Genomic DNA, 1153433 nt, shown 5'->3' on the forward strand with positions numbered 1-1153433 from the left:
CCAATGAACAGACTCGGCGAGTAGCTTGGAGATTGACTGGGACTCATCGAGCTGTTCTTCAGACTCGGCGAGTGGAGTCGGGGTGGCCCCGCGATTCTTCCACGAGGATCTCGTCGAGCCAAGAGGGATACTCGACGAGTAAAAAGGGAACATCAGGGAAAGTTGGGGAGGACGTCTAGACTCGCCGAGTCGCCTTTGCACTCGCTGAGTCCGGTCAAGTTGACCGTTGACCAGAGTTGACCTGCATGTAATTTCTTAGGGTCAGTTGTCTTGAATGATAAGAGTATTAATAAGGGGTATATGGTATTATAGGGAGTCTGTAGCTCGGCGGATCGAGCACGAGTGATTTCGGGATTTGCTAGCTTTCGATATTCACGAGGTGAGTCTTCTCACTATACTGTACCCGGAAGGATTTGACTGTGTGACCGGAAGGTCGGATATGATATGTGTTATATATATGCTATAAATGGAAAGATAGTTGCTATGCGTGCTATGTATGTTATATGGGCCGGAAGGCAATGTGTTATGTGACAGAAAGGTCAGGTATGATATATGATATATGTGCTATATGTGTTAGAGTAAATGTATTATGTGATGTGTATGTTTATGGGCCGGAAGGCGATATGTTATGGGCCGGAAGGCAATATGTTATGGGCCAGAAGGCAATATGTTATGGGCCGGAAGGCGATTATGTTACGGGCTGGAAGGCGATGTGTTGTGGACCGGAAGGTCAGGGCCTGGAAAGGCGTATATGTGTAAGTCGTATACTGGGGAACTCACTAAGCATTTATGCTTACAAGTTGTTATGTATGTGTTTCAGGTACTAGCGAGGACCGTGGGAAGGCGCCGGCGTGATGTATACACACTGCTGCTATTTGAGATCTTGGGGGTTTTATAAATGTATTTTGATATGAAACCTGGAATAATTTTAATTGGTTGAATGAAATCACTTTATTTTAAATGAAAATTTTATTTGAAAATTTGCGTTGTTACATACTGCCTAGCGTATCTGGGTGCTGGCATCCCCTTCGGTCCTGTCAACCGGTAATCAGGGACTATTTCACCTCTACTACTACTACATAATATCATATCACATATATCATAATCTGGCTAGCATGGTTGGGTGCTAAATTACCCCTGCGGTCCTATCAACCGATAGTCGGGGACTATTTCATCCCCTACTACTATCACATAATATCGTAATATGCTAGCACATAAAACATAACAGGTAACAGCAAGCCTAGATGGATATCACAAAGACCATCATCTCACATACAACTCCTATTAGTGGGCCGACATTGTGGCCCTAGACCCACCGCTACTGGAAGGTAACTCACCTCGTAAGGTTGACTGCTGGAAAACTGCTTGACAACTGTATGACTGCTACTCCGGTAACCCTCCGGCTAAAATCCCACAAAACATTCAGTTATAACCTGATATCTACTTTTAGGGTAAAATGACTATTTTACCCCTAACCAAGTCCAAGTCCAAGTTAACTTCTAGTTGACCCGACTCGTCGAGTTGGGTTGCCAACTCGTCGAGTCCCTAACTCATTACCCGACCCTATCCACGTCTCTACTCATCGAGTTTAGCAACAACTCGACGAGTTCCCCTTCTATATGAACATCGAATGAACCTTCAACCAACTCGCCAAGTTGTATGAACAACTCGTCGAGTTCATCTTCAACTGTAAGTAGATTGCCTTGGACTCGCCGAGTCCGTTCTTGCACTCGTCGAGTCCAATGAACTCCAGATCTAAGGCTAAGTCCAATACGTTGGGTCACTCCCTTGGACCCTCTAAAAACCCTTCTAGTGCTCAACTGGGTTCGTTCACACCTTAACAGAAAAGGGGAGTTTTGCCTCGGACTCGCCGAGTCTCAAGAACGACTCGTCGAGTCAGGCATGTCCAAGTCTCATATCTCGATTTCCAACATACAACTCTTGACCAAAAGGTAGATCTAAGCTCCTTTAATCATTCTAGCACGTAAAGTTACGAACTTTACGTGCATGCATGGGACTTTGAGCTCAAAAGGACATAAAATGAGCTCTTATGATGCATGGGACCTTAAATGGGTGCAAAAGCAACCCCTAACTGCCTTGTGACTCCCTTAATGTCTTGATTCTAAAGCATCAACCCCAACCATGCTTGCAATCAAGGGTAGTCACCAAAAATGGCTTATAAAAGCCCTAAATCTTCCCAAAAAGGGATCTACCAAATGAAAGATCAAGGTTAGAGCTTTATACCTCCAATGAACTGTGGAAGATGCACAAACTCGGGTTCCCCTGGCCTTCACTTGTTTCCTCAAGTATTTCCCTTCCTCCTTATGGTCACAACTAGCAAGATCCACCAAAAATGCCTTTGTTCTTCTAAAAAACGGCTAGGGTTTGCTATGGGAAGTTCTGGAAGCATTGGGGACGAAAGGGCGGCTGAATAAGTGGTTTAAATTGGGTGCAACCTCTCATCTAGGGTTTTGTCCGGATAATGCCTACTCACCGAGTCCGGACGCGGACTCGTCGAGTAGGTCATTAAACTTCTATGTTCAATATGCTCCAACTCGATGAACTGGACCTCAACTCACCGAGTCTAAGGAAAAAATGCAAGTTACTACAAATAGATACATACCATGAACTAGGTGCTATAAATATCCCGCGCTTATTTTAGACTTCGTCCTCGAAGTTTGTTGTTCGGTCTTGGAAGAGTTCTGGATAGTGCTCCATCATCTCGTCTACCGGCTCCCACGTCCATTCCGAACCCTTCCAATGCTGCCATTGCACCTTCACCAGCTCGAGCTTCTTGTTCCTCAGATCCTTCGACTTCCGGTCGAGGATCGCCACAGGCCGCTCAATGTAGTTCAGACTGTCATCAAACTGAATAACCTCTAGGGGAACCACTGCTGAGTCGTCCACCAGGCATTTCCGTAGCTGGGAGATGTAGAAAGTGCTATGAATCTGATTGAGTTCGGCTAGTAGGTCCAGCAGATACACCACCCTGCCCACTCGGGCTATGACCTTGAAAGGTCCAATATACATGGGGCCCAATTTGCCCCGCTTCCTGAATCGGATGACGCCTTTCAAAGGCGACACCTTCAGGAGAACCATATTCCCGACCTGGAACTCCAGGTCTAAATGACGCTTATCAGCATAGCTTTTTTGCCGACTCTGTGCAGTTTGAAGTCTGCTCCTGACCTGTTGAATCCTTTATGTCATCTTAAGCACTACTTCGGTGCTCCCCATGACCCTTTGGCCAACCTCACCCTAGCATATCAGGGTTCTGCACTTCCTCCCGTATAACATCTCAAAGGGACGACGATCGATTCTCGTGTGGTAGCTGTTGTTGTAAGAGAACTCAACCAATGGAAGGTAAGTATCCTAACTACCACCAAAATCTAACACACACGCCCGCAACATATATTCCAGAGTCTGGATGGTCCGCTCGCTCTGGCCATCCGTCTGCGGGTGAAAAGCGGTGTTGAAATGTAGACGAGTACCCAACTCGTCATGGAATTTCTTCCAAAACCTAGAAGTGAACCGAACATCCCTGTCGAATATATATATCGGCCAGCTTCTAAGCCGATATGCTCTCATGGATCAGTATGAAATGGGCACTCTTGGTCAACCGATCCACGATGACCCATATGGAATCCACTCCCCGCGTGGTCTCGGGAAGCTTGGTGATGAAATCCATAGTAATATCTTCCCACTTACATAGGAAAACTACGACTTTCTTCGTAATCCGAGTCAAGGGCACGACTATCTTGGAGAAATCCTGGATGAATCTCCGATAGTAGAAGGCTAATCCCAGGAAACTACGAATCTTAGATGGAGACTTTGGAACCTCCCATCTCATCACGACTTCCACCTTGTTCGGGTCGACTAGAATCCCGTTTTGATTGACAATGTGCCCAAGAAATTGCACCTCGCACAACCAGAACTCACACTTGGAGAACTTAGCGTACAAGCTCTCCCTCCTCAGAGTATCCGAAACCTCTCGCAGGTGATCCGCATGTTGCTCCTGAGTCTTGGAGTAAACCAAGATATCATCAATAAACACTATCACAGACCGATCCAGCACCAGCCTACATACGCGGTTTCATGAGATCCATGAATGCGGAAGGAGCATTGGTGAGTCTGAAGGGCATCACCACAAACTCATAATGGCCATAGCGCATCCGGAACGCAGTCTTCTGTACGTCCTCCTCTCTGACCCTCATCTGATGATATCCTGAACGCAGATCAATCTTGGAGAACCAAGATGCTCCCTGTAGCTGGTCAAATAGGTCATCAATCCTCGGGAGTGGGTAATGGTTCTTCACTGTTACCTTAATCAGCTCCCGATAATCTATACACATTCGATGCGACCCGTCCTTCTTCTTCACAAACAGAATTGGGGCTCCCCAAGGCGAACTACTCGGCCTGATAAATCCTTTATCTAGAAGCTCCTGCAGCTGCGTAGACAACTCCTGCATCTCGGGAGGAGCCAATCAATCTGGTGCCTTGGCTATCGGTGTCGCACCAGGGACTAGGTCGCTCCTGAACTCCACCTTTCGCTCTGGAGGTATCCCAGGAAGCTCCTCTGGGAACACATCTGCATAGTCTCGCACCACCGGAACGTCACTCACTGTCGCCTCACCCGCCTCCCGGGTATCCGTGACATAGGCGACATATCATGCGTAACCCTGCTGAAGGTAACGCATGGACCTCGCTACCGAACATAAGGTTGTTCCTCGCGGTGGTCTCTCACCCTGAATCACCAGCTCTCCCCCACTTGGGGTCCTAATCCGCACCAACTGCTGCGTGTAGTTGATCACTGCCCCATTGGGGCTTAGCCAATCCATGCCGATAATAACCTTGTTCCCTTGCAAAGGTATGGGAACCAAGTCTACTAGGTAGCGCTCCTCGAATAATCTCAGCACACAATCTCGGAATACTGCTGATGATCGCACCGGTCGATCATCGGTAATCTCTACCTCTAAAGGGCAATCCAACATTCCCGAAGACTCGGGAAATCTCTTGCTAAGCGCAAGAGAAACAAAAGATCGAGTGGCACTCGAATCAAACAACACCTACACAGGAATACCGTTCACATGAAACGACCCTAAACATGCATATACAGAGCATACATCAATATCATGAACATCATATAAATAGATCAAAGGGGAAGAATCATACCCGTCACCACATCGGGTGTGGCGCGTGCCTCCTTGGTAGTCAACTGGAAAGCCCGATTCCTCACCACTGGAGTCTCCGCCTTGCCATGCCGGCCATCAGTAATCTGAAGGGTCGCTGGGGTTGGCGTCTTCACTGGAGCGGCTGTTGTCGCTGCTGTCAGCTGGGGACAATTGGCCTTCTTGTGTCCCCTTTGGTTGTAGTGGAAACACAACAACTCTGATGTCTGAAAGGTGGGTGCAGGGGTGATACAATCCCTGCTGAAGTGCCCCGTCTTGCCGCACTTGTAGCAGCCAGACGTTCCCAACCTACAAACTCCCTCATGCGACTTGTTGCCTTTCCTAGAGCGACTACAGCTCTATTGGCCTTTTGGCCTAGCATCTGATCCCTTGGGCTTCTTCCTCGAAGCCCCAGTCACCTACCTCTACTCTGCCTTCCTCTTCTGGATGTGCTCCAGATCAATCTCCCTCTCCCTTTCCCTGACAATCATAGAATCCAAGGTGAGACAAGCTGAGAAGCTGACATGCTCCTGAATGTTGGCTCGCAGCATGTTGTGGTAACGGGTCCTCCTCATATCCTAGTCTCCCGCATACTGGGGCACCAATAAGGCTCTCTCTCAAAACTTAGTGGTGATCTCTGCCACTGACTCAGTCGTCTGCCTCATATCCAGGAATTCCCGGGCCAACTGTTGGAGTTCCACCGCAGACGCGAACTCAGCTCTGAACCGGGTCACAAAATCCGACCATGTCATAGCCTCAACAACCAAGGCTCCCAGAGAGTCACCAACCGACTCCCACCAATCCCTGGCCCTATCCCTCAAGCACCCTGCTGCATATCTCACCTTCGACCCCTCGGGGCAGAAGCTAGTTAACTGTGCAGACTCAATGTCTACAATCCATCATCTGGCAGCAGTGGGGTCCTTCGCCCCATGGAAATCCAGTGCACCACTACCCCTGATGTAACGCCCCGTTCCTGGTACATATTTATTTTGATTAAATGCTCTTTTAGGAAGAGCTACTCGGTGAGTTGTAGCCCTAACTCACCGAGTACATGTCGAGTTGGGTGCGGGTTCTAAGTGATATACTCGGCGAGTCCACGCATGGACTCGGTGAGTAGGCTAATCAGGAGGAGACCCTAATTCTTAGGGTTTGCAACCTATTTAAACGTCCTTATAGCCCCCATTTCGGCCTCCATCACCTTCAAATCATTCCTTATCAAACCCTAGTCATTTCTTTGTGTGTGTGTGTGTGTGTTTATTGCTTGTGAAGGCATCTTTGGAGTAAGAATGAGAAGGAGAAAGTTGGAGAGTTCAAGGAAGAGGAGGTAGATCCAGAATACACACTCTATTGGTCATCTTTTCTTCTATTAAATTCTATACCTTTCCTATTGATCATATAGATCTATGTTGTTCCTAAATTGTGGTTTCTAAGCCCAAAACCCCTAAATCCCTTATGAATAGGCCTTGTGGTCGGGTTATATCTCAGATCTGGACACTCATGGCATGCTAGAAGTATAAAGTTTTGGTTGTGGTTGTGATTAAAGTCCCCATTGAGCCTAGAGCCTCATTAAGAGCTTATTTTGGTCATATGAAGCCCTTAAAGCCACGCATGCACATAAAGTTAGCAACTTTACATGAAAAACATGCCCTAGAAGTCTAGATCCACGATTTGTAGCAGCTGCATGGCTCAGATCGGACCTGTATGGAAAAAGGGATGAATGAACGCGGTGAGTCCATAGGTCGACTCGGCGAGTTATATGAAGTTAGTCGTCGACTCGACGAGTTGGAAGAACAACTCGGCGAGTCCGATGAAGTTTGCCTTAGAACTTGGCGAGTCAGATGAGTTTTCCCGAGCAAAGTGGTGTTTGAATAGGGAGGTTTCATTCCTTCGTAGTTACACCTAAAGTTAGCAACTTTACGTGTTCAGATGGTTCCAAGATTTCAGATCTACGAGTTAGGAACCATAAAGCGGATTCGAATGTAGTTGTATGGAATCTGCTCGACAGAACTCGGCGAGTAGTCCCTCATACTCGGCGAGTAGTTCCTCAAACTCGGTGAGTCCGGTCAACTGGAGGTTGACTTTGACCAGGGGTAAAATAGTCATTTTACCCTCAGTACAATTATCAGTAATTGATTGAGTGTATTTATGGAAATTTGTAGCCGGGGAGATACCGGAGCAGCAACAGTCGATTTCCAGAGCAGTTCATTTAGCAGCCAGTGTACGAGGTGAGTTTCCTTCCAGTAGCAACGGGTCTAAGGCCACAATGCCGGCCCGTTTAGCTAGTAGTAGTTTCCGGACTTCGGTCCGATGCAGTTTTAGTATGTTTGATGCCTTCGTGGCTCAGACAGGATTTATGTGTTATGTGTTCCGGGCTACAGCCCGATGCAGTATGTAGTTTGTGTGTTCATGCTAATTGATATATTGTACTATGCTATGTTGTGCTCAGTTAGATTCCGGATTTCGGTCCGATGCAGTTAGTTCCAGACTTCGGTTCGATGGAGGGGACAAGGTCCCAGTCAGTTCCGGACTTCGGTCCGATGTAGTTTCCGGACTTCGGTCTGACGCAGAGGGCAAGGCCCTGGTTAGTTTCGGACTTCGGTTCGATGCAGTTTCCGGACTTCGGTCTGATGCAGTGGGCAAGGCCCAGTATGTGTTTATATGTTATTGTATGGTGTGTGGTAGTTTGGGGGAGCTCACTAAGCTTTGTGCTTACAGTTTTAGTTTTGGTTTCAGGTACTTTCGCAAGTAAGGGGAAGAGCTCGGGTTGATGGCATCGCACACACCACAATTTCAGTTGTCCTGGGAGTTATTTTTTTTAGCTTTTCATAGATGTGATTTGATACAGTCTTGATACAGTTTCTCGTAATACTTTGCTATTGTTTTTGAGATATTGACGTATGAGTTTTACTTTATGATATTAACATGGTGTTTTTATTAATTATTAAACAAAAATTTTTGGGTCGTATTTTGGGATGTTACAAGTTGGTATCAGAGCCTTGGTTTGAGGGATTCGAGCACACTTCCGGGTGTGTCTGAACTCAAACTAAGGAAATGGTAAAATGTTTTTCGAAAGAAAAGAGTTTTAGAAAAGTAAAAAGAATTTTTAGAAAGATAAAAACTTTGGAAAAAGAAAAGGGTGTGGTGCATGCGATCAGCTGAGCTCAAGTAAGTACTCCCAAATTACCCATACAAGTTATGTTATGAATATCAGTTTCAGTTTCAGTATCAGTAGAACAGCATGCTAGTATAGAACTAAGGATCTAGGAGGATGCCTTATATGTCTGTTTTATGTGTTTCAGCCTTATAAGAATTGCATGCTAACATGGAATAGTCAGCAGTAGGATAGCATGTTTAGGTTATGCCTAATAACATGAACTTAGCATTATATGCTAGTATAGTTTCCTATTATGAGGATAGAATTGCTTGAGTAGTCTTCTATGTCTGAATGTTGCTTGCTTTGTGCTTTGTGGGACTCTAAGTGATGGGAGTTAGCCATTAGGTAAATGCGTCACGTCACATGTGAACAGGGTTGAATAATCTCAGAGTGCTAGACTTAGCCCTATTGCGCAGCTCTTGTCTGAGTCTAACCGTTGTAGGGATTAGTCTTTTACTTGAAGGATTATCTGAGCCTCGCCGCATGTGATGGTATTCAGGTGATGGCTAATTGGCATCACAAGGAGGCTTTCAGCAGCTGAGGACTAGATCGGGTATAGTCAGAGAATTCCCTAGGGTAAGCCTAGGATGAGAGTAACAGAGATCATTAGCAGTAATAGTGACTTGGTGAAGTCAAGGAAGTACTTGAGGAAAGTACGGATAGATGTGGAAGGTAGTATGGGCCCATACTACTGGAAGCAGAGGATCCGTACTCGAATCAAGGAAAGCTTAGATGAGACCAGGAAACTTGTGGTAGTAGTGATTCCTCGAGATATATCAGTGTTCCTGACGTTTATTATGTTGTGTTTCAGAATGGTGGTATTACGCCCTAGGCCAGCAGTCGGCAGTTCAAGTGCCGGAGGGGATCAGGATCAGACCCGGAGGTCGGGCAGTTGGATGAGCAGACTAGGGAGTTTCTCTCTTCAGAGATTACTCGCACCATACTTGAGCAGATTCCCGTGATCTTCGGTTCGATCAAGGAGGGTATCTTAGAGATGATGGATGAGAGGTTGAGCACCTTCCGTGCTGAGGTGGCGGCCATGATGGGGTTGCTCACGCTTACTTTTAGGGAGTTACGGACATGCGGGGCTCTGGATTATCACGGGGGATGGGACCCCATAGCGAGCACCAGATGGTTGGCAGACGTGGCCAATGCCTTCCGCACTAGCAGATGTCCCGATGGGGACAAGGTCAGATTGGCGTCCTGTCTTCTGAAGGACAGGGCACGGGATTGGTAGGAAGAGATTGGTCATGCCATCGGGGATGACACGGCCTTGGATACCATGACCTGGGCAAACTTTACTACCAGATTCAGAGCTGAGTTCGCAGCGGTTATTGAGGTGCAGTAGTTAGCACGCGAGTTTCAGAATCTTACCCAGACTATAGAGATAGTGGCGGAGATTACCGCCAAGTTCAGGGAGAGGGCTCTTCTTGTTCCTTAGTACGCGGCTGATGAGGAAATGAAGAAGGCTCGTTTTCATGAGATGCTGCGGAGTGATATCCGCCAGTTTGTGAGCCAGTCCAACTGTAAAACACTGGATGACATGATTGCTAGGCGAGAGAGAGAGAGAGAGAGAGAGAGAGATTGACCTTGAGATGGAGAGAAAGAGGAAGCCAGAGGCGACTCCAGGTACAGGGAGTGCGGGCAAAAAGCCCAAGGGTTCAGATCAAAGAGCTCGGAGTCAGCAGAGTCAGGCTCAGTGTGGCAAGTGTGGGAGATTGGACGATGGGGCGTGCAAGGCAGGGAGTGCCGGCTGCTACAAGTGCGGTCGGACTGGGCATATGAGTCGAGATTGTACAGCCACTACTGTCGCCGTTGCAGCATCAGATCTGATTTGCTTCCATTGCAATCAGAAGGGACATAAAAAGTCCCAGTATCCGAGTTTAGCTGGTGCAGGGAAGGTGTCAGCACCTACTCCTGCTACTTTGAGGATTACAGATGGCCGTCAGGGCCGAGCTGAGACGCCGGTGGCAAAGAGTAAGGTTTTCAGCTGACAGCGGAGGAGGCGCGAGCGACTCCTGACGTGGTGACGGGTATGTATTTTTCCCTTATATCCGTATTTATTATTGATTGTTCCTTATGGTTATATGTTTTGTATTGGGTCGTTCTCCGTGAACGGCATTTCAGCTACAATATTGTTTGATTCGGGGGCTACCCGATCATTTGTCTTTCTTGCGCTTAGCAAGAGGTTCAACAGAGCTCCTGGAGAGCTAGATTGTCCACTTGAGGTTGAGATAGCAACTGATAGGACCGTTAGGGTCGCAAGGATACACAGAGGATGTTCTCTACAATTATTTGAGGAGCGGTTTTCAGTGGACTTGGTCCCTATTCCCCTATGAGGGAATAAAATCATAGTAGGCATGGATTGGCTGAGCCCCAATGGGGCGGTGATAGATTGTGAGCTGCAGTTAGTGAGAGTTCGCACTCCCAGTGGGGGAGAGTTGGTGATTCAGGGCGAGAGGCCACAACGCGGACCGGTTTTGTGTTCAGCGGCGAGAGCAAGGCGTTATTTTCAAAATGGTTGTATCGGCTATGTTGCCTATGTTGTAGATGCCTGTGAGAAGGGTAAGAGGACAGTTGACGATCTACCTGTAACGACAAAAAATTTCAACAAAATTTAAACTTTTCAGAAACATCACAAGTCATTAATTTATTACAAAAAGGTTTTCAATACATTTATTATCAGAGTATTCCCAAGTCCATATCATAAAACATAAACACGAGGAGCGGTACGATCACGCCTTTGCCTTGCCATGGTCTCCTGAAGAACCTGAAAAACATTAAACCACAACTATAAGCCCGAAAGCTTAGTGAGATACCCCCAAAATACCAACCACATATACCATACACATAACATGCTATAACATATCGAATCACAGAACAACCATGCATATCGGGTCTACTGTGTGACTGGTCCGCCGTGTCGGGCCTTCAGTCCACCTGGTCCACCCTCCGAGTCCAGTCATGTCCCTCGAGTCTGCAGTGTGGTTGGTCCGCCCGCACCGGGCCTTCAACCCACCTGGTCCACTCTCTAAGTCTACAGTATGACTGGTCCACCCGCATCGGGCCTTCAGTCGGCCTGGTCCACTCTCCGAGCCTCGGTACGTCTGGTCCGACCTCAGGGGGGGCTACAGCCTATCCGGACCACTCGCTGGGCCTTCGGAACAACCGGTCCGCCCTGGGTATCTTGGCCTACAGCACGAAGCAGGACCCGCCTCAACCCAACTCCAGTACAAACAACCATGTGCACATAAACAATCAATAACACAACAAATTCATATACAATCAAACCGATCTAGCAGATCATGTAACACAACATACTCTAAGCAGGATACCGACCTAACCGGTCACTAGCATAGCATCATCCTATATACCATGATACCGACCTTATCCAGGTCTCTAACGAATACCATCCTAACTACCAGGATTCAAACATATCAAAGCAATAACATAATAACAGATACCCGGATCTCAATCCGATAAAGGGCCGGCCTTGGTGCCTTAGACTCTGCTGATATAGTGAGGATAACTCACCTTGCAACTGCTGACTGAAAAGGATAAGATCACGCTGCTGCAACCTCTGACTCGAACTCCACCACTATCAATACCCAAACGACTGAATCCAATAAATACCAATAATTACCAAATTATCCCTGGAAGTCAACTGGTCAACCCTTGGTTAAAGTCAAAGTCTACCCCTGACTGACTCTACTCGCCGAGTCAACCCGATGACTTGCCGAGTCCCCATACACAAAACCTCCTTCAATTCGCGACCCAACTCGCCGAGTCACCCCAAGACTCGCCGAGTCCAACAACTCTGAGCCCACTCGCACATAACTCACCAGGTCACAGCCCATCCAAAAGAAACTTGGACCCTACAACCAGACTCGCCGAGTCTACGACTATCTTCAACCTACTCGCCGAGTTGTTCTTACAACTCGCCGAGTTCCAGGCCGTCTTCATCCAACTCGCCGAGTTGTTCTTTCAACTCGCCGAGTTCCAGCCTTTCTTCAAGAAACTCGCCGAGTCCACCCATGTAACTCGCCGAGTACCACCGGGTCTGAATCCATACAGAGGCTTTCCAAGCCATGCAGATGATCCAAACCATATATCTACCCCTCCTAAGGCCATCCATCACGTAAAGTGGCAATCTTTACGTGAATCCAAGAAGATCTAGGCATTTTCACTCTAGGGTTTGGGTTTGGGACAAGATAGCTCCATCAATCTCTCAAAAACAGGGACCTTTATGCATTCTAACCCATCTCCATTCCAGATCTGAGGTAGCAATCTCAGATCTAACCTCTAAACTCCAATACATCAAAAGATATGATCTCTAACACCTCCAAAAATGATGAATCTAGATAATAGCAGCTCAAACAATGAAATAATACCTCAGAAGGAAGCTCCAAGAGAAGATTAATCTGAATCCTTGCAAAGCCCTTTGATCCAAGTCTCTTCTCCTTCAAGATTTCTTCAACAATCACTTCCCCAAGCTCCAAATGCACTCAAATCCTCCACAATCACATATCTAGGGTTTCTGGACTTCAAGGGAGATCAAAGAGGCTGGGGAGAGGGTATAATGTCCTTTAAATAGGGCTCATCCTCCGGATTTAGGGTTTTCTCCACTCAGCGCCTACTCGCTGAGTCCATCTTTGGACTCGTTGAGTAGGCCACTTAACACGCGACCAAAGTCGCGACCCTACTCGCTGAGTCCACCCATGGACTCGCCGAGTTTCCCTTATACATTTTCACTTTTAGCCCTTCAACTCTACTCTTGATATTCCGGGATGTTACAATTCTCCCCCACTTAAATTAGGCTTCGTCCTCGAATCCTGCGGCAACTCAACTCTAGAAATTCTCTCGCATTACAACTCCTGGCCTTAACCCAACCAGGTTCCCCAAAGCACAACCATGGAAACCAAAACTCACTTTCTCCTTTCTTACGGTGTCCTAACCACCGTCACAAGCCTGCCACCGGCTTTACCCTCTGATAACCACACCTAACAACTGAGTACCACCCATGATGCAACACTGCTCCAAATCACAACCATCACTCGACCCATATGAGCTATAAATAATTATGCACCACCGGATTCCCGATCCGAGTCCAACTCTATCCATTCCATGCTGACAGAAAGACACACTCTTCAGAGCAACTCCCATGAGTTCTCCTCTTGCAATCGCATGCACCTGCTGAACTAGCTCTAGCACCCTCGGGTTATGTAAACCCATCACACTGACGACCCTCAAAACATCCCTTAGGATGAACCACTGCTACACAATTCTTTCACCGAAATCAAGCTGGGAATCCAAAACTCCATACCTGCATCCCTTACGAGCCTCTTGAATTTATACCCTTGGAATTTCCTCCTGCGACTTCAGCAGACATCCCCACATGATGTCATCCCATACCGCCGCCGCAAACGCGCTGCTTAATGACCACAATTGGACCACTCCGATCATAACCCTGCGCTACTGCTTTCACTTCCGTGAATTTGCACTCCCCTTCGGAACTACATTCCTCACTCTTTCCTTACCAAGGAAAACCACTTAACCGCCTTGTCACCACGACAAGTGCCACGGTGCTCACCCAACGCTACACCACCCCTTTATAGCATAATCGCTATCCCATGCACCATACATACCCTGAATCCACTCGCGAAGACTCTCAAGTCCATGCACTACCTCCACTAATCGTGATCAATATCCCGGGCCAAACCTTACAACGCTAACATATCGCAACATAGTCAATCCATTTTCTCGCACCGATCTAACGACACATACAGAGTCTTCAGCATGACTGGACCGCCTTACCAGGCCTTCAGCCAACAGGACCACTCTCATAACCTTCAGCAGACCTGGACCGCCCTCCAGGGCCTTCAGTCTGGCTGGACTGTTCCTCGAGCCTTCAGCCTGACTGGTACGCCTACCGGTCTTCAGTCTATCCGGACTGCTCGATTAGCAATCAACAATCCGAGTTACTCCTTCGGGAAACTCATCCCATGCATCATGGTCTAGCCCTCTAGGGGTTCCGAACTCCTTCGGGAAACACATTAACATTGATCATTCCGGACTTGAAAGAACTCGATCTTCAGCTAACCACTCCTCAGACTGCAGATGCTACCCGATATCCAGACCAACACCCGAATCCCACGAACAACCCTCATGAAAGATCACCAACGAATTTCCCAACACTAAAACCATAAACAAGCCATAACCCTCAACACCAAAGAGTACAATACCGAAATCCACGCAACAAGACTAGCAGATAAACAATACTCCACAATAACCATAAAATAATAAGACATCAAGAAGAACATACCCGCAGCTGCATCCGACACTGCCCTGACCTCCTCCGTTGTAAGCTGAAAGGCACAACCCTGAGCCCTTGGGGCTCCGCTCCACCCTGACCTCCACTCGTGATCCTCAATGTGGCCGGTACTGGAGCCTGCACCGATCCTGCAGTAAGCTGTGGACAGTTGACCCTCAAGTGCCCAACCTGATGACAATGATAACAGATCCTCAAATCCCGACTCAGCACTGCCTACCGACAATCCCTAGCATATTGCCCCTCCTTTCCGCACCTGCGGCACGCACCACCGGACCGACAAACTCCGGCGTGACCCCTCCCACACTTCCCACAAACGTGGCTGCCCTTATCTCCCACCTTGGAATCAACGGTCTTGGACCGTTTTGATGCCGGCTGCGACTGCACCAGAATTTGCCTCAGCTCACGCAATTGCAACTCAATCTCCAACTCCCGCCGCCTGGCGGCCTCCTGCAACTCTAACAATGTCTCGCACCTCTGCGCAGACACGAACTGTCTGATATCCCTCTTGAGCACTCAGATATCGGGACATCTGAGCCTGCTCCGAAGCAAACTCGGGGCAAAACATCGCCCTCTCAGTGAACATCCTGGTTCTCCGTCACCGACTCCGAATCCTGCTTCAGCTCCAGGAACTCCTGAGCCAATCTCTCTCTCTCAACCCACAGAACATAACGAGTGTTGAACATCTCTCTGAACTGATCCCATGAAATCGCAGCCCTCTGCGCATCCAAATACGACCCCGTGGTCAATCTCCACCAATCCTTCGCCCCGAGCCTCAACAGGTTCAGAGCACACCTCACCCTCTGATCAGTAGGGCATGAACACGTGAAGAAACACCCTTCCACGTCTGACAACCATCTCATAGCAACAATCGGGTCCTGAACTCCATCAAAGGTAGGGGGCTTCGTATTATCGAAGTCCCGATACTGAAAACCTCTACCAGCTCCTCCCCTGCCGCTGCTACAGCCGTTGTAGCCGCCACGGCAGCCGTCTTTGCGAGAGCCGCATAATTCTTATCAAAATACTCCACCATGGCGGTCTTGATCGACCCAAATAGTTCTGGCAGCTCGGCCCGGAACAATGCAGCAACCTCATCGTGCAGGATCTCACGTATCCTAGCATCCAAATCGCCTGTGCTCATCTGACCGATAACCTCGGGCGGTACTGACCCGCCCTGACCTCCCTCTCCTGCTCCCGATCCTGACCCGGATCCACTCCCAACATGCCTCGAAATCTCCATACTGAAAAACACCACAATATCTCAGATACTTCCCACTATCCCGGGGACCAACTCTCAACCCAACCCTAGAGGTCATGGTTTCCCTGATACGCGTATGGGTCCTGTGCTTTCAGTAGTACGGGCCCATACTACCTTCCACACCTACCCATATTTGTATGAAGTACTACCGCAACACCCTAGTGACAAATATACGTAGCAAGCGCTCAATCCTCACTCCTAGAGGAACACTGGAAATCTCTTACAAGGAAACCTAGGCTAACAGGCATCATAAATCAGGCAACACATCATGAAATCCTGAAGATCCCTAGCCTAGCACTAGCATGCTGTTCTATCAAAGCTCAATAAAAACAAATATCATGTATGGTATTTTGGGGTTACTGGCTCCAGCTGATTGTATCTCCGCGTCATCCTTTACTTATTTTGAAAACCATTTAAAATTCTCTTTTGAAAACCCTCATCGATTTGAGACTGGAGTCACACGAGTGTTCCTCCAATTCACTCAAACCAACGCTCTGATACCAACTTGTAACGACCAAAAATTTCAACAAAATTTAAACTTTTCAAAAACATCCCAATCCATTAAGTTATTACAAAAAGGTTTTCAATACATTTATTATCAGAGTATTCCCAGGTCCATATCATAAAACATAAACACGAGGAGCGGTACGATCACGCCTTTGCCTTGCCACAGTCTCCTGAAGAACCTGAAAAACATTAAACCACAACTGTAAGCCTGGAAGCTTAGTGAAATACCCCCAAAATACCAACCACATATACCATACACATAACATGCTATAACATATCGAATCACAGAACAGCCATGCATATCGCGTCTACTATGTGACTGGTCCGCCGTGTCGGGCCTTCAGTCCACCTGGTCCACCCTCTGAGTCCAGTCATGTCCCTCGAGTCTGCAGTGTGGTTGGTTCGCCCGCACCGGGCCTTCAACCCACCTGGTCCACTCTCTGAGTCTACAGTATGACTGGTCTGCCAGCAGCGGGCCTTCATTCGGCCTGGTCCACTCTCCGAGCCTCGGCACGTTTGGTCCACCCTCGGGGGGGCCTACAGCCTATCCGAACCGCTCGCTAGGCCGTCGGAACAACCGGTCCGCCCTGGGTATCTTGGCCTACAGCACGAAGCAGGACCCGCCTCAACCCAACTCCAGTCCAAACAACCATGTGCACATAAACAATCAATCACATAACAAATTCATATACAATCAAACCGATCTAGCAAATCACGTAACACAACATACTCTAAGCAGGATACCGACCTAACCAGTCACTAGCATAGCATCATCCTATATATACCAGGATACCGACCTTATCCAGGTCTCTAACGAATACCATCCTAACTACCAGGATGCAAACATATCAAAACAATAACATAACAACAGATACCCGGATCTCAATCCGATAAAGGGCCGACCTTGGTGCCTTAGACCCTGTTGATATAGTGAGGATAACTCACCTCGCAACTGCTGACTGAAAAGGATAACATCACACTGCTGCAACCTCCGACTCGAACTCCACCACTGTCAATACCCAAAAGACTGAATCCAATCAATACCAATAATTACCAAATTATCCCTGGAAGTCAATTGGTCAACCCTTGGTCAAAGTCAAAGTCTACCCCTGACTGACTCTACTCGCCGAGTCAACCCGATGACTCGCCGAGTCCCCATACACAGAACCTCCTTCAATTTGCGACCCAACTCGCCGAGTCACCCTGAGACCCGTCGAGTCCAACAACTCTGAGCCCACTCACACATAACTCACCGGGTCACAGCCCATCCAAAAGAAACTTGGACCCTACAACCAGACTCGCCGAGTCCAAGAACAGACTCGCCGAGTCTACGACTATCTTCAACCTACTCGCCAAGTTCCAGGCCATCTTCATCCAACTCGCCGAGTTCCAGCCTTTCTTCAAGCAACTCACCGAGTCCACCCATGTAACTCGCCGAGTACCACCGGGTCTGAATCCATACAGAGGCTTTCCAAGCCATGCAGATGATCCAAACCATATATCTACCCCTCCTAAGGCCATCCATCACGTAAAGTGGCAATCTTTACGTGAATCCAAGAAGATCTAGGCATTTTCACTCTAGGGTTTGGGTTTGGGACAAGATAGCTCCATCAATCTCTCAAAAACAGGGACCTTTATGCATTCTAACCCATCTCCATTCCAGATCTGAGGTAGCAATCTCAGATCTAACCTCTAAACTCCAATACATCAAAAGATATGATCTCTAACACCTCCAAAAATGATGAATCTAGATAATAGCAGCTCAAACAATGAAATAATACCTCAGAAGGAAGCTCCAAGAGAAGATTAATCCGAATCCTTGCAAAGCCCTTTGATCCAAGTCTCTTCTCCTTCAAGATTTCTTCAACAATCACTTCCCCAAGCTCCAAATGCACTCAAATCCTCCACAATCACGTATCTAGGGTTTCTGGACTTCAAGGGAGATCAAAGAGGCTGGGGAGAGGGTATAATGTCCTTTAAATAGGGCTCATCCTCCGGATTTAGGGTTTTCTCCACTCAGCGCCTACTCGCTGAGTCCATCTTTGGACTCGTTGAGTAGGCCACTTAACACGCGACCAAAGTCGCGACCCTACTCGCTGAGTCCACCCATGGACTCGCCGAGTTTCCCTTATACATTTTCACTTTTAGCCCTTCAACTCTACTCTTGATATTCCGGGATGTTACAGTACCAGTGGTATGGGACTACCCGGATGTATTCCCTGAGGATTTGTCAGGAATACCTCCCGAGAGACAGGTGGAGTTTGGGATTGACCTAATCCCTGGTGTGGCTTCGATAGCCAAGGCACCGTATCGGTTGGCTCCGCCGAAGATGCAGGAGTTATCTACACAGCTACATGAGCTGCTAGACAAGGGTTTTATCAGGACGAGCAGTTCGCCCAGGGGTGCACCGATTTTGTTTGTAAAGAAAAAAGACGGATCGCACCGTATGTGCATAGATTACCGGGAGCTGAATAAGGTAACGGTGAAGAACCGTTACCCACTCCCGAGGATAGATGATTTGTTTGATCAGTTGCAGGGAGCGTCTTGGTTTTCCAAGATTGATTTACGCTCCGGGTATCATCAGATGTGATTCAGAGGCGAGGATGTGCAAAAGACTGCTTTCAGGACCCGATATGGTCATTACGAGTTCGTGGTGATGCCGTTTGGGCTCACCAACGCTCCAACAACGTTCATGGATCTCATGAACCGCGTATGCAGACCGATGCTGGATCGGTCTGTGTGACAACTGTCAAATTCAGGTCATTCTCGGACTCATGCATCTTTATAAAAACCATTTATGCACAACATGCCATGGCCTAGTAGTATAAATTAGGTCAAAATCTTGCATAAACTAGGATCCAACTAAGATCTAGGACTAATATACTTGACTCTTACGATTCTAGTAAGTTGCTTAACTACAATAGGTAATGCTAATACCATGATTAGAATGAAACTTCAAACTTTGTTACAATTGAAAAAGGGTATAAAACCCTAAAAATAAATTAAAATATTCTAATTACATTCCATTATGATGGTGAATATCAAACAATGTTCCAAAAACCCTAAAGAGCCAAAAATTCAAATTTATAAACCTTAAAGCTTAAAAACTTTATAAAATTGGCTATAAGCTTCCTAATATCAAATTTTTATTAATCAAATTATGGATTATAATCAATGAAATAAAAATTTAAATTATCAAACATTAAGCATAATTTATTAGTTAAAAACAAGATTTTTAAATAAATCAAGAATTGCTTAAAGAAAGGTTTTATAAAAATTAAAGAGGGAATTGTATAAAATTTGAATTTAGGAGAGAGAGGACCTTTAATACTCAAAAATCCATCCATCCCCTCTCCCCATGCCCTCTCTTTTCCCAAAATATCAATCTTTAAAAACAATCTCCACTTTTCTACTTCTCTCTTCACTCTCTCTCACACTCCAACCTTTCAACTCTCAAAAACTCTCTTCCTCTCCCCAAATCCACGAGAATCATCGGCCAAGAACACCTCTCCACACTCAAATCTTCATCTTCTAAGGTTGTTCTTCAAGGTAATCACGAAAATCCTTCATCTTCCCTTACTTTTCCTTCTTGTTTTAAAGGGTTTTCTTGTACTTCTCTTCCTTCTATACCATTCTTTATGAACATTCATGAACATGTTCATGAATTTCGAGTTTGATGATGATGGTGGTAGGGTTTCACCCAAGAACAACATGCATGTTGTTTAATGGTGAAATCCAAGGACCAAAACCTATGTCAAACACTAAAGTTCGGATTTTTACAAGTTTTAAAGGTTCATACACCTTATGCATTCAACTATTTCCTTTAAAAACATCACAATGACAAACATATGTCCATGCATGGTCTTCAAACCGTGATGCATGTGATGAACACCAAGCTAAAGAACTTGATGATCAAAGTACATTGTCAATAGTACATGTAAACGATTTTGTCTATAAAAATATCTAAAAGTTCTTTTCTGTTCAAATCAAAATTTTTCCAGATTCCCATTAAGGTAATATGAACATCTGAAAAATTTCAAGAGTTTTTATCATTCCTTTGATTTATTAAAATTGTTACAAGAAAACAAGGTCATAAAACACATAAAATACTTCCAAAGGTCTATAAATCCGAAATAAATTTGTGGATGACCCCTATGGTGAATAATGAACTCTCATTAAATTTCATCGATTTATGTTGTTGTTTGGTATGATTTTCGGTTTTCTTTTTGTTTGGGTATAATAAATCACAAAACCACTTTAGGGAGTGTGAAAATTGTATCTAACAATTTTTGCAGCCCTTACCTGTGGTGGGAGACTCAGAAAAATAATTTCAGATTTTTTCATCATGCCTTCCTATTTTTTCCAATTTTTAGTAATTATAATGGCCTAAAAATAGGAAAAATAGTTCTGATTATCCAAAATTCATGAAATCTTACCAGAACATCATGTTGTACAGTGGGAGGTTACATAAAAATTTTGGATGATTTTTCTCTACTGTAAACTATTTTTCTCCTATTTTCTAAGGTTAAATACACTTAAATACACATAAATACCCAAAACCGGATTATACAATATGAAAACCACTTTTGGTATTTTTTACAGATTACTTACACTGTAAATGATGTTACAAAAAATTTTGGTAATTTATTTTAACTGTTTATTATTTATTCTTCAATTAATGATTATTTAAGGGGATAAAACAAGGAAAAATAGAAATACCCACTGGAAAATATTTTTTATATTTTCTCCAGCCTAGTTATGTATAATAACAGTTAAATAAAAAGTTTGGGTAATTTTGGAAACTGTTTTCTATTTATTCCAATTTTTATTGGAATAAATGCTCATAAATCATAAAATATAATTAAACAGGTTGGAAATCCATTTTTATATTTTTCCCAGCTTAGTAATGTGTAATAACAGTAAAATAAAAAGTTTGAGAATTTTTATCCTTTGAATGCTTTTTTTCGTGAATTTATGTTGTTATGAAGGCTTAAAAATTTGGAAAATAGTTAACCATATAAAAAATTCAAGGAAAATTTTATGGAAAACCTCTATTGTATTTAGAATGAAAAATACAAGGTTTGACAATTTTTGGAAACTATTTGATAATATTTTGCATATTTAGGAATTTAAAACACATTTAAATGTGTTGAAACACCCTGAAATTTATATTACTAAATCTGGAAAATTAATATCTCAAAGTTGTATTAATCGCATAACTTGTAGAATTTCATCATTTTAGAAAAAGTGTAACCAATTAATATAAAATCCAATATTAGAACATAAATTGGCATTTCACTATATGTAGAGTTTAGTATATTAGCATTAGATTTCGACATGGAAACTTACTAGTGTGTGTTTGATGTCGTAGGATCCCGATATTAAGACGTTGGTGTATTCCGAGGCACCACTTGTATCTACTCGAAACATTGTGAGTATTCACGCACTCCCCTATTCTCAGTTTTTATGTTTTGGGGTGGAAAAGCATGTCCAGAAAAACTATTATTTGCATGTTGTATTTAAATTGATTTGTATCAAACATGATTGCTATTGTATTGCTCTGTCTCTCTATGTATGTCTATGCAACACGGAACACGAGAACTTATCGTACTAAGGCCCTTCCCTTATCTCTAACCATTAACTCTTTGAGCCAATGGTCATTATGGATAGCGCTATTAGGAATTGACAACTCCTCACTCGCCCTATTGCTGGAGTGCATGATACCATATTCATCTATGGAATGATAAGCGTAGATCTTGATAGGGCTTCAGTCATAGGTTTGGTTGAGACTCATTGTTTGCTCATACACATACAAACTCGTTTCTCGTTATAGCAATAAACTTGTTATCAATAATAGCAAACAACCTTGTTTCTCGTTAAAGCAATGTACTTGTATTTATGAAAAGCCATATTCCAAATCTTGATTTTATAAACTTGTGAACTCACCAACTATTTTCATAGTTGACGCTCGTTTTACATGCTTTTTCAGGAAATGATTAGTAAGTGGATATAAAGATTCATCATCATAGAGCATGCTGCATCGTGTTGAAGTTATTTATGAAGTTATATTTTGAGCAATGTTATTTTGGAAAAACTTGTACTTGTTTCTTTTAAGCTATGGGTTGTAAACTTTTGAATATTGCTATGGTGATGTATCTTTATCTTTTGCAATGAAACCATTATCGTTGTCATATGTTGCGTTTCCGCTTTAGCGGGGTGTGACAGTCTGTAATAGTATTCATAGATGATATCTTGGTGTATTCCAAGACTCAGGAGCAGCACGATGAGCATCTGAGAGAGGTGCTAGAGATTTTAAGGAGGGAGAGACTTTTCGCAAAGTTCTCCAAGTGCGAGTTCTGGTTGCGCGAGGTGCAATTCCTTGGTCATCTCGTCAACCAGAATGGTATTTTGGTAGATCCGACCAAGATAGAGGCCATGATGCAGTGGGAGGTCCCGAGATCTCCATCCGAGATTCGGAGCTTCCTAGATTTGGCAGGATATCACAGGAGATTCATCCAGGATTTCTCCAAGATAGCAGTACCGCTCACCCGACTGACCAAGAAGTCGGTGGCGTTTTGTTGGGGGCCTGAGCAGCAGGTGGCGTTTGAGACTCTCAGGCAAAGATTGTGCGAGGCACCGATTCTTACCTTGCCAGAAAGAGTAGAGGATTTCGTGGTATACTGTGATGCCTCGATCACATGTATGGGAGCAGTATTGATGCAACGAGGTCGTGTGATAGCCTACGCCTCGAGACAGTTGAAGCCTCACGAGGCTAACTATCCTACGCATGATTTGGAGCTGGGGGCGGTGGTGTTTGCCCTTAAGATTTGGAGACATTACCTCTATGGGGTCCGTTGTACTATTTACATGGATCACAAGAGTTTGAGGTACCTCATGGACCAGCCGAATCTGAACATGAGGCAGAGACGATGGTTAGATGTGTTGAAGGATTATGATTGTGAGATCCTGTATCACCCATGGAAGGCCAATGTGGTGGCCAACGTGCTGAGCCGCAAGGTAGTGGCGGCCCCGATCAGAGGCATTTGTTTGAGGATGACGGTAATTACTCCATTATTGGAGCAAATCAAAGAGGCGCAGACCGAGGGCCTTAAGGATGAAAGGCAGAAGTGTGAGAGGATTGTGGGCCGAGTAGCTTCTTTTGACTACGATAGATGAGGATTGTTGACCCTTCATGGGAGAGTATGAGTATCGTACTGGGGTGGAGTACGACAGGTGTTGATGGATAAGGCCCATAAGTCTCGATTTTCCATCCATCCAGGGGCAACGAAGATGTATAGGGATCTTCGGCCCGACTACTGGTGGCCCTGCATGAAGCGGGATATTGCCTGGTATGTGGAAAGATGCATGACCTGCAGGAAGGTTAAGGCAGAGCACCAGAGGCCTCACGGCAAGATGCAGTCGTTGGACATACCAGTGTGGAAATGGGAGGATATCACTATGGATTTCATTACTGAGCTTCCCAGGACCACACGTGGAGTGGATTCGATTTGGGTTATAGTAGATCGGTTGACGAAGAGTGACCATTTTATACCGATCCAGGAGAGCATATCGGCTGAAAAGCTAGCCGATATATATGTGCGAGAGGTGGTGGCACGGCATGGAGTGCCTGTGTCAGTGGTGTCAGACAGAGATATCCGTTTTACTTCCAGATTCTGGAAGCGGTTTCACGACGAGATGGGTACTCGTCTCCTCTTTAGCACCACTTTCCATCCTCAGACGGACGGACAGAGTGAGAGAACGATTCAGACCCTCGAGGACATGCTGCGGGCATGTGTCCTAGATTTCGGTGGCAGTTGGGATACGTATCTTCCGCTAGCGGAATTTTCGTATAACAATAGTTACCATGCGAGTATTGATCGACCACCTTTCGAGATGCTTTATGGGAGGAAGTGCAGGACCCCAATTTGTTGGGGGGAGGTCGATCAGCAGGTCATTGGGAGCACCGAAGTGGTGCTCAAGATGACAGAGCTTATCCAGCAGGTTCGTAGCAGACTGCATACTGCGCAGAGTCGGCAGAAGCGTTACGCTGATAGGAGGCGTTCGGACTTGGAGTTCCAGGCAGGCGATATGGTCCTCTTGAAGGTATCACCCTGGAAGGGTGTTATCAGGTTTCGGAAGAGGGGCAAGTTGGGCCCCAGGTTCATCGGTCGACTCGACGAGTTATATGAAGTTAGCCGTCGACTCGACGAGTTGGAAGAACAACTCGGCGAGTCCGATGAAGTTTGCCTTAGAACTCGGCGAGTTGTATGAGCAACTCGGCGAGTCGGATGAGTTTTCCCGAGCAAAGTGGTGTTTGAATAGGGAGGCTTCATTCCTTCGTAGTTACACGTAAAGTTAGCAACTTTACGTGTTCATATGGTTCCAAGATTTCAGATCTACAAGTTAGGAACCATAGAGCGGATTCAAATGTAGTTGTATGGAATCTGCTCGATAGAACTCGGCGAGTAGTTCCTCAGACTCGGCGAGTCCGGTCAACTGGAGGTTGACTTTGACCAGGGGTAAAATAGTCATTTTACCCTCAGTACAATTATCAGTAATTGATTGAGTGTATTTATGGAAATTTGTAGCCAGGGAGATACCGGAGCAGCAGCAGTCGATTTCCAGAGGAGTTCATTTAGCAGCCAGTGTACGAGGTGAGTTTCCTTCCAGTAGGAACGGGTCTAAGGCCACAATGCCGACCCGTTTAGCTAGTAGTAGTTTCCGGACTTCGCTCCGATGCAGTTTTAGTATGTTTGATTCCTTCGTGGCTCAGACAGGATTTATGTGTTATGTGTTCTGGGCCACAGCTCGATGCAATATGCAGTTTATGTGTTCATGCTAATTAATATGTTGTGCTATGCTATGTTGTGCTCAGTCATATTCCGGATTTCGGTCCGATGCAAGGGACAAGGTCCCAGCCAGTTCCGGACTTCGCTCCGATGCAATTTCCAGACTTCGGTCCGATGTAGAGGGCAAGGCCTTGGTTAGTTCCGGACTTCGGTGTGATGCAGTGGGCAAGGCCCAATATGTGTTTATATGTTATTGTATGGTGTGTGGTCGTTTGGGGGAGCTCACTAAGCTTTGTGTTTACAGTTTTAGTTTTGGTTTCAGGTACTTCCTCAAGTAAGGGGAAGAGCTTGGGTTGATGGCATCGCACACACCACAGTTTCAGTTGTCTTGGGAGTTGTTTTTTTAGCTTTTCATAGACGTGATTTGATACAGTCTTGATACAGTTTCTCGTAATACTTTGTTATTGTTTTTGAGATATTGACGTACGAGTTTTACTTTATGATATTAACATGGTGTTTTTAGTAACTATTAAACAAAAATTTTTGGGTCGTATTTTGGGATGTTACACTTGAAGTCCTTAAAGGACAGTGTGAGTGATCCTGACTGAGTGGCATCCATGTCACTCCTGAACGCCCTAAGGCGATCCTCCATCAGCTCGACAATCCCTTCCTTGATTGACCCAAAGATGACTGGGGTCGCATCAAAGATGCCTCTAGTGATCTCGGACGCGATGAACTCACGTAGCCTCTCATCCACTGGTTCGGTACCTGATCCCTCTCTTAAGCTGCCAACTGCGGACCTTGGACGTAGCACCACCATTCTGCAATACATAATGACAACTGTTAGTGATACTGATACACCTAGAGGGATCACATCCATCACAAGCTCCTTGGTCTTGCCTCGACCTTCCTTGATTCAAGTACGGATCCTCTGCTTTCAGTAGTACGGACCCATACTACCTTCCACATCTATCCGTACTTTCCTCAAGAACCACCTTGACTCAACCAAGTCACTACCACTACTGATCTCTGTTACTCTCAGCCTAGGCTCGCCCTAGGGTACCTCTATCTCCACCCAAACTAGTCCTCAGCTGCTGAAGGCCTCTTTGTAATGCCAATTAGCCATTACCTGAATGCAATCACATGCAACAAGGCCCAGATAATCCTTCGAGTAAGGGACTCATCCCTACAACGGTTAGGACTCAAACAAGAGCTGCAAAATAGGGTCAAATCCAATCCTCTAAGATTATCCAACCCTAATCAAATGTGCCTCTAAGGTATTCACCTAATATCTAACTCATATCACTCAGATTCCTACAAAGCACAAAGCAAGTACCATTCGGACAAAAGGAACGTCCTCAAGCAATCCTATCCTCATAACAGGAAACTATACTAGCATACAATGCTAAGCTCATACTATTAGACATTACATAAACATGTTATCCTACTGTTGTCTCCTTAATACTAGCATGCAATTCACATAAGCTGAAACACATAAAGCAGGTACATAAGGCATCATCCCTAGATCCTTAGTCCTATTATAGCACACTGTTCTACTGAAGCTGATAAACATAACATAAACTTGTATGGGTACTTTGGGGAAAACTTACTTGAGCTCGTCCGGTCGCACAAAAAATAGTATATTTGGTGAAAACTGCGACATGATAGAGTCACGAAAAAAATAGTATATTTGGTGTTACGAAACTCTTAAACTAAATTTTGGTGTATTCAACAAACTACAAAACTTGATTTTATTTATTTAAAAATGATTTTTACTAGTAAAATATTCGTAATATGATGTCACCATTTGAATGGTTTAAAAACTTAGAGGATTATGCTATTTACACAAGATATATAACAAACAGACGAGTCCATTAATGATTATTTATAAAAGGTGTTATAAATAATTTAACCTAAACGGTATACAAAACAGAATTATATGACGGAAAATTTTGTGTGTCATAACCTGTCCATCATAAAGCTTTTAAAAGTACAAGTTATAAGTTGTATGTCATAAAGCTGTAAAACGGGTGTCATAAAACTTCAGTCATAAATTTACACTAGTAATGTCGTTTTCATTATTCAATGAGTGGAGTCAAAGTTCGCATAAATTAGTTAATGCTCTTGTGAGACTTTTTCTTCGTCGTACCTACCTAGCATACACTGTAAGTCCTGCGTTATAACCAGAGTCTCCTAGAGAGAAAACGAGAGCATTGTGTATAGATCTATACGAGATTGACAACCCCACACCTCAATTGTTCGCTACAGTTAGACCGTCGTGTCTAGGGTGACAAAGGTCCCCCCCGTCTCCGATGCTTGAAGAACGTTGTGGTCAGGCATATCAGTCACATTAGTATTGTTATAAGAACTCACACATGGATTAACATACTATTTAGGTTTACGGGAAGCTTACACTTCATTAGTTTTATTAAACTATAAAGCAACAAATCATTTTTTTTCAAGTATTCAGTATCTTACACTTCTAGTCTTACGGTTTAAGAATACAGTTTTTCATGCATCTGAAAATATGGGATTTTCTGGGATTGACAACCCCACACCTCAATTGTTCGCTACAGTTAGACCGATGTGTCTAGGGTGACAAAGGTCCCCCCGTCTCCGACGCTTGAAGAACGTCGTGGTTAGGCATATCAGTCACATTAGTATGGTTATAAGAACTCATACAGGGATTAACACACTATTTCGGTTTACAGGAAGCTTACACTTCATTAGTTTTATTAAACTATAAAGCATCAAATCATTTTTTTTCAAGTATTTAGTATCTTACCAAATATACCGTTGTTCTCGATTTTTTGTCATCTTTCCATAGAGATGAATGTTGACATATAAAAAAACGAACTTTTTTTCGAAAAAAACCCACTTCATTTTGTTAGTTTTTTTCAATATTTAAGTTTATTTAAAATAAAACTAATTATACCAAAAATATTAATTTTTTGTACTCTATTAATAAACATCAACACCGACTAAAAAAACCTTGATCAGTGTAGATTCACACTGTGAAGCTAAACTGTAAATATTTCAATTTTTAACATTCATAATATGAAAATGCTCGATCAGTTCATATTCACATTGTGAATCTGACTTACTATTATGCATACTGTGAATTTGATAAGGTTCACAATGTGAATCTGAACAGGTTCATAATATGAATCTGAACTGAAATATCGATTGCTTTTAACATCAATAAAAATCTATGTTTAAAGAGTACCAAAAACTATGCATTTTGATATATTTATTAATTTTTTTTATATTAAAAAATAGATCTATTTATCAACAAACAAAAGAAAATGAAGTGGGTTTTTTGAAAAAAAAAATCAATTTTTATATATTAATATGGATCTCTATGGAAACAAGACGAAAAATCACAAATAATGATATATTCAGGTTTTTTTATAAACAACATGGTCTAAAAAAATTAAAGTAAAAAAAAGTATGTTTTGTTATAATCCGGTGCACGTGCGTACATTGTAAAAGTCTACAACATTTCGTCTTGTCGTTGATTGCTTTAAATTTCGACGTTTTGGATTGGTTCATTGGTTCCTTTATTAATAATGGTTATCTATTAAACATTTTCATATATATATATATATATATATATATATATATATATATATATATATATATATATATATATATATATATATATATATATATATATATATATATATATATATATATATATATATATATATATATATATAGGGATAGGGAATATACATTACAGCCCCACCTAAGCTTAGGTGGTAAATCTCTAAAATATGTCGTTTTCACTTAGTAAATATACCATGTTCGATTTTCATTTGCTAAATATACCATTCCCATCGCATTTATTTCCTCCATTCTCGGTTGACCATCCATGTTTTTTTTTCTATTATCGTTTATTACTTCACCCTAGTAAACACTGTTGTTTTCCACCATCACAGAGGTTGAAGATAATCAATATTTTTTTATTTTCGTATCAAAATTATTGCTTCAATCATGAATCTACAGCTTCAAGCGGTAAACGTGAATCCCCTAATCGCAATGTTTAGCTAATAAAATGATGTAGTTCTATAAGATTTAGTACCTAAGTTTAAGTGGGGCTATAATGTATATTCTCTATCCATATATATATATATATATATATATATATATATATATATATATATATATATATATATATATATATATATATATATATATATATATATATATATATATATAAAGCTAGCATTTTATCTTGAATCTCATGCATTTGAAACCCCCATTCTTTTTTCCTTTCACCATATTCATTTGAAACTCCCATTACTTTTCAATTTCTTTATAATAATAATAATTATAATTTGGTAATTATGTTAAATAAATATCAAATCTAAAGTGTATTCATATATAAACTAAATTTCAATATTAAAATAATATCTTTAATTCTACTTATAAAATTATGTTTTTTAACTTTTAACATATTATACTTAATTTATTAGTTTTAATATATTGTTGGATGTAAACCATTATAATTTTAAAGGTATAATTTTTGAACAATTTGTATAAAATACTTAAATTATTAATTAAAATATAACATTATAGGTTCAACTTAAATATAAATGTTATTTAACTTAAACAACCCAAAGTTTATTTTATAAATAGTTAAAAATGATAAATTGTAGTGTCATTCTAATAATGATTGTAAGTTGGTTAATAAAGTTAAATAAATTTCAAACCTAAAGTGTAATCATAAATAGACTAAATTTCAATTTTAAAATAATATCTTTACTTCTATTTATAACGTTATATCTTTAAATTTTAACATATTATAATTAATTTATTAGATTTTAAATTGTTGTTGCATGTAAGCCATTATTAGTTTAAAACTATAATTTTTGAACAGTTTGAACAAAATACTTAAATTGTTAATTTAAATATAACATTACAGTGTCAACTTATATATAAATTTAAGTTCCACTAAAAAAACAAATAATATTTTGTAAATAGTTAAAAGTGATAAATTATAGTGATAAAAACAAAAACTAAATTGTAATATCAGTTTAACTAAAATATTTCCTAAATATATTTATATAATCGTTAAAAATTTTCAAATAAGTAGCTTAACTTATAATAATAATAGTTAAAAATAACTCTATATAAATGATTATATTGTTAACTTTAAAATAAAAAAATAATGTTTGATGTTTTAAATAATTATAATGATAGAAATTAAAACATTAAGCAAATAAATTTTAAAAAATTAGTTAAAAATAACAACTATAAACAATATTAAACCATATATAATATTTAATTTTATTGATATGTAAATCGCGAGTAGAAGTCATTCAAACGATTGAGATTATGACGTTATAATATATTTATAGATTATCATATCAAAATAATCAATATATTATATCAAATTAATATACGAATTATTTTATCAAATTTAACAACAACGTTACTGTTATATTTTAAAAATATATATATATATTTGTAAAGACTTCAACTATATAGGTGTTTCTGCGCATTACAATATCAACTCAAATATAAATTTCAGTTCCGTTTAAAAAACTAAAGAATATTTTGTAAATAGTTAAAATTGATAAATTGTAGTGATAAAAGCAAAAGCTAAATTGTAATCTCAATTTAACTAAAATATTTCTTAAATATATTTTTATAATCGTTAAAAGTTTCCAGATAAATAGCTTAAAATAACTTACAATAACAATAGTTAAAAACAATTCTATATAAATAATTATATTGTTAGCTTTAAAATAAAAAACAATGTTTGATGTTTTAAATAATTATAATGATACAAATTAAAACATTAAGCAAATAAATTTAAAAAAATAATTAACAATAAAAACAATTATAAATAACATCAAATCATATATTATATTTAACTTTATTCATGTGTAACTCGCGGGTAGAAGTTATTCAAAAGATTGAGATTATGAAGGTATAATAAATGTATATATTATCATATAATTCAAAATAATCAATATATTATATCAATTTAGTATATACAAATTATTACATCAAATTTAACAACGACGTTATTGTTATATTTAAAAAATCATATATTTCTAAAGACTTCAACTGTATAGGTGTTTCTGCGCAACGCGCGGACATTTGCCTAATATATATATATATATATATATATATATATATATATATATATATATATATATATATATATATATATCCCTTCTTAATAAAAGAGTCCTTACCTGCCATGTGTCACTTACATCTTCAATTTTTATTTTAATGTTAAATTCCATTTTTTCCCATACTCTTTTCCCTTCTTTTCCTGCTCAAGTTAACTTATGAAATCACCTTCCTATTGCTCTAAAATCCGAATTATTCTCTTCTTAAATCTCGCTAAACGGTCATCAATATTATATCTTCAATGCTTTATCAACCTAATCACAATAAATCAGGAAACAAATGTCTACCCCCCCCCCCCCCTCTCTTCAAAACCTTAGCTTGTACTTCTTCTCTTATAGTTGAGCATCAACGTAAACATTGAAGATGCACTTCTTGGGATACAAAGCCAACACTTTGCTAACTTTTGCTATTGAAAATTTGTCGTAATGTTCACATCTCTTCTATCTCCGTCAATTTCAGTTCTCACTCTCCCACCTCACAAGTCCATGTCTTTCTATTCTTATATTCATATGATATGAAAGTAACGATACATTATTTTTAGGTAATATGTTTTGGAGCTTTTGGTTTTTGAGGATATTGATTGTTTTCAGTTGTTGGGATTTTGGTTTTGAACTTCAATTGGTTTGGGAATAATCCAGATGTCGATGATGAAGTAACTGATAACATATGACATATTGGTGAGTGTATCTTCTTTGTATTTATTGTTTCTAAATTGTTGGCTTTCTATATGAACTTGATTTCTCATATCATTCTATTTGTATGTTAGGGTTTTACATTTTGCACCTATGGATTTAATTGCAGAACCTACTAAATCTATCTTATTCTTCTGAAGAGTTGTGTGGTCAACCATCATTGTAAGTAATAAAATTTATTGTGTGTTTTAAAAGAATATTAAATAGATATAGTTTTAACCATATTTACCAAAAGGGGGTGATTTTCGATTTATCAAAAATCTTTTACGTGCATAACTCCTGTGCGACTTCTACGACTTCATCTACCGACAAGACTTTTGGCCACACTTCAATCTTTTCAAACCTTGATCTACAATGATTATTCATTGTCAAATGCAATTATAGAAATTATGGAGCTGTACAGACCGTGGGTGAAATTCATTTTTGGAGAAGGGCTACGAATGTTGTTCAGGGAAACATTGAAAACCTCATTAGATTTATAAGTAATTGTTGTGTTTTTATTCAATTTTATCCGTCTCTATGAAGTTCCAACTCCATTAAGTTTATTTACACGATTTATGTTTTCAATTTTTTCGTAGTTTTACACTGATGCACATGAAGTGTTTCATGAAACGCCTCAGTGAAATCTTTTGTTAAACTTCAAAAAATGAAATTTATATGATTGTAATGAGCTTTCTCTGTCATCAAATATCACACTATTGTAGCATTACTTGCTTCAACAATTATCACCCGAACTTATTGATGCTATCATAGCTTCCATTCTTCTTCATCAATTCTTATTCTATATATTGTGATTTATTGGAAAATGACTAATCATTTGTTTTAATTGTTGCTTTAATTTGCACTCAAATTTCTTGCAATTCTTTAATCCATCATGCTTGATAACGATTCTAAAGAGAATTTTGGATAGGAAAATGTCATGCTTGAAAATGGTTCTAAATTTTTTGTTGTGGAAGGTGTTGTAAACATAGGGAAAATGATTTACAAGCCCAACGAAGTTTCCAAACTGTTTAAAAAATCCCAATCATGTTTTGTCTATCCAAAAAAACCCAACGAACTTAACATTTTGTCTAAAAAGCCCAAGTAAGTTACACTTTCCTGAAAGTCAAATAAGAGAAATAAATGACGTGGCTTATTAACGTATCGTGAAAATGACTTGTTAGACCAACAAAGTTTCAAAAACGTTTAAAAAACTTCAATCATGTTTTAACTGTTCAAAAAAACCCAATGAACTTAAACAAAACAAATTTGGGATTTTTTGAACGGTTTGGAACTTTGTTGGACTTTTAGACAAAAAGTTAAGTTCATTGGGTTTTTTTGAACAAACAAAACATGATTGTGTTTTTTTGAATGATTTGGAAACTTTGTTGGCTTTTAAGTCATTTTCCTAGTAAACATATTACTGTTGAAAGTAGTAAGACAAGCAAATACTTTTAAGGAGAATTGATGAATAGAAGAATCATCTTCAATAATTTTTGTGGGTGATTTAGAGCCTCCCTATGGAATTAATGTGATTCATTTGAGAATATGAATGTGTAATTGTAAGCATAACCAAGGAACGTGTAGGATGGGTGAAATATATAGTAGTGTGTGTTACATATAACACTTGTTATGTGAAAATATATTTAAAAAAAAGTCATACAAGCTTGTAAACGGAACACTTGCAATTTAGTCATTATACAAGTTGCATTAATAGCTAAAAGTATAAGAAAGGTTTAGAAAATATATATTAAAATAGAATAAAAGATGAAAGTTATAGAAAAATAAAAAATATTAAAACTACATCTATTTGGTAAATATTTTTGAAACTATACCTATTTGGTAAATAATATTTTGAAAAAACATTTATTTGGTCAAAAACATAGGTAAATAGTTGACAAGAAGTATTTAATTTGCATGTAAAATCTTTTGGTTACAACTTATGTCGTTTATTCTTCCCGAAATGGAGTTATACTTAGAATTTATGGATTCTTCTTCTTTACATTGAACTTAAGTTATTAGTGTTTTTTTTCCTAATCATTGTTAGTTATAACTAATGTAACACAAATTGGATAGATAGATATGATATCTAAAGTTTGAAATAACTGTAAGTTATATTAATGCTTAAGGTTTGTTGAAAAAACTCGAATATATGATGCCTAAATGAAAGGTCATTGTTATTACTTGCATTCCCGATGTTGTTACATGTTTTCTATACAACTTTTAAATAAAATATATATTAATTTTAAATAATCAATATAAAAGTCTAAATAATGTTTATATCTTATTAATTTAATAAAATTTTATAAATCTTTTACCCATATTTTTATGGGTTGTAACCTATTATGTATATATATATATATATATATATATATATATATATATATATATATATATATATATATATATATCCTCTCCCTATCTAATAAAAGAATAATTTTATTCTTATTTTAATATGTGTCATCTTATTAGGCCTCCTAACTAATTCATATTTTATTATTCTTTTGCCATATATCACTATATTATATCTCATAATTAATACATGTCATTTGTAAACCTATTAATTATACATTTCGAATTCTAAATTTACCACTATAATTACATTAAATTAATAACATTACAATAAAAATTTAAATAAACTTAATACAAATTATAAAATGATATAATTTTACATATTTATTTAAATCAATTATTAAAATTTATATACCTAAAAAAATCTCTTAATTAATAACTTATTTAAAATAATTGATTAATAATTTTTAATTTTAATTCTAAAAGTTTAATTAATTGTATAACCATTGTTCCCATGGGTTATAAACTAGTATATATATATATATATATATATATATATATATATATATATATATATATATATATATATATATATATATATATATATATATATATATATATATATGGGGTAAGATCAACATAAAACTAAATTTAATTAGAGAACCATAAAACCAATTTATTTATCTTTGGTGCAAATTAGATTCATTAAAGATATAATAGTAAAATGTAAAACATTATTTAATTAAAAAGAAATATTAAATTTATTAAATCCCATGAAAATTGGTATTCATTAAATCTAATTAATTACTATCCAAAATACTAAGAGATCTCCTAAAATACATGTTTATATATATATATATATATATATATATATATATATAACCTGCTGCTAGATTAATTTTCATAATTTAAATTTTATAAAAAAGCTTAGAAATTAGTCATGCTCATATACATTCATAACTGAACATGTATGAAAATTATCATTTTGGTCTAACAAAACTTTGGATAAGCACCAGTAGTCCAAAACTTTTATTTTATTACGTTTTTTGTCCAATTTGTTCAGGTTTTTTTCAAAATGATGTATTTTCCTCTATTAATATGATTTTCTTTTTTTTTTTTCTTATTTGATTTTCTGATTTTATTACTTTCATTAAATAAAATATATATTAATTTTAAATAATCAATATAAAATTCTAAACAATGCTTATATCTTATTAACTTAATAAAATTTTATAAATCTTTTACAAGTATTTCCATAAGTTGTAACCTAGTATATATATATATATATATATATATATATATATATATATATATATATATATATATATATATATATATATATATATATATATATATATATATATATATATATATATATGGGTAAGAACAACATATAACTAAATTTAATCATAGAACCATAAAACCAATTAGTTACCTTTGGAGCAAATTAGATTCACTAAAGATATGATGGTAAAATGTAAATCATTAATTAACTAAAAAGAAATATCTAATTTATTAAATCCCATGAAAATTGGTATTCATTAAATCTAATTAATTACTGTACAAAATAGTAAGATATCTCCTAAAATACACGTTTATATTTATTTTTTAGTATATATATATATATATATATATATATATATATATATATATATATATATATATATATATATATATAACTTGTTGCTAGATTAATTTTCATAATTTAACATTTATATAAAAGCTTAGAAATTGATCATTCTCATATACATTCATAACTGAACATGTATGAATATTTTAATCAGACAAGAAGATTGATTGTTCATAGATGAACATTGGCGTTTAAATGAATATTTTATACATATATCCTAAATTTAGTCATGTTCATAAATGAGCATTTATACAAAAATCCAAATGTTCATAAATGAACGCTTATACAAAATTCCAAAATTTGTTTGTAACGACCCGTTCCCGGTATGTTAATTAATTGTTAATTGTCTAAATTTTCAAGAGGGACTCGGCGAGTTCTAGCCTGACTCGCCGAGTTGGGTCGCGTATTTTGTGCACGCGGGAGCTGGAGACTCGGCGAGTCCATATCCCGGACTCGGCGAGTCCGTCCGTCTGGGTGAAACCCTAAATCCCCGGGTTTGCCCACTATTTAAACCACATTATAGCCTCATTCTCGCCACTTTCACCCTGAGAACACAGTGAGAGAACCCTAATCCTCCCTTGAGAGCTTATAAGTGAATTGGTGCCATTTTTGTGAAGGTGTGAAGAAGGAGAAGAAGAAAGAAGCAAGGAAACGAGTTGTAGTGCAAAGATCCAAGGGCAAATCTGAGTTTATTGAGGTATTTTCGGAGTTCCCTTCTTGTTATATGCTTTAAACTTCCATTAGAGCTCTTCTAAGAGCTATTTGATGTTTGTTCCAAGCCTTATGTTTGCATGAATGTCTTAATAAGTCGAAATACCTTTGGATCTGAATGTTGGGGTGTTGTAGAGCCCAGATCTTCTGTCTTTTTGGAGTTACATTGCATATTAGCCATGGATCTACTCATTTTGTGCACCTTTTAGCCCTATTTCCCTTATTCATGAGGTTGTGCACGTAAAGTTGGAAACTTTACGTGGTAAAACAGCTTATTGGACCCAGATCTATCATTTGTATGTGTTGGATTCAAGAGAAATCGAGTAAAAACTAGCTGCATGGCAGCGACTCGGCGAGTTGGGATGAGCGACTCGGCGAGTCGGGTCGCGAGTCCCCGACTCCTCCGTTTTTTAGCAGTGTCGAGTGCACCCAGTGAGTTAGAGAGTGGACTCAGCGAGTTGAGGGTAGACTCAGTGATGGAGGGACTCGACGAGTTGTTCATACAACTCGGCGAGTCCAAGGCAATCTCCTTAGGATCAAGAACAACTCGTCGAGTCTGTTCATACGACTCGACGAGTCGGATGAAGATTGTCTGAGTTCTTGGATTAAGAGGGTACTCGTCGAGTCGATGCCACACTCGACGAGTCGCAGTGAGTATGAGTTGGAAGTGAGAGTGAGACTCGGCGAGTTGGGCGGCCCAACTCGGCGAGTCAGCCTCAAAAGTAAGTTGACTTTGACCAAGGGTAAAAGAGTCATTTTACCCCAAGTGCAGTGTTTAGTATTTGATTGAGTGTGTTCATGGACTTGTAGCCGAGGAGATTCAGGAGCAGCAGCCGTTAGCTTTCAGAGACACACACTCAGCCGCCAGTTTACGAGGTGAGTTTCCTTCCAGTAGGGACGGGTCTAAGGCCACAATGCCGGCCCGTCCAGTTAGCAGTAGTTTCCGGACTTGATCCGATGCAGTAGTTAGTATGTTTGATGCCTTCGTGGCTCAGACAGGATTTGTGAGCTATGTTTTATGTGTTATGTATTATGTGTTCCGGGCTACAGCCCGATGTAGTATGCAGTATATGTGTTCATGCTAGTTGATATGATAGGCAATGCTATGCTCAGTTCCGGACTTCGGTCCGATGCAGTCAGTTCCGGACTTCGGTCCGATGCAGTCAGTTCCGGACTTCGGTCCGATGCAGCCAGTTCCGAACTTCGGTCCGATGCAGTCAGTTCCAGACTTCGGTCCGATGCAGTCAGTTCCGGACTTCGGTCCGATGCAGTCGGTTCCGGACTTCGGTCCGATGCAGTTAGTTCCGGACCTTGGTCCGATGCAGGGGACAAGGTCCCAGTCAGTTCCGGACTTCGGTCCGATGCAGTTTCCGGGCTTCGTCCCGATGCACTGGGCAAGGCCCGATATGTGTTTATATGATATTGTTATTGTATGGTATGTGGTATTTTGGGGGAGCTCACTAAGCTTCGTGCTTACAGTTTCAGTGTTGGTTTCAGGTACTTCCGCAAGCAAAGGGAAGAGCTCGGGATGACGGCATCGCACACACCACCGCCTCAGCTTTAGCCTGGGATTGATTTAGTTGTTGAATTTGATGTAGCATGATACAGTTTCCGCTCAGTATTTTATTATGTTTTGGAATACATCACGCATGGTTTTATTATATGATACTCTGATTACAGTTTTGATTATATTAAAAACAAAAATTTTTGGGTCGTATTTTTGGGTCGTTTCAAGTTGGTATCAGAGCCCTGGTTTGAGGGATTCGGATACACTTCCGGGTGTATCTGAACTCAAACTAAGGGAAATGAAAGATTTTATTAAAATAAAAACGTTTTATAAAAAGAATTTTGAAAGTACTTAGAAAGGAAGAATTTTTTTAAAACAAGATAGAGGTGTGTGCATGCGGTCAGCCGAGCTCAAGTAAGTACTCCCAAATTACCCATACAAGTTATTTGTTCAATTTCAGTTTTAGTAGAACAGCATGGTAGTATAGGACTAAGGATTTAGGAGAATGCCTTATGTGCCTGCTTATGTGTTACAGCTTTATGAGTATTGCATGCTAGTACTGAGTAGACAGCAGTAGGATAGCCTGATTAGGTTATGCCTGATAGCAGGAGCTTAGCATCTTATGCTAGTGCAGTTTCTTGTTATGAGAATAGTTTGCTTGAGTCTGTTTTCCGTGTCCGAATGTTGCTTGCTTTGTGCTTAGTGGGGTTCCGAGTGATGGGAGTTAGCCATTAGGTGAACACGTCACACCACATGTGACTAGGATTGAATAATCTCAGAGTATTGGAACTGGACCTATTGCGCAGCTCTTGTTTGAGTCCAACCGTTATAGGGACGGGTCTTTTACTCGAAGGATTATCTGATCCTCATCACATGTGATGGTGTTTAGGTAATGGCTAATTGGCGTTATGAGGAAACCTTCAGCAGCTGAGGACCAGTTGTGTTGAGCCTGAGATTTTCCTAGGGCAAGCCTAGGATGAGAGTAGCAGAGAATAGCAGTAGTAGAAGTGACTTGGGGAAGTCAAGGCAGTTCTTGAGGAAAGTACGGATAGATGTGGAAAGTAGTAGGGGCCCATACTACTGAAAGCAGAGGATCCGTACTCGAATCAAGGAAGGCCAAGACAAGACCAGGAAGCTAGTAGTCGTATCATGATCCCTTGAAATACTTCAGTGTTCTGATGTTGTTATGATATGTTTCAGAATGGTAGTTTTGCGTCCGAGGCCAGCAGCCGGCAGTTCAGATGCCGGAGGGGGATCAGGATCGGGATAAGACCCGGAGGTCGGACAGATGGATGAGCAGACTAGGGAGTTCCTTTCTTCTGAGGTTACCCGCATCATACTAGAGCAGACTCCTGTGATCTTCGGTTCGATCAAGGAGGGTATTTTAGAGCTGATGGATGAGCGATTGAGTACTTTCCGTGCTGAGATGGTGGCCGTGATGGGGTCGCGCACACTTACGTTCAGAGAGTTCAGGGCATGCGGGGCTCCAGACTATCATGGGGCGCGGGACCCCATAGCGAGTACCAGGTGGTTGGCGGATGTGGCCAACGCATTCCGCACTAGCAGATGTCCCGAGGGGGACAAGGTCAGATTGGCGTCCTGTCTACTGAAGGACAGGGCACGGGATTGGTGGGAGGAGGTCGGACACGCCATCGGGGATGATGCGGCGTTGGATGCTATGACCTGGACTGATTTCTCTACCAGGTTCAGGGCGGAGTTTGCACCGGTCATTGAGGTGCAGCAGCTAGCCAGGGAGTTCCAGGATCTTACTCAGACTACCGAGTCAATGGCGGAGATCACCGCCAAGTTCAGGGAGAGGGCTCTTCTTGTTCCTCAGTATGCAGCCGATGAGGAGATGAAGAAGGCCCGTTATCATGAGATGTTGCGGAGTGATATCCGCATGTTTGTGAGCCGGTCCAGCTGCACGAGGGGGCGTGCAAGGCAGGGAGTTCTGGCTACTACAAGTGCGGTCGGATTGGGCATATGAGCAGGGATTGTACGGCCCCTGCTACTGCGGTTTCAGCATCAGACCTGATTTGCTTTCAGTGCAATCAGAGGGGACATAAAAAGTCCCAGTGTCCCAGTATAGCTGCAGCAGGGAAGGTGGTTGCACCTGCCCCTGCCACCTTGAGGATTACAGATGGCCGGCAGGGCCGATCTGATGCACCAGCAGCGAAGAGCCGGGCGTTTCAGATGACAGCAGAGGAGGCGCGAGCGACTCCTGATGTGGTGACGGGTAGGTATCTTTCCTTCACCTTTTGATTATCATTGTTATCGTTTGTATATTTCTTGATGATATGCTTTATTTAGGGTCGTTCTTGGTGAACGGCATTTCTGCTTTGGTATTGTTCGATTCGGGAGCTACCCGATCATTTGTATCGCTTGCGCTTAGCAAGAAATTTAGCAGAGCTCCAGGGGAGCTGGATTGTCCGTTAGAGGTTGAGATAGCAGATGATAGGACCGTGAGGGTCGGCAGAGTGCATAGAGGGTGTTCTCTTCAGATATTCGATGAGCAGTTTTCAGTGGACCTGGTTCCTATTCCCCTGCGAGGGAATAAAGTTATCGTGGGCATGGATTGGCTAAGCCCCAATGGGGCGGTGATTGATTGTGAGCTTCAGCTAGTGAGGGTTCGCACTCCCCGTGGGGGAGAGTTAGTGATTCAGGGCAAGAGGCCACAGCGTGGTCCGATCTTTTGTTCCGCCGCAAGGGCGAGACGCTATGTTCAGCAGGGTTGCGCCGGTTTTATCGCATACGTCTTGGATGCCCGGGAGAAGGGCAAGGCGACGATTGATGATGTTCCTATTGTTCGAGATTACCCGGATGTGTTTCTCGAGGATTTACCGGGGATACCTCCAGAGAGACAGGTTGAGTTCAGGATCGATCTAGTTCCTGGTGCGACTCCGATAGCCAAAGCACCATATCGGCTAGCTCCCCCTGAGATGCAGGAGTTGTCTACACAGCTTCAGGAGCTGTTAGAAAAGGGTTTCATTCGGCCGAGCAGTTCGCCTTGGGGAGCGCCGATCTTATTTGTGAGGAAGAAGGATGGGTCGCATCGGATGTGCATTGACTATCGGGAGTTGAACAAAGTAACGGTGAAGAACCGTTACCCACTTCCGAGGATAGATGATTTGTTTGATCAGCTTCAGGGAGCGTCTTGGTTCTCCAAGATCGATCTACGCTCTGGATATCATCAGATGAGGGTTAGAGATGAGGATGTACAGAAGACTGCTTTCAGGACCCGGTATGGTCATTATGAGTTCGTGGTGATGCCATTTGGGCTCACCAATGCCCCAGCCGTGTTCATGGATCTCATGAACCGCGTGTGCAGACCGATGTTGGATCGGTCGGTGATAGTATTCATAGATGACATCTTGGTATATTCCAAGACCCAGGGGCAGCACGAGGAGCACCTGCGGGAGGTGTTGGAGACTTTGAGGAGGGAGAGACTTTTCGCAAAGTTCTCCAAGTGTGAGTTCTGGTTGCGCGAGGTGCAGTTTCTTGGCCATCTCGTCAACCAGAAGGGTATTTTGGTAGATCCGGCCAAGATTGAGGCCGTGATGCAGTGGGAGGTCCCGAGGTCTCCATCTGAGATTCGGAGCTTCCTAGGGTTGGCAGGGTATTATCGGAGATTTATTCAGGACTTCTCCAAGATAGCAGTGCCACTCACCCGACTAACCAAGAAGTCGGTGGTTTTTCGTTGGGGGCCTGAACAGCAGGCGACGTTTGAGACTTTCAGGCAGAGATTGTGCGAGGCCCCGATCCTTACCTTTCCAGAGGGAGTAGAGGATTTCGTAGTCTATTGTGATGCTTCGATCACAGGTATGGGAGCAGTATTGATGCAGCGAGGTCATGTGGTAGCTTATGCCTCGAGACAGTTGAAGCCTCACGAGGCTAATTATCCTACCCACGATTTGGAGCTGGGGGCAGTTGTGTTTGCCCTCAAGATTTGGAGACGTTACCTGTATGGGGTCCGTTGTACTATATACACGGATCACAAGAGTTTGCGGTATCTTATGGATCAGCCGAGTCTGAACATGAGGCATAGGAGGTGGTTGGACGTACTAAAGGATTATGATTGTGAGATCCTTTATCATCCAGGGAAGGCCAACGTGGTGGCCGACGCCCTAAGCCGCAAGGTGTCGGCGTCCCCTATCAGGGATCTGTGCATGAGGATGACAGTGATCACTCCGCTGTTGGAACGGATCAAGGAGGCTCAGGTGGAGGGCCTCAAGGAGGAGAGGCAGAAATGTGAGAGGATAGTGGGTCGAGTAGCATCGTTTGATTATGATAGTCGGGGTTTGTTGACGCTTCATGCTAGGGTGTGGGTACCGTACTGGGGTGGAGCACGACATGTATTGATGGACGAGGCTCATAAGTCTCGATTTTCTATCCATCCAGGAGCGACGAAGATGTATCGAGATCTTCGATCTGATTATTAGTGGCCCTGCATGAAGCGAGATGTCGCTTGGTATGTGGAGAGATGTTTGACCTGCCGGAAGGTCAAGGCAGAGCACCAGAGACCCCACGGCAAGATGCAGCCGTTAGACATTCCCGTGTGGAAATGGGAGGACATCACCATGGATTTTGTCACCAAACTCCCTAGGACCGCACGCGGGGTGGACTCGATATGGGTAGTAGTGGATCGGTTGACGAAGAGTGCCCATTTTATTCCGATTCAGGAGAGTATATCGGCGGAAAAGTTAGCCGATATCTATGTGCGAGAGATTGTGGCACGTCATGGAGTGCCGGTATCGGTGGTGTCAGACCGAGATGTTCGCTTCACGTCCAGATTCTGGAAGCGATTCCACGACGAGATGGGTACTCGTCTCCATTTCAGCACCGCTTTCCATCCTCAGACTGACGGGCAGAGCGAGAGGACGATTCAGACTCTCGAGGACATGCTTAGGGCATGTGTTCTAGACTTTGGGGGCAGTTGGGATACGTATCTTCCGTTAGCGGAATTCTCGTATAACAACAGTTATCATGCGAGCATTGATCGACCTCCTTTTGAGATGTTATATGGCAGGAAGTGCAGGACCCCGATTTGTTGGGGCGAGGTCGGTCAGCGAGTCATCGGGAGCACCGAAGTGGTACTCAAGACGACTGAGTTGATCCAGCAGGTCCGTAGTAGGCTGCAGACTGCGCAGAGTCGGCAGAAGAGCTACGCTGACAGGAGGCGTTCGGACTTGGAGTTCCAGGTGGGAGATATGGTTCTTCTGAAAGTCTCACCTTGGAAAGGTGTCATCAGGTTCCGGAAGAGGGGCAAGCTGGGCCCCAGATTTATTGGTCCTTTCAGGGTTATGGCCCGGGTGGGTCGGGTTGCTTATCGGTTAGATCTTCCTGAGGAGCTTAGTCAGATCCACAACACTTTCCACGTGTCGCAGTTGAGAAAATGTTTGGTGGATGAGTCAGCAGTCGTTCCCCTAGAGGATATTCAGGTTGATAGCAGCCTGAATTATATTGAGAGGCCGGTCGCGATTCTGGATCGGAAGATCAAGACCTTGAGGAACAAGGTCATTCAGCTAGTGAAGGTGCAGTGGCAGCACTGGAAGGGATCTGAATGGACGTGGGAGGCTGAGGAAGAGATGAGAACGCACTACCCAGAGTTATTCGCAGATCCAGCCGTAGCAGACTTCAAGGACGAAGTCTGAGACAAGTGGGGGAGAATTGTAACGACCCGTTCCCGGTATGTTAATTAATTGTTAATTGTCTAAATTTTCAAGAGGGACTCGGCGAGTTCTAGCCTGACTCGCTGAGTTGGGTCGTGTATTTTGTGCACGCGGGAGCCGGGGACTCGGCGAGTCCATATCCCGGACTCGGCGAGTCCGTCCGTCTGGGTGAAACCCTAAATCCCCGGGTTTGCCCACTATTTAAACCACATTATAGCCTCATTCTCGCCACTTTCACCCTGAGAACACAGTGAGAGAACCCTAATCCTCCCTTGAGAGCTTATAAGTGAATTGGTGCCATTTTTGTGAAGGTGTGAAGAAGGAGAAGAAGAAAGAAGCAAGGAAACGAGTTGTAGTGCAAAGATCCAAGGGCAAATCTGAGTTTATTGAGGTATTTTCGGAGTTCCCTTCTTGTTATATGCTTTAAACTTCCATTAGAGCTCTTCTAAGAGCTATTTGATGTTTGTTCCAAGCCTTATGTTTGCATGAATGTCTTAATAAGTCGAAATACCTTTGGATCTGAATGTTGGGGTGTTGTAGAGCCCAGATCTTCTGTCTTTTTGGAGTTACATTGCATATTAGCCATGGATCTACTCATTTTGTGCACCTTTTAGCCCTATTTCCTTTATTCATGAGGTTGTGCACGTAAAGTTGGAAACTTTACGTGGTAAAACAGCTTATTGGACCCAGATCTATCATTTGTATGTGTTGGATTCAAGAGAAATCGAGTAAAAACTAGCTGCATGGCAGCGACTCGGCGAGTTGGGATGAGCGACTCGGCGAGTCGGGTCGCGAGTCCCCGACTCCTCCGTTTTTTAGCAGTGTCGAGTGCACCCAGTGAGTTAGAGAGTGGACTCAGCGAGTTGAGGGTAGACTCAGTGATGGAGGGACTTGACGAGTTGTTCATACAACTCGGCGAGTCCAAGGCAATCTCCTTAGGATCAAGAACAACTCGTCGAGTCTGTTCATACGACTCGGCGAGTCGGATGAAGATTGTCTGAGTTCTTGGATTAAGAGGGTACTCGTCGAGTCGATGCCACACTCGACGAGTCGCAGTGAGTATGAGTTGGAAGTGAGAGTGAGACTCGGCGAGTTGGGCGGCCCAACTCGGCGAGTCAGCCTCAAAAGTAAGTTGACTTTGACCAAGGGTAAAAGAGTCATTTTACCCCAAGTGCAGTGTTTAGTATTTGATTGAGTGTGTTCATGGACTTGTAGCCGAGGAGATTCAGGAGCAGCAGCCGTTAGCTTTCAGAGACACACACTCAGCCGCCAGTTTACGAGGTGAGTTTCCTTCCAGTAGGGACGGGTCTAAGGCCACAATACCGGCCCGTCCAGTTAGCAGTAGTTTCCGGACTTGATCCGATGCAGTAGTTAGTATGTTTGATGCCTTCGTGGCTCAGACAGGATTTGTGAGCTATGTTTTATGTGTTATGTATTATGTGTTCCGGGCTACGGCCCGATGTAGTATGCAGTATATGTGTTCATGCTAGTTGATATGATAGGCAATGCTATGCTCAGTTCCGGACTTCGGTCCGATGCAGTCAGTTCCGGACTTCGGTCCGATGCAGTTAGTTCCGGACTTCGGTCCGATGCAGCCAGTTCCGGACTTCGGTCCGATGCAGTCAGTTCCGGACTTCGGTCCGATGCAGTCAGTTCCGGACTTCGGTCCGATGCAGTTAGTTCCGGACCTTGGTCCGATGCAGGGGACAAGGTCCCAGTCAGTTCCGGACTTCGGTCCGATGCAGTTTCCGGGCTTCGTCCCGATGCAGTGGGCAAGGCCCGATATGTGTTTATATGATATTGTTATTGTATGGTATGTGGTATTTTGGGGGAGCTCACTAAGCTTCGTACTTACAGTTTCAGTGTTGGTTTCAGGTACTTCCGCAAGCAAAGGGAAGAGCTCGGGATGACGGCATCGCACACACCACCGCCTTAGCTTTAGCCTGGGATTGATTTAGTTGTTGAATTTGATGTAGCATGATACAGTTTCCGCTCAGTATTTTATTATGTTTTGGAATACATCACGCATGGTTTTATTATATGATACTCTGATTACAGTTTTGATTATATTAAAAACAAAAATTTTTGGGTCGTATTTTTGGGTCGTTTCATTGTTGGTATTCATAAATGCTAATAACTTAACATGTATGGATGTAATGATAAGATATGAATATGAAATATTTTCATATGTTTATAGATGGACATTGTCTTTAAGAACTCATAAATTGGTTATGTTCATACATGTTCAGTAATAAACATATATGATTGTAAACCTTTGAAATATGAAACTAAAAAATTATACATTTCAAAGAGTAATTCCATAAAAATATGAAGCTATAAAAATTAAACATTCCAAATAGTAATTCTATAATATTACATTAAACAATATAAAACATTATAAATATTGTATTTAAGCCAAAAATAAAGCATTTTCTAAGCATTGATGTATTTTCCAAAAACTAAACGAGTTCAAAACCTCTTCCAAGATCCAAATATTTTTCAAAAATTAAAAAAATTGTCAAACATTCTTCGGCGCTTGATTCCACCTATCACTACATGTGCATGACCTTATTATTTATTTTTGTATGCATGATTCGACAACTAAAAAGAAAATAGCTGCTATTAAATTGTATATATTTATATGTAATATCTCTTTGTCCTGTTTTGCCCTTTTATAGTGGTTTTTAATATAATTCTGTCATATATATATATATATATATATATATATATATATATATATATATATATATATATATATATATATATGTATATGTATAAACAAAAAACCAACACTACAAATGAATTAGTAAGAGGTGGCCATGAAAATCTCGAGGTTTTGTGTGTGTGTGTGTGTGTGAGAGAGAGAGAGAGAGAGCAATAAATTTAAAAGATAAATGTCCTATTTTGAACATACCAATTTATATCATTAGGTTACTTTTTAGATGAATGATGGTAATTATCTATCAGATCGGATCTATGATGGTGGATTCTCGTGATCTTGGTCGCGTCAACCATCTCTTACTATAGTCGTGCATCTCATACAGAGGTCGAGATTCATCAATCTCAACTCCATAAGTAACGAATGGACCTGTGGTTTTGATTCCAATGGTACCTTCACTGTCGAAGCTTGTCACAGATGTTTGATGTAGAGAGATGAGGTCACAACGGTGGGATCATTTACATGGCTCAATGAAATCCCCATAAAAATTGTATGATTTTTATGGAGGGCAATTCAAAACAAAATACCCTCAGCAAGTGCACTCAAATATAGAGGCGTATACCTTGACTCGATGATATGTGGATAATGAAGAAGAAACAATTAATCATCTGTTATGGAAATGTTCATTTGCAAAGGTTACATGGGAATGGATTTTTAGATGGTGTGGTCTAGGAGTACCATAATTTGATAATTTTAGAGAGTTGCTGAAATATGCTACAGCTTGGGGAAACTACCCTAAAAAAGGAAAATACTTTGGAAATTTGCTAGGGTTCGTGTTAGAGTTTGTGGAAAGCGCGAAATGAACAAACTTTCAATAAAAAGAGGCTCACACCTACATTGGTGATAGATATCCTCAAAGCGTCTGTGTTATTGTGGTTCAAAAATAAGAGCAAAGAAGGAGCATTCAACTGGACACAATGGTGTATTAACCCATTGGCGTAGTATAGTGTCTTTGTATTAACATATTAGGGCATATGGTCTAATGTTTCATTAGGAGATTCTAGCTCACGATTGAGTCTAAAAACATTGGAGTCTAAAACGGGTGTATTTGTACATTTCTCCCTCTTACTTCCTGGCTACATGCTGGGGGTCTGAGTTCTTCTTTCCCTTCTTTTAATAACATTTGTTGGTTCAAAAAAAATCTATCCATCTAATAGTCTATCTTTTTATTAGGCTTTTTATCTGCATCCTATTACACTCCATTCTATTTTGACCTAGACTAATCATCATTTGTCTGAATTTTATTGACTACCTTCTACTGCATTTAAAGACTTAAATTCATCTTTTTGTTTTTATTATTGCACGTCTTTTTTTTATTTTATTTCTTTTTATTTATTTATTACAATAAGATAGTTTTCAACAATAAAGATTAAAGTTATATTTTACTATTTTATTTTGTTTCCATATATATATATATATATATATATATATATATATATATATATATATATATATATATATATATATATATATATCTTTACTACTTATAAAAGAAATCTAACTATTTCTATAAATAGATTGAATATAATAATATTATTTTTTTAAGACGTCCAAACTATTAAGCTTGAAGTACAACCCATTTATAATATAATAATATTAAAACTTTAACCCTATCTTTTATCCCCTAAAAATCTGGTATCAAATTAATATAAGAATTCATTTGTAAATTGAACCCGCCAATCTCAACACTTCAGCCATTTAAAGCGGTCAATGTCAACAATTTATAGAGGATCTCTTCTCTCACATTGGTAACAAGCCATCTCATAATATCTATCTTCGTAATCCCTTCAAAGTAAGAAATATACGCACAGTCTCTGGAAGAACCCTAACCAGTAACCAAGACAATATAACCACCACCACCACAGCCGCTCTGCCTCCTTCCGCCTTCAACTAACAACTATCATGACTACCGCCCTTCCTCTCACCCACGACATGAACTTTCTTTTGGAACATAACATTTTTCTTTAAAAAAAATATCGTTGAAAGAAGCTATTTGTCCTCGCTGCTGTGCGCGGGTATACTCTATATATATATATATATATATATATATATATATATATATATATATATATATATATATATATATATATATAAAACTTTGTACTGAGTTTTCAAACAATTTTATTTATGCACGTTTTTTGACAAAATTTTGAAAACTTGACTTTTTTTTATTAATAATAAAACGCATATATTAAAAAAAATAACAGACTTAAATTATATAATAGAAATATATTTATTATTACATTATATACTATGTAAAAGAATAGAAAAAGGTTTATATGATTTTTAATAATAGTTTTAATATTTTCTTTTTGAAATGATATATTCAATTTTTTTTACTTTGTAGTATTATTATTTTATTTTGCAAATATGTCTCTTAAATTTATTTTTATAATATTTTTATTAATATACGTGTTTATTAGCATTATAATTATGGGCTTCTGAAAATACAACCTACTTTTCTTAAAACACATTAAATGACAAATGTGTTTTAATATGTTTTTTTATTTGATGTTATGTTTTTTTTATTTGATGTTATGATGAAGTTTTCTACTGCATTGTTTGTCGTTACCAAAAAAAAAAAAATTTTTTAGTTTTAATTTTAATGTTTTTTTTATTTTGGTAATTATAATCATTGATATGTAAGTTAGTAAAATTTATAAAATAATAAAGTTAGTAAAATTTAATTAAATATAACAAAACAATAATAAAATTTGAAAAAAAGGGTTAATGATTTGAACAAAAAAAATTTCAGAAACTTATTTTCTGGATAACTTTTTTATATATCAACTGTTTTATACTTTTTTAGTTTTAGAATATATATATATATATATATATATATATATATATATATATATATATATATATATATAGAGAGAGAGAGAGAGAGAGAGAGGAGACAGAAAAGTAAAAGAGAGAAATTTATTTTTTTCAAACACAATATAACTAAAACTTTTTATTAATATAGTGATGAGTTAATTATGATTTTAAATATACATAATAATAAACTTTTAATAGAATAGAATGGAGTATCTACAACACCACCTTTTTTATTATCTAGCCTAATGATTTGATTTATTTTTATCATTACTATATTATATTACATTAATTTTTTATTTAATTATTACATTATTATTTTACTAACTTCATTATAACCAAAAAAAAATAATTATTTTACTAATAAAGTTATTATTTTATTTTTTTCAAAACTACAACATAAAATATGTTAAACAAAACGTTTTTATATATTTTTTATATTTTTTGTATGTAATTTATTAAAATCATTTTTATATAACGGTTTAAAATTACAAATATCGAAAACAATTTTTAATACTAAACTAAAAAAACTAATTTAAATAAATTAAATAAATAAAAACATTAAAAAATAACTAATTTTGTTTAAATAAAAAGCCCATATTTTTGTTATCTCTCTCTCCCCCCCCCCCCCCCCCCCCCCCCCAAAAAAAAAAAAAAAAAAAAAGACGAAGAAAGAAAACTAGAAAACACTAATATCATAACAGATCGTCAAACTTTCTCTCGTCACCTTACAATAAAAAAACATTGGTTTATACCATCATTATCGATCGGCTAAGAACCATCGTCTCGACATTTTTTTCCCTCTCTCTCTCTCTTTCTCTCTCTCTCTCTCTCTTTCCCCCTCACACACACACACACTCTCTCTCCCCCTCTCTCTGTTATCTTCGACCTGGTGGCCGAAGATAAGTTATTGGAGTTAGTCACGTAGTGGTTAGTGGCGACGTTATATCGCTGATAGTAAATGATGACAGTGGTCGCCGGAGGTGGTAACATAGCATTTAATGATTAAAGATTAAAGATATAAAAAAACTGATGGAGTTAGTCACGGCAAAATTATATATAAAAAAGTTGTCGGAGTTGGTCACGACACATCTATGTATGTATGATATTATATAAAATAAAAAAAAATTATAGAGTCAATCATTACATTTTCAATATTAAGAAAATATGTAAAAACTGAAATTTTAAGTTTTTTTGGAAATAACTATAAACCTAAAAAAGAGACTAATAAAAATTAGTCAATTAGGATAGTAGATTGGTATCAGGTGTTTATTAGGGTTGTGTGTAGAAAAAAAAATTCTCTTTTTTGAATTGTTATTTAATACTGATTATCTATAATTCCTAATATATTCTTTTTTGTATTTTTTATGTGATTCAATGTATAAAAACTTATATTTAAAATCTTAATTTAACCCTAATATATCATTTCTAATAGTATTAAAGCTTTTAAATTCACTAACACGTATTTATTTCATTTATTTATATAATTTATTTTATTTGTTTGTTTTTAATTTAGTTATTTGTTCAACAATTAAATTCTACTATAAAGGACAAAAAAAATTAATCCCCAAATACAGACGTTACACTCCTCATATAGCAGGTAAGCCAATATAGATTGATAATTGTTTTGACATTAAGTAAAATCCAAGTCGAATACATAATGATCTCATAAACATTTGATTTCCTATATAAGAGCATATAGCTTTTTCCCGTATGATCAATTTTATTCTCAACATCAACATATAAAACTAGAAAGATATATTTATTCTTATTGAACTTGTGATAAACAAAATCATCTACCATATTTATCCAAAAACCAAATGAGATAATGATTTGAAGAACCTATGGCACCACAAACCAAATATGGTATGTTGAGTTTATTCATTCTGAATAGGTTATTGAATAACATCTTCGGTCCAGGTTATTAAATTACATATTCATCAATATGTACATAAATACGCACAATATTAGAAGCAATAATATGAATTAAAATTGTTTTCTCATTAAGATCATAATTTTTGTCCATATTTCTCTCTAAACTCGACGTCCTAAAAAACATTAAGCTTAATGATCACTAAACTCATGCAATTTGAGCGATCATATTTCCCATGTCTCTCTTATCCTCAAATTAACTTCATCACTAGAAAAATAAAGATTTAACAATACTACTTCATCACTATATGCTTGTATGTTCTGGAAAGCTTTGAAGCCTTTAAGAATATGAAGCATTACTAGATATCGTTTAAGAAAGATTATGGTTATTTATTACAAATTTTATCTTTCTTCACTCATTGATCATCAAATGAGGTTAATATGCAATTTTTTTTTATTATTCATGGCTTTTGATGATGATACCGTTGACGAAGACTCAATTTTGAATATATACATGAGATTTTCTAATATGTACCCTAAGAGTACATATAAGAACCATTAATTATAAAAAATATTACCATAATTAAATTCAAAATACATTTATCATGTAGATTATTAATGTCTTTCACATTTTATTATGGTAATATTTCTTATAATTAATGTATTTTATATTTAATTATAATAATATTTGTCATTAATTAATGTTTCTTATATGTGCTCTTAGAGCATCTCCATCCCACCCCCATTCTCTATTGTTTCCCTATTTTCTCTCCTATTCTTCTCTAACCCTCCCCCATTTATTCCCCATTTTGGGGATATGAATAGTATTACACCAAATATGGTGGTATGGAGTAGGATTGAAGATAAAACACTATTTACCTTATTTTTTACTCTATTTTTTGTGTGTGGGGGGGGGGGGGGGAGGTGTGGGGGAGGAGAAATGGAGATGGGTTGAAGATGGTCTTAGGGTACATATTAGAAAATTAATCTTAGAGATTTTCTAATATGTACCCTAAGGACACATATAAAAAACTATTAATTATGAAAAATATTAACATAATTAAATTTAAAATACATTTATTATTATGGAGATTATTAATATCTTTCACATTTAATTATGATAATATTTCTTATAATTAATATATTTTACATTTAATTATAGTAATATTTGTTATTAATTAATGTTTTTTATATGCCTTTAATGCACATATTAGAAAATTAATCTTCATTGTCTAATTTATCTAATCCAAATTAAAATGTTATAGATATATGCAAACTTTTACTTTTTTATTTTTTGAAAATTTTTCTTTCAAAGAACACGTTGTTTTGATTGCTAGTTCGCAATTTCTTGAATGATATCCACACTCTCTTAGTTGGCTATTTTTTTATTATTTGACTATTTTTTTAGAAAGTAATTGATGGAATTAAAAATATATATATCTCGTTTGTCCTTTTTATAATAAATTTGACAACAACATTGTTTTTTAAATACCCAAACCCAATTTAAACAAATTTTAACGTAAAAGTTGAAATCAATTTACAAGAAAATCACCCTTTCGTCTTTCTTCAGTCTTCACCGATAAAATTCACAAACCCAGGAACCCTCTTTCAGTCGTGTCCACTTTCAATTAAAAACCCCAATGCATCAGGGAACATATTCTTGACGATTTTTTGGGCAATGTTCTTGATAACTTTAAAACCCTCACATTGTTGATCTATTCAGAAAACCCCAAATAATAATCAATGAATACCGATCAAGAAAACTTGAAGAATGTGGAAAAATCGGTAACCGATGAACTCGACTGGTCGCTAAATCTTAACGATTTCGAACTGAATCTAATTCGTGAGATTATCAGCAACGGCGACATCGCCACAGAACTACAACTGCAACACCATCAATCAAAATCGCCGGAAAATTCAACAAAATTTCCGGCGACGGGTACGACTGCAACTCCTCCCGTAGACGAGGCAATGAACATGGAATTCACAGCAAGGCAATGCAATGAGATGGTGGTTTCCGGTTTAAAGGATCGCCGACGTCCGCCACAATCACGGCAAAAGAAGAGGTACAGAGGCGTTAGTCTACGGCGGTCAGGAAAATTCTCGGCTGAGATATGTGCACGAGGTAGGAGGATGTGGCTGGGGACGTACGACACGGAGGAGGAAGCTGCTATGGCGTTCGATCGAGCAGCTTTTAAGGAACGTGGATCAGATACCGTTCTTAACTTCCCGGATTTGATCGGAAACCTAAATGTAAGCCCTGAGAAAGATACCAACAAGAAACTATCGCAGTGGTCGGAGGGTTCACCGGAATCATCAACAAACAACCACCTGAAGCGGAAAAGCGCCGCCGTTTAAATCATTATTTTTATCTGAAACACAAGTGGGGAATTAATGAATATTAAAATAACCATTTGTGTGTTTTGGATCAGGAACCTAAATTGAAAGATCAATATCTAGTGAACCGGTTTTTTTTTTTTTTTTTTTTTCCTTCTTTTTTAGCTTAACCATTTTTATGGGGTTAAAGTATGTTTAAGGTGTACCTTATCAACATTAACATATAGCTATGGTTATCGTTTTTATATGTTTGAAAAAATTAGCTCTTCTAATTGAAAAATATAAAATAGAGTAAATTATATGAATCACACCAGCATAGAAGGGACGCTTACATTGTATTTTAAAAATTGACGATTACATTCTATTTTAAAAAATTATCCCAAGGTTTAGTTTAAAACACAAAAAGATCATTTTGCATTTATTATTATTTATTTTAAAAAATTAATCCGAGCATCGCTACTGTGGTATGTCGAAAATTGTCATTTTAGTTTAACAAAAGTTTTGACTAGCAAGGACTATTCCAAAACTTTTATTTTATTATGTTTTTTGTTCAATTTATTCTGATTTTTGTTTTAAAAATGATGGATTTGCCCCTATTAATATGATTTTTTTTTCTTATTTGATTTTCTATTATATTACTTTCATTAAATAAAATATATTAATTTTAAATAATCAATATAAAAGTCTAAACAATGTTTATATCTTATTAATTTAATAAAATTTTATAAATCTTTTACCCGTATTTCCATGAGTTGTAACCTAATATATATATATATATATATATATATATATATATATATATATATATATATATATATATATATATATATATATATATATATATATATATATATGGGTAAGATCAACGTAGAACTAAATTTAATCATAGAACCATAAAACCAATTTATTTACCTTTGGAGCAAAGATATGATGGTAAAATGTAAAACATTATTTAATTAAAAAGAAATATTAAATTTATTAAATCCCATGAAAATTGGTATTCATTAAATCTAATTAATTACTATACAAAATAGTAAGATATCTCCTAAAATACACGTTATATTTATTTTTTAATATATATATATATATATATATATATATATATAACTTGTTGCTAGATTAATTTTCATAATTTAACATTTATATAAATGCTTAGAAATTGATCATTCTCATATACATTCATAACTGAACATGTATGAATATTTTAATAAGACAAGAAGATTGATTGTTCATAGATGAACATTGATGTTTAAATGAATATTTTATACATATATCCTAAATTTAGTCATGTTCATAAATGAACAATTATACAAAAATCCAAATGTTCATAAATGAACACTTATACAAAATTCCAAGATTTGTTGGTGTTCATAAATGTTTATAACTTAAATGTATGGATGTAATGATAAGATATGAATATGAAATATTTTCATATGTTCATAGATGAACATTGTCTTTAAGAACTCATAAATTGGTTATGTTCATATATGTTCGTATCGTAAACCTTCGAAATATGAAACTAAAAAATTATACATTCGAAAGAGTAATTCTATAAAAATATGAAGCTATAAAAATTAAATATTCCAAATAGTAATTCTGTAATATTACATTAATGAATATAAAACATTATAAACATTGTATTTAAGCCAAAAATAAATCATTGATGCATTTTCCAAAAACTAAAAGAGTTCATAACCTCTTCCAAGATCCAAATATTTTCCAAAAATCAAAAAAAATTGTCAAACATTCTTCGGCGCTTGATTCCACCTATTACTACACGTGCATGACCTTATTATTTCTTTTTGTATGCATGATTCGACAACTAAAAAGAAAATATCTGCTATTAATTTGTATATACTTATATGTAATATCTTTTTGTCCTGTTTTGCCCTTTTATAATCGTTTTTAATATAATTCTACTATATATATATATATATATATATATATATATATATATATATATATATATATATATATATATATATATATAAACAAAAAACCAGCACTACGAATGAATTAGTAAGAGGTGTCGATGAAAGTCTCGAGGGTTTTGTGTATGTGTGTGAGAGAGAGAGAGAAAGAGAGCATTAAATTTAAAAGATAAATGTCCTATTTTGAACATACCAATTTATATCATTAGGTTACTTTTTAGATGAATGATGGTAATTATCTATCAGATCGGATCTATGATGGTGGATTCTCGTGGTCTTGGTCGCGTCAACCATCTCTTACTCTAGTCGTGCATCTCATACAGAGGTTGAGATTCATCAATCTCAACTCCATGAGTGACGAATGGACCTGTGGTTTTGATTCCAATGGTACCTTCACTGTCGAAGCTTGTCACAAATGTTTGAGGCAGAGAGATGAGGTCACAACGGTGGAATCATTTACATGGTTAATGAAATCCCTATAAAACTTGTATGCTTTGTATGACGGACAATTCAAAACAAAATACCCTCAACAAGTGCACTCAAATATAGAGGTGTATACCTTGACTCGGTGATATGTGGAGAATGCAACAATGAAGAAGAAACAACTAATCATCTGTTATGGAAATGTTCATTTGCAAAGGTCGCATGAGAATGGATTTTTAGATGGTGTGGTCTAGGAGTACCACAATTTGATAATTTTAGAGAGTTGTTGAAATATGCTACAGCAGGGGGAAACTACACTAAAAAAAGGAAAATGCTTATGGGAATTTGCTATGGTTTTTGTTGGAGTTTGTGGAAAGCGATAAATGAACGAACTTTCAATAAAAAGAGGCTCACGCCTACAATGGTGACAGATATCATCAAAGCGTCTGTGTTCTTGTGGTTCAAAAATAGGAGCAAAGAAGGAGCACTCAACTGGACACAATGGTGTATTAACTTATTGGCGTAGTATAGTGTATTTGTATTAACAGATTAGGGCCTATGGTCTAATGTTTCATTAGGACATTCTAGCTCACGATTGAGTCTAAAAACAGTGGAGTCTAAAACAAGTGTATTTGTACATTTCTCCCTCTTACTTCCTGGCTACAAGCTGGGGTTTGAGTTCTTCTTTCCCTTATTTTAATAATATTTGCTAGTTCAAAAAAAATCTATCCATCTAATAGTCTATCTCTTTTATTAGGCTTTTTACTTTTGCACTCCATCCTATTACACTCCATTTTATTTTGATCTAGATTAATCATCATTTGACTTAATTTTATTGGTTACCTTATACTACATTTAAAGACTTAAACTCATCTTTTTGTTTTTATTACTGCACGTCTTTTTTTTATTTTATTTCTTTTTATTTATTTATTACAATAAGATAGTTTTCAACAATAAAGATTAAAATCATATTTTATTATTTTATTTTGTTTCCATATATATAACCTTTTACTGAGTTTTCAAACAATTTTATTACTACACGTTTTTTGACAAAATTTTGAAAACTTAATTTTTTTAATTAATAATAAAAGGCATACATTAAAAAATAATAATAGACTAAAGTTATATAACATAAATATATTTATTATTAGGTTATATACTGTGTAAAAGAATAGAAAAAGGTTTATATGATTTTATTAATAGTTTTAATATTTTCTTTTTGAAATGATATATTTAGATTTTTTTTTTTAATTTTGTAGTATTATTATTTTATTTTGCAAATATGTCTCATAAATTTATTTTTGTAATATTTTTATTAATACAAATGTTTATTAACATTATAATTATGGGCTTCTAAAAATACAACCAACTTTTCTTAAAACAAATTAATGACAAACACCTTTTGATATGTTTTTTTATTTTATGTTATGGTGAAGTTTTCTACAGCATTGTTTGCCGTTAGCAAAAAAGGAATAGTTTTTTTTAATTATAATTTTAAGGTTTTTTTAAAAATTTTGGTAATTATAATCATTGATATGTAAGTTAGTAAAATTTAGAAAATAATAAAGTTAGTAAAATTTAATTGAATATAACAAAACAATAGTAAAGTTTGAAAAAAAAAATTAACTATTTGCACAAAAAATTATGAGAAACTTATTTTCTGGATAACTTTTTTTTTTTTTTTTTTTTTTTTTTCAATTTTAGATATGTCAACTGTTTTATACTATTTTTTAGTTTTAGAATATATATATATATATATATATATATATATATATATATATATATATATATATATAGAGAGAGAGAGAGAGAGAGAGAGAGAGAGAGAGAGAGAGAGAGAGAGAGAGGATTTTTTTTTCAAACACAAGAATATAATAATTAGAACCTTTTATTAATATCAATGATGAGTTAATTATGATTTAAAATAGAAATAATAATAAACTTTTAATAGAGTGCAGTGTCTACAGTACCATTCTTTTTATTATCTAGCCTAATCATTTGATTTATTTTTATCATTACTATATTATATTACATTAACTTTATATTTAATTATTACATTATTATTTTACTAACTTCATTATAACCAAAAAAAATAATTATTTTACTAATAAAGTAATTATTTTATTTTTTTCAAACCTATAACATAAAATATGTTAAACAAAACGTTTTTATATATTTTATATATTTTTTGTATGTAATTTATTAAAATCATTTTTATATAACGGTTTAAAATTACAAATATAGAAAAAAAATTATACTAAACTAAAAAAAATAATTTAAATAAATTTAATAAATAAAACATTAAAAAGACTAGTTTTGTTTAAATAAAATGCACATATTTTGTTAGCTCCTTACACACACACACAAAAAAAAAAAACACTAATATCTTAACAGACCGTCAAACTTTCTCTCGTCACCTTACAATAAAAAACATTGGTTTATATTACCATTGTCGGTCGGCTAAGAACCACCGTCTTAACCTCTTTTATGTCTCTCTCCATCCCCCCCCCCCTCTCTCTCTCTCTCTTTCACATACACACACATTCTCTCTCTCTCTCTCTCTCTCTCTCTCTCTCTCTCATTTTCGACCAGGTGGCCGAAGATAAGTTGTTGGAGTTGGTCATGGTAGTGGTTAGTGGCGATGTTAAGTCGCTGATAGTAAATGATGATAGTGGTCGCCGGAGGTTGTAACATAATCTTTAATGATTAAAGATTAAAGGTATAAAATAAAACCGATGAAGTTAATCATGGTAGATTTAAAACAAAAAAAGTTGTCGGAGTTCGTCACGACACATTTATGTATGTATGATATTATATAAAAAAAACAAATTAAAATCACAGAGTCAACCATCACAATTTCAACTATTAAGAAAATATGTAAAAACTGAAATTTTAAGCTTTTTTGGAAATAACTATAAACCTAAAAAAGAGAGTAATAAAAATTAGTCAACTAGGATACTAGATTGGTATCTGGTGTTTATTAAGGTGATGTGTAGAAAAAAAATTATCTTTTCTGAATTGTTATTTAATACTGATTATCTATAATTCTTAATATATTCTTTTTTGTATTTTTTTTATGTGATTCAATGTATAATAGCGTATGATTTTATTGTGTTTACTTTTAATGTCCAAGTTTCTCAAACTTAACAAAAATAATCCTTCATATTTAAAATCTTAATTTAACCCTAAGATATAATTTCTAATAGTATTAAAGCTTTTAAATTCACTAACACGTATTTATTTCATTTATTTATATAATTTATTTTATTTGTTTGTTTTTAATTTAGTTATTTGTTCAACAATTAACTTTTACTATAAAGGACAAAAATATTAATCCCCAAATTCACGTGTTACACTCATTATATAGCAGGTAAGCCAATATAGATTGATAATTATTTTGACATAAAGTAAAATCCAAGTCAGAATACATAGTGATCTCATAAACATTTGATCTCCTATATATGAGCATGCCTTTTCCAACATGATCAATTTTATTCTCAACATCAACATATAAAACTAGAAAGATATATTTATTCTTACTGAACTTGTGATAAACAAAATCATCTAGCATATTTATCCGAAAACCAAATGAGATAATGATTTGAAGAACCTATGGTACCACAAACGAGATCTGGTATGTCGAGTTTATTCATTCTGAATAGGTTATTGAATAACATTTCCAGTCCAGGTTATTAAATTACATATTCATCAATATGTACATAAATATGCACAATATTAGAAGCAATAATATGAATCAAAATTGTTTTCTCATTAAGAACGTAATTTTTGTCCATATTTCTCTCTAAACTCGACGTCCTAAAAAACATTACGCTTAATGATAACAAAACCCATGTAATTTGAGCGATCATATTTCCCATGACTCTTTTATCCTCAAATTAACTTCATCAGGTAAGGAGGGGGTTACTCTATCCGAAGTGCAAGGTGAAAATCTATGCAACCGAGAACTCACATGATGTTTACTTTCCATTTCTTAAAGTCAATTTCATTAGTCATTACCACACCATTTCACCCTTTAGTGCATCTTAGCACCTTGGGAATGCAAATATATAACACCAATCGCATTTATGTACACTTGGATACAAGAAAATCATCACTAGAAAAAAATGTTTAACAATACTACTTAATCAATGTATGTTTGTATGTTCTGGAAAGCTTTTAAGCCTTTAAGAACATGAAGCATTACTAGATATCGTTTAAGAAAGAGTATGGTTATTTATTACAAAATTTATCTTTCTTTCACTCATTGATCATCAAATGAGGTTAATATGCAATTTTTTTTATAGGTGTTGTGTTAGTCATGGCTTTTGATGATGATACGGTTGATGAAGAAAACTTGAAGAATGTTGAAAAATCGGGTACCGATGAACTCGACTGGTCGCTAAATCTTAACAATTTCGAACTGAATCTATTTCGTGAGATTATCAGCATCGGTGATATCGCCACAGTACTACAACTGCAACACCATCAATCAAAATCGCAAGAAAACTCAACAAATTTTCCGGCAACGGGTACGACTGCAACTCCTCCTGTAGACGTGGCAATGAACATTGAATTCACAGCAAGGCAATGCAATGAGATGGTGGTTTCCGGCTAAAAGGATCGCCGACCTCCGCCACAATTACTGCAAAAGACGAGGTACAGAGGCGTTAGTCTACGACGGTCAAGAAAATTCTCGGCTGAGATATGTGCACAAGGTAGGAGGCTGTGGCTGGGGATGTACGATACGGCAGAGGAAGCTGCTATAGCGTTTGATCGAGCAGCTTTTAAGGAACGTGGATCACATACCGTTCTTAACTCTTGGGCTCGGCCGATCGCATGCACCACACCCTTTTCTCGTTTTCAAAAACTATTTTCTTTTCAAGTCTCACTTTTTTTTTTCAAATTCCTTTTGAAAACATTTTTCTTTCGAAAATCTTTTTACTATTTTCTTAGTTTGAGTTCAGTCACACCCGTAAGTGTGCCTGAATCCCTTAAACCTAGGGTCGGATACCAACTTGTAACGACCCAAAATACGACCCAAATTTTTTTGTTTAAATAGTACTAAAAGCTAACAATCATCCATAATATATAATGAAACTGTACGTTACAAATCCCAAAAAGTTATAATAGACGTTTCATGACAAGAGAACTGTATCAACATATCATAGTATCTGAAACAAACTCCCAAGATAAAAAGTTGAAGTTGTGGTGTGTGCGATGTCATCATCATGACCTCTTCCCTTTGCTAGCGGAAGTACCTGAAACCAAAACTGATAACTGTAACATATAAAGCACATACTGGGCCTTGCCCACTGCATCGGACCGGAATCCGGAAACTGCATCGGATCGAAATCCGGAAACTGCATCGGACCGAAATCTGGAAACTGCATCGGACCGAAGTCCGGAAACTAACCAGGGCCTTGCCCTCTGCATCGGACTGAAGTCTGAAAACTGCATCGGACCGATGTCCGGAACTAACTGCATCTGACCGAAGTCCGAAACTGACTGCATCAGACCGAAGTCCGGAACTGACTGGGACCTTGTCCCCTGCATCGGACCGAAGTCCCGAACTGACTGAACATAACATAGCATAAACATATCAACTAGCATGAACACATATACTACATACTGCATCGGACCGGTGTCCGAAACATATAAAACAAAACATGCTTGAATCACAAAGACATCAAGCACTCTAACTACTGCATTGGGTCGAGGTCCGGAACTACTGCTAGCAAAATGGGCCGGCATTGTGGCCGTAGACCCGTTCCTACTGGAAGGAAACTCACCTCGTAATGCTGGCTGCTGAGATGTTAACTCTAAAAGTGGTTGACTGCTGCTCCGGAACTATCCGACTACAAATCCCAAAAACACTAGATCAGGTACTTATAAATGCCCTCAGGGTAATATGAATATTTTACCTCTGGTCAAAGTCAACTTCCAGTTGACCGGACTCGTCGAGTCAGGGCGCAGAATCGTCGAGTCCCTCCATTACTAACTCTGACTTTAACTCACCGAGTCCCTTCCCCACCCACTAGTTCACCCAGAACTCACAAATCGAAGAAAGACGGGGGACTCGCGACTCGACTCGTCGAGTCCAAACAACTTGCCGAGTTCTAACGTGCAAATTTCATACAATCGATTCTAATCCTTTCCAGAGCATGTAACTCGTAGATCTAAGCTCCCAGGACCATCTGAACACGTAAAGTTGCTAAATTTATGTGTAATTAAGAAGGAATGAAGCTATTTCGCTTAAACTCTACTTTAATCGGGAAAACACATCCAACTCGTCGAGTTGTATGAACAACTCGTCGAGTCTAAGGCAATCTTCATCAAACTCGCCGAGTTGCTCATCCCACTCGCCGATTCCACGGCTATCTTCATATGACTCGTCGAGTCACCCTTGCGACTCGCCGAGTCCATTCAGTCCTTTTTCCATACATACTTGATTTGAGCCATGCAGCGGCTCCAAATCACAGATCCAAGCTTCTAGGCATGCTTATCACGTAAAGTTGCAAACTTTACATACATGCATGGCTTTAAAGGCCTCAAATGCCAAATCTAGGCTCTTAATGGGGTTCCAAGCTCAAGAGGGACCTCAATCACGACCACACCTGAAACTTTACACTTCTAGAAAGCAATGAGGGTCCAGATCTGAAGTATAACCCGATCATAAGGCTTTATCACAAAGGATTGGGGGTTTTTGGGCTTAAAAGCACAATTTGGGGACAAACAAGATCTACTAGATCAATAAGCAAGATGGATACTTTATTACTAGAAAAGATGACCACAAATGAGTGTGTTCTGAATCTACTTCCTCTTCCTTGAACTCTTCAACCTTCTCCTTCTTCTACTTGCTCCAAAAGTTCCTTCACAAAGTAACAATCACTCACACACTCTTTAAGGGGGCTAGGGTTCGGTAAAGGATGCTCTAAGGGTGATGGAGGCGAGGTTGGGGTGCATTAATGTGTTTAAATAGGGTGCAAACCCTTAAAATTAGGGCTTCATCCAGACAGGTGGACTCGCTGAGTCCTAGCGTATGGACTCGTCGAGTAGCCAACTTAATTTGCGTGATCATCCCGTCTCTACTCGACGAGTCGGACTACAGACTCGTCGAGTACCCCTTAAGAAATAAAAATACTTTATTTAAATCACATACCAGAAATGAGGCATTACAACTCTCCCCCACTTATTAGACTCCATCCTCGAAGTCTGCTGCTGCTGCTGTATCTGAAAATAATTCTGGATAATGCTCCCTCATCGCCCCCTCGGACTCCCACATCCACTCTGAACCCTTTCGGTGCTGCCACTGCACCTTCACTAATTGAACCACCTTGTTCCTCAAGGTCTTCGTCTTTCGATCTAAGATCACCACTGGTCTCTCGATATAATTCAGGCTGCTATCAATCTGAATATCCTCCAAGGGTACAACTGCTGACTCATCCACCAAACACTTTCTCAACTGAGAAACATGGAAATTGTTGTGGATCTGGCTAAGCTTTGCGAAAGATCCAACCAATAAGCAACCCGACCCACCCGGGCCAAAACCCTAAAAGGACCAATAAACCTGGGTCCCAACTTTCCCCTCTTCCGAAACTTGGTAACACCCTTTCAGGGTGATACCTTCAGGAGGACCATATCGCCCACCTGAAACTCCAAGTCCGAACGCCTCCTGTCGGCGTAACTCTTCTGCTTGCTCTACGCAGTTTGCAGTCTGCCACGAACCTGCTGGATCAATTCTCTGGTCTTGAGCACCACCTCGGTGCTCTCGATGACTCGCTGACCGACCTCGCCCCAACAAATCGGGGTCCTGCACTTCTTTCCGTAGAGCATCTCGAAAGGAGGATGGTTAATGCTAGCGTGGTAACTGTTGTTATACGAAAATTCTGCTAGTGGAAGATACGTATGCCAACTACCACCGAAGTCTATAACACATGCCTGGAGCATGTCCTCGAGCGTCTGAATCGTCCTCTCGCTATGCCCGTCCGTTTGGGGGTGGAAAGCGGTGCTAAAATGAAGACGAGTCCCCATCTCGTCATGGAACCGCTTCCAAAATCTCGAAGTAAAACAGACGTCTCGGTCTGACACTACCAAAACAGGAACTCCGTGTCGTGCCACTACCTTGCGCATATAGATGTCGGCTAGCTTCTCAGCCAGTATGCTCTCCTGGATCGGTATAAAATGCACGCTCTTGGTCAGCCGATCCACTATGACCCAAATCAAATCCACTCCCCGTGCAGTCCTTGGAAGCTTAGTGATAAAATCCATGGTAATATCCTCCCATTTCCATACGGGAATGTCTAACGGTTGCATCTTGTCGTGGGATCTCTGGTGCTCTTTCTTGACCTTGCTGCAGGTCAGGCATCTCTACACATACCAGGCGACATCCCGCTTCATGCAGGGTTGTCACACCCCGAAACCGATGGTAGAAACGTTCAGGGGCGGAGGACGTCATGTAAAGTATCACAACCAATGTACATAGCAAGCATAGTAAACACAAAAATTACATTACATAGGAATATTTACATTTGTTTGAAAGTAAAGTAATACATGTTTTATCTATACATTAGTTTGAACAAAATACAGACGAGACTTCTATACGCTCCGTCTTCTCCAAAAGATCATGGGGGTACCTGTCTAACGTGAACCTGAGAATACAAGCAGTTTGAAAATCAGCATAAAGCTGGTGAGTTCATAAGCGGTTTGTTTTATGAAAATGAACAAGTTTTCTTTAGTTTTTATGAAACAGTTGTTATCCAAGAAAATCCCATATTTTCTTATAAGTAAGTTTTGGTTATCCATTTGTTACACAATCTAGTTAGGAACAGTTTGTTATCCAAGAAAATCCCATATTTTATTATATGTAAGTTTGGTTATCCGTTTGTTACACAATCTAGTTAGGAACAGTTTGTTATCCCAGTAAAAACCATTATTTTCCTTAAAAATTGGTGGTTGGTTATTAGTTCGGAATGCAATGTACTAGTATCTACCATACTTGTAGTATTAAGATAAGTGTTCTGAAAGCCTGGATATCCTATATACGAATGTCGAATGTCTACTATACTTAACAGTAATTTTATTTTCAAAACTCTAATTTCGCTCAGAGGCATATATTAATGGACGAAATTTCGAAACTTTGGTGAGACTCAGAGACGTACACTAGCTGTATCTTCGAAGTTCTGGTGACATCCAAAGGCGTATTATAGGCATATTTTTGAAACTCTGGTGACACTCAGAGACGTACACTAGCTGTATTTTCGAAGTTTTGGTGACATCCAAAGGCGTGTTTTAGATTTATTTTCGAAACTCTGGTGACACTCAAAGACGTACATTACCTGTATTTTCGAAGTTCTGTTGCCATCCAAAGGCGTATTTTAGACTTATTTTCGAAACTCTGGTGACACTCAAAGACGTACATTACCTGTATTTTTGAAGTTTTGGTGCCATCCAAAGGCGTGTTTTAGGCGTATTTTCTTAGCAATAATCCTAGTTTATGATTAGTATGAATCCTTCGTAAATTATAAAACATAACATAAATTATAATATTTTATAATGAGATTTACAATTAGTTTGAAAACTAACCCTGCAAGTTAAATGGTTGGTTAAAACGGTTTCCAGTGTTAAAAGCATATGGAAAGTGAAACATTACAATCGAAATAATAAGTTTGAGTACAAGATATTCTCGTACTTTTGCTTGTATTCCCCCCGACAACATTGAAAACACGAAAAAAGTGTAGGGGTATGAACTCATCGGACGAGAAATGTGTCGGTTGGATGCTAAGTGTCAGTTCGGGGCTTGAGTACACGTGAGGTTCCTATGTAATATAAAGAGATACATAATTGTATCTAATTAGAACTTGAACTACTAATTAGATAAGACATTACACTCCGAGGCGCGAGAACACTTCATTTCAAGTGTTAGGAGTGACCCGGGTAGCATCTAAGGGTGTGTATGGCCTAAATATGGAGTTTGCTCTTCAAGAGTAAACTCCTAAGGGGGTTTTCGGACCTAATACCATATCCCCATGAGTTTACAGCCGTAAACTCATGGTGGGGGTGTTCTTGGGTGCTTAATGGTCTTAAAACTCTTGTGGGGTGATGCTAGGTTTTGTTTTAAGGCTATGGAAGGAATCAAACCATCAAAAGAGACCATTTAAGGAGTTTACGGCTGTAAACTAGGAGTTTACGGCCGTAAACTCTCATGTAATCATTCTTATTGTGTTTGGGTGGTCCTAGGTCAAGCACAAGTGTTTCTAGTCTAAAGTACACGCCATGGAAGGAAGTTAGGGCACCATTTGACCACCACAAAGGATTTTACGGCCTAGGAACCATTCCTTGGGGAGTTTATGGCCGTAATATCCCTAGGGGATGGTTTCTTGCATGTTTAAGGTCCCTAACACAATGGTGGATGATTCTAGACTTTATTCCAAGGCTTGGGAGGTGTTTAAGGGGCATTTTAACACCTTAAATGGTGTTCACAGCCTAAGAAAGGGTGTTTACGGTCCAAGCTTGTTCTTGGGTCGTAAACTCATGTTTACCCCTCAAATGATAAGTTTTTGGTGTTCTAAGTCTAGTATTATAAGCCCCTAAGTCATATCTAAGCTCCAGAAGTGGTTTAGAAGGGTTTTGGGGCTCCAAAACCCCATCCATGTGTGTTTGCGGCCAGGGGCTGTTCCTGGGCCGTAAACACATGTTTTTGGTCCTATTTCATGAATTAAACACGAATTTTAAAGCTAAATGTGATATACTATGAGCAAGGATGGATTACATACCTAATTGGAGCTTGAAAGGGGTGATTTGGATCAAGGATTGAGTTTGTAGAGAGAGAGTGTGTGGAAAAGCTTCAAATGAAGCCCACTCAACTTTAAATATGGTTTGAGTTTGAGGCTCGGTGGAATTCTACCCGATATTGACGTTAAACAGGGCTTTTGGTCGTATACGATTAAGTTGTCGTAACCCGACGCGGTCGAAACTAGAAGTTTTCCAATTAATAATTTAGGGTGTTTTCATGTGTTTCTAATGGGTTTGGACACTCACGAGGTCAAGATAAAAGTCTTAAATTAAATTACCTAATCCAAAATGTTAACGGAAAATTTTGAAAGATAGACGGTTTTGCTTACGCAAACGGTTATCGTGACAGAAAAACTTTTGGATTGCCACAAGGGCCACCAATAGTCGGGTCGAAGATCCCTGTACATCTTCTTCGCCCCTAGGTGAATGAAAAATCGAGACTTATGGGCCTCGTCCATAAACACCTGCCATACTCCGCCCCAGTACGGTACCCAAACCCTCCCATGAAGGGTCAACAATCCCCGACTATCATAATCAAAGGAAGCTACTCGGCCCATGATCCTCTCACACTTCTGCCTCTCCTCCTTGAGGCCCTCAACCTGTGCCTCCATTATCTACTCCCACAATGGAGTAATCACTGTCATCCTCAAGCATATATCCCTAATCGAGGCCACTTCCGCCTTGCAGCTTAGGGCTTCGGCCACTATGTTGGCCTCTCCCGACTGATAAAGGATCTCACAATCGTAATCCTTCACCACATCTAACCACCAGCGCTGCCTCATGTTAAGATTTGGCTTGTCCATGAGGTATCTCAAACTCTTGTGATCCGTGTAGATGGTACAATGGACCCTATAGAGGTAGTGTCTCCAAATCTTGAGGGTGAACACCACTGCCCCCAACTCCAAATCGTACGTCGGATAGTTAGCCTCGTGAGGCTTCAACTGTCTAGAGGCGTAAGGTATCACATGCCCTCGCTGCATCAACACTGCTCCCATACATGTGATCGAGGCATCACAGTAGACTACAAAATCATCCACTCCCATTAGCAGGGTCAGAATCGGTGCCTCGCACAATCGCTGTTTGGGAGTCTCGAATGTTGCCTGCTGCTCAGGCCCCCAACGAAACAACATCGACTTCTTGGTTAGTCGGGTGAGTGGAACTGCTATCTTGGAGAAAATCCTGGATGAATCTGCTGTAGTACCTTGCCAATCCTAGGAAGCTCCGAATCTCAGATGGAGACCTCGGGACCTCCCACTGCATCACGACCTCGATCTTGGCCAAATCCACTAGAATACCCTTCTGGTTGACAAGGTGACCAAGGAACTGCAACTCGCGCAACCAGAACTCGCACTTGGGGAACTTCGCAAAAGTCTCTCCCTCCTCAGTGTCTCTAGCAACTCTCTCAGGTGCTCCTCATTCTGCTCCTGGATCTTGGAGTAAACCAAGATGTCATCGAGGAATACTATCACAGACCGATACAACATCGGCCTGCATACGCGGCTCATGAGATCCATGAACGTGGCTGGAGCGTTGGTGAGTCCAAACGGCATCACCACAAACTCATAATGACCATAACGGGTCCTAAAAGTTGTCTTCTGAACATCCTCACCCCTGAACCGCATCTGATGATAACCGAAGCGCAAATCAATCTTGGAAAACCAAGATGCTCCCTGAAGCTGATCGAACAAGTCATCTATCCTCGGAAGTGGGTAACGGTTCTTCACCGTTACCTTGTTCAACTCCCGGTAGTCTATGCACATATGGTGTGACCCATCATTATTTTTCACAAACAGGATCGAGGCTCCCCATGGTGAGCTACTCGGTCTGATGAAACCTTTGTCTAGCAGCTCTTGCAGCTGCATAGACAACTCCTACATCACTGGAGGAGCCAACCGATACGGTGCCTTGGTTATCGGAGCTGCACAAGGAACCAGATCAATCATGAACTCAACCTGCCTCTCTGGAGGTATCCCAGGCAATTCCTCTGGAAATAAGTCCAGGTACTCTCGCACCACTGCTACATTATAAACTGTCGTCTTATCCTTATCCCGGGTGTCCATCACATATGCGACATAACCTGTGCAACCCTGCTGGAAGTAGCGCCTTGCTCTCACTGCTGAACAAAGAACCAGTCCGCGTTGTGGGCTCTCGCCCTGAATTACTAACTCTCCCCCACTGGGAGTGCGAACCATCACTAGCTGCAACTCACAATCAATCACCGCCCCATTAGGGCTCATCCAATCCATGCCTACTATGACCTTGTTCCCTCGCAAAGGAATAGGGACCAAGTCTACTGAAAACTGCTCATCGAATAACTGTAGCGAGCATGCCTTATGCACCCTCACGACCCTAACGGTCCTATCATCGGCTATCTCCACCTCAATGGACAATCCAGCTCCCCTGGAGATCTGCTAAACCTCTTGCTAAGCGCAAGAGAGACAAACGATCGGGTAGCCCCCGAATCAAATATAACTGTAGTTGAAATGTCGTTCACTAAGAACGATCCTATACGCAAACATATAACATTAGAAACAGTCAATAATAAATGCAAAGATAAATGGAAAATACATACTCGTTACCACGTCAGGAGTCCTCGCACCTCCTCTGCTGTCATCTGAAAAGCTCTACTCTTCGCCACTGGCGCCTCGGCCCGGACTTGACGACCGTCCATAATCCTCAATGTAGCAGGGGCAGGTGCTGACGCCTTCCCCGCTGCGGCTAAGCTCAGGCACTGGGACTTTTTATGTCCCGTCTTATTGCAATGGAAGCAAATCAGATCTGATGCTGTGATGGAAGTGGTAGAAGCTGTATAGTCTCTGCTCATATGCCCCGTCCGACCACACTTGTATCAGGCGGAACTCCCTCCCTTGCATGCCCCATCATGCAATCTCCCACATTTTCCACACCAACTGTGGCTCTGCTGACCTCTAGACCAATGATCCGAAACCTTGGGCTTCTTTTCTAAACTCCCCGTACCCGAAGCCACCTCCGTCTTCCTCTTTTTCTCCATCTCAAGATCAATCTCTCTCTCTCTCTCTCTCTCTCTCTCGCCCTCGCAATCATATCATCCAACATTTTACAGTTGGATCGGCTAACAAACTGGCGGATATCACTCTGTAGCATCTCATGATAACGAGCTAATATGTGCATATTTAGTGTGTGTTAAGTGTAGTTTATTATTCATATATTAGCTAAATTGTTGCATATTATGGACAAAAGGTACTTAAAAGTGTTAAATTATGTTTTTCAGTCCAAAGATAAAGCTCGGAAGCGAAAGGAAGCAAGAGAAGCGGTTAGGAGCTCAAGAGTGGAAAGAAGAAAGAAAACACCCATAAAAGGCTTTTACTCGTCGAGTTGCCTCTTGACTCGACGAGTCCGGTCGCGGATTCAGGAAGATAAGCATTCGGAAGTCAAGATAGTTATCGTATTACGACTATTGTGAGAGGGACTCGACGAGTCACCATATGACTCGACGAGTCGGAACGCATATATAAAGATAACTCTACAATGCGAGAAGAGGGAATTCTGGGAAGTTTCAGAAGTGCTTAGCTGCGAATAAGAAGCCAGAAGAACCCTAGAAGTCGACCAAGGAAGTTAGAATCCAATCCCGAGAGTAATTAAGGCGTAATTTCACCATTCTACTTAATTCTTTTGTTTTGTCAACATGATTAAGCAACTTGAACTTAGTTGTTTGCTGTTATTTACCTTAGTTATGAACTAATTTCTTTATACTTCTGTTTGGGGATACAAAGTTGACAATATGGTTTGATTGATTGGTAGGATTAATTCCAAGTTGGTGATTAATTGTTATTTTAGCTTGCTAAAGAACCTTGTGTATGAATGATAATTTATTTCCTGTTAATAGGAAGATAATTGATTAGCATGAACATCTATTGATTATCAACCTCATATGATATGTGACCACTATATCATATGTCTAGGATTAATGAATATGAAACTAGGATTAATAAGGAAATTGAGTAAACTCATGTGCAAGCTTGTAAGATGACCATCGAACAAGAGGTTAATTAAGAATAACGAATTAATTAGCTATTGCAAGTCTAACTTAACCCGAATAATTAATCTAGTAAATATAATTAAATTAAGCAATTGGCCACTGTTTGAATTAGTTTATTTGCTAAGGATTAGGGTAGTGAACACAACTTAATCACTTGAATCGGTAACCAACGAAAGAATTAATCCATTGCACTATTACCTTAAAATCAACCATAAAGTTAACCGAGTTGAACTAAAAAGAAGTTTCTTTCCCATTATTGAATCTAGTTAATTTGTTCTTTTCTAGTCTTGCATTAGTTTTAGTTAGTAAGTTTCTAGTCTTGTAAAACTAGAGAAAAACCCTTATTTGCTAAAGTAACTTAGATAGAATTAGTTTTTTAATTTAATTTGCCGTTCCCTGTGTTCGATACCCTGCTTATTTAGCTATACCACAATTGATAGGTTCACTGCCTTTTGTGTGTTATTTGATAATTAGAGTGCATTCGCCCCGACTCGGCGAGTCTGACGCTGAATCAGATTTAATTTTTGTTCCTTTTTATGCGTTTTGTTTTATTTTAGTTTGCAGTTGGTTCATGACCCGAGGATCTGCTACGCCTCTAGTTCCCCCTCTTGAAGATCCGGAAACCGCATTAAGAAGAAACAAGGGCAAAACCGTTGGAGAAACCGCTTCTTCAAGGAACTCACCACTCAAAAACCTCAAATCCGTTTTTAGCAAGAAAAGGAGCAGCAAAGAAGGAGCATCCAGTGCGTCGTTGACAACCGAAGATCCGACCCCAAAAGACACCGATTACGATACCGAAGAAGAAAGCGAGCACACATCCGAGTTTGAAGACGACTTAGCCACCGCTATGGCTAATATTGACGAAATCCCCATGGGGGAGTGGAAGAAAAGGATACGTGATGACACCGGCCCGGGACTTGTGCAACCCGTAATCCCCGCTACCGCTACGTTTGAACTAAAGGGCCATATTCTCGCTCAACTCAAGGAGATACCATTTCACGGGAGAGATCATGAAGACGCCTATAAGCACTTAGATGAAGTAAATGACGTGGAAGATTACTTCAATGTACCTAATGTGCCCCGCGAGGTCCAGCTACTACGCATGCTTCCTGTCACATTTAAAGGAGCTGCAAAGGATTGGTTGAAGTCACTCCCTCCCGGATCGGTTACCACATGGGCCAAAATGAAAGAAGAATTCATAGATCACTTCTGCCCACCTTCCAAGATAGCCAAGCTAAAGAAAGCCATTGCCAACTTCGAGCAACAACCCGACGAATCCCTTTATGAAGCTTGGGAAAGATACAAGAGCCTACTTCGAAATTGCCCCCACCACGATCTCAATAGCCAACAAGAGGTCTCTATCTTTTATGATAGAGTAAATGTCACCACGAGGCAACTACTCGATTCACAAGGCCCACTCACCCGAAAGCCACCTCCGGAAATAAAGGAGTTAATTGAAGAATTCTCCAGGCACTCTAGAGAATATCACAACCCGAGGAATGAAGTGAGTCGCGGAGCAGTAAATTCGGTAAACGATGGTATGGCGGCGGTGATTGCTAAACTCGATAGCCTAGACCGAAGAATGACAAAAATGGATCAAACGATCCATGCTATTAGAGTTGGATGTGAAAATTGTGGCGGTCCCCATCTTACCAAGGAATGTGATCGAGACGAGAATGGAAATAAAAAGGCTCAAGTATTTTACTCCAGCGGTGATAGATACGATGAAGACTGGAGGAAACCGAAGAGGGAATGGCTCCCATACGAAGAGTACAGAAAGGCTAAGGAAGAGAAATATAAACAGAGGGAGAGAGGGTATTATTAAAAGGAAGAACCGGTGACGGACAAAAAGACGAATTTAGAAGAAATACTTACAAAATTCATAACCGCGTCCGAGAAAAGACATAATGATCATGATGTGGCAATGCAAGAAACCAGAAACATGCTGAGGAATCAGCAAGCTTCTATTCTCAACATTGAGAAACAGCTGGGCCAACTTGCACATCAAGTAAACGAAAGAAGACCAGGCCAACTTCCAAGCAACACCCAACCCAATCCAAGAAACGAGAACGTGAGCGTAATAACCTCCAGCGGTGAAGAAGAATTGGCAGAAACACTAAGAGTTTCCAAGGAGAAGGCAGAAAAGGAAGAAAAATCAGAACAAGAAAAACTCGATCCGACTCGCCGAGTCACCAAAATGGACTCGACGAGTCCAGTCAGGAATGAAGAAAATTCCAGTTTTCTGAAGCCATACAATCCTCCTTTGCCTTACCCATCCAGAGCCATGCCTTCAGAAAAAGTTCAAGCCTATAGAACCTTCATGGAGCATGTTAAAGCTTTACAAGTCAATATGCCATTCGTGGACACAATGCTCCAAACTCCTAAATATTTTAACTTGCTTAAAGGCTTGTTTGCTGCCAGGAAAGATCTTGCTGAAGTCGCGGAGATATTGATGAGTGAGCTGCCTGAGAAGAAGGGTGATCCGGGTAACTTAGTAATTCCGTGCCAATTTGGTAATGAAGTTTCTACACAAGCATTGGCTGATTCAGGGGCAAGCATTAATTTGATGCCCTATTCATTCTTTAAGAAGCTGAATTTACCAGCACCAAAGTCGGTAAATATGAGAATCCATTTGGCAAATAAAACAATAATTCACCCACAAGGCATATGTGAAAATCTCCTTATCAAGGTGGACAAATTCATTTTCCCAGTAGACTTCGTGGTGGTGGAGATGAAAGAAGACCCAGAAATACCAATTGTTTTGGGAAGAACATTCTTAAACACCGCAGGTGCCCTAATTGACATATGTGAGTCTACTTTGACATTAAGAGTGGGTGATGAGTCGGTGATGTTTAAAGCTAATCCAGAGGTCAAGCACGAAGAAGTAAAAGCAATGGAGGTCCAACACGCCGATGTAGCATGCCTTGATACGATACCATTTGGAGAAGAGTCGAGCACAAAAGAGGATGAGGACATAAATAGAAGCAGAGCGGAAGCTGATCACCAATTCACTACTAAACCTAGAGCACGGACCGCCATGAAATATGAAGTTATCAAATTTAAAGAAAAGGAGGTTCAAAAGTTGGTGAAAAAACATGGGTTGAAAAAGAAGAAGAGGAAAAGAGAGGCCCAGCCAGCTGAGGATGATACAACGAAAAAGAGAAGAGACGAATTAAAGAGGGCTTACAAGAAGAAGATTCACGCCTACAAGACTAAGTATAAACCACAAAAAGTGAGGCGTACATTCCCGATGCTTGAAGATGACAAAACGTAAATGGGAAGGAGTCTAGCTAATGACTCCGCAAAAAGAAGCGCTTGGCGGGAGGCAACCCGTCATTAAAGTTTGCTTTCTTATACTCTTTAGTTTTTTTTTTTTTTTTTTTTTTTGTGTTTCAATTTTAATATTCCAAATCATCGGATTTGTCTGCTTAAGGGAGCGCCTAGCTTAAGAGTGGGGTGAAAAGATTTTGAATAAATAACAAAATTTTAAAAATTAGAAATGTTTTACAAGAGACTCGCCGAGTCTGACCCTGACTCGACGAGTATATACTGATTTCAGAAAAAAGTTTGACTGCGCGATTGGACTCGCCGAGTCTGACCCTGACTCGACGAGTCGAGCTTATTTACAGAAAAAAATAAACATTTTCGAAATTACTTTTACATCAAATAGGGTTTTAACCCTAAAAATTCAGTTTCCACACCACACTCGCCGGGTGCCTCTCTTTACAAACTCTCTCCCAAGCATTCAAGTGTTCTTCAACTTTTCTTCCAAATTCTCAAGGTTTAAACTCAAAAGGTAACAACTTTCTTCTTGATTTCTAGATAGAATGTGATTATAAGGTCATCTACACTTGCAATTTCATGAAAAAAAACCCGTTTTTGAAAAAGTGTTTAAATTCTAGGTTTTCGATTTTGTCATGAATATTGTTGTTTTGAACGTTTAATGTGGCCTTATTACTTAGTAGGAAGTCCCTGAACAAAACCTTTGCAAGAATTTAAAGGTTACATGGTTCAATTTTGTGAGACCCGTCGACCGACTCGTACAGGTCGCGCGACTCGCCGAGTCGGGCATGGACTCGACGAGTCCAGTCGATTTCCAGAACAGTTCGATTTTTTTAATTATATTCTGTGTTTTCTGGGTCTGGTTTATATGTTTTGCAGGAATCATGTTTAGAAGAGGACAATCTTCAAGGGGTATCCAAGGGGAATTTCCATGGTTGAATTTCCCACAAATCGAATCCGCTTCAACAATGAGGAAGTGGAAGAAGAAACTTTCCGATATTAAAAAGAAGGAGGTCTATGTCCCGAACAGAATTGACTGGGAATGGTTGCAAAATGTTCGGTATGAAGAAGAATTAGCTCCGTACCTTTTAAAGGAGTTTCAACATGACAGCGAGTCAATGATATGTGATGGGTGGAGCCGGGTTTTCCGCATACAAGAGCCGGTATATTTGGAGCTTTGCTTGGAGTTCTTCTCCACGGTATCTTTTACCGGTGGAGTGGATTTATATCATCCGGCGAGCTTCACCTTTTGTCTTGGGGGCGAGTATCATCAATGCTCGGTGGTGGATCTTGCTTGCCGTCTAGGGATTTATGATCAACCTTTGGTTTCAACGAACCTCTTTCGGGCCTTTTTGGCAACCACTCACATGGTGTTTCCCGATGGGGTTACTAGCACGGGTTGGTGGAATACTATAGGGAATAAAGTTTATATCCCGAAGTCAGCACAAGAAGGGAGCATCCGATCCCCGACTCACCGCCTCATTCACCGCCTTATTTCCTCCACCATCAACCAAAGGAAGGACGATGACAAGGTTTCAAACCTTGATGTTTTCTACCTATGGAGCATTATCACGCCCGGCGTCTTTTGCAACATCCCGTGGTGCATTGCTTCATACCTCTCAGCGGGTGCGGTCAAAGATCGCAAAACATCTCGTATCAATGGAGGAATGTTTGTCACTCGATTGGCTAATTCATTCAGGTTGATGAACCGTGGTGCCTGGAACCTCCTGACATTCATCCCGACACCCCCATTTAATCCCATTCTTTTCCGCAGAGCACGAATCATTGAAGACTATGGTGGTGGCCATTATGCCATCCCAAATGATGACCCAGTTGTAGGTCCCGAAGCACCGGGAAGGAGGGTGAGATCGCGAAGGGAAAGGGATGTGGAGGATGAGCCGCCAGTGATTCCGGTAGAGACTGAAGACGTACCAATGGATTGGTACAATATAGAGATAAGGCGGATGCAAGAACAAATGGCGAGGGGGCTAAATTTTAGCAACCAGTCCCACATACGACTTTTTGACCACTTCAATATTCCACATATTGATGGTGGGAATTATCCATACATTCCATCGTGGGATGAGAGGATTAGTGCACGCCAAAGCGGAGCTGGGGGAAGTGGAGCCAACGATGATGATGAGGAAGACGAGGATTGATTTTTGTGTTTTTGTGTTCAAACAATTTCAATTTTTATTTTGTTTTGTTTTTGGTGTGTATGCTTTGAGATATTGTTTTGTTTAATAGTTGTTTGCTTTAGTTATTTTCAGGATTGCATTTTGATTGCTTGCTTAGGATGGTATAGAGCAGTAAAGCATGGATGTTTTTGCGTGTGCGAACGAGTCAAGGAAGCGAGTTTTTTAACGTCAAAGTGTCAAGTCCGATCTTAGGGGTATGAGCGATTGAGTCCGCATGTGAGGAAGGGTTAACGAGGTTATGAGAGGCTAAAACAGTTGCCACATACCAAGATTTTTCATTCAGTGGCCAACTCGTCGAGTGCACTTAGCTGACTCGACGAGTCGCTTTGTATTTCAAGAAATTTTTAGAAGGCACGCTGCTACTCGGCGAGTCCATCATCAGACTCGACGAGTCAGTCATCTTTTTGGGCCGAACGACTGCTGATTTGATGCCAATACTTATACCACTTGCATCCTTCTAATTCCATATCCATTCTTGAAGATCTTATGTCGATTTTCGCATATTAGAGCGACCCACACGATACATGGATGAGATTGTTCCCATGTATGAAGTTTATTGAAGATGGAGCTTAAATGAGAGTGATCAACCTATCCACTGCTATCCCAGGGGAGTTTGTTCCAATACCCTCTTTATTTTTCTGTTTTTATGCATAATATGCAATGAGGGCATTGCATCACATAAGTGTGGGGTAGGGGGTTGGTTACATATTAGTTAATTTTTAAAAAATTTTGCATACCAAAAGGATTATTTAGGATTTAATTTAGACAATTTTGGTAAAGAATTAGGATTCCATGTTAGAATTGTGTTAATAATTTTATGAAGACCCAAATGTTTAGTTGAGCCTATATACGTTCTAGTGCATTTGTGGCTTCCTTATTTCAGTGAAATCATGAGACAAAAACACGATCTTGCTCAGCCTGAGGGATGCAATATGTTTAGCAGCCTAAACCTGAAATGTATCCAGGAAGATTTTTATCATTAGCCAATAAAGGTTGAGATTGAGCGCCCCTGCTTAAGCATGTAGGGATTTGAGTGAAAAAAAAAGTGAGGTATACATGTAAAAAAAAGAGAGAATTACAATAAAAAGTTTGAAGAATTTTTGGAGCATCAAAGTCAAGTATGAAATATGAAGATCGAAAATTCCGAAGAATTAAAAAAGTTGAAGATACCAAAAATCAAACAACAAAGGTGGTGAATTCAAAGTTATCCAAGATCAAATTATCAAGCAAGTGAAGAATTCCAAAGAGTTCCATAGTGGTATCGAAAAGTTGTAATTGTCTAGATTATGTATGCTTGGGTTGCTCAATTAAAAATACCTAGAGGGTAAAGAGGTTTTCTGAGGATGGATTCGGAGGGTTGCATAAAATGAGCATAGTTCGGGGTGAGTGGGCGAATGTTTATGAGGATTGTGAGTATTTGAAGTATGGGGGGTTTTTAGGAATTTTAGACACAAATGCATGCGTTGCGGTCTTGGCATAATGGCTGGGTTGGATTGGAGTTATTATATGTGATTCTAATGTGTTAAAATTCAGTTTTGCTTGAGGGCAAGCAAAAGATAAGTGTGGGGTATTTTGATATGTGCATATTTAGTGTGTGTTAAGTGTAGTTTATTATTCATATATTAGCTAAATTGTTGCATATTATGGACAAAAGGTACTTAAAAGTGTTAAATTATGTTTTTCAGTCCAAAGATAAAGCTCGGAAGCGAAAGGAAGCAAGAGAAGCGGTTAGGAGCTCAAGAGTGGAAAGAAGAAAGAAAACACCCATAAAAGGCTTTTACTCGTCGAGTTGCCTCTTGACTCGACGAGTCCGGTCGCGGATTCAGGAAGATAAGCATTCGGAAGTCAAGATAGTTATCGTATTACGACTATTGTGAGAGGGACTCGACGAGTCACCATATGACTCGACGAGTCGGAACGCATATATAAAGATAACTCTACAATGCGAGAAGAGGGAATTCTGGGAAGTTTCAGAAGTGCTTAGCTGCGAATAAGAAGCCAGAAGAACCCTAGAAGTCGACCAAGGAAGTTAGAATCCAATCCCGGGAGTAATTAAGGCGTAATTTCACCATTCTACTTAATTCTTTTGTTTTGTCAACATGATTAAGCAACTTGAACTTAGTTGTTTGCTGTTATTTACCTTAGTTATGAACTAATTTCTTTATACTTCTGTTTGGGGATACAAAGTTGACAATATGGTTTGATTGATTGGTAGGATTAATTCCAAGTTGGTGATTAATTGTTATTTTAGCTTGCTAAAGAACCTTGTGTATGAATGATAATTTATTTCCTGTTAATAGGAAGATAATTGATTAGCATGAACATCTATTGATTATCAACCTCATATGATATGTGACCACTATATCATATGTCTAGGATTAATGAATATGAAACTAGGATTAATAAGGAAATTGAGTAAACTCATGTGCAAGCTTGTAAGATGACCATCGAACAAGAGGTTAATTAAGAATAACGAATTAATTAGCTATTGCAAGTCTAACTTAACCCGAATAATTAATCTAGTAAATATAATTAAATTAAGCAATTGGCCACTGTTTGAATTAGTTTATTTGCTAAGGATTAGGGTAGTGAACACAACTTAATCACTTGAATCGGTAACCAACGAAAGAATTATTCCATTGCACTATTACCTTAAAATCAACCATAAAGTTAACCGAGTTGAACTAAACAGAAGTTTCTTTCCCATTATTAAATCTAGTTAATTTGTTCTTTTCTAGTCTTGCATTAGTTTTAGTTAGTAAGTTTCTAGTCTTGTAAAACTAGAGAAAAACCCTTATTTGCTAAAGTAACTTAGATAGAATTAGTTTTTTAATTTAATTTGCCGTTCCCTGTGTTCGATACCCTGCTTATTTAGCTATACCACAATTGATAGGTTCACTGCCTTTTGTGTGTTATTTGATAATTAGAGTAGGATTAAAACTAAGTGAGTTTTACACACATCACGAGCCTTCTTAATTTCCTCATCAGCTGCGTACCGAGGAACAAAAAGATCCCTCTCTCTGAACTTGGCGTTAATCTCCGCCACTGTCTATGTAATCTGAGTAAGGTCCTGAAACTCTCTGGCTAACTGTTGCACCTCAATAACCGGTGCAAACTCAACTCTAAACCTGGTGGTAAAATCAGCCCAAGTCATAGCATCAAGTGTCGTGTCATCCCTGATACCATGCCCAACATCCTCCCACCAGTCATGTGCCCTGTCCTTCAGAAGACAGGATGCTAATATGACCTTGTCCCCCTCGGGACATCTACTGGTGCGAAACGCGTTAGCAACATCTGTCAACTACCTAGTACTCACAATGGGGTCCCGTGCCCCATGGTAGTCTGGAGCTCCACAAGCCCGGAACTCCCTAAAGGTGAGTGTGCGCGACTGCATCGTGGCCACCACCTCAGCACGAAATGTGCTCAACTTCTCATCCATCAACTCCAAAATACCCTCGTTGATCAAACTGAAGATCACATGAGTCTACTCAAGTATGATACGGGTAACCTTTGAAGTGAAAAGCTCCCTAGTCTGCTCATCAAACTGCTCGGCCCCCGAGCCTGATCCTGATCCCTCCCCGGCACCTAAACTGCCGCCTGCTGGTCTAGGGTGTAAAACCACCATTCTGAAAACACATCACATTACATGTTAGAAACACTGATATATCTCGAGGGATTGCTATTATTACAGGTTTCCTGGTCTCGCCTCGGCCTTCCTTGATTCAAGTACAGATCCTCTGCTTCCAGTAGTATGGTCCCCTACTACCTTCCACATCTATCCGTACTTTCCTCAAGAACTGCCTCGAATCCACCAAGTCACTACTACTGCTACTGATTTCTGCTACTCTCATCCTAGGCTTGCCCAAGGGAAATATCTTACTCAACCAAAACCATTCCTCAGCCACTGAAGGCCTCCTTGTAATGCCAATTAGCCATCACCTGAATACCATCACATGTGACGAGGCTCGGATAATCCTTCGAGTAAGAGACTCATCCCTACAACGGTTTGACTCAAACGAGAGCAGCGCAATAGGGACAAAGCCAGCACTCTGAGATTATTCAACCCTGATCACATGCGATGTGACGTATTCACCTAATGGCTAACTCCCATTACTTGGAGTCCAAAAAGCACAAAGCAAGGAGCATTCGGACACAGGAAACTACTCAAGCAATTCTATCCTCATAACGAGAAATTGTACTAGTATACAATGCCCAGCTCATACTATCAGGCATAACCTAAACAGGTTATCCTACTGCTGTCTACTTAATACTAGCATGCAACTCTCATAAAGCTGAAACACATATTGCAGGCACATAAGGCATCTTCCTAGATCCTTAGTCCTATTCTAGCATGTTGTTCTACTGAAACTGAGATAGATAATCATAACATAAACTTGTATGGGTAATTTGGGAGTACTTACTTGAGCTCGGCTGATCGCATGCACCACACCCTTTTCTCGTTTTCAAAAACACTTTTCTTTTTAAGTCTCCCTTTTTTTTCAAAATTCTTTTGAAAACATTTTTCTTTCGAAAATCTTTTTACTATTTTCTTAGTTTGAGTTCAATCACTCCCATAAGTGTGCCTGAATCCCTCAAACCAAGGTTCTGATACCAACTTGTAATGACCCAAAATACGACCCAAATTTTTTTGTTTAAATAGTACTAAAAGCCAACAATCATCCATAATATATAATGAAACCGTACGTCACAAATACCAAAAAGTTATAATAGATGTGTCATGACAAGAGAACTGTATCAACATATCATAGTATCTGAAACAAATTCCCAGGATAAAAAGCTGAAGCTGTGGTGTGTGCGATGCCATCATCCAGAGCTCTTCCCTTTGCTAGCAGAAGTACCTGAAACCAAAACTAATAACTATAAGCACAAGGCCTAGTGAACTACCCCAAACTACCACATACCATACAATAACATATAAAGCACATACTGGGCCTTGCCCACTGCATTGGACTTGAATCCGGAAACTGCATCGGACTGAAATTAGGAAACTGCATCAGACTGAAATCTGGAAACTACATCAAACCGAAGTCTGGAAACTAACAGGGCCTTGCCCTCTGCATCGGACTGAAGTCCGGAAACTGCATCGGACCAATGTCCGGAACTAACTGCATCGGACCAAAGTCTGGAACTGACTGCATCGGACCGAAGATCGGAACTGACTAGGACCTTGTCCCCTGCATCAGACCGAAGTCCGGAACTGACTGAACATAACATAACATAAACATATCAACTAGCATGAACACATATACTGCATACTGCATCGGACCGGAGTCCTGAACTCATAACACAAAACATGCTTGAATCACAAAGACATCAAGCTCTCTAACTACTGCATCGGGCTGAGGTCCAGAACTACTGCTAGCTAAACGGGCCAGCATTGTGGCCGTAGACCCGTTCCTAACAGAAGGAAACTCACCTCGTAATGCTGGTTGTTGAGATGTTAACTCTAAAAGTGGCTGGCTGCTGCTCCGGAACTATCCGACTACAAATCCCAAAAACACTAAATCATGTACTTATAAATGCCCTCATGATAAAATAACTGTTTTACCCCCAGTCAAAGTCAACATCCTGGTCAAAGTCAACTTCCAGTTGACCGGACTCGCCGAGTTAGGGCGTAGACTTGCCGAGTCCCTCCATTACTAACTCTGACTTTAACTGTAACAACGTAATTTTCAAAAAAAAAAATTTATTTTTGTCACAACCATTTTCACATAAAATATTTCCAAAAACATCCAACAATAATTATCAAAACATATCGTATCCCAAGATCACAAAAATCAAATCCTTTCTCTAGTGTGTACGAATCACGCCGGCGCCTTCCCACGATCCTCGCTAGTACCTGAAACACATAACACAACAACTGTAAGCATAAATGCTTAGTGAGTTCCCCAATATACCACTTACATACAAACGCCCTTCCAGACCATGACCTTCCGGTCCATGTGTCTCAGGGGACTTCTGTCCCAACTCGGTAAACCTTCCGGTCCTACCCGTGTCGACCTTCCGGTTCATAACTCCTTGACCTTCCGGTCTACATCATAATGCCTTCCGGCCCATATCAAACATAGCATACATAACACATACAAAACAGGTAACTAATCACATACAATGCATATATCTTATAGCATACCAGACCTTCCGGTCACACATAGGTACCCTTCCAGGTACAATATAGTGAGAAGACTCACCTCAGATGTCCCGGAAATTCACTGACTCGGTAGAAATATGATCTAGCCTCCGCCTAAACACATAAAATAATATTCTCATAAATATAACTCTTAGAACTAGACTCTACTTTCTCTAAGCTCCCTTAGAAGGGTGAAAGACCATTTTACCCTTCCTTTGGCTCAAAGGCCCCCGTTGTTGACCAAACCCTAAAAGTCAACCAAAGTCAACGGTCAAACTTTGACCCGACTCGGCGAGTGCACTTAGGCAACTCGGCGAGTCCACCTGTGTCCACTTAACTCTTTAGCCCCATTTAACACGTCGAGTCCCCCGCTTTACTCGATGAGTCCCTAGGTAAGAATCGCAGGGCTACCCCGACGTGACTTGCCGAGTCTCAAGAACAACTCGGCGAGTACATGCCATGCACAAACTCTATTGACCTACTGAGGTCAAATCTGTTCCTCAAATCCATAGATCTGTCCTTCCCAAGCATAATAATCACGTAAAGTCCAGACCTTGACACTCATATATCATCTAGATGGTATCATATGGAGATTTTAGCCCAAAAATGGCATCCTAAGCTCATAACTCCCAGGATAACTCATAAAGCTCCAAGGGTTAAGGTCTCTGGACCTATTTGAGTCTAGATCCAAAGCATAAACTCGATAAGGGACCAATTGCTCCACATAAACATCCTCAAATGAGGTTAGAAAACCCTAACTCTAGGTATTAATACCAAAACTGAAGAAAGTGCGAATAAATACCTCAAGTTGAAGTCTTTGAACTCTGAAACCACTAGAACCACACCTCCTTCAGTCTCCTTTTGCTCTTGATCACCTTCTTCTTGCTAAACCAAAGATAGAAAGGTCAAATATGGCTTCTCCTTCTTCCCAAACGATCTATCTCACTTAGGGTGCTCTCAAGGGACTGATAGTCGCAATAGAAGACTAAGAGTGCCCTTAAATAGGCTCCAAACCCAGAGGATTAGGGTTTCATTAAACAGCGTGGACTCACTGAGTCCACTCACGAACTCGCCGAGTCCAACACAAACCCGGATGATCAACCGCGACCCTACTCGGCGAGTCTAAGCATCAACTCGCCAAGTTCCTTCACAATTTCTAAAAATAAAATATTAGAATAATATACATGGGATTCCGGATGTTTCAATTCTTCCACACTAGAATCAGACTTCGCCCACGAAGTCTCATTCTACAAAGAACTTTGGATGCTGCTCACGCATCTCGCGTTCCGGCTCCCAAGTCAGCTCTAACCCCTTCCTATGCTGCCACTGCACCTGTACCAGAGGCACTTCCTTGTTCCTCAGAACCTTAACCTTTCGATTCCTAATTGCCACTGGTCTCTCAACATAGTTCATGCCTACATCCACCTGAATATCCTCTAATGGAACCACTGCCGACTCGTCGGCTATACACTTTCTCAACTGCGACACGTGAAAAGTGTCGTGAATCTGACCCAACTCCGCAGGTAGCTCTAAACGGTAGGCTACCCTGCCTACCCTCGCGATTACCCTGAAAGGTCCAATATATCGAGGCCCCAACTTGCCCCTCTTCCTGAATCGGATCACTCCTTTCCAAGGAGAGACCTTTAAGAGTACGAAGTCACCAACCTGAAACTCGAGCTCGGACCAACGCCTGTCCGCATAACTCTTCTGATGACTCTGAGCGGTCAAAAGCCTCTGCCTGACCCGATGTATCTGCTTAGTTGTCTGAAGCACGATCTCCATACTACCCATTACAAGTTGCCCCACCTCTCCCCAACAAATGGGGGTCCGACACCTCCTCCCATACAACAGCTAAAAGGGTGGCATACCAATACTCGAATGATGGCTGTTGTTGTACGAAAACTCTGCCAAGGGAAAATATGTGTCCCAACTCCCACCAAAATCCAAAACACATGCTCGGAGCATATCCTCGAGTGTCTGAATTGTCCGCTCGCTCTGCCCGTCAATCTATGGGTGATATGCGGTACTAAAATGCAACCGCGTACCCAACTCCTCATGAAATTTCTTCCAGAACCTGGAAGTGAAACGCACATCTCGATCCGAGACAATTAAGATCGGAACTCCATGCAGCGAGACTACCTCTCTCACATACAATTTTACCAGCTTCTCCGCAGAAGAGCTCTCGCTAATGGCAAGGAAATGAGTGCTCTTTGTCAACCGGTCTATAATCACCTAAATTGTATCGACACCCCTCGCAATCCTTGGAAATTTGGTGATAAAGTCCATAGCAATCTGTTCCCACTTCCACTCGGGAACCTCTAACGGCTGCAACTTACCATGCGGTCTCTAGTGCTTGGCCTTGACCCGGCGACAGGTTAGGCACCTCTCAATGAACCATGCAACATCCCTTTTCATACAGGGCCACCAATACTCCTTCTTTAGGTCCAGATACATCTTGGTGGCCCCGGGGTGGATCGAGAACTTCGATTGATGTGCCTCTTCCATCAAAATGGTACGCGTCCCGCCCACAAACGGTACCCAAATCTGACCCTGAAATGTCATAAGTCCCCGACTATCAGTAACGAACTCTGATACCTGCCAATCCTAGGAAACTCCTGATCTCTGTAGGTGACCTCGGCACCTCCCAACCCATCACCGCCTCAATCTTGGCCGGATCGACCAATATCCCATTCTGGTTAACAAGATGTCCTAGGAACTGGACCTCTCGTAACCAAAAATCACACTTGGAGAATTTGGCGTAAAGCCTCTCCGATCTCAAAACTCCGAGGATCTCCCTCAAATGGTCCTCATGTTGTTCCTTGGATCTCGAATACACCAATATGTCGTCAATAAACACGATCGCCGAGCGATCCAACATCAGCCTACATACTCTGTTCATGAGGTCCATGAACACCATCGGTGCGTTGGTGAGCCCGAAAGGCATCACTACGAACTCGTAATGCCCGTAACGAGTCCTAAACGCTGTCTTCTTGATATCCTCATCTCGCACCCTCACCTGATGGTAACCCGACCTCAAATCGATCTTGGAGAACCAAGATGCTCCCTGCAACTGATCGAACAAATCATCGATCCTCGGCAACGGGTAACGGTTCTTGACCGTCAGCTTGTTCAATTCACTGTAATCAATGCACATTCGATGTGAGCCATCCTTCTTCTTAACAAAAAGGATAGGCGCTCCCCAAGGCGAACTGCTCGGCTGAATAAATCCCTTCCCCGGCAGCTCCTGAAGCTACGAGGATAACTCCTGCAGCTCTGGAGGCGCAAGACAATAAGGTGCCTTGGCGATAGGTGTAGCTCCCGGAACCAAATCGATGCTGAACTCAACCTGCCTCTCTGGAGGCACACCCGGTAACTCTTCCGGAAATACATCCGGGAACCACATACTATCGGAACCTCATCAACTGACCTTGGTCTCTCTGAATCAATCCTCGTATCCATCACATATGCTAAAAATCCCTTACAACCCTGCTGTAGACTCTGCCTTGCTCTAGCGGCTGAACAAAATGCCAACCCAGAACGCGTACCCGGTAAGAATTCCCCTGCTAGGATCTCGTATGGTCACCAGTTGTCTCTCACCAGTTGTCTCTCTGAATCCTCGTACACGGTAAGATTTCCCCTGCTAGGATCTCGTATGGTCACCAGTTGTCTCTCACAGTCAATAACCGCTCCAAACTTACTCAACCAATCCATGCCCACGATGACACAGACATGTCCCATCGGGATAAGAACTAGATCAATCGGGAACTTGACGTCGAAAATATCGAGTACACATCCTCGAATCACCTCAGTGGAATATACTGCTCTCTCATTAGCTATGGAAACTCTTAGAGGTCGACTTATCACCTCCCGACTAACACTGATGTGCTGACTAAAAGCCAAAGATACAAAAGACCGACTCGCACCCGAGTCAAATAACACCAAGGGAGGTACATAATTCACAAGAAAAGTACATACGCACATCATAATATAAGCATAATATCTCAATATAAAAGTAAATATACGAAAGAATACATACCAGCCACGACATCGGGCGCCGCCTGGACCTCCTCCACAGTCAACTGGAAAGCTCTCCCACGAGCCTTTGGAGCCTCGGCCTTTGCCGGTCGAATCTCGGTAACCCTAGCAGCAGGCGTAGATCCCTGCGCCGATCCCTGGTGTAGCTGAGGACACTTGGCCTTCCGATGGCCGGTCTGGTTGCAATGGAAGCAAACCATAAATCCTTTAGGGAAATCCCCGGCGATATGCCCCTCCTTGCCATATTTGTAGCAAGCAACCGATCGACAGACCCCCTCATGACCCTTGCCGCACTTCCCGCAAGTGCGGCCCTTCTGGCCTCCAGTCCTCGGTTCAGCGGACTTGGTCCGCTTGGCTGCCAGCTGAGACTATGCCGGCCACCGATCCATCCTCTGAGACTCGGCCTCCTCCCTGGCCTGAGTCTCCAACTCAATCTCCCTCTTTCGGGTATTTTCCTGGAGCTCAGCAAATATCCGGTACGTCGAGTTCGACACGAACTCACGAATGTACCTCCTCAGAATACCCAAATACCAGCTCATCCGCGCCTGCTCAAAAGACACCTGCTCAAGGCAGAACATCGCCCTCTTATGAAACTTCCGGGTGACCACAGTAACCGAATCATTACCCTGCTTGAGGGTCAAGAACTACTGAACTAGCCGTTCCCTCTCCACTGGGGGAATATACTCGTCTCTGAACATGGTGGTGAACCTCTCCCAGGTCACCGCTGAAATATCTGCAAGAGTGAAGTTTGTTGTCACAAACTTCCACCAATCCTTCGCTCCCAAGCGAAGCTGGTTCAAAGCGAACCGTACCCTCAAATGCTCTGGACATGAACACGTATAGAAGCATCCCTCAATGTCAGTAATCCATCTCATCGTAGCGATCAGATCCTGTGTCCCATAACACTCGGGTAGCTTCGTGTTGCTGAACTCCCGGAACAACAACGAGTCACCTCCCTAAGGTCTGCCAGCAGCCACAACTGCTATAGCCGCAGAGGCTGCGACCTCAGTCACTGCGGCGTACCGCTCATCAAAAGTCTCCAACAGTGTGGTCTTGATAGACACAAACATCTCCGGAATCTCGGCCCTGATCTCCACAGCCACCTCATCGTGAATCATCTGGCGGAGCTCCTCGTCGCTCACACCCCCTCCACTGGTCCATGGTCTGTGACGTGTCCCAACCATGATGCCTCTGAAATACAACATAAAAATATCAGAGACTCGATCGAACATACTCACAGTCGATAACGCAACCCTACTCGTCCTCCAATACCTAAAGGATTCTTACTTGGGCTGCTCACTGATCCGGTGTCTTCAGTAGTACGGGCCCTATACTACTGACTACACCGCATCAGCATTCACCCCAAGTCCTCCTCCTTGGATCCAGAAGCGCAAGTACTCTATTCTCGCTATGCATTGGCTACCTACTCGCTCTCAAGACATCTCATAGCAGTAGGATTCTCCTAGACTAAGGCATCACAAATCAGGCCACTCTAGTCCTAATATAAATACCTAGCCTACTCTAGCATGCATAACATATCATAGCATATCTCATAACACATATTGTAAGGGTATTTTGGGGATTTACTGTTCGGGCGCTGGCTGACCGTACACACTGCTCCTCTTTGCTTATCACAAAACCTCTTGTAAAATTTTATGTTTTTATTATTGGAAAAATTTTCCTCAAATCCTCGGTTTGAGTTCAGTTACGCCCGAAGGTGCATCCGAATCCCTCAAACCAAGGCTCTGATACCAACTTGTAACAGCGTAATTTTCAAAACAAAAATTTTATTTTTGTCACAACCATTTTCACATAAAATATTTCCAAAAACATCCAACAATAATTATCAAAACATATCGTATCCCAAGATCACAAAAATCAAATCCTTTCTCTAGTGTGTACGAATCACGCCGGCGCCCTCCCACGGTCCTCGCTAGTACCTGAAACACATAACACAACAACTGTAAGCATAAATGCTTAGTGATTTCCCCAATATACCACTTACATACAAACGCCCTTATAGGCCATGACCTTCCGATCCATGTGTCTTAGGGGACTTCCGTCCCATCTCGGTAAACCTTCCTGCCCTACCCGTGTCGACCTTCCGGTTCATAACTCCTTGACCTTCCGGTCTACATCATAATGCCTTCCGGCCCATATCAAACATAGCATACATAACACATACAAAACAGGTGACTAATCACATACAATGCATATATCTTATAGCATACCAGACCTTCCGGTCACACATAGGTACCCTTCCAGGTACAATATAGTGAGAAGACTCACCTCAGATGTCCCGGTAATTCACTGACTCGGTAGAAATACGATCTAGCCTCCGCCTAAACACATAAAATAATATTCTCATAAATATAACTCTCAAAACTAGACTCTACTTTCTCTAAGCTCCCTTAGAAGGGTGAAAGACCATTTTACCCTTCCTTTGGCTCAAAGGCCCCCGTTGTTGACCAAACCCTAAAAGTCAACCAAAGTCAACGGTCAAACTTTGACCCGACTCGGCGAGTGCACTTAGGCAACTCGGCGAGTCCACCTGTGTCCACTTAACTCTTTAGCCCCATTTAACACGTCGAGTCCCTCCCTTTACTCGACGAGTCCCTAGGTAAGAATCGCGGGGCTACCCCGACTCGACTCGCCGAGTCTCAAGAACAACTCGGCGAGTACATGCCATGCACGAACTCTATTGGCCTACTGAGGTCAAATTTGTTCCTCAAATCCATAGATCTGTCCTTCCCAAGCATAATAATCACGTAAAGTCCAGACCTTGACACTCATATATCATCTAGATGGTATCATATGGAGATTTTAGCCCAAAAATGGCATCCTAAGCTCATAACTCCCAAGATAACTCATAAAGCTCCAAGGGTTAAGGTCTTTGGACCTCTTTGAGTCCAGATCCAAAGCATAAACTCGATAAGGGACCAATTGCTCCACATAAACATCCTCAAATGAGGTTAGAAAACCCTAACTCTAGGTATCAATACCAAAACTGAAGAAGGTCCGAATAAATACCTCAAGTTGAAGTCTCTGAACTCTGAAACCACTAAAAACACACCTCCTTCAGTCTCCTCTTGCTCTTGATCACCTTCTTCTTGCTAAACCAAAGATAGAAAGGTCAAATATGGCTTCTCCTTCTTCCCAAACAATCTATCTCACTTAGGGTGCTCTCAAGGGACTGGTAGCCGCAATGGAAGGCTAAGAGTGCCCTTAAATAGGCTCCAACCCCGGAGGATTAGGGTTTCATTAAACAACGTGGACTCTCCGAGTCCACTCATATACTCGCCGAGTCCAACGCAAACCCGGATGATCAATCGCGACCCGACTCGGCGAGTCTAAGCCTCAACTCGCCGAGTTCCTTCACAATTTTAAAAATAAAATATTAGAATAATATACATGGGATTCCGGATGTTACATTAACTCACTGAGTCCCTTCCCCACTCACTAATTCACCCACAACTCACAAATCGAAGAAAGACGGGGGACTCGCGACTCGACTCGTCGAGTCCGAAGAATAACTCGCTGAGTCCTAACGTGCAGGTTTCATACAATCGATGCTAATCCTTTCCAGAGCATCTAACTCGTAGATCTAAGCTCCTGGGACCATCTAAACACGTAAAGTTGCTTACTTTATGTGTAACAAGCTATTTCACTCAAACTCTACTTTAATCGGGAAAATCATCTGACTCGCCGAGTTGTTTGAACAACTCGTCATGTCTAAGGCAATCTTCATCAGGCTCGCCGAGTTGCTCATCCAACTCGCCGAGTCCACGACTATCTTCATATGACTCGCCGAGTCACCCTTGCGACTTACCGAGTCCATTCAGTCCTTTTTCCAAACAGACTTGATTTGAGCCATGCAGCGGCTCCAAATCACAGATCCAAGCTTCTAGGGCATGCTTATCACGTAAAGTTGCAAACTTTACGTGAATTCATGGCTTTAAAGGCCTCAAATGCGAAATCTAGTCTCTTAATGGGGCTCCAAGCTCAAGAGGGACCTCAATCACGACCACAATTGAAACTTTACACTTCTTGAAGGTAATGAGGGTCCAGATCTGAAGTATAACCCGATCATAAGGCTTTATCACAAAGGATTTGGGGTTCTTGGGCTTAAAAGCACAATTTAGGGACAAACAAGATCTACTAGATCAATAAGCAAGATGAAGACCTTATTACCAGAAAAGATGACCACAAATGAGTGTGTTCTGGATCTACTTCCTCTTCCTTGAACTCTTCAACCTTCTCCTTCTTCTACTTGCTCCAAAAGTTCCTTCACAAAGTAACAATCACTCACACACTCTTTAAGGGGGCTAGGGTTCGGTAAAGGATGCTCTGAGGGTGATAGAGGCGAGGTTAGGGCGCATTAATGTGTTTAAATAGGGTGCAAACCCTTAAAATTAGGGCTTCATCCAGACAGGCGGACTCGCCGAGTCCCAGTGTATGGACTTTTCGAGTAGCCAACTCAATTTGCGTGATCATCCCATCTCTACTCGACGAGTCGGACTACAGACTCGTTGAGCACCCCTTAAGAAATGAAAATACTTTATTTAAATCACATACCAGAAATGAGGCGTTACATCATTCATGCTCTAGATCCCTTCTTGGAGTGAATTAGAGCTTTATGGAGCCATTCTTGGTGACCAACTATGAGTGCAAGCATGGTTGAGGCTAAGACTCCAAATCCAAGGTCCTTAGGGGATGACAAAACATAAAATGGATGACTTTGGGGCCTTAGAAAGCCCCATGCATTTTAAGAGTTTCTTATAGAGCCTTTTGAGCTTATTCTCCCATGCATGCACATAAAGTTTGTAACTTTACGTGATAGATCGATCTTATAATTCTAGATCTATCTTTTGGACAAGTGTTGTACATCAGGAATCGAGAAATGAGACTTGAACAATCTCGACTCGGCGAGTTGTTCTTGGGACTCGGCGAGTCCGAGGCTTGACTCCCCTTTTCTGTTAGGGTTCAAAGGAACCCAGTTGAGTGTTATAAGGGTTTTAGAGGATCCAAGGGAGTGACCCAACGTATTGGACATAGCCATAGACCTGGAGTTCATAGGACTCGACGAGAGATGTTGATTATGACATGAGATATCATTATGAATGTTTTTATATCGATGGTTTTTATGATATAATCTATTTAAAAACGAAATTTTTGGCCTTGAATTTTGGGATGTTATGTGACATCCCCAAAATCACGGCCAGAAAAGACCGGTTTTGTTTATACTTTATTTCAAAATCAGATTTATCTTTTAATAAAAGGGTTGCGGAATTTGTCCCAAAACAATAATATGATAAAGATTTATCAAAAGCATTTCCATAGAAATGTATTTCATTAAAAGACTCGGGATGTCATGTTCGTACAGATCAAAAGTATAAACAGTACAATATAAGCCTTACTACATTATTTCATATCTACAGGCCTATATCCGTAATCCCTCGTCCAAAACATCACACCTATGCTCATGCGCCACTACCTGTAATACATAAAATTGAGTGGGTCAGGCTTGGGAGCCTGGTGAGCACATAGGGTTTTCAACCCACAATAAATAAGTTTATTAATTTCATCAATCAACAATAACCCGATTACCCATTCCCGTTATCCTCACATTAAGTCCCTAAACACCTATTATAAGGGACCTAGCCTAAGGATCATCATCGGGACGGACTCTACTGCTAAGGGGATTCCTCAGCAATAAATGTCCTAATAGGAAACCATGTGGGGGATGGAGTACACCGGTGAACACCTCGTTCACAACACCTACAGGTTGCGAGCCTGCTAGTGTTCCACTGGACTGTCTAGAAGAGTCCGTGGTCGTCATCTATACTCCGCTAGATGACTGGATCAACAACAACAACATCGAGGCCTCTCATCATTTTATCACACATCACCTATTACATCTACCCATGTTTTACCCCAACATTTTCGTAGATATAAAATACTTATACAGTTTAAATCATTGAAAATATGTATAACAACGTTCATCTAGCAGAGATAGCAAGTATTCAGATAATATGCACACATAGCACGCGATTTATATAAAATACTTCATATCTATGTGTAAGTTGAAAGTAACTATGCACTCACCTGATTAGGTGGTGACTCTGCACTCGGACAGCGCTTCGATACTCTCAAAATGATATTCCTTCGATAAAACCTAGTATCGATACCACTAGGGTTTAGTCTAATGATAACCGCGACAAATTAGTTATCTGACTATTATTATTATTATATAAGTGTTAATAACACTCAATATAACTCATAGTAATAGCCCAAATAATTATTTTAAGGACCTAATAACATTCCTATAATTATTTGAAAGCTATATTAAAAATTGCATAAGCGTAGCATACTTACAGCGAATTTGATCGAAAACCGGAACTTAATTGGAGCAGCGTTTCGAAACCGAAAATTCCTTTTTCTCGGGACTCCGGGAGCCTCGGGGCTTCCCTAGGGTGCTAGGGTTTTAACTAGGGCTTAGGGGTGGTTTGGGGTTGTAGAGAGAGAAAGTAGTGAGAGAAAGAAGGTGGAAAGGTGTGAAAAATGGAGGCATCCTCGGCCTCCTTTTATAGCCGCGAGGGCCTCGCTACGCTGGGCGTTCGGTGGTGCTACGCGGGGCGTAGCTCGGAGGTGGTTGCCAGCTCGCAACAGCTGGCTCGCACTCGGACTCGGACGGATAAGGCTGGAGGTACGTGGGGCGTACCGGACCTCGTACACGGGGCGTAATGCGAAGGGTGCGTGTCTCAATCCGAAGCGAAGACCGTGGGCCGCAAGCGATGGCTGGGATTGTGCCACGTCATCAGCTTCGCATTTTCATGCTTCAACTTTAAAAATTTGTAACTTTCGCATACGAGCTCCGTTTTCGACTTTCTTTATATCCACGCGAAGGTGGGAACGTACTCTACAACTTTTATTTAGACTTTGTCGGCTAATTTTGGCTCGATTTTAAATTTTATATTATCAACGGGCCGGGATAGGATTGGTCCGTTAAATCCTCATAACTTCTTCATCCGACATCCGTTTTTTCCCATCTTTTTCTCATTACGCTACTCTTAATGAGATCTTCGATTCTCATTTAGGTCGTGTTGGCTAAAAATCACTCGATCTAATATTCGAATTTCGGGTTGTACACTGCTATTCCGAAACTTCGAAAAATCGTAACTTCTTCATATGAAGTCAGATTTGGGCGTTCTTTTTATCGATGTTCTTAGTTTAACATATTCTACGACTTTTGTTTAGATTTCTAAGACTAAAAAGTCTTCTATCGTAAATTCACTATTAACGTCTCCCGGTGCCGTGCCGGTTTTGCTGTAAAACTTCGCCGGGCCATAACTTCTTCGTTATAGCTCGGATTTCGGCATTCTTTATATGTACGGAAACCTTGAGACATATTCTACAACTTTATGTAGAGATATCGGGATTATCTCACACTTTAATTTTGACGCTCATTTTTATTCTTTATTAATTATACATTTATAATTAATTAATAAACACATAAACACACATAAAATTACATAATACTCAATATTTCATTTTTATTACTTCAAAAAGAGTTACAAGAGTTGACCTAGACTATTATATTGACAAAAATGCTTAGCCCGGAAACCCGGGCGTTACATGTTACAAGTTGGTATCAGAGTCCTGGTTTGAGGGATTCAGACACACCCTCGGGGGTGTCTGGATTCAAAATGTGGGGCTAAAGGATTTTTTCTATAGAAATGATTTTCTAAATCTAAGAAAAAGAGTTTGAGAAAGAACAAGGTGTGTGATGTGTGCGAACAGACGAGCTCAAGTAAGTTTTCCCCAAGAGACCCATACTTGTTATGTTAAGTTATATGATATATGATCCTGAGAAGTGCATGCTAGATTAGGGATAAGGATCTAGGAGGATGCCTTTTATGCCTGGTATATGTTTTCAAGAAATGCATGCTAGATTAGGGATGAGGATCTAGGAAGGATGCCTTATATGCCTGTTGTATAAGCTGCATGCTAGGATTACCTAGTCTGTAGTAGGATGGCCTGGTTAGGTAATGATTGATATGGTTACTTGATACATGAATGCTGTTTGCTTTGTTCTATAGGGGTCTTGGCTAACTTCAACTAACTAGTGAGTGGATATGTAATAGTATCCTCAAGCTAGTTAGGGGAGGATGGTAAGGACTCCTGGTGCAGTTGATGGTGGAGAGTAGGTCGGAGAGTGCCTTAGGAAAATCTAGGATGAGAATCGCTGGAAAGGGATATTTGTTAAGGGACCTGGTGAAGTTGAAGCAATCCTTGAGGAGAGTACGGATAGATATGGAAGGTAGTATGATCCCATACTACCGAAAGCAGAGGATCCGTACTCGAGTCAAGGAGGGCCGAGATGGAACCAGGAATCTTGGGTAATGTGTGAGACCTCTCAGGGAATGTTTTTATCCTGACATTTATGTGTTTATTTTCAGTGTGGTGGTCACACGACATGGAGCAGTAGGCTCAGGATCAGGATCAGGCGCGGGATCCAAGCACTTTGATGATGGGTTACACGAGTTCATCGCGTATGAGATTATGAGATGCATTCTTGAGGCGACCCCGGTGATCTTCGGGTCAATCAAGGAGGGGATCATTGAGTTGATGGAGGATCGCCTCCGAGCATTCAGGAGTGATTTGGCATTTGACCAAGCGAGTACGCGCACACTATCCTTCAAGGACTTTAGAAGGAGTGGTGCGCCAGATTTTTACGGGGTGAAGGACCCCATTGCTGCCAGGAGATGGATCACAAACATTGACGTTGTGCAGTTGACGAGCTTCTGCCCGAAAGGGTCGAAGGTCTACTTTGCGGCGGGATGTTTGAGAGACAGAGATAGAGATTGGTGGGAGTCGGTTGGTGATTCATTAGGAGCCTCGGTTGTCGAGTCTATGACCTGTTCAGACTTTGTGACCAGATTCAGGGCGGAGTTCACGCTAGCTGTAGAGCTTCAACAGTTGGCCAGGGAGTTTTTGGACATGAGACAGACTATGGAGACTGTAGCGAAAATCACCGCCAAATTCCAGGAGAGGGCTCTTTTGGTGCCCCAATATACAGGAGATGAGGATATGAAGAGAACCCGCTATCACGACATGTTGAGAGACAATATCTGGGAGCATGTTAGCTTCTCGGCATGCCCGACCTTGGACTCTATAATTGCCAGGGTGCGGGGGAGGGAGATCGATTTGGAGCACCTCAGGAAGAGGAAGGCCGAGACTAGGCACATTACAGGGGTTACATGGAAGAAACACAAGGGATTCGACTCTAGGATGAAGGGCCAACAGGTCCAGGACCACTGTGGAAAATGCAGTTGGATACACAAGGGAGCTTATCACACTGGGTCAGGTTCCGGCTGCCATAAGTGCGGCAAGGCTGGGCATTTTGGCAAGGATTGTATTGCCCCCACCCCCACAGTGCAAATGTCAGACCTGATTTGCTTTCATTGCAATCAGAGGGGCCACGAGAAGGCCAATTTCCCTAGATTGACAGCACCGACAGCAGCGGCACCGCCCCAGCAGCAACACGGGTTACGGATGGCCGAAAGGCCAAGGTAGAAGCTCTAGTGGTGCGGAGCCGAGCATTTCATTTGACAGCCAAGGAGGCATGCATTGCACCCGATGTGGTGACGGGTATAGTTTCTTCTCTTATTTCTTTATGTTATTTCGCTGTGATTTTGATATGTTATGTGTATGATCTGTTTAGGATCATTCCAGGTGAACGGTATACCGGTTCAGGTGTTGTTTGATTCGGGCGCTACCCGATCATTTGTTTCTCTTGTGCTTAGCAAGAAGTTTCTTGAGCCTTCGTGCATGTTGGATTGCCCTCTAGAGGTCGAGATTGAGGACGACCGGTCTGTACGAGCATCAGAGGTCTTCCAGGTTTGTGTTTTGAGGTTGTTTGAAGAGCGTTATCTAGTGGATTTGGTTCCTATACCGTTGAGGGGGAACAAGGTTATTATTGGTATGGATTGGCTAAGCCCTAACGGGGCAGTGATTGATTATGCGCAACAGTTTGTTCGGATTAGGACCCCAGATGGGGGAGATCTGGTGATTCATTTTTGGCAGCAAGGGCTAGGCGCTACCTTCAGCAGGGCTGCGCAGAATACATCGCCTATGTTATGGACACCCGGTAGGCGGGAGGGGTGACTGTAAGTGATGTGCCAGTAGTGTGAGATTTTTTGGTTGTATTCCCCGAGGAGTTGCCCGAGATACCTCCAGAGAGGCAGGTGGAGTTCAGGATCGACCTAGTCCCTGGTGCGACTCCAATATCCGAGGCACCGTATCGGTTGGCTCCTCCTGAGATGCAGGAGTTGTCTACACACCTACGGGAGCTATTAGAAGAGGGATTCATTAGACCGATCAGTTCGTCCTGGGGAGCCTCGATTCTGTTTGTGAAGAAGAAGGACGGGTCGCATCGGATGTGTATAGATTATCGAGAGCTGAATAAGGTAACAGTGAAGAACCCTTACCCACTCCCGAGGATTGACGATCTCTTTGATCAGTTATAGGGAGCATCTTGGTTCTCTAAGATTGATTTGCGTTCGGGGTATCATCAGATAAGGGTCAGAGAGTAAGATGTACAGAAGATTGATTTTTGTACACGTTATGGCCACTATGAGTTCGTGGTGATACCCTTCAGACTCACCAATTCTCTTGCCACATTCATGTATCTCATGAACTGCGTGTGCAGACCGATGTTGGATCGGTCTGTGATAGTTTTCATCGATGACATCTTGGTTTATTCCAAGACTCGAGAGCTGCATGAGGAGCACTTGTGAGAGGTTTTGGATACTTTGAGGAGGGAGAGCTTGTATGCTAAGTTCTCCAAGTGCGAGTTTTGGTTGCGCGAGGTGCAGTTTCTTAGGCACCTTGTCAACCAGAACGGGATATCAGTTGATTCGGCCAAGGTGGAGGCCGTGATGAGGTGGGAGGTCCCGAAGTCTCCATCCGAGATTTGGAGCTTCCTGGGGTTGGCAGGCTACTATCAGTGATTCATTCAGGACTTCTCCAAGATAGTCGTACCCCTGACCAGGCTGACAAGGAAAGCCGTGGTTTTTCGGTGGGGGCTGAGCAGCAGACTGCATTTGAGAAATTGAGACAAAGATTGTGCGAGGCGCCAATCTTAACCCTGCTAGAGGGCATAGGGGATTTTGTGGTGTACTGCGATGCGTCCATATCGGGTTTGGGTGAGGTATTGATGCAGAGAGGGCATGTTATTGCTTACGCTTCGAGGCAGCTGATGCCTCACGAGGCGAACTACCCGACGCATGATTTGGAGCTGGGGGCGGTTGTTTTTGCCTTCAAGATTTGGCGTCATTACCTCTATGGGGTTCGTTGTACCATTTACATGGACCACAAGAGCCTGAGGTATCTCATGGACCAGCCAAATCTGAACATGAGGCAGCGTCGGTAGTTAGATGTGAGGAAGGATTATGATTGTGAGATCCTTTACCACTCGAGGAAGGCCAATGTGGTGGTCGATGCACTTAGCTGCAAGGCATCACCGATCAAGGATATTTGCATGCGGATGACCGTGGTGACTCTGCTACTGGAGCAGATCCGAGAGGCCCAACAGGAGGCTATGAAGGAGGAACATCGGAAGAGCGAGCGTATTGTGGGTCAGCTTTCCTCTTTCGACTATGATAGCCGAGGGTTGTTGACCCTCCACCATAGGGTGTGGGTCCCCTATCATGGAGGCATATGTCAGACATTGATGGAGGAGACACACAAATCCAGGTTTTCTATCCATCCATGGGCGACGAAGATGTATAGGGATCTTCGTCTTGACTATTGGTGGCCCTGCATGAAGCGGGACGTAGCATGGTATGTGGAGCGGTGCTTGACCTGCAGGAAGGTCAAGGGCGAACATCAGAGGCCATACGACAAGATGCAACCGTTGGATATTCCCATGTGGAAATGGGAAGATATCACCAGGGACTTCGTCACCAAACTTCACTGGACCGCACGGGGTGTGGATTCCATATGTATCATTATGGATCGGTTGACTAAAAGCACCCATTTTATACTGATCCAGGAGAGCATATCGGCCGAGAAGCTGGTTGACATCTACATTTGAGAGGTGGTGTTGAGGCACGGGGTGCCAGTGTCATTGATTTCGGACAGGGATGTGCAGTTTACTTCTAGGTTCTGGAAGAAATTCCACATCGAGTTAGGTACTTGTCTCAATTTTAGCACCATATATCACCCGCAGACAGATGGTCAGAGCGAGCGGACCATCCAGAATCTGGAGGATATGCTGCGGGCATGTATGCTAGACTTCGGTGGTAACTGGGACACTTATCTCCCATTGGTTGAATTGTCCTACAACAACAACTACCACACGAGTATCTATCGTCCTCCCTTTGAGATGTTGTACGGGAGAAAGTGCAGGACCCCGATATGTTGGGGTGAGGTTGGCCACAGGGTCATGGGAAGCACCGAAGTGGTGCTCAAGACGACAAAGAGAATTCAGTAGGTCAGGAGTAGGCTCCAGACTGCACAAAGTCGGCATAAAAGTTATGCCGACAAGCGTTGTTCAGACATGGAGTTCCAGGTCGGGGATATGGTTCTCCGGAAGGTATCACCTTGTAAAGGCATCATCTAGTTCAGGAAGCGGGGCAAGTTGGGCCCCAGGTACATCGTACCTTTCAGGGTTATAGCCCGGGTGGGCAAGGTGGCGTACAGGCTGGATCTACCAGCCGAACTCAGTCAGATCCACAACACTTTCCACGTCTTCCAACTGTGGAAGTTCCTAGTGGATGACTTGGCAGTGGTGCCCCTGGAGGACATTCACATTGACGACAGCTTGAATTACATCAAGCGGCCTATGGCAATCCTCGACCTGAAGTCAAATGATATGAGGAACAAGAAGGTCGAGCTGGTGAAGGTGCAATGGCAACACCGGAAGGGCTCGGAGTGGACGTACGAGCCGATGGAAGAGATGATGGAGCATTATCCGAAGCTTTTCCAGGATCGAGCAGCAGACTTTGAGGATGAAGTCTAAAATAAGTGGGCAATATTTGTATCACCCGGTTCCTGGTATGCATCTCATTCAATTATTCTTCACATTTTGGAATGCACTCGATGAGTTGAAGACCAAACTCGTCGAGTAGAAGCGACTTGGACCCGGGGGATAAGTGGCGGACTCGTCGAATCGACAGCAAGACTAGACGAGTAGATCCTGCCTGGATAAAACCCTAATCCAAGGGTTTGAACCCTATTTAAACATCTTATTCAGCCTCCCTCGTCCCCCTATGCTCTCAGAACACCTCACATTAAACCATAATCATCTTTGGTGAAGATCTAAGGCCTCTTTGGTGGATTTTGGTGGTTTTTTTATCACAAGAAGTAAGGAAAAGCTTGAAGAGCCAAGAGGAAATTAGAAGATCCCGAGTTTGTGCTGCATCTACAGTTATTTGGAGGTATAAAGTTTATACCTTGCTCATTCATGTTCTAGATCCCTTTTTGGAGTGAATTAGGGCTTTAAGGAGCCATTCTTGGTGACCAACTATGAGTGCAAGCATGGTTGAGGCTAAGACTCCAAATCCACGGTCCTTAGGGGACTACAAGACATAAAGTGACTGACTTTGGTGCCTTAGAAAGCCCCATGCATTTTAAGAGTTTCTTTTGGAGCCTTTTGAGCTTATTCTCCCATGCATGCACGTAAAGTTTGTAACTTTACATGCTAGATCGATCTTATAAGCCCAGATCTATCTTTTGGACAAGTGTTGTACATTAGAAATCGAGAAATGAGATTTGAACAACCTCGACTCGACGAGTTGTTCTTGGGACTCGGCGAGTCCGAGGCTTGACTCCCCTTTTCTGTTAGGGTTCAAACTCATTTGAGTGTTAGAAGGGTTTTAGAGGGTCCAAGGGAGTGACCCAACGTATTGGACTTAGCCATAGACCTGGAGTTCATAGGACTCGACGAGTGCATAAGTAGACTCGGCGAGTCCAATGCAATCTCCCAACTTTTGAAGATGAACTCGGCGAGTTGTTCATACAACTCGGCGAGTCAAGGACATGTCTGTTTGAAGGACGAAGATAAACTTGACGAGTTATTCATACAACTCGGCGAGTCGGATGAAGGTTCATTTGAGGTTGTTTTAGAAGGAGAACTCATCGAGTCATTGCTAAACTCGACGAGTAGAAGCATGAAGAAGAGCAGATGAAGGGTAGGGACTCGACGAGTTGGAGGCCCAACTCGGCGAGTCATGTCAACTGGAAGTTGACTTTGACTTTAACTTTGATTTGGACTTGGTTAGGGGTAAAATGGTCATTTTACCCTAAGAACAGTTATCAGTGTCTGACTAAGTGTTTTATGGGAATTATAGCCGGAGGATCACCGGAGTAGCGGTCGGACATCTATCGATTAGCTTTTCAGCAGTCAGCCTTACGAGGTTAGTTACCTTCCAGTAGGGGTGGGTCTACGGCACCAATGTCGGCCCACCAGTAGGAGAATATGGGTGAGATGATTATCTTTGTGATAATTTTCTGGTTTCTATATCTGTGTTGAGTATGTGTTAGTAGTAGTAGGGCACGCTAGCCCCTGGTTACCGGTTGAAAGATATCGAAGACGATTACCGGTTAAAAGATATCGTAGGGGTGGATAAACCCACGCACGTATAGTTGCATGCTTATGATATGCCATTATGTGACTCAGTATGCCTATGTATGATATCATGAAACCAATATGTTATGACATGTAATATGTGATAGGGGTAGAGGTGAAATAGTCCCTAGATACCGGTTGAAAGATACCGAATGGGAGGTTAGTTCCCGGATACCGGTTGAAAGATACCGAAGGGGAGAGTAGCTCCCGGTTACCGGTTGAAAGATACCGAAGGGGAGGGTAGCTCCCGGTTACCAGTTGAAAGATATCGATGACTATGTGCTATGGGTATGGTGGGGGAGCTCACTAAGCTTCGTGCTTACAGTTTTAGTTTTGGTTTCAGGTACCTCTTCGTCTAAGGGGAAGGAGCCAGCGGTGTAGCAGTGCATTACACACACATGTTTTCCGCATGGAGTTTCCTGGGAGTCTACTCTAAAGTATTTTACTTTTGGACAAAATGGTTTTTATGGTGATATGTTTTGGATTATTGACATATTGATTGTGACATGAGATATCATTATGAACGTTTTTATATCGATGGTTTTTATGTTATAATCTATTTAAAAACGAAATTTTTGGCCTTGAATTTTGGGATGTTACAACCACAACTCAACGTCGTCTCCACCACCTTCGTCATTGGAGTTTAGATCTACATTAAGAACTTCGACGACGCTGTAAGTGGTTAGGATTTCTGGTGGTGATCTGACGAACGAAAGAAGGGTGGTGCCAGCAGACGGTGGTAATGGTTGTTTATATTTTTCTAACAGAGTTCTGATGAAGGTTTGGTGTATAGATCTATGTCGTTGGTGGTGGTTTGGATGGTCCAACAAAAAGAGGCATCTCGGGTGAATAGTGTGATATGACAAGCTGAGGTGGTTCGGTAGATGGCGATGGTCCGAAAAAGGTGGTGGTCCAACAGCTAGTGGTGGTGGTCCGACAATAATAAAGAGGGAGAGAAAGGATATGTATCTAATGTAATTAAGAGTGATAATGGGTGGTGAGTTAGTAGGAGGTGGGGGGTATATACTTATTTTTTTTCTTTTAATAGAAAGGTATTAAGTAAATAAAAAATAAAAAATACCAAGGGCAAATTTGGCATTTTAAAAAATTTATAACAAATTGGACCAAACTTGCAAAAAAAATGAAAGTTTTGGACCACTGGTGCCAGTCCAAACTTTTTTGGACCAAAGTGACAATTTTCAATATACCATATGAACCATTTGTGCAGTTTAGTCTTTAAAAAACAACTAATAAATAAATAAATATCCACACCTACCCACCCTTCCTCTTCCCCTTCCCTTGATTCCTTCAACCTTCTACTCTTTTCTTCACATACTACAACATAGCGCTATGGATGAATAATTTGTAGAAAATCCTGATCTCGTACCAGAATTGTACCGGAACCAATACCGAACCATACCGAATTTATAATATGGGACGATACTCGGTACTCCAAAATCACGAAATTCAGGATTTGGTACCAGTACTAGTACCGAAAACCGGTACCTGTACCGATAATGTTAATTCGATTTGATACTCGGGATTGACATTCGATCAAATTCGATTTTCGGAAAATCGAGAACGATACAAGTTCCATCACACGCCCATTCCTACCCGGTGCTGCCACCTGCCTCCATGATGCTAGCGAAACCCCCAATTAGTATACGATAAGGAGACCCGGTACTAATTTGAGAAGACAATATTAAAAATTACAAGTTAGAGATTATAGTAACAATGATTTTGGTGTAAAGAGTTAATATAGAACTAAGAGTGTTTAAAATATGGAGCTTGGTAACTTGGTATTGTTAAAAGGAAAAGTCAACACTAGAAATTTCGATGACGAAATTATTCTAAGTAAGGGAGAACCATAACACCCTATTTTCCTTCTAATTATTTTAAACAAACACACACACATATATATATATATATATATATATATATATATATATATATATATATATATATATATATATATATATATATATATATATATTATATGTTAATTGTAAGAGGGTATGGTCCATGGGCCAAACTATACATACTATACAAAAGGCTACACCTATACATAAATAAAACATCAATGATATACAATTTCTCAAGTTGAACAGAACATAATTTCACGAAAAAAAGTTTCTAAAAATTATTAAATTTTCGTTAAATATTGAAATAAAATCTAAAAATCTTTCACATGAATAAAACACCAATAATATATTTGGGGAATGAATCATGGTTTCGATGTTAATAATTAAACATGGTTTTGTCAAGCAACTTTTATATTAGAAAATTCGATATTGATTGTATATCTGTTTCTTTTTATATGAAAAATATTGTTTAGAAACCACCTCGACAAAGTGGTGTTTTAAGATATACCAATTGTTGATTAAGACTATAAATTGTTATCTCAAATTTATAAGTTATAACTAGTTTTTATTATCAAGGTTGTAAAACTCATTACTCGATACCTGTTTGACCGACTACCGAGTAGCGAGTAATCGGGACTCCAGAGTACTCGGAGAGTACTTGGATTTGGTAATTCATGTAGAATTATTTTTAAGGAAATTATATATATCAAAATCATAAGTTAAAATCATAAATTGATTGACATATATAACAAAATTAGATACATGTAAATATACAAAAACTAAAAAAAACACATGATGGTCTCATTTAGTGAAATTACTAAAAATTTAAGATATATTAGTCACCGAGTTGACCGAGTTTTACAACAATGCTCACTTCAGTAAAGGGATGATCGGGAAGTACTCGAGATTTTGTAACTCGTCTCGGTAAGAGGTCGACTAACGAGTACTCAGAGGAGTAATCGGTCAACTCGACGAGTTTGACAACACTGCTTATTACTATTTAAATTTCTTGTTTTTTTTTTTTTTTCTAAAATTAGGTATCATCAATATTATGATACTAGGTGTCAGACCCGTTGTATTACACAGGTTTGTTAAAAAGACCAAATATGATAAAAAAAAACAAAGACCATTCACATAAGTTTTGGTACCCACAAAGATCATGTTCATAAAAAAAAGCAATGATTGAGTTTATAATCTTTGGTAAACCACATGGACCATTTATGTAATTTGGTCTTAAAAAATCTATACTAATAAAATTAATTAATATGAATTCACATGTATTATATACATTAATATACACATATTAATTAATATTTTAATAGAAAAAAAGAATTCACAAATAGAAAGTTTTATGTTCATTATTAATCTATTAATAAAATTAATTAATATGAGGTGACATTTAATAGATATAATTTGAATAAAAAAAAACTATAAAAATAACAAGTGGATATTAAATGATTTTAAAAAATCTAGAAAATGATAAATATCAAAATGAAGAAGGAGAAGATGACAAATGATAAAAAAATTCTTTATTTATTAAAGATAATTTAAATCATATGGTTGGTTATCAGTTTATTTCATGGTTAGATGATATTATATAGTTTTTCCGATAATATATTATCAATTATCGGAAAAACTATATATTATCATCTGGTCATGTTAATCTCTTAAACTTAATTGATAATGATTACACCATCAAAAATAATATGGAAGATAACAGAATAATTAAACTCAATTGACTATCATAATGTTACCTCCAAAATAATTACACTATTCATTGTTTTAAACATCTTTATTATACAAAGTTATTGTAAAAAAAAGAAAAATAGATTACATGTGCACTTGTCTATTATTTCGACACCAAACGTGAGAAAGATGGAAGAATTTTATATGTTTAATACGAAGCATGTGCTCACAAAATAATGGCTTTTTTTTAATTTATGCAACATTTAATATTGTGCCGTTACATCAAAAAATGAATATATAACAGTCACTAATTATACTCCTTTCTTCCCTATATATAAACAACCAACACCACCAAATATTATACAAAACCCATTTCGATTTTAATACTTTCCACCTCGATTTCATTCGAATGAATATTCTCGACAATCTTTCAGCTGCAATATTTTGATAATTTTCAAACTCTCACATGTTCATGAATTTTGATACCAATTGATTTATTTGGAAAACATGAAAGAATCATCCATGAAAACCAATCAGGAATTCTTGAAGAAGTTGGAAACTTCATGTTTTAACGACGAACTCGACTGGTCACTTACCCTTGAAGATCTCGACCTGAGTTTTACTCATGATATTATTACCGACGTTACTTCTCCCATGATCACCATATCTTCCGATGATCAAAACATTGCTTCAAAAGTATTTCCGATTACAAACATCGAGGCAGTATTACCACAACACCAATCAGCAAATTTTCCGGCCATGGGTACGTCTCTTCCCGCTGTTATGGACTTCACAGACGTGGCTCTAAACTGGGATTTTACGACAGGGCGGAAGGTGGTCTCCGGTGGAGAGGTTCACCAAGTTTTGCCGCTAGTTAATGAAGATTTTACTCCATCACTGCCGCAGAGGAAGTATAGAGGCGTTAGGAGACGGCCGTGGGGGAAGTTCTCGGCGGAGATGAGAAACCCAGAGAAGAAAGGGAGGAGGCTGTGGCTGGGGACGTATGATACGGCGGAGGAAGCTGCCATGGCGTATGATCGAGCAGCTTTTAAGTATCGTGGATGTCAAGCTGTGCTTAACTTCCCGCATTTGATTGGGTCCCACAATGTAAGCCCTGAGAAATATACCATCGAAAGACGGTTGCTGAAGTCCGGGTGTTCATCGTCGTCACCCTCGCCTGAATCACCTAGAAATAACAACCGGAAGAGGAAAAGCACTGCTGATTGATATGTTTTTCTCTGAAAACAAGGGCTGCTTGTATTTTATCATTTTATGTAAATATTTACCAAAATATGGTAGTTTAAAAGGGGAAATTCATCAAATGACAAATGAGGTGTGGTTGAAGAAAATGACCTAGAAAACTTTCAATAAATGGTCATGATTTCCTTTAGAGAGGGTCTGGACAGAACTCATTCAGTTCTGAATAATTAGAAAAGATATGAGAAAATGATGTGACAGTTGTGTTTGAACATACAAAAATAATATATATATATATATATATATATATATATATATATATATATATGTTTGAAAACGAAAAAAATTATCAAAATCATTTTTTTGTCATGGTTATGTAAAGAAATACCGAAAAAGATCCCTATGAGGAATTGTTATTCAAACACATGTCAATAAGGAATTGTTTTTTGCATTACAATGGCCAAAAAACGATTTTAAAAAATATTTTCTTGTTAATTTAACAATGTTTCACCGTTTCGCACATACCATTAAATCAATATAACAAATTAAACTATAAAACTATGTTTCTAAAACAATTTTTTCGTAGCATCCTTTCAAATTTGTTAAGTTTTTTTTTTTGTGTGTGGTTTTACGAATTTACCCCGGACATGTCATTTCCTCAGAGGTTTTCCAATTCCTCTAACACTAAAAAAAAGTCCATTTTAGTGACCAAGTTTTTAGTGACAATCTGAAATCTGATCACTAACTGCATCCTTTAGTCACCATATAGAAAATCGTCACTGAATTTTGGTAGCGGTACAAATTCAATGACCAACTTTCAATAGTTGTCACTAAGAAATCACTATTCCTTGTTTTTCAAACCCACACACTGGCGACATAATAGTGGCCACTAAGTTTACAACATGTAAATTATTTAGTGACCAAAAATCTAAGTCACTGTAAACGTCTTTAACTTATATATAAATATTCCATTTAATAAAATCCAAAACTTATCCATATTATTAGTTGTTGTAAACGTCTTTAACTTACATATATAATTTGGTAAACATCTTTAACTTACATATAAATATTCCATTTAATAAAATCCAAAACTTATCCATATTATTGGTTGTTAAAAATAAACCGATGAATATTGTTTAAACAAGTAATTATGTTTTTCGTTTTAATTTTTATATATAAATTGATTATATTAGTTTAAGTCAAATTTTTAATCTTTTTTAAAAGAAAAGATTATATATAAAAAAATTCAACAGTATGAAATTTGTATGTGTATTTAATGGAATTATATAATTGTTAAATGGTACATACACCCCTAAATTGACGTTAAGTTACGCAACAATAGTTCTCGTCAACGTTGACATATACAACCCTCAATCGACGAATACGCAACTCTATTCGGCAGTTCAACACTTCTCTCTCCGGTTCACGGTGCACTCCACACCCTCCTGTCGATGCACCTAGGTATGTCTCCGGGCTCACCCCCCCCTCTTTCTTTCTATCTATCTACTCTTGCTCTGTTGTTTAAAGTGTGAAAGGTTATTGTCGATTGCTTTATATGGATTGCTTGATTAATTAAGTTAGTGATTTCAAACTTATGAAAATACATTTTCGTTCTACTGTTATTTCAAATTATGATTCTTCTTCCAATATTCAAGTTAGTAGGCTTTTCTATAAGATACTTTTTTTGTGTAAACGATGCACGCAAGATGTTCGATGAAAATCCCCACACAAAATTCATTATCATAATATTCGATATGTTTGACTCAGGGGCTTTGGAATAACAAAGCTAGTCCTATCATGGGTGATTACATTGTACACACTAAGGCAAAATGGTAGAAATGCAGGAAATGCTTTCAGGAAAAAATATATGATTGGTTCCATGAGCTAAGCCAACATACATTTGGTAAAAACTTATTGTTTTCCTTTTCCTTTGTGATAAAATGTATGGTGTATTCTTTTTTTACTATTTTCCTTTATTTTCCACACAATTCCTATTTTCTTTCAAATTTATCAAGTTATATTTTATGAAACCTAATGCATTCCTTTTTCTTACAGGTGATTCTGAACCTACAAAGATGTTTAACAGAATAGCTAATCTATCAAACAATCAGATAATCAACTACAAATGTGATCCATTTGAGAAATGGTTGGTGTTAATATGGAATTACCCCTAGCTCAACAGACGTTTCTATTTGACTATTTCATAGTATAACATGTTAGCATATAACACCACCTATGGTAAATTCCTGCGTTTTAATAATAGCCTCATACCATTCTGATTTAAGTAACTTTTTCAGTTGATCAGTAGCGAAGTCAAGCTCTTGAAGCACATGCAGCATATTTGCTCTTTCAAAGTACAAAAGATAAGTTAAAATGTGTTCTTTTTTTTTTCCTACATCAAAGTACATTGGTAACAATAACATATTTATATGTCTTCAATAGGTTACTGGCAATGAGAATCCTTTGATTCTTATTTCTTTTGCAACAAAAGCTCTAATCCTGGACTAATTACTTCAAAGTTTCATGTCACTGAACCATGTTTATTCTCTTAACATATTGTTTTCATTTTCATTAATTTGAGGTTTCTTATTTAGAAAAGCTAATGCTTCTTGTTTCTATACATGAAGGAAAACCCGCATTCACTTAAAGCAAGAAGATTTGTTCTTTCCTCCCTACTTTCAAGATGATTTTCCAGTTGCCATGTAGGTAATTTTTTACTCATTTTGTGTTTTGAAATAGGGAGTTGCATACTTGCATCATCAACTAACATATTAATTTTTTATTTAGCACTTGTTATTTCAGTGGGAAAACTCACTAGAGACCTACTAAGAAAGTTGCGATCTTTTGGCCCACAAGAATCTTATTTACACTTAACAGAGGATACTCCTTCCTATCTGTCTTGGTTGACTTTTAATTGTCATCTCATCATGAGACTACTTTTTTGATTAGTTTGAGCATTACATCAATCCTATGGTGCACATGCAAACCTAAAGCTTTGGATCTAGGTTTTCTTTAACTGTACATGCAATAATAATTATCCAAAGCCATAACCCTATACTAGCATGCTATTTTCAAAATTAATACCTAATACAAAGTTAGATGATTACCTTTCTTGTAGCTTGCTTGATCTTTAACCTTTGAGAACTTAGCACCTCAAATGTGATGTATTTAATAGATCACAAACAACAAGAGCAAGTTGGAGGAATATGAGAAAGATGATAGGGATCACAAAACTCAGTTGGTACTCTTCTTAGGGTTCAAGTGTCGATTTTAGGAGTCCCCTGGGGTCTTTATATAGCTGAGCTACTAGGGTTTCAGTCAAAACCCTAATCTGATTGCTTAAGCCCTAAGCAGTCCACATGATCCTTCCAGAATGCCCCTATGGACGATTTCTATGTGGGATTCCACATAAATTTCATCCATCTCCTTCTATTAGGAGTCCATAGCCCATATTTTAATTATCTTATAATTACAATATCCGTTCGTTAATTTAATTAATCTCTTTTGATCACTAAATTAATTCCAAATTAATTCTTGACAAATATTAATTAAATAATATGATTTCTCAATTAATATATTATTCTTATAATATATTAATAAATCACAATTAACCTCTTTCTCCATAATTCATCTAGTTAAGTTGTTATGGTGAAGGCAACCTAAAAGGATCATGCTACTATCGAGTCAAATACATACAAATTATAGTTATGGGCTTAGACACCTAATCCAACAATTTTAAGATACCCCTCATATATAAATATTACTGTTCTCAGGTTTAAAGGCCAACCCAAATAGGTAATTATCATTTATCAATCAATTTTTGTAATTGTATTAAATGAACAATGTGACATCCCCATTTTCACGACCAGAAAAGACCGATTTTGTTTATGCTTTATAAAAATCAGAGTACCTCTTTTAATAAAAAATGTTGCAGAATTTGTTCCCAGTAAAACATGATAAATATGTTATCAAAGCATTTCCGAAGAAAAGTATTTTTATTAATTTTAAAACATTGGGATGTCATCGTCAATACAGAAACATAAGCATAAACAGAACTTACATTTATTTACACTAGTGATCTACATCTCTTTAATCTCTTAGTATAATGTGACTTCATATCAACACCTGTGATATAAATAAACTGAGTGAGTCAGGTTGGGAAACCTGGTGAGGACATAGGGTTTTCAACCCACAATAATATAATTATTATGTTTAAACAATCAAACAATCAACCTAATTACTCATCCCCATTATCTTCTTTACTCTTAAAGATCTATCCTAAAAGTCATCTATTCGTTTATTCCGAAGTCCCTTGCTTCTAGGGTTATAGGACTGGCACTAAATCCATAGCCACCAATACTCGTTCGTAAAGCACTAATTCCATAGCTGCTATAGTTTATTCATCGGGTACTAAATCCATAGCTGCCAATGTTTATCTAATAGGTACTAAGTCCATAGCTACCAATTCCTATCAGGTACTAAGTCCACAGCTACCAGTATTTGTCCAATAGGTACTAAGTCCATAGCTGCCGATGTTTATTAGGTACTAAGTTTATAGCTGTCAATGTTTACTCACATCATCTTTTATCTTTCATCATTCATCTACCCATGTCATACCCAACATATTCGTATATATAAAATACGTGTACAGTTTAAATCATTTAAAACATGTATAAAAATATTTCACCAGTATAGACAACAAGTATTCAGACAATATGCACATATAGCATGTAATTATATTAAAATACTTCATATCTATATGTAAGATGAAAGTAACTATGCACTCACATCACGTAATTTATATTAAATACTTCATATCTATGTGTAAGATGAAAGTAACTATGCACTCACAACACATAATATATATTAAATACTTCATATCTATGTGTAAGATGAAAGAGACTATGCACTCACTTATTAAAGTGATGATTCCAAACTCGGGCAGCGCTTCGCTTTTAACGATTCTATTTTCCTTCGACGAAACCTAGTATTATTACCACTAGAGTTTAGTCTATTATTCGCCGAGACTAATTAATAGTCTAGCTATTATTACTATTATGTAAGCGTTAAACAATACTTATATAACCCATAATAATATCCCAATTACTTATTATTAGTTTGTAGCACCTGGTTCCTGGTACGTAAAAATTTATCTAAGTAATTGTCATTTTAGCCTTGGACTCGGCGAGTTGTAGGTCCGACTCGCCGAGTAGGGACGCGGTCCGGGGGCACGCTTAAGTTGTCGACTCGGCGAGTCCATATCCTGGACTCGGCGAGTCATCGCTGTTTGATGAAACCCTAATCCCAAGGGTTTGCCCCCTATTTAAGCTAGCTTGTGCGACCCAAGCTCGCCCCCATTCACCCTCAGAGCCCTATATCTTGTCCAAGCTTTGTTTCCTTGTGATTTTGAAGCATTTGGTGTGTCCTCTTGAAGTTTTGGAGTGGGAAGAAGAGTAGATCAAGAAGAAGACGAGGTCAAGCATCTTTGAGCTATCTCAGTGTGTTCCTTAAGGTATAACTCGTTTCCCCCCTTGTTTTCATGCTTATTGTCCGTTATAGCTCCATTAAAGTCCTTTCTGAACCATTTCCAAGCTTGGGTAGGTTTGAGGGTTCGTAATAAGCTGATTAACCTTTAGATCTAGGCATGGTTGAGCTCCAGGAGCTCAGATCTACTATCTTTTTGGAACCATATTACATGAAAGCCCTAGATCTACCCTTTTGGTGCATTTTGGACCCTAAAACTCTCATGGTTGCCTATTTACACGTAAAGTTGGAAACTTTACGTGTAAATCAAGCCCCAGGATCACAGATCTATGAATGGCGTGAGCTGGATTCGAGCAGAATTGACCATATAGTAATTGCATGGTAACGACTCGGCGAGTCGAGAGCCGAACTCATCCATGAAGGAACTCGGCGAGTAAATGCCCTGACTCTGCGAGTTCAAGACAATCTTCGTAAATCAAGAACAGACTCGACGGGTTGTTCATACAACTCGGCGAGTCACAGCGTAGAGTGTTCTTCGGATGAAGGCGAACTCGGCGAGTTGTTCATACAACTCGGCGAGTAGGATGCAGGACTATTAAGACTTGGGTATAGAGAAAGGGACTCGGCGAGTCGGCAAGCCAACTCGGCGAGTCTGTTCAACTGGCAGTTGACTATGACTTAACTCATGACTTGTTAAGGGTAAATGGGCAATTTACCCTGAGGGTGGTTAGCAGTATTTGACTAAGTGTTTGGTGGGAATTACAGCCAGAGGATTTCCGGAGCAGCAGCAGACAGACTATTCCCACACAGATCAGCAGCTACTACTAGGTGAGTTACCTTCCAGTAGCGGTGGGTCTAAGGCCACAATGCTGGCCCACCAGTAGGAGATGTATGATAGATGATTGTCTTTGTGATATCATCTAGGTTTGCTACTACCTGATATGTTATATGTTAGCATGATATGTTATATGTGATAGTAGTAGAGTTCGGTTGTTAGGACCAAAGGGTAGTCAGACACCCCAGATACGTGTGACAGTATGTGATTATATGTTTGCATGCTGGCTTGTTATGTTATATGCGATAGAGGTAGTAGGAGGGGACCAATCCCTGAGTTCGGTTGCTAGGACCGAAGGGTAGTTCAGGCACCCCAGATATGTCTGATAATATGTTATGTTATGATATATGTGATAGTAGAAGTAGGGGGTGAAATAGTCCCCGAGGTTTGGTCGCCAGGACCGATGGGTAGCCAGCACCCTATAATGGCTTGACATAGGTAGTCAGCACCCCAGAATGGCTTGACACGGGTAGGTCGGCACCCCAGAATGGTCGTACCAGGTAGGTCGGGCACCCCAGAAATGCCTGGCAATATGTATGATATGTGATTGTATGGTATGGGGTATGATGAGGGAACTCACTAAGCTTCGTGCTTACAGTTTTCAGTTTTGGTTTCAGGTACCTCTTCTTCGAAGGGGAAGGAGTTGGCGCGGTAGCGGCCCATCACACACATGTTTCGTATTCTGCATTATGAGATCTTCCTGGGGATTTGTGCTCTGACATTATTATGTTTTATGAAATCTTTTCTAGACATGTGATATCTTTATAAAATGTTATGATCAGTAAACGTTTTAATTCGAATGTTTTGCTAAGTATATGTTTTCAAAAATGAAATTTTTGGCTCGTATTTTTAGGGCGTTACAAGTTGGTATCAGAGCCCTGGTTTGAGGGATTCGGACGCACCTTCGGGGGTGTTTGAACTCAAATCGAGGGATTAAAAGATTTTGGAAAGAGAAAATGTTTTCTAAAAGGCTAAGTAAAGGGTTTTAAGAAAGAACAAAGTGTGTGATATGCGCGACCGGCCGAGCTGTCACACCCCAAAACCAAGAATGGTGGAAACGTTCTGGGGCGGAGGACGTCATGTACAATATCACAACAATGAAAAGTAGTAAACAAGCAACAACATCATCCATTTCATTAATAATATAATTATTATACAAGTGTTCTGTCAAATTTTGATAAACACTAAAGCATAAATCAAAATGAAAGATGAGTCTTGAACAAGCTCCATCTTCCTTTCTCCTTGCATCGGTACCTGTCTATGATGACCTGTGGATACAAGTAATTTTGAAAGCGATTATCAGCTTTGAAGCTGGTGAGATCATAAGTATTTTAGTGTCTTAAATTGTAAGTTTATGAACTGTAAGTATAAAAATGTTTGTAAACTGTAAGTATAGAAAATGTTTGCGAAACAACTGTAAATGTTTGAAAAACTCTAGAAATCCCTATGATTCCTACTTTTACATAAAGGTGTCTTCTACCAAGACTTTACTGTTCTCAATGTAGTCTTCTACCAAGACTTAACTGTTCTAAATGTTCGTTTCTTGTAAAAGTGTGTAATTTTCCCAAGTGTAACTATCATTATCAAAATATAGTTTTTACATTAAATGTTTAAGTGAAATTACCACTAAATATATGTAAATGGAAAATAAATGTAGTACTGTAGTGTTGTATTATAGGAACTACTGCTGTACTAACTACCTTAAACCGGATTTATATTAAGGCATCATGTGATTAATTGCACCATACTATCGACTGGTAACAACGACATATGAATGGTCGTAAAACGGAATGACGTTTGGCACCCGCAGACCTGCAGGTCCGGCTGTAGCTAGCAGCAAGGTGTAGGATAGTCAATCCAGTATAGATCTATACGCAAACTCACGCTCTCCCTCCAAGAGAATTCTGGCTACAACTCGGGTCATGACATTTAAGGCATGCTCCGATACAGTGGATCACAATTATTAACGTATTCATGTATATATAATGTAATGAACTGTTCTAGTTATAATGTACGTGCTCTCAACCTAGCAAGTATAGTAATGTAATCGTTCTAGTATCGTTGTATATGTTATTCTCTAGTATAGTTGTATATGTTCTTCTCTAGTATAGTTGTATGTATTCTTCTAGTAGTAAGTATTGACTCATGAATGAACTGACTCATAGTATGATATTGTGTTATAGTAATAGTTCTAGTATTTTCCTAAACTACCCTTGTGGTAGTTTACTAGTAATCTAACTGGTACGTATGGACATGGATGTATACCCTTGCTACCCAAGGTCATGGGATGAACTAGAAGGACCTTTTATGACTATACATGTACACGTGATATATAAGAAATATTTAAACGACCTTCGGACGAGTACCCAATATCCCACCAGACCACATCTCAAGCGCGAAAAGGAAATAGGGTGGATAGCCTTCCTAAGTCTTTTAAACATTTCTTATATAACTATACATATAGAGGCATGCAATTTATAATATAAAAGTATAAATAAGTTTTGTAAAACATTTGAAACATAATTATTATCTTAAGAAAAGATCGACTTGATGTCAATCTATAAAACAATTTGAAGGCATGGGTTTGATAAAACAGTTTAGTATAAAGAAACATTTGTTTGAAACACAACTGTAAATAAGTTTGAAATGTAATATACATAGTAAAATGTACAGTGTAATAAAGAGTTTAAAACATATAAAATGTTTATAAAAATCATTTGAAGGAAACTGTTTGGTAAAACGGCTAATGTGTAGTAAATCATTTGGATGTTGCATATTAATCACATGTGATTGATATAATAATTAGCATAATTCTACTTATTAATCACATGTGATTGATATAATAACTAGTATGATTCTACTTGTATCCCCCCCCCCCCCCCCCCCCCCCAATAAAACATTTAAAAGTAGTTTAAAACATTATTTAAGGGGTATGAACTCACCTGTAGTAAGTGACTGGAATTTAACGGACTGTTATCGTAAGGAAGGATCGGACAAGTGCTTGGTGTCAAGTGAAGACTTTAACACACACAATGATCCTAATTACATATGAAGACATATGTATATAAATAATTAGTGATTAAAACACTAATTATACAAGTATAAACATTTTAACGAGGGGAAAACACTTTTGGTCAAGTGCTAGGAGGCTAATGGGTTGCAACCAAGGAGTGCAAAGCCTCTAATGGGAGTTTATTGTCAAATGACCATATGCTTTGGAGTTTACGGCCCAGGGGAGTAAACTCCTAGCCGCAAACTCACAACAAAGTCTCTAAATGAAGCCTATCATTTATACAACTAGTTTGGTGAATTGTTTAAAGGCTAAATCATGTGTTTGGGCTTCCTATTAACTCCTTTGAGGAGTTTACGGCCTTGGGACCATATCCCATGGAGATTACGGCCATAATCTCCTTTGGGGGAAAGTTTATGGTGTTTTCAAGTCTCTAATACTTCAAGGTTATAATCTATGTTGGGTTCTAGGCATAAGGAAGGAGTTAGGGTGTCATTTGACCCCTTTACAGGGGTTTACGGCCCAAGAACTTGTCTTGGCCGTAAACTCCTTAATACTTGTGATTCCTTATGTTTTCTAGGCTTTAAACACTTTAGGGTACATGTCTAAATTCAAGCCTAAGCCTTAGGAAGTGTTTGTGGCATCAAAACACCCCTAATATAGAGTTTTCGGCCCATGAACCAATTGACCGTGTGTTTGCGGCCGTAAACACCCATAGGTGTTGGTATTTTGATTGTTTTGGGTATTAGACACATCAAGGTAATGTGCTATGCTAGTCTCTTGGCTCAATGAAGGCATTTAGGGCATTTTGGTAACCAAAAATGGAGTTCACGGCCTAAGAACTTCCTTGGCCGTGAACTCACTTTCACCATTGATTCCTAATTGTTTTTGTGTCCTAAACATGCAATGGTAGTCCCTATGTTGAGTTCTAAGGCTTTGAGGGACATTGGGACACTTTTAGCCCTTAAAATGGAGTTTACACCCCAAGTGTTCTTGGGCGGTAAACTCCCAAATCTTGGGGTTTTGGTCCGATTTTGATGTTATAATACACAATCTAAGCTATATAATATAACTAGATCGAAGTACTCATGATTTGGGATAAAAACCCGAAGATCCGTGGGAGAGAATTTTGGCTTTTCTCTAATTGGAAATGTAACTAATGAACCAATTTGGTTCAGAATTCTATTTATAGTCCTGAGATATTTTTGGCAGAAAATATTTTTATTCCTGAAACGAACTCTAATGTCCTAGAGTATTGGAATAACAGTGTTGCACAAAACCCTGGTGCATCCACTCTCCTAATATCTCCTTAAGTATAAATCCTGAAAACTGCCAAGCTTATACTTGAAGTCTGAATTTTCACTGTAACTGTTCTACTTCTATTGGCTTCAAATGGTTTGTTCAGAATGGAAATTTTGGGTTGTCACATCATCCCCTTGTTGAAGGGAATTTCATCCCGAAATTAGAAGCTAGGCAAGGAAGTAGGTACGAATGATCGAGTAGTGAGGAGTAAACTTCCTAATCGATTGGTTCTAGCGTTCCTAAGTGAAATCGGGTTCTCGGTTGGAATCCCAACGAACCTTCAGTAACTGGCGACGGTGTTGCTTCGTCCGCTTAACTTCTCGGTCGAGGGTCACTACGGTTCTAATACGAAGGCGAGGATCTCGATGAGTGGACTTACAAGAGTCCTAACGGAAAGGTATGGTTTCACGATCGAGACACTAAGAGTAGAATGTATGCTACTAAGTTCGAGGAGTAGGCCTAGTTTGTGCGAGACACAGGACCGATCTGATAAGAATCTCGGAGGCCCTAACTATATTGGATTCAGCTTTCCACGTGATACGAAGCGTATTAATCCATTCCCAGAGTGAGTTCTCCTAAAGAACTTGGTCACTCACTTAGAATCTCCAAGGTTTCTTTTTCTTGATTAACTTCCCAGTCAAGGGCCACCCCTTGCTGGGTCAGAGTCGTAAAGGTTTCTGTAATTTGTGAGGGGTTTTGAATGAACTATGACAGTAGGTCGGTAAGACCTAGAATTTGGCGAATTTAGGTCGGTGTCTCCGGTGTCAACAAATTCTTAACAGTTTTGACAAATTGCAAGAGTACTCAAAAATTTCCACATCACTAATAGTGTGTCTTAGGAAATTTTGACTCTTCAATTCCAAAACTCGGGTCCAGAGAACTTCGCGAAAAGTACCTCTGAAGGAAATGTTTCCATGGGTTTCTTCATACTACGAGGGTAGATAAGTAAGTCATTACATGGAGAAATGACGAACTGATCCAAGTAAGAAAGACGCACCCTACTCATATAACTCATGAAAACTATGGGTGTATTGGTCCTATCCGAAAGGTATCACTACGGACTTGAAGTGTCCGCATTGATTTTGGAAGATAGTCTTACGGACATCTTTCCCCAACACTCGAACTGGCGATATTCGGATCTCAGATCCATTCCTGGAAGTAGTTTCTTTCCTTGCGTTTGCTCAACCATTTCATCTACGCGAGGCAGAGATAACGATTTCAAATGAAAATCTTGACGGAGTCCTCGATATCCGAGGCACCTGTGATGCAATCCGTCGATCTCTGGGAGGATAAGACTGGGGTTCTCCAGGGTGAGAAGCCTAGTCTTCTAATTCTCTTTCTATGGGGTTTGCTAAGTTGTCTGCACTGTTCTTGTGTCTCCGTAGGTGTTTAGACTATAGGGCGATCTGTTTACAAGGGTCCTACTGGGTTCTAAGTTTGTTAACATGTCGATGTGATTACTCGTAGACTTAGGCAGTTCTCCGTCCTGAAGTTCATATTAGAATTCATACATGATTTCAAAATCACAATCTCATGTACACGAGTTGTATATAATTAAGATTGAAAAGGTAGTCGAATAACTGATTCTTCTTTAAGCTCACATCCCATCGAGGGAAAAAAAGTTAAAGTGGAATCATCAATTCTAAACCTGTAGAACCTTGATTATATATCACTCTTATGCATACATTCCTCAGTGGTAGATCAACCGCGTGAATCCCTGGATTAAACTTGACGTACTGCACGAGTGGTACTTCGGGGGCTTCTTCGGAAAGAAAGGAACTATGAGGTACTCCTGGCATGAGTACTTCGGTGTTATGATATGACAGTTCCGCTAAGAAGACGATTACTGATAAGGAGACTTACGTATGAAGCTGTTTTTGTGAGGATCAAATTGAATCGAGTCGTATGATAATGTCGAAATCATACAGAGACTTACGGACATTAGATTTGAACATAAAACGTTTACAGACAAACACAACCGTGCAACCATGAATAGAGTTACAGTACTTTAGATTTACTACAAGACTATTGCTGCGAATAAGATATACTACAAAAGACAAGTATACGCAGCACGAGCATCCCTATACCGACAGGATCCCGCAAAAGATAAGACTCTAGTTGCACTAGTCCTGGATAGTTTATAAGTCTGTTACAACAACACGCCCGAATTACATTAACGTGGTTTCGGAACAGGTTCTCCTGCAACTGTGATCCTGAGAATCCTCCCATCTGCGCAAGAGTTCTTTGATATAGGGAAATCCTTCTTGAAGTGCCCTATCTCTCCGCATTGGTGGCATGACTGGCTAGTACTAACTTTGGTGATGGGATTGCGGTGTTTAGCCAGTGTTATGTGGACGCGAGTGCCTTCCTCGTTACTCCACTTTGAGAATTGCTTCCTAAATCGTTCGGCGTTGTAACTACTCCTGTGTGTAGGGTTAGTCCCGATGGAAGGGACTTGAGTGATGGGTCGTGTCGGTGCTCCACAGCCATGAGCATGGTGCCCTATGTTTAGGCAATTGCAACATTGCATCTCACGGCAAGCCCCATGATGATGGAAACTACACTTATCACACTTCGGGAGTTTTCCCTTGTATGGCATGTTCGGTAAGGGAATGGCAGGGGTTTCCACTTGCTGCTGTTGTATATCCAGCCTTTGGGATCTCTTGCGTTCTTTCCGGGCTTGACGCTTTCGTTTCTTGTTCTCTGCTTTTTGGCTTTGCGAGCCTGTGACTGTTACTGTTTGGCGACTCCCTGGATGGATACCACGATTGGAAACTTCATTCCCATCAGCAACATTGACTGTGCTGATAGCGCTACGGTGCGCAAGGACCGCGGTTACGGCAGCCACCACAGCAGCTGTAACTGCTGTTTGAAAGGTAGCGGCGTCCATAGGAAAGGTGGAGGTTTCGTTGTTCGACTGATTGCTTCCGGATGACGACATGATTCTGTAACACGAAAGATAAGGATTTTGTGAGCGATTCTGGTTGACCCTTGATGTACTTAGATTGTTCATGAAAAGAGTATGACTATGTTCTCGAAAGTTTGACCTACATCCCTATGATGCAGTCCTAGTACGTAATGGAAGTATGTTCGCGAAGGTTTGACCTACATCTCTATGTTGCAGTCTTAGTACTGAGTGGAGGTGTGTTTATGAAGGGTTGACCTACATCCCTATGATGCAGTCCTAGTGATGAGTGAAAGTAAGTTTGGACACTGGTCTCAAGACGTTTGTCGTTCAAGCCGAGGTATCGATGGTTGGCGAATAACAGGATCCAACCACTAAAAGAGACCTGGAAATGTCTCCGGAGTTAAATTACTATAGTCTAATGACTTGACTAAAGCAGGTTTCAGATAGACTCCAATGAAAGTATGATATGAGTACTTGAATGAAGAATGACACAGAAGTTAGCCGACTGTCAATATCTTTGATATTCACGATGTAAAGATTCGGAAAAATGAGCTTGTAAAGGTCTTACATCATATCCATAGAGAAGATAGTTCTTGATAGCATAAAGACCTAACTAAAGTACTTACGGTACAAGATAATTTCATAGAAAATGCCACATCGGGCATTGACAGAAAAACATTCCTTTTTAACAAGGAAAATAAAATAAAACATTTATTACTGGCGACGGTAATCCCTATGGTGAACTCTTAGTTCAGCCAGTTGACGTTCTACATCGAGTAGGTGTCTTTCATACACCCTCTGTCGTACTCGGAGTTCTATGACTTCGGCTCGGGATTCAGCTAGTGCCTGTAGCAGGGTTTCATGGTTTCTCTCAGATCTCTCACGAGCATCTTCTAAACGAATGGTGCAGAGGGTATGCATTCTAGCATCGGTGACAACTTCAGTAATCTGATATAGGGCTGTCCTGCCTTCAATCTCATTTCGGGCCTCTCTGCGGAACAAGATTGGCAAGATTCTATCTGCTGAGCCCCCATTGCTCAGGTAATAAAAGCTTCAGTCGCCATTAAATGGCATGGGCTGATCTTGTCCTTGGCTCCATGTTTCCAAGCATTCCACTCACTCAGGGGTCGGGCCATGAACAGCCGGACGAGGGTTAGGAATTGGAACGGGAGCTGCCTGGGGTAAGTTCTCAACCTCTGGTTCGGAATTAGCATCATTTGTGAGGTCTTCATCGTGGTGATCATTCAAAGGAATCGGATGATCATTCTCTGGTTCTTCTCCAAACCATCCAACAATGACTTCATTCGGAAGGTACTGGTTGTCGTGGGGATGGAGTCCAGCCATGTTATTTATGCGAGAATTGGGGTAAGAAAATAATTATTAGACGAACTATCTAGATAATTATTTAGAAAATCTTCATCAGTTACATCGCTATTTGTGAAGTGCATACCAGTTATATGTAATCGAAACAGGATAGGCCTTCGAATAAGTGATCTTAACTCCAAATTCACACAAAATCGAGGTGAAGTAAAATTTCACAGATTCTAAGTCTATAACATCCTAATTACATATATCTTTAGTGTATCCACTTATCAACTATCAACTCAGTAATGAAGATCCCGTTTTAGTTCTCAAGTATAACGTACTTATAGTAACACCAAATACTCCTATAGTATTTTAAGTTTAATGTTATGTTCTAATGTTCTCATTGTGGTAGGGTTGGTAAGATTTTAGCATTGTTGCAACCATACAATTAAACTTAGGCACATGCTAGTCAACCCTCGGATAATATAGCTGATCAGGCTATATCTTCCCAGTTTTGACCATATGTCTCTAAGCCCACTTGCATTTCCCAACAATCGTAATTCTTTTGTACTGTCCTAGTGACACTGATTTTAGTATGAATGCAGGCACGTATACATTATTAAATATTTTATTATTTAAAGTATAAACTCCTAGTCAGAGTATTTTTATCCCTTATGTATTTATAGTTAGTATATCTTTTATGGGTTGATATACTTAATTCACTACAAACAATGCTCTAATACCAATCTGTCACACCCCAAAACCAAGAACGGCAGAAACCTTCTGGGGCGGAGGACGTCATGTACAGTATCACAACAATGAAAAGTAGTAAACAAGCAACAACATCATCCATTTCATTAATAATATAATTATTATACAAGTGTTCTGTCAAATTTTGATAAACACTAAAGCATAAATCAAAATGCAAGATGAGTCTTGAACAAGCTCCATCTTCCTTTCTCCTTGCATCGGTACCTGTCTATGATGACCTGAGGATACAAGTAATTTTGAAAGCGAGTATCAGCTTTGAAGTTGGTGAGATCATAAGTATTTTAGTGTCTTAATTTGTATGTAAGAATTTGTAAATTTATTGTAACGCCTGTGTTTCTGGGCTTACCATTTTTAGCAATGTAATGGTCTAGGTTAACCTTTGTAACCTGTTTTGGAATAATAGAAGTGTATTATTTGAGTATTATGTGTTTTGTGCTTAAATGCTTAATTATGTGGTTTGATTAATTAAGAATAAAAATAAGCATCAAAATTTAAGTGTAAAATAAACTTGATATCTTTAGATAATGCTGTAGTAGTTGAAACAAGGTTTCCGAAGATATAAAGAATGCCGAAATCCGAGTTATAACGAGGAAGTTATGACCTGTCGAAGTTTCGCGACAGAACCGGCACCGCTGATTAACGTAAAAAGTGAAATTTAAGTTAGAGAGATATTTAGTCTTAGTGATCTAAACGATAATCGAAGATCTCGTTTTTAGTATCAAAGCGATAAAAAGTTCGGCGAGAACGGACGTCAAACGAAGAAGTCATGAATTTATAACGAAAATTTCTATCCTGACCTAATAAAAATAAATTCAAAATTAGCCGACGGAGTCTAAACGAAAGTTTTAGAGCGTAGTCTCACCTTTCCGTGGATATAAAGAACGTCGAAAACGGAGTTCGTATGAAGAAGATATGAATTTCCGAAGTTTGATAAATAATTTGTATTTATTTTTAAATCAAAAATCCGGCATTATCCGAAGGGGGAGTCAGCAGTCCGATCCGACTTACGCGTCGCGTATGCGAGTACGCCCCGCGTACTCCGAAGAGTGTCGACACTTCGTATGACGCATGCGCTTACGTTTCTGAGGCATGTACGCCCCGCATACGCATGTACGCCCTGCGTACGAGGAGCTTCCAGCCTCCTATAAATAGGATGCGAGGGTTCCGGGTTCCATTGCTAATTTCCTCTCGTTTTTGTGCCGAAGCTCTGCGTTTTTACCCCCGAAGCCATCCCGAAGCCCCGGTAATATTCCCGAGTCCCGAAGCGAGTCCCGAGATCCCGAAGATCCCGAGAAGTGTGGTTTCCGAGCCGAAGCTCTGCCCGCGAGAAGTTCGATTTTCGTAGAGATCTTCCAGATCTGCTGAGGATTACGACTTATGCAAGCCGTAGTGCTGTGCGATCATCTTCTGATCAAGTGAGTGTATACTACCTTTCATAAACGCAATAATAATACAAGTATGGTTTGAGTGTATTAAGTTTATTGTCGTTTATACGTGTGAATGCGTTGTTACTTTCTCCTAACGTATAACTATGAAGTATTTTATACGAGATACGTGTTATGTGTATATTTTGTTGTTATGTGTGTGAATGTATATTCACTTTCTTCAATCTTACAGATCTGATTATTTCTATATGAAATACGTGTTATGTGTGTGTGCCTCATCTGTTATATGGAAAATGTATTGATCAAACATGCTATACAAGTTTTGAAAATATGTATAAAAATGTATGTTTTTATCTACTAATATGTTGGGTAGAACATGAGTAGATAGTTGGTGTGTAATAACCAGATGAGAGGCCTCGTTGTTGTTTTGATCCAATCATCTAGCGGAATTTAGATGACGACCACGGACTTTTCTAGATAGTCCAGTGGAACGCTAGCAGGCTCATAACCTGTAGGTGTTAATGAACTTGGGTGTTCATTCGCTGTATTCCATCCCCCTCATGGTTGCCTTATTTGACTTATATTGCTGAGGAAACCCCGCAGCATGTGTTGTCACCCCGATGAAAATATTCTTAGATTAGGTCCCTTGTGTTAGGTATTTTAGGGACGTAAAGTGAGAATAACGGGAATGGGTAACTGAGTTATTGTTGGTTGATAATAATTAATTTAATTATTTATTGTGGGTTGAAAACCCTATATGCTCACCAGGCTCCCAAGCCTGACCCACTCAGTTTTATTTGTATTACAGGAAGTGGCGGAAGGGCATGAGATGGATGAACCATCAAGTTGTTTTGTTTACAAGTCTGCATATGTTTATATTTGTTATGTGACTTGTAATGTATTCGTTTATGCTTATTGGTCTGTATCGGAACATGACACCCCGAGTTTTGATTATAATGAAAATACATTTCTTTTATGAAATGTTTCGGTAAACATTGTTTTATCATGTTTTGTTTTTGGGAACAAATTCCGCAATTCTTTCAAATCAAATGGATTTACTCTGAAATTATTTTAAAAGCATAAATGAAAATCGGTCTTTTCTGGCCGAGATTTTGGGGATGTCAAAGTTGGTATCAGAGTATTAGTTTAAGCGAACTAGGAATTTTTAGGATTTCTAGACTTCAACTTAGAATGCTAAGTGGAATTTTGAGATGTGTGTCTGTTATGTTTTAGACACGAGCACTAGTTTATTTTAGGAAAGTTGCCTAAAATGCTTTATGTGCTAAATGTTGTATGTTGCCATAGATGATATTATTTGTTCGGATCTATGGTCTGTTGCCGACCGGATCTAGAAACTTTATGTGTGTAGGATTCTAAGCGTACGTCTACGATATTAGAACTAGCATGTAAACGTTTCGGAGTGATAAGGATGATTTGAATATCTATCGTGAATAAGGATCTAATTTCACCTTATACGGTGTGTAGATTAAAAATGGTGAGAACAAGAAGTGGAGTTGGAAATGCTGATGAAAACAGGAATCAACCACCAGTGATTGAACAAAGACCTATTGTAGCAGCAGCACCTGAGCCAATAACCATGGCTGGTGTGCAATTGATGATTCAGACGATGTTGGATCGTCAGATGGATGAAACTAGACGGTTGCTTCAACAAAATCGTGAAGAACTGTCGATTCGTGTGGAAGAGCCTGAACTGAATGAAGGGCACTCGGAAGGTGGAAACTTTAGTGGGTCTGTTGGTTAAGCCAACCCACCGATAGTTAGACAAGACAACCGTGATGGAAGGAATGATGGAATGGGATGCAAGTACAAGGACTTTCTAACTTGAAAACCATCGACCTTCAATGGAAAGGAGGATCTGATTGGGGTTATGGATTGGATCTCCGAAATGGAGCTAGCCTTCCTGACGTGTGGCTGCAGAGGTAAGTTGCAAACTATCTATGCCGTGCGTCAATTCCGAGGTGGAGCCGTTTGTTGGTGGAACACTCTAGGGAAAACTTTGAGCCCAAATGAGCCACTGCAATTGTCATGGGCAGAATTCTTGGTGCAGTTCAAGCGCAAGTTCTGTTCGGCTCAAAATCTATTGGAGCTAGAGAACAAGTTTCTGACTCTAACGAAAGGCAGCATGTCAGTTGATGAATACACCAACAACTTCACCGATAAGATGGAGTTTGCCTTGCGTATCGTTCCAGACGAGCTGACGAAGGTGGATCGGTATGCGAAGGGACTTCCATGGGAGTACGAGGTGCCAGTACGTCAGACACTTACTCTAGAGGCAGCTATCTGGGCTGCCAAGTCTGTTGAGAACATGATCAAGGGAAGAACCACCAACAAGGTTGAGGTTGGTGAGAAGAGGAAGTTTGAGGGAACATCTGGTTCCGGTAAGAAAAGTAAATTTTCGAAATCAGATTCGAAAAGGTTTGGTGGGGGAAAAGGAGGGGAAGCAAGGTGGTGTGATAAGTGTAAGAAAAAGCACTTCGGGAAATGTAGCGAGGATGTAACTTGCTACAAGTGTGGAAAGGTTGGACATTTTGCCAATGAATGTCCGAACAACAAAAGGATGTGTTTTGGGTGTAATGAAGAGGGGCACATTTTGAAAGACTGTCCGAAGAAGAAGGAGGCAGCTAAGCCCAACATTCCACCAAAGCCGAAGGCGAGAGCATTCCAGATGACACTGGAAGCTGCTAAGGATGAAGCTGATGTCGCTTCAGGTACCTTTCTCGTAAACGAATTACCTGCTCATATATTGTTTGATTCTAGAGCCAACTACTCCTTTATTTCGCATGAGTTTGGTAGAAAGCTAGCTTTACCTGTTGATAGACTAGATAATGCTTTATTAGTCGAAGTTGCTAGTGGCAAGTTTGTACCTGTTAGCCATCGTATGAAAAACATCTTAATCGACTTGAATGGGAATAAGTTCCGCGAGGAATTATTGCCTATCGAACTTACTGGTTTCGACATTGTCTTGGGAATGGATTGGCTCAGCGCCAATGATGCCGAAATTTTATGCAAGAAGAAGATAGTTAAAGTAAACCCGCCTGGAAAAGATTCATTTATGGTGTATGGGGACAAACGCCGAGTGAACGCTGGAATCATTTCCCTAATGAAAGCCAGAAAGTGTTTGACCAAGGGATGTACATCATATTTAGCATTCGTGATTGATGCTAAGAAGGAAAAAAAGGTGATGCAGAGTATTCATGTGGTGTGTGATTATCCGGAAGTATTTCCCGAAGATCTTCCTGGATTACCACCTGATAGACAAGTAGAGTTCAGAATAGACTTGTTACCAGGAACCACGCCAATAGCAAAAGCACCTTATCGATTAGCACCAACGGAGATGAAAGAGTTGATGATGCAACTTCAAGAGTTGTTGGACAAAGGTTTCATTAGACCTAGTTCATCGCCCTAGGGAGCTCCGGTGTTATTTGTGAAGAAGAAAGATGGAAGTATGAGAATGTGCATCGATTACAGAGAGTTGAATAAGGCAACAATAAAGAATAGATATTCGTTGCCAAGGATTGATGACCTATTTGATCAATTGCAAGGTTCGAGCTATTTCTCGAAGATCGATCTAAGGTCAGGATATCATCAGCTGAAAGTAAGAGAGCAGGATATAGAGAAGACTGCATTCAGAACTAGATATGGACACTACGAGTTCTTGGTTATGTCGTTTGGACTAACCAATGCTCCGGCAGCATTCATGGATTTAATGAATAGGGTTTGTAATCCGTTCCTTGATAAATCTGTGATAGTGTTCATCGACGACATTCTGATTTACTCAAAAAGCCAGGAGGAGCATGGCAGACACTTGCAAGAAGTGTTAGAAGTCTTGAAGAAGGAGAAGCTGTATGCTAAGTTCTCCAAATGTGATTTTTGGATTCGTGAAGTCCAATTCTTGGGTCACGTGGTCAACCAAGAAGGGATAATGGTTGATCCAACGAAGATCGAAGCTGTGATGAAGTGGGAACAACCGAAAAGTCCCACGGAGATCCGAAGCTTTTTAGGATTAGCCGGATATTACCGAAGGTTTATCCAAGGCTTTTCTTCGATTGCTACTCCATTGACAGCTTTGACCCACAAAGGAGCTACTTATGCTTGGAGTGAGAAGCATAAAGAAGCATTCGAGAAGCTAAAGAAGAAACTATGCGAGGCACCGATACTTTCTATACCCGATGGAGTTGAAGACTTTGTTGTTTATAGCGATGCATCTGGGGTTGGATTGGGTTGTGTTTTGACCCAAAGAGAAAAGGTGATAGCATATGCGTCTCGACAGCTGAAGGAGCATGAAAAGAATTACCCGACTCATGATTTGGAGTTGGCAGCGGTAGTTTTCGCTCTGAAAATATGGAGGCATTACCTCTATGGCACAAAGTGCAAACTTTTCACTGATCATAAGAGTCTCCAATATCTCTTTAATCAGAAGGAATTGAATATGAGGCAACGACGCTGGCTGGAATTACTCAAGGACTACGACTGTGAGATACTTTACCATCCCGGTAAGGCTAATATTGTTGTTGATGCTCTCAGTCGGAAAGTCAATCTTGAAAGGAAAAGGCCAAGAGCATTGAGAATTGAAGTTGTCTTGACCATTGTGGAAAGTATAAAGAAAGCTCAAGAGGAAGCTTCTGAGAAAAATGACCGAAAGGAGGAACGTTTGGGTAAAACGTTGGTGTTTGGTACAAACGGTCATGGACTGAAGGTATTCCAAGATCGTATTTGGGTACCTAAGTCAGGAGGAATTAGATATCTTCTGATGGAATAAGCTCACAAGACCATGTATTCGATTCATCCCGGTAGCACTGAAATGTATAGGGACCTGAAACCCTACTACTGGTGGCCGACGATGAAGCTTGATGTTGCAAAGTATGTGGCCGAGTGTGTGACTTGTGCGAGAGTCAAGACACAACATCAGAAACCATATGGGAGTTTAGAACCTTTACCTGTGCCTATGGGTAAGTGGGAAGACATTGCTATGGATTTTGTCACTAAACTACCCAGAACAAAGAATGGTCACGACATGATTTGGGTGGTCGTTGATCGATTCACTAAGAGTGCGCATTTCATAGCAGCCAGGGAGAAATGGTCTATGGAAAAGCTTGCGAAGTCTTATGTGAAGGAAATTGTGAAACTTCACGGTGTTCCGCTAACAATTGTGTCGGATTGTGATAGTCGTTTCACCTCAAGGTTTTGGAAAAGTCTACAAGAGGAAATGGGTACCAAGTTATGTTTAAGTACAGCTTACCATCCGCAGACTGATGGTCAGAGTGAAAGAACGATACAAACACTTGAAGATATGCTGAGAGCATGTACCTTGGAGTTCCTAGGTAATTGGGATGAACATTTACCTTTGGTAGAATTTTCCTATAACAATAGTTTTCACTCTAGCATTAAGATGGCACCTTACCAAGCTTTGTATGGACAAAAGTGTCGTACGCCGTCTTGTTGGCTTGAGGCTGGGGAAAAGCAGTTTATGGGACCGGAGATGGTTCATCAAACTGCTGAAAAGTTGAAAATAATTAGGGAAAGAATGTTAGCAGCTCAGGATCGTCAAAAGAGCTATGCTGACAAGAAGCGAAGACCGATGACTTTTGAAGTTGGGGATTCGGTTTTGCTTAAAGTCTCGCCGTGGAAGGGACTTATAAGATTTGGTAAAAGGGGAAAGTTGAGTCTAAGGTTTATTGGACCGTTTAAAGTTTTTCAGAGGATTGGGAACCAAGCTTACAAGCTCGAATTACCCGAAGAACTGAATGGAATTCACAACACATTTCATGTGTGTTATTTGAGGAAGTTCATGGGAGAAGTTCCCGATATAATTCCAATTTCCGAATTGAGAATTGATGAGAACAAAAGGTTGATTGAAGAACCAGAGGCAATTGTTAACCGAAAGACTAAGAAGTTGCGACGCAAGATGCTCGAGTTAGTGCTTGTCCGATGGAAACACACGAATGGGCCGAATCTCACCTGGGAGACGGAGAGTGACATGTTGAGTCGCTATCCGCATTTGTTTGTTGATGTGTGATTCCGGGGACGGAATCATTCTAAGGTGGAGAGAATTGTAACGCCTGTGTTTCTGGGCTTGCCATTTTTAGCAATGTAATGGTCTAGGTTAACCTTTGTAACCTGTTTTGGAATAATAGAAGTGTATTATTTGAGTATTATGTGTTTTGTGCTTAAATGCTTAATTATGTGGTTTGATTAATTAAGAATAAAAATAAGCATCAAAATTTAAGTGTAAAATAAACTTGATATCTTTAGATAATGTTGTAGTAGTTGAAACAAGGTTTCCGAAGATATAAAGAATGTCGAAATCCGAGTTATAACGAGGAAGTTATGACCTGTCGAAGTTTCGCGACAGAACCGGCACCGCTGATTAACGTAAAAAGTGAAATTTACGTTAGAGCGATATTTAGTCTTAGTGATCTAAACGAGAATCGAAGATCTCGTTGTTAGTATCAAAGCGATAAAAAGTTCGGCGAGAACGGACGTCAAACGAAGAAGTTATGAATTTATAACGAAAATTTCTATCCCGGCCTAATAAAAATAAATTCAAAATTAGCCGACGGAGTCTAAACGAAAGTTGTAGAGCGTAGTCTCACCTTTCCGTGGATATAAAGAACGTCGAAAACGGAGTTCGTATGAAGAAGATATGAATTTCCGAAGTTTGATAAATAATTTGTATTTATTTTTAAATCAAAAATCCGGCATTATCCGAAGGGGGAGTCAGCAGTCCGATCCGACTTACGCGTCGCGTAAGTGAGTATGCCCCGCGTACTCCGAAGAGTGTCGACACTTCGGATGATGCATGCGCTTACGTTTCTGAGGCACGTACGCCCCGCGTACGAGGAGCTTCCAGCCTCCTATAAATAGGATGCGAGGGTTCCGGGTTCCATTGCTAATTTCCTCTCGTTTTTGTGCCGAAGCTCTGCGTTTTTACCCCCGAAGCCATCCCCAAGCCCCGGTAATATTCCTGAGTCCCGAAGCGAGTCCCGAGATCCCGAAGATCCCGAGAAGTGTGGTTTCCGAGCCGAAGCTCTGCCCGCGAGAAGTTCGATTTTCGTAGAGATCTTCCAGATCTGCTGAGGATTACGACTTATGCAAGCCGTAGTGCTGTCCGATCATCTTCTGATCAAGTGAGTGTATACTACCTTTCATAAACGCAATAATAATACAAGTATGGTTTGAGTGTATTAAGTTTATTGTCGTTTATACGTGTGAATGCGTTGTTACTTTCTCCTAACGTATAACTATGAAGTATTTTATACGAGATACGTGTTATGTGTATATTTTGTTGTTATGTGTGTGAATGTATATTCACTTTCTTCAATCTTACAGATCTGATTATTTCTATATGAAATACGTGTTATGTGTGTGTGCCTCATTTGTTATATGGAAAATGTATTGATCAAACATGCTATACAAGTTTTGGAAATATGTATAAAAATGTATGTTTTTATCTACTAATATGTTGGGTAGAACATGGGTAGATAGTGTTGGATTAGTGTCTAAGTCCATAACTATTTTGGTATGTACTTGACCCGATGGTGCATGGTCCTTTTGGGTTGCCTTCACCAAAGCAACTTGATTGGAGAAATGAATAAAAAGAGAGAGGATAATATGATTTATTAATATGTTATAAGAATAATATATTAAAGGAGAAATCATATTTGTTTAATATTGGTCAATAATTAATTAAGAATTAGTTTTGTGATCAAATGTAATTAATTAAACTAGAGGGGCTGATTTGTAATTATGTGATAGTTACAAAATAAGGTAAGGATTATCTTATTTATATGGTGGATGAATTTAAGGTTGGAAAGCCTTAGAATTCGAGTATGATAAGGATTCAAGGATTATCTTATTGGTTGCTTAATGGATAATCAACTAGATAAGGATAATGACTGAAACCCTATCTCTACACCTATATAAACACCCCTAGGGTCATGAATTCATGTATCCTCTTCCCAAAAAGGTCCTAGATACGAATTCTAACCTCTCACCTCTCTCTTTATATCTTCATCCTCTTGCTTATGGTGTTTGTGAACCATTAGAGGAGTGACACTTGTGACTCTAAGCCTTCCAAAGTCAATTCAAGGAGATTTGTGATTGTTATTGCTACATAACAATCAAGGTATGATCTTAAACCTAATTACATATTAATATGATTACTTGTATGTTAGAATTAGGGTTTATAGTCTTGGATTCAAAGCATGTACAATAGAGAAACCTAGATCCAAGCATTAGGGTTTGTATGAGCACATAGGATGACTTATGACCAAAAACCCATCAGTGGTATCAGAGCCTGGTTTGGTTTCAATTGTATTGATGCATTGTATAACTGGAAAATCGTTTTTTGGGCTTTATGGCTGAGGAACTCGGCGAGTACCACAGTGTACTCGGCGAGTAGACCTCAACTCGACGAGTACAGTGTGGTACTCGGCGAGTTCGAGCGTCAGATAATGCTTATCTCGGGATTTCTTGTTGTTTTTGCATATGGATAGTTACCTTATCATGTTAGATCAATATTAATCTGATTTTATGATATATATATGACTATATTCTTGATCTAATTAAAGATAATTATCAATTAACAAGATAATTGTTTCCTTATAAGATAATTGATTAATTATTTTGAGTAAATTGATAAATTGTTTTGCAAGAAATCATTAAACAAATCAAATATGGATAATTATGTAACTAAATGTTAGTTTAGATTATTTGTTATTTGATCCTTGTTGTTATGAAAAGTTTCATATTTTCCCCTTTAGGTTTTATAGTTTAAATTTGAACCCAAAAGTTTTGGAGTTTTGAAATTTAAATAGTTAAAACCCTAATGTTTTGAAAAAAGGTTTCAAAACTTGCCCTTAAGTTTTGGAATTTAAAAGTTGATTAAAAGGTTTAATTAGAAATGCTAAATTCTAAAACTCTAGTAATGTTTTGAAAAGTTCAAATCACACCCTTATGGTTTTATTAATTAATTAAGGAGTATAATTAAAAGAGGTTTAATAAATCCATAAAAGTTTAGGTTAACCATTTAATTGAATTAAAAATGTAATTGTTAAAGTTAACCATATAGTATTTTAAAAGTATAAAATACACTCTATACTATATATAACATTAAAAGTCTAACATTATATATATGTATGAGTAAAAGTCAGTCTTACCGTTAGTAGGCCTCATTCACGAAGCTGGTCTATAAGGGGTGTTTAAGGAAATTGACTATAAAATGGCGATTGAATGGGTATCCACTCTTACCCACCGCACTCTTGACTAGTGGAGGGTCGTTAGCCGAACGGGTAGGATAGGACGAAACCTTCCATTATAAGTATAATGAAATACCAAGTAACTAAATGTTTTTCAAATTCCCAATCTTAGTTACTTAGGCAAAAAGTGAATTGATGCAATTCCATGAAATTACACTTTGTGCCCTTGCGAAGACGTTAGTGGAGCGTGTGTGGTTTACCGGCACACTAAATGGTTCTAAGCAAAGGTAGCAAAGGGTGACTCAATGTTTGTCATAGTTCGGTGGAGCGTGTGTGGTTTACCGGCACATCGAATAGGTGATTGTAACATGTGAGGGCACCATGTAGTTTGCATGGTTATTCACACCCGCTTTGTGATCCTCGGCATCCCAGTCACAAACAAGAGGGGCATATCGAGATTTAAACATGCCATTGAAATGTTCAATGAATCTCAAAGGATCTAGGAGTTTTCATAGATATAAAACTTAAATTTCTTTTTCGTTTTTCATGGTGGAAATTAGTGAATCGTCATTCACTTACCTTCAAATGTTCTGCAATTTGGGTTACGACATCCCTCTCCCGAGTTGTAGGATATTGTGTTGGGTCCTAGCCTTGGAATTTCATTTGGGTGATTTACCAAGGACTCAATCTATCAACTAACTTGAATTCGTTTTTCTCCCGTTTTGTAGATGTCAAAGTTCGACAACTATGGTCTTCTCAAATCCCGTGGGACAAGCATTCCACATGAAGACGATATTCCACGATTCGATCGAGGAACAAGAAATCATGCTTCACTTCCTCCTCCTCCTCCAATTATTCTCCCTAACCCACAAGATTGTAAAATTGAAAGGTTCAATATCACTCAAGCCCTTTTGGAAAGTAAACATATAGAGGGCAAGTCGGTGTGTGCACACGTCTTAGGGATGAAGTCACACATTGATAGATTAAGAATGATGGGATCCGTTGTCGGTGAAGCGATAGCTGTTGATTGGATTCTTCAGTCACTTCCTAACTCGTATAGTGAGTTCGTAAGAGAGTACTATATGATGAGCTATGACGTGACCCTTATAGATCTCACCTATATGCTTATTGCTGCTAAATCAACAATGGTTTGGCGCAATAGAAAAGCAAAGTTGGTTGGTGAATCTGCCTTCAAGACCTCTATGGATATAGACAATGGCAATGAAAGACATGCAATGATCGAAAAGTTTGATCATAAGAAAAAGGCGATGTCTGAAGTAGTTCCATGTGTTGTTCCAAAAGAGTCAATTTGCTTTTATTGCCAAGAGAAGGGGCATCGGAGACGAAGTTGCCCTATTTACCTAAGAGATCTAAGAGATGGGAGAGTCAAAAGTATGACTACGCTTTAGGTAAGAATCCACTATCTAACTCCATTAAGTTCCTATTCATTGATTCTTAATACATGATGTGATAAGATTGCATTTGAATGTTTTGAAGGATCGGTATAATCCACTATCTAACTCCATTAAGTTCCTATTCATTGATTCTTAATACATGATGTGACTACGCTTTAGGTAAGAATCCACTATCTAACTCCATTAAGTTCCTATTCATTGATTCTTAATACATGATGTGATAAGATTGCATTTGAATGTTTTGAAGGATCGGTATAAAAGAAAGGAAGCTTGATAAGAGAGCAAGATGAATCTAATCACAAGAGATGGATCTTGATTGCATGGACTTGAAGATTGGATTTTGAGCTTAGATAGTTATGATAGAGTTGTTAGAAATTTTCTTTTTACATAGTTTTCAATAGATTTTGCATTGTAAGGACAAATGATTTTCCGCTGCTTTTATAAATAAAACAAATTTTGACTTACTTATTTGTTTGTTTATTTCCTTGCAATGAAATTGTTATGAAAATTGATGTTTGCATATTTCTACAACGAATGGATATGATTCTTAGTTATGTTATTTATGGAAATGTCAAGAATTTACCAAATAGGGAGAGTTTCTCATCGCCCAAGTTTCAATTGGACAGAAACTTGGAATCATGCAACGTGGATGCACGATGAATGAGAAATTATGTATTTGGAAATTAGACTAATTCATTGACAAAGTGTCAAGTGAAGGACTAGGAGATCGAGTACACAAAGTTGTGTGTTGATCCAGTTCACCATAAGAGTAACAAAGATATTCGTCATGATTTACTAAAGGTTTAGTAAATATGATTATGCTTATAAGATTAAGTGTAATTCTGAATTGATTGAAAATGTTTAAATCAATAGCAGAACGAATAAGAAGAGTCAAGTAGGCAGAAAGATAAAAGTTTCTCCATTCTAAGAAGAAGGGAGAGTACCTTTTATGCTTTATGATAGGTCTTAATGATTAAGAACCATATCTCAATTGATCCTCTAAGTGAGTCTTAGTACAATTGTATGTTTAAGAAGAGGAATCAAGGATTGAAGAAATGGTTAAATCAAGAAGTCTATCATACTTCGTTCCAAAACAAGTCTTAAAGTCAAGATTGTGAAATTGAGTGAATAGTATTAAGAAGGTTTATAACATTCATTAATTGTGGAAAGTTGTGATGTCTTGGATAAGACAAAGACCAACTAAGACCAAAATTATGAAGTGTTTTGTTTTGATATAAGCTACACTAACTCTTGAATATTTGTTTGTCAAGAAATGTTTTGATAAGAGAATCGTATATGTCAAGGAGTCAGTGGGAGTCTTAATAGTCTTGAAAAGTTTCAAGAACAAATCAAATAAACCTTATCGATCATCACTAGCACACGAGTTGAGGTTTACAACCTATCGTGAAGACATTATTTTGTTTATGTGACAATCCAATCGAGTTAATTATGCATGTGAGTCCTATGAGTTCTCATTTGAATGCATAAAAGGCAAGGACCTTGATCAATGGAAAGTACATTGATAGGAAAAAGGTGAGCTGCTTAACTACTTGGAAGACGTGGTGGGCAGCTGTGCTACCATAAGGCAAGAAATCAAGTTTAAGAAAGTTCGATCCATATGAGTTTGAATTTGTCGTAAACTTTGGTTTTAACAAATTCACATGGATAGGAACACATACACCGTTTAAATCTAAGTGTCATAAGATTTCCTCCTTCATGAAAATGATTGTGAGAAAATGCTTTCGCGAAGAAAGATTTTAAAAGATAGTGATTGTAAATTTGCATTCTCGAATTCGATCATGGTTACGGCATCCCTTTCCATAATTTGAATTGTGAGGTTTGGCAATTAGTCTTAATTGTTAAGACACACATATGAACTATCTAAGGCAAAAGTGTATAAGTTCAAGAAGTTTTGATAAAAGATTAGCATAGCACTAAGTATTAGAAACATGAACTTAAGAAATTCAATAAGTATTGTTTTTCTGAAAGTTAAGATGTTTATGAATATATGTCGAAGCTAGTGGGAGCATAAGTGTTATGTTTTATAATAATCATCATGATAGTGGGAGCATAAATGTTATGATTGTATGATTATTAAGGCAAGTATTGCATAGTTGGCAATATTAATTATAGAAAACAAGAGTCATACTTTGCAAAGTTGTAAGAGTTGAAAGGTTGTTTTGCTATAATTAAGGGAGAGAATATTATGCTTCATTTCAAATCTAAAGGATTAGGTTGTGAAATGTTAATAAATTTAGTGAAAGGTACATAGTGTGTTCTTAAAATTTCGATTATGATTACGGCATTCCTCTTCACAATTCGAATTTTGAGAACATAGCAAATAAAACATTGTGCATCATGTCCCATACGCTTCGGGTATAGGATCGATTGCAAATGCTTTAATGTTTGACCATTCTAAAATTTTCCAAATGTCTAGCGCATTTAGAGGGAAAAGGGACTAGAATCGGTTTTGACTAAAATAATTAAACAACTGTCAAAGAACAATCCAAAGTTCGACGAGGATTGGTTGCTTATGAGTAGTTGGAAGCATGGTATTAATGGACCATATTGACATTATGATGAATAGAAAAGATTCTATTAAGAAATGAGTTGTCATATGGAAAGTATGGAAATGTGTCCATATTGGGAAGTAAAGATTGAAAATCTATGTCTAGATTAGAAACTTTTATGCAAAAGGATGTTCAAAGGAATGTACTTTGAGTGAGAGACATCACATCTAAGGAATTGTCTTGTAACAATCTTCGATAGAGGACTTTGTAATATCATTGGCAATAGTCTTTGAGACTTTGGTGCAGTGACATTACAAAAGGATCGTTGCATAAAGTGTTAGAATCTAGTATATTCTATAAGTAACAAGAATTTGATATTCTTACACTTAAGAAAATGGATTTGGAGTTGTGAAATGAGAATGATTGGAAATGTGTTCAATTTGTATATTTCACAAAAGTAAGAACCATAGGTAAACATTGTGTGCATGCTAGGAGCATGGGACAAGTGTAATGATTCAAGTAAAAAGTTGATTGCCCGAGACAACAAATAATGAGTAATCGATATGGTGATAAATAAAACGTGTTTTGTTTATACTCAAAGGTTTGAGGCCATATGGGATTAGTATTATTCTTGTGTTTCACTTTGCATGTTTTGACTTCCAGAATAAATGAGTTTATTAAGAATAATCGAATTATTCAAACGGGCCACAGTCGTTCATATGTTGGAAGTAGATATGAATGAAGACTGTCGTGAATTGGTGTGTGGATTGTCTAAAAGAGTATTAAACATAAGCAAATGTTTGCTGCAACGTTCATGAGTGCTTACGAATATGATTTGAGCATTGGATTAAACCCACGGTCACTTGGATCACTATCTCGAGTGATTAGTGAGACGATAACATCTTATATTCTTGAAACCGAGATGTGTGAGTTGTATCTTGCTGATCGGTTGCACATTGATAATATGTAAACGCACCAGTAACTTGGTGTTATAAAACATATTGTTGTGTGTGATTTGGTTAGTGAGTGCAAGCAAGCATTGTATCAAAGTTTATCCGTTCCTTTTATCCAAGGTAGGATAAAAGCGATATCTTTGGGCCCCTCGATGGTTTAGTGATGACATACGTAAATGCCTGGCCGGGCTAGGGCTAATTTGATTTGTTCAATTAGTCTGTCGTCATAAATCATAAATCGAGAAGTAGTACAAAGAGAATGATTAGAAATCATATCTCATACGATATCTAGAATGGAGGAATATATGATCCCTTATCTAAGGACACGCGTATCTGATATGATCAGAGTTGACAGCGGCTTTGGAAAGCTACGATTGCAGATCAGGATCTGAAGTCATACGCATAATAGTTGTTAGACTTATCCAAGTGGGAGACTGTTGGATTAGTGTCTAAGTCCATAACTATTTTGGTATGTACTTGACCCGATGGTGCATGGTCCTTTTGGGTTGCCTTCACCAAAGCAACTTGATTGGAGAAATGAATAAAGAGAAAGAGGATAATATGATTTATTAATATGTTATAAGAATAATATATTAAAGGAGAAATCATATTTGTTTAATATTGGTCGATAATTAATTAAGAATTAGTTTTGTGATCAAATGTAATTAATTAAACTAGAGGGGCTGATTTGTAATTATGTGATAGTTACAAAATAAGGTAAGGATTATCTTATTTATATGGTGGACGAATTTAAGGTTGGAAAGCCTTAGAATTCGAGTATGATAAGGATTCAAGGATTATCTTATTGGTTTCTTAATGGATAATCAACTAGATAAGGATAATGACTGAAACCCTATCTCTACACCTATATAAACACCCCTAGGGTCATGAATTCGTGTATCCCTTTCCCAAAAAGGTCCTAGATACGAATTCTAACCTCTCACCTCTCTCTTTATATCTTCATCCTCTTGCTTATGGTGTTTGTGAACCATTAGAGGAGTGACGCTTGTGACTCTAAGCCTTCCAAAGTCAATTCAAGGAGATTTGTGATTGTTATTGCTACATAACAATCAAGGTATGATCTTAAACCTAATTACATATTAATATGATTACTTGTATGTTAGAATTAGGGTTTATAGTCTTGGATTCAAAGCATGTACAATAGAGAAACCTAGATCCAAGCATTAGGGTTTGTATGAGCACATAGGATGTCTTATGACCAAAAACCCATCAGATAGTTGGTGTGTAATAAACAGATGAGAGGCCTCGTTGTTGTTTTGATCCAGTCATCTAGCGGAATTTAGATGACGACCACGGACTTTTCTAGATAGTCCAGTGGAACGCTAGCAGGCTCATAACTTGTAGGTGTTAATGAACTTGGGTGTTCATTCGCTGTATTCCATCCCCCTCATGGTTGCCTTATTTGACTTATATTGCTGAGGAAACCCCGCAGCATGTGTTGTCACCCCGATGAAAATATTCTTAGATTAGGTCCCTTGTGTTAGTTATTTTAGGGACGTAAAATGAGAATAACGGGAATGGGTAACTGGGTTATTGTTGGTTGATAATAATTAATTTAATTATTTATTGTGGGTTGAAAACCCTATATGCTCACCAGGCTCCCAAGCCTGACCCACTCAGTTTTATTTGTATTACAGGAAGTGGCGGAAGGGCATGAGATGGATGAACAATCAAGTTGTTTTGTTTACAAGTCTGCATATGTTTATATTTGTTATGTGACTTGTAATGTATTCGTTTATGCTTATTGGTCTGTATCGGAACATGACACCCCGAGTTTTGATTATAATGAAAATACATTTCTTTTATGAAATGCTTCGGTAAACATTGTTTTATCATGTTTTGTTTTTGGGAACAAATTCCGCAATACTTTCAAATCAAATGGATTTACTCTGAAATTATTTTAAAAGCATAAATGAAAATCGGTTTTTTCTGGCCGAGATTTTGGGGATGTCACATTTATGAACTGTAAGTATAAAAATGTTTGTAAACTGTAAGTGTAGAAAATGTTTGTGAAACAACTGTAAATGTTTGAAAAACTCGAGAAATCCCTATGATTCCTACCTTTATATAAAGGTGTCTTCTACCAAGACTTTACTATTCTCAATGTAGTCTTCTACCAAGACTTAACTGTTCTAAATGTTCGTTTCTTGTAAAAGTGTGTAATTTTTCCAAGTGTAACTATCATTATCAAAATATAGTTTTTACATTAAATGTTTAAGTGAAATGACCACTAAATATATGTAAATGGAAAATAAATGTAGTACTGTAGTGTTGTATTATAGGAACAACTATTGTACTAACTACCTTAAACCGGATTTATATCAAGGCATCATGTGATTAATTGCACCATAATATCGATTGGTAACAACGACATACGAATGGTTGTAAATCGGAATGACGTTTGGCACCCGCAGACCTGCAGGTCCGGCTGTAGCTAGCAGCAAGGTGTATGATAGTCAATCCAGTATATATCTATATGCAAACTCACGCTCTCCCTACAAAAAAATTCTGGCTACAACTCGGGTCATGACATTTAAGGCATGCTCCGATACAGTGGATCACAATTGTTAACGTATTCATGTATATGTAATGTAATGAACTGTTCTAGTTGTAATGTACGTGCTCTCAACCTAGCAAGTATAGTAATGTAATCGTTCTAGTATCGTTGTATATGTTATTCTCTAGTATAGTTGTATATGTTCTTCTCTAGTATAGTTGTATGTATTCTTCTAGTAGTAAGTATTGACTCATGAATGAACTGACTCATAGTATGATATTGTGTTCTAGTAATAGTTCTAGTATTTTCCTAAACTACCCCTGTGGTAGTTTACTAGTAATCTAACTGGTACGTATGGACATGGATGTATACCCTTGTTACCCAAGGGCATGGGATGAACTGGAAGGACCTTTTATGACTATACATGTACACATGATATATAACAAATATTTAAACGACCTTCGGACGAGTACCCTATATCCCACCAGACCACATCTCAAGCGCGAAAAGGAAATATGGTGGATAGCCTTCCTAAGTCTTTTAAACATTTCTTATATAACTATACATATAGAGGCATGCAATTTATAATATAAAAGCATAAATAAGTTTTGTAAAACATTTGAAACATAATTATTATCTTAAGAAAAGATCGACTTGATGTCAATCTATAAAGCAATTTGAAGGCATGGGTTTGATAAAACAGTTTAGTATAAAGAAACATTTGTTTGAAACACAATTGTAAATAAGTTTGAAATGTAATATACAGAGTAAAATGTACAGTGTAATAAAGAGTTTAAAACATATAAAATGTTTATAAAAATCATTTGAAGGAAACTGTTTGGTAAAACGGCGAATGTGTAGTAAATCATTTGGATGTTGCATATTAATCACATGTGATTGATATAATAATTAGCATAATTCTACTTATTAATCACATGTGGTTGATATAATAACTAGTATGATTTTACTTGTATCCCCCCCCATAAAACATTTAAAAGTAGTTTAAAACATTATTTAAGGGGTATGAACTCACCTGTAGTAAGTGACTGGAATTTAACGGACTGTTATCGTAAGGAAGGATCGGACAAGTGCTTGGTGTCAAGTGAAGACTTTAGACACACACAATGATCCTAATTACATATGAAGACATATGTATATAAATAATTAGTGATTAAAACACTAATTATACAAGTATAAACATTTTAACGCGGGGAAAACACTTTTGGTCAAGTGCTAGGAGGCTAATGGGTTGCAACCAAGGAGTGCAAAGCCTCTAATGGGAGTTTATGGTCAAATGACCATATGCTTTGGAGTTTACGGCCCAGTGGAGTAAACTCATGGCCGCAAACTCACAACAAAGTCTCTAAATGAAGCCTATCATTTATACAACTAGTTTGGTGAATTGTTTCAAGGCTAAATCAAGTGTTTGGGCTTCCTATTAACTCCTTTGAGGAGTTTACGGCCTTGGGACCATATCCCATGGAGACTACGGCCGTAATCTCATTTGGGGGAAAGTTTATGGTGTTTTCAAGTCTCTAATACTTCAAGGTTATAATCTATGTTGGGTTCTAGGCATAAGGAAGGAGTTAGGGTGTCATTTGACCCCTTTACAGGGGTTTACAGCCCAAGAACTTATCTTGGCCGTAAACTCCTTAATACTTGTGATTCATTATGTTTTCTAGGCTTTAAACACTTTAGGGTACATGTCTAAATTCAAGCCTAAGCCTTAGGAAGTGTTTGTGGTATCAAAACACCCCTAATATAGAGTTTTCAGCCCATAAACCAATTGGCCATGTGTTTGCAGCCGTAAACACCCATAGGTGTTGGTATTTTGATTGTTTTGGGTATTAGACACATCAAGGTAATGTGCTATGCTAGTCTCATGGCTCAATGAAGGCATTTAGGGCATTTTGGTAACCAAAAATGGAGTTCACGGCCTAAGAACTTCCTTGGTAGTGAACTCACTTTCACCATTGATTCCTAATTGTTTTTGTGTCCTAAACATGCAATGGTAGTCCCTATGTTGAGTTCTAAGGCTTTGAGGGACATTGGGACACTTTTAGCCCTTAAAATGGAGTTTACTCCCCAAGTGTTCTTGGGCGGTAAACTCCCAAATCTTGGGGTTTTGGTCCGATTTTGATGTTATAATACACAATCTAAGCTATATAATATAACTAGATCGAAGTACTCACGATTTGGGATAAAAACCCGAAGATCCGTGAGAGAGAATTTTGGCTTTTCTCTAATTGGAAATGTAACTAATGAACCAATTTGGTTCAGAATTCTATTTATAGTCCTGAGATATTTTTGGCAGAAAATATTTTTAATCCTGAAACGAACTCTAATGTCCTAGAGTATTGGAATAACAGTGTTGCACAAAACCCTAGTGCATCCACTCTCCTAATATCTCCTTAAGTGTAAATCCTGAAAACTACCAAACTTATACTTGAAGTCTGAATTTTCACTGTAACTGTTCTACTTCTATTGGCTTCAAATGGTTTGTTCAGAATGGAAATTTCGGGTTGTCACACGAGCTCAAGTAAGTATTCCCCAATGTACCCATACATGTTTATTTATGTTTATCAGTTTTTGTAGAACAACATTCTATAATAGGACTAAGGATCTAGGAGTGATGCCTTATGTGCCTGCTTTATGTGCTTCAGTATGTGAAAGAGTTGCATGCTAGAGTTGAGTAGACAGCAATAGGGTAGCCTGTTTAGGTTATTCCTGATAGTAGGAGTTTAGCATTGTATGCTAGTTCAGTTCTCTCTACAAGGATAGAGTTGCTTGAGATTGTTTTCCTTATGTCCAAATGATGTTTGCTTTGTGTTATGTGGGCTTTGAAGTGATGGGAGTTAACTGTTAAGTGAATACGTTAAAGTCACTTGTGATCAGGGTTGAATAATCTCAGAGTGTTGGATTTGACTCTATTGCGTATCTCTTGTTTGAGTCCTAACCATTGTAGAGATGAGTCCCTTACTCGAAGGATTATCCGAGCCTCGTCACATGTGATTGTATTCAGGTAATAGCTAATTGGCATCACTAAGAGGCCTTCAGCAGCTGAGGACTGGGTTGGGTGGAGTCAGAGGTTTCCTAGGGTAAGCCTAGGATAAAGAGTAGCAGTGATCAGCGGTAGTGGAAGGGACCTGGTTGAGTCGAGGCAGTCTTTGGGGAAGGTACGGATAGATGTGGAAGGTAGTATGGGCCCGTACTACTGAAAGCAGAGGATCCGTACTTGAACCGAGGAAGGCTAAGATAAGACCAGGGAACTTGTAGTGGGTGGGATCCCTCCAGGGGTATCAGTATCGCTAACAATTGTTATTTCTTTTTATTTCAGAATGGTGGTACTATGCCCGAGGCCAGCAGTTGGCAGTTTAGGAGAGGGATCGGGTTTGGGATCAGGTTCCGAGCCAGTAGATGAGAGGTTGCATGAGTTCATCGCGTCTGAGATCACTAGAGGTATCCTTGAGTCGACCCCCATTATCTTTGGGTCAATCAAGGAGGGGATATTGGAGATGATGGAGGATCGCCTCCAGGAATTCAGGAGTGACATGGAATCTGGCCAGTCGGGATCTCGTATACTGTCCTTCAAGGACTTTCGGGGCAGTGGTGCGTCGAATTTTCATGGGGCGAAGGACCCCATAGCTGTCAGGCGATGGATTGTCGACATTGAGTCTGCACAGATGATTAGCTTCTACCCTGAGGGGTTGAAGGTGAGGTTTGTGGCAGGGTGTTTGCGTGATTGAGCTAGGGATTGGTGGGAGTCCGTGAGCGACTCGTTGGGAGCCTCGGCTGTCGAGGCTATGTCATGGTCGGACTTTGCGACCAGGTTCAGGGCGGAGTTCGCGCCGGCTGTCGAGTTTCAGCAGTTGGCTAGAGAGTTTTTGGACATGAGACAGACGACGAAGATTGTGGTGGAAATCACCACCAAGTTCCGGGAGAGGGCATTATTGGTGCCCCAGTATGCGGGTGATGAGGACATGAGGAGGACCCGTTACCATGACATGCTCTGAGCTGATATTCGAGAGCATGTCAGTTTTTCAGCTCGCCTTACCGTGGACTCTATGATTGCCAGGGCAAGGGAGAGAGAGATAGATCTGGAGCACGTCCGGAAGAGGAAGACTGAGGAGGGACAGACAAGAGGGGCTTCGGGGAAGAAGCCCAAGGGATCAGATGGTAGGCCGAAAGGCCAGTCAGGACCGAGCTGCTGCAGGAAATGCGGCAGGCCTCATGAGGGGGCATGTAGATTGGGATCGTCGGGATGCTATAAGTGCGGCAAGGCGGGGCACTTCAGCAGGGGTTGTACTACCCCTGCACCTGCGATTTAGACATCGGAGTTGCTGTGTTTCCACTGCAACCAAAGGGGCCACAAGAAGGCCAATTGCCCCCAGTTGACAGTTTCAGCGCCGGTTAAGGCGCCAGCTCCAGCGACCCTACGGATCACAGATGGCCGGCAGGGCAAGGCAGAGGCTCTAGTGGTGAGAAGCCAGGCATTTCAACTGACCACCGAGGAGGCACGCGCTGCACCCGATGTGGTGATGGGTATGATTCTTTCCTTTTCACTTATTTATATGATGTTATGATATTGATATGTACTCAGTTTATGTATCTATATGTGTTAGGATCGTTCTATGTGAACGGTATCCCCGTCTAGGTGTTGTTCGACTCGGGTGCTACCCGATCGTTTGTTTCCCTTGCGCTTAGCAAGAAGTTCGCCGAGTCCTCGGGCATGTTGGATTGCCCTTTAGAGGTAGAGATTGCCAATGATCGATCGGTGCGAGCATCAGCAGTGTTCAGGGATTGTGTTTTGAGGTTATTTGAGGAGCGTTATCTGGTGGATTTGGTTCCCATACCATTGCGGGGGAACAAGGTGATTATAGGCATGGATTGGTTGAGCCCTAATAGGGCGGTGATAGATTGCGCACAGCAGCTAGTGCGGGTCAGGACCCCAAGTGGGGGAGAGTTGGTGATCCATGGCGAGAGGCCACATCATGGACCTATAGTATGTTCAGCAGCGAGAGCTAGGCGCTACCTTCAACAGGGATGCGCGGGGTATGTCGCGTACGTTATGGATACCCGGGAGTCGGGTAAGGCGAAAGTGAGCGAGGTTCCAGTGGTGCGAGACTACGCTGATGTGTTCCCGGAGGAGCTTCCTGGAATACCTCCGAAGCGTCAAGTAGAGTTCAGGATCGACCTAGTTCCTGGTGCGGCTCTGATAGCCAAAGCACCCTATTGGATGGCTCCTCCCGAGATGCAGGAGTTGTCTATGCAGCTGCAACAACTGCTAGACAAGGGATTTATTCGTCCGAGCAGTTCACCCTGGGGAGCCCCGATCCTGTTTGTGAAGAAGAAGGATGGGACGCACCGGATGTGTATAGATTACCGGGAGCTGAATAAGGTGACGGTGAAGAACCGTTACCCACTCTCAAGGATTGATGACCTCTTTGATAAGTTGCAGGGAGCATCTTGGTTCTCCAAGATCGATTTACGTTCAGGCTATCATCAGATGAGGGTTAGAGAGGAGGATGTACAAAAGACTACGTTTCGGACGCATTATGACCATTATGAGTTTATGGTGATGCCGTTTGGGCTCACTAATGCTCCTGCCGCGTTCATGGACCTCATGAACCGTGTGTGTAGACCGATGTTGGATCGATCTGTGATAGTTTTCATTGATGACATCTTGGTTTATTCCAAGACTCAGGAGGAGCATGATGAGCATCTAAGGGATGTTTTGGAGACCTTGAGGAGGGAGAGCTTGTATGCCAAGTTCTCCAAATGTGAGTTTTGGTTGCGTGAGGTGCAGTTTCTTGGGCACCTTGTCAACCATAATGGGATTTTAATAGCCCCGCCAAGGTGGAGGCCGTGAATAGATGGGAGGTTCCGAAGTCTCCATCCGAGATTTGGAGTTTCCTAGGATTAGTAGGCTACTATCGGAGGTTCATTCAGGATTTCTCCAAGATAGCCGTACCCCTGACACGGATGACTAGGAAAGCCGTGGTCTTTTGATGGGGGCCTAAGCAGCAGGCAGCGTTCGAGACTCTGAGGCAGAGATTGTGCGAGGTGCCGATCTTAGCCCTGCCCGAGGGCGTGGAGGATTTTGTGGTATATTGCGATGCGTTGATCTCAGGCTTAGGCGCAGTGTTGATGCAGAGGGGGCATGTCATTGCTTATGCCTCAAGGCAGCTGAAGCCTCACGAGGCAAACTACCCGACACATGATTTGGAGTTGGGGGTAGTGGTCTTCGCCCTCAAGATATGGCGGCATTACCTTTACGGGGTTCGTTGTACCATTTACACGGACCACAAGAGTTTGAGGTACCTCATGGATCAGCCAAATCTGAACATGAGGCAGCGTCGGTGGTTGGACGTGGTAAAGGATTATGATTGCGAGATCCTTTACCACCCGGGGAAGGCCAACGTGGTGGCCGATGCGCTTAGCCGCAAGGCGGTACCGATTAGGGATGTTTGCATGAGGATGACCGTGGTGACTCCTCTGTTGGAGCAGATTCGAGAGGCCCAACAGGAGGCTATGAAGGAGGAGCATCGGAAGAGTGAGCGAATAGTGGGTCAAGTCACCTCTTTCGATTATGATAGCCGGGGGTTATTGACACTACACTGTAGGGTGTGGGTGTCGTATCATGGAGGCGTGCGCCAGATCATGATGGAGGAGGCGCACAAATCCCGATTCTCTATTCACCCAGGGGCGACGAAGATGTATCGGGATCTTCGCCTAGACTATTGGTGGCCCCGCATGAAGCGGGATGTGGCATGGTACGTCGAGCGGTGCTTGACCTGCAGGAAGGTTAAGGCCGAACATCAGAGACCGCATGGAAAGATGCAGCCGTTGGACATCCCGTTGTGGAAATGGGGAGATATCACGATGGATTTTATCACGAAGCTTCCCAGGATCGCGCGTGGAGTAGATTCGATTTGGGTCATCGTAGATCAATTGACCAAGAGTGCTCATTTTATTCCGATTCAGGAGAGCATTTCGGCCGAGAAATTGGCCGACATCTATATTAGGGAGATTGTGGCGCGACACGGGGTGCCAGTATCCGTTATCTCGGACAGGGATGTACGTTTTACTTCCAGGTTTTGGAAGAGGTTTCATGACGAGTTGGGTACTCGTTTGCATTTTAGCACCGCCTTTCACCTGCAGATAGATGGTCAGAGCGAGCGCACCATCCAGACTCTGGAGGATATGTTGCGGGCGTGCGTGCTAGACTTCGGTGGTAGCTGGGATACTTATCTTCCCTTGGCTGAGTTCTCGTACAACAACAGCTACCACGCAAGTATCGACCGCCCTCCATTCGAGATGTTGTACGGACAGAGGTGCAGGACCCCGATATGCTGGGGAAAGGTTGGTCAGAGAGTTATGGGGAGCACTGAAGTGGTGCTCAAGACTACCGAGAGGATTCAACAGGTTCGGAGCAGGCTGCAGACTGCGCAGAGTCGGCAGAAAAGTTACGCCGACAAGCGTCGATCAGACCTGGAGTTCCAGGTCGGGGATATGGTTCTCCTGAAGGTGTCGCCTTGGAAAGGCGTCATTCGATTCAGGAAGCGGGGCAAGTTGGGCCCGAGATTCATTGGTCCGTTCAGGGTTGTAGCCCGGGTGGGCAAGGTGGCATATAGGCTAGCTCTGCCAGCCGAGCTCAGCCAGATCCATAGCACTTTCCATGTCTCCCAGTTGCGGAAGTGTCTCGTGGATGATTCAGTGGTGGTACCATCAGAGGATATACAGGTTGATGACAGCCTGAATTACATTAAGCGTACAGTCTCAATCCTCGACCGGAAGTCGAAGGATCTGAGGAACAAGAGGGTGGAGTTAGTGAAGGTGCAGTGGCAGTACTGAAAGGGGTCCGAGTGGACTTGGGAGCCGGTGGAAGAAATGATGGAGCATTACCCCGAGTTGTTTCAGGATCGAGCAGCAAACTTCGAGGACGAAGTCTAAAATAAGTGGGGGAGATTTGTAGCACTTGGTTCCTGGTACGTAAAAATTTATCTAAGTAATTTTCATTTTAGCCTTGGACTCAACGAGTTGTAGGTCCGAATCGTTGAGTAGGGACGCGGTCCGGGGGCACGCTTAAGTTGTCGACTCGGCGAGTCCATATCCTGGACTCGGCGAGTCATCGCTGTTTGATGAAACCCTAATCCCAAGGGTTTGCCCCCTATTTAAGCTAGCTTGTGCAACTCAAGCTCGCCCCCATTCACCCTCAGAGCCCTATATCTCGTCCAAGCTTTGTTTCCTTGTGAGTTTGAAGCATTTGGTGTGTCCTCTTGAAGTTTTGGAGTGGGAAGAAGAGTAGATCAAGAAGAAGAAGAGGAGGTCAAGCATCTTTGAGCTATCTCAGTGTGTTCCCTAAGGTATAACTCGTTTTCCCCCTTGTTTTCATGCTTATTGTCCCTTATAGCTCCTTTAAAGTCCTTCTTGAACCATTTCCAAGCTTGGGTAGGTTTGAGGGTTCATAATAAGCTGATTAACCTTTAGATCTAGGCATGGTTGAGCTCCAGGAGCTTAGATCTACTATCTTTTTGGAACCATATTACATGAAAGCCCTAGATCTACCCTTTTGGTGCATTTTGGACCCTAAAACTCTCATGGTTGCCTATTTACACGTAAAGTTGGAAACTTTACGTGTAAATCAAGGCCCAGGATCACGGATCTATGAATGACATGAGTTGGATTCGAGCAGAATCGACCATATAGTAATTGCATGGTAACGACTTGGCGAGTCGTTCATCGGACTCGATGAGTCGAGACGCGAGTCCCCGAGTTTTCCCCCTTTTCGTTATGGAGATTAGTGTAGTGAGTTCGGGGTTGAATCGATGAGTTGGAAGCCGAACTCATCCATGAAGGAACTCGGCGAGTCAATGCCATGACTCGGCGAGTTCAAGACAATCTTCTTAGATCAAGAACAGACTCGATGGGTTGTTCATACAACTCGGCGAGTCACAGCGTAGAGTGTTCTTCGGATGAAGGCGAACTCGGCGAGTTGTTCATACAACTCGGCGAGTAGGATGCAGGACTATTAAGACTTTGGTATAGAGAAAGGGACTCGGCGAGTCAGCAAGCCAACTCAGCGAGTCTGGTCAAATGGCAGTTGACTATGACTTAACTCATGACTTGTTAAGGGTAAATGGGCAATTTACCCTAAAGGTGGTTAGCAGTATTTGACTAAGTGTTTGGTGGGAATTACAGCCGGAGGATTTCCGAAGCAGCAGCAGCAACAACAGACAGACTATTCCCACACAGATCAGCAGCTACTACGAGGTGAATTACCTTCCAGTAGCGGTGGGTCTAAGGCCACAATGCCGACCCACCAGTAGGAGATGTATGATAGATGATTGTCTTTGTGATATCATCTAGGTTTGCTACTACCTGATATGTTATATGCTAGCATGATATGTTATATGTAATAGTAGTAGAGTTCGGTTGTTAGGACCGAAGGGTAGTCAGACACCCCAGATACGTCTGACAGTATGTGATTATATGTTTGCATGCTGGCTTGTTATGTTATATGAGATAGAGGTAGTAGGAGGGGACCAATCCCCGAGTTCGGTTGCTAGGACCGAAGGGTAGTTCAGGCACCCCAGATATGTCTTATAATATGTTATGTTATGATATATGTGATAGTAGTAGTAGGGGGTGAAATAGTCCCCGAGGTTCGGTCGTCAGGACCGAAGGGTAGTCAGCACCCCAGAATGGCTTGACATGGGTAGTCAGCACCCCAGAATGGCTTGACACGGGTAGGTCAGCACCCCAGAATGGTCGTACCAGGTAGGTCGGGCACCCCAGAAATGCCTGGCAATATGTATGATATGTGATTGTATGGTATGCGGTATGATGAGGGAACTCACTAAGCTTCGTGCTTACAGTTTTCAGTTTTGGTTTCAGGTACCTCTTCTTCAAAGGGGAAGGAGCTGGCGCGGTAGCGGCCCATCACACACATGTTTCGTATTCCGCATTATGAGATCTTCCTGGGGATTTGTACTATGACATTATTATGTTTTATGAAATGTTTTCCAGACATGTGATATCTTTATAAAATGTTATGATCAGTAAACGTTTTAATTCGAATGTTTTGCTAAGTATATGTTTTTAAAAAATGAAATTTTTGGCTCGTATTTTTGGGGTGTTATATAGTTCTTAATAACATTACTATAATTAAATAAAAGTTATATTAAAAATAGCGTAGGCGTAGCTCACTTACAACGGGTTTTATAGAAAATCGGGCTTTGCTTGGAGCAGCGTTCCCGAGCCGAAAAGCTCTTCTTCTCGCAGCCGTCGAGCAATCTAGGAAATCTTTAGGTAAACATATAAGGAAATGTGATGTAAGGAGGTGATAGGTAAATACGATGTAGGAGATGACCCTTAGGGTAAATCTTTAGGGAAGATTAAATGAAGAAAATGGGGATAGATAATCAGGTTTATTTTTTTGACATGAGTTATGTGAAGAAACAAATTAACTATATTATTGTGGGTTGAAAACCCTGTGTACTCAATACGTTTCCCAACCTTACCCACTCAATTTATTTGTGTCACAGGTATCGATACGAAGACACATTACACTAAGAGATTAAAGGAGATGTAAATCACTAGTATAAATGAATGTAAGGTCTGTTTATGCATATGTTTCTGTATTGAAAATGACATCCCAAAGTTTTAATATAAACAAAATACATTTCTGCGGAAAATGCTTTGTGTAACATTCAGACTTCCAGGTATATTGTTTATTTATGTTTTGGGAAGGACTATTAAGCGACTCGACGAGTTGGTGCTACAACTCATTGAGTATGGTTGTGATATGCCACGTGGATTAATGATCTACTCGACGAGTCCAAAGAGCCGACTCGCTGAGTAGACGTCGTGAAGAAAAACCCTAAATCCCTGAGTTTGGGGCCTATTTAAGGGCACTTATAGCCTCATTTGCGGCTCACCTTCACTGAGAGTAAACCCTAATCGGCCATTGAGCTTAGAGAGAGAGTTTTGAACTAACTTTGATTGTTTGTTGCATCTTTTGAAGAGAAAGGAATGATTCCAATCCAAGGGAAGAGAAGGAGTTGTTAGATCCATGGTTATTTCACCTTAGAGCTCCTAGGAAAGGTATAAAGCTTGCACCTTTCTTGTTTTGTTGAATAAATCTCATGATTTTGGGAGTTTAGGGCTTTTTATCCATCTAATATAAGGACCTTGAGTGTTTTGAGTTCATATAGAGGTTTGGACTTCAGATCTGGACCATGTGAGGTCCCTAGAGTCCAAAAGTCCCTGATTTATTCAACCATAATAATGCTCTTGAGTGAAAAAAAACCCTCTGTAAAGTATGTTTTTGGCATTTCAAGCCCTAAGTGCAATGCATGAATGTAAAGCTTGTGGCTTTATGTGATAAACGAGCCTCAAGAGTGTAGATCTAGAGTTTGGGAAGGTTTTCTGCCTTGGAATCATCTAAATGAGAAAAGAGTCTAAATGGACTCGCCGAGTCGAGGAGCTGACTCGATAAGCCGATTATGGTTTGTCCCGGTGAGCTGGCCATGTTATAACTCGACGAGTTAGGGGTTAACTCGACGAGCTAGACTTTCACGAAGCTTCTGAGGTACGACTGGACTCGACGAGTCACACGAGAGCACTCGACGAGTCAGGTCAAACTTGGATTATTGGCTAGAGTTTGGCTTCTATTGACTTTAGGGTTGGTCAACATGAGTAATGGGGACCATGGAGAGGTAAAATGATATTTTACCTATTCCAAGAATTTGAGAGAAGTAAAGAATAACCTTAGTGAAATTGAGTACGAATAGAGTATTAACTAGAGATGGTTATCCTATGTATTAGGAGGAGGCTAGTTCAAGATTTCCGAGCACGAGACTTGTACTTACTAGCTTGCAAGGTGAGTCTTATCACTATACTTACCATGAGTGGTATCCTTTTGTGACTGAGATGCCTTATGTGCTTATTTGTGTTATCGTGCTACTTTGCATGTTGTTCTTGTGATTTATGCTTATTGTTGTGAACTTATTAAGTTAGGGTCGGAGGGTCTTCCCGAGTAGTGGGACCGGAGGGTCTCCACTGGAACACATTGACCAGAGGGTCGTATTGAGTTAGCCTTGAGTGGTTAATGTGATATGTGTGGTATTTTAGGGAACTTATTAAGATTTATGTTTACTGTGTTATGTGTTATGTGTTTCAGGTACTTCTACGGATCACAGGAGGCGCCGGCCTGATTGTACACACATCAGCGATTGAGTTGTGATTTAGAGGATCATGAAGTGTTGAAATATAAACAAATTTTGATATGGGATATGATGATTTGACATTGTGACATTTTGTATTTATTGAGACAAATGTGTTTTTTAAATTGAAAAAAAAGGTTTTAATTTCACACTATTACACTTTGATAATATATTTATCATGTTTTATGGGAATAAATTCCGTAATACTACTTTTCAAAAAGGGTACTATGATTTTTAAATAAGCATAAATAATTTTTTTTAAATGACCGTGAATTTGGGGATGTCACATACTCACGGTGCCTCAGTACGCCCAACATACTCTCCTCTGTACGCCAAGTGTACTCAGTACATCCCGAAACCGACCAAACTTCAAAAGGGCATATCTTCTTCGTTCTAACTCCGATTTTGACGTTCTTTATATCCATGGAAAGGCAACGAGAAACTTTACACTTTTATTAACTCGTCCTTGCCTTAAAAGTTTTTGAACAAAAATTCAAAATTCATAAAAGCCCGAACTGACACTTTACCAAAATACCCCTTGGCGCCAAAACACAGACCAAACTCCCGGATCATCCAAATTACACTACCCACATCAAATGAGTCTAAATCTTTTTTTTTCTCAAATGCCCTAAGTCTGATGATACTCGGTCTTCAAGTCACCACCCCTACATAGTAAACGATTCGGAACAGGACGTAATATATATATATATATATATATATATATATATATATATATATATATATATATATATATATATATATATATATATATATATAAAAGGTGGATGACTATCAAAGGAATTTGAATTATACAAAAAGAAATTAAATATCCTCCTACCATTTGTTCATATTTTTCCTCCTACCATATTAAATGTTGACAAGTGGATTAAATGATTATTAATTTCATTAAATGTCTAATTAAATGTGACACATGTCAACATTTGATATGGTAGGAGGAAAAGTAGGAACAAATGGTAGGAAGATATTTAATTTCTCTTATACAAAGGATTATATTCCTAATTTATTGCCTACTAAATACAAAAATAATTATATTGGGTAATCATCGCCGAAATAATCCAATATAATGTCAAATTCAAAATAAATCTTAACGCCAACAATTGACTATCCATTCGAAAAGGTATCTATTCAATAAATAGACATAACATTTAAGAGATATTAAAAGAAGTTTAGTCATTGACAAGTATATATATTACTGATTCAATAGAGGAAATTGAAATGATAATATCAACTGAAGCATAATTTAAAGGATTTAAAATAAATGAATATGTGATTAAGGGAGATTAGATAAGAAAAGAGTGAGGGAGCTCAATGTTGAGCAATCAAATTGATTATTGTTTGAGGATACCATTAGAGTGTAGTTCAGTTGGGGACCAATGTGTGCCTCATTGGCCATTGTGTCATAAAATGCCAATATACCAGATCGTTTTATGGCAATGCATATACTTGAACATGGTGTCCACATGAGACAACAAATTCCCATTTGCAAAATATGTTGTCATTTTGCGATAAAGGTTATGTTTGTCGGACTAGCTGAAAAGCTAACTGTTAGCTGAAAAGCTAGCTGATGGCTGAAAAGCTAGCTGTTAAATAAAAAGCTAGCTGATAAAAAATAACGTTTGGTAAAACTAGCTGAAAAGCTAGCTGAAATATATATAATTACATAAAAGGATATGTAAGAATATGTGTTTCTATAATTAATTAAGGGGTGTATTTGGAAAATTTTAAAAAAGCTTCTAAAAAGCTAGTCTAAGTAGCTTTTCAAAACGCTAGCTTATAAGCTACTTTTTGGCTTATCAGCTAGCCGCAGCGCGCCAAACACAGCCAAAGTTACTAAATACGAGTATTTTGTAATATCACGCATACATCTTTTCTCCATTGTGATTACCCTTATTTCCTATAAGTATTTATTTTTTACATTGAAAATGTAGAAAACAAAATACCGTAAAAAAATAATAAATAAAAAGGATATGGAAAGTACAGAAACACATTAGAAGAAAATTACAAAAAGATATATAATATGAGGAATATGAGTAATCTAACTATTATAAATAAGTTTTTTTAGAAAAAAACCCACTATTTTTTTGTTTTTGAAAAATAACCATCTTTTTTTCGGAATGCTACATTCTGGACAACTGATAATAATTAAGAGATTTTTTTTTTCAAAATATATTTTTAACTAAAATGTCTATTTTAAAATGTTTTATGTTACCGTTTTTTAATAAAATATATGATTTTATGCTAAATACCGTGTATAATTCATATTTACTATGTTTGTTTAACTTTTTATTAGATTTGAAATTTTAGTCCGAAATAAGAAATGTCCCAAAATGTATTTTTTTATCAGCATAAAATGTTTTTTTTCCTAAACCTATTTGAACCCAATGGTTATTTTTGCTAAAAAAAAAATTCTTCTTTTCTTTTGTTAATTTTTTCAAAATCACATTTTAACTCGTGATTATTAATTTATGATTAATGCCTAAATAACAATCCTAATTCTAATAAATAAGTAGAACTCGGCCACGTGGCATTCTCCCAGCCCCCCAAAATAGAGTTTTCCCGCTCATTTTTTCTTTTATATTTACGTAAATGCCATTGAATCCGAAAATTGAATAAAAGTTCAAACTGATGCAATATATCAGGAAATTTTAGCTGTCAACTGCATTCAAAATATTCATGCATTAATTTTAAATGAATAAAGATTATGGAAATAATTTGAAAAAATATGTTAATGAATAATCAGATTCGAAAATCACGATTAAATTTGAAAGTTTGTTTATTTTGATTGCAAATTCAATATATTGCAATCATTAAATCCCTAAAAATCTGCAGTATTTTTCAGCAAACGTAAATATCATTTATACGGTTATTTTGTTTTTACCATTCTGCTCCATAACAATTCTGCTCCATAGAAACCACAGCAAACGTATTCTTCTTCATTCTTTGTTATTCTGCAACGCTTCAAGAATTAAATATCAGGTTAGTGTATTCAAAAATCAGAATTACCAATATTTCTATTTCCTCCATGTTCTTATTTATCTGTATCTATCACGTTCTCATTGTATGATTTCTATTCTTCTTCTTTTTTGTAATTCTTCTTAATAGTCTATTTCTTCTACCTTTTCAGTTTAAAAGACGAAAAACTAATGAACATTACAAGTTCATTTTCTTTAAAAAAAATTAAAAATAGTCTTTTTCAGATGTGCACAGTAACTTTTTTTTATGGTATGAAATTTTAAAATTTGTTTGTTTTTATCTAAATACAATCTCAAAAAAATTTAGAATTTTAAAATTTATGAGTACATTAAGTCAGTTGTTATTGTCATGTGTTGATTTTTAATTTTTCTGTTTTACTCATTGTTATGTTATCTGTTAGTGTTAGTATGTTGCAGGGGCATTTTCGGTATAATTATAGTTTTCATGTTTATTATATATTTGTGTTCCATCTTATTATATAAACTTTTATTCAATCTAAAACATTATTTCATATGAATTATTTGTTTTTGTTTGTATTCCATTTTATTATAAAATGAATTATTCAATTTAAAAATTTATGAGTACATTAAGTCAGTTGTTATTGTCATGTATTGATTTATAATTTTTCTGTTTTACTTATTGGTTAGGATGTTCTGTACATTTTAAAAGGTTGCTAATTTTCCTTATAATTCTATAATGATTAAATTTATTGCAGAAAATGGAAATAGGAAATAAGGTTTACCTAAATAACATTGACCAGATAGATGAAAAATCGCATATCAAGGTTCGGGTGCGTAAAATTTGGAACTTTGTCAGAAATAATAAAGTTTGTTCCATTGAAATGATCATCATGGATGAGGAGGTTTGTTGTATTTGATATATTTTTTATTCATCATTCAATATTAGACATGTTTCATGAACATAATAATTTTTAATTTTTTTTTAAACAGGGTACACAATACCAAGCTAGTGTCTTCAATCAGAATTTCTCCAGATTTTGTCATCTTTTAAAGGAAGATGAAAGTTATATAGTTATAAAACCCAATATGGCTGCTGTTACTAATGGTTTTAGTTATACAAGTCATAAACAGACCTTAACTTTGGATTGGAAAAGCATCCTAAAAAAATGTGATGATTTCTCGGGTCCGGTCAATGGATTTATGTTTGTTGACTTTAATTCTATCATAGAACAAACATGCCCAAAAGACACATTCTTTGGTTAGTCATAAAATATTAATAAAATCATTTTTTATCATTTGTTTTTTTGGTTATACATTTTATTATTTAAAAATTACGAATTTAATCCTAAACTTTTATTTTTTTGTGGTATCTGTTGTGTAGATGTTATTGGACATATCGTGTCATTTAGGCTTCTTGAAACTTCAAATCCAGTACCATCCAAGCATTATATAAAAGTCACTCTTAGCAACCTAGAGTGAGATTATATTGTATTATTTATTTATTATTTATTATCTTTAATTAATCACAAATTAATATTAATATACTATTTTATGGTTTATTTAGTTCTGTACATCTGAAGGTTACTATTTTTGGAAGTCAAGCATATCAAATTTCAGAATACCTAAAAAATAACCCGACTGTTAATTTTGTTGTTATCGTGATGCAGTTTTTGAAGCTAAACATTTGGAATGGTTTGTATTCAGTCTTTATATATAGATGTTTATAATTACTGTTTTTATATAAATTTTAATAATTGGATATACATTTTTTACAGGTCTTGGTGAAGCTAAAAGTCATTTTGAAGTAACGAAATTGTTCATAAATTCTGACATTTATGAAATAAATGAGTTTAAAAATAAGTTAGTTTCCAATTGTTTTTTATTTTTTTATAATGTATTTTAACTTAAAAAAAACACAAAACCTAATATTCATGAATTTAAATTAAACATTACAGGTTGAAATGTCATGACAATTTTAGTATAACTGAAAAAAGCATTACACTTCAAAGCTACTCTTCTTCATATACAGATGACTTTAAGGGCAATTTTCCATTAAAAGCAATCTATGAGATCACCGAACCAATTAAGGTATATTGCATTATTTTATATGTTTTACATTTTATTTTTGCATAATTTATTTTAATAATTTTTACATTTGATATGATACAGGAAATGAAGTTTTTATTAGTTGCTTCCATTGTTAATATAAGGCAGAATCTACCATGGTATTATGAAGCATGCAAAAAATGTGGAAAAAAAATTATCCCTGTTCCCAAAACCAATCATTCGTATACCAACCCTGAGGAAATTTCAGAAACTATGGTTGTCGAGTGTACAAATGCACAATGCAAAAAATCTTAATTTCAGTCAGTTATAAAGTATAGACATATTTATTTCTATTAATTTTGTCAATCTTAAAACAACACTAACAATGACATAATTATTTTTTGTTTTAGGTATATAATTCCAATTAACGTACAAGATTGTACTGGAACCATTGGATTGACTCTTTTTGATAGGGAAGCAAGGAGGTTGTTAAATATAAGTGCCTACGAGTTGAAAAAGATACATGATGCGGTATATTATTCATACCTTTAAAATCAGAAAACATTTACTTAATTTTTTTAATTTATTAAAATATATCTTACAGGCCGGAGACAGTGATGCCCTATTTCCAATGCAACTTAACGTGTTGAAAAACCGCAAGTTTGGTTTTGTTGTAGATATTACAGAATACAATGTCAACAACTATAATAACATCTACACAGTTCTCAGAGTTACAGAAGATATGTCCATTGTTTGTGAATTGGAAAGTAAAATAGAACTTATGGTATGTAATTTTTTATTGTTGAAAATTTACAATTCTTTAATGTTAAAGTACATAACGATTAACATATTTCCATTTTATTTTTTAGAGTATTCAATCTGTCTCCTTAAATCAAGTTGCTTTGGAATCCGATGATGTTGTACAGCCTGTTCAAAAGGTTTTTCATTTTATTTTATAAACTTTTAATTATATTAGTTATTTTTTTTAGGAATCAAACATTTTTTTTTTTTAAATTAGGATGTGATCTCACAAACAGACGAAAGTTTTACACCCTCAACAGTTGATAAGTCAACGCAACAAGTCCTTGAAAAATATCAGGTGATTTGAAGCGCAACCTCCAAGAAATTTATGATGTTGATTCTGGATATGATTTAAGTTCAACTAAGGCTAAAAGAAAGTCAACCGCGGAGGAAACTCCACTCTTGATTCCAAAAATTGAAAAGTGAGTTTCTATCGGTTATAAGACACATTTAATATATTTTGATCATTTGTTTTGGTTATAAAGATATTTTAATTGCTTGGTATGATTTTTATTTTGGGGTATTTAGGATGTCAAATATTATTGGTTTTGAATATTTTTGGATACTTTTATTGTTTTAAATTGGACAAGTTAGTTGATTTTGGTTATAACTCAAATAAAATATATTGCCCCTAACTTGATAAGTATTTCATATATCGCAATTAAAAATTAAGACAAATCAATCAATCAATCAATTTGTATAATAAAAATGCGAAATTCTTAGCTTTCTTCCCCAATTCGCATTCTACTGTAAAATTCGCATTCTTCATTCACCCTCTTTCTTCGCATGTTCCAGTCATTTTTTTTTTAGTTCATTCGCATTTGAGTTGTTTGTCTCACCAAATGCGAAATGAATATTAACCATAATCACCTTCGCATCTTTAACCTCAATCCATACAACCTCATATGCGAAACCCAATTTTGATTTGTATTACCAAATGCGAACATTTTTGCTTTTACACGTGAACTGCATTTGACTCCAATATTGAACAAATCACATTTCACAGTCCTTCTTGACTTCGCATTTTTCTTCACGAATCGTCCCTCAATCAATAACCCAATTAACCCAATTGCGAATCCAAAATCAAAACTTATCTGTTTTCATATGCGAACCCAACTGATTGGCTTTTCAAAATCAAATTCGCAACTCCAAATCGTTCGATTATTCGCCCCAATTCCAAAATCAAATAACAGATCCTTCGTATGATTCATTTAATAACCAAGGCTTCGTTCCAGAAAACATCGAATTTAACAGTTATTCGTTCCCACAATCTTTAACCTCCGTTTAAAATCGATCCCTGTATACAAACCCAATAACCAATCGAACACATACCATTCGAAAACAATAATCATTACACCCTTCAACAGATTTGACATCGCATTTCAAAACAATCGATCTTACTTCATATGCTTGATATATCGCAATTAACAATTAAGACAAATCAATCAATCAATCAATTTGTATAATAAAAATATTGCTATATATGTAAAGACCATATTGCCCCTAACTTGATAAGTATTTGATATATCGCAGTTAACAATTAAGACAGATAAATAAATCAATCAATTTGTATAATAAAAATTCTACTATATATGTATTCTGAATAATAATATCTGCTATTTATGTATTCTGAATAATAAATCTGCTATATCAATCAATCTATGCCCTTAATTTGAAAACAAATAACTGAATGTATATTGCTATTTCTACTTTTTTTTTTTATGTATTCTGAATAAAAAAATTTCTACTATAGTGTATGATATACTTTTTTATTTTTTATAACTGTCATCTTACTCTTTTCCATTTCTTTTACTTCAAAAAGACCATATTGCCCTTAACTTGATAAGTATTTGATATATCGCAGTTAAGAATTAAGACAAATAAATCAATCAATCAATTTGTATAATAAAATTCTGCTATTTATGTATTCTGAATAATAAAATCTGCTATTTATAAAATCATTCTTAACTGCGAAGAAAGAGGGTGAAGAAAGAGGGTGAATGAATAATAAAATTCGCATTCTTTATTCACCCTCTTTCTTCGCATGTTCCAGTCATTTTTTTTTAGTTCATTCGCATTTGAGTTGTTTGTCTCACCAAATGCGAAATGAATATTAACCATAATCACCTTCGCATCTTTAACCCCAATCCATACAACCTCATATGCGAAACCCAATTTTGATTTGTATTACCAAATGCGAATATTTTTGCTTTTACACGTGAACTGCATTTGACTCCAATATTGAACAAATCACATTTCACAGTCCTTCTTGACTTCGCATTTTTCTTCACGAATCGTCCCTCAATCAATAACCCAATTAACCCAATTGCGAATCCAAAATCAAAACTTATCTGTTTTCATATGCGAACCCAACTGATTGGCTTTTCAAAATCAAATTCGCAACTCCAAATCGTTCGATTATTCGCCCCAATTCCAAAATCAAATAACAGATCCTTCGTATGATTCATTTAATAACCAAGGCTTCGTTCCAGAAAAAATCGAATTTAACAGTTATTCGTTCCCACAATCTTTAACCTCCGTTTAAAATCGATCCCTGTATACAAACCCAATAACCAATCGAACACATACCATTCGAAAACAATAATCATTACACCCTTCAACAGATTTGACATCGCATTTCAAAACAATCGATCTTACTTCATCTGCTTGATATATCGCAATTAACAATTAAGACAAATCAATCAATCAATCAATTTGTATAATAAAAATATTGCTATATATGTAAAGACCATATTGCCCCTAACTTGATAAGTATTTGATATATCGCAGTTAACAATTAAGACAGATAAATAAATCAATCAATTTGTATAATAAAAATTCTACTATATATGTATTCTGAATAATAAAATCTGCTATTTATGTATTCTGAATAATAAATCTGCTATATCAATCAATCTATGCCCTTAATTTGAAAACAAATAACTGAATGTATATTGCTATTTCTACTTTTTTTTTTTATGTATTCTGAATAAAAAAATTTCTACTATAGTGTATGATATACTTTTTTATTTTTTATAACTGTCATCTTACTCTTTTCCATTTCTTTTACTTCAAAAAGATCATATTGCCCTTAACTTGATAAGTATTTGATATATCGCAGTTAAGAATTAAGACAAATAAATCAATCAATCAATTTGTATAATAAAATTCTGCTATTTATGTATTCTGAATAATAAAATCTGCTATTTATGTATTCTGAATAATAAAATCTGACCTATAATAATCAATCAATCTATTTGGTTTTTTATGTATTCTGCTATTTATGTATTCTGAATAACAAAAAATTCAATGTGTATTGCTATTTCTACTTTTTTTTTTTATGTATTTTGAATAATAAAACTTCTACTATAGTCTATGATATAGTTTTTTATTTTTTATAACTGTCATGTTACCCTTTTCCACTTCGTTTACTCCAAAACGACCATATTGCCCCTAACTTGAAAATGTTTTGATAAATGCCAATTAACAATTAAGACAAATAAATAAATAAATAAATAAATGGCTTTCGATTTTTCTTTTTATATTTTAACATTTTTGTTAACAAAACAATTATTTTTTAATTGCAAGGTACAATGGAACATATTACTCCTATAAAGGAAATTGACTCAATCAAGGATGATTTCACAATTAAAGTTCGAATCATACATCTTTGGACTCAAAAGTCGAAAACTAAGTATATTGCTATTTATGTATTCTGAATAATAAAATCTGCTACTTATGTATTGTGAATAATAAAATGTAAACAAAATTTATATCTTTGATTCTCTAAAATTAATTCATACATTTTTGTAATGGTTGCAGCATATTTACTTATCTTCTGTAAATAACCTATATTCAACCAACTATTTCCTAATATTCTATACTCCCTTTTTAGATGAAATTTGAATATTAAACTAATTTTTAGTTGTAATCTTTTAAATTCCAAAAAATCAGGAAGAAAATTATATCTAATAAAGATCCAACAACAATAAAATCATATAATCGTAATCTTTTTCCAATATTCAAGCATATAACTTTACCTCAAAACGTGAAATCCAAAATTTTGAAACACCTCATTCGTCTTCTTAATGTTCAATTGTTTCTGCGATTTTTTTTTTCATTAAGCTTACATCAAACTGCTTCATTAAAGTTGTAATCCTCATTCCAGTTCTACTTGCAAGATTTCCATATCCATATGTCAGGTTAGTATTATCAGTTTAGATCACTTTGTTTTCTCTATGAATTTATGGTTGAAATTTACAACAATAATCAATATGCTGGAATAGATGTTTTTCTAATTGTAAAAAAATAATCTTGAATAGATACATAAGATCAATAAGCAATTTATAATCATCACGATTATCGTGTATCACACAATTTTACCTTCATTGATTCCATGGAGATCTAGGGTTTTAACCCCTGATATCATCCGAACCCACGATTGGTTGAAATTGGGGAAACAATAGATTTAAATCGAATAAACCCTAGGTTGGAAATGAGGATGATGAGTCATGATGCTCATCAGGGAAATAATTGATATCAGGTAACTTTTTAAAATCTTCAATTTACTAATTTTTTAAAAATATATTATAAAAGAGTAAATTAATATTTGCAAATTTTGTTAAACATTTTAATAAACAAATTAATAAAGGTAACTTTTTAAATACATTTACTTTATTATTATTATTTATTTAATTCTAACTAACTTCAATTGTATTATATAAACATATTATGTACATAATTTCACATTTCATTTCCTAACCTATGTCTTCTTATGCAGAAAACAACAGTAACATGTACCACATGCAGGCCAAAGAGAAAAAAAGACAAAGAAAAATATATTTGGAAAATAAAAGATCAAAGAAAATAAAAACAATATCAAACGTTCCAAGTATATCATTACAGCATCTCTTCAAAAAAACCATTAACTATAACCGTATTAGTATTTTATATTCCATCTTTTACTGTTATATAGTTGAATACATATATTTAGAAGTTTTATAAGTTATTTCTATTTGCAGATCAATCAACCAACATTGTTCGTCAAACTCAAAATGTCAATTCATTTACAACACCTGCAAAGCATAACACAACCATACAATACTGTCCTTCCTTTACAGATGTTAGAACTCCATTTTCTAACATTACAAATGTTATAAATCCGTTATCTAACATTACGAATGGTAATTATTTATGGTTTTTAAAATATACTATTATCCATTATGTAAATATTTATTTATTTAGTTAACTAATTTATTTTTATTTTATTCAGATAACATTAGTTTCGATAAATATATCACTTCCAAGTTAGCAAAGAAAAGACAGTACCATGTACTTTCAAATGATATGACATCAAAAAATGCATCTACAGTAACAACTTCTTCATCATCAATCAAGTTAAATCCAGGATGTCATAAATTAAAAACGAAGACAAGACATTTATCCCCTATCCCATTGATTGATTTGACAGAAGATGTAGAAAATATACATCAAGTGAACAATGAAAATCGTATAGTTGGTATCTCAAATGGTAATGAAAAAATTAAAATCCATTTTACATTTCAGATACTATGTTCTATATAATTATAAAATTCATTGATATTTTATTCAACGCTTTTATTTTACAGAATATTTGGATCATGGTGATCAAGATGTTGTATGTCAAACATGTCGTGCAAAGTTATGGAGAAATGAATCCATTAGAGGTAAAGAAAATGGGAACACGGATTATTCATTATGTTGTGGTTACGGTAAAGTTCAACTTCCAGACTTAAAGAATGCACCCCCTACTTATGAAAGAATGTTTCGAAATATGGATTCAAAAAGCAAACATTTCATGAAAAACATTCGACGTTACAATTCAATGTTTTCTTTCACGTCGATGGGTGGTAAAATTGACTCTTCAATCAATAGAGGAAACGCTCCTTACATTTTCAGATTGGGTGGTCAAAATTATCATAGTATTGGAAGTCTTTTTCCAGCAAAAGGATCGGAACCAAAATTCTCTCAGTTATACATTTATGACACTGACAACGAAATTACAAATAGACAAAGATGTTTTCGGTATTTTCTCAAACTTCTTATTCATAATCTATTATTATATATATATATATATATATATTATGTATATATTACTAATATTATGTATAAATTTATTTATTTTAGTGGTGAAAAAGATCAATCAACATCAACTGATAGTGATATTGTTAAAGATATTAAGGTGATGTTGGATTCAAATAATGTCTTGGTTAGATCTTATAGAATGGTAAGAGATACTTTTCAAAAAAATCCAGAAGTTGATATGAAATTACGACTTATCGAGAGAAGGGAGCAAGATGGAAGAACATATAACCTACCGACTGCTTCTGAGGTTGCTGCTTTAATAATTGGTGACATTTCGGATTCAATCGAAAAGAGGGATATCGTCGTTCAAACAAAAAAATGGTTGTCTACAACGTATCAGTAAATTGCATCCTTCGTACCTTCCTCTCCAATATCCATTGCTATTTCTATATGGGGATGATGGTTATAGTGTTGACATTCTCCATAGAGGTGTGTCATTTACGACCAACAGCAAGCGTGCGAAATGTACAATGAGAGAATATTTCGCTTATAGGATTCAAGACAGAGATCATTCGTTCTCTCTCATACTTAATTCAAGAAGGTTGTTTCAACAATTTCTGGTAGATGCCTATACTATGATGGAAACGGAGAGAATGTACTACATACGTAGGCAACAACATGTTCTTAGATGTGATTCTTATGAAAATTTACGTAACCAAAAAGCTCAAGGAATGACTGATATCTCGAATGTTGGCCAACGTGTCATATTACCTTCATCCTTTACCGGAGGTGCACTCTATATGCTGCAAAACTATTTGGATGCCATGTCACTATGTAAATGGTTTGGATATCCTGATTTCTTCATAACCTTTACGTGTAATCCCAAATGGCCTGAGATTAAAAGGTTTCTTAAGGATACTTCACTTCAACCAGAAGACAGACCTGATATACTATGTAGGTTGTTTAAGATCAAGCTTGATGCATTCATTAAAGACTTAAGGGAGAATCAAATTTTCGGCAAAGTTCAAGCATGTAATTAAAACTATATTTTTAATTTTTTTATAAAACATTGATCTTATTATTATATTTTAAATATGTTTTGATATCTAATCACATTCTCTTTTATTTTTTGTCAAATTCTTTTACAGATGTTTATACCATTGAATTTCAAAAAAGAGGTTTGCCGCATAGTCATATATGTCTATTCATGCATTCTGACAACAAGCTACCAACTGTTGAACTTATCGATCCAATAATTTCAGCAGAGATACCAGACAGAATTGAAGATCCTGAATTGTATTCACTTGTAAATGAGTTTATGATTCATGGTCCATGTGGAGCTGAAAATATGAATTGTCCATGCATTGTCACACCCCCGAACCAGACGGCGGAAACGTCCGGGGGCTATCGTGACTCATTGAATACCATAACAATGCATACACATGAAACATAACATTATACATCACCAACATTTGGAAATGATACAACTGGTAACGTTTACATTCATTACATTGTTCCAAAAATTACATTCAAAGAAATAACTGTTTGGTACTACTTAATTCACAGCAAAACGTCAGTGAGTACAAATCATCTTCACTTTATCTGTTACCTGAGAATACAAGTATTTTGAAAAACGTCAACATATGAAATGTTGGTGAGTTCATAAGTAGAGTTTGAAATCCAGTGTGTTGTTTGAAACCTTTAGAAAATCCGATATTTTCTAGAAATTGAATGGTGTAATAAAAATAGGTAATGATCCATGAGTATGCTTGTTTGAATTCTATAGATGTAAGCGTAAGAGTTGTGAAATTCGACCGGAAATTCGTAATCGTTATTGAAATCCTAGGAAAACCCGACGTTTTCCTATCGTTGTATCGTTGTATTCCGGAGGCATCGAGAATACCGAGAGTGGTGAAGTGTTGGGACATGCGTTAGTGAAAACGTCAAGTCAACAACCTTACAAGTGATCCTTTTAGGCGTCACTCGTAAATCTTCACGCGACTCGATCCTCCCGGACTTGTAAAGTCCCACGACCGGAGGGAAGGGAGAAGGTACGAAACCTTCGGGGTTTCCCCGCGTCGTCCGAGACCAAATGCAATTGCGAAGGGCCCGAAGCCCAACTCGCAATCGTGAGTTACAGACTTTACTAGCAGCACTGAAGGACCCTTGGGGACCAGCAGCATGTTTGCCATTGAAAGTCCTTTTACGTTATGTCAAGTCGGTAAAACCCAACACTTCGTAAGAGAGAGAGACCTTCTGGCCTTAAGATCAGGTCGTTGGGCTAGCTAGGCTCAACATACAAGATTTTACACTTTTGGGGCCCAAAGATGGTGCGTAGACGTCTGTGCACACTCGCATGTAATCGTAATCGTTATGTTTATGAATCGAAATGTCGTAGCTTCGTCGTGTTAGTGATTTTGGATTTTTATTGGTTCGAGACCGAACCAATTCGTTTGACAACGACTTTTGGTATTGTAGTATATTGTATTTCGTCGACAAGCGTGTTACCATCAATTGGTCAAATTGCATATATTAACTAGCCTTGAAGATTTTCTGTTTTCAGCCCCTCCTTAATTGAAGAATTTACTCTTTTTACCCCTTTATTTAAAAACTTTCCGGTTTGGTTCTTAAATCAATTTTCTTGACATTTTTATACCAAAAATTATTGACATAAGTATTTTTCCAGCAAACTTATCATAGAAAACAGTTTAAGCCCTTGAAACTTCAATTTTCTCGGTTATAGCCCCTATTTTTCGCAACTTTTACATTTTTGACCCAATTTGGAAAAATTTTACAATTTTGGTCCCTTTTAAATTTGGAAAGCATTTTAAACCTTTGAAAAGCATATGGAACACTTATAGCCCACTTTTTTACAGAAAAATGCAGTTTTGGTCCTCCAATTTAGAAAATTTCGCATATTGGGCCTTATTGGGCCGAAAATGTCATATTTAGCCCAATAAGCTTGGAATTTATGTTTTTAACCCTCTAAATAGTATATTTTCAGAAAAATACATTATGTAAACTGTTTTGGTTCATCTCACCCATCAGATTTCGAAATGTTTCATATTAGGCCCTTCAACTTTGTATTTTCAACATTTCTTGTCAAAAAAATTGAGTTTTTAGCCCAAGTTAAGTGGTGTTAAGCTATTTAGCCATTTTCTTAGTATACTTTGCATGTGATAGTCTATTTTGTGTTATGATAAAATATATGACTCGGTTTTTAGCATATCACCCTAGATCTATCAATAAAATCATACAAAACATACATGTAAGCATAGAAATCAACCACAACATACACATAATGATGGATCTTCACATTTTCTTGTATTCTCCCCCATAAAAACTCATAAAAATTCGAAAATAAGGGGATATGAAACTCACCTTGGGTGTTGGTTCGGTTTTTGAAGAAAGAATAGAAGAAAGTTTGGTGATTTTTGGCCTTAGCACCCTTGATGAAGTTTTCGAGTGTATGAAGCTTTCTAAGGTGCAAAATCACGATTTTTGCATGGATTAGAAAGGGATTTGATAACAAAAAGAATATAAATCATAGATCCATGCATAATCTTACCTTAGATGATGTTAATCTTGCAAAAATCCCCTTGAAATCCTCTTGGAATTCTCGAAATTTTTGGAGAGGAAGGAGAGAGTTTCTTGAGAGAATTTTGAGAGAATTTGTGAGGTGTGTGTGTGTGTTGGTTAGCCTCGGCCGAAACAAGAAGAAGGGGGAGGGAGAGAGAGAAGGAAGAAAAGACCTTGAGGTGATGCTTGCATGGATGAATGAGATTTTGCATGGAGATCCTATGGGTAAAAATGAGGTGGCAACCCAAGGTCAACTCTCCCTTTTTCCTTGGGCTTGGGCCGAGAATGGGGAGAGAAGAAAGGATTTTTGGGCTTTTTGCCCCTAAGCCCAACATTAGAGGTAGTGTGGGGTGCTTATTGGCCTTATAAAATAAAATTGTGATTTTTATGCTTCATTAAGCTAGGTTAGGTTAAATTATGGATCAAAGCTTGCGATTTATTTCATTCTAGGTTCCACCTAGCCCAAAATATTGAAATAAATGAATGTGGGTCCAATTAGAGCCCAATTAAGGTTCTAAGCTCATGATAATCTAATTGGAAGCTTATTGGTCCATTTGGATCCAATAAGGAAGTTCTAGTCCAAAATGGACTTAACAAGAACTTCTAGGGTCTTCCAATTGTTTGATGACTATTTGTAGTATTTGTATAATGTATTTGATTGAAGTTTTTGATTCACATTAGTTAGAGTGTATGGATTACATGACACAAAATTTCCAGTTGTGACATCATCCCCCCGTTAGAGGGAATTTCGTCCCGAAATTCTGTTTGAAAGCTAGATTTGAGAATGTTAGAATAGGTGAGGGTACTTCTGTTTCATTTGGTCTTCGCGTTCCCATGTGAATTCTGGCCCACGCTTTGCGTTCCACCGTACCTTCACAATCGGGATGCGACTCTGCTTAGTACGCTTCACCTCCCTGTCCATGATTTCGATGGGTTCTTCGACGAACAGGAGATTCTCATTGATTTCGATTTCGTCCAGAGGAATGACAAGGGTTTCATCTGATAGGCACTTCTTCAGATTAGAGACATGAAACACGGGGTGTACACCATTTAGCTCTGCGGGTAGTTGTAGTCTATATGCTACCGGACCAATTCGAGCGATGATTTCGAAAGGTCCAATGTATCGCGGATTCAGCTTTCCCCTTTTCCCGAACGTATAACCCCCTTCCAGGGCGAGACTTTTAACAGTACTCGATCACCGACCTGAAATTCTAAGGGTTTTCGTCGTTTGTCAGCGTAGCTCTTTTGTCGGTCACGCGATGCTTGCAGTCAAGCCCTGATTTGAACGATCTTTTCTGTGGTTTCGCGAAAGATCTCAGGTCCCGTTAATGTTTTGTCCGACGCATGCATTTTTGCTAGCTGGGTGTCACCTACTTCAGCCCAACATAACGGTGATCTACATTTACGCCCGTAAAGTGCTTCGAAAGGAGCCACCTTGATGCTCGAATGGTAACTATTGTTGTATGAGAACTCGATTAATGGTTGGTGAGTATCCCAAGACTTTCCGAAGTCTATCACGCATGCACGGAGCATATCTTCGAGTGTTTGGATAGTTCTCTCACTTTGACCATCCGTTTGAGGATGATAAGCAGTGCTCATATCAAGGGTTGTTCCCATCGCCTTATGAAGTGATTGCCAAAATCGGGACGTAAACCTACTGTCCCTATCCGAGATAATGGATTTTGGCACTCCATGGAGTCTCACGATTTCTCGTAGGTACAACCGTGTCAGTCTCTCCATCTTGTAAGATTCTTTGATTGGCAGGAAATGGGCAGATTTCGTCAGTCGATCGATTATTACCCATATGGTATCCAGTCCGTCCGACGTCTTGGGTAGCTTGGTGACGAAATCCATTGAAATCCCCTCCCATTTCCACTCGGGAATTTCCGGTTGCTGCAACAATCCTGATGGTTTCTGGTATTCCACCTTTACTTTGGCGCATGTAAGGCACTTGCTGACGTAGGTCGCGATTTCCGCCTTCATGTTAGGCCACCAATAGTGTTGTTTAATATCCAAATACATCTTATCAGAACCGGGGTGAATGGAGTATCGCGTCTTGTGGGCTTCCTTCATGACAACATCTCTAAACCCTCCCAGTTTAGGGACCCAAATACGGTTCATGAAGTAGTATACCCCATTCTCCCTTGTTTCTAGGTTCTTTTCCATCCCGCGCAATGCCTCGCTAGCTCTATTTTCCATTCTCATGGCCTCTGACTGTACCGACGCGATTTGGGTGACTAGATGAGATTGAATGGTGATTGAGAGAGTTTTCGTACGACGGCTAGAGTACTCCTTCCGGCTTAATGCATCAGCTACTATGTTGGCCTTGCCTGGGTGGTACTTAATCTCGCACTCATAGTCATTTAGCAACTCAACCCATCTTCGTTGCCTCATGTTTAACTCCTTTTGGTTTAAGATGTGTTGGAGACTCTTGTGATCTGTGAAGATGGTGCACTTTGTACCGTAAAGGTAATGCCTCCAAATTTTTAGGGCAAAGACTACAGCTCCCAACTCTAGATCATGGGTTGTGTAGTTCACTTCATGCGTCTTTAGCTGGCGGGATGCATAGGCTATGACTCTCCCACGTTGCATGAGAACGCAACCTAAACCCTGATTTGATGCGTCGCAGTAGACTACAAAATCTTCCGTTCCTTCAGGTAGGGATAGTACAGGTGCGCTACAGAGAGCTTGCTTCAAGGTTCGAAATGCGATTTCTTGTTTGTCTGTCCATTTGAATGGTACGCCCTTTTGCGTAAGCGAGGTAAGTGGCTTGGCGATCTTAGAGAAGTTTTGAATGAATCTCCTATAGTAGCCTACTAATCCCAAGAATTGACGAATTTCCGTGGGCGTTGTCAGGATTGCCCAACCTTCTACCGCTTTGACCTTAGAGGGATCCACATGGATTCCATCTCGGCTGACTACATGGCCTAGGAAGTTCACGCTCCGCAGCCAGAACTCACACTTGGAGAGTTTGGCGTATAGCTTTTATGATCGTAGAGTTTCTAAGACTTGTCGGAGATGTTGGCCATGCTCTTCCTTGTTTCGAGAATAGACGAGGATGTCATCGATAAAAACAATGACAAAGTTGTCGAGAAACGGTCGGCAGATTCGATTCATTAGGTCCATAAATGCGGCGGGGGCATTCGTTAGACCGAAGGGCATTACGACAAATTCATAATGTCCGTAACGAGTTCGGAAAGCGGTTTTTGGAATATCCTCTTCCCGGACTCTGAGTTGGTGATACCCGGACCGTAAATCTATTTTAGAAAAATAACTAGCCCCTTGGAGCTGGTCAAATAGGTCATCGATTCGTGCCGGGTGGCAGTAGACAGAACATTGTAAATGCTTCTTTGAGTTCTTCATATTTATGGGAACATTGCAAAGTCCATAGATTAACAAAAAACATGAGGCTAACTGTTGGAAGGGATCAATCAGATATAGGAAAAATAAGAGATTTTGCAAATTGGTTGTTGGATATAAGAGAAGGAAAACTTGGTGGTCCGAACGACGGTGAAACGATTATCGATATTCCGGATGATATTCTCATTAATGATTCACATGATCCTATAGGTTCCTTAATTGAGTTTGTATATCCTTCAATTTTAGAGTACTATAGCGATATAAATTATTTCCAAGAAAGAGCGATACTTGCTCCAAAAAATGAAGTTGTCCAGGAAATAAACGACCGTTTACTTAAGAAGTTTCCAGGAGATCAAGTTGAATATTTAAGTTCAGACTGCATATGTGAATCCGAATTTCTCCATGATCAATTTGATGCAAATCTATACTCTCCTGATGTATTAAATGGACTCAAAGTATCCGGTTTACCAAATCATAAATTAGTTTTAAAAATTGGTGTTCCAGTAATGTTACTGAGAAATATTGATCAGAAAAACGGCTTATGTAATGGCACAAGACTACAGGTGTTATCATTGGGCAAACGTGTTATTGAGGCACGTATAATAACTGGAACTAATATTGGAAATCGGACTTTTATTCCAAGAATGTCTTTAACTCCATCAGAAAAAAAGATTCCCTTCAAATTCACAAGAAGACAGTTTCCTTTGGCTGTATGTTTTGCAATGACTATTAACAAAAGTCAAGGACAATCGTTGTCAAAGGTTGGTCTGTTTCTGAAAGATCCAGTTTTTTCATATGGACAATTGTATGTTGCCTTATCTAGAGTTCAGAGTAGAGAGGGATTAAAATTATTAATTTTAGATAAAGATGACAAACTCACAAATAAAACTTCCAATGTTGTTTATAAGGAAGTTTTTCGAAATTTGTAGCCAACTTTTTTGTAACGTCGTTTTATTCAATTTTAGGAAATCACACTTAATCCATCATATTACTGTATTTTTTATAATTACGTATTGTTGTATTTTATGTTAATTTCATTACACACATTGGTATTGTATCATCTGCATATGTCCAATTAGAATGATGAATAAAAAAAATAGTTTTAAAAAATCTTCATTCCTAATTAAATACTTCCCATTTAGTTAGTAATTAAATAATTACCAATAAAAAAAATTATCTAAATATTTAATATTACAATTTATAAGTTATCAGAATTATTGATATAATATTTTATTAAATAATTAATTTTTAAATTCAATTCAAAATGGTTCACGGGTTTTAACCTAGGGAAGTTATAAATAGCGTCAATTTGAAGGAATCTTATCGTATAAACAACAAGAGATTTCTGTTTTTTTTCAACTGCGGCAACGAATCTTGGACAAGAGAAGAAGATGGAGAAATCCATGGGAGATTCGCGTAGCAACAGAGCAGCTGTTCAAGCTACAAATGACGATGCTTCCGCCAGCAAATTGTATGTTAATCGCATATCATTTTCCCTAAATTTCATCCCATTTCATTTAGGTATACCCCTATGCTGTAAATAATAGGGTTCCCGAAGTAAACCTCAAATTGAGATTGATTTTGGATTAGGTTTTATCACATGTTCGAATACCGGGCACCGATTGAAATGGTAAATGTCGAAATGTTTCGATCTAAACCCAATTTTTGCGAAATTTTATAAATACAAGTATGATGATTCGAAAAGTTGTTCAATCGGCTATTGGCTCACCATATTCCATGGGATGTGACCGGAATCGGAATTCAGTTCCATACCAATCCCACATGTGGTTGCAAATGAGTATGGAAATCTAATCCTTTAACTATGGAATTCAACATTCTTTCCTAAAACCCATGAAATTCAATTCCTTTTGTTAAAAATACTCGATCCCTTTTAAAATAAGCATCATTTGTGAGTTACATTTGTAAAACATTCAGTTTATACATTTCTGGAAGATAACATTAATTGTATTCTATGGATGGCTGAAGGTCTTGTGTGAAGAAAAAATATATCAAAGATGACTATGTACATTTGTTTGTAAGGAGACCTGTGAGAAGATCTCCAATTATAAATCGTGGTATGTTTCTCTCTCTCTCTTTTTTTTTTTTTTTTTTACTATCATAAACTAGAGCTTACATTACTTAGTGTTGAAATGGTTGTTGACTTTTGTAGGTTACTTTGCTCGTTGGTCAACTTTCCGGAAGATTCTAAATCAATTTCTGAATTGTGAAACAAAATCAAATGGAGATCATGTGAAGAAGCAGATTTTATCATTGGGAGCTGGTTTTGATACAACATACTTTCAGTTGCAGGTTTCTCATTACTACATACACCTTTTGTTTAAATGGTTTGATACAACATAGTACTAAGTAATGTTGAGGGTAGTTTAGTCCTTTCAGTTGTGGTTTGAAACATTTTTTTTAGATATCTGTTTCAAAATCAAAACTAACTATTTTTGGTTTAAAATAATGCTCAAAACTAAATTTAAATCACTTGCAGGATGAAGGAAAGGCGCCACATTTATACGTTGAACTAGATTTCAAGGAGGTGAGAAATTGAAAAACTAATTTTCTAACTTTATTATTTATTGATTAAAAACTTCCAATTAATATAGGTAACTTGTAAAAAAGCAACAATTATTGAAACTTCTGCTCAATTAAGGGAAAAAATCAGTGAATCAGCCTCGATTTGTCGAGGTAAATGCAACTCCCTTTTATATTTCTTCATTTTTATTAATGTTTTTCTTTATAACAATGATTAAGTTGGGATTTGCAATAATTTGTGCAGAAAAAGGAGAAGTAATTAGTGATAATTACAAACTTCTACCTATTGATTTGAGAGATGTAGAAAGCTTAAATGAACTCATATCAGCTCATATGGATCCAAGGTATGTGCTAAATCATAGTGTTTAGTATAATCATAATGGAATGGAATGAACTATTGCTGAAGGAATGTGATCCCTTCTAGTTTTTTTAAATTTCATTTTTTTTTTTTTCTAAAATTATCATGGAATGGAATGCAAAAATTGCAATGTAACCCAATTTTATTTGTGTAATTTTAACATCACAAATCTTTTTAAAAATTTTCATTATTTTGGTTAAATTAACATTTTATCTTTTAAGTAATAACTAAAAGTTATCTTTTTTTTTTTTTTTTTTTTTACTTATTTGGGTTTTAATGAGACTCTGTTATCTTTCAATTTCGTTACATTCGAAAATAAAAGTTTGTTGATTATAATTAAAATAATGTATAGAGTAGGACTTTAAATTATGCATTGTGAATACATTTTACATATAATATAAGAAATTCATATAAAATGCATTCCTTTCTGTCTACAAGTTTTTTTTTTTGTCATTAACAAAGGGTATTTTCGACAATTAGTCATAAGTTCTACACTATTTTGTTTTTTAGATTGAAGATGTGTATATCATTGTTGATCACCTTAATTAATAGATAATTTATGTTGGATATTTTGCAAAAAAAATCAAATGTCCCAAAAAGTATAATTATATGTTTTTAAGGGTTAACCTCATAAAGACCTTATATTTTGTGTCTTTTCCGGATTAAACCTCAACTTTATTTTTTTTCCTTAAAAAGACCTTGTATTTTTTCATTTCTTCCAAAAAAACCCTCAACTGTCTTTTTTTCCCAAAAAACCCTCAAACCTTCTAACTGTTTCCGAAAAAACCCTCAACTTTTTTATTTTTTTCCCAAATAAAAACCTCATGTTTACAAGTTTTTTCGGAAAAAAAATGACTAAAAGGGTTAGATCGAAAAAAATGAAAAAATGTAAGGTCTTTTTCAGGAAAAAAAATAAAATAAAGTTGAGGTTTAATCCGGAAAAAAACACAAAATATATGGTCTTTTCTTTTATGAGATTAACCCTATTGTTAAATATAGGGAAGGAGGAATAATTATTTTTTTAATTTTATATTTAAGCTTTAATGCTACTAATGTTAGCATCAGCTTGCCAACATTTATAATTGCAGAATGTGTGTTAATATACTTGGATCCTGAATCAAGTCGTGCTATTGTTCAATGGGCTTCAAAAACTTTTTCTACATCAATATTCTTCTTATACGAGCAGGTATTTTGACCAAAATACCCTTCAATAAAATCTTTTCAAAAAAGTCAATCGCATCAATATCTTTCTAAATGGAATAAGCCAATTTAGCTTCTTCTGTTCTTCACTTATGTTGCGAAATATTTTTTTTTTTTTTTTTTGTTAACTTAGTAAATTAGGTTTTCTTAGCTTTTAATAATATATATATATATATATATATATATATATATATATATATATATATATATATATATGTTATCATATTTTATTTTCGTGTAAAACAGATTCTTCCACATGATGCTTTTGGACAGCAGATGATGAGAAATTTGGAGGTAATATGTTTGCTATTTTTTGTCCTATAAAAATGACTGTAAAAGATGTATATAATTTGTCTGAATGTGAGTAAATGACCATTTTACCCTTCTAACACTATCTTGTTGTGAATTTATCTTTCTTAAGAGTCGAGGGTGTGGACTTTTGGGCATTTATGATACACCAACATTGCATGATAAGGAAAAACTTTTCCTTGAACGTGGTTGGCAGGTATTTTATTTTTAAAGATTAAATGCAAGAAATAGCAATGTACTTTTGTTCATCTGTTTATTCTATAAATAAAATAAACAAATAAATGAAAGTATGTTGCTATTTCTTGCATTTAGCCTTTATTTTTAATGATTTCTTTTGTCTTAAGTAATAAATGAAAGTATGTTGTTATGATGAGTTTTAGAGAGCTGATGCTTGGGATATGCTGAAGATCTATACAAGCTTCATTGATCCTCAAGAACGTCAAAGGTATTTTTGGTTTTTCGATCTTTTCATTTATTATTAAAAAAAAGTGTTTAAATTTTGAATGTTTTTTGGTTAATTAGGATTGAACGATTGGAATTGTTTGATGAGTTTGAAGAATGGTACATGATGCAGGCAAGTTTGTTAGATTTTAAATTTTAAATTAAAAAAACAATTTATTATTATTATTGTTATTGTTTTTTACATCATATCTCATTATATTATAGAACTCTACTTCTTTCATTGTGTTTGACTTTTGAAAGTCAAACTAACATTGATAATATTGACCATTTTTTTCAGGAGCATTATTGTGTGACTATTGCAATCAACGATGCCATGGTATGTTTTTTCATATATTATTGTTATAAAACTTTGAATTTGACAGAAATAATTATTTTTATTTTTATTTTTATTTCAGGGAATGTTTGAGAATTTTGGTTTTCCGAAAGATCAATCGGTGGCTGCAGCTGTATCTCCATGAAAAGCCATGTGCTGCTTTGTTGATGTTGTATTATAATCAAGATTTTGAAATTGGTCGATTAGATACAGGGTCACGTGACTGGCACGTGGCTGGTAAACCAAATACTATGAATGTTCCTAAATGGGAAAGCTTGATGTGTGTGGTTCCTTGAATGTTTTGGTTGAATCTTCCAAGAAAAGATTGCTTGTTCCCTATTTGGTTTAGGTTTTCAGGGGTGAAAATGACTTTTCACGTGGGTTTTGTTAACTTGTTGGTCCTTTATATTCTATATTTTCTTTGTGGTCCTAGGAGTACACTGTGCACGTGAAAACTTTTTTTTTTTTTTTTTGTTATGAAAAATACTTTTATAATTTTATTTTTTATATATAAATAGATTACTTAATTCTGAATAATAAATAATTATTAACGAAACTCATTACCATTGCTAAAATTTGTTAATATTTTCGTAAAAATTTAAGCATTGACACAGGTGTTTGTGGTTATATTCTAACATGTTGCAGCTACTTATAATAGTAAGGCCTTGCTTGTTTGGCATGTTAAAAAAAAACTCAAATTACAAAAATAGCTTTTAAAATTGCAGATGGATTAAACCTATATGTGATTTTGTTCTTCCATTTGCAAATGTATAAGTGCCCTTCCATATGCGATTTTGTGGGATCTAGTGTAAAAATGTTTTTTTTTTCTTTATTTTTCACTTTTTTTTTAGAGAAAATCTCTCTCTCTCTCTCTCATTTCCTTAGAGTTATCATGGATGATATCATGGATAATTTCCTTAGAGATATTTTAAACAAAATTTTCAAAAAAATAACAATAAAAATGATAATTTACTAAAAAAATTTATATATAATAAAGTTGTTTTGTAGTCAAACCTATCAATTTCATAGCCAAAACTAATAAATGAATTAAAAAAAAAAAGAATTCACAATCGCAGTTCAGAAGGAGAGGAAATCGTAGATGTTCATAGTTCATCTGCGATTTTAGGTTGAAAAATGGGTATATATACAGTGGAAAAAAAACCAACTGCGAACGTACAAGTGACTAAAACATGTATGTGCTTAGCCACTTGTATGTTCGCAGATGACATGGCGAAATCGTAGATGGATTATACTCATTTCCGATTTTAGTGACTAAAAATGCAATTTTGGTTTTTTTTTTGGTTATTTTCCACAAAGTAATTAGTATATTTGGCTAAATATGCAATTTTCTCTTTCTTTTTGTTTTTAAAGTTTTTTTAAGCTATGTTTAAAAAGTCAAAAAATAGTTTGTAAGTTAGTTTTTTTATGGGGTTTTTGGGATTTGTTTTTCAAAACAAATTATTGATTTATTGACTTTTTGAATCGTCAATAAGTAAAAGAAAAAATGTTTGACAAACTCAAACATTTTGCAAAATAGTTTTTCTGTTAACTTCAAAAAAAGATTTTAAAAAACTTGTAAAACTTGTTTTTTGAAACTTGTTTTAGCTTTTCAACCAAAATAGCTTTATAAATGAGATTTAAAGTCAAACATTTTTTAAGTTATTGACTTATTGTCTTTACACCATAAAAGATAATTAAAACATTTTTAAAAAATATTTTTTGTCACCACCATAAGTCAATAAGTATTTTTATCTAAAAAGAAATTCAAAAAACAATCTCAAACACCCTTAAAAAAACCTAAATAGAGCAACTTTTTAAATATACCCTAGAATAATTATCATTAAATAATTATCAAAAAACATATTCTTCAAAATATCATTTAACATATTCCAACTAGCTTACCGGTTAGGTTTATAAAATATCATTTTTATCAGTTAATTTTTTACATCAAGCATAGTCTAAGTATGTAGCTTGTTTTTCAAGGTTTTTTATTTTATTTTATTTTTTGTCATGTTTTGCAGATCAAAATGTAGTTTTTTTTCTAAGTTATTTAGGCTAGCATTTCAAATAATTTATAAAAAAAAATAATCTTTTAAACATATCATTTATTTATTTTCCATGTTTATTCCTAACTTATATTTATTTGTGTTATGTAATGAAATGAACCATTTTTCAAGAATGTACTGTATTCTCTTAGAAATAGTTTTATTTATTGATAGGTATATTTCTTTTATTTATCTTACGTTATTTCTATAATAACAAAAATATCTTTTATTATAAATTATTTTGAGTCTATCATATTTTATTAAATTTTGATGACATTATATTTATATATGCAAGGTTTTCGTTTAAAGTTTGGTTAACAAACTAAGAGATAATTAACAAAAAATATTATTTGTTGAATATATAAAATATACCTCAAACAAAGTTTAAACATCGATAAATATTAGTGGTATTTGTGTTTACTATTGCAATTTTTTTATTTGTTCACAAATCGATGCCCGAGAGGTTTCCAATCAAATCTACATTTATATATTCAAAATTGTATCAAATGTGTGTTGGTAAGAAGACTCGTATAGATATGATAACAACAATATTTATCCTTCATAACTATATTTGGAGGAGTGACTTAACATATATAGATTTCAATATTGTTCAACAATACAATGATTACATACATACATATGAATTAGATGATAATATTCGAGAGTCATGCAATAAGATGTGAGATATTCGTAATAATATTACCAATATAATACTCCCTCCGTCCCAATATTATTGTCCACAGACAAAAAACACACAGATTAAGAAAAACATTAATTACCACTAACTTTATTTAATAAAATGACAGTTTTGTCCTTACTTTGCATTTAATGTTCCATTAAATGCTTAGTTAGTTAATTAATAATGAGGGGTATTTTGGTAAAAATGTTATTTATTTTTAGAAGTGGACTATTATTTTGGGACAAACCAAAAAGGAAAGATGGACTATAATTTTGGGACGGAGGGAGTATGATTCAAGAATTTTCATTGAAGAACTTTATTTAGTAGTATTTACTCTAATTTAATAATTTGTCTTATAATATCGAATTATTTTTCTATATATCTTTTTATCACTTGATATTTTTCAGTTAGTTTATCAGATAAAATTACTAAACATTATATTTTATCAATTAAAATTAATTTGTCAAACAGTATATATTTTTGAATTTTAAATGTATTAGTGTTTTGATAGTTCAAAATTCTATTAATTATAAAAGTACTTACAACTTTTATAGTAGGCCCATTCCCCATTTTTTGTTAATAAGATAAAAAAAAGTTATCATTGCTTTTTTTTTTTTTTTTTTTTTTTTTTTTTTTTTTTAGATAGATGGTGAACACGGAAGAAGGAAGAAAGAAGTGGTATTCATTTTATTATTATTATTATTAGAGAAGAGAAGGAACAATTTGTAATGATCAAAAAATCTTTTTTATTTTGTTTTAGTCTATACAATCTTATTTCTTATGACTCCTTATCCTAAGTCCTAACCCACCCATCCTTCCACATTCATTTTTCAACATATTAAGGTCCCACGCTAAAATAATTAAAGTCGAAAGTGTTTTTATCATGAAATAATAGCAATTAGAGGATGCACGTAATGCATATTGTGGAAAATTTATGTATATATAACAATATATTGTTGGTTTGTGAATACTAATATATAAAAATTCAGTATGTCTCATTCTTTACAATCACAAAAAAAAAATGAATATGTAAAAAAAGATTATATAACAAAAGATAAGCTCTAAAAACAGAAAATAATTAAAAAAAGACATCTAACAAGATGTAAAAAAATTAAAATGTTAATTCGGCAAAACCTTTGCAATATTGTTTTACAAAGAGTGCCAAGTATAATTTCGCAACATAAAAAGTTTTTTCCCGAAGAAAATAAAAATCCATATGATTTTTATAATGAGAAACATTTAAAGCAACTTCGTAGGAAAAAAGATCAATCCGAAATGAGCAGTTATTGACTTATTTGTATTATATTTGTCAAACATATTAATTTCGGGAAAGGAAATAATAATATTAACCATTACAATAAATCAATCAACTTTTAAAGGATAACATTATTATAAAGTAAAAAATACATTTTTAATTTGTCTTGTTTGCGTCGTTAAAAAGTTATAACAATAAGATACGATAAGATGACAAAAAAAAGTGAGAAAGTGAAAAAAAAAAAAAAAGATAACATTACAATAAGATACGATAAGATGACAAAAAAATAGTGAGAGAAAAGGGTGAAAAAAATAACATAACAATAAGATACTATAAGATGACAAAAAAACGAGAGGTAGTGAATCAAAGTGTTATAAACCAAATGACATAAGACACTTTTGAAACTACATAAAAAGATATAAAGATATGTAAAAATAATACTAACTAAAAATACTAAAAAAAAAACACGTTTTTTTCATTAGTGTGCACAATCTTGTGTAAAATAAGTAAACTGCTTTTTTTTTCTTATATATTGTCACATCAAAAATTGATTTACAACTACAACAAATATATATATTTGATTTCATATATTTTCTCCAATATAAAGTAAGAAATCATGACATCATAGTGATTGATATCCAATTATACAACAAACAATAAACAAAAGATTCAGCCTCCAAAATCTCACCAACAATCTTTCATGGTCACTTCCATCATAACTTGCCATCATTAAAAATGGGACCCACAAAAATATAACACAACTCGCAAAAAAAAAAAAAAAAATAATAATAATAATAAAATAAATTAACAACCTACTTTACTCACTATTCACTATCAATATTGATAAATAAAATAAAATATCTAAATAATTAAGACAATAGATTGCACAATGAGTTTGAATCAAGTCAAGTTATTACAACACAATTCTAAACATGAAGTGGCTAAAAGTATAGGTGTCCTGACCGGGATTTTCCGGTCAGGTGTTGACCGGGTTTGACCAGACGGGTCCCACCTAAAAGAACTCGAAATCAAGATATTTACCGCCAGGCTTAACACCAGTCCCAACCATTCGTTTACTATTATTGCCCAACCCGCCCGGCCCGACCGGTTCAACTTGCCCGAACTTCCCGGGACTCTCGGGCTCCACCGGTCTGGGCACTTCGGGCGGGGTACTACACCGAATCAAAGCCCAATTCACACCTTCAAAAAACGGATGCTGTTTAATCTCGGTAGCCCCTCGTTTCACACCTAATCGGTGTTGCGGTTCCTTAACCAACAACCCTCTAATCAAATCCCGGCTCGCGTAGCTTGTAGCCGGTGAGTCCGGGAACCTGAGCTGCTGCCCGACAACATTGAACAAAGTTGCCCGGTTGCCCGCACCCTTAAACGGGGTCCGCCCGTATAAAAGTTCGTGTAAAAAGATTCCAAATGTCCACCAATCAACCGCGCTTCCGTGTCCTTCACCTTTGATGATTTCGGGCGCTAAGTATTCGTGGGTCCCGACAAACGACATGGACCGGGCAGCGGTCGGCTCCGCCACGAGCTCGGGCAGGTGACCGAAGAGTGGGGTCGGGTCGGATCGTGGTTTTGGGGTTCGTTTTTTGTTTTTTTGAGGGAAGAAACGAGGGAGGAAACACGCGGGTTGGATGCATACGGATGTCGGCTCGATGCACGCGGGTTGGACACAAAACGGGTTCGCGGGTCGTTTTGATGGGTCGGAGTCTAGTGAGGATGATTTTATTAGGGTTGGGGATACGGTGCATCTTAAAGAAAGGTCGAAATCGGATAACATTATGTGACCATCTTCGCGGACTAAAACATTTTCGGGTTTTAAATCGCGGTATACAACTCCAAGCATGTGGAGATACTCGAGCCCTAGTAACACCTCCGCCGCATAAAACCTACAAAAAAAAAAAATAATAATGTCAACGTAAAAATGTAAATCAGGTATACAATGGTCTGCTGGCTGACAAGTCTTGTTGTCATGTCATGTGAGATGTAAATCAGATAAACAGTTTCTTGTCATGTCATGTCATATGACGTAAAAACTCATTGGAATTGAAACTATGATACTGCAGCTGCTGAGACTTGAACCCTTGTCAGTCAGTAAAAATATAAAAAAATACCTTGCGGCGTATTCGGAGAAATGTTTCCCGGGTTGTCGTTGTCTCAACGTATGCAAATCACCACCGGGGCAATACTCCATAACCAAACACGAGAATCGATCGGTTTCAAAATGAGTATATAAAGTCGGCAAAAACGGATGATCAAGCAATTGTAGAATATCTCTTTCGGTTTGAGCCCTAGAAAGCTTCTTTCTACTAGCGAGCGATGCTTTATCCATCACTTTCATTGCAAAATAGCAACGGGTCCCACTCAACTCAGACTGATACACGCTCCCGATATCACCACAACCTAACAATCTAAGCAACCTAAAATGACTCATTCCCAAAAGCCCATCTCTTGACCTAATTGCAAGAATCGCCTTCCACCTCGGATCATTCCCTTTATGAGGCTTGTTTGTACTCCCCGTGAAGTTACTCCAATTACTATCGTCACTAAGCCCACTACTATCACTTGCTCGACTAATACTCGTTTTCCCACTTTCTAAACACTCCCCACGAAGGGTAGTTTTGGTATTTCCGAAATTTCGTTCGATGCTTAGCATTCCATCGCTCATTCGGTATGTACTTGTGCTCATGGATGTTACGACTCCCGTACTATCAATGCTACTATGTGGGCTAACATTTCCACTCGGGGGCAACGATGCGTCCCAAACGCACTCTTTTTCGTCTGAAATCGGTGAGTTTTCGGGGTTTTGTGAGGGGCGTGAAATGGAAAATGGCGAAGATGGTGTTGGTGTTGGTGTTAAGTTTTCGCGAAGTGAAAGATCTTCTAAAAAGGGCCCACCAAGTTTCATGGGTTTGTTTTGATTGATTGGGACACAAACGGGTCGCATTAGATCCGTGTCAATGGGTTCAGGGGGGTGGCTAGCACCTGAGAAAGAAGTGGAACCGATTTCATCATAAGAATCATCGGGTTCTTTCAACATGTTTATATCTACCATCAGATCTTCTTCATCGTCGTGTAATGTGTTCTTCTCTTTCCATCTGTTGGAATCTTGAAAAGTTTGTGGCTTTATGTGATTCATGTCTTCTTTCAGCAAATTGAAGTGTGAATTTGGGAGTTTGAGAATATTATCAGGCATCGGCCTTGAAAGGGGAAGCTTCTGTGAATCATGAACCCTTTTCATTTCTGGTTGTTGTACATCGTTAAATCAGAGCTTTCTTTGGTATCACAGATCTGTTAAAATAAAAAAAGGAAGAAAGAATGATGGAATTTATTAAGAAAAAGGGAAGAATAAGATGAGTAATAATTAGGGTTGTCATTCATTTATGCGGAGATTTGGTAATCAGCCCTTTTTACTCTGCAAATCGTTTTTTTTTTTCAACAAAAATGGTGAACTAGTAATCTCACATCTAAAGGAGATGGTTGAATGAAGAACATTGTCTGATTCTGTGAGAAATTAACCCCAGAATTAGAGTGATGAAAATACTTTTTTGCAACTATTTTCATTTTAATCAGTAGAAAAACCTTTAGAGTCAATATCAATGGCGATATCGTGTTCGAGAAGAGTACCAAATTTCAACTTTAAATAGGAAAAGTTCCAGGAATCCAAAGCATCACATCATAAAATGAAAAACGGAATCAAATCAACAACGAAACAAAAATAACACAGAGGATAAAGTATCATAAAACTCAACAAAATGCAACATTAGTATCGGATCATAATTTCGGAAACACGAATTTCATTTCATTTTTCACCAAATAATTTGCTTAAAACCAAACAAAATCGAAACAATGCGAGAAAAAGCGATCAAAATGCAGATACTCACCACCAGATCTGAGACGAACAGCTGTAAGAAAACTGAACTTCTGAAACTTCCTTCGCCTACTTCCGGATTTGTTTGCTGTTGTTGTTGTAGGTTTTTGAGAGGGTGGGAGAGAGAATTATGAAGGTGTAAAAATGGGGGATTCCAGTGAATTTGCCTTTAACAGGGTTGGTCTGAGACTGCATAAAGGTGGGTCTGGAATGCAGAAGGGGGCAACTGGTGCTATGACGATGACAACATATGACTATTTAGTTTGCTTTATTGCTTTTTTTTTTTCTCTTTCTCCCTCTTGATTTCTTTCATGGTGGATGGCGCACTTTAGTCATGTGTTCACTGGGTAAGAGAGAGAGAAATATGTTTGCATTTTGGAATGCTACCATATTTTCATCGTCATTCTTTATATTATCAATTTCTAATACTATTTTATATAAAGAATTATTTTTATATTAAAAAATAAACAGGTCCACCTTCTTTCACTCTTTCTCTAAGACTCTCAAATTTTATTTTATTTTTCCCTCAAAATAAAAAAAATTAAGTTAAATAATATTTTATCTCCAATTCTATCCTATTTTTTATTCTGTTTTTTATCTCAAAAAATATATTTTTAATATATTTTATTTTTCTAAAATATATATACATTGTGAGACACACCTTTTTTACTAATTTGGTTTTAAAAAATATATAATCTATATTTTTTCATTATAATAATATTAAATAAATAAAATTATATTTATAACACACTTATAAGTTTTCGTAGAATACGTTATTGTTTTGTAAAATTTCAATATGTATTTAAATTTTTATATGAATTTGATGAACAAAAAACAAATTTTATATATATAATTAATTAATATAATTTAATATATAACAAAATATAATAAATATTAAATATTACATTTAAATTACAATTAGTATGTAAAATTAAAATAGAAATGTATAAATATATAAACATAGGGACTAAAATTGACAACGCAAAGTTCATCACCGTTTTAGGAGAAATGAATAGTATAATACCATATTTAGTGGAATACTATTCATATCCTCTAAAATTGTGGAATAAATTGGAGAGAGTTTGAGAAGAATGAGGAAAAATAAGGGGGAACATGGAAAATGAGAGTGGGTTGGAGATGCTTTATGTAACATCCCAAAAATCAATGGTACAAATTTCATTTTTATTATATTCAAAACACTAGAGTAATCCTTTTTAAACATTGCAAAACATTTCAATACAAAACATTTATCGGAGTTCATTCCCAAAATCACATATTGCGGAAAACACGGGTGTATGCGTTGCGATCAATTCGGGCCCTTCCTTATCAAACTTGAAGTACCTGAAACCATAAACCACAAACTGTAAGCATAAAGCTTAGTGAGTTTCCCAAATACCACATACCAATCGAGCCATAAATAACATTCAAAACATCTAGCCATACATATAATACACATATCATAATCAATAAAAGTGTTATGTGTCATCCATAGTCTTGTCATTATGCCACGAGCCGCCTCGTGGTCTTTTTTGCCAGGTAGGGGGCTAAAACTATAAGTCTTACAGACAAGTGCCAGGAACCACCTCCTGGTCTTCCATGCAAGCATCACAAAGACAACTAGCATACAATCTACAATTTCTTACTAATTAACTGTCAGAGTTCAGACTCTGGTCTTGCATACAGATTGTCAGGAGCCACCTCCTAGTCTTTCATACAGATGCCAAGGGTCACCCCGTGTCTTCCTACATCACATAAACCAAATGGACTGACATTGGTGCCTTCGACCCATAGAATAGTAAGGAGACTCACCTCACATGTTGAAGCTCACTGTAATAAATTCTTAGTTGCTGCCCTGATAATTTCCTAAGCTAACAATACCAAAATATCACCCAATTAGCAGTTGGGTTCCAAACCATGATCCATAATCCCAACTTGGGGTGAAATGACCATTTTACTCTTGGCTCAACAAAACTCACAACTAAGGATCAAGACCAAAACCACAAGATTCATAATAGCTCACTAATGTCACACCCCCGAACCAGACGGCGGAAACGTCCGGGGGCTGTCGTGACTCAATTGAATACCATAACATTGAATATATATGAAACATAACAACATTCGTCACCATTCATCAACATAGTACAACCAGTAGTGTTTACATAACATACATTGTTTAAACATTACATTCCCCAAAAATTAAGTTGTTTAATTCATACAAAAATAAACCGCAACCGTCACTGGATATGATTTCCCTTGATTCACTGGCTCCCTGAGAATACAAGTATTTTGAAAAACGTCAACATATGAAATGTTGGTGAGTTCATAAGTAGTGTTTGAAATCGAATGTTTGTATTGTTTGAAGAACCACCAGAAAATCCGATATTTTCTGAAAAGATAAGTTTCCGAAAACGTTTGTGAAGATCCATAGGTATGCTTGTTTGTTTCTATACTTGTAAAAAAAATGTTCGTTTAGAATGTATGCATTTCAAATTTGTAAGTACTGAAAACCCTAGGAAAACCCGATGTTCTCCTAGTTCCTTGAATTACGTGATGTTACATTGAAACCATTGTATAGCATATAGTGTCAGTCCCAGGCGACGTTGGAAGGTTTTCGAGCAGGATTATTTACTACAAACCCGCGTTACACAAACGCCCAGTTTATAGTTATACTAACGACTCCGAAGGCGTCGTCAATACTAATCGCGTTATCCAATCGCCCTGACTAGGTGAAGTCCCACATCCGAAGAGAAAGAGGTCACGAAGACCCCGGTAACTCCATTAGCCGGTTGGGGATAAAATGTACGAGGGGTCCCAGACCCGCCTCGCATGAAATGTAGACCTTACTAGCAAGACCAAAGGACCCTTGGGGACCGGTGGTATACAAGCCATTGAAAGTCCATTTACGTTGTGTCGGATCGGTAAAACCCAACACTCCGTAAAAAAAATGTCTTCGGGCCTTAAGATCAGGTCATTGGGCTAGCTAGGCTCAACGAACAAGATTTTACACTTGTGGGGCCCAAAGATGGTGCATAGACGTCTGTGCACACTCGCATGTGTATGTATAACCAAACGTTACTTGTATGAATTGTAGTGTCGTAGTGTTAGTAGTTGTAGATTTCTATTGGCTCGAGACCGAGCCAATTCGTTTAACAACGACTTTTGGTATTGTAATGTATTGTATTCCGTTGATAGTCGTGGTGCCATCATTTGATCAAATTGGGTATATTGAACTAGCCTTGAAATATTCCTGTTTTCAGCCCCTCATCATTTGTAAAATTTACATTTTCAACCCTTTATATTAAATACTTCCCGGTTTAGTCCTTAAACTATTTTTCTTGACATTTTAACACCAAAAATTATTGAAATTAATATTTTTCAACATATTTTTCATAAAAACAGTTTAAGTCCTTGAAAATGCAGTTTTCACGGTTTTAACCCCTTCTTTTCGCAATTTTTACAATTTTGGCCCAATTTGGAAAATTTTTGCAACTTTGGTCATTTTTAAATTTAAAAAGCATTTTAAACCTTTGAAAAGGAGTTGGAACACTTATAGTCCACTGTTTTACAGAAAGTTACAGTTTTGGCCCTCCAAAACAGAAAAATTCGCATAATGGGCCTTATTGGGCCGAAAGTTACATTTTTAACCCATTAAGCTTAAAATTTATGTTTTTAGTCCCCTAAATGAGTATATTTCCAGAAATTTATTTATGAAAACTGTTTTGGCACACTTCATCCATCAGAATCTGTGACATGTCGATTTGGGCCCTTATTTTTGCATTTTTCACATTTTAGGCCCAAAATTTGTGTTTTTAACCCAAAGAAATTATTGCTAAACTACTTAGCCAATTTTTCTTGAAGCACTTTGTGTTTAGAAATATATTTGAAGTTAAAATCATGTAGCACAAGTTATATCTCGGTTTTGATGAGTTTTGAGGCTAGATCCAACATAAAAACACATAAAAGCATACATATAAGCATGGAAATCATACAAGGCATACAAACACATATAGATCTACACTTTCACTTGTATTCCCCCCCCCCCCCCCACAAAACTCATAAAAACAGAAAATAGGGGGTATGAAGCTCACCTTGGGGTGTTGATTCGGTTTTGCAAGGAAAATGGAAGGAAAAATGAAGTGTTTTTGGCCTTGGCTCCCTTTGATGAAGATCTCGAGTTTTGAGATGGTTCTAGGGTGCAAAATCACGATTTTTGCATAGATTAGGAAAGGATTTTGATAACAAAAGAATTTAAACCATAGATCTATGCATAATCTTACCTTAGATGATGATTTACTTGCAAAATCCTCTTGGAAAGTCCCTAATTTTCGAGATTTTTGGAGAGGGGAGGAAGGAGAGTTCTTGAGTGTTCTAGAGAGAATTTGAGATATTTTTGGTGTGTGTGAGAGGGGATTCGGCCGAGAGTGGGAAGAAAGAAGAGAGGAAGTGATATTTGAAGTGATACATGCATGGAGGTATGTGATATGTGCCTAGAAATCCATTAGATAATAGTGAGGTGTCACTCACAAGTCAACATGCTTCCTTTCCTCTTGGGCTCATGCATTAGGCCGAGAATGGGGAGAGAAGAAGGAAAAATTGGGCTCTTTGCCCCTAAGCCCAACATTAGAGGTAGTTTAGGGTATTTATTGGCCTTATAAAATAAAATTGTGATTTTTATGCTTTATTAAGCTAGGTTAGGTTAAATTATGGATCAAAACTTGTGTTTTATTTCATTCTAGGTTCTACCTAGCCCAAAATATTGCAATAAACGAATGTGGGTCCAATTAGAACCCAATTAGGGTCCTAAACCCATGATAGTCCAATTTGGAAATTCATTGGTCCATTTGGATCCAATAAGGAAGTCCTAGTCCTAAATGGACTTAACAAGAACTTCTAGGGTCTCCAATTGTTTGATGACTACTTATAGTACTTGTATCTTGTATTTGATTGAAGTTTTTGATTCACATGTACTTGAATGCATAGATTACATGGCTCAAAATTTATAGTTGTGACATCATCCCCCCGTTAGAGGGAATTTCGTCCCGAAATTCTGTTTGAAAGCTAGATTTGAGAAAACTAGAATCGGTGAGGGTACTTTTGCTTCATTTGATCTTCGCGTTCCCACGTGAATTCTGGCCCACGCTTTGCATTCCACCGTACCTTCACGATCGGGATGCGACTCTGCTTAGTACGCTTCACCTCCCTGTCCATAATCTCGATTGGTTCTTCGACGAACAGGAGATTCTCATTGATTTCGATTTCGTCAAGAGGAATGACAAGGGTTTCATCTGATAGGCACTTTTTCAGATTAGAAACATGAAACACGGGGTGTACACTGTTTAGCTCTGCGGGTAGTTGTAGTCTGTATGCTACTGGACCTATTCGGGCGACGATTTCGAAAGGTCCAACGTATCGCGGGTTCAGCTTTCCCCGTTTTCCGAAACGTATAACCCCTTTCCAGGGTGAGACCTTCAACATTACTCGATCACCGACCTGGAATTCTAAGGGCTTTCGCCGTTTATCAGCGTAGCTCTTTTGCCGGTCACGCGATGCCTGTAATCGAGCTTTGATCTGGACAATCTTTTCTGTGGTCTCGCGAATGATTTCCGGTCCCGTTAATGCCCTGTTTGACGCATGTGTTCTTGCTAGCTGGGTGTCACCTACTTCAGCCCAACATAACGGTGATCTACATTTACGCCCGTACAGTGCTTCGAAAGGGGCCACCTTAATGCTCGAATGATAACTATTGTTATATGAAAACTCGATCAACGGTAGGTGGGTATCCCAAGACTTTCCGAAGTCTATCACACATGCACGAAGCATGTCTTCAAGCGTCTGAATGGTTCGTTCGCTTTGACCGTCCGTTTGTGGGTGATACGCTGTGCTCATATCAAGATGAGTTCCCATTGCCTTGTGGAGCGACTGCCAAAAGCGTGACGTGAACCTACTGTCCCTATCCGAGATGATAGATTTTGGCACTCCATGAAGTCTTACAATCTCTCGTAGGTACAAACGCGTCAGCCTCTCCATCTTGTAGGACTCTTTGATGGGCAGGAAATGGGCAGATTTCGTCAGTCGATCGATGATTACCCATATGGTGTCCAAACCGTCCGGCGTCTTGGGCAGCTTGGTCACGAAGTCCATAGAAATCCCCTCCCATTTCCACTCAGGGATTGCCGGTTGCTGTAACAATCCGGAAGGTTTCTGGTATTCCACTTTTACCTTGGCACACGTAAGACACTTACTAACATAAGTTGCGATTTCCGCCTTCATGTTAGGCCACCAATAGTGCTGCTTAATGTCCAAATACATCTTGTCCGAACCAGGATGAATGGAGTATCGTGTCTTGTGGGCTTCCTTCATAACGATCTCCCTGAATCCTCCGATCTTTGGAACCCAAATACGGTTCATGAAGTAGTATACCCCATTCTCTTTGACTTCCAGGTTCTTCTCCATTCCGCGTAATGCCTCGCTAGTTCTATTTTCCGTTTTCATAGCCTCTGCCTGGACTGATGCAATTTGAGCGGTCAGATGAGACTGAATGGTTATCGAGTGCGTTTTCGCACGGCGATTTGTGTACTCCTTCCGACTTAATGCGTCAGCTACCACGTTGGCCTTGCCTGGATGGTACTTGATCTCGCATTCGTAGTCGTTTAACAACTCCACCCATCTCCGTTGTCTCATGTTCAGCTCCTTCTTATTCAAGATGTGCTGGAGGCTCTTGTGGTCTGTGAAGATGGTGCACTTTGTACCGTACAGGTAGTGCCTCCAAATTTTTAGGGCGAAGACCACGGCTCCCAGTTCTAGGTCATGGGTTGTGTAATTTACTTCGTGCGTCTTTAGTTGACGGGACGCATATGCTATCACTCTTCCACGTTGCATGAGAACGCAACCTAAACCTTGATTTGACGCGTCACAGTAAACTACAAAATCTTCCGTCCCTTCGGGTAGAGATAGTACAGGAGCGCTACAAAGAGCTTGCTTCAAGGCTCGAAACGCAATCTCTTGTCGGTCTGTCCACTTGAATGGCACACTCTTTTGCGTAAGCAAGGTAAGTGGCTTGGCGATTTTAGAGAAGTTTTGGATGAATCTCCTATAGTAGCCTGCTAGGCCTAAGAACTGACGAATTTCTGTGGGCGTAGTCGGAGTTGCCCATCCTTCCACAGCTTTGACCTTAGAGGGATCCACATGAATTCCATCTTGGCTAACTACGTGACCGAGAAAATTCACGCTCCGTAGCCAAAACTCACACTTAGAGAGTTTGGCGTAAAGCCTTTCCGATCGCAGCGTCTCTAGGACTTGTCGGAGATGTTGGCCATGCTCCTCTTTGCTTCGAGAATAGACGAGGATGTCATCGATAAACACAATGACGAAGTTGTCCAAGAACGGTCGACAGATTCGGTTCATTAGGTCCATAAATGCGGCGGGTGCATTTGTTAGACCGAAGGGCATTACGACGAATTCATAATGTCCATAGCGGGTTCGGAAAGCGGTTTTAGGGATATCTTCTTCTCGGACCTTGAGTTGATGGTATCCGGATCGTAGATCAATTTTAGAAAAATAGCTAGCTCCTTGGAGCTGGTCGAATAGATCATCGATCCGAGGGAGTGGGTAGCGGTTTTTAACAGTGAGTTTATTCAACTCTCTGTAATCGATGCACATTCTGAAAGATCCGTCCTTCTTCTTGACAAAGAGCACCGGAGCTCCCCATGGCGAGTAGCTAGGTCGGATAAATCCCTTGTCCAGAAGCTCACTGAGTTGGCTGGACAATTCCTGCATTTCAGCAGGTGCCAATCGATATGGTGATTTAGCGAGAGGAGTTGCTCCTGGGACGAGGTCGATTCGGAACTCAACCTGTCTCTCTGGGGGTACTCCTGGGAGATCTTCAGGAAACACGTCCGGGAATTCACACGCTACCGGAATGTCTTGGATGTTAATTTCTTCTTTGGTCTTGTCCACTATGTGGGCCAAGAACGCTAAGTTGTTCTTTCGCAGATGTTTTTGTGCTTTGATGCACGAGATAAGACGAAGATTCGTGCTAGGCTTGTCTCCGTAAATTACTAGGGTTTCGTGATTCGGGAGACGAAGGCGAACGGCCTTCTCGTGGCACAAAACCTCAGCATGGTGGGGGCTTAACCAATCCATGCCGATAATCACATCGAAACTCCTAATTGACACTGGCATCAGATCTATTCGTAAGACGTGTTGGTTAAGGGTTAGGGTACATCCAGTGTAGATTTCTCTAGTGGATTCGGTCTTCCCATTGGCCATTTCCACCGTATAGGTTTCATTCAGCTTTTGGGGTTGTTGTTTTAATAAGTGTTTAAACTTCTCGCTTACGAAACTTCGCTCCGCTCCGGTATCAAATAAGATGCATGCATAAGTGTGGTTTAGGAGGAACGTACCGGTCACAACTGCGGGGTCCTGAACTGCATCACTCTGACCCATAGTCAGCATTCTTCCTGCTCCTCTGTTTCCTGAGTTGTTGTTGTTAGGGCAATCTCGACGGAAGTGTCCCGTCCTTCCACACTCGAAACAGGTGTGACTAAGCCCTGCATTGTTGCCACCGGCATTGGTGTTGTTGTTATTGCGAGGGTTGTTATTGTTCTGGTTGTTTCCCTGATTCTGGTTCTGAGAAGGATAAGTCCTGCAGAACTTTGCAGTGTGTCCCCTTCGGTTGCAACTGGTGCAATGGAACTCCCTACATTCTCCTTGGTGATGGAAACCGCACTTGTTGCATTTGGGATGAGTACCGGAATAGGGTCTTGAAGTGTTTGAAGCAGCTGAGGCTGGAGCATGTGGTGTGGCTGGAACCGGTGCAGTGACAGCGTTAACTGCCACTGTTTGCTGCTTTTTAGAGGCCTCGGGGCCCTGACGCCCCTTTCTCTTGTTGTTCCATCCTTTCTTACCATCACCCTCCTTTTTCTTCTCAGCCTCTACCGGTTTCTCGCCCTTTTTGTGGTTATGATCATATAACCTCTTTGCCAATCTCTTCGCACTGTCAAAAGTTTCAGGGTTCGCAGCTATCACATTTCCTTGAATGGGGGATGTCAGTCCCCAAATGAATCGTTCAATCTTCTTCTCCTCTGAAGTGATCATACTCGGGCACAACAGAGATAGTTCGCTGAATCTCGATATGTAAGCATCGATGTTCCCATTCTGCACCGTGAGATTCCATAGTTCCTGCTCCATCTTCTGTATTTCGCCTCGGGGGCAGTACTCAGCCGTCAACATCTCTTTCATCTCTGCCCAGGGAATAGAGTTGGCGACCGGGAGTGTCATGGCTTCCACATGACCATTCCACCAAGTGAGTGCTTGGTCCACCAAAGTGCAGGCCGCGAACTTCACTTTCATCTGCTCGGGGCACTCGCATATCTCGAATACCGACTCTACCTTCTCGATCCATCGCTTTAGGGCGATCACTCCTCCGGTACCGTTGAAAGTTCGGGGTTTAGCGTTCGCAAAATCCTTGTAGGTGCACGTTTTAGTGAGTCCTTGGTTCGCCCCGTTGTTCGAACTTCCAGATCCTTGCCCGTTACCTCCTCCGTTGTTTCCTCGGTGAAGTTGTGCCATCGCTGCTGTGACTGCAGCAGACACGGCTGCCTGGAAAGCAGTGGAGTCAACTTCCGGCGGGGTTGGTTCGGGATTTCCGCGAGTAGCTGGGCGAGGCATCTTTCTGTCACGAAACGGAAAGATGTTGAGTGTACGTGGTTTCCGTGAGGTGGCGACTCTACTAACTAGGTGTATGGTACGAACCTAAACGTTACTATCATCAAGCATACAATCATAACGTCTCAACACATAACAACTGAGAATATCATAGCAAAACACACAAAAGTTTATTAATATTATCCGCATTTAGTACAAGAAAATTTGCTCGTAGGAGCATACATAAGTAATGCTAATCCGACAGCATAACGACTCCATGAGTAGTGTAGTCACTTAAACATAGAGCCGGAGTACATAACATAGTTCCTAATAACCTACTATAATAAGTCTATTCCTAACCGCGATGAGCTGCGTCAGGAGGTGGTGCCGAAGATGTGGATGCTCCCTGAAGACGAGCAACCAAGCGTTCCGCGTCCCGGAGTCGAGACTCCCACCGAACCTGTCTCATGTGAAACTCTCGAAGGACGTCACGCGTCTCCTGCTCCGCACGCTCGACCCTAGTCCTCAATTGGTGTACCTGATCCGCAGTGTCCTGGGCAAGATCGCCCGTATTCCGTAACCGTTTTACCATGACTGGAAGGGCTCGGTCGGCCGGTCCTCCATCTCTCAGGTCAAAGAACTCGCGTGACATGCCATACGGGGGTCGCTGTCCCTGCTGTCTGCTCCATCTCCAGAGGTCCATACCCCAGGGAGGTGTAGGGCCAGTGGGGCCCACTCGATATGCAGGCACCCGGATTGGGTAAGGGGGGTCGATGACCTCGGACTCTGCATCCGAATCACCCCCTTCGCTGTCATCGAGCTCCTCTTCGAAAGGTTCTTCGTCTTCTTCGGGTTCGACAGGCTCGCCCTCGACTTCCGCCTCCGGTTCCCCGTCAGATTCCTCTTCGGGGTCCTCCTCAGGTTCTTCTTCAGGCTCTTCCTCAGGATCCTCCTCCTCCTCTAGCCACCCGTTTTTCCCTGATTAGGGAAGTAGGGGTCTCCCGGGTGATGAAAGCCAGCCATGCTGTCTGCGCGAGTACGTAAATATGCTAACATTATCCTAGGATGCTATGACTATGGTACAGACTAAGCAAACGTTCTCTTTTTGGGTGATAAGGGTATAGTTTTTGGTTCCCTGGCTATCCCGATCTCATCAAGACGTGTGTTAGTTTTACCTTGAAGAGAATGTAGTTGATCAGGCTACATTCACTCCTTGGTATCCCTAAGAACAGTCCCGAATTAACCAAGATACCAGCATTATTGTGTTTGATTCAGCGTTAGGTCCTTATTCCTAATGCAAGCAAGTGTGTTTTATTTACTTTTTCTGTTCAGAGTTATGTTAGTCCCTCTTTTTGGTTTATAGTTGCATATCAATGTATGGCTCGACATGCTAGTTCACTATAAACAAAGCTCTGATACCAACCTGTCACACCCCCGAACCAGACGGCGGAAACGTCCGGGGGCTGTCGTGACTCAATTGAATACCATAACATTGAATATATATGAAACATAACAACATTCGTCACCATTCATCAACATAGTACAACCAGTAGTGTTTACATAACATACATTGTTTAAACATTACATTCCCCAAAAATTAAGTTGTTTAATTCATACAAAAATAAACCGCAACCGTCACTGGATATGATTTCCCTTGATTCACTGGCTCCCTGAGAATACAAGTATTTTGAAAAACGTCAACATATGAAATGTTGGTGAGTTCATAAGTAGTGTTTGAAATCGAATGTTTGTATTGTTTGAAGAACCACCAGAAAATCCGATATTTTCTGAAAAGATAAGTTTCCGAAAACGTTTGTGAAGATCCATAGGTATGCTTGTTTGTTTCTATACTTGTAAAAAAAATGTTCGTTTAGAATGTATGCATTTCAAATTTGTAAGTATTGAAAACCCTAGGAAAACCCGATGTTCTCCTAGTTCCTTGAATTACGTGATGTTACATTGAAACCATTGTATAGCATATAGTGTCAGTCCCAGGCGACGTTGGAAGGTTTTCGAGCAGGATTATTTACTACAAACCCGCGTTACACAAACGCCCAGTTTATAGTTATACTAACGACTCCGAAGGCGTCGTCAATACTAATCGCGTTATCCAATCGCCCTGACTAGGTGAAGTCCCACATCCGAAGAGAAAGAGGTCACGAAGACCCCGGTAACTCCATTAGCCGGTTGGGGATAAAATGTACGAGGGGTCCCAGACCCGCCTCGCATGAAATGTAGACCTTACTAGCAAGACCAAAGGACCCTTGGGGACCGGTGGTATACAAGCCATTGAAAGTCCATTTACGTTGTGTCGGATCGGTAAAACCCAACACTCCGTAAAAAAAATGTCTTCGGGCCTTAAGATCAGGTCATTGGGCTAGCTAGGCTCAACGAACAAGATTTTACACTTGTGGGGCCCAAAGATGGTGCATAGACGTCTGTGCACACTCGCATGTGTATGTATAACCAAACGTTACTTGTATGAATTGTAGTGTCGTAGTGTTAGTAGTTGTAGATTTCTATTGGCTCGAGACCGAGCCAATTCGTTTAACAACGACTTTTGGTATTGTAATGTATTGTATTCCGTTGATAGTCGTGGTGCCATCATTTGATCAAATTGGGTATATTGAACTAGCCTTGAAATATTCCTGTTTTCAGCCCCTCATCATTTGTAAAATTTACATTTTCAACCCTTTATATTAAATACTTCCCGGTTTAGTCCTTAAACTATTTTTCTTGACATTTTAACACCAAAAATTATTGAAATTAATATTTTTCAACATATTTTTCATAAAAACAGTTTAAGTCCTTGAAAATGCAGTTTTCACGGTTTTAACCCCTTCTTTTCGCAATTTTTACAATTTTGGCCCAATTTGGAAAATTTTTGCAACTTTGGTCCTTTTTAAATTTAAAAAGCATTTTAAACCTTTGAAAAGGAGTTGGAACACTTATAGTCCACTGTTTTACAGAAAGTTACAGTTTTGGCCCTCCAAAACAGAAAAATTCGCATAATGGGCCTTATTGGGCCGAAAGTTACATTTTTAACCCATTAAGCTTAAAATTTATGTTTTTAGTCCCCTAAATGAGTATATTTCCAGAAATTTATTTATGAAAACTGTTTTGGCACACTTCATCCATCAGAATCTGTGACATGTCGATTTGGGCCCTTATTTTTGCATTTTTCACATTTTAGGCCCAAAATTTGTGTTTTTAACCCAAAGAAATTATTGCTAAACTACTTAGCCAATTTTTCTTGAAGCACTTTGTGTTTAGAAATATATTTGAAGTTAAAATCATGTAGCACAAGTTATATCTCGGTTTTGATGAGTTTTGAGGCTAGATCCAACATAAAAACACATAAAAGCATACATATAAGCATGGAAATCATACAAGGCATACAAACACATATAGATCTACACTTTCACTTGTATTCCCCCCCCCCCCCACAAAACTCATAAAAACAGAAAATAGGGGGTATGAAGCTCACCTTGGGGTGTTGATTCGGTTTTGCAAGGAAAATGGAAGGAAAAATGAAGTGTTTTTGGCCTTGGCTCCCTTTGATGAAGATCTCGAGTTTTGAGATGGTTCTAGGGTGCAAAATCACGATTTTTGCATAGATTAGGAAAGGATTTTGATAACAAAAGAATTTAAACCATAGATCTATGCATAATCTTACCTTAGATGATGATTTACTTGCAAAATCCTCTTGGAAAGTCCCTAATTTTCGAGATTTTTGGAGAGGGGAGGAAGGAGAGTTCTTGAGTGTTCTAGAGAGAATTTGAGATATTTTTGGTGTGTGTGAGAGGGGATTCGGCCGAGAGTGGGAAGAGAGAAGAGAGGAAGTGATATTTGAAGTGATACATGCATGGAGGTATGTGATATGTGCCTAGAAATCCATTAGATAATAGTGAGGTGTCACTCACAAGTCAACATGCTTCCTTTCCTCTTGGGCTCATGCATTAGGCCGAGAATGGGGAGAGAAGAAGGAAAAATTGGGCTCTTTGCCCCTAAGCCCAACATTAGAGGTAGTTTAGGGTATTTATTGGCCTTATAAAATAAAATTGTGATTTTATGCTTTATTAAGCTAGGTTAGGTTAAATTATGGATCAAAACTTGTGTTTTATTTCATTCTAGGTTCTACCTAGCCCAAAATATTGCAATAAACGAATGTGGGTCCAATTAGAACCCAATTAGGGTCCTAAACCCATGATAGTCCAATTTGGAAATTCATTGGTCCATTTGGATCCAATAAGGAAGTCCTAGTCCTAAATGGACTTAACAAGAACTTCTAGGGTCTCCAATTGTTTGATGACTACTTATAGTACTTGTATCTTGTATTTGATTGAAGTTTTTGATTCACATGTACTTGAATGCATAGATTACATGGCTCAAAATTTATAGTTGTGACAACTAATAGCCCAATTTTCCAAATTGAGCCCAAACCCTTACATAAGCCTTTCCTTGAAGCCCATTAACATTTCCTAAACCAAAACTCACATTCATAGCTAGCCCAACAAACTTTTAAAAATACAAGCCCAATGATAGCCTAAACTCGAAATGAAACCACAAGACCTAATTACCCCAATTCGGCCTAAATCCGTCATGGATATATCCCAAGAAGGCCCAATATCCAAAAAGGCCTGAAATACCAAATGGTCAACCCTAGCCAACTTCTGGTCCAAGGTTCAAAGCCCAAAAAGTTAACAAAACAAGAAGGGTCAACCAGGCCGAGTACACGCCCTGCGTACTCAACTGGTACGCCCAGCATACCCCCTTTGGAGCCAGTACGCGCAATGTACCGAATGGGTACACCCAACGTACTCCCATGGACCCCCAAACTCCTCCATTAATCACTTAATCACTTCAGCCCTTGCACCAAACTCTCCAATCAGATTCCTATGGATGACTTTTCAAGTAAAGTTTGCAACTTTACTAGCATGCATGGCTTAATAGGACTCTAGAGCTCAAAAGAGCTTAATGGATGGTCTTTACTCATGCTTGAACTCAAAAACTCCACAAATCTTGCACCTTTATTGCCACAACTATAAATTTTTGGTGCCTTGTAACTACAACACTTATGTCAATTATGAATCAAAAACATGAAAGCATGTATGATGCATACTCTATGACAACAAAATTTCAATCAAACACAACATGCAAGCAATTCAAGTGGTCAATAAGCAATTGGAAACCCTAGAAGTTCCTATTTAAGTCCATTTTGGACTAGGACTTCCTTATTGGGCCCAATGGACCAATAAGCTTCCAGTTTGACCACCTTAGGCTTAGAACTCTTAAATGGGCTCTAATTGGACCCACTTCCATGTATTTTAATATTTTGGGCCATATTGGGCCTAGAATGAAATAAATTAATTATATGAACCATTTTGGGGCATAATTAACCCAATTGAGCCCTAATAGGTCATAAAAATCACACTTATATTTATTAGGACCAAAAATCACTCAACATAACTATGAAATTGGGCTTAAGCCCTTAAGGCCCAAAAACTCTCTCCTCTTTCTCCATTCTCGGACCAAGCCCAAAGGAAAAGAGGAGTTGACTTTTCCTATGCCACCTCACAATTTCCTAAAGGATTTCCATGCAAAAATAACCCATACATCCATGCATTTCCCATACTTCCATGCAAGCACTCTCTTCTTCTCCCTGTCTCTCTTGCTCTCGGCCGAATCCAAGCACACACACACATTTCACTCACAATTCTCTCAAGAAACTCTCTCATTTCTCCTCCATATTTTCGAGATCCAAGAGGTGTTCAAGGGATTTCTTCCATAAAAATCATCATCTAAGGTAAGATATTGCTTGGATCCATAAGCTAGCTATTTCATTTCATTCAAAAATCATCTCTTAATTCATTCAAACTTATGATCTAGCACCTTAGAAGCATCCAAGTTCGAGATCTTTCAAGAAAGGTTGCTAGGATCGAATTCTTCTCATCTTTTCCTTCCAAAACCGAAACCACACCCAAGGTGAGTTTCATACCCCCCTCTTTTCAGTTTTTATGAGTTTTTATGGGGGAGAATACAAGTAAATGTGTAGATCTATGTGTAAATGTATGCTATGTGTGATTTGATGCATGTATGTGTGTGATATCTTGTGTTTGTGATGAATATGCTATTCAACAATTGTGTAAAACCGAGATCTAAAACATGGGGAAGGAAATAAACATAACTTAAACTATTTTACACTAATGTGGTGGCTATAATGTTGGTATAATGTTGCTTATATAAGGTAGGAACCCAAAATTTAGGTTTTTGCTCTAAAGGTAGTACGCCTTGCGTACCCCTTAGTATGTCTGGTGTACTCATAAACCACCCACGACCACTTATCCTTATACGATGGGAGTTCCCCAGCTTACGTTGGGTGTACCCAGCCAAACACGTGCATGGCATCCTTGCATACATGGGACCAGAATGCAAGTTTTTCCATTAATGGGCCAATTTTGCCAATAACTTCAAAATACCATAACTCCCTCATTATAGGTCCGTTTCCAACGAACCTTATATCCACAAAAAGGTGGCGAGAAGCCCTACGCTCCTAACAACACATCCAAACCTTAAAACCTCCCGAACAAAACCCAAAATCCGTAAAAGATCAAGATATCCAATTATGATTATACCCTTGGCCTCCGAAGACACAATCGAACACTTGGTTCACTTATACTATGACACCCACATCTGAATAGGGCCAAATCCTTCCTTTCCCAAAGACCTAAACCTCATGACAACTGAAGATGGGGTCGCAGCCTCGAATAAAGAAGCGAATCTGAAACCGAGTGTTACAACTCTCCCCCACTTAAATTAGATTTCGTCCTCGAAATCACTCCTTACTAACACTCGTATCAAAACAAAAAACTTGAGGAACGCACCCGAAATTCAACGCATAAAACAACCTTCCCATGACAACTGAAACCCACACTAAAGCTTCCATCACGAAGAAAACAAACCTTTTTGCCCCTGCAAAACCATTTCTACCTTTTCGAGACCTAAAATCTATAATGGTCGGACTCCCTGACAGACTGCCTATGCTGAAACATTACCATGCCAAAACCTCATCGAATAACAGAACAACATAAGACTTCCAACCCTGATTATCTTAATGCACCATTCAAAAACAAAGCCATTGACCATAACCAGTTATGGAACACTTATACTTGACAGAAGGCTCATATAATCCTTCGAGTATAAGATTCATCCCTGAAAAGGTCAGACTCAAACGAGAGCTACGCAACAGGGTCAAATCACTTACTCTGAGATTGTTTAATCCAAACTGCAAGTAACCTAACACTTCCCAATCAACAAGCTACCTCATACACAAGAAACCTCAAATCACTACTACTGCCCGAAGCATCACACTGCCTCCTATATGCTTTCCAAAAGTAACAGATACCTCCCTAGTCCCAACTTATCTTCCAACTATTTGGATTACTAGGTTCTTGACCAGTTGCTGAGCCAAATAACACCCTCACAGTTTCCCCACACGACCTCCAATAAGAAACTTTGACCGAAAATAATTACCCGAACTATCTTGATACTAAACCCGATGCTAAGTTGAACGCTACATGACCAACTGTAGTCTTACCTCATTCTTGGTCTCCGACGACCTACCATTTCGTAATTCTAAACATGATATGGCCCTACCACAACCTTGCGAATAGACTTGCCTTGACCTAAACCATCTGAAGAAATCCACGAGCAAGTCACATATTTGCCACACTCTCACCGCTAAATAGGGATCAATGAATGCTACGACCACCCCGCAATCTTACAACACTCCCACACTAACTGACCACTAGTGAATGCTATGGGATACCCCACAGTCTTACAACACTTCTACACTAACTGACCACTAGTGAATGCTACGGGCCACCCTGCAGTTTTACAATACTTCCACAACCGCCACCCAATGCCTTACTGCTAATCTATCTAGCTGAACGTCATCCAGATTCAAACACGCACCTAACCAACCCAACCAAACTCAAATCATGATTGGAACCCCAACCTGGGTTCCCCCAAAGCCTGCTATCAAACACCAAAAAGATGCAAACCCAATGGTGGGAAGTCTCTCGAACTCCCAACTCACATAATCCTCAATCCAAGCAGCTACTTGGGCCGGCTTCCTCCCCGAAGGGGATGCAAAACTCATCCTAATTTCACACCCGCTTCTATTACTGAATACTTGAATGATTCTCCCTCACTTTGATTCGACTGATCTCTTTCGCACACGAGAATTGAAGGATTCCCAATCCTTCTTACCCTCTAATGATCGATCTGTTATCAACCTGCGCTTACCAATGTTAGTGTTCCATTACTAACCACTCCAAAAAGATCGTGTAACCCCCAAAGACCAGATGAACACTTCCCTTGGCACCCCCACAGGTTAATCCAAGCACAATGACTGAAACCATCGAATCTTTACAATGGTGGATAACCAACCTGCTGAACCCTGACCATAAACCTTCGACCTAATGCCCCTGATCTGATCTCCGCCAAAATCGGAAATAACAACCGAACACTTGGAACTCGCTATACAGGATACAACCCCTACCAACCTACTAACGATTCATGGCATGCAAATGGAATATAACATTTATTGAAGATATAACCCAATGTAAGCAGATAAATAAACCAAATATACGCTTACCCAAACTGATGCAAGATTCCAAACAACATAAATACTGATATATAACCCAAAAAGAAAGCAAAAGATACATACCCGCAATGTTGCCTGCCGGAGTCCTGACATACCCTGTCTGACATTGCAAAGCCTACCGTCTTGTCCATCGGTGATCCTCAAAGTAGCCAGAGCAGGCGCACTCACTGCTCCTCCCCTAAACACCAGACAATCGACCTACTTATGGCCCACCTGATCGCAATGAAAACATAACGGGCTTACCCCCTGAGAACAATCCCTACTAACGTGACCAACCCTACCACACTTGAAGCAACCCAAACCCTTGGAACAATAAAGTCCATCGTGCCTTTTCCCGCACATGCTGCATAGACCTCGGCCCTGCTGGCTTCTCAAAAGTTGATCTGAAGTCTTGGGTCTCTTCCCGGGACCTTCCACTACATACACATGATCTGATCCCCTCTTCCTGAGGTGCTCCAAATTGATATCATGCTCTCGGACTCTAGAAACCATATCATTTAGGGTCTCGTACCATGAAATACTCACAAACTCCCTGATGTCATCCTGCAACATATCATGATACCTCACCTTCTTCATTTCCTCATTTATTGCATATTGTGGTACCAATAAAGCCCTCTCTCGAAACTTGGCAGTGATCTCTACCACAGTCTCATTAGTCTAACGAAGATCTAGAAACTCTCGTGCCAACTGCTGTACCTCAATCGTCGGAGTAAACTCAGCTCGAAACCTGGTCGAGAAGTTATCCCATGACATAACATCAACATCATCATCACCCAACTCACTACCGACCTATTCCCACCAATCCTGTGCCATGCTCTTCAACAAACAAGAATCATATCTAACCTTTCCCTATTTTGGGGCAGAAACTCGTCTTGAACGCGTTAGCCATATCTGCTAACCAACCGCTACTGACAACAGGGTCCCTCTTTCCATGGAACCTAGGAGCTCCATAATCACGAAATCCTAGAAAGAAAAAGTGTGAGCTCCAACAATAGCCATAATCTCAGCACGGAACGTGCCCAAGCACTCATCCAAGATCTCCGAAATACTGCGAGAAATCTCTGATGAAATGAACTCTCGCAACTGCTTGCTAATCGGCTCAACACCTGCACCTAAGTTGGAACCCGAACCAAAACCAGAACCTAAACCACCTCCATGAGTGCTCATATCCAAAATGAAATACAACAATCCAATGATCAAAACATGCCAAAGATTCCTCCTCCCATAAGCTTCTTAGATTCTCTAAGACTCTCACCGATTCAAGTATGGATCATGTGCTTTCAATAGTATGGGCCCATGATATGTGTATTTTTATATATATTTTTATGCACTTTATCTTAATATTTTGGCCTTATTTATTCTATTTTAGAACTAAAAAGTACTCATAATACTTTGAATTATGTTTTGCAGCTACTCGTTGTCGATAAAGCACAAAAGAAAAGACTGAGGCGGAAACTAGACTTAGAAGCTTAACGAAATGAAAAATGCTGGAGGAGCATTTACGCCCAGCATAACACACTTGTACGCCAAGCGTAATGGCTAAGATGAGTTACGCCCCACGTAGTTATTGTGTACTCCCCACGTAACTACGGGAATCAGATAACTCCAATTGCGTTTAAATCCGACTTACGCCCAGCGTAATCCTAAGTACGCCCAGCGTACTTAGGTCGGCTACAAAGATTATAAATATCGATTTTCAGCTAACTAGGAAGGAGGATTCGACTTCTAACCTAATTTAGTCGACAATTAACTTCTGTTAAGCCGTTTTGAGGGTCTAGAAGGCGGCCGGAAGGCCGTTAAGCTAACGGGAGCGAAGATCGGAAGGGTTGGAGAGCGGATACGTGTCGGTAATCCTATGGGCTGTTAACGTGACCATGTTTAGCATTCCATTGCATTACTATCTTGTATTTAGTTTCCGACTTGGGTGTAAAAACCTTTTACTTTGTGTTTATAATTGAATGAAGCTTTGATTATTTGACTAATTGCTATATTAAATAGTTTGTTTGTGTTTAATTTATCTTGCTAAGCTTGTTAAAAGATCCTTATGTATTAATGATGATTATTTTCTGTTAATTGAATTGAGTTGTATGAACATATGCTTGATTGCTTTTCTCTTATGATTTTGATGACCATCGAGATTATAAGTCTAGGAATAACGAATGTGAAACTAGGATTAACATGGGAGTAAGTAAGTTAATGTGTGAGCCTTGTTTGATGACCATCAACAAGAGGTTAATTGAATGCTTAATTGGTTAACTATATTTACAAGTCTTGCTTGATACGAACTGAACACTAGGAAGCATGTTAGTTTAACCAATTGATCACTGTTTGAATTAGCTTGTTTGCTAAAGGATTAGTTATAGTGAACGCGAATCTAATCATTTTAGGAATCGGTGAACATGAATAAATGAATTTGTGTATGCAATTGTCTATGTTTTTAAAGTGTAATTTGTCTAAACCAAAGTACCTGAAGAGATTTGCTTCTCTGTTAGTTTATCGAGAATGGTTAATTAATTGTTAGTTTGAGAATTATTTCTTTTATTCTTTTTGTGTGACCTGTAACCTATAATCAAATATATTAAATTAATCCACCGTTCCCTGTGATCGACACCTGACTTACCTAAGCTATACTGTAATCTGACTAGGTACACTGCCTATAAGTGCATAGTTAGTCTAAGTTTGTTAGGTTATAAATATTAAAATTAATGGGTACTTTCGTGCACATCAAGTTTTTGGCGCCGTTGTCGGGGAACGGCTTGTCTTTAATTTAGTCTATTTGATTATTCGTTATTAGTTTTAGTTAGTTTTTATTTTTAGTTGATTTTCGATGATATCATTTCACTTGTCGGGAAGGTTCTTATTTTATTTGCAGGAATTTGGGATTGTACACAGTGCTTGACGTTACTTTTTGCATGGATTTCGAGAATGAAAGCGATTAGGGAATTCTTGACCTGCTTAGCCTACTACTTTGTCGATTTGTCCAACTCAATCCATGAGGCGTAGTATAGCGAGGCGTATTGTGGTGGTTAAGTGGAAGACCGATCTCTTGCTGTTCTTGACTAGTTAGGTCACTTCTTGTTCCGCTTTTAGTTAAAGGTGCAAGGAAAACAAAGGAAATATTCTAACGGGTCCCGAAAGCGGGTATTTTCGTAACCAATTCTTGCATGCAAAGGTTTTTGATCAACTGTTGTCGTTTGATCTCAACAAAGATAAGTGGTTATGATGTCTCACATTTTTTTTATCACTCATCATGAAGTCATCATTTGTTGCAGAAATTAAAAAAAAAAGAAAAAAAAATAATAATAATTAATGTTTAAGTCCTCAACTAAATAATAAAAAGGAAAGGAAGTTAAATTAAAGAAAGAAAGAAATTTATAATTATACTTACGCCTCGCGTAAGTTACATTACGCCCAGCGTAATGAAACGACTGATCGCGTATGAAATTTTAATGGGGATAGGGTTATGCCCTGCGTAACTTGGTGTTACGCCCTGCGTAAAGCAGCGACCAGGTATATCTCTTGACCCTTTGACTTCTTCTTTATTTTTTCACAACTCCTCTCTCGCACACGAACTTTGACGGCAACCCCCTTCCAATACTCTCGATTTTGCTTCTTTTCTTGTAAAATTCGACACACAGGTAAGTTTTTCGGTTACTCAATGGCTTTGATTTGTGTTTAAATCGATAAAATAAGCTGCATTATGCCTTTGTTCGAAATCTAGGGTTCATGTATTTTTCGAATTAGGGGTCGATTTCACACATTTGTGAATGATTATGGCTTAAATGGACCGATTTCGATCCATAGACTAAACCCTAGGACCTTATTTGGTTTTAATTCCGTCCCATGACCGCCGATTTGAACTTGGGGACGGACGCCTAGCGTACGCCCTATACTCCGTTCGTTTTTTTATATACCCACGCAGTGTTTGCTAATCTTGAATAGACAAAGAACGAACAGGGGATTGATTCATATTCTTGGACATATTTTAAGGGTGGTCCCGTTTTTTTTTCTACTGCCTTTGGACCACGTGATTTGAACTTGTGTGTTGCCCCTGCTGTGTTTATTTTGATGTGGGTTATGATTTTTGCACAAGTAAAGGAACCGACACAGACCTGTGGAACCTGGACGTACGCCCAGTGTACTGTCCCTATCCAGCATCAATTTTGTTGGTTTAAAATTTATTAATGCTACCATATTTTGTTTGGTTTTGTGTTTGTGTGTATTTGTGCAGATTATGGCTCGAAGGACGCAAAGGACCAACCCACCCGAGGATGTGACTGATCATCGTTTTTTACACTTTCCGCAAACGCTGAACGATGCTACCCGGGCGCGTTATGTCACCAACTTGAGTTTGCTTATCACCAAAGAGATTGATATAGCACCATCATTCGACTGGGAATTGGCTACCAGGACTGGACTAGCTGCATTGATCCAGGGATTTTTGCAATACACGCACTCGAACGCGAGTGGTGTGGATTTGTTTGTGTGCCAGGGGTGGGCACATTTGTTCCGGATCCAGGAGCCGGTTTATCGGGAGTTTTTGCTGGAGTTCTACGCTACAGTTTCCTATGATCATAGGAAGGCACTCGATGACAGGACAACTTTTGCCTTCAGACTAGGTGGAGTGAGCCGGGAATGCAGCGTGATAGAGCCTGTGACTCGGGTGGGTATTTACACAGCCGATGAGACGAGGAGTGTCCACTTCCTGGCATTCCTTGCTGATTGTCTTACGGAGCGGCCAGATGACTATAACGAGAACACTTTTTGGGCCGAGATTACAGGGGCAGTTTATACACCATCTATCGCGCGAGGGGGGATGATTCGGTCTACTACCTACCCAATGTTGCAACGGTTGATTTCTATTTCTCTCACGCATCACAAGAATAGTGAGAGAGTGCCTTCGACAGAACTTTATTTCCTATGGGCGCTAGTTACTCCCGGGAGGCACCTGAACCTTCCGGTTGCTTTGGCTGTATATTTGGGACGGAGGGCCAGGGGACTTAGGGGGGACAGCCCGATATGTGGAGGACATTTTATCACGCGTTTAGCTCGGTCATATCAGTTGCTGACGCGTGAGATCACGAGATCGATGGTGTTCCACGATATGAGACCGATGAGTCTTCAACTGTTAGAGTCGATGCGTGTTTTGGAGAGGGGTGGAGATGGTGTCTTGAGAGTACGAGCAGATGATGTGGCGGGTGAGGAGGGTGCCACCGAGCCACAGCCGAGACGGGTCCCGCAGCGTAGACCTGCTCCTAGGGGAGCGCAACAGGGACCTGAGCCGGAGATCGATATGCGTTACTTAGCTCAGGGCATTGATCGTCTTGACATGAGGGTCCAGAACCTTAGCGACTATGTTGCACATGTGGATGCGCAACAGCGGTGGCAAGGGAATGCGTTGAACGCATTCTTTGCCCACCAGGGTTTTCAGTATTCGGTTCCCTACCCACCATCATTTCAGTCACGATATGATGGGATCAGTACTTCTGGGACGCAGCAACAGGATGATGGAGATGATGAGTGATTTAGTTATCCTTTTATTTTTATTTTGTGTTATTTTTAGTTTAGTTAAGTATTTTTATTTGGTGTGTAATAGATCTTTAATTTAGTTTAGTTTTTACTTTTGTTTTCCATGTTGATGCTCTTTGGTTGTTTAGATCTCTGCAGAATTTTCACCCTTAGAAAGCTGGCAGTAAGTTCAGCAGCTAGGTTCGACTCTTGCTAGAGAGAGCCGTGTGAGAGTTCGAAGATTATAGTCAAGACCCACAATTTGTCATAAGTGTGGGGTGCATCTTTATTAGAGTTGTATTTCGACGCGAGGAAGAAGTATCGTTCCAACTGCCACGACATGGTTGACACTTTCCTATGTTATGGGGGATTTTTCATCACGAGTAGAGCATGTCATTTTTGACGAGACGACGTGGTCGACACTTTTCCACGTCATGTTTTTTATACATTGCATTTGTTTGCGATCTTTTGCACCACATTTTTTTTTTGAAGATGGCGGTCTTGATTTTATTTTCCGGCACATTCAGAAGCAGCAGTTCCAGTTTTCAGTTTTTCAGCAATATTTGAAGCAACCTGTAGCAGCCCCATTCGATCTCGCCACAACTACCCAGGGGAGTCTGTTCCTTTTTCTCTCTTTTTATGTTTTTAATTTGTTTTAGCATACAATGAGGGCATTATATGAAATAAGTGTTGGAATAGTGTCTAAGGCTGCAACTATATTAGGCAAGTATTTGACCCAGTTGTGCATGGTCCTTTTGGGTTGCCTTCACCATAGCAACTTGATGGATGATTTGTTAAGAGAGAGTAAATATTATAAGGAATAATATATGGTTATTTGATTAATATAAGTCATAGATTAATTGGAATTAATTTGGTGACTTAAAGAGATTAATTAAATAAGAAGGTATAAACTGTCAATTGTTTGATAGTTACACTTTAGACTATAAATCCTTATCCAAGATAGGATGGACGATTTCTAGGGCTTGGATAAGCCAAAATCATCCATAGGGTTATCAAGGAAAGGATACGGATTAACTTAAAGTCTAAGTTATCCAATTAGGGTTAAAGTTGTAATCCTTAAGGAGTCTACAAGTATAAATAGACCCTAGGGGTGAGGGAATTCGACACACCATCAAAAGTAGAGATAGTCTGGCCGAATTCCTCCCCTCTCCTCTCTCCTAAATCATCTTTCTTGCTATTGGTGTTTGTAAGCCATTAGAGGAGTGACATTTGTGACTCTAGAAGCTCCAAGACAACAAGATCAACAAGGAATTCAAAGGTATGGTTCTAGATCTATTTCAATGTTGTTATTTAATCTAATTAGCCATTAGAAGTCTTGGATTCAAAGCATGTTTAATTAGAAAGCCTAGATCCGAGCATTAGGGTTTTTCATGCGCACATAGGAAAGTTCTTATGGCTAAAACCCATCAGTGGTATCAGAGCCTAGCTTGGTTTTCTTTAAATTGTTGCTTGATTAACTGAAACAAACCTGCAAAATTCGATTTTTTGGTTTCTGAGTCATGGACTCGGCGAGTTCCAAAGTGGACTCGGCGAGTCCCTTTGTGTACTCGGCGAGTCCGGGCGTCAGGATTAGGCAAAACCGGGATTTTTTCATGTTTATCTTATGGAAACTTACCTTAATCATATTAGATCAACCCTAATCCGATTTTTGATATATATGACAATAATCTTGATCTAATTAAAGATATTTATCATCTAATAAAATATTTAATTTCCTTATATGATAAATGATTAATTATTTTGATAATTATCTTAAAAGAAATCTTGGATAAATCAAATAAATATAATTAGGATATTAATTGTTAATTGGAATTATTTGTTATTTGATCCTCCATGTTTTAAATGTTTAAAACTTGCCCTCAAGTTTGAAATTTTATTTGTGATTAAAAGGTTTTAATTTAGACAACTTAAATTTCAAACCCTACGTTTTAAAAGGTTTAAAACACAACCTTATACTAATATGATATTACTAGAACAATATATATATATATATATATATATATATATATATATATATATATATATATCTATATATATATATATATATATATATATATATATATATATGTATAACTAAATGCTAGTCTTACCGTTAGTAGGCTTCATTCACGAAGCTGATCTATAAGGTGGGTATAAGGTTGCGGCCTATAAAATGGCGCTTAATGGGTGTACACTCACACCCACCGCTTGCTTGATTGGTGGAGGGTCGTTAACTGAACGGGTAGGATAGGGCAACCTCATCCTCTCATTAAAAGTATAATAAGAAATACAAAGTAACTACACGTTTTTTAAAAATTTCCCAATCTTACTTACTTTAGGAAAAGTGAATTGATGCAATCCTATGAAATTACACTTTGCACCCTTGCTAAGAAGTTAGTGGAGCGTGTGTGGTTTACCGACACACTAATTGGTTCTAAGCAAAGGTGGCAAAGGGTGATTCATTGTTTATCATAGTTCGATGGAGCGTGTGTGGTTTACCGGCACATCGAATAGGTGATCGTTACAATGAAGGCACCATGTGAATTTGCATGGTAATTCACACCCGCTTTGTGATCCTCGGCATCCCAGTCACAAACAAGAGGGGCATATTGAGATTTAAACATGCCATTGAATAGTTTCAATGAATCTCATCCGAACCTAGGAATTCTCAATACACTTAGGACTAATAGTCTAGGTTTTTGTGATGGAGAATTAGTGAATCATCATTCACTTACCTTCAATTTATTTTCATGTTAGATTACGGCATCCCTTTTCTAATATGTAAATGTTATTGTTGGATCCTAACCCTAATTTTTCTTATTGGGTGATAATTAGGGATTCTTATTCTAATCTATCTTTGTCCTTTCTATAGATGTCGAACACAAACAACGCTGCTGCTAGTTCTTTCACGTTGATGAGCCTTTGCCAAAAGGTCACCTTCGATGGAACGAACTTTAGCGAATGGATAAGATACATTCGCACCATTGCTCGCTATGAGGATAAGGAGTATGTCCTCGATGAAAAGCTAGAGAAAATCAACCCCGAAATCGCTACTCCGGCCTAAATCACCGCTTTTGAGACTCATGAGCGAGATGAAACGAAGGTACATTGCATCATGATTGCCATTATGAACTCCGAATTCCAAAAGTCCTACGAGGACATGTATCCATATGAGATGCATCAAGACTTATTGGAGAGATACCACCAAAATGCGAGACAAGAGAGTTATGAGATTTTCACTAACATGATTTCCGCTAAGATGGGTTATGGAGAATCTTTTACCGTGCACCTGCAAAAGATGCAAAGGTATGTCGATCGCCTTCGCAAGTTAAATGTTGACTTTGGGGAAGACTTGGCGATCGACATGGTGTTTCACTCTTTGCCTTCGATGTACAACCAATTTAGGATGACCTACCACATGAACAAAGAGGAGGTAATCCTAAGCAAACTCCAAGGACTTTTGAGAGTCGCTGAGAGCAACTTCAGAGACAAGTCTGTTGCACCTACTCCCAATCCGTCTGCTGCTCCTATCTTGGCAATTGGTCAAGGAAAGGGAAAGAAGAGGAAGGCTTCATCAAAGAACTATCGCAAGGTTAAAGCCCGAGATGGTGCCTCTTCTAGTGGGACCAAAGTTGATCCCTCTAAGCCCTATCCTAACCCGAAGGAGGCAGAGTGCCACCACTGCCACAAGATAGGACATTGGAAGAAAAGCTGCCCAGAATACCTGCAAGCAATCAAAGAAGGAAAGATCAAGCCATCTTTCGCAGGTATATACACAATTAAATCTAACGATTCTAATCATGCTATTTCTTGGGTTCTTGACACAGGGTGTGGTTATCACATTTGTTCAAATGTGCAGGGAGTAAGAAGAAGTAGGGATGTGGAGCAAGGAAGGATCAATCTAATCATGGGGAACAGAAGATCGTCGCCTGTTACCAAGATTGGAGTGTATTCTTTAGTGCTTAGGAATAATTTATGTTTAGATTTGAACAATTGTTGCTATTCGCCAGAAATGGCTAGAAACATCATTTCATTTCATGGTTTATATAGACAAGGATTTAGATTTTCTTTTAATAATGAGAATGGTTCTATTATGGCTTATCTAAATAGTGTCTTTTACTTTGAAGCTATACCGTGTAATGGAATATATGAAACCGTTATGATTGTTGATAACTTAGGAAATGTTGTTTTGAATATTGATTCTTCCACTAGTATGGATAAAGCATCCTTGTGGCATTTCCATCTTGGACATGTCAACAAGAAACGCATAGCCCAACTCCAAAAGGATGGAGTGTTGGAGTCATTCGACCTTAGGGAAGATGACACATGCGAGTCTTGTTTACTTGGAAAGATGACTAAGTCACCGTTCACGAATACTTGTGAAAGGGGGTGAGGGGCTATTGGACCTAATACATACCGATGTATGTGGATCCTTTAGATCAACCACGAAGGATGGGAACCGCTTCTATGTGACTTTTACCGATGATTATAGTAGATATGGGTATATCTATTTAATCAAGCAAAAGTCAGAAACCTTTGAAAAGTTCAAAGGGTTCAAGAATGAAGTGGAGAATCAATTGGGCAGGAAAATCAAGATGCTTCGATCCGATCGAGGAGGAGAGTACCTAAGTCTTGAATTCCACGATTATCTCAAGGAGTGTGGAATAGTTTCGCAATTGACGCCTCCTAGGACACCGCAGTTGAATGGTGTGGCAGAAAGGCGTAATCGAACCTTATTGGATATGGTTCGCTCTATGATGAGTCGTGCTTCACTACCTATCTTCTGTTGGGGGTATGCCTTAGAGACTGCCACCCATATCCTTAACCGAGTCCCTACAAAGAAGGTTGCCAAAACACCTCACGAGATGTTGACGGGGAAAGCTCCGTTGTTGGCACACATCAAGGTTTGGGGTTGCGAGGCTTTCGTAAGACGAGATACTCACGACAAGCTTGAACCTCGAAGTGAGCGATGTATTTTCATCGGCTACCCGCAGACATCCTTTGGATATCTCTTCTATAGACTGAAGGACAATGTTGTCTTTGTTGTGAGGAGAGGAGTTTTCCGAGAGCGAGAACTCATAAGCCAAGGAGACAGTGGGAGGCAAATCGAACTTGAAGAGATTTAAGAGTCGATAGATGAAGGAACCTCTACCACTGGCATTCAACCCGAGGAGGAAACTCCGGTTGAACTGATTGACGAGTCCTTACCTCTTAGACGTTCCGATAGAGTTAGAGTTCATCCCGATTTTTATGGTTTTCATATTACTACCGAAGGGGAAACGTATATTAGTGATGGTACACTAGTAAATCTTGATGAACCTAATAGCTATAAGGAAGCCATGGCAGGCTCGGAGTCTGCGAAATGGAAAGAGGCAATGGATAGCGAGATCCAATCCATGTACGATAACCAAGTTTGGAATTTGGTTGATTATGTGCCCGGACGTAAGACCGTTGGGTGCAAGTGGATCTTCAAGAAGAAGACCGACGTGGATGGGAACGTACACACGTATAAAGCGCGATTGGTTGCGAAGGGCTTTACTCAAACTCCAGGAGTTGACTATGATGAGACCTTCTCACCAATTGCGAAGATTAAATCTATTAGAGTGATGCTAGCAATTGCCGCATTTCATGATTATGAAATTTGGCAAATGGATGTCAAGACCGCCTTCCTTAACGGAAAGTTGGCTGAGGATGTTTACATGGCTCAGCCAGAGGGGTTTGTGAATCCGAAGCATCCAAATAGAGTGTGTAAGCTTGAGAAGTCCATTTATGGACTTAAGCAAGCATCTCGCAGATGGAATCTTTGCTTCGATGAGAAAGTCAAAGAGTTTGGATTTGTACGAAGCGAAGACAAATCTTGTGTATATGTCAAAGCCAGTGGGAGTATAGTAAGCTACCTCGTTCTATATGTTGATGACATATTACTCATAGGAAACGACGTCCCGACTCTACAGGAAGTCAAGTCCTGGCTCGGGAAGTGTTTCGCTATGAAGGACCTCGGAGAGGCTTCTTACATTTTGGGAATAAGGATAGTAAGAGAAAGAAGTAAGAGACTAATTGGACTTAGTCAGAATACTTACTTAGAGAAGGTACTAAAATGTTTTAGTATGGAAAACTCAAAGAAGGGAGAACTACCGATACAAGGAAAAGCCAAGTTGAGTAAGACTCAAAGTCCTAGTACTGAAGCTCAAATAGCAGAAATGAGCCGAATACCGTACGCTTCCGCAGTTGGCTCAATCATGTACGCTATGACTTGTACTCGCCCTGATGTAGCCTTCGCTTTGAGCATGGTTAGCAGATATCATGGGAACCCTGGCAAAGCACATTGGATTGCAGTAAAGAACAACCTTAAGTACCTTCGGAGGACGAAAGAATGGTTCTTAGTCCTTGGAGGGAGTGATGACTTGAAGGTGCGAGGGTATAGTGATGCCAGTTTTCAGACCGATAGGGACAACTACCGTTCGCTGTCGGGCTGGGTCTTTACCCTAAATGGAGGAGCAGTAACTTGGAAGAGTTCCAAGCAAGAAACCGTAGCTGATTCATCGTGCGAATCAGAGTACATCGCAGCAAGCGAAGCATCGAAGGAGGCAATATGGCTAAAGAACTTCATTGGTGATCTTGGAGTTGTGCCTGCCATAAAGGAGCCCATGGAGATTTTCTATGATAAAGAAGGTGCGGTTGCCTTGACCAAGGAACCGAGGGATCATGGTAGATCAAGACATATCGACAGAAAATATCACTTCATTAGACATCGTGTAGAAGAAGGACAACTCATAGTTAAGAGGATATCATCAGAAGATAACCCAGCAGATCCGCTTACGAAGGGACTGAGTAGGGTTAAGCACTTGCAGCATGCTAGGAGTATTGGGCTGAAGGATGATATTAGTATAGATTAGATAGTATTAGAAACGTATAATAGATAAATGTAATTAACATTTGATGATTAAATAAAGGAGTTTTATTTATAAGTAAAGTTACTGTCATAAGTTAATTGTTTAACTATTGTTTCACTTTGCATGTTTGACTTCCAGAATAATTGAATTTATTAGGAATAATCGAATTATTCAAATTGTCCACAATCGTTCATATGTTGGAAGTAGATATGAATGAAGATTGTCATGAATTGGTGTGTAGACTGTCTAAATGGTGTTAGACATAGCAAGGGTTGCTGCAACGTTTGTGAGTGCTTATGAACTGGTTTTGAGCATTGGAACAAACCCGCGCTTTCCGGAAACACTTTATGGAATACGATATAAAAGGTGATCGCAAGACGATAATATCATATAGTCTTAAAACCTAGATATATGGTTTATTATTTGTTAATTGATTGTACATTGATAATGCGAAAACGCATCAGTAAATTGGTGTTATAAAACGCATTGTTGTGTATAGTTGGTTAATGAATAAGTAAATGCATATAAGTCGAAGTTTATCTGTAAATTTTATCCTAAGAGGGTAGAAGAGATATCTTGGCCACTCGATGATTTGATTTGACTTATGTGTCGGGCCCGATCAGAACTGAATTGATTCGTTTGATTAAGTTCTATGTCGAATAAATCGGAGATCGAGAAATCAAATGCTAGACTAACCATTCCATAGGATTGTCAGCATGATATCTAATAGAGGACTGTACGATCCCTTATCTACAGGACAAGATTGATTAGATCAGAGTATGATAGCGTTTTTGAGAGCTACGATTGCAAACCGAATTGTACTTGTATAGTTACTAGACTTATCCAAGTGGGAGACTGTTGGAATAGTGTCTAAGGCTGCAACTATATTAGGCAAGTATTTGACTCGGTTGTGCATGGTCCTTTTGGGTTTCCTTCACCATAGCAACTTGATGGATGATTTGTTAAGAGAGAGTAAATATTATAAGGAATAATATATGGTTATTTGATTAATATAAGTCATAGATTAATTGGAATTAATTTGTTGACTTAAAGAGATTAATTAAATAAGAGGGTATAAACTATCAATTGTTTGATAGTTACACTTTAGACTATAAATCCTTATCCAAGATAGGATGGACGATTTCTAGGGCTTGGATAAGCCAAAATCGTCCATAGGGTTATCAAGGAAAGGATACGGATTAACTTAAAGTCTAAGTTATCCAATTAGGGTTAAAGTTGTAATCCTTAAGGAGTCTACAAGTATAAATAGACCCTAGGGGTGAGGGAATTCGACACACCATCAAAAGTAGAGATACTCTGGCCGAATTCCTCCCCTCTCCTCTCTCCTAAATCATCTTTCTTGCTATTGGTGTTTGTAAGCCATTAGAGGACTGACATTTGTGACTCTAGAAGCTCCAAGACAACAAGATCAACAAGGAATTCAAAGGTATGGTTCTTGATCTATTTCAATGTTGTTATTTAATCTAATTAGCCATTAGAAGTCTTGGATTCAAAGCATGTTTAATTAGAAAGCCTAGATCCGAGCATTAGGGTTTTGCATGCGCACATAGGAAAGTTCTTATGGCTAAAACCCATCAGCGGTATCAGAGCCTAGCTTGGTTTTCTTTAAATTGTTGCTTGATTAACTGAAACAAACCTGCATAATTCGATTTTTTGGTTTCTGAGTCATGGACTCGGCGAGTTCCAAAGTGGACTCGGCGAGTAGGCCTGGCTCGGCGAGTCCCTTTGTGTACTCGGCGAGTCCGGGCGTCAGGATTAGGCAAAACCGGGATTTTTTCATGTTTATCTTATGGAAACTTACCTTAATCATATTAGATCAACCCTAATCCGATTTTTTGATATATATGACTATAATCTTGATCTAATTAAAGATATTTATCATCTAATAAAATATTTAATTTCCTTATATGATAAATGATTAATTATTTTGATAATTATCTTAAAAGAAATCTTGGATAAATCAAATAAAGATAATTAGGATATTAATTGTTAATTGGAATTATTTGTTATTTGATCCTCCATGTTTTAAATGTTTAAAACTTGCCCTCAAGTTTGAAATTTTATTTGTGATTAAAAGGTTTTAATTTAGACAACTTAAATTTCAAACCCTACGTTTTAAAAGGTTTAAAACACAACCTTATACTAATATGATATTACTAGAATAATATATATATATATATATATATATATATATATATATATATATATATATATATATATATATATATATAAATGCTAGTCTTACCGTTAGTAGGCTTCATTCACGAAGCCGATCTATAAGGTGGGTATAAGGTTGCGGCCTATAAAATGGCGCTTAATGGGTGTACACTCACACCCACCACTTGCTTGATTGGTGGAGGGTCGTTAGCCGAACGGGTAGGATAGGGCAACCTCATCCTCTCATTAAAAGTATAATAAGAAATACAAAGTAACTACACGTTTTAAATTTTTTTTCCCAATCTTAGTTACTTTAGGAAAAGTGAATTGATGCAATCCCATGAAATTACACTTTGCACCCTTGCTAAGAAGTTAGTGGAGCGTGTGTGGTTTACCGACACACTAATTGGTTCTAAGCAAAGGTGGCAAAGGGTGATTCATTGTTTATCATAGTTCGATGGAGCGTGTGTGGTTTACCGGCACATCGAATAGGTGATCGTTACAATGAAGGCACCATGTGAATTTTCATGGTAATTCACACCCGCTTTGTGATCCTCGGCATCCCAATCACAAACAAGAGGGGCATATCGAGATTTAAACATGCCATTGAATAGTTTCAATGAATCTCATCCGAACCTAGGAATTCTCAATACACTTAGGACTAATAGTCTAGGTTTTTGTGATGGAGAATTAGTGAATCGTCATTCACTTACCTTCAATTTATTTTCATGTTAGATTATGGCATCCCTTTTCTAATATGTAAATGTTATTGTTGGATCCTAACCCTAATTTTTCTTATTGGGTGATAATTAGGGATTCTTATTCTAATCTATCTTTGTCCTTTCTATAGATGTCGAACGCAAACAACGCAGCTGCTAGTTCTTTCACGTTGATGAGCCTTTGCCAAAAGGTCACCTTCGATGGAACGAACTTTAGCGAATGGATAAGATACATTCGCACCATTGCTCGCTATGAGGATAAGGAGTATGTCCTCGATGAAAAGCTTGAGAAAATCAACCCCGAAATCGCTACTCCGGCCGAAATCACCGCTTTTGAGACTCATGAGCGAGATGCAACGAAGGTACATTGCATCATGATTGCCACCATGAACTCCGAATTCCAAAAGTCCTACGAGGACATGTATCCATACGAGATGCATCAAGACTTATTGGAGAGATACCACCAAAACGCGAGACAAGAGCGTTATGAGATTTTCACTAACATGATTTCCGCTAAGATGGGTCATGGAGAATCTCTTACCGTGCACTTGCAAAAGATGCAAAGGTATGTTGATCGCCTTCGCAAGTTAAATGTTGACTTTGGGGAAGACTTGGCAATCGACATGGTGCTTCACTCTTTGCCTCCGATGTACAACCAATTTAGGATGACCTACCACATGAACAAAGAGGAGGTAACCCTAAGCAAACTCCAAGGTCTTTTGAGAGTCGCTGAGAGCAACTTCAAAGACAAGTTTGTTGCACCTACTCCCAATCCGTCTGCTGCTCCTATCTTGGAAATTGGTCAAGGAAAGGGAAAGAAGAGGAAGGCTTCATCAAAGAACTATCGCAAGGTTAAAGCCCGAGATGGTGCCTCTTCTAGTGGGACCAAAGTTGATCCCTCTAAGCCCTATCCTAACCCGAAGGAGGCAGAGTGTCACCACTGCCACAAGATAGGACATTGCAAGAGAAGCTGCCCAGAATACCTGCAAGCAATCAAAGAAGGAAAGATCAAGCCATCTTTCGCAGGTATATAGACAATTAAATCTAACGATTCTAATCATGCTATTTCTTGGGTTCTTGACACCGGGTGTGGTTATCACATTTGTTAAAATGTGCAGGGACTAAGAAGAAGTAGGGATGTGGAGCAAGGAAGGATCAATCTAATCATGGGGAACAGAAGATCGTCGCCTGTTACCAAGATTGGAGTGTATTCTTTAGTGCTTAGGAATAATTTATGTTTAGATTTGAACAATTGTTGCTATTCGCCAGAAATGGCTAGAAACATCATTTCATTTCATGGTTTATATAGACAAGGATTTAGATTTTCTTTTAATAATGAGAATGGTTCTATTATGGCTTCTCTAAATAGTGTCTTTTACTTTGAAGCTATACCGTGTAATGGAATATATGAAACCGTTATGATTGTTGATAACTTAGGAAATGATGTTTTGAATATTGATTCTTCCACTAGTATGGATAAAGCATCCTTGTGGCATTTCCATCTTGGACATGTCAACAAGAAACACATTGTTGGGTTTTGAGCAATCTAACACTTCCTAAGTGTGCATGCAACCCTAATAAACCTTGGATCTATGTTTGTCTAAATACATGCAAAATAATAATTTTCCAAGGTTTATAACCTATCTAACATGGCATGGGGAACATTTCAACATAAAAGAGTTAGAAGAGATTACATACCTTTTGGTGAGTTTGGTTCTAAGGAGTTTGAGGGCCAAGCACCAATAGTGTGAATGCCTCAAATGGAATCACAAACACCACAAACTCTTGGAAAACTTTGAGAGAGTATACACCTTGTATAAAATTGGCCACACACATGCACACACACACACACTAGTTCACTAGTTTTCTCTTACGCTCCATTTCATGCTCCATAAGCATGCTTATATAGTGTGCATGGTTAGGGTGAAACCCTAATAACCCATGTCTTTTCCTTTTCCAAGGATCCATGGGTTAAAAGCTCCATGGATCATCCATGGACTTCCACATAAGCCTAGCCCATTAACAAATGAGTATTAGCCCACACTATATAAAACAAATAGCCCATAATTTAATTAGTATTCCTTTTAATCTCTAAATTAATTCATAATTAATTTAAGACTAAAACTAATTAAATAACGTAACTTCATATTAATATATTATAACTCATAATATATTAATAAATATATGTGTATAACTCTCATAAAATTATCCATAATAGTTTGGATGAGATGCAACCCAAATGGACCATGCCGGTCGGGTCAAGTATATACCAAATAAGTTATGGACTTAGACACCTTATCCAACAGACTCCCACTTGGATAAGTCTAATAACTATATTTGCCTATAACTTCAGGAACCAACCAACAATCGTAGCTCTCGAAAACTCCCTCGAACAATGAAGACTCTGTCGAACTATGAAGCGCCATTTTAGATAAGTGATCACATAATCCTCTGTTCTCATGATATCAGCCGGACAAACACGTGGAACTATGTCTTGCTTATTGTCTAGTAGTTGTTTCTCGATTTTCCGATTTGTTTGACGAAGAACTTCACTGAACACATCGGTTTAGTTCTGACCAGGCCTGGTACATGGGTCAACACAAAATCATCGAGGGGCCCAGATATCGCTTCTATTTCTAGAAGGAACAGATAAACTTCGACTGATATGCTTGTTCTACTACTTATTGAATTGTACACAAAGGCACGTTTTATAACATCAAGTTACTGATGTGTTTACGTGCAATCAATGCACAACCAACTCATAGGTAACAACTCATATCTCTAGGTTTAAAGATTTATATGATGTTATCGTCTCACGATCACTCGAGATAAATTCCATGAAGTGATACAAGTGAGCGTGGGTTTATACCAATACTCATAACTTATGAGTACTCATGAATGTTGCAGCAACCATTGCCATGTCTAAACACCTTTAAGGCATCTACAAACCCAATTCATGACAATCTTGATTCATACCTACTTCCGACGTATGATCGATTGTGGAGGTTTGAATAAATTAATTATTCTGGAAGTCAAAACATGCAAAACTGAAACAATAGTAAATAATTGACAATGATAGTAACACTTTACTCATAAATAAATCACAAATTTTATTCATCATCGAACGTCGATTACATTTTACAAGTTTCAGGAAAACTATCTAATCTGTAAAACTAATATCGTCCCTCAGCCTGATGCGTCTCGCATGCTGAAAATGCTTAACCCTCGTCAGTCCCTTCGTAAGGGGATCTGCAGGATTCTCATCCGACGATATCCTCCTTGTCACAAGGAGTCCTTCTTCAATCTTGTGTCTTATGAAGTGATATTTTCTATCAATGTGTCGGGATCTGCCATGATCTCTTGGTTCCTTGGCTAAGGTAACCGCACTATTGTTGTCACAGAAAATCTCTATAGGTTCCTTAATAGCTGGTACAACTCCAAGGTCTCCGATGAAGTTCTTTAGCCATATCGCCTCCTTCGCTGCTTCACTCGCTGCTATATACTCTGATTCACAAGTCGAATCAGCCACCGTCTCCTGCTTGGAACTCTTCCAAGAAATTGCCCCTCCATTTAAGGTAAAGATCCAGCCCGACTGAGAGCGGAAATTATCCCTATCAGTCTGAAAACCAGCATCACTATACCCTAATATTCTCAAGTCATCACTGCCACCAAGGGTAAGGATCCAATCCTTAGTCCTCCGCAGGTACTTGAGAATGTTCTTTACCGCGGTCCAATGAGCCTTGCCAGGGTTCCCCTGATACCTGCTGACCATGCTCAAAGCAAATGCCACATCAGGACGGGTACAAGTCATAGCATACATGATCGAGCCAACTGCGGAAGCATATGGTAATTGGCTCAGCTCAGCTATCTCTGCCTCTGTACTCGGACTCTGAGTCTTACTCAGTTTGGTATTGCTTTGGATCGGTAAATCTCCTTTCTTGGAATTCTCCATGTTGAACCTTTTCAACACCTTATCCAAGTAGATACTCTGACTAAGTCCAATTAGTCTTCTACTCCTTTCTCTTAATATCCTTATCCCTAGGATATAGGTAGCGTCCCCTAGGTCCTTCTTAGCAAAGCACTTCCCAAGCCAGGACTTAACCTCCTGCAAGGTTGGGATGTCATTTCCTATGAGTAGTATGTCATCCACATACAGTACCAAGAAGCTAACTATACTCCCACTAGCTCTGACATACACGCAAGACTCATCTTCGCTTCTCAAGAAGCCAAACTCTTTTACCTTCTCATCAAAACAAAGATTCCAGCTACGAGATGCTCGTTTTAATCCATAAATGGATTTCTCAAGCTTGCATACTCTATTAGGGTACTCTGCATTGACAAAACCCTCTGGTTGATTCATGTACACATCCTCAGCCAACTTTCCATTAAGGAAAGCGGTTTTGACATCCATTTGCCATATTTCATAATCATGAAATGCTGCAATGGCTAACATAACCCTAATAGACTTAATCTTTGCTACCGGCGAAAAGGTTTCATCATAATCAACACCTTGAGTTTGAGTAAAACCCTTCATAACCAGTCGAGCCTTATAAGTATGCACTTTTCCTTCCATGTTTGTCTTCTTTTTGAAGATCCATTTGCACCCGACTGTTTTACGGCCTGGTACATTGTCAACCAAGTTCCAAACTTGATTGTCATACATGGACTGTATCTCGCTGTCCATAGCCTCCTTCCATTTAGCAGACTCCGGGCCTGCCATGGCTTCCTTAACACTGCTAGGTTCATCCAAATTTACTAGTGTACTATCACTAATAAACGTATCACCTTCCGTAGTAATATGAAAACCATAATAAAACGAAGGTGTGTTCCTAACCCGTGTGGAACGCGTCGAAGGTACAGACTCGTCAGCTGGATCAACAGGAGTTTCCTCCTCAGGTTGATTGCTAGTGTCTGAGGTTCCTTCACCAATTGATTCTTGAATTTCTTCAAGATCAATCTGCCTCCCACTGTCTCCTTGGCTTATAAATTCTTTCTCGCGAAAGATCCCTCTTCGTGCTACAAAGACCACATTCTCACTGGGTCTGTAGAAGAGGTAACCGAAGGATTTCTGTGGGTAGCCGATGAAAATACACCTTTCACTTCGGGGTTCAAGCTTATCATGAGTTTCGCGCCTCACGAAGACTTCGCAACCCCAAATTTTGATGTGGTCCAAATTGGGAACCTTTCCAGTCCACATCTCATGAGGTGTTTTGGTAACCTTCTTTGTAGGGACTAGATTAAGGATATGGGCGGCAGTCTCTAAGGCATACCCCCAAAAAGAGATTGGTAACGAAACTCGACTCATCATAGAGTGAACCATGTCCAACAAGGTTCGATTACGCCTCTCAACTACACCATTCAGCTGTGGTGTCCTGGGAGGAGTCAATTGTGAGACAATCCCACACTCCTTAAGGTAGTCAAGGAACTCGGTACTAAGATACTCACCACCTCGATCGGATCGAAACATCTTAATGTTCCTGCCCAATTGATTTTCTACTTCCTGGTTGAATTCCTTAAAGCTTTCAAAGGTTTCGGACTTATTTTTGATTAAGTAGACATACCCATATCTACTAAAATCATCAATAAAAGTCACATAATACCGATTAGCATTCCTTGTGGCGGTTTTGAATGGCCCACATACATCAGTATGTATTAGGTCCAACAAACCTTCACCCCTCTCACAAGTTCCAGTGAAGGGAGATTTTGTCATTTTTCCAAGTAGACAAGATTCACAACTATCATCTGATTTGAGGTCAAATGATTCCAAGACTCCACTCTTTTGGAGTTGGCCTATGCGTTTCTTGTTTACATGTCCAAGACGACAATGCCACAATGATGCTTTATCTAGGCTAGTAGAAGAATCAATATACAACACATTATTTCCTAAGTTGTCTACAATCGACACAGTTTCATACACACCATCACAAGGTAATGCTTTAAAATAAAACACATTATTAAAGAAAGCATTAATACCATCACATTCATTATCAAACGAAAAGGTAAAACCTTGTTTGTACAAAGCATGAAAAGAAATAATATTCCTCGCCATTTCAGACGAGTACACACATTTATTCAAATCTAATTTTAACCCATTATTAAGCAACAGAGTATAAACTCCAATCTTGGAAATAGGTGAAGCCTTCCTATTCCCCATGATTAAGTTTATCTTCCCGTGCTCCACATCCTCACTTCTTCTTAGGCCCTGCAAATCAGAACATATATGAATACCACATCCTGTATCAAGCACCCAAGAGTTAGAATATGTTGAGTAATTAGACAATATAGTGTAAATACATGCATAGGTGGGTTTCACTTTCCCATCATTTAGATCCTGCAAGTACTTAGGGCAGTTTCGCTTCCAGTGTGCCTTTTCATGGCAATAAAAGCATTCAGCATCCTTGGGAATGGCAGAAGGAGTGACAGAACCATTCTTAGTCTTTGATGAGGAGCCTTCAAGAGACTTTCCCTTGGTACCCTTCAAAGGGTGCTTCCTCTTTTTCCCTTTGCCTTGCCCAATAGCTAAAACAGGGGTAGAAGTTGGAGTAGGAGTAGTAGAGGTAACAACCGCTTTACCCTTAAGACCGGTTTCAGCGGTCTTCAAGAGTCCTTGAAGCTTGCTGAGGGTAACTTCCTCCTTGTTCATATGATATGTCATTCGAAAATGATCATAACAAGAAGGCAAGGAGTGCAAAATGATGTCAATTGCCAACTCCTCGGGGATGTTAACATTCAGCTTCAGCAAACGGTCCACATACCTTTGCATCTTTTGCATGTGGCCCGTGACGGATTCACCATCCTTCATGCAGGTAGTTATTATGGAGGAGATTATTTCATACCGCTCCTGACGAGCACTCTGATGGTACCTTTCCATCAGGTCTTGGTGCATCTCAAAAGGGTAGAAATCTTCATACGACTTTTGGAGCTCGGCTGTCATCGTGGCCATCATGATACATGCCACCTTAGTAGCATCTCTCTTATGAGTCCTGAATTCAGCGATCTCCTCAGGAGTAGCAGTAGACTCATCTAGTTCTTTTAACTCCTTATCGAGGACATATTCCTTGTCCTCGTAACGAGTAACCATCCTGATGTTCCTAATCCAATCCATGAAGTTGGAACCATCAAAGATGACCCTCCCACAAAGATTCATGAGAGAGAAAGAACCAGTTGGGTTAGAGCCTGAAGCATTAGTGTTGGAAGACATCTGAAAGAAGAAAGTAAGTTTAGATTAGATATTTAGGATCCTTAATAAGAAACCCAAATGTAATATTAAGGCTAGGATCCAATCACAATATATTACACTTAGAAGAGGGATGCCGTAATCTAAGTAATAATATATTTGAAAGGTAGGTGAATGACGATTCACCAATTTCCACCATGAAAACGAAATGATTTATTAGGTTTAATTGGATTTGAAATTCCTAGATTCTTTTGAGATTCATTGAACTTTTCAATGGCATGTTTCAATCTCGATTGTGCCCTTCAAGTTTTGTGACTGGGATGCCGAGGATCACAAAACAAGGTGTGAATAACCATGCTAATTCACTTGGTACTCTTAATATTATCACCTAATCAATGTGCCGGTTAACCACACACGCTCCATTGACCTATGACAAACATTAAGTCACCCTTCGTGATCCTTACTAGTCCTAGTTAGTGTGCCGGTTAACCACACACGCTCCACCAACGACTTGGTAAGGTACAAAGTGTGAATTCCATGGACTAGCACCATGTTCACATTTTCCTAAAATAACTAAGATTGGGAATTAAAAGAGTTTAGTTACTTTATAATATTCATTATACTTTTAATGAGGATTTAAAGTCATTGTTCTACCCGTTCGGCTAACGACCCTCCACCGATCAAGCAAGCGGTGGGTGAGAGTATACACCCATTATGTCGCCATTTTATAGGCAACAACCTTATACCCACCTTATAGACCGGCTTCGTGAATGAGGCCTACTAACGATAAAACGACTTATTCTTATACATATATATAATAATTAACCATTAATGTTATAAATAGTATAAGGGTTGAATTTTAACTATTAAAACTCTAAGGTTTGGAATTAAAGTTTATTAAAGTGTGTGAAACTTTACAAATTCCAAAACTTGAGGGCAAGTTTTGTAACTTTGCATAACTCTTCATTTCATAACTTATGAATTAAAGGTTCATAAAAATGAAGACTCTTCATTTTCATGTAACTTATGTGTTTTAAGTGTGTGTTAAATGAAAGTGACCTTTGGTAATCCATAACTTGAGGACAAATTATGGACTCCATTAAAACACATAAATGATAAAGAATTAATCCTAAACAATTCAGCAAATAATTCCTATCATTTTCTAAATTCATAAGAACATGAACATGATCATCAAAAATTCAAGAATTATATGAACACATAAAATCATGGAATTTTGATATATGCTATTGCAAATGGATTAGAACAACCATTACACCAACTAAAATAAGTTTTATAACACCAAAACAGTTTAGGGTAATGTTTCTAGTCCATTTCCAGCAGCAAAAGTCAAGAATCTGCACTCTTTCGATCCTACTCGTCGAGTGTACGAACTTACTCGCCGAGTAGGTTGAAGTTTGCCTTGGACTTGTCGAGTCCCCCCCAATGGACTCGGCGAGTCCACCATGCTGACAGCAACGATTTCGACTTTTTTCACTATTTTGCATCAAGTATCAAACAAGCAAGCCTAGGCTCTGATACCACTGTTGGGTTTTGAGCAATCTAACACTTCCTAAGTGTGCATGCAACCCTAATAAACCTTGGATCTATGTTTGTCTAAATACATGCAAAATAATAATTTTTCAAGGTTTATAACCTATCTAACATGGCATGGGGAACATTTTAACATAAAAGAGTTAGAAGAGATTACATACCTTTTGGTGAGTTTGGTTCTAAGGAGTTTGAGGGCCAAGCACCAATAGTGTGAATGCCTCAAATGGAATCACAAACACCACAAACTCTTGGAAAACTTTGAGAGAGTATACACCTTGTATAAAATCGGCCACACACATGCACACACACACTAGTTCACTAGTTTTCTCTTAGGCTCCATTTCATGCTCCATAAGCATGCTTATATAGTGTGCATGGTTAGGGTGAAACCCTAATAACCCATGTCTTTTCCTTTTCCAAGGATCCATGGGTTAAAAGCTCCATGGATCATCCATGGACTTCCACATAAGCCTAGCCCATTAACAAATGAGTATTAGCCCACACTATACAAAACAAATAGCCCATAATTTAATTAGTATTCCTTTTAATCTCTAAATTAATTCATAATTAATTTAAGACTAAAACTAATTAAATAACGTAACTTCATATTAATATATTATAACTCATAATATATTAATAAACATATGTGTATAACTCTCATAAAATTATCCATAATAGTTTGGATGAGATGCAACCCAAATGGACCATGCCGGTCGAGTCAAGTATATACCAAATAAGTCATGGACTTAGACACCTTATCCAACACACATAGCCCAACTCCAAAAGGATGGAGTGTTGGAGTCATTCGACCTTAGGGAAGATGACACATGCGAGTCTTGTTTACTTGGAAAGATGACTAAGTCACCGTTCACGAATACTTGTGAAAGGGGTGAGGGGCTATTGGACCTAATACATACCGATGTATGTGGATCCTTTAGATCAACCACGAAGGATGGGAACCGCTTCTATGTGACTTTTACCGATGATTATAGTAGATATGGGTATATCTATTTAATCAAGCAAAAGTCAGAAACCTTTGAAAAGTTCAAAGAGTTCAAGAATGAAGTGGAGAATCAATTGGGCAGGAAAATCAAGATGCTTCGATCCGATCGAGGAGGAGAGTACCTAAGTCTTGAATTCCACGATTATCTCAAGGAGTGTGGAATAGTTTCGCAATTGACGCCTCCTAGGACACCGCAGTTGAATGGTGTGGCAGAAAGGCGTAATCGAACCTTATTGGATATGGTTCGCTCTATGATGAGTCGTGCTTCACTACCTATCTTCTGTTGGGGGTATGCCTTAGAGACTGCCGCCCATATCCTTAACCGAGTCCCTACTAAGAAGGTTGCCAAAACACCTCACGAGATGTGGACGGGGAAAGCTCCCTTGTTGGCACACATCAAGGTTTGGGGTTGCGAGGCTTTCGTAAGACGAGATACTCACGACAAGCTTGAACCTCGAAGTGAGCGATGTATTTTCATCGGCTACCCGCAGACATCCTTTGGATATCTCTTCTATAGACCGAAGGACAATGTTGTCTTTGTTGCGAGGAGAGGAGTTTTCCGAGAGCGAGAACTCATAAGCCAAGGAGACAGTGGGAGGCAAATCGAACTTGAAGAGATTCAAGAGTCGATAGATGAAGGAACCTCTACCGCTGGCATTCAACCCGAGGAGGAAACTCCGGTTGAACCGATTGACGAGTCATTACCTCTTAGACGTTCCGATAGAGTTAGAGTTCATCCCGATTTTTATGGTTTTCATATTACTACTGAAGGGGAAACGTATATTAGTGATGGTACACTAGTAAATCTTGATGAACCTAATAGCTATAAGGAAGCCATGGCAGGCCCGGAGTCTGCGAAATGGAAAGAGGCAATGGATAGCGAGATCCAATCCATGTACGATAACCAAGTTTGGAATTTGGTTGATTATGTGCCCGGACGTAAGACCGTTGGGTGCAAGTGGATCTTCAAGAAGAAGACCGAGTACCATATGCTTCCGCAGTTGGCTCAATCATGTACGCTATGACTTGTACTCGCCCTGATGTAGCCTTCGCTTTGAGCATGGTTAGCAGATATCATGGGAACCCTGGCAAAGCACATTGGATTGCGGTAAAGAACATCCTTAAGTACCTTCGGAGGACGAAAGAATGGTTCTTAGTCCTTGGAGGGAGTGATGACTTGAAGGTGCGAGGGTATAGTGATGCCAGTTTTCAGACCGATAGGGACAACTACCGTTCGCAGTCGGGCTGGGTCTTTACCCTAAATGGAAGAGCAGTAACTTGGAAGAGTTCCAAGCAAGAAACCGTAGCTGATTCATCGTGCAAATCAGAGTACATCGCAGCAAGCGAAGCGTTGAAGGAGGCAATATGGCTAAAGAACTTCATTGGTGATCTTGGAGTTGTGCCTGCCATAAAGGAGCCCATGGAGATTTTCTGTGATAACGAAGGTGCGGTTGCCTTGACCAAGGAACCGAGAGATCATGGTAGATCAAGACATATCGACAGAAAATATCACTTCATTAGACATCATGTAGAAGAAGGACAACTCATAGTTAAGAGGATATCATTAGAAGATAACCCAGTAGATCTGCTTACGAAGGGACTGAGTAGGGTTAACCACTTGCAGCATGCTAGGAGTATTGGGCTGAAGGATGATATTAGTATAGATTAGATAGTATTAGAAACGTATAATAGATAAATGTAATTAACATTTGATGATTAAATAAAGGAGTTTTATTTATAAGTAAAGTTACTGTCATAAGTTAATTGTTTAACTATTGTTTCACTTTGCATGTTTTGACTTCCAGAATAATTGAATTTATTAGGAATAATCGAATTATTCAAATTGTCCACAATCGTTCATATGTTGGAAGTAGATATGAATGAAGATTGTCATGAATTGGTGTGTAGATTGTCTAAATGGTGTTAGACATAGCAAGGGTTGCTGCAACGTTCGTGAGTGCTTATGAACTGGTTTTGAGCATTGGAACAAACCTGCGCTTGCTGGAATCACTTTATGGAATACGATATAAAAGGTGATCGCAAGACGATAATATCATATAGTCTTAAAACCTAGATATATGGTTTATTATTTGTTAATTGATTGTACATTGATAATGCGAAAACGCATCAGTAACTTGGTGTTATAAAACGCATTGTTGTGTATAGTTGGTTAATGAATAAGTAAATGCATATAAGTCGAAGTTTATCTGTAAATTTTATCCTAAGAGGGTAGAAGAGATATCTTGGCCACTCGATGATTTGATTTGACTTATGTGCCGGGCCCGGTCAGAACTGAATTGATGTGTTTGATTAAGTTTTATGTCGAATAAATCAGAGATCGAGAAATCAAATACTAGACTAACCATTCCATAGGATTGTCAGCATGATATCTAACAGAGGACTGTACGATCCCTTATCTAAAGGACAAGATTGATTAGATCAGAGTATGATAGCGTCTTTGAGAGCTACGATTGCAAACCGAATTGTACTTGTATAGTTACTAGAGTTATCCAAGTGGGAGACTGTTGGAATAGTGTCTAAGGCTGCAACTATATTAGGCAAGTATTTGACTCGGTTGTGCATGGTCCTTTTGGGTTGCCTTCACCATAGCAACTTGATGGATGATTTGTTAAGAGAGAGTAAATATTATAAGGAATAATATATGGTTATTTGATTAATATAAGTCATAGATTAATTGGAATTAATTTGTTGACTTAAAGAGATTAATTAAATAAGAGGGTATAAACTATCAATTGTTTGATAGTTACACTTTAGACTATAAATCCTTATCCAAGATAGGATGGACGATTTCTAGGGCTTGGATAAGCCAAAATCGTCCATAGGGTTATCAAGGAAAGGATATGGATTAACTTAAAGTCTAAGTTATCCAATTAGGGTTAAAGTTGTAATCCTTAAGGAGTCTACAAGTATAAATAGACCCTAGGGGTGAGGGAATTCGACACACCATCAAAAGTAGAGATACTCTGGCCGAATTCCTCCCCTCCCCTCTCTCCTAAATCATCTTTCTTGCTATTGGTGTTTGTAAGCCATTAGAGGAGTGACATTTGTGACTCTAGAAGCTCCAAGACAACAAGATCAACAAGGAATTCAAAGGTATGGTTCAAGATCTATTTCAATGTTGTTATTTAATCTAATTAGCCATTAGAAGTCTTGGATTCAAAGCATGTTTAATTAGAAAGCCTAGATCCGAGCATTAGGGTTTTGCATGCGCACATAGGAAAGTTCTTATGGCTAAAACCCATCAATAAGTGTGGGGTAGGGGGTCAGTAAAAGTAAATTATAAAAATGAAATAATAGTTGGAAATTGCTAGATATAGGGAAATTTAAAAATTTAAAAGAAAACTTGAAATAATAGTTTAATTTAGAAAAATCTAGTGATAATTTAAAATTTTGCTAATATTGTATGAGATGATCCGAAGAGAACTCAAATGTTTAGTTGAGACAATATACGTTATAGTGCATTTGTGGCTTCCCTTATTTTAGTGAAATCATGGAACAAAAACATAACCCCGTTCGGTTTGAAGGATGCAATATGTTTAGTAGCCTAAACCTGAAATGTATCCTGAAAAATTATTATCATTAACTAATAAAGGTTGAGGTTGAGCGCCTCTGCTTAAGCATGTAGATTTTGAGTGAAAAAAGAGAGGTACATGTAAAAAAAAAAAAGAGAAGAGAGAATTACGAAAAAGTTTGAAGAATTTTGGAGCAAATAAAGTGAAGATCAAAAGATCAAAATTCCAAGAAATTCAAAAAGTTGAAGATACCAAGAAATCAAATCAAATAAGGTGGTGAATTCAAAGAAATTAAAGATCAAATTGTTAAGAAAGTGAAGAATTCCTAAAAAGTTCCATAGTGGTATCATAAATTGTAATTCTAGATTATGTATGCTTAGGTTGCTCAACTAAAAATACCTTGAGGTTAGGAGGTTTTCTGCGGATGGATTCGGAGGGTTGCATAAAATGAGCATTGTTCGGAAAAAGTGGGCAAGTGTTTATGAAGATTGTGAGTATTTAAAGTATGGGGGGGGGGGGTACTTTAGGAAAATTTTAGACACAAATGCATGCGTTGAGGTCTTGGCATAATGGTTGAGTTTTAAATGGATTGTTTAGTGCAATATTGGTAAAATAAAAGTAAATTTGCTTGGGGGCAAGCAAAGGCTAAGTGTGGGGTATTTTGATATGTGTATTTATATATATATATATATATATATATATATATATATATATATATATATATATATATATATATTATGCACTTTATCTTAATATTTTGGCCTTATTTATTCTATTTTAGAACTAAAAAGTACTCATAATACTTTGAATTATGTTTTGTAGCTACTCGTTGTCGATAAAGCACAAAAGAAAAGACTGAGGCGGAAACCGGACTTAGAAGCTTAAAGAAATGAAAAATGCTGGAGGACCATTTACGCCCAGCGTAACACACTTGTACGCCAAGTGTAATGGCTAAGACGAGTTACGCCCCGCGTAGTTATTGTGTACGCCCCACGTAACTACGGGAATCAGATAACTCCAATTGCGTTTAAATCCGACTTACGCCCAACGTAATCCTAAGTACGCCCAACGTACTTAGGTCGGCTACAAAGATTATAAATGTTGATTTTCAGCTAACCAGAAAGGAGGATTCGACTTCTAACCTAATTTAGTCGACAATTAACTTCTGTTAAGCCGTTTTGAGGGTCTAGAAGGCGGCCGGAAGGCCATTAAGCTAACGGGAGCGGAGATCGGAAGGGTTGGAGAGCGGATACGTGTCGGTAATCCTATGGGCTATTAACGTGACCATGTTTAGCATTCCATTGCATTACTATCTTGTATTTAGTTTCCGACTTGGGTGTAAAAACCTTTTACTTTGTGTTTATAATTGAATGAAGCTTTGATTATTAGACTAATTGCTATATTAAATAGTTTGTTTGTGTTTAATTTATCTTGCTAAGCTTGTTAAAAGATCCTTATGTATTAATGATGATTATTTTCTGTTAATTGAATTGAGTTGTATGAACATATGCTTGATTGCTTTTCTCTTATGATTTTGATGACCATCGAGATTATAAGTCTAGGAATAACGAATGTGAAACTAGGATTAACATGGGAATAAGTAAGTTAATGTGTGAGCCTTGTTTGATGACCATCAACAAGAGGTTAATTGAATGCTAAATTGGTTAACTATATTTACAAGTCTTGCTTGATACGAACTGAACACTAGGAAGCATGTTAGTTTAACCAATTGATCACTGTTTGAATTAGCTTGTTTGCTAAAGGATTAGTTATAGTGAACGCGAATCTAATCATTTTAGGAATCAGTGAACATGAATAAATGAATTTGTGTATGCAATTGTCTATGTTTTTAAAGTGTAATTTGTCTAAGCCAAAGTACCTAAAGAGATTTGCTTCCATGTTAGTTTATCGAGAATGGTATATTAATTGTTAGTTTGAGAATTATTTCTTTTATTCTTTTTGTGTGACCTGTAACCTATAATCAAATATATTAAATTAATCCACCGTTCCCTGTGATCGACACCCGACTTACCTAAGCTATACTGTAATCTGACTAGGTACACTGCCTATAAGTGCATAGTTAGTCTAAGTTTGTTAGGTTATAAATATTAAAATTAATGGGTACTTTCGTGCACATCAACCCACTACTACCTTTCACACATATCCATACTTTCCTCAATAATCCTCCTGAATCCTTTAAGTCACTTCCTAAAAAAAAGTGCCAAAACTCACTAAACCACACCACTAGCACACTAAAGCATATCCTAGGTTTTCCTAGGTTTCTGACCTCACCCAACCCTCAGCTACAGAAGGACTCCCACCAATGTAAACTAGCTTCTGCATGAATATAGTCACATACAATCGAGATCAGATAGTCCTTCGAGTAAAAGACTCAACCCTACAACGATTGGAGTCAGACAAGAGTTGCACAATAGGGTCCCACAAAGCACAAAGCAAGCAACATTCAAGCAATGGAAAATCTATCCAACATACATTAATCAAGCCATTCTATCCACTTATCTGGAATGAATACTAGCATGAAATTCTAAAGCTCATACAATCAGGAACATAAAAGGCATCTTTCCTATCTTATAATACTGAGCAAATCCTTAGCCCTAATCTAGCATGCAATTCTCATAACTATATCATATATCATAATAAACATGTACTGGTATTCTGGGAACCACTTACTTGAGCTCAGCCAATTGCATGCATCACACCCCTTTCTTGATTAGAAATTTCTTTTTATTTAAATGTTTATTTTATAAAAGAATTCACCAAACCCTCAGTTTGAGTCCAAGCACACCTGAGAGTATGCCCAAATCCCTTAAACCAAGGCTATGATACCAAATTTAAACATCCTAAAAATCAAGGGTAAATATTTCATTTTTATATATTCAAAACACTAGAGTAATCCTTTCCAAACGTTGTAAAACATTTCAATATAAAAGATTTATCAGAGTTCATCCCCAAAGTCACATATTACGGAAAACATGGGTGTCTGCACTGTGATCAAGCTGATCCATTCCCTATCGACCCTGAAGTACCTGAAACCATAAACTACAAACTATAAGCACAAAGCTTAGTGAGTTCCGAAAATTCCACATTGTAACACCCTGTTCTGAATCAATTCCTAGTTTGAGGCTGTGAGCTAAATATAAATTAGCATACGGATTAGGGCCTCTGAAAAGGAAGGATCCAGACCCATTTGGGTGCGGGTGATGTATTGGATGTGATCCAGATGTTCGGTTCGTGTTCTGGAACCTAGGGGTATTTCGGTAAAGTGGATGTTCGGGCTTTTGTGGAAAATGGATTTTTGTTCTGAAGGTATTAAGGTAGATATGAGTTTATAAAAGTGTAGAGCTTCTTGTCACCTTTCCGTGAATATAAGGATCGTCGGAATCAGGCTTGTAACGAAGAAGTTATGGCCTTTGGAAGTTTCATGGTTTTCAAGCTTAGCCGAGTACGCGGGGTGTACTACGGAAAATGGGAGTACACTGGGCGTACAAAAATTACGCTGGGCGTAATTCCGTCAGATCAGAACCCTATTTTAGGGTATTGTACCCTATTTAAACTCCTGATATCATAACTAAACCCTAATATCTTCAACACCCACCCCTTTAAACACTAGAAATCGTCATATAGCAGCCATGGTGGCATTTTGGAGCTTATGGAGTCCATTCTTGGGATATATGGTCCATTTTCAAGAAGATGGAACTTGTTGCAAGGAAGGGAATCAAGGAGGAGCTTATGGATCTGGCTTTTAGGACTCATTTTTAGCTTGATGAAGGTATAAAGATTTGAACTTGATCATTCATCTCTTATACCTACAATTTTTGGGGTTTGGTTTCTTTTTGGTCCCAAGGTTGACGCTTTATGATTCCAAATCCATTTTTAGGCTTGGGGTTGCCACCCTTGATGTTATTTGAGTCCCTAAGGCGGAAAGTTGCCATCTTGATGGTCTTAATGGGTTCATGCTTGAGTTAGGGTCACTTTTATGGAAGTAGAATTTCATTTTTGGAGTTTAGGTTTGTTTGGGACATGCAAAGTCACCAAGTTAGTGACTTTATGGGTTTAGACATTAAGTATAACTCAGATCTGTGATTTGGACTTATTGGATCAAGTATTAAGCACTTAATGGATGATGTGCATGAGCCATTTGTACATTGGGCGTACGATGTTGTATGCTGCGCGTACAACTCTTTTGCCCAGTACGCTAAGTATACAGAAGAGGTACGCTGGGCGTACGCTCTCAAGAGGACTTGGGCCTTTGTGGACTTCGCACCTTTAGGCCCTAATGGTTTTGGGCCTGGATTTGCTGATAGTTGGGCCTGAATGCATCTTTGGGCCAATAATGGAATAGTTAGGAAGCAAGTCTGACCTTTTCCACGTCGGGAAAACTACTAGTACGGAAGGCGTTAACGACATCCGCTAACCAACTTCTGCTAGCGATCAGGCCCTTCTTTCCGAAGAACTATGGGGCTCCACATGTATGAAACTCATGGAAAGTCTTAGTGCAAGCTCCCATCAATGCCACCATCTTAGACCAAAAAGCGCACAAGCGCTCATCGAAAATCTCGAGAATTCCCTCCTTCACCGTACTAAAGATCATATGAGTCTGCTTAAGTATGTTGTGGGTAATCTTAGATGAAATTAACTCCTGCATCTGATCATCTAACTGTCCGACTCCAGAACCCAAACCTAAACCATCACGATCACTAGAGCCATTACCCGGTCTTCCTCCAAGGGTCAACATACTGAAAATAGACCATTTAAACCATCATAACACTCATATATATATATATATATATATATATATATATATATATATATATATATATAAGAGAGAGAGAGAGAGAGGAGTCTTATACTCTATAAGTTTCCTGGTATCATCGCAACTCTCCTTGACTCGAGTACGGATCCTCTACTTCTAATAGTACTGGCCCATACTACCTTGCACATCTATCCGTACATTCCTTAAGGACCGCTCCGAATCCTCCAACTTACTTCCTTATTCGTACATGCAACCCTCAACAAGGTAAGGATCCCAACACTAAATCACTTTCTAGTCATTTCCTAGAGAAATCACCACACCACTCTCAGCCATCAGCTGCAGAAGGAAAGTCCACGTAACACCTTGTAACTAACATATGAATGCAATTATGTGCCACTAAGACAAGATAATTCTTCGAATGAAATATGTCACACTACAACGGTTGGCCTCAAACAAGAGCTACACAATAGAGTTAAATCCTAACCTTCTAAAACTATTTAGTCAATAATATGTAACTTAGCATATTAACTTACTAATTAGCTGAAGTTAGTGAGAACTCATAAAAGCATAAAGCAAGTAGTATTTGGGCATTGAGTAACCGAAATAAAGCATAACCTAAACAATCCATCCTATCACTCACTGATCAGTACTAGCATGCAAGTCTATAAGCTCATATAACATGCTTACAAAGGCATCTCTCCTAGATCCTTAGCCCTAATCTAGCATGCGATTCACATATTCACAGATCAAACATATCATAAAACATGTATGTGTATTTTGGGATAACTTACTTGAGCTCTGTTGATTGCATGCACTGCATCCTTTTCTTTTATTAGAAAATTATTTTTATAAAACATTTTCTTTTTGTAAAATCTACCAAATCCTCAGTTTGAGTTCAGACACACCCGAGAGTATGCCTGAATCCCTCAAACTAAAGCTCTAATACCAACTTGTAACGTCTGAAAAATTAAGACCAAAAATTTTGATTTTGTTATTAATAAAACCATCATCCAAAACAATATCATAAAACCATAATGAAATCAGAGTGTGTTAATAAACATCAAAGTACATTAGGGTGATATAAAATGCAGAACAATTTGGTGTGTACAATACAGTTATCCTGAGCTCTTCCCCTTCGAACCAGAAGTACCTGAAACATAAACTAAAAACCATATGCATAAAGCTTAGTGTCTTTCCCAGAATAACACATACCATGCATATCAAACATATACTAGGCCCCGCTCATCATCGGGCCCTAAACGACATCAGGCTCCATTCAACATTAAGCCCTACTCGGAATAGATCTGTCAGTCATCAGGGTCTGCCTGTCATTGGGCCTCACCAGATATTCATAAAAACACATAAACACATGTACGAATCACAATGATAAATAGCATACAGTCCCGCCCGACATCGGGCCTTGCCCAGTATACATATAAACACATAGCACATGCAAGAGTCACATAGAAAATTAGCTTCCTAATCATAACAAACCATGGGTCGGAATTGGTGCCTTTGACATGTCAAATACAGTGAGGACAGTCACCTCAAGCTGCTAAATCTCTCAAATAAAATTTTGGTATACTGATACTGAAAATCCTCGCACTAACACCATGAAATAATATCCGATTAATAATTGGATCTCGACCTATATTCAAGAATCTAAATTACTTGTCCAATATTGTGACAATCCGAAACTTATATCTTGTATAAATAATCAATTAATCAATGTTAAACTCGTTTCCATTACCTTTTATCACTATTTTAGGCTTCATTTAAATGTTCTAAGATCGAGTACAACGAAGGTTGAGATTAGGAATGAGTTATCAAAGTCATAAAGTAGTATTTCGGGCCATACACTCCTTTATGAGGAGTGTATGGCCGTACACACCCTTAGGGTGGCCGCAAACCTCCTTCACTCAATCAAAAATGATTCTAACGCTTAGTTCAAGTGTTTCCAAGTCCTTAGAGTGATTTCCTATTATGTATAGTAGTCAAATACCGTAATCTAATACATATATGTGCTATTATATGTTTAAATAGGATCCGTTTGTGTTTGATACTCTAGTTGACACTCAGCATCCATATCCACTTTACATTTGAATCCTACGTTAAACAGTGAGTTCATACCCTTACATTTTTTAATGTTTTATATGTTTTCAGGGGGGGGGGGGAGTACAAGCCAAACACAAAAGATTTTTGTGACCTAAAACAGAAATGCTTTCAACAAGTAAAACTTGTGCAATTGCCACAAATCAACAGATTTTCATAAATCACTTAGATACTTTATCCCTTTTGTAACATGCGGAGCATGAGGGTTGTTTTCTAATCAAAATTGCATAGTTTCCAGAACATATCACAAACATAACTTCTCAGTCAAACTATAATAGGCATAGTTTGGGGAATTTCTTTACCAGTTTTACTGATACAAACTACTTACATGGTCAATCTTATAAACTATGACTGATTTAGTTTATGATATACAACATTACAAGAGTACAATAACTAATAATTATTTAAGTATAATTATTTTTACTCTACAAGACATACATCGAATTCAAAGTACAAAAGAAACATTATGTATTACATATTATTACTTGTAAAGTCGTTAACATAGTTGGGAGACAAGTCCTTGGGCGCTTACAACATTAACTAAGTGGAGGACGACCCTTATGAACCAGAGTTTCCTAGAGGGAAAGCATGGTTTTTGTGTATAGATCTATACATGATTGACTATCCCGCACCTTGCTGCTAGCTACAGTTGGACCGACATGTCTACGGGTGACAAAGTTATAAAGGATATCGGCGTCCGATTCATGTCGTATCAAGTTTAGTATGGTCATAAAACTCTTCAATAGTAACAACACATTTTCATAATAATACACTGCTCACGAACAATTGCTTTAATCACATGGGTATGGATAATATTTATGCCTCATAGTTTCAGAATTATTAAAACAACAACACACATTTAGGGGAAAATAAGGGATTTTCCCAGTTAAACTTCAGTACTTTACATACTGGTAGTAACCAGGGTTTTCAAACAGAACGTACCTTACATACTGTTAGTAGCCAGGGTTTTCAAAATGAATCACACTTTACATACAATAGTAAACGACATTTTACATAAATTCAGTGACTAGTTTTCATTACAAAAAACATGCTTATCAACTCACCAGCTTTATGCTGATATGTTTTCTAAATTGCTTGTATTCTCAAGACAACAGTAGACAGGTACTCTTGCTAGCTTTTGAGAAGACGAAGCTTATGGAGACACGACTTTTACTTACTATACTTTTAATGTATTTAAACGTTGTATTAAATAAGATGTAAATAATCCTATTATATTGTAATGGCTGTGTTTACTTTGATTACTATGATGCAATTGTTGTGATACTATACATGACGTCCTCCACCCCTAGACGTTTCCGCTGTTTGTTTTACGGTTTCGGGGTGTGAAAAATGGCCATTTATCCTTATCTTACTTGGAACAAAACTAACGCACACCCATTCGCTCAAAAAGACCAAATTCCTAACTGGCATCCCAAGGCCCAATATGGTCCAACTTCCTAATTCGGCGTAAAAACCATCATGTGACTAATTCCAGGAAAGCCCATAGCATAGCAATGGCAAAAATTCAGAAGTCCAATGGCTAGGGTTAATCGACTCGAGATGGACTCGGAAAATACTCGAAATCGAAATCGATCTTAATCGAGCTGAGGTCGAGCTCGAGCTACTCAAGTACCTTATCAAGCTGAGCTCGAGTACTAAAATACTCAACTCGTAAACCTTGTGAGCTTAGTCGAGCTTAGTGAAAGTTACATATATGTTATTTCTTTATAATTTTTAATTTATAACATATATGTCATTTCTTTATAACTATTCATTTATGACATATATGGTTGATGTTATATTGATATTAGGTGATTAATAGTGGTTTTTTTGGTAGTTTAGACATTTGTATGTGGAATGTTTAATATTTGTTATTTAATTTAATGATTTTGATTTTTTTATATATTAGTCGAGCTGAGCTAAGCCGAGCTCGATACTGTCAAGTATTTCACAAGCCCGAACTCGACCTTAAAATCAAGGCTCAATTCGAGTTTGAGCCGAGTTTTAAACTCGAGTATTTTAGTCGAGCCGAGCTTCGAGGTTGGTAGTATTCGGCTCGACTCGACTCGTTTACACCCCTACCAATGTCCCAATAAGTACGAAATCCTAAGAGTCCAAAAATATGGCCCAAACCCGTGAAAGACAACAGAAAGTCAAAGTACTGAGTACGTTGTGCGTACATAGACTTACGCTTAGCGTATTCCTTTCATGGCCAATACGCTCAGTGTATAAGTTGGGTATTCCCAATGTACTCCGCAGACCACCAATCCAACTCATTAAGCACTTAATCAATTAAGCCATCTAGCCAAACTCTCAGATCTGAGCCTAAATGGTGACTTAACATGTAAATTCGACAGTTTTATGATGGGTTTTATACATAAGAACATCCTATGTGCTCATACAAACCCTAATGCTTGGATATACATTTCTTTATTGTACATGCAATTCATCCAAGACTCAAGAACCCTAATCCAACATATGCATTTCGAAATTATCACATAAGAGCAGATCTAGATGATTACCTCTTGTGGAATGGCTTGAAACTTCTTGTCTCTGGAGCTTAGAGTCACAAGTGTCACTCCTCTAATGGCTTACAAACACCACAAGCAGAAGGATGACTAAGGAGAATGAAGAGAAGCTCCAAAACTGTCCTAGGGTTCTTCTAAAAGAGTTCCATGCGTTTTTGGGGATATATGGGTCCTTATATAGTGAGGCAATTAGGGTTATCAGCTAGGAAACCCTAATTTAACTGCTTAGGCCCTATGCAGCCCATGGACTCCCTTTAGAATAGCCCTTAGACGAATTCCTTGTGGGCTTCCCATAGAATTCGTCCAACCTATGTTCCAAGGTGATCCATAGCCCAATTGCAACTATCTTATAATTACAATTCTAGTCCCCTACGTTTAACTAATGTCTTTTAGTCACAAAACTAATTCTAAATTAATTATTGACTAATATTAATTAAACAATATGATTTCTCCTTTAATATATTATTCATATAACATATTAATAAATCATAATTAATCCTTTTTCTCCATAAATCATCCTATTCAGTTGCTTTGGCGAAGGCAACCCAAAAGCACCATGCACAACCGGATCAAGTACATACCAAATATAGTTGCGGAATTAGACACTAATCCAACAGTCTCCCACTTGGATAAGTCTAGTAACTATAATGTAAGTATAATCCGATTAGCAATTATAGCTCTTATAGACGCTGTCGAACTCTGATCTTATCAACAACGTATCCTTTAGATAAGGGATGATATATTCCTCTATTCTAGATATCGTATAGACATGTGACATAGATTATAATCATTCTCTCAGTCTATCTATTGTTTCTCGATTTCCTATTTATGACGACCGATAACAGATGTCATACCTCGCTAAAGCGGAAACGCAAGATATGACAGCGATAACGGTTTCATTGCAAAAGATAAAGATACATCACCATAGCAATATTCAAAAGTTTACAACCCGTATCTTAAACAAAACAAAGTACATGTTTTCCCAAAATAACATTGTTCAAAATATAACTTCATAAAATAACTTCCACATGGTGCGACATGCTCTATGATGATGAGTCTTTATATCCACTTACTAATTATTTCCTGAAAAAGCATGCAAAACGAGCGTCAACTATGAAAATAGTTGGTGAGTTCACAAGTTTATAAAATCAAGATTTGGAATAAGGCTTTTCATAAATACAAGTACATTGCTTTAATGAGAAACAAGTTGATTGCTATAACGAGAAACGAGTTTGTATGTGTATGAGCAAACAATGAGTCTCAACCAAACCTATGACTGAAGCCCTATCAAGATCTATGCTTATCGTTCCATAGATGAATATGGTATCATGCACTCCAGCAATAGGGCGAGTGAGGAGTTGTCAATTCCTAATAGTGCTATCCATAATGATCATTGGCTCAAAGAGTTAATAGTTAAAGATAAGGGAAGGGCCTTAGTACGATAAGTTCTCATGTTCCGTGTTGCATAGACATACATAGAGAGACATAGCAATACAATAGCAATCATGTTTGATACAAATCAATTTAAATACAACATGCAAATAATAGTTTTTCTGGACATGCTTTTCCACCCAAAACATAAAAACTGAAAATAGGGGAGTGCGTGAATACTCACAATGTTTCGAGTAGGTACAAGTGGTGCCTCGGAATACACCGACGACTTAATACCGGGATCCTACGACATCAAACACACACTAGTGAGTTCCCATGTCGAAATCTAATGCTAATATACTGAACTCTACATATAGAGAAATGCCAAATTTATGTTCTAATATCGGTTTTATATTAATTGGTTACAATTTTTTTGAAATGATGAAATTTTATAAATCATGTGATTAAGACAATTTTGGATATTAATTTTTCAGATTTAGTAATATAAATTGAGGGTATTTTAACACATTTAAAGGTGTTTTCAAATTCCTAAAGATGTAAAATATTATCAAACAGTTTCCATAAATTGCCAAAACTTGTATTTTCATTCTAAATACAATAGAGGTTTTCCAGCAAATTTTCCTTGAATTTTTGATATGGTTAACTATTTTCCAAATTTTTTTAAACCTTCATAACAACATAAATTCACGAAAAATAGCATTCAAAGGAAAAAAATTCTCAAACTTTTTATTTTAGTGTTATTATACATAACTAAGCTAGGAAAAATATAAAAATGAATTTCCAAACTGTTTAATTCAATTTTATGATTTTTGAGCATTTATTCCAATAAAAATAGAAATAAATAGAAAACGGTTTCTAAAATTACCCAAACTTTTTATTTTACTTTTATTATACATAACTAAGCTGGGAAAAATATAAAAGATATTTTTCAGTTAGTATTTCTATTTTTCTTTTTTATTATCCCCTTAAATAATCATTAATTGATTAAATAATAAACAGTTAAAAGAAATTACCAAAAATTTTTGTAACATCATTTACGGTGTAAGTAATCTGGGAAAATACCAAAAGTGATTTTCATCTTGTATAATCCGGTTTTGGGTATTTATGTGTATTTAACTGTATTTAAGTGTATTTAACTTTAAAAAATAGGAGAAAAATAGTATACTATAGAGAAAAATCCTCGCAATTTTGATGTAACCTCCTAATGTACACCATGATGCTCTGGTAAATTTTCATGAATTTTGGATAATTAGAACTATTTTTCCTGTTTTTAGGCCATTATAATTACCAAAAATTGGGAAAAAGAGAAAGGCATTATGAAAAATTCTGAAATTATTTTTTTGAGTCTCCCACCTCAGGTAAGAGCTACGAAAATTGTTAGATACAATTTCTACACTCTCTAAAGTGGTTTTGTGATTTATTGGACCCAAACAAAAAGAAAATCAAAAGTCATACTAAACAGAAACATAAATCGATGAAACTTAATGAGAGGTTATTATTAACCATAGGGGTCATCCACGAATTTATTCAGGATTTATAGACCTCTGAAAGTATTTTATGTGATTTATGCCCTTGTTTTCTTGTAACAATTTTAATAAATCAAGGAAATGATAAAAACTCTTGGGAGTTTCCAGATATTCATATTATCTTAATGGGAATCTGGAAAACTTTTATTTCGAATAGAAAAGAACTTTTAGATATTTTTATAAATAAAATCATTTACATGCACTATTAACAATGTACTTTGATCATCAAGATCTTTAGCTTGGTGTTCATCACATGCATCACGGTTTGAAGACCATGCATGGACATATGTTGGTCATAGTGATGTTTTTAAAGGAAATACTTGAATGCATAAGGTGTATGAACCTTTAAAACTTGTAAAAATATGAACTTTAGTGTTTGACATAGGTTTTGGTCCTTGGATTTCACCATTAAACAACATGCATGTTGTTCTTGGGTGAAACCCTACCACCACCATCATCAAATTCGACATTCATGAACATGTTCATGAATGTTCATAAAGAATGTTTAGAAGGAAGAGAAGTACAAGAAAACCCTTTAAAACAAGAAGGAAAAGTAAGGGAGGGTGAAAGATTTTCGTGAATACCTTGAAGAATAGCCTTAGAAGATGAAGATTTGAGTGTGGAGAGGTGTTCTTGACTGAATATTTTCGTGAGTTTAGAGAGAGAGAGAGAGAGAGAGAGAGGAGGAGGAGGAGGAGGAGAGTTTGAGAATTGAAAGGGTGGAGTGTGAGAGAGAGTGTAGAGAGAAGTGGAAGAGTGGGGATTGTGTTTTAATGATTGAAGTTTGTCACACCCCAAAACCGAGAACGGCGGAAACGTTCTGGGGCGGAGGACGTCATGTATAATATCAACAACAATGTAAAGTAGTAAACAAGCAACAACATCATCCATTCCATCTTCCTTTCTCCTTGCATCGGTAGCTGTTTAAGATGACCTGCTGATACAAGTAATTTTGAAAGAGTAGATCAGCTTTGAAGCTGGTGAGATCATAAGTATTTAGTGTCTTAATTTGTATGTAAGAATTTGTAAGTCTATGTATTGTAAGAATTTGAAAAAGTTTGAATCTCTCAGAAAAACCTATATTTTCTATTAAAGTAGTCTCCTACCAAGGCTTAACTGTTTTGTATGCTCGTTTGATGTAAAAGTGTGTAATTTCCCAAGTGTAACTATCTTTTAACAAAATATAGTTTGTACATTAAAGTTTAAGTGAGGTTATCGCTAAAAATGTAATGGGTAAATCATTATAGTACTGTAGTTTTGTATTATAGGAACTACTGCTGTACTAAATACCTTAAACCGCATTTATATTAAGGTATAATGTGATAATTGCACCATACTATCGACTGATAACAACGACATAAAGAACGGTCGTAATAACGGAATGACGTTTAGCACCCGCAGACCTGCAGGTCCGGCTGTAGCTAGCAGCAAGGTGTAGGATTGTCAATCCAGTATAGATCTATACGCAAACTCAACGCTCTCCCTCCAAGAGAATTCTGGCTACAACTTGGGCCATGACATTTAAGGCATGCTCCGATACAGTGGATCACAATTGTTAACGTATTAATGTAAGGGTAATGTTTGTCGTTCTAGTATAGTTGTATATGTTCTCTTCCTAGTATAGTTGTATATGTAATGTTCTAGAAAGTATTGACTCATGAATGAACTGACTCATTGTATGATATCGCGTTCTAGTAACGGTTCTAGTATCTTCCTAAACTACCCATATGGTAGTTTACTAGCAGTCTAACTGGTACGTATGGTTATGGATGTATACCCTTACTAACTAAGGGCATGGGATGAACTGGAAAGACCTTTTATGACTATATATGTACACATGATATATAACTAATATTTAAACGACTTTCGGACGAATACCCAGTATCCCACCAGACCACATCTCAAGGCGCGAAAAGGAAATAGGGTGGATAGCCTTCCTAAGTCTTTTAAACATTTCTTATATAACTATACATATAGAGGCATGCAATTTATAATATAAAAGCATAAATAAATTTTTTAATACATTTGAAACATAAATATTATTTTAAGAAAAGATCGACTTGATGTCGATCTATAAAACAATTTGAAGACATAAGTATGATAAAACAATTTTGAGTATAAGGAAACATTTGATTGAAACACAGTTGTAAATAAGTTTGAAAGGTAATGTACCGAGTAAGATGTACAATGTAATAAGTAGTTTAAAACATATAAAATGTTTATAAAAATCATTTGAAGTAAACTATTTGGTAAAATGGCTAATGAGTAGCCAAATCTTTTGAATGCTGTATATTAATCACATGTGATTGATGTAATAACTAGCGTAATTCTACTTATTAATCGCATGTGATTGATATGATCCTAGCATGATTCTACTTGTATGCCCCCCCCCATAAAACATTTAAAAGTAGTTTAAAACATTAGTTAAGGGGTATGAACTCACTTGATTGAAGTGGTTGATTTGAAGTAGTCGAGAGAGGAATCGAGCAGAACTTCGACAGGAAGACTTGAAAACGCGGGAAAATCTCGGGATTCTCGGGAACACAAAACCTTCCTTCGGGACTTGAAGGTGAAAACTGGGGCTTTGGGAGGGTCTCGGGGGCTTAAACGCAAAGTTTCGGCGCGAGAAAGAAAGGAACTGAGCAATGGAGCTCGGAACCCTTGAAATCTACTTATAGGGGCGTTTTTGGGGTGTGCCACGTCGTGACAAGTGATGGCCATGTTGTGGGGAGTCAAAATTATCCTCTTCCATTGATTGGACGCCCTCAGTCACTTGTCGGGTCGCGGCAAGCTTGTGCCACGTCGTGGCAAGCCTGACAGCCTCAGATTTTGGACCCCGAACTTGTAAAATCCATAACTTTCGCGTACAACCTCCGGTTTTGACGTTCTTTATATGCACGCGTAGCTAAAAACATGATATACAACTCTCGTTTAGACTTCATTGGCTAATTTTGACTTTATTTTTAATTATTTATTTTTTACGGGTCGGGACACGAAAATTCCGTTAAAAATCCATAACTTCTTCATCCGATGTCCGTTTTCGTCGGACTTTTCGCCGTTGTGCTACTAATGTTGAGACCTTAGAGTCTCATTTAGGTTGTTTTGGTCAAAAGTATCTCGAGCTCTATTTCGAGTTTTTAGCTGTCTACTGCTATACCCGAATCTTGGAAAAATCATAACTTTCTCATACGAAGTCAGATTTGGACGTTCTTTTTATGTACTCTCACGGTTTGAGGTTATCTATAACTTTCATTTAGATACTTAAGGCTAAAAAATTTTGTATTGAAACTTCGCGTTTTTCGTTTAATCGGTGTTGCCGGTTTTGCCGAGAATCTTCGGTTGGTCATAACTTGTTCGTTATAACTCGGATTTTAGGGTTCTTTATATGTACGAAAACCTTGATACGATTCCTACTACTTTATTTAACCCAAATAAGATTTTAGGAAAGTTATATTTTGACCTAAATTTGATTGGTTTTACATTACATTGTCTCGAAATATCGGGTTGTCACATTATCCCCTCGTTAGAAGGAATTTCGTCCCGAAATTAGAATTTAAGCAAGGAAGTATGCACGAATGATCGAGTCGTGAGGAGGAAACTTCCTAATTGGTTGGTTCTAGTGCACCTAAGTGATAACGGGTTCTCGGTTGGCATTCCAACGAACCTTCACTAACTGGCAATGGCGTTTCTTCGTCTGCTTGACCTCTCGGTCGAGGGTCACGAAGGTTCTAATACGAAGGCGAGGATCTCGACAAGTGGACTTGCAAGAGTCCTAACGGAAAGGTATGGTTTCACGATCGAGATGTGAAGAGTAGAAAGTATGTTACTGAGTTCGCGGAGTAGGTCTAGTTTGTGTGAGGCACAGGACCGATTCTGATAAGAATCTCGGAGGTCCTGTCTACCTTGGATTTAGCTTTCCACGCTTTACGAAGCGTATTAAGCCATTCCCAGAGTGAATTATCCTACAGAACTTGGTCACTCACTTGGAATCTCAAAGGTTCCTTTTCTTGCGTAACCTCCTAGTCAAAGGCCATCCCTTGCTGGGTCAAAGTCGTACGAGTTTCTGTAGCTTGCGAGGAGTTCTGAATGAACTAAGGCGGTAGGTCGGTAAGACCTAGAATCTGGCGAAAGACTGTCGGCGTCTCTGATGTCGATAAATGCTCAACGGTTTTGACAAATTGCAAGAGTGCTCATAATTTCTCACATTACTAACAATGTGTCTTTGGAAATTTGACTCTTCAATTTCAAAACTCGGATCCATTCCTGGAAGTAGTTTCTTTCTTTGCGTTTGCTCAACCATTTTGTCTACGCGTGGCAGAGATAACGATTTCTAATGAAAAATCTCGACGGAGTCTTCGATAACCGTGGTACATGCAATGCGATCCGTCGATCTCTGGAAGAATATGACCGAGGTTCTCTAGGGTGAGAAACCTAGTCTTCTAATTCTATTTATGTGTAGTTCGCTAAGTTGTCCAAACTGTTCTTGTATCTCAATGGGTGTTTAAACTATAAGGTGATCTGTTTACGAGAGTCGTACTGGGTTCTATGCTTGTTCTCATGACGATGTGATTACTCGTACTTAGGCATTTCTCCATCCTGAAGTTCATATTAGAATTCATACCTAGTTTCACAATCACCCTTTCGTGTATACGAGTCATATATAATTAAGGTTGAAAAGGTAGTCGAATAACTGGTTCTTCTTTAAGTTCACATCCCATCGGGGAAAAAGAATTTAAAGTGGAATCATCAATTCTAAACCTGTAGAACCTTGATTATATATCACTCTTATGCATACATTCTTCAGTGATAGATCAACCGCATGAATCCCTGGATTAAACTTGACGTACTGCACGAGTGGTACTTCGGGGACTTCTTTAGAAAGAAAATAACTAGTAGGTACTCCTGGAATGAGTACTTCGGCGTTCTGTTGTGACGGTTTCGCTGGAAAAGTGATCTAGAAGAAAGAGATGTACGTATGAAGCTGTTTTCGTGAGGACCAAACTGAATCAATTCGTATGATAATGTCGAAATCATACTGAAACTTAAAGACATTGGATTTGAACATTAGACGTTTACAGACAAAGCACAACCGTGCAACCATGAACAACGTTACAGTACTTTAGATTTACCATAAGACTATTGCTGCGAATAAGATACACTACAAAAGACAAGTATACGCAGCACGAGAATTCCTATACAGACAGGATCTCGCAAAAGGTAAGACTCTAGTTGCACTAGTTTTAGATAGTTTATAAGTCTGTTACAACGAAATGCCTAAATTACATTTAACGTGGTTCCAGAGCAGGCTATCCTGCGGCTGTGATCCTGAGAATCTTCCCATCTGCGCCAGAGTTTTGTGTTATCGGGCAATCCTTCTGGAGGTGTCCAATTTCACCGCATTGGTAACATATATGGACAGCACCCACATTCGTGGTGGATGTGAAACGTCGAGTAAGAGTTATGGGGACGCGGGTTCTTTCCTTTTTCGGGAAATCTCTCTTATAGTGCTCAAACTCTCCACATTGATAACAAGTCTGGTTCCCATCGGCGTTGGGCGAATTGTTGATCAGTTTTGATAGGCTCTTGCAGTAACGTTTGGTGTGCCCCTTTTTTGTTGCAATTTTTGCATTGCAAGACTCGGCAGATTCCCTCGTGGTGGTAATTGCACCGGTCGCACTTCGGGAGTGTTCCTTTGTATGGTCTGCTCGGTACTGGGATGGCAGAGGTTTCCGCTTGCTGTTGTTGCATGGAAAGTTTTCGGGGTTTCTCGCGTTCTTTCTGAGTTTGACGCTTCTGTTTCTTGTTCTTTGGTTTTTGGCTTTGCCGGCCTGAGGCCGTTACCGTTTGGTGACTTCCTGGATGGATACCACGATTGGAAACTTCATTCCCATTAGTAGCATTGACTGTGGTGTTAGCGCTACGGTGTGCAAGAACTGCGGTTACGGAAGCCACTGCGACAGCTGTAACTGCCATTTGAAAGGTAGCGGCGTCCATAGGAAAACTAGAGGTCTCGTTGCTTGGCTGGTTGTTTCCGAATGACGACATGATTTTGTTAACACGAAGGAATAAAGATTTTGTGAGCGATTCTGGTTGACCCTTGATGTACTTAGATTGTTCTTGAAAAGAGTAAGAGTATGATCTCGAAAGTTTGACCTACATCCCTATGATGCAGTCCTAGTAAAGAATGAAAATATGTTCGCAAAGGTTTGACCTACATCACTATGATGCAGTCCTAGTACGGAATGGGAGTATGTTCGTAGAATGGTCGCAAGACGTTTGTCGTTCGAGCTGAGGTATCATGGGTTGGTGAATAACAAGATCCAACCACGGAAAGAGGCTTGGAAGTGTCTGCGGAGATAAATCGCTATAGTCCAATGACTTGACTAAAGCATGTTTCATATAGACTCCAATGAAAGTATGATAAAAGTACTTGAATGAAGAATGACACAAAAGTTAGTCGGCTATCAATATCTTTGATATTCACGATGTAAGTATTCTGGAAAATGACCTTGTAAAGGTCTTACATCATATCCGTAGAAGATAGTTCCTGACAGCCTAAAGACCTAGCTGAAGTACTTACGGAACAAGAAAATTTCCTAGAAAATGCCACATCAGGTATAGACAGAAAATTACGATTCTTCTTTATAAGGAAATAAAGTAAAGCGTCTACTACTAGCGACGGTCATCACTCTGGTGAACTCTCAGTTCAGCCAATTGACGTTCCATGTCAAGTAGGTGTCTTTCGTACACCATCTGGCGTACTCGGAGCCCTATGACTTCATCTCGTGATTCAGCCAGTGCTTGCAGCAAGGTTTCATGGTTTCTCTCTGACCTCTCGTGAGCATCTTCTAGACGAACGGTGTGGAGGGTATGCATTGTAGCATAGGCGACTACTTCTGTAATCTGATTTAGGGTTGTCCTGCCTTGAATCTCCTTTCGGGCCATTCTGCGGACCAAGATTGGCAAGACTCTATCTGCTGAGCCCCCATTGCTCAAGTCGGAAAAACTTCGGTTGCCATCAAATAGCATAGATTGATCTTGTCCTTGGCTCCATATTTCCAAGCATTCCACTCACTCAGGGTCGGGCCATGAAAAAGCCGGATGAGGGTTAGGAATTTGGAAAGGGAGCTGCTCGGGGTAGGTTTTCAACCTCTGGTTCAGAGTTAGCATCATACGAAAAGTCTTCATCATGGTGATCATTCAAGAGGAAAAGGATGATCATTCTCTGGTTATTCTCCAAACCAACCAACTATGACTTCATTTGGAAGGTACTGGTTGTCGAGGGGATGGAGTCCAGTAATGTTTTCTATGCGAGAATTTAATGGTAAGAGAATAATTATTAGACGAGCTATCTAGATAATTATTTAGAAAACCTTCATTAGTTACATCCTTATTTGTGAAGTGCATACCAGCTATGTGTAATCTAAACAGGATAGACCTTCGAATAAGTGACCTTAATTTCCAAATTCACACAGAATAGGGGTAAGGCAAACTTATCACAGATTCTAAGTCTATAACATCCTAATTACATATAGCCTTAGTGTATCCACTTAGCAACTATCAACTTAGAAATGAAGATCCTATTTTAGTTCTCAAGTATAAAGTACTTCTAGTAACACCAAATACTCCTATAGTATTTTAAAATTTAATGTTATGTTCTATTGTTCTCATTGTGGTATGGTTGGTAAGATTTTAGCATTGTTGCAACCACACACTTAAGCTTAGGCACATGCTAGTCAACCCTCGGATAATATAGGTGATCAGGCTATATCTTCCCAGTTTCGACCATATGTCTCTAAGCCCACTTGTGTTGCCCAACAATCGTAATTCTTTTGTACTGTCCTAGTGAAACCAATTTTAGTATGAATGCAGCACGTATACTTACTTCAATATTTTATTATTTAAAGTATAAACTCTAAATTAGAGTATTTTTAATCCCATTGTATTTATAGTTAGTATATCTTTTATGGGTTGGTATACTCAATTCACTATAAACAATGCTCTGATACCAATCTGTCACACCCCAAAACCGAGAACGGCGGAAACGTTCTGGGGCGTAGGACGTCATGTATAATATCAACAACAATGTAAAGTAGTAAACAAGAAACAACATCATCCATTGCATTAATAAAATAATTATTATACAATTGTATTCTGTCAAATTTTGATAAACACTAAAGCATAAATCAAAATGAAAGATAAATCTTGAACAAGCTCCATCTTCCTTTCTCCTTGCATCGGTAGCTGTTTAAGATGACCTGCTGATACAAGTAATTTTGAAAGAGTAGATCAGCTTTGAAGCTGGTGAGATCATAAGTATTTAGTGTCTTAATTTGTATGTAAGAATTTGTAAGTCTATGTATTGTAAGAATTTGAAAAAGTTTGAATCTCTCAGAAAAACCTATATTTTCTATTAAAGTAGCCTCCTACCAAGGCTTAACTGTTTTGTATGCTCGTTTGATGTAAAAGTGTGTAATTTCCCAAGTGTAACTATCTTTTAACAAAATATAGTTTGTACATTAAAGTTTAAGTGAGGTTATCGCTAAAAATGTTATGGGTAAATCATTGTAGTACTGTAGTTTTGTATTATAGGAACTACTGCTGTACTAACTACCTTAAACCGCATTTATATTAAGGTATAATATGATAATTGCACCATACTATCGACTGATAACAACGACATAAAGAACGGTCGTAATAACGGAATGACGTTTGGCACCCGCAGACCTGCAGGTCCGGCTGTAGCTAGCAGCAAGGTGTAGGATTGTCAATCCAGTATAGATCTATACGCAAACTCAACGTCCCTCCAAGAGAATTCTGGCTACAACTTGGGCCATGACATTTAAGGCATGCTCCGATACAGTGGATCACAATTGTTAACGTATTAATGTAAGCGTAATGTTTCTCGTTCTAGTATAGTTGTATATGTTCTCGTCCTAGTATAGTTGTATATGTAATGTTCTAGAAAGTATTGACTCATGAATGAACTGACTCATTGTATGATATCGCGTTCTAGTAACGGTTCTAGTATCTTCCTAAACTACCCATATGGTAGTTTACTAGCAGTCTAACTGGTACGTATGGTTATGGATGTATACCCTTACTAACTAAGGGCATGGGATGAACTGGAAAGACCTTTTATGACTATATATGTACACATGATATATAACTAATATTTAAACGACTTTCGGACGAATACCCAATATCCCACCAGACCACATCTCAAGGCGCGAAAAGGAAATAGGGTGGATAGCCTTCCTAAGTCTTTTAAACATTTCTTATATAACTATACATATAGAGGCATGCAATTTATAATATAAAAGCATAAATAAATTTTTTAAGACATTTGAAACATAAATATTATTTTAAGAAAAGATCGACTTGATGTCGATCTATAAAACAATTTGAAGGCATAAGTATGATAAAACAATTTTGAGTATAAGGAAACATTTGATTAAAACACAGTTGTAAATAAGTTTGAAAGGTAATGTACCGAGTAAGATGTACAGTGTAATAAGTAGTTTAAAACATATAAAATGTTTATAAAAATCATTTGAAGTAAACTATTTGGTAAAATGGCTAATGAGTAGCCAAATCTTTTGAATGCTGTATATTAATCACATGTGATTGATGTAATAACTAGCGTAATTCTACTTATTAATCGCATGTGATTGATATGATCCTAGCATGATTCTACTTGTATGCCCCCCCCCATAAAACATTTAAAAGTAGTTTAAAACATTAGTTAAGGGGTATGAACTCACTTGATTGAAGTGGTTGATTTGAAGTAGTCGAGAGAGGAATCGAGCAGAACTTCGACAGGAAGAGTTGAAAACCCGGGAAAATCTCGGGATTCTCGAGAATCTCGGGAATCTCGGGAACACAAAACCTTCCTTCGGGACTTGAAGGTGAAAACTGGGGCTTTGGGAGGGTCTCGGGGGCTTAAACGCAACGTTTCGGCGCGAGAAAGAAAGGAACTGAGCAATGGAGCTCGGAACCCTTGAAATCTACTTATAGGGGCGTTTTTGGGGTGTGCCACGTCGTGACAAGTGATGGAAATGTCGTGGGGAGTCAAACTTATCCTATTCCATTGATTGGACGCCCTCAGTCACTTGCCGGGTCGCGGCAAGCTTGTGCCACGTCGTGGCAAGCCTGACAGCCTCAGATTTTGGACCCCGAACTTGTAAAATCCATAACTTTCGCGTACAACCTCCGGTTTCGACGTTCTTTATATGCACACGTAGCTAAAAACATGATATACAACTCTCGTTTAGACTTCATTGGCTAATTTTGACTTTATTTTTAATTATTTATTTTTAATGGGCCGGGACACGAAAATTCCGTTAAAAATCCATAACTTCTTCATCCGATGTCCGTTTTCGTCGGACTTTTCGCCGTTGTGCTACTAATGTTGAGACCTTAGAGTCTAATTTAGGTTGTTTTGGTCAAAAGTATCTCGAGCTCTATTTCGAGTTTTTAGCTGTCTAATGCTATACCCGAATCTTGGAAAAATCATAACTTTCTCATACGAAGTCAGATTTGGACGTTCTTTTTATGTACTCTCACGGTTTGAGGTTATCTATAACTTTCATTTAGATACTTAAGGCTAAAAAATATTGTATTGAAACTTCGCGTTTTTCATTTAATCGGTGTTGCCGGTTTTGCCGAGAATCTTCGGTTGGTCATAACTTGTTCGTTATAACTCGGATTTTAGGGTTCTTTATATGTACGAAAACCTTGAAATGATTCCTACTACTTTATTTAATCCAAATAAGATTTTAGGAAAGTTATATTTTGACCTAAATTTGATTGGTTTTACATTACATTGTCTCGAAATATCGGGTTGTCACAAAGTTTTGGGAAGTTTCATTCTAATTATGGTATTGACATTTCCTATTGTAGTTAAACAACTTACTAGAATCGTAAGAGTCAAGTATATTAGTCCTAGATCTTAGTTGGATCCTAGTTTATGCAAGATTTTTACCTAATTTATACTACTAGGCCATGGCATGTTGTGTGACAACCTGAAGTTTACTCCCTCGCCGTAACCCGTTTCCGCCCACAAAATTCGTCTTTTTCGAATTGTTTCCCTTTAAGTTATAAATTAAGTCATTATTTTGGAGACTTCTATTATGACTTAATGGGGGTCTAAACATGATTAGAACTCATTTTATCACTCCATATTAGAAATCGGAAACATTTTAGTTTCAAGCATATCGGGTTACGACATCTTAATCGGGTGCGACCAAAAGCCCCGTTTAACGTCGATATCGGGTAGAATTCCATCGTGTCCCAAACCCGAACCATATTTAAGGTGGTTTAAGCTTCCATTTGAAGCTTTTACACTCTCTCACTACTCTCTCTCTAACCTCTCTCCTCAAACCAAATATAGGGTCCAAAAACATCAAATTTAGGCTTCAAATCTTCAAGGTAACTTCCCTAACTCATAGTATAGCACCATTAGCCTTCAAATCCAAGTTTAAACATTGATTTAGGACCATCTTCATGATTTTACGGCCCTGGAGCATGCTTGGGCCATAAACTCAAATAGATTGGGTTTTTGAGCCTTAAAACCCCTCCAAACCAACTTTGGGACTTAGTTATGACTTTATGGCTTACCAATTCAAACTTAGAACACCCTAATCATCATTTTTGAGGAGTAAACATGATTTTACCGCCCAAGAACATGCTTGGGTCGTAAACTCATCCTCATGAAGAGTAAACTCACATTTGAGTGTTTAAATTTCTATTTCATTGATTATAATCCATAATTTGATTAGTAAAAATTTTATATTAGGAAGTTTATAGCAAATTTTATAAAGTTTTTAAGCTTTAAAGTTTATAAATTTGGATTTTTGACTCTTTAGAGTTTTTGGAACATTGTTTGATATTCACCATCATATTGGAATGAAATTATAATATTTTAATTTATTTTTAGGGTTTTATACCCTTTTTCAATTGTAACAAAGTTTTAAGTTTCATTCTAATTATGGTATTGGCATTTCCTATTGTAGTTAAAGAACTTACTAGAATCGTAAGAGTCAAGTATATTAGTCCTAGATCTTAGTTGGATCCTAGTTTATGCAAGATTTTGATCTAATTTATACTACTAGGCCATGACATGTTGTGCATGAATGGTTTTTATAAAGATGCATGAGTCCGAGAATGACCTGAATTGACAATTGGCACAGTATCCGCCACTTAAAAAGAATTTCGTCCCGAAATTCATTCTATGTCATCGTTTGTCATCGCATGGGAAAAGTTGTGGATACTTTTCCTTCATGAAGTCCTCACGCTCCCAGGTGTACTCCGGCCTGCGTTTTCAGTTCCATCGAACTTTCACAATCAGAATCTAACTCCGTTTAAGTTGTTTTACCTCCTTATCAAGGATTTCTATCGGTTCCTCAACAAAGTTTAGCTTATCATTGATCTTAATTTCCTCCAGGGGTACTATCAATGCTACTCGGCTAAACATTTCTTAAGATTGGAGACGTGGAATGTGTCGTGAATGACGCTTAACTCTTGGGGCAATTGGAGTTTATAAGCCACCGGACCAATCCTTTCAATGATTTCAAAGGGTCCAACATATCTCGGGCTTAGTTTTCCTTTCTTACCAAAACGTACAAGCCCTTTCCAAGGCTACACTTTTAAAAGTACCTTGTCTCCAACTTGGAATTCTAATGGTTTTCGACGAGTATCCGCATAACTTTTCTGACGATCTCTGGCGGCTTTAAGCCTATCTTTGATGATAGCAATCTTGTCAGTTGTTTCCTGGATAAGGTCGAGTCTAGTCAATTGTCTGTCTCCGATTTCTGTCCAACACAATGGAGAACGACACTTGCATCCATACAATGCTTCGTATGGGGCACACTGGATACTCGTGTGGTAACTGTTATTGTAGGAAAACTCAATTAGAGGCAAATGAGTATCCCAATTTCCTTTGAACTCAATGACACATGCTCATAGCATGTCTTCCAATGTTTGTATTCTTCTCTCTATCTGCCCATCTGTCTGAGGGTGGTAAGTTGTGCTCAAATCTATCTTGGTTCCTAGTGCCTTGTGTAACATCCACCAAAATCGTGATGTAAAACGACTATCTCTGTTAGAAATGATAGATAGGGGTACATCATGTAGAGAAACATTTTTGTCGATGTATATTTGGGAAAATTTTTCCATCTTGAAGTCTTCCCGAATGGGGAGAATGTGAGCAGATTTCGTCAGTCGATCCACTATGACCCAAATTGAGTCGTGACCTTTAGAAGTTCTAGGAAGTTTGGTAACGAAATCCATGGATATCTGCTCCCATTTCCATTGAGGGATTTCGGGCTGTTGTAATAAGCCGGATGGTTTTTGATGTTTAACTTTGACTATTGAGCAAGTTAAACACTTCCCAACATATAAGGCAATATCCCTTTTCATTCCAGACCACCAATAGTACTCTTTAAGATCCTTGTACATCTTATCTGCTCCAGGGTGGATTGAGTATTTAGATCGATGAGACTCCTCTAGTACTATGTCTCTGAGATTGTTAACCCTTGGAATCCAGACCCTATCATTAAAATAACGAACTCCATCAGGTTTGGTTTGAAATCTCACTTCTAAACCATGTAAGGTTTCACCTGGAAGATTTTCCTTGAATAACGCTTTCTCCTGGGCATCAACGATTTGAGATTTCAAGTTTGTCTGAACTAGCATTCCCAAAGCTCTCACACGGGAAGGTTTCACTCTTTCTTTCCTACTTAGAGCATCGGATACTACGTTAGCCTTCCCTGGGTAATAGCATATCTCACAATCATAATCACTAAACAACTCTACCTATCTACTCTGCCGCATGTTTAACATTTTCTGATCTAGGATATGCTGAAGGCTTTTGTGATCGGTATAAATGGTGCACTTGGTTCCGTACAAATAATGCCTCCATATCTTTAGAGCGAAAACTATTGCTCCTAGTTCTAGATCATGGGTGGTATAATTCTTCTCATGCGGGGTTGAGTTGTCTGGAAGCATACGCAATGACCTTATCTTTTTGCATGAACACACATCCTAATCCTTGATGAGACGCATCACAATACACTTCAAAGTTCTCTGATCCTTCTGGTAAAGCCAAAATTGGTGCATTGCACAACTTGTTTTTCAGGATTTGGAATGCCTCTTCGTGTTTCTCTTCCTAGAGAAATTTTCTGTCCTTTTGGGTCAAAGATGTTAATGGTTGAGCAATCCTAGAGAAATTTTCAATGAAGCGTCTGTAGTACCCAACTAATCCTAGGAACTGTCGTATTTCTGTCGGGGTTTTAGGGGCTTCCCATTTCTTGATTGCCTCAATCTTAGCTGGATCTACATGAATTCCTCTTTCGCTGATCACATGACCAAGGAAATGTACTTCCCGAATCCAAAATTCGCACTTAGTAAAATTGGCATACAATTTCTGATCCTTCAACAGCTCCAACACTAGCTTCAGATGTCTATTGTGATCTTCTTTGGTTTGTGACTAAACAAGTATGTCATCGATAAATACAATTACAAACTTGTGTAGGTATGGTCTGCAGACCCTACTCATCAAATCCATGAAAACATCGGGTGCGTTCGTTAGTCCAAAAGGCATTACTAAGACCTCATAATGTCCATAACGGGTTCTAAACACTGTTTTGTGAATGTCCCCTTCGTGAATTCTTAGTTGATGATATCCTAACCGAAGGTCGATCTTTGAGAAGTAGGAAGCGCCCTGCAACTGATCGAACAAGTCATGTATTCAAGGGAGGGGATATCAATTCTTGATGGTCAACTTGTTAAGTTCTCTATAATCAATGCACATTCGGAATGACCCGTGTTTCTTTTTGACGAATAACACTGGGGCTCCCCAAGCTGAAGATCTTGGTCGAATAAACCCTTTGTCTAGAGGGGATATCAATTCTTGAAGTTGTCCGGATAGTTCTTACATCTCGAATGGTGCGAGGCGATATGGTGCTTTTGCTACCAGTGTCGCTCCGGGAATTAAGTCTATCCGAAATTCGACCTGTCTGTGAGGGGGTAGACCAGGTATTTCCTATGGAAACACTTCGGGATAGTTTTGAACCACCGGAATCTCCTTGAGTTGCTTAGCTTCAGGTTCTCTTTCTAGCATGTGGGCCATGAATGCAATACAATCCTTCTTCAGGTACTTGTGAATCTTCATGTTTGATACAATGTTTAAACTTCTTACTGGCTTCTCACCATGTATGATAAAGGTTTCTCCATTAGGGAGAGGTACCCTAATGACTTTCTCGTAACAACCAATGTCCGCCCTATTTTTGGATAACCAATCCATTCCTACTATTACATCAAAACTACCTAGCTCTATAAGTATTATGTCAATGCTAAAGAGTTTATCAGCTAAATTTAGAGTACATCCAGGAATTATTTCATTAGCCCTAATTTCATACCCATCAGCAAGTTCAATAGCATAAGTATTCCTCATCTTTCTTGATTTCAAGTCAATTAACGGTCTAAATGCTAAAGAAACAAAACTCCTATCTGCTCCCGCATCGAATATTACTGATGCAAAATGGTTGTTCAGGAGAAACATACCTGTTATCACCTCAGGGTTCTGACGAGCTTCTTCTGCACCAATCACAAAGGCTACACCTCTTGGCCGCCCACCTTGATTTCCTTGGAAGTTTTGCATGGCTTGGCCTTGTCTATTGATACCAGGCCCATTGTTCAGTTTGGGACATGCTCTACGGAGATGATCAGCACTCCGCACTCGTAACATGCCCTTTTTCCATCCTTATTCTGCTTATAATGCTTCGAGTAATGACCTGTTTGTTTATAGTTTTGGCACACTGGGTGATCTCTCTTGTGATGGAAGTTACACTTATTGCACTTCGGAAGCGGTCCTAAGTACTGCTTTCGCTCCTTCACTTCCATGACTTCCTGTTCCTGAGTTTTCACTGGTTCTTGCTCCTGGGCTCTTACCATAAAGTTTCTTGAGACTTTCTGCTTCCTCCCTGGCTTGCCTCATTGGTTAATCGATTTGCTAGAATTACTTCTTCTCTCCCTGATCTACTGGCTTCCTCTTGCTACTAGAGTTTTCCCTTGTCGATGCTCCCATCCTTATCACATCATTGGTTAATCGATTTGCTAGACTTACTGCACTCTGAATAGTAGATGGATTTGTTGAAGTAACCATTCCCCGAATCTTTGGTGCCAGACCCCAGATGTAACGATCTATCCGTTTCTCCTAAGGAGTAACCATGTGAGGTACCCGTTTTGCTAGTTCATGAAATCAGACTATGTACTTCTCTATTTGTGTTCCAACCATAGAATGGTTCCAGAACTCAGATTCAAGCTTCTGAATTTCATCCTTGGGACAATACTCCTCTATCAGCAGCTTCTTTAGGTCTTCCCAAGTTAGCTGATATGCCATTGCACGGCCTCGGGTTTGCACTAGAGTATTCCACCAGGTCAATGCCCTATCTTGGAGTAGACAAGTTGCATACTCAACTTTGTTGTGCTCGAGGCATTTGCTAATGTGAAGGACCGACTCCATGCTGTCAATCCATTTCAGCAACCCGACCGCACCTTCCTTTCCCTGGAACTCCTTAGGTTTACAGGCCATAAAGGACTTGTAGTTGTATTCTTTTTAATTGTTTCCCCGGTTTCCTCCACTACTTCCTTGGTTAGCATTAAGTCCTGTAGTTACTTGAGTAACAATGTTTGGGATTGCTTCGAAGAGCTATTGTGCTACAATTTGAGCAACATCGGGTGTTTCGTTCTGTGGGCGCCCGCGATTAGGCCTTCCTGACATGGTTCTAAGACACAAGAGAAGGAATACGTATAAATACATGTATAATATTTAGTTCACTACTATTTTGAAAACCGTAAGTGTTGTCAAATTAATGGTTTGCATTAATACTAGGCATATAGATTTTAGAAAGGAAAGAAAAGAAAAATCTTTTTATTCGACCATTGACTAAGAAAATTCTAGGGTTTGACCTCATAGTAAAAGTTTCAAACATAAAATAAACTTCTCATCACCATTTGAAATAGTCTTAAAACCAAAACAATACATCAATTCCCAAAATAAAGTTTTAAATGTTTTTCCCCAAAAGACACCCAACATGGGTTTTCGTCTCATGACAAAATAAAATAAAATACTGAAATCAGAACCAAATACTAATCGCTATCCCAACAAGAAACATCAGCACCATAATCAGTAACAGCCCTCCAAACACATAATATGCGGTCATCGCACGACCTGCCACTCGTCTAGCAGCACTAGCAGTGTCAGCAGCCTCCATCAAATGCTGCAACATGATTTCCATCCCTATCATCACTTCATCCAATACCTCTTGATGCCCAGCTATCACAGCGAGACTGTGACGTAGGCCCGCTGCCATCGACTGCATTCTCTAGGACTCCTCCGGGGTCATACCTGGCTGCCTGACAGGTATCCCTATGACTCGCTGTGGTGGGGGTGCTCTTGGTCCTACAATGCTGGCTCCTACTCTATTGGGTCCTGCGGTGCCAAGTCCTGCTGTACTGGTGGCTATTCTTCCTGGAATAGGAACACTCTTCCTCTCCGTCCTCCGAATAAGAAGCCCATAAAGTGGTGGTTGTGGCAACACCGATGTAGGCAATGCCTCGCGTTGCTGACTCGGGGTGTTGTCATTGCTGATCTCTACCGAGTTTCCTGTATCTTCCGTGTCTTCCGAGGGGTCTTCTTCCACTAAGGTGGGGGGATCACGTCGAGGGATAATAGTGACGTAGCTGGACTCATCAGCTGAGGCGGTAGCGTGAGAAGATGACGATTTCGACATAGTGGACTGAGACACAGTTTCAATGAGATATGAAATAAATGACAATGCATGCCTATAATATGCAAAGCTTACACACACAAAAATTAACCTTTTTGAAATTTTGAAATAAAGTTTTCTCAAAAATTTATTGAACATATTCCCATTATAATTAGCTCAAGCTTTGTATAAATTTTTCCTTAATTAAACATAGGTGATCAGCCTATGTTTAATTGAGGTCCAACGATACAAATACCGACCTAATTATACTAGTAATATGTTTGATGTAAAAATAATTTCTTTATAAGTTTTGGTTATTGGTTGTGTTTTCTTAAAGAAAAGCTGATGTTCTCTATAACTTTAGCTCTGATACCACTTCAGTCATACCCCGCTAAAGCGGAAACTCAAGATATGACAGCGATAACGGTTTCATTGCAAAAGATAAAGATACATCACCATAGCAATATTCAATAGTTTACAACCCATATCTTAAACAAAACAAAGTACAAGTTTTCCCAAAATAACATTGTTCAAAATATAACTTCATAAAATAACTTCCACACGATGCGGCATGCTCTATGATGATGAGTCTTTATATCCACTTACTAATTATTTCCTGAAAAAGCATGCAAAACGAGCGTCAACTATGAAAATAGTTGGTGAGTTCACAAGTTTATAAAATCAAGATTTGGAATAAGGCTTTTCATAAATACAAGTACATTGCTTTAATGAGAAACAAGTTGATTGCTATTATTGATAACAAGTTTATTGCTATAACGAGAAACGAGTTTGTATGTGTATGAGCAAACAATGAGTCTCAACCAGACCTATGACTGAAGCCCTATCAAGATCTATGCTTATCGTTCCATAGATGAATATGGTATCATGCACTCCAGCAATAGGGCGAGTGAGGAGTTGTCAATTCCTAATAGTGCTATCCATAATGATCATTGGCTCAAAAAGTTAATATTTAAAGATAAGGGAAGGGCCTTAGTACGATAAGTTCTCATGTTCCGTGTTGCATAGACATACATAGAGAGACATAGCAATACAATAGCAATCATGTTTGATACAAATCAATTTAAATACAACATGCAAATAATAGTTTTTCTGGACATGCTTTTCCACCCAAAACATAAAAACTAAAAATAGGGGAGTGCGTGAATACTCACAATGTTTCGAGTAGGTACAAGTGGTGCCTCGGAATACACTAACGTCTTAATACCGGGATCCTACGATATCAAACACACACTAGTGAGTTTCCATGTCGAAATCTAATGCTAATATACTAAACTCTACGTATAGAGAAATGCCAAATTTATGTTCTAATATCGGTTTTATAATATTCGGTTACAATTTTTCTGAAATGATGAAATTCTAGAAGTCATGTGATTAAGACAATTTTGGATATTAATTTTCAGATTTAGTAATATAAATTGAGAGTATTTCAACATATTTAAAGGTGTTTTTAAATTCCTAAAAATGTAAAATATTATCAAACGGTTTCCAAAAATTGTCAAACCTTGTATTTTCATTCTAAATACAATAGAGGTTTTCTAGAAAAATTTCCTTGAATTTTTGATATGGTTAACTATTTTCCAAATTTTTTTAAGCCTTCATATCAATATAAATTCACGAAAAATAGCATTCAAAGGATAAAAATTCTCAAACTTTTTATGTTAGTGTTATTATACATAACTAAGCTGTTTAATTCAATTTTATGATTTTTGAGCATTTATTCCAATAAAAATAGAAATAAATAGAAAACGGTTTCCAAAATTACCCAAACTTTTTATTTTACTTTTATTATACATAACTAATCTAGGAAAAATATAAAAGATATTTTTCAGTTGGTATTTCTATTTTTCTTTGTTTTATCCCCTTAAATAATCATTAATTGAAGATTAAATAAGAAACAGTTAAAAGAAATTACCAAAATTTTTTGTAACATCATTTACGGTGTAAGTAATCTGGGAAAATACCAAAAGTGATTTTCATCTTGTATAATCCGGTTTTGGGTATTTATGTGTATTTAACTGTATTTAAGTGTATTTAACCTTAAAAAATAGGAGAAAAATAGTATACTATAGAGAAAAATCCTCACAATTTTGATGTAACCTCCTAATGTACACCATGATGCTCTGGTAAATTTTCATGAATTTTGGATAATTAGAACTATTTTTCCTGTTTTTAGGCCATTATAATTACCAAAAATTGGGAAAAAGAGAAAGGCATTATGAAAAATTCTGAAATTATTTTTTTGAGTCTCCCACCTCAGGTAAGAGTTGCGAAAATTGTTAGATACAATTTCTACACTCTCTAAAGTGGTTTTGTGATTTATTGGACCCAAACAAAAAGAAAATCAAAAGTCATACTAAACAGAAACATAAATTGATGAAACTTAATGAGAGGTTATTATTAACCATAGGGGTCATCCACGAATTTATTCAGGATTTATAGACCTCTGAAAGTATTTTATGTGATTTATGCCCTTGTTTTCTTGTAACAATTTTAATAAATCAAGGAAATGGTAAAAACTCTTGGGATTTTCCAAATATTCATATTATCTTAATGGGAATCTGGAAAACTTTTATTTCGAATAGAAAATAACTTTTAGATATTTTTATAAATAAAATCATTTACATGCGCTATTAACAATGTACTTCGATCATCAAGCTCTTTAGCTTGGCGTTCATCACATGCATCACGGTTTGAAGACCATGCATGGACATATATTGGTCATAGTGATGTTTTTAAAGGAAATACTTGAATGCATAAGGTGTATGAACCTTTAAAACTTGTAAAAATATGAACGTTAGTGTTTGACATAGGTTTTGGTCCTTGGATTTCACCATTAAACAACATGCATGTTGTTCTTGTGTGAAACCCTACCACCATCATCATCAAACTCGACATTCATGAACATGTTCATGAATGTTCATAAAGAATGGTGTAGAAGGAAGAGAAGTACAAGAAAACCCTTTAAAACAAGAAGGAAAAGTAAGGGAGGGTGAAAGATTTTCGTGAATACCTTGAAGAATAGCCTTAGAAGATGACGATTTTAGTGTGGAGAGGTGTTCTTGACTGAATATTTTCGTGAGTTTAGAGAGAGAGAGAGAGAGAGAGAGAGAGAGAGAGGAGGAGGAGGAGGAGAGTTTGAGAGTTGAAAGGGTAGAGTGTGAGAAAGAGTGAAGAGAAAAGTGGAAGAGTGGGGATTGTGTTTTAATGATTGAAGTTTTGGGAAGAGAGAGGGCATGGGGGAGAGGATGGCCGGATTTTTGTGTATTAAAGGTCCTCTCTCTCCTATTATGAAATTTTATACAATTCCTTTTTTAATTTCTATAAAACCTTAATTTTTATAAAAGTGTTTCTTTAAGCAATTCTTGATTTATTTCATAATCTTGTTTTTAACTAATAAATTATGATTAATGTATGATAATTTAAATTTCTATTTCATTGATTATAATCCATAATTTGATTAATAAAAATTTTATATTAGGAAGTTTATAGCAAAATTTATAAAGTTTTCAAGCTTTAAAGTTTATAAATTTGGATTTTTGACTCTTTAGAGTTTTTGGAACATTGTTTGATATTCACCATCATATTGGAATGAAATTAGAATATTTTAATTTATTTTTAGGGTTTTATACCCTTTTTCAATTGTAACAAAGTTTTATCACTCCATATTAGAAATCGGAAACATTTTAGTTTCAAGCATATCGGGTTACGACATCTTAATCGGGTGCGACCAAAAGCCCCGTTTAACGTCGATATCGGGTAGAATTCCATCGTGTCCCAAACCCGAACCATGTTTAAGGTGGTTTAAGCTTCCATTTGAAGCTTTTACACTCTCTCACTACTCTCTCTCTAACCTCTCTCCTCAAACCAAATATAGGGTCCAAAAACATCAAATTTAGGCTTCAAATCTTCAAGGTAACTTCCCTAACTCATAGTATGGCACCATTAGCCTTCAAATCCGAGTTTAAACATTGATTTAGGACCATCTTCATGAGTTTACAGCCCTGCAGCATGCTTGGACCGTAAACTCAAGTAGATTGGGGTTTTGAGCCTTAAAACCCCTCCAAACCAACTTTGGGACTTAGTTATGACTTAATGGCTTATCAATTCGAACTTAGAACACCCTAATCATCATTTTTGAGGAGTAAACATGATTTTACCGCCCAAGAACATGCTTGGGTCGTAAACTCATCCTCATGAAGAGTAAACTCACCAATGGCGTTGGAATAAATTCTAGAATCAACCACAATCGATTTAGGGGCCTTAAACCTGATGAAAACTTCCCCTTCGAGTGTTCACGGCCGTAAACCCCCCTATAAAGGGTTCCTGGGCTGTAAACTCATAAACCTAAGTCAAATGATGCCCAAAGTTCACCCCTAGACTTGTAAAATGACTTGGAATCACATGTGATTAGTCTAAGGCCATTAAATCATCAATTTAAGGGGGGTATAGGAGCTTATGGCCGTAAACTCCTTGTTTAGGGTCGTAAACTCCCTTTGATGGTGTTATTGGTGATTTAATTCATTCCTAAGCCTTAGATAAATTCATCTCAACATTTCCCCAAGTGTTTCAAGTCCATTTAGCATCCAAAAACACCACTTATGAGTTCACGGCCGTGAACTCATGTGGGTGTGGTATTTAGGGCCATAAAATCCCTATGGAGTTTACTCTTGAAGTCCAAACTCATTATCCATGCCATACACGTTCGTAGATGTCACCCGGGTCACTCCAAACACTTGATTTGAAGTGTTTTCGCTCATTGGAGTATATTATCATATCTAATTAGTGTTTTAAAGTCTAATCATATACCTTTGTATATTAGTTCATATTACATAGGAACCTCGCGTGTTATCAAGCCCTGAACCGACACATAGCATCCAAACCGACACGTTTTCTCGTCTGGTGAGTTCGTACCCCTACCCCTTTTCAATGTATTTCACTGTTTTCAGGGGGGGGGGGGAATACAAGCAAAGTACAAGTAATAATTGTACTCAAAACTTATTTTATATGTGCTGTGTTTCATATTACATATGTTTTTAACACTGTTAATCATATCAGATAACCATTTGAACTTGCAGATGTCATTATCATAGTATTTGTGAAAAATGTTATAAATTGTTATACTTTATATTTTCACAAATGGTTTCCATATTAAATACTTAAAAACATAATCTTTGAACTTTGAATAGGAAACTTAATATATTGTTTTGTCCTCGGTAACACCCCACAGAGATACGCGAGTGGAGGATAGTAGATAGAACTTTTGTATTGTCCTTAATAAAACACCCCTAGACACGAGTGTGAAGGATAAGTATCATTGGAACTTAGTTAGGTCCTAGTTAGTACTCCCCCTAGACACGAGAGTAAAGCACCAATAGAACAAGATTTCCATATCGATAATTTCAGTTTTAAATTCATGAATCTTAAGATTGGAGACACGTCTTTTGCAACACTTCCTAGGCACGAAAGTGGAGGACCGCCCCCGTAACCAGAATATCCGAAAAGGGGAGAGCGTGACTTGAGTGCATAGATCTATATGGAACTAACTATCCTGCACCTGGCTGCTAGCTACAGCCGAACCGAAAGGTTCAAGGGTGACAAAAGTCATAGAAGATATTGGCCACGTCTCGAGTCATATCTTGTCTGTAGTATGGTTATGGAACTCGCAATCAAGATTATGAAAACTTTATACTTATTTATTAGTTTTATATACATCGTAAAACTAATGTACACTTAAAGGTAACCAAACTTTCAGGAAACTTCGCACTCACACACTTTAAGTATGGTAGATACTTGTACGTTACTTTCAGGTTCGATAACACTTCACAAACACTTTAGGAAAATATAGAATTTTCCTGGAATAACAATTGAACATAATTAGAACCGTACAATATATCAGTTAACCAAACATTACTTTTAAGAAAATATGGGATTTTCTTAGGTTCTAACATTTTCAGAAACTAAAAGGAAACTCGTACATTTTCAGAAAACAAAACCGCTTATGAACTCACCAGCTTTATGCTGATTTTCAAATTGCTTGTATTCTTAGGTCCACATTAGACAGGTACTCAGCGATCCTTTTGGCGAAGACGGAGTATGAAGAAGACACGTCTTACTTTTATCTATAGATATACATATGTATCATCACTGTACAAATTTACTTTTGAACAAATGTAAATGTTAATATGTAATGTAATGGTTGTTTACATTGCTTACTATTTACATTGGTTGCGATATTCATGACGTCCTCCGCCCTGGAACGTTTCCGCCTTCGGTTTCGGGGTGTGACAGATTGGTATCAGAGCCCTTGTTTATAGTGAACTAAGTATACCAAACCTTACATGGTATAAAACTATAAACATTAAAGGGGCCTAAGTGCTCTGAACTAAAAGTATACTTCAAAGTATAAGTATTTTCAAAAGTATACAAATATAGCTAACCGTCGAGATCCGTAACTACAAGTAGAACAAAACATAAGTAAATGGGTGTTGTATGCTGCGGTTAAACCTGGACAGTTATGTAGTCGTGTCTAGGATCAATATAGCTTGGCCAACTATATTCATTCGAGACACGACCAACATGTGTTTGGGAGTGACTGTGGTGTGCGACATGCCTAAAACTTACCCAATACCCAAGTAATAATCCATCATTGTAGCGAGACATGAAATACTATGGGAGTATTTCTCGAGCCAATCCTTTGTAGAAAACCTCATTCAAGCGTTGTTCCCTGATCATCCCTTTAGCGATAATTTATCTGTTTTGATAACTCTTTCCAGCTTTATCGCTTATTCGGAATATATATATATATATATATATATATATATATATATATATATATATATATATATATATATATATATATCTGTCATATCTCTTGACTCAATTTAGAGGACTTACCATCCTCTCTTTCCTGATCTTATTAGATCAAGATGCCTCCACGAAAGAAACCCAACTCAAAGACCAATAACCCTCTGCCACCACCTTCTCTCAAATCGATCTTGCAACACTTCAGGCAGTTGTTACTGCAGCAGTGACAGCCGCCATGTCACAAAGAAACCCCGGTAGTTCAGGAGGTGGTCCCCAGCCCCAAAACCCAGAAGATAGCCAGGGACACAGAAAAGGGGGTTCCTATAAAGACTTTATGAACGCAAAACCCACGTCCTTTGATGGCACTGGAGGTGTCATTTCCCTCACCCGATGGTTCGAGAAAATCGAATCAATCTTTGAAATTTGTGCCTTCTCAGAATCTGATAAGGTGAAGTTTGCCGCCTGCACCTTCATCGACAAAGCTGTAACTTGGTGGAACGGCCGAGTCAAATCCCTAACTTTACTTGTAGCTAATGCTATGGGTTGGGAGGCCATGAAGGAACTTCTGCTGGCTGAGTACTGCCCTTATGGCGAAATGCAGAAATTAGAGCACGAACTCTGGAACTTGAAGATGAAAGGTTCCGATATTGTCGCTTACAACTCTAGGTTCGATGACTTAGTGCTACTCTGTCCGGGAATGGTTACCCCGGAGAGTAAGAAGATAGAGAGATTCATCTGGGGGTTAACCCAGCCAACGAAAGGAAACGTCATAGTTGCGAGGCCAGATACATACGATAGCGCCAAATGCTTAGCACGAATCTTAATCGACCATAGTGATGACCTTGAGGAAGCAGCCACCACTCTTGAACCGATAGAGAGGAGTGGCGAGAAAAGAAAAATTGGGAAGAAGAAGGAAAGTCAGATATCGCAGGAGTCTTCGAAGAGGCAGCAAACTATGGCAGTTCATGCTGCTACTACCCCTGGAACTGTCTCTGTTGCTGGATCCTCAGCTCGGAAACCTACCAGTAGGTATGTTGGAACCCTCCCTAGTTATGAAAAGTGCAACTATCATCACCTCACTTCCAGCCCATGTATAGAGGTGTTTTGCAACAGTTGTGGCATAAAGGGTCACACTGCAAAGAATTGTAAGACACCAACTCAATCAATCAATCAGACTTCCGGAGTGTGTATTGGTCAGGCCTGCTATGGTTGTGGAGAAGTAGGGCATTACAAGCAAAACTTCCGCAAGACAGCAACGACTGGCAACACCGGAAGAGTTCTAGTAATAGGACGAGAGGAGACAGCCGCTGATCCCACCGTCGCCTCAGGTATACTCCTCCTTAACAACTCTTACGCTTGCAATCCTTTTCGATTCTAGTGCTAAAAGAAAATCTGTTAACTATTCATTCAAACATCTTCTTAATCTTAGCCCTTCACTAGTAAATGAAACATTCACCATCGAGACGACTATCAGTAGGAAAGAGAACTTTATCGATACATTCATAGGGTGTACCTTTGCTCTGAACGATCACTCTTCATCCATTGATCCTATGTTAGTTTCCATAAATACTTTTGCCGTTATCTGTGACACAGACTGATTGAGTCCCAATCGTGCCGATACCCTAGTATTGAAAAAAAGCCACCCGTTCCAATCTCCTCTCTGGTCAGACCCTCATGATCTACGATGATAGATTCGGTTCCGACCTTCGTATCATTTCGTGCATTAAAACTCAAGACTTTTCCCCGAAAGGAGTGTCATGCATTCCTAGCCCATGTAATCCGCGGGAAAAAGGATGTTAGAAACTTCGAGAATGTCCCCGAAGTCTGTGACTGTCCTGAAGTATTCCTATAGAGCTTCCGAGAATTCTTTCCGAACCTCAGGTTGAATTTCGCATCAATCAAATTCCTGGAACTATTTCAGTAGTCAAAACGACCATCAAAACCGATATCCTTTTTCCTCAAATAGATAACCTTTTCGATCCACTTCAGAGAACCAGCCACTTCTTAGAGATAAACTTTAGGTCAAAGTACCGACAACTACAAATCCATGAGAGTGATGTTCCGTAGACAGTATGCCAGACTCGATATGATCACTATAAGTTCGTAGTGATGTCCATCAGTCAACCCAATTTCCTTGGTCATGTAGGAGACAATGAAGACATAAGTATGGAATCCTCCTAAGATCAAAGTAATAGAGAATTAGTCGGCACCGAAGACACCCACAGAAACCCGTCAATTCTTGGGTCTCGCTGACTAAAATTACAGGTTCATCCATAATTTTTCCTAAATCGCCAAAACCTTAACCATTCCAACATCGAAAGATGTACCCTCTTATAGGAGGTCTTACCTTGGAAAGACATGGTATGCCTTGGAAAGTGCGGAGAACTTAACCCGTGGTACATTAGACCCTTTGAGATCCTCCTTAGTAACCTTCAAACTCCGTCTACCTTCAGAACTTAGCAGCAACCATCCGGTATTCCATGTCTTTATTCATAAGAAGTGCCTACCCAACGAAACCCTAGTAAACCCTTCGATGTGACCAAAACTGTATCCCGATAACGAAGGTTCGCCGGAATGCCATATGAAGACACGAGTTCATTTGGGAGCGTAAAGATCCGATGAAATCGAAGTATCCGTATCTCTTTCGAAATCCTTGAGTTGTATTTAGGGTCTGAATTTCGGGACGAAATTCCCTCTAACGGGGGGATAATGTGACAACCCGAAGTTTACTCCCTCGCCGTAACCCGTTTCCGCCCACAAAATTCGTCTTTTTCGAATTGTTTCCCTTTAAGTTATAAATTAAGTCATTATATTGGAGACATCTATTATGACTTAATGGGGGTCTAAACATGATTAGAACTCATTTTATCACTCCATATTAGTAATCGGAAACATTTTAGTTTCGACCATATCGGGTTACGACATGTTAATCGGGTGCGACCAAAAGCCCCGTTTAACGTCGGTATCGGGTAAAATTCCACCGTGTCCCAAACCCGAACCATATTTAAGGTGGTTTAAGCTTCTATTTGAAGCTTTTACACTCTCACACTACTCTCTCTCTCTAACCTCTCTCCTCAAACCAAATCTAGGGTCCAAAAACATCAAATTTAGGCTTCAAATCTTCAAGGTAACTTCCCTAACTCATAGTATAGCACCATTAGCCTTCAAATCCGAGTTTAAACATTGATTTAGGACCATCTTCATGAGTTTACAGCCCTGGAGCATGCTTGGGCCGTAAACTCAAATAGATTGGGGTTTTGAGCCTTAAAACCCCTCGAAACTAACTTTGGGACTTAGTTATGACTTTATGGCTTACCAATTCTGACTTAGAACACCGTAATCATCATTTTTGAGGAGTAAACATGATTTTACTACCCAAGAACATGCTTGGGTCGTAAACTCATCCTCATGAAGAGTAAACTCACATTTGAGTGTTTAAAAGCCACTTAAACACACCAATGGCCTTGGAATAAATTCTAGAATCAACCACAATCACTTTAGGGGCCTTAAACCTGATGAAAACTTCCCCTTGGAGTGTTCACGGCTGTAAAACCCCCTATAAAGGGTTCCTAGGGCGTAAACTCATAAACCTAAGTCAAATGATGCCCAAACTTCACCCCTAGACTTGTGAAATGACTTGGAATCACATGTGATTAGTCTAAGGCCATTAAATCATCAATTTAGGGGGGGTATAGGAGCTTATGGCTGTAAACTCCTTGTTTAGGGTTGTAAACTCCCTTTTATGGTGTTATTGGTGATTTAATTCATTCCTAAGCCTTAGATAAATTCATCTCAACATTTCCCTAAGTGTTTCAAGGCCATTTAGCATCCAAAAACACCACTTATGAGTTCACGGCCGTGAAATCAAGTGGGTGTGGTATTTAGGGCCGTAAAATCCCTAAGGAGTTTACTCTTGAAGTCCAAACTCATTATCCAAGCCATACACGTCCGTAGATGTCACCCGGGTCACTCCAAACACTTGATTTGAAGTGTTTTCGCTCATTGGAGTATATTATCATATCTAATTAGTGTTTTAAAGTCTACCTAGATACCTTTGTATATTATTTCATATTACATAGGAACCTCACATGTTATTAAGCCCCGAACCGACACATAGCATCCAAACCGACACGTTTTCTCGTCTGGTGAGTTCATGCCCCTACCCTTTTTCAATGTTTTTCACTGTTTTCAGGGGGGAATACAAGCAAAGTACAAGTAATACTTGTACTGAAAACTTATTTTATATGTGTTGTGTTTCATATTACATATGTTTTTAACACTGTTAATCATATCAGATAACCGTTTGAACTTGCAGATTTCATTATCGTAGTATTTGTGAAAAATATTATAAATTGTTATACTTTATATTTTCACAAATCGTTTCCATATTAAATACTTAAAAACATAATCTTTGAAATTTGAACAGGAAACTTAATATATTGTTTTGTCCTCGGTAACACCCCACAGAGATACACAAGTGGAGGATAGTAGATAGAACTTTTGTATTGTCCTTAATAAAACACCCCTAGACACTAGTGTGAAGGACAAGTATCATTGGAACTTAGTCAGCTCCTAGTTAGTACTCCCCCTAGACACGAGAGTAAAGCACCAATAGAACAGGATTTCCGCATCGATAATTTCAGTTTTAAATTCATGAATCTTAAGATTGGAGACACGTCCTTTGCAACAATTCCTAGGCACGACAGTGGAGGACCGCCCCCTAACCAGAATCTCCAAAAAGGGGAGAGTATGACTTGAGTGTATAGATCTATACGGGACTGACTATCCCGCACATGGCTGCTAGCTACAGCCGAACCGAAAGGTTCAAGGGTGACAAAAGTCATAGAAGATATTGGCCACATATTGAGTCATATCTAGTCTGTACTATGGTTATGGAACTCGCAATCAAGATTATGAAAACTTTATACTTATTTATTAGTTTTATATACGTCGTAAAACTAATGTACACTTAAAGGTAACCAAACTTTCAGGAAACTTCGCACTCACACACTTTAAGTATGGTAGATACTTGTACGTTACTTTCAGGTTCGATAACACTTCACAAACACTTTAGGAAAATATAGAATTTTCCTGGAATAACAATTGAACATAATCAGAACCGTACAATATATCAGTTAACCAAACATTACTTTTAAGAAAATATAGGATTTTCTTGGGTCATAACATTTTCAAAAAGTAAAAGGAAACTCGTACATTTTCAGAAAACAAAACCGCTTATGAACTCACCAACTTTAAGCTGATTTTCAAATTGCTTGTATTCTTAGGTCCACATTAGATAGGTACTCAACGATCCTTTTGGCGAAGACGGAGTACGAAGAAGACACGTCATACTTTTATATATAGATATACATATGTATCATCATTGTACAACTTTACTTTTGAACAAATGTAAATGTTAATATGTAATGTAATGGTTGTTTACTTTGCTTACTATGTACATTGGTTGCGATATTCATGACGTCCTCCACCCCGGAACGTTTCCGCCTTCGGTTTCGGGGTGTGACATGTTGTGTAAGAATGGTTTTTATAAAGATGCATGAGAGTGAGAATGACCTGAATTGACAGTTGTCACAACAGACTACAATTAAACACATCATCTTAGTCCCGGCTTGGCCAAGCGCTTAGGGTGTCATCTATAGATCATCGAGGGGCCGACATATATCAATTTTATCCCACTTTGGGTAAAAGGAATGGATAAACTTCGACTCGAATGCTTGCTTGTACTTTACTCACCGAATCACATACAACAATATGTTTTATAACACCAAGTTACTGGTGTGTTTACATATTATCAATATGTAACCGACTTGGAAGATGCGACTCACACATCTTGGTTTCAAGAATATAAGATATTACCATCTCACCAATCACTCATGATAAAATCCATGAAGCGATCTAAGTGAGCGCGGGTTTAATCCAATACTCTAATCTTATAACAACACTCATCAATTCTGCAACAAACTTGTGCTATGTCTAATACACTTTAGACAATCTATAGTCAGATTAATGACAATCTTCTTTCATACCTACTTCTAAAGTACGAGCGATTATGGAGGGTTTAAAGAATCGTATTATTCAGAAAGTCAAAATATGCAAAATAACACAATAATAATTATAATACTATATGGCCTCAAACCTTTGAGTAAAGTAAAACATTTTATTTAATCACCATGTTGATTACTCATTATTTTTTGTTTCGGGTAGTTAACTTCTTACTTGAATTATAACAACAATTATCCCATGCTCTTAACATGCACACTATGTTCAACTATGGTCCTTACTTTGTGAAGTAGTATAATTGAATAAGATTTTCAATCACACTCATTTCACAATTTCCAATCCTTACTATAAGTGTGAGAATACCAAATTCTTGCTACTTATAGAATATGTTAGATTCTAACATTTTATGCAACGGTCCTTTTGTAATATCATAGCGCCAAAGTCAGCAAGAATTTTCCAATGAAATTACAAAGTTCTCTATTGGAGATTGTTACAAGACAATTCCATAGTCATGTAGTCTCATATTCAAAGTACATTCCTTTGAACATCCTCCTTGCATAAAAGTTTCTAATCTAGACACTGATTCTTAATATTCAATTCCTAATATGAAAACATTTCCATATTTGCCATATGACAACTCATTCTAAACAGGATATTATCTATTCATAATAATGTCTATATGTTCCATCCATGACTATGCTTCCAACTTTTCACAAGCGACCAATCCTTGGCGAACCTTAGATTTTCCTTGACAGTTGTTTAATTATTTTAGTCAAATCCAGTTCTATTCCTTTTTTCCCTCTAAATGCCCTAGGCATTTGGAAAATTTTTAGAACGGTCGAATATTATAGTATATGCAATCGATCCTATGCTTGAAGCATGCAAAATACTATTCATAATGAAAAACGTAATACTTTACCAGTTTCTTGCTATAATATTGTCATAATGTTCCTATTTGTCGTGTTCTCAAAATTCGAACTATGAAGAGGGATGTCGTAATCATAATCAAACTTTGAGAATGAAAATAATAAATATATGCTTGACTAAATTTAATTAAAATTTCTCAATCTAAGCTTTTAGATTGGAAATGAAGTACAACATTCTCTCCCTTAATTATAACCGAAATAACTTTTCAACCCCTGCAACTTTGCAAAGTGAAACTTTTGTTTTTCTATAATTAATATTGCCAACTTGCAATAATTTAAAATAATAATCATGCTCCCACTAACATGACGATTATATCTATTCCAGCATAACATTTATGCTCCCACTAGCTTTGACACGTATTCAGAAATCAACTAGACTTCTAAAAAACAATACTTATTGACTTCCAAAGTTCATTGTTTCTAATACGATATGCTTTGATAATCCTTTATCTAAGCTTGTCAAACTCATACACCTTCCGTTAGATAGCTCACATGTGTGTCTAAATTATTTTAGAACTTATATTACTAAGTCCCAAACGTTCAGACTAATTGTAACAACCCGTCATTTCAAGTCATCAAAGATCGAGTCTTGTAACCTCTTTGAAAAAGGGATTAGAATATCATCGAAAAATGAAGTATTCAAAAACTCTGTTTGGAGTACGCTATGAAGTAAATATCATCTTAAGGTTTCCAAACATATAAATAACACAAAAATCCGAGTTATAACGAAGAAGTTATGACCATTCTAAGTTTTTCCGACAAAAATCGGATACGAAGTTACGTAGAAACGCAAAGTTTTAATAAAACACTTTCTGACCTTAGGTGTCTAAATGAAAGTCATAGATATTGTTAAACTACAAACGTGCATAAAAAGAACACTTAAATCAGACATCGTATGAAAAAGTTATGAATTTTTAAAGAAATTCTTTAATCACGTCATTTTAATAAATAAATAATAAAAATAATTTCGGAATTTGCCGACGGAATCTAAACGAAAGTTGTAGATCTTCGCCTCACCTACGCGTGGATATAAAGAACGTCGGAAACGGAGTTCGTATGAAGGAGATATGAATTTTTGAAGTTTGATAAATAATTAATATATATTTTTATTCAAAACTTCGGTATTATCCGAAGTCTGAGTCACACAAGTACGCCCCGCGTACACGAGTACGCCTAGCGTACTCAAGGCCTTGGCCTCGGATCGTCCACGTCGCCCCTATGCGAGCCTCCCCCCCCCCATCCGAAGTCCGAGGCAGTCGAGGACTCGGTCATGCGTGATGTACGCGTACGCCCCGCGTACCGTGGCGGTTCCAGCCTCTTATAAAAGGGATGCGAGGGTTCCCGGAAAAATTGCTCATTCACTCTCACTTTTCTTGCGTTTTGCCTCGTTTTCTGTGCTCGCACTACCCCGAAGCCCTGGTCATTTTGGGCAAGTCCCGAAGGTCGATTTTACTCCCGACAAATCCCGAGAAAATCCTCCTTTCCAAGCCAAAGTTCTGCTCGATTTTCGTCACACCTTCTTCAATCAATCAAGTGAGTTCATACCCCTTTCAAACACACTTTAAATACATTTTAAATGCTTTTATACTCTATAAGGGGGGAATACAAGTAAACATACGGTTATTATCGTGTATTTTATAAAGTTTCACTTCACTTGTTTTTATCGAATAAATCACTTGTAATTCCTTACTACTATGGAAAACTCTTGTCATAATTTGCGTGCATTAGAATTATACAAAGTATATAGTGATTTCAATGTACCTTTCGTTGCTAAGTCGTTTTATACATTCTGAAAACTTATGATTTATGCTTTGTCAAACATTGTGAAAAAGGATAAACTTTGCATACAAAACTATCACTTTAATACAGACTCAGTTGAGAATCCATGAGACGTGTATATCTTCAAACACTACTTTCTTATTAGAAAGTAATGCTGCAAGTCCTGTCTATAACCAGAGTCTCCCGTTAGGAGAACGTGTCAAATGTGTATAGATCTATACGGGAAGTCATGATCCCGCGCCCTGACTGTTAGCTACAGTCCGTCCTTTGGGGTGACACTTGTCATAACGCTGCGACGCCTGAAGAACGTCGTTACAGGCATATTATGTTTAGTATGGTTATAAAACTCATCGGATATACAATTATTATGGTATTATGCTTTTATGAACGAGTAGCTATTAAAACTATTCTTCATCTAACAAATGCGATCTTCGTATAGCTTTATTATATAAAACTATGACACAACTTGTAAGAACGTCGGTTGCTTGCGATTTTCGGTCTTAGAGACTGCCAGTTATGTTAGGAAAATAAGGGTTTTTCTTGTATACAAACCAAACAACTAATAGGAAAATAATGGATTTTCCTGGTGCAATTATTTACAACTTATAACACGAACATTCATATGCATTTCATACTTTTATAAGAAAATAAGGGATTTTCTTGGAAAACACAACAATTCATATCTCAACCATTAGGGGAAATATGGGATTTTTTGGATCTAATACATTCATTTACAACACAACAAACCCTAACTCTTTACATTTGAAATACTGCGTTTTCTGGAAAACATACACGAACTTTCGAATGTCGTACATTTTCTCAAAACACTACTCATGAACTCACCAACTTAATTGCTGACACTTTCTCTTTGAAATAACTTGTATTCTCCGGGAACCGCTAAGCAGGTTTGGAAATCAACTTTTAGGATTGATGCGCTGGCGTTAATTACTTCTTTTGAAAGATGTTTATGTATTTATCTTTTGAACATGTAATGAATACAATTATGTAGACATTTTTAAAACCTTTATATATGTATGGAGGTGTGTACTTTCCTTTCTATGAGCTGTTATGATACTGAATATAACGTCCTCCGCCCCCGAACGTTTCTACCATTCTGGTTTGGGGGTGTGACACTAATCGCCAAATCTCACAATTCGAACTATGAAGAGGGATTCCGTAATCATAACCGAATTTGAGAATGCAATCTACACAATTTCTACCTTCCTAAAATCTTTCTTAGTGAAAGCGTTTCCTCACAATCATTTTTATGAAGGAGAGAAAGCTTATGACACTTAGATTTTATGGTGTATGTGTTCCTATCCATGTGAATTTGCATAACCATAATCGTAACATAATGTTTGTGACAAATTCAAAGTCTTATGGACATAACTTGTTCATTCTTGATTTCTTGCCATCAAGGGTCCCACCATTGCTTCCATGTTATTTAGCAACTCACCTATACCAGTCAATGTACTTTCATTGAACAAGGTTCTTGCCTTGTGCAATCTATTGAGAACTCGTAGAACTCATATGCATAATCAACTCAACTCGATTGGCACAAAAATAAGAATATGTCAACACGATAGGTTGCAAACCTCAAGTCGTGTGCTAGTGTTTAATAATAGGTTTACTATTGAATAGTTCTTGAAACTTTTCAAGATCATTTAGATTCCCACTGATTTCTTGACATATAAGATTCTCTTGTCAAGAAAACATTTGTTAACAAACAAATATTCAAGAGTTAGTGCGGATTCTTACCAAGACAAACGCTACACACAATTGGTATTAGTTGGTCTATGTCTTATCCAAGACATCACAATTTACCAATTTCAAACATGCAATAGTAAGAAAAAAAAATTCTACTTCACATTTGATGAGTGTATTAGAACTTCTTAAGACGTGTCACTCAATTCACAATCTTATAGTATGACTCCAAGACTTAACTTTGGAACGAATTATGACTCATCCTTTTGATTTAACCATGTCAACAATTTCCGATTCCTCTTCTTAGCCATACTAGTGCACTAAGATGTCCTCAGATGATTAATTACGATATGGTTCATAATCATTAAGATGATCATAAAACCTGATACAAAAGTACTCTCCCTTCTTCTTAGATTGGAGAAACGTTTATATTTTTGCTTAATTGATTCTTCTTATTCGTTCTGCCATTCATTGAAACTTTTCAATGATTCAAAATTACACTTAATCTTGTAAGTATAACGATATTTTCTAGACTTTTAGTAAAAAATGACGAATAGTTTTATTGTTATTTATGGTGGACTTGACTAGTGCACAACATTGTGTTCTAGTCCTTTAGTCCTTCACTTGATTCACATACTTGTGTGATCAAGGAATTAGTCTTAATTTCCTACGTACCAAGATTTCCATACATCACACAATATAAGTTGTATGATTCCAAGTTTCTATACAATTGAAAATTGGGCGATGGGAATCTTTCCATACTTATAAAATTATGACACTTCCATAAATATCATAACTAAGAATTACATCCATTTATAGAAATACACAGACATCAATTTTTCACAACGATTTCATTGCAAGGATATAGATAAATATGACAAAACAAAAAATTTATTTTATTCATAAAAGCAATAGAAAACATCTCCTTAAAATGCAAAATCAACTGAAAAACTATGTAATCAAATATTCCTAACAAATCTATCATAACTTTCTAAGCTTAAAATCTGATCTTCGAATCCATGCAATCATGATCCATTTCTTCGTGATTAGACACATCTTGCTCTTCCATTAAGTTTCCTCTCTTTTTCTCTGATCCTACAAAATATTCATATGTAATCTTATCACATTATGTATTAAGAATTAATGAATAGGAACTTAATGGAGTTAGATAGTGGATTTTACCTAAAGTAGAGCCAAACGTCCTAACTCTCCCATCTCTTAGATCTCTCAGGTAGACTGGACATCTTCGTCTCCATTGCCCCTTCTCTTGGCAATAAAAGTAAATTGACTCTTTTGGAACAACACACGGACCTACTTTAGAATTTTCCTTTCTCTTATGATCAAACTTTTCGACCATGGCATACCTTTCGTTTCCGTTTCCTATGTCCATAGAGGTTTGGAAGGCAGATCCACCAATAAACTTTGATTCTCTAGTGTACCAAATCATTGCTGATTCAGCAGCAATAATCAAATAGGTGAGATCGATATCATATAGTACTCTCTTACGAAGTCACCATATGAGTTACGAAGCGACTGAAGAACCCGGTCAACAACCAACTCCTCACAGACAAGGACTCCCGACATTTTTAACCTATCAATGTGTGACTTCATTTCTAAGACGTGTGCACACATTGACTTTACATCTTCATGTTTCACCGCTAACAGGGCTTGAGTGAGCTTGAACTTTTCAAGCCTCTGAACTTGTGCATTAGGGAGAACAATAATAGGAGGTGGAGGAAGTGAAGCATGATCTCGTGTTCCTCAATCGAATGGTAGAATATCATCTTCATGTGGAAAGCTTGTTCCACAGGATTTGGGAAGACCATAGTTGTCATACTTTGACATCTACAAAATGGGAGAAAATTCAACTTAGTTGATTGATTGAGTCCTTAATAAAACACCCAAATGAGATATTAAGGCTAGGACCCAGCACAATGCTCTAAAACATGGGAGAGTGATGTCGTAACCCAAATTGCAGAACATTTGAAGGTAAGTGAATGACGATTCACTAGTTTTCCACAATGAAAAACGAAAAAGAGATTAAGTTTTAAATGTATTGAAGACTCCTAGATTCTTTGAGATTCATTGAACTTTTCAATGTCATGTTTAAATCTCGATATTCCCCTCGATTTGTGACTGGAATGCCGAGGATCACAAAACAGGGTTTGAATAACCACACAAATATACATGGTGCCCCCAATGTTACAGTCACCTATTCGTTGTGCCGGTTAACCATATGTAACGCCCGGGTTTTCAGGGCTAAGCATTTTTGTCAATGTAATAGTCTAGGTCAACTATTGTAACTCTTTTTGAAGTAATAAATATGAAATATTTGAGTATTATGTGAATTATGTGTGTTTATGTGTTTATTATTTAATTATAAATGTATAATTAATAAAGAATAAAAATGAGCATCAAAATTAAAGTGTGAGATAATCTCGATATCTCTACATAAAGTTGTAGAATATGTCTCAAGGTTTTCGTACATATAAAGAATGCCGAAATCCGAGCTATAACGAAGATGTTATGGCCCACCGAAGTTTTACGGCAAAACCGGCACGACACCGGGAGACGTAAATAGTGAATTTACGATAGAAGACTTTTTAGCCTTAGCAATCTAAACAAAAGTCGTAGAATATGTTAAACTAAGAACATCGATAAAAAGAACGCCCAAATCTGACTTCGTATGAAGAAGTTATGATTTTTCTAAGATTCGGCTTAGCATTGCACGTCCTGAAACTCGAATTTTAGTTCAAGCGGTTTTTGGCTTACGCAACGTAAATGAGAGTTGAAGATCTCATTAATAGGAAATCAACGGTAAAAAGACAGACAAAAACAGAGTCCGTATGTAGAAGTTATTAATTTTACGCAGACGTTTAACAGTATAATCTCCTTGTACTATTAAATTTAAGATCGGTCGAGAATTAGCTGACGGTGTCAAAATGAAAGTTGTAGATCTTATTATTACCTATGCGTGGATATAAAGAACGTCAAAACGGAGGTCGTATGTGAATGTTACAGATTTTAGAAGTCGGAAGTGTGCTGTGCGAAAATGGGTGATGTGGCACAATCTTGGCCATTGCTTTCTCCCCAAGGCTTGCCACCAGATGGTGACATGTGGCACCAAGTTCAGCCACATTTCACCCTATAAATACCACCTCTCCCACCCTCATTTTCTTCACACCTTTCCCATTCTTTCTTCTCTTTACTCTCTCTCTCTCTCTAGAACCTCTCTCTAGCCCCGAAATCCCCCGAAAAGCCTAGGGAACCTCCCTAGCACGAGGCGGAAGCCCCGGAGTGCTCGAAGGCTCTGAGAAGAAGAGCTTTTCGGCTCGGGAACGCTGCTCCAAGCAAAGCCCGGTTTTTTATAAAACCCGCTGTAAGTGAGCTATGCCTACGCTATTTTTAATATAACTTTTATTTAATTATAGTAACATTATTAGGAACTTATAATAAATACTTGGGCTATTATTATGGGTTATATAAGTATTTTTTTGACGCTTATATAATAATAATAATAATAGCTAGACTATTAATTAGTCTCGACGAATAATAAACTAAACTCTAGTGGTAATAATACTAGGTTTCGTCGAAGAAAAAATTCTTTTTAGAAGCGAAGCGCTGTCTGAGTTCGGAATCACCACCTTTTCCGGTGAGTGCATAGTTACTTTCAGCTTACACATAGATATGAAGTATTTTTAATAAATTACGTGCTATGTGTGCATATTATCTAAATACTTGCTATCTACGTTAGATGAACGTTGTTATACATGTTTTCAATGATTTAAACTGTATATGTATTTTATATCTACGAAAATGTTGGGGTAAAACATGGGTAGATGTAATAGGTGATGTGTGATAAAATGATGAGAGGCCTCGATGTTGTTGTTGTTGATCCAGTCATCTAGCGGAGTATAGATGACGACCACGGACTCTTCTAGATAGCCAGTGGAACACTAGTAGGCTCGCAACCTGTAGGTGTTGTGAACGATGTGTTCACCGGTGTACTCCATCCCCCACATGGTTGCCTATTAGGACATTTATTGCTGAGGAATCCCCTTAGCAGTAGTGTCCGTCCCGATGAGTATCCTTAGGCTAGGTCCCTTATGATAGGTGTTTAGGGACGTAAAGTGAGGATAACGGGAACGGGTAATCGGGTTATTGTTGATTGATGAAATTAATAAACTTATTTATTGTGGGTTGAAAACCCTATGTGCTCACCAAGCTCCCAAGCCTGACCCACTCAGTTTTATGTATTACAGGTAGTGGCGCATGAGCATAGGTGTGATGTTTTGGACGAGGGATTACGGATATAGGCCTGTAGATATGAAATAATGTAGTAAGGCTTATATTGTACTGTTTATACTTTTGATCTGTACGAACGTGACATCCCGAGTCTTTTAATGAAATACACTTCTATGGAAATGCTTTTGATAAATCTTTATCATATTATTGTTTCGGGACAAATTCCGCAACCCTTTTATTAAAAGATAACTCTGATTTTGAAATAAAGTATAAACAAAACCGGTCTTTTCTGGCCGTGATTTTGGGGATGTCACAGTTGGTATCAGAGCATTAGTTTAAGCGAATTAGGAATTTGTAGGATTTCTAGACTTAAACTTAGAATGCTAAGCGATGATTGTGAGGTGTGAGCACTAGCTTATTTTAGGAATTGTGCCTAGAATGCTTTTATGTGCTAAATGCTTTATGGATGATATGCTGTTATTTTGTTCGGATCTATGGTCTGTTGCCGACCGGATCTGGAAACCTTATGTGTTTAGGATTCTAAACGTACGACTACGATATTAGAAATAGCATGTAAACGTTTCAGAGTGATAAGGATGATTTAAAACGTCTCTCCTAAATAAAGATCTAAATTCACCTTATTCGGTGTATAAATCAAGATGGCAAGGACCCGTAGCGGAAACGTGAATGCAAATGGAGGTAGGAACCAACCCCCAGTAGTTCAGCAAATACCTATTGTTGAAGAAGTTGCACCTGAGCCAGTTACCATGGCTGGAGTTCAAGCCATGATTCAGGCTATGCTAGCTGAACAAAGGGAAGAAATGAGACGGATGCTCCGCGAGAATAGAGACGAACCTACCATACATGTTGAACCGACGGAGCCAGTTCCCGAGCCATCTGAGGAAGGGAACTATAGCCGTCAAGTGAGTCAAATAGGGACTCAAGGTGAACAAAGGGATGGCCCAGAAGGAAGAAACAACAAGGATGGGCGGATGTACAAAAATTTCTTGGGTGCAAAACCACCAAGTCTCTCAGGAAGCCCAAAGCCTGTTGAGATTATGGACTGGATCTCCGAGATGGAGATGGTGTTTGAGAGCTGCGACTGCAACGAAAAGCAGAAGACTGTCTTCGCTGTGAGACAATTGAAAACTGGAGTCTTGAGTTGGTGGAAGCTATTGGCAGATACGATGCCACGAGGAAAAGCCCTGAAAATGTCATGGGATGAGTTCTTGGAACAACTAAAGGCGCAGTACTGTTCAGAGATAGACCTGATTGATCTGAACAATGAGTTCCAAAATTTGAAGAAGGGGAGAATGAGCATCGATGACTATGCTGCTGCATTTACGGAAAAGATGAAGTTGTTTCCATACCTAGTGCCAACCGAACTTTCTAAAATTGAGAAATTCGCAAACGGACTGTCGGCTGACTTTGGCCCAACAGTCAAGATGGCAACCACTCTGAAATCAGCTGTTCGAGCAGCTAAGAATGTGGAGACCCAACAAAAGGTAAGAGGACTGGAAAGGGCTGAGGTCGGTGAGAAACGGAAGTTCGTTGGATCCTCGAAGTCCAACAAGAAGAGTAGATTCTCGAAACCTGGTTCGAGAGGAGGAAGATCAGAAGCAAAGTGGTGTGAAAAGTGCAAGAAGAAGCACTTTGGGAAGTGTGATGGAGGGGTCACTTGTTACAAATGCGGAAAGCCTGAGCACTATGCCAATGAATGCACCCTTAACCAGAAGGCCTGTTATGGGTGTAATGAAGAAGGGCACATTTTGAAGGACTGCCCGAAGAAGAAGGAGGCAGGAAGACCCAACATACCACCAAAGCCGAAGGCGAGAGCCTTCCAGATGACGCTCGAGGCTGCAAAGGAGGCAGCAGACGTCGCTTCAGGTACCTTTCTTGTAAATGGTTTGCCTGCAAATATACTGTTTGATTCCGGGGCCAACTACTCCTTTGTGTCGCATAAATTTAGTGCGAAATTACCATTACCTGTAGAAAAACTTGATAACGCCCTAATTGTAGAAGTTGCCAGTGGCAAATTCGTACCTGTTAGTAATCGTATTAGGAACATCGTCATTGACCTAAACGGAAACGAATTCCAGGAGGAACTATTACCCATAGAGTTAAACAGTTTCGACATCGTTTTGGGTATGGATTGGCTTAGCGCCAACGATGCCGAGATATTATGCCGAAAGAAGATAGTAAGGATAAACCCACCCAGAAAGGAATCATTTATGGTGTATGGGGACAAACGCAGAGTGAGTTCTGGAATCATCTCCTTGATGAATGCCAAGAAATGTTTGTCCAAGGGATGTGCATCGTACTTGGCATTCGTAATCGATGCTAAGAAAGAAAAGAAAGAGGTGCAGAATATACCGGTTGTGTGCGATTATCCGGAAGTCTTTCCCAAAGATCTTCCCGGATTACCTTTTGATAGGCAAGTAGAATTTCGTATAGACTTATTACCAGGAACAACACCGATAACAAAGGCACCTTACCGATTAGCACCGACGGAGATGAAGGAGCTCATGACGCAACTTCAGGAGCTGTTGGACAGCGGTTTCATTCGACCTAGTTCATCCCCTAGGGAGCTCCGGTGTTATTCGTGAAGAAGAAGGACGGAAGCATGAGGATGTGCATAGACTACCGAGAGTTGAATAAGGCAACGGTGAAGAACAAGTATCCATTGCCGAGGATTGATGATCTATTCGATCAGCTGCAAGGTTCGAGCTACTTCTCAAAGATCGATCTTAGGTCAGGATATCATCAGTTGAAGGTGAGAGAGCAGGATATTGAGAAGACTGCATTCAGAACAAGATATGGACACTACGAGTTCTTGGTTATGTCATTCGGACTAACCAATGCTCCCGCAGCATTCATGGATTTGATGAATAGGGTTTGTAAACCATTCCTCGATAAATCTGTGATAGTGTTCATCGATGACATTCTCATTTACTCGAAAAGCCAGGAGGAGCATGGCAAGCATCTACGAGAAGTGTTGGAGGTGTTAAAGAAGGAGAAGCTTTTTGCAAAGTTCTCCAAATGCGACTTTTGGATACGGGAAGTCCAATTCTTGGGTCATGTTGTTAACCAGGAGGGAATAATGGTTGACCCCGCCAAGATCGAGGCTGTAATGAAGTGGGAACGTCCGAAGAGTCCCACGGAGATTCGAAGCTTTCTAGGATTAGCCGGATATTACCAACGATTTATCCAAGGCTTTTCTTTGATAGCTGCTCCATTAACAGCTTTGACCCATAAAGGAGCTACGTATACATGGAGTGAGAAACACGATGAGGCGTTCGAGAAGCTAAAAAAGAAGTTATGTGAAGCACCGATACTTTCTCTACCCGATGGAGTCGAAGATTTCGCAGTTTATAGTGATGCATCTGGAGTCGGGTTGGGTTGTGTTCTGACCCAAAGAGAAAAGGTGATAGCATACGCATCTCGACAATTGAAAGAGCACGAAAAGAACTACCCCACTCATGATCTGGAGTTGGCAGCGGTAGTATTTGCCTTAAAGATATGGAGGCATTACCTCTACGACACGAAGTGCAAGCTCTTCACTGATCATAAGAGTCTCCAGTATCTCTTTAATCAGAAGGAGTTGAACATGAGGCAACGACGTTGGCTAGAACTTCTCAAGGACTACGACTGTGAGATACTTTACCACCCAGGTAAAGCAAATATTGTTGCTGATGCTCTCAGTCGGAAAGTCAATCTTGAAAGAAAAAGGCCAAGAGCGTTAAGAATTGAAGTCGTCTCGACGATTGTGGAAAGTAGCAGAAAAGCTCAAGAAGAAGCCTTAGAGAAGGATGACCGAAAGGAAGAACGTTTGGGAAAAACGTTAGTGTTCGGTACGAACAGTCGAGGATTGAAGGTATTCCTAGATCGAATTTGGGTACCTAAGACGGGAGGAATAAGAGATCTTCTAATGGAAGAAGCACACAAGACCATGTACTCGATTCATTCCGGTAGCACTAAAATGTATAGGGACCTAAAACCCTACTACTGGTGGCCGACGATGAAGCTCGATGTTGCGAAGTATGTGGCTGAGTGCGTAACATATGCGAGGGTTAAGGCACAACATCAGAAACCGTATGGGAGTTTAGAACCCTTACATGTACCCATGGGAAAATGGGAAGACTGGTCACGACATGATTTTGTGACTAAACTGCCCAGAACGAAGAATGGTCACGACATGATTTGGGTAGTCGTGGATCGTTTCACCAAGAGTGCACACTTCATAGCAGCCAACGAGAAGTGGTCTATGGATAAGCTCGCAAATTCTTACGTGAAGGAAATTGTAAGACTTCACGGTGTCCCTCTTACTATTGTGTCAGATCGTGATAGTCGTTTCACATCGAGGTTTTGGAGGAGTCTACAAGAGGAGTTGGGTAAAAAGTTGTGTTTGAGTACTGCTTACCATCCGCAAACTGATGGTCAGAGTGAAAGAACGATTCAGACGTTGGAAGATATGCTGAGAGCATGTACCCTCGAATTCCAAGGGAATTGGGACGAGCACTTACCTCTGGTAGAATTTTCCTACAACAATAGTTTTCACTCGAGCATCAAGATGGCTCCTTATCAAGCCTTGTATGGGAAGAAGTGTCGTACGCCGTCTTGTTGGCTTGAAGCTGGAGAGAAGCAGTTAATGGGCCCCGAGATAGTCCATGAGACTACTGAGAAATTGAAGGTGATTAGGGAAAGAATGTTAGCAGCTCAGGATCGTCAGAAGAGCTATGCCGACAAGAAAAGACGACCAATAACCTTCGAAGTTGGGGATTCCGTTTTATTTAAAGTCTCACCGTGGAAGGGACTTATACGATTTGGGAAACGAGGAAAGTTGAGTCCAAGGTTTATTGGACCATTCAAAGTTCTTCAGAGGATTGGGAACCAAGCTTACAAGCTGGAATTGCCCGAAGAACTCAATGGTATTCATAACACCTTCCATGTGTGTTATTTGAGGAAATTCATGGGAGATGTTCCCGACATAATTCCAATCTCGGAATTAAGGATGGATGAGAATAAAAGGCTGATCGAAGAGCCTGAGGCAATTATTGACCGTAAGAGTAAGAAGTTACGACGCAAGATGGTCGACTTGGTGCTAGTCCGATGGAAACATTCGAATGGGCCGAATCTCACTTGGGAAACAGAGGATGACATGATGAGTCGCTATCCACATCTGTTTGCTGATGCATGATTCCGGGACGGAATCATCCTAAGGGGGTGAGAATTGTAACGCCCGGGTTTTCAGGGCTAAGCATTTTTGTCAATGTAATAGTCTAGGTCAACTATTGTAACGCTTTTTGAAGTAATAAATATGAAATATTTGAGTATTATGTGAATTATGTGTGTTTATTGGTTTATTATTTAATTATAAATGTATAATTAATAAAGAATAAAAATGAGCATCAAAATTAAAGTGTGAGATAATCCCGATATCTCTACATAAAGTTGTAGAATATGTCTCAAGGTTTCCGTACATATAAAGAATGCCGAAATCCGAGCTATAACGAAGAAGTTATGGCCCGCCGAAGTTTTACGGCAAAACCGGCACGACACCGGGAGACGTAAATAGTGAATTTACGATAGAAGACTTTTTAGCCTTAGAAATCTAAACAAAAGTCGTAGAATATGTTAAACTAAGAACATCGATAAAAAGAACGCCCAAATCTGACTTCGTATGAAGAAGTTATGATTTTTCTAAGATTCGGCTTAGCAGTGCACGGCCTGAAACTCGAATTTTAGTTCAAGCGGTTTTTGGCTTATGCAACGTAAATGAGAGTTGAAGATCTCATTAATAGGAAATCAACAGTAAAAGACAGACAAAAACAGAGTCCGTACGTAGAAGTTATTAATTTTACGCAGACGTTTAACAGTATAATCTCCTTGTACTGTTAAATTTAAGATCGGTCGAGAATTAGCTGACAGTGTCAAAATGAAAGTTGTAGATCTTATTATTACCTACGCATGGATATAAAGAACGTCAAAAACGGAGGTCGTATGTGAAAGTTACGGATTTTAGAAGTCGGAAGTGTGCTGTGCGAAAATGGGTGATGTGGCACAATCTTGGCCATTGCTTTCTCCCCAAGGCTTGCCACCAGATGGTGACATGTGGCACCAAGTTCAGCCACATTTCACCCTATAAATACCACCTCTCCCACCCTCATTTTCTTCACACCTTTCCCATTCTTTCTTCTCTTTACTCTCTCTCTCTCTCTCAAGAACCTCTCTCTAGCCCCGAAATCCCCCTAAAAGCCTAGGGAACCTCCCTAGCACGAGGCGGAAGCCTCGGAGTGCTCGAAGGCTCTGAGAAGAAGAGCTTTTCGGATCGGGAACGCTGCTCCAAGCAAAGCCCGGTTTTCTATAAAACCCGCTGTAAGTGAGCTACGCCTACGCTATTTTTAATATAACTTTTATTTAATTATAGTAACGTTATTAGGAACTTATAATAAATACTTGGGCTATTATTATGGGTTATATAAGTATTTTTTTTGACGCTTATATAATAATAATAATAATAATAGCTAGACTATTAATTAGTCTCGACGAATAATAAACTAAACTCTAGTGGTAATAATACTAGGTTTCGTCGAAGAAAAAAATTCTTTTTAAGAAGCGAAGCGCTGTCTGAGTTCGGAATCACCACCTTTTCCGGTGAGTGCATAGTTACTTTCAGCTTACACATAGATATGAAGTATTTTATATAAATTGCGTGCTATGTGTGCATATTATCTGAATACTTGCTATCTACGTTAGATGAACGTTGTTATACATGTTTTCAATGATTAAAACTGTATATGTATTTTATATCTACGAAAATGTTGGGGTAAAACATGGGTAGATGTAATAGGTGATGTGTGATAAAATGATGAGAGGCCTCGATGTTGTTGTTGTTGATCCAGTCATCTAGCGGAGTATAGATGACGACCACGGACTCTTCTAGATAGCCAGTGGAACACTAGTAGGCTCGCAACCTGTAGGTGTTGTGAACGATGTGTTCACCGGTGTACTCCATCCCCCACATGGTTGCCTATTAGGACACTTATTGCTGAGGAATCCCCTTAGCAGTAGTGTCCATCCCGATGAGTATCCTTAGGCTAGGTCCCTTATGATAGGTGTTTAGGGACGTAAAGTGAGGATAACGGGAACGGGTAATCGGGTTATTGTTGATTGATGAAATTAATAAACTTATTTATTGTGGGTTGAAAACCCTATGTGCTCACCAGGCTCCCAAGCCTGACCCACTCAGTTTTATGTATTACAGGTAGTGGCGCATGAGCATAGGTGTGATGTTTTGGACGAGGGATTATGGATATAGGCCTGTAGATATGAAATAATGTAGTAAGGCTTATATTGTACTGTTTATACTTTTGATCTGTACGAACATGACATCCCGAGTCTTTTAATGAAATACATTTCTATGGAAATGCTTTTGATAAATCTTTATCATATTATTGTTTTGGGACAAATTCCGCAACCCTTTTATTAAAAGATAACTCTGATTTTGAAATAAAGTATAAACAAAACCGGTCTTTTCTGGCCGTGATTTTGGGGATGTCACACCATACATGCTCCTTCGAACTATGACCAACATTGAGTCACCCTTTTCTACCTTTGCTTAGAGCCCATTTAGTGTGCCAGATAACCACACACGCTCCACTAACGTCTTCGCAAGGGTGCAAAGTGTAATTTCATGGAATTGCATCAAATTCACTTTTGCCTAAAGTAACTAAGATTGTGAATTTTGTAAAAACATTTAGTTACTTCACAATTCATTATACTTTTAATGGAAAGGGTTTGCCCTTTCCTACCCGTTCGGCTAACGACCCACCACCAATCAAGGAAGCCGTGGGTGAGAGTGGACACCCATTAAACGACCATTTTATAGGTCATAACCTTATATCCCCCCTATAGATCGGCTTCGTGAATGAGGCCTACTAACAGTAAGACTCGCATTTAAGCTATATGTATATAATATTAGACTTTTAATGTTATATATAGTGTAAGGGTGTATTTTATACTTTTAAAATACTAGGTGATATAATTTAATAAATTACACTTTTAATTTAATTAAATGTAAACCATATCACTATGGATTTGTTAACTCTCTTTTAATTATACACTTAATTAATTTAATAAAACCATAAAGTGCAATTTGACCTTTTTCAAAAATTTGGGTTTTAGAATTTAACATTTTAAAATTAAACTTTTAATTAAAATTTAAATTCCAAAACTTGAGGGCAAGTTTTGCAACATTTCAAATCATTAGGGTTTAGAATTGAAATATTTCAAAATTAAACCTTTTAATCAAAAATTTAAATTCCAAAACTTGAGGGAAAATTTTTGAACTTTTCAAACCATAAGGATCAAACAGTAAATAATTCAAAATCAAACAATTAATTTAATGATTATCTATATTTGACCTAATCAATTTTATTTGCAAGATAATTCACCAAATAATTTAAATAATTACTTTTATCATATAAGGAAATTATTATTCAAACAATTTGAAATTATCTTTTGTTTTGGTAAGGATAATCACATAGAAATAATAAAATTCGGATTTTATCATAAGAAAACGATTTTAGCAATTATCCTTCAGCAAAACAGCAATAAATCCCAAAATATCCCATGCCTGACTACTGGACTCGCCAAGTCACCACTTGGACTTGCCGAGTCCAAATATTGACTCGTCGAGTCAGGTCGGGCAGAGGCCATAAATTTGATTTTCAGCAGATAAACGAGCATTGCATCACATACAACATAAACCAATCAAGGATCTGATACCATTGATGGGTTTTATACATAAGAACATCCTATGTGCTCATACAAACCCTAATGCTTGGATCCAGGTTTCTTTATTGTACATTCAATTCATCCAAGACTCAAGAATCCTAATCTAGCATATGAATTTCAAAATTATCACATAAGAGCAGATCTAGATGATTACATGTTGTGGAATGGCTTGAATCTTCGTGTCTTTGGAGCTTTGAGTCACAAGTGTCATTCCTCTAATGGCTTACAACCACCACAAGCAAATGGATGACTAAAGAGAAAGAAGAGAAGCACTAAAACCATGCTAGGTTTCTTCCAAAAGAGTTCCACATGTGTTTGGGGCTATAAGGGTCCTTATATAGGGAGGCAATTAGGGTTATCAGCTAGGAAACCCTAATTTGACTGCTTAGGCCCTAAGCAGCCCACGGAATCCCTTTAGAATAGCCATTAGACGAATTCCTTATGGGCTCCCCATAGAATTCTTCCAACCTATGTTCCAAGGTTATCCATAGCCCAATTGCAACTATCTTATAATTACAATTCCAGTCCCCTAAGTTTAATAATGTGTTTTAGTCACAAAAGTAATTCTTAATTAATTCTTGACTAATATTAATTAAACAATATGATTTCTCCTTTAATATATTATTCATATAATATATTAATAAATCATAATTAATCCTCTTTCTCAATAAATCATCCTATCCAGTTGCTTTGGTGAAGGCAACCCAAAAGGACCATGCACAACCAGGTCAAGTACATACCAACTATAGTTATAGGCTTAGACACTAATCCAACACTTTACTCCTATATATGACTTAATGGGACCCAAAACTCAAAAAGAAGCATATTAAGTACCCTAACACATGGATATACCTAAATAACTCATAAATATTGCATTTTTTTTTATGGACAATGGACCTCAAAGGTGCTAAGATCTAACATCTATGGCTTATGGAGTAGACCATAATATCAAATATGGTTTAAAGGACCCAAAAATGCACAAATAATACCCTATGTTGGATCTAGTTAAAGAAACCATCAAGATGAGATGCTTTTACCTTAAATGGTTTGCTAAGATGAAGATGACTCTAGATCTACATGCTCAATCCACTAGCAAGCAGCATCCAAGTGTTCTTATTCTTCTTCTTATAATTCACCAAAAGACCACCAAAACTGACTTCCAAGCTCAAATCTCACAAATGGCAATTAGGGTTTTGAATTTAGAGTATAGAGAGACGGAGGTTGTTCATTACGAGGTCCAAGGGTGTTATAAGTTGTTTAAATAGGGCACAAACCCTAAAAATTAGGGTTTACCCTGGAGTTAGGTACACCCTACGTACTCACACGTACGCCTAACGTATGTGGGTGCATGCATGATTCAAAATTGGGTTAGTATGCTAAGCGTACGCATAGAGTACACCACACGTACTAGCTACAAACTAAAATGAGATAAATTTTACATTAAGGGCTAAAAGGAAACATACCAATAATCTCGAATGTCACATAAATGACTATAATTATTATTAATTAGTAAATAATTATAAATGATTTTAGGCTCTATTTATTGCTAAGAAGCTTTTAAGAAAATACTATTGTTACAAATAAACGGGCCTAAATGGTCGTTTATGTAACAGAAAAGAAAACCACCAAAACCCTAACTGGTCCCTTAAGAGCATGTCTAGCTGTCCATTGCTCTCTATCTATCTATTCTTTCTTTCTACATCGATCTTAACAAAGTGAAGAGAAACAATGTTTTATTGATCAGTTGGAAGTCTAACAGCTTGTGTTTCATTCTCTATGTGGATCAACCATCGAGATAATCTACACTTGATTGCATTGATATTCTTGAGGTAGTATTCCAAACACCTTATGATTGAATGCTTTTGAATTAATTTATAAATAGATCCATGGCTTTAGGGATTAAAATTTTAAAATATTCTTTTACTTACATTGCTTTTTTGATATAATAAATATATTAAACGTCAATTCTAACAATGGTAATAGAGCCACATTCAACACCTTATATCACAATATTGTTTATTATTATTATTATTATTATTATTATTATTATTATTATTATTATTATTATTATTATTATTATCTTTAAAGTGTTCTTTATGTTATAGAAAATAGTTAAAAAATTCTTCTAGTAGTGTTTTAACATAATTGTTTTTTATGAGCGTAAGAATCAAATAATATTTTGATGGGTTGTCCTTTGCCTATATTAACTCTATAATTTTCTTTGTTTGTTATTCTTGATTGTTTAAATTTTTTTCATAAAATATTATGTATTTTGGTTTGTAATTTTGTATCTAAAGTGTTTTTGTTATCTAAAATAGTGATTACATTTTCGGGTTGTATTTTCTAGTACTTTTTTAAGAAATTATAAAATATAGCTACCACCGAAACCTAACAACCAAGTAAATTATGTTGCACTTTGGGTGTCAGCCTATGTAGCATCAAGGAAAGCGAAGATGCCCATTATCCTTGAGCGTTGGAAAGGCTCTCAGCGCAGGTGGGCATGGTAGTATGGGTTTGCTTTGACCCACTACAAAACCTCACCCATGAACCATGTTTCTCTTCCTTCATGGTGCATATCGGCAGACAGGAACAAATGTGATTCCCTCGGTCCGCCAAGACCATATATTTATGTCTAACATACTATATATTTATGGCTAACATACTAGGTGGCATCATAGAGTGGGTTGTTACACGTAAAGAATGCAGCTACACCCCGAAAACAGTGTTTTGAAAGCATTTTGTTTTGTTTATTTCGAATCCTTTAATTTATTAGGTGTAAATGTATAGTTAGGAAACATTGATCTCACAATTACATTCAATTCTTAAAAGTGTAGATAAATTCATATATAAGGCATGTATATTGATCTTGACTAAATAAGGGAAAGTAACATAAGACAACAATAATAGGAAAAGTAGTAAATGGAAAATGTTTACCAATAATACTACCTCTCAACCAATAAAAAAGGAGCATATGCTGATAGATATTGACAGATTCCATTAAGGGAAGAAGGGGAATTGGAACGAAATTTGTCTAAAAACAAGTCATGTATAACTACATGATATAAATTCACAATTTTCTTATTTCATTAGTATCAGATAACAACATTTAATTTTTTTATGCAGGAATGTAGAAGAGTCGAAAAGGAAAATTGAAGGCAGTGGGAGTTGTTAACTGGATAATGACATTTACCAATTTGATTTTGAATTAGTTTTCATTCAAAGTATGTTTTTTGTAGATATTTAGTTTTTGTTTACAAAAACGTGTAGGTATAGTTCAAGTGTTTTTGATTGAATGTATAAGTTAATTTGAACTTATCATGATATTTCCCTATCGTGTCCCTACCATAGTACATGAATGAAATGAATGCACCTAACTATATCTCAAAATATGTAATTATACGTGTAGCATGGATCAAGTATATAATAGAAACACGTTTTTCAAGACAACAACATTACTATTAAAACCGTTTAGCTTGGAACTAGCAGAAAATATTATAAAGTAGGAAGAATTGGATGACGCATCCACTCATTCCAATTCATAGAAGCCTTACTATTTCTAATTGAAAACCAATTAAAATAGCAAGAATCAATATTATCAAAAATAAATTGCTTTTAATAACTCGAATGTTGATATATCAGCACATTTTAATAAGTCTGTAACGCTCATATGACGGTCATAAAAGAAAATTGTAGCATGTTAATCTAGTACAAAGTCATCAATCATGTGAACTTGTCACGTGTTCCATTTTGACGAAAATTGATAAACACCTAACTAGGAGCTATTGTGAGTGACATATTTGTATATCTTGTTGATGAATGTAAAGAACATAAATGCAATACATTGGATCTAAACTTTGTTAATGAATAATTTCATAAGTACAAAAAATGCATAGAAATATACTCTAATTATGAATAAACTTTTCACATTTTTGGAGTGAAATAGCGATCCTAGCCTTATTTAAATAACTTTAATTAAATTGGCTAACTAATTTTCTAAGGATTTTATATAAAACAAACTAGAATGGAACTTATTGAATACTATCTATAAATCTATGCACTAAAAATTAATGCTTTAAAACCCATGAAAGGATAAGCTGATATGACTGATTAATCTTATCTAAATTCATAGTTTGAGAATAGTTCTCATGCACATTAACAATTTGAAGCAACATGGAATTCCATTATGTTGGGTGTTGACTATGGTAACATAATCAACTAACTCACATGTACATATAATCAATTCATTCTAATTTTGATATGGACAACTTGGAAAGATCCTTAATGGAGTTGCATGTCATGTTAAGGGCCTCTAATCCTAACATGGTCTTGAATACAAACTCCAACTTGAAGTGGTCCTATTTATTCTATCCATAATGGAAGTTTCAAGAAGAAGAACATCAATTTCCCATGGATAAAAGGATGTTAGAGTTGGTACACCGAAATCTGAACCCAAACGCCAAAGAAAAAGGTAGACTTACTACGAGACATATTCTAATAGGCTATTTGTTTCCAAAACAAGAAAAGAAGTAAGAAAGAATAAATGCCCATTATATTTTAAAAAGATGAAAAGTTAAAATATAAATAGTATTATATAGTAAGATATTCAAATTCATAATACCATTGGAATATTACTCCAACCCTTAAGTATAGTACTCAAGATAAGTATTGGCATTTATAAGAATATACAGTGACTGCAGGGAAGTAAAAGAATGAAAATTGGAGAAGATAATTTAATCATGGATAATGAGCCCATTTTACTATCCTTAGGACCAAAAGAGAACTCGTTCTCACAAATGTTTTGTTTATGGTTAAATATATTAATTCATAACACCATTGGAATATTACGTGTAACCTTCGAGTAATTTTACTAAGGATAAGGTATTTACATTTGCAAGAATGTGTAGTGATTAAAAGGAAGTAAGAATATTAAAACATGGAATTTTTTTTGATAATAGATACAAAGCCCTTGCTACTATTCATAGGATAAAATGTTAACCCGTTCTCCCCAAATGTTTAATATATGGTCCTATGATTAAAACTGTTTATACAATGTTTTCGGAGATGGTTATGACTTATTTAGATGTCTAAATTTTTTGCAATCAACTCATAATCATGAAATACAATTTTCTTTGCATATTTGGAGTTTTTAGGCTTTTTTTGCTTTATGCCAATTAACACCCACTTCGAGGATATAGGGTGTTAGGTTTGTTCAATAAGGATCCAACTAACAAACCTTCAAGTCCATAATCTGGTCATGCACTCCAAAACAATTAACACCCAACCATAACAGGTTTTAGGGTATTATGATGATTTTCCAAAACTAGAGGGAAATCACGGTTTCATGAAGACAAGTGAAATTTAGTACTTACTAGCATGGAGTCGAAAAAAATGACAAACTAAAAAATTCTTTTATTTTTCATCCTTTAACGAGATATGTATTATCTCTCGTCATCTTTGATGAGATTAAACTTACCTTTAATCTATAAAGATCGATTAGATCTTGAACAAGTATATAAACATAAACAATATGAATGTAATAAAAAGAATAAGTCAAGATGGAATCAAACGTGTCGAATGATTAAACAAAATCCTCAGAAGAGCTCGATTATGAACATCAACTGTAGAGGATTGGAAGGTTACAGGAACGATCAAAGAAACCTGTTATCGTCTAGATGTATCGCTATTTTCAGATCTCTAAAAACCTTAACCTAATATGCATGCAAGCGTAAACTTATATACAAAACATAAAAGGTTCACGGTTGGACAGGCCCAAACCGGAATACAAAGTAACATAATCTGTCGAGCCCAAAAGACGCAATCTTCAAAATAATTTTCAGCCCAACAATCTCCCCTTTTGCGTCAATTTGGAGCGAGACCTTCATTCTCTTTTCACAGCAGAGGGCTTCTTTACCGTTTCAAAAATCTTCGGTATTAAAGCCAGAATATGATGCCTAAAGGTGATATACCAACGAAGCATGTCAGTGAAGTTCTTCTTGTCTGCTGTTGAGTTCTGTTTGCATCGGTGAATGATATTGATAATATGCTCCAGACAATCTGTAGAAAACAGATGTTTGTCTACCAAAGCAAATAGAAACTTATGCTTGTCGCCTCTGGTGAACATAACCGTCAGATTAGAAGAATCAATTTGCCCTATCTTCATTTTATGAACATCTCCGGTCTTGGAAGTGGGCTTGACGGTCGGTTTCTTGTTCAGAACTTTTGCTATTTCCTGATCCATAGTGGCGAGCTCGTGGACGTAGGAAGCCAACATTCTTTTAAGATGTTTAAGAATTGGTTCATACTCTCTTTGGTTGGAGAGAAGAATGTTGTATAGCAAAATCCAATCATGCGGATTCAGACTGGGAAGATCTGCCAGAGAAATAAGATGTTCTGTGTTGGCCGTTCCTCTGTTGATTTTGAAATTAACGTTCACAAATTTCCCAGCCTGTGTCGGTTTCAGTACCTTGACTTTAATGATTTTCTGAGCACTCCATGTCAAGTACTGCGGTTGACCATATTTCAGATAGAAATCTATTAGCTCTCTGTCAACCTTCAAGTTCGGATGAGGGACATCGGCAGTGACATCAAAGCAATGAAATGTGAAAGCTTTGCGCGTGATGGGCATGTCGAACTGCGAGTCTTTTGTATTTTCACACTCAAAGGATGCAATCGGTTCCAACCAACATATGGAAGGAAACTCAATCGCTTGAGTGATGAGTGTGTCTCTGTCCCAATCTGGGAACAGAGTCTTCTTGGCTTGAATGGCCTCCTCATCCTCCCTGATCTTTCTTTCCCTGGCATCGGCCTCTCGAGCTATCCTTAGAGTTTCATCAAGCTCTTTGTCCCTTTTCTTGCGTTGAAGAGCTTCAGTGATAGTTTCATCTGAATCTGATTCACTCTCAACTAGGACTTGTTTCCCAGAACCCGAAGCTACATTAACCTTCGGTTCTGTCTTGGACACACCTTCGTCTCCCCTTTGTCGCAGAAGAACAAGCTTCTCCGAGACACCTTCATTTCACTTAAGATATTAATAGCAGGAAGGAGTTTCGCCTGGAGATGCTGTCTAATAGTGAGAGTTAGGAAGGGATCATGGGTGTCAAGAACATTTGTTAGCATATTCTTGACATCACCAGCGCAACTTTGAAGAACTGCCCGCTGAGTCTGTAGCAAAGTAATTTCCTATTGTGCCTGGGCCAGTTGGATCTTTTGTAGGTCGATGGTTGCCTGGTGCTTGACAAGATCTTCCTTCAGGGTGCTCTCGGCTGCCAGAGAGGCAAAACGTGAATCCAAAGATTTGAGAAATGAAGTGGATTCAGTTTTGAGGTCAGCGCACAGAGCCTCAACTTTTGTGGTTTCACCCTGAAGGGTAGCCGAAAAAGAGTCTACAAACGCTTGAAATTTGGATGCACTAGAGTCAGCGTGAGCTTTTAGAGAATCAAGAAAGATCTGAGTTGTATGAACAACCTCGGAAACTTCCTTGGTGGCTTTTGAGCATGAAGCGGCTGAGTTATCTATGGCGTCAGTTGAACGATCCAAGGCGTCAGTGTACGTCTTGATTGCAGACTCTATGAAGGCTTTGAGCACAACACCCCCGTAGGCTTTATTGTCAGCCAGCAGACTGTCAAGTTTGGCGTGAATTTCCTGAATCTGCTGACTTGAAATAGGGGTATCGGCATCTGTGTCTGTAGGGATCCGGTAGGGGCTATAATAGATAGAGTCGAACTCTTCATCATCGCCCCCCAAGGTAGCACCGGAGTTGGAGGATGGAGATGGAGATGGGGGAAGGTTGATGACCGGGGTTTCAACCACAGTAGCAGCCCCTGTATCAGATACATTGACCGTTACTGGTGGTTGGGAAGAGGTGATGGTAACAGATTCGGTGATAATGGGCGTGGAGATAGAGGATGAAGGTTGAGAAACAGATAAGGGAATGTTAGGTTCTGTTGTGGTTAGGGGGATAGATATAGGAACAGAAAGTGTGACCTTCTGTGTGGGTGATTGGGGTGGGGTTGGAATTTTTGGGGAAGTAGGAGGAGTGGGTGATTTGGTAAGTTGGGGAGATGTAGATGGAGAGGGTGATTTGGGAATCTGAGGAGATACTGGTGAAGATGGTTGTTGAGGAGACTGAACGGGTGTTGTTTCGGTTTGAGGAGCAGCAACTTCTGTTTCTGATGGTGCATTCGGTTCTGATTCAGAAGAAGGAGACCCTTTGGCTCTTTTAGCCATCTTCTTTACCTTTTTTGATTTTGATTGAGAAGGTGCCTCTGCCTCAGATTTGCGTTTGGAGGACCTTCTCTTTCTCTCCTTCTTTGGTGCAGTTTCGTTCTTCTCCGCTTTCTCCTTTTTGCTCGCCCTCTTGCCACGGATGGCAGGTTGATCGAGGGCATCAAGAGCAGCACGTTGTTCCTCAGACAGAACCCTAGGAGGCAAGGGTGTTCTGGTGCTGTAGTCAGCCATGATTTTGCTGTGTGGCGTGACGCACCTATACATGGACTCAAGGATCAGTCCATAGTGAAGAAACTTACTTGGATCGGAGACTATGATCTTCTTGGTGTGGTAAGTGGCAATTGAAGCCGTAAGAGCATCCTTCATTACCGGGATGTCAAGGGAATCCATGGCCCTTCTGGTAATAAGCGTCCAAAACCTGCCGCACGATATCTCGGAGTACCTGGCAGTTGTGTTGAGACTCTGAACGACTTGAGCCCAGATTATGGACCCATAATCGAGATTAATGTCGTTGTAAAGACCATACATGATGGTCAGAAACCCTTTGCTTGTGGTGTCAGAACCACCACATCTCTCCGCTAAACCCTTAATTAGAAGGGTAAGCAATCCGTTCCATTGAGACGGAAGACAGGATTTCTTGACTTTGGCAATGGAGGTAAGAACATCCGTATACCCCATCTCATACATCATTGAAAAAAGTTGCACCGTGGAGATGAAGTCCGGTGAGATGACGGAGGAGTCGACGGCAAGCCCTAGAAGAGAGCAAAACCGTGTTTTGGACACTGAGGTTTTCTTGTCGTGAATGGTGAAGAAGATGCGGTCTTTATGTTTGTCGTAGTTGGCCGTGGTGTAGACTTGGGAGAGCAGGGACATGGGAACGGCCTCCACTTGCGTAAGTGCCAACAACAATGGGGAATATTTGAGGCATTCCACCATGTGTAGCATGTATGAGTCATATAGGAATGGGGTTATCTCTATGATCAAATTCTGATTAGGTTTGATTGAGAGCAGAGAAGAGGATGCAGTTTGATCTTGTGCGGAAGAAGAAGTCGCCATTGTTGAATTGTGGAAGAAGATGAACAGTGGTAACTTTTTCAGAGAGAAAATTCTTGAGAGGTAACTGCCAAAGAACACGATCACGCCTTATTTATACCGTTCACAGGAGAGAGAAAATCGTGATGATGAAGAAACCAAAACATCGCCTGAAAAAGCGCGATTGGAAGTTATGGTGTATCCCAGGAATACGTCAGCACACGTGGGTGTGAAACGAATCATTTGCACGCGCCCAAATCATTTTCGTACCGTTTGAAATTCGTTGTGCCCTTGTTTGGTTACAACTGAAACTTAAAACCACATACCAAACAGCAATCAGAATGTTGGAAAAAAGTAATATTCGTGCATAAGAGTGTGAAAGAAAAAGAAATAAATCAAAGGTGTTTGGGATGTGAGTGTTGTCTAGTAAGAAGACAGAAAGCGGAAGATTCCGGGCAAGAATCGCTTCCTTCAAAGCCAAGAGTGACCTGAAGGGTTTGTGTGGTTTCCCGAGAAATACGATCAGTTGTCTTTTAACAAACAATGAAAGGCATCTTTTGATAATGGCTGAAGGGTGGCTGAACTCAAACCAAGCATCAAGTCTTAACATAAAACTGAGTGTTGGTAGAGTTACCTGTGAGACCGATGAGATCTGTTGAACAGGTGGGTGGGAAGTATTTCGTGACGTGAATGGTATAGACAGAAATCTCAAGGAAAAATTAAACTGGACCTCTTTGGGAAGAAATGTCTTAGGTGGAGACAATTTCATAAAAGATCACACAAAAAGAAAAGAAGATTTCCAAGTAAGAGCTTGAGTTTATCACTCACCGTCAATTCATTTCAGGTGTTGGATATTGGGTTTCACTTAGAACGTGGTAAACGAATCTAAGATCATAAACACAGATGTTGTGCAACCATAAGCCTCAGTGGTAAAGACCGAAAGCATCAAGGGTTACTTTGGGGAATCGAAGGTAAATGAAGAAGATGAGGAGAGGGTTAAGAGACCGAACGTACCTTCTGCTACAGAAATAGGACAAAGCAGAGCAACTCATGTTTCAGATGAGTAGAGGAAGGTAGCTCTAGACCGAGTGTGAGAGAATAGCCTGATTGGGAAGAAACGATAGGTGTTGATCGAATCATTAAGGCATGCTCGAGATCATAGAGGCTTGCGACAACATACAGCAGCATGCTTCTAGGGACGTCTAACTAGTCTGATAAAGATAAAACATACCTGGGTAAACACTATAGAAGGAGATGCTTGTATTCACCTGTGCAAAACGTACACCGACTAGAAAGATAAAATGTTTTTGTAATTTTGGAATTTTCTGAAAAATAAATAAAAACAGAAAGATAAAATGTTTTTGGAATTTTGGAATTTTCTGAAAAATAAATAAAAACAGAAAGATAAAATGTTTTTGTAATTTTGGAATTTTCTGAAAAATAAATAAAAACAGAAAGATAAAATGTTTTTGGAATTTTGGAATTTTCTGAAAAATAAATAAAAATAGAAAGATAAAATGCTTTTGTAATTTTGGAATTTTCTGAAAAATAAATAAAACAAGAAAGATAAAATGTTTTTGTAATTTTAGAATTTTCTGAAAAATAAATAAAAAAAGAAAGATAAAATTTGTACAACAAAAAAAAAAATTGGAAGCAGAGATAGACCGATCGATCTGTGTATTTCGGTGATAGTTTCAGAATCGAGAAGAACCGAGCGGTCTATCATGGTCGGTTCCGAAAATCTTTTAGAGCAGAGAGAGACCGAGCGTGCTGTTTGCTTGAGCGCCTTTAAATTACTGGGACAGAGAGGGACCGAGCGGTCTGGTTGTTTCGGTTCCTTTATTTTACCAGAGCAGAGAGTGACCGAGCGGTCTGGTTGTTTCGGTTCCTTTATTTTACCAGAGCAGAGAGTGACCGAGCGGTCTGGTTGTTTCGGTTCCTTTATTTTACCAGAGCAGAGAGAGACAGAGCGGTCTGTTTGCTTCGGTTCCTTTAAAGCGCCAGAGCAGAGAGCAACAGAGCGGTCTGTTTGCTTCGGTTCCTTTAAAGCGCCAGAGCAGAGAGCAACAGAGCGGTCTGTTTGCTTCGGTTCTTGATTCTTAAATAGAGATTTGAGGATTTGGGACCGACTCTGCAACCATCATACCCAAGCGTTGTAGAATTTTATTAAAGGTCGTTTCAGGAAGAGCTTTGGTGAAGACATCGGCCAGTTGATCAGTGGTTCTTACGAAGTGAACTTCGACGTTTCCATCTTCCACGTGATCTTTGATGAAGTGATACCTCAGTGCTATGTGTTTGGTTTTGGAGTGTTGCATTGGGTTATGACAGATCCTAATTGCACTTTCAGAGTCACAATATAGTGGGATCTTCTTCATATTGAGTCCATAGTCTCGAAGTTGACTTTGGATCCAAATCACTTGTGATGTGCAGGATGCAGCTGCAATGTATTCCGCTTCGGCAGTAGACAACGACACGCACGTTTGTTTCTTGGATTGCTAGCTGACTAACTTCCCGTCAAGAAATTGACAACCACCAGTTGTGCTTTTACGGTCGAGTCCACATCCTCCAAGGTCAGCATCAGAATAGGCTTGTACAAAGAATCCTGAGTTGGAAGGATACCATAGACCTAAGGAGGTGGTTCGCTTGAGATAGCGTAAGATGTTCTTTACTGCAAGCATGTGAGGTTCGCGTGGGTTTGCCTGAAATCGAGCACAATAACACACAGAAAACATGATATCAGGTCTGCTAGCAGTTAGATACATCAGTGAGCCAATCATTTGACGATAAAGCGTGATATCGACAGCCGGTTTGTCTAGGGATGGGGTAAGCTTGGTGCCGAATGCCATTGGGACTTTGACTTTTGTGTCTCCCATCATACCAAAATTTTCTAGGAGAGTCTTCGTGTAAGCTTCGTGATTAATAAAGATGCCTTCGGGTCCCTGTCTTATGTTTAAACCAAGGAAAAAGTTAATAGGACCCATTGAGCTCATTTCAAATTTAGTCTCCATCAGCTTTCTGAATTCAGCTGTTAAGCTGGGATTCGTGGAGCCAAAGATGATGTCATCGACATAAATTTGAACTATCATAAGGTGGTTACCTTCCTTTTTGTGAAAGAAGGTTGGGTCAACCGAACCTTGTTTAAATTTAGACATCTTTAAAAATTTTGTAAGCGTTTCATACCAGGCCCTCGGAGCTTGCTTGAGGCCGTACACAGCTTTATCCAGAATATAGCAATGATTTGGATGCTTTTCGTTCACGAACCCAGGAGGTTGCTCCACGTACACAGTTTCTTCGAGTTCTCCATTGAGAAATGCACACTTGACGTCCATTTGGAAAACCTCAAAGTTCTTGTGAGCAGCATAAGCCAGAAATATTCTAACAGATTCTAGCCTAGCTACTGGAGCGAAAGTCTCTTCATAGTCTATCCCTTCCTCCTGACAGTATCCCTTTACCACCAGACGAGCCTTGTTCCTTATAACATTACCTTCCTTGTCCATTTTGTTCCTAAAAACCCATTTGAGACCAACAACCGAAGCATTTGGAGGAGTTGGAATGAGGCGCCAGACTTTGTTCCTTTCAAATTCATTCAGTTCGTCTTGCATTGCTTGAACCCAATCAGAGTGATCTAGGGCAGTATTAACTGTCTTTGGTTCAACCTTTGATACGAATGAGTTAAACATACAAAACACAACCTTTGTAAATAAGGATGTCTGTTTTGCCTTCAGTTGTGATCGGGTCAGAACCTTTTCAGAAACATCGCCAACTACTTGAGAGACAGGATGATCTCTGGTCCATTTGATAAGAGGAGGGTAATTCGGATTAAAGGTTGGATCTAGTTCAGCATTGATCATTTCTTCTGGCTCAGATTGGCTATCGTAATCGAGTGTTAGATCATCATGTTCGTCCTCAATTGATGAGCTTTGAGAGGCATGAGGTTCAGGTGTTTCTTGTGGTACTGAGCTTCCAGGCGTTGAGGCATCTTCGGTTGGAGAGGTATCTTCTGTTGGAGAATCATCTTCGGTTGGTGAAAGACCTTCGGTTGGAGTGGTAGAATTTAGTTTCCCCTGGACTTGTGAGCTTGGATCCCCTTCGACTTGTGAGCTTGGCTCCCCCTCGACTTGAGAGCTTGGCTCCCCCTCGACTTGAGCGTTGTTGGAAGGCGAGTCATTAGTGGTTGATCCTTCTTCATGCATTCTTCTTGCAGCATCTTCGACAATCTGCTTCATAGGATCAACTTTGTTGTCTGCTGCACCTGCTTCGGAGAGTGAAGCTTTCTCTGATTCGTCAAAGAGCTCCAGAAATGTCTCGTATAAATTGGCGACCAAAACTGTGACCTTGTTAGTTAGAGGAAAGATTTCCCCTGCAGTGTCTTCTTTGGCCTGTAGCTTCTTGACATAGGTATCGTCAAATGTCACATAGTATGTTTCTTCAATCTTTCTCGAACGCTTGTTTAGGACCCTGTACGCCTTGGATGTGAGAGAGTAACCCAGAAAAATTCCCTCGTCGGCTTTGACATCAAACTTGTTGCGGTGTTCTTTAGAATTAAAGATGAAACACCTCGAGCCGAACACATGGAAAAATTTCACATTGGGCTTTCTGTTGTTCAGTATCTCATATGGAGTGAGCTTGAACCTCTTGTTGAGATAGGACCTATTCTGTGTAAAACAAGCAGCCGAAATAACGTCAGCCCAAAATAAAGAGGTAAGGAAGCGAATCTTAGCATGGTTCGGGCAGCTTCACACAAAGATCGGTTTCGTCTTTCGACTATTCCGTTCTGTTGCGGTGTGTAGGGAGCTGAGAAATTGTGACTTATTCCCTTTTCTGTAAGAAACTCTTCAAACTCCCTGTTCTTGAATTCGAGACCATTGTCGCTTCTGATGTTGCGAACAACCTTCTTGAGCTGTACTTCAATTTTCTTGATAAATACTTTCAGCTTTTGAGTCGCTTTAGATTTGAGCTTTAGAAAGAACACCCATGTAAATCGTGAAAAGTCATCAACAATAACAAGAATATACTTGCTACCACCGATGCTTTCGATAGATGAAGGACCACACAAATCGATATGAAGTAATTCGAGTGGTTCAACAACTTTTGTGTTGATTATAGATGGGTGACTTTGACGACTCTGCTTCCCCATTTCGCATGCAACACACAAATGATCTCTGTCGAACTTGAGCAATGGAAGACCCCTAACATGACCTCCAGTGACAAGTCGGTTGATATATTTAAAATTGAGATGAGATAATCTTCGGTGCCACAACCAGCTTTCGTCGGATTGAGCTTTTGACAACAAGCATATAGCTGGGTTTCCTTTGATGGGTTTAAGGTTTAAGGGAAACATTTCACCCTTTCGCTCTGACTTGAGAATCACTTTCTTTGCCTTTTTCTCTATGATTTTAGAACCTTCATCATCGAACGAGACTTTGAGACCTGTACCTCCAACAAGCTGAGATACACTAATGAGGTTGTGTTGGAGTCCTTCCACATAAGCCACCTTCCTTATAGTAAAATCCCCATTTGTTATCATCCCGTATCCCTTTATGGTTCCGAAAGAATTATTTCCAAACATGACATTGCCACCATTTGCAAGAGATCTGTATTCCCTAAGCTCCTATTTCCTCCCTGTCATGTGATGTGAGCAGCCACTATCGATGTACTATTCTTCGTCGAACTGCTCGTCACTTATAACCTGCAAAAATTAGGCAGATTTAGGAACCCAAAGTTTCTTGGGTCCACGTGAGCTTTGCATGGGAACGGGAATAGTAAGTGAGACGTCAACTAGATATGTTCATTTTATAAGAGTTGTTTCATCTTTCCTTTTAATGGTAAAAACTTTTATTTTGTTAGGATTGGGTGTGTTCGGTTTAGACTCTGGTTTGGATTCATTGACCTTCTGCTTTCCCTTTTGTTCAGCTGATGAATGAGATTTTTGAGAACAAGAGGAATCAGTTTTAGAATAAGATGGAGATAAATCGATGGAAGTAGAAGAATTAGAAGAACGAGAAGAATTAGAATGAGAGGGTTTGGATTGAGAGGATTTACTGGCTGGAGACTCTAGGTGACCCTTTTGCTTTTGATCGTTGGAGGGACTGACCTTAGAGTTTTGTTCTCTTTTGACTTCAGAACCGAACCTTTGCGTTCGGTTGGAGCTGTCTTTGGAACCGAACCTTTGGTTTCGGTTGAAGTCTTTTTCAGAACCGAACCTTTGCCTTCGGTTGATATCTTCTTGTGAACCGAACCTTGGCTTTCGGTTTTTGTGACTTTCAAGCTTTCCTACAGGATTGTTTTCATACTTCAGATTCTTGTCTTGGTGTGAGAAATATGCATTCTGGGAATGCCAGAATTGTTTCCTTTCAGAAAGGTTCTTGCTGTATCTATTGTTCCTTTCTCTCTTCCTATTCCTCATCTGTGTAGGTTGATGATGAACATTTGCTTTCGGTTTCGGTGTCTCCTTGGCTGGTTCCTTTTGAACTGCAAGAGTTTTACTTTGAGCTGAGGAAGTAGAGGGAATGTCTTCCTTTGCCGAACGATCATCCTTCCGAGGAATATCTTTTGTACCACTGGTATTTGGCTCATCAAAATTGTCCGGCTTATTCAAGGGTTCAGGTATGTATCTTCCTTTGCTCTTCCAGGAGGTTCTTTCAGATAAACCAATAGTTTCGTTTGCATTATCTATTGGAGCTTCCCAGAAGTACTCATCGCAGCCATCAGCATTGTCTTCGTTTACAATAGCTGTGAGTTCAGCTGTTTGATGTTCGGTAACTCCTGTCACCTTGTATACTTGATTCGGAGTAGTCCTGACCTTTTGATACACAACCGCTTTCTCAACTAATAATGGGGACTTTTGATGGGACAACCAAGCGAACTCCACTGAATTTTCAGAAATAAGATTCTTGTGGTTTTCAGGTTCGGTTTTAATAAATTCTGAGCAGTCAACCATGTCCTCTACAGAAATTTCACTCATGTTTTCGTCCTCGTTAAGCTCAGATGCATTTTCAACATCAATTTTGTTTTCTGAGCTTACGTTGGCGTTTAAAGAGTCAAATTTTTGCATGGTTTCGGTTCTCAGTTTAAGTCTGTCATTTTCATCCAAAAGATTTTTAAGCATGTCCTTGTGGTCTTTGGATTTAATGAAGGACTCAATTTTGTCCAATCCATACATGTAGGTCAGATTGACATCATCAGACGATATCACACTCTCACAATTGTAGGCTTCGGCATCGATTTCATCCTCCTTAAACTCTAGGAAGGGCAAAATCATTCGATGGATCTTTTGGCCTATTTCACAATCCAAGTGAAGCTGAGTAATATTAGAGTACAAACGTTTAGCAATTAAACAAAAAACATTCCGCTGTTTTAACAATTTTAAATTGTCTCTTTGCAAATAAATGTTTTTGTCTTTAACTTTAACTAATTCAGACTCCTTTAACTCGATCCACATTCTCCGCTCCTCACTTTTCGACGCCACCCTGCTCAATTGATCAGTTAGGTTAGAATTGGTGACTCGAGTTTGAGTTAAGCTACTATCTAGATGAGAAATTCTTGTATTAACGTTTTTTAGTTCTTTCTCATATGAGGATGATGGTACTTTGCATGAAATAAAAACAGATTGTACCTTCTTTATCAGTTCATCGAGCTCATTGAATTGCTGGCTGAGAGGTTTGGCCGTAAAGCACGTGTCCTCCTTTACCTTCGGTCCATCGCTTCCTCCATCGGTGTTGTATCCCCGCATTTGAGATACATCAGTTACCATGAAGCATCTTCCTCCACTTCTTTCCTCCTTAGCCACATAAGCCTATCCATGGGTAGGCTTCCTCACTTCCTCGTCTTCTGAGTCGGTAGACCAAACTTCCGTGCTACCGAACTCGTCATCATTAACAGAACCCTGCACAATGAGAGCATTAATAGAAGGGTTAGCAGTAGACTTCTTCTTTCTCAACTCGTCCAATATTTTCTGCAACACAACTTCCTCATCATTTACATCATCCTTTTCAGCCATCTTCTTAAGAACACAGTCCTTAGCATAGTGGTTTTTCCCACCACAGTAGAAACAGCTTACTCCGGAATCGCCATCCACCTTCGGTTCCTTCTTGTGCTCCTCAGCCTTCGGTTCATTGTTCACCTTTTCAGAGCTGTAACTCCCCTGCCAGTTTTGGTTTTTGTTGCTGGGGAATCTCTTCTTTATGAACCTCTTGGGATTGGACACCATCATGGCATAATCCTCAGACGTGAGATCATATTCCTCCAAGTTGAGATCTTCATCTTCCATCACAACTTTACTTTTAGATAGGAGGGCCATCGAACCAAGACTAGAGACGACGTTCTTTTCTTGCAGCACAATCTTCTCTTGGGACTTGAGAATACCCACCAGTTTTGCCAAAGAGTATGATTTAAACTGCTCATGGGCTTTGACTGTGGAAACCACTTCTCTCCATTCAGACCTCAGACCATTCAAGAAAGTAACCTTCTGTTCGATAAGCTTCCTTTCAATATCGTGTTTGATCATCTTGCTGAGTAGATGATTAAAGCGATCAAACGTCTGGGTCACGGTTTCTTCGACCCCTTGCCTGAATTCTCCAAACTCAGATAAAAGCAAAGTTTGAATAGAATGTTCAAGATCCTCGTCTGTAGAATACAGTTCACGAAGTCTATCCCAAACTTCCTTTGCCGTTGTGCATGAGTTGACCAATCTGAATGTGTCGGACTGAAGGGCGAATCTGATCAACCTTAACGCCTTAATATTGCATTGGAATTTGTCCTTTTCATCTTGTGCAATATCCTTCACGTCCTTTAGCAGATCATTGTACTCCTTTTGTGTCTTAATGATTCTGGACGATGCAAAATGAGAGAATGGTCCATTGATGATAGCTTCCCATATGAGGTACCCATTATCCTCCGATCCAATCACGTAGTCTTCAAAGTGATGTGCCCATACTTCATAGTCATGGGTGTATAAGATTGGAATCTTTGTCGTCGAACCGATGCTGTTGGAAATATTAATAGGATTTGATTGCGTCACGTCCATTATGATTGTAACAACCTGTTCAAAGATCAGACTTGTAATAAAGCAGATTAGGGCAAAACAATAAATATCAAGATACGTCAATAGAGAGATGACGGCTCAATAAATATTGATAATTGCGGAAAAACCCTAATGGAAATCTTTTTCACAGAAAAGATGTGTATCGATTACACAGCCTCCTGCTCTGATACCAATTGATGAGATTAAACTTACCTTTAATCTATAAAGATCGATTAGATCTTGAACAAGTATATAAACATAAACAATATGAATGCAATAAAAAGAATAAGTCAAGATGGAATCAAACGTGTCGAATGATTAAACAAAATCCTCAGAAGAGCTCGATTATGAACATCAACTGTAGAGGATTGGAAGGTTACAGGAACAATCAAAGAAACCTATTATTGTCTAGATGTATCGCTATTTTCAGATCTCTAAAAACCTTAACCTAATATGCATGCAAGCGTAAACTTATATACAAAACATAAAAGGTTCACGGTTGGACAGGCCCAAACCGGAATACAAAGTAACATAATCTGTCGAGCCCAAAAGACGCAATCTTCAAAATAATTTTCAGCCCAACAATCTTTTTGAGGCTTTTCTCCAACCTTTTCCCACCTCAACCTCTTCCCCCTCAATCTCCATAAACATTGTTTAACTTATAACATATCAAATAGGCTAGGTAAATTTTGAAAACCAAGACCTTAAGCCCATATTTCCTCTCTTTTGTGACTTATAGATTCTGATCTCATACCTCAAGGATTTTCCTCTATTTTTCTTTGCCTATATGGTGTTCTACGGTGTAACATCCTAGATTTCAAGTCCAAAAGTTTCCTTTTTAACTAATTGATTTATGAAACTTCCATAAGAAAACCTAGTGAAGACATATCATTTCATAAAACTAATATCTCGTGTCTGAAAACAAAACCATAATATAATAATGTCAGAGTACAATCCCAAGAATCTCATAATGCAGAAATCCAACGTGAGTGTATGATGTGCACCTACCACGCCAGCTCTTTCCCCTTCGATGAAGAGGTTCCTGAAACAAAACTGAAAACTGTAAGCACGAAGCTCAGTGAGTTCCCCCATCATACCGCATACCATACAATTACATAACATACATATACTGTCAGGCATATCTGGATGCCCAACCTACCCCTTCGGTCCTCTCGACCGGATACTACCTAGCATACCTGGGTGCTGGCCTCCCCTTCGGTCCTCTCGAACGGATCTTGCTTAGCTTATCTGGGTGCAGGCCTCCCTTTCAGTCCTCTCGACCGGATACTGCCTAGGATACCCGGGTGCTGGCCTCCCCTTCGGTCCTATCGACTGAATACTGGGGACTATTTCACCCCTCTACTACTACCACATAACATGTAACACATAATCATATTCTATCTAGCATGACTGGGTATGACTACAATCTTGGGGACTATCTCCCCTACTGCTACTAACATATAGCATCATATCATACTAGAACATAACATATTAGGTAGTAGTAAACCTAGATGAATATCACAAAGACAATCATCTAACATACAACTCTTACTGGTGGCCCGACATTGGTGCCTTAGACCCACTTCTACTTGAAGGTAACTCACCTCGTAGGGTTGAATGCTGAAAAGCTGATCAGCAGATATCTGACTGCTGCTCCGGTGATCCTCCGGCTATAAATCCATAAAACACTTAATCAGACACTGATAACTACTCTTAGGGTAAAATGACTATTTTACCCTTAACCAAGTCAAAGTCAAAGTCAAAGTCAACTTCCAGTTGACTTGACTCGTCGAGTTGGGTCACCAACTCGTTGGGTCCCTATCCTTTCATTCGTTCTTCTTCGCGCCCCTACTCGTCGAGTTTAGCAACGCCTCAACGAGTTCTCCTTCTAAAACATTCATGAATGAATATTCATCTGACTCGCCGAATTATATGAACAACTCGTCAAGTTCATCCCCATCCTATGAACAATTCTGCCATTGACTCGCCGAGTTGTATGAACAACTTTTCGAGTTATATGATTTCCAAGTCTATGGTTAAGTCTAAAGTGTTGGGTTACTCCTCTGGCCCCCTCTAAGACCACTCTAACAATCATTGGGTTCCTTCGAACCACAACTGAAAAGGGAAGTCAAGCCATGGACTCGTCGAGTCCAAGAACGATTCGTCGAGTTGAGAATGAACAAGTCTCATTTCTTGATTTCTAATGTACAACACTTGACCAAAAGATAGATCTAGGCTTATAAGATCGATCTAGCACGTAAAGTTACAAACATTACGTGCATGCATGGGACTATGAGCCTAAATGGCCCAAAATGAGACTCTTAAGATGCATGGGGCTCTTTAAGGCTCCAAAATTAGTCCCTTTCTGCCTTGTAACCCCTCAAGGACCTTGGATCTAAAGTCTTAGCCCTAACCACGCTTGCACTCATGATTGGTCACCAAGAATGGCTCCTAAAAGCCCAAAATCACCCCAAAAAGGGATCTAAAATATGAAAGAGCAAGGTATCAGTTTTATACATCTAAAGAACTGTAGAGGGTGCACAAACTCGAACTCCCCTTGATTCCTCAAGCCTTTCTCTTCCTTCTTATGTTCCAAAATAACCAAAAACCACCACAAAGGCCTTAGATCTTTACACAAACGATTAGGGTTTGGTATGGAGAGTTCTTGAGAGCAATAGGGATGAAGGGAGACTGAATGAGACGCTTAAATAGGGTGAAATCCCTTAAATTAGGGTTTTTTCGAGTCATGGATTACTCGTCGAGTCTGGCTGTTGACTCGTCGAGTAGGTCATTAAACTCCTGAGTCCAAGTTGCTCCTACTCATCGAGTTAGCCATCAACTCACCGAGTTCTAGGCCAAAAAGATGAATAATACTTGAATGAAATTCACACTAGGAACCGTTTGATACGAATCTCCCCCACTTATCTTAGAATTCATCCTTGAAGTCTTCCGCTCGGTCCTAAAGAAGCTCTGGGTAATGCTCCATCATCTCGTCCACCGGCTCCCACGTCTGCTCTGAGCCCTTCCGGTGCTGCCATAGCACCTTCACCAGCTCAAACTTCTTTTTCCTCAGATCCTTCAACTTTTGGTCAGGGATTGCCACGGGCCGCTCAATGTAGTTCAGGCTGCCATCAACATGTATATCGTCTAGGGGCACCATTGTCGAGTCATCCACCAGACACCTTCGTAGGTGGGAGACGTTGAAAGTGTCGTGGATTTGACTGAGTTCCACTGGCAGATCTATCTGATATGCCACCTTGCCCACCCATGCCAAAACCATGAAAGGTCCGATATACCTGGGGCCAAGCTTTCCCTGCTTCCTGAATCAGATGACTCCTTTCCAAGGCGACGCCATCAGGAGAACCATATCCCCGACCTGAAGCTCTAGGTCTGAACGACGCTTGTCGGCATAGCTTTTCTACAGACTCTGTGCAGTCTGAAGCCTGCTCCTGACCTGCTGAATCCTTTTTGTCGTCTTGAGCACCACTTCGGTGCTCCCCATGACCCTCTGGCCAACCTCAACCCAACATATTAGGGTCCTGCACTTCCTTCCGTATAACATCTCAAAGGCAGGACGATCGATACTCGCGTAGTAGTTATTGTTGTTAGAGAATTCAACCAATGGGAGGTAAGTATACCAGCTACCACCAAAATCTAGCACACACGCCCGCAACATATCTTCCGATGTCTGGATGGTCCGCTCGCTCTAACCATCCATCTACGGTTGAAATGCGGCGCTAAAGTGTAGACGAGTACCCAACTCATCGTGGAACTTCTTCCAGAACCTAGAAGTAAACCACACATCCCTGTCGGAAATCACGGAGACTGGCACTCCATGCCAAGCCAGCAACTCTCAAATGTAAATGTCGGCCAACTTTTTGGCCGATATACTCTCCTGGATCGGTATAAAATAGGTGCTCTTGGTCAATCGATCCACAATGACCTATATGGAAACCACTCCCCGTGTGGTCCTGGGAAGTTTGGTGATGAAGTCCATGGTAATATCTTCCCATTTCCACATGGGAATATCCAACGACTGCATCTTGCCATGTGGCCTGTAGTGCTAGGCCTTGACCTTCCTGTAGGTCAAGAACCGCTCCACATACCATGCTACGTCCCGCTTCATCCAGGGCCACCAATTTTCAAGACGAAGATCCCTATACATCTTCGTTGCCCCAAGATGAATAGAAAACATGGATTTGTGCGGCTCCTCCATCAATATCTGACACAAGCCTCCATGATAGGGGACCCACATTCTACGGTGAAGGGTCAACAACCCTCAGCTATCATAGTCGAAGGAGGAAACCTGACCCACAATACGCTCGCTCTTCCGGTGTTCCTCCTTCATCGCCTCCTGTTGGGCCTCTCAGATCCGCTCCAACAGCGGAGTTACCACAATCATCCTCATACAGATACCCTTGATCGGTGCTGCCTTGCGGCTAAGCATGTCGACCACAACATTGGGCTTCCCCGGATGGTATAGAATCTTGCAATCATAATCCCTCACCACATCAAGCCACCAACGCTGCCTCATATTCATATTCGGCTGGTCATGAGATACCTCAGGCTCTTGTGGTCCGTGTAAATGGTACAACGAACCGCATAGATGTAATGACGCCAAATATTGAGGGCAAAAATAGCAACCCCCAGCTCCAAATCACGCGTCGGATAATTCGCCTCATGATGCTTAAGTTGTCCCGAAGCGTAGGTGATGACATGCCCTCTCTGCATCAATACCGTGCCCAAACCCAAAATAGACGCATCGTAGTACACAAAAAAATTCTCTATGCCCTCTGGCAGGGCTAAGATTGGCGCCTCGCACAATCTCTATCTCAGTACCTCGAACGCTGGCTGCTGCTCAGGCCCCCAGTGAAAGACTACAACCTTCTTCGTTAGCCGAGTCAACGACACGACGATCTTGGAGAAATCCTGGATGAATCTCTGATAGTAGCAGGCTAATCCTAGGAAACTCCGAATCTTAGATGGAGACTTCGGAACCTCCTATCTAATCAGGACCTCCACCTTGGCCGGGTCGACAAGAATACCATTCTGGTTGACAAGGTGCCCAAGAAGCTGCACCTCGCGTAACCAGAACTCACACTTGGAGAGCTTGGCGTACAAGATCTCCCTCCTTAGAGTATCCAAAACCTCTCGCATATGTTCTTCATGCTTCTCCTGTGTCTTGGAGTAGACCGGGATATCATCAATAAAATCTATCATATATCGATCCAGCTTCGGTTTGCACATGCGGTTCATGAAGTCCATGAACACGGTAGGAGCATTAGTGAGCCCGAAAGGCATCACCACAAAATCATAATGGCCATAGCGGGTCCGAAAATCAGTCTTTTGAATATACTCATCTCTGATCCTCATCTTATGATAGCCTGACCGCAAGTCTATCTTGGAAAACCAAGATGTTCCCTGAAGTTGGTCGAACAAGTCATCTATCCTCGGTAGTGGGTAACAATTCTTCACCGTTACCTTGTTCAACTCCCGATAGTCTATACACATCCGATGCAACCCGTCCTTCTTCTTTACAAACAGAACCAGGGCTCCCCAGGGTGAACTGATTGGTCTAATGAATCCCTTGTCTAACAGCTCTTGCTGTTGTGTAGACAACTCCTGCATCTCAAGAGGAGCCAACCGATATGGTGCCTTGGCTATCGGAGCCGCACCAGGGACTAGGTCGATCCTGAACTCTACCTGCCTCTCCGGAGGTACCCCAGGCAACTCCTCAGGGAATAAATCCACAAATTCTTGTACCACGGGCACATCGCCGATCATTCCCTTACACGCTTCCCGAGTATCCATCACATAAAAGACAAATCCTGCGCAACTCTACTGAAGGTAGCGCCTAGCTCTCGCTGCTAAACATAGAGCTGGTCCTCGCTGTGGCCTCTCGCCCTGAACCACCAACTCTCCCCCTCTTACGTTCCTGATCAGCACCAACTACCACGCGTAGTCAATTACTGCCCCATTGGGGCTTAGCCAATCCATACCAATAATAACCTTGTTCCCCCGCAAAGGTATGGGAAGCAAATATACCAGGTAACGCTCCTCGAACAGCCTCAAAACACAATGTTGGTAGATCTCGGATGCTCGCACTGACTGGTCATCCACAATCTCGACCTCTAGAGGGCAATCCAACATGCCTGAGGACTCAATAAACTTCTTGCTACGCGCACGAGAAACAAACGATCGGGTAGCACCCGAATCAAACAACACCTGAACCGGGACGCCGTTCACATGGAATGATCCTAAACATATATATATATATATATATCAATATCATAAGCATCATATGAATAAATTAGGGAGAAGGAATCATACCCGTCACCACATCGGGTGCGGCGCGTGCCTCCTCGGTAGTTAACTGGAAGGCCCGACTCCTCACCAATGGAGCCTCTATCTTACCCTTTCGGCCATCCCTAATCCGCAGGGTCACTGGAGTTGGTGCCTTCACCGACATTGTTGCTATCAATTGCGGGGAATTGACCTTCTTATGGCCCCTCTAGCTGCAGTGGAAACACAACAACTCAAATGTCTGAATAGTGGGTGCAGGGGCGGTATAGTCCTTGCTGAAATGCCCCAACTTGCCGCACTTATAGCATCCCGACGATGCCAACCTACACGCTCCTTCATGTGACTTGCCGCATTTCCTTCCGCGGCCTCGACGCTGCTGGTGTTTTGGTCCAGCGTCTGATCCATTGGGCTTCTTCCCCGAAGCCCCAGTCACCTGTCCCTCCTCGACCTTCCTCTTCCGAACATGCTCTAGGTCAATCTCCCTCTCCCTTGCCCTGGAAATCATGGAATCTAGGGTAGGGCAAGCTGAAAAACTAACATGCACCCGAATGTCGACTCGAAACATGTCTTGGGAGAGGGTCCTCCTCATATCCTCGTCTGACGCATACTGGGGCACCAGCAACGCCCTCTCCCGGAACATGGTGGTGATCTCCGCCACTGTATCAATCGTCTGTCTCATATCCAGGAACTCCCAGGCCAATTGCTGGAGCTCCACCTTAGGTGCAAACTCAGCTCTAAACCGGGTCACAAAATTCAGCCATGTCATAGCCTTAATAGTCGAGGCTCCCAGAGTGTCACCAACCGACTCCCACCAATCCCTGGCCCGGTCTCTCAAGCACCCTGCTGCATATCGCATCTTCGACCCCTCGGGGCAGAAGCTAGTCAACTGTGAAGACTCAAACTTTGCAATCCAACGTCTGGCAGCAATGGGGTCCTTCACCCCATGGAAATTCGGCGCACCACTGCCCTTGAAATCCTTAAAGGATAGCGTGCGGGATCCTGAATGGCTGTTCGCCATGTCAGTCTTGAACGCCCTGAGGCAATCCTCCATCAGCTCGATGATCCCTTCCTTGATCGACCCAAAGATGAATGGGGTCGCATCATGGATGCCTCTAATGATCTCAGAGATGATGAACTCGCGTAGCCTATCATCCACTGGTTCGGAACTTGAACCCGGACTCGATCCCTCTCCTAAACTACCAAGTGTTGGGTTTGGACGTAGCACCACCATTCTGCAATACATAAGGACAACCGTCAGTGATACTGATACATCTAGAGGGATCACATTTATCACAAGTTTCCTAGTCTCGTCTCAACCTTCCTCGAATCAAATACGGATCCTCTGCTTTCAGTAATACGGGCCCATACTATCTTCCACATCTATCCGTACTTTCCTCAAGAACTGCCTCGACTCCACCAAGTCCCTTCTACTGCTACTGATCTCTGCTACTCTCATCCTAGGCTTGCCCTAGGGTACCTCTATCTCCACCCAAACCAGTCCTCAGCTGCTGATGGCCTCTCTGCAACGCCAATTAGAGACCATATGGATACAATCACATGCCACGAGGCTCAGATAATCCTTCGAGTAAGGGACTCATCCCACAACGGTTAGGACTCAAATAAGAGCTACGCAATAGGGTTAAATCCAACACTCTAAGATTATTCAACCCTGATTGCATGTGACCTAACGTACCCACCTAATAGCTAACTCCCATCACTCCAAGTCCCACAAAGCAAAAAGAAAGAAGCATTCAGACAAAAAGGAAACAAGCTCGAGCAATTCTATCCACATAACAAGAATCTGTATTAGCATGCATTATATAATCACGCATAACCTTAACAAGCTATACTGTCTCTGTCTAATCAATACTATCATGCAGCTCAAAAGCACATATAATAGGAACATAAGGCATCCTTCCTAGATCCTTAGTCCTTATCTAGCATGTTGTTCTACTAAACTGATAATCATAACATAAGCTTGTATGGGTACTTTGGGGAAAACTTACTTGAGCTCGGCCGGTCGCGCACATCACACACCTTGTTCTTTCTTAACACTTTTTAACTTAGCTTTTAGAAAACCATTTTCTTTGTAAAAGTCTTTTAATCCCTCGGTTTTAGTCCAGACATCCTCGAGGGTGTGTCTGAATCCCTCAAACCAGGGCTCTGATACCAACTTGTAACATTCCAGATTTCGAGCCCAAAAATTTCCTTTTTAATTAATTGATTTATGAAACTTCCATAAGAAAACCTAGTGAAGACATATCATCTCATAAAACTAATATCTCATGTATGAAAACCAAACCCTAATATAACAATGTCAAAGTACAATCCCAAGAATATCATAATGTGGAAATACAACGTGTATGTATGATGTGCAGCTATTGCGCCAACTCTTTCCCCTTCGCTGAAGAGGTACCTTAAACAAAACTAAAAATTGTAAGCACGAAGTTTAGTGAGTTCCCCCATCGTACCGCATACCATACAATCACATAAAATACATATACTGTCAGGCATATCTGGGTGCTCGACTGTCACACCCGCTAAAGCAGAAACACAAGATATGACAACGATAAGGGTTTCATTGCAAAAGATAAAGATACATCACCATAGCAATATTTAAAAGTTTACAACTTATAGCTTAAACAAAACAAAGTACAAGTTTTCCTAAAATAACATTGTTCAAAATATGACTTCATAAAATAACTTCCACACGATGCAACATGCTCTATGATGATGAATCTTTATATCCACTTACTAATTATTTCCTGAAAAAGCATGTAAAATGAGCGTCAACTATGAAAATAGTTGGTGCGTTCACAAGTTTATAAAATCAAGATTTGGAATATGGATTTTCATAAATACAAGTACATTGCTTTAATGAGAAATAAGTTGATTGCTATTATTGATAACAAGTTTATTGCTATAACGAGAAACGAGTTTGTATGTGTATGAGCAAACAATGAGTCTCAACCAAACCTATGACTGAAGCCCTATCAAGATCTATGCTTATCGTTCCATAGATGAATATGGTATCATGCACTCCAGCATTAGGGTGAGTGAGGAGTTGTCAATTCCTAATAGCTCTATCCATAATGACAATTGGCTCAAAGAGTTAATGGTTAGACATAAGGGAAGGGCCATAGTACGATAAGTTCTCATGTTCCGTGTTGCATAGACATACATAGAGAGACATAGCAATACAATAGCAATCATGTTTGATACAAATCAATTTAAATACAACATGCAAATAATAGTTTTTCTGGACATGCTTTTCCACCCCAAAACATAAAAACTAAAAATAGGGGAGTGCGTGAATACTCACAATGTGTCGAGTAGGTATAAGTGGTGCCTCGGAATACACCAACGTCTTAATACCGGGATCCTACGACATCAAACACACACTAGTGAGTTTCCATGTCGAAATCTAATGCTAATATACTAAACTCTACATATAGAGAAATGCCAAATTTATGTTCTAATATCGGTTTTATATTAATTGGTTACAATTTTTATGAAATGATGAAATTCTATAAGTCATGTGATTAAGACAATTTTGGATATTAATTTTCCAGATTTAGTAATATACATTGAGGGTATTTCAACACATTTAAAGGTGTTTTTAAATTCCGAAAAATGTAAAATATGATCAAACAGTTTCCAAAAATTGTCAAACCTTGTATTTTCACTCTAAATACAATAGAGGTTTTCCAGAAAATTTTCCTTGATTTTTTGATATGGTTAACTATTTTCCAAAAATTTTTAAGCCTTCATAACAACATAAATTCACGAAAAATAGCATTCAAAGGATAAAAATTCTCATACTTTTTATTTTACTGTTATTATACATAACTAAGCTAGGAAAAATATAAACATGGATTTCCAAGCTGTTTAATTAATTTTTTATGATTTTTTAGCATTTATTCCAATAAAAATAGAAATAAATAGAAAACGGTTTCCAAAATTACCCAAACTTTTTATTTTACTATTATTATACATAAATAAGCTGGGAAAAATATAAAAGATATTTTTCAGTTGGTATTTGTATTTTTCTTTGTTTTATCCCCTTAAATGATCATTAATTGAAGATTAAATAATAAACAGTTAAAAGAAATTACCAAAACATTTCTAACATCATTTACAGTGTAAATCTGAGAAAAATACCAAAAGTGATTTTCATATTGTATAATCCGGTTTTGGGTATTTATGTGTATTTATATGTATTTAAGTGTATTTAACCTTAGAAAATAGTAGAAAAATAGTATACGGTAGAGAAAAATCCTCACAATTTGTATGTAACCTCCTAATGTACACCATGATGCTCTGGTAAATTTTCATAAATTTTGGATAATCAGAACTATTTTTCCTGTTTTTAGGCCATTATAATCACTAAAAATTCGTAAAAAGAGAAAGGCATGATGAAAAATTCTGAAATTATTTTTCTGAGTCTCCCACCTCAGGTAAGAGCTGCGAAAATTGTTAGATACAATTTCTACTCTCTCTAAAGTGGTTTTGTGATTTATTGGACCCAAACAAAAAGAAAATCAAAAGTCATACTAAACAGAAACATAAATCGATGAAACTTAATGAGAGATTATTATTAACCATAGGGGTCATCCACGAATTTATTCAGGATTTATAGACCTCTGAAAGTATTTTATGTGATTTATGCCCATGTTTTCTTGTAACAATTTTAATAAGTCAAGGAAATGATAAAAACTCTTGGGATTTTCCAGATATTCATATTATCTTAATGGGAATCTGGAAAACTTTAATTTCGAATAGAAAAGAACTTTTAGATATTTTTATAAATAAAATCATTTACATGCACTATTAACAATGTACTTTGATCATCAAGCTCTTTAGCTTGGTGTTCATCACATGCATCACGGTTTGAAGACCATGTATGGACATATGTTTGTCATAGTGATGTTTTTAAAGGAAATACTTGAATGCATAAGGTGTATGAACCTTTAAAACTTGTAAAAATCCAAACTTTAGTGTTTGACATTGGTTTTGGTCCTTGGATTTCACCATTAAACATCATGCATGTTGTTCTTGGGTGAAACCCTACCACCATCATCATCAAACTCGACATTCATCAACATGTTAATGAATGTTCATAAAGAATGGTGTAGAAGGAAGAGAAGTACAAGAAAACCCTTTAAAACAAGAAGGAAAAGTAAGGGAGGGTGAAAGATTTTCGTGAATACCTTGAAGAATAACCTTAGAAAATGAAGATTTGAGTGTGGAGAGGTGTTCTTGACTGAATATTTTTGTGAGTTTAGAGAGAGAGAGAGAGAGAAAGGAGGAGAGTTTGAGAGTTGAAAGGGTGGAGTGTGAGAGAGAGTAAAGAGAGAAGTGGAAGAGTGGGGATTGTGTTTTAATGATTGAAGTTTTGGGAAGAGAGAGGGCATGGGGGAGTGGGTGGCTGGATTTTTGTGTATTAAAGGTCCTCTATCTCCTAAATTTAAATTTTATACAATTCCCTCTTTAATTTTTATAAAACCTTAATTTTTATAAAAGTGTTTCTTTAAGCAATTCTTGATTTATTTAAAATTCTTGTTTTTAACTAATAAATTATGATTAATGTATGATAATTTAAATTTCTATTTCATTGATTATAATCCATAGTTTGATTAATAAAAATTTTATATTAGGAAGTTTATAGCAAAATTTATAAAGTTTTTAAGCTTTAAAGTTTATAATTTTGGATTTTTGACTCTTTAGAGTTTTTGGAACATTATTTGATATTCACCATCATATTGGAATGAAATTAGAATATTTTAATTTGTTTTTAGGGTTTTATACCCTTTTTCAATTGTAACAAAGTTTGAAGTCTCATTCTAATTATGGTAATGGCATTTCCTATTGTAGTTAAACAACTTACTGGAATCGTAAGAGTCAAGTATATTAGTCCTAGATTTTAGTTGGATCCTAGTTTATGCAAGATTTTGAACTAATTTATACTACTAGGCCATGGCATGTTGTGCATGAATGGTTTTTATAAAGATGCATGAGTCCGAGAATGACCTGAATTGATAGTTGTCACACCGACCTACCCCTTCGGTCCTCTCGACCAGATACTGCCTAACATACCTGGGGGCTGGCCTCCCCTTCGGTCCTCTCCACCGGATACTGCCTAGCATATCTGGGTGCTGGCCTCCCCTTCGGTCCTCTCGACGGGATACTTCCTAGCATACCTGGGTGCTGGCCTCCTCTTCGATCCTCTCGACTGGATATTGGGGACTATTTCACCCCTCTACTACTACCACGTAACATGTAACACATAATCATATTCTATCTATCATGAATAGGTATGACTACCCCCTTCGGCCCTATCGACTGGAAATCTTGGGGACTATCTCCCCTACTGTTACTAACATATAACATCATATCATACTAGCACATAACATATCATGTAGTATCAAACCTAGATGAATATCACAAACATAATCATCTAACATACGACTCCTACTGGTGGGTTGACATTGATGCCTTAGACCCACTTCTACTGGAAGGTAACTCACCTCGTAAGGCTGACTGCTGAAAAGCTGAAAAGCTGATCGGCAGATGTCTGACTACTGCTTCGGTGATCCTCCGGCTATAAATCCATAAAACACTTAATTAGACACTAATAACTACTCTTATGGTAAAATGACTATTTTACCTCTGACCAAGTCAAAGTCAACTTCCAGTTGACCTGACTTGTCGAGTTGGGCCGCCAACTCGTCGAGTCCTTATCCTTTTATATGTCCTTCTTAACGCCCCTACTCGTCGAGTTTAGCAATGAATCGATGAGTTCTCCTTTGAAAACATTCACAAATGAACCTTCATCCGACTCGCCGATTTGTATGAACAACTTGTCGAGTTCATCTGCATCCTATGAACAAGTCTTCCCTTGACTTGCTGAGTTGTATGAACAAATTGTCGAGTTCTATGATTTCCAGTTCTATGGCTAATTCTAAAGCATTGGGTCACTCCCCCAGACCCCCCTAAGACCACTCTAGCACTCACTGGGTTCCTTCGAACCACAACAGAGAAGGGAAGTCAAGCCATGGACTCGTCGAGTCCAAGAACGACTCGTCGAGTTGAGAATGACCAAGTCTTATTTTTCGATTTTTGATGTACAACACTTGACTAAAAGATAGATCTAGGCTTCTAAGATCGATCTAGCATGTAAAGTTACCAACTTTACGTGCATGCATGGTACTATGAGCTCAAATGGCCCTAAATGAGACTCTTAAGATGCATAGGGCTCTATAAGGCTCCAAAACCAGTCTATTTCTACCTTGTAACCCCTCAAAGACTTTGGATCTAAAGTGTTAGCCCCCAACCATACTTGCACTCATGATTGGTCACCAAGAATGGCTCCTAAATGCCCTAAATTACCCCAAAAAGGGATCTAAAATATGAAAGAGCAATGTATCAGCTTTATACCTCTAAAGAACTGCAAAGTGTGCACAAATTCGAAATCCTCTGGCCTCCTCTTGATTCCTTAAGCCTTTCTCTTCCTTCTTATGTTCCAAAATCACCAAAAACCACCAGAAAGGCCTTAGATCTTTACACAAACTATTAGGGTTTGATATGGAGAGTTCTTTAGAGAAATAGGGATGAAGGGAGGTTGAATGAGATGCTTAATAGGGTGCAATCCCTTAAATTAGGGTTTTTTCAGTCAGGGCCTACTCGTCGAGTCTGGCCGCAGACTCGTCGAGTAGGTTATTAAACTCCCGGTTTCAAGTCGCTCCTACTCGTCGATTTTCCCATCAACTTGCCGATTTCTACGCCAAAAAGATTAATAATACTTGAATGAAATTCATACCAGGAACAAGGTGCTACATACGGGTCCACAAGGGGCTTAGTATTTAATATACATCTTTAATAAAGGGAAAAAGGCATGGATCCCACCTCTTAGGAAGAAGCCTACTTTCACAAAAAAAAATGTGTTTTTGAAAACATTGGTTCCTATGGTTTGGTATAAGACTTAATAGTCCTTATCACTAAAGCTTAACATTAATAACACGTCTTCTTGAAAATGTCTAGTTCATCATAATGATTTCCCCCCATTTAAAGGTTTGGATAGATCGGATACAATTCAAGTATAAAGACGAAAGTAAAACTTAATCTAAGAAAAGTAAATAATAAAGGGAGTTCTCTAAATTGTTCTTTCACCAAGAAAAGTTTTTTTCTTCACCAAGAAGATGGGTTATCACAACGACGATTGACAAAAAATCGAACTCAATGATGAGAAAGTCAGACAGATCTTGCCACATACAACATGCTTCTAGGAATGATGATATGTCAAAGTTAAATACTAGGCTTAGATTGGACACCTTTAGATTCCTTTTAAAAATTGTACAAAAGAATAAACAATATAAGAATACAAACAAAAAAGTTATTCAAATAAGAAAATAGTTTAAACATCAAAATATGTGCAAATTTTTTAGAAAAGACTCGTTCCATCAAATCTTTAGAGTTGAACGGTAATTAATGCACTTCAATTTTCTAGGATATCTACCCACTGAATTTTTAGCTATATAAGAGAGAAAACAAACAAAGGTAAGAACATCAATATATAACTCACAATATACCATAAGTGACAAAGCCTTTAATTATTGAAGCATTACAGATGGATTCTAAGCTTCATATTCATTCGGAGTAAGAGAGAAGTAAAGATCAGTCTTTGTAACCAATGAGTTCACTGGCTCGAATCAATAAAACCATTGTTTCTTCATGATCAACACGAGGGCATTCAAGGTTTTATTGGATTATGAGTCAGTAGATGAAAACAATACTTACTACATTAATGGTTGATCCTTGCATTCATCACAGTGAGTGGAGGAGAAAGAGGGCGTTCAATAGAATAAGAGGACATGATGCTTGTAGTGACAAAGAACATGGTTTGGCATGCGGAATTAAAGCTTGCACAATTGAACATGGTGATTTGGGTGTTTAAGAGATATATTGAATGTATATGGTGTTACAAAAAGGATCTAGATCTAGACTACATAATTAACACACACTTACACACTCACTTCTACATCTCTCAAAGCACACCTCTACAAGTGGACAAACCCACTATTTATAGAGGTGTTTACATGTATCTCTTTCACTCTAACTACCAAATGGGTCTAAAGGCTAAAGCACCACATGCAAGTGCGTTTTAGAAAAGTCAAACATTTACAAAGTCATGAATGAAGAACTTTGCACCCCAACATTCTCCCCCTCAAAGTTAGGAATGAATGACCCACTTCAAATCTTCCAAAATCAAGCACTACGCGGTTCGAGCCTCAAAGGTGACACATGTCGAAACGAACTTCAATCTTCAATTCTTCCATACAATCCGAGCAGCAACGAATGATTAAGAGTATTCCAAACTCCAAATAATCACCCAATAGTTGCGCATAAAAACACACCCCAAAAATCTTCAATAAATCCAAACCCATTTCGAATACATCACTTCCGAACTTCTAATTGCATCATCTCGTGGCTTCAAAACTTCAAGATCACTTCGGTCTTCAAATCCGCGTAATATGAAAAATTCAAGTTCGAATTTCCATATAAAACTTCTCCCCCTTTTTATAATCAAAATTTGATTATAAAACTCCAAAGGAAAAAGAACATGCTCTATTCGGAATTTTTCGTGTCAAAACTCCCCCTTAACATATGGCATAAACTTTGTGCTTCAATCCAGAAAACCCGAAAAATAATCAATTTTTATTGCCGTTCATGGATCGCCTTTGACAAAATTTCTCAAAAATGGGTAGAAATTGTCAATTTCAAAATTCTGCAGTGACCCGTTGCGCCCAAAACAGCAAAATATGCAAAACTCTTCCCCTTTCCAAAGCTGGGTAGAAAGTGTCAATTTGCACAAACTGCAGGGGCCTGAAATGCACAAACTTCAATTTTCAGCAAAAAATAGTCCTTTTTCGAATTTGGGTGAAAACTGCCAAAAATTCGAAGTCTCAGGGACCATCTTCATAAATACTGCCCTTTTTGCACAAACATACGAAGCATGCCCAAAAATATTCGAAGCTCCAAAAAATTTTCGAATTTGGGTGGAAAGTGTCAAACATACGAAACTTGAGTTAATATGCAAAGTGTCAAATATTCGAAGGTTTAGGGGCCTTTTTCGAAACTTTTGCTTTTTCAATTCATACGAAGCACGAAGCATACGAAGATTATACAGTGAACAGTAATGAACAATAATTTCTTTGTATGAAATTTCTTTATCTTTCCCAAATACCCTTCGTATGAACCCTGATCAAATACCCTTCGTATGAACCCTGATCAAACACCCTTCGTTCCAAAACAAAAATACTTTTTGTTTCTAGTGACATTCATATTAACGAAAACTTGTTCTTCTTCGTTCATTAGATTCAATCACCCAATCGTATATCAATCTACTGCCCTTCGTTAATAATAACCCAGTCATCGACCTTCTCTATTCTTAGTTCAACCATTCGATTTTGATACCCGAACATCACCAAGATTAACTCCAAAGATCATCAATATTCTTTGCTATCGGTTTCCTCTTCCCAATCCAATCCACAACATTCAGTAACTAACTTCGATTTTGATTCCACATAAAAAGCCTTAGCATCGATGCATAAGAACATAGAGTTAAACTGGTTACAAGACATTCGAACCATGGCCCTCATTATCAAAGCAATCGACTAAAAATCAAAACTCCAAAATCAATCACTTGTAACAAAAACACAGTTTACTCCACTCGATCATCCGAAATCAATACTCGATCATAAAGCTTCATTAACGAAACTCAATTTTGACTTTTATAAGAAGCTTTGACTTTTTAAACCATCGACACTGATTATCAAAAACGAGTTCCAATTTCTTTTCAGATCAAACACATGATCAATGCAAGTTCATCAATTTTTCTTCACCAATACATCAACACATTGATCTTCATCAACCCAAAAATCATATTCATCTACATCAGTTTATCATTGGAACAAAAAAAACTTTGATATTTTGATTCATCAAAATCACTATAGAATATCTCAAAGTAAATCCTTGGAAGACTTGAAATATATCAATTATAAAATAAGTTTGATTCACAAGAAAACGATCTATTCGACAAACAAATTATGTAAATCACAAGTTTTAAGCTCGAATATGTGAAGTTAGGTATACCAAATCAAACGACATATACCTACTTCAAATGTGAAATCGATTGGATTTGATAAACAAGTAATCGATTGGAATCGATTGTGAACTTGTACTATGAAATTATCTGAATGAAGTATGATGCGAGAAGAGGAAATCAGATACTTGAATTATCGGGTCAAAATTTTGGGCTTGAATTTTTGAATAAAAGATGAACAGTAACTGATTTTTAGATTTGGGCTCAAAATTGGATTTAAGAACAATATCGAATGATCGTTATTAAGCAAGATCAATTATGGACTCAAAACCATGATTATGAACAATAGGTTGGATTTTAAATGGACTTCAAAAATTGGACATGAATAGTAACAGATCCTTGAATTTTATTTTAAATGAAATTTGATCTTAAAAGAAATTATTGGATCATCAATGGAGTTTTTCAAAGAAAATTTGATCCAATGAGTCAAACGATCAAAAATAAAAAACGCAACGCACGATTTAAAGAGATTAAGAGAGATCATAGAGAGAGACTCACCAAAATTGATCAAATTGCGACAAATATTGCCAAACCGAGAATCGTTCTTCAAATATCACCTTAATCTTGAAGACCTGCTCTGATACCAATTGTAGTGACAAAGAACATGGTTTGGCATGCGGAATTAAAACTTGCACAATTGAACATGGTGATTTGGGTGTTTAAGAGATATATTGAATGTATATGGTGTTACAAAAGGGATCTAGATCTAGACTACATAATTAACACACACTTACACACTCACTTCTACACCTCTCAAAGCACACCTCTACAAGTGGACAAACCCACTATTTATAGAGGTGTTTACATGTCTCTCTCTCACTCTAACTACCAAATGGGTCTAAAGGCTAAAGCACCACATGCAAGTGGGTTTTACAAAAGTCAAACATTTACAAAGTCATGAATGAAGAACTTTGCACCCCAACAATGCTGCTCTTTATCCCAACAACAAGAGCATTGAGATCTTTCAGCTCTTACAAAATCTCGAGAAAGGAGATGCAGATAAATCTCAGATAGGCCACAAAGATGTATAATTGAGAAAAGAATAATTGTAAATATTAGAAATAGAGATTAAAAATACTATGTAAAAGTCTATAAACATAGTAAAAGTAGCATCTTTTTTTAGTGTTTTTCAGCAAGCAAATATAAGCTTAAATTAAAAGTTAGAGATCAATTACGTCATTAAAAAGGATGCCAAAATCTGCAATCAATTTGTTTAAAGTCTTCTCATCCAATGCCTTAGTGATAATGTCCGCCAACTAATCAGTGGATGGAATGTAAAATAACTCCACTTTTCCCTTCTAAACTATGTCCATAATGAAATGATGATGGATGTCAATGTGCTTGCTCCTGGAATGTTGCATTGGATTCTGTATCATCTAAATGGTACTTTTGTTGTCACAGAAAATGGGAGTCTTTAAGAAATTTAGACCATAGTCTAAGATCTAATTATAAATCCATAGAATCTGAGCACAACACCTTCCAGCGACAACATATTTAGCTTCAGTAATAGAACAAGCCACTGATGTCTGTTTTTTGATGAACCAACTTACTAATATATCTCCAAGCATTAGAGCTCCTCTTGAAGTGCTTTTGCAATCGATGCCACATCCACCATGATCGGAGTCAGTGTATCCCAGCAGCTTGAACTTAGAACCTTGAGGATACCATAACCCAAGATTGGGTGTATGCTTTAAGTACCGAATGATTCTTTTCTCAACGAGTAGATGAGATTGCTTAGGACTGGCTTGATAAGAACCACACAATATAGTAGCAAACATAATGTCATGGCGCCTGGAAATAAGATAGAACAGAGAGCATACCATTCGTCAAAACAGGGTTGTATTCACATCAATGCCATTTGGATAAGCGCCAATAGACGTTGATGAGGACATTGAAGTCTTTGTCAGCTTGCAATAAGAGAATCCATACTTCTTCAACTTATCTGCAACATATTTAGTAGGGAAAATGATAATACCATTAGTTAGTTGTTTGACCTATAAACCTAAAAAGGAAAGTTAGTTCACCCATCATGCTCATCTCGAAGTTTTTGGCCATGATCTCTGCGAATTCTACACTTAGCTTTTCATTAGTGGATCCAAAGATGATATCATCCACATACACTTGAGCAAGAATGATATGGGATGTTGAATTCCTTATGAAAAAATTGTTGTTGACCTTTCCTCATTTGTATCCATATGAAAGAAAATTGATCGCCACTGTGTCATACCATGCTCGGGGTGCATGTTTTAAACCATAGATTGTTGGGTTATGAGAAAAACATCAATCCTATGGTGCACATGCAAACTCTAAAGCTTTGGATCTAGGCTTTTCTAATTGTACATGAAATAATCATCCAAAACTTGTAAACCCTAGATATACCATACAAAAATCAAAAAACACATCTCATAAAAGAGTTAGAATGTTACATTTGATTGTAGCTTGATAACCTTGAGCTTTTGAGAACCTAACACCTCAAATCTGATGCCTCTAATGAATCACAAACACCAAAAGCAATTGAAGAATCTTAGAGTGAGAGGGAGGAGGCTATTTTCGGCTCTAGGAATCCTTATAGGGTTGTGATCGCCGAAAATTAGATGCCCAAGGGGTATTTATATAAGTGAGCAGTTAGGATTTTAGTCAAAAGCCTAATCCAGTTGCATTGTCCTTAAGCAACCCAAAGGATACTTCCAGAAGACCCCTTGGACGATTTCTATGTAGACTCCCACATAGAATTCGTCCATTTCTTCCTTATGGATCCTAAGCCCAACTTTGTAATTATCTTATAATTACAGTATCATTCCCCTTGATTTAAGTAATCTCTTTTTGACCACAAAGTTAATTTCTGACCAATATTAACTAAAAAAATATGATTTCTCTTTTAATATATTATTCATATAATATATTAATAAACCGTAATAACCTCGTTCTCCATTATTCATCTAGTTAAGTTGCTTTGGTGAAGGCAACCCAAAAGAACAATGCTACAACCAGGTCAAATACATACCAAATATAGTTATGGGATTAAACACCTAATCCAATAGTCTCACACTTGGATAAGTCTAATAACTATAAATGCAAGTATGACTTCAAAATCTGATTAGCAATCGTAGCTCTCAAAAGTAGTTGTCAAAGTCAGACACATCCTTTAGATAAGGGATCTTATAGTCTTCCGTTCTAGAGACATCGTGTGGATAAATACATGGAACATAGTCATTCTTGTTGTCCAGTAGTTTGTTTCTTGATCTCTAAACTATCTGACATAGAACTTGATTGAACACATCATTTCAGTCCTAACCATGCCTGACACATATGTCAAACCAAATCATCGAGAGTCCTAAGATATCACTTTTAACCTCATAGGATAAAAGGAACAGACAAACTTTGACTTATATGATTGTACTATTTACTCATCAAATCGTACACAACAATACGTTTTATAACATCAAGTTACTAAGCTTTTACATATTATCAATGCACAACCAACTCGTAAACAATAACTCATATATCTAGGTTTAAAGACTATATGATATTATCGTCTCAAAATCACTCATGATTAAATTCCGTGAAGTGATTCATGTGAACGCAGGTTTAATCCAATACTTAAATCTTATTTCAAGAGCACTCACGAACATTGCATCAAACCTTTGCTATGTGTAAATGCTTAGACAATCTACATGTCAATTCATGACAACTTTCTTTCATACTTAATTCCAACATGTGATCGACTGTGGATAGTTTAACACAAGACAGTAACTTTACTTATAAATAAACTCCTTTATTTAATCATCAAATGTTAATTACAATTTATCTATTACAAGTTTCTAAAGCTATCTAATCACTAAAACTGATATTGTACTCCAATCAGTTCTTCCTAGTGTGCTGCAAGTGCTTAACCCTACTCAGTCCCTTCGTAAGGGGATTTGTTGGGTTATCCTATGATGATACCATCTTCACTATGAGGAGTCCCTCTTCCACCCGATGTCTAATGAAATGATATTTTCTGTCGATATGCCTAAATCTACCAAGATCCCTCAGTTCCTTGGTCAAGGCAACCACACCTTAGTTATCGCAGAAAATCTCCATAGGCTCCTATATGGCTAGCACAACTCCAAGGACTCCAATGAAGTTCTTTAGAAATATTGCCTCATTTTACGCTTCACTCGCTGCTGTGTACCCTGATTCGCATGTTGAATCAGCTACCGTCTCCTGCTTGGAACTTTTCCAAGTCATTGCTCCTCCATTCAAGGTAAAGACCCAGCCCGACTGAGAGCAGAAATTGTCTCGGTCAGTCTGAAAACTGGAGCACCATACCCTCGCACTCTCAAGTCATCACTCCCACCGAGAATAAGGAACCATTTCTTAGACCTTCGTAGGTACTTGAGAATGTTCTTTACTGCGATCTAATGAGATATACCAGGGTTCCCTTGATATCTGCTAACCATGCTTAAAGCAAAGGCCACGTCAGGGTGAGTACACATCATAGCATACATGATCGAGCCTACAACGGAAGCATAAGGTACTCGACTCATCTCTGCTACCTCCGCTTCGATACCCGGGCTTTAATTCTTACTCATCTTGGTATTGCTTTGGATTGGTAACTCCCATTTCTTGGAATTCTCCATGGTAAAATGTTTTAATACTTTATCCAAGTAATTACTTTGACTAAGTCCTATTTGTGTTTTACTCCTATTTCTCAACATCCTTATCCCAACAATATAAGCAGCTTCTCCGAGGTCCTTCATAGCGAAGCACTTCAAAAGCTATGACTTAACCTCCTGCATGGTTGGGATGTCGTTTCCTATGAGCAATATGTCATCAAAATACGTTACAAGAAAGCTAACTATACTCACACTGGCTTTTACATATATACAGGAATCATCTTTGCTTATCGAAAAACCAAAAAATTTGACTTTCTCATCGAAACAAAGATACCTTCTGCAAGATGATTGTTTCAATCCATAATTCGATTTCTCAAGCTTACTCACTCTATTAGGATCCTCTGCATTGACAAAACCCTCTGCCTGACTCATGTAAACATCTTCAACCAACTTCCCATTTAGGAAAGCGGTTTTGACATCCATCTGGCATATTTCATAATCATGAAACGTAGCAATTACTATCATAACCCTTATAGATTTAATCTTCGATACTGGCAAGAAGAGCTCATCATAGTTAACACTGGGAGTTTGAGTAAAGCCCTTCACAACCAAACGCGCCTTATACATGTGTACTTTCCCATCCATGTCGGTCTTCTTCTTGAAGATCCATTTGCACCAGACCGTCTTATGACATGGCACATTGTTAACCAAGTTTCGAACTTGATTGTCATACATGGACTGAATCTTGCTGTCCATAGCCTCTTTCCATTTTGCAGACTCCGGGCCTGCCATGGCTTCCTTGTAGTTGATAGGTTCATCTAAATTTATTAGTTTACTATCACTAATAAACGTATCACCCTCAGTAGTTAAATGGAAACCATATAATACTGGTGGATCACTAACTCTACTGGAACGTCTAAGAGGTAAGGACTCGTCAATTGGTTCAATAGGAGTCTCCTCATTGGGTAGAGAGCTAGTGTTAGAGGTTCCTTCATCGCTTGATTCTTGAAGCTCTTCAAGATCAACTGGCATACCACTATCCTCTTGGCATATGAGTTCTCGCTCTCAGAAAATCCCTATCCTCGCAACGGAAACAAGATTGTCACTCGGTCTATAGAATAGATATCCAAAGGACTTCTGTGGATAGACGATGAAAATACACCAATCACTAAGAGGCTCAAGCTTGTCGTGAGTCTCTTTTCTTACGAAATCCTCGCAACCCCAAACCTTGATATGTGCCAACGAGGGAGCTTTCCATGTCTACATCTCGTGAGGTGTTTTGGAAACCTTCTTAGTTGGGACTAGATTAAGGATATGGGGGGAAATCTCTAAGTCATACCCCCATAATGAGATAGGTAATGAAGCTCGACTCATTATGGAACGAACCATGTCCAATAAGGTTCGATTGAGCCTCTCAGCCACACCATTCAACTGCGGTATCCTAGGTGGCGTCAATTGCGAAAAAATTTTGCGTTCCTTGAGGTAGTCGTGGAACTTGATACTAAGATACTCATCACCTCGATCGGATCGGAGCATCTTTATCTTCCTGCCCAGCTGATTCTACACTTATTGTTTGAATTCTTTGAACTTTTCAAAGGTTTCTGACTTGTGCTTGATTAAGTAGATATACCCATATCTGCTATACTCATCAGTAAAAGTCACATAGAAGCAGTCTGCATCCCTTGTGGCGGATCTAAAGGGCCCACATACATTGGTATGTATGAGATCCAATAAAGCCTCACCCTTTCACAAGTACCAGTGAAGGGTGACTTGGTCATCTTTACAAGTAAACAAGGCTCGCACATGTCATCGTCCTTAAGGTCAACTGAATTCAACACTCCATCCTTTTGGAGTTGGGTTATGCACTTCCTGTTGACATGTCCAAGACGACAATTCCACAAGCATGCTTTATCCAAACCATTGGAAGAATCAATATACAACACATCATTTCCAAAGTTGTCTACAACCATCACAATTTCATATATACCATTACAAGGCAATGCTTCAAAATATAAAGTACCAATAAAGAAAGCATTAATAGCACCTTTTTCATTATTAAATGAAAATCTAAAACCTTTTTTATACAAACCATGAAAACAAATAATGTTTCTTGTCATTTCTAACAAATAGAAACAGTTATTCAAATATAAACCTAACCCACTACTAAGCACTAAAGAGTAAACTCCAATCTTGGTGATAGGCAACGCTTTCCTATTTCCCATTATCAATTTTATCTTCCCATGCTCCACATCCCTACTTCTTCTTAGACCCTACAAATCAGAAAAATGTGAAAACCACATTCTGTATCGAGGAACCAAGACATAGCAAGTGATGAGTTATTAGAATGAATAGTATAAATACCTTCTAAAGTGGGCTTTATCTTCCCATCCTTGATGTCCAACATGTACTTCGGGCAGCTTCATTTCTAGTTCCTTTTGTCGTGGTAGTAGAAGCACCCTGCATCCTTTTGTTTGGAAGAGGGAGCAGTAGGACCAGCTTTGGTTGCACTAGAATAGGTACCAGCATCGGACGTTCCCTTGTGGCTCTTAGAAGGAGCCTTCCTTTTCTTTCCTTTTTATTTTCCAATAGCCAAAACAGGGGTAACAATAGTAGGACTAGATGCAATAGATTTTCCTTTCAGACTACTCTTAGCAGTCCTTAGCAGGCATTGAAGGTTGCTTAGAGTGACCTCCTCCTTGTTAATGTGGTAGGTCATACGAAACTGGTCATAACAAGGAGGCAGTGAATGTAGAATTATATCTATGGCTAGGTCCTCATCGAAGTTGACATTCAACTTCAACAAGCGGTCTACATACCTTTTCATTTTTTGTAGGTGGGCCGTGATGGACTCTCCATCCTTCAATTTGGTAGTCATCATTGCAGCAATGATCTCGTACCTCTCCTGCCTAGCACTTTGATGGTACCTTTCCATCAAATCTTAGTGCATCTCGAATAGGTAGTAGTCCTTGAAGGACTTTTGGAGTTCAACAATCATTGTTGCAAGCATGATGCAATGAACCGTCGTAGCATCTCGCTTATGAGTTTCATAAGCATCAATTTCCTCTTGAGTAGCAGTGTTGGTGTTAATCTCCTTCAACACCCTATCGAGAATATACTCTTTGTCCTCGAAGCAGGTAACCATGCGAATGTTTTAGATCCAATCGCTGAATTTGGACCCATCAAATATCACCCTCACACACAAGTTCATGAGTGAAAATGAGCCAGAAGGGGTTGAACCAGAAGCGTTGTTGTTTGGAGTAGACATATGAAAAGGAAAAGAGAGAAAGTTTAGATTAGATAAGAATCCCCAATTTAACACCCAAATGAAAAACTAGGGCTATGACCCAACACAATTATTTACAATTCAGAAGAGGGATGTCACAATCTAATTGCAAATAATCTGAAGTTAGGTAAATGACGATTTACCAATTTCCACCATGAAAAAAAAAAGACAATTAAGTTTTAAACGAGTTGAAATTCCTAGATACTATTGAGATTCATTGAACTTTTCAATAGCATATATAAATTTCGATATGCCTTTCAAATTTGTGATTGGGATACCGAGGATCACAAACAATGTGTGAATAACCACGTAAATGTACTTTGTACTCTCGTTATCATTTACCACCTAATCAATGTGCTGGTTAGCCACACACGCTCCACTGATCTAGGATAAACATCGAGTTACCCTTTTCCACCTTTTCTAGTCCGAAACTAGTGTGTCGGTTAACCGCACACACTCGACTAACTACTTGGCAAGGTGAAAAGTGTAATTTCATGGAATAGCATCATTTTCATATTTTTCCTAAAGTAACTAAGATTGGGAATTTATAAAAACATTTAGTTGCATTGTAGATCATTATACTTAATAATTAGGAACTAGTTGCCCTATCCTACCGATTCAGCTAACGACCCTTCACCAATCAAGGAAGCAGTGGGTGAGAATGGACACCCATTCAACCGTCATTTTATAGGCAATTTCCTTATACCACCCTTATAGATCGGCTTCATGAATGAGGCCTACTAACGGTAAGACTAGTTTATCTTATATATATATATATATATATATATATATATATATATATATATATATATATATATATATATATATATATGTATATATATATATATATATATAATTATAAATCTTATAATACTATAATAGTGTAAGGTTTTTGTTTTAAACTTGTAAAATTCTAGGGTTTAGAATTTAAATATTTCAAAATTAAAACTATTAATCAAAAATTTAAATTCCAAAACTTGAGTGCAAGTTTTGAAACTTTTCAAAACCTTCTAGATCAAATTTCAAATAATTTAATTAATCAAATAATTAGTGATTATCTAAATTTGACCTAATTCAATTTATGGTAAAATAATTCATATTAAATAATACCAATAATCTATTATATCATATAAACAAGTGATTATCTAATTGTTTAACAATTATCTTCTAATTGGATGAGGATAATCAACATAATATTGAAAAAAATTGTATTTTACCTATCAAAAACATTTGTGGTAATTATCCCAGCCCAATTTTAGTCAAAATCCCGAAAATATGCTAATAGACGAGCCGACTCGCCGGGTCAGAGACATGACTCATCAAGTAGCCCTGACTCGTCGAGTTCATTAGGTGACTCGACGAGTTCATCAGGCAGAAGAATGTTTTTTTGAATTTTCCAACTTTGAATAATTTATCTATGCATCAAATACAAACGAAAAACGACCTAGGCTCTGATACCACTATTGGGTTATGAGCAAAACATCAATCATATGGTTCACATGCAAACCCTAAAGTTTTGTATCTATGTTTTTATAATTGTAAATGCAATAATCATCCAAAGCCTGTAAACCCTAGATGTAGGATACCAAAATCGAAAAAAACATCTAATAAACTAATTAGAATGTTACCTTTGATTGTAGCTTGATAACCTTGAGCTTCTGTGAACCTAGCACCTCAAATTTGATGCCTCTAATGAATCAAAAAACCAAAAGCAATTGGAGAATCTTAGAAAGAGAGAGAGAGAGAGAGAGAGAGAGAGAGAGAGAGAGAGAGAGAGAGAGAAGGAGGAGGCTATTTTCGGCTCTAGGAATCCTTGTAAGGTTGTGGTAGCCGAAAATTAGATGCCCAAGGGGTCTTTATATAGGTGAGCAGTTAGGGTTTCAGTCAAAACCCTAATCCAGTTGCTTTTGGATGATTTCTATGTGAACTCCCACATAGAATTCGTCCATTGCTTCCTTATGGATCCTAAGCCCAACTTTGTAATTATCTTATAATTATAGTATCAATCTCCTTGATTTAATTAATCTCTTTTTGATCACAAAATTAATTCTAAATTAATTCTTGACCAATATTAATTAAACAGTATGATATATCTTTTAATATATTATTCATGTAATATATTAATAAACCATAATAAACTCTTTCTCCATTATTCATCGAGTCAAGTTGCTTTTGTGAAGGCAAATCAAAAGGACCATGCTACAACTGGGTCACATACATATCAAATATAGTTATGGGCTTACACACTTAATCCAACATAGACAACTTTATCAAGACAATACACATGATTTGGAAATTCTTCACTTCTGAACCCTAGAGGTTTCTTTAAAAAAAATTCTTCTTGAAGATCTCCATGTAGAAAGGAAGTCTTGATGTCTATTTGATAGTCTTTGAAGTTCTTCAAATAGGAAAAGGAAAGAAACAATTGAATTGCTTCAAGTGTAGCAACATGACCAAATGTTTCATCATAGTTTAACTTTTCAAGCTGAGAAAAACCTTAAGCCACAAGTATAGCTTTGTTTCTTATCATAATCCCATCCTCATCCATTTTATTCGTGAAAACTCATCGAGTGCCAATGATAGTATTCCCTTGAGGTTTTGGAATAAGAGTCCAGATATGATGACGTTCAATTTAATTTAGCTCATCCTACATTGCCTTGATCCAGTCTGCTTCTTTCAATGCATCAACAAAATTATTTGGTTCAATCATTGAGACGAAGTTAACAAACATGCAAAATCTTATGGTGACTCTGCTGAAGGGGACAATCCAATAATTTAAATCTCCAATGATTTGAGATACATGATGATCTCAAAGAATTCTTGGATTAGAACTTTCACTTCTAATATTTTGAGCACAGTCTTCCTGATTTGATTGTTTAGCTTCTTCAGGGATGGCAGTCTGATCTTTAGAGGTAGGTTGTGCAATGATTAAATGAGAAACATTTGGTACAATAGACTCAACGTCATTTGGCCAGTACTCAAGAACAGGGTCTGAAGGACTGTATGTAAGTTCATTCAGAATTGGTGAGGGGTGATTAACTCGATCATGAATGAATGAGTCTTCATCAAAGGTGACATGAGGTTTTTCCTTAATAGTTTGCCTTGAAAGATTGAATACCATCAATGCCTTGGATACGCTTGACTATCTTAGAAATACTCCTTCATCAGCTTTACGTTCAAACTTCAAATGATGATCTCTTTAATTAAATATGTATCAAACACATCCAAACACATGAAAATAAGAGATGTTTTGTTTCCTTCCTTTCAGTAGCTCATAAGCAGTGCTGGATTAGTGTTTAATGTTGTAACTATATTTGGTAAGTACTTGACCCGATTGTGCATAGTCCTTTTGGGTTGCCTTCACCATAGCAACTTGAAAGGGTGATTTATATAGAGAGAAGAGATATTATTATTAATGTATTATAAGAATAATATGTTAAAGGAATAATAATATTAATTTGAGTCATAAATTAATTAGGAATTAATTTGGTGACTTATAGAGATTAATTGAAGAAAGGGGTATAAACTATCAAGTGTGTGATAGTTGTATTTTGAGCTAAGAATCCTTATGGATATGGGTTGGACGATTTTATGGATGTGGATCACCTAGAAATCATCCAAGGCTTATCTAGGAGGGATATTGGATTGCTTTGAGGCTAAGTTATCCAATTAGGATTTTAGGGTGAAACCCTAGGAGCTCACAGTATAAATAGACCCTTGGGGTTGTGGAAATTGAGTACCTTGATTATTGGAATAACCCTAGAGCCTATTTTCCTCTTCCTTACCTCTCTCAAATCATCTTCTTGCTAGTTGGTGTTTGTAAGCCATTAGAGGAGTGACAATTATGACTCTAAGCTCTAAGGAGAAGAAGGTTTTAAGCAAGTAATTCAAGGTATGATTCTAGATCTGTTTTCATATGTTTTGATTGTTAGTTTACATTAGATCTAGCCATTAAAGTCTTGGATATATTGCATGTTCAATTAGAGAAACCTAGATCCAAGCAATTAGGGTTTGCATGTGCACATAGGAAATTTCTTATGGCTCAAACCCATCAGTGGTATCAGAGCTTTGATTGATTTCTATTGAATTGATGCATTGGTTAGTTGCTTGTTGCTTAAAAAATTCGATTTTAGTCATCTGCTTGATGAACTCGGCGAGTTCCATTGTGGACTCGGCGAATTCCAGCGCCAGACAGAGGAAAATTCGGGATTTTGTTGCTGTTTTTGTCTTGGATTGATACCAAAATCGTTTTATTATGTAGAAATCCGAATTTTAACCTAATTTAATGATTATCCTTGACATAATAATAGATAATTTCATATCTTATGAATATTAATTATTTATATGATAAATATGAACTATTTAAGATTATTTGGTAATTATCTAATGATTAAAATTGGATTATGTCGAATATAGATAATTATGAAATTAATTGTTTAATTTGAATGATTTGTTATTTGATCCCTATTGTTTTGAAAAGTCTAATATTTATCCTGATAGTTTTTGAAATTTGAATTTGGTAATTAATAGTTTAATTTAGAAGAATTTAAATTTCAACCCCTAGAATTTTACAAGTTTAAAATTCAACCCTATACTATTATATTATTAAGAGCTTAATAAATATATAAGTAAAATTAAAATGCTAGTCTTACCGTTAGTAGGCCTCATTCACGAAGCCGGTCTATAAGGTGGGTATAAGGTTGCTACCTATAAAATGGCGCTTAATGTGTGTACACTCACACCCACCGCTTGCTTGACTGGTGGAGGGTCGTTAGCCGAACGGGTAGGATAGGGCAACTCTCTCTCCTCATTAATGAGTATAATGAATCTATAAAGTAACTAAACTATTTTATAAAATTCCCAATCTTAGCTACTTTAGGAAAAGTGAATTGATGCAATCCCATGAAATTGCACTTTGCACCCTTGCTATGAAGTTAGTGGAGTGTGTGTGGTTTACCGGCACACTAATTGGTTCTAAGCAAAGGTGACAAAGGGTGATTCATTGTTTATCATAGTTCGATGGAGCGTGTGTGGTTTACCAGCACATCGAATAGGTGATTCTAACAATAAAGGAACCAGGTAGATTTGCATGGTTATTCACACCCACTTTGTGATCCTCGGCATCCCAGTCACAAACTATAGGGGCATATCGAGATTTAAAGATGCCATTGAAAAGTTCAATGAATCTCAGAATCTTGGAATTCTTAATAAAACTTAAGGTTATGTTTTCAAGGTGAAGAATTAGTGAATCGTCATTCACTTACCTCCAAATTATTTGCGTGTTGGATTACGGCATCCCTTTTCTAATATGTAAATAATGTTGTTGGGTCCTAGCCCTAATTTTTCATTTTGGGTGTTTAATTAGTTATCCAATTCTAATCAAACTTTGTCCTTTCTAATTGTAGATGTCGAACGTAAACAACGCTGTTGCTAACTCATTCACGTTAATGAGTCTTTGCCAAAAGGTGACCTTCGATGGTACGAACTTTAGCGAATGGATAAGATACATTCGCACCATTGCACGTTACGAGGATAAAGAGTATGTCCTCGACGAAGAGCTCGAGAAGGTCAACCTGAAAATCGCGACTCCCGAGGAGATGGCTGTCTTTGAGACACACGAACGTGATGCAATGAAGGTCCATTGCATCATGATAGCCACTATGAACCAAGAATTCCAAAATTCCTATGAGGACATGTATCCCTATGAAATGCATCAAGACTTGATGGAGAGGTACCACCAAAGCGCGATGCAAGAGCGCTACGAGATCATCACCAACATGATCGCCGCCAAGATGGGAAGTGGAGAATCGTGAATCGTGCACTTGCAAAAGATGCAAAGCTATGTTGATGATCTTCGCAAGTTAAATGTTAACTTTAGGGAAGATTTGGCCATTAACATTGTTCTTCACTCCTTGCCTTCATGCTACAACCAATTTAGGATGACCTACCACATGAACAAAGAAGAGGTCACCCTAAGCACACTCCAAGGACTCCTAAGGACTGCTGAGAGCAACCTTAAGGACAAGTCTTTGCACCAACTCCCACACCAACCGCTGCTCCTATTTTGGTTGTAAGGAAAGGAAGGGGCAAGAAGAGGAAGGCTCCGTCAAAGAGCCACCGCAAGGGAAAGTCCCAAGATGGTTCCTCTTCTAGTGGGACCAAGGTTGATCTTGCTAAGCCCAACCCTAACCCGAAGGAGGCTGAGTGCCATCATTGCCACAAAATAAGGCATTAGAAGAGAAGTTGCCCGGAATATTTGCAAGCCATTAAGGATGGAAAGATCAAGCCATCTTTTGCAGGTATATACACAATTAAATCTAATGATTCATCTCATACTATTTCTTGGGTTCTTGGTACAGGCTGTGGTTACCGCATTTGTTCTGATTTGCAGGGACTAAGAAGAGATAGAGATGTGGAGCGAGGAAGAATAAATCTAATCATGGGAAACAGATGATTGTCGCATGTCACCAAGATTGGAGTGTATTCTTTAGCGCTTAGTAATGGATTAGGTTTAGATTTAAATAATTGTTGCTACTCGCCAGATATGGCAAGAAACATCATTTCATTTCATGGTTTGTTTAGACAAGGCTTTAGATATTCGTTTAATAATATGAATGGTTCTATTTATGCTTATCTAAATGGTGTTTTATACTTTGAATCAAAGCCTTGTAATGGAATTTATGAAACTGTTATGGTTGTAGATAACCTAGGAAATGATGTGTTGTGTATAGATTCTTCCAATAGTATGGATAAAGCATCTTTGTGGCATTGTCGTCTTGGACATGTCAACAAGAAGCGCATAGCCCAACTCCAAAAGGATGGAGTGTTGGAGTCATTCGACCTTAGGGAAGATGACATGTGTGAATCTTGTTTACTTGGAAAGATGACCAAGTCACCCTTCTCTGGCACTTGTGAGAGGGGTGAGGGTTTATTGGATCTCATACATACCGATGGGTGTTGGCCCTTTAGATCTACCACAAAGGATGGGAACTGCTTCTATGTGACTTTTACCGATGATTATAGTAGATATGGGTATATTTACTTAATCAAGCACAAGTCAGAAAAGTTTGAAAAGTTCAAAGAATTCAAACATGAAGTGGGTAATCAATTGGGCATAAAAATCAAGATGCTTTGATCCGATCGAGGAGGAGAGTACCTAAGTCTTGAATTCCATGACTATCTCACGAAATGCAGAATAGTTTCGCAATTGACACAACCTAGGACACCGCAGTTGAATGATGTGGTAAAAAGGTGCAATAGAACCTTTTTAGACATGGTTCGTTCTATGATGAGTTGTGCTTCACTACCTATCTCATTTTGGGGTATTCCTTAGAAACTACCTCCCATATCCTTAACCGAGTCCCTACAAAGAAGGTTGCCAAAAAACCTCATGAGATGTGGACATGGAAATCTCCCTCGTTAGCACACATCAAGGTTTCGGGTTGTGAAGTTTTCGTAAGACAAGAAACTCACGACAAGCTCGAACCTTGTAGTGAGCGATGTATTTTCATCGGCTACCCGTAGAAATCCTTTGGATATCTCTTCTATAGACCGAGTGACAATGTAGTCTTCGTAGCAGGGAGAGGGGTTTTCTGAGAACGAGAACTCATAAACCAAGGAGACAGTGGGAGGTAGATCGATCTTGAAGAAATTATAGAATCGAGTGATGAAGGAACCTCTACCGCTGGCTCTTAACCCGAGGAGGAAACTCCGGTTGAACCGATTGACCAATCCTTACCTCTTAGACGTTCTGAAAGAGTTAGAGTTCAACCCTAGTTATATGGTTTTCATATTTACTACCGAAGGGGACACGTATATTAGTGACAGTACGCTAGTAAACCTAGATGAACCTAACAACTATAAGGAAGCCATGGCAGCTCGGAGTCTGCTAAATGGAAAGAGGCAATGGATAGCGAGATTTAGTCCATGTATGACAACCAAGTTTGGAATTTGGTTGACAATGTGCCCGGACGTAAGACGGTTGGGTGCAAATGGATCCTCAAGAAGAAGACCGACGTGGATGGGAATGTCCACACGTATAAGGCACGACTAGTGGCGAAGGGCTTTACTCAAACTCCCGGAGTTGCTATGATGAGACTTTCTCACCAGTTGCTAAGATAAAAATCTATTAGGGTGATGCTAGCCATTGTCGCATTTCATGATTATGAGATATGGCAAATGATGTCAAAACCGCTTTCCTTAATGGGAAGTTGGCTGAGGATGTTTACATGGCTCAGCCAGAGGGTTTTGTCGATCCGAAACATCCAAATAGAGTGTACAAGCTTGAGAAGTCCATTTATGGACTTAAGCAAGCATCTTGCAGATGGAAACTTTTCTTTGATGAGAAAGTCAAAGAGTTTGGATTTGTACGAAGCGAAGATGAATCATGTGTATATGTCAAAACCAGTGGGAGCATAGTTAGCTTTCTCGTTTTGTATGTCGATGACATACTACTCATAGGAAATGACATCCCGACTCTGCAGGAGTTAAAGTCCTGGCTCGGGAAGTGCTTCGCTATGAAGGACCTCAGAGAGGCTTCCTATATATTGGGAATAAGGATAGTGAGAGAAAGAAGTAAGAGACTAATAGGAATTAGTCAGAATACTTACTTAGATAAAGTACTGAAAAGTTTTAGTATGGAAAACTCGAAGAAGGGAGAACTACTGATACAAAGTAATACAAAGTTGAGTAAGACTCAAAGTCCGAGTATCGAAGCCGAGATAGCTGAGATGAACCGAGTACCTTATGCTTCCGCAGTTGCCTCAATCATGTATGTTATGACTTGTACTCGCCCTGATGTGGCCTTTGCTTTGAGCATGGTTAGTAGATATCAAGGGAATACTGGAAGAGCACATTGGATTGCGGTCAAGAACATCCTTAAGTACCTTCGGAGGACCAAGGAATGGTTTCTAGTCCTTGGAGGGAGTGATGACTTTTAGGTGCAAGGATATAGTGACGTCTGTTTCCAGACCGGCAGATACAACTACCGTTTGCATTCAGGATGGGTATTTACCCTTAATGGAGGAGCGATAACTTGGAAAAGTTCTAAACAAGAAATTGTAGTTGATTCAACGTGCGAATCAGAGTACATTGCAGTGAGCGAAGCATCAAAAGAGGCAATATGGCTGAAGAACTTCATTGGCAATCTTGGTGTTGTGCCTGCTATAAAGGAGCCCATGGAAATTTTTTGTGATAATGAAGGAGCGGTTGCCCTGACCAAGGAACCGAGGGATCATGGTAGATCTTGGCATATCGAAAAAAAATCTCACTTTATTAGACATCGAGTAGAAGAAGGACACCTCATAGTTAAGAGGATATCATCAGAAGATAACCCAGCAGATCCACTTACGAAGGCACTGAGTAGAGTTAAGCACATGCAGCATGCTAGGAGTATTAGGCTGAAGGATGGTGTTAGTTTATATTAGATAGTTTTAGAAACGTGTAATAGGTAAATGTAATTGACATTTGATGATTAAATAAAAGAGTATCATTTATAAGTAAAGTTACTATCTTATGTTAATTGTTTAGCTATTGTTTGACTTTGCATGTTTTGACTTCCTGAATAATTAAGTTGTTAAGAATAATCGAGTTATTCGAATGGTCCACAATCGTTCATATGTTGGAAGTAGGTATGCATGAAGATTGTCATGAATTGGTGTGTAGATTCTCTATATGGTATTAGACGTAGAAAAGGTTTGCTGAAACATTCATGTGTGCTTATGAACAAGTTTTGAACATTGGAATAAACCTGCGCTTGCTGGAATCACTTTGGGGTGATCGCAAGACGATAATATCATATGGTCTTAAAACTTATATATATGGTTTATTATTTACTAATTGGTTGTACATTGATAATGCGAAACCGCATCAGTAAATTGATGTCATAAAACGCATTGTTGTGTATAGTTGATTAGTCGATAAGTAGATGCATATAAGTCGAAGTTTATCTGTTACTTTTTTCTAAGAGGTTAAAAGCGATATCATGGCCGCTCGATGATTTTATTTGACTTATGTGTCGGGCCCAGTCAGGACTAAATTGATGTGTTCAATTAAGTTCTATGTCAAATAAATATGAGATCGAAAAAATAGTTGTTGGACAATAAGTATGAAAATGTTTCATGAAATCGTCTGCACGATATCAAAACAGAGGACTATACGATTCCTTTACTAAAGGACAGGTTACTGATAAGAGCAGAGTTAACATCATCTTTGAGAGCTACGATTGCTGATCGGATTGTGTTTGTGTTTATAGTTACTAGACTTACCCAAGTGGGAGACTGTTGGATTAGTGTCTAAGGCTGCAACTATATTTGGTAAGTACTTGACCCGATTGTGCAAGGTCCTTTTGGGTTGCCTTCACCATAGCAACTTGATAGGGTGATTTATATACAAAGAAGAGATATTATTATTAATGTATTATAAGAATAATATGTTAAAGGAATAATAATATTAATTTGAGTCATAAATTAATTAGGAATTAATTTGGTGACTTAAAGAGATTAATTGAAGAAAGGGGTATAAACTGTCAAGTGTGTGATAGTTGTATTTTGAGCTAAGAATCCTTATGGATCTGGGTTGGACGATTTTAGGGATATGGATCACCTAGAAATCGTCCAAGGCTTATCTAGGAGGGATATTGGATTGCTTTGAGGCTAAGTTATCCAATTAGGATTTTAGGGTGAAACCCAAGGAGCTCACAGTATAAATAGACCCTTGGGGTTGTGGAAGTTGAGTACCTTGATTATTGGAATAACCCTAGAGCCGATTTTCCTCTTCCTCACCTCTCTCAAATCATCTTCTTGCTAGTTGGTGTTTGTAAGCCATTAGAGGAGTGACAATTGTGACTCTAAGCTCCAAGGAGAAGAAGGTTTCAAGCAAGTAATTCAAGGTATGATTCTAGATCTGTTTTCATATGTTTTGATTGTTAGTTTACATTAGATCTAGCCATGAAAGTCTTGGATATATTGCATGTTCAATTAGAGAAACCTAGATCCAAGCAATTAGGGTTTGCAGGTGCACATACGAAAGTTCTTATGGCTCAAACCCATCAAGCAGTTCTTCCATGATGCTTAACAATGATAGATGAGTTTCGGGTATAACATGTTGTATTGACATCTTCAACCGAAACTGATGCTTATCAATTACTCATACACCTACGTACGTTAGGCGTAAATGGGAGTAGGTATGGCGTGTACAATGTTAGGTCAAACCCTAATTTTAATTTTTTGTGACCAATTTAAACAACTTATAACACCCTTGGACCACCTAATGAACAATGTCTATCTCTCTATACCCTAAAATCGAAAACCTAATAGCCATTTGTGAGATTTGAGCTTGGAAGTGAGTTTTGGTGGTGTTTCTAGTGAAGTAGTAGAAGAAGAACACTTGGAGGTTAATTGGGAGTGGATTGAGCATGTTGATCCAAAGTTACCTTCATCTTAGCAAGCCATTTAAGTTATAAATCTCTCATCTTGATCGTTTCTTATGCTAGATCCAAATTCGGGTGTTATTTATGCACTTTTGGGTCCTTTAAGCCATGTTTGAGATTATGGTCTACTCTAGAAGCCATGGATGTTAGATCTTAGCACCTTTAAGATCCCTTGTGCATAAAAATTCAATATTTATGAGTTATTTTTGTCCATTCATGTGTTAAGGTTCTTAATATGGTTCTTTATGAATTTTGGGTCCCATTAAGTCATGCATAGGAGTAAAGCTGCCAAATTCACGTGTTAAGACACCATTAGGATCTGATATTAGAGTTTGGCTAGATGGCTTAACCGATAAAGCGCTTAATGAGTAGGATTGATGGTCTACAAAGTACGCATAGGATACACAGCTCGTACACTATGCGTACCATACCTAGAGGGATTACGCTATTCAAAAGGCTGAGTAAGCCTATTATACTCAGCAGTTTAACTATCAGTTGACTTTCATGGGCTTCGGCCATATGTTTTGGACTTTTATGGTTTGGGTCTTGTTGGGCCAGTGGACATTTGATTTTGGGCCATTTATAGGTTATGGGCTTTCTTGGAATTAGGTCAATAATGGTTTTAGTCCCAATTAAGAAGTTAGACCATATTGGGCCTTGGGATGTGATTTATGAATTTGGGCTTCTTGAGAAAATGGGTTAGGCATTGGTTTTGGTCCATGTAAGAGAAAGGTAAAATGGCCTTTTACCCTGGATCTTGGACAAGTAATATAGATTCCTGAATATGTGCCAATATCGAATTATTAATCGGATATTATTTGATGGTGTTAGCACGGGGATTTTTCGGATCAGCAGACCGAGACTTTATTTGAGAGATTCAACAGTTTTAGGTGAGTTACCTCACTATGCTTGAAGGGTCGAAGGCACTAATGCTGACCCATGGTTTGTTATGATAAGGATGTTCGTTGTTTGCGTGACTCTTGCATATGTTATGTGTTATATGTATACCGGGTGGGGCCCCGTGCTTGGCAGGGCCTGATGATTATATTGTATGTTATTTATCTTTGTGATTATTGCATGTGTTTATGTGTTTTTATGTATACCAGGCGGGCCAGATGACTGATAGCTCTATTCCGAGCAGGGCTTGATGTTGGGTCGGTCCCGATGACGGGCGGTATAACATCCCGATGTTAAGATACATCTAATTTTTCACTCTATAATTATATTATGTTGCATTTTTGTCCATTAAAAAGAAGGGAAAAGGGCCCAGAGTGGCATTTTGGTGAAAGTTGGGTTAGGATGAGTACGTCGTGCATACGTGTGTGTATGATGAGCATACTAAGGCGCGCCTTAGTACTTGGGCATACACTTTTTATGCAGGGCGTACATGGAATGCATGCAAATCATAAGTTTTAGGGCTTTGGCTCATATTTAAGCAACCTTATGGACTCATATCCTCTTCTTAGCCAACATCCATCTGTGATATCGACCCTAAAGCAAACCTAGAGCAATAGAGAAACTTTTGAGCCTTTAAGAGTGTTTTGGAGTGGTTTTGAAGAGAGAAAAAGGTGGTGCGAAGATCTTGGAGTTGAGAGCACTTTGGATCAGGGATTTCATCTTGGTTTCCAATATCTTAAAGGTATAAAGCATTCATATTTTCCACTCCATCTTGTAGATCTAGGTTTTTCCTTTAAGTTACTTTTTGGTTGCAAAATGATGATTCATGAACATAGCATGTTCTTGACTTATTAAGATGCCCTTTCAAACCCTTTGAAGGGTTTTGAGTCATAAAAATGGCTACAAATGGTTGGTTTTGCTCCATGCATCATTTAGAAGGTCTTAATGGATTAAGAAGTTGAGTTAGGCACTTAATGGAAATGCAAAGTCATAAATTTGGAAACTTTATGACTCTTGAGGGTATTTTATCCATGGATCTAAAAAATGGATGTGAGTGCTTAAGCCATTAAGAAATTATTGAGTTTTGAAACCTCTAGGAGTATGCCCCCACACACTTGAAATATGCTCAGCATACGAGGTTAACCACTCCGATGGTGGTTAGCATGCAAGTATGCCCAATGTACCTATGGAGTATGAGCCGCGTACTCACTCTGAGTTGACTTAGCTGGGTTGACTCAGTTGACTCAGTTGATTTGACCAGTTTGAGTTTGAGATTAACCAAGTTGACTTAAGTGTATTTTGGGTGATTTGGGATTTTGATTGAGATTGAGAATTTGGTTGGAATAGATGACGGTTAGAGCTGAGATTCTGAGTCTAGACCTCTTCAGCTTTTGTCCAGTCTGTGAGCTGAATTTTCCTCACTGTAATTATGGGTCAAAGGCACCAAGGTTGTCCTATTGGTTTGATATCCTGCTATTAGCTGATACGCTGAGTATGGAATGGATATGCATGATTATGCTAGTGGCCGATATGCTAGTTTGCTAGATTTGTAGGACTACTTGTGATTTTTTCTGCATAATTATTTGTGTATGTTTGGTATCTATTATATGTCAATATATTGTGGTGGTTTGAGGTTGTACGGCTTCGTGTGGTAGCTAACAAACCCTTGAGCATTCCAGATATAAGCTGATAGTCAGTTAGCGCTTGCAAGACTCATACTGAGGGCTAAGGAGCATTCCAGATACGAGCTGAGGACCGGGTGATATGCTAGACTCATACTTAGGGCTTGATGGTGTTGGGTTTTGAGAAATCTAACACTTCCTAAGTGTGCATGCAACCCTAATAAACCTTGGATCTATGTTTGTCTAAATACATGCAAAATAATAATTTTCCAAGGTTTGTAACCTATCTAACATGGCATGGGGAACATTTCAACATAAAAGAGTTAGAAGAGATTACATACCTTTTGGTGAGTTTGGTTCTAAGGAGTTTGAGGGCCAAGCACCAATAGTGTGAATGCCTCAAATGGAATCACAAACACCACAAACTCTTGGAAAACTTTGAGAGAGTATACACCTTGTATAAAATCGGCCACACACATGCACACACACACTAGTTCACTAGTTTTCTCTTAGGCTCCATTTCATGCTCCATAAGCATGCTTATATAGTGTGCATGGTTAGGGTGAAACCCTAATAACCCATGTCTTTTCCTTTTCCAAGGATCCATGGGTTAGAAGCTCCATGGATCATCCATGGACTTCCACATAAGCCTAGCCCATTAACAAATGAGTATTAGCCCACACTATATAAAACAAATAGCCCATAATTTAATTAGTATTCCTTTTAATCTCTAAATTAATTCATAATTAATTTAAGACTAAAACTAATTAAATAACGTAACCTCATATTAATATATTATAACTCTCATAAAATTATCCATAATAGTTTGGATGAGATGCAACCCAAATGGACCATGCCGGTCGGGTCAAGTATATACCAAATAAGTTATGGACTTAGACACCTTATCCAACAGACTCCCACTTGGATAAGTCTAATAACTATATTTGCCTATAACTTCAGGAACCAACCAACAATCGTAGCTCTCGAAAACTCCCTCGAACAATGAAGACTCTGTCGAACTATGAAGCGCCATTTTAGATAAGTGATCACATAATCCTCTGTTCTCATGATATCAGCCGGACAAACACGTGGAACTATGTCTTGCTTATTGTCTAGCAGTTGTTTCTCGATTTTCCGATTTGTTTGACGAAGAACTTCACTGAACACATCGGTTTAGTTCTGACCAGGCCTGGTACATGGGTCAACACAAAATCATCGAGGGGCCCAGATATCGCTTCTATTTCTAGAAGGAATAGATAAACTTCGACTGATATGCTTGTTCTACTACTTATTGAATTGTACACAAAGGCACGTTTTATAACATCAAGTTACTGATGTGTTTACGTGCAAGCAATGCACAACCAACTCATAGGTAACAACTCATATCTCTAGGTTTAAAGATTTATATGATGTTATCGTCTCACGATCACTCGAGATAAATTCCATGAAGTGATACAAGTGAGCGTGGGTTTATACCAATACTCATAACTTATGAGTACTCATGAATGTTGCAGCAACCATTGCCATGTCTAAACACCTTTAAGGCATCTACAAACCCAATTCATGACAATCTTGATTCATACCTACTTCCGACGTATGATCGATTGTGGAGGTTTGAATAAATTAATTATTCTGGAAGTCAAAACATGCAAAACTGAAACAATAGTAAATAATTGACAATGATAGTAACACTTTACTCATAAATAAATCACAAATTTTATTCATCATCAAACGTCGATTACATTTTACAAGTTTCAGGAAAACTATCTAATCTGTAAAACTAATATCGTCCCTCAGCCCGATGCGTCTCACATGCTGAAAATGCTTAACCTTCGTCAGTCCCTTCATAAGGGGATCTGCAGGATTCTCATCCGAAGATATCCTCCTTGTCACAAGGAGTCCTTCTTCAATCTTGTGTCTTATGAAGTGATATTTTTTGTCAATGTGTCGGGATCTGCCATGATCTCTTGGTTCCTTGGCTAAGGTAACCGCACTATTGTTGTCACAGAAAATCTCTATAGGTTCCTTAATAGCTGGTACAACTCCAAGGTCTCCGATGAAGTTCTTTAGCCATATCGCCTCCTTCGCTGCTTCACTTGCTGCTATATACTCTGATTCACAAGTCGAATCAGCCACCGTCTCCTGCTTGGAACTCTTCCAAGAAATTGCCCCTCCATTTAAGGTAAAGATCCAGCCCGACTGAGAGCGGAAATTATCCCTATCAGTCTGAAAACTAGCATCACTATACCCTAATATTCTCAAGTCATCACTGCCACCAAGGGTAAGGATCCAATCCTTTGTCCTCCGCAGGTACTTGAGAATGTTCTTTACCGCGGTCCAATGAGCCTTGCCAGGGTTCCCCTAATACCTGCTGACCATGCTCAAAGCAAATACCACATCAGGACGGGTACAAGTGATAGCATACATGATCGAGCCAACTGCGGAAGCATATGGTAATTGGCTCATCTCAGCTATCTCTGCCTCTGTACTCGGACTCTGGGTCTTACTCAGTTTGGTATTGCTTTGGATCGGTAAATCTCCTTTCTTGGAATTCTCCATGTTGAACCTTTTCAACACCTTATCCAAGTAGATACTCTTACTAAGTCCAATTAGTCTTCTACTCCCTTTTCTTAATATCCTTATCCCTAGGATATAGGTAGCCTCCCCTAGGTCCTTCATAGCAAAGCACTTCCCAAGCCAGGACTTAACCTCCTGCAAGGTTGGGATGTCATTTCCTATGAGTAGTATGTCATCCACATACAGTACCAAGAAGCTAACTATACTCCCACTAGCTCTGACATACACGCAAGACTCATCTTTGCTTCTCAAGAAGCCAAACTCTTTTACCTTCTCATCAAAACAAAGATTCCAGCTACGAGATGCTTGTTTTAATCCATAAATGGATTTCTCAAGCTTGCATACTCTATTAGGGTACTCTGCATTGACAAAACCCTTTGGCTGATTCATGTACACATCCTTAGCCAACTTTCCATTATGGAAAGCGGTTTTGACATCCATTTGCCATATTTCATAATCATGAAATGCTGCAATGGCTAAAATAACACTAATAGACTTAATCTTTGCTACCGGCAAAAAGGTTTCATCATAATCAACACCTTAAGTTTGAGTAAAACCCTTCGCAACCAGTCGAGCCTTATAAGTATGCACTTTTCCTTCCATGTTTGTTTTCTTTTTGAAGATCCATTTGCACCCGACTATTTTACGCCCTGGTACATTGTCAACCAAGTTCCAAACTTGATTGTCATACATGGACTGTATCTCACTGTCCATAGCCTCCTTCCATTTAGCAGACTCCGGGCCTGCCATGGCTTCCTTAACACTGCTAGGTTCATCCAAATTTACTAGTGTACTATCACTAATAAACGTATCACCTTCCATAGTAATATGAAAACCATAATAAAACGAAGGTGTGTTCCTAACCCGTGTGGAACGCCTCGGAGGTATAGACTCGTCAGCTGGATCAAAAGGAGTTTCCTCCTCAGGTTGATTGCTAGTGTCTGAGGTTCCTTCACCAATTGATTCTTGAATTTCTTCAAGATCAATCTGCCTCCCACTGTCTCCTTGGCTTATAAATTCTTTCTCGCGAAAGATCCCTCTTCGTGCTATAAAGACCACATTCTCACTGGGTCTGTAGAAGAGGTAACCGAAGGATTTCTGTGGGTAGCCGATGAAAATACACCTTTCACTTCGGGGTTCAAGCTTATCATGAGTTTCGCGCCTCACGAAGACTTCGCAACCCCAAATTTTGATGTGGTCCAAATTGGGAACCTTCCCAGTCCACATCTCATGAGGTGTTTTGGTAACCTTCTTTGTAGGGACTAGATTAAGGATATGGGCGGCAGTCTCTAAGGCATACCCCCAAAAAGAGATTGGTAACGAAACTCGACTCATCATAGAGCGAACCATGTCCAACAAGGTTCGATTATGCCTCTCAGCTACACCATTCAGATGTGGTGTCCTGGGAGGAGTCAATTGTGAGACAATCTCACACTCCTTAAGGTAGTCAAGGAACTCGGTACTAAGATACTCACCACCTCGATCGGATCGAAGCATCTTAATGTTCCTGCCCAATTGATTTTCTACTTCCTGTTTGAATTCCTTAAACCTTTCAAAGGTTTCAGACTTATGTTTGATTAAGTAGACATACCCATATCTACTAAAATCATCCATAAAAGTCACATAATACCGATTAGCATCCCTTGTGGCGGTTTTGAATGGCCCACATACATCAGTATGTATTAGGTCCAACAAACCTTCACCCCTCTCACAAGTTCCAGTGAAGGGTGATTTTGTCATTTTTCCAAGTAGACAAGATTCACTACTATCATCTATTTTAAGGTCAAATGATTCCAAGACTCCACTCTTTTGGAGTTGGCCTATGCGTTTCTTGTTTACATGTCCAAGATGACAATGTCACAATGATGCTTTATCTAGGCTAGTAGAAGAATCAATATACAACACATTATTTCCTAAGTTGTCTACAATCGACACAGTTTCATACACACCATCACAAGGTAATGCTTTAAAATAAAACACATTATTATAGAAAGCATTAATACCACCACATTCATTATCAAACGAAAAGGTAAAACCTTGTTTGTACAAAGCATGAAAAGAAATAATATTCCTCGCCATTTCAGACGAGTACACACATTTATTCAAATCTAATTTTAACCCATTATTAAGCAACAAAGTATAAACTCCAATCTTGGAAACAGGTGAAGCCTTCCTATTCCCCATGATTAAGTTTATCTTCCCTTGCTCCACATCCTCACTTCTTCTTAGGCCCTGCAAATCAGAACATATGTGAATACCACATCCTGTATCAAGTACCCAAGAGTTAGAATGTGTTGAGTAATTAGACAATATAGTGTAAATACGTGCATAGGTGGGTTTCACTTTCCCATCCTTTAGATCCTGCAAGTACTTAGGGCAGTTTCACTTCCAGTGTGCCTTGTCATGGCAATAAAAGCATTCAGCATCCTTGGGAATGGCAGAAGGAGTGACAGAACCGTTCTTAGTCTTTGATGAGGAGCCTTCAAGAGACTTTCCCTTGGTACCCTTCGAAGGGTGCTTCCTCTTTTTCCTTTTGCCTTGCCCAATAGCTAAAACAGGGGTAGAAGTTGGAGTAGGAGTAGTAGCGGTAACAACCGCTTTACCCTTAAGACCGGTTTCAGCGGTCTTCAAGAGTCCTTGAAGCTTGCTGAGGGTAACTTCCTCCTTGTTCATGTGATATGTCATTCGAAAATGATCATAACAAGAATGCAAGGAGTGCAAAATGATTTCAATTGCCAACTCCTCGGGGATGTTAACATTCAGCTTCAGCAAACGGTCCACATACCTTTGCATCTTTTGCATGTGGCCCGTGACGGATTCACCATCCTTCATGCGGGTAGTTATTATGGAGGAGATTATTTCATACCGCTCCTGACGAGCACTCTGATGGTACCTTTCCATCAGGTCTTGGTGCATCTCAAAAGGGTAGAAATCTTCATACGACTTTTGGAGCTCGGCTGTCATCGTGGCCATCATGATACATGCCACCTTAGTAGCATCTCTCTCATGAGTCCTGAATTCAGCGATCTCCTCAGGAGTAGCAGTAGACTCATCAAGTTCTTTTAACTCCTTATCGAGGACATATTCCTTGTCCTCGTAACGAGTAACCATCCTGATGTTCCTAATCCAATACATGAAGTTGGAACCATCAAATATGACCCTCCCACAAAGATTCATGAGAGAGAAAGAAACAGTTGGGTTAGAGCCTGAAGCATTAGTGTTGGAAGACATCTGAAAGAAGAAAGTAAGTTTAGATTAGATATTTAGGATCCTTAATAAGACACCCAAATGTAATATTAAGGCTAGGATCTAATCACAATATATTACACTTAGAAGAGGGATGCCGTAATCTAAGTAATAATATATTTGAAAGGTAGGTGAATGACGATTCACCAATTTCCACCATGAAAACGAAATGATTTATTAGGTTTAATTGGATTTGAAATTCCTAGATTCTTTTGAGATTCATTGAACTTTTCAATGGCATGTTTCAATCTCGATTGTGCCCTTCAAGTTTTGTGACTGGGATGCCAAGGATCACAAAACAAGGTGTGAATAACCATGCTAATTCACTTGGTACTCTTAATATTATCACCTAATCAATGTGCCGGTTAACCACACACGCTCCATTGATCTATGACAAACATTAAGTCACCCTTCGTGATCCTTACTAGTCCTAGTTAGTGTGTCGGTTAACCACACACGCTCCACCAACGACTTGGTAAGGTACAAAGTGTGAATTCTATGGACTAGCACCATGTTCACATTTTCCTAAAATAACTAAGATTGGGAATTAAAAGAGTTTAGTTACTTTATAATATTCATTATACTTTTAATGAGGATTTAAAGTCATTGTTCTACCCGTTCGGCTAACGACCCTCCACCGATCAAGCAAGCGGTGGGTGAGAGTATACACCCATTAAGTCGCCATTTTATAGGCAACAACCTTATACCCACCTTATAGACCGGCTTCGTGAATGAGGCCTACTAACGGTAAAACGACTTATTCTTATACATATATATATAATAATTAACCATTAATGTTATAAATAGTATAAGGGTTGAATTTTAACTATTAAAACTCTAAGGTTTGGAATTAAAGTTTATTAAAGTGTATGAAACTTTACAAATTCCAAAACTTGAGGGCAAGTTTTGTAACTTTGCAAAACTCTTCATTTCATAACTTATGAATTAAAGGTTCATAAAAATGAAGACTCTTCATTTTCATGTAACTTATGTGTTTTAAGTGTGTGTTAAATGAAAGTGACCTTTGGTAATCCATAACTTGAGGACAAATTATGGACTCCAATAAAACACATAAATGATAAAGAATTAATCCTAAACAATTCAGCAAATAATTCCTATCATTTTCTAAATTCATAAGAACATGAACATGATCATCAAAAATTCAAGAATTATATGAACACATAAAATCATGGAATTTTGATATATGCTATTGCAAATGGATTAGAACAACCATTACACCAATTAAAATAAGTTTTATAACACCAAAACAGTTTAGGGTAATGTTTCTAGTCCTTTTCCAGCAGCAAAAGTCGAGAATCTGCACTCTTTCGATCCTACTCGTCGAGTGCATGAACTTACTCGCCGAGTAGGTTGAAGTTTGCCTTGGACTCGTCGAGTCCCCCCAATGGACTCGGCGAGTCCACCATGATGACAGCAACGATTTCGACTTTTTTTCACTATTTTGCATCAAGTATCAAACAAGCAAGCCTAGGCTCTGATACCACTGTTGGGTTTTGAGCAATCTAACACTTCCTAAGTGTGCATGCAACCCTAATAAACCTAGGATCTATGTTTGTCTAAATACATGCAAAATAATAATTTTCCAAGGTTTATAACCTATCTAACATGGCATGGGGAACATTTCAACATAAAAGAGTTAGAAGAGATTACATACCTTTTGGTGAGTTTGGTTCTAAGGAGTTTGAGGGACAAGCACCAATAGTGTAAATGCCTCAAATGGAATCACAAACACCACAAACTCCTGGAAAACTTTGAGAGAGTATACACCTTGTATAAAATCGGCCACACACATGCACACACACTAGTTCACTAGTTTTCTCTTAGGCTCCATTTCATGCTCCATAAGCATGCTTATATAGTGTGCATGGTTAGGGTGAAACCCTAATAATCCATGTCTTTTCCTTTTCCAAGGATCCATGGGTTAAAAGCTCCATGGATCATCCATGGACTTCCACATAAGCCTAGCCCATTAACAAATGAGTATTAGCCCACACTATATAAAACAAATAGCCCATAATTTAATTAGTATTCCTTTTAATCTCTAAATTAATTCATAATTAATTTAAGACTAAAACTAATTAAATAACGTAACTTCATATTAATATATTATAACTCATAATATATTAATAAACATATGTGTATAACTCTCATAAAATTATCCATAATAGTTTGGATGAGATGCAACCCAAATGGACCATGCCAGTCGGGTCAAGTATATACCAAATAAGTTATGGACTTAGACACCTTATCCAACAGATGGTACTTCAGTCTGATGACTGATTTGATGAAGGAGCAAGCCATACATAAGTTGTGAGCTTGAGGGCAAGCTAAACTTATGATGTGGGTTCAGGGGTAATCCAGTTTTTTAGCTGTGGACCCATTACATGATGGTATTGTGTATATGATATGTTTATGTGTTGATACTTTAGGGGAACTCACTAAGCATTGGATGTGTTTTAGGTATTTCAGATGACCGTATGAAGACGAAGGCATGACCGTACACATCCTCTTGTTTATGACTTATGATTTTGGGAGACTCTTATGTTAGGAAAATATTTTGGAAACTATGATCTGTAAATAATTTATGAATCGGGTTGATTTTAAAAGTTTAAATTTCTTGTGATTTTTATGGGTGTTACAAGTTGGTATCAGAGCCTTGGTTTGAAAGAATTGGAGGAATACTCATGTGAATCCAATATGAAACTAATAAAAAAGGCTTTCAAAAGGATTTTCAAATTGTTTTCAAAATAATCAAAGAGGATGGAATGTGTACGATCAGCCGGACCCAATAAGTAGGCCCCAAATTACCACATTGTTATTTGATATTATGATATGTTAGAACAACGTGCTAGTGATAGGCCAGGGATCTTCAGGAATTACATGATAGAATTTCCTAATTTTATGATGCTTGGTTGCCTAGGTTCATTTCTTATATGAAATTGACATCATTATTGTTGTTGCATAGTGTATGCATCAAATTTGTACATAACTAAGATTTTATAGCCTGATAATGTTCTGTATGGCCTCAATTCATGTTCTTTTTTGATGAAGGGATTAGGGTAGAATCAAGTATTTGACTGTCTATAGGATCCAGTGTTATGTATGATTAGCATACATGAGTGCTATAAGGTTGGTGGAAGTTTCATGGATGAGTTGTGTGGGGTCAGTCGGCCAGTTTTGTAATGTTTATCCTTTTTCTAGGAAGTGAGGATTGAGTGTATCCATATGCTATTATGTATTGTTAGGGTTGTTGTGGTAATCCTATAAAACAAATACGGGTAGTAATGAAATGTAGTATGGGCTCGTACTACTGGAAGCACAGGACCCGTACATGTAGCAGGGAAGTCACAACCCCTAGGGATTTGTTGGGAGTTGGTTTCCTGGTATGATATGCATTTATCTGATATCTCCCTGGTTTATTTTCATTATGGTGATGACTAGATGATTTGAGGAAGGATCCCAATCAGGACCGGAGCTGGCGGTCAGGATAGGCAAACTTTGACTGAGGAGCGGGTTAGGGAGATCATGTAGAAGGAGGTTATTTCCTTCTTTTAGGATTCGTTACTAGAGATGTTTGGGTCTATTAAGACCGCTATGATGGAGTACTTTGATGATAGATACACTACACTTTTTGAGGTTGTTGTTGTTGCAGCGACTACAACCATTGTTGCTGCCGGGATTGGTACTAGGAGAGCCTTTCAGTATCGGGACAACGAAAATATGAAACCCCTGGCATTTCATGGAGTTTCATATCCGATCATAGCTATTAGGCGGTTGTATGACATCGAGGAATGTTTCTGCACTTGCACTTGCCCAGCTGCCAGAAGGTCAAGTGCCCTCTAAATATTCTTCGCTCTGGAGCGAAGGATTGGTGGAGACTTGTTACTAGCTTGTATTCTCCTGAGTAGAGGACTGCAGTGACTTAGGAGAAGCTCACGGAGATGTTCCATTCCAGTTATGTTCTGCTGGTGGAGTGTGAGAGGTTGGCCCAAAATTACTTGGATTTGAGACAGGGGACTAAGTCGGTGGCATAGATCACAAATATGTTTATAGAGTGGGCCATGTTTTGTCCTGAGTTTGCTGCTTTTGAGAAAGCTCAAATGACCCGTTACATGTGCATTCTCAAGATGAACATCAGGCAGTTTATATCCACACAACACTATGGTTCATTGATTTAGTTGCAAGAGGCCACTAGGCGGCGGGAGATCGTGATGGATCTCCAGACGAAGGAGTAGAGGCAGGCTCTGACACATTCTCATACTATACCGAAGCGGTTCAAGGCTGATGATGTTGGATCTTGCGGTCGGAGGGGTCGCACTTATGGAAAGTTCAACAAGGTTCATGATGGTGCTTTCCGATATTCTTCTGGATGCCACAATTATGGTAGGCGGAGCCACATGACGAGGGATTTCCATCAGCAGGCCTGAGTACTGAGCACTAGGATTTGCTACCACTGCAATCATGTTGTCCATGTGAAGGCCATGTGTCCCTTGCTTGCTGCTAGGCCGGTGCAGGCTCCAGCACCGGCTACTCTAAGGTTTACGGATGGCAGCCACGGCAAGGCGAAGCCCCCAAGGGCTCGAGTTCACACTTTCAGCTCATGGCATATGAGGACAAGGCGACACCAGACGTTGTGACTGGTATGTTTCTATTATTCTATGGATTATGTTCTATGTTATGTTCATGTATATGTTCTTATTTGGTATGTTCTTAGTCAAATCTTTGCCTGCTCAGTGTTATTTGACTAAGGCGTGAGTTGTTCCTTTATATCTTGATCTTTCAGTAGAGAGTTGTTTATTCCTATTGGGAAGTTAGAGTGTCCTTTGCGAGTTTCTATTGCCAATGAACATGGGGTTTCTACATCCATAGTGTATCAGGGTTGTGTATTGGAGATCTTTGGGGTGCCTTAACTGATTGATTTGATCCCTATCCCCATGGGGGATGTATGCGTGATAATGGACATGGATTGGATGAGCATGTTTGGTGCCATGATTGATTTTGAGGACCGTCGAGTGGTAGTTCGAACCCCAAGTAGGTGAGACTTGGTTATGTATGGAGTGGGAACCTGAGTTGGTTTAAGGTTTTGTTCGGCAACCAGGGCTCGAAAATATATTCAACATGGGTGTGCAGGTTATCTGGCTTATCTGGTTGATGCTCGGGTTAGGGAGGGGACTTCAGTTTCAGAGGTACCAGTTGCCAGTGAGTTTGTTGATGTTTTCCCGAAGGAGATACCTTGTGTGCCTCTTGAGAGTCAGGTTGAGTTAAGGATTGATCTTGTGCTAGGTGTGGCTTCGATTGCCAAGGTGTCGTACCACTTTGCAACACCTGAGATGCAGGATTTGTCATCTCACCATTAGGAGCTGCTAGGCAAGCACTTCATCAGACCAAGCAGTTCTCCGTGGGGAGCATAAATACTGTTTGTCAAGAAGAGGGATCATTCACACTGGATGTGGATTGATTACCAGGAGTTGAACAAGTTAAATATGAAGAACCATTATTCCCTTCCGCAGATTGATGACCTCTTTGATTAGTTTCAAGGTGCATCTTGGTTCTCTAAGATAGATCTGAGGTCTAGGTATCATCAGGTGAGGGTGAAAGGAAGACATGTATGAGTTAGTGTTGATGCCATTTAGGCTCATCAATGTGCTTGTTGTGTTTATGGACTTGATGAATCAGGTATGCAGGCCGATGCTCGACCGACATGTCATTGTGTTAATTGATGATATCTTAGTGTATTCCAACACCAAAGAGTAGCATGAGGAGCACCTTTGCGAGCTTCTGGGGGTTTTGAGGTAGGAAAACCTTTATGTCAAGTTCCCAAAGTGTGAGTTTTGGTTACGAGAGGTCTAGTTCCTTTGGCATCTTGTTAACTAGGATGAGATTTTGGTTGATCCCGCCAAGATCGAGGTTGTAATGCAGTGAGAGGTTTTGAAATCTCCCACAGAGATTAGGATTTTTTTAGGTTTGGCAGGGTACTATCGGAGATTTTTTCGGGACTTCTCCAAGATTGTGGGACCCATCCCTCGTCTGATGAGGAAGGAAGTGGATTCCTGATGAGGCCTTGAGTAGCAGTCAGCGTTTGAGACTATTTGGCAGAGATTATGTGAGGCCTCGGTATTGACCCTCCCAAAGGGAGTCAAGGATTTTATCATATTTTATGATGCATCCATCACCAGTTTGGCGGCGTTCCTTATGAAGAGTAGATGAGTGATCACTTATGCTTCACGGAAGCTGAAGCCGCATGAGATGTGATATCCCACACATGACCTGGAGTTGGGGGTAGTGTTGTTTGCCCTCAATATTTAGACACATTATCCTTATGGGATCTATTGTATGGTTAACACATATCACAAGAGTTTGAGATATCTTATTGATCATCTGAACCTGAACATGACGCATCGCAAGTGGCTGGACATGGTCAAGGATTATGACTGCAAGATCCTTTACCATCCGGGTAAATCGAATGTGGTAGCGAATGCTTTGAGCTGCAAGTCAGCTAGATCTTCAGTCTGGGATATATGTATGAAGATATTTGTTGATTCTCCACTTTTGGAATTTGTCAGAGAGAATTAGGCAGAGGGAGTTCTGAAAAAGAACTAGAAATAGGAAAGGATCATGGGTGAGATTGACCGATTTTTCATGTGTAGTCGAGGGTTATTGACCTGGTGTGGTCGAGTTCAGGTTCCAGTTTTAGGTGGGATCAGATAGACAGTGTTAGAGGAGGCTCCTAATTCTCATTTTTCTATACACCCGGGAGCCACCAAGATGTATCGGGATTCGAGATTATGCTACTGGTGGTCATGTATGAAAAGGGAGATAGCCCAGTATGTCGAGAGGTGCTTGACCAACAGGATGGTCAATGTCAAGCATTAGAGACTACATGGAAAGATGCAACCTCTGGAGGTTCCCATGTGGAAATGGGAACAGATGACCATGGATTTTATCACCAAGTTGTCGAAGACAGCAAAGGGTTTTGATTCTATATCAGACATCGTGGATCGATTGACCAAGAGTGCCCACTTTTTGGCCATCCGGGAGAGCTCTCCGGCTGAAACGTTGGCCGATGTGTATGTTTGGGAGATTATTTCTCATCAAGGAGTTTTGGTATCTATTGTTCTCAACTGAGATGTTAGGTTCAATTCCGTTTCTAACAAAAGTTCCATGAGGAATTGAGCATCAGGTTACATTTCAACACTACATATGATTCGTAGACCGACGACCAAATTGAGCAGACTATATAGACCCTTGAGGATATGTTACAGGCCTATGTTATTGATTTTTTTGGAGTTAAGATTCCTACCTATGTCTTTCGAAGTTCTCCTACAACAATAGCTATCACTCCAACATTGGTGCTCCACCATTTGAGCTCTTGTATGCTCGAAGAGATCGTACCCCGATTTGTTGGGGAAAGGTTGGTTATAGGATCATGTGAAGGAATGAAGTAGTCCCTCAAACCATGGATCTTATCCAACGGACTAGGAAGAGACTGCAGACCACACAGAGTCAGTAGAAGGGATATGCCGACTGATACCGATCAGAGTTGGAGTTTCAGTTCGGTGATATGGTGCTCCAGAAGGTCTCACCCTAGAAGGGTGTGATACACTTTAGTAAGAGGGGGAAATTGGGTCCCCGGTTTATTGGACCTTTTTGGGTGTTGCTAGGGTTGGCAAGGTAGCTTACAGGTTGGATTTGCCAAGCCTGCTTAGTTAGATCTACAAGTTGTGGAAGTGTGTGTTACATAGCGAGGTAGTGGTTCTGTTGGATGATATCCAGGTCGATAAGCACCTGAACTATGTCGATATGCCCGTAACTATTCTTGAAATAAAGATGAAGGTCTAAAGAAACAAAGAGATACCTTTGGTAAAGTTCATTGGCGGCAACGGAGAGGCTCTGAGTGGATCTAGGAGTTGAAGTCTGAGATGTGGGAGCATTATCCTAAGTTATTCACCATAGTTGACTTCGAGGACAAAGTCAAGATCAAGTGGGGGAGAATTCTAACATCCTGATTTTAAGGTACTTCTAATTTTGGACTATATAATTTTATTATGTTGCATTTTTTGTCCCTAAGTTAAGAAAGAGTGGGGAAGGGCCCAATGTGGCATTTTGGTGAAAGTTGGGCTAGGATTAGTACGTCCCGCATACGTGTGTGTATCCTGAGCGTAGTAAGGTGCGCCATAGTACTCTAAGCGTACACTTCGTACGCAAGGAATACGTAGAATGCATGTAAACCGTAATTTTAGGGCTTTGGCTCATATTTTAGCAACCATATGGACTTATATCGTCTTTTTACCTAGCCTCCATCTATGATATTGACCCTCAAGCAATCCTAGAGCAAGAGAGAGCAAATTTTGAGACTTTGAGAGAGTTTTGGAGTGGTTTTGAAGAGAGAAGAAGGTGGTGAGGAGATCTTGGAGTTGAGGGCACTTTAGATCTGGGATTTCTTCTTGGTTTGCCACATATTGAAGGTATAAAGCTTGCATCTTTTCAACTCCATCTTGTAGATCAAGCTTTTTGCTCTTTTAAGTAACTTTTTGGTCCCAAAATGATGATTCATGAACATAGTATGCTCTTGACCCATTAAGTTATCCTTTCAGACCCTTGGAAGGGTCCTGAGTCATAAAAATGGGTTACAAATGGTTGGTTTTTCTCCATGCATCATTTAGAAGGTATTAATGGATTAAGAAGTTGAGTTAAGCACTTAATGGACATGCAATGTCATAAAGTTGTAAAATTTATGACTCTTGAGGATATTTTAGACATAGATATGAAAAATAGATACGAGTGCTTATGACATTAAGAAATTATTGTGTTTTGGAACTTCTGGGAGTACGCCCAACGTACGAGGTCAACCACTCTGATGGTGCTCAGCATCTAAGTATGCCCAACATACCTAGGGAGTACGCCTCACATACTCACTCTAAGTTGATTCGACTGGGTTGACTAAATTGACTAATTTGATTTGAGCAATTTGACTTTGACTTTGACCAACTTAAATTAAGGGTATTTTGGGATTTTGATTGAGATTGGTCATTTGGTTGTAATATCTCACATTTAGCTTAACTGGTTACAAAACGCGACCTAGCAAGTGTATTGCTATGTCGCGAAAAAGTATCTCACATTTAGTTTAACTTGTTTAAGTAAAGATTGAATTATCCCTTTATCTTAGCAAAGTAGTTTAACCTTGAATACTTATTTAGTAAAAATAGATTTATGGTTTGTTCATAAATTATACCTATTATAACTTAAATGTATTATCTGTTTAGCATGATCATTCATGAATGTACTCCTTTGCTCGACATGATATAAAGGTAATAATACTGATTTAAGTAACCTTATATATATATATATATATATATAATTAAAATGGAAACGACCTTCGGACAAATAACTCCACCTTAAGCGCACATCCAAACAAGGAAAAGGAAATAAACTGAATTATTAGTCATAAGTCCTTTAAATCTTATTTATATACATATACATATATGAATATGATGTTGACAAATATAAGTTGAAAGAATTTATAAAACATTTAAAAATAGTTTAACATTATTTAAAAGAGTTTACGTGACTTAGCGTCATTTTGGAAACATTTAGTAATCTTTTATTGTAAACAAAATATTTATAACAATAAGAAAACACTTTGTTTGGTTTTATCACATATAAATATTAACACAGTTAAATTGTACTCAACTTGTATTCTCCCCCCTAGAAAGCATTTAAAAACATTTAAAAGATAGTTTGTAAGGGTATGAACTCACCTTATGTGAGTGATTCAATTGAAGATTTGATATAGGGTGTTTTTCCACAAGATAGCTCCCTGCACAAAACCAAGTCCTAGATAGCAATTTATATGATATATTGGTATTGAATTAGTGAATATAACCACTAAGGTATTAATGAAACAACCTAGAATGTAAGAATTAGTTACAAATGAAGTGTTAGAATAAAAGATGGAAGGCTGGAAGGTATTCACGGGCAACGTGGGGGTTTTCGGGACAAGAAAAATTTGGTGTTTTTGAGTTTACGGCCAAAGAATCTTGATGAATGAAGAATACTTGAAGATCCTAAGCACGATCAAAGGAAGAAGGATGATATTTGAGAGGGTATGAGGGTTTTCGGCTGAAGCTCTATAGAGAAAAGGCTTGAGATTTCGGCCAGAGGTGTAGAAGTGAGGATGAAATCTATCAAATACACACACACACATATATATATACATATATATATATACATATATATATATATATATATATATATATATATATATATATATATATATATATGGTAGGGTTCACGGACTAAAGGGAGATCACGACCTGAATTGGTTTGCGGTTGTGAACCTTGTTTGTTGCTACGAGGGTTTGTGGTTGTGAACCTCGTTTGCTGCTTCAAGGGTTTGCGACTGTGAATATCGTTTGCAGTCCAAGCGAGGTTTTGTGGTTTGGGCATGGTTCTCAGTTCCGAAGGTTTCCCTTCTTAAACACACTACACCTTTTGAAAACAAGGTTGATACACTTATAACTCATTACTCTAACTATATTAAGATAATTAAAGAAATAAATTTGACCTTTAGTTGATATGTTTAACTTTAATTTACCAATTTGATGTTTTAAGAATAGAAATTTTGGGTTGTCACATCATCCCCCCGTTAGAGGGAATTCCATCCCAAAATTAAATCTAAGGTATACACATTGACTAAGGGTAGAAGATGTTGATACTTATGTTTCAGATGATCGTCCCACTCCCAAGTGAATTCGGGTCCTTGCTTTGCATTCAAGAGGACCTCCACTATCGGGATATGGCTTTTATTAGTCCTACTGATTCCCTGGCTAGGATTTCTATGGGTTCTTCCACAAAGTTGAGGCTCTCGCTAATCTCGATTTCATCGAGTAGGATAACAAGAGTTTCGTCGGATAAGCACTTTCTCAGGTTAAAGACATGGAAGGTAGGGTATATGCTACTAAGTTCATGAGGTAGTCGGAGTCTGCAAGCTACTGCATAAATTCTAACAAGAATATTTAATGGTCCTATGTACCTTGGATTTAGTTTTCTATGCTTTCCAAAGAGTATCATGCCCTTCTAGTGTGAGACCTTCAACATGACGCGGTCACCAATCTGGAATTCCAAGGGTTTTCTCCTATTGTCTACGTAGCTTTTCTGTATGACTCTGGAAGCTTTAAGTTCTTCCCGGATTCATACTCTCTTCTCGGTAGATTCTCTAATGATTTCCGAACTAGTGAGGGTGTTGTTTGGAACTTGACCTCTAGCTAGTTGGGTGTCACCTACTTTAGTCCAGTGTAAAGGTGATCTGCACTTGCGACCATAGAGGGCTTCGGCTGGAGCAACTTTATTGCTATTATGGTAACTCTTGTTGTACGAAAACTCGACCAGTGGAAAATGTGTATCCCATGCTTTACCACAGTTGATCACACATGATCTTAGCATGTCTTCCAATGTTTGAATCGTTCTCTCACTCTGCCCCTCAGTTTTTCAGTGGTAGGCTTATACTCATGTCTAGCCTAGTTCCCAGAGATTTCTAAAGTGATTGCCAGAATTGTGAGTTGATTCTATTATCTCGATCGAAGATAATAGATACTGGAACACCGTGCATTGTTACTAACTCTTTGACATACGTTCTAGTTAGCTTCCCCATCTTGTCGATTCTTTAATTTGCAGGAAGTGCACGGATTTGGTTAATCTGTCGACGATCACCCAAATGGTATCAGTTCCACCCTTTGTCTTGGGTAACTTGGTTATGATGCCCATTGTAATCCACTCCTACTTACACTCAGGTATATTTGGTTATTGCAGTAAACCTGAGGGATTTTGATATTCAACTTCAACTTTGGCGCAAGTCAGACACTTGCTTACAAGGTAGTAATATCTGCTTTCATGCTAGGCCACTAATATAATACTTTTTGAGATCCAGATACCTCTTGTCTGAACCTAGATGAACGGAGTATCGAGTATTGTGTGCTTCATTCACGACAACGTCTCTGAAGCCACTGAACTTCAGTGTCTAGATCTGATCCATGTGGTATAAGACTCTGTTACCCTTGACTTCTAAGTTCTTTTTCATCCTTCTTAGGGTTTCACCTGTCGCATTTTCATGTTTCAAGGCTTCCTGTTGAGCCTTTAAAATTTGTGAGGACAAATGTGAATGGATTGTCATAGTTAATGATTTGACTCAACGACCTGAGTACTCTTTCCGACTAAGGGCGTCAGCTACTACATTGGATTTACTAGGATGATAACAAATGTTGCATTCGTTGTCATTTAGTAGCTCGACCCACCATTGTTGTCTCATGTTGAGCACCTTCTGATCAAATATATGTTGAAAGCTTTTGCTTAATAGTTCATGGTTACACTTATACTTGGCTCATCCACCATCACCTTATGTATACAAGTTGTATATAATCAAGATTGAAAAGAACTTCGGATGGGTGGCTCTACCCCAAGTCCATAACTAGACAAAAAAAGGAGATAGGGCGGAATCACACATCCTAAATCTTGTTGAATCTACATTATATCCCACCCTTGCGTATATACTTAGCAACGATAGGTTGACCAAATGGATTCGGGTGGTTACGGGCTTCTGGAACACCCTTGGTGTTTTTCGCTTCAAGTCTATTGTTTACCGGGTAGACTAGAAAGGCGTTGTACCCCTCGCATGGGTGCTTCTGAGTTTTGAAGCGAGAGATTATATAAGGGTCAGGGTTTGGTTTTTCATTATAGATTGAAAAGATTTCATTTGATGGTTGTTTAAGGTGAAAGTTCTTTTTACACAGAAGGAAACAGATATGGTGAGGACCAAGTCAATCCATGTCGCCTAACGACGTCCGAACTTCTCGTTGTGATAGATATTGAGTCGATTTGTAAAGAGTGCCTATAAGGACGATGAACTATTCTATGTCTATATGTTTTTAGCGCTTTCGGTCTTATCCTTGGAATTATTACTGCAAACATTTTGTACCATAATTAACGAGTACTATTGATATGAGGGTTCTAATAAATTGAGAAATAATGAACTTTCTCAAAATAATCCCTATCGGGTCTTTCTATAATCGCTTGGTTTATACAAGTCATGTATAATTAAGATTGGAAAGAAATTCGACTGAGTGACTCTGCCCTAAATCCACAACCAAACAAGGAACAAGAAATGAGGCGGAATTATACGCTCTAAGTCTACAAATCTTAATTATAAGTGACCCTAATGTATACACTAAGACATCATAGCTTACCTACTAGGATTGTTCGTTTTATATGATTGCTGTGATTTTGTTCGAACGAGAGAGTAATGATAATTAGGATTTAATGTGAAACATTTTGTAAAAATTAGTTGTTTAATTATCTGAGGTTTGGAAGCATACCAAAATTCTAGTAGGGTTCCTTGTTTCTTAATCATGTTCCGTTGTTAAACTCATCCTGCTTTCCCGTCGTTCCTTTCTGTTGGATAGCCCTTCTTGAGATGTCCTATTTCACCACATAAATGGCATACTGGACTAATTCCATCATTGGTGGTTGAAGTGATGTGCTCAATCGGAGTCCTACATAAGTGGGCTGTGTGTTCCTTCATGCTGCAGTGTGGGAGGTTTCCTAAATACGATGTTGCAAGTGTAGGGATAGTAGGCCTAAAGGGGGTATGACTGCAATAGCATGCTGCCCTTCGGTAGGCCCTTGAGTTGAACTACTCTCTTTCTCACTCTTGAACTTTCGTTCCATGATATTAGGCTTGAGGTTTGGAGTGTCTTTACAGACAAGCACTCGTTGCTGAACATGGTCATCACTGCGATCAGAATTATCGATAACAGTTCCACTTACATTTGTGTTGTTTGAATTAAGGTGTGTTATGACCGCTACCACGGTGGCTGTGACCGCATCTTGAAAAGAAATAGCATCTACCTAAAGGATTGGCATTTTGCCAGAGGGTTGTTTTCATTTCTTTAGAGGCATGATTCTGTTACATGTGAGACGACGAGCTCCTGATTAACCATGGTCATTTCTAGTTGTATTCTATTCATGTATTTAAACATATAAATTTTCACGTTTTGCTGAATAATTATCGAGGTTTATGATGGGTTTTGAGCATTCTAACACTTCCTAAGTGTATATGCAACCCTAATAACCTTAGATCTATGTTTGTCTAATTATTATGCAAAGTTAATTTCCAAGGCTATGATCCTATCTAGCATACATGGGGAACAATTTTAACTTGAATAAAAGATAGAACTACATACCTTATTGTTGATTTTGATCCTTGAAACCTTGTGAGCCTAGCACCCCAAGTGTGATGCCTCAAATGCTTCACACAACACCGAATGCTATGGAGTAAACTTGGAGAGAAAGTATAACACTCTAAAATCGGCTCTAGCCCTCAAGTATGTATGCATAGCCAATTTTGGGAGAAACATGAACTTTATATAGTGTTGACACATCTAGGGTTACACCATGTAAACCCTAATGTTTCATGACTCTTCATTTCCATGACCCATGGGTTCGTAACTCCCATGGAGCCTCCATGGAGCATCCAATGGGTTTAACCCAACTTGATTATCCATGTTGCCTCTTAGCCCACTATACAAGATATGGATGATTTATATAATCAACTCATATGTTTAATTAGTTATCTTAATTAATTCTAAATTAATTCATGATCAAACTAATTAAATAATATTATTAATATATTAGAACTTATGTAACACCGTAAAATTTCAAGGCAAAATTTTTGTTTAAAATAATCATTTTAATATTAAAACACTTGTTTAAAATTTCATACATAATTGAATTACAAGACATAGTTTCATTTTCACTTGAATAGAAAACCAGGATCCCCCAACATATAACTCCTTCTCTGGTGTGTACAATCGAGCCGGTGCCGTCCCGTGTTACTGAAAGAACCTGAAAACAACATAACACAAAACACTGTAAGCATGAAGCTTAGTGAGTTCCCCAGTATACCACTTACACATATACGCCTTTCCAGGCCCTGACCTTCCGGTCCACAGCACAACGCCTTCCGGCCCATAACATAATCGCCTTCCGGCCCATAACATATTTGTCTTCCGGCCCGTAACATATTGCCTTCCGGCCCATAACATATTGCCTTCCGGCCCATAACATATTGCCTTCCAGCCCATACACATACACAGCACATAATACATTTAACTTACCACGTATAGCACATATATCATATATCATATTCGACTTCCGATCACATAACATATTGCCTTCCAGCCCATATAAACATACATAGCACGCATATCAATTATCTTACCATTTATAGCACGTATAACACATATCATGTCCGACCTTCCGGTCACACAGTCAAACCCTTCCGGGTACAGTATAGTGAGAAGACTCACCTCATGGATACTGAAAGTTAGAAACTCCTGAAATCCCTCGTACTCGATCCGCCGAGCTACAAACTCCCTGGATAATATCGTGCATCGCTTATTAACACCTTTATCTTTCAAGACAACTGACCCTAAGGAATTACACACAGGTCAACTATGGTTAACAGTCCACGGTCAGCTCGACCGGACTCGGCGAGTACTCTGGCGACTCGGCGAGTCTAGTCGTCCTCCAATCCTCTAAGTTTTCCCTTCTACTCGTCGAGTATCCTCCTTGACCCGACGAGTTACTCCTGGAAGAATCGCGGGGCCACCCCGACTCCACTCGCCGAGTCTGATGAACAACTCGATGAGTCCCAGTTATTCTTCAAGCTACTCGCCGAGTCTGCTCATCTGACTCGGCGAGTCCATGCCATGCAGCCGAGCAAACTGCTTCCTAAGGTCATAACTGCTCCGACCATTCATAGGTCTGGCCTTCCTCGACTGGTCCATTACATAAGGTCTTCATTTAGGTGCTCATGATACACCCCAAGACGTATAATTTACATGTTGACCTAAGGCATAAGGATTTCAATCCAAAACCTTCACCAATTCCCGAAATGCACAGACATGGGACATTCTGGACCTCCAAGGGTCCTAACACAAGGTTACAATCGTTTGGGGGACTTGGTTAACATTCAATCTATCCATAAAAGGGTTCCATAAACCCTAATCCTCAAAATACATCACCATAGCAGAGTATACACGAATTCTTACCTGGATAATGTGTTCTCTGTGTCCCCAATCCTCAGAATGTGACCCCCTTGTTGTTCCTTTAGCCAAGCCCTTCTCTTCTTTGCACAACAACTCCTTCTAAATCACCAATGGCCTTTAATCTTGATCTAGATGCACACAATCGATTTAGAGTTCTTCTCAGAAGGCCAAAACGAACAATGACGGCCTATAAGCCCCCTTTATACGTCCCAAACCTAAACGGCTAGGGTTTTCGCTAAACAGCGCCGACTCGCCGAGTCCCTATCTGACTCATCGAGTCCAGTCGCGAACCCGCGACCAGGTCTGTGATCCTACTCGGCGAGTCTGGCTCCAACTCGCCGAGTCCCCCCTTAAAACACCCCCTAAAATATAATTTTAACAATACTTGAGATTCCGGGCTGTTACAATTCTCCCCCACTAGAATCAGACTTTGCCCTCGAAGTCTTACTCTGAAAATAGTTCCGGATGCTGCTCCCGCATCTCACGTTACGACTCCCAAGTCATTTCCGATCCCTTCCGAGGTTGCCACTGAACCAACATCAGAGGTACCTCCTTGTTCCTCAGAACCTTGATCTTCCGATTCCTGATGACCACTGGTCTCTCAGCATAACTCAGGCTTGCATCCACCTAAATGTTCTCTAGTGGAACCACTGCTGACTCATCGACTAAACACTTCTTCAACTGCGACACATGAAACGTATCGTGGATCTATCTCAATTCCGCTGGCAACTCCAAACGGTAGGCCACCCGTCCTACCCTCACAATTTCACAAAAAGGCCCAACATGCCGGGGCTCCAACTTGCCCCTCTTCCTGGATCGAATCACCCCTTTTCCAGAAGAGACCTTCAGGAGTACGAAGTCGCCGACCTGAAACTCAAGCTCGGACCGGCGTCTGTCTGCATAACTTTTCTGTCAGCTCTAGGCGATCAATAACCTCTGTTTAACCTGCTGAATCTGCTCTGTCGACTGAAGCACGATCTCTGTACTGCCCACTACTCCCTGTAACCGAGAATTACCCACGATGCAATTCTGCTCCAAATCTCAACGATCACTCGACCCATAAGGGTTAGGAAACCATGAATCACCAGATCCCCGATCCAAAACCCACTTTATCCATTTCGGAACGACTGAGAGACCCATTCGCACTCTCAGAGCAACTCTCACGAGTTCCCTTCTTGTATTCGCATACACATGCTGCACTAGTCCCAACATACCTTCCTCTTCCCTTACCTAGGGAAATCCGCTTGACAACCTTGCCACTACTCCATGTATCGCACATGCTCTGGATCTGCTCGCAAGGACTCTCAGGTCCATGCGTTACCTCTCCTCAGCAATGAGGGTTCGACATCACCTCCTACGCAACAGCTCAAAGGGCTGCATACCAATGCACTAATGATGGCTGTTGATATGGGACAACTCAACCAAGGATAAATACGTACCGCGGCTTCCTCCGAAATCTGATGCACATGCCCGAAGCATGTCTTCGAGCGTCTGGATCGTTTTCCTCTCTCTAAAGTGTCCTCAGACAACATCATGATAAACTCTAGCTCACTTCTCCTATCCCTCTTCGAGACTGAGTACCAGGTCAGCTTTTGGCTCCACGGCTGAGCCCCCACGTCACACATATCATGATCCAAGTGTCCCACTAACTTCCTCCCCGTGACCACTATCCCGGCCCAGTGACACGCAAGTCACGAAATCCTCTTTTCCTCATGCGAGAAAAATACAATCCAACCAAGGATCGTCTCAACTCAAATCTCTGGTTTCTGCTCCGCATATTCCCTGCGTATCTCCCCGCATCTCCTGACAGAGACGGAGACCCCCGTCTCGCCCCCGACTCAACATCCAAGCTCCAAGGACTCAATACCAGGGCTACTCAAACCCAACTCTTCCATACCATGCACTGCTCGAAAACATTCCAACGTCGAAATTCTCTTGCCATCTAGTGAGTACTGCAACTCCAAGCAGCATCACAACACCCTTTGAGTAGGGAGTACTACGGCTCGAATATCCATCACAGACTCTGGAGGCAATCAACATAACAAATGCCCATCTTTGCGAAAATCCACTCTCTCAAATAATCTCCCTGGATACCCATACTCGAAGGGCTCCCACTAGATTCACAGATACTTGATATGCCACACGTCGATTCAATTCAGGATTCACAAGTAACTCCGAAATAAAGATATCATACCCGGATATCTCAGAATACCCCCAACAAAACATCACAAGATCCTGCCACAACCACTGATCTCTTGCCCCAAGCATCATATAGACACAATAATACATCTCCTCTGAACCCCATAATTAGATCTACATTTTTCCCCATTACATCTTCGGTGCATATAATTTCTCGATTGGAATACGAGAAAACGCTGACGCTACGAAATATGCTGATAATTCTCCGAAACTCTTTTTCCCTACGCTCAAGATCCAAACAAGGATACGCATACTGACCCCGGGAGTTGGCCGCCCAGTCATTCTCTATCTACTTGCAACAACACCAATCACCTGTCATGGATACATTCGTCCTCCTCAAGTACTTCCTGCATTAACTCACTCTGACCCCTTTCCTCGATCACCGACATCTCTGGTCTCATGATTTCTTACAGCATATCTCTATACTCCACATATAACTACTCTTGACAAATCTTTGCTTTACATACTGCACCCGATTCTCCCCCACTTAGGGTTCAAACCATTACCAATTAGCACACAACCAACCCACGACTATTTTCCCACCAGCGAAATCGCACCTGTCCCCGGAAGGTGCTACACCACGCCCGATAATTCCCTTTTAAGGAACTCAATCAACCCCCTATACTCTGAACCTCTGATGCACTCCTCAAGAACCTCTCAACACGACTGCCTCTAATCGTTCCAAATCTCATACCAATCCAACACTAAGCATCTCAACTGCTCAATAACATCCCTGTCTCATAGACTGCACCGCAAAATTATCGTTCCTCTCACCTCAACCCATCAACCAATGTTCCAACACCGGAATTTTCCCAAGGACAGGGACCCACTCCCAACATAGACGAAAACTCCCTACACTGCAAAACTCAACTGAACTCCCCACTACTACCACTATAACACAACCTACTATTCTCGATTAGGTGTGGTGTGGTCCTCGACTACCTCAGTCCCAACTGACTGTCTACTCCCGATAAGTCACTGCCTCGCGGCACACCTGCCACCTGCTACTCTGGGGAAAATCATCACCGATACGACATGTAGGGTGTACCCCCCCAAACCCAAAACTAAAACATCAGACCTCCCGTGTCTTGCACACGAACAAAAATAGCACTACCCACCTAGAAGATGACCTCTCCTCTATCGACTGATTGCTCAACTCAGACTGAAATTTTCTCCTTCCTTTAACTCCTCACCAAAATACTCTGATAGGCACTCGCCTTTCCTCTCGAGGGACGCCTCTTCATACTCAATCATGGTCTGCAGGCTTAAAACCCATAGCATCCGATCTCTACCTCATCGATCATGACCGGATAATAAAATAATCACCAGCATCATTCACTACGAACCATGGTACTCATCCCATGACATCCCTTCTCAATCTGCTCCAGTGTATGGTACCCGAACCATAGTATCACTCCTCAATCTGCTCCGATGTATGGTACTCGAACCATAGCATCACCTCTCAATCTGCTCCGATGTATGGTACTCGAACCATAACATCACTCCTCAATCTGCTCCGATGTATGGTACTCGAACCATAACATCACTCCTCAATCTGTTCCGATGTATGGTACTCGAACCATATCATCACTCCTCAATCCGTTCCTTAGGACCTTCAGAATGCTCCCTGTAACAAGTATGGGTCCTCTGCTTTCAGTAGTACGGGCCCATACTACCTGCCACATCTACCCATACTTTCCACACGGACCATCCCAGAGCTCCTAAGTAGCTGCTCGACCTGCTCTTTCACCAATCCCATCGCACGTGCCCGCTCTCCAGCGAAATCCTTCTACTTTACCAGCGCACTCATCTGGCTAGGTTTACTCCCTAGTCTCTTCCGTCGTCCTCCCACTTCTTTGCTATCAGCTGCTGAAGAGCTCCTAATGATGTCAGCCATCTACCTCCTGAATATCGTCATACTCACTTAGTAGCTGACTCCCATCATCGAGAGTTCCACAAAGCACAAAGCAAGCAGCATTCGAGCATCGAAGAATACATAGGACTCCTTATCTGCGATAACTCCACCTTCTCGGCTCATCCTCGGAAATACCCCTGAACTCTGTAACTCTACCCCTCGTGCGTTCTAACTGGATACTCTCACTCATCACATACTCAAAAGCATAACGCACATATAACAACAAACCCTAGGCTAAGGCATCACAAATCAGGCCACTCTAGTCCTAAGATATGAAATACCTAGCTTGTCTCTAGCATGCAATAATATCTCATAAAGTGCATCATAGATATTTCATAACACAAAAGTAAGGGTATTTTGGGAAATCACCGTTTGGCTCTGGCTGATTGTACACACTGCTCTTTCTTGCTTTCTCTTTGAACTCTTATTCATTTTTAGAAAACTATTTATTTGAAAACTTTTTCTTACTTCCTCAGTTTGAGTCCAGATTTACCCGAAGGCGCATCCGAATCCCTCAAACCATGGCTCTGATACCAATTTGTAACACCGTAAAATTTCAAGGCAAAATTTTTGTTTAAAATAATCATTTTAATATTAAAACACTTGTTTAAAATCTCATACATAATTGAATTACAAGACATAGTTTCATTTTCACTTGAATAGAAAACCAGGATCCCCCAACATATAACTCCTTCTCTGGTGTGTACAATCGAGCCAGTGTCGTCCCGTGTTACTGAAAGAACCTGAAAACAACATAACACAAAACACTGTAAGCACGAAGCTTAGTGAGTTCCCCAGTATACCACTTACACATATACGCCTTTCCAGGCCCTGACCTTCCGGTCCACAGCACAACGCCTTCCGGCCCATAACATAATCGCCTTCCGGCCCATAACATATTTGCCTTCCGGCCCGTAACATATTGCCTTCCGGCCCATAACATATTGCCTTCCGGCCCATAACATATTGCCTTCCGGCCCATACACATACACAGCACATAATACATTTAACTTACCACGTATAGCACATATATCATATATCATATTCGACTTCCGATCACATAACATATTGCCTTCCGGCCCATATAAACATACATAGCACGCATAGCAATTATCTTACCATTTATAGCACGTATAACACATATCATGTCCGACCTTCCGGTCACACAGTCAAACCCTTCCGGGTACAGTATAGTGAGAAGACTCACCTCATGGATATTGAAAGTTAGCAACTCCTGAAATCCCTCGTACTCGATCCGCCGAGCTACAGACTCCCTGGATAATATCGTGCATCGCTTATTAACACCTTTATCTTTCAAGACAACTGACCCTAAGGAATTACACATAGGTCAACTCTGGTCAACAGTCTACGGTCAGCTCGACCGGACTCGGCGAGTACTCTTGCGACTCGGCGAGTCTAGTCGTCCTCCAATCCTCTAAGTTTTCCCTTCTACTCGTCGAGTATCCTCCTTGACCCGATGAGTTATTCCTGGAAGAATCGCGGGGCCACCCCAACTCCACTCGCCGAGTCCTATGAACAACTCGACGAGTCCCAGTTATTCTTCAAGCTACTCGCCGAGTCTGCTCATCTGACTCGGCAAGTCCATGCCATGCAGCCGCGCAAACTGCTTCCTAAGGTCATAATTGCTCCGACCATTCATAGGTCTGGCCTTCCTCGACTGGTCCATTACATAAGGTCTTCATTTAGGTGCTCATGATACACCCCAAGACTTATAATTTACATGTTGACCTAAGGCATAAGGATTTCAATCCAAAACCTTCACCAATTCCCGAAATGCACAGACATGGGACATTCTGGATCTCCAAGGGTCCCAACACAAGGTTACAATCATTTGGGGGACTTGGGTAACATTCAATCTATCCATAAAAGGGTTCCATAAACCCTAATCCTCAAAATACATCACCATAGCAGAGTATACACGAATTCTTACCTGGATAATGTGTTCTCTGTGTCCCCAATCCTCAGAATGTGACCCCCTTGTTGTTCCTTTAGCCAAGCCCTTCTCTTCTTTGCACAACAACTCCTTCTAAATCACCAATGGCCTTTAATCTTGATCTAGATGCACACAATCGATTTAGAGTTCTTCTCAGAAGGCCAAAACGAACAATGACGGCCTATAAGCCCCCTTTATACGTCCCAAACCTAAACGGCTAGGGTTTTCGCTAAACAGCGCCGACTCACCGAGTCCCTATCTGACTCGTCGAGTCCAGTCGCGAACCCGCGACCAGGTCTGCGATCCTACTCGGCGAGTCTGGCTCCAACTCGCCGAGTCCCCCCTTAAAACACCCCCTAAAATATAATTTTAACAATACTTGAGATTCCGGGCTGTTACAACTTATAATATATTAATAACCACAAGTGTTATTTCTCTCATTTAGTCAGCCGAACAAATACATGGAACATGGTCTTACTTATTGTCCAGTAGTTTTTTTCCCGATTTCCGATTTGTTTGACATAGAACTTAATTGAACACATCAACTTAGTTCTGACCGGGCCCGGTACATAGGTCAAAACAAAATCATCGAGGGGCCCATATATAAGCTTTTAATCCAAGAAGGAACATATAAACTTCAACTCATATGCTTGTTCTACTACTTGTTAAATTACACACAAATGCACGTTTTATAACATCGAGTTACCAATGCGGTTTCGCACGATCAATGCATAACTAACTCATAGTTAACAAGTCATATCTCTAGGTTTGAAGACTTATATGATATTACCATCTCGTAATCACTTGAGATAAATTCCTTGAAGTGATACCAGCGAGCGTGGGTTGAATCCAATACTCATAACTTATGAGCACTCATCAGTGTTGAGACCATGTCCAACATTTTAGACCTCTACAACCAACTCATGACAATCTTACTTCATATCTACTTCCAACATATGACTGACTATGGATATGTTGAATAATATGTAAAACAACATAAATATTCTGGAAGTCAAAACATGTAAATGAAATCATAGTAAACGATTGACAAGGGATAGCAGCACTTTACTCATAAATAAACACACCTTTTATTCATCATCAAATGTCAATTACATTTTAAGAATTTCAAAATTATCTAACTACTAAGACTAATATCATCCTTCAGCCCTCTGCTCCAAGCATGCTAGAGATGCTTAACCCTACCCAGTCCCTTCGTGAGGGGATCTATCGGGTTCTTATCCGATGATACCCTATTTGCCACGAGGAGTCCTTCTTCTATACGATGTCTGATGAAATGTATTTTCTGTCAATGTGTCTGGATCTCCCGTGATCCCTTGGTTCCTTTGCTAAGGCAACTGCACTTTCACTATCGCAGAAAATCTCTATGGGCTTCGATATAGCAGGTACAACTCCAAGGTATCCAATGAAGTTCTTTAGCCACGTAGCCTCTTTTGCTGCCTCGCTTGCCACTATATACTATGATTCGCAAGTTGAATCAGCCACTGTCACCTGCTTGGAACTTTTCCAAGAGATGGCTCCTCCATTTAAGGTAAAGACCCAGCCCCACTGAGAGCGGAAATTATCCCTATCAGTCTTGAAGCTAGCATCACTATACCCTACAACTCTCAAGTCATCACTCCCACCAAGGGAAAGGACCCAGTCCTTAGTCCTCTGCAGGTACTTGAGAATGTTCTTTACCACTATCCAGTGAGCCTTACCAGGATTCCCCTGATACCTGCTAACCATGCATAAAGCAAAGGCTACATTAGGACGAGTACAGGTCATAACATACATGATCGAGCCTACTGCCGAAGCATAAGGTACCCGACTCATTTCTGCTATCTCATCCTCAGTACTCGGGCTCTGAGTCTTACTCAGTCTAGTGTTACTCTGGATGGGTAACTCTCCTTTCTTGGAATCTTGCATGTTGAATCTCTTCAGCACCTTATCCAAGTATGTACTCTGACTAAGTCCAATTAGTCTTTTACTCTGTTCTCTCAAGATCCTTATTCCTAGAATATAGGTAGCTTCTCCTAGGTCCTTCATAGCGAAACACTTCCCAAGCCAGGACTTAACTTCCTGCAGAGTTGGGATGTCATTTCCTATGAGTAGTATGTCATCCACATACAACACCAAAAAGCTAACTATACTCCCACTAGCCTTGACATGTACACAAGATTCATCTTCACTCCTAGAAAACCCAAACTCTTTGAACTTCTCATCAAAGCGAAGATTCCATCTGTGAGGTGCTTGCTTTTATCCATAGATGGATTTCTCAAGCTTACACACTCTATTAGGGTACTCTGTGTTGACAAAGCCCTCTGGCTGATTCATGTAAACATCCTCAGCCAACATCCCATTAAGGAAAGAGGTTTTGACATCCATTTTCCATATTTCATAGTCATGAAATGAAGCTATGGCTAACAATACCCTAATAGACTTAATCTTGGCTACTGGTGAAAATGTCTCATCATAATCAACTCCTGGAGTTTGTGAAAACCCCTTTGCAACCAGTCGTGCCTTATAAGTGTGTACATTACCATCCATGTCGGTCTTCTTCTTGAAGATCCATTTGCACCCAATTGTCTTACAACCTAGCACATTGTCAACCAAGTCCCAGACCTGATTGTCATACATGGATTGTATCTCGCTATCCATTGCCTCTTTCCATTTAGCAGACTCGGGGCCTGCCATAGCTTCCGCAAAGCTATTAGGCTCATCCAGACTTACCAGTGTCTCATCACTGATAAGTGTGTCACCTTCTGTAGTAATATGGAAACCACAGTAATGCTCAGGTTAATTCCTAACCGTTGTGGAACGCCTCAGAGGTACAATTGGATGTATAATTGGATCAACAAGAGGTTCCTCCTCAAGTTGATTACTAGGGTTTGAGGTTCCTTCACCACTTCACTCTTGAAGTTCTTCAAGGTTAATTAGCCTCCCACTATCTCCTTGGCTTATGAACTCTCTGTTGGATAAGGTGTCTAAGTCCATAAATTATTTGGTATATACTTGACTCGACCGGCATGGTCCATTTGGATTGCATCTCATCCAAACTATTATGGATAATTTTATGAGAGTTATACACATATGTTTATTAATATATTATAAGTTATAATATATTAATATGAAGTTACGTTATTTAATTAGTTTTAGTCTTAAATTAATTATGAATTAATTTAGAGATTAAAAGGAATACTAATTAAATTATGGGCTATTTGTTTTATATAGTGTGGGCTAATACTCATTTGTTAATGGGCTAGGCTTATATGGAAGTCCATGGATGATCCATGGAGCTTTTAACCCATGGATCCTTGGAAAAGGAAAACACATGGGTTATTAGGGTTTCACCCTAACCATGCACACTATATAAGCATGCTGATGGAGCATGAAATGGAGCCTAAGAGAAAACTAATGAACTAGTGTGTGTGTGTGCATGTGTGTGGCCGATTTTATACAAGGTGTATACTCTCTCAAAGTTTTCCAAGAGTTTGTGGTGTTTGTGATTCCATTTGAGGCATTCACACTATTGGTGCTTGGCCCTCAAACTCCTTAGAACCAAACTCACCAAAAGGTATGTAATCTCTTCTAACTCTTTTATGTTGAAATGTTCCCCATGCCATGTTAGATAGGTTATAAACCTTGGAAAATTATTATTTTGCATGTATTTAGACAAACATAGATCCAAGGTTTATTAGGGTTGCATGCACACTTAGGAAGTGTTAGATTGCTCAAAACCCAACCGTGGTGTCAGAGCCTAGGCTTGCTTGTTTGATACTTGATGCAAAATAGTGAAAAAAGTCGAAATCGTTGCTGTCAGCATGGTGGACTCGCCGAGTCCATTGGGGGGACTCGACGAGTCCAAGGAAAACTGCAACCTACTCGGAGAGTAATTTCATGCACTCGACGAGTAGGATCGAAAGAGTGCAGATTCTCGACTTTTGCTGCTGGAAATGGACTAGAAACATTACCCTAAACTGTTTTGGTGTTATAAAACTTATTTTAGTTGGTGTAATGGTTGTTCTAATCCATTTGCAATAGCATATATCAAAATTCCATGATTTTATGTGTTCATATAATTCTTGAATTTTTGATAATCATGTTCATGTTCTTATGAATTTAGAAAATGATAGGAATTATTTGCTGAATTGTTTAGGATTAATTCTTTATCATTTATGTGTTTTAATGGAGTCCATAATTTGTCCTCAAGTTATGGATTACCAAAGGTCACTTTCATTTAACACACACTTAAAACAAATAAGTTACATGAAAATGAAGAGTCTTCATTTTTATGAACCTTTAATTCATAAGTTATGAAATGATGAGTTTTGCAAAGTTACCAAACTTGCCCTCAAGTTTTGGAATTTCTAAAGTTTCACACACTTTAATAAACTTTAATTCCAAACCTTAGAGTTTTAATAGTTAAAATTCAACCCTTATACTATTTATAACATTAATGGTTTATTATTATATATATGTATAAGAATAAGTCGTTTTACCGTTAGTAGGCCTCATTCACGAAGCCGGTCTATAAGGTGGGTATAAGGTTGTTGCCTATAAAATGGAGACTTAATGGGTGTATACTCTCACCCACCGCTTGCTTGATCGTTGGAGGGTCGTTAGCCGAACGGGTAGAACAATGACTTTAAATCCTCATTAAAAGTATAATGAATATTATAAAATAACTAAACTCTTTTAATTCCCAATCTTAGTTATTTTAGGAAAATGTGAACATGGTGCTAATCCATGGAATTCACACTTTGTACCTTACCAAGTCGTTGGTGGAGCGTGTGTGGTTAACCGGCACACTAACTAGGACTAGTAAGGATCACGAAGGGTGACTTAATGTTTGTCATAGATCAATGGAGCGTGTGTGGTTAACCGGCACATTGATTAGGTGATAATATTAAGAGTACCAAGTGAATTAGCATGGTTATTCACACCTTGTTTTGTGATCCTCGGCATCCCAGTCACAAAACTTGAAGGGCACAATCGAGATTGAAACATGCCATTGAAAAGTTCAATGAATCTCAAAAGAATCTAGGAATTTCAAATCCAATTAAACCTAATAAATCATCTCATTTTCATGGTGGAAATTGGTGAATCGTCATTCACCTACCTTTCAAATATATTATTACTTAGATTACAGCATCCCTCTTCTAAGTGTAATATATTATGATTAGATCCTAGCCTTAATATTACATTTGGGTGTCTTATTAAGGATCCTAAATATCTAATCTAAACTTACTTTCTTCTTTCAGATGTCTTCCATCACTAATACTTCAGGCTCTAACCCAACTGGTTCTTTCTCTCTCATGAATCTTTGTGGGAGGGTCATCTTTGATGGTTCCAACTTCATGGATTGGATTAGGAACATCAGGATGGTTACTCGTTACGAGGACAAGGAATATGTCCTCGATAAGGAGTTAAAAGAACTTGATGAGTCTACTGCTACTCCTGAGGAGATCGCTGAATTCAGGACTCATGAGAGAGATGCTACTAAGGTGGCATGTATCATTATGGCCACGATGACAGCCGAGCTCCAAAAGTCGTATGAAGATTTCTACCCTTTTGAGATGCACCAAGACCTGATGGAAAGGTACCATCAGAGTGCTCGTCAGGAGCGGTATGAAATAATCTCCTCCATAATAACTACCCGCATGAAGGATGGTGAATCCGTCACGGGCCACATGCAAAAGATGCAAAGGTATGTGGACCGTTTGCTGAAGCTGAATGTTAACATCCCCGAGGAGTTGGCAATTGACATCATTTTGCACTCCTTGCCTTCTTGTTATGATCATTTTCGAATGACATATCATATGAACAAGGAGGAAGTTACCCTCAGCAAGCTTCAAGGACTCTTGAAGACCGCTGAAACCGGTCTTAAGGGTAAAGCGGTTGTTACCTCTACTACTCCTACTCCAACTTCTACCCCTGTTTTAGCTATTGGGCAAGGCAAAGGGAAAAAGAGGAAGCACCCTTCGAAGGGTACCAAGGGAAAGTCTCTTGAAGGCTCCTCATCAAAGACTAAGAACGGTTCTGTCACTCCTTCTGCCATTCCCAAGGATGCTGAATGCTTTTATTGCCATGAAAAGGCACACTGGAAGCGAAACTGCCCTAAGTACTTGCAGGATCTAAAGGATGGGAAAGTGAAACCCACCTATGCAGGTATTTACACTATATTGTCTAATTACTCAACATATTCTAACTCTTGGGTGCTTGATACAGGATGTTGTATTCACATATGTTCTGATTTGCAGGCCTAAGAAGAAGTGAGGATGTGGAGCACGAGAAGATAAACTTAATCATGGGGAATAGGAAGGCTTCACCTGTTTCCAAGATTGGAGTTTATACTTTGTTGCCTAATAATGGGTTAAACTTAGATTTGAATAAATGTGTGTACTCGTCTGAAATGGCGAGGAATATTATTTCTTTTCATGCTTTGTACAAACAAGGTTTTACCTTTTCATTTGATAATGAATGTGGTGGTATTAATGCTTTCTTTAATAATGTGTTTTATTTTAAAGCATTACCTTGTGATGGTGTGTATGAAACTGTGTCGATTGTAGACAACTTAGGAAATAATGTGTTGTATATTGATTCTTCTACTAGCCTAGATAAAGCATCATTGTGGCATTGTCGTCTTGGACATGTAAACAAGAAACGCATAGGCCAACTCCAAAAGAGTGGAGTCTTGGAATCATTTGACCTCAAATCAGATGATAGTTGTGAATCTTGTCTACTTGGAAAAATGACAAAATCACCCTTCACTGGAACTTGTGAGAGGGGTGAAGGTTTGTTGGACCTAATACATACTGATGTATGTGGGCCATTCAAAACCGCCACAAGGGATGGTAATCGGTATTATGTGACATTTATTGATGATTTTAGTAGATATGGGTATGTCTACTTAATCAAAAATAAGTCCGAAACCTTTGAAAGGTTTAAGGAATTCAAGGAGGAAGTAGAAAATCAATTGGGCAGGAACATTAAGATGCTTCGATCCGATCGAGGTGGTGAGTATCTTAGTACCGAGTTCCTTGACTACCTTAAGGAGTGTGGGATTGTCTCACAATTGACTCCTCCCAGGACACCACAGTTGAATGGTGTAGCTGAGAGGCATAATCGAACCTTGTTGGACATGGTTCGCTCTATGATGAGTCGAGTTTCGTTACCAATCTCTTTTTGGGGGTATGCCTTAGAGACTGCCGCCCATATCCTTAATCTAGTCCCTACAAAGAAGGTTACCAAAACACCTCATGAGATGTGGACTGGGAAGGTTCCCAATTTGGACCACATCAAAATTTGGGGTTGCGAAGTCTTCGTGAGGCGCGAAACTCATGATAAGCTTGAACCCCGAAGTGAAAGGTGTATTTTCATCGGCTACCCATAGAAATCCTTCGGTTACCTCTTCTACAGACCCAGTGAGAATGTGGTCTTTGTAGCACGAAGAGGGATCTTTCGCGAGAAAGAATTTATAAGCCAAGGAGACAGTGGGAGGCAGATTGATCTTCAAGAAATTCAAGAATCAATTGGTGAAGGAACCTCAGACACTAGCAATCAACCTGAGGAGGAAACTCCTGTTGATCCAGCTGACGAGTCTGTACCTCCGAGGCGTTCCACACGGGTTAGGAACACACCTTCGTTTTATTATGGTTTTCATATTACTATGGAAGGTGATACGTTTATTAGTGATAGTACACTAGTAAATTTGGATGAACCTAGCAGTGTTAAGGAAGCCATGGCAGGCCCGGAGTCTGCTAAATGGAAGGAGGCTATGGACAGCGAGATACAGTCCATGTATGACAATCAAGTTTGGAACTTGGTTGACAATGTACCAGGCCATAAAACAGTCGGGTGCAAATGGATCTTCAAAAAGAAGACAAACATGGAAGGAAAAGTGCATACTTATAAGGCTCGACTGGTTGCGAAGGGTTTTACTCAAACTCAAGGTGTTGATTATGATGAAACCTTTTCGCCGGTAGCAAAGATTAAGTCTATTAGGGTTATGTTAGCCATTGCAACATTTCATGATTATGAAATATGGCAAATGGATGTCAAAACCGCTTTCCTTAATGGAAAGTTGGCTGAGGATGTGTACATGAATCAGCCAGAGGGTTTTGTCAATGAAAAGTACCCTAATAGAGTATGCAAGCTTGAGAAATCCATTTATAGATTAAAACAAGCATCTCGTAGCTGGAATCTTTGTTTTGATGAGAAGGTAAAAGAGTTTGGCTTCTTGAGAAGCGAAGATGAGTCTTGCGTGTATGTCAGAGATAGTGGGAGTATAGTTAGCTTCTTGGTACTGTATGTGGATGACATACTACTCATAGGAAATGACATCCCAACCTTGCAGGAGGTTAAGTCCTGGCTTGGGAAGTGCTTTGCTATGAAGGACCTAGGGGAGGCTACCTATATCCTAGGGATAAGGATATTAAGAGAAAGGAGTAGAAGACTAATTGGACTTAGTCATAGTATCTACTTGGATAAGGTGTTGAAAAGGTTCAACATGGAGAATTCCAAGAAAGGAGATTTACCGATCCAAAGCAATACCAAACTGAGTAAGACTCAGACTCCGAGTATAGAGGCAGAGATAGCTGAGATGAGCCAATTACCATATGCTTCCGCAGTTGGCTCGATCGTGTATGCTATGACTTGTACCCGTCTTGATGTGGCATTTGCTTTGAGCATGGTCAGCAGGTATCAGGGGAACCCTGGCAAGGCTCATTGGACCGCGGTAAAGAACATTCTCAGGTACCTGCGGAGGACTAAGGATTGGATCCTTACCCTTGGTGGCAATGATGACTTGATAATATTAGGGTATAGTGATGCTGGTTTTCAGACTGATAGGGATAATTTCCGCTCTCAATCGGGCTGGATCTTTACCTTAAATGGAGGAGCAATTTCTTGGAAGAGTTCCAAGCAGGAGACGGTGGCTGATTCGACTTGTGAATCAGAGTATATAGCAGCGAGTGAAGAAGTGAAGGAGGCGATATGGCTAAAGAACTTCATCGGAGACCTTGGAGTTGTACCAGCTATTAAGGAACCTATAGAGATTTTCTGTGACAACAATAGTGCGGTTACCTTAGCCAAGGAACCAAGAGATCATGGCAGATCCCGACACATTGATAGAAAATATCACTTCATAAGACACAAGATTGAAGAAGGACTCCTTGTGACAAGGAGGATATCGTCGGATGAGAATCCTACAGATCCCCTTACAAAGGGACTGACGAGGGTTAAGCATTTTCAGCATGCGAGACGCATCGGGCTGAGGGACGATATTAGTTTTACAGATTAGATAGTTTTCCTGAAACTTGTAAAATGTAATCGACGTTTGATGATGAATAAAATTTGTGATTTATTTATGAGTAAAGTGTTACTATCATTGTCAATTATTTACTATTGTTTCAGTTTTGCATGTTTTGACTTCCAGAATAATTAATTTATTCAAACCTCCACAATCGATCATACGTCGGAAGTAGGTATGAATCAAGATTGTCATGAATTGGGTTTGTAGATGCCTTAAAGGTGTTTAGACATGGCAATGGTTGCTGCAACATTCATGAGTACTCATAAGTTATGAGTATTGGTATAAACCCACGCTCACTTGTATCACTTCATGGAATTTATCTCGAGTGATCGTGAGATGATAACATCATACAAATCTTTAAACCTAGAGATATGAGTTGTTACCTATGAGTTGGTTGTGCATTGATTGCACGTAAACGCATCAGTAACTTCATGTTATAAAACGTGCCTTTGTGTACAATTCAATAAGTAGTAGAACAAGCATATCAGTCGAAGTTTATCTGTTCCTTCTAGAAATAGAAGCGATATCTGGGCCCCTCGATGATTTTGTGTTGACCCATGTACCAGGCCTGGTCAGAACTAAACCGATGTGTTCACTGAAGTTCTTCGTCAAACAAATTGGAAAATCGAGAAACAACTGCTAGACAATAAGCAAGACATAGTTCCATGTGTTTGTCTGGCTGATATCATGAGAACAGAGGATTATGTGATCACTTATCTAAAATGGCGCTTCATAGTTCGACAGAGTCTTCATTGTTCGAGGGAGTTTTCGAGAGCTACGATTGTTGGTTGGTTCCTAAAGTTATAGGCAAATATAGTTATTAGACTTATCCAAGTGGGAGTCTGTTGAATAAGGTGTCTAAGTCCATAACTTATTTGGTATATACTTGACCCGACCGGCATGGTCCATTTGGGTTGCATCTCATCCAAACTATTATGGATAATTTTATGAGAGTTATACACATATGTTTATTGATATATTATGAGTTATAATATATTAGTATGAAGTTACGTTATTTAATTAGTTTTAGTCTTAAATTAATTATGAATTAATTTAGAGATTAAAAGGAATACTAATTAAATTATGGGCTATTTGTTTTATATAGTGTGGGCTAATACTCATTTGTTAATGGGCTAGGCTTATGTGGAAGGCCATGGATGATCCATGGAGCTTTTAACCCATGGATCCTTGGAAAAGGAAAAGACATGGGTTATTAGGGTTTCATCCTAACCATGCACACTATATAAGCATGCTTATGGAGCATGAAATGGAGCCTAAGAGAAAACTACTGAACTAGTGTGTGTGTGTGTGCATGTGTGTGGCCGATTTTATACAAGGTGTATACTCTCTCAAAGTTTTCCAAGAGTTTGTGGTGTTTGTGATTCCATTTGAGGCATTCACACTATTGGTGCTTGTCCCTCAAACTCCTTAGAACCAAACTCACCAAAAGGTATGTAATCTCTTCTAACTCTTTTATGTTGAAATGTTCCCCATGCCATGTTAGATAGGTTATAAACCTTGGAAAATTATTATTTTGCATGTATTTAGACAAACATAGATCCAAGGTTTATTAGGGTTGCATGCACACTTAGGAAGTGTTAGATTGCTCAAAACCCAACACTCTCTCTCTCTCTCTTGAAAGACAACCCTCCTTGCTACAAAGACCACATTCTCACTAGTTCTGTACAAGAGGTAACCAAAGGATTTTTGTGGGTAGCCAATGAAAATACACCTCTCACTTCGAGGTTCGAGTTTGTCATGATTCTCGCGTCTCATGAAAGCCTCGCAGCCCCAAACCTTGATGTGGGCTAGACTAGGAACTTTTCCAGGCCACATCTCGTGAGGTGTTTTGGCAACCTTCTTTGTAGGGACCAGATTAAGGATATGGTTGGCAGTCTCTAAGGCATACCCCCAAAATGAGATTGGTAGTGTAGCTTGACTCATCATGGAACGAACCATGTCCAACAAGGTTTGATTACGCCTCTCAGCTACACCATTCAACTATGGTGTCCTGGGAGGTGTCAATTGTGAGACAATCCCACATTCCCTAAGATAGTTAAGGAACTCTAAACTAAGATACTCACCACCACGATTGGATCAAAGCATCTTAATGTTCTTGCCCAATTGATTCTCGACTTCTTGTTTAAATTCCTTAAACCTCTCGAAAGTCTATGACTTATGCTTGATTAAGTAGACATATCCATATCTACTATAATCATCAGTAAAAGTCAAATAATAATGATTAGCATCCCTTGCCACATGTTTGAATGATCCACACACATCCATGTGTACAAGATCCAACAAACCTTCACCCCCTCACAAGAACCTGTGAAGGGCGACTTTGTCATTTTTCCAAGTAAGCATGATTTGCAACTATCATCTGACTTTAGGTCAAATGACTCCAAGACTCCATCCTTTTGGAGTTGGCCTATGCGTTTCTTGCTTATATGTCCAAGACAACAATGCCATAATGATGCTTTATCCAAGTTATTATCATTAGTAGAATCAATACACAACACATTATTTCCTAAATTATCTACAACAGACACAACTTCATACACACCATCACAAGGTAATGCTTTAAAATAAAACACGTTATTAAAGAAAGCATTTATTCTACCAATTTCGTTATCAAAGGAAAAGGTAAAACCTTGTTTATACAAAGCATGAAAGGAAATAACATTTCATGCCATTTCTAGCGAATAACAACATTTATTCAAATCTAAAGTAAATCCACTACTAAGCAACAAAGTATAAACTCCAATCTTGGTGACATGTGAAACTTTCCTATTCCCCATGATCAAGTTTATCATTCCATACTCCACATTCTAACTTCTTCTTAGTCCCTGCAATTCAGAACAAATATGAATACCGCAATCGGTATCAAGGACCCAAGAGTTAGAATAGAGTGAATTATTAGATGAGATAGTGTAAATACCTGCATGGTTCGGTCTAACTTTCCCATCCTTCAAATCTTGCTGGTACTTTGGACAGTTATGCTTCCAGTGCGCCTTTTCGTGGTAGTAGAAGCATTCAGCCTCTTTGGGATCAGAAGAAGGTATAACGGAACCTTTCTTGGTTCCACTAGAAGAGGAGCCATCAAGGTTCTTACCCTTGGTACCATTCGAAGGGTTCTTTCTATTCTTCCCTCTACCTTTCCCGATTTCCGGGACAAGTGCTGAGTTTGGAGTAGAAGTAGGAGTGGTCACAACCGAATTACCTTTAAGACCTGATTCTGCGGTCTTTAGGAGTCCCTGAAGTTTGCTAAGTGTAACTTCCTCCTTATTCATGTGGTATGTCATGAGGAATTAATCATAACACGAAGGTAAGGAGTTCATAAGAATATCTATTGCTAACTCCTCAGGGATGTTCACATTCAACTTCATCAATCGAACCACATACCTTTACATTTTCTTCATGTGGATTGTGATGGATTCACCATCTTTCATTCGGGTTGTGATCATAGAGGACATGATTTCATATCGCTCTTGACGAACACTCTGATGGTAGCGGTCCATCAAATCCTGGTGCATCTCAAAAGGAAAGTAGTCCTCATAGGACTTTTGGAGCTCGGCTGTCATGGTGGCCATCATGATGCATGCCACTTTGGTAGAATCTCTTTCATAAACCTCATATTCAGCAAGCTCCTCAGGAGTAGCAGTTGGCTTAGGCACCTTGAGCTCCTTGTCAAGAACATATTCCTTGTTCTCGTAACGAGTGACCATCCTAATGTTTCTGATTCAGTCTGTAAAGTTGGATCCATCAAAGATGACTCTCCCACAAAGGTTCATGAGAGAGAAGGAGCTAGTAGGGTTTAAGGCAGGAGTAGCATTGTTGGAAGACATCTGAAAGGAAGAAAGTAAGTTTATTTTAGATATAAGGATAGTCCTTAATAAAACACCCAAATGTGATATTAAGGCTAGGATCCAATCACAATATATTATAACCTAGAAGAGGGATGCCGTAATCCAAGTTATAACATATTTGAAAGGTAGGTGAATGACGATTCACCAATTTCCACTATGAAAACGAAACATAAATTATTAGGTTTTTATTTGGCTTTTAGAAATTCCTAGATTCTTTAAGATTCATTAAACTTTTCAATGGAATGTTTCAATCTCGAGTGTGCCCTTCATGTTTTGTGACTGGGATACCGAGGATCACAAAACAAGGTGTGAAGTAACCATGCAAATTACTTAGTACCCTTAATGTTTTTCACTTAATCGTAGTGCCGGTAAACCACATGCGCTCCTTCCGACCTCATGAAAAAGCTTAAGTCACCCTTTTCCTTCCTTGTTAAGTCCAAGTTAGTGTGCCGGTAAACCACACACGCTCAACCAATGACTTAAACAAGGTGCAAAGTGTAATTTCATGGATTAGAACCTTATTCACATTTTCCTAAAGTAACTAAGATTGGGAATTTATAAAATATTTATTTACTTTATAATAATCATTATACTTTTAATGAGAATTTTTAAGTCATTATCCTACCCGTTCGGCTAACGACCCTCCACCAGTCAAGCAAGCGGTGGGTGAGAGTGGATACCCATTAAGTTGCCATTTTATAGGCAACTACCTTATACCCACCTTATAGACTGGCTTCATGAATGAAGCGTACTAGCTGTAAAACGACTTTGATCTTATATATATATATATATATATATATATATATATATATATATATATATATATATATATATATATATATATATATATATATTATTATTATTATTATTATTATTATTATTATTATTATTAACTTATAATATTATAAGTATAAGGGTTGAATTTTTAACTTTTAAATTTCTAAGGGTTGGAACTAAAGTTTTAATCAAGACTTTACTTGTTCCAAAACTTGAGGGAAAATTTTGTAAACTTTCAAAACTTTACATTTCTTGTAACTTATGAGTTAATAGAGTATTAAAAATGAAGACTCTTCATTTTTATAACTCGTGTGTTCTTTTAATGGTTTTTTTTAACAAAGTGACTTTTGGTTTTCCATAACTTGAGGACAACTTATGGACTCCATTAAAACACATAATGATCATGAATTAATCTACCACATAGGTTACAAACAATTCCTATGATCATCTAAGCATCATAAGAACAAGAACATGAATATGAACACTTTCATGAATCAAAAAATTACACTTAAAACTTGTAATTTTGATAATTGTCATTGTAAAAGGATTAGCATAAACATTACACCATCTAAAACATCTTTACAAAAATCAAAACAATTTAGGGTAATGTTTCTAGTCCATTTCCAGCAACTAAAATCGAAATTTTGAAAACTGTAGCTTCTACTCGTCGAGTGCAAGAACAAACTCGACGAGTAGCTTGCATTTGGTCATATACTCGTCGAGTCCCCCCATGGACCCGGCAAGTTCATACGAGCAGAAAACAGAAAAAACGATTTTTTCAATAGTTTGCACAAATAATCAACAAACAAGCCTAGGCTCTGATACCACTGATGGGTTTTGAGCATTCTAACACTTCCTAAGTGTACATGCAACCCTAATAACCTTGGATCTATGTTTGTCTAATTATCATGAAAAGTTGATTTCCAAGGCTATGATCCTATCTAGCATACATGGGGAACAATTTTAACTTCAATAAAAGATGAAACCACATACCTTGTTGATTTTGATCCTTGAAACCTTGTGAGCCTAGTACCCCAAGTGTGATGCCTCAAATGCTTCACACAACACCAAATGCTATGGAGTAAACTTGGAGAGAAAGTATAACACTCTAAAATCGGCTCTAGCCCTCAAGTATGTATGTATAGCCAATTTTGGGAGAAACATGAACTTTATATAGTGTTGACACATCTAGGGTTACACCATGTAAACCCTAATGTGTCATGACTCTTCATTTCCATGACCCATGGGTTTGTAACTCCCATGGAGCATCCAATGGGTTTAACCCAACTTGATTATCCATGGACCCTCTTAACCCACTATACAAGATATGGATGATTTATATAATCAACCCATATGTTTAATTAGTTATCTTAATTAATTCTAAATTAATTCATGATCAAACTAATTAAATAATATTATTAATATATTAGTACTTATAATATATTAATAACCACAAGTGTTATTCCTCTCATTTAGTCTATCCAATTGCATGGTGCCATGCAACCCAAATGGACCATGTCGGGTCGGGTTAAGTACTTACCAGAAATAGTTATGGACTTAGACACCTTATCCAACAGTTTCGACCACATCCAGGCGATGTATTTATGGGGGGAAGTCTTTAGTAATGGTTATAAACCGAGTGTCGACCGAAATAAGTTTTCTTAGATTGGAGGGTATCATGTTCCACTTTCAAAAAGGTTTGAAAACAATTAATTACCGAGTCTATAAAACAAACTTGTGAATTTTAGCAAAAATCACTCTCAATTGAGATTTTGTGATTCGTTTTACTGATATTAGTTGTGACGGAAAAGGAGATAAGCCTAGCACATAGTGTGAGTAGTGTAGCCACTAACTCACTAGGTTCGGTTTATTAGTTATTAGTACGATTAAAAAATTACTCAACCACATCGCTTGCTTCATGTGTGGTTTTTCCTCTGTTCTCTGTTCTCTGTTCTACTTTCGGCAGTAACAATTTTGTTGTCTCCTGGTATTTATATGGTTCCCTTGCTCTTCGTAGGCATATTGAATTCCCGTGCTTCCGCACTTCAGGTTTTGACATTGATCCTCATTACTTCAAAACGGAGGGTTTCAATCCCGAAATGTGAACTTCTCATGAGTGCTCCTGATAAGGTAAATGCACTTGGTGATTTCTATAGTTTCTTTACTCCTCGTCTGTATCCTTCTCAGAATCCTCCTAACAAATCTCTTCGGGGTCTTCATTGATTCCTCTGTTGGTCGTTTGTTGTGGAGTGATTACATCTATCTAAGTGGTTTATACAAGAATAGGAATGCCTAAAGAATCTATGAGATTAATAAAACATTTTGTTGGAATAAATTTTTAAGAAGATGCTCCCTTCCAGTCTTTCTATAATCACATAGTGTGTACAGATTATATATAATCCAGATCAAATAGACTCTCGATTAAGTGATCCTACTCTAAAACCACAATCAACACAAGGAACAGGAAGTAGAGTGAAAATCACATATTCTAAGTCTATAGAATCTCAACTATATATAACCTTAACGTATACACTTAGTAATTATAGACCTACCAGTAGGGGTCTTTTAGTTTTCACATAAGTTATTTATAGCACCTAAAATACTCTTATAGTATTTTAATTACATGTTTGATTCCAGAACTTCTTGGATAAGTTTTCAGTTTTGTTGATATTATATAGTATCATAAAATACTCCTATAGTATTTTAAACTTTATGTTCGGTTCTAGTATTCCTTTGTGTATAGGGTATGTAAGTTTTAGATTTGCTGCAACACCACAATCACTCACACACACATGTTGGTCCTATCTCAAATACATATAATTGATCATGCTATATTTATCCCTGATATGATTACATAACTGTCTAGGTTTGAGTGTAATGTCCAACATTCAAATATTTATGTTTGTTCATCTTTTGATACTTTTTCTAGTATATATATTTTGCATGTATTTATACTTTTATAAAATACCGTTATATTTTAAAGTATACTCTTGGTCAGAGTGTTTTTATCCAATTGTATTTATAGTTGTATATCTTTTATGAATTGATATATTGAGTTCACTATAAACAATGCTTTGATACCAATCTGTCACACCCCTAAACCTGAACGGCAGAGACGTTTGGAGGTGGATGACCTCATGTCAAGTATCACAACATATGCATGATAGTAATCAAGTTACAACCACGATTGCATTAATAAGTATAATCTTTTACATAAGTGTTAAAACATTGTATATTTAACATCAAAAGTTGATATGTAAAAGACAAAAGACGCAACACGACACTAGGCAGTCTTCTCAAAAGCTCTGGAGGTGTTGCTATCTACTGATTCCCTAAGAATACAAGTTATTTTGAAAGAGAGTATCAGCATTTAAGTTGGTGAGTTTATAAGTATTAGTTCTTTTATAGTTGTTTTCGTTTTACAAAGAGATAGAATGCCTTTAAGAAAATCCCATATTCTCCTATTACAACTGAAAAGTAGTTTTAATGCCATAAAACTGTTCCGTATAAGTTTTGTTGTACTTATAACATAGTATAACATAATTTTAATTCACAACGAAACTATAAGAAGAATGGTTTCCCGTTTCGTTTATGGAAAATAATTGTTGCAGTAGTATTGTTTAAATATACACTACCGATGCATTAACTACCCTATAATTAAACTGGTTAATTAGGCTTAAAATGTGATTATGGTTATAACCATACTCGATAGACTAGTATATAGCACGACGTTCTTCAGACGTCAAAAATGGTATGACATTTGTCACCTGTAGACCTGTAGGTCCCACTATTGCTAAAAACAAGGTGTGGGATGGTCAATCCCTTATAGACCTATACACAAACTCACACTCTCCCTCTGGGAGACTGGTTACAAAACTCGACCTAGCAAGTGTATTGCTATACCATGAAAAAGTATCTCACATTTAGTTTAACTTGTTTAAGTAAAGGTTGAATTATCTCCTTATCTTAGAAAAGTAGTTTAACCTTGAGTACTTATCTAGTAAAAATAGACTTATGGTTTGTTCATAAATTATACCTATTATAACTTATATGTATTATCTGTTTAGCATGATCATTCATGAATGTATCCCTTTTCTCGGCGTGATATAAAGGTAATAATACTGATTTAAGTAACCTTTTATACATATATATATATATATATATGTATATATATATATGTATATATATATACACACACACACACACACACACACACACATATATATATATATATATATATATACATATATAAAATTAAAATGGAAACGACCTTCAGACAAAAATACTCCACCTTAAGTTCACATCCAAACAAGGAAAAGTAAATAAAGCGAATCATTAGTCCTAAGTCCTTTAAATCTTATTTATATACATATACATATATGAATATGATTTTGACAAATATAAGTTTAAAGAGTTTATAAAACATTTAAAAAGAGTTTAACTGTATTTAAAAGAGTTTATGTGACTTAACATCATTTTGGAAACATTTAGTAATCTTTTATTGTAAACACAGTATTTATAACAATAAGAAACTTTTTGTTTGGTTGTTTTCACATGTAAATATTAACATAATTAAATTGTGTTCAACTTGTATTCTCCCCCTAGAAAGCATTTAAAAACATTTAAAAGGTAGTTTGTAGGGGTATGAACTCACCTTATGTGGGTGATTTAATTGAAGATTTGATATAGGGTGTTTTTCCACAAGATAGCTCCCGAAACAAAACCAAGTCCTAAAAAGCAATTTATACGATATATTGGCATTGAATTAGTGAATATAACCTCTATGGTATTCAGGAAAGAACCTAGAATGTAAGAATTACTTACAAACGAAGTGTGAGAAGCAAAGATTGTCACACTACAAAATCGAGAACAGTGGAATACGTTCTAGGGTGGAGGTCGTCATGTACAGTATCATAACAATGCATAATAGTAAAGACAAGCAACAACATCCATTGCGTTAGCATAATAATTGTGATACAAGTGTGTTCTATACAGTTTTATACACACCAAAAGTATAATCAAAATAAAAGATGAGTCTTGTATATGATCCATCTTCTCAAAAGCTGCATTTGTACCTGCATGCTGATGACCTGAGAATACAAGTTATTTTGAAAATGAGTATTAGCATAAAGCTAGTGAGTTCATAAGTATTTAGTGTCATTGCTTGTATAAAAAGTGTTTGAAACTAAGTAATACAATATTTGTTATCAATTTTTGAAAATAGTGTGATCCCTAGAAAATCCTATATTTTCCAGTAAAAGTAGTCTTTTACCAAGACTTGGATATTTGTAAGTTTGATTCTTTGAAAACGTAAGAGTTTTCCCAGTGAAAATGTCGGTGTGAAAATATAGTTTTAACTTTCGTTCATATAAAGAAACTGGAAGAATAGAGTTTTACCCCAATAGTTTCACTACCGGCTAAATGTAGTAGCGATGTAAACTCTAGATAGTATTTAAATGTATATACACCTCGGGAAGTCTGTTTTACCTTTAATTCCAAATGTGTTAATTAATATTTGAATGTGAACTCGTATGTAACCATACTGAGTGATAGTAGTGTAACAGTTGACCCTCCGGGTCACAAGTAGTGTAGTGATGTTTTGTCATCCCTGGGCCTAGTCAGCTCGGACTGTAGCTAGCAGTCGGGATGTGGGAGTGTCTGTCCTGTATAGATCTATACACGTAGTGTTCGCTCTCCCTCCAGGAGGCTCTGGTTACACGACGATCGAATAGCAAAGTGTCGTATCGAGAAGTAGTGCATCACATTCTATTTTACTATATTCTCTCGCATAATATATAGTATCCTCTTCATGTGGTATATAGTGTTCTCTTTGTATAGTGTATAGTGTTCTCTTCGTATAGTGTATAGTGTTCTCTTCCTATAGTGTGTAGTACGTATAGACTCGTAACTGTATTGATCATAGTGAGTATCCTAGTAGCAATAGTAATGAGTGGAAACCTTTAACTATACCTATTATAGTTAAATAGAGATGTTAGTTGAATGCCTTTGATACACAAAGGTGTTGAAATGAAGCGAAGACTTTTATATCCAACACAAATATATATGATATATAACTAAGAATTCAACGACAGTCGGACAGATGACAGAATACCCTAAGTCCACAATCAAACAACAACAGGAAATAAGGTAAGCTATCAGTTTTAAATCCTTCAATCCTTACTTATATAAATATATTGGTGTAGATATGATTTGAAAACAAAAAACATTTTGAAAGGATTGGAAAATAGGTTTTAGAACAATTAAGCATGAAAATAAGTGTGATAAATGTTTAAAACAACTTTACTAGCATGGTAATTTGAAAATATAGAAAATCCTTTTGATAACAAGCTGTAAATCACATATGATTAGTACTATAGCTTGTTTGGTTCATGTTGTATCCCTCCATAAATCGTATAAAAACATTTAAAAGGTTGATTAAGGGGTATGAACTCACCTGTAGTGAGTAATGCGACGATAGGATAAGTTTAGGAGGTTGAGTGTTAATTGCGGACTTGACCATAAACGGATCCTATTAACCATACAATTGTTGGGTTTTGAGCATTCTAACACTCCTAAGTGTACATGCAACCCTAAATACCTTGGATCTATGTTTTCTCTATTATACATGCAAATAAGATCTTTCCAAGGCTTAAATCCTAACTAGCATATTATGAAGTTCTTATACTACAAAGTACTAGTTAGATAACATACCTTTTGATGTTTCTTGATGTCTTTAAGCTTTAGGAGCTTAGCCCCAGTAGTGTGGAATCCTCAAGTGGAATCACAAATCACCAACACACCTTGGCAGACTTTAGATAATATGAATACTTGGTTCTCTCTAGTGAAATCGGCTAGCCCTTCATAGTGTACCCACACTAGTGCCAATTTCACCAACCAAGGACATCTTTATATAGTATGGAGACTAGGGTTAAACCCATGACCTTTCATTTCATATGATCCATGGGTTAAAGACTCCATGGACTATCCATGAAAGCTTAGCCCAACCTAAATGAACTTGGCCCATTCCATATATATAAGAGTCCATATTTAATTAGTTCATTTTGATCACTTAATTAATTCTAAATTAATTCTTGATCAATACTAATTAAACAATATGATTCCATATTAATATATTAGAACTTATAATATATTAATATTAATCATAAATATACTATTCTCAAAAGATTATCCATATAAATTGTGTCAGTGAAGTGCAACCCAAATGGACCATGCCGGGTCGGGTCAAGTACATACCAAATATAGTTATGGACTTAGACATTAATCCAACAGTCTCCCACTTGGATAAGTCTAAAACTATTATTGAGTATAACTTCAAAACCTAACTGGCAATCGTAGCTCTTAAAGTTGATCTTAAACTCTGATCTTGTCATCGAACTTGTCCATTAGATAAGGTATCATATATTCCTCCATTCTAGATATCATATGGACTGAGACATGGATTATAGTCATTCTCTCTGTCCATTTGTTGTTTCCCAATTTCCGATTTATGACGACTGACTAATTGAACAAATCAAATCAGTCCTGGCTCGGCCGAGCACTTCCATTTGTCATCATCAAATCATCAAGGGGCCCACATATATCGCTTTTATCCCGAAGGTAAAAGGAATGGATAAACATCGACTCATATGGCTTGTTCTACTACTTGTTGAATCATACACAAAGGCACGTTTTATAACACCGAGTTACCGAATGCGTTTTCGTGCAATCAATGTACAACCAACTCATAGTGACAACTCATATCTCTAGGTTTGAAGAATATAAGATATTATCGTCTCATGATCACTCGTGATAAAATCAATGAAGTGTTTCCAATGAGTGCGGGTTGAATCCAATACTCAGAACTTATGAGCACTCATGAGTGTTGTAGCCCTTTGTCCAACACCTTAGACCTCTACAAGCTAACCCATGATAGTCTTAATTCATATCTACTTCCAACGTATGACCGACTGTGGATGGTTTGAATAACTTAGTCATTCCGGAAGAATAAACTAGTTTATTCTGGAAGTCAAAACATGCAAAATGAAACACAATAATAATCGAATCCAATATGGTATCAAAACCTATGAACATAAATAAAACACCTTTTATTTATCACCATATGATTACAATTATTCATTGTATACTGTTTCAGCTATCAACTTTATTCTTGAATTTAAAACAATAGTTGTCCCATGCTCCAAGCATGTACACTATGTTTTCTAAACACTGGTCATGCCATACACCAAGTATGCATACTATGTTTGTCTATGATCTTTACTTTGTGAAATAGATCAACTGAACATAACTCAAATTATCCTTTTTCACAATCCCAAATCCTTACTGCAAATGCAAGAATTCCAAACTCATGTCATTTACTGAAATCTGTTAGATTCTAAACTTATATGCATTGATCTTCTTGTAATGATTATGCACAAATTCACAAAGACTTGGCACCAATCATTACAAAGTATTCCAAAGGAGATCAGCTCCTTGGAAACATCCTTCTTGCATTAAGTTTCCTAATCTCACACAGATTGAATAATTTCTAACTTTCAAAAATTTCCAGATTCATTTTGACTATCACTTCTGAACAAGAGTTGCCTCCTTACAGATTATGTCAACATGGTCCTTCCAGAATTAATACTATACTTCTAACTGTCCTTGAGCACCCAATCTTTGGTAAACCTTAGATCGTCCTCGACAATTGTTTAATCATTTTAGTTATATCCAATTCTACGCCTTTTCCCTTCTTAATGCCCCAAATATTTGGAAAATTTTAGAATGGATGAATATAGCACATGTAATCGATCCTATATTCGAAGCATATGGGACACGATTCATGATGTCTCACATAAAGACTACACCAGTCTTTTGCTATACTATTTCCATTTCAATTTGCCAAGTTCTCATAATTCAGATTATGAAAAGGGATGTCGTAATCATAATCGAATTTTAGAACGCATATAATGGACCCATATACAGAATTTCCTTATGTTGAGCCATTCAAACATGAAATTCATATATATATATATATATATATATATATATATATATATATATATATATATATATCCTTGAGTAAATACGATTAAAACCTCAATCTAAGCTTTTAGATTTGAAATGAAGTATAATTTCGCTCCCTTAACTATAGCAAAACAACTATTTCCCAATTGAAACTTTGTTTTCTATAATTAACATTGCTAACTTGCAATCTTTATCATAATTATCATGCTCCCACTAACATGATGATTATGAGCATAACACTTATGCTCCCACTAGCTTTGACATGTACTCAGAAATCAGCTGACTTTCTTACCAAAGATCAGATTTCTGATACTAGTTGTTTTGAAAAAACTTTATCAAAATCATACACCTTGCCTTAAATAGCACACTTGTGTGTCTAAACAATTTTAAGAACTATGAAAAGGAATGCCGTAAGTATAACCATATTTACTGAGCTTTAGTAAACTATGACGAATAATCTTATCAATCTTTTGTGGTGGACTTAATCAGTGCACAAGAATCTGTACTCGACCCCTTAGTCCATTACTTGACTCACACATCCTTGTGAACAAGTAATTATTCTTAATTGTCCAATACTTGAAAGTTCTCATTCATCATGCTATACAACTTGCATGATTCCAAGTTCCGGTCCAATTGAAACTTGGGTGATGAGAATCTTTCCTTATTTGGTAAATTTAGACATTACCACAAATGAAAGACTCAATTTCATATTTCCACTCTTGCTATTAATGGAATCATATAAGCAACAATTTTTCCTCAAATGCCATTGTAAGGATATTTTAAAATAAATAAAATCAAAAATTTTCTTTTATTTTAAAACTTTGCGGAAAAACATATCCTTACAATCCATATGAAAACTTGTTGTTATTTATTCCTAAGCAATATCTCATAACTCCTAAGAAGTAGCTCAAGAATCCAATCTTCAAACTACGCGATAGAAATCCATCTACGCGATCAAATTCAGCATATTCTTTCTTTAAGTTTCTTCACTTTTCTTTGATTCATAAAACATCACCATGTGACCCAGTCACATCATGTATCACGAATCTCATAATAGAAACTTAGCAGAGTTAGATAGCGGACTTTACCTGAAGTAGAGTCAAACTTATTGACTTTAACATCCTTAGGTATGTTTGGCAGCTTTGCAACTAATTCCCCTTTCTTTGGCAATATAAACATATGGACCCTTTGATAATGGTACATGGGACTATCTTAGACTTGGCCTTTCTCTTTACCATTTGGTCAACCGAGTTGACTATGGCCGATCCCTTTCCAATGGGAAGAGAGAGCTTTACTAGATATCCAATGTCATCATTATCAATGTCCATAAAGTCTTAGGAAGTTGATCGTAGCAAATAGATAAGATCATTAAGGGTCTTGTCATAGTCTATTTCATAGGTGTTCCAAACGAACTCACTATGTTACTTAGAAAGTAGTTGAGCCACCAAATTTCTCAAGACCTTGACACCCAACTCTCCCGGCTTGTCAATATGTGACTACATCTCCAAGATGTGACCACACCTAGACCTTGCCTTGCTAATAGGGCTTGAGTGACCTTGAACTTGTGGGTTAGGGAGAATAATGAGAGGAGGTGAAAGAAGTATGATTTCCAAAGGACATCATCTTCATTTAAGAAATCTTGTTTCAAGAGATTTGGGAAGATCATAAATGTCTAAACCAGACATCTTTTGGGAGATATTCAAGATAGTTGATCTTAAGTCCTTAATATGACACCCAATATGAAATATTAAGGCTAGGACCCAACAAACTATTTTATAACTTAGAAGAGGGATGTCGTAATCCAAGCTATAAAATATTTGAAGGTAGGTGAATGAAAATTCACCAATGTCCACTAAGATAAAAGAAATGAATCATTAGGTTTTAATTGGATTTGAAACTCCTAGATCTTTGAGATTCATTGAACTATTCAATGGCATGTTTCAATCTCGAGTGTGCCCTTCAGGTTTTGTGACTCGGACGCTGAGGATCACAAAACAAGGTGTGAAGTAACCATGCAAATTACTTGGTACCCTTAAGTGTTTACCCGTCAATCGATGTGCCGGTTAACCACACACGCTCCATCGATACTATGATAAACATTAAGTTACCCTTTGCCTACCTTGTTAAATACAAGTTAGTGTGTCGGTTAACCACACACGCTCCACTAACCGACTTAAACAAAGTGCAAAGTGTAATTTCATGGATTAGCACCTTATTCACATTTTCCTAAGTAACTAAGATTGGGTATTATTAAGAGTTTAGTTACTTAGTATTTATCATTAATACTTTTAATGAAGGGAGAATTATAGTCCTGTCAAACCCATTCGCCTAACGACCCTCCACCGGTCAAGGAAGTGGTGGGTGAGAGTGGACACCCATTAAACTGCCATTTTATAGGCAGTAACCTTATACCCCCCTTATAGACCGGCTTCATGAATGAGGCCTACAAACGGTAAGACTGACTTTACTCTTATACATATATATAAATATTATTAACTTATAATATAATAAAGTATAATGGTTGAATTTTAACTTTTAAAATTCTAAGGGCTAACATGGAACTAAAGTATTCATAAGCAACACTTTTCAAATTCCAAAACTTGAGGGCAAGTTTTGAAATTATTCAAGAACTAATTAATTCCATAACTTATGTGTTTAAAGTAGTTTTAATCCAAAAACTCTTCAAGTTCCATAACTTGGGGACAAGTTATGGAAGACTTTAAACTAATAAAAGAATTAACTTATCTTTATTTTATAACTTATGGAATTAATTAAGGTTACACATTTTATTACTTAATGAAGTGACTCTTGAACTTCCATAACTTGAGGACAAGTTATGGAGTCATAAAAACCATTCAATGAGACAAGACTCTTCATTTTTGTAACCTTTGCCAACTTTTATGAGTTTTAAGAAACTTAAATGTGACTTTTCATATAACTTGAGGACAAGTTACAAAAACACATTTTAGAATCAACTCTTAGATTAATTTGGATTGAAAACAACTATTTCACTCAACTTTTCTATTAATCTAAGCAACTCATAAGAATAAGATAATTCAAATCAAACTTTTTCATGTAATTAGTCTAACCTTAAACTAATACAAAACATGAATCAATTGAAAATTATCTTTGAAATTGGATTAGCTTGAACATTACCACATCAAAAACAAGTTTATAAGTCCAAAAAAATCTTAGGGTAATGTTCCTAGTCCAATTCCAGCCAAAAAAGTCGAATTTATGCTGTCTGGGGGTCCAACTCATCGAGTGCATGAACCAACTCGGCGATTTGGATCGATTTGATCACTTTTTAGGCATGGACTTGCCGAGTCTCCTGATGGACTCGCTGAGTCTGATGATCAGACTGCAACAACTTCGATTTTTTAAGCAGTGTTTGCAAGTATAACAAGAAAACAAGCCTAGGCTCTGATACCACTGTTGGGTTTTGAATATTCTAGCACTCCTAAGTGTACATGCAACCCTAAATACCTTGGATCTATGTTTTCTCTATTATACATGCAAATAAGATCTTTCTAAGGCTTAAATCCTAACTAGCATATTATGCAGTTCTTATACTAATAAGTACTAGTTAGATAACATACCTTTGATGTTGCTTGATGTCTTCAAGATTTAAGAGCTTAGCCCCAATAGTGTGGAAGCCTCAAGTGGAACCACAAATCACCAAAACACCTTGGAAGACTTTAGAGAATATGAATACTTGGTTCTCTCTAGTGAAATCGACTAGCCCTTCATAGTGTACCCACACTAGTGCTAATTTCACCAACCAAGGACATCTTTATATAGTATGGAGACTAGGGTTAAACCCATGACCTTTCATTTCATATGATCCATGGGTTAAAGACTCCATGGAATATCCATGAAAGCTTAGCCCAACCTAAATGAACTTGGCCCATTCCATATATATAAGAGTCCATATTTAATTAGTTCATTTTGATCACTTAATTAATTCTAAATTAATTCTTGATCAATACTAATTAAATAATATGATTCCATATTAATGTATTAGAACTTATAATATATTAATATTAATCATAAATATACTATTCTCAAAAGATTATCCATATAAATTGTTTCGGTGAAGTGCAACCCAAAAGGACCATGTCGGGTCGGGTCAAGTATATACCAAATATAGTTATGGACTTAGACATTAATCCAACAATAATGACATGAAATTAGTGTTTGGAATAACTATTTATTGTAGCGGGACCTCTTTAGGGACTAGTAAACACTTATTATGAAGTGTTACAACCATATAAGGTTGTATATGAGTGGTATATAACTACACAAGGGAGTGTATGGTCAAAATGCACAACAGATGTGTGTGTGCAGTTGCACACGAGTGTGCGGCCGTACAGTGGGTGTGTGCGGCCGTACATAGGAGTGTGCGGTCGTACACTCCTAATTTGTGCCCAAAATGTTGATTTTTGAGGAATTCTTAAGTCTTATCAGTAAATGAAGGCCAAACTCTTCACTTTGGAGAGTTTTTAAGGTGTGTGCAGCCACCATATGAAGGTGTGCGGCTGCACTCCTTCAAAGGATGAAGAACACATGAAGAACACTAAGAGCATTATGAGTTTTAAGCTTAGATTCATATGTTTTACTAGTAACAAGCTGACTGATGGGTGATTCACATTCTTGAGGCCCTTAGAGTGTTCTTTGAACGAGATTTTTAGAGAGAGAAAGTAGAGAGAGAAGTAGAGTGCAACCAAAGAAGGAAAGAATGAATGAAGGGGGTCCTCCTCTATATTTAGAGGTGAGTGTGTGGCTGGAAATGGGTGTGCGGCTGTACACTCAAGTGTGTGGCCGCACACTCCATGTTTTGGAGTGCTTGACCCGATTTCGCTTGATATGCATTGTGTTATCCTGTTTCTAGGTTCCTACCTCATTTGTATTATGTTTAGAATGCTCCAATACACCCCAAACAGTGTTGAAAGCTATCAAAATGAGTCTAACTTGGATTCAAATGGGTCTTTTGTACAAGAAGGAAATTTTGGGTTGTCACATCATCCCCTCGTTAGAGGGAATTTCGTCCCGAAATTAGAGTTCAAACAACTAAGTTATTACACAATAACTAAGCAAAAATATGAGGGTATTTAAGTTTCATCTGATCCTTACGCTCCCAAGTGAACTTTGGTCCTCATTTGGCGTTCAAACGAACTTTCACAATTGGGATGCAGCTTTGTTTCGTTCGTTTAATCTCTCAGTCCATAATCTCCACAGGTTCTTCCACGAAATTGAGGCTCTCATTGATCTCAATCTCGTCGAGTGGGATTACGAGAGTCTCTTCGGATAGGCACTTTTTCAAGTTCGAAACACGAAAGTTAGGATGTATATTACTGAGCTCGCAAGTTAGATTGAATTTGTAAGCTACGGGGCCAATTCTAGCGAGAATCTCGAAAGGTACTATGTATCTTGGATTCATCTTTCCATGCTTTCCAAAGCGAATCAAGCCTTTCCAGGGTGAGACCTTCAAAATGACTTGGTCTCCCACCTGGAACTCCAAGGGTTTTCTTGGTTTGTGTGCGTAGCTTTTCTGTCGGTCTCTAGCGACTTTCAATCATTCACGAATCTGAATGATCTTCTTCGTCATCTCTCGAATGATCTTCAGACCTGTGAGAGTGCTTTCAGGAGCTCGTCCTCTAGCTAATTGAGCGTCACCCACTTCAGCCCAAATGGAGCAGCCTTGATGCTCGTGTGATAACTGTTGTTGTAGGAAAACTCGACAAGGGGTAAGTGGGTATCCCATGCCTTACCGAAGTCAATCACACAGGCTTGTAGAATATCTTCCAAGGTTTGGATATTTCTCTCACTTTGTCCGTCGGTTTACGGATCGTAGGTTGTACTCATGTCCAGTCTCATTCCCAAGGAGTTTTGCAGCGACTACCAAAATCTCGAAGTGAATCTGCTATCCCTATCGGAGATAATAGATATGGGAATACCATGCAACCGTACGATCTCCCTAATATATGTTCTTGTGATCTTCTCCAACTTGTCTGTTTCTTTGATGGGAAGGAAGTACGTGGACCTGGTCAATCTATCGATGATGACCCATATGGTGTCATGCCCACCCATTGTCTTGGGTAGCTTGGTTATGAAATCCATAATGATCCGCTCCCACTTCCATTCAGGTATCTCCAGTTGTTGTAGTAGACCTGATGGTTTCGGGTATTCGACATTGACCTTGGCATAAGTTAGGCATTTACTCACAAGGGTAGCGATCTCTGCTTTCATGTTATGCCACCAGTATAACCTTTTAAGGTCCATATACATCTTATCTGAACCTGCGTGAACGGTATATCGAGTATTGTGGGCTTCCTTCATGACCAACTCTCTGAAGCCACCGTGTCGCGGCGTCCAGATTCGGTCCATGAGATATAAGGCTCCGTCACCCTTGACTTCCAAGTTCTTATCCATTCCTCGTAGGGATTCTCCCGCCACATTTTTAGGTTTCAAGGCTTTGAGCTGAGCCTCCTTAAGCTGTGCGGATAGATGCGAATGGATAGTCATTGTTAATGACTTTACTCTTCGACCAGAATATTCTTTTCGACTTAGGGCATCAGCTACTACATTGGCTTTACCCGGATGGTAACGAATTTCGCATTCGTAGTCATTGAGTAGCTCGACCCACCATCGATTCCTCATATTGAGCTCCTTCTAGTTGAATATGTGTTGCAGGATTTTGTGGTCGATGTATATCGTTCTCTTTGTATCGTATAGGTAGTGTCTCCAGATCTTTAGGGCGAACACAACCGCTCCTAGTTCGAGGTTGTGTGTGGTGTAGTTGACCTCGTTTGTCTTGAGCTGTCTTGAGTCATAGGCGATGACCTTACCTTGTTGCATCAGAACACAACCGAGCCCTTGATTTGATGCATCGCAGTATACTACGAAATCTTCTGTCCCTTCGGGGAGGGATAGTATCGATGTGGTGCATAAGGCCCGTTTCAGGGTTTGGAAAGCCTTCTCTTGTTTCTCTCCCCAATCGAAGGCCACACCTTTTTGAGTCAATGTTGTAAGGGGTTTTGCAATTCGCGAGAAATTCTGTATGAATATATGGTAGTAGCCAGCGAGACCTAGAAATTGGTGAATTTCTGTAGGTGTTTTCAGTGCTGACCAGTTCTTGATAGCTTTAATCTTGGATGGGTCCACGTGGATTCCTTCTTCGCTAACCACGTGTCCTAAGAATTCGACTCTTCAGATCCAAAATTGGAACTTACAAAACTTTGCTTATAGTTTCTCCGATTGTAAGGTTTCCAGGACTTGTCGTAGATGATTGCGATGCTCCTTCTGACTTTGAGAGTAGACGATTATGTCGTCAATGAAGACGATGACGAACTGATCCAAGTATGGACGACACACCCTATTCATTAAGTCCATGAATACTGCGGGCGCGTTGGTCAGTCCAAACGGCATTACTAAGAACTCGTAGTGTTCGTAACGAGTTCAGAAAGCTGTCTTAGGGATATCCTCCTCACGCACTCGTAACTGATGATATCCAGACCTCAGATCAATCTTGGAGAAGTAACTCGCCCCTTGTAGTTGGTCAAATAAATTGTCTATACGAGGAAGAGGGTAATGATTTTTGACCGTTAGCTTGTTCTCTGTAATCGATACACATACGGAACGATCCGTTTTTCTTCTTCACGAACAAGACTGGTACCCCCAGGGTGAGAAGCTTGGTCTTATAAAGCCCTTGCTGAGCAGCTCGTTAAGTTGACCAGATTGTTCTTGCATCTCAGCAGGCGCTAGACGATGGGGCGATTTGGCTACGGGGGTAGCTCCTGGAATCAAGTCGATCCCGAACTCAACCTGATGTTGGGGAGGTAGACTTGGTAGCTCTTCTGGAAAAACGTCGGGGAAGTCGCATACTACGGGGAAGTCTTTTAGATCTTTTACTTTCCGGCTCGTATCGATGACGTGTGCAAGGAATGCATAATATTCTTTACGCAGGTATTTCTGGGCTTGAATACTTGAGATGATACGAAGGCTCGTACTGGGCTTGTCTCCGTAGATCATCAAGGTTTTGTTATTCGGTAGATTTAAACGGATGGCCTTATCGAAGCACCGGATATCAGCATGATGGAGACTCAACCAGTCCATGCCCACGATGACATCAAAACTTTTGATCGATACTGGTATGAGGTCGATTGGGAATGAGTGATTATCTAGCGTGAGAGTGCACCCCATGTAGATCTCGTTAGAACTCTCTGTCCTTCCGTTAGTCGTTTCTACGATGAAGGTTTCTTTTAACGGTTGTAGGGATTGTTTAAGTAAGTGTTTAAAGTTTTGATTTACGAAGCTTCTTTCTGCCCCACTATCAAATAGGGTACAAACATAAGATTTATCAAGAAGGAACGTAGCCATGACTACTGTGGGGTCTGCTACTACTTCATTGTGCCCAATAGCAAGTAGTCCTTTTGTTCCTCCAGTATTCCCAGTTTTTTGATAGTTTCTTTTGAAATGCCCTACTTCTCCACAGCCATAGTAGGTCTAGCTTACTCCCGTACCGGGGACCTGGGAAATGGGTTTGGGTTGAGACTTGCAAAACCGAACGATATGGCCCTTCCGGTCGCAGTTAGTGCAGTACAATTCACGGCAGGGGCCGTTATGATGAAAAGGGAACTTGGTGCACTTGGGTAGGTTCCCTGCATATATTTTGGTTGGAACAGGGGCAACAGGAGTAGTGGCAGCATGGACGGCTACCACTTGTTGGTTCTTTGAAGAGGATTGGGTTGATTTGCCCTTCTTCCGGTCCCACCGCTTCCTCTTGTTGTGGGATGTCTTGATGGGTGCAGTAGCAATCGATGTTATTGTGAATGGAGTGGAAGGAGCTTCATGGTCAATCAACCTTTAGGCCAATTCCTTGGCGTTGTCAAAGGTCGTAGGGCATGATGCTAAAACGTTCCCTCAATACGGAGGTACTAAACCCCAGATGTATCGCTCAATCTTCTTGCCCTCACTAGGAATCATGTTAGGACACATAGTTACCAGGTCGCAGAACCTGGCCGTATAAGCCACCACGTCGGTCCCTTTCATCCTGAGGTTCCAGAGTTCCTCCTCGAGTTTTTGGATATCTCCCCTAGGGAAGTACTCCCTTGCCAGAAAGTCATTTAGCGTGTCCCAGCCCATGGCATTGGCTGTTACCAAGGAGAGTGATTTGACATGGCCATTCCACCATGTCAAGGCCCTTTCGGTGAAGGTGCAAGCAGCGAAATTAATCTTGCTTTCCTCGGGGCACGAGCACATCTCGAAGATGGCTTCAGTTCTTTTAATCCATTGGGATAGTGCAATGATCCCTCCGGTTCCATTGAAGAATGCAGGTTTGGAGCTCATGAAATCCTTATAGGTACACCCCTATTCAAGCGCAGATGCTAAAGGATATTCCTAAGTCAAAAGAAAAGATGTGCTAGTCATCTTTTAACGGCTGCCACGGATGTTTCTCGGGCGAACCCTAAGGTCAGCCAGTTGACGTTCCATGTCGAGGAGGTGTCTCTCATAGACCCTCTTGTGAACCCGGAGCTCTATGACTTCAGCCTGAGTCTCAGCTATTTCCCGAAGCAAGGCCTCATGGTCTGCTGCGGACCTTTCCCTAGTATGCTCCAGGCGGTTGGTGCGAAGGGAGTGCAGTCCTCCGTTTTTATCAACCTCTGCGATACGCTGGAGGGCTTTCCTACCTTGGATTTCATTGCGGGCAACTCTTCGGACCAGGATGGGCAAGCCTCTGTCTGCTAATCCTCCTTCACTGGTGTCATAAAATCTTCGGTCTCCATTGAATGGCATGGGTTGATTTTGCTCTTCACTCCACATCTCTATGCATTCAACCCATGCAGGCGTCGAGCCTTGGAAGGCCTGGAGGGGTTGGGGTTGGGGTTTGGGACCGGGGCCATAGGAGGTAGGTTGTTGACTTCGGGTTCATAGTCAAACGCATCCGAGAAGCCTTCTGCTTGGTGGTCATCCAAAGGGATTTGATGTTCCTCATCGGGCTCTTCTTCAAGCCATCCCGCTTTGCCGTGATTTGGGAAGTACGGGTCACCATGATGAAATCCGGCCATGATATCTATGCGAGAAAAGGGGAAGAATAGTTAATAGACGTACTAATCTAAGATACTTATAAGAGGATCGTTATTAGTCAGACCAATACTTGCATAGTGCATACTGATTATATACGACCGAAACAAGATAGACCTTCGAATAAGTGACCCTAACTCTAAATCCACAACCAAACAAGGAACAGGAAGTAAAGCAAAGATCACAAATTCTAAGTCTATAACGCCTTAGTCACATGTAACCGTAGAGTATCCACTTAGCAACTATTGCCCTACTAGTAACGAACTTTTTAGTTCTCACAGAATACTCCTATAGTATTCTTGTTCTAATGTTCTTGTAGTAGTGTTGGTAAGTTTTTATACTTGTTGCAACACCACAACCATCCTTAGACACATGCTACTTACTCCTAGGAAGATGTAGTTGATCAGGATACATCCACCCAGATTTGACCATATGTCTCTAAGCCTAATTATGTTGTTCAACAATCTTATTACCTTTGTTTTGTTCTAGTATGATACTGACCCTGTGTATTGAGTGGAGGTTTATATATATACTTAGTTAAATATTTTATTACTTAAAAGTATATATTCTTGGTCAGAGTGTTTTGATCCTGAAGTGTTTATAGTTTGTATATCTTTTATGGGTTGATATACTTGATTCACTATAAACATGGCTGTGATACCAATCTGTCGCAGCCAAAAGCCAAGAACGGCGGAATACGTTCTGGGGTGGAGGGCGTCATGTATAGTATCATAACAATGCTTAATAGTAAAGACAAACAACAACAACATCCATTACATTAGCATAATAATTGTGATACAAGTGTGTTCTATACAGTTTGATAGACACCAAAAGTATAATCAAAATAAAAGATGAGTCTTGTATATGATCCATCTTCTCAAAAGTTGCATCTGTACCTGCCTACTGATGACCTGAGAATACAAGTTATTTTGAAAACGAGTATCAGCATAAAGCTAGTGAGTTCATAAGTATTTAGTATCATTGCTTGTATAAAAAGTGTTTGAAACTAAGTAATACAATATTTGTTATCAATTTTTGAAAATAATGTGATCCCTAGAAAATCCTATATTTTCCAGTAAAAGTAGTCTTTTACCAAGACTTGGATATTTGTAAGTTTGATTCTTTGAAAACGTAAGAGTTATCCCAGTGAAAATGTCAATGTGAAAATATAGTTTTAACTTTCGTTCATATAAAGAAATTGGAAGAATAGAGTTTTACCCCAGCAGTATCACTGTCGGCTAAATGTACTAGCGATGTAAACTCCGGATAGTATTTAAATGTATATACACCTCGGGAAGTCTGTTTTACCTTTAATTCCAAATGTGTTAATTAAGATTTGAATGTGAACTCGTATGTAACCATACTGAGTGACAGTAGTGTAACAGTTGACCCTTTAGGTCACAAGTAGTGCAGTCATGTTTTGTCATCCCTGGGCCTATTCGGCTCGGACTGTAGCTAGCAGTCTGGATATGGGAGTGTCTGTCCCGTATAGATCTATACACATAATGTTCGCTCTCCCTCCAGGAGGCTCTCCCTCCAGAAGTAGTGCATCACATTCTATTTTCGTATATTCTCTCACATAGTATATAGTATCCTCTTCATGTGGTATATAGTGTTCTCTTCGTATAGTGTATAGTATTCTCTTCCTATAGTGTATAGTACGTGTAGACTCGTAACTGTACTGATCATAGTGAGTATCATAGTAGGAATAGTAATGAGTGGAAACCTTTAACTATACCTATTATAGTTAAATAGAGATGTTAGTTGAATGCCTTTGATACATAAAGGTGTTGAAATGAAGCGAAGACTTTTATATCCAACACAAAAGAATTCAATGACAGTCGGACAGATAACGGAATACCCTAAGTCCACAATCAAACAAGAATAGTAAATAAGGTGAGCTATCAGTTCTAAATCCTTCTCCTTACTTATATAAATATATTGGTGTAGATATGATTTGAAAAAAAAAAACATTTTGAAAGCATTGGAAAATAATTTTTAGAACAATTAAACATGAAAATAAGTTTGATAAATGTTTAAAACAGCTACACAAGGGAGTGTATGGTCAAAATGCACAACAAATGCGTGTGTGCGGTTGCACACATGAGTGTGCAGACGTACAGTCGGTGTGTGCGGATGTACACAGGAGTGTGCGGCCATACACTCATAATTTGTGCCCAAAATGTTGATTTTTGAGGTGTTCTTAAGTCTTATGAGTAAATGAAGGCAAAACTCTTCACTTTGGAGATTTTTTAAGGTGTGTGCGGTCAGCATATGAAGGTGTGCGGCCGCACTCCTTCAAAGGATGAAGAACACATGAAGAACACTAAGAACATTATGAGTTTTAAGCTTAGATTCAGATGTTTTACTAGTAACAAGATGATTGATGGGGTGATTCACGTTCTTGAGGACCTTAGAGTGTTCTTTGAACGATATTTTTAAAGGGAGAAAGTAGAGAGAGAAGTAGAGTGCAACCAATGAAGAATGAATGAATGAAGGGGGTCCTCCCCTATATATAGAGGTGAGTGTATGGCTAGAAACGGGTGTGTGGCCGTACACTCAAGTGTGTGGCCGCACACTCCTTGTTTTGGAGTGCTTGGCCTGATTTTGCTTGATATGCATTGTGTTATCCTTTTTCTAGCTTCCTACCTCATTTCTATTACGTTTAGAAGGCTCCAATAGACCCCAAACAGTCTTGAAAGCTAACAAAATGAGTCTAAATTAGATTCAAAAGGTTCTTTTGTACATGAAGTAAATTTCGGGTTTTCACAAAGATGGAAGGCTGCAAGGTGTTCCCGGCAAGCCTGGGGTTTTTCGAGCCAAGAAGAACTTGGTGTTCTTGAGTTTACGGCCCACGAATATTGATGAATTAATAATACTTGAAGATCCTAAGCAAGATCAAACGAAGAAGGATGATATTTGAGAGGGAATGAGGGTTTTCGGTTGAAGCTCTAGAGAGAAAAGGCTTGAGTTTTCGGCTAGAGGTGTAGAAGTGTAGATGAAATCAGTCAAATACATACATATATATATATATATATATATATATATATATGGTAGGGTTCACTGTCCGAAGGGAGTTCACAGCCCGAAGTGGTTTGCCGTAGAGATTTGCAGTTGTGAACCTCATTTGCTGATGTGAGGGTTTGCAGCTGTGAACCTCGTTTGCTGCTTTGAGGGTTTGCGGCTATGAACCTCATTTGCAGTCCAAGCGAGGTTTTGCGGTTCGGGAAAGGTTTTCGGTTTCGAAGGTTTCCCTTCTTAAACATACTACACCTTTTGAACACAAGGTCCATACACTTATAACTCATTACTCTAACTATATTAAGATAATTAAAGAAATAAATTTGACCTTCAATTGATATGTTTGACTTTTACCAATTGGACTTTTATAAGAATAGAATTTTTGGGTTGTCACAAAAATCAAAACCCTAATTGCCATTTGTGAGATTTGAACTTGGAAGTGAGTTTTTTGTGGTGATTTTGGTGAATAGAAGAAGAAGAATACTTGGTGGTTGCTTGGGAGTGGCTTGTACTTGTAGATCCAGAGTCATCTTCATTTTAGCAAACCATTTGAGGTAAAAACCTCTCATCTTGATGGTTCCTTATGCTAGATCCAACTTAGGGTGTTATTTGTGCATTTTTTTTTGGGTCCTTTAAGCCATATTTGAGAATATGGTTTCCTCCAGAAGCCATTGATGTTGGATCTTAGCACCTTTAAGGTGCTTTTGTCCATAAAAATGGAATCTTTATGAGTTATTTTGGTCCATGCATGTTTTAGGGTTCTTACTATGGTTCTTTTTGATTTTTGGCTCCCATTACGTCATGAATGGGAGTAAAGTTGTCATTTAGGATCAAATCTGAGAGTTTGGTTGAATGCCTTAATCGATTAAGTGTTTAATGAGTTAGATTGGTGGTCTGCGGAGTACACGTACTGGCCCCTGAAGGAGTACGCTAAGCATAAGTCTAAGTACGCCCAACGTACTCAACAGGTTGAGTTCACGTGTTTGCGCCATAGTTTTGGACTTTTAGGTTTTGGGCCTTATTGGGCCATTGGACTTCTGATTTGGGCCATTTGTAGGCTATGGGCTTTTTTGGAATTAGGCCCATGATAGTTTTTAGGCCCGATTAGGAAGTTGGGTCATATTGGGCCTTCGGATGCCATTTAGGAATTTGGTCTTATTGTGCATATGGGTTAGGCCTTGGTTTTAGGCCAAGTAAGAGAAGGGTAAAATGGTCTTTTACCATGGATACTAGACAAGTAATTTAGATTCTTGAATATGGTTAAGATCCAATTATTAATCAGATATTATTTGATGGTGTTAGCGTGGGGATTTTTCGGATCAGGAGACCGATATTTTATTTGAGAGATTCAATAGCTTGAGGTGAGTGTCCTCACCGTGCTTAAAGGTTCGAAGGAACCAATGTTGGCCCATGCTTTGTTATGATTGTGATGATAGTTATCTACGTGACTCTTGCATGTGTTATGTCAATATATGTATACTGGGCGGGGCCTGATGATTATATTGAATGTTATTTATCTTTGTAATTCTTGTATGTGTTTATGTGTTTTTATGTATACCGGGCGGGGCGTGATGCTAGGCGGGGCCTGATGATTGACGGATCTGTTCCGAGTGGGGCTTAATACCGGGCGGGGCTCGATGACGATCGGGGCCTATTATATGTTTAATATGTATGGTATGTGGTAGTTTGGGGAACTTACTAAGCTTCGTGCATACAGTTTTCAGTTTATGTTTCAGGAACTTCTGGTTCAAAGAGGAAGAGCTTTTAATGATTATATTGCACACACCACATTGTTCCATATTTTATATGACTCTAATGTACTTAGATGTTTCTTAACACACTCTGATTTCACTGTGGTTTTAGTATATTGTTTTTGGAGATGTTTTATTAATATATACAAATAGAAAATTTTGGGACATTATAGTTTAATTAATAAAAAAAATTTAATATAAACTAGAAAGTTTCCCCCGCGTTGCAGGGACGGAAAGTGTTGCTTTTATGTCAAAGTAATGTACACTGCTTAAGTTGTTAGCCACAATAAAGTACGTTGCCATTGTAGCGGATTTGCGATTTACAAACGTCTAAATGGTAGAATAAGAAAATTTTGAAAATACAATCCAATAATTGGGTAGAATTTTCACAGGACAATGTGTTAATAAGAAAAGATATCAAAGTGTTGTAGTATGCTATAAAAAAAGAATGTACATTGCTCCGGTTCAACTTTCCAAAATGAAATTAAATCACATCATCATCTAAGTCTAAGACCGACATCCCATGCAACTATTAATTTCGTAAATGCTTGTGTAGATCTTGTTAGTTCAATCAAGAGCACATGAGCAACCGTAAACATATTAGAAAACCACAAGGCAGCCATCATCACAAGGGCAAAAAAGCCAACACAAGAGCATGTGCAATCCATCAAAACCTGAAACACCACGATAAACCCAAAAATATACTCACATGCCAACATCAAATATTCAATACTTTGCCATTCATTGAGCCACATGCATCTGTTGCTCACTAAATTCTGCTCAAAATACAATAAAACCTGTAATAACCCGAAATTTTCTTTTGGTCAAACCTTAAAAGTCAACCCCTTCGTATCGTGATTTAATATCATTATTTCTTATTTTTAAGAAATATAAAGTTCGTTTGATTATTTTAATATTATTTTTTTTAAACGAACGGGTGAAAGAAAGTGTTGTCTCGGGTTTTTATTTTGAAAACCGCAAACACTTCCTGTATTAGGATCACCCGGCTAAACTTTTATGTTTTGGGTTTGAAAATCACCCAAAAACCGTAAACTCATATCTATGTATGAGTTTACTCCCCAAGAACTAGCCATTTGTGTTTACTCCCCAAAAAGTGAAAAGAGTAAACTCCCAAAAACCCTCTCAACTATCATCCAACCTTTAATTCCAAAACTCCGATCTTGTAAGTGTTCTAACCATTTCAAGTTAGTAAAACACTTAATCTAGTGTTTTTACACCTATTCATCCGTTTATTTGTGTATTTTGTATAGATTTCCAAAACACCAAGAACACCAAGAACACACACTAAGTGTTCTTGGCCCTTTTAGCTCGAATCAAGCACCATTATAGTAAGGACTCCCATCCTTAAGTGCTTGTGAGCTAGTATATCAAACAAATACCAAGGAAATTAGCCAAGAACACCATGTTTGAGGTGTTCACGGTCCAAAAAGATGCTTGGACCGTAAACACCCTAAAAGTCCCTCAAATTTGGCTTAAGTCCCATTTTAAGCCCTAGTTTGAAGCCCTAGACTTACCTTAACATATCTAAACCTTCCATTGATATGTTTAAGCATTTTAAAACATCAAACACCAAAAAATATAGGTGTTTATGGCCTAAGGATATCTCAAGGCCGTAAACACCCAAAAGGTTGTTTAAATGAGTCATATTCCTTACTTAGCCCTAAAAACTAACCTAGACTTTTACCTAGTGGTGTTAAGGACTTAAAACAATGGAAATACCACTTCCCATATGGGTTTATGGTAGTAAACCCAAGGGAAATTACCATTAGGCCGTAAACACCTCAAGGTGGGTGTTTTGTGGTCTTAATCCATTCCAAGAACTAAACCACTTAGCAAGGTTACTTCTATGCACTTGTTAAACTCCAAAACAACTCATGGTTGCAATATTTGGAGTTTAGACCATAAACCCTAGAGTTTATTGCCGTAAACTCCAAGTTAAAGGTCATTTAGACTGTAAACTCCCAAGGAGTTTACCCTTGGACCCCAAACACCCTAGTATTTGCCCTACTAGCACTCGGATGCAAACCTTGTGAACTTTAACACTTGAAAAAAAGTGTTTTCAGGTTCTAGAGTGTCCCAACTCATATTATTAGTTATAATAAGGCTAATTAGTTATACATATGTTCATTATATGATAACTAGGCTCGTGCGTGGGTACAAGTCTCCAATTGTCACCTAGCACCGAACTCGACACTTCAACCCTATCCACTCACCACAAGTGAGTTCATACCCCCGTTAATTAACCTTTGAAATACTTTTAAATGTTTTAAATAATTTTATGGGGGGGTGGGGGGAATACAAGTTAAATACTTATAGTTATTACATCAATCACATGTGATTAATAACTATAGAACCAATGATTTTATCACTGTTCAAACTGTTTATCAAACTGCTTTACTTCAAAATGTCTTACAAACTCTTTTCTTACCAAATACTTTTATTTAAACTTTGTTATACTTCTTATAAATTACATGTCCATATATGTATAGATATATATAAGAAATGTTTAAAGGGCTTAGGAAGGCCATCCACCCTATTTCCTTTTCGCGCTTGAGATGTGGTCTAGTGGAATTTCGGGTAGCCGTCCGAAGGTCGTTTCAATATTAATTATATATTAAATATACATATATAGACATAAAAGTACTTCCATATTCATGCGTATTAGTTACATCATTAATAAGTTACCATCGGGCTAACACAGGATCATACTACTACAAATTTCTAGATCAATGAGTCAGTTCATTCATGAGTTAATACTTATTACTATGAGAACATATACATTACATTACTATGAGTACATATACTACTATACTAGAAAGAAAGCATATACAACTATACTAGAAAGAGAACATATACAACTATACTAGGAAGAGAACATATACAACGATACTAGAACAAGTAACATTACAATACATATACATGAATACGTTAACAATTGTGATCCACTGTATCGGAGCATGCCTTAAATGTCATGGCCCGAGTTGTATCCATAATTCTCTTGGAGGGAGAGCGTAAGTTTGCGTATAGATCTATACTGGATTGACTATCCTACACCTTGCTGCTAGCTACAGCCGGACCTGCAGGTCTACGGGTGCCAAACATCATTCCGTTTTACGACCATTCATATGTCGTTGTTACCAGTCAATAGTATGGTGCAATTAATCACTTGATGCCTTAATATAAATCCGGTTTAAGGTAGTTAGTACAGCAGTAGTTCCTATAATACAACACTACAGTACTACATTAATTTACTCTTTACACAATTAGTGATCTTTTCACTTAAACATTTATGTACAAACTATATTTTGAGAATGATAGTTACACTTGAGTAAATTACACACTTTTAGAGTAAACGAACATACAAAACAGTTAAGCCTTGGTAGAAGGCTACTTTAATAGAAAATATAGGTTTTTCTGAGAGATTCAAACTTTTACAAACACTTACAAACATTTACATACATTTTACAAACTTACACTTGAGACATGTTCAAACGTTTTGATAACAAACACCGACACTAAAATACTTATGAACTCACCAACTTAATGCTGATAAACTCTTTCAAAATAACTTGTATTCTCAGTTCATCAGTAGTCAGGTACCAATGCCAGCTTTTGAGAAGATGGAGCGCATCCAAGACTCCTCTTATTATTTTGATTTACTTTATTTTTGGTGTCTATAACTGTAAAGAACACACTTGTATTAAAATTATATATTTAATGCAATGGAAGATGTTGTTTGCTTATTTACTTTTACTGTGTTGTGATACTTTACATGACGTCCTCTGCCCCACAACGTTTCCGCCTTTCTTGGTTTTGGGGTGTGACAAAACCTAAATTGCCTAAATTACCCTTCCACTATCAAAGATGCTTCTTATTCTTGTTTAATTCTCATAATACCCAACCTAAAAGCCCCAAATGATTGACGTAGTATGTTTGTAAGCCTATAATAACAGGAACATGCAAACACATCAAAATTAATGGTTTTGTAACATATATTGTTATATGCTCCTTATTTTGGAGAATCATAATAATGTTTGTCCTTCTTCCATGTGCGAATGACTATATTACCTTTTATTTAACTTTTTGATATTATTTTTATTATTTATCATGTAGTTCTATTATTATTGAAATCAGGTAATTAAATAACAAATATTATAAAAAGGGTAATATCTTTATTTTAATTAGAAGACAAAAAAAAGAAGATACAAAAACTTAAAATCAGGTCCATAATCTCAAAAGACAAACTTTTTGGCACCACAAATGTAGTGAAAAAAAAAATTTTGGACCAGAAAAGGAAAAAAAAAAAAACTGGAACAAAAAGTGCAAAACAAAATAAAGACAAAATTGCAAAAGAAAACCTTAAGAGATGAAATTTGCAAAAAAAAAAAAAAAAAAAAAAAAAAAAAAAAAAAAGCTATACTAGTAGTTTTTTTGTTTTTTGTTTTTTTTTTTGTAAATGAATCATTTAGCAACGGATTTTGATTAGCATGTGCAGTTATTAGAATCAAAATTGCAAAAATCAACTCTACTCCAAGGCTAAAATGGTAATTTACTTACCTCAGCATTTTCAAGAATGACATCTGTTGCCCCTACTGCCTTCAAATCCAAAAGATGTGGAATATCCTGAGCTCGAGCATATATGTGTATTTGGAAATTCAAGCTTTTTTCATTAGATATCAACTAATTTAACTATTTAACTTAAAAAAAGAAAAAATGAAACTCCTTTTTATATTTTCAAAATATTACTGTAGGAAATGCAAAACAAATTCTTTCAACAGCTTCAACTCATTTCTCTTTTCCTTCATATATCACCATGACAACTTTAAGAGATGATATTCTAGCAGATTTTGTAAAACAGCTGCACGTGATCCATCCCCATATAAGATAGGGAATCCAAGTTTTCTTGATGCCTAAATTTCGATTCAAATAATCAATTTCGAATATATATATATATATATATATATATATATATATATATATATATATATATATATATATATATATATATAGAGAGAGAGAGAGAGAGAGAGAAATAAGAGAAATAAAAAGACTAATCTTCACTACAGACGGATCAAGATCAAAGGCAACAAAAGGCCACCCTACATCCCAATCTAAACCAGAAACCAATGGAGTTGAGATAAAATTGGCAAGGACTTGACTCATTTGACAAAAAATATAAATGTTGTAATTTATGGTTTTATAATATATCTGTGTTCAATCTTTTTTGTTTATTTTTCATATAAATAGAATATATACACAAAGAGGGTATTTTCATCTTTTACTAAAAAAAGAATTAAATTGATATCCTTACACCCTTCCCAAGAATGATGAAATCAATTGAACACGAAATTTAAGAAGTGGAATGGAATCCCAAATTCCAATTCCATCAAAAAAAAACTTACTTGTCTAATTTTCTCAATCCCAGTAGCTGCAATGAAGTCAGGAAGTTGAAAGGGCTTTTTCTCAACAACTCTTCTACCCTGACACACGATTCAAAACATGATGAGATCAACTAAAAATATAATATAAAACTATAAATTACAACATTTATATTCTGCAACAAAGTGACAGAGTATATTTTCTTTTGTTTAAACCAAAATCACAAGTATGATTCTAGATATGCATATTAAGGACCAAGTAAACTGTTCACACCTTATTAAGTTCAGGCCTGATACAACCAATTTAATTTTTAAAATTACTGAGTATTCAGTAGTCAATTCTGCAAGTTTCTCCTCCGTGTTTTTCTGCAATAAAAAAAGAAAACTTTATATTATATGCATTAATATTTCTATAAAGAAATGACATATAAGTGTAAGCCTCCAAGATTCCTCTTTAAGTTGTGCAGACTGAAACTTCTTTCCAAACCTATGTTACTTAAATATCCATGTAGTATTTGCATATATTTTTCCTTAAATATATATATTTTTTAAATTTTGTATTTATTAAAAACAGAAAGAAAGTATGTAACGCCTGTGTTTCTGGGCTTGCCATTTTTAGCAATGTAATAGTCTAGGTTAACCTTTGTAACCCAATTTGAAATAATAAGAACGTGTTATTTAAATATTATGTGTTTCGTGCTTAATTGCTTAATTATGTGATATGATTAATTAAGAATAAAACGAGCGTCAAAATTTAAGTGTATTGTAGTAGTTGAAATGAGGTTTCCGAATATATAAAGAATGCCGAAATCCGAGATATAACGAAGAAGTTATGACCTGTCGAAGTTTCGCGACAGAACCGACAAAGTTGAACGATGTAAAAAGTGAAATTTACGTTAGAGCCATATTTAGCCTTAGTAATCTAAACGAAAGTCGTAGAGTTCGTTAAACCGAGAGCGTGCATAAAAAGAACACCCGAATCTGACTTCGTATGAGGAAGTTATGATTTTCTGAAGTTTCGACGAGGCAGTATGCAGCCCGAATACTCGATTTGAGATCAATCGGTTTTTAGCCGAAACAATCTAAACGAGAATTGAAGATCTCGTTGTTAGTTGCGAAACGATAAAAAGCTAGGCGAGAACGGACGTCGAACGAAGAAGTTATGAATTTATAACGAAGTTTTTCTGTCCCGGCCTCCTAAAAATAAAAGTCAAACTTAGTCGATGGAGTCTAAATGAAAGTTGTAGAGTATGGTCTGACCTACGCATGGATATAAAGAACGTCGAAAACGGAGCTCGTATGCGAAAGTTACGCAATTTAGAATTTCGACAAGTCAAATTATGCTCAGCGTAATTTGAGTACGCCTAGCGTACTCAGGAGGATGCAACTTGTCTGACCAATACTCGAGTGCCACCGGTCGATGCATGCAGTGACGTCAAAGTACGCCCAGCGTACTGAGTGCGTCCAACGTAATCCCAGACCCCCCAACTTATAAATAGAAACTAAGATCAGCCATTTTCTCTTGTTCAAACTCTTTCCTCTCTCTAGTTTTTCCTCGATTTGCGTGCCGTTTGTACCCCGAAGCCCCGGTAATATTTCCAAGCCCCGAGGATCCCGAAGAGCGTTATTCCCGAGCTGAAGCGTTGCCCACGAGGAGCCGGGTTTTGTGAAGATCTTCCAGATCTACGAAGAAACACCTCTTCTGCAAGCCGTAGTGCTGCCCGATCATCTTCTGATCAAGTGAATGTGTAGTTATTTTCATTTCAACGCAATATTATGAAGTATTTTATATAAAATACGTGTTATGTGTATATATGTTGTTGTTATACGTGTGAGTGTATATTCACTCTCTTCTATCTTATAGATATGGTGTTTTCTCTATGGAATACGTGTTATGTGTGTATGCCTCATCTATTATGTGGGATATGTATTGATTAAAGCATGTTATACAGGTTTTTAAACAATGTATAAAAATGTATATTTTTATCTACTAATATGTTGGTAGAACGTTGGTAGATAATTGGTGTGTAATAAACAGATGAGAGGCCTCGGTGTTATTGGTGTTATTCTAGTCATTCTGCAGAGTATGGATGATGACCACGGACTATTCTAGACTGTCCTGTGGAACACTAGCAGGCTCATTACCTGTAGGTGTTGTGAACGACGTGTTCACCGGTGGACTCTATCCCCCACATGGTTGCCTTTAGGACACTTATTGTTGAGGAAGCCCCTTTGCAGTAATGTCCGTTCCGATGAAAACCTAAATTAGGTTCCTTATAATAGATGTTATTTTTAGGGACGTAAAGTGAGGATAACGGGAATGAGTAATCGTGTTTATTTGTTGATTGTTGAAATTAAATATTTATTGCGGGTTGAAAACCTTATATGCTCACCAGACTCTCAAGCCTGACCCACTCAGTTTATTTGTATTACAGGAAGTGGCGCAAGAGCTTAAGATAGGCGAATCATCAAGATGTTTTGTTTACAAGTCTGTATATGTATATATTGTTGAATGACTTGTAATGCTATCGTTTATGCTTTATGATCTGTATCGGAACATGACATCCCAACTTTTGATTATGAAATGAAATCATATTTCTGTATGAAATGTTTGATAAATATCTATTTTATCATGTTTTGTTTTTGGGAACAAATTCTGCATCTCTTTTAAAATTAAAAGGGTTTACTCTGAAAATTATTTTAAAAAGCATAAATGAAATCGGTATTTTCTGCCCGTGATTTTGGGGATGTCACAAAGTCATACCTAAATATTGAAATCGTAATTTATCACTGCAAGCATCACATGCCAAAGAAAACTATATTTAAAAGTTTACGGTTAGCATAATCAATATTTATCTCGTTGGTTTTTAATTTCCCAATAAACCATAATTACATGGACTCCACGAAGTGCAAGAACTCGTGTAGTTTCAGTCTCGATGCCAGTTGAGGGGCCCTGAAATAGCAGCATGGAAGAATCATAAAGAAAACAGAGTTTAGTTAGTACTTTCATCGAACACTTGGAAGGCAAAATTGAAACATAGTTCAGTTCGTACTTTACCTTCAGTGTAGTTGCTGACTTTTACTTGCATTCTGCGAATTCACAGTAACAATATGATCATAAATACCAAATTATAACCCAATAAAGTAGTACATCTTTACGGAATGCTAAATTTGCCTAATATTGTTTTCATTGAAGTAGATCAGAAGATAAACTACCTAATGAATTTAAAATCATTCAAGATGGGAGCAGGAGAACGATAGCAGAACATATAGACGACTTGTAAAGCCCTTTTTCATTATGATCAAGATTCAGGTAATTTTTTTTTGCTTGTAGGCGATGTAGAGTTGAGTCGATGAATTGAGATGGTTTTAAGTATGAGTCATTGGGTTAAGAGGCGGTGAAGGAAACGTGGAACATAAGGAGCTGAGTAGTTGCGGATGACAGGTGTGAACATATGTGTGAAAGAACACGTGTCCACAAACATATATACAATGTGACAAAAAATGACCCACTGCAAAGAGCAACCCAAATGAGATAGAATTAAACCCACATCAATAAATAAGGGACCAAGTCTACCAAATATCTATGAACTTTACTGTAGCTAAGAACACACAATTTTAATATATATATATATATATATATATATATATATATATATATATATATATATATATATATATATATATATATATATATATATATATAAAATTAGGTAATATGATATGTATTTATAGGTAAAAAATATTTAATTGTTTTTTTAATATTTGATTGTTCAACATTTAAAATATTTTGATTAGTTGATTTTCTCCATTAATCTACATTGACGTTACCACCATGTAACCATAACAAGTTATGGGGTGGTATTTCTTCCTCCTTAACGGTGTTGTGGAGGTGCCATGTACTCCTCCACATCGTTTTCGTTCCACACCTGATAGTCTAATAAACATAAAAAAAAAAAAAAAAACATACATAATATAAGTTTTTTCTAAGAGCTTTACAAATCTCATGAAAAAAGAAGAAACTATTGGATGGATTTTTCAGAACTATGCTTTATCAAAGAACATGTTGATTTATAAGTTCTTGTCATGGATTTTTTTTTTCCTCAAAATTATGTGGGTGTTGTAAACAAATTATAAATTTACAACTTATAAACAAAATTATAAAAAGTAAATTCCAAATTTAAAAAGTTCTATGTGAAGATATATTAGTTTATTCATTTAAAATGTTTTCGTTAAATACTCTACTAAACAACTATATGAATACTTTAATCTGACAAGTTTAAACGGTAAAGTTAATAAAATGGTTTCTTCACATTAATTTTAATAAAGTTGTCTATTCAAACATAACACTCAAATGTACTCTGTTTTTCTATATATAAAGCTAAAATCATAAATTGAGTGTTAATAAATGTTAATTTATAGGTTACTATAAAAATGAATGTCACATGTCTCATGCTAAGAATTAAAATAGAGAAGGGGAAGTTAATTGGGTGGGCAGAAAGAAAGCATGGTGGGGGCAATTGATTTGGCACCATTAGATGGTGGCCCAATTGTGTCCCTTCTTTAGACTACATTTAGGGTCCTAATTTCTTATATATTTTATTTTATTTTATTTGTTTTGTATAGTCCATGATGATGATAGTGATGGAATCTTGATACTCAATCTCACTTTGACTTGCCATTATTTGGAATTTTATAATAAAATATACCTATTTATTTTAAATTAATTTCCTTTTCGCCATAAAAAAACAGTACATTGGTAAGTCATTCGGATCTTCTTTTATACTTAATATATTAACAATATGGTAATTCTATTTAGACAGTTTTTCTTTGACCATGTCATTCTTTATGATGATTTTATAATACGATATATATATATATATATATATATATATATATATATATATATATATATATATATATATATATATATATATATAATTTAAATCAACAATTTATATATCAATATTTATTTTTTAAAAGTATAATAATGAACTTTATAATTTATTTAACTTTAACAAATTACACTATACACAATTTCCACTCAATCTTTGCTATAGAATCTGTTTGGCCACATTGTTCTAAAAATTTTAGTTTAATATTAACATGTTTTCTTAAAAAATTGGTTTTATATTAGCCATTTAAATTTTGATTATATTAAGATACTTGCCATTGGATTTAATATACCTTTTACAAATTTACACATATGTAACAAAATCATTGCCGAAAATCTTCTGCAGCCACTATGTTATCTTTTTACATAGGAAAAGCAGGGGTTCATTGATATGCTTTTACTTCGAAACTTTAAAAATCATTGTGGGGAGTGGCTTAGTGAGGTGGAAGCTTTAAAAATGATCTTAGGTTGTGGTAGGTTGTGGGGAGTGACTGCGAGTCTTTATACTCTTTTACTCTTACACTCATTCTCTTTCTCCCCTCTTGCTTGCAGTTTTCCACTTTGGCTACTTGCCAAACTTCCTTGGCCAAGTGAGGTTGAGACGGAGAAGCCTAAGCTGGAGATTGGTGTTGTTGACACCATTCCTCTTACGTCTTACCCTAAGTGCACTAAAATCTATCTGATGAAAATAATAATGGAAGTGAGAGGAGGGGAGGATATTGAATGTAACCTCAAATGTAATAACAACAAAAGGAAAATGTCTAATTTATAACCTTTTTAATTGTTATTCATCAAAATTTTGGTTGTAATTAGGTCAAAATTGTAGGAAATAAAATATATTTTACTTTATTTATTTTTATAAACAAATAATCATATCATAGCATCATATTAAACTATAAATGATATATTTTTTCTATGAACATATATATTTGAAAGGTCAATGACCCTTTAATTTCTAATTTAGTATAATTAATCTACTAATATAAAATAAATTATTAAATGATAAAATATTATCTTATTCTTGGTAAATTTTTACAATGATTATTATAATATATCTATTTGTTAATTGAAATATGAAATTAAATCATAAAAGTCCTAAGTTTTATAAGAGTAATTGAGAGAAACCTAACATTTTTTTGAAATGTTATGACCACAACTTTCTCGCAAAATTATCACTCTAGCCCACTTAACCATTTTGATGATTACTCTTTTATCTTTCTTGCAAAATAAGTCATAAAATTAGATTTAAAGTCCAAATTTAGTCTCTAAAGTTTGCAAAAAATTACACCATATGGTTTTTTAACTTTAATTTTTATTTTTTTATATACTTTATTTATTTTCCATTTTTAACTTTATTTTGTTAAAAAAACAAACCTTACAAACAAGTTGTTCCAAAACCGATCAATGTGAATATATTATTTAAACATTAGAGTAAATATTGAAAATTGTTGATGCAGAAAACTCTAGTGGATGCGGTGCAGTCACGTCAGACTCTTTTCTTTCGTACCGGAAATACCTGAAAAACATAAACATAAATTATAAGCATAAAGCACAATGAATTCCCCAAAGTACCACATACCAAAACATACAACTGGGCTAATCCATGGGGTATATTTCAACCCAATAAGAAAATATGGGCCCCTGTCCTGGAGCCTCGATCTACGGTATATTTCAACCCAATGATCAAACATGGTCCCCCGCCTTGGAGCCTCGCTTTGGGGTTTATTTCAACTCGACCACGCCAACACATATAAATAACATAACAACAATTATTCCATGTCAGAGTCACAAAGACAGCTAGCATATAACAAAACATGGTAGGTTGACATTAATGCCTTCGACCCACGGATACAGTGAGAAAACTCACCTCATAGTCTAAAATAATAGTTGCATCATCCAGTGTTCTAAAGGTTATCTCTACTGGTTACCTATACAATTAACAGGAACCCAAATCTCAAACTATAAATCAAATTACCCAAAATACCCTTAGGTCAAACTTGGTTAAAATATTGGTAAAAGTCAAAAGTCAACTGAGTCGTGGTAATGTCAAAAGTCAATTGAGTCGATTGGGGCAACTCAGTTGAGTACACTGGGCGTACTCAACACGTACACGGGGTGTACTACGGCTTGAATAGAAGTCGAGGGGTTGACCACGTACGCACAACATACCCTTTGGTATGCCTGTTGAAACAATAATTACTTAGATCGATAGGATCTATAAACAATGTGAATAAATAACAAGAACAATGAAGATCAAATAGTGTTGAATGTTTATATTGAATAGCTTTAGAAGAATTCAATATGAACTTCTCTGTGAAATCTAGGTAGGGTGATGCCAACATTGACCCTAATTGTTACATGCATGCATATTTAATAGTCTAACCCTAGCAAAACATAACCAAACCGTAGTAAATACCAAACCGTAGTAAATTATACTATTCTAGAATATACAGTTGACACAACACATTAATAAGCCCAACAATCTCCCCCTTTGTGTCAAATTGCAAAGGAGATTCTTCTATTGTTGTTGCCTTTTTTGCACCTTGAAAAGCTTCAGCGTTAAATTTAGAAGGGTGTTTCTGACTGCGATGTACCGCTTGATCATATCGGAAAATCATTTCTGACAAGCAGCATTATTCGTTTTATAGGCTTCAGTCTGTCCCAAGATGTAGGTCAGAGAGAAAGTTGAGTGTAAGTTTTTGTCCAGCAGGAAAAACATACACCTTTGAACTATTCGATCAGTCCTCCGTTGGTATACTACGCTCCAATTTTCCTTTATGAGTTTTCCAAGCTTCATCTTGTTGATATCCTTCGATTCCCCCTCTGATTTTAGAATCAACTTCTTTATCAGAATGACTGCTATTTCCATATCCATCTTTGCGAACTCGTGAATGTAGCAAAATAAGCATCTTCTTTAGATGAGCTATGATCGGCTCGTACTTCTGTTCGTCTTTTGACAAGATTAGGAACAAGGAAATCTAATCGTAAGGATTCATGCATGGCAAATCAGCAAGTGTAAATTCATTTTCTGAATGATTGGCTCCTTTCAATCCTTTGAATTTGACATTGATGAAGTTTTACAGTTAGAATCGGAGTATAAACCTTCACAGCGACAATATTCTATAAACTCCAAGTTTGGCATTTAGGCTTACCATACTTGAGATAAAAAGAGAAGAACATATGGTTAACATCATAATCCGAGAGTGGTGCCTTCTCAATCTTCTCAAAGCATCTGAACAGAAAAACCCTAGGATTGATCAGAAAGTCGAGTTGAGAGTCAATAGTGTTTTCCAGCTCGAATGATACCGAAGACTCCAACCAATAAGTATTCAGATCATCAACTACTTCCTTATGAATCCTCTTAAGATTCCACAGAGGAAAAAGTGACTTCTGAGTTTTTAGGGTGACTTTCGCAATTTTGTCTTCCATTTCTTGATCTTCCAACTCTTAGCGAACTCGCAAGAGCTCATCAAGTTCCTTATCATGCTTCTTTCTTGTGAGCTATTCACCCTCAGACAACTCTTCTTCTTCTTCATCATCATCAATATCTTTTTCTTTTCCTTTAGATCCAAAAGCTTCATGATCATTCTAATCATTAGGATTCCAACTTGGTTTTTGCTTATTTCATCAGATGGTTCACAAAGACTTTTTCTTAGGATTTTCTTTAATTTCTCCCCCCTGTTGCTGCACCGAAACTATTAGTCGCGAAAGAACCTAATATTTTTCAGTCTTTTGAGCTAGTTTTTCCATGATTTTGTTTTCTGCTGCAAGGTCGGACTGAAGTTTCTTAATCTTAGACTCAATAGTGATGTTGAGCTCAGAATTGTCAACTTGGATTGCGGAGCGAACACGCTAAAGAGAATCCTTCTCAATTTGAAAAGTCGACTCAAGATCGGAAATGAATTTATTAACACGCTCGGTGTTGTCATAGAAGATCTTCGAAAGTAATCCATGAACTTCATTACTTCTTCATGTAGTGTTTCGATTTTCCGGTCGCATCTGAAATGGTTGACTCTGATGCTTGGATAGTCTTTGTATCTTCAGCAAGGACATTTGCATTCTCTTTTTTGAGCATATAAGCCATTGTTCTGTATGACTTCATCATGAATCATAGTTGGAAGACGAGATAGAGGACTCCATAATTGAATCCAATTTGGCACTGAGTTATTTAAATTGCCCTTGAGCCATTAGGGCATCGTTATCATCATCGTTCTGATGAATGGTAAAGGGGATAAAAGTAAAATCCTAAAAATATTCTTGAACATCCCCAAAAATGATGTTTGGATGATCTTCTCCGAGAGGTGAAGCTGTAGATGTGCTTGGACCATTAGTAACACCAAAATCAACATGTGCCCCATAACAGATACGTTGACAGTAGCCATCGGTGTACTAACAGTGGTTATTGTTGTAGTTGTGGAATCTATATAGAATGGAGTGGAGAGTGGAAAAAAATTTGTGGTAGAGAAACACCCACATAGATCTTTGGTAGAGGAGTAACGGTTATGTGTCTAGTGGTAGTGATTGGAGAGGAAGTAGTTATCAAAGATGGTGGTGGAGTGTGCATTTCAAAGAAATCGGAGATAGATGTAGAAGAAGTAGGAGGATTTGATACCTTCGAAATTGGAGTTGTACTAGGTAGTAGCAAAGTGTCAGCAGTATCTTTGACTTCTTTTTGAACTGGTTCACCCTCACGAAAGTCAGATTGAGTTATTGACTCCGAAGCCTCATGAACCATTGGATAGGGTGACCTTGGTTTCCGAAAGGCCTTCTTAACCCTCTTCTTCGGAGTTTTAACAACTTCGGAAGGGCCAGAATATCCCTTTGGTTTTGCACCCATTTTCATTTTGTTTACTTCCTCAATTACCTTTCGCAAGCTTTTTGGCATAGGATGAGCACCATAAATAGTCTGCTTGTGATACTCATTTACGATCACGTTGTCAGATAGCACCTTTTCCATCATCACCTCCAGGATTGATCCCACAAATCCGAACTTGGTTGGGTCAAACATCATAAATTATGATGTCAGAAGGATTAGAATCGCAACAATAATAGAATCTTCCATGTTGGAACTTTGAAGTGAACCAGTGCTCGTTTAACAACGATTGACCAAAATTATGCACAATATATCTCAGTGTTGTGAGTAGAAGAAGAAGTACTATTAATGAGTTGTGTCTAGAGGATGGTGCAATAGTCCAAATTAATGCCATTGTAGAGGCCATAGATGATGGTGCAAAAGAGATTACTTGCACTGCCTATTCCTATTACTCATTCCGAAAAGCTTTTAAACAACAATGTGAACAACCCGTTCTATATTGGAGGAAGGTTGGGCTTCCTACACTTGGATAAAAGAGAAATATCCACAATATGTCCCATCTGATAAAACATGTTGATGAAATTGAGTTCGGATCAACAAGGCCTTTTGATGAATCAAGCCCTAACATTCTGCTGAAATGAGCTTTAAGAGGTTGAGTCTGGCGTTGTCAAAGCTTGAGTCTGGCATTGTTAAAGCTTGAGTAATTGGAAAATACCTTAAACATTCGATCCTCGGCCTCCTCATCTCATTGTATCTATATGAATCCAGATCTAGAATGAGATTTTGACAAGGCTTTAGGTTCAGCATGACCACAAATATAGTTTGGTCAGCAAACAATGTTGTTTCAGATGATCCGACCATGGTAGCAGTTGAAGAAGATGAACATTAGGTAGAGAGAGAAAAGGGTTTTTATTTTTTCCTTGGAAGAATTTGTGAGATGTGAGAGAAAATAAGTTGTTCAAACCCTTATATACGTAATGATAGGTGAGAGGAAATCACGCCTTGACGTTTCCATATCCCGGTAAATAAGCCATGAAAGATGTGACAGCTATATGTTTCACGTGGCGTTGTAACTGACACACATGATGTTAGGGATTTGAAATAAAAGCGCCTTATTTATATCCTTATCCCCAAGAAACTTCCTTTTTATTTTTTACATTTCATGTAACACCAAAATTTTCAAAACAAAATTTTCATTTGAAATAGTTTCTCTTTAAAACATTTCATAAAAATCTCCTTTTTTGTTTAAATTACAAAAAAAAACATAACTCCATAATCAAATAAATAGTAATCCAGGATCCTCTAAAACATAATTCTTTCTCTGGTGTGTACAATCGAGCCGGTGTCATCCCGTGATCCTGAGAAAACCTGAAACACATAATGCAAAACACTGTAAGCACGAAGCCTAGTGAGTTCCCCAAAATACCACACATAACACATACTAGCCACTAGAGGCTATAACTCTGTGGGCCCTTGGGCCCTAACTCTGTGGACCCTCTGGTCCTAGCTCTACAAACCTTCCGGTTCTATCTCTGATATACTCTGATATACAATAACTCTGTCACATAACTCTAATTACCACTCAAGGTAAACTATAGTGAGAAGACTCACCTCAGATGTCTCGATAAATCTCTAAGTCGATATAAACACGATCTAGCCTCCGCCTAATCACATAAAGTAATACTCTCATAAATATAACTCTCAGGACTAGACTCAACCCTCTCTTGGCACCCTCAGAAGGGTAAAAGACCATTTTACCCCTCTTTTGGCTCAAAGGCCCTCATTGTTGACCAAACCCTAAAAGTCAACAAAAGTCAATGGTCAAACTTTGACCTGGCTCGTCGATTGCACTTGGGTGACTCGGCGAGTCTACACGTGTTCACTATCTCTCTAGTCTCATTTGGCACATCGAGTCTTTCCCCTTGCTCGACGAGCTACACCTGGATTGAATCGCGGGGCCACCCCGACTCAACTCGCTGAGTCTCAAGATCAACTTGACGAGTTCCACCTTGAACTCTAGTCCTCTATCACCCCTCTGACTCACTGAGTCATTTCCCCCAACTTGGCAAGTTACTCACTGAGTGACTTACGGGAAACCCTAGCCCTACTCGCCGAGTCTGCCCTTGGACTCGGCGAGTTCATGACATGCATAAACTCAATTAGCCTCCTGAGGTCAGATCTGTTCCTTTGATCCATAGATCTGACCTTCCCAAGCCTGATAATCACGTAAAGCTCGAATCTTGACACTCATGTGATGTCTAGGAGGTTTCACTTGGTGATTTAGCCCCAAAAACAACACCCTAAACTCATTACCTCCATAGCTCAACATAAATCAAGCTGGAATAAGCTCTTTAGACCACTATGGGTCCAGATCTGAAGTCTCAATATGAATAGGGGCCATATTCTCACAATTCATTCCAATAAAGGACATAAAAACTCTACATCTATGGATTCCTTCAACAAAAACAGATAAAGGGACGATATAATACCTCAAAGATGAAGTCTTTTTCTCGAAATCCCCAGATGCACAACCTCCTTGGTCTACTCTTAGCTGGAATCAACTCCTTTTTGCAAGAATCAACCACAAAGATCAAGAAATGGCTCCTTTCCTCTCACAAACGCTCTAGCCCTTTTAGGGTTTCTCTCTGGGGCTTGGTAGCCGCAAATGACGGCCCTAATGGCCTTTAAATATGTCCCAAACCCGGGAAATTAAGGTTTCATTAAACAGTGCAGACTCGTCAAGCCCACTCATGAACTCGCCGAGTCCGGTCATTAATCTAGATGATAATTTGCGACCCTACTCGGCGAGTCTAAACACCAACTTGCCGAGTCCCTCCACAAACTCCAAAATAATGAATAAAATAATATACCTAGGAATCCGGATGTTACAATTCTCCCCCACTAGAATCAGACTTCGTCCTCGAAGTTTCACTCGGCAAACAACTCTGGATGCTGCTCACGCATCTCTCGCTCCGGCTCCCAAGTCAACTCTGACCATTTCTGATGCTGCCACTGGACCTGCACCAAAGGCAATTCCTTGTTCCTTAGAACCTTGATCTTCCGATCTATAATCGCCACTAGTCTCTCAACATAGTTCAGGCACGCATCCACCTGAATATCCTCTAATGGTACCACTGCCGACTCGTCGGTTATACACTTTCTCAGCTACGACACGTGGAAGGTGTCATGTATCTGACCCAACTCTGCAGGTAGCTCCAAATGGTAGGCTACCCTGCCTACTCTCGTGATCACCTTGAAAGGTCCAATATATCGAGGCCCCAGCTTGCCCCTCTTCCTGAATCGGGTCACTTCTTTCCAAGGAGAGACCTTCAAGAGCACGAAATCGCTGACCTGAAACTTGAGCTTGGACCGGAGCCTTTCCACATAACTCTTCTGCTAACTCTAAGCGGTCAGCAACCTCTGTCTGACCTGCTGAATCTGCTCGGTCGTCTGAAGCGCAATCTCTGTACTACCCATCACACTTTTCCCTACCTCTCCCTAACAATTAGGGGGGTCCGACACCTCCTCCTATACAACAACTCAAAGGGTGGCATATCGATGCTCGAATGATGGCTATTGTTATAGGAAAACTCATAGAAACTCAACCCCATAGTTGAACTTCCATGGTTACCCATGACATGATTCAGAATGTCTCACTAACTTCCCTCTCGTGTCAACTATCTCGGCTCAATGACACACAAGTCAAAAATTCTCTTTACCTCATACGAAAACTACAATCTAATCGATGATCGACTCAACCCCGACCTTTGATGTCTGTTGCGCATATCTCATGAGCATCTCCCGGTATATCCCGTACCTGATTAACCTATACAGGTTTTAGACATCGGACGACAACAATACCCTCATCCAAGAATTCACCTCAGAATTCCAGAATTTCATCTCGTTTACCCATGCACCATCAATGCCAAACTCAAATCGAGGGTTTGGTCCAACCCAAAGTTGGAACCTCATTACCCAATAAGATACTCTTCTCATGACTCAGCCTGCGCCCTGTGCAATACCGCTTTTCCAACTTCCTCATGTTGCGACAATCACAACTCAAAACAAAATATAATGATTCACTACAGAGACGAAGACCCCAGTCTCACCCCTGGTTCAACCACCAGGCTCCAAAAACACAATACTTAGGCTACTCAAGCCTAAAACTCTTCTGCATCATACACTAATCGGAGGGCACCCCATCATCACACTCTCTTGCCGTCTAGTGATTACTATGGCTCCCTGCAACATCATGACAACCTCTGACTAGTGAGTACTACGGCTCCCCGTAGCACCACAACACCAACTGACTAGTGAGTACTACAGCTCCACGCAGTACCATGACTCCCTCTCTCCGACTTGTGAGTATTATGGCTCCCTGTAACATCACAACACCCTCTGACTAGTGAATACTACGGCTCCCCGTAGCTTCACCCCATACTCTCATTCTCATCACAACGCCACACTACGTCCACCAACCCATGATCTATAGACTATCATAGATAGCTACACACCCTTGTCCCACATGTGCATCACAGAATCTGGCGGTAACTGCTATAACAAAATACCTACCTCTGTGGAGATCCACTTTTTTAATTAATCCTTCTTGATGCCAATGCCCGAAGGGCTCCCACTGGAACTGTAGATACATAATACAACACTAGTTGTCTTAAACTCAAGATTCCAAATAACTCCGAAATCGGAACGTTATACCCGGGTATTACGGAACACCATTACAGAACATCACAATATCCTGCCTCAACCACTGATCTCCTACTCCCAACACCATACAGATACAACAATACATTTCCTTTCAACCCCATAAATAATTCTTAATTTTACCCAATGCACAACTTCAGTGTATCCAAACACTTAATTGGAATACAAAGAAAGCGCTATCGCTTCAGAACACGCTGATGATCCTCCGAAACCTTTTCCCTTACTGCTCAAAATCCAAGCAAGAGTACACATACCTGCCTAGGAGTTGGCTGCTCGATAATATTTTATCCACCCCAAAGGGGCATATACAATCCATACATCGGCTCAGAAGTTCTTAAGTACCCATACCATTATTATGAGTCTTCCACTTGAAACGGCCCTGACCATTACCAGGTTCTTGACCGTTGGGCACCTGCTGTGGAGACACTCATTGTCACACCCCGAAAACCGAAGGCGGAAACATTTCCGGGGTTGACTCCACGCTGAGTATCAAATCCAATGCACATAGTAAGTAAAGTAAAGCAACCATTACATTACATAAGAAAGTTTTACAGTTGTTTCAAAAGTAAAGTTTGCACAGTCGTGATACATAATATATATAAACAAAAAGAAACGGATCTTCATGTACACCGTCTTCAAGCAAAAAGGATCTTCGGGTACCTGTTCTAACGCTGACATGAGAACACAAGCGGTTTGAAAATCAGCATAAAGTTGGTGAGCTCATAAGCGGTTTTTGTTTGTGAAAATGTTTCAAGTTTCCTTTCTGTTTCTGAAATGTTATGTATACCAAGAAAATCCTATATTTTCTTAAAAGTTAGTTGTTGTTTCACAAATGTAAAGTATAGTAAGTTTGTACACTGAAAACATGTCTGCTCATGTGAAAATGTATAGTTGGTTATCTGACTTGTTAAACTATTCTGTTTACTTATCATGTGTTACCAGGAAAGTCCCATACTTTCCTTATTGTTTGTTACTAATTGTAAAAGATGTAATGTTATCCAGTTTGTTACTCTTTTTGATATATAAGTATTACCCAGGAAAGCCCCATGCTTTCCTGCATGTTGGTTTCTAATATGAACGATGTTAAAGATGTAAAAGATGTAAACGGGATTAGGTTCCATGTTTTCCCCAGGAAAGTCCCGTACTTTCCTGAATGTTAGTTACAGTATGTGAAAGATGTGAAAGATGTATTAAGTAGTTCATTATTACTATAAGTAAATCTCTGTTATCCTAATTGCGAGTTCCATAACCATACAATAGACTAAAACCTGTGGCAATAAGTAGTCCACATGTGGCAATAAGTAATCCACATGTTTATGACTTTCATCACCCTTGAACCATTTCGGTTCGGCTGTAGCTAGCAGCCAGGTGTGGGGTAGTCAGCCCCATATAGATCTATACACTCAAGTCATGCTCTCTAAATACCAGAGATTTTGGTTATGGGTGTAGTCCTCCACTCGCGTATCTCGGTGGAGTGTTCGCCGAGGACGTGTCTCCAATCATACAGGATTAACCAATTTACTATTAATAATATGATAGTCCTCCACTCGTGTATATGTGTGGAGTGTTACCGAGGACAAAACAGTGTACAAGTATTATATTCAAATGTCTAATGTCATGCTTTTAACTGATAAAATATGGAAATCCATTTGTGAAATATATGTAAAACATAACAGTTTAAAGACCTATTTCACAAATATATGTTACGTGATCTTCATATTTAATTGGTTATCAGTTATGGTAATCAATAATAAAAGCATATGAAATATGAAACACACATTTGAAAACATGTTTTGAGTACAAGAATTCCCTTGTACTTTGCTTGTGTTCCCCCCTGAAAACAGTGAAAACAGTGAAAAAGGGTAGGGGTATGAACTCACCGGACTCGAAATACGTCGGTTTTGGATACTAGTCGTTGGTTCGAGGTTTGATTACTCATGATGTCCCTATGTAAAATGAAATAATGTCCATATATATACAATTAGGGATACATTCACTAATCATATGTAACATTACACTCCAACGAGGTTAAACACCTCAAAACGAGCGTTTGGAGTGACCCGGATGACATCCTCGGACGTGTAATGGCACTAGGGACTTGGGACTTGAGTTTACTCCCCAAGAGTAAACATTTTAAGGAGTTTATAGCCATAGAACACACACACACATGAGTTTATGGCCGTAAACTCATGTGGGTGTAGTTTTGAGTGTTTAAATGGCTTAAATGGACATGGGGATTGTTGGAATGGATTTCTAAAATGCCTTGTAATGAATTAAATGTAATTATACCACAAAGAAGGGAGTTTACGGCCACCACCTTGGAGTTTACGGCCGTAAACTACCCATGGTCAAAAGAAATTGTTTGAAGGCTTAAGGAGCAATCACATGTGATTCTAATTAATTTTCTAAGGTTTGGTATCAATTTTAGGCTTCAATTAACACATTTATATGAGTTTATGGCCCACATACATACTCTCTGGCCGTAAACTCTAATATGAGTAAGAAAAATTAGTTTTTGATGCTAAGAACAATCACATGTGATTCTAGGAATTTATCCAAGCCTTTAGGGTGGTTTAAGGCATCATTTAACAAAGTTTTATGAGTTTACAGCCAAGGGTATGTTCCTAGGCCGTAAACTCCTATAAATGACCTTTTTGATGTGTTTAAAGCCCTTAAACTATTTTTAGATGCAACTAGATTTTACCACAAGGCTATTGGTTAAGTTTCAAGGCATTTGGACATGATTTAAGGCACTAAATCCCCATTTAAGTGGAGTTTACGGCCCAAGAATATGACTTGGCCGTAAACTCACTTTTGTCCCCCAAAAATCATGTTTAAAGTGTTCCAAGTCTAGTTTAGCAAGCCTTAAAGTCATATCTAAGTCCCAACTATGATTTGGAAGTGTTATTTGGCTCAAAAACCCCATGTACATGAGTTTACGGCCGAAGCTTATGCCTTGGCCGTAAACTCCTTCAAATGGCTCAAAATTAATGTTTTAAATGTTATAAGTCCTTTCCATTATGTCATTAAGCCATATCTAATGTCCAACATTGCTTAGGAGGGGTTTTAGGGCTTAAAAACCCCATCTTTAGGAGTTTACGGCCCAAGCTTGTTCCTGTTGGATAAGGTGTCAAAGTCCATAACTATTTCTGGTATGTACTTGACCCGACCCGGCATGGTCCATTTGGGTTGCATGGCACCGTGCAATTGGATAGACTAAATGAGAGAAATAACACTTGGAGATTATTAATATATTATAAGTTCTAATATATTAATAATATTATTTGATTAGTTTGATCAAGAATTAATTTAGAATTAATTATGTGATCAAAAGATAACTAATTAAATATATGGGTTGATTATGTAAATCATTCATATCTTGTATAGTGGGCTAAGAGGCTCCATGGATTATCAAGTTGGGTTCCACCCATAGGATGCTCCATGGATGCTCCATGGGAGTTACAAACCCATGGGTCATGGAAATGAAGAGTCATGACACATTAGGGTTTAACCCTAGATGTGTCAACACTATATAAGAAATATGTTCTCCACCTAAAATCGGACACACTAAGAAACAAGAGGGCTTGGCCGATTTTGAGAAGTGTGTGTTCTCTCATAAGTTCTTCCAAGAGCATTTGGTGTTGTGTGAAGCATTTGAGGCATCACACTTGGGGTGCTAGGCTCACAAGGTTTCAAGGAACACAAACAACAACAAGGTAAGTTATTCTATCTATACTTTAAGTTAAAATTGTTCCCCATGTATGCTAGATAGGAATATAACCTTGGAATTCAACTTTGCATGATAATTAGACAAACATAGATCCAAGGTTATTAGGGTTGCATGTACACTTAGGAAGTGTTAGAATGCTCAAAACCCATCAGTGGTATCAGAGCCTAGGCTTGTTTGCTTTTTATTTGTGCCTAAAAGTTGAAAAAAAGTCGAAAATCTTGCTGTCTACGAGTGGACTCGGCGAGTTCACGTGTATCTTCAACCAACTCGGCGAGTAAATTCATGCACTCGGCGAGTAGGATCGACTGATTGCAGAATTTCGATTTTAGTTGCTCGAAATGGACTCGAAACATTACCCTAAACTGTTTTGGTACTTGAAAACTTGTTTTGATGGTGTAATGTTCTTTCTAATTCATTCACAACAACTAGTTATCAAAAATTACAAAGTTTTAAATGTAATTTTTGATTGTGTTCATATTCATGTTCTTGTTCTTATGATGTTTTACATGATCATAGGAATTATTTGTAACCTATGTGGTAGATTAATTCTTGATGATAATGTGTTTTAATGGAGTCCATAACTTGTCCTCAAGTTCTGGAAAACCAAGAGTCACACTTGAATTAAAACCATTAAAACGAACACAAGAGTTAGAAAAATGAAGAGTCTTCATTTTATTACTCTATTAAACTCATAAGTTACAAGAAATGAAAAGTTTTGAAAGTTACAAAACTTGCCCTCAAGTTTTGGAACAAGAAAAGTTAAGTTAAAACTTTAAGTTCCAACCCCTAGAATTTTAAAAGTTAAAATTCAACCCTTATACTTATATTATGATGATTTAATAATTATATATATGTATAAGAATAAAGTCGTCTTACCGCTAGTACGCCTCATTCACGAAGCCGGTCTATAAGGTGGGTATAAGGTTGTTGTCTATAAAATGGTGACTTAATGGGTGTCTACTCTCACCCACCGCTTGCTTGACTGGTGGAGGGTCGTTAGCCGAACGGGTAAGACAAGGACTTATAAACTCTCATTCAAAGTATGATGAATATTATAAAGTAACTAAATGTTTTATTAAATTCCAAATCTTAGTTACTTTAGGAAAATGTGAATAAGGTGCTAATCCATGAAATTACACTTTACACTTTATCTAAGTCGTTGGTGGAGTGTGTGTGGTTAACCGGCACACGAACTTGGACTTAACAAGGTAGGTAAAGGGTGACTTAAGGTTTATTATAGTATCGGTGGAGTGTGTGTGGTTTACCGGCACATCGATTGAGTGATAAACTTTAAGGGTACCAAGTGATTTGCATGGTTACTTCACACCTCGTTTTGTGATCCTCAGTATCCCAGTCACAAAACTTGGAGGGCACTCTCGAGATTGAAACATGCCTTTGAAAAGTTCATTGAATCTCAAAGAATCTAGGAATTTCTAAGAACCAATTATAAAACCTAATATCTAATATTTCGGTTTTCGTGGTGGAAATTGGTGAATCGTCATTGACCTACCTTTCAAATATGGTATAGCTTAGATTACGGCATACCTCTTCTAAGTTATATTATATTGTGATTGGATCCTAGCCTTAATATTACATTTGGGTGTTTTATTAAGGACTCTCTTAAATCTATACTAAACTTGTTCTCCTCTTTCAGATGTCTTCAAATAATGCTTCTGGCTCGAATCCTAATGGCTCCGTTACTCTAATGAGTTTGTGTGGGAAAGTCACCTTTGATGGATCCAACTTCAATGAATGGATCAGAAACATCAGGATGATTACCCGCTACGAGGACAAAGAATATGTCCTTGACAAGGAGCTTAAGGAGATTGATGAGACCACTGCAACTCCTTAGGAGATCGCTGACTTTCAGGCACATGAAAGGGACGAAAGTAGCATGCATCATGATGGCCACAATGACAGCAGAACTCCAAAAGTCCTATGAGGATTTCTACCCTTATGAAATGCACCAAGATTTGATGGAAAGATACCATCAAAGTGCACGACAAGAGAGGTACGAAATCATCTGCTCCATGATATCAACCATGATGAAGGACGGGGATTCCGTCACGAGCCACATGCAGAAAATGCAAAGGTATGTGGATCGATTGCTGAAACTTAATGTGAACCTCCCTGAGGAGCTAGCAATAGATATAATTTTGCGCTCCCTACCATCATGTTATGATCAATTCCGCATGACATATCACATGAATAAGGAAGAGGTCACCCTCAGCAAACTTCAGGGACTTCTCAAGACCGCAAAAACAGGTCTTAAGGGGAAGTCGGTTGCTATCACTCCTACTCAAAACTCAACTCCGGTTTTGGCAATCGGGAAAAGTCGAGGGAGGAAGAGAAAGAGATCTTAGAAGGGTACCAAGGCTCGGACCCTTGATGGCTCTTCTTCAAGTGGAACCAAGAAAGGTTTCATTACTCCTTCTTCTGACCCAAAAGAGGCTGAATGCTTCTATTGCCATGAAAAAGCTCATTGGAAGCGGAACTGCCCAAAGTACCAGCAGGATGTGAAGGATGGGAAAGTCAAACCCAACCATGCAGGTATTTACACTATCATTTCTAATAACTCACCCCATTCTAAATCTTGGGTCCTTGATACCGGTTGTGGTATTCATATTTGTTGTGACTTGCAGGGACTAAGAAGAAGTGAGAATGTGGAGCAAGGAAGAATAAACTTGATCATGGGGAATAGGAAAGCTTCACCTGTCACCAAGATTGGAGTTTATACTTTATCGCTAAGTAGTGGGTTTAGTTTAGATTTGAATAAGTGTTGTTACTCGCCAGGAATGGCAAGAAATATTATTTCCTTTCATGCTTTGTACAAACAAGGGTTTACCTTTTCGTTTAATAATGAAGTTGGTTCTATTGATGCTTTCTTTAATAATGTTCCTTATTTTAAAGCATTACCTTGTGATGGTGTGTATGAAGCTGTGTCTATTGTAGATAACTTAGGAAATAATGTTTTGTGTATTGATTCTACTAATAATAATAACTTGGATAAAGCATCATTATGGCATTGTCGTCTTGGACATATAAGCAAGAAACGCGTAGGCCAACTCCAAAAGGATGGAGTCTTGGAGTCATTTGACCTAAAGTCAGATGATAGTTGCGAATCATGCTTACTTGGAAAAATGACAAAGTCACCCTTCACAGGCTCGTGTGAAAGGGGTGAAGGTTTGTTGGACCTTATACACACGGATGTGTGTGGGCCATTCAAACATGCCACAAGGGATGCTAATCGTTATTATTTGACTTTTACTGATGATTACAGTAGATATGGATATGTCTACTTAATCAAGCATAAGTCAGAGACTTTCGAGAAGTTTAAGGAATTTAAACAGGAAGTCGAGAATCAATTGGGCAGGAACATTAAGATGCTTCGATCCGATCGGGGTGGTGAGTATCTTAGTTCAGAGTTCCTCGACTATCTAAGGGAATGTGGGATTGTCTCACAATTGACACCTCCCAGGACACCACAGTTGAATGGTGTGGCTGAGAGGCGAAATTGAACCTTGTTGGACATGGTTCGTTCCATGATGAGTCGAGCTTCACTACCAATCACATTCTGGGGGCATGCCTTAGAGACTGCTGCCCATATCCTTAATCTAGTCCCTACAAAGAAAGTTGCCAAAACTCCTCACGAGATGTGGACTGGTAAAGTACCTAAACTAGACCACATCAAGATTTGGGGTTGCGAGGCTTTCGTGAGACGCAAGACTCATGATAAGCTCGAACCCCGAAGCGAGAGGTGTATTTTCATCGGCTACCTACAGCAATCCTTTGGTTACCTCTTTTACAGACCTAGTGACAATGTGGTCTTTGTAGCAAGAAGAGGAGTCTTTCGAGAAAGAGAGTTTATAAGCCAAGGAGACAGTGGGAGGAAAATTGATCTTGAAGAAATTCAAGAGTCAAGTGGTGATGGAACTTCAAAATCTAGCCCTCAACTTGAGGAGGAAACTCCTGTTGAGCCAATTGACAAATCTGTACCTCTGAGGCGTTCCACGAGAGTTAGGAGTGCACCTGAGCATTACTATGGATTCCATATTACTGCAGAAGGTGAGACACTTATTAGTGATGTGACACTAGTAAGTCAAGATGACCCTAACAGCTACGAGGAAGCCATGGCAGGCCCCGAGTCTGCTAAATGGAAAGAGGCTATGGATAGCGAGATACAATCCATGTATGACAATCAAGTTTGGAACTTGGTTGAGAGTGTACCAGGTCGAAAGACTGTAGGGTGCAAATGGGTCTTCAAGAAGAAGACCGACATGGATGGTAAAGTACACACTTATAAGGCTAGACTGGTTGCAAAGGGCTTCTCTCAAATTCCTGGAGTGGATTATGATGAGACCTTTTCTTCGGTAGCCAAGATTAAGTCTATTCGGGTTCTGTTAGCCATAGCCGCATTTCATGACTCTGAAATTTGGCAAATGGATGTCAAAACCGCTTTCCTTAATGGAAAGTTGGCTGAAGATGTTTACATGAGTCAGCCAGAGGGTTTTGTCAGCAACGAGTACCCTAATAAAGTGTGTAAGCTTGAGAAGTCCATTTATGGATTAAAGCAAGCACCTCGCAGATGGAATCTTTGCTTTGATGAAAAGGTCAAGGAATTTGGCTTTTCTAGGAGTGAAGATGAATCTTGTGTGTATGTCAAGGCTAGTGGGAGTATAGTTAGCTTTTTGGTATTGTATGTGGATGACATACTACTCATAGGAAACGCCATTCCAACCCTGCAGGAAGTAAAGTCCTGGCTTGGAAAGTGTTTCGCTATGAAGGACCTTGGTGAAGCTGCCTATATTTTAGGGATAAGGATCTTGAGAGATCGGAGTAAAAGACTAATTGGACTTAGTCAAAGTACCTACTTGGATAAGGTGCTGAAGAGATTCAGCATGCAAGACTCCAAGAAAGGAGAGTTGCCCATCCAGAGTAACGCCAAACTGAGTAAGACACAAAGCCCTAGCACTGAGGCTGAGATAGCACAAATGAGTCGAGTACCTTATGCTTCGGCTGTAGGATCGATCATGTATGCTATGACGTGTACTCGACCTGATGTAGCTTTTGCCCTGAGCATGGTTAGCAGGTTTCAGGGGAACCCTGGCAAGGCACACTGGACTGCGGTAAAGAATATTCTCAAGTACCTACGAAGGACTAAGGACTGGGTCCTTACCCTCGGTGGGAGTGATGACTTGAGAGTTGTAGGGTATAGTGATGCTAGCTTCCAGACTGATAGGGATAACTTCCGCTCTCAGTCGGGTTGGGTCTTTACCCTAAATGGAGGAGCAATTTCTTGGAAGAGTTCCAAGCAAGAGACAGTGGCAGATTCTACTTGTGAATCAGAGTATATTGCAGCTAGCGAGGCGGTAAAGGAGGCGTTATGGCTGAGGAACTTCATTGGAGACCTTGGAGTTGTACCAGTTATTAAAGAGCCAATGGAAATTTTCTGTGATAGTGAAAGTGTTGTTGCCTTAGCCAAGGAACCAAGGGATCACGGGAGATCCAGACACATCGACAGAAAATACCATTTCATCAGACATCGGATCGAAGAAGGACTCCTCGTGGCAAAGAGGGTATCATCAGATGAGAATCCGGCAGATCCCCTCACGAAGGGACTGACTCAGGTTAAGCATCTCCAGCATGCTCGGAGCATAGGGCTGAAGGATGATATTAGATTTAGTAGTTAGATAACCTTGAAATTTGTAAAGTGTAATTGACATCTGATGATGAATAAAAGTGTTTTATTTATGAGTAAAGTGTTGCTATCTCTTGTCGATCGTTTACTATATTTCTTTTGCATGTTTTGACTTCCAGAATAATTTTTGTTTGGTATAACATATTATTCAAACCTCCACAGTCGGTCATATGTCGGAAGTAGGTATGAATCAAGACTGTCATGTTTGGTTGTAGAGGTCTTGGACAAGGCTACAGCAATCATGAGTGCTCAAAAGTTCTGAGCATTGGACTCAACCCACGCTCACTGGAATCACTTCATGGAATTCTATCTCGAGTGATCGTGAGACGGTAATATCGTATAAGTCTTCAAACCCAGAGATATGATTTGTTACTTACAAGTTAGTTATGCATTGACTGTACGAAAAACGCATTGGTAACTCGATGTTATAAATCGTGCTCTTGTGTGTAATTCAATGAGTGGTAGAACAAACATATGAGTCGAAGTTTATCTGTTCCTTCTTGCATTAGAAGCTGATATCTGGGCCCCTCGATGATTTTGTTTTGACCTATGTACCGGGCCCGGTCAGAACTAAATTGATGTGTTCAATGAAGTTCTTTGTCAAACAAATCGGAAATCGGGAAACAAACTGTTGGACAATAAGTAAGACATTGTTCCGTGTATTTGTCCGACTGATATCTAGAACAGAGGATTATATGATCACTTATCTTAAATGGCATACCATCATCTTCTCAGTTCCGAGAAACCTTGTAAAGAGCTACGATTGTCGATCGGTTCCTAAAGTCATACTTGCAGTAATAGTTATTAGACTTATCCAAGTGGGAGACTGTTGGATAAGGTGTCTAAGTCCATAACTATTTCTGGTATGTACTTGACCCGACCCGACATGGTCCATTTGGGTTGCATGGCACCGTGCAATTGGATAGACTAAATGAGAGAAATAACACTTGGAGATTATTAATATATTATAAGTTCTAATATATTAATAATATTATTTGATTAGTTTGATCAAGAATTAATTTAGAATTAATTATGTGATCAAAAGATAACTAATTAAATATATGGGTTGATTATGTAAATCATCCATATCTTGTATAGTGGGCTAAGAGGCTCCATGGATTATCAAGTTGGGTTCCACCCATAGGATGCTCCATGGATGCTCCATGGGAGTTACAAACCCATGGGTCATACAAATGAAGAGTCATGACACATTAGGGTTTAACCCTAGATGTGTCAACACTATATAAGAAATATGTTCTCCACCTAAAATCGGAGACACTAAGAAACAAGAGGGCTTGGCCGATTTTGAGAAGTGTGTGTTCTCTCATAAGTTCTTCCAAGAGCATTTGGTGTTGTGTGAAGCATTTGAGGCATCACACTTGGGGTGCTAGGCTCACAAGGTTTCAAGGAACACAAACAACAACAAGGTAAGTTATTCTATCTATACTTTAAGTTAAAATTGTTCCCCATGTATGCTAGATAGGAATATAACCTTGGAATTCAACTTTGCATGATAATTAGACAAACATAGATCCAAGGTTATTAGGGTTGCATGTACACTTAGGAAGTGTTAGAATGCTCAAAACCCATCAGTTCCTTGGCCGTAAACTCATGTTCTTGGTCCCAAAACATAATTTAAACATAAATTTGAAGGCTAAAGAGGTTGAATAACAAGTTAGGCGTGTTACCTCTTTGATTGGAAGCCTTAAATCTTAGTTTTGGACCTTTGAATTTGGATGAGGAGAGAGGTTGGAAGAGTTAAATGAGAAATTGGCCAAAGGCTTCAAATGGAGGCTTAAACATGTTTATATAGGTTCTAAAACCTGAACATGGTGGAATTCTACCCGATACCGGCGTTAGACGAGGCTTTTGGTCGTACCCGATTGAGTTGCTGTATCCCGATACGGTAATTTCTAGAATTATTCCGATCACTAAAGTTGGGTGTTAAAATGATTTCTAAATGTATTAAGACACCCATTAAGTCATTTTAAATATGTACAAGTTAATGACTTAATTAAACGGAAGATCGAAAATTGAATTTGGAAACGACGATTGGTTGCGTGAATTGTACTACGAAAGAGTTATAAGAAATGATACGGAAATTTCGGGTTGTTACAATCATCCTTCCTCAGACATGCACCACATGCATTATCTCGCTCTGCACCTCTCCTTGATCACCAATGTCCTTGGTCTCATGAATCTGAGCCGCAGGTCTCTGTATCTAACCTTTAACCGCTCTTGCATAAATCTCTGGTTCCCTTAATATAATACTCGGTTCTCCCCCACTTAGAATTCGAACCATCACCAATTGATGCATCAACAATCTACCCCACAAACAGTTTCTGTCAAAAACATCACATCTACGCTTGGAAGGTGCCACACAACGCTTAATGATCTCCCCATGTAGGGATCAAGAAACCTCAAATACCCTAAATCTCTGATAAAATCCTCAGGAATTTCTCATCATGACTGCCCCTAGCCGTCCGGAGCCTCATACCATCCCAATACTGAACATCTCAATTGTCCAGTACTATCACTGACTCTTAGACTGAACAAAAAATCATCATACTCCTCACCCTCGACTTCTCAACCCTCGTTCGAACACGTGAATCATCATGAGAATATGGACTCCACTACTATGCTCCATACCCATCATAGACAGAATAGCCACCGCTCTAATATACTCGTCTGGATTACCCACTGATATCGCTACCACACGCCCTATTATTCCCAATTAAGGTGTAACGTGGTCCTTGACCATCTCAATCCCCACTAACTACCTGCTCATGGTAGATCATTTCCTCGCGGCAGACTTGTTGCCTGTTATACTGGTGGAAAAATTGACATCAATGTCAACCCGTAGGGTTTACTCCTGAACCTAGAACTGAAACCTCACGTTTCTCTTATTTCCCACAAGAAACATAAATAGCATCCATCAGGTCACAGAAGGTGACATCTCCTCCATCGACTGATTGCTCACTCAGACCGCAATCCACCATAAATGCCTTCTCTACTAGTCCCTTAGTCTTGCGACTACATCTAACATCTTACCAATAATACTCTAAAATGCTCTCGACCTCCCTCTCAAGGGACGCCTCTTCGGACTCAATCATGGCCCTCTATCCTAAGACCCCATCGCGCCCAAACTCCACCAATCAATCCTGATCGGACAACCAGAGAATCACAAACATCATTTGCTAAGAACCATGGTACTCAGCCCCTGGCATCTCTTCTTAATCTACTACAAGATATGGTACTCGAACCATAACATCACCCCTCAATCTGCTAAGATGCATGGTACTCGAACCATGGCATTGTTGGGTTTTGAACATTCTAACACTCCTATTGTGTACATACAACCCTATAAACCATGGATCTATGTTTTCTCTATAATACATGCAAATAAGAGCTTTCCAAGGTTTTAATCCTAACTAGCATATTATGAAGCACTTGTACTACAAAGTACTAGTTAGATGACATACCTTTTGATGTAGCTTGATGTCTTCAAGCTTTAAGAGCTTAGCCCCAATAGTGTGGAAGCCTCAAGTGAAATCACAAATCACCAAAACACCTTGGAAGACTTTAGAGAATATGGATACTTGGTTCTCTCTAGTGAAATTGGATAGCCCTTCATAGTGTACCCACACTAGTGCCAATTTCACCAACCAAGGACATCTTTATATAGTATGGAGACTAGGGTTAACCCCATGACCTTTCATTTCATATGATCCATGGGTTAAACACTCCATGGACTATCCATGAAAGCTTAGCCCAACCTAAATGAACTTGGCCCATTCCATATATACAAGAGTCCATATTTAATTAGTTCATTTTGATCACTTAATTAATTCTAAATTAATTCTTGATCAATACTAATTAAATAATATGATTCCATAATAATATATTAGAACTTATAATATATTAATATTAATCATAAACATACTATTCTCAAAAGATTATCCATATAAATTGTGTCGGTGAAGTGCAACCCAAATGGACCATGTCGGGTCGGGTCAAGTACATACCAAATATAGTTATGGACTTAGACATTAATCCAACAGTCTCCCACTTGGATAAGTCTAAAACTATTATTGCGTATGACTTCAAACCTAACTGGCAATCGTAGCTCTTAAAGCTGCTGTCGAACTCTGATCTTGTCAACGAACTTGTCCATTAGATAAGGGATCATATATTCCTCCATTCTAGATATCATATAGACTGAGACATGGATTATAATCATTCTCTCTGTCCATTTGTTGTTTCCCGATTTCCGATTTATGACGACTAACTAATTGAACAAATCAAATCAGTCCTGGCCCGACCGAGCACTTCCATTTGTCATCATCAAATCATCGAGGGGCCCACAGATATCGCTTTCATTCCGAAGGTAAAAGGAATGTATAAACTTTGACTCATATGGCTTGTTCTACTACTTGTTGAATCATACACAAAGGCACATTTTATAGCACCGAGTTACCAAATGCGTTTTCGTGCAATCAATGTACAACCAACTCATAGTAACAACTCATATCTCTAGGTTTGAAGAATATAAGATATTATCATCTCATGATCACTCGTGATAAAATCCATGAAGTGATTCCAATGAGCGCGGGTTGAATCCAATACTCAGAACTTATGAGCACTCATGAGTGTTGTAGCTCTTTGTCCAACACCTTAGACCTCTACAAGCCAACTCATGACAACCTTAATTCATATCTACTTCCAACATATGACCGAATGTGGATGGTTTAAATAACTTAGTCATTCCTGAAGAATAACCTAGTTTATTCGGGAAGTCAAAACATGCAAGGTGAAACAAAATAATAATTGAATCCAATATGGTCTCAGAACTTATGAATATAAATAAAACACCTTTTATTTATCACCATATGATTACACATTATTCATTGTATACTGTTTCAGCTATCAACTTTATTCGTGAATTTAAAACAATAGTTGTCCCATGCTCCAAGCATGTACACTATGTTTTCTAAACACTAGTCGTGCCATACACCATGTATGCATACTATGTTTGTCTATGATATTTACTTTGTGAACTAGATCAATTGAACATAACTTCAATGATTCTCTTTTCACACTCCCAAATCCTTACTGCAAATGCAAGAATTCCAAATTCATGACATTTACTGAAATCTGTTAGATTCTAAACTTATATGCATTGATCCTCTTGTAATGATTATGCACAACGTCATAAAGACTTGACAACAAACATTACAGAGCATTTCAAAGGATATCAACTTCTTGGAAACATCCTTCTTGCATTAAGTTTCCTAATCTTAAACAGAATGAAAATTCTAACTTTGAAACATTTCCAGATTCCATTTTAACTATCACTTCTAAACAAGAGTTGCCTCCTTATAGATTATGTCAATGTGGTCCTTCTAGAATTATCACTATACTTCCAACTGTCCTTGAGCAACCAATCTTTGGTAAACCTTAGATTGTCCTCGACAATTGTTTAATCCTTTTAGTCATATCCAGTTCTAAACCTTTTCCCTTCTTAATGCCCCAGGCATTTGGAAAATTTTAGAAAGGATGAATATAGCACATGTAATCGATCCTATATCCGAAGCATATGGGACACGATTCATGATGTCTCACATTAACATTTCCATTTCTATTTGCCAAGTTCTCATAATTCAGATTATGAAAAGGGATGCCGTAATCATAATCGATTTTTAGTATGCAAATAATGGACCCATATACAGAATTTCTTTATGTTGAGCCATTCCAACATGAAATTCATATATATATATATATATATATATATATATATATATATATATATATATATATATATATATATATATATATATCCTTGACTAAATGATTAAAACCTCACGATCTAAGCTTATAGATTTGAGATGAAGTATAATTTCCTCTCCCTTAATTATAGCAAACAACTCTTTCCCAATTGAAACCTTTTGTTTTCTATAATTAACATTGCTAACTTGCAATACTTATCATAATTATCATGCTCCCACTAACATGATGATTATTAGCACAACACTTATGCTCCCACTAGCTTTGACATGTACTCAGAAATCAACTGACTTTCTTACCAAAGTTCAGATTTCTGATACTAGATTGTTTTGATAAAACTTTATCAAAAACATACACCTTCCCTTAGATAGCACACTTTTGTGTCTAAACAATTATGAAGAGGGATGCCATAATCATAATGGTTAGACCTTTTTGCCACTTCTCACAAGTCCAGGTTAGTGTGCCGGTAAACCACACACGCTCCACTAACGACTTTGAGAATGCAAATATCACAATTGCTATCTAGCTAAAATCTACTTAGTGAAAGTGTTTCATCACCATCATTTTCATGAATCGGAGAGAAACCTTATGACACTTAGATTTAATGGTGTATGTGTTCTTATCCATGTGAATTATCAAAACCATAGTCACAAGACAAGGATAATGACAAATCTAAACTCATATGGACTGAACTCAATCTTAACTTCTTGCCACCTGGCAGCTCAAGGGCCTGCCATTGCTTCCAAGTTGTTGTGCTACCAATTAAGAAATCTAAGAACTCATATGCAAAGCCAACTTTAATTGGAATGGGCACAGAATATATCAACACGATAGGCTATAAACCTTAAGTCGTGTGCTAGAGAAAAACTCCAGGTTCTATTCTTGATTAGTTCTTAAGACTTTCAAGACCTTTAAGACTCCTACTGTCCTCTTGACCTATAAGACTCCCTTGTCAAACATCCAAGAGATAGTGCAGATTCTAATCAAGACAAACACTTCACACAATTGGCCTTAGTTGGTCTTTGTTTTATCTAAAACATCACAACTTACCAATTTCAAATGTCCAAGAGTAGATAACTTTTACTCTTACATTTGACTTGTGTTTTTAAACCTTCTCCAAGACTTGTCACTCAAATTACAATCTTGGAGTATGACTCTAAGACTTGTATTGGAACGAAGTATGACTCATCTTCTTGATTTAACCACTTCAACAATTCAAGTTCCTCTTCTTTCCTTAGAGAAGTAATTTTGATATGGTTTCTTAATCATTAAGATGATCACAAAACTGATACTAAAGTACTCTCCCATCTTTTTAGATTTGAGAAACTTTTATTCTTCTGCCTAATTTGATTCTTCTTATTCGCTCTGCCATACATTGGAACCTTTTCCAATGTCTCAGAGTTACACTTAAGCTTGTAAGTATAATCATATTTACTGAGCTTTAGTAAACTATGACCAATAGTCTTATCAATCTTTTGTGGTGGACTTAATTAGTGCACATGACTATGTACTCGATCCCTTAGTCCATTACTTGACTCACACATCCATGTGAATAAGTAGTTAGTCTTAATTTTCCAATACTTGAAAGTTCTCATTCATCATGTTATACAACTTGCATGATTCCAAGTTCTGGTCCAATTGTATCTTGGATAATGAGAATCTTTCCTTATTTGGTAAATTTAGACATTACCACAAATGAAGGAATCAATTTCATATTTCCACTCTTGCTATTAATGGAATCATTATAGCAACAATTTTTCCTCAAATGCCATTGTAAGGATATTTTAAATAAATAAAATCAAAAATTTTCTTTTATTTTAAAACTATGCAGAAAAACTTATCCTTACAATCCATATGAAACCTTGTTGTTATCTATTCCTAGGCAATATCTCATAACTCCTAAGAAGTAGCTCAAGAATCCGATCTTCAAACTACACGATAGAAATCCATATATGCGATCAGATTCAGCATATTCTTTCTTTAAGTTTCTTCACTTTTCTTTGATTCTTAAAACATTACCATGTGACCTAGTCACATCATGTATCAGGAATCTCAGAATAGAAACTTAACAGAGTTAGATACTGGACTTTACCTGAAGTAGAGTCAAACTTTTTAACATCCTTAGGAAAATTTGGCAGCTTCGCAACCAATGCCCCTTCCTTTGGCAATATAAACATATGGACCCTTTGATAATGGTACATAGGACTATCACAGACTTAGCTTTTCTCTTTACCATTTGGTCAACCGAATTGACTATGGCCGATCCCTTTCCATTAGGAAGAGAATGCTTTTCTGGATTTCCTGTGTCACTATTGTCAATGTCCATCAAGTTTTAAGGAAGTTGATCTTAACAAATAGATAATATCATTAAGGGTCTTGTCATAGTCTGTTTCATAGGTGTTCTAAAAGAACTCACTATGTGATTTAGAAAGTGATTGAACCACCAACTTTCTCAAGACTTTGACACCCAACTCTCCCCGCTTGTCAAAATGTGACTACATCTCCAAGATATGACCACACCTAGACCTTTACTTGCCAATAGTGCTCGAGTGACCTTAAACTTTTCAAGAACTTGTGGGTTAGGGAGAATAATTGGAGGAGGTGAAAGAAGTATGATTTCCATGGGACATCATCTTCATTTAGGAAAGCTTGTTTCATGAGATTTGGGAAGATCATAAATGTCTAAACTAGACATTTTTGGGAGATATTCAAGATAGTTGATCTTAAGTCCTTAATACGACACCCAATATGAAATATTAAGCCTAGGACCCAACAAACTATTTTATAACTTAGAAGAGGTATGCTGTAATCCAAGCTATAAAAAATTTGAAGGTAGGTGAATGACGATTCACCAATTTCCACCAAGATAAACGAAATGTATTATTAGGTTTTAATTGGTTTTGGAACTCCTAGATCTTTTGAGATTCATTGAACTGTTCAATGGCATGTTTCAATCTCGAGTGTGCCCTTCAGGTTTTGTGACTGGGATGCCGAGGATCACAAAACAAGGTTAGAAGTAACCATGCAAATTACTTGGTACCCTTAAGTGTTTACCCCTCAATCGATGTGCCGGTTAACCACACACGCTCCATCGATACTATGATAAACATTAAGTTACCCTTTGCCTACCTTGTTAAATACGAGTTAGTGTGCCGGTTAACCACACACACTCCACTAACCGACTTAAACAAAGTGCAAAGTGTAATTTCATGGATTAACACCTTATTCACATTTTCCTAACTAACTAAGATTGGGTATTTATAAGAGTTTAGTTACTTAGTATTTATCATTAATACTTTTAATGAAGGGAGAATTATAGTCTTGGCAAACCCGTTCGGCTAACGACCCTCCACCAGTCAAGCAAGCGGTGGGTGAGAGTGGACACCCATTAAGTTGCCATTTTATAGGCAACAACCTTATACCCACCTTATAGACCGGCTTCGTGAATGAGGCGTACTAGCGGTAAGACTGACTTTACTCTTATACATATATATATTATTAACTTATAATATTATAAAGTATAAGGGTTGAATTTTAACTTTTAAAATTCTAAGGGCTAACTTGGAATTAAAGTATTCATAAGAGAAAACTTTACAAATTCCATAACTTGAGGGCAAGTTTTGAAACTATTCAAAACTAATTAATTCCATAACTTATGTGTTTAAAGTAGTTTTATTCCAAAAACTCTTCAAGTTCCATAACTTGAGGACAAGTTATGGAAGACTTTAAAGTAATAAAAGAATTAACTTTTCTTTATTTTATAACTTATGGAATTAATTAAGGTTACACTTTTTTATTTATTATTTAATGAAGAGACTCTTGGTCCTCGATAACTTGAGGACAAATTATGGAGTCATAACACCAATTAGTTAGAACTAAACTCTTCATTTTGTAACCTTTGCCAACTTTTATGAGTTTGATGAATCTTAAATGTGACTTTTCATATAACTTGAGGACAAGTTACAAAACACATTTTAGCATCAATTCTTAGATTAAAATGGATTGAAAACATAATTTTCTATTAATCTAAATCAACTCATAAGATCAAAATAATTCAAAAAAAACTTTTGGATTCCATAACTTATGGAGTTTAATGTTTGTTTAATGATGAAACTTTTCATGTTCCATAACTTATGAACAAGTTATGGAATTCTTTAAAGCATTAACAACAATTTTTGTAACTCCATAAAAAAACTTTGAATCAATTTTTTTTAAATCTTTTGATATCCATAACTTATGGAGGTTTCAAAAAACTCTTTAGATCAAACTTTTAAAACTAATAAAATAATCATATCATTTTATCTTTTACTAAATTTGACCTAATTTAACTCATATAGCAAATGATTCAAATTTTACAAATAATTATTTTTTCACAAAAACAAGTAATTATCTTAAAATTTGACAAACATCAATTTTTTTTTTCAACTTTGAAAATAAAATATTTGTATCAATATAACAAAAATACAACCCATGGCTCTGATACCACTGTTGGGTTTTGAGCAATCTAACACTCCTATTGTGTACATGCAACCCTATAAACCTTGGATCTATGTTTTCTCTATAATACATGCAAATAAGAACTTTCCAAGGTTTTAATCCTAACTAGCATATTATGAAGCACTTGTACTACAAAGTACTAGTTAGATGACATACCTTTTGATGTAGCTTGATGTCTTCAAGCTTTAAGAGCTTAGCCCCAATAGTGTGGAAGCCTCAAGTGGAATCACAAATCACCAAAACACCTTGGAAGACTTTAGAGAATATGGATACTTGGTTCTCTCTAGTGAAATTGGCTAGCCCTTCATAGTGTACCCACACTAGTGCCAATTTCACCAACCAAGGACATCTTTATATAGTATGGAGACTAGGGTTAAACCCATGACCTTTCATTTCATATGATCCATGGGTTAAACACTCCATGGACTACCCATGAAAGCTTAGCCCAACCTAAATGAACTTGGCCCATTCCATATATACAAGAGTCCATATTTAATTAGTTCATTTTGATCACTTAATTAATTCTAAATTAATTCTTGATCAATACTAATTAAATAATATGATTCCATAATAATATATTAGAACTTATAATATATTAATATTAATCATAAACATACTATTCTCAAAAGATTATCCATATAAATTGTGTCGGTGAAGTGCAACCCAAATGGACCATGCCGGGTCGGGTCAAGTACATACCAAATATAGTTATGGACTTAGACATTAATCCAACAGGCATCACTTCCCAATCTGCTCCGATGTATGGTACTTGAACCATAACATCACTACTCAATCTGATCTCAAACCATAACATCACTCCTCAATCTGCTCCGATGTATGGTACTCGAACCATAACATCACTCCTCAATCTGCTCCGATGTATGGTACTCGAACCATAACATCACTCCTCAATCTGCTCCGATGTATGGTACTCGGACCATAACATCACTCCTGAATCTGCTCCGATGTATGGTACTCGGACCATAACATCACTCCTCAATCTGCTCTGATGCATGGTACTCAAACCATAACATCACTCCTCAATCTGCTCCGATGTATGGTACTCGAACCATAACATCACTTCTTAATCTGCTCTAATGCATGGTACTCGAACGATAACATCACTCCTCAATCTGCTACTTAGAACCTTCAGAATACTCCCTGTATCGAGTATGGATCCTTTACTTTCGGTAGTATGGGCCCATACTACCTGCCACATCTACCCATACTTTCCACACGGACCATCCCAGAGCTCCTAAGTAGCTGCTCAACCTTCTCGTTCACCAATTCCGTCACGCGTGCTCGCTCCCTGTATCCCAGAGCTCCTTGGTCCTCCCACTTCTCCGCCATCAGCTGCTGAAGAGCTCCTAATGATGCCAACCATCTACCTCCTGAATATCGTCATATTCACTCGGTAGCTAACTCCCATCATCGAGAGTTCCACAAAGCACGAAGCAAGCAACATTCGGGCATCGAAGAATACATAGAACTCACTCTGGGTGATAACTCCGCTTTCTGCTCATTCTCTAAGGTACCACCAAACTCTGCAACTCTACCCCTCGCGAGTTCTAACTATTCTCTCGATAAGCTCCACAAACCTCATCTAGGCGTCTCTCCTAGATTACCCCCTACTCAATTCCCCTAGAAGGATTCCAATTGAATACTCTCACTCATACTTAAAAGCACATCACATAACAACAACTCCTAGGCTAAGGCATCACAAATCAGGCCACTCTAGTCCTAAGATATGAAATACCTATCCTGTCTCTAGCATTCATAATATCTCATAAAATGTATCATAAATATCTCATAGCACAAAAGTAAGGGTTATTTGGGAAATCAGCGTTCGGGCTCTGGCTGATTGTACACACTGCTCTTTCTCTCTTCCTCTTTGAACTCTTATTCATTTTTAGAAAATCATTTCTTTGAAAACTTTTCTTACTTCCTCAGTTTGAGTCTAGATTTACTCGAAGGTGCATCCGAATCCCTTAAACCAAGGCTCTGATACCAAATTGTAACACCAAAATTTTCAAAACAAAATTTTCATTTGAAACAGTTTATCTCTTTAAAACTTTTCATAAAAAATTCCTTTTTGTTTAAATTACAAAAAAAACATAACTCCATAATCAAATAAATAGTAATCAAGGATCCTCTAAAACATAATTCTTTCTCTGGTGTGTACAATCGAGCCGGTGCCGTCTCGTGATCCTGAGAAAACATGAAACACATAACGCAAAACATTGTAAGCACGAAGCTTAGTGAGTTCCCCAAAATACCACACATAACACATACTAGCCACTCGAGGCTATAACTCTGTGGGCCCTTGGGCCCTAACTCTGTGGATCCTCTGGTCCTAGCTCTGTGAACCTTCCGGTTCTATCTCTGATATACTCTGATATACACATGGCATAAATCACATAGAAATAATGCAGTGCAACACAACACATAAATAGCATACAATAACTCTATCACATAAATCTAATTACCACTCAAAGTAAAGTATAGTGAGAAGACTCACCTCAGATGTCTCGGTAAATCTCTGACTCGGTAGAAATACGATCTAACCTCCACCTAATCACATAAAGTAATACTCTCATAAATATAACTCTCAGGACTAGACTCAACCCTCTCTTGGCACCCTTAGAAGGGTAAAAGACCATTTTACCCCTCTTTTGGCTCAAAGGCCCTCATTGTTGACCAAACCCTAAAAGTCAACAAAAGTCAATGGTCAAACTTTGACCCGACTCGTCGAGTTCACTTAGGCGACTCGGCGAGTGTACACGTTTTCACTATCTCTTTAGTCTCATTTGGCACGTCAAGTCTTTCCCCTTGCTCGGCGAGCTACACCTGGCATGAATCGCAGGGCCACCCCAACTCAACTCGCCGAGTCTCAAGATCAACTCGGCGAGTTCCACCTTGAACTCCAGTCCTCTATCCCCCCTCTGACTCACTGAGTCATTTCCCCCAACTCAGCAAGTTACTCGCTGAGTGACTTACGGGAAACCCTAGCCCTACTCGTCAAGTCTGCCCTTGAACTCGGCGAGTTCATGCCATGCATACATTCATTTGGCCTCCTGAGGTCAGATCTGTTCCTTTGATCCATAGATCTGACCTTCGCAAGCCTGATAATCACGTAAAGCTCGAATCTTGACACTCAAGTGACGTCTAGGGGGTTTCACTTGGTGATTTAGCCCCAAAAACAACACCCTAAACTCATTACCTCCATATCTCAACATAAAGCAAGCTGGAATAAGCTCTTTAGACCGCTATGGGTCCAGATCTGAAGTCTCAATACGAATAGGGGCCATATTCTCACAATTCATTCCAATAAAGGACATAAAAACCCTACATCTATGGATTCCTTCAACAAAATAGATAAACGGGCGATATAATACCTCAAATATGAAGTCTTTTGTTCGAAATCCCCAGATGCACAACCTCCTTGGTCTACTCTAAGCTGGAATCACCTCCTTTTTGCAAGAATCAACCACAGAGATCAAGAAATGGCTCCTATCCTCTCACAAACGCTCTATCCCTTTTAGGGTTTCTCTCTCGGTTTGGTAGCCGCAAATGAAGGCCCTAAGGGCCTTTAAATAGGTCCTAAACCCAGGAAATTAGGGTTTCATTAAACAGCGCGGACTCGCCTAGTCCACTCATGAACTCGCCGAGTTCGGTCATTAATCCGCATGAGAATTCGCGACCCTACTCGGCGAGTCTAAACACCAACTTGCCGAGTCCCTCCACAAACTCCAAAATAGTTAATAAAATAATATACCTGGGAATCCGGATGTTACATTTCAGAATATGATGTCCCTTCATTATAACTTGTTCTCAGAATAACAGTAAACCACATGAATTAGAACCAAACTTGGAAAAATCATAAAGATTTTTGTGCAAGAGTATGCCAAAGAAAAAAAATAAAACAAAATAAATTTCTGGGATTTGTGATGTTAAAATAAAATTGACAAGAAATTCGGATTGATCCCGGGCAACGGTCTATTTTTTTAGTGAATAGAGACTTAGAAGTGCTTATGTGGCATCCCGTTGAAGTACGATCATCTATTTACTCAGAAATAGTGAAAGGCTTCTTTTAAGTAGGTTGCATGGGTGGCTTAGGCTTCAACCGGATTACGAAACTAGTCATAAGTTCGAAGATTTGGAAGATGTACTTGTTTGACTAGGGTAGCCATAAGAACAAGTATGCTTTGGAAATTATTTTAGTGGCTGGATATAAAGAAAATCTCAAAAAATAAAAAAAATTTGGATTTTTTGGGAAGAAACATCTTAGGTTGAGAACATTTCATTAAGATCACTCGAAAAGAAAAAAAATGAGATTTCACATGAAAATTGTACTAACCAATAAAGTTTTAATCATCAATTCATTGGTGAAAAATTCTAGAACATTTTATTGTTCACCGTCAATTCAGAAATAGGTTTCGGATTTTTTAGGTCTCACACAAAATTATGATGATTATGATTTCAAAATCATCAACACAGAGGTTGTGTAACCATAAACCTCAGTGGTAAATGTTGAGAGTCTCAAGGGTTACGTTGTATGAATGTGAAGTTGATAGAGAAATAGGAGATTGGTTCCAAAAAGAAAGTGTACCTCTATTATAAAATAGTGACGAAGCACTCAACACTTAACATAGTGTGAGAAGAGTAAGGTAGCTAAGTGACTTATGTGAATTATTAGCCTGATTGGGAAGAAACAATCCGAATGAAAGTTTCATTAAGGCTTCAAACATAGAGTCTCAGAGGCTTGGGATAACATTCAGTAGCATGCTTCTACGGATACTTAGCTAGTATATAGATTCAGAATTATACTTGCACCATCGTTCTAAATTGTGGTAACAAGAATTTGTACCTAAATCAGAAACATATTATGAAAATAACACACAAATAAAGAAGCATATTTTTGTAATTTTTAGATTTTATGAAAAAGATAAAACAAAAATAAAGAAAATATTTTTATGATTTTGAATTTATGAAAAAGTTAAAACATAAATAAAGAAAATATTTTTATGATTTTTGTAGTTTTTGAAAAAGATAAAACAAACATATATATATATATATATATATATATATATATATATATATATATATATATATATATATATATATATATATATATATATATATATTTGAATTTTTTGTTTTTTTTTTTATGAAAAACAAAGAAAAACATAAAATAAAGAAAAATATATTAAAGAAAGTAAATTTAGAAGCATAAGTGAACAATGACTTCCGAAGCATTCGGAAGCTCAGAATCAATCAGAAGACACTTAATGTACAAAGTATATAAAAGCATTCTGAAACCATGATGAACAGTGGAATCCGAAGAATTCCGAAACTCGGAATCAATCGGAAAACACATAGTGAACAAAGTATACAGAGGCATTCTGAAACCTTGATGAATAGTAGAATTCGAAGCATTCTGAAGCTTGGAACGTGAACAGTGAATTCCGATTACGAAAGGGGTTTTGGAACCGAATCAACTTCTATCATTTCGAGACCTTGTAAAATACGATTAAACGTAGCTTCAGGTAAGGCCTTTGTGAAGATATCAGCCAACTGATCAGAAGATTTAACAAAGTGAATTTCAATGTTTCCATCCTCAACGCGATCCTTTATAAAATGATCTAGCATTGGTATATGTTTCGTCTTAGAGTGTTGCACTGGATTATGAAGAATTCTTATTGCACTTTATGAATCACAATATAATGGAATCCTCTTCATCTTGATCCCATTGTCCCTAAGTTGATTCTGAATCCATACAACTCCAAAAGTGCACGATGCAACAATGATGTATTCAGCTTCTGCAGTAGATAGAGAGACACAATTCTGCTTCTTAGATTGCCAACTAACAAATTTTCCGTCTAGAAACTAACATCCCCCATAATTGCTTTTGCGATCGAGACCACATACACCGAGATCAACATTATTGATGTGATTAGATCATTCTAACACTCCTATGGTGTACATGCAACCCTATAAACCTTGGATCTATGTTTTCTATATTATACATCTAAATATTTAATATTCCAAGGTTTTAATCCTAACTCGCATAATATGAAGCAACTATACTACAAAGCCTAGTTAGATGACATACCTTTTGATGGAGCTTGAAGTCTTGAACCTTTAAGAGCTTAATGCCCCAAGTGTTGCACTTCAAATGGAATCACATAACACCAAAAACAACTTGGAATAACTTGAGAATAAGGATACTTAGGTTCACACTTGAAATTGACCCACTCACGTTTTCTCACACACTAGTGTCATTTCATGAACCATAGACCTCTTTATATAGTGTGGAGGATTAGGGTTACATTCATGTAAACCCTAATACTCATGACCTTATGGGTTGAAAACTCCATGGACTATCCATGCAAGCTTAGCCCAACCTAAATGAACTTCGCTCACCAAATATATAAGAGTCTATATTTAATTAGTTCATTTTTATCACTAAATTAATTCTAGATTAATTCTTGATCAATACTAATTAAATAGTATGATTCCATATTAATATATTAAAACTTATAATATATTAATATAAATCACTTGTATCCTTTTTTTCTCATTTCTACTTTCCAAATGTTCTGATGCCATGCAACCCAAATGGACCATGCTACTCTCGGGTTGAATACATACCAATAATAGTTATGGGCTTAGATATCTTATCGAACAGTCTCCCATTTAGATAAGTCTAAAACTATTATTGCATATGAATCCAAGACCCCGACTAGCAAATGTAGCTCTTAAAGCCGTTGCCGAACTTTGACCTAGTCAAATAAGGGATCATATATTCCTCCATTCTAGGTATCATATGGACTAAGACATGGATTATAATCATTCTCTCTGTTCATTTGTTGTTTCCCGATTTCCAATTTCTGACGACCGACTAATTGAACAAATCAAATCAGTCCAGGCTTGGCCAAGCACTTAGGGGTGTCATCACTAAATCATCGAGGGGCCCATAGATATCGCTTTTATCCCTCCAAGGGTAAAAGGAATGGATAAAATTTGACTCATATGCTTGTTCTACTACTTGTTGAATCATACACAAAGACACGTTTTATAACATTGAGTTACCAATGCGTTTTCGTACAATCAATGTATAACCAACTCATAGTCAACAACTCATATCCCTAGGTTTAAAGAATATAAGATATTATCATCTCATGATCACTCGTGAAAAAATCCATGAAGTGATTCAAATGAGCATGGGTTTAATCCAATACTCAGAACTTATGAGCACTCATGTATGTTGTAGCAACTCTCGCTATGTCCAACACCTTAGACATCTACAAGCCAAATTCATGACAGTCTTGCCTTAATACCTACTTCCAACGTATTATCAATTATGGATGGTTTGAATAACTTAGTCATTCGGGAAGAATGACCTAGTTATTCTGGAAGTCAAAACATGCAAAGTGAAACACAAGAATAATCGAATCCAATATGGTCTCAGAACTTATGAATTAAATAAAACACCTTTTATTTATCACGATATTGATTACACACTATTCATTGTATAGTGTTTCAATTAATCAATTTTATACTTGAATCAAAACAGTAGTCATGCCATGCTCTAAGCATGCTCACTATGTTTGTCCAAACAATAGTTATGCCATAAACCAAGTATGTACACTATGTTTGTCTACGATCTTTACTTTGTGGAATAGATCGATTGAACATAATTCCAATGATTCTCATTTCACAATCCCAAATCCTTACCGAAAATGTAAGAATTCCAAATTCCTGCCATTTACTGAGTATTCCAATGGAGATAAATCCCATGGAAACGAAGTCTCATATTCAAAATACATTGCTTTGAACATCCTTCTTGCATTAAGTTTTCTAATCTTACATAGATTGAATAAATTCCAACTATGCAGACATCTCCATATTCCCATTTTTACTAGCACTTCTGAACAAGAGTTGCATCTTATCAGAATATGTCAATATGGTCCTTCAAACATTTACAGAATTCTTTCAACTGTCCATGAGCAACTAATATTTGGTAAACATTAGATTGTCCATGACAATGCTTAATCATTTTAGTCATATTCGATTCTAGATTCTCCCCCTCTTAATTCCCTAGGCATTTGGAAAATTTAGAAAGGATAAATATTATAGCACATCTAATCGATCCTATATCTGAAGCATATGGGACACGATTATTGATGTCTCACATAAAGACATGATCCTAGATCAGTCTTTTGCTATAATATTTTTAATTTGCCATGTATTCATAATTCGATTATGAAGAGCGATGTTGTAATCATAATCGAATTTTGAGAATGCAATATATATAGAATTTCCTTAACTTGAGCCATTCCAACATAAAATTCATATATATATATATATATATATATATATATATATATATATATATATATATATATATATATATATATATATATATATCCTTGACTAAAGATGATTAAAATATCAATCTAAGCTTTTTTAGAATTGAAATGAAGTATAATCTCCTCTCCCCTAATTATAGCAAAATAACTTTTCCCCAATTGAAACTTTCGTTTTTCTATAATTAATACTGCTAACTTGCAACACTTATCATAATTATAATGCTCCCACTAACATGATGATTATTAGCATAACACTTCTGCTCCCACTAGCTTTGACATGTACTCAGAAATCAACTGGACTTCTAGAAATCAATACTTTATTGACTTTCTTACCAAAGTTCAGACTTCTGATACGAGATGCTTTGATAAAACTTTATCAAAATCATACACCTTTCCTTAGATAGCACACATGTGTGTCTAAACAATTTCATAACTTCGAAAAGGGATGCCGTAATCATAGTCTCAATTGTTTTGACCTTTGCCATTCCTCACAAGTTTATATTAGTGTGCCGGTTAACCACACACGCTCCACTAACGACTTTGAGAAATGCAAATATCTCAATTGCTATTTACTTAAAATCTTCTCAGTGAAAGCGTTTACTCACCATCATTTTCATGAATCAGAGAGAAACCCTATGACACTTAAAATTTATGGTGTATGTGTTCCTATCCATGTGAATTTTTTCAAAAGCATAATCACAAGACAAGTTTAGTGACAAATCTAGACGCATATGGACTGAACTTGTAAAATCTTAACTTCTTGCAACTTGGCAGCACAAGGCCTACCATTTCTTCCAGGTTGTTATGAAAACAATTGAAAACTTGTAGAACTCAGATGCATAGTAAATTTTTACTGGAATGAGCGTAGGAATAAGAATATGTCGACACGATAGGTTACACACCTCAAGTCGTGTGCTAGTGATAAACTATAGTTTTTATTCTTGATCAGTTCTTGAAATTCTTTCAGGATAATTTAGAATCCCACTATCCTCTTGACATATAAGTCTCTCTTGTGAAGTACCATTCCTTGACAAACAAATATTCAAGTGATAGTGTGGATTCTTATCAAGACAAACACTTCACAAAACATCACATATTACCAATTTCAAATGTACAAGAGTAGAACACATTTTACTCTTACATTTGACAAGTGTTATAACCTTCTTTAAGATGTGTCGCTCAAGTTACAATCTTGGAGTATGACTCTAAGACTTGTTTTGGAACGAAGTATGACTCAACTTCTTGATTTAACCATTTTAACAATTCATGACTCCTCTTCTTAGCCATAAGAATGCACTAAGATGTCCTTAGAGGATGAATTGTGATATGGTCTCACAATCATTAAGATGATCATAAAACATGATAATAAGGTACTCTCCCATCTTTTAAGATTTGAGAAACTTATATCTTTCTACTCAATTTGATTCTTCTCATTCGTTCTGCCATACACCGAAACTTTTCCAATCCTTCTGAATTATACTTAAACTTGTAAGTATAACCATATTTACTAAATTTTAGTAAATCATGACGAATAGTCTTATCGATCTTTTGTGGTGGACTTGACCAGTGTACAAGAATGTGTGATCCTTAGTCCTTCAATTGACTCACATATACATGTGAAAAAGGAATTAGTCTTCATTTTCCAAAGATGAAAATTCTCATTCATCATACTATACAACTTGCATGATTCCAAGTTTCGGTGCAATTGAAACTTGGATGATCAGAATCTTTCCTTATTTCGTAAATTTAGACATTTCCACAAATGAAAGAATCAAATTCATATTTCCATTATTTCTAGAAACATACAAACATCAATTTTCCATAAATTCCATTGCAAGGAGATATATAATAAAACAAAAAAATTTATTTATTTATAAAGTACGGAAAAAAACTTTTTCCTTACGATGCAAATTTAAATGAAAACTATGATGTTACATATTTCCTAGCAATCTATCATAACTCCTAAGTAGTATCTCAAGAATCCGATCTTCGAACCATACGATTGAAATCCATCTTCGCAATCAGATTCAACATACTCTTCCTTTAAGTATCCTTCCCTTTGCTTGATCCTTACAAACATCAAAATGCAACCTAGTCACATCATGTATTAAGAATCATCAATTAGGAACTTAAGAATGTTAGATAGTGGACTTACCAGAAGCATAGTCAAACTTTTTGATTCTTCGTTCTCTCAGATATTTCAAGTAGTTAGGGCAGTTTCACAACCAATGACCCTTTTCTTGACAATGAAAACATATAGACTCTTTGGAATGGTACACGGGACTATCACAGACTTAGCCTTTCCTTTTACCTTTTGGTCAACCTGGTTGACCATGGCCAATCCCTTTCCATTGGTAAGAGAAAGCTTTTCTGGACTTCCAATGTTAACATTGTCAATGTCCATGGAAGTTTGAGAAATAGACCTTCCACCCATATTTGGTTGACCACTATGCCAAATCATTGTTGATTCAACATCAATAAACAAATAAGAAAGATCTATTAGGATCATGTCGTGATCTGTCACATAGTAGTCTTTAATGAACTCACTATATGACTCCGGAAGTGGCTGAAGAACCCAGTCAATAGCCAACTTCCTTGGAACAACGACACCCAACATTCTCAACCTGTCAATGTGTGACTTCATTTCCAAAACATGAGTACACACAGGTCTTCCATTTTTATGTTTCATTGCTAGTATGGCTTAATTGACCTTGAGCTTATCAAGTCTTCGAGCTTGTGGGTTAGGTAGAATAAATGGAGGAGGTGGAGGAATAGAAGTATGATTTACATGAGATTTTGGAAGATCATAGTTGTCTGAACCAATCATCTACAATGGGAGAAATCCAAGTTAGTTGATTTAAGTCCTTAATAGAACACCCGATATGAAATATTAAGGCTAGGACCCAACACAATATTTTATAACTTGGAAAAGGGATGTTGTAATCCAAGCTATAAAATATTTAAAGGTAGGTGAATGACGATTCACCAATTTCCACCATTAAATACGAAATAATTTATTAGGTTTTAATTGGATCTGAAACTCCTAGATCTTTTGAGATTCATTGAACTTTTCAATGGCATGGTTCAATCTCGATTGTGCCTTCTCAAGTTTGTGACTAGGATGCCGAGGATCACAAACAAGGTGTGAATAAAAGGTTTAGTTACTTTATAGTTATCAATATATTTATAATGAAGGGAGAATTAGAATCCTGCCAAACTCGTTGGGCTAACGACCCTCCACCAGTCAAGGAAGCGGTGGGTGAGAGTGGACACCCATTAAGCTGCCATTTTTTCGGCAACAACCTTATACCCCCCTTATAGACCGGCTTTGTGAATGAGGCCAACTAACGGTAAGACTGACTTGCTCTTATATATATATATATATATATATATATATATATATATATATATATATATATTATTAACTTATAATACTATAAAGTATAAGGGTTGAATTTTAACTTTTAAAACTCTAGGGTTTGGAATTAAAGTGTGTGTAGAACTTTACAAATTCCAAAACTTGAGGGCAAGTTTTGAACAATTCAAAAACTTTTGTTTTTTCATAACTTATGAGTTTATTTAGGGTTTTTAAAACTTTAATGAAGAGACTCTTGAACATCCATAACTTGAGGACAAGTTATAGTGTCCATAAATCTAATTATGAGAAAAGACTCTTCAATTATGTAACCTATGGCTTTTTAATGGATCTTTGAAAGAAATGACTTTTAGAAATCCATAACTTGAGGACAAATTATGGATTCCATAAAAACATTTTGATTAAGAATTAACTAACAAACAATTTTGCAAATAATTCCTATGATCTACCAAAACACATAAGTGTATGAACAATCATATCAACAATTTCAAGAATTACATAAACACATATAAAACATGAAATTTTGATAATAACCTTGAAATTGTTTTACCATAATCATTGCCACATGAAATTTTGGGGTATCATAATATATTCTTCACAACAATCATATGAGGTTCGCATGGATTCGCCTGAAACCTAGCACAATAACAAACAACATATATTATGTCTGGATGACTCAATGTTAGATACATTAAAGACCCAATCATCTATCGACATATAGTAATATTTGTTTCTGGCTTGTTCAAGGATGCTGTAAGCTTCGTTCCGAATGCCATTGGAATGTTGACCATTGAATCACCCACCATTCTAAATTTAGCTAGCAAGGTCTTCGTGTAGGCTTCTTGATTAATAAAAATGCCCTCTAAACACTATCTTATGTTTAAACCAAGGAAAAAGTTAATATGACCCATTGAGCTCATTTCGAATTTAGTGTCCATCAGTATTTGGAATTCAACTTTAATTTAGGATTATTAGATCTGAAAATGATATCATCAACATAAATTTGAACGATCATTAGATGGTCAACATCTATCTTGTGAAAGAAGGTTTGGTCAACCGAACCTTGTTTAAATTTAGATTGTTTCACAATCGACATAGAGTTTCATACCATGCATGTGGTGCTTGTTTCAGACCATACACCACCTTATCCAAAATATAACAATGATTTGGAAATTTCTCGTTTACAAAAACTGGTGGTTGTTCCACATAGACCGTTTCCTCGAGTTCACCATTCAGAAAGGATTATTTCACATCCATTTGATAAATTTCAAAGTTTTTGTGAGCGGCATATGCAAGAAATATCCAAACAGATTCAAATCTTGCAACCCATGCGGATGTCTCCTTGTAGTCTATACCTTCTTCTTGCAGTATCCTTTCACAACCAGTCGTGCCTTGTTGTGAATCATGTTGCCTTCTTTAAACATTTTGTTGCAAAACACCAATTTCATTCCAACAACTGAGGCATCCTTCGGAGTGGGAACTGGTCTCCAAACTTTGTTTCTCTTAAATTCATTTAATTCTTCCTGCATAGCTTGTATCCAATCAACATGATCAAGAGCAATCTTTACAATTTTGGGCCCAATCTTTGAAATTATGGACTTAAGCATGCAAAATGCCATTTTTTAAAATAAATAATTTTGATTTGCTTTTTGTTGTGCCCTTGTAAGAACTCCTGAAGATGCTCCTCTGATCACTTGAGATTTTGGATGATCTTTATCCATTTTGCCAATGGAGGGTAGTTCGGATCATAGGTTGGATCCAATTCAACATTCACGTCTTCAAATTCCAATTGTGCGTCGAAGTCATTATTTTCAGTCTCCCCCAGGAATTTTGCATGTAACTCTTCATTCGAAATCGAATTCTCCCCCTAGATTGAAAAATAGGGATTTGAGGTTGAATAGGAGCTCTCTCCCTAGAATGGATCATCATAAATTGTTGGTTAAGATGACGAATCAGAATCTTTTGGAATTGGTATCTCTTGAGAGGTTTCGATGTATTTAGCAACTTCATCAACAATTTTCTTTAATTCATCCCCTTGATTCTTCTTTGCTTTTGATTCAGAAGAGATGGATTTTGTCGACTCATCAAACAGATTTAGAAATTCCTCATATAGATTTAAAAGAGGAATTGTCATAGGATTTATTGAAGGAAAGATCTCCTTAGATTAACAATCTGCTTTCTGAAACTTCTTCATTTAGTTATCATCAAAGGTGACATAATAGGTCTCTTCAATCTTTCTAGATTTCTTGTTCAGAACCCTATATGCCTTCGAAGTTAACGATTAACCTAGAAAAATGCCTTCATCAAATTTCGCATCGAATTTTGTCCTTTGTTCTTTGGAATTGAAACTGAAGCACCTGGAACCAAGCACGTGGAAAAATTTAACGTTAGGTTTTCTTTTGTTCAGAATCTCATAAGGTCTAATTAAGAATCTTTTATTGATTAAAGAGCAGTTCTTGGTGAAACAAGCAGTTCCGATTATATCAGCCTAGAAGTAAAGTGGAAGATTCGCAAAGGATAACATTATCCTTGAAGCTTTGCAAAGAGAGCAATTTCGTCTTTCAACAACACCATTCTGCTGTGGAGTGTAAGGAGCAGAGAAGTAGTGATCAACCCCTTTTTCAGTCAAGAATTCGTCAAATGCTTGGTTTTTGAATTTAGAACCGTTATCACTGTGAACGTTCCGAATGGAGCTTGATCTACTTGATGAAATCCTTCAGCTTCGAAGTGACATCTGATTTCTGTCCAAGAATGGAAACCCAGGTAAATCATGAAAAGTCATCAACAATAACCAGGATATACTTATTACCACTGATGCTTTCGATGGCACACTGGCCAAAAAGATCAACGTGGAAAGTTCTGATGGCTCGATTATTTTAGTATTGATGATTGTCGGGTGACTCTTTCTACTTTGCTTTCCTAGGTCACAAACAACACAAATATCTTCCTTCTCAAACTTCAGAAGAGGTAGTCCTTGTGGAAGATCGCAAATTACAAGTTTGTTGCTATCCTTGAATTCAGATGAGAGAGTCTTCGGTTCCATAGCTAACTATCACCCGAGGATGCTTTCGTAAGAAGGCAAATGGAAGGCTTTCCATTGATTGGTTCTAAGTTTAAAGGATTCATTTCTCACTTTCTTTTGGAATTCAGAAGCACTGCTTTTGATTTCTTCCATATTATCTATGAACCCTCATTATAGAATGACACCTTTATCCCAGTACCTACAACCAATTGCAAGACACTTATTAGGTTATGTTGCAAACCTTCTACATGAGCTACCTTCCGAATGGAAAATTTACCATTCGTAATCATGCTGTAGCCTTTCATTTCTCCTGTGACGTTATTTCAAAACTTTACTCTACCACCATCTTTTAACGATCAGAATTCTCTTAGTTCTTCTCTCCTTCCAGTCATGTGACATGAGCAACCACTATCAATATACCATTCAGAGTCGCACTATTCGTCTCACATTACCTACAAAATTCATAGAGATTTAGGAATCCAAACCATCTTGGGTTCTTGTGAGGCCTTTTTACGAACAGGAAAATGTTATTCTTGTCAACCCAAAATGATCTTTTAGAAAAACACTATTCTTCCCTTTTATTATTTTGAAACCTGCACTTTATTATCACCAAGATTAATTTCAACTACCTTTGCTTTTTGTTGAATAAATTCCTTGTGTTTCTAAGCCATCTTTTTTGCAAATGCCTTTTCCTCCTTTTTGAAGTTAGCTTCATAATCCTCGAGAGTAATCTTTGGTTTCAAAACAACTTTACTTTTGCCTTTAACGTTTTTTGATGTGTTGACTAATTTTGAAAAATTTATTTTTGGAGGACAATCGGATTTTTTTGGCTTTTCAACAGGTTTTGAAACTTGAGGTTTTGAAACCTGTGGTTTGCAAAAAGGATTTTTTTTTGGTTTCTATATTGGAGAAGAATTTGTATTTTGAACTGAAAATGTTATTGAATTAACATAATTTTGATTGGAATTCTTATTTTTTTCCATAAATGCTTTCTTTCTTATAAGTTTTTCCTATATCTAGCATTCATCTGCCTTTTCTTAGCAACAAATTCTTCAACAGACAAATGAACATTAAACCTAGGTTTCTATTTCCATATTGGCATATAGGTCTATTCAGAAGAAGCTTTACTTGGAACATCTTTAGTGCCACTAGGACCAGCCTGATCGTAACGAAGGTCAACACGATTCTATTTTCCTTTTGTTTTCCATGAGGTCACTTTGGATAGACCTCTTGTCTCATCTACGTTATCAATTGGTCCAGGCCAGAAAAATTCGTCACACTCATTAGCATTATCATCGTTAACCAGGGAGGTTAGTTCTGATGTATCATTTTTTTTTTCAGTCCAGATTTTATGAAAACTTGATTTGGAACAGTTTGTACTTCTGGAAAGACTGTGGCTTTTACATTTAAAACACCAAAACCTTTATTTTCTACAACATGAACGTATTCAGTTCAATATTCAGATATCAACTTTTTCTTTGGTTTTTGATTATTTTTTAGAAACTTTGAGCAATCAAATTTATCCTTTACAAAAATTTCATTCATACTGCTTTCGTCAAATTCAGAAATGTTTTAAAAATTAAAAGTTTTTTCAGAGTTTAATTTCTCACATATTGAATCAAAATTTTGTATTGTATTTGATTTTATTTGTTCTTTATCCTTTTCATATAACAATTCTTTCAACATGTTTTTGTGATCTTTCGACTTAATATATACCTCAATTTTCTCAAGTCCTATTATGTAAGAATCGGAGATGTCATCTGTCACACAATTGATTCGAACACATAGCAATTTGCATCGATTTCATCCTCTTTCACAATCAAGATGCAATTGAGTAACATTGAAATATAAAAGCTTAGCTATCAAACAGAAAATATTTCTTTGTTTCAAAAGTACTAAATTGTCCCTCTTAAGATAAATGACATCATCCTTTGACCTAATTAGCTCTAATTCCAAATTCTATATCCATAATATTCTCTTTTCACTCTTATTCGTTACCCTGCTGATTTGATCAATTAAATTAGAATTGCTAAGACGAGTTCTTTTTAAACTATCACTAAAATTAGAAACATAGTATTTTAAATCGTCTAATTCAGAAACATAACGGGTAATAGGAATATTAAGAGATTGGAGTATATAGTGTACCTTATCAATGACCCTGTCGCATTCTGACACCTGCTCAGAAACAGTCTTTGCTGCAAAACAACTTTCGGATGCTTGACCGACATTGGTAGCATAACCTATTGATTTCGAGATGCTATTCTGAACCATGAACACATCTTCCTTCAACAGCCTGCATCTTTGGCTTCATAACCAAACACCCTCCATAGGTTGGATTTCTAACTTCATCATCTTTCGATTCAGTTGACTAAACCTCGGATCATCTAAATTCATCACTTCCCTCCTGCACAATCAATGCTAGCTTCACATTTGATCCATTCCTCTTACGAAGCTTCCCAATCTTCTAAAGATAGTATGATTCATCCTTCTCAGACTATTTCTTCTCATTCATCCTCCTCAACATGTATTCTTGGGCAAAGTGATTCTTGCCATGACAATAATTGTATTGATAGCCAGAATCACCTAGAACCTTTTCTCCTTTTTCTCTTCATCAGCTTGAGAGTTCTTGAAACCCTCATCTCTATCCTTTTCGGAACTAGAATTTCCACCCTGCCTGTATTTGTTATGAAAAGCGAGAGAAACTTTTCTTGTAGAACCTTTTAGGGTTGGAAACCAACAGCGCCTTGTCTTTAGTGGAGAATTCATTGTCAGAGAGATCAAATTCTGAATCTTCTTCAGTCACCTTCTTTCCCTTCGCTACCAATGCTAGGGAACCCATGCCAAAGACAATATTCACTTCCTCTTAACTTCATCCTCATGGGATCTCATAATTCCCATAAGCTTAGCCAAAGAATAACTCTTGAATTGTTCATATGCCTTCACAATGGACATAATTGCTTTCCATTCTGACCTAAGGCCATTCATAAACATCACTTTCTATCCAATGACCCTTTACTCAAGATTATATTTGAGCATTCTACTCAGTAAGTGGTTGAAACGATTAAATGTTTGATCAAGCTTCTCATTAGGTTTCTGAACAAATGTACCAAAATCAGATAGAATAGTTGTTTGCAAAGAGTGTTCTAGATCTGCATCTCTAGAATACAACTCCTTCAATCTATCCCATATTTCCTTAGCATTAGTACATGCACTTACAATTCGAAAGGTATCCGGTGGAAGAGCGAACCATATAATTCTCATCGCCTTTATGTTGCTTAATATCTTATCCTTCTCATCCCGAGGAATATTAGTGTGTTCAACAAGAAGTGCATTGTAGTCAACCTGAGTCTTGATAACCTTCCTGGTTGCAGTGTGCCAAAAAGTCTCCTAAGTCATCAACTGCCATATGGTTGAACCATTTTCCTCAATAGCTAGAACATAGTCTTCAAAATGCAACTCCCAGACTTCATAATCCTGAGGAAAGTGGATTGGAATCTTGGTTGTGGATCCAATACTGCTAGAGAGATTGAACGATAAAGTATGAGGATCTTCGTTCTGCATGATGTCAAAGATGTATAAAACACGGATGTAGAATCACATGTGTAAAACACAATTTCGAGTTTTAGGGTAAAAATAAAAGATTTGGATCTGACGTCTACAATTGATAGAAACAATAGAGATGACATGAACAGATCCAAGAAAAACACAAAAAACCTAATCGAACTCGATAGAAGATTAGTGATTGAGTTACACTATCTCCTGCTCTGATACCAATTATTGAAAAAATGATTACTTAGATCGATAGAGTCTATAAACGATGTGAATAAATAACAAGAACAATGAAGATCAAATAGTTCTAAATACTTATATTGAATAGCTTTAGAAGAGTTCAATGTGAACTTCTCTTTGAAAGCTAGGTAGGGCGATGCCAAAGTTAATCCTAATTGTTACATGGATGCACATTAAATAGTCTAACTCTAGCAAAACATAATCACGAATGGATAGGCCCAAAATATTGTAAATGAGACCATTCTAGTATTTATAATTGACACAACACATTAATAACCCCAAGAACGCTCATCGTATGCGGATGCTATCCTCCCAATCCATTAAGACCTAATCCTGTTAGGCCAAAATCTAGATGTAACCCTCAAATCATATCCTTAACCATAAAGTTTCAACTTTTGGTCTTACATGGCTATTAAGTCTTCAACATCCAATAACCCTAACTTTTTAACCCATTAAGACATCCTAGTCCATGCATCGAGGAAAAATAGAGACCAATGTCACATTTTTATGGTTCCTAATGACTCCATAATAGATAAAGTTACCAACTTTATCCATTAGAATGGTTCAAACAACCAAGATCTAGTATTTAAGTCTCAAAGGGACCAAAAGTTCATCTTTTCAACTTAATCCATTATGTCAAAGTCTCCAACCTTTAGATCTGAAACAACATTATGTTTAAATGGATAAAGTTTCCAACTTTATCCATAATAAGGTCACAAACTTTTAACATCTAAACTTTATGAAACAAAGTGACCAAAATCCCAAAAGACCTGCAACTAGCTAGATCTAACAAGTGCATTATCAAGATTCAAGCTTTATACCTCTGGGAGAAAGATCAAGGTGAACTAAGTCTGGATCTACAAGCTCCAATGTAACCAACACTTCTCTAATGAGCTCCTTCTCCGAGATTCACTAGGAACACTCCAATGCACTTAAAAACACCTTCTTCTTTTTTTCTCACAAGGCTCAAACTATGGTTTGGGTTTCAAGGGAGGGTTTTGGAGAGGTCGGCGCTAAGAATGGAATTTGTTTGGGGAAGTTAAGGAACTTAAATAGGGATCAAACCACAAAAATAAGGTTTGGGCACTAGTCGCGTACGCCCAACGTACTCTAGGTACGCCGAACATACTATAGGTATGTCTAGTACACCCAATTTACTCTAGGTATGCTTAGTATGCCCATCGTACATCATGTACGCCCAACATACTAGACTAAGCCCAATACCTTTCTAACTTCAAATAGTCATAACTTCTTCATTCCAACTCCATTTTTGACAATCCTTTTATCTGCGAAAAGGTATTGAAGAGCCGAACAATATTATCTAGATATCTTGGACTAAAAAATTCTGGAACAAAAATCCATATTTCATGTAAGAAGTCTGAAACATCACTTTTCTCTTTTTACCCTTTGACTCCAACACAAACCAAAATCTTGGAGCCCATAATATATATTACCCACATCCAAATGGGTCAAAACCTATCTTCCCAAAGCCTGAAACCTTATGATACTTGATCTTAGCGTCATGGACCCTAGTTATGAAACGAATCGAAACTGGGTGTTACAACTCTCCCCAACTTATATTAAATTTCTTTCTCGAAATTAATCCTTGCTACTTTCCAGACAATCAGACGATCGGACCATATTATTCAGATCCCTGATAAAATTCGACCCTAATATATGATGGCCTTTGAATATTCGAAGCCATCCTTAACAAAACTCACATACTGACGACGGATGAATCCTTGATCTCGCTGAACTTAACCAATAAAGGAAAGCCACTTGTACACAACTCAAAACCAGGAATCAGATATCTTATATGACTTCCCGACCTACATAACCACTCTAAATCTCAGCCACTATAGCTCTACTTCGCAATCTAATCCGAACAAAATCCTTATGACCCTAAATTATCCTACTGACCAACATTTGCATTTTTGATCTATCCAAGATCTTTTGATCTCGGAGCTGATCTACCGATTATCTAAAGCGTCGGATTCCCAACCAATCGCTAAAACTGACGTCCTTTCAAATGGCTGCACCATGAGACTCTATCCAAGAGTCTGTTCGGTAAAGCTACCCTAACCTACTTGTATATAAGGATTCAACAACCCTCATGTTCCGACCAGGGATATCATAACTAAGCGTCACACTGATGCAATGTAACTTACTTTGCTCAATATAAATGTTACACGCCCAACTGTAGTCTTACATCATGATCGGCTCCCATACGACCCACGACCTTCCTTAATTCCATGAATGTTTTGGCCTTCCCACAGTCTCACAACAGCTCCATTACTACCTGCCAACCTAGTGAATGATACAGCCACCCCGTAGTCTTACAACAATTCTATCACTACGTGCCAACCTAGTGAATGCTATGACCACCCCATAGTCTTACTACACTTCCATACCGCCTTGTACCTAACTCGTGGTATTACCGTTCATCTACTATACCAACCATAATCAACATGAGTCGAAACCTCATCTGGCTATACCCAATCAAGTCTTTGGGTTATGATTCGAACCCTAAAGCTTTAATCAAACAAGAACATGCATAGAGGCTCTAACATAACCACTCTACCTGAACCTAATCACATACCTGCCATACACCACCACTAATACGCAAGGTAACCTGAAATCACATTCCTTGTACAATCCCTTAGTCCAAGTAGTTCTCCCCTACATAGATTCAACTACGCTATTCCAACCACAAATTTGATAGATTTTCAGTCTATCTTGCAACCTGAGCTCATCAGTAATAGGGTTCCATTACCACCCAATCCTAGCGAACATACACCTGCCAAAATTGAATGAATACTCCCCGAAATCTCAATGAGCTTAATATTCCCGAGCACTTCCATTGAATCCAATATAAGTCCTCGACGGCTTTATCAAATGAAGAAGAAAAAATCTCAACTATTGAAATAGGTACCCAACCAATTCAATGACCTACTTTCACTTGAGTAACTCCCATACAAACCTGCAACTGACCACACTTCGACGATATGAACTTGACAATTACCGATCTTACACACACGATGAAACCAATTCCTCATTGCCTCGTATTCCCGAATGACTCCTACAAATCCCGCACTAAAACCAACATGCCCACCTTACGAATTTCTTTAGTTCCTTGCTAATAACAAGAAAGATCTAACTATCTATTGGTCTTCTCTCACTTAAAGCTTGCATTAAAGGTGGTCAATGCCTCCCATCTCAAAATCCAAAACCGGCTCACCCAAATATCCTCTAAGCATGGATCTGGGTATATAAATTAGCATATGAAGATTCTCAAAATAAAACGTCGAGATTATCATGAGGAAAATTTTTAATTTCTAGGTGGAGACTTAGATAAACGACACATAGCGTCTCAAACACAACATACCATCACAAACATAAATAACAAGAGCATGAAGGAAAGAAAACAACACTTGTCTGCTACGCCGATTGGTGGAACTCAGATCTCCTCAGTTTGTGATTGCAATGCTCGAATCTTCACCATGGGAACATCCACTCTACCCTCGAGACCATAAATGATCCTCAAAGTAATTGGAGCAAGTGCACACACTTCACCACCCAACAACATCAGATATTCAGCCTTCTTATAGCCCACCTGGTTGCAGTGGAAACATAACGTACTCATCCCCTAGGGATAAGCTATGCTGACATGACCAAGCTTAGGACAACCCTAGATTGAGAAACTTCATCGTAATACTTCCCGCATGTGCTGCACAGACCTCGATCCATTTGTCCTCTCACTCGATGATCAAAAGTCTTGGGTATCTTTGCAGGATCCCTAACTATCTACGCCTATTCTGGTTTCCTCTTTTTGAGGTACTCCATATCAATCTCCTACTCCATGGATCTAGCTATCATGTCCTCCAAAGTCCAAAAAGCTGAAAAGTTGACAAACTCCCTGATATCACCTCACAACATATCATGGTACCTTATCTTCTTAATCTCCTCGTCTGTGGCATACTGTTGAACCAGAAGAGGCCAATACCTAAACTTGGAAGTGATCTCTACCATAGTGAAGTCAACTTCCTCCCACCAATCTTGAACTTTATGTTTTAGAAGATGAGAAGCAATCTCACCTCGGACCGCTCGATGTAGAAGCTCTTCCGGATAGTGTTCATAATGACCGCTAATCACCTTCTACTAGCAATGGGGTCCATCTCCCTAACGAACTCAGGAGCTCCACAAGCATGGAACTCATGGAAGGAAAGAGTGAGAGACCTCACAATAGCCAAAACTCTCAATGCGGAATGTACCCAGAAGTTTGTGACATCCCCAAAATCACGACATGAAAAGACCGGTTTTGTTTATAATTTATTTCAAAATCAGAGTAATCTTTTAATAAAAGAGTTGCAGAATTTCTCCCAAAACAATATTATAATAAAGATTTATCAAAAGCATTTCCTTAGAAATGTATTTCATTAAAAGACTAGGGATGTCATGTTCGGTACAGTAGATAAGTATAGACAATACAATGCAATCCTTACTACATTATTCATATCTAAAGGCCTATATCCGTAATCCCTCATCCAAAACATCACATCTATGTTCATGCGCCACTACCTGTAATACAAGAAACTGAGTGTGTCAGGATTGGGAGCCTGGTGAGCACATATGGTTTTCAACCAACAATAAATAAGTTTATCAATTTCATCAATCAACAATAACCCGATTACCCGTTCCCGTTATCCTCACTTTACGTCCCTAAACACCTATCATAAGGGACCTAGCCTAAGGATCATCATCGGGATGGACACCACTTCTAAGGGGGTTCCTTAGCAATAAATGTCCTACATGCAACCATGTGGGGGATGGAGTACACCGGTGAACACATCGTTCACAAACACATACAGGTTGCGAGCCTGCCAGCGTTCCACTGGACTGTCTAAAAGAGTCCATGGTCGTCATCTATACTCCGCTAGATGACTGGATCAACAACAACAACATCGATTCCTCTCATCATTTTATCACACATCACCTATTGCATCTACCCATGTTTTACCCCAACATTTTCATAGATATAAAATACATACACAGTTTAAATCATTGAAAACATGTATAAAAACGTTCATCCAGCATAGATAGCAAGTATTCAGATAATATGCACACATAGCACGTAATTTATATAAAATACATCATATTTATGTGTAACATGAAAGTGACTATGCACTCACTTGAAAAGGTGGTGAATTCGAACTTAGACAGCGCTTCGCTTCTTAAAAACAATTTCCTTCGACGAAACCTAGTATTATTACCACTAGAGTTTAGTCTATTATTCGCCAAGACTAATTAATAGTCTAGCTATTATTAGTATTATATAAGCGTCAAACAATACTTATATAACCCATAATAATAGCCCAAGTACTTATTATAAGTTGCTAATAACGTTACTATAATTAAATAAATGATATATTAAAAATAGCGTAGGCGTAGCTCACTTAAAACGGGTTTTATAGAAAATCGGGCTTCGCTTGCAGCAGCATTCCCGAGCCGAAAATCTCTTGTTCTCGGAGCCATCGAGCACTCCGGGGCTTCCGCCTCATGCTAGGGAGGTTCCCTAGGCTTTTTGGGCGGTTTTGGGGCTAGAGAGAGGTTCTAGAGAGAGAGAGAGAGAGTAAAGAGAAGAAAGAATGGGAAAGGTGTGAAAAAAATGAGGGTGGGAGAGGTGGTATTTATAGGGTGAAATGTGGCTGGTAGCAAGCCTTGGGGAGAAAGCAATGGCCAAGATTGTGCCACGTCACCCATTTTCGCACAGTACGCTTTCGACTTCTAAAGTCCGTAACTTTCACATACGAGCTCCGTTTCTGACGTTCTTTATATCCATACGTAGGTAAAAATAAGATCTACAACTTTCATTTTGACTCCATTGGCAAATTCTCGACCGATCTTAAATTTAACAGTACGAGGAGATTATACTGTTAAATATCTGCGTAAAATTCATAACTTCTTCATACGAGCTCAGTTTCTGATGTTCTTTATATCCACGCGCAGGTAAAAATAAGATCTACAACTTTCATTTTGACTCCGCCAGCTAATTCTTGACCGATCTTAAATTTAACAGTACGAGGAGATTATACTGTTAAATGTCCGCGTAAAATTCATAACTTCTTCATACGGACTCTGTTTTCGTCTGTCTTTTTACCGTTGAGTTCCTATTAATGAGATCTTCAATTCTCATTTAGGCCGTGTAAGCCAAAAACCGCTCGAACTAAAATTTGAGTTTCGGGTCATGCACTGCTAAGCCGAATCTTAGAAAAATCATAACTTCCTCATATGAAGTCAGATTTGGGCGTTCTTTTTATGGATGTTATCGTTTTAACATATACTACAACTTTGGTTTAGATCACTAAGGCTAAAAAGTCCTTCATCGTAAATTCACTGTTTACGTCTCCCGGTGTCGTGCCGGTTTTGCCGTAAAACTTCGGTGAGCCATAACTTCTTCGTTATAACTCGGATTTTGGCGTTCTCTATATCCCTGGAATCCTTGCTTCGACCACTACAACTTTATATAAAGATATCATGCTTATCCCATACTTTAATTTTGATGCTTATTTTTATTCTTTATTAATTATACATTTATAATTAAATAAAAAGCACATAAATACACATAATTCACATAATACTCAAATATTTCATCTTTATTACTTTAAAAAGAGTTACAATAGTTGACCTAGACTATTACATTGTCAAAAATTCTTAGCCCTAAAACCTGGGAGTTACAATTCTCTCCTCCTTAGGATGACATGAGTTACAACTAGTATAATGCAGAATCAGTGCTCATAGTTACGACACTGAATTATATTAATCATAGATTACATATATACATATATAACATAATTCATATGCAACGGTGAATACTCGTAGAAATGTGACAACATACAATCCATCGGGAATCAACAACAGAAAGGTCATTTGCTTAGAAAATAATTAACTTCAAATAATGTCCCGAAATCATGCATCAACAAACAGATGTGGGTAGCGACTCATCATGTCACTTTCTGTTTCCCAAGTGAGATTTGGCCCATTTGAATGTTTCTATCGGACTAGCACTAAGTCGACCATCTAGCGTCGTAACTTCTTCGTCTTACGGTCAACAATTGCCTCGGGCTGTTCAATCAATCTCTTGTTCTCATCCATTCTTAATTCTGAGATTGGAATTATGTCGGGAACTTCTCCCATGAATTTTCTCAAATAACACACATGGAAGGTGTTATGAATACCATCTAGTTCTTCAGGTAATTTGAGCTTGTAAGCTTGGTTCCCAATCTGTTGAAGAACTTTGAAGGGTCCAATAAACCTTGGACTCAACTTTCCTCGTTTCCCGAATCGTATAAGTCACTTCCACGGTGAGACTTTAAGCAAGACCGAATCCCCAACTTCAAAGGTCATCGGTTGTCTTTTCTTGTCAGCATAGCTCTTCTGACGATCCTCAGCTGCTAACATCCATTCCCTAATCACCTTCAACTTCTCAGCAGTCTCATGGACTTTCTCGGGACCCATAAACTGCTTCTCTCTAGCTTCAAGCCAACAAGACGTCGTACGACACTTCTGTCCATATAAGGCTTGATAAGGTGCCATCTTGATTCTTGAGTGGAAACTATTGTTATAGGAGAATTCTACCAGAGGTAAGTGCTCGTCCCAGTTCCCTTGGAACTCGAGGGTACATGCTCTTAGCATATCTTCCAGTGTTTGAATTGTTCTTTCGCTCTGGCCATCAGTTTGTGGATGGTAAGCAGTGCTCAAACACAACTTTGTACCCAACTCCTCTTGTAGACTCCTCCAAAACCTCGACGTGAAACGGATATCACGATCTGATACAATCGTAAGGGGTACACCATGAAGTCTTACAATTTCCTTCACGTAAGCGTTTGTGAACTTCTCCATAGACCACTTCTCTTTGGTTGCTATGAAGTGTGCACTCTTGGTGAAACGATCCACGACTGCCCAAATCATGTCATGTCTGCTCTTTGTCCTGGGCAGTTTAGTTACAAAATCCATGGTGATGTCTTCCCATTTACACATGGTTACAGGTAAAGGTTCTAAAATCCCATACAGTTTCTGATGTTGTGCCTTAACTCTTGCACAAGTCACGCACTCGGCCACATACTTCGCAACATCGAGCTTCATCGTCGGCCACCAGTAGTAGGGTTTTAGGTCCCTATACATTTTAGTGCTACCGGGATGAATCGAGTACATGGTCTTATATGCTTCTTCCATCAGAAGGTCTCTTATTCCTCCCGTCTTAGGTACCCAAATCCGATCTTGGAATACCTTCAGTCCTCTACTGTTTGGACCAACCACTAACGTTTTTCCCAAACGTTCTTCTTTTCGTTCATTCTTCTCTAAAGCTTCTTCTTGAGCTTTCCTGATACTTTCCACAATCGTTGAGATGACTTCAATTCCCAATGCTCTTGGCCTTTTCCTTTCAAGGTTGACTTTCCGACTGAGAGCATCAGCAACAACATTTTCTTTACCTGGGTGGTAAAGTATCTCACAGTCGTAGTCCTTGAGTAGTTCTAGCCAGCGTCGTTGCCTCATGTTCAATTCTTTCTGATTAGAGAGATACTGGAGACTCTTATGATCAGTGAAAAGCTTGCACTTCATGCCGTATAGGTAATGCCTCCATATCATTAAGGAAAATACTACCGCTGCCAACTCCAGATCATGAGTGGGGTAGTTCTTTTCGTGTTCATTCAATTGTCGAGATGTGTATGCTATCACCTTTTCTCTTTGGATCAGAACACAACCCAACCCGACTCCAGATGCATCACTATAAACCTCGAAGTCTTCAACTCCATCGGGTAGAGAAAGTATCGGTGCTTCATATAACTTCTTCTTTAGCTTCTCGAATGCTTCTTCATGCTTCTCATTCCACGTATATGTAGCTCCTCTATGGGTCAAAGCTGTCAATGGAGATGCTATCGAAGAAAAGCCTTGGATAAATCGTCGGTAATATACGACTAATCCTAGAGAGCTTCGGATCTCCGTGGGACTCTTTGGACATTCCCACTTCATTACAGCTTCGATTTTTCTTGGGTCAACCATTATTCCATCCTGGTTAACCACATGACCCAAGATTTGGACTTCTCGGATCCAAAAATCACACTTGGAGAACTTAGCGTAAATCTTTTCCTTCCTTAACACTTCCAACACTTCCCGTAGATGCTTGCCATGCTCCTTTTGGATTTTCGAGTAGATCAGAATGTCGTCGATGAACACTATCACAGATTTATCGAGGAATGGTTTACAAACCCTGTTCATCAAATCCATGAATGCTGCAGGAGAATTGGTTAGTCCAAACAACGTAACCAAGAACTCGTAGTGTCCATATCGAGTTTTGAATGCAGTCTTCTCAATATCATGTTCTCTTACCTTCAGCTGATGATATCCCGACCTAAGATCGATCTTTGAGAAGTAGCACGAACCTTGCAGCTGATCGAATAGGTTGTCAATCCTCGGTAATGGATACTTGTTCTTCATTGTTGCCTTTTTCAGCTCTCGGTAGTCTATACACATTCTCATACTTCCGTCCTTTTTCTTCACGAATAACACCGGAGCTCCCCAGAGTGATGCACTAGGTCGAATGAAACCGTTGTCCAACAGCTCCTGAAGTTGCATCATAAGCTCCTCATCTCCGTCAATGCTAATTGGTAAGGTGCCTTTGCTATCGGTGTTCTGCTTGGTAACAAGTCTATCCGAAAATCCACTTGCCTATCAGGTGGTAATCCGGGAAGATCTTCGGGAAAGACTTCCGGATAATCGCACACATCCTTTGGACAAACATTTTATGTCTTTCATCAGGGAGATGATTCTAGAATTTACTCGACGTTTGTCCCGGTACACCATAAATGATTCCTTTCCGGGTGGGTTTACCCTTACTATCTTCTTTCGGCATAATATCTCGGCATCGTTAGCGCTAAGCCAATCCATACCCAAAACGATGTCAAAACCAGTTAACTCTATGGGTAATAGCTCCTCATGGAATTCATTTCTGTTTAGGTCGATGACGATGTTCATAATATGATTACTAACAGGTACAAATTTGCCACTGGCAACTTCTACAATTAAGGAAATATCAAGTTTTTCTACAGGTAATGCTAGTTTCCCACCAAATTTACATGACAGAAAGCAGTAGTTGGCTCTGGAATCAAATAGGATATTTGCAGGCAAACCATTTACAAGTAAGGTACCTGAAGCGACGTCTGCTTCCTCCTTTTCAACCTCAAGTGTCATTTGGAAGGCTCTTGCCTTCAGCTTCGGTGGTATGTTGGGTCTTCATGCCTCCTTCTTTTTTGAGAAATCCTTTGAAATGTTCCCCTCCTTGTTGCACTCGTAACCGACCTTCTTAGCGAATGTGCATTCGTTGGCATAGTGCCCAGGCTTTCCACATTTGAAACAAGTGACCCCTCCGTCACACTTCCCAGAGTGCTTCTTCTTGCACTTGTCGCACCACTTCGCTTCTGGTCCTCCTCCTCTCGAACCAGATTTCGAGAATTTACTCTGCTTACCGGACCTCGAGGATCCGTCAAATTTCCTTTTCTCTCCCACCTTCGCTCTCTCCAGACCCTTCTCTCATATTTGGGTCTCCACATTCTTAGCAGCCCAGATGGCGGCTTTCAGAGTGGTAGTTTGCTTGACCATTGGACCGAAGTCCACTGGTAATCCGAGGGAAAATTTGTTAACCTTGAAGAGTTCAGTTGGGACGAGGTGAGGAACAAGCTTCATTTTCTCAGTAAAGCTTGCAGCGTATTCAGTAACGCTCATTCTTCGCTTCTTCAAATTCTGGAATTCGTTGTTAATCTCCAGAAGATCATGTTCAGAGCAGTATTGTATCTTCAACTATACTAGAAAATCCTCCCATGAAATCTTTCTTGCTTCACCTTTGGCCATTGAATCAACTAATAGCTTCCACCATCTTAGTACTCCATATTTCAACAGAGGAATCGCGAGAGCGGTCTTCTGCCTGTTGCTACACTCGCAATTCTCAAACATCTTCTCCATCTCAGAGATCCAGTTAATGACTTCCACCGGCATCGCACTTCCAGATAGACTCGGTGGTTTAGATACCATGAAATCCTTGTATTTTCATCCACGTTCGTCATTTCCTCCATCCTGGTGGTTTTGCCTAACTATCAGTGGGTTGGCTTGACCAACAGTCCCACTATAGTTTCCTTCCTCAGTCTGCCCTTCGTTCAACTCGGGCTGTTCGATCTGAATAGTCGCTTCCTCTCGATTTTGCTGGAGCAAACGTTTGGTTTCCTCCATTTGACGATCCAACATCGCCTGGATCATCACTTGCACTCCGGCCATCGTTATTGGCCCGACAGCAGCTTCCACAACTGGTATTTGCTCGATCACTGGGGGTTAGTTTATGTTCCCATTTGCATTCACGTTTCTGCTATGGGTCCTTGCCATCTTGATCTATACACTGAATAAGGTGAATTTAGATCTTTATTTAGGACTGATGTTCAAATCATCCTTATCTCTCCGAAACGTTTGCCTGCTAGTTCTAATATCATAGTCGTACGTTTATAATCCTAAACACATAAGGTTTCCAGATCCGGTCAGCAACAGACCATAGATCCGAATAAATAACAACATATAAGGCACAAAGCATTTAGCTCATAAAAGCATTTTAGGCATAATTCCTAAAATAAGCTAGCGCTCACACCTCACAATCATTGCTTAGCATTCTATGTTTAAGTCTAGAAATCCTACAAATTCCTAGTTGGCTTAAACTAATGCTCTGATACAAACTGTGACATCCCCAAAATCACGGCCAGAAAAGACCGGTTTTGTTTATACTTTATTTCAAAATCAGAGTAATCTTTTAATAAAAGAGTTGCGGAATTTGTCCCAAAACAATATTATGATAAAGATTTATCAAAGGCATTTCCTTAGAAATGTATTTCATTAAAAGACTCGGGATGTCATATTTGATACAGTACATAAGTACAAACAATACAATATAAGTCTTACTACATTATTTCATATCTACAGGCCAATATCCGTAATCCCTAATCCAAAACATCACATCTACGCTCATGCGCCACTACCTGTAATACAAGAAACTGAGTGGGTTAGGCTTGGGAGCCTAGTGAGCACATAGGGTTTTCAACCCACAATAAATAAGTTTATTAATTTCATCAATCAACAATAACCCTATTACCCATTCCCGTTATCCTCACTTTACGTCCCTAAACTCCTATCATATGGGACCTAGCCTAAGGATCATCATCGGGATGGACACCACTTCTAAGGGGATTCCTTAGCAATAAATGTCCTAAAGGAAACCATGTGGGGGATGGAGTACACCGGTGAACACATCGTTCACAGCACCTACAGGTTGCAAGCCTGCCAACGTTCCACTGGACTGTCTAAAAGAGTCCATGGTCATGATCTATACTCCGCTAGATGACTGGATCAACAACAACAACATCGAGGCCTCTCATCATTTTATCACACATCAATTATTACATCTACCCATGTTTTACCCCAACATTTTCGTAGATATAAAATACATATACAGTTTAAATCATTGAAAACATGTATAAAAACGTTCATCCAGCATACATAGCAAGTATTCAGATAATATGCACACATAGCACATAATTTATATAAAATACTTCATATTTATGTGTAACATGAAAGTGAGTATGCGCTCACCTGAGAAGGTGGTGAATTCGAACTCAGACAGCGCTTCGCTTCTTAAAAACAATTTTCTTCGACGAAACCTAGTATTACTGCCACTAGAGTTTCGTCTATTATTTCCCGAGACTGATTACTAGTCTAGCTATTATTACTATTATATAACCATCAAACAATACTCATATAACCCATAATAATAGCCCAAGTACTTATTATAAGTTGCTAATAACATTACTATAATTAAATAAATGATATATAAAAAATAGCGTAGGCGTAGCTCACTTAAAACGGGTTTTATAGAAAACCGGGCCTTGCTTGGAGCAGAGTTCCCGAGCCGAAAAGCTCTTCTTCTTGGAGCCGTCGAGCATTCTGGGGCTTCCACCTCGTGCTAGGGAGGTTCCTTAGGCTTTTCGGGGGGTTTCGGGGCTAGAGAGAGGTTCTAGAGAGAGAGTAAAGAGAAGAAAGAATGGGAAAGGTGTGAAGAAAATGAGGGTGGGAGAGGTGGTATTTATAGGGTGAAATGCGGCTGAACTTGGTGCCACATGTCACCATCTGGTGGCAAGCCTTGGGGAGAAAGCAATGGCCAAGATTGTGTCACGTCACCCATTTTCTCACAATACACTTCCGACTTCTAAAATCCGTAACTTTCACATACGAGCTCAGTTTCTGACGTTCTTTATATCCACGCGTAGGTAAAACTAAGATCTACAACTTTCATTTTGACTCCGTCGGCTAATTCTTGACCGATCTTAAATTTAACAGTACGAGGAGATTATACTGTTAAATGTCCGCGTAAAATTCATAACTTCTTCATACAGACGCTGTTTTCGTCTGTATTTTTACCGTTGAGTTCCTATTAATGAGATATTCAATTCTCATTTACGTTGCGTAAGCCAAAAACTGCTCGAACTAAAATTCGAGTTTCGGGTCGTGCACTGCTAAGCCGAATCTTAGAAAAATCATAACTTCCATATACGAAGTCAGATTTGGGCGTTCTTCTTATGGATGTTATCTGTTTAACATATACTACAACTTTGGTTTAGATCACTAAGGCTAAAAATTCCTTCATCGTAAATTCAGTATTTACGTCTCCAGTGTCGTGCCGGTTTTGCCGTAAAACTTCGGCGAGCCATAACTTCTTCGTTATGACTCGGATTTTGGCGTTCTCTATATCCCCAGAATCCTTGTTTCGACCACTACAACTTTATATAAGATTTCGGGCTTATCCCATACTTTAATTTTGACTCTTATTTTTATTCTTTATTAATTATACATTTATAATTAAATAACAAGCACATAAATAGACATAATTCACATAATACATAAATATTTCATCTTTATTACTTTAAAAAGAGTTAAAATAGTTGGCCTAGACTATTATATTGTAAAAAATGCTTAGCCCTGAAACCCGGGCGTTACAACTTCATCCAAAATCTACATAATCCGATCCTTGACCGGACCAAAGATCGCAAGAGTCTGCTCCAAAATGTTGTGGGTGATCTTCGATGAGATTGAGTATCGCATTGAGTCATCCATCGATTCAGTTCGAACACTTGAGCCTGAACTAGAGCTTGAACCTCCTCCATGAGTGCTCATCACCATACTGAAAAGCAACCATACAATAATAAGAACATACTTAAAGAATTCTCTTCCCATAGGCTTCCTATGTTCTTCGTGACTCCCCTCGAAAACAACATTCCAATCCATCAATCAACCCTTCTACTTCTAGCTGCAAAAATCAAGCTGATCATAGTCATCACTCCCTTCCTGATCACCGCGACTCGCACCCCGGCCCCGAGCAATACCCCTGAAGCATCAAATCTATAAACTCCTATGTCAGCCTCTCCTACTCAACCCCCATAATGTAACGAGTACGGAACACCTCCCTGATCCCAAGTAACTACATTCCTCTGCTCATCAAAATATATCCTAGTAACAAGTATCGATACTGGAAAGCTCGACCAGCTCCTCCCCCCGTCGCTGTTACAGCTGTTGTAGCTGTTGCGGTAGCCGTCTCAGCAAGGGTTGCATAGCGCCCGTTGAAATACTCAACCATGGCGGTCTTGATTGACCCAAACATCTCTGGAAATTGTGCCCTAAAAAGAGCAGCAACCTCATCATCCAGGATCTCCCGAATCCTAGCATCTAGATCCTCTGGTCTCATCTGACCAGTAGTCCCTGTCACTGCTGCTGGCCCACCCTGGTTGCCAGCTCTTGATCCTGATCCGGATCTGGTCTCAAAATGTCTCGCAACCACCATTCTGATAATACACCAGAGAGATCTTAGATAATCCATATAATAACAAGGAACCAATTTCCCAACTATACCCTAAGGGTTGTGACCTCCTTTCTACGTGTATGGGTCCTGTGCTTTCAGTAGTATGGCCCCATACTACCATCCACACCTACCCATATTTGTCTCAAGTATTATCACAATGCCCTAAAATTATAAAATAACATAGCAAGTGCTCAATCCTCACTCCTAGAGGAATGATAAATATCTCATACTAGCCTACCGACCTTGCACTACCCACCCGTGAAACTTCCACCAACCCTGCAGCACTTGCGTATGTTAGCCATACATAACCTTGGAACCTATAGACTTGCGAATAACTAATCCTAACCTAAGCCCTTCATCAAACAAGAACAAGAAATAAGGCTAAACCTAACATTATCAGGTTATAAGATCCTAATTATGTACGGCCATGATGCATACACTAGGCAACTACAATAATGATGTCAATTTCATATAAGGGAAAACCCTAGGCTACCAGGAATCATATAATCAGAAAATTCTATCATGCAATTCTTGATGATCCCTAGGCTAGTACTAGCATGTTGTTCTAACATATCACAAAATCATGTAATCCGTAAGGTACTTTGGGGTCTACCTGCTGGATTTGGCTGATCGTACACTTGAGTCCTCCTTTATTATTTTGAAAACCATTTGAAAATCATTTTAAAATCAATTCCTTAGTTTGTGACCGGGGACACATGGATGATTCCTCCAATTCACTCAAACCAAGGCTCTGATACCAACTTCTAACACCCATAAAATCATGCCAAATTTAAACTTTCTACTACATATCAAAAGCAATTACTTATTACAAAATCAAATCATAAACATATGGAGGTGTACGATCATGCCTTCTCCTTCCTGCGATCATCAGAAGTACCAGACACAAAATCAACAAATGTAAGCCCAAATCTTAGTGAGTTCCCCCAAAATACCAATGCTATACAAACATATTAATAACATATAAGTAAACAACATGCGTAATGAAACTTCAGCCTGACTAGACAACCTCGCAGCGCCTTAAGCCTATTTGGACAACTCCTGAGCCTTCGGCATGTCTGGACTTACTCGCAGGGCCTACATCCTATTCGTACCACTCCTATAACTAGGATACAAGCCTAACAGGTCACTAACATAACATCATCCTATATACTAGGATACCGACCTAACCAGGTCACTAAGCATATCACCATCCTAACTACCAAGATGTAAATCAATTAGCATATCATGCAATAACCCGGATACGAATCTGAAGAGGGTCGACATTGGTGCCTTCGACCCTGTTACTATAGTTAGGACAACTCACCTCACACTGATGAAGTCCCGCAGACAAAACCCTAGCTGCTGGATGATAGATTCCCGAACTGTCAACATTAAAACAACACCCAATTTATAATTGGGTTCCAACACATAATCATAAGTTCATGCTTAGGATAAAAGACTACTTTACCCCTAACCTAGCGTGATTCAAGCCCAAGGCCCAAGCTCACACTCCAAAGGCCCAAAAAGTAAAATAATGGACAAAAGCCCAACATGTGGCCTAATTTTTCAAATTAGGCCAAAAACCCTAACATGTTCTTACCTTAAGGCCCAACCATTTATTCTGGTCCAAACACTTGGCATTCCGAAGGTCCAATGTCTCATAATCATAAAGGCCCAATTATGGCCTACCTATGTCCCAATTTTCCAAATTGGGCCCAGACCTTGCCAATGGGCTTTATCCTTAAGCCCAATCCAAATATTCTAGTCCATATACTTGTTCTTGGATGGCACATCAATAGCCTAATCAACAAAGCCCAATAGAAGGGCCCAACTCAAGGCCCAAGCAAAATTAGGGTTTTCACATAAAATTGCGATTAGGGTTAAGTGTTTCTCACTTAACCCACAAACGACTAAATCCATTAAGTGCATCACTTTACAAGATAAATGATACGGTGTGTTCTGGTGTAATTCATAATTCAATTCCAATGATCCAACGCAGGTCCCAACAAATCTGAAATACACATTTCCAAAATTAGGGTTTTCCAAACCCTAATTAGGGGTTCTAACCAATTGTAACATTCCAAATCAGGTATTACCTTTGAAGCCCTTGAAAATTCAGATATTCTAAAATAAGCCCTTAAGTACATTGGGTGTACTTCATGAGTACGCTTAGCATACCACGCATAGATGCTCGCGGATGGCGAGCACGTACGCTAGGCAAACCAAAGGGTACGCAGGGTGTACGTGAGGGATATTCAAACCATAATTTTCGGACTTAAGACCTATATAAGCATGCTTGATGTGTGTTAGCTACAAAGAAGAAGATGAAACAAGCTTAAATGAGGGAGAGCTTCTAGATCTTGAATTTTGAACAACCTATGAAGCTTAAGGAGGTAAACAGCTTTCACCTTGATTATCATTTCCATTTATAGAGTTAGGGTTTCTCCTTAGTCCCTTTTTGTGTTCGTGAACCATCTCTTGAGAGTTAAAGAAACTCCAAAGCTTAGGAAAGATAGATCTGAAGTCCTTTGGTCCATTCATGGCATAAAAATGGAGTCTTGATGGGTGTTTTGACTTCATGCATGGATTAAGACTCTTTTAAAGGTATTAATGAGTTGTTGGGAGCATAGCGGACGTGCAAAGGCATAAAGTTTCCAAGTTTATGCCTTAAGACATCTTAATGAGACCAGATCAAACATTTGGACGTTATAACATAGAGTATTAAGAACTTAATGGAAAATGGGCTTAATATGTTTGTAAGCTAGACGTAACTTAAAGCACATAGCGAGTACGGCTCAAGGACTGAGTACGATGCACGTACCAGGGTGGTATGCAAGGCTTACGCGTAGCAATATGGTCTCGGATGTGTTTTGGATTTGTAAGCTTTTGGGCCTTAAGTAGTCATTGGGCATGGTCACGTTTTGGAGCTAATGGGTCAACTTATCATTAATGATTTGGACATAGACTTTGGGCCCATTAGCAAAGGAAGACTTATTGGGCCATTGTGAAAGGACTTGGGGTTGGTTCTTCAATTAGATTATGTTTAGTCCTAACTTGAAGTAAGGTTATTATGGTTCAACATGGGTGGCTACGGACTATTAGGGAGCATCTTTCGAATTCTTTAGACAGAGGTGAGTCTACTCACCATACCAACGTGACGAAGGCACCAAGGCTAGCCTATTATTTTTTTTACGTATGTGCTAATGGATTTGTGATGTTGTATGTATAATACATGTATGGAAGACCTCGCGGGGGGGGGGGGGGGTCTCGAGGCACTTAGATATAAGACCTTGGAGGGTTTCCACGACATCCTAGGTAAAGACCTCGGGTGTTCCAAAGGCACTTAGGTGTAAAACCTTGGAGGATTTCCCTAGCATACTAGGTCAAGACCTCGGGGGGCTCCAGAGGTATTAGGCTAAGACCATCTGGGGGTTCCCATGGCACCCGAAGTAAGACCTTGGAGGGTTTCCAGGGCTTGCCCATATGTTTGTATGCATGGATTATGTGGTATATGTAGCTTGTATAGCTATTATGGTATGTGTTTATGTGGATTGTATGTACGGTATGCTATGGGGAACTCACTAATCATTATCCTATAGTTTCTTGATTTGTTTCTCGTACATCTGAGCCAAAGGGAAAGGGAAAGGCTTGATGGCACGACATGCACTCTCCGATAATTGTTTTGATGGGACACTCTGAGGTTTTGAAATTAAATGTAAATGTTATGAATTTTGTGAAACAATGGTTAATGTTACTTCACATTTTATGGAAATGTGTGGTTAATTAAAAATGAAAATTTTATTTGATAATTTGGGTCGTTACAAGTTGGTATCAGAGCCTTGGTTTTAGGGATTCAGGCACACCCTCGGGTGTCTCAGGAATTAAACTAAGGAAATGGCAATTGTTTTCAAAAATAAAATGAAACTTAAAACTTTTAAAGACTGGAAAAGAGGAAAGTGCAACGTGCGTGATCGGCCGAGCCAAGTAAGTAGTTCTCCAATATGTTAGCCATGTTATACTGATATTTGAGCTATGATAATCATATGGATCTTGCTATGTGTATGCTTTAAAAATTGTATACCTTTAGGAGTTATACCCTTAGAATGATTGATTTAGCCTTATTTCCTATTCCTTGTTTGGTTGTGGTCCTAGGGTAGAATCTTTTATTCGAAAGTCTGTTTCATCCTTTTCTGTGTATAATTTGAATGCATAAAGGCAACCTGTTATGATTGATTGATATGGGTAGAGAAAATCTTACGACCTCCTAGTATTTGAGCTATACGGTAGCCTATGAGATATGGTTTGTTTCGGGACAAGTTAGAGTTATCAAGTATAGCCTTGGGAAAGGTATAGGTAGGTGTGGAAGGTAGTATTGGACCCATACTACTGAAAACACATGACCTGTACCCGAACTGATGTTAGATTTGGAAACTCTAAGGACGACCTGTTTGGGAGGATCCCCTCTATTCACATCCTAATCATTATATTTTGTGGTATTGCAGTACAGTATGGTGGTGACACAATTTGTAACAGGAGGGTCAGGATCAGGATCAGGATCTGGAGCTGGATTTGGTGACACCACCGTGCCCATTGACGAGAGGTTGCGTGAGCTTATTGCGGTAGAGCTTACGAGGGGCATCCTTGACGCTAGACCATTTTTCTTTGGGATGTCAAGGAGGGTATGATGGAGATTATGGAGTAGAGGCTCAGGGAATTTATAGGCGAGATTCTGGCAGGCCAGTTTGGGGCCCAAACTCCCTCAATCTGGGAGTTCAAGGTGTGTGGGACACCAAAGTTTTTTGGGGCCTGTTACCCCATTGTCAACCGACGTTGGATGAAGGATATAGAGAACGCCCAGCACACGAGTTCTTACCCTGATGCGGTGAAGGTGGGGTTTGCTTCATGTATGTTGAGGGATCGGGCCCGAGATTGGTGGGGGAAAAGTGACTAGCCAGGTGGGAGTAGCAGGTGAGGCTGAGATGACATGGGCCGAGTTTGTTAGGTAGTTTGATTTGGAGTGTGCGCCACCGTTTAAGGTGAAACGGATTGTGAGGGAGTTTCATGACCTTCAGCAGACCACCAAGACTATCGCAGAGATCACCTCCAAGTTTCAGGAATGGGCACTATTGATCCCACGGTAGGCTATGGATGATGATATGAGGCAGAAGAGATATCATTCCATGTTGATGGATGATATCCGGTAGTTTGTGAGCTTTACAGGGAGTAAAACCCTAAATGAGATGGTGGAGAAGGCCCGGTAATGGGAGATGGAGTTGGACTTTCGCACCAAGCAGAAGCCTGAGCAGGCGTAGACAGCAGTAGGTCAACCTAAAAAGCCTAAGACCTAGGATTCATCCAGTAGGGGCCAACAAGGCCAGGGCCGATGTTCCAAGTGTGGGAGATCAGATAGTGGAGCATGCCAAGGGCCGGGCACAGTGTGTTATACTTTTGGTCAGCCAGGTACAAGGATTACCCCAAGAAGGGCTTGATTTGTTTCACTGCAACCAGACCGGCCACAAGTGGGCCGATTTTCCAAAGTTATAGGGAGGGGAGGAGCACTGGTTGTGCCTGCATCCGCCACACTGAGGATCACAGATAGCTGCCCTGCTAAGGCGGATGCTCTAGCGGTGTAGAGCCTCGCATTTCAGTTGACTAGCGAGGAGGCTCAATCAATGCCATACGTTGTAGTTGGCATGTATTCTTTTATCATACTCTATATTTATTTGCATTGCTTATGTGTGTAATGTGATTATATATAGGGACCTTTTTGGTTCATGGTATGTCGTCTCACGTTCTTTGGAAGAGGTTTTGTGCTGATCTAGTCTCGATACCATTGCGAGGGATGAAGGTTATTGTTGGTATGGACTGGTTGGGGGCCAATGGGACCATGATTGACTGCGAGCGCTAGCTGGTGAGGGTTCGAACCCCAAGTGGGGGGTGGGGTTGATTATTCACGGAGAGAGGGACTCGCAGGGGCCGACCCTCTAATCAGCTACGAGGGCTAGGAGATTACTTCATCAGGGTTGTTTGGGATTTATGGCTTATATCTCGGATATAAGGGTTGAGACCATGATTGATGTGGGCGGTGTTCTCATTGTGAAAGAGTTCCAGGATGTTTTTCCCGAGGAGTTATCAGGGGTGCCACCGGAGAGGCAGGTGTAGTTTTGCATTGATTTGGTGTCGGGTGCAGCTCCGATAGCCAAGGCACCATATTGACTAGCTCCACATGAGATGCATGAGCTACTAGACTAAGAGTTTGTTCGTTCGAGTAGTTCCCCATGGGGAGGACCAGTCATGTTTGTGTAAAAGAAGTATGGGTCATACATGATGTGTATTAATTATCGAGAGTTGAACGAACTAATGGTGAAAAATCATTATCCGGTCCCGAGGATCGACGACTTGTTCGTTCAGCTACAGGGTGCATCTCAGTTTCCTAATATTGATCTTCGATGGGGGTACCATCAGATGAGGATTTGGGATGAGGATATACCTAAGACAACCTTCAGGACTCGGTATGCACACTATCAGTTTGTGGTGATACCATTTGGGCTCACCAATGCCCCATTAGCGTTCATGGTCCTCATGAACAAAGTGTCCAGACCGATGCTGGATCGGTCGGTGATCATTTTTATTGATGATATCTTGGTCTATTCTAAGACCAAGGAGTAGCATGGGCAGCATCTGAGGGAGGTATTGGAGACTCTAAGGGCGGAGAAGCTTTGTGAAAAGTTCTCCAAGTGTGATTTTTGGATGCGAGAGGTACAGTTTCTAGGTCACATCATCAATCAGGAGGGCATTTTGGTTGATCCGGCCAAGGTTGAGGTTGTGATGCGGTGGGAAGTATCGAATAACGCATCAGAGATTCTTAGCTTCGTAGATTTAGCGGGGTATTATCGGAGATTCATCCAGGATTTCTCCAAGATCTTCGTTCCTTTGATCCGCTTGACCAAGAAGAATGTGACATTTAGGTGGGCTCCCAAATCAACAGTTGGATTTTTAGACCCTAAGACAGAGATAATGTGAGGCTCCAATTCTCGTACTACCTAAGGGACTGGATGATTTGGTAATGTGCAGTGATGCGTCAATCTCAAGATTAGGTGCGGTACTGATGCAGAGGGGGCTTGTGATAGCTTATGCCTCGAGGTAGTTGAAGCCTCATGAGGAAAACTACCCCACTTAAGACATGGAATTAGGGGCAGTGGTGTTTACCCTTAATATTTGGAGGCACTATTTGTATGGGATGTGGTTCACTATTTACACTGACCAAAAGAGCCTGAAGTACTTGATGGACCTACAGAACTTCAACATGTGGCAGAGGAGGTGGTTGGATGCGATGAAGGACTATGATTGTGAGATCTTATACCATTTAGGGAAGGCTAACACGGTGGCCGACGCTTTGATCTGCAAGGTGGCAGGCTCCCTGATTGGGAACGTTTGTTTGAGGATGATAGCAATCTCTCCATTGTTTGATATGATCAAGGAGGCACATGTGGAAGGTTTGAAGAATGAGAATTGGAAGTTAGAGAGGATACAAGCACAAATTCCATTGTTCATCCGGAATGGTCAGGGTCTCCTGACCTAGTGTGGCTGAGTGTGGGTCCCAGCATCCGGGGGAGTGAGGCAGAGGATATTGGAGGAGGCACACAAGTCCAAGCTCTCTATACATCTAGGGGCTACAAAAATGTATAAAGATTTGGGGCTAAGTTATTGGTGGCCCTTCAGGAAGCAAGAGATCGGTTGGTTTGTGGAGCAGTGCTTGACCTGCCGAAAGGTCAAGACCGAGCATCAGAATCCTCATGGAAAGGTTCAACCGCTACCCATTCCCATGTGGAAGTGGGAAGAGATCACTATGGACTTCATCACGAAGTTACTTAGGAGAGCGAGGGGCATGGATGTCATATGGGTGATTGTGGATAGATTGATGAAAATTTCCCACTTTATTCCGATCTCTGAGAGTATCTCTGCTGAGAAATTAGCGTATATTTATGTGTGGGAAGTGGTGGCGAGACACGGGCTGCCAATGTTGGTAGTCTCTGACAGAGACGTTCGATTTACATCTAGATCCTGGAAGAAATTCCATGAGGAACTGGGCACTCAGTTGCATTTCAACACGACATATCACCCCCAGACAGATGGCCAAAGTGAGAAGACGATCCAGACGCTCGAGGTTATGCTTCGGGTATGCGTGTTTGATTTTGGAGGTAGTTGGGATACATACCTCCCGTTGGTAGAGTTTTCATACAATAACAGTTATCATGCCTGTATCGACCGACCTCCATTTGATATGATGTATGGTCGGATTAGTAGGACCCCGATTTGTTGGGGCGAGGTTGGACACCAAGTCATGGGGAGCACTAAGGTAGTGCTCAATACTATCGGGTTGATTCAGCAGGTGCGCGACCGGCTGCGAGTCACGCAGAGCCTTTGAAAAATTTATGCTAGCTGGCGATGATCTGATCTTGAGTTCCCGGTGGGGGACTTCGTGTTACTAAAGGTGCCTCCATGTAAATGAGTTATCAGGTTTCGAAATAAAGGAAACTTGGGGCCTCGATATATCAGACCCTTCAGGATTACGGCCCGTGTTGGCAAGGTGGACTATCATTTGGATCTATCAGATGAGCTTAGCCAGATTCACAACACCTTCAATGTGTCACAGCTTCAGAAGTGTGTCACCAACGAGGCCGTGGTCGTTTCCTTGGACAACATTTAGGTGGACGAGAGCCTGAACTACATTGAGAGGCCCATTGTGATCTTGGATAGGATGACCAAGGTTCTTCAGAATAAGGAAGAGAAGCTAGCAAAGGTGAAATGGCAGCACCAAAGGCGTTCCGAATGGACATGGGAGCCGGAGGACGAGATGCGATATCATTACCCCAATCTATTTGCATCTATGGACTTCGAGGAAGAAGACTAGTCCAAGTGGGGGAGAGTTGTAACATTCCAAATCAGGTATTACCTTTGAAGCCCTTGAAAATTCAAATGTTGTAAAATAAACCCTTAAGTACATTGGGCGTACTTCATGAGGAAACTTAGCGTACAATGCATGAATGATCACAGATGGCCAGCATGTACGTTTGGCGTACCAAAGGGTCCACGGGGCGTACGTGATGGATTTTCAGACCCTAATTTCCAGACTTAAGACCTATATAAGCATCTTTATCTCATTTGAGCCTCACCCTAACCACCTCCTTCATATTCAAACATCCCTAAAAACCATAAAATCATTATAGAGTGTGTTCTTGAGCTTTTGAGTGGTTAAACATCATCCTTGTTGTGTGTTAGCTACAAAGAAGAAAAGGAAACTAGCTTAAATGAGGGAGAGCTTCTAGATATTGCATTATGAGCAGCCTAGGAAGCTTAAGGAGGTAAATAGTTTTCACCTTGGTTATCATTTCCATTTCTAGAGTTAGGGTTTCTCCTTAGTCCCCTTTTGTGTTCATCAACCATCTCTTGAGAGTTTGAGCAACTCCAGAGCTTAGGAAAGCCAGATTTGAAGTCCTTTGGTCCATTCATGGCATAAAATGGAGTCTTGATGGGTTTTTGACCTCATGCATGGATTAAGACTCTTGGAAAGGTCTTAATGGGTTGTTAGGAGCATATGGGACATGCAAAGGCATAAAGTTGCCAACTTTATGCCTTAAGATGTCTTAATGAGACCAAATCTAAGGTTTGGACGTTAGAACATAGAGTATTATGCACTTAATGGAAATTGCTTTTAATTTATTTGTACGTTGGGTGTAAGTTAGAGTAGGCAGTGCGTACGAGTCAGGGACTTAGTACGTTACGCGTACCAGGGTGGTACGCAAGGCGTATGCATAATAGATGGACTCGAATGTGTTTTCGGCCTTAAGTAGTCATTGGGCCTTATCACGTTTTGGGGCTAGTGGGCCAGCTTATCTTTTTTGGGCCATGGATACTATGGTTGGGCCATGAGGCTCATTAATGATTTGGACATGGAGTTTGGGCCCATTAGCAAAGGAAGACTTTTTAGGCCATTGTGAAAGGACTTGGGGTTGGGTTCTTCAATTAGATTATGTTTAGTCCTAACCTTAAGTAATGTTATTATGGTTCAACAGTGGTGGCTACGGACTATTAGGGAGTAGTTTTTGGATTTTTTAGATAGATGTGAGTGTCCTCACCATACCAATGGGTCGAAGGCACCAAAGTCGACCCATTATTTGTTACGTATGTCTCGTGAATTATGTGATATGCGATATGCTAGTTGTATCTATGATACTTGTATGGAAGATGATGAAGGGTTCCCGAGGCACCTAGGTATAAATCCTTTGAGGTTTCCACGGGATCCAAGGTAAAGACCTTGGGGGGTTCCAAAGGCACTTAGGTGTAAGACCTTGGAGGGTTTCCTTGGCATCCTAGGTCAAGACCTTGGGGGGTTCCCGTGGCATTGGGCTAAGACCATGTTGGGGTTCCCATGGCACTCGGAGTAAGACCCTGGAGGGTTTTCAGGGCTTCCCTATATGTTTGTATGCATGGCTTATGTGGTATATGTAGCTTGTATAGCTATTTTGATATGTATTTATGTGGATTGTGTGTGCGCTATGCTATGGGGAACTCGCTAAGCATTAGTTTATAGTTTGTTGATTTGTTTCAAGTACATATGAGTGAAAGGTTTGATGACACGACATTCACTCTTAGGTAATTTTTTTGATGGGACACGCTGATGTTTTGAAATAAAATGTTATTGTTATCAGTTATGGAAACAATGGTTAATGTTGTTTCACATTTTATGGAAATGTTAGGTTAATTTAAAATGAAAATACTATTTGAAAATTTGGTTCATTACACCAATTAATCCAAATTAGGTATTTAGGTTAATTAGGGTTTCATTTGGCCAATTAGGGTTAAATAAGTCGGGTACCACCCACTACCACCTCGGGTAGTGGTCGTCAACGGCAACTCACGGCGGTGACCACCACCTAATGGTGGTGGTTACAGTTCTAGTCCAATTATGTCCAAGCATCCCAAAAGAAATCTAAACACAAGCAAAATCGCATCGCCACAAAACACGTCGGCTGGTGGCGGTGGAAGGTAGTAATCACCACCTCACAGTGCTGGTTATGAGTTTCTTGATTATGCTAGTCACTAATTACAATTATACAATGTAATTCCTTGAAATAGACTCTCACACAATTAGATAAACACACCCACACAACCACCCTTATGGTGGTCGGTGGTGGTACAAGGTGGCAGCCACCACCTCACAGTGGTGGTGGTGGTGGTGGTGGCTTTTCCCAAGAATTCCGGCTAAACAAAGCACCCCAAACCCCAATTCACTAAAATAAACACACACAAACATGTTTTTCCCAAACCAGTAATACAGCTACCCACCTGGTGGTGTACGGTAGCGGCAGTGACACAAGAACACCGCAACAGCGGTGACACTATCAACAATCATCGCGTTTGGCAGCAGCTCACATCAGTGGTGGCATACACGTTTGGCGGTACCGATGGTGTAGCTGACGACGGGACAGAAGTGGAAGGAGGAGCGACTACAGCCGGGAACAAAGGTTGCACCTCCACCGAAACACGAAAACGGAGGCTACGAACTCTGCACTTCTAACTTCTCACTGCCACGATGTTGGGTCGTTGGCTTCAGCTCACGTCGGTAGCTGCGACAGTGGTCTCGACTGAAAGACGGCATGAGGTTGGTCCTCTTCCTCGGCCATGGCAGAAACAATGACAGCGACTCATCCCGGTGGTTCTCTGACAGCGCTAGAGAGGACTCATCTCGGCAGTTGGCGATATAGTGGTGGCTATCGGCAGTTGGGTTGTGGTGGCGGAGGAAGGATGGGGTATAGGGGTGTTGCGGTGATGGAAGTTGAAAAAGGAAGGTGACAGCTGTATGAGGCTCCTAGGGTTAGGGTTATTGAATAGTTAAATACCCAACACCCTTTCAAACTTCATTCCATAATGGCAGGAATGGTCCCTCTGCTTAAAAATATTTTCAAACCAAGGCCCATAATTTACTCTTCATACCCCTGCTCTGACAATTCTTTTCATTTTAAGTCCAACAGTTAACATTCAGCCTCTTAACCTCCAAAATCTCTTCAAATTAAGTCCCAATAATTTACCAAGTAGTCATTGTCTTCATAATTATTTACAAAACCAATCCGGAACTTACACTTTTAACCCTTTACTTCTAATATTGGGATAGTTAACTCCTCGAGACCCACACCTTGCTATATTATTATTGGTTTTAGGGATGCTAATCATTCAATAATTTTTCTATTTATTTATTTAATAAATGGGGTGTTACAACTCTCCCCCACTTAGATTAGATTTTGTCCTCGAAATCATTCCTTACCTTCCCTTACACGCCCGACAACTTGAACGACATGGCCATAATCCCGAGCATAACCCAAGCCTTGCCAAGGCAATCTAATCATCCCTCACAGGGTTATATAACCCAAAAATGAACAAATTCCTTACAACATGATCACATCTACTCTGTCTAAAATCTGCAGTCTCGAGATGGTCTGACTCCCTGACAGACCTCCCATACTAAATATTTATTGTTGAACCCAACCCACTTATCTCTCAACTAGCTACTAAACTTCTGATAACTCGAGGTTCCCACTAGAAAACACAGTCATAGAACCAATTATCCCTATAGATCACCTATACTCGGCCAAGGCTCAGATAATCCCATTGTGAGTGACTTATGATAACCCTTAAAATCTGTTACCCATCCATACCTAAAATTTGAAAACATAATTACTAATACTACCAAGACACTGAAACTGCCTGAAACAACATGTTGCCACGTGGCTACTTTCCAAAATCTACCAAGACCTCCCTAGTCTCAATTCTTTCACCAGTCATCTAAAATACCGAGTTCCAGCCCCCGATTGTTGAAGCAACGAGCAATCATACACTCACTCCACGCGACCTCCGAAGAAAACTTCGACTAGCAATAACTGACCTAGCTATATCACCACTCATATCTCAATCAATCCTTGTGGTCCATCCAACTGTAATAGCCTAAAAACCCATTGCCATCGAATCAAATACAAAAGTTCAACACTACTAGAATACTATAATCTTACATCATGCTTGGTCCCCAACGACCTATCGTTTCCTAATTCCAATCATGTCGTCATCCACCCACAATCTTACAAACTAGCCTATCCTAACCTAATAATTTGAAAAAAATTGTGAATCCCATGGGTTATTCGATAGTCTCATAACACTTTCCATACTATCTGATCGCTTGTGAATGCTATGGCTATCGCCGCAGTCTTATAACACTTTCGCCCTAACACATCCGCAACCCGATGCCTTACCCTTAATCTATCAATCCAATTACCCTCAGAGTCGAGCACACACTCAACAGAACACCCAAACCGCACACAATTTATGACTGAGATCCTGACCTGATTCGCCAAATTCTGCTATCAAGCACCGAGAAGACGTGATTCACATGTTGGGGAGTTTTACCGACCTCCCAATTCAGACAACCCTCAAACCAAACAACCACTTGGAGCGTACCTGACGGGGATGTGAAACTTATCGCAGTTTCAAAATCTCTACTGCTTCAGCAATTCGGGATGATTCTCCCCCATATATAATCGACTAAATTCTCAAAGCACATGGGAACTGAAGGACTCCTAATCCTTCTTTTTCTTTCTATTAGTCGACCCGGTGGTAACCAGAGCTTACCAATGCTAGTGTTCCATCACTAGCCGAACTCCTAAAGTCCACACAACTTCTAAAGACTAAAAGACACTTCCTAGATCCCAACATAACCAAAATCCCCTGATGCTTGAAATGATACCGCACTCAACTCTTGAGGCTCAATGACAGATGCTCCAACCAATACCTTAACAACAAGCCACTTCCCTTGGTTATTCAAACAACCAATCAATAGCGGTAACTAAAACCACTAAATCCTGAAAATGATGAATAACTATCATGTGGGACCCTATCCACAGACCTCCAACATAATACCCCTCTTCCAAATGTAATCCAAACAAATCTCCCACAATAGGGCTCTAGAAGTCATATCATTCAGGGTCTGGTACCCTGACTCACTCACCAGCTCAGTCTTCCATAACTGAACTGCATTAGTTAAATCAACCTCTGCCCTAAATCACGCTATAAATTACTCCGAAGACATAGTCTCTAATCCTGAAAGCTTAATAGATTGCACAACCAATCCTTGCAAATCGATACAAGAGATCCAAGGCGAACCAGACCTTAGCTCCTATAGGTAGGGATAGTAATCGCGAACGTCTCGAAAGATGTTCATGCCATATCTACCACCCGCTGTCACAAACGCTGAAATACTATCGCCAACCCCTACGACTAAATGACCCCGAACTAAAAATAAAACCTGAGCTAGGGGTCACAAGCCTACTCACTCCTTTGAACTCGGAAAACTGAAAGGGCACAACCCTTCCCCTCACAAACAACATTCTAATCCATGAATCAACCCTTCTAGTTCTAGCTACAAAACTCGACCTGATCATAATCATAACTCCTGTAACTCATGTATTTCTGGGCTTGCCATTTTTAGCAATGTGATAGTGTAGGTTAACCTTTGTAACCCGTTTTGAAATAATAGAAGTGTATTATTTGAGAGTTATGTGTTTTGTGTTTAATTGCTTAATTATGTGGTTTGATTAATTAAGAATAAAAATAAGCATCAAAATTTAAGTGTAAAATAAACTCTATATCTTTAGATAATGTTTTAATAGTTGAAACAAGGTTTCCGAAGATATAAAGAATGCCGAAATCCGAGTTATAACGAGGAAGTTATGACCTGTCGAAGTTTCGCGACAGAACCGGCAACGTTGATTAACGTAAAAAGTGAAATTTACGTTAGAGTGATATTTAGCCTTAGTGATCTCAACGAGAATCGAATATCTCGTTGTTAGTATCAAAGCGATAAAAAGTTAGGCGAGAACGGACGTCAAACGAAGAATTTATGAATTTATAACGAAATTTTCTGTCCCGGCCTATTAAAAATAAATAATAAAAATAAATTCAAAATTAGCCGACGGAGTCTAAACAAAAGTTGTAGAGCGTAGTCTCACCTTCGCGTGGATATCAAGAACGTCGAAAACGGAGTTCGTATGAAGGAGATATGAATTTTCGAAATTTATTAAATAATTAATAATTAAATTTAATTATTAATTCCGGCCTTATCGGAAGACGAGTCATCGGACTCATCCGGAGTACGCCCCGCGTACAGCAAGAAATGTCGACACTTTGAATGACACATGCAGTGACGACTTCGGAGCCATGTACGCCCTGCGTACAGGCGTACGCCCCGCGTACGAGGAGGTTCCAGCCTCCTATAAATAGGATGCGAGAGGTCCGGGCATAGTTGCTCATTTCTCCTCCGTTTTGTGCCGACACTCTGCGTTTTTACCCCCGAAGCCCCGGTATCATTCCCAAGTCCCGAAGCAAATCCTGAGATCCCGAAGATCCCGAGAAGTGCGGTTTCCGAGCCGAAGCTCTGCCCGCGAGAAGTTCGATTTTTTGTAGAGATCTTCCAGATCGTCTGAGGATTTCTACTTTTGCAAGTCGTAGTGCTGTCTGATCATCTTCTGATCAAGTGAGTGTATACTACCTTTCATAAACGCAATAATAATACAAGTATGGTTTGAGTGTATTAAGTATATTGTTGTTTATACGTGTGAGTACGTTGTTACTTTCTCCTAACGTATAATTATGAAGTATTTTATATGAGATACGTGTTATGTGTATATTTTGTTGTTATGTGTGTGAATGTATATTCACTTTCTTCTATCTTACAGATCTTATTATTTCTATATGAAATACGTGTTATGTGTGTGTGCCTCTTCTGTTATATGGAAAATGTATTGATCAAGCATGTTATACAGGTTTTGAAAATATGTATAAAAATGTATGTTTTTATATACTAATATGTTGGGTAGAATATGGGTAGATAGTTGGTGTGTAATAAACAGATGAGAGGCCTCGTTGTTGTTTTAATCCAGTCATCTAGTGGAATTTAGATGACGACCACGGACTTTTCTAGACAGTCTAGTGGAATGCTAGCAGGCTCATAACCTGTAGGTGTTAATGAACTTGGGTGTTCATTCACTGTATTCCTTCCCCCTCATGGTTGCCTTATTTGACTTATATTGCTGAGGAATCCCAGCAGCATGTGTTGTCACCCCGATGAAAATATTCTTAGATTAGGTCCCTTGTGTTAGTTATTTTAGGGACGTAAAGTGAGAATAACGGGAATTGGTAACTGGGTTATTGTTGATTGATAATAATTAATTTAATTATTTATTGTGGGTTGAAAACCCTATATGCTCACCAGGCTCCCAAGCCTGACCCACTCAGTTTTATTTGTATTACAGGAAGTGGCGCAAGGGCGTAAGATGGATGAACCATCAAGTTGTTTTGTTTACAAGTCTGTATATGTATATAGTTGTTGAATGACTTGTAATGTTATCGTTTATGCTTAGTGGTCTGTATCGGAACATTACACCCCGAGTTTTGATTATATAATGAAAAATACATTTCTTTTATGAAATGCTTTGGTAAACATTGTTTTATCATGTTTTGTTTTTGGGAACAAATTCCGCAACTCTTTCAAATCAAAAGGATTTACTCTTAATTTATTTTAAAAGCATAAATGAAAATCGGTCTTTTCTGGCCGAGATTTTGGGGATATCACAGTTGGTATCAGAGCATTAGTTTAAGCGAACTAGGAATTTGTAGGCTTTCTAGACTTAAACTTAGAATGCTAAGTGAAATTTTGAGATATGTGTCTGTTATATTTTAGACACGAGCACTAGTTTATTTTAGGAAGTTGCCTAAAATGCCTTATGTGCTAAATGTTAGATGTTGCCATATATGATATTATTTGTTTGGATCTATGGTCTGTTGCCAACCGGATCTAGAAACTTTATGTGTGTAGGATTCTAAGCGTACGTCTACGATATTAGAACTAGCATGTAAACGTTTCGGAGTGATAAGGATGATTTGAATATCTATCGTGAATAAGGATCTAATTTCACCTTATTCGGTGTGTAGATCAAAAATGGTGAGAACAAGAAGTGGAGTTGGAAATGCTGATGTAAACAGGAATCAACCACCTGTGATTGAGCAAAGACCTGTCATAGCAGCAGCACCCGAGCCAATAACAATGGCTGGTGTACAAATGATGATTCAAACAATGTTGGATCGTCAAATGGATGAAACTAGACGGTTGCTTCAAAAGAATCGTGAAGAACCGTCAATTCGTGTGGAAGAGCCTGAATTAAATGAAGGGCACTGGGAAGGTGGAAACTTTAGTGGGTCTGTTGGTCAAGCCAACCCACCGATAGTTAGGCGAGATAACAATGACGGAAGAAATGATGGAATGGGATGCAAGTACAAGGACTTTCTAACTTGCAAACCATCGACCTTCAATGGAAAGGAGGATCCGATAGGAGTTATGGATTGGATCTCTGAAATGGAATTGGCCTTCATGACTTATGGCTGCAAAGGCAAGTTGCAGACCATCTATGCAGTGCGTCAGTTCCGAGGTGGAGCCGTTCGTTGGTGGAACACTTTAGGGAAGATCGTAAGCCCAAATGAGCCACTGTAATTGTCGTGTGCAGAATTCTTGGTGCAGTTCAAGCGCAAGTTCTGCTTGGCTCAAAATCTATTGGAGCTAGAGAACAAATTTCTGGCACTAACGAAAGGCAGCATGTCAGTTGATGAATACACCAATAACTTCACCGATAAAATGGAGTTTGCCTTGCGAATCGTTCCAGACGAGCTGAAAAAGGTGGACCGGTATGCGAAGGGACTCCCATGGGAGTATGAGGTGCCAGTACATCAGGCACATACTCTAGAGGCAGCTATCTGGGCTGCCAAGTCTGTTGAGAACATGATAAAGGGAAGAACCACCAACAAGGTTGAGGTTGGTGAGAAGAGGAAGTTTGAGGGAACATATGGTTCCGGTAAGAAAAGCAAATTTTCGAAATCTGATTCGAAATGGTTTGGTGGGGAAAAGGAGGAGAAGCGAAGTGGTGTGAAAAGTGTAAGAAAAAGCACTTTGGGAAATGTAGCGAGGATGTGACCTGCTACAAGTGTGGGAAGGTTGGAAATTTTGCCAATGAATGTCCGAACAACAAAAGGATGTGTTTTGGTTGTAATGAAGAGGCGCATATTTTGAAAGATTGTTCGAAGAAGAAGGAGGCAGCTAAGCCCAACATTCCACCAAAGCCGAAGGCGAGAGCATTCCAAATGACACTGGAAGCCGCTAAAGATGAAGCTGATGTCGCTTTAGGTACCTTTCTCATTAAAAAATTTCCTGCCCAAATTTTATTTGATTCTGGAGCCAACTACTCCTTTATATCGCATGAATTTGGTAGAAAACTAGCTTTGCCTGTTGATAGACTAGATAATGCTTTATTAGTCGAAGTTGCTAGTGGCAAGTTTGTACCTGTTAGCCATCATATGAAAAACATCTTAATCGACCTAAATGGGAATAAGTTTCACGAAGAATTATTACCTATCGAACTTAATGGTTTCGACATCGTGTTGGGAATGGATTGGCTCAGCGCCAATGATGCCGAAATTTTATGCAAGAAGAAGATAGTTAAAGTAAACCCGCCTGGAAAAGATTCATTTATGGTGTATGGGGACAAACGCCGAGTAAATTCTGGAATCATTTCCCTAATGAAAGCCAGAAAGTGTTTGACCAAGGGATATACATCATATTTAGCATTCGTGATTGATGCTAAGAAGGAAAAGAAGGTGATGCAGAGTATTCCAGTGGTGTGTGATTATCCGGAAGTATTTCCCGATGATCTTCCTGGATTACCACCTGATAGACAAGTAGAGTTCAGAATAGACTTGTTACCAGGAACCACGCCAATAGCAAAAGCACCTTATCGATTAGCACCGACGGAGATGAAGGAGCTGATGATGCAACTTCAGGAGTTGTTGGACAAAGGTTTCATTAGACCTAGTTCATCACCCTGCGGAGCTCCGGTGTTATTCGTGAAGAAGAAAGATGGAAGTATGAGAATGTGCATTGATTACAGAGAGCTGAACAAGGCAACAATAAAGAATAGATATTCGTTGCCAAGGATTGATGACCTGTTTGATCAATTGCAAGGTTCGAGCTATTTCTCGAAGATCGATCTTAGGTCAGGATATCATCAGCTAAAAGTAAGAGAGCAAGATATAGAGAAGACTGCGTTCAAAACAAGATATGGACACTACGAGTTCTTGGTTGTGTCATTTGGACTAACCAATGCTCCAGCAGCATTCATGGATTTAATGAATAGGGTTTGTAATCCGTTCCTTGATAAATCTGTGATAGTGTTCATAGATGACATTCTGATTTACTCGAAAAGCCAGGAGGAGCATGGCAGACACTTGCGAGAAGTGTTAGAAGTCTTGAAGAAGGAGAAGTTGTATGCTAAGTTCTCCAAATATGATTTTTGGATTCGAGAAGTCCAATTCTTGGGTCACGTGGTCAACCAAGAAGGGATAATGGTTGATCCAGCAAAGATTGAAGTCGTAATGAAGTGGGAACAACCGAAAAGTCCCACGGGGATCCGAAGCTTTTTAGGATTAGCCGGATATTACCGAAGGTTTATCCAAGGCTTTTCTTCGATTGCTACTCCGTTGACAGCTTTGACCCACAAAGGAGCTACTTATGCTTGGAATGATAAGCATAAAGAAGCATTCAAAAAGCTAAAGAAGAAGCTATGCGAGGCACCGATACTTTCTCTACCCGATGGAGTTGAAGACTTCGCTGTTTATAGCGATGCGTCTGGGGTTGGATTGGGTTGTGTTTTAACCCAAAGAGAAAAGGTGATAGCATATGCATCTCGACAACTGAAGGAGCATGAAAAGAATTACTCGACTCATGATTTGGAGTTGGCGGCGGTAGTTTTCACTCTGAAGATATGGAGGCATTACCTCTATGGCACAAAGTGCAAACTTTTCACTGATCATAAGAGTCTCCAATACCTCTTTAATCAGAAGGAATTGAATATGAGGCAACGACGCTAGCTGGAATTACTCAAGGACTACGACTGTGAGATACTTTACCATCCCGGTAAAGCTAATGTTGTTGCTGATGCTCTCAGTTGGAAAGTCAATCTTGAAAGGAAAAGGCCAAGAGCGTTGAGAATTGAAGTTGTCTCGACTATTTTAGAAAGTATAAAGAAAGCTCAAAGCGAAGCTTCTGAGAAGAATGACCGGAAGGAGGAACGTTTGGGCAAAACGTTGGTGTTCGGTGTAAACAGTCATGGACTGAAGGTGTTCTAGGATCGGATTTGGATACCTAAGACAGGAGGAGTCAGAGATCTTTTGGTGGAAGAAGCTCACAAGACCATGTACTCGATTCATCCCGGTAGCACTAAAATGTATAGGGACCTGAAACCCTACTACTGGTGGCTGACGATGAAGCTTGATTTTGCAAAGTATGTGGCCGAGTGTGTGACTTGTGCAAGAGTCAAGACACAACATCAGAAACCGTACGGGAGTTTAGAACCATTGCCTGTGCCTATGGGTAAGTGGGAAGACATTGCTATGGATTTTGTCACTAAACTGCCCAGAACAAAGAGTGGTCACGACATGATTTGGGTGGTCGTCGATCGATTCACTAAGAGTGCGCATTTCATAGCAGCTAGGGAGAAATGGTCTATGGAAAAGCTTGTGAATTCTTATGTGAAGGAAATTGTGAGACTTCACGGTGTTTCGCAAACCATTGTGTCAGATCGTGATAGTCGTTTCACCTCAAGGTTTTGGAAAAGTGTACAAGAGGAAATGGGTACCAAGTTGTGCTTAAGTACATCTTACCATCCGCAGACTGATGGTCAGAGTGAAAGAACGATACAAACACTTGAAGATATGCTAAGAGCATCTACCTTGGAATTCCTAGGTAATTGGGATGAACAATTACCATTGGTAGAATTTTCCTATAACAATAGTTTTCACTCGAGCATTAAGATGGCACCTTACCAAGCTTTGTATGGACAAAAGTGTCGTACGCCGTCTTGTTGGCTTGAGGCTGGGGAAAAGCAGTTTATGGGACCGGAGATGGTTCATCAAACTGCAGAAAAGTTGAAAATAATTAGGGAAAGGATGTTAGCAGCTCAGGATCATCAAAAGAGCTATGCTGACAAAAAGTGAAGACTGATGACTTTTGAAGTTGGGGATTCGGTTTTGCTTAAAGTCTCGCCGTGGAAGGGACTTATAAGATTTGGTAAAGGGGGAAAGTTGAGTCCAAGTTTTATTGGACCGTTTAAAGTTCTTCAGAGGATTGGGAACCAAGCTTACAAGGTCGAACTACCAGAAGAACTGAATGGAATTCATAACACTTTTCATGTGTGTTATTTACGGAAGTTCACGGGGGAAGTTCCCGACATGATTCCACTTTCGGAGTTGAGAATCGATGAGAAAAAAAGGTTGATTGAAGAACCAGAGGCAATTGTTGACCGAAAGACTAAGAAGTTGCGACGCAAGATGGTCGAGTTAGTGCTTGTCCGATGGAAACACACGAATGGGCCAAATCTCACCTGGGAGACGGAGAGTGACATGATGGGTCGCTATCCGTGTTTGTTTGTTGAGGTGTGATTTCGGGGATGGAATCATTCTAAGGTGGGGAGAATTGTAACGCTTGTGTTTCTGGGCTTGCCATTTTTAGCAATGTGATAGTCTAGGTTAACCTTTGTAACCCGTTTTGAAATAATAGAAGTGTATTATTTGAGTATTATGTGTTTTGTGCTTAATTGCTTAATTATGTGGTTTGATTAATTAAGAATAAAAATAAGCGTCAAAATTTAAGTGTAAAATAAACTTGATATCTTTAGATAATGTTGTATTAGTTGAAACAAGATTTCCGAAGATATAAAGAATGCCGAAATCCGAGTTATAACGAGGAAGTTATGACCTGTCGAAGTTTCGCGATAGAACCGGCAACGCTGATTAACGTAAAATGTGAAATTTACGTTAGAGCGATATTTAGCGTTAGTGATCTAAACGAGAATCAAAGATCTCGTTGTTAGTATCAAAGAGATAAAAAGTTAGGGGAGAACGGACGTCAAACGAAGAAGTTATGAATTTATAACGAAATTTTCTGTCCCGGCCTATTAAAAATAAATAATAAAAATAAAGTCAAAATTAGCCGACGAAGTCTAAACGAAAGTTGTAGAGCGTACTCTCACCTTCGCGTGGATATAAAGAACGTCGATAACGGAGTTCGTATGAAGGAGATATAAATTTTCGAAGTTTATTAAATAATTAATAATTAAATTTAATTATTAAATCTGGCATTATCCGAAGACGAGTCATCAGACTCATCCGGAGTACGCCCCACATACTTGAGTACGCCCTGCGTACAGCAAGAAATGTCGACACTTTGGATGACGCATGCAGTGACGACTTCGGAGCCATGTACGCCCCGCGTAAAGGCGTACGCCCCGCGTACGAGGAGGTTCTAGCCTCCTATAAATAGGATGTGAGGGGTCCGGGCATAGTTGCTCATTTCTCCTCCGTTTCGTGCTGAAGCTCTGCATTTTTACCCCCGAAGCCACCCCGATGCCCTGGTATCATTCCCGAGTCCCGAAGTAAATCCCGAGATCCCGAGAAGTGGGGTTTCCGAGCCGAAGCTCTGCCCGCGAGAAGTTCGATTTTTTGTAAAGATCTTCCAGATCTGCTAAGGATTTCTACTTTTGCAAGTCGTAGTTCTGTCTGATCATCTTCTGATCAAGTGAGTGTATACTACCTTTCATAAACGCAATAATAATACAAGTATGGTTTGAGTGTATTAAGTATATTGTTGTTTATACGTGTGAGTGCATTGTTACTTTCTCCTAACGTATAATTATGAAGTATTTTATACGAGATACGTGTTATGTGTATATTTTGTTGTTATGTGTGTGAATGTATATTCACTTTCTTCTATCTTACAGATCTGATTATTTCTATATTAAATACGTGTTATGTGTGTGTGCCTCATCTGTTATATGGAAAATGTATTGATCAAGCATGCTATACAGGTTTTGAAAATATGTATAAAAATGTATGTTTTTATCTACTAATATGTTGGGTAGAACATGGGTAGATAGTTAGTGTGTAATAAACAGATGAGAGGCCTCGTTTTTGTTTTGATCCATTCATCTAGCGGAATTTAGATGATGACCACGGACTTTTCTAGACAGTCCAGTGGAATGCTAGCAGGCTCATTACCTGTAGGTGTTAATGAACTTGGGTGTTCATTCGCTGTATTCCATCCCCCTCATGGTTGCCTTATTTCACTTATATTGCTAAGGAACCCCAGCAGCATGTGTTGTCACCCCGATGAAAATATTCTTAGATTCGGTCCCTTGTGTTAGTTATTTTAGGGACGTAAAGTGAGAATAACGGGAATGGGTAACTGGGTTATTGTTGGTTGATAATAATTAATTTAATTATTTATTATGGGTTGAAAACCCTATATGCTCACCAGGCTCCCAAGCCTGACCCATTCAGTTTTATTTGTATTACAGGAAGTGGTGCAAGGGCGTAAGATGGATGAACCATCAAGTTGTTTTGTTTACAAGTCTGTATATGTATATAGTTGTTGAATGACTTGTAATGTTATCGTTTATGCTTAGTGGTCTGTATCGGAACATGACACCCCAAGTTTTGATTATATAATGAAAAATACATTTCTTTTATGAAATGCTTTGGTAAACATTGTTTTATCATGTTTTTTTTTTGGGAACAAATTCCGCAACTCTTTCAAATCAAAAGGATTTACTCTGAATTTATTTTAAAAGCATAAATGAAAATCGGTCTTTTCTGGCCGAGATTTTGGGGATGTCACAACTCCCTTCCTGATCCCCGCCACTCGCACCCAAGCCCCGAGCAATACCCATGAAGTCTCAAATCCATAAAATCATGTGCCAGCCTGTCCTACTCAACCCGCAGAATGTAAAGAGTATGGAACCTTGATCCCAAGTAATTGTAGGCCTCTTCTCATCAGAATATGTCCTAGTAACAAGTCTAGATACTGGAAAGCTCGACCAGCTCCTCTCCCTATCGCCATTACAAATGTTGTAGCTACTGCGACAGCCGTCTCAACAAGGGCTTCATAGCGCCCGTTGAAATACTCAACCATGGCGGTATTGATAGACCCAAACATCTCCTGCAACTGTGCCCGAAAAAGAGCTGCAACCACATGTTGCAGGATCTTACGAATCCTAATATCTAGATCCTCTAGTATCATCTGACTAGTAGTCCTTGTCACTGCTGTTGGCCCACCCTGGCTACCAGCTCCTGATCCAAATGTGGATCCGGTCTCAAAATGTCTCGCAACCACCATTCTGATATTACATCGGATAGATCTTAGATAATCCAAATAATAACAAGGAACCAATTTCCCAACTATACCCCCAGGGGTTGTGACTTCCTTGCTATGCGTATGGGTCCTGTGCCTTCAGTAGTGCGGGCCCATACTACCTTCCACACCTACCCATATTTGTCTCAAGTGTCATCACAACGCCCTAATAATATACAGTAACACGACGAGCACTCAATCCTCACTCCTAGAGGAATGCTAAATATCTCATACTGGCCTACCGACCTCGCACAACCCACCCATGAAACTTCCACCAACCCCGCAGCACTCTCGTATGCTAGCCATACATAACGCTGGACCCTATAGACTTTCGGATACCTAATCCTACCCTAAGCCCTTCATCAAACAAGAACAGGAAATAAGGTCAAACCAAACATTCTTAGTCTATAATATGTTAATTATGTACGACCATGATGCATAAACTAAACAACTACAGTAATGATGTTAAATTCATCTATGGGAAAACCCTACAATATCAGGCATCATATAATCATGATCGTGTAATTCTTGATGATCCCTAGGCTAGTACTATCATGTTGTTCTAACATATCACATAATCAAGTAATCCGTAAGGTATTTTGGGGTCTACTTACTAGCTCCAGCTGATCGTACACTTGAGTCCTCTTTTATTATTTTGAAAATCATTTTAAAATCTTGTCCTTAGTTTGTGACCAGAGACACACGGGTGTTTCCTCCAATTCACTCAAACCAAGGCTCTGATACCAACTTCTAACACCCATAAAATCATGCCAAATTTAAACTTTTTAAAACATATGAAAAGCAATTAGCTATTACAAAATTTGTTTTCAAAATAGTATAGTGTCAGAGTATCCCAAAATCAGATCATAAACATAAGGAGGTGTACGATCACGCCTTCTCCTTCCCACGATCATCAGAAGTACCTGGAAGAAAATCAACAAATGTAAGCCCAAAACTTAGTGAGTTCCCCCAAAATACCAACGCCATACAAACATATCAATAACATATAAGCAAACAGCATGCCTAATGATCCTTCAGCCTACCTAGACTGCCTCGCAGGGCTTTCATCCTATCTGGACCACTCTCGCGCCTTTGGCACGTCTAGACTGCCTCGTAGGGCTTATAGCCTATCTGGACTGCTTACCGGGCCTTTAGCCTGAGTGGACTGCCTCGTAGGGCCTTCAGTCTATCCGGACCACCCTGGGTATGGTGGCCTTCGGCACAAAGCAGGACCGCCTCAACCAAACCCCCAATCAAACAATCATGTGAACATAAATATTATACGCTATCATATATAACAGTCAAACCGATCGGAAAGATCAGTAATCATAGCAACATCCTATAACTAGGATAAAGACCTAACCAATCACTAACATAGCATAATCCTATATACCAGGATAACGACCTAACCGGGCCACAAAGAATATCACCGTCCTAACTACCAGGATGTAAATCAATAATAATATCATGGAATAACCCGGATACAAATTCGAAAAGGGCTGACATTGGTGCCTTCGACCCTTTCAGTATAGTGAGGACAACTCACCTCACACTGCTGAAGTACCGTGGACATAACCCTAGTTGCTGGACGATAGATTCCCAAACTTTCAACATCAAAACAACACCCAATTAATAATTGGGTTCCAACACATAATCATAAGACCATGCTTGGGTAAAAGACAACTTTACCACTAACCTAGTTTGATTCAAGCCCAAGGCCCAAAATGTCAAAAAAATGGACCAGAGCCGAATATATGGCCCAATTTTCCAAATTGGGCCCAAACCCTTCACATGGTCTTACCTAAAGGCCCAACCATTTATTCTAGTCCAAACACTTGGCATTCCTATGGTCCAATGTCTCATAATCCTGAAGGCACAATTATGGCCCACCTATGGCCCAATTTTCCAAATTCTCCCCAAGCCTTTCCAATGGGCTTTATCCTTAAGCACAATCCAAATATTCTTGTCCATATACTTGTTCTTGGATGGCCCACCAATAGCCTAATCACCAAAGCCCAATAGAAGGGCCCAACACAAGGCCCATGCAAAATTAGGGTTTTCACATAAAATGACGATTAGGGTTAAAAGTTCCGCACATAACCCATTAAGGACTTAATATATTAAGTCCATCACTCTACTAGATAAATCATACAGTGTGTTCAGGTGTAATTCATAATTCAATTCCAATGATCCAATGCGGGTCCCGACAAATCCAAAAGATACATTTCCAAAATTAGGGTTTTCCAAACCATTATTATGGTTACGAACAAATTTACAAACCAATTAATCTAAATTAGTTTTTTTGGTTAATTAGGGTTTCATTCGGCCAATTAGGATTAAATAAGTCGGGCACCACCCACTACCACCTCGGGTAGTGGTGGTCAACGGCAACTCACGGCGGTGGCCGCCACATCATGGTGGTGGTTATTGTTCTAGTAAAATTATTTCCAAGGATCCCAAAAGCAATCTAAACACAAGCAAAAGCAGACCGCCACCCAACACGACAGCTGGTGGCGGCAGAAGGCGGCAGCCACCACCTTACGATGGTAGTTATGAGTTTCTTGATTATGCTAGTCACTAATTATAGATATACAATGCAATATCTCGAAATAAACCCACACACAATAAGATAAACACACCCACACAGCCAACCTTGTGGTGGTCAGTGGTGGTAAAAGGTAGCAGCCACCACCTCACGGTGGTAGTGGTGGCTTTTCCCGAGAATTTTGGCTAAACAAAGCTCCCTAAACCGCACTTCACTAAAATAAACACACACAAACATGTTTTTCCCTGAATAGTAATACATCTACCCACCTGGTGGAGTACGGTGGCGGCAGTGACACAAGAAGGCGGTAGCAGCGGCGACACTATTGGCGATCATCGCGTTTAGGAGTAGCTCACATCAGTGGCGGCGTACACACTTGGTGGTAGAGATGGTGTGGCTGACGACGAGACAGAAGAGGAAGGATGCGCAACTACAATAGGGAACGGAGGTTGCACCTCCACTGGAACACGAAAATGACGGCTACGAACTCTGCTCTTCCGACTTCTCACTGCCGCTACGTTGGCTCGTCGGCTTCAACTCACGTCGGAAACAACGCCAGTGTCCTGACATAAATACGACATGAGGTTGGTCCTCGTCCTCGGCCAAGGCAGAAATGGTGACAACAAACCAGCCCAGTGGTTCTCCGACATTGATAGTGAGGACTCGACTCAGCGGTTAATGGTGGTGATAAAGCGGTGGCTATCAATGGATGGGTTGTGGTGACGGAGGAAGGATGGGGGTATAGGGGTGGTGCGGCGCTGGAAGTTGAAGAAGAAGGGTGGCAGCTGTATGAGGCTCCTTGGGTTAGGGTTATGGAACAGTTAAATACCTAACACCCTTTCAAACTTCGTTCCATAATGGCAGGAATGGTCCCTCTCCATAAAAATCTATTCAAACCAAGGCCCATAATTTACGCTTCATACCCCTGCCCCCACAATTCTTTTCATATTAAGTCTACTAGTTAACACTCAACCCCTTAGCCAAGGCCCATAATTTAATATTCATAACCCTGCTCCGACAATTCTTTTCATATTAAGCCCAACAATTAACATTCAGCCCCTTAGCCTCCAAAATCTCTTCAAATTAAGTCCCAATAATTTACCAAGTAGTCGCTGCCTTCATAATTATTTACAAAACCAATCTGGAACTTACACTTTTAACCCCACAACTTCTAAAACTGTGACAGTTAACTCCTCGATACCCATACCTTGCCATATTATTATTGATTTAATAAACGGGGTGTTATAGCAATTACTATTACCAATACATATGCCTAATCATAGCATCAAATACTTCCTATGCTACAAGGCATCATATATTAGGCCAATCTCTCATGTAATTCCCAAAAGTATCCCTAGCCTCATCCTAGCATGAAAGCATTCTTAAAATATACCAACATGTATGAGTATTCTAGGAATCATTTACTTGAGCTCGGCTGATTGCACACATCACACCCCTTCTTTCATTATAAAAATATTTTCATAAACTAATTTTCTTTAAAAATATCTTTTTAGAAATTTATTTTATTTCAAAAGATTACCTATTCCTCAGTTAGAGTTTAGTTACACCTGAGAGTGCGCCCGAATTCCTCAAACCAAGGCTCTGATACAAAATTTTAAAGTCCCAAAAATTCATAGTAAAATTTTCATTTTTAAAACACTAAACCATACAAATGAGTTATTCCAAAATTGAGCAAAGTGAATATATTATTTAAACATCAGAGTAAAAATTGAAAATTGAAAATGCAGAAAACACTGGTGGATACGGTGCAGTCACACCGGAATCTTCTTTTTCGTACAGGAAATACATGAAACCATAAACATAAACTGTAAGCACAAAGTTGAGTCCCCAAAGTACCATAGACCAAAATATACAACTAGGCTAAACCTTGGGTATATTTCAACCCAATAAGCAAATATAGGCCTCCGCCTGGAGCTTCGGTCTAAGGTATATTTCAACCCAATAATCAAACATGGGCCCTCAATCTGGGGTGTATTTCAGCTCGAATAGTAAATATGGGCCCCGCCCTGGATCCTCGCTCTGGGGTTATTTCAACTCGATCATGCTGACACATGTAAATCACATAACAACAATTATTCCATGCCAGAGTCACAAAGACAGCAAGCATATAACAAAACCTAGTAGGAAAACATTAGTGCATTCTACCCATGGATACAGTAAGGAAACTCACCTCACATTCTGAAAGAATAGTTTCACCAATCACTGCTCTAAAGCCTATCTCCATCTGTCATCTATAGAATTAACAGGAACCCAAATCTTAAACTATAAATCAAATTACCCAAAATGCCCATAGGTCAAACTTTGTCAAAATCCTGGTCAAAGTCAAGAGTCAACTTAGTAGATCGGATAACCTCATTTGAGTATCATGGGCATACTCAACACGTACATAGGGCGTACTATGCCTTGACCATATTTGACCACGTACGTGAAACATACCCTTTGGTACGCTCAACGTACGCGGCTGCCATCCTACCAATCCATTAAGAGCTTAATCCTGTAAGCCCTTCCGTCAAAAATCTAGATCTAACCCTCAAATAATATCCTTAACCATAAAGTTTCCAACATTATGGTCTTTCATGGCTATTAAGTCTTCGACATCCAAAACCCTAACTTCTTAACTCGTTAAGACATCGAAGACCATGCATGGAGGAAAACTAGGCACTAAGGTCACATTTTATGGTTCCTAATGACTCCATCTTTTTCAACTTAACCAATTAAGTCTAAGTGCCCAACCTTTAGATCTGAAACAATATGATGTTTAAATGGATAAAGTTTTCAACTTTATCCATGATAAGGTCACAAAATTTCAATATCTAAACTTTATGCACTAAAGTGACCAAAATCTCATAAGACCCAAAACTAGCTAGATTTAACAAATGAATTATCAATATTCAAGCTTTATACCTCCAAGAGAAAGATCAAGGTGAACTAATTCTGGATCTACAAGCTCCAATGCAACCAACACTTCTCCAACAACCTCCTTCTTTTCCAATATGTACCACGAACACTCCAAAGCAATTAAAAACACCTTATTTTGCTCACAAGGCTCAAAATAGGGTTTCGGGTTTCAAGGGAGGGTGTTGGAGAGGTGGAGGCTAAGAATGGAATCGGTTTGGGAAAATTAAGGTGCTTAAAATGGGCTTAAACCAAGAAAATAGAGTTTGGGCACAGATCGCATACGCACAACGTACTCCAGGTACGCCCAATGTACTCTACGTGTGCCTAGTATGCCTATCATACTCTAGGTATGCCTAATATGCCCAACGTACATCTTGTACACCCAACGTACTAAACTAAGCCTAAACATTCCTAACTTCAAACGGTCATAAATTCATCGTTAAACTCCGTCTTCGACGATCCTTATATCCATGGAAAGGTGTTGGAGAGCCCCCACAATATTATCTAGATATTTTGGACTAAAACCTTCCTGAACAAAAATCTATACTTCATGCAAGAAGTCCAAAACATCGATTTTCCCCTTTTACCCTTTGATTCCACACACAAACCAAACTCTTAGATTCCATAATCTAAATTACCAACATGCAATTGGGTCTAAACCTCTCTTTCCCAAAGCCTACAACTACATGAAACGACTCGAAACAGGATGTTCCAATACATATATATATATATATATATATATATATATATATATATATATATATATATACACACACACACACACACATACACACACTTTATTTATTTTTGTTTTTTATATACTCGAATATGTTAATACATTTCGTATTTTTCTAGTTTTTTTTTCATATTTGTTTTTGCATTATTTTTTTATTTTTTCATATTTTTCAAATTCTCATTTTTTTCGTATTATATGTGCTCATTTTTTCGTATTTTTAACTTTTTCTTGACATTTTTCACAACGTGCAAAATGTATTATTATATTATAGTATATTACAATTTTTGAAATTTATAGTTTTTATAAAAAAAATTATTCAAGTGAATAAAAAAGTTATATTCATATCTGAATTTTTGGTCCAACTTATTTTCTTTATATTTTTGTGTTCTTTAGTGCTATTATATTTATATTACAAAAAAAATTACAAAAATCAAACTGCTTGTTTATTGATCATTAATGTTTAAATAATGTGATATTTATGAGTTATAATTATTAAAATAGCAAAAAAGCTAAACTTTTCATAATATAAGTTGCAAATTAAATCATATTTCTATATATGATATCAGTAGTTAAAATTCAAGATAGTATTTTTTTTTTTTAAATTTAAAATGGACTAAAAGAAAGAACAAATAATAATAATAATAATAATAATAATAATAATAATAATAATAATAATAGTCAGTCTCTATAAAAAAAATCTTGTTATAATATTTTAAATTGAGTTCTAGTTCATTTACATTAATCAAAATAAATAAAAACATTAGAAAAACAATAAATAACTAAAATTAAAAAAAAATGGTCGAAAGTTTAAAATAAATCAAATTGTTGAAAAAATATAGTAAAAAAACATATATATATATATATATATATATATATATATATATATATATATATATATATATATATATATATATATATATCAAAAATAAATACAATATATAAAAAAAATAAAGTTAATAACCATGTGATGTAATTTTTTTCAAACTACAGAGACCAATTTTGAACTTTAAATTCTAATTTAGGATTGATTTTGTAAGAAAGATAACATAGTTCATAACATTAAAAAAAATGTTTGGGCTTTTACAATTATATCTCTAAAACTTATGACTTATATGATACAAGTCTATTGAAATATTATGTTAAACCCAAAATATAAATCAAAATATAAAATAAATTTAAAAAATATATTAAAATACTATTTTTTTTAAAATAATTAAAAATAATTTAAATATTGTAAATATATAACGACAAGTCAAATTAAATAAAAAATATCAAAAAACTATTTTTTATTATAATTCATTTTAATCCAAAATAGATGGTTTTTAATTAATTAACCAAAAAATTACAATGCGTTAACTTATAAACAATGGTTCATATATCAATTAGTTATGATGATTGAAATAAAAAATCGATAGATAAATAATTTCTAAATTAATCAATCATAATGTTAAATTATAATAATAAATCGAAAAGCATATTTACTTTTATTTAAACGAAAACCGCAAGTAGATGTTATTGAATGGTATAATTATGATAAATTTATATTTTATAATATGGTTCTAAATAATTACATATTTATATATCAAATTATTGTAAGAGGTATTAAATTAAAGCCAATGTGTTATTATTTTCAAATTTATATGCAAAAAATATAATTTATATATCAAATTATTGTAAGAGGTATTAAATTAAAGCCAATGTGTTATTATTTTCAAATTTATATGCAAAAAATATAATTATATAGTTTATTCAGCACAACATATAGATATACGCTTAATTTTTTTAATAATAATGTAATTAAATTTAGTTAATTATAATATGAACATATTTACATTTTTAATCATTGTGAACAATTATTACATATAATAACAATTTGTATAAAATGTACATTCACTATTGTGACAACCGTCAAATTCTGGTCAGGTCAATGTCAACAAAAGACAACTAGTCAAACCGATGAACTCATTTAGTGCTTACATGATAGGGTATATTCTATGCTTTCTTATATACAACTTTCTATCATAATACAAAGTATCACTCAAAAGTTTCTAAATATTCATAAATTCTAAACCCTAAACAGGGAGAGTAATGTGATGACTCTATAACGCAGATTCAGGGGTGTAAAACACTCATAACATGGCACAATAGGGTTTATGAACCTTGCATCATGGGGCCAAACACTAATAAAGACCACCGGAAAAGTCTCTCTCACTCTATCTCTCTCTCTCCCCCCAAATCTCTCTCTTTCTACTATTTAATAAACACTTAGACCATCCCGACACTTCAACTAGTTGAAAATCCCTTGAAACGGGAAGAAAATATGAAAAACACCATTATAGGAGAGAGAACCTCACATGAAGTGAACCCTCCTGGGCCATTTCACTTTTGATACCTTCGGGCCTATCCGAAAAGTTTCGCCCATAGCCTCGGAACGAAACCTTTCTCACCCTCGCAAGTTCGTTTCTCAACCCCGGTTTTTGACCACTTTTGCGTTTTAAGCCTATTTTTGACGATTTTGATGGAGGATTTTCACCCAAACTCGTATTTTTACATATTAGCCCCCCATAAATTCATATTTTATTTCCATTTTGTTGAAATTCTTATTATAGATATTATCTTTTGTACAAGATATCATCTATGGGTTTATGAATTTCTAAAAAGTTATGACACGAAGTCATCTCCATACCCACTTTATGTTACTATTCACACTCTACCTAGTTAAATCATGGTCCTTTTTATACATTTCCCAAAACTCCACCAGATTATATTCCACAAAATCCACATAAAACTCTATATTAATATCCTTTTCCCAAAAGTCTCAATTGTCTTATCTAAAATCAAATACTCTCTCTCTCTCTCTCACTCTCTCTCTTTCTCTCTCTCTCTCTCTATCTCTCTCTCTATCTCTCTCTCTCTCTCTCTCTCTCTCTCTCTCTCTATGGAACCAAGAACTCCCAGGAAGTCACGAGTTCTTCCCTCACTCTTGGTAATTTCTTCATTATTAGTCTTAAATATTCTACATTTCCTTCACTCAAATCATGAGTTTCCTACACAAATATCATGATATTTGTTCTTAGGACCTTCAAATCCTTAAGAATTCTCCAAGTGTTCTTAACTTGGAAACCCTTTTTATTCAACCATCCATCTCAGGAAATCACTCAAGGTGACTTCATACCCCCTTCTTTTCATGTTTTCTTCTATTTTTATAGGGGAGAATACAAGTTACAACACAAAAACATGCTTAAAATCAAATGACAGCTTTCAATAGAAAAGTTATGGCTCAATCACGAACTGTTTTGACCATATTAAACTCCATAACTTTCAAAAATGTTCAATATGCAAATATTTCAGGTTTATTCCTTTCATATGACTACTTGCACAGATTCATACAATTTTTCTACAATTTATGGTGATATTTACAAAACTGTCTATCACTATAACAAAGATTTCGTACCAGTCAGTGAAAATAGTCATTTTTATACTAGGTAGGAATCATTAAAAATCATAATATTTTTTTTGAGCATACTAGACACCTTTTCTGAGCTTTCGGAGTTTACGGATTTAGATTTTGACTCACAATGATTTTTCTGTGATTTTTACAAAAAAAAGTGATAGAAAAGTAAAACTAGTTACAAACAGTTTACAAGTTTACTAACACTTTGTAATGTGTTGAGAAAAGTGTTTATCAATTATGACTACATGTTTACTTGTGTTTTCTATTAAGATACACTTAAAAAATAGAAATACGCATTCATTATAAGGGTTCTTAGTCATTACAAACATACAAGATGAACTATAATAAGTATAGTTTATGTTTTGTTAAATTACTATTCACTATGAAACGGATTAGTTCTCACTACAAAACGCTTTTTAATTTGCAATGTACATACACGACAAGCTATAATAGGTATAGTTTATGTTACATCAATTTTATGAACTTACTAAGGGAGGTTATGTTCATACTATAGAAAGGATTTTCAATTACACTATACGTAAACTCGTTAAATCTGGTTCTGAGGCACTACTTCAGTGTACTCTTAGAGTACTGGTTAAAGTCCCATGGTTATAACAAGAGTCTCTTGTTGGGAGAGTGTGATACTTGTTTATAGATCTATATTGGGATTGACAACCCACACCTTAGTTGCATGCAACAGCTATACCGGTAGGTCTGGGGTGATAAATGTCCTACCATTCTGACGCCTAAAGAACATTGTAACAGGTTACTATGTCAAACAATATGGTTATAATAACTCACATAGGGAGAAAACAACACGCATAGTTTACGGGGATCTGTAAATTAAAAGGGGTTTTATTTACATAAAACTGATTACTCTATTTTAATTATGGTAAAATACTTGTACATTTCGGTCTTTGGGTCGTAAGCCTGCAACTCATTTTATAAGGAAAATATTGGATTTTTCTTGTGCTTACTCTACATTTACAAAGAATGGTTTTCAAATTTATATTCAAAAGCTTATGCACTCACCAACATAATTGTTGACACTCTTTCAAAATTTACTTTTATTCTCAGGTAATCAATATAATCAGGTGACTTCCATCTTTTCAGGATGGAACGCTTTAGTGTTAGACAAAACATCTTATCATTATATTGTAACCGATTTTGAAACATGCACTCTTATAACACCGTGTAACTTTCTCGATTATATTTATGATGGTTGTATTTACTTTGATCACTATTATACTCGTTGTTGTGATACTATACATGAAGTCCTCCACCCCCTGATGTTTCCGCCATCCTTGGTTTGGGGGTGTGACAACTATGTACATATAAATCATTATATGTAAAAAAAGGTATTTTGTTATTATCAGTAAAAAAATGTAAGATTGTTGGTTACTATTATTGTTAAAGAAATATAAGTACATTATTATTATAGGTAAACTATAACGTAAATTACTTGTATTAATAGCAAAAGTAACCTACATTGTATTCCCCGTAATTTACCAATATTACGAATTCCAAAACATATGCGCCAACTGTCTTCTATTCCAATTGTAGTTCATTCATGGGATATGTTTATTTTATTGTAACACTTCAATAGTCACTATAATTTTAAACTTTTCAAAACAACCCAAAATCATAAAATGTTTACAAATCATTGTTTTCAAAGTGTTTAACAATATCAAAGTATCCTAAAGCATAAGGCCATGAAGCATGAAGATGTGTACGGTCATGCCTTAGCTTTTCCGCAGTCATCAGAAGTACCAGAAACAATAAACTAAAACCGTAATCCAAAGCTTAGTGAGTTCCCCCAAAGTACCACCATATAAACATAACAAACAACAACATGCATAATTGAGCCTTCAACGTGACTGGACCACCTCGCAGGGCCTACAACCTATCTGGACTGATCTCGAGCCTTCGACATGACTAGACCGCCTCGTAGGGCCTACAACCTATTAGGATTGCTCAACGGGGCTTCGGACTAACTGGACCTCCTTGCAGGGCTGATAGCCCATCCGGACCGTCCCGAGTATCTTGGCCTTCAGCACATAGCAGGACCGCCTCAACCCGACCATCCATAACATGTTGACATATACATAAACGATAAAAATATAACCAGTCAACAGGCACATATACAGATCAGTACCGCATACTAACATCCTATATATCAGGATACCGATCTAATATATCTCTACATCATAATCTCATACTATCATAAAATAGGATATCCAATCCAATGGGCCAACCTTAGTTCCTTCGACCTACAGTATAGTGAGGAAGACTCACCTCTCAAACTGAACAACAGATGATGAGGTCTCGACTCCGATTCTGAGATCTAACTAAGACTTATCCATCTAAATGACCAATTCTCAAAAACAATCCAAAATACCCAAAATACTCTTAGGTCAAACATGGTCAAAATAAGGTAAAAGTCAAAATTACCAAAAAGTCAACCGAGTCAGCCTAGCTGGGTAGGCCCAGCATACTCAGCTGTACACCTATCGTACATGATAATTGACTAGGCACGATCCTGTTGACCACGTACGCGCAACGTATGCCTTGTATGCCTAGCGTACACAACTGCCTACCAAACTAACTCATTAAGAGTGTAATCCTTAAGCCATAAGTCCATTTTGCAAATCCAAGTCCAAAATGATGTCTTTGACCATAAAATTTCCAACTTTATGGTCTTGCATGCATAGTAAGTGCCCAACACCTAAGATCCTAACCTCTTAATCCATTAAGACCATGCATGATAAGAAACAAGTGTCTAAAATTACATTTTTATGACTCAAGAGGCTCCAAAATCTATGAAAGGACAAATTATTGGGTCAAGAACATGCCATCCTCAAGAATCACCATGTTAGGGACAAAAAGTGTCTTAAAGTAGTAAATGAATGGATCTACAAGATGGAGTGATCAAGATGCAAACTTTATACCTCCTAGAGGTTCCTAACAAGAAGGAAATCCAATATCCAAGATGCTTCCAAGCTCCATGCTCTTCCCACCTCTCTCTTCTTCTTCTTCAAGAACACTTCTAAACACTTAAAAGGGATCCAATATGTACTCTTTCGCTTAGGGTTTACTTGGGGTCGTTTCTCAAAGAGGGTAGCTGAGGAAGAAATGAGATATGAGGCTATAATGAGGTTTAAATACGAACCAAACCCTAAAAATTTGGGTATGCATAATCCTCACGTATGCCTTACGTACGATGTGTACGTCCAGCATACTCAGGCCTGCCCCGATACACCTAGCCTCAGAACATACACTCAGCGTACTACACAATGACCAAAATTACCATATTGCCACTATAGGCTATTTTGCAATCCTTTTTCAATCCCAAGGGCCAAGATGCAATATTATTCAAATATAGGGTCAAAATTAGATGTACCTCATCATTGAATGTTACAATTCTCCCCCACTTGAACTAGAATTCATCCTCAAAGTTGACTCTCTTGAATAACTCCGAATAATGCTCTAAAATCTCTGCATCTAGCTCCCAATTCCACTCGGAGCCAATCTAATGTTGCCACTGAACCTTTACCAAAGATATCTCCTTGTTGTGCAGAACCTTCATCTTTCTCTCCAATATAGTCTCCGACCCTCTCAACATAATTCAGGTGCTCATCGACCTGAATATCATCCAAGGGAACCACGGCCTCATTGTCCAACACGCATTTCCGCAACTGCAAAACATAGAAAGTGTTGTGGATCTGACTGAGCTCACTCGGCAAACCAAACCAGTAGCCCACCCTGCCTACCCTGGCAATTACATGGAAAGGTTCAATATATAGGGGACCCAATTTACCCCTCTTCCTAAAGCATATCACCCCTTTTTAGGGTGAGACACTCAATAATATCATATCGCCAACCTAAAATTCCAACTTCGATCGATGCCGGTCGGCATAAATTTTTTGCCGACTTTGAGCTGTATGCACTCTCTGCATGATCGACTGAATAAGCTCTATGGTCCGAAGAGACACTTTGATTCTCCCCATGATCCTTTTACCAACCTCTCCCCAACACACCAGGGTACAGCATCTCTGACCATACAAGAGCTCAAACGTTGGGGCACCAAGGTTGGAATGATAGTTGTTGTTGTAGGAAAACTCCACAAGAGGTGGGTAGGAATCCCAACTCCAACTTAAATCTATGACACAAGACCGCAACATATCATCAAGGGTCTGGATGGTCCGCTCACTCTTACTGTTGATCTGCAGATGATAAGCAGTGTTGAAATATAGCCTCATGCTCAGTTCCTTGTGCAATTTCTTCCCGAAGCAGTAAGTGAACATAACATATCGGTCTGAAACAATGGAGACTGGAAACCCATAACGAGAAATAATCTCTCAGGCATATATATATCGGCAAACTTTTCGGCCGAAGAGCTCTCCCATATGGCCAAAAAGTAGGCACTCTTGGTCAATTGATCCACGATAACCCATATAGTATCAAAACCATTGGCAGTCTTCGGCAATTTGGTGATAAAATCCATGGTAACCTGTTCCCACTTCCACATGGGAACCTCCAAAGGCTGCAGCTTGCCATGGGGCCTCTGATGCTCGGCCTTGACCATCCTACAGGTCAAGTACCTCTCAACGTACTAGTCTATCTCCATGTTCATACATGGCCACCAATAACTCAATCTAAAATCTTGATACATGTTTGTGGATCGTGGGTGTATAGTAAAGCGAGATGTAGGAGCCCCCTCCAACACTATACGCCTGATACCAATAGAAGTTGGAATCCATACCTAACCGCATTGGGTCAACAACCCCCGGCTGTCAATGACAAACCTTTCAATATCACCACTGATCCTTTCTTGTTTCCAGTTCTCCTTCCTAGCTCCCTCTGCATGTGCTTCTCTTATCAGACCCAAAAGTAGGATACACATCTCTCCCACTGAAGATCCAGGAAAATTTTGCCTTAAGGAAATCGCTACAACATTCGCTTTACCCAGATTTTAAAGGATCTCGTAGTCATAATCCTTGACCATGTCTAGCCACCTATGCTGCCTCATGTTCAGGTTCAAATTTTCTATAAGATATCAAAAACTCTTGTGATCAATGTAAATATTGCAACATATTCCATAAAGATAATGCCTCCAAATCTTGAGAGCAAACACCACTACCCCTAACTCTAGGTTATAAGTACGATATCATGCCTCATGCAGCTTCAGTTGCAGAGATGCATAAGCAATCACTATGTCCCCATTGCATAAGGACTACCTCTAAACTAGTGATGGATACATCACAAAATACAAGAAAATCCTCAACACGCTCAGCAACAGTGAACACCGGGGCCTCACATAAACTATGTCGAAGTGTCTCAAAATCAACCTACTGCTCGGGGCCCCATCGGAAATCCACTCCGATCCTCATCATATGAGTGAGGGGTACTACGATCTTGCAGATGTCCTGAATATATCTTTGATAATATCCCGCCAGTCCCAAGAAACCCCTGATCTCTGAGGGAGATTTCAGAACTTCCCGCTACATCACAGCCTCGATCATGGCTGGATCGACCAAAATTCTATCCTGGTTAATGAGATGTCCCAGGAGCTAGACCTCTCGTAACCAAAACTCACACTTCGAGAACTTGGCATGCAGTCGTTCCTCTCTAATACTCCCAAAAGTTCTCGATGGTGCTCCTCGTGCTGTTCTATGGTCTTGGATTACACCAAGATATCATCAATGAACACTATAACAGATCGGTCGAGCATCGGTTTGCGCATATGATTCCTCAAATCCATCAACACTGCAATGTATTGGTGAGCCTAAATGGCATCACCACAAACTCGTAATGCCCATAACGAGTCCAGAACACAGTCTTCTTTACATATTCCTCTATCACTCTCACCTAATGATATCCAAACCTCAGATCGATCTTCCAGAACCAAGATGCACCATACAATTGGTTAAAGAGGTCAAAATTCCGCGGAAGGGGATGACGGTTCTTCACCGTTAACTTGTTCAACTCCCGGTTATCAACGCACATCAAGTGTGAACCATCCTTGTTATTGCCAAACATAATCGACACTCCCTATGACGAACTACTCGGTCTGATGAAATGCTTGCCAAATAGCTCCTAAAGTTGAGAGGACAACTCCTGCATCTCATGTGGTTCCAAATGGTACGATGCCTTGGCAATCGGGGTCGCACATGGCACTAGATCAATCCTAAACTCAACCTGCCTATCGGGAGGCACACCGGGTAACTCCTCCAAAAATACATCGCCAAAATCCCTAACCACTGCCACATCTGAAACTGAGATTTTCTCCCCAACCTGAGTATCCACCATATAGGCAAGGTAACCCACACAACTATGTTGAATATATTGACGAAACTTGGCCACTGAACAAAATCCTAAAGCAACCCTAGTACCCTCTCCATAGATAAACATTTCTCCCCACTTGGGGTTCAAACTACTACTCCTTGACCCTCTCAATCGATCATAGCACCAAACCTGATCAACTAATATATCCCCACTATCACGCACACATCCCTCATGTGGATAGGGATCAAATCAATTAAATAAGGTCCCCTAAAGATCTCCAATACACAACCCATATATACTTTGGATCTAGAAACCCTATGTTCGTTGGCGATAGAGACCTACAATGGACACCCTGAATCACAAAAGGGTATACCAAAATGCCTACTAAAAGATCGAGAAACAAATGATCGAATGGCACCCGATTTAAACAACACAAGAGCAGACAAAAAGTTCACTAAGAATGTACCTATTAGCAACATAAACATAGAGGATACTACAAAAATAATTTACAAAAAAAAATAGAAGCATACCACTCATGATGTTTGGTGCTGCACTGGCCTTCTCAATAGTGACCTGAAAAGCATGACCCCGAGCCTTCAGGTGCTCCACCCTCCCAGGACGCCCATCAGTGATCCTCACAGTGGCTGGTGTCAGGGCCTACGCCGAATTAGCAGTGAGCAATGGATAGTTGACCTTCATATAGCTAATCTAATCATAGAGGTAGCAAATCCCGGTACTTGAAATTAGGGTTGGTTGTCAACAATCCATCGCATAATGCCCCTCCTTTCCATATTTGTGGGATCCGAAATAAAATGACAAGAACCCTCGTGAACCTTTGCACACTTTCCATAGGTGCGGCCCCTTTGACTCCCCTTCGTCATATCAGTTTCCTTAAAATGCTTCGCCACAGGCTATGATTGCATAAGGGACTTCCTCTACTCCCGGTCATAGAGCTTCATCTCAATCTCGCGCCGCCTCAAAGCCTCATGTAAATCAAGGAGTGTGCCTATAACGCTGAGTAGACACGAACTGATGGATGTTCGTATTAAGCATGCTCATGTAGCGATTTATCTGAGCTTGCTCAGAATCACCAAACTCAAGGCAAAACATAGCTCTCTCTGTGAACATCTTGTTGATCTACGTTACCGACTCAGTCCACTATCTCAGGTCCAAATACTCCTAGGCCAGCCTCTCCCGCTCCACCAATGGAACATATCTTGAGCAAAAAATCTTCGAGAACCGCTTCCAAGATACTGCAACGCACTGCTCTAGGGTGTATGAACTACTAACTAGTCTCCACCAATCCTTCGCTCCACGCCAAAGAGGGTTCAGAGCGCACTTAACCTTCTGGCTAGCTGGGCAAGAGCAAGTAAAGAAAGATCCCTCAACACCTGACAGCCACCTCATGGAAATGATCAAATCCTGAACCCTGTCAAACACTGGGGGCTTCATATTGTCAAAGTCCCCGTACTGAAAAGCTCTCCGAGCACCAATCCCAGCCGTAGGAAAGGCTACGGTAGCTGCAACAATGACAGTCTCAAAAAGTGCAACGTATTGGTCATCGAAGAACTCCATCATAGCAGTCTTGATAGAACCAAACATCTCTGATATCTTCCATCAAACGATAGAAAATACCTCCTCACAAATGATCTCCCTAACCAGGTCCTCAGTCAATCCTAGCCACCTCTCCCGGCTATTGATTCGGATCCTGACTTAAATCGCCTCCTAACCAACATACTGAAAATAAACTACTGATATATGAAATAATACGCATATCATATCATAGGAACTATATCCAACAAAACCCTATGGTTTGAGACTTCCATGCTACGCGTATCGGTCCTGTGCTTTCGGTTGTATGAGTTTATACTATCTTCTGCACCTACCCATGTTTATCTTAGAAGATCATCACAACAACCCTAATAACATTCACTATAAAACACATACACCCAATTCCCACTTCCTAGAGAAAGGCTAGACATCCCACGACTAGTCGGCTGACCCCACATAACTCATCAATGAAACTTCCACCAACCCATCGACACTCGTGTAAGCTAATCATACATAACACCGGATCTTATAAACAGTCAAATACTTGATTCTATCCTAAGCCCACAACCAAACAAGGAATAGGAAATAAGGATATATCAAACATTCTTAGGCTATAAAATCTTAGTTATGTACAATCTTTGATGCATAGACTAAGAAACTACAATAATGATGTCGATTTCATATAAGGAAGAACCCTAGGCTATCAGGCATCATATAATCAGGCAATTATGTCATGCAATTCCTGAAGATCCCTAGCCTATCACAAGCATGGTGTTTTATATAACATAATAATAGTTAATTGTGTGGTAACTCGGGGCATACTTACTATCTCCGGCTGATCATACACATCGCGTCCTTCCTTGGTTGTTTTTGAACATCATTTTGAAACCTACACAGATCCTTAGTTTGAGTTTGGACTCACATGCATGCTTATCCAATTCTCTCAAACCAAAGCACTGATACCAACTTGTAACTTCTCAAAAATCACAACAATTTTAAACTTTTTAAAACAATCAAAAATCATAAAATGTTTACAAATCATTGATTTCAAAGTGTTTAACAATATCAGAGTATCCCAAAATCATAAATCCATGAAACATGAGGATGTGTATGCTCACATCTTCACCTTACCACGATCATCAGAAGTACTTCAAACAATAAACAAAACCATAATCCAAAGCTTTGTGAGTTCCCCCAAAGTATCACCATATAAAAAGAATAAACAACAACATACATAAATGAGCCTTCAGTATGACTGGACCGCCTCACAGGGCCTACAGCCTATCTAGACCATTCTCGAGCCTTCAGCATGACTGGACGGTCTCATAGGGCCTACAGCCTATTTGGACCGCTTGTCGCGCCTTCAGTCTAACTGGACTACCCCGCAGGGCCTACAACCTATCTAAACCGCCCTAGGTATCTTGGCCATAAATGCATGGCAGGACCCCTCAAGCTGACCAACCATAACATGTCGACATATACATAAGCGATAAACATATAACCAGTTAACAGACCACAAGCAGATATAGAGATCACTACCGCATGCTAACATCTTATATATCTGGATATTGATCTTACAAATCTTTACATCATAACCACATACTATCATATAACAGGATATCGAATCCAATGGGCCGGCCTTAGTGCCTTCGACCCACAAGTACAGCGTGAAAGTCTCACTCTCAAAATCAACAATAGGTGATGAGGTCCTGACACCAAATCTCAGCTCTAACCGACAACTATCCATCCAAATGACCAATTCTCAAACATAGTCCAAAATACCCAAAATACCCCTAGGTCAAACATGGTCAAAATCAGGTAAAAGTCAAAATTACCAAAAAGTTAACCGAGTCAACCCGGATGAGTACGCTCAATGTACTCAACTGTACATCTAACATACATGATGATTGACCAGGCACAAGCATGTTGTCCATGTACGCGCAGTGTACGCCTGATACACCCAACGTATGCAGCTACCAACCCAACTCATTAAGAGCTTAATCCTTAATCCTTTAAGTTGATTTTCCAGATCCAAGTCCAGAATGATGTCCTTGACCTTAAAGTTTCTAACTTTATGGTCTTGCATGGCTATTAAGTGCCCAAAACCAACGATCCTAACCTCTTAATGCATTAAGACCATGCATGATAAGAAACTAGTGTCCAAGATTACATTTTTATTACTAAGACGCTCCAAAAATTCTAAAAGGACAACTTATTCGGTCAATACATGCTATGCTCAAGAATGACCATTTTTGGGACAAAAAGTGTCTTAAAGGAAGAAAAGACTAGATCTGAAAGATGGAGTGATCAAGATGTAAACTTTATACCTCTTGGACATTTCTAACAAAAAGTAACTCCCAGATCCAAGATGGTTCCAAGCTCTTCTCACCATTCTCTTCTTCTTCAAAAACACTTCTAAACACTCAAAAGGGCTCCAAAATGCACTCTTTTTCTTAAGGTTTGCTTGGGTTCATTTCGTACAGAGAGTGACTAAAGAAGAAATGAGACATCAGGCTATAAGGAGGTTTAAATATGAACCAAATCCTAAAAATTAGGGTTTGCATAGTCCTTACATACGCCCTGCATACAAGGTGTACACCCAACGTACTAGGGTGTGCCCTAGTATGAAACGTCATGTTTTCACAATCAACTTTTTTTCATTTTTATTAAGATAAGACTTCCCAATTTACTAATCCATTATTTAAGAAAACCCTTTATTCCAAATTACATTTATTAAAGATCAAAGTATCATAGAAAACACAGAATCTTCAATGTTGTTGATAAGAGTGTATAGTCCCGCCTTTTCCCTCCCACAAACCCCGATGATACCTAAAACCATAAAAATAATTGGGTAAGCATGAAGCTTAGCGCGTTTCCCCAAAAATACCCCGTACGATAAACATACAAGCATGTAGAAATGCCGCACTCCGACCTTTGGTGTAACCAGACCAGAATACTAGGGTTTGCTGGCCTACCGCCTCAACCCAACCGCTCCTCCCGAGCCTACCATAGTTTGTTGGCCTATCGCTAGAACCCAACCGCTCCTAACCAGCCTTTTGTGCCTTCGGCTTACAACTGGACTGCATAGGGTATGTTGGCCTACAGTACAAAGCGGGGCCGCCTCAACCCACCACCACATGTCGACATGTAAACAAACAAGGATCAAGCAGATAGACAAAACAGAAAGACAATAATTATTCAGCTCACTCCTGCCTACTACTGCTCTCATAGCGTCCCACTACCAGCGGAGAATTCTTAGGAACATGCAATAAAGCCTAGATCAAGGAACATGCAATAGAGCATAGATCAAGAGTTGTTAAGTTATCCTATATAACCACACACAGTCCCTAATGCACTCCACCAAATGATAACAAACAAGTACAAATATCATACTAATTCAACAGTGCACTACAACACAACAACATCCTACATACCACGATATTGATCTAGGAGATCACAACGGAATGACAACACACTCGAAAACAGAATACAGATCAAACATATCACTACAACATAACAACATACTCGATACCAGAACACATATCTAATAGGTCACTACAGCATAACAACATACTTAATAACAGAACACGGATCTAACATATCACTACAAAATAACAACATACTCGACACTAGAATACATATTGAACACATCACTGCAACATAACAACATACTCGACATCAAAATATAGATCAAACAAAGCACTACAGCACCATGACTGACTAAGTAACAACAATCTAAGAATGTTGAACTGTCTATAACCGGATGTGAGATACTCACCTGGACAGACCATCCTACTCTAGAACCAAAACTAAACAAGGAATAGTTAAAATAACCTATATCAAGAAACCTCAGTCTATCCTACGTGGCTATACACTGTCCCTATGACATCCGTCTACTACTAGATAACCGAAAACTAGTAGGCCGACATTGATGCCTTCGACCCACGATACAATGAGGTGAAACTCACCTGAAATGATGAAATTCGAGAACACTGTGATCCAATCCCTGCTACACTACTTGCTCTTACAGATCCACTAACATTGAATACAACATAAAATATTAGTCCCTAATCTAACCCTCAAGTTTGACCTAAGTCAAACTTGGTTAAAAGTCAAAGGGTTCAACAAGAATCAAGGTCCAAGGTTAAACTAGACAAAAATCCATAAGTCAACCGAATCAATCCAAACCAAGTCAACCAATGAGCATAAATGGGGCATACCCTGGAGGTACGTTGGGCATACTCCTCCTAAGACCGATATCGGGTTGTTGACTGCATACATTGGGCCTACTCTAGGTATGTCGGGCGTTATTCTAGACTTTGCTTTCTTCTCATTAAGTGCTTAATATAATGACTTAATAGAAAGAAATACAGATCCACAACCAGAATGTCATTCGGAGTCATAAAGTTTCCAACATTATGACCTTGCATGCTCAATAAGTGCTTAATCAATAAAAAACACACATCTTAATGTCTTAAGACTCTCCACAACATGCATGGGACAAAACAAACAAGTGAGACTCCATTTTATGACTTAAGACCTCTACTAAGGTATGAAAGGATAACTTAATGGATCAAGAACATGCCATGCTCAAGATCTAACATTTTGGGACCAAAAAGCATCATTAAAACACCAACTATTAGATATAAATGATGGATGGCTAAAGCTGCAAGCTGTATACCTTCAAAAGGGTGCAAATGAGGAGGAAATCCTAGATCCAAGTTGCTTTAGTCCAAGATGAGCTTCACTTCCTTCCTTCTTCTTTAAGACACCAAACACACACTCTTTTTATCTTGTAATCGCTTCACAAGGTAAAATAGGGTTGAATAACATTCTAAGCAGATGGGAGCTTATGAAATGAGGGGAAAGGAAGCTATAATGAGGTTTAAGTAAGAGTTACACCCCAAAAGATTAGGGTTTCCTTAACTAGAAAGTATACCTAGCGTACGAGATATAGGACAACATACTAGGGCACGCCCTAGTACGCTCAATGTACATACATAGGCATTGCATACTCCCCCAAGGCCAAATTTATGAACGTTACATTAGGTGCCCATTTCCATTCCTTCTTGAAGTTAGGGACTAAAATGTGACATAATGAAATTATAGGGTTAAGATATAAGCATATCATCACCGAGATGTTACAATTCTCCCCCACTTGACTTAGAATTCATTGTTGAAGTTTGCTACAGTGAATACTCGGGAGAAAGCTCCCTCAACCATCCATTGGCATCCCGAAAAATTGAATTGATGGCCATGACGAGCTCCCTAACCATCAAATTCTTCCTATGATAAAAATCATATATTTACCGAACACAAACACCCGATAGCCGCTAAGGACTAGGACTCCTGACCAATCACCACTGGTGAACCCTTCCTCCGTGAACAATACATCTCCTAATACGATTCTGAAGGAAAATCACTGAAACAATTACGTATCGTGCTAGCATATTTTACAATTTCCTTATTAACGAATCGAACTTCTAGTGAGAACCACAAAGCGGGGAACTCTCCAAACCACTATTACCATGACCATCTCCATCGATATGTTTTCCCCCGAGGCCAGAAACCCATTAGATCTAGATTTCAGGTTCCAATTTTCCAGGATTGATACTTTCATCAACTTTTAACCATTTACTTACCCACATTAGTTGGTTCATTAATCTCCCAGCTTCCAACCATTCGCCAACCCCGCATGAACCCCTGGCAGAAGAAGTAATCAATCTTGGACATCTCGGACCTGCCAAACAACCACCAAGTAGTCATTTTAAACTCAAAGGTTTTCTGGAATTACAGCGATTGACAGCACTCTTGATGCGAACTGACAAAATTCACCTATTGCGCAGAAACCTTGAGCTCGTAGAAATCCACTGGGAATTAAATCTCTCCTTAGGGTCTTCCTACTGCTAGGTTCCACTCTCCCCCACTTGAAATATGCTAGCACTTGAAAACTTGATCCCAACCACCGGTATCCAAATAGACGGTGAATCTGAATATGCACGACATTTGTCAATCCCAAAACACACCCAATCTGATTGCAAATACGATTAACTTATTCACACAAGCAATTAATTAACCAAGACCAACTAATATATTTCCATTAAACTGATCATCCAAGATTACAAATGAACTTTCAAACATAAACGTATATTACATATAAATACAAATACTACCTCAAATGCTAAAAAGAAAACCTGCCAATCTCATCTCTCAGTCTCTGGTACTCCGATCGTCTCATGACGGCCGTCAGCGGCTGCCAAGCCATGGGTGTTGGGTTCATCACCTTACCGAACATAAGAAAAGGACTAGCTACAATGAAAACAGAATCGTGCACCCTACTTGCAATCTCTACCCAAATGGTCCTTCCCTGCGACACACCATAGATATGTGCCTCGGCCTAAATGATCCAGGACTCTGGTCAGCGAACCTGAAATGCTTTGCCATCGGCTAGGACTGCAACAGAATGTGCCTCTGCTCACTCGTCTGGAACTCCACCTCCATCTCCCACCGCCTAGCGGCCTGCTGCAAATCCACCAATAGCGCTGAGTAGACACAAACTGTCGAATATCCAACTTGATCATGCCCAAATACCGAGTCATCTAAGCTGGCTTTGAAGCAACAAACTCAGGGAAAAACATAGCACTCTATGTGAACTTCTTAGTGATCTTCGCCACCAACTCGACCTTTCTGGTCAGCTAGGAAAGTGCAGGTAAAGAAACATCCCTCCACATCTAACAGATACCTCATGGAAATGATCGGATCTTGAAATCCATCAAACATTGGGGGATTCGTATTGTCGAATTTCCCGGTACTAGAAAGCTCTTCCTCCTTGAATCCGAACGGTAGCAACAATAGCGGAGACTAAAACAACAACAACCTCAAAAAGAGTAGCATATTGGTCATCAAAGTACAACATCATAGCGGCCTTGATAGGCCCAACCACCTCCAGTATCTACCACCAGAGAAAAGAAACTGTTGGGTCAAAAATATGGTTTATACTTTACTTTTCCAGAAAAAATGTATTTTTGAGTCTTCGACCGTAAACAATTTGGTGTTTACGGTCGTATACGTGTTTACGGCTGTGTTTACGGCCATAAACAGGTTTACGGCCGTAAACTCATTTATGGCCCATGTTCACCAAGCCCATATTCCCTAGTATATATATAGGTGTTAGGGTTGAGGAGTAGTGATTGATAAACATAAACAGAGCATACGATCTAGAGAGAAGAGTGTGTGTTAGTGTGTGTGAATCTCTTGTATCCAGATCTTCATTCATATCAATTCATACAAGATTCATCATTTTCTTCTTCTCCTTCTCTTCTATTTGATCTGAAATCATCCGTTTGATTGTGATTCTGCACCAGCAAACGGATCTTATTGATACACAAGCAGATTAGGGACTTGTAATTAGTATCAGAGCAAGGTTGTATTAATCAATTGTTGTCAGATCTGAAACTTATTTGATCTTGTTTTCGATTTTTTTTTTTTTTTGTGCTTTTGGATAGATGTTTGAAAAATAAGGGGGTTTGTTCTTCGCGTTTTTCCTAAAAATGAGTTTTTGATCGAGTTTTGGAGCAAAAATGGTGAAAACATCATTTTTTTTACGATTTGGAGCTGAGTTTACGACTTTTGAAGGGTTTACGATCGGAAACTGTTCACGGTCGCCAGAGGTTTGCGGCCTTGGCTCGGAATTCAGCTTGGGAAGCTGGCTCAACAGCAGCAAGCTTCGCATCGCATTCAAAAATAGAAACGGAATTGGGGGTTGTCGGGATTCGAACCCGGGTCTCCCCTCAAATCAACCCAGCGCCTTAACCAGCTCAACTACACTGCAAGATGATATCCTGCTTCGAAATTGAATTCAAAAACAGTCATGTTCGGTTCTTTATTTAGCAATTTTGTCACTTTCATCCCAAAATTCAATTTATTTTAGTTTTAAATTCCTTTTTTCATGCAAAATAAAAATAATATAAATAAAATATATATATATATATATATAATAATTAAAAATATATATATTAAAAATGTTTTTAATTTTTGACTTGTAATTTTAATTTTTTTCAAATTTTAATTTTTGACTTTGACTTTCAAGTTTGACCCTTGACTTTAAACTTTGACATTTTCGTTTAATTTAAAAAAAAAGCAAATTTAGCTTTTCAAGTTTGACTTTTGAGTTTAACCTTTTAAATTTTACTTTTAAGGTTGACTTTTGAGGTTTATAGTCATAGGGCATTTTTTTGAAATTGTAGTTTGACGTTTAAGTTTTATTTTAACTTCGAGTTGTGTTTTTAATGGCTTTTGAGGTCAACAAGGGAATTGAAGACATGAAAGAGAATTGTTAGGATATGTTAAGACAAAATTTCAACATGTTCAACTATATTTCCGGAGAAACCCTGGAAGCTCAGTTGCAGCGATTCACCACTCTCACTACTGAGATGAATATATTTGGGGTCTTCTTGACCGAGTCGGAGATAAACAAAAAGCTACTGAATTCACTTCCAAAATCGTGGGATATGAACGTAGCTGTCATCAAGAAGACAAAAGATCTCAGTCATCTTAGTATTGTTGATGTAATTGAAGAGCTTGATGCTTTGAAGTGTGGAAAAACAATGAGTTCCGCAAACACTCCGATCAATGAAGTTTCATGCTCTCAATCTTGTGAAGATACGATTAAAATTCTTCGTGAACATAATGATTTGCTAAAAAGTGAAGTCGAGGACCTAAAATACGAAGGATATCAACTTAAGAAAGGACAAAAACCCCTGAAGGATGAATTAGAAGCAAAAACCAAAGACTTTAGGAAGTTTTACGAAGAGTATAGAAACAAGTGTGAAAATTATGACTATATTAACACAAAACTTGCTGCTGCAACTGAAGAACTTGACACTTTGAAAATTAAGTGTGGAAAAACAGATGTTAGTTTCAAAAATTATACTGTGTTAAGTCAGACAGTCGATTCCTTATTTGAAACCCAATTAAAATTCAAAGATAATCAATACAAGGGTCTATGGTATGATAGTGTTCCTTCACCTTTCAATCATAACTACACATTCATCCCTATGACATAGGAAGAAATTAACAGGGAGGCACATCTTCAATATGGCAAACCAGCTGGATTTGTCAGTAGGTATTCAAGTTGAAAATACTAATGTTTCTACTTCATGTGCAGGTAAAGTAGCAGAAGATGAGAACAAGGAGAACACTACTGAACAAACCAATGACTCCTTGAATTTAGAATCTGTTGCTTCGAATTCTGTTACTCCTAACAAACCTGCCGTTGAGAAATACAAGCCTCCAATTCCAGTGCAACAAAGTGCTTGTTGCAAGTGTGCATGTGGGATCAATAAGAGACAAGGCATGGATACGCCACCAGGTACAAGAATAAACAACTTCACAGTGAAGAAAAATACATGTTTTCACTGTGGAACACCTGGACACATTGCCCAAAACTGTCCAAATCACGCATACGTTCCCTACAACACACAAGGATGGCAAAACGTGCCAAGTGGGAGATACTTCAAAAGAAACCCTTCCATGTCACGTTCAGGAAATGGTGACTGGAACGCATAGAACGCCAAGAGTCAAACCCACAAGGCAAAGAATCCAAATCCCAATGGCAAGAAGGAAATGCCTGCCAAGAAGCCAAATCCAAGAGATGCTCCAGTGAAACAAAGACCGGCTAAGTCAAAGTCATCTCGAAGATCGGATTCAAGTTCCAAATCAAGTGCCGAGGCACCCATCGGATCGAAAAAGAAATGGGTTAAAGCCAACTACCAATGGGTACCAAAGGCTCAATATCCTAAATCTCCTAATGATTCTAATATTTCTACATATTCTGTTTGTGATAAACAGGACTTGTCATGGGAGAAAGTATCATGTGTTGATCACAAAGGTCGACCCAGTTTCAAAATGGATTGGGTTCCAAAGACCAACTGATCCCGCTCCGTGTTGGAGCAGCTATGGAGGCATATCATCAGATTTCAGTTTGTTGATAGTGGTTGTTCCAGGCACATGATAGGAGACATCTCTCAATTGTACAACATTCAGACTTTTGTTTGAGAGTATGTGTCCTTTGCGGGAAGGGTAGAAAGGAAGGGGTCACTCATGGGGTTTGTCCTTAACGACATGAAGAATTTTCGGATCTATTCTGAGATTATGCGTGCTGTTCTCAGTCCTTCTGGATGCAAATTCAATCGGTGAATTACGGTTTGTGTTTACTTCTCTATACTCCTGAATTTTTTTTAAGTTGATTCGCTTTAAAGACAAATTTTTGTTTTAGGATAGTTTAAATTTGCGCATTTACTTTCGTTTCTCTCCTATGCACAAATTTAGGGGGAGAAATAAAAACAAAACAAAAATTTTTAAATTTTTAAAAAAATCCAAAAACATTAGAAAATCAGAAAATCAAAACTATGGTGTTAATGGAATGTGCTTGCAGGAGATGTTTTGGGAAGTAAAATAATCATTTTATAACAGGCAATCTAAATCTATGTAAGGGACTGAATCTTAATTGTCTAGGCTATGTGTTCGATGCGCTGGTAGGCACGAAAGATTTTAAATGGACTTGACTAGGGAGAGTTGAACTTAATGAATTCAAGGACTTGACAAACATTGACCTAGTTAGATCCGTTTAGCCTAACATCACGACGCTCAGATAGGTTACGCAGAGAGATATACATGGGAATCTACCGGTCACATTAAAATAACGCGTATCTAGAACTGTGGATTAACTTTTCCTCGATGTGCAGATTCTGTCCTTAATTCCGGTTTTTGATGGGGTGACTGGGGAATTCTGATAAATTAGGTCTGTAGAAGGTTATTTTCTTTTGTTCTATCTATTAGTCATATGTTGCCTCCTCTGTGTGATCGAGAGATCCGACTTGAACTGTAACATATGCAATTCTATCTCTCTACATCTTCTCTCTATGTAATTCTTTCTATCCGTTAGCCATATACTATTTCTTTTGCGTGACTCATAATCCGACCTAGTACATAGTATATGCAATGTTCTCTTCTCGATCCCTCTAAAACTTCAGTTAGTTATATGTTTCATCCTTTGCGTGATTGGAAGAGATCCAACCTGGATGTGCAGCATCTGCATTCTAAATCTATCTTCTCTCTTAATAATTGTCTGCTCACCTCGTGTAAGGAGTATTTTGGAAGTCCTTGATGGCTGGGGCATGCCAGGAAGCAGGAAACACGTTCTAGTACAATTAAAATTGAACACATACAGGTTGTCTATAGATCTTGGTGCTCAATTTAAGTGGACATCAATATCTTTGGTCGTCGTCAGCTGAATGGTCCTTAAGGAATATTATTTAGGAACTTAGGATCACATTGTCTTGTCACTTATAGTATGTCCTAATTTTGTCACAATCTCTCGTGTTTAAGTGGACCACAATACCAGCGAGTGACCAGATCTATTCATGAAGGGAGAGGTACTGATAAACGGATAAAGGCTGTCTAAAAACTTTGATCCCAAATCACTCTTAAAGTTAGCTTTTTTTTTTTTTGTTAAATTTGTTCATAGTTTCTTCTAATTTAAATATTAGGGGAAAATTTTAAAAAAATTAAAAAACCAAACAAAAATCAGAAAATTAAAAATCCAAAAATAGTGTTATTTTTGTTTTATTTCTTTTTTCAGAAAACATGAAAAATCCAAAAATTATTGTGAGCTAATTTCTCTTTTAGTTTTTTTTGTCTTGAAAAGTGATTTCAGGTATAGATAAGACTCACGGAGATTGTGTCGAAAGTTTCTGAGCCAAGGCTTCATCCGTGATCATCGAAGAATTCTCATTCGAAGGAACAAGAAATGAAGATTATTCTTTCGAAATTCAATCTTTCAACCCCAGAAGCAAGGTGACGCTAAAATTGAAGATTATGTGACGGATTGCATTGAAGCCTCCTCAATCAATTTGCTGCTATTTTGTACCTGCTGAAGTGATCTATAAAATTTGTTCTCTCTGATGTTCTCTCTGAAGATTCTCAAGCTGAAAGCGCTATCTTTCAAGAAGCCTCCTCACCCAATGTGCGTTCAATGCCAAATCTTGAAGAATTGCTCAAGTGCTCAAGATGAAGTCATTCATTGAAGATAAATGCTGAAGCCAAGCTTCCAATGAAGATTAACAAGAAAAACCAGCTACTTTTTAGGGGGAGCTTGTTGGGTCAATTAAGAAAAGAAAGTTATAAACCAAGGGGGAGATTGTTGGGTCAAAAATATGGTTTCTACTTTGGTTTTCTAAAAAAATGTATTTTTGTGTCTTGGACCGTAAACAATTTGGTGTTTACGGCCGTATGCGTGTTTACGGCTGCGTTTACGGCCGTAAACAGGTTTACGACTGTAAAACCATTTACGACCCATGTTCACCAAGCCCATATTCCCTAGTATATATAGGTTTTAGGGTTGAGGAGTAGTGATGGATAAACATAAAAAGAGTGTATGGTCTAGAGAGAAGAGTGTGTGTTACTGTGTGTGAATCTCTTGTATCTAGATCTTCATTCATATCAATTCATACAAGATTCATCATTTTCTTCTTCTTCTTCTCTTTTATTTGATCTAACATCATCCGTTTGATTGGGATTTCTCACCTTCAAACAGATCTGATTGATACATAAGCAGATTAGGGACTTACAGAAACAACCTCCTCATGAATGATCTCCCTGACCCGATCGTCTATTAATCTTGACCCATCTTGGCTACCTACTGAGACTCCTGATCCTGAATCTCCAATAACTGCCATACTTAAATATACCAAGAAAAGATCAGATATTACAAATACAGAGCTCTGCATGTCAGGATCTACTCCTATTAGTCACTTAGCAGCCTTAAAATTCCTCCTGAATCTCATACGGATCCTGTGTTTTCAGTAATACAGGCCCATACTACCTTCCACACATATTTGCAGTCGATTTAAAATTCCTCCTAAGGTCCTAATTCATTAGACTATACCTCTCCTAAATATTCTAATACTACTTCCGATACGAGCTTCAACAGACTTCCTAGGCATTATTCACCACCGTTTTTTTTTTGCATGTCTGTTGTACACAACACGAGATCGGATAGACCGTCAAATAATCGACTCTGCCCTAAGTACACACCCAAACAAGGAACAATAAGAAATGCCAAGTCGATCATTCTAGGGTTATCCAACCTGGCCATATATAACTAATCAACATACATGCAACAATCACAAATCAACTAATATACATCAAACAACAATTACCTATACCACAAGGCATCACAAAAATCAGGCATTTCTATCTAGCAGTTGATCAAATTATCTTATCCACTAGCATGCTTTTCTAACAATTCATATATCAACAAAAATCAAAACTCAATAAATATAACTAGTATAGATATTTTTTGAACCACTCTCCTATTTGGGTTATGGCTAACTCTACACACAACATACTTATGAAAAGTCAAAGTTAAGCCAAGACCCATGTTCCCGATCCTAAGCCAATAAACAAACAATAACATGACAAGAGACTGAGCACATGTCCTTAGCCCAACCCTTTCTTTTTTTTTTTTTAATTTTTTTATTTAAAAAAAACATTTTCCAAAAATTATTGGATCCTAGTTTGAGACTGGATTCATACGAGTGTTCCTCCAATTCTCTCAAATCACGGCTCTGAAACCATCTTGTAACATCCCCCTCTGGAACGTATCACGATATTATCCGCTTTGGGCTCCCTGTACAAAAACTTCCCAGGGGGTCACCCATCCCTGGATAGCTCTCGCCCGGGCATGCTTAATGCAAAGTTCTTATGGGATCTGATACCCTCACGGGTTTACAAACGTGTTATGATAAAGAAGGTATCCACACCCACTTTAAGAAATTATTAGTTCTCCTTCCCAACCGATTTGGGATCAGGTGCGGCTAACCTGCCCTCCTCTACCCCCATTATAGGTTTCAACGTCCCCATCGAACACATCGACCCGTGCCCTGGCTTTGATACCGACTTGTAATGTCCTGTTTTCACAACCAACTTTTTTCATTTTTATTAAGATAATACTTCCCAATTTATGAATACTTTATATAAGAAAACCCTTTATTCCAAATTACATTTATTCAAGATCAGAGTATCATAGAAACACATGAAATCTTCAATGTTGCTGATGAGTGTGTATAGTCCCTACTTCTCCTTCCCGCAATCCCCAGTGATACCATAAACCATAAAAACAATTGGGAAAGCATAAAGCTTAGTGAGTTTGCCCCCAAAATACCCCATACAACAAAACATACAAGCATGCAGAACTGTCGCTCGCTGGCCTTCAGTCTAAACAGACCGGAATACCAAGGTTTATTGGCTTACTGCCTCAACCCAACCTCTCCTCCCAAGCCTTTGTGCCTTCGACTTACAATCAGCCCACACAAATTATCTTGGCCTACAACACAAATTAGGCCCGCCTCAACCCACCACCACCACTACCACATGTCCACATGTAAACACACAAGGATCAAACGGTTAGATAAAATAGGAAAACAACAATCATAACACTCCCTCCCGCCTACTAGTCCTCTTACAGAACAGAGTCCCGCTACTAGCTAACCTCCATGAAATGCATAAGCATAAGTAGCCAGAGGTGAGATAGCCAACCAAACATATGATCCGCTCTAGGGCCACAAGCATACAAGTAACGTGCAAGAGTGCCTTGATCAAGAGTTCTCAGGCTATCCTACATAACCACAGATAGTCCCTAGGGCACTCCACCAAATGACAACCAATAAGTACAGATAACACACCAATCCAATAGTGCACTACAACACAACAACATCAAACATACCAAAATACCGATCTAACAGATCACTACGGTAGGGGTGTTCATGGTTTGGTTTGAAACCGTGAAACCGGCCAAACCGGGCATCGGTTTGGTTTCGCGGTTTGTATTTTTCTTTACAGTTTGGCTTGCGGCTTCAAATTTTCAAAACCGTAATGAATGTTTCGGCTTATGGTTTGAAATTTTTTAAACCGTATAAAACCTGTCACAACTAGGAATTTTGATGTCTTGTAAACAGTAAACAATGATACCAATGTAACTAAAACTTGAAAACATATATGGTGTTTGTTCAATAACAACAAAAATTCTATCAATACTCAATACAAACATTCAAATAGTCAATAAAGGTTGGAAACCCTAAAGAAAATCCCGATTTAAGTCCATATGGACTAGATTTCCTTATTGGGCCTAATGGACCAATGAGCTTCCAAGTTGACTATTTTAGGCTTAGAACTCTTAAATGGGCTCTAATTGTACCCACTTTCATTTATTTTAACATTTTGGGCCATAATGGGCCTAGAATGAAATAAAATACCCTTATTGGGTCATGACAAATCTAATTAACTTAATGGGCCACAAAACTTATACTTTGATTTATATTGGGCCATGAACCATCTCCAAAGACTAATTGGGCCAAAAATCATCAAAATGGGCTCATAATATGGACTTAAGCACAAATGGCCCAAATCCTCCTCTCTCTTCTCTCTTTCTCGGCCCAAGATGAAAAAAAAAAGAAAAATGTAGATTTATGAGGGAAAGACACCTCATAATTACCCATTGGAAAGCCATGCATAAATCTCATATTTCCATGCATATCACCTCATCTCTCACCTCCCCTCTCTTCTTCTTATTCTCGGTCGATTCCCACGCACTCCACCTCATTCTCTTTCAACAATATCTCTCAAGAAGTCACCCTCCTTCGATCAAAATTTTCGAAAATCACAAGGGCTCCAAGAAGATCTTTCCCTAATATCACTAATCCTTGGTAAGTTGTTGTTTGATCCACACTTTAACTTCTTGATTACCTCAAAAGTCTCCTCTTAACTCATGCAAAATTCGTGATCTTGCTTCTTAGAACACATCTAAGCCAAAGACCTTCCAAGAAGCTTGCTAGGCCAAAAGACCTCACCATTTTCTTTCATTTCTTCTTCAAAACCAAGATCCACAAGAAAAGGTGAGTTCATACCCCTCTATTTTCGGTTTTCATATGTTTTATGGGGGAGAATATAAGTAAAATGTGTAGATCTATGTGTATTTGTATGCTATGTGTGATTTCTTGTGTTATGGCATAGATATGTGCCAAAAATAAATGATATTTCGAGATCTATAGTTCAAGGAGGAAATATATGTGATCTAAGATGTATTACACTTAACAAGCTAAGAAAAACTATCATCTAAGGTCTTGTTAAACATAATTCAACACAAAACTCATTTTTGGGCTATAATTGTCAATTAAACAAAAATTAGGGTTGAAGGTTTTCATTCCCGGTTCTCTTAAGGACCAACAAGAGTCAAAACAGTTAATATATAAGTTTTTATGAATATTATGCTCTTCAAAGGGCTAGAAATGAAATTTGTAGCCTAATGGGCCAATTTTTGGGCTTTTCGGCCCATAGGCCCAAAAATTGCAAAAAAGATGGTTTTCAAGGGATTGAAATGGCAGATTTCTCAAAACAAGGGGTAAAACAAAACTAACTCAGGGGTTAAAATGATTTTTTTCCAAACAAGGATAAAAAATGTAAAGTTTTTGGATTTTTGGCCGATATTGTAAAAGTTGCGAAAAGTTTGGACTTTAACTGAAAAACTATTTACTGGAGTGGCTGAAACTGCCAAAGAGTAAATTTGAGCTAAAAACATCACTTAAACAAGTGTATGGGTCAAAAATGTCAAGAAAATGGTTTAAGGGCCTAAAATGTTTTTTTTAATAAAGGACTAAAATTGTCATTTTTATTAAAGAAGGGCTGGAAGGGGTCAAACCAATATTTTTGAGTCAATTATTTTATTATTAAGATATTGGGTCAAAAACACCAAATTACAACTTACGAAAATAGAAAGATGAATATGCATATAATTCCAAATATCGTTATAAACAACCGACCGACCTCGTGCTGTTACAAATCTAACAATCATTAAATCAATCTTTCCGAAAATTATACAATACCTAAAATAAGTAAATATTCAAATCATTGGGCTTGAAAGTTCCTAATCATGCTTATTGGACATTCGTGACCCATTAACATGACTTTAGGGCCCAACGATAATAATAAATGTTTATTAGGCCTCCTGTGACCCAATTTCATGCTTAAGGGACGCTCAATGGCTTTCAAGTGCTTTTGGGCCTCAGTGGCCCATTAGCATTGCTAGTAAGGTCTAAATAAATCAATTGCGAAATGGGCCAACGTGTCCTTCGTATACCCAATAGCCATAAATAATGTGTGGGATTAGCAGGACCTTATAATCCTCTTCTCCTCGTTTATTAGGCTTACCTTCAATTCAGTAAACATATATAGGTTGTTAATCAATGGTAATCAAATTCATGTTGGATTCAGTGAGTAATAATGTGCGGCACCTCTATGGGCCGTTTGTAGTCTGTAGTTATAATCAAAGTCTCCTGGAGGGAGAGCGAGAGTTTGTGTATAAATCTATACGGGGGTGACTCCCCCACACCTCAGCTGTTCGCTATAGTTAGACTTGGCCAATCTAGGGTGACAAAATCTTAAGATCAATTCTGGCGTTCGTTAAAATGCCAAGACAGACGAACTAGTCATTATCATCCATGGTTATAATGACTCACATAAATAAATCCAATATTATTCGAGTAATCAAGGAAAAATCATAATCATTCGTTGTGACGGTATAATAATTTGAAACAATTATATTTTCTGATCGGAAAAAATCAGATTTTTCAAGGAAATCAACACCATTCACCTGTACCTTTCAATAACTATAATGCAAAACTTCTCATTTATACACGCTTTGAAATCATTCATGCATAAACCTATGGATCTTTACACTCTAGTATAAACAATTGTCTTTTTCAGAAAATATCGGATTTTCTGGGTTTTATAAACTACACAAAAGATTTTCATAACAACCATGCTTATGAACTCACCAACATTCCATATGTTGACATTTTTTTTTCAAAATAACTTGTATTCTCAGGTAACAGGTAAGATGAGAAGTAATACCATGTATGTTAGAGTGTTATGCTTTTGAAAACTATCAAACAATTTACGCTATGAATATGTAATGTTTAAACAATGTACTTGATGTGAACAATGTCAGTTGTAATGTATTAATGCATGGTGATGTTTATGTTATGATTCATGTATATTCATAGTGATGATATTCAATTTAAGTCGTGCGAGCCCTCGGACGTTTCCGCCGTCTGGCTCGGGGGTGTGACAAAACCGGATCGGACCGTACTGTATATATATGTGTGTGTGTATATATATATATATATATATATATATATATATATATATATATATATATATATATATATAACCATTAAAACAATATCATTTTGATAGAAAAATAACAAGTTTCTTTTTATTCATTTGTTGCGTTTAAATTCATTTTTTCTAGTTTCCTAATGTAACCATGTCATATTTCGATTGTATGTTTTTTTTATTAAACCTTCAAGTATTTATATCATATTATCATGTGTGATCTTTTAAGTAAGTCTTGTATAAAGGTTTAATGGTTTTATTTTAGTGATAAATCATGACTAAGGTAGTTGTTTCTTTTAGTCCATCAATGTTTATCCTTTATGTTAATTGTCAATGATTCAATTTGGTTCGTTCTTAATTTTATTTGAAACATCCTAGTCTAATGGGCCCGACTTAAATGAGCGTAAAAAGCCCAAACCGTGAAACCAAACCGTAGCCAAACCGTTAGTAACGGTTTGGTTTGGTTCGGTTTTAATTTTCAATGGTTTGGCTTTGGTTTTCGATTGACAACAACCGTTACTAACGGTTTCGCTTTGGTTTGACATAAAAACCAAAAAAACTGGACTGTGAACACCCCTACACTACGGCATGACAACATACTCGACACCAGATATAGATCTAACAGATCACTACAGCATAGCAACATACTCAATACCAGAACATAGATCTAACAAATCACTACAGCAAAACATCATAATCATTACCAGAACACAGATCTAACAAATCAGTACAACATAACAACATACTCGACACCATAATACAGATCTAACAGATCACTACAACATAACAACTAACTCGACACCAGAATACAGATCTAATAGATCACTATAGCACCGTGACCTACTAATTAACAACAATTTAAGAACAACCCACTGTATATAAACAGCGGTGAGATAGTCATCCAGACAGATGATCCTACCTTAGAACCACAACCAAACAACGAACAGATAATAGAGCCTATATCAAGAGTCCTCAATCTATCCTATGTAGCTATCCATCGAACCTATGGTATCCTTCTACTGAAAAATAATCGAAAACTAGTGGGCCGACATTGGTGCCTTCGACCCACAGTACAATGAGGCAAAACTCACCTAAAATGAAGAAATCGGAGAAGACTGCAATCTGATCCCTGCCATATTGCTTGCTTCCGCAACTCCACTAACATCGAATACCACATAAAATCTTAGTCACCAATCCAACCCTTAAGTTTAACCTAAGTCAAACATGGTCAAAAGTCAACGTGTTTAACAAGAATCAAGGTCTAAGATCAAACTAGATAAAAATCTGTAAGTCAATTGAGTCAAACCAAACCAAGTTAACCCAGTGAGTGTACACGGGGTGTACCATGGAGGTATGTAGGGCATACTCCTCCGAAGACCAACATCAGGTGGCTGACTACGTACATTGGGCGTGCTCCTAAGTATGTGGGGCGTAATTCTAGACTTTTCTTTCTTCTTATAAGTGCTTAATATAATAAATTAATACATCCAAATACAGATCCAAGTTTAAAATGTCATTAGGAGTCATAAAGTTTCCAACTTTATGACCTTGATTGCTAAATAAGTGCTTAATCCATAAGAACCCCACATCATAATTCCTTAAGACTCTCCATAATATGCATGGGACAAAACCAACCATTGGGACTCAATTTTTATGACTTACGATCTCTACTAAGGTCTGAAAGGACAACTTGATGTGTCAAGAGCATACCAAGCTCATGATCTAACATTTTGGGACCAAAATGCATCATTAAAATACCCATTATTAGATCTAAATGATGGAGGGCTAAAGTTTCAAGCTTTATAACTTCAAAAGGTTGCAAATGAGGTGAAAATCTCAAATCCAAGGTGCTTTACTCCTCCAAGATGAGCTCCACTTCCTTCCTTTTTCTTCAAGACATAAAATACACACTCTCTTAAGCTTGGAATGGCTTCACAATGTGAAATAAGGTTGCAAAATGTTTTAAGAAGATGGGGCTGATGAAATGAGGGGAAAGGAGGCTATAATGAGGTTTAAATAGGAGCTACACCCTAAAAGATTAGGGTTTCCATAACTGTAAAGTACACCCAACATTCGAGATATACGCTCTAGTACGCTCAGCGTACATGTGTACGCATGGCATACTCCCTCAAGTCCAAATTTATGAAAGTGCCACTAGGGCCCCTTTTGCATTACTTCTTGAACTTTGGGACTAAAATGCAACATAATAAAATCATATGGTTAAGATTAGAAGCATCTCATCATCAGGATGTTACATAGTATGCCTAACGTACACAATGTACGCTCAACGTACTACATAATGGGCAAAATTACCATATTCCCATTCCGGGCCATTTTGCAATCCTTTTTCAATCCCAAGGGCCAAGGTGCAATATTATTAAAACATAGGGTAAAAATTGGAAGTACCTCATCATTGGAATATTACATTTAGTAATTACTAAAATTTAAAACTTCCTGCTAATCCCGCAACATGATGGTGTTTGTATTACCGCCTCCAACGATTCCCTGATAATATTTCATCCATGATTTTGAATTACCAACTGCTTGTATTGTGATCCTTTAATATTTTGAAATATTTTTTATGTTTTCTATATAACTGCACAAACCATTTGTGTCATGGGGGTCGTAAAATCCACCCTTTAATCTTAGGGTCGGTGTTCTCGTACATATTAGTCCCATAAGGTTCTTGTTTTTAGGTACCCTTGGTGAACTCTACCCTCTTAAATCTAAGGTCGATGTACTTGCTGAAAGTTTCATAGTATCAGAGCTAAACTCTCCAAAAGCCTCTAAATCATCTTTATCTTAATCTTCTTCTTCTTCATCCTCCAAGATGTCTCCATCTATTCATCATGCCCTTACGATATCAAATAGCAAAAACCATGTCTCTATTATTATGGATATAGAGGAGGTTCAGTACTCTACTTAGGCAGAATTGTTCAAAATCCATGCTAGGTCCCACAAGGTGTATCACCATATGATCAAACATGATACATGAGAAGCGAAAACACTAACCACTGACGAAGAGAAGGAGTTGTGGCTTACCCTTGATGCAACCATCCTTTAATGGATATATGTAACAATATCCAGTGATCTGTTGCACACGATTATTGAACCCGGCTCAAATGTCATGGAAGCCTAGAACAGGCTGATGGCATCTTTCAAGACAATAAGCATTCACATGTTATTACTCTTGAATAGGAGTTCTATTGTAGCCACATGGAGTATTTTCCAAACACCTCTGCCTACTGCCACTGGCTTAAGGTTCTTGCGGATCAATTGGAGAATCTCATCGGAGCCTCGATTTCTAATGATCGATTGGGAATTCAAATGGTGTCTAGGCTTACTAAAGCATATAGTGAAGTGGATACTCTTCTTATGAAAACTAATTCCCTACCTCAGTTCTATCAGGCAATATCCATATTGACTCTTGAAGAAGCAGATGTGAAAAAGACCACTCAAATCATCCCTGCAGCAATGGTAGTTGTTCATAGGGAATTTAATGACTATCATAAAAAAAAAACATCATGCCAAGATGGGGGTAATACTTTGGGGTATCTTAGAGGGTCTTTTGTGGTGGTCAAAATGGAGGATGAAATCATAATGGAAATCGTGGAGGAGCTTGTAGTCGTGGTGGTACTAGTAACATTCATGATGGTGGAAACTCACGACATTCAGGAAAACAACAGTGACAATGGCTATAGGGTCCATGACCTATGCCTCCATTCCCTTACCCTACGACCCTAAGTGCTAGACCAAATTCTTTTGGCAACACCAATTCCCAACATTAGGGACTTCTTGGCCCAAATCCGAGACCACAACAACCTAAAAAAGTATGCTTAGCTACTGGCTTACAATTGGGTTCAACACATGGGCCATCTTTCACTGATATTGAGACTGCCATGCATACACTGGGCATGAAACCACCAGACCCAAAGTGATACATTGATACATGCGCTTCATCTCACATGACATCCGACACATGTAACCTCTCATCTTATTATAATTTTTGTGGTAAACATATTATCATTTTCGGAAATTGTAATGTTATTCCCATTCACAGTTATGGTCAATCTACTATCAAACCTCCACATCCACCTTTCATGTTGAAAAATGTTCTTCATGTTCATAATATTGTGAAAAATCTCATATATGTTCGTAAAGTTTTCAATGATAATTGGGTATCTGTTGAATTTGATCCCCTTGGTTGTTTGGTGAAAGATTTACATATGGGGAACCCTCTAATGATATGTGAGAGTCGTGGAGAACTCTATCTGCTCACCACCACTAAAGTCAATAATCACTTCGCTTTTGTTGTTATCACTCCTATGTTATGCAATGATCAGTTGGGTCATCCGGGAGCTTCTATTTTTTCAAATTTATTAGAACAAATAAAGACATTCAATGTAATGCTCTTAGCAATAAATCTTTGTGATGTTCGTGTCAATTTGTCAAAAATATTAAATTACTTTTTGTAGAATCTAATTTGTGCTCTAATACCATGAAAGTGGAATGTTTTCTCTCCCTTCATTGAAAACAAACAGTAATATAAATACATAACATAATGCATGGATCCAAAAAGGAAACGATATTAAAATCAAGGGATCCTAATCAATATACAATATCTCTAACTTTTACGGTGATTATCCACATAAATAGGTTTATATTCTTACTTGAAAGTGGAGTGTTTTCCCCCTCCCTTCATTGAAAACAAAAGGAAATATAAATACACAACAGAAGACATCGATCCAAAAAGTAAACGATCCTAAAATCAAAGGATCCTAATCAATATACAATATCTCTAACTTTTACCGTGATTATCTACATAAATAGATTTATATTCTAACACTTGCTTCTTGTCAGTTAAGTTGCTTTATCTGTTATCTTTTGGTGCACATCATGCTTTGGCCATGACACATATTGAAGTTATAATTCTTTTATAGTCCATATGTCTAATGCCTAAATGTGCTAATATATGAAACATTAACGCCTCCCCCAGTTATTTATGAAGCAATAAATAGAGTGTAAGTAACTTAAGGCCCTTATATTGACCCCACACACTTTATTGGTTAACACATCAAAAATATTTTTATATAATAATTAGAATTTTTCAAAGAGGTATTTTCCCCTTTTATTTATTACTTCAAAATAATATTAATTATAAATAACATAAATATATATATTTTATATTAAGTTACTTTAGAAACAGTAAATGCTTTAAATAACTAATCAATATGAAAACTAATAAATGGTTTAATAAGTTGAATTTAAATCATGTGTATTCAAACTGATAAATTGTAATAATATAAATATAATGTTAAATCAAATTTACAAATTAACAAACAAATAATACAGAAAGGCTATATTTTTGTAATATGATTTTTTTCCATATAAATACTTTTTAATTCATTAACAATTAAGATGATATAATTTTAAAATATATCAATGTAAACGGTTAACCATCATAATATGTAAATAACAATAAATTAAAATTTTAAAATTATTTTTGTTGTCATCGATTAAGATGAATGATATAAATATTTATTTATTTTTTTTTCATGTATTTTAAATAGTTATAACGTTTTATAACAACTTAATACATTGCTATTTTTAATAACATATATTTACTAATATTTAATTATATTGTTGTATTTGACGTACAAACATTCAACTAATTTTATAATAATATGGTGTGCTAAAAAAAATGAATGAATTTTTGATGGGTTACAACTACAATGCATTAAACGGAAAACATTTAAACAATTCAAATGATTACGGTAAATGCAATCTAATAAGATCCATGTCTTTCACATATAACAACATACTATGAATACTCATCCTACAAAACTTTCCTATGAACAAACTAATTCATAAGACAAAGAAACTTACCTTAAAAGATTGTTGTAGCAAACAATTTTGAAATCCTCCTTGAAAGACACTTAGAAGCAAGCGCCACAAGTGTCGTACCTCTAATGGTTCTCATCCAAACCCTAGCAACCAAGGAGCTTGAAGAGAGAGAGAGAGAGAGAGAGGGGGGGGGGGATAGAGGTAGAATTTCAGCCCTAAACCTCTAAAGGAATGTCATGGCCAAAATTCTAAGCCCAATGGTATTTTTATAGCTAAGGTAACTTGGTGCCAAAGTTAGGGTTTAATGAGGAAACCATAATCTCTTTGTTTGGTGACCAAGCAGCCCATCCTCCTCTTTCAAGGGGCTTGCACGGAATTCCTTGGGTTTGCCGTAGTGATTTCCGTCCACCTCATACAATGAGGTTCATAGGCTCCTTTCCTCAACTTTCAATAAATAATCAAACAGACCCTTCACTTTTAATTACTCCAATTAAACCCAAAATTAATTCTAATTAATTTCATATTTATTATTAGTTAAATAATATTTTTTCCAATTAATATATTATTCTCATAATATATTAATAAACTATTTATCTTCATTTCCAATTAATTTATTAATCATATAATAAATTAATAAATCAGTCTCACTCTCTAAAAGCTATCATATTCAATTGCTAGGTTTGAGGGCAATCCAAAACAACTATGCTACCATCAATTCAAGTTTATACCAATCATATTTATGGGCTTAGACACCTAATCGAATAGTCTCCAACTTGGATAAGTTTAATGAGACATCCGCATTTTTACGGCCATAAAAGACCAATTTCGTTTATGCTATTATAATAAAATCAGAGTAATCTTTTAATTAAAAGTGTTGCGGAATTTGTTCCTAAAACAAAATATGATAAAAACTTATTAAAGCATTTCTTAAAGAAATGTATTTTCATTTCATTAAAAACTTGGGATGTCAACATCGATATAGATCAAAAGCATAAACAGTACGATACAGGCCTTACAACATTTATTTACATCTACTGGTCTATTATCAAAAATCCCTCGTCATCATCCAACTATGCTCTTGTCCTACTACTTGTAATACAGGAAGCTGAGTGGATCGGGCTTGGGAGCCTGGTGAGCACATAGGGTTTTCAACCCACAATAAATAAACTTATTAATTTCCTCAACCAATAATAACCCTGATTACTCGTTCCGATTATCCTTACTTTACGTTCCTAAACACCTATCATAAGGGACCTAACATAAGGATTATCATTGAGATCGATACTACTGCTAAGGGGATTCCTCATCCATAACTGTCCATAAGGCAACCATGAAGGGGATGGAGTACACTGGTGAACACATCGTTCACAAACACCTACAGGTTTCAAGCCTGCTAGCATTTCACTGGACTGTCTAGAAAAGTCTGTGGTCATCATCTATACTCCGCTAGATGACTGCAACATCGACAACTTCGAGGCCTCTCATCATTTTATTTCATCAAACGTCAACTATTTCATCTACCCATGTTTTATCCAACATATTTGTAAATAAAAATACATATACAGTTTAAATCATTTAAAACATGTATAAAACGTTTATTCAACATCCATCTCACATAAACAAACAATATATATACACATAGCACATATTTTATATAAAATACTTCATATCTATGTGTAAGATGAAAGTGACTATACCATGACTGTATAGAATCTAACTAGAAACAGTCAGCGGTTTGTGATCTTCGGGCTCAGGATGCGCAACGGCTTCAACAAACGAAAGAGAAATATGCGTTTTTGTAACCAGAACAAAGAAGGCAAGCCTTCTAATTATAGTCCAAAATTTGGACTCTCACGTCGTGAGAATTCATTTCTCATGTCGTGAGCCATGGTTGATCACCTCGTAGCTTCTCCGCTTGCATTCTAGGCTTGCATAGTGTTCGTTTGACTCCTCAGGTCGTGAGAAATCTATTTCTCACGTCGTGAGCTTTTGGCTTGTCATCCCGTAGACTTGTTGTGCGTCTTCTAGCTTTGAAATGTGGCGTTTTGACTCATCATGTCGTGAGAACTGATACTCACGTTGTGAGTTCAGTCAGATTAGGGGTTCTGACATGTGTCATGCTCTCAGACAGCTACATATTCGGAAGGCCATAACTTTTGCATACGAGCTCCGTTTTTGACATTCTTTATATACACGCGAAGGTGGAGACGTACTCTACAACTGTCATTTAGAATCCAAATGTTATAAAGTATTCTATCATAAATTCATTTTTTTACGATTCCCGGTGTCGTGCTGGTTTTGTCGTGAAACTTCGACAGGTCATAACTTCTTCGTTATAACCTGGATTTTGGCGTTCTTTATATCACCAAAATCCTTTTACGACCACAAAAACTTTCTTCATAGATATCAGGTTTATCTAACATTTTATTTTTGAAGCTTGTTTTTATCCTTAATTTCTTATAATTAAGTATAAAGCACATAATACTCAAATAATTCATTTTTATTACTTCAAAATGAGTTGTAAAGGTTGACCTAGACTATTACATCATCTTTAATGATTAGCCCAGAAACACAGGCGTTACAATTCTCTTCCCCTTAGGATGATTCCGTCCTCGGAATCATGCGTTAGCAAACAAATGTGGATAGCAACTCATCATGTCACTCTCTGTTTACCAGGTGAGATTTGGCCCATTTGTCACACCCCTGAACCAGAACGCGCGAAAACGTCTGGAGGTGGGTGATGTCATTGTACAGTATCATAACAATTGTATATAATTGAAACATAGCAAATCCAAACATCATACATCAATATTGCAAGTTTACATTGTTTTACACCATGTTTATGTTCTCAAATTCACACAAAAGAGATATTAGTAAGCAAATTCTAGAATACGACAAAGTATTCCTGAGTTCGCGATCCATAACCTGCTTATTGATTTCGTGAGAATACAAGTCATTTGAAAAGCATCAACATAAAATATGTTGGTGAGCTCATAATCATTTTCCTATAAAACTTCGATGATAGATTAGAAATCCAGAAAATCCAATATTTTATTATCAAAATAGTTGTAATTCTTGGTTCAAATCAAGTATAGTTGCATGTGTCCCTTAGTTCATTGTTTCAAAATCGTATTAAATCATCTTCCTCTAGAAAATCCTATATTTTCTGATGTATATAAAAAATATAGTAGGTTTAACAAAAGTATAACACTTGTGTTATAAACGTTTCGTTGAGGTAATCAAAACATAGTTGATTGTAAGCTGAAAGTGAATTATGTATAAACACATTTTTGATATATTCTAATGAGTTGTTATAACCATACTGATGTGATGAAGTGCCTGTTATGACATTCTTCAGGCGTCGGTTTTTTCCAAGATATTTGTCACCCTAGATTGGTCGGTCTAACTGTAGCGAACAATGAAGGTGCGGGGTGTCAACCCCATATAGATCTATACAGAAATTACCGCTCTCCCTCCAAGAGTCTCTAGTTATAACTCTTAAAGGAATTAAAGCGTACAATACTATATTAATATATGTACTGTGAAGATTTATCTGACGAGAATACTAACCGATCTTTGAGCAATTCGTGAAAAACCATTATTTACTAAATAAATAATAATAGTTGTAATCGTAACTAGATATTTTGTTTCGTTCGCTTCGTTTGTTGGAATAAATCCACTTTAAATATTTAGCAAAATGACCCAATATTATCGAAGCTGGAAAACAACCGTTTTCCTTTATAAAATACTAAGTGCGACTCAATTTGTCAAAAAAATGACAAGTTATGATTTGTATAAAACTATGACTTGGGTGAAGTTATGACAACAGCTTTATGACATGCGGATTTTTCTGTCATAAAGCCTCCATTTGTGTATTTCCTTGCTGGAATTATTTCTATCAAATATTTATAAATAATCCATAATAGTTTGCAAATAGTCCTTAATATGAGACAAAGCTCTAATTTCGAAGGTTCTAGAAATATTTTTAACATTTCAAGGTTTATATCAACAACTTTTTATTTCTAGATATAAAGACATGGATAAAAGGTGGGGGGCATGTTGGATACACCCAAAAACTTGGGAGGCTCTTATGTAAATAAGTATTCTTTATGAGGTGATTCAAATATTATTTTATGCTTCCAGATATTTGAAATTTCATGCTCATGGATGTTATAATAAAATAATAATAATATTTTAACACACATACCAAACATACGTTCACATGCAATGATTCAAGAAATTTAGAACAAGAGTTGTATTGTACTCTCCCCCAAAAATACTAAATACATTGAAAAAGGTGGGGTATAAAGCTCACATTGGTTAGCTTGATGGGTGATTTGAAGAGAGGTGAGGAAGTTTCCAAGCTCCAAAACTTGGAAGATTCTTAAATCTTTAGAGTACTCTAAGAATAATTTTTATGTGTAAATATGATGAAATCTTAGAATAATGTGAAGAATTGATATTCAAAGAGGATAAAATACTTACAACAGAAATCTGGAAATTTTCCTTAAAGAAGATGAAACTTGAAACTTGAGTAAGTGGAGAGCACCCTTAGGAGCTTTCTGGAAGCGAAAATGGGAAGTAGAACTTGGGGAGGAAAGTTTCACGTATCTAAATGGGAGGATAAAGGGGTGACTTGACATTTGCATGGAGGGCAGGTGGATAAAGCTTATTTTTTATAGGTATTGTGTGTTTTACTGAGATTTGCTTGGGAAATGAGAGATTTACCTCACATTATAAAGTCAAACCCCTTGATTTCCTTAGAATCTCCTTTAAAATATTGGGTGTTATTTTATATAAATACGTTTAAAATAATTAATTTTGGCATAAAATGGGGATCTAAGGGGTCTAAGATATGAAAATATGTGTTTGGTGTGATTCCCGATGTCAAAATGTCTTAAAATGATAAAAAAAAGTCCGAAAATGACAAAAATCCGGAGTGGAGCCTTGCTCCTGCGAGCGTGCGAAGGGCTGAGGGAAGTTCCGGAGTCACTCTTCAAGGTTCCGGAGTTAGGTTCACATTTCCGGAGCATTTTCTTTAATTTCCGAAGTCGCATGTGCAGTCTGGAGGTCCAGACCGGAGGCACAAAGTCGGCTCACCAGTTTCGAAACGAGGCGAGGCGGGGTGAGAAACTTCTGGAGTTATGAGATTGTCTGGAGCTACTTGGCTACCTCGGAATGGGGTTCTCCGAATGGGAGGTTTATTGCGTAGTGGGGGAGATCTGAAGCAAGGAGGGTTTTGGAGAAGTGGGTCCTCTTGGTTCCTTAAGGGGCTTTCCAGACTAACAGGGTTCCAGCCAAGAGGTTCAGGACCAAAAGGGTTCCGGACCAAGAGGATGCCGGACCAAGAGGGTCCTTCTGGGTTTTTTCCTTCGGTTTTGGGTTGTTTTCGACTGAGGAAGGTACATAGAGATATTTGGAAGAGATTTCACATACTTGGAGAGATTTGGAAGAGATTTCACATTCTTGGAGAGATTTGACAGATATTTCACATACTTGGAGAGATTTGGGAGAGATTTCACATACTTGGAGAGATTTGGGAGAGAGGGAGAGATTGAGAGAGACTTTATCGGGAGCCTTTATTAATGTATTTCTACGTAGAGCAAGGACTTTAGACTTAGTTACATCCCATTTTGAGTGCTACACACCCCCGAAGGGTACTTAATACTACTTTATAGAGCTGTTACTCTCCTAAATCTTATTAGGGTTTTAAATTTTGAACATTTGGGACTTTCAAGTGTTACTTTGCGTTAGGATTTATAGTTGTACATTAGTAAACATAAAGAAATCCCTAACATATAAATACTAGTTGAGTTGACCAGATTGACTTGTTGACCTTGACTTCACTTTGGCTTGACCAGCTTTCCGGTTGTCACATCATCCCTTGCTCGAGGGAATTTCGTCCCAAAATTTTTCTTTGAAGTAGCCTTCAAGGTTTAGCGAAAAGGTGGGGATAATTCTGTAGCATTTGGTCTTCATGTTCCCAGGTGAATTCATGCCCGCATTTAGCACTCCAACGAACTTTACAATTGGGATGTGACTTTGCTTAGTACGCTTCACTTCTCTGTCTATGATTTCGACTGGTTCTTCCACGAACAAGAGATTCTCGTTTATCTAGAGGAATAACAAGGGTTTCATCCGATAAGCACTTTTTCAAATTCGATACATGAAACACGGGGTACACGTTGCTGAGCTCGGAGAGTAGTTTCCTCTTATAGGCCACCAGACCAATTTGGGCAAGAATCAAGAATGGTATGATGTATTGCGGGTTTAACTTTCCTTGTTTCCCGAAGCGGATCGTCCCTTTCCAGGGAGAGAATTTTAGTAACACGCGGTCTCCTACTTGGAACTCCAGCAACTTTTGTCTTTTTTCTGCCTAACTTTTCCGTCTATCCCGCGACGCTTGAAGTCGTGACCTGATTTGGATGATTTTCTCAGTTGTTTACCGAATGATCTCAGGTCCTGCAAGAGTGTTATCTGGTAATTGCCCTCTTTCCAGCTGGGTGTCTCCCACTTCGGCCCTACAAAGGGGCGATCTGCACTTCCGGCCATACAAGGCCTCAAATAGGGCGACTCCATGCTTGTGTAGTAGATGTTGTTATATGAAAAATCAACTAGGGGCAAGTGGGTATCCCAGGCTTTGCCAAAATCTATTACACATGCTCGGAGCATATCTTCTAGAGTCTGAATAGTTCGCTCGCTTTAGCCATCTGTTTGGGGGTGGTAGGCAGTGCTCATATCTAGTCGGGTTCCCAATGCTTTTTGGAGCGACTGCCAAAAACGAGAGGTGAATCAACTATCCCGATCTGAGATAATATGGGGAGTCCATGAAGTCTTAGCACCTCTTTCAGGTATATTCGAGTCAGTCTTTCCATCTTGTACGTCTCCTTTATTGGTAGTAAATGGGTGGATTTGGTCAATCGGTCAACAATCACCCACATAGGATCTAGGTCGTCTGTCGTCTTGGGTAATTTGGTTATAAAATCCATTATTATCCTCTCCCATTTCCACTCGGGTATTTCAGGTTGCTGAAGTAGACCCGATATGATACTCCACCTTAACCTTGGCACAAGTGAGACACTTGCCAATGTAAGTAGCAATCGCTACTTTCATATTTGGCCACCAATAATATTGTTTGATATCTAGGTACATCTTGTCGGAACCCGGATGGCTAGAGTACCTCATTTTATGAGCCTGATTCATTATCACGTCCCGGAATCCACCGAACTTCGGTGTCCAGAGCCTCCGTCTTCTTTGATCATTAGATTCTTTTCCATTCCGTGCAATGATTCATTGGTGATGTTTTCCGGCTTCAAGGCTTCCTATTGGGCCTCTTTGATTTTTTAGGACAAATGGGAATGGATGGTCATTGTCAGTGTCTTTACTCGGCGACCCGAGTACTCATTTCGACTTAAGGCATCGGCTACTACATTTTCTTTGCCTGGGTGGAACTTGATTTTGCACTCGTAGTCGTTTATCAGTTTGACCCATCTTTGTTGTCTCATTTTCAATTCCTTTCGGCTCAGGATATGCTAGAGGCTCTTGTGATCTGTGAAGATGGTGCACTTGGTACCATATAGGTAGTGCCTCCAAATCTTTAAAGCGAAGACCACAGATCCCAGCTCGAGGTCGTGGGTGGTGTAGTTTATTTTGTAGGTATTTATTTGTCTTGAGGCATACGCTATCACCTTTCCTCGCTGCATAAGCACACAACCTAACCCTTGATTGGAAGCATCACAGTATAGTACGAAGTCCTCCATTCCTTCTGGTAAGGACAGTACTGGAGCACTGCAGAAGGCTTGTTGTAGGGTTTGGAAGGCAACTTCTTGTTTGTCATTCCAAAGGAAAGGTGCACCTTTTTGGGTGAGAGCGGTGAGAGGCTTGGCAATTTTGGAGAAAATTTGGATGAATCTTCGGTAATAACCAGCGAGGCCTAAAAATTATTGGATTTTGGTTGGGGTTCTTAGGGTTGCCTAGCCCTCAATAGCTTTGATCTTGGCAGGGTCCACATGTATTCCCTTTTCACTGACTATGTGACCCAAAAATTCCACTCTACGAATCTAAAACTTGCATTTTGAGAATTTTGCGTAAAGCTTTTCCGCTCTCAATGTTCCCAAAATCTATCGTAAATGTTGGTTGTGCTCTTCCCTGCTCTTAGAGTAAACAAGTATATCATCGATGAAGACAATCACGAAGTTATCAAGGAATGGCCGACATACTCTATTCATTAGATCCATGAAAGCTATTGGCGTATTTGTGAGACCGAAAGGCATGACTACGAACTTAAAGTGTCCATAACGGGTTCAAAAAGTGGTCCTTGGGATATCCTTCTCTCGGACTCTTAGTTGATGGTATCCGGATCTCAGATCTATCTTAGAAAAGTAACTGGCTCCTTGGAGTTGATTGAATAGATCATCGATTCGGGGAAGTGGGTATCGAGTCTTGATGGTGAGCTTGTTCAATTCTCGACAATCTATGCACATTTTGAAACACCAATCTTTCTTCTTGACAAACAGAATCAGAGCTCCCCAAGGTGAGAAACTCGGCCTGGTGAACCCTTTGTCGAGAAGCTCACTTAGTTGACTAGATAACTCTTGCATCTCGGCAGGAGTTAATCTGTATGGTGATTTGGAGATAGGGGTGGCTCCAGGTACAAGATCGATTCGGAACTCGACCTGGCTCTCAAGAGGTAATCCATGAAAATCCTCAGGAAATACATCGGGAAAGTCACGTACTTCAGGAATATCGTTCATACTTTTCTCCTCCTTCATTTTATCCACGACATGAGCAATAAAGGCGTGATTCTTTTTATGCAGGAACTTTTCTGCTTGGATTCTAGAAATGATTCAGAGGTTAGAGCCAGGTTTATCGCCATAAAATATTATGGTTTCATTGTTGGGTAGGTGAAGACGAACGACTTTCTCGTAACACATAATCTCAGCATGGTGGGGGCTTAACCAATCCATGCCAACAATCACATAAAAGCTCCAAATATTAACAAGCATCAAACTGATTGGGAAAGAGTGATTATTTAACATTAGTGTGCAGCCTACATAGACATTGTTGGTTGATTTTGTTTTACTGTTGGCCATCTCGACCGTATAAGTGTCATTCAATTGGTGAGGATTTTGATTGAGTAAGTGCTTGAATTTGTTGCTTACGAAGCTTCGTTCAGCACCACTATCAAATAAAATGAACGCATAAGAGTTATTGAGGGGAAACGTACCAGCCACCACTATTAGATCCTGCACCGCCTCTCCTTGCCCCATGGTTAAGACCTTTCCTGCATTCTGATTGTTTTTCTTGGGGTAGTTGCATTTATAATGACCCGTTTCCCCATATCCGTAACATATGCGGCTGGCTCCGACGTTGTTGTCATTGGATTGTTTGTTTTGTTGCGGGGGCATCTTGCAATACCGGACAGTGTGTCCCTTTCGATTGCAGTTGGTGCATTGGAAATCCTTGCATGCCCCGTACTGATGATAGTTACACTTGTCACACTTGGGATTTGATCCTACGTATGAGTTGGTTGGCGTTGTTGTGGTTGAGGATGGGGCGTTGGGATGCTGCGGCTGAAGCGGCTGAAGCGGTAGCAGAATAGACTGTTACTGTCTGTGGTTTCTTGGATAGCCCTACATCATGTTGTCCCTTTCTCTTGTTTCCCCAGTTCTTCTTGCTTCCTCCTTCCTGTTTGCTCTCTCCCTCGGTTGTTTTTGTACCCTTCTTATCACTGTGATCATAATGTTTCTTGGCCAGGCACTTTGCACGGTCATAGGTCTCAGGTTTTGAGGCAATTACATTACCATGAATGGGATCCGTCAACCCCCAGATGAATCGCTCGACCTTTTTTCCTTCAAATGTAATCATAACAGCGCATAGGATGGATAGCTCGTTAGACCTTGAGATGTATGCGTCAATGTCTGAGTTCTACACCGTAAGCTTCCACAATTCTTGCTCAAGCTTTTGCACCTCCCATTGGGGACAGTACTCGGCGATCATCATTTCTTTGAGTTCTTCCCAGGACATGGCGTTTGCAACGGGGTGTGTCATAGCCTCAATGTGACCGTCCCACCACGACAATGCTTGGTCAATGAAGGTGTAAGCAACAAATTTGACCTTACTTTCTTCTAGACAATCATATATTTCAAACACTGATTCGGTCTACTCGATCCATCGTTTCAAGGCTATCACTCCTCCATTCTCATTTAAAGTGTGGGGTCTTGCATTGGAAAAATCTTTGCAGGTGTAGGCCCTTATAAGTCCTTGATTCATCCCTTGATGGGAGCTTCCCATGCCATGACCATTACCACCATTATTTTCGCTTTGAATGTGGGTTAACGTTGCTGTTACTGATGCCGAAATTGCCACTTGGAAGGCCGTAGAGTTTATTTTCGGCGGGGGCGGCGGTGGTGGTGTTGTGCTGTTGTTCTTTCTGTTTGGTCTCTTCGGAATCTTTCTGTCATGGATCAGGAGGGAAATGAGTATCCAATGTATTTTGCTATATAATTTCTTGATTATAGAATAGTATCGGTGATTTTGGGTGCATATGAACAAGTGTGTATAAATTCAACATGCAATAGTAACAATAAAGCGCACAATGGTAATCATATCATAATAAATATATATATCCGCTTTTCATTGATAATGATTTCTTGCGTACATAAATTTTTTCCCTTAAAAGGCACACAATACACGCAATGAAATAAAAACTAACATGAAAATACATAGGGTAGTGCAGAGAAGAAAGTCGATACGGTAGCGAGTGAACATGTACTAGCCTCTGCGAGTCGGTTCTGGTGGTGATGACGATGAGGTGGATGCTTCCTGGAGCTCCGCTAACCTACGTTCTGTGATTTGTACATGCTCTTCCAAAGCGGTGTGTTGCTCATGGTATTCTCTGATCTCAGTTCGTGCAGCGGAAAGATCTTCTATGAATCGTTCCATTGGATAGAAGTCTCGGTCTAGGTCTCGCATGCGAGTATCCGTGACCTGCATAGCCGCAAGCATATGCATTACCTGGTTGGTGGTCACTCGAGTTTGTGCATCAATGTCCCTGATACATCTGACCATGACAGGGAGTGCGTTATCTGCTGGTCCTCCATGGCGAAGATCGTAGTAACCTCGATTCATCTCGAAGGGTGGTTGCTGACCTTGACGTCGCCCCCATCTCTCGATATCATCAGCCCAAGGAGGTGTAGGTCCATTGTCGCCCATCCTATACGGTGGTACCCTTTCCATGTAGCGATGGCTGATAACCTCAGACTCTGAGTCCGATTCCTCATCCTCCTTAACCTTTTCCTCGTCCTCTTCCTCGACTTCTTCATCGATGTCCTCTTCTTCAAACTCTTTTGGTTGTTTAGGATCCTGCATGGGTTCCTCAGGGTCTCCTTCTGGGTCTTCCTCAATCCAACCTCCGTTCCCCTAATTGGGAAAGTATGGGTCTCCGGGGTGGTGAAAGCCTGCCATGTTGTCTGCATAAGAATAAGTACGAGAATAGATAGTGTGTCAAAATACTCCTATAGCATTTTACTTATTTTAGGGTGGGTTCTTATAACTTTTAGATAACGATTTAGGAAGCTTTAGACCTGTTGCAACACCACAACCACTCCCGAACACATGTTGGTCATATCTCAAATAAATATAGTTGATCAGGCTATATTTATCCCAGATATGATGACATAACTACCCAGGTTTGACTGTAGTGTTCAACCTCTAAGTTATTTTGTTTTATTTCTTGTTATGACACAGTCCAAGCAAGTATGTGTTCTCTTTTGTCAGAGTGTTTTAGTCCCATTGTATTTATAGTTGTATATCCTATATGGCTAGATATACTAGTTCACTATAAAGAATTCTCTGATACCAATTTGTCACACCCCCGAACCAGAACGTCGAAAACGTCCGGAGGTGGGTGACGTCATCATAACAATTTTATATAATTGAAACATAGCAAATCCAAACATCATACATCAATATAAAAAGCTTACATTCTTTTACCCCATGTTTATGTTCTAAAAGTTACACAAAGGAGATATTAGTAAGCAAATTCCAGAATATGGCAAAATATTCCTGAGTCCACGATCCATAACCTGCTTATTGATTTCATGAGAATACAAGTCATTTAAAAAGTGTCAACATAAAATATGATGGTGAGTTCATAAGCATTTGCGTATAAAACTTCGATGATAGTTTAGAAATCCAAAAAATCCAATATTTTCTTATCAAAATAGTTGTAATTCTTGTTTCAAATTGAGTATAGTTGCATGTGTCCCTTAGTGCATTGTTTCGAAATCGTATTAAATTGTCTTCGTCCAGAAAATCCTATATTTTCTGATGTATATAAAAAATATAGTAGTTTTAATAAAAGTATAACACTTGTGTGGAAAAGGTTTCGTTGAGGTAATCAAAACATAGTTGACTGTAAGCAGAAAGTGAATGTTGTATAACAAATTTCTGATATATTCTAGTGAGTTGTTATAAACATACTGATGTGACAGAGTTCCTATTATGACGTTGTTCAGGCATCGGTTTTGTCCAAGACATTTGTCACCCTAGATTGGTTGGTCTAGCTGTAGCGAACAACGAAGGTATGGGGTGTCAATCCCGTATAGATCTATACACAAATTCCCGCTCTCCCTCCAGGAGACTCTAGTTATAACTCTTACAGGAGTTAAAGCGTACAAATTGTATTAATATATGTACTATGAAGATTTCTCTGACTAGAATATTAACCGATCTTTGAGCAATTCGTGAAAAACCATTATTTACTAAATAAATAATAATAGTTGTAATCGTAACTAGATATTTTGTTTCGTTCGTTTCGTTTGTTGGAATAAATCCACTTTAAATATTTATCAAAATGACCCAATATTATCGAAGCCGACAAAAAGCCCTTTTCCTTTATAAAATACTAAGTGCGGCTCAATTTGTCAGAAAAATGCCAAGTTATGATTCGTATAAAACTATGACTTGGGTGAAGTTATGAAAGTTGCTTTATGACATGCGAATTTTTCTGTAATAAAGGCTCCATTTGTGTATTTCTATGGTCAAATTATTTATATAAAGTATTTATAAATAATACCTAATAGTTTACAAATAGTCCTTAATGGGACACAAAGCTCTAATTTTCGAAGGTTCTAGAAATATTGTTAACATTTCAAGGTTTATACCAACAACTTTTTATTCCTAGATATGAAGACATGGATAAGGGGAGGCATGCTCGACACACCCAAAAATTTGGGAGGCTCTTATGTAAACAAGTATTCTTTATGAGGTGATTCAAATAATATCTTATGCTTCCAGAGATTTGAAATTTCATGCTCATGGGAGTTATAATAAAATAGTAATAATAATTTAACACACATACCAAACATACGTTCACATGAAATTATTCAAGAAATTTAGAACAATAGCTGACTTTTACTCTCCCCCAAAAATACTAAAAACATTGAAAAAGGTAAGGTATCAAGCTCACCTTGGTTAGCTTGTTGGGTGATTTGAGACAAGTGAGGAAGTTTCCAAGCTCCAAAACTTGGAAGATTCTTAATTCTTTAGAGTACTCTAAGAATAATTTTTATGTGTAAATATAATGAAATCATAAAATAATGTTAAGAATAATTATTCAAAGAGGATAAAATACCTACAAAAGAAATTTGAAAATTTTCTTTGAAGAAGATGAGACTTGAAGCTTGAGTAAGTGGAGAGCACCCTTAGGAGCTTTCTGGAAGTGAAAATAGGAAGTGGAACTTGGGGAGGAAAGGTTGATGTATCTAACTAGGAGGATAAAGAGGTGACTTGATATTTGCATGGAGGGCTGGTGGGTAAAGCTTATTTTCTATGGGTACTGTGTGTTTTACTGAGATTTGCATGGGAAATGAGAGATTTACCTCACATAATAAAGTTAAATACCTTGATTTCCTTAGAATCTCCTTAAAAATCTTAGGTATTATTAGATATAAATACATTTACAATAATTAATTTTGGCATAAAATGGGGGTTTAAGGGGTCTAAGATATGAAAAATATGAGTTTGGTGTGATTCCTGATGTCAAAATGTCTTAAAATGATAAATAAAAAAGTCCGAAAATGACAAAAATCTGGAGTGGAACCTTGCTCATGCGAGGGTCCGAAGGGCTGAAGGATGTTCCGGAGTCACTCTTCAAGGTTCTGAAGTTAGGTTCAAATTTTCAGAGCATTTTCTCGGATTTTTGAAGTCACATGTGTAGTTCGGAGGTCCAGATCGGAGGCACAAAGCCGGCTCACCAATTTCGAAGCGAGGCGAGGCGGGGCGAGAAACTTCCGGAGTTGTGAGATTGTCCGGAGCTACTTGGCTTCCTCAGAATGGGGTTGTCCGGATGGGAGGTTTATTCCGGAGTGGGGGAGATCTGAAGCAAGGAGGTTTTCGGAGAAGTGAGTCCTCTTGGTTCCTTAGGGGGCTTTCCGGACTAACAGGGTTCTAACCAAGAGGTTTCGGACCAAGAGGGTTCCGGATTAAGAGGATTCTGGACCAAGAGGGTCCTTCTGGGTTTTTTCCTTCGGTTTTAGGTTGTTTTCGACCAAGGAAGGTACATAGAGAGATTTGGGAGAGATTTCACATACCTGGAGAGATTTGGGAGAGATTTCACATACTTGGGAGAGATTTGGGAGTGAGGGAGATACAGTGGGAGAGATTAAGAGAGACTTTATCGGGAGGCTTTATTAATTTTTTCTTCGTAGAGCAAGGACTTTAGACATTGTTACATCCCATTTTGAGTGTTATACACCCCCGAAGGCTACTTAATAGTACTTTATAGTGTTGTTGCTCCCCTAAATCAGATTAGGGTTTTAAATTTTGAACATTTGGGACTTTCAAGTGTTACTTTGCATTAGGATGTATAGTTGTACATTAGTAAACATAAATAAGTCCCTAACATTTAAACACTAGTTGAGCTGACCAGATTGAGTTGTCGACCTTGACTTGACTTTGGCTTGACCAGAAGCTTGCCGATTGTCACACCATTCGTACGTTTGCATCACACAAGCACTAAATTGACCATCTTGCGTCGGAACTTCTTAGTCATATGGTCAACAATTGCCTCTTGTTCTTCAATTAACCTCTTGCTTTCATCCATCCCTAATTCAGAAATTGGAATTATTTCAGGAACTTCTCCCATGAACTTCCTTAAATAACACACATGGAAAGTGTTATGAATACCGTCTAATTATTATGGTAGTTGTAGCTTGTAAGCTTGGTTCCCAATCATTTGAAGAACTTTAAACGGTCTAATAAACCTTGGACTCAAATTTCCCCTTTTACCAAATCTTATAAGTCCCTTCTATGGCGAGACTTTAAGTAAAACCAAATCTCCAACTTCGAATATCATTAGTTGTCTTTTCTTGTTAGCATAGCTCTTTTGACGATCCTAAGATGCTAACATCCCTTCCCTAATCACTTTCAGCTTTTTCAGTAGTCTGATGGACTATCATGGATCCCATAAACTGCTTTTCTCTAGCTTCAAGCCAACATGACGGTGTTCGACACTTCTGTCCATACAGATCTTGATAAGGTGCCATCTTGATGCTCGAATGGAAACTATTATTGTAGGAAAATTATACCAGAGGTAAATGTTCATCCCAGTTAGCTTGGAATTCTAGGGTACATGCCCTTAGCATGTCCTCCAATGTTTGAATCGTTCGTTTTCTCTGAACACCAGTTTGCGGGTGGTAGGTTGTACTTAGACACAACTTTGTACCCAATTCTTTTTGTAGACTTCTCCAAAACCATGACGTGAAATGACTATCACGATCTGATACAATCGTTTAAGGAACACCATGAAGTCTTACTATCTCCTTCACGTAAGCATTTGCGAGTTTATCCATAGACCACTTTTCATTGGCTGCTATGAAGTGTGAACTTTTAGTAAACCGATCAACGACCACCCAAATCATGACATGAACGCCCTTCGTTCTGCATAGTTTACTCACAAAATCCATGGTGATGTCTTCCTATTTACCCATAGGTATAAGTAAAGGTTCTAAACTCCTATACGGTTTCTGATGTTTTTCCTTAACCCTCATACATGTCACACACTCTTCCACATACTTTGCAATATCGTGCTTCATCGTCGGCCACCAGTAGTAGGTTTTCAGATCCCTATACATTTTCATGTTGCCGGGATGAATCGAGTACACGGACTTGTGGGCTTCCTCCATCAGAAGATCCCTTATTCCTCTAATCTTAGGTACCCAAATCCTACCTTGGAATACCTTCGGTCCTTGACTGTTTATATTGAACACTAACATTTTGCCCAAGCATTCTTCCTTTCGGTCATTTTTCTCTAAAGCTTCTTCCTAAGCTTTCTTGATGCTTTCTACAATCGTTGAGACAATTACAATTCTTAGTGCTCTTGGCATTTTCCTTTCAAAGCATCAGATACAATATTTTCTTTACCAGGGTGATAGAGTATTTCACAGTTGTAATCCTAAAGTAACTCTATCCAACGTCGTTTCGTCATATTCAATTCCTTCTGCTTAAAGAGATACTGGAGACTCTTATGGTCAGTGAAAAGTTTGGACTTCGTGTCGTAGAGATAATGCATCCATATCTTTAGGGAAAATACTACCATTTCTAATTCCAAATCATGAGTGGGTAGTTCTTTTCATGTTCTTTCAACTGTCTCGATGCATATGCTATCACTTTATCCCTTTAGGTCAGAACACAACCTAACCGGACTCCAGATGCATTGCTATAAACTGCGAAGTCTTCAACTCCGTCAAGTAAAGAAAGAATCGGTGCTTCACACAACTTCTTCTTTAGCTTTTCGAATGCTTCCTCGTTCTTCTCATTCCAAGTATAAGTAGCTCCTTTATGTGTCAAAGCTGTCAATGAAGCAGCTATCGAAGAAAAGCCTTGGATAAATCTTTGGTAATATCCGGCGAATCCCAGAAAGCTTCGGATCTCTGTTGGACTTTTTGGTTGTTCCCACTTTATTATAGCTTCAATCTTAGTTGGGACAACCATGATCCCTTATTGGTTAACCACATAACCTAAAAATTGGACTTTTTAAATCCAAAAATCACATTTGGAGAACTTTACATACAACTTCTCCATTTTTAGAACTTCTAACACTTTTCGCAGATGCTTGTCATGCTCCTACTTGCTTTTTGAATAAATCAAAATGTCATCTATGAACACTATCATGGATTTATCGACGAATGGTTTACAAACCTTGTTCATCAAATCCATGAATGTTGCTGGAGCATTGGTTAGTCCAAACGACATAACCAAGAACTCATAGTGTTCGTATCTTGTTCTGAATGTAGTCTTCTCAATATCCTACTCACTCACCTTTGGCTGATGATATCCTAACCTAAGATGGATTTTCGAGAAATAGCTCGAACCTTGCAGTTGATCGAACATGTCATCAATCCTTGGCAACGGGTACTTGTTCTTTATTGTTGCCTTCTTCAACTCTCTGTAGTCTATCCATCTTTCTAATGAAACTGTTGTCCAACAACTCCTAAAGTTGCATCATAATCACCTTAATCTCCGTTGGTGCTAATCGATATGGTGTTTTTGCTATTGGTTTTGTTCCTGGTAAAAAGTATGTTCGAAACTCCAATTGTCTATCAGGGGTCAATCCAAGAAGATTTTTAAGAAATACTTCCGGATAGTCACACACCTTTGGTATACTTTGCATCTCCTTATTCTCCTTTTTAGCATCGATCACGAATGCCAAGTATGACGTGCATCCTTTAGATAAACATTTTCTGGCTTTCATTAGGGAAACGATTCCAGAATTTACTCTATGCTTGTCTCCGTACACCATAAATGACTCTTTTCCAAGCGAGTTTACCCTCACTATCTTTTTCATACACAGTATCTCAGCATCATTGGCGCTAAGCCAATCCGTCCCCAGTATGATGTCGAAACCATTCAACTCAATGGGTAACAACTCCTCGTGGAATTCATTCCCATTTAAGTCGATGATAATATTCTTAATGCAATTGTTAATATGTATGAATTTGCAACTAAAAACTTCTACAATTATGGCATCATCAAGTTTTTCAATAGGCAATGCTAGTCTTCCACCAAATTTATGTTATATAAAGGAGTAATTTTCTTCAGAATCAAACAATAAATTTGCAGGTAATCCATTTACAAGAAAGATACCTGAAGCGACATCTGTTGCATCCTTTGCGGCTTCAACTGTCATCTGGAAAGCTCTTGCCTTTGGCTTTGGTGGGAGATTGGGCCTTACTACCTCTTTCTTCTTCGGGTAGTCCCTCAAAATGTTCTCTTCTTCATTGCACCCATAACAAACTTTCTTATTGAAGGTGCATTCATTGGCATAATGCCCAGGTTTTCCATATTTAAAACAATTGACCTCCTCGCCACATTTCCCAACTTGTTTCTTCTTACACTTGTCATACCATTTTGCTTTGCCTCCTCCTCCTCTCGAACCAGACTTCAAGAATTTACTTTTCTTGTTGGATCTCGAAGATCCATCGAACTTCCTTTTCTCACCAACCTCTGCCCTCTCCTGACCCCTTTCCTTTAACTGGGTCTCAACATTCTTGGCTACTCTAATGGTTGCCTTTAACGTGCTTGCCATTTTGACTATTGGGCTAAAGTCTGATGGCAATCCCTTAGCAAAATTTTCAATCTTGGCAAGTTTAGTTGGCACTAGATAAGGAAATAACTTCATCTTTTCAGTAAATACAGTAGCATAGTCATCAATGCTCATTTCCCCTTTCTTCTGAAATTCATTGTTTAGATCTATCAGATCTATTACGGAGCAATATTCCATTTCCAAATGCTCTAAGAGTGCTTCCCAAGACATCTTCAAAGCTTCTCCTCGTGGCATCGTGTCTGCCAATAGCTTCCACCAACTTAAAACTCCGAGTAGCAGTTGTCTGACAACAAAAACAATTTTCTACTTGTCGCTACAGTTGCAGCTTTCAAATACCATCTCCATTTCGGAGATCCGGTCCATAATCTCTACAGGCTTTGGACTTTCGGAAAGACTTGGTGGTTTGGAACACAAGAAATTCTTATACAAATGCCCATCTTTGTTGATTTCCCTCTCCGGGTCATTCCTTTCTACCATTGTGGGTTCCGCTTGACTGACAGTGCAGCTGTAATTTCCTTCCTCTGACTATCCTTCATTTAGTTCAGGTTGTTCAATAGGCATTGAAGGTTCACTCATGTTGTTTAGGAATAGTTGTCACATTTCTTCCCTTTGTTCCACCAGCATTGCCTGAATCATGGCTTGTACTCCAGTCATTGTGATTGGTTCTGGTGCAGCTTCTACTATTGGCAATTGCTCAATAACTTGGGATTGAGGTTGTTGATTCATATTTGCATTTCCAACTCCACTTCAGGTTCATTCCATTTTAATCTTTACACCAAATTAGGTGAATTTAGATCTTGATTCATGATAGACATTTAAATTCTCCTTGTCACTCTGAAACATTACATGCTAGTTCTAGTATCATAGTCATACGCTTAGAATCCTAAACACATAAGGTTTCAAGATCCGGTCGGCAACAGACCATAGATCCGAACAAATAATAGCATATATGACAAACATATAGCATTTAGCACATAAAAGCATTTTAGGCATCTTTCCTAAAATATAACAGTGCTCATGTCTAAAGTATATTAGACACTCATCTCACAATCATCGCTTAGCATTCTAAGTTTAAGTCTAAAAATCCTACAAATTCCTAGTTCGATTAAACTAATGCTCTGATACCAACTGTGACATCCCCATTTTTACGACCAGAAAAGACCAATTTCATTTATGCTTTTATAATAAAATCAGAGTAATCTTTCTATCTAAAGTGTTGCGGAATTTGTTCCCAAAACAATATATGATAAAAAATTTATCAAATCATTTCTTAATGAAATGTATTTTCATTTCATTACAAACTTAGGATGTCAGCATCGATACGTATCAAAAGCATACATAGTACGATATAGGCCTTACAATATTTATTTACATCTACTGGCCTATAATCCAAAATCCCTCATCATTATCCAACTATGCTCTTGTTCCACTACCTGTAATACAAAAAGTTGAGTGGGTCGGGCTTGGGAGCCTGGTGAGCACATAAGGTTTTAAACCCACAATAAATAAATTTATTAATTTAATCAACCAACATTAACCCTGATTACCAGTTCCCATTATCTTTACTTTACGTCCCTAAACACCTATTATAAGGGACCTAGCCTAAGGATCATCATCGGGATGGACACTACTGCTAAGGGGATTCCTCAGCCATAAATGTTTGTAAGGCAACCATGATGGGGATGGAGTACATCGGTCAACACATCGTTCACAAACACCTACATGTTGCGAGCCTGCTAGCGTTCCACTGGACTGTCTAGAAAAGTCTGTGGTCGTCATCTGTACTCCTCTAGATGACTGGAACATCGACAACTTCGAGGTCTCTCATCATTTTATTTCATCACACATTAACTATTTCATCTACCCATGTTTACCCAACATATTTGTAGATAAAAATACATATACAGTTTAAATCTTTTAAACATGTCTAAAACGTTCATTCAACATCCATCTCAAATAAACAAACAATGTATATACACATAGCATGTATTTTATATACAATATTACATATCTATGTGTAAGATGAAATTGACTATACACTGACCTTAGTAACGTCACTGGATATAATCTAACTAGAAAGAGTCAGCGGTTTGTGATCATCGGGCTCGGGACGTGGAACGACTTCAACAAACGTGAGAGAAAGATGCATTTTTTTAACCAGAACAAAGAAGGCGAGCCTTCTATTTATAGTCCAAAATTTGGACTCTTACATCATGAGAACTCATTGCTCACGTCATGAGCCATGGTTGATCACCTCGTAGCTTCGCCATTTGCGTTTTAGGCTTGCATAATGTCCGTTTGACACCTCATGTAATGAGAAATCTATTGCTCACGTCGTGAACTTTGACTTATCATCCTATAGACTTGTCATGCGTCTTCTAGCTTCAAAATGAGGCGTTTTGACTCCTCACATCGTGAGAATTGATGCTCGCGCCGTGAGTCCAGTCAGATTAGGGTTTTTGACACGTGTTATGCTCTCAGATAGCTACAACTTCGGAAGGCCATAACTTTTGCATATGAGCTCCGTTTTTGACATTCTTTACATCCACGTGAAGGTGGAGACGTACTCTACAACTTTCATTTTGAATACAAAGGCTAAAAAGTATTCTATGATAAATTGATTTTTTTACGATTTCCGGTGTCGTGTCAGTTTTGTCGTGAAACTTCGACAGGTCATAACTTCTTCGTTATAACCCGGATTTTGACGTTATTTATATCTACGGAATCCTTGTTACGACCACAACAACTTTCTTCATAGATATCAAGTTTATCTAACATTTTATTTTTGATGCTTATTTTTATCCTTAATTTTTTATAATTAAGTATAAAGCACATAATACTCAAATAATTCATTTTTAATACTTCAAAACGAGTTAAAAAGGTTGACCTTTACTATTACATCTCCTTTAATGCTTAGCCCAGTATAACTTCCAAACTGATCAATAAATTGTAGCTTCCAAAAGCCGTTGTCGAACTCTGACCCAGTTAGTTATGTGTCCTAAGAAAAGTGATAAAATATTCCTCCATTCTACAAGATATCGTATAGACATGAGACAATCAATCACATTGTCCAAGTTTTTTTCCCCGATTTCTGATTTATGATGATTGAAATCAGACTACCAATTGAACACATCAATTAAGTCCATGCTTGGCCAAGCACTTTAGATGTCAACATCAAATCATAGAAGGGCCCAAAGATATCACTTTTCCTATTAGGGCAAAAGGAATGAATAGACTTTAACTTATATGCTTGCACTATTTACTCGTTAAATCATCCACAACAATACGTTTTATAACATCAAGCTACTGATACGTTTACGCATTATCAATGCACACTTGACTTGTGAACATTATGAGGTAAACAACAACTCATAACTACTAACCATAATGATATTTATCTTATCTTTAAAATCTACTAGCGAAATTGTTTCCTCATAATCATTCTCATGAGTTAGAGCAAAAACTTTTCCACTTAGATTTTATGGTGTATACATCCCCATCCAAGTAAATTCATCATTTCCAACCTACAATCGTAAGATAAGTTTAGGACAAAACCAAACTCAAATTTAGTTTCCTTTTATGGACTGAACTTTGCTTATGCTTAATTTCTTGCCCTCTGGTAGCACAAGGGCCTACTAGTGCTTACGTGTTGTTAAGAAGCTCACCCATTTTAATCAATGTACTTTCAAGAATATAAGATATTATCATCTCAAAATTAGTCATGATAAAATCCATGAAGTAATTCTCTGAGCGTAGGCTTATCAAATACTCAAAATCCCTATTTTTCTAAGTATTCGTGAACATTGCCAACAAAACTATTGCTATGTCTAAAACTCTTTAGACAATCTACAATCCAGTTCATGATAGTCTTAATTCGCTAATTACTTCCAAAACTATGAGCGACTGTGGAATTTCAAATAATCAAATTATTCAGGAAGTAAAACATGCAAAGTGAAACACAATAATAACCTAATTAACTATGGTCTCAAACTATTGAATATAAATAAAAACCCTTATTATTTAATCACCATGTTAATTATACTTTATTAGTTGTATATTGTTTCGAGTAATCAACTAAACACTTGAATTAAACATCAGTCATGCCATGTTATGAACATACATACTATGTTTCTCTATGGTCCTTCCTTTGTGAACAGATCGATTGGACACCATTCCAATGATGCTCATTTCACAACTCCAAATTCTTGTCACTACTAAACGTGTTAGAATTCCAAACTTACATGCATTTTTATTCTGTGATCTCAAAGCTTCAAAATTACAAAGACTTGTCCAACAATATTACAGAATGTTCTAATGGAGCTTTGTTACTAAAAACAATTCTATGGAAATGAAGTCTCAAATTCAAGGTACAATCCTTGAACACCTTTCTTGCATTAATTTTTTTACTCACATTTATATTTTAATAATCAACTCCCATTATGGAAACATTTCCATATTCCCATATGTCCATCAATTTTAATCAAGAATCATCCCAATCTAAAACATGTACTATGGTCCTTCCAACCAATACTATACTTGAAACTATCCACAAGCAACCAATCATTTGGTATAACCTCATAATGTTCTTGATAGTTTTTAACTTTAGTCACAGAAAGTTCAAGTCCTTTTTCCCTCTCAATTCCCAAGGCATTTGGAAAAATCAGAACAAGTGAATATTATAGCATATATAGTCGATCTTATATCCGAAGCATATGGGACTCGATTCATTATCTCTTACATAAGGATCTGATAACTGTTCAGTTTCATGCTATAATATTTCCATATATATCGAATTTTCCTATGTTGAATCATTTCAACACGATATTCATATTTGTCCATGACCAAGTTCTATTAAACTATGCAATCTAAACATTTTAGATTCGAAATGAAGTATGAGTTTCCTCTCCCTTGAGTCTTTACTACAGTGAACCAATTTCCAAACTTTGCAACTTGAAAACTTGCAAACTTTTTTTCCTACAAATAGTATTTCCAACTTGCAACACTTAGGATAATAATTATGCTCCCATTAGCATAACAGTTATGCTCCCACTAGCTTTAACATGTATTTAGAAATCAACTAGACTTCTAGAAATCAACACTTTTGACTTTCTTACTAATGTGCATATTTCTGATACGTGATGCTTCGGTAAGTCTCTAACTAGACTTCTCAAGCTTATACAACTTTCATTAGATAGCATATGTGTGTGTGTGTTCAAACCCTTTCAGAACTTAAAACCATATGCCCTAAAAGTTCAAAAAAATCCTTTCCATCTCTCACAATTCGAACTATCAAAAGTGACGTCGTGATCATATTGGGAATTTGAGAATGAAATTTTCATAACTACTAACCATAATTATATTTATCTTATCTTTAAAATCTACTAGCGAAATTGTTTCCTCAAAATCATTCTCATGAGTTAGAGCGAAAAGTTTGCCACTTAGATTTTATGGTGTATACATCCCCATCCAAGTGAATTCATCATTTCGAACCTACAATAAAAAGATAATGTTTAGGACAAAACCAAACTCAAATTTAGTTTCCTTTTATGGACTAAACTTTGCTTATTCTTAATTTCTTTCCCTCTAGTTGCACAAGGGCCTACTAGTGCTTACGTGTTGTTAAAAAGCTCACCCATATTATTCAATGTACTTTCACTGACTAACGTGCTCTGCCTTTGCATTCATATGAGAGCCATAGAACTCATAAGGATTTCCAACCCAATTGGAAGGTGCACAGAAACAAGAATGTGTCAACTTAACACGATAGGTTATCAACCTCAGGTCGTGTGCTAGCGATAACTAAAAGGTTTATTCTCTATTGACTCCTGAAATTTTCAAGATCAATAACTGTCCCACTGACTTCTTGACATATAATTTTCTCTCTTAAGCAACATTCATTGATGAGTTAAAACAAATATTCAAAAGTTATTCTGGATTCACGACACGAAACACTTCATGAATTGGTCTTAGTTTATCCTTTGTTTTGATAAAAAAAAAACATCACAACTACCAATTCCAAATGTGCTATAGTAAGAAAACATTACTAATCCACATTTCATGAGGTTTTATAAACCTACCTAGTACGAAATAAGCTTTAAGATAAAATTTGTAATAACTAGAGCATAACTCTAAAACTTGATTGAAATGAAGTATGACTCATCTCTTGATTGAACCATTCCAACAATATTTGATTCCTCTTCTTAGTCATACAATTACACTAAGATGTTATTCGAGGATAAATTGTGATATAGTTCCACAATCATTAAGATGATCATAAAACATGATCCTAAAGTACTCTCTTTTCCTTTTCAGATTGGAGAAACTTTTATCTTTCTGCCCAATAAATTTTTCATATTCGTTCTGCTACTCTTTGAAACTTTTTCAAAGCATCAGAATTATGTTTAATCTTATAAACACAATCATATTTATTGAAACATTAGTAAATCATGATGAATAAAGTTATCATCCTTTGTGGTGATATAAATAGTTCATATCAATATATACTAGATCCATTAGTCATTCACTCTGACTTACATAAATATGTGATCAATGAATTGGTCATAATCTTCCAACGATCAACATTCTCATACATCACTTGGGTGACAATAATTCCTTTTCACTTGGTTACTTATGACAACACCATAATCGATATAACAACAAGTAAATCCATAAATAACATTGCTAACAATAGAAATGTAACCAACACTTTCATAAATGCCTTTGTAAGGAAATATAACGTAAACCAACTAAATAAACCAAAATTTCACTTTTATTGATAATAAATGAAAATTTTGGAACTTGTCCTAACAATGCATAAAATGGAAAAACATGTTTCTATACATTTCCTAAGCAATGTATTAAATTTATCATAACTCCTAAGCAGTAGTTCCAAATTCTGATCATCGAACCATGCAACCGAAGTCCATATTTCACGATCAGAATTATCTCACTCTTCTTAAGCTTCCTTCTTTCTCTTAGATCCTGCAATACCATCAAAATGTGATCATCACATCATGTATTAAGAGTCTATTAATAGGAACTTGTTAAGATAATGGAGTTAGATAATCGATGTACCAAAAGTATAGTCACATGACTTGACTTTACCATCTATGAGATCTTTCAGGTAGTCTGGGCAGCTTTGCAACCAATGCCCCTTCAATTGGAAATAGAAAAATATGCACTCTTTAGGGTTAGCACATGGATCTATCTTGGAACTAGCCTTTCTCTTTACCATATGATCATACAGTTTGACATTGGCCGATCCCTTTCCACTGGGAAGAGAAATTTGTTCTAGAACACCATTGTCCATATCCATGGAAACTTTGGAACTAGATCCTTTAAACACTTTTGCTTCACTTGTTCTCTTAAGCATTTATGCTTCAGCAACAATCAAACATATATGTCAAATCAATTAGGGTCATGTTGAGGTTCCTCATATAAAAGTTTTCCATGAATTGACTATATTACTTAGGAAGCGAAAATAGAACCAAATCAATGGCTTGCTCCCTTGGGAAAACAACACCCATTCTATCCAATTTGTCAATTTGTGATTTCATTGTTAGAACACGTGCACACATAGATTTTCCATCTTGATGTTTACATGCCAATAGGGCTTGTGTATTTTTGTATCTTTCAAATCGTGATGCGGGGAGAGTTATTGGAGGAGGAGGAGGAAGAAGAAGAAGAGTTAGAGAAGCATACCATCCATTTCCACCATTACTTGAAGATGGAAACATACTATCACCTTGATTAGAATGTGTAAAATCATCTTTAAATGGTAGAGGAAAACCATTTACAAAAGAATTAAGAAGACCATTGTTGCCTTGACTTGATATCTATAAATGGAGAAAAGATAATTCAAGTTAGATGATTTTAATCCTTAATTACGAACCCATAAATTTAAATTAAGGCTTGGATCCATATTTTCGATTCGAACTTTGAAGAGGGGTGTCGTAATCAAATTCGAATCTATTTTAGGTAGGTAATGATTTTACCAATTTTGATCTTATGAAATTCCTAGATCTTTTGAGATTCATTTAATCTAATCAATAACATGTTTAATCTCATATTATGCTCTCACTTTTGTGACTAGGATGCCGATGATTACAAACGAGATGTGAATAACAATGCAAATTAGCTTGGCACTCTCAATGTCATTTATCATCTTGTTTTAATATGTCAGTCAACCACACACGCTCCATTAATCAACGATAATTTTCGAGACACCCATTACCACCCTTTATTTGTTCCCCATTAGTGTGTCGGTTAACCACATACGCTCCACTAACGACTCATAAAATGTAGTGTTTAATTTCATGGATTAGCATACAAATTCACATTTTCCCTAAAGTAAATAAGACTGAGATTTTCGAAAATAGTTTAATTACTTTATATCATTATACTTTTAATGAGGTTATTTACTATCAAATTCATTTGCCTAACGACCTTCCACCACACATGAGAGCGGTGGGTGAGAGTGGACACTCACTAAACAACCATTTTATAGGTCGCCTCCTTATATCCTCTTTATATCCTAGTTTCGTGAATGAGGCGTACTAGCGATTTGACTAACTATTCTTATATATATAATATATATTAAACTTTTAATTATATACATAGTATAAGATGTATTTTAAAACATTTTAAAATAGGAAGGGTTTAACCTTTTAATAATTTAAACTTTTAATTTAATTAAATTTAAACAATTTTATGGATTTATTAATTATCTTTTAATTAATTACTTAATTAAGTTAAGAATAAAATTCATAGGGATGTATTTTAAACATTTCAAAATACCAAATATTATTTTACATTAATTATTAATTTTAATTAAGATCTAGATTTATTATTTAAAACTTTAAAAAAAAAACAATCATATTAATCACAAATAAATTAATCAAGTCAAATGTTAATCTCCTTAACTTCTATGCTTTTAATTTATCATCATGGATACACCAAAATCGGATTTGGGGATAAACATAGCAAGTAGATATCACATAAAAGCTGTTAAGGCAGATTAGGCATAATATCTCGTCCAAGCTCACGTCATGAGCATCAGAAGCTCACGTCGTGAGCTACGATAGATCCAAAACATGTTTCCTTTCTGATTCACCAATGTGCAAATATATGAAAGAAAACCTAGTCTTTGTTACCAATGTTGGGTTATTAGGGGTACAACTACAATGCACTAAGCGGAAAACATTTAAACAATTCAAATGATTAAGGCACATGCAAGCTAATAGGATCTATGTATTTCACATATAGCAACATACTATGAATACTTATCCTACAAAACTTTCCTATGAACAAACTAATTCATAAGACAAAGAAAACTACCTTAAAGATTGTTGTAGAAAACAATCTTGAAATCCTCCTTAAAAGTCTCTTGGAAGCAAGCGCCACAAATGTCGTGCCTCTAATGGTTCATACCCAAACCCTAGCAACCAAGGAGCTTGAAGAGAGAGATATAAAGAGGAGAGAGGTAGAATTCGGCCCTAAGCCTCTAAAGGAATGTTATAGCCGAAATTCTAAGCCTAAGGGTCTTTTTATAGCTAATGTAACTTGGTGCCAAAGCTAGGGTTTAAGGAGGAAACTCTAATCCTTTTGCTTGGTGACCAAACAGCCTATTCCCCTCTTTCAAGGGACTTGGACGAAATTCCTTGGGTTTGCCCAAGTGATTTTCATCCATCTCATCCAAGAGGTCCATTAGCTCTTTTCCTCAACTTTCAATAAATAATCAAACAAACCCTTCACTTTTAATTAACCCAATTATTCCTAAAATTAATTCCAATTAATTTCTGATCAATTATTATTTAAATAATACTATTTCCAATTAATATATTATTCTCATAATATATTAACAATCTGTTTATCTTGATTTTCAATTAATTTATTACATATAATAAATTAATAAATCAGTCACACTCTCTAAAAGTTATCATATTTTGTTGTTAGGTTTGAAAGCAACCCAAAAAGACTGTGTTGCCATCAATTTAAGTTTATACCAATTATAATTATGAGCTTAGATACCTAATCCAATAATGTCATCATGTGCTAGTTGAAATATGTATGATTCATGCTTGGTTCAACTCCATTTTAGAATTTACATGTAAAATGATTACCACTAGATTATCCTATGATGGTTAACAATATGAATTAAAAATCTTCTTCCTTTTTTCTATGTTTCAAGTAATATGTCGGTCCGTTTTGTTTTCTCTAAATTCTTTTCTAACTTGTTCATGTTCGTATATTAAGGAATATGTGAAAAAGAGTTATGTGTGACTAGCAAATGCATGTATTATTTGTATGTTTGTTGTTCGGTATGTTATGTTGTCATTCCAATCATAGTAATTTTCAATTATGAGCCTCTAATGTTGGCCATTCTGCGCCTAACATGCCCTCACAAGTTACAACTGATTTTGTCTAATTTGACATGTGAGCATGTCATATTGATTTTATATTATTTTTTTCATTTGATTATGTTTCTACGGTTCTACCCTCTAAGTTTCACAAGAATTGTGCATGTTAGCATGCCATAAATGACGACATGTACTAATTTGTTATGAACGTAAATAATAAGCCATGCGTTGTGGTCTAAATATAATTTTATGTGTACACCAACAAATCCAATGATATAGTCAGGATTTTGTTTTAGGATATACCAAATAATTTAAAAAATATAAATTAGTAGAAAAATACTTCAAACAATAATAAAATATAGCTATGTATGTATTTTAAGTCAATTAAAAATTAAATGCGATAAAAATGTAAAATCAATGCAAACCTTATAATTTTTAATTGACTTAGTCCCGACCAATTTAGCATTGAGGTTTGCTAAATTGGTCATGATTAAGTCAATTAAAAATTATATAAGATATAAATAAAACAAAAGTGATTAATTAAAATAAAAAAAATACAAACCTGGTGAAACTTTGAGATTGAACTTTAAAGTGAATTAATGTAGGAACATTGGAACGATGGATGATACGATATTTAGGTTGTGTTTGGTGTGTCATAACTAGTTGAAAAACTAACTTATTTTCAAAAAAAAATTATATTGTCGTGTTTGGCAAGCCAAAAAGTAACTTATAAGCTACCTTTTAAAAAAAACTATTTAGACTAGATTTTTAAGCGTTTTTTAAAATTTTTCCAAATATACTTATTAATCAATTATAAAAACACTTTCTTTTAAATATCCTTTTATATCATTTCACATTTTTCAACTAGCTTTTCAGCTAGTTTTACCAAACATTATTTTTTATTAGCTAGCTTTTCAGCTGTCAGCTAGTTTTTTTTTTTTTAACAGCTAGCTTTTCATTTAATAGCTAACTTTTCAGCTATCAACTAACTTTTCAGCTAGTATGCCAAACATAGCCTCAATTGACATGCTAACAATAAGTTTCTCTAATACAAATATAACTTAATATTCCTTCATAAAAGAAATTACGAGCATGATGTGTTAATAAACAGTGTTGTATCACCTGGTTCCTGGTATGTAAATCTTATTTGAGTATTTTCCATTTTTAGCCTTGGACTCGACGAGTCATAGATCCGACTCGCCGAGTAGGGACGGGACCCGGGACACATTTAAGTTGGCGACTCGGCGAGTCCATATCCTGGACTCGGCGAGTCACATCTGTTGGATGAAACCCTAAGTTTCAGGGGTTTGCACCCTATTTAAACAACATATCCGCCCCAACTCTGTCCCCATTCACTCTCAGAGCCCTGTGTCTTTCTCTAGCCGTGTTTCCTTGTGAGTTTGAAGTGTCTTTGTGGTGCTCTTGAAGTTTTTGAGGGAAAAGAAGAGGGAATCAAGAAGAGGAGAAGGAGGCCAAGCATCTCTGTGTCATTCCAATGTTTCCCCTAAGGTATAGCTCGTTTCCCCCCTGTTTTTAAGCTTATTGTCCCTTATAGCTCCATTAAAGTCCTTTTTGAGCCGTTTCCTAGATTGTGTATGCTTGAGGGTTCGTAATAAGTTGATTGGCCTCTAGATCTGGACAAGATTGAGCTCCAGGAGCTCAGATCTATTAGCTTTATGGACCCATGTTGCTTGGTTACCCAAGATCTACCATTTTGAGTGCATTTGGAACCCTAAAAACAATATTGGTAAGTATCTACACGTAAAGCTGGAAACTTTACGTGTGATTCGTGTCCTAGGAGTCCAGATCTGTGAATGGCATGGACTGGAATTGAGCAAATCTGTGTATTTTATGAGTGCATGGTAACGACTCAGCGAGTCGTTTATATGACTCGGCGAGTCTGCTCGCGAGTCTCCGACTTGTCCCTTTTTTGCTGCATCGAGTTTGAGCAGTGAGTCACAGGGTGTGACTCGGTGAGTTGGAAGCTGAACTCACCCATGGTAGGACTCGGCGAGTCATGGCCTGGCTCGGCGAGTCCAAGGCAATCTTCATAGATCAAGAACATACTCGGTGAGTTGTTCATACAACTCGGCGAGTCTAAGCATGAGTGTTCATCGGATGAAGATGAACTCGGCGAGTTGCTCATACAACTCGGCGAGTAGGATGAAGGACTTGAATCTCAAGTCTAGAAGAAGAGCTCGTCGAGTTAGAGCCCAACTCGACGAGTAGGGTCGGGATTCAGGTCATACGATTTGCTACGGACTCGGCGAGTCGGCAAGCCAACTCGGCGAGTCGAGTCAACTGAAAGTTGACTCTGAATTGGTTTTAAGACATGATCAGGGGTAAAATGGTCATTTTACCCAAAGGATAGTTAGCAGTGTTTGATGGAGTATGTTGTGGGAATTGCAGCCGGAGGATTTCCGGAGCAGCGGCAGCATCAGTAGGTAATCAGTTCCCGATCAGATCAGCAGCTACTTCGAGGTGAGTTACCTTCCAGTAGCGGTGGGTCTACGGCCACAATGCCGGCCCACCAGTAGGAGTTGTATGGAGATGATTGTCTTTGTGATATTCATCTAGGGGATTACTACTATCTGTTTTGCATGTACGTACTAGTGACAGTAGGGGGAGATAGTCCCCAAGATATTCGGTCGATAGGGCCGAAGGGGTAGTCATACCCAACCATGTTAGATAGATTTTGATATTGTGTTACATGTTATGTGGTAGTGGTAGAGGGGGACATGGTTTCCTCAGTATCCGGTCAAGAGGACCGAAGGGGAGGCCAGCACCCAGATATGCTAGGCAGTATCCGGTCGAGAGGATCGAAGGGGAGGCCAGCACCCAGATATGCTAGGCAGTATCCGGTCGAGAGGACCGAAGGGGTAGGTCGGGCACCCAGATATGCCTGACAATTTACGTATGTTATGTGATTATGTGGTATATGGTACAGTGGGGGAACTCACTAAGCTTTCTGCTTACGTTTTTCAGTTGTTGTTTCAGGTACCTCTTCAGCCAAGGGGAAGGAGCCGGTGCGGTAGCAGCATGTCACACACACCCTTGTTTCCGCATCTATGTGTTTTACCTGGGATTGATACTCTGATATGTTGACAATTTATCTTTGTGAATGTGAAATGGTTTAACTGAACAATGTTTTAATTACTAATGTTTCCTAAAGTAATGTTTTAAAAACAAAATTTTTAGACGTGAAAATTAGGACGTTGCAAGTTGGTATCAGATCCCTGGTTTGAGGGATTCGGACTCACCTTCGGGGATGTCTGAACTCAAATCGAGGGATTAAAAGATTTTTAAAAAGAAAATGTTTTCTAAAATTGAGAAAAGAGTTTAAGAAAGAACGAAGTGTGTGATGTGCGCGACCGGCCGAGCTCAAGTAAGTATTCCCCAAAGTACCCATACCAGTTTATGTTATGTTTATCACCTTTTGTAGAACAGCATGCCAGAATAGGACTAAGGATCTAGGAGTGATGCCTTATGTGCCTGCTTTATGTGTTGCACCTATATGAGAATTGCATACTAGTATAGAGTAGACAGCAGTAGGGTAGCCTGTTAGGGTGTGCCTGATAGTATAAGTTAGCACGGTGTACTAGTTCAGTTTCTCTCTATGAGAGCGGAATTGTTTGAGGTTGTTCCCCTTGTATGAATGCTGCTTGCTTCGTGCTACGTGGGACTCCGAATAATGGGAATTAGCCATTAGGCGAATACGTCACATCATATGCGATCAGAGTTGAATAATCTTAGAGTATCGGATCTGATCCTACTGCGCAGCTCTTGTTTGAGTCCAACCGTTGTAGGGACAAGTCGGGTACTCGAACGATTATCTGAGTCTCATCGCATGTGATGGTATTCGGGTGATGGCTAATTGGCATTACAAGGAGGCCTGCAGCAGCTGAGGACTGGATCGAGTAGAGCCGGAGATTTCCCTAGGGCGAGCCTGGGATGAGTATAGTAGTAACCAACCTTAGTGTAAGGAACCTGGTGGATTCGAGGCAGTCCTTGAAGAAGGTACGGATAGATGTGGAAGGTAGTATGGGCCCGTACTACTGAAAGCAGAGGATCCGTACCCGAACCAAGGAAGGCCAAGACAAGACCAGGGAACTTGTAAGTAGCTGTGATCCCTCAGGAAGTATCAGTATCTCTAATGATTGTTACTTATATATTGCAGAATGGTGGTACTTCGATCGAGACCGGTGGATGGCGGTTCAGGAGAGGGGTCAGGTTCGGGATCAGGTTCCAAGCCAGTAAATGAGGGGCTACGTGAGTTCATCGCGTCAGAGATCACCAGGGGTATCCTTGAGTCGACTCCCATTATCTTCGGGTCGATCAAGGAAGGGATCATGGAGTTGATGGAGGATCGCCTGCGGGCATTCAGGAGTGATTTGGCATCTAGCCAGTCGGGGTCATGCACACTGTCCTTCAAGGACTTCAGGGGCAGTGGTGCGCCGGATTTCCATGGGGTAAAGACCCCATTGCTACCAGGCGATGGATTGCAGACATCGAGTCTGTACAGTTGATTAGCTTCTGCCCCGAGGGGTCGAAGGTGATGTATGCAGCAGGATGTTTACGGGACCGAGCCCGGGATTGGTGGGAGTTAGTGGGTGACTCGTTGGGAGCCTCAGCTATCGAGGCTATGACCTGGTCAGACTTTGTGACCAGGTTCAGGGCAGAGTTTACGCCGTCTGTCGAGCTTCCGCAGCTGGCCAGGGAGTTCCTGGACATGAGACAGACGACGGAGACTGTGGTGGAGATCATCGCCAAGTTCCAGGAAAGGGCTTTGTTGGTGCCCCAGTATGCTGGTGACAAGGATATGAGGAGGACTCATTATCACGATATGCTACGAGCTGACATCCGGGAGCATGTTAGCTTTTCGGCTTTCCCTACCTTGGACTCTATGATTGCCGGGGCGAGGGAGAGGGAGATAGATTTGGAGCATATCCGGAAACGGAAGTAAGAGGAGGGTCAGACAGGAGGGGCTTCGGGAAAGAAGCCCAAGGGATCAGATGTGGGGCCTAAAGGCCAACAGGGACGGGGACGCTGCCGGAAATGCGGCAAGTCGCACGAGGGGGCGTGCAGGATGGGATCATTAGGCTGCTACAAGTGCGGCAAGTCTGGGCACATCAGCAGGGATTGTACTGCTCCGGCAGCAGTTATTCAGACATCAGAGTTGCTGTGTTTCCACTGCAACCAGAGGGGCCACAAGAAGGCCAATTGCCCCCAGTTGACAGTTTCAGCGTCGGTGAAGGCGCCAGCTCCAACGACCTTGCGAATCACGGATGGCCAGCAGGGTAAGGCAGAGGCTCCGGTGGTGAGGAGCCGAGCATTCCAATTGACTACCGAGGAGGCACGCGCCGCACCTGATGTGGTGACGGGTATGATTCTTTCCCTCTATCTTTTGTTTTATTATGTTATGATATTGATATGTACTCTGTGTGTGTATGTATGCATTAGGATCGTTCCCTGTGAACGGCATCCCAGTTCAGGTATTGTTCGACTCGGGTGCATCCCGATCGTTTGTTTCTCTTGCGCTTAGCAAGAGGTTTCATGAGACTTCAGGCAAGTTAGATTTCCCTTTAGAGGTAGAGATTGCTGATGATCAATCGGTGCGAGCATCGATGGTGTTTCGAGATTGCGTTCTGTGTTTGTTTGAGGAGCGTTACCTGGTAGACTTGGTTCTCATTCCATTGCGTGGGAACAAGGTGATTATTGGCATGGATTGGTTGAGCCCTAATGGGGTGGTGATAGACTGCGCGCAGCAGCTAGTGCAGGTCAGGACTCCAAGCGGGGGAGAGTTAGTGATTCATGGTGAAAGGCCGCAGTGTGGATCCACTGTATGTTCAGCAGCGAGGGCTAGGCGCTATCTTCAGCAGGGATGCGCACGATATTTCGCGTATGTGATGGATACCCAGGAGGCGGGTAAGGCGACAGTGAGTGAGGTTCAGGTGGTTCGAGATTTTGCAGATGTTTTCCCGGAGGAGCTACCTGGGATACCTACGGAGCGACAAGTGGAGTTCAGGATTGACCTTATCCCCGGTGCGGCTCCGATAGCCAAAGCACCATATCGGTTGGCTCCTCCCGAGATGCAGGAGTTGTCTACGCAGCTGCAGGAGCTTCTAGACAAGGGATTCATTCGTCCGAGCAGTTCGCCTTGGGGAGCCCGGATTCTATTTGTGAAGAAGAAGGATGGGTCGCATCAGATGTGTATAGATTACCGGGAGTTGAACAAGGTAACGGTGAAGAACCGTTACCCACTCCCGAGGATTGATGACCTCTTTGACCAGCTTCAGGGAGCATCTTGGTTCTCCAAGATTGACTTGCGTTCGGGTTATCATCAGATGAGGGTTAGGGAGGATGATATGCAGAAGACCGCGTTTCGGACACGCTATGGCCACTATGAGTTTGTGGTGATGCCGTTTGGGCTCACCAATGCTCCTGTCGCGTTCATGGACCTCATGAACCGCGTTTGCAGACCGATGCTGGATCGGTCTGTGATAGTCTTTATCGATGACATCTTGGTTTATTCCAAGACTCAGGAGGATCATGAGGAGCATCTGAGAGAGGTGTTGGAGGCCCTGAGGAGGGAGAGCTTGTATGCCAAGTTCTCCAAGTGTGAGTTCTGGTTGCGAGAGGTGCAATTCTTGGATACCTCGTCAACCAGAACGGGATTCTGGTCGATCCGGCCAAGGTCGAGGCCGTGATGAGATGGGAGGTTCCGAAGTCTCCATTTGAGATTCGAAGTTTCCTGGGATTAGCGGGCTACTATTGGGGATTTATTCAGTATTTCTCCAAGATAGTCGTACCCCTGACGCGGCTGACGAAGAAAGTCGTGGTCTTTCGGTGGGGACCCGAGCAGCAGGCTGAATTTAAGACACTGAGACAGAGATTGTGCGAGGCGTCGATCTTAGCCCTGCCAGAGGGCGTAGGGGATTTTGTGGTTTATTGTGATGCGTCCATTTCGGGGTTGGGCGCGTTTTTGATGCAGAGAGGGCATGTCATTGCCTACGCCTCGAGGCAGCTCAAGCCTCATGAGGCGAACTACCCGACGCATGATTTGGAGTTGGGGGCGGTGCTTTTTGCCCTCAAGATTTGGTGACATTACCTCTACGGGGTTCGATGTACCATTTACACGGACCACAAGTGTAACACCGTAAATTTCAAGGCAAAATTTTCATTTTAAATAGTCATTTTAATATTAAAACACTTGTTAAAAATCTCGTTCATAATTGAATTACAAAGCGTAGTTTCATTTTCACTTGTATAGAAAACCAGGATCCTCCAAAATTTGACTCTTTCTCTGGTGTGTACAATCGAGCCGGTGCCGTCCTGTGTTACTGAATGAACCTGAAAACAACATAACACAAAACACTGTAAGCACGAAGCTTAGTGAGTTCCCCAATATACAACTTACGCATATACGCCTTTCCAGGCCCTGACCTTCCGGTCCACAACACAACCCGCCTTCCGGCCCGTAACATATTCGCCTTCCGGCCCATAACATATTGCCTTCCGGCCCATAAAACATACACAACACATATAACAATTAACTTACCACATATAGCACATATATCACATATCATATCCGACCTTCCGGTCACGTAGCATATTGCCTTCCGGCCCATATAAACATACATAGCACGCATAGTAATTATCTTACCACATATAGCACGTATATCACATATCATATCCGACCTTCCGGTCACACAGTCAAACCCTTCCGGGTACAGTATAGTGAGAAGACCCACCTCGCGGATACTGAAAGTTAGCAACTCCTGAAATCCCTCGTACTTGATCCGCCGAGCTACAAGCTCCCTATAACATTATATATCTCTTATTAATACTTTTATCTTCCACGTTAACTGACCCTAAGAAATCACACATGGGTCAACTCTGGTCAACGGTCCACGGTCAACTCGACCGGACTCGGCGAGTACTTTGGCGACTCGGCGAGTCTAGTCATCCTCCAATCCTCTAAGGTTTCCCTTCTACTCGTCGAGTATCCTCCTTGACCCGACGAGTTACTCCTGGAAGAATCGCGGGGCCACCCCGACTCCACTCGCCGAGTCTGAGGAACAACTCGACGAGTCCCAGTTATTCTTCAAGCTACTCGCTGAGTCTGCTCATCTGACTCGGCGAGTCCATGCCATGCAGCCGCTCAAACTGCTCCCTAAGGTCCTAACTGCTCCGACCATTCATAGGTTTGGCCTTCCTCGACTGGTCCATTATGAAAGGTCTTCATTTAGGTGCTCATGCTACACCCCGAGACTTATAATTCACGTGTTGACCTAAGGCATAAGGATTTCAATCCAAAACCTTCACCAATTCCCGAAATGCACAGATATGGGAAATTCTGGACCTCCAAGGGTCCCAACACAGGGTTACAATCATTTGGGGGACTAGGGTAACATTCAATCTATCCACAAAAGGGTTCCATAAACCCTAATCCTCTAAATACATCACCATAGCAGAGTATACTCGAATTCTTACCTGGATAATGTACTCTTTGTGTCCCCAATCCTCAGAACGTGATTCCCTTGCTGTTCCTTTAGCCAAGCCCTTCTCTTCCTTGCACAACAACTCCTTCAAAATCATCAATGGCCTTTAATCTTGCTCTAGATGCACACAATCGATTTAGGGTTCTTCTCAGAAGGCTAAAACGAACAATGACGGCCTATAAGTCCTTTTTATACGCCCCAAAACTGAACGGCTAGGGTTTTCACTAAACAGCGCAGACTCGCCGAGTCCCTATCTGACTCGTCAAGTCCAGTCGCGAACCCGCGACCAGGTCTGCGATCCTACTTGGCGAGTCTGGCTCCAACTCGCCGAGTCCCCTCTTAAAACACCCCAAAAATATAATTTAACAATACTTGAAATTCCGGGCTGTTACAATTCTCCCCCACTAGAATCAGACTTCGCCCTCGAAGTCTCACTCTGAAAATAGTTCCGGATGCTGCTCCCGCATCTCACGTTCCGGCTCCCAAGTCATTTCCGATTCCTTCCGGGGTTGCCACTGAGCCAACGCCAGAGGTACCTCCTTGTTCCTCAGAACCTTGATCTTCCGATCCTTGATGGTCACTGGTCTCTCAGCAAAATTCAGGCTCGCGTCTACCTAAATGTTCTCTAGTGGAACCACTACTGACTCATCGGCTATACACTTCTTCAATTGCGACACATGAAAAGCGTCATGGATCTAGCTCATTTCCGTTGACAGCTCCAAACGGTAGGCCACCCGTCCTACCCTCGCAATCTCACGAAAAGGTCCAATATACCGGGGCCCCAACTTGCCCCTCTTCCTGGATCGAATCACCCCTTTTCCAGGAGAGACCTTCAGGAGTACGAAGTCGCCGACCTGAAACTCAAGCTCGGACCGGTGTCTGTCTGCATAACTTTTCTGTCGGCTCTAGGCGGTCAATAACCTCCGTTTAACCTGCTGAATCTGCTCTGTCGACTGAAGCACGATCTCTGTACTGCCCACTACTCCCTGTAACCGTGAATTACCCAAGATGCAACTCTGCTCTAAATCTCAACGATCACTCGGCCCATAAGGGCTAGGAAACCATGAATCACCGGATCCCCGATCCAAAGCCCACCTTATCCATTTCGGGACGATTGAGAGACCCATTCTCACTCTCAGAGCAACTCTCACGAGTTCTCCTCTTGCAATCGCATACACATGCTGCACTAGCCCCAACGTACCTTTCTCTTCCTTTACCTAGGGAAATCCGCTTGACGACCTTGCCACTACTCCGTGTATCGCACATGCTCCGGATCTACTCGCAAGGACTCTCGGGTCCATGCATTACCTCTCCTCAGCAAATGAGGGTCCGACACCACCTTCTATGCAACAGCTCAAAGGCGGCATACCAATGCACTAATGATGGCTGTTGATATGAGACAACTCAACCAAGGATAAATACGTACCGCGGCTTCCTCCGAAATCTAATACACATGCCCGAAGCATGTCTTCGAGCGTCTGAATCGTTCACTCTCTCTAAGGTGTCCTTAGATGTCATCAAGATAAACTCCTTTCTCACATTCCTCTTCAAGACTGAGTACCAGGTCAGCTTTTGGCTCCACAACTGAGCCCCCACCGTCACCCATATCATGATCCAAGTGTTCCACTAACTTCCTCCCCGTGACCACTATCCCGGCCCAGTGACACGCAAGTCACGAAATCCTCTTTTCCTCATGCGAGAAAAATACAATCCAACCGAGGATCGTCTCAACTCAAATCTCTGGTTTCTGCTCCGCATATTCCCTGCATATCTCCCCGCATCTCCTGACAGAGACGGAGACCCCCGTCTCGCCCCCGACTCAACATCCAAGCTCCAAGGACTCAATACCAGGGCTACTCAAACCCAACTCTTCCACATCATGTATTGCTCGACAAACATTCCAACATCGAAATTCTCTTGCCATCTAGTGAGTACTGCAACCCCACGCAGCATCACAACACCCTCTGAGTAGGGAGTACTACGTCTCGAATATCCATCACAGACTCTGGAGGCAATCAACATAACAAATGCCCATCTTTGCGAAAATCCATTCTCTCAAATAATCTCCCTGGATGCCCATACTCGAAGGGCTCCCACTAGATTCACAGATACCTGATATGCCACACGTCGATTCAATTCAGGATTCACAAGTAACTCCGAAATAAAGATATCATACCCGGATATCTCAGAATACCCCAACAAAACATCACAAGATCCTGCCACAATCCACTGATCTCCTGCCCCAAGCATCGTATAGACACAATAATACATCTCCTCTGAACCCCATAATTAGATCTACATTTTTTTCCTACATTACAACTTCGGTGCATATAATTTCTCGATTGGAATACGAGAAAACACTGACGCTACGAAATATGCTGATAATTCTCCGAAACTCTCTTTCCCGACGCTCAAGATCCAAACAAGGATACGCATACCGACCCCGGGAGTTGGCCGCCCAATCATTCTCTATCTACTTGCAACAACACCAATCACCTGTCATGGATACATTCGTCCTCCTCCTCAAGTACTTCCCGCATTAACTCACTCTGACCCCTTTCCTTGATCACCGACATCTCTGGTCTCATGATTTCTTACAGCATATCTCTATACTCCACTTATAACTACTCTTGGCAAATCTTTTCTTTCTTACATACTGCACCCGGTTCTCCCCCACTCAGGGTTCGAACCATCACCAATTAGCACACAACCAACCCACGACTATTTTTCACCAGCGAAATTGCACCTGCTCCAGGAAAGTGCTACGCAACGCCCAATAATTCCCCCTTAAGGAAATCAATCAACCCCCTATACCCTGAACCTCTGATTAAATCTCCAAGAACTTCTCATCACGACTACCTCTAATCGTTCCAAATCCCATACCAATCTAACACTAAGCATCTCAACTGATCAATAACCTCCCTGGCTTATAGACTGCACCGCAAAATCATCGTTCCTCTCACCTCAACTCATCAACCAATGTTCCAACGCCGGAATTGTCCCAAGGACAGGGACCCACTCCCAACATAGACGAAAACTCTCTGCACTGCAAAACTCGACTGAACTCCCCACTGCTACCACTATAACACAACCTACTATTCTCAATTAGGTGTGGTGTGGTCCTCGACTACCTCAGTCCCAACTGACTGTCTGCTCCCGATAAGTCACTGCCTTGCGGCACTCCTGCTACCTGATACTCTGAGGAAATCATTATTGATAACGACCTGCAGGGTGTACTCCCAAATCCAAAACTGAAACATCAGGCCTCTCGTGTTTTGCACACGAACATAAATGGCACTACCCACCTAAAAGGTGACCTCTCCTCTATCGACTGATTGTTCGACTCAGATCGAAATTTTCCTCTCCCTTTAACTCCTTACCAAAATACTCTGATAGGCACTCGCCTTTCCTCTCGAGGGACGCCTCTTCATACTCAATCATGGTCTACAGGCCTAAAACCCATAGTGTTCGATCTCTACCTCATCGATCATGACCGGATAATAAGATAATCACAAGCATCATTCACTACGAACCATGGTACTCGTCCCATGACATCCTTTCTCAATCTGCTCCGGTGTATGGTACCCGAACCATAGCATCACTCCTCAATCTGCTCCGATGTATGGTACTCGAACCATAGCATCACTTCTCAATCTGCTCTGATGTATGGTACTCGAACCATAACATCACTCCTCAATCTGTTCCGATGTATGGTACTCGAACCATAACATCACTCCTCAATCTGTTCCGATGTATGGTACTCGAACCATAGCATCACTTCTCAATCTGCTCTGATGTATGGTACTCGAACCATAACATCACTCCTCAATCTGCTCCGATGTATGGTACTCGAACCATAGCATCACTTCTCAATCTGCTCCGATGTATGGTACTCGAACCATAACATCACTCCTCAATCCGTTCCTTAGGACCTTCAGAATGCTCCCTGTATCAAGTATGGGTCCTCTGCTTTCAGTAGTACGGGCCCATACTACCTGCCACATCTACCCATACCTTCCACACAGACCATCCCAGAGCTCCTAAGTAGCTGTTCGACCTGCTCTTTCACCAATCCCATCGCACGTGCTCGCTCCCCAGCGAAATCCTCTACTCTACCAGCGCACTCATCTGGATAGGGTTATTCCCTAGGCTCTTCCGTCATCCTCCCACTTCTTTGCTATCAGCTGCTGAAGAGTTCTTAATGATACCAGCCATCTACCTCCTGAATATCGTCATATTCACTTGGTAGCTGACTCCCATCATCGAGAGTTCCACAAAGCACAAAACAAGCAGCATTCGAGCATCGAAGATTACATAGGACTCCCTCCCTGTGATAACTTCAACTTCCCAGCTCATCCTCGAAAGTACCACCGAACTCTGTAACTCTACCCCTCCTGGGTTCTAGCTGGATACTCTCACTCATCACATACTCAAAACATAACACATATAACAACGAGTCCTAGGCTAAGGCATCACAAATCAGGCCACTCTAGTCCTAACATATGAAATACCTAGCCTTTCTTTAGCATGCAATAATATCTCACAAAGTGCATCATACATATCTCATAACACAAAAATAAGGGTATTTTGGGAAATCACCGTTCGGGCTCTGGCTGATTGTACACACTGCTCTTTCTTGCTTTCTCTTTGAACTCTTATTCACTTTTAGAAAACTATTTATTTGAAAACTTTTTCTTACTTCCTCAGTTTGAGTCCAGATTTACCCGAAGGCGCATCCGAATCCCTCAAACCAAGGCTCTAATACCAATTTGTAACACCGTAAATTTCAAGGCAAAATTTTCATTTTAAATAGTCATTTTAATATTAAAACACTTGTTAAAAATCTCGTTCATAATTGAATTACAAAGCGTAGTTTCATTTTCACTTGTATAGAAAACCAGGATCCTCCAAAATTTGACTCTTTCTCTGGTGTGTACAATCGAGCCGGTTCCGTCCTGTGTTACTGAATGAACCTGAAAACAACATAACACAAAACACTGTAAGCACAAAGCTTAGTGAGTTCCCCAATATACAACTTACGCATATACGCCTTTCCAGGCCCTGACCTTCCGGTCCACAACACAACCCGCCTTCCGGCCCTTAACATAATCGCCTTCCGGCCCGTAACATATTCGCCTTCCGGTCCATAACATATTGCCTTCCGGCCCATAAAACATACACAGCACATCTAACAATTAACTTACCACATATAGCACATATATCACATATCATATCCGACCTTCCGGTCACGTAGCATATTGCCTTCCGGCCTATACATATTGCCTTCCATCCCATATAAACATACATAGCACGCATAGTAATTATCTTACCACATATAGCACGTATATCACATATCATATCCGACCTTCCGGTCACACAGTCAAACCCTTCCGGGTACAGTATAGTGAGAAGACCCACCTCGCGGATACTGAAAGTTGGCAACTCCTGAAATCCCTCGTACTTGATCCGCCGAGCTACAAGCTCCCTATAACATTATATATCTCTTATTAATACTTTTATCTTCCACGTTAACTGACCCTAAGAAATCACACATGGGTCAACTCTGGTCAACGGTCCACGGTCAACTCGACCGGACTCGGCGAGTACTTTGGCGACTCGGCGAGTCTAGTCATCCTCCAATCCTCTAAGGTTTCCCTTCTACTCGTCGAGTATCCTTCTTGACCCGATGAGTTACTCCTGGAAGAATCGCGGGGCCACCCCGACTCCACTCACCGAGTCTGAGGAACAACTCGACGAGTCCCAGTTATTCTTCAAGCTACTCGCCGAGTCTACTCATCTGACTCGGCGAGTCCATGCCATGCAGCCGCTCAAACTACTCCCTAAGGTCCTAACTACTCCGACCATTCATAGGTCTGGCCTTCCTCGACTGGTCCATTATGTAAGGTCTTCATTTAGGTGCTCATGCTACACCCCGAGACTTATAATTCACGTGTTGACCTAAGGCATAAGGATTTCAATCCAAAACCTTCACCAATTCCCGAAATGCACAGATATGGGACATTCTGGACCTCCAAGGGTCCCAACACAGGGTTACAATCGTTTGGGGGACTAGGGTAACATTCAATCTATCCACAAAGGGTTCCATAAACCCTAATCCTCTAAATACATCACCATAGCAGAGTATACTCGAATTCTTACCTGGATAATGTACTCTCTGTGTCCCCAATCCTCAGAACGTGATTCCCTTGCTGTTCCTTTAGCCAAGCCCTTCTCTTCCTTGCACAACAACTCCTTCAAAATCATCAATGGCCTTTAATCTTGCTCTAGATGCAAATAATCGATTTAGGGTTCTTCTCAGAAGGCTAAAACGAACAATGACGGCCTATAAGTCCTTTTTATACGCCCCAAAACTGAACGGCTAGGGTTTTCGCTAAACAGCGCAGACTCGCCGAGTCCCTATCTGACTCATCAAGTCCAGTCGCGAACCCGCGACCAGGTCTGCGATCCTACTCGGCGAGTCTGGCTCCAACTAGCCGAGTCCCCTCTTAAAACACCCCAAAAATATAATTTAACAATACTTGAAATTCCGGGCTGTTACAACAAGAGTTTGAGGTACCTCATGGATCAACCGAATCTGAACATGAGGCAACGTCGGTGGTTGGACGTGGTGAAGGATTATGATTGTGAGATCCTCTACCACCCAGGAAAGGCCAATGTGGTGGCCGATGCGCTTAGCCGCAAGGCAGCACCGATCAGGGACGTATGCATGAGGACGACCGTAGTGACTCCCCTATTGGAGCGAATTCGGGAGGCTCAACAGGAGGCTATCAAGGAGGAGCATCGGAAGAGCGAGCGCGTAGTGGGTCAGGTGTCCTCCTTTGATTATGATAGCCGGGGACTATTGACACTACACCGTAGGGTGTGGGTGCCGTATCACGGAGGCGTGCGCCAGATTTTGATGGAGGAGGCGCACAAGTCCCGATTCTCTATTCATCACGGGGCGACGAAGATGTATAGGGATCTTCGTCTGGATTATTGGTGGCCCTACATGAAGCGGGATGTGGCATGGTACGTTGAGCGGTGCTTGACCTGCAGGAAGGTCAAGGCCGAACATCAGAGACCGCATGGTAAGATGCATCCGTTGGATATTCCACTGTGGAAATGGGAAGATATCATGATGGATTTTATTACGAAGTTTCCTAGGACCGTGCGTGGAGTGGATTTGATTTGGGTCATCGTGGATCGATTGACCAAGAGTGCTCACTTTATTCCGATTCAGGAGAGCATATCGGCCGAGAAATTGGCCGACATCTATATCAGGGAGATCATGGCGCGGCATGGGGTGCTAGTATGGGTGATCTCGGACAGGGATGTGCGTTTTACTTCCAGATTTTGGAAGAGATTTCATGACGAGTTGGGCACTCGTTTGCATTTTAGCACCGCCTTTCACCCGCAGATGGAAGGCCAGAGCGAGCGGACCATCCAAACTTTGGAGGATATGTTGCGAGCATGCGTGCTAGACTTTGGTGGTAGCTGGGATACCTATCTTCCCCTGGCCGAGTTCTCATACAACAATAGCTATCACGCGAGTATTAACCGTCCTCCTTTTGAGCTGTTGTACGGACAAAGGTGAAGGACCCCGATATGCTGGGGTGAAGTTGGCCAGAGAGTCATGGGGAGCACCGCAGTGGTGCTCAAGACGACCGAGAGGATCCAGCAGGTCTGGAGCAGGCTTCAGACCGCTCAGAGTCGGCAGAAAAGTTACGCCGAAAAAGCGTCGATCCGACATGGAGTTCCAAGTCGGGGATATGGTTCTCCTGAAGGTGTCGCCTTGGAAAGGCGTCATTCGATTCAGGAAGCGGGGCAAGTTGGGCCCGAGATTCATCGGACCATTCAGGGTTGTAGCCCGGGTGGGCAAGGTGGCGTATAGGCTGGATCTGCCTGCTGAGCTCAGCCAGATCCACAGAACTTTCCATCTTTCTCAGCTGCGGAAGTGCCTAGTGGACGATTCAGCGGTAGTGTCGTTAGAGGATACTCAGGTTGATGACAGCTTGAATTACATTGAGCTCCCAGTCGCAATCCTCGACAGGAAGTCGAAGGATTTGAGGAACAAGAGGGTGGAGCTAGTGAAGGTGCAATGGCAGCACCACAGGGATTCGGAATGGACTTGGGAGCATTACCCCGAGCTATTTCAGGATCGAGCAGCAGACTTCGAGGATGAAGTCTAAAATAAGTGGGCGAGATTTGTAGCACCTGGTTCCTGGTATGTAAATCTTATTTGAGTATTTTTCATTTTTAGCCTTGGACTCGGCGAGTCATAGATCCGACTCGCCGAGTAGGGACGGGACCCGGGACACGTTTAAGTTGGCGACTAGGCGAGTCCATATCCTGGACTCGGCGAGTCACAGCTGTTGGATGAAACCCTAAGTTTTAGGGGTTTGCACCCTATTTAAACAACATATCTGCCCCAACTCTATCCCTATTCACTCTCAGAGCCCTGTATCTTTCTCTAGCCGTGTTTCCTTGTGAGTTTGAAGTGTCTTTGTGGTGCTCATGAAGTTTTTGAGGGAAAAGAAGAGGGAATCAAGAAGAGGAGAAGGAGCCAAAGCATCTCTGTGTCATTCCAATGTTTCCCCTAAGGTATAGCTCATTTCCCCCCTGTTTTTAAGCTTATTGTCCCTTATAGCTCCATTAAAGTCCTTTTTGAGCCGTTTCCTAGATTGTGTATGCTTGAGGGTTCGTAATAAGTTGATTGGCCTCTAGATCTGGACAAGATTGAGCTCCAGGAGCTCAGATCTATTAGCTTTATGGACCCATGTTGCTTGGTTACCCAAGATCTACCATTTTGAGTGCATTTGGAACCCTAAAAACAATATTGGTAAGTATCTACACGTAAAGCTGGAAACTTTACGTGTGATTCGTGTCCTAGGAGTCCAGATCTATGAATGGCATGGATTGGAATCGAGCAAATCTGTGTATTTTATGAGTGCATGGTAACGACTCAGCGAGTCGTTTATATGATTCGGCGAGTCTGCTCGCGAGTCTCCGACTTGTCCCTTTTTTGCTGCATCGAGTTTAAGCAGTGAGTCACAGGGTGTGACTCGGTGAGTTGGAAGCTGAACTCACCCATGGTAGGACTCGGCGAGTCATGGCCTGGCTCGGCGAGTCCAAGGCAATCTTCATAGATCAAGAACATACTCGGTGAGTTGTTCATACAACTCGGCGAGTCTAAGCATGAGTGTTCATCGGATGAAAATGAACTCGGCGAGTTGCTCATACAACTCGGCGAGTAGGATGAAGGACTTGAATCTCAAGTCTAGAAGAAGAGCTCGTCGAGTCAGAGCCCAACTCGACGAGTAGGGTCGGGATTCAGGTCATACGATTTGCTAGGGACTCGGCGAGTCGGCAAGCCAACTCGGCGAGTCGAGTCAACTGAAAGTTGACTCTGAATTGGTTTTAAGACATGATCAGGGGTAAAATGGTCATTTTACCCAAAGGATAGTTAGCAGTGTTTGATGGAGTATGTTGTGGGAATTGCAGCCGGAGGATTTCCGGAGCAGCGGCAGCATCAGTAGGCAATCAGTTCCCGATCAGATCAGCAGCTACTTCGAGGTGAGTTACCTTCCAGTAGCAGTGGGTCTACGGCCACAATGCCGGCCCACCAGTAGGAGTTGTATGGAGATGATTGTCTTTGTGATATTCATCTAGGGGATTACTATTATCTGTGTTGCATTTACGTACTAGTGACAGTAGGGGGAGATAGTCCCCAAGATATCCGGTCGATAGGGCCGAAGGGGTAGTCATACCCAGCCATGTTAGATAGATTCTGATATTGTGTTACATGTTATGTGGTAGTGGTAGAGGGGGACATGGTTTCCTCAGTATCCGGTCAAGAGGACCGAAGGGGAGGCCAGCACCCAGATATGCTAGGCAGTATCTAGTCGAGAGGACCGAATGGGTAGGTCGGGCACCCAGATATGCCTTACAATTTATGTATGTTATGTGATTATGTGGTATGTGGTACAGTGGGGGAACTCACTATGCTTTGTGCTTATGTTTTTCAGTTGTTGTTTCAGGTACCTCTTCAGCCAAGGGGAAGGAGTCGGTGCGGTAGCAGCATGTCACACACACCCTTGTTTCCGCATCTATGTGTTTTACCTGGGATTGATACTCTGATATGTTGACCATTTATCTTTGTGAATGTGAAATGGTTTAACTGAACAATGTTTTAATTACTAATGTTTCCTAAAGTAATGTTTTAAAAACAAAATTTTTAGACGTGAAAATTGGGACGTTAAAGGTGCATCATGAACAATCTAATGATTAATATAATGCATGGTTTTGATTGTTTATCAACTATATGAGAGACCTCGCATTGGGGCAGGGGGGGGTCTGGATTTGTGAACAGGTTTTGGTCGATTGTTTTGGTTGTTCTGCAAGATCAACTATTGTTTACACATGTGGGAAATCTGGAGTGAATCGCGTGGGACGGAGGTTGCTCCATTGGATACACCGTTGTCTTCAGTTTCTCAGCTTGCATTGCATTCACAACAGCATCACTCCTTTCATATGAAGAAAATGTTGCTTTTCTAATAACCAAAAGACACCATACAAAACAGAGAATTCAATCACATGATGAATGATAACTAACAAACAATATATAAAGTTTTAGCCAATTTAGTAAATATGGAAATGTGAAATATAATTATTAAGTAATAACATTTTTGTCAAGCTTTTCAAATATGATTACATGCTTAAGGTGTGCATTTGGTCTTCTGTTAAGCTCCCATCCCTTCTTCTTTTTGGCTCTCTCATGCTTAGTTAACATCCAAGATGGCAAGCCTCTTTTATCTGCATACTCTTGTTGTTTACAATTGATGATCAATTGTATTTGGTTCGGTCTTCATAGCGCTAGCAAACATTTAACATATTCAAAAAATTCGAATATTTTTTACTAAAATTAGGAATTTTCATTCAAGGGTGAGAAATTAAAAATCCTAAGAAAGCACGGTTGTTGTGTCAAAAATTAGTAAATCGTAAAAATCCGTCTCACATTTCCGAAACCTACTCAAGTCCTTAATTCTGAGTTTAGTGATTTCATGTTGACCACTTCTTGAATCAGTAAACGTTAGCTTTGAGTGCATCAGTTTAAGAGTACCAACTTGAGAGTTTCAGATCGAACACATTAGCTTATGATTTTGGACATAAGTAATGTGTCATTATGATGAAGGATACTCTGCTTTAGCACACATAATTATAAGAAATTGTTTGATTACTAAAATGGTTAGCTTGTTCCAGGTAAATAATTTAATCATGGACTGGCCTTGCATGACATCATGAAGATGTCCTTCATTAGGCGACTCATTAGAGTCCTTATTAAGAAAAATTAAACGGAGAGTAAATAATTATAAGAAATTTCTTACTGAAATGTTACTTTATTATACCTTGTCTTTGTGAAGTCAATATTGAGGCCTCTTGTCATCTCAACTCCAGCAAGGTGAACATATCATCATGATTGAAAATCCCTGACAAATTGGTAGTTTTACAAAAAGTAGGTTGTTATAAATAAGGAAACTTTATAAGTAGGTTACTATTTTAGAACAAAAATATAACAAATTGTACAAACCTTCGTAGGAGTAAACGTAGTTCTAAGTTGCCGAGTTTAGCATGTGGTTAAGCATAGTAAAAAAAATGTTTTTTCATCTTCTACATATTTCTCAATAAATACCTAAAAATTAAATCTTTTCTATGTTTAACAAATCAGAATATTAAAAAGATTATCTAATAGAATATGTATAAAGGAAAATTAGTTAATTTGAAATTATAGACCTTATAAATCAATAACCTCACAATTTATCTCTGAGGAAGGGTTTGTGGAACTTGAGTGTGGCTTTCTACTTTCCTTCCTTCAGGACGTTTGGAATCTTGAATTCCAATTCTAGTTCCACTATGGAATGGAATCTTTAATTCTAATTCGTCAAAATATGATATAATGTGCACAGGCTCTACCATGATTCTCCTGTTAAGAAAAATAATCTTAATTAATATACTAAAAACCCTCTTACTATATTATTAATCATTCAAAACCAATGAGCTTTATATAGTAAAAGCCAAATAGATACCGTAAATAAGTAAATTTTAGTGGAATGGAAAGAACCTGAAGGAGTTGGCATTGGTATGGTGTAATTTTCTTGTAAATATTTACCTGTAGCAGATGTGTGCATTACAAAAAAAAAATTACAAAACAGTTTTTAAAATAAATTGAAAGAATAATTAACATAATTCACCAAACATTTCGTCAAATATAAAATATTAAAAACAAACGTTGTTAATAACACAAGTGAATAATGTTACTACTTGATTAATCATTATATATTAGCTCACTCTTCCAAATAAATTTTAAATATAAACATAACAAAATAAACAAGTTTTTTAACTCCAACTCTCAGAATGAGATTAACCATTCCATTCTTTTTATGATTGCATCGTACCAAATAATACATCATATTCTTGTTTTCACTTTACTTCCAAAGTTTTTCAATTTTAGTTGGACCATAATCAGGAGTACTAACCATATCAAATCTCGAGTAAAATTTTGGAAGTAAAAGAAGTAACTGTTGTTATTGTTAAGTTGTACTGTAACACTCTAAAATTTCAACCAAAATTTTCATTTTATATCACATAAAATCAGTATCTCATTTTCTCAAAATCACAATTTATCAAATATCAAAACACAATCCCACAAAACAATTGATAAAAATCTTAAAATCCTCAACATAGTCTCAAACATGTGTGTACAATCAAGTCGGCGCCTTCTTGCGATCCTAAGAAGTACCTGAAACACATAACACACAAGGTAAGCACGAAGCTTAGTAAATTCCCCAAAATACCACATACACAATAACAAGCCTCTCATGCCTATAGCTCGGCATGGACCCTCTGGTCATGCATCTCGGTGAGGACCCTCCGATCTCACAGTTCGGTGTGGACCATCTGGTCATGTGTCTCAGTAAGGACTCTCCGGTCTCACAGCTCGGGTTGGACCCTCCAGTCCTGTATCTCAGTGAGGACCCTCTAGCCTCACAGCTCAGGTTGGACCTTCCGGTCACTCAGTATTACCACTCATGTATGTGTAGTGAGAAGACTCACCTCGTATGTAAAGCAAGTATGTCTCATACTCGAACCACCAGTCTACCCTCCGCCTAACATATACCATAATTATCTCTAATTAATAAACGACCCTCAAAGATGTTAGGCTAAACCCACTACTAATTCTCAAAAGGATAAAAGACTATTTTACCCTTCCATGGCCTCTAGAATCCATAGTTTGACCAAACCCTAAAAGTCAACAAAAGTCAACAGCAGCACGTACGCTGGGCGTACAACCCTTTACGCTGGGCGTACTACTTCACCATGCATGCATCAGGGATCTTCAATGCTACACTTTGCGTACCTAGGAGTACGCTCGAGGTACGTCCCATACTTACTTTTCCCACTCTCTTGGTCTTAATCCGTTAAGACCATAGCTATACTCTTAGATCTAGACTCACTAAAGGACCATACTCCATAAAGTTCATGACTTTAAGCCTTTGCATGGCTGAGAAAGTCTAAAACCCAAAAACCTCTCACTCTTTACTCACAAAAGTGCTCATATATCATGCATGGGGTGATTTTGACGTCCAAGATCCCATTTTTATGAGTCCACCCCACCAAAGACATTAGGGTTTTGAGAGGGTTGAACGCTGGAAATAGTGGCCAGAAATGAGGCCATTATGTTCCTTAAATAGGGACACACCCCACAATTAGGGTTTTCATTCTAAGCCCAGTACGCCCAGCGTACTAGGTGGATTACGCCTCCAAATCACACACATGAGTACGCTGAGCGTACACATGCGTACGCCCTGTGTACTCAGCTACCACCTTTGTAACATCCCCCTCTGGCATGTATCACAATATTGTCCGCTTTGGACCACTCGGCACGGGGACTTCCCAGGGGGTCACCCATCCCGGTACTACTCCCGCCCGAGCACGCTTAACTGCAGAGTTCTTATGGGATCTGCTGCCCTCACGGCTTTAAAACGCGTTGTGACAAGGAAGGTATCCACACCCCTTATAAGGAGATGTTTTGTTCTCCTCCCAAGCCGATGTAGGATCAAGTGCAACCCACCTTCACCCCCCATTATAGGGTTTGATGTCCCTGTCGAACACATCGACCCGTGCCCTAGCTCTGATACCATTTGTAACATCCCCCTCTGGCACGTATCACAATATTATCCGCTTTGGACCACTCGGCACGGGGACTTCCCAGGGGGTCACCCATCCCGGTACTACTCCCGCCCGAGCACGCTTAACTGCAGAGTTCTTATGGGATCTGCTGCCCTCACGGCTTTAAAACGTGTTGTGACAAGGAAGGTATCCACACCCCTTATAAGGAGATGTTTTGTTCTCCTTCCAAGCCGATGTAGGATCAGGTGCAACCCACCTTTGATGTGACAACCGTCAAATTTTGGTCAATTCAAAGTCAAATAAAGTCAACAAGTCAAACCGGTCAGCTCAACTGACCCTTGTGTACTTGGACTTACGTTCAGTATTTACTAAACAACTCGCTATTCTGATAAGAAAACATAAATCGAAAAGTAGTTACAACTAGATCTCTTTAACCTAAAAACTGTAGTACGTGGCGAGCCAAACCGATAAAACAATGATGCATATTCATCGGGAGTGTGTAAGATCCTTAAACGAGGCTTAACAGGGTTTACAAACCATGCATTTCGATGCCGGACACTCACAACTGTCCCACACTCGAAACCTCTCTCAATCGTTATCACTCTACCTCTCTCTACTTGAAATCTCTCTAAGTATGTGAAACCTCTCCCAAAACTCTCTTTGTATGAGAAATCTCTATAAGTATGTTAAATCTCTCCCAAGTCTCTCTAAGTATGTGAAATCTCTCCCAAATCTCTCCAAGTATGTGAAATCTCTCTCGAATATCTCTCTGTATGACAAATCTCTCCAAATATGTGAAACCTCTCTCAAATATCTCTTTGTATGAGAAATCTCTCCAAGAATGTCAAATCTCTCCCAAATCTCTCCAAGTATGTGAAATCTCTCCCAAATCTCTCTCAAAAGCTTCCCGTAACTTTTTAGAATCATTTGGGTCATTCTGACCCTTAACCGGGTCAAAAACGGCTTAAAACGGGATAAAAACGAGAAAAAAATGGACCTTAGGAACCGAAACCCTCTTATTAGAGGCGAAGTTCCTTAGGACCCGAAGGTCCTCTTAGGGACCGAAAGTGAGAGGACCGAACCGAGCCAGGAGGAACCGAACCCAAGAAAAGGAGAAACCGAACCCAAGAAAAGGAGGAACCGAAAGTACTGTTCACCCGAACTGAAGGTACTGTTCACCCGACCGAAACCTCTTGAGCCCGACCGAAACCTCTTGAGCCGAACCGAAAGTACTGTTCACCAAACGAACCGAAGGTACTGTTCACTACTGTTCACTACAGTCCGTTCGGTTCGCATATTCTCGCCTTTTATCGCCGAACCGAGCCTCGGTCTCTGATCTCTATTCTCTCGCTCGGTCTCTGATCTCCACTCCTCGCCTCTCTGTTCTCTCCTTCCCCCTCTCGGCTCCTTCCCTTCTCTCTTCTTCTTCTCTCGGTTTCTGCCTCCCTCTCTCTCGGTTCAGCACCAGAAGGCCGAACCTCGGCCAGAATTTCGCATATTTGCCACTTTTAGCCAATTTTTGATATTTTTAACATTTTAAGCCCGTTTTTCGTGATTTTAAAGCGGGATTTTCTCCAGAAATTATATTTTAACATAATAAACTCTAAATATTCATAATTTAAACATATTTTGATGAAAATCATTATTTAAATAATAAAAATCAAATGGGTGAATTATTAAAGGTGGAGTGTTGACTTTGCCTTATCCAATGTCACAAGCAACCACCCCACACCCACTCTTTGACTAACCACACCTCCCCACCTTACCTAGGTCACATCAATGTCCCTCACACTCAATTTACCCTCATTCCCACGTTTTTAGAGCTGGAACAAACATCCTCTCTCCTCATTTCTCTCATTTGCCCTCATTTCACTAAGAATCAAACACCACTTTTCTCTCAAACTTTTCCCACTCCAATTTCGAGATTTAAGGCTGATTTTCAAGTGTTCTTCCACTCTTAGTAAGTATAATTCATCCTCCTTATGATTGTTTCACTTCATTCTACTCAAATCATGAATATCTTGCGCAAATTCCATCATATTAACGTTAGAGCTTCGAATCTTCAAGTGATTCTTCAAGTGTTCTTGGGTTGAACACTTCTCTTCTTCAACAATCATCTACTGAAATCACTCAAGGTGAGTTCATACCCCTACATTTTCATGTTTTCTCAAGTTTTCAGGGGGGGGAATACAAGTTAAAACACTAAGAATATAACTAGATTTTTCTAACAGCCTTCATCAGAAAAGTTCAACTCCATTCACGGACTGTTTTGGGCATCTTAAACATTTTTGTTTTCAAAACTGTACAAGGTGAAAATAGTTCAAGTTTTTAGCTTTAAAATGGCTACTTGCACATCTCCATACGATTTTTCTACAATTTATGGTGATTTTTACAAAACTGCCTATCATTTCAAACAACAATCCGGACCAGTCTGTGATTATGGACTTTTTCACCCAAGTAAGAGGTCATTATAAATTGTGATAAAAATTATGAGCAAACTAGACACATTTTGTGAACTCTCAGAATTTACGGATCTAGTTTTCGACTTCGTATGATTTTTCTATGATTTTTCCAAAACAGGGCAGAATTGCTAAATTTTACCAACAACATGTAAATATCATAACACTTTGTATTATGTTGAGCAAAGTGTATAATCATAAGTTTTAATGTTTGAATGTGTTTCCTAGTTAGTTTATCATTATGAACTGAAACTAAGACATTCATATTAAATATTATTCATTCATTTTGGAACACGTATTACTTAACTATAAAAAGTATAGTTTGAATATATTTATAACACTAATACATTTCCATAAAAGGGTTCATACATATTATATACATTTTAGATAAACTATAATAGGTATAGTTTATGATACATCACTCTACGCACTCGTACAAGAAGTGTACATTCATATAAGAAAGATTTCTATTCGCACACATTTCACGTAAGTTAATCTATGGTTTGATAAATTCACAACACTAATACATTTCCATAAAAGGATTCATACATATTACATACAATTTAGATAAACTATAATAGGTATAGTTTATGATACATCACTCTACGCACTCGTACAAGAAGGGTACACTCATACAAGAAATATTTATATTCACACACATTTCACGTAAACTTGTTATCCTATATTGTGAGTTTCTCTATTTTTCTTTCTCTCTCTCTCTCCCCGTACGTCCGAGTGCGGGATATAATTCCTGGTAGTTATAATCAGAATCTCCTTGAGGGAGAACATGATACTTGTATATAGATCTATATTGGGTTTGACACCCCACACCTTTCTGCTAGCTACAGTTGGACCTGCAGGTCTACGGGTGACAAATGTCATTTTATTTTTTGCGACACTGAGAAACTCGTGGCAGGTTCACATAGTCATAGTATGATTATAACGACTCACATAGGGAACAATCCATAAGTTTACGGGATTTTATTTTTAAAACCTAAATGAGTTTTATGTCGATTTAAAATCACTTTTTATCTCTATGGGTACAAATACAAAGTGCCGGGTCTCTATACAAAGTTATATTGATATTAAAACTATTCTTCCTCTAGAATTGTTAGACTTCAACTATAGTCGCTGAGTGTATATGGTTGAGTCATATAAGAATTTAGTCTTGGTTGGCCTAGAATTGGTGGTGCCCGCCTCATCTCCTGTTCCTCGTTGGGTTGTGGACCTAGGGCAGACCCACTATATTCAACGTTTTATCTAATTTAAATCTTATATAACTTATATACACTGGACGATTATAGAGGAACTCTACGGGTCATTCTAGGGTTCATTAATGCATCATATAGGAATATTTCTATTCATACTTAACTAAGAAAATATTGGATTTTCTGGAAATCAAACTATATCGATTTTTCAAGGAAAAGCGGTTTCTACTTCAAACAAAACGCTTATGAACTCACCAACCTTTGTGTTGACTCTTTTTAAAACTACTTGTATTCTCAGGAAATCAGTGAAACAGGAAAACTTCATCGCTTTGAGGATGGAATGCTAAACCGTCAACAATTTATTTTGTCATCATAATGTAATTGCTTTTGAAACATATAAACATATACTTTGGTGTAACTTTTGCAATTATATATATGGTGGTTGTTTTTACTTTGAGCACTATTATACACGTTGTTGTGATACTGTACATGAAGTCCTCCACCCCCAGACGTTTCCGCCATCCTTGGTTTGGGGCTGTGACAGATTGGTATCAGAGCATTGTTTATAGTGAACTAAGTATATCGAACCACATAAGATATACAAACTATAAATGCATTGGGACTAAGGTCTCTGATTTTAAGATTTCAAAACCACTATACCATTAAGAATAAATAACTTTTGTTAAAAGTATACATGCATGCATACATACTAAGGTCAGCATCATTTTAGGACAAAACAAAAGTAATGATTGTTGGATATCACAGGTGAGCCTGGGGATGTATGGTCAGTCTTGGGAGTGGCATAGCCTGATCAACTATGCTGGTCCGAGGAGTGATTAGCATATGCCCAAGAATGGTTGTGATGTGGCAACAAGTCTAAAAAAAAAAAAAAAATTACCAACACTACCACAATGAAATACCATAGGGGTATTTTGGCATTATTAAAATTACATCTGCGAGAACTAAATAGATCTTCATCAATAGGTCAATAGTTGCTTAGTGGATACATTAAAATTTTATGTATCCAGGACGTCATAGACTTAGAATCTGTGGATCTTTGCTCTACTTCCTGTTCTCGTTGGATTGGGGATTTAGAGTTAGGGTCGCTTATTCGAAGGTCTATCCTATCCCGAATACATATAACTAGTATGCACTAAACAATATGTTGAAGTACCTGATAAAGATCATCGTATAATTAGCTAATTAGTACGTTTGCTTAGTTATTTCTTATATCCCCATTTCTCACGAAGATATCATGGCTGGATTCCATCCACATGACGACCCGTACTACCCTAACCACGACAATACCAAATGGCTCAGAGAGGAGCCATAGAATGATTACTCAACCCCTGTAGATGGTCACCAAGCTGAAGGCTATGCTGAGGGTTCTGACTCCGACCCTGAAGTGGAGAACTTAACCCCGATGACTCTTGTTCCAAATCCCAACCCTCGACCGGCTTTCAAGGCCCGACGCCTCCTTGGGTAGAGTGCTTGGAAACCTGGAGCAAAGAACAAGACCAACATATGTCGTTTAATTGAGAATGAAGTTTCTACAACATAAACGAAGGAAGCTCAGCAGATAGAAATTTTTTTTTTTTCCAATCCTAGTCCATAGAGTTTCCCGAAACGAGATTCAGGGTAGAACAACTCTCCATAGTATCGCAGAGGTTGATGCAAATGCAAGAATACATACGATCCGCACCAATCGCCTTGAGCACACTCGTGAAAAATCTAAGAGAGACCACAAAACCCACTAACTCGTGAAGTTCATTCATATGGACTTCCTTTATGAATAACATATAAGGAATTCTTAAATCGAAGAATAATGCAGGGAAAATCTAATTCTATAACAACTGACTTGTCTGTACTAGTAGAAACTTACCATCTGATCATTTTTTTCCTCTTTGCAAACTCATGACAGAACGATGCCACCAAGGAAAAGACCCAGACCTTCGGGCAGCATAGCGCCACCACCTCCGACGCCACCTCCTCAGTTTGATCCTGAAATGTTCCAAGCTGCAGTAACAGCAGCCGTGGTAGCTGCAATGTCACAAATTGGCACAAATAGCACTGGTGGTGCTGGATCTGGAGCCACAAACCCTAACCACGGGGATAGTGCAGGACGCACAAGGGAATGCACTTACAAGGACTTCACAAATGGCAAACCCGATTCCTTCGATGGGAGTGGGGGTGTCCTCGCACTAATTCAATGGTTCGAGAGGACCGAAGCAATCTTTGAGATTTCTGCTTGCCCCGAAGCGAGCAAAGTCAAGTACGCGACATTCACCTTCATCGGAAGAGCTCTCACTTGGTGGAACGGCAAGGTTAAGTCGCTTACGCTTACAGTGGCTAACTCGTTAAGTTGGGAGGACTTAAAGAAGATGATGTTGAAGGAATATTGCCCAAGAGGTGAAGTGCAAAAGCTGGAGCAAGAACTATGGAATCTCAGAATGACAGGCTCCGACCTTACAACTTACACCAACCGATTTTGTGACCTAGCACTCCTTTGTCCCGCTATGGTCACCCCGGAAGACAAAACGTTGGAGCGTTACCTCTGGGGATTGTCCCCCGAAATTCAAGATAGCGTGTTGGCCTCAAGACCAACTACCTTCGACAGCGCCAAGGAGTTAGCACAACAACTCATTGACCATCATGCCAACCATGAAACTAGGACAACCACCCTTACCCAAGCAAGAGGAGGGAACAGCGAAAGAAAGTTTTGGGACAACAAGAAGGACCAATCAGCCCAAGGCCTCACTAAGAAGCAACAGATCCTTACTGTTCATGCTGCCACAACCCTCACCACGCCGACTCCCAAGAAACCATACGCTGGAACACTTCCGAAATGCAACAAGTGTAACTTCCATCACACTGGGGCTTGCCGAAAGTTGCATTGCAAAAACTGCGACAGAGAGGGGCACACTGCTCGTTTCTGTAAGGCACCAGCACGACCCATCAACCAGGTACCTGGCTCTGGAGTAAGCCCAACCTGTTACGAGTGTGGAGAAACGGGACACTTTAAAAGGGAATGCCCAAGGACAAGAGATGCTGGTGGTGGTGGGAGGGTGCTTGCAATCACCGAGGGAGAAACCACTCCGGAACCACCCGCAAATATCAGTACGTGTTTCTAACATCGACATTTAAATCCCGAATTTCTTTATATGCTAATTCTAGCATCGATTAAAGCATGCATGGTAGTAATCATGTGACATCGGGCGAGTTATTCCCCACTATAATCAAATTCTTGTACTACGAAAAGTCATCCCCATCTTTCCCCTAAATCCCTGGATCCCCATTCGAAATGCAAATTTCGGGACGAAATTCCCTTTAACGGGGGGATGATGTGACAACCGTCAAATTTTGGTCAATTCAAAGTCAAATAAAGTCAACAAGTCAAACCGGTCAGCTTAACTAACCCTTGTGTACTTGGACTTACGTTCAGTATTTACTAAACAACTCGCTATTCTGATAAGAAAACATAAATCGAAAAGTAGTTACAACTAGATCTCTTTAACCTAAAAACTGTAGTACGTGGCGAGCCAAACCGATAAAACAATGATGCATACTCATCGGGAGTGTGTAAGATCCTTAAACGAGGCTTAACAGGGTTTACAAACCATGCATTTCGATGCCGGACACTCACAACTGTCCCGCACTCGAAACCTCTCTCAATCGTTATCACTCTACCTCTCTCTACTTGAAATCTCTCTAAGTATGTGAAACCTCTCCCAAAACTCTCTTTGTATGAGAAATCTCTATAAGTATGTTAAATCTCTCCCAAGTCTCTCTAAGTATGTGAAATCTCTCCCAAATCTCTCCAAGTATGTGAAATCTCTCTCGAATATCTCTCTGTATGACAAATCTCTCCAAATATGTGAAACCTCTCTCAAATATCTCTTTGTATGAGAAATCTCTCCAAGAATGTCAAATCTCTCCCAAATCTCTCCAAGTATGTGAAATCTCTCCCAAATCTCTCTCAAAAGCTTCCCAAACTTTTTAGAATCATTCGGGTCATTCCGACCCTTAACCGGGTCAAAAACGGCTTAAAACGGGATAAAAACGAGAAAAAATGGACCTTAGGAACCGAAACCCTCTTATAAGAGGCGAAGTTCCTTAGGACCCGAAGGTCCTCTTAGGGACCGAAAGTGAGAGGACCGAACCGAGCCAGGAGGAACCGAACCCAAGAAAAGGAGAAACCAAACCCAAGAAAAGGAGGAACCGAAAGTACTGTTCACCCGAACCGAAGGTACTGTTCACCCGACCGAAACCTCTTGAGCCCGACCGAAACCTCTTGAGCCGAACCGAAAGTACTGTTCACCGAACGAACCGAAGGTACTGTTCACTACTGTTCACTACAGTCCGTTCGGTTCGCATATTCTCGCCTTTTATCGCCGAACCGAGCCTCGGTCTCTGATCTCTATTCTCTCGCTCGGTCTCTGATCTCCGCTCCTCGCCTCTCTGTTCTCTCCTTCCCCCTCTCGGCTCCTTCCCTTCTCTCTTCTTCTTCTCTCGGTTTCTGCCTCCCTCTCTCTCGGTTCAGCACCAGAAGGCCGAACCTCGGCCAGAATTTCGCATATTTGCCACTTTTAGCCAATTTTTGATATTTTTAACATTTTAAGCCCGTTTTTCGTGATTTTAAAGCGGGATTTTCTCCAGAAATTATATTTTAACATAATAAACTCTAAATATTCATAATTTAAACATATTTTGATGAAAATCATTATTTAAATAATAAAAATCAAATGGGTGAATTATTAAAGGTGGAGTGTTGACTTTGCCTTATCCAATGTCACAAGCAACCACCCCACACTCACTCTTTGACTAACCACACCTCCCCACCTTACCTAGGTCACATCAATGTCCCTCACACTCAATTTACCCTCATTCCCACGTTTTTAGAGCTGGAACAAACATCCTCTCTCCTCATTTCTCTCATTTGCCCTCATTTCACTAAGAATCAAACACCACTTTTCTCTCAAACTTTTCCCACTCCAATTTCGAGATTTAAGGCTGATTTTCAAGTGTTCTTCCACTCTTAGTAAGTATAATTCATCCTCCTTATGATTGTTTCACTTCATTCTACTCAAATCATGAATATCTTGCGCAAATTCCATCATATTAACGTTAGAGCTTCGAATCTTCAAGTGATTCTTCAAGTGTTCTTGGGTTGAACACTTCTCTTCTTCAACAATCATCTACTGAAATCACTCAAGGTGAGTTCATACCCCTACATTTTCATGTTTTCTCAAGTTTTCAGGGGGGGGAATACAAGTTAAAACACTAAGAATATAACTAGATTTTTCTAACAGCCTTCATCAGAAAAGTTCAACTCCATTCACGGACTGTTTTGGGCATCTTAAACATTTTTGTTTTCAAAACTGTACAAGGTGAAAATAGTTCAAGTTTTTAGCTTTAAAATGGCTACTTGCACATCTCCATACGATTTTTCTACAATTTATGGTGATTTTTACAAAACTGCCTATCATTTCAAACAACAATCCGGACCAGTCTGTGATTATGGACTTTTTCACCCAAGTAAGAGGTCATTATAAATTGTGATAACAATTATGAGCAAACTAGACACATTTTATGAACTCTCAGAATTTACGGATCTAGTTTTCGACTTCGTATGATTTTTCTATGATTTTTCCAAAACAGGGCAGAATTGCTAAATTTTACCAACAACATGTAAATATCATAACACTTTGTATTATGTTGAGCAAAGTGTATAATCATAAGTTTTAATGTTTGAATGTGTTTCCTAGTTAGTTTATCATTATGAACTGAAACTAAGACATTCATATTAAATATTATTCATTCATTTTGGAACACGTATTATTTAACTATAAAAAGTATAGTTTGAATATATTTATAACACTAATACATTTCCATAAAAGGGTTCATACATATTATATACATTTTAGATAAACTATAATAGGTATAGTTTATGATACATCACTCTACGCACTCGTACAAAAAGTGTACATTCATATAAGAAAGATTTCTATTCGCACACATTTCACGTAAGTTAATCTATGGTTTGATAAATTCACAACACTAATACATTTCCATAAAAGGATTCATACATATTACATACAATTTAGATAAACTATAATAGGTATAGTTTATGATACATCACTCTACGCACTCGTACAAGAAGGGTACACTCATACAAGAAATATTTATATTCACACACATTTCACGTAAACTTGTTATCCTATATTGTGAGTTTCTCTATTTTTCTTTCTCTCTCTCTCTCTCCCCGTACGTCCGAGTGCGAGATATAATTCCTGGTAGTTATAATCAGAATCTCCTTGAGGGAGAACGTGATACTTGTATATAGATCTATATTGGGTTTGACACCCCACACCTTTCTGCTAGCTACAGTTGGACCTGAGAAACTCGTGGCAGGTTCACATAGTCATAGTATGATTATAACGACTCACATAGGGAACAATCCATAAGTTTACGGGATTTTATTTTTAAAACCTAAATGAGTTTTATGTCGATTTAAATTCACTTTTTATCTCTATGGGTACAAATACAAAGTGTCGGGTCTCTATACAAAGTTATATTGATATTAAAACTATTCTTCCTCTAGAATTGTTAGACTTCAACTATAGTCGCTGAGTGTATATGGTTGAGTCATATAAGAATTTAGTCTTGGTTGTCCTAGAATTGGTGGTGCCCGCCTCATCTCCTGTTCCTCGTTGGGTTGTGGACCTAGGGCAGACCCACTATATTCAACGTTTTATCTAATTTAAATCTTATATAACTTATATACACTGGACGATTATAGAGGAACTCTACGGGTCATTCTAGGGTTCATTAATGCATCATATAGGAATATTTCTATTCATACTTAACTAAGAAAATATTGGATTTTCTGGAAATCAAACTATATCGATTTTTCAAGGAAAAGCGGTTTCTACTTCAAACAAAACTCTTATGAACTCACCAACCTTTGTGTTGACTCTTTTTAAAACTACTTGTATTCTCAGGAAATCAGTGAAACAGGAAAACTTCATCGCTTTGAGGATGGAACGCTAAACCGTCAACAATTTATTTTGTCGTCATAATGTAATTGCTTTTGAAACATATAAACATATACTTTGGTGTAACTTTTGCAATTATATATATGGTGGTTGTTTTTACTTTGAGCACTATTATACACGTTGTTGTGATACTGTACATGAAGTCCTCCACCCCCAGACGTTTCCGCCATCCTTGGTTTGGGGCTGTGACAACCTTTTCTCAATTAAAGGGCCAAACTTGACATTTACCATAAAATAAGGGTTTATGAGATATACCTATTCTTGGGATGTTACATGTATAACAATAGTATAAGTTCAAGAAACATATTTCTGAAAGCCATAATCTATGAACCAATGTAACACCCGCAGATTCGAGCTAGTCAATAATAAGCGTTCAAAATGATTTATTTTTATCTAGGATAAATAATCTTAAAAAAAGTAATAGTTATGATCAATAATTGTAACCTAATTGATTTAATAAAGAAGAATTATGTGAATATTATATGTTTCATGATTATTATAATAGAATAAAATAGGAAAAATCAGTCGAATCGTCCATAAATCGTAAAAATAAGTGTGCCAAAACATATATATATATATATATATATATATATATATATATATATATATATATATATATATATATATATATATATATATTTAGAAAGTACATGTCTTACCGATCCCAAAAATATAAATTTCGTAGAAATCATACACATGAGTACGCTGAGCGTACACATGCGTACGCCCTGTGTACTCAGTTACCACATTTTCTCAATTAAAGGGCCAAACTTGACATTTACAATAAAATAAGGGTTTATGAGATACACCTGGTCTCGGATGTTATATGTATAACAATAGTATAAGTTCAAGAAACATATTTCTGAAAGCCAGAATCTATGAACCAATGTAACACCCGCAGATTCGGACTTGTCAATAATAAGCGCTCAAAATTATTTATTTTTATTTAGGATAAATAATCTTAACAAAAGTAATAGTTATGGTCAACAATTGTAACCTATTTGATTTAATAAAGAAGAATTATGTGAATATTATATGTTTCATGATTATTATAACAGAATAAAATAGGAAAAATCAGTCGAATCGTCCATAAATCGTAAAAATAAGTGCGCCAAAACATATATATATATATATATATTATATTTAGAAAGTACATGTCTTACCGATCCTAAAAATATAAATTTCGTAGAAATCATACACATGAGTACACTGAGCGTACACATGCGTACGCCCTGTGTACTCAGTTACCACATTTTCTCAATTAAAGGGCCAAACTTGACATTTACAATAAAATAAGGGTTTATGAGATATACCTAGTCTCGGGATGTTACATGTATAACAATAGTATAAGTTTAAGAAACATATTTCTGAAAGCCATAATCTATGAACCAATGTAACACCCGCAGATTCGAGCTAGTCAATAATAAGCGTTCAAAATGATTTATTTTTATCTAGGATAAATAATCTTAATAAAAGTAATAGTTATGATCAACAATTGTAACCTATTTGATTTAATAAAGAAGAATTATGTGAATATTATATGTTTCATGATTATTATAATAGAATAAAATAGGAAAAATCAGTCGAATCGTCCATAAATTGTAAAAATAAGTGCGTCAATATATATATATATATATATATATATATATATATATATATATATATATATATATATATATAATATTTAGAAAGTACATGTCTTGTCGATCCTAAAAATATAAATTTCGTAGAAATTCGACTCCGTATGAATTAGATATGATTTTTATAAGATATAAAATACAGTCGCGCACAACGAACGTAACACGTAAAAATCTACAAATAGAATGGTTGGCTTTTAGCTAATGCCAGCAAAACGAAAATCGTAGTACTCCTTAAAATATGAATTTTGATAAAATTAATGTCAAAAATGGAGTTCGTATGATAGAGTTATAATTTTAACAAAATCATTTAATTTTATAAAAATATAAACAAAAAATAAAGTCAAAATTAGCCGACAGAGTCTAAACGAAAGTTGTAGATCTTGTCGATAGCTACGTGTGGATATAAAGAACGTCAAAAAACAGAGTTAGTATGAATGAGTTATAAATTATAATAGTATATTTACGTATTAAATTAAAGTATAAATCATATATATATATATATATATATATATATATATATATATATATATATATCATTAGAAAGGAATCGACAATGGGGTCATTATAAGACTAGTATTGAGTACATTCAACATTAGTTTAGTACAAATACCGTTAAATCTATTTAAAATAGTATTATAAAGGGGTATTTTGTCATTTAAATAACTATAAGGTCATTAATTAACTATATATGGTAGTTTTTGAAAATTCAATTACTATAAATAAGAGTCTCTAGGCTCTCATATTTCTTGCATCATTCTCTTGATTCAAGAGTCTTTCTCTTCTTATCCCTCGAGCATTTCGGTTCCTCGTGATTCGACTTTTCTTTTTGTAGTTTTGGTATAGTAAGGTGAGCATGTAAGCGCTACAAGAATCTTTTTTAGAAAGATTCAACGACGAAGTTCTGCTCCTGCAGAGACCGACTTCTAGCTAAAACCTTCGTTGTAAGTAAATTATGCTTACCCTATTTTAAATATAGATTATATATAAAATTAATATTGTTATTATGAACTTATAATAAATATTTGGGCTATTATTATGACTTATATAAGTATCGTTATAATATCTTTTTAACTACTTGCGGTACAGGGAATCTGGTTTAAAAGGCTGCATAAGGTTGTTGGATTTTAGAAGTGTTATATGCCAAAATGTTCATGCCCTTCGGTGTTTTATGTATGGCCCCTCCCTGTACATAGTGGTTGGAAAATATTGTTAAAACGCTTATATAATAATAATAATGCTAAGACTAATTATTAGTCACAGTAAATATTAGACTAAAATCTAGTGTTAATAATGCTCGGTTTCGTCGAAGGAAACTATATTGTTATGAAGCGAAGAGCTGCCCGAGTTTGGAATCATCACTTTAACAAGTGAGTGCATAGTCACTTTCATCTTACACATAGATATGAAGTATTTAATATAAATTACGTGCTATGTGTGCATATTATTTGTGTTCCTGATATCTATGATGGATGAACAAAAATATACATGTTTTAATTGTTTTAAACTTTATGTATTTTATATCTATAATTATGATGGGTAGATTAAAGAAGAGATTAATGATGAGCGATGAAAGATGAGATGAATGACGAGAAATGGTATATGAGTGGCAAAAGTAGTAAGAAACGATGACCTAAGCGATGACCCTGTCATTTAGCAGAGTATACATGACAACCACGAACTATTCTAGACAGTCCAGTGAAACACTACCAAACTCGCAACCTGTAGGTGTTGTGAACGATGTGTTCACCCGGTGTACTCTAAAAACTCATTGACATGTATTGCGAGTGGACTCCCTAAAATAATATTGTCAATAAATGAGATAAACCTTGGCATTTATGGACTTAGCGCCTGTTAGATGAACACTGGCAACTATGGACTTAGTGCTTGTTATATTAACTCTGACAACGATGGACTTCGTGCTTATTCCTTAGGACAATCATTAGGAATAAATAATGAGGAATAGATGATTCTTAGGGAAGATACTTAAGAGTAAAGAAGATAATGGGGATGGGTAATTGGGTTTATTGTTTGATGATTAAACATAATAACTTTATTATTATGGATTGAAAACCTTATGTACTCACCAGGATTCCCAAGCTGACCCACTTAGTTTATTTGTATCACAGGTGTCGATATGAAGCTACATTACAATGAGAAATTAAAGGATATGTAAATCACTAGTGTAAAAGAATGTAAGGTCTGTTTATGCTTATGTTTTTGTATTGACGATGACATCCCAATGTTTTAATATAAAGAAATATATTTCTTCGGAAATGCTTTGATAAAACCTTTATCATGTTTTTTGGGAACAAAATTTCGTAACATTGTTCTTTGAAAATGATACTCTAATTTTAAAATAAGCATAAATAAAATTTTTAAAATGAACGTGAATTTAGGGATGTCACAACCAACAACCAATCTAGTGGTAGCAAATGGATGTGCAACAACAAAGTAAACACCCTCTCTTAACACCATTCTTGACAACATATTGGTTGGGTAAAGAAAATAAAGAATGTGGGTATTGACAACAGTCAACACTTGATGACAAACCTTAGATTTTTTCCAAGCACAATATCTTCATAAACATTATAATCAGATTTGCGGTCTTGCAGAGTTTCCTATAGTAATATGAAAAGGAATTCCAAAAATATCAATGCATATAAATATTGAAGGTGAACCACATCGTGAAGATGATTTCATATTTTAGATCGACTTTTTTATAAACCTAAAACAAAGTAATTAACCGGTGAGAACTCTGAAACCAAACAGGATCAACAAATATTTGAGTCGAAGAAGAAGTACCTTGTCAATGAGGTATCTGATAACGGAATCTGCCACTTACGAATTTAGGGTTCTTAACAGGAACTTTCCAAGTTTAATCATCATCGATCAGAAGCAAAACAGAAGCAACCCACTTCAATTTCTGAACTTATTTTGCTTAGATTTCTCTGTAGGGTGACGAAATCATACCCCAAAACAAAGTAATACACAAAAATAAAGAGAAACACCAGAAGTCGTCATGGTATTTTGGAATAAAGCGTCGTTTTGAAAGCGATTAGCATAGCTCTTTAATTACATTGCCTTCAAATTCATTAAACCGGATATCCAAAGAATTTATTTTCGGTTTTTTAAGAACAACATTAGGGAATTTTCCGGCGAAATTGTTGTTGCTGATATCAAGCTCGAAGAGTATCTTCAACTTCTGAAGGGATTGTTCCACAAAACTTGATGGAATTGATGTGGAACAAATAAAAAACAGTGAGAAGTCCGAGCTCTTTCAGTAAGTACCCTGCAATGTCACCATGGTTGAGGTCGATTCCAATGACTATTCTTCAGACCGGTTATCTGGCTCCGGAGCATAAAACACTCCGGTGTATCCAACGTATATGTTAGATCCAACCCAATCGGATGTCAGATTTTATGGATCTGAGAGTATTGCTTGCTTCCATGCTTGTAAAGCATTGTAAGAATTTCTGAGCCTAGGGTTTTCAAAAACCAACAAAGGATCAACTGTTACATTCTCTCCCCAGTCGCCGACTCATCCAGTTAATACATCAGTTGTCGTTGCCGAATGTACATGGCCTAACTGTCAGTGAGCCGATGGAGCAGAAGCAAGAGAGTAAGCCGCCGGAGACAATCGATAACACTCTTTAAACTCTGTCTGTCTCTCTCCGAAACAATCGAAAACCTAATTTATGAAGCGGTGGAGTAAAAATGGTAAGGAGCGGCGGAAGGAAGAAACAGAAGAGAAACAACGATAGATTGAAACACAGAGGCAAAACGAATGCTGTAAAATTTAAAATTAAAAAAAAAAAGAAAAAAAAAGAAAAGAATTACACCATTCCAACTGTGATCGGCTACAAAAACGGTGAACAAGATAGTAGACAAACACTTGTATAGAAACATTGTAGAAAATAGCATATATTATCCAGAAGACAAATGTACAACAACTAAGCCAAAATATAAACGCCAACAAAAAGCAAGGACGATTTCTGCCAAAACACCACACAGTTTATTATTCCTAAGCTTTGTCCCTTTTTAATATATATATATATATATATATATATATATATATATATATATATATATATATATATATATATATATATATATATATATATATATATATATATATATATGTGTGTGTGTGTGTGTGTGTGCGTGTGTGTGTATGTGTGTGTTCAGGTTCATTTGAGAACATGTTAATTTTTTGAGACCGTGAAACCAATTCTAAAAATAATTTTAAAATGCAAAATAAAAGGAAAAATCCGAAAATTCCTTTTGTAGTTATTAGTTTCGTCACTTTAATTACCTAAAACAAATAAATAAAAAATAAATAAAAATTACCATTTTTTTTTTGAAAAATACATGAAATATTCTAATAGAATATTACACTGCAAATATTCTAATGTGATTTTTAAATGTTAGAATATTCTACTAGATTTATCAGATATGTAAAATATTATAATATTTTACCAGAGTATCTAGAAAAAAGTATTATTTATTATTATTATTATTATTATTATTTGGAAAATATAAATGATGAAAATAATATTTGAAATTTTTTTTTTGAAAATTTTGAATTATTTTGAATTTTAAAAATGTTTTTTATCTACAAAATGAGTGGTTATGATTGCGTCTCACGGTTTCACAAAATTAGGCTGTCACATGAACCTAATACTATATATATATATATATATATATATATATATATATATATATATATATATATATATATGTGTGTGTGTAATCTTATAAAACAAATCCAACTATTTCTAAAAATAGATTGAATTAAATAATAATATTTTTTTAAGACATCCAAATCATTAAGCTAATTGTACAACTAATCACTAATAAAATAATATTAAAATTTAAACAAACTCCTATAAATCCTCTCTTCCAAGGTTTTGACAAGATCTTTTTTCATCCAAATATATACTCAATACCCTATAATCTGGTAATTTCATGAATTTTCTTTATTTTTAATATGACATGCTTCATAAAACAAACTAATGATTGAATTGAAAATAATCATTCTCCATGGAAAAGAAATTAATTGTCGAAACAAACTATTTGTCGTCGGTCGCTTTGCGCGCGTAAACGGCTAGTGTGTGTGTGTGTGTGTGTGTGTATATATATATATATATATATATATATATATATATATATATATATATAGGCTATTGTATTCTAACTAATTATTGTGCGGATATCGTATGCTATGAGAATTACTAAGTGAATAAGTTGTTTAGCAATGCGAATACGTTCAATCTTACAAAAAAAAATTCGTCATTTTCATGCATTCTTGCTAATTATTATTTATTTTTGTTCCTCACATAATTTTTCACTCATTTTCATTCTGACAGAATACGACTAAATAAAACATTCTGATAGAAATGTGAATAATAAAAATAAATGTATAATAACCTTATAGTCGATTTAATTAGTGAGAATGTGTGTTAATGACAATAGTTATGTAAGATTAAACGAATTTATATTATCAAACAACATATTTTCTTTATAATTCTCATAACATACGATATCCACACAATAATTAGTTAGAATACCAATGACTTTCAGCCTAATTGGGAAGAGGTACATGGTTTAATACCCACGTGGGGTCAGAAGTCTGGAGTTCAATCCCTGCAAAACCCAATTTGGGTGCCTCTTAAACTTGTGCCACATGTGGGGAAATTTTCCCTGGAAACCCCTATGGGGACTGTGTTTGCCCTGTAAAAGAGCTCGAACCTGGGGTGCTCGTTGAAATATGCGGGTAGGCTTCCAATTAATCATTTTCCGTTTCCAAGAAAAATTATTTTGAATACGTGAACCTAGCTATGTGTATATATATATATATATATATATATATATATATATATATATATATATATATATATATATATATATATATATATATATATATATATATATATAGGATGAGGTTCAATAGAGAACCATAGTTAACCAAGGAACCAAGAAACCAATCATGAGCATCGGAAATCATAATGATCAACGGCCAAGAAAATAGATGTACATTTTTACATTGGACGCACACACACCGGATTATACCAAAAAATCCACCTTTTAAAAAAAAACCCACAACTTTTTTTCGTTTAAAATTTTTTTTAGGCCATGTTTTTATCAAAAAAAAAAAAAAAAAAAAAACGAATATACTGTTGTTCACGATTTTTCGTCCTCTTTCCATAGAGATCCATGATCATATATAAAAAACGAAGTTTTTTTTTTCAAAAAAAAACTCACTTCATTTTCTTTAATGAAAAAAGTTAAGATCTATTTTTTATAGAAAAAATTAATAAATATATCAAAATTTATATTTTTTGTACTTATTAAACATAGATTCATATTCATATTAAAAAAACGATATTTCAGTTCAGATTCACATTGTGAACTTGTTCAGATTCATATTGTAAATCTGTTCAGATTCACATTGTGAACCTTCTCGAATTCACAGTGTGTATAATAATAAATTAGATTCATAGTGTGAATCTGAACTGATCGGAGCTTTTTCACATTGTGAATGTTAAAATTTGAAATATTTACAGTTTAGATTCACAATGAGAATTTACACTAATCGATGTTTTTTTTGTGAACCTTCTCAGATTCATAGTGTGCATAAAAGTAATTCAGATTCACAATGTGAATCTGAACTGTTCGAGATTTTTCATATTGTGAATGTTAAAAATTGAAATATTTACAGTTTAGATTCACAGTGTAAACCTACACTATTCGAGTTTTTTTTTTTTTATTTTTTTTTAATTGGTGTTGATGTTTATTAATAGAATATAAAAAATTAATTTTTTTGGTATAATTAGTTTTTTTTTTATAAAAACAAGATTAAATATTGAAAAAAACAAGAAAATTAAGTGAGTTTTTTTCGAAAAAAAAAGTTCGTTTTTTATATATCATGGATCTCTATGGAAAGAGAACGAAAAATCGTGAACAACGGTATATTCGAATTTCTTTTTCGATAAAAAAACTTGGCCTAAAAATTTTTTTAATAAAAAAAAAAGAAGTGTGTTTTGTTATAATCCGGTACATGTGCGTTTATTATAAAAAATTAATAATGGTTCTCTATTGAACTTTTCCATATATATATATATATATATATATATATATATATATATATATATATATATATATATAGGGTTAGGTTCATGTGAGACGACCTAATTTTGTGAGACCGTGAGACGCATTTATTTATTTATTTATTTCTTTAGTTAATTTAAGTTCCGAAAATAATATTTAATTTTTTTTTGGGTTTTTTCCTTTATTTTGCATTTTAAAATTATTTTTTAAGAATATGTACAGTGTAATATTCTATTAGAATATTTCACGTATTTTTCAAAAAAAATGGAATTTTATTTTATTTTTTTTAGTTACTTCAAGTTCCGAAAATAATATTTAAAAAAAGATTTTTTAGATTTTTTCATTTATTTTACATTTTAAAATTAATTTTAGAATATGTTAGTGTAATATTTTATTAAAATATTTCACGTATTTAAAATTTTTATTTTATTTTTTTTTATTTTTAGTTAATGCAAGTTCCGAAAATAATATTTAAAAAAAGAATTTTTGAATTTTTCCATTTATTTTGTATTTTAAAATTATTTTTAGATTTGGTCTTACGGTCTCACAAAATTAGAATGCTCTCAAATTAACATGAACATATATATATATATATATATATATATATATATATATATATATATATATATATATATATGTTCAGTTTCATTTGAGACCATTCTAATTTTGTGAGACCGTGATACCAAATCTAAAAATAATTTTGAAATGCAAACTAAATGGAAAAATGCAAATATTCTTTTTTTAAATATTATTTTCGGAACTTAAATTAATTAAAAAAAATAAAAAAATAAAAAATAATAAAAAAAAATCCCGTTTTTTTTTTTTTTTTTGAAAAATACATGAAATATTCTAAATAGAATATTATACCCACATATTCTAGAAAATAATTTCAAAATGCAAAATAAATGGAAAAATCTAAATTTGTTTTTTTTTAAATATTATTTTCGGAATTTGAATTATCTAAAAAAATAAATAAAAAAAAATCTATTTTTTTTTAAATACGTGGAATATTCTAAATAGAATATTACACTGTACATATTATAAAAATAATTTTAAAATGCAAAATAAATTGAAAAATCAAAAAATTCTTTTTTTAAATATTATTTTCGGAACTTAAATTAACTAAAAAAATTTTAAAACAAATAAAAAAAAATGCGTTTCACGGTCTCACAAAATTAGGCCGTCTCACATGAACCTAACCCTATATATATATATATATATATATATATATATATATATATATATATATATATATATATATATATATATATATATATATATATATATATATATATATATATATATATATATATATATATATATATATATCACACTAATTTTAATTATAATGTATCAAAATACAATGTGTCAGAGGAAAATTATTTACTTCACATTCAGGTTTATACGGTATCTATGCTCCTGCCAATGAAACCTAAATCCATCGATGATTCAAAAAACATGCGATCAGTCCATGTTGGGTTAATGGATTTTTTTGTTTTTATTTAACTTTATTAATTATAATATGTTAAATTTTAGAGAAATTTACAAAAATAGCCATTTACACTAATGATATTACAAAAATAACAAAAAAAAATCGAAATTACAAAAATGGTCACCCATTTCGCAGATGAGAAGGTCCCATCTGCGAAATGAGCTTCTCATCTGCGAAAGTACAAGTACCTAAAGCACAGTTGTGCTTTAGGTACTTGTACTTTCGCAGGTGGTTTTAATATTATTTTTTTGAATTTTTTGTTGTATATATAGGGGTAATTTCGCAGATGGAATAGGTCCATCTGCGAAATCCTCTGACTCTATCTGCGAAATCGTTGTTATTTTTGTATTTTTTTTTTTTTAGGTTGACTATGAAATGGTTTGTATTTTTTAGGTTGACTATGAAATGGTTTGTTTTGACTTGTGTTTTACGTTAATGCTTTGTTCGTATTATGTCGTTATTTTTCATGTAATTGTTGTGATGTTTTTAATGTAATTGTTGTGACTTATGTCGTTGTTTTTCATGTAATTGTTGTGACTTGTGTTTTACGTTAATGCTTTATTCGTATTATGTCGTTGTTTTTCATGTAATTGTTGTGATGTTTTTCATGCTTTGTTCGTATTATGTAGATGTTTTTAACGTAAAACACTATTTATATAGCAACCTGATTTCGTAGTCAAAACAAACCATTTCATAGTCAACCTTAAAAAAATAAATAAATAAATAAATAAAAATATAAAAATAACAACGATTTCGCAGATAGAGTCAGAGGATTTCGCAGATAGACCTATTCTATCTGCGAAATTACCCCTATATATACAACAAAAAATTTAAAAAAAATATATTAAAACCACCTGCGAAAGTACAAGTACCTAAAGCACAACTGTGCTTTAGGTACTTGTACTTTCGCAGATGAGAAGCCCATTTCACAGATGGGACCTTCTTATCTGCGAAATGGGTGGCCATTTTTGTAATTTCGATTTTTTTTTGGCTATTTTTGTAATGTCATTAGCGTAAATGGCTATTTTTGTAAATTTTTCTAAATTTTATTAGTACAATGATATTACTTTGATAGTAGTCTAGTTTTCATGAATAAATTAATTTAACAGGTTTTATGCAATTTAACACAATTTGAACGACTTTCAAATCATTCGACTCATTTCCGTTTTTATACAACTTACAATTTTACATGCATATCATATTAGAGAAATTATAATCTAAATGAATATATTTACTTATATTGAAATTGCCAATGTGTCGAAACAAATACATATAGTTTATTTATAACGACCAGATAAACTTAATTAGTGTAAAAATGATATTACGAAACTCTTGTAGTTTATTACGGTGTGTAAAAATATTATGATACGAAAAAACAATCTAGTTTTTGCAATTTTGAAGAAAAATATAGAATTCTAAATGTATGGCTTTCATCAAATGTGGTTGTTAAAATGGGCATTTTGTCTAAAAAGGCACAATGTGGATATAAAGTTGAGTTAATACAAAATGGGTGGGGTCAAATTGCAAAACCCTCTTTTTGACCCGTTAAAGTGAAATGATTTGTCTCTTTCACTCTACCTTTATTTTGTTATATTCCCTAATTTAAAAACTGATTTCTGTTCAGAAAATCACCAAGGCCGGATTAAAAGGTAGCTGTAAAATAGATGGGTTGTATTAACGGTGGAATTTTTATCAACAAGGAAGACGGTAGAAATAATATATTACAAGATAGAAATAAAGGTTTGCTAAAGGTGTAACATATTTTTATATTTGCGAGGTGCATATCTATGGCAATTTATTGATAGATGGTGTGAGTTGGTCATACGAAAATTTCATTGATGTGCTAGATGTGGTGTTCTAGATTGATTTACGAAAATTGACTTAATAAGATAATTAACCTTTTGGGTTGTTCATATTTAGGTATGTATCTTTTTTTGTACACATCTGTAACGAAGTTTTTAGAAATGTTCATATATGATCATTATGAGCAGCTGTAGCATGTTACATCCGGTCATAACCAGTCATAATAATTATATGTAAACACTTAAAAAAAATTCGTTACCTAAATGTGTAAAAAAAAGATTGTTACCCAGATGTGAACACATCGAAAAGGTAAAAGTAAATTACACGAATCGTCCCTAGAGTTTAGGTAATTTGTGTGCTTGGTTCCTAATTTATTTTTTAACTTGGATGATCATTACTGTTTATTTTTTTTGTGCATTTGGTCACTGTCTTACATCAAAATACAATTGTATCATTTTTTAATTTACTTTTTAATTAATTTTCTAATTTATGTATTTATTTTTTTATATGTTTTAAAATTTTAATATACCCCATATCAACGTCTTCACTATCACTTCATTTTTAGGTTCTTTAACTCCGGCGAACCAACTTCACAACATACTGTCTTTTCATTGAATTTTCCACCACCACAACCCAATAGAATGTAACACCGTAAAATTTAAAACAAAATTTTCACATTTTTAAACATATTTTTCCAAAATATTCATCAATAAAATCTCATTGTATCATAACTTTGTTTCACAAAATATTTCCCAAGATCAAAATACATAAAAACTCATGCGTGTGTACGAATCATGTCGGCGCCTTCCTGCGATCATCACTGGTACCTGAAACACATAACACATAACACTGTAAGCATAAAGCTTAGTGAGTTCCCCAAAATGTCACACCCCAAAACCACGAACGGCGGAAACGTTTAGGGGTGGAGGACGTCATGTACAGTATCACAACAGTGTAATATAATAAACAAGCAACAACATCATCCATTGCATTATAAGTAAAGTTTTAATACATGTGTGTTTCTTTCATTGTAGTAAGACACCAAAAATATACAATCAAAATAAAAGACGAGACTTGTCTGCTCCGTCTTCTCAAAAACCTGGCCACCGTACCTGTCTACTGATGACTTGAGAATACAAGTTATTTTGAAAGCGAGTATCAGCTTTAAAGCTGGTGAATTCATAAGTATATAAGTGTCATTGCCTTGTTTGTGGAAATCTGTTATAAAGGCCATGTAAATCGTTAAATGAAAATGTTGGTGTACGTATGAAAACCCTAGAAAAACCCTTATTTTCTATAAGTATGAAACGTAGTCTTATACCAAGACCATAATGTTCTGTACGTATGAAGTGTAGTCTTCTACCAAGACCCGAATGTTTTGTAAGTAAAATGATAGTTTTCCTTTAATTGTTTAGTACTAAAGTACTTAGTCTAACTCATCGTTTATGTGAAAGAATCACAAAATAAAGTAAACAGGAAAGTGTACTACTGTAAGTGTTGTCACTAGGTACTAGGACCAACACATCATATGTAACTGTTATCCCAAGGTAGTAGGGTTAACACAACCTATATAACCTAATGAACATCCGAAGATTGTCCAATTGTCCTCTGTAGCAGCAACAGGGGGAAGGAAGGGTTAGTCCCTTTAAAGGTACTCCTAATATAAGTAATAACCGTAGGCATTCGTAGATGTTCATCCCGTACATATATCCCGAGGTACTGTGGGATAGAGGCCCGTCTAAGTATCCCGAGGTACTGGGGATAGGGTCCTGTCTAGATATCCTGAGGTACTAGGGATATGCAGGAAGATTTAAACAGAAGGTACAAGTAAATCATCCTCGCAATTCGAGATACAAGTATTCATGTAAATGTACACAATTGAGTTTATCTACGTAAAGGTATTCATGTAATGCGTTCATGTACGCGTATTCATGTATCATGTAAGTATATGTAAACGGACTCATGTATCATGTAATCAAATGTAAGGGTACTCATGTATCAGGTAATGTACTGGTATAGACTCATGAATGAACTGACTCTTGTGTGATTCCTTGTAATAGGAATTATCTTTGATATCTCCAAATTATCCCTATGATAGTTTGCTGGAAGGTAATTGGTTGTTCAAGTAGGTTTATACACTCTTACTACTCAAAGGTGTGAGAAACCAAATGAAAACTGTAAACTATAACATTCATACATATATAAGAATATGAGTGTACATGCATAGTTTAGTTCAATAATGTAAAATGGTTTTATAAGACCTCTTATGGGTTTTTTTTTTAACAATAATTAACAATGACTTGATGTCATGTATAATATATATTTCAAAGGTAAACAATTGATAACAATGCGTTTTTAAGATTTGAAACCATTTCATGCATCACATTTTGTAGTATGTGAAATCTGTTAAATGACAAACACTGTTATAAAATACATAATAATGATTTAATAACATGTTTGTTTCTACTTGTATTCCCCCCTTTAAAGCATTTAAAATCATTTAAAACATTGATTAGGGGTATGAACTCACCTGTAGTTGGTGATTGGAATGAAATGAACGGTATCGGATTGCTAGGTGTCAAGCGAGGACTTGTGAACACACTACGATCCTAATGAACATATAATCACACATATATGCACTCAATTAGACACAATTGACTAATTGATAATGTTTAAGACATCCTAGGCATAATAAACACTTTATATAAGTATTTTAAGCCATAAGGATTGCATCTAAGCTATTGTGGGACAGGGTATTTGTGTTTAGGGTTTCCAAAGGACCCCCATATGAGAGTTTACTCTCTCTAAACCATCACACATGGAGTTTACGGTTGTAAACTCTTGAGTTTACGGCCGTAAACTCCCAAGCATGTGTGTTTGGTGTGTTTTGAAGTCGCAAATGCTTTATAGAATTGTTCTAACTTGGTGGCTAAGTCCTTGGAAGGTTTTAAGGTCTAGAAGCACTCCAATTAGGAGTTTACGGCCTCAAGGCCATTTCCCTTAGAGTTTACGGCCGTAAACTCTAAGTATGGTGGGTTTTTGTTGTTTTCAAGTCTCTTGCATTTGAAGGATATGTTCTAGACAATTGTTTAAAGCTAATGAGAACCCTAGGCACACTTTGGTGCCATTCTTTTGAGTTTACGGCCCAAGAACATTCTCTTGGCCGTAAACTCACTTTGATGAGTGATTTTTATGTACTTTGGTTCTTCATTTTTCTGGGAAACAATTTCATGAAGGGGTCTAGGGCTTTAGGTGTCTTGAAACCACCCCTTTGTCCATTCTTATGGAGTTTACGGCCTAAGCTTCTCTTGGGCCGTAAACTCACTTTTATTTGTGTCATTTGATGTGTTTAAGACCTTGTTCTACTTGGGGAAGTAGTCTAGACACAAGCCTTTAAGTCCTAGTGTCCTCAAAACACCATTTAGTGTTGGAATGTGGAGTTTACGGCCTAAGAGGGTTCTGGGCCGTAAACTCCCAATCTTTGGTGGATTGTGGCTTGTTTTCTTGTCCCTAACATGCATACATAAACATATAAGGCCTTATTATAACACAAGTATCGGTTTTGGTTTCGTTTCGGGAGTTTACCACTCAAGAACACCTCGAGGTGTAAACTCCTAGATTTCATGTTTTAGCCTTCTAAAACATGTTATAGGTACGTATAAAGCTTTCTAACAATACTATAAAGAGTTACTCACGTTTTGGTATAAAAACTCGAAGATCCGTCAGAGAGAAAATGGCTTTTGTCTAGTCGGAAATGTGAATAATGAATGATTTTGGTTTAGAAATCTATTTATAGTCCTGAGATATTTTTGGCAGAAAATATTTTTATTCCTGAAATGATCCCTAATAAATTAGAGTGTCGGAATAACAGTGTTGCACCAAACCCAAGTGCACCCACTCTTCTGATATTTCCTGAAGTGTAAACCTTGAATTTCTCAAACTTACGCGAAGAGTCTGAAAATTAACTGTGACTACTACAACTTCTATTGAAGTGATATAGATTGTACAGAATGGAAATTTCGGGTTGTCTCATCACCCCCCCCCCCCCCCCCCCCGTTAGAAGGAATTTCGTCCCGAAATTAGAATTTAAGCAAATAAGAAATTACAAATAACTAAGCGAAAAGGTAAGGGTATTTCAGTTTCATCTGATCCTCACGTTCCCAAGTGAATTTCGGTCCACGCTTTGCGTTCCAACGCACCTTCACTATCGGGATACGACTCTGTTTTGTTTTCTTGACCTCTCGGTCCATTATCTCTACCGGTTCCTCCACGAAGTTGAGGCTCTCGTTGATCTCGATCTCGTCGAGTGGAATAACAAGAGTCTCGTCGGATAGACACTTTTTCAAGTTCGAGACGTGGAAGGTAGGATGTATGTTACTGAGTTCTTGCGGTAGATTGAGTTTGTAAGCTACAGGGCCGATTCTCGCAAGAATCTCAAAAGTCCCTATGTATCTTGGATTGAGCTTCCCACACTTTCCAAAGCGTATCAAGCCCTTCCAGGGTGAGACCTTCAGTAGGACTAGGTCGCCCACCTGGAACTCCAAAGGTTTCCTACGCTTGTCAGCGTAGCTTTTCTGTCAGTCTCTAGAAGCTTTCAATCGTTCACGAATTTGAACGATCTTCTCTGTCGTTTCCCGAATGATTTCCGGACCCGTGAGAGTGCTTTCGGGAACTCGTCCCTTAGCTAACTGGGTATCACCCACTTCAGCCCAGCACAGAGGGGACCTGCACTTTCGGCCATAGAGGGCCTCGAATGGAGCTGCCTTTATGCTCGTGTGATAACTGTTGTTGTAGGAAAATTCGACTAGGGGTAAATGAGTATCCCAAGCTTTTCCAAAGTCAATCACACAGGCACGCAACATATCTTCTAAGGTTTGGATAGTCCTCTCACTTTGCCCATCGGTCTATGGATGGTAGGCTGTACTCATGTCCAGCCTAGTTCCTAGGGAACTTTGTAATGACTGCTAGAACCTCGATGTGAATCTACTATCTCGGTCCGAGATGATAGATAAAGGAACACCGTGCAGCCTTACGATCTCCCTAATGTAAGTTTTGGTAAGTTTCTCCATCTTGTCTGTTTCTTTGATCGGTAGGAAGTGTGCAGACTTGGTCAGTCTATCGACGATGACCCATATGGAATCAAGTCCACCCGTCGTCTTGGGCAACTTGGTTATGAAGTCCATAGTGATCCGCTCCCACTTCCATTCTGGTATCTCCAGTTGTTGTAGAAGACCGGAGGGTTTCTGGTATTCGACCTTGACCTTTGCGTAAGTAAGGTATTTACTCACGAAGGTAGCAATATCTGCTTTCATGTTAGGCCACCACTATAGCTTTTTAAGATCTAGATACATCTTATCTGAACCCGGGTGGACGGAATAACGAGTGTTGTGAGCTTCGGTCATGACCAAGTCTCTGAAACCACCGTGTTTCGGTGTCCAGATCCGATCCATGAGGTATAAGGCTCCGCCACCCTTGACTTCCAAGTTCTTATCCATCCCTCTCAGGGATTCACTAGCCACATTTTCAGGTTTCAAAGCGTCGAGCTGAGCCTCCTTAATTTGCGTGGACAAGTGTGAATGGATAGTTATAGTCAAAGATTTGACTCTACGACCAGTATATTCTTTCCGACTTAGGGCGTCGGCTACTACATTGGCTTTACCCGGATGATAACGAATTTCACATTCGTAATCGCTAAGTAGCTCGACCCACCGTCGTTGTCTCATATTGAGCTCTTTCTGGTCGAAAATGTGTTGTAGACTCTTATGGTCCGTAAAGATCGTGCTTTTTGTACCATATAGGTAATGTCGCCAGATCTTCAGAGCGAAAACAACTGCTCCTAGTTCAAGATCGTGGGTTGTGTAGTTCACCTCATGTGTCTTCAGCTGTCTCGAGGCATAGGCGATGACTTTACCTCGCTGCATTAGAACACATCCGAGACCTTGGTTGGATGTATCGCAATAGACAATGAAGTCTTCTATCCCTTCGGGGAGGGATAGTATCGGGGCGGTGCACAGGGCTCGTTTGAGCGTTTGGAACGCTCTTTCTTGTTTCTCTTCCCAGTCAAAGGCCACACCTTTCTGGGTCAGGGTTGTAAGAGGTTTCGCTATGCTGGAGAAGTTCTGAATGAACCTGCGATAGTAGCCAGCTAGACCTAGAAATTGACGAATTTCGGTAGGTGTCTTTGGTGCTGACCAGTTCTCAATGGCCTTGATCTTGGAGGGGTCCACGTGTATACCTTCTTCGCTAACCACATGGCCCAAAAATTCGACTCGTCGAATCCAAAATTCGCACTTCGAGAACTTCGCGTAGAGCTTCTCCGCTCGCAGTGTTTCTAAGATTTTACGGAGATGTTGACTATGTTCCTCCTTACTTCGAGAGTAGATGAGTATGTCATCAATGAAGACTATGACGAACTGATCCAAGTAAGGACGACACACCCTATTCATTAGATCCATGAATACAGCGGGTGCGTTAGTTAATCCGAATGGCATCACTACAAACTCATAGTGCCCATAACGAGTTCGGAAGGCTGTTTTGGGAACATCCTCCTCCAACACTCGTAGTTGGTGATATCCGGATCGCAGATCTATCTTCGAGAAGTAGTTGGCTCCTTGAAGTTGATCAAACAAATCGTCAATGCGGGGCAAGGGATAACGATTTTTAATGGTAAGTTTGTTGAGTTCTCTATAGTCGATGCACATGCGAAACGATCCATCTTTCTTCTTGACGAACAAGACCGGTGCTCCCCATGGTGAGAAGCTTGGTCGAATGAATCCCTTCTTGAGAAGTTCGTTAAGTTGACTGGAAAGTTCTTGCATCTCGGCCGGTGCCAAACGATAAGGAGATTTGGCTACTGGGGTAGCTTCTGGCACTAAGTCGATTCTGAACTCGACTTGGCGTTGCGGTGGTAAACCGTGAAGTTCTTCTGGGAATATGTCGGGGAGGTCACGTACTTCTGGGATTTTCTGGATGTCCTTCAGTTCTTGACTGGTATCGATGACGTGTGCTAGGAATGCATGATATTCCTTTCTCAAGCACTTCTAGGCTTGAATGCACGAAATGATACGAAGGCTCGTACTAGGTTTGTCGCCGTAGATAATTAAGGTTTCGTTGTTAGGAAGGTTAAGACGAATTGCTTTTTCAAAGCACAAGATGTCGGTGCGAAGAAGACTCAACCAATCCATACCGATGATAACGTCGAAACATTTAATTGTGACTGGCATGAGATCTATCTTGAAAGTATGGCCATCTAAAGCTAAGGTATAACCTACGTATATGCAGTTTGTACTCTCTGTTTTCCCGTTAGACATTTCTACCGTGAATGAATTATCTAATGCACATGGTTTTTGTTTAAGCAGGTGTGCAAATTTGTGACTTACAAAACTTTTCTCGGCTCCACTATCGAAAAGTATGCAAGCATATGAGTTATCGAGGAGGAACGTACCAGTAACTATCGTAGGATCAGCTACTGCTTCCTCGTGACCTAGGGCCATAACTCTTCCCACTCCGCCAGCCATCCCCGCTTTAGGGCAGTTCCTCTTGTAATGGCCCACCTCGCCACATCCGTAGCAAGCTTGGCCCATACCGGCGTTAGGAACCTGGGCGACTTGAGCTGTTGGAGCCTTGCAGTAACGGGCGGTGTGCCTCTTCCTGTTGCAGTTAGAGCAGAACATCTCCTTGCAAGGTCCGTGGTGGTGGAAGTTGCACTTGGTGCACTTCGGAAGAGTCCTAGCATATGTTTTTACTGGTAAAAGGTTCGCAGGGGCAACAGGAGTCACTGTGGCAGTGTTGATCGCCACAAGTTGTTGCTTATTGGAGGATCCTTGCGGGGTCCCTCTTTTCCTTTTATTCCACCCCTTCTTGTGGTAGTCGGGGTTGGACTTTTGTGGTACAGGAGTAGGGATTGTTATGTTCTGAGGTTTCCGGTGATCGATGAGGGATTGTGCTAGTTCCTTGGTTCTATCGAAAGTAATAGGCCTGGAAGCTATAACACTCGACTGGATCTGGGGCGATAGCCCCCAGATATATCTTTCTATCTTTTTGCTCTGGGAAGCAACCATGTCGGGGCATAAGTTTGCCAGATCACAGAACCTATTCGTGTAGGTTCCTATGTCAGATCCAACCATTTGCAGGTTCCAGAGTTCCTGCTCGAGTTTTTGTATTTCTCCCCGAGGATAGTACTCTCTCATCAGCATGTCCTTCAAGTGTTCCTAGTTGATGGAATACGCACCACTAGAGTTAGGGATTTAACATGGCCGTTCCACCATGTTAATGCTCTATCAGAGAAGGTACAAGCTGCGAACTTGACCTTGTTGCTTTCTTGGCAAGCACAGATTTCAAAGACAGATTCCATCTTTTCGATCCATGACCTTAACACCATAAGCCCACCAGTACCATTGAAGCTACAGGGTTTGGCGTTTGTGAAGTCCTTGTAGGTGCATTCCCGAGGGTGTCCATGGCTTTCGCCGTGGTTCGAGGGAGGTGCACCTGTTCCCGATCCACTAGGGACAGGAGTGTTGATTACTGACACAGCAGCTGCAACTGCTGCTGTGAAAGCTGCCTGGAACACGTTGGCATCAAAGGGGTTAGGTGGTAGAGGAGGTTGAGTTTGTGGTTGTGGTGGTGGAAGAGGCGGTGGTATCGGTGTTTCGTTGATTGGATTACGCCTTGTACTTCTGCGTGGCGGCATCTTTAACTATACGTTTAAAAGATGATGACATGGATAAGAATAAATGATTTATGAATGTGTCCCATGGACTAACTCCCCATAGTCCAACAATAGAATGAATAGAATAACTAACTGAAAGTGACAACATTTGGATAATAATTTCCATATGATTAGATATCTGTCAATAATACTGGAATTACAGATGTAATAAGTTCGGGAAAAATGGCCTAAAAGTAGGCCTTACATCAACCAAGATGGAAAATTTTGACAGAATAAGGCTAGATCAAGACCTAACAGGTCTAAGATTTATACAGATAGGAAATTAGATCAAAGTTTTACATAAACTAGGTTATATCCAAAATATGAGTCGACGAGCTTCTATCGGCGACGAGAACTGCTTGCATGAGTCCTCGATCCCGACAGTAGACGTTCAATGTCCCTTATACGCCTGTCCGACCTTGCTTGTTGAGCTCAAAGTTCTCTAACTTCTGCTCGGGTTTCAGCAAGTTCCCTTTGCAGATTTGCATTGCGGACCAGAGTCCTTTCATGAGCAGACTCTAGTTGGCGAATGTGGATAGTGTTAACACCAGAGTTGGCGTCAAGTTCCGAAACTTGATTTATAGTCGCTTGAGCCATGATCGTGTTTCGAGAAATCCTACGCACCATGATTGGTAGTACTCTATCAGCAGAACTTCCTTCAGTGAGGTTGTAGAAACTTCGGTCTCCATTGTAGGGAATGGGTTGACCTTGTTCCTGACTCCATTCAGTCAAGTTAATGGCCCACAAGGGTGTGGGTCCTTGAAACACAGGACGAGGATTCAAGTTTGGGTTTTGAGCAGCTGGGGGTAGGTTGTTGACTTCTGGCTCCGAGTCCGAACTATCGGAAAAGCCCTCAGCATGGTGATCATCCAAAGGAATTGGGTGAGCATCTTCTGGTTCTGCCTCTAGCCAACCAGCATTGCCTTGGTTTGGGAAGTATGGATCGCCATGGTGAAATCCAACCATCTTAATCTACGCGAGAAAAGGGATATAAGAAATAGTTTAAATAGACGAACTAACTATGATAATTACAGTATGATCAAATACCCATATGGTATTTCCTTATGGTTGTGTTGGTAAGTTTTTAGACTTGTTGCCACATTACAACCATTCTTGGCCATATACTAATCACTCCTCGGACCAGCATAGTTGATCAGGCTATGCTATTCCCAAGACTGACTATATATCCCCAGGCTCACTTGTGATGTTCAACAATCGTAATTCTTTGTTAAATATTTTATTATTTAAAAGTATAACTCTTAGACAGAGTGTTTTAATCCCATGTATTTATAGTTAGTATATCTTTTATGGGTTGATATACTTAATTCACTATAAACATGGCTCTGATACCAATCTGTCACACCCTAAAACAACGAACAGCGGAAACGTTCAGGGGTGGAGGACGTCATGTACAATATCACAACAGTGTAATATAATAAACAAGCAACAACATCATCCATTGCATTATAAGTAAAGTTTTAATACATGTGTGTTTCTTTCATTGTAGTAAGATACCAAAACTATACAATCAAAATAGAAGACGAGACTTGTCTGCTCCGTCTTCTCAAAAACCTGGCCACCGTACCTGTCTACTGATGACCTGAGAATACAAGTTATTTTGAAAGCGAGTATCAGCTTTAAAGCTAGTGAATTCATAAGTATATAAGTGTCATTGCCTTGTTTGTGAAAATCTGTTATAAAGGCCATGTAAATCGTTAAATGAAAATGTTGGTGTACGTATGAAAACCCTAGAAAAACCCTTATTTTCTATAAGTAAGAAATGTAGTCTTCTACCAAGACCATAATGTTCTGTACGTATAAAGTGTAGTCTTCTACCAAGACCCGAATGTTTTGTAAGTAAAATGATAGTTTTCCTTTAATTGTTTAGTACTAAAGTACTTAGTCTAACTCATCGTTTAGGTGAAAGAATCACAAAATAAAGTAAACAGGAAAGTGTACTACTGTAAGTGTTGTCACTAGGTACTAGGACCAACACATCATATGTAACTGTTATCCCAATGTACTAGGGTTAACACAACCTATATAACCCAATGAACATCCGAAGATTGTCCAATTGTCCTCTGTCGCAGCAACAGGGGGAAGGAAGGGTTAGTCCCTTTAAAGGTACTCCTAATATAAGTAATAACCGTAGGCATCCGTAGATGTTCATCACCCACTGTTGCTAACAGATGGGTTCCAGAATGGTTAGTCCCGTACATATATCCCGAGGTACTGTGGGATAGAGGCCCGTCTAGGTATCCCGAGGAACTGGGGATAGGGTCCTGTCTAGATATCCCGACGTACTAGGGATATGCAGGAAGATTTAAACAGAAGGTACAAGTAAATCATCCTCGCAATTCGAGATACAAGTATTCATGTAAATGTACACAATTGAGTGTATCTACGTAAAGGTATTCATGTAATGCGTTCATGTACGCGTATTCATGTATCATGTAAGTATATGTAAACGTACTCATGTATCATGTAATCAAATGTAAGGGTACTCATGTATCAGGTAATGTACTGGTATAGACTCATGAATGAACTGACTCTTGTGTGATTCCTTGTAATAGGAATTATGTTTGATATCTCCAAATTATCCCTATGATAGTTTGCTGGAAGGTAATTGGTTGTTCAAGTAGGTTTATACACTCTTACTACTCAAAGGTGTGAGAAACCAAATGAAAACTATAAACTATAACATTCATACATATATAAGAATACGAGTGTACATGCATAGTTTAGTTCAATAATGTAAAATGGTTTTATAAGACCTCTTATGGGTTTTTGAACAGTAATTAACAATGACTTGATGTCATGTATAATATATATTTCAAAGGTAAAACAATTGATAACAATGCGTTTTTAAGATTTAAAACCATTTCATGCATCACATTTTGTAGTATGTGAAATCTGTTAAATGACAAACACTGTTATAAAATACATAATAATGATTTAATAACATGTTTGTTTCTACTTGTATTCCCCCCCCCCTTTAAAGCATTTAAAATCATTTAAAACATTGATTAGGGGTATGAACTCACCTGTAGTTGGTGATTGTAATGAAATGAACGGTATCGGATTGCTAGGTGTCAAGCGAGGACTTGTGAACACACTACGATCCTAATGAACATATAATCACACATATATGCACTCAATTAGACACAATTGACTAATTGATAATGTTTAAGACATCCTAGGCATAATAAACACTTTATATAAGTATTTTAAGCCATAAGGATTGCATCTAAGCTATTGTGGGACAGGGTATTTGTGTTTAGGGTTTCCAAAGGACCCCCATATGAGAGTTTACTCTCTCTAAACCATCACGCATGGAGTTTACGGTTGTAAACTCTTGAGTTTATGGCCGTAAACTCCCAAACATGTGTGTTTGGTGTGTTTTGAAGTCCCAAATGCTTTCTAGAATGGTTCTAACTTAGTGGCTAAGTCCTTGGAAGGGTTTAAGGTCTAGAAGCACTCCAATTAGGAGTTTACGGCCTCAAGGCCATTTCCCTTAGAGTTTACGGCCGTAAACTCTAAGTATGGTGGGTTTTTGTTGTTTTCAAGTCTCTTGCATTTGAAGGATATGTTCTAGACAATTGTTTAAAGCTAATGAGAACCCTAGGCACACTTTGGTGCCATTCTTTTGAGTTTACGGCCCAAGAACATTCTCTTGGCCGTAAACTCACTTTGATGAGTGATTTTTATGTACTTTGGTTCTTCATTTTTGTGGGAAACAATTCGATGAAGGGGTCTAGGGCTTTAGGTGTCTTGAAACCACCCTTTTGTCCATTCTTATGGAGTTTACGGCCTAAGCTTCTCTTGGGCTGTAAACTCACTTTTATTTGTGTCATTTGATGTGTTTAAGACCTTGTTCTACTTGGGGAAATAGTCTAGACACAAGACTTTAAGTCCTAGTGTCCTCAAAACACCATTTAGTGTTGGAATGTGGAGTTTACGGCCTAAGAGGGTTCTGGGCCGTAAACTCCCAATCTTGGATGGATTGTGGCTTGTTTTCTTGTCCCTAACATGCATACATAAACATATAAGGCCTTATTGTAACACAAGTATCGGTTTTGGCTTCGTTTCGGGAGTTTACTGCTCAAGAACAACTCGAGGTGTAAACTCCTAGATTTCATGTTTTAGCCTTCTAAAACATGTTATAGGCACGTATAAAGATTTCTAACAATACTATAAAGAGTTACTCACGTTTTCGTATAAAAACCCAAAGATCCGTCAGAGAGAAAATGGCTTTTCTCTAGTCGGAAATGTGAATAACGAATGATTTTGGTTTAGAAATCTATTTATAGTCCTGAGATATTTTGGCAGAAAATATTTTTATTCCTGAAATGATCCCTAATAAATTAGAGTGTTGGAATAACAGTGTTGCACCAAACCCATGTGCACCCACTCTTCTGATATTTCCTGAAGTGTAAACCCTGAATTTCTCAAACTTACGCGAAGAGTCTGAAAATTAACTATGACTGCTACAACTTCTACTGAAGTGGTATAGTTTGTATAGAATGGAAATTTCGGGTTGTCACACAACATACCATACATAACACATACTAGCCACTCGAGGCTATAACTCTGTGGGCCCTTGGGCCCTAACTCTGTGGACCCTCTGGTCCTAACTCTGTGAACCTTCCGGTTCTAACTCTGATATACTCTGATATACACATGACATAAACCACATAGAAATAATGCAGTGCAACACATCACATAAGAGCATACAATAACTCTATCACATAACTCTAATTACCACTCAAGGTAAAGTGTAGTGAGAAGACTCATCTCGGATGTCTCGTTAAATCTCTGACTCGGTAGAAATACGATCTAGTCTCCACCTAATCGCATAAAGTAATACTCTAATAATTATAACTCTCAAAACTAGACTCAACCCTCTCTAGGCATCCTCAGAAGGGTAAAAGACCATTTTACCCCTCCTTTGGCTCAAAGGCCCTCATTGTTGATCAAACCCTGAAAGTCAACCAAAGTCAACGGTCAAACTTTGACCTGACTTGTCGAGTGCACTTGGGTAACTCGGCGAGTCCACACGTGTCCACTAACTCATAGTATCGCTTGGCATGTCGAGTCCCTCCCCTTGCTCGATGAGTCACACCTAGCATGAATCGCGGGGCTACCCCGACTCAACTCGTCGAGTCTCAAGATCAACTCGGCGAGTTCCATCTTGAACTCCAGTCCTCTAATCCCTCTTTGACTCACTGTGTTATTCCCCAACTCGGTGAGTCTACTCGCTGAGTGATTTACCGGAAACGCTAACCCTCCTCGCCAAGTCTGATCTTTGGACTTGGCGAGTTCATGCCATCCAAACACTCCATTGACCTCCTAAGGTCAGATCTATTCCTTAAACCCATAGATCTGACCTTCCCAAGCATGATAATCACGTAAAGTTCAGACCTTGACACCCATATAACATTTAGATGATCCTACTTGGTGATTTAGCCCCAAAAATCAACTCCCAAGTTCATGGCTCCCAAAATAACCCATAAAGCTCCAAGGGTTAAGGTCTTTGGACCTCTTTGAGTCCAGATCCAAAGCATAAACTCGAGAAGGGACCAAGTGCTCCACATATCCATTCTCTAAAGGGGTTAGAAAACCCCAACTCTAAGAATCAACACCAAAACTGAAGAAGGTCTGAATAAATACCTCAACATGAAGTCTCTGAACTCTTAAATCACTAGATCCGCTCTTCCTTGAGCCTCCTCTTGCCTTGGCTACCTCCTCTTTGTAATCATACCAACAAAATGATTAAAAGTGGCCTCTCCTTCCTCACAAATGCTCTAGATCTCTTAGGGTCTCTCTCTAGGGTTTGGTAGCCGCAAATGATGGCCCTAAGGGCCTTTAAATAGGTGCCAAACCTGAGAAATTAGGGTTTCATTAAACAGTGTGGACTCGCCAAGTCCGGTCATGAACCCGGATGAGAATTTGTGACCCTACTCAGCGAGTCTAAGCACCAACTCGCCGAGTCCCTATACAAACTCCAAAATAAATGAATAAAATAATATACCTAGGAATCTGGATGTTACAATTCTCCCCAACTAGAATCAAAATTCGCCCTCAAAGTCTCTGTTTGCAAACAACTCTGGATGCTGCTCACGCATCTCAAGCTCCAGCTCCCAAGTCAGCTCTGACCCTTTCCTATGCTGCCACTGCACCTGCACCAGAGGCACCTCTTTGTTCCTCAGAACCTTGACCTTCCGATCTCTAATTGCCACCGGTCTCTCAACATAGTTCAGGTCCACATTCACCTGAATATCCTCTAATGGTACCTCTGCCGACTCGTTGGTTATACACTTTCTCAATTGCGACACGTGAAAAGTGTCGTGAATCTGACCCAACTCCGCACGTAGCTCCAAACGGTAGGCTACCCTACCTACTCTCGCGATCATCCTGAAAGGTCCAATATATCGAGGCCCCAATTTTCAACTCTTCATGAATCGGATCACTCCTTTCCAAGGAGAGACCTTCAGGAGCACAAAGTCACCGACTTGAAACTCGAGCTCGGACCAACGCTTGTCCGCATAACTCTTCTGACGACTCTTAGCGGTCAATAACCTCTGTCTGACCTGCTGTATCTGCTCAGTCATCTAAGGCACAATCTCTGTACTACCCATCACACGTTGCCCTACCTCTCCCCACCAAATGGGGGTCCGACACCTCATCCCATACAACAGCTCAAAGGGTGGCATACCAATGCTCGAATGATGGCTGTTGTTGTAGGAAAACTCTGCCAAGGGCAAATATGTGTCCCAACTCTCATCAAAATCCAACACACATGCTCGGAGCATGTCCTCGAGCATCTGAATTGTCCGCTCGCTCTGCCCGTCAGTCTGTGGGTGATATGCGGTACTAAAATGCAGCCTTGTACCCAAATCCTCATGAAATTTCTTCCAGAATTTGGAAGTGAAACACACATCTCGATCTGAGGCAATCAAGATCGGTACTCCATGCCGTGATACCACCTCTCTCACATACAACTCTGCCAGCCTCTCCATAGAGGAGCTCTCGCTAATAGCAAGGAAGTGAGCGCTCTTCGTCAACCTATCTACAATCACCCAAATTATATCAACGCCCCTCGTAGTCCTCAGCAATTTGGTGATAAAATCCATAGTAATATGTTCCCACTTCCACTCGGGAATCTCTAACGGCTGCAACTTACCATGCGGTCTCTGGTGCTCGGTCTTAACCCTATGACAGGTTGGGCACCTGTCAACGAACCACGCAACGTCCCTCTTCATACAGGGTCACTAATACTCCTTCTTTAGGTCCAAATACATCTTAGTGGCCCTGGGATGGATCAAGAACTTTGATCGATGTGCCTCTTCCATCAAAATGGTACGCGTCCCACCCAAAAACGGTACCCAAATCCGACCCTGAAATATCATAAGCCCCCGACTATCGGTAATGAACTCTGATACCTGCCCAATAACTCGCTCCCTCTTTTGGTTTTCTGGTCTCACAGCCTCAGCCTGGGCCCCTCGAATGGTCTCCAACACCGAAGTCATTACTGTCAATCTCATGCAAACATCCCACATCGGGGCGCTTTCCGCCCTACGACTCAGGGCATCGGCTACCACATTAGCCTTACCCGGGTGGTACAAGATCTCGCAATCATAATCCTTTACCACGTCCAACCATCTCCTCTACCGCATATTCAAGTTGGGATGATCCATCAAGTACTTCAAGCTCTTGTGATCCGTGTATATGGTACACCGGACCCCATATAGATAGTGACGCCGGATCTTGAAGGAGAACACTACTGCTCCCAACTCTAGATCGTGGGTGGGATAACTTATCTCATGAGGCTTCAGCTGCCTCAATGCGTATGCTATCACGTGCCCCCTCTGCATGAGCACCGCTCCTAACCCTGATATTGACACGTCACAATATACCACGATGTCCTCCATTCCCTCCGGAAGGGCTAACACCGGGGCTTCGCATAACCTTTGGCAAAGTGTCTCAAAAGGAGGCCTGCTGCTCTGGGCCCCATGAGAAAGCAACACCCTTCCGGGTCAACTTGGTGAGTGGCACGGCGATCTTGGAGAAATCCCTGATAAATCTCCGATAATAGCCTGCCAATCCTAGGAAACTCCTGATCTCTGTAGGTGACCTCGGCACCTCCCAACTCATCACCGCCTCAATCTTGTCCGGATCGACCAATATTCCTTTCTGGTTAACGAGATGCCCTAGGAACTGGACCTCTCGTAACCAAAAATCACACTTGGAAAATTTAGCGTAAAGCCTCTTTGATCTCAAAACTCCGAGGATCTCTCTTAGATGTTCCTCATGTTGTTCTCTGGATCTCGAATACACCAATATGTCGTCAATGAACACGATTACCGAGCGATCCAACATCGACCTACATACTCTGTTCATGAGATCCATGAACATTGCCGGTGCATTGGTGATCCCGAAAGGCATCACCACGAACTCGTAATGCTCGTAACGAGTCTTGAACGTTGTCTTATGGATGTCCTCATCTCGCACCCTCACCTGATGATATCCCGACCTTAAATCGATCTTGGAGAACCAAGATGCTCCTTGTAACTGATCGAACAAATCGTCGATCCTCGGCAACGGGTAACGGTTCTTAACCGTCAGCTTGTTCAATTCCCTGTAATCAATGCACATTCGTTGTGAGCCATCCTTCTTCTTAACAAAAAGGATAGGCGCTCCCCATGGCGAACTGCTCGGCCGAATAAACCCCTTCCCCAACAGCTCTTGAAGCTGCGAGGATAACTCCTACATCTCTAGAGACGTAAGGCGATAAGGTGCCTTGGCGATAGGCGCAGCTCCCTAAACCAAATCGATGCTGAACTCAACCTGCCTCTCGGGAGGCACACCCGATAACTCTTCCGGAAATACCTCCGGGAACTCTCGTACTATCGGAACCTCCTCGGTCTCTCTGAATCAACCCTCGTATCCATCACATATGCTACAAACCCCTTACAACCCTGCTGTAGACTCTGCCTCGCTCTAGCGGCTGAACAAAATGTCGACCCAGAACGCATACCCTCGCCGTACACGGTAAGAACTCCCCCACTAGGGTCTCGTATGGTCACCAGCTGTCTCTCGCAGTCGATAACCGCTCCAAAATTGCTCGACCAGTCCATGCCCACGATGACACAGACATCTCCCATCGTAATAGGAACTAGATCAATCGGAAACTCAACGCCAAAAATTTCGAGTACACATCCTCGGATCACCTCGGTGGCATACACCACTCTCTCGTTAGCTATGGAAACACTCAGAGGTCGACACATCACCTCTCGACTAATACTGATCTGCTGACTAAAAGCCAAAGATACAAAAGACTAATTCGCACCCGAGTCAAATAACACCAAGGCAGGTACAAAAAAAAAAGAAAAGTACCAACGCATATCATAATATAAGCACAATATCTCAACATAAAAGTAAATATATGAAAGAATACATACCAGCCACGACATCGGGTGCTGCGCGGACCTCCTCCGCAGTCAACTGGAAGGCTCTCCCTCGTGCATTCGGTACCTCGGCCTTCACTGGCCGGCTCTCAGTAGCTCTGATAGCAGTAGGGGCAGATCCCTAAGGTGCTCCCTGGGTAGTCCCTCGTAACTGTGGACACTCTGTCTTGCGGTGTCCGGTCCGGTTGCAGTGAAAGCATACTGCAAACCCCTTGGGGAAATCCTTGGCTATATGCCCCTCCTTGCCACATTTGTAGCAAGAACCCGCTCTGCACACCCCCTCGTGGCTCTTGCCGCACTTGCCACAAGTGCGGCCCTTCGGACTCCTAGATCGCAAATCAGCGGGCTTGGCCCGCTTGGCTGCTGGCTAAGACTGTGCCGGTCGCCGATCCCTCACCTGAGACTTAGCCTCCTCCCTAGCCTGGGTCTCCAGCTCTATCTCCCTCTTCTGAGCATTTTCCTGAAGCTCAACAAATGTCTGATATGTCGAGTTCGCCAAGAACTCCCGTATATGCCTCCTCAAAATGCTCAGATAGCGGCTCATACGTGCCTGCTCGGAGGACACTTGCTTTGGGAAAACATCGCCCGCTCATGGAACTTCCTCATAATCACTGTGACAGAATCAGTACCCTGCTTGAGGGTCAAAAACTCCTGGGCCAAACGCTCCCTCTCCACCTGGGGAACGTACTCATCTCGAAACATAGTAGTGAACCTTTCCCAAGTCACTGCAGCAAGCTCAGCAGGCGAATAATGCACCATCACAAACTTCCACCAATCCTTCGCTCCCAAGCGAAGCTGGTTCAACGCGAACCAAACTCTCAAATGCTCAGGAGATGAGCAAGTAAAGAAAGATCCATCTATGTCTGATATCCACCTCATCGCTACAATCGGGTCCTGGGTCCCATCAAACACCGATGGTTTTGTGTTGCTGAACTCCCGGAACAACAACGCATCACCATCCTGCGGTCTAGCCGCAGCTACAGCTGCAGTGGCCGCAACAACAGCAGCATCAGAAAGAGTAGCGTATCTCTTGTTGAATGTCTCTATCAGGGTGGTTGTGATAGATCCGAACATCTCTGGAATATCGTCGTGGATGGCAGCAGCCACCTCATCATGAATCATCTGGCGAAGCTCCTCGTCGGTCACACCCCCTCCACTGGTCCCTGGTCTGTGGCGTGTCCCTACCATGATGCCTCTCTGAAATACAACATAAGATATCAGTAATTTGCTCGATGTACACACACTCGATATCCCAACCCTACTTGATCTCTGGTACCCTAAGGATTCTTACTTGGGTTGGGCACTGACCCAGTGCTTTCGGTAGTACAGGACCAATACTACCGACCACACCGACTCAGGATTCACACCAAGTTCTCCTCCCAGAGCCCCAAATCCCAAGTACGTTATTCTCTCTAACCATGTGCTACTCACTAGCAGATCTCTCATAAGCTCCTTGCTGCTATCTAAACACTCTCAAGCATCCCTAGTAGTAAAACCCCTAGACTAAGGCATCATATATCAGGCCACTCTAGTCCTAATAAGAATACCTAGTCTTACTCTAGCATGCATAATATAATTCATCATATAGCATAGCATAACGTTCTTTTAAAACTTAGACAAAATTGCAAAATGGTCCCCGTGGTATGCATTTTGTTGGGGTTTTAGTCCAAACCCCGACTTTTTTGGATTAGTGGTCCTTTTGAGCTACTTTGCTTGCAGTTTTGGTCCCTATCCAAACTAAAAAGACTATTATACCCTTAATGAATTTATTTTTCATTTTTCTTTCATTTTTTAATAATATTATTATTATTAAATATAAAAGTGGGCCCACTTATCCACCCCACTCTCTCTCTCTCTCTCTCTCTCTCTCTTTCTTTCTCTCTCTCTCCAAACACACTAATGTCTTTTTCTAAACCTCTCGTGTCCATCTTCTTCCTCCCACGATCTTCCTTAAGTCTTTCGTTCCTTCTTCTTCTTTCTCACCCTTGCCATCACCTACGCTTTACTCGATGATGGAGATGATAATAAAGAAATAAATTAGGGATTCCCACTTCAACCCACCTCCAACTGCATCGATTTTTCTATATTAATAGGTTTTGAGGAAACATTATCTTAATCAACATAAACCTCCATTCCTAAATCAACCCACCTCCGATCCATTCCATTCTGATAATGAAATTGACAACAAATCAACCCTAACATTACCAATCTTCCTCCATACCTATTTTCCTTTCACCTAAATCGCAACCACCACCAGTAGCAACTGACGACCCCTCCAATGAAACCCACAACTTCTCCGTTAACATTCTTCTCTCCCCGGATACCAGATCTTTCACTTTAAACTTCAAGAGCAAAAAAACCTAGATGCCTCACTATAGAGGAGGTATTAATCGAGTCATTCGAGACAAATAGAAGATAATCATGGTTCGATTTCACCCATAAAATTGCTTTCATATACAAAATTGATTTAATATTTCATTAGGGTTTACCGGGTTTGAATCTTGAGAGATCGACGATGGTTGAATCTTGACATATTTGAAATCACTTTCGTCCCTCGATATGTCTTCAACTTCTCAATCGATTTCAAAAAGTATGTGTGTGTGTGTAAATCCTTCCTAAATCGTTGATGAGGTAAGAAAAGATTGCATATAAATTCAGAGAAGAAATCATCACCTCTGTTGGATGTATGTTTTTTGGAATTTACTTTCTTGTCAATATGCCTTGTTACCACATATTCTAGCTTCGGTCGACGATAAGGAGAGAAGAGAACATATGAGGAAATGCAGAAGTAGAAGTGTAGGTGTGTGTGTGAATTTGGAGAGAGAGAGAGAGAGAGAGAGAGGTGGGGTGGATAAGTGGGCCCACTTTTATATTTAATAATAATATTATTATTAAAAAGTGAAAGAAAAATGAAAAATAAATTCATTAAGGGTATAATAGTCTTTTTAGTTTGGACAGGGACCAAACGTGCAATCAAAGTAGCTCAAAAGGACCACCAATCCAAAAAAGTTGGGGTTTGGACTAAAACCCCAAAAAAATGCATACCACAGGGACCATTTTTGCAATTTAGTCTAAAACTTATTGTAAGGGTATTTTGGGAAATCACCGTTCGGGCGCTGACTGATCGTACACACTGCTCTGCTCTGTTTTTCTCAAAACTCTTTATACTTTTTTTTTAAAAAAACTTACTTTATTATCAAAATTTTCCTCAAATCCCCAGTTTGAGATCAGATACGCTCAAAGATGCATCCGAATCCCTCAAACCAAGGCTCTGATACCAAATTGTAACACCGTAAAAGTTAAAACAAAATTTTCACATTTTACACACATTTTTCCAAAATATTCATCAATAAAATCTCATTATATCATAACTTTGTTTCACAAAATATTTCCCAAGATCAAAATACATAAAAACCCATGCGTGTGTACGAATCATGTCAGCGCCTTCCTGCGATCATCACTGGTACCTGAAACACATAACACATAACACAGTAAGCATAAAGCTTAGTGAGTTCCGCAAAATACCATACATAACACATACTAGCCACTCGAGGCTACAACTCTGTGGGCCCTTGGGCCCTAACTCTATGGACCCTCTGGTCCTAACTCTGTGAACCTTCCGGTTCTAACTCTGATATACTCTGATATACACATGACATAAACCACATAGAAATAATGCAATGCAACACATCACATAAGAGCATACAATAACTTTATCACATAACACTAATTACCACTCAAGGTAAAGTATAGTGAGAAGACTCACCTCAGATGTCTCGCTAAATCTCTGACTCGGTAAAAATACGATCTAGTCTCCACCTAATCACATAAACTAATACTCTCATAAATATAACTCTCAAAAATAGACTCAAGCCTCTCTAGGCATCCTCAGAAGGGTAAAAGACCATTTTACCCCTCCTTTGGCTCAAAGGCCCTCATTGTTGACCAAACCCTAAAAGTCAACCAAAGTCAACGGTCAAACTTTGACCTGACTTGTTGAGTGTACTTGGGCAACTCGGCGAGTCCACACGTGTCCAATAACTCCTAGTCTCGCATGGCATGTCGAGTCCCTCCCCTTGCTCGACGAGTCACACCTGGCATGAATCGCGGGGCTACCCCAACTCAACTCGCCGAGTCTCAAGATCAACTAGGCGAGTTCCGTCTTGAACTCCAGTCATCTAATCCCTCTCTGACTCACTGAGTTATTCCCCAACTCGGTGAGTTTACTCGCTGAGTTATTTAGGGGAAACCCTAACCCTAACCCTACTCGCCGAGTCTGATCTTTGGACTCGACGAGTTCATGCCATGCAAACACTCCATTGACCTCCTGGGGTCAGATCTGTTCCTTAAACCCAAAGATCTGACCTTCCCAAGCATGATAATCACGTAAAGTTCAGACCTTGACACCCATATAACATTTAGATGATCCTACTTGGTGATTTAGCCCCAAAAATCAACTCCCAAGTTAATGGCTCCCAAAATAACCCATAAAGCTCTAAGGGTTAAGGTCTCTGGACCTCTTTGAGTCCAGATCCAAAGCATAAACTTGAGAAGGGACCAAATGCTCCACATATCCATTCTCTAAAGGGGTTAGAAAACCCTAACTCTAAGAATCAACACCAAAACTGAAGAAGGTCTGAATAAATACCTCAAGATGAAGTCTCTGAACTCTGAAATCACCAAATCCGCTCTTCTGTCAGCCTCCTCTTGCCTTGGCTACCTCCTCTTTGTAATCACACCAACAAAATGATCAAAAGTGGCCTCTCCTTCCTCACAAATGCTCTAGATCTCCTAGGGTCTCTCTCTGGGGTTTGGTAGCCACAAATGATGGCCCTAAGGGCCTTTAAATAAGTGCCAAACCCGGTAAATTAGGGTTTCATTAAACAACGTGGACTTGCCGAGTCCCTCTACAAACTCCAAAATAAATGAATAAAATAATAACTGGGAATCCGGATGTTACATAGAAGGGTTGTGGGATTGGTTCATCAGAATTGAAGGACCGAAAAAAGAAGGTATAGTGAAGACTTTGATGTCATTCATGATGGAAAAGAATGAAAATTTGAGGATGATGAGAGATGAGATGGTGACTGGTGGAACCGAGCTTAAATTTCTCGAATGTGGTTTCAGATTTAGGGTGAGGAGATACGAATATATGGGGTCTTAATTTTTTAGAATATATAAAATATAAATACATAAATAATAAAATTAGTTAAAAAAAATTAAATAGTGACATAATAGTCTTTTAAGGTAAGATATGGACCAAACGCAACACAAAAGCAAACAGTAGGGATCATCCAAGTTAAAAAATAAGTTATGGACCAAACATACAAATTACCCAAACTACAGGGATAATTTGTGTAATTTACTCTTACCTCTTCGATTTGTTCACATTTGGGTACTATCTTTTCTTTTTGTACACATCTAGGTAACGAACTTTTAGGAAGTGTTCACATATGACCGTTATGACCGGTTATGACCGGATGTAGCCTGTTACAGCCGGTCGTAATGGTCATATGTGAACACTCCAAAAAGTTCGTTACCTAGATGTGTAGAAAAAAAATAGTTACCCAAATGTGAACAAACCAAAAAGTTAGTTACCTTATTAAGTCCATTTCCCATTGATTTATTAGGCTTTCACTCAAAAAATGATTGTTTTGGTCCTGTGGTGGCTTTTTTGGTAGTTTTGTAATGATGTTTCTTTGAGGGTCATTATATTAGAAAGAATTCATTGATCGGTAGATTGATTAATGATTTTTATATACGGATAATGAGCATAAATAAAAAATTCAGTGTTAATAGATTGGCTTGGCATTTAAATCGCATTCTTTCTATTCCTATGTAACTTTTTGTTAGCTTTGAACTAATTTCTTAATAAGATCATTCAACTACTTAAAAAAAGAGAATTGGATTTTGAAATCAACTAATCCAATTAAATTTATATTTGTTTCTGTAAGTTTCCATAAGAACAAGCAAGAAATGACTGAATCAAAATAAAAATAATAATAATAATAATAATAATAATAATAATAATAATAATAATAATAATAATAATAATACTGATAATAATAATATCTATGCTTCCATAACATCCAAGATATGGGTAGAGAATGACATCTTTAAAATTATATTTTTTTTGCACAAAACATATAGGTAAATTAACATGGCAAGAAAGCCAGTTTGTAATCTAGGTTCTAAAAAGCTCGTCACGGCTGCACCATGGTGCGTCATGGCTTCAAGGCTTGTGCCTGCCGCCAATCTTTACTAAAACAACGCCTTAACTCATATATGTGTATAAAATAGACTAATAGTTGAAAATACATATAACAATATTAATTATATACAAAACTGCCACCTTAAGTCACGCCTTAAAAACGACGTGGCTCGCCAAGGCTCGGTAAAGCTTGAGGCTTGACATTGCCGCCAAGTCACACCTTACGTTATTTGGAACCTTGTTGGAAATAGTGAATGGAGAAGAGTTGACAAAATCCCACCACCGAGTAAGAAGAGCCCAAAGTATCGAAGCTATTAGTCAATAAAAATATATGGTCGATTGTCTCAATACAAGTGTAGCACCCGGTTCCTGGTACGTATTTTATTTCAAGTAATTATCACATTTTAACCTCGGACTCAGCGAGTTGAAGACCCAACTCGTCAAGTAGAATCGACTTTAGACACGGGGGTTTAGTGACCTCCTCGATGAGTCGGGAGACCGACTTGACGAGTAGGAGTTGTGTGGACAAAACCCTAATATTCAAGGTTTGCATCCTAATTAAACAACTTACCTCCTCCCCCCCTAACTAGCCTCCATCGTCCCTCTTACTCCCAGAAGGCCCAAAACCGAAACCATAGCAGTGTTTGAGTATTATTAAGCCATTTTTGTGCATTTCTGGTGGTTATGAAGCTTAAGAAGAAGGAAGGAGCTTGAGAGGTCAAGTTGAAGCTAGTGGATCCAGAGGTTGTGTTCCATCTCCAGTTCATTTAAGGTAAAAAGCTCCAACCTTGGTTTTCCATTTGATAGATCCACTTTAGGGTTGAAACTTGACATATTTGGGGACCTTTCTAAGCCATTTCGGGTTTCAAAGTGCACTGAAGAGTAAGGGCTTCAGATCTTGACCCTTGGATGGTCCTCATGCCATAAAGGTGCCAACTTTATGTCCATGAGACCCCCAAGCACCTTGTAGACCTCATTTTAGGTCTTTTGAGCTGAAAGACCCATACATGGACATAAAGTTTGTGGCTTTATGTTCTATATCGGCCCTAGGAGGTCAGATCTACCCTTTTGGATGAGATGAGCTCAATAGAAATCGAGTTTATAGACATGGACTTTAGGGGACCCGGCGAGTCGTTCTTGGAACTCAGCGAGTTGGGCATTATTTCCCCAACCTTTTCTAATTCTGAGGAATTTGGTTGAGTTTAGAAGAGGACTCAACGAGATGGAAATGACTATGGACCTAGAAGTCATGGGCCTTGACGAGTGTGAGAACGGACTCGTCTAGTCCAAGGCAATCTCCCAACCCATGAAGACGGACTCGACGAGTTCTTCATACAACTCGACGAGTCACATACCAGACAAGCTCATATGAGGAAGATGAACTCGACGAGTTCAAGGAAGAACTCGTCGAGTCTGTTGAAGATTGTCAAGATGTTATGATTGAAGGAGAACTCATCGAGTTATTTCCATACTTGACGAGTAGAGTCGAGTTGAGGGCAGATAATGGAATATGGACTCGACGAGTTGGCGGGCCAACTCGGCGAGTCGAGCTAAATGGAGGCTAACTTTAACCTTGACCTTGACCTTGACTTTGACTTTGATTTGGGTTGACCCCTATAAGGGTTATGAGTATGCAATAGTAATCGAGAAAGATCGTTTTGTAGGGATTGAGGAGTTGAGATGAGTCGATACCCATGCCGAGGACTATGCGAATACTACACGACATCAAGGTGAGTTACCTTCCAGTAGAAGTGGGTCTACGACACCAAGGCTGGCCCACTAGTATGAGTTATAGTTGAGATGATTGTCTTTGTGATAATTGTCTGGTATGTGGTATCCTTTATGATTATGTGCTAGTATGATATGATGCTAGGTGTTATATGATAGTACGGGTAGGATAGCCCCCGATACCGGTCGAAAGGAATGAAGGGGTAGTTAGCACCAAGTCATGTTAGTTATCTTATGCTATGTGCTATGATTTTACGTGATAGTAGTAGAGGTGTGAAACAGTCCCTGATGACCAGTCGAGAGGACCGAAGGGGTAGGCCAACACCCAAATATGCTAGGAAAGGTTACCGGTCGAGAGGACCGAAGGGGTAGGCCAACACCCGGGTACGCTAGGCAAGGTTACCGGTCGAGAGGACTGAATGGATAAGTCAAATACCCAGATATGCCTGGCAGTATGTGTTATGTATGGTATGTGGTATGATAGGGGAACTTACTAAGCTTCATAATTACAGTTTTCAGTTTTGTTTCAGGTACCTCTTCATCGAAGGGGAAAGAGTTGGCGCAGTAGCTGCACATCACACGAACATCAGATTTCCACATTTGTGATTCATGGGATTGTACTCTAATTTTTATTACTATTCGATGTTTTGATTTTGAGACATGTTCTTGATGGTTTATGGATTGATATGATATCGACAATGTTTTCAGTAAACAATTTTATAAATTACCTAATTAAAAATGAAATTTTTTTGGACTTGAAATTTGGGATGTTACAAGTTGGTATCAGAGCCTTGGTTTGAGGGATTCGGGCACACCTTCAAGGGTGCCTGGACTCAAACCGAGGGTTTAAAAGATTTTCACAAGAAAATGTTGTCTAAAATTTGAAGTAAGGAAAGTTTTGAGGAAGAAAAAGGTGTGTGATGTGGTCGACCGACCGAGCTAAAGTAAGTTTTCCCCAAGATACCCGTACATTTTAGGTTATATTATGATATGGCCATGAGAACTCATGCTAGATTAGGGCTAAGGATCTAGGAAGATTCCTGTTATGCCTTTTGTATATTCTTATTGAGTTGCATGATAGCCCATATAGGTTATGCTTGGGAGGAGTTACTTAATGCCCGAATGCTGCTTGCTTTGTGCTGATAGGAGTTCTATCTTTCTTCAGCTAACTAATAAATGAATACATTACATTACATATTGAGAGGACTAAATAATTTTAGAAGGTTAGTTATAGCCCTATTTCAAAGCTCTTGTTTGAGTCTAACCGTTGTAGGGTAGGGCGCCTCATTCGAAGAATTATCTGGTCTTAGTAATATGTAATGGTATTCACGAGTTAGTTAGGTGAACGTAGCAGAGACTTCTTACGTGGCTGATGGCAGAGAGTAGGTTGGAGAGTTGCCCTAGGGAAAGCCTAGGATAAGACTAACTAAGAGTGCAACAGTAGGAGAAAGGACTTGGTGAAGTTGAAGCAATCCTTGAGGAAACTATAGATAGATGTGGAATGCAGTTTGGGCCCATACTACTGAAAGCAGAAGATCCGTACTTGAGTCAAGGAGGGATAAGACGGTATCAGGATACTTGTAGAGTGTGAAAGAGTTTGATGTATTGTATGACCCTGAAGTCTATGTGATTTGTTTCAGAATGGTGATGACTACGCTTCACGGAGTAGGAGGTTCAGGGTTACGATAAGGATCGGGATCGGGTTCGGGTTTAGGATCCGAGCCAGTGGACGAGAGGCTACGCGAGTTTATCGTGTCAGAGATCATGAGAGACATCCTTGATGCGACCCATTTATCTTTGGGTCGATCAAGGAAGGGATTGTAGAGCTGATGGAGGATCGCCTCAGGGCATTCAGTAGCGACATGGCGTCCAGCCAGTCAGGGTCGTGCACATTGTCTTTCAAGGACTTCAGGGGTAGTGTTGCACCAAATTTCCATGGGGTGAAGGACCCCATTGCTGCCAGATGATGGATTGCAGACGTTGAGTCTGCACAGTTGACGAGCTTCTGCCCTGAGGGGTCGAAGGTTCGATATGCTGCAGGATGCTTGAGGGACAGGGCTAGGGATTGGTGGGAGTCAGTTGGTGACTCTCTGGGAGCCCCAACTATTGAGGCTATGACATGGCCGAATTTCATAGCCGGGTTCAGGGCTGAGTTCGCACCAGCTGTGGAACTTTAGCAGTTGGCCAGGAAGTTTCTCGTTATGAGGCAGACGACCGAGATAGTGGCAGAGGTCACTGCCAAGTTTCGAGATTGTTAAATGAGCATCATTGGAATCATGTTCAATTGGTCTAATTCACAAAGTAAGGATCATAGACAAACATAATGTGCATACTTAGAGTATGGCATAACTATTGTTTGGATAGACATAGTGTGCATGCTTAAAGCATGACATGGCTTTTTTTTATTCAAGTATAAAGTTGATTATTTGAAACATTATACAATGAATAATGAGTAATCAATATGGTGTTTAAATAAAAGGTGTTTTATTTACTCTCAAAGGTGCTTGGGGCCGTTAGGATTAATATTATTCTTGTGTTTCACTTTGCACATTTTGACTGCTGGGTTTTGAGCAATCTAACACTTCCTAAGTGTGCATGCAACCCTAATAAACCTTGGATCTATGTTTGTCTAAATACATGCAAAATAATAATTTTCCAAGGTTCATAACCTATCTAACATGGCATGGGGTACTTTTAAACATAAAAGAGTTAGAAGAGATTACATACCTTTTTTTTGATGAGTTTGATTCTTAAAGAGTTTGAGGGCCAAGCACCAATAGTGTGAATGCCTCCAATGGAATCACAAATCACCACAAACTCTTGGAAAACTTTGAGAGAGTGTACACACATTACAATTTTCGGCCACACACAAACACACACACTAGTGGCTATTTCATGCAACATAAGCATGCTTATATAGTGTACATGATTAGGGTGAAACCCTAATAACCCATGACCTTTCCTTTTCCAAGGATCCATGGGTTAAAAGCTCCATGGATCATCCATGGACTTCTATACAAGCCTAGCCCATTAACAAATGGGTGTTAGCCCACACCATATAAAACCAATAGCCCACAATCTAATTAGTCTTCCTTTTAATCTCTAAATTAATTCATAATTAATTTAAGACTAAGACTAATTAAATAACATGAGTTCACATTAATATATTATAACTTATAATATATTAATAATAATATGTGTATAACTCTCATAAAATTATCCATAAATAGTTTGGATGAAATGCAACCCAATAGGACCATGCTGGTCGGGTCAAGTATATACCAAATAAGTTATGGACTTAGACACCTTATCCAAAAGACTCCCACTTGGATAAGTCTAATAACTGTATTTGCCTATTACTTCAGGAACCAACCAGCAATCGTAGCTCTCGAAAACTCTGTTGAACTATGAAGCACCATTTTAAGATAAGTGATCATACAATCCTCTGTTCTCATGATATCAGTCGGACAAACACAAGGAACTATGTCTTGCTTATTGTTTGGTAGTTGTTTCTCGATTTCCGATTTGTTTGACAAAGAACTTAACTGAACACAAAATCATCGAGGGGCCTAGATATCGCTTCTATTTCTAGAAGGAACTGATAAACTTTAACTCATATAATTGTTCTACTACTTGTTGAATTGTACACAAAGGCACGTTTTATAACATCAAGTTACTGATGCGTTTACGTGCAATCAATGCACAACCAACTCGTAGGTAACAACTCATATCTCTAGGTTTGAAGATTTATATGATATTACTGTCTCACGATCACTCGAGATAAATTCCATGAAGTGATACAAGTGAGCGTGGGTTTATTCCAATACTCATAACTTATGAGTACTCATGAACGTTGTAGCAACCGTTGCCATGTCTAAACACCTTTAGCCATCTACAAACCCAATTCATGACAATCTTGATTCATACCTACTTCCGACGTATGACCGATTGTGGAGGTTTGAATAAATTAATTATTCTGGAAGTCAAAACATGCAAAGCTGAAACAATTGTAAATAATTGACAATGATAGCAACTCCTTACTCATAAATAAATCACAATTTTATTCATCATCAAATGATGATTACATTTTACAAGTTTCAGAGAATCTATCTAATCTGTAAAACTAATATCGTCCCTCAACCCGATGCGCCTCAGATGCTGAAAATGCTTACCCCTCTTTAGTCCCTTTGTAAGGGGATCCGCAGGGTTCTCATCTGACGATATCCTCTTTGCCACGAGGACTCCTTCTTCTATCTTGTGTCTTATGAAGTGATATTTTCTGTCAATGTGTCGGGATCTCCCATGATATCTCGGTTCTTTAGCTAAAGCAACCGCACTATTGTTGTCACAGAAAATTTCCATAGGCTCCTTAATAGCTGGCACAACTCCAAGGTCTCCGATGAAGTTCTTCAGCCATATCGCCTCCTTCGCTGCTTCACTCGCTGCTATATACTCTAATTCACAGGTCGAATCAGCCACTGTCTCTTGCTTGGAACTCTTCCAAGAGATTGCCCCTCCATTTAAGGTAAAGACCCAGCCCGACTGAGAGCAAAAATTATCCCATATCAGTCTGATAACTAGCATCACTATACCCTAATACTCTCAAGTCATCACTCCCACCAAGGGTAAGGATCCAATCCTTAGTCCTCCGCAGGTACTTGAGAATGTTATTTACCGCAGTCCAATGAGTTTTACCAGAGTTCCCCTAATACCCGCTGACCATGCTCAAAGCACATGCCACATCAGGGCGGGTACAAGTCATAGCATACATGAGCGAGCCAACAGCGGAAGCATACGGTAATTGGCTCATCTTAGCTATCTCTGCCTCTGTACTCGGACTCTGAGTCTTACTCATCTTGGTGTTGCTTTGGATCGGTAAATCTCCTTTCTTGGAATTCTGCATGTTGAACCTTTTCAACACCTTATCCAAGTAGGTACTTTGACTAAGTCCAATTAGTCTTTTACTCCTTTCTCTTAATATCCATATCCCTAGAATATAGGCAGCTTCCCCTAGGTCCTTCATAGCAAAGCACTTCCCAAGCCATGACTTAACCTCCTGCAAGGTTGGGATGTCATTTCCTATAAGTAGTATGTCATCCACATACAGTACCAAGAAGCTAACTATACTCCCACTAGCTCTCACATACACGCAAGACTCATCTTCACTTATCGAGAAGCCAAACTCTTTAACCTTCTCATCGAAACAAAGATTCCAGCTACGAGATGCTTGTTTTAATCCATAAATGGATTTCTCAAGCTTTCATACTCTATTAGGGTACTCTTCACTGACAAAACCCTCTGGCTGATTCATGTACACATCCTCAACCAATTTTCCATTAAGAAAAGCGGTTTTGACATCCATTTGCCATATTTCATAATCATGAAATGCAGCAATGGCTAGCATAGCCCTAATAGACTTAATCTTTGCTACCGACGAGAAGGTTTTATTATAATCAATACCCTAAGTCTGAGTAAAACCCTTCGCAACCAGTCAAGCCTTATAAGTATGCACTTTTCCTTCCATGTCGGTCTTCTTCATGAAGATCCATTTGCACCCGACTGTATTACGGCCTGGTACATGGTCAACCAAGTTCCAAACTTGATTGTCATACATGGACTGTATCTCGCTATCCATAGCCTCCTTCCATTTAGTAGACTCTGGGCCTGCCATGGCTTCCTTAACACTGCTAGGTTCATCCAAATTTACGAGTGTACTATCACTGATAAATGTATCACCTTCCATAGTAATATGAAAACCATAATAAAACGCAGGTGTGTTCCTAACCTGTGTGGAACGCCTCGGAGGTACAGACTCGTCAGCTGGATCAACGGGAGTTTCCTCCTCAGGTTGATTGCTAGTGTCTGAGGTTCCTTCAGTAATTGATTCTTGAATTTCTTCAAGATCAATTTGCCTCCCACTGTCTCCTTGGCTTATAAATTCTCTCTCACGAAAGACCCCTCTTCGTGCTACAAAGACCACATTCTCACTGGGTCTGTAGAAGAGGTAACCGAAGGATTTGTTTGGGTAGCCGATGAAAATACACCTTTCACTTCGCGGTTCAAGCTTATCATGACTTTCACGCCTCACGAAAGCTTCGCAACCCCAAATTTTGATGTGATCCAAATTGGGAACCTTCCCAGTCCACATCTCATGAGGTGTTTTGGTAACATTCTTTGTAGGGACTATATTGAGGATATGGGCGGCAGTCTCTAAGGCATACCCCCAAAAAGAGATTGGTAGCGAAATTCGACTCATCATGGAGCGAACCATGTCTAACAAGGTTCGATTACGCCTCTCAGCTACACCATTTAGATGTGGTGTCCTGGGAGGAGTCAATTGTGAGACAATCCCACACTCCTTAAGATAGTCAACGAACTCAGTACTAAGATACTCACCACCTCGACCGGATCGAAGCATCTTAATGTTCCTGCCCAATTGATTTTATACTTCCTATTTCAACTCCTTAAACCTTTCAAAGGTTTCTGACTTATGTTTGATTAAGTAGACATATCCATATCTACTAAAATCATCAATAAAAGTCACATAATACCGATTAGCATCCCTTGTGGCGGTTTTGAATGGTCCACATACATCAGTATGTATTAGGTCCAACAAACCCTCACCCCTTTCACAAGTTCCAAAGAAGGGTGATTTTGTCATCTTTCCAAGTAGACAAGATTCACAACTATCATCCGATTTAAGGTTGAATGATTCCAAGACTCCACTCTTTTGGAGTTAGCCTATACGTTTCTTGTTTACATGTCCAAGATGACAATGCCACAATGATGCTTTATCTAGGCTAGTAGAAGAATCAATATACAACACATTATTTCCTAAGTTGTCTACAATTGACACTGTTTGATACACACCATCAAAAATAATGCTTTAAAATAAAACACATTTTTAAAGAAAGCATTAATACCACCACATTCATTATCAAACGAAAAGGTAAAACCTCGTTTGTACAAAGCATGAAAGGAAATAATATTTCTCACCATTTCAGACGAGTACACACATTTATTCAAATCTAATTTTAACCCATTATTCAGCAACAAAGTATAAACTCCAATCTTGGAAACATGTGAAGCCTTCCTATTCCCCATGATCAAGTTTATCTTCCCGTGCTCCACATCCTCACTTCTTCTTAGGCCTTGCAAATCAGAACATATGTGAATACCACATCCTGTATCAAGCACCCAAGAGGTAGAATATGGTTAGTTATTAGACAATATTGTGTAAATACCTGCGTGGGTGGGTTTCACTTTCCCATCCTTCAGATCCTGCAAGTATTTTGATCAGTTTCGCTTCTAGTGCCCCTTGTCCTAGCAATAGTAGCAATCCGCATCCTTGGGAATGGTAGAAGGAGTGGCAGAACCGATCTTGGTCCTTGATGAGGAGCCTTCAAGAGACTTTCCCTTGGTACCCTTCGAAGGGTGCTTCCTCTTTTTCCCTTTGCCTTGCCCGATAGCCAAAACAGGGGTAGATATTGGAGTAGGAGTAGTAGAGGTAACAACCGACTTGCCCTTAAGACCGGTTTCAGCGGTCTTCAAGAGTCCTTAAAGCTTGCTAAGGGTAACTTCCTCCTTGTTCATATGATATGTCATACAAAAATGGTCATAACAAGAAGGTAAGGAGTGCAAAATGATGTCAATTGCCAACTCCTCAGGGAAGTTTACATTCAGCTTCAGCAAACGCTCCACATACCTTTGCATCTTTTGCATGTGGGCCGTGATGGATTCACCGTCCTTCATGCGGGTTGTTATTATGGAGGAGATTATTTCATACCGCTCTTGACGAGCACTCTGATGGTACCTTTCCATCAGGTCTTGGTGCATCTCAAAAGGGTAGAAGTCCTCACAGGACTTTTGGAGCTCGACTGTCATCGTGGCCATCATGATGCATGCCACCTTCGTAGCATCTCTCTCATGTGTCCTGAATTCAGCGATCTCCTCAGGAGTAGCAGTAGACTCATCAAGATCTTTTAACTCCTTATCGAGAACATATTCCTTGTCCTCATAACGAGTCACCATCCTGATGTTCCTTATCCAACCCATGAAGTTGGAACCATCAAAGATGACTCTCCCACAAAGATTCATGAGAGAGAAAGAACCAGTTGGGTTAGAGCCCGAAGCATTAGTGTTGGAAGACATCTGAAAGAAGAAAGTAAGTTTAGATTAGATATATAGAATCCTTAATAAGACACCCAAATGTAATATTAAGGCTAGGATCCAATCACAATATATTATACTTAGAAGAAGGATGCCGTAATCTAAGTAATAATATATATTTGAAAGGTAGGTGAATGACGATTCACCAATTTCCACCACGAAAATGAAATGATTTATTAGGTTTTAATTGGATTTGAAATTGCTAGATTCTTTTGAGATTCATTAAACTTTTCAATGGCATGTTTCAATCTCGATTGTGCCCTTCAAGTTTTGTGATTGGGATGCCGAGGATCACAAAACAAGGTGTGAATAACCATGCCAATTCACTTGGTACCCTTAATATTATCACCTAATCAATGTGCCGGTTAACCACACACGCTCCATTGATCTATGACAAACATTAAGTCACCCTTCGTGATCCTTACTAGTCCAAGTTAGTGTGTCGGTTAACCACACACGCTCCACCAACGACTTGGTAATGTACAAAGTGTGAATTCCATGGATTAGCACCATGTTCACATTTTTCCTAAAGTAACTAAAATTGGGAATTAAATAAAAGGTTTAGTTACTTTATAATATTCATCATACTTAATGAGAATTTATTAGTCTTTGTCTTACCCGTTCGGCTAACGACCCTTCACCAGTCAAGCAAGCGGTGGGTGAGAGTATACACCCATTAAGTCGCCATTTTATAGGCAACAACCTTATACCCACTTTATAGACCGACTTCGTGAATGAGACCTACTAACGGTAAAACGACTTGTTCTTATACATATATATAATTAACCATTAATGTTATAAATAGTATAAGTGTTGAATTTTAACTTTTAAAATTCTAAGTGTTGGAATTAAAGTTTATTAAAGTGTGTGAAACTTTTCGAAATTACAAAACTTGAGGACAAGTTTTGTAACTCTTCAAAACTTTTCATTTCATAGCTTATGAATTAAAGGTTCATAAAATGAAGACTCTTCATTTTATGTAACTTATGTGTTTTGTTGGGCTTAGAAGATTGCGTCTTTTGGGCTCGTCTTTCTGTATTGTTTTGTATTACGGTATGGGCCTGTCCAACCGTGAGTCTTTTATGCTTTGTATATAAGCTTATGCTTGCATGCATATTAGGTTAAGGTTTTTAGAGATCTGAGAATACGATATTTTCCAGACGACTAAAGGTTTATTTGATCGTACTTGTAACCTTCCAATCCTCTACAGTTGATATTCTTAATCGAGCTCTTCTGAGGATTTGTTTTAATCATTCGACTCGTTTGATTCAATCTTGTTCTATTATTTTACTGTGTTTATACCGTCATTGTTTATTTACTTGTTCAAGATCTAATTGATCTTCATAGATTAAAAGATTCTTTAATCTTATCAATTGGTATCAGAGCAGGAGGCTGTGTAATTGATACACATCTTTTCTGTGAAAAAGATTTTCATTAGGGTTTTTTCCGCAATCATTAATATTTATTGAGCCGTCATCTCTTTATTGACGTATCTTGATATTTATTATTTTGCCCTAATCCGCTTTATTACAAGTCTGATCTTTGAACAGGTTTTTACGATCATAATGGACGCGACACAATCAAACGTTATTAATATTTCATACAGCATTGGTTCGACGACAAGGATTCCGATCTTATACACCAACGATTATGAAGTATGGGCACATCATTTCGAAGACTACGTTATTGGGTCGGAGGAAAATGGGTATTTGATTTGGGAAGCCATCACAAACGGACCGTTCTCTCATTCTGCAACGTCCAGAATCATTAAAACTCAAAAAGAATACAATGATCTGCTCAAGGACGTGAAAGACATTGCACAAGATGAAAAGGACAAGTTCCAATGCAATATCAAAGCACTAAGATTGATCCGATTCGCCCTTCAGTCCGATACATTCAGATTGGTTAGCTCATGCACGACGGCGAAGGATGTTTGGGACAGACTTCGTGAACTGTACTCTACAGATGAAGATCTCGAACATTCTATTCAAACTCTGCTTCTATCTGAGTTTGGTGAATTCAGACAAGGGGCTGAAGAATCTGTGACCCAGACGTTCGATCGCTTCAATCATCTTCTCAGCAAGATGATCAAACATGATATCGAAAGGAAGCTCATCGAACAGAAGGTTACATTCTTGAATGGTCTAAGGTCTGAGTGGAGAGCAGTAGTTTCCACGGTTAAAGCCCATGAGCAATTTAAATCATACTCTTTGGCGAAACTGGTGGGAATTCTCAAGTCTCAAGAGAAAAACGTGGTGCAAGAGAAGAATGTCGTTTCCGGTCTCGGTTCGTTGGCACTCTTGTCAAAAAGTAAAGCCATTATGGAGGATGAAGACCTCAGCCTGGAAGAATATGATCTCACATCAGAAGAGTATGCCTTGATGGTATCCAATCCCAAAAGGTTCATAAAGAAGAAATTTCCCAGCAACAAAAACCGAAACTGGCAGGGAAGTTACAGCTCTGAAAAGGTGGTTAATGAACCGAAAGTTGAGGAGCACAAGAAGGAACCGAAGGTTGACGGCGACTCTGGAGTGAGCTGTTTCTACTGTGGTGGGAAAAATCATTATGCTAAGGACTGTGTTCTCAAGAAAATGGCTGAGAAAGATGATGGGAACGATGAGGAAGCTGTGTTGCTGAAAAGGCTGGATGAGTTGAGAAAGAAGAAGTCTGCTGCTAACCCGCCTAGTAATGCTCTTATTGTGCAGGGTTCTGTTCCAGGTGATGAGTTCGGTAGCACGGAAGTTTGGTCTACCGACTCAGAAGACGAGGAAGTGAGGCAGCCTACTCATGGAAAGGCGTTCGTGTCTAAGGAAGAAGGCAGTAGTGGTAAATGCCTTATGGTTTCTGACGTATCTCAATTGAGGGGATACAACACTGATGGAGGCAATGATGGACAGAATGCAAAGGAGGACATGTGCTTCACAGCCAAACCACTCAGCTAGCAGTTCAATGAGCTTGATGAACTGATAAAGAAGGTACAATCTGTTTTTATTTCATGTAAAGTACCATCATCCTCTTATGAGAAAGAACTAAAAAGTGTCAATACAAGGATATCTCATCTAGATAGTAGCTTAACTCAAACTCGGGTCACAAATTCTAACCTAACTGATCAATTGAGCAGGACAGCATCGAAGAGTGAGGAGCGGAGAATGTGGATAGAGTTGAAGGAATCAGAATTAGTCAAAGTTAAAGATGAAAACATTTATTTGCAAAGAGACAATTTGAAATTGTTAAAACAACGAAATGTTTTTTGTTTAATTGCTAAACGTCTGTATTCTAATATTACTTAGCTTCACTTGGATTGTGAAATAGGCCAAAGGATTCACCACATGATCTTGCCCTTCCTAGAATTTAAGGAAGATGAAATCGATGCCTAAGCCTATAATTGTGAAAGTGTGATATCGTCTGATGACATAAATCCCACCTACAAGTATGGACTGGACAAAATTGAGTCCTTCATTAAATCTAAAGACCACAAGCTCATGCTTAAAAATCTTTTGGATGAAAATGACAGACTTAAACTGAGAACCGAAACCATACAAAAATTTGACTCTTTAAACGCCAATGTAAGCTTAGAAAACAAAATTGATGTTGAAAATGCATCTGAGCTTAACGAGGACGACAATATGAGTGAAATTTCTGTAGAGGACACGGTTGACTGCTCAGAATTTATTAAAACTGAGCCAGAAAATCACAAGAATCTAATTTCTGAAAATTCTGTAGAATTCGCTCGGTTGTCCCATAAAAAGTCCCCGAAATTAATTGAGAAAGCTGTTGTGTATCAAAAGGTCAGGACTACTCCAAATCAAGTATACAAGGTAACAGGAGTAACCGAACATCAAACAGCTGAACTTGCAGCTATTGTAAACGAAGACAATGCTGATGGCTGTGATGAATACTTCTGGGAAGCTCCCATTGATAATGCAGACGAAACCATTGGTTTATCTGAAAGAACTTCCTGGAAGAGCAAAGGAAGATACATACCCGAACCATTGAATAAGCCAAATAACTTCAATGAGCCGAGCAGTAGTGGTACAAAAGATACTCCTCAGAAGGATGCTCACTCACCAAAAGCAGACATTCCTAAGGCTCCTTCAGCTCAAAGTAACTCTACCGCAGTTCAAATGGAACCGGTCAAGGATTCAGCAAAATCGAAAGCAAATGTTCATCATCAACCTTCTCAGATGCGGAACAGGAAGATAGAAAGGAATAATAGATACCGGAAGAACCTTTCTGAGAAGAAACAATTCTGGCGTTCCCAGAATGCATACTTCACTCATCAAGACAAGAATCTAAAGTATGAAAACATTCCTGCTGGAAAAGTTGAAAGTCACAAAAACCGAAAGTCAAGGTTCGGTTCACAAGAAGATATCAACCGAAAGTCAAGTTTTGGTTCACAAGAAGAAACCAACCGAAAGTCAAGTTTCGGTTCACAAGAAGACATCAACCGAAAGCCAAGATTCGGTTTACAAAAGGATAACAACCGAAGGCAGATGTTCGGTTCCAAAGGTAGCTCCAACCGAACGCAAAGGTTCGGTTCTGAAGACAAAAGAGTGCAAAACTCTAAGGTTGGTCCTTCAAATGATCAAAAACAAAAGGGTCACCTAGAGTCTCCTTCTAATTCTAATTCTTCTCATTCTTCTAATTCTTCTTCACCCTCTGTTTCATATCGATCTCGTTCTAAATCTCACTCATCAACTGAGCAAAAGTGGAAGCAGAAGGTCAATAAATCCACACCAGAGACCGAATCTAACTCTACTAATCTTAACAAAATAAAAGTTTACACCATTAAAAGGAAAGATAAAACAACTCTCGTAAAAAGAACTTATCTTGTTGATATCTCTCTCAGTGCTCCTGTTTCAAAGCAAAGCTCACGTGGACCCAAGAAACTTTGGGTTCCTAAATTTGTCTAAATTTTGCAGGTTATAAGTGACGAGCAGTTCGACGAAGAATGGTACATTGATAGTGGCTGCTCACGTCACATGACAGGGAGGAAAGAGGAGCTTAGGGAGTACAGATCTCTTGCAAATGGTGGCAACGTCAAGTTTGGAAACAACTCATTCGGCACCATAAAGGGATACGGGATGATAACCAATGGGGACTTCTCTATAAGGAAGGTGGCTTATGTGGAAGGTCTCCAACACAACCTCATTAGTGTATCTCAACTGGTTGGAGGTACAGGTCTCAAAGTATCTTTCGATGATGAAGGTTCAGAAATCATAGAGAAAAAGTCAAATAAAGTGATTCTTAAGTCGGAGCGAAAGGGTGAAATGTTTCCCTTAAACATGAAACCCATCAAAGGAAACCCAGCTGTATGCTTATTGTCAAAAGCTCAATCCGATGAAAGATGGTTGTGGCACCGAAGATTATCTCATCTTAACTTTAAAGATATCAACCGTCTTGTTACAGGAGGTCATGTAAGGGGCCTTCCCCTACTCAAGTTCGACAGGGATCATCTGTGTGCTGCATGCGAAATGGGAAAGCAGAGTCGTCAAAGTCATCCATCTATAATCAACACAAAAGTTGTTGAACCACTCGAATTAATTCATATTGATTTGTGTGGTCCTTCATCTATCGAAAGCATCGGTGGTAACAAGTATATTCTTGTTATCATTGATGACTTTTCACGATTTACATGGGTGTTCTTTCTAAAGCTCAAATCTGAAGCGACTCAAAAGTTGAAAATGTTTATCAAGCAAATTGAAGTACAGCTCAAGAAGGTTGTTCGCAACATCAGAAGCGACAATGGTCTCGAATTCAAGAACAGGGAGTTTGAAGAGTTTCTTGCAGAAAAGGGAATTAGTCATAATTTCTCAGCTCCCTACACACCACAACAGAACGGAATAGTCGAAAGACGAAACCGATCCTTGTGTGAAGCTGCCCGAACTATGCTAAGTTTCGCTTCTTTACCTCTTTATTTTTGGGCTGATGCTATATCTGCTGCTTGTTTTACACAGAACAGGTCATATCTCAACAAAAGGTTCGCACTCACCCCATATGAGATATTGAACAACAGGAAGCCAAATGTGAAATTTTTCCATGTGTTCGGCTCAAGGTGTTTCATCTTCAACTCTAAAGAACACCGCAACAAGTTTGATGTCAAAGCCGACGAAGGAATATTTCTGGGTTACTCTCTCACATCCAAGGCATTCAGGGTCCTAAACAAGCATTCAAGAAAAATTGAAGAGACGTATTATGTGACCTTTGACGACAACTATGTCAAGAAGCTGCAGGCTAAAGAAAATATCACTGGGGAAATCTTTCCTCCAAATGGCATGGTTACAGTCTCGGTTGCTAATCTATTCGAGACATTTCTGGGACTCTTTGACGAACCAAAGAATGCTTCACTTTCTGAAGCTGGTGCAGCAGATAACAAAGTTGATCACATGGAGCAGATTGTTGAAGATGCTGCAAGGAGAATGTATGAAGAAGTATCAATCTGTAACGACTCTCCTTCCAACGAAGCTCAAGTCGAGGGGGATTCAAGTGCTCAAGTCGAGGGGGAGCCAAGTACTCAAGTCGAGGGTGAGCCAAGTACTCAAGTCGAGGGGGAGCCAAACGCTCAAGTCCAGGGGGAGCCAAATTCCACATCTTCAACCGATGAAGTCTCAACACCAGGAAGCTCAGGCCCACTAGAATTACACGAACCTCATATCTTCCAAAGTGCACCAACTGAGGTAGAACGTGATGATGTGACACTCAGTTATGATAGCCAATCTGAGCTAGACGAGATAATCAATGCTGAATTAGACCCAACCGTTGATCCAAATTACCCTCCTCTTATCAAATGGACTAGAGATCATCCTGTCTCTCAAGTAGTTGGAGATGTATCTGAAAAGATTCTGACCCGATCACAACTGAAGGCAAAACAAACTTCCTTATTTTCAAAGGTAGAGTTTTGCATGTTCAATTCATTCGTATCAAAAGTTGAACCAAAGACAGTTAACACTGCTCTCGATCACTCTGATTGGGTTCAAGCAATGCAAGACGAGTTGAACGAATTTGAAAGAAACAAAGTCTGTCGCCTAATTCCAACTCCTCCAGATGCTTCGGTTGTTGGTCTCAAATGGGTTTTCAGGAACAAAATGGACAAGGAAGGTAATGTTATACGGAACAAGGCTCATCTGGTGGTAAAGGGATATTGTCAGGAGGAAGGGATAGACTACGAAGAGACGTTCGCTCCAGTAGCTCGGCTAGAATCTGTTAGAATATTTCTGGCTTATGCTGCTCACAAGAACTTTGAAGTTTTCCAAATGGACGTCAAGTGTGCATTTCTCAATGGAGAACTTGAAGAGACGGTGTACGTAGAGCAACCTCCTGGGTTCGTGAACGAAAAGCATCCAAATCATTGCTATATTCTGGATAAAGCTGTGTACGGCCTTAAACAAGCTCCGAGAGCCTGGTATGAAACGCTTACAAAATTTTTAAAGATGTCTAAATTCAAACAAGGTTCGGTTGACCCAACCTTCTTTCGCAAAAAGGAAGGTAACCACCTTATGATAGTTCAAATTTATGTCGATGATATCATCTTTGGCTCTACGAATCCAAGCTTAACGGTTGAATTCAGAAAGCTGATGGAGACTAAGTTTGAAATGAGCTCAATGGGTCCAATTAACTTTTTCCTTGGTTTAAACATAAGACAGGGACCCGAAGGCATCTTTATTAATCAGGAAGCTTACACGAAGACTCTCCTAGAAAAGTTCGGTATGATGGGAGACTCAAAAGTCAAAGTCCCAATGGCATTCGGCACTAAGCTTACCCCATCTCTAGACAAACCAGCTGTTGATATCACGCTCTATCGTCAAATGATTGGATCGTTAATGTATCTTACTGCTAGCAGACCTGATGTCATGTTTTCCGTGTGTTATTGTGCTCGATTTCAGGCAAACCCTCGTGAACCTCACATGCTTGCAGTGAAGAACATCCTACGATATCTCAACCGAACCACCTCCTTAGGTCTATGGTATCCATCCAACTCAGGCTTCTTCATTCAAGCCTATTCTGATGCTGACCTTGGAGGATGTGGACTCGACCGAAAAAGCACGACTGGTGGATGTCAATTTCTTGACGGGAAGTTAGTCAGCTGGCAATCTAAGAAACAGACATGCGTGTCGCTATCCACAGCCGAAGCAGAATACATTGCAGCTGCATCATGCACATCACAAGTGATTTGGATTCAAAGCCAACTTCGAGACTATGGACTCAATATGAAGAAGATCCCACTATATTGCGACTCCGAAAGTGCAATTAGGATTTGTCATAACCCAGTGCAGCACTCCAAAACCAAGCACATAGCACTAAGGTATCACTTCATCAAAGATCACGTGGAAGATGGAAACGTCGAAGTTCACTTCGTAAGGACCACTGATCAACTGGCTGACGTCTTTACAAAAGCTCTTCCTGAAGCATCATTCAATAAAATATTGCAAGGACTTGGTATGATGGAATCTGAATCAGTGCCAAACTTAAAGATATCAACCGATCGTTAGGGTTCGTCTCAACTATCTAACCCACTCTTTTCTTCAAAGATAGTTTCTCAATGTTGTGTATTGGCTGTACAATTCTGTTTTAAAAAAAAAAAACTCTTAACTGACACCAACCAAAGGTTCAGGTTCGGTTTTTCAAAATTTTCTAGAACCGAAACCAACCGAAGGTTCGGGTTCGGTTTTTCGAACTTTTCTAGAACCGAAACCAACCGAAGGTTCAGGTTCGGTTTTTCAAACTTTTGTACAACCGAAACCTACCAAAGGTTCGGGTTCGGTTTTTCAAAATTTTGTAGAACCAAAACCAACCGAACGTTCGGGTTCGGTTTTTCAAAACTTTTCTCAACCGAAACCAATCGTAGGTTCACGTTCGGTTTACCTTAAAAATTCCAAAATTTTTTTTATGTTTTTATTTGTTTATGTGGATACACTTTATGAACTTCCTACTTGTCCCTAGAAGCATGCTGCTGTATGTGTCTCAAGCCTCATAAGATTTTGAATAAAGGCCTTCATGACCTGGTATACACAAACCTTGTCTTCCCAACAAGGCCACTTCATTTATTCTAATCGTGAGCTACCTCACTCTTTTCTCACATGAGTTAAGAACTTCCTGCTTGGTCCTTCTTCTTGCAGTAGAGGTACTTTTGTTATCTTACACCATCTCCTATTACTTCTCCACTACACTCATTCCATCATGGTAACCCTTGAGACTCTCAGCACTTACCACTGAGGTTTATGGTTGCACAACATCTGTGTTTATGATCTTAGTTTTATGACACTACGAACTAAGTGAAACCCAAAATTCAACACCTAAGAAATTGACGGTGAACGATTATATTGTTCAAGCTTTTACTAACGAATTGACGAAAGTACCATTTTATGTGATTCCTATGAAAATGTTATTAACCATAACTTTTCTTCCCCTGGGATCTTGTCCTTATCTTTCTTTCTGAGATTTCATTTAGCCGAATTAAAAGAAGCCTTTCAACATTTCTCAATAAATGGTTGATCGTATTAATAACGGACATTCCTTTTGAAATCCTAAGTTTTTCTTTGTCCTATGGCATTTAATGCGCGTGGTTAAACAGTAACGGCTTGTCCCTATGAAACGGCGATTATTGGGCGGCGTGATCCTAGGAATCTGACACTCTCTCTCCTACGTGATCATCGTCCGTCCCAACTGTCATCCATAAGAGATTTGAAACGATCTTTCTCTCTCTTCCCTCCCACTATAAATAGCCCGTTATATCTCCTTTTACCTCTTTACCACTCTCAAAATTTCCAAACCACAAACTCTTCCATACAGTTTCCTGTTCATCATCTTCTTCACACCTGCATCCATGGCTGACTATTCTTCAGTTCATGCTACATCCCAAATCCTTCCCATTCGCCCACAGCAATGCTTAGTAATTGATCTTAACCCAAAGGCATACGATCCTTACATGTCGCCGGTTATAGAATGCCTAAAATACTCTCAACTCGAACCAGCACTATCCAGAATCGCATCGGTGCCAATGGTGGCTCTATCGCAGGTCTACGCGACTGCATATTATGACAAGGCTGTCGACCGAGTATTCTTCGAGATTGGAGACCACAAAACCTCCATTTCTCGCTCTCGTTTCTGCTCTCTACTCGGATTTGCTTCTGACTCATCCAGAGTCCATCCGGAGTCCATTCAAACCGGTCATATGTATAGCATGTTTTACAACATGGGATACACGGAGGTTCTTACATCCGTTGCCAGATTCAAGAAGTCCTGCTTACCGCCTCAATGGAACGGTTTATTTACGGTCCTGTTCAAGGGACTGTCGGAGAGAAGCTCAGGTTCAGACGGTGCCAGTCGTCTGTTCCTTACTATTCTGTATGGAGTTTACAATGGGATCAACCTGGATTACGGGTTCGTTCTATGGCAACAACTTCTTCAGAGCCTCTCATGTTCATCCAGACACTCTGAAGTTTCATTGGCCCGATTCTGGATTCTGATCACCAAATGGGCCATGGACAGATTCGACGTTCCCATTGCCGAAGGTGCATCGATGACTTCTGTTGGTACTTTTCACACCAAGAAGATCATCATCTCCGATGCCTCCAAATTCTCCTTTATTGGCTCGATTCCGGAGTCCATGTATGGAAGCGTACCTTCGGATAGCAGGCTGATCAGAAAGCTTAAGGAGCTAACACCTTCTGGTCCAAGGGTTCTGACCCCGGACATGCTCAGATCTATCCACGATGCAGATAAACCATTGAGCAAAGGTAAAAAGGCGGATAAAGGAAAGCAAGTAGAAAAACCTTCAAACGGGCTTTCACCTAAGAAGAGGAAATAGACAAAAGCTGCCACTTCCCCCCCCCCCCCCCCCCCACCGAAGAAGAGGAAGACTCAACCAAAGCGAAAGCTCATTATACCCTCCTCTTCTAGTGACTCTGAGGGTGAGAGTTCGGATTCTGACGACTCTCAAGGGGATGCTTCTCCTACACGAGGCAATACACCACCTCGATCCCCTACCCCAGAGATTCAAATTCCCAATTCCCCAATTCCTTCTCCTCCTCAAATCTTTACCACTACCACTGAATCACCCCATGTAGCCGAACCTCCTCAACCCAAAACCCACACAACCGAAACTACCCATAAACAACCACCCACCGAAACTACCCATAAACAACCACCAACCGAAACTACCCATACCGAACAACCAACCGAAACTACACCTTCACCCACTCAACCTTCTCCTAATAAACCCTCTACACCCCCAACCTCTCCACCCTATTCTTCTCATGGCAATGCCTCTGAGGGTGAAAACCCTTATCTCGGGGGAGAAGACATGGTCTTTGATTCAGTCTACTATAGTCTGTTTCAAATTCAGAGTGATGAGGAGGATGATGCACCTGTCACTAAGAAACATCTAAAACAGCGCAACGAGAAGATTGATCTCCTTCTCGCCTCCTCGTCCAACCAACAATCAACCCTGTCTGAAGCTGCACTTCAGAAGATCGTAGATGCCTTCACCAGCGCCCAACATGATTCAGCAGCCTCAGCAACTGCTGCAATTCAGGCATCTACCCGAGCATGTGAGGTAGCGACCGAAAAAGTCGATAAACTATTTTTTGATGCCTCTGCTCTACTGCAGTCAATGCAACATAGTGCAGCTGACACAAAGGCATCATTGGAACCGATTGTCCAACAATTGGTCTCCTTTGTCACATCGGAGTTGCCATCGTTCGCCAACCTACGTAAAACCATAAGCGACGACAACTCGGCTTTTACAGCCTCCATTGAAGCTCGTCTTGTCAAGCTTCAAGAAGATCTGACATCCGAGCGTTCTTTAATGGACGATCTGGCATTAAAAACAACAGCTCTTGAGGTCAAAACCACTCAACTCTCTCAATCTCAACAAGAGCTGGAAGATCTTCGCTCCGAACGGGAGGTGGTTAAGATTTGTGTTTCGGATGTCCACGCTGTCATCTCAAACATTCTGGAAGCACATGATCCAATATTAAACTTTTCGGTGAGGCGATCCCTTGTTGAAAAGCTCTCTCCAACCATTGATCTACTAAACAAGGTCGAAGGCCTCCCAAGTTTCGTGTCCATTCCGAAACAAGGGGGAGATGAGAAGACAAGTTCAAAACCACCTCCTTCCTCAAAAGCTACTCATACAACTGAACCATCTTCAACTCATCAAATTTTAAGTTCAGGTATGAAGAACAAAGGTAAAGATATAGCTGAGGACGAAGATGAAAAAGGCGACAAGGAGACCATTTCCGACATTTTGAAACGAAAGAACAGTCGCAAGGTTGGTGATGATGCCAGTCGTGAGGCACGTGAGGCTGCCGAAGCCGAACGTAAGCAAAAAGAAGCCCACGATCTCCTTGAGAGCCGAAAGACTCTCTTCCCTGCCTGGACCAGGGAACGCTTGATCAAAGAGGCCATTGAAACTCCCAGCATCCTATGGCTCGAGCCGGTCATATCGTTCGACTGCAGTAATTCTGTCAATTCGCAGTTCGATATGCCACTGACTCGAAAGGCGTTTATCTTTCACGTCTTCTCTAATATTTTTGATGTCCCTCACCCGAACGCTGAGCTTGACAGGGAGCTCATTGACTTTTACCTGAAGGCTGCTCGTCCTCAATTCCTTACATGGAGCGCTCAGAAGATTGTCAATGTTCGGGTGCTAAAGCCTTACACTGAGGGACGTTTTATAAACGTTCGGTTCAAACTGATTCGGGGATCTACAAAATCTGTTCATCTCATCTCTCTAGCAGATCTACCGAATCTAAATCCTCATGATTGGATCGTCTTGTATAACATCCTTTTGACCAATGAAGTTGAATATGGTCCCATTCTAGACCATGTCAAAAGGATGTTAATCTGCTATATCATGGAGGTTGCCCTTATGGATCAGGAGGTCGGCACAGTCTTCAAGAAGAAACCTAAAATTGCTCCTGTGGGATCGGCCAGTGATCTAAATCAAATGCAGCTGGGCAAGATTGATCCAAGACATAACACAGTCATGTTCACTAGAGCGGAAGGACAGAAATGTCTCTTCGCTTTAGCTAATAAGCATCTTTACACCACAACTTGCTTGGAGCATGTGCTTTTTATTGTTAAACGGTGTAAAGAGAATTCAGCTGATGATGTTAAGTATTTTGAAGATATGATCAACTGGTACATCCGGTTTAGACAGACAATTATTTCCATCACCAAGTGTCTGTTTAGTACCGTGAAGAAGGTACCAGTTTCGGCTGCTGGCCCAAGTAATAAATAAAGATCTCACTCCAAATTGACGCAAAGGGGGAGATTGTTGGGCTTAGAAGATTGCGTCTTTTGGGCTCGTCTTTCTGTATTGTTTTGTATTACGGTATGGGCCTGTCCAACCGTGAGTCTTTTATGCTTTGTATATAAGCTTATGCTTGTATGCATATTAGGTTAAGGTTTTTAGAGATCTGAGAATACGATATTTTCCAGACGACTAAAGGTTTATTTGATCGTACTTGTAACCTTCCAATCCTCTACAGTTGATGTTCTTAATCGAGCTCTTCTGAGGATTTGTTTTAATCATTCGACTCGTTTGATTCAATCTTGTTCTATTATTTTACTGTGTTTATACTGTCATTGTTTATTTACTTGTTCAAGATCTAATCGATCTTTATAGATTAAAAGATTCTTTAATCTTATCATGTTTTTAATGTGTGTTAAAGAAATGTGACCTTTGGATATCCATAACTTGAGGAAAAATTATGGACTCCATTAAAACACATAAATGATCAAGAATTAATCCTAAACAATTCAACAAATAATTCCTATCATCTTCTAAATTCATAAGAACATGAACATGATTATCAAAGTTTCAAAATTATATAAACACATACAAAGCATGAAATTTTGATATATGCTATTGTAAATGGATTAGAACAACCATTACACTAACCAAAATAAGTTTTAAAACATCAAAACAGTTTGGGGTAAAGTTTCTAGTCCATTTCCAGCAGCAAAAGTCGAAAATCTGCATTCTGAACCTTCTACTCGCTGAGTGCACGAATCTACTCACCGAGTAGGTTGAACTTTGCCTTGGACTCGTCGAGTCCCCCATGGACTCGGCGAGTCCATCATGCAGACAACAAAGATTTCGACTTTTTTCACTATTTTGCATCAAGTATCAAACAAGCAAGCCTAGGCTCTGATACCACTATTGGGTTTTGAGCAATCTAACACTTCCTAAGTGTGTATGCAACCCTAATAAACCTTGGATCTATGTTTGTTTAAATACATGCAAAATAATAATTTTCCAAGGTTCATAACCTATCTAACATGGCATGGGGTACTTTTAAACATAAAAGAGTTAGAAGAGATTACATACCTTTTTTTGATGAGTTTGATTCTTAAGGAGTTTGAGGGCCAAGCACCAATAGTGTGAATTCCTAAAATGGAATCACATATCACCACAAAATCTTGGAGAACTTTGAGAGAGTGTACACACACTACAAGTTTCGGCCACACACAAACACCCACACTAGTGGCTATTTCATGCAACATAAGCATGCTTATATAGTGTACATGATTAGGGTGAAACCCTAATAACCCATGACCTTTCCTTTTCCAAGGATCCATGGGTTAAAAGCTCCATGGATCATCCATGGACTTCTATACAAGCCTAGCCCATTAACAAATGGGTGTTAGCCCACACCATATATAACCAATAGCCCACAATCTAATTAGTCTTCCTTTTAATCTCTAAATTAATTCATAATTAATTTAAGACTAAGACTAATTAAATAACATGAATTCACATTAATATATTATAACTTATAATATATTAATAATAATATGTGTATAACTCTCATAAAATTATCCATAAATAGTTTGGATGAAATGTAACCCAAATGGATCATGCCGGTCGGGTCAAGTATATACCAAATAAGTTATGGACTTAGACACCTTATCCAACATTGACTTCACGAATAACTAGGTTATTCAAACTATCCACAGTTAATCATACTTCGGAAGTAGGTATGAATCAAGACTGTCATGAATTGGGCTTGTTGATGTCTAAAGTGTTTAGACATAGCAAAAGTTGCTGCACCATTCATGAGTGCTCCTGGAATGAGATTCGAGTATTGGATGAAACCTACGCTCATTAGAATAATTTCATGGATTTTATCACGAGTGATCATGAGACGATAATATCTTATATTCTTCAAACCTCGAGATATGATTTGCTGACTATGAGTTGGTTATACATTAATTGTACGAAAACGCATTAGTAACATGATGTTATAAAACGTGCCTTTGTGTATGATTCAACAAGTTCATAGTACAAGCAAATGAGTCGATGTTTATCCATTCCTTTTACCCTTGGAAGGATAAAAGCGATATGTATGGCCCCCTCGATGATTTAGTGATGAGAAACGTAAGTTCTCGCCCAGGCCTAGACTGATTTCATTTGTTCAATTAGTCAGTCGTCATAAATTGGAAATCGTGAAACAACAAATGGATAGACAGAATGATTATAATCCATGTATCAGCCCATATGATATCTAGAATGGAGGAATATATGATCCCTTATCTAATGGACATGTCATTTACTAAGTTAGAGTTCGACAACGGCTTTTAAGAACTACGATTGCTAGTCGGGTTTTGGAGTCATCCTTGCAATAATAGTTTTAGACTTATCTAAGTGGGAGACTGTTGGATTAGATTTCTAAGCCCATAAATATTATTGATATGTACTCGACCCGAGAGACGCATGGTCTATTTGGGTTGCATATCATCGGGACAATTTGTTAGGATGGACTCTTGAGAGAAGGTTATATATGATTTATTAATATATTCCAATATATTAATATGAAATCATATGTTTTAACTAGTATTGATCAAGAATTAATTTGGAATTAATTTAGTGATCAAAAGATACTAATTAAATCTATGGGGACTAATTATGGTAATTAGTTATATTTATATATGTTGGGCTTATGATCCATGTTGGACCAAGTTTATGTATTGATACATAAAGAGTTGGGCCACATGAACCATGGATCATAAAACCCATGGGTATGGATTTGGGTTATACCCATGACTCTTGAAATCCCACATATAAATATGTAGTCCATTCCCTAAAAACGCCACTAGAAGTTATTGGAGTACTTAGAGGTGTTTTTGGAGCATAGAGATTGTCTCTCAAGTTTCATCCTTAGTCCATGACGTGTTGTGACTTCATTTGAGGCTTCCACACTATTGGGGCTAAGTATTAAAGCCAAATACATCAAGACCTCAAGCCACATAAAAGGTATGTTACCCTAACTAGTATCTTATATGGTTTATATGAAAGTGCATACTAGGTATTGGTTTAATGCCTTGGAAACCATTTGCATGTATAATTTGTGTAAACATAGATCCAACGTATTTAGGGTTGTATATGAACCATAGGATGTTGTAGTATACTAAAACCCATCAGTGGTATCTGAGCCTAGGCTTGTTTTCAATTATACATGATGTAAATTTCTGAAAAAATTGATTTTTTGGTTTTCTGGATTGTGGACTCGCCGAGTCCATGAAGAAATTCATCGTACTCATCAAGTATGTTCATACACTCAGCGAGTTGGAGGCCTTGAGTGCAGATTTTCGACTTTTAAGGTTGGAATTGGACTAGAATCATTAACCTAAGCTGTTTTTGAACTTATAAACCTGTTTTTGATGTGGTAATCATCATTCTAATCCAATTCAAAAGATAATTGTCAAAAGATTCATGTTTTGTATTAGTTTAATGGTTAGGCTAATTACATGAAAATTGTTTGATTTGAATTGTCTTGTTCATATGAGTTTAATCTAGATCATAGTTATTCTTGACATGCTTGTTAGTTGAATTGATGATCTTGGTGTTTTTTTAATGAATTCCATAACTTGTCCTCAAGTTATGGAAAACCAAAAGTTTTTTTTGTGTTAAATCTTTATTCTAGCCATAGGTTACGCAACTTGAAGAGTCATTTTCTCATAAATAATTGTATGTACTCTATAACTTGTTCTCAAGTTATGGATGTTCAAGAGTCTCTTCATTAAAGTCTTTAAAACCCATATTGAACTCATATGTTATGAAATTGAAAAGTTTTTGAATTGTTAAAAACTTGCCCTCATGTTTTGGAATTTATAAAGTTTCCTCCCATGAATACTTTAATTCCAAGTTAAACCCTTCGAATTTTAGAAGTTAAAATTCAACCCTTATACTATTATAATATTAATAGTTAATATATATATATATATATATATATATATATACATACATATATATATATATATATATATATATATATATATATATATATATATATATATATATATATATATATATATATATATGTAAGAACAAATTCAGTCTTACCGTTAGTAGACCTCATTCACGAAGCCGTTCTATTAGGGGGTATAAGGTTACTGTCTATAAAATGTCAGTTTAATGGGTGTCCACTCTTAGCCACCGCTTCCTTGACTGGTGGAGGGTCGTTAGCTGAATGGGTTTGACAAAACTCTAATTATTCTTTCATTAAAAGTATAATGATAAATATAAAGTAACTAAACCCTTATAAATTCCCAATCTTAGTTACTTTAGGAAAATGTGAATTTGGTGTTAACCCATGAAATTACACTTTGTACCTTACCAAGTCATTGCTGAAGCGTGTGAGGGTAACCGACACACTACATGAACTAGTAAGAGTGGAAAATGGTTAATTAATGTTTATCATACGTCGGTGGAGCGTGTGTGGGTAACCGACACATTGATTAGGTGATAAAGATTAAGGGTACCAAGTTAATTTGCATAGTTATTCACACCTTGTTTGTGATCCTCGGCATCCCAATCACAAACCTGAGACGGCATAATCGAGATTTAAACATGCCATTGAAAAGTTCAATGAATCTTAAAAGATCTAGGAGTTTCAATCCAATTAAAACCCAATACCCTATTAGGTTTTCATGGTGGAAATTGGTGAATCTTTCTCACACCCCCGAACCGTCAAAAAAACAACGTCGGAAACATCCTGGGGCGGCGACGTCATGCGTAGTATCGTAACAATCATAACATAGCAATCAAAGTAAACACAACCATTACATTACAATAAGAATATTTACATCTTTTTGAAAACATAGTTTCTATACATCAGTATGAACAAAAGATAAAGACGAGACTCCAAAATGCTCCGTCTTCTCCAAAAGCTGTCAAGGTACATGTCTATTGTTGTCCTGAGAATACAAGCGGTTTTGAAAACATATCAGCATAAAGTTGGTGAGTTCATAAGAATGTTTTTGTGTATTGAAAACTAGTCACTGAGTTTGTATACAATGTTTTATTTCCATTATAAGTAAATATTGTTTGTACCAAAAACCATCGTTACCAAGTTCTGAAATATGTTTGCATGTTTCCAAGAAAATCCAATAGTTTCTAACATATTTGTTGATTCCTGTATGAAAAGTATCGTTTCGTTTGAAAACATTGGTTATCACCAGTAAGTATAGTAGTTTTATTTCTTAAAATAAAACCCAAAGTTGTGTCCCTTGAATACCCTCTAGTAAGTAGATAGGTAGTTTTATTACTTAAAATAAAACTATAAAAGAATGAAATCCCATAAACAAAGGCCAGTTTATACTTATTGTGAGTCGTATAACCACACTAATATGACCGATGACCTCCTTGACGTTCTTCACGCGTCGTACGATTACAAAATTTGTCACCCCATTAGTGCCCGCCTAACTGTAGCTAACAGTTCAGGTGTGGGATTGTCGGTCCCGAATAGATCTATCCACAAATTTCACGCTCTCCCTCCAGGAGACTCTAGTAATACTACCGGAGAGGATTTATTGGTACCCCGAGGGGCATAATGAAGATAAGTCTCACAAGCTCGTATTAAATAGTTTACGTGTTGTTCGGTCGTTCTCGAGTTCGAAATCATTTGTAACGGTGCAGAGTATGAATAATGATACACAAAATAATTATTTAGCAAAATACTCTAATTTCGTATTCGTAGTAATGGATTAACTAAGTCCGACCTAGTTTATATGTTTGACTTTGCATGAAATTTGAGTATGTAAGACTGGAAATGAAATCCCAAACTATACCTATTATAGTTTGAATGTTTAGTTACGTTCACGTATTGTTTTGAAAACTATGCAATTATAATTAGAAAACGTCCCTTATGCTCCACATGTTACAAAAGGGATAAATGTATCTAAATGTTTGAGAGAAAACTGTTGTAATTGCATCTGTTTTTAAGTTATAAAAACCTTTATGTTTGGCTTGTATTCCCCCCCCCCCCTAAAAACATGAAAAACCCGGAAAAGCATAGGGGTATGAACTCACAGTTGGTTGGATGCAGAGAATTGAATTGGACGACCCTTGAGTTGGTGTATGTTGCACTTAACAGAATCCTAATATCAATTAATACATATGTGTATTTAAATTAGTGATTTTGTTAAATAGGTGCTAGATAAACACTTGGTTTTGGTTAAGGAATGTTATCTGGAATTGGTTGGATCGGGGAAACAGACTTTTTCCCATGAATGAGCTATTTACGGTCGTAAAGAGAGTTTACGGACATGAACAGGGTTTGCGGTCCATGGGTTTACGACCCATGGATTTGCGGTTTAAGGGTTTATGGCCCAAGGGTTTATGGTTGTAAACACTGGACGAGATGTGTGATTTTCAGTGTTTGAGGGCCCTTTCTAGCCTCTTGGAATTATTCTAAGCCTTGTGAAAAGCTCAAAGTAGGGTTTAAAGGCTAATATTCAACCTAAAATGGAGTTTACGGCCATTGAAGGGCATACGGCCGTAAACCCATTCTGAGTCTATGATTTGGGTCGATTTTAGGTAAAAAATCAGTGGTTTCTAGTGGATATCGAGCATAGATGGAAGTTACTTACTATAAGAGGCATGGAATGAGGTTTTTAGCCACCAAACACTAGTGTGTGTTCTTGGTGAGAGAGAATATCTAGAAAGAATGAAATTATATGGAATGAAAACGTGGATTCATCACTTAGAAGGGATTAAAAACACTAGAAGGGTGATGAATCACTTACCTTCTAGATGGTTCTTGATCAAAACCTGGAAATGTACAGAGAGAGTAGAGAGAGAAAGCTTCTTAGAGGGTGAAAAGAGTGAAATCAAGGCCACTCAACCTTTATATAGGGTGAGTTTATGGCCAGCGGTGGGGGGTCGACCAGGCACCGACCGTAAATAGATTTTACGACCATAAACTCGCCTTGGCCGTGAACTCGTGGCTTTTTGAGGGAATTGAGGGTTTTTCTCACGATTTTTCATTTTCCGACACGTATGAAATTTTGACGATAACCCTAGACGATTTACTTAACCCAGGAAGTTGATGGAAAAATTAAATAAATTAATATATATAAAAAATAAAAATTAAATTTCATTAACAGAAGTGGGTTACAGTAACGGAATAAATTTCGGGATGTCACAATCTTCATTTGCCTACCTTCAAATATTTTATAGCTTAGATTACGTCATCCCTCTTCCAAGTTATACAATATTGTGTGGGGTCCTAGCCTTAATATCTCATCTTGGGTGTTATATTAAGGATTTAAATCAACTAAGTTGAATTTCTCCCATTGTAGATGTCTAGTTCAGATTATTATGATCTTCCCAAATCTATTGGAACAAGATTTCTCCATCTCCTCCAATAATTCTCCCTAACCCAGAAGTTTAAAGACTTGAATAGTTCAAGGTCACTCAAGCCCTATTGGCAAGTCTATGTGCACTCACATCTTGGAGATGAAGTAACATATTGATAGGCTGGGAGAGTTGGGTGTCAAAGTCTCAAGGAAGCTGGTTGTTGACTGGGTTCTTCAGTCACTTCCTAAGTCACATAGTGAGTTCTTTAAGGAGTATTATGTAACAGACTATGCTTTGAGCCTTTATAATCTTACCTATTTGCTTGTTGTTGTCGAATCAACAATGATTTAGGGCATTGGTAAAGAAAATTTGATTGGAAGATCTACTTCCCAAAATTCCATGGACATTGACAATGGTGACATTAGAAGTCCAGAAATGTCTTCTCTTCCTAATGGAAAGGGATAGGCCATAGTCAACTCGGTTGACCAAATGGTAAATAGAAATGTTAAGTCTGAGATAGTCCCATGTACCATTACCAAAGAGCCCATATGTTTATATTACCAAAATAAGGGGAATTGGTTGTGAAGCTGCCCAATTTACCTGAAAGTTCATAAGGATGGTAAAAGTCAACAAATTTCGCTATGCTTTAGGTAAAGTCCATTACGTAACTCTATTAAGTTCCTATTTGGAGATTCTTCTTACATGATGTGAATAGGTCACATTTTGATGTTTTGTAGAATCAAAGAAAGGAAGCTTAAAAGAAGAGAAAGCTAATTCTGATCGTGAATACATGGATTTTGATTGCATGGTGCAATGATCAGAATTTTGAGCTGCTGCTTAAGAGTTATGACAGTTTGCTTAGGAATGCATAATAACTTAATTTTCCATATGTATTTGCATTGTAAGGATAAGGTTTTTCTGCAAGTTTTAAAGAAAAGAAAAGTTTTGATTTTATTTATTTTAAATTTCCTTACAATGGCATTTGTGAAAATTGTTGTTTATATGATTCCATTGATAGCAACATTTGGAAATCGATTTGATTCTTTCGTTTGTGGTAGTGTCATAATTTACCAAATAAGGAAAGATTTTCATCAACCACGTTTCAGTTGGATGGAAACTTGGGATCATGCAACATGTATTGTGTGATGAATGAGAATTTTCATCTTTAGGAAATTAAGACTAATTCACTATTCACATGTATATGTGAGTCAAGTGAAGACTAGAAGATCAGGTACACTTGGTTTTGCGCTGATCAAGTCCACCACAAAGAATTATAATGCTATTCATCATGATTTACTAAAGTTTAGTAATATGGTTGTGCCTACAAGTTTAAGTATAATTCTAAAACATTGGAAAAGTTTCAATGTATGGCAAGATGAATGAGAAGAATCAAATTACACAAAAAGATAAAAGTTTCTCAAATCTGAAAAGATGGTAGAGTACTTTAGTATCGTATTTTATGCTTATCTTAGTGATTATGAAACAATATCATAATATGATCCTCTAAGGACATCTCATTTCATTCGTATGACTAAGAAGAGGAATCCTGAATTGTTGAAATGGTTGAATCAAAAGATAAATCATACTTCGTTCCAAAAACAAGTCTTAGAGTCATACTCCAAGATTGTAACTTGAGTGACATAATCTTTAGAAGGTTTATAACACTTTTCAAATGTAGACTAAAATATTTCCTTACTCTTGTACATTTGAATCTGCACTAACTCTTGAATATTTGCTTTGTCAAGGAATGGTTCTTGACAAAACAATATTATATGTCAAGAGGTCAGTGGGAGTCTTAAATATCTTGAAAAGTTTCAAGAGCTAATCAAGAATAAAACCTGTTGTTTATCACTAGCACACGACATGAGGTATATAGCCTATCGTGTTGACATATTCCTGTTTCTGTGCCCATTCTAGTTAAAGTTGACTATGCATGTGAGTTCTATGAGTTCTCAGTTGTTTGCATAACTACCTGGAAGCAATGGTAGGCCCTTGTGCTGCCAGGTAGGAAGAAGTTAAGGTTGAGCAAGTTCAGTCCATATGAGTTTGGATTTATCACTAACCTTGTATTGTGATTATGGTTATGAAAAATTTACATGGATAAGAACACATACACCATAAAATCTAAGTGTCATAAGGTTTCTCTCCGCATCATGAAAATGATGATGAGGAAACGATTTCACTAAATAGATTTTAAGTAGATAACAATTGTGACATTTGCATTCTCAAAGTCGTTAATGGAGTGTGTGTGGTTAACCATCACACTAACATGGACTTGTGAGAAATGGAAAGGGTCTAAACAATTGAGACTATGATTACAACATCCATTTTCATAGTTCTAAAAATTTTTTAGACACACATGTGAGCTATCTAAGGAAAGGTGTATGATTTTGAGAAGCTTAGATAAAGTTTTATCGAAGTATCATGTATCAGAAATCTGAACTTTGGTAAGAAAGTCAATAAAGTATTGATTTCTAGAAGTCCAGCTGATTACTGACTATGTGTCAAAGCTAGTGGGAGCATAAGTGTTATGCTAATAGTTATCATGTAAGTGGGACCATGATTATTATGTTAAGTGTTAATTATAGAAAACAAAAGTTTCAGTTGGGAAAAGTTGTTTTGCTATAATTAAAGGAGAGTAAATTATACTTAATTTCAATTCTAAAAGTTTAGATAAAGATTTTAATCATCTTGAGTCAAGGATATATATATATATATATATATATATATATATATATATATATATGAATTTTATGTTAGAATGGTTCAACATAAGGAAATCCTATATATATTGCATTCTCAAAATTCGATCATGATTACGACATCCCTCTTCATAATCGAAATATGAAAACATGGCAAATAAAAAATATTGTAGCAAAAGACTGGTCTAGGATCATGTCTTTATGTGAGACATCATGAATCGTCTCCCATATGCTTCTGGTATCGGATCGATTGCGTGTGCTATAATATTTATCCTTTCCAAATTTTCCAAATGCCTAGGGAATTAAGAGGGAAAAAGGTCTGGAATTGGATATGACTAAAATGATTAAGCAATTGTCGAGGACAATTTGAGGTTTACCAAAGATTGGTTGCTCATGAACAGTTGGAAGTATGGTGTAAATTTTTGGAAAGGACCATATTGACATATTCTGAAAGGCGGCAACTTTTGTTCAGAAGTGATAGTCAAAATCGGAGTGTGGAAATGTTTCTCGAGGTGGAACTTATCCATTAAATTTGTGTAAAATTTGAAAACTTAATGAAAGAAGGGTGTTCAAAGGAATGTACTTTGAATATGAGGCTTCGTTTCCATGGAATTGATCTCCATTGGACACGATCTGTAATGTCTATTGACAAGTCTTTGTAATTTTGTGCAAAGTCATTACAAGAGGATAAATACATAGAAGTTTAAGATATAAAAGATTTCAGTAAATGGCAGTTTGGAATTCTTACATTTATGATAAGGATTTGGTATTGTGAAATGAGCATCATTGTAATCATGTTCAATTGGTCTATTTCAAAAAGTAAGGATCATAGACAAACATAGTCTGCATACTTGGAGTATGGCATAACTATTGTTTGGATAGACATAATGTGCACGCTTGGAGCATGGCATGGCTTTTTTTATTCAAGTATAAAGTTGATTTGTCAAAACATTATACAATGAATAATGCGTAATCAATATGGTGTTTAAATAAAAGGTGTTTTATTTGATTTCAAAGGTGTTTTATTTACTCTCAAAGGTGCTTGGGGCCATATAGGATTAGTTATTCAAATCTCCATAGTTAATCATACTTTTGAAGTAGGTATGAATCAAGACTATCATGAATTGGGCTTGTAGATGTCTAAAGTGTTTAGACATAGCAAAATTTGCTGCAACATTCATGAGTCCTCCTGGAATGAGATTCAAGTATTAGATTAAACCCACGCTCATTAGAATCACTTCATGGATTTTGTCACGAGTGATCATGAGACGATAATATCTTATATTCTTCAAACCTGGAGATATGATTTGTTGACTATGAGTTGGTTATACATTGATTATACGAAAACGCACCAGTAACTTGATATTATAAAACGTGCCTTTATGTATGATTCAACTAGTGGTTAGTGCAAGAATATGAATCGAAGTTTATCCATTCCTTTTACCCTTGGGGGGATAAAAGTGATATCTGTGGGCCCCTTGATGATTTTGTGATGAAAAACGTAAGTGCTTGGCCGTGCCTAGACTGATTTGATTTGTGCAATTAGTCAGTCTTCATAAATCGAAAATCGGGAAACAACAAATAGATAGAGAGAATGATTATAATCCATGTCTCAGTCCATATGATATCTAGAATAGAGGAATATATGATCCCTTATCTAATGGACACGTCATTGACTAGGTCAGAGTTCGGAAGCGGCTTTTAAGAACTACGATTGCTAGTCGGGTTTTGGAGTCATACTTGCAATAATAGCTTTAGACTTATCCAAGTGGGAGACTGTTGGATTAGATGTCTAAGCCCATAACTATTATTGATATGTACTCAACCCGAGAGTAGCATGGTCCATTTGGGTTGCATATCATCGGGACAATTTGTTAGGATGGACTCTTGAGAGAATGTTATATATGATTTATTAATATATTCCAATATATTAATATGAAATCATATGTTTTAACTAGTATTGATCAAGAATTAATTTGAAATTAATTTAGTGATCAAAATATACTAATTAAATCTATAGGGACTAATTATGGTAATTAGTTATATTTATATGTGTTAGGCTTATGATCCATGTTGGACCAAGTTTATGTATTGATACATAAAGAGTTGGGCCACATGAACCATGGATCATAAAACCCATCATGACTCTTGGAATCCCATTGGTATTAATACATAAAGATTTGGGTTATACCCTTAAGAACCATCCTAATGGGTAAGGAACCCAATCCCTTAGCTTAAAAGGTTAAGTCTTAAACAATAAGCACTTATTTATCAAGACAAAGCTCCATAATACAGACTTGGTCCTTAAAGGCTGCTAACACATAAGGTTTCCAACTTACTTTGAAGTATGTATAGAAGAGCCTCAACTGTCCAAAAGAAGCCATAAGATGGACTTACTTCATGTATGGAGCTCCTAAGACCATAAAGCTGGCACCTTTATGCCAAAAGAGCTCAAGAGGGCCATAGATATGGAAAGATAGCACTTGGGACGACCTTCAACCCCACCAATCACTTAAATATGGCTACAAAGCCTCAAAACTACCCCTAAAAGATATCTAATAAAATATTAAGCAAGGTTAGAACTTTATACCTGAAATATGAAGGAAATTAAAAAAGGAATCAAGATCTTGGAGACTCCAACTTGAATCACCACCTTGCACAAAGTGTCTTTTTCTTCAAATGGCTTCAACATACCAAAATACACTCTCTAAGGGCTCACAACTCTCAAAAATGCTTTAGGGTTTTGAGATTAGGGTTAGGGACTTTGGAGGATGGAAATGAGGTCAACAACTGGGACTTAAGGGGTTTAAATAGGGTGCAAAACCATAAAAATTAGTGTTTCCTCCTGAGTGGCCAACTCGCCGAGTTAAGACTCTTCAACTCATCGAGTTGCCTCATAAAATCCCACTACCAAAACCATTTCAACATGTCGAGTTGGGGATTCCAACTGGACGAGTTCTTCAGGAAAAAAAAACTTGGCATAAAATCTTACCATAAATAAGGCATCATACACACACACAAACACACACACACACACACACACACACACACACATATATATATATATATATATATATATATTAAAAACTTGGTTGTATATATTTGTTTATAAAAACGTGTTTGATTATATTTTTATAAAATATATGTTTTTATACATTTTATATATAAACATGTTTGAATACAAATGAAATGTATACAAACAGTTATTTGGGTGTACATAAATATGTTTTTACAAAATTTATATATATATATATATATATATATATATATATATATATATATATGTGTGTGTGTGTGTGTGTGTGTGTGCGTGTGTAAAATACGTGTTTGTATATATTTTTTTATAAAATGGATTTGTATATATTCATGTACTTAATATAGAAACTATAGAAAATATAAGATTTCTAAAAAAAATTGTATTTTATTTACAGAATAGTTTTAAGAGAAAATTTTATAGAAAAAATATATGATTTTTCACGTGATTATATATAACAAACTTTTCATTTTCAAGGCCAATTTTCAAGGCCAAAAATTTCAAGGCCAAAAATTTCATTTTTGGTTTTACGTATTTAACAAACTTTTTACCAAAACTTTGTTAATAAAACATCCCATACAAAATCATAATGTTGTGTTTCAAACCATAACATTATAAGTATTGAAAATCAAAGTACAGTCCCAAAAACTTCTTGCGGAACATGTGAGCCTGTGTGATGCGCTGCTACGCTGCCGGATCTTTCCACTTCGACGAAGAGGTACCTGAAACCAAAACCAAAACTGTAAGCACAAAGCTTAGTGAGTTCCCCCATCATACCGCATACCATACAATATTGTCGGTATCTTTCAACCGGTAACATTCATCGGTATCTTTCATCCGGTAACCTTCATCAGTATCTTTTAACCGATAACCATCATCGGTATCGTTCTACCAGTAACCATCATCGGTATCTTTCAACCGGTAATCAGCGTCGGTGTCTTTCAACCTATAACTGGGGCCTATTTCACCCCTACTACTAACATGCAATCAACAGATATAAGCATATAGTCAGGCATGTCCGGGTACTGAACACATAACATATAATCTAGATAAATCACATAATTAGACCAAGATAACTATCACAAAGACCATTATCTTACAAACACCCTTTTCTGGTGGGCCGACATTGTGGCCTTAGACCCACCCCTACTGGAAGGTAACTCACCTCAATGTCGTGCAGTGTCTGAACTATCCTCGGTGCACAAGTCGAATTCCTATGACTCCTCGATCCCTACACGATAACGTACAAGTCAACACCAATCACATACAAACCTAAACAAGGTCAGTCCAAGTTCAGTCAAACTCAAAAATGGTCAATGTCAACATTCAGTTGACCCGACTCGCCGAGTTGGCCTACCAACTCGTCGAGTCCATGCTTCACTAAACCCCCACAAAACCCCAGCTCCACTCATCGAGTCTAGCAAAACTCAATGGGTTCTCTTTCAGTCATAACATCGGGACCATATTCATCCGACTCGCCGAGTTTGTTCTTGAACTCGTCGAGTTCATCTCCCACTTAAGAACTTGCCAGCCTATGACTCGTCGAGTCCATATTCAAAGATTGGGAGATTATTATGGACTCGCCGAGTCTTCTCATACCACTCGCCGAGTCCCATGGCTTCCAGGTCCCTTTTCGCGTCTAAACCCACAAGGGACTTCCTTCCTATCATTTACGCATTCATAGGAAAGGTTTGGTGCACAATGGTCACCGACTCGTCGAGTGCCAAGAACAACTCGCCGAGTCCAATCTTCACTAAACCTATACAATCGATTTAAATGAGGTCTAACACACCAAAACCATAGATCTAGCCTCCTAATGTCCATTTTATACGTAAAGTTCCAAACTTGACGCACATGCATGGGGGTTTTAGCTCAAAAATCCATATAAAGTGTCCTATAATGTGCATGGGGCTCTCATGGCCGTATAGTTGGCACCTTTATGCCATGAGACCCCTCTTAAGGCCCAAATCTGAAGCTAGAGTCCGCATAACACTCCTTAAATCTGAAAATGGCTTGAAAAGCCCTAAATGCACTCAAGATCCACATTCTAAAGATGAACAACCAAATGAAAGACCAAAGCAGGAGCATTTTACGTTGATTAAGCTGAAAATGGAATGAGATTTCTTGATCTACAAGCCCTAAGTCGAATACTTAAGCTCCTCTTCTTCCTTCCAAGCTTCACAAGTCAACAAAAGCACCATAATGGCCTTAACACAGACACACACACATACAACTAGGGTTTCGATATGCAGCTCGAGGAGAGTGTTAGGGACAAGGGAGGTCGAGTTAAGATGTTTATATAGGGTGCAAACCCTCATATTAGGGTTTTGTCCTCACAGCACGGACTTGCCGAGTCCGATTTCTGACTCGCCGAGTCATCCACTTGACTCATGGGTCCAATTCGCTTCTACTCGACGAGTTGGGCCACCAACTAGCGGAGTCCCATACCAAAATACAAAATGCTTAATTTAAAGTACGTACCAGGAACCAGGTGTTATAAATCTCCCCCACTTATTTTAGACTTCGTCCTCAAAGTCCCCTGCTCGATCTTGAAACAGCTCGGGGTAATCTTCCATCATCTCGCCCACCGGCTCCCAATTCCACTCCGAGCTCCTTCGGTGCTGCCACTGAACCTTTACCAGCTCTACTCTCTTATTCCTCAGATCCTTTGACTTCCTATCTAGGATCGCCACTGGCTACTCGATGTAGTTCAGGAAATCATCAACCTGAATGTCCTCTAAAAGGCACTACCACCGAATCGTCTACCAAACATTTCCACAACTGGGAAACGTGAAAGGTATTATTAATCTGACTGAGTTCGGCTGGCAGATCCAGCCTATATGCCACCTTGCCTACCCGGGCTACAACCCTGAAAGGTCCAATATACCTAGGGCCCAACTTGCCCCGCTTCCTGAAACGAATGACACCCTTCCAAGGTGACACCTTCAGAAGGACCATATCCCGACCTGGAATTCCAAGTCGGATCGACGCTTGTCGGCATAACTTTTCTGCCGACTCTGAGTAGTCTGAAGCCTGCTCCGGACCTATTGGATCCTCTCTGTAGTCTGGAGTACTACTTCGGTACTCCCCATAACCCTCTGACCAACCTCACCCCAACATATCGGGGTCCTGCACTTCCTCCTGTACAACATCTCAAAGGGAGGACTGTCAATACTCGCGTGATAGCTGTTGTTGTACGAGAACTCAGCCAAAGGAAGGTAAGTATCCCAACTAACTCCAAAGTCTAAGACACATGCCCGCAACATATCCTCCACGTTCTAGATGGTCTGCTCACTCTATCCATTTGTTTGCGGGTGAAAAGCGGTGCTAAATGCAGACGAGTTCCCAGCTCGTCATGGAACTTCTTCCAGAACCTGGAAGTAAACCGAACGTCTCTGTCCGAAATTACCGATACTGGCACCCCGTGCCGCTCCACCACCTCCCTGATATAAATGTCGACCATCTTTTCGGCCGAAATACTCTCCTGAATCGGGATAAAATGGGCGCTTTTGGTCAATCGATCGACGATGACCCAGATCGAATCCGCTCCCCACGTGGTCCTGGGAAGCTTTGTGATAAAATCCATCGTGATGTCTTCCCATTTCGACAGCAGAATGTTCAACGGCTGCATCTTTCCATGAGGTCTCTAATGCTCGACCTTGACCTTCTTGCAGGTCAAGCACCACTCTACGTACCATGCCACATCCCGCTTCATGCCGGGCCACCAATAGCCCAGACGAATATCCCTATACATCTTTGTCTCCCCGGGGTGAATGGAGAATCAGGATTTGTGCGCCTCCTCCATCAATACCTGGTGCATATCCCTATGATACAGGACCCACACCCTACGGTGCAGAGTCAACAACCCCCAACTGTCATAGTTAATGGAGGAAACTCGACCCACAATCCGATCGCTCTACCGATGTTCCTCCTTCATGGCCTCCTGTTGAGCCTTCTAAATCTGCTCCAACAACGGATTCACCACTGTCATGCTCAGACAGATATCCCTGATCAGTGCTGCCTTGCGGCTAAGCGCGATGACCACCACATTGGCGTTCCCTGGGTGGTAAAGGATCTCGCAATCATAATCGTTTACCACATCAAGCCACCGACATTTCCTGATATTCATATTTGGCTGGTCCATGAGATACCTCAGGATCTTGTGGTCCATATAAATCATACAACGAACCCCATAGAGGTAATGACACCAAATCTTGAGGACGAACACGACAACCCCCAGCTCCAAATCATGTGTCAGGTAATTCGCCTCGTGAGGCTTCAGCTGCCTCGACGCATAGGTGATGACATGCCCTCTCTGCATTAGAGCCGCGCCCAAACCTGAGATGGACACATCGCAATATACCACAAAATCCTCCATGCTCTATGGCAGGGCTAATATTGGCACCTCTCACAATCTCTGTCTCAGAGTCTCGAATGCAGCCTACTGCTCAGGCCCCCAACAAAAGACCACGACTTTCCTCGTTAGCCTTGTCAGGGGTACGACTATCTTGGAGAAATCCTGGATGAATCGCCGATAGTATCCGGCTAATCCTGGGAAACTCCGAATCTCAGATAGAGACTTCGGAACTTCCCATATCATCATGGCCTCTACCTTGGCCTGGTCCACTGAAATTCCGTCCTGGTTGATGAGGTGCCCAAGGAATTGCACCTCACGCAACAAGAACTCACACTTGGAGAACTTAGCATACAAGTTCTCCCTCCTCAAATTCTCTAGAATCTCCCGTAGATGCTCCTCGTGCTCCTCCTGCATCTTGGAGTAAACCAAGATGTTATCAATAGAAACTATCATAGACCGGTCTAACATCGATCTAAACACGCGGTTCATGAGATCCATGAACGCAACAGGAGCATTGGTGAGCCCGAAAGGCATTGCCACGAACTCATAGTGGCTGTAGCGTGTCCGGAACGCCGTCTTCTGTACATCCTCCTCTCTGACCCTCATCTGGTTATATCCTGAGTGCAAATCATCTTGGAGAACCAAGATGCTCCCTGTAACTGGTCAAAGAGATCATCAATCTTTGGGAGTGGGTAACGGTTCATCGTTACCTTATTAAGCTCTCGATAATCTATACACATCCGATGCGACCTATCCTTCTTCTTCCCAAACAAAATCCGGGCTCCCTAGGGATAACTACTTGGTCTAATGAATCATTTGTCTAGTGGCCCCTACATCTGTATAGACAACTCTTGCATTTCAGGAGGAGCCAGCCGATACGGTGCCTTGGCAATTGGAGCCGCACCGGGGACTATGTTGATCCTGAATTCCACCTGCCTCTCCGAAGGTATCCCAGGCAACTCCTCGGGGAATACATCCTTAAACTCACACACCACGGGCACATCGCCGACCGTCGCCTTACCCGCCTCCCGGGTGTCCATAACATAGGTGACATATCCTGCGCAACCCTGCTAAAGGTAACACCTAGCCCTTGCTGGTGAACATACTGCTGGTCCTTGTTGTTGCCCCTCGCCCTGAACTACCAACTCTCCCCCACTTGGGGTCCTGATTCGAACCAGCTGCTACACACAATCTATCACTGCCCCATTGGGGCGCAACCAATCCATGCCTATAATCACCTAGTTCCCCCTCAACGGAATAGGAACCAGGTATACCAGGTAATGCTCCTCGACTAGCCTCAAAACACAGTCTTAATAGACCTTCGATGCTCGCACTGACCGGTCGTCCACAATCTTGACGTCTAGAGGGAATCTAACATGCCCGAAGACTCTGGAAACTTCTTGTTAAGCGCAAGAGAGACAAAAGATTGGGTGGCACCCGAATCAAACAACACCTGAACCGGGATTCCGTTCACATGGAACAAACCTAAACAAGGCACATGATATATCAAAATCACAGCGACATAATATAAAAGCATACGGATAAGAAGTCATACCCGTCACCACATCGCGTGGAGCGCGTGCCTCCTCGGCGATCAGCTGAAATGATCGGCTCCGGACCACTGGAGCCTCCAACTTGGCCTTCCGGCAATCCACAAACCGTGCTGTCGCTGGAATCGGCACCACAGCCGGCGCCGCTGCCGCTGCTGCTGTCAATCTAGGGCAATTGACATTTTTATGGCCCTTCTAATTGCAATGAAAGAAAATTAGGTCTGACATCTGCATCGCCGAAGTAGGAGCAGTACAATCCCTGCCAAAATACCTAACCTTGTGACACTTATAGCAGCCTGAACCCGGCCCAGTGCGACAAGCTCCCTCATGTGACAGACCACATTTTCCACAGTGGTCCCGCCCAAACTAGCCTTTCGGCCTACCATTGGATCCCTTGGGCTTCTTCCCCGAAGCTCCGCCGTATGCCCTTCCACTGCTTTCCTCTTCCGGATGTGCTCCAGATCAATCTCCCTCTCCCTAGCCCTAACAATCATGGAATCCAAGGTAGGGCAAGCTGAAAAATTGACATGCTCCCGTATGTCAGCTCGTAGCATATCATGGTAGCGGGTCCTCTTCATGTCCTCATCACCTGGATACTGGGGTACTAACAAATCCCTCTCGTGAAACTTGGCGGTGATCTCCGCCACAGTCTCCATAGTCTGTCTCATATCCAAGAACTCCTTGGCTAGCTGCTGAAGCTCTACAGCTGGTGCAAACTCTGCTCTAAACCGGGTCACGAAATCCGATCATGTCATAGCCTCAACAGCCGAGGCTCCCAGAGCATCACCAACCGAATCCCACCAATCCCTAGCCCGGTCCCTCAAACACCCTACTGCAAATCGTACCTTCGACCTCTCGAAGCAGAATCTGGTTATCTCTGCAGACTCAATGTCCACAATCCATCATCCGGCAGCAATGGGGTCCTTCGCCCCGTGGAAATCTGGTGCACCACTCCCTCTGAAGTCCTTAAAGGACAGTGTGCGTGGTCCTGACTAGCTAGCCGCCATGCCACTCCGGAACGCCCTGAGGCGATCCTCCATCAGCTCAATGCTCCCCTCCTTGATCGACCCGAAGATAATCGGCGTCGCATCAAGGATACATCCGTGATCTCGGACGCAATGAAGTCACGTAACCCATCATCCATACTACCTTCCACATTTATCGGTACTTTCCCCAATAATTTCTTCAACTTCACCCAGTCCCTATTTCTGATACCCTTTTCACTGACCACACCCTAGGCTTCCTTAGGGCACTCTTCGACATACTCTCCGCCATCAGCTGCACTAGGAGTCCCCACCACCTCCCCCCTAACTAGCTTGCGGATACTTATACATATCTGCTCCTTAGTTAGTTGAAGTTGGTCAGAACCCGCAAGGCATATAGCAAGGATCATTCATGCATTGAGTAACCAAACCATGCATAACCTACACAGGCCATCCTACTGCCGACTAAACAGTCCTAGCATACAACTCATATAACAGGCATATAAGGCATCCTTCCTAGATCCTTAGCCCTAACTAGCATGCAATTCTCAGAATCATATATCAGGCACACAAGGCATCCTACTAGATTCTTAGCCCTATTCTAGCATGCGGTTGTTTGAATCAAAACCATATAACATAACATAACAAGTATGGGTATCTTGGGGAAAACATACTTGAGCCCGGCCGGTCGCACGCATCATACACTTCGTCTTTCTTAAAATTTATCAGTTTAGACTTTATAAAACCATTTTTCCTTGAAAGATCTTTTAGTCCCTCGGTTTGAGTCCAGACACCCCTAGGGTGTGTTCGAATCCCTCAAACCAGGGCTCTCATACCAACTTGTAATGACCCAATTTTCAAGGCCAAAAATGTCATTTTTGGTTTTACGTATTTAACAAAATTGTTACAAAAAAATTGTAAATAAAACATCCAATACAAAATCATAATATTGTGTTTCAAACTATAACATCATAAGTATTGAAAATCAGAGTATAGTCCCAAAAACTTCTTGCGGAACATGTGAGTATGTATGATGTGTTGCTACGCCACCGACTCTTTCCCCTTCGACGAAGAGGTACCTAAAACCAAAACCAAAATTGTAATCAAAAAGCTTAGTGAGTTCCCCCATCATACCACATACAATACAATATCGTCGGTATCTTTCAACCGGTAACATTCATCGGTATCTTTCAACCGGTAACCTTCATCGGTATCTTTCAACCGGTAACCATCATCGGTATCTTTCAACCGGTAACCATCATCGGTGTCTTTCAACCGGTAATCAGCATCGGTATCTTTTAACCGGTAATTGAGGACTATTTCACCCCTACTACTAACATGCAATCAACAGATATAAGCATACATTCAGGCATATCTGGGTACTAACCTACCCTTGGGTCCTACGGACCACTGTTAGGGAAACTAATCCCTACTAAACACATAATCCAAATAAATCACATAACCAGGCCAAGATAACTATCACAAAGACCATTATCTTACAAATACCCCTTTTTGGTGGGCTGGCATTGTGGCCTTAGACCCACCCCTACTGGAAGGTAACTCACCTCAATGTCGTGCAGTGTCTGAACTATCCTCAGCGCACAAGTAGACTTCCTATGACTCCTCGATCGCTACACGATAACGTCCAAGTCAAAACCAATCACATACAACCCTAAACAGGGTCAGTCCAAGTTCAGTCAAAGTCAACACTGTTCAAAGTCAACATTCAGTTGACTCGACTCGCCGAGTTGGCCTACCAACTCATCGAGTCCATGCTTCACTAAACCCACACAAAACCTCGGCTCCACTCGTCGAGTCTAGCGAAACTTGACGGGTTCTCCTTCAGTCATAACTTCGGGACCATATTCATCTGACTCACCGAGTTCCTTCTTGAACTCGTCGAATTCATCTCCCACTTCCGAACTTGCCAGCCAATGACTCAACGAGTTGTTTGAACAACTCATCGAGTCCATCTTTAAAGATTGGGAGATTGTTACGGACTCGCCGAGTTTGCTCATACCACTCGCCGAGTCCCATGGCTTCCAGGTCCCTTTTCGCATCTAAACCCACAAGGGACTTCCTTCCTATCATTTACCTATTCACAGGAAGGGGTTGGTGCACAATGGTCACCGACTCGTCGAGTGCCAAGAACAACTCGCCGAGTCCAATCTTCACCAACCCCATAGAGTCGATTTAAATGAGGTCTAACACACCAAAACCATAGATCTAGCCTCCTAATGTCCATTTTGTATGTAAAGTTCCAAACTTGATGCACATGCATGGGGGTTTTAGCTCAAAAATCCATATAAAGTTTCCTACAATGTGGATGGTGCTCTAATGGCCCTAAAGTTGGCACCTTTATGCCATGAGACCCCTCTTAAGGCCCACATCTGAAGCTAGAGTCCACATAACACTCCTTAAATCCAAAAATGGCTTGAAAAGCCCTAAATGCACCCAAGATCCACATTCTAAAGATGAACAACCAAATGAAAGACCCACCAGAGCAGTAGCAGTAGCAGGGGTTATCGCGGCATGCACTGACACAACTTGCAGCTTTTTGGCAGCTCACTGTTTCTTCTTTTCCTCCTAGAACTTCCGCTTAGTGTCAGCAGGTTTGTAGGGTTCCGAGATGGCTAGTGTTGTTGCTGCAGGGGTTTTGACTCTATGGTCAATGAGTCTCTGTGCCAGTCGCTTGGCACTGTCGAAGGTAGTAGGGTTTAATGATAGGACATTCCCCTGATACGGAGGCACTAGCCCCCATATGTACATCTCGATCTTTTTCCCTTCATTGGGAACCATATTAGGGCAGAGGGCCACCAGTTCGCTGAATCTGGTAGTATATGCGACTATGTTGGAGCCCTTCATGGTTAGGCTCCACAGCTCCTACTCTAATTTCTGGATTTCGCCCCTCAGGAAGTATTCCTCAATCATGAGGTCTATCATGGTTTCCCAACCCATGTCATTCGCCACTACTAGAGTTAGTGCTTTAATGTGGCCGTTCCACCACGTTAGGGCTTTTCCTTCAAAGGTGCATGCAGCATATTTGACCTTACTCGCAACAGGGCACAAAAAAATTTCAAAGACTGAATCAGTCTTCTCGAACCATTGCGAGAGGGCAATGACTCCGCCGGTTCCCTGGAAGGACTTCGGCTTGCAGTTGGTGAAATCCTTGTAGGAGTACTCTCTCGTGCGCACATGGATTTCAATAGGAATAAAGTCAACAGGGGTTCCACCTCTGCTGGCATCAGTAGAGTGATACGGAGCCATAGTAGTTGCCACTGCTGCAGTTACGGCAGCATTCAGGGCTGTAGTATCGTTGACCGAAGAAGGATGTGGTGGAGGCGTAGGGTTATTCCTCGAAGATTTGCGAGGAGGCATCTTTCAGCTATAAGTTTATAAAGATAAAAACAATGGTAAGAATCAATTGTAAGTGGGGTGAGAGTGACGCATGGACTAACTAACCATAGCCCAACAGATGAATGAGTGTTTGACACCACAACAAGGAAGATTAGTAGCAAAACACAAGTGTACAGATTTTTCCCACAGATTAGGTAGTTGTCAATAATACTTGTATTACTGATGTAATAAGTTCAGCGAAAATCGACCTAACAGTAGGTCTTACATCATACCATACAGAAAGTTTGATAGTTCCTAGATTCCTAGTTAGAGTACTGAAAGTTAGGAATATTTTACAGAAAAGTGCTACTTAGGGCACATATACTAAAGGTTATTCCTTAACCAAAAGACAAATATGTATTAGACATCTTCTAACGGTGATGGGAATTCCTCGGGCGAACCCTGAGGTCTGTCACTTGACGGACCACCTCTTGAAGGTGCTGTTCACGAGCCCTTTGACGAACTTGAAGTTCTAGGACTTCGGGCGAACCCTGAGGTCTGCCACTTGATGACGGATGTGGACTGTGTTGAAACCAGAATTGGCATCAATCTCCATGACTCGGTCGATGGCTGCTCGACCTTGTTCATCATTACGGGCTATTCTGCGGATAATGATGGGCATAACTCGATCCGATGAGCCACCTGCGTTGAGGTTGTAAAAGATTCGGTCCCCAAAGTAAGGTAAGGGTTGACCCCGTTCGTCACTCCAATGATTCAAGTTGGTTGCCCACAAGGGTGTGGGACCTGGGAAAGCTGGTCGGGGGTTGTTGTTTGGGGATTGATCTAGTAGCGGTAGGTTGTTGACTTCAGGCTCAGAGTCAGATCCATCAGAAAAGCTTTCTACAAGGTGACCATCCAAAGGGATTTGATGGTCATCTTCGGGCTCTTCTTCGATCCACCCAACAGCGCCTTCATTTGGGAAGTACGGGTCACCATGATGGAATCCAACCATTTTAAATCTACGCGAGAAGAGAGCTATAAGAATCTAGTGTATAAATAGCTTGTAGTAGCACAAAATACCCGTATAGTATTTTAGGTTTAGGTTCTACTGTTCTCCTCATGGTATTGTTTGTAAGTTTTTAGACTTGTTAACATATCACAACCATTCTAGGGCATATTCTAATCACTCCTCGGATCAGCATAGTTGCTCAGGCTATGCCATTACCGGGACCTACCATACATCCCCGAGCTCACTTGTGATATTTAACAATCGTAATACTTTTGTTCTTGTCAATGTGACACTGATTTTAGTATGAATGCAGACTTGTATACTTAATTAAATATTTTAGTATTTAAAGTATAAACACTTGGTCAGAGTGCTTTAATCCCAAATGGGTTTATAGTTAGTATATCTTTTATGGGTTGATATACTCAATTCACTATAAACAATGCTCTGATACCAATCTGTCAAACCCCAAAACCAAGAACGGCGGAAATGTTCTGGGGCCGAGGACGTCATGTAAAGTATCACAACACAGTATAGTAGTAAATAAGCAAACAACATCATCCCTTGCATTAAATATATTATTTCAATACAAGTGTGTTCTGTACAATTATAGACACCAAAAAGTAAATCAAAATAATAAGATGAGTCTTGAACGCGCTCCATCTTCTCAAAAGTTGGCCCCGGTACCTATCTACTGACGACCTAAGAATACAAGTTATTTTGAAAGCGAGTATCAGTATTAAGCTGGTGAGTTCATCGGTATTTTAGTGTCGGTGTTTGTGTCAAAACATTTGAACGTAGTTATAAACACGACTTTGTAAACATTTGTGATATAAGTATGTGAATGTTTGTAAGTGTTTGTAAAAGTTTGAATCTCTTAGAAAAACCTATATTTTCTATTAAAAGTAGCCTTCTACCAAGGCGTAACTTTTTTGTATGTTTGTTTACTGTAAAAGTGTGTAATTTTCCCAAGTGTAACTATCATTGTCAAAATATAGTTTGTACGTTAATGTTTAAGTGAAAAGATCACTAAATATGTAAAGGGTAAATTAATGTAGTAATGTGGTGTTGTATTATAGGAACTACTGCTGTACTAACTACCTTAAACTTGACTTATATTAAGGTATCATGTGATTAATTGTACCATACTATCGACTAGGTAACAACGACAAATGTAGGTCGTAAAAAGGTATGACGTTTGGCACCCACAGACCTGCAGGTCCGGTTGTAGCTAGCAGCAAGGTGTAGGATAGTCAATCCAGTATAGATATGTACACAAACTCATGCTCTCCCTCCAAGAGACTCTGGCTACAACTCGGGCCATGACATTGAAGGCATGCTCCGAAACAGTGGATCACAATTTGTTTACGTATTCATGTATATGTAATGTATTCTTACTCGTTCTAGTATCGTTGTATATGTTCGCTTTCTAGTATAGTTGTATATGTTCTTCTTCTAGTATAGTTGTATATGTTCTCATAGTAATAAGTACTGACTCATGAATGAACTGACTCATTAATCTAGCAATTGTATAAGTATTATCCCGTGCTACCCATATGGTAACACACTAATGAAGTAACTGGTACGAATGAATCTGGAAGAACTTTTATGACTATATATGTACACATGATATATAATTAATATTGAAACAACCTTCGGACGGCTACCCGATATCCCACCAGACCACATCTCAAGCTCGAAAAGGAAATAGGGCGGACGGCCTTCCTAAACCTTTTAAACATTTCTTATATAACTATACATATACGGGCATGCAATTTATAATAAGTATAACAAAGTTTAAGTAAAAGTATTTGATAAGTAAAAGAGTTTGTAAAACAGTTTGAAGTAAAACAGCTTTGATAAACAGTTTGAATAGTAGTAAAATCATTGGTTTTGTAGTTATTAATAACATGTGATTGATGTAATAACTATAAGTATTCAACTTTTATCACCCCATAAAGTATTTAAAACATTTAAAAGTATTTCAAAGGTTAGTTAAAGGGGTATGAACTCACGTGTGGTGAGTGGATTGGATTGAAGTGTTGGGTACGGTGCTAGGTGACAAATGAAGAGTTGTACACACACACGAGCCTAGTTATCATATAATGAACATATATATAACTAATTAGCCAATTTGTAACTAATAAATTAAGTTGCGACACTCTAGAACATGAAAACACTTTGTTTTAAGTGTTAAAGATCACAAGGATTGCATCTTAGTGTTGGTAGGGCAAAGCTAGGGTGTTTGGAGTTGAAAGGTAAAGTCCTTTACAGTTTACGGTTTTGATGGTCATAAACCAAGGAGTTTACGGCAATAAACTCTGGGGTTTACGGTTGTAAACTCTACTTCTTTTGATCATGTGTTGTTTTGTGGTTTATCAAGCCTTTTGAAGCATATCTACAAGGTGGTTTGGCCTTTGGAAGGGACTAGGGCAACAAAAACACTCCTTGGAGGAGTTTACGGCCTCGTGGTCATTTCCCTTTGGGTTTACTACCGTAAACCCTTATGGAAAAGGGTATTGCCATGTTTTCAAGTCCTTAACACAAAAAGGTAATTGTCTAAATTGGTTTTTAAGCCTAAGGAAGGATTTTGACCCGTTTATATATACTTTAGGGTCTATACAGTTTTAGGAGCTCCCCAAACCGTAAACACGTAAAAAGGGTGATCTTTGGTATTTTTTGATGGGTTTTTGCCATAAGAACTTTCCTATGTGCGCATGCAAAACCCTAATGCTCGGATCTAGGCTTTCTAATTAAACATGCTTTGAATCCAAGACTTCTAATGCCTAATTAGGTTAAATAACAACATTGAAATAGATCTAGAACCATACCTTTGAATTCCTTGTTGATCTTGTTGTCTTGGAGCTTCTAGAGTCACAAATGTCACTCCTCTAATGGCTTACAAACACCAATAGAAAGAAGGATGATTTAGGAGAGAGGAGAGGGGAGGAATTCGGCCAGAGTATCTCTACTTTAGATGGTGTGTCAAATTCCCTCACCCCTAGGGTCTATTTATACTTATAGACTCCTTAAGGATTACAACTTTAACCCTAATTGGATAACTTAGACTTTAAGTTAATCCATATCCTTTCCTTGATAACCCTATGGACGATTTTGGCTTATCCAAGCCCTAGAAATCGTCCATCCTATCTTGAATAAGGATTTATAGTCTAAAGTGTAACTATCAAACAATTGACAGTTTATACCCTTTTATTTAATTAATCTCATTAAGTCACCAAATGAATTCCAATTAATCTATGACTTATATTAATCAAATAACTATATATTATTCCTTATAATATTTACTCTCTCTTAACAAATCATCCATCAAGTTGCTATGATGAAGGCAACCCAAAAGGACCATGCACAACCGGATCAAATACTTGCCTAATATAGTTGCAGCCTTAGACACTATTCCAACAGTCTCCCACTTGGATAAGTCTAGTACCTATACAAGTACAATTCGGTTTGCAATCGTAGCTCTCAAAGACACTGTCAAACTCTGATCTAATCAATCTTGTCCTTTAGATAAGGGATCATACAATCCTCTGTTAGATATCATGCTGACAATCCTATGGAATGGTTAGTCTAGCATTTGATTTCTCGATCTCCGATTTATTCGACATAGAACTTAATTAAACACATCAATTCAGTTCTGACCGGGCCCGGCACATAAGTCAAATCAAATCATCGAGTGGCCAAGATATCGCTTTTACCTATTGATAAAAGTTACAGATAAACTTCGACTTATATGCATTTACTTATTCATTAACCAACTATACACAACAATGCGTTTTATAACACCAATTTACTGATGTGTTTTCGCATTATCAAAGTACAATCAATTAACAAATAATAAACCACATATCTAGGTTTTTAGACTATATGATATTATCGTCTTGTGATCACCTTTTATATCTTATTCCATAAAGTGATTCCAGCAAGCGCGGGTTTGTTCCAATGCTCAAAACCAGTTCATAAGCACTCATGAACGTCGCAACAATCTTTTGCTATGTCTAATACCATTTAGACAATCTACGCACCAATTCATGACAATCTTCATTCATATCTACTTCCAACATATGAACGATTGTGGACAATTTGAATAATTCGATTATTCCTAATAAACTCAATTATTCTTGAAGTCAAAACATGCAAAGTGAAACAATAGTTAAACGATTAACATAAGACAGTAACATTACTCATAAATAAAACTCCTTTATTTAATCGCCAAATGTTAATTACATTTATCTATTATACGTTTCTAATACTATCTAATCTATGCTAATATCATCCTTCAGCCCAATACTCCTAGCATGCTGCAAGTGTTTAACCCTACTCAGTCCCTTCGTAAGCGGATCTGCTGGGTTATCTTTTGATGATATCCTCTTAACTATGAGTTGTCCTTCTTCTACACGATGTCTAATGAAGTGATATTTTCTTTCGATATGTCTTGATCTACCATGATCCCTCGGTTCCTTGGTCAAGGCAACCGCACCTTCGTTATCACAGAAAATCTCCATGGGCTCCTTTATGGCAGGTACAACTCCAAGATCACCGATGAAGTTCTTTAGCCATATTGCCTCCTTCGACGCTTCGCTCGCTGCGATGTACTTTGATTCGCACGTTGAATCAGCTACGGTTTCTTGTTTTGAACTCTTTCAAGTTACTGCTCCTCCATTTAGGGTAAAGACCCAGCCCGACTGCGAACGGTAGTTGTCCCTATCGGTCTGAAAACTGGCATCACTATACCCTCTCACCTTCAAGTCATCACTCCCTCCAAGGACTAAGAACCATTCTTTCGTCCTCCGAAGGTACTTAAGGATGTTCTTTACCGCAATCCAATGTGCTTTGCTAGGGTTCCCTTGATATCTGCTAACCATGCTCAAAGCGAAGGCTACATCAGGGCGAGTACAAGTCATAGCGTACATAATTGAGCCAACTGCGGAAGCATACGGTACTCGGCTCATTTCTGCTATTTCAGCTTCAGTACTCGAAATTTGAGTCTTACTCAACTTGGCATTTCCTTGTATCGGTAGTTCTCCCTTCTTTGAGTTTTCCATACAAAAACGTTTTAGTACCTTCTTTAAGTAAGTATTCTGACTAAGTCCAATTAGTCTCTTACTTCTTTCTCTCACTATCCTTATTCCCAAAATGTAAGAAGCCTCTCCGAGGTCCTTCATAGCGAAACACTTCCCGAGCCAGGACTTGACTTCCTGCAGACTCGGGATGTTGTTTCCTATGAGTAATATGTCATCGACATATAGAACGAGGAAGCTTACTATACTCCCACTGGCTTTGACATATACACAAGATTCGTCTTTGCTTCGTACAAATCCAAACTCTTTGACTTTCTCATCGAAGCAAAGATTCCATCTGCGAGACGCTTGCTTAAGTCCATAAATGGACTTCTCAAGCTTACACACTCTATTTGGATGCTTCGGATTCACAAACCCCTCTAGGTGAGCCATGTAAACTGTTGGATATAGTGTCTAAGTCCATAACTTTTTTTGGTATGAACTTGACCCGACTCGGCATGGTCCATTTGGGTTGCATGGCATTGCAATACTTGGATAGACTAAATGAGAGAATAAGGCACTTATGATTATTAATATAAGTTCTAATATATTAATAATAGTATTATTTAATTAGTATTTGATCAAGTATTAATCTAGAATTAATTTGGTGATCAAAGTGAGACTAATTAAATATATAGGGTTGATTATGACAATCATCAATTCTTTTATGGTGGATTAATGATCTATGGTTTATGGGTTTGGTTATAACCATATGGAGCTCCATGGATAGTCCACGGGAGTTACAAACCCATGGGTCATGAGAAATGAAGAGTTATGACAATTAGGGTTTACATTTGTAACTCCTAATTATGACACACTATAAAAGAAACCCTATAGCATGCAAAATTGGCACTAGAGTATTCTTGTGAGGGCATAGCCGATTTTGGAGTGTAGAAATATTCTCTCTAGTTATTCCAAGGTTGTAGTGTTGTGTGAAGCATTTGAGGCACAACATTTGGGGTGCTAGGCTCACAAAGTCTTGAAGGAATCCAAGCGACAACAAGGTATGTATTTCTACTAGTTCTTTATGTTTTATGTAATCCCCATGCCATGCTAGTTAGGAAATAACCTTGAAAAAGAAATTTGCATGTATATAGAGAAAACATAGATTCAAGGTTATTAGGGTTGCATGTACACTTAGGAAGTGTTAGAATGCTCAAAACCCAACAGTGGTATCAGAGCCTAGGGTTGTTTTCTGTATACTTGATGCAAAACTGCTTAAAAAACGAAAAATCTGCTCATTGACGACTGGACTCGCTGAGTTCATGGGGAGGACTCGTCGAGTCCATGAACAAATTCATCCTACTCATCGAGTAGGATAATGCACTCGACGAGTAGGTGCGTGTTGGGCTGTCTTTTCGTGTTTTGTTGCTGGAAATGGATTAAAATCATTATCCCAATCTGTTTTGGACTTATAAAATCTGTTTTTTCAAAATGATAATGATTATGTTAACCCATTTTACATGACTTTTATTAATTTTCATGTATTGTATATGTTTATATGATTTCTTGAAAATTGCTTGGCATGAATTTGTGTTCTTATGAGTTTTTAGAAGATCATAGGAATTATGTGTAACCTCCGTGTGTGTTTAATTCATGATCTTAATGGCAATAATGGTTTCATTACTTGTCCTCAAGTTATGGATAACCAAAGGTCACTTATTTAATTTGTGTTTAAAGAACTAAAGAGGTTTCATAAAATGAAGAGTCTTCATTCTTATGAACCATTAAAACTCATAAGTTACAAATTGAAGAGACTTGGAATAGTTTCAATTCTTGCCCTCAAGTTTTGGAATTTGTAAAGTCTTACAGTTTAATTCCAAACTTTTTTTTTTAAAGGTTAAAAAAAAATTCAAACTTTATGGACTTCATTAAATTAATTAAAGTGTTTAATTAAAAGAGTTAATAATTCCATAAAGACATGGTTTAAGTTTAATTAAATTAAGAGTATAATTTAATTAATAGATTAAACCACCATGTATTTTAAATGTTTAAAATACACCCTTATACTATTATTATAATTTTATTATATAGATATGTATAAGAATATGTCGTTCTTACCGTTGGTAGGCCTCATTCACGAAGCCGGTCTATAAGGGGGGTATAAGGTTGTTGCCTATAAAATGGTGACTTAATGGGTGTCCACTCTCACCCACCGCTTCCTTGATCGGTGGAGGGTTGTTAGCCGAACGGGTAGGATACGACTTTAAATACTCATTAAAAGTATAATGCGTTATAAAGTAACTATACATTATAAATTCCCAATCTTAGTTACTTTAGGAAAATGTGAAATTGGTGCTAGCCCATAAAATTACACTTTGTACCTTACCAAGTCGTTAGTGGAGCGTGTGTGGTTAACCGACACACTAACATGGACTAGTAAGAGTGGCAAAGGGTAACTTGACTTTATTATAGATCGGTGGAGCGTGTGTGGTTAACCGGCATATCGATTAGGTAATATTGTTAAGGGTACCAAGTCAATTTGTATAGTTATTCACACCTTGTTTGTGATCCTCGGCATCCCAGTCACAAACTTGAGAGGGCACATTCGAGATTCAAACATGCCATTGAAAAGTTCAATGTATCTCAAAGGATCTAGGAGTTTCAAATCCAATTAAAACTTAGTTATATTTCGTTTTTCATGGTGGAAATTGGTAAATCGTCATTTACCTACCTTTAACTATTTTATAATTTGGATTACGGCATCCCTCTTCCAGTTATAAATAGGTTATTGGGTCCTAGCCTTAATATTTCATAGTGGGTGTTATATTAAGGACTTTAAATCAACTAACTTGAATTTCTCCCATTATAGATGTCTAGTTTAGACAACTATGTTCTTCCCAAATCTTAGGAAGAAGCTTCCTAATGAAGATGATATCCCGAATGGCAATCAAGGTGAAAGATCAATCCCTTTGTTGTGCATTAGTGGGACTGAAAATCATACTTCACTTCCTTCACCTACTCCAATAAATCTCCCTATCCCACAAGTTTCAAGACCTGATAAGTTCTAAGTCACTCAATCCCTATTGGTAAACAAAGTCTATATGTGCTTAGGTCTTGGAGATTAAGTCACATATTGACAAGCCGGGAGAGTCGGGTGTCGAAGTCTCAAGGTAGCTGGCTATTGACTTGGTCACTCCCTGATGACAGATCACGACATGACCCTTAATAATCTTACCTATTCGCTTGATGATGCTGAATCAACAATGGTTTGGAGCATTGGTAAAGCAAAATTTGATTGGAAGATCAACTTCCCAAACTTCCATCGACATTGACAATGGTAACATAGGAAGTCCAGAAAACCTTTATCTTCCCAATTGAAAGGGATTGGCCATAGTCAACTCGATTAACCAAATGGTAAAGAGAAAGGCTAATTCTGTGATACTCTCATATACCGTTTCCAAAGAGTCCATATGTTTTTGTTGCCAAAGGAAGGGCATTGGTTGCGAAGCTGCCAAATTTACCTAAAAGTCCATAAGGATAGTAAAGTCAAATGTTTGACTCTGCTTTAGATAAAGTCCATTATCTAACTCTATTAAGTTTCTATTATGAGATTCTTATTGCATGATGTGACTGGGTCACATATTGATGTTTAAGAATCAAAGAAGAGTGAAGAAACTTAAAGAAAGTATATGTTGATTCTGATCGTGAAGATGGATTTCGATCGCATGGTTCGGTGATCAGAATTTTGAGTTGTTACTTAAGAGTTATGATATATTGCTTAGGAATAGATAACAACAAGTTTTTCATATGGATTGTAAGGATAAGTTTTCCGCAAAGTTTTAAAATAAAAGAAAATGGTTTTGATTTTATTTACTTTAAGTATCCTTACAATGGCATTTATCAAAAAGGTTCTTGCTTATATGTTTCCATTGATAAGCAATATGGGTAAATGGATTTGATTCTTTCATTAGTGGTAGTGTCATAATTTACCAAATAAGGAAAGATTCTCATCACCCAAGTTTCATTTGGATAGAAACTTGGAATCATGCAAGTTGTATTGTGTGATGAATGAGAATTTTCATCTTTGGTAAATTAAGACTAATTCCTTGTTCACATTCGCATGTGATTTAAGCGAAGGACTAACGGATCGGGTACATTAAGTTGTGCACTAGTTAGGTCCACCACAAAGGTAGATAAGATTATTCATTATGATTTACTAAAGTTTAGTAAATATGGTTATGCTTACGAGTTTAAGTGTCATTCTGAAACATTGGAAAAGTTTCAATATATGGCAGAATGAATAAGAAGAATCAAATAAGGCAGAAAGATAAAAGTTTCTCCAATCTTAAGAGATGGGAGAGTACTTGTGTATTTTGTTTTATGATTATCTTAGTGAATATGAAACCATATCACAATTGATCCTCTAAAGACACCTTAGTTCATTTGTTGGCTAAGGAGAGGAATCATGAGTTGTTGAAATGGTTAAATCAAAAGATAAATCATACATCAAATCTTAGAGTCATACTCCAAGATTGAGCCAGTGAGTGACATAATCTTTAGAAAGTTTATAACACTTATCAAATGTAGAGTAAGATGTGTCATACTCTTGTACATTTGAGGTTGGTTAGTTTTGATGTTTTGGATAAAGCAAAGACCAACTAAGTCCAATTATGGGAAGTGTTTAACTTGATAAGAATCCGCACTAGCTCTTGAATATTTGTATTGTCAAGGAATGGTTCTTGACACAGATAAGTCTTATATGTCAAGAGGACAGTGGGAGTCTAAAAGATTCTGAAATAGTTTCAAGAACTAATCAAGAGTTTTGTTAATCACTAGCCCACGACTTGAGGTTTGTAACCTATCGTGTTCTTATTTCTATGTCTATTACAGTTGAAAGTTGATTATGCTTGTGAGTTCTATGAGTTCTCAATTGTTTGCATAACAACCCGGAAGCAATGGTGGGAATTGTGCTACCAGGTGGCAAGAAATTAAGATTGCACAAGTTTAGTCCATATGAATTTGGAAGTGTCACTAACCTAGTCATGTGATTATGGTTTTGACAAATTTCACATGGAAAAGAACACATACACCATAAAATCTAAGTGTCATAAGGTTTCTCTTCGATTCATGAAAATGATGGTAAGGAAACTCTTCCACTAAGAAGATTTTAAGTAGATAGCGGTTGTGATATTTGGATTCTCATATAGTTAGTGGAGCGTACGTGGTTAATCGACACACTAACTAGTGAGAATTGCAAAAGGTCTAGACAAACATGTGAGCTATCTAAGGAAAGGTGTATGTTTTTGATAAATTCTTATCAATGCAATCTAGTATCAGAAATATGAACTTTGGTAAGAAAGTCAATAAAGTATTGATTTCTAGAAGTCCAGTTGATTTCTGAGTACATGTCAAAGCTAGTGGGAGCATAAAGTGTTATGCTGGTAATCATTATGCTAGTGGGAGCATGATGATTATGTTAAGTATTGCAAGTTAGCAATGTTATTTATAGAAAAAAAAGTTTCAAGTTGCTTTGAAAGTTGTTTTGCTATAATTAAGGGAGAGGATTCTATATTTCACTCCAATTCTACAAGCTTAGATTGAGAATTTAATCTACTTTAGTCAAGAATATATATGAATGTTATGCTGGAATGGTTCAACATAAGGAAATTCTATGTTGCGTTCTCAAAATTCGATTATGATTACGGCATCCCTCTTCATAGTTCGAATTTTGAGAACATGGCAAAGAAAAATTTTATAGCATAAATCATGTCCCATATGCTTTAGGTATAGGTTTGATTATATGTGCTATAATATTCATCCATTCTAAATTTTCCAAATGCCTAGGGCATTAAGATGGAAAAAGGAATAGAACTGGAAATGACTAAAGTGATTAAGCAAAATTGTCAAGGATAATCTGAGGTTTACCAAAGATTGGTTGCTCATGGACAATTAGAAGTATAGAGTAAGGACCATATTGACATATTTTGTAAAGAGGCAACTCTTGTTCAGAAGTGATAGTCAAAATGGTAATATGGAATTGTTTCCATAGGTGGAAGTTATTCTTTGAATCTATGTAAGATTAAAGAACTTAATGCTAAGAAGGATGTTCAAAGGAATGTACTTTGAATTTGAGACTTCATTTCCATGAAATTGTTTCCCATTGGAATACTTTGTAATGTATGTTGCCAAGTCTCTGTGACTTCTGTGCATAGTCGTTACAAGGGGATCATTGCATATAAGTTTAGAATCTAACAGATTACAGTAAATGGCAAGAGTTTGGTATTCTTGCATTTACAACAAGGATTGGAATTGTGAAATGAGCATCATTGGAATATTGACAATTGATCTATTTCACAAAGAGAGGACCATATGTAAACATAGTATGCATACTTGGAGTATGGCATAATTGTTGTTTGGAAAAACATAGTGTACGTGCTTGGAGCATGGGACAACTAATGTTTTAATTCAAGCATAAAGTTGATTAATTGAAACATAAATAATGAGTAATCAATATGGTGCTTAGATAAAAGTTGTTTTATTTACACCCAAGTGTTGGGGCCATATAGGATTAAGTATTATTCTTGTGTTTCAATTTGCATGTTTTGACTTCCAGAATAAATATGTTATGGAATATATATCATATTATTCAAACCATCCACAGTCAGTCATATGTTGTGTCACAACTGGAAATTTTGTGTCATGTAGTCTATACATTCAAGCTAATGTGAATCAAAAACTTCAATCAAATACTTCCTGCAAGTACTACAAATAGTCACCAAACAATTTGAAACCCTAGAAGTCCTTGTTTAAGTCCACTTTGGACTAGGACTCTCTTATTGGATCCAAATGGACCAATAAGCTTCCAATTAGATTATCATGAGCTTAGAACCTTAATTGGGCTCTAATTGGACCCACATTTGTTTGTTTCAATACTTTGGGCTATGTTGGACCTAGAGTGAAATAAATAACAAAAATTTTAACCATGATTAACCCAAACTAGCTCAACAAAGTGTAAAAATCATACTATAATTCTTTGGGACTAAAAACCATCCAACTTAGCATCTACATGAGTTTAGGGCATTAAAGCCCAATTTTTCCTTCTTCCTTTCCAAATTCTCGGCCCAAGGCCCAATTCCAAGAAGATGAGATGAAAGTTGACTTGTTGTGCCACCTCATTATTGTCCATTGGACATCCATGCATTATTCTCATTCTTCCATGCACATCACCTCAAATATCACCTCTTCTTCTCTTCTCTCTTCTCACTCTCGGCCGAACACACACTCACACACACCAAAAATCTCTCAAACTCTCTCTCAAGAACACTCAAGAACACTTCTCCCTCTCCACTCAAAATCTCGAGTTTTAGAAAGCATTCAAGGGGAAATTTCCACAAATTCTTCATCTAAGGTAAGATTATGCATGGATCTATGATTTATATTCTTTTTGTTATCAAATCCCTTCCTAATCCATGCAAAAATCGTGATTTTTCACCTTAGAAAGCTTCATAAACTCGAAAACTTCATCAAGGGTGCAAAGGCCAAAGTTACTTCATTTCTTCCATTCTTTCTTCCAAAAAACCGAATCAACACCCAAAGTGAGTTTCATATCCCCTTATTTTCGATTTTTATGAGTTTTTATGGGGGAGAATACAAGAAAAAGTGTAGATCCATCATTATGTGTATGTTGTGGTTGATTTCTATGCTTACATGTATGTTTTGTATGATTTTATTGATAGATCTAGGGTGATATGCTAAAAACCGAGACATATATTTTATCATAGCACAAAATAGACTATCACATGCAAAGTATACTAAGAAAAATAGCCAAATGGCTTTACAACACTTCATTTGGGCTAAAAACTCATTTTTTTGACATAAAATGTTGAAAATACAAAGTTGAAGGGCCCAATATGAAACATTTCGAAATCTGATGGGTGAGATGAACCAAAACAGTTTACATAATGTATTTTTCTGAAAATATGTTATTTAGAGGGTTAAAAACCTAAATTCCAAGCTTATTGGGCTAAATGTGACATTTTCGGCCCAATAAGCGAAATTTTCTAAATTGGAGGACCAAAACTGCATTTTTCTATAAAACAGTGGACTATAAGTGTTCCATGTGTTTTTCAAGGGTTTAAAATGCTTCTCAAATTTAAAAGGGACCAAAATTGTAAAAATTTTCCAAATCAGGCCAAAAATGTAAAAGTTGCGAAAAACAAGGGCTATAACCAAGAGAACTGATATTACAAGGGTTTAAACTGTTTTCTATGATAAAAATGCTAGAAAATACTTATTTCAATGATTTTTGATATATAAATGTCAAGAAAATTTGTTTAAGGACCAAACCGGAAAGTTTTTAAATAAAGGGGTGAAAAGAGTAAACTCCATAATTAACGAAGGGCTAAAAATAGAAAATCTTCAAGGCTAGTTAATACATTCAATTTGACCAATTGATGGTACCACGCTTGTCGACGAAATACAATATACTACAATACCAAAAGTCGTTGTTAAACGAATTGGTTCGGTCTCGAACCAATAAAAATCCAAAATCACTAACACGACGAAGCTACGACATTTCGATTCATAACCATACCGATTACTATTACAATGCAAGTGTGCACAGACGTCTACGCACCATCTTTGGGCCCCAAAAGTGTAAAATCTTGTCTGTTGAGCCTAGCTAGCCTAACGACCTGATCTTAAGGCCCGAAGGTCTCTCTCTTACGAAGTGTTGGGTTTTACCGACTCGACATAACGTAAAAGGACTTTCAATGGCAAACATGTTGCTGGTCCCCAAGGGTCCTTCAGTGCTGCTACTAAAGTCTGTAACTCACGATTGCGAGTTGGGCTTCGGGCCCTTCGCAATTGCATTTGGTCTCGAACGACGCGGGGAAATACCGAAGGTTTCGTACCTTCTCCCTTCCCTCCGGTCGTGGGACTTTACAAGTCCGGGAGGATCGAGTCGCGTGAAGATTTACGAGTAACGCCTAAAAGGATCACTTGTAAGGTTGTTGACTTGACGTTTTCACTAACGCATGTCCCAACACTTCACCACTCTCTGTATTCTCGATGCCTCCGGAATACAACAATACAATGATAGGAAAACGTCGGGTTTTCCTAGGATTTCAATAACGATTACGAATTTCCGGTCGAATTTCACAACTCTTACGCTTACATCTATAGAATTCAAACAAGCATACTCATGGATCATCACCTATTTTTGTTACACTATTCTATTTCTAGAAAATATCGGATTTTCTAAAGGTTTTCAAACAACACATTGGATTTCAAACTCTACTTATGAACTCACCAACATTTCATATGTTGACGTTTTTCAAAATACTTGTATTCTCAGGTAACAGATAAAGTGAAGATGATTTGTACTTTCTGACGTTTTGCTGTGGCTTAAGTAGCATCAATCAGTTATTTTCTTTGAATGTAATTTTTGAACAATGTAATGAATGTAAACGTTACCAGTTGTATCATTTCCAAATGTTGGTGATGTATAATGTTATGTTTCATGTATATGCATTGTTATGGTATTCAATGAGTCACGATAGCCCCCGGACGTTTCCGCCGTCTGGTTCGGGGGTGTGACATGTTGGAAGTAGATATGAATCAAGACTATCATGAATTTGGCTTGTATGATTTGTCTAAAGTGCTTTAGACAATGCAATGGTTGCTACAACATTCATGAGTACTCATAAGGGCTGAGTATTGGATTCAACCCACGCTCACTTGCATCACTTCATGGAATTTATCTCGAGTGATCGTGAGACGGTAATATCATATAAATCTTCAAACCTAGAGATATGAGTTGCTGACTATGAGTTGGTTATTCATTGATTGTACGAAAACGCATTGGTAACTCGATGTTATAAAACGTGCCTTTGTGAATAATTCAACAAGTAGTTAGTACAAGCATATATGTCGAAGTTTATCTGTTCCTTCTAGAAATAGAAGCGATATCTGGGCCCCTCGATGATTTGGTTTTGACCTATGTACCAGGCCCGATCAGAACCTAATTGATGTGTTCAATTTAGTTCTATGTCGAAACAAATCGGAGATCGAGAAACAAATGTTGGACAATAAGTAAGACCATGTTCCATGTGTTTGTCCGGCTGATATCATGAGAACAGAGGATTATATGATCACTTATCTTAAATGGCGTATCATCATCATCTCAGTTCCGATAGACTTTGAAAGAGCTATGATTACTAGTCGGATTTTGAAGTCGTATTTGCAAATATAGTTATTAGACTTATCCAAGTGGGAGACTGTTGGATATAGTGTCTAAGTCCATAACTTTATTTGGTATGAACTTGACCCGACCCGGCATGGTCCATTTGGGTTGCATGGCATTGCAATACTTGGATAGACTAAATGAGAGAATAAGGCACTTATGATTATTAATATAAGTTCTAATATATTAATAATAGTATTATTTAATTAGTATTTGATCAAGTATTAATCTAGAATTAATTTGGTGATCAAAGTGAGACTAATTAAATATATAGGGTTGATTATGACAATCATCATTTCTTTTATGGTGGATTAATGATCCATGGTTTATGGGTTTGGTTATAACCATATGGAGCTCCATGGATAGTCCATGGGAGTTACAAACCCATGGGTCATGAGAAATGAAGAGTCATGACAATTAGGGTTTACATTTGTAACTCCTAATTATGACACACTATAAAAGAAACCCTATAGCATGCAAAATTGGCACTAGAGTATTCTTGTGAGGGCATAGCCGATTTTGGAGTGTAGAAATATTCTCTCTAGTTATTCCAAGGTTGTAGTGTTGTGTGAAGCATTTGAGGCACAACATTTGGGGTGCTAGGCTCACAAAGTCTTGAAGGAATCCAAGCGACAACAAGGTATGTATTTCTACTAGTTCTTTATGTTTTATGTAATCCCCATGCCATGCTAGTTAGGAAATAACCTTGAAAAAGAAATTTGCATGTATATAGAGAAAACATAGATTCAAGGTTATTAGGGTTGCATGTACACTTATGAAGTGTTAGAATGCTCAAAACCCAACATAAACATCCTCTACCAACTTTCCGTTAAGGAAGGCGGTCTTGACATCCATTTGCCAAATTTCATAATCATGAAATGCGGCAATTGCTAGCATCACTCTAATAGATTTAATCTTCGCAACTGGTGAGAAGGTCTCATCATAGTCAACTCCTGGAGTTTGAGTAAAGCCCTTCGCAACCAATCACGCTTTATACGTGTGTACGTTTCCATCCACGTCGGTCTTCTTCTTGAAGATCCATTTGCACCCAACGGTCTTACGTCCGGGCACATAATCAACCAAATTCCAAACTTGGTTATCGTACATGGATTGGATCTCGCTATCCATTGCCTTTTTCCATTTCGCAGACTCCGGGCCTGCCATGGCTTCCTTATAGCTATTAGGTTCATCAAGATTTACTAGTGTACCATCACTAATATACGTGTCCCCTTCGGTAGTAATATGAAAACCATAAAACTGGGGATGAACTCTAACTCTATCGGAACGTCTAAGAGGTAAGGACTCGTCAATCGGTTCAACCGGAGTTTCCTCCTCGGGTTGAATGCCAGCGGTAGAGGTTCCTTCATCTATCGACTCTTGAATCTCTTCAAGTTCGATTTGCCTCCCACTGCCTCCTTGGCTTATGAGTTCTCGCTCTCGGAAAACTCCTCTCCTCGCAACAAAGACAACATTGTCCTTCGGTCTATAGAAGAGATATCCAAAGGATGTCTGCAGGTAGCCGATGAAAATACATCGCTCACTTCGAGGTTCGAGGTTGTCGTGAGTATCTCGTCTTACGAAAGCCTCGCAACCCCAAACCTTGATGTGTTCCAAAAAGGGAGCTTTCCCCGTCCACATCTCGTGAGGTGTTTTGGCAACCTTCTTAGTAGGGACTCGGTTAAGGATATGGGCAGCAGTCTCTAAGGCATACCCCCAAAAGAAGATAGGTAGTGAAGCACGACTCATCATAGAGCGAACCATATCCATTAAGGTTCGATTACGCCTTTCTGCCACACCATTCAATTGCGGTGTCCTAGGAGGCGTCAATTGCGAAACTATTCCACACTCCTTTAGATAATCGTGGAATTCAAGACTTAGGTACTCTCCTCCTCGATCGGATCGAAGCATCTTGATTTTCCTGCCCAATTGATTATCCACTTCATTCTTGAACTCTTTGAACTTTTCAAAGGTTTCTGACTTTTGCTTGATTAAATAGATATACCCATATCTACTATAATCATCGGTAAAAGTCACATAGAAGCGGCTCCCATCCTTCGTGGTTGATCTAAAGGGTCCACATACATCGGTATGTATTAGGTCCAATAGCCCTTCACCCCTTTCACAAGTGTTCGTGAAGGGTGACTTAGTCATCTTTCCAAGTAAACAAGACTCGCATGTGTCATCTTCTCTAAGGTTGAATGACTCCAACACTCCATCCTTTTGGAGTTGGGCTATGCGTTTCTTGTTGACATGTCCAAGACAGTAATGCCACAAGGATGCTTTATCCATACTAGTGGAAGAATCAATATTCAAAACATCATTTCCTAAGTTATCAACAATCAAAACAGTTTCATATATTCCATTACACGGTATAGCTTCAAAGTAAAAGACACTATTTAGATAAGCCAAAATAGAACCATTCTCATTATTAAAAGAAAATCTAAATCCTTGTCTATATAAACCATGAAATGAAATGATGTTTCTAGCCATTTCTGGCGAATAGCAACAATTGTTCAAATCTAAACATAAATTATTCCTAAGCACTAAAGAATACACTCCAATCTTGGTAACAGGTGACGATCTTCTATTCCCCATGATTAGATTGATCCTTCCTTGCTCCACATCCCTACTTCTTCTTAGTCCCTGAAAATTTGAACAAATGTGATAACCACAACCGGTGTCAAGAACCCAAGAAATAGCATGATTAGAATCGTTAGATTTAATTGTGTATATACCTGCGAAAGATGGATTGATCTTTCCTTCTTTGATTGCTTGCAGGTATTCTGGGCAGTTTCTCTTCCAATGTCCTATCTTGTGGCAGTGGTGGCACTCTGCCTCCTTCGGGTTAGGATATGGCTTAGTGGGATCAACTTTGGTCCCACTGGAAGAGGCACCATCTCGGGCTTTTACCTTGCGATAGTTCTTCGATGAAGCCTTCCTCTTCTTTCCCTTTCCTTGACCAATTGCCAAGACAGGAGCAGCAGACGGATTGGGAGTAGGTGCAACAGACTTGTCTTTGAAGTTGCTCTTAGCGACCCTCAAAAGACCTTTGAGTTTGCTTAGGTGCAACAGACTTGTCTTTGTTCATGTGGTAGGTCATCCTAAATTGGTTGTACATCGAAGGCAAAGAGTGAAGCACCATGTTGATCGCCAAGTCTTCCCCAAAGTCAACATTTAACTTGCGAAGGCGATCGACATACCTTTGCATCTTTTGCAGGTGCACGGTAAGAGATTCTCCATGACCCATCATAGCGGAAATCATGTTAGTGAAAATCTCATAACGCTCTTGTCTCGCTTTTTGGTGGTATCTCTCCAATAAGTCTTGATGCATCTCGTATGGATACATGTCCTCGTAGGACTTTTGGAATTCAGAGTTCATGGTGGCAATCATGATGCAATGTACCTTCGTTGCATCTCGCTCATGAGTCTCAAAAGCGGTGATTTCGGCCGGAGTAGCGATTTTGGGGTTGATCTTCTCAAGCTTTTCATCGAGGACATACTCCTTATCCTCATAGCGAGCAATGGTGCGAATGTATCTTATCCATTCGCTAAGGTTTGTTCCATCGAAGGTGAACTTTTGGCAAAGGCTCATCAACATGAAAGAACTAGAAGCAGCGTTGTTTGCGTTCGACATCTATAGAAAGGACAAAGATAGATTAGAATAAGAATCCCTAATTATCACCCAATAAGAAAAATTAGGGTTAGGATCCAACAATAACATTTACATATTAGAAAAGGGATGCCGTAATCTAACATGAAAATAAATTGAAGGTAAGTGAATGACGATTCACTAATTCTCCATTACAAAACCTAGACTATTAGTCCTAAGTGTATTGAGAATTCCTGGGTTCGGATGAGATTCATTGAAACTATTCAATGGCATGTTTAAATCTCGATATGCCCCTCTTGTTTGTGACTGGGATACCGAGGATCACAAAGCGGGTGTGAATTACCATGCAAATTCACATGGTGCCTTCATTGTAACGATCACCTATTCGATGTGCCGGTAAACCACACACGCTCCATCGAACTATGATAAACAATGAATCACCCTTTTCCACCTTTGCTTAGAACCAATTAGTGTGCCGGTAAACCACACACGCTCCAATAACTTCTTAGCAAGGGTGCAAAGTGTAATTTCATGGGATTGCATCAATTCACTTTTCCTAAAGTAACTAAGATTGGGAAATTTTTAAAATGTGTAGTTACTTTGTATTACTTATTATACTTTTAATGAGAGGATGAGGTTGCCCTATCCTACCTGTTTGGCTAACGACCCTCCACCAATCAAGCAAGCAGTGGGTGTGAGTGTACACCCATTAAGCGCCATTTTATAGGCCGCAACCTTATTCCCACCTTATAGTTCGGCTTCGTGAATGAGGCCTACTAACGGTAAGACTAGCATTTAGTTATACATATATATATATATTATTCTAGTAATATCATATTAGTATAAGGTTGTGTTTTAAACCTTTTAAAACGTAGGGTTTGAAATTTAAGTTGTCTAAATTAAAACTTTTAATCACAAATATAAATTTTGAAACTTGAGGGCAAGTTTTAAACATTTAAAACATGGAGGATCAAATAACAAATAATTCCAATTAACAATTAATATCCTAATTATCTATATTTGATTTATCCAAGATTTCTTTTAAGATAATTACCAAAATAATCAAAATAATTAATTAATTATCATATAAGGAAATTAAATATTTTATTAGATGATAAATATCTTTAATTAGATAAAGATTATAGTCATATATATCAAAAAATCGGATTAGGGTTGATCTAATATGATTAAGGTAAGTTTCCATAAGATAAACATGAAAAAATCCCGGTTTTGGTTAATCCTGACGCCCGGACTCGCCGAGTACACAAAGAATCGAGTTTTGCAGGTTTGTTTAAGTTAATCAAGCAACAATTTAAAGAAAACCAAGCTAGGCTCTAATACCACTGATGGGTTTTTGCCATAAGAACTTTCCTATGTGCGCATGCAAAACCCTAATGCTCGGATCTAGGCTTTCTAATTAAACATGCTTTGAATCCAAGACTTCTAATGCCTAATTAGGTTAAATAACAACATTGAAATAGATCTAGAACCATACCTTTGAATTCTTTGTTGATCTTGTTGTCTTGGAGCTTCTAGAGTCACAAATGTCACTCCTCTAATGGCTTACAAACACCAATAGCAAGAAGGATGAGTTAGGAGAGAGGAGAGGGGAGGAATTCATCCAGAGTATCTCTACTTTAGATGGTGTGTCGAATTCCCTCACCCCTAGGGTCTATTTATACTTATAGACTCCTTAAGGATTACAGCTTTAACCCTAATTGGATAACTTAGACTTTAAGTTAATCCGTATCCTTTCCTTGATAACCCTATGGACGATTTTGGCTTATCCAAGCCCTAGAAATCGTCCATCCTATCTTGAATAAGGATTTATAGTCTAAAGTGTAACTATCAAACAATTGACAGTTTATACCCTTTTATTTAATTAATCTCTTTAAGTCACCAAATTAATTCCAATTAATATATGACTTATATTAATCAAATAACTATATATTATTCCTTATAATATTTACTCTCTCTTAACAAATCATCCATCAAGTTGATATGGTGAAGGCAACCCAAAAGGACCATGCACAACCGGATCAAATACTTGCCAAATATAGTTGCAGCCTTAGACACTATTCCAACATTTTTCAAGGCTTGAACACATCCATGAAATGTTTAAACATGTCAAGGTGAGTCTTAAACATCAAACTAAGGCTAAACAAGGGACTTAGGAACATTTTGGTGCCATTTATGGTGTTTACGGCCCAAGAACCTTCTTGGACCGTGAACACCTCTAAACTTGTGTTCTTGGCATAATTTTTTGATGTTTAAATGTAATACTAGTTTAATAACACTCAGGGTATTAGGAGTCTTGATTTGAGCTAAAAGGCCAAGAACACTTAGTGTATGTTCTTGGTGTTCTCGGAGGGCTTCTGGTACTCAGCCTTAACCTTTGCGCAAGTAAGGCATTTACCTACGAAGGTAGCAATCTCTGCTTTCATGTTAGGCAACTAATATAACTTTTTGAGATCTAGATACATCTTATCTGAACCTGGGTGGACCGAATACCGAGTGTTGTGCGCCTCGGTCATGACTAAGTCTCTGAAACCACCAAATCTTGGGGTCCAGATCCGGTCCATGAAATAATAAGCTCCATCACCCTTAACCTCTAAGTTCTTATCCATTCCTCTCAGGGATTCACCTGCCACGTTTTCATAGTTAAAGATTTGACTCTACGACCAGAATATTCTTTTCGACTTAGGGCGTCAGCTACTGCATTGGCTTTACCTGGATGATAATGAATTTCGCATTCGTAGTTACTGAGTAGCTCGACCCACCGTCGTTGTCTCATGTTGAGCTTCTTCTAGTTGAAAATATTTTGCAGACTTTTGTGTTCTGTAAAGATAGTCCTCCTCGTACCGTAGAGGTAATGTCTCCAGATCCTCAGAGCAAACACAACTGCTCCTAGTTCAAGATCGTGGGTTGTGTAGTTGACCTCATGTGTCTTCAGCTGTCTCGAGGCATAGGCGATGACTTTACCTTGCTGCATCAGAACACACCCGAGCCCTTGATTTGATGCATCGCAATAGACTACGAAGTCTTCTATCCCTTCGGGGAGGGATAATACTGGTGCGGTGAACAAGGCTCGTTTGAGCGTTTGGAACGCTCTCTCCTGTTTCTCTTCCCAGTCAAAGACCACGCCGTTCTGGGTCAGTTTTGTAAGAGGTTTCGCAATTCAGGAGAAGTTCTGTATGAACCAGCGGTAGTAGCCAGCGAGACCTAGAAATTGACGAATTTCTGTAGGCGTCTTCGGTGTTGACCAGTTCTCAATGGCCTTAATTTTGAATGGTTCCACCTGGATTCCTTCTTCACTTACCATGTGTCCTAAGAATTCGACTCTTCGGATCCAAAATTCGCATTTAGAGAACTTCACATAGAGCTTCTCCGTTCGTAAAGTTCCTAGAACTTGTCGCAGGGGATCGCCATGCTCTTCCTTACTTCCGGAGTAGATCGGGATGTCATCTATAAAGACAATGACGAACTGATCCAAGTAAGGTCGACATACTCTATTCATTAGATCCATGAAAACTGCGGGCGCATTGGTCAATCCGAATGGAATCAGCACGAACACGTAGTGTCCGTAACGAGTTCGGAAGGTTGTCTTTGGGACATCCTCCTCTAGAACTCGTAACTGGTGATATCCGGATCTTAGATCAATTTTGGAAAAGTAGTTCGCCCCTTGCAGTTGGTCAAATAGATCGTCTATGCGAGACAGAGGGTAACGATTCTTGACAGTTAGTTTGTTGAGTTCTCTGTAGTCTATATACATACAGAATGATCCATCTTTCTTCTTAACGAACAAGACTGGTGCTCCCCAAGGCGAGAAACTTGGTCTTATAAAGCCCTTGCTGAGCAGTTCGTTAAGTTGACCAGATAGTTCCTGCATCTCTGCTGGTGCTAATCGGTAGGGCGACTTGGCTCCTGGTGTAGCTCCTGGGACTAAGTCGATTCTGAACTCGACCTGTCGTTGCGGAGGTAATCCTGGTAGCTCTTCTGGGAAGATGTCGGGAAAGTCGCTCACTACTGGAATATTCTTTGGTTCTTTCGTTTCGAGGCTCGTATCGACGACGTGAACAAGGAATGCATGGTATTCTTTACGTAGATAATACTGTGCTTGAATACTTGATATAATACGAAGACTTGCACCGGGTTTGTCGCCGTAGATGATAAGAGTTTCGTTAGACGGGAGGTTTAGACAGACTGATTTCTCGTTGCACATGATGTCGGTGCGATGAAGACTCAACCAATCCATGCCGATGATAATGTCGGTGCGATGAAGACTGTCTGTCCTTTCTTGTTGCAGTTAGAGCACTGAATTTCACGGCAGGGGCCGTTGTGGTGGTAGTTGCATTTGTTGCACTTAGGCAAATTTCCAGCATACTGCCCCACCGGAGCAGTAGTAGCAGCAGGGATTATCGCGGCATGCACTGCCACAACTTGCTGCTTTTTGCAGCTCGCTGTTTCTTCTTTTCCTCCCAGAACTTCCGCTTAGTGTCAGCGGGTTTGTAGGGTTCCGAGATGGCTAGGGTTGTTGTTGCTACAGGGGTTTTGACTCCGTGGTCAATGAGTCTATGTGCCAGTCGCTTGGCACTGTCGAAGGTAGTAGGGTTTGATGATAGTACATTCCCTTGATACGGAGGCACTAGCCCCCATATGTACATCTCGATCCTTTTCCCTTCAATGGGAACCATATTGGGGCAGAGGGCCACCATTTCGCTAAATCTGGCGGTATATGCGAGTATGTTGGAGCCTTTCATGTTTAGGCTCTACAGCACTTGCTCTAATTTCTGTATTTCGCCCCTCGAGCAGTATTCCTAAATCATCAGGTCTTCCTTGGTTTCCCAACACATGTCATTCGCCACTACTAGACTTAGTGCTTTAACGTGGCCGTTCCACCACGTTAGGGTTTTTCCTTCAAAGGTGCATGCGACATATTTGACCTTGCTCACAGCAGGGCACGAAAAAATTTCGAAGACTGATTCAGTCTTCTCGAACCATTACGAGAGGGCAATGACTATGCCGATTCCCTGGAAGGACTTTGGCTTGCAGTTGGTGAAATCCTTGTAGGAGCACTCTCTCGAGCGCACAGGGATTTCAACAAGAATAGAGTTAACAGGGGTTCCACCTCTGCTGCCATTAGTAGAGTGATACTGAGCCATGGCAGTTGCCACTGCTGCAACTACGACAACATTCAGGGCTGCAATATCGATGACCGGAGGAGGAGGTGGTGGAGGCGCAGGGTTATTCCTGGGAGATTTGCGAGGAGGCATCTTTCAGGTATAAGTTTATAAAGATAAAAACAATGGTAAGACTCAATTGTAAGTGAGAGTGACACATGGACTAACTAACCATAGCCTAACAGTTGAATGAGTGTTTGAGACCACAACAAAGAAGATTAGTAAGAAAACAAAAGTGTACAGATTTTTCCCACAGATTAGGTAGTTGTCAATAATACTGGTATTACTGATGTAATAAGTTCAGGGAAACTCGACCTAACAGTAGGTCTTACATCATACCATACGGAAAGTTTGATAGTTCCTATATTCCTAGTTAGAGTACTGAAAGTTAGGAATATTTTACAGACAAGTGCTACTTAGGGCACATATACTAAAGGCTATTCCTTAACCAAAAGACAAATATGTATTAGACATCTTCTAACGGTGATGGGAATTCCTCAGGCGAACCCAGAGGTCTTCCAATTGACGGACCACCTCTTGAAGGTGTCGTTCATGAGCCCTTTGACGAACTCGAAGTTCTAGGACTTCGGCTCGGGAGGCAGCCAGCTGTTGCTGCAGGGTTTCATTGGTTCTCCTGGTCCATTCCACTTCTCCTTCAAGACGGCGGATGCGGGCTGTGTTGACACCAGAATTGGCATCAATCTCCATGACTCGGTTGATGGCTGCTCGACCTTGTTCATCATTACGGGCTATTCTGCGGATAATGACGGGCAGAGCTCGATCCGTAGAGCAAACTTCGATGAGGTTGTAAAAGCATCGGTCCCCAAAGTAAGGTAAGGGTTGACCCTGTTCGTCACTCCAACGATTCAAGTTCGTTGCCCACAAGGGTATGGGACCTGGGAAAGCTGGTCGGGGGTTGTTGTTTGGGGCTTGACCTACTAGCGGTAGGTTGTTGACTTCAGGCTCAGAGTCAGATCCATCAGAAAAGCTTTCTACAAGGTGATCATCCAAAGGGATTTGATGGTCATCTTCGGGCACTTCTTCGATCCACCCAGCATTGCTTTCATTTGGGAAGTACGGGTCGCCATGATGGAATCCAACCATTTTAAATCTACGCGAGAAGAGAGGTATAAGAATCTCGTGTATAAATAGCTTGTAGTAGCACAAAATACCCCTATAGTATTTTAATTTTAGGTTCTACTATTCTCCTTATGGTATTGTTGGTAAGTTTTTAGACTTGTTAACATATCACAACCATTCTAGGGCATATTCAAATCACTCCTCAGATTAGCATAGTTGATCAGGCTCTGCCATTCCCTGGACTGACCATACATCCCCGAGCTCACTTGTGATATTTAACAATCGTAATACTTTTGTTCTTGTCAATGTGACACTGATTTTATTTTGAATGCAGACTTGTATACTTAATTAAATATTTTAGTATTTAAAGTATAAACTCTTGGTCAAAGTGCTTTAATCCCAAATGGGTTTATAGTTAGTATATCTTTGATAGGTTGATATACTCAATTCACTATAAACAATGCTCTGATACTACTATGTCACACCCCAAAACCAAGAATGGCGGAAACGTTCTAGGGCGGAGGACATCATGTAAAGTATCACAACACAGTATAACAGTAAATAAGCAAACAACATCATCCGTTGCATCAAAAAGTGTGTTCCGTACATTTATAGACACCAAAAAGTAAATCAAAATAATAAGATGATTCTTGAACGCGCTCCATCTTCTCAAAAGCTGGCCTAGGTACCTATCTACTGACGACCTGAGAATACAAGTTATTTTGAAAGAGAGTATCAGCATTAAGCTAGTGAGTTCATAAGTATTTTAGTGTCGGTGTTTGTGTCAAAACATTTGAACGTAGTTATAAACACGAGTTTGTAAACATTTGTGATATAAGTATGTGAATGTTTGTAAGTGTTTGTAAAAGTTTGAATCTCTTAGAAAAACCTATATTTTCTATTAAAAGTAGCCTTCTACCAAGGCGTAACTGTTTTGTATGTTCGTTTACTGTAAAAGTGTGTAATTTTCCTAAGTGTAACTATCATTGTCAAAACATAGTTTGTACATTAATGTTTAAGTGAAAAGATCACTAAATATGTAAAGGGTAAATTAATGCAGTAATGTAGTGTTGTATTATCGGAAATACTACTGTACTAACTACCTTAAACCGGATTTATATTAAGGTATCATGTGATTAATTGTACCATACTATCGACTAGGTAACAACGACAAATGTAGGTCGTAAAAAGGTATGACGTTTGGCACCCGCAGACCTGTAGGTCCAGCTGTAGCTAGCAGAAAGGTGTAGGATAGTCAATCCGGTTTAGATCTATACACAAACTCATGCTCTCCCTCCAAGAGACTCTGCCTACAACTCGGGCCATGACATTGAAGGCATGCTCCGATACAGTGGATCACAATTTGTTAACATATTCATGTATATGTAATGTATTGTTAATCGTTCTAGTATCGTTTTATATGTTCTCTTTCTAGTATAGTTGTATATGTTCTTCTTCTAGTATAGTTGTATATGTTCTCATAGTAATAAGTACTGAGTCATGATTGAACTGACTCATTGATCTAGCAATTGTATAAGTATTATCCCGTGCTACCCATACGGTAACATACTAATGAAGTAACTGGTACGAATGAATCTGGAAGAAATTTTATGACTATATATGTACACATGATATATAATTAATACTGAAACGACCTTCGGACGGCTACCCGATATCCCACCAGACCACATCTCAAGCGCGAAAAGGAAATAAGGCGGACGGCCTTCCTAAGCCTTTTAAATAATTATTATATAACTATACATATATGGGCATGCAATTTATAATAAGTATAACAAAGTTTAAGTAAAAGTATTTGATAAGTAAAAGAGTTTGTAAAACAGTTTGAAGTAAAACAACTTTGATAAACAGTTTGAATAGTAGTAAAATCATTGGTTTTATAGTTATTAATCACATGTGATTGATGTAATAACTATAAGTATTCAACTTTTATCACCCCATAAAGTATTTAAAACATTTAAAAGTATTTCAAAGGTTAGTTAAAGGGTTATGAACTCACTTGAGGTGAGTGGATTGGATTGAAGTGTCGGGTACGGTGCTAGGTGATAAATGAAGACTTGCACACACACACAAGCCTAGTTATCATATAATGAACATATATATATATATATATATATATATATATATATATATATATAACTAATTAGCCAATTTATAACTAATAAATTAAGTTCGGACACTCTAGAACTTGAAAACACTTTGTTTCAAGTGTTAAAGATCACAAGGATTGCATCCAAGTGTTGGTAGGGCAAAGCTAGGGTGTTTGGAGTTCAAGGGTAAACTCCTTTGGAGTTTACGGTTTTGATGGTTATAAACCAAGGAGTTTACGGCCGTAAACTCTAGGGTTTACGTTCGTAAACTCTACTTCTATTGATCATGTGTTGTTTTGTGGTTTATCAAGCCTTTTGAAGCATTTCTACAAGGTGCTTTGGCCTTTGGAAAGGACTAGGGCAACAAAAACAATCCTTGGAGGAGTTTACGGCCTCATGGTCATTTCCATTTGGGTTTACTACCATAAACCCTTATGGAAAAGGGTATTGCCATGTTTTCAAGTCCTTAACACAACAAGGTAATTGTCTAAGTTGGTTTTTAAGCCTAAGGAAGGATTTTTACCCATTTATACATACTTTAGCGTGTTTACGGTTTTAGGAGCTCCCCAAACAGTAAAAACCTAAAAAGGGTGATCTTTGGTGTTTTTCAAGGCTTGAACACATCCATGAAATGTTTAAACATGTCAAGGTGAGTCTTAAACATCAAACTAAGGCTAAACAAGTGACTTAGGCACACTTTGGTGCCATTTATGGTGTTTACAGCCCAAGAACCTTCTTGGACCGTGAACACCTCTAACCTTGTGTTCTTGGAATAATTTCTTGATGTTTAAATGTAATACTAGCTTAATAACACTCAAGAATGGAAGTACTTACTATTACGAGGCTTGATTTGAGCCAAAAGGCCAAGAACACTTAGTGTGTGTTCTTGGTGTTTTTGGAAATCTAGACAAAATACATAAATGAATGGATGAATAGATGCACAAACACTAGATTAAGTGTTTTACCAACTTGAAATGGTTACAACACTTACAAGTTTGAAGATCTTGAATTGTTTCTAGTTTTCTACTTGAGAGGATTTCTTGAGTTTACTCTTTTGGGGTGAAAAGTGAAAAGGGAATAACTTGGGGAGTAAACTCATGTATATACATGAGTTTACGATTTTTGGAAGTTTTTTCGACCCAAACATAAAAGTTTGGTCGTGAACTTCTAAGACACGAGGTGTTTGCGGTTTTTAAATTTCAAAACCCGAGACGACACTTTCTTTCACCCGTTCGCTTAAAAATAATATTAAAATAACTAAACGAACTTTAAATTTCTTAAAAATAAGAAATAATGATATTAACTTATGATAAGAAGTGGTTGACTTTTAGGGTTTGACCGAATGAAAATTTCGAGTTGTTACAGCCACCAACTCGCCGAATCTCAGGCCAAAATGCAAAATGTTTAATTTAAAATACATACCAGGAACCAGGTGTTATATATATATATATATATATATATATATATATATATATATATATATATATATATTGTATAAATATGATTTTTTTTACCGAAAAAGCACATTCAAATTTTTTTTTTTGAAAAAGAAAGTTGTCAAAAAACTAACGTTACGATTATATTATAAGAAAATTTTGAAATTAGGCAAAAAGGATAAATTTGTACCTAATTTGTAATAAATTTTAAAATCTGGGCTAAAAGTCTAAATTTTGGACCATATTTGTGATAAAATAAGAAATTTGGGCTATAAATATAATTTGTAAGTTGGATGACCTGTTGATCACATAAAATTGTTAAGTTGAATACGATTAACGGTTTTTGAGACTTAATTGAATATATATATATATATATATATATATATATATATATATATATATATATATATATATATTATACAATAATACATAAAAGTTGATCTAGATTCGTTAATTATTTATAATAAAGTCGTAAAAATATTAAAAAATCACTTTGAAGTTTAAAAAAATTCAGTTTATTTAGATTTCAGTTTATTTTATTAGTCCGTAGATGTTAAAAAAAAAACAAATTTTTTTTTTCAGACTGCAGACGTTTGATCCACCTCTTATACTGCAGAGATCTACAGATGTGGTTCGCAAACTGCAAACATTTTGCTTCAGAAAAAAACAAACATTATGGGAAACAAAATCATCTTTCTAAATCTTAAAGCAAAAATCCGTGGGAATTAGATTATCAAATACAATAGACAAAATCAAATTTCAACCCCAAAACCAGTAAATTTGGCAGCCATTTTTTTTATAAAGTTAACATTCCAAGTTCACACCTCCAGCGTAAGGTTGAATTGAGGAATGGATAATATTAAACAACGGACTGAAGTTCATTTTCGATCAAAATCCTACAAAAAGCTTCTTCTCTTATACCTCATGGGTTATAAATGGAGTGATGTACACATCCTCTTTAATTTTGATTGTGGGGCATCTAATGGTGCTTGATGTAGACCAAAAAGACTTCATTGATACCGTTCGATAGCCCAATCTCTTACTCTCGGAAATAAATGTATATCTAGTTGGCATCCTTATTGGAGCCATGTAAATAATAATCGAAACCACAAAATATATATATATATATATATATATATATATATATATATATATATATATATATATATATATATATATATATATAAAAGATTAATGTATTAAATGAGTTTATTTAAAAGAAATATTAACTATGAAATTCTTAACATTTTGAGAAATTTGAAATTATAATAAAAATTAGAAAATTAATCAATTATTAAAATTAAAGTTTTTTTTTTCTTTTTTAAATTTAAGCTAATTATTTAGATAAATAAACATATAAAATGTAACTCCTGGTTTCTTGGTACGTATTTAATTTGAGTATTTATTCTTTTGAAAGAAGGAGTTGACGAGTTGGTGGCCCTTACTCGTCGAGTAGAGTGCGGAGTATGTATGGGGTTTAAGCTACCTACTTGGCGAGTCGAAGTCCCTGACTCAGCGAATAACCCGACCATGGTGAAACCGTAATTTCGGGGTTTTGTACCATACTTAAGCATCCTAATCCACCACTTGGCCTCATTTACAGCCTCCTTGTCCTAAACCCTAGTCCATGAAACCCTAGAGTGTTCTTTAAGTGTGAGAGCCATTTTGAGTGTTCTTTGTGACTTTTGAAGCTTGTGAAAGAAGAGGAAGGTAGAGGACCCAAGAGAGAAGGAGTAGATCCAGAAGCTTCATCCCTATAGCTGCAGTTTTTAGTAATAAAGCCTCAAACTTGATCATTCTTTTCTTAGATCTATTCATTTCCATTGTATGTGGGTTTTTAGTCCAAGATTGATAGTTTTTGGGAATAGATCGATCCTGGTGGGTATTCTTCCAGATCTAATGTCTAAAGGGGTTATGAGGACATAAAAGTCCAAACTATATGCCCTTAGAGTCCCCATGCAAGTGCTAAGGACATTATAATGGCTTTTTGAGCTTAAAAAGGCCATGCATGGAAGCAAGCTCGAGACTTTACGTGGTTAACTGGTATCTAGGCCCTAGATCTAGGTTTTCATGCTTTGGATTAGGACACTAAGGCTATTTGGAAAAGATCTATGTCCTAAAGGAATTAGAGCTTTAGTTAAACCCTCAAAATGGGCTATCAATGGGTAAATTTGGAAACTTTACCCTTAGAAATGTCATTTCCATTGAACAATCGAAGTATGGGCTTTAGATCTAGAGAACAAGGGCTTAATGTGTTAAGATGGCCCAACAGAAAGAAGGACTCATCGAGCCCATGAGGGAGCTCGATGAGTTGGTTTGTACTGTCTCATTCCAGTTTATGGTAGAACTTGACGAGTCTGTAGAGGGACTCGACGAGCTGATTCCCCAAGTCGTAACTATGAGCAACTTGATAGGACTCAACGAATCAAAGGACGACTTGGCGAGTTGAGTCGCGATTCTAGGATTTCTGAGTTATAAAAGTCGGCGATTTGAAAGGTTGACTCGGCGAGTTGGTCAACCCTGAATGTTGAATTTGACTAGAGCATTGACTTTGACCAGTGGTAAAATGGTCATTTTACCCTTAGACGGATTTATAGTTTCTGACTAAGTATTATTGTATAGATTTAGCCTGGGAGTAGTGGGAGCAACCTGCAGATTCCTCACGTATGAGATCAGCATCTTGTTTGATAGGTGAGTTTTCCTCCAATAAGAATGGGTCAAAGGCACCAATGCCGACCCGTTTATGTATGTTAGTATGTGTTGGGCTTCGGTCCGATGTCGAGGCTAGCCCAATGTAGAGTATGTGTTTCGGACTTCAGTCCGATGTTGGGGAGGTCCCGAGAAGTAGTTATGTATGCTTGATGTATATGTGATTCATGCATGTTATGTGTTATGTGTTATGTGTTCCTGGCTTCGGTCCGATGTTGGGGCAGGCTCGATGTATGTTAGATTATATGTTATGTGTTAAGCTTTCCAAGCTTCGTTCCGATGCCGGGGCAAGCCTGATGTATGTTATATGTTTATGTTATGTGTTTATGATATATGATATGCAATGTATATGTCAGGGTAAGCCCGATGCTGGGCGAGGCCCGATGACAGATTTTGTCTGATACCGAGGTGAGCCCGATGCCGGACAGTAGTCCGATGTCTGGTAAACCGATGCCAGTTTTTTTCCTGATGTAGTTGGCGCGGAGTCCCAAAGTTATGTTATATGTTATATGTTATTTGTCTGGTATGTGGTAGTTTAGGGGATCTCATTAAACTCCGTGCTTACAGTTTTCAGTTTTGGTTTCAGGTACTTCTGCTAGCAAAGGGAAGGGCTCGAGATGATCGCATGGCACACACCATAGTTTTATAGCCTGGGATATTCACTCTGATAATTAAGATGATATTTTGATATTTTGATAGTTGGTGTGATATTTTTGAGATACATGTTTTATGATGTTTACTTGATGTTATTATGGTTTTATTAATGAATTAATTATGAAAATTTTCGACCGTATTTTTGGGATGTTTCAAGTTGGTATCAGAGCCTTGGTTTGAGGAATTCGGTTAGACTTTTGGGTGTGTCTGAACTCAATCTAAGGAATTGGTATAGAATTTTCAAAAGAAAAACCATTTTTATAAAAGGATTTTTGAGAAAAGAAAAGAATTTTAGAAAAAGCAAAAGGAAAAGGATTTTGAAAAAGAGAAAAGGGAGTGGTGCATGCAATCAGCTGAGGTCAAGTAAGTACTCCCAAATTACCCATACAAGTTTATGATATGATATGTTTATTAGTTTTAAGAGAACTGCATGCTAGATTAAGGCTAAGGATCTAGGGAGGATGCCATATATGTCTGTTTTGTGTGAATTAGCTTTATGAACTACATGCTAGTATAGATTAGATAGTATGATGGCATGATTAGAATATGTTGAGTTATGTGTACTCAATGCTTGAATGTTGTTTGCTTTGTGCTTTTAGGAGTTCTAGTTATCTTGTACTAACTAGTAAAAGAATATGTTAAGTTACTTATTGCGAGGACTAAATAATTTCAGAAGGTTAGGTTTAGCCTTATTTCGTAGCTCTCATTTGAGTCTAACCGTTGTATGGTAGAACCTCTCATTAGAAGAATTGTCTAGTCTTAGTGATATGTAACAGTATTCGCGAGCTAGTTCGGGGAAGATAGTAGGGACTTCTTGTGCAGCTAATGAAGAAAAGTGGAATGGTGATTACCCTTGGGCATGCCTAGGATGAGAGTAGCGCGTGAAGCATTAGTAGTAAAAGGGACTTGGTGAAGTCAAGGCAGTTCTTGAGGAAAGTACGGATAGTTGTGGAAGGTAGTATGGGCCCATACTACTAAAAGAGGAGGATCCGTACTCGAGTCAAGGAAGGCTGAGATGAATCCACAGAACTTGTAGTGCATATGATCCTTCAACATTTGCTTAGTATACTAATGTTTGTTATGTTGTCTTCTTCAGAATGGCGATTTTACGCAACTGACAAGTTGGCGGTTCAGGTGTCGATAAGTGTAACGCCTGTGTTTATGGGCTTGCCATTTTTAGCAATGTGATAGTCTAGGTTAACCTTTGTAACCCGTTTCGAAATAATATCAGTGTATTATTTGGGTATTATGTCTTTTGTGCTTAATTGCTTAATTATGTGATTTGATTAATTAAGAATAAAAATAAGCATCAAAATTTAAGTGTATAATAAACTTAATATCTTTAGATAATGTTGTAGTAGTTGAAAAAGGTTTCCGAAGATATAAAGAATGCCGAAATCCGAGTTATAACGAGGAAGTTATGACATGTCGAAGTTCCGTGACAAAACCGGCACCGCTGAATAACGTAAAAAGTGAAATTTACGTTTGAGCGATATTTAGCCTTAGTGATCTAAACGATAATCGAAGATCTCGTTGTTAGTATCAAAGCGATAAAAAGTTAGGCGAGAACGGACGTCAAACGAAGAAGTTATGAATTTATAACGAAATTTTCTGTCCCGACCTATTAAAAATAAATAATAAAAATAAATTCAAAATTATCCGACGGAGTCTAAACGAAAGATCTATAGCGTAGTCTCACCTTCGTGTGGATATAAAGAACGTCGAAAACGGAGTTCGTGTGAAGAAGATATGAATTTTTGAAGTTTATTAAATAATTAATAATTAAATTTAATTATTTAATTTCGGTATTATCCGAAGGCAAGTCACAAATCTGATCCGGAGTACGCCCAACGTACTCGAGTACACCCCACGTACAGCCAGAGTGTCGACACTTCGGATGACGCATGCAGTGATGCATTTCGGAGCCCAGTACACCCAGCGTACTGGCGTACGCCCTGCGTACGAGGGGGTTCCAGCCTCCTATAAATAGGATGCGAGGGGTCCGGGTTTAATTGCTAATTTCCTATCATTTTTGTGTCGAAGCTCTGCATATTTACTCCCGAAGCCACCCCGAAGCCCCGGTAATATTCCCGAGTCCCGAAGCAAATCCCGAGATCCCGAAGATCCTGAGAAGTGCGGTTTCCGAGCCGAAGCTTTGCCCGCGAGAAGTACGATTTTTGTAGAGATCTTCCAGATCAGCTGAGGATTACTACTTCTACAAGTCGTAGTGCTGTCCGATCATCTTCTGATCAAGTGAGTGTATACTACCTTTCATAAACGCACTAATAATACAAGTATGGTTTAAGTGTATTAAGTATATTGTTGTTTATATGTGTGAGTCTGTAGTTACTTTCTTCTAACGCATAATTATGAAGTATTTTATACGAAATATGTGTTATGTGTATAGTTTTGTTGTTATTTAAGTGAATGTATATTCACTCTCTTCTATCTCATAGATCTGATTTACTTTCTATAAAATACGTGTTATGTGGAATATGTATTGAATGAAAATGATATACAGGTTTTAAACTATGTATATAAATATATATATTTTTATCTACTAATATGTTGGGTAGAACATGTGTAGATAGTTGGTGTGTAATAAACAGATGAGAGGCCTCGATGTTGTTGTTGTTGTTGACCTAGTTATTCAGCGGAGTATGGATAATGACCACAGACTCCTTCTAGACAGTCTCGTGGAACGCTAGCAGGTTCATAACCTATAGGTGTTGTGAACGATGTGTTCACCGGTGTACTCTATGCCCCTCATGGTTGCCTTAGGATATCTATTGTTGAGGAAACCCCTTGGCTGTAATGTCCGTCCCGATGAAAATCCTAGATTAGGTCCCTTGAGATAGATGTTGTTTTAGGAACGTAAAGTGAGGATAACGGGAATGGGTAATCGGGATAGTGATTGGTTGGTGAAATTAAATATAATTTATTTATTGTGGGTTGAAAACCCTATATGCTCACCAGGCTCCGAAGCCTGACCCACTCAGTTTTATTTGTATTACAGGAAGTGGCACAAGGGCGTAAGATGGACGAACCATCAAGTTGTTTTGTTTACAAGTCTGTATATGTATATATTTGTTGAATGACTTGTAATGTTATTGTTTATGCTTAATGGTCTGTATCGGAACATGACACCCCGAGTATTAATTATATAATGAAAATGCATCTCTTAATGAAATGCTTTGATAAATATTATTTTATCATGTTTTGTTTTGGGAACAAATTCCGCAACTGTTTCAAATCAAAAGGATTTACTCTGAATTTATTTTAAAAGCATAAATGAAAATCTGTCTTTTCTGGCCGATATTTTGGGGATGTCACAGTTGGTATCAGAGCATTAGTTTAAGCAAACTAGGAATTTGTAGGATTTCTAAACTTAAACTTAGAATGCTAAGTGGAATTTGAGATGTGTTTCTGTTGGATTTTAGACACAAGCACTAGTTTATTTTAGGAACGTTACCTAAAACGCTTTTATGTGCTAAATGTTATATGTTGCCATATATGATCTTATTTGTTCGGATCTACGGTTTGTTGCCAACCGGATCTGAAGATTTATGTGTTTAGGATTTTAAGCGTATGTGTACGGTATTAGAACTAGCATGTAATCGTTTCGGAGTGATAAGGATGATTTGAAAATCTATCATGAATTAAGATCTAAATTTCACCTTATTCGGTGTATAGATAAAAAAATGGTGAGAACAAGAAGTGGCGTTGGAAACGCGGATGAAAACAGGAATCAACCGCCAGTGATTGAGCAAATACCTGTTGTAGCAACAGCACCAGAACAAATCACCATGGCTGGAGTGCAAGCCATGATTCGGGCTATGTTAGCCGAACAAAGGGAGGAGATGCGACAAATGTTGCATAATAATAGGGACGAACCTTTCATACCTATTGAGGAACCTGAATTGATTCCCGAGCAATCGGAGGAAGGGAACAATAGTCGCATTTCGAGTCAAGTTGGGACTCAAGAAGAACAAAGGAACAATCCGGAAAGGAGAAACAACAATGATGGGCGAATGTACAAGAATTTCTTGGGCGCCAAACCGCCGAGTCTTTCTGGGAGCCCAAAGCCTGTTGAAATAATGGATTGGATCTCCGAAATGGAGATGGTATTTGAAAGTTGCGACTGTAGCAACAAACAGAAGACTGTCTTTGCAGTCAGACAACTGAAGATTGGAGTATTAAGTTGGTGGAAGTTGTTGGCAAATACTATGCCACAAGGGAAAGCCCTGAAAATGTCATGGGAAGAATTCTTGGAACAGTTAAGGGTGCAATATTGTTCAGAGATAGATCTAATTGATCTGAACAATGAGTTCCAAAACATGAAGAAGGGGAGGATGAGCGTAGACGACTATGCTATGGCATTCACTGAGAAAATGAAATTATTTCCGTACCTAGTGCCAACGGAACTCTCCAAAATTGAGAGGTTTGCTAATGGACTTCCTGGCGACTTTGGCCCGACAGTCAAGATGGCAACTACTTTGAAAACGGCTGTTCGTGCATCTAAGAATGTGGAGGCCCAGCAGAAGGAAAAGGGTCTGGAAAGGATAGAAGTTGGTGAGAAGAGGAAGTTCGATGGAACTTTAGGGTCCAATAAGAAAAACAAGTTCTCGAAGTCTGGTTCGAGGGGAAGTGGAGGCGAAGCGAAATGGTGCGACAAATGTAAGAAGAAGCATCATGGAAAATGTGAGGTAGTGACCACATGCTACATGTGTGGAAAGCCAGGTCACTATGCCAATGAATGTACCCTCACTAAGAAAGTTTGTTATGGTTGTGGTGAGGAGGGACACGTGTCGAGGGACTACCCGAAGAAGAAGGAGGCAGCTAGACCCAACATTCCGCCAAAGCCAAAGGCGAAAGCATTCCAGATGACACTGGAAGCTGCTAAAGATGAAGTCGATGTCGCTTCAGGTACCTTTCTCGTTAACAATTTTCTTGCCCAAATTTTATTTGATTCTGGAGCCAACTACTCCTTTATATCACATGAATTTGGTAGAAAACTAGCCTTGCCAGTTGATAGACTAGATGATGCTTTATTAGTCGAAGTTGCTAGTGGAAAGTTTGTACCTGTTAGCCATCGTATGAAAAACATCTTAATCGATCTAAATGGGAATAAGTTCCACGAGGAATTATTGCCTATCGAACTTAATGGTTTCGAAATCGTGTTGGGAATGGATTGGCTTAGTGCCAATGATGCCGAGATATTATGCAAGAAGAAGATAGTGAAGGTAAACCTGCCAGGGAAAGAATCATTTATGGTGTATGGGGACAAACGCCGATTAAATTCTGGAATCATTTCCTTAATGAAAGCTAGAAAGTGTTTGACCAAGGGATGTACATCATATTTAGCATTCGTGATTGATGCTAAGAAGGTAAAGAAGGTGATGCAAAGTATTCCTGTGGTGTGTGATTATCCGGAAGTATTTCCGAAGATCTTCCTGGATTACCACCTGATAGACAAGTGGATTTCCGAATTGACTTGTTACCACGCCAATAGCAAAATCACCTTATCGATTAGCACCGACGGAGATGAAGGAGCTGATGATGCAACTTCAGGAGTTGTTGGACAAAGGTTTCATAAGACCTAGTTCATCACCCTAGGGAGCTCCGGTGTTATTCGTGAAGAAGAAAGATGGAAGTATGAGAATGTGCATCGATTACAGAGAGCTGGATAAGGCAACAATAAAGAATAGATAGCCGTTACCAAGGATTGATGACCTATTTGATCAATTGCAAGGTTCGAGCTACTTCTCGAAGATCGATCTAAGGTCAGGATATCATCAGCTGAAAGTAAGAGAGCAGGATATAGAGAAGACTGCGTTCAGAACTAGATATGGACACTACGAGTTCTTGGTTATGTCGTTTGGACTAACCAATGCTCCGGCAGCATTCATGGATTTAATGAATAGGGTTTGTAATCCGTTCCTTGATAAATCCGTGATAGTGTTCATCGACGACATTCTGATTTACTCAAAAAGCTAGGAGGAGCATGGCAGACACTTGCGAGAAGTGTTAGAAGTCTTGAAGAAGGAGAAGTTGTATGCTAAATTCTCCAAATGTGATTTTTGGATTCGTGAAGTCCAATTCTTGGGTCACGTGGTCAACCAAGAAGGGATAATGGTTGATCCAACGAAGATCGAAGCTGTGATGAAGTGGGAACAACCGAAAAGTCCCACGGAGATCCGAAGCTTTTTAGGATTAGCTGGATATTACCGAAGGTTTATCCAAGGCTTTTCTTCGATTGCTACTCCATTGACAACTTTGACCCACAAAGAAGCTGCTTATGCTTGGAGTGATAAGCATAAAGAAGCATTCGAGAAGCTAAAGAAGAAGCTATGTGAGGCACCGATACTTTCTCTACCCGATGGAGTTGAAGACTTTGCTGTTTATAGCGATGCGTCTGGGGTTGGATTGGGTTTTGTTTTAACCCAAAGAGAAAAGGTGATAGCATATGCGTCTCGACAACTGAAAGAGCTTGAAAAGAACTACCTGACTCATGATTTGGAGTTGGCAGCGGTAGTTTTCGCTCTGAAAATATGGAGGCATTACCTCTATGGCACAAAGTGCAAACTTTTCACTGATCATAAGAGTCTCCAATATCTCTTTAATCAGAAGGAATTGAACATGAGGCAACGACGCTGGCTAGAGTTACTCAAGGACTACGACTGTGAGATACTTTACCATCCCGGTAAAGCTAATGTTGTTGCTGATGCTCTCAGTCGGAATGTCAATCTTGAAAGGAAAAGGCCAAGAGCGTTGAGAATTGAAGTTGTCTCGACTATTTTATAAAGTATAAAGAAAGCTCAAAGCGAAGCTTCTGAGAAGAATGATCGGAAGGAGGAACGTTTGGGCAAAGCGTTGGTGTTTGGTAGAAACACTCATGGATTGAAGGTGTTCCAAGATCGGATTTGGATACCTAAGATAGGAGGAGTCAGAGATCTTTTGATGGAAGAAGCTCACAAGACCATGTATTCAATTCATCCTGGTAGCACTAAAATGTATACGGACCTGAAACCCTACTACTGGTGGCCGACGATGAAGCTTGATGTTGCAAGGTATGTGGCAGAGTGTGTGACTTGTGCGAGAGTCAAGACACAACATCAGAAACCGTATGGGAGTTTAGAGCCTTTACTTGTGCCTATGGGTAAGTGGGAAGACATTGCTATGGATTTTGTCACTAAACTACCCAAAACAAAGAATGGCCACGACATGATTTGGGTGGTCGTTGATCGATTCACTAAGAGTGCGCATTTCATAGTGGCCAGGGAGAAATGGTCTATGGAAAAGCTTGCGAATTCTTATGTGAAGGAAATTGTGAGACTTCACGGTGTTCCGCTAACAATTGTTTCGGATCGTGATAGTTGTTTCACCTCAAGGTTTTGGAAATGTCTACAAGAGGAAATGGGTACCAAGTTATGTTTAAGTACAGCTTACCATCCGCAAACTGATGGTCAGAGTGAAAGAACGATACAAACACTTGAAGATATGCTGAGAGCATGTACCTTGGAATTCCTAGGTAATTGGGATGAACAATTACCATTGGTTGAATTTTCCTATAACAATAGTTTTCACTCGAGCATTAAGATGGCACCTTACCAAGCTTTGTATGGACAAAAGTGTCGTACGCCGTCTTGTTGGCATGAGGCTGGGGAAAAGCAGTTTATGGGACCGAAGATGGTTCATCAAACTACTGAAAAGATGAAAATAATTAGTGATAGAATGTTAGCGGCTCAGGATCGTCAAAAGAACTACGCTGACAAAAAGCGAAGACCGATGACTTTTGAAGTTGGGGATTCCGTTTTGCTTAAAGTCTCGATGTGGAAGGGACTTATAAGACTTGGTAAAACGGGAAAGTTGAGTCCAAGGTTTATTGGACCGTTTAAAGTTCTTCAGAGGATTGGGAACCAACCTTACAAGCTCAAACTACCAGAAGAACTTAATGGAATTCATAACACTTTTCATGTGTGTTATTTACGGAAGTTCACGGGGGAAGTTCCCGATATGATTCCACTTTCGGAGTTGAGAATCGATGAGAACAAAAGGTTGATTTAAGAACCAGAGGCAATTGTTGACCGAAAGACTAAGAAGTTGCGACGCAAGATGGTTGAGTTAGTGCTTGTCCAATGGAAACACACGAATGGGCCGAATCTCACCTGGGAGACGGAGAGTGACATGATGGGTCGCTATCCGCATTTGTTTGTTGATGTGTGATTCCGGGGACGGAATCATTCTAAGGTGGGGAGAATTGTAACGCCTGTGTTTCTGGGCTTGGCATTTTTAGCAATGTGATAGTCTAGGTTAACCTTTGCAACCCGTTTCGAAATAATATAAGTGTATTATTTGCGTATTATGTGTTTTGTGCTTAATTACTTAATTATGTGATTTGATTAATTAAGAATAAAAATAAGCATCAAAATTTAAGTGTATAATAAACTTAATATCTTTAGATAATGTTGTAGTAGTTGAAACAAGGTTTCTGAAGATATAAAGAATGCCGAAATCCGAGTTATAACGACGAAGTTATGACCTGTCGAAGTTTCGCGCCAAAACCGACACCGCTAAATAACGTAAAAAGTGAAATTTACGTTAGAGCGATATTTAGCCTTAGTGATCTAAACGATAATCGAAGGTCTCGTTGTTAGTATCAAAGCGATAAAAAGTTAGGCGAGAACGGACGTAAAACGAAGAAGTTATGAATTTATAACGAAATTTTCTGTCCCGACCTATTAGAAATAAATAATAAGAATAAATTCAAAATTAGCCGACGGAGTCTAAACGAAAGATGTAGAGCGTAGTCTCACCTTCGCGTGGATATAAAGAACGTCGAAAATGGAGTTCGTATGAAGAAGATATGAATTTTCGAAGTTTATTAAATAATTAATAATTATATTTAATTATTTAATTTCGGTATTATCCAAAGGCAAGTCACAAATCTGATCCGGAGTACGCCCAGCGTACTCGAGTACGCCCCGTGTACAGCCAGAGTGTCGACACTTCGGATGACGCATGCAGTGACGCATTTCGGAGCCCAGTACACCCAGCGTACTGGCGTACGCCCCGCGTACGAGGGGGTTCCAGCCTCCTATAAATAGGATGCGAAGGGTCCGGGTTTAATTACTAATTTCCTCTCGTTTTTGTGTCGAAGCTCTACGTTTTTACTCCCGAAGCCCCGGTAATATTCCCGAGTCCCGAAGCAAGTCCCGAGAAGTGCGGTTTCCGAGCCGAAGCTCTGCCCGCGAGAAGTTCGATTTTTGTAGAGATCTTCCAGATCTGCTGAGGATTACTACTTCTACAAGTCGTAGTGCTGTCCGATCATCTTCTGATCAAGTGAGTGTATACTACCTTTCATAAACGCAATAATAATACAAGTATGCTTTGAGTGTATTAAGTATATTGTTGTTTATATGTGTGAGTGTGTAGTTACTTTCTTCTAACGCATAATTATGAAGTATTTTATACGAAATACGTGTTATGTGTATAGTTTTGTTGTTATGTAAGTGAATGTATATTCACTCTCTTCTATCTCATAGATCCGATTTACTTTCAATAAAATACGTGTTATGTGGGTGTGCCTCATCTGTTATGTGGAATAAACAGATAAGAGGCCTCGATGTTGCCTCATCTATAAAATGATATACAGGTTTTAAACTATGTATATAAATATATATATTTTTTTCTACTAATATGTTGGGTAGAACATGGGTAGATAGTTGGTGTGTAATAAACAGATAAGAGGCCTCGATGTTGTTGTTGTTGTTGACCTAGTTATTCAGCGGAGTATGGATAATGACCACAGACTCCTTCTAGACAGTCTCGTGGAACGCTAGCAGGTTCATAACCTGTAGGTGTTGTGAACGATGTGTTCACCGGTGTACTCTATGCCCCTCATGGTTGCCTTAGGATATCTATTGTTGAGGAAACCCCTTGGCTGTAATGTCCGTCCCGATGAAAATCCTAGATTAGGTCCCTTGAGATAGATGTTGTTTTAGGGACGTAAAGTGAGGATAACGGGAATGGGTAATCGGGATAGTGATTGGTTGGTGAAATTAAATATAATTTATTTATTGTGGGTTGAAAACCCTATATGCTCACCAGGCTCCGAAGCCTGACCCACTCAGTTTTATTTGTATTACAGGATGTGGCGCAAGGGCATAAGATGGACGAACCATCAAGTTGTTTTGTTTACAAGTCTGTATATGTATATATTTGTTGAATGACTTGTAATGTTATTGTTTATGTTTAATGGTCTGTATCGGAACATGACACCCCGAGTTTTAATTATATAATGAAAATGCATCTCTTGATGAAATGCTTTGATAAATATTATTTTATCATGTTTTGTTTTGGTAACAAATTCCACAACTCTTTCAAATCAAAAGGATTTACTCTGAATTTATTTTAAAAGCATAAATGAAAATCGGTCTTTTCTGTCCGAGATTTTGGGGATGTCATAATAAGGGATCAGGCTCAGGCTTAGGAGTCGTGCAGCTAGATGACCAGACTAGCAGTTTATCTCCTCTGAGATCATACACAGTATCCTAGATCAGACTCCTATGATCTTTGGCATGATCAAGGAAGACATTCTTGAGCTTTTGGATGAGAGGTTGAGTGCTTTTCGGACTAAGGTGGCGGCATTGATGGGGCGCGCACACTAACTTTCAGGAAGTTCAGAGCTTGTGGAGCACCCAATTACCATAGGGCTCGGGACCCCATTGCGAGTACTAGATGGTTTGCGGATGTTGCAAACGCATTCTGCACCAGCAGATGTCCCGAGGGGGACAAGTTCCGACTTGCATGCTATCTTCTGAAGGAAAGGGCACGTGACTGGTGGGAGGAGGTCGGACATGCCATTGGTGATGATGCAGCTCTTGATGCGATGACTTGGAGTGATTTTATGACCTAATTCAGGGTAGAGTTTGCACCCGTGATAGAGGTGTAGCAGCTTGCATGAGAGTTTCAGGATCTTGAGCAGATGACAGAGATAGTAGCAGATATCACCTCCAAATTTAGGGAGAAGGCCCTTCTCATTCCACAGTATGTGGCGGATGAGGAGATGAAAAAGGTCTGGTATCTTGAGATATTGTAGAGTGATATCTGCCAGTTTGTGAGCTGCTTCAGCTACAAGACGCTGAAGGACATGATTTCTAGGGATCGAGAGAGGTAGTTGGATTTAGAGATGCAGATGAAGAGGAAACCAGAGGGGGGTTCAGTTAGGGAGTTTCAGCAAGAAGCCCAAGGTATCAGATCAGATATCTTGGAGCCAGCAGAGCCACGACCATTGTGGCAAATGCAGCAGGATGCACGAGGGAACGTGCAAGGCAGGGGGTTCAGGTTGCTACAAGTTCGGCCACACTGGTCATATGAGTCGAGATTACATAGCTACTATCACCACCACAATAACATCAGATTTGATTTGCTTTCAGTGTAATCAGAGGGGACACAAGTGGTCCCAGTGCCTGAGTTTAGCAGCAGTAAGGAAGGTGGCAACACCTTCTCCTGCCATATTGAGGATTACAGATGGCCGTTAGGGTCGGGCTGAGGCACCTACGGCACGGAACAGGGCTTTTCAGCTTACTGTAGAGGAGTCACGAACAGCTCGTAACGTGGTGACAGATATGTATCTTTCTCTTATATCTTTATTGATATTGTTTGTTACTTATGTTTATATGTTTTGTTATAGGATCATTCTTAGTGAACGATATATCAGCTTTGGTACTGTTTGATTCAGATGCCACCCGATCTTTTGTGTCACTTTCGCTCAGCAAACAATTTGTACGAGCTCTAGGGGAGTCGGATTGCCCACTGGATGTGGAGATAGCAGATGACAGGACTGTCAGGGTTACAAGGGTTCACAGAGGATGTACGCTATAGTTATCCGATCAGGAGTTTTCAGTAGACATGGTTCCTATTCCCTGTGTGGGAATAAGGTTATAATAGGTATGGATTGGTCGAGCCCAATGGGGCAATGATTGACTGTGAGCAACAACTAGTGAGGTTTGCACTCCTAGTGAGGGAGGGCTAGTGATCCAAGGTGAGAGGCCACAACGTGGACCGCTGTTCTGTACAACAGCGAGGGCGAGGAACCACCTTCACAAGGGTTGCTGTTAGGTGTGTCAAACCCAACAAATGATAGGGGGTACAATATACTCCTAAGAACACTACTATATTGCACTAACATGTAGTACAGGGAAAGTAGGGTCGATCGACAGAGACACGTGACAATCGGTCTAATACCTCTTTGTGCAAGGTACATGTTCATAAAAGATTAAAGAGGGGGGTTTTGAATGCAATGATTAAACAAACAAATTAAAAACACAAGTAATCAACTAAATGATTGAATTAAATTCATAATTTGTAAGGGATCCAACTTCATGTATGACCACTTAGCAATGTGATTCAAAGATGACTCAATATTCATTCAGTTCTATCTAAGTTGGTACTTAAAGCGTTAATAAGCTCTAACACTTCCCATTCACCACATTAATTAACCAAAACAAGCTCTTTGATTAACCCTAACCTTACTAACCTAATCTAACCAAGCTCGTAGAATTAGATTAAAAGATTGCATGAAGCTTTATGTGAATGTTCCCAATAACACCCAATGCTCCTCACAAGCTTGAGAGTGTAAGAGCGTATGAATAAGATTTACACAAAATTCATTCAATAGAGATCAATTTAATGGTTGTTACTTGTTCAATTTTACAAAACAATTACGGACTTTGTAAAAGAGATAACATGAATGACCTAACCCTAATCAGGTCATATGACTGAAATCACTACCAAGAAGTCAAAACATGAAATTGGAGAAATTAGAGTTCTAGCCATACATGGCTAGAACAAGATCACCAATTCAAAATATGGAAATAATGTGCAATTACAACTTAAAAATACTAGAAATAATGTTTCCAAATGATTACTGATCAAGCCCTTACAAAAGCCTTTGAAATCCCTTCTCAAAATGTGTTATGATATGTTGTGTTTTTGTAAAAATGGCCCTCAACCCGTAATATGAAAGATAGGAAAAACTACCAAAAGTTGTTTTTTTTTGGTCGAACACGGCCCGTGTTGAGCATAAGGTAAAAATGACACGGCCCGTGTTTAGCATGATCAACATCTTCTTCTTTTCTGGTCAACACGATGCTTGTTCCTTTGTAGTGTAAATCCGACATGGCCCGTGTACCTCTATGACTCCAATTCCAAACTTTTTCATTCTTCGCCCGATCATCTCGAAATCCTCACCAATGATTCATGGCACCTTCCAATGCGCGTTCCAACCTCCGGTCTACTTGAAAAAGAGATGAAAATGTGCAAATAAGATTGTTCTAGAGAGTAACATGAAATATGATGAAATGCAAGACAAATGAAGGACAATTATGCTAAATAGATGCATAAGAAGGGAATAAAATATATGCAAAAAGGTGCACAAAATGCACCTAACAAATCTCCCCAAGCTTAGACCTTTCTTGTCCTCAAGAAAGAACAAGAATCAGACGAAACATGACGATTTCTAGATGGCAAAAGGAAACATAGAGCAAAAAGGGACAGAAAGATCCTAAAGGATAGGAATGAATGCATGTAATGAAAACCATGAAAAAGAGAAAAAAATATGTACAAAATCACTAAAGAAAAAAGTACCAAAAAGAAATTTAAGACACAAGTAAATCATCTATATAAGTACGATTAGGCTTTACATCAATGTGGCTCCAATCATTAATACCTAGGCAACCATCTTGCTTCCTTCCACATATTACAGACTCTCAAAGTGAGGAAGACCCGAAACTATGTAATCCAATAACCCAACCATAGTTTTATTTAACTTCATACCTTAATTAGCTTTATGGGCGAAAATAACAGAGTCCGGATCTCATTTCCTTAAGACTAGATGGTCAAGAATCAGAATCGACACATCCTTAAGAACCCGTCAGGGCAAATCAGCTTTCGCTGAAACATTGAGCCTACCCAAAGGGGCCTAGCTCCTATGCTTTCACTTTTTTGAGAGCCCCAAGTATCATATCACACAGTTCTTCATTTGCCAAATTTGACTTTGAGGCGGCTTTTGGTTTTTGATTGACTTGGATTTGTATCTTCATTTTGAGCTTGAATTCTTCAACCAATTTTGAATTTCTGATAATTTTTTCATTTTCACACTTGAAATTCTGATTTGTGTACTGGATATGATAGTTTTACCCTTCCTTCTTTCTTAACTGTGTGGATCTGATACTTAAGCTCTCTATTACTGTGAGGGTAACACGTCTCAACAAATATGTCTACGTTCTGTGGATCCAGAGTTGTCGATAAAAATTCTTTTTCAACATTCAGAAGCAAATCATCCTAAATCTATTATTACCGCCCACAAAACGTTCCAGTATGTCATTTTTTTATTATCTAAGTTGGGGTCTCGAGTTATGGTGTTTGGGTCCCCTAGTTATGATAGCTTATTCTACACTTTTGGTAACGATCTGGTCGCCTCAGTATTCTTTTTTTCATTTGAGTTCTTGATTTCCCACTTCATGGAGCTATTGTATGTAAAGAATGTCATCATCTCGCACATTTTTTAAATGCATGCATGAATATGAAATATGAAAAACCAGATGCATAAAAAGGATGGAATGCAAAAACTTGAATTTTTTTTGAAAATGCATGCATGAATACGAAAAATGAAAAGGCACCTAATGTACAACTCTAACCCTCCCCAAGATTAAAGATAAGCATCATCCCCGATGCTTGGAAAGGGTGGAACAATCTATTGCGAAGGAGGCAGAGGATAAGGGTAATACTCAGAGTTTCGAGGCCAAGCCCAAATGTCATCTACATGTTTATGTGACGCTCTTGATCCCGAGTGTATTGAGTGGTGAAAGAAGAGAAACTTTGAGTTAGGCTTGCGAGATCTTGATTGTAAGTGTCGAGGCGGATATTGATCATTTGGAATTGAACTATATATTGTTGGTGATAGGATGGGTGTCTAGCCTGATGGGATGAGCTGGCGCCATCCATGGGAGGAGAATTTTGTGGTGCTGCCCCGCCACTCTCAGCACTTTCTCTATCTTCCTCTTCTTCCTCTTTGGAGAAGGAGTCGAGGAAGAGATATGGTGTGATTTTCTAGTTGGTGAAGTTGTTTGGATGCCTGAGGGAAAGGATGTCCCGGTTCTCAGGGGTGATGAGGAGCCTTGGATTGTGGTTTTGACCCATGGTCCAAGTCTGGTTCCCATCCTCCGCTCGAAACATTCTGATATATTCAAGAACTCCCATCGTAAGGTAGGTCTCACTGGGTAGAGGTTGGTGAATTTCAGGATATGGGGCCAGGATTGGAGCACTTTTGGCAAATAAACTAACAATGCCACCACAAGATATTTTGACGGACCGTGATGTGCTGAGGCGGGTGAGTTTGTTACAAAGGAATAAACCATAGTGAGGAATGATATTATCGTCCGGGTGGGCCATAGCATAGAGTATTTTGAGCTCAAGAGCGCTAATGGTGCTTCACTCTTCTCTAGGGGCGACAAGCGAAGCAAGAATCCGATGGGCCACTTTTATCACAAGATGGATGATAGATGAAGCCTTAGCAGAATTTGAGACATACTGGTGTAGATGAGTAAGATCGGTCCACCATGTAAGATAATTGTATCCTAGAATCGAGTCATTAGGGCCAAAAGTGTTTTCTGTTGGGGCCCGCCTGCCTTTTCTTTGTAGATCATGTTACTTTCGTACACATCATTTCGGATCTCCTCTAGCTCTTGGATGTCTAGCTTCCTTTTGTGTCCCACCTCATCTTCATTCAAGTTGAATTGCTTGATGGCCCAAAAAGCTTTGTGCTCGAGTTCAACCAAGAGGTGACATGCTTTTCCAAACACTAGGCTACATGGGGACATACCAATGAGAGTTTTGAAAGCGGTACGGTATGCCCATAAGGCATCATCCAGCTTTATGCTCCGGTCTTTGCGGTTTGGATTGACTGTTTTCTCCAAGAGCTTTTGATTTGCCTATTTGAGACCTCCGCTTGCCCATTGGTTTGGGTGTGATAGGCTGTTGAGACTTTATGAGTCACCCCATACTTCTTCAGGACAACTTCAAGCATCCCGTTGCAAAAGTGAGTAACACGGTCACTTATTAGAGCCTTTGGAGTGTAAAACTGGGAGAAAATATGTGCTTTAAGTAAACCCACCACAACTTTGGAATCATTAGTATGGGTGGCTTTGGCCTCCACCCATTTGGACACATAGTCCACCACCAAAAGGATATATGAACAACCAAAAGAGGGCGGAAATGGTCCCATAAAGTCAATACCCCATACATCAAAGATCTCACATACTAAAATGGGAGTAAGGGGCCTTTGATTTCCAGAACTTAAGGACCCGGATCATTGGTATTTATCACAATGTGCACAAAATACATAAGAATCATGAAAAATGGTAGGCCAAAAGAATCCGCTATCTAAGACTTTTCTAGCTGTCCTTTGGGGTCCAAACTGACCTCCACAAGCATATGAATGACAAAAATTAAGAATGGATTGTATCTGTTGATGCTCAACACACCTTCGGGTCATTTGGTCGGCACAATACTTACAAAGGTAAGGCTCATCCCATACGTATTGCTTGACTTCCTTCTTGATTTTATCCTTTTGCCAACGTGTGGATGTCAGAGATATTTGTACAGATTTCTTGCTGATTTTATGGTTTTGAATAATCAGAAAAATATCTTTGTTATTATAGTCTTTTATTGTCAATAATTGTAGATAATTTAGTAAAGCTAATTTATACGCTAGAAATCTGTAATTTAGGCTGATAATTAGCTTGTATATTCAGTATATATTGATGATTCTTCTGAAAGAGAAAAACATCCTTTTTCCGAAAAACAAGTCTCTAAATTGTCAATCGTGGCTATCCCGAGGATGTAACGAATGATGCGTTTGACTGCACTGAGGTGGAGATGTCGAGGAGAATGCATGAATTTGCTCACGGTATGAACTACAAAAGAGATATCGGGTCGAGTGATGGTTAGATAGATTAAGCAACCAACTAACTTTCGATATAGAGTAGGATTCTCAAGAAGTTTTCCCTCATGTTGTTGATATTTTACATTACTTTCCATGGGGGTATCAATAGGATGACTTCCTGTGAGTGCAGCTAACTCAACCAAATCTTGAATATACTTGTGTTGATTCAAAAAAATCCCTTCTTGTTGATAATGCACCTCTAACCCCAAGAAGTAAGTGAGAGGGCCAAGGTCTTTCATATGAAATGGTGAATGCAACAACTTTTTAATCTCAGTGATAGCTTCCATATCAGAACCAGTCACAACAATATCATCCACATAAAGAAGAAGAATAACTATTCCCTTAGATGTCTTTTGAAGAAAAAGGGACGAGTCATATTGGCTTGGAACAAATGAAAAACCAAGAAGGGTAGATCGAAACTTCTCAAACCATACTCTTGGTGCCTGTTTCAAGCCATATAGGGATCGTTTTAGTTTGCAAAAATCACCAGGTGAGGTAGGCATACCATGAGGTAGTTTTATATAAACTTCTTCTTTCAAATCTCCGTGTAAAAATGCATTCTTGACGTCCGTTTGAAGTAAAGGCCATGACTGAGAGGCTGTGATGGCTAATATGGTATGTACAGTAGTCATCTTGGCCACCGGTGCGAATGTTTCATCATAGTTTAAGCCATACTCTTGTTTGTTTCCAAGGACTACTAAACGAGCCTTGTAACGGTTAATGGATCCATCATAACATAACTTGATAGAAAATACAAACTTGCTGCCCACAGGTTTCACGGATGAGGGACATTTGATAACATCCCAAGTTTGATTTTCTTCAAGTGCGAGAAGTTCTGTTTCAATAGCTTTTCTCCAACAATCATGCTCCATTGCCTGTTTATAAGATGAAGGAATGGAAATAGAGGAAAAAGTGGTTGTGAAGGATGCATGATTGGAAAAACCATACCTATCAGGAGGTTTACTAACCCGGGTACCTTGTCCTTGAGTGGCATGTTCACTTGTTGAAACTGGATCAGCAGCAGGGGAATCAAATTGGGAGGGGGCTGGAGGTGTGGGAGGTTGATTTGTTATGTCCTTTTTACGTCTATGATAAACCAATATCAGTTTCGAAGAGGAAGATTCTGCAAAAGAGTCATCAAATATAGGAACTGCAGAAAATGGAGGGGAAACGTGATCTTTGTAAGTGGAAAAGAAATATTGATTCTCTATAAAAATCACATTTCTGGAAACACGAATACGACACACTTTAGGATCATAAAAAAGAAAACCTTTATGGTGAGTGGAATAACCTAGGAAAGCACACTGAGCAGATTGAGCTTTTAGTTTTGTACGTTCATGTGTATGGAGATGAACATAACATACACAACCAAAGGTACGAAGATTAGAATAATTCGGGTTGCGACCAAATAATCGAGTAAAAGGAGAGAGATGGTTCAACGAGGGACAAGGGAGTCTATTAATAAGGTGTGCAGCCGTAGAAAGAGCTTCACACCAAAACCTAGCAGGTACAAATGACTCCAAGACAAGTGTACGAACCACATCAAGAAGGTGGCACTTTTTTCTTTCAGCCAACCCATTTTGTTGAGGTGTTGAAGGACACGATCTTTGAGAAATTATGCCATGTTCTTGTAGGAATTCTTGAAAAGTATGAGACATATATTCTCCCCCATTGTCGGATCGAAGGATTTTAATTCGAACTGAAAATTGGGTTTGAACATAAGCATGAAACAACTTGAAAACTGAAAATACTTCATCTTTAGAACGCATGAAATAAATCCATGTGAAACGAATGTAATCGTCTATAAAGGTAACAAAGTATTTATAATTTGCATGAGAAGTAACCGATGCCATACCCTAAACATCACTACGTATCAAATCAAAAGGTTGAGTTACGTTAGATGAATAAGTGGGAAAAGGCAAAGTTTTACTTTTCCCGAGTTTACAAGAACTACATTCAAACTGAATATTCTCAAAAGATGATGGTTTTTTATTCCATAGCAAACCAGATTTCAACAAATCAAAAAGAACATGTTTATTCGAATGTCCAAGACGCTTGTGCCACACTTTGTAATCAACAAGAGCAAAAATTACAAGCAACAAAAGCAGCGTTGGATATGAAGAAAAAAAAGAATCAAGAGGAAAAAGACGTCCAGATTTAGGCCCCCTCGCAATCATCTTTCCCGATTGTTGATCCTGCACAATACAACCAAGCTTAGAAAATTCCACTTTGCAATCATTATCGACGAGTTGGCCAAGAGAAATAAGATTAGTATTAAGACCGGAAGAAGCAAAAACATTTTTTATGGATGCTGAGATGTCACCGGTAGCTGTGATAGGTAAGTGATTACCATCAGCAATGTGGATTTCAATATTCCCAATGTATTTCTTTAGATTGGTAAGAAAATGAGAAGAATTTGTCATATGGTTTGAGGCTCCTGAGTCAAAATACCATGTAGGTGAAAGAGATTTACTGGATATTCCCAAGGCAGAAAATGCAGAAAAGATCATTTGTTGAATCATTTTAGGAGTGATAGGTTGTGGTGTAGAGGCATTTTGTGTTGAATGAGTTGTATTCATAGAACCACCAGCACTTGAAGACCCAAATGATGCAGTATATGTTGTTTCTGATCTTTTAGGAGGCTTGGTAGGGCATTCCTTGATAATATAACCATCCTTTTTGCAATAGTTGCAGAATTTCTTTGGACAATTTGAAGCGTAATGTCCAAATTCTTTGCAACAAAAACATTGAACTGTGCGCATATCCCTACCTCTTGGCTTACCTTGTGTTGCATAAGCCATAGGAGCCGTCATGGATCTTTGTTTGTCCAAGTTATTTTGAGTGAGAAGACATTATTGTTCTTCTCAGAATAAATCATTGAGGCATGCATCCAAAGAAGGAATCAGGTCTCGATTCACAAGATTAGATCTAGTGATTTCAAAATCAGATCAAAGCTTCATAAGGAATTGATCTTTTTTAGTAGTTTCATGGACAGCTTGAACATAACTAAGACCTTCTTGAGGTAAAGTGGCATAAACGATATCTGTATATTCAGCCCAAAGATTCATGAAGCAAGAGTAAAAGTCAGAGATGGAAAGACTATTCTGTTGAAGGGAAGCTAACTCATGTTCCAATTGAAATCTTCGAGCGGTGTTGTTCTGACTATAGAGTTTCTTCAGGTATTCCCACATCTGGGCTGCAGTCTTGAAAGGGCAAAGATTTATCACAATATATGATTCAACAGAACTAATAATACCTGCCATGATTTGGGCATCCTGGACTTCCCATTTGGCCTGTTCAGTCCTATTTTTGTCTTTGTCAAGAGTTGGAACTGGAGTGCTGCCATCAATATGGCCCCATACGTCCGTGCCTTTGACAAAAATTTGGAAATGAAATGACCATGATGAGTAATTCTTCCCATTGAAGTGAACCAAGAAAGCATCACATTTTTCTGAGGACATGGTAGACATGAAGCTACAAGAACTCGATCAAGAATAACTAAGAGCAAGATATTAAACTAGGATCAAGAGAAAAGAAGGACTAGACACTGATCAGAATTGTGGCTCTGATACCATGACAATTTAGAGACTTATTTTTCGGAAAAAAAGTATGTTTTTCTCTTTCAGAAGAATCATCAATATATACTTAATATACAAGCTAATTATCAGCCTAAATTACAGATTTTAGCCTATAAATCAGCTTTACTAGATTATCTACAATTATTGACAATAAAATACTGTAATAACAAAGATATTTTGCTGATTAATCTAAAGCATAAAATCAGCAAGAAATCTTAAGAAATATCTCTGACAGTGGAATCCAAGGGAAATTGATTTGTGACCAAGTAGTTGACGATATCTGCATACCATGGTGCTTCTCTGTCTATGAATAAATGCTCATCTAGAAATGTGTCATGGATTGGTGTTGTGTCTTCGGGTGGCATATGATGTGCACGAAAGTACCCACTAAGTTTATAATTTATAACCTAAATAACTTAACTAACTAAAATGAACCTAGGCAGTGTACCTAGTCGAATTATAGAATAGTTTGGTAAGTCGGCTGTCGATCACAAGGAACGGTGTTAACTAATTAATTTATTTACTACTAAACTAACCTAATTACTAACAAAGGAAGGGGTTTTTATCTAATTTTTCAAGTTTAGATGAACTTAATTATTTAACAAAAACTCAATCAATAAACAAACACTTCTGTTAGTTCGAATCCGCTTTCACTCAATGGTTATACATTAGCTTTAACTATTACTGTTGGTTACCAATTAAAGAAGTATTAGCAATTTAGTTCTAAATCTACTAATTATTAATCAATTCATGTAAATCTATGTATGGTCACACAATAGTTAACACATAATCAATTATTAAATAAGATTAGAGCCATGAAAGATTGATTAATCAAAACATAATTATAGTCATAATATGAGTTCTCTAACACAACTCAATTTAATGATTCAATTACTTATCTAAGATTGGTTTGATCTTAGCTCTAATAAACTAGTGTTCACTATATTATTAGTTATTTAGATTCATGCAAATTTGTGTTCACTAACTACACAGAACAAGAATTTTAAGCAATCTAATAATTAATTAAAGCATGCTAGGTAAAATCAATCAACACAAGCATATCACCAACAAGTAAAGTCAAATCTAATGCATTAAAATCATGAGTTCCAGCTTCATCTAGCTAACAAAAGTAGCTAGATTTAGCTGGACATCCTAACGGCTAAACAAACAAAAACTATAATCAAAGACATGTTTAAGTGTACCAATCTATAAACCAAATTATGAATTTCTTCTCCCTTAGTGTTAAAACCAACTTCCAAATCTTCTTTTCCTCTGAAATTCGTCACCAGGAACCCTTATAGGTCAGTTAAAAAGTCCTTCAATCGTAATGGGCAAGGGTATTTATAATATCTCTAAATTTTCCGTTCACGTCATGAGAATTTGAGTCTCACGTCGTGAATTCATGATAATCGTGACTGACAAGGATTCCGTCACCCGGATACTTATCTTCTAGAATTCCATATTCACGTCGTGAATATTACTTCCTCACATCGTGAACTTGATTTTTTCTGATTTTTTCATTCTTCTTTTCTTCAAGCTCCTTAAAGTTCCAGGTCTTGTCACTTCTGGTCCCTTTCTTCTAAAATACTTCTATTGGGGTGCACATTACAATTTATCCTTATAAGTACCATAATTCTATGCAAATTACCAAAATATTTATAAAAATTTAGATCAATATTGGCTAAAAATGTGTATAAATATGGCAATATCAGCATAATACGGCTGAGATGATCCGTGACCAAGTTTTTTTTCCCACTTTTATCTTTGATTTCTATATCAAACTCCTGCAGCAGCAACATCCACCGTAGTAACCTCGGCTTTGAATCTTTCTTGAGTAGTAAGTGCTTTAAGGCTGCATGGTCTGAATAGATAATCACTTTGGTCCCAAGGAGGTACTTTTGGAATTTATCTAATGCGAAGACAATGGATAGCTACTCCTTTTTAGTTGTTGTGTAGTTGGCTTGTGCATTATCCAAAGTCTTGGATGCATAGTAGATGACTGCTAGGGTTTCAGTCTAAACCCTAATGGACAACTTAATCACCAAGCAGCCCAAGGAATCTTCTGGAATAAGGCCTTGGATGAAAATATGATGGATCCTCATCATAATTTCGTTCCCCCTTAAGTCCATAAGGTTTCCTTAGCCCAAAACTTAACTATTATACATTTGACAGTTTATACCCCTTTATTTAATTAATCTATTTTAGTCACCAAATTAATTCCTAATTGATTTGTAACCAATACTAATTAAATAAATACGATTTCTCCTTTAATATATTATTTTTATAATATATTAATAAACCATAATATTCTCTCTTTCTCCTTAAATTACCTTGTCAAGTCGCTTTGGTGAAGGCAACCCAAAAGGACCATGCGCAACCGGGTCAAGTAGATACCAAATATAGTTACGGGCTTAAACACTATTCCAACAGTCTCCCACTTGGATAAGTCTAGTAACTATATCTTACATATGACTTCAGAATCCGATTAGCAATCGTAGCTGTTATACTTCGCTGTCAACACTGATCAGCTTGTCCTTCAGATAAGGGATCGTATAATCCTCTGTTCTGGATATCACGCTGACAATACTTATTGTCCAGCACTTGTTTCTTGATCTCTGATTTGTTTGATATAAAATTTAATTGAACACATCAACTTCATTCTAACTGGGCCCAACACATAAGTCAAACCAAATCATCAAGTGGCCAAAATATCACTTTTATTCTCATAGAATAAAAAACATATCAACTTCGACTCATATGCATCTATCATTTACTAATTAAGTCATACACAACAATGAGTTTTATAACATCAAGTTACTGATGCATTTACACATCATCAATGCATAACCAACCAGCAAACAACAACCATATCTCTAAGTTTTAAGACTATATGATATTATCACTTTTCGATCACGAAGTGATACCAGCAAACGCAGGTTTATTCCAATGCTCAAATCAAATTCATAAGCACTCATGAACTTTGCAGCAACCCTTTGCTTTGCCCAAAGCCTTTTAGACACTCTACAAACAATTCATGACAGTCTTCATTCACATCTACTTTCAAAACATGAACGACTGTGGACTGTTTGAGTAATTTTATTATTCAGGAAGTCAAAACATGCAAAATAGAAACAATAGATAAATAACCAACACAAGACAGTAACTTTTACTTATAAATAACACCACTTTATTTATTCATCAAATGTCAAGTACAAACTATCTATTACACATTTCCTATCTAATCCAAACTTATATCATCCTTCAGCCCAATGCTCCTGGCGTGTTGCAAGTGTTTGACCCTACTTAGTCCCTTCGTAAGTGGATCTGTTGGATTTTCCTCTGATGATACCCTTTTCACAACGAGGAGTCCCTCTTCTACCTAATGTCTGATAAAATGGTATTTTCTATTGATATGTTGAGATCTACCATGATCTCTTGGTTCCTTGGTTAAGGCAACCGCTCCTTCATTATCACAGAAAATTTCCATTGGCTCCTTTATGGATGGCATAACTCCAAGGTCCCCAATGAAGTTTTTCAACCATATAGCCTCCTTCGACGCTTCGCTTGTGGCAATGTACTCTGATTCGCACGTTGAATCAGCCACGGTCTCCTGCTTGGAACTTTTCCAAGTCACTGCTCCTCCATTCAGGGTAAAGACCTAACCCGATTGCGATCGGTAACTATCTCGATCCGTATAAAAACTAGCATCACTATACCCTCGTACTCTTAAGTCATCACTCCCACCGAGGATTAGGAACCATTCCTTGGTCCTTTGTAGGTACTTAATAATATTCTTTACCGCAATCCAATGAGCTCTACCAAGATTCCCCTGATATCTGCTGACCATGCTCAAAGAAAAGGCCACATCAGGGCGAGTACAAGTCATAGAGTACATGATAGAGCCTACTGCGGAAGCATAAGGTAATCGGCTCATATCAGCTATCGCTGCCTCTGTACTCGGGCTTTGAGTCTTACTCAACTTGGTATTGCTTTGGATTGGCAACTCCCATTTCATGGAATTTTCCATACTAAAATGCTTTAGTACCTTATCCAAGTATGTATCCTGACTAAGTCCTATCAGTCTCTTTTCCCTGTTTCTTACTATCCTTATTCCCAGAATATAAGTAGCCTCTCCGAGGTACTTCATAGCGAAACATTTCCCAAGACAGGACTTAACCTCCTGCAAGGTTAGGACATCGTTTCCTATGAGTAGTATGTCAGCAACATACAATACGAGGAAGCTCACTATACTCCCACTGGCTTTGACATATATACAAGATTCATCTTCGCTTCGCAGAAAGGCAAACTCTTTAACTTTCTCATCAAAACAAAGATTCCATCTGCGAGACGCTTGTTTCAATCCAAAAATGGATTTCTCAAGTTTACACACTCTATTTGGATGCTTCGCATCGACAAAACCCTCTGGCTGATTCATATACACATCCTCAGCCAACTTCCTATTAACGAAAGCGATTTTCACGTCCATCTGCCAAATTTCATAATCATGAAACGCAGCTATTGCAAGCATTACCCTAATATACTTTATGTTCGCAACTGGTGAGAAGGTCTCATCATAGTCAACTCCGAGACTTTAAGTAAAGCCCTTCGCAACCAATCGCGCTGTATAAGTATGCATATTCCCATCCATGTCCGTCTTCTTCTTAAAGATCCATTTGCACCTGAGTGTCTTACGACTCGATACATTATCAACCAAGTTCCAAACTTGATTGTCGTACATGGACTGAATCTCCCTGTCTATCGCCTCTTTCCATTTAGCAGACTCTGGGCCTGCCATGGCTTCTTTGTAGCTGCTAGGTTCGTCCAAATTCATTAATGTTTCATCACTAATAAACGTATCCCCTTCAGTAGTAATATAAAAACCATAAAACTGGGGTTGAACACTAACCCTATTAGAACGTCTAAGAGGTAAGGAATCGTCAATGGGTTCAACAGGAGTTTCCTCCTCGGGTTGAGCGCCAATGTTAGAGGTTCCTTCATCGCTTTGCTGTTGAATCTCTTCAAGATCAATTTGACTCCCACTATTTTCTTGGCTTATCAATTCCCTTTCTCGGAACACTCCTCTTCTATAAACAAAGACAACATTGTCATTAGGTTTATAGAAAAGATAGCTAAAAGACTTATGTGGATAGCCGATGAAATAACACTTCTCACTACAAGGTTCGAGCTTGTTGTGAGTCTCTCGTCTTACGAAAGCCTCGCAACCCAAACCTTAATATGTGCTAACGAGGCAGCTTTCCCTGTCCACATCTCGTGAGGAGTCTTGGTAACCTTCTTGGTGGGAACTAAGTTAAGGATGTGGGTGTTAGTCTCTAAGGCATACCCCCAGAAAGATATTGGTAATGAAGTCTGACTCATCATAGAATGAACCATGTCCAACAAGGTTCGATTGTGTCTCTCAGCCACATCATTCAATTGTGGCGTTCTCGCAGGCGTCAATTATGAAACAATATTGCATTCTCTTAGATAGTCATGAAACTCAAGACTTAGGTACTCTCCTCCTCGGTCTGACCGAAGCATCTTGATTTTCCTGCCCAGTTGATTCTCCACTTCATTCTGAAACTCTTTAAACTTTTCAAATGTTTCTGAATTTCTCTTGATTAAGTAGATATATCCATATTTGCTATAATCGTTCGTAAAAGTCACGTAGAAGCGGCAAGCATCCCTTGTGGTGGATCTAAAGGGACCACACACATCGGTGTGTATGAGATCCAATGGACCCTCACCCCTTTCACAAGTTCCAGGAAAGGGTGACTTGGTCATCTTCCCAAGTAAACAAGATTCACACGCGTCATCGTCCCTAAGGTCGAATGACTCCAACACTCCGTCCTTTTGGATTTGGGCTATGCGTTTCTTGTTGACATGGCCAAGGCGACAATGCCACATGCATGCTTAGAGGAATCAATATTCAATACATTATTTCCTAAATTATCAACAACCATCACAGATTCATAAATCCCATTACAAGGTAATGCAATGAAATAAAAGACACCATTCAAATAAATATTAATAGAACCAGTACTATTATCAAAAGAATATCTGAAACCCTATCTAAATAATCCATGAAATGAAATAATGTTTTTTGCTATATCTGGTGAATAACAACAATTTTCTAAATCTAACCCTAACCCATTACTCAGCACTAAAGAATAAACTCCGACTCTAGTCATAGATGACGATCTTTTGTTTCCCATAATCAAGTTTATCTTCCCATGTTCCATTTCCCTACTTCTTCTTACGCCCTGCAAATCAGAACAAATGTGGTAACCATAACCTGTATCAAGAACCCATGAAGTAGCAAATGATGAGTTATTAGATTCAATAGAATACATACCTGTGAAGGTGGGCTTAATCTTCCCATCCTTTATGTCTTGCAGAAATTGAGGGAAGCTTCGTATCTAGTGGCTCTTCTTGTGGCAGTAATAGCACTCTGCTTCTTTGGGATCAGAAGAGGGTTTGACCGAACCAGCTTTGGTTCCACTAGAAGAGGAACCATCTTGGGTCTTACCCTTATGGTGGCCCTTACAGGGGGCCTTTCTCTTCTTACCCTTTCCTTGGCCAATTACCAACACGGGAGCAGCCACAGCAGGGGATGGTGCAACAGATTTGTCTTTGAGGTTGCTCTCAGCAGTCCTCAGTAGTCCTTGGAGCTTGCTCAAGGAGACCTCCTCCTTGTTCATGTGATAGGTCATTCTGAACTGGTTGTAACAGGAGGGCAAGGAGTGGAGGATTATGTCGATATCCAAATCCTCATCAAACTTAACATTAAGTTTGAGAAGACGATTAGCATACCTCTGCGTTTTCTGCAGGGATTCTCCACTCCCCATCTTAGCAGTGATCATGTTAGTAATGATCTAATAGTGCTCTTGCCTCGCGCTTTGGTGGTACCAGTCCAGCAAATCCTGATGTAGGCCTGGCAATCATGCCGTGTTCGGGTTGGCATGTCGCGGGTTGGCGTGTAAAAAAATGCTAAGCCAAACACGACCCATTTAAATGTACAGGTCACGGGTTAGCGTATCACGGGTTGACGACTTTGAAAGATAAACCCATATATGACCCGCCAACCCATTTATTTATATGGGTTCATAGGTCAATGGGTTCGTGAGTCTGATTTGGGTTTGTGAGTCAGGTTATGACTTACAACCTTAGAGAAAATTGAAAAATGGTTATAGACTTAGCCTTAAAGGTTACGACTTACGACCTTAGGTCATCCACCACAAGTCAAAATGTTAAAATAGTCAAATGGTCTATGAATCAATGGTATATATTATATAATACTTATTAAATATTAATACTTGATACATAAATACATTTAAAAATAAAATAAATTGATTTATTAAAAATATAAACGGGTTGGCGGGTCAACCCAATTTTTTTTGAAACCCTTATATGACCCGTTTAATAAATGGGTTGGCGGGTTGGTGGGTTAGCGGGTTGGCGGGTTGAAAAGCACAATCCAAATCCATTTATTTTGTGTCGTATCGTGGGTCGTGTTGCGGGTCGTGTCGAGAATTGGCAGCCCTATCTTGATGCATTTCATACGGATACATGTCCTCGTAGGACTTTTAGAGTTCGAGGTTCATGGTGGCCAGCATGATGCAATGAAATTTCATAGCATCACGCTCGTGGGCATCAAAGGCGGCCAACTCTTCAGGAGTAGCAACATCTGGGATGATCTTCTCAAGCTTTTCATCGAGGACATATTCTTTGTCCTCGTAGCGATTGATCATGCGAATATACCTCATCCACTCTTTGAAGTTTGGGCCATTAAATGTCACCTTTGACATAGGTTCATCAACAAGAATGACCTAGAAGCATTGTTGTTGTTGTTGTTGTTTGCAGACATCTGAAAAGGAAAAGGATCAAAGTTTGATTAGAAATGAGTCCCTAATTTAACACCCAAATGAGAAATTAGGGCTAGGACCCAACAACATTATTTACAACTTAGAAAGGGATGTCGTACTCTAAAAGTAAATAATTTGAAGGTAAGTGAATGACGATTCACTAATTCTCTCCATGAAAAACAAAAAAGAAGATTTAAGTTTTTAAATGTATTGAAAACTCCTAGATCTTTGAGATTAATTGAACTTTTCAATGGCATGTTTAAATCTCAATATGCACTTCAAATTTGCGACTGGGATGCCGAGGATCGCAAACAAGTTGTGAATAACCATGCGAATCTACATGGTGCACTCAATGTCTCCATCACCTAATCAATGTGCCGGTAAACCACACACGCTCCATTGATCTACGACAAACATCGAGTCACCCTTCGCCACCAATGTCAATCCCAAATTAGTGTGCCGGTTAACCACAGACGCTCCACTAACGTTTGACAAGGGTACAAACTGTAATTTCATGGAATAACATCATTTTCACATTTTACCCTAAAGTAACTAAGATTGGGAATTTTGTAAAACATGTAGTTACTTTGTATCTTACATTATTATTTTAATGAGAAGAGCATTGCCATATCCTACACGTTCGAATAACGACCCTCCACCAGTCAAGCAAGCGGTGGGTGTGAGTGTACACTCATTAAGCGTCATTTTATAAGCAGTAACCTTATACCCACCTTATAGACCAACTTCGTGAATGAGGCCTACTAACGGTAAGACTAGCAGTTTAAGTTTTGAGCTTTTTGAAAACTAAAGGGATCAAATAATAAATAATTTAAATTAAACAATTAATTTCATGATTATCTATATTTGACCTAATCCAATTTTAGTCAGAAGATAATTACCAAATAATTTTAAATAATCCATATTTATCACATAAATAAACAATATTCAAAAGATTTGAAATTATCTATTGTTTTGGCATGGATAATCATTTAATTAAGGTAAAATTCGGATTTTAACTTTAAAAAACAATTTAGGTATCAAATCACAAACAAAACAACAACTAAATCCCGAAATATCATCTGCCTGACACACGAACTCGCGCGAGTCAGCTCTGAACTCGCCGAGTAGGGGCCAACTCACTGATTCCAGATACTGACTCGCCGAGTTGAGTCGGGTAGAGACACAAAGCTCGATTTTTAGCAAGCAAAACAATTAAGCATCACATACAATTGAAACCAATCAAGGTTCTGATACCACTGATGGGTTTTATGCATAAGAAACAATCTTATGTGCTCATACAAACCCTAATGCTTGGATCTAGGTTTCTCTATTGTACATACTTTGAATCCAATACTTAAAAACCTAGTTCTATCATATATAATTCGAAATTATTATAAAGAAAACAAATCTAAGTGTTTTACCTCTTTCAAGAAGCTTGAAATCCTTGTAGTCTTCTTGATCTTGAGCTTAGAGTCACAATTGTAACTCCTCTAATGGTTCACAAATCCCACAAGCAAGAAGGCAATATAAGGAGAGATGAGAGGTGCTGAAATCGACCCTAGGGTTCTCTTAGAAGCATGTGTAGCCGATTTCCATAGCCAATAGGTCTTATTTATACTTGCAGGTTGCTAGGGTTTCAGTCTAAACCCTAATGGACAGCTTAACCACCAAGCATCCCAAGGAACCTTCTGGAATAAGGCCTTGGATGAAAATATGATGGATCCCCATAATAATTTCGTTCCCCCTTAAGTGCATAAGGTTTCCTTATCCCCAAACTTAACTATCATACATTTGATAGTTTATACCCCTTTATTTAATTAATCTCTTTTATTCACCAAATTAATTCCTAATTAATTTATAACCAATACTAATTAAATAAATATGATTTCTCCTTAATATATAATTCTTATAATATATTAATAAACCATAATATTCTCTCTTTCTCCATAAATTACCATGTAAAGTTGCTTTGGTGAAGGCAACCCAAAAGGACCATGCACAATGGGGTAAAGTACATACCAAATATAGTTACAGATATAGACACAATTCCAACAGTATTTTGGGGAACTCACTAAGCATTTATGCTTACCGTGTTATGTTGTGACAACTAGAAATTTTGTGTCTTGTAATCATGATACTTAAGTAAAATGTTGAATCAAAAACTTAAGAGCATGTGTGATACCTATTATTATGACATCAAAAACTTCAATCAAATACATCATACAAATACTACAAATAGTCATCAAGCAATTGGAAACCCTAGAAGTTCTTGTTAGGTCCATTTTGGACTAGGACTTCCTTATTGGACTCAATGGACCAATAAGCTTCCAATTTGACTATCATGGGCTTAGAACCCTTGAATGGGCTCAAATTGGACCCACATTAATTTATTTCAACATTGTTGGCCATATTGGACCAAGAATGAAATAAATTGAAAGTTTTGAACCATGATTAACCTAAACTAGCCCAACAAAGTGTAAAAAGCATGTTATATTTCTTTTAGGTCAAAAATCATCCAACTTAACTTCTATATGGGCTTGAGGGCATTAAAGCCCAAATATTTCCTTTTCCATCCAAATTCTCAGCCCAAGGCCCAAATCCAAGAAGAAAAGATAAAGGGTTGACTTAATGCATGCCACCTCATTATTATATGGTGGTTATCCAAGCTATTATTCCTCAAACATCCATGCTAATCTCATTTCTCCATGCAACTCTTTCTCCCCCTCTCTCTTCTTGTTTCGGCCGTGAGTAACACACACACACACACCTCACAAACTCTCTCTAGATTACTCAAGAAATCATCCTTCCTCTCCCTTCAAAAATCTCGAAATTTTGCTTGTGCATCAAAAGGATTTCAAGAAAATATCATCACTTCTTGGTAAGCTACACATATCTAAGGATTTTATAACTCTTTTCTCATGATTAGATCCTTTCTCTTAAACATTTGTGGTAATCATGCTCCTAGAATCATCTCAAAGTCGAGATCATCATCAAGGGGTTGCTAAGGCCAAAAATCACCAAGCTTTCTTCCATCTTTTCTTAAAAAACCGAAACCACACCCTAAGGTGAGCTTCATACTCCCTATTTTCGGTTTTATAAGTTTCGTTGGGGGGGGGGGGGGAATACAAGTGAAAGTGTAGATCTATATATGTTTGTACGTCTTGTATGATTTCTATGCTTCTATGTGTGTTTTTGTGTGATTATGATGTTGGATCTAGCCATAAACACCTAAAAATCGAGATATATGTTATGTTAAATGATATTAGCATAAATTATATTACTACATACAAAGTATTCCAAGAAAAATTGCTAAGTGACTTGATAACATCTTCTTTGGGCTAAAAACTCATTTTTTTGGACACAAAATTTTAAAAAAAATAATAAATAAAGTTAAAGGGGGTCAAATTGACATATTACGAATTCTGATGGATGAGAGGAGTCAAAACAGTTTCAATAAAATATTTTTTGGAAATATACTCATTTGGAGGATTAAAAATATAAATTTCAAGCTTAATGGGCTAAAAATGACGTTTTCGGCCCAATAGGGCCCAATATGCGAAATTTTCTATTTTGGAGGGCTGAAACTGTGTTTCTCGGTAATACAGTGGACTATTAGTGTTATAAGTCCTTTTCAAAGGTTAAAAACGCTTTTCATAATTAAAAAGGACCAAAGTTGCAAAAATTTTACAATTTGGGCCAAAAGTGTAAAAATTGCGAAAAGAGGGGTTATAACCGAGAAAACTATATTTTCAGGGACTAAAACTGTTTTTAACTAAAAGTATGCTGAAAAATATCAATTTCAATAAGTTTTGGTGTTAAAATGTCAAGAAAAATGGTTTAAGGACTAAACCGGAAATTTATTTATTCAAAGGGTTGAAAAAGTAAATTTACAACAAAAAGAGGGGCTGTAACAGAAAGGTTGCAATGTTAATTCAATACATCCATTGTGATCAAACACTGGCACTGCGACTACCGACAAATTATATTACACAACACCAAAAATCGTTATCAAACGAATTGATTCGGTCTCGAATCAATAACAAACCCGAAACTACTAACTCGACAATAACCCGATTCATACACGGAAAATTTGGGGAAATCAATACACACGTGAGAGTGCACAGACATCGACGCACCACCTTTGGACCCAAAAGTGTAAAATCTTGTTTATTGGGCCTAGCTAGCCCAATGACTTGATCTTTAGGCCCGAAGACTTCAACCTTACGAGTTGTTGGGTCTTACATGATCCAACACAGCGTAAAAGGACTTTCAATGACTTTTATACTATTGGTCCCCAAGGGTCCTTTGGTACTGCTAGTAAAGTCGGTTATTCAAATGCGAGTCGGGTCAGGGGCCCTTCGCACTCTTTTTTTTATCCCCAATCGACTATCGGAGTTATTAAGGTCTTCGTGCCCTCTTTCTCTTCGGATGTGGGTCTACAAGAAGTCAGGGGAAATGGATTACGTGAATAGTACGGACGACACCTACGGGATTGTTAGTATAGTTGTAAACTGGTCGTTTGTGTAACACGTGTTTATAGCAATTCACCATGCGCAATAATCCGACGTCGCCTGGAATCAATGACTTCACACGCCTCGATGGTTCTACAACTACATGGAATTCAAAGTGTTAGGAAAACACCGGGTTTTCCTAGGGTTTTTTTTCAATGCATACGGTTTTCGAAATGTACACAAGTTTAATGAACAATTTTTACAACCATAGAAACAAATAAGCATACTTATGGATCTTCACAAACTTTTTCATAAACTCTTTTTAGAAAATATCGGATTTTCTGGTAGTTTTTCATAACAATACAAAACATTGCTTTTCAAATACCGCTTATGAACTCACCAGCAATTCATATGTTGATGTTTTTCAAAATACTTGTATTCTCAGGTAACAAGTAAACGGAAGGAAAAATGTACTCAGTGATGGCTTGCAGTTTGTTTATCTATGAACCGAACAATTTATTTTTGGGAATGTAATGCTAAAACAATGTACTTAGTGTAAACTTTATCAGTTGTACTATATTAATGCATGGTGATGAATGATGTTATGTTTCATATATATTCAATGTTATGGTATTCAATTAAGTCACGACAGCCCTCGGAATTTAACCTTGCCAAGAAATATATATATATATATATATATATATATATATATATATATATATATATATATATATAAGTAATTATTGTGTTATTGTATGCATAACTGTGAGCCAATCAATTTTACTTATTTTAAAAAAGTGATTAATATATATTATTGAATTAAATGTAATTGAAAAATATCATCTAGTTTAATTACAACGGTATTTTTGTCAATTAATATAGATTTAATAAAGGAAAATTGCATATTTTAAGGTGGTCTGTTTCAATTTTGTGGGCTGTTTCAATTTTGTGGTCCATTCTTCAAGCATCAGCTTATGTGATTCCAACAGAATTGGAATTCATGATTCCATTCCAACAGAATTGGAATACGCGATTCCATTCCAATAGAATTTGAATCTCACCAATATCATCCATTGAATCATCTACATAGACATACTTGATACCTTTTCAGAATTTAACATTGCCAAGATCCTGCATTGTCCACATAAATGAAGTGTTAAATCAGAAAAAAAAAAAAAAAAACATAAATTGAAATATGAATTAGAACATTTGAATCAGTCCCTTTGCTGCATCAATCAGACCATTTGAAAGAAACACAGATAAAGATATCAATTCCACATGAATTGATGAAGACTTATGAAAATTGTTTAAAAATGGCAAAAAAAAAAATACAAGAAAACCAAATCCACGCCTAGATAAGGATATGCCTTGTTCTGGTCAACACTTTGTTTTCTTAATAGCATGAGCATCATCGAGTAATTCAAGATTTTTATATCATTCCATGGGATTGTCAAAAAAGGGCCTTCAGAAAAGACTGCTAACAATGGATTATGAATTCCTAATTGGTATAGGATTAATAGGAATAGGGGACAATATTAGCCTTATGAGTTAAGATCAATCAAGTCCTCAAGAGCAACTGTCATCAACAGATGTTAAATGAAGGGAAATTTTATGAGAGAAAGTTATTGATTTACTTTAAAAAATTTACAACTTTATTACCCCATAGTTAAAGAAATACTAGTTGTAGGAAACAAAATCTTGACATCACCACTTATGAACTCTTCTCCATAAAATTCTTGATGGAGAATCCAGTTATCATTTGTTATATTGTTGAGATTCAGACATGAAATACACAGATTACTAAGTGTGTTTATCACACAGTCTATCAAACTCAAATCATAACCTAGCATAGCTAAAAGTGTTAAATTTTCATAAAAAAGTTAAAAACTTCACCTAACCATTATATCAAACAGTTAGAGTGCCGAAACTGAAAGTACAAAAATTCTAAACCAATATAAAATAGAAACCATCATTTGCATATTTAAAAAGCACTCAAGATGAAGAACCAAAATCAAGTCAATAATCAGAAGATTATAAACACAATAAGTTAAAATTGAAACTCCATAGTAAAAGGGAGACTAATATTCAGAGGTATAAACGAATCTTGGCGAATTTCCCTGGAGCCGATACCACCAAAACGTAGGAGGAAAACAAATCATCAATTGTGAGTAATAGCAAAACCCACGAACCGTATTCATATAACCAACAACGAACCTTTGGGGGAAACGTCGACGTCCTTAAGGAAAACCCACGGTGAAGTCTCCTGCCTCGGCGTGAGACGGAGATATATTGTAGGGTTTTAAATTAAATTCCTAATTTAAAGGGATATTAAATGTTTTCAATATTTACTAAAAATAAAATGGTTCAAGTTTACTATTATACTCCTTAAACAATTTATCAATTATTTAATATTTCTTAAAAATTGATTGACCCACATTTATGCATACAATAACACAATAAATATATTAAACATCTGAAGCTATATATATATATATATATATATATATATATATATATATATATATATATATATATATATATATATATATATATATATATATATATATATATATATATATATAAACATGTATTTATATAAGGTGAATATATGTAACTGATTATAACAATATATATATATATATATATATATATTTGTAAATTTTCAGTTTTAACGAAATTAAAGAAATTAAAAAAAATGATGTTAGTATTTAAAAAATAAAGAAATAAATAAATAAATAAATAAAATAAACTTAAAGATTTTGATGTCAATATCCCCATTGGAAGTATATATTTCCCATTAAACTCTCATATTTTGCCAATCAATTTATTAAGGGTATGTAGTTGCCTATTGAATAATCACTCGTTGTAAATTGTTTATTTTTCATAATAGAGCTTACGTATTGGTTTTGTGAGGAAAGCATACTTCCAGTCGAAGACGGAGTTTAATCAAAACAAACTCAAGGAGGACATAAAACTTTGGTTCTCGTTGATTAAATACAGAGGAAAATGGTTTAAGAAAAAAAAAGAGAAACTTTCATGCAATAACAATATATATGTTTATTTTCAAACTAAAACAATATAATACCCAAAATGATGCGTATTTCTGAAAAAAAAAGGTTTATGTTTTCCTAAAAAAGTATTAAATTTATAGAAATTGATAATAATTTGACCTAAGAATAATAAATAATATAATTAATTAGTTGGGACCATTAACAGCCTTTTTAAAGGCAAAACCACAAGGGTTATGAAAGTGAGAGTATTGATAACAACAAAAAGGAGAAACGTTGGTTCCAAGGATCTGGCCATCATACCATCCACACTCGGCATTTTAATTCAATAATTTAACAATTATATATATATATATATATATATATATATATATATATATATATATATATAAACAAATTGATACCAAAATAAGTATCTTACATTATCACAGAAGCAATCTACATATACAACAGTAGACAAAAGAAAAAAAAAGACAACTATTATTCAGGGGTATACATGGAAGGGAAATATAAGAGAGAGAGAGAGAGAGAGAGAGAGAGAGAGAGAGAGAACCGGGGGAGGAAGAGGGAGAAAAAATGGTTTCCAATAGTCCCCTCAAGTTGGCACATGTAAGTTTTGAATGCCCAACTTGACATGTAGTGTTTGTAGTAGATGAGAGCCAAGAGGTTTGGTAAGAAAGTAGGCAAATTGTCTCTTCTAATTGAGGTGAACCGGTAGGATCTCCTTTGGTTCGACTCGTTCTCGGACGAAAAAACAGTGCATCTCAACATGCTTTGTTCTTTCATGAAAAATAGGATTGTTAGTTATATGTTTTTCGACTTCATTATCACAAAATAATGGTGTTGTCTATCATCATCACATCAAGTTCTTCAAGTAGCCAATGTACACATATAATCTCGCTAACTGTAGTAGCCATTGCCCGGTATTCTGCCTCTGCTGTAACATCCCAAAATTTCACGATAAAATTTTCATTTTTAGTAAAACTAAAACACTATTGTAACTTTGTTCACACATTGAAAAACATTTCAAATAAAACATTTATCATAGTTCATTCCCATAAATCACATATTGCGGAAAACACGGGTGTATGTGCTGTGATAATCCCAAGCTCCTTTATTTGAAAACTAGAGGTACTGAAACCAAAACTGAAAACCGTAAGCACGAAGATTAGTGAGTTCCCCAAATACCACATACCATACATATCAACTGAACCATACATTCCATACATAACCGTGAGCCATACTATTGGGTTTTGAACATTCTAACACTCCTAAGTGTACATGCAACCCTAAATACCTTGGATCTATGTTTTCTCTATTATACATGCAAATATGAATATTCCAAGGTATTACCCTATCTAGCATACAATCTTTTGATACTTGGGGTAATATAACAAGTTAGAATACATACCTCTTGATGTAGCTTGACTCCATGATGCTCGAGAGCCTAGTGTCCTAAGTGTGACACCTCAAATGGTTCACATAACATCACCAAAACAAGGAATAACCATGAGAAGAAGAGACTTCATGCTCAAATCGGTTAGCCGTCATATATGTATCACTAGTGCCAATTTCTTGAGCTAAAGGGATCCTTATATAGTGTGCACATTAGGGTTACATCATGTAACCCATGACTTTACCCATTCCTTATGCTCCATGGGTTTTAACCTCCATGGAGTATCCATGGGTCACACATGTGTTAAACCCAACATAAGGAATCATGGATCATAAGCCCACATATATAAGAATGAATGATTTACACAATCAATCCCCATATATTTAATTAGTCTCTTTTGATCACTAAATTAAGTCCAAATTTATTATTGATCAATACTAATTAAATAACATGATGTCATATTTGTTGGATTAGTGTCTAAGTCCATAACTATTTTGGTATGTACTTGACCCGATGGTACATGGTACTTTTGGGTTGCCTTCACCAAAGCAACTTGATTGGAGAAATAAATAGAGAGAGAGGTTATTATGATTTATTAATATGTTATAAGAGTAATATATTAAAGGAGAAATCATATTTGTTTAATTAATATTGGTCAATAATTAATTAGGAATTAGTTTTGTGATCAAGTGTAATTAATTAAACTAAAGGGGCTGACTTGTAATTATGTGATAGTTACAAAATAAGGTAAGGATTATCCTAAGTATAGGATGGACGAATTTAAGGTGATAATGCCTTAGAATTCGACTATGATAAAGATTCAAGGATTATCTTATGGGTTGCTTGGTAAGCAAGAAACTAGATAAGGATAATGACTGAAACCCTATATGTACACCTATATAAACCCCCTTGGCTCATGAATTCGTGTAAGACCTTCCCAAGGCTTCTTAGGGACGAATTCAATACCTCCCCTCTCTCCTTATATCTTCTCCATTTGCTCTTGGTGTTTGTGAACCATTAGAGGAGTGACACTTGTGACTCTAAGCCTTCCAAAGTCAATTCAAGGAGATTTGGGATTGTTATTGCTACATAATAATCAAGGTAACATTATAAACTTATTATTATGGCTAATATGATTATTTTAATGCTAGAATTAGGGTTTATAGTCTTGGATAACTTGCATGTACAATAGAGAAACCTAGATCCAAGCATTAGGGTTTGTATGAGCAGATAGGATGTCTTATGACCAAAACCCATCAGTGGTATCAGAGCCTAGACTGGTTTCAATTGTATTGATGCATTACATGTTCAAAAAATTCGTTTTTTGGTGTTTTGGAGGCTGGACTCGCCGAGTCCATAGCTGAACTCGTCGAGTCCATGCTGACTCGACGAGTCCAAGCCTGACTCGACGAGTCAACTCGTCTGATGGAGGGTGTCTCGGGTTTTCTTGCTGTTTTTGCTTATGGATAGTTACCTTATCATGTTAGATCAATATTAATCCGATTATATAATATATTTGACTATAATTTTGATCTAATTGAAGATATTTATCAATTAATAAGATAATTGTTTCCTTATGTGATAATTGATTAATTATTTTGAGTAAATTGATAAATTGTTTTGCAAGAAATCATTAAATAAATCAAATATGGATAATTATGTGATTCAATGTTAATTTTAGTTTATTTGTTATTTGATCCTTGTTGTTATGAAAAGTTTCATATTTTCCCCTTAGGTTTTATAGTTTAAATTTGAACCCAAAAGTTTTGTTGTTTTGAAATTTAAATAGTTGAAACCCTAATGTTTTGAAAAAGGTTTCAAAACTTGCCCTCAAGTTTTGGAATTTAAAAGTTGATTAAAAGGTTTAATTAGGAATGTTAAATTCTAAAACCCTAGTAATGTTTTGAAAAGGTTCAATCACACCCTTATGGTTTTATTAATTAATTAAGGTGTATAATTAAAAGAGGTTTAATAAATCCATAATAGTTTAGGTTTACAATTTAATTGAATTAAAAGTATAATTGTTAAATTAGACCACCTAGTATTTTAAAAGTGTAAAATACACCCTATACTATATATACCATTAAAAGTCTAACATTATATACGTATGAGTAAAAGTCAGTCTTACCGTTAGTAGGCCTCTTTCACGAAGCTGGTCTATAACGGGTGTTTAAGGAAATTGCCTATAATATGGCGATTGAATGGGTATCCACTCTTACCCACCACACTCTTGACTAGTGGAGGGTCATTAGCCGAACGGGTAGGATAGGACGAAACCTTCCATTATAAGTATAATGAAATACAAAGTAACTAAATGTTTTTCAAATTCCCAATCTTAGTTACTTAGGCAAAAGTGAATTGATGCAATTCCATGAAATTAAACTTTGTGCCCTTGCGATGACGTTAGTGGAGCATGTGTGGTTTACCGACACACTAAATGGTTCTAAGCAAAGGTAGCAAAGGGTGACTCAATGCTTGTCATAGTTCGGTGGAGCGTGTGTGGTTTACCGGCACATCGAATAGGTGATTGTAACATGTGAGGGCACCATGTATGTTTGCATGGTTATTCACACCCGCTTTGTGATCCTCGGCATCCCAGTCACAAACAAGAGGGGCATATCGAGATTTAAACATGCCATTGAAATTTTCAATGAATCTCAAAGGATCTAGGAGTTTTCATAGATTTAAAACTTAAATTTCTTTTTCGTTTTTCATGGTGGAAATTAGTGAATCGTCATTCACTTACCTTCAAATATTCTGCAACTAGATTATGGCATCCCTTTTCTAGGTTGTAGCGTATTGTGTTGGGTCCTAGCCTTGGAATTTCATTTGGGTGATTTACCAAGGACTCAATCAATCAACTAACCTGAATTTGTTTCTCCGATTTTGTAGATGTCAAAGTTCGACAACTATGGTCTTCCCAAATCCCGTGGAACAAGCATTCCACATGGAGATGATATTCCATGATTCGATCAAGGAACAAGAAATCATGCTTCACTTCCTCCTCCTCCTCTAATTGTTCTCCCTAACCTACAAGATCAAAGAATTGAAAGGTTCAATATCACTAAGGCCCTATTGGAAATGAAACATGAAGATGGTAAATCTGTGTGTGCCCACATTCTAGGAATGAAATCACACATTGATAGGTTGATAATGTTGGGTGTGTCATTCCCCGATGAGTTGGCTGTGAACTTGGTTCTGCAGTCACTCCCTGAATCATATAATGAGTTCAAAAGAAAATATTATATGATGGATCATGACGATAACCTCATTGACCTAACTTATATGCTCATTGCTGCTGAATCAGAAATGATTTGGCGAAGCAATGGAGCGTATTTGTTGGGAAAGTCAACCGACCATGCTTCCGAGGACGTTCTAGGAGAACCGACCTGCGTTTGCTACCAAGAGAAAAGGCGTTGGATAGAAGTCTGCCCCAAGAGCCTGAAAATTCCAAAGATGGGAGAGTCAAAGAGTATGACTACGCTTCAGGTAAAATCCACTATCTAACTTCGTTAAGTTCCTATTGATTGATTCAAAATACATGATGTGATAAGATTGCATTTGAATGTTTTTTATAGGATCGGTGAAAAGGAAGGAAGCTTGGTGGAAGAGCAAGATGAATCTAATCACAAGAAAGAGATCTTGATCGCATGGACTTGAAGATTAGATTTTCAGCTTAGATAGTTATGATAGAGTTGTTAGAAATTTTCCTTTTGAAATACATAGTTTTCAATGGATTTTGCATTGTAAGGACAAATGTTTTCCGCTGCTTTTATAAACAAAATAAATTTTGTTTGACTTATTTATTTATTTGTTCACTTCCTTGCAATGAAATCGTTATGAAAATTGATGTTTGCATATTTTTACAACAAATGGATATGATTCTTGTTTATGGTGATTATGGAAATGTCGAGAATTTACCAAATAGCGAGAGTTTCTCATCGCCCAAATTTCAATTGGATAGAAATTTGGAATCACGCAACTTGGTTGCATGATGAATGAGAAATTTCATATTTGGAAATTAGACTAATTCGTTGACAAAGTGTCAAGTGAAAGGACTAGGAGATCGAGCATACAAAGTTGTGTGTTGATCAAGTCCACCATAAGTGAAACAAAGATATTCGTCATGATTTACTAAAGGTTTAGTAAATATGATTATACTTATAAGATTAATTATAATTCGGAATTGATTAAAAAGGTTTAAATCAATAGCAAAACGAATAAGAATCAAGTAGGCAGAAAGATAAAAGTTTTTCCATTCTAAGAAGAAGGGAGAGTACCTTTTATGCTTTATGATAGGTCTTTATGATTAAGAACCATATCTCAGTTGATCCTCTAAGTAAGTCTTAGTACAATTGTATGTATAAGAAGAGGAATCAAGAATTGAAGAAATGATTAAATCAAAAGGTCAATCATACATCGTTCTAATAACAAGTCTTAAAGTTAAGATTGTGACAATGAGTGACAAGTATTAAGAAGGTTTATAACATTCATCAAATGTGGAAAGTTGTGATGTCTTGGATAAGACAAAGGCTAACTAGGACCAATTTATGAAGTGTTTTGATAAAAGCTACACTAACTCTTGAATATTTGGTTGTCAACAAATGTTTATTGACAAGAGAATCTTATATGTCAAGGAGTCAGTGGGAGTCTTAATGGTCTTGAAAGGTTTCAAGAACAAATCAAATAAACCTTATCGATCATCACTAGCACACGAGTTGAGGTTTACAACCTATCGTGTTAACATTATTTTGTTTCCGTGTTGTTTCCAATTGAGTTAATTATGCATGTGAGTTCTATGAGTTCTCATTTTGAACGCGTAAAAGGCAAGGCACCTTGATCAATGGAAGGTACATTGATAGGAAAAGGTGAGCTGCTTAACTACTTGGAGGACGTAGTGGGCAGCTGTGCTACCATAAGTCAAGAAATCCAGATTAAGAAAGTTCGGTCCATATGAGTTTGAATTTGTCGTAAACCTTGGTTTTAACAAATTCACATGGATAGGAACACATACACCGTTTAAATCTAAGTGTCATAAGATTTCCTCCTTCATGAAAATGATTGTGAGGAAATGCTTTCACTAAGAAAGATTTTAAGAAGATAGTGATTGTAAAGTTGCATTCTCGAATTCAATTATGGTTACGGTATCCCTTTCCATGATTTGAATTGTGAGGTTTGGCAATTAGTCTTAATTGTTTAGACACACATATGAACTATCTAAGGCAAATGTGTATAAGCTTAAGAGTCCTTGATAAAAGATTATCAAAGCATTAAGTATTAGAAACATGGTCTTAAGAAATTCAATAGATATTGTTTTTCTGGAAGTTAAGATGTTTTGAATACATGTCGAAGCTAGTGGGAGCATAAATGTTATGTTTTAAAATAATCATCATGATAGTGGGAGCATAAATGTTATGATTGTATGATTATTAAGGAAAGTATTGCAAGTTGGCAATATTAATTATAGAAAACAAGAGTTATACCTTGCAAAGTCGTAAGGGTTGTAAAGTTGTTTTGCTATAATTAAGGGAGAGAATATTATGCTTCATTTCAAATCTAAAGGATTAGGTTGAGAAATGTTGATAAATTTAGTCAAAGGTACATAGTGTGTTCTTAAAATTTTCGATTATGATTACGGTATTCCTCTTCACAATTCGAATTTTGAGAACATAGCAAATAAAACATTATGCATCGTGTCAAATACGCTTTGGGTATAGGATTGATTGCAAATGCTTTAATATTTGACCATTCTAAAATTTTCCAAATTTCTAGCGCATTTAGAGGGAAAAGGGACTAGGATCGGTTTTGACTAAAATCATTAAACAACTATCAAAGGACAATCCAAAGGTCGACGAGGATTGGTTGCTTGTGAGTAGTTGGAAGCATGGTATTGGATGGCCATATTGACATTATTATGAATAGATAAGATTCTATTAAGAATGAGTTGTCATATGGAAAATATGGAAATGTGTCCATATTGGGAATTGAATATTGAAAATCTATGTCTAGATTACAAACTTTTATGCAAAAGAATGTTCAAAGGAATGTACTTTGAGTAAGAGACATCATATCTAAGGAATTGTCTTGTAACAATCTCTGAATAGAGGATTTTGTAATATCATTGGCAATAGTCTTTGTGATTTTGGTGCAGTGACATTATGAAAGAATCATTGCATAGAATGTTAGAATCTAGCGTATTCTATAAGTACCAAGAATTTGATATTCTTTCACTTATGAAAAAAGGATTTGGAGTTGTGAAATGAGAATGATTGGAAATCTGTTCAATTTGATCTATTTCACAAAGTAAGAACCATAGGTAAACATTGTGTGCATGCTAGGAGCATGGGACAAGTGTAATAATTCAAGTAAGAAGTTGATTACCCGAAACGACAAATAATGAGTAATCGATATGGTGATAAATAAAAGGAGTTTTATTTATACTCAAAGGTTTGAGGCCATATGGGATTAGTATTATTCTTGTGTTTCACTTTGCATGTTTTGACTTCCTGAATAATTTAATTGGTTAAGAACAGTCAAATTATTCGAATGGGCCACAGTCGTTCATATGTTGGAAGTAGGTATGAATGAAGACTGTCATGAATTGGTGTGTGGATTGTCTAAAAGAGTATTAGACATAAGCAAATGTTTTCTGCAACGTTCATGAGTGCTTATGAATATGAATTTGAGCATTGGATTAAACCCACGTTCACTTGGATCACTCCATGGATTGTATCACGAGTGATTGGTGAGACAATAACATCTTATATTCTTGAACTGAGATGTGTGAGTTGTATCTTGCTAATCGGTTGCACATTGATAATATGAAAACGCACTAGTAACTTGGTGTTATAAAACCTATTATTGTGTGTGATTCAGTGAGTGAGTGCAAGCGACCATTGTATCAAGGTTTATCCGTTCCTTTTATCCCAAGTAGGATAAATGCAATATCTTTAGGCCCCTCGATGATTTACTGATGACAAAAGTAAATGCTCAGCCGGGCTAGGGCTAATTTGATTTGTTCAATTAGTCAGTCGTCATAAATCGGAGATCGAGAAATGGTACAAAGAGAATGATTAGAAATCATATCTCAGATGATATCTAGAATGGAGGAATATATGATCCCTTATCTAAGGACACGCGTATCTGATAGGATCAGAGTTGACAGCGGATTTGGAAAGCTACGATTCCAGATCAGGATCTGAAGTCATACACAGAATAGTTATTAGACTTATCCAAGTGGGAGACTGTTGGATTAGTGTCTAAGTCCATAACTATTTTGGTATGTACTTGACCCGATGGTGCATGGTCCTTTTGGGTTGCCTTCACCAAAGCAACTTGATTGGATAAATAAATAAAGAGAAAGGTTATTATGATTTATTAATATGTTATAAGAATAATATATTAAAGGAGAAATCATATTTGTTTAATTAATATTGGTCAATAATTAATTAGGAATTAGTTTTGTGATCAAGTGTAATTAATTAAACTAAAGGGGTTGACTTGTAATTATATGATAGTTACAAAATAAGGTAAGGATTATCCTAAGAATATGATGGACGAATTTAAGGTGATAATGCCTTAGAATTCGACTATGATAAGGATTCAAGGATTATCTTATGGGTTGCTTGGTAAGCAAGCAACTAGATAAGGATAATGACTGAAACCCTATATGTCCACCTATATAAACCCCCTTGGCTCATGAATTCATGTAAGACCTTCGCAAGGCTTCTTAGGGACGAATTCAATACCTCCCCTCTCTCCTCATATCATCTCCATTTGCTCTTGGTGTTTGTGAACCATTAGAGGAGTGACACTTGTGACTCTAAGCCTTCCAAAGTCAATTCAAGGAGATTTGGGATTGTTATTGCTACATAACAATCAAGGCAACATTATAAACTTATTCTTATGGCTAATATGATTATTTGAATGCTAGAATTAGGGTTTATACTCTTAGATAACTTGCATGTACAATAGAGAAACCTAGATCCAAGCATTAGGGTTTGTATGAGCACATAGGATGTCTTATGACCAAAACCCATCAATATTAACATATTAGAACTTATAAATATTAATATGTCACAAATATCCTCTTCTCACAAACGGTCTATCCAAATGTTCCGATGCCATGCAACCTAAAAGGACCGTGCCGAGTCGGGCCAAGTACATACCAATTATAGTTATGGACTTAGACACTAATCTAACAGTCCCCCACTTGGATAAGTCTAACTCTATTATTGAGTATGACTTCAAAACCTAACTAGAAATCGTAGCTCTCAAAGGTCGCTGTCGAACTCTGACGTTGTCGATGAACTCTGACCTTTGTCAATGACTTGTCCATTAGATAAGGGATCATATATTCCTCCATTCTAGATATCATATGGACTGATACATGGATTAAAATCATTCTCTCTATCCATTTGTTGTTTCCCAATTTCCGATTTATGATGACTGACTGATTGAACAGATCAAATCAGTCATGGCTTGGCCAATCACATACATGTGTTATCATTAAATCATCGAGGGCCCACATATATTTGTTTTATCCTGAAGGTAAAAGGAATGGATAAACTTTGACTCATATGGCTTGTTCTACTACTTGTCGAATCATACACAAAGGCACGTTTTATAACATCGAGTTACCAATGCGTTTTCATGCAATCAATGTACTATCAACTCATGTCTCTAGGTTTGAAGAATATAAGATATTATCGTCTCATGATCACTCGTAACAAGAAACTGTACTAGCATACAATGCTAAGCTCACAATATCAGACATAACCTAATCAGGCTATCCTACTACTGTCTGCTCAATACTTCATGCAATTCTCATAAAGCTGAAACACATATAGCAGGAACACAAGGTATCTCCCTAGATCCTTAGTCCTATTCTAGCATGTTGTTCTACTTTAAATGAAACAGATAATCATAATGTAAACTTGTATGGGTAATCTGGGAGTACTTACATGAGCTCGGCTAATCGCATGCACCACACCCTTTTCTCGTTTTCAAAACTCTTTTCTTTTTAACTCTCTTTTTCAAAAATTCCTTTGAAAACATTTTCCTTTCAAAAAAATGTTGTTCTATTTCCTTATTTTGAGTTCAGTCATACATATAAGTGTACCTGAATCCCTCAAACCAAGGCTCTGATACCAACTTGTGACAGCCCAAAATACGACCTAAAATTTTTTCATTAAATAATACTAAGGTTTCAACGATTTATAATATATCATGAAATCGTACGTCATAAATCCCAAAAAGTTATAATAGATGTGTCATAACAAAAGAACTGTAACAACATAACATAGTATCTGAAATAAACTCCCATGACAAAAATGGAAGCTATGGTATGTGCAATGCCATCATCCCGTGCTCTTCCCTTTGCTTTCGGAAGTAGCTGAAACCAAAACTGAAACTATAACCACAAAGCTTAGTGAGCTCCCCGAAACTACCACAAACCATACAATAACATATAAAGCACATACTAGGCCCTACCCACTGCATCGGACCAATGTCCGGAAACTGCATCGGACCGAAGTCTGAGGCCTTGCCCTCTGCATCGGACCGAAATCTGAAAACTGCATCAGACCAAATTCCGGAACTGACTAGGACCTTGTCCCCTGCATCAGACTGAAGTCCAGAACTAACTGCATCGGACCGAAATTCGGAACTAATTGGGACCTTGTCCCCTGCATCGGACCGAAGTCCGGAAACTGACTGAGCATAGCATAGCATAGCATAAACATATCAACTAGCATAAACACATATACCACATACTGCATCGAATCGAAGTCCGGAACACATATCACAAAGACATGCTTGAATCACAAAGACATCAAGTACACTAAACTACTGCATCAGACAAAAGTCTGGAATTACTGCTAACTAGATGGGTCGAAATTGTGACCGTAGACCCGTTCCTACTGGAAGGAAAACTCACCCCATAGTGTTGGCTGCTGAGATGCTAACTCTAAAAGTGGCTGACTGCTGATCTGGAACTATCCGGCTACAAATTCCAAAATACTAGATCAGTTACTGGTAAATGCTCTCAGGGTAAAATGACTATTTTACCCCTAGTCAAATTTAACTCCCTAGTCAAAGTCAACTTCCAGTTGACCGGACTCGCCGAATCAGTTCGCAGACTCGTCGAGTCCCTTCTTTTCTAACTTTGACTTTAACTCACCGAGTCCTCTTTCCCACTCACTGATTCACCCTGAACTCACAAACCGAAGAAGGACGGGGATTCCATGCAATCGAATTATAATCCATTCCAGAGAATCTAACTTGTAGATCTGAGCCCCTGGAACCATCTGAACACGTAAAGTTGCTAACTTTATGTGTAACTAAGAAGGAATGAAGCTATTTCACTCAAACACTAATTTTATCGGGAAAACTCATCCGACTCGCCGAGTTGTTCAAGCAACTCGTCGAGTCTAAGGCAATCTTCATCGGACTTGCCGAGTTACTCATCCAACTCGTCGAGTCCACGGCTATCTCCATATGACTCACCGAGTCCATTCAATCCCTTTTCCATACAAACCTGATTTGAGCCATGCAGCGGCTCCAAATCACAGATCCAAACTTCTAAGGCATGCTGATCACGTAAAGTTGCAAACTTTACATGCATGCATGGCTTTAAAGGCTTCAAATGACAAAACTAAGCTCTTAATGGGGTTCTAAGCTCAAGATGCACCTTAATCACGATTTTGACTGAAACTTTACACTTCTAGAATACAATGAGGGTCTAGCACAACATCAAATCTTCATTACCTGAATGAGAAGGCATAACAAGCATTTTAATGGAGGAATGAACAACGTCAAATCTTCATTACCTGAATGAGAAACAGATGGAAGCTAACTCCTGGATCTCCCTTCTCTTCTATGGACCTTCTTTCCTTCTTTCTCTTCCCAAGTATTCCAAGCTAGCACAAACACACTCAAACTCAACAATAGGGCTAGGTTTTAATGGGGAAATGTTCTAAGAGTGATAAAGGCGAGGTTGGGGGCGTATAAGCGTGTTTAAATAGAGTGAAAACCCTTAAAATTAGGGCTTCATCCAGACAGGTTGACTCACCGAGTCCTAGCATATGGACTTGTCGAGTACCCAACTCAATTTGCGTGGTTATCCTGTCTCTACTCGACGATTCGGGCTACAGACTCGTCGAGTACCACTCCAAAAATGAAATTACTTTATTTAAATCACATTCCAGAAATTAAGCGTTACAACTTTCCCCCACTTATCTTAGAATTCATCCTCGAAGTCTACTGCTGCTGCCGCATCTGAAAATAATTATGGATAATGCTCTCTCATGTCCCCCTCGAACTCCCACGTCCACTTTAAACCCTTCCGGTGCTACCACTACACCTTCACTAACAGAACCACCTTATTCCTCAAGTTCTTCGTCTTTCGATCTAGGATCACCACTGGTCTCTCGATATAATTCAGGCTACTATCAACTTGAATACCCTCCATAAATGAAATTACTTTATTTAAATCACATACCAGAAATGAGGCGTTACAGCCCAAGGCTAACCCCCGGATCTTCATACATTACATTTTGGCATACAGTGTGCCAGGATCTACCTCCTGGTCTTTCATACATAATGCTTAGGGCTAACCCTTGGTTCTTCCTACAATACATAAACCAAATGGGCCGACATTGGTGCCTTCGACCCATATAAATAGTGAGGGGACTCAACTCGATTGTAGAAGCGTCCTGGAGGAATCCCTAGCTGCTGCTCTGCTGACTTCCTGAGCTATCAATACTAGAACCAGATAAAATCATAGTTAATAGGCCAAAACCCTCAAGTTTGGCCAAAGGTCAAACTTGGTCAGAAGCCAACGGTCAATGAAAGTCAAAGTCAACAAGTCAAACTTCAGCCTCAGTACACCCAACGTACTCAGCTTGTACGCATGGCAACTATAATCGGGACCCCATACAAGTACGCGTACTGTAGTCGAAGGTACGCCTGACGTACCCGACTAAATGGCACTTTTCCATTAAGTGCTTAATCTCTTAAGTCCTTTCATCCAACACTCAGATCTAGTCCCACAACATCATTCTAAGTCATAGAGTTTCCACATTTATGACTTTCAATGTCTAGAAAAGGTCCAAATGCTGAAACCATAACCTATCAATCCATTAAGACATCATGACACTCCCATGGAAGGTATAGAAGGATCAAGATTACATTTTTATGGATCCTAAAAGCTCCATAATGGATAAAGTTTCCAATTTTATACATTAGAATGGTCCAAACGATAATGATCTAGACTTTAAGCAATAAATCGGACCAAGAGTACATCTTTTTCAACTTAATCAATTAAGTCCAAGTCTCCAAGATTTAGATCTCAATCACAATGATGTTAGATGGATAAAGTTTCCAACTTTATCCATAACAAGGTCACAAAATTTCAAGATCTAACTTTATGCATTAAAATGACTAAAAGCTCATGGCATACAAAACTAGCTAGATCTAAAAAATGCTTCATCAAGATTCAAATTGTATTCATGTAGAAGATAGATTAAGGTAAACAACGTCCAGATCTACAAGCTCCAATACAACCAAAACTTCTACAAGAATTTCCTTCTTCTCGAAGGTGAACCATGCATACTCCAAAGCACTCAAAATCACATTGTTTTAGCTTAAAAGGCTCATCTAAGTTTAGGATTCAATGAAAGGGGTGTTGGAGGGGTGGAGGCTGAGAATGCGTGGGTTTGGGGTAGTTAAGGAGCGTAAATAGGGCTTAAACCACGAAAATAGGGTTTGGGCACTGATTGTGTACGCCCAACATAATCCTGGTATGCCCACCATACTTAGGATTCCACTAGTATCCCCACCGTACACCTTTGTATACGCCCCACGTACTCAACTTGGCCCGAAACCACCCAAACTTCAAACGGTCATAACTGCTTCGTTCTAACTCCGTTTTTGATGTTCTTTATATCCACAGAAAGGTATTGAGGAGCTCTAAAACCTTTTATAATTACTTTTAACTTAAAAAACATCAAACTAAAGTCCATAATTGATAGATTGAAACACTACATTCACATTTTAACCTTTGACTCCAAAGTGAAAACCGAACTATTTGGTTACATATCCACATTTCCCACATCCAAATGGACTTAAATCTTAACTTTTTAAAGGCCCTAACCCTTATGATGACCGCTCTTCAGGCCATAGCCTCGAATTAGGAATTGATTTGGAATAGGGAGTTAAAACTCTCCCCCACTTAAATTAGATTTCATCCTCAAAATCATTCATTACCATCCCCAACATACCAGACTCTCTCTAATCCCCGCGAAGGATAAATCCTTCATCTCATTTAGGAAATTACTCTAGCCTCCAAGATCCTTAGACCTCACATCGGTCTGAATCCTCAATAGACCTCCCACACGGGAACTATAGCATATAACTTTCCTTCACGGATAGCTAATTGAACAACCACTTTCAGTCCTAATTATATTGGTGTTACCAACCGAACGAATTCACTTACCATGTCCAGATGTCGAACGCCCGTCTTAACCGACAGTCCAAATAATCCTTCCCATAAAGGATCTATCTCTACAACGGTTAGACTCAGATGATAGCTGCGCCCCAGAGTCAAATTGATTACTCTACGATTATTTAATCCCACTAAAAGTGGCTTAGCATATCCTGGTCAATGACTATTCCACAAAAGGATCCCAATCACTGCGGCTACTCGGAACACTATATTGTCATCTAGCTTCTTTCCATAGCAACCATGATTTCCCTGGATCACAATATTGTCTGTCGCTATCCAAAATATCAGATTCCTGCCCGATTGCAGAGCGAACAAGCAACCTTACATTCGTCCCACACGACCTCCGAAGGATACCTCATCTAACAATAATTGTCCTATCTATACCGCCACTCATGACTCCTTCAATCCTTATGATCGTTCCGATCATGAAAGGGTGACTACTTGTTGCCACTGAATCCGACGCAAAAAAGGTGAATGCTACCAGTACCACTGTAGTCTTACATCATGCCTGGTCTCCAACGACCTACTAATTCCCAAATCTGATCGTACTGTAGCCTACTCACATTCTTGCGACTAACCCGCCCTGGATTATATCATTTGAAGGAATCTGTGAGTGAATCACAAAAATGTCACATTCTCACTGTCGAGTAAGGACCGGTCAATGCTACCGGCCACCTCACAGTCTTACAACACTCCCATACTAACTGACCACTAGTGAATGCTACGGGCCACCCCCGAAGTCTTACTATACCACTCTACTAACGACTAACTAACGAATGCTACAGGCCACCCCGATAGTCTTACAACGTTTTTACTCTATCTGCCAACTAGTGAATGCTACAGGCCACCCCTCAGTCATACAACACTTCTACACTACCTGCTAGCTAGTGAATGCTACGAGCCACCCTACAGTCTTACAATACTTCTACGCTATCTGCTAACTAATGCTACATGCCACCCTGCAGTCTTACCATGTTCCCCATGCTATCTAGCCGCTGGTGAATGCTACGGCTATCCTTTAATCTTACAACACTTTCCATGCTATCTGGCTGCTGGTGAATGCTATGACTATCCCGTAGTTTTACATAACTTCCCATGCTAATTCAACCATTAACCATGGTCTTGTTGCTGATTACCAATCCGAACATACCCAAAGTCGAGCACACACTTGGTCTAAGATCCCACACTGAACTCATGTCCTGACTGGGATCCTCAACTTGGTTTCCCATAGTTTGCTACACATCAATCAGATGTGGTCCCAAAGTCGGGAAGTTTCCCAAACTTTCTATTCACATTATTCCTCAACCTGGGCCACCTTATGTTTACCGATGAGGATATGAGCTCATCCCAATGTCACGCTTGTTTCTGTCCTGGGTACCTGAATGGTTCTCCCCCACTTCGATCCGAATTAGTCTCCACAGCATACGTGTAACATCTGGATTTCCAGGTATATTATTTACTTATTGAGTTTGAGGATTATTGAGCGACTCGACGAGTTGGTGCTACAACTCATCAAGTAGGGTCGAATGCCGCCATGTGGGATTAATGACCTACTCGATGAGTCCAACAGTCGACTCGCCGATTAGGCACTGTGCGATGAAACCCCAAATCCCTGGGTTTGGTGCCTATATAAGGACATTTATAGCCTCATTTGTGGCTCCCCATATGCTTACCTTCACTGAGAGAAACCCAAATCGCCCCCTTGAACTTTAGAGAAAGTGTTGAGCTTATACTGAGAACTTTAGTGCATTTTTGGAATAGAAAAGGAGGATTTCAAGCAAGGAACGAGAAGAGGTTGATAGATCAGTTGCTAATAATCCAGAAGCTTCTGTTTAAGGTATAAAGTTCGTACCTTTCTCATTAGTTTGGGTAGATCTCATGTCATTAGGGTTTAGGGCTTCTTTTCCACCTTACTTTGTGAATTTGAAGGTATTCAGTACCTTCAGATATTTGGATATCAGATATGGGCTTTGTGAGGTCCATATAGTCCAAAGTTCCTTGCTTTATTCAGCCATAATAGGTCCTTTAATGAGAAACCCCAATTAAGCATGTTCTTGGCATGTCAAACCCTAACTGCCATGCATGAATGCAAAGATTGTGGATTTACGTGATAAGTAGGCTTTGAGAGCTTAGATCTAGAGCATGAGAGGGTTTTTTGCCTTGAAATCGTTTGAATGGAAGATGGGTCTGAATGGACTTGCCGAGTTGATGAGCCGACTCGACGAGGCGGTTTGGGTTTGTCCCGATGAGCTGGACCATGCAATAGCTCGACGAGTTAGGGGTTAACTCGACAATCTAGACCTTCACGAGACTGTTGAGATATGAGTGGACTCGACGAGTCACATGAGCGTACTCGGTGAGTCAAGTCAATATGGACTGTTCACTCGAGTTTGACTTCTATTGACTTTAGGGTTTGGTCAAAATGAGTAATGGAGACTAGGGAGGGGTAAAATGGTCTTTTACCCATTCCTAGGGTTGGAGTGAAAAAGAGAATAACTTTTGGTGTATTTGAGTATTAGTAAAGTATTAATTAGATACAATTATCCTATGTGTTAGGCAGAGGCTAGATCGAGGTTTTCGAGTACAAGACTTTTACGTGCTAGCTTACAAGGTGAGTCTTCTCACTATACTTTATCTAGAGTGGTATCTATGTCTGATCGGAGGGTCTTATGTGTTTATTTGAGTACTGTGATATTATTGCATTAAGCTTGTGTGATTTATGCTATGTGTTATTCATAGTTTACAGAGTTATGACCGGAGGGTCCATAGAGTTAGGACCGAAGGGTCCATTAGAGTTGTGGGACTAGAGGGTTCCACTGACACACATTGATCAAAGGGTCTTACAGAGTTATAGCCTCAAGTGACTAATGTGCTGTATGTGGTATTTTGGGGAACTCACTAAGCTTCGTGCTTACCGTGCTACGTGTTATGTGTTTTAGGTACTTCTCAGGATCACGGGAAGGCGCCAATATGATTGTACACACACATCAGAGTTTGAGTGATGATTTAAAGGATCCTAGAGTTTATATATATATATATATATATATATATATATATATATATATATATATGTATGTATATATATATGTATATATATATATATATATATATATATATATATATATATATATATATATAGTTTTTGATTATTGGTTTTGACATTGTGACATTTTGGGATTTTGTTACTATGATAATTGTGTTTTTAAATTGAAAAGTTTGGGTTTGAAAATTTTTGTCGTTACAAATTAGTATTAGAGCCCTGGTTTGAGGGATTCAGATGCACCTTCGGGCTTGTTCAGACTCAAACTGAGGATTTGAGAATTTTTTTTTTCAAAAGTGACAATTTTTTTAAGAAAGAGTTTAAGAGAAAATGAGTTGGAGCAGTGTGTACAATCAGCCAGAGCCCAAACGGTGATTTCCCAAAATACCGTTACTTTTGTTTTATGAGATTTACGTGAGATATTTTATGAGATATTATGCATGGTAGATAGTAGGCTAGGTATTTCATATTTTTGGACTAGAGTGGCCTGATTTATGATGCCTTAGCCTAGGAGTTACTACTATCTGTGATTTGCTTTGAGTATAATTTGGGTATGAGTATTTAGCAAAGATAAGCTTATGAGAGGTCTATTGAGAGACTAGTCTATGTTCGGTGAGATATAGAGTACTTGCGATCTGGGATCCTAGGAGGAGGACTTGGGATGAATATAGATGCAGTGCGGCAGGTAGTATTAGGCCCGTACTACTGAGAGCACCAGATCAATGAGCAGTCCAAGTAAGAATCCTTAGGATGCTAAGGAACAAGTAGGGGAGAGCGATCGCGTGTGAGTATAATCGAGCGAGTCTCTATTTAATTTGTGTTGTGTTTCAAAGACATCATGGTGGGTGCGCACCATAACCCCGAGAGCATTGGAGTTAGCGATGATGAGATTTACAGGATGATTCACGACGAGGTGGCCGCAGCCAACCGGGAGGCTATCCCGGAGATGTTTGGGTCTATTAAGAACATTTTGATTGAGATGTTTTATGAGCGTTATGCTGTTGTTACCGAGGCAGCTGTTGCTGCAGCCACCGCAACTGTCGTTGCTGCCAAACCATAGGGTGTGACTTGTTGCTGCACCGGGAGTTCAGCAACACGAAGCCACTAGATTTTGATGGGATTCAGGATCCGATTGCTGGGATGAGATGGATATCTGATATCGTGGGGTCTTTCTACACTTGTTCATGTCTAGAGCATTTGAGGTTACGGTTCGTGTTGAGGACTGGTGGAAGTCTGTGACAGTAAGTTACACTCATGCAGAGCACACTGCAGTAACATGGGAGAGATTTACTACGATGTTTCGAGATAAGTATGTTCCCCCGGTGGAGAGGGAACAGTTGGCCCAAGAGTTTCTATCCTTCAAGCAAAGGAAAGAGTTAGTGACAGTGATTACGAGGATATTCCATGAGAGGGAGTTGTTCTGCCCTGAGCACGTGTCAACCGAGCAGGCATGTATAAGTCGGTACTTGAGCATTTTGAGGAGGGATATTCGCGAGTTCGTGGTGAACTCGACCTATTGGTCATTTGCTAAGCTTCAGGAAAATGTCCGAAAAAGGGAGATTGAGCTGGAGACTCAGGCCAGGGAGGAGGAGGAGTCTCAGGGGAGGGATCGACGACCGAAACAGTCTCAGCCGGTAGCGAAGCGGGAAAAGCCCGCTGATTCAATATCTGGAGGCTAGAAGGGCCGCACTTATGGGAAGTGAGGCAAGTGTCATGAGGGGGCGTGTCGAGCGGGTATTTGCTACAAGTGTGGCAAGGAGGGGCATATCATGAGGGATTTCCCCAACGGGTTTGCAGTCTGATTCCACTATAAATAGAACGACCATCGGAAGGCCGAGTGCCCTCAGCTGCTATAGGGATTAGCACAAGGATCTGCCCCTACTGCCATATCAGCTACTGAGAGCCAGCCAGCGACGGCCGAGGTTTCGAGGGTTCGCGGGAGGGCTTTTCAGCTGACAGCGGAGGAGGTCCTCACATCACCTGATGTCATGGCCGGTATGTGTTCCTTTGCTTATTCTATTTTGAGTTATTTATTCTTATATTGTGTTATGCTTAGGTGCTTTTCTTGTGAGTTTTGTACCTTCCTTGGTGTTATTTGACCCAGGTGCGAGTCGATCCTTCGTATCATTACCGTTTAGTCACCACATCAGTATCCGATATAAGGCATTGAGTCGACCTATGAGAGATTCTATAGCTGATGAGCATGTGGTGTTCACTGCTGTTGTGATATGAGGACGTGCGCTCGAGATTTTTGGTGTTGAGTTTCCAATAGATCTGGTATCTATCGCGATGGGTGATGTCAGTGTCATTGTAGGCATGGGTTGGTTGAGTCGATTTGGAGCCGTGATAAACTGCAACCGTCAGTTGGTGACCATATGAGACCCTAGTAAGGGAGTTCTTGTTGGGTTTTGAGCAATCTAACACTTCCTAAGTGTGCATGCAACCCTAATAAACCTTGGATCTATGTTTGTCTAAATACATGCAAAATAATAATTTTTTCCAAGGTTCATAACCTATCTAACATGCCATGGGGTAGTTTTAAACATAAAAGAGTTAGAAGAGATTACATACCTTTTTGATGGGATTGATTCTTTGGAGTTTGAGGGCCAAGCACCAATAATGTGAATGCCTCAAATGGAATCACAAATCACCACAAACACTTGGAAAACTTTGAGAGAGTATACACACTCTTGTATTTTCGGCCACACACAAGCACACACACTAGTTCACTAGTTCCATTTCATGCTCCATAAGCATGCTTATATAGTGTGCATGGTTAGGGTGAAACCCTAATAACCCATGTCTTTTCCTTTCCAAGGATCCATGGGTTGAAAGCTCCATGGATCATCCATGGACTTCCATATAAGCCTAGCCCATTAACAAATGAGTATTATCCCACACTATATAAAACCAATAGCCCATAATCTAATTAGTCATCCTTTTAATATCTAAATTAATTCATAATTAATTTAAGACTAAAACTAATTAAATAACATAACTTCATATGAATATATTATAACTTATAATATATTAATAAACATATGTGTATAACTCTCATAAAATTATCCATAAATAGTTCGGATGAAATGCAACCCAAATGGACCATGCCGGGTCGGGTCAAGTATATACCAAATAAGTTATGGACTTAGACACCTTATCCAACAGACTCCCACATGGATAAGTCTAATAACTATATTTGTCTGTATAACTTCAGGAACCAACCAGCAATCGTAGCTTTCAAAAACTCCGTTGAACTATGAAGCGCCATTTTAAGACAAGTGATCACATAATCCTCTGTTCTCATGATATCAGCCGGACAAACACATGGAACTATGTATTACTTATTGTCTGGCAGTTGTTTCTTGATTTTCGATTTGTTTGACAAAGAACTTAACTGAACACATCAATTTAGTTCTGACCGGGCCCGGTAATGGGTCAACACAAAATCATCGAGGGGCCTAGATATCACTTTTATTTCTAGAAGGAACAGATAAACTTCGACTCATATGCTTGTTCTACTACTTGTTGAATTGTGCACAAAGGCATGTTTTATAACATCAAGTTACTGATGCGTTTACGTGCAATCAATGCACAACCAAATCATAGGTAACAACTCATATCTCTAGGTTTTAAGACTTATATGATATTATCGTCTCACGATCACTCGAGATAAATTCCATGAAGTGATACAAGTGAGCGTGGGTTTAATCCAATACTCATAACTTATGAGTACTCATGAATGTTGCAGCAACCATTGCCATGTCTAAACACCTTTAGCCATCTACAAACCCAATTCATGACAATCTTGATTCATACCTACTTCCGACGTATGATCGATTGCCGCACTTCCCACAGGTGCGACCCCTCTTGCCTCCAAATCTCGTATCGGCGGGCTTGGCCCGCTTGGCTGTCGGCTGAGACTGTACCATCTTCCTATCTTTCCCCTCAGACTCAGCCTCCTCCCTGGCCTAAGTCTCAAGCTCAATCTCCCTCTTCCAGGCGTTTTCCTGGAGCTCAGTAAATGCCCGGTAAGTCGAGTTCGCTACGAACTCCCAGATGTCCCTCCTCAGAATGCTCAAATAACGACTCATGTGTGCCTGTGTAGACAACACGTGCGTAGGGAAAAACAACACCCTCTCATGGAACATCCATATAACCATAGTCACTGACTTTGTCCCCTGCTTCAGGGCCAAAAACTTATGTGCCAACAGTTCCCTCTCTACCGGGGTAACATACTCGTCTCTGAACATGGCGGTGAACCTCTCCTATGTCACCTCCGAAATCTCTTCAAGAGTGAAGTTCGTTGTCACAAATTTCCACCAGCTCTTCGCTCCCAAGTGAAGCTGGTTCAGTGCAAACGGAACACTCAAATGCTCCAGACAAGAATAGGTGTAGAAGCATCCCTCGATATTAGAAATCCATCTCATCGCAGCAATCGGGTCCTGCATCCCATCAAAGTCTGGTGGCTTCGTGTTGCTGAACTCCGGGAACAGCATCGAATCACCCCCCCTAAGGTCTAGTAGCAGCCACAGCTGCAGTAGCTGCAGCAGCCGCAGCCTCAGTATCCGCTGCATATCTCTCGTTAAACGCCTCAATCAAAATGGTCTTGATAGACCGAAGCATCTCCAGTATCTCTGCTCGGATGGCCGCAGCTACCTACTCGTGGATCATCTAACGAAGCTCCTCGTCACTCACGCTGCTAGTCTCTGGTCTGTGGCGTGTCCTAACCATGAAATCTCTGAAATACAACATAAAAATATCAGAGACTCGCTCGAGTACTCACCCCAAGTCCTCCTCCTAGCATCCTAGATCACAAGTAATATACTTCTTGCTAAGCACTGGCTAACCTTCGGTAGGCCCCTCATAAGCTCCTCATTGTTACCTACTCACTCTCAAGCATCTCATAGTAGCAGTAATCTCCTAGGCTAAGTCATCACAGATCAGGCCACTCTAGTCCTAATATGAATACCTAGCCTACTCAATCATACATAACATATCATATCATATCTCAAAACACATAACGTAAGGGTATTTTGGGAAATCACCATTCAGGTGCTGACTGATCGTACACACTGCTTCTTTCCACTTTCTAAAATTATTTTACTTTTTAGAAAAATTGTTTCTTGTATGAAAACTTTCTCAAATCCTCAGTTTGAGTTCAAATACACCCGAAGGTGCATCCGAATCCCTCAAACCAAGGCTCTGATACCAACTTGTAACAACGTAAAAATTCAAAACAATTTTTCATTTTCAAATAACATAAAACTCATCCAATATTCTCATATCTGAAGTTTAACAAATGTCATCATGATAAAAACATATCCGAAGATAATAAAACGAATCTTCTGCCAGTGTGTACGGATCAAGCCGACACCTTCCTGGGATCATCGCTAGTAACTGAAACACATAACACATACCACTGTAAGCATCAATGCTTAGTGAGTTCCCTAAAATACCACATACAACACATACGCTAGTTATGGCTAGAACTCTATGTGATCTTCCAATCCATGTGTCTCAGGGGACTTCCACCCCAACTCTGGTAGACCTTCCGACCTTACACATATGACCTTCCGGTCCTCATCATCTTGACCTTCGGGTCCATACACTGTTGACCTTCCGGTCCATATCATGGTACTCATAACATAGCATAACACGTACATATCGCATAGCAACACATATCATATACTTCGTATAGCATATAACACCTTCCAGTCACACATAGTTACCACTCTAGGTAAAGTATAGTGAGAAGGCTCACCTCGTATGAAGCCAGATAAACTCTTGTGCTCGAATATCCCGACCTACCCTCCTTCTATCAACAAGATAACATCAATAGTCAAAATCCTCTCATGTTCTCATCTCTAATAATGGGTAGAAGACCATTCTACCCCTCTCCAACCTCTCTTGATACAGCTTGACCAAAACCCCAAGGTCAACAGAAGTCAACTCTACTCAATGGCCAAACTTTGACCATACTCATCGAGTGCACACAGGTGACTTGGCGAGTCCAAGCGTGTCTTCTGGATCCTTCTAAAGCCTCACTCGACTCATCGAGTAAACCTTCCACTCGACGGGTTACCACTGGTCATGAATCGCGGTGGAATCCCGAATCGACTTGTCGAGTTCCTTTATGGACTCGGCGAGTTCCTTCCATGGCAACACCCAAATGACCTTTTGAGGTTAGATATATTTCTCTAACCTATAGATCCGAACTTACCATACTTAATAATCACGTAAAGGTCAAATCTTTACACTCATGCAACGTCTATAATGCTTTTTTTTTGGTGAAATAGCTTCTAAAATGGAAACCTAGGTTTACATCTACAATGGAACATAATAAAGCAGTATGGTTGGGACTCTTTGGGACTCTCAAGGTCCAGATCAAAGAAGCATTCCACCTTGGGACCTCTTATGCTTTGAATCCAAGCTAAAGAAGGAGTAAGAAAACCCTAGATTAAACTAGATCACCATAAACACGAGTTTGAGCATAGATTTATACCTCTAGTAGTCTCTTCTGATAAATGGTGGTAGATCTAAGCACATCAACCCTCCTAGCTTTTCATCCTTCCTTCTTTCTTGCAAAAAGTCACTTAGAATGATGAAAATGGCTTATTCTCTTTCTCAAAACGCTCTCAGGTGCTCTGTTGCTCTCTAGGGTGAAAGTGGCCGCACATGAGGGCCATAAGGTCCTTCAAATAGGTCACATGCCTGAAGATTTGGTGTTTCTTTCCACAGCGCGGACTCGTTGAGTTCACCCATCGACTGGTCGAGTCCGTTCATTCATCTAGTTAGCAAATCGCGATCCTACTCGACGAGTCGAGGTGTCAACTCGTTGAGTCCTTCCTCATAAATCAAAATAAACAATTTAATTATGGTACCTGGAAACCTGGATGCTATAGCTCCTCCCCTCAACGTCGGACTGTCGGCCTTCTTGTGGCTCACGCGATCGAAGTGAAATCATAACGTACTTGATCGCTTAGGACAATCCTTGCTAATGTGGCCAACCCGATACACTTGTTGCTCCGCAAACCCCTAGAACGACAAGCCCCAAAGTATGCACTGACTACAGTCCTGTTGGCCTCTCGAATGCTGGTCAGAAGTCTTGGGTCTCTTCCCGAGACCATCCAAAGTATGCACCTGATCTGACCTCCTTTTCTCAATGTGCTCCAAATCAATCTCCCGCTCTCGGGCTCTAGAGATCATATCATACAGGGTCTTGCACCCTGAAATATAAATTTCCTGATGTCATCCTGCAACATATCGTGATACCTTACTTTCTTCATCTCCTCGTCTGCTACATACTGCAGTACCAATAAAGCACATTCCCGGAACTTGGAAGTGATCTCTGACACTGTCTTAGTAGTTTTGCAGAGATCCAGGGAATTCCTGCACCGTCTGTTGGACCTCAATTTCCAGTGCAAACTCAGCTCGGAACCTGGTCGAGTAGTCATCCGATGACGTAGCATCAACCGCATCACACCCAACTCACTACTGATCTCTTCCCACCAATCACGTGACAGATCCTTCAATAGGCAGGAAGCATATCTGATCCTTGCCTCCTCGGGGCAAAATCTCGTCCGGAACGCATTAGCCATATATGCTAACCACCTCCTACTCACAATGGGGTCCCTCTCCCCATGGAACGCACGAGTTCCACAAACACGAAACTCGTAGAAAGTCAGTGTGCGAGCTCCAATGATAGCCATAATCTCCGTACAGAATGCACCCAAGGGCTCATCTACTATCTTCGAAACACATCGAGAGATCTCTGATGAAATGAACTACTGCAATCTTGCTAATCGGCTCAGCAGCTGCACCTGAGTTGGAACCCGAACCTAAACCATCTCCCTGAGAGCTCATCTACAAACCGAAATATAATCAAGCCAACAATCAGAACATGCCTAGAAAATCGACCTCTCATAAGCTTCTTAGATTCTCTAAGAGTCTTACTGATTCAAGTATGGATCCTATGCATTCAGTAGTACAGGCCCGATACTATCTTCCAAATATATCAATACTTTCCTCAGCAATCGTCCTGAATCCTCTAAGTCACTTCTTCAAACCGTTATGCCAGCACTCATTACTAACCCACTGCAGCATATCCTAGGATTTCCTAGGTTCCTGAACACACCTAGTCCTCAGCGGCTGAAGGATTCCCATTAATGTCAACTAGTTACCTCATGAATATAGCCACATGAAATAGATATCAAATAATCCTTCGAGTAATAAACTCATCCTTAGAACGTTTGGGCTCAGATGAGAGTTGTGCAATATGGTCAAGTCCATCACACTGAGATTATCCGGCTTGTGACCTATGTGACTTAGCATATTCACTTAGTAGCTAACTTACATCTCTAAGGGTCCCATAAAGCACAAAGCAAGTAGCATTCGGACAATGGAAAAACTAACCAACATACTCCAATCAAACCATTCTATCCTCTAATAAGGAATATGTGCTAGCATGGAATTCAAAGGCTTATACAATCAGGGCATAACCTAAACAGGTCATCCTACCACTTGCTGGTCAGTTCTAGAATGCAAATCTACAAGATCATATAAGCATACAAAGGCATCTCTCCTAGATCCTTAACTCTAATATATCATGTGAATCACATAATCAGATCATATCACATAACAAACATTTATTGTTATTTTGCGAACCACTTACATGTACTCGGTCGATTGCACGCATCACACCCCTTTCTTTGCTTAGAAAATCTTTTTATAAAAATGATTTTCTTTTGAAAATTTCCATACCAAGTCCTTTTCTGGAGTTCAGACACACTCAAGAGTATCCCCGAATCCTTCAAACCAAGGCTTTGATACCAACTTGTAACATCCCAAAAATTCAAGGAAAAAATTTCATTTTTAATAAAACTAAAACACTATTGTAACTTTGTTGACACATTGAAAAGCGTTTCAAATAAAACATTGATCAGAGTTCATTCCCATAAATCACATATTGCGGAAAACACGGGTCTATGCGCTGCGATCATCCCGAGCTCCTTTATTTGAAAATTGGAGGTGCCTGAAACTAAAATTGAAAACCATAAGCATGAAGCTTAGTGCGTTCCTGAAATACCACATAACATACATATCAACTGAACCACACATTCCATACATAACTGTAAGCCATACATATATCATAATCAATAAATGTGCTATGTGTTGCACATAGTCTTGCAATTATGGAGTGGTTTGGGGGAGTTAAGGAGCTTAAATAGGGCTTAAACCACGAATAGGGTTTGGGAACTGATTATGTACACCCAACATACTCTAGATTTCATTAGTGCACTCAACATACACCTTTTTATTCGCCCAACGTACATAGCTTGGCCCAAAACCACCCAAACCACAAACGGTCATAACTTCTTTGTTATAACTCCGTTTATGACGTTCTTCACGGGTTTTGAGCATTCTAACACTTCCTAAGTGTACATGCAACCCTAATAACCTTGGATCTATGTTTGTCTAATTATCATGCAAAGTTGATTTCCAAGGATATTATACTATCTAGCATACACTGGGAACAAGTTTAACTTGAATAATAGATAGAACTACATACCTTGTTGTTGTAAGTGTTCCTTGAAACCTTGTGAGCCTAGCACCCCAAGTGTGATGCCTCAAATGTTTCACACAACACCAAATGCTATGGAGTAAACTTGGAGAGAATGTATAACACTCAAAAATCGACTCTAACCCTCAAGTATCTTGTCTAACCGATTTTGGGGAGAGCACTTGAGCTTTATATAGTGTTGACACATCTAGGATTACACCATGTAAACCCTAATGTGTCATGACTTTTCATTTCCATGACCCATGGGTTTGTAACTCCCATGGAGCCTCCATGGATCATCCAATGGGTCCAACCCAACTTGATTATCCATGGAGCCTCTTAGCCCACTATATAAGTTATGGATGATTTACATAATCAACCCATATATTTAATTAATTATCTTTTGATCACTTAATTAATTCTAAATTAATTCTTGATCAAACTAATTAAATAATATTATTAATATATTAGAACTTATAATATATTAATAAACCATGTGTTATTTCTCTCATTTAGTTTATCCAATTGCATGGTCCCATGCAACCCAAATGGAGCATGCCGGGTCGGGTCAAGTACATACCAGCAATAGTTATGGACTTAGACACCTTATCCAATAGTCTCCCACTTGGATAAGTCTAATAACTATAACTACAAGTATGACTTCAGGAACTGATCAGCAATCGTAGCTCTTTTCAAGGTTTCTCGGAACTGAGAAGATTATGGTACACCATTTCAGATAAGGGATCATATAATCCTCTGTTCTAGATATCAACCGAACAAACACATGGAACACAATCTTTCTTATTGTCCAGCAGTTTGTTTCCGATTTACGATTTGTTTCGCAAAGAACTTAATTGAACACATCAACTTAGTTCTGACCGGGCCTGGTACATAGGTCAAAACAAAATCATCGAGGGGCCCAGATATCAGCTTCTCATCCAAGAAGGAACAGATAAACTTCTACTCATATGCTTGTTCTACTACTTGTTAAATTACACACAAACGCACGTTTTATAACATCGAGTTACCAATGCGGTTTCGCACATTCATTGCATAACTAACTCGTAATTAACAAGTCATATCTCCAGGTTTGAAGACTTATATGATATTACCGTCTCACGATCACTCGAGATAAATTCCATGAAGTGATGCAAGCGAGCGTGGGTTGAATCCAATACTCAGAACTTATGAGCACTTATGAGGGTTGAGGCCATGTCCAACATCTTAGACCTCTACAACCAACTCATGATAGTCTTACTTCATATCTACTTCCAACATATGACTGACTGTGGATAATTTGAATAATATGTAAAACAACATAAATATTCTGGAAGTCAAAACATGCAAAAGAAATAATAGTAAACGATTGACAAAAGATAGTAACACTTTACTCATAAATAAAAACAACTTTTATTCATCATCAAATGTCAATTACATTTTACAAATTTCAAAATTATCTAACTACTAAAACTAATATCATCCTTCAGCCCTATGCTCCTAGCGTGATAGAGAGGCTTAACCCTACCCAGTCCCTTTGTGAGGGGATCTGTCGGGTTCTCATCCGATGATACCCTCTTTGCCATGAGAAGTCCTTCTTCTATACGATATCTGATGAAATGATATTTTCTGTCGATGTGTCTGGATCTTCCATGATCCCTTGGTTCCTTTGCTAAGGCAACTGCACTTTCACTATCATAGAAAATCTCTATAGGCTTTCGATATAGCTGGTACAACTCCAAGGTCTCCAATGAAGTTCTTTAGCCACATAGCCTCTTTTACCGCCTCGCTTGCTGCTATATACTCTGATTCGCAAGTTGAATCAGCCACTGTCTCCTGCTTGGAAATTTTCCAAGAGATTGCTCCTCCATTTAAGGTAAAGACCCAGCCTAACTGAGAGCGGAAATTATCCCTATCAGTCTGGAAGCTAGCATCACTATACCCTACAACTCTCAAGTCATCACTCCCACCAAGGGTAAGGACCCAGTCCTTAGTCCTCCGCAGGTACTTGAGAATATTATTTACCATTGTACAGTGAGCCTTACCAGGATTCCCCTGATACCTACTAACCATGCTTAAAGAAAAGGCTACATCAGGACGAGTACAGGTCATAGCATACATGATCGAGCCTACTGCCGAAGAATAGGGTATCCGACTCATTTATGCTATCTCATCCTCAGTACTCAGGCTCTAAGTCTTACTCAGTCTAGTGTTACTCTAGATGGGTAACTCTCCTTTCTTGGAATCTTCCATGCTGAATCTCTTTAACACCTTGTCCAAGTAGGTACTTTGACTAAGTCCAATTAGTCTTTTACTCCGGTTTCTCAAGATCCTTATCCCTAGAATATAGGAAACTTCTCCTAGGTCCTTCATAGCAAAACTCTTCCCAAGCCAAGACTTAACTTCCTGCAGAGTTGGGATGTCATTTCCTATGAGTAGTATGTCATCCACATACAATACCAAAAAGCTAATTATACTCCCACTAGCCTTGACATATACACAAGATTCATCTTCACTCCTAGAGAAGCCAAACTCTTTGACCTTTTCATCAAAGAAAAGATTCTAGCTGCGAGGTGCTTGCTTTAATCCATAGATGGATTTCTAAAGCTTACACACTCTATTAGGGTACTATGTGCTGACAAAACACTATGTCTGATTCATGTAAACATCCTCAGCCAACTTTCCATTAAGGAAAGTGGTTTTGACATCCATTTGCCATATTTCATAGTCATGAAATGCAGATATGGCTAAGAATACCCTAATAGACTTAATCTTGGCTAATGGAGAAAGTTCTCATAATAATCCACTCCAGGAGTTTGAGAGAAGCCCTTTGCAACCAGTCGTGCCTTATAAGTGTGTACATTACCATCCATGTCGGTCTTCTTCTTGAAGATCCATTTTCACCCTACAGTCTTACGACCTGGCACATTGTCAACCAAGTTCCAAACTTGATTGTCATACATGGATTGTATCTCGGTATCCATTGCCTCTTTCCATTTAGCGGACTTAGGGCCTATCATGGCTTCCACATAGTTGTCAGGTTCATCCAGACCTACTAGTGTCCCATCACTAATAAGTGTCTCACCTTCTGCAGTAATATGGAAACCATAGTAATGCTCAGGTACATTCCTAACCCTTGTGGAACGCCTCAGAGGTACAACTGGAGGTATAATTGGATCAACAGGAGATTCCTCCTCTACTTGACAGCTAGGGTTTGAGGTTCCTTCACTACTTGACTCTTGAAGTTCTTCAAGGTCAATTAGCCTCCCACTATCTCCTTGGCTTATGAACTCTCTCTCTTGAAATACAACCCTCCTTGCTACAAAGACCACATTCTCATTAGGTCTGTAGAAGAGGTAACCAAAGGATTTTTGTGGGTAGCCAATGAAAATACACTTCTCGCTTCGAGGTTCAAGCTTTTCATGAGTCTCGCGTCTCACGAAAGCCTCGCAACCCCAAACCTTGATGTGGGTTAGATTAGGAACTTTTCTAGTCCACATCTCGTGAGGTGTTTTGGCAACCTTCTTTGTAGGGACCAAATTAAGGATATGGGTGGCAGTATCTAAGGCATACCCCCAAAATAAGATTGGTAGCGTAGCTCGACTCATCATGGAACAAACCATATCCAACAAGGTTCGATTACGCCTCTCATCTACACCATTCAACTGTGGTGTCCTGGGAGGTGTCAATTGTGAGACAATCCCACATTCCCTTAGATAGTCGAGGAACTCAGTACTAAGATACTCACCACCACAATTGGATCGAAGCATCTTAATGTTCCTACCCAATTGATTCTCGACTTCTTGTTTAAACTCTTTAAACCTTTCAAAAGTCTCTGAATTATGCTTGATTAAGTAGACATATCCATATATACTATAATCATCTGTAAAAGTCACATAATAACGATTAGCATCCCTTGTGGCATGTTTGAAGGGTCCATACAAACCTTCACCCCTCTCACAAGAACCAGTGAAGGGTGACTTTGTCATTTTTCCAAGCATGATTCGCAACTATCATCTGACTTTAGGTCAAATGACTCCAAGACTCCATCCTTTTGGAGTTGGCCTATGCGTGTCTTGCTTATATGTCCACGACGACAATGCCATAATGATGCTTTGTCCAAGTTATTATTATTAGTAGAATCAATACATAATACATTATTTCCTATGTTATCTACAACATACACAACTTCATACACACCATCACAAGGTAATGCTTTAAAATAAAACACATTATTAAAGAAAGCATTTATTCCACCAATTTCATTATCAAAAGAAAAGGTAAAACCTTGTTTATACAAAGCATGAAAGGAAATAACATTTCTTGCCATTTCTGGAGAATAACAACATTTATTCAAATCTAAAGTAAATCGACTACAAAGAAACAAAGTATAAACTCCAATCTTGGTGACAGGTGAAACTTTCCTATTTCCCATAATCAAGTTTATCTTTCCATGCTCCAAATTCTCACTTCTTCTTAGTCCCTGAAATTCAGAACAAATATGAATACCGCAACCGATATCAATGACCCAAGAATTAGAATAGAGTGAGTTATTAGATGAGATAGTGTAAATACGTGCATGGTTGGGTTTAACTTTCCCATCCTTCAAATCTTGTTGGTACTTCGGGCAATTACGCTTCCATTGTGCCTTTTCGTGGTAGTAGAAGCATTCAGCCTCTTTGGGATCAGAAGAAGGTGTAACGAAACCTTTCTTGGTTCTGCTAGAAGAGGAGCCATCAAGGGTCTTACCCTTGGTACCCTTCGAAGGATTCTTTCTCTTCTTCCCTCTACCTTTCCCGATTGCCAGGACAGGTGCTGAGTTTGGAGTAGTAGCAGGAGTGGTCACAACCGACTTTCCTTTAAGACCTGATTATCCGGTCTTTAGGAGTCCTTGAAGTTTGCTAAGTGTAACTTCCTCCTTATTCATGTGGTATGTCATGCGGAATTGATCATAACACGAAGGTAAGGAGTGCAAAATAATATCTATTGCTAACTCCTCAGTCACATTCAACTTCATCAATCTATCCACATACCTTTGCATTTTCTGCATGTGGTTTGTGATGGGTTTGCCATCTTTCATCCGGGTTGTGATCATAGAGGAGATGATTTCATATCGCTCTTGACGAGCACTCTTATGGTAGCGGTCTATCAAATCCTGGTGCATCTCAAAAGGATAGTAGTCCTCATAGGACTTTTGGAGCTCGTGTGTCATGGTGGCCATCATGATATATGTCACTTTGGTTGCATCTCTTACATGTGCCTCATATTCAACAAACTCCTCAGTAGTAGCAGTTGGCTCAGTCACCTTGAGCTCCTTGTCAAGAACATATTCCTTGTTCGCGTAACGAGTAACCATCCTGATGTTCGTGATCCAGTCAGTAAAGTTGGATCCATCAAAGATGACTCTCCCACAAAGGTTCATGAGAGAGAAGGAGCCAGTAGGGTTTGAGCCAGGAGTAACATTGTTGGAAGACATCTAAAAAGAAGAAAGTAAGTTTAGTTTAGATATAGGGATAGTCCTTAATAAAACACCCAAATGTAATATTAAGGTTAGGATCCAATCACAATATATTATAACCTATAAGAGGGACGTCGTAATCCAAGTTATAACATATTTTAAAGGTAGGTGAATGACGATTCACCAATTTCCCCCATGAAAACGAAATATAAATTATTAGGTTTTATTTGGCTTTTAGAAATTCCTAGATTCTTTGACATTCATTGAACTTTTCAATGGCATGTTTCAATCTCGAGTGTGCCCTTCATGTTTTGTGATTGGGATACCGAGGATCACAAAACAAGGTGTGAAGTAACCATGCAAATTACTTGGTACTCTTAATGTTTTTCACTTAATCGTTGTGCCGGTAAACCACACGCACTCCTTCCGACCTCATGAAAAACCTTAAGTCACCCTTCTCCTTCCTTGTTAAGTCCAAGTTAGTGTGCCGGTAAACCACACACGCTCCACCAACGACTTAAACAAGGTGCAAAGTGTAATTTCATGGATTAGCACCTTATTCACATTTTTCCTAAAGTAACTAAAATTGGGAATTTATAAAACATTTAGTTACTTTTTAATAATCATTATACTTTTAATGAGAATTTATAAGTCCTTGTCTTACCCGTTCGGCTAATGACCCTCCACCAGTCAAGCAAGCGGTGGGTGAGAGTGGACACCCATTAAGTTGCCATTTTATATGCAAAAACCTTATACTCACCTTACAGACCGGCTTCGTGAATGAGGCGTACTAGTGGTAAGACGACTTTGTTCTTATACATACATACACACACACACACACACACATATATATATATATATATATATATATATAATTATTAAATCATAATACTATAAGTATAAGGGTTGAATTTTAATTTTTTAAAATTCTAAGGGTTTGAACTAAAGTTTTAATCAAGACTTTACTTGTTCCAAAACTTGAGGGCAAGTTTCGTAAACTTTCAAAACTTTTCATTTCTTGTAACTTATGAGTTTATTAGGGTATTTAAAAAATGAAGACTCTTCATTTTATAACCCATGAGTTCTTTTAATGGTTTTAAATCAAAGTGACTTTTGGTTTTTCATAAGTTGAGGACAAGTTATGGACTCCATTAAAAACACATAAAGATCATGAATTAATCTACCACATAGGATACAAATAATTCCTATGATCATCTAAACATCATAAGATCATGAACATGAATATGAATACTTTCATGAATAAAACATTACACTTAAGAACTTGTAATTTTGATAACTTGTTGTTGTAAATGGATTAACATGAACATTACACCAACTAAAAAAAGTTTTATAACACCAAAACAGTTTAGGGTAATATTCCTAGTCCATTTCCAACAACAAGAACCAAAATTCTGAAAACTGCAGCTTCTACTTGTCGAGTGCATGAACTGACTCGGCGAGTATCTTGCATTTGGTCATGGACTCGTCGAGTCCCCCCATGGACTCGGCGAGTTCATACGGGCAGAAAGCAGAAAACTCAATTTTTCAAGCAGTTTGCACAAAAATCAAACAAGCAAGCCTAGACTCTGATACCACTGATGTGTTTTGAGCATTCTAACACTTCCTAAGTATACATGGAACCCTAATAACCTTGGATCTATGTTTGTCTAATTATCATGCAAAGTTGATTTCCAAGACTATGATCCTATCTAGCATACACGGGGAACAATTTTAACTTGAATAATAGATATAACTACATACCTTGTTGTTGTAAGTGTTCCTTGAAACCTTGTGCGCCTAGCACCCCAAGTGTGATGCCTCAAATGTTTCACACAACACCAAATGCTATGGAGTAAACTTGGAGAGAATGTATAATGCTCAAAAATCGGCTCTAACCCTCAAGTATCTTGTCTAACCGATTTTGGGGAGAGCACATGAGCTTTATATAGTGTTGACACATCTAGGATTACACCATGTAAACCCTAATGTGTCATGACTTTTCATTTCCATGACCCATGGGTTTGTAAATCCCATGGAGCCTCCATGGATCATCCAATGGGTCCAACCCAACTTGATTATCCATGGAGCCTCTTAGCCCACTATATAAGTTATGGATGATTTACATAATCAACCCATATATTTAATTAGTTATCTTTTGATCACTTAATTAATTCTAAATTAATTCTTGATCAAACTAATTAAATAATATTATTAATATATTAGAACTTATAATATATTAATAAACCATATGTGTTATTTCACTCATTTAGTTTATCCAATTGCACGGTGCCATGCAACCCAAATGGACAATGTCGGGTCGTATTAAGTACATACCAAAAACAGTTATGGACTTAGACACCTTATCCAAAAGTTCTTTATATCCATGAAAAGGTATTGAGGAGCTCTACAACCCTATATAATTACTTTTGACTTAAAACACATCAAACAAAAATCCACAATTCATAAAGTCTGAAACACTACATTCCCAATTTACCCGTTGACTCTAAAGTGCAAACCGAACTATTGGGTCACATATATATATTACCAACATCAAAATGGGCCTAAATCTTACCTTTAAAAAGGCCCAAATCCTTATGATGACCACTCATTGGGCCACACATCAAATTAGGAATTGATTCAGAATAGGGCGTTACAAATCTCCTCCACTTAAATTAGATTTTATCCTCAAAATAATTCACTACCATTTCCAACATACCAGACAACCTGAGCAACATGGCCACAATCCTGTGAATACCACAACCTTCCTAAGGCAACTGAAATCAACCAAAACATATTCTCTCTAATCTCGACAAAGGATAAATCCTTCGTCTCATGCCGGAAACCACTCCTGCCTCCCCAGATCCTTAGACCTCACATTGGTCTGACTCCTCGACATACCTCCTACACTAGAACTATACTGTACAATTTTCCTTCATAGGTAACTGATCAAACAACCACTTCCGTTCCTAATTATCTCGATGTTACCAACCGAATGAATTCACTTACCATGTCCAGATGTCGAATGCTCGTCTTAATAGATAGTCCAAATAATCCTTCGAATAGAGGATCCATCTCTACAACTATTAGACTTAGACAATAACTGTGTAGCAGAGTCAAATCGATTACTTTGAGATTATTTAATTCCACTGCAAGTAGCTTAGCATCTCCCAATTAACGATTATTCAACATAAGGATCCAGATCACTTCAACTACTCAGAACACCATATCACCGTCTAGCCGCTTTCCATTGCAACCATACTTCACTGGATCCCAATCTTGTCTGCTACTATTCGAAATATCGGATTCATGCCCGGTTGTTGAGCCAACAATCAACCTTGCATTTTCCGCACGCGACCTCCGAAGGATACCTCGCCTGACAATAACTACACTATCTATATCGCTACTCTTGGCTCCTTCAATCATTTTGATCCATCCGATCATGATATGCTGACAACCTGTTGCCACTGAATCCGACGCAAAAAGGTGAATGCTACGAGTACCACTATAGTTGTTAGAGCACTGAAAGTGACCCTCTTGAACTTTCCAAAACCGCAGCCAACTTGCTACCGCAATGAAAGCATCTACCTCAGTCATCCGAAGTTAGAAGACAACAAGCTTATGAACTTAGTCTTTTTGTCTTTTCTTTATGCTTTCTATTATCCAGTGTGCTTTGCATGGCTACATGTAGAAGTTATATATATATATATATATATATATATATATATATATATATATATATATATATATATATATATAGCTCACTTGTTTTAAATTATATGCACATCTTCAAGTATCTTTACTACTTATCTCCAAAAATTTCTTCTCACTATCATATCTGATCGTAATCTCTCTTTGGAGCAAGTCCTTGTGACTTCTTCACTAAGTTTGATCTCTCTTACTAACTATGGTTTGAATGCATTCCTAGTTTTGAATCAACTTATGTGTATTCTTGATATAACAATTGCTGTCATTTACATTACTTTACTTTCTGCATCTAACTCACTAACTTCTAACTATTAATATTATTGTGAGCTAACAGATCCTTCGAGATTAACTTTTCCGCTATATACTTGTTTTAACCATTTTATTCAAGTGTGTCACAAAGTTCTTCTCTCAACAATTGGTATCAGAGCTAGAGTGGTTGCTTTTTGAATATCGGAACTCTGATTTTTTCAAAGAGCCTTCTATACCACTGAAGCTCATCTCTAAACAAAATTTCAAATGGCACAATCGTTATCCCTGGATGTTTCCAACAGTGTTGGTGGTTCAAATCGAGCCCCAATACTAGTTGCAAATGAGTATCACCACTGGTCTCAAAGGATGGAAAGATATCTCAGACGACTTGGTAGAGACGTCTCAAGATCTATAGAAGAAGGACCCCATGTTCCAGTCCTTACCCCTGTTCAAACTGATGGAGCCACAGAAAGACTTGGAGGAGGTCAATCAGCCTTGAATCGTCCCACAAAGGATGATCTAGAAAAAATGGAAAGTGATGCTACTTCCTTTTATGATATCTCTTGTGGAGTTGCTCCTGAAAACTTCGACATCATCATAAATTGCAAATCAACAAAGGAAATTTGGGATGTTCTCAAAAACTTGTATGAAGGTTCAGAGCAGGCTCAATACAAGAAGCTCACTACAGCACTCAATGAATTTAATAATTTCAAAGCCCACTCTGGTGAAAGCTTGGAAGATTCTTTTAAAAGGTTTAATTTGATTGTCATAAAACTGTCCAATGCGGGTACCATCCGCAGCAATCATGAAACAAATCTACAGTTTCTTAATTGCTTAGGAAGACACTAGACAACAGCCAAAATGATTGTACAAGGTGACATGAATATTCACTCCTTATCTCTCTATAAACATTATGGAGAATTGCAAGCTCAAGAGTCCACTATACTCAAGGATTGCTCAGACTTCGGAGGACCACATGCATTAGTAGCCCAATCACCTCACACTCAAACCTATCCCACCTCATATGACTCTCCACCGCAGTCATATGAAGTTGACTCAGAATATGATGATGAAGAAGAGTTTCAGAATGCCATTGCTCTTATTAGTCAGAAATTCAATCGCTTACCACCTTTATTTCGCAAAAACCAACAATTTAATAGACCACCTTTCAACTGCAAATATCAGAACAGTCACTTTCGTTCCACTAAAAACCCTCTCCCTCCATCACAGTCCCAATCAACTGACTCCGATACCTCTATAGAAGACAAAAGTGATGTCGTCATATGTCACAAATGCAACAAGGAAAACCATTTTGCCAAAGAATGCAAGGCAAACTTTGTAAAAGATAGAGCCTTATATCTTCGAATGGCTCAAGAACTTGAAGATAAAGAAAAAAGGAAAAGCCTACGTTGCTCAAGTGAAAAGGAATCATCAAGTATGGTCGTCAGGAGATGAAGATGAAGAAGTTCTTAACAAAGGAAAAGGCAAGATCTGTATGGTAGCAACTGCTGATGAAGATGGCTCATCCAACCCAAAGAAGAATCATTGCTATATGGCTAAAAATGGAACTCTCAGCATTGTGGAACAGGTAAACTCATGATTCAAACTTTAAATTACAACATGCATGATTGTCAACCTTTCATAGACACACTCAATGACACTTGTGCTGCCATCCTTACAGACTATAATAAATCCCTAGATGATAAGAACATCGCTTCGCAGGAGATGTTCCATGTTAGAGGATGTTTGGACAATAAGAGACTCAAAATGGCAATGTTAGAGAAGGATTTAATGTTAGAAAAGAATGCTACAATGCTTAGTGAAACTCAATTAGAAATAGCTTTAAATCAAAGAGATCTAGCACAAAATGAAATTGTACGTTTAAATCTTTTAATTGAAAAGTTCTTTAATAAAACTGAAGCCATTGAGAATCTTGTCAATAATGGGAATATTGATAACAATTTTAACTGGGGTTGGTCAAATGGTTACCCAACAGCAGTGGACTCATCACCTCGGTTCACACCGGAATGTCCCTATGCCCCACCAGACCGCAATTTCTTATTTCCAGTCAATAACAAAATATTTCCTGAGGATATCCAAGACCACTTTGGAAAACTTCATGATTTGAGTAATAATTGTGTTATAGAAGAAATTCTCCCTGAATCTTCTACTCATATCAACAACACTGATTCTCAGACATCATCCATAGTTGATGAAGAAATTGTTATTGAATGTACTGAAGTCTCTTTAGACTTCCCATCCTTACACTCCGACCGCAGTATCTCTGACTGCCGTCACATACCGCAATCTGTCCCATTACCTAACATCAATTGTCCCAAAGAAGTTTTCACCAAAACTTACTCTGCGGTAGTCCAAAACTCTACTCCACTGATTGAAGTCAAGAGTTATGTGATCATTGAAACAATTAATCATGAATTACCAATTGAAAATTTTGAGTTTGGTCAATGTTCTCAAAGTCCTAATTTCTCAAGTTCAGATGAATCGAGTCACTATTTTTCAAAAACCTCTAAAGTTTTTACGAAACCGCAATTAAATATCACTGACTGCGGTTCTCCTAAGACCGATGCAAAAAGAGTTTTTAAAGAAGAATTTTGTTCTCATGGCGAGCAACGGGAAATTTGCTCAAAAGTTAAGGAATCTGTTAAATGTCCTGAATTAAAAGGTCTTGAGGAGTTTGTTTTGTCAAATTATATTTTCAAGAAAACTAGTTCCAAGAAAACAAAAAGAAAAGAGTTCACTGTTTCTGACAATACTAAAAAACAATCCAAACATAAGGATAAGTCTTTTCGTTCAAATGGATTTCAAATCTATTCTATTAATGACCCAAAATGGAAGGGTGTCTTATTTATTCCAACCATTTCAGTATCACAGTCCCAAAAAAGGAAAGGAATTTTGCCAACTCCATCACCCAAAAGTCATTTCAAACGTTTAAGAAATCACATCACAAAAGGTCAGCACGTATCTTCACACCTGTCAGACCTACACAAAACACCTTTTCAAAACACACAAACAAAAAGATCAAACCTGACAATCCTCGGAATGGAAAAAAATATACTTTATCTTCAAAACCTCAAACCATGTCGAAGTTTAGGAAAAATGACAAAAAGTTCTCTTGTCACTGTCAATGTGAGAGAATTCATAAAGGTTTTAACACCCAGGATTTCAGGGTCAATTCTAATAATTACTCACAATCTCACAAAACTACAAAGATCTTCAAACATCCAGGACTAGGTTTGAAAGTTGACTTAAAACCTGTCCCTACAGCCTTGCATCATGCATCAATTAATACATCCTATGTGACCTCGGGCTCCAACCTCACTTGGGTGACTAAATTAACCACTTAACTTTGTAGGCATTGTGCAAGCAAGATCAAGAGGAATGGTTGATCGACAGTGTCTGCTCCTTGCACATGATCGGAAGGTTAGAATACCTTTGGGATTTCAGGCCTATATGCAATGGCGGTGATGTCACCTTTGGAAACAATGCAAATGGCATCATACGAGGCTACGGTGTTCTCACCACGGGGAACTTTTCCATTCAGAAGGTTGCTTACATAGAAAGTCTTATACACAATCTCATCAGTGTTGGCCAACTATGTAAAGCTGGCCATCAAGTGGAATTTGATGATCAATTTTGTTACATAATGACGGGTGACCGAAGCTCTTGCTTAATCAAGTCTTGCTCAAAGGCACGATGTATCCTCTGGATATTTCTCTCATCAATGGTAAACCACAGTTGTGTTTTCTTTCAAAAGTTGTATCCGAAGTCAGTTGGTTATGGCACCGCAAGCTAGCTCATCTCAACTTCAAATACATCAACAATCTAGTCACTGGTGAACTAGTCCACGATCTCCCTATTCTCAAATTCAACAACGATACTCTCTGTCCAGCCTGTGAATGTGGAAAACAAGTCAAAGGAAGTGACCCTATGATAATGGATTCTTCTATTTCAGAGCCTATGGAACTACTACACATTGATCTCTGCGGTCCTTCAACTGTAGCCAGTCTTCACCACAAAAAATACATACTGGTTATTGTTGATGATTTCACTCGCTTTACATGGGTCTTCATCCTCAGACTCAAATCAGAGACACAATAGATCTTTATCAACTTCATCAAAGAAATAGAACTTTAGATCAAGCTTCCAGTCAGACACATCCGCAGTGATAATGGAACTGAGTTCACTAATCATCTTTTCAACAGTTTCTTGGTGTCCAAGGGTATTTCTCACAACATCTCAGCACCCTACACTCTGCAACAAAATGGTGTCGTCGAACGAAGAAACCGCACACTAGTAGATGCAGCCAGATCCATGCTTAACTTCGCCCATCTTCCTCTTTATTTATAGGCTGAATCTGTAGAAACTGTGTGCTTTGTCCAGAACCGAAGCATTGTGTGCAAAAATCTCAACAAAACACCATACGAAGGCCTTAACAATCGCAAGCTGAATCTTCGTTTCTTTCATATCTTTGGGTGTAGATGTTTCGTGATCAACAACAACAATCAACTTAATAAATTTGCACCAAAGTCTGATGAGAGCATCTTCCTTGGTTATTCCATTAACAAGTTTTCCTATTGAGTACTTATCAGACGTACAAGGATGATCATTGAAAGATTCGATGTGAAATTCGATGATTCTCACATCCACAATGGCCCTTCATCCACTGAAACAACCGCAATCATGGAATGTGACATTCCTGCATCTTCTGGCCCCTTAAACCTAATCGAGGTCAATTATGATGATGTGATAACTGTCAATTCAGGTCATTTTCGGACTCATGCATCTTTATAAAAACCATTCATGCACAACATGCCATGGCCTAGTAGTATAAATTAGGTCAAAATCTTGCATAAACTAGGATCCAACTAAGGTCTAGGACTAATATACTTGATACTTACAATTCTAGTAAGTTGCTTAGCTACAATAGGAAATGCCAATACTATAATTAGAATAAAGCTTCAAGCTTTGTTATAATTGAAATAGGGTATAAAACCCTAAAAATAAATTAAAACATTCTAATTATACTTCAACATGTTGATGAATGTCAAACAATATTCCAAAAACCCTAAAGAGCCCAAAATCCAAACTTATAAATTATAAAGCTTAAAAACTTTATAAAATTTGGCTATAAACTTTCTAATAGCAAATTTTTATTAATAAAATTAGGAATTATAATCAATGAAATAGAAATTAAACTATCAAGTATTAATCATAAATTATTGGTTAAATACAAGATATTAAAACAAATCAAGAATTGCTTAATAAGCACTTTTATAAAAATTAATGTTTTTATAAAAATAACGGAGATAATTTTATAAAAATTTGAATTAGGAGAGAGGAGGCCTAACCCACTCAAAAATCGGCCATCTCCCCTCCCCATGCACTCTCTCTTCCTAAAAACTTCAATCATTAGAACTTCTCCCTCACACTACCTCTTCCCTCTTCACTCTCTTACACTCCACTCTTCTCACATAAACTCTTCTCCTTTCTCTCTCTCTCTCTCTCTTCCTAAAAAATTCAAAAGGTTAATTTTGGTGTGTGTAAGCATTGCATATTATAGGCATACATTGTCATTTATTTCATATCTCATTAAAACTATGTCACAGTCCACTATGTCAATATCATCATCTTCCTGCGCTACCGCCTCAGCCGATGAGTCTGGCTACGTCACTATTATCCCTTGATGTAATCCCCCCGCCTCGGTAGAAGAAGACCCATTAGAGGATACAGAAGATACTGGGAACTCGGTGGAGATCAGCAATGACAACGCCCCGAGTCAACGACGCGAGGCATCACCTACATCGGTGTTGCCACAGCTACCACTTTATGGACTTCGCATTCGGAGGACGGCGAGGAAGAGTGTTCCCATTCCAGGAAGGATACCCACCAGCACAGCAGGACTTAGCACGGCAGGACCTAGCGAGGTAGGACCCAGCGTTGCAGGACCGGGAGCACCGCCACCACAGCAAGTCATAGGGATACCTATCAGGCAGCCAGGTATGATCCCGGAGGAGTCCTGGAGGATGCATTCGATGGCAGCGGATCTACGCCACAGCCTCGCTGTAATAGCCGGGCAACAGGAGGTATTGAACGAAGTGATGACAGGGATGGAAATCCTGTATCAGCATTCGATGGAGACTGCTAACACTGCTAGTGCTGCTAGAAGAGAGGTAGGTCATGCGATGACAGCATATTATGTGTTTGGTGGGCTGTTCCTGATTGTGGTGTTGATGCTTCTTGTTGGGATAGCGATTGGCTTTTGGTTCTGATTTCAGTATTTTATTTTATTTTGTTATGAAATGAAAACCCATGTTGGGTGTCTTTTGGGAAAAACATTTAAAACTTTATTTTAGGTTTGATGTATTGGTTTGGTTTTAAGATTACCTCAAATGGTAATGAAGAATTTTATTTTATGTTTGAAAAATTTTACTATAAGGTCAAACCCTAAAATTTGTTTGGTAAACGGTTGAATAAAAGAGATTTTTCTTTTCTTTTCTTTCAAAAATCTATATGCCTAGTATTAATGCAAACCAATGATTTGACAACACTTACGGTTTTCAAATTAGTAGTGAACTACATATTATACATTATTTTATGTATTTATATGTATTTCTTCTCCTGTGTAATAGAACCATGTCAGGAAGGCCTAATCGCAGGCGCCCACAGAACGAAACACCCGATGTTGCTCAAGTTGTAGCACAATAGCTCATGGAAGCAATCCCAAACATTGTTACTCAAGTAACTGCAGGACTTAATGCTAACCAAGGAAGTAGTGGAGGAAACCGGGGAAACAATGAAAGAGAATGCAACTACAAGTCCTTTATGGCCTATAAACCTAAGGAGTTCCATGGAAAGAAAGGTGCGGTCGGGTTACTGAAATGGATTGATAGCATGGAGTCGGTCCTTCATATTAGCAAATGCCTCGAGCGCAACAAAGTTGAGTATGCATCTTGCCTATTCCAAGATAGGGCATTAACCTGGTGGAATACTCTAGTGCAAACCCGAGGCCGTACAGCAGCATATCAGCTAACTTGGGAAGACCTAAAGAAGCTGCTGATAGAGGAGTATTGTCCCAAGGATGAACTTCAGAAACTTGAATATGAATTATGGAACCATTCTATGGTTGGAACACAAACAGAGAAGTACACAGTCCGATTTCATGAACTAGCAAAACTAGTACCTCACATGGTTACCCCTGAGGAGAAACGGATAGATCGATACATCTGGGGTCTGGCACCAAAGATTCGGGGAAAGGTTACCTCAGCAAATCCAACTACTATTCAGAGTGTAGTAAGTCTAGCAAATCGACTAACCAATGATGTGATAAGGATGGGAGCATCGACAAAGGAAAGCTCTAGTAGCAAGAGGAAGCCAGCAGATCAGGGAGAGAAGAAGCATGGAGGCAAGTCAAGGAAGAAGCAAAAAGTCTCAAGAAACTTCATGGTAAGAGCCTAGGAGCAAGAACTAGTGAAAACTCAAGAACGGGAAGTGCAGGAGCGAAAGCAGTATTCAGGGCCGCTTACGAAGTGCAATAAGTGTAACTTCCATCACAAGGGAGCTTGCCTAGTGTGCAAAAACTGTAAGCAAACAGGCCATTACTCGAAGTATTGCAAGGTGAATAAGGAGGGAAAAAGGGCATGTTACGAGTGCGGGAGTACTTATCATCTCCGTAGAGCATGTCCCAAACTGAACAATGGACCTAGTAACAATGGAAAAGGCCAAACCAGGCAAAACTTTCAAGGAAATCAAGTTGGACGGCCAAGAGGTGTAGCCTTTGTGATTGGTGCAGAAGAAGCTCGTCAGAACCCTAAAGTGATAACAGGTACGTTTCTCCTGAACAACCATTTTGCATCAGTAATATTCGATGCGGGAGCAGATAGGAGTTTTGTTTCTTTAGCATTTAGACCGTTAATTGGCTTGAAATCGGTAAAGATGAGGAATGGTTATGCTATTGAACTTACTGATGGGTATGAAATTAGGGCTAGTGATATAATTCCTGGTTGTACTCTGAATTTAGCTGATAAACTCTTTAGCATTGACCTAATTCCCATAGACCTAGGTAGTTTTGATGTGATAGTGGGAATGGATTGGTTATCCAAAAATAGAGCGGACATTGGTTGGTACGAGAAAGTCATTAGAGTGCCACTCCCTAATGGAGAAACCCTTATCATACACGGTGAGAAGCCAGGAAGAAGTTTAAACATAGTATCAAGCATGAAGATTCACAAGTACCTGAAGAAGAATTATATTGCATTCATGGCCCACGTGCTAGAGAGAGAACCTGAAGTTAAGCAAGTCAAGGAGATTCCAGTGGTTCAAAACTATCCCGAAGTGTTTTCGGAGGAATTGCCCGGTCTACCGCCTCACAGGCAGGTCGAGTTTCAGATAGACTTAATTCCTAGAGTGGCACCGGCAGCAAAAGCACCATATCGCCTTGCACCATCCGAGACGCAAGAACTATCCGGACAACTTCAAGAACTTCTAGACAAAGGATTTATTCGACCAAGTTTTTCACCGTGGGGAGCCCTAGTGTTATTCGTCAAAAAGAAAGATGGTTCGTTCCGAATGTGCATTGATTACAGAGAACTGAACAAGTTGACAATCAAGAATCGATATCCCCTCCCTAGAATAGATGACTTTTTCGATCAGTTGCAGGGCGCTTCCTACTTCTCAAAAATCGACCTTCGGTCAGGGTATCATCAGCTAAGAATTCACGAAGAGGACATTCACAAAACAGCATTTAGAACCCGTTATGGACATTATGAGTTCTTAGTCATCCCTTTTGGAATAACGAACACACCCACTGTTTTCATAGATTTGATGAATAGGGTCTATAGTGTAATAACCTGAAATTTCCATACCATCTCTTGTAACTCTTTCGTAGTACAATTCACGCAACCAATCGTCGTTTTCAAATTCGATTTCCGATCTTCTGTTTAATTAAGTCATTAACTTGTATGGATCTAAAATGACTTAATGGGTGTCTTAATACATTTAGAAATCATTTTAATGACCCATATTAACGATCATAATATTTCTAGAATATACCGTATCAAGTTACGGTAACTCAATCAGGTACGACCAAAAGCCTCGTCTAACGTCGGTATCGGGTAGAATTCCACCGTGTCCAAAACTTAGACACTGTATAATGTGTTTTAAGCCTCCATTTGAAGCCTTTGGCCATTTTCTCATATACACTTCCAACCTCTCTCCTCATCCATAATCAAAGGTCCAAAAACAAAGATTTAAGGCTCCAAATCAAAGAGGTAACATCCCTAACTTGTTATCTAACCTCTTTAGCCTTCAAATTGATGTTTAAATTAAGTTTTGGGACCAAGAACATGAGTTTACGGCCAAGGATCAAGCTTGGGCTGTAAAATCCTCAAAATGGGGTTTTTAAGCCAAATTTACCCTTCCAAATCATAGTTGGGACTTAGATACGACCTTGAGGCTTGCAAATCTGGACTTGGAACACATTAAACATGAATTTTGGGGGACAAACAAGAGTTTACGGCCAAGGCATGTGCTTGGGCCGTAAACTCCTCTAAAATGGGGATTAAGTGTCTTAAAACATGTCCAAATGCCTTGAAACTCAACCAATGGCCTTGTGGTAAATCCTAGAACCATCTAAAAATAGTTTGGGGACCTTAAACATATCAAATGCTCTACATAAGTGGGTTTACAGCCATAGAACCTCTCCTGGGCCGTTAACTCCTATAAGTTGTCAAATGATGCCCTTAAACCACCCCAAAGGCTTTGATAAATTCCTAGAATCACATGTGATTGTTTTAAGCATCAAAAATTAAATTTTTCTTAACCATATAAGAGTTTACGGCCAGAGGGTATGCATCTGGGCCGTAAACTCATACAAAGGTGTTAATTGAAGCCAAAAATTGTTACCAAGCCTTAGAAAATTAGTTAGAATCACATGTGATTGCTTCTTGTGCCTTAAACCAAATTTTCTTGACCATGGGTGAGTTTACGGCCGTAAACTCCAAGTGTGTGGCTGTAAACTCCCTTCTAAGTGGTATAAATTCATTTAATCCATTCCAAGGCATTTTAGAAATCCATTCCAACAATCCCCAAGTCCAATCAAGCCATAAAACCCTCCAAATGACACCAACATGAGTTTACGGCCGTAAACTCATGTATGTGTGTGTTTTGTGGCTATAAACTCACTTAAATGTTTACTCTTGGGGAGTAAACTCAAGTCCCAAGTCCCTAGTACCAATACACGTCCGTAGATGTCACCCGTGTCACTCCAAACGTGTGTTTTGAGGTGTTTAACCTCGTCAGAGTGTAATGTTCCATATAATTAGTGAATGTATCCCTAATTGAATATATATGGACATTATTTCATTTTACATAGGGACATCGCAAGTAATCAAATCCCGAACCAACGTTTAGTGTCCGAAACCGTCACATTCCCGAGTCTGGTGAGTTCATACCCCTACCCTTTTTCACTGTTTTCATGGGGGGAACACAATCAAAGTACAAGGTATTACCTGTACTCAAAACATGTTTTCAAATGTGTGTTTCACATTTCATATGCTTTTAATACTGAATACTACAATTGATAACCGTTTGAACATGCAGATCACGTAACATATATTTGTGAAATGGGTTTTAAACTGCTATGTTTTGCATACATTTCACAAATGGCTTTCCACATTTTTATCAGTTAAAAGCATGAAATTAAACACTTGAACCTAATATCTGTACAATGTTCTATCCTCGGTAACACTCCACTTATATACGCGAGTGGAGGATTATCATATTATTACTAGTAAATTTGTTAATCCTGTATGATTGGAGACACGTCCTCGGCGAACACTCCACAGAGATATGCGAGTGGAGGACTACACCCGTAACCAGAATCTCTGGGATTTAGAGAGCGTGACTTGAGTGTATAGATCTATACGGGGCTGACTATCCTACACCTGGCTGCTAGCTACAGCCGAACCGAAACGGTTCAAGGGTGACGAAAGTCATAAGTATGTGGACTACTTATTGCCACAGGTTTAGTCCATCGTATGGTTATGGAACTCGAAATTAGGATAATAGAGATTTACTTATAGTAATAATGAACCACTTTATACATCTTTGTATCAAACACGATTGCTATTGTATTGCTATGTTTCTCTATGTATGTCTATGCAACACAGAACATGAGAACTTATCGTACTAAGGCCCTTCCCTTATCTCTAACCATTAACTCTTTGAGCCAATGATCATTATGGATAGTGCTATTAGGAATTGACAACTCCTCACTCGCCCGAATCGCTTGAGTGCATGATACCATATTCATCTATGGAACGATAAGCATAGATCTCGATAGGGCTTCAGTCATAGGTTTGGTTGAGACTCATTGTTTGCTCATACACATACAAACTCGTTTCTCGTTATAGCAATAAACTTGTATTCATTAATAGCAATCAACTTGTTTATCATTGAAGCAATGTACTTGTATTTACGAAAAGCCTTATTTTACGCTCGATTTTATGAACTTGTGAACTCACCAACTATTTTCATAGTTGACGCTCGTTTTACATGCTTTTTCAGGAAATAATTAGTAAGTGGATGTAAAGATTCATCATCATAGAGCATGCTGCATCGTGTTGAAGCTATTATGAAGTTATATTTTGAACACTATTGTTTTGGAAAAACTTGTACTTTGTTTCTTTTAAGCTATCGGTTGTAAACTTTTAAATACTGCTATGGTGATGTATCTTTATCTTTTGCAATGAAACCGTTATCGCTGTCATATCTTGCGTTTCCCCGCTTTTGACAGAAATGGTATCAGAGCTAAAGTTATAGAGAACATCGGTTTTTCTTTAAGAAAACACAACCTATAACTAAAACTTACAAAGAAATTCTTTTTACATCAAACATATTACTAGTATAATTAGGTCGGGAGTTGTATTATTGGACCTCGATTAAACATAGCCTGATCACCTATGTTTAATTAAGGAAAATTTATACAAAGCTTGAGCTAATTATAATGGGAATATGCTCAACAAAAATATTTGAAAAAACTTTATTTCAAAAATTCAAAAGGTTAATTTTGGTGTGTGTAAGCATTGCATATTATAGGCATACATTGTCATTTATTTCATATCTCATTAAAACTATGTCATAGTCCACTATGTCAATATCATCATCTTCCTGCGCTACCGCCTCAGCCGATGAGTCTGGCTACGTCACTATTATCCCTTGATGTAATCCCCCCGCCTCGGTAGAAGAAGACCCATCAGAGGATACAGAAGATACTGGGAACTCGGTGGAGATCAGAATGACAACGCCCCAAGTCAACGACGCGAGGCATCACCTACATCGGTGTTGCCACAGCTACCACTTTATGGACTTCGCATTCGGAGGACGGCGAGGAAGAGTGTTCCCATTCCAGGAAGGATACCCACCAGCACAGCAGGACTTAGCACGGCAGGACCTAGCGAGGTAGGACCCAGCGTTGCAGGACCGGGAGCACCGCCACCACAGCAAGTCATAGGGATACCTATCATGCAGCCAGGTATGATCCCGGAGGAGTCCCGGAGGATGCATTCGATGGCAGCGGATCTGCGCCACAACCTCGCTGTAATAGCCGGGAAACAGGAGGTATTGAACGAAGTGATGACAGGGATGGAAATCCTGTATCAGCATTCGATGGAGACTGCTAACACTGCTAGTGCTGCTAGAAGAGAGGCAGGTCATGCGATGACAGCATATTATGTGTTTGGTGGGCTGTTCTTGATTGTGGTGTTGATGCTTCTTGTTGGGATAGCGATTGGATTTTGGTTCTGATTTCAGTATTTTATTTTATTTTGTTATGAAATGAAAACCCATGTTGGGTGTCTTTTGGGAAAAACATTTAAAACTTTATTTTAGGATTGATGTATTGGTTTGGTTTTAAGATTACCTCAAATGGTAATGAAGAATTTTATTTTATGTTTGAAAAATTTTACTATAAGGTCAAACCCTAAAATTTATTTGGTAAACGGTTGAATAAAAGAGATTTTTCTTTTCTTTTCTTTCAAAAATTTATATGCCTAGTATTAATGCAAACCAATGATTTGACAACACTTACGGTTTTCAAATTAGTAGTGAACTACATATTATACATTATTTTATGTATTTATACGTATTTCTTCTCCTGTGTAATAGAACCATGTCAGGAAGGCCTAATCACGGGCGCCCACAGAACGAAACACCCGATGTTGCTCAAGTTGTAGCACAATAGCTCATGGAAGCAATCCCAAACATTGTTACTCAAGTAACTGCAGGACTTAATGCTAACCAAGGAAGTAGTGGAGGAAACCGGGGAAACAATGAAAGAGAATGCAACTACAAGTCCTTTATGGCCTATAAACCTAAGGAGTTCCATGGAAAGAAAGGTGCGGTCGGGTTACTGAAATGGATTGATAGCATGGAGTCGGTCCTTCATATTAGCAAATGCCTCGAGCGCAACAAAGTTGAGTATGCATCTTGCCTATTCCAAGATAGGGCATTAACCTGGTGGAATACTCTAGTGCAAACCCGAGGCCGTACAGCAGCATATCAGCTAACTTGGAAAGACCTAAAGAAGCTGCTGATAGAGGAGTATTGTCCCAAGGATGAACTTCAGAAACTTGAATATGAATTCTGGAACCATTCTATGGTTGGAACACAAATAGAGAAGTACAAAGTCTGATTTCATGAACTAGCAAAACTAGTACCTCACATGGTTACCCCTGAGGAGAAATGGATAGATCGATACATCTGGGGTCTGGCACCAAAGATTTGGGGAAAGGTTACCTCATCAAATCCAACTACTATTCAGAGTGTAGTAAGTCTAGCAAATCGACTAACCAATGATGTGATAAGGATGGGAGCATCGACAAAGGAAAGCTCTAGTAGCAAGAGGAAGCCAACAGATCAGGGAGAGAAGAAGCATGGAGGCAAGTCAAGGAAGAAGCAAAATGTCTCAAGAAACTTCATGGTAAGAGCCTAGGAGCAAGAACTAGTGAAAACTCAAGAACGGGAAGTGCAGGAGCGAAAGCAGTATTCAGGGCCGCTTACGAAGTGCAATAAGTGTAACTTCCATCACAAGGGAGCTTGCCTAGTGTGCAAAAACTGTAAGCAAACAGGCCATTACTCGAAGTATTGCAAGGTGAATAAGGAGGGAAAAAGGGCATGTTACGAGTGCGGGAGTACTTATCATCTCCGTAGAGCATGTCCCAAACTGAACAATGGACCTAGTAATAATGGACAAGGCCAAACCAGGCAAAACTTTCAAGGAAATCAAGTTGGACGGCCAAGAGGTGTAGCCTTTGTGATTGGTGCAGAAGAAGCTCGTCAGAACCCTAAAGTGATAACAGGTACGTTTCTCCTGAACAACCATTTTGCATCAGTAATATTCGATGCGGGAGCAGATAGGAGTTTTGATTCTTTAGCATTTAGACCGTTAATTGGCTTGAAATCGGTAAAGATGAGGAATGCTTATGCTATTGAACTTACTGATGGGTATGAAATTAGGGCTAGTGATATAATTCCTGGTTGTACTCTGAATTTAGCTGATAAACTCTTTAGCATTGACCTAATTCCCATAGACCTAGGTAGTTTTGATGTGATAGTGGGAATGGATTGGTTATCCAAAAATAGAGCGGACATTGGTTGGTACGAGAAAGTCATTAGAGTGCCACTCCCTAATGGAGAAACCCTTATCATACACGGTGAGAAGCCAGGAAGAAGTTTAAACATAGTATCAAGCATGAAGATTCACAAGTACCTGAAGAAGAATTATATTGCATTCATGGCCCACGTGCTAGAGAGAGAACCTGAAGTTAAGCAACTCAAGGAGATTCCAGTGGTTCAAAACTATCCCGAAGTGTTTTCGGAGGAATTGCCCGGTCTACCGCCTCACAGGCAGGTCGAGTTTCAGATAGACTTAATTCCTAGAGTGGCACCGGCAGCAAAAGCACCATATCGCCTTGCACCATCCGAGATGCAAGAACTATCCAGACAACTTCAAGAACTTCTAGACAAAGGATTTATTCGACCAAGTTTTTCACCGTGGGGAGCCCTAGTGTTATTCGTCAAAAAGAAAGATGGTTCGTTCCGAATGTGCATTGATTACAGAGAACTGAACAAGTTGACAATCAAGAATAGATATCCCCTCCCTAGAATAGATGACTTGTTCGATCAGTTGCAGGGCGCTTCCTACTTCTCAAAAATCGACCTTCGGTCAGGGTATCATCAGCTAAGAATTCACGAAGAGGACATTCACAAAACAACATTTAGAACCCGTTATGGACATTATGAGTTCTTAGTCATCCCTTTTGGAATAACGAACACACCCACTGTTTTCATAGATTTGATGAATAGGGTCTGTAGTGTAATAACCTGAAATTTCCGTACCATCTCTTGTAACTCTTTCGTAGTACAATTCACGCAACCAATCGTCGTTTTCAAATTCGATTTCCGATCTTCTGTTTAATTAAGTCATTAACTTGTATGGATCTAAAATGACTTAATGGGTGTCTTAATACATTTAGAAATCATTTTAATGACCCATATTAACGATCATAATATTTCTAGAATATACCGTATCAAGTTACGGTAACTCAATCGGGTACGACCAAAAGCCTCGTCTAACGTCGGTATCGGGTAGAATTCCACCGTGTCCAAAACTTAGACACTGTATAATGTGTTTTAAGCCTCCATTTGAAGCCTTTGGCCATTTTCTCATATACACTTCCAACCTCTCTCCTCATCCATAATCAAAGGTCCAAAAACAAAGATTTAAGGCTCCAAATCAAAGAGGTAACATCCCTAACTTGTTATCTAACCTCTTTAGCCTTCAAATTGATGTTTAAATTAAGTTTTGGGACCAAGAACATGAGTTTACGGCCAAGGATCAAGCTTGGGCTGTAAAATCCTCAAAATGGGGTTTTTAAGCCAAATTTACCCTTCCAAATCATAGTTGGGACTTAGATACGACCTTGAGGCTTGCAAATCTGGACTTGGAACACATTAAACATGAATTTTGGGGGACAAACAAGAGTTTACGGCCAAGGCATGTGCTTGGGCCGTAAACTCCTCTAAAATGGGGATTAAGTGTCTTAAAACATGTCCAAATGCCTTGAAACTCAACCAATGGCCTTGTGGTAAATCCTAGAACCATCTAAAAATAGTTTGGGGACCTTAAACATATCAAATGCTCTACATAAGTGGGTTTACGGCCATAGAACCTCTCCTGGGCTGTTAACTCCTATAAGTTGTCAAATGATGCCCTTAAACCACCCCAAAGGCTTTGATAAATTCCTAGAATCACATGTGACTGTTTTAAGCATCAAAAATTAAATTTTTCTTAACCATATAAGAGTTTACGGCCAGAGGGTATGCATCTGGGCCGTAAACTCATACAAAGGTGTTAATTGAAGCCAAAAATTGTTACCAAGCCTTAGAAAATTAGTTAGAATCACATGTGATTGCTTCTTGTGCCTTAAACCAAATTTTCTTGACCATGGGTGAGTTTACGGCTGTAAACTCCAAGTGTGTGGCTGTAAACTCCCTTCTAAGTGGTATAAATTCATTTAATCCATTCCAAGGCATTTTAGAAATCCATTCCAACAATCCCCAAGTCCAATCAAGCCATAAAACCCTCCAAATGACACCAACATGAGTTTACGGCCGTAAACTCATGTATGTGTGTGTTTTGTGGCTATAAACTCACTTAAATGTTTACTCTTGGGGAGTAAACTCAAGTCCCAAGTCCCTAGTACCAATACACGTCCGTAGATGTCACCCGTGTCACTCCAAACGTGTGTTTTGAGGTGTTTAACCTCGTCAGAGTGTAATGTTCCATATAATTAGTGAATGTATCCCTAATTGAATATATATGGACATTATTTCATTTTACATAGGGACATCGCAAGTAATCAAATCCCGAACCAACGTTTAGTGTCCGAAACCGTCACATTCCCGAGTCTGGTGAGTTCATACCCCTACCCTTTTTCACTGTTTTCATGGGGGGAACACAAGCAAAGTACAAGGTATTACCTGTACTCAAAACATGTTTTCAAATGTGTGTTTCACATTTCATATGCTTTTAATACTGAATACTACAATTGATAACCGTTTGAACATGCAGATCACGTAACATATATTTGTGAAATGGGTTTTAAACTGCTATGTTTTGCATACATTTCACAAATGGCTTTCCACATTTTTCTCAGTTAAAAGCATGAAATTAAACACTTGAACCTAATATCTGTACAATGTTCTATCCTCGGTAACACTCCACTTATATACGCGAGTGGAGGATTATCATATTATTACTAGTAAATTTGTTAATCCTGTATGATTGGAGACACGTCCTCGGCGAACACTCCACAGAGATATGCGAGTGGAGGACTACACCCGTAACCAGAATCTCTGGGATTTAGAGAGTGTGACTTGAGTGTATAGATCTATACGGGGCTGACTATCCCACACCTGGCTGCTAGCTACAGCCGAACCGAAACGGTTCAAGGGTGACGAAAGTCATAAGTATGTGGACTACTTATTGCCACAGGTTTAGTCCATCGTATGGTTATGGAACTCGAAATTAGGATAATAGAGATTTACTTATAGTAATAATGAACCACTTTATACATCTTTTACATGTTTTACATCGTTCACATTGAAAACCGACAAGCAGGAAAGCATGGGGCTTCCCTGGGTAACTCCTACATAACTAGAAAGTGTAACAATCTGGGTAACATTACATCTTTTACATTTGGTATTATACAATAAGGAAAGTATGGGACTTTCCTAGGAATACATGATAGGTAAACAGAACAGTTTAACAAGCCGGATAACCAAACTATACATTTTCACATGAGTAGACATGTTTTCAATGTACAAACTTACTATACTTTACATTTGTGAAACAACAACCAACTTTTAAGAAAATATGGGATTTTCTTGGTATACATAACATTTCAGAAACAGAAAGGAAACTTGAACATTTTCACAAACAAAAACCGCTTATGAACTCACCAGCGTTATGCTGATTTTCAAACCGCTTGTGTTCTCAGGTCAGCATTAGAACAGGTACCCAAAGATCCTTTTTGCTTGAAGACGGAGCACATGAAGACCCGTTTCATTTTGTTCATATATATACTATGTATCACAACTGTACAAACTTTACTTTTGAAACAACTGTAAAACTTTTCTTATGTAATGTATTGGTTGTTTTACTTTACTTACTATGTGCATTGGATTTGATACTCAACGTGGAGTCAACCCCGGAAATATTTTCCGGCTTCGGTTTTCGGGGTGTGACAGATTGGTATCAGAGCCCTTGTTTATAGTGAATGAAGTATACCAAACCTTACATGGTATAAAACTATAAACACTAAAGGGCCTAAGTGCTCTGAATTAAAAGTATCTTCAAACTACAAGTATTTTCAAAAAGTATACAAGTATACCGAACCGTGGTCATCTGTAACCACATATATGTCACACCCCGAAAATCAAAGGCAGAAACATTTCCAGGGTGGACTACCACGTTGTGTATCAAATCCAATGTACATAGTAATCACAGTAAACAACCATTACATTACATATATATGAAAGTTTACATTTGTTTCAAAAGTAAAGTTATACAAGATATACATCTGCATCAACTTAACAAAAGTTGACGCGAGTCTTGCACGCACTCCGTCTTCACCAAAAAGAGATCACCGGGTACCTATCTAACTTGGACCTGAGAATACAAGCAGTTTGAAAATCAGCATAAAGCTGGTGAGTTCATAAGGGGTTTTGTTTTATGAAAATATATCGGTTTCCTTTAGTTTCCGAAAAGGTTTGTTATCCAAGAAAATCCCATATTTTCTTATGTGAAGTTAGTTTAGTTATCATTTGTTATCAATTCGATTACGTATTGTGTTTTACCCCAGGAAAATCCCATATTTTCCTAATTGTAAGATCGGTTGTATATCACAAAGTATAGTTTAATACACAAAACTATATGTTGAAAATCTTGGGATCACTATCCCGTAGAAGATATAAAATAGTTTGACACATATACTAATACAGATTTAAGATCATGGGACTACCATCCCGGACTAGACACGAGATAATTTGATATATATGGAAATATAGATTGAAACCATATGATCACTATCCCAGAAAAGATATAGATTTAGACCATGGGATTATCATCCCGTACTTAATATAGATTGAATTCATGGGATTACTATCGCGTAACAGATATAGATAAAGACCATGGGTAAAAACATCCCGTACAAGTTATAGATACAACACCATGGGATCACTATCCCGTTTAAGATATAGTTAAAGACCATGGGGAAAAACAACCCGTACAAGTATAGATATAAAACCATGGGATCATTATCCCGGACTAGATACAAAATAGTTTGATAATACCATGGGATCACTATCCCGAAAGAGATATAGATTCTAAAACCCAAACTGTGAATAAACTATTATTAATACACGTTGTGAGTCGAGTAACCATGCTAATACGACAACGAGACCTCCTTGACGTTTGTCAGACGTCGAAACGATATCCAGAAATTTGTCACACCAGGCGTGCCCGCCTAACTGTAGCTAGCAGTTAAGGTGTGGGATTGTCAGTCCCGAATAGATCTATTCACAAATTCCGCGCTCTCCCTCCAGGAGACTCTAGTTACACTTCCGGGGAGGATTTACTGATCATCCATAAAGGGTAGTGACTATCTCACAAACTAGTACTAAACTATTCACAGGGTTCTCATACGATATCGACATACTGAAGATTATGAAATGTAATACAGTGAATATAGATACATACAATGAAATTATCTGACAATACATTCAAATGGTACGGAGATAAACTGAATCATACATAGTTTATCTAATAATCTTATATAGATATCAGAACGTGATAAAACGAATAGTAAAGAACCCCAAATTATTCCCATAGTAATTTGATTAATTTTGTTATTTCCTTTACTAAAATCCATTTAGTTGTAATTGACAAATCATTCCTTATGCTCAACATAATACATAAGGAGTAAAAGAGTTTATAAGATTGTCAGATATAATTTGAAACATATCAATGTTATGATTCGAAAACAGTTATAGTTTGCTTGTATTCCCCCCCTGAAAATATTGAAAACAGTAAAAAGGGCGTAGGGGTATGAACTCACCGGACGAGATATGTGACGGTTTGGATGCTAAGAGTTGATCCGGGGCTTGTAAACACACGAGGTTCCTAATTATGATGTAAAGATACACATTTGTATCTAATTAGTACTTAGATTGATTGTTGGATAGGGACAATTGCTTCAAGTCACGAAAACACTCCGATACAAGTGTTTGAAGGGACCCGGGTGGCGTTTAAGGACATGTAATGATGCGAGGGACTTAGGAAATGAGTTTACTCCTCAAGAGTACACTTCTAAATGGTGTTTACGGCCAAAACACCCATTCCCCATGAGTTTACGGCCGTAAACTCATGATGGGTGGTTTATGGTGCAATTTGGACTTTAAACACTTAGGGGACAATTTCTAGAGTTGGTTTAAGGGTTTGGAATAAGTTTAAAACACCAAAATGATACATTTTAGGGAGTTTACGGCCTAGCATGGTCTCATGGCCGTAAACTCCTATAAACCCATGAAAAGTTGTGTTTTTGGATTCCAAACTAGTCACATGTGATTGCTAAAATTGTATCAAAGCCATACATGCATTTGTTTGAAGTTTTGAAGTAGTTTTTGGAGTTTATGGCCAATGAGACCCCTCTCATGGCCGTAAACTCTCATAGAGAGTAAATCGTTGTGTTTTAATGCCAAAAACTTGTTTGTAAGGACTTCTAAAATTTAATCCAAGGCTTTAGGGTTGGTTTAAGGACAATTTGGCATGTATTTATGAGTTTACGGCCAAAGGCTATGTTCTTAGGCCGTAAACTCCTATATGTAATGCATTTTATGTGTTTAAGGTCCTCAAACTATTTTTGGTTGGTCCTTTGATTTATTCCAAGGCTTTTGGTGGTGTTGGATGGCTTTCAAACACCCTAAAAATGGATTTGCACCATGTTTCATGGAGTTTACAGCCCAAGCACAAGCCTTGGCTGTAAACTCACATAAGTACCCTAAATATCATGTTTCAAGTTTCCAAATGCTAATATCAATGTTCTATAATTCATATCTAAGCTATATAAGTGATTTGGAGGGGTTTAAGGGCATGAAAACCCCATATATATGAGTTTACGGCCCAAGAATGAGCCTTGGCCATAAAATCCTTTAAATGCCTCAAAACTCATGTTTTAAATGTTATATGTCCATTCCATTAAGCCATTAAGCCATATCTAAAGTCCAATAGTGCTTAGGAGGGGTTTTAGGGCTTAAAAACCCACTTATTATGTGTTTATGGCCCATGAATGCTCCATGGCCGTAAACTCATGAATGTGGTCACAAATCATGTTTTGAACTTGAATTTGAAGGCTAAGAAGGTTACATAACAAGCTAGGGAAAGTACCTTAGATATTTGAGGCCTTAAACTTGAGTTTTGGACCCTTAAACTTGGATTTAGGAGAGAGGTTAGAGAGAGAGTAGAGAGAGAGGGAAAAAGCTTCAAATGGGTGCTAAAAAACGTTTATATAGGTCTTAAAACTTGTACGCGGTGGAATTCTACCCGATACCAACACTAAACGCGGCTTTTGGTCGCACCCGATTAAATTACCATCACCCGGCGGGGACGTTTCTAAAACTTATGAAATAAATATTTTGGGCTAATTACATGAGTTCCTGAGTGATTTAGGCACTCATTAAATTATAATAAACATATAAGTTTTTAAATAATTAACCCAATGTGAAAACGAAACGAATTTGATAACGGCGACTTTTTCGGGTAGAACGGGTTTTGGCGACGAACAATTTCGGGTTGTAACATGATCCCCCCTTTAGAGGGAATTTCGTCCCAAAATTCAAAGAATAAGATATAGATCATGAGTTTGAAATGAGACACGAATGGATTTGTTACTTCGGATCTTCACTTTCTGAAGTGGAATTGGGTCTCTACTGGGTGTTCTAGTGAATTCTCACTATCGGGACGTGTTCTTGTTTTGTACCTTGACTCTCTCTCAATATATGTTATCAATTGGTTTTCTTATGGAAGCTCCAACCCTGGACGACTTCGGTGTCCTCAAGGAATCACTAGGGTTTCGTTGGGTAGAAGCTTCTAAGGATTCGAGACATGATGTACTGGATAGATGTTAACAAGCTCTAAGAGCATCCGAACCCTGAAGATTGCAGAATCAATCTCTACGAAGACCTCGAAAAGTATGAGGTGGGACTAAACTTCAGACGTTCGAATGAAATTCCCAGAAACTCTTTGGGACAGACATTTAGTAGAAAGAGCTACTAACTTCCCATTTCACAATGATCACAAAAACAAGGAATGTGTGGTAATTCGTAGCGGGAACATTTTTGAGTTTTATAGCATGAAACAATACGAAGGTTTGATGCCGAAGATCATGAGAGTTAGGTCGGGAAAAAGATATAGACAGGCGACCCTCTCGAAATCAAGATAACAACATGAACGAGGCTCAGTCATTCCATGTTAAACGTAGCATTAAAGCATTCTAGTGAAAAGCTTCCCATTTAATCGAATGGAACAGAATAGTCCTCTGGACTGAGGATTCAATCTATGGGTACGAAGTTAGTGTTCTCAATCTCATTGGTTAGTCGTCTCGATGATACACATTTCGATCACGTACGAAGGATTAAGCTTAGAAAACATTCGAATAGATAGATAACAGGTTTCCCTCTAAATACTGGAATCGAAAAGAGTTGCAGGTATATGAATTACCAAAGAGAAGTATACCTGCGGCGACAGAGGGATTAGTGGTGGTAGTTGATTTGGGGAAATTCCTTTTGAAGTGCCCTGCTTCACCACAATTGTAGCAGGATGGACTGATTCCTGCTCCGGATGGTTGGTTCGTTGATTTGGCTGGTTTTCTACAGGTTTGAGACAGATGGCCCTTCTTGCCACAGTTGTCGCAGATCCTTTCGTGACATGGGCCAGGAATGCGGTGATGGTAGTTGCACTTACCACACCAAGGAAGGGTACCAGTGTATCCACTGGCAGGATTTTTGGCTGTGGATCCAACAGCTGAGACAACGACAGGGGCAGTAGCAGCATGGACTGCTACTGTTTGTTGTTTCTTAGAAGACCCTTTTGTACTCGGGGCCTTCCGCTTGTTCCGAGATTTATTTTTACTTTCACCTCCACTTGTGTCTGATTCAGGAGTGGTAGTTTCCTTGTTAGAGTTGTCTTCGTGATCAATCAAGATTTTCGCGAGACATTTAGCGATATCGTAGGTGTCTGGCTTCGCAGCCAAGACATTCCCTTTTGTTGGCTGGGTCAATCCCAAGATAAATCTCTCGATCTTTTTACTCTCCAGGGTAACCATTCCCGGACAGAGTAATGCCAGGTCATCGAATCTTGAAGTATAAGCAGCTAAGTTGGAACCCTTCATCTTAAGGTTCCAGAGTTCGTGTTCTAGTTTTTGAATTTCACCCCGAGGGAAATACTCTGCAAGTAGAAGCTCCTTCATAGCTTCCCAACCCATGGCATTTGCTACAGGAAAAGTTAAGGATTTGACTCGGCCGTTCCACCAAGTCAGGGCTTTATCAAGGAAGGTGCAGGCGGCAAATTTTACTTTGTCAGACTCCGAACAGGCACATATTTCGAAGATTGATTCGATTTTCTCGAACCATCGAGTTAGGGAAATGACACCTCCAGTGCCATCAAAGGTTGTGGGTTTCGCGTTGATGAAGTCTTTGTAGGAACCCCCTCTTCGGTGCTCCTGGCTGTCTTCTGGATTTTGGGGTTGGGGACCACCTCCGGAGCCACCGGGATTCATTTGTGACATGGCTGCCACCATTGCAGCAGTCAGAACTGTTTGAAGTGATGCGAGATCAAATTGAGGAGAAGGTGGTGGCAGAGGAGGATTGTTGTTGTTCTTCGAGCTAGTTCTCTTTCTCGGAGGCATCTTGATCTAAAAAGATCAGGAAAGAGAGGATTATAAGTCCTCCGAATTGAATCAAGAGATATGGAACAGGGGATATCTCATCAAGACAGATATAGCATCATACTAAGCGATAAAGCAGGAAAGAGTTATCAAGACAGAACATTTTATTGCTAGTGGAATGGTCAAGTAACATCGCGTATACGAGGATTTTCTACGAATGATTGGCTCGAGAAATACTCCCATAGTATTTCATGGTTCGCTACAGCGATGACTCGTTGTTTGAGATGTTGGGTAAGTTTTAGGCATGCTGCGTACCACAGTCACTCCTAAGCACATGTTGGCCGTGTCTCGAATGAATATAGTTGGCCAGGCTATATTGACCCTAGACACGACTACATAACTACCCAGGTTTAACCGCGGTGTACAACATCCATTTACTTATGTTTTGTTCTACTCGTAGTTACGGATTTCGGCGGTTCGGTATACTTGTATACTTTTGAAAATACTTATAGTTTTGAAGATACTTTTAGTTCAGAGCACTGAGGCCCTTTAGTGTTTATAGTTTTATACCATGTAAGGTTTGGTATACTCCGTTCACTATAAACAAGGGCTCTGATACTAATCTATCACACCCTAAAAATCAAAGGCGGAAACATTTCTGGGGTGGACTACCACGTTGTGTATCAAATCCAATGTACATAGTAATCACAGTAAACAACCATTACATTACATATATATGAAAGTTTACATTTGTTTCAAAAGTAAAGTTATACAAGATATACATATGCATCATATTAACAAAAGTTGAGGCGAGTCTTCCACGCACTCCGTCTTCACCAAAAAGAGATCACCAGGTACCTGTCTAACTTGGACCTGAGAATACAAGCGGTTTGAAAATCATCATAAAGCTGGTGAGTTCATAAGCGGTTTTGTTTTATGAAAATGTATCGGTTTCCTTTAGTTTCCGAAAAGGTTTGTTATCCAAGAAAATCTCATATTTTCTTATGTGAAGTTAGTTTAGTTATCATTTGTTATCAATTCGATTACGTATTGTGTTTTACCCCAGGAAAATCACATATTTTCCTAATTGTAAGATCGGTTGTATATCACAAAGTATAGTTTAATACACAAAACTATATGTTGAAAATCTTGGGATCACTATCCCGTAGAAGATATAAAATAGTTTGACACATATACAAATACAGATTTAAGATCATGGGACTACCATCCCGGACTAGACACGAGATAATTTGATATATATGGAAATATAGATTGAAACCATAGGATCACTATCTCGGACAAGATATAGATTTAGACAATGGGATTATCATCCCGTACTTAATATAGATTGAATTCATGGGATTACTATCCCGTAATAGATATAGATAAAGACCATGGGGAAAAACATCCCGTACAAGTTATAGATACAAAACCATGGGATCACTATCCCGTAGAAGATATAGTTAAAGACCATGGGGAAAAACATCCCGTACAAGTATAGATATAAAACCATGGGATCACTATCCCGGACTAGATACAAAATAGTTTGATAATACCATGGGATCACTATCCCAAAAGAGATATAGATTCTAAAACCCAAACTGTGAATAAACTAATATTAATACACGTTGTGAGTCGGGTTACCATGCTAATACGACAACGAGACCTCCTTGACTTTTTTCAGACGTCGAAACGATATCCAGAAATTTGTCACCCCAGGCGTGCCCGCCTAACTGTAGCTAGCAGTTAAGGTGTGGGATTGTCAGTCCCGAATAGATCTATTCACAAATTCCGCGCCCTCCCTCCAGGAGACTATGGTTACACTTCTGGGGAGGATTTACTGATCATCCATAAAGGGTAGTGACTATCTCACAAACTAGTACTAAACTATTCACAGGGTTCTCATACGATATCGACATACTGAAGATTATGAAATGTAATACATTGAATATAGATACATACAATGAAATTATCTGACAATACATTCAAATGGTACGGAGATAAACTGAATCATACATAGTTTATCTAATAATCTTATATAGATATCAGAACGTGATAAAACGAATAGTAAAGAACCCCAAATTATTCCCATAATACTTTGATTAATTTTGTTATTTCCTTAACTAAAATCCATTTAGTTGTAATTGACAAATCATTCCTTATGCTCAACATAATACATAAGGAGTAAAAGAGTTTATAAGATTGTCAGATATAATTTGAAACATATCAATGTTATTATTCTTAAACAGTTATAGTTTGCTTGTATTCCCCCCCTGAAAATATTGAAAACAGTAAAAGGGGCGTAGGGGTATGAACTCACCGGACGAGATATGTGATGGTTTGGATGCTAAGAGTTGATCCGGGGCTTGTAAACACACGAGGTTCCTAATTATGATGTAAAGATACACATTTGTATCTAATTAGGACTTCGATTGATTGTTGGATAGGGACAATTGCTTCAAGTCACGAAAACACTCCGATACAAGTGTTTGGAGGGACCCGGGTGGCGTTTAAGGACATGTAATGATGCGAGGGACTTAGGAAATGAGTTTACTCCTCAAGAGTACACTTCTAAATGGTGTTTACGGCCAAAACACCCATTCCCCATGAGTTTACGGCCGTAAACTCATGATGGGTGGTTTATGGTGCAATTTGGACTTCAAACACTTCGGGGACAATTTCTAGAGTTGGTTTAAGGGTTTGGAATAAGTTTAAAACACCAAAATGATACATTTTAGGGAGTTTACGGCCTAGCATGGTCTCATGGCCGTAAACTCCTATAAACCCATGAAAAGTTGTGTTTTTGGATTCCAAACTAGTCACATGTGATTGCTAAAATTGTATCAAACTCATGAATGTGGTCACAAATCATGTTTTGAACTCAAATTTGAAGGCTAAGAAGGTTACATAACAAGCTAGGGAAAGTACCTTAGAGATTTGAGGCCTTAAATTTGAGTTTTGGACCCTTAAACTTGGATTTAGGAGAGAGGTTAGAGAGAGAGTAGAGAGAGAGGGAAAAAGCTTCAAATGGGTGCTAAAACACGTTTATATACGTCTTAAAACTTGTACGCGGTGGAATTCTACCCGATACCGACGCTAAACTCGGCGGGGACGTTTCTAAAACTTATGAAATAAATATTTTGGGCCAATTACATGAGTTCCTGAGTGATTTAGATACTCATTAAATTATAATAAAGATATAAGTTTTTAAATAATTAACCCAAAGTGAAAACGAAACGAATTTGATAACGGAGACTTTTTCGGGTAGAACGGGTTTTGGCGACGAACAATTTCGGGTTGTTACATTCACAAATAGAACAGAACATAAGTAATTGGGTGTTGTGTACTATGGTTAAACCTGGGCAGTTATGTAGTCGTGTCTAGGGTCAATATAGCCTAGCCAACTATATTCATTCGAGACAAGGCCAACATGTGCTTGGGAGTGACTGTGGTATGCGGCATGCCTAAAACTTACTCTAATATCCCAAACATCAAACCATTGTCGTAATCAATTCATGAAATACTATGGGAGTATTTCTCGAGCCAATCCTCTGTAGAAATCCTTATTCGAGTGGCTTTCTGTGATTATTCTTAGCGATAAATTATCTGTTTCGATAACTCTTTCCTGCTTTATCACTTATTCGGATCATATAACTGCTATATCTATCGATTCAATCTAGAGGACTTACCGTCCTCTCTTTCTTGATCATATTAGATCAAGATGCCTCCCAGAAAGAGACCCAGCTCAAAGAACAACAACAATCCTTCTTCGCCGCCACCCCCTCCCCAATTTGACCTAGCATCACTCCAGACAGTCCTGACTGCTGCAATGGTGACGTCCATGTCACAAATGAACCCTGGTGGTTCTGGAGGTGGTCCCCAATTCCAGAACCCCGAAGTTAGCCAGGGACACCAAAAAGGGGGTTCCTATAAGGATTTCATGAACGCGAAACCAACATCCTTCAATGGCGCTGGAGGTGTCATTTCTTTATCCCGATGGTTCGAGAAAATGGAATCCATTTTCGAAATCTGTGCTTGCGCGGAATCTGATAAGGTCAAGTTCGCGACATGTACCTTCGTTGATAAAGCCTTGACTTGGTGGAATAGCCGAGTCAAATCACTGACCTTACCCGTAGCCAATGCCATGGGTTGGGAAGCCATGAAAGAACTCCTCATTGCTGAGTACTGCCCCCGTGGCAAAATGCAGAAACTAGAGCACGAGCTCTGGAACCTGAAGATGAAAGGTTCCGACATTGCTGCATACACTTCCCGATTCGATGATCTCGCACTTCTCTGTCCGGGATTGATCGCTCCTGAAAACAAAAAGATCGAAAGGTTCATTTGGGGGTTATCCCAACCGACAAAGAGTCATGTTTTGGCTGCTCGTCCGGATACCTATGATAGTGCCAAGACTTTAGCTCAAACTCTGATTGATCACAGCGATGACGTTAAGGATATCACTACCACTTCTGAACCGAATCCAAGAGTGGCGAAAAGAGAAAATTCTGGAAGAAGGAAGGGTAAATCTTCTCAAGGATCTTCCAAGAAACAGCAGACAGTAGCAGTCGATGCTACTACTACCCCTGTTGCTGCTGCTTCTGTTGTGGGATCCACAGCTCCAACTCCTACCAGTAAATATGTTGGTAATCTTCCTCTGTGTGACAAGTGCAAATACAATCACAATCCTATTCCCTGCCGAGAACTATCTTGTACCAACTGTGGTAAGAAAGGGAACACAATTCGATTCTGCAAAACTCCTACCCAATCAGCCATTCTGCAAAACTCCTACCCAATCAGCCAACCAATCATCTGGAGTAGGTGTTAGTCAAGCCTGCAACAACTGTGGAGAAGTTGGGCACTTTAAAAGGAACTGTCTCAAGAAGTCAACTACTGATAACACCAGAAGGGTTCTAACCATGGGACGGGAGGAAGCAGTCGTTGATCCCACTGTTGTTTCGGGTACGTTCCTTCTCAACAACTCATATGCTAGTATTCTTTTCGATTCGGGTGCTGAAAGGAGTTTTGTTAGTCATGCATTCAAACATAATCTAAAACATAATCCTCAACCACTAAATGAAACGTTTACCGTCGAGATGGCTAATGGTGAGAAAGAAAGCGCTAGCGACGTATTCATAGGTTTTACGCTTACCCTAAATGATCACTCATTTCCTATAGATCTCATGCCCGTTTCCATTAAGAGCTTTGATGTTATCATTGGCATGGATTGGTTGACTTCCAATCATGCTGATATCCTTTGTTACGAAAAATCCATCCGTCTCAACCATCCCTCGGATCAAACTCTCGTAATCTATGGTGATAAACCCAGTTCCAATCTTCGTATCATTTCCTGCATCAAAGCTCGAAAGCTCTTACGAAAGGAGTGCATTGCATTCTTAGCCCATGTGATCAACGAGAAACAAGAAGTTAAAGACCTCGCAAGCATCCCCGAAGTCTGTAACTTTCCAAATGTATTTCCCGAAGAGCATCCAGGAATTCCTCCCGAGCGTCAGGTCAAGTTTCGTATTGACCTAATTCCTGGAGCTACCCCCGTAGCAAAGTATCCGTATCGATTAGCTCCAACAGAAATGCAAGAGTTATCCAGTCAACTCAATGAGTTACTCAGTAAAGGATTCATTAGACCGAGTTCCTCACCCTGGGGAGCTCCGGTTCTGTTTGTCAAGAAGAAAGATGGATCTTTTCGAATGTGTATCGACTACCGTGAGCTGAATAAGTTAACCGTTAAGAACCGATATCCTCTTCCGCGAATAGATGACCTCTTCGATCAACTCCAGGGAGCCAGCTACTTCTCAAAGATAGACCTACGATCAGGGTACCATCAGTTACGAGTTCAGGAGAATGACATTTCCAAAACAGCTTTCAGGACTCGGTATGGACACTTCGAGTTTGTAGTGATTCCCTTCGGTCTAACCAATGCACCAGTTGTGTTCATGGACCTGATGAACCAGGTGTGCCATCCCTTCTTAGACAAGTTCGTCATCGTGTTCATTGACGACACTCTCGTCTACTCCCGAAGCGAAGAAGACCACAAACAACACTTGAGGTTAGTGTTGGAGACCCTTAGATCCGAAAAGCTATACGCGAAATTCTCCAAGTGTGAGTTCTGGATACGGAAGGTAAATTTCCTCGGTCATGTGGTAAGAGAGGAGGGAATTCACGTGGATCCTTCCAAGATTAAAGCGATAGAGAATTGGTCGGCACCGAAGACACCCACAGAAATTCGTCAATTCTTGGGCCTCGCCGGCTACTATCGGAGATTCATTCAGAATTTTTCCAAAATCGCCAAACCTTTAACCACTATAACACAGAAAGGTGTACCCTTTTGTTGGAGTGATAAACAAGAAACTGCATTCCAAATGTTGAAGAGAGCCTTATGCAGTGCGCCTGTTCTATCCCTGCCCGAAGGGACAGAGGACTTCGTTGTCTACTGCGATGCATCTAACCAAGGTTTAGGCTGTGTGCTTATGCAAAGAGAAAAGGTGATTGCTTATGCCTCAAGACAGCGGAAAACACACGAGGTCAACTATACCACACATTACTTGGAACTAGGAGTCTTAGTCGTTGCATTGAAGATTTGGAGACATTATCTCTACGGAACCAAGTGCACGATCTTCACTGACCACAAGAGCCTGCAGCATATATTTGATCAGAAAGACTTGAACATGAGGCAACGCCGATGGGTAGAACTACTTAGTGATTATGAGTGTGAAATCCGTTACCACCCCGGTAAGGCTAATGTGGTAGCAGATGCCCTTATCCGAAAGGAAAGTGCAGACTGCAAAGTGAAGAACCAGACGATGACCATCCATTCTAACCTACCCATGCAAATCCGAGAAACCCAGTTAGCAGCCCTCAAACCCGAGAACATGTCAAATGAAGCCTTGAGAGGAATGGAAAAGAAACTTGAGATCAGAAGTGACGGAGTTCATTGTTTCATGGATCGAATCTGGATTCCCAAGTCCAGAGGATTCAGGGAAATAGTCATGGAGGAAGCGCACAGAACCAAATACTCTGTTCACCCGGGTTCTGACAAGATGTACCTAGATCTCAAGAAACAATACTGGTGGCCCAACATGAAAGCTGAGATAGCTACATTCGTGGGCAAGTGTCTGACTTGCGCCAAAGTCAAAGTTGAACACCAGAAACCCTCGGGTCTACTCCAACAGCCCGAGATCCCCGAATGGAAATGGGAGATGATTACCATGGACTTCATCACCAAACTGCCCAAGTGTTCTAGTGGGTACGATACCATTTGGGTAATTGTCGATCGTTTGACAAAATCCGCTCACTTCATTCCGATCAAAGAATCATACAAGATGGAAAGACTCGCGCCAACCTACATCCAAGAGGTAGTTCGACTGCACGGTGTACCTGTATCTATTATCTCTGATCGAGATAACAGGTTTACCTCCAGATTCTAGCAGACCCTTCAGAAAGCCCTTGGAACCAAGCTAGATATGAGCACGGCGTATCATCCTCAGACCGATGGACAAAGTGAGAGAACAATCCAAACCCTGGAGGACATGCTTAGAGCATGTGTCATTGACTTTGGAAAGTCGTGGGACATGCATTTATCCTTGATCGAATTCTCATACAACAACAGTTACCACACCAGCATTAGCGTTGTTCCATTTGAAGCCCTATATGGTCGTAAGTGCAGATCCCCTCTGTGTTGGGCCGAGTTGGGGGATACACAGTTAGCCAGGAGTCGAGTCCCCGACAGTGCTCTCACTGGTCCTGAAATCATCGGCGAAACCACTGAGAAGATCATTCAAATCCGTAACCGACTGAAAGCCTCACGAGATCGCCAAAAGAGTTACGCTGATAATCGTCGGAAACCACTAGAATTCCAAGTTGGACACCGTGTCCTGTTGAAGGTCTCGCCCTGGAAAGGCACTGTATGCTTTGGTAAGCGTGGGAAACTTAACCCTAGATACATTGGACCCTTCGAGATCCTCTCTAGGATCGGTCCAGTTGCCTATAAACTTCGTTTACCTCATGAACTCAGTAACATTCATCCTGTCTTCCATGTTTCAAATCTCAAAAAGTGCCTATCCGATGAAACCCTAACAATTCCTATAGACGAGATCAAAATCAAAGAAAACCTCAACTTTGTGTAGGAACCGATCGAAATCATGGATCGAGAAGTCAAACGTACAAAGCAAAGTCGCATCCCATTAGTGAAGGTTCGTTGGAATGCCAAGCTGGGACCGGAATTCACTTGGGAACGGAAGATTCAATGAAACAGAAGTATCCACAACTCTTTCCAGATCCATGATTTGTATCTTGTCTTGCGTTTTAAACTTTGAATTTCGGGATGAAATTCCCTTTAACGGGGGGGATAATGTAACAACCCGAAATTTCCGTACCATCTCTTGTAACTCTTTCGTAGTACAATTCACGCAACCAATCTTCGTTTTCAAATTCGATTTCCGATCTTCTGTTTAATTAAGTCATTAACTTGTACGGATCTAAAATGACTTAATGGGTGTCTTAATACATTTAGAAATCATTTTAATGACCCATATTAACGATCGGAATATTTCTAGAATTTACCGTATCGGGTTACGGCAACTCAATCGGGTACGACCAAAAGCCTCGTCTAACGCTGGTATCGGGTAGAATTCCACTGTGTACAAAAATTAGACACTATATAATGTGTCTTAAGCCTCCATTTGAAGCCTTTGGTCATTTTCTCATATACACTTCCAACCTCTCTCCTCATCCATAATCAAAGGTCCAAAAACAAAGATTTAAGGCTCCAAATCAAAGAGGTAACATCCCTAACTTGTTATCTAACCTCCTTAGCCTTCAAATTGATGTTTAAATTAAGTTTTGGGACCAATAACATGAGTTTACGGCCAAGGATCAAGCTTGGGCCGTAAACTCCTCAAAATGGGGTTTTTAAGCCAAATTTACCCTTCCAAATCATAGTTGGGACTTAGATACGACCTTGAGGCTTGCAAATCTTGACTTGGAACACATTAAACATGAATTTGGGGCGACAAACAAGAGTTTACGGCCAAGACATGTGCTTCGGCCGTAAACTCCTCTAAAATGGGGATTAAGTGTCTTAAAACATGTCCAAATGCCTTGAAACTCAACCAATGGCCTTGTGGTAAATCCTAGAACCATCTAAAAATAGTTTGGGGACCTTAAACATATCAAATGCTCTACATAAGTGAGTTTACAACCATAGAACCTCTCCTAGGCTGTAAACTCCTATAAGTTGTCAAATGATGCCCTTAAACCACCCCAAAGGCTTGGATAAATTCCTAGAATCACATGTGATTGTTTTAAGCATCAAAAACTAATTTTTTCTTAACCATATAAGAGTTTACGGCCAGAGGGTATGCATCTAGGCCATAAACTCTTACAAAGGTGTTAATTGAAGCCAAAAATTGATACCAAGCCTTAGAAAATTAGTTAGAATCACATGTGAATCCTTCTTGTGCCTTAAACCAATTTTTCTTGACCATGGGTGAGTTTACGGCTGTAAACTCCAAGTGTGTGGCCGTAAACTCCCTTCTAAGTGGTATAAATTCATTTAATCCATTCCAAGGCATTTTAGAAATCCATTCCAACAATCCCCAAGTCCAATCATTCCATCAAACCCTCCAAATGACACCAACATGAGTTTACGGCCGTAAACTCATGTATGTGTGTATTTTGTGGCTATAAACTCACTTAAATGTTTACTCTTGGGGAGTAAACTCAAGTCCTAAGTCCCTAGTACCAATACATGCTCGTAGATGTCACCCGGGTCACTCCAAACGTGTGTTTTGAGGTGTTCAACCTCTTCGGAGTGTAATGTTCCATATAATTAGTGAATGTATCCCTAATTGAATATATATGGACATTATTTCATTTTACATAGGGACATCGCAAGTAATCAAATCCCGAACCAACGTTTAGTGTCCGAAACCGTCGCATTCTCGAGTCTGGTGAGTTCATACCCCTACCCTTTTTCACTGTTTTCACTGTTTTCATGGGGGGAACACAAGCAAAGTACAAGGTATTACCTGTACTCAAAACATGTTTTCAAATGTGTGTTTCACATTTCATATGCTTTTAATACCGAATACTACAACTGATAACCGTTTGAACATGCAGATCACGTAACATATATTTGTGAAATGAGTTTTAAACTGCTATGTTTTGCATACATTTCACAAATGGCTTTCCACATTTTTATCAGTTAAAAGCATGAAATTAAACACTTGAACCTAATATCTATACAATGTTCTGTCCTCGGTAATACTCCACTTATATACGCGAGTGGAGGATTATCATATTATTACTAGTAAATTTGTTAATCCTGTATGATTGGAGACACGTCCTCGGCGAACACTCCACAGAGATATGCGAGTGGAGGACTACACCCGTAACTAGAATCTCTGGGATTTAGAGAGCGTGACTTGAGTGTATAGATCTATACGGGGCTGACTACCCCAAACCTGGCTGCTAGCTACAGCCGAACCGAAACGGTTCAAGGGTGACGAAAGTCATAAGTATGTGGACTACTTATTGCCACATGTTTAGTCCATCGTATGGTTATGGAACTCGCAATTAGGATAATAGAGATTTACTTATAGTAATAATGAACCACTTTATACATCTTTTACATGTTTTACATTGTTCACATTGAAAACCGACAAGCAGGAAAGCATGGGGCTTCCCTGGGTAACTCCTACATAACTAGAAAGTGTAACAATCTGGGTAACATTACATCTTTTACATTTGGTATTATACAATAAGGAAAGTATGGGACTTTCCTGGGAATACATGATAGGTAAACAGAACAGTTTAACAAGCCGGATAACCAAACTATACATTTTCACATGAGTAGACATGTTTTCAGTGTACAAACTTACTATACTTTACATTTGTGAAACAACAACCAACTTTTAAGAAAATATGGGATTTTCTTGGTATCCATAACATTTCAGAAACAGAAAGGAAACTTGAACATTTTCACAAACAAAAACCGCTTATAAACTCACCAGCGTTATGCTGATTTTCAAACCGCTTGTGTTCTCAGGTCAGCATTAGAACAGGTACCCGAAGATCCTTTTTGCTTGAAGACGGAGCACATGAAGACCCGTTTCATTTTGTTCATATATATACTATGTATCACAACTGTACAAACTTTACTTTTGAAACAACTGTAAAACTTTTCTTATGTAATGTATTGGTTGTTTTACTTTACTTACTATGTGCATTGGATTTGATACTCAACATGGAGTCAACCCCGGAAATATTTTCCGCCTTCGGTTTTCGGGGTGTGACATGTAGACCATTCCTAGACAAGTTTGTAATTGTATTTATCGATGACATACTTGTTTACTCGCGGACCCAAGAAGATCACAATACACATCTAAAGCTAGAGTTGGAGCTGTTGAAGGAGCAGAAATTGTATGCCAAGTTCACTAAGTGTGAATTTTGGATTAGGGAAGTACATTTTCTTGGTAATGTGATCGGCAAAAGAGGAATTCATGTAGATCCAGCTAAGATCGAGGCAAGCAATAAATGGGAGGCCCCCAAAACCCCGACAGAAATACGACAGTTCTTACGATTAGTTGGGTACTACAAACGCTTCATTGAGAATTTCTCTAGGATTGCCCAACCATTAAAATCTTTGACCCAAAAGGACATAAAATTTCTCTGGGAAGAGAAACACGAAGAGGCGTTTCAAATCCTGAAAAACAAGTTGTGCAATGCACCAATTTTGGCTTTACCAGAAGGATCAGAGAACTTTGTGGTGTATTGTGATGCGTCTCATGAAGGATTAGGATGTGTGTTAATGCAAAAAGATAAAGTCATTGCGTATGCTTCCATACAACTCAAAGCGCATGAGAAGAATTATACCACTCATGATCTAGAACTAAGAGCAATAATTTTTGCTCTTAAGATATGGAGGTATTATTTGTACGGAACCAAGTGCACCATTTATACCGATCACAAAAGCCTTCAGCATATACTAGATCAGAAAATGCTAAACATGCGGCAGAGGAGATGGGTAGAGTTGTTTAGTGATTATGATTGTGAGTTACGATATCACCCGGGGAAAGCTAAGGTAGTAGCCGACACTCTTAGTAGGAAAGAAAGAGTGAAACCTTCCCATGTGAGAGCTTTGGGAATGGTAATTCAGACAAGCTTGAAATCACAAATCAATGATGCCCAGGAGAAAGCATTATTCAAGGAAAATCTTCCAGGCGAGACCTTACATGGTTTGGAAGAGAGATTTGAAACCAAACCCGATGGATTTCGTTATTTTAAGGACATGGTCTGGATTCCAAGGGTTAACAATCTGAGAGACATGGTATTGGAGGAGTCTCATCGATCTAAATACTCAATCCACCCTGGAGTGGATAACATGTACAAGGATCTTAAAGAGTACTATTGGTGGCCTGGAATGAAAAAGGATATTGCCTTATATGTTGGGAAATGTTTGACATGTTCAATAGTCAAAGCTGAACATCAAAAACCATCTAGGTTGTTGCAACAGCCTGAAATTCCCCAATGGAAATGGGAGCAAATATCTATGGATTTCGTTACCAAACTTCCTAGAACTGCTAAAGGTCACGACTCAATTTGGGTCATAGTGGATCGACTGACGAAATCTACTCGTTTTCTCCCCATTCGAGAAGATTTCAAGATGGAAAAATTGGCCCAAATCTACATCGACAAAATTGTTTCTCTGCATGGTGTACCCCTATCTATCATTTCTGATAGAGATAGTCGCTTTACATCTCGATTTTGGTGGATGTTACAGAAGGCACTAGGAACCAAGATAGATTTGAGCACAGCTTACCACCCTCAAACAGATGGGCAAACAGAGAGAACAATACAAACATTGGAAGACATGCTACGAGCGTGTATCATTGAGTTCAAAGGAAATTGAGATATTCATTTGTCTCTAATTGAGTTTTCCCACAATAATAGCTACCACACGAGTATCCAATGTGCTCCATATGAAGCATTGTATGGACGCAAGTGTCGTTCGCCCTTATGTTGGACAGAAACCGGAGACAGACAGTTGACTAGACTCGAACTTATCCAGGAAACCTCTGACAAGATTGCTATCATCAAGGATAGGCTTAAAGTTGCTAGAGATCGTCAGAATAGTTATGCAAATAATCGCCGTAAACCATTAGAATTCCAAGTAAGAGACAAGGTACTTTTTTAAGTGTCGCCTTGGAAAGGGCTTGTACGTTTTGGTAAGAAAGGAAAACTAAGCCCGAGATATGTTGGACCCTTTGAAATCATTGAAAGGATTGGTCCGGTAGCTTATAAACTTCAACTGCCCCAAGAGTTAAGCACCATTCACGACACATTCCACGTCTCCAACCTTAAGAAATGTCTAGCCAACAAAGCAATGATAGTACCCCTGAAGGAAATTAAGATCAATGATAAGCTGAACTTTGTTGAGGAACCGATAGAAATCCTTGACAGGGAGGTAGAACAACTTAAGAGGAGTAAGATCCCAATTGTGAAAGTTCGATGGAACTCAAAACGCGGGCCGGAGTACACCTAGGAGCACGAGGACTTCATGAAGGAAAATTATCCACAACTTTTCCCTTGCGATGGCAAACGATGACATAGAATGAATTTCAGGACGAAATTCTTTTTAAGTGGGGGATACTGTGACAACTGTCAGTTCAGTTCATTTTCGGACTCATGCATCTTTATAAAAACCATTCATGCACAACATGCCATGGCCTAGTAGTATAAATTAGGACAAAATCTTGCATAAACTAGGATCCAACTAAGGTCTAGGACTAATATAGTTGATACTTACAATTCTAGTAAGTTGCTTTGCTACAATAGGAAATGCCAATACTATAATTAGAATAAAGCTTCAAGCTTTGTTATAATTGAAATAGGGTATAAAACCCTAAAAATAAATTAAAACATTCTAATTATACTTCAACATGTTGATGGATGTCAAACAATATTCCAAAAACCCTAAAGAGCCCAAAATCCAAACTTATAAATTATAAAGCTTAAAAACTTTATAAAATTTGGCTATAAACTTTCTAATAGCAAATTTTTATTAATCAAATTAGGAATTATAATAAATGAAATAGAAATTAAATTATCAAGTATTAATCATAAATTATTGGTTAAATACAAGATATTAAAACAAATCAATAATTGCTTAATAAGAACTTTTATAAAAATTAGCGTTTTTATAAAAATAATGGAGATAATTTTATTAAAATTTGAATTAGGAGAGAGGAGGCCTAACCTACTCAAAAACCGGCCATCTCCCCTCCCCATGCACTCTCTCTTCCTAAAAACTTCAATCATTAGAACTTCTCCCTCACACTACCTCTTCCCTCTTCACTCTCTTACACTCCACTCTTCTCACATAAACTCTTCTCCTTTCTCTCTCTCTCTCTCTAACTCACGAAATTCTCCCCATGCCTCTGCCAAATTTCAAGATTTTGAAGACTTTAAAGTGTTCTTACTTCCCTCAAGATCATAACCAAGGTAAACAACATCATCTTCTTCCATAGTTTCATGATTCTACTTCCTTTTCCTTCATAGTTTTCTCTACTTTTCGAATTCTATGCCTTTCCATGGCAAGAAATCTTTATTCTTCCCTTGTGGTTTGTAGATTCTCACCATAACACAATGCATGTGTTTGAGATGGTGAAAATCCGGGATCAAACCCATGCAAGGAGTGAAAAGATGCACATATGATCATGTGACATCAAAACCGAATGTTTCATCTTCTTCTCCATTTCTTTTGTGTTCTTGCATGACCAAAAGCATTTAAACCATTTCTAGTACATCTTGGATGCTCATTCACTCCATGCATGTGTTAGAAATCGGACCTTACCAAAGGCATGCATGATGTTCTTGTCAAAATACCCTAATAATGCACAAAAACAAACATGCAATCTGCCAAATTACTTTGTTCGACTTTGAACGGCCATAACTCGGTCATTTCTTAACCAAATCATGATATTCTTTTACAAAATGGTTGCGCATACAACTCTTTTTCTGTGATCACTATTTTTGTCTTACATGATCAATGGCCTTAAACCCAACCATAAATCTGAGGAAAAATACCTTAGAAACCTAACATATCTAGTGAATGATGGCTGAAATTTCGTGGCTTAAAACCTCACTGAATGAGCTACACAAATTCATGAACTTCAGCCATATCTACATTTCATGCATCATTGCATGCAACCTTTCTTAATTTGTTTAGATTCATTACCCTCATTTCTCTTCTGAATAGATTTTTAACATTTTCCTTTTGAAAGCCCTCACATGCATGAGATAATTTGGAAAATTTCAAGAGCTTTTATTATTTCCTTAATTTATTAAAATTATTGCTAAAACCAAGGGCATAAATCACATAAAATACTTCCAGAGGTCAATAAATCCTGTATAAATTCATGGATGATCCGTATGGTGAGTAATGACCCCTCACCAAATTTCATCAATTTTTATTACTGTTTAATACGATTTCCGATTTTCTTTTGTTTAGGGCATAATAAATCACAAAACCACTTTAGAGAATGTGAAAGTTGCATCTAACAATTTCCGCATACCTTACCTGTGAGTGGTGACTCCAGATAATAATTTCAAGATTTTTCATCATGTCTTACTATTTTTCCAAATTTTTGGTAATTATAATGGCCTAAAAATGAGAAAATTAGTTCTTATTATCCAAAATTCATGAAAAATTACCAGGATATCATATTGTACAGTAGGAGGTTACATAAAAACTTTGAGGTTTTTTCTCTTCTGTAAACTATTTTTCTCTTATTTTCTAAAGTTAATTGCACTAAAATACACTTAAATACACATAAATACCCAAAACCAGTTTATACATTATGAAAACCACTTTTGATATTTTTCCCAGGTTATTTATACTGTAAACGATGTTACAAAAATTTATGGTGATTTATTTTAACTGTTTAATATTATTTTTTTAATTTATGAGTATTTAAAGTAATAAAACAAGAAAAATAGAAATACCTACTGAAAAATATCTTTTCTATTTTTCCCAACCTAGTTATGTATAATAACAATTAAATAAATAGTTTAGGTAATTTTGGAAACTGTTTTCTATTTATTTCAATTTTTATTGGAATAAATGCTCATAAATCATAAAATATAATTAAAAAGCTTGGAAATTCATTTTTATATTTTTCTTAGCTTACTATTGTGTAATAACCGTTAAATAAAAAGTTTGAGAATTTTTATCCCGCGAATGCTATTTTTCGTGAATTTATGTTGTTATAGAGACTTAAAATTTGGAAAATTAACCTTTCAAGGTTGTAATTAATCGCACGACTTGTAAAATTTCAATATTTCAGGAAAAGTGTAACCAACTGATATAAAATCCAATACTAAAACATAAATTGGCATTTCCCTATATATAGAGTTTAGTATATTAGCATTAGATTTCGACATGGAAACTCACTAGTGTGTGTGTTTGATGTCATAGGATCCTGGTAGTAAGACGTTGGTGCATCCCGAAGTACCGCTTGTGCCTACACGAAATATCGTGACTATTCACGCACTCCCCTATTTTCAGTATTATGTTTTGGGGTGGAAAAGCATGTCCATAAAAACTATTATTTGTATGTTGTATTTAAATTGATTTGTATCAAACACGATTGCTATTGTACTGCTATGTTTCTCTATGTATGTCTATGCGACACGGAACATGAGAACTTATCGTACTAAGGCCCTTCCCTTATCTCTAACCATTAACCCTTTGAGCCAATGGTCATTATGGATAGCGCTATTAGGAATTGACAACTCCTCACTCGCCCGAATCGTTGGAGTGCATGATACCATATTCATCTATGGAACGATAAGCATAGATCTCGATAGGGCTTCAGTCATAGGTTTGGTTCAGACTCATTGTTTTCTCATACACATACAAAATCGTTTCTCGTTATAGCAATAAACTTGTATTCATTAATAGCAATCAACTTGTTTATCATTGAAGCAATGTACTTGTATTTACGAAAAGCCTTATTTTACGCTCGATTTTATGAACTTGTGAACTCACCAACTATTTTCATAGTTGACGCTCATTTTACATGCTTTTTCAGGAAATAATTAGTAAGTGGATGTAAAGATTCATCATCATAGAGCATGTTGCATCGTGTTGAAGCTATTATGAAGTTATATTTTGAACAATGTTGTTTTGGAAAAACTTGTACTTTGTTTCTTTTAAGCTATGGGTTGTAAACTTTTAAATACTGCTATGGTGATGTATCTTTATCTTTTGCAATGAAACCGTTATCGTTGTCATATCTTGTGTTTCCGCTTTAGCGGGGTGTGACAGATGATCTCTTTGAACCAGTTGAAACGACTAAACTATCAGAAGTTCTTACGTCTCCCACCGCTCAACAACATGCTGACATCTCTGGACCATCTACATCGGAAGAAGTTTCTCTCAATACTTCCACCTCTCCGGTTGAGGGGGAAACCTCTACTCCAGAACTAGCCGCAACCATCGAGGTTCCAGTACCTGATGTTGTTCAAATTCTTGCTCGCAGAGAAACATCACCATCAAATGTAACTTCGAATTCGGATGATGAACTCATAGAGAATATTGATACTAGATCTGATCCAAGAATTGTCACTCACCCATCCGTAGTCCAGAGAGAACCCTCTCAGGTTCCAGATAGATTCCCTTCAACAATCCACGGGGAACCTATCAAAGAAAGTATCTTTCTCACTCCAACAAGTCAGGATGACTCAGCAGGCTGTTCTCAAATCCAGGGGGAACTTTCTTCCTCAATTGAAGCAACCTATGATATTGAAAACATTCCTTCTACCACAGTTGCTGATCATCTGATGCCTCGCCTGAATGTATGGACGAAGGATCACCCACCAGGTCAAATTATTGGGAATCCATTCGCAGGTATACAAACTCGATCTGCCAAAGATTTATCTGATCACTATCACTATGCAACATTTATGTACGCAGTCGAGCCTCGGTCTATCAAAGAAGCCTTATTGGAACCAAAATGGATTTTTGCAATGCAAGAACTGGAAGAATTTGAAAGAAACAAAGTATGGCAACTTGTTCCCATCCCACAAGGTCATACTATTGTTGGTACCAGATGGGTTTTCAAGAACAAGCTAGATAAATCCGGTGCAGTCATCAGGAATAAGGCAAGGCTAGTTGCTAAAGGTTATAGCTAACTAGAAGGTGTTGACTACTATGCAACATACGCTCCGGTAGCTAGAATGGAAGCAATCAGAATATTCTTAGCATATGCCTCTCATAAAAACATCAAAGTGCATCAAATGGACGTTAAGAGTGATTTTGTCAATGGGGAATTAAAAGAAGAGGTTTATCTTCAACAACCTCCGGGATTTGAAAGTATCGAATTCCCTGATTATTGCTACAAGCATCAGAAAGGTGTCTATGGTCTCAAACAATCCCCTAGAGCTTGGTATGAAACTCTCTCTGAATTCTTAGTCTCTTAAGGATACAAAGAGGAGTGATTGATCCCACATTATTTAGAAAAGCAAACGGAACTCACCTTATGCTTGTACAAATATATATGGATGACATCATCTTTGGATTATCTGATCAAGGAATGGTGGATGAATTTGCTAAGCTCATGACAAACAAATTTCAAATGATCATGAATAGAGAGATTAACTTCTTTCTAGGTCTCCAAGTCAAACAAATTCAGAAAGGAATATTCATTCATCAAGAGAAATATACTACTGAACTTCTGAAGAAATATTCAATGGACAGCTGTTCTTCTGCTAAGGTCCCTATGGACTTCGGATATAAGATCTTTGCTGATCCCTCTGGTGAATCTGTGGATGACAAGACTTATAGAGGTATCATTGGTTCACTAATGTACCTCACCGCAAGCAGACTTGACATCGTCTTCGCAACCGGTGTGTGTGCAAGATACCAGGCTGATCCAAAAGTGTCACACATGAGCGCAGCCAAACAAATTCTTCGATATCTAAAAGGAAGCAAATCTATGGGTCTTTGGTACCCCACAGGCAATGACTTCGGTCTTCAAGCATTTACTGATGCAGATCATGCCAGATGCAAACTTGATAGGAAAAGTACATCTGGTGGTTGCCAATTTTTAGGAGGAAGACTTGTCAGCTGGTCCTCGAGGAAACAAAGTTATGTATCTTTATCTACCGCAGGCGTTGAATACGTGGCCGCAGCCAGCTGCTGTCCCCAAGTCCTTTGGATGAAGACACAATTACTTGACTACGGGTACAAAATGCTGCGAATACCAATTTACTGTGACTCTGAAAGTGCCATGGCAATCTCTCACAATCCCATTCAGCACTCCAAGACAAAACATATTGAGTTACGGTATCCTTTCATCAAAGATCATATTCTGAAAGGTAATATTGAACTCAACTTTTTTCCTACTCATGAAGAGATTGCTGATGTTTTTACAAAAGCACTTGACTCTTCTAAACTGAATTTATTCCTACAAATGTTGGGAATGATGAATCCAGACCCACAATTCTTTATGAATTGTTAGCTACCGCAGACCATCCTTGGTCTTCGTTGCAGTTCTAACTGAGAATTACATATGATGGATGGTTTTGGTACCACAGTCTAGGTACTGCAACCATATGTCATACGTATCGCTCAAGGGTCCTAATGGTCTATTATTTCTAACCTTGTGTTCAAAGTGTTTTTCCTCTCTGCTTCTCACTGCACTTTTTCCTTTGTTCATCCGCAATGACATCTCCAACCGCAATGAAGTCTTGTGTTCAAAGTGTTTTTCCCACAAATGCTGTTTTTTTCAACTTATAAAAAATAATAATAAAAAATAAAAAATAAAAAAAACTTTGTAATCTATTTAATGATCATTCATTAAATAACATAAAAAAAAAAAAAAAAAAAAAAAAAAACATTCTCATTAAAGCTGTTGTTTCCTTTTTAAATAACAAAAAAAATCTTTTATTAGACCTATTTTAGGGATGATGACAAAAAGTGCATATTTGTCCTTCCTCTCCCAAACACGTCCCATTTTCCAAACACATCCCATCTGTTACCACTTTCTCTCCCATCACCCCCACGATTACCTGGCATATAAACATGCAACCGTCTTTACATTAAATGCAACCCTTTCTAGAAATCTTCCAAATTCTTTTTCAACCCGTTTTTAATATTTGTGGCTGAGATTCATTTTATAATTTATCTTTTCCCCCCAATAAAACCCAATCGTCGTTTTATCATCTTTTACCCGTTACCTAGGGTAAAACACTTTTCACCCCTCTTTATAAACCCATCTTCTTCTCCATCAAATCCTTATGCTTTCAGAATATGGATTGTCTCTCAACTCTCAAAAACCTCCATAACTCTCAAAGAACTTTGTTTCTCCTTTCTCACAATGGTGAAATCCGGTGCATCCAAAAAAACAATCCAAGGCTTCAGGTTCTACAAAATGCAATAGGTTCAGACTCTCCATCAATCGTTTCCAGTAATTTCAGAGCTGTATGTGAAGATCATCCTTCATACAATGCTCCCATCAAGCTCATGATCAAGTTTCTCAAGAATCACCCTCTGTTTGGACCCTTTACCGCATTTACAGAAATCGTACCAACTTCAACTTTGTTTAAGTGTGCCTTTTCAGCATATCGACCACTGCAAAACCCTCAAGAAGTGCATCTCCATCTTGTGAATGACCCATTGGTCATTCTGACCAAGGATAAGTTTCTAAGATCAATCGACCTACTGGTTCATCCATCAATCAAGTTTTTCTCCCCATCAATGACGGATATTACTGCTGCTCTATACCAAATGGGATACCAGAAAAGAATCAAGGGTATCGGCGAATTCAAGAAAAATTAATTTCCCGCAGTGTGGCAATATGTGTGCCACTTCATCATCCGTAGCCTATCCGGCAGAACCGGAGGAACCGACAATATGGGGCTTAAGCTCCTTGAATTGGTTTGGAGCATATTCACAGGGCATGATGTGAATTATTGGCAAATTCTATGGGATAACTTCTGAAAGACCCCAACTTTCATATTTTTGAAAGACCCAAACTTTCATACTTCACAATATCATTACTCCAAAACATGCTACTTGCTTATTCATAAAAGCAATATTTTACATTGATAAAGGGATTACAAACTATTGGATACAAACCGTCTTTTACAAAGTGTTATATATATTACATAACTACCCAAGATATTGTAATTTATGCAAATATAAATTGTCATACAAAAGTACTATTACAAACTATTCTAAATCTTTCAATAGTATGTGAACATATTAGTTACTTATCACCTGCAATTGTTAAACATTAATAGGGTAAGCGGTGACGCTTAGTGAGTTCAATAATAGATACAATATAACGTTATGCCATATATATATATATATATACTTCAATGTGACAAAAGCAAAGAGGAACAAGACATATGTGAGGTCATGTGACAAGCGTTCATATCAATCAAAGACTTTATTCAAAGATATACTTTTCAATGCTTGATATACATCAATAATACTTTGGCCCAAATGGCATAGAAGACATGCAATTTCTGATTAACATCTTGTTAGATTTCAGGCTTATAGTCCTATCTAACCATTTGCCAATGCCATAGAATAAAATTCATTCTCTTATGGAGAAATGCTCTACATGGCCAGAGGCTACGTACCAGTACCAATGTGAATCTAAGTCCTTTCACTGATCACATGGTCAAAGGTATTTCATTTGCTATAAATATAGCGAATAAAATAACACGGGAAAATAACTCAGAATAATAACATTGAAAAGCACATAGCACATATAAAACATAACATACAATTGTTCCTATATATTGAACCCATCTTAAGTTAACCAGGGATTAAAATAGTAATTTGAGCAGCACTTCGGCTTTAAATATGACTTTCTATGTTGAAAACCGGGAGCTTAATTGAAAACCAGGCTCTGCGAAGGTAGGGCTTCAAAACTGAAAAGATAAAATTTTCGGGTTTCTCGGGGGTCACGAGACTTGTTTCGGGTGCTACAATTGATACCGGGGCTTCGGGGAAAGTCAAAATAGTGAAAATATGGATTTAGAGGTGAAAAATGGCAATTTTCTAATTTTAGCCGGGAGGGTTTAGACCCTCCTACTTATAGGGCCGAGGTTCGGAGGTGTGCTGGCAGAAGGGACATGTAGCTGTTGGAGTGAAGGCCACAAAGCGATGGGAGGGGAGCTGGTGCGCATGCGAGGCTTGGACAGGGTGGCTCGGATGCGAGGCTGGTAGGTGAGACGTGTCTCGCGTCGGACTGGCCACCGATGCGAGACGTGTCTCGTTCCTGCTGGACCTCGGCCTGGGCGAACCAACTTGCGACACTTGCCGACTTCATATTTGGCCACGTCTCCGGTGACACTGCTGCTTCGTGCGAGGTGACGTGGCTGCAACGAGGGTCTCCGGTGGTTGGTAATGTTCATGCGAAATTCTCGGATTTTGAGCCCCAAACTTCTAAAATCCATAACTTTCGCATACGAGCTCCTTTTTTGACGATCTTTATATGCACGCGTATCTAAAATTACACTCTACAACTTTCGTTTAGACTTCGTCGGCTAATTGTGAATTTATTTTTAATATTATTATTTTCGTTTAGACTTCGTCAGACTTTTTACCGTTATACTACAAATGACGAGACCTTATATTCTCATTTAGGATATATCGGTCAAATATTGCTCGATCTAAAATTCGAGTTTTTAGCTGTCTACTGCTAAGTTGAAACTTCGAAAAATCATAACTTCCTCATACGAAGTCAGATTTTGGCGTTCTTTTTATCGAATTTCTTGGTTTAACGAATACTAAGACTTTCATTTAGATTACTAAGGATAAAAAGTAGTTTATCAAAAACTCACTTTTTACGTCATTCGACGTCGTGTCGGTTTTGTCGCGGATCTTCGGTTGGTCATAACTTCTTCGTTATAACTCGGATTTCGACGAAGTTTTCGCCTACAAGTTTCTAATGAGATTTTCTACAACATCAAATAATAAAATTTAACTTATTTAAAATTTTATATTTTCGCTAAATTTCACTTTTTGGCTTTTAATTGGAATCTCATAAGACTTCCAATATTTTCTGAGTGATTCTAAACATAGTTTTACTTCATTTCTAGTAAAAACCATATGTTAGAACTCAACACTCAATTTCACATAGTATTTCACAATTTTTATTCATTACAAAACACGATTTCAAAACGTGTATGTTACAAATAACTCCTCCTTTTGAGGATTTCATCCCCAAAATTACATCGATTAAAATAAATGGGTATGTTTTGCTTTTATCTCATTCTTATTCTCCCAAGTATAGTTTGGGCCTCGATGGTGTTTTCACTTGCAAGCACCAATTCTACTTCTTTATTGCGTAGCTTAGTTGTTCTTTCATTCATGATTTCTTCAGGCTCTTCTACATATCTTAACTTATTATCCAATTTCACCGCGGATAATGGAACTGTCTCATCGTAGATGCTTAAGCATTTATGCAGATAACTTACATGAATCACATCATGAATACCTACCAAATCTTCAGACAATTCTAAGCGGTATGCATGCTTTCCAATTCTCTGGATGATTTTGAAAGTACCAACAAATCTAGGACTCAACTTTCCTTTCTTCGAAAATCGCATAAGGCCTTTCCATGGGGATACTTTCAGCATCAAGAAATCACCCACTTGGAATTCTATAGGTCATATTTTCTTTTCTATATAGGACTTCTGTCGATCTTAGGCCGCTTTCATTCTTTCTCCTACGATTTGAATCTTTGTCGGTGCTGTCTTGAATCATTTCAGGGCCTCCAAAAATCTTCTGTCCTATATCACGCCAACATAACGGCGTACGACATCTGCGACCATACAATGCTTCATATGTTGTCATTTTGATTGAAGTGTGGTAACTGTTATTATATGAAAATTCGACAAGCGATAAGTATTTATCCCAGTTACCACCGAACTCCAACACACATGCACGAAGCATATCTTCTACTGTTTCGATTGCTCTCTCCGTCTGACCATCTGTCTGGGGATGATAAGCGGTGCTGAGAGCATCGCGAAGTATCGCGAAAAGTGATCTTTAGTGGCACACCATGTCTTGCAATAATTTCATCCAAGTATACTTGTGCATATTTCTCCATTGGATCCGTCTCACGCATGGCGAGAAAATATGCACTCTTAGTTAGGCGGTCGACAATTACCCAAATGCTATCATGCTGTTTAGCAGTCTTCGGCAATTTGGTAATAAAATCCATGGATAGCTCTTCCCACTTCCATACATGAAAACTAAGACTTTCTGGGGTTCCATAAGGCTTTTGGTGCTCTATTTTGACTTGTAAGCATACTAAACATTCCTGTACATATCTTCCAATGACTCTCTTTCATCCAGGCCACCAATAATCAGCTCTTACATCATAGTACATTTTACTTGTACCAGGGTGTATTGATAGCTTATACTTATGAGCTTCATCTAAAATCTTCTGCCTTAATCCACCAATCTTTGGAATCCATAGCCGATTCTTAAATACTTTTAATCCTTATGGATCAACAAGTAAAACATCGGCACAATGTACCACTCCTTCCTTCTTTACATTTTCTGGCTTTAAGGCCTCAACTTGCCACTTCTCTAGTTCATCAAGAATAGTGAACTTCACCGTAGTGTGAGTAATAGTATAACACATACTATTACGATAAACTTTCCTGCTAAGTGCATCTGCAACCACATTAGCCTTTCGAGGATGGTACAGGATTTTGCAATCATAGTCTTTGATCAGCTCCATGGCTCGTTGTTGTCTCATATTCAGAGTTTGCTGACTGAATATATACTTGAGACTCTTGTGGTCGGTAAATAATTGGCATTTTGTACCAAAAAGGTAACGTCTAGAAAGTTGTAGGGCAAATACTACTGCAGCGAGTTCAAGATCATGGGTGGGATAATTCTTTTCATAATCTTTCAGTTGTCTTGAGGCGTAGGTTGTCACATAACCATGTTGCATCAACACACAACTGTGTCCCAATCTTTAAGCATCGCTATACATGGAGAAGTCATCATCACCTTCTGGGAGTGATAAGATGGGAGCATGAGTCAAAAGATCTTTTAGAGTTGAGAAAGATTTTTCTTGAGCTTCACCCCATTCGAACTTCACTTCCTTCCGTGTAAGACTCGTGAGAGGTACGGCTATACGAGAAATGTCTTTAATGCATCTCCGGTAATACCTCGCAAGACCTAAGAAACTTCGAATTTCGGAAGCATTACGAGGCACTTCCTAATTTTGAATGGCTTCGATTTTGATAGGATCTACGGATACACCGTCACTAGAAATAATATGGCCAAGAAATTGAACTTGATAAAGCCAAAATTCACATTTCAAGAATATAGCATAAAGTTTCTCCTTTCGAAGAAGTTCTCAGATTTCACAAATATGAATGGCATGATCGGCTTCAGATTTGGAATAGATTAGAATATCGTCAATGAATACGATGACAGAATTATCGAGCATTAGGCAACATACTCGATTCATCATATCCATGAATACAGCAGGAACATTTGTCAAACCGAATGGCATGACAAGGAATTCGAAATGCCCATAACGAGTACGAAAAGCTATCTTCGGTACATCTTGCTTTTGTACTTTTAACTGATGATAGCCAGATCTCAAATCAATCTTTAAGAAATAGCTAACACCCTGAAGTTGATCGAATAAATCATCGATGCGAGGTAGCGGGTACTTGTTCTTGATAGTCACCTTATTCAGCTCACGATAATCAATGCACATTCACATCGATTCGTCCTTCTTCTTGACAAACAATACTGGAGCACCCCAGGGAGAGGTACTCGGTCGAATAAAGCCTTTGTTAAGTAATTCCCGTAGTTGGATCATCATTTCTTTCATCTCGACTGGCGCAAGTCGATAAGGAGTCTTTGCAATCAGAGCAACACCGAGCACAAGGTCAATTCGAAATTCTACTTGTCTGTCCGGAGGAAGTCCAGGCAGTTCATCGAGGAAAACATCAGGATATTCGTTAACAATGGGAATATCAATTACAGTTTTATTCTCCTTTCTTGAGATGTCAACTATATAGGCCAGATAGATAGGACAACCTTTCGATATGAATTTACGAGCTTTGAGGAAAGAGATTATTTTTAAGATCCTTTGTTCACCGTAGACATGAATAGGATCTTCCCCTTCAATAGGAATGCGTAGCATCTTTTCGTACCACAAGAGTTCTGCATGGTTCTTTGACAACCAATCAAAGCTCAAGCAGCATCCGCAGTCCAACATACCACCAAAATTCCTCCCACTGCGGTTCTTGAAATGTCACAAGACGAAGGTCCTAAAATAGCAATCAGCTCAGCTCCTACCTTTGGTCTTGATGATGATGACGTACAAGAAGTAAACAAACCTTCTCCTTCTTATGACGATTATTCGATGAAGGTGAAGAATCTAGTGGTTCTCACCACTCCACCTCAAAGCCAAAGAAGAAGAAGAAGAAGAATGGCATCACCAGAAAAGAGTTTCTATCTCTCCATGCAAAAGTCGATCAACTCCTGCCTGTGGTCAAGCCAACTCAACCGGAGCCCAAGGATGTTCCTGGACCTCAGTCGCTGATTGAAAGGATAGAAAGACTAGAAGCAAGGGAACGACTGGCTGCGGAGCGCATATCCTTAAAGGTCGAAATGGGAATCCGATCCCTCGAAAGCAATCGCAAAGCAGACCATAAAGACTTCATGGAAGCCACTGAACGCCTTATCTCCGAGGTAACTGCAATAAAAAAATGATCTTCAAACTACTATCAAAGATCAAGCCTCTCAGTCTCAAAAAAATAATAGATGCAACTCATACAACTTATGAGTCTACCATCTCGGTTCTTCACTCCACCATCAACCGCCTTCAACGATCATTAACAACCAACTTCCATGGCCCAGAAATCCTTCAACTCACTAAGGAGATTCATCGCCTGCTATTTAAATCGTCTTCTCCAACCAGTCAACAACTCATAGACGCCATCAAAGCTCAGTTTCAGGAGGCCTTCTCAAAAATTGATGGTCTTCGGACATGGCTTAAGGAAGCTCCGGTTTGGACTTCCTCAAGAGGGGGGAGTGAAAAAGATCAAACCCATCAATCTCATCAATCAGATCACGATGATCAGCAATCTCAACAATCAATTTCACCACATCAAACTCGACCTATCATCACTGGAAAAATTCCCTCACCGCAACCATCATCTCACATTGTGCCTCACGTTCCGAAGAAACCTCAAACTCCCCTTCACTTCAAACATCTTGAGGAGCATATGTCATCTCCAAGCTCAACAGATTCTCCGACCACCGCCCAAAGGAAGAAAGACTGGAGGGCATCTAAACTTGGTGAAGAGATCTGGAGGCTATGCGGATTTGATACAGTCATGGATGAAACTCTGATCAACTCTTGGGTTAATCCACACCGAAGACTGATGGATGAAGATTACGTTCCTCATCTTACATATGTTGAGCCTCCTACTGATGGTTACTGGGATATCCCCATCTCACCCAATGCCAAATACTTCACTGTGTTTGAGCCACTCGATCAAAGCCTTCTAGATGTCAAACAATTGCCTATGGAATTTGAGAGACTTTTCTCAATTCTATGCAAAGCATGCTTCTCCTTTTGAGCACATTTGGTCAAATGATCGACCATCCGCAGTGGTAAACTATAGAGCCAGAAAGTTTGTGAAGGCAGAGTTCTTCCAATTCACTCTAACCTGAAGGGAACAAGATTACGTAAGGAACCAAGCTGATTTTCTTGCATGAATCCGGAGGAGATTTTCCTCATTGCAAGAGTGTTCCAGGGAAAGGCAGAGAAATATCCGAAGATGCAAGTTGCACTTGATAGAGTCAACAGCTTTCTGATGGATACTGTATGTGATTTTGCTAAAATCGATGCAGATATCTATCCTATCATTGCGAAGAAGCATGAGTTACCTCCACTTGATCCAGCATTGATGCCCTCCGAAGGCTTTGAAGAAAGACCCTTAGGTGCATCCAACTTCCCTGAACTCGGTGTCATCTTCAAAAGAAAAACCGATAATGTCAAGTATTTCATCCCTACCTCTGCTATTCATCGCCTAACAAAGAAGCAACTTGACATCTATCGGACCGCAGTTGAAAAGTCTAAATACACCACTCCGGAAGTAAAATTTGAAATTCTAAGGAGGATCACTTGGTTAGAAAGTGTAAGGAAGTTTTGGTGGATTCTAATCCAGAATCTTCATCTTGATAAGTGATAGAAGTTAAAGAGGTCACTTAGAGGGAAATTGTTAGAACACTAAAAGTGACCCTCTTGAACTTTCTAGAACCGCAGCCAAGTTGCTACCGCAATGAAAGCATCTACCTCAGTCATCCAAAGTCAGAAGACAGCAAGCTTATGAACTTAGTTTTTTTTTGTCTTTTATTTATGATTTCTATTATCCAGTGCGCCTTTCATGGCTACATCTAGAAGTTATCTTTGTAGTGCTTGAGTCTTTATATATAGAGCTCACTTGTTATGAATTATATGCGCATCTTCAAGTATCTTTACTACTCATCTCAGAAATTTTCTTTTCACTATCATATCTGATCGTAATCTCTCTTCGGAGCAAGTCCTTGTGACTTCTTCACTCAGTTTGATCTCTCTTACTAACTTTGGTTTGAATGCATTCCAAGTTATGAATCAACTTACGTGTATTCTTGATATAACAATTGTTGTCATTTACATTACTTTACTTTCCGCATCTAACTCACTAACTTCTAACTATTAATATTATTGTGAGCTAACAGATCCTTTGAGATTAACTTTTCCACTATATACTTGTTCTAACCATTTTGTTCAAGTGTGTCACAAAGTTCTTCTCTCAACAGTATGGTTACATCATCCCCAGTCTCCAACGAATTACCATTTCTTGAATCCAATCGTACCGTGGCCTATTCACATTATGCGGCTGACCCACCCTGACCTAAATCATCTAAAGGAATCCGTGAGTGAATCACAAATATGTCACATTCTCACTGTCGAGTAGGGACCGGTAAATGCTATGGGCACACTATAGAATTACAACACTCCCATACTAAATGACCACTAGTGAATGCTACGAGCCACCCCGACAGTCTTACTATACCACTATACTAACGACTAACTAAAGAATGTTATGGACCATACCCACAGTCTTCTGACGTTTCTACTCTATCTACCAACTAGTGAATCCTATGGGCCACCCCGTAGTCTTACAACACCTCTACTATATCTGCCAACTAGTGAATGCTACGGGCCACAACACAGTCTTACAACACTTGCACACTGCTTGCTAACTAGTGAGTGTTATGGGCCACTTGTTGTCTTACAACACTTCTACACTACCTACTAATTAGTGAATGCTATGGGCCACCTCGTAGTCTTACAACACTTGTATGCTATCTGTTGACTAATGCTACATGCCACACTACAGTCTGACCGTGTTCCCCATGCTATCTGACCACTGGTGAATGCTATGACTATCCCGCAGTTTTACAACACCTTCCATGCTATCTGGTTTCTGGTGAATAATATGGTTATCCCATAGTCTTATATCACTTCCCACGCTACTCAACTGTTGACCATGGTATTACCGCTGATTACCAATCCGAATACACCCAAAGTCGAGCACACATGCGGTCTAACATCCCACACTGAACTCATGTCCTGAATAGGACCCTCAACATGAGCCACATTTCCTTTCTCAGTAGGGATACAAGCTCATCCCAATGTCACGCTTGCTTCTGTCCTCAGTACCTAAACGGTTTTCCCCCACTTCGATCCAACTAAGTCTCCATAGTATACTAGAAATGGAAGGATTCTCGGTCCTTCCTACCTTCCAATAATCGATCTAATGACAACCGATGCTTACCAATGCTAGGGACCCATTACTAGGCTAACTTAAAGACCATACAACCCCTGAAAACTAGAGGTACCTGAAACCAAAACTGAAAACCATAAGTGAGTTCCCTAAACACCGTATACCATACATATAAAATGAACCATACATGCCATACATAACCGTGAGCCATACAAATATCATAATCAATAAAGGTGCTATGTGTCGCATATAATCTTGCCATTATGCCATGGGCTGCCTCGTGGTCTTTCTTGCCAAGCTACGGGCCACCCGCTGGGTCTTACAGACAAGTGCCAAGAGCCACCTCCTGGTCTTTCATACATAATGAATAGGTCTAACCCCTAGGTCTTCCTACATTGCATAATAGCATACAGTATGCTAGGAGCCGTCTCCTAGTCTTTCATACATAATGCCTAGGGCTAATCCCCGGGTCTTCCTATAATACGTAAACTAAAGGGGTCGGAATTGGTTCCTTCGACCCATACATATAGTGAGGAGACTCACCTCGATTGTGAAAGCTTCCTGGAAGAATCCCTAGCTACTGCTCCACCGACCTCCCGAGCTATCAATACCAGAACCATATAAAATCTTAGTTAATTAGCCAAAACCCTCAAGTTTGGCCAAAGGTCAAACTAGCTCAAAAGCCAATGGTTAATGGAATTCAAAGTCGATAAGTCAATCTTCAAGATGAGTACACCCAACGTACTCAGCTTATATGCATGGTGTACTTACCAACTACACTCATGATCTCATACGAGTACGCACAACATACTCGAAGGTACGCCTGATGTTCCTGGCCAAATGGCACTTTTCTGTTAAGTGCTTAATCTCTTAATTCCTTTCAACTAATACTCAGATCTACTCCCACAACATCGTTATGACTTTCCATGTCTAGAAAAGTTCCAAAAGCTAAAACCTTAACTTCTCAATCCATTAAGACATCATGACACTCTCGTGGAAGGTATGGAAGGATCAATATTACATTTTATGAATCCTAAAAGTTCCATAATGGTCGAAACCACCAAGATCTAGCCTTTAAGCATCAAATGGGACCAAAAGTGCATCTTTTTCAACTTAACCCTTTAAGTCCAAGTCTCCAAGCTTCAGATCTGAATCACAATGATGATTAGATGGCTAAAGTTTCCAACTTTATCCATAACAAGGTCAGAAACTTTCAAGATCTAAACTTTATGCACTAAAATGACCAAAAGCTAATAACATCCAAAACTAGCTAGATCTAACAAATGCAACATCAAGATTCAAAACTTTATTACTTTAGAAGATAGATCAAGGTGAACAAAGTCTAGATATACAAGCTCCAATGCAACCAACACTTCTAAAATAAGTTCCTTCTTCTCTAAGGTGCACCATGCATACTCAGAGGCAATCAAAATCACCTTCTTTTAGCTCAAAAGGCTCATCTAAGGTTAGGGTTTCATTAAAAGGGTGTTGGAGGGGTGGAGGCTAAGAATGGAGTGGGTTTGGGAGAGTTAAGGAGCTAAAATAGGGCTTAAACCACGAAAATAGGGTTTGGGCACTAATTGCTTATGCCCAACGTACTCAGGATTCCATTGGTATGCCCAGCGTACACCTTTTTGTATGTCGAACGTACTCAGCTTGGCCCAAAACCACCCAAACATCAAACAGTCGTCACTTCTTTATTCTATCTCCGTTTTCGACGTTCTATATATCCACATAAAGGTATTGAGGAGCTCTACAACCCTATATAGTTACTTTTGACTTAGAACATATCGAACTAAAATCCATAGATAAGAAAAGAAGTCTGAAACACTACATTACCATTTTACCCTTTGACTTCAAAGTACAAACTAAACTATTGGGTCACATACCTACATTACCCACATCAAAATAGTCCTAAATCTTACCTTTTTAAAGGCGCTAATCCTTATGATGACCGCTCTTCGGGCTGCAGCCTCCAATTTGGGATTGAACCTCCTTTCGTATGAATTCTTTCCAATTTTCTTTTTGTGCCACCATCTCAAGATATTGAGAATCCTCAACTATCTCAAGATCGCAACTATTATTGTTATTATTATCTACTAACATTTATAACGGTTGTATTTTAGTTTTAATTAACACATGTGTAGAATTAGTCAAGGGAAGACTTTTCTCAACAAAATGTTGTCTCAGCTATGCTAATGACCCGGAATACCAAGTCCAATAACATTCACAAAGCTGGTCATAGAGCATCCTGGGAATATCAGACATCTTGCTTGCTAGTTTAGGCTAGAAATTGACACATGTATCTTGCACACAACACACTCTACTGACTCTTATCTTACTCTACGAACTTTTACACTTGTTCTTACTAAAATAATCTCTATATTCATCATTTTATATTAATAAAATCATCAAGGTAGGTGATCATTATCACCTCCCATGGATTCGTGTTGGAGATCCTAGCAAGGATCAAGGGCTTTCCTTGTAAACAATTGTGTCATTCTGTACACCTTTTTCTATTGCATAATTCTAACATCACAACTTGTCATTCAATTTGGTTGATTTATACTTGTGTAATTTTTGACCAAAACAATTTGGCCCCACCGTAGGGCGATGGTTTTCAAAATCCTCGAAAGATCATGTCTACACAACCGATCCCTTCTTCATCCTCTGCTCCTTCCATTCCAACTATAAACCTACCACCTCCTCCGAGTGGACCCCTAGTCAGAGGAAAGTGCCCAACACTTTCAGTAAAAACACCCCTCCGGTCACTAACCAAGGAAGTTTGGGATCTTTGGGGTCCAGGATCCGACTTCTTCGTCACTACTAGTAACATCCCAAATTTCGAGACCAAAAATTTCATTTTATTAAGGCGGTTCTAAAATCATTTTTAAGAAAACATCACCGATCATTATCGTTTCGTAAAACATAACCAGACGTCTCAAACCATATCATACAGATAGTAATGTCGTTAGAGTGCAATCCTAGGGACATCATAATGCGGAAAAACATATGTGTGTGATGCGCTACTACCGCGTCGACTACTTCCCCTTTGCTTAAGAGGTACCTAAAACAAAACTAGAAATTGTAAGTATAAAGCTTAGTGAGTTAACCCACCATACCATATAGCTCATAACATATATACTCTCGAGAAATTCTAGGGTGCCCAACCTACCCTATCTGGCCATTCTGGGGCGCCGACCAACCCTGTGTAGCATTTCTGGGGAGCCGACCTGCCCTGTCTTACAATTTTGGGGTGCCGACTTGCCCTCCGGTTTATTCGAGCTGGCTACAGGGACTATTTCACCCCTACCACTACCACATAATAATATAACATAAACATATTGTAAGACATATATGGGGTGCCCGACCTACCTTATGGTCCTTACGACCGTAACTCGGGGACTAATCCCCTACTACCTACTATCACATAACATTGTATCATGCTAGCACATAATCATAACATATATCAACAAACCAGATAATTATCACGAAGACAATTATCTCTACTATGATTGTTACTAGTGGGCCAACCTTGGTGCTATAGACCCATTTCTATTGGGATGTAACTCACCTCGGTGTCGTGAAGTGTCTGAATGGTCCTCACTGTTAGGATCAACTCCTCTAAATTCATACACATAATAATCTTTCTTAATTACTGTTTCATACTCTTAACCCTTTCAAGAGTCAACTAAGGTCAGAGTCAAAGTTAATGTCAACTCCTTAGTCAAATTCAAGCTCGGGTGGACTCGACTCGCTGAGTTTTTCCACCAACTCGTCGAGTTGCATAACTCAGAGATTCTCAACTTTGCAATCTGACTCATCAAGTTACCCTCCAAATCGTCAATTTTATCCTTATGCCAGAATCGGGACTTTCCATTTGAACTCGTCGAGCCCTTCCTTGGAGTCGTCGATTTTATCTTAATGTTGGTTAGGAAATTACCTTGAACTCGCCGAGTTCATCCTTGAACTCGTCAATTCCTTTGATCTTCAAGTCTATAATCATGTTCACCTTGTTGAATCCCCTCCTAGACTCAACTAGATTCCTCAGGAAGAGAAAAGTTTGGGGAACCAATATCCGACTCATCGAGTCCTTTGAACAACTGGGGGAGTCTCCCAAGGTCCATGTGCTTATAGTCGGTTTCAGTTGAGCTTATTACATCCAAAGTGTAGATCTGATCTCCTCGGATCAATTTAACATGTAAAGTCACGAACTTTAAGTCCATGCATGGGTCTTTAAGCCCAAAAAGGACCAAAAATGGAGTCTACAAGATGCATGGGGCTCTTATGGCAATAAAGTTGGCACCTTTATGCCATGAGAACCCTCCTAGGTTCAAGATCTAAAGTCATCACTCTATATTACCTTCTAAACCCGAAGGTCACTTAGTAGTGCCCCAAAAATGACAATATTCAAGCCCTAAAGAGGATCTAACAAATGGAAAGTCAATGTTGAAGCTTTTTACCTTGAATGAGCTGGAAATGAAGAAAAACCTCTGGACTGTGAGAGATGATGGAGGTTGAAATAGGACAAGTTAAGACGTTTAAATATGGTACAAACCCTAAGTTTTAGGTTTTCATCCAAGTAGTCCTACTCATCCAGACGGGCTACCGACTTGTCAAGTATTTTACATAAAACCTGTGTCCAAAATCATGTCTACTCGACGAGTTGGGCCTCCAACTCATCGAGTCCCAGTGTAAAACATGCAATTACTTATATTTAAAATATGTACCCGAAATTGGGTGTTACAACTCTCCCTCACTTATTTCAGAGTTCGTCCTCGAAGTCCGCTACTACATCCAGAAAAAGCTCGGGGTAGTGTTATCTCATCTCATCCTCAGGCTCCCAAGTCCATTTCGAGCCCTTGCGGTTTTATCGTTGCACCTTCACCAGCTCCACCCTCTTGTTTCTCAGGTCCTTCAACTTCCTGTCGAGGATAGCTATTGGTCTCACAGTGTAGTTCAGGCTGTCATCCACCTGAATGTCCTCTAAATGCACCACTACAAAATCATCGACCAAACACTTCTGAAGCTGGGAGACATGAAAGGTACTATGATTCTGGCTAAGCTTGGCCGGCAGGTCCAACCTATAAACCACCTTGCCCATTCGTGCTGCAACCCTGAGAGGATCGATGTATCTGGGGCCCAACGTGCCCCATTTCCTGAACCGGATGACACCTTTCCAAGGTAATACCTTCAGGAGGACCATATCCGTGAACTAGAACTTCAGGTCCGAACGATGCTTGTCGGTATAACTTTTATGCTGACTTTGAGCAGTCTGAAGCCTGCTCCAGACCTTGGATCTTATCTATCTTCTTGAGTACCACTTCCGTACCCCCCCCCCCCCCCATGACCCTCTGTCCAACCTCTCCCCAGCACATCGGGGTCCTGCACTTCCTCCCATATAACATCTCGAATGGAGGACGGTCAATACTCGCATGGTAGCTATTGTTGTAGGAAAACTACCAATGGAAGGTAGGTATCCCTGCTACCACCAAAGTGTAGAACACAAGCCCGTAGCATATCCTCCAATGTTTGAATGGTCTACTTGCTCTGACCTTCCGCCTGTGGGTGAAAAGCAGTGCTAAAGTGCAGATGAGTACCCAACTCGTCATGCCACTTCTTCTAGAACCTAGAAGTGAACCCCACGTCTATATTAGAAATCACGGAGACTGGCACTCCCTGTCGTGCTACTACCTCTCGAATGTAGATGTCAGCCAACTTCTCTACCAAAATGCTCTCTTGGATCGGAATGAAATGGGCGCTCTTGGTTAATCGATCCACGATTATCCAAATATAATATACTCCTTGTGCGATCGTAGGAAGATTTATGATGAAATCCATAGTAATATGTTCCCATTTCCATATAGGGATGTCCAATGGCTGCATCTTTTCGTGAGGTCGTTGGTGCTCCGCCTTGACCTTCTCGCAGGTCAGGTACCTCTCAACGTACCAGTCTATATCCCTCTTCATGTAGGGCCACCAATAGTCAGGATGAAGATCTCTGTACATCTTTTTCGCCATGGGATGGATAGAAAACTTAGATTTATGAGCCTCATCCATCAAAATATGCCACACTCTGCGGCTGTCATAGTCAAACGAGGCCACCGGGCTTATGATCCGCTCACACTTTCAACACTACTCCTTCAAACCCCCGACCTGCGCCTCTTGGATCTGATCTAACAGTGGAGTCACTACCATCATTCTCAAGCAAATGTCTCTGATCATGTCTATCTTGCGACTAAGTGCATCGACCACAACATTGGCCTTCCCAGGGTTGTAGAGGATCTCACAAACGTAATCCTTCACCGCATCTAGCCACCAACGCTACCTCATGTTCAGATTTGGCTGATCTGTGAGGTACCTCAAACTCTTGTGGTCCATGTAATTGGTACATCAAACCCCATAGAGGTAGTGTAGCCAAATCTTGAGGGCGAAGACAACCGCCCCTAGTTCCAAATTGTGTGTCGGGTAGTTCGCCTCATGGGGCTTCAGCTGCCTCGAGGCATAGGTGATAACATACCTTATTTTCATCAATACCACACCCAAACCTAAGATGGACACATTGCAGTATACCACAAAGTCCTCCATGCCCTCTGGCAGGGCGAAGATCGGTGCCTCGCATAGCCTCTTCCTCAATGTATTGAATGTTTCCTGCTGCTCAAGCCCCCAGCGAAAGACCATGATTTTCTTCATTAACTGAGTCAAAGGTATGACTATCTTGGAGAAATCCTGAATGAATCTTTGATAATAGCTTGTCAATACCAAGAAACTCCGAATCTCAAAAGGAAACTTCGGAACCTCCCATCTCATCATAGCCTCCACTTTGGCCAGGTCAACCAGAATATCATTCTAGTTGACAAGGTGCCAAAGAAATTTCACCTCACACAACTAGAAATTGCACTTGGAGAACATGGCATACAAGATCTCCCTCCTCATGGTATCCAAAACCTCATGCAAGTGCTCCTTATGCTACTCCTATGTCTTGGAGTTAACCAAGATAACATCAATGAAAACTATCATAGAACGATCCTTCATCGGTCTGCATACGTAGTTCATGAGGTCCATGAACGTGGCAGGTGCATTGGTGAGCCTGAAGGGCATCACCACGAACTCATAGTGGCCATAGCAAGTCTGGAAAGCAGTCTTCTGTACGTCCTCGTCTTTGACCCTCATCTGATGGTAGCCTGACCACAAATCTATCTTGGAAAACCAAGATTCCCCCTGAAGTTGGTCGAAGAGATCATCAATCTTCGGGAGTGGGTAACTGTTCTTAACCGTTACCTTGTTCAGATCCCGGTAGTCTATACATATCTGATGCGAACCGTCCTTCTCACCGTTACTTTGTTCAGCTCCCGGTAGTCTATACATATCCGATGCGAGTTTTCCTTCTTATTCACAAACAGGATTGGGGCTCCCCAGGGTGAACTACTCAGCCTAATGAATCCCTTGTATAACAGCTCCAGCAGCTGTGTTGACAACTCCTACATCTCAGGAGGAGCCAACCGATATGGTTCCTTGGCTATTGGAGCCGCACCAAGGACTAGGTCGATCCTGAACTCTACGTGTCTCTCCGAAGGTATCCCAGTCAGCTCCTCTGGGAATACATCTACGTACTCTAGCACCTGTGGTACATCACTCACCGTCGCCTTGCCCACCTCCAATTGCTGAACATAAGGTTGGTCCATGTTGTGGGCTCTTGCCCTGACTCACCAGCTCTCCCCAAATTGTGGCCTGACCCAGACCAACTGTCGCACACAGTCAATCACTGCCCCATTGGGGCTCAACCCATCCATGCCTATAATAACCTTGTTCCCAAGCAGCGGAATGGGAACCAAGTCTACCAGGTAGCTCTCCTCATGCAACCTCATAACGCAATCTCTAAAAACCTCTAATTCTCGCATTAATCGGTCATTGGCAATCTCGAACACAAGAGGGAAATCCAAAATTGATGAGAATTGTTATCGAGAATTTAGAAAAGAAAAGATATATTTGAATGATTAAAGATGAAGAACACAAAGAGTAAATATTAATCAGATCTCATATTGATTAAGACTGATTACAGAATAAGCAGAAGAGAGTTTTAGCATTCGTGTCCTCTACTTCTAGCCTAAGTCCCCATTTATAGGGAACAAACAAAAAATATACTAAGTCTATACATTTTGACTTCGCACAAAAAATGACTTAGTAAAATAACATAAAATGCGAAACAACACAATACACTATATTCGACTTTTTACAATTTACATCAACATTCTCCCCCTTTGTAAACCGTCGATGCAATTCAACTCAAAAGCTTTTGAATTGCAAAGTGAATTGTCCTTCGCACTTCTCCATACCAGGAGATCACCTTCTTCAGATCTTTCTTGTGTCCTTCTTTATTCTTCTTGCAATTATTCATACGTACTATGAAGTGCATATATTGCGAAGAATTATATCTTTCAATCTCTAAGACTTTGAACAAAAACTTCTTCAGATTTCCTTTTGTATCCCTTCCAGAAAAAACGATCCCAAATGGTTTCAGGCGTATTTCACCAACAACATACTTTGACAAAGCAGATTGAGTCAAAGTCTCCTCCCATGGAACTTTTACTTCCCTTCTCAGCACATTTGCTAATTCTTCATCTGTAAGAGCTAAACAATCGAAATAGTTATCGATGAATGTCTTCACATGTGCGAAGCCAACCTTGAATACATTTGTATTAGAGCCTTTAAGATTGTTTTCTTCCATATGCTTCAGGATCAGTGCTACTTGAATTAAATCATTACAGTTCATCAATGGAAAGTCAGCTACTATGAAGTCATATTGTTTGTTGTCTGCTCTGATACCAATTGTAATGGTGTTGATTCTGATGGCATATGCGGAATTAGAAAGATCTAGTGAATCATCATGTAAAATTCAAGAAAAATTTCATAAACCCAAAAAATCATAAACCTTAAGGAATTGACGGGGAACTTTGTTCCAGATTTTTACGAAACCTTTGTTTCAGTATCAAAAATTTCGAAACTTCAAATCATATCAATTCGCATGTGTGATCTTGATCAAATATTCAGAACCAAGAATGTTTGTTACCTAACAAGATCCAAAACAAAGTTTCAGAAAGTGACAATTTCTACCCGGTTTTTGAAAAATCTTGCAACTTTCACCCAAAAAGTCAAAAATTTTCATAAATTGAAAATTTCTGTGGTTTTTTCGTGATTGTTTTTCCGTGCAAGATTTTTGGTGATTCATTTTTGGTATACATCAAGGGGGAGTATTGTGAAGACTATTCCTCGGGCGCTTCTCATCCTTTGTGGGTTTTATAATCATTTTTTGATTATAAAAAAGGGGGAGAAATGATGGGTATTCGAAGCTTCTCGGGTTTGTCGAATATTCATTTGCGGATTTGAAGACCGGTGTTACTTCGAGGGGGAGTTTGGTCTTGATCGCGCTAGCTCGTTGGAGATTAAAGTCGGACATCCAATCCTAACTTTGAGGGGGAGAATGTTAGGGTGCAAAGTCATGCTTGGATGTATTGTTTTAGGCTTTCCTCTTTGTATGTGTAAATGGGTTGAGTCTTTTCCTATAAATAGGAAGTGAGTGACTCCCATTATGTAAGAGTCCATTTTGGAGTGTTAGACTAGAGAGAGAAATTGTATACAAACCCATTTGTATAATCTTTCTAGCTCTAATAAGAGCTTACAAAGATTTATTTACACCTTGTGTTCTTGAATTTTACATGATGATTCACTAGATCTTTCTAATTCCGCATATGCCATCAGAATCAACACCACTACAAACATGCCCGAAGACTCAGAAAACCTCTTGCTAAGTGCGAGAAAGACAAATGATCGGTTAGCCCCCGAATAAAACAACACCTAAACTGGCATACCATTCACATGGAACGATCCTATACAACACATAAACCATATAGATAAATATCATAAACGACATAAATAAGGGCTAGGAATAAGAAAACATACCCGTCACTACATCGGACATGGCACAAGACTCCTCAGCAGTCAACTGGAAGGCTCAACTCCTCACCACCGGAGTATCTATCTTGCCCTATCGGCCATCCGTAAGCCGCAGGGTTACTGGAGCAAGCGTCGTCACTAGTACGGCTGCTACTTTCAATCTTGGGCAGTCGGCCCTTTTATGGCCCTCTTGATTGTAGTAAAAGAAAATTGGGTCTGATGTCTGGAATGTAGGGGTAGGTGCAGTACAATCCTTGCTAAATTGCTCGGTCTTGCCGCACTTGTAGCAGCCTGATGATCCCAATCTACAAACTCCTCATGCAGGCTGTCGCATTTCATGCAACAACTCTGGCCCAACTGGCCCTTTGACCTAGTTTCGGATCCCTTGGGTTTCTTCCCCAAAACCCCAATAACCTGCCTAGCCTCCGCCATCCTCCTTTGTACGTGCTCTATGTCAATCTCCCTCTCCCTCGCCCTGGCTATCATGTTGTCCAATGTCGGGTATGCCGAGTAGCTGACATATTTTCGAATGTTAGCTCTTAACAAATCATGATAGCAGGTCTTCCGCATCTCCTCGTCCCACGCATAGTGTAGCACCATCAAAGCCCTTTCTCTAAACTTAGCGGTAATCTCTGCCACCAACTCAGTCGTCTGCCTCATATCAAGGAACTCAATGGCCAACTGCTGAAGCTCCACATCCGGTGCGAACTCTGCACTAAATCAGGCCACAAAGTCTGACCAAGTCATGGCCTCAATGGCTGAGGCTCCCACTGAATCACCAACTGACAGCAACCAATATCTAACTTTGTCCCTAAAACAACCTACAACGTGCCAGACCTTGGAACCCTCAGGGCAGAAGCTCATCAACTAGGCAGAATCCATGTCTACAATTCATCTCCTGGAAATAATAGGGTCTTTCACCCTTGTGAAGTCTAGCGTACCACATCCCCTGAAGTCCTTGAAGGAGAGTATGTGTGTCCCTTCCTGGTTGGATGCCATGTTCCTCCTAAACGCCCTGAGGCAATCCTTCATCAACTCGATAATCCCCTCCTTGATCGACCCGAAAATCACCAGGGCTGCCTCAAGGATGCCTCTTATGATCTTTAACATGATGAACTCGTGCAGTCTCTCATCAACTGGTTCGTATCCCGATCCTCCTGCTCCGTGACGTGTAATCATCGTTATTCTGAAACAAAACATACAATGATCTGGGCCATACAAAATATAGAGAGGTCTCACACACTCTACAAGTTCCCTGGTTCTATCTCGACCCTCCTTGAATCGAGTAAGGATCCTTTTCTTTCAATAGTACGGGCCCATACTATCTTCCACATCTATCCATACTTTCCTCAAGGATTGCTTCGACTTTACCAAGTCCCTTCCACTGTCACAGCTCGCTGCTCTAATCTCATCCTAGGCTTACCCTAGGGTAACTCTCCTACTCACCCTCCGCCATTAGTTGCATAAGGAGTGCCTGTTATCTTTCTCCAACTAGCTCATGAATAACATTACATATTACTAAGACCAGATAATTCTTCAAGTGAGAGGTCTCTACTTACAGCGGTTAGACTCAAACGAGAGCTGCAAAGTAGGGCTCAACCTAACCCTTTGAAATTATTTAGTCCTCGTAATATGTAACTTAGCATATCTGTTTACTAGTTATATATAGATAACTAGAACTTCTAATAGCACAAAGCATGCAACATTCGAGCATTGAGTAACCCAAACCAAGCATATCCTACCCATACTATCATATCATTGACTACTCAATACTATCATGCAGTTCAATAAGCACATACAAAAGGAATACCATGCATCTTCCTAGATCCTTAGACCCTAATCTAGCTTGAAGTTCTCATAATCATATCATATCATAGCATAAAATGTATGGGTGTCATGGGGAAAACTTACTTGAGCTCGGCCGGTCACGCACATCAAACACCTTGTTCTTTCTCAAAACTTTTTAATTTAACTTTTAGAAAAAACATTTTCTTGTGAAAAATCTTTCAAGCCCTCGATTTGAGTCCATACACCCCCGAAGGTGTGCCCGAATCCATCAAATCAAGGCTCTGATACCAACTTGTAACATCCCAAATTTCGAGACCAACATTTTCATTTTAATAAGGCACTTTATAAAAACATTTGTAACAAAACATCACTGATCGTTATCTTTGGTAAAAACATAACCAGACGCCTTAAATCATATCATACAAATAGTAATATCATCATAGTGCAATCCCATAGACATCATAATGTAGAAAGAACATGTGCGTGTGATGCGCCGCTACCGCGCCAGCTCCTTCCCCTTTGCTGAAGAGGTACCTAAAAAAAACTGAAAATTGTAAGCACGAAGTTTAGTGAGTTCCCCCACCATACTACATACCACAAAACATATACACTATCAGGAAATTCTGGGGTGCCCGACCTACCCTGTACGGCCATTCTGGGACGCCGACCAACCCTGTCTGACAATTATGGGGTACCGACCTGTCCTGTCTAATAATTCTTGGGTGCCGACCTATCCTATCTGACAATTCTAGGGTGCCGACCTCCCATCTGGTTTATTCCAACCGGCTATGCGGACTATTTCACCCCTACCACTACCACATAATAATATTGCATAAACATACTGTCAGATATCTGGGGTGCCCGACCTACCTTATGGTGCTTACGAGTGTAACTCAGGGACTAATCCCTTACTACCTACTATACTATCACATAACATCATATCATGCAAGCAAATAATCATAAAATATATCAACAAACCAGATAATTATCATAAAGACAATTATCTCTACTATGACACTTACTAGTGGGCCTGCCTTGGTGCCTTAAACCCACTTCTACTAGAAGCTAACTCACCTCAGTTTCGTGAAGTGTCTGAACGGTCCTTGATGGTGACATCAACTCCTCTCAATTCCTACACATAATAATATTTCTTAATTAACGTTTCATACTGTTAACCCTTTCACGTGACAACTCCGGTCAAAGTTAAAGTCAAGGTCAACTCCTTGGTCAAAGTCAACTTTTGGTTAAAGTCAACCTTTAGTTGATTCGACTCACATAGTTGGTCCACCAACTCGTCGAGTTCCATAACTCAGAGATTCTCAACTTCACAATCTGACTCATCGAGTAGCCCTCCAACTCGCTGAGTTTCTCCTTATGGCAGAATCGGGACTTTCCATTTGAACTTTGTCGACCCCTTCCTTGGACTCGCTGAGTTCATCTTCATGTTGGTTGGGACATTGCCCTGAACTCACCGAGTTCATCCTTGAACTCATCGAGTTCTTTGATTTCAAGTCCATAATCATGTTCATCTTGTTGAGTCCCCTCCTATACTCAACTAAATTCCTTAGGAACAGAAAAGGTTGGGGACCCAATACCCGACTCACCAAGTCCTATGGACAACTCGGTGAGTCCCCTAGGTCCATGTCCTTACAATCGGTTTCATTTGAGCATATTGCATCTAAAGTGTAGATCTGACCTCCTAGCGTCGATTTAACACATAAAGTCACGAACTTTACATCCATGCATGGGTCTTCAAGCCCAAAAGGTCCAAAAATGGAGTTTAGCAGAAGCATGGGGCTCTTATGCCAATAAATTTGGCACCTTTATGCCATGAGAACCCTCTTAGGTTCAACATCTGAATTTATCACTCTATATTACGTTCTAAACCCAAAGTTCACTTAGAAATGTCCTAAAAATGACAAGATTAAAGCCCTAAAGATGATCTAACAAATGGAAAGTCAAGGTTGAAGATTTTTACCTTGAATAAGCTGGAAATGAAGCTAATCCTCTGGATCTACTTTCTTCTTCTGGAACCCCCAAGCTTCCGCTTCTTTCTTCAAGCTTCGAACAACCAAAAACATACAAAAATGGATCAAGGACACTCCAAATGCTTTAGGGTGCGAGTTAGGGCTTTCCTGGATTGTGAGAGATGACGGAGGCTGCAATGGAATAAGTTAAGGTGTTTAAATAAGTTGCAAAACTTAAATATTATGGTTTCAACCAGGCAGTCCTACTCGTCGAGTCAGGCTCCCGACTCATCGAGTAGGTTACTTAAAACCTGCATCCAGAATGCAGACTACTGGACGAGTTGTCATCGAGACCCAGTGTAAAACATTCAATTACTTAAATTTAAAATACGTACCAGATACCAGGTGTTACACAACTACCGGAATCTTTGTTATGTTGAGGAAAATGATGCAACAGATGACATAGCGACAAGATGAGAATAGAGCACTACTTAGAGAAGTGGAGAGGATGAAGGAGAAATTTCAGAGACCCCAGGAAACGATGGTACAGTTGTACAACTAAGGATCCTAAACTTCGATAATGCGGGATCCCCATAATATCATAAGGGGAACACAACTCCTGCTACTGCTGCATCAACCTGGGGGGAAAACTATGCACAATCGAGCATCTATGATCAATGATCTCAATGAGCCTTTTAATACTCCTAGAAACCTTGATTCTAGTAACTTCTTAAACAACAATACTATCAATACTAACTTTATAAATGTTGACGCGGGAATAGGTTCGAACATGGATAGACAACTTCAACTGTTGAGACAGATGATCTCAAGCGTACTCTGGGTAGTTCAACCCATACTAGAAGCATCTCCAATGAGTCACAAGATCGCAATATTTTCTCTTGGAATAGTTGATATCGAAGTTCCTAAGTGCTTCCAGACTCCTAGCATGAAGGCTTATAATGGAACACAGATCCTGAAGAGCATGTAGCACAATTCCAGGAAAGGATAGAGATGATTCCCATCCCAGTGCACTTGAAGGAAGCCTACCTATGAAAAGGATTTGGTTCGACCCTCAAATGGTTGCTAAACATTCCTCCTATTCTATTACTTCATTTCCCCATTTAGTCAATATTTTCAATAGCCAGTTTTCTTGTAGCACAACCTTCGAGAATATCACTAGTGATCTTTATCATGTAGTTCAGGATCGTAAGGAACGACTTAGGGATTTTGTTAACAGGTTTGGTTGGGAATCTCTGAGCATCCCCAACATTGATATGGCGACTGTTTCCATGGCCTTCAAGATGGGTCTAAGGAAGGATTGACCCTTCTGTGAAGATCTCGTGATGACTCCATGCAAGAGATTGGATGCAGTTAGGTGTCAAGAATTGAGGTTTATAAGGCTTGAAGAGGATAAAGAAGTCCAAAAGAGGAGCAACCCTTCAAGTCAAAACAATAATCCCAATAGGATGGTGGAATCCTCATCTCCAAGATCCTACAAATCCAAGTCCTATTCCAAACCAGATCATAACATGGTTAATGCCCTTGAAGATGACGGAGAGAAAGAGGAACCCCTAAGATCACTGACTATTATTTTTTGTGGATGTTTCAGGTTTAATCCATGCTATGTACGATCTTGGGAACAAAGCAAGGTGGCCAAAGAAGGATAACAAGTCTGACAATTGTGTCACACTCCTAAACCGTCAGAAATAACGGCGGAAACGTCCGGGGGCGGGCGACGTCATTCGTGGTATCACAACAATTGTATCATAGCAATCAAAGTAAACATAACCATTACATTACAATAAGAATATTTTCATCTGTTTGAAAACTTAGTTTGTGTACATCAAAAGTAACAAAAGATAAAGACGAGACTCCAAAATGCTCCGTCTTCTCCAAAAGTTGGCGAAGGTACCTGTCTATCATTGCCCTGAGAATACAAGCGGTTTTGAAAATGTATCAGCATAAAATTGGTGAGTTCATAAGCATGTTTTCGTGTTGAAAACTAGTCACTCAATTTGTACAAATGATTTCTTTTCATTATAAGTAAAATGTCGTTTGTAGCAAAAACCTTTGTTATCAAGTTCTGAAATATGTATGCATGCTTTCCAAGAAAATCCAATATTTTCAAACATGTTTGTTGATTTCTATATGAAAAGTATATTCTGTTTAAAAACCCTGGCTACCACCAGTATGTAGTGTATGTTCTGTTTGAAAACCTTGGCTACCACCAGTATGAATGGTAGTTTTATTACTCAAATAAGACCAAGAGTTGGATCCTTGGAATACCCTGCAGTAAGTAGATAGGTAATTTTATTAACTAAATAAAATATTGAAGAAAGAAATACTGTAAACAAAGGTTAGTTTATACGTATTGTGAGTCGTATAACCATGCTAATATGACCTGTGACTTCCTTGATGTTTCTTTAGGCGTCGTACGATTACAAAATTTTTCACCCCAAGCGTGCCTGCCTAACTGTAGTTAACAGTTCAAGTGTGGGATTGTCAGTCCCGAATAGATTTATTCACAAATTTCATGCTCTCCCTCCATTAAACTCTGGTTATACTAAAGGTAAGGATTTACTTGTACCCCGAAGGGCATAATGAAGATGGGTCTCACAATCTTGTATTAACTAGTTTACGTGTGGTATCGTTGTTCTCGAGTTCAAATTTGTTTATAGCAGTGTAGACTATAAATAATTGTACGTAAAATAATTATTTAACAAGATACTCTATTTTTATGTATGTAGTAATGGATAAACTAAAACTGTCATAGTTTATGTGTTTGACTTTGTACGAAGTTTGAATCTGTAAAATTGGTAATGAATTTCCCAAACTATACCTGTTATAGTTTGACTGGTATGTTGTGTTCATATACTGTTTTGAAAACTATGCAATTATGTTTACAAAATGTCCCTTATGTTGCGCATATTACAAAATGGGTAAAGTATCTAAATCTTTAATGTAAAACCGTTTTAGTTGCATCAGTTTTTTTTAACTTGTGAAAACTTATATGTTTGGCTTGTATTCCCCCCTGAAAACGTTATAAAAACTTGTAAAAGCGTAGGGGTATGAACTCACTGTTTGACGTGGGATTCGAGTGTCAATCAATAGGAGTTGTTGGGTGTCAGACAGTGCCTCAGACACAAACGAATCCTATTTAACATATAAAGGCACATATATGTATTAGATGAGGACATAACACTATTTTTTATAGATGGAAACCACCTAAGTGACTAGGAAACACTTGAAACTAAGTGTTAAAATCATACATGATTGAAGATGGGGATTTTGCGGCCGTAATCAGGAGTGTACGATCATGGGTTTGTGGTCCAACAGGGTTTACGGTCCATGGGTTTATGGCACATTAGTTTACAGTCGTAAACACTCGATGAGAGGTTCGATTTTGGGTGTTTCAAGGTCCTTTCTGGCCTCTTGGAAATGTTCTAAGCCTTGTGTACAGCTCAAGGAAGAGTTTAAAGTCAATAATCAACCAAAAATGGAGTTTACGGCCATTGAAGGGTGTACGGTCGTACACATGGGTTTACGGCCGTAAACCTATTTCGTGTTCATGATTTAGGTTGATTTTTAGGTGAAAAACCAATGGTTTCTAGTGGTTATCAAGCATAGATGGTAGTTACTTACTGTAAGAGGCTTGAAATGAGGTTTTTAGCCACCAAAAACTAGTATGTGTTCTTGGTGAGAGAGAAAATCTAGAACAAGATGAAATTCATGAGATGAAACATGGATTCATCACTAGAAAAGAGATTAAAACACAATCAAAGTGAAGAATCACTTACATTTTTGAGGATTATTATGAAATTTCAAAAATTGTAGAGAGAGAGAGAGAGTAGAGAGAGAAAGCGTTTGGAGTGTGTAAAGTATGAAATGAAGGCCACTCATCCCTTATATAGGGGTGAGTTTATGGCTAAGGGGTGGGGTGGGGGTATACGGTCGTAAACTCGAGTTTACGACCGTACACTCCTCTCAAAGGGGTGTTTCGCCCGGATGCTATGCTTTGACTTGGAAAAACTCATTCTTGGACCCAAACTTCCATTGTTTTGAGTTTAGAATATTTAATTAGACCCAAGATAATGCTGATAATAGTAGAAAAAATTTCGAATTTTGATTTACTTAACCAAAAAAGTTGACAGAAAATTTAATAAAAAATAAATTTTATTAACAGAGGATGGTTAAAAATAACGGAAGAATTTTCGGATTGTCAAATCATCCCCTCGTTAGAGGGAATTTCGTCCCAAAATTCGAACATATAATACAAATATATGGATTTGGAAAGAGATGTGGATACTTCTGTTTCATCTGATCTTCATGCTCCCAAGTGAATTCGGGTCCGCACTTGGCATTCCAGGGAACCTTCACTATTAGGATGTGACTTTGTTTCGTTCATTTGGTTTCTCTATCCATGATTTCGACTGGTTCTTCCACGAAGTTTAAGTTTTCGTTTATTTCAATATCATCGAGAGGGATTACAAGGGTTTCGTCTGATAAGCACTTCTTAAGATTTGAAATGTGGAAGACAGGGTCAATGTTGCTAAGTTTATGCGGTAAATGAAGTTTGTAGACTATGGGACCGATCCTAGCAAGGATCTTGAAGGGTCCTATGTATCTATGATTTAGCTTTCCATGCTTTCCAAAGCGTATCATGCCCTTCTAGGGCGAGACCTTTAGCAGAACACGGTCTCCGACCTGGAACCCCAAGTGTTTTTGTCGTTTATTAGCGTAGCTCTTTTATCGATCTCTTGAAGCTTTTAGTCGTTCCCGGATTTGTATGATCCTATCTATAGTTTCGCGGATGATTTCTGGGTCGGTGAGAGTGCTATCAGGGACTTTCCCCTTAACTAGCTGTGTGTCGCCCACCTCAGCCCAGCACAGAGGGGATCTGCACTTGCAGCCATAGAGGGCTTCGAACAGTGCAACCTTGATGCTGGTATGATAACTATGGTTGTAGGAAAATTCGACCAAAGGAAAATGGGTGTCCCACCACTTACCGAAATCGATGACACATGCTCGAAACAGGTCTTCCAAGGTCTAGATGGTCCTCTCACTCTGCCCATCTGTCTAAGGATTGTAAGTTGCACTCATATCCAACTTAGTTCCAAGAGCTTTCTGTAGGGACTGCCAAAATCTCGAGGTGAACCTGTTATCTAGATCAGAGATAATGGACACAAGCACACCGTACAGTCGAACTATTTCTTGAATGTAGATTCGTGTGAGCCTCTCCATTTTGAATGTTTCTTTGATTGGAAGGAAGTGGGCAGACATAGTCAATCGATCGACTATTACTTAGATGGTGTTGTACCCACTCGGAGATTTGTGTAATTTAGTGATAAAATCCATGGTAATCCTCTCCCACTTCCACTCAGGTATCTCTGGTAGTTATAGCAAATGTGAGGGCTTCTGATATTCGACCTTTACCTTGGCACAAGTCAGACACTTGCCCACAAAGGTAGCGATCTCTGCTTTCATGTTTGGCCACTAATATAGTTTCTTGAGATCAAGGTACATCTTATCCGAACTAGATGAATGGAGTATCTAGTCTTGTGAGTTTCGTTCATGACAACCTCTCTGAAACCACCGAACCTTGGGATCCAGCTCTGGTTCATGAAATAGTAGACTCCGTCTCCTTTGATCTCAAAGTTCTTTTCCATTCCTCTCAAAGTTTCACCCGACATGTTCTCTGGTTTTAGGGCTTCCATATGAACCTCTCTGATTTGTGCGGATAAATGGGAATGGACGGTCATTGTCAGTGCCTTCAATCGACGACTTGAGCATTCCTTTCGGCTAAGGGCATTCGGCACCACATTGGCCTTGTCGGGAAGATAGCGTATTTCACACTCATAATCGCTGGGTAGCTCTACCCATCGCCGTTGTCTCATATTCAGCTCCTTTTGCTCAAAGATGTGTTGCAGGCTTTTATATTCAGTGAAGATTGTGCACTTGGTTCCGTAAAGGTAATGTCTCCATATCTTCAATGCGAAAACCACTACTCCCAACTCCAGGTCGTGAGTTGTATAATTGACTTTGTGTGCCTTCAGCTATCTTGAGGCATAAGCAATAACTTTTCCTCGCTGCATGAGCACACATCCTAAGCCTTGATTGGATGCATCGCAGTAGACACCAAAACCATCCATATCCTCCATCAATACATTAGTGGTGATTTTGGCTATGAAGTAACATATTTATATATGGAATTCCAAAGGTCATGGGTTAACCCAAACCCATACCCATGGGTGTTATGATCCATGGTTTATGTGGCCCAACTATTTATGTATCCATACATAAACTTGGTCTAACATGGATCATAAGCCCAACACACACACACACACACATATATATATATATATATATATATATATATAACTAATTACCATAATTAGTCCCCATAGATTTAATTAGTCTCTTTTGATCACTAAATTAATTTCAAATTTAATTCTTGATCAATACTTATTAAAACATATGATTTCATATTAATATATTATAGCTTATAATATATTAATAAATCATAAATAACCTCTTCTCTCAAAAGTCCTTCCTAACAAATTGTCCTGATGATATGCCGCCCAAATGGACCATGCTACTCTCGGATCGAGTACATACCAATAATAGTTATGGTCTTAGACATCCAATCCAATAGTCTTCCACTTGGAAAAGTCTAAAACTATTATTGCAAGTATGACTCCAAAACATGACTAGCAATCGTAGCTATTAAAAGCCGTTGTCGAACTCTGACCTAGTCAATGATGTGTCCATTAGATAAGGGATCATATATTCCTCCATTCTAGATACCATATGGACTAAAACTTAGCGATAATAATGTTAGTTTTCGTCAAAGGAAAATAGAATCGTTAAAAGCGAAGTGTTGCCTGAGTTTGGAATCATCACTTTAACAAGTGAGTGCATAGTTACTTTCATCTCACACACACACACACACACACATATATATATATATATATATATATATATATATATATATGAAGTATTTTATATAAATTATGTGCTATGTGTGTATCTGAATACTTGCTGTCTATGCTAGATGAAATGTTTTATACATGTTTTAGATGATCTAAATTGTATATGTATTTAATATCTACAAAATGTGTTGGGTAAAACATGGGTAGATTAGAGGTGAGATAAATGCTGAGCGATGAAAGATGAGATAAATGATGAGCGATGAAAGATGAGATGAATGATGAGCGATGATATAGAGTGATAAAATATGGTGCGAAGTGATGAGCCAAAATGATGAGCCAAAACGATGAGCCAAACGATGACCCAAGCTATAGCCCCGTCATCTAACAGAGTATGGATGACAACCACTGACTATTCTAGACAGTCTAGTGGAACACTATTAGGCTCACAACCTATAGGTGTTGTGAACAATGTGTTCACCCAGTGTACTCTAAAAACCCATTGACAGGTATTATGAGTGGACTCTCGAAAACGTTACTATCAATAAACAAGATAAATCTCAGCGACTATGTAGACTTAGTGCCGATTCCTTAGCATACTCCTTAGGAATGAATGAACGAGGAATAGTTGAATCTTATGGTAGATCCTTAAGAGTAAAGAAGATAATGGGGATGGGTAATTGGGTTGATTTTTTGATGTTTAACATAATAATTATGTTATTGTGGGTTGAAAACCCTATGTACTCACCAGGTTTCCCAACCTGACCCACTCAAGCTTATTTGTATCACATGTGTTGATCTGAAGCTACTTTACACTGATGGATTTAAAAGAGATGCAGATCACTAGTGTAAATGAATGTGAGTTCTGTTTATGCTTATGTTTCTGTATTGACGATGACATCCCAAATGTATTCAAATGGATAAAAAAAACATTTCTTTCAAAATGATCTGATAACGTATTTATAATGTTTTTCTGGGAAAAAATTCAACAATATTTTTATTAAAAGAGGTACTGTGATTTTTATAAAGCATAAAAAAATCGATCTTATCTGGCCGTGAAAATGGGGATGTCATAGTTGGTATCAGATCATTAGTTTAAGTGAACTAGGAATAATGATTTACTTCTACACTTAAACTTAGAATTCTAAGCGATGATCGTGAGGAGTGTGTCTAGTATATTTTAGGAAGTACACATGAATAGACACGAGCACTAGATCATTTAGGGAAGATGCCTAAATTGCTTTTATTTGCTAAATGATTTGTGATGCTTTATTATGCTATTGTTTAATCGTATCTACGGTATGTTGTCAACCGGATCTGGAAATTTTATGCATTCAGATTTCTAAACATTTAATTACGATATTAGAATCCACATGTAATTTTTCGAAGTAATAAGGAGGAATACGCGTCTAAATCTTCCTCTATCTATATTCTCGTCTCGAAACACCAAACGACTGTTTTGGTGTGCAGAACATCATGGTCAAGACTCGTAGTGAATTGAGTAAATGGAGGAAATGAGAAGGCTTACGATATTGAATAGTACCTATCAAAAGATATCGTCAGAGTGATATCTTGCCTTTAGAATGCGTATAATAAAGATTACGTTTAGTATGGGAGAAGTACACTTTAAACTAGGAGAAAGAAAGATTTTTTCAATAATCCATGAAGTTATTCCATCGTCAGACATTTCCATCACCAAGCGAGTTGAAGAAGAATTGATGATCGAAGATACGCATGAAAGAAGTCCTAGTAGCATCTAGAGAAAATTATATGATTGTTTGGACATATTTGTATGTGTTAAAATTGTTTTTGTGATAATAACTTGATAACTACGAGACAATACTTTGGACGAGTATGAGTAGGTGTGAAAGGTAGAAGAGTCCTATACTACCGAAAGCACAGGACTCACACTTGGATCAGAGAAGTCACAAGGTTACCAATGCACTAGTAATTGATTATGTTTTGTTCATGCCTGTCGTTACAATCATTTCGGCAATGACTAAGAAGATGATTGTTAATCTGACCCTAGTGTTCATATCAAATCGAGTTTAACTAAGATGATTATGTTACGTGGTTCGGAGAACCAAGTTTGATGTAGCATCCGACTTAAGCCAAAAGATTAAAGTGAAAGATAATAAAAGTGATCAATATAGGTATCATGATCAATGTTAAAGAAGCTGGTAGCTAGAAATACTACATGTTAAAATATGATTACATCACATTAGAACATGAAGGAAAGCGTATTTCATTGTGGAATTTAACTCTAAAAGACATGAGTCTGAAAGTTGCATCATACGATGAGAGGTCATTAGAACGTGACCCATCGGTCTCTTATGAAAAAAAAAAAGGAAGGAACTTATCTTAAGTTATTAAGAAGAATAAAGGGTCTCCAATAAGGGCTGGGATTGTTACGGGAAGGTCATGATTGAAAGCCTAATATGAGATAGAGTGCGGGTGCAAGATCAAGCACCGTCTGCAATCAAAAAGTCCAAGAGTCAGATACTCATTCGAAGAAACATAGAGGTTACGATTACTACCTAGGATAAAGAGATAATGTATGGAATCATTATACAACCCTGTTTCTTTGATGATTTCGGACGTAATCATCCTAAGGGGGAGATAATTATAACGCCCGCAAATCCGGGCTACTCAATTTAGAGGCAATAAGAGTCGAAAATGAATTTTTGACAAAAGATTATTTAGAGTAAATAATCTTCACCAAGTTTTAGAATATGTCACAAGGGTTTCGTACATATAAAGAACACTGAAATCTGAGTTATAACAAAGAAGTTATGACACGTCGAAGTTTTACGACAAAACCGGCATGACACCAGGAATCGTAAAAAGTGGATTTACGATAAAATACTTGCTAGCTTTAGAAATCTAAACGTAAGTCGTACTATATGTTAAACCGAGAGCATGCATAAAAATAATGTCCAAATCTGACATCATATGAGGAACTTATTATTTTTCTAAGATCTAGCACACAACCTGGAAATTCGAATTTTAGATCAGTCGATTTTTAGCCTAAATTATCTAAATGAGAAATCAAGATATCGTTAATAGGAGTTAAACGATAAAAAGACAATTGAAAACGGTGCTCGTAAATCCGAGATAGAATGAGAATTAGCCGATGGGGTCTAAATGAAAGTTGTAGTACTCATAACTACCAATGCTTAGATATAAATAACATCGAGAATAGAGCTCATATGTTAAAGATATGGACGAAACTTAGTCTCTACTCTTCAAGCGTGGCGAATTCGAATACAGTTTTGTAAATCTGAGATAGAATGAGAATTAGCTGACGGGGTCTAAACGAAAGTTTTAGTACTTGTAAATACCAACGCATGGATATAAAGAACATAGAAAACGAAGCTCGTACGCAGAAGATATGGAAGAAACTTAGGGTTTACTCTACAATAAAACCCATATAAATACGAGATGAACTCTTCATATTTTCTTCACACCATAAGCCTTTCTTTCTCTCTAGACTCCCTAAACCCCCCTGAAGCCTAGAAAACTTCCCTAACACTACAAGAAAGCCTCGGAGCACACGAAGGCTTCGAGAAAAATAGCTTTTTGGCTCAGAAGCTCTGCTCCAGCGGAACCTGATTTTTAATAAAACCCATTGTAAGTGAAATAAGTCTCCCATACTTTAAATATAGTTTATATTTAAATATAATATTGTTATTATGAACCTAGAAATAAGATTTATCAGTGATTCAAAGTCGTTATACTGATTTTTCTACTTACGGGAATGATCTCTAGGCTGTGATTTAGTGAGGTGTTTAAAATGGGATTTCCAAACAGTATACTCCATATACCAAACGGACCCTACCTCCGATATGATCATGAAAGTAGACTTCGAGTTAATGATGAATCTAGACTAATAGTTAGTCGCAATAAAGATTAGACTAAAACTTAGCGATAATAATGTTAGGTTTTGTCGAAGGAAAATAGAATCGTTAAAAGCGAAGCACTGCCCGAGTTTGGAATCATCACTTTAACAAGTGAGTGCATAGTTACTTTCATATTACACACAGATATGAAGTATTTTATATAAATTACGTGGTATGTGTGTATACAGTCTGAATACTTGTTGTCTATGCTGGATGAAACGTCTTATACATGTTTTAAATGATCTAAAGTGTATATGTATTTTATATCTACAAAATGTGTTGGGTAAAACATGGGTAGATTAGAAGTGAGATAAATAATGAGTGGTGATAGATGAGATAAATGATGAGCGATGAAAGATGAGATGAATGATGAGCGATGATATATGAGTGATGAAATATGGTGCGAAGCGATGAACCAAAACGATGAGCCAAAACGATGACCCAAGAGATGGCTCCATCATCTAGCAGAGTATGGATGAAAACCATGGACTATTCTAGATAGTCTTGTGGAACACTAGCAGGCTCGCAACCTATAGGTGATGTGAACGATGTGTTCACCCGGTGTACTCTAAAACCCATTGACAAGTATTATGAGTGGACTCTTGAAAACGATATTGTCAATAAACGAGATAAACCCAAACTACTATGCTGACTTAGTGTCGATTCCTTAGGATACTCGATATGAATGAATGAACAAGGAATTTTAGGGTAGATCCTTAGGAGTAAAGAAGATAACGGGGATGGGTAATTGGGTTGATTGTTTGATGTTGAACATAATAATTATATTAGTGTGGATTGAAAACCCTATGTACTCACCAGGTTTCCCAACCTGACCCACTCAAGCTTATTTGTATCACATGTGTTGATCTGAAGCTACTTTACACTGATGGATTTAAAAGAGATGCAGATCACTAGTGTAAATGAATGTGAGTTCTGTTTATGCTTATGTTTCTGTATTGACGATGACATCCCAAATGTATTCAAATGGATAAAAAAAAACATTTCTTTCAAAATGATCTGATAACGTATTTATAATGTTTTTCTTGGAAAAAATTCAACAATATTTTTATTAAAAGAGGTACTGTGATTTTTATAAAGCATAAAAAAATCGATCTTATCTGGCCGTGAAAATGGGGATGTCATAGTTGGTATCAGATCATTAGTTTAAGTGAACTAGGAATAATGATTTACTTCTACACTTAAACTTAGAATTCTAAGCGATGATCGTGAGGAGTGTGTCTAGTATATTTTAGGAAGTACACATGAATAGACACGAGCACTAGATCATTTAGGGAAGATGCCTAAATTGCTTTTATTTGCTAAATGATTTGTGATGCTTTATTATGCTATTGTTTAATCGTATCTACGGTATGTTGTCAACCGGATCTGGAAATTTTATGCATTCAGATTTCTAAACGTTTAATTACGATATTAGAATCCACATGTAATTTTTCGAAGTAATAAGGAGGAATACGCGTCTAAATCTTCCTCTATCTATATTCTCGTCTCGAAACACCAAACGACTGTTTTGGTGTGCAGAACATCATGGTCAAGACTCGTAGTGAATTGAGTAAATGGAGGAAATGAGAAGGCTTACGATATTGAATAGTACCTATCAAAAGATATCGTCAGAGTGATATCTTGCCTTTAGAATGCATATAATAAAGATTACGTTTAGTATGGGAGAAGTACACTTTAAACTAGGAGAAAGAAAGATTTTTTCAATAATCCATGAAGTTATTCCATCGTCAGACATTTCCATCACCAAGCGAGTTGAAGCAGAATTGATGATCGAAGATACGCATGAAAGAAGTCCTAGTAGCATCTAGAGAAAATTATATGATTGTTTGGACATATTTGTATGTGTTAAAATTGTTTTTGTGATAATAACTTGATAACTACGAGACAATACTTTGGACGAGTATGAGTAGGTGTGAAAGGTAGAAGAGTCCTATACTACCGAAAGCACAGGACTCACACTTGGATCAGAGAAGTCACAAGGTTACCAATGCACTAGTAATTGATTATGTTTTGTTCATGCCTGTCGTTACAATCATTTCGGCAATGACTAAGAAGATGATTGTTAATCTGACCCTAGTGGTCATATCAAATCGAGTTTAACTAAGATGATTATGTTACGTGGTTCGGAGAACCAAGTTTGATGTAGCATCCGACTTAAGCCAAAAGATTAAAGTGAAAGATAATAAAAGTGATCAATATAGGTATCATGATCAATGTTAAAGAAGCTGGTAGCTAGAAATACTACATGTTAAAATATGATTACATCACATTAGAACATGAAGGAAAGCGTATTTCATTGTGGAATTTAACTCTAAAAGACATGAGTCTGAAAGTTGCATCATACGATGAGAGGTCATTAGAACGTGACCCATCGGTCTCTTATGAAAAAAAAAGGAAGGAACTTATCTTAAGTTATTAAGAAGAATAAAGGGTCTCCAATAAGGGCTGGGATTGTTACGGGAAGGTCATGATTGAAAGCCTAATATGAGATAGAGTGCGGGTGCAAGATCAAGCACCGTCTGCAATCAAAAAGTCCAAGAGTCAGATACTCATTCGAAGAAACATAGAGGTTACGATTACTACCTAGGATAAAGAGATAATGTATGGAATCATTATACAACCCTGTTTCTTTGATGATTTCGGACGTAATCATCCTAAGGGGGAGATAATTATAACGCCCGCAAATCCGGGCTACTCAATTTAGAGGCAATAAGAGTCGAAAATGAATTTTTGACAAAAGATTATTTAGAGTAAATAATCTTCACCAAGTTTTAGAATATGTCACAAGGGTTTCGTACATATAAAGAACACTGAAATCTGAGTTATAACAAAGAAGTTATGACACGTCGAAGTTTTACGACAAAACCGGCATGACACCAGGAATCGTAAAAAGTGGATTTACGATAAAATACTTGCTAGCTTTAGAAATCTAAACGTAAGTCGTACTATATGTTAAACCGAGAGCATGCATAAAAATAATGTCCAAATCTGACATCATATGAGGAACTTATTATTTTTCTAAGATCTAGCACAACAGTGCACAACCTGGAAATTCGAATTTTAGATCAGTCGATTTTTAGCCTAAATTATCTAAATGAGAAATCAAGATATCGTTAATAGGAGTTAAACGATAAAAAGACAATTGAAAACGGTGCTCGTAAATCCGAGATAGAATGAGAATTAGCCGACGGGGTCTAAATGAAAGTTGTAGTACTCATAACTACCAATGCTTAGATATAAATAACATCGAGAATAGAGCTCATATGTTAAAGATATGGATGAAACTTAGTCTCTACTCTTCAAGCGTGGCGAATTCGAATACAGTTTTGTAAATCTGAGATAGAATGAGAATTAGATGACGGGGTCTAAACGAAAGTTTTAGTACTTGTAAATACCAACGCATGGATATAAAGAACATAGAAAACGAAGCTCGTACGTAGAAGATATGGAAGAAACTTAGGGTTTACTCTACAATAAAACCCATATAAATACGAGATGAACTCTTCATATTTTCTTCACACCATAAGCCTTTCTTTCTCTCTAGACTCCCTAAACCCCCCTGAAGCCTAGAAAACTTCCCTAACACTACAATAAAGCCTCGGAGCACACGAAGGCTTCGAGAAAAATAGCTTTTTGGCTCAGAAGCTCTGCTCCAGCGGAACCTGATTTTTAATAAAACCCATTGTAAGTGAAATAAGTCTCCCATACTTTAAATATAGTTTATATTTAAATATAATATTGTTATTATGAACCTAGAAATAAGATTTATCAGTGATTCAAAGTCGTTATACTGATTTTTCTACTTACGGGAATGATCTCTAGGCTGTGATTTAGTGAGGTGTTTAAAATGGGATTTCCAAACAGTATACTCCATATACCAAACGGACCCTACCTCCGATATGATCATGAAAGTAGACTTCGAGTTAATGATGAATCTAGACTAATAGTTAGTCGCAATAAAGATTAGACTAAAACTTAGCGATAATAATGTTAGGTTTTGTCGAAGGAAAATAGAATCGTTAAAAGCGAAGCACTGCCCGAGTTTGGAATCATCACTTTAACAAGTGAGTGCATAGTTACTTTCATATTACACACAGATATGAAGTATTTTATATAAATTACGTGGTATGTGTGTATACAGTCTGAATACTTGTTGTCTATGCTGGATGAAACGTCTTATACATGTTTTAAATGATCTAAAGTGTATATGTATTTTATATCTACAAAATGTGTTGGGTAAAACATGGGTAGATTAGAAGTGAGATAAATAATGAGTGGTGATAGATGAGATAAATGATGAGCGATGAAAGATGAGATGAATGATGAGCGATGATATATGAGTGATGAAATATGGTGCGAAGCGATGAACCAAAACGATGAGCCAAAACGATGACCCAAGAGATGGCTCCATCATCTAGCAGAGTATGGATGAAAACCATGGACTATTCTAGATAGTCTTGTGGAACACTAGCAGGCTCGCAACCTATAGGTGATGTGAACGATGTGTTCACCCGGTGTACTCTAAAAACCATTGACAAGTATTATGAGTGGACTCTTGAAAACGATATTGTCAATAAACGAGATAAACCCCAACTACTATGCTGACTTAGTGTCGATTCCTTAGGATACTCGATATGAATGAATGAACAAGGAATTTTAGGGTAGATCCTTAGGAGTAAAGAAGATAACGGGGATGGGTAATTGGGTTGATTGTTTGATGTTGAACATAATAATTATATTAGTGTGGATTGAAAACCCTATGTACTCACCAGGTTTCCCAACCTGACCCACTCAAGCTTATTTGTATCACAGGTGTCGATATGAAGTTAGTTTACATTGAGGGATTTAAAAGAGATGTAGATCACTAGTTTAAATGAATGTGACTTTTGTTTATGCTTATGTTTCTGTATTGACGATGACATCCCAAATGTTTTAAAATGAATAAAAATACATTTCTTTGAAATGATTTTATAACGTATTTATCATCTTTTTATGGGAACAAATTCCACAACATTTTTATTAAAAGAGGTACTCCTATTTTTAAAAAGCATAAACAAAAATTGGTGTTTTTTGGCTGTGAAAATGGGGATGTCACATTAGTCCTTAGTATATTTTGTATGCTTTACTTTTCTCCTATAACAATATCTTATTTACTCATTTTGTTCTTAATTATCGTTACTCTGATTTTGTTTTCATTTCTCGATTCAGTACTTCATCATGACCTTTAAACTAGCACATACACAAGCTAGAGACTGATCATCTCTCCTATGCTTAAGGGCACTTAATCCCCTCTAAGGTTTAAAGAGCTAATTACCCATTTCACACAAACTAAGGTTTATACACCTCACTTGAACGCACGCTATCTAACAAAGGGATACAAATTAGCGGATCATTTCATGACACATTCTCTTGGCGACCCTCTTATCTTTGAACATAAGTTAAGATCCTTAAGGTTTATAACATTTTCATGTTATCTAAAATTAGGATCTTACCCCAGAATTTACATCAGGTTTATAACATCTTCATGTTATCACACGTTGAGATCTTTCCCCAGAAAACACACTCGAATCATATCATTTTCATGTTGTCGTAAGTAAGGATATTTCTTATGAAATATGTCACAAGTTGGGATCCTCCCCAGTACATAACATTAACATGTTATCAATCGAACTTATGATGTTACCTAAGAATTTTGTCAAGGTTTATAACCTAACCATGTTATCCTAAGAACGGAATTCCCCCATATGATCTAATGATTAAAGATCCTCGATCTTAAGGATCCTCACCATTAAGGATCCTTATCATTAAGGATCCTCATCCATAAGGATCTTCATCATTAAGGATCCTCATCGGTGTGGATCCTTACCAGCGAGAACCTTATCATCAGAAGTCAAAAGCGATCCTATGTTCTTTCCTAAGTTGAGATTTATCCTTAGTAAAGTATAAGATTGAAAAGCTTATGAATCTTAAGGGAAAACTTGAAGACAATCATGTTCCATTTATCCTTATTCGCGAGAAACTCTAAGTAAAGTTTAAGGATCCTTACCCTACTAGGAACCTAAGAAAAAAATAATTTGGTTATCAGAATTCAAGTATACTAAAAATGATTCACTATAAGAATTTTGTCTCAGGATTGTTTACAGGAACCAAGATTTTCAGGATCCAGATTATTTAAGGATCCTAATATCGTAACAGTCATGTAGAGGAATCAAGAGAGAGATATAAAAAGAAAACACAACCATTACATTCAAAAGGGTTTAAACACGAACGTAACCAAAAGATGAATTGTTTTACATCACTGATAAAAACAAAAACTACCTAAACTAACTTCTTGCATGCCTATACCTTATCCCAGTCATCATAGCCCAGACCCTTCTTCTTCCCTCCTTCGGTTAGCCACAGTACAGGATCCTAATTGGCGGTAGCAGGTTTACCATTCAATTTGGCCAATGCCTCGCGCTAACCGTCCACATCCCATGAACCTGCATTCTCCAGATCCTCCGCAAGACGGGTCTTGGCCTCCTAAACAGCCACCTTAACACTGACCTTTTCATCAAATATCACTTCCTCCATCTCGAGCAAGTGCTCCACCTCCTTCTCAGCCTTCTCCTTATTGAGCAGCTCCACTCTCCTCAATATATCCTTGTTAGTCGCTTTCCACATCCTCTGTTGTCCCTAAATGGCTTGTTCAGCCCTCTCTGCTCGGATCCTTAGATTAACTAAAATTTGATTAGATACCTAAAGCAAAGACATAATAGGTCAGTGAAAGGTAGAATAAAAATGGAACGAGAATAAAACCAACACTTCCAGCTTGGGAGAAAGAGACCAATTTCAAGAGCACTTCCTCAGCCCCAAGGCTCTCCAAAGATAGACCTGTACACTCAACATATTTCCTTTTCTAGGACCCAGGGTCTTCCTTGTCAAATCAATGGTTGATCTTTTAGGAGGAAAAAAAGATGAGCTCTTTTCCTTTTTTATAGTCAGTTGATCCTTTGACATGGTTGTGTCAAGATTAGTTAGTGTGAAGGGAGCACTGGAACGAGTGAATTTGGATCCTATATAAATATATAATGGAAGACTATTAAAAACCTTCATCACAAGCAAATGGAATCAAGGATCCTTAGCTGCTAACATGAGGTCAGTGGAAGAAGAGCTTTCTTACAGAGTGGCTTGATCAAATCGAAAGGATCTCTCAGCTTCAGATAGGGCCAAGAACTTATCGATCTTTTCGTAAGATTCCTTAGCATCAGGGACGAGCTCTTCGAATTTGAAAACTGCAAAAAGGAAAACAAAATAAGAAGATGTGAATCCCAATATCCTTATAATATAAAAAATCCTACCCTTCTTGACCCAAGCATCCGACACGAGATACCCACTAGGAACAGAGTCACGTCTCACAAAAAGGTATTTTTCTTTCGTAGCTCTGTCATTATGTTTGGTTTTCAGGACTAAAGGAGGTCTGTGGGTTTTCACATTGAGGAGAAAGAAGGAATTCCCGAAGGTTGTGAGATCATACATGTAGGCGAGTTCAGGAAGACCTATATCATGGTTGTTTGACTGATTTGCTTGGTCAACCCAGTATAGGATCCTCCAAACGATCGGCATTACCTGAATATATGAGCTCCCAGTCACCCTGAAAATTCGAAGACAATCCCAGGGAAAGGGAATTTCAAACCCATGGAGAAGGGGTATTTGGGGAAGCACACCCAAGTAGAAAAAACAATGTCAGTTTGGATGAGATGGTCGAAGGGCCTAAAAAACGCTTTACGAGGGAAGGCTCCTTTGAGTCTCAAAGGCTCAATATCATCATCGTCAAAGGAACACGTCTCCACGTAGGAGAGAATCCCTTGGTCAGTGAATTTGTCTTCAGGGAGATCTAAGATGTTTTTGTGAGAAACGACAATTTTTCTAACCATGATAGATGAAGTAAAAACGTAGAAGAAAATGCGATAATTACCTTCTAATAAATCGCCGTCAACTGAAAGGTAGCACAAGTATACAAAAGAAAATCAAGATGAGTAAAGAATTATGGAAATGATCACTTCTATTTATATTGAGGATTTGAGGCTAATTTGACCATTAACGACTAGTTATCCACTTGTTAGATTTCAAAATTACCTAGACATTAAGGGTTAATTTTTAAAATTACTTTTATCTCTCCTTTTACCTCTTTAATTTAAGTTATCACTTTAAATATTTTCGAAATTAACTCCTCTATTTTCAGGAATAACTTTGGGGAAATTCTTAGGGCTAGGATCCACAAAACATTCAGGATCCTCATACCTCATCAAATATTCAGGATCCTAACTATCTCAGGATTCCGACTATTACCGTTATTATTATCTACAAACATTTATAACAATTGTATTTCATTTTTAATTAACACGTGTGCAAAAATAGTCAAGATGAGACTTATTCTCAACAAACAGCCATCTCAACTATCCTAAAGACCCAGAATACCAAGTCCAACAACGTTCACAAATCTAGTCATAGAGAATCCCGAGAATATCGGACATCTCGATAGCTACTTTAGACTATAAATTAACACATGTATCTTGCACACAATACACTCTACTGACCCTTAACGTACTCTACAAACTTTTACACTTGTTATTACTGAAATACTCTCTGTAATCATCATTTAATATTAAAAAAAAATCATCAAGGCAGGTGACTAATATCACATCCCAAGGTTTTGTGTCGGAGATACTAGCAAGGATCAAGGGCTTTCCTTGTAAAAAAATTGTGTCATTCTCTTTATCTTTTTCTATTGCACAATGCAAACATCACAACCTCTTATTCAATTTGGTTGATTTATTCTTGTGTAATTTTTGACCAAAACAATCAAGATTATTGATGGCAGACAAAACAGCTTTGTGAGTGTTAGAAAAATGCTCATAAGAAACATAATGGGATAAGGATGTACTGTTGAGGATTCTTTATTGGAAGCGGGTTGCGACTATGACATCCCCAAATTCACAGTCATTTTAAAAATTTTATTTATGCTTGTTTCAAAATCATAGTATCCTTTTGCAAAGCATAATATTGTGGAACTTGTTCTCAGAAAATATGATAATGATATTATCAATAGTATTTCGGAAGAAATGTATTTTATTTATATCAAAACATTGGGAAGTCATCATCAATAAAAAAACATAAGCATAAACAAACCTTACATTAATTTACACTAATCATTTACATCTTCTTTAATCTCGTAGTGTAATGTATCTTCACATTGATACCTATGATACAAATAAACTGAGTAGGTCAGACTGGGAAACCTAGTGAGTACATAAGGTTTTCAACCCACAATAATATAGTTAATTTGTTTCTTTACATACTTCATGTCAAACAATTACCCAATTACCCATACCCATTATCTTCTTTATTCATAAGGATCTACCTTAAGAATCATCTATTCTTCAATATTTATTCCTAAGGAATAGGCACGAAGTCCATCACTTCCATGGTTATCTAACAGGCACTAAGTCCATAGTTGCCAATGACACAACTGCCAATGTTATCTATTAGGCACTAAGCCCATAGCTCCCAATATTCATTTGTAAGGCACTAAGTCCAAAGCCGCCATGGTTTTTAGTGTACATCTGGTGAACATGTCGTTCACAAACACCTACATGTTGTGAGCCTACTAGCATTCCACTGGCCTGTCTAGAATAGTCAATGGTCGTCATCTATACTCTGCTAGATGATAGGATCATCATTAAAGTCAATCCTTTTCATCATCTTTCAACTCTCATTATCTATATCATCTTACATCCCTCATCATTCATCTAACCATCTTTACCCAATATATTTATAGGTATAAAATATAGATATACAGTTTAAATCACGTACAACATGTATAAATCATTCATCTACCATAGATATCAGGAATACAGATAATAAGCACATATAATATGTATTAATATTAAATACTTAATGTCTATGTGTAAGATGAAAGTAACTATGCACTCACTTGAAATTCGGGCAGTGCTTCACTTCTAACAATCGTCTTTTCCTTCGACGAAACCTAATATTTTTATCACTAAGTTTTAGTCTAATATTTATTGTGACTCGTTATTAGTCTAGATTCACCATTAACTTAAAGTCTACTTTCATGATCTATAATGTAAGGAACAACCAGGTAAGATTATATCGTATGTAGGGTCCGTTTGGTATACGAAGTATACTGGTTGAAAATCCCATTTTAAACATCTCACTAAATCACAGCCTAGACGTCATCCCTATAAGTAGATCAATCAGTATAATGACTTTGAATCACTGATATATATTTTTTATAGGTTTATAATAACAATAATGAACTTAAACATAAGTTATACTTAAAGTATATTAAACATAACTCACTTACAAGGGAGTTTAGCGAGGAACCGGACTTTATGCAGGCAGAACTTTTGAGTTGATAGCTCTTCTTTTCGAAGCCTTCTTGCACTCCAGGACTCGCTACTAACACCTAGCAAGTGCTAGGGAAAATCCTTGAAGGATTGGGTTGTTTGGAAGAGAAATGGATGATATTGGTGTGGAGAAATGTTGAAAAACAAGCTCTATTGATAGGTTGGTAGCACTCGCGTATGCTGGGCATACTCAGTACGCGGGGGATACATAGAGCTATGCTGGTGTACTTAATCCATGTGTATCCATCTTGTGCAAAGCCGTGGGGAAGAAGGTGTGGCCCAAATCTTGCCATGTGTCACTTGCTGATTAATCCCAAACATTAATTATCTTCTAAATTCCATAACATTTGCATACGAGCTCTGTTTTTTATGTTATTTATATCTATGCATAGGTAGCAATGTGATCTACAACTTTCGTTTAGACTCTATTGGCTAATTTTGACTTTATTTTTAAAGTTATATTTTAACAGGCTTAGACAGTTAAATATCATCCGACATCCGTTTTCGACTGTCTTTATATTGTTGAGCTCCTATTAACGAGATCTTCAATTCTCATTTAGGTTGTATTGGCTAAAAATCGATTGGTCTAAAATTCGATTTCCGGGTTGTGTACTACTATGATAAATCTTAGAAAAATCATAACTTCCTAAAACTATGTCAAATTTGGGTGTTCTCTATATGAACACTCTCGGTTTAACATATAGTATGACTTTTGTTTATATTGCAAAGGATAAAATGTATTTTATCAAAAATTTACTTTTTACCATACACGGCGTCGTGCCAATTTAGTTGTAAAACTTCGACAAATCATAACTTCTTCGTTATAAGTCGGATTTCAGCGTTCTTTATATGCAGGGAATCCTTGTGACATTTACTATAACTTCGGTTGAGATTATTTATGCTAAATAATCTTCTATCAAAAATTCATTTTTAACACTTATTATCTCTAAATTGACTAGCCCGAATCTACGGGCATTACAGTGTGGTTGATGGATGGGGGAAGCTTCATGTGATAGTCGCTTAAGTGCCTTGCTTGTGTTCTTTGTCTCCTTTGACTTCATTCTTTGATTTCTATTTGAATGATAGGTGGTTATGCATGATTTTCCATGTGTATATTTTCAATGTGGGTATCTTCCTCACCACTTTACATGTTTTGCTCTTCTTCAACTAAATCTTCTGTTTGGTTTTCCAAAGTGTCTTCAATATTGCATGTTAAGTCTTCCTTACCATGTTACATGGAATCTTCCCCTATCGCTACAATTTTGGCAGGTGCTTCATGTGGATCATCATATTCTGATGTGGGTCTCATGTATTCAAATATTTGTTGCTCACAATATGTCACTTTGGAAAAAAAAAAAGTATCTTAAATAAATTTTACATCTCTTGTCATCACCATTTTTCTTTGTTTGAGATCCTAAATTATGTACCCTTTCTTGCCTGGTGGGTATCCTAAGAGTATCCCTGGTTTTTTTCTTGGTTCAAATTTGTCTCCATTTTTTTCGATGTTTTTTTCATAGGCAAGGCAACCGAAAACCCACATATGATCGTATTCGGGATGTCGTCCAAATAAAACTTCATATGGAGTTTTGTTATTTACGGCCTTAGAAGGCAATTGGTTGACAATGTCGGTGGTTGTGAGCACACATTCTCCCCAAAACGTTGTGGGAAGGTTTGCTTCAAATCGTAAAGCCTGCGCAATCTCCAAGAGATGTCTTTTGTTCGTCTACCCCATTGTATTGTGGGGTATGGGGTAAGTTGTTTCTAAGACAATTCCTTGAGATCTATAGAACTCGTTCATGGTGTTTGAGACAAACTCTCCACCATTATCACATCTAATTCTTTTGATTCCCTTTTTAAATTGTCTCTTCCCAATGTTGCAAAAATCGATTAGCTAATCACTTGCCTCGTGTTTGTGCTTGAGTAAGTAAAACTATACCGATCTAATATAGTCATCGACTATTGTAAGAAAATAATTTTCCCGGGTTAGAGATGGTCTTCTATATTTCCCCCTACACATCACAATGGATCAATTCAAAACAAGTAGTGGTTTTAATACAACTAATCAAAAAAGTTAATCAGGTGAGCTTTGCCTTATTACATGAATCACAAACTTTATTTCTAAGATTTGATGAAACTTCCTTGAGAAAGCTAACACGAGATAGTTTAACATTAGATGGATGCCAAAGATGTTTATGCCATGCTTCAGCAGTGACCACCATCGCCTTTCTTTCTTCTTTTATTTCCGTCACCCAATAGAGACTACCATGGCTATCATCCGCTTCAATCAAGTTCATCGTTTTTAGATCTGGTATAACAAAGGAATCAGCAAAGAACGTAACAACACAATAAAGATCCTTTGTGAGTCTTTGAACTTATATAAGGTTGCATTTAAAATTTGGAACAAAAAGAACTCCCTTGATGTTTATTACTCCTTTGAAATTAATTTCACATTTCCCTTTTACAGGGATAGATTCCCTATTAGGAATGGTGACTGGAATTTCAATGGTGTTCATTAAGAAATTGTCAAGGATGTGTATTAGATGAATTATGTGGTCGGTGGCACCCGAGTCCACAACCCAATCACCATCATCAGTTCTTATTCTACCTGCCATATTAGCAACGATAGGTTCTCTGCGGTTTTCCCCAAACAGTTTAAAAAATGTAGCATATTGTTCTTCCGTTGTGCCCAGTATCGGGCACGATTTTGTCTCCACCATGGATACCTTTGATTTCAGTTTGTCTCACTTTCCTTTGTCTGACCACCATTCGAAGGAAACCAATCCTCTTGAAGTATCCCTCTCGATCATGCCCTTTTCTTCCACAATGTCGACAAGGTTTAGTGGAGGCAGTGCCCTTTTCAGTTTTTATCCACCATTTTTCTTGTTGGTTACAAGCTTGGTCTCGCTGCCCTTGAAAACTTGTTTGAAAGGAAGCCAATTCACATACGAGTTTCTTTGTAGTAGTGATCATACAATGATATTCATCCTCCGCCACAAGGTGATAGGCAATGCTCAGTTTTGGTTTTGGTTACATGGACAAAATTTGTGTTTTGATAACACTAAATTGGTCATCAAGTCCCATGAGAAACTCATAATTCCTTTCCTGCTCTTTCAACTTTGTTAGTCTCTTTACAAGTCCACACGAGCAGCCGTTGCAGGAACACTAATGAATGGGCAGAATTGTCTCCATTTCGTCTGTCACACCCCAAAACCAGAACGGCGAAAACGTTCGGGGGTGGAGGACGTCATGTTTAGTATCACAAGACATACATCATAGTAATCAAAGTAAATAAACAACCAATTCATTGGAAAGAAAGTGTTTACAAAGTGTGTGTGTGTGTGTGTTCAAAAAACATAGAATACATAAGAAAATAACAAAACAAGACTTAAAGTTATACTACTCAATCTTCTAAATTCCCAATGTGAGTACCTGTCTATTAGTTTCCTGAGAATACAAGTTATTTGAAAGAGTTTATCAGCAATTAAGCTTGTGAGTTCATAATATTTTAGTGATGTAAGTATGTTGTAAAAAAGTTTAGTAGGTTGTAAGTTATTTTTAGAAAAGTTTGCTTGTTCCTCCAAAAAATGCTATATTTGCTGCTTTGATGAAAGATAAGTAAAAATGACTCTACAATCCTTTCTATGAGTACTAAATGGATACACCTTATATAAAACTCGGAGTAAACAAGCAATCAATTGTGTGTATTTGCCCTAAGCCCACAACCAAACAAGGAATAGGAAATGGGGGGCGGATGACACACATCCCATTGGTTGTTAGATCATTGTTGTATATACCCCTAGTGTATTCACTTGGTACTCATGGAGTTAACTGTAATAGTTCCTTTGTATTTGAAGAAAAGATCCTTTAAGAAAACCCTTATTTCTTATAATAAAATAGTAACCATAGCAGTTCCTTCTATAATCACTTAGTTTATACTAACAATATATAATCTAATATCGAATAGATAGTTACCTGTGTGAATCTGCCATAAGCCCACAACCAAACAAGGAAAAGAAAATGAGGCGGACGGCACACATCTAACTATCTATCGGGTATTAATTATATATAACTCTAATGTATAAACTAAGTTATTATAGAATTAATCACCTAAGGTCCTTTAAGTTATACTGGTTTAATAAAAATGGATTAAACCCTTTACTGGCAAGTTTCTAATTTTGTATACCAAAAGTTCTTATTTGGAAAGTATGTTTTGTACTAGAAAATTGTGCATTGATTTAGTTTCCTATGACCTACCCCACACTTGGTACCCCTTATGATGACTTGATGTATATGGAACATATATATATATATATATATATATATATATATATGTGTATATATATATATATATATATATATATACATAAGTAAAATCGAATGGATAATAGGCTGGGTGAATCCACTCTAATCCCACAACCAAACAAGGAACAGGAAATGAAGCAGAAAACACACATCCTATTATCTGTTGGATCCTATTAGTATATATCCCTTGATGTATACATTGACGAATCATAAGGTTAGCATTATGGTCCCTTTCTACTAAATGTACTAGACTCGACTGTTCTGATTGTCGTTTGTAAAATGTAAGTTTTCCCTAGATAATAACTATCTTGACTCGAAAATAGTTTGCATTAACTTTCAAGTGGAACTGTCACTTTATGAAAGTAATGGGAAAATGAAAGTACTCAGTTTTCTTTTAAAATGACAACCTAGAATATTGATTTCCTTAAAACATGTTTGTTTTATTAAGGCCATAATGTGAAGGCTAGTACCCATACTATACGCTCTCCCTGTCAAGAGATTCTGGGAACCAAACGCGACTTCCGCAAACGAGTTGCTAGGTCGTGTAATCCACATTAAAGATATGTGATCATGTATACCCAATATAACTATCACCTTTTGTTTAGAACAATGAGTTAGTGATTCATTGGTATAATTAGATCCTGTAGTAGTTCCAAGCTATAGCAACTTAGTATGCTCGCTCTGTTATAGTATCTTAGTATGTTCTTCCTGTTATCGTGTATTGTATCTAGTATGAACTGAACCTCTAAACTATACCCCTTATAGTTTAATAATTTTTTTCTTCAATTGTTATTGAAAGGACTCATTTCACTACTAAGTTATGCTTGTACTTTAAAAATGGAGTTTTGTTAAACTAGAAAGTAACATAACTTGAAAACAACTTTTGAAATGTTTTGACCACTTATAAAAGAAATAAGCAATCTTTTGAAATATATTTATAACAAACCTTAACACAATTATCATTGTGTTCAACTTGTATTCCCCCCCCCCCCCCCCTAAAGCATTTAAAATAGTTTAAAAGATTAATTACGGGGTATGAACGCACCTGATGTGGGTGGTTCAAACGAATATGTGTGTAAGGATGAGAAGCTCCACGAATGAAATCCCAAGATTTAGTGAATCCTAAATGACATATAATGGCATATATTGACATAAATATAGTGTTTTGAAGCAACCAAATGCAAGGAAACACCTCACGGGACTAGGAAACAATTTGACCAAGTGTTGGAATCACATTGATTCAACTAAGGGATGTTTAAGGCCAAGAAAAGGTTTTTACAGCCAGGGTGTAAACTCATGGCCGTAAACTCTTGGTAATGTGCATAAGAGGGTATTTGAATGCTAGGGAAACTAGAAGGACCATTGCTCTTCACAAGGATGAGAAAAATCAATGTTTTGGAGGGTGTGGAGATTTTTATGGCCACACCATAAACCCTATGGACGTAAACTCTCCAAATGGTCTCATCTTGGGTCATAAAGGCAATGAGTTTCAAAGGTTCAAGTTTTATAAGGGTTAGCAAGGGTCTAGAAGTGTTTATCGCTCAAAACACCACACTTTCAAGGGTTTACGACCAGGGTGTAAAGTCATGGCCATAAACTCTCTTTGATGATGAGTTTGATGAAGTTTTATGGCTATGATCTAGTGTTTCAACTATATAACAAGCTAAGGAGAGAGTACTTACGATATAGAGGCTTGAAATGGTGATTAATGCAAGAACACTAGTGTGTGTTAGTGGTGTTCTTGGTGTTTCTTGAAGATCTAAGAAAATATGATTTCCATGGATGAAATCATGAGATGATACTAGATTAAGAGATGTATCAGTAAATCAAAGGAAGAACACTTATGTTTTGGAAGATCTGGGATGAAAAGTTGGATGATACTTGAGAGAAAACTCGAGTTCTTGGGGTTGGAATGTAAACTCATTGAAATTGTGGATGTGAACTCTTTAGGATGAGGTTAAGGCTTGATTTGTTGTACAGTGGATTTAGCAGGTACATTCTAACACTTATTCCTTAAGTGTACTAGGCTAAAACTCCTTAGAATGACCTTTAACAAGGCTAGAACTCATTACAACTGAGTCTGACACTCAGTTAAGTTGACTGACTGAGCTTTCAAAGCAAATATTTTCAGGTTGTCACATCGTCCCATAGAACATGAAGCCTGGTATAGTATGCTAATACAGTGGCGTTATCTTGTTGGGTGTTATTTAGCGACTACTTCAGTTCGTATTCTTTGGGAGCACTCTCCTTCCCAAAGCGTTCCTTCAAGTCTTGCCAGATCTTTGTTGTTATTTTCACGAATTTTACACTGTTTTCGGATCTCTTTCTCCATGGTCGTAGTCAACCAACCTTTGATCATTGCATCGCAGTGCATCCAAGGTAGGTTTTTTCATACCCTATCTCCGGTCTTTTGATCGTGCCATCAACAAAACCGATTTTGTTCTTGACGAACAAGAAGTTCAACATTTCTTGTTCCAAATCATTCTAGTTCTTTTCGGTAAGCACTTCATTTGCATGCATCTATTTTGGTTAGTCGGAAGCATGTAGTTAGAGAGGGGAGTTATGATAGATGTACTTCTTTTCATTTTGATTATTGGTTGAGTCATCGCCGGCCGTAGGGTTGGCTAGGGTTTTGTTTTCTGAGGTTTTTGGATTGACCGCACTGATATCATAAACAAATTGATACCAAAATGGGTATCTTATATTATCACTGAAGCAATCTACATATACAAAAATGGGCAAAAGAAAAAAAAAGAAAGAAAGTATAATTAAAGGGTATACATGGTAGGGAAATATACAATTGATCGGTAAAATAAGGAGAGAGAAATATTGTTTTCAATTTCATATATATATATATATATATATATATATATATATATATATATATATATATATATATATAACATTTTTTAAGAGTTGTAAATATGAACTTATGATAATTTATGAATCGTATGTTCATTTATAAACATTAATGTTTTTTTGACATTCATATTTTTTTTACATCAATTTAATCTAATGGTGATATAAGTGGTTAGATAATATTTTTTGGTTATGTGTTAGAATGCATCCATATATATATATATATATATATATATATATATATATATATATATATATATATATATATATATATATACACACACAGAGTGTGTGTGTAACAACGTAAATTTTCAAAATAATTTTTCATTTTTCAAAGATAATATATATCATAGAATATTCCCAAGTTTAAATGTATTAGATGTTAACTCAATAAAACATATCCCAGAATCTCAAATACATAATACTCTATCAGTGTGTACAGATCATGTCGGCGCCTTCCCGCGATCCTCGTTGGTACCTGAAACACATAACACATAACACAGGTAAGCATAAATGCTTAATGAGTTCCCCAAAATACTACATAGAACACATAAGCCACTCGAGGCTATAACTCGGTATGACCCTCCGGTCAATGTGCCTCAGCGGGACCCTCCAGTCCCGTAGCTCGTTGGACTCGTCGGTCCGGTCTAGCTCGTTGGACCCTCCGGTTCGGTCTGATCGAGGATCCTCTGGCCTTATGAGTTGTTGGACCCTCTGGTCTGGTCTATATAACACATAGCATACATATAACATATTTCACATAAATCTCAAACATATACATACACATAAGACCCACCGGTCTGCACATAGTTACCACTCTAGGTACGTATAGTGAGAAAACTCACCTCGGGTAATTCTCGGAAAGTCTCGAACTCGAAATACTACTCTAGCCTCCGCCTAATCACATCAAGTAATTTGCCTCTAATTAACCACAATTCTCAAAGGCTAGGCTAATCCCTCCATATAATCTCTCAGAAGGGGAAAAGACCATTTTACCCCTCCAATGGTCCAAAGGTCCAATTGTTGATCAAACCCCAAAAGTCAATGAAAGTCAACAGAGGGCAGTACACGGCGTGTACCAGATCTGTACGCGGGGCGTACCCCGTGGCTATCCAGAATCGAGGAACTCAACCCCTTACGCTACGCGTACTGGGATTATGCCTGGCATAAGTCCCAGTTTCATAATTTCACGATTTTGGTCTGGATAGATTAAGATATTAGCTCAAATATCAGATCCAGGCACTCTACTGACTCTTAATCCATAAAGTCGAAACCTTTAAGCCTTGGCATGGCTTAAAAGGTTACCAATCACTCCAAACACATAACCTCTTTCCTTATTAAGCCCTAATCTTATGCATGACTTAATATTAACGTCCAAGATTGCATTTTTATGGGTTTATAACACAATATACACTGAAATGGGGTAGATCCATGTCCATGGAGTTCCCTTGCTAAAAAAGTCCCCACCTTTGGGACTTAAACCCTTGCTAAAAAAGTCTCCACCTTTGTGACTTAAACCCTAAAAATGCTCCTATATGATGTTCATATCAAAAGAGTGGTAAAGTTTGAAGCTTTTTACTTCTGAGAGAAGCTCCCCACTCTATTTAGCTCAAATCTACAAGCTTGGACTCCAAACCTTCCTCTTCAAGATCTTCTCTTCTTCTTCTTCACAAGCATACAAAGACACTTTCAAGCCCAAACACACACACACACACACACACAAGCATAGAATGAAGGTTTAGCTCTCTTAGGGTTTTACTCACTGGAAATGGTAGCTTGGATGGAGGCCATAACATTCCTTTTATAGTGAACAAGTCCCAATTAGGGTTTTAAGTCCGGGCCCAGTATGCCCAATGTACACCTTGGTATGCCCAACGTATACCTTGGTACGCCCCGCGTAATGGGTTGAGTCCTCATCAAAGGCACACACATGGGTACACACAGTGTCCTCTTCAGTGCGCCCATCGTAACCATTTGTCATCATTTTCCACTTTGGACTAAATTTGACAACTTGGGAAAGGAGAAGGATTAAATAGATATACCTAAATTTTAGGGTGTTACAGAGAGAGAGAGAGAGAGAGAGAGAGAGAGAGAGAAAGAGAGAGAGAAAGAGACAAAGAGAGAGGGTTCAATTAAGAAAAATAAAAGGTTGAGAATGAGGGAATCATTCTCAACCACACATTTATTTTGCCGCAAAAAACTTAGACGTATCGGCAGAATAAGTAACGGATATACATGTGTTTTACAACCAAAAATATTTCATTAAAGCATGCTAATCATCACCTTAATATATACAAAAACATGTTTTTTTTTTTTCATTTTTTTTAGAATGTTAATTTTATCGAAAATTTATTTTAATTATATCAAAATTCATAATTTTTTATTTTCTATAAATAAACATCCATGATGATATAGTTTTGAGATATATATTTTTTTTTTTAAGTTTCAGTTATCGTTATTTATAAGTGAATAAAAACACATCGGGTTCTTATAACAGTATATTCGTTTTTCACTTATGAATAAAACGTATGCTTAACTTTTTTACAGTTTAAGTATCGTTTATATATGAATATAACACGTTATAAAGTTTTCTTACCTAAAATATTTTATTTACATCATCTTTCATCACATGATATATTTATATATAAATATAACGTGTATTAATTGTCGTAATATGTTATATTCACATATTAATAAAATATTTTTAAGATTTTTGTTACAACTCATTTGTTATTCATATATAAATAACTAGTATGCTAAAAAAATCAAGTGTTTTGAAAATTTGAAATACTTATTCATATAGGAATAACAATTGAACTGTAAGAAAATTATGATAAAGGTGTTCTTCATATATAAATATAACTTGTGAAAAAGTCAATATGTGTTTTATTCATATGTGAATATAACATGTGACGAGAGTTGATGTAAGTTGTAAAGAGTTTATTATATTTTATATTTATATATGAATGATATTTAATCAGTAAAAAAATTAATCATATTTTTTATTAATAAATAAAATAACAAATATATTGTACTAAAAATCTGATACATTTTTATTCACTTATGAATGACGATAACTGAAAATATAATTTTTTATTTATTTTATCTTAAAAATATATCAATATCGATGTCTATTTCTAGAGAATAAAAAATCATGAATTTTGGTATATTTAAAATCATTTTTCAATAAAAATAGCTTCTTAAATTATATATATATATATATATATATATATATATATATATATATATATATATATATATCTATATATATATATATATATGTGTGTGTGTGTGTGTATATATATATGTATATATATATATATATATATATATATATAATGATTATCATAGTTTAAGAAAATATGCTTTGCTGAAAAATACATGTATATTTATTTCTCATTTCTACTGATAAGACGGATGTTTTTGCGGCAAAAATAAATGTGTGTTGAAAATGATTCCCCCATTCTTAATTTTTTTTCTTCTCAATTGAACTTTTCTCTCTCTCTCTCTCTCTCTCTCTCTCTCTCTCTCTCTCTCCCCTCTTTCTATATATATATATATATATATATATATATATATATATATATATATATATATATATATATATAAACTCAGGTACATAACATCCACATATTCACTTTTCCAAAATATTAGTTTTTTACTTTTCCTTAAAACTTCAATGATTATTTGGAAAAAAATATATATGTTTAATTTTTTCATTCTATAATTTAACTCAATTCAATGGTATTATTAAAACAAAATTAAAAGAAAATGAAATTGAATTTATTTTGTTTAAAACTAAGTCATTTAAGAGGTTTTATACAAAAGATTAGGTACATAAAAGTCCCGTATTCACTTATATATATATATATATATATATATATATATATATATATATTAGAATGGTCTCACAAAATTAGAATGGTCTCAAATGAACCTTAATATATATATATATATATATATATATATATATATATATATATATATTTTAAGATTCATTTGAGACCATTCTAATTTTGTGAGACCGTGAAACCAAATCTAAAAATAATTTTAAAATGCAAAATAAATGGAAAAATCCAAAAATTCTTTTTTAAATATTATTTCCGGAACTTGAATTAACTAAAAAAAATAATAAAAATATATAAAAAATTCCGTTTTTTTTTAAATAAGTGAAATATTGTAATAGAATATTACACTGACATATTCTAAAAAATAATTTTAAAATGCAGAATAAATGGAAAAATCTAAAAATTATTTTTTTAAATATTGTTTTTGGAACTTGAATTAACTAAAAAAATAAAAATAAAAATAATAAAAATAAAAATAAATTTCATTTTTTTTGAAAAATACGTATAATATTCTAATAGAATATTACACTGACATATTCTAAAAAATAATTTTAAAATGCAAAGTAAATGAAAAAATCCAACAATTCTTTTTTTAAATATTATTTTTGGAACTTGAATTAACTAAAAAAATTAAAAAAAAAAAGTAAATAAATAAATGCATCTCACGGTCTCACAAAATTAGGCAGTCTCACATGAACCTAACCGTGTATATATATATATATATATATATATATATATATATATATATATATATATATATATATATATATATATATATATATATATATATATATATATATATATATATATATGATTCATGGTTTCGAATTTATTGATATTTTTCCTAAACTATTTATAAAATCGTTTTTAGTTTGTTTTACTTTTTATTTTTAAAAGGAAATTTTGGTTGAAATTTTTTGTTGGAGGTGGTGTTTGGTTCTTTAAACGAAAGTGAAGAATAACAAACTTAGGGGGCTGCCGGATACATAGAAATAGAATGAGCCCATGAGTTTACTTATATGCCATATCTGTTACTTTTTAATAATGAGACTTCCCAATTATTAAAATTTAAACAATTATCGTATATAAAAAACAATGACGGTGAGAATTGTGACCAAATTAAAGATCTTGTCTAATTTAAAAGCCCACGACCTCCACCCTTATTTCTTAGGCCTTCAGGTATACCAACAACGAAACGAAGAGGTTCGTGGCCTACATGGCCACGAGTGTTGTTCATGCACACCACCTCCACCTATCATAGTCGGGCGTTTTCGTGGTGATTTGTAGTGGGGAAGACGAATGACAACGTCCAACCAGAGCTTCTTCTCTCAGCTCTTCTTCTTCTACCTCTGTCTCTCTCTTCGTTCTTCTGTTTGTGGTCGTGGAGGGTACTCCATGACTTTGTGGTGGATGGTGGTGATCGATCTGGAAGTTCTCCACGACCGTTGTCGTTGAAAGTATAGCAAATGACCTTTTATTTTAATTGGCATGTACATAACGTATCTATATCAATTCGTCACTAGCTATAGCTCTTTTGATTAAATCATCATCTGTTACTTAATATATCTTGTAACTGAGGATTAACCAAGATTGTCAATACTTATTTATAAGTCTCCACTATGTTTTAGTTAAGAAATTTTTCTGACTTCACAACTACATCTATATGATTTCAATCTTCTACATAAATTTTAATTCTTATTACCTATATTATTTTCTATAACTTGTAATTAATAATTTAATTATTGTTGATAATTTGTTATATTATAACTATAGGGTAAATCATCAACAAAGAAAATTATAGATTTTTTTTGTGTGACCCACAATTATATCGGGTTAGTGATACTAATTAAAATCGATTTAGTTATTATATATTTAAGCATTTTTTTATTTTCTTTATAAATTTCCTTTTGAATTATACAACCTATTACAATATTTTGATATAAAAAATATTTTAAATTCTTTTTAAAATGTAAGCGCATTATCCTAAAATTTTGGTTCTTAAGGGATAAGTGTTTATAACAATCCTTGAACTAAGAAACCAGCAACAACACCTCCACCACCTGCCTTCTCCGGTGATGATTTTCCGCTCTCTCGCGGCGAACTTTTCCTCATGCATCTCTCTCTCTTTTTTTTTTTGGTGAAGAATCACATCCTCCCTCTTTCTTATATAAAAGGCAGATTTCATTCGCAAAGGGTTAGATTTTGGCCCAATAGATAATCTGTTGAACTATCTTTTCTCTAGTGGTCCATGGGCTTCACCCTAACTTTTACACTCCAGCCTTAGAGTTCCAAATTTAGCCAAATATAACGCCTAAGCTAAAAGTTCTAATAAAACTAAGTTCCTAATTTATACCCTTTTAGTCCTCACTTAAAATGGACCCTTTTATATTTAAACAATTATTTTGTGTTATCTTTTATTAATTTTATTTAGTATTATTATTTTTTTTAAAATTATTATTAGTATTATTTCTTTTATTATTATTATTTATCAATTAATCATTTTAAACTTATGTAATGTTTTTTATTTATCTAATTCAATTATACAACCTTAAAAGTTTATCTGAAATTACATAATTGTTCATATCATTTATTAAACCATGCTCTAAATAATTAAATGAAACACAGAGAGCTACAATAATTTTATTCAACACACTATAACAAAGCACATTGGCGTATGGTATCATTTTTATTTAAGATTATATTCAAGAAGAAAATATTGAAGTACATTTTGTCTCTAAAAAACGTAATTAGCTGACATCTTTACCAAAACATTGATGAAGTGCAATTCCAAAATCTTCATGATGGGCTAGGCATGATGGCGATGGAACCTACTTTGTAAACGTCCCAACATATACTAAGTAAAAAATTTATTTTTAAACAACCCAAAACATTCATTCATTAGTTCAACAGATAATCAAAGTGCCATGTATTCTCCAAAACATTTGAGAGAATCATAAAAGATAGTGCGGAATGAAAACTCTATGGTATGCAGTGTAATTAAGTCGGACCCTTCCATTTGGAACCAAAAGTACCTTAAACGTTTAAACATGAAACCATAAGCACAAGGCTTAACGATTTCCTTAAAGTAGCACATACCATACATAACATCGGGCCCCGCCAACACAACTAACAGGCCCTGCCCAACATACAAGCAAGAGTCATAAAACAATCTAGCTTGATACATAGTATAGTAAGAAAACTCACATCACACTCAAATTGGGTCAACTACAGCTCGAACTGGCCAACAATTGGTGCTACAATCCACCTATCAAAATATTCAAGGTTAAACCTTACTCTATACTCTAAACTATCCTTTTGACCAAAAGTCAACCAGGGCAAAAAAATCAACGGTCAATGTCAACCCTAACCGACCTCCACGTCGTGGCCACCCATTAGCAACGTCATGGAAACTTCTTGACAAACCAGTCGAGACTAATCCAACCACCACGTCGTGACAAGCATGCCACCACGTCATGGGAACTATACAGGGATAACTTAATGGATTAAGCCCTTAACCATTTTCGCCAAGTGCTCCAAAGCTCAGATTTGGACCTCCTTAGGTTATTGATGGTTAAAGTTTCCAACTTTATCCATTAAGACATTTGAATAAGTAATGATATCTAGATCTAAGTTGTTAATGGTTGCATCAAATTCATCGACGCCAAACTAAGTTACGTAAGACCACTTTCCAACCAACACTACAATCTAGAAGCTAAATAAGGAACTCAAGTTCTCTGGAGTTCACTCAAACTCCAAGGATAAGAAGATTGGGACCAAAATGCTCATAAAATTAAATAGCACAAGATCTAAAGATGCAAGGAGCAAGGTTGACTATACCTCCACAAGGCCTAAAATTAGATGAAGATGTTGGAGCTAAAGCTATTACGAAACTTTTAGAACACAAGATGGACTCCTTCTTCCTTCAAGCTTCACAAAGATAGTTTCACACATTAAAACAAACACAAATTGGATATGGTTAGGGCGGGGATCGATTTCAGAGGATGGAGACTGCCAAATGAGGTAACCTTAGGAGTTAGTGCCATTAAATAGGACACTAATCCCGAAATCTAGGGTTCTAAACCCCATCCGCTACCACATCGTAGCCAAAGCCTTTCCATGTGGTGGTAGTTCGCGGATGCAAGCATACTGAACCGGGCTGCCACATCATGGTCATTCCATCCCCACGTCATGGCCAAGCAAAAATCCAAAAACTTATATTTAATGAAATTTAATTTGGAAGAACCATACCAGAAATTCAGGTGTAACAACTATCCCTTACTTTAATTAAATTTCATCCTCGAAATCTGTTGTTACATATAACTTAGGGTAAATCTCTCTCATTTCCTCCCTGGGTTACTAAGTCCATTCGGAATCCTTCCGGAGCTGTTAAGAAACAATCTAACAACTTGAAAGCTATTATGTGCAAATTTAGTCTTATATTTTATATAGAATATTAATACTTTTTGGCTAATTTATTGCAAACATGGAACAAAAGATGCTTAATTACGTTTAAATTATATTTTCAGTTCAAAAGAAGTGCTCGGAAGCAAAAGGAAGCAGGAGAAGCTATTGGGAGCTTGGGAATCAAAGAAAGAAGAAAAGAGCCAAAAACCAAGAAGGACTCGGCGAGTTGACCATAGACTCGACGAGTTCCCACGAACATTCTCGAAGCAAAAGAGTCCTTTCCATTCCGTACATGGGGATTTAATGAGGGACTTAACGAGTCGCCCTAATCTATAAAAAGAGTCTTTCAGTTCGATTTCGGACTTTTTAGAGAAACCCATGGAGAAAAGATGCGATTAGAAGACCTGCTAAGGCATTGGAAGTCAGAGAATCAACCCTAGATCCAACTATGAGAAAAATCAAGGAAAATTCAAGTCTATTCTTACTTATTCTTTATGTTGAACTATGTTTGAGCTACTTGATTTCGTTTTGATCTTACTTTTACTGTAATCATGAGCTAGAACTATTATCTTCTATTTAGGATAGATGAATTTATGATTATGGTATGATTTTATGGTTGGATTGCTTTAATTTGGTGATTATGTTTTGTTAAGCTTGTTAAAGAACATTATGTGTTAACTACAACTATTATTCTGTTAATTAACCTTTATATTAAGTTGTATGGCCATCTCTTAATTGCTAATCTCATATGATTTATGTGAAAAGATTGTTATATGCCTAGGAAGAGCGAACGTGAAACTAGGGTTAATAGAGAATAGGTAAGTTAATGTGTGAGCTTGTGTGACGAACCATCAGCATGAGGTTAATTGAACGACCAATTTAATTAATCACTACAAGTCTTACTTAGCCCGAATCAATAAACTAGAAAATCTGTTAATTTAACCAACTTGCCACTGTTTGAATTGATTTATTTTCTAAGGATTAGTAATATCGAACGTGAACCTAATCACACTAATCGGTAGCCAATGAAAAGTTAATCCACTGCACTTGCCATAAAATCAACCATAGGAATAAAGGATTCAAACCTAAGCAGAAGTCTTCTTTATTATTGAATATAGTTGATCTTTGCTTGCTTATTTGGTAGTTTAAGTTTTAGTTAATTGCTTAGGTTTCTAGTCTTGCAAAACTAGAGAAAACCCTTCCTTTTATTATTTTCTTTTTAGATCATTCTAGTAGTTAGTTTAATTCTCCAGTCCCTGTGTTCGATACACTGCATGCTTAATTATACCACTAATTGACAGGTACATTTCCTTTTGTGTGTTAAATTTATATTTAAAAAGTAGGATTAAAACTAGTTGGTTTCACACACATCAAAAGCATAAATCTTTAACAAACGACACTCTTCCCAACTGTAAGACCCAAGTCTAAGAGAAACCCTCTTAAACTGGGAAACTCTCATAGTTTCCACTACAAACCAACTTAATCACTGCATTTTACGAGACCGAGAACTTATTAATCTAAACTCCAGAGTCCATACCTAAGCTTGATGATCATCCATTCGTCAAGCTTGATGATCATCCATTCTGGAAACTATGACCACAAAGCCTCAGAGACACACTTGACTTTCTGATAAGTCATCACTGGTCCATTGCTCCCACTGGGAAAACATTGGTCAATCTAACATAAAATTTTGTATGTCATCCAAACTCCCACACTAGTACAGGCGTACAACCGTCTATTAATTCATCTAAGATACTTACAAAGAACTCCATCACATGTAACTTAACTCATGTAATCATTCTCATAAAATCGAGCTAGGACCCACTAAGAAGGAAGTCAATAAGGAAATATCGGTAAACAATTGTGACTATTCCAACAAGTCACCTCTTAGAAATTCCTTCCACAAACCTATCGACCATTATGCCATCAATGCCAATACTATACTTCTCAAACACCTAACTATGCCAAACAACTAACGAATCAACATACGGGTCTCCACTACATAACTGTCGATTCCAACTCATATAAGTTAAATCCACGATGATTCACGATATGATGTGACACTATTCAACCATTGGAATGAGAAGCCCACAGTTATAGTCCGTCCTTGACATCATCCTACCATGGGCATGAAGACTCATGACCCACACCTCAGTAGGCGTATAATCACACAAATATCATGCCACCAACCTATAGAAACCCAGTCAACATTCCACTTGACACTTGCCAAACATAACATGAGCCATACAACTCAATAACATGCAAACCCCACCATATTATAAACTACTACTGACACACCATCAAACGAAACAGTATTACATGAGACTAGAAAGTAGTGACATGCCTGTTCCATCTCGAAAACAATAAATTAGAAGAGAACTATGCCCAAGAGGATAACAAAACTGGTTGTACTATCGAGATTTCACATTCCCCATATGAACATTGTAACACCGTAATTTTTCAAACAAATTTTTGAAAATTAAAATAGTTTTTATCTTTAACACTTTTCATAAAAATCCCATTTGTTTAAGTTGAAATACATAACTCTTTTGTTCAAATAATTAATAAACCAGGATCTTCAAAACAAATGCTTCCCCTGGTGTGTACAATCGAGCGGGTGTCGTCACGTGAACCTGAGAAACCTGAAACACATAACACAAAACACTGTAAGCACGAAGCTGAGTGAGTTCCCCAAAATACCACTTTAACACATATTAGCCACTCAAGGCTATAACTTTACAGGCCCTTGGGCCCTAAATATGTGTGTCTCAGTGGCACCCTCTAGTCCCAACTCCCTGTGGACCTCTGGTCCTAACTCTATGGACCCAAAGGTCCTAACTCTGATAACTCAGAATCATGCATATCACATATCACAATAAATCTCAGAAAATAAATAACTTACAATTACACTGGCACATAACTCTAAACCTAACTCTGTGGACCCTCTGGTCCTAGCTCTATGGACCATCCGTCCTAACTCTGATATACATACAACATAAATCACATAAAAATAATGCAATGTCTCACATCGCATAGATATCATACAATAACTCTATTACATAACTCTAATACCACTCTAGGTAAAGTATAGTGAGAAGACTCACCTGCTACTACCGACTGAAGAACAAGATCACGCTGCTCCGACCACCGACACGAACTCCACCACTGAATCACCGAAACCAATAAATACCAATAACAACCAAAATACCCCCGGAAGTCAACTGGTCAACTCTTGGTCAAAGTTAAAGTCCTCAGTCAAAGCTACCCTCCTGACTGACTCTACTCGCCGAGTCAACCCGCTGACTCATCGAGTCCTCATGCTATGAAACTCCCATAACACGACTCAACTCGTTGAGTCGCCCCAAGACTCGCTGAGTCCCACAACTCTGAGTCAAACCGTACTCAACTCACTGAGTCATCCCTTGACTCACCGATTCTCAGCTTATCCAGAAAAGGTTAGGACCTCAAGACTAGACTTGCCGAGTCCAAGAACAGACTCGCCGAATCCATAGCTATCTTCAACCAACTCGCCGAGTTGTTCTTTTAACTCACCGAGTTTCTGCCTATCTTCATGCAACTCGCCGAGAGCACCTATGTGACTCGCTGAGTACCACTAGCTCTTAACCCATACAGAGGCTTTCCAAGCCATGCAGGGTCTCCAATCCATAGATCTACTCTTATACAAGCCATCCATCACATAAAGTGGCAAACTTTACGTGAATCCAAGGAGATCTAAGCATAATACACTCTTAGGCTAAGGTTTTGGGGCTAAAAGACTTCATCAACAACTCTTGAACAGGGACTTTATGCTCTTTTCGATCATCAATAGTCTAGATCTGAGGTAGCAACCTCAGATCTAACCTCCAAACTCAAGATAACACTAGATATACACCCAAAAATCCCACAAATGATAGATCTAGATGGATAACAGCTCAAACAACGAATCATTACCTCAAAAGAAGGCTCCAACAGAAGAATAAGTCAAAACATTGAAAAGCCCCTTGCTCCAAGCCTCTTAATCTTCAAAGATCTCTTCAAAAAACACCCGTTTAAGATCCAAATGCTCTCTAATTCTCTCACAACAAATATTAGGGTTTCTGGACTTCAAGGGAGAGCAAAGAGGTTGGGGAGAGGGTATTATGTTCTTTATATAGGGCCAAATCCATGGGATTAGGGTTTTCTCCACACAGTACCAACTCACCGAGTCCAGCCACCGACTCGCCGAGTTAGCCACTAAACATGCGACCAGAATCACGACCCTACTCGCCGAGTCTCCCCATGGACTTGCCGAGTTGACCATTCACATTTTCACTTTTAACCCTAAAATTTGCACCCCTAAACTCGGAATGTTACAATTCTCCTCTACTTAAATTAGGCTTCGTTCTCAAAGCCTGCGGCAACACAACTCTAGAAACTACTCTTGTAATTCACCACCTGGCATTAACCAAACCAGGTTCCTTAAAACACTAACACCGAAACCCAAAACCTAACTCTTCCCCTGCGATGCCTAGACCACTGTCTCATCCTTTGATACCCACACTTATCAACCGAGTATCACTCCGTGATACTTCACTCGCTCCAAATCACAACAATCGCTTGACCCTTGCATAGCTAGACATCACCCCGGACCACCGGGTTCTAACCCGATACCAAACTGCTATCCCTTTCCTTGATTAGCATAACCTTTATCGAATTCACTTCTGGGACTCATCCCGCTTTCAATCCGAATCCAACTCTTTTCTTTTCGTGCTGACAGGATGAACCATCCTACAGATCCTGAACAACTCTCCTGAGCTCTCCTCTGTAATCGTATACACATGTTGAGCCTGGTCTACATCCTCAGGTTGGAAAAACCCGACATACTGACGATACCATCTGACGTCCCCAGTATGAATTACCACTATATACATAACCTCCTAATCACAACCATACTTAAATCCAAGGCTCTATTCTTGCATTTCTTCCGAACTCCTCTGATCCTAAACCACCAGAGATTCTTCCACAACCTCAACAGACATCCAACCCGGATGCGCTTCCATACCATTGGCACAGACACAATGTTCAACCACCATACTCTTAATCATCCATCCTGACTACGGCTTTCACTTCCGTGAATCAACAATTCTCCCAGAGTTACATACCTTTCTTTTTCCTTACCCAAGGAAATCTACTTGTCAACCTTGCCACTTCAGATGAGTGTCACGGTGCTCACACCCCACTCTACACTATCCCTAGTAGAGTAACCGCTACTCCATGTATCGCACATGCTCTGAATCTGCTCACAAGGACTTTCGGGTCCATGCCCCACCTCTTCCCAGTAAATGGGGATCCGACACCTCCTCATATACAACAACTTAAAGGGTGGCATACCAATGCTTGAATGATGGTTGTTGTATAGGAAAAATCAACCAAGCGTATATACGTGTCCCAAATCCCTCCGAAATCTAATACACATGCCCGAAGCATGTCTTCGAGCGTCTGAATCGTCTGCTCGCTTTGAAGTATCCTCATACATCACCATGATAAACTCTAGCTCATTTCTCATATCCCACTTCAATACTAAGCACCAGGTCAGCTTCTGACTCCACAGCTGAACCTCCAAAGATCACCTATAACATGATCCAAAATATCTCACTAGCTTCCTCTCCGTGACCATTATCGCAGCCCAGTGACTCACAAGTCACAAAATTCTCTTTTCCTCATATGAAAAATACAATCCAACCGAGGATCGTATCAACTCTGACCTCCAGTTCCACCCTTGGTTCAACCACTAGGCTCCAAAAACTCTATACTAAGGCTACTCAAGCCTAAAACTCTTCTGCATCATACCCTGATTGGAGAACACTCCAACCTCACACTCTCTTGCCATCTAGTGAGTATTACGGCTCCCCGCAATAACACGACAGCCTCTGACTAGTGAGTACTACGGCTCCCCGTAGCACCACAACACCAACTGACTAGTGAGTACTACGGCTCCACATAGTACCACGACTCTCTCTCTCTCTGACTTGTGAGGACTACAGCTCCACGTAGCATCACAACACCCTCTGACTAGTGAATACTATGGCTCCCCGTAGCTTCACCCCATACTCTCATTCTCATCCTAACGACACACTACGTCAACTAACTCATGCTTTGTAGACTATCATAGATAGCTATGCACACTTGTCCCACATATGCATCACAGAATCGGGCGGCAACCGTTAGAACAAAAATACTTACCTCTGCGGAGATCCCCTTTCTTAAATAATCCTTCTTGATGTTAATACCCGAAGGGCTCCCACTGGAACCGAAAATACATAATTCACCACTGGTCGTCTCAAACTTAAGATTCTAAATAACTCTGAGATCGGGACATTATTCCCAGTCACCACAAAACACCATTACAGGACATCACGATGTCCTGCCTCAACCATTGATCTCCTACTCCCAGCACCATACAGATACAACAATTCGTTCCCTCTGATCTCCATAAATAATTCTCCTTTTTACCCAATACGCAACTTCAGTGTATCCAAACACTCAATTGGAATACAAAGAAAGCACTAACGCTTCAAAACACACTGGTGATCCTCCGAAGCCCTTTTCCCTTACTGCTCAATCCAAGCAAGAATACACATTCCGACCCGATGATTAACTGCTCGATAATCTTCTATCTAGAAGTTCTCAACCGTCCATACCATCATTACGAGTCTTCCCTTTGAAATGGCCCTGGCCACCACCAGATGATTGACCGTTTACCAACTGCCGAGGAGACACCCATCCTTTCTCAGACACATACCACATGCATTATCTCGCTCTACTCCTTTCCTTGATCATCAATGACCCTGGCCTCATGAATTTGAGCTGTAGATTTCTGTATCCAACCCCCTAACCTCTCTTGCACAAATATCTGGTTCCCTCAATAACATACTTGGTTTTCCACCACTTAGGGTTCAAACCATCACCAATTGATGCACATACCATCCCACAGACTGCTTCCACTAGCAATATCGCACCTGCACTTGGAAGGTGCTACACAATGCTCGATAATCTCCTTAGGAACTTCTCATCACGACTGACTCTAGTCGTTCAAAGTCTCATACCATCCCAATACCGAACATCTCAATTGTCCAGTAATATCACCGACTCTTAGACTGAAACAATAAATCATCGTACTCCTCAACCTCGACTTCTCAACCCAAGTTCCAACACCTGAATCATCACAAGAACAGGGACTCCACTCCCATACTCAATATCCATCATATACAGAAGAGCAGCTGCCCTGGTATACTCATCTGGATTGACCACTGATACCGCTACCACACGCCCTACTATACTCAAATAGGGTGCAACGTGGTCCTTGACCACCTTAGTCCCAACCGACTACATGCTCATGATATATCTTTACCTCGCGGAAGACATGCTTCCTGATACTTTGGTGGAAAATCATCATAAATGCCAATCTGCAGCGTTTTACTCCTAAACCCCAAAACCGAAAGCTCACATTTCTCCTGTTTCCCACAGAAACATAAATAGCACCCATCAGGTCACAGAAGGTAACATCTCCTCCATTGACTGATCACTCACTCAGGCCGCAATCCCCCATAAATCCTTTCTCTACAAATCCCTGAGTCTTGCGAGTACATCTGACATCTTACCAATAATACTCTGAAATGATCCTGACCTCTATGCCTCTTCGGACTCACTCATGGCCCTTAGGCCTAAAACCCCATCGCGTCCAAACTCCAACAATCAATCCTAATCAGACAACCGGAGAATCACAAGCATCATTTGCTAAGAACCATGGTACTCAGCCCCTGACATCTCTTCTTAGTCTGCTACAATGTATGGTACTCGAACCATGACATCACTCCTCAATCTGCTATGATGTATGGCACTCGAGCCATGACATCACTCCTCAATCTGCTACGATGTATGGTACTCGAACCATGACATCTACCCCTCAATCTGCTTTCGGTAGTACGGACCCATACTACATTCCACATCTACCCATACTTTCCACACGGACCATTCCAGAGCTCCTAAATAGCTGCTCAACCTTCTCGTTTACTAATTCTGCCACGCGTGCTCGCTCCTCAGCGAAATGCTCTACTCCTCCAACTAAGGTCACCCCCACTTCTTCGCCATCAGTTGCTGAAGATCTCCTAATGATGCCAGTCATCTACCTCCTGAATATCATCATATTCACTTGGTAGCTGACTCCCATCATCAAGAGTTCCACAAATCACGAAGCAAGCAGCATTCGGGCGTCGCAGAATACATAGAGATCACTCTAGATGATAACTCCGCTTTCTCTGCTCATTCTCAAGGTACCACCGAACTCTGCAACTCTGCCCCACACGGGTTCTCACTATTCTTTGATAAACACCACAATACTCATTTAGGCGTCTCTCCTAGATTACTCCTCTACTCAAATCACCTAAAAGGATTCCAACTGAATACTGTCACTCATACTCAAAAGCACATCACATATAATAGTAACTCCTAGGCTAAGGCATCACAAATCAGGCCACTCTAGTCCTAAGATATGAAATACCTAGCCTGTCTCTAGCATGCATAATATCTTATAAAATGTATCATAAATATCTCGTAACACAAAAGTAAGGGTATTTTCGGAAATCACCGTTCGGGCTCTGGCTGATTGTACACACTACTCTCTCTTGCTTTCTCTTTGAACTCTTATTCATCTTTTAGAAAGTCATTTATTGAAAACTTTTCTTACTTCCCCAGTTTGAGTCCAGATTTACCCGAAGGTGCATCCGAATCCCTTAAACCAAGGCTCTGATACCAACTTGTAACACCGTAATTTTTCAAACAAATTTTTGAAAATTAAAATAGTTTATCTCTTTAACACTTTTCATAAAAATCCCATTTGTTTAAGTTGCAATACATAACTCTTTTGTTCAATCAATTAATAAACAAGGATCTTCAAAACAAACGCTTCCCCTGATGTGTACAATCGAGTCGGTGCCTTCCCGTGAACCTGAGAAACCTGAAACACATAACACAAAACACTGTAAGCACAAAGCTTAGTGAGTTCCCCAAAATACCACTTTAACACATATTAGCCACTCAAGGCTATAACTCTGTGGGCCCTTGGGCCCTAACTCTGTGTGTCTCAGTGGGACCCTCCAGTCCCAACTCCCTGTGGACCCTCTAGTCCTAACTCTATGGACCCAAAGGTCCTAACTCTGATAATTCAGAATCATGCATATCACGTATCACAATAAATCTCAGAAAATAAATAACATACAATTACACTGGCACATAACTCTAAACCTAACTATGTGGACCCTCTGGTCCTAGCTCTGTGGACCTTCCGATCCTAACTCTGAGATACACACAACATAAATCACATATAAATAATGCAGTGCCACACATTGCATAGATAGCATACAATAACTCTATCACATAACTCTATTACCAGTCTAGGTGAAGTATAGTGAGACGACTCACCTGCTACTTCCGACTGAAGAACAAGATCACGCTGCTCCGACCACCGACATGAACTCCACCATTGAATCACCGAAACCAATAAACACCAATAACAACCAAAATACCCCTGGAAATCAACTGGTCAACTCTTGGTCAATGTCAAAAGTCCTCAGTCAAATCCACTTTTCTGACTGACTCTACTCACCGAGTCAACCCGCTAACTCGTCGAGTACCCATGCTCTGAAACTCCTAAAACATGACTCAACTCGCCGAGTCCCACCACTCTGAGTCAAACCGTACTCAACTCACTGAGTCATCCCTTGACTCACCGATTCTCAGCTTAACCAGAAAAGGTTAGGACCTCAAGACTAGACTCGCCGAGTCTAAGAACAGACTCGCCGAGTCCATGGCTATCTTCAACCAACTCGCCAAGTTGTTCTTTTAACTCACCGAGTTTCTATCTATCTTCATTCAACTCACCGAGTGCACCTATGTGACTCGCCGAGTACCACTAGCTCTTAACCCATACAGAGGCTTTCCAAGCCATGCAGGGTCTCCAATCCATATATCTACTCTTATACAAGCCATCCATCACGTAAAGTGGCAAACTTTACGTGAATCCAAGGAGATCTAAGCATAATACACTCTTAGGCTAAGGTTTGGGGCTAAAAGACTTCATCAACAGCTCTTGAACAGGGACTTTATGCTCTTTTGGATCATCAATACTCTAGATTTGAGGTAGCAACCTCATATCTAACCTTCAAACTCAAGATAGCACTAGATATACACCCAAAAATCCCACAAATGATAGATCTAGATGGATAACAGCTCAAGCAATGAATCATTACCTCAAAAGAAGGCTCCAATAGAAGAATAAGTCAAAACCTTGAAAAGCCGCTTGCTCCAAGCCTCTTAATCTTCAAAGATATCTTCAACAAACACCCGTTCAAGATCGAAATGTTCTCTAATTCTCTCACAACGAATATTAGGGTTTTTGGACTTCAAGGGAGAGCAAAGAGGCTGGGGAGAGGGTATTATGTTCTTTATATAGGGCTAAATCCCTGGGATTAGGGTTTTCTCCACACAACACCAACTCGCCGAGTTGACCATTCACATTTTCACTTTGATCGCTGAACTTTGCACCCCTGAACTCGGGATGTTACAAACATATAGTGCTCCTCAGGTCAACTGTGTTCCTTTTGAATTACAACCTTACTCCAAGGGTGAAATACAATCAGGTCCAACTAATTGACGCATTTAAACCGTGAACATAATTATTCTCCTAACAACCAAAACAAGATCCCAACCTTAAATAGCACTGAACAAATCCCACCAATGTGCAACTATCCTAACTCAGAGTAAAATTCAAAATTCATCCAAAGTACTACCAGAATCCTAATCAGATTGCCTATACATGCCAACCCCGAAGAAGTGATATCTCAAATCTAAATTTATGTAGACTCGAGGTCACAATAGGAAAATTAAGCAACAAAACTCCGACATCCGAACTTCTAATATCCAAGGATAAGTGCTAGATCTACTCCTACCAGAATAGTAATTCCATAATCATTCAACTAAAAGTAGACTTAGTGTCATCTCATTACCAAAATGTTATTGTTGGTTATTTAATGTGTTGTATCAAATTTACTATGTATGTATTTAGCCTTTATTTAACAGATTGGGCATGTCCATTCGCATTTATGCTACATGGTTAAGGATATAAATATTGCATGCATGTATTGTATTAGGGTTAGTCATTGATGTGATTCCTAACATTGTCTTTACAGAAAAGTTCCATTCGAACTCTTCTAAGCCATTGATTATTAATCATTCAGCACAACTTCGATCATTGTTCTTATTGTTTTGATTCACTTTACTATTCTGAATCTATCGATTTATTATTTATTATTTCAATAATTGGTATCAGAGCGGGAGATTGTATAACTCATATGCAATTCTTTTGTCGAGTGTTATTAGGGTTTTTCAGTTTTTGGTGGATCTGTTTTTGTCGTCTTCATCGTTTTCATCGATTGTAGACGTTGGATCTGGGTCCTTATCTTCCCTAGACTCGGTTATTGTTTTACACATATGATTCTAAAAAGTTTTTGTGAATTGACATAATACAACTAGAAGATCCTCATACTCGTTCCTTCAATCTTTCCAGCATCATCGAATCTACTACCAGAATCCTAATCCTTTTTCCGCAAGATTATGAAGTATGGATACTGCACTTCGAAGACTACGCAATTGGTCTTGAAGATCATGGTACTTTAATATGGGAAGCCATGATGTAACAGCCGAATTTTCATAAAATTTTTGAACTTTTATTTTCATAACCTCAACCATAGTAAATATATAAAAATCCCAATATATATCCATGTTATTTTGTAAATTCATAGTACAAAGAGCTAAATGTGAAAACACCGGAGAATGCATGCCTTGTCATCAAATCGGGCCCTTGCTCTTATTAATAGAAGTACCTGAAACATACAAACAAACTGTAAGCACAAGCTTATTGAGTTTCTCAATCACACAAATCAGATAATCACATAATCTCATGCTCATACATATACATACAAATTACCATGGACTCCTTCCATGGTCTTCAATGGAATGCCATGGTCCCCATGGTCTTATATCCTCATGCCACGGGCTCCCCCCATGGTCTTCACATAAGCCCATAGATAAATCAAATAACATACTAATTCCCATACAAACATATCATCTCATATAATAGACCGACCTTGGTACCTTCGACCCATGATATGATGAGAAGGCTTACCTCAATACTTGCACAGAAGCTGAATACATCGAGGTTCCAATATCCGATCTACATGACACTAAAACATAAAAAAAATTCCTTAATTGCAACTTAACATGCCCCAAAAAGCATAAAGGTCAAACTTGGTCAAAAACCAAGGTCAAAGGTCAAAGTCAACGTCCTGAGTTGACCCAATTCGCCAAGTTGTTTGTTTAACTTGTCGAGATTCCCTAATGTCTGATCAGATCGTGAAAAATCCCATCAACTCGTCGAGTTCACTAATGAACTCGCCGAGTTAGCCATGAATCCAAACTCTCAATACATTAAGTTGTTTCCAACAGATTCAAGGGCCCCAAATCTCAGATCTCTTCCAAAATGATTTCTAAAATGGTGAAGTTTCCAACTTTACCCATAAGAACGATCCAAAAAGGTATCAAAATCAAACCCTAGGTTCTTTAAAGAGGGTCTTGACCCATTAAGCCCTAAAACTCCCATATCAACGTCCTAAAACACAGATCTGATGTCCCAGTGTAGGCAAAACACATTAAGTTTCCAACTTCACGTCCATTCATGCTAGAAATGCCCTCTAAGGCTCACTTATGACTTCATAATTGACGTATTGCTTGTATGGGACATAGGGACCAATAAAGTTTGCAACTTTAAGCTTCAAGAGATCATGAAGGTGTCGGATCTAGTTTGACAACCCCTGGAATCCACATCTTTTGGACAACTGAACCAAAACCCCAAAATCATGCTTAAAATTCAAATAAGGAGATCTAGATGAATACGTGACAAGGTGACGACTTTATACCTCAAAAATGCTGCCTTTAAAGAAGAGTTTCTGGATCTATAACCCCTCCTTCAAGCTGGATGCTTCCTACCTTAAATCTTCTTTCAAGAATCAGAAAAAACCACTCTTTAAGATTACCACACTCAAGATGCAAGATGCAATACAAACTAGGGTTTCTCTGGACAGGAAGGCTGGGAGGGAGGCCATCCAAAAGGGTTTAAGTCCTTTATATAGGGTGCAACACCCGTAAATTAGGGTTTCATATTTGGCTGTTAACTCATCGAGTTGGGGCTCCCTAACTTGTCGAGTTGGATCCTTAAACTCCACGCCGAAATAAATTCCTACACGATGAGTCAAAGCTCCCCAACTCGTCGAGTTCCAGCCCAAATGCTTAAAAATGTTAAGAAATGAATAATACCTGGATCAATCGTTACAAATCTCTCCCAGTTGAACCAGACTTCATCCTTGAAGTCTGTTGATGCAAAAAGGTCCGGATAATGCTTCCTCATCTCGTTCTCTGGCTCCTAGGTCCATTCAGAGCCTCTTCGGTGCTGCCATTGCACCTTTACTAACTTCACTTCCTTGTTCCGGAGGGCTTTCCTTTCTCTGTCTAGAATCACAATGGTCTTTTCCACATAATTCAGGCTCTTGTTAATATGAATATCATCATGCGATACAACCATCAACTTATCAACCTCACACTTCCGCAACTACGAAACGTGAAATGTACTACGGATTTGCACTAGCCGCTCATGCAAGTCCAACTGATACGCAACCTTGCCCACCCGGGCGATAATTCGGAACGGGCTAATAAAATTGGGGCCCAACTTACCCCACCTCCTGAAACAGATAACACCTTTCGAGGGTGACACCTTCAGGAGTACCATATCCCCGACCTGAAATTCTAGGTTTGATATGTGCCTATCCGCATGCTTCTTTTTCCAGATCTGCGTTGTATGAAGCCGGTCATGAACTTGATGAATCAACTTGGTCATCATAAGTACAACTTCAGTACTCCACATAACTCGATGTCCGACCCCCCCCCCCCCCCCCCCCCCCGCCCCCCACCAAATTGGAGTCCTACATATCCGACCATAAAGCGCCTCAAACAGGGGTCGGTCAAATCTAACATGATAACTATTCTTGTATGAGAACTATGCTAGTGGAAGGTAAGTATCCCAACTCCCTCCAAAATCCGATACAAATGCTAGAAGCATATCCTCTAGCGTCTGAATCGTCCGCTTACTCTGACCATTAGTCTGGGGGTGATGAGCATTGATAAAATGTAACTGAGTTCACAACTCCTCATTGAACTTCTTTCAAAACCTGGAGGTGAAACAAAAATTAATGTTCGAAACTACAGACACTGGCACCCCGTGTCTAACCACTACTTCCCGCATATAAATATCTACTAACCTCTCAGCGGAAACACTCTTAGAGATCGGAATAAAAGGAGCACTCTTGGTCCACCTGTCCATAATAACCCAGATGGAGTCCACACCTCGAGCCTTCCTAGGTAACTTCGTGATAAAATCCATAGAAATCTGTTCACATTTCCACATGGGAATAGGTAGCGGATGCATCTTGCCATAGGGCCTCTGATGCTTGGATCTAACCTCCCTGCTAGTCAAACACCGCTCAACAAACCATGCAATCTCGTGCTTCATGCAGGTCCATTAATAACTCAATCTCAAGTCTTGATACATATTTGCGGCCCCTAGATGGTTAGAAAACATGGATTTATGTGCCTCCTCCAAGATTTTTTGCCTGACACCCCTGGAAGCCGGTACCCAAACTCTACCACACTAGGTCCATAGACCCCAACCGTCTCAAACAAAATGTGGAATCTGCGCCGAATTCACTCAACCTTCAAGTTCTCCTTCTGTAGTCCTTTAACTTGAGCCTCCTTGATCATATCCAATAGAGGTGAAATCACCGTCACCCTCAGGAAACCATCTCGGATCGGAGCAATCGATGCCTTACGGCTCAAGGCATCGGCCACCACACTAGCCTTCCAAGGATGGTACAAAATCTTGCAATCATAATCTTTTACTACATCGAGCCATCTCCGCTAACACATGTTCAAATTCTATTGATCCATCAAATACTTCAAACTCTTATGATCAATGAAAATGGTGCATCGGCCCCAATACAAGTAATGTCTCCAACTCTTGAAGGCAAATACCACCGCCCCTAACTCTAGGTCATGAGTGGGGTAATTCACCTCATGAGGCTTCAGTTGTCTCGGTATAAGCAATCACATGCCCCTCTGTATCAGAACTACTCCTAATACCAAAATAGAAGCGTCACAATACACTATAAAGTCGTCCAATCCATTGGGTAGTGCTAAAATCAAGGCCTCACATAATTTCTGCCTCAAGGTCTCGAGTGCTGACTGCTGATCTGGACCCTACTGAATGGTCACGCTTTTCTTGGCCAATCAGGTCAAGGGTACGGTGATCTTGGAGAAATCCTGAATAATTCTTCAATAGTACCCCACTAGTCCCAAGAGACTCTATATCTCGGAGAATGATTTAGGACAATACCTCCGAATGCATTACCGCCTCGATTTTGGCCGGATCAACCAAAATACCCTCCTAATTGATGATGTGCCCTAAAAACTTCACCTGACACAACCAAAAATCATAGTTGGAGAATTTGGGATATAGCCTCTCCATCCTCAAGGTCTCTAATACCTCCCTCAAATGTTGCTCGTGCTGCTCCTTGGTCTTAGATTAGAACAAAATATCATTAATGAAGACGATCTCATACTGATCCAGCATCGGTCTACAAACCCGATTCATGAGATCCATGAATGCTGCTGGAGCATTGATGAGCCCGAATGGAATCACCACGAACTCATAGCGTCCATAACGAGTTCAGAAGGCTGCCTTCGGTATATCCTCATCCCTAATCCTCATATGGTGATATCCCAACCGAAGATTAAACCTGGAAAACCAAGATGCACCCTAGAGCCGCTCGAACAAATCATAAATCTTCAGAAGCAGATAATGGTTCTTCACCTTTAGCATGTTTAGCTCCTGATAATCGATGCACATCTTATGTGACACATCCTTCTTTTTCACGAACAAAATCGGTGCTCCCCATGGGGATCTGCTTGTGTAAATAAATCCTCGGTCTAGTAGATCTTGAAGCTGCATAGACAACTCATGCATCTTGGGCAGAGGTAGATGATACAGTTCCTTGGATATTGGAGCCTCACCATGCACTAAATCAATATGAAACTCCACTTGCCTCTCCAGGGGTACCTTGGCAACTTGTCAGGAAATGTGTCGGGAAACTCTCGGACAACCGAAATGCTGCTCAAATTTGGTGTGGCCTCAACCCTCGTGTTGGAAACATAAGCTAAGGATCCCGAACAACCCTGCTGAAGAAGCCTCCTAGCCCTCGTAGAGGAATAGAGAGTTGGCCCATGCGAGGCTCTCTCTACATGAAGAGTCAGTTCTCCTCCTCTTGGGGTTCAAACTCTCACCAGTTGACGCTCGTAGTCTATCATGGCCCCATTGGGCCCCAACCAATCCATCCCAATGATCATCTTTAATCCATGTAAAGGAATCAGAACCAAATCAATAAGGAACCTCTCCCTAAACACATTAAGAACGCTCCTCCGATAAACTATCACAACACTCATGGCGTGGTTATCCACAATCTCCACTTCATGTGGGGAATCCAAGGTCCTTGGAGCATTCCAAAACTTCTTGGTGAGCACAATGGATACGCACGATCAGGTAGCCCCTGAATCAAAGAGAACATGGGCTGACAAACCATTGACCAAAAAGGTCCCTTTAGAAAATCAAAATAACATAAGCATAACAATAAAATAAACAAGCCAGAAGAAATCACATACTTATCAGTCACGACGTATGGCGCTTCTCGGGCCTCCTCAGTAGTCAGCTGAAATTCGCGACTCTTCAGCGCAAAAGCCACCGCCTTGATTGGGCGACCATCTGTAATCCTCATCGTAGCGAGCATAGGCGCCGTCACAAATCCTCCTCACTTAACCAACCTCGGAAAGTAGGCCTTCTTATGATCAGTCTTGTTGTAGTGAAAACAAATCAAACCCATCTTGGTGCAATCCCAGCTTATGTGACCTGATTGGCCACAAACATAACATCCTGATCCCACTGGTCGGGAGGCTCCACTATGCAGCTTACCACACTTGGCACAATAGCCACGACCCTGCTGGACCTACTAGGAGGATCGGAGGCCTTAGGATTCTTAGCCTGACCTACTACTGCCTGAACCTACTCCGACTTCCGCTTCATGCAGAGCTCAAACTCAATCTCTGGTTCCCGAACCTTCTCCACCATCTGATTCAGTGTCTTGCACCCCGAAAAATTCACAAACTCACAAAAATCATCTCTCAACATGTAATGATACCTAGTCTGTTGGATCAGGTGTCTAAGACCATAGCTACAACTGCTATGTACTTGACCCGAGAGTAGCATGATCCATTTGGGTTGCCTTCACCAAAACAATCTGATAGGATGGATATTTTAGAAAGAGGTTATTTATGATTTATTAATAGATAATTCGTATAATGTATTAGTTGTGAAATCATATTATTTAATTAGTATTGATCAAGAATTAATTTGGAATTAATTTAGTGATCAAAACAGACTAATTAAATTAACGGGGACTGATTATGTAAATCAGTGACATATATATTGTTTGGGCTATTGATCTGTGATGGGATAAGTTTATGTAACTATCCGTGAAGAGTTAGCCCACATGAGATATGGATCATAACCTAAGTGTATGGATTAGGGTTTACCCATGACTCTTGGAATCTTACACTATGTATGTATTTCCCTGAGGCTAAAATCAGACCTCATGAGCTCACCACACTCAAGATTCAAAATGGAATATGAATCTAGGGTTTTTCTGGATAGGGAGGTTGGTAGGGAGGCCAAACAAGAGGCTTTAAATCCATTATATATGGTTCAATGCCCGAAAATGAGTGTTTCATCTTTGGGGCTCCCTAACTCGTCGAGTTGGATCCTTAAACTCTGTGGCCAAAGAAATTCCGAAATGACGAGTTGGAGCTCCCAAATCGTCGAGTTCTAGCCCAAATCCTTAAAAATTTTAAGAAATGAGTAATACTTGGAGCAAGTGTTACACATGACCTATGAAACGTTCGCTCATACTGCTACAAGGATGATCATTAAAAGTCCTACCGAATACAACACTCTTCTTGTTAAGGGTATTCCTCAAGATGAAAAAGACATGCCTTTAAGCAGTAACAAGGAAATAAGAATAATAAAATTCGCTCTTCCTCTAGACATGTTTCATCTGGTAAGTTCTTGTGATACAGCGAAGGAGATATGGGATCGGTTGAAAGAGCTTTACTCAAGCGTTGCAGATCTGGATCACTCAGAAGTCTGATGAAACACTTGATCGGACCTTCAATCCATTTAACCATATTTTGAGTAGGATGCTTAAACTTTATCTTAAGCGTGAAAAGATTGAGCAAAGGGTTACTTTTATGAATGGATTAAGGCCTGAATGGAAGGCACTTGTATCAACAATTAAAACTCATGAACAATTTAAGAGCTACACTTTGGCGAAGATGTTGGGAATGCTTAGATCTCACGAAGATAAAGTAACAAGGAAGGGAAGATTGTGTCTGGAATGCTTTCATTGGCCCTGGTTACGAAGGTTAAAAAGAAGCATAAGAAGACTCAGAGTCTGATCTCTCAAATTGTGTGCTTACGAAAGGAGAATACACTCTGATGGTGTCAAATCCCAACAAGTTTTCTAAAACGAATTTTGGACACCTTAGAAACAGGATTTGGCAAGGGAACTGTAGTTTATACAAAGCAAAGGATGAGAGCCTCAACAACTCTCAAAAAATAAGGTGAAGAAAGAAAAGAAGTTGATGGGAGATTCCGGCTATGATTTTAACTATTTTTAAGGCAAGAATCATTTGGCCAAGGAGTGTATGTTGAGAAGAATGAGTGAGAAGAAGGATGAAGAATACGATGAAGGTTACTATCTTCGAAGGATAAAGGAGCTTAAAAAGACAAAGAGTGCTGATAATGCAAAGCCTACTTTGATTGTGCAGGAGGATGATGATGAGTTTGGATGTACTGAAGTCTGGTCAACTAATTTGGAAGACGAGGAAGTTAAGAAGCCCATACATGGTGGATGTTTCTTAGCGAAGTATGGAGTCCATGAGTACGAGGGAATATGCTTGATGATGCACAATAATGTCACAGAGCAAAGAGGATATGCCACTGATAGTAGCTAGGACTCTGATAACTGTTTTTCTGCAAGATCTGTTTTAAACAGGTCAGTAAATGTGAGAGAGTCTTTAGTAGGGTACAATCTATTCTCTAGTCTCTTAATATTCCAGTCACTCATTACGAATCTGAATTAGATGACTTGAAATTTATTGTCTCTAGTTTTAGTGATAGCTTAAAAAGAACACGTTTAAGTAATTCTAACGTAACTGATCAAATAAGCAAGATAACAAACAAGAGTGAAGTGAGACGGATGTGGACAGAGAAGTTGGAGTTAGAGCTGACTAGGTCTATGGATTATGTCATTTATTTGAAAAGAGACAATTTAGCGCTTTTAAAACAAAGAAATATTTTTTGTTTGATTGTAAAGTGGTTATATTTTAACATTACCATCTTGACTGTGAAATAGGGAAATAGATACACAAAATGATTTTACCATTTCTCAAGCTGAAAGAGGATGAAATCGATGTAGAGTAATACAAGTGCGAATCCATTGTGTCCTCCGATGATGTTTATGAATCTTACAAAATTGGACTTGACAAAATTGAAGCATATATTCAGTCCAAAGAACATAAAATCATGTTAAAACAAATGTTGGACGAAAATGATAAATAACATATTAAATCTGATACTGTGCAAAAATTTAACTCTTTATGCACAAAATTGAGTTCGGAAAACACTTTTGATGCTGAAAATGTTTTTGAATTTGACAAAAGTGACATGATTGAGATTTCTGTAGAGGATGAAATTGATTGTTAGACATTTATACATAATGAGGATACACCAAAGATAAATTTGATTACTAAAAACTCAGTTGAATATGTTCGCATTGTTGATAATAAGGGTTCAGATGTTTTAAAAGCAAAAGCTACTATATTTTCGAAAGTACAAACCGTCTCTAATCAAGTTTTCATAAAAACCGGAATGAACAAAAATCAAACATCCGAACTAACATCCTTAGTAGATGGCGATAATACAGATGGTTGCGATGAATTCTTCTGGACAGGACCAATTGATAACTCTCATGAAACCAAAGGTCTTTCGGAAATGACCTCATGGAAAACCAAAGGGAGATACGCCGCAGAACCATTGAACTGTGTGGATGTGACAACCGGCAAGCTTCTGGTCAATTCAAATTCAAGTCAATGTCAACAAGTCAACTTGGTCAACTCAACTAGTGTGATATGTTAGGAATTTCTTTATTCTTACTAATGTACAACTGTAATTCCTAATGCAAAGTAACACTTGAAAGTTCCAAAAGTTAAAAATTTAAAACCCTAATATGATTTAGAGAAATATCAACTCTATAAAGTACTATGAAGTACCCTTCGGGGGTGTATACCACTCAAAATGGGATGTAACTAAGTCTAAAGTCCTTACTCTACGAAGAAAAACATTAAAAAGGGCTCCCGACAAAGTCTCTCTCAATCTATCCCACTATATCTCTCCCTCCCAAATCTCTCTAAGTATGTGAAATCTCTCCGAAATCTCTTTAAGTATGTGAAATCTCTCCCAAAATCTCTCCAAGTATGTGAAATCTCTCCTAAATCTCTTTATGTACCTTTCTTAGTCGAAAACAACCCAAAATCAGAAGAGGAACACCCAAAAGGAACCCTCTTGGTCCGGAACCCTCTTGGCCCAGAACCCTTCTAAGGAACCAAGAAGGTTCTCACCCCGGAACCCTCCTGGTCCGGAATGCGCTAGTCACTTCGGAACTTTTCATGCTTCGGACACTCTCACTACTCCAAAATTTCTAGCCAGTTCGGACTGCTGGCTTCGCTATGGAGCACGCGTCTGACTCTGGAACTCGCATGTGACTCCGAAATTTAGGAACCAAGAGGGCGATGCTCCGGAAGGGAGCAGGTAGTTTTGGAACCTCGCATCTGACTCCGAAATTTTGTAGAGAACCTCAGACATTGATTCTTCACTCGAAAACATTGAGGATGACTCCAAAAGACGTTCGGAACTCTTAAAATGACTCTGGAACTCACTTCTTGACTTCGGATTTAGGCCATTTCGCAACATTTCATCATTTTAAGGCATTTTGGCTTCGGGAATACCTCCAAACTCATATTTTCCCAATCCTAGACCCCTTAAACCACTAATTTATGCCAGAATTAATTATTTTAAACATATTTATATAAAATAATACTCAAGATTTAAAGAGATTTTTAGAGAATAAAAGGTGTTTGACTTTATGATGTGATGTTAATTCCTCATTTCCCATGCAAATCCCAAATAAACACACATTACCCATAAGGAAAAATTCTTTGTCCACTAGCTTTCCATGCAAATGTCAAGTCACTCCTTATCCCTCCCTTTTAGAATACGTGAATCTCCTTCCCCCATATTTCACTTCTCACTTCCTCATCCAGTAAACTCCTAAGAACTCTCTCAAACTCCTTCAAGACTCAAGCTTCATTCCTTCAAGGAAAATTTCCAGAATTTTAGTAAGTGTTCATCCTTTTTTACTAGTGATTCTTCATAATATTTTTCTAAGATTTCATTATATTTACACACAAAAATTATTCTGAGAATACTCTAGAGATTTAAGAATCTCAAAAGTTTTGGAGTTGGAAACTTCCTCATTACTCTTCAAATCCACCTGGATAACAACCAAGGTGAGCTTCATACCCCACCTTTTTCCCAAGTTTTTATTGATTTTGGGGGAGAGTACAAATCAGCTCTTGTTTCTAAATTCACGAATGATTTGTTGCATACGAGTGTTTGATATGAGTGTTGAAATATTATCATTTTTTTTGTAACTCTCTATGAACGTGAGGTTCCACAGAACCTATGAAAATAAATAATATTTAATCACTACATGAACAATGCAATTTACAAAGGGATCTCCCAAGTTTTTGGGGGCGTTCAACATGCACCCTTGTATCCATGCACTTCATAACTAGAGATAAAAGTTGCTGAAATAGACCTTGAATGTTGAGAGTAAGTCTAAAATTTCGAAATTTGAACTTTGTGCTCCATAAATAACTATTTGCAAACTGTTAAGGGGTTATTTATAAAAAATTTGGTATAAGTAAGATCATCAAGAATATATGCAAATAGAGCCTTTATGACAGATAATTTTGCATTCCATAAAGCTGCTATCATAAATTCACACAAGTCTTAGCTTTACACAAATCATAACATGGCATTTCTCCGGTAAATGGGGTCTCACTTAGTGATATATATAGAGAGAGGGGAGACATTTTAGACGAATTTGCTAATATTGAATCGATTTGATAATATTGAAAGCAAATTATTTTCAACAAATGAAACGAAACAGAATATCTAGTCAACAAGTACAACTATTATTATTTATTTAGTAAATAATGGATTTCATCGATTTCCTCAAACAGGTTAGTATTCTAGTCTGAAAAATCTTCACAGTACATATATTACATACAATAGTGTACACTTAAGTCCTGTAAGAGTTATAACCAGAGTCTCTTGGAGGGGGAGCGGGAATTTGTGTATATATCTATACAGGGTTAACACCCCGCACCTTCGCAGTTCGCTACAGCTAGACCGGCCAGTCTAGGGTGACAAATATTTTGAAAAAAACCGATGCCTGAAGAACGTCATAACAGGCACTCTGTTATATTAGTATGGTTATAACGACTCACTAGAATACATCAGAAAAGTATTTTTAAAGATTTCACCATCGGTTAAAAATCAACTATTTTGACTACCTTAATGAGACTTTTCCACATAGTTGTTATGTGTTTACCAAACCTACTATTTTACATGTTAGAAAATATAGGATTTTCTAGGGAAACGATTTTAAAAATTTCAAAAACGATGATTTAAGACACACATGCAACTATACTAGATTTGAAACAAGAGTTACAACTATTTGATAAGAAAATATTGGATTTTATGGATTCCTAAACTATCATCAAAGTTTTTATATGCAAATGCTTATGAATTCACCAACATATTTTATGTTTACGCTTTTCAAACGACTTGTATTCTCAGGAAACCAATAAGCAGTTTATGGATCGCGGACTCAAGATTATTTTGCTGTATTTTTGGGATTTGCTTACTAATGTCTCTTTTGTGTAATATTTGAGAGCATAAACCCGATGTAAAACAATGTAAGCTAGTTATATTAATTTATGATGTTTGGAGTTGCTATGTTTCATTTATATGCAATTGTTATGATACTACACAATGACGTCACCTGCCTCAGGACGTTTCCGCCGCTCTGGTCCGGGGGTGTGACAGTGAACCCTTATAATGATAAAGTTGGTCCAAGTGGCACCAAAAATGTCCCAAGTGAAACATCTTCTGAAAAGACTAACATAGCTTCCAGAAAAGAGAAACCTAGAGCAAACACTCATAAGTCAGCTGTAGAATTAATTGCTAAGAAATGTCAATACAATGCTAGATATCAGAAAAACTTAAAAGAAACAAAGCGATTCTGGAAACCTAAAATTTCCAATTATGTTAACCCAGAAAGATCCGCAAATCAAACTGCAAAATACTCAAAGCCACGGTCTTCAACTCCAGAGGTTTTGAAACCAAAAGTTTTTTTTCGAAACTATCATTTTCAAAAAAAACGAAACCTATGGAAAAGACAAACCTATTATTCTCCAAAAATAGTTTTTTGAAAATTTTTCAACACATCGAAATATGTTAAGGGAAAAGGAAAAGTTATTTTGGAACCTAAAATTTCCTTCATGGAATCCGAAGAAAATTTGAAAAAGGAGGAAAAGAAGTTTATGAAAAAGGTAGCCAGGCAACAAATAGAAGCTAAACAAAGACAAATTCCTTTTAAAGAAAAGAATCCCAAAGATAATAGGATTGTTGTTTTCAAAATCACGAAATGAGAGAATTCCACTTTGATAAAGAAATCTTATTTTGTTGATTTAGCTATTACTTTTCCAATTCTTGTGAAAAGCTCACGAGGACCCAAAAAACTTTGGGTTCCTAAATCTTTCTAAATTTTATAGGTTATTCATGATGAACAGTTGAATCAAAATGGTATAATGACATTGGCTGTTCATGTCACTTAGCTGCTAGGAGAGAAGAGTTGAGGGAATTCATATCAATGAAGGATGGTGGACATGTAAAGTATGGAAATAATTCCACTAGAGTGATCAAAGGATATGACAGGTTTATGAATGGAAAATTCTCCATTTGGAAGGTAGCTTATGTGGAATGGCTGCAACATAATCTGATTAGTGTGTCTTAGTTGGTTGTAGGTACTGGTTTGAAAGTATCATTTGATGATGAGAGATCTAAGATAATTGAAAAGAAATCAAAGGCAGTGCTTCTGAAATCCAAGAGAAAAGGCGAAGTGTATCCATTGAATCTGAATGCTATCAAAGGGAAGCCATCCATTTTCCTTCTTATGAAAGCGTCTTCGGATCATAGTTGGATTTGGCATCGAAGGCTCTCGTATCTAAATTTCAAGGGTATCAACAAACTAGTGCTAAGCGATCTTGTGTGAGGTTTTCCTCTTCTAAAGTTTGAGAAGAAACATCTATGCGTTGCATGCAAACAAGGAAAGCAAAGTCACAAAAGTCACTCGACTATTGTGAACACCAAAGTAATCGATCCATTAGAACTTTTACACATTGATCTTTGTGGCCCATCCTCCATAGAGAGCATTGGTGGTAGTAAGTACACATTTTAGTGATAGTTGATGATTTTTCTAGATTTACTTGGGTTTATTTTCCGAGACAAAAACTAGATGTAACTTCGAGACTTAAGGACTTCATCAGCCAGATCAAGCTTAAATTACGAAAGTCTGTTTGGAACGTATCCAGTGATAATGGTTTAGAATTCAAAAAGAATGTGTTTGAAGAACTCTTAACTAAAAGAGGAGTCTCTCATCACTTTTCCAATCCTTACACTCCTTAGCAGAATGGTGTTGTTGATAGACAAAACCTATCTCTTCGCGAAGCTACAAGGACTATGCTATCTTTTGCGAACCTTCCATTATATTTCTTGGCTGACGCTATCAGAACTGTCTGTTTCACTTAGAATCACTCTCTAATTAGTAAGAGATTTCTTATCACTCCTTATGTGATTTTGAATAAACGAAAACCTAACGTTAAGTTTTTTTAATGTGTTTGGTTCCAGGTGCTTCATATTTAATTCAAAAGAACAATGGAACAAATTGGATGTAAAGGCTGACGAAGGAATCTTTCTAGGGTACTCTCTTACTTCTAAAGCATATAGGGTTCTAAACAAGAAATACAAAAGGATAGAAGACACCTATTATGTCACATTTGACGATAACTATCTCAAGAAGTATCAGAAGACTGATTGTCAAGTTGAGGAAATCTTTCCTTCAAAAAATCCGATGACGATTCCTCTCTCAAATATTTATAAGGAATTCAGGAATTTGTTTGATGAGCTCGAAAAGGATATTTCCTCCGAATCTAATTCCCCAGATAATAAGGAAGATGAATTGAAGAAGATCATTGACGATGCTACCAAAGATCTTGGAAATGAGCCACCTATTCTGAAGGATTCTGAACTTCCACCTTCACCACAAGCTATAGATGCACCTATTTAGGGGGAGGGTTCTACTTCAACCTCAACATCTAGTTCACCTGTTCAGGGGGAGAATTCAAATCCTGAAGTCATAACTGACATTCCAATCCAAGGGCAGAATCCGATTCCGAACATTGAGTCACATATAAATTTACAGAGGGGAGAATGAGAATGAAAATGTAACACCCCGTTCTTTAAGTGTTTAATTATGAGTCCCTGAGATTTAAGAGGAAGGGTAATTCTGGTTCTTTCACGAGAAATGAGTTTCATCCGAGAAGGTTTCGGGCTGGTGTATGTGTTAGAAGCATTGGGCTTCTCGTCACCCTCGTATGAATGTAAAGTTATTTGGGAGCGGGTTTAGATTAGAGGAGTTGCGGTGTTTTGAAGTTGATCATTGTTTATAGCTCTTTGTGGTATAAGTGGAAAAGGGTCCCATGCATGCATGGCATGCATGTGTTTTGAAGTCTGGCTGGGTACGCCCAGCATAATGGTGTGATGTACGCGGGATGGCAGGATGAGTACGCCCAGCGTACTCTCAGAAACTCCAAACCCTAATTTAGGGTCAGCCACTATATAAGGAACATGTTGGTTCACCCCTTAGCCTCTTTATGCTCATCCTTAACCTCAAAAAACCCTAGAACTCGTATTCCCTCCATTATTGGGTGTGTTTGACCTTGGAAAGCTTATTTTGGCAAAAGAAAGGCTTGAAGGAGAAAAGAGAAGTTGTCAAGGAAGAAGAGGAACGATTGGAGCTGATAGATCTGAAGAGATACCATCCTTTGGAGCTTGTTTGAGGTATAAAGCTTCTTGCTTGACATTCATATTGTGTAGATCTATGTATTTTGAAGCTTTGACACCATTCTCGTCCCAAAAGTCCTCACCTTGTTGCATGTATCGAATTAGTCAAGATTATCTGTCCTCTTAGACCTTTGGAGAGGTCTTGAGTGAGAAAAACGAGGTCCCAAGGGCTGTAGTTGTTCCATGTGTGAGATATATAGGTCTTAATAGATTAAGACCTTGGATTAAGAGCTTATGGACGTCCCAAGTGATAAAGTTTGAGACTTTATGGATTCTAATCATATTTGGCCTAGGGATCTGAAGTTTGGGCTTAAGAGCTTAAACCATTAAGTCATTATGAGGAATTGTTGAGCATCAGGTTTACGCCCTGCGTAGCCTTAGAGTACGCCCCACGTAGCGGGCCAGTGCCCCTTTTCTTTTTGGTGAACATTGCAGTACGCCCAGCGTAGCAAGGAGGGTACGCCCAGCATACTCCTCCTGTTGGACTTTCATTTTGGGTTTTTACGCTTGGGACGTTGGTGGGCAGTTGGTTATTGGGCCATGTTTGGGAATTTATGGATAGAGTATTTGGGCCCAATTATTGTTAAGGACATTGGTTCTAGGCCCATTTGGTGAAGTGGGCCCAATTTGGTAAATTGGGCCAATGTTGGACTTTGTATGAGATTTGGAATTTGGTCTTGGCCCGGTAAGTGGAAGTATGATTGACCTAATGTTTATTTTGTTATGATGGTTAGTTCGGGATTTGCGGTGAGTTGGTGATTCGAGAGTCTGCTTCTTCAATTCAGAGTATCAGCATTCGCGAGGTGAGTTATCCTCACTATATCGATAGGGTCTAAGGCACCAAGGCCGGCCCTTTATCGGATTGAGATTAAGATATTGTTGTTGTGTTATTGCTTTGATATGTCTACATCTTGGTAGCTAGGATGGTATATGCTAGAGACCTGGTTCAGGTCGGTATCCTGGTTAGGGTAATGATATGTTATGTGGTCTGCTTGATCGGCTTGTTGACAATGAACTGTTATATGATTATGTTATGTGCACATGGTTGTTTGGACTAGAGTTGGGTTGAGGAGGGTCCTGCTTTGTGCTGTAGGCCAAGATACCCAGGGCGGACCGGTTTTTCTGAAGGCCCAACGAGCGGTCCGGATAGGCTGTAGGCCCCACGAGGGCGGACCAGATGTGTCGAGGCTCGGAGAATGGACCAGGACAACTGAAGGCCCGATGCGGGCGGACCAATCATACTGTAGACTCAGAGAATGGACCAGGTGGGTTGAAGGCCCAGTGCGGGCAGACCAACCACACTACAGACTCGAAGGACATGACTAGACACGGAGGGTGGATTGAAGGCCAATACGGCAGACCAGTCACACAGTAGACCCAATATGCATGGTTGTTCTATGTTCTGTTATGTTATTTATGCTATTTATGTTATGGGCTGGAAGGCACTATGTTATAGGCTGCAAGGCAATAGGTTTTGGACCGGAAGGTCGTAGCCTGGAAGGGCATATATGTGTTTGGTATTTTGGGGGTATCTCACTAAGCTTTCGGGCTTACAGTTGTGGTTTAAATGTTTTTCAGGTTCTTCAAAAGAACGTGGCATGGCGAAGGTGTGATCGTACCGCTCGTCGTGTTTATGTTTATGACATGGTTCTGGGAATACTCTGATAATAAATGTATTGAAAACCTTTTTGCAATAACATTATTAAAATAGGTTGTTTCTGAAAAGTTTAAATTTTGTTGAAATTTTTGGTCGTTACAGAAAATAATAACTCAAACATTCAATCGGAATTTGAAGATATGAATGAGGAACTAGATCCAACCTACAATCCAAAATACCCTCCATTGGTGAAACGGACCAAGGATCATTCGAAATCTCAAGTTATCGAAGCCGCAACTTCTAGAGTTCTCACTATAGCTCAACAAAAATCGAATCAAACTACATTATTTTCAAAAATGGAGTTTTGGTTGTTTAATTCGTTCATCTCTAAAATTAAGCCAAAAACTATAAATATTGCTCTTGATAATTAGGATAGGGTGCAAGCTATACAGGAAGAGCTTAATGAGTTCGAACGTAACGAAGTATAGAGATGATTCCAACTCCGAAGGATGCATCCATGGTCGGATTAAAATGGGTGTTTTGGAATAAGCTTGACAAGGAAGGTAATGTGATTAGGAACAAAGCACGGTTGATTGTGAAAGGCTATGGCCAAGAGGAAATACAGACTATGAAGAAACATTCGAACTACTTGGAAGGCTGGAATCCTTTTGTATTTTCCTTGCCTATGCAACACACAAAAATTTTGTAGTCTATCAAATGGACGTTAAGTGTGCATTTATGAATGGTAAATTAGAAGAGACAGTCTACGTGGAACGGCCACCAGGTTTCGTGAATGAAAAATATCCAAATCATTGCTACATTTTGGATTGTTTATGGTTTAAAACAAGCACCTCGTGTGTGGTATGAAACCCTAACTTGATTCTTGAAACAATCCAAGTTTAAACAAGGTTCAGGCGACCCAACCTTCTTTCATAATAAATATGGTGACCATCTAATGGTCATCCAAATTTATGTTGATCATATCTTTTTCGGATCCATTAATCCTAGATTAACCGCTGAATTCCGAAACTTGATGGAAACTAAATTTGAGATGAGCTCAATGGGTACTTTGAAAAATTTCCTTGCTTTAAATATTAGAATGAGTTCGGAGGGTATTTTCATCAACCAAGAAGCCTACACAAAGTTCTTGCTTGCGAAATTCGAAATGGTGGGAGATTCAAAGGTCAACGTTCCTATCACATTCGAAACGTAGCTTACACCTTCATTACAGAAACCAGCAATGGATATGACTCTTTATAGACAAATTGTCACACCCACAAACCGAGATGGCGGAAAGATTTGGGGGTGGAGGACGTCTTGTATAGTATCATAACAATCCTCAATAGTAAAACAAGAAACAACATCCATTGCATTAATAAAATAGTTAATACATGTCTTTTCTTTTTATAGTAGTATGACACCAAAAAAATGTAAAGCAAAAATAAAAGACGAGTTTGAACATGCTCCGTCTTCTCAAAAACTTGTGCTCGTGTAACTATCTACTGGTTTCCTGAGAATACAAGTTATTTTAAAAGAGAGTATCAACATTTAAGTTGGTGAGTTTATAAGCATTTTAGTGTCAAGTGTTTGCATTTGTTTCATGAAATTGTTTGTATTTGTCTAGTGAAAATGTTTGTATACTTCTCAGAAAATCCTATATATTCTTCTTAAATGAAAAGTAGTCTTCTACCCAAGACAAAACTGTTTGTATGATCTGTTCTCTTGAAAATAGTGTAAAATGTATGTTTGTACTTGAAATAGTATAAAATGTATTTTTTTTCCATATTTGTAAACCATCTTTATTATAAAAATAGTATGCATTTCTCATGTGAGAAGATCACTGTAAGAATGTATTGAAAATATGAAGAATTATAGTAGTATTGTATAAAATACACTATTGATGCATTAACTACTTTGAAATCAAATTGGTTATTCAAGGTTAAAATGTGATTAAGATTATAACCATGCTTGATTGACTAGTATAAAACACGACGTTCCTCAGGCGTTGAAAGTGGTATGACATTTGTAACCCGTAGACCTGCCGTTCCCAACTGTAGCTAATAGCGAAGGTGCGGGATTGTCAGTCCCGTATAGATCTATACATAAACTCACGCTCGCCCTCCAGGAGACCCTGGTTACAAAAATAAGATATAGCCAGAATATTGCTATGCCATGAAATAGTATCATCACATTCTAGTTATCTTGTTCTTGTTATAGTATGTAAGTTCATTCTTGTTCTCGTAAATGAATGGTATATGTGGTAATGAATAATAACAGTATGCTTTTATTGATTTTAGTATGTTTCGTTGTTCTAGAAAAATAGTATGTATTGATCCTCTAAACTATACCTATTATAGTTTAGTAGTGTGTTTGTTTGAACTGTTACTGATTTGGAGAAAAGACTCATTTGCCCAAAGTATGCAACTGAGTTAAGTATGTTCTATAAAAATGGGGTTTAATATTTATGTATATATTTAACAAGTATAACTATGGTTTAGCTGACCTTCGAACTAGTGATCCTACCCTAAGCCCACAACCAAACAAGGAACATGAGTTACGGTATTCAGCAATAGTCCTAAGCCATTAAAGCATCCATATACCTAACTATATATATGGATATGATACTGATATAAACAGAATTCTAAATGCAGTTTAAAAGAGTTTTATAAAATGATTTTGACAAATAAATTGTTTTTCACATGTAAATTGTAGGTTTATGATTGTTTCCACAAGTTAGCTCCTGAGACAAAACCAAGTCCTAAACACCATCCAGGTAGTATATATGTGTAAAATTAGTGAATACATAAGCAAGTATGTTAAAGAAACACCCTAGGGTGTAACATTTACATACAAATGAAGTGTTAAAAGCGAAATCAAGTGATTGCTTGGAGTTCACGACTGGGCTTCGGTGTTTACAGCCGCACACGATTCTTGGCCACTTGAAGATTCAAGGGTTTATGGATGTAAACCCAGAAATGGAGGGTGATTGATTGATGAAAAGAAGAATAGTAGATTCTCTTATCACTATCCGAAGGTGAACCAAATGATTCTTGGATGATAGTTGAGAGATAACTAGGGATTTTCGGTTCAAGATCTTGAGAGAAAAGTCTTGAGTTTTCGGCTAGAAGTGTAGAAGTGAGGATTATTACGTGCTGTATGTGCATTTTGTCACCCTTCAACCCTCTTCTTTCTCTCTCTAAACTCTCTCTCTAAGCTCCCTAACCCCCCTTAAAATCCTAGGTAAACCCCCTAGCACCCGAAGGAAGCCCCGAGTCTCCTAGAGTCCCGAGAAAAGAGCCTTTCGGCTCGGGAACGCTGCTCCAGCGAAGCCCAGTTTTCAAGAAAACCCGCTGTAAGTGAGCTATGCCTACCCTATCTCTAGTATAGCTTATGTTTCAATATAGTAATGTTATTAGGACCTTATAAGGAGTATTTGGGCTATTATTATGGTTTATATAAGTATTGTTTACCCTCTTATATAATAGTAATAATAGCTAGACTATTAATTATTCTCGTCAAATGTAAGACTAAACTCTAGTGGTAATGATACTAGGTTTCATCAAGGGATAATTGTTTTAAGAGTAACGAAGCGTTGTCCGAGTGCCGACTATGACATCTCCATTTTCACGGCCAGAAAAGACCGATTTTCTTTATGCTTTATAAAAATCAGAGTTCTTCTTTTAATAAAAATGTTGCGGAATTTGTTCCCAGAAAAACATGATAAATACGTTATTAAAACATTTCCGAAGAAACGTACTTTATTCATTTTAAAACGTTTGGGATGTCATCGTCAATACAGGAACATAAGCATAAACAGAACTTACATTTATTTACACTAGTGATCTACATCTCTTTAAATCTCTCAGTGTAAAGTGACTTCGTATCAACACCTGTGATATAAATAAACTGAGTGGGTCAGGTTGGGAAACCTGGTGAATACATAGGGTTTTCAACCCACAATAATATAATTATTATGTTTAAACAATCAAACAATCAACCCAATTACCCATCCCCATTATCTTCTATAGTCTTAAGGATCTACCCTAACAATCAGCTATTCCTCGTTTATTTATTCCTAAGGATCATCCTAAGGAATCGACACGAAGTCCATCATTACCAAGGCTTATAGAATATATCTAGTGAACACGTAGTCCGAAACATCTGGTAAACACTTAGTTCAAAAGTAACTAGTGAACACACTTAGTTCAAAATACCTAGTGAACACACTCAGTTCAAAGATACATAGTGAACACACTCAGTTCAAAAATACCTAATGAGCACCTAGTTCAAAAATACCTACACGTTATGAACCTGCTATCGTTCCACTGGACCGTCTAGTATCATCCATAGTCGTCATCTGTACTCCACTAGATGACTGGATCACTAGCAACACTAATGTCTCCCATCGTGTTATCACAAAACAACTATTTCATCTACCCATGTTTTACCCAACACATTTTGTAGATATAAAATACATATACAGTTTAAATCATTTAAAACATGTATAAAAATCTTTCACCCAGCATAGACAGCAAGTATTCAGACAACATGCACACACAACATGTAATTTATATTAAAATACTTCATATCTATGTGTAAGATGAAAGGGACCATGCACTCACCTGAGAAGGTGGTGACTCAGTACTCGGAGAACGCTTCGTTTACTTTAAAATAATTTCCTTCGACGAAACCTAGTATTATCACCAATAGATTTTAGTCTATTATTCGCTGAGACTAATTAATAGTCTAGCTATTCTTACTATTATATAAGCGTTAAAAAAGTACTTATATAACCCATAATAATAGCCCAAGTATTTATTATATGTTCTTAATAATGTTAATATAATTAAATAAAAACTATATTAAAAATAGCGTAGACGTAGCTCACTTACAGCGGGTTTTATAGAAAACCAAGATTTGCTTGGAGCAGCGTTTCCGAGCCGAAAAGCTCTTCTTCTCGGAGCCGTCGAGCCCTCCGGGGCTTCCGCCTCGTGCTAGGGAGGTTCCCTAGGCTTTTCGGGGGATTTCGGGGCTAGAGAGAGGTTCTAGAGAGAGAGTAAAGAGAAGAAAGAATGAGAAAGGTGTGAAGAAAATAAGGATGGGAGAGGTGGTATTTATAGGGTGAAAATGGCTGAACTTGGTGCCACATGTCACCATCTAGTGGCAAGACTTGGGGAGAAAGCAATGGCCAAGATTGTGCCACATCACCCATTTTCGCACAACACACTTCTGACTTCTAAAATCCGTAACTTTCACATACGCCCTCCATTTTTGACGTTCTTTATATCCACGCGTAGGTAAAAATAATATCTACAACTTTCATTTTGACTCCATCGGCAAATTCTCGACCGATCTTAAATTTAACAGTACGAGGCGTTTAGACTGTTAAATGACCGCGAAGAATTCGTAACTCCTTCATACGGACTCTGTTTTCGTCTGTCTTTTTACCGTTGAGTTCCTATTAACGAGATCTTCAACTCTCATTTAGGTCGCATAAGCCAAAAACCGCTCAAACTAAAATTCGAGTTTCGGGCTGTACACTGCTAAGCCGAATCTTAGAAAAATCATAACTTCTTCATATAAAGTCAGATTTGGCGTTCTTTTTATGGATTTTCTTGGTTTAACATATTCTACGACTTTCGTTTAGATCACTAAGGCTAAATCTTGCTCTATCGTAAATTCACTTTTTACGCTTCCCAGTGTCGTGCCGGTTCCGTCGCGAAACTTCGACGAGTCATAACTTCTTTGTTATAACTCGGATTTCGGTGTTCTTTATATGTACGAACACCTTGTGAAATATACTACAACTTGGTTCAAATTATTTATTCTAAATAATATTTTGTCGAAAAGACATTTTCGACCCCTATTATCTCTAAATTGACTAGCCCGGATCTACGGGCGTCACAATTATCTCCCCTTTAGGATGATTACGTCCCAGAATCATCAACGAAACAGGGCAGTATAATGACTCCATACATTATCTCTTCATCGTAGGTAGTAACTGTAACTTCTATGTTGCTTCGAACGGGTATCTAACTCTTGGACTCCTTGATTGCAGGCGGTGCTTGGTCTTGCACCTGCTCGTTAGACTTTCAGTCATGACCTTCGTGTCATAAGCTCATTCTTTATCAGAGACACCTTCTTCTTCTTAGGACAAGTTAATTTGATTGCTACAATTGATCGAGGTGTCATATTTTAATGACCTATTATCGTACGTAACAACGTTTAGACTCAGGTCTCTTAGAGTCAAATTCTGGAATGAAATATGCCTTCCTTCATGGTCTAATGTGATATAATCACATTTTAACATGTAGCATTTCTAGCTACCAACTTTTTTTTGACAACGAGCGCGATACTTCTATTGATTGCTTTGATTTCAATCGTTTGGTTTAAGTCGTACGCTACATCAAACTTGGTTCTCTGAACCACGTAACCTACTCATCGTAGTCGGACTCAATGTGATATGACCACTAGGGTCGGGATAACAACAATTTTCTTAGTCATTACCGAAACAATGATAACGACATACTTGAATAAAACGAAATCAATTACTAGCTTCTTGGTAACCTTGTGACTTTCCCTGATCCAAGCGTGAGTCCTGTGCTTCCGTTACTATATGCATCTACTACCCTTCACACCTACTCATACTCGTCCCAAGTATTGTCTCGCAGTTTTCCAAGTCACCATTCAAGAAAATCACATAACAGTTTAACACACCAGATAACAAAATGAAGATTTTATTATTTCTTGAAACTATTACATAGGTGTTCAAGTTCACCCTAGACTATGCCTCTAATAGGCTACATCATATGGTTCTATCTCTTTGGCTACCTCATAGCTTGATCTTCGGGTATGAATTCCTCATCCTTGATTCCTCGCATTGTTTTCTGCTTCGTCGAGGATCATGTGGAACGCCCTTGGCCTCGGTGGCGTTTCTGGTCTTGCTACTTTATTTTTCTTTGGGTAATTCCTTGAAAGATGCCCCCTTCTTTACAATTATAACACAACCTCTTTTTGGATGTACACTCATTGGCGTAATGCCCAGACTTTCCACACTTGAAACATGTCACCTCTTCGCCGCATTTTCCAAAGTGTTTCTTCTTGCATTTATCACACCATCTTGCTTCACCTCCTCCTCCAGGCTTCGAGAATTTTCTCTCCTTGTTGGACCTTGAAGATCCTTCAAACTTCTGCTTCTCTCCTGCCTTATATTTTTCGAGACCCTTTTCCCTTATCTGGGCCTCTACATTCTTAGCTGCCCTAACAGCTATTTTCAAGGTAGTTTCCATTTTGACCATTGGGCCAAAGTCAGTGGGTAATCCGTTAGCAAACCTATCAATCTTGGAGAGTTCAGTAGGCACCAAGTAGGGGAATAGCTTCATCTTCTCGGTGAATGCGGTGGCATACTCATCAACACTCATCTTCCCTTTCTTTAGGTTCTGAAACTCATTGTTTAGGTCTATTAGATCTATCTCTGAGCAGTATTTCATTTTCAACTGTTCCAAGAACTCTTCCCATGACATCCTTAAGGCTTCTCCTCGTGGCATCGTATCTGCCAATAGCTTCCACCAACTCAAAACTCCAGTTTTTAGTTGTCCTACAGCGAAGACGGTCTTCTGTTTCTCGCTACAGTCACAACTCTCAAACACCATCTCCATCTCGGAGATCCAATCCATAATCTCAACAGGCTTTGGGCTTCCTGAGAGACTTGGTGTTTCGTACCCAAGAAATTCTTGTACATTCGCACATCCTTGTCATTTCTCCTCTCCGGGCCATCCCTTTGATCACCTTGAGTCCCCACTTGACTCACTTGGTGGCTGTAGTTCCCTTCCTCCGATTGCTCGGGATTCATCTCGGGTTGCACAGTGGGCATAGTACGTTCGTCCCTATTCAACATCCGCCTCATTTCTTCCCATTGTTTAGCTAGCATAACCTGAATCATGGCTTGAACTCCAGCCATGGTGACTAGCTCAGGTGCAACTTCTTCTACAACAGGTATTTGCTGAACCACTGGGGGTTGGTTCCTATTCTCATTTGCATTCATGTTTCCGCTACGGGTCCTTGCCATCTTGATCTATACACCGAATAAGGTGAATCTAGACCCTTACATAGGATTGAAATTTAAATCATCATTATCGCTCCGAAACGTTTATATGCTAGTTCTAATATCGTGTTCGTACGTTTAGAATCCTAAACACATAAGGTTTCCAGATCCGGTCGGCAACAGACCATAGATCCGATCAAACTATAGCATAACAAATCATTTAGCACATAAAAGTAATTTAGGCATCATTCCTAAATTAAGCTAGTGCTCACACCTCACAATCATCGCTTAGCATTCTAAGTTTAAGTCTAGAAATAAATCCATATTCCTAGTTTGCTTAAACTAATGCTCTGATACCAACTGTGACATCCCCATTTTCACGGCCAGAAAAGACCGATTTTGTTTATGCTTTATAAAAATCAGAGTTCTTCTTTTAATAAAAACGTTGCAGAATTTGTTCCCAGAAAAACATGATAAATACGTTATTAAAACATTTCCGAATAAACGTACTTTATTTATTTTAAAACGTTTGGGATGTACATCTCTTTACACTAGTGATCTACATCTCTTTAAATCTCTCAGTGTAAAGTGACATCGTATCAACACCTATGATATAAATAAACTGAGTGGGTCAGGTTGGGAAACCTGGTGAGTACATAGGGTTTTCAACCCACAATAATATAATTATTATGTTTAAACAATCAAACATTGAACCCAATTAGCCATTCCCATTATCTTCTTTAGTCTTAAGGATCTATCCTAAGAATCAGCTATTCCTCGTTTATTTATTCCTAAGGATCATCCTAAGGAGTTGACACGAAGTCCATCATTACCAAGGCTTATAGAATATATATGGTGAACACGTAGTCCGAAACATCTGGTAAACACTTAGTTCAAAAGTAACTAGTGAACACACTTAGTTCAAAATACCTAGTGAACACACTCAGTTCAAAGATACGTAGTGAACACACTCAGTTCAAAAATACCTAATGAGCACCTAGTTCAAAAATACCTACATGTTACGAACCTGCTATCGTTCCACTGGACCGTCTAGTATCATCCATAGTCGTCATCTATAGTCCACTAGATGACTGGATCACTGACAACACTCATTGTCTCCCATTGTGTTATCACAAAACAACTATTTCATCTACCCATCTTTTACCCAATACATTTTGTAGATATAAAATACATATACAGTTTAAATCATTTAAAACATGTATAAAAATCTTTCACCCAGCATAGACAGCAAGTATTCAAATAATATCCACACACAGCACGTAATTTATATTAAAATACTTCATATCTATGTGTAAGATGAAAGGGACCATGCACTCACCTAAGAAGGTGGTGACTCGGTACTCGGACAACGCTTCGTTTACTTTAAAATAATTTCCTTCGACGAAACCTAGTATTATCACCAATAGATTTTAGTCTATTATTCGTTGAGACTAATTAATAGTCTAGCTATTATTACTATTATATAAGCGTTAAAAAAATACTTATATATTCCATAATAATAGCCCAAGTATTTATTATATGTTGTTAATAACGTTAATATAATTAAATAAAAACTATATTCAAAATAGCGTAGGCGTAGCTCACTTACAGTGGGTTTTATAGAAAACCAAGATTTGCTTGGAGCAGCGTTTCCAAGCCGAAAAGCTCTTCTTCTCGGAGCCGTCGAGCACTCCGGGGCTTCCGCCTCGTGCTAGGGAGGTTCCCTAGGCTTTTCGGGAGATTTCGGGGCTAGAAAGAGGTTCTAGAGAGAGAGAGTAAACAGAAGAAAGAATGGGAAAGGTGTGAAGAAAATGAGTGTGGGAGAGGTAGTATTTATAGGGTGAAAATGACTGAACTTGGTGCCACATGTCACCATCTAGTGGCAAAACTTGGGGAGAAAGCAATGGCCAAGATTGTGCCACATCACCCATTTTCGCACAGCACACTTCCGACTTCTAAAATCCATAACTTTCACATACGACCTCCATTTTTGATGTTCTTTATATCCACGCGTAGGTAAAAATAATATCTACAACTTTCATTTTGACTCCGTCAGCTAATTCTCGACCGATCTTAAATTTAACAGTACGAGGCATTTAAATTGTTAAATGACCGCGAAGAATTCGTAACTCCTTCATACGGACTCCGTTTTCGTCTGTCTTTTTACCGGTTGAGTTCCTATTAATGAGATCTTCAACTCTCACTTAGGTCGTATAAGCCAAAAACCGCTCGAACTAAAATTCGAGTTTCGGGCTGTACACTACTAAGCCGAATCTTAGAAAAATCATAACTTCTTCATACGAAGTCAGATTTGGGCGTTCTTTTTATGGATTTTCTCGGTTTAACATATTCTACGACTTTCATTTAGATCACTAAGGTTAAATCTCGTTCTATCGTAAATTCACTTTTTACGCTTCCCGGTGCCGTGCCGGTTCCGTCGCGAAACTTCTACGAGTCATAACTTCTTCGTTATAACTTGGATTTCGGCGTTCTTTATATGTACGGACACCTTGTGAAATATACTAAAACTTGGTTCAAATTATTTATTATAAATAATATTTTGTCGAAAAGACATTTTCGACCCCTATTATCTCTAAATTGACTAGCCCGGATCTACGGGCGTTACACCGACTCACCACCAAACCTGGTGAGTGCATAGTCGCTTTCATCTTACACATAAATATGAAGTATTTTATATAAATTACGTGCTATGTGTGCATATTATCTAAGTACTTGCTGTCTATGCTGGATGAACGTTTTTATACATGTTTTAAATGATTTAAACTGTATACGTATTTTATATATACAAATATGTTAGGTATGGCATGGGTAGATGAATGATGAGAGATAAAAGATGATGTGAGTAAACATAGGCAGCTACAGACATAGTGCCTAATAAATAACATCGGCAACTATGGACTTAGTGCCTATTGGACAAACACTGGTAGCTATGTATTTAGTACCTGTTAGGAATTGGTAGCTATCGACTTAGTACCTATTAGATAAACATTGATAGCTATGGATTTAGTACCCGATGAAAAAGCTATAGCAACTATGGAATTAGTGCTTTACGAACGAGCATTGGCAGGTATGGATTTAGTGCCAGTCTTATAACCCTGGAAGCAAGGGACCTTGGAATAAACGAATGTAGGAAAGATGACTCTTAGGATATATCCGTAAGAGTAAAGAAGATAATGGGGATAGGTAATTAGGTTGATTGATTGATTGTTTAAACATAATAATTATATTATTGTGGGTTGAAAACTCTATGTACTCACTAGGTTTCCCAACCTGACCCACTCAATTTATTTATGTCACATGTGTTGTTATGATGTCACATTACACCGAGAGATTAAGGAGATGTAAATCACTAGAGATAATGAATGTAAGTTCTGTTTATGCTTATGTTTCTGCATTGACGATGACATCCCAAATGTTTTAAAATGAATAAAAATATATTTCTTCAGAAATGCTTTAATAACGTATTTATCATGTTTTACTAGGAACAAATTTCGCAACATTTTTATTAAAAGAAGTACTCTGATTTTTATAAAGCATAAACAAAATTGGACTTTTCTGGCCATGAAAATTGGGTATTTGACACTTTCCACCAAAACGTTTAGGGTCATTTCTAGCTTATTTTTTAAGCATTTAAGGTTATGAGCATGTTTTGGGGTAAGGAGTTCAGATCTGGACTCCTCCGGGCCCTCATGGATAGAACATTCCCAACTTTAGCAAGCTTTGGACCTTCTCCATGACCTAAACCTCTTGCTAAACTTAGTTCTAGGTTGTTAATCCCTTTGAGGCCTTGCATGGATGTCAAGTTGGCAACTTTACGTGATAACTACACTCTAGGAAGCTAGATCTATAGTTTGGAGCCCTGGTTTAGCTTAAAAACGTATGAATGAGAAAAAGGGCTAAAAGAACTCGATGAGTTGCATACTCCAACTCGACGAATTGGGTAGGGCTTACCCGTCTTCTAGATTCTGAGTAGACTCGGCGAGTGGGTGAGATGATTCGACGAGTTGATCAGGGGTTCCCCTATCGCTTGGACACTGAAGAACTCAACGAGTTACTCAGGTAACAAGACGAGTTGACTCAAGTTTTTGATTTTGAAGTTATGAAGGAACTCGATGAGTTACTCAAGTAACTCACCGAGTTGGCCGTAGTTTTCAGTTTCTGTGTTCTGAAGGAACTCGATGAGTTAGTGGATGAGCTCGACTACTTGGGTAAATATGGACTGTTGACCTTGACCATTGACTTCGACTTTGACCAAGGCTTGATTTCACTCCTAAGGGTATTTTGGTAATTTGATATTTTAATGGAATCAGTTATATGATCGTTACAGGCGACTGAGTTTGGATCTGAGAGTTAGAGTTTGATCTTCTTGATTTTTGCACTACTTATGTGGTGACTTGTGCTCACTATAGGATGATGCTATGTTAGTGACCTGGTAGGTCGGTATCTTGGTATATAGGATGATGCTAAGCTTAGTGATTTGTTAGATCGGTGTGACTGTTGTACATGCTAGCTAGCATTTGATATATATATATATATATATATATATATGTGTGTGTGTGTGTGTGTGTGTGTGAATGTGTGTGTGTGTCTGTGTATGTGTGTGTGTTGAGTGTATATGTGGGAATGGGTTTAGGTGGACCTACTTTGTGCAGAAGGCCAACAGACCCATGGTGGACTGGATAGACTGTGTAGGTCCCCAAACACTAAAAACCAACTAGTGATCAACACAAATAACAAGCCAAAATGATAAGAATAAGTTGTAGAAGCAAGATCGATCCAAATTGCAGATGTTTATAACAACTGAAAACGTTAGGTACAATGGACTCAAAACATACACACTTGATCGTGAACTACTACTGTCATCTGAGATCTACTGACACTATTTATAAGGAACAGAGACTGCAAACACATTTACAGTCGTAAACTTGTTTACAAACGTAAACATGTTTACAGTCGTAAACACCATATGGACTGTAGACACCACCCAATCCTAAAATCATACACATACATGAACAAATACTAACACCACCTATACACATGAATGTATAGATCAAATCAACTAAACATGACCTAACAGTCTCCCCTTGGTTTGAGGCTAGCATGAACTCAATTTTTCTCAATGAGCAGCACGTCAGATCTACCCATGGCCCCTAACTACATCTTCTTGTTAATAATCTCAACGATCATGTCCGTAAAATCTTTAGCGGAAGACTCAAGAATCTCATTCTTAACCACGAGTTTATGTTGAGCCAAAGTGTGAATGTCAAGTTCACCAAACTGTTGGAGATTCTTCGCCTCAACAACACGAAATAAACCAGTTGGGAATTTGATTATATCAGTGGATGTGGCCTCGTCGAAAACCCAATATTCCATATCATGAAGAGATCCATCACGAAAATGCTGAATAGTGGGAATTTCTTTCATTTGCTTGGTAAGAGGCCACATCATAGTATTCATGGCTTTGTTGGTTTTTGGGTCAAGAACATCGTTGGCTTTCTTCACAAAAGATTTTGTTGTCTTCATTCCATCGAACTTCCTCTTTAGAGTATTCTCTAAAAAGAGTTTGAACTCACTCACTCGAGGATCATTTGATGGGTTGTGGAAGGGAGAATTAGCAAGTTCAGTAAGATCTACTTTTGTCCAAGAACCAAAGTCATTCTTGTGCCGATAGTATTCCAAGTTTCTGCTCTTTCTTTTTACCACCCAAATATTTAATTTATCATGAAATCCCCACATCAGTATTCCTGACCGGTCTCCATATTTAGTTCCAAACCGCTTCTGTTCAAGCTTAGTCATGGTCAATTGAGGCTAGTCTCCATGAACATTCTTGTCAGAATTCTTCATGAAGAGCCATTTCCCCTTCTTTGGAGTAGAGACGCACTTATGGGCTAGCTTCATGGTAACTATAGGAATAGCTTAAGCATGTTTGACTTCAAAGCGATCAACAATACGACTGGTTCTGACAGGTGGAGGATCATCAAGTGGATCTTTTTGATATGCTTGGCAGGGTTGCTGATACATTTTAAAGATCTGATAAAGATCAATATGGATATTGGTTGTATTAATTGCATTCTCTTATTCACAATTTGATTAGGACATACCTCTTGATATCAGAATTATGAGGAATGGAAAGGAGTTGTTTAGACTTTCAAGAGATATGTTATCATGTCTTAAAAGGTATTTGTAACACCTTAAATTTTTGGCCAAAATTTTCATTTTTAATATACCAAAAACCATAGTTTCACAACAAAGTTATCAAATAAAGGATCATACCAAAGCAACAAATATCATAATTATCATAGTACATAAAAAGCATGTCCTAGTAGTAAATTCCCCAATGCATTTGTACAATCAAACCTTCGCCTTCCCACAGTCCAGCGAAGTACCTGAAACATATAAATCAACAACTGTAAGAACAAATCTTAGTGAGTTCCCCAAGATACCACATATATCACATCATAAATATACAACTATGGGTTATCCGCAACCCTAGGGCTATCAGTAGTCCTGGTGAGCTAACAACACGCTCGAAGGGTTATTAGCAACCCTGGTTGGCTATCAGCAGCCTTAGTCACATATAGTTATCATAACATAACATAACATAACATAGCAACTAGACCCAGCTAGGGCTGTAATCGAACCAAACGAACACGAACAAGGTCTTGTTCATGTTCGTTCATTTAAGTTAGCCGAACAACAAACGAACACGAACGGATAAACGAACGAGATTTTCTTGTTCATGTTCGTTCGTTTAACAAGTAACTTTGTTCATGTTCGTTCATTTATGTTCGTGAACATGCTAAACGAACATAAACGAACAAAGATAAAAAAAACACAATTGAACATATATGAACATAAACGAACATATAATATAGCAATGTAATAAAAATTAATTGAATATAGATGAATATAAATAAACTTAAACAAACGAACGTAAACAAACATCATAAACGAACGTTCACGAACATAAATGAACGAACGAGACCATTGTTCATGTTCGTTCGTTTAACTAAACGAACGATAATTTTTGTTCATGTTCGTTCATTTATTAAATAAACGAACATAAACGAACTTCCGCCGAACAGTTCACGAACGGTTCACCGAACGTTCAGTTCGTTTACAGCCCTAGACCCAGCTGGTCATCATAATACAGCTACCCTACCATAAAGGTAAGAGTAAGTCAAGAGACTTACCTGATACTGATGACACGAAAAACCTAGCACCCAAACTTTCAGATCTAGATTCCACTTAGTCAACAAAATTATTAACCAAAATTATTATTTAAGGTCCAATACCACTCACGAGTCCAAATCCCATGACCAAAACTACTAAAGGAAAAAGCATTATTTTCCTTTACTTTGGTACAAAACCCTAAACTTTGACCAAAGGTCGTAGTCAGTGAAAGTGAACACCCAACGAGTACACTAGGCATACGACAATTTAAGTTGGTCGTAGAAGTGGATCAGCATGCATCGGGGGAAATCCAACTATGTTGCGCATAGTCAGGAGTACACACGACGTACTGCATAAATCTCAAAATCTACTATTTGACGTCTTAATCTCTTAAGATAACTACCCGCATTAAAGATCTGACTAATTTAAATCCTCTAAATCCATAAATTTGTGGGCTTTAAGACATTGCATGGCAAAAGGAGGCTCCAAGCATCATTTCATCCATTCTAATCTACTTTACTGATGCATGAGTTAAAAGGAAGCATCAAGCAAGCATTTTTTTATCAATCTACGTGTCTTAATATGCAAGAAAGGATAACTTCAAACCTCTAGAGAACCCAAACTCAAAACGGTCGAAACTTGGGGAATTTTAGCTCATAAATCTTAAACAAAAGAGATATAGAATAACACTATCCAAGGTATAAGATTTATACCTAAAAATGATGCACATTGGTGGGAAGTTTCTAGATCTTCAAGCTTGCTAGAACCTTCTTCTTCTTCTCTAACATCCTTCTTCAACTACAAGATCCAAAAACACCTAAAACTTGAAATAACACACACATAAGCCACACATACCATCTCATGGTTTGTGGGAGGGTTGAGGGGTTTTGAGCATTCTAACACTCTTATGGTCTACATGAAATCCTAGTTGCTTTGTATCTATGTTTTCTCTAATATACATGTAAACTTTGTTTTTCCAAAGCATCATCCTAACTAGCATATAATAGAGTATCCTTACTACAAAATTCTAGTTAGATGACATACCTTTTGTTGTAGTTGAAAACCTTGGACCTTTAAGAACTTAGCACCAATAGTATGAATGCCTTAGATGGAATCACAACACACTTGTGAACAAAGGATGGCTTTTGAAATATTATCTTAATAGCAAATCGACTCAATGATTCTCCAAGAATACCAGTTAGATTTTGAGTGCTAAAGGCTTCTTATATAGTGTGGCAAGATTAGGGTTACCCCATGTAAACATTAATGGCCATGGCCTTCCATGTTCCATATGATGCATTGGTTAAAACCTACATGGATCATCCATGGGTTGTCACATGGGTTTAGCCCAACCTAAGGAATCATGGATCATTGGCCAACTCCATAAGAATGATTTATTCACCAATCAACCCCTTATGTTTAATTAGTCTCTTTTTGATTACAGAATTAATTCCAAATTAATTCTTGATCAATATTAATTAAACAATATGATTTCATATTAATATGTTAGAACTTATATAATATTAACATACCATAAATAACCTCTTCTGAAAAGTTCATCCTATCAAATTGTCCTTTTGATATGCAACCCAGATGGATCATGCTACTCTCGGGTGACGTACATACCAATAATAGTAATGGGCTTAGAAAACTGATCCAACAGTCTCCCACTTAGATAAGTCTAATAATTATCATTGCAAGTCCGACTCCACAACCCGACTAGCAATCGTAGCTCTTAAATACCGTTGTCAAACTCTGACCTAGTTAATGTCGCGTCCATTAGATAAGGGATCATATATTCCTCAATTCTAGATAACATATGGATTGAGACATGGATTATAATCATTATCACTATCCATCTATTGTTTCCAAATTTCCGATTGATGATGACCAAGTAATTGAACAAATGAAATCAGTCTAGGCTTAGCCAAACACTTAGGGGTGTCACCACTAAATCATCGAGGGACCACAGATATCGCTTTTATCCACATGGGGTAAAAGGAATGGATAAACTTCGACCCAAATGCTTGCTTGTACTTACTCATCAAATTACACATAACAATATGTTTTATAACACCTAGTTATTTGTGCGTTTACATACGTCAATGTGAAACCGACTCACAACTACAACTCACATGTCTCCATTTCAAGATATATAATATATTATCTACTTAATACTTGAATTAAAACAATAGTTATGCCATGCTCTAATCATACACACTATGTTTGTCTATGGTCCTGACCTTGTGAAATAGATCAATTGAAAAACATTTCAATGATTCTCATTTCACAATTCCAAATCCTTGTTGCAAGTGTAAGAATTCCAAAATCTTGTCACTGCTAGAGAGTGCTAGGTTCCAACTATCATGTAATGATTCTTTTGTAATGTCTAGGTACCAAAAGTCAAAGAGACATGACCAATGATATTACAAAATATTCCTTTGGATTTTTTTACAAGACAATTCCAAGGAAATGAAGTCTCAAATCCAAAGTACATTCCCTTGAACATCTTTCTTGCATGAAAGTCTCTAACTTTCTCATCGACTATTCAACCTCCAATATGGAAACATTCCGTATTTGTAATACAACAACTCAATATTAATTGACTCCTGTCTACTCATAATAATGTCAATATGGTCCATCCATTACAATACTTCCAACTTTCCCAAAGCGGACAATCCTTGGCGACCCTTAGATTGTCCTTAACAGTTGTTAACCACTTCATTCATATCCGGTTCTAGTCTTTTTTTTCCCTCTTAATGCCTAGGCAATAGGAAAATTTAGAACACAAGAATATTATATAATATGCAATCAATCCTATATGCAAAGCATATGATATATGATTTATAATGTCTAACACAAAGACACGATACTTGATCAGTCTTTTACTATAGTATTTCTATTTGCCATGTTCTCATAATTCGCATTATGAAGAGGGATGTCGTAATCATAATAAAATTTTGAGAATGCTATTAACATTTGCATATATAGAATTTCCTTATGTTGAACCATTCCAATAGAACATTCTTATATGTTTGACTAAATTTGATTAAAAACTCGATCTAAGATTTTAGATTCTAAAATGAAGTATAAATTCCTCTCCCTTGATTATAGCAAAACAACTTTTCAAATCCCCAACTTTGCGAATTGGGACTTTTGTTTTCTATAATTAACATTTCTAACTTGCAACATTATGCTCCCACTAGCATAATAATCATTACTTTTAGTAGCATAACATTTATGCTCCCACTAGCTTTGACATGTACCCACAAATTAGTTGGACTTCTAGAAATCAATACTTATTGACTTTCATTACCAAAGTTCGGATTTCTGATTCGAGATGCTTTGATAGGACTTTATCCAGGCTTCTCAAACTCATACACCTTTCCTTACATAGCTCACATGTGTTTCTAAATAATTTAAGAACTTACATCAATAAGTCTCAAATGTTTAGATTATTTGCCATTCCTCGCAATTCAAATTATGAAAAGGGATGCTGTCACACCCCGAAACCGCAGGCGGAAACGTTCTAAGGCGGAGGTGACTTCATGTTGAATATCATAACCAATGCACATAGTAAGCAAAGTAAACAACCATTACATTACATATTAAAATTTACAATTGTTTGAAAACAAAGTTGTACAAGTGTGATACATACTCCATCTTCACCAAAAGGATCATTGGGTACCTATCTAATGCGGACCTGAGAATACAAGCATTTTAAAAATCAGCATAAAGCTGGTGAGTTCATAAGCAGTTTTGTTTTCTGAAAGTGTACAAGTTTCCTTTCGGTTTCTGAAAAAGTTACGAACCCAAGAAAATCCCATATTTTCTTATATGTAAAGTTTGATTAGCTGTTTTGTTACACGATTTTGGTTATGTATAATGTTATCCCAGGAAAATCCTATATTTTCCTAAAAGTTGGTTACCGATCCAAAATGTAATGTAAAAGATGTATACTGAAAACCTGGTTATCCTTGTGAAGTGTATGTTAGTTTACCAATCCCAAATGTAATGTAAAAGATGTATACTGAAATGTATTAGTTTTAACACGTATATAAAACTAATAACTACAAAATAAACTAGTTACTAAACCCATTATTACTAAAAAGTAAATCTATGTTATCCAAATTGCGATTTCCATAACCATACGATAGACTAGATATGGCAATAAATAGTCCAAATCACTTTATGAATTTTGTCACCCTTGAACCTTTCGGTTCGGCTGTAGCTAGCAACCAGGTGCGGGGTAGTCAGCCCCGTATAGATCTATACACTTAAGTCACGCTCCCTATTTAAGAGATTCTGGTTATAGTGGCGGTCCTCCACTCGCGTATCTCTATGGAGTGTTCTCCGAGGACGTGTCTCCAATTTATAGGAATAACAAATTTACTAGTAATAATACAGAAAGATCTTATTACAAATGATGATTATCCACTCGTGTATCTCTGTGGAGTGTTACCGATGACAAAACAATGTACTAAGTTTCATGTTCAAAGTTCCAATGTCCTGCTTTTATCTATTATAATGTGGAAAACCATTTGTGAAAAATATAAAATACAACATTTTATAATGATTTTCACAAATAATACGATAATGTGTTCTGCATGTTCAAACGGTTATTTGTTATGATTGTCAGTGTTAAAAGCATATGTAATATGAAACACAACATATATAAAACAAGTTTTGATTACAAGTATTCCTTGCACTTTGCTTGTATTCCCCCCCTGAAAACAGTGAAACACATTAAAAAAAGGTAGGGGTATGAACTCACCAGACGAGAAAACGTGACGGTTTGGATATTAAGTATCGGTTCGGGGCTTGATAACGCACGAGGTTCCTATGTAAAATGAAATGATACATAATTGTATCTAATTAGACTTTGAATCACTAATTAGATAGGAGTAAACAATTCTAGATGTGAAAACACTTCAATTCAAGTGTTTGGAATGACCCGGGTGACATCTAGGGACGTATATGGCTTGGATATGGAGTTTACCCCTCAAGAGTAAACTCACAAGAGGGTTTACGGCCCTAATGACCCACTCCACATGAGTTTACGACCGTAAACTCATGGTGTGGTGTTCTATGGTGTCAAATGGTCTTATAACACTTGGGAAAGTTGGTTAGGATCAAATCTAGGGCATAGGAATGGATTAAACTCACATATGGACCATTTAATGGAGTTTACGGTAGTAAACTAGGATTTTATGGCCGTAAACTCCCCCACACTCAATCCTTTGAGGATTTGGTGGTCCTAGGTCCTTTACAAGTGTTTCTAAGTCATTATACAAGACTTGGGATGAGTTTAAGGCACCAATTGACTAAGTTTTAGGAGTTTACGGCCTAGGAAGATGTTCTTGGGAGGTTTACGGCCGTAAACTTCCATAGGGGTAGTTTTGGCATGATTAAGGTCCTTAACTTGATTGTGGTTGCTTTTAGACTCATTTCTAAGGCGTATGGTGTGTTTAAGTGGCATCTTAACACATAAAAATGAGTTTACTCCCCATGAATAGGTGTTTACGGTCCAAGCATATGATTGGGCCGTAAACTCATGTTTATACCCCAAATGATGATTTTAAGGTGTTCTAAGTACATGCAACTAAGACCTTAAGTCATATCTAAGCTCCAAATGAGGTTTAGAAGGGTTTTAAGGCTCAAAACCCTTATTACATGTGTTCACGGTCTAAGGAGGTTCCAACACCGTAAACACTTGTTTATGGTCCTATTCCTCATATAAATCACGAATTTGAAGGCCAAAGGTGTTAAACTAGGAGCTAGGATAGTTACCTTGATGATTTGAAGCTTGATTTGGATGATTTTGGCTCAAAATCGGATTTTAAAGAGAGAGTAGAGAGACAGTGGAAAAAGCTTCAAATGAGACTCTCTCAACTTTATATATGCTGAAAGTTTGGGACACGGTGGGATTCTACCCGAACTGACGTTATACGATGCTTTTGGTCGCACCCGATAAAGTTGTCATAATTACGACTTAAATAAAACTAAATATTTTCTAAATGAACTAGAAAATATTTTAATGTTTTAAAATGTATCCCAACATTTTTAAAACCTAAATAGAAGTCTCAATAATTTTATTTTAAAACAAAGCCAACGGAAAAATTTGGAACGTAACGGCTTTATTAACGAAAACGGGTTACTGTAACAGAATAAATCACTGGTTGTCACAGATGTCGTAATCATAATCAAATTTGAGAATGCAAATATGACAACTGCTATCTCCTTAAAATCTACTTAGTGAAAGCGTTTCCTCACCATTATTTTCATGAATCGGAGAGAAACCTTATGAGACTTAGATTTTATGGCGTATGTGTTCCTATCCGTGTGAATTTGTCAAACCATAATCAAAAGACATGGTTAGTGACAAATCCAAACTCATATGGATTGAGCTTGTTCAATCTTGATTTCTTGCCACCTGGCATTACAAGGGCCTACCATTGCTTCCTAGGTTGTTATGCAAACAACTGAGAACTCATAGAACTCATATGCATAGTCAACTTAACTGGAATAGGGATAGAAACAAGAATATGTAAATACGTTAGGTTAAAAACCTCATGTCATGTGCTAGTGATAAACAATATTTTTTCTTCTTGATTAGTTCAGGAAACTTGTCAAGATCTTTGAGACTCCCACTGACCTCTTGACATATAAGATTTTATGTCAAGAACCATTCCTTGACAAAAAGAAATATTCTAGTATTTATAGTCGCATATCAATTATGATTAGATATGCCAATTCACTATAAACAATGCTCTAATAGCAATCTGTCACACCCACGAACCAGACGGAAGAAACGTCCGGGGGCTTGTGCGTGACTTCATCTTGTAATATCATCGCAATGTATATAATCAAACCAAGACAAGACCATCATCATACATCTCAAAATACAACCAACATTGTTTACATCAAGTATAGTATCATAAGTTACATGCATAAATATTCAATGTATGATGATAAAAAAAAAAAAAAAACTCAACAAATTCCACATGTGCTTGTAGACCTTTCCGCTTAACGATTCTCGGAGAATACAAGTTATTTTGAAAATGTCAACATATATAATGTTGTTGAGTTCATAAGCGTGTTCGAATGAAAAGTTTTGTATTGTTAGTAAAACACCAGAAAATCCAATATTTTCTTAATAATATTTTGGAAGTGATGTGTCAAAACCAAGTATTAATGCATGTGTGTTTTCTGTTTTTGGAATGTATATAAAGATGTAATCCGGTTAAAAATCGTGTATTTTCTGTTGTAAGTAAAGGTATTGTTTAACTGTGTACTTCCCCCAAAAATCCTATATTTTCTATTTATAAGAGTGTTGTGGTCTCAACCCTAAGACCGAATATCAGTGTATGTATGTTTTCGTATCAACAATTGTGGTGGTTCTTCATAAAGAGACACCTTCCCCTTTTCTGTGAAGTGACCTGTTTCCCAACTCTTTTGATTGTAATTCTTAGCGGGGCTTGCTCCGGTTCTTTTTCAAAACAGTCAACGATTGTGGTGGTTCTTACTAGAGGAGTGTCACCAAGCTGATCAAAAGGTGATGTATTGGCTGGTGCTGGTTGAGAAGTTTGAGTTGCACTTGGATCTTCGACTATGGTCTTTAACTTGTCACCAAATTCAGCTATGAGCTTATTCTTTAAGTCGAAGTATCGAGCTGACAGTGCTCCAAGATTGACTTGCAGAGTGGAGATTTGTTTGACTTTAAAGTATTTTCTTCTTCTCAAGTTCAGAAACTCGTACATTGAGGTTTCCAATCAGAACAGCTTTTTCAATAAGCTTTTGATTCAAAACTCCAATCTCTGCTTTCAGAATAAAAATCAACAGGTCCACTCCCTCTAAATTTCCTTCCACTATAGATATTCCTTTTCTGCGAGGTGAAGGGGCTGAATCTTGTTGGGCCAACAATCTGGAAAGCCTCTCAGAGGCTACACCATGCGCAGGTCGTGGAGGAGAGGAACCCCTAGGAGATTAAGAGCTCCCAACTTAATTAGAAGATCGTATAACACTTGGTCCTTCTTAGGTTGGTTGACTAGGTGTAGCATTTGTGGTGGGTTGTTGAACAGGTGGTGCTTGTTCCCTTACTAGCACTCCCAACCTTGGATTATCTCTTCTCCATTTAATTGGAGAGTGGGAGGCTTGTGTCATATTGAGATCACTATCATATGGCAATGATGTTGGAATATTAACAGGAAAGGAGAAATCCTTGAAGTTTATTCCATCATATTTGAAGGGTTGGCCATCTAAGTTCAAGTATGAGGCGGTATATTATGAACATTATCATTTCCCTCTATCTTCATTGCATATTGTGCAACTTCATTAACGTTGTGGAAGAAAGCATCAAGGTCTTTAGTGCTTCCCCTTATATCTTGATCCTACTCAAAACCGAAGATAAGATCGTAATTATCATAACCAGTTAGATCTTCACCTTGATCCATATCATCTTCACCATCATCTTCATTTACAACATTCTCCATCAAGCTCATCTCAAAATCACTCTCATCATCATTATTAGCATTCTCATCATCATTTACTTCTTCATCTGTTATCGGCACATACTCTTCGGAAACGATCGCCACTGGAGCAACAGGTTTCTCTTCGTGTTCAGAAGCAGTAATCACTTCATCTTTTGTTTCTTCATGAGCTGAGGAGCTTTCAGTCTCAGAAGTATTACTGAGTTCTGTGAATTGCCCAAATTTCACCAATGGATATTTCCCATAGAATATGAACTTTCCTTTTTTGTTTTTCTTCATGAGCCCAAAAGTACTGAAACCAATGGACTTCAAATCAAGTGTTTCTCCTCTTTTCTCAAGTCCTGGGAATTTTCTGTTGAAGATCATCTGTAGAAACCTTGGAAACATGAGAAATTTATCTTTTCTTTTTCCTTCAACATTGCTAACCATTTCATTCAAGACGTATCTTGAAAAGTTGAAGTCGAGACACGCAGCGTGAGCAGCAATGGCACCCGTGTTTAGTAACAAGATCTCTTCAGCACCGGCTCTCCTTCCAAAGATGCAGCTATCAAACACATGGACCAGGAACCTCCAATAGGGTGACAATAGTTTCTTAATTGTAGGAGGAAACACACCCTTGTATCCTATTCATTCGATGATCTCCTAAATTTGGTTCATGGAGATCTCAGTTGGAAATCCAGACAAGACATTGATCTGTAATACCTAGCGGATGACTTGCTCAGTGACAATGATCATCCTTCCATGGATAGTTGGTTCTATGGAGATTACATCATTATCTTTTTTGCGCACCGCAACTGTGTTCCAAAACTGCTTCACAAGATCTTGATAGATTATTGGACTGGATGTGAAAGCATATGTCAGACAACAATTCTTCAGTCCATGAATCATGGACTTGAAGTCACGGTGCGTAGTTGGTGGATCCATTAGAAAGAAGGTAACGTTGTGATTGTCTGAAAACTTCAATTCTACCATTTTGAACCGCACAAACCAAGCCAAGTGAGAAGACAAATAATTTAAATCATTAAAGATTAAGTTTTCTCAATTATCAATTAGTTAGGCTTTAATTTTGAATTTTCATTGAGGAAAAAATTGAGTTTATGTCCAAAAGATGGTTCACGGCCGCAAACAGGTTCACGACCATGAACGCTTCATCGGTTGTGAATTGTTCATCGGCTGTGAACGCTTCATTAGTTCCGAAAAACGCTTTTTACATCAATTGGCCCTTGAAATGCAGTCGATTCTTGTCAAATTTAGTATCAATGACATTGCCTTGAACGTACCTACACAAATTAACAAGCAATTTTGATAGAGAAACAAGAAATGAAGACGAATTGAGAAATGGGAAAGAGAGAGTCTGTGAGTGGTTCACGGCCGCAAACAAAGAAAAAGAGTAAAGAGGTTAATGACTAGCAACCCTTGCTTTTATACTTGGATCTATTCATGGCTCAAATCCCATGAACCACAAACCCAAGAAGCTTCAAATCTAAGCCCAATACTTCAATTTTTCAAAAATAAAACATTTTGAGGACTTAAAAATTAAAATTAAAATAAAAAAATAAAAATTTAAACTAAACTAATTTTGACTAAATTTGTAATTTTACAATTTTTAAAAATTAAAATTAAAATAAAATAAAAATAAAAATATAATAAAATAACACAAATTTCTATTCACCAATGCAGCTATTATTTTTGTTATCTTGGGATCAAAGTTCTGGGACAACCTTTAATATGTTTTTCAGTACCCCCACCTTGATGAGTAGATCCGTTCAATCATTGGTATTGAGGTCCACTTAACGATAAAAAATTGTGATAAATTTGGACATAATACAAATGATAAGACATTTGACCCTATGATCCTAACTTTTATTCCTAGAAGACCATTTAACTGACGACAACCACAGGTATTGTTGTCCACCTAAATTTAGCAGCGAGATCTATAGACAACATATTGAATGTTAAATTTTAGGTGTACTAGAACGTGTTTCCCGCTTCCTAACACACTCCGGTAATCAAGAACTTCCGGAATACTCCATACTTTAGATGAGAAGACAATTATTAGGAGGGAGGTCAGATTTAGAATGCATATGTTGTACACCCTAGTCATATCTTCCAATCATGCAGAGGGATAAACATATGGCTAACTGGATAGAGGGATTGGGAGATATCAGGGTGCATATGTTGTGTCCCAGCTCGCATCTTCAGGTCATGCAGAGGGGAAAACATATGGCTAATAGACAGAAATAATTTTACAGAAAATACGATGCATAGAAGTAGAGTTGCATATGTTGTAGTCCAGGTCGGATCTCCCGATCAGGAGAGTAGGCAACATATGACTAACATAAAGAAAGCTAGAAAATAACCTTCTATAGATCTACTTTATCTGAATTCCCCAATCGCCCTATCAGTACCGGAATTAAGGACACGAGTCCATACGTTGAGGAAAAGTGACGCCACAGTTCTAGATACATATTACTTTAGTGTAGCCCGTAGATTTCCATTTATATCTCACTGCTCAATGTACCCGAGCATCATATTTTTAGACTAAATGGAACTATCTATGTCAATTACTTGTCAAGTCCTTTTAAATGTCAACTTATACCTAGTCTGGTCCATTTAGATCTTTCGTGCCTACCTGCACATCGAACATAGAGTCTAAATCAGTTCAGCGTTGGTACCTTACACAAATCAAGATTCCCTGTTATCACTGAGTTGATATTACTTCCCAACACATCACCTGCAGACATGCTAACATGAGATAGTATTTTTGGGTTTTTCATATTTTTTGAAAAAAAACATAAAACCGAAATAACACTATTTTTGGATTTTTGATTTTCTAATTTTTTTTATTTGTTTTTGTTTATTATCCCCCTAAATTTGTGCATGGGAGAGAATGAAGAGTAGATGCGCAAATTTAAACTACCTAAAACAGAAATCGGTCCTCAAAACATAGCATTTTTAGAAAGCCCACCAGCACATCGAATCGAGATTTGTTAAATGGTTTTGTTAACAGATCCGCCACATTATTATCAGTGTGGAACTGCTCCAACCAGATGAGCGAACACCCAGAATAATCTCTGATAAAATGAACTTTGATGTTGATGGGCTTGGTTTTAGAGGGTTGGATAGGATTTTTTGAGATTTGAATTGCAACATCATTGTCACAAAAGATAGGAGTTTCAAGAAAATTCAAACCGTAATCCAACAGCTACTGTTGAATCTAAATGACTTGAGAGCAACAGGCAGAAGCAACAATGTATTCTGCCTCCACCGTTGAGGTTGAGACGGTTTGTTGTTTCTTGCACTACCAAGACACGAGACGGTCACCTAAAACTTAACATCCGCCAGAAGTTGATTTCCTGTCAACTTCACAACCTCCGTAATTGCTGTCAGCAAATGCATATAAGTCAAAATTAGGATTCTTCGGGTACCAAAGACCAAATTTAGAGCTACCTTTGAGATACCTAAAGATACTTTTAACAACAATTAACTAAGAGATTTTAGGATTAGCCTGATATCATGCACATTGACTAACTATGAACAAGATGTCTGGTCTGCTCGCAGTCAGATACATCAGGGAACCGATCATCAATATGTATTCTATCTGATATACGGGTTCGCCTTTAGGATCTGGAGTCAACATGGGTCTTTTAGCCATCGGCGTCAAGGCACCTTTTGAATCTTTGAACCCGAACCTCTCAAGCATGTCTTCAACATATTTTCATTGATGTAGCAGGATTCCGGTTGAATCCTAACGGTCCTACAAACCCAAAAATATTATCATTTCCCCCAAGGAGCTCATCTTGAATCTCTTCTTCATAATGGTCTTGAACTCAGTGCACAACTTTTAAGTCGTTGAACTGAAAATGATGTCATCGACATAAATCTAAACAAGAATTATGTCTCCATCCACAAGCTTGATAAATAGCATCTGATCAATCGTGCCTCTGGTATAACCATGCTTGAGCAAATGATCTGTTAGGGTAGCATACCAGGTTCGAGGAGCCCGATGTAACCCATACAAAGCCTTATCTAATATGTAGAAATGATTCAGAAACTTTGAGTTGATGAAGCCGGGAGGTTGATCTACGTAAATCTATTCTTTCACGACTCTATATAGAATGGCAGTCTTGACATCCATCTGATAGACAATGAACCCCATGTAGGAAGCATACGCCAAGAAGATATGGATAGCTTCAAGGCGCGCTTTAGGAGCATATACCTTAGTGTAGTCAAGTCCTTCGATTTGTCGAAACCTACAAACAACTAAAAGTGCTTTGTTCCACACTATGACCCCCACAATCATCCTCTTTATTGCGAAACACCCAGTGGCTATCTAGTGACTTCTTTCCTTTGGGAAGCTTAACTAGCTTCCAAACCCCCAATTTCTCGAATTGATTCAGCTCCACATGCATTGCTACATTCTTTGGCTCATTCAATGTCATTTCTACATTCTTTGGCTCTATCTGAGAGATAAAGCAAGAATAGAGACATTTATTTAGGTCACCACTCTGATTTCTCATTCAAACTATCGTGTAGGAATTTTGTCCCTAATGTCATTGAGCGAGACAGGAAGGTTATCGATGTTCAAGAATCCATCATTTTCTGAATCATCCTCCTCAGATGATCTTGAATTGTGAGAGGAGCAAGCCACATACTCATATGCAATCGGCTCAAGAAAAAGAAGTTCCATGAAAGTTTGAGTTGCATCGGAAGTATCTCTGGTCATGAACTCTCTTTCAGTAGGAGTGAGTGGAGTGGCTTCAGCATCAGGATTAGTTCTTTGAGTAGGAGAATCATAAGAAGTACTTCGAGCAGATTCATCCACCCTAGGAGTCGAAGGAGGCACTAGAGGTGGTCTGTACACAAAATCTTCCTCTTCATCTTCAATAATAACCTTCGAACCTGAGCAAGAACCTGACACATCGTCTGAAAACCCATTGAATGACATAAAAAAAGAAGAATAGTCAAATAACCAATCAGGTCCAACTCTGGCATCTGTCTCATTCTCCTCCAACCAGCGAACATCAAAAGATTCAATGATCTGCTTTGTCTTCTTGTTGTAGACACGATAAGTTATATGCGCTATATATCACACGAAGTAATATTGATTGGCTTTAGAGTTGAATCTGGGGTTGGATTCGAGGTGAAGAAGGGTACAAGGACATCCAAAAATTCGGAAGTGAACAACGGATGGCTTGTGATTGTATAGAACTTCATATGGAGTCATCATCTGGGGTTTGTTGATCAGGACGCGATTCCGAATGCAGCAGGCAGTGTTGATCGCCTCTACTCATAAGAGAACCGAAAGTTTAGAATCACATAGCATCATCCTTACGGCATCCTTCAATGTTTGGTTTTGCCGTTCTGTAACAACATTTTGTTGAGGTGACCGAACAACATTATATTGTAGCGGTGTGCACAAAACCGCACAAACCGCATAAACCACCCGCACCGCACCACATAACGTGGTTTAGAACTTTAGTGGTGTGGTTTGTGGTTTGAAATTTTATTAAATCGCACTTTGCGGTGTGGTTTGCGGTTTATAATTACAAGATTGCGGTCCAAACCGCACCGTATGTGTGTGTGTGTGTGTATATATATATATATATATATATATATATTTGGAAATGCATAACTAGATAACCAAATGGTTATTATAGTTTATTCTTCTATATCTTTAAATTTTCAAGATTGCACTTGTAAGGTGTAACCAACATTTGTTATCATTTTCATGATTGAATATAAAGAACTTCACATCTTTTCACGTCTTATGTATATGCTTTTTGATTCATTATCACAGCTAAGTACTATCTATGTATTTTAATTATTTTTATTATGGTATTAATTAATTCTTAATAATATTGTTTTAAAAAACCACCTATTAATTAATTCTACAAATGGACACTGTATCGTCGTATCAATAAACATAGATATAAACTATATATAAAATGTTGCATGAAACTTAATTTTCCACTTGTAAATCATAATGAAATGCAAGAGTGTCATTTTGTAATTACGTATTTAAGATTAATAATATATTACACCATGTAGGAGATTTTTTCAAACTTCAAAACCGCACAAAACCACTCGCATCAAATGGCACCGCACAACAAAGTTTGTAGCTTTCGCATTGCGGTTTGTGCTTTCCGATAAACTTAAACCACATATGTGGTGCAGTTTGTGGTTTTGAGTATAAACCGTACAAAACCACACAGCGCACACCCCTGCTATATTGACGCACAATCCCTTTTTCTGCGCAAAAGTGATCCAGAACAGCGTTCTTTAATTCTGTGTCATTATCCGTTTTGAGCACTTTCACCTTCTCATTAGTCTGATTCTCAATCATTACCACAAACTTCTTGATCAAGTTTGAGATCCCACTATTGTTGGATAAGAAGAACACCCATGTGAAACGCGAGTAGTCATATATCACAACCAAGCAGCAAGAGTTTTTGTTGATGCTGAGGATATTGATAGGACAAAATAAATCCATGTGCAATAATTGGAAAGCCTTGTTCATTGAATTAACTACCTTTGGTAAATGGACCTTGCGATGATGTTTTCCTAGTGCACACGCCACACATTTTTCAAATGTAATGAAGTCTTTAACAGGAAGGCCACGGATGATCTCGTTTTTGGCAAGACGATTGAGGTTCTTGGCATTAGCATGGCCGAGTCTACGATGCCAAAGCATGGCGGAAAAGAGACACATGATTTCCTCTAGGATATCATAATTAATTTCTATGATGTAAACAGTTCCATACCTCTTTGACTTCATCAAGATCCAATCTTCAGGGATTATAATACCAGGCTTCAATATCAGGCATTCTTTGTCTACGAAGTGTGTTGAATAGCCTTTGTCACATATCTGAGAAACACTCAATAAAGTATGTTTCAACTCGGGAGCGTAATTAACATTCTCAAAACTCAGCACTCGATGTGTAATTGTTTCTTTCTGTGTGATCTTTCCGCCTTCTCCTCCAGCGAAGGAAACATAACCCCTATTAAAAGTTTGAATGTCATGCAGTTGGGATATGTCTCATGTCATGTGCCTGGAACAACCACTATCGACATACTAATGTCTGACGACATTCCTCTGTAGTTGTTCCTGAACGATGCATGAGAGATTAGTTAGATTATGGAACCAAGGTCATAACAACACTGGGTTTTCTCTTGACATTAACAAATTTTCTTTTTTGCTTCCTAATTTTAATTTACTATCATATGCACTTACAGAAGACGAAGGTGATTGGACAATTAAAGATTTGGGGCACCTATTGGTATTTAGGTTTTGAAAAATTCACAGGTGATTTTGAAATGTTTTTCTTTTGTTTTGAGTGTTTGGGTTTTCAGCTAGGATTAGTCACAGATGTAGACACTACCTTTGACAATGTCGATCTTAGCTTAGCCACATTTGATTTTTTCAAAGCACCTGTGGCTATTTTATTGAAAACCTATTTATCTTTTTTATGTTCATCCTTTTTCTGTCCTTATGAACATTCCAATCACCATTATGAAGATGAGATCTCGAGAACTTTATCGTGAGAGACCTTCATCATTATTCATTTTCTCTTTTCGGTGCATAAAAACGAACATATGCTCGATTAGGACAATTTCGAGCAATATGACCTGCAGTTCCACAGTTAAAATATATTTGCTTTTTAGTGAAAAAATTGGTACCGCCTTTTTCTGATTTTGTGCTCTTATTTACTCCTCTATTTTCCCCACACTTGCATGTGCAAGAATCAGATTGTGTGACAGGTGTAAATGGAGTGGATGGGCTTGTGTCAGATACATCAGTTTTATCAAATTAGATTTTGACAGAAAATCATTACCAATAAAATCATCAATTTTAGAAATAGAAACAATATTATTTGAAATAGAAACATCAAGTTTTGAAACAAAATTATTATTGGCACTACTCTCTCCAAAATCCTGCTTGCCTTGACTTAGTGAATCTGCATGGGAAGTAGAAACATTATTATCCTTTTCCCTAGCACTACTTTCTTGTTGGGTCATAGGGATAGCAAAGTAATTATGATTGAAAGGAGGGGGGACGCTACTATAACCTAGACCTACTTGCTTCTGATCATTCCAGTGCATTTGTTTTTTTATCATAGTTACGACTTTCTCACTTGACGCATCAAATTTTTTAAAGTTAAAATCAGCATTTTCAAAACGAATTTTCAATGTGTCAAGTTTGTCAATCACGGATGCAAGTTGTCTCTTGATAAAGTCGTAATTCTCACATTTATTGCTATAATCTTCCCACAACTGCCTAAAATCCCTGGTCTTGGCCTCTAATTGTTCTTTTAGTGGTTTTTGGCCCTTCCTAAGTTGATATCCATCATATTTTAAGTCCTCGGTCTCTCTACGCAGTAATGGTATTTGCTTCCATAAAAATTTAACAGTATCAATACAAGTTTGAGAGCAAGAATTTTGACTGACCACCTTTTTCTCCGGTTCTGGAGTTATGGATACCATGAATGCAAACTGCAGCTCCATCATTTCTTCCTCTGGGTCCAACTCACCATTTTCTTCAGAGATGTCATTGATCTGGGCCAAGTGAGCATTTTTAGGTCTTGAAATGTTTACGGCCTGAATTTGGTACTCCCAGTCAAATGACTAAGCTACCACCACCAAGTTAGCAGTTTTGTTGTTAGCAGCAGCCGCTCCCCTATTGTTTCCGACTGGTACCATCATTCATCCATGATTCACTCTCCTGGAACAACCACTATCGACATACCAATGTCTGACGACATTCCTCTGTAGCTGTTCCTGCACGATGCATGAGAGATTAGTTAGATTATGGAACCAAGGTCATAACAACACTGGGTTTTCTCTTGACATTAACAAATTTTCTTTTTTGCTTCCTAATTTTAATTTACTATCATATGCACTTACAGAAGACGAAGGTGATTGGACAATTAAAGATTTGGGGCACCTATTGGTATTTAGGTTTTGAAAAATTCACAGGTGATTTTGAAATGTTTTTCTTTTGTTTTGACTGTTTGGGTTTTCAGCTAGGATTAGTCATGGATGTAGACACTACCTTTGACAATGGCGATCTTAGATTAGCCACATTTGATTTTTTCAAAGCACCTGTGGCTATTTTATTGAAAACCTATTTATCTTTTTTATGTTCATCCTTTTTCTGTCCTTATGAACATTCGAATCACCATTATGAAGATGAGATCTCGAGAACTTTATCGTGAGAGACCTTCATCGTTATTCATTTTCTCTTTTCGGTGCATAAAAACGAACAAATGCTCGATTAGGACAATTTCGAGCAATATGACCTGCAGTTCCACAGTTAAAATATATTTGCTTTTTAGTGAAAAAATTGGTACCGCCTTTTTCTGATTTTGTGCTCTTATTTACTCCTCTATTTTCCCCACACTTGCATGTGCAAGAATCAGATTGTGTGACAGGTGTAAATGGAGTGGATGGGCTTGTGTCAGATACATCAGTTTTATCAAATTAGATTTTGACAGAAAATCATTACCAATAAAATCATCAATTTTAGAAATAGAAACAATATTATTTGAAATATAAACATCAAGTTTTGAAACAAAATTATTATTGGCACTACTCTCTCCAAAATCCTGCTTGCCTTGACTTAGTGAATCTGCATGGGAAGTAGAAACATTATTATCCTTTTCCCTAGCACTACTTTCTTGTTGGGTCATAGGGATAGCAAAGTAATTATGATTGAAAGGAGGGGGGACGCTACTATAACCTAGACCTACTTGCTTCTGATCATTCCAGTTCATTTGTTTTTTTTATCATAGTTACGACTTTCTCACTTGACACATCAAATTTTTTAAAGTTAAAATCAACATTTTCAAAATGAATTTTCAATGTGTCAAGTTTGTCAGTCACGGATGCAAGTTGTCTCTTGATAAAGTCTTAATTCTCACATTTATTGCTATAATCTTCCCACAACTGCCTAAAATCCCTGGTCTTGGCCTCTAATTGTTCTTTTAGTGGTTTTTGGCCCTTCCTAAGTTGATATCCATCATATTTTAAGTCCTCGGTCTCTCTACACAGTAATGGTATTTGCTTCCATAAAAATTTAATAGTATCAATACAAGTTTGAGAGCAATAATTTTGACTGACCACCTTTTCTCCGGTTCTGGAGTTATGGATACCATGAATGCAAACTGCAGCTCCATCATTTCTTCCTCTGGGTCCAACTCACCATTTTCTTCAGAGATGTCATTGATATGGGCCAAGTGAGCATTTTTAGGTCTTGAAATGTTCACGGCCTGAATTTGGTACTCCCAGTCAAATGACTGAGCTACCACCACCAAGTTAGCAGTTTTGTTGTTAGCAGCAGCCGCTCCCCTATTGCTTCCGACTGGTACCATCATTCATCCATAATTCAATCTCCTGTCGGGTTTTGGATAGTCACGAGCAAAATGACTAGGCTCGTGACAGTTAAATCATCTAAGCTTTCCTTTGTTGAAACCCACCTTCTTTTCCGCATTCATTCCCCAATTATTATTACATGTCTTTTTCGCAAACTGTTTTGCCCTGAAAACCGCCATCACAATTTGCCAAGTGATGTCCATTTATTCAACATCTTTAGGGTGTATCTGATCAACATTGGCAAATAAAATTTGAGGAGGCAGCTCTCCAGCAACAAAAGCGGTATAGCAGTTCACCAATCTAGATGCAAGGGCCATATTTCTTCAGCTTATTTTGGAGCAGATACTAGAGCAGGAGCTTTTGAAGAAGAAGCAACTTGTGGATAAGGCATTGATGGTGGAGCAACATAAGATGATGGTTGTGGAGCAGCAAACACTTGACTTTATGGTGAGGTAAATGATGAAAAAGCATTATTCGTAGAGATCCTGAAATTTTGAAATGAATATGAGTTCAGATGATTGATTTCCCTCTGTTTGTTATCAAGATCACAAGCTTTAATTATAGCCATGGTTTCAGTAAGACTAAGTTGGTTAAGATCTTTTGTTTTCTTGATAACAACAACATTAATATCCCATACCTTTGGGAGAGAGTTCATCATCTTTTTGTTGATTTCAGATCTTGGCACTAAGATTCTGGTAGAACTCAACTTAGTGCTCAGTGTGATGAATCATTGAAGTTGAACTTCCAGGGTTTCTCCAAGAATGTGGTTGAACATATTGAAATTCTATCTAAGCATATCCTGACGACTCTGCTTCATGTCTTCATTTCCTTCATACACTTCAATTAAAGCTTCCCAAAGAGCTTTAGCGGAATCATATTCACGAAATCCTTGTGCGGTTTCAGGAGATAGGGTCATGGTAAGTGTAGCAAGAGCTTTCTCTTGTTCTTCGATCTTGTCAAAATCCCGATCCGTGTAATTCTCAAATTTTTTTTGTCGATAATAGTTCCATTCTCAAGTGTAGTGGTGATTCGAACTGGTCCTTTCAAAATGATACGCCAGATTTTGAAATCTTTCATCTTGATGTACTTTTCCATTCGATATTTCCATTCTGGGTAACCTTCAGCTGACAATAAGTGAGGAATTCGAGTAGTGGTTCCCATTATAGAGTCCAATTCCTAATGAACTGTTACCTTTTGTAAATCTATTTTTGTGTTGTTTTTTTTTTTTTAAATTTCTTGATTAAATGAAAATAAGCTTGAAAAGAGAGTTTTGTACGAAAATGAAAAGTTTCACGGTCAAGATGAGTTCACATCCATAATCAGTTCACGGCCATACGCACCTTCACGGTCTAATCAATTCATGGCTCAATAAGTGATTCACGGTCAAGCAATGGATCACGGTTAAAAAGTAGTTCACGGTCAAATTGAGATGAGTGGTTCACGACTAAAATCAAGTTCACAGCCATAAACACTTCAAGAGTTGAGACCGTAAACACCCACTTTTTGAAGATAACTGATGAGTTTGAGCAGATTTCTATCCCTATATCCTTGAAATCATGATCAAATGCAGGAACAAGTTTGAACAATGATGAAAACGAAGAATCTTTCAAACGAAAACACAACTTGAATATGTTTTGACGCAGGTATGGCTCTGAATTGTAAGTCCCACAAACGTGAACCAATTAGTCGCTGGCAGTGACTACACTGGCCTCATGTCTTTCCCATGGGTCTTCCTCACATCCCTTGCATGGGTCTTCAGCTCGATGTCTCTCCTCTTAGTATTGGTCTACAGCTCAGCCAATGTCCTATATGTGAAGTCCGCCATGAACTACATGATATCCCTCCTGAAAATACCCAAATACAGAGCTACACGAGCATGCTTCGGGGATACCTGCTCAGGGTAGAACAAAGCCCTCTCATGAAACATCATGGTGATCTTAGTCACCGCCTTTGTCTTCTGCTTTCTTGAGAGACAAGAACTCCCTGCTCAACTGAGGGTACAAAATCATCCCTGAATATCACAGTAATCACTACCAATTCATGGCAGCATGCTATGCAAGCATGTAGTCAGTCATCACAAACTTCCACAAGTCCTTCGCTCCCAAGCGAATCAGGTTCAATGCAAATCAAACCCTTAAATTTTCTAGACAAGACCAGGTATAGAAATACCCTTCAACGTAAGTGATCCATCTCATAGAAAAAATAGAATCTTGGGTCCCTTCAAACTCAAGTGGCTTCGTGTTGGTAAACCCTCGATACCACAACGAATCACCCCCCCCCCTACGGTCTCGCAACAGCAAGAGCTATGTTTGTTGCGGCAGCAACAACCTCAATCCTGCAGATCTCATCATCACTGGCACTCAACCTCTCGGGGTCGTTGGAGCTTGAACCTCGTGTAAAAACCATACTGAAATGCATAAGAAAATTATCAGCGACATGCTAAAACACATATACCACCACTCACACCTCTACAAGCTCTTTAGTCCCGTGACGTTATTCCTCGAGCCACGTACGAGTCTGGTGCTTTTTGTAGTATGGGGACAATACTACCTTCCATACTAGTCCATATTTGTCTTAGGACGTACCCACGAGACACATATTACTCTACCTCCTCATATCATCTGTGGACTCACCCTATTGGTCCCTAAGAACCACAACCATATGTCTAGACACTAGCGCTAGACTATTCCCTAAACTGCTCTTCCTCACAAGATCTCCGTTGCCCTCACTATTTGCTTCGTGTATGCCAATTGTACATAGTACGAGACTCAATAAACATTCAAATAAATGATCCTACCTTAAATCTACAACCAAACAAGGAACACGAAGAAAGGCTAAATCACAATTTGCCAAGTGATGTCCATTTATTCAACATCTTTAGGGTGTATCTGATCAACATTGGAAAATAAAATTTGAGGAGACAGCTCTCCAGCAACAAAAGCGCTATAGCAGTTCACCAATCCAGATGCAAGGGCCATATTTCTTCAGCTTCTTTTGGAGCAGATACTAGAGCAGGAGCTTTTGAAGAAGAAGCAACTTGTGGATAAGGCATTGATGCTGGAGAAACATAAGATGATGGTTGTGGAGCAGCAAACACTTGACTTTATGGTGAGGTAAATGATGAAAAAGCATTATTTGTAGAGATCCTGAAATTTTCAGTTGAATATGAGTTCACATGATTGATTTCCCTATGTTTGTTATCAAGATCACAAGCTTTAATTATAGCCATGGTTTCAGTAAGACTAAGTTGGTTAAGATCTTTTGTTTTCTTGATAACAACAACATTAATATCCCATACCTTTGGGAGAGAGTTCACCATCATTTTGTTGATTTCAAATCTTGGCACTAAGATTCTGGTAGAACTCAACTCAGTGGTCAGTGTAATGAATCGTTGAAGTTGAACTTCCAGGGTTTCTCCAAGAATGTGGTTGAACATATTGAACTTCTGTCTAAGCATATCCTGACGACTCTGCTTCATGTCTTCATTTCCTTCATACACTTCAATTAAAGCTTCCTAAAGAGCTTTAGCGGAATCTTATTCACGAAATCCTTGTGCGGTTTCAGGAGATAGGGCCATGGTAAGTGTAGCAAGAGCTTTCTCTTATTCTTCGATCTTGTCAAAATCCCGATCCGTGTAATTCTCAAATTTTTTTTGTCGATAATAGTTCCATTCTCAAGTGTAGTGGTGATTCGAACTGGTCCTTTCAAAATGATACGCCAGATTTTGAAATCTTTCATCTTGATGTACTTTTCCATTCGATATTTCCATTCTGGGTAACCTTCAGCTGACAATAAGTGAGGAATTCGAGTAGTGGTTCCCATTATAGAGTCCAATTCCTAATGAACTGTTACCTTTTGTAAATCTATTTTTGTGTTGTTGTTTTTTTTTTTAATTTCTTGATTAAATGAAAATAAGCTTGAGAAGAGAGTTTTGTACGAAAATGAAAAGTTTCACGGTCAAGATGAGTTCACATCCATAATCAGTTCACGGCCATACGCACCTTCACGGTCTAATCAATTCATGGCTCAATGAGTGATTCACGGTCAAGCAATGGATCACGGTTAAAAAGTAGTTCATGGTCAAATTGAGATGAGTGGTTCACGACTAAAATCAAGTTCACAGCCATAAACACTTCAACAGTTGAGACCGTAAACACCCACTTTTTGAAGGTAACTGATGAGTTTGAGCAGATTTCTATCCCTATATCCTTGAAATCATGATCAAATGCAGGAACAAGTTTGAACAATGATGAAAACGAAGAATCTTTCAAACAAAAACACAACTTGAATATGTTTTGACGCCGGTATGGCTCTGAATTGTAAGTCCCACAAACGTGAACCAATTAGTGATCAAACACAATCAAGATGAAAAATAGTAAGAATAAGGTGGAGTAGAAGAAAAGAAGTTCCAATAATGCACACATTCTATTAGGGTTGTAAATGTATGATACACATGGAAACACATACATACGATTATTGTTCATCTGGCACATTTGACACTATATATAGGGCAACCAACCGTAAATTTGTTCACGGTTGTACACACATTCACGGTTGTGAACCCTACTCGGACATAAACACAACCACAAACACACATAACATGACTAAAACTCTATCAGACCTATATAGATAGATGCCTTGCCCAAACCAACAAAATGTGACCTAACAATCATGGTCCCTCATGTCCTTTGCTGTACTTCCTGCAAGTGCTGCCCTTTTGGCCTCCTAGTCTCTAATCAATGACTTGGCCCGTTTAGTCGCTGGCAGTGACTACACTGGCCTCATGTCTTTCCCATGGGTCTTCCTCACATCCCTTGCATGGGTCTTCAGCTCGATGTCTCTCCTCTTAGTATTGGTCTACACCTCAGCCAATGTCCTATATGTGAAGTCCGCCATGAACTACATGATATCCCTCCTGAAAATACCCAAATACAGAGCTACACGAGCATGCTTCGGGGATACCTGCTCAGGGTAGAACAAAGCCCTCTCATGAAACATCATGGTGATCTTAGTCACCGCATTTGTCTTCTGCTTTCTTGAGAGACAAGAACTCCCTGCTCAAGTGAGGGTACAAAATCATCCCTGAATATCACAGTAATCACTACCAATTCATCGCAGCATGCTATGCAAGCATGTAGTCAGTCATCACAAACTTCCACAAGTCCTTCGCTCCCAAGCGAATCAGGTTCAATGCAAATCAAACCCTTAAATTTTCTAGACAAGACCAGGTATAGAAATACCCTTCAACGTAAGTGATCCATCTCATAGCAGCCATAGAATCTTGGGTCCCATCAAACTCAAGTGGCTTCGTGTTGGTAAACCCTCGATACCACAACGAATCACGCCCCCCCCCTACGGTCTCGCAATAGCAAGAGCTATGTTTGTTGCGGCAACAACAACCTCAATCCTGCAGATCTCATCATCACTGGCACTCAACCTCTCGGGGTCGTTGGAGCTTGAACCTCGTGTAAAAACCATACTGAAATGCATAAGAAAATTATCAGTGACATGCTAAAACACATATACCACCACTCACACCTCTACAAGCTCTTTAGTCCCATGAGGTTATTCCTCGAGCCACGTACGAGTCTGGTGCTTTTTGTAGTATGGGGACAATACTACCTTCCACACTAGTCCTACCTCAAATCTACAACCAAACAAGGAACACGAAGAAAGGCTAAATCAGCCATTATAAGGCTATAAAATCCTAACTATGTACAACTATGTAGCATACACCAAACAAATAATAAAGACAGATTCGATCTCGTAAGGGATGAACTCCTATGCTAAGGCATCATACATCAGGGAACATTTTCACACTAACTCTACAAGATTCCTTAACATACCTTTAGCTTGCATGCAATCCTATCAGCTCATAATATAAACATGTTTGCTCTGCACTACCCAAATTGTAAATTGAGGTCTTTTGGGAAACTGCCACTCAAGCGATGGTTGATTGTACACACGACTTCTCTAGTTTTTTCCTCTTATAAAATTCTTAATTTCTTGTTAAGTTCTTAAAAATGTTAAAACCCTTAGTTTTAGTTTGGAATCACCCAGAAGTTCATCCAAATCCCTCAAACCATGGCTTTGATACCAAATTGTAACGCCTCAAATTTTAGACCAAAAATTTCATTTTTAAATTACCAAAAACCATAGTTTCACAACCAAGTTATCAAATACAAGATCATCCCAAAGCAATGATTATAATATTTATTTGAGTACATAAAAACAGATCCCGATAGTAAACTCCCTAGCACGTGTGTACAATCATACGTTTGCCTTCCCGTAATCCTACGAAGTACCTCCCACATATAAATCAACAATTGTAAGCACAAAGCTTAGTGAGTTCACCAAGATATGACATATATCACAACATAAATAATAAACTACAGGTTATCCACAACCCTAGGGGTATCAGTAGTCCCAGTGAGCTAACAACATGCTCGAAGGGTTATTAGCACCCTTGGTTGGCTATCAGCAGCCTCGATCACACTTATCTATCTTAACATAACATAACATAGCAGCAAGACCCTGTTGGTCATCATAATATAGCTACCCTACCATACATGTAAGAGTAGGTGAGAAGACTCAATGGATATTGTTGACACAATAAAACCTAGCATCAGAACTGCCATATGTAAACTCTGCCTAGGCAACAAAACAATTAACCTTAATTAATAATTAAGGCCCAAAACCACTCACGAGTCCAAATCCCATGAGCAACCATACTAAGAGAAAAATTACCATTTTTCCTTGGTCCAAAAACCCTAAACTTTGACTAAAGGTCAAAATTAACAAATGTTAACACCCGACGAGTACGTTAGGCGTACCACACTTTCCGCTGGGCATACAACGGGATCAACATGCATCGGGGGGAAATCAGACTATGTTATGCGTAGTTAGGAGTACACACGGTGTACTCGATAAATCTCGAAATCCACTATTTCAAGTCTTAATCCATTAAGACAACCATCCCTACTACAGATCTAACTAATTTAAAGCCTCTGAATCCATAAAGTCGTGGGCTTTAAGCCATTACATGGCTAAGGGAGGCTCAAAGCATCATTTCGTTCATTCTAATATACTTTTCTCATATATGAGTCAAAAAGGAAGATCAAGCAAGCATTTTTTATCAATATAAATGTCTTAGTATGCCAGAAATGATAGCTTAAACCCTATGAAGAGCCCCAAACTCAAAAAGGTCCAAAATTAAGGAGTTTTAGTTTATGTATCTTAAATAAAAGAGACCTAGAAGAACACTAGCCATCGTATAAGCTTTGTACATAAAAATGATGCACAAAGGTGGAAAGTTTTTGGGTCTTCAAGCTTGCTACCACCTTCTTCTTTTTCTCAAACCTGCTTTTTCAACGACAACAGTCAGCAACACTAAGAACTTGCAATAACACACACACATACATAAGCCACACACACAAGATTAGAGTTTATAGGAGGGTTGGAGGCTAATAAAGGTGGCTAGAAATGAAGCCATAATCTTCTTTTATATAAGGATGAATTCAAATATCAGGGTTTGACACCTAAGCTAGTACGCGCAGTTTACCATGAGTATGTCCATCTTACCATGGGTACGCTCGACATACTAGCTACCCTTCGTGTTCATGCATGATGCATTAGTATGTTACACGTACTCATGCGTATTCCCCACATACAAATCTTTTGTTAATTTTTCTCTATTAGGGACCAACTTCAACACTTTGAAAAAAGATTCATGGAATGATAAACGTACCTTATTTCGGGATGTTACATTTTTGAATATACATACTATCCGACTAAAATGGATAATCTTAAGAAGTCTAATTAGAAACTTAACGAAGCATCGCGTAACAAAAATTTTCACATCCGTAAGAAAGTCAAAGGGTATTGATTTCTAGAAGTCCAATTGATTTACGGGTACATGTCAAAGCTAGTGGTAGCATAATTGTTTTGCTGGTATTGCATGATGACAATATTTTTCATAGAAAACATTGTCTCTAAGGAAATGTTTCATGATGGTAAACCTGGGGGAGAGGGCCCTCATATTTTGTTTTCGAATAAAAAGGATCAAATTTTATACTTTAATGGAACTTAGTCAAAACATATATAAATAACATGTTGAAATCATTCCATATTGGAGATTTGATATATAGAAATACTATACGAAGAAATTAAACATATATTAAATTCTTGTACATGTAATAATGAGTCACATCTCATATGCTCTAGATATAGGATCGATCACATATGTTATCATATTCTCTTATTTTAATTAGTCAAATGCCTTAAGCATTGTGGGAATATGACTAAAATTGTTAAACAACTATCAATAACATTCTAAGGTTTTATCGAACATTGATTAGTTGCAGATAGCTCGAATTATAATATTATTCTAGATAGAGTAACAGACCACAGTGACACGTTTTAGATATTGAGATGATTCTGGACAGAATAATTGATGATTATATGGTAGTATAGAAATGTTTCCGTAATGGAACATGGTTGTAAAGTCTACATGTGAGTTGGAAACTTTAATGAAAGAGAAGTGTCCAAGGAGTGTACCTTAAATTTTAAACTTTATAACCATGAAATTGTTTTATTGAAAGAGAATTGTTTTAAACTTTAATGAAAGAGAAGTGTCCAAGGAGAGTACCTTAAATTTCAGAATTTCAAATTATGAAATGAGTAACATTGGAGGGATATCCAATCGATATGTTCAAAAAGTAAGAACCATAAATATGCATACTATGCATTTTTATAGCATAGCATGACTGATGTTATTTAATTCAATTGATTAGTTTATTACACGAAACAGTGTACAATGAACAAATTCATCATTGTTATGGTGATTAAATAATAGGGATTTACTTATATTCAATAGTTATGATACCCTAATTAATTAATTTATTATTGTGTTTCATTTTTCATGTTTTCTTCCCTTAGTAATTTAGATATTATTCAAAAATTAAACAATTGGTCATACGTTTGGGAGTAGGTAATGATTTAAGACTATCATGGAGTGTTAATAGAATAATTCAAGGTAAAGGTGTATTACATGAAGATTTCTATTATTCTCATGAGTGCTAAAAAGGTTTTAAGTATTGGATAAACCCATGTGATAACTACATTGATAAAATAACAAGTAATTCTAAGACAATAACATCTATTATTCTTCAAACGAAAATGCATAAGTTGTAACTTGAAATCCAGTTGTACATTGGTATTACATAAACGCATCAGTAACTTGATGTTATAAACGTAGTGTTATGTGCGATTTGATGAGTAAATGTTATAATTAAATAGTCAGAGTTATTCTATTCCTTTTGCCTTAACAGGAAAAGCGATATCTTTGTCTCCCTCGGTGATTTTAGGTGATCTATATAAATCAGGCCTGTTCTAGACTATATTGATGTGTTCAATTTTGTAGTCTGAATTTGATCATAAAATCGGAGATTGGGAAACAAACAAATGAACATGAGGTTGATCATTTAATCCATGACCTTGTTCATTCGTTATTTAACAAAGGAATAGCTGATCACTTATCTTAGGGCCAAATTTGATTTGAATCAGATGTCGGTAATGGTTTTTGAATGCACACTTTGTTGTTTGTTTCAAGGTTGTATTTGTAATTGTAGTTATAGACTTTTCCAGATGGGAGACTGTTGAATTAAGATGTATAAACTCATAGCTAAATTGAGATATTCTTGCAATTAAAAGCAAAGTCCTTTTTGGGTTTCCCTCATAACTAGTAATTAATTAGAATCACATTTGTAGAGAGAATATAATTTATGAGTTTATTATGTGATTAGTAAATTAATTTGAAATTTTAATAAATGATTTGTTAATATATTATATGATTAATATATTAACTAGAAATATATAACTGAATTGTTAATATATTAGGTGATTAGTGAATTGATGTGAGATCAATGATTAAATAATTGATTTTTTTAATTTATATAATTAATAAATTAATATGAAATCAATAAGAATTAATTTAGAATTAATCATATTTAATTGGAATTAATTTATTGATTAACTAGAATTAATTAAAGGTCTAATAATTGTATTGTACTTTTTCTTTTTTGAGCAAAGAAGGAAAATACTAGAATCCATAGGGAGGTGGACGATTTTGGGAATGATTCTAGGTTTTCTGGAATATTCCTAAAGCTGATAACGATTACCATATTTGAATAGGTAACATAGTATTACAGAATCCTACCTTACTATCAAGAGCATCAAGAAAGCATGAAGAATATGATATAAGAACAATGCCATGCACAGAGGAGAGTTTATATTCATGCACATACCGGTGAACATAAAACTATCAACTTCAAAAGAAAGACAATACCTATTGATGTGCGTAAACTTACTTAGTTTTAATCCTACTTTTAGTTGTAAAATAAACACACAAAGGCAGTGTATCTATCAATTGTGGAATATTTTAGGCAAGTAGGGTATCGAACACAGGGAACAGCAAATTAAAAATAAAAACTAATTCTATCTAAATTAATTAATAAGTAGATGGTTTTCTCTAGTTTTACAAGACTAGAAACTTACTAACTATTACTTAATCTAAAAACTAGAAAAACAAAGAATTAACTAGATTCAATAATGCGAAGGAACTTCTGTTTAGTTCAACTCAATTGATCCTATGGTTGATTTCAAGATAATACTGCAATGGATTAATTCTTTTGTTGGTTACCGATTCACGTGATTAGGTTCGTGTTCACTACACTAATCCTTAGCAAATAAACTAACTTAAACAGTGATCAGTTGTCTAATTCAATTTAGTTCACTAGATTAATTATTCGGATTACCTTAGACTCACAATAGTTGATCAATTTGGTTTTAATTAACTTCTTGTTGATGGTCATCACACAAGCTTGCACATAAATTTACTTAATCTTCTTATTAATCCTAGTTTCATGTTCATTAATCCTAGACATATAGCAAAGTAGTCACAAGATATATGAGGTTGATAATCAAACGATGTTCATGCTATTTAATTATCTTCCTATTAACAGAAAATTAACTATCATTCACACACAAGGTTCTTTAGCAAGCTAAAATAACAAATAAATCACCAACATTGAATTAATCCTACCAATAATCAACCATAGTCTCAATTTTGTATCCCCAAACAGAAGTTTAAGAGTTTTAGCTCATGATTGAAGTAAATAACAGCACAAAAACGAATTCTAATTGTCTAACCATAGTGGAAAACAAAAGATTAAGTATAATGATGAAATTTGCCTCAAATCTCCTTCGGGATTGAATTGTAGCTTCTATCTTTGTCTTCTAGGGTTTCTCTAGCCTCTGAATCGCTGCTAATTACTCCAGAATTATCCCTGAAGTTTTTTTCCTCGATCTGAGAAGTTATCTATATATTTGCGTATCAACTCGTCGAGTCAGGTGGCGACTCGTCGAGTCCGTCTCACAATATCCGTATGCGATAAGCATCTGGGTTCCCGAGTCATTATCCTCACTTGGACTCGCTGAGTAGTCGATTCTACTCGCCGAGTAGGTGCTCTTTTTGGTGTTTTTCTTCGTTATCCAATTCCCGAGCTCCTAACCGCTTCTCCTGCTTCCTTTTGCTTCCGAGCTTCATTTTTGGACTGAAAATACAATTTAAATACTTTTAAGTACCTTTTGTCCATGAAATGCAATAATTTGGCTAATAAATGAATAAAAATCTATACTTAATACAAACTAAATATGCACATATCAAAATACGCCACACTTGACTTTTGCTTTCCCCCAAGCAAAACTGAATTTTAAGACATTAGAATTATGTATGTCAACTCCAATCTAACCCAACCATTATGCCAAGACCGCTCACCCCGAACTATGCTCATTTTATGCAACCCTCCGAATCCATCCTTAGAAAACCTCTTACCCTCAAGGTATTTTTAATTGAGCAACCCAAGCATACATAATCTAGAATTACAACTTTTCCATACCACTATGGAGCTCTTTGAATCCTTCAATTCCTTGATAATTTGTTCTTTGATCTCTTTGAATTCACCACCTTGTATTGATTGATTTTTGGTATCTTCAACTTTTTGGATTTCTTGGAATTTTGATCTTTAGATCTTCACTTTATTTGCTCCAAAATTCTTACAACTTTTCTAGTAATTCTCTCTTTTTTTTTACATGTATTCCTCACTCTTTTCACTCAAATCCCTACATGCTTAAGCAGGGGCGCTCAATCTCAACCTTTATTGGCTAACGATAAAAATTTTCCTGGATACATTTCAGGTTTAGGCTGCTAAACGTATTGCATCCCTCAGGCTGAGCAAGGTCGTGTTTTTGTCTCATGATTTCACTGGAATAAGGAAGCCACAAATGCATTAGAACGTGTATAGGCTCAACTAAACATTTGGGTTTTCATGCAATCATCAAATACAATTCTAACATGGAATCCTAATTTTGTTTACTAAAATTTCCTAAATTAAATCCCTAGGTCATATTTTTGGTATGCAACAATTTTTTTTTTAAACTAGCCTAAATTAAGATTCTAAATTTTCTAATATGTGACTAACCCCTACCCCACACTTGTTTTATGCAATGCCCTCATTGCATATTATGCAAAATAAAAATGCAAATATACAGAGAATTGGAACAAACTCCCCTGGGGTAGCAGTCGATAGGTTGACACTCTTCTTTCAAGCTCCTACTTCAATTGACTTTAGCCATGAAAACAACGCATCCATGACTTGGGCATCAAAATCTCATGTGGCAGCTCCAAATATGTAGGTAAAACAGTGCAAAGTCTTCAAGAATTGATATGGAAGAATAAGTGATCAACGCAGCATCAAATCAGCAGTCCTTTGGTATAAAAATGATTGACTCGTTGAGTCATATAGAGGACTCATCGAGTACCAGCGCGGCTATCTCAAAATGTGTGGAAATACAAGGCGACTCGTCGAGTCAGTTAAGTGCACTCGACGAGTAAGCCACTGGATGAAAAAAATGGTATTTTGCAACTGTGTTAGCCTCTAAGACCTTTTCGAACTCCTCCTCACTTTTAGACTCAATTGCTCATATCCCTAGGGACCGGACTCAACACTTTGACTTTAACGCTTTCCTTCCTTAACTCTCTTTCACTCGTTATAACACCCGTTCGTATCACTTTAAACCCTTCCTAAGCAAGCATTCCTAATCCAATCCTGAAAAATGACTAACGCAAACAATCATTAAACAAAATAAAGTCTTAACAATTCATACACACCAAATAAAAAATAAAAACAGAAAATGAAAATTGTTTGATTAAAACACAAATAAATCAATCTTCGTCCTCATCATCATCCGCGGTTGCTCCACTTCCTCCTGCACCACTTCTTCTCGCACTAATCACCTCATCCCATGACGGAATAAATGGATAATTGCCACCATCAATATGTGGGATGTTTAAGTGGTCGAATAATCGGATGTGGGATTGATTGCTGAAGTTGATCCCACGCGCCATTTGATCCTGTAGCCGCCGCATCTCCACATTGTACCAATCCATTGGTACATCTTCATTTTCAGCCGGAATCACCGGCGGCTCGTCCTCCACATCCTGTTCCCGTCTTGATCTAACCCTCCTTCCCGGTGCTTCGAGACCAACAACGGGGTCATCATGCGGGATAGCATAATGACCACCACCATAGTCTTCAATTATTCTTGTTCGCCGGAAAAGAATTGGATTGAATGGAGGTGTAGGAATCATCGTCATAAAATTCCATGCACCACGGTTCATCAACCCAAATGAGGTGGCTAACCGGGTGACAAACATACCACCATTAATACGGGAAGTTTTGCGATCCTTGATCGCACCCTCCGTGAGATACGAAGCCAAACACCATGGAATGTTGCAGAAGATATCGGGTGTAATAATGTTCCACAGATAGAAGACATCAAGGTTAGAAACCTTGTCATCATCCTTTCTTTGATTAATGGGGGAAGAAATGAGACGATGTATAAGGCGGTGGGTAGGTGATCTAATTTTCCCTTCTTGTGCCGACTTTGGAATATAAACCTTGTTTCCAATTGTATTCCACCAACCCGTGCTAGTTACTCCGTCAGGAAACACCATATGAGTTTGCTCCAAGAAGGCCCGAAAGATAGGTGTTGAAACCAAGGGCTGGTCATATATCCCCAATCGACAAGCAAGATCGATCACCGAACATTGATGAAGTTCACCCCCAAGGAAAAAACAAAAACTTGCTGGGTGATAAAAATCCGTTCCCCCCCCCCCCCCCCCCCCCCCGTGAAAGACACCGTGGAGAAAAACTCTAAACATAATTCCAAGTACACCGACTCTTGAATCCGAAAGACCCGGCTCCACCCGTCACAAATCATTGTCTCGCCTCCATGGGTAAACTCCTTCAAAAGATAAGGAGCTAACTCCTCTTCATACCGCACACTTTGTAACCACTCCCAATCTATCTTGTTAGGCACGTACACTTCTTTTTTCCGTATGTCAGCCAGCTTCTTCTTCCACTTCCGTATTGTTCAAGCGGACTCGATTCGTGGAAGGTTTAACCAAGGAAAATCCTCTTGGTTTGCACTTGAACTCTGCCTCCTGCTAAACATACTTCTGCAAAACAAAGATACAAAAACCCAGAAACATAGATCATAATTAAAAAAAATAGTCATGCACAGGTTTCCACGACTCGACTCGTCGAGTCCATGTATGACTCGGCGAGTCGCATGAACTGTACGAGTCAGTCGGCGAGTATACTGAAATTCGGCCATGAAACCTGCAGATCACTTCAAGGGTTTTGTCTAGACAAATGTATATAAGGTATTTAGCACAAATAAGCAGGTAAAACAACATCTTCCATGAAAAATCAAAACCCTAGAATTTACTATTCTTCCAAAATCGGGTTTTTTCTTGCAATGTCCATCATAGTCAGCCTTATAATCATATTCTTAACAGAAAACAAGAAGAAATTCATTACCTTTTGAGATGATACTTGAAAGATTTGAAGAATAATTGAAGGAAAAAGATGAATGCTTGGGAGAGAGTTGAGAGAGAGGCGCACGATGAGTGTGTGTGAAAAGAAACTGATGCATTAGGGTTAAACCAGAAATAAATGTTATTATTTTATTATTTTTTTTTCTGTGAATAATACCGACTCGTCGAGTCGGGGCCAGACTTGGCGAGTCAGGTCGCGATGCATGATATTTTCTGAAATCTGTACTGACTCGTCGAGTTGTGGTTAGACTCGGCGAGTCTATTGCAAAAATCCAAATTTTCTAACACTTTTTGTAATTTCTTTAGAAAAGAACACTTTTTTCACCCCACACTTAGTCCATACGCACTCTCAAGCAAACATATCTGATGAATTGGAAGATTAAAATTCTAAAAACGAAAGAAAAATGCAATTAAAAGAAAAGGTAAAAGAAAGCAAACTCTAAATAATGGGTTGCCTCCCGTCAAGCGCTTCTTTTTAAGGAGTCGTTAGCTGGACTCCTTCCCGTCTACGTCTCGTCATCTTCTAGCATCGGGAATTCACACCTTATCTTTTGTGGTTTGTACTTTGTCTTGTAAGCGTGAATCTTCTTTTTATAAGCCCTTTTTAATTCCTCTCTTTTCTTTTTCACAGCATCATCCTCAGCTGCTTGGGCTTCCCTTTTCCTCTTTTTCTTTGTTACTCCATTCTTTTTCGCCTTCTTTTGCACCTCCTTCTCTTTAAATTTAATTATTTCATATTTCGTGACGGTTCGTGCTTTAGGTTTAGTAGTGAATGGTTGATCAGCTTCCACCCTCCTTTTCTTTGTCTCTTCATCCTTGCCTGTGCTCAACCCTTCTTCAAACAAAATCGTATCAAGATATGCTACATTGGCGTATTGAACTTTCATTCCCATTCCTCCTTCTGCTGTTTTTTCTTCTAAAGAATCATGTATATTATCGAAATCCAAGGTATGTGAAGAACTAGTAACAAACAGATCTAAGTCGGCCAAGTCTTTGCCCAAGTCGACTGGACTCGTCGAGTCCATTAAAGTGACTCGGCGAGTCTGAGCGGGTTCCATCAATTCTTGGGTGTTTTCTGAGTGGGCTCCTTCCAGTAGCCTTTCTAACTCCTCCAAGTCCTTGTTAACATCTCCATCTTCTTCAGAGTGTATCGAAAACTTCCTTGGATCTTCTTTTAGCAAACGTGCAAGCTCTTTTTCTAATATCTCATCATCTAATTGGATCATTGAGACTTCTTCATTCTTTTCCTCTTCTTGCTTGACTTCTGGAATAGCTTTAAACATTACAGACTCATCACCCACTCTTAATGTCAATGTAGACTCACATATATCAATTAAAGCACACGTGGTGTTCAAGAAGGATCTCCCCAAAATAATTGGAATTTCGGGGTCTTCTTCCATATCAACTACCATGAAGTCTACTGGAAAAATAAACTTGTCAATTTTTATAAATAGATCCTCACAAACGCCTTGTGTATGAATTATCGTCTTATCCGCCAAATGGATCTTCATATTCACCGGCCTTGGTTCTGGTAAATTCAACTTCTTAAAGAATGAAAAAGGCATCATATTGATGCTTGCCCCCGAATCAGCTAATGCTCGGGTGAAAACTTCATTACCAAATTGGCATGGAATCACAATATTTCCTGGATCACCCTTCTTTTCAGGTAGCTCATTCATCAATACTTCTGCGACTTCAGCCAAATCTTTCCTAGCAGCAAAAAGGCCTTTAAGCAAGTTGAAGTATTTAGGTGTTTGGAGTATTGTTTCTACAAATGGCACATTAACTTGTAGAGGGTTAACATGTTTCATGAAGGTTCTGTATGCTTCTACTTTTTTTGCAGGCATGGCTTTGATTGGGTATGGCAGCGGAGGATTATAAGGTTTCAAAGAACTGACAGGTTTATCATTTGCGCATGGACTCGTCGAGTCCAATGGAGTGACTCTGCGAGTCGAGTCGGGTTTTGTTGGGTCCGATTCTTCTACCTTTTTTGCCTTCTTTTTGGAGATTCTTAGTGCTTCTGTAAATGTTCCTTCACTGCTAGAGGTTATTACACTTACATTCTCCATTCTTGGATTGGGTTCGGTGTTGCTCGGAAGTTGGCCCGGTCTTCTTTCATTCACTTGATGTGCAAGCTATCCCAGCTGTTTCTCAATGTTGAGAATGGATGCTTGCTGATTCCTCAACATATTTCTGGTCTCTTGCATTGCTACATCGTGATCATTGTGTCTTTTCTCGGACGCGGTTATGAATCTTGTGAGCATATCTTCTAAATTGGCCTTCTTTTCCATCACCGGCTCTTCCTTTTGATAGAATCCCCTCTCTTTCTGCTTGTATTTCTCCTCCTTAGCCTTTTTATATTCTCCATATGGGAGCCATTCCTTCTTCGGTTTCCTCCAATCTTCGTCGTATCTATCGCCACTAGAGTAAACACTTGAGCCTTTTTATTTCCGTTTTCGTCTCGATCACAATCCTTGGTGAGGTGGGACCCGCCACAATTTTCACATCCTACCCTAATAGCATGGATTGTTTGATCCATTTTTGTCATTCTTCGATCTAGGCTATCGAGCTTAGCTATTACCGCCGCCATGCTATCATTCACCGAGTTCACTACTCCCCGACTTACTTCATTCCTCGGATTGTGGTATTCTCTAGAATGCTTAGAGAATTCTTCAATTAACTCCTTGATTTCCGGAGGCGGCTTTCTAGTGAGCGGGCCTTGTGAATCGAGCAGTTGCCTTGTGGTGACATTAACTCCATCATAAAAATGGAGACCTCTTGTTGGCTATTAAGGTCATGGTGTGGGCAATTTCTAAGTAGGCTCTTGTACCTTTCCCAAGCTTCATAAAGAGATTCTCCGGGTTGTTGCTCGAAGTTGGCAATGGCTTTCTTTAGCTTGGCTATCTTGGAAGGTGGGCAGAAATGGTCTATGAACTCTTCTTTCATCTTGGCCCATGTGGTGACCGATCCGGGAGGAAGTGACTTTAACCAATCTTTTGCAGCTCCTTTAAATGTGACAGGAAGCATGTGAAGAAGTTGGATCTCGCGAGTCACATTTGGTACATTGAAGTAATCAGCCACATCATTTACTTCATCCAAGTGCTTATAGGCGTCTTCGTGATCTTTCCCGTAAAAAGGAATCTCCTTGAGTTGAGCGAGAATATGGCCCTTTAGCTCGAAAGTAGTGGTTGCGGGAATTGCGGGTTGCACAAGTCCCGGGCCGGTGTCATCACGCATCCTCTTCTTCCATTCCCCCATGGGGATTTCGTCAATATTAGCCATAGCAGTGGCTAAATCGTCTTCAAACTCGGATGTGTGCTCGTATGTGGGTTCGTTTTCTTCCTCGGTTTCGTACTCGGTGTCTTTTTGAATTGGGTCTTCGATTGTCAACGAGGCACTGGATGCTCCTGATTTGTTTCTCCTTTTCTTGCTGAAAACGGACTTGAGGTTTTTGAGTGGTGAGTTCTTTGAAGAAGCGGATTCTCCAACGGTTTTGCCTTTGCTCCTTCTTAGTGCGGTTTCCGGATCTTCAAGAGGGGGAACCAGAGGTGTATCAGATCCTCGGGTCATGAAACAACTGCAAACAAAACAGGAAACGCGTAAAAAGAACAAAAAAATATAATAAAATTAAAGCTGATTTAGCGTCATACTCGCCGAGTCTGGGCGAATGCACTCGGCGAGTCCAAGGTAAAATCAGGTTTTTTTTTTGTTTTTTTTTTTTTAACTACCTAATAACTTAAACATAAATTAACTTTGTGTAAGATAAATCTCACACAAAGGATCGATTGAATTAGATTTTTAATGCTAATTTTAGAACCGTTCCCCGGTAACGGCACCAAAAACTTGATGTGCGTAAACTCACTTAGTTTTAATCCTACTTTTAGTTGTAAAATAAACACACAAAGGCAGTGTACCTATCAATTGTGGAATAGTTTAGGCAAGTAGGGTATCGAACACAGGGAACGGCAAATTAAAAATAAAAACTAATTCTATCTAAATTAATTAATAAGTAGATGGTTTTCTCTAGTTTTACAAGACTAGAAACTTACTAACTATTACTTAATCTAAAAACTAGAAAAACAAAGAATTAACTAGATTCAATAATGCGAAGGAACTTCTGTTTAGTTCAACTCAATTGATCCTATGGTTGATTTCAAGATAATACTGCAATGGATTAATTCTTTTGTTGGTTACCGATTCACGTGATTAGGTTCGTGTTCACTACACTAATGCTTAGCAAATAAACTAACTTAAACAGTGATCAGTTGTCTAATTCAATTTAGTTCACTAGATTAATTATTCGGATTACTTTAGACTCACAATAGTTAATCAATTTGGTTTTAATTAACTTCTTGTTGATGGTCATCACACAAGCTTCCACATAAATTTACTTAATTTTCTTATTAATCCTAGTTTCATGTTCATTAATCCTAGACATATAGCAAAGTAGTCACAAGATATATGAGGTTGATAATCAAACGATGTTCATGCTATTTATTTATCTTCCTATTAACAGAAAATTAACTATCATTCACACACAAGGTTCTTTAGCAAGCTAAAATAACAAATAAATCACCAACATTGAATTAATCCTACCAATAATCAACCATAGTCTCAATTTTGTATCCCCAAACAGAAGTTTAAGAGTTTTAGCTCATGATTGAAGTAAATAACAGCACAAAAACGAATTCTAATTGTCTAACCATAATGGAAAACAAAAGATTAAGTATAATGATGGAATTTCCCTCAAATCTCCTTCAGGATTAAATTGTAGCTTCTATCTTCATCTTCTAGGGTTTCTCTAGCCTCTGAATCGCTGCTAATTACTCCAGAATTATCCCCGAAGTTTTTTTCATCGATCTGAGAAGTTATCTATATATTTGCGTATCGACTCGTCGAGTCAGGTGGCGACTCGTCGAGTCCGTCTCACAATATCCGTATGCGATAAGCATCTGGGTTCCCAAGTCATTATCCTCACTTGGACTCACCGAGTAGTCGATTCTACTTGCCGAGTTGGTGCTCTTTTTGGTGTTTTTCTTCTTTATCCAATTCCCGAGCTCCTAACCGCTTCTCCTGCTTCCTTTTGCTTCCGAGCTTCATTTTTGGACTGAAAATACAATTTAAACACTTTTAAGTACCTTTTGTCCATGAAATGCAATAATTTAGCTAATAAATGAATAAAAATCTATACTTAATACAAACTAAATATGCACATATCACCTATCACAAGACATGACATACATGAAGCAAAATGAAAGAAGGATAAGAGGTTAGAAGATTCTAAAACAATGTTTACCCACTATATAAAGAATGAGATCTATTAAAGCATTAATTAAACAACCCAATCAATTAAATGTATGTGACTAACTAGTGGTGGGAGCATCTAACGCAAACTTGTGCTGCTTACACGTGAGACATTTCGCCTATCGAGAGAGATTTCAAAGTCAGAGCGAAAAATAAATTAGTGCCATTATTTTATTCTTCAGAACAGGGGGCTTAATGGTGTACACGAAACTGCTGATTGGCCCAATACCGACCTACTCACAACAGATCGGCAACTAGTAAAGAATATTGGTGTAGGCCAAAAGCAAACCATGCCAACCCAACAGTTACAGACTGGTTTAGCAAATGAAAAAAGTATTGGATATAGTTTATTAGCTGTCATTCCTTTATCTATTACTCGTTTGTTATTCCCGTATTCTAGATTAGTTTGTTGTCTTTGGATCTTTGTAACTTATATTAAACCTCTTGTGGCGTATTGAATAAAGTGTTGAACATTATTCCAAACCCTATATCATTGTTTCTTAGATGGTATCAGAGCGGTGATTACAACCCTAAACCGTATCTGCTTCCACTAAAACATGACGGGAGAACCAAAAGACAAAGACAAAAATGGAGAAGGATCCGGTAGTGGGTTCGATCACAACTCACCCTATTATCTTCATCCATCCGACATACCGAAACAGCTTCATGTCAATGAAGTACTTACCGACACAAACTATTCTGATTGGAGTCAGGAGATGGAGAATTTCCTGTTTGCCAAAAATAAATTTGAATTCGTCGATGGTACAATTCAGAAACCAGCAAAGGGAACGAAAAATACATGCCTTGGATGCGATCTAATGCTATGATAAAGGGCTGGTTTACCACTACAATGGAGATGGGCATACGCAATAGTGTGAAATATGAGAACACAGTTGTGCAAATCTGGAACAACCTTCATGAACTCTTTGGGAATGAGATTTCGCCAACAGTAGATGAGTTGAAACAGAAGAATGCAGCTGCACGTCAAGATGGTAACTATGTTTCAGTTTATTACACAAAATTACGTACACTGTGGGATGATATGTCCTTAATTCTTCCTTTTCAGAATGTTCCTGTAACGATTGCTCCTATGAAATTGGTAAACGATTAGTTGAATTCCAAGAAAATGAATGTTTGTACCAATTTCTAATGGGTTTGATTCGCAATTTTCTGTAATTAAAACATAGATTCTGGCAACGAAACCTATTCCTTCGATGGGGGTGGTGTATCACTTGGTTGTCGAGGAAGAAAGACAGAGGGCCCTATCTGATGACAAGAAAACTCCACCTAAATCGGCTGCGTTCAAGACCTTCCAGAAAGGAGATGGCTCTAAACCGGTGAATAAAGAAGCGAATCCCAAATGGGTGAACAAGGAAGTGAAAGTAAAAGGGACGAGTATTATAGCTTCTGCAACAAGAGTGGTCACAAGCGAGATGGTTTCTTCAGATTAATGGGATACCCAGATTGGTGGCCTGGTAACAAAACAACAGATAAGCCCAAAACCAAGGTAGCTCATACAAAATTAGAAGAAAGCCTAATACCTTAATTAACCAAAGAATAGTACCAAATGTTCATGAAACATTTCAATTCCTCAAAGGTTGATGATGAGACAATTCGAAGTGCTAACATGGCTGGTAAGGCTGACTGGATCGTTGATTTAGGTTGTACAGTGCATATTACTCACACCCCTCAATTACTTACAAATAAAATTGTTGCTCCTTTTGAACCACTTATTTTTATACCTAATGGGGACTCTATACTCGTTAAAGAAAAGGGAGACTGTACCCTCCCGGGGGAGTAAAAATTAGTTGGGTTTTATGTGTTCTAGATTTCAAGTGCAATCTCCTATCTATCAGTCGTATTAGCAATGATTTACAATGTGGTGTAACATTTTTCCCTGATTTTTGTGTCTTGCGGAAGCTCAACACCAAGAACTTGATTGGTGCAGGTAGACACCAAGGGGGAGTTACTGGATGTGGATGATTCAAGACAGAAGAGCTATGGCAACCATGACGGACATTTGGCATAGAAGGTTAGGTCATGCCTCAAAAGAAAATATTTCAAGAATTGATTTTCTTAAGAACAATTCAGTTAGCTTGAGTGAAAATGTTTGTGATTCTTGTGCTAAGGATAAATTAGTCAGAACTATTTTTCCTATTAGTCATAATAAAACCAATCATATTTTTGAGCTAGTTCATTGTGACATTTGGGGAGGTTACAAAATACCTTCATACACGAATGCAAATTATTTCCTTACTTTAGTAGATGGTTACAGTCGGGCCGTTTGGGTTTTTCTCATTAAGCACAAGAATGATGCTAATTCATGAATAATTAATTTTCATTAAATGGTGAAAGTCCAGTTTGATAAAAACATTAAAATGTTTCGTTGTGACAATGGAGGTGAGTTCACTTCCAACTTTATATGCGGATTTTACAAGAAAGAAGGTATTCTACTCAAAACTACTTGCACACACACACCACAACAAAATGGTGTTGTGGAGAGAAAACACCAACATTTGGTGGAAACAGTTCGTGCAATTCGGTTCCAAGCAAGTGTTTCAAAGAAATTTTTGGGCGAGTGCATTTTACAGCTGCCTATATAGTTAATAGGTTACCTTCAAAAACTATCAAAAATAAGACACCTTACGAAATTATTTGGAATACAAAACCCTTATATGACCTCATGAAGGTGTTTGGCTATCTTGCATATCATAAAAATACAAATACAAAGGGGGATAAGTTTGAGCAAAGAGGAAAACCAGGGGTATTTGTGGGATATCCGCAAGGTACTAAATGGTATAAAATTTATGATATAGATTCCAAGAAAATAAAAGTTAGTCGGGATGTGATTTTTGATGAAAACAAATTCCCCTTTCAAACCATTCATTCGGGATCTCAGTTAGAAGTTGGCAAGCCAACTAAAATATTGAATTATTCTTGTGAGCATATGCACACTGATGAACCTGAATTAAATTTAAACAAAGAAAGGGAGGTTGATATAGACTCGACAACCCAATATTAGTATGCATCGGATTATGGGAGTCCAAATGCGATAGACCCATCAGTGCCGACCAGCCCAGTCTCCTCGAGTCCAACTACAATAACCAGTCAGAACTTGTCCAAAAGCCCAGAACAACACGAAAGCACAACAAGCAATATGAGCCCAATCATCAAAAATTTGCAAAACGAGATTGATACTCCTCCTAGATTCACACGAACTCGAGTGCATCCCCAAAGATTTAAAGATTTTCTCATGAATCTTCCCCTTTCGGTTAGTCATCAACAACCCGAAATCAATCAAGAATCCTCCATGATACATCCTATATCAAATTTTGTTTCTTATGAAAATTTCTCTAACAAACATAAATGTTTCTGTTTCTTTTGCTCAAGCTGCGAAAGATCGCCAATGGTGTAATGCTATGAAGAATGAAATAAAAGCACTTACGTCCAATGATACTTGGGAATTGCTGGAACTACCAAAGGGAAAAAGATCTATTGATTGCAAGTGGGTTTACAACATCAAATTTAACCCTGACGGGACTGTGGAAAGGTACAAAGCGCGGCTAGTTGCAAAGGGGTTCACACAAATAGAGGGAATTGACTACCATGACACCTATGCTCAGGTAGAAAAACTTGTCACTGTTTATACTCTCTTGGCCGTTGCGACTAAGAAGGATATGTTCATTCACTAGCTTGATGTGAACAATGCTTTCTTGCATGGCGATCTGGATGAGGAGGTCTATATGAAGCTTCCTCAAGGGTTTGCCATAGAAAATGACACTCGTGTATGCCGTCTCAAAAGGTCACTTTACGGGCTAAAACAAGCTTAACAAAATTGGTATCACAAATTCACGGTTTTTTTTGTTAAGTATTGGATTCTCTCAGTGAAAAGCCGACCATTCTTTGTTCTTTTGGGACAAAAATGGTATTTAAATTTCTATCCTCATTTATGTGGATGATGTTTTAATTACCGGAAACAATATTGAACAAATACAACAAATCAAGACTCAATTATATAAAGCTTTCAGTATCAAAGATTTGGGCCAGTTAAAGTATTTCCTTAGCATAAAAGTTGCTAAAACCGAAAATCAGCTCGTTTTGATCCAAAGGAAGTATTTGCTCGATATTCTTCAAGATAGTGGCATGCTTGGTTGCAAACCAAGCAAAGTTCCTATTGAACAGAATGTGAAGCTTGGTCGAGGTGAGAATGAACAAAAAGTTGATCCAAGTCAATATCGATGGCTTCTAGGTAGGTTGTTATATCTTCAAGCTACGAGACCAGATGTCACTTACTTGGTGAATATTTTGAGCCAATTTGTCGCTGATCCAAGACACAACCCCTTAGATGCTTTACATCGAGTCGTACGCTACTTAAAGGGTACTGGTGGACAAGGAGTGCTCTTACCTAAAGATGGACACTCACAGTTGACAGCTTTTTGTGACTCTGATTTGCTTGGTTGTCCTTACACAAGGCGCTCCCCTACAGGGTATCTCATTATGCTTAGTGGGGCTCTTATTTCATGGATGACGAAGAAGTAGTCAGTGGTTTCACAGTCATTTGCAGAGGAAGAATATCGAGCCATGGCATCTACAGTTAGTGAAATTATTTGGATTCGTTGGCTTTTAAAGGATTTACAAGTTCACATCACATCTCCTACGGATTTGTTCTGTGACAACTAGGTAGCCCGACACATTGCCAACAATTTTGTGTTTAATGAAAGGACGAAACACGTCGAGATGGATTGTTTCTTTGTCAGTGACTGTGTTCTTTCTAAAGAAATAATGCCATTAAAGATTGATCGCAAGTTACAAGTTGTTGATTTATTCACTAAAGGCCTTGGTTCGGCTCAGTTCAATTTTTTACTTGGCAAGATGGGTGTTATTGACTTGCACGCTCCATCTTGAGGGGAGGTATTGGATATAGCTTATTAGCTATCATTACTTTATCTATTACTCATTTGTTATTCCCGTATTGTAGATTAGTTTGTTATCTTTGGATCCTTGTAACCTATATTTAGCCTCTTTTGGCGTATTCAATAAAGTGCTAAACATTATTGCAAACTCTATATCACCGTTTCTTAGAAAGAGACGATTGTCTAAAATAATCAACCATAATGCAATATCAATACACAACAAATAAAGATGCCAGAAGAAAACACATATCCCCACAGGTCCACAACCACAAGATTGCAGCAACAATACAATAATAAAACGATATCAAGGACTTAGTTATCTTTGTCCGAGAAATGTGCATCATCGGGTAAACAGTTGCACCAACCCCAAGTGACTTGTCTATAAAAACCCTCAATAACAGAGAAAGAGGGTAAGACTTTCCAAACCTTAGAACTCTTTGCAATTTATATTTACAACACCGATAGCAATATCTGATTTCGGCATGAGAGAGCAATATCGGGGTCCAACCGTCGGTATGATTTTCTAACCTATTTGTCGTTTCATTTTGTAGTGGGTCTTCGTGAGTGCCCATTAGGAAAGGCCGGGGATAGCCATATATAGTGTATCTGGAAGACCACAGAGCAACACCCGAACAACTACTCAATTTCATCTTACGAAAGTAAAAAATTTAAAAATTAAAATTTGTATTACGGTGCAACTACTAAAAAAATATTTTCAACTAATATATTCTTTAGTCCAAAAAAACAAAATAATATGTTATTATATTTTATCAGAATTTCTTTGGATACCACTATTACTAGATATTCGTATGCCCGCCTCAGGATAAAGGCGTGGATGTTGATCAAGTGCTTTGTCGATTTTACAATATGAAACTATGACCGAATTGCTTCTTAATTGTTCATTGGCTATGCTTAATTAGTCACTTTGTAGTACTTGTTAGGATAAGACAAATCCTCGTAATTAAGTGTTTGAAAGATCCAAGTGAGCGCATTCGATCAAGTTTTTCAGCTAATCAACAAAAATGCCTTGAGGTCGTTATTATTTATGGTTCTCTCGTTATTTGGAATTTTTGGAATAAAATCATTTTTAGAACGAAAAAACCTATGAACACAGAGCTATTTGAGAAGATCTTTACTTAATCGTTTTTTTCCTACCGTTCCATAATAAAACCTTCTATTTTTTATAGTCGAACAAGTTTAACATTTTCAATTGATTAAAGTTTAAAACTAATTGAATTTTAGATAGCAAATTAAACGAGCAAAAGTTTAACATATTCAATGATTACTTATAGTACAACTTTAAACATAAAATTATTATTATATTATTATTATTATTTAACTATTCTTTCTATGAATGATCTAGAACCTTATGGGTTCTATTTTATACATTACCAATTATTCTTATTCTCTTTTATTAAAATAGAACGTGAGATTGGATTTGTGTGGTAATATATAAATTAAAAGTATATACCGTCGAGTCCTCCACCATCCCAATCATTTCATTCTAAAGATAATAGATACCTTGTATTAATTTTATAATATTATATAGTAACATCAACATTCTTTAATTTTTTAAAATGGAAAATCAGTTGGCCCATGTCAACTACTTCTGTCAATACACCACGATGCACAACGGCATCTATTTACTTCTTTTTTTAAATATCTACTGTTCGTAGAAGGTGGATTAAGAGCGTGTTTGATAAAAATAGCTGTTAGCTGAAAGCAGAGAGTGATTAGCTGGTAGCGGGTAGCTGGTAGTGTGTAGCAGGTAGCTGGTAGCGGAAAACTATAACTTTTATTTGTTATATGAATGTTTGGCAAAAGTAGCTGAAAGCTTTTGAAATATATAAAATTACATAAAAGGATAATTCATTAAAAATAAATAAACATATAAATATATTTTTATGGGTAATTATGGAAACTGATTTCAATAACTCATGAGCGTTTTGTTAAACGCTACATAAAGTAGCTTTTAGAATCAGAATGTTTTGTTAAAACTAAAAGTTAAACGTTTGTACTGTCAAACGAAGCTTTTTATTCAAACTAGAGCATTTTATTAAAAAGCTAAAAGCTAGAAGCTTTCAAACGTTTCTAAAATCTCCGTGCCAAACATGTCCTAGATATAAATTAACGTAAAAAAGTGAGATTTAAAAGGATTGATTATAATAACTTTTTTTAACGGTCTAAATGGTATTAAAAAAAGAAGCTAGTAGACCTGGCAAAACATGACTTGACACGAACCCGACACGAAATTAGCGGGTTAGGGTCAGAGATTTCGACACGTTTATGTAAACGGGTTGACACGACATGACACGATAATTAAACGGGTAGGGTTAGAATCAAGACTTTCAACTCGAAGATGACTCGAATATGACCCGTTTAAATATATATTATTTATTATAAATTTCATATTTTTATAAATATATCATATGTTATAGGCCTGTAGTGGGTCAAACTCATTAACTAGAAATAATATTCAAATTTTGGAAGTTACTAATTTTTTAGTCATCCTCACCATCTATCCTTTTTGCTCCACAACTTTAACTTTTTTCATTTTTCCTTTTAAACTTACTACAAATATTGTCATTTCACTCATAACTCCAGTGTTTCACTTTTTCCTTTTTGCCTCCCAAACTCCTATTTTTCAACCTTTAAAATTTTTCAACTCGACATGACACAATATATTTACGATGTCTAAACCTTAACCTGAATCCTGACACGAAAATAAACGGGTTGATACGACACGACACGATAATTAAACGGATCGGATTAGGGTCAAACTCTTTCAACCCGTTTAATGTCTTGACACGACACGAATCCGACACGACACAACACGTTTGTCAGGTCTAAAAGCTAGTCTAATAAAATAAAAGTTACATCGCATAAATCACAAAAATCCAATTATGAAGTCCGAATAAAAGGACTACGAAATGCACTTGTCAAATAAATCTATTTTTTCTAGTGTTCACTTTGACAAAAAGAAGCATTACAAAAATACCAAAGAGGCGCCACCACAACGATTAAGCAGTTGCTTCAAAAGAATCCCCCTATCCCAGAAATCCAACACCAGTCAATCAATACTGCAATACATGTATCAAAGACCAGGACTAAGCCCTATCATACTGACGAAGGAAGCTCAATGTATCCATTATCCTTATTATCTATATTAAGAAGCTTAAGTGTTGTTTTGTTTTATTAAAACCTAAAAGCTCCGCTGTCTTCGAACCATATATTTACACATCTACAGAAAAAAAATGTGAACCACACACATATCTAGTCTCTAAATAAAAAAAAAATAAAAAAATTGTTTTTTAACATATGCAGATTATTAAAATAAACTGAAATATAAATAAACTCATTATAATTACATCTTTATTTCTTATAGACAAAACTTCAAAAATGGTTCCTGTGATTTTCAAAAATATCAAGTTTAGTCCCTAAATTCAAAAAACCTCACAGATGGTCACTGTGGTTTCAAAACTTTTAATATTTAGTCATTCCATCTAACACCGTCAGTTTTCTAACGTTAAGTGAGGGGTATTTTCGTCATTTCAATACCAGGGACCATTTATGAGGTTTTCTATTTTTTTTTGAAAAAAAAAAAGAAAAAAAATGAAATTTAAAAGGGTCCCATCCTCTCTCCCTCTCACTCACTCTCTCTCTCTCTCTCTCTCTCTCTCTCTCTCTCTCTCTCGTTTCCTCAACCTATCATCGTTCCCTCTTTCTCCAATCATTCCATCGTCTAATCGGAAAAGAATATCTTCGAAGCAGACAATAATTTATCCAGTTACCCATTCACAACTTAATTGGATCATTACTTTGTTTCCCCAAAATCAAAATCAATATAGGAGGTGGAAGAATTACAACAAGGGTGGAGAGAGACCTGAAACGGGCCCAACTAAGAATCAGTGATGAAAGCTCCAAAAATAGAGAGACCATTTGAAAGTTCTAACTAGACAGAGAGTATGCTTGTTCCGGTTACAACTTTCATGTGATAAACTTCCATAAGATAGAGTATCATATTTGGCAAGAATTCATAGATCGCCACTCTCTCGAATGCTTCATTCAATGCCCCCAAAATCAAAATCAAAACTGAAATTACTACAACTGAGATGCATTTATATTCAAGCTAATAAAAACTAATTAAGTTATCTATGATATTGTGTACAGGTTACATATAAGGATGGAAGAATTTGGGGATTTTGAAGTACCTATGATGATTGACATGATTTGATCCAAGTGCCTTTTAATGGGTCTCGATTCTCGATTTATACATGAACTTAAACAGAAAAAACAAGTGAGGAACAACAATCCCACATATCTATACTCTTTATGCTTGAATCGATCAACAACTCGTCCTGAATCAATCATCAAGCTTTCAGTAACCTCATGAAAGAAACGAAGCACCCCCACCCTTAATTCTGATTCACATAACCTGCAGGTTTCGATTTCAAAAGAACTGCACCTTTCGATTTCAAAAAACACTTCCTTGAAGGTGGGTTTTGTTTCCTTAAATGCGTGCGTTGGATTTCGATTTCATAAGCAATGATAGAGATGAAATCGTTGGATTTCGATTTCATACTATGCGTCTATCTCCCTTTTTCTTTCTACTTCTTGAGGGAGTGAATTGAAAAAAGAATGGAAGAAGACGATCTAGAGAAGATGGAGGCGTGCTGGTGGATCCATAAAAAGAGAGAGAGAGAGAGAGAGAGAGAGAGAGAGAGATAGAGAGAGAGACAGTGGTACCCTTTTAAATTTCATTTTTTTCTTTTTTTTCAAAAAAATAAATAGAAAACCTCATAAATGGTCCTTGGGTATTGAAATGACGAAAATGCCCCTCATTTAACAGTAGAAAACTAACGGTGTTAGACGGAAGGACTAAACATTAATAGTTTTGAAACCACAGGGACCATCTGTGAGTTTTTTTGTACTTAAGAACTAAACTTGATATTTTCGAAAACCACAGGGATCATTTTTGAAGTTTTGTCTTTCTTATATATCATCCACCACTAAATTGTATATTACAAATTATAATTACTCCACCAATCAAAACAAAATTTAACAATATTATTATGAAGAATTTTTTAAAAAAAAAAAATACTTTTTTGTATATTTTTAGAACATTAATGGAAATGAATAAGCAAAAAAATAAAAAATAAAAATTTCTAAAGGAACACTAATTTGTTAAATGGAGAAATTAGAAAAATAAAAAACAATGATATAAAAATATTTGTAAACAAGTTTCTAAAAAAACAAATTTTATACAAACTTCGTAAAATATATATATATATATATATATATATATATATATATATATATATATATCACAGCAAAAAACATTACTGTTAGCGATGACAAAAAACATCTCAAATGATGATGCATGTCGTCGCTAATGGGTTATCGCTATTACCTTGTAGCTAATACTTATTTTTCGTTGCTGTTGACGTCGTCTCTAATATATGTCGTCGCTAAATGTCATGATTGTCTGGCATCGTCTCTCTAGATATTCTGACCACCAGTCAGCGGTTTTCCGGCAAGGGTTCCCTAAAGGTGTCGTCGCAATTGGTTGATGGCGTCTCTAAAGGTGTCGCTGCTAATCCTTTAAAAAATAATTTATTTATGATATTTGGTTATATGTTATAAAATGCAAATTTGATAAAAATTCATAAATCAATACATACCACATTACATAAAACATCAGATACCACATTACATAAACTATCTAATAAATCCAAAATAAACATCAAATATACCATCCATAAACTATCTAAAAAATCCAAAATAACATCATCTATAACATAAAACAAGAAATATTATGTGTCTTTGTCTTCCTCATCGTTGTTTTCCTTGTTGTTGACTTGATTCTTAAACGATCATATAATATTTCTAATTGTCGTGACAAATGCTGGTTTTGAAGAAAAGCATTCACATCCACATCCTACAATTAAATCACAAGCACATTAAATCATTAACAATTTATCAAACTATCAAACCACGAAACGAATTAAGTCGTTAACAATTTAACAAACTATTAAACCACCAAATCAATTAAGTCTTTAACAATTAAACAAACCACCAAACTACTAAACTACCAAAAATTACTATAAATGCATCAAGTTCTTAGCTATATAGGAAAGCTACCAAATTCTTTAAGAATTTAATAAGTACCAGTGTTGTTTATGGTGCATATGACTGGGACTGTCATTAGGCTAGAGCACTTGTACTCACTACAGAAGGAAGTTTAGGCCCAATTCCTCTCACATGCCCCCTTCAAGAACCTAAAACCTTCTCAAATATTGCAATACAATAAATGGAGTCTGGATCACCACCGGATTCGGCTATATGTTGAGTTTGTAAAGCAAGCTCAGCAACTAAAGCATTCTTTATTTCACAAAGATTGTTAATATACTTTAAAACTAATAAAAAAAAACAACAATCTACTTCATAAACGATTAGTAAGTTCCCCAAAATACCACATACAACACATATGCCACTCGAGGCTACTATACGACCCTCCGGTTGATGTTTCTCAGCGGGACCCTTCGGTCCCGTGGCTCGTTGGACCCTCTGGTCCGGTCATAGCTCGTTGGGCCCCCCGGCCCGGTCTGTCTCGTTGGACCCTTCGGTCCGGTCTATACAATTATATCATACATACATTACATAGCACATAATCACATACATGGCACACAATCTCATACATAACACATAAGACCTTCCGGTTAACTCATAATACCACTTTAGGTAATGTATAGTGTGAAGACTCACCTCGCGTAAATCGGTAACTCGGAAATCTTGGACTCTGTGGATATGGGATCTAGCCTCCGCCTAATCATACGAAATAAACACTCGACGTCAACACATTTCCCAAGGCTAGACCATTCCCTCACTTAGCATTCTCAGGAGGGTAAAAGACCATTTTACCCCTCTCAAGGCTCAAATACTCTAAAATTGATCAAACCCTAAAATTCAACAAAAGTCAACCTTCTGGGGTACGCGACGCGTACCAGATCTTTACGCTAAGCGTACCCGTTGGCTTCACAAAATCGGGGTACGCGGCCCCTTACGCCGCGTGTACTGGGATTACGCCAGCGTAACTCCCAGTTTTCTCCTCCTCTTCATTCAGGTCTTAATTGGTTAAGTCTTGCATCCAAAATCCAGATCTGACTCCTTTAACACAACTTAATCCATAAAGTTGGTGACTTTAAGCCTTTGCTTGGCTGTGGAAGTCACAAACACCCAAAACACTCTATTTCCAACATTAAAAGGTCCATATCTCATGCATGAACAACTTTTAACAATCAAGACTAGATTTTTATCACATAACAACACTAAATGAGCTAGTATGGGACAGATCTCGCCTTCTAAGAGCTTAACCACTCAAAAAGATATGAACTTGGGGACCAAAAACCCTAAAACTTCTCTCTATAAAGCATGAATAGAAAAGATGAGAAGCTTGAAGCTTTTTACCTCAAAAGGGATATCCAACCGCTATAGAACTTGGATCTACTCTTGATCTTCCACCTCTAGCTCCAATAATGGCTTCCTCTTCTCCTTCTTCACCTCAGAAAGGTACCTTCAAGCTCAAGAAAACACACACAAGCTTATACACGAATTTTTGCACTCTAAGGGCTCACTCAAGGGGGTATGGTGGCTGGGGAAAGGGACTAAATGTTGCTTTTATAGTGCACAAGCCAAAATTTAGGGTTTGCACATGGACACATTACACCCAGCGTAACCCTGGGTATACCCAGCTTACCTGGGCGAGTCTGCATCTAAATTAAGCGCGTGAGTACGCGCGGCGTACGCTTCTTTACGCCCAGAGTACTCACAAATCCACATATAACTTTAAGGGACTCAATTTGCCAACTCTCAAAGTAGAAGGGTCATAAGGCTTACCTGAATTTCGGGCTGTTACAATTCTCCCCCACTAGAACCAGACTTCACCCTCGAAGTCTCATGCTGCGAACAACTCCGGATGCTGATCCCGCATCTCCGACTCCGGCTCCCAAGTCAGCTCGGACCCTTTCCGATGTTGCCACTGAACCTGCACCAGGGGAACTTCCTTGCTCCTCAGAACCTTGATCTTCCGATCCAAGATCGCGATCGGCTTCTCAGCATAATTTAGACCCGCATCCACCTCGATATCCTCTAATGGTACCACTGTCGACTCGTCGGCTATACACTTCCTCAGCTGTGACATATAAAAGGTATCATGAATTTGGTCCAACTGCGCAGGTCAATCCAAGCGGTACGCTACCTTGCCCACCCTCGCGATCACTCTAAACAGCCCAATATACCGGGGTCCCAGCTTGCCCCTTCCTGAAATAGATCACTCCTTTCCAAGGAGATACCTTCAGCAGCACGAAATCTCCGACCTGGAACTCGAGTTCAGATCGTCGCCTATCCGCATAACTCTTCTGGCGACTCTGAACGGTCAATAACATTTGTCTGACCTGCCGTATTTGCTCTGTCATCTGAATCACTATCTATGTACTACCCATCACACGTTACCCTACCTCGCCCCAACAAATGGGGGTATGACACCTCCTTCCATACAACAGCTCAAAGGGTGGCATACCAATGCTCGAGTGATGGCTGTTGTTATAGGAAAACTCAGCCAAGGGAAAATATATGTCCCAACTCCAGCCGAAATCCAGTACACATGCCCGAAGCATGTCCTCGAGCATCTGAATCGTCCTCTCGCTCTGCCCATCGATCTATGGGTGGTATGCGGTACTAAAATGAAGCCTCGTACCCAATTCCTCATGAAAAATTCTTCCAGAATCTGGAAGTGAAACGCACATCTCGATCTGAGAAGATCGAGATTGGTACTCCATGCCGCCATACCACCTCCCTAACGTACAACTCTGCCAACCTCTCCGCAAAAGAGCTCTCACTGATGGCAAGGAAGTGAGCGCTCTTCGTCAACCTGTCCACAATCACCCAAATTGCATCGACACCCCTAGCAGTCCTCGACAATTTGGTGATAAAATCCATGGTGATCTGTTCCCACTTCCACTCGGGAATCTCTAACGGCTGCAACTTACCATGCGGACACTGGTGCTCGGCCTTAACCTTGCCACAGGTCAAGCACCTCTCTACGCACCATGCAACATCCCTCTTCATACAGGGCCACCAATACTCATTCTTCAGGTCCAAATACATCTTAGTGGCCCCGGGGTGGATCGAGAACTTCGATCTATGCGTCTCCTCCATCAAGACGGTACGCGTTCCGCCCACAAACGGTAACCAAACCCGACCCTGAAAGGTTATAAGTCCTTCATTGTCGGTAACAAACTCTGATACCTGCCCGATCACTCGCTCCCTCTTGTGGTTCTCTGATCTCACGGCCTCCGCCTGGGCCCCCCGAATGGTGTCCCATACCAGAGTCATCACTGTCAATCTCATACAAACATCTCGTATCGAGGCGTCCTCCACCCTACGGCTCAGGGCATCGGCTACAACATTAGCCTTGCCTGGGTGGTACAGGATTTCGCAGTTACAATCCTTCACCACATCTATCCATCTCATCTGGCGCATATTCAGGTTGGACTGATCCATCAAATACTTCAAACTCTTGTGGTCCGTGTATATAGTACACCAAGCCCCGTACAGATAGTGATGCCAGATCTTGAGGGCGAACACCACTGCCCCCAACTCCAGATCGTGGGTGGGATACCTCGACTCATGAGGTTTCAGCTGCCTCGATGCATATGCTATCATATGCCCCTCTGCATAAGCACCACTCCCAACCCTAATATCGATGCATCACAGTACACCACAAAATCCTCCATCCCTTCCGAGAGTGCGAGCACTGGAGCTTCGCACAATCTCTGGGGTCTCAAATGAGGTTTGTTACTCCTGACCCCATGAAAAATCAACACCCTTCCGGGTCAACTTGGTGAGTGGAACGACGATCTTAGAGAAATCCCTGATAAATCTCCGATAATAACCAGCTAACCCAAGGAAACTCTTGATCTCGGTAGGTGACCTCGGCACCTTCGATCTTTTCCAGATCAACTAATATCCCCTTCTGGTTAATGAGGTGCCCTAGGAACTAGACCTCCCATAACCAAAAATCACACTTGGAGAATTTGGCGTAAAGCCTCTCCGATCTCAGATTTCCGAGGATCTCCTTCAAATGCTCCTCATGCTGCTCTTTGGATCTCGAATACACCAAGATATCATCGATGAATACGATCACCGAACGATCCAACATCAGTCTGCACACCCTGTTCATGAGATCCATAAACGCTGTTGGTGCATTGGTGAGCCCGAAAGGCATCACCACGAACTCGTAATGCCCGTAACGAGTCCTGAATGTTTGTCTTCTGGATATCTTCATCCCGAACCCTCATCTGGTGATATCCCGACCTCAAGTCTATCTTGGAGAACCAAAACGCTTCCTGCAACTGATCGAATAGATCATCGATCCTCAGTAATGGATAACGGTTCTTGACCGTCTGCTTGTTCAACTCCTGGTAATCAATACACATCCGGTGTGAACCATCCTTCTTCTTGACAAAAAGGATCGGCGCTCCCCAAGGTGAGCTACTCAGTCTAATAAACCCCTTTCCCAGCAGCTCCTGAAGCTGTGAGGATAAGTCCAACATCTCAGATGGTGCAAGGCGATAGGGTGCCTTGGCAATAGGTGCCGACCCCGATACCAAGTCGATACGAATCTCCACCTGCCTCTTAGGAGGCACAGCCAGCAACTCCTCGGGTAAAACATCAGGGAACTCCCGCACAATTGAGACCTCATCAATCGAACTTGGCCTCCCAGCGGCCAATCGCGTGTCCATCACATAGGCCACAAATCCCCTACAGCCCTGCTGTAAACTTTGCCTCACCCTAGCGGCCGAACAAAATGCTAACTCAGGACGGGTACCCTCACCGTACACCGTAACTACTCCCCCACTAGGGTCTCGAATCATCACCAACTGATGCTCGTAGTCTATAATAGCTCCAAATTAGCTCAACCAATCCATGCCCACTATGACACATACGTCCCCCATCGCAATCGGGACTAGATCGATCGGGAACCTCACAACGACGATCTCAAGTCTCCATCCTCGAATCACCTATGTGGCATAAACTGCTCGCTTGTTATCTATAGAAACTCGCAGAGGTTGACTCAAGGCCTCTCGAAAAATACTGATATGACGACTAAAAGCTAACGACACAAAAGATCGACTCGCTCCCGAGTCAAATAGCACTAAGGTAGGTACAGAATTCACAAGAAAGGTACCTACGCATAACATAATATAAGAATAATATCTCAGACTCAAATAAATAGAGACAAGAATACATACCGGCCACAACGTGGGGTGCTGCGCGGATCTCCTCCGCTGTCAACTGGAAGGCTCTCCCGCGAGCCTTCGGCGCCTCGACTTTTGCTGGCCGAACCTCGATATCCCTAGCAGCAGGCGCAGATCCCTATGTTGATCCCTAAAGTACCTGAGGGCACTTAACCTTCTGATGGCCGGTCTGGTTGCAATGGAAGCAAACCGAAAATCCCTTGGGGGCAATCCCTCACGATATGCCCCTCCTTCCCGCACTTGTAGCATACTCCTGCTCGGAACGACCCCTCGTGACTCTTGTCGCACTTCCCAAAAGTGCGGACCTTCGCGCTCCAAGATCTCGAATCAGCGGGCCTGGCTCGCTTGGCTGCCGACTGAGACTGAGCCGGCCGCCGATCCATCCTCTGTGACTCGGCCTCCTCCCTGGCCTGAGTCTCCAACTCAATCTCCATCTTCCGGGCATTTGCCTAGAGCTCAGTAAATGTCCGGTAAGTCGAGTTCGCCACGAACTCCTGAATATCTCTCCTCAGAACACTCAGATACCGGTTCATGCGAGCCTGCTCAATAGACACCTGCTCGGGGCAAAACATCACCCTCTCATGAAACTTCCTGGTAACAACTGTAATAGAATTAGTACCCTGCTTGAGGGTCAAGAACTCCTGAATCAACCGTTCCCTCTCCACCGGGGGAACATACTTGTCTCTGAACATGGCGGTGAACCTCTCCCAGGTCACCTCAGAAATCTTTGCTAGAGTAAAGCTTGCCGTCACGAACTTCCACCAATCCTTCGCTCCCAAGTGGAGCTGGTTCAGAGCGAACCGTACCCTCAAGTTCTCTGGACAAGAACACATATAGAAACATCCCTCAATGTCAGAGATCCATCTCATCGTAGCAATCGGGTCCTGCGTCCCATTGAACTCTGGTGGCTTCGTGTTGCTGAACTCCCAAAACAACAACAAGTCACCGCCCTGAGGTTTGGTAGCAGCAACAACAGTAGTAGCTGCAGCAGCCGCACCCTCAGTCACTACTGCATACCGCTCGTCAAAGGTCTTAATCAATGTGGTCCTGATGTCCCCGAACATCTCTGGAATCTCAGCCCGGATGGCAGCAACCACCACCTCGTGAATCAATCGACGAATCTCCTCGTCGCTGACACCACTGCTCCCAGGTGTGTGTCGTGTCCCAACCATGATGCCTCTGAAATACAACATAAAAATATCAGAGACTCGATTGAGCATACTCACACTCAATAACGCAACCCTACTCGTCCTCCAATATCCAAAGGATTCTTACTTGGACTGCTTACTGATCCGGTGTCTTCAGTAGTACGGGCCCTATACTACTGACCACACCGCATCAGCATTCACCCCAAGTCCTCCTCCTTGGATCCCAGATAGCAAGTACTCTACTCTCGCTATCAATTGGCTACCCTCTGATAGACCGCTCATAAGCTCCTAACTACTACCTTGAAACGACCCAAAAATACTACCCAAAAATTTTGACTTCTATTATATCACAAACCACGAAACTGAGTATCACATAATAAAAACCATAATAAAATACTGTGAGAATAGCTGTATCACAACTGTATCCAAACATATCAAGAAACTGAATCAACTCCCATGATGAAGCTAAAGCTGTGGTGTGTGCGATGCCATCATCCCGAGCTCTTCCTTTTGCTTGCGGAAGTACCTGAAACCAAAATTGAAACTGTAAGCATGAAGCTTAGTGAGCTCCCCCAAACTACCACATACCATATATAGATATAAAGCATATACTGGGGCCTTGCCCCCTCCATCGAACCGAAGTCCAAAGCTGACTGACTGGGACCTTGTCCCCTACATCGGACCGAAGTCCGAAGCTGACTGGCCGGGACCTTGTCCCCTACATCGAACCGAAGTCCGAAGCTGACTGACTTGGACCTTGTCCCCTACATTGGACCGAGCCTGAAGCTGACTGTCTGGGACCTTGTCCCCTACATCGAACCGAAGTCCGAAGCTGACTAACTGATCACAACATATCATAACATATCAACTAGCATAAGCACACAAATCCTGTCTGAGTTACAGAGGCGTCAAACATACTAACTACTGCATTGGACCGAAGTCCAGAAACTACGGCTAACTGAACGGGCCGGCATTGTGGCCTTAGACCCATTCCTACTGGAAGAAAACTCACCTCGTGAACTGGCTGCTGTGTGCACGACTCTGGAAACGAACTGCTGCTACTCCGGTATCTCCCCGGCTCAATGAACTCTGATTTTGACCTTTGATCTTTGCTCTACACCACTTCTCCTTGTTCCTTTCTCCTTCTTCTTCTTCTTCAAGCCTTCAAGAATCCACACAAAAACACTTAAATCAATCAAGGAATGGATTAGGGTTTCTCACAACTCTCTGAGGGTGAAGGAGGCGAGTTTAGGGCACATAACATTGCTTAAATAGCGAGCAACCCGGGGATTTAGGGTTTCATCCTGGCAGGCAGACTCGCCGAGTCGCCGACTAACACGTGCTCGAAATCTCGACACTACTCGACGAGTCAGGCAATAGACTCGTCGAGTCCCTCTATAAAACTTTTAAATAAATGCCACGGGAACAACATACCAGAGATGGGGCGTTACAATTGTCCCCCACTTGTCTCAGACTTCGTCCTCGAAGTCTTCTACGGCTGAATCTGCAAATAACTCCGGGTAGTGCTCTCTCATTTCCTCCTCAGCCTCCCACGTCCACTCAGACCCCTTCCGGTGCTGCCATTGCACCTTCACTAACTGAATTGCCTTGTTCCTCACGGTCTTTGTCTTCCGGTCCAGAACCGCGATCGGCCTTTCAATATAATTCAGGCTGCTATCAACCTGAATATCCTCTAGGAGAAGAACTGCTGACTCATCCACCAAACACTTCCTTAATTGAGACACATGGAAAGTGTTGTGAATCTAACTAAGCTCTACCGGAAGATCCAACCGATAAGCAACCCAACCCACCCGAGCCAAAACCCTGAAAGGACCAATGAACCTGGGACCCAGCTTTCCCCTCTTCCGAAACCTGATGACACCCTTCCAGGGTGAGACCTTCAGAAGGACCATATCGCCCACCCGGAATTCCAAGTCAGAACGCCTCCTGTCGGCGTAACTCTTCTGCCGACTCTGCGCAGTCTGCAGTTTACTACGGACTTGCTGAATCAACTCAGTCGTCTTGAGCACCACCTCTGTGCTCCCAACGACTCACTGACCAACCTCGCCCCAACAAATCGGGGTCCTACACTTCCTCCCATAAAGCATCTCAAAGGGAGGTCGATCAATGCTCGCATGATAACTGTTGTTATACGAAAATTCTGGTAACGGAAGATACGTATCCCAACTGCCACCGAAGTCTAAAACACATGCCCGGAGCATGTCCTCGAGAGTCTGAATTGTCCTCTCACTCTGCCCGTCCGTCTGAGGGTGGAAAGCAGTGCTGAAATGAAGACGAGTACCCATCTCGTCGTGAAACCGCTTCCAGAATCTGGATGTAAAGCGGACATCTCGGTCTGACACCACTGAAACCGACACTCCATGACGTGCCACGATCTCCCACACATAGATATCGGCCAACTTTTCTGCCGATATACTCTCCTGGATCGGGATAAAATGAGCACTCTTCGTCAACCGATCCACTACTACCCATATCGAATCTACTCCTCATGCGGTCCTGGGAAGCTTTGTGATAAAATCCATGGTGATGTCCTCCCATTTCCACACGGGAATGTCTAACGGCTGCATCTTTCCGTGAGGCCTCTGGTGCTCCGCCTTGACCTTCCTGCAGGTCAGGCATCTCTCAACATACCAAGCAACATCCCGCTTCATGCAGGGCCACCAATAATCCGGTCGAATATCTCTATACATCTTCGTCGCCCTGGGGTGGATAGAAAATCGAGACTTATGAGCCTCATCCATCAACACCTACCGTACCCCACCCCAGTACGGTACCCACACTCTCCCATGAAGCATCAGCAATCCCCGACTGTCATAATCGAACGAAGATACTCGGCCCACTATCCTCTCACACTTTTGCCTCTCCTCCTTGAGGCCCTCAACCTGAGCCTCCTTGATCCGCTCCAACAATGGAGTAATCACTATCATCCTCAAACACAAATCCATGATAGGGGCTGCCGACACTTTGCGGCTTAGGGTGTTGGCCACCACGTTGGCCTTCCCTGGGTGGTAAAGGATCTCACAATCATAATCCTTCAGCACATCCAACCATCTCCTCTGCCTCATGTTCAGACTCGGCTGATCCATAAGGTACCTCAAACTCTTGTGATCCTTGTAGATAGTACAACGGACCCCATAAAGATAATGTCTCCAGATCTTGAGGGCAAACACAACCGCCCCCAGCTCTAAATCATGGGTAGGATAGTTAGCCTCATGAGGCTTCAACTGCCTCGAGGCGTAAGCTATCACATGGCCTCGCTGCATCAACACTGCTCCCATACCCGTGATTGAGGCATCACAGTAGACTACGAAGTCCTCTACTCCCTCTGGCAAGGTAAGGATCGGAGCCTCGCACAATCTCTGCCTGAGGGTCTCGAACGCTGCTTGCTGCTCAGGCCCCCAACGAAAAACCACCGACTTCTTGGTCAGTCGGGTGAGCGGCACTGCTATCTTGGAGAAATCCTGAATGAACCTCCGATAATACCCTGCCAACCCTAGGAAGCTCCGAATCTCAGATGGAGACTTCGGGACCTCCCACTGCATCACGGCCTCTATCTTGGCCAGATCCACCAAAATACCCTTCTGGTTGACGAGATGACCAGGAAACTGCACCTCGCGCAACCAGAACTCACACTTGGAGAACTTTGCGAAAAGCCTCTCCTTCCTCAAAACATCCAGCACCTCCCTCAGGTGCTCCTAGTGCTGCTCCTGCATCTTGGAATACACCAAGATATCATCTATGAATACTATCACTGACTGATCCAGCATCGGCCTGCACACGCGATTCATGAGATCCATGAACGCGGCTAGAGCATTGGTGAGCCCAAATGGCATCACCACAAACTCATAATGACCATACCTGGTCCTGAAGGTAGTCTTCTACACATCCTCACCTCTAACCCGCATCTGATGATACCCGGAGCGTAGATCAATCTTGGAGAACCAAGATGCTCCCTGAAGTTGATCAAACAAATCATCTATCCTCGAAAGTGGGTAACGGTTCTTCACCGTTACCTTATTCAACTCCCGGTAATCTATACACATACGATGCGACCCATCCTTATTTCTCACAAACAGGATCGACGCTCCCCAAGGCGAACTGCTAGGCCGAATGAAACCCTTGTCTAGCAGCTCCTGCAGCTGCGTAGACAACTCCTGCATCTCAGGGGGAGCTAGACGATACGGTGCCTTGGCTATCGGAGCCGCACCAGGAATCAGGTCGATCCTAAACTCAACCTGCCTCTCAGGAGGTATTCCCGGCAAATCCTAGGGAAAAACATCCGGAAAATCTCGCACTATCGGAACATCATCAACTGCCGCCTTGCCCTTCTCCAGGGCATCCAAGACATAAGCTACATAACCCGCGCAACCCTGCTGGAAATAACGTCTCGCTCTCGCGGCGGAACAAAAGGCTGGTCCGCGCTGTGGCCTCTCGCCCTGAATCACCAACTCTCCCCCACTGGAAGTGCGAACCCTCACTAACTACTGCTCACAATCAATCACCGCCCCATTGGGGCTCAACCAATCCATGCCCACTATAACCTTATGCCCTCGTAGGGGAATAGGAACAAGGTCCACTGAAAACTGCTCGTCGAACAACTGAAGAGAACACCCTCGATGCACCCTGGCGACCCTCACGGTCCTGTCATCTGCTATCTCAACCTCTAGAGGACAATCCAGCTCCCCTGATGCTCCACTAAATCTCTTGCTAAGCGCAAGCGATTCAAATGATCGGGTAGCCCCCGAATCGAATAATATCATAGCAGAAATGTCGTTCACAGAGAACGACCCTATATAAAGCATATAATCATAAGCAATAATCAAACAATAATAATATGAAGATGAAGGGAAGATGCATACCCGTCACCACATCAGGAGTCGCTCGCGCCTCCCCTGCTGTCATCTGAAACGCCCTACTCTTCGCCACTAGCGCCTCGGCTCGGCCCTGCCGGCCATCTGTAATCCTCAAGTTAGTAGGGGTAGGTGCAACCACCTTCCCTACTGCAGCTAAACTCGGACACTGGGACTTTTTATGTCCCTTCTGATTGCACTGAAAGCAAATCAGATCTGATGCTGCAACGGCAGTAGCAGGAGCCGTACAATCCCTGCTCAAATGCCCAGTCCGACCGCACTTGAAGCAGCCGGAACTCCCTGCCTTACACACGCCATCGTGCATCTTCCCACACCTGCAACAACGACCGTGGCTTGGCTGAGACCTGGATCTGTGATCTGAAACCTTGGGCTTTTTGCCCGAACCTCCTAAACCCGAAACTGTCTCCGGTTTCCTCTTCTTCTCCATCTCTAGATCAATCTCCCTCTCTCGAGCTCTAGCAATCATGTCATCCAACGTTTTACAGCTGGACCGGCTCACAAACTGGCGGATATCACTCCGCAACATCTCATGATAACGGGCCTTCTTCATCTCCTCATCGGCTGCATACTGAGGAACAAGAAGAGCCCTCTCCTTGAACTTGGCGGCGATCTTTGTCACGGTCTCTGTAGTCTGGGTGAGGTCCTGGAACTCTCGGGCTAACTGCTGCACCTCAATAACCGGTGCAAACTTTGCCCTTAACCTGGTAGAGAAATCAGCCCAGGTCATGGCATCTAATGCTGCATCATCTCCAATGGTATGTCCGACCTCTTCCGACCAATCCCATGCCCTGTCCTTTAGAAGACAGGAGGCCAACCACACCTGCTCGAGCAGAACACGTTGGCCACATCCGCCAGCCATCTAGTACTCGCTATGGGGTCCCGCGCCCCATGATAGTCTGGAGCTCCACATGCCCTGAACTCCCTGAACGTAAGTGTGCGCGACCCCATCATGGCCGCCACCTCGGCACGGAAGGTGCCCAACCTCTCATCCATCAGCTCTAGGATACCCTCCTTGATCGAACCGAAGATCACAGGAGTCTGCTCTAAAATGATACGAGTAATCTCTAAAGAAAGAAACTCTTTGGTCTGCTCATCCATGCGCTCATCTCCCGAGCCTGATCCTGATCCCTCCCCGGCACCTCCACTGCCGGCTGCTGGCCTCGAACGCAAAACCACCATTCTGAAACACATCATAGCAATATCAGAAAACTGAAATATCTCAAGGGATCATTAATACTACTACTAGCTTCCTGGTCTTGTCTCGGCCTTCCTTGATTCGAGTACGGATCCTCTGCTTTCAGTATTACGGGCCCATACTACCTTCCATATCTATCCGTACTCTCCTCAAGAACTGCCTTGACTCCACCAAGTCACTTCTACTACTGCCGATCTCTGCTACTCTCATCCTAGGCTTGCCCTAGGGAAATCTTGACTCCACTCAAAACAGTCCTCAGCTGCTGAAGGCCTCCTTGTAATGCTAATTAGCCATCACCTGAATACCATCACATGTCATGAGGCTCGGATAATCCTTCGAGTAAAAGGCTCGTCCCTAGAACGGTTAGACTCAAACGAGAGCTGCGTAATAGGGCCAAATCCAATCACTCTGAGATTATTCAACCCTGATCACATGTGACGTGACGTATTCACCTAACGGCTAACTGTCATCACCAAGAGTTCTACAAAGCACGAAGCAAGCAGCATTCGGACACCAGAAGCTACCCAAGCAATTCTACTCTCATAACGAGAAACTGAACTAGCATACAATGCTAAGCTCGCGCTACAAGGCATGACCTAAACAGACTATCCTATTACTGTCTACTCGATACTAGCATGCAATTCTTATAGAGCTGAAACACATATAACAGGCACATAAGGCCTCCTCCTAGATCTTTAGTCCTATACTAGCATGCTGTTCTACTGGAACTGGAACGATTAATCATAATAATAAAACTTGTATGGGTAATTTGGGAGTACTTACTTGAGGTCGACTGATCGCATGCACCACACCCTTATCTTGTTTTAAAAAAATTCTTTTCTCTCTAAGTGCTTTTCAAAATTCATTCGAAAACATTTTTCCTTTTTGAAAATCTTTTTGTCTTTCCCTTAGTTTGAGTTCAGATACACTCGGAGGCATATCCGAATCCCTCAAACCAAGGCTTTGATACCAACTTGAAACGACCCAAAAATACTACCCAAAAATTTCGACTTCTATTATATCAAAAACCACGAAACTGAGTATCACATAATAAAAACCATAATAAAATACTGTGAGAATAACTGTATCACAACTGTATCCAAACATATCAAGAAACTGAATCAACTCCCAGGATAAAGCTAAAGCTGTGGTGTGTGCGATGCCATCATCTCGAGCTCTTCCCTTTGCTTGCGGAAGTACCTGAAACCAAAACTGAAACTATAAGCACGAAGCTTAGTGAGCTCCCCCAAACTACCACATACCATATAAACATATAAAGCATATACTGGGGCCTTGCCCCTTCCATCAAACCGAAGTCCGAAGCTGATTGACTGGGACCTTGTCTCCTACATCGGACCGAAGTCCAAAGCTGACTGGCCGGGACCTTGTCCCCTACATCGAACCGAAGTCCGAAGCTGACTGACTGGGACCTTGTCCCCTACATCGGACCGAGCCCGAAGCTGACTGTCTGGGACCTTGTCCCCTACATCGAACCAGTGTCCGAAGCTGACTAACTGATCACAACATATCATAACATATCAACTACATAAGCACACAAATCCTGTCTGAGCTACGGAGGCGTCAAACATACTAACTACTGCATTGGACCGAAGTCCAGAAACTACGGCTAACTGAACGGGCTGGCATTGTGGCCTTAGTCCCATTCCTACTGGAAGAAAACTCACCTCGTGAACTGGCTGCTGTGTGCACGGCTCTGGAAACGAACTGCTGCTACTCCGGTATCTCCCCGGCTCAATGAACTCTGATTTTGACCTTGGATCTTTGCCCTACACCACTTCTCCTTGTTCCTTTCTCCTTCTTCTTCTTCTTCAAGCCTTCAAGAATCCACACAAAAACACTTAAATCAATCAAGGAATGGATTAGGGTTTCTCACAGCTCTCTGAGGGTGAAGGAGGCGAGTTTAGGGCACATAACATTGCTTAAATAGCGAGCAACCCGGGGATTTAGGGTTTCATCCTGGCAGGCAGACTCGCCGAGTCCCGAATATGGACTCGCCGAGTCGCCGACTAACACGTGCTCGAAATCTCGACCCTACTCGACGAGTCAGGCCATAGACTCGTCGAGTCCCTCTATAAAACTTCTAAATAAATGCCACGGGAACAACATACCAGAGATGGGGTGTTACATACCTACTCACTCTCAAGGCATCTCATAGCAGCAGTAATCTCCTAGGCTAAGGCATCGCAAATCAGGCCACTCTAGTCCTAATATGAATACCTAGCCCACTCTAGCATGCATAAAATAATATATCATATAACACATAATGTAAGGGTATTTCGGGGATTCACCGTTCGGGTGCTGGATGAACGTACACACTACTCTGCTCTTCTCTTTTCAAACCTTTTACTCTTTTAAAAACTTGTTTTATTTTTAAAAAAATCTCTCAAATCCTCAGTTTGAGTTCAAATACCCCCGAAGGTGCATCCGAATCCCTCAAACCAAGGCTCTAATACCAACTTGTAACGATGAGATTTTCAAAAAAAAAATTCATTTTTCAACAACCAAATTTATATAAAAATATTCTCAAAAGTATTCAACAATAGTTATCAAAACATAACATATCCCAAGATCACAAAATCAAATCCCTTCTCTGAAGTGTACGAGTCACGCCGACGCCTTCCCACGGTCCTCACTAGTACCTGAAACACATAACACCACAACTGTAAGCATAAATGCTTAGTGAGTTCCCCAAAATACCACATACAACACATACGCCACTTGAGGCTACTGTACGACCCTCCAGTCGATATTTCTCAGCGGGACCCTCCAGTCCCATAGCTCGTTGGACCCTTTGGTCCGGTCATAGCTCGTTGGGCCCTCCGGCTCGGTCTATCTCGCTGGGCCCTTCGGTCCGGTCTATACAATTATATCATACATACATCACATAGCACATAATCTCATACATGGCACACAATCTCATACATAGCACATAAGACCTTCCGATCAACTCATAATACCACTCTAGGTAATGTATAGTGAAAAGACTCACCTCGCGTAAGTTGGTAACTCAGAAATCTTGAACTCCTTGGAAATGGGATCTAGCCTCTCTTAGCACTCTCAGGAGGGTAAAAGACCATGTTACCCCTCTCAAGGCTTAAATACTCTAAAATTGACCAAACCCTAAAAGTCAACAAAAGTCAACCTTCTGGGGTACGTGGCGCATACCAGATCTGTAAGCTAAGCGTACCCATTGGCTTCACAGAATCGGGGTACGCGGCCCCTTACGCCGCGCGTACTGGGATTATGCACATCGTAACTCCAAGTTTTCTCCTCCTCTTCATTCGGGTCTTAATTGGTTAAGTCTTGCATCCAAAATCTAGATCTGACTCCTCTAACACGACTTAATCCATAAAGTTGGTGAATTTATGCCTTTGCATGGCTGTGGAAGTCACAAACACCCAACGCATTCTATTTCCAACCTTAAAAGGTCCATATCTCATGCATGAACAACTTTTAGCAACCATGACTGGATTTTTATCACATAACAACACTAAATGAGCTAGTATGGGACAGATCTCGGCTTCTAAGAGCTCAACCACTCAAAAAGCTATGAACTTGGGGACCAAAAACCCTAAAACTTCTCTCTACAAAGCGTGAACATAAAAGATGCAAAGCTTGAAGCTGTTTACCTCAAAAGGGATCTCCAACCACTGTAGAACTCGAATCTACTCTTGCTCTTCCACCTCTAGCTCCAACAATGGCTTCCTCTTCTCTTTCTTCACCTCAAAAATGTACCTTCAAGCTCAAGAACACACACGCAAGCTTATACACGGATTTATGCACTCTAAGGGCTCACTCAAGGGGGTATGGTGTTTGTGGCAAGGAACTAAATGTTCTTTTTATAGTGCAAAATCCATAATTTAGGGTTTGCACCTGGACACATTACGCCCAACGTAACCCTGGGTACGCCCATCGTAGCCGAGCGAGTCCACTTTCAAATTAAGCACGTGAGTACGCGCGGCGTACGCTTCTTTACGCCCATCATACTCACAAATCCACATATAACTTTAAGGGACTCAACTTGCCAACTCTTAAAGTAGGAGGGTCATAAGGCTTACCTGAACTTCGGGCTGTTACACTTACGTTCTTAAAATAAGCACTACCGTAGCAACACAAGCCTCCATGATTCTTAACTACTTGCTTCTTCCAACATTCTTTGTTTTCAACAGGTCGTTTTTTTGCTTATCTGCTAATAAGCAGTCAATAGCATCACTTCAATGTTGTTGATCCATATCTTCAGGTGATCAAGCCCTTGCTGCCTCCACATCGCCTTCAAAATCAGTAAAACGAGTTTCTACATATGTATGCGGCCTTTATACCATACACATATCCGATTGTTCAGTGACGCCCAATAAACTGAAGCCATGGGTTCATTTGAAATCACTCCAAAATCAAACCATATCTACAAAAAAATAGAGAAGTTAAAAATAAGTCAAAATGAAACATATTAAATATAAATTTATAAATAATATGCCGAAAGATACTAGAACATGCCAACCCTTACGGCTTCAAAAACTTCTTTCCATGTGTACTGACCTGCCTCTTCTTTTTGGAGCCACCATTGCATAAAAAAATATTAGTCAAGATAATTTTTTATATACATAGAATATGAAATACAAAGAGTTAGAAAAAATCTTAATTACCATCGATCTGGTGATCACCAAAAACTCCATGGAACAGATACGGTAGCTCGTTACCACCATCACCTCCATGACCCATCACAACATCCATGAGATGGAGAAATACAATCCAAAAAAATGACATCCTGAAAAATTATAAGACAATATGAATATATATACATATAATATGATATGATTAAAACAAATAAAAAACTTGTTTTCCTAGTCAAATGTGCATATTTTTTAATCATTTTCGCCCTCAGACACTTCATTGTCTCCCAACACATCACTATCATAATCAGAATCATCCTGATCATAATCAGTCTCACAGGCAGGCGTATTATTGATGATACCCATTGGTGGACCAACTTCGATATCATCTTCAACCGATTGGGATTTTTGAAAGTACTGGCTATAGTCGATTGAAAAGTGAAATTAGTAGAAGTATTACTGAGAAGGAAATTGGTTGAATCATTGTCAACATTTTCAACGGGATCATGGTCGACATCGTTCATTGGTAGATCTAAAATTCTTCTATGATTAACATTTTCAACAAGCCACCACTAGTCGTCATTTTCATCACTTCGAGAAGGTCTCGGATGTAAAATACTTGCTTGGCCTACATAACAAATATAAGTTGATCTTCGCTTCTTAATTAGCATTGTGGGTCAATACTAGTGAAATTATTATCAGATTTAGCTCATGCAGTATCGAACCAGTTGCAATGAAAAAGTGCAGTGGAATAATTATGAGGATAATGCAACTCGATAATCTCTTCTAGCTGACCATAATATTTCTTCTTATTTTCTCCCTCGGTTAGAACCCCCAAGTTTTGTTTTGATTGTTAGGCGTCACACATAAGTACCATAAACATAACACCATTCACTATGCAAGCGATGTAAGTAAAGGCATTCAAATGCGCACCAATTGAAAGAGACAATAAATCTTTGTTAAACTCTTAGAAAATTTTGTTTTTGCATGTCATAGAACTTGTGAAAGAACCATTTAGAGAATTTGGTTTTTTCATCACTTTCAGGATGTAATGATTTGAATTCACTACATTGTAATAGATAACAACACCTGCATAATATACTTTCTGACTCCATCACTTCTATCATTTTCTTTGTGCTAGTCGGTTTACACTTATATTGAAACACCTATAACTTTGTTTCTTCTATCACAACATACTCGTTTCTTTCGAGGTGATTGAATCGAGCCTCGAAATCTTCAAGGTACATGGAACAAAATGATGATGCCTCTTTAGCGACATAACCCTTAGGTATAGAACCTTTCGGCATCGCCTTGTTTCTGACATAATTTTTTAGTTTTTTCATATAGCTTTCGAAGGGATAAATCCATCTCATACATATTGGGCCTCCGCAAATAGCTTGATCAGGTAAATGCAAAACTAAATGAACCATAATGTGAAAAAAAACATGAGGATAAATCACATCCAATTTGCACAATATTGTAATAATTGCTACTTTTGCTTATTTTGAATCCTCTACCGATAGTGTTCTTGAGCAAAGTTTCCTAAAAAAATGTACAAAGTTCTACTATTGGTGTATAAACACCAATGGCCAAAAGCCCTTTAAATCTAATGGGTATTAAACGTTGCATAATAATGTGATAATCATGAGATTTCTGCCCAATAATGTTTGTATAGTTTTCATTCACTTTCATACTGATGTTAGATATAAACCTATCCTATAGTTTCACATATCTTATGAACTTACAAAAATGAATGAGGTCAGGTTTTGTGAACGAGTAAGGTGGATGGAGTTTAAGGAACTTGTTGCCACTCCTAATCAACCATTTACTTTTATGAATGTTCAGTTTTTTCAAGTCTGTCCGAGCATTTTACTTGTCTTTGGACTTATCATTCATCAGAGACGTACACAAAAACTCTCACCCACATTTTTTTCAATATGCATAAGATCAAGGTTATGCTTCAGCACTTGTGTAGACCAAAACTCAAGTTCAAAGGATATGCTCCTTTTAGACCAATTTAACTCGAAATCCTCACGACCTCTCTTAATACCAAATAATTGAGTAGCTACTTTACCCGATGGACGAAACAGTAAACGAGTATGTTAGACTTGTATTTCTTCCTCACTAAACTGTCTTGAAGGGTCTCTTGTCTTGTGTTAGTTGTTATAGTAAAAAAAACTCTTTTTGGATGTTAGCATCTAAGAACCGCCGATGATAAACATATACGAGTTTATTTGATACTCGGTATAAGGGAGTGTCTTCATTGAAAGTCAGACAAGCTTTGTACCCTTTTCCGTTCCAACCAGATAAAGTACTATGACCTGGAAAGTCGTTTATTGTGCATAACAACATTGCTTTCATATCAAAGAATGTACTAGTTGTTCCGTCTTTAGTACGTGTAACGACCGAAATTTTTGAAACAATTAAAACTTCTCAAAAACAACCCATTTTAACAACGTTGTTACAAAAAGGTTTTCAATACATTATTTAACAGAGTATTTCCCAGGTCCATTTCATTAAACACCAACGCGAGGAACGGTACGATCACGCCTTTGCCTTGCCACAGACTCCTGAGAACCTGAAAACATAAAAACCACAAATGTAACCCCGAAAGCTTAGTGAGATACCCCCAAAATACCAACCACATATACGCCATTCCAGGCCATGACCTTCCGGTCCACATCGCATTGCCTTCCGGCCCACAACATGTAATGCCTTCCGGCCCATAACGTAACGCCTTCCGGCCCATATCCCGCAATATCACACAACAGACAATTACCTGGATTTCCATCCGATAAAAGGGTCGGCCTTGGTGCCTTAAACCCTAATGATATAGTAAGGATAACTCACCTTGAAACTGCCGACTGAACAGATAACTCAAGCTGCTCCGATCACTGATACGATCTCCACCACTGGATAGCCACCAATGCACTGAAATCAAAACCATAATAAAAAATTACCAAAGTACCCCTGGAAACCACTGGTTAACCCTTGGTCAAATACTAGGTCAAAGTCAACCCCTGACTGACCCTACTCGCCGAGTCAACCCTATCACTCGCCGAGTTCCCAAACTCAAAACTTCACTCGATCCGCGACCTAACTCGCCGAGTCACCCCGATACTCGCTGTGTCCAACAACTCTGAGTCCACTCGCACACAACTCACCGAGTCATCCCTTGACTCGCCGGTTCTCGACTCAACCAGAAAATATTTGGACTCTTCGACAAGACTCACCAAGTCCAAAAACAGACTTGCCGAGTCTAAGGCTATCATCAACCTACTCGTCGAGTTGTTCATACAACTCGCCGAGTTTCAGGCCATCTTCATCCAACTCGCCGAGTTGTTCTTCCAACTCGTCGAGTCTCAGCTCATCTTCAAGCAACTCGTCGAGTCCACCCATGTGACTCGCCGAGTACCACCGGTCTGAATCCATACAGAAGCATTCCAGACCATGCAATTGATCCAAAACATAGATCTAGCCTCCTACAACTCATTCATCATGTAAAGTGGCAAACTTTACGTGAATCCAAAGAGATCTATGCATTTTTCACTTTAGAGCAAAGGTTTGGGACAAGATAGCTTCATCCAACACTCAACATAGGGACTTTCCTGCATTCCAACTCTCCTCCGTTCCAGATCTGAGGTAGCAACCTCAGATCTAACCTCTAGATTCCAATAGCATCCAAGATAAGCTTCCCTCAAACCCCAAAATGAAGAGACAAGATAACAACAGCCTAAGAACGAGATATTACCTCAAAGGAACGCCCCAATCTGCAAGGAAAATCGAATCCAAGCAAAGCCCTTTGCTCCACACCTTCAAACTCCCAAACTTTCTTCAACAATTACTTCTCCAAGCTCCAATCCACTCAACAATGGTGCTTCTCCACGATTTTAGGGTTTCAGGGACTCAAAGGGGGGATAAAGAGGCTGGGGAGGAAACATAATGCTCTTTATATAGGGCTCAACCCCGAGAATTATGGTTTTCTCCACTCAGCGCCTACTCTCCGAGTCCATCTCATCGACTCGCCGAGTCGGCTATTTTACACGCAACCAAGTCGCGACTCTACTCGCCGAGTCCATCCATAGACTCGCCGAGTCACTCTTTCCCAAAATACACTTTTAGCCCTTCACTCAACTCTTGCTATATCAGGATGTTACAATTCTCCCCCACTTAAATTAGGCTTCGCCCTCGAAGCCTACAGCAACTCAACTCCAAAGATACCCCCACAACGCGCCACCTGGCCTTAACCAGACCAGGTCCCTCAAGGCATACACATCGAAACTCGAACACACTCTCCCTTCCTTTACGGTGTCCTGACCACCGTCTCGAACCGGGCACCAACTGTACCCTCTGATAATCACACTCAATAACCGAGAATTACCCAAGATGCATCACTGCCCCAAATCTCATTAATCACTCGACCCATAAGGGTTAGAAAACCATGAACCATCGGATCCCCGATCTGAATCCCACTCTCTCCATTCCGGGACGACTGAGAGACCCATTCTCAATCTTAGAGCAACTCTCACGAGTTCTCCCCTTGCAACCGCATACACATGCTGAACTAGCTCTAACACCTCAGGTTGGGAAAACCTGATACACTGATAATATCCTCAAACATTCCCCAGGATAAGCCACTAATACATACCCCATACCCTGATCAGAATCACACTGAGAGTTCAAGACTCTCTCCCTGCATCATTTCCGAGCCTCATGGCTCTACACCTGCGGAATTCCCTCTGCAACCTCAGCAGGCATCCCAAACCGGATGAGCTCCTATTCCACTGCCGCAAACATGCTGCTCAAACCATACTCGAAGTACTCTATTCATAACTCTGCTCTGCCACTTTTACTTCCGTGAACTTGCACTCCCTCTCGGAGTTACACACCTCTTACCTCTCTCTTTTCCTTTACCAAGGAAACCACTCGGCCACAATGTCACCACGAAAATTGCCATGGTGCTCGCCCAACGCTACACCACCCTTTTGCGTGTCTGCTATCCATCCAACACACTCACTCTGACTCTCCTCGCAGGAACTCTTAAGCCCATGCACTATCTCAACACATCAAGATCACTTCCCGGGGCCAGACCTTCTAATACGAACTCACTGCAACATACCCAATCCATATCCTCAAACTGATCCAACAATACCTGTAGGGTCTTCAGCATGACTGGACCGCCTCACCAGCATTCGACATTCCGAGTTATCACTCCCGAAAATCCTCCCATGTATACCATTCTAGCCCTCTAGGGTTTCCGAACTCTAGCTCCATCAAACATACTCGATCCCGGCCTGCTCCCAGGCCTCCACAACCAAATGCCCTAGGTCTAAATCCCGCCCCGTATGCTCGACACTCGCTCCTATCAGCCTATACTTTGGGCTGACAGAACACTGCTGAATCCCAACAGCTAAGCACCCTCAAGTACTCATCGATCTCCTGGAGAATTCTCCAATTCTCCCCTGCTTATAGCACTGACTAACAACCACCGGGTCGCCATCAACGACCTTCCAGAACAACCCTGCACAAGAAAACACTTACACACTAACTGCTTCCCACAAGCATGAACAACCCTCAACAAAACACATCTCTTCACTGATCAATCCGCTCAAAAAAAATCCGATCTACAATTATCCATTCCACGACTGCAGATGTTACCCGACATTCAACCCAGTGTCGCATCTCCACTAACAACCCTCACGAACGATAACCAACGATAGCGCAAAACACCAAACTATAATCATACCAAACCCTCAGGGAACAACGGATACCAAGACGAAAAGCCGAAACACAAATCCATAACCATGCCAAACCCTCAAGGAACAACGGATACCAATACGAAAACCCGAAACACAAATCCATAACCATGCCAAACCCTCAAGGAACAACGGATACCAAGATGAAAACCCGAAACACAAATCCATAACCATGCCAAACCCTCAAGGAACAACGGATACCAAGACGAAAACCCGAAACACAAATCCATAACCATGCCAAACCCTCAAGGAACAATGGATAACAAGACGAAAACCCGCATAAAAAACCACACAAGGATACCAGCACAAACAATACACCACAATAATCGCAAGATAATATGACATTAAGAAGAAACATACTCGCAGATGCATCCGGCACTACTCTGACCTCCTATGCCGCAAGCTAATAAGCACGACCCTAAGCCCTTGGGGGCTCCGCTCCACCCTGACCTTCTCCTGAAATCCTCAAAGTGGCCGGTGCTGGAGCCTGCACCAGTCCCGCGGAAAACTGTGGACAGTTGACCCTCAAATGTCCAACCTGACGACAATGATAGCAAATCCTCAAATCCCGAACTGGCGCTGACCGCCGACAATCCCTCGCATAGTGCCCCTCCTTTTCGCACTTGCGACATGCACCACCGGACCTGCAAACTCCGATGTGACTCCTCCCACACTTCCCACAAGTGTGGCTGCTCAGATCCCCCACTTTAACATCAACGGTCTTGGACCCTCTGCGCATCCGAGTATGACCCCGTGGTCAATCTCCAATAATCCTTCGCCCCGAGCCTCAACAGGTTTAGAGCACACCTCACGCTCAGATCAGCAGGGCATGAACACATGAAGAAACACCCCTCCACGTCCGATAACCATCTCATTGCAACAATTGGGTTATGAACTCTATCGAAGGTGGGAGGCTTCGTATTATCGAAGTCCCGATACTGAAAATCCCTATCAGCTCCTCCCCCTGCCGCTGCTACAGCCAATGTAGTTGTCGCGGCAGCCGTCTCCGCGAGAGCCGGATAGCGCTCATCAAAATACTCAACCATGGCGGTCTTGATCGACCCAAACAACTCCGGCAACTCGGCCCGGAACAATACAGCCACCTCATCATGCAGGCTCTTACGAATCCTCGCATCTAACTCGTGCGTACTCATCTGACCGATAACCTCCGGCGGTACTGACCCGTCCGCAACTCCTCCTCCTGCACCCGATCCTGACCCGGATCCGCTTCCAGCATGCCTCGAAATCTCCATACTGAAAATATACTAGAAAACCTCAGACTCTTCCCACTATCCCGGGAACCAACTCTCAACCCAACCCTGGAGGTCATGGTTTCCCTGATACGCGTATGGGTCCTGTGCTTTCAGTAGTATGGGCCCATACTACCTTCCACACCTACCCATATTTGTATGAAGTACTACCACGACACCCTAGCGACAAATGTTCATAGCAAGCGCTCGATCCTCACTCCTAGAGGAACATTGGAAATCTCAACAGAGGAAAACCATAGGCTAGCAGGCAACATGATCATGAAATCCTGAAGATCCCTAGCCTAACACTAGCATGCTGTTCTATCAAAGCTCAATAAAACAAATGTCATGACTGGTAATTCAGGGTTACTTACTGGCTCCGGCTGATCGTACCTCCGCGTCCTCCTTTACTTAATTTTAAAAAAAACCATTTTATTTCCTCTTTTTAAAACTCTCCTCGATTGGAGACTGGAGTCACACGAGTGTTCCTCCAATTCGCTCAAACCAAGCCTCTGATACCAACTTGTAACGACCGAAATTTTCGAAACAATTAAAACTTTTCAAAAACAACCCATTTTAATAACGTTGTTACAAAAAGGTTTTCAATACATTATTTAACCGAGTATTTCCCAGGTCCATTTCATAAAACACCAACGCGAGGAACGGTACGATCACGCCTTTGCCTTGCCACAGAATCCTGAGAACCTGAAAACATAAAAACCACAACTTTAAGCCCGAAAGCTTAGTGAGATACCCCCAAAATACCAACCACATATACGCCATTCCAGGCCACAACCTTCCGGTCCAAAACATATCGCCTTCCGGCCCATAGCGTAATGCCTTCCGGCCCATAACACATAGCCTTCCGGCCCATAACATATCGCCTTCCGGCCCGCAACATAAAAAGCATACATATCATGACAGAACATCAAACAACCATGCATACCGGGTTACACTCCAGACCAGACAACCATGTACATAAAATGTAATCATATAACAGTTCACAGTTAGCAAATTGATCAACAGATCACATAACATATCAGTACTCTAACCAAGATACCAGCCTAGCCGATCACTAGCATAACATCACCCTACGACTCAGCCAACATAATAATTATGCACGTACGCCTTTCCAGGCCGTGACCTTTCGGTCCACATCGCATTGCCTTCCGGCCCAAAACATGTAATGCCTTCCGGCCCGTAACGTAACGCCTTCCGGCCCATATCCCGCAATATCACACAACAGATAATTACCCGGATTTCCATCCGATAAAAGGGTCGGCCTTGGTGCCTTAAACCCTATAGATATAGTGAGGATAACTCACCTTGAAACTGCCGACTGAACAGATAACTCAAGATGCTCCGATCACTGATACGATCTCCACCACTGGATAGCCACCAATGCACTGAAATCAAAACCATAATAAAAAATTACCAAAGTACCCCTGGAAACCACTGGTTAACCCTTGGTCAAATACTAGGTCAAAGTCAACCCCTGACTGACCCTACTCGCCGAGTCAACCCTATGACTCGCCGAGTTCCCATACTCAAAACTTCACTCGATCCGCGAATTTACTCGCCGAGTCACCCCGAGACTCGCCGAGTCCAACAACTCTGAGTCCACTCGCACACAACTCACCGAGTCATCCCTTGACTCGCCGGTTCTCGACTCAACCAGAAAATATTTGGACTCTTCGACAAGACTCGCCGTGTCCAAAAACAGACTTTCCGAGTCTAAGGCTATCATCAACCTACTCGTCGAGTTGTTCATACAACTCGCCGAGTTTCAGGCCATCTTCATCCAACTCGCCGAGTTGTTCTTCCAACTCGTCGAGTCTAAGCTCATCTTCAAGCAACTCGTCGAGTCCACCCATGTGACTCGCCGAGTACCACCGGTCTGAATCCATACAGAAGCGTTCCAGACCATGCAATTGATCCAAAACATAGATCTAGCCTCCTTCAACTCATTCATCACATATAGTGGCAAACTTTACGTGAATCCAAAGAGATCTATGCATTTTGCACTTTAGGGCTAAGGTTTGGGACAAGATAGCTTCATCCAACACTCAACACAGGGACTTTCCTGCATTCCAACTCTCCTCCGTTCCAGATCTGAGGTAGCAACCTCAGATCTAACCTCTAGATTCCAATAGCATCCAAGATAAGCTTCCCTCAAACCCCAAAATGAAGAGACAAGATAACAACAGCCTAAGAACGAGATATTACCTCAAAGGAACGCCCCAATCTTCAAGGAAACTCGAATCCAAGCAAAGCCCCTTGCTCCACACCTTCAAACTCCCAAACTTTCTTCAACAATTACTTCTCCAAGCTCCAATCCACTCAACAATGGTGCTTCTCCACGATTTTAGGGTTTCAGGGACTCAAAGGGGGGATTAAAAAGGCTGGGGAGGAAACATAATGCTCTTTATATAGGGCTCAACCCCGAGAATTAGCGTTTTCTCCACTCAGCGCCGACTCGCTGAGTCCATCTCATTGACTCGCCGAGTCGGCTATTTAACACGCGACTAAGTCGCGACTCTACTCGCCGAGTCCATCCATAGACTCGCCGAGTCACTCTTTCCCAAAATACACTTTTAGCCCTTCACTCAACTCTTGCTATATGGGGATGTTACAGTACGTATGCCAAATCTCCACAACTTCTTGAACTCATATACCAATGGCCTAATGAACACATCCAAGTTCTTCATGGGTGCTTTAGGGTCAGTAATCAACAAGATCAACATGAAGAAGGACTCTTTCATGCATAACCATTGTATAAGATTGTAAGTGGTGCGTATGATGGGCCACGCATTATAAGGATTACATATGTTACCAAATGGATTAAAACCATCAGCAGCAAGCCCTAAGCGTAAGTTTTGGGGTTCCCTTGAGAAGTTAGGATACTTCATATCAAATTTTTTTCCATGAAGTACCATCAACGGGATGAAGCGGCATACCATATTTGGATCATTTGGTACGGTGCTAAATCATATCTTTAGTTGCACGTCTACAACAGTACAAATATTATAGTCTAAGGGTCACAGGAAAGTGTCGTAACACCTTATGAGATATTTTCTTACCCTTTGTATTTTCATCAACCAAACGACTCTCATTACATACTGGACACTTTTGTAACAAATTGTGTTATTTCTAGAAAAAAAAAAGTAGTTGTTTTTACATAAGTGTATTGTGACAACTGAAAAATTTGTTTCAAGCAAGGTCTAAATTGTAAATGGGTATAAATAAATTCACAATGTAACCTTATTGCAATAAATCTTTGAAATCTAAAAAGGAAATTGTTTGTATAAGTATATATATATATATATATATATATATATATATATATATATATATATATATATATATATACACTTTGAAAATCATGTTCGTAATAAACATTTAAAAGTCAAGCCAAGTCAAAGTAGTTAGGATTGATGCATGAATTATACCAAGCCTTTAATATTCGGTTTTGGGACCCCATAAATGGGGGCTTTCGGTTTTAGTGGGCCAAGAGCATATGCCTAGGCTGAAATTACCAACCTAGAACAACCCTAGGCCACAATCACCAACCTAGAATACCCTTAGGCCGAATATACCCAAGATCCAAACCACTAAGACCGAAAACAACATTTGTGGGGGAAATTAGGACCAATATCAAATGTGGAACAAGGTGATTTCAGATATGTTGTGGCCAAAATCACCAAGGTGATCCTCCAAAGGTGATTTCGGTGGATAAAGAAAAGATAAGGTGTTGACTTTTTGACTTGATGGTTATCCTCCTTTCCAATGCAAAGTTTACCGAACATGTATCAATGCCAATATCGAATAGTTAACTAGGTAACTTTACTTCACCATCTTCCACCTTTAAACACGACAAGAAGCATCCACAAATCCCACCATTTCCATTTCTCCTTTCCAATCTAAATTCTCTCAATAAAAATTAAGCACCAAGCCTCCAAGGATAAATTCTCCAAGCTTTTTCTTAGTATTTTGGTAAGCTCTTCTTGTTGATCTAGTGTTTTATTACACTTTCACGTTAGTTTCATATTATTTACAGATATTATTATGTGTTAAAACCCTTAGGATAATAACATTTCCAAGGAAGTTCATCAACCCATTCAAGTTGTTAGACTTGGAAATCTTCACACCATCTTCTCAAACAACCCATAAATCTACTCAAGGTGAGTTCATACCCCCATATTTTCGATATTTTCATGTTTTGGGGGTGGGGGGGATACAAGTCAAAAATTGTTTTATGATACAAATACTTGCATGTATGATCATTATGTTAAAGTAGACGTCATTATTTTCATAAAATGTGATTATTACTAGCTTTTGTACAAATATTTGTGATATATTAGTTTGAATTCCAACACTAACAAAAAAGACATGATCTATGTTATAAAAATCATGAGAGAAATTTTGATTTGTAAAACTATAAGGATTTTTGAAGCTTGTCACCAAGATATAGCTTTTCTAACAAAAGGGAGTACATTCTAGTAATTTCACTATTTTTTAAGTTACAACACTACAAGAAAAACACGATTTTGCTAGGGAATGTCGTTATGGAACGTATTTTCGATGTTAATCTGCAATGGATTGTGCTATGGAATGTTGTTCTATAGCAATGTTGCTACCACATTGTCAACAGATTTTATTTCTATTAGCGAGAATGGGACTTGCTAGGAAAAATGCTATCGACTCCATGTCTGTTGGTATTATGCTATCGATATTTCTATGGAACAAAAATTCGTAGAAAATTTTCAACAAAATTTGTTACGGAATTACTTTATGGAATTAATTATCATGGTTACTATGCAACGGAGTTTGTGAGAGAAATATAACACCCGGTTCCTGGTACGTATTTAAATCCTAGTAATTTGATGTTTTTCTCTGGTGCTCGGCGAGTTGGAGGACCAACTCATCGAGTAGACTCGACATTACTCGGGAAATTTAGTGATCTACTCGACGAGTAGAAGCTATCTGGATGAAACCCTAATATTTAGGGTCTACACCCTATTTAAACGTCTTATTCAGGCTCAGACCAACCCCCATCGTCCCTCCCAACCCAGAGAAACCCTAACTCGAAACCCTAATTCTTTATTGAATGTTCTTAATCTTTTTGGTACCTTTTGGGTGTATTTGATGTTGTAAAAGGAGAAGGAAGATTGGGAGATCGGGAGAGAGCAAGTAGATCCAGAATTTTTGGCATATTTCCTACTCATTTGAGGTATATAGCTGATACCTTAGCTATTCATTACTTGGATCTTGATTTGGGGCTATTTTCTACCTTTTTCCAAGCTTTAGTGAAGCTATGCTCGGATTTGTATGTATATATGGAGTTGCACTTCAGATATGGAACCATTGAGGGTTCCCATGGCATAAAGGTGCCAACTTTATGGCCATGGGAGACCCATGCATCATATAAACCCCTTTTTATGGCTTTTTAGCCAAAAACCCCATGCATGGACATCAAGTTCATAGCTTTACGTAAAATACGGACCTTAGGAGGTCAGATCTATGGTTTGGGTACATTTTAACCGATTTAAACCGACTATATAGTTAGGGATAAAGAGGGAATCGGCGATTCGTTCATGGGACTTGGCAAGTCGGGACATATTTTCCATCAAATCCTTTCTGTTGATGGACCAGATGTTAAGATTGAAGGTCCTTCAGTTGTTTTGGCTCATTAGGGACCTGGAAATCATAGAACTCGATGAGTGTATGAGCTAACTTGACAAGTTCAAGGAAATGCACCAACCATATGAAAACAGACTCGACGAATTCAAGGGGAATTCGGCGAGTTATAGACTAATCTCATTCATACAGATGAAGATGAACTCGACGAGTTCAAGGATGAACTCTACGAGTCAGTAAAAAAAAGTTTGATGTGTTGTTAAAGGCGAACTCATCGAGCTCTTGTTGGACTCGACAAGTAGGGACAAGGTTTTAGTTTTTCGTGGACGAGGGGACTTGACGAGTTGGCGAACCAATTCGGCGAGTCTGGTCAACCAGATGTTGACTTTGACCAAAAGTTGACTTTGACTAGGGGTTTGACTTTTTCTTTGACTTGGAATTTAGTGAGCCTTGTAAGGTTTATGAGTATGAGTTGGTAATGTAGAAAAGATGTTGTGTAGGGATTGAGGAGTCGTGAAGAGTTGATTTTCACACCGAGGACAGTGCAGACACTACACGACATTAAGGTGAGTTATCTTCCAGTAGAAGTGGGTCTAAGGGACCAAGGCTGGCCCACTAGTAGTTGATTATAGTTGAGATGATTGTCTTTGTGATAATTGACCAGTTTGCTACTACCTGATGTGTTCTATATGCCTGTATGATATGCTATAAGTGAATGTGGTAGTAGGAGGGGAATAGTCCCATTATTCGGTCCTTAGCACCGAAGGCTAGGTCGGACATCCCAGATATGTCTGACAGCATGATTATGATATGTTATTACGTGATAGTGGTAGGGGTGTAATATTCCCCATGACTAGGTGAGATAGACCGGAGGGTAGGCAGGCACCCCCAGAATGGCCTGACATAGGTAGGTCAGCACCCCATAATGGCTTGACATGGGTAGGTCAGCACCCTAGAACGGATTGACATGGGTAGGTCGGGCACTCCAGAATTGCCTGACAATATGTATGATTGTATGGTATGTGGTATGATGGGGGAACTCTTTAAGCTTTGTGCTTACGGTTTTTTGTTTTGGTTTCAGGTACCTCTTCATCTGCTATTTAAAATGATCAAGAAGTCTTCTGCTGCTCAACTGAAGTAGCCTTTCGTTCCCATTGACGCAAAGGAGGAGATTGTAGCGTCCATTTGTGTTGCGTCATGGGCTTTTTGATTTGTATCCAGATTGGGCCTATCCATCCGTGATTACCTTGTAGGGTTATACTATATATATGCATACATGTATGCATTATATTGTTACGTCTTTTAATTACGTTTAAGTTTTTGTAGCACTAAACGCCTCTACAGTCGAAGCTCTTAATCGAGCTCTTCTGAGGTGTTGAAGTATTAATCATATGACACATTCAAGTCATATTTGTGTTTATATTTTCATGCGTAATTGTTTGCATGAATAGAATCAATCGATCATGAAAGAACCTTGCTCCAACAATTGGTATCAGAGAAAGAGATTGTGTAATCAATACACCTTCCTTCTGTAATTAGAATTCTATTAGGGTTTCCGCTTTTATCATATAAATAGAAGCTGTCTTCCTCATAATAATGGCAACTCTGTTTTAGATAAAACCCTAATCTCAAGTTTACAGGTTTGATTCTTGGAGCTCAGCATGTCTCATGAGGATTCGCAAACAAATCCCATCAACATCTCGAACAACATTGGATCTACAACCAGAATACCCATTGTTTATACTCAAGATTATGAAGTTTGGGCACATCACTTTGAAGACTACGTGGTTGGATCGGAAGAAAATAGCTATCTCATCTGGGAGGCTATCATACTAGGGCCGTTTCTTCATTCAGGAACTAACACAATCGTTAAGACGCAAAAGGAATATAACATGCTGGTGGCGGATGAAAACAAGATGGCACAGGACGAAAAAGACAAGTTGTTGTGTAATGTGAAGGTTATGAGAATTATCAGATTCGCCTTGAAATCTAACACCTTTTGGTTGGTCGGTTCATGCACAACTGCCAAAGAAATATGGGATAGGTTGAAAGAACTCTATTCAACCGATGAAGATCTAAAACACTCCATTCAAACCTTACTGCTGCCAGAATTTGGATTTTTGGAACAGAAACCTGAGGAGAAGCTCATACAGACTTTCGATCGGTTCAATCATCTCCTAAGTAAGATGATCAAGCATGGAATAGAGGGGAAGTTTATTGAGCAGAAAGTTACTTTAATGAACGGACTCAGAACGGAATGGATGACAGTGGTTTCGACTGTAAAAGTTCATGAACAGTTTAAATCTTACTCGCTAGCAAAACTTGTGGGAATTCTCAAGTCCCATGAAAGTGTACTAACCAAATAAACGAAAGTGGTTTCTGGTGTGGGTTCACTGGCCCTTGTCTCTAAAGGAAAAAGTATTGCGGAAGAAGAAGAAGAAGCTGATATGTCCGAATGTGATCTCACAAGTGAAAAGTACGCTATGATGGTCACAAATCCTAAGAAGTTTGTGCGAATACAATTTCTTATCAACAAAAACCAAAAATGGAAAGGAAGTTATAGTTCGAAGAAGGTGAAGGATGAAGCAAAAATTTCTTCACAGAACGACGAATAAAAGAAGGAGAGCAAGCTTGCTGGAGACTCTGGGTTTGATTGGAATTACTGTCATGGCAAGAACCACTTTGCAAAAGATTGCATGCTGAGAAAAATGGCTGAGAAAAGATATGGTGAGGACGGTGAGGCATATTATATGCGTAAGCTGGAAGAAATCAAGAAAAAGAAAGCATCCAATAGTTGTAAAAGTTCTATGAATACCCTGATTGTGCAGGAGAATGCAAATGAAGGTGAGTTCGATGGTGTTGAAGTGTGGTCAACTGACTCCGAAGATGAAGAAGTGAGAAAACCAACTCACGGGAAGGCTTATGTGGCAAAATAATTAGGTTCGGCCAGAAATTTCTTGATGGTCACCGCTGGGTTTTCAACCGAAAGTGCAGACGAGGAACTGAACCTGGCTGAAAATAGGTGTTTTGCAGCTAAACCCATCAGTGAGAAGATCAACGACTGCGATCGTTTGATCAAAAAGGTATAATCCATCCTTGAATCACTTAAAGTTCCATTAACAAATTATGAAGAAGAATTAACTGAATAAAAATTTAAATTCTCTAACTTAAGTGGTAGTCTCATGCAAATTCGCTTAGCGAATTATAACCTAACTGACCAACTCAGCAGGGTGTCTTCAAAGAGTGAGGAGAGAAGGATGTGGATTGAGCTGAAGGAGGCGGAGTTAGTTTGGGATAAGGATGAAAGTATTAATTTAAAAAGAGACAATTTGATGTTTTTAAAACAAAAAAATGTTTTTTGTTTAATAGCTAAGCGTTTACATACAAATATTTCTCAATTACATTTAAGCTGTGAGATAGGAAAGAAAATACATAAGATGATTTTGCCCTTCCTTGAATTTAAGGAGGATGAGTTCATAGCAGAATATGAGTCATAGGTGTCCTCAGAAGAGACATCTGTGTCTTACAAAATTGGACTGGACAAAATAGAAGCCTTCATTGATTCTAAGGAACATAAATGTATGCTAAAAGATATGTTAGATTAAAATGATAGGTTGAAAATAAAGTCAGACACTATTCAATCATTTGGCATGTCCAATGCTAAATTAATTTCAGAAAATATAATGAAATTAGATGATGCATCTGAATTTGATGACGAAAGTGAGATGAGTGAAATCCCGGTAGAAGATGTAGTTGATTGCTCATCGTTTATGAAGAGCGAAACTGAGAATGAGAAACCTCTTATTTCAGAAAATTCGGTTGAATTTGCTCGCATGTCAAAGGACAAGCCATAGAAACTCAAAGAAAAGGCTTTGGTTTATCAAAAAGTTCAGACGGTGCCAAATCAGGTTTACACAGCTAAAGGAGTCACTGCAAGGCAAACGAAAGAATTAAGAGTCTTAGTGGAAAAAGACAATGCTGATGGGTGCGATGAGTACTTCTGGTCTGCCCCTATTGACAACGCAGATGAAACTATTGGACTGTCTGAGCAAACTTCATGGAGGATGAAAGGAAGATATGTTGCTGAACCCATCAACAAACCCTCAAGCTTTGATAAACCAAGCACAAACGGAACTAAAGAAATTCCTAAAGAATCAATGACAAAACTGAATACTCCAACAAAAACTACTGAACAACAAAAGCAGAAAGCAAAGGCTAGCTTCAATATCCACAAGTTATAGAAGGAGTTAGCCGAACAGAAATGCTTGAGAAACCAAATATATGCAAAGAACTTCAATGAGCGAAAACGTCACTAGGAATCCCAAAAACCCAACTACATACCTCCTAAGGTAGTGTCAAGTGATAAAGGAAAGGAAAAGGTGGAAGGAAAAGAAGCCTTTAGCCCAAATTCCTATTACTCCAAAAGTCAGAACCGAACATCGGCTCTCGGTTCCCATCCTAACGTTCAGAACCGAAAGTCAAGTTTCGGTCCCCGCATCAGCACTCAGAACCGAAATTATAGTTTCGGTCCTTACAACAGCCTACAGAACCGAAAGTCTAGTTTCGGTCCAAACACCAGTTTCGGTTCTTTCAATCCAAAGTGCAAAATAAACACGATGGAGGACGTCAAGGGAAAGGGAAAGCTAACATCAGATTCTGAATTCAAAAATAAGAAAAAGTCAGCTAACCCTAGAATTCAAAAGAAAGGTGTATACCATCAAAATAAAAGATCAAACCACTTTAATAAAAAGAACATTTTTGGTTGATATTTCTTCTCCGATTCCTTTTTCTGTGAAAGACTCACCAGGACCCAAGAAACTTTGGGTTCCTAAATCAGCTTGAATTTGCAGGTACTTTGTGATGAGCAGTTCGATGATGAATGGTATATCGACAGTGGCTGCTCATATCACATGACAGGAAGGAAGGAATAGCATCGGGAGTTTCGGTCCCTAAAAGATGGTGGAAGTGTGAAGTATGGAAATAACTCGTATGGAACAATCAAGGGATACAATATGATAACAAATGGAGATTTCTCAATTCGAAAAGTGGCGTATGTGGAAGGATTGCAGCATAACCTCATCAATGTGTCACAACTAGTCTTGGGAACAGGTCTGAAAGTGTCATTTGATGATGAGGGTTCTAAAATTGTTGAAAAGCATATGAAAAAGGTTATGTTAAAGTCTGATCACAAGGGAGAGATGTATCCCTTGAATCTCAACCCAATAAAAGGAAAACAAACAATATGTCTGCTATCAAAGCCAAACACAGATGAAAGTTAGCTGTGGCATCGACGTTTATCACATCTAAACTTCAAAGACATTAATAAGTTGGTGCTTGGTGATCATGTTCGAGGCCTTCCTCTTCTCAAGATGACAAGGAACATCTATGTGCAGCGTGTGAGATGGGCAAACAAAGTAGAAAGATTCATCCTACAGGAATTAATACAAAGATTGTTGAAGCTCTTGAACTACTGCATATTGAGTTGTGTGGACCTTCGGCCATTGAAAGCATAAGTGATAGTAAGTACATACTTGTAATTGTAGATGATTTTTCACGTTTCACCTGGGTTTTCTTTCTTAAACAGAAATCTAAAGCAACTCCCAAGCTGAAGACATTCATTAAGCAAGTAGAAGTTCAACTGAAGAAGACGGTGAGAAATATCAGGAGCGATAATGGGCTGGAATTCAAGAACAAAGACTTTGAGGACTTTCTTTCTGATAAGGGAATTACTCACAACTGTTCGGCCCTTACACACCACAACAGAATGGGATTGTTGAAAGACGAAATCGTTCTTTATGTGAGGCTGCAAGAACCATGCTCAATTTCGCTTCTCTTCCGCTATACTTCTAGGCTGATGCTGTTGCCACTGCATGCTACACTCAGAACCGATATTTTCTCAACAAAAGATTCTCAATCACTCCATATGAGATTTTAAATAATCGAAAGCCAAATGTCAAATTTTTCCATGTGTTCGGTTCAAGATGTTTCATCCTAAACTCCAAGGAGAACCGAAATAAGTTTGACGTTAAAGCTGATGAGGGCATATTCCTTGGTTATTCACTCTCCTCAAAAGCTTACAGAGTGTTGAATAAACGATCTAAATGGATTGAAGAAACTTATTACGTCACCTTTGATGACAATTACATGAAGAAAGTTCAAAGTAGCGAAAGTGACTTAGGGGAAATTTTTCCCACATTAGGACAAGTCTCGGTTCCTATATCTAATTTGTTCAAGGAATACATTCGGTTATTCGATGAACCGGAGAAAGTGACGCACTCAGAGGCGAAAGTGGCAGATTAAAAAATTGACAATATCTAAAAGATCATTAATGATGCTGCAAAAGAGATGACTAGTGAAATTCCCAAATCTACAAGTGCTTAATCCCCTACTGACTCTCAAATCAACGGCACAACGTTCTAGGGGGAGAGTTCCTCCACACCAAAAACATCCAATGTATCTTTCGAGGGGGAGAATTTTGCACAATCCCCAACCAATCAAAGTACATTTGAGGGGGAGCATCCAACTCTTTTTGAGGAAGCAATCTTTGATGTTGCCACCGGTTACGCTGCGCCAGTCAAGGGGGAGGAAGAAAAGGCAACTGACGAAGCTGAAAGTGATCAATCAGAGTTTGAAGAAGAAGTAAATGCTGAATTGGATCCGATTTATTACCCCAATTATCCTCCGTTAGTGAAATGGACCAAGGATCATCCTAAAGAACAAATTATTGGTGAATCTTCTGAGAAAGTTCTTACTCGTTCTTAATTAAAAGCGAAACAAACTGCATCATTCTCTAAAGTTGAGTTTTGTATGTTTAATTTGTCTATCTCCAAAATAGAACCGAAAACAGTAAATGTTGCACTTGATCATTCTGATTGGGTTCAAGCAATGCAAGATGAGCTCCATGAGTTCGAACGTAACCGAGTTTGGAGGCTAATTCCCACACCAAAGGATGCTTCTGTGGTTGGCTTAAAATGGGTCTTTAGAAACAAATTGGATAAAGAAGGAAACATCATTCACAACAACGCTCGGTTGGTGGTCAAAGGTTATTTCCAAGAGGAAGGAATAGATTATGAGGAAACCTTCACTCCAGTAGCAAGGTTGGAATCAGTAAGAATCTTCCAAGCATATGCTACCCATAAAAACTTTGAAGTTTTCCAAATGGATGTCAAATGTGCTTTCTTGAATGGAGAACTAGAAGAAACAGTGTATGTTGAGCAACCTCCTGGGTTTGTGAACGAAAAATATACTAATCATTGCTATGTGTTGGATAAAGCGGTTTATGGTTTGAAGCAAGCACCGAGAGCCTGGTATGAAACCTTAACTCGTTTTCTAAAAATGTCAAAATTTAAGCAAGGTTCGGTTGACACTACCTTCTTCCGAAAGAAAGAAGGCGAACATCTAGTGATCGTTCAAATTTATGTTGATGATATCATCTTCGGCTCTACGAATCCTAGCTTAACAGCTGAATTCAGAAAGTTGATGGAGACTAAATTTGAAATGAGCACAATGGGTCCAATTAATTTTTTCCTTGCTTTAAATATTAGACAGGGTCCAGAACGCATCTTTATCAAACAGGAAGCATATACAAAGAACCTGTTAACGAAATTTGGCATGATAGATGACTCTAAAGTGAAGGTTTTATGGCATTCGGCACTAAGTTAACACCGTCTCTGGAGAAACCTGCGGTTCACATAACACTTTATCGGAAAATGATAGGGTCCCTTATGTATCTAACAGCTAGTAGGCTGGACATTATGTTTTCTTTTTGTTATTGTGTCAGGTTTCAAGCAAATCCAAGAGAACCTCACATGGTGGCTATAAAGAATATCTTCTGTTATCTAAAGCGAACTTCATCTCTCGGTCTCTGGTATCCTGCTAAATCAGCGTTCTTTATTCAAGCCTTTTCTGTTGTTGATCTTGGAGGTTGTGGTCTAGAACGAAAAAGCACTACAGGTGGATGCCAATTTCTTGATGGAAAACTTATTAGTTGGCAGTCCAGAAATCAAACATGTGTGTCACTTTCAACTGCAGAAGCCGAATATATTGCTGCAACCTCTTGTACTTCTCAAGTTATATGGATTCAAAGTCAGCTGAGAGATTACGGGCTGAACATGAAGAAGATTCCTCTCTATTGTGACTCAAAAAGTGCAATAAGGATTTGTCACAATCCAGTGCAACATTCCAAAACTAAGCATATTGCACTTAGATATCATTTTATCAAGGATCATGTTGAAGATTGGAACGTGGAAGTATATTTTGTTCGATCCTCTGATCAACTGGCTGACATATTTACCAAGGCCTTACCTAAACCATCTTTTAATAACATTTTACAAGGTCTGGGTATGATGGAAGCTGAATTGGTATTGAATCCTCGAATCTTGCCTTGAATTGGACAAGCGAAATGGAGCGACCGCTCGGTCTATTTTGGCTCCATAATTTTCGGGAACTGAAACGAACCGATCACTTGCTCTATTTCGACTCTGGAATTTTACGGAACCTTAATGAACTGATCACTTGGTCTGTTTCGGCTCTATCAAAAACATTAAGGTTTCGGTTGGATATTTTGTATATATCTATTATTTTCTGTTTTTTTTTAATTTTTTTTCTTTTATTCTTCAGAAATCTTCAAATTTAATTTTTTTTTTTCAGAAAACCTTAAAAATCCAAAAATATATATTTTTTTTGTTTTTTTTTTTGTGTGGTATGTGTTTGTTCATTCTTTTCAATAGGTTTCAAGAATAAAAGTACAACAGAGTTTGGAGATGGGGCAGGTATGATGCTTATTTTATGAACTAGTTAAGGGTCCCTAGAATCATGCTGCTGCATGTCGACCTAAGCCTCTATGACTTAGAGAAAGGCCTTAATGATTCGATCTGTACCAATCGTTTATTCCTAATCAGGCCGTTCTTATCAAATCGGTCTAGAGCTACCTTACTCTTCTCATATGAATTAAGAGTTTCTCTACATTGTCATGTTTTATAGCAGAAGGTACTATCCGTTCTTTCCCATCGTCATACTATTCTCCATCTACTATTGGTTCACAACTGTAACCCTTGAGACTCTCGGTTATTACCACTGAGGTTTATGGTTACATCAAATATGTGTTTATGATCTTAGATACATATACCAAGTGCTGAGTGAAAGCCAAAATACAACACCTATAATGAATTGACGGTGAATTTCTATATTCAAGATCTTACTTGTTACCTACTGAAATCTCTTTTTATTTGCGAGGTCTTTTATGAATTCGTCTACAACCAATACTTTTCTTCCCATAAAGATCCAATTGAATTTTGTTTTTGAGATTTCTATAAACTCTTTAGTCATCATAAAATATTCCCTACCTACTTGTTCAACAGACCACATCGGTCTCACAAGTACTTCTTCCAACACTTGGTCTTATATTAACAATCGATGTTTGGTTGAAGATAAGCCACCTTAAGCCTATGTCTGAAAAGAATCCTTTCAATGTTTATTTACAAACACTTGATTGTATTCTCGGGAAACCACACAAGCACTTCAAGTCATTCTTGACATTGAAGGAAACGATTCTTGCCCGGAATCCCCTGCTTTGTGTCTGATAATAAGACATCACTCACGTCCCATACACATTTGTTTTATTACTTTATCTTTTGTCACTCTAATGCATGAAAATTTTTAAATTTTCCACATTCTAATGATGGTATGTTTGAGGTTTATTTGTCCTCTAGTGAATCAACGGCAATTCAAGTTCATATGGCAAGTTCTGTTTCAAATGCGGATTGACGAAATCTTTTTGGGCGCGTCAATTTGAACGGTCCCTATACGCACGCGTGCTGCCACATACCTAGGAACACCCAACCTGTCAAATCGCGCTTTTTCAGGCTACGTTTTTGTGATCACGTCACTATCATCACGGTTTTTCTCTCTCCTGGCAATGGTATATAAAGGGTTTCCACGATTCTTTGTCTTCTACCAGTATCAAACGTTTCTTTACTATAAAGGCGCTTTAAACTGTTCATCTTCTTCCTTCGATGAACAATGGCGACTTCTTCTTCTGCACATGATCAGACTGCTTCATCGGCCTTTCTTACAATCAAGCAAAATCAGAACATGATTATAGAATTGAATCCGTTTCTATATTATTCCTACATGTTACAACTTGTCGAGTGTTTGAAGTATTCTCCATTGGTTCTTGCCCTAACCCAATTTGAAGTTGTTTCAATGTCTCTACTGTCTCAAGTATATTCTTCTGCAACGTATGACAAGAACAAAGAACACATTTACTTTCAAATTCACTCCAAGAAGGCCTCTACTTCAAAAGGGAGGTTTTGCTTGTTGTCACATCTTGCTGTGGATTCTTTTGTTATCTCACCCGACTTCATCACTACAACACAACTTTTCTCGATACTGTATGAAATGGGATACACTGACGTGCTGACCACCATTGCCAAAGTCAAGAAGTCGTGTCTACCATCTCAGTGGAACGGTCTTCTAACTCTTCTTATCAAAAGCTTGGCGAAAAGAAGTGCTGGATCAGATGGCACTAGTAAAGGATTTGTGACCATTCTCTATGGTCTTTACAATGGATTAAACCTCGATTATGGGTCCATTATCTGGTCTTAGGTCGTGCAGAGCCTCAACGATTCCACTCATCACTCCGAAATTGCTTGTGGAAGGTTTTAGACTCTCATTACAAGGCGGGCGATCAACACTTTGGAAATTCCGGTCATGAAAGATGCTCTAACTGCGTTTATTGCGACTTTTCATACCAAGAAGATAATTCTTTTCAACCCAACGAACTTTCAACATTATGGCTCAAATCCGGAGACCATGTATCGGGGGGGGGGGGGGGTTACAACCGAAAGTCAGGTGATGGTTGACTATAGAAAACTTCCTCCCAAGGAGCCGAAAGTTCTTTCTCCGGAGCAACATGCTGCCTTGGATGTTGTTGACAAGCCAAGTAACCGAGGAAAGAGGGTAATTGTGCAGGAGAAAACCAAGGAAGATCAACCTAAGCCCTCAACGTCAAAGAAGCGATAGTCCAAGAAAGAAGCCTCTTCTAAGCCAAAGAAAATCAAGAAGATGGCGAAGAGATCAAGAAATCCAACTACTCCGAGTTTTGATAATCAGGAGGATGAAGAAGAAGATGAAATTCATCCAGAATCTCCAAGAGGTAATACTCCACTTAGATCTCCTATACCAACCGAATCTCCACCTCACAAACTTCCAACTCCACCTCCATCACCGAAACCGAAAGTTCCAGTTTCGGTTGTTACCACTTTACCAACAGAAACCACTTTTCCACCGTCACCACCAGCTTCTTCTATTTCCATCCCTGCAACCACCTTCCCAACTCCTAATAATTACCCAATCCACCACCACTACTATCCTTGAACAAACAGCAAGGGTCAACGTATCTAATATGGGGGAAACTACTCAAACAGAATCCCCTATCATTACTAAACCACTCTCTCCAACACACTCAACCGAATCTGGTGCTACTCTCGGTGGTGCTAATGATGAGTATGACTACATATACTTCAATCCTTACCGCCTACCCACCGATGATGATGATGAGTCTTCAATCACAAGCCAACACTTGGAGAGCATCAATGAAAAGTTGGACAAGTTGCTTGCCAATAACAAGGCTTATGGTGGTGTTGTCCTAAAAGCCATTATGGAGACAGCCATTGGGCAATACATGGACTCAATTGATAAATCCACCAAAGTAACCGATGCATCTACCTCTACTTGGAAGAAGGCCTATGCCGATGTTGCGGATGTTGTTATTACAACTCAGATTTTCTTAGATTCGCTTAAAGGGCATGCCGATACCAATGTTGCAAAAGTACAAGCTTTTGTGAACTCTCTTTACAAATCCCTACAGGACGAACAAGCAAAGTTTGAGGTTGTTTGGTCCTCCATCCAAGCTGAAAACACCTCTTTCATCAGTTCAGTTTCTTCTCGGTTGGACTCTCTTCGTACTGATATTTCCACAGAGAGTGCTTTAAAAAGAAGATATTGCTAGACAAGCCTCTACTATTGAAGTGCAGAAAGTTAAACTTGATCAGGCTGAGAAGGATATTACATTATTAAAAGCATTAAGTGCAGTGTTTAGAAGATGTGTCGGGGAAGTCAAGGACATGCTCACCAATATACTTGGTGCTCATGATTAGATATTGACTCTTACCATTCGGAATCATCTGACAACCAAATTGCTTCCCCCCTTACCCTATTGCATGAAATGAAGGATGTTCCAGAGAAGTTTGTTGCTCCGAAACAAGGGGGAGAGGGTGCTTATAATGTCAAAACAAAACTGAAGGATAATGTAGCTTCAGGTTCTGGTTCCAAACCGAAGGTGAAAATTGTTCAAGATGATAGTGATGATGAGAATAAGGAGAGAATTGCTGATGCCCTCAAGAGGAAGAAGAGAGATAGAGAGTTGGATGAGAACTTAAAAATTGCCAAGGAAGCAGAAGAGAGGGAAAGGATAAACAAGGACGAAGAAGAAGCCTTAAACTGCAAAAAGGCCTTGTTTCCCTTATGGACTAAAGAGACACTAATCCATCAAGCGATATAGTTCCCAAGCGCCAATTGGTTGGAACCTGTTGCTTTTTTGATTGTGACAACTCAAAGGACTCGCAGTTCGACATGCCAATTACTAGAAAAGATTTTACGTTTCACTGCTTTGATTGGACTGTCGAGGTTCCTTTCCCTCATTCAAATGTTGACAGAGAGCTGATTGACTTTTATCTTACTTATGGGCAACCTCAATACTTGACATGGAGTGCACAGAAGATTATTACTGTCAAGGTATTGAAATCGACTTCTGCTGGAAAGTTTGTCAATGAAAATTTCAAGGGCACTCGAGGGTCTGCAAATTCGGTGTCTATGATTTCTTTAGCAGATCTTCCAAATCACAACCCTCATGATTGGATTCTTCTGTTCAACATCCTGCTCACCAACTCAGGAGAATATGAGCCGATTCTGTAACACTTTAAGAGGATGTTAGCTTCATATGTTTATGAAGTTGCGAGTATGGATCAAGAGATTGCAAAGGTGATGAAGAAGAAGGTGACTGTTAAGTCGACACCGAAACCAGGAGATGTGAATAAGATGAAGATTGGCCAGATTGATTCAAAGCATCTTACTGTGATGTTCACTAAGGGTGAAGGGCACAAATTTTTGTTCGCTCTTGTGGATAAACATCTCTTCTCATTAGACTGCTTAGAGCACATCATCAACATAATTCATCGGTGCAAGCAGAATTCCGAGGTAGATAAGAAGAACTTCACTGACATGCTTTGGTGATATATCACTTTTCGTCATCATCTTTTCGCCATTATACCGAAGCTATTTAAAACGATCAAGAAGTCTTTTGCTGCTCAACCGAAGTAGCCTTTCAGTCCCATTGACGCAAAGGGGGAGATTGTAGAGTTTATTTGTGTTGCGTCATGGGCTTTTTGATTTGTATCCGGATTGGGCCTGTCCATCCATGATCACCTTGTAGGGTTATACTATATATATATATATATATATATATATATATATATATATATATATACACACACACACACACACACATTATATTGTTACGTCTTTTAATTACGCTTAAGTTTTTGTAACCCAAAACGCTTCTACAGTCGAAGTTCTTAATCGAGCTCTTTTGAGGTGTTGAAGTATTAATCATACGACACATTCAAGTCATTTTTGTGTTTATATTTTCATTCGTAATTGTTTCATGTATAGTATCAATCGATCCTGAAAGAACTTTGTTCTAACAACTATTTACAAAATATTTTTTGGGTTGTTTAAAATGATAATGGTTTATATCCAACAATATATTAAAACTAATAAATTAAGTATAATATGTTAACAGTTAAAAAAACATAACTTTATAATTAGGAGTAAAAATATTCTTTTAATATTGAAATTTAGTTTATATATGATTAAACATTTAGTTTGATATTTATTTAATATTATTAACCCACTTATAATCATTATTAGAAAAAAATTGAAAATTTATGAGAGTTTCAAATGAATGTGATGAAAGGAAAAATATTAAATGAATGTGGTATTAGCAGTACATAACTAAGTTATGATTAAAAATCATGTGTTTGAAAAGATTTGTGATTCAAAATTGAAAGAGTTGAAAAAAACTAAGGTTTGTCGCTTCAATGGTTATTTCAACACAATTTTTTTATAAAAATGTTTCTATATATCAAGTGTATGTTGATTGCTAAATATTCATTTTGAATGATTTGTAAATGTTTCATAAGTTTTGTTTGATGTAAATGTTATAATTTTGTAGTGTTTTATTAGATGGAATCATTACAAATATATGTTTTTTTTTAAATATAACAATAATGTTTTTTTTTTAAATTTGATATATTAATTTATATAGTAAGTTAATATAATATATTGATTATTTTGAATTATAGGATAATATATACATCTATTAAAACTATATAAACTCAATCTTTTGAATGGTTTCTACCCGCGGGTTACTCATAATAAAATTAAATATAATATATATTTTAATGTTATTTATAATTGTTTTCGTTAATTAGTTTTTTTAAATTTTTTTGCTTAACATTTTAATTTCTATCATTATAATTATTTAAAACATCAAATATTTTTTTTTATTTTAAAGGTAATAATATAATTATTTATATGAAATTATTATTAAGAGTTGTTATTGTAAGTTATTTAAGCTATTTATTTAAAAACTTTTAACGATTATAAAAATATCTTTAGGAAATATTTTAGTTAAATTCATATTAAAATTTAGTTTTTTTATTTAGCACTACAATTTATCAGTTTTAACTACTCACAAAATATTTTTTAAGTTTTGTAAGTGGGACTGGAATATATTAAAGTTGACTTTGTAATATTATATTTAAATTAACAATTTAATATTTTGTCTAAATTGTTCAAAATTTGTAGCTTTAAACTCATAATGGTTATATACAACAACATATTAAATCTAACCAATTAAGTATAATATGTTAAAAGTTAAAAAGACATAACTTTATAATTAGAAGTAAAAATATTATTTTAATACTAAAATTTAGTTTATTTATGATTACACTTTATGTCTGATACTTATTTAACTTTATAACCAAGTTATAATCATTATTAAAAAGACACTACAAGTTATCACTTTTAACTATTTACAAAATATTCTTCAGGTTGTTTAAGTTGAACTAAAATATATATTTATGTTAATCCTGTATGGTTACATTTAAATTAACAATTTATGTATTTTATACAAATTATTGAAAAATTATAGTTTAAAAATGATAATGATTTACATATAACAACATATTAGACCTAACACTACTAGAAACATAGGTTTTAGCGACGGATGAATCCGTCGCCATTCCGTCACTAGAGGTCTTTTTCGATGGATCTGTGATAGACTTACTCCATAGCCAAATAAAAAGTGGCTAATGGCTTAGCGAGAGATTTAGCGACGGACTTGATTTTCTTTGCGACGACATTAGCGACGGAATATCCATCGCAAATTGCTCTCTTAATACCGTTATTTTAGGACATCAGCGGTAAAACTAAATAGATATTTTGTCGCTAATCCCTTGCAAAGCTCTATATCTATGTTTTTATTTTATGTCGCTAATCCCTTGCAAACCTCTATATCTGTCTTTTTATATTCCGTCGCTGATCCCTAGCAAAATTTAGATGTGATTTTTTTTTTTGCTTCCGTCGTCGATCCCTCGCAAATATATAATCTTAATTTTTTTATTGCAAATCTAAAACAAAAAAAAAATAAATAAAACATGAATAATTATACAATCCCAAACTAAATAATAATAAAATACCAAAAACATCAAATAATTATACAATCCAAAACAAACACTAATATTAAAATACCAAAATCAAGTACTAAACAAAACATCCAAAAACATCAAAATGTTTAATATCAAAAACCTATAGAGTATACTATCTTCTTCTGTCCATCCCTCTAGACTCTTACATCAGCCTACATGGAAAAGAAAGGTATAAAAAAGACGACTTCGTCCGTAGAAAAACAATGTTGAGTGTCTGAGTACCTGTTTGTCATTTGTAGGATTCCAATCAGGTCAAACAGAACAAGTCTATTTCAAGTTGAGGCCATAACCACCAGCTTTGCTGCTTAAAAGAAATGCAAACTCATCCTGCAACATAATGATGTGTATTTTTTTTTATTAAATGAGTATGTACTTATTAAATGATTAAAAATTAAATACCTTTGATGGATCATTGAAGCAGTTGACCAACTTTTGTATTATGCTGATTGATGTGGACCCATCCTGCAACTTTTGTTCCGTGTCTGAAGAATTACAGCTACTTAAATATTTAATCACTTTTATTAAACTCCTAATTACATAAAAGAACTTGTAATTTATACCTGAGTATAATTTGAAACCAATCCAATTCAATCATCAGTTCTCTTACAAAGATGGGCCAACAAACAGGCCAATACTTGCATCTTTCCTGACAGTTCAACCAGGTCATCATCCACCACTCCAAGATCCATCACCACCAGTCTAAGATCCAAATCTAACAAATTAATAATTAACAAAATAAATAAATATCAAGAACAATGTACAAAATAACACAACATAATAAGACATGATTTAGTTTTACCTTCCGGATAACATTCCTAGAGGGAAAAAACGCATACAGTTTTCAAACCTTGATGTCCCTGGCTTCCCACTTTTCCTTGTATCATAAATCAGCTACAATATCAAAGAAATGAATAATTTTTTTTTGACCTAATAATGTTGTGATTCTTCCAAAAATGTTTTACCTTTTGGATGATTGCAGAGCTTCTTCAAGGCAGTTATATAAGCTAGAATTTTTGTTTGTTTCACATCTTCAACAATTGCTTGTTTCACCTACAATCATGTGTGTTCAAATTTCTATTTAAGACGACTATCAATACACATATCAGTTATATAAGAGCATATAGTAATAATGTCCAAACAGAAACTTACATTTTTTGAATGAATAAAGTGATCATTTCCAAGCTAAAGTCTTGGCATTCTTGTGATCATTTCCAGGCTTTCCAACGTTTTCTTGTAAAGCAACAAGAGCAGCAGCACATAGGATTCCCACCAGTCTCATTCCCCCACCTAAAGTTTTTCGCAAAATCCTTGCCTATATGTTAAAAAGATTGAAGCTTTTAACTCAATAGAAGAAACTGTTAACCAAAAAATGGTCAACTTTCAAGAACTATATCAAGATATACTATATATATTATATACCTTGTCAATGAAGCTCTTTGTCCCAACAATAACACTTCCAACTAGTGCACCAAGCCCTTTCGAAAAGCATACCTGAAACACAATATATTGTGAATTCATTTTTTAAAAACTATAACATGATTCTTGTTTCCATTTTATAATGATCATAATTCATAAGAAAAAGGTTTTGGAAATTGGAAGTGAGGCCATACTGAAACAGAATCAGTAGCTTGTACAAGCCTATGAACAGGGACACCAAGAACCTGAAAAAAAAAATCATGAAAATGAATGGATGGATGTAGGTTGAAATTTGAAAATGGTTTCTCTAACTCACAACAGATGCATTAAAGATACGACGTCCGTCTATATGAAGCTTTGGGTTATGTTTTTTGGCAAGCTCCCGAACCTGGTTTGTGTAGTCTACAGAAAGAACTTTGCCACCAGAGCTGCATCATTGACAGATTGAGTAGTCTCTGTTAGGCATTTTGTCATACAGCTATAGAGCATTACAAAAACGAAATGGAAATTCATACTTAGCATGGGAATTCTTGGAAATGATCACAAGAAAAGTTGGAAACCTCAACTATCTGCAAATTATACACATTATTTTTTGAACGAATAAAGTGAATGAAGTATGAATAAAGTGATTTTACAGTTTCATACCTTTGGTGGTAAGTGATTTGATAGCAATGCATTAGTTCTCCTCAAATAAACTGAGAATACAAGTCCCAAAAACAAGTAATATGCTGAAAAACTAACTGCTTCTTACAAAATCTTAAATTTATGATATTTCACTAAGACAAAAATTACCTGATTAACCTTGGCACTCAGTTCTGCAGACCACTCGTTAGCAATAGTTTGTATGATATATAGTACATTATACATATAGCTACCACATAAAGCATATCTAGCCCATGATCCTAAAAGTTTGAAAGAAATGCAACTCAAAGCTATTGTTATTGTTAAATAAACAATATCTCATTCTCATAGTTCACTTTTGTGGCTCTCATCAGGATGTATCCATTTATCAGTGATCTTATGTTTACCTGGTGAAAGCGATAGCCAATTGAACATCATACCTCAAGAGATAGTGGAGCTAATACATTCCTATAAGTTGGAAACTTTTAATTACAAAAGTATGATGTTTCTATATTTGGTGATTTAGAGATGTATTATGTTATTGTTATGTGTCTCTATCTAATGAAGATGTACCTTTAAAGCTTGATGTCGAAAAGAAAAAAAAATCAATAGAAACACTTGAGAAACAAGTGGAGGGAAGCTTAGAAACACTAGTTAAAACTACAGAGCTACAAAACCTCTTGAATTAGATACAAACATTCAAAAGATGAAGGAACATGTCAAGTTAGAAGATGAGATTCAGGAATCACAAATAGAGGTTTTAATTACATAATGCAATCGATTCACATCGTCCATGTAATGCTGCGGTATAAGAGGGATGATGATTGAAACAGAAAAATAGGGAAATTAAACCTTAATGTAATATATTGTGCAAATGAACTAAACCTAACCTAACTAAAGAAAAGAAAATCAAGAGATTTACCTGAATCAAAAGTAAATGAAAACAACTTCTAGATTTTATGGAGGTTGCCGGAATCGGAAGATATCAATGGTGTGGTGTTTCGTCTTTTGTTTGAAAGGAGATGGTGATATTAGGTTAAGATAGCGTAGGGAACTTACTCCGGAGTGATATATAGGATTTGGGAGGGAAGGAAACTTCCAACAATTTCGTGAAACTAGAATTGTGCTGCGCCAATTTCAGCGAGAGATCGGCTTTTAAAACAAAAACACACGTACCTCAAATAAAATTTCCATCCGCGTTTTATCGCTAAACACATATCAGATGGAAAAAATTGACAATTTCTCTATCTGTCGCTGAACCCTCGTTGAAATGCCATCATCTTCGACCGATTGGCAAGGGATTGAGGTGCATCGATAACACTTGCAAGATTCGTAGTTGATCCCTCGATAAACCCTCAATCCTAAGAAAAATGTGGAATAAATAAACTAAATGTCTAAAACATCGCACATCTGTTGTAAATCCCTAGCTATAAAGCTAAAATTTTGCTACAAGATTTATCCCTCGCTAATCCGTTGCTGAAACTTAAGTTTCTAGTAGTGTAATAAATTAAGTATAATTTGTTAAATTTTAAAAACATAACTTTATAAGTATAAGAAAATATATTATTTTAATATTGAAACTTAGTTTATATCTAATTACACTTTAGGTTTGATGTTTATTTAACCTTATTAACCAAGTTATAATCATTATTAAAAAGAAATTGAAACTAATGAGAATTTCAAATGAATATCGTGAAAGAAAAAATAGTTTATTTATAAGTATATAATTATATCGTACCGTGATTCTGATTCTACTATACTTTACAACACATTTTATATGGAAAGTTCTCGGGATTAGCCTACATATTTTAATCAAGGGTTTCACATGTGTTTCTGTTTCCATGTTTGATGTTTCTACCAATGCTTCTTTTCGTGTTTTTGATGTATCTCTGTTGTCTGTAATGCATGTTTTGCAATTGGATTTTGTTATTGGAATAAAAAATCAAACATGGACAATCTGTCAGTATCAACTGGACACTCGTGTTGCATTTATTTATTTATAAAATAATGAGACTATTCAATACAGAATAATAGATACGCATGCAGCCATAATATAACAGTTTGCATGTGTCATCATTTCCTTATTTTAAAATTCTTGTAATCCCTACAACCAAACACATTTCAATCACCACGTGTTTTCCATTACCATTGACTACGTAAACCCTAATTATGGATCAGAGTTTAAGTCCACCTATGTTATGTAGTTATTGCACATAATTTGAACTTTTCGATGTCGATTCTTGAGACCAAGAAATGTCAAAAGAAATTAATCTGTAAAGTATACAACTTCATTATTGTTTTTAAAATACAGATACAAAAAACCAGTCACTGTTGGGTTTTCGTTTTGAAGCCTTTGTTTTTTAACTTGCATTCCAAAGCTACCTCTGACAAAGAACATAAAGGTTTTATGGTTTTTGATCCGATCAAATGTGGGAAGTTAACCATGGCTCGTGAACCCCGAATCTTGAATGCTGCTTGATCATAAGCCAACGCGGCTTCTTCAGGTGTAGAGAATGTTCCAAGCCAAATCCGAGCACCTTTCTTACATGGGTTCTTTATCTCAGCTGCAAACTTTCCCCATGGTCGTCTCCTTACGCCTCTAAATCGTCTCCAATCTTTAGTTTTTTGATCATTCTTCTGTATCTTTTCGACTTTTCCAAGTGAGAAATCAAGTTTAAACAGCGCTTCCTCCGTTGAAATCTGTGAGCATGGGCTATGAAGTGTAGGTCCAACTTCCCAATTCGTAACTTGAAAGATATTATTTGAGTTATCTGAACCAAGAATTATCGAGGAATGCGATTGAGATTTGCTTGAAGTAGGGCTCTTATTTGATTCGCTGAGTGAACTCTCTAGAGAATTATCATGAAAAACATGATTGGTGATACTATTGCTAGCCCTAGGGCTACACACCCTTGAATTGCAAGAACTTATTACAGAAGAAAGAGAATCGACATATGAATCTACAGACAATGATTGTTCGATGGATGTATCAAACGAGTAAGGGCTTGTGAAGCTTGAACTCCGGCTGTAAAGTCGTTTGTCGAATGATGAATTCCTCGCAGGAAAAGAACAAGAGATGTCGTGATCTTCAAGAAGGTGTTTTCGAACAAATTCAAGCATGGCAGTATCAGAATCTGAGAGACTTTCTGACATATTGGATAGTAAATATCTGGCTTTTGGTTAATGAAAGTGATCGGGTTTATAGAGTTTCTTCTTGGTGTGCGGAACGAATGGTTTGAGGGTATTTCCTAGGACAGTAGGACTTCTATATATACAATACAAACTAGTATTTTACATTTACGTATACAAAATCTTAATCTTAATTATAAATAATAATAACAAGATAATGTGTGTGTTGAAGGAAAAGAAAAATACCTATCAAAAGATCGAGTTGGTTTTTTTTTTTTTTTTAATTTTTTTTTTAATTTTTTTTAATTTTTTTTTAATTTTTTTTAATTTTTTATTATTATTATTATTATTATTATTATTATTATTATTATTATTATTATTATTAATTTTTTTTTTCTATAACATATCGATTTTCTTAAGTCATTAGAATTCGGTTTAATCCTATTTTATATGCTTTCCATCATCAAAAAGAATTTGGTTTTATCCAACGATATTGAAAACGAAAACTAATTAGTAATTACTAACAAAAGGATAGTAAATGCTTTTATAATTGGGCTTACCAGTTACCATTTACCAAATAACATCCGTTAATTATAATATCATTTTACAACACACAAATGTTAGAATACTTGTGATGAATTTAAACCTTCAAATTTTTTTTATTCTAAATTGATCACCACTTCACAATATAAAAATATAATATAATCTAGTTATGTTATAAAAAAAATATTTTTCTTTTCATTATATTCATTTGAAACTCCCTTGTATTTTTTTTTTCTTTCACCACTTTCATTTTAAATTAATATGACTTTTCAATTTCTTTTTAATACAAATTATAAATTGATTAATAAGGTTAAATAAATATCAAATATAAAGTGTAATCATATATAAATTAAATTTCAATACTAAAATATTATCTTTACTTCTATTTATAAAATTATGTTTTTTAACTTTTAACATATTATACATGATTTATTAGTTTTAATATATTGTTGGATGTAAATTATTATCATTTTAAAGATAGAATTTTAGAACAATTTGTATAAAATACTTAAATTATTAATTTAAATATAATATTATATGATCAACTTAAATATAAGTTTTAGTTTAACTTAAATTACCAAAAAATATTTTGTAAATAGTTAAAAGTGATAAATTGTAGTGTATTTCTAATAATAATAAGAAAAAAACATCATAAATGGTCCCTGTGTTTTCCTAGATTATGAAGTTTAATCTCCGTGGTTTAAAAATCTCATAAATGGTCCCTGTGCTTTCAAAACTTTTGACAGATGGTCCTTAGTGTTAATTCCGTTAACTTTTGTCCGTTAATTGAGGGGCATTTTCGTCATTTCACACCACAGGGACCATTTATGATCTTTTCAGTTATTTTGTTTTTTTAAAAGAAAAAACTAAATATAATTATTTAATATATAATCTCTCTCTCTCTCTCTCTCTCTCTCACACTCACTCACACATACACACACACACACAAAAACACACTAAGTTGGACTCACCAAAACCTTAGTGGAGTTATCGCAATCATTAACCATTTAGATATCGACCCAATTTTCAAACACATAATCATCCCCTCATTCCGCCACCATCACCACCACTTCGTTTCCTTTCTTCTTCCTCCCAGAGAGCTTCCTCCTCCGACGAATTTCATAACAGATGGGTATACTACATGAAGACGTTGTGATAATCAAGCAAACGGAGAAGGAAGATGAAGCTATTGTGATCACAATTAATTATCCAGACAAGACTGGTCTCGGTTGTGATCTTTGCCGCATCATCCTCTTCTTCAGTTTGAGCATCGTTCGTGGAGGTACTCACAAATTTTCCAACTTTTTTCTACTTGCTACTTGAATTGTTTCGTGTTTATATTTTGGGCACTTTGATTGTTATTCGATTTCTTTTGAAAGTTCCTAAAATCAAACAAACTTGATCGACGAGTTTTTTACAGACATTTGTTAAATTCTTACTCCATTCGTCATCGTCGCACAAGTTTAAAGCTTCTAGCTTGATTTCGCCATCGACGACACTTTAAAACTCCAGATTGTTAAATTTTTGCTTGAAGGAAGAGCAGTCGGTTCTTTCGGTGAGCTCTTTCTCTCGGTACTCCAACCTTCGATGGTACAACTGTCATACGGGGTGATTATGGTGATGTTTAATCAGTTGTGAGGAGGGCTTAGCCGACAGAAGATTATTGCCCTTTTTCGACGACCCTTGTGGGTCATTTTTCTCATCTCCGGTAATCACAAACGCAGAGAAGCAGCGCAGCAGTAGTTGCGTTGGACAGGAGGTGTTTGGTAGCCGGAGTTGATGAATTGAAAGGAAGGGGAGGAGGGTTGCCATCGCTGGTGAAGGTCATTGTTTTTTCTTCTTCTTTGGCCAGAGGTTAAGAGAGAGAGAGAGAGAGAGAGAGAGAGAGAGAGAGGACCTTTTACATATTAAATAATTATTTTTAATATAAAAAATAAAATAAGAAAAAACATCAAAAATGGTCCTTGTGGTAGTGAAAAGATGAAAATTCCCTTCAGTTAACGGATAAAACTAACGAACAATAAGGACCAATTATGAAAAGTTTTGAAAGCACATGGACCATCTATGAGGTTTTTAAATCATGGGGACTAAACTTCATATTTTTGAAAACCACGGGGACCATTTATGATGTTTTTTCTAATAATTATAAGGAGGTTAATAAGGTTAAACAAATATAAAACCTAATGTGTAATCATAAATAAACTAAATTCAAATATTAAAATAATATATTTACTTATACTTATAAAGTTATGTTTTTAACTTTTAACATATTATACTTAATTTATAAGATTCAATATGTTGTTGTATGTAAACCGTTACAAGTTTAAAGCTATAACTTTTAAACAGTTTGACAAAGTACTTAAATTGTTAATTTAAATATAACATTACAGTGCCAACTTAAATATAAATTTCAGCTCCACTTAAAAAACTTAAATAATATTTTGTGAATAGCTAAAAGTGATAAATTGTAGTGTTAAATGCAAAAACTAAATTAAAATCTTAATTTAACTAAATATTTTCTACATATATTTTTATAATCGCTAAAAGTTTTAAAATAAGTAGAAGTTATTCAAATGATTGAGATAATATTTTCTACATATATTATAGTGATAGAAATTAAAAGGTTCACCAAATAAATTTTAAAAAATTAATTAATAATAACAACAACTATAAATAACATTAAACAATATATTATATATAATTTTATTCATGTGTAACTCGCAGGTAGAAGTCATTCAAAGGATTGATATATATATATATATATATATATATATATATATATATATATATATATATATATATATATATATATATATAATCATATAATTCAGAAAAATCAATATATTATATCAATTTTGTATACAAATTATTATATCAAATTTAACAATAATGTTATTTTTAAAATTAAGAAAGCATATAGTTGTAAAGATTTCAACTATATAGATGTTTTTGCGTAACGCGCAGACATTCGCCTAATTATATAATACCACTCGTAATGTAACATCCTGTTCAGGATAGTTCTGTGATTTAAGGCCTGTGAGCCTTAATCCGAGTATGAGAAGGTTTTGAGGCTTTGAAAGAGAAAAGTTTAGGCCATTTTGGGATGTGGGTAAGGTAGGTTGTGTGATAAAAGAGTTCGATTTGTGCTTTAGAGCCCAAATATATTGCTAAAGGCGTTGGTTCGGGCTTTTCATGAATTTTAGAACTGAGTTCGAGTGGGCTTCAGGAGGAATAAATTTTACAAAACTATAGGGCTTCTCGTTACCTTTTCGTGGATACAAAGATCGTCGGAAACAGATTTATAACGAAGAAGTTACGGCCTTCTAAAGTTTTGTGGTTTCAGGCTTAGCCGAGTACGTTGGGCGTACACAAAGCGTACGTTGGGTGTACTAGTAAAAAAGGAAGTACGTTGGGCGTACTGACTAGGGGTGGTCGCGAATGTTCTTTGGAGTAAGCTAGGCATACTATACGTACGCTGAGCGTACGCTGATCAGACCTGAACCCTATTTTAGGGTCTTGGACCCTATTTAAGGTCAACATCTCATCACCTAAGCCTAATATCTTCAGCCTCTATCCCTCTAAACCTTAGAAATCGACCCTAAGCCTCCATTTGAGTGATTCTTGAGCATTTTGGTGATTTAGTGGAGTTTTTGGAGTATATTGTGGAAGAAGGTCTTCCTTTAGTAAGCATTGATGGCTTGGAGATTGTGGATTCAAGCCCTAATCTTGTTGATCTAGATCCAGAAATCATAAAGTTTGAATCTTGGTCGCTTTCTCATGTAGATCTAGTGGGGTGATCACTTGTTATGTTTGGCTTTTGAAAAATAAGGAGTATTGAAAGAGAATAACTTTAGCACCTAGCTATTGAATTTATGTTCTTCTCTTGTTGGTGCATCTTCCAGAGGTATCAAGTTTTGAACTTCCTTATTGTTGTGCTAGTTTTTGTTTTGGGTCAATTTTAGAGTTTTTGGTCCCAAAGCTTGAAGCTTTATGAGTTGTTCAACAATAGAGCCTAATATATGTCCGTTTTAGTATATTTTAGTGGTGTTATGTCATAAAAACCCAAATTTGGACGTTGGAATCAAGGCATGCATGAGATAGGAGGCTTTTGAGATAAGAAAGTGAGTGTTTTGAGTGTTTGGGACCATTCCTGCCATGCAAAGGCTTAAAGTCACTGAATTTATGGAGTAAGTACCATTAGGGAGTCCAGATCTGGGGTTTGAGGTAATGTCTTAACTATTTAAGACCAAATGAGTAGAAAGAGTGAATCTGGGGAGTACGCCGAGCGTAATTTCTATATACCCTGCGTACTGCCCCAATGTCTCCGATTTCCAATAAGGATTCATGAGTATGCTGAGCGTACCAAGAGAGGTACGCCCCGCGTAACCTCACTGTGAACTTTTGGGTTAAGTCTCATTTTGGGCCTTGAGTTTTGGGCCTGGAGTTTGGTCTTGTTGCAATAGAGTCTTGGACCAGAGGATTATATATACGTGTTTTGGGGCCCTTGAGTTGGGCTTGCCATTAGATGTGAGAGTGTTGGGCCTCGGGAGAGTCCACTTTATTATTGGGCCTTGGTGGGCACAATGGGTTTTAGGTCATTGATGGGCTGGTTAGTGGAATTCCTTAAGACGTAATGAGTGAGACTTGGGACTTAGTTCCTAATTGGGATAATTGTGGGTTTGGCACAGAGTTAGAGGCCGGTACGTAGCAGCAACATTTAAAGGGGTTGTTCATCATCCGAGGTGAGTCTTCTCATTATACTCTACCATGAGTGGTATTTTGTGTGATAGAGATGTCTTATGTGCCTATTTGTGTATCGTGATATATTCTATTATTTCTTTGTGATTTATCATGTATATTACCCAGAGTTTACAGAGTTAGGACTGGAGGGTCCACAGAGTTAGGACCAGAGGGTCCATCATAGTTGTGGGACTGGAGGGTCCTACTGAGTCACATTGACCAGAGGGTCTTACATAGCTATAGCCTCGAATGGCTAATTATATGTGCATGGTATTTTAGGGAATTCACTAAGCTTCGTGATTACCGTGTTATGTGTTATGTGTTTCAGGTTTTTCTCAGAATCGCGGGAAGGAACCGGCTCGATTGTACACACCAGAGAAAGGGTTATGTTTTGAGGAATCTGGATTATTATTAAATAATTATAGAGTTGTTTTTTGTAAATAAGTCAAATGGGATTTTTGTGAAACGTGTTATGAGAATTATGTGAATTTTAATTGAAAATTTTGTTTGGAAATTTATGGTGTTACAAGTTGGTATTAGAGCCTTGGTTTAAGGGATTCGGATGCACCTTCAGGTATATCTGGACTCAAACTGAGGATTTGAGAAAAAAATTCAAAAGGAAATGATTTTTCTAAAACAAGTAAGATTTTCTAAATGTTGCATGATTCTAAATTCAAAGCCCTAATCTTATTAAGATATTAGTGATGCATGCTAGAAGGTAGGCAAGATATTTCATATTATAGGGCTAGAGTTGCATGATTTGTGATGCCTTAGCCTAGGAAATTTGTTATCTATGATGTGCTTTGTGTATGTGCGGAGTAAGAGTATCCAGCAGAGATCTTTTAGAGAGAACTTGAGTAAAGGAGTAATCTAGGAGAGATACCTAGAAGAGCATCAGAGGAACATACTGAGAGAGTAATTAGATACCCACGAGGAGTAGAGTTACTTGAGTTCGGTGATACTTTTGAGTGTGACTAGAACAAGTGGAGTGGTAACCTAGAGTGGTTTTACGTTTTGGTAGAGACTATTCGATGTCCAAATGTTGCTTGCTTCATGCTTTGTAGAACTCTTGATGATGATAGTCATTTACTAAGAGAATATGACTATATTCAGGAGGTAGATGGTTGGCGTCATAAGGAGTTCTTCAGTTGCTGATAGCAGAGAAGTGTGAGAACCTAGGAAGAGCCTAAGGAGTGACCTTCATTAGATGAGTATGCTGATAGAGGATAGTATTCGCAGGAGATCGACCAAGTATGACGGGATTGGTGATCGAGAAGGTTGAGCAACTACTTAGGTAATCTGGAATAATCTGTGTGGAAATTATGGGTAGATGTGGCAGGTAGTATGGGCTCGTACTACTGAAAGTAGAGGACATATACTCGATACAGGGAAAATTCCAAAGGTTCTAGGTAGCAGATGGAGAGAAGATAACACGGTTCGAGTACCATGATTCATAGCAGATTGAGAGGTGATCACATGGTTCGAGTACCATGATTGATGGCGGTTAGTGGTTTTGGGTTTACCAGTTGTCCCGTGGTGGTTGACTAATCTGAGATCAGATGATAGAGTATGGGGCCAAAGGGCCATGCCGAGCAAGTTTAAATGGAGTATACCTTGGAAAGGAAATCGAGTTCGTTTCCGAGGGATTATATTGGTGAGATGATAGTTGGAGTTGTAAGGCTCAGGGATGAGTAGAGATGATGCTTATTGGAGAATCGAGGTCTGAGTCGATCCATCAGCTAATGGATGAGATGTTACCTTCTGCGGCGAGAGTTGCGTTGTTCCCGTTTCTAGGAGGAGCGAAGGATATATCGAGTTTCCGGTTCCGAAGTTTGGAGGTAAACCCCATGGGGTAACATATGGTGGTGACTTTTTCATCAGAATATTTAGGCTGTTTGTTTACTACAAGGTATTTTTATACCACGATACAGTCGTTAGTGGGACTAATATGGAAGAGAACAAGAAGGTGGCGTATTGAGGGAAGCATATTAGCAATTCTAGGTGATCAAGAGGAGTATATCGTGGCGGTGGCCGTCGTTGTTTTTGTTGTGTATATTTTGTGAGAGTAAGGTCACTTGATTTTATGATGATTCCCGCGGTGGGAGTCTAGTCGAGAAATCAGAGACGAGGTGTGTGATAATGCATTATTCCCGGACCGATAGTCAGGGTTATTTCAGATAAATTGAGATATTCGGCGGTGTGTTAATTTGGGGTTTCGAGATGACCAGAGGCAGTCAAGTTGGGAGGATTGTGAGATTCTTGTCTGAGTTATGGGATATTTGGAGTCTCTTGCTTTCCTTCGGGAAGATCATTGAGTGTTTGCATGGTACGTTCCAAAAGTCAAGTGTGATGTACCTGGTGAAATAGTCTATGGAGTAGATTATTGGTATGCCAATTGGTGATGGTTCGAACCCTGAGTGGGGGAGAACTGGGTATTCTATTGAGAAGATCATCAATTTCTTCAAGTGCAACTGGTATTGGAGATCTGTGGTGCGGGCACATGAGACTTGAGTTATTGGTGGTTGAGGCAAGACATCGTGAGATGTTGTGATGATGTACCGAGGTACCCGAGTGATTTTGTTCCAGTGGGAACCCATCAGTTAATTGTTGCCGGAGTGAGACTGTCTAAGGGTGTATCTATGCTGAGACTTTTGCTCTGCCCGCGAGAACTTACATCTGGAGTGGTGGTGCATAAGCTAGGTGGGTATAACCACTTATCTTTGTCGAGTTGCGGAGCATGAGGTGGTGAACTCAATGTGGTGAGGACTTGATGATGAGGTTATAGTGTGATAAGAGAATAATTGAATCCACATGGGAGTAATCGCTTGGGATTATCAGGAGAAATCATGGAGTGAGCCCATGGCGAGTCAGTAGAAGAGAGTTTCGTGATTCTATGGGGAGCTATAGTCTCTACTGGATAGTGGAAGAGGGTTGTGATACTGTAGGGAGCTGTGGTATTTAATAGTCAGCGAGAGAGTGTCGTGATACTAATGGGAGCCGTAGTATTCACTAGTTAGATGGAGAGTGTTGTGATACTACGGGGAGCCATAGCATTCACAAGTCAGTAAGAGAGTATCACAAGACTATGGAGGAAGTCGTAGCACTCAGTAGTCGATAAGGGTGAATATTGTTTTGTCAGGAGCTGTAGTATTCACTAGTCAGATTATGGCGTAGAGGAGTTCTTAGGTTTTGGTAGCCTTACCACTTGAGTCGTCGAGGGTCTGGTTGCCGAACCAGGGGTGAGACGGGGGTCTCCGTGTCAGTCGAGAAATTGTTATATCCCAGGTTGAGTAGGGTTTATCGTAATTGGAAGGTATTTGAGAGATGGTGTGTGCATAAATCCGCAAATTTTGTTTCATGAGTTGAGTACTGGATTGGAAATGAGTGGTTCAAATTTTGCTGTTGAATCAGACTCTCGAGCTCGAGTTTGGATTCATTAGTTTATTAAATAGGAAAGATGAGGTTCCAGATTCATGGATGGTTAAAGGGGGGGGGGGGGTATTGACCTTCATCTAATATCTTAGGCCGGAGTGGATCATTTTTGTTGGTATGGGAAGAACCCCGAGATGCATGGAACCAGTGGGTAGTAGACGAAAGAGGTCGGAAGTGAGACAATTTCAGATGAGTTGTAGCATCCGCTTGGAATAAAGCGAACTTCGTGACTTCCGTTTCCCGATGAGCCAATATAGTTATCGTGAGTAGGAAGTCTATGAGATGTTTTTGGTTTGCGATGAGTGACCTTGGGAGGTTCATCTTTTGGGTTGGGAGTTGACCTGATGCTCAGTGTTGAGGGAGATAACTGAGAGGAAGCTAGGGCTTATGTTTATAGATATCAGATAATGCTTCCAAGCGACCATGATCTTTTCTTGTGTTTGAGTTTTGGTGTTCCTTCCTTCCAATGAGTCCTGATAGTTGTCCAGGCGGTGGTTCCTTAGGGGATTATTGTTGGATAAGGTGTTTAAGTCCATAACTTATTTGGTATATACTTGACCCGACCCGGCATGGTCCATTTGGGTTGCATCTCATCCAAACTATTTATGGATAATTTTATGAGAGTTATACACATATGTTTATTAATATATTATAAGTTATAATATATTAATATGAGGTTATGTTATTTAATTAGTTTTAGTCTTAAATTAATTATGAATTAATTTAGAGATTAAAAGGAAGACTAATTAGATTATGGGCTATTAGTTTTATATAGTATGGGCTAATGCTCTTTTGTTAATGGGCTAGGCTTATATGGAAGTCCATGGATGATCCATGGAGATTTTAACCCATGGATCCTTGGAAAGGAAAGGTCATGGGTTATTAGGGTTTCACCCTAACCATGCACACTATATAAGCATGCTTATGGAGCATGAAATGGTGCCTAAGGGTAACGAGTGAACTAGTGTGTGTGTGCTTGTGTGTGGCCGAAAATACAAGTGTGTATTCTCTCTCAAAGTTTTCCAAGAGTTTGTGGTGTTTTGTGATTCCATTTGAGGCATTCACACTATTGGTGCTTGGCCCTCAAACTCCTTAGGAATCAAACTCATCATCAAAAGGTATGTAATCTCATCTAATTCTTTTATGTTTAAAAGTACCCCATGCCATGTTAGATAGGTTATGAACCTTGGAAAAATTATTATTTTGCATGTATTTAGACAAACATAGATCCAAGGTTTATTAGGGTTGCATGCACACTTAGGAAGTGTTAGATTGCTCAAAACCCAACAATTATGACCTTTCCATTCCTTTTGGGTTGCGATTGGGATTGATTAGAGAATCAGAGTTGGAAGAGTGTTCTTAGCGTCTGTTGGCCGATAGGCGATTAGCAAGATGATGTTTTGTGAGGGTGATCTAGCAGGGGGATATACCACTAGAGTTTGGAGAGTAAGATCAAGTATCGTAGCAATAGTTAGGTCTATCCTTGTTCGGATCAGGAGTTCCTGTTGGGTTTAGGTGTTTTTGAAAGAGATTATTGTATGATATGAGGTCCTTTCGGTGGTGCTTCTCAGATTATTGGGATCGACCTATGTATTGATTCGGAGCGATTTCAAGGGCGAAATCTAATTCAAGTGGGGGAGAATTGTAATATCCTGTTCTGGATAGTTTTGTGATTTAAGGCATGTGGGCCTTAATCCGAGTATGAGAAGGTTTTGAGGCTTTAAAATAGAAAGGTTTAGGCCCTTTTGGGATGTGTGAGAGGTAGGTTGTGTCACAAAAGTGTTCGGTTGGTGCTTTAGAGCCTAAATGTAATCTAAAGGCGTTGGTTCGGGCTTTTCATTAATTTTGGATCTGAGTTCAAGTAGGATTCAGGAGGAATAAAGTTGATAGATGTTTAGGTCTTCTCGTTACCTTTTCGTGGATAAAAGGATCAGCGAAAACGGATTTATAATGAAGAAGTTATCGCCTTCAGAAGTTTTGTGGTTTTAGGCTTAGCCGAGTACTCTGGGCGTACTAGTGAAAAAAAAGTACGATGGGCATAATTTGGAGTATGCTGGGAATACTTTGGAGTACGATGGGCGTACTATGGAGTACGCAAGACATATTGACCAGGGATGGTTGCGAATTTTCTTCGGAGTACGCTGGGCGTACCATATGTACGATGGGTGTCCGTTGATCAGACCTGAACCCTATTTTAGGGTCTTGGACACTATTTAAGGTCCTTATCTCATCACCTAACCCTAATATATTTAGCCTCCATCCATATAAACCCTAGAAATCGACCCTAAGCCTCTATTTGAGTGATTCTTGAGCACTTTGGTGATTTAGTGGAGTTTTTGGTGTATATTGTGGAAGAAGGAATTCCTTGAGGAAGCATTGGTTGGCTTGAAGCTTGTGGATCCAAACCCTAATCATGTTGATCTAGCTCCAGATACCATAAAGTTTGAATCTTTGTCGCTTTCTCATGTGGATCTAGTGGGGTGATCACTTGTTATTTTTGGATTTTAAAGAAGAAGGAGTTTTGAAAGAGAATAGCTTGAGCACCTAGCTTTTGGATCTATGTTCTTTTTTTGTTGGTGCATCTTCCAGAGGTATCAAGTTTTGAACTTGCTTATTGTTGTGCAAGTTTTTGTTTAGGGTCTATTTTAGGGTTTTTGGTACCAAAGCTTGAAGCTTTATGACTTGTTGAACTCTAGAGCCAAATATATGTTCCTTTGAGTATATTTAGTGGTGTTATGTCATAACAATCCTATCTTAGATGTTGGAATCAAGCCATGCATGAGATAGGAGGCTTTTGAGATAAGGAAGTGAGTGTTTTGGGTGTTTGAGACCTTTCCAACCATGTAAAGGCTGAATGTCATTGACTTTATGGAGTAAGTGCCATTAGGGAGTCCAGATATGGGGTTTGAGGTAATGTCTTAACTGTTTAAGACAAAATGAGTAGAAAGAGTGAATCTGGGGAGTACTCTGAGTGTAATTCCTGTACGCCCCGCGTACTGCCCAGTGTCTCCGATGGACAATATGGATTCATGAGTACGCTGAGCGTACCAAGAGAGGTACACCCCGCATAACCTCACTATGGACTTTTAGGTTAAGTCTCATTTTGGACCTTGAGTGTTGGGCCTGGAGTTTGGACTTGTTGTAATAGAGTCTTGGACAAGAGGATTATATATATGTGCTATGGGCCCTTGAGTTGGGCTTTCCATTAGATGTGAGAGAGTTGGGCCTCAGGAAAGCCCACTTATTATTGTGCCTTGGTGGACCCAATGGGTTTTAGGACATTGATGGGCTGATTAGTGGACTACCTTTAAACCTAACGAGTGATAGTTGGGACTTAGTTCCTGATTGGGGTAATTGTGGGTTTCACACAGAGTTAAAGGCCCAACATTTAAAGGGGTTATTCATCACCTGAGGTGAGTCTTCTCATTATACTCTACCATGAGTGGTATTTTGTGTGATAGAGATGTCTTATGTGCTTATTTGTGTATCATGATATATTGCATTATTTCATTGTGATTTATGTTGTTTATTATCCAGAGTTTAAAGAGTTAGGACCGGAGGGTCGATAGAGTTAGGACCAGAGGGTCCATCAGAGTTATGGGACTGGGGGGTCCCACTGAGACACATTGACTAGAGGGTCTTATAGAGATATAGCCTCGAGTGGCTAATTATATGTGCACAATATTTTGGGGAACTCACTAAGCTTCGTGCTTACCGTGTTACGTGTTATGTGTTTCAGGTTTTGCTCAGAATCGCTGGAAGGCACTGGCTCGATTGTACACACCATAGAAGGGGTTATGTTTTAAGGATCCTGGATTATTATTAAATAATTATAGAGTTGTGTTTTCTTAATGAGTCAATTGGGGTTTTTGTGAAACGTGTTATGAGAAATATGTGATTTTTAAATGAAAATTTTGTTTGAAAATTTATGGTTTTACACGTAATTTTAAATCCTCACTGTAGACCCTTCTTTACTTACCTTTTGAATAAATAACATTATTGAATAAATAACATTACAATAATGTGGTGCTTGTTTTTTTAAGGTAAAATGTACGCAGTCTACGAAGCACATCTGTACACTTCTAGATTAGAAGAGGTAGACCAAACGTTTGCAGTCTGAAAAAAGAACAATATTTGTTTTCTTAATGTCTGCATGCTACTAAAATAAATTAAAATATAAATAAACTGATTTTTTTAAACTTCAAAGTGGGTTTTTAATATTTTTATGATATTGTTATAAATAATTAACAAATCTAGATCAATTTTTATGTATTATTGTATAAAAAGCAAGGCTACAGAAATCAGGATTAATCTTTTGACGTTCGTTAACCGACTAGGATTAGGGGTGCTTAACTGAAATTTAGGATTAATCGGGATTGACGGGATTAATGGGTCTTGGCGGGATTAATCAGTCAACAAAAGTTCTTTTTTTTTTTAAATATATCATAAAAACTCAAAAAAATCAATTTTTTTTTTAAGAAATCAACTATTTTTTACTCCAAAATTTTAAAATTTTCAAAACTACAAATATTATATGAAAATGTTCATATTTTTGTATTTTTAAAATTTCAAATTTGAAATTTTTTTATTTTCAAATTTCGAAGTACATGTTTTTCTTAATATACATTAATCTTTGATTAATTTAAATATTTTATTAATAATATATGGTCCCCGATTAATCTCCGATAATACCGATTAATCCACTAACCTTAGTCGACCATTAAGTTACCGTCGAAGGATTTTTACAACCTTGATAAAAAGTGAAAATAAGCATGTTATAAATTAATGCATATATTTGATAAAAACCAACAATTTATGTGGTAAAGTTATACATAAACATTGTAATTAGGAATTAGAGAACTTAATACATAAGTGGATGAAAATAAACTTAGATTTTTTCAATTAAGTCAATTAAAAACGTACCATAAATATTTTTCCAAGAAATTGATGATACTATATTTAATAATTCTTTATAAAATTTTGTACAAAAAATATAAGAATATATTATGATTTTTTTTTTCATATTTATATAAACAATGTCAACAACCATTAATGATGTTAGAATAAATAAAAATATAAAAAACTAAAATAGTAAACATATATGTGTTTTTTTAGGCTAGAAGATATTTGAAGATGTTAGAAGACTCTGATTCACATCTGTGTCAAAAAGAGAACGCGCAAACATTTTTAGGTCTGCACTTTTCAGAAAAAAAAAAACATTCTGCAAAGGCTAATGTCTGCACGTGGTCTGCATGGTACAAATAGAAGAGGTGAAGAAGACCTGCAAACAAAAAAACCAACACCTAAGTAAACATCAACGACGATATTTTTCTTTTATCACCCTATTGTACCTTGGGTTGGGTTATCAACCCATTGTATCTCACTATATAACTCTTTTCTTTGCAAATAAAGTGTTGTTAAAAAAAAAATTAATGTTGCCATATTTTAGTGGCGACACACACTTTAGCTATGACATCAGGTTGGACACACATGGTCTCGTCACAATAGTGTGGGACACCACTAAAAGTGACGCTGCTAATGCTTCGGGTTGTGATATGTGTGCCTTCTTTCTTAGTTGTTAAATCTATATGTAGATCCAATAGGTAGGGATCTGTAACATCCTAAAAGTCAAGGACAAAAATTTCATTTTTAAATAAATTATTATAAAACAATAAGTATGGAAACATCCATAATAACATCTCATGTCAAAACGAAAGTGGAAATAATCAAAGATGTTATCATAAAATAATATCAAAGTGTAATCCTAAAGATCTCATGAGTGGAAAACATAGTGTGATGCGCTGCGATCGCCGACTCCATTCCATTGAAAACGAAGTACCTGAAACAAAAGTTGAAATCCGTAAGCATGGAGCTTAGTGAGTTCCCCAAATACCACATACCATACATATCAACTAATCCATACATTCGATACATAACCATGATCCATACATATATCATAACCAAATAAGGAGCTATGTGCCGCACATAGTCTTGCCATTATGGCATGGGCCGCCACGTGGTCTTTCTTGCCAAGCCGGGTGTAACATCCCAAAAATCGTGGCCAAAAATTTATTTTTGAAACATTACTATAACCATAAGTATCCAATCATACCAACCATAATTAAGGATAGATACAAAAAATTCCAGTATCATTTCAAAACATGTTCTAATTATCAAAGTAAAAACATCCCAGACTGAGAGTTCTTGGTGCGTGTCATGCGATCATCCCAAGCTCTTCCCTCCACCACCAGAAGTACCTGAAACCAAGCCTAAAAACTGTAAACACGAAGCTTAGTGAGTTCCCCAATCTAGCACATATCATACACAATCACATACTGTAAACACTGGGCCTAGCCCGCTACATCGGGCCCCACCTGGCATCGAGCCCCGCTCGGTATACAAATCTGTTTCTATCAGGCCTCGCCTATCTTTGGGCCCCGACCGCTACTCACATACAACAATAACAGATAAACATGCTAACATAATCACTACACTATAAATTCTAGTCTCAAGGCGCCGCCTATCATGGGCCCCGCCCCTATTCTGCTACTAATGAGATATGGAACCCCATCCACACTCAACTAGTGATGAGATTCAGGTCCCCGCTCACACTCATCCCCCTACTAGGCACACACAACTATCACAAAGACAATGAGTATAACTACACATACACTACTGCCTCGGGTACCACCCGACACCGAACCGTAGCTCGGAAACATATATATTAACATTCCTCGGGCCTTTCCCAACATCGGATCTAATTTCGGTATTCACTAACATACATAAATAGGCAGGCATTGGTTCCTTAGACCCGTTCCTATCAGAGAAAACTTACCTTGCAAAGCTGAGAGTAGAATCCTGCGAATACTCCTCGCTGCTACCTGGCAGATCCCCGAACTGCTGATCCCCGAACTGCTGATCCCTCGACTTCTGAGTTATCAATACCAAAATATCACTTAGTCGAATTCAATAAACCTTCATAGGGTAGAATGACCATTCTACCCCTAAGCCAACTTGGTCCATAACTAAGTCTCAATACTAGGTAAGCTTCCCACGCCAACTAGTGGCCCACTAATGGCCCAATTTGCTAAATCGGGCCCAATCCCTCTAATGGGCCTTGCCCTAAGCCCAAACATTTTCTTGGTCCATATTATCTTAATTTTGATGGCCCACTAACGCCCAAGAATCCAAGGTATTTCCCAAACCGAGGTCTAAAGATGTAATGCTGAAACAGACAGATTACATGGGGTGTACATTCCCACACACTAACCGTACTAGCCATTGGTGTGTAGGTTGGGTGTACCTTCATATACGCTCAGTGTACTACCCCTGTTAAGTCACTATCTGCAACATCCAAAATTCTAGGTACATCATTTTGATGATTTATTTTTGAAGTTTATAGACAGACTCGACGAATTGGTGGTATGACTCGCCAAGTGGTATCATGAATGGCCACGTGGGTTTACTGATCTACTTGACGAGTCTGAGATGCGACTCGCCCTGTAGGTGCTGAAATGGGAAACCCTAAATCCCCAGTTATGCGGCCATACTTCACAGAGAGAAACCCTAAACCTACCCATTAGTTGTGTAGAGAGAGAGAGAGAGAGAGAGAGAGAGAGAGAGACCAAATTGATCATTCTTGTACTTTTTAAAGGAATATTTTAGGAGCATTGTGGATCTTATCAGGGAGAGGTTGTGGATCTAGTGTTCTTCTATCATTAGCATCAATTCAAAGGTAAAAAGCTCTGACCTTGGCCAGATATTTCGTTAGATCTCATTTTTCGGACTTTTTAGGGTTTCCTTTTAATCATCTTGTGTTCTTGCATTATTTGAGCATGGTTTGAGGTTAGAACCTCAGATCTGGACTATAGGAGGCCTTGAGAGTCCAAAGATTTAAGCTTTATTGAGGTAGGGGTAGGCTCATGAGCATCTAACCTTTCTTTGGAGCTTGTAATGGCATTATGGAGCAAATATGCCATGCATGATCGTAAAGATCGATGCTTTACGCGATAATCGAGCCTAGGGATCCTAGATCTAGTAGTTGGAGTGATAGATCTGCCCTAAAATGTCTGAATGGGAGTAGATACTGAGTGAACTCTCCGAGTCTATGAGATGACTAGACGAGTCACTTAAGGTTTTTCCCGATAAGTCTGAGCATGTTGCAACTCAACAAGTTATCAGGTCAACTCGAATAGTAGAGTTGGATTTCATAAGGTCTCTAAGGGAAAGAGGGGACTCGACGAGTCCTCGTAATTTACTCGATGAGTTGGGTCAACATGGACTGTTGACTCAAGTTTGTTCGGTTGACTTTCAGAGTTTTGACCAAATGTGAGTAACTGAGACCTTGGAGGGGTAAAATGGTCCTTTTCCCTTACCATGAGTTAAAAAGGAGATAATACAGAGTATATTAGAATTGTGGTCTAATTAGAGATAATCATCTCATGTATTAGGCGGAGGCAAGGTCAGTGATTCGTGTATGAGCAGTATCAACTTGCTTGCTTCGAGGTGAGTCTTCTCACTATACCTTACCTAGAGTGGTAATTATGTGTGACCAGAGGGTCTTACATGCTTGCTTGGATTATGTATTTTCTATGTGATATATGTTTTGTATGCTATATTATGTGATATGTAGACTGGACCGGAAGGTCCAACGAACTATGAGAATGGAGGGTTGTCAACCAGACCGGACCAGAGGGTCCAAAAAGCCATGGGACTGGAGGGTCCCAACCAGAATGGACCAGAGGGTCCAACAAGCTGTGGGACTAGAGTGTCCTACGGATACATATTGATCGGAGGGTCTTATAGTGCTATATCCTTGAGTGACTAGTCATTTGTGCATGGTATTTTGGGGAACTCACTAAGCTTCGTGCTTACCATGTTATGTGTTATGTATTTCACGTACCTCCAAGGATCACAAGAAGGCACCGGCGTGATTGTACACACCTGTTCGAGATTATGTTGATGATTCTGGGATTTGACTTTTGTGTGGATTCATGTTTACATTGAGACACTTATGATTTTTATGAAATATAATATATGAGTTTTAAAAATAAAAAATTTGGTTTGAAAATTTATGTCGTTACAAGTTGGTATCAGTGCCTTGGTTTGAGGGATTTGGATGCACCTTCGGGTATGTTTGGACTCAAATTAAGGATTTGAGAAAAAGTTTCAAAATAGACGATTTTCCAAAATAGCCTTATTTCTATGCTATGAGATATTCATGAGATAGTGTGAGATATATTGTGCATGCTAGATATTAGGCTAGGTATTTCATATTTTAGGACTAGATTGGCCTGATTTGTGATTACTTAGCCTAGGAGTTTCTGCTACTAGTGAGTTGCTTGAGTGCGAGTATGTAGCAGATGTGAGATTATGTGAGGTCTACTATGAGAGTAGCTGATGTTATGCGAGATATAGAGTACTTGGGATATAGGATCCTAGGAGGGAGACTTAGGATGAACAAAATGGAGTGTGGAAGGTATTATTGGGCCCATACTATTGGAAACACTGGATTGGTGAGCAATCCAAATAAAAATTCTTAAGACGCTAAGGAAAAAGTAGGGGTGGGTGATCGAGTGTGTGTATTATTGATTGAGTCTCTAATTATTTTGTGTTGTGTTTCATAGGCATCATGGTGAGTACACACCACAACCCTAAGAGCAGTGGGGTTAGAGATGAGGAGATTCACAGGATAATTCATGATGAGGTGGCCACAACTATCCGAGAGGCAGTCCCAAAGATGATCGAGTCTATTAACACCACACTGATTGAGATGTTTGACAAGTGATACACTGCTGTTACTGTGGCGGCTGCTGCTACAACCACCATAACTGTCGCTGCTAATGGCCACATGGGGGTGACAGATTGTTGTACTGAGAGTTCAACAACACGAAGCCACCGAAGTTTAACGGGACTTAGGACCCAATTGCCACGATAAGATGTATCTCTGACATCGAGGGGTGTTTCTACAGTTTTTCATGTCTAGAAGATTTGAGGGTATGGTTCACGCTGAACCAACTTCATTTGGGGGTGAAGGACTGGTGGAAGTTTGTGACAGCCAACTACACTCATGCAGAGATCACTACAGTGTTTTAGGAGAAGTTTACTACTATATTTTGAGATGAGTATGTTCCCCTGGTTGAGAGGGAACGGTTTGCCCAGGAGTTCTTGTCCCTCAAGCAGAGGACAAAATCTATGACAATGATTATGAGGATGTTCCACGAGAGGGAGTTGTTCTGCCCTTAGCATTTGTCTACCGAGCAGGCACGAATGAGCCGATATTTGAGCCTACCGAGGAGGTGTATTTGTGAGTTTGTGGCGAAATTGACATACCAGACATTTGCTGAGCTCCAGGAAATTGCCCGGAAGAGGGAGATTGAGCTAGAGACTCAAGCTAGGGAGGAGGCGGAGTCGCAGGGGAGGGATCGGCAGCCAACATAGTCTCAGCCGGTAGCCAAGCGGGCAAAGCCCGCTGATTCATGTTCTGGGGGCTAGAAGGGCCACACTTGTGGGAAGTACGGAAAGACTCATGATGGGGTATGCAGAGCGGGGGTGTGCTACAAGTGTGGCAGGGAGGGGCGTTTCGCGAGGGATTTCCCCAAGGGGTTTGTACTTTACTTTCACTACAACCAGACTGGCCATCAGACGACCGAGTGCCCGCAGCTACTTCAGGGATCAGCATAGGGTCTGCACCTGCTGCCGTTCGAGCTATAGTGAGTCGGACAGCAAAGGCCAAGGCACCGAAGTCTCTTGGGAGACCTGTTCTGATGACAGTGGAGGAGGTCCATGCAACACCTGATTTCATGGTCACTATGTGTTGTTTTACTTATTTAATTGAGTTATATTTATGACTATTTTCTTATGTGTATTAGGGACAAGAAAACAACCAAGAAACTCAAACACATGGGAGTTTACGGCCCAAGATGATCTTGGACCGTGAACTCTAATAAATTGGATCAAAGGGTGATTTTAAGGCACCTAAAGCTCTAGACATTTCATAGAATTGTTCCCACTTAGTTGAAGGACCCAAAACACATCTAAAACACCCCTCAAAGTGAGTTCACAGCCCTAATAAGGTTCTTGGGCCGTGAACATCAAAGAAGGGCACCAAAGTGTGCTTAATGCTTTCATATGCCTTAGGTAAAACTCTAGAACCTATCCTACGTATTCAAGAGACTTGAAAGAATCAAAAACACTTTTCCTTAAGAGTTTACGGCCGCAAACTGTAAAGGAAATGGTCGGGCTGTAAACTACTCAAAGGAGTGTTTCTATGCCTTAAACCCTTCCAAGAATTGAACCACCAAGTTGGAATAATTCTAGGGATCATTTAGAGCTTCAAAACACAAAATATCACCAAGATTGTGAGTTCACGGCCGTAAACTCAAGAGTTTACAACCGTGAACTCCATGTGTGAGGTGATATGGAGAGTAAACTCAAGTATAGGGTCCTTTGGAACCCTAAACCCAAGTACCTTGTCCCACAATGGCCTAGATGCAATCCTTAGGGATTAAAACACTTATATAAAGTGTTTATTATCTTCTAGGATGTCTTAACATTATCAATTAGTAATTTAAGACTAATTGAGTGCATATATGTGTGATTATATGTTCATTAGGATCGTAGTGTGTGTACAAGTCCTCACTTGACACCTAACAATCCTACACTGTCCATTTCATCTAAACTACCATCTACAGGTGAGTTCATACCCCTTAATCAATGTTTTAAATGTTTTTAAATGCTTTAGTGGGGAGGGGGGGAATACAATTAGAAAACAACATGTTATTAAATCACTAATATGTATTTTATAACTGTGTTTTCATCCAACAGATTTCACATACTACAAAATGTGATGCATGAAATGGTTTTCTATCTTAAAATACCTTGATAACAAAAGTATTAGTTTTGAATGTTTATTAACATGACATCAAGTCATTTATTATTCAAAACTCTTAGATACCTTGCAAAACGATTATGTTTACCCTCTTGAACAACCAACTACCTTTCAGTAAATTATCATAGGGGTAATTTGAAGATATCAAACATTATTTCTATTACAAGGAATCACACAAGAGTCAGTTCATTCATGAGTCTACACCAGTACATTACCTGATACATGGGTACATATACATATGCTTACCTGATACATGAACATGTTTACATATACATACCTGATACATGAACACACTTACATGAATACCATACATGAACACTGTTACATAGATGCATTATCCTGTATTCACTTACCTGGATACTCGTATCTTACCTCGAGAAGATGATTTATTAGTACTTTCTGTGTAAATTATCTTTCCTATCCCAGTTCAATGGGATATCTAGGCGGGACTAACTATTCCGAATCCCACTGTTAGCACCAGTGGTCGATGACCGTCTACGGAGGTCTTAGGTTACTACATATACTAGGTAGATCGATATCGGAACTAACCATTCCTCCATCCTGCTATTGCAACAGAGGATGAGATGAAAATCTTCGGATGATCATTAGGTTACTATTTATATTAGGTAGATCGATATCGGGACTAACCCTTCCACCCATCTGCTGCTGCTACAGAGGACAAGTGGACAATCTTTGGATGTTCATTAGGTTATACTTTTCGGTTATTGCGATGTTGTGTTACTCCTAGTACCCAGTGACAACAATTACATTAGTACATTTTCATGTTTACTTTATTTTGTGATACTTTCACATAAACAATGAGTTAGACTAAGTACTTTAGTACTAGTTAATAGAAGGAAAAACTATCAAATTACTTACAAAACATTTGGGTCTGGGTTGAAGACTACATTTCATAATACTAGGAAATAAGGGATTTTCTAGGGTTTTTCATACTTATATCAACTGTCTTACTTAAAGGTTTCACATGACATTCATAACAGTTCTTCAAAGCAAGAAAATGATACTTAAATACTTATGAATTCACCAGCTTTAAAGTTGATACTCTCTTTCAAAATAACTTGTATTCTCAGGTCATCAGTAGATACGTACGGTGGGCAGGTTTTGAGAAGACGGAGCAGAAAAGTCTCGTCTTTTATTTTGATTATATTTTTGGTGTCTTATTACAATGAAAGAACACATATGTATTAAAACTTTACTTATAATGCAATGGATGATGTTGTTGCTTGTTTACTATTTTACACTGTTGTGATACTGTACATGACGTCCTCCACCCCTGAACATTTCCGTCGTTCGTGGTTTTGGGGTGTGACACTAACGGTGTTGGCGGTGGCTTTTCTAATGATTTTTGGCCAAAGAACCCCTTACTTATTAAAATACATGCACACAATCACTAAATATCACACACATCTACCACCATATGGCGGCGGGTGGTGGCAGAACGGTTGTATACAGTGGCAATCACCATGGTCGGTAGCTATGGTGGTTATCCAAGCTTTCCAACCATAAGTACATACAAACGCGACTACAACGATTACCGCGACACCTTCACGTGAACGTAACCATTACAACTCCCTCTTCCCGGTGGTGAATCTTGACCAAATAATCGAAATGTTGGTTGAACTAGCAGTGGCGGCAACTAGTTGTTGTGGGATAACCTCCGAAGTGAGCGGCGGTCGGAACGTCACCGACAACAGCTGAGTGCGGCCATGAACAACGACAAAAAAGAGAAGAAGAAGAAGGACGACTGAGAGGTGGCTGTGGGAACTCACAGCTTTGCTGGTGATTCTCGTTGTAACTGACAGCAAGGCACAACGGTGGTGTGGCTAGAACGTAGCTTCACGAATAGAGAATAGGCTAAGACTGGTAGGAGTAGCGTGAGCAATTTGTGATGGTGGCTAGGGAGTCACACATGGCGGTAGACAAAAGTTTAGGGTTAACATTGGTATGGACAAGTGAGGTGACGGGTTTTAACCCGTCTCACCGAAACTTCTAGCATTTTGGCACTTCCGGCCCCTCATCCCTCAATTATTTTCAATCCAAGTCCATATTTTACTCTTTAGCCCCATATTTCATAAATTCATTTCATTTTAGGTCCAAAACATACGAAACAAGCCATGTCTTCCAAAATCCTTTCAAAATAAACCCATAACTTACTAAACAACCCTCAACCTAAAAAATTCTTTACAAATCAATATAGAAAATACATTTTAACCCCCAAACATTCGATTAAACTTTTAAATCCCTAAAACCAACGCCTTGCTAAATCATTTCTCATTAAGAGCTACTATTTATATTAATTTTCTGTATTTTTTATTTAATAAACGGGGTGTTACAACTCTCTTCCACTTATATTAGATTTTGTCCTCGAAATCATTCCTTACCATTCCTTACATGCCCAGCCACTCTAGTAATATGAAGACCATCCCGTGCACACCCTAGCTTTCCCAAGGTAGTTGTGACCAATCTTTGTAAGGCCATAAAATCCACAGATGAACGAATTCATCGCAACAAGATCACATCTACTCCGTCTGAAATATGTTGTCTCGAGATGGTCTGAATCCATGATAGACCACTCATATTGAATTGTTATCGTTAAATGTTTTCCGTTTATCCCTCAACTATCTACTCAACTTCTGATAGATCGAGGTTCCCACTATAAAACATGATTACAAACCTAATTATCCCTACAGATCACTTATACCTGGTCAAGGCTCAGCTAATCCCGCTGTGAGTGACATGTCCGGTTGCTGAGCCAAGTGTAACCTCACAGTCGCCCCAGGCGACTTCCGAAGAGGACTTCGACTATCGAATTCTGCCCTAACCATATTTCCATGCATGGCTCCATTATTACTTCCGATCTTACCGATCATGATGGTTCGACTACCTATCGCCATCGAATTTAGTACGAAAAGTGAAGGCTACCAAAACCACTATAGTCTTACATCACACCTGGTCTTCAACAACCTACCATCTCCCGAATCCAATCATACTGTGAGTGAATCACCAATCTGTCACCTTTTCACTGTCGAATAGGGACCGATTAATGCTACGAGATACCTCGCAGTCTTACAACACTCCCATACTAATTGACCACTAGCGAATGCTACGGGCCAGCCTGTAGTCTTAATATGCCAACGTACTAATGACTAACTAATGAATGCTACAAGCCACCCCAAAGTCTTTCAATGTTTCTACTCTATCTACCAACTAGTGAATGCTACAGGCCACGCCACAGTCTTACAACACTTCCACACTACCTACTAACTAGTGAATGCTACGAGCCATCCCAAGTCTGATCACACTCATACATTATCTGCTGACTAATGCTACGGGCCACCCTGCAGTCTTACCACATTCTAACAATCCCTGTCAACTTTGTGTATGCTACAGCTACACCCGTAGACTTACAACACTCTAACACTATTTGTCAGCCTTGTAAATGCTATGTATACACTTTCAGACTTACACCACTTTCTCACACTATCCGGATGCTAGTGAATGCTACGACCATCCCACAGTCTTACAACACTTTCCTTACTGGGTCGAACATGCACTTGACCTAACACTCAATAGAACTTATGTCCTGACTGGAATCCATAACCTGATTCCCTAAGGCCTACTATCACGTGATCCCGCTGCATCAGTACCGCACCCGTTCTCGTGATCGAAGTGTCACATTAACCCACATAATCATCTACACCCTTACACAATCGATGTTTGAGAGTCTCGAAGGCTACCCGTTGTTCATGCCCCCAACAAAAGGCCACATACTTCTTGGTCAGTCAGGTCAAAGGAACTGCAATCTCGGTGAAGTCCTGAAAAATTTCCGGTAATAACCCGCTAGACCCAGGAAACTCCGAATCTCAATTGGAGACCCCTGAATCTTGAACTGCATCAAAACCTCTTGTTGGATTAGATGTCTAAGCCCATAACTATTATTGGTATGCGTTCGACTCGAGAGTAGCATGTTCCATTTGGGTTTCATGGCATCAGAACAATTGGATAGACAAAATGAGAAAAAGGATACTTACGGTTTATATTAATATATTATAAGTTCTAATAAATTAATATGAAATAATATTATTTATTTAGTATTGATTAAGAATTAATTTAGTGATCAAAAGGAACTAATTAAATATGGACTCTTATATATATATATATATATATATATATATATGATGGGCCAAATTCATTTAGGTTGGGCTAAGCCTTCATGGATAGTTCATGGAGCTTTTAACCCATGGATCCAATGGAAATGAAAGGTCATGGGTATTAGGTTTACATGAATGTAACCCTAATCCTCCACACTATATAAAGAGGTCAATGGTTCATGAAATGACTAGTGTGTGTACATAAGATGGCAAAACCGATTTTAGTGCAAGTATCCTTATTCTCAAGTTATTCCAAGTTGTTGGTGGTGTTGTGTGAACCATTTGAGGTGTCACACTTGGGGCACTAGGATCTTAAGCTCCATGGAATCAAGCTACAACACAAAAGGTATGTTACTCTAACTAGTATGTTATTTGATATAAGAAAATGCATGCTAGTTATAGGTTTAATGCCTTGGAAACAATTTGCATGTATAATTATTGAAAACATAGATCCAAGGTATTTCGGGTTGTATGTGCACCATAGGATTTTGTAGTATACTAAAACCCATCAGTGGTATCAGAGCCAAGGCTTTTTTCTCAATTATACTTGATTTAAATTGCTGAAAAAATCATTTTTTTGGTTGTCTGGGCTGTGCACTCGTCGAGTCCACTGATGGACTCGCCGAGTCCATGAAGAAAATCATCCTACTCGTCGTGTAGGTTCATACACTCGATGAGTAGGAGCCCCTGACAACATATTTTCGATTTTAAAGGCTGGAATTGGACTAGAATCATTACCCTAAGCTGTTTTTGAACATATAAACCTATTTTTGATGCGGAAATGATTATTCTAATCCAATTCAAAAGATAATTGTCAATAAATTCATGTTTTGTATTAGTTTAATGGTTAGGTTAACTAGATGAAAAATTGTTTGAATTGAAATATCTTGTTCTTATGAGTTAATTTAGATTAATAGAAAAATTATGTGATAATTTGTTTGCGATCGAATTTGATCTAAGAGTTGTTCATAAAATGTGTTTTTGTAACTTGTCCTCAAGTTATATGAAAAGTCTCATTTATGATTTTTAAAACACATAAGATTTCGATAAGTTATGAAAAAATGAAGAATCTCATCTTTAAATGTTTTATAGTCTTCCATAACTTCTCCTCGAGTTATGGAACTTGAAGAGTTTTTTTTTTATTTTTATTTTTTTTTATTTTTATTTTTTTTTTAACTACATTAAACTCATTAGTTATGAAATTGAAAGGTTTTTTGAATTGTTCAAAACTGGCACTTAAGTTTTGGAATTTGTAAAGTTTTCCGCATGAATACTTTAATTCCATGTTAAACACTTAGAATTTTAAGTTAAAATTCAAACTTTATACTATTATAATATTAATAGTTAATAGTTATATATATATATATATATATATATATATATATATATATAAGTATATATATATATATACATATATATATATATATATATATATATATATATATATATATATATATATATAAGTATATATATATATATATATATATATATATATATATATATGTATATATATGTATGTATGTATAAGAACAAATTGAGTCTTACTGTTAGTAGGCCTCATTCATGAAGCCGGTCTATAAGGGGGGGGGGGGGGTATAAGGTTACTGCCTATAAAATGGTAGTTTAATTGGTGTGCACTCTCACCCACTGCTTCCTTGACTGGTGGAGGGTCGTTAGTTGAACGTATTTGATAGGAAATTAATTCTCCCTTCATTAAAAGTATAATGGTAAATACTAAGTAACTAAACACTTATAAATTCCCAATCTTAGTTATTTAGGAAAATGTGAATTTGGTGCTAACCCACGAAATTGTACTTTGTACCTTACCAAGTTATTGGTGGAACGTGTGTGGGTAACTGACACATAAACATGAACTAGTAAGAGTGGCAAAGGGTAACTTAATGTTTATCATAGATTGGTGGAGCACATGTGGGTACCCGGAACATCTATTAGTTAATAAAAAATTAAGGGTACTAAGCGAATTTGCATGGTAATTCACACCTTGTTTATGATCCTCAATATCCCAGTCACAAACTTGAGATGGTACAATCAAGATTTAAACATGTCATTGAATAGTTCATTGAATTTCAAAAGTTCTAGGAGTTTCAAACCAATTAAAACCTAATTCCTATTTCGTTTTTCATAGTGAACATTGGTGAGTCGTCATTCGCCTACCTTCAACTATTTTATAGCTTGGATTACAGCATCCCTCTTCCAAGTTATAAAATATTGTGTTGGGTCCTAGAGATAATATTTCATATTGGGTGTTCTAATAAGGACTTAAATCAACTAACTTGAATTTCTCCCATTATAGATGTCTAGTTCAAACATATTTGATCTTCCAAATCTCTTGGAACAAGCTTCCCTATTGAAGATGATGTCCCACGATTGGATCATGGAAATCATACTTCTCTTCCTCCGCCTCCTCCACTTATTCTCGCTGACCCGCAAACTCGAAGACTTGAAAAGTTCAAGATCACTCAAGCCCTACTTGCAATGAAAAATAAAGATGGAAGGCCTGTGTGTACTCATGTCTTAGAGATGATGTCACACATTAACAGGTTGTAAATGTTGGGTGTTGTTGTTCCAAGGAAGTTGGCTATTGACTGGGTTCTTCAGTCACTTCCTGAGTCGTATAGTGAGTTCATTAAAGATTACTATGTGAAAGATAATCACATGACCCTTATTAATCCTTCTTATTTGCTTGTTGCTGCTGAATCATAAATGTTTTGGCGCATTGGAAAAGTAAATTTGGGTGGAAGGTCTATTTCTCAAACTTCCATGGACATTGACAATGGTAGCATTGGAAGTCTAGAAAATCTTTCTCTTCCGAATGGAAAGGGATCGGCCATTGCCAACTCGGTTTGACCAAAAGGTAAAGGGAAAGGCTAAGTCTGTGATAGTCCTGTGTACCATTCCCAAAGAGTCTATATGTTTTTATTGTCAAAAGAAGGGGCATTGGTTGCGAAGCTGCCCTAACTACCTGAAATATTTGTGAGAAGGAAAAATCAAAAGGTTTGACTCTGATTCAGGTAAATCCACTATCTAACTCTGTTAAGTTCCTAATAGATAATTCTTAATACATGATAAGATTAGGTTGCATTTTGATGTTTGGCAGGATCAAGCAAAGGGAAGGAAACGTAAAAGAAGAGTGTGCTGAATATGATCGTGAAGATGGATTTCAATCGCATGGTTCGAAGATCGGATATTTGAGCTACTACTTAGAGGATATGATAGATTGCTAGGAAATATGTAATATCATAGTTTTCATTTAAAGTTGCATTGTAAGGAAAACATTTTTTCCGCATTTTATAAATAAATAAAATTTTGTTTTGTTTTATTTTATATCTCCTTGCAATGGAATTTATGAAAAATTGATGTTTGTATGTTTCTAGCAATATGAGAAGTATGAATTTTATCCCTTCATTTGTGGTAGTGTCTAAATTTACCAAATAAGGAAAGATTATCATCACCCAAGTTTCAAATAGATAGAAACTTGGAATCATGCAAGTTGTATTGTACGATGAATGAGTATTTTCATCTTTGGAAAATTAAGACTAATTCTTTGTTTACATGTACATGTGAGTCAAATGAAGGACTATAGGATCGAGTACACATTCTTATGCACTAGTCAAGTCCACCACAAAGATCGATAAGACTATTCGTCATGATTTACTAAAGGTTAGTAAATATTGTTATACTTACAAGTTTAAGTATAATTCTGAAGCATTAGAAAAGTTTCAATGTATGGTAGAACGAATGAGAAGAATCAAATTTGGCAGAAAGATCAAAGTTTCTCAAATATGAAAAGAGGGGAGAGTACGCTAGTATCATGTTTTATGATCATCTTAATGATTATGAGACCATATCACAATTCATCCTCTAAGGACATCTTAGTGCATTAAGAGGAGTCATGAATTGTTGAAGTGGTTAAATCAACAAGATGAGTCATACTTTGTTCCAAAACAAGTCTTAGGGTGATACTCCAAGACTGTAACTTTAGTGACATATCTTAAGGAAGGTTTATAACGCTTGTCAAAATATAAGAGTAAAATGTGTTCTACTCTTGTACATTTGAAATTGGTAAGTTGTGATGTTTTGGATAAAAAAAGACCAACTAAGGCCGGTTGCATGAAATGTTTGTCTTGATAAGAATCCCCATTGTCTCTTGAATATATTTTTTTTTGTCAAGGAATGGTTATTGGCAAGAGAGTCTTATATGTAAAGAGGACAGTGGGAGTCTAAAAGATCTTGAAAGAGTTTTAAGAACTGATCAAGAATAAAACTTGTAGTTTATCACTAGCGCACGACTTGAGGTTTGTAACTTATTGTGTTTTCATATTCCTATTTATGTGCCCATTCCGGTTAAAGTTGACTATGCATCTGAGTTCTACAAGTTCTCAGTTGTTTTCATAACTACCTGGAATCAATGGTAGTCCTTGTGCTGCCAAGTAGCAAGAAGTTAAGATTACATAAGTTTTAGTCCATATGAGTTTGGATCTATCACTAACCTTGTCTTGTGATTATGGTTTTGACAAATTCACATGGATAGGAACACATACACCACAAAATCTAAGTGTCATAAGGTTTCTCTCCGATTCATGAAAATGTTGGTGATGAAATGCTTTCACTAAGTAGATTTTAAGTAGATAGCAATTGTGATATTTGCTTTCTCAAAGTCATCAGTGGAGCGTGCGTGAGTAACCGGCACACTAACATGGAGTTGTGAGAAACGAAAAATGTCTAAAAAATTAAGAATATAATTATGGCATCCCTTTTCATAGTTCTAAAAATTCTTTAGACACATATGTAAGATATCTAAACAAAGGTGTATGATTTTGATAAAGTCTTATCAAAGCATCTCATATCAGAAATCTGAACTTTGGTAACAATGTCTATAAAGTATTGATTTCTAGAAGTCCAACTGATTTCTGGATACATGTCAAAGTTAGTGGGAGCATAATTTTTATGCTAATAATTATCATGTTAGTGGGAGCATGAAAATTATGATAAGTGTTGAAAGTTAGCAATGTTAATTCTAGAAAACAAAAGTTTCAATTGGAAAAAGTTGTTTTGCTATAATTAAGGGAGAGGAAATTATAGTTAGTTTTAATTCTAAAAGCTTAGATTGGGATTTTAATAATCTTTAGTCAAGGATATATATGAATTTTATGTTGGAATGGTTCAACATAAGGAAATTCTATATATATTGCGTTCTCAAAACTCGATTATTATTAGGACATCCCTTTTCATAGTCGAATTATGAAAACATGGCAAATTAAAAATATTGTAGCAAAAGACTGGGCTGGGATCATATATTTATGTGAGACAACATGAATCGTGTCCCATATGCCTCAAGTATAGGATCGATTACATGTTCTATAATATTTATCCTTTCTAAATTTTCCAAATGGTAGGGCATTAAGAGGGAAAAAGGCCTATAATTGGATATGACTAAAATAATTAAGCAATTGTCGAGTACAATCTAAGTTTTACCAAAGATTGGTTGCTCATGGAGAGTTGGAAGTATGGTGTAAATTTTTGGAAAGGACCATATTGACATATTCTGAATGGCGGAAACTTTTGCTCAGAAGTTATAGTCAAAATGGGAATGTGGAAATGTTTCCATAGGAGGAAGTTATTCTTCAAATCTATGGAAGATTAGAAAAACTTAATGCATGAAGGATGTTAAAAAAAATGTACTTTGAATATAAGACTTCGTTTCCATGGGATTGATCTCCATTGGAATACTTTGTAATGTCGGTTGAAAGTCTTTGTGACTTTGTGGATAAACATTACAAGAGGATCAATACATATAAGTTTTGAATCTAGCAGATTTCGGTAAATGGTAGGAATTTGGAATTATTACATTTATGGTAAGGATGTAGGATTGTGAAATGAGAATCTTTGGAATCATGTTCAATTGATCTATTCCACAAAGTACGGATCATAGACAAACATAGTGTGGATACTTGGTGTATGACATAACTATTGTTTAGACAAACATAGTGTGCATGCTTAGAGCATGGCATGGCTATTGTTTTGATTCAAGTATAAAGTTGATTATTTGAAAAATTATACAATGAATAATGAGTAAGCAATACTGTGTTTAAATAAAAGGAATTTTATTTACTCTCAAAGGTGATTGGGACCATATTAGATTAGTATTATTCTTTTGTTTCACTTTGCATGTTTTGACTTCCCGAATAACTGGGTTATTCAAATTCACCATAGTTGGTCATATTTTGGAAGTAGGTATGAATCAAGACTGTCATGATGTTGGCTTGTAGATGTCTAAGGTGTTGGACATAACAAGAGTTTCTACAACATTCATGAGTGCTCATATGTTCTGGGTATTGGATTAAACCCACGCTTATTTGAATTACTTCATGGATTTTATCACGAGTGAACCATGAGAAGATAATATCTTATATTCTTCAAACGTAGACGTGTGAGTTGTAAGTGCTCCTCAGTTGCACATTGACATATGTAAACGTAACCAGTAACTTGGTTGTTATAAAACATATCGTTGTGTGTAATTTGATGAGTAAGTACAAGCGAACACTTGGGTTAAATTTTATCCATTCCTTTTACCCTTGGAGGGATAAAAGCGATATATGTGGGCCCCTCGATGATTTAGTGGCGACACCCCTAAGTGCTTGACCAAGCGTGGACTGATTTGATTTGCTAAATTAGTCAGTCGTCATAAATCAGAAATTGGGAAACAAAAAATGGACATAGAGAATGATTATAATCCATGTCTCAGTCCATATGATATCTAGAATGGAGGAATATATGATCCCTTATCTAATGGACATGTCATTTGACTAGGTGAGAGTTCGGCAGCAGCTTTAAGAGCTACGATTGCTAGTCGGGATCTTAGAGTCATACACAATAATAGTTTTAGACTTATCTAAGTGGGAGACGATTGGATTATATGTCTAAGCCCATAACTATTATCGGTATGTATTCGACCCAAGAGTAGCATGGTCCATTTGGGTTGCATGTCACCGGAACAATTGGATAGAGAAAATGAGAAAAAGGATACTTACGATTTATATTAATATATTATAAGTTCTAATATATTAATATGAAATCATAATATTTAATTAGTATTGATCAAGAATTAATTTAGAACTAATTTAGTGATGATAAGAAACTAATTAAACATGGACTCTTATATATATATATATATATATATATATATATATATATATATATATATATATATATATATATATATATATATATATATATATCAAAGGGAACATCCTCTGTCCCTAAACCGGGTCACAAACTCCTCCTCGTAGCTTCTTAGATTCTCCAAGACTCTCACTGATTTGAGTATGGATCCTGTGCTTTCAGTAGTACAGGCCCAATACTAACTTCCACACCTATCCATACTTTCCTAAGTAATCCTCCCAAATCCTCTAAGTCACTTCCTTAAACTGGTACACCCAAGTCTCAGTAAACCTCACTACTAATCCACTGAATCATATCTTATCCTTTCTTAGGTTCCTGAACCCACCCAGTCCTCAGCTACTGAAATACTTTTCATGATGCCAATTAACCACTACATGAACACCATCACATGTGGCGAGGCTCGGATAATCCTTCTAGTAAACGACTCATCCCTACAACGGTTAGACTCAGACAAGAGCTGCACAATAGGGTCAAATCCAACACTCTGAGATTATTAAACCCTGGTCACATGTGAGTTAATGTATTCATCTAGTAATTAAATCCCATCACTCGAAGCCCCACAAAGCATAAAGCAAGCAGTATTCAGACAAACATAAAATCTTACCAACATACTCCAATCAAACCATTCTATCCTCTTCTTAGGAATCTATAGTGGCATTATATTCTAAGGCTCATACAACCATGCATAATCTAAACACACTATGATACCACTGAATGGTTAGTATTAGCATGCAAGTCTACAAGAACATATAATAGGCATATAAGGCATCCTTCCTAGATCCTTAGCCTTAATCTAGCATGCAGTTCTCATAATCACATCATATCATAACATAATATGTAAGGGTATCTTGGAAAAAACTTACTTGAGCTCGACTGATTGCACGCATCACACACCTTGAATCGTCATTCACTTGTTAATAATTTCAACATGTGTGTCCACGTAATTTTGGCTATCATCAACCCGAATGTCATCCAAGGGAACCACTATGGAATCGTCAGCCAAATACTTCCGTAGTTGAGATACATGAAATTTTTTGTGAATTTTGCTAAACTCATCGCATAAATACCATCAGTATGCAACCATTCCAACCCAGGTGATAAATTTGAATGGGCAAATAAATCTAGGGCCTAACTTACCCTACTTCTGAAACCATATGACACCTTTCCAAGATGAAACTTTCACAAGATCAAGATTTCGCACCCACTAAATAAACTCAGTAGTCTCGAGCATCAATTTGTTGCTCGCTATCACTTTCTAATTGACCTCACCCCAAACATTTAGAGTCGGACATCTTCTCCCATAATTCAATCAAAGGGAGTCATATTGATGCTGGCGTGGTAACTATTTTTGTAGTAAAACTTTGCTAAAAGAAGGTAGATATCCCAACTCCCACCAAAATCCAACATGAATGCACACAACATATCCTCACTGGTCTGAATAGTCTACTCACTCTATCTATCAGTCTGCCGGTGGTAGGCAGTATTGATAAGTAACTGCGTACCTATAACGCCCGTAGATGTGGGCTAGTCAATTTAGAGATAATAGGGGTCGAAAATGACTTTTCGACTGATTATTTAGAATAAATAATCTTAACCTATTTGTAGAATATGTCACAAGGTTTCCGTACATATAAAGAGCATCGGAATCCAAGTTATAACGAAGAATTTATAACCCATCGAAGTTTCACGACGGAACCGGCACGACACCGAGAAGCGTAAATAGTGAATTTACGATAAAGCGAGATTTAGCCTTAGTGATCTAAATGAAAGTCGTAGAATACGTTAAACTGAGAGTGTCCATAAAAAAACACCCAAATCTGACTTTGTATGAGGAAGTTATGAATTTTCTAAGATTTGGCTTAGCAGTACTCGACCCGAAACTCGATTTTTAGTTCGAGCGGCTTTTTGCTTACGCGACCTAAATGAGAGTTGAAGATCTCATTAATTGGCACTCAACAGTAAAAAGATAGACGAAGACGGATTTAGTATGAAGAAGTTACGAATTCTTCGTGGTCATTTAGCAGTCTAAACTCCTCATACTGTTAAATTTGAGATCGGTCGAGAATTAGCCAACGGAGTCTAAATGAAAGTTGTAGATATTGTTTTTACCTACGCGTGGATATAAAGAACATCAAAAAAAGAGCTTGTATGCGAGATTTATGATTTCTCTATGTTTGAAGGCTGATACACGATAGAGGGTAATGTGGCACCACCAGAATTGGACACGTGGCACCACCAGAAGGCTGCCACATGACCCAACTCGGCGAGTAGGTCCTCCTACTCGCCGAGTCCATTAGGAATTCACACTATAAATAGAGGTGTCGGGTCTTTCCATTTCCTCAAATCTTCAAACCTTTCTTTCTCTCTCTAACCTCCCTTAAGCCCCCTAAAGTCTACGTAAACCCCCTAGAACCCGAAGGAAGCCCCGAGGCTCGGGGAGTCCCCAGAAAAGAGCTTTTCGGCTTGGAAACACTGCTTCAGCGATGCCCGGTTTTGCAAAAAATTTTTTGTAAGTGAGCTATGCCTACACTATCTTTTGTATAGCTTATGTTTTAAGATAGTAACGTTATTAGGAAATTATAATGAGTATTTGGGATATTATTATGATTTATATTATAGTGTTTCTGATGGGTTTGAGCCATAACAACATTCCTATGTGTACATACAAACCCTAATGCTTGGATCTAGGTTTCTCTAATTGAACATGCATTGCATCCAAGACTTCTAATAGTAATTCTAGCATAATAACAATAAGAAATCAGATTTAGAAGATTACCTTGAATCACTTGCTTGAATCTTCTTGTCCTTGGAGCTTTAGAGTCACAATTGTCACTCCTCTAATGGATAACTTAGGCCCTATGTTATCCATTACCCTAATGATAAGCCTTGGACAATTTCTAGGTCTATCATAACCCTAAAATCGTCCACCCCTTATCTATGAAGGATAATAGCCCAAAGTATAACTATCATACAATTGACAGTTTATACCCCTTTATTCAATTAATCTCTTTAAGTCACCAAATTAATTCCTAATTAATTTATGACTTATATTAACAATATTACTATTCCTTATATTATTGTCATAATATATTAATAATATTTCTTCTCTCATTGTAAATCATCCTATCAAGTTGCTATGGTGAAGGCAACCCAAAAGGACCATGCACAATTGGATCAAATACTTACCTAATATAGTTGCAGCCTTAGACAGTATTCCAACAGTCTCCCACTTAGATAAGTCTAGTAACTATATGTACAAGTATAATCCGATTAGCAATTGTAGCTCTCAAAGACGTTGTCAAACTATGATCTTATCAATCTTGTCCTTTAGATAAGGGATCGTACAGTCCTCTATTTAAATATCATGCAGACATTTATATGGAACCAATTGTCTAGCAGTTGGTTTCTCGATATCAGATTTATTCGACAAAGAACTTAATCGAACACATCAATTTAGTTCTGACCGGGTCCAACACATAAGTCAAATCAAATCATCGAGCGGCCGAGATATCGCTTTTACTCTCTTAGGATAAAAGTAATAGATAAACTTTGACTTATATGCATTTACTTATTCATTAATCAGTTATACACAACAAAGCATTTTATAACATCAATTTACTGATGCAGTTTCGCATTATCAATGTACAACCAATTAACAAATAACAAACCATATATCTAGGTTTTAAGATCATATGATATTATCGTTTTGTGATCATCCTTTTTCATCAAATTCCATAAGGTGATTCCAGCAAGCGCAGGTTTGTTCCAATGCTCAAAACTAGTTCATAAGCACTCATTAACGTTGTAGCAAACTTTTTCTATGTCTAATACCATTTAGACAATCTACATACCAATTCATGACAATCTTCATTCATACCTACTTCCAAAATATGAATGATTGTGGATTGTTTGAATAATTCAATTATTCCATATAAAGTCAATTATTTTGGAAGTCAAAACATGCAAAGTGAAACAATATTTAAATATTTAACATAAGACAGGAACTTTACTTATAAATAATACTCCTTTATTTATTCATCAAATGTTAAATTACGTTTATCTATTACAAGCTTCTAAAATCATCTAATCTAATCTAATATCATCTCTCAGCCTAATACTCCTAGCATGCTGCAAATGCTTAACCCTACTCAGTCCCTTCGTAAGCGGATTTGCTGGGTTATCTTCTGATGATATCCTCCTCACCACAAGGTGTCCTTCTTCTACTCTATGTCTAATGAAATGATATTTTCTGTCGATATGACGAGATCTACCATGATCCCTCGGTTCCTTGGTCAAGGCAATTGCTCCTTCATTATCATAGAAAATCTCCATAGGCTCTTTGATGGTAGGCACGACTCCAAGATCACTAATGAAGTTCTTTAACCATATTGCCTCCTTCGACGCTTCGCTTGCTGCAATGTACTCTGATTCACACGTTGAATCAACTATGGTTTCCTTCTTGGAACTTTTCCAAGTTACTGCTCCTCTATTAAGGGTAAAAACCCAGCCCGACTGCGAACGGTAGTTGTCCCTGTCGGTTTAAAAGCTGGCGTCACTATACCCTCGCACCTTCAAGTCATCACTCTATCCGAGGACTAAATACCATTCCTTGGTCCTCCGAAGGTACTTAAGGATATTCTTGACCACAATCCAATGGGCTCTGCTAGGGTTCTCTTGATATCTACTAACCATGCTCAAAGCAAAGGCTACATCAGGGTGAGTACAAGTCATAGTATACATGATTGAGCCAACTGCGGAAGTGTAAGGTACTTGGCTCATTTCTGCTATGTCGGCTTCGGTACTCGGACTTTGAGTCTTACTCAGCTTGGCATTACTTTGTATCGGTAATTCTCCCTTCTTCGAATTTTCCATACTAAAACGTTTTAGTACTTTATCTAAGTAAGTGTTCTGACTAAGTCCAATTAGTCTCTTACTTCATTCGCTTACTATCCTTATTCCCAAGATATAAGGAGCTCCTCCGATGTCCTTCATAGCGAAGCACTTCCCGAGCCAGGACTTAACCTCCTGCAGAGTCGGGATGTCGTTTCCTATGAGCAGTATGTCATCGACATACAAAACGAGAAAGCTGAGTATACTCCCACTGGCTTTGACATATACACATGATTCATATTTGCTTCGTACAAATCCAAACTCTTTGACTTTCTCATTGAAGCAGAGATTCCATCTGCAAGATGCTTGCTTAAGTCCATAAATGGACTTCTCAAGCTTACACACTCTCTTTGGATGCTTCGGATCAACAAAACCCTCTGGCTGAGCCATGTAAACATCCTCAGCCAACATCCCATTAAGGAAAGCGGTCTTCACATCCATTTTCCAAATCTCATAATCATGAAATGCGGCAATAGCTAGCATCACTCTAATAGACTTTATTTTCGCAACTGGTGAGAAGGTCTCATCATAGTCAACTTCAGGAGTTTGAGTAAAGCCCTTCGCAACCAACCGCGCCTTATATGTGTGTACATTTCCATCCACATCGGTCTTCTTCTTGAAGATCCATTTGCACCCAACGGTCTTACGTCCGGGCACATTATCAACCAAATTCCAAACTGGGTTGTCATACATGGATTGGATCTCGTTGTCCATTGCCTCTTTCCATTTTTGCAGACTCCGGGCCTACCATGGTTTCCTTAAAGCTATTAGGTTCATCTAGATTTATTAGCGTGCCATCACTAATATACATGTTTCCTTCGGTAGTAATATGAACACCATAAAACTGGGGTTGAACTCTAACTCTTTCTGAACGTCTAAGAGGTAAGGACTGGTCAATCAAGTTCGATTTGCCTCCCACTTTCTCCTTGGCTTATGAGTTCTCGCTCTCGGAAAACACCTCTCCTCGCAACAAAGACAACATTGTCCTTCGGTCTATAGAAGTGCTATCCAAAGTATTTTTGCGGGTAGCCGATGAAAATACATCGGTCACTACGAGGTTTGAGCTTGTCATGAGTATCTCGTCTTACAAAAGCCTCGCAACCCTAAACCTTGATATGTGCTAACGAGGGAGCTTTCCCTGTCCACATCTCGTGAGGTGTTTTGGCAACCTTCTTAGTAGGTACTCGGTTAAGGATATGGGCGGCAGTCTCTAAGGCATACCCCCAAAATGAGATAGATAGTGAAGCACGACTCATCATAGAGCGGACCATGTCTAACAAGGTTCGATTACGCCTTTCTGCTACACCATTCAACTGCAGTGTCCTAGGTGGTGTCAACTGTAAAACTATTCCACACTCTTTTAGATAGTCGTGGAATTCAAGACTTAGGTACTCTCCTCCTCGATCGGATCGAAGCATCTTGATTTTCCTGCCCAATTGATTCTCCACTTCATTCTTGAATTCTTTGAACTTTTCAAACATTTCTAACTTTTGCTTGATTAAGTAGATATACCCATATCTACTATAGTCATCGATAAAAGTCACATAGAAGCGATTCCCATCCTTTGTGGTGGATCTAAAGGGTCCACATACATCGGTATGTATTAGGTCCAATAAACCCTCACCCCTTTCACATGTGCTAGTGAAGGGTGACTTGGTCATCTTTCCAAGTAAACAAGATTCGCATGTGTCATCTTCCCTAAGTTCGAATGACTCCAACACTCTATCCTTTTGGAGTTGGGCTATGCGCTTCTTGTTGACATGTCCAAGACGACAATGCCACAAGGATGCTCTATCCATACTATTGGTAGAATCCATGCATAAAACATCATTTCCTAGGTTATCTACAATCATAACAGTTTCATAAATTCCATTACATGGTATTGCTTCAAAATATAAGACACCATTTAGATAAGCAAAAAAAGAACCATTCTCATTATTAAAAGAAAATCTAAATCCTTGTCTAAACAAACCATGAAATGGAATGATGTTTCTTTCCATTTCTGGCGAATAGCAACAATTGTTCAAATCTAAATATAAACCATTCCTAAGCACTAGAGAATACACTCCAATCTTGGTCACAGGCGATGATCTTCTGTTCCCCATGATTAGATTTATTCTTCCATGCTCCACATCCCTATTTCTTCTTAGTCACTGGAATTCAGAACAAATGTGGTAACCACAACCGGTATCGAGGACCCAAGAAATAGCATGAGATGAATCATTAGATTTAATTGTATAAATACCTGCGAAAGACGGCGCGATCTTTCCTTCCTTGAAAGCTTGCAGGTACTCTGGGCAGCTTCTCTTCCAATGCCCTATTTTGTGGCAATGGTGGCACTCTGCCTCCTTTGGGTTTGGGTTGGGCTTAGCAGGATCAACTTTGGTCCCACTAGAAGAGGAACCATCTTGGGACTTTCCCTTGCGGTGGCTCTTAGACGGAGACTTCCTCTTCTTGCCCCTTCCTTGCCCAATAGCCAAAACAGGAGCAGCAGGTGGATTGGGAGTTGGTGCAATAGACTTGTCCTTGAGGTTTCTCTCAGCAACCCTAAGGAGACCTTGGAGCTTACTTAGGGTGACCTCTTCCTTGTTCATGTGGTAGGTCATCCTAAATTTGTTGTAACACGGAGGCAAAGAATGAAGTACCATGTCGATAGCCAAATCTTCCCCAAAGTTGACATTCAACTTGCGAAGACGATCGACATACCTCTACATCTTTTTGCAAGCGTACGGTTAGAAATTATCCATGTCCCATTTTAGCGGAGATCATGTTAGTGAAGATCTCGTAACGCTCCTGCCTCGCGTTTTAATGATATCTCTCCAATAAGTCTTGATGCATTTCGTACGGATACATGTCCTCGTAGGACTTTTGGAATTCAGAGTTCATAGTGGCTATCATGATGCAATGAACCTTCGTTGCATCATGCTCATGAGTTTCAAAAGCAGTGATTTCAGCTGGAGTAGCGATTTATGGATTGATCTTCTCGAGCTTTTTGTCGAGGACATACTCCTTGTCCTCATAGCGAGCAATCGTGCGAATGTATCTTATCCATTCGCTCAAGTTCGTTCCATCGAAAGTCACCTTTTGACAAAGGCTCATCAATGTGAACGAGCTAGCAGCAACGTTGTTCGCGTTTGACATCTTCAATAGAAAGGACAAAGATTGATTAGAATTTGAATCCCTAATTATCACCCAATAAAAGAAATTAGGGCTAGGGTCCAACAACACTATTTACATATTAGAAAAGGGATGCCGTAATCCAACATGCAAACAATTTGAAGGTAAGTGAATGACGATTCACTAATTCTCCACCATAAAATAACCTTAAGTTCTGAAGTATTGAGAATTCATAGATTTCGATGAGATTCATTGAACTTTTCAATGGCATGGTTAAATCTCGATATGCCCATCTCGTTTGTGACTGGGATACCGAGGATCACAAAGTGGGTGTGAATAACCATGCAAATCTATGTGGTGCCTTCATTATAACAATCACCTATTCAATGTGCCGGTAAACCACACACGCTCCATCGAACTACGATAAACAATGAATCACCCTTCGCTACCTATGCTTAGAACCAATTAGTGTGCCGGTAAACCACACACGCTCCACTAACTTCTTAGCAAGGGTGCAAAGTGTAATTTCATGGGATTGCATCAATTCACTTTTCCTAAAGTAACTAGGATTGGGAATTTGAAAAACATTTAGTTACTTTGTATTTAATATTATACTTTTAATGAGGAGAGAGAGTTGCCCTATCCTACCCGTTCGGCTAACGACCCTCCACCGATCAAGCAAGCGGTGGGTGTGAGTGTACACCCATTAAGCGTCATTTTATAGGCAACAACCTTATACCCACCTTATAGACCGGCTTCTTGAATGAGGCCTACTAACGGTAAGACTAGCATTTTAATTATACACATATATATTAAGCTTGTAATCATATAAAGTATAGGGTTGAATTTTAAACTTGTAAAATTCTAGGGTTTGAAATTTAATTTTCCAAATTAAACTTTTAATCACAAAACTTACTTTCAAAACTTGAGGATTAGTTTTAGACTTTCTGAAACACAAGGGATCAAATAACAAATAATTTAAATTAACCATCTAATTTCATAATTATCAATATTTGATGTTTCTTGCAAAACAATTTACCAAGTTAATTAAAATAATTAATCAATTATCATATAAGGAAATTATTATTCTATTAATTGGTAATTATCTTTAATTAGGTCAAGGGTATACTCATATATATATATATATATATATATATATATATATATATATATATATATATATATATATATATATATATATATATATATAAATCGGATTTATATTGACCCATTAAGATAAAGGCAAGTTTCCATAAGATAAACAACAATAAATCCCGAAATTAGCTCTTTCTGATGCTCTAACTCGCTGAGCACCACAATGGACTCGCCGAGTTGAGGCATACTCGTCGAGTCGACTATGGAACTCGCCGAGTTCATCAAGTAGATGGACACAAATCGAATTTTGCAATTAACAAACAAGCAACCAATGCATCAATTCAATAGAAACCAATCAAGTCTCTGATACCACTGATGGGTTTGAGCAATAAGAACATTCCTATGTGTACATACAAACCCTAATGCTTGGATCTAGGTTTCTCTAATTGAACTTGCATTGCTTCCAAGACTTCTAATGGTAATTCTAGCATAATAACAATAAGAAATCAGATTTAGAAGATTACCTTGAATCACTTGCTTGAATCTTCTTGTCCTTGGAGCTTAAGAGTCACAAGTGTCACTCTTCTAATGCCTTACAAACACCAACTAGCAAGAGGATGATTATAGAGAGAGAGGAGAGGGGACGAAGTCGGCCAGGGTCTCTTGTCAAGCATGAATGCCCATTTCCTTGACCCCAAGGGTCTATTTATACTAATGAGGCTCCTAGGGGTTCACCGTTAAACCCTAACTGGATAACTTAGGCCTTAAGCTATCAATTACCCTAATAACAAGCCTTGGACGATTTCTAGGTCTATCCTAACCATAAAATTGTCCACCCCTTATCCATAAGGGATAATAGCCCAAAGTATAACTATCATACAATTGACAGTTTATACCCCGTAGTTCAATTAATCTCTTTAAGTCACCAAATTAATTCCTAATTAATTTATGACTTATATTAACAATATTATTATTCCTTATATTATTATCATAATATATTAATAATATTTCTTCTTTCATTGTAAATCATCCTATCAAGTTTCTATGGTGAAGGCAACCCAAAAGGACCATGCACAACCGGGTCAAATACTTAACTAATATAGTTGCACCCTTAGACACTATTCCAACAGTTTCTTAACGCTTATATAATAGTAATAATATCTAGACTATTAACTAGTCACGGTTAACGTTAGACTAAACTCTAGTGGTAATGATACTAGGTTTTGTGCAAGGGAAATTGTTTTAACAGTAACGAAGTGCTATCCGAGTACTGAGTCACCACTTTCGCAGGTGAGTGCATAGTTACTTTCATCTTACACATAGATATGAAGTATTTTATATAAATTACGTGCTATGTGTGCATATTATCTGAGTACTTGTTGTCTATGCTAGATGAACGATTTTATACATGTTTTAAATGATTTAAATTATATATGTATTTTATATCTACGATAATGTTGGGGTAAAACATCGGTAGATGTAATAGATGGAATATGTGTTGGATGATGAGTTGAGAGGTGTTATAGACCATGAGGTGAGGGTGAGAGCTGGATGATGTGAGAAGCCGTTCCCAAATGATGGCCCCATCATTCAGCAGAGTATGGATGACAACCATGGACTATTCTAGACAGTCCAGTGGAACACTAGCAGGCTCGCAACTTGTAGGTGTTGTGAATGATGTGTTCACCCGGTGTACTCTAAACCCTGGTGATTATGCAGACTTGATGCCTAAACCCTTGTGATCATGCAGACTTGATGCCTAAATCCTGGTGATCATGCAGACTTGATGCCTAAAATCTGGTGATCATGCAGACTTGATGCCTAAACCCCGACGACTATGCAGACTTAGTGCCCGTTGTGTAAACCGTGGCAGCAATGGACTTCGTGCTGATTCCTTAGGACGATCCTTAGGAATGAGTGAACGAGGAATAGCTGATTCTTAGGGTAGATCCTTCAGACTAAAGAAAATAATAGGGATGTGTAATTGGGTTGACTGTTTGATTGTTTAAACATAATAATTATATTATTGTGGGGTGAAAACCCTATGTACTCACCAGGTTACCCAACCTGACCCACTCAGTTTATTTATATCACAAGTGTCGATATGAAGTGACATTACACTGAGAGATTAAGGAGATATAGATCACTAGTGTAAATGAATGTAAGTTCTGTTTATGATTATGTTTCTATATTGATGATGACATCCCAAATTTAAAATGAATAAAATGCATTTCTTTGGAAATGCTTTGATAACGTATTTATTGTGTTTTTCTGGGAATAAATTCCGCAACATTTTTATAAAAAGAGGTACTCTGATTTTCATAAAGTATAAACAAAATCGGTCTTTTATGGCCGTGAAAATGGGGATGTCACAGTTGGTATCAGAGCATTAGTTTAAGTGAACTAGGAATTTGTAGGATTTCTAGACTTAAACTTAGAATGCTAAGTGATGATTGTGAGGAGTGTGTCAAATAGATTTAGGTAATACACCTGAATAGACACAAGCATTAGCTTATTTTAGGAATGATGCCTAAATTGCTTTTACATGCTAAATGATGCTATAGTTTGATCAGATCTATGGTCTTTTGCTGACTGGATCTGGAAACCTTATGTGTTTAGGATTCTAAACGTACAAATACGATATTAGAAGTAGCATATAAACGTTTCGGAGTGATAAGGATGAGTTAAACGTCAATCCTAAATAAAGATCTAGATTCACCTTATTCGGTGTATAGATCAAGATGGAAAGGACCTGTAGTGGAATCTTGAATGCAAATGGGAACCGAAACCAACCCCCAGTGATTGAACAAATACCGGTTGTGGTAGCCGCTACTGAGCCGATAGCAATGGCCAGAGTACAAGCGATGATCCAGGCGATGTTGGATCATTAAATGGAGGAAACCAGACGTTTGCTCCAGTAAAATTGAGAGGAAGAGACCATACATATCGAACAAGCCGAGTTGAACGAAGGGTAGACTGAGGAGGGAAACTATAATGGGACTATTGGTCAGGCCAACCCACCGATAGTTAGACAAAACCACCTGGATGGAGGAAATGACGGACGTGGATGCATATACAAGGATTTCATGGCGTCCAAACCAACGAGTCTATCTGGAAGCCCGACGCCGGTGCAAGTCATGAACTGGATCTCTAAGATGGAGACAATGTGTGAGAGTTGCGAGTGTAGCAACAGGCAGAAGACCGCTTTTGCGGTTCCTCTATTGAAATCTGGAGTACTAAGCTGGTGGAATCTACTAGCTGATTCAATGCCCAAAAATGAAGCGAGCAAGATGTCATGGGAAGATTTTCTGGTGCTGTTAAAGATGCAGTACTGCTCTGAGCAGGATCTTCTGGAGATCAACAATGAGTTCCAAAATCTGAAGAAGGGAAGAATGAGAGTTACTGAATAGGCTACAAGTTTTACTAAGAAAATGAAGCTTGTTCCTTACCTCGTGCCATTTGAACTCTCCAGGGTTAAAAAATTTGCCCTTGGATTACCAGCAGACTTCGGTCCAATGGTGAAGCAAACTACCACTCTGAAAGCCGCCATCTGGGCTGCTAAGAATGTGGAGACCCAGATACGAGAGAAGGGTCTGGAGAGAGCTGAAGTTGGCAAGAAAAGGAAGCATGAAGGATCTTCAAAATTTAACAAAGAAAGGAAATTCTCAAAGATTGACGAAGGAGGAGGAGGTGAAGCCAAGTGGTGTGAAAAGTGTAAAAAGAAGCACTTCGGGAAGTGTAGCGAGGAGGTGACTTGCTACAAATGTGGAAAGACAGGGCATTACGCCAGCAAGTGTGCGTCCAACAAGAAGGTGTGCTATGGATGTAACAAAGAAGGGCATATTTCTAGGGATCGCCCAAAGAAAAACGAGGCAGCAAGGCCAAACACGCCACCAAGGCCAAGGGCATTCCACATGATCCTCAACGAAGCAGAAAACAATGCGACGAACCAAGGATGAGGAATTCATACCCGAAGATCAAGATATGAGGTAGCGAAAGAGATAGAACCATATGGTGTAGCCTAATAGAGGCATAGTCTAGGGTGAACTTGAAAACCTATGTAATAGTTTCAAGAAATAATAAAGCCTTCGTTTTGTTATCTGATGTGTTAAACTGCTATGTGATTTTCCTGTATGGTGACTTGGGGACTACGAGACAATACTTGGGATGAGTATGAGTAGGTGTGAAAGGTAGTAGATGCATATACTACCAGAAGAAAATGACTCACGCTTGGATCAGGGAAAGTCACAAGGTTACCAAGAAGCCAATAATTGAGTCTGTTTTATTCAAGCAGGTCGTTACCATCGTTTCAGTAATGACTAAGAAGATTGTTGTTATTCTGACCCTAGTGGTCATATCAAATTGAGTCCGAATACGATGAGTATGTTACATGGTTCAGAGAACCAAGTTCGATGTAACATCTGACTTAAGCCATAGGATCGAATTAAAAGATAATCAAAATGATCGGTAGACGTATCGCAACGGTTGCTTGTAGCTAGAAATACTACCCTTTTAAGATGTGATTAGAACATGAAGGAAGGTATAGCCTGTTCTGGAATTTGACTCTAAAAGACCTGAGTCCAAGCATTGCAACATACGATGATAGGTCATTAGAATATGACACATCGTTCCATTGTAGTAATAAAAGAGCTTATCTTAAGCTTGTATCCAGTAAGGATCGAGATTGTGACTTGAAGGTCATAATTTGGAGTCTAACCCGAGAAAAAGAGCAGGTGTAAGATCGAGTACTGCTTGCAGCCAATACGATCCCTGTTTCGTTGATGATTCTAGGACATAATCATCCTTAGGGGGAGATAATTGTAACGCTCGTAGATCCGAGCTAGTCAATTTAGAGATAATAGGGGTCAAAAACAGCTTTTTGAAGAAAGATTATTGAGAATAAATAATCTTAACCAAGTTGTAGAATATGTCACAAGGTTTCCGAACATATAAAGAGCGTCGAAATCCGAGTTATAACGAAGAAGTTATGACCCATCGAAGTTTCGTGACGGAACCAACACAACACCGGGAAGTGTAAACAGTGAATATATGATAGAGCAAGATTTAGCCTTAGCGATATAAATGAAAGTCGTAGAATACATTAAACCGAGAGCATCCATAAAAAGAATGCCCAAATCTGACTTCGTATGAAGAAGTTATGAATTTTCTAACATTTGGCTTAGTAGTACACGGCCTGAAACTCGATTTTTAGTTCAAGCGGTTTTTGGCTTAAGCGACCTAAATGAGAGTTGAAGATCTCATTAATAGGAACTCAACGGTAAAAAGATAGACGAAAACGGATTACGTATAAAGAAGTTACGAGTTCTTCGCGGTCATTTAGCAGTCTTAACACCTCCTACTGCTAAATTTGAGATCGGTCGAGAATTAGCCAACAGAGTCTAAATGAAACTTGTAGATATTGTTTTTACCTACGCGTGGATATAGAGAACATCAAAAAAGGAGCTAGTATGCGAGCGTTATGATTTTTCTATGTTTGAAGGCTGATACGCGATAGGGGTGACGTGACACCACCAGAATTGGACACGTGGCACCACCAGAAGGCTGCCACATGACCCAACTCAACAAGTAGCTCCTCCTATTCAGCGAGACCATCAGGAATTCACCCTATAAACAGAGGTGTCGGGTCTTGCCATTTCCTCACACCTTCAAAACCTTCTTTCTCTCTCTAGTTTCTCTCTTTAGCCTCCCTTAAGCCCCCTAAAGTCTAGGTAAACCCCTTCGCACCCGTAGGAAGCCCCGAGGCTCCCGGAGTCCCGAGAAAAGAGCCTTTCAGTTCGGAAACACTGCTCCAGTGAAGCCCGGTTTTGCGAAAAATACGTTGTAAGTGAGTTATGCCTACCCTATCTTTTGTATAGCTTATGTTTTAATATAGTAATGTTATTAGGAAATTATAATGAGTATTTGGGATATTATTATGAGTTATATAATAGTGTTTCTTATTGCTTATATAATAGTAATAATATCTAGACTATTAATTAGTCGCGGTTAACGTTAGACTAAACTCTAGTGTTAATGATACTAGGTTTTGTCCGACGGAAATTGTTTTAACGGTAACGAAGTCCTGTCCGAGTACCGAGTCACCACCTTCCCAGGTGAGTGCATAGTTACTTTCATCTTACACATAGATATGATGTATTTTATATAAATTACATGCTATGTGTGCATATTATCTGAGAACTTACTGTCTATGCTAGATGAACGACTTTATACACGTTTTAAATGATTTAAACTATATATGTATTTTATATCTACGATAATGTTGGGGTAAAATATGGATAGATGTAATAGATGGAATATGAGTTAGATGATGAGTTGAGAGGTGTTATAGACCACGAGGTGAGGGTGAGAGGTGGACGATGTGAGAAGTTTTTCCCAAATGATGGCCCTGTTATTCAACAGAGTATGGATGACAACCATGGACTATTCTAGACAGTCCAGTGGAACACTAGCAGGCTCGCAACCTGTAGGTGTTGTTAACGATGTGTTCACTCGGTGTACTTTAAACCTTGGTGATTATGCAGAATTGATGCCTAAAACCTGGTGATCATGCATACTTGATGCCTAAACCCTGGCGACTATGCAGACTTAGTGCTCGTAATGTAAACCGTGGCAGCAATGGACTTCGTGCCGATTCCTTAGGACGATCCTTAGGAATGAGTAAACGAGGAATAGATGATTCTTAGGGTAGATCCTTAAGAATAAAGAAAATAATGGGGATGTGTAATTGGGTTGATTGTTTGATTGCTTAAACATGATAATTATATTACTGTGGGTTGAAAACCCTATGTACTCACCAGGTTTCCCAACCTGACCCACTCAGTTGATTTATATCACAGGTGTCGATATGAAGTGACATTACACTGAGAGATTAAGGAGATATAGATCACTAGTGTAAATGAATATAAGTTATGTTTATGCTTATGTTTCTATATTGACGATGACATCCCAAATGTTTTAAAATGAATAAGATACGTTTCTTTGGAAATGATTTGATAACATATTTATTGTGTTCTTCTGGGAATAAATTCCACAACATTTTTATTAAAAGTGGTAGTCTGATTTTCATAAAGCATAAACAAAACCGGTCTTTTTTGGCTGTGAAAATGGGGATGTCATAGTACCCAACTCCTTGTCGAACTTTGTATAGAATCGGGATGTGAAACATACATCACAATCTAAAACCACCAAGACGGGAGCCCTATGTTGTGCAACTACCTCCTTTATGTAGATCTCGACCATCTTTTCTTGAATGAACTCTCCAGAATCAGGATTAAGTGGGTGGTCTTGGTCAACAAGTTGTAACATCCTGTTTATTAAAAAAATAAACAAATAAAATTTACATGAGTAGTAGCCCTAAATGCAGAATAATTTTGCAAGGCATTGGTCTTCGGGAGTTAAAAAGTCATAATTTAAAGTTTTGGGGTTAAAATGTAAATTCCAGATTAGTTTGTAAATAATTTTTAAGGTTGAGGGCTTTTTAGTAAATTATGGGTTTAATTTGAAAAGGACTTCAAAAATCTGGGTATGTTTGGTAAAATACGGACTTAGTATGAAAAGATTTCTGAGGGTAGGGTCTATTTGGTATGTTTTGAATTTAATTTAAAAATTTTTGGTGTAGGAGGGGCTGAACTCCAAAAAAATAAAATAAGTTTGAAATGGATACAAGACTATAAACCCGTCACCATGTTTCTGGAACCCTAAACTTAAGCAATATGTTCCAGCTGCCATCTGCAGCTCTTAACCAAGTCCGGTGCCGGACCACCTTATAGCCCCTTTCTCGATGCCTCCAGAATCCAAATCAGTTCCGATCAGGGAACGACTGTAGGCGACCAATGTATGGCCGCCTTTCTCCTCCTTCTCTTTCTCGAGTCGCTATCCTAGAGCCTAAGCTGTTGTCACCATGTCAACTGTCATTTTGCCATTGAAACACCAACATTAATATGTTGTCGGACGTTGTGTGTAGCTGGGAAATGAAGTTGTGTGTGCTACTACCACCGTTCACTCGTTGACTGCCCTACGGTGGTCGCCGCCATTCTCTTACGCCGTTACATTGCAAACCACCGATAGGAGGGAGTAGCAGCGGGTACGTTCACATAAAGGTGTCGCGGTAACCCTTGGAGTCGCGTGTGTGTGCTCGTGGTAAGAAGACATGGAAAACCACCATGGCTACCAACCATGGTGGCTTCTGCAGTATACAACTGTTCTGCCACCACCCACCTGTTGGATAAGGTGTCTAAGTCCATAACTTATTTGGTATATACTTGACCCGACCGGCATGGTCCATTTGGGTTGCATCTCATCCAAACTATTATGGATAATTTTATGAGAGTTATACACATATGTTTATTAATATATTATGAGTTATAATATATTAATATGAAGTTACGTTATTTAATTAGTTTTAGTCTTAAATTAATTATGAATTAATTTAGAGATTAAAAGGAATACTAATTAAATTATGGGCTATTTGTTTTATATAGTGTGGGCTAATACTCATTTGTTAATGGGCTAGGCTTATGTGGAAGTCCATGGATGATCCATGGAGCTTTTAACCCATGGATCCTTGGAAAAGGAAAAGACATGGGTTATTAGGGTTTCACCCTAACCATGCACACTATATAAGCATGCTTATGGAGCATGAAATGGAGCCTAAGAGAAAACTAGTGAACTAGTGTGTGTGTGCATGTGTGTGGCTGATTTTATACAAGGTGTATACTCTCTCAAAGTTTTCCAAGAGGTTGTGGTGTTTGTGATTCCATTTGAGGCATTCACACTATTGGTGCTTGGCCCTCAAACTCCTTAGAACCAAACTCACCAAAAGGTATGTAATCTCTTCTAACTCTTTTATGTTGAAATGTTCCCCATGCCATGTTAGATAGATTATAAACCTTGGAAAATTATTATTTTGCATGTATTTAGACAAACATAGATCCAAGGTTTATTAGGGTTGCATGCACACTTAGGAAGTGTTAGATTGCTCAAAACCCAACAGTGGTATCAGAGCCTAGGCTTGCTTGTTTGATACTTGATGCAAAATACTGAAAAAAGTCGAAATCGTTGCTGTCAGCATGGTGGACTCGCCGAGTCCATTGGGGGGACTCGACGAGTCCAAGGCAAACTTCAACCTACTCGACGAGTAAGTTCATGCACTCGACGAGTAGGATCGAAAGAGTGCAATTTTTCGACTTTTGCTGCTGGAAATGGACTAGAAACATTACCCTAAACTGTTTTGGTGTTATAAAACTTATTTTAGTTGGTGTAATGGTTGTTCTAATCCATTTGCAATAGCATATATCAAAATTCCATGATTTTATGTGTTCATATAATTCTTGAATTTTTGATGATCATGTTCATGTTGTTATGAATTTAGAAAATGATAGGAATTATTTGCTGAATTGTTTAGGATTAATTCTTTATCATTTATGTGTTTTAATGGAGTCCATAATTTGTCCTCAAGTTATGGATTACCAAAGGTCACTTTCATTTAACACACACTTAAAACACATAAGTTACATGAAAATGAAGAGTCTTCATTTTTATGAACCTTTAATTCATAAGTTATGAAATCAAGAGTTTTGCAAAGTTACAAAACTTGCCCTCAAGTTTTGGAATTTGTAAAGTTTCACACACTTTAATAAACTTTAATTCCAAACCTTAGAGTTTTAATAGTTAAAATTCAACCCTTATACTATTTATAACATTAATGGTTAATTATTATATATATGTATAAGAATAAGCGTTTTACCGTTAGTAGGCCTCATTCACGAAGCCGGTCTATAAGGTGGGTATAAGGTTGTTGCCTATAAAATGGCGACTTAATGGGTGTATACTCTCACCCACCGCTTGCTTGATCGGTGGAGGGTCGTTAGCCGAACGGGTAGAACAATGACTTTAAATCCTCATTAAAAGTATAATGAATATTATAAAATAACTAAACTCTTTTAATTCCCAATCTTAGTTATTTTAGGAAAAATGTGAACATGGTGCTAGTCCATGGAATTCACACTTTGTACCTTACCAAGTCGTTGGTGGAGCGTGTGTGGTTAACCGACACACTAACTAGGACTAGTAAGGATCACGAAGGGTGACTTAATGTTTGTCATAGATCAATGGAGCGTGTGTGGTTAACCGGCACATTGATTAGGTGATAATAGTAAGAGTACCAAGTGAATTAGCATGGTTATTCACACCTTGTTTTGTGATCCTCGGCATCCCAGTCACACAACTTGAAGGGCACAATCGAGATTGAAACATGCCATTGAAAAGTTCAATGAATCTCAAAAGAATCTAGGAATTTCAAATCCAATTAAACCTAATAAATCATTTCGTTTTCATGGTGGAAATTGGTGAATCGTCATTCACCTACCTTTCAAATATATTATTACTTAGATTACGACATCCCTCTTCTAAGTGTAATATATTGTGATTGGATCCTAGCCTTAATATTACATTTGGGTGTCTTATTAAGGATCCTAAATATCTAATTTAAACTTACTTTCTTCTTTCAGATGTCTTCCAACACTAATGCTTCAGGCTCTAACCCAACTGGTTCTTTCTCTCTCATGAATCTTTGTGGGAGGGTCATCTTTGATGGTTCCAACTTCATGGATTGGATTAGGAACATCAGGATGGTTACTCGTTACGAGGACAAGGAATATGTCCTCGATAAAGAGTTAAAAGAACTTGATGAGTCTACTGCTACTCCTGAGGAGATCGCTGAATTCAGGACTCATGAGAGAGATGCTACTAAGGTGGCTTGTATCATGATGGCCACGATGACAGTCGAGCTCCAAAAGTCGTATGAAGATTTCTACCCTTTTGAGATGCACCAAGACCAGATGGAAAGGTACCATCAGAGTGCTCGTCAGGAGCGGTATAAAATAATCTCCTCCATAATAACTACCCGCATGAAGGATGGTGAATCCGTCACGGGCCACATGCAAAAGATGCAAAGGTATGTGGACCGTTTGCTGAAGCTGAATGTTAACATCCCCGAGGAGTTGGCAATTGACATCATTTTGCACTCCTTGCCTTCTTGTTATGATCATTTTCGAATGACATATCATATGAACAAGGAGGAAGTTACCCTCAGCAAGCTTCAAGGACTCTTGAAGACCGCTGAAACCGGTCTTAAGGGTAAAGCGGTTGTTACCTCTACTACTCCTACTCCAACTTCTACCCCTGTTTTAGCTATTAGGCAAGGCAAAGGGAAAACGAGGAAGCACCCTTCGAAGGGTACCAAGGGAAAGTCTCTTGAAGGCTCCTCATCAAAGACTAAGAACGGTTCTGTCACTCCCTTCTGCCATTCCCAAGGATGCTGAATGCTTTTATTGCCATGAAAAGGCACACTGGAAGCGAAACTGCCCTAAGTACTTGCAGGATCTAAAGGATGGGAAAGTGAAACCCACCTATGCAGGTATTTACACTATATTGTCTAATTACCTAACATATTCTAACTCTTGGGTGCTTGATACAGGATGTGGTATTCACATATGTTCTGATTTGCATGGCCTAAGAAGAAGTGAGGATGTGGAGCACGGGAAGATAAACTTAATCATGGGGAATAGGAAGGCTTCACCTGTTTCCAAGATTGGAGTTTATACTTTGTTGCTTAATAATGGGTTAAAATTAGATTTGAATAAATGTGTGTACTCGTCTGAAATGGCGAGGAATATTATTTCTTTTCATTCTTTGTACAAACAAGGTTTTACCTTTTCGTTTGATAATGAATGTGGTGGTATTAATGCTTTCTTTAATAATGTGTTTTATTTTAAAGCATTACCTTGTGATGGTGTGTATGAAACTGTGTCGATTGTGGACAACTTAGGAAATAATGTTTTGTATATTGATTCTTCTACTAGCCTAGATAAAGCATCATTGTGGCATTGTCGTCTTGGACATGTAAACAAGAAACGCATAGGCCAACTCCAAAAGAGTGGAGTCTTGGAATCATTTGACCTCAAATCAGATGATAGTTGTGAATCTTGTCTACTTGGAAAAATGACAAAATCACCCTTCACTGGAACTTGTGAGAGGGGTGAAGGTTTGTTGGACCTAATACATACTGATGTATGTGGGCCATTCAAAACCGCCACAAGGGATGCTAATCGGTATTATGTGACTTTTATTGATGATTTTAGTAGATATGGGTATGTCTACTTAATCAAAAATAAGTCCGAAACCTTTGAAAGGTTTAAGGAATTCAAGCAGGAAGTAGAAAATCAATTGGGCAGGAACATTAAGATGCTTCGATCCGATCGAGGTGGTGAGTATCTTAGTACCGAGTTCCTTGACTACCTTAAGGAGTGTGGGATTGTCTCACAATTGACTCCTCCCAGGACACCACAGTTGAATGGTGTAGCTGAGAGGCGTAATCGAACCTTGTTGGACATGGTTCGCTCTATGATGAGTCGAGTTTCGTTACCAATCTCTTTTTGGGGGTATGCCTTAGAGACTGCCGCCCATATCCTTAATCTAGTCCCTACAAAGAAGGTTACCAAAACACCTCATGAGATGTGGACTGGGAAGGTTCCCAATTTGGACCACATCAAAATTTGGGGTTGCGAAGTCTTCGTGAGGCGCGAAACTCATGATAAGCTTGAACCCCGAAGTGAAAGGTGTATTTTCATCGGCTACCCACAGAAATCCTTCGGTTACCTCTTCTACAGACCCAGTGAGAATGTGGTCTTTGTAGCACGAAGAGGGATCTTTCGCGATAAAGAATTTATAAGCCAAGGAGACAGTGGGAGGCAGATTGATCTTGAACAAATTCAAGAATCAATTGGTGAAGGAACCTCAGACACTAGCAATCAACCTGAGGAGGAAACTCCTGTTGATCCAGCTGACGAGTCTGTAACTCCGAGGCGTTCCACACGGGTTAGGAACACACCTTCGTTTTATTATGGTTTTCATATTACTACGGAAGGTGATACGTTTGTTAGTGATAGTACACTAGTAAATTTGGATGAACCTAGCAGTGTTAAGGAAGCCATGGCAGGCCCGGAGTCTGCTAAATGGAAGGAGGCTATGGACAGCGAGATACAGTCCATGTATGACAATCAAGTTTGGAACTTGGTTGACAATGTACCAGGCCGTAAAATAGTCGGGTGCAAATGGATCTTCAAGAAGAAGACAGACATGGGAGGAAAAGTGCATACTTATAAGGCTCGACTGGTTGCAAAGGGTTTTACTCAAACTCAAGGTGTTGATTATGATGAAACCTTTTCGCCGGTAGCAAAGATTAAGTCTATTAGGGTTATGTTAGCCATTGCAGCATTTCATGATTATGAAATATGGCAAATGGATGTCAAAACCGCTTTCCTTAATGGAAAGTTGGCTGAGGATGTGTACATGAATCAGCCAGAGGGTTTTGTCAATGTAGAGTACCCTAATAGAGTATGCAAGCTTGAGAAATCCATTTATGGATTAAAACAAGCATCTCGTAGCTGGAATCTTTGTTTTGATGAGAAGGTAAAAGAGTTTAGCTTCTTGAGAAGCGAAGATGAGTCTTGCGTGTGTGTCAGAGCTAGTGGGAGTATAGTTAGCTTCTTGGTACTGTATGTGGATGACATACTACTCATAGGAAATGACATCCCAACCTTGCAGGAGGTTAAGTCCTGGCTTGGGAAGTGCTTTGCTATGAAGGACCTAGGGGAGGCTACCTATATCCTAGGGATAAGGATATTAGGAGAAAGGAGTAGAAGACTAACTGGACTTAGTCAGAGTACCTACTTGGATAAGGTGTTGAAAAGGTTCAACATGGAGAATTCCAAGAAAGGAGATTTACCGATCCAAAGCAATACCAAACTGAGTAAGACTCAGAGTCCGAGTACAGAGGCAGAGATAGCTGAGATGAGCCAATTACCATATGGTTCCGCAGTTGGCTCGATCATGTATGCTATGACTTGTACCCATCCTGATGTGGCATTTTCTTTGAGCATGGTCAGCAGGTATCAGGGGAACCCTGGCAAGGCTCATTGGACCGCGGTAAAGAACATTCTCAAGTACCTGCGGAGGACTAAGGATTGGATCCTTACCCTTGGTGGCAGTGATGACTTGAGAATATTAGGGTATAGTGATGCTGGTTATCAGACTGATAGGGATAATTTCCGCTCTCAGTCGAGCTGGGTCTTTACCTTAAATGGAGGAGCAATTTCTTGGAAGAGTTCCAAGCAGGAGACGGTGGCTGATTCGACTTGTGAATCAGAGTATATAGTAGCGAGTGAAGCAGCGAAGGAGGCGATATGGCTAAAGAACTTCGTCGGAGACCTTGGAGTTGTACCAGCTATTAAGGAACCTATAGAGATTTTCTGTGACAACAATAGTGCGGTTACCTTAGCCAAGGAACCAAGAGATCATGGCAGATCCCAACACATTGACAGAAAACATCACTTCATAAGACACAAGATTGAAGAAGGACTCCTTGTGACAAGGAGGATATCGTCGGATGAGAATCCTGCAGATCCCCTTACGAAGGGACTGACGAGGGTTAAGCATTTTCAGCATGTAAGACGCATCGGGCTGAGGGACGATATTAGTTTTACAGATTAGATAGTTTTCCTGAAACTTGTAAAATGTAATCGACGTTTGATGATGAATAAAATTTGTGATTTATTTATGAGTAAAGTGTTACTATCATTGTCAATTATTTACTATTGTTTCAGTTTTGCATGTTTTAACTTCCAGAATAATTAATTTATTCAAACCTCCACAATCGATCATACGTCGGAAGTAGGTATGAATCAAGATTGTCATGAATTGGGTTTGTAGATGCCTTAAAGGTGTTTAGACATGGCAATGGTTGCTGCAACATTCATGAGTACTCATAAGTTATGAGTATTGGTATAAACCCACTCTCACTTGTATCACTTCCTGGAATTTATCTCGAGTGATCGTGAGACGATAACATCATATAAATCTTTAAACCTAGAGATATGAGTTGTTACCTATGAGTTGGTTGTGCATTGATTGCACGTAAACGCATCAGTAACTTGATGTTATAAAAGGTGCCTTTGTGTACAATTCAATAAGTAGTAGAACAAGCATATCAGTAGAAGTTTATCTGTTCCTTCTAGAAATAGAAGCGATATCTGGGCCCCTCGATGATTTTGTGTTGACCCATGTACCAGGCCTGGTAAGAACTAAACCGATGTGTTCAGTGAAGTTCTTCATCAAACAAATCGGAAAATCGAGAAACAACTGCTAGACAATAAGCAAGACATAGTTCCATGTGTTTGTCCGGCTGATATCATGAGAACAGAGGATTATGTGATCACTTATCTAAAATGGCGCTTCATAGTTCGACAGAGTCTTCATTGTTCGAGGGAGTTTTCGAGAGCTACGATTGTTGGTTGGTTCCTGAAGTTATAGGAAAATATAGTTATTAGACTTATCCAAGTGGGAGTCTGTTGGATAAGGTGTCTAAGTCCATAACTTATTTGGTATATACTTGACCCGACCGGCATGGTCCATTTAGGTTGCATCTCATCCAAACTATTATGGATAATTTTATAAGAGTTATACACATATGTTTATTAATATATTATGAGTTATAATATATTAATATGAAGTTACGTTATTTAATTAGTTTTAGTCTTAAATTAATTATGAATTAATTTAGAGATTAAAAGGAATACTAATTAAATTATGGGCTATTTGTTTTATATAGTGTGGGCTAATACTCATTTGTTAATGGGCTAGGCTTATGTGGAAGTCCATGGATGATCCATGGAGCTTTTAACCCATGGATCCTTGGAAAAGGAAAAGACATGGGTTATTAGGGTTTCACCCTAACCATGCACACTATATAAGCATGCTTATGGAGCATGAAATGGAGCCTAAGAGAAAACTAGTGAACTAGTGTGTGTGTGCATGTGTGTGGCCGATTTTATACAAGGTGTATACTCTCTCAAAGTTTTCCAAGAGTTTGTGGTATTTGTGATTCCATTTGAGGCATTCACACTATTGGTGCTTGGCCCTCAAACTCCTTAGAACCAAACTCACCAAAAGGTATGTAATCTCTTCTAACTCTTTTATGTTGAAATGTTCCCCATGCCATGTTAGATAGGTTATAAACCTTGGAAAATTATTATTTTGCATGTATTTAGACAAACATAGATCGAAGGTTTATTAGGGTTGCATGCACACTTAGGAAGTGACTAGATTGATTATTACCCTTGTTCCCCAAACGATTATAACCCTGTATTAGGACCTTTAGAGGTCCAGAATGTCCCATGCCTATGTATTTCGGGAATTAAGAGAGGTTTTGGATTGGAATCCTTATGCCTTAAGTCAAAAGGTAAATTACAAGTCTTGGGGTGTAGCATGAGCACCTAAATGAAGGTCTTACGTGTTGTACCAGCTTAGGAGGACCAGACCTATGAATGGTCGGGAAAATACTGATCTCAGGAAGCAGTTTGATCGACTGCATGGCATGGACTCGCCGAGTTCGATGAACAGACTCGGCGAGTAGCTTGGAGATTAACTGGGACTCGTCGAGCTGTTCTTCAGACTCGGCGAGTGGAGTCGGGGTGGCCCCGCGATTCTTCCACGAGGAACTCGTCGAGTCAAGAGGGATACTCGACGAGTAGAAAGGGAACATCAGGATTTGGTGAGGACGTCTAGACTCGCCGAGTCGCCTTAGCACTCGCCGAGTCCGGTCAAGTTGACCGTTGACCAAAGTTGACCTACATGTGATCTCTTAGGGTCAGTTGTCTTGAAAGATAAAATTATTAATAAGGGATATATGATATTATAGGGAGTTTGTAGCTCGGCGGATCGAGTGCGAGTGATTTCAAGAGTCACTAGCTTTCATTACCCACGAGGTGAGTCTTTTCACTATACTGTACCCGGAAGGGTTTGACTGTGTGACCGGAAGGTCGGATATGATATGTGATATAAGTGCTATAAATGGAAAGGTATTTGCTATGCGTACTATGTGTGTTTATATAGGCCGGAAGGCAATATGTTATGTGACCGAAAGGTCGGATATGATATATGATATATGTGCTATGTGTGTTAGGATAAATGTATTATGTGCTGTGTATGTTTATGGGCCGGAAGGCAATATGTTTTGGGCCGGAAGGCAATATGTTATGGGCCGGAAGGCGATTATGTTACGGGTCGGAAGGCGTTGTGTTGTAGACCGGAAGGTCAGGGCCTGGAAAGGCGTATATGTGTAAGTAGTATACTGGGGAACTCACTAAGCATTTATGCTTACAGTTGTTATGTATGTATTTCAGGTACTAGCGAGGACCGTGGGAAGGCGCCGGCGTGATGTGTACACACTGTTGTTATTTTGAGATCTTGGGGATTTTATGATTGTATTTTGATATGAAACTTGGAATAATTATATTTAGTTGAATAAAATCACTTTATTTTAAATGAAAATTTTGTTTGAAAATTTGCGTTGTTACAATTGGTATCAGAGCCTTGGTTTGAGGGATTCGGGTGTACCTTCGGGTGTAACTGAACTCAAACCGAGGATTTGAGGAAAATCTTTTAAAAATAATAAAGGCATAAACTTTTATAAATGGTAAAGTGGTAAACAAGAAAGAAGCAGTGTGTACGATCAGCCAGCGCCCGAATGGTAAAGATCCCCAGAATACCTTACAATGTTATGTTATGCAATGAATTATGAATTGTTATGCATGCTAGAAGGCTAGGTATTCATAATAGGACTAGAGTGGCCTGATTTGTGATGCCTTAGTCTAGGGAGTTTGCCGATATGAGATATTTGATAGCGTGCAGGTAGATAGTGCATATCAAAAGTAGAGTACTCACTTTTCGGGGTTTGGGGAGGAAGATTTTGGACGAATGCTGATACGGTGTGGTCGGTAGTATTGGGCCCGTATTACCGAAGACACCGGGTCGGTGGGAGACCCAAGTAAGAATCCCTGGATATCGGAGACTGAGTAGGGTTGCGTATCAAGTGCAATTGTACTTGATGGAGTCTCTGATAATTTTATGTTGTATTTCAGAGACATCATGGTTACCACACACCACGGGGCCAGTTCGAGCGGTGTGAGCGACGAGGATATTCGTCAGATGATTTAGGAGGAGGTAGCTGCAGCGATCCGGGATGAGATCCCGGAGATGTTTGGGTCTATTAAGACCACTCTGATGGAGACGTTCGAAGAGCGGTACACCGCACAGACTGAGACTGCAGCCGCTGCCACTACCGCAGCCGTGGCTGCTGCCAGGCCGCAAGGGGGCAATTCGTTGCTATTCCGGGAATTCAGCAACACGAAACCCCCTGAGTTCGATGGGACGCAGGATCCGATTGCTGCGATGAGGTGGATCGCCGACATTGAAGGGTGCTTCTACACTTGCTCATGCCCGGAGCACCTGAGGGTACGGTTCGCTTTGAACCAGCTCCGTCTGGGAGCGAAGGATTGGTGGAAGTTCGTAACGGCGAACTTCACTCTGGCGGAGATTACAGTAGTGACATGGGAGAGGTTTACTGACATGTTTAGGGACGAGTACGTTCCCCCAGTGGAGAGGGAACGATTGATTCAGGAGTTCTTGACCCTTAAGTAGGGTACTGATTCGGTGGCGGTGGTCACACGGAAGTTTCACGAGAGGGCGATGTTCTGCCCCGAGCTGGTGTCTACAGAGCAGTCACGGATGAGCCGGTACTTAGGCGTTTTAAGGAGGGATATTCGGGAGTTTGTGTCAAACTCCACCTATCGTACTTTCACTGAGCTTCAGGCAAATGCCAGGAAGCGCGAGATCGAGTTGGAGACCCAGGCCAAGGAGGAGGCCGAGTCTCGGCAGGTGGACCGGCGGCCGGCTCAGTCTCAGCCGGCAGCCAAGCAGACCAAGTCCGCTGATTTGAAGAAGGGAGGTCCGAAGGGCCGCACTTGCGGAAAGTGCAGCAAGGGTCATGAGGGGACGTGCCGAGCTGGTGGTTACTACAAGTGTGGAAAGGAAGGACACATTGCCAGGGATTGTCCTAAGGGATTTATGGTTTGTTTTCATTGCAACCAGACAGGCCATCAGAAGGCCGAGTGCCCGCAGCTTCATCAGGGATCTACACCTACTACCAGGACTACTGAGACTCGACCGGTGAAGGTCGAGGCCCCGAGGGCTCACGGGAGAGCCTTTCAGCTGACTGCGGAGGAGGTCCGCGCTGCGCCCGATGTTGTGGCAGGTATGCTGTAATTCACGTATTTATTTAAAGTCGAGATGTTATGCTTATGTTAATATATGTGTAGGTACTTTTCTTGTGAACTCTATGCCTGCTCTAGTGTTATTTGATTCGGGTGCGAGTAGGTCCTTTGTATCTGTAGCTTTTAGTCAGCATATCAGCATTAGTCGTGAGCCATTAAGTCGGCCCCTGAGCGTTTCTATAGCGGCCGAGAGGGTGGTTTGTGCCACGGAGGTTCTTCGGGGATGCGTACTAGAGATTTTCGGGGTTGAGTTTCCGATTGACCTAATTCCTATTGCGATGGGTGATGTCTGTGTCATCGTGGGCATGGACTGGGTGAGCCGATTCAGCGCTGTCATCGACTGCGAGCGCCAGCTGGTGACTATACGAGACCCTAGTGGAGGAGTTCTTACGGTGTACGGCGAGGGTACCCGTTTGGGATCAGCTTTTTGTTCGTCCGCTAGGGCGAGGCAATGTCTACAGCAGGGATATAAGGGTTTTGTGGCGTATGTGATGGATACGCGGGAGGCTTCCGAGAGACCAAGGTCAGTGGAGGAGGTCCCAGTGGTGCGTGAGTTTCCAGATGTTTTTCCCGAGGAACTGCCGGGAGTACCTCCTGCAAGGCAAGTAGAGTTTGGTATCAATCTGATTCCGGGGGCTGCGCCTATTGCGAAGGTGCCTTATCGTCTCGCACCTCCAGAGATGCAAGAGTTGTCCTCGCAACTCCAGGAATTGCTGGGGAAGGGATTTATTCAGCCGAGCAGCTTGCCGTGGGGAGCACCGATTCTGTTCGTCAAGAAGAAGGATGGTTCACACCGGATGTGCATTGATTACCGGGAGTTGAACAAAGTGACGGTCAATAATCGCTATCCGTTACCGAGGATCGATGATTTATTCGATCAGTTGCAAGGGGCATCTTGGTTTTCCAAGATCGATCTGAGATCAGGGTACCATCAGGTAAGAGTGCGGGATGAGGACGTCCAGAAGACAGCATTTAGGACGCGATATGGGCATTATGAGTTCGTGGTGATGCCTTTCGGGCTCACCAATGCCCCGACAGTGTTCATGAACCTCATGAACAGAGTATGCAGGCCGATGCTGGATCGGTCTGTGATTGTATTTATCGACGACATCCTGGTGTATTCGCGATCTAGAGAGCAGCATGAGGGACATTTGAGGGAGGTCCTTGGGGTACTGAGGTCGGAGAAGCTATATGCAAAATTCTCCAAATATGACTTCTGGTTGCGGGAGGTCCAATTTCTTGGACATGTTGTTAATCAGGCAGGGATATTGGTCGATCCGGCCAAGGTTGAGGCAGTGATGAGTTGGAAGGTACCGAAGTCACCTTCCGAGATCAGGAGTTTCCTTGGGTTGGCGGGGTACTATCGGAGGTTTATTAGAGACTTCTCCAAGATCGCAGTACCGCTCACCAGACTGACCCGGAAGGGTGTTGCATTCTCATGGGGACCCGAGCAACAGACTTCTTTCGAGACACTTCACCAGAGATTGTGCGAAGCCCCGGTATTAGCTCTCCCGGAAGGGATGGAAGATTTTGTCGTATATTGCGACGCATCGATTTTGGGACTGGGTGCAGTGTTGATGCAGAGAGGTCATGTGATAGCTTATGCATCGAGGCAGCTAAAGCCTCACGAGGCGAGATATCCCACGCATGACCTAGAGTTGGGGGCAGTAGTGTTCGCTCTCAAGATTTGGCGTCACTACCTGTATGGGGTTCGATGTACGATATACACGGACCATAAGAGTTTGAAGTATTTGATGGATCAACCCAACCTAAATATGCGTCAGAGGAGATGGTTGGATGTGGTCAAGGATTATGACTGTGAAATCCTATACCACCCGGACAAGGCTAATGTGGTAGCCGATGCCTTGAGCCGCAGGGTGGAGAGCACTCCATTGCGAGATGTATGTCTGAGACTGACGGTGATGACTCCGGTATTGGATGCTATTCGTGGGGCGCAGGCCGAGGCTGTGAGATCCGAGATGCAGAAGAAAGAGCGGGTCATTGGGTTTATCTCAGAGTTCGTTAAGGATGTATTTGGGTACCGTTTGTGGGCGGTACGCGTGCTACTTTGATGGAAGAGGCTCACAGATCGAAATTCTCGATTCATCCCGGTGCTACAAAGATGTATTTGGACTTGAGGAAGGAATAATGGTGGCCTTGTATGAAGAGAGACGTCGCCTGGTTCGTTGAGAGGTGTTTGACATGCCGTAGGGTTAAGGCCGAGCACCAGAGACCGCATGGTAAGTTGCAGCCTTTGGAGATTCCTGAGTGGAAGTGGGAACAGATTACTATGGATTTTATCACCAAATTTCCGAGAACTCCCAGGGGAGTCGATGCAATTTGGGTGATTGTGGATAGGTTGACGAAGAGTGCACATTTCCTTGCCATCAGCGAGAGTTCATCAGCGGAGAAGTTGGCGGAGATATACGTGAGGGAAGTAGTATCTCGGCATGGAGTGCCGATCTCGATTGTTTCGGACCGTGATGTACGCTTCACTTCCAGGTTCTGGAAGAAATTCCATGAGGAGCTGGGTACTAAACTGCATTTTAGTACCGCATACCATCCCCAGACAGACGGTCAGAGCGAGCGGACGATTCAGACATTGGAGGACATGCTTCGAGCGTGTGTGTTAGACTTCGGGGGTAGCTGGGATGCGCATTTACCCTTGGCAGAGTTTTCCTACAACAACAGCCATCATTCGAGCATTGGTATGCCACCTTTTGAGTTGTTGTATGGTAGGAGGTGTCGGACCCCCATTTGCTGGGGAGAGGTGGGACAGAGAGTGATGGGCAGTACGGAGATCGTACTTCAGACGACAGAGCAGATTCAGCAGGTTAGATAGAGGTTATTAACCGCCCAGAGCCGACAGAAGAGTTATGCGGACAGACGCCGGTCCGAGCTTGAATTTCAGGTTGGCGACTTCGTTCTCCTGAAGGTTTCTCCTTGGAAAGGAGTGATCCGGTTCAGGAAGAGGGGCAAGTTGGGGCCCCGGTTTATAGGTCCATTTCGTGTGATTGCAAGGGTAGGCCGGGTAGCTTATCGGTTGGAGTTGCCAGCAGAGTTGGGACAGATCCACAATACTTTTCACGTATCACAGTTGAGGAAGTGTATAGCCGATGAATCGACAGTGGTTCCATTAGAGGATATTCAGGTGGATGCGAGCCTGAATTACGCCGAGAGACCAGTAGCCATCAGGGATCGGAAGATCAAGGTTCTGAGGAACAAGGAGGTACCTCTGGTGTTGGTTCAGTGGCAACACCGGAAAGGATCGGAGATGACTTGGGAGCCGGAGCGTGAGATGCGGGAGCAACATCCGGAGTTATTTGCAGAGTGAGACTTCGAGGGCGAAGTCTAGTCCTAGTGGGGGAGAGTTGTAACAGCCTGGAATTTCAGGTATTGTCATAATATTGTTTTTGGGGTGTTTTATGAGGGGACTCGGCGAGTTGGAGCTAGACTCGCCGAGTAGGACCACAGACTTGGTCGCGGGTTCGCGACTGGACTCGACGAGTCCATTATGGACTCGGCGAGTCTGCGCTGTTCAGCGGAAACCCTAGCCATTCGGTTTTGGAACGTATATAACGGACTTATAGGTCGTCATTGTCCGTTTTTAGCAACTGAGAAGAACCCTAAATCGGTTGTGGGCATCTAGAGCAAGGATTGAAGGCCATTGGTGATCTTGAAGAAGTTATTATGCAAGGAAGAGAAGAGTTTGGCTAAAGGAACAGCAAGGGAATCAAGTTCTGAGGATTGGGGACACAGAGAGTGCATTATTCAGGTAATATTTCGGATCATATTCTGCTATGTTGATGTGTGCATGGATTTAGGGTTTATGGAACCCTTTTGTGACTAGATTGATTATTACCCTTGTTCCCCAAACGATTATAACCCTGTATTAGGACCTTTAGAGGTCCAGAATGTCCCATGCCTGTGTATTTCGGGAATTAAGAGAGGTTTTGGATTGGAATCCTTATGCCTTAAGTCAAAAGGTAAATTACAAGTCTTGGGGTGTAGCATGAGCACCTAAATGAAGGTCTTACGTGTTGTACCAGCTTAGGAGGACCAGACCTATGAATGGTCGGGAAAATACTGATCTCAGGAAGCAGTTTGATCGACTGCATGGCATGGACTCGCCGAGTCCGATGAACAGACTCGGCGAGTAGCTTGGAGATTAACTGGGACTCGTCGAGCTGTTCTTCAGACTCGACGAGTGGAGTCGGGGTGGCCCCGCGATTCTTCCACGAGGAACTCGTCGAGTCAAGAGGGATACTCGACGAGTAGAAAGGGAACATCAGGATTTGGTGAGGACGTCTAGACTCGCCGAGTCGCCTTAGCACTCGCCGAGTCCGGTCAAGTTGACCGTTGACCAGAGTTGACCTACATGTGATCTCTTAGGGTCAGTTGTCTTGAAAGATAAAATTATTAATAAGGGATATATGATATTATAGGGAGTCTGTAGCTCGGCGGATCGAGTACGAGTGATTTCAGGAGTCGCTAGCTTTCATTACCCACGAGGTGAGTCTTCTCACTATACTGTACCCGGAAGGGTTTGACTGTGTGACCGGAAGGTCGGATATGATATGTGATATAAGTGCTATAAATGGAAAGGTAATTGCTATGCGTACTATGTATGTTTATATAGGCCGGAAGGCAATATGTTATGTGACCGAAAGGTCGGATATGATATATGATATATGTGCTATGTGTGTTAGGATAAATGTATTATGTGCTGTGTATGTTTATGGGCCGGAAGGCAATATGTTTTGGGCCGGAAGGCAATATGTTATGGGCCGGAAGGCGATTATGTTACGGGCCGGAAGGCGTTGTGTTGTAGACCGGAAGGTTAGGGCATGGAAAGGCGTATATGTGTAAGTAGTATACTGGGGAATTCACTAAGCATTTATGCTTACAGTTGTTATGTATGTATTTCCGGTACTAGCGAGGACCGTGGGAAGGCGCCGGCGTGATGTGTACACACTGTTGTTATTTTGAGATCTTGGGGATTTTATGATTGTATTTTGATATGAAACTTGGAATAATTATATTTAGTTGAATAAAATCACTTTATTTTAAATGAAAATTTTGTTTGAAAATTTGCGTTGTTACAACTGTAAAGCTACCTTTTTGGTTGGTTTATCTGAGGTCATATTACATATGTAGTTTCTCTATACCGACTGATTGTATTGATTGTTTCAAATATAATAATCCTAAAATCCTATGGATGACGTGGGTGTTGCTACGTAAACATCTTGGTCCGTCAGTGGATATCCTCGTAGGGCTTTGTTTAATGTGCATCCGAGAAATCATGTTGTATAGAATACAAAATCGGTAGATCTAAGTAAACTGCTAAGTTAGATATTGGACAAGTAAACTACTCTCTAATTCCTAAGTTAGATATCGGACAAGTAAACTGCTAAGAATTTTTTATTGCTTCACCTTAAATCTACTATGGTGCCATGTTTCTAAAGGTATTTATATGCTTCTTTGTATTTTAGGGTATAAGGTTGATGGGTTTTAGTATACTACAACATCCTATGGTGTACTTACAACCCTAAATACCTTGGATCTATGTTTTCACAAATTATAAATGCAAATGGTTACCAAGGCATTAAACCTATAACTAGCATGCATTTGACACAAACCATATAAGATACTAGTTATAGTAATATACCTTTTATGTTGCTTGTAACAGCCCAATTTTTATGATGAAAATTTTCAATTAATTTAAATAATATAATGACATGAAATCCATAAAGAACACGTTTAGTTAAAAACATCGTCTTTTACATTATATATAAAATATCAGATTGGGTCCCCAACATATCAGGGAACATAGATATAGATATATAGAGTGCACGCCGCGCCATCAAGCCTTGCCCTTCCCTATCGGCTCCGATGTACCTGAAACAATCAACAACCTGTAAGCGAAATGCTTAGTGAGTTCCCCAGAGCATACCACACCACACATACGTAAACACAAGTACAAGTCATGTAGGCCACCTATACAATGACTCAGCAAGAATGGCATGGGCTACCCCGCATGGTCTTTACTTGGACTGTCACAACTAGAAATTTTTGTGCCTTGTAACTACAACACTTAAGTCAAATTATGAATCAAAGACATAAGAGCATGTATGATGCATACTCTATGACAACAAATTTTCAATCAAACACACCATGCAAGCATTTCAAGTAGTCAATAAGCAATTGGAAACCCTAGAAGTTCTTGTTTAAGTCCATTTTGGACTAGGACTTCCTTATTGGGCCCAATGGACCAATAAGCTTTCAATTTGACCACCTTGGGCTTAGAACTCTTAAATGGGCTCTAATTGGACCCACTTCCATTTATTTCAATATTTTGGGCCATATTGGGCCTAGAATGAAATAAATTAATTATATGAACCATTTTGGGCCATAATTAACCTAATTTAGCCCTAATAGGTCATAAGACTCACATTTATGATTATTTGGACCAAACATCACTTAACAAAATCATGAAAAAGGCTTAAGCATACAAGGCTCAAATTCTTTTCACTTCCTCTCTAATTCTCGACCCAAGCCCAAAAGGAGAAGAAGAAGTTGACTTTTAAATGACACCTCATCTTTGCATGGAAGATATCTAGGTTATTACACTTCAAACATCCATGCCATCTCATGTTTTCATGCAACTCACTTCAAAAATCACTCTTCTCTCCTCTCTCTCTTGCTCTTGGCCGATTCCAAGCACACACACACACATTACTCTCACAAATCTCTCAAGGAAACTCCCTACACTCTTCGTCATATTCTCGAAATTTAGAAGGTTTTTCAAGAAGATATTTCCACAAATTCTTCATCTAAGGTAAGATCATGCTTGGATCTATGATCTAGGTTCTTTGTTTTATCAAAAAACTCTTTCTAATCCATGCAAAATTATGATCAATCTCTTAAAAACCCTCTAAGTTTGAAATCATCAAAGGAAGGCTTGTTAGCGCCGAAAACAACATCAAGCTCCTTCCAATCTTCTTCAAAACCGAAACTACAACTCAAGGTGAGCTTCATACCCCCTTTCTTTCGGTTTTTATGAGTTTTTATGGGGGAGAATACAAGCAAATGTGTAGATCTATGCGTAAATGTATGCTTTGTGTGATTTGATGCATGTTTGTGTGTAATATCATGTGTTGTGATGAATATGTTGTTGGGTTTTGAGCAATCTAACACTTCCTAAGTGTGCATGCAACCCTAGTAAACCTTGGATCTATGTTTGTCTAAATACATGCAAAATAATAATTTTCCAAGGTTTATAACCTATCTAACATGGCATGGGGAACATTTCAACATAAAAGAGTTAGAAGAGATTACATACCTTTTGGTGAGTTTGGTTCTAAGGAGTTTGAGGGCCAAGCACCAATAGTGTGAATGCCTCAAATGGAATCACAAAAACCACAAACTCTTGGAAAACTTTGAGAGAGTATACACCTTGTATAAAATCAGCCACACACATGCACACACACACTAGTTCACTAGTTTTCTCCTAGGCTCCATTTCATGCTCCATAAGCATGCTTATATAGTGTGCATGGTTAGGGTGAAACCCTAATAACCCATGTCTTTTCCTTTTCCAAGGATCCATGGGTTAAAAGCTCCATGGATCATCCATGGACTTCCACATAAGCCTAGCCCATTAACAAATGAGTATTAGCCCACACTATATAAAACAAATAGCCCATAATTTAATTAGTATTCCTTTTAATCTCTAAATTAATTCATAATTAATTTAAGACTAAAACTAATTAAATAACGTAACTTCATATTAATATATTATAACTCATAATATATTAATAAACATATGTGTATAACTCTCATAAAATTATCCATAATAGTTTGGATGAGATGCAACCCAAATGGACCATGTCGGTCGGGTCAAGTATATACCAAATAAGTTATGGACTTAGACACCTTATCCAACAGACTCCCACTTGGATAAGTCTAATAACTATGTTTGCCTATAACTTCAGGAACCAACCAACAATCGTAGCTCTCGAAAACTCCCTCGAACAATGAAGACTCTGTCGAACTATGAAGCGCCATTTTAGATAAGTGATCACATAATCCTCTGTTCTCATGATATCAGCCGGACAAACACATGGAACTATGTCTTGCTTATTGTCTAGCAGTTGTTTCTCGATTTTCCGATTTGTTTGATGAAGAACTTCACTGAACACATCGGTTTAGTTCTGACCAGGCCTGGTACATGGGTCAACACAAAATCATCGAGGGGCCCAGATATCGCTTCTATTTCTAGAAGGAACAGATAAACTTCGACTGATATGCTTGTTCTACTACTTATTGAATTGTACACAAAGGCACGTTTTATAACATCAAGTTACTGATGTGTTTACGTGCAATCAATGCACAACCAACTCATAGGTAACAACTCATATCTCTAGGTTTAAAGATTTATATGATGTTATTGTCTCACGATCACTCGAGATAAATTCCATGAAGTGATACAAGTGTGCGTGGGTTTATACCAATACTCATAACTTATGAGTACTCATGAATGTTGCAGCAACCATTGCCATGTCTAAACACCTTTAAGGCATCTACAAACCCAATTCATGACAATCTTGATTCATACCTACTTCCGAGGTATGATCGATTGTGGAGGTTTGAATAAATTAATGATTCTGGAAGTCAAAACATGCAAAACTGAAATAATAGTAAATAATTGACAATGATAGTAACACTTTACTCATAAATAAATCACAAATTTTATTCATCATCAAACGTCGATTACATTTTACAAGTTTCAGGAAAACTATCTAATCTGTAAAACTAATATCGTCCCTCAGCCCGATGCGTCTCGCATGCTGAAAATGCTTAACCCTCGTCAGTCCCTTCGTAAGGGGATCTGCAGGATTCTCATCCGACGATATCCTCCTTGTCACAAGGAGTCCTTCTTCAATCTTGTGTCTTATGAAGTGATATTTTCTGTCAATGTGTCGGGATCTGCCATGATCTCTTGGTTCCTTGGCTAAGGTAACCGCACTATTGTTGTCACAGAAAAATCTCTATAGGTTCCTTAATAGCTGGTACAACTCCAAGGTCTCCGATGAAGTTCTTTAGCCATATCGCCTCCTTCGCTGCTTCACTCGCTGCTATATACTCTGATTCACAAGTCGAATCAGCCACCATCTCCTGCTTGGAACTCTTCCAAGAAATTGCCCCTCCATTTAAGGTAAAGATCCAGCCCGACTGAGAGCGGAAATTATCCCTATCAGTCTGAAAACCAGCATCACTATACCCTAATATTCTCAAGTCATCACTGCCACCAAGGGTAAGGATCCAATCCTTAGTCCTCCGCAGGTACTTGAGAATGTTCTTTACCGCGGTCCAATGAGCCTTGCCAGGGTTCCCCTGATACCTGCTGACCATGCTCAAAGCAAATGCCACATCAGGACGGGTACAAGTCATAGCATACATGATCGAGCCAACTGCGGAAGCATATGGTAATTGGCTCATCTCAGCTATCTCTGCCTCTGTACTCGGACTCTGAGTCTTACTCAGTTTGGTATTTCTTTGGATCGGTAAATCTCCTTTCTTGGAATTCTCCATGTTGAACCTTTTCAACACCTTATCCAAGTAGATACTCTGACTAAGTCCAATTAGTCTTCTACTCCTTTCTCTTAATATCCTTATCCCTAGGATATAGGTAGCCTCCCCTAGGTCCTTTATAGCAAAGCACTTCCCAAGCCAGGACTTAACCTCCTGCAAGGTTAGGATGTCATTTCCTATGAGTAGTATGTCATCCACATACAGTACCAAGAAGCTAACTATACTCCCACTAACTCTGACATACACGCAAGACTCATCTTCGCTTCTCAAGAAGACAAACTCTTTTACCTTCTCATCAAAACAAAGATTCCAGCTACGAGATGCTTGTTTTAATCCATAAATGGATTTCTCAAGCTTGCATACTCTATTAGGGTACTCTGCATTGACAAAACCCTCTGGCTGATTCATGTACACATCCTCAGCCAACTTTCCATTAAGGAAAGCGGTTTTGACATCCATTTGCCATATTTCATAATCATGAAATGCTGCAATGGCTAACATAACCCTAATAGACTTAATCTTTGCTACCGGTGAAAAAGTTTCATCATAATCAACACCTTGAGTTTGAGTAAAACCCTTCGCAACCAGTCGAGCCTTATAAGTATGCACTTTTCCTCCCATGTCTGTCTTCTTCTTGAAGATCCATTTGCACCCGACTGTTCTACGGCCTGGTACATTGTCAACCAAGTTCCAAACTTGATTGTCATACATGGACTGTATCTCGCTGTCCATAGCCTCCTTCCATTTAGCAGACTCCGGGCCTGCCATGGCTTCCTTAACACTGCTAGGTTCATCCAAATTTACTAGTGTACTATCACTAATAAACGTATCACCTTCCGTAGTAATATGAAAACCATAATAAAACGAAGGTGTGTTCCTAACTCGTGTGGAACGCCTCAGAGGTACAGACTCGTCAGCTGGATCAACAGGAGTTTCCTCCTCAGGTTGATTGCTAGTGTCTGAGGTTCCTTCACCAATTGATTCTTGAATTTCTTCAAGATCAATCTGCCTCCCACTGTCTCCTTGGCTTATAAATTCTTTCTCGCGAAAGATCCCTCTTCGTGCTACAAAGACCACATTCTCACTGGGTCTGTAGAAGAGGTAACCGAAGGATTTCTGTGGGTAGCCGATGAAAATACACCTTTCACTTCGGGGTTCAAGCTTATCATGAGTTTTGCGCCTCACGAAGACTTCGCAACCCCAAATTTTGATGTGGTCCAAATTGGGAACCTTCCCATTCCACATCTCATGAGGTGTTTTGGTAACCTTCTTTGTAGGGACTAGATTAAGGATATGGGCGGCAGTCTCTAAGGCATACCCCCAAAAAGAGATTGGTAACGAAACTCGACTCATCATAGAGCGAACCTTGTCCAACAAGGTTCGATTACGCCTCTCAGCTACACCATTCAGCTGTGGTGTCCTGGGAGGAGTCAATTGTGAGACAATCCCACACTCCTTAAGGTAGTCAAGGAACTCGGTACTAAGATACTCACCACCTCGATCGGATCGAAGCATCTTAATGTTCCTGCCCAATTGATTTTCTACTTCCTGCTTGAATTCCTTAAACCTTTCAAAGGTTTCAGACTTATTTTTGATTAAGTAGACATACCCATATCTACTAAAATCATCAATAAAAGTCACATAATACCGATTACCATCCCTTGTGGCGGTTTTGAATGGCCCACATACATCAGTATGTATTAGGTCCAACAAACCTTCACCCCTCTCACAAGTTCCAGTGAAGGGTGATTTTGTCATTTTTCCAAGTAGACAAGATTCACAACTATCATCTGATTTGAGGTCAAATGATTCCAAGACTCCACTCTTTTGGAGTTGGCCTATGCGTTTCTTGTTTACATGTCCAAGACGACAATGCCACAACAATGCTTTATCTAGGCTAGTAGAAGAATCAATATACAACACATTATTTCCTAAGTTGTCCACAATCGACACAGTTTCATACACACCATCACAAGGTAATGCTTTAAAATAAAACACATTATTAAAGAAAGCATTAATACCACCACATTCATTATCAAACAAAAAGGTAAAACCTTGTTTGTACAAAGCATGAAAAGAAATAATATTCCTTGCCATTTCAGACGAGTACACACATTTATTCAAATCCAATTTTAACCCATTATTAAGCAACAAAGTATAAACTCCAATCTTGGAAACAGGTGAAGCCTTCCTATTCCCCATGATTAAGTTTATCTTCCTGTGCTCCACATCCTCACTTCTTCTTAGGCCCTGCAAATCAGAACATATGTGAATACCACATCCTGTATCAAGCACCCAAGAGTTAGAATATGTTGAGTAATTAGACAATATAGTGTAAATACCTGCATAGGTGGGTTTCACTTTCCCATCCTTTAGATCCTGCAAGTACGTAGGGCAGTTTCGCTTCCAGTGTGCCTTTTCATGGCAATAAAAGCATTCAGCATCCTTGGGAATGGCAGAAGGAGTGACAGAACCGTTCTTAGTCTTTGATGAGGAGCCTTCAAGAGACTTTCCCTTGGTACCCTTCGAAGGGTGCTTCCTCTTTTTCCCTTTGCCTTGCCCAATAGATAAAACAGGGGTAGAAGTTGGAGTAGGAGTAGTAGAGGTAACAACCGCTTTACCCTTAAGACCGGTTTCAGCAGTCTTCAAGAGTCCTTGAAGCTTGCTGAGGGTAACTTCCTCCTTGTTCATATGATATGTCATTCGAAAATGATCATAACAAGAAGGCAAGGAGTGCAAAATGATGTCAATTGCCAACTCCTCGGGTATGTTAACATTCAGCTTCAGCAAACGGTCCACATACCTTTGCATCTTTTGCATGTGGCCTGTGACGGATTCACCATCCTTCATGCGGGTAGTTATTATGGAGGAGATTATTTCATACCGCTCCTGACGAGCACTCTGATGCTACCTTTCCATCAGGTCTTGGTGCATCACAAAAGGGTAGAAATCTTCATACGACTTTTGGAGCTCGGCTGTCATCGTGGCCATCAGGATACATGCCACCTTAGTAGCATCTCTCTCATGAGTCCTGAATTCAGCGATCTCCTCAGGAGTAGCAGTAGACTCATCAAGTTCTTTTAACTCCTTATCGAGGACATATTCTTTGTCCTCGTAACGAGTAACCATCCTGGTGTTCCTAATCCAATCCATGAAGTTGGAACCATCAAAGATGACCCTCCCACAAAGATTCATGAGAGAGAAAGAACCAGTTGGGTTAGAGCCTGAAGCATTAGTGTTGGAAGACATCTGAATGAAGAAAGTAAGTTTAGATTAGATATTTAGGATCCTTAATAAGACACCCAAATGTAATATTAAGGCTAGGATCCAATCACAATATATTACACTTAGAAGAGGGATGCCGTAATCTAAGTAATAATATATTTGAAAGGTAGGTGAATGACGATTCACCAATTTCCCCATGAAAACAAAATGATTTATTAGGTTTAATTGGATTTGAAATTCCTAGATTCTTTTGAGATTCATTGAACTTTTCAATGGCATGTTTCAATCTCGATTGTGCCCTTCAAGTTTTGTGACTAGGATGCCGAGGATCACAAAACAAGGTGTGAAGAACCATGCTAAAAACTTGGTACTCTTAATATTATCACCTAATCAATGTGCCGGTTAACCACACATGCTCCATTGATCTATGACAAACATTAAGTCACCCTTCGTGATCCTTACTAGTCCTAGTTAGTGTGCCGGTTAACCACACACGCTCCACCAACGACTTGGTAAGGTACAAAGTGTGAATTCCATGGACTAGCACCATGTTCACATTTTCCTAAAATAACTAAGATTGGGAATTAAAAGAGTTTAGTTACTTTATAATATTCATTATACTTTTAATGAGGATTTAAAGTCATTGTTCTACCCGTTCGGCTAACGACCCTCCACCGATCAAGCAAGCGGTGGGTGAGAGTATACACCCATTAAGTCGCCATTTTATAGGCAACAACCTTATATCCACCTTATAGACCGGCTTCGTGAATGAGGCCTACTAACGGTAAAACGACTTATTCTTATACATATATATAATAATTAACCATTAATGTTATAAATAGTATAAGGGTTGAATTTTAACTATTAAAACTCAAAGGTTTGGAATTAAAGATTATTAAAGTGTGTGAAACTTTACAAATTCCAAAACTTGAGGGCAAGTTTTGGAACTTTGCAAAACTCTTCATTCCATAACTTATGAATTAAAGGTTCATAAAAATGAAGACTCTTCATTTTCATGTAACTTATGTGTTTTAATTGTGTGTTAAATGAAAGTGACCTTTGGTAATCCATAACTTGAGGACAAATTATGGACTCCATTAAAACACATAAATGATAAAGAATTAATCCTAAAACATTCAGCAAATAATTCCTATCATTTTCTAAATTCATAAGAACATGAACATGATCATCAAAAATTCAAGAATTATATGAACACATAAAATCATGGAATTTTGATATATGCTATTGCAAATGGATTAGAACAACCATTACACCAACTAAAATAAGTTTTATAACACCAAAACAGTTTAGGGTAATGTTTCTAGTCCATTTCCAGCAGCAAAAGTCGAGAATCTGCACTCTTTCGATCCTACTCGTCGAGTGCATGAACTTACTCACCGAGTAGGTTGAAGATTGCCTTGGACTCGTCGAGTCCCCCCAATGGACTCGGCGAGTCCACCATGCTGACAACAACGATTTCGAATTTTTCCACTATTTTGCATCAAGTATCAAACAAGCAAGCCTAGGCTCTGATACCACTGTTGGGTTTTGAGCAATCTAACACTTCCTAAGTGTGCATGCAACCCTAATAAACCTTGGATCTATGTTTATCTAAATACATGCAAAATAATAATTTTCCAAGGTTTATAACCTATCTAACATGGCATGGGGAACATTTCAACATAAAAGAGTTAGAAGAGATTACATACCTTTTGGTGAGTTTGGTTCTAAGGAGTTTGAGGGCCAAGCACCAATAGTGTGAATGCCTTAAATGGAATCACAAACACCACAAACTCTTGGAAAACTTTGAGAGAGTATACACCTTGTATAAAATCGGCCACACACATGCACACACACACACACTAGTTCACTAGTTTTCTCCTAGGCTCCATTTCATGCTCCATAAGCATGCTTATATAGTGTGCATGGTTAGGGTGAAACCCTAATAACCCATGTCTTTTCCTTTTCCAAGGATCCTTGGGTTAAAAGCTCCATGGATCATCCATGGACTTCCACATAAGCCTAGCCCATTAACAAATGAGTATTAGCCCACACTATATAAAACAAATAGCCCATAATTTAATTAGTATTCCTTTTAATCTCTAAATTAATTCATAATTAATTTAAGACTAAAACTAATTAAATAACGTAACTTCATATTAATATATTATAACTCATAATATATTAATAAACATATGTGTATAACTCTCATAAAATTATCCATAATAGTTTGGATGAGATGCAACCCAAATTGACCATGCCGGTCGGGTCAAGTATATACCAAATAAGTTATGGACTTAGACACCTTATCCAACATATGTTAGCCAAAAACTACCTAAAAACCGAGATCTATAATCAAATAAACATAACTTACACCATTTTACACTAATCAAGTCATGAAAAATAGTTCATTTGGTTAGGATGAACATATTTGGACATAAAACCCATTTATGGGCTTAATTGTCAAAAATACAAAACTGAGGGCCCAAAACGACAAATTATAATTTCTAGAGGTTGAAAAGGGTCCAAACAGTTTCTTATACAATTTTTCTGAATATCAACATTTTTGAGGGGCTTAAAATGTAAATTTTGAACCTAATGGGCTAAAATGGGCTTTTCGGCCCAATAAGCTCCAATTTGCGAAATTTTTAAATTTGAGGGGCTGGAAATGTAAGTTTCTATAAAACAGGGGATTTCAAGTGTATTAAAACCATTTCAAAGGTCAAAAATGTTTTTCAAATTCAAAAGGGATCCAAAATGCAAAACTTTTCCATTTTGGGCGAAAACTGTAAAAGTTGCGAAAATGGGGGTTCCAACCGAGAAAACTTCATTTTTGAAGGACTTAAGCTGTTTACAAAGTAAATTTGGGCTGAAAATGTCTTTTCAATAAGTTATGGTGCTAAAGTGTCAAGAGAAATAAATGGTTTGAGGACTAAAATGGAAATTCTTTTATATAAAGAATTAAAAGTGCAAATTTTATCAAAGAAGGGTCGTGAAAAGGTAAAATTTTACATTTAAACAAATAAACCCCTTAAGACAAAATACGAGATCCACGACTACCGGCGAAACGTAATAACAAATACACTTTCAACACCAATATCGTTACCAAACGAATTGATTCGGTCTCGAATCAATAACAAATCAAAAATCAATAAACAATAGTACTTCAATAAACATGCAAAATCTACGAGGAGTGAATATTTAATCTTTAGGCTCAAAAGTTTCAAATCGTGCTTGTTGGGCCTTGCTAGCCCAATAACATGATCTTTAGGCCCGAAGGGAACGCGCTTACATGTTATTGGGCCTTCTATGACCTAATTCCATGTAAAAGGACTTTCAATAGCTCTATTGTGCTGTTGGACCCCAAGGGTCCATTGGTACTGCTAATGAAGTCGAGAAGTCAAATGCGAGTTGGGCCAAGCGCCTTTCGCATTCCCGATAGCCTTGAATAACTTATGGAAATAAAGGGGGCTTCATACCCTCCTTTCTCCTTGGTTTTGGGGCTATGAGAAGTCGGGGTGGTTGGATTAAGTGAGTAGTACGGACGACGCCTAAAGGATCGTTTTTAATTGGTAATTATAAACTAGTCATTTTCATTAAGGCGTGATTATAACAACTCACAACCCATAATTAATCCAATATCACCTGGGTAATAAAAAACAATCGTCGTATCGGTATAACAATAAATAAGACACGTAATTTTATGTATTGGGAAAACATCGGGTTTTCCCGGGGAGTTCAACACTTTTACTTATGTGATGTATACAATGTTCAACAATTATACATGTTTACAAAAATTGACAAGCATACTTACGGATCTTCACACTTTTTTTATAAACAATACTCTTTTCGGAAAATATCGGATTTTCTGGGTTTTCCAAGATTCACAGAAATCATTTTTCACAACATTACTTATGAACTCACCAACATTTCATATGTTGACGTTTTTCCAAAATACTTGTATTCTCAGGCAACAGGTAAACCGAAGAATAAGTACCAAGTGATGTCATGGTGTTTTGCTTAAATTTATTATCAAACGGTTTATGTTATGGATTTGTAATGTTTAAAACAATGTACCGAATGTAAACAATATCAGTTGTAATATTTCAATGCATGGTGATGAATGATGTTATGATTCATGTATAATCATTGTGATGGTATTCAATTAAGTCACATTAGCCGTCGGACGTTTCCGCCGTTCGGTTTGGGGGTGTGACAGGTTGGTATCAGAGCTCTGTTTATAGTGAACTAGCATATCTAAGCACATATTGATATGCAACTATAAACCAAAAAGAGGGACTAATACAACTCTGAACAAAATAAGTAAAACACAACAATAAAAACATCCTTGCTTGCATTAGGAAAAAGAACGTAATATCGAACCAAACAAGATAATGCTAGTATCTCGGTTAAGCCAAAGCTGTTCTAGTCATATCAAGGAGTGGATGTAGCCTGATCAACTACATTCCCTCCAAGGTATAACTATCACACATTCTGAGGAGATCATGATAGCTAGGGAACCTAAAAACATACCCCTCTATCACCAAGAAGAGAACATCCATTTAGTCTATACAATAGTTGTAGAGTCATAGGATAATGATAGTTTATTCGTATACCTTCTCCCAGTCTTCATGGAAGGAGAGCAGCAAGGCATTCAGTTTCATCAAGTCCTAGTGGTGTAAAGCCTGAAATCTGCCAATGTATCAATCAAATCCGTTTGATGGTGCGGAATCCCGATCAAACGGATGATGTCAGATCAAATAGAAGAGAAGGAGAAGAAGAATAATATGAATCTTCGTATAAATTGATATCAATTAAAGTTCCAGATACAAAAGATTCACACACACATATGCTCCTTATTCTCTCTGGCCGTAAACTCCTTCTAGTTCATCACTCTATTCCTCACACCCTAATACCTATATTTATACTAGGGGAACATGGGCCGGAAACAAATGGGCCGTAAATGAATTTACGGCCATTAGGTGTTTACGATCGTAAACTCAATCGTAAACATGAACATAAACTTATAAATATTACAGAAAAATACAATTTCCTAGAAAAGTAAAGTGTAAACCATATTTTGACCCAACAATCTCCCCCTTGGTTTATAGCTTTCTTTTCTTAACGACCCAACAAGCTCCCCCTAAAAGGTAGATAGTTGTTCTTGTCAATCTTCAATGGGAGCTTGGCTTCAACTTTAACCTTTGGTTTCTTCACAGCATCAGGATGAACATATGAATCTTCAATGAATGACTTCATCTTGAGCACTTGAACTTTTCTTTAAGATTTTAACATTGAACGCCCATTGGGTGAGGAGGCTTGACGTACTGATTCTTGAAAGATAGTGCTTTCAGCTTGAGAATCTTCAGAGAGAACATCAGAGAGAACAAATCTTCTAGATCACTTCTGCAGGTATAACAATAGCAGCAGACTGATTGAGAAGGCTTCAATGCAATCCGTCACATAATCTTCAATTTCTGCTTCACCTTGCTTCTGGGGTTGAAGGATTGAATATTGAAAGAATAATCTTCATTTCTTGCTTCTTCGAAATTTGAATTCTTCGATGCTCACGGACGAGGCTTTGGCTCAGAAATCTTCAACACAAACTCCATGAGTCTTATCTATACCTGAAATCACTTTTCAAGACAAAACAAAACTAAAAGAAAACTTAGCACACAAATTAAAACAAACAAAAATATTTTTATATTTTTATTTTTATTTTTCTGAACAAGAAATAAAACAGAAATAACACTATTTTTGGATTTTTAATTTTTCTGATTTTTCTTTGGTTTTTGAATTTTTTTTGATTTTATTATTATTATTTTTTAATTTTTAATTCTTCCCTAATATTTAAATTAAAATAAACTATGAACAAATTTAACAAAAATAAAATGATATCTAACTTTAAAAATGATTTGGGATCAAAGTTTTTAGACAATCTTTATCCACTTGTCGGTACCTTTCATATTCACATCTTTGTCTGGTCGATCGTCGGTATTATGATCCACTTAAACACGAAAAATTATGACCATTTTAGGACATACTATCAATTGTAAGGCAAAGTGATCCTAAGTTCCTAGAAATTTTATCTGATCCTAATTCCTTAGATACTATATCTTAAGGACCATTCAGCTGACGATGACCAGGGATATTGTTGTCCACCTAAATTGAGCAGAGAGATCTACAGACAATCTGTATAAGTTCAGTTTTAAGTGTACTGGAACGTGTTTCCCGCTTCCTGATATGCCCTAGCCATCAAGAACTTCCAGAGTACTCCTTACACCGGGTGAGCAGACAACCATTCAGAGAGAGAAGAGATTCAGAATTCTATTACTTACTACTTTAGAGGGATTGAGAAGAAGAAGGTTGCATATACTGTGTACCAGGTCGGATTAGAAGTCACGCAAAGTAGACAGCATATGTCTAACAGATAAGATGTATTTCACATATATAACTTGCAGAGAAATAGAGTTGCATATGTTGTGTACCAGGTCGGATTGGAAGTCACGCAAAGGAGACAACATATGACTAACAGACGGAAAGAAAGAAAATGATATTCTACAGACCTAATTTATCGGAATTTACTAGTCGCCCCATCCAACTGGAATTAAGGACAGAATCCGCACATCGAGGAAAAGTTAAACCACGGTTCCAAGTACGGGTTCATTTTATGTGACGAGTAGATTCCCATATATATCTCCCTGCTCAACCTATCCGAGTGTCGTATTGTCAGGCTGAATGTATCTAACTAGGTCAAAATTTGTCAAGTCTATAAATTTCCTAAGTTCAACTCTGCCTAGTCAAGTCCATTTAGAATCTTTCGTGCCTACCGACGCATCAAACCAGAGTATAGACCCTTCAACTTCGGGTACGTTACGCAGACTCAGATTGCCACTTGTCACTTGATAATATCACTTCCCAAAACATCTCCCTCAAGCACATAACCAACATATTTTTTTATTTTCTGATTTTCTAATGTTTTTGGATTTTTCTTTATTTTTCTTTGTTTTTGGATTTTTTTTGTTTATTTCTCCCCCTTAATTTGTGCATAGGAGAGAAACGAAAGTAAATGCACAAATTTAAACTATCTTAAAACAAAAAATTTTCTTTGAAACGAATCAGATTAAGAAAAACTCAACAGTATAGAGAAGAAAACGCAAACCGTAATTCACCGATTGAATCTGCATTAAGAAGGTCTGAGAACAGCAAGCATAACCTCAGAACATATTCGAAAATTCTTCATATCATTAAGCACTAACCCCATGAGTGATCCTTCCTTTCTTCCCTTCCCGCAAAGGACACATACACTCAAACAAAAATTCTGAGTGTTGTATAGTTGAGAGATGCCTCCTATCATGTGCTTGGAACAACCACTACCAACAAACAAAAGTATGATGATATGCCTCCATGGCTGCTCCGACACATAGCGGGATCAGTTGGTCTTTGGAACCCAGTCCATTTTGAAACTGGGTCGACCTTTGTCATTAATGCAGGGTACTCTCTCCCATGACATGTCCTGGTTATCACAAACAGAAGATGTAAAAATATTAGAAGCGTTAGAAGACTTGGGAGATTGAGCCTTCGGAACCCATTTGTATTTGGGGTTAACCTATTTCTTTTTCGATCCGATGGGTGCCTCGGTGCTTGCTTTTGATCTTGATGTCGGCCGTTGAGATGATTTTGACCTAGCCGGTCTTGGTTTTGTTGAGGCATCTCTTGAATTGTACTTCTGGGCTAGCTTTCCTTTCTTGTTCTTGGGAGTTGGATGCTTAGCCTTGTGCGCATTCCAGTCATCATGGCCTGAACGTGACCTTGAGGGGTTTCTTTTGGAGTATCTCCCTCTTGGTGCGTTCTGCTAGCCTTGTGCATAGTAAGGAACGTATGCACGATTTGGACAGTTTTTGGAAATGTGTCCAGGTGTTCCACAGTGAAAACAAGTCCTTTTCTTCACTGGGAAATTGTTTCTTCCTGCCCCTGGTGGCATATCCTTGCCTTGTATCTTGTTGTTCCCACATGCACACTTGCCACAAGAACTCTATTGCGTTGGAATTGGTGGCCTGTATTTCTCAACAACGGGTTGATCAGAAACAGTTGAGTTCGAAGCAACAGATTCAAAGTTCAAGGAGATCTTGGTTTTTTCAATGGTTTTCTCCTTTTTCTCATCTTCTGCTACTTTACCTGCACATGAAGCAGAAACATTAGTATTTTCAACATTAATAACTCCCCCTGACACAAATCCAGCTCGTTTTCCATATTGAAGATGTGGCTCCCTGTCAGTTTCGTCCTGTGTCATAGGGATGGATGTGTAGTTATGATCATAAGGAGGAGGTACACTATCATACCCTAGAACCTTGTTTTTATTTTCTTTGAATTTTAATTGGGTTTCATATATGGACTCGACTTTCTTACTTGACGCAGTATAATTTTTGAAACTGACATCTGTTTTTCCACACTTAATTTTTAAAGCGTCAATTTCTTCAATTACAGCAACAAGTTGTCTCGTAATATAATCATAATTTTCACACTTGTTGCTATACTCTTCCTGAAGTTTCCTAAAGTCCTTGGTTTTTGCTTCTAATTCAGCCTTCAGGGGTTTTTGGCGTTTCCTAAGTTGATATCCTTCGTATTTTAGGTCCTCGACTTCCCTTTTTAGCAAATCAATTTGTTCCCGAAGAAAGTTAATCGTAGTTTCACAAACTGGAGAACATGTAACTTCAGTGACCGGAATGTTTTCAGAACTCATTGGTTTTCTACACTTCAGAGCATCAAGTTCTTCAATTACATCAGTAATACTAAGATGATTGAGATCTTTTGTCTTCTTGATGATAGCCACGTTCATACCCCACGATTTCGGAAGTGAATTTAGCAGCTTTTTGTTTATCTCGGACTTAGTCAAGAAGATCCCGACTATATTCATCTCAGTAGTGAGTGTGGTAAATCGCTGCAACTGAGCTTCGAGGGTTTCTCTAGGGATATAATCGAACAGGTTGAAGTTTTGTCTTAAAATCTCCTGACGACTCTCTTTCATATTTTCAATTCCCTCGTGAACTTCAAAAACTATTAAAAGCAAAACTAGAACTTAAAAGAAAATGCCCTTTGACTGTAAACCTCAAAAGTCAACCTTGTTGGGTTATTGATGTTGCGTCTTGGGCTCGCTTCCTGGTCCATTCTTTGTGCGGTATGGGCCTGTCCATCCGTATCTTATTTTCTAGGGTTTGTGTATTTATAGATGCTTGCATGCATCTTTTACGTAACCGATTGATTAGGGTTTTACGGTGTAATTATAGAAGTTATCTTTTTGTAACCTGAGAATCCTCTACAGTGGAAGTTCTTCATCGAGCTCTGCTGAGGATTTAAAGTTTAATCATTCGACAGATTCAAATCCATTCTTGAGTATTGCTTTACCTTCTTTATATACCTGTTTCAAAGATCTATTCGATCATAAAGGTTTTTAACTCATCAAATGGTATCAGAGCAGGAGACTGTTTAATTCATACACATCTCTTCTGTGAAAGAAGCTATTAGGGTTTGTTCCGCATTAACTAATAATTATTGAGCCGTCACCCCATAATTGACGTATCTCATTACTTGTTCGTTTTGCCCTAATATTATATATTACAAGTCTGATCTTTCAAACAGGTTATTCGATCAAGCATGGATGAGTCTCCATCTAATCCCATTAATATTTCGAACAACATTGGATCAACAACCAAGATTCCCATCCTTTACACCCAAGATTATGAAGTCTGGGCAAATCACTTTGAAGACTATATTATAGGATATGAGGATAATAGATACCTTATCTGGGAAGCAATCATTTCGGGACCCTTTGCTGATTCTGCAACTTCAAGGATTATTAAAACTCAAAAAGAGTATAATGATCTTTTGAAAGATGTTAAAGATGTTGCCCAAGACGAAAAAGATAAATTTCAGTGCAATATTAAAGCATTGAGATTAATCAGATTCGCTCTTCAATCTGACACTTTCAGGCTGGTGAGTTTGTGCACTACTGCCAAAGAAATATGGGATCGGCTTCGCTAATTGTATTCTACGGACGAAGATCTTGAACACTCCATTCAAACCTTACTCTTATCCAAGTTTGGTGAATTCAAGTAGAAAGTCGAAGAAACTGTGACTTAAACGTTCGATCGCTTCAATCATCTTCTTAGCAAGATGATTAAACATGATATTGAAAGGAAGTTGATTGAACAGAAAGTCACGTTTCTTAACGGCCTCAGATCTGAGTGGAGAGCTGTTGTGTCCACAATTAAAGCACATGAGCAATTCAAATCTTATTCTCTAGCTAAACTGGTGGGTATACTGAAGTCTCAAGAGAAGATCGTATTACAGGAGAAAAACGTGGTTTCAGGTCTTGGTTCATTGGCCCTCCTGTCGAAAAGAAAAGCGGTGATAGAGGACGAAGATCTCAACTTGGATGATTATGATCTCACGTCTGAAGACTACGCTATGATGGTGTCAAACCCTAAGAGATTCATCAAGAAGAGATTCCCCACCAACAGGAACCGAAACTGGCAAGCAAGCTATAGCGCTGAAAAAGTCAAAAATGAACCGAAAGCTGAAGAATCAAAGAAGGAACCGAAGGCGGAAGGAGATTCTGGAGTAAGCTGCTTTTATTGTGGAGGAAAGAACCACTATGCAAAAGACTGCGTCCTCAAAAAGATGGTAGAAAAGGACGAAGAAAATGATGAAGAAGCTATGTTGAAGAAAAAGCTCGATGAGTTAAGGAAGAAGAAATATGCTGCTAACCCATCTATGAATGCTTTAATTGTGTAGGGTTCGGTAGCTAATGATGAGTTCGGTGGCGTGGAGGTCTGGTCAACCGACTCCGAAGATGATGAAGTGAGGAAGCCTTCACATGGAAAGGCTTATGTAGCGAAAGAAGAGAGCAGTGGAGGAAGATGCTTGATGGTATCCGACGTTTCTCAGATGAGGGGATACAACACTGATGGTGGGAATGATGGCAAGGAACAACAGAATCTGTGCTTTACTGCTAAACCACTCAGCATGCAGTTCAGCGAACTTGATGAATTGATCAAGAAGGTACAATCAGTTTTTGTTTCATTTAAAGTCCCACAATGCTCATATGAAAAGGAATTAAAAAGTGTTAATTCAAGAATCTCTCATCTGGATAGTAGTTTAACTCAAACTCGGGTTACCAATTCTAACCTAACTGACCAATTAAGCAGGGCATCTTCGAAGAGTGAGGAACGGCGGATGTGGATCGAACTGAAGGAGTCAGAGTTAATCAAAATAAAAGATGAAAACATTTATTTGCAAAGAGACAATTTAAAGCTTTTGAAACAGCGAAATGTTTTTTGTCTAATTGCCAAACGTCTTTATACTAATATTACTCAACTTCATTTGAATTGTGAAATAGGGGAAAAGATTCATCGCATGATTTTACCCTTTCTTGAGTTTAAAGAAGATGAAATTGATGCTGATGCTTATAATTGTGAGAGTATTATTTCATTTGAGGATGTTAATCCAACGTATTTGTATGGTCTAGACAAAATTGAATCCTTCATTAAGTCCAAAGACCATAAGGACATGCTGAAAAACCTTTTGGATGAAAATGACAAACTGAATCTAAGGACCGAAACCATACAAAAATTTGACTCATTGAATGCCAAGTTGAGCTCAGAAAATAAGATTGATGTTGAAAATGCATCTGAGCTTAATGAGGACGATAATATGAGTGAAATTTCTGTAGAGGACACTGTTGATTGTTCAGAATTTGTCAAGAATGAACCCGAGAACCACAAAAATCTTATTTCAGAAAATTCTGTGGAGTTCGCTCGGTTGTCCCAACAAAAGTCCCCGAAACATAAAGAAAAAGTTGTTGTTTATCAAAAGGTAAGGACAACACCAAATCAGGTGTACAAAGTCACAGGTGTAACTGAACATCAGACAACCGAACTCACAGCCATTGTAAACGAAGACAATGATGATGGTTGTGATGAATTCTTCTGGTCGGCTCCTATTGACAATGCTGATGAAACTGTTGGTATGTCAGAGCAAACTTCCTGGAAAGCAAAAGGAAGATACATTCCTGAGCCACTCAACAAACCTGATAACTTTGATGTGCTGAGTTCCAGTGGTACAAAAGATGTTCCTAAAGATAAGGCAGATTCAAGAAAATCAACATCGGTTCAAAGTGGACCTGTTGACACCAGTCAAAATCAAAAGGCAAACATCCATCATCAGCCGAAACAGATGAGAAATCAAAAACGACAAAGGAATCAGAGATACAAGAAGAATCTTTCTGAAAGAAAACAGTTTTGGCAATCTCAAAATGCCTATTTCTCATTTCGTGACAAAAATTTAAATTCAGAGAAAAATAATGTTGGATCTCAAGAGAAAAATAACAACCGAAAGCAGAGGTTCGGTTCAGAGCACAGTAACAACCGAAAGCAGAAGTTCGGTTCAGAGCACAGTAACAACCGAAAGCGGAAGTTCAGTTCAGAGCATAGTAAAAACCGAAAGGAGGAGTTCGGTTCAGAGAGCAAAAGAGACCAAAATTCTAGGTTCGGTCCCACTGATAATCAAAACCGAAAGAGTCACCTAGAATATCAAGTCAAGAAATCATCTCAATCTAAATTCTCTCATTCTAACTCTTCTAATTCTTCCAATCATTCTTCTTCTCAACCCCATTCTAAATCCAATTCTATTCAAACTCAAAAACCTAAATCTCCAACTGACCTGAAAGGAAAATCTGAGGTTTCGTCAGTTAAATCAGAGACTAAACCAAAAGTTCTAGATCCCACAAAGATTAAGGTTTACACCATCAAAAAGAAAAATGAAACAACTTTGATAAAAAGAACATTTTTTGTTGACATCTCTTTTTCTGCTCCTGTTCCTGTGAAAGGCTCACGTGGACCCAAGAAAATTTGGGTTCCTAAATCTGTTTAATTTGTGCAGGTTATCAGTGACGAGCAGTTTAACGAAGAATGGTACATTGATAGTGGCTGCTCGCGTCACATGACAGGAAGGAAGGAAGAGCTAAGGGAATTCAGATCTCTTTCAAATGGTGGAAACGTCAAATTTGGGAACAACTCCTTCGGCACCATCAAAGGCTACGGGATGATTACAAACGGTGATTTCTCAATCAGGAAAGTTGCATATGTAGAGGGTCTACAACATAATCTCATCAGTGTATCTCAGCTTGTTGGAGGTACTGGTCTCAAGGTCTCGTTCGATGATGAGGGTTCGGAAATTATTGACAAGAAGACGAACAAAGTTATTCTCAAATCAGAGCGCAAAGGTGAAATGTTTCCCCTAAATCTCAAACCAATCAAAGGGAATCCAACAATCTGCTTATTATCAAAAGCACAATCTGATGAAAGCTGGTTGTGGCACCGAAGGCTTTCTCATCTCAACTTCAAGGACATCAACAAACTTGTCGCCGGAGGTCATGTTTGTGGTCTTCCATTGCTCAAGTTCGATAATGAACATTTGTGTGCAGCATGTGAAATGGGGAAGCAGAGTCGTCAAAGTCAACCATCAATTATAAACACAAAAGTTGTTGAACCACTAGAGTTACTTCACATTGACTTGTGTGGTCCCTCATCAATTGAAAGTATCGGTGGTAGCAAGTACATTCTTGTTATTGTTGATGACTTTTCACATTTTACATGGGTGTTCTTTCTAAAGCTTAAATCTGAAGCGACTCATAAACTAAAGATGTTCATCAAGCAGGTGGAAGTGCAACTGAAGAAAATAGTTCGAAATATCAGAAGCGACAATGGGTTGGAGTTCAAAAATAAAGAATTTGAAGAATTCCTGGAAGAAAAGGGAATAAGTCATAACTTCTCAGCTCCCTACACACCTCAACAGAACAGGATTGTCAAAAGACGAAACCGATCCTTATGTGAAGCTGCCCGAACAATGCTAAGTTTTGCTTCCTTACCTTTATACTTTTGGGCTGATGCTATTTCTGCTGCTTGTTTTACACAGAACAGGTCTTATCTTAACAAGCGCTTCACTCTCACTCCTTATGAGATCATCAACAACAGGAAGCCGAACGTGAAGTTTTTCCATGTGTTTGGTTCCAGGTATTTCATTTTCAATTCCAAAGAACACCGCAACAAGTTTGATGTTAAAGCCGACGAAGGGATATTTCTGGGTTATTCACTTACTTCCAAAGCGTACAGGGTGTTAAACAAGCGTTCAAGGAAAATAGAAGAAACCTACTACGTGACTTTTGATGATAGCTATGTTAAAAAGCTAAAGGATAACACAGACACAGCTGAAGAAATCTTTCCTCAAACTGGCCAAGTCACAGCCTCGATCGCTAATCTATTCGAGAAATTCATGGAGCTTTTTGATGAACTAGAGAAGGCCACTCTTTCTAAGCCCAGTGCAGCAGATAACATGGTAGAACACTTGAAGCAACTTATTGACGATGCCGCAAGAAGAATGAATGAAGAAGAATCAGGTTCACAAGACTCACCCCAACACAATGGATCAGTCGAGGGGGAGTGTCCACGATCAGTCGAGGGGGAGCACGCCGATACTGCAGCACCCGAAGGTATTGTAGCACCCGAAGGTACTGTAGCACCCGAACGCTCCTCAACACCCGAAGATACTGCAGCACCCGAAGGTACTGTAGCACCTGAAAGTACTGTAGCACCCGAAAGTACTGTAGCACCCGAAAGCTCCTCAACACCAAAATGCACAACAGCTCCTGAAGGTAATGCATCACCCGAAAGTACTGTAGCATCTGATCACACCACAGCATCTGAAGGCACAGGAGCACCCAAACTCTTCAATATACCCGAAAGTCCGACTGTTTCAGAAAGCTATTCACTCGAGGGGGAGAATGCTAATATGCTCTTTGACGATGAAAGTCAATCCGAACCAGAAGAGATGGTAAACGCTGAATTGGATCCTTCCTATGATCCAAATTATCCTCCTCTCATCAAATGGACCACAAATCATCCAGTCTCTCAAGTTGTAGGTGATGTTTCTGAAAAGGTTCTGACCAGATCGCAACTTAAAGAAAAACAAACTTCCCTATTTTCCAAAGTAGAATTCTCTATGTTTAATTCTTTCGTTTCAAAAGTTGAACCCAAGACAGTTAACACTGCTCTTGATCACTCCGATTGGGTTCAAGCTATGCAAGACGAACTGAATGAATTCGAAAGGAACAAAGTTTGGCGCCTCATTCCAACTCCTCAAAATGCATCAGTTGTAGGTCTCAAATGGGTTTTCAGGAACAAAATGGACAAGGAAGGGAATGTGATTAGAAACAAAGCACGTCTGGTTGTGAAAGGACACTGTCAGGAGGAAGGGATTGACTATGAAGAGACTTTCGCTCCAGTTGCAAGGCTGGAATCTGTTCGCATTTTTCTGGCTTATGCAGCACACAAAAACTTCGAGGTATACCAAATGGATGTCAAATGTGCCTTTCTGAATGGAGAACTCGAAGAAACAGTCTTCATGGAGCAACCTCCCGGCTTCGTCAATGAGAAGTTCCCAAATCACTGCTATATTCTGGACAAGGCGGTTTATGGTCTGAAACAAGCTCCTAGGGCCTGGTATGAAATGCTAACAAAGTTTTTAAAGATGTCTAAATTCAAACAAGGTTCGGTTGACCCAACCTTCTTTCGTAAAATGGAAGGTAACCACCTTATGATTGTACAAATTTACGTCGATGATATCATCTTTGGCTCAACGAATCCTAGCTTAACAGCTGAATTCAGAAAGCTGATGGAGACTAAATTTGAAATGAGCTCCATGGGTCCGATTAATTTTTTTCTTGGCTTAAATATTAGACAGGGACCCGAAGGCATTTTTATCAACCAGGAGGCATACACCAAAACTCTTCTTGCCAACTTTGGTATGAATGGAGATTCAAAGGTCAAAGTTCCAATGGCTTTCGGAACCAAACTTACCCCTTCACTGGAGAAACCAGCAGTTGACATTACGCTATACCGCCAGATGATTGGATCTTTGATGTATCTTACTGCTAGCAGGCCTAACATCATGTTTTCTGTATGTTATTGTGCTAGGTTTCAGGCGAACCCACGAGAACCTCATTTGATTGCAGTGAAGAACATACTTAGGTATCTGAAGCGAACTACCTCTCTCGGTCTCTGGTATCCATCCAACTCAGGCTTCTTCGTTCAAGCCTTCTCTGATGCTGACCTTGGAGGATGTGGTTTAGACAGGAAAAGCACCACAGGTGGCTGCCAATTTCTTGATGGGAAATTGGTCAGCTGACAGTCAAAGAAGCAGACTTGCGTTTCCCTTTCTACAGCCGAAGCAGAGTACATTGCAGCCGCCTCTTGCACATCTCAAGTAATATGGACCCAAAGCCAGCTCCGGGATTATGGGCTTAACATGAAAAAGATCCCACTATATTGCAACTCAGAAAGTGCAATTAGGATCTGTCAGAACCCAGTGCAACACTCTAAGACCAAGCATATAGCACTGAGGTATCACTTCATTAAGGATCATGTGGAGGATGGTAATGTCGAAATTCACTTTGTTCGAACCACCGATCAACTGGCAGATATCTTCACCAAAGCTCTACCTGAAGCCAGTTTCAATAAAATCCTTCATGGTCTAGGAATGATGGAATCTGAATCAGTTCCAAAGACTTCATCCCAAAGTTAAAAAGTAAGGAGCGACATGAACCGAAATAAACCGAGCGTTCAGTCCATTTTGGGTTCGGTTCACATGGGAACCGAAATGAACCGAACGTTCGGTCTATTTCGGGTTCGGTCCCATAACAAATTTTTCGCTCAAATCTCGATAAGGTGTTGTCTATGGTTGTATCCTTTTGTAAAGCTGTCTTTCTAAAAATCCAAAAATATTTTTTTTAGGAACCGAAATGAACCGAGCGTTCGGTCCATTTTGGGTTCGGTTCAAATTTTTTTATTTTTATTTATTGTTTAATATTATTAATTATTCTATATTGGTTTTTCCCATTTGTAAAGCTGTTTTCCAAAAATCCAAAAAAAAAAAAAAAAAAAATTGGAACCGAAATGAACCGAGCGTTCGGTCCATTTCGGGTTCGTTTTTTAATTCTGTTTGGTTTGTCTAAATTTTTGTCTCATTCTTTATTTTACTTAGTTTAGTGTCCCTAGAAGCATGCTGCTGCATGTTGTCCAAAAGCCTCAACTGATTTTGAATAAAAGCCTTCATGACTAGGTATATACAAACCTTGTCTTCCCAAAAAGGCTGCTCCATTTATTCTAATCCTGAGCTACCTTACTCTTTTCTCATATGAGTTGAGAGTTTACTGCTTGGTCACTATTTTCAGCAGAGGTACTATCGCTTTTCTTCACCACCTTATCTTCTCCATCATATTTCGGTCCCATATCGTAACCCTTGAGACTCTCAGAATTAACCACTGAGGTTTATGGTTGCACAATATATGTGTTTATGATCTAAGCCACGTGTCACTACGTGCTCAGTGAAACCCAACATTCAATACCTATCATGAATTGACGATTAACATGAAATCTCTCTTTGTTTGTGCGATTCTTATGAATTTGTTATTTACCATAACATTTCTTCCCCTAGAATCCAGTTTAATTTTGTTTTGAGATTTCACCATCATATATCTTCTCCAAGTCTCTATATATGTTATCCTGCCTACTTGTTCAACAGACCACATCGGTCTCACAAGTACTTCATTTAGTCTTGGTCTTATGTCAAGGTCCGGGTTTCTACATTGAAGCGAAAGCCACCCTATTATGCCTAACCAAAAGAAACCTTTCAACACTTCTTAGAAAGTGATTGATCGTAATTCAACGGGAATCCATACTAACACTTTAAGGTCTCTCTTAACCTTGAAGAAAGTGATTCGTGCCCAGGATCAACTGTTTTGTGTCAATTTTGACATCACTACTTCCCATAGATATCTCGCTTTATTTCCTTATCTTTCACACTCTATGCACGAAAATCTTTGATTTTCCAACATTCTCGTTCGGTTGCTTTATAATCTTATGTTTGGATGACAGCTATTAAATAGATAAGATGCTGACTCAGCCGACAGTGTAACGGCCTCAATAGTGAGGTGATGGGAACGCGTCCAAAACGGAACAGTTCTTCACTCTCCTGCGTAATCATCGGGGGTGCCAACCGTCACGCTTCAGTCAAATCCAAAACCGTTTTATTGTATCAAGAAGATTTGGGGATGATCTTTCTCTCTCTTCTGCCCGGTATAAAAGGAATTCATCTGCTTCATTTCCAATTTACAACATTCAAAACTCAAAAGAGCAAAATCGGATGACTTCTCAGCTACTGTTTATCATCTTCTTCCTTATAGAAGTCATCTTCTTCCTTCAACCATGGCGAATTCTTCATCAGTACTGGAAACCTCTTCCCGCACAAACATTCTTCCAATCCGTGCGCAACAAAGTCTGGTGATTGATCTCAACCCTAAGGCATACGAAAATTACATGTATCCCATGGTGGAGTGCCTCAAATACTCTCCGTTGGTGCTCGCTCTTTCCAAATTCGAGCTTGTACCAATGGAATGCCTCTCCCAGGTCTTCTCAATAGCCCATTATGATAGATCAGTGGATCGCATCTACTTTGATCTTCTTGCTCACAAGACCTCCATCTCTAAGCAACGATTCTGTTGGCTCCTAGGCTTTGAAGCTGATGAATCTAGGGTTAATCCCGACACTATTACCGTCGGCCAATTATTTTCGATGTTCTACAATATGGGGTACACGGAGATTTTCACAACAGTTACAAAATTCAAGAAATCGTGTCTCCCTCCCCCATGGAATGGTTTCTTCACCATTCTCTTCAAAGGGCTCTCTGAGCGTAGTTCTGGTTCTGATGGGGCCAACAAAATGTTTATGACCATTCTCTATGGTCTTTATCATGGCCTTAACCTAGACTATGGCTCGGTTCTATGGCAGCAACTCATTCAGAGCCTTGCCTCCTCTTCTCGCCACACTGAGGTATCCTATGCCAGGTTTTAGACGCTCATCACCAAGTGGGCCATGGATAAACTCCATGTTCCTACTGTTGCAGGTTCTCTTCTCTCCCACATCAGCGTTTTCCACACCACCAAAATAATTGTCACCGATCCGACAAAATTTTCCTTCGTCGGATCCATTCCGGACTCTATGTCCGCTGGGGTGTCAAAGGAGAGCATCATCATGAAAGCCTACAAGGACTTTTGTCCTTCGGGCCCAAGAGAGCTTTCTGCTGAAATTGTTCAGTCCATTAATGATGCAGATAAACCTGCTGCTCGCGGAAAGAAACTCGAGCAAGGGAAGATAAAGAAAGCAGCAAAGGGGGCAAAGGGTCCTTCTCCTAGGAAGCGGAAACCCTCAAAACCAGATCTTTCTCCACCAGCAAAGAAGAAGAGAGTCCAACCTAAGAGAAAACTCATTCTCTCCTCTTCTTCCAGCGACTCGGAAGAGCACCACTCTGACTCCGATGAGTCAGCTCGAGGCGAAACCCCACCTCTCTCCCCTGATCATGAGGTACATCTTTCATCAAAACCTCCTTCACCTTCACCTATACCCACCTCTTCCATTCCCATCATAACCTCCTCCATTTCCATTCCCTCCATATCTGACCCTATTTCCATTCCCCCCATAACTACTCCTCTTCAAACCACATCAACCACCCTTCCCCTACCACTTTTTACAGAAGCCACCACCACTACCACCCGTGAGGTTCTAACCAACGTATCTGATACGGGGGTTTCTACTTCACAACTCGAACCTACATCTGCACCTGAACCCACTATAATCACCGAACCTACATCTGCACCCGAACCCACTATGACCACCGAACCCCCCACTGCATCCTTATCTCCCACTCCCTCTGCTGAAACCGAAACCTTTTTAGGAGGGGAGGATACCGTTTTTGACTCCATTTATTACAGCCCTTATCAACTTCAGAGTGATGATGATGATGATGCTCCGGTCACCAAAAAGCACATCAAGGAGCTCCACAAGAAGATTGACAATCTTGTGGCTTCTTCCTCCTCCTCAACTTCTCACTTTTCAGAGGCTGCTATTCAAAGTATGGTGGAGTCACTTACAAAAGCTCATGAAGCCTCTATCAGCACAGCTGCTGCTGCCATTGATAAATCCACGGAGGCCAGTGCGGTAGCGACCGAAAAAGTCGAAAAACTATTTCAGGACGCCCAGATCTGGCTGGAGTCCTTACAGGCGGCTTCAGAGTTAAACACTAAGAAGATCCACACCGTTGTGGAGAAGCTGGTCCACTCCTTCGAGACGGAAAATGATCAATTTGCCAGCTTCCGCCAAAAACTCAAAGAAGACAACCAATTATTTGTGTCTTTGGTTGCGGATCGTCTTCTCTCATTCCAAGCCACTCTAGCCACCGAATCTACCTCAAAGGAAGAGCTTGCCCAAAAGTCTTCCCAGCTTACCTTGGCAACTCATCAGCTCTCCCAGGCCAAGAAGGAAATTGATTCTCTTCGGTCCGAGAAAGCTGTGGTCAGGAGTTGTGTTTCAGATGTCCACGGAGCTTTGTCCAATATCCTTGAAGCCCATGATCCGATTCTCAACTATTCGGTGAGGCGAAGTCTTGCCGAGAAGCTCGCTCCTGCTCTTGCCCTTCTTAGCCGTATTGAAGGCATTCCTGAGCAGGAGGACCATCCGAAACAAGGGGGAGAAAAGAAGAAGTCCACAGCTCAACAGAAACCCCCTCCAAGTTCTCTACCACAATCAATTCCACTTTCATCACCTGTCCTTCCAAAAGCACCCAAACCATCATCCGGTCCTTTATCAGGTCTGTGTGCTCAAGCCAAAGCTAAACAAATTGCTGACGACAGTGATGAGAGTGATGATCAAGAGCCAATTGTCAACTTGGTCAGGAAGCAGTCCAGAGAGAGAGAGCTGGATGAAAATGCTCGAATAGTCAGGGAAGCCGAGGCCAAGGAGAGGAAGATGAAGGAGGTTCATGATCTCCTTGAAAGCAAGCAAACTCTGTTTCCTCCTTGGACCCTCAAGGTGCTAATCAAAGAAGCCATTGAGTCTCCTTGCACTCTTTGGCTAGAACCGGTCATCTCACTAGACCGTGTCAACTCCATTGATTCCCAGTTCGACATGCCCCTGACCCAAAAGGCCTTCATCTTCCATGCGTTCGCTCATATAGCTAAAGTTCCCCATCCTAACCCAAAGGTGCATAGGGAGCTTATAGACTATTACCTGAGGACTGCTCAACCTCAGTACCAAACTTGGAGCGCACAGAAGATAACCAACGTTCGGGTACTCAAGCCTGTTCGTGAAGGTAATTTTGTTAATGTCAGATTCAAGGTCTTGAGGGGATCTGAAAAATCTAAGCACTCTATCTCTCTGGCTGATCTTCCCAACCTCAACCCTCACGATTGGATTGTTCTGCACAACATTCTTCTTGTCAATGAAGCTGAATATGGTCCGGTTATAGACCATTTCAAGAGAATGTTGGTTTGCTATATTTTGGAGGTGGCTAAGCTTGATCAAGAGATTGCTAATATCCTAAGGAAGAAGCCCATCATCACTCCAGTGGGTTTTGCTAGCGACATAAACCGAATGAAGATGGGAAAGATTGACCCGAAACAGAACTCAGTCATGTTCACTAGAGCAGAAGGCCAGAAATGCCTGTTTGCTTTGGCTGACAAACATCTTTACACGACCTCTTGTCTAGAGCATGTTCTGGGTATAATCAATCGTTGCAAGCAGAACACGGATAGTGACAAAAATTACTTCAATGATATGATAAACTGGTATATTCACTTCCGTCAAACACTTCTTGCCATCATCCCCTGCCTGTTCAAGACAGTCAAGAAAGCCAGTGCTGCGGGGGCAAGCAAGCTGGAGTGAAGTCTCGCCCCTATTGACGCAAAGGGGGAGATTATTGGGTTATTGATGTTGTGTCTTGGGCTCGCTTCCTGGTCCATTCTTTGTGTGGTATGGGCCTGTCCATCCGTATCTTATTTTCTCGGGTTTGTGTATTTATAGATGCTTGCATGCATCTTTTACGTAACCGATTGATTAGGGTTTTACGGTGTAATTATAGAAGTTATCTTTTTGTAACCCGAGAATCCTCTACAGCAGAAGTTCTTCATCGAGCTCTGCTGAGGATTGAAAGTTTAATCATTCGACAGATTCAAATCCATTCTTGAATATTGCTTTACATTCTTTATATACCTGTTTCAAAGATCTATTCGATCATAAAGGTTTTTAACTCATCAAACCTTAAAAGTCAAATTTAAAAAGTCAAACTCAAAAGTCAAACTCAAAAGTCAAACTTAAAAGTCAAACCGAAAAGATAAATTTGAAATTTTAAAAGTCAAATTAGAAAGTCAAAGGTCAAACTTTAAAGTCAAAGTCAAAATTTTAAGTAAAATGTCAAAAATAAAAGAAAATTAAAAACAATTTATTATTATTATTATTATTATTATTGTTATTATTATTATTATTTTATTATTTATTTTTTTTTAAAATTTTTTTTTTAAAATTTTAAATGAAAATAGAATTTAAAAATAAAATAAATTGAGCTTTTGGGTTAAAACTATCACAATTCGAAATTAGAACGCGAGAAAAAGAGTGTTTAAGAATTAAATGCAGGAGGAGAAGAACATGCAGCAAGCAGGATCAATTGGCAAAGGCGCTGGACTTATGAGCTGAAGCACTCGAGATCGATTGCTGGCACCTGCAAGCCGCTTCCTAATTTTTTCAGATGCGCGTGCGAGCTGCTGCTTAGCTGAATTTCAAGCCGCAAACGGAGCCGAGCTGCAAACTCCGAGGCGAAAGCTCGAAAACCCTAGCCGCAAACACGAACTCTGCCGTCGGCCTTGAACAGTTTCCGGCCGTAAACTCCGGCCGTGAACTGTTTCCGACAGTAAGCTCTAACCGAAAACCCTTCAACGATTACGTGAAAAACAGCGATTTTTTGACTTTGAAGCTCCAAAACTCGATCAAAAACCCTTTTTCATGAAAAACACGAAGAACAAAGCCCCCTTATTTTTGCGAGATCTATCCAAAAATGCAAGAATCTTTTGAAAATAAGATCAAATAATGCCTAATATCTGACAAAATTGACTAATACAACTTAGCTCTGATACCAATTGTAAAGCCCGAAATCTACCAATGTATCAATCAAATCCGTTTGTGTAACACCGTAAATTTCAAGGCAAAATTTTCATTTAATATAATCATTTTAATATTAAAACACTTGTTAAAAAAATCTCGTTCATAATTGAATTACAAAGCATAGTTTCATTTTCACTTGTATAAGAAACCAGGATCCTCCAAAATTTGACTCTTTCTCTGGTGTGTACAATTGAGCCGGTGCCATCCCGTGTTACTGAAATAACCTGAAAACAACATAACACAAAACACTGTAAGCACGAAGCTTAGTGAGTTCCCCAGTATACTACTTACGCATATACGCCTTTCCAGGCCTTGAGATAATCGCCTTCCGGCCCATAACATATTGCATTTCGGCCCATAACATAATGCCTTCCGGCCCATAACATATTGCCTTCCGGCCCATAACATATTGCCTTCCGGCCCATAAACATACACAGCAATTAATACATTAATCTTAACACATATAGCACATATATCATATCTCATATCCGACTTTTCAGTCACCTAACATATTGCCTTCCGGCCCGTATAAACATACATAGCACGCATAGCAAATACCTTACCATTTATAGCACGTATAACACAAATCATATCCGACCTTCCGGTCACACAGTCAAACCCTTCCAGGTACAACATAGTGAGAAGACTCACCTCGTGGATACTGGAAATTAGCAACTCCTGAAATCACTTGCACTTGATCCGCCGAGCTTCAAGCTCCCTGGGTAATGTATTCTCTTATTAATACTTTTATCTTTCAAGACAACTGACCCTAAGAAATTACACATAGGACAACTCTGGTCAACGGTCCATGGTCAACTTGACCGGACTCGGCGAGTACTCTGGCGAATCGGCGAGTCTAGTCGTCCTCCAATCCTCTAAGGTTTCCCTTCTACTCGTCAAGTATCCTCCTTGACCCGACGAGTTACTCCTGGAAGAATCGCGGGGCCACCCCGACTCCACTCGCCGAGTCTGATGAACAACTCGACGAGTCCCAGTTATTCTTCAAGCTACTCGCCGAGTCTGCTCATCTGACTCGGCGAGTCCATGCCATGCAGTCGCTCAAACTGCTTCCTAAGGTCATAACTGCTCCGACCATTCATAGGTCTGGCCTTCCTCGACTGGTTCATTACATAAGGTCTTCCTTTAGGTGCTCATGCTACACCCCAAAACTTATAATTTACATGTTGACCTAAGGCATAAGGATTTCAATCCAAAACCTTCCCAATTCCCGAAATGCACAGACATGGGATATTCTGGACCTCCAAGGGTCCTAATACAGGTTTACAATCGCTTGGGGAACAAGGGTAACATTCAATCTATCCATAAAAGGGTTCCATAAACCCTAATCCTCTAAATACATCACCATAGCAGAATACACACGAATTCACACCTGGATAATGTGTTCTCTATGTCCCCAATCCTCAGAATGTGACCCCCTTGCTGTTCCTTAGCCAAGCCCTTCTCTTCTTTGCACAACAACTCCTTCAAAATCACCAATGACCTTTAATCTTGATCTAGATGCACACAATCGATTTAGGGTTCTTCTCAAAAGGCTAAAACGAACAATGAAGGCCAATAAGTCCCCTTTATACATCCCAAACCTAAACGGCTAGGGTTTTCGCTAAACAGCGCAGACTCGCCGAGTCCCTATCTGACTCGTCGAGTCCAGTCGCGAACCCGCGACCATGTTTGCGATCCTACTCGGCGAGTCTGGCTCTAACTCACCGAGTCCCCCCTTAAAACACCCCATAAATATAATTTCAACAATACTTGAGATTCCGCTGGCAACTACAAACGATAGGCCACCCGTCCTACCCTCACAATTTCACGAAAAAGGCCCAACATACCGGGGCCACAACTTGCCCCTCTTCCTGAATCGAATCACCCCTTTTCCAGGAGAGACCTTCAGGTGTACGAAATCGTCGACCTAAAACTCAAGCTCGCACCGGCGTCTATCTGCATAACTTTTCTGTCAGCTCTAGGCGATCAATAACCTCTGTTTAACCTGCTGAATCTGCTCTGTCGACTGAAGCACGATCTTTGTACTGCCCACTACTCCTTGTAACCGAGAATTACCCACGATGCAATTCTGCTCCAAATCTCAACGATCACTCGACCCATAAGGGTTAGGAAACCATGAATCACCGGATCCCCGATCCAAAGCCAACTTTATCCATTTCGGAACGACCGAGAGACCCATTCGCACTCTCAGAGCAACTCTCACGAGTTCCCTTCTTGTATTCGCATACACATGCTGCACTAGTCCCAACATACCTTCCTCTCCCTTACCTAGGGAAATCCGCTTGACGACCTTGCCACTACTCCATGTATCGCACATGCTCTGGATCTGCTCGTAAGGACTCTCAGGCCCATGCGTTACCTTTCCTCAGTAATGAGGGTCCGACATCACCTCCTATGCAACAGCTCAAAAGGCGACATACCAATGCACTAATGATGGCTGTTGATATGGGACAACTCAACCAAGGATAAATACGTACCGCGGCTTCCTCCAAAATCTAATACACATGCCCGAAGCATGTCTTCGAGCGTCTGAATCGTTCACTCTCTCTAAAGTGTCCTTAGATGTCATCAGGATAATCTCCTTTCTCATATTCCTCTTCAAGACTGAGTACTAGATCAGCTTTTGGCTCCACAGCTGAGCCCCCAACGTCACCCGTATCATGATCCAAGTGTCCCACTAACTTCCTCCCCGTGACCACTATCCCGGCCCAGTGACACGCAAGTCACAAAATCCTCTTTTCCTCATGCGAGAAAAATACAATTCAACCGAGGATTGTCTCAACTCAAATATCTGGTTTCTGCTCCGCATATTCCCTGCGTATCTCCCCGCATCTCCTGACAAAGACGGAGACCCCCGTCTCGCCCCCGACTCAACATCCAAGCTCCAAGGACTCAATACCAGGGCTACTCAAACCCAACTCTTCCACATCATGCACTGCTCGAAAACATTCCAACATCGAAATTCTCTTGCCATTTAGTGAGTACTGCAACTCCACGCAGCATCACAACACCCTCTGAGTAGGGAGTACTACGACTCAAATATCCATCACAGACTCTGGAGGCAATCAACGTAACAAATGCCCATCTATGCGAAAATCCACTCTCTCAAATAATCTCCCTGGATGCTCATACTCGAAGGGCTCCCACTGGATTCACAGATACTTGATATGCCACACGTCGATTCAATTCAGGGTTCACAAGTAATTTCGAAATAAGGATATCATACCCGGATATCACAGAGTACTCCAACAGAACACCACAAGATCCTGTCACAACCACTGATCTCCTGCCCCAAGCACCATATAAACACAATTATACGTTTCCTCTGAACCCCAAAATTAGATCTACATTTTTCCCACATTACAACTTCGGTGCATATAATTTCTCGATTGGAATACAAGAAAACGCTGACGCTACGAAATATACTGATAATCCTCCGAAACCCCTTTTTCCCGACGCTCAAAATCCAAACGAGGATACGCATACCGACCCCGGGAGTTGGCCGCCCAATCATTCTCTATCTACTTGCAACAACACCAATCACCTATCATGGATACATTCGTCCTCCTCCTCAAGTACTTCCCGCATTAACTCACTCTGACCCCTTTCCTCGATCACCGACATCTCTGGTTTCATGATTTATTACAGCATATCTCTATACTCCACCTATAACTACTCTTGAAAAATCTTTGCTTTACATAATGCACCCGGTTCTCCCCCACTTAGGGTTCGAACCATTACCAATTAGCACACAACCAACCCACGACTATTTTTCCACCAGCGAAATCGCACCTGTCCCCGGAAAGTGCTACACCACGCCCAATAATTCCCTTTAAGGAACTCAATCAACCCCCTATACTCTGAACCTCTGATGAAATCCTCAAGAACCTCTCATCACGACTGCCTCTAATCGTTCCAAATCTCATACCAATCCAACACTAAACATCTCAACTGCTCAATAACATCCCTGTCTCATAGACTGCACCGCAAAATCGTCGTTCCTCTCACCTCAACTCATCAACCAATGTTCCAACACCGGAATTTTCCCAAGGACAGGGACCCACTCCCAACATAGACGAAAACTCCCTGCACTGCAAAACTCAACTGAACTCCCACTACTACCACTATAACACAACCTACTATTCTCAATTAGGTGTGGTGTGGTCCTCGACTACCTCAGTCCCAACTGACTGTCTGCTCCCGATAAGTCACTGACTCGCGGCACACCTGCCACCTACTACTCTGGGGAAAATCATCACCGATACGACCTGTAGGGTGTACCCCCAAACCCAAAACTGAAACATCAGGCCTCCCGTGTCTTGCACACTAACAAAATAGCACCACTCACCTAGGAGGTGACCTCTCCTCTATCGACTGATTGCTCAGCTCAGACCGAAATTTTCTCTTTCCTTTAACTCCTTACCAAAATACTCTAATAGGCACTCGCCTTTCCTCTCGAGGGACGCCTCTTCATACTCAATCATGGTCTGCAGGCCTAAAACCCATAGCATCCGATCTC

The 1153433-nt window shown here is 38.6% G+C and overlaps 6 protein-coding genes, 1 long non-coding RNA gene and 1 other non-coding gene across 11 annotated transcripts; 7 read left to right on the forward strand and 1 right to left on the reverse strand.

Moving 5' to 3' along the window:
* The first annotated feature begins 105000 nt into the window (after nucleotides 1-105000).
* LOC145034114 (ethylene-responsive transcription factor ERF105-like) lies at nucleotides 105001-106028 on the forward strand. Its single transcript, XM_078982503.1, has one exon. It carries the CDS (start codon nucleotides 105087-105089, stop codon nucleotides 105804-105806), a length of 720 nt encoding a protein of 239 aa, XP_078838629.1. The 5' UTR covers nucleotides 105001-105086; the 3' UTR covers nucleotides 105807-106028.
* Nucleotides 106029-107094: 1066 nt separating this feature from the next.
* On the forward strand, nucleotides 107095-112895 carry LOC145037746 (uncharacterized). 4 transcript variants are annotated; one of them, XR_013678965.1, is made up of 6 exons: nucleotides 107095-107237; nucleotides 107544-107679; nucleotides 107832-107922; nucleotides 108074-108314; nucleotides 108404-108482; nucleotides 112713-112895. It is a non-coding gene; the product is annotated as an uncharacterized LOC145037746 (long non-coding RNA). The 4 variants fall into 4 exon arrangements; XR_013678964.1 differs by lacking the exon at nucleotides 112713-112895 and adding an exon at nucleotides 108564-108826 and having other exon boundaries at nucleotides 107832-107991; nucleotides 108404-108478; XR_013678963.1 differs by lacking the exon at nucleotides 112713-112895 and adding an exon at nucleotides 108564-108826.
* Nucleotides 112896-156232: 43337 nt separating this feature from the next.
* Nucleotides 156233-157680, forward strand: LOC145036315 (uncharacterized). Its single transcript, XM_078984762.1, has 7 exons — nucleotides 156233-156274; nucleotides 156347-156375; nucleotides 156527-156659; nucleotides 156741-156796; nucleotides 157028-157148; nucleotides 157222-157401; nucleotides 157487-157680. Exons 1-7 carry the CDS (start codon nucleotides 156233-156235, stop codon nucleotides 157574-157576), a joined length of 651 nt encoding a protein of 216 aa, XP_078840888.1. The 3' UTR covers nucleotides 157577-157680.
* A 4502-nt stretch (nucleotides 157681-162182) lies between these two features.
* On the forward strand, nucleotides 162183-165234 carry LOC145036316 (uncharacterized). The gene is made up of 8 exons (XM_078984763.1): nucleotides 162183-162207; nucleotides 162440-162601; nucleotides 162691-162936; nucleotides 163046-163481; nucleotides 163584-163862; nucleotides 163951-164513; nucleotides 164630-164777; nucleotides 165231-165234. The coding sequence occupies exons 1-8, from the start codon at nucleotides 162183-162185 to the stop codon at nucleotides 165232-165234; spliced, it is 1863 nt and encodes a 620-aa protein (XP_078840889.1).
* Nucleotides 165235-171745: 6511 nt separating this feature from the next.
* Nucleotides 171746-175942, forward strand: SBI1 (Leucine carboxyl methyltransferase). Its single transcript, XM_078986452.1, has 13 exons — nucleotides 171746-171891; nucleotides 172407-172495; nucleotides 172591-172730; nucleotides 172918-172965; nucleotides 173033-173114; nucleotides 173206-173305; nucleotides 174385-174505; nucleotides 174766-174813; nucleotides 174941-175024; nucleotides 175209-175273; nucleotides 175351-175402; nucleotides 175568-175606; nucleotides 175686-175942. The coding sequence occupies exons 1-13, from the start codon at nucleotides 171812-171814 to the stop codon at nucleotides 175746-175748; spliced, it is 1011 nt and encodes a 336-aa protein (XP_078842578.1). The 5' UTR covers nucleotides 171746-171811; the 3' UTR covers nucleotides 175749-175942.
* A 4467-nt stretch (nucleotides 175943-180409) lies between these two features.
* Nucleotides 180410-183855, reverse strand: LOC145037748 (Protein kinase superfamily protein). Its single transcript, XM_078986453.1, has 3 exons — nucleotides 183479-183855; nucleotides 181709-182885; nucleotides 180410-181483 (listed from the first exon to the last, which is right to left on the reverse strand). Exons 2-3 carry the CDS (start codon nucleotides 182833-182835, stop codon nucleotides 180595-180597), a joined length of 2016 nt encoding a protein of 671 aa, XP_078842579.1. The 5' UTR covers nucleotides 182836-182885; nucleotides 183479-183855; the 3' UTR covers nucleotides 180410-180594.
* A 620612-nt stretch (nucleotides 183856-804467) lies between these two features.
* On the forward strand, nucleotides 804468-805049 carry LOC145036318 (uncharacterized). Its single transcript, XM_078984766.1, has one exon. It carries the CDS (start codon nucleotides 804468-804470, stop codon nucleotides 805047-805049), a length of 582 nt encoding a protein of 193 aa, XP_078840892.1.
* Nucleotides 805050-988452: 183403 nt separating this feature from the next.
* LOC145038007 (small nucleolar RNA R71) lies at nucleotides 988453-988559 on the forward strand. The gene has a single exon (XR_013679111.1). It is a non-coding gene; the product is annotated as a small nucleolar RNA R71 (small nucleolar RNA).
* The last annotated feature ends 164874 nt before the right edge of the window (nucleotides 988560-1153433 follow it).

The sequence above is a fragment of the Lactuca saligna genome, chromosome 3 (assembly GCF_052625555.1).
Source record: "Lactuca saligna cultivar CGN05327 chromosome 3, ASM5262555v1, whole genome shotgun sequence".
NCBI lineage: Eukaryota > Viridiplantae > Streptophyta > Magnoliopsida > Asterales > Asteraceae > Lactuca > Lactuca saligna.

Bases quoted from the DNA above. Each gene is read 5' to 3' on its own strand.
- LOC145034114 (XM_078982503.1), top strand. From the start codon at position 105,087: ATGAAAGAATCATCCATGAAAACCAATCAGGAATTCTTGAAGAAGTTG.
- LOC145036315 (XM_078984762.1), top strand. From the start codon at position 156,233: ATGCAGTTTTTGAAGCTAAACATTTGGAATGGTTTGTATTCA. The intron at 156,660-156,740 runs GTATATTGCATT...GATATGATACAG, and splicing joins AGATCACCGAACCAATTAAG to GAAATGAAGTTTTTATTAGT. The intron at 156,797-157,027 runs GTATTATGAAGC...TTTTTGTTTTAG, and splicing joins ATAAGGCAGAATCTACCATG to GTATATAATTCCAATTAACG.
- LOC145036316 (XM_078984763.1), top strand. From the start codon at position 162,183: ATGTCTTCTTATGCAGAAAACAACA. The intron at 162,208-162,439 runs GTAACATGTACC...TTCTATTTGCAG, and splicing joins TTCTTATGCAGAAAACAACA to ATCAATCAACCAACATTGTT. The intron at 163,482-163,583 runs GTATTTTCTCAA...TATTTATTTTAG, and splicing joins AATAGACAAAGATGTTTTCG to TGGTGAAAAAGATCAATCAA.
- SBI1 (XM_078986452.1), top strand. From the start codon at position 171,812: ATGGAGAAATCCATGGGAGATTCGCGTAGCAACAGAGCAGCTGTTCAA. The intron at 173,115-173,205 runs GTAAATGCAACT...TAATTTGTGCAG, and splicing joins ATCAGCCTCGATTTGTCGAG to AAAAAGGAGAAGTAATTAGT. The intron at 175,025-175,208 runs GTATTTTATTTT...GATGAGTTTTAG, and splicing joins TCCTTGAACGTGGTTGGCAG to AGAGCTGATGCTTGGGATAT.
- LOC145037748 (XM_078986453.1), bottom strand. From the start codon at position 182,835: ATGAAAAGGGTTCATGATTCACAGAAGCTTCCCCTTTCAAGGCCGATG. The intron at 181,484-181,708 runs GTATTTTTTTAT...TTTTTTTTGTAG, and splicing joins TTCTCCGAATACGCCGCAAG to GTTTTATGCGGCGGAGGTGT.
- LOC145036318 (XM_078984766.1), top strand. From the start codon at position 804,468: ATGGCACAATCGTTATCCCTGGATGTTTCCAACAGTGTTGGTGGTTCA.